The following is a 1082689-nucleotide window of genomic DNA, read 5'->3' as shown; positions in this document are numbered from 1 at the left end:
GGTGCTGGGGACTGAACCCGGGACTTCATTCACACAGGGCAAGCACTCTGCCAACTGAGTTCCTTCTCCAGTTCTTCCCCAGCTGTTATCTGAGGCAAATTCTTTCTCTTCTAATTTGAGTATTGCCCAGTAGTGCTCTTATGATACTGGTGGAGCAAATGGACTTCAGGCAAGTTTTACCAACCATTTAACTCTGTCACTCATTTTTTTTTCTAACTCTCAAAGCCAAACTGGCTACTTGGAAATTCACAGTACCCAAAAGACACTGTGTTGTCTGAGCGGCAGCTTGCATTAAGCAGGGATGTCATAACCAGACTGAAGATGTCTTTCTAGCGGGGAGCAAGTGGGAAAATGAAACAACTAGACAGAGAAAATCTTTATTGAAATGCAAATGAATCCTTTGTGCGTGTTCTTTGGCTCTTTGGAAACAGAAAACCCGTAAGAGGAGGAAGGCAGCCCTCAAGCTGCCCCCTCCCCTCTTTACTTATTTTTACAATGTCACAGCGCACTAATAATATGAAAACATATAAGAAATTTGGAGAGGCAGCACTTTATTTTTTAAATGCGTGCTTCTTTCTCAAATAACAATAGGAATAGTATAAGTTTCCAGAAGTGAATTAACGTCCTTTTCTACTGCCCCACCCCCTCCCTGGATGGCGCAGGAAGCATTTGGAGGAGTATATGTTGAGCTGTAGAACCCTGGCCTGCCATCGGACCCTGGTGCTGTCATTCCACATGGGCTGCCTCTCAGTCAGCCTCTTCTGGGGGAACAAGGACATTCCTCATCTGTATCCCTGGCAAACAGCAGTTGCTGAGAGACTTGGCACAGCCCTTTGAGTGCTGCAGCTAGGCAAGTTCTCTTGAAATGTAAAATACTTTTAAAAGCTTCAGCCATCACAGGGTAACACTTGCTGTCACACACTGAACAGATCTGGGAGAGGACATAGAAGCATCTAGACATCCCAAGGGAATGAGCCTTTTACAGAGTCAGATTTCTAAATGTGAGGCAGTTCTTGTAAGGGTGAAATGTTTTAAAAGTTGGACCAGAGTTTTAAATGTTCCCCTGACTTATACTTTATCTTTTTTTCTGATGCTCTCAATTAATGAAGGCTACAACTGATGGATTGAAAGGACTAGGATATCATTAGTGGCCCCAACTGAGTCACTTCTATGACAGATAACAACAGAACATCTTTCTTACAAGAATAGCTAAACTTCTTTTAGCTCGGGAAGCAAGCATCCTGGTTTACCTTACATCTTCTCTAGCTGTTATTGTTGGTTAAAGCACATAGTGCAGGCAACACTTAAACTCTCTATGTAGGCAAAGATCACCTTGAATTTCTGATCATCCTGGCTTTGTCTCCCCATTGTTAGGATTGTCACCTTCCCTGTTTAGTGCGGTGCAGTGCATGGGACCTAGGGCTTCTTCAGGATAAGCCAGCACTCTACCAACTGAGCCGCAGCCTCAGCTGTTCCCCCATCTTAATGGACCCTCGGAGGAGTCTAAATTGCCCCAGTCTTAAGTGGCAATTTCATAACCCCCATTTGCATCTAGAGCCTTTGACACAGTTACAATTTAATGGGTTATAAATACTATAAATAATGGGCCATAAATCGCAACAGTCAGAAACAATCTCTCTTCTGTCTTGAAAGGGGTAATTTCCTGCATATTATTTTGTCCTTAAGGTAAAAAATGTAATATAATGGGTATCCTCCTCTCCCTACCCCCATAGCCCACACCTAAACTTTGCTTTTGTTTTCTACCAGGTGACAGAAGAGATTTACCTAAAGCTGAAGATTTTGATGCAGGCTGCAGTTGAGGCTTTCTTTATAAAAAATCCTCTCTCTCTCTTCTCCCCCACGATAAATGGAATCTGTACCGTCCGACACTGGCAAACAATGGGTGAAATGGATATTAGAAAAATCTCATTTATCTTCTGCTTTATTTCTTGATAGGGGTCTTTGTCACTCGGACTATTGTGTGACCAGCCCTGGAAAGGGCATCTCATTAGCTTTTCTTATCAAGATTGCCAGGTCCTTTGAAACACTTAAGCACTTACATTTTAGATTCAATTAGGTAACTTCTCTCTCTCTCTCTCTCTCTCTCTCTCTCTCTCTCTCTCTCTCTCTCTCATGTGTGTGTGTGTGTGTGTGTGTGTGTGTGTGTGTATGTGTGTGTTACAGTGATGAACGTTTGCCCCTAGGTTGTTCTGTTTTGATGCACCGAAGTGTCTGCTGGAATTTTCTGGGCTCAGTTTGTCCCATGATTCAACGGGATTCTGCACTCTACATCTGTTTTGAGGCAGGCAAGAGATCCTGTTTGGGGCAGGATCAGGGAGAATCAAGAAGGAAACCAGGTAGCTATCTGTGAGGTGACCGAGGTGTGGATGTCTCTTCTGAGGTAGTTTGTTTCCACACTCCAACAAAAGGATCCTCTTGGCCCCACAAGCTTCCAGCGAGTCCCCTGGCCTCCTTTAGTCGCTCTCATGCAGTGGGCTGTTCTGACTGGGATGGGTCAGAGTCGCCACCCTGACGCCTGGGAGAGCGTCGACAAGTCACCGAGACTTAGAGTATGTAAGATGGAAGCAGACTGTTCACATCATTTCAGTACTCCTCGGTGACAGGCACACAAAGTGGGGCAACTGGAAAGCAGAGCCCCAACTGGTAAATTTTGCCAACGAACCCAGAGAAAGCTCCTCTCTCAGAGCAGCTGGAAAAACAAACCCAAAATAAAAATATCCTTCCAGGGTAGTGAATAGTCTAACAAGGATATTGGTCTCATCTGGAAGCCCTGGATGGTTTCAGGACAGTAGGGTGTCATATCTCTCACTTGTTGAGTGGCTATAGGATGCTAGTAGCTGATGGCATTGGGTTCTGCATTACAGAATGTTCTGGAGTACCCTCCTCACTTCTGGTAAATGGTTGCTGTAAATAGGGATAATACACTTGGAGAATCTGGTTTAGTTCTTGGCAAATCTACATTTTGTTCTTCTCCACCTAAACTTGGAAGGGAGACCCAGCTCTCATGATACATCTTCAAGTACTTACGACAATTGCGACATAGCGAATATCAGCTTCACAGCTCCCAGAGTGCAGAGGCTGTGCTATCCACTGTCCAACTCCTGTATCTCACAGGTACCTCGAGAACAGGCACTCCATCACTTTCTTTCCGAATGGCTATATAACTGAACATACAGAAGACAGATCTGTCTAAAACTCTTTGCTGTAAAGCAGCAATTCCCACTTAAGACTGTGAAAGCAAGCAAGGGGAATGCTCGTTTGGCAAGGTGTTGGCAGTGCAAGCATGACAACCTAAATCTGGATCCTTAGCACCTGAGGAAAACCCTGTATGTGGTGTGTGCCTGTCATCCCAGCTCTGGGGAGTGGAGCTAAGGAGGGCCCCTTGGACAGGTTGGCCAATCAGACTAGCTGAATCTATGAGCTCCAGTTCAGAGAGAATCAGAGAATCCCCCCCTCTCTCTGTTTGTCCTTCCTTCCTGCCCTCCCTCTTCCCTCTCTCAAATTAATAAATAAATGTATAAATCACTTGGAGAGTGGTTAAGGAAAAAGCCCAGCACCCACCTCTGGCCTCTATAAACATACACATGTGGTCGTATACACACAGATGTGCATGCACGTGTACTCCCACACAAAGAGTTTGTAAAGATATTTTATTGCATACCTATGCCCTGTTTCTGTGTTTTGTTGATTGGGATGGCCCCAGAACATGAATTTCAAGTGACATCCATTTATCCCTGAGTGACAAGGGATGGGTATCATGACATTTCCAGAGGAACTCACCCTAATCCCATGAATTAGAATCTGGAGATCTTGACATTTTATTCTGTCTGAACATACGAATTCTAAGCTAAGAACTACGGCAGGAGGTTGTTCAAAAGTGTCAAGGCATATGCTAAGCACTATTCCCTCAAGACAGGATACCTGAAAGGCCAAAAGGTTTGTGAGCACCCACAGACAAAGGACTGGGTAGAATGGGGTGAGTCAGCCTCAAGTGAGGACAGACAGGAAACTTCCAGAACTAGAACTCAACCTAATTAACAATTTTCCCCAAACCTGAACAGTCATGTGCAAAGAGAGGCAGAATAAAAAAACTAGCGAGACCATTCCCACAGTAGCTATGACTGGAAGGGTCTTCTAATCAGGATTCTCCCATTAAACAGGCTTTCATCATGTGTCACATACATAGGATTGCCCGGTTTCCCACGATGGGTCACTCAGCCCTTAGCGTGTTCCCCCACTATTTAGCTGTGTCTCTTTCCACCACTGCAGCACTTGTGTTAAATATGATCTCAGTCCCATCCCCTCCTCATGCATAATTAAGAACTGGATTAGACGCTTTGAAAATGAAAATCAGTGCTGTAACTTCGAGGCTAGAAAAATTATCCAAATCCAGTATTACTTCCTGGGTTTTGTATCATGGAATATTTATGACAAGCTGTGATAAAATATTGATCCAGGATGTTCTGACTAGAAGCAGGTGTCACCGAGGGGCCACAGCCTTATGTGGCACTCCAGTGGGACTTTGTCTCTAAAACATCAACTGTGCGTCTTATTGGGGTCATGGCCTCAGAAGTCTTGCACTCCGAGTGGAGAAATTGAGCCTAGAGAAGTAAGTGAATTGCCCCGTGCTAATGACTTCTACCTGCCCTTCGGTGAACCATGTGGCTCATACAGCCTGCACACTTTTCAACAACCCCCTTGTGGCCGTGAGGGCTGGAAAAACAAAAACATCTCCCACTTCCCACTTTTGCCTTTATAAAGAAATTCTTGGAGCCGCTCTGACCAACCTCACCTTAGATTCAGGCATTCCGAGTGGGACTAGCGGAGTCCAAGCCAGCTTGCCCATCTGTACATATCACACGGTCCCAAGCCTCATTCCTGCCCTCTTGGTTTCTGGTTAGTGCTTCTCTTCAGACCCAAACCTCTTTGGCCCTTTTCTCCTCCAAGCTAAACTCTAAACCTCCTTGGCAGCTTTGCTGACCTGTTATTACCTGCCCTAACACAATTGGGTCACTACAGTTTCCTGTCCTCTGAATGCTACACCACCCTGCCCTCTATGGGACTATATGCAACACCACTGTTTTTGCATAAACAGTCTTCTACATTTGTTCTCAACACTTGTGTGTGCTGTGCAAATTAAAGAGAATTTCAAAAGCAAATATCAATGACAAAACGTAACTACCAAATTTCATCGCCAGTGTTCTGTCACCAAAGTGCTGGGCATGCTAGGTCAGGAGTCAGATGACTTATTAATAAATAATGATGCAGGTCATTAAATCTGCCTTCACAGAGATCTATACTTTTACCCAGCACTTCCATGGGCGCCATGTCTTTAACTGTTCTCCCCTGATACTATGGCTCTAAGCCCTACCCTGTAGCTCTCAAATTTAGACATATGCACAAACATTTTTCAATTCATGCCAGTTTTTATCTTCTCTGATAAGCCTGTTCATTTTCAGTTTTAAAATGATTTAAAATGACTTGCCGTTGAGCAAAGGTACTTACATCCAAAGTACTTCCATGTATCTCCTAATCTGGTGGCCAGCACTACTGTGTTGTTCATACTGACCCTGTTCGTGGATCTATAAATAGTGAGATACTTGGTACTTTTCCATTATTACAGATTATAATGATCAGCAATGTGATCATTTTCATAAGTTCTAGGATCAGGTTATTGGGCAAGGATGTGGAAAACAAATATGTTTAGCTCTGAACATCATGCATAATAAATTTTGTCCTTTAAGAATCTTCCAACTGTACTTGCTTATAATATGGAAAAGCATATTTGTTTATCTATGCTCACCACAGAGCAGCAATATATAGGAACAGTCCAGTGTCTAGGCCCAGTGGTAGCTCATGCTCAGATTGACTTACTCTACACAGACCTTGCTCTAGCCCCTTCTGTGGTCATATATACATCACCCTATCTAAACCACAGCAATATCGTGGCTTCTTAAAGCCATTTATTACCGCTATAATCATGTCTGTCTACCCTCAACGTGCTATAAAACCTTCGAAGGCAAGCACCTTGTTTTACACATCTTAGTGCATATAGTAGTCTCAGCTCAGCATGTCACCCATCTGACACGTCCCTCTTGATGTTCTTGGTAATTGAATGAATAGATGAACTACCCTTCCGGTGACACAAAAATCCAAAATGGGCTGAATAATTTTTCAGAACTCGTTTTACCATGAGCCAAAGATAAGAATAATTGAAACAACATAAGACCATGATGAACCACACAGGTCTACAGCCATTCCTTTCTGCTGCCTAGAATGATATACGGTGTTCTGGAAGTAAAGGTTAGGCTTAGACGGGTGAGGTGTATATTTTGATTTTCTCTTATTGCTTGTTGAAAAATATTTTATGGTTTTGTAATTTTGTTTCCAAGTCTCCAAGATGATTGACCATGCTAGCCAGAAGCCCAGGGACACCATCCTTAAATGTCATGATTATTTATCCTGAGATATTAGGGCACTCTTATTCGAGATTTGATCTTCTCAAAAGTATTACAATAGCCTCATTCCATCTGGTTCATGGCTGAAATAAAGGGGAGGGGCATGCAGCTTACAGACTGTGTGTTCTTGCCTATTATGTGTGTGTCCCCTCTTGAGAGCCACTGAATTGAAATGTTACAGGTGCCTCACCTTTCCTTATGATATTCTATAACTTCTCAAGGCTGAATATTTCTATTCTGTACATTTAGCTGCAAGGTAAAGACTGATTTCCCATCTCATCCTCTTTGATAGAGGTGCTATATCCAGAGAAACCATTATCTTTTGATTTTTTCCACTCTGGTGAAATACAACTGCTCAGGGATCACTCTATACACATTTATGCATTCCTGATATCAAAGAATGACAAGGTTTTCATTTCCTAAATGGTTTAACAAATGCAAGCTACATTTTCTGAATGTACTCACCTTCACTATATATCTTACACAAAATACAAAAAAGCAAGGCGGTGAGTTTGCTTTCCCACTGAGGATGGCATCTACTGAAGGTAGGTGTCATTGTATGTTTTCCCCTTTTATATGAGCTCAGATCAATATTATCATTATCAAGTCAGGAATGCCAACATTCTTCTGCTGAACAAACAAGTTGGACAATCTACAAAGATTGTTTTGTGTTTCATATATAGATACAATCTACAATGAAGACGGTCCCTGACCTGGCTAGGAATTAACTGTCAACTTGTCACAGTCTAGAGTTCCATGAGAAGACAATCTTAATTGATGAATTACTAAGATCAGGTTGGTTTATAGGCATACCAGTCAAAGATTTTCTCCCCAGCTCTCTGTGGCCAGCAGCACCCTTTCCTATGCAGGTTGTCCTGAGCTGTGTAAGAAGGCTAGCTAAGTATGGGCCTATGACCAAGCCACCAAGCACCATTCCTCCTTGCATTCTGCTTGAGTTCTAGCCCTGGATGTCTTAAGTAACCAACTGTATATCTTAATCTAAAATAAGCAATTTCCTCCCTAAGTTGTTTTTAGTTAGAGATTTTTTTAGCAACACCATTGAGATGTAACTAGTGTAGGCCCAGAAACCACACCCCTAACTAACCATAACTCACAAACATTGCCTCTGTGTGGTGATTGGCTTTCCCTGCAGATTATAAATTGATTCCACAGATATGATAGTTCTATCATCCCCCCTCCAAATGTAATCAAAATCTCATCATCAAAATGAGTTTGTGGCCACATCCTTTCTGGAATTGTAAAAGTAGACATAAACTGAAAACCTCAAGTTGTACCCTTTTACTTTTGAGGAGACTCTACTGTTCACATCTATAGTCAGAGTATCTTCGGGGGGGGGGGGCACACCTGCTGACTCTGCTGCCCCACACTGGTCTCCACTGAGCAGTGATCTCAGTGATTATCAAGAGCAGTGGTTCGTAACCTTCCTAAGGCTGCAACCCCTTAATAAAGTTCCTTGTGTTATGGTGACCCCCCAACCACAAATTATTTTGTTGCTACTGCATAACTATAATTTTCCTGTTGTTATCAATTGTAAGGTAAATATCTGATATGTAGGATATCTGACATGCAAGCCCAAAAGGGTCATGACCAACAGGTTGCAAAACACTGATCTAGGTCGATTCCTGAGACACCCCAACAGTGACGTCGGCCCTGTCATAATCTGTTCATTGGGTGTGGATAGCCTTGGCTTAGCTGCACAAATGCCAATTATGTTACAGTCTGTGGGAAACTTCAGACTATTTAATACTGCAATGCTTTTCTTGGGTTTTAATAAAGGAGGATACAAAGTATAACCTTGTTCCTTAGTAGAGTTTTATTAAAGCACTAAATTGAGGCAATCTAAGGAAACTGAAAACAAAAATCATGGGAAAGTGAACAATGGGAAACAAAGGGTCCTGTTGAAAGTTTTGTGAGCCTTCAGTCATAGCATGGGTAGAAATGGCACTGAAGGCCTCAGGTATCTTGGCGAAAGAACCCAATTTATTTCATTGTGCCTATTAAAACTTTTGCTTTTCATCTTATTTCCAGCTATTAAATCCACTCATGGTTAGCCAAACTCTTGTTTTAAAAATAACTGTCATATTTTTCATGAAGTTAAAAATATGTATAGTCTACCACCTAGAAATTTCAGTTCTAAATATATATTCTAAATATGTCCATGTACATACAGAACTCAAACAACAAAGTTACCCAACAATAGTAAAAAAAAATGTTTTTCACAGGTGAAAAGATGATATAATACATTGAAAAGTGGAATGGTACACTACTCCATACTCTAGGATGATTGTCATCCAAAAACATGGAAAATAATAAATGTAGGTGAGAGCGAGAATTAGAGCCTTTATACATTACTAATGGGGATACAAAATGGTGCAGTTATTTGGGAACTCTATTTGGGCATTTTCAAAAGGTCTAAAAAAGAGTTGCCATCTGACCCTACAAATTCCAGTCCAAGAAAAATGAAGCTATGACCCACACAAAATCTCTTATACAGGCAAATTAATGTATTAGTCATAAGGCGCAAATGGGAACTATACAACTATCCATCGGTGAATGGATGATTATTTCCTATGTAATTCAGCAATAAAAGGGAATACAGGTCTGATGTTGCCACAGCATGACTCCCTAGACACTAGACATAAAAGGCCAAATCATGTATAAGTTTCCTTTTCTGAGGTTCCCAGTATATATGCATCTACACTGACAGAAAGTTGACTAATGCTTGTCTTGACTTGGTGGGAAAGAGGGACATGACGATGCATTGCTGATGAGGATGGCAACTCTTTTGGTGAGGAATAAAAATTTTCTAAAATCATAATTCACAAAACTATAATTAGTCAGAATTGAATAATATACTTTAATAGGTGAGTTGAAGAAAAATTAAGTAGGGACAGTACTATCATTCCTCACGAAATGTTAGTAAGGTAGAAAGGTATATATAGTTAGATACAGTTTACATGTGTCGCAAACAGTACTGTTTGTATATCAAGGGTCTGCCTACACATGTAATGAAGGAGGGAGAGCAATGAGACTCCAGACCAGTCCCAGAATTTTCAGTGTTCACAATATTTTTGCTCCTTACTTGAATTGGAAATACATGGTATGTCATTTTGTATCTTTTTAATTTGTTAGGATATTTAATAAAAAAAATATATGACAGTTACTAAGAAATGCATATACCCACAGAAATATGTTGGACTTTAATTCTATGTACCTCCCCTGTTGTTAACTTTCTGCTCTCATTCAGCTTCTCATCAAGTTGTAAAATCAGACTCACCTTCCATGATTTAGTTTCTGTAAAGGGAGACTGCTCATTCATTTCCCCACCACCCAGACCTGAATAATCATTCAGAAATTATATTAGTTACAACACTGTTTAGTAAATAACTTAGGTATATTCCTAGCTAGATCTTACTTCTTAAGTTAATCCATTTCTAGTAATCTATGTATCACCATAAGACTGTGGCTTACCAATAAGGTTCTGCTGTCTTTCTCTTTAGGCAGCTACACGGTGTCTCCCTGACTCTACCTACTCTCTATATATATCTCTTTCAACCTTGCTATGTTCTGTCCTACCATAAACCAAGGTAGCTTAATTATTAACCAATGGTAATAAAGCATATTCACATCATACAGAGGAAAATCCCACATCAAATTTCTAAATTTAAATGAAACTAAAATAAAACATTGAAAGGAAGTTGAGAATGTATTTCTGTACATGCCATATATAATTTCAAAGCCCTGAGTCGCCATTGCCAACATTGTCCTGTTGAAAGTAGGTACTTAAAATTTCCTACCCAGAAAGGTGTTTTATAATTCCAAATATTAGTTCTCAATACAAACTAAATGCAAAGTTAGCTTGAGGACCTCTAGGATCAACATAGTCTGTCTTTCTCATCTACTTACAAAAAGCTTTTTGTCCCTTTTAGAATATTGTGGAGTGTGGTGATTTCAATGACAATAGTCACCATAGGCACATATATTTGTATACTTGGTTGCCAGATGGATGAATTGTTTGGGAAGAATTAGGAAGCATGGCCTCATTGGATGTGCCACTGTGGGAAGGCACATTTGATAGTTCAAATCCAAGTTAGCTGTTTCTACCTCATGACTGAGCCTCAAGATGTCAATTTTTGGCTACTGTTCCATCTCTACGCCTGCCTGTCTGCAGTTGTTCTCCTCAAACATGGTGATGGTCATGGATTTTAACCCTCTAAAACTGTCAGCCCATGAGAAACACTTCTTGCCTTGGTCTTGGTGTTCTTTCACAGCCGCATAAATAACTAAGAAAAACGTTTCTTCCATCTTAGACTATCGACCAGTTGTGTCTTTTGTAATTACATTTCTACTTAAAAAGCATTCACACGTACATGTACATATATATGTACACATGTATAATATCTCTGTATAATATGTGTGAGTGTTGAGCATAACCTTTCATCAAACCTGTGCTCTTTTTTCTCCCTTCCCATGTTATACACATTTGTGTGTGTGTGTTGTATATACATGGCATGTGTACATATAATTTTATGTATCTATACAAAATCTAAGATCCACAAATAAAAGAAAATATGATAATTTTTTTCTTGTACTTGCTTGATTAGACAATCAATATGATTATAATCAGTTATATCCATCTTCATGACAATGTCATCTTTGTTCTTTTATATGGCTAAAAAAATTTCCATTGTATGTATCAATTTATTCATTGTCAGATTAATGTTCTTATCATATTGTATAATTATATATAATTAATTATGTTCTATAATTAATTAAATTTTGTATATGTTATGATTTTGCATATTAAGCAATACAACACATAGGCTGATTTTATGCAGGTAAATTTGTAAAAATCTATATGTTACACACATTGTCTAAGCAACTTTGTGTCTCATCCTCCACGTAGCTTAGATTTGTTTTTCTGTGTTTTTTTTTTTTAATTTCTAGAGTAGAGAAAGAAATACTCCTACTGTGGCTTTCAAAGATGCATCATCACCTTTTTAACTTTTTTAATGTGAGTATATTCCACCCAGGTTCATCTTGTTCCCTTTGCAATTAACATATTTTACACTTTACTTAGCCTCCTGGAATTTCTTCTTGAGAGGGCTTGATGGTTATTTCCCAGAAGTTACTATGTTCTAAGAGTGTGGAACTCTTCCCTGATAATACAGAGAAAATGCCAAGGTCATTTTGGTAACTGAGGAATCTTCAGATGTGATATTTTCTTTCTTTCTTTTTTTTTTTTTTTGATTTGAAGAACAACTACATCTCCTTATCTAGAACTCCCAAACCCACCTTCATCCCTGTCTAGAATGTCTCATGTCCCAAACAAATGTTCACAGAAAGAATGTCAGATTCATCCTGGACTTCAGATTCTGAGGAAAGTCCAATATAGGCTCTAATTGAAAAGGTGTATTTGAATTCCTTCATTTAATCTCAAATGACCTCGAGAGCTTGACATCAGGGTTTTCTGTTCTTTCATTCTTTTTGAAGCCCCAATCCCTAATTCATAAAGAAACAAAAAAAAACACAATAAAAAATAGTGTACTCTATAATATAAATAATTTGTCACTGTTCTCATGATAGGGATTCTTCCAGTAAGGTTAGTCAGTGAATTGTTTGCTCTTTAATAAAATATTTATGTTGCTAAGTCTAAAGTGCCCTCAGCCTTGCAGTATTTAAAGTAACTTCAAAGTGAGTAATTACAAACTTGTCTCATGAAAGTTTTCTCCCTTTAGCCTTGACCTATCTTGTCAAAAGTGAAAATCACAAGTCTCAAGTTTCTCATCCTGACCTCTTCTTCTTTCAGATGTCCTTCCTGATTGTGATGAATAAAGGTTAAGCCCAATATGTCGAACATTAAAGCCCATTTTAGGAGGGATGGTAACTGTCTGGTACGTTACAATAACTTGCGAGATTAGGACCATGTTTCCAGATCCCCGAGCCTTGCAATCACCCTCTGCCGTGGTCAGAACTGCCTGCAGAAGTACAGATCTTAGTTGTTGTGTATGCGTTTAGTGCTTCTTTTCTGGTTTATTCACAATGATATGCAAGAACCTGCATAATCTTTTCCCCACCTAAATCCCAGAGACCTGGTCTTTATCCACTCAGATCTGTTATAGCCTCAGGGTGATTTATATTACTTCTATGGAAGTGGATTCACATATACCTCACGCCTAATTCACCAAACTTCAGTCCCCACAATCTGCTATATGTTACTTAACATGTTCTAAAAAACTTTTCAAGGATGAGTAAGTAAATAATTTAATGATGGGAGATTTTGCTAGATTGTTCCAAAGGCCTAAGGCTTGAAGGTCATGGGGAGAGGAGAAAGCACAACAGAAACACAACGGAAGCAAAAGAGGAAGAAGGGAAGAGATAAAGACAGAGATAGAGAAATACAGAGAATGATACTTGAAGAGACTGTGTTGACTTAGAAGAACCAATGAGCTAAAGGATACAAGAAGCCTCTAGAAGCTGCCCACAACAACAAAAGCATCCTAATGTTTTAACCCCCACAATAAATTTTACCCACTAACCTTTTCCTGAGTTAGTAATCTGATAAAAAGAAAAATGTTCATGAATGATTCTGACTTAATAAAACACCTTCCCAAGACAATATGGCATTATGTCAAAAGTGCAAGATAACATATGACCTAAAAGTAGAAACAACCCAGAGCTCAACCTAGGGCTTGGCTGTGGATCTCTGCATCTCCTTTGATCAGTTACTGGATAAAGTATCTCTGATGACAATTAGGGTAGTCACCAATCTGATTACAGTAGATGGCCAGTGTAGGGAGTCTTGCTGAAGAAAGGGAGGAGGGATTGTATGAGCCAGGGAGGGTCGTGGCAGGGGAACCCACAGAGGCAGCTGACCTGAGCTGCTGGGAGTTCATGGACTCTAGACAAAAGTTAGGGAGCCTGCATGGGACCTACCTAGGCCCTCTGCATGTGTCTGACAGTTGTGTAGCTTGGTCTCTTTGTAAGGCTCCTAGCAGTGAGATCAGGACCTGTTCCTGGCACTTAACTGGCTTTTGGAAGCCTGTTCCCCGTGTTAGATTGCCTTGCCCAGCCTTGATGCAAGGGGAAGAGCTAGGTCCTGCCTCAATTTGATGTGCCAAGCTTTGTTCAAACCCACGGAAGGCTTGCCTTTTCTGAATGGAAACAGGAGGGGTGGATGAGAAGGGGATAGATGGGAAATTGAGGGGGGTATGGAAGGAGAGGATGGAGGGGAGAGACACTGGTAGGTAAGTAAAAATATGTAAAATAAAAAATATTTAAATTTAGAAAAAGTAGAAATAACCCACTGAGTCACCTCCTCAGCACTTAGTACACTCATTTTATTTTATTATTTTTTCAGTTGTTATTGTTGTTGTTGAGACAGTGTTCTCTGTGTAGCTCTGACTGTCCTGGAACTCACTTCATAGACCAGTCTGGTCTTGAAATCATAGAGAACCACACTAGCCTCTGACTCCCAAGTTCAGGGATTAAAGTCATGCACCACCATGCAGGGCGCTACACACAATTCTTAAAGCAATGCGGAAAATAAATGTATTCTCTCTTTCTTTGCTTTTAATTTTCTCTTTATCCCTTTATTACATCCCCCTTACTTTCAAATCCAAAGTTAACCTGGAAGAAGTTCAACCCAGACGGAAAGTCATGGAGCAAGTACACAGGGACTCTGAAGTAAAGCAACCCATTGATCTCCTTTGTCTGTGTCTGAGACTTTGAGCTGACTTAGTTCCTGTATAACACAGTTGATGAGCAAAATAAACAAAACTTAGGAGATTCAGAGAGAGGAAAAAACACTATGGTTCCTACATCTGCTTTCTGAAAATTGGTGTATAATTTACATACAGTGAGCTGCTCAGATCTTAAATGTGTTCTTCAATCAGTGTCGATGAGTGAAATCAGGCAGAACATTTCCATCACTCCTAAATCCCTTCCTGTCCCATTCCCATCCATGTGCATCTCCAAAGCTGTCACTGATCTGACTTCTCTGCTGTCGGTCAGTTGACTTAGTCCAGATTTCCATTTAGAGTGAGTCATAAAGGGTCTCCTTGCCGTGAGTTGCTTCTTTTACTCTCTAGGATTTTTGAAGATCCTTCTATTCCACTGAATGTATCCATGGTGCAGGCTCTTGGTTGATGATCTAGAGTCTATTTTGTGAGCACACCATAGTTTATATTTCCATTCTTTGGTTAATAGACATATGGGTGTTTTATTTGAATTCTTAGGAACAAAGTTGTGATAAACACTCTTGTCGAAGCCTTTTTTAGACTATGTTTTATTATGTTTAGATATATTCTAAAGAAGCAGAACCCTGTATGCTACAAGCATGTATTTGTGTTTTTTAACAGATTAATAATTAGATGCACGTAAAATTTTATATGGTCAACAATACCCAATGGACCCTATCTCCCCACACACACTGTGAGAGTCAGTGTGTTACCATAGGAGGCTCAGTAACCAAGTGTCTGAGTTTACGTTCTCTTTTTTTATTTTTGATTTTTTTGAGTTCTACATTTTTCTCTGCTCCCCTCCCTGCCATTTCCCTCCCTCCTTCAACCCTCCCCCAAAGTCCCCATGCTTCCAATTTACTCAGGAGATCTTGTCTTTTTCTACTTCCCATGTAGATTAGATCTATGTAAATCTCTCTTAGTTTTCTCATTGTTGTCTAAGTTCTCTGGAATTGTGGTTTGCAGGCTGGTTTTCTTTGCTTTATGTTTTTTTTTTTCTTTTTTTTCTTTTTCTAGTTTTTCGAGACAGGGTTTCTCTGCAGCTTTTTTAGAGCCTGTCCTGGAACTAGCTCTTGTAGACCAGGCTGGCCTCGAACTCACAGAGATCCGCCTGCCTCTGCCTCCCGAGTGCTGGGATTAAAGGCGTGCGCCACCACCGCCCGGCTTCTTTGCTTTATGTTTAAAAACCACCTATGAGTGAGTACATGTCTTTCTGGGTCTGGGTTATCTCACTCAAAATAATGTTTTCTAGCTCCATCCATTTTCCTGCAAAATTCAAGATATTATTTCTTTTGCTGTGTAGTACTCCATTATGTAAATGTACCACATTTTCCTTATCCATTCTTCAGTCGAGGGGCATTTAGGTTGTTTCCAAGTTCTCTTGATAAAGTGATTAAAATTGGGGTTGTTTCATGTTTGAGGTCTTAGCAAGCATTCCAGGAAGAAACTGTGAGGAACAAAAGAACAGAGAGGACAAGGAAGTAACTGGGCAAAGAGCCTGCCATATCGTCATCTCATAGAAAGTTATGGAGCATCTTAAGTACTGATAAGAAAGCGTTCGTTTGCACCTATTTATCACCCTGTCATTTTCTGGGTAGCAAGCTTCATTATGGAATAGGACTTATATGTCCTTAATCTTTTGATGACTTAATCTTAAAATGACTTAATCTTCTAGCCATTTCCTCTTTGAGATGGCTGTTGATTGGCTCAAGGGTGGCCATTCAACAGAAGAGCAGCTACGAGCTATTCGTAGATCCCCTGCCTGGATGATAGGTGTGTCTATCATGGTAACTCCTATAGCAGCCACTGCACTGGGTAGGTCACCAGTGTAAGAAACTGGTATCAGCTCAGGACCCCCAAGATCAAGCTCTCAGCACAAAAGAATTTTTTTTTTTGCCCCAGAGGAACAGAGAATGAGAGACAAAAACAGGAGATAGAGGATGAGGAAGAAAACAGAGAAAGGATATTTGTCCTGGAGTGGGCCAAAAGATTGGCTCTGGATAGAGGGAAGACAGACATGGGACACAGGAAAATGGCAGTTTATAAAGATACAAGGGGAAACACTATGTTTGTTAGGATGAGGTATTCAGTTTTAACTGGGCATGTTAGGTGAGCCAAAGGGGACTTTTGATTGGTGTACTTCAATACTTCCAAGGCTGGACCTTGGTAGTTGGCCTCAGGAGGAGAAAGCAGACATGTAAGGGAATATAGACCTTGGCAGCTAGTTTGAGGATTGTAATCTAAGGGTTTTGGGTAAGGCAGAAGGAATGGACAAGAAGGACAAGGCCTGCCACAGCCATGCTTGCCAGGCCTGGGTGGGCTAGGGTCTCTTCAACCAGAAGATGTAAATTCCTCTCACGTTGTTACTGCAGAGAGAAAAACCCATACCAAGGAAAGGTTGAGAAAAGCTCACCCTCCAGAGTCAATATCTAACGTTTCCAGTTCGCAGATATTTGAAACTTAGGTGGCTTCCTAGGGTGTGAAAGCCAACAGTGGCTGCTACCACTTAGAACACAGGAATGGTGTGGCTACCACCTGAGCTCTGTCATTGCTACCTGGCTCCCAGGGACGGCTGCTCACGTGCTCTCCTGTGGACCAGTCACGTGCAGCACGGCAGAGGAGTCAGTCAGTGCTGGTTACCGCACGTAAGCTCACATGATCCGGCCTAAGAAGTATCCTGTCACAGTGAAACCAACCCTAGCTCCATGGGCTGGGCCTTCAGAGCAACGGGTGTCTGTAGAGGCCTATTTTATCCTAAATGGAGAGAAACTTGGCCCTAAAAGAGCACCATTGGAGGGTGTGATGGCAAGGAAGCCTCCAGGGCCCCGGGTGATCTTCTGACCCAGCAGTTTTGCTTTCTGATGTGTTAATTAGAGCGCGCACTAAGCACTTGCTGGAAAAGAAGCATTGGGACTGCTTCACACGCATCCATGGCAACTCAGTGTCAAAATGCCTTTCTATGACCCTCGCCGCACTTGGTGTGAACAAAGCGCCGTTCTGTCTTGTCTGTCTCGGCCGCATTCTGGAGGGTCCTATTCACTGCGCTCTAAGGCGCTATTGTTCCACATCTTACAAATCACATGGTGGTGGTAACGATAGTTGTTATTGCTAACTCATCATACTTTATTATTTCGATCAAAGAGAGAGGGGAAGTCCTCAGGCAGGCTTAGCTGAAATATGACAGGGGCCGAGAGGTGAGCTTGAAAAGCCTTTCATTTTAGCGTGCAGCAGCTACAGAGAACACTCAAAATACCATGAGGAAAGGCCTGGCCAAGAACAACAACCATGAAATGCAGTAGCATTTATTAATCTCTGGTTACATCTCTGTGGTTGTTCAATAACAAGTGGCTACAAGTTAATATTTAGGACTGTTCAAGGCAAAATGTCTGGTTAGCTACAATTCCTTCACAGTTTTCTTCCCAAAGAAATGAAAAGACAAGAAAAAAAAAGAAACTAGGATATTCTTACATTAATAGCAAGAGTTTTGAGAATACAAAAATAACTCTTAAATTAGTTATTCTCAAACTATTATGTTGATTGAGTAGTAAAGTTGTCCATTCCGTGTGATAAAGCAGACCTAAAGAATGTCTGTCAGTAACTGAACCAAGGTAAAGACAGATGAGAGAGAAAGCCCAAGGTTCATTATGTATCCCAGTATGCCCATGGCCAACAAAGAGGAAGACATCATTGGGGGATGATGGGAATGAAGTGGTTTCCAAGTCACCTCAGTCAGCTGACTCACTGAAACACGTGTGAGGCTGACTGTAGTCTGAAGTAACTTACCATGACATCTGAGACTTCATGCCCCTGACCCAAACACCTTCACTCTCCCTCAGAGATGAATCAAACCCTGCAAGAGAAGTAGTCTTCTATCCCTACCTCAACAGCAGCCGCGTGTTATGATTAGAGCAGGGGGAGACCCTTCAGCCTGCCATCTTCAGTTTATTACTGACAGCTAACCAATCAGAACAAAAGGAGCCAGTTGTGCTGAAAACATTTTGAAAGTGAAACTGGCTACGAAAATATTTATTCCACCATCTACGGCTTATCTCCATCAACTTTGACACCCCCATGTCCAAAGAAACACATCCTCCAAGGATATAAACTGCCAGAGACAGAAGCATATTAACAAGCTTAGATTCAAAATATCATGAGATCTTTGCATGGTGGCTCATGCCTGCGATCCCTGAATGCAGGCAGCAGGGGCAGGAGGATCACTGTTAGTTAGAGGCTGATTTGTGCAACAGAGTAAGAGCCTGCATCACCAAAATGAGCAAATAATACAAAAAAAGATGATTTTGCAGGATCATACTAGGGGATATGTAGACAAAAAGATAGCACACTAAGAGACAAAGCTGTTTAGTTATCACAGCAGATACAAAGCCAGAAAGAGGTTTTCAGCATCTGAAAATAATAGGCATATCAATTTAATGTGGCAACAAAAGCATTTAACTCTTCTGAATAATAGAGATGAGGCAAGATATCAAACCAGAATTTAATACTCATTACGAAAATCTTTACTGCAACAGACTTGGACTCCAAGTTTTAAAATATGTGTGGAGAAATAGAGTGCAGGGCTGTGGCTATGTAACAGACACCTTCAATCATAGTACTGGGAAGGCTGAGACAGGAGGATGTCATCTGTGCTTGAAACCAAGTTGGGCCGCAGAGTGAGGTTTGTCTCAAAAACAAAAGAAAAATGGAAAGAAAAACCACAAGTGATATAATAGAAAATCTCTGTTGAAAGATTAATGATCATAAAAATTAAAACCTGGACAACTAAAGCTCAGAAGGGTCCCTCTGACAACACTCAGATACATGAGCCAATACTGTCGAGAAGACACAAAAGGAGGTTCCCCTTATTTGCAAAAGAACAAGCAGGAGATAGAGTCTAGAGCTAAATTTTGTCAACATTTTTTTTCCTTCCTTCTTTCTTTCTTTTGGTTTTGTGAGACTGGGTTTCTCTGTAGCTTTGGAACCTGTCTTGGAATTTGCTGTGCAGATCAGGCTGGCCTGGCCTCATAGAGATCCACCTGCCTCTGCCTCCCGAGTGCTGGGACTAAAGGCATGCACCGCCATCACCTGGCTTGTCGTCATGTTTTGATTTTAATAGTGGAATTGACTATTAAGCAACCGTGGGGTTCCCAGAGAGTTTTAAAGGCAGTCAGACCACCTTCCCTTAGCTCCAAGCGTAAACTGAAGAAGGTTTGTGTTTACTTCCAAGTTGTAAACTGGGCTTTGTAGCCTAGCTGACTATGTCTTCAAAAGCAAGCCTACAACCTTATATCACAAAGACAGACAGAAGTGGCGATAAAATTACTGAAATCCTTAAGGCATTTTTGCAATGGTGGAGGTATATTCTTAGGAACTGTGGGAGCTGAAATCATCATTCTAGTGAATCAAATATAATGGAAGAAAATAACAATACCAACAAATGAAAGCAGTGTGAAGCCACTCAGCACCGTGGTACTGGATTAATCATGTTGTTCTTTGAGAATTTAAAGCTTTTAATCATGGAGTGCTGCCTTCTTTGGTTAAAATTCATGGGCACTTCACAGGTTGGTTTGGGCCTCCAGGGCCCCTTTATTGTTCGTTAAGTACAATGGAAATCCTTTTAAGAATAAAGAAGCAAAATTAATGTCAAAGTGAATAAAGAAGCCGAAAAGGTCGAAATTTGTTCCTAGGGTCACAAGAATACAACGGCATGAGGAAAAGACTCGGCCAATCATAATTAAATACAGGATTTATGTTCTTCAATTTGTAGAAGGAGTAAAGCCATCTGCAACTTACGTTTCCAAAGCTCTGTATCTCAAATATATAACACCATGAAAATATGTTAAAATATATGTAAATGTATGTCTAAACAAGAGGTAATCTGTTTTTTCTTTCAATCTGAATGATCCAATTATCTATCCATCCCCCAAAATGAGACTGTACCCTTCCAGGATGCCATTGTCTGGGTAATAAAAGTGACCAGCAGCAACCATTATTTTCGCATTAGACAAGATTATATTTCATGGGTGAAGGAAAGTAAACTGAATACTAACATAATAAGGAAAATATAATTTTCTTCACATATTTATCTCAATATTAGTAAATTATTGATTTTAATAATTTCATTCTATTTATTTCATAGACTTAAATATGCAAGGTTAGCAACAGTCTAAAGAAGTGATGCAAAAGAGAAGCACAGGAAAACAGGAAAGACAATAGAGATGAAGGAAAGAAGAGGCTGTTTCTATAGAGAGGGAAGAAAAGGCCATTTCTATCGAGAGAGCGATAATGTTGCTCTGGCTGTTACAGAATTTTGGTGCCCTAAACAAAGCTGATTCCTCATCACACTGAACACTGAAATGTAGAAACACATTTATTTCTAATACCCAGAATTAGGTTTTGATTCTTTTCTTCTTTCCAAAGGAAAGAAAGATACCACCATGGAATTACAAGAGCAAGTCTTATATACAAAACCCTTGCATAATTCATACTTCAATCTTCAAAGAAAACCAAAACCAAAGCTATATAGACTTTGAATATGCCCCCCAAAGAGGCATTAACTTTTTAAATTACTGGCAAGATGTCTCAGTAGGTAAAGACACTTGCTGCCTAACTTAATGACCTGAGTTCAAGCCCAGATTCACATGGTGGAAGGAAAGAACTATTGTGGGAGGTATTGATTCCCTGATTTCTTTCTCAGTCCTTTGTCATTTGTATCTAGGAGGGCTACTGATTTCTGTGAGTTCATTTTGGATCCTGCTGCTGGGCTGAAAGTGTTTATCAATTGGAGGCGTCTCCTGGTGGAACTCTTAGGGCCACTTATGTATACTCTCAATTCATCGGCAAATAAAAATTCTTTGGATACTTTGACTTCTTCCTCTCTTCTTATCTGTATCTTCTTAATCTCCTTGAGTTGTCTTATTGCTCTAGTTGTCAAGTGCTATATTGAGTAGGTTAGAAAAGAGTGGGCAACCTTGTCTTATGACTGATTTTAGTGGAATTGCTTTGAGTTTCTCTTTATTTAAGTTGATGTTGGCTATGGGTTTTTTGTAAACCACATTTATTATCTTGAGCTATGGCCTCTGTATCCATAGCATCTCCAGGACTTTCATCATAAAACATTTTTGGATTCTGTCAAATTCTAATTAAATGATCATGTGGTTTTAATTTGTTTGTATGATGAATTACATTTATCAATTTACTTATGTTGAACTTTCCCTCCAACTCTGGAATGAAGCCCACTTGATCATGGAACATGATCTTTTCAATGTGTTCTTGCATTTAGCTTGCAAATATTTTACTGAGAGTTATTGTATTTTTTCATAAGAAAATTGGTCTGTAATTCTCTTTCTTTGTTGTGTCTTTATGTTCTTTGGGCATCTATATAACTGTGGCCTCATAAAAAATTGGACAATGTTCCTTCTGTTTCTATTCTGATGAATGATTTCAGGAGTATTGGCATTAATTCTTCTTTGGAAATCTATTAGAAAGAATTCTACACTAAAACCATCTGGCCCTGGGCTTTTTTTTTTTTTTTTTTGGTAGACTTTTAATTAGTTCTTCTATTTCACTTGGATTTATAGGCATGTTTAAATTGCTTCTCTGATCTTGATTTAACTTTGGTAAGTGATATGTATTGAGAAAATTACCCCTTTATTTTAGATTTTCCATTTGACAAAGTATTACAGCTCTTTAAAAGTATGTCTTTATGATTCTGTCTGTTGTTATGCCTCCCTCCTTAGCTCTAAATTTGTTGATCTGGATTCTCTCTCTCTCTCTCTCTCTCTCTTTCTCTCTCTCCTATTTTGGATCAGGATTTTTCAATCTTACTAATTTTCTTAAAGAACCCTTTGTTTCATTGATTTTTTATGTTTTTTTTTTTGTTGTCTGTTTCTAGTTTATTGATTTCAGCCGAGTTTGATTACTTCTTGCAGTCTAATTTTTGTGAGTATGATTTCTTCTTTTTGTTCTAGAGCTGTCAACTGTGCTATAAAGTTACTGGCATGAAATTTCTTCGTGTGTGTGTGTGTGTGTGTGTGTAAGTTCATATATGTACATGGACTTACAACTCTAAACTTGCCACTTGCCTCTTAGACGCCTTCATTTATCCCATAAGTTGGAGTATGTTGTGCACTCATTTTCATTCGAAAGTTTTAATTTCTTTCTTAATTTCTGTCTTGCCCCATTTTTCATTCAGCTGTTTAGTTTCCATGAGTTCATGAACTCTCTCGCTTCTATTGTTTTGTTAATATCCAGTTTTAATCTATGGTGATCAGATAGGATGCATAGTGTTATGTAAATTTTCTAATATCTGTTAAGATTTGCTTTGTGTGTGAGTATGTGGGTAATTTTGGAAAAAAATTCCTGGGCTACTGAAAAGAAGGTTTCTTCTTTTGTCTTTGGGTAAGATACTCTATAACTATATATTAGGTTCATTTGGTGTAGAAGATCAGTTAACTCCAGCATTTCTCTGCTTAGTTTTTGTCTGGATGATCTGTCTATTATAGAAAACAAAATATTCAAGTCTCCCACTGTCAGTGCTTGAGGGTCAATATGTGGTCTAAGCTGTAGTAGTTTTTTTTTTTTCTTTAAGAACCTGAGTATCCTGTGTTTGCTGTAAAGTTACTAAGATCTGCAATGTACTCTTGTAGATTTTTCCTTTGATGAGCATGTGGTCCTTCTCTAATTCTTCTGATTGCTTTGAGTTGGTGATGTATTTTATCAGACATTAAGAGGCTATACCAGTTTGCTTCTTATGTCATTTGCTTGGAATATATTTTCCATCCTTTTATCGCAATGTAATTTTTATATTTGACATAAGGCCTGTTTCTTGAATGCAGCAGGAGGATGGAAACCTGTTTTCACATTCTTTCTGTTAGTCTGTGTCTTTTTGTTCGGAAATTGAAAACACTGATGTTGAGAGATAACAAGTAGTAGTGTTTGTTGATTCTGTTATTTTACTGTTGGTGTGTGTGTGTGTGTGTGTGTGTGTGTGTGTGTGTGTGTCTGTGTGTGTTTTCTCCTCTTATGATTTTCTGGTCTAAGTTTACTTCTTCCTTGTGTTTTCCTGTATGTGATTAATCTCTTTAGATTAAAGTTTTCTTTCTAGTGCCTTCTCTAGGGATGAATTTGTAGACAGATGTTGCTTAAATTTACTTTTATCATGAGATATCTTTCTCCATCTATTGTGATGAAATTTTTTTTCTGGGTGTAGTAATCAGGGCTGGCATCTATAGTCTCTTAGTCTGTAGAACATCTGTCCAGGACCTCCGATATTTAGAGTCTCCTTTGAGAAGTTAGACAATATTTTAATAGGTCTGCCTTTATGTGTTACTTGGCCATCCTTCCTTGTAGATTTTAATATTTTTTATTTGTTCTATACATTTAGTGTTTTGATTATTATGTTCCAAGGGTCCTTTCTTTTTCTAGTCTATTTTATTAATGCTCTGTATTATTCTTGTAACTTGATAGCCATCTCCTTCTTTCAATTAGGGAAATTATCTTCTATAATTTTGTTGAAATTATTTTCTATGACTTTTACCTTGGTTTCTTCTCCTTCCCCTATTCCTATTATTTTTAGATTTGCTCTATTCTTAGTATCCAAGATTTCCTTGATGTTTGTGCCAGAATTTTTTTATTTAACATTTTCTTTGACAGATATATCTATTTTTTTCTATTATTTCTTCAATGCCTGAGATTCTCTCTTCCATCTCTTATATTCTACGGATGAGACTTGCTTCTGAGGTCTCTGCTCCAGTTCCTAATTTTTCCTTTCCAAATTTACCTCAGCTTAGGTTTTCTTTACTGATTCTATTTCCACTTTCAGGTTTTGAATTGATTTTTCAAAGATGGTTAGTCCTGCAATTTTGCAAGTCATTAATGAATAAGCAGGAGGATTTGGGATTGCTCTGGGAGGTAGCCTTTGATGTATCAAAATCCTATGAATCGCTGTTAAATGCTAAGGTCTACAACAGACTCTGGATAGAAAAAGGTATGCAATTCAGAGAAGAAAGAAATTGTTTTGCAAAAAATACTAAGTTTATCTCACACAATCACTCATATGGTCAGTGAGGTGGGAAGAAATCAGTAGATATGAATCACAATAGGATTTTCCCCCACCCTTTCCTGGTCAAGTGAGAGTAATGCCTAGCTTTCTCTTCAGGCTTCATCCTTCTCCCTCCTAGAAAAGGAGAGACATCTATGTCTTGTGATTGCAGCCTTGTATACTGTTGTATATCACGGCCTACCTCTTTGCTTGTATGCCTGGACCGTATTGCCCTAGGGAACAAATTCCAGTCTTTACATCCAGTACATCCAACAACACTAGCTTCTTCTTTCTCTCAGGCAGTAATTGCCAAGTGTGCACATGCCGATTGTCAGGTTCCAGGAGGCAGATCAGTATCAGGCAGTAGGGCCTGTGCTGGCTCCCTCTCTTTACAGAGGAAATAAGACAAAGAGGCAGATGATTGGGCAGTGCCCACAGCAGCTCCACCTCCTGCCCCGAATTACTTTAAGCAATTCCTTTTCTGCTCATTGCACGCAGTAAGCAGCGGTAATTCTTAAGTTGGTAATGGGAGAATAAGATGATGAGAATAAGACCCTCAAATAACCTGCTTCAAAAGCATCAAGATTTCTACCTGAGAGAAAGAAGAGTAAGGAAATTAGTTCACCACCTAATGCATGTTCGGTGTTTGGTTCAAAAAGGCTGTGTGCGTAAGCAAGCAATCATAGCCTCATCATCTACATATAAGCCAAAAGATGCTCCAAAACAGAGCAGGTAGGAAGATAACAGGGGTGAATAACAGAAAAGAAAGTGAAATGCATGATCCAAGAGGTTTCATTCCTTTGAAACTGTCTTAAAAAATCAGGCTGAAGAGCTCCATGTTCCTGAAATAAGAAAATTGACTGAACCCCTGGTACGGTGACTGTACCAGCTATAGTCATTAGAACTCAAACACCTAGCATGCCTTCTCTTTTAACATATGCAGTCGAATAATGCAATTCTGTGTACTGGAATTGACAGCATGTGGGGTCACCATTCTGAGTTAGCGACCATCTCTGTCAATGAATTGTTGCAAAAATGTAGCCAAGCGTTTGTTTTGGAAATTGAAAATAACCTATTGAAAGTTCACTTCTGCTTTCCAGCTCTTCTGAAGGAATGAAACATATCAATGATATACATGCAAGTGACTGCGGTGTCGGCAGCACAAAGGCCATAGGAAGAGTTGGCTCATCATAACTATAAATCCTATGAACTGATGCTAAAATATCTCCTATAACTTGACCAGTAAGCTGCAGTCAGTGAATAAAATTCAACATTTTAAAGAACTGTTTTATGGTCAGAAGCAATATTATTTTTACTGACTGGGTCTTTTAAACAGTCTTCAGAGTGCAGGCTATGCGAAAAAGATTTTTCAATGGTGTTCCAGTGAGTTCACATGCATTAGCCCCCATCCCTTGGAACCATGGGTAGTAAAGGTATAACCTGGGATCAGAAGTTCAGATGAAAATAAAATTGAGGCTCTATGCTCTCTTGGTGCATAGCCACATCATCCTCCAGCCAAGATTGTTCTCCATCCCTAGGACCAGCCATGCATTTTCATGTTTTAACTGCTGAAATGAACCCACTTGTTCTTTGCCCACCTCACCAATAGCAGTCTTTGGACTAAATTATATGCTCAAATTATGTACCCCAACAAGACACAGATTCACAAAAGCAGCTCCACCCTTCGTCTTTTTCTTTTCTCCATTGCTTGGAAGGCAGAACCCAATGATTCAATCCAAATGCTAACCTCAGGGGAGAGGGTGACGTAACCAGAAATAGAGAACAAGCATTTCTCGGCTTTCAGGAATTGTTGCTGTGATTAACGTGCCAGGCACTTTCATAGCAGTGTAGCCAACATGCAACAACATGGATTAAATGTACAAGTCTGCAAGTTGATCATGTGTAATCATCTATGAAATCACCAACACTATCATGATATCATCGATATTCCCTTCAGATCGCCCTGTAATCTATCCCATCACTCCCTGTGCACTCTGGCCTCATCCTGCAGTTTATAAAATGGACCTTTAAGAAAGCATGTGAGTGTATTGTGCTGCCAGGCTTCCCAGCTTTCTCCGTGTTTTCGCTTGTTCCTGAGGTCAGTGGCCCTCCTTCTCTCCTAACCTTTCCTTCTCCCTTTCCTTTTCACCCCATTCCTTCCCCTCCTTCTGTCCCATGAGTGGAGAGCACGTGTGTTTGACAGTAATTCCTGAGGTGTTCACACCCAGCACCTCTGGCTCAGCACAGCATGTATGTTTCCTGTGGTGTCACGTCTAAACCACTCAATATCTTCTTGACCCAACTATTTCTATTCTAGTGTCTCTAATAGTAGGTTTTAGTGGCTTTGTTATTCCGTTTGTGACTTTCTTAAAAGCTACATGGCATGTGAGGTGGTCGTGGGAAGGAACCCTTCTAACTACTTGAACATTAATCAAAGAGCAAGCCCTGAAAGCAGAGAAATACTCATTCTCAATTTCTGATTACTTTAACCTCTCTTGGGTTGTCAATATTTTTAATTATTTATTTTATTTATGTATATAATTGTATGGCTATAGACATGCCTGCCAGTATCTGGGGTAGTTAGAGACCTTTGTTCTCCTGAGCTGCAGGTAATTGTAAACTCCCCAACACAGGAGCTAGGAAGTGAACTTGGGTATGCTGGGAGAGTATCAAAACTTCTTACCTGCTAAGCCATCTCTCTGACCCATTGTTTAGAAAATTTTAATTTTGTCTGCTTTGTAAAAACATTTTATGGACACCTCTATTTACTTCTCATGATGAAGAAAGACCATGTGATAGTGTGAAGGGAAGTAAATTTAGGTTCGGGCTCTTTGGGAGCAAACAGAATGACCTTGGGTAATTAATTTAATTATCTTCTCTTAGCTTTGGTTTTTCTTTCCTTGAAAATTAGAGAAAATACCTGGAAAGTCCAGTGTTTTAGTTAGAGTAATATACGGGTTGGCTTTTTATGCAAAGAGTAAAGTCTTAGTCAAACGCTCTTGTGGCTATTCTCTTATGCTGGCATTCATCTGAGCTGTGGAAGATTCCCCTCAGATCCCTTTTATACACAGATTGCTGTGCTGTATAGAGGAAGCAAATGAGACTAACAGCAAGCCAGCTACCTTGCAAGGCGGGAAACAGAGCATCAATGGCTCGGTCCCACCAGATCACAGTATTAAAAGCATTATTTTCATAGTCTTATTCCTTCTCAAGATGATGAGCAAGTCTTGATCCTAATTTGCAATTAGCCACCTCTCCCAGGAACCGAACACGTAAGAGGATTAAGCGTACAGGTCTTTCTTTGGCTATCACTTCCCCAAAATAGTCCAAATACCCGAGCTGGGTGATTTATTTCTGTCACCTCTCCCTGGGTATCTTCATTTATATTCACAAGATATTATTTCCTTTGCTCTGAACCCTTGAGGAGTTCATCAGAGTTCCATTCTGACACATTTTTACACTGTAATATTGCTGTTTATGTAAAATAGCATGCCTTTTGCAGACAGGAACTGAGTCGGAGATACACTTTAAGCATACCATAAGTATGATGTGTATTTATTGAATCATCTTTAACTTACTTTTAATCCCAATCTGTGTTTCCGGTCACAGAAAGAACCCATACTGATTTTACAATGTAAGAGGTCTCTTGTTGATCAACAAATTCTGTTTTAAAATTGTTGAATAAAATAAGTTGTTGATAGATTGACAATTAGGTATTTTTTTCAGACTTCATTTTTCACCAGAACTCTTTAGGTTGGTATTACAAATGTTAGAGTTAGCCTTGACAATTTATTATTATTCAGAGTGCTCAGTGTTATCCAGTGTCTGAATACACCACACTTATTTATCTATTCACCTACTGAAGGACACCTTGATTGCTTTCAAATTGAGCAATTATCAACCTGATATAAGTAACTGTATACCTTAGGTTTCTATTAGCATTGTATATTCTGAAGGTTTGGACACATGTAAAATGGCATGATGTTAGAAAAGTTTTGTCACTGTACCAGTTTTCTGTGGGACAAGGATGTGCCCTCGTGGGTGCTTGCCTCACACACAAGGCTCTGGATTAGATTCTCAGACTATATTTAAAAAAAAAGCAAAATGAAAATCTTTAAGTCCTCTATTGCCCTACCCATTAGTCTCACCCAAACTCTGACAATTTCTGATTTTTATTTTCACTATCTTTATAGTTTTGACTCTCTTAGACTGTCATTTGAAGCTGTCTCAGTGACTATTGTATTGCTATGAAGAGACACCATGACCAAGGCAACTCTCACACAATGAGCATTTAACTAGGGGCTTACATACAGTTTCAGAGCATCAACCATGCTTCCTGCCTAATCCTTCCAAACAGTTCGTCAACTGGATACTTAGCATGCAAATATGAGTCTTTGGGACCGTTTCTACTCAAACCACCACAGAAACACAGAAGATATACCCATTTCCAGTGATATCTTTCACTTAATAATATCCATTTAAGTTTTCCTGTGTCTTTATTACAGAATATTCCATTGTCTGGATATGACACAGTTTGTTAGTTCTTTCCCCTGAGGCATTTTCGTTGCTTTCTAGCTGAGGCTATTTAGATAAAGTCATTATAAACATCTATGTGGAAGCTTTTGAAGACACATGAAACACCAACTCCTTTAGGTAACACTGGAGGAACAAGACAGCTGGCGTGTACAGTAAGAGTCTACTTAGTCCTGTAAGGAAGTGCTAGTAGGTGTACCATTTTTGCCTTCCCATCAGCACTGAGTAATAGGATCAGTTCCTCTATGCCCCAATAATGCTTGTTAAGTGTTCTGGATTTCAGCCATTCTAAATAGTGTGATTTTTAGCTTTCATTGTCAACTTGATACAACCTAGAAACATCAGAATTATCGGCATTGGGTTGGCCTATGGGCATATCTGTGGGGCAGGAGTTGTCCTAATTAAGAAACTTTAAGATGAAATAAACTCCTGAATCTCTTTTTTCAGAGTATATTATCACAGCAAAAGAACTGAAACCAGAACAAGTAGGTACAGTGGTATCTTATTGGTGCTGCTTTAATTGGCATTTCCCTGCTAGGTCATCATCAGGGAGATCTCTTCAGATTGCCATCCATAGTATTGGGTTTTGTTTTTGGGGGGTTTTTTTGGTGTCTTTTATGAGGTCATTACAGACACATATATTGTTGATTGCATTTTCCTTATGGTTTTGAAGAAGTTGTTATCTCTTTTTGGTATTTCCTTCACTTAATTCTTTTTAAAAAGGTTTCTTCTAATTATTTTAAATCCTGTGCATGTCTTTGGGTTGTGAGTAGGAACGACAGGGCCCTCAGAGGCCAGAGGGCCAAATCTTCCCAGAGCAGAGTTACAGGGAGCAGTGGGACTCCCCATGTGGGTGCTGAGTCTAGAACTCAGGCCCTCCAAAGAGCAGTGTGTACTCTAAACCACTGAGCCATCTCTCCAGCCCCTTATCTTGTCCTATTCTTTCTTGATACCCTTTCTTAATTCATATAGCCTTGAGTTCTAACTTGTATTGATTTGTTTCTTTCTAAAATATTGCTTACTATTCCTTAAAAAACAGATCTAAGGTCAATAGGGTCTCTTTTTCCTTGTTTTGGTTGGTTGGTTGTTTGGTTATTTGGGGATTTGGGGGGTAGAATGGGTTTGTTGTTGTTGCTATTGTTCTGTCTGAGAAAGTCTTTATTCCTCTCTAATTTTTGAAAGATAAATCTATAGAACACAGAATTCTAAACTGGTAAAGTTTAGATTTTTCCCTCAACACTCAATATTCAAACCACATTCTTATGCATGTTTAGGTAAATACTACCTGCACATCTTTGTGGAGAAGCTGTTTTTCTAACTCTGGTTTTTTGTTTTCAGAATTTTGTCTATGTCCCTGCTTTCCTACAGTTTGAAGATAATATGTTCAATGTGTAGTTCTTTTGGCTTTTACACTGCTTGGTATTCTCCGAGTTTCTGGGATCTGTGGTTTAGTATCTGACATTTACTTGGGAATATTCCCAGTTGCTGTTATTTCAAATAATTCCCCTGTTCCTTCTCTTCTCTGTCTACCTGTTATTGCTGCTACATGTGTTTTATAGGTGTTACAGTGCTTCCACAGTGCTGGAAATATTCTCTTCTTGACTTTGTAATCACCCTTTATTTTCTTGGCTTCACAGATTTGGAAAGGTCTCTAAAATGCTGTTTTCAAATTTAGAATTCTTTCCCCAGCCAGGTCTTATCTACCAACAAGCCCATGAAAGGCACCTTTAGTGCTGTCGTGGTGGTATTTATCTCTCATGTCTTTTTGGTTCATTTTTAGACTTTACATCTCCTTATATTGCCCATATGCTCCTAGACACTGTCTGATTTGTTGTCTTAACTTCTCTGTGATGTCATGCATCCCACATTATTTGGTTCTGATGTTTGCTCTGCCTCTTCACAGTGTCTTTTTAAATTTCAGTTTGCCTTTAGATTGGGTTGGTTTGATTTGATTTTGTTTGGTTTGGTTTGGTTTTTTATTCACTTAGTGTGTGCTGGGCAAAAAGAACTTCTGTCAATAGACCTCAGTAAAAGCAGATGCTAAGAGTGTGGGATAAGAAAGCATTCTACAGTCCAATGAGTCCATTTAAGCTGTTTATTGGACCTAGATCACTGGATTCTGAATTTTACAGTTTTTGTGTATCTCTACCCTCACCCATACCTACCATATGACACAAGATGGCTACCATGGTTTGGAATTATGCCCCTCTCCCAAGGGGAAAGCCAAAGCTGGTTAGAGTTGGATATCTCCCCACTCCAGTAATCTGGGCTCTGATAAAAATCCTCCAGGTCAGGCTCTGGTGAACTAGTTTCTCCTGAGGGTAGACTGTTAGCAGAGTTAACATGTTTTTTTTTTTCTCCCTTGCTCCAAAAAAAAAAAAAAGTTGAAAGGTTTTTCCTCCAGTATTTCCTGTGAGAACCTGGTTAAGTTCTAGAGTTAACATTTGCAAGAATGTAAAAGATGTCCATACTGAGACTCCAGCAACGCATGAACTACAGTTCCTTAATCTATTTTCCACCCTTGGCTCCCATTGAAGGTTTCTACCAAGCATGCTGTGATACTCTGTCAATAATATGTGCCCAATGTAGGAGCGTAGAAGATGGCCCTGGCCCTACTTCTCCTAAAGATATATGAATCATCGTTGGTTTGTTAGTTAGCTCTGATAGAGCTGACATGTAGAACTGGAGATGAGAATTACTTGCAGATTTCCCAAATTTAAAAACATAAGCTTTAAATTTGAGCAATTAAATTGAGCACGTCTTCATAATCAGTCATTATGCTAAGGGCTGGATGAGCTAACCAGTTAACCTTTAATTGCCTCCATTTATTAATAAGATAAACCTTTTAGTATGGTCCAAGAGAAGCAGATCTTATCAGCACAGCTGCTCGTGGTTTTGTCTGACAGATGTAAGGTAATGATGGCCAAAGCAATGTATGGGTTAGGAAAGAAATCTGCCAGGATTATTCTCCCGAGACATTGCAGTATACAATTACATGACGATCATAAAATACTAGGGGGAAATCTCATCACTTCCATCCTCAAAATTAATAGAAATATACTGAGTATCATTTATACACTGGCTGTCCTGGCTGGTTTTGAGTGTCAGCTCGACACAAACTAGAGTCATCAGAGAGGAAGGAGCCTCAGTTGAGGAAATGACTCCATGAGATCGAGCTGTAAGGCATTTTCTCAATTAGTGATCAGTAGGGGAGGGCCCAGACCGTGGTGGGTGATGCTGTCCCTGGGTTGATGGTCCTGGGTTCTATAAAAACGCAGGCTGAGCAAACCGGCGGAACAAGCCAGTAAGCAGCACCCCTCCCTGGCCTCTGCATCAGCTCTTGCTTCCAGGTTCTAGCCCCGCTAGAGTTCCTGTTCTGACTTCCTCCAATGACAGACCATGATCTGCAAGTATAAGCCAAATAAACCCTTTCCTCCCCAATTAACTTTTTAGTCATGGTGTTTCATCGCAGCACTAGAAACCCTAACTAAGACACTGGCCAAATATGTCTTAGGAATTGTGGACAAGACCATTGGCAGCAACCTTTTCCACTAGGCCATAAAGCGTGTGGCTACAGAAAAGTCTGGTATGTGCATATAAATCCTGTGGTAATACTAAAGAGAAAAAGGGTCTTTGGGAGGCCCAGAAGAGTTTCTGTTTAGATTCAGGCCGAGAGAGAGAGAGAGAGAGAGAGAGAGAGAGAGAGAGAGAGAGAGAGAGAGAGAGAGAGAGAGAGAAATTAGAGAGAAATTAGAGAGAAAGAGAGAGAGAAATAGAAAGAGAGAAAGAGAGAGAGAGAGAGAGAGAGAGAGAGAGCGCCTTAGATTTCTTTAACGTTCATATCACTTGGGTATTGATTGACATTGTATTCATCCCTATTGTCATCGTCATGGGTAGAGTACTTCACAGAAGCAACTCAAGGTGGGAGAAATTGACTTTGGCTCATAGGTTGAGAGAAAGTAGTTGATCATGTCAGAGAGTGTATGAGGTTACCTCATGGCAGCAGTCAAGGAGAAGATAGTTCAGAGAGGAGCAACTAGGCCCAGCTTATAACCTCATGGCCTACACAAATGGCCTCCTATCCAAAAGATTCCACAGCCTGCTCAAACAGTGACTCCAGCTGGTGACCCACTGTTAAAATACATATGCCTCAGGGAAGTATTTCACACAAAAACTATAACAAAAAAAATGCACGTTCCTGGAACCCCACCATGAAACTCTGAATAAACACTTCTGCAGTCTTTGAAAGATATGAAGAATGTCTATCTAACTGAAATATATCTCTACATATCTAGAAAATCTAACATGACTACAAGCTTGACTATTATTGATGATTATCCATTAACAATCTATATTTCCTAATTATACATTACATTCTTAAATGAACTACACAATCACAATACCTTAATCAGTATCAGCTCCTGGCAGCACCAATCTACTTCGAGAGGAAGATGGGCATCGAAGAGGCTACTTATGGAGTTTCTTAGCCATTTGGGCAAGAAAATGCTCTTGCCTGGACTGTTGCATAAACTGGACATAAAGAACCCGCAGAGAGAGGACTGCTAAACTTGCCTAAAGGTGAGATGGTCTTTCGGGGTTCCTGATTCATAAAAGAGTCTGCGAGACATTCTGCAGGACACAGCAGAAAGTGACTGAACTGTCTTTGGAATTTCCTGCTTCATGAAAAAGTCTGCTGGACACTGTGGGCCTGAAGACTGAAGATGGATGCCCCAACGGTACAGAGGAACTTTGGGTGACTGTCCAGGCAGCGAGTTGTCTCTGTCATTTCTAGAGTTTTATAAGTTATTTATTTCTTGTTTACTTAGGTAGCATTATATCCTTCTGGAGTCTTTGATGGAGTTGAAGAATAAATAGGTAGTTATAGTTTTCCTTAGTTATGATAAAAGATAAAATAGATATAAATATTGTAACTGTAATTCTTGCTTGATAACTCTTGTTACATGTAATTTTACTATGTTAAAGCCTTTCTTTTTTGTTTAAACAGAAAAAGGGGAAATGATGGAGGAGTGTCTATGTGTTACTTTCATTATTAATAAAGAACTGTCTTGGCCCTTTAAGAGAACAGAAAAATTAGGTAGGCGGAGTAGACAGAACAGAATGCTGGGTAGCAGGAGTGGGGAGATGCTTTAGTCGCCATAGTGAGTCTCCATGCTGCTCCTCTCCGAGATGGACGCAGGTTAAGATCTCTCCTGGTAAGCCACACCTCGTGGTGCTACCCAGATTACTAAATATGGGTTAAAGGAAGATGTGAGAATTAACCAATAAGAGGCTGAAACTATGGGCCAGGCAGTGTTTTAAAGAAAAAAAAAAACACTTCTGAAATCGATCCCAGGATTCAGAGTTTCTTTCAGGTCCATTGAGTGATTCCTAACCTAGCATAAGAGTTGTGAGCCTCCCTTGTGTGGCTAATTGTCCCTGAAAGGATAAAGCACTATAACTACTCTCATCCTTCTAAGTACATTCTCAGTAAGTCTAAGTACATTCTAAAGTCGTCCTTTAGAATGACTCCAGTATAACTGACGGCCTTTGGGTTACTCCTTTCTGCTGTCTGTTAAACAATAAACCAAGCTGTTTAGCATCAATTGAATGAAACATTCCGTTGACAAGAAGAACCTCTAACTGTTGAGATTGGTCCGATTCCATAGAAGCAGGCGGACAATGAACTCACATGTTACCGTGCAATACAGTGGCTGGGACTGACAGTTTCTCTAGGTCACTTTTCAAGACAGGCACTTGAAAATTTGACCTAGCAAGTTACTCTCTTCAGTCTAAACGTGTCCCTCTGCTTGAGATGACCAGTCAGGCAGATTTGTTGTCAAACTACTTCTTTCATTTATTTTGACTATTCTATTCAGTTGCCAGTCATAAAGATATTTTCTATTACTCATATACATGAATCTGAGCACCGAACAAAAAATTATTTCAAAACTGGTAGTCTTAAAGTTATATTTTGAGGTTATTATTATATCTAATATCTTATGGAGTGCCGTTTTTACCTTACTAACAAATTTGCATCATTTGTATTTTTAAGCTCTCACCAAATAATTCAAACGCTTAAGATTGAAAACTTAAAGAAGGTCAATAAACTATCTGAAAAGGGTCATTACTACTTTTAAGTTGTTTTTCCCTGTGTGAGATATGGCCACAGACATAAACTGTATGTGTAGCCTAAATGCACATTTTTGCAGAATACTAGGAATTGGGGCTGTATATATCTCTATAGGTGCAATAAGCAGACATAGAGACCTGTTGAAGTCAAGCTCTCACTATTTTCAGAACTGGATTCCATAACTACTCATCTGTGTGTTATTAATGAATGAGAGACGGATGGATGATAGGTCATACATGCTTAACTGGATAGATGATAAATAAATGGATTATAGATGATTGATTATATAAAGATATGATAGATTGATTAGGTAGATAAATAAATGATAGCTAGATAGACCATAAACTGATACGTGCTTGATTAGATAGATAGATGATAGATAGATAGATAGATAGATAGATAGATAGATAGATAGATAGATAGATAGATAGATAGATAATAGGTCGATAGACAGATACATAGCAGATTGATAGATGATTGGTTAGATATCCACTTATGTGATTCCAGAGGAAAATACACTTTGATTTTGGCAGTTTTTAAAGCTATCAGTCACCTATTTTATCAACTGGCCTTAATATTTAGCAACTATTCACATTATTTCCTGGTCCTCCGACAAAGCTGAAATCAATTACAGTCTCGTCCAGGTGTCAGCAGTTTCCTTTAAGACGCACGGGCCATGCTCTCTCCTTCCCAGCATCTCACACCTGTCACTTTAGTGTAAAGCCAGTCACAGATTGTGGGCAAAAGTGTGTGGCTGAATTCCAGTTAGATTTTATAGATAATAACATTTGGATTTTACATTAAAAAAATTCTTATCAAGACATATTCTTCCTTTGATTTTTCCCAGCCATTTAGAAAAGCAAAAATTATTCTTAGCTTATAAACAACATATAAACAGGATGCCACTTAAAGTTGGACCATCAGCCCTAGTTTGCCAACTCCTGGCTTAAGAACGTAGAAGCCAGCATCATAGAGCAAGCCTAGCAGTAGAAAGTATAACTCAAGACAGCAACACTTGACTACAGGGAAGACTAAGGAAGTTTCTTCTACAGCTGCAATTTCACCCTGCCGTCAACTGAATAGTGACTATTAAATTAGAACAATGGCTGATTTGCATAAACAACTCTGAGTGAATCTCGCTTGTCAAACATAACTCTAGTCCAATGGTGAAGGTGCTTGCTGTCAAGTCTGAGAACTTGAGTTCAAGTCCCAAAAATAACATAATAGAAGGAAAGAACCAGCTCCCAAAAACGATCCTCTGGCTTCCACTCACATACACAAAAACACACTAAATAAATAAATAAATAAATAAATAACTGTAGTTTGATTTTAAAACAGGGAGTTTTTTTTTTTTAACAATTATAGCCTTGCATTGAAAAAGCTTTCTCAAATTGTAAGACTGTATTTCATTTCCTGTATGCATGTTTGTTTTTGTTTAGGTCTACGCTGCTGCAGAAAGGAGTGAGCCAGGCACTGAGGTAAGATCCCTGTCTTCCTCAGACCAGAGGAGCGGTGTGCATGCAGTGTCCTTCCGGAAGGTAGTGATGGTGCTTTGCTTGCTTCTCTCCTGCTCACACTTGGCTGGGATATAAACATTTTGGTTCTTTCTCTTGAGAATGTTCTCCTCCAGATTCTGAGTATTGCTGAGTCTGACCCTTGTACTTTTGGGTCATGTTTGCAGGAGAGTTTTGTTGTTGGATGCTGGTTGGTGCGTCTAGAATAGATCACTCTTTGATTCCGCATTCTCATATTGCTTTGCTTTTATTGTGGGTATTTTTATTGTCTCAAGACATGAACTTCTTTAAAAAGCAAAAGGGTTATAAAAGGGTTATTCAGAGTCTATTCATAAAAGTACTTTTATGGACTGCTTTTGAGAATGGAAACTTTCAAGGATGGTTATATATTGATTCCACTCTTGAATGGACACAATGTCACACAAGCCACAATGTTCAAGTCCTTCTGTCCCCCAGTGTCAGCAAAATCAAGAAAAGAGACCTCAGAAAAGACAGACTTTATTCTAGAGCTGTTAAAATGGTGTCTAAATTCAAAATAATAATTTCCTCTCTTAAATAAGTTACCTTGGGGTTTTCCCTACTAGTGTATTTTAGTATCTAGACATCGGAGTGGCTTAGACAGAGTCCGGTTTCAAGGAAGGAGAAACCTAGAAATTAATCAATTGTTTTCAAGTCGTCCCCACAGAACATCTCTTTCCGAGTCCCTTTCTTCCCATCTTTAGCTTATTAAGTATCGTTGCTTTGGATACTGGGGACCCCACACTCTGGAGTATTCGTTACTGATAAGTGGTTCCCGTTAATAGCAGTTTCATTCATTAGAGCTGTTTGATTTGTTTTGGTTTTGTTGATTTTCATGGTTGTATTTCTGATATTTTTTTCCCAACACATTCCCTGTTTCTGTTTCTTTTCACTGTTTTAATCCAATTACCAGTTCTGTAAACAAGCATTTGTCACTTCTACAGTAAGTGCACTGAACTGTAGTGGAAGTGATTTCTGATTACCGACAAGCTCCTTTCTAAGGGACACAAGGAACAGCATGCACTGAACTGAAGAAAAGAATAATGGAAAATGCCTTGTTAGGTGACTATGGTGCAGATTCAGAACACAGATGCTAAACAAAAAAAAAAGTCACAGACTTCTAAAACACAGGTATTTATCTGGACGGTGGTTCTGATCTGAGTCATATTGTTCAGTTTGATTATAAGAGGAAATAAGTTGCATATTTTTTAAATCCAGACTTCCATTAATATTTCTGTTAGACTTTCTGAGGGTGCCAAAAAAATTTTATACTCTTGAAATCCCTACAGTTATGTTAATAAAGCCAAAGGCAAAAATCATTAAGCAAGAATAGCATTAAGGTTTAGACTACTGTTCCTTTCATCTCATTGGTGGTCTCTTTTGTTTTGTTTTGTTGTGTTTTTTTTACTCTACTATTTCTAGACTGTCTACTTCCAGGGTAGACATACTCCCACAAAAGAAGAAAACCTGACACATCTTGGACCTTGACACAGGATTAGAAATACCTTGAGAATGTGCTCTGTTAAGACTTCCACAGGCTGCCTTAAGGGAGTCAGGCCTTAAGAAGAGGTACAGAAGGTAGGGGGTTGAGATGGATGCAGTAGGAACCCACAGATGAGCAACTGTTGCAGGAAGTCAGAGCCCTTTCCCAGAATCCCTACAGTCTACACAGCACAGACTAAATTGGCCTTCCATGAATGTGATGGCTGTTTAAGATCGTGTACTCAGAGCTAGAGTCAGAACCAAGTGAGTTTGAGTCTCGGTGACTGCTGGTAGATGGGTGATTAGTGGGGGGTGTGGAGAGCCTATCCATCGGCAAAGTCATCAGTAAAACATGTTTTAAAAACCAAAAAAAAAAAAAAAAACCAACAAAATGTTTGTCAGATAAGGACAGCTTCCATCTCAAAAATAGAACATTGTATTTTGAAAGAAGTAAATCTGAGAATCAGGATTCACAGCTCAGAGTCTGGGCAAGCCATCACGGATGCTGATACAGTGAGCTTTGAACCATGCCAAGAGAACTTTCTACATCATAGAGCTCTATAGTTTTGTGCTGAGAAACTAGGCACAGATGACGTTAGGATGCACACTATCTGTTGTAGAACAAATAATAAAAACCCAGAGACAGATATTGGGGTTCAAGATGAAGATCAGAAAAGCAAAGCAGCTCTTGTTGTTTGCTTGTTGGTTTTGGTTTGTTTGTTTTTTGAGACTGGGTTTCTCTGTAGCTTCGGAGCCTGCAATGGTGGGAAGTAAAAATGAGGGAAGTCTCAGCCTGGTCCATGCCCATTAGGGTTTGATGAACACACAGGAATGGCATCTAAGGGTACAAGGGTCAGCTCCAACTTTGGTACCGCCTTCCTTTCTCAGAGACAGAAGAAAATCAGCTTTTACTCTGCCTTGAGGTGGCTTTGTATGGCATAGTTTTACTGTGCTTAGTAATTCAGCCTTACATGTGTCAAATCATCAAATTTCCATAGTATTTAAGAAGCATTTAACTGCCAAATGGTGAATAAAATGTGTGATTTAAACAGTGAAATCTAAAGTTTAATGTCACTTTTATGGTTTCATGATGTACTATAAAGTACAGAGCATAACTTACAATGACAATGGCAGTCACCCAATACATTCTGCAAATTTGCCGCTCATGATATCAGAACATACCTGACTGTAATGTCCATTTCCAGCTGTGACCCAGGGGTTGTAACTTTGGTTTCAAAGCTTTTAGATTATATATCAGAGGCCAAGTTCTAAGTGCTGAGAAGGTGGTCATTTGAATCCCGTTGTTTGAAGATGGCTCAATTAGCCCAGGACTTTTGTTGAGAGATGAGGCAGCTCTTTCTGTGATGTGGGCTGATGTGGGTGCAAAAGAATCTGTCTCTTAAATAAACCACAGGGCTTCACAAGTTAAATATAGAGAATAACACAAGTAAGACTCTTAGCAAATGCAAAGTGGCATACAGAAGGTAAATGATCTATGTTGTTTTCCTCTATATTGATAATGATTTCAGAAATACTTCCTCTACGTAAGAGGTAACTTCAAAATTTAATGTTGTCCAAAGGTATGGACTGTTCTCTTTGACTTTGATCTTTATTCTCTAGGAAAATAAGCGCCGAGTTTTCAGGATGCTTCAGTATGGTATGATGGAGAATTTTCTTGGTATTTCCACAATGCCAACATGGTAGCCACTTTATAGGAACTTGTTAATACTACACAGCCGGGCACTATTTTGCAGATGGCATACAAAGGTGTATGAGGTTATCACCATGAGCATTAAGATCATGGAGCTTTCACAAAATTCTTAGTTTCTGGAAACGTTTTTGGTGGATCTGTTTCCTACCATCCCTTGTTAGCTCACCTTTTTAGACTAAACAGAGAAAATTCCTCCTTCCCCTGGATGGTTGAGTCCATGTGCCTGAGGATCTGTTTCATCCTGGGACAGAAAGTCAGACTCTGTGCCTAAGGGAGGCTCTTACAGTTATACTAAACGGTATATTGTTATTCAGACCTCCAACCCCAATTTCACATTCTTGGATCAGTCTTACCTATGGTTTTTCTACCTCAGTTCCTGAAGACTGGTTTCCTATGCGCTCTGGTTCTTACCTCAGGAAACCACAGAAGTAACTTATGCCTGTTGTATTTCTACATCCACAATGGTTCTACACTTAATCTCTGGGATCTCCCCTCTCCCCCCGCCCTGCTTTCTAGTATCTCACAGAAGATTTTGTTGTAGAATAACTGCACAGATCAGCATATTCAAAACACAGCTCCCCTGGATCTGCGTAGGTTCTCATGGCTGCTCAGAATCTACACCTAGAAGGACTGCCATAGAAATAGAAAAGACTAATTTTCCTCCACTTCACACTCACTATGCAGACCTTACTGGAGAGATGAATGTGCTCTTTAAATATTTATTTCCTCGGCAGTTTCTCTTCCTATAAATGGGAACCTGGGATCTCATAAAACCAAATTAAAATTATCAAATGCTATTGAACCAACCTAATGAAAATTTTAACCAAAAGTCATTGTAAATTAGGCATGTGATATACTGAGGATGCAAGCTTTGCAAAGCAGGTATTGTTCTTATGTAAACTCATGAATGGAGACTTTCTTGAATAAATTACTTCTTAATAACATCAGAGAGTCATTGGCTGGGTAAATATCTCCCCGGGCACTCACTGAGGTTCCTGAATTCAAATGTTCAATCGAACTTCTTATTTGTCACGATTCCTAACGAGTTTTTCTTTATGAAATCATTATTAGTATGAAAAAGTAAAAATTTGTACCTAATTTCTAGATTAATGTTCTTTGAAAGACCTCGAGGGGTTGAATTTTTCTTGCTGAAACACAACATTTACATAATTTCTATTGCCCCAACATTTAAACTCCTCAACCCACTGTCAGTTTGCTACCTGAAGCAGGAGAAAAAAAAATGATCTGAACAGGCAGAATGGCTGGGATTTCTCCTAAGAGCAGCAATGAGCCTGCTTAAAGGGCCCGACGGAAACATCATTCTTTGCTCCCTGGCCTGTGAAAGATGTGAAGGCTTCGCAGCTCTTCTTTCCTTAGTCCCAACAATTCCTGACTCTGCTCTATGTCTCTGAACATTGACAGCCACGTTCAGTGCATGCTAAGCCGTTTCCTGAGTTGCAGTCATTTGAATAAGACTGGGCCACATAAGGTCATCTGTCTGAACGCTTCGTCTCCAGGTGCTACTTGAGAAGGAATAGGAGGTGTCACCTTGTTGGAGTAGGTATGGCCTCATTGGAAGAAGTGTGTCACTAAGGGTGGACTTGAGGTTTCAAAAGCCCAAGCCAGGCCTTTCTGCTGCATGCCTGTCACTATGCTCCCCACCGTGATAATGGATTAACCCTCTGAAACTGTAAGCTAGCCCCGATTAAATGCTTTCTTTCATAAGAGCTGCTGTGGTTATGGTGTCTCTTCACAGCAATAGAACAGCGATGGAGACAGTTGTTATAGCTACAATATGGAGTTTTTATATTTTTGGACTTAGTATGATACCTGCATTCTTTTCATTTCAGCGTTGCAACAGATGGTCTGAATTCACCCTTACAGAGGTCAGAACTGTAGGTCCTACTGGTTCAGCTTAGAACTATCAATATACTCTAAACTGCACACCCTTTAGCATAGGAGGGGAAAAAGCTTGCTCATAAACAGACCCAGACTGCCTTGCACATATGGGGCAGAGAAGCACCACCGTGGCATGTCAAGGATGGTGTTCCCACTGCCATTCTCCAAAACAGAAATACAAACCAATTATCATGGTTGCCCTCTAGTTCTGCCTACATCCTGCCCAGACTCCTGCCGTTTGTGGTTAACGAGACTGAACTGGATAGCAGCTTCATTTACCATGGATTGAAACAACAGGGTATTTGATGCCCTGCTATTACGGAAATGTAACATGGAAACCTCAGTGCAGGTGCAGGTGTGTGTGTGTGTGTGTGTGTGTGTGTGTGTGTAGAATATGATGAGACAATCAGTCAGTGGTAGGCCAACTAAGGGAGCCTATAAGATTCCAGGAGAGAACGTAACCCAACGCAATTGATTAATGAGCTTGGAGTGGTAGGTGCTTCCACAGGTTAGGCTATTCCTCTCTCTTTATGTATGATAGCTGGCTTCTGTGCTCTTTGAGTTAATATCTAGAAAATGCAAAAAAAGTAGTATTTTCATATCTCACCATGGGAAAGAATTAAATGAGGAAAAATAAACCAATGGAAGTGCACAACAAAGCATGGAATGCAGAGCAAATGATGAACATACATGGCTTGCTTCTTTTGGTTCTTCCTGAATGTTCTTCGTACATTAAAAAGGAGAAATTCGGGGTAGGGGTGAAAGGGCACCCACCACTTGGGGTTGAGGCAGGAAGCCCACAAGTGAACGGACAGCCTCAGAACAGTGCGATCTTGTGTCTAAACAGAAAGGAGGGGTAGAAGTGACTCCATTTCCTCAAAATCGTATGTCCATTTACTTTACAGCAGCCATGCAAGAGCAGTCAACAGAACCACAGATCAGAGCTCTTATCTAAAGGGAGCTCCTGGGACGACACACGTAGGCTCAGCTGCTTCCCAGCTGACTGTTGCTTTAGTCTCCCTTGTTCGACAGCAAAGTCGGTAATAAAAGAATTCTCAAGACACTTAACTATTTTTATTATAAGCAAATAACAAAGGGTAGAACACTTGCCTAGTACATTCAATGCACCGGGTTTTATCCCTAGACGTACCAAAACATGAGGATGAAAAAATTAAACATGGATTTCTACAAGGCAGTGGGACAGCTAAGTTGAGTCTATCCTTTAAGCAGCTCTCATGTAAAGCTATCGCCTTCTTAGTCATCGCTCTCAATGATGAAGCCCGGTAATGATTTCTGTCTTTTCAATAATCCTGCAAGTGAATGCATATACTTCTATTTGGATATATTATCACACATAGACAGCATGGTTTATTATCATAGTATATCATGTAGACTAGTAAATTATATGTATATAATTAATTTACATGCTAGACCCATGTAATATCCATAATGTACATATAACTAAACATATATATACTTTAATTTCCTCATGATCAAACACCTTGTTTTTATTTCTTAAATGTGTGCATGCATGTGTGTAAGTGCAAGTGTGCATGACAGTGCTCATCACATATGTGTGTGCATGTGAAAGCCATAGGACAATCTTGGGTGTTGTCCTTGAGAATTTGTGCACCTCACCTGAGGGAGGACCTCTCATTGACCTGGAGTTCATCAACTAGGCAAGCCTACTTGGACAGCTAGCCCCTGGGATCCTCTTAATTGCCACCCCTGAGCACTAGAATTAACAAATGCATGCCACCACACCTGGCCATTTTACATGGGTTCTGGGGATCAAATTCATGCCTCTGCTGACTGATTGAGCATCCCACAACTCCCCTCACAGACTTTTTCATGAGCAAATATAATAGTAGATACAAAAGGTCTTTTTGAAAACTATCCCAATTATATTATACATTTTGTGTATTCATACATACATACATACATACATGCATACATAACGACCTTATCAAATAAAATCATACATGGTTTTGCCACTTGAGGTACTGAACAGGTAGAGTCTATGCATATTGGATTTTGTTGCCGTTTTTGTTGTTGTTTATAGAAAGAGGCTCACTCCACTACCCAGGCTAGTCTTGAATTTGCAGTATTCCTCCTCCTATCCTCCTGAGATTATAGACATGAACCACAATGTCTAACTGATAAGGTGCTTTTGAAGATTACTCCACTCGTGTCATTTCCCATATGATCAAAGAGTAAGTATCCTGGTAACAGTCAGCCCCAGAGTTAGACTCACCCTGTAACAGTGACTTCTTTCTGCCCCTGTGTCAGGAAATATGGAAAAGCCAGGGATGCCAATGGTGAGCCATTCCCACAAGTCTTTGAGAGAGTAAAGAGGGGTTTTCTAGGAATTAGAGAACAGAGGTGCAAACTGAAGTATAATTACAGCCTCAGGGCTAGAAGTGGTAAGAATAAAGAAGATGGTTCTCAGTTGTCAGAGAATCATCTGAAAGTGGAAACGACATTTGATCTGGCATGTGCAGGGTGGTTGGGGTTAGCTAGGCAGAAGGAATAGAGTAGAAATAAAGGACTGAGCTATGAGAAGCACCCTCCACCAGAGGGGCCCATGGCACATCCTCACTCAGAGGAGATGACAGCCTAACCACAATTGTCTTTAGTGTTTGAAAACCTAAGTAGTGGCCAGACAAAATGGGTGCTGTAGGGGAGGAAAGACTCTCAGAACGAGACTGAAATCTGATGTCTTGCTGGCCATTATAGGGATTCTGTGCTTTCAAAGCCCCGTAAAATACTTGATTTTATTCTCCCTCCCTCCCTCCTTCCCACCCTCCTCCCTCCCTCCCTCCCTCCTTCCCACCCTCCTCCCTCCCTCCCTCCCTCCTTCCCCCTCTCTCTCCTCCCAGAGGTCAATGTTGGATGACCTCGTGTATCACTATCCACCATAGTTTTTGAAATGGGATCTCTCCCTGAACCTGGTACAAGCCTACGGGTTGGCTAGACCGAGTGGCCAGTGAGGTCAGAGGCATCCCCTTCCTCTGAGCCCACAGCACTTGGATTACGGATGTGTACCACTACATCCAGATTCTTTACATGAGTGATGGAGATCTGAAGTTGGGTCTTCAAGCTTCAGCAGGCACCTTAGTCATTAAGCTACCTCCCCATGTCCCTACTCTAGCTTTTACACTAGAATGGAGAGGTTTAATTCCTAGACAATCATGGTGACATATATTGAGGACTAGAATGACGTCTTGAACATCTCAGGTTTTACAAATCTCTGCTTCCCATTTAGGGGAGTCTTGTCTTACTGCTATAGAAACAGCAGAACCCTAAATATTCAAATGCTGACATTTCAGGAAAAGCTTCACCTCCAACTTTAGCTGAAAATATCAACCCCAGTGGACATGTGGCCTCCCAGATAAAAGACTGACTTCCTCTAGCTTCAGGCTTTGTTCCTATTAATATGCTAAGAGGACTCCAAGCAGTAGCATACAGATCTGTAGATTATACCTCACTGTGGATTAATGATTGAATCCTCTCATGGGAAGGGGCTTAATTCTGGAAGAGACAGAATAAGAGACCAGTTACAGGGAAGCTGATCTTGTGGGATGAGTGCCACTGTGGAGACGGGGAGAAAGACTCACCCTTTATACCGCCATTTGATCACAATCATCGCCTGCCGGTGTGGGAGATGTGATGTGCAACTCCCAAACACCAAGTGCTGGCCTCATTATTCCTTCTGCTAGGCCTCAACTCAGTGACTAAACCACAGTGTCTCACTTCGTCTTATTAATCCCATAAAATCTAAACGTGGGACTGTGTGATTGAATACAGTAGAAGAATACTTACCTGGTGTGTGCAAAGTCCTAGGCTCTGTCTCCAGCACACACACACACACACACACACACACACACACAATCAGTTCACTCCTCCATCCATATATTCACACAGCAGCCCTCAACCGTAGGTACTTATAGAAACGCAAAGTAGGAATTCATTCCCACTGGAATAAAAGGCCAGGCTCCAGGTTTAAAGGCTCAGCCACTGGCAATCTAGGCAGGCTGCAGGGAGTGCCCGAGTGTGGGAGAAGAGCTGCCTTCTGTGAGCCAGCAGCCCAAGCCAGCACCAAATGCCTTCCCAAGCTGCTAGGAAGGATTATATCTAGATAACTCCAACAGAGAAAGATGCAAAAACCCCCCAGAACAGGGACAAAGAGGAGCCTCAGTTCCAAACGTCAATTACTAGAAGTCTCTAGAGCCTGGTTAAAAATAGATATGCAGGTTTCTTTGTTCACGTGTCAGGAAGGGTCATCCTATCAAATCAGATTCCCATCAACCTCTTATCAGCCAAGAGCTGAGTTGTCAACCATTTGCAACTGTTAAGTTTCAGCTATGCTGTTGTCACTGTGACCAAATTAGGACAGAGCCTTTCAACGATATCCAAACGTTATAGTTTGCAGGTTTCTTTGGAACAAGCACAGGACGCAGGCACAATAAGCAAAAGATATTTGAGCGTTGCTTTGGTCTGCCTTTGTTTTCCCATGCAGCCTACTCCCAGTGTGTTTGTGCCAAAGCTAGGAGGAGAGGGAAGGGACTGGGAATAGTCCCAGCTGCCAGCAGGCAAGTTTTGCCAGCCAAGATGCCGCATGGGCTGAGCACGAAGAGAAGTTGCATCCTTTTCCATTTGTGCTGGCACCCCAATTAGAGGCCTTGGGAAAACACTGAGCCAGGCCACAGCGACTCACTTGGTTGACTTTTTGTATCTCTCCGTCTATGCGTGTTTGTGGTTTAATGTTGCTGTCATGTGTTTCCTCCTTCCCCCAGTAAAAACCAATCACTTCAGCCATGTTGATATTGGGGCATGTTGACCAACCTTTTAACGTCTCTAAAGTTTTTGCATCCACAAATAGGCAAGTGTTTTAAGAATTAGCCTTAAAGAAAAACAAATCTATTTTTGTTGGCAGAATTTCATTAGAACGTGGGTATTCTAGGGACTGGGGTGTTATTCAGTTAGTTGAGTATGTGCCTAGCACAAGAATGCTCCAGGTTTGTTCTCCAGCTCTGCATAATGCAAGTGTGGTCATGTGTTGCAGTTTATAATAAAGTAGTCCTACTAGCCCAGAATGGAGTATAATAAAGGTTTCTTTATTTAGGGGTAGACTCACAGATCAGCAGTGCTCTGGAGCTGAATCCAGCAGCCAAGGGGCTCACACACACTTTGACATCTGCATGGGACCACGCCCAAATTGGACCAGTATCTTGAAGGCTATCATTGGCTGAATGGGTTCCCACAGCAGTAGTGCGAGTCTGTATTATCAACACTAGGGTAGTGGACACAGGAAGATCAGAAGTTCAAGGTCATCCACAGCTATGCAGACAGTCTGAAGCCAGCCAGGAGTAAATGAAACCCTGTGGAGGAAGGTTGGGAGATGACTTGTTGGGTGACAGCTGAGCTCAATCTTTGTGACCACATCATGGCAGGAATTGGCCTCTGACTCCCACATGCATGGTGTGCCAAGCTTGCACACAGATACACTCATACACTGAGTACAGGTAGCATACTTTTTAAAACTTAAAAAAAAAACTCAAACATTATATTTAGTATTTAGAGTTTGTTTTTATTTTTTCATGGGAGGAATAGAACCCACAGCCTCACACGTTCTAAGTCAGGCTTCAATCACTGAGCAAAAGTCCCAGCTCATACTTCTCTCTAAATGCAAGCATTATTTCTCTAACCTTCCCCCCCCCCCCATTGCAAGCAGACTTCCTCCAAATAGGTAAAAAGTCAAAGGTTCTATAAAGCCAACTCTGTTAAGAGCCACTTACAGGGTTTATGTCAAGGGGCCAAGCTGTTTCAGCAAGGCTGTCATCTCCTGAGGGTTCCAGCCTGATTGCTCTTAGACTCCGCAGGAACAGGGAGACAGTGCCCTCTGCTCCCTTTGTATATAACCTATATATCCCAAAGAATACAACTGGCTACCTCATACTGTTGCCCAGAATGTATCTTAATTGGTCATAGCCCATTTAATTACAGCAACCATCACCAATACTTTTCTTCTCAATACAATACTTTTCAGGATGAGGAGTCCTGAGTAGGGGGACCTTAAATAAATGTCAAAACAACACACAACTAGTCAATAGTGGGAGAATTCAAAGCTAGGACTGCCGATTCCCAGGCAATGCATTCTTCACCTGCTTTCCTTAACATGGCATGAGCCCGATTTAGCCAACAGTACAGCTACATCCAGCTTCACTCCTTCAATACCTGACACCACTTCTCACCACCGTGGTCCCCCCAAAAACACGGAATATGCTAACTTCTGTGCAAAAGCATGACTTCCAACTCTCCACATCTCCCAAAGGCTCTTAAACATAAATTAAAGCAGAATGTCTGCAAGATGGGGAATTTTTTTAAATAGCTCCCTCATTGATTCTGTTGAACAGCCATGGCTGGGGACCATTCAGCAGCCTTAACAGCAGGTAGGTTAGGAGAAGATAGTACGAAATGATGGGAGGAAAAACACAGGGGCATTAGGCTCTGAATCCCACTATTCTTCTTACATATTTGAGCCTTTAAACACACCAAATTGTTAGTTCTTTCCCAGATCAGGGGAAAACTGCATGCAAGTTAGGTCTCCCTGTTTCTGAGAAGGGGAATCATATTATTTGACAATGGAGCAGCTTAGTAGACTAGAGGGTTGAATAAAAAAATATGTGGGAACCTGGGGAGATCTCTCAGTAATTAGAATGCTTGTTGTGCAAGCAAGAGGACCTGAGTTCAGACTCCAAGCACCCATGTAAAATGTCAAGCCTAGTGGCCCAGACCTGTAACCCAAAGACTAGGGTAAGAGGCAGGTAGACCCTAGGGGGTCACTGTCCAGCCAGTCTCCCCACAACAACAAGCTTCTGCTTTAGTTAAAAACCCTATCTGAAGAGTAAGATAGATAACATAGAGACAGATAGCTAAAGTCAACACCTGACCTCCAAGTGTGCTGGCATGCACACATGCATGTCTGCACGCACGACGCGCGCGCCCCTTCCCCCCACACACAGGTGAGTGTACCTATATATGCATGTACACATGTGCACTCGGACACACAGGAGAACATATAAAATCTCTTCCGCCTAGAGATCTGTGATTGCTAAGGAAAAAAGTTATAATAATGCTAAATGGTAACTATTAAAATAGCCTTTTCCTTTGTCCCTCGTGCTGCATTTATAGCAGATGGTCCCTCGTTCTTGCTTCAGTACTCTGTAAGCCAGATCATTATTTGAAACCCCTGCAGTCCCAATGCCATTTCTGAGCAAAGATTTAATGCGTGAGTCCTAGAGTGAGATTTCTGATTACCAAGACTTCATTATCTTTATGAAACAGTGGCAATACGTATGGGCAAGTTTTATCATAGACTGTTAAATCTGAGCTACCATTGTCAAAAATAAATGGAGAAAGCATATTGTCTGATTTAGTTTCCCCGGTATGGTTTTTTTCTGTCTGTTTGCATACCCACTCATCTGCAAAATTTGGTAATTCACAAAGGGTCTCTGTCATTAGTCTGAATTAGAAAGTTCCTACTGTATTTTAAGAAATCAAATTGAAGACCTCAGGAGGTTGAAACGCTTGAAATTATCTAAATGATTTTCATTATCATAGCTCAGATTTTTATTAAACATGTTATTACTTTTCAGAAATAATGAACAATAATATAATAATTAATAATCAAACATACATCAAGGGGTCCTTCATCTGAAACTGCAAAATTAAATGGCTGATGATCAGGGCCCATGGCAAAGAAAAGCAGTTGCAAGTCTCTCTGTGACGATTTTGGAAGTTGGAGTTTTGGTTTGTTTGGTGTTGGTTTTAAGCTGTGTATGGTGGCTCTCAGTACTATCCTAGCATTCAGGAGCTTGAGACAAAAGAGTTCCCATTAGTTCAAATCTAATTTTTAGTTTCAGGTAGGCTTGGACCATGCTGTCTCAAACACACAAAAGTATGTGGGGTTTTTTTCCATTTTTCTGTTTATTACCTCATTAATTCATTTGTTTGTAATGAGTGTGGTGTTGGGAACTGAACCCTGGGCTTTGTGAATGCTGGGCAAATACTCTACTGCTGAACTCCTCTCTCATCTCTCTGTAGATCTCTAGCTAGATAGTTTGACTCTGGTGACCTAGAATCTCTCTCCGCACTCACTGCCTGTCCATCCTGCTCCCACACATCACGGTTGTCAGGACTGTAAACATAGTTTATAATGGCAAGAGAAGGCCAGCATTTCCATTTTCCACCCATTCACCTCCAGATCTATTAAGCAGGACATAAAGAACCATGTGTAAGAAATCTCCCCCTCTTTTGTCCCTCCTACCTAGCTAGTCCAGTTCTTTTCTGGCATCTTCTACAAAGACTCAAACCCACTTTTGTGAAACATTCTTGTTGTATGAATGTAGGAGTTTTGTTTCCTTCTACTTCCTCTGGTTCAGAAGGCTTCTTTCTTGTCTCTACAGAGTTAGGAAAGCTCAGGGTCAGACCACCACAGCAATGGGATGACTCCTGAAGCATTAGCATTTAAAACATTGAATTCGGCATTGTGAAATGAAAGGCTGTGTTTGAACTTCAAGGAGAAGGAAGGAGAAATAGTAGAAAGGGTTAAAAAAAAGTCCATCTAAAATTATGCACAAAAGTCTAAAATGGAACTTGAAACTTCCCACTTAGTAACTTAGTGCTTAGGGGTTCAGAAGTCCATGATACATTGGGGGGTCAGACACTCCTCATGCGGTTCTCAGACTCTCTCTCTCTCTCTCTCTCTCTCTCTCTCTCTCTCTCTCTCTCTCTCTCTCTCTCTCTCTCCCCCCCCCTCTTTTTCAACTCAGGATAGAGTTAGTTCTTCAATTTACTTGTAAGTGTCCCATTTTATTTGTTCTATGGAATACTCTGTGGCATACGGACCTGTTTTCAGGAAGTCAACCTTGTGCCAAGATTACTTCCACATCTACTTTGGACAAATCATGTTCTTTTGATACATCTGCCATGTCAACTGCATACGAAGGAAAGGCATGTGTTTGCTTATTTATCTTTATCCTGGCCCCCACACAGCAAACATTTAATTTAGTTCAAAGGAGAAGCTTGACAATTTTTGTTTCATGAATGAGAAGATAGATAAGCAATTGAATGTGTCAATAAATCATTTAAGTGAATTTTACATTATTTTTGCTCCCTATCATATACTACTTCTGGTTCTAATATTGTTATTGCTCTAAAAATCTCCTTCAACCTCTTCCATTCACCCTTCACTCAGAGTACATGCTACGTGAAACCTTGCACTGAAGAAAGGGAAGAAGTAGAAAGGATCTGCTGGATTGAATATAGGAGAATGCATGTGTTCTTGCCATGTAAAATAGACAGCAAGACCTGGGGTTTATTCCATGTCTTGGAGCAGCAAATAGAAATGACAGAAGTGAAGGATAGAGAGAAGGCTCAGTGCTTAAGGGCACACACCATAATCTTGCAGAAGAATGAAATTCAGTTTTAGTACCTACATTGATGGCTCACAAGAATGTATGACTCCAGTTGCTGGGGATCTGAAGCCTTCTCCCATGGCATGCACATGCACACAGATGCACAAACATGCACATAATTGCAATTTAAATCTTTACCAAAAAAATGTCTTGGTGATAGAGAAGGGGAAAGGATGGAGAGCCAACTCAGGTCATTGGGTGATCAAGAGAAACCACTGACACCGGCACTGGTAACGAAGTGATAGGAGTGTACTAAGAATCTGGTGGACTATATGACTGCTACAAATATTTTGCTGTTTTGCCCAGATGTGAAAGCTGTTTGTTATTGCAAAAGGCAGGCTAGTGTGTACCCATGTTTGTTAGTCTGCTTATATTAAAATGGGCAACCTATCTCACTTGTTCATTGATCTGTATATTTAGCTTGGTCAATTCTCACAGCTTTAAACACCTAAAGGTAATTATAATTATCTATGCCTGTGTTGACTTTTACAACATGGTCTAATCCTTAGTTATCTGTGCCTTAGTGATCTATGCCCTTGTCCCGTTTAGCAAAATGGTCTAATCTACTTCTAATCCTGTCTAAATTTGTGTACTCAGACCAACAGAGAGAATAGATATGGACCTAATACCATCTGCTTCAAATGGCAGATTTGTATATACTGTTAATATAAATTGTAATGGATACTTCAACTGTTAGGGCAGCAGGCATTTTCATGTAAATGGAAGTATTAGGAGCTCATGTGGGGGAGGAATTGCCACTAAAACACTGAGTCCTTGGGGCACAGGTTAAAATCAAATGGCATAGAGGAGGGAAAATCAGTATAAATAGTATCTTTTCCTAATATATCAATAGACTAGCCCATGAGCTTAGAAACATTATTTACATGTAGATGTTAACATGAACATTATGTTAAATCTCAGAAACAAAAGGAATTCTGTTTTACCAGTGAAGATATTCAGACTCCAGAAGTCTTTGATCATGAGAACATCATGTGGGAGACACAGATACTGTTGCTGTTCAAACTAATTGATTAATTGTTGCAAGGAGGGCTCACTTGTTTGCCCAGCCACCTGGCTAGCTTAGCCCCCAAATAACCACACAGAAACTGTATTAATTCAATCACTGCTTGGCCTATTAGCTCTAGTTTCTTATTGGCTAATTCTTACATCTTAATTTAACCCATTTTTTTAAATCTGTACATTGCCATGTGGCAGTAACTTACCGGCAAAAATTTGGCATGCCTTACTCTGGCTGTGGCTCCGTGGCAGTTCTCTATCTCTGCTTTCTTTCTCCCAGAATTCAGTTCCATCTTTCCAACTTACCTAAGTTCTGCCCTATCAACCAGTGAAAGCAACACACAGACAGAAGGACCTCCTACACCAATTAATTTTTGGTTGGTACCTTCACACACAAGAAAAGGGCTTTAAGCTATACAGTGGAATTAAAAACAAAAGAAGGACTTGGCACATATAAAACACCTTTAACTTGAAACCTATCAGAAATAACATCAATAATATCAATATGAAAAAGTAATGAAATGGAAGAGAATATTAATCATAGGAATTCATAGCAGAAAAATATTAGAAATTATTTCTATTTTCTCTTAGTTCTTTCTCTCATTTTCTTCTTTTGAGGGAGGATCTTACCTTGGAGCCAGATATAAAAGATATTACCTAGGCAAGAATACATTTCTACATGTATTATTAAAATAATAGACTGAGAATTATTAAAAGTAATTAAAATTTGGCATGGTGGCTCATGCCTACAATCCCAGAACTTGGGGATGCTGAAGCAACAGAATCATGTGTTCAAAGTTAGCTTTGGCAATGTAAGATTATCAAGGCCAGCATGGATTAACAAGAACCGGGTCTAAACAAGTTAAAATAAACAAACACTGTTAAACAAAACAAGCAGAAGAATGAAAAATATATTTAAATTGAGAAATAATGACCCTCTTACTGGGTTACTATGGACTTTGATCCTTTCAAACACACACACACACACACACACACACACACACACACTCGTATACTACATTTTTATGTGAGAAAAAAAATAAAGCCATCATTATAAAAACTCTGCAAAAGCAAAGGCTATTTCTGGCTCATGGTCTTTGAGCTGCCTGCCCTTGCAAGGTGTTGTGTGTGCAATATGTACTTCATAAATACTCAGATATGGGAAGGATGATGATGACAACAACCTTTGCCAAATGCCAATTACAGGACATCCAGTCAAGGCTTCATGGGTCAATACATCAGCAGAAAGGAAGCAGCAAATGGAATTAAAATAATGTATCTGTTTGTTCATTGTTAATGGCTGCTATGAATTTGAATTAGGCCAGTAATTGCTTCCCTGATATGAGAGCAAAATGCCAAGGTAAAGACTGTAATTAACATTCTAAAGGAATGGAAGCCCAGAGTGTGGCGACCCCTTTGAAAAGAACTCTCCATTCTCCTTTCCCAGCCCTTTTCTAATTTCTTAGGAAACCTTGGTTTCCAAACTTCAGATTTTATTGATTTTGCTTTTGTTGTTGTCATTCTCCATATTTCTTCCACTAATTCTGGTTTTATCCAGAACTCTCGGCTCCAAAGCATGGAAAAGAGAAAAGTGGGGACTGGACAGTAACTTCCACCTAGCATGTGGGGAATCTTGAGCAGAGAGCCAATGGCCTCGGAGGAGCTCAGCATGTAGAGTAATACTAATTGTCCACGCTACTCTGTATAGAGGGAAAATGAAAATGTGTCCTTTTGAGATATCTAATTGTTAATTGATGAGAAGTGGGCAGGAGAATGGCCCAAGCTTTTCAAAGTGTGGAAAATCAACTGACTTCATTACATCCTTCAGAAATGATGGTAACTGGGATAAATCTTGAACATGAAGTGCTTCAGTTTTTTTAATTTTCTCAGCTTGTGTTCTCCTCCTTTCACGGTGAGGTCTGGAATAAGAGAGCATCATCTATTTCTATACCACCTGATCTACTGTAAAAATGCCTCTCCCCAAGAGAAGCAGATCCCCTAGTGATTGGGCAACAGAATATTTGTTTGGTCTACTTCCTGGTGGTACTTTGTTCAGTTGTTGGTTGTACGATACCAGAAAGATGTTTTTAATTCATGAAAAAAAAAAGTCCTAACCACCAGTTTTTACTTTACAAAAACTAAGCTTTCTCCCTCTTCTCATTCACCTTCCTCCTTCCTTCCCCTCCTCTTTCTCTTCCTTTCCCTTTGTTCTTTGTGAGGCAGGGTCTTCCTATGCAGCCTACACTGGCCTTCTACTCAAAATCCTCCTGCTTCAATCTCACCGATGCTGGGATCATAGGCAAGGACTACCACATTCATCTGAAAAAATCTGTTTTGAGAGTCAAATGTCAAAACAGTTTTCTTTACAAAGGCATACGATACAAACTTAGAAAGAGGAAATGTGTTTCTCAAATTGAAATTTGTAGGTAGGCTCTTACAGTGAAAACTCATTACCATCATAAAGTGGCTGTAAGGAGATGGATCTGAAGAAAGGGATACAACATTTGTGAATAATTCGTGTCCATGTAACGATTTCCTAAGAGTAGGATTTTATGTTTCTAAGTAAACATAATTGATTATAGGCAGTAGTTCCATCAGTGAGTGCTGCTTATTAAAAAGTATATATTCAAGGATATGCCCCTGTTTGTAGTGCCGTTTTCAAAGCAGAACTGAATGCAACTGAATAATATATTTGACCTGACATTATGATTAAAGAACCAATTGTTTGGATTAAAATCAATTGCACCGGGTGCCCACTACCTAGTGAGCTTACAATTCGATTGTTTTCCATTTTTGTTCCTCTCTTGGAACGACTCTAAAATGCCGTATTTTGTCTCGGCAACCGTAGGGGTTCCTTCTGCAGGATCGGTGCCACGCAGAAACTTCATGTGAGATCCTAAAACGAATGCACAGAAACACTACGAAGCTGTGAATGTTTCTGTGTGCCGCTAATGGAGTCCAGCTCTTACTTCTTCTTTCTAAAGCGAAACAAATGTCCTAAAACTGAAACATCGGCAGTGCTATATAGGTATCATAGAAAAGAGGGAACGAACAAGATCATACTCTGCCCATTTTCAAGTGAATGTGAATGCTAAGAATTAACTGTGCCTCTGGAAGAAAATGGTTGAGCTTCGCCCGCTCAAGGCTGCGTTTGAAAAGAAAGGATTTTATTTTGGGGGTGGGAGGGGGTCCATTTGTCCCTGCACGCTGTGAGATTTTTCCACCGCATCCCTGACCTCGACAGTCATAGCTTTCAATGGGTTGTTGGGTTTTGCGTTTGTTTCATGTTGTTTTGTTTTGTTATTGTTGTTATTCTGTTTTGTCTCTAGACATTACCCAGTGTCCCCAGGAAGGCAAAGTCACTTTCATCCCCATTGAAAAGCACTGCTTTCTGTAGGCACATAAGGGACGGCGAGTGAGGTGAGCTGTCAGAGAGGCTGGGCTGTCACTCATCTCAGAGGCGTCATTCTGACTTGCGGTTATAGTATATTAAAAGTCTTGCCTGGCGTTGAAAGTTCACTGCCAAGCTTCCCAAGCAAAGGTGAACTGAAGCAATGGTCCCAATTTGCACACCTGGGGGTACAAAGAATGACAATAAGTACCATGAAAATAAAGAGGAGGGGGGAGCGAATGTGTTCACGCTATTATTGGTTTATAACAAACTGCTTGTCTCTGGATTTTTTAAAGACTAGACTCCAGGAGGAGCACAAAGTTCAGACCATCCACAATAACCCACCACTTCTCAATGCCATGATTTTCTGACTTGTAAAATGATGTGGGGAGTTTCTATCTATGACTTTCAAATGTGTATCAGCAGCTGCAGGTGGCTTCTCAGCTGGGTTTCTGCTCTTGTTTAGATTACGTAGAGACAATCATCCCTATCTGTAATATAGAAGAATCTCACTGAGATCTGCTGCTCTAGTTAGCCAGCCGCTGTGGTTATGCATCCCCACCCTCCCTTCACCTCGCACTTTCCAACCCAAGAAATCAGAGATGACCCTGAATTTACTTTCAGTGATAATGATTTATGAATCAATCAGGTAAACCCCTCCTTTGAGACAGCTTCAAAACCTTGGATGGCTTGCAATCCTACTTCCATGAATTTAAGTACCTCTAAGACTCAGTAATTTCATCTTACACAGTTTAGTCAAGGACAACAAAACACTCAGAGAAAATGTGTGTCAAAGCTTTGAGAGCAAGGAGATACATTCCAAGAGAACAGGCTATGTTCAGACAGCAACCATAAATGTAACCTCTCAAAATATCCAACATCTTTTGGGCATTAGGAAATATGAAATTTCCCTCAAGAATAGCACTTAAATTGGGACATCTTTCTTTAACTTTTGTGCAACTCTCATTTGGTTTGGAATGACTTAGCTGCTGCCAGTCTCATCAGCATTAGCCTTGGTAAGAGAAATTTTAGCTGGAAAAAGTACAGAAAGCACGTAGTGCAATTACTAATATTGACCCAGAATATAAGACAGGATGGTAGTTGAATTATAACTAATTAGAGAAAGGCCATAAGAATTAGGGCATTCTTGTGAGGAGACATGCTCAGCTTCAAGAGGAAAAGAAAGTGTGAACAAGAAAAAAATTATCACAGGCCCATCTTTGCATCTTCCCACAGTTGGGCAATTAAATGAGATTCACACCAATTGAGATCAAGGGTGCCCATGGGCTGACACAATAAAAAGGGGGTTGTATATGTCCCTATGCCATGATGACAGAATTACAATCATCTCAGTGCTGAGAAAGATGGGGATTTTTGATGGATTCTTTATAAAGGATATCTTTTAATCATAGGGAAAATAAAATCTACCAAGTATTAAAGTGAGGATGCTCAACTACTTCCTTTGGCATGCACATGCTTACATCTTAATTGACAGATAATTATGCTGGCAGATCTACAAGGTACTATCATCAGCTCAGCCCCATCTCGAACAGGCAAACACACTTAAGCAGTCTTATTCTTTCAAATCAAAATCTAATTTATTGGAAATAGTTCCTATTAATGGACTATTTTTTCCTGACTTTTAGAAGACCCGTCACTGGATGACTTCATAGAGAGTTCTTTTGTTTTCTTTAAAGTGTGTATATGTTTGTGTTGGTATGGTATATGAGGTAAGGTCTATGTGGGGGGTGTGGGAGGTATCAGGGGCATGCATGTTCATGTGGATATATGGAGCTTCGTGTGTCCTCACATGCATGCAGAGACCCACGCATATGAGGACACACATGCATGTAGTCTACAGTCTTTATTCATAACTCTCAGCTTAATTTATTGAGGAAGGGCTTCTTACTAAACTAGAGCTTGACAATTCTGGTTCAAGTTGGTAGCTAGTTTGCTCTAGGGAGCCCCACCTTTATTTCCTGCAAGCTGGGATGAGTCAATCACCATCTCTGCTCAGTTTTTACATGGGTTCTGGGGATTTGAATTCTAGTCCTAACATTTGCACGTCAAGTATTTAATCTACTGAGCCCTCTCCCATTTTTTAAGTGTTTAGTGAGAGATTATTTTTGGATCTGGATGATGGGAAGAATGAGATTTAAAGTTCAGGTTTTGGAAGCCATTGCCAATTGAAGAGCTATCAGAAATAAAAATAAAACATCTCTGGAATCATTAGCAAGTCAATAGTGGAGTCAGTTAACATTTTTAAAACTTTGTGGATCATTTCAAAGAATAAAACCATGATATAAAACAAGAGAGTATCAGTTAATGTAGTTCATCAAAAGCCATGAAAGAGAGAAAATGGACTGTTAGCATTTCCAATAGCTGGAGGCAGGGGTGGGGGGATTCCATTCTGAAGTGGGGGGACTGTGTCAATGGGTAAAAGCACTTGCCCCATGACCTGTCTCGATGCCCTGAAGGAACATAAAAGCCAGGAAGAGTAAGTAAAAGCCGGTCACAGTGGGGTAGGTGTCTTTAACCTTAGCATCCCTAACTGGGCAGATGCGAGGCAGACAAAAGACACAGAAGCCTTCAGGCCATCTAGCAAGGCTTATCCAGTCACAAAGAAACCAACTCTTGAGCACATACAAATATCATGTATCACATAGTTCATGAAAGCATATTTTTAAGCCTTATTGTTCTCTGCCTTTATAATTACAAGAAACCTGCGCAGTCGTATTTCCTTTTGTCATTCTGTCAGAGGTCAAATGGTGTACGTCATCATAGAACTGTCCATGAAACCAAAGGGACCTGACATATTATGCTAAATCTCTTAGTTAGAAGAGTTAGTTGCCTAATATTTAGTTTTGATCCCGTTGTGTGACCATCCATTTTCCCAGATGTAAAATGGAGTGAAATAACTCAGCTGTGCTGTCCATTTGCTTACACAGTTCTTACAAGGGTAACTGGGGATCAGGCACCTGAAAACTCTATAAGAAACATGCATAGCCGGGCAGTGGTGGCGCACGCCTTTAATCCCAGCACTAGGTAGGCAGAGGCAAGCGGATCTCTGTGAGTTCGAGACCAGCCTGGTCTACAAGAGCTAGTTCCAGGACAGGCTCCAAAGCCACAGAGAAACCCTGTCTCGAAAAACCAAAAAAAAAAAAAAAAAAAAGAAAAAAGAAACATGCATAGCTACATAAAACTGCCTGAAATGCTGTATTTAATACCAGCACACAATTACCATTTTAAGTAGTATGCGGTCAGGAAAACATGACATAGTATCATGAGATAGTGAATTTATTCGGGATAAAGTCTTACAACCATGTGTCCTGTATTGTTAACATTGACATGATTCTAATACAATCTCTATAGTTAAACAGTCATTATTCCTCATTAGTAAGATTCTACTTGAATTGAAACCACATGAGAGGTATATATCAGATATATCCAGGTGGTTTTCATTGGTGGCTATGATGTTATTGTTCATCTTCAACCTGGAGGGATTTAAGCTCACCAAGGTTTTTTTTAAGAAAGGTTTAACTGAAGAAAGAAGACCCTCCCTGATTGTGGCCATCACCACCCCATGAGCTAGAGTAACAAGCTGAATAAAACAAGAGAGAAGAAACTTACTAGGGGCACTCACCACCCTCTGCTTCCCGACTCCAGATATAATATGACCTCCAGCCACCTGGTCCTACTGCCATACCTTTCCTCCCTCGGTGGACTGTAACCTCAAGCTACAAGCCAAACCAGCCTTTGCTCAAGTTGTTTTTGACAGGCATTTTGTTATGATAACGAGAACAGTGACTAATACGGTGTGGTCCATGGGGGGGAACCGTGGGTAGGCTTCCTCACATCTGCACTCAAGGACAATAGCTGGTACGTTACTGTCTAGAAAGGTTCAGGTCAGATAATTGATGGAAATTTTAAAAAATTAATCCACATTTATATTAAAAAGCATTGAAAACAATCATTTCAAAATCTACTCCTTTCATTTTCATGTTTATGTTTTGGAAAGGGAACCTTAAAACAGGCTTGGTGCCACCTACAATTCATGGCCATGCTCTTCTATTTGTTTCCCCGTCTAACCCCAGGCATTCACCTTGTCTTGGTATCAAAAGGAAAAAACAATCCATTGCAACCACAGTATCGACTGAGATTATTGTTCTAACATTTCCTGTTCACTATAACAAGTTTTGGGGGGGGGTTGTTTTTATCACCGTGACCAAGTGTGTGCCTAAATTTTATAACCAAGGAGCTCTAATTAAGCCTAACATAACTAATCAATACTGTAAAAGGCTCCCATGATTTAATAAAGCAATAGATCTCAGACGTCTAACAGTTGAGGGTGCTCACGGGGGCCTGTGAATCACAGTGCTTATCAGGGACTCAGTGGGATCATAATGTGTTCTTTCAATCTGTACAGACAGTAGTGGGAAAGTATTTTATAGATTTCTTGGTAATCTGAGCTGATACTCTACCTGTTACAGGACTTTTTCAATAAAATAGAAACACAGCAGGATAAAAAAGATACAAATGGTGATTTTTATAGCAGTCAATAAAACCATGACTCTATAGTAATGGAAAATTTGTTCATGAATTGTGAAGTACCCGTGGCTCAGTTGGTGTGGTAATAAAATAATTTGTGCCCTGCCACTGGAACTTTCTTTAACGTGCTAGCTTGTACGTTAATTTACCAGTCTCTCCTTTCCTTGAGGAGAAGAATCTCGAAAGGGCTATGAAACTTATTAAGAAAATACTGTATCTTAGTCAAATACCGACACCTAATCAAAACAACCTCCTGAATGGCTTTTTAAACTACTTCATAGGCCATTACCTTTATTCATGAAGAGAATTTTCAGACCATTATGTGAAAAAATAAATTTATATTTAGTCCTCTCATAAAAATGGAGATGGAACAATTTACGTATAAAACAGTTAACCTCATGCCTCCCGAATGAAGAGACAAGACTTTTCTCTTAGTGGCTAAATCATGAGTCAACCTATAGGAATGAAATTCACCAGAGAAGGAGAACAATGTGTCAATATTTTACGGGATAATTTAAATGGGCAAAAAATAAACATCCAGGAAATGAGGGCCAGAGTCAGTTGAAGGGGGTAAGACGTTGACCCGGAAACAGTTTTTCCATCAGAAGATTCTTTCCCAAACCTCTCAAGAGGAATGTTCCTATCAATGTCTTTGTAGATATCGATACCCTGGGGCAATGTTCTTCACCCCACTTTACCCAGTGTTCCTCAATTATGATAAATAATTAAAATAATGGCAGATCCTACTTTCAGGTGAGAATATATTGTCAAATTCATAAACTATAATTTTTCCACTTTGATGACAATATATATTCATTTAAATTACATAACTTCATATTTGGAGTTAAAAGCAAAGAGAGAAGATAATTATTATCTTTGAAATACAGAAAATGAAATCTTGAAGGGGAAAGCTACCTATAAATGGTTTCTTGTTCAACAACCAATTCAATGTTTTTTTTTAATTGCCAAAAGTTTGAACCAACACACCCAAGAGTCATATGTGATTGTGAACTCTCATGATAATCTCTTTTATGGTCATTATAAACAACAGCTTTGAGATCATTTTGTAAGAAATTATTTCGTCATAAATTTTTGGAGGTTTTAATCTAGTTTGGTCATTTCCATTGTTTTAGGTCTGCTGGGAGGTATCTGTGGAGTAGAATGGGGGAACAAAGTAACCTCCCCTCATGCCTACTCCTGTGACCAGAATGCCAAGAGTCGGAAAGAGAGGAAGGGACAAGGTCTTGATATCCTTTTCAGTGGCGCAGTCTAAGAGACCTGGAGATCTCTAAGTCCTATGTCTTAAAGTCCCCACCACCACTAATCAATAGTGTAGACCTGTAGAAAAATAAAGAAGTCATTGGAAGACATTTAAGATCCAAGATACAAGTGCACTAACTTCTTTACAGAAGCAAAGAAATACTAGTATTGTCTGACTGTCCCTGAGGAGACACGAACAAGCAGCAATTCACCCAGTTAGAGCCCGAACAACAGACCAACAAAATGAGTCTATGCAAGCTCAACTTAACAAGTCAATGGGTTTATTGGGATTAGTCATGGGAGCATGAGTGAGAGACCACATAGGCATGCTTGCACGGGTGACTCGACTCAGGTGGCAACATCACTACAAAGCCAAAGTGTTCCCCAGGAGTGACACCCCTAAGCTCCCAGCACACTTTTCAGGCAGCTGGGCCAAATGGAGAGTCTTCCCTTCCCTTTCTCCCCTTGCAATTTCTTGTTAATGCTTTTACAACCTTAAAGAGAGAATCCTTACAACTTGCTGAGCCCCTGGGTTTCACGGGTTTCTGACCTCATGCATTCAGTTAGCTTCCTGTTGTATGTGTCTCTCTCCTCTATGTAGTGGGGATGTGTCAGTTCAAAGAAAGATCACACTGAAAGACCCTAGGAGAGAGGTGTCTATCGAGGAGTCCTCCACCCAAGAACCAGAACCAATCCACTGGATACAAAAGCACGAGGCAGATACACAGGCGCCTGCGGATGCTACAGAAACCAAGTTACTGAGCATGCCAGGCTGAGGGCACATCATGTATTTATAGGGATTTCAGAGTTACATAAGAGGCTGCATAGCAACAAGAATTTATTGGTTCTCAAATTGGCGGGCTTAACTCACCCTGGGAATGGCCCCATGTCTATTCTCGAATTTCCCTGAAAAACCATAAAGACAGATAAAACACCCTGCAGCAAGTTGACAGTTGAGATAGAATGTCTTGGGCGGGGGGGATGGAGTATTCCCTCTCCTTAGCCTAGTCAGTGAGTCTGCAACCCATAGATATCCAGTTTTAGCATCGGCTGAGCGGTGTGTGTGTGGGTGGGGGGCAGCTAAATTTCAGCAGAGTTTAACATAGTACGTGGGCACAGGGGTCTTTCAAGTATAGGGGGATCTTTCAACACAACACCCAATGCATTGCTTACTTCTCCTGTCACTTTGACAGAAAAGCTGACAAGAGGCAATCTAAGAAAGGAAGAGTTTTTATTTTTCAACATACCATTTGAGGTTGTAAGTCCAGCAGGTGGAGAAAACACGGCAGCATATAGCTTTATGCTCCATGGCACATCCAGCTGGGATTCATCACCTCCTCGCATTTCTCCCATTGTGAGGAAGCAGAGGGTACCAGGAATCTCACTAGGCTATAAACATCAAGACCTGACTCTCAGAGCCGTCCTTCTCACACCAGATTTCACCTCCCCGAGTTTCCATCACCTTCCCAAACAGCCCCACAAGCTGAAAACCAAGCATTCAGATTTCATATCCAAAGTGGAACAACCAGTAGATTTCGACAAAGGACACATTTGTTCTTTCCATTCCTTTGCTCCTTTGGTTTCTCCCCTGTGCATGCACCTGGGACTTCTTGCCAACCACTTGTGTGTGATAGAAAAGCCACAGCCATCCAGCTCCATGGATTGCAAAGGTGCCTCCAACAATGGCATGGTGCTCTTTAGGGCTGATTAATAGCATGGTCCAGTGAGACTGTTCTGCTTATCTCCTGCATCCTTATTGACATTTCTCCACATCTCCCAGGGCTAGCCACAGGGTGTGGTTTATTGCTCAGATGCAGCCATGCAGAGGAGATAACATCAAAAGCTTGTGTTTGGGTTTGTTGGACCCTAAAGAGTTGATAGGGACAGTTCTGCTTACTGTGCTTGCACAACCAGCACACTGTCAATAGTACAGAGCAAGTGTGCCACCAGCATATTGCTTAGGGCGCACAGTCATGCTCAGCTTCATTGGCTTACTGCTCAGGGGAGCAAATTGATTTTGTTTATTTGTTCTCAATTCATTTAAAGAAAAATAATAAAAAGGTGTTCTCAAGATTTATCATATTTACCTTAGATAGCTTTCTGTAACTGTGGCCAAAATACTGGGGAAAACAACTCGAAGCAGGGGGAGAGTGGATTAGTTCTTTTGGATCACAGTTTTGGAGGCTTTAATCCATTGTGATGGAAAGAGTTTGAAAATGCAGATCACATTATGGCAGACAGGAGATAAAAAGGAACAGTAAACAGGAAGGAGGCCCAGGGCAAGATGGAACCCCCACAGGTTCCAAGTATGTCTTACAGCAGTCCAAACTCTTCCCAATAGTTTATTCAAATGTTGACTTCTTCAGTGAATTAAGCCATTTAGGTTTCATCTCTAATCTTCTCTGGGAACACTCTGGCAGACACACTCAGGGCTGTGCTTGACTGATCTTCCTAAGTGCTTCTCAATCCAGCCAAGTTGACACTGAAGGTCAATATAAAAATTCTGCTGCTGATGATTTAGCTCCAACTGGGAGCCACACTGAAGTCTGCAGAAGCCTTGAAAAATTAAGCCACTGACCAAAGCCTATGCAAAACCTATCCTAGTGTTGGTGGGGAGGACCAGTGGCATGGAAGCTGGCTTGCAAAGACCTTGAAAGGAAAGAGGCAGTGGGGTGACTTGATACGTCATAGCATGGAGCCTATGTTGACTAAATGTTTTTGCTTAAAACAGCAGAGAAAGGCAAGAAAAATATTTCAGAGGGTAAAATGCCTGGAGGGTAAGGAAGCAGACCTAAATTCAGATCCCTGAAGCTACATAGAAAACCGGGAATGGCAGAAAGTTCCTATAACCCCAGCATTGAGAGAAGGAGAAGGGGATGCCAGAAACTCATTGGCCAACCAGCCCAGCTGAACCCGGAAGAGTCAGGTTCAGTGAGAGACCCTGCATCAAAAAATTAAATGTGGAGACCAATTGAAGAAAGAGTTGATGTTAGCATCTGACCTACACAGGTTTATAAGTATATATATGTATCTACATGTCCGCTCCCCAACACATGCACACACATGTGCACGCACACACACACTCACTCACTCACTCATGTACAGATGATTTTGGAGATAACATAAAAAGTTTATGAGTATCATTGATGTTCACCGAGGTAACCTCATTATGCACTGTAACCCTTACTAATCACCAGGTCCTTGGTTTGATGAGGGCCCAGCTCACCCTGATGAACATTGGTCAGCAATGGTTACAAGCAACCTGGCCAGGCTCCTGCCTGAACTGAGGTTGTAAAGCTAGTTTTACCCTCCCCTTCACAATTCAATCCGGGATATAATGCATAATAAAATAAGCAGAAATAAAATCTGAGGATAGCCTGTTGGGGAAAAACAATGAATGCAAATCCTGAAAGTATCATTTACAACCCCTCTGGATGCAAAACAAAATGTTCTGCCTGGTAGCACAGATTAATAAAATAATTAAGTCATGTTAGACAGGTAATGGTTTAGTCAATTTAGTGTGGGTAAAGCTCTCTCACACAGCTTGCGACTTCTGCTCAGAGACTATAAGCATTTGCATTTTATGAGTTTTTAAAAGCATACCTTATTTTAAATGCAGAACCTTAATGTCACATACAACCACACTTGATGGAAACTTATTTCCATGCCGTTTGGGGAGAGCAGCCAAATGCTGGGTTTGGGCAGAGATTTTGAAATAGGCTGAGGTCAACTTTTAAAAGTAGCCAAATAGATCTAGCTTGAAATATTAATCATTTGTTTACCTGTTCTTAATGCATTTTACCCCTGTTAATCTACACTGAAATATCACTTGGAGTTTAATAGCAATCTATACCCAACCATCAAATATTTAGTATCTGTTTAGAAAAAGTAATTGGTAAAACTCAAAGCTACTATTTGTTCTCTTTGATTAATGTTTGCCAAGTAGAGGTTTAGGATAAAATAATACACCAGTGCTCAACATCTGCTAATGCCTCCCCTCTTTTCTGTAATAGCACACCATTCTTCACCTCACCATGTCCTGAAAACAGGGTATGATTATTTTCTTAAATTAAACCTTAGCTTCTATAGCAAGTTTGCATCTACTCTGATCCACAGAGCTATCCACTTATCAAAATTTCTGTTCTATAAATTAAGAGCATAGCCCCTGTCCATGATGCAGTTGGCTTCTCTGGTAGCTTGCTAGCCACAGCCAGTTATACTGAATTGAGGGTCCAAAAGGTAGCATTCTCCATCCTGCTCCCTTGTGATTGCATCACCTCATGGCATGACCTTCAAGTCTGTAGGAAACACAGCTCTGAGCATATACTGTGGGCTCCAAATCTGAGGAATGAATGACCCTAAATTGAGTCATGAAGGCCGCCTTCCAATGCAATGGGCTGTGTCACTGTCTACTCAAGGCACAATGTAGAGCTCCTTAAACATTCTCTACTCGTGAACCTTTTTTACACAACCCTGTGTATATAGTATATAAAATAAGCATATCAATCAAACACTGGTAATAAAGAAGTTTATTTAAAACAATTTCTTGAGAGTCATATGAACTTATTTATTAAAGATGAAAGCATATTAACACACTAGTGAGGCAAAGACGCTTATTTATTCTTACAAGAAGGAATGAAATCTTGGCTGAGTGATTGATATTGCTGGAGTGGAGCATCTTCAAAAGTTTTCCAAACTGATTGATACATTTAACTTACCGTCATTAATTCTGCAAACAACATTTCACATAAATACCATAGTGTAGTGAGGGGCTGCTGGCGGTTTCCCACCGCCCTGCTCTCGGCCACCGGCTAGCTTAAAACCCGAAATAACAACACACAAATTGTATTCATTTAAACAATGCTGGCCCATTAATTCCAGCCTCTTAATCACGTCTTGACTAACCCATATCTAATAATCTGTGTAGCACCACAAAGTGGTGCCTTACCAGGAAGTTTCTAGCGTACATCCATCTTGGGCTGGAGCTTCATTGCGTCTGGCTTCTCTCTCAGGAGAGGCACAGTGGTCTGTCTCACTTAGGAGAGGTGTGGCATCTTACTGAGCCATCTACCTCACTTCCTTCTTCCTGTTCTGTCTACTCCGCCCACCTAAAGGCTGGCCAATCAAATGGGCCAGGCAGTTTCTTTATTAGCCAATGAAATCAACTCAAACAGAAGACTCTCCCACATCATTTCCCCTTTTTCTGTTTAAACAATAAAAGAAAGGCTTTAACTTTAACATAGTAAAATTACATATAACAAAACAGTTATCAAGTAAGAATTACAGTTACAATATTTATATCTATCTTTTATCATAACAAAGAAAAACAACTATATCTATCTATTCTTCTTCAGCTCCATCAAAGACTCCAGAAGGACACAAAATTACCTAAGTAAATAAGAAATATGCAATTTCCAAACTCTAGAAATGATAGAGACATCTCGTTGCCTAGACAGTCACCCAAAGTTCTTTTGTATTGTTGGGGCATCTATCTTCGGCCTATAGGCCCACAGTATCCAGCAGACTTTCCCATGAAGCAGGAAATTTCAAAGACAGTTCAGTCACTATCTGCTGTGTCCTGCAGAATGTCTCGCAGACTCTTTCATGAATCAGGAACCCAGAGAGATCATCTCACCTATAGGCAAGTTCAGCAGTCCTCTCTCTGAGGGTTCTCTGTGTCCAGTTTATGCAATAGTCCAGGCAAGAGCAATTTCTTGCCCAAATGGCTATCAAACTCCATAAGTAGCCTCTTCTATGCCCATCTTCCTCTTGAAGTAGCTGGTGCTGCCAGGAGCAGATGTGTCTCATTGTCATGAAAAGCCCTAAGTTACTAAAACATTTAAAATGCCATATTCTATAGTCTTTGAAATATATGAAGAATGCATATTTAACTTAAATATATCTCTATATATCTAGAAAATCTAACTAACATGACTACAAGCTTTACTATTATTGATGACTATCCATTAACAACCTATATACATTACATTTTTAAAATGAACTACACAATCACAATACCTTAATCATTATTAGAAATACATATACATATAAAAAATTGACCTTAAAATCTATACCAATACAAATTATTCATATCTATATCATATCCCCCTTTAAATGTAAAAGAACATTCATAAGCAATATTTGGTAATATGGGCGCAGTTATCTCTCCAAACTGCTTCCTGCTGAATGGGGGTGCTGTTAATTAGGTCTTTCATGGTGTAACCTGTGTGCCACGTTCATCTCATTCATCAGTTGGGTGAAGTAATTTTCTGAAGGTGGTCACAGCAACCTTTCAGGAGGCCGTGGTCTGTCATACCATATTGGGATAGAAGCAATCCACAGGGTTTCATTTTCTGTAAAAACAAAAGAAGAATCTCTTTTCCAAAGTATCATATCCTTAGATCCAAATTCTGAAGTCAAGGTATTTTCAAAATATCTTTCTTGGATTAGTTCAGCAGCATTTATAAACAAATATCTTTTAGCAGCTATTGCTTCTTCCTCAGCATTCAAACAATTCAAAGAGAGAATAATAGCATATAGTATCAAGATTTTCTGTGTATTTTCCATCTTTATGTGGCTTTACTTTAACTTCTGGTTCTTTTATTTTTACTTTTTGAGACAGGTTCTTTTTATATCTTTGTCCTGGGATAACTCTGTAGACCAGGCTGTCCTTGAACTCTCAGAGATCCATTTGCCTCTGCTTCCCAAGTGCCGGGATTAAAGGTGTGCTCTACAACACCTTGAACTCACAGAGATCTGTCTGTCTCTGCCTCCCAGGCATTCGGATTAAAGGTGCTGTGCTACCACACCTTGAAGTCACAGAGGTCAATCTACCTCTGCCTCCAAGTGTTGGGATTAAGGTGTGTAATACCACAAACAACTTCTCTCTTCTTTTTTCTTGTTTGTTTGTTTTTAAGAACTTTAACCTTTAGCCTGATATAATTTTACACACCTGTAAACCATTTAGAGGTTTCTTTGTCTTTGAATCTTTCTTTACTGTATATTTCTCTCTCTCTTTCTGACCACACAAGTCTTTAAATTACTGAGCAATATGGGTAGGATTCAAGCCGTGGCTTTGCCAGCTAGATCCATCCCATTCCTTAGCTTTCCAGCCTCATGGCAGAGGTACTTGCTAGAGCCATTTTTATTACCACAACTCTGTGGCGTTTCAAGGTACTTGCCAGCAAGCAAGCTGCAACAGTGTTAAACAACAATCAAAAGCTCCATAGTCAGGACCGCCTGCTTGAAAGAGTCAGAGTTTGCCCTGGCAGGATGGCCCAGAAAGCCGGCATTTTAAAACAGCACAACTTTTTTCTTGCTACAGCTGAAAACTGAAAAACATGCGTTCATCTTTTCATCAACACCTTTTAAGTGTTTTGTGGCAGGACCTCTTAAAAGAGCTGCAGGTTTTTGCAGCTAAAGCTGAGTCAGGAAGCCTCTCTTAGATGAGAGCTCTTGCTCTAGCAAGCAAAGCCAAACCCGAGAAATTGCTGCTACCGAGAAATCATGCTTTACTCTATTCTTTCCCAAGCTTTCTCAGGCTTTCTGTGGATTCAGTTATCCACGTTGGTGCCATTCTGTAATGTATATAGGTTGTTAATGGATAGTCATCAATAATAGTAAAGCTTGTAGTCATGTTAGTTAGATTTTCTAGATATATAGAGATATATTTAAGTTAAATATGCATTCTTCATATATTTCAAAGACTATAGAATATGGCATTTTAAATGTTTTTAGTAACTTAGGGCTTTTCATGACAATGAGACACATCTGCTCTGGCAGCACCAGCTACTTCAAGAGGAAGATGGGCATAGAAGAGGCTCACTATTGAGTTTGATAGCCATTTGGGCAAGAAATTGCTCTTGCCTGACTATTGCATAAACTGACACAGAGAACCCTCAGAGAGAGGACTGCTGAACTTGCCTATAGGTGAGAGATCTCTCTGGGTTCCTGATTCATGAAAGAGTCTGCCGAGACATTCTGCAGGACACAGCAGATAGTGACTGAAAACTGTCTTTGAAATTTCCTGCTTCATGGGAAAGTCTGCTGGATACTGTGGCCTATAGGCGCAAGATAGATGCCCCAACAATACAAAAGAACTTTGGGGTGACTGTCTAGGCAACGAGATTGTCTCTATCATTTTCTAGAGTTTGGAAATTGCATATTTCTTATTTACCTTAGGTAATTTTGTGTCCTTCTGGAGTCTTTGATGGAGCTGACGTAAGAATAGAGGTAGATATAGTTGTTTTCTTTGTTATGATAAAAGATAGATATAAATATTGTAACTGTAATTCTTACTTGATAACTGTTTTGTTATATGTAATTTACTATGTTAAAGTTAAAGCCTTTCTTTATTGTTTAAACAGAAAAAAGGGGAACTGATGTGGGAGAGTCTTCTGTTTGAGTTGATTTCATTGGCTAATAAAGAAACTGCTGGCCCATTTGATTGGCCAGCCTTTAGGTGGGAGCGAGTAGACAGAAAAGGAAGAAGGAAGTGAGTGGTAGATGGCTCAGTAAGATGCCACACCTCTCCTAAGTGAGACAGACCACTGTGCCTCTCCTGAGAGAGAAGGCCAGACGCAATGAAGCTCCAGCCCAAGATGGATGTACGCTAGAAAACTTCCTGGTAAGGCACCACTTTGTGGTGCTACACAGATTATTAGATATGGGTTAATCAAGATGTGAGTAAGAGGCTGAAAAATAATGGGCCAGGCAGAGTGTTTAAAAGAATACAATTTGTGTGATGTTATTTCGCGTGTTAAGCTAGCCAGGAGGCAGAAAGCTGGGCGGCGGGAACGCAGCCCGCAGCTCCTCACTACACCATAGCACACAAAATAACAGAGGTATGTTTTGGCCAATTTCAGAAATTGTTGGGAATCCTGCTCTAATCCCAAGTCAAAATTTATTTAATCATCTTCTTATGAAACTCAAGTCAGAAACTCAAACACAAATTTTTAGAAACACACTTTCTAACAAAATACAATCCAAGAATATACTAATTTGATAATTATATGCAGAGGATCGATGGTAGGAAAATATTAAAGGTCTATGTTTTGCATTATTGAACTATGATGCTTCTGTAAGAACAGAAAACCTGTATATACAGGAGAGGCCAGGGTTCAGAGCAGACCAGAGTCTGGAGTCAGGCCTGGGGTGTTTCAGGCTGAGTTCACTGGTTTGTGTGATGGCAGGCAAAGTGTGAAGGATACCTGCTTGACTTAAGAATGTAAGGCTGCTAGTGCGGTTCTTGGATACAGCATGGGCAAGTGTTGCAGAAAGGCATCTTGGATTCATTATGTGTCTGAATTGAATTCATTTATGGTCATTGTTCGTTCAGAAACCTTTGACTATTGCCAGAACCTTCAGCCCCCCCCTCTTTCAGGTGTGGAGCCCCATGTAGGCTCTGGTCCATAGCTTAAGATGGCTTTGAGTTTGAGAGAGCAAGTTTATAAATAGCAAAAACTTACTTTCAGGGATATATTCATTAAAAGTTTGGACCTTTAAATTGACCATCTTACTACTAAATATTTGAAATGTTTAGGAGAGGGTATAAGAAATACTGGCAGGCCCATAAGGATTAATAGAATCTAAATTACCTTTTCCCTAATAGTAGATTAAATACAATCTCCTGAAAATCCATTTGGGAAACTGAAAACTAATGAATATTTGTTGTCATTATCATCATTAGTAGTGGTGGTGGTAGTGGTTGTTGTGGTATTGGTGATGGCTGTTGTCTTGGTGGTGGTAATGATTGTGTTGGTGGTGGAGGTATTAATGGTAGTGGTGGTTGGTGGTGATGCTGGTGATGGTGGTGGTTGTGGTGATGGTGGTGGTGGTAGTTTCTCTTTTCTTTTACCAAGTTCTTAACTTGGAATTAAGTCTTCATAAACAAAAAAGACTTTAAAATGAAAATTTTGTATTTGGGGAGGTGGCTGAGTAGTGAAGTTCTTACAGGGCAAGAATGAAGTTCTACATTTGGATCCCCAGTGCCCACATAAAAATCTGGGTCTGGTGGTGCATGTCTATAGTGTTCACTGTGAAGAAAACAATCAATAAAACAGCGAACCTCAGAAGAAGGGGAAACGCTTGCAGACAATTTTCTGACAAGGGAAAAATCTTGCAGAAATCTCCATTTCTGCAGAGTTACAGTAATCAAACACAACATGTCATGGGAACAAGACCAACTTACAGGCCAGTGGAACAGAATAGAACAATCCCGAACTTAGTCCATATGTTCACAACCAACTGATTTCTTCACAATGCACCAAAAATTGCATTAGCTATCCAGACTCTCCAAGTAACTACTTGCTTTAGAAAAAAAGATATGATTTTTTAAAATGAGCAAAAGACATGAATAGACATATCTCAAAAGAAAATATGTAAATAACCAAGAAACCTATGAAAAATGTCCAACATCCCAACTTGAAAAAGTACATAGCACTAATTGTCAAAATTAATATAAGAGATATTTCTAATTATAGTGGTTATGTTCAAAGGGACAAAAAGTTACCAAAGGGTGTCAAGAAAGAGAAACTCTTATAATTTGTTTCGAGGATGAAAAATGATAAGTAGCTTCCAAAAAAAAAAAAAGAAAAAGAAAAATACTGAAAAGAGAGAGACTATAGCAGCCAGAAATTTCACTGTTAGGCATATATTAAAAGAAAAAAAGCAAATATGTCCAAGAGATACACACACACTTCTGTGCATATCAGTGTGTCTCACAGTAGCTTTAAAAAAAGGAACCAAAGCATCCATCACTTGTTAGATTTATCAGGTGATGAGATGGCTCCATGTGTAAAATAGTCAGTCATGCAATCGTGAGGACCTAAATTCAAATTACCAGAACTGATGAAAATCCCACTTCTGACCAAGAGATGGGAAGTGGATACAGGAGACTCTCTGGAAGCCTGAGCACCTGCTAACCTGCCACACACACCAGAAAAACAACAGAGACCTCATTAAAACCAGCTGTAAAGGTGAGGTTCTGGTACCCTAAGATTAACCTCTGTGGACACTTATGTGCATCACGCAGAGGAATGCACAACCACACATACACACAGACCTACATACCACACCACAGGCCTACCTACACACACACACACACACACACACACACACACACACACAGACCTACATACACACATACACGCTCACAGGCCTGTTGTGTGGAGCTGTGGGCTAGCTTCCTTCCGCCGCCCAGCTCCCAGCCACCGGCTAGCTTTATCCGAAATAATTTACACGGAAACTGTATTCTTTTAAATACTGCCTGACCAATTATTTCTAGCCTCTTATTGTCTAATTCTCACATCTTGCTTTAACCCATTTCTAATAATCTGTGTAGCACCACGAGTGGTGTCTTACCAAGAAAGATTCAGCACGTCCGTCCTGGTGGCTGGCTTCATGGTGACTGGCTGTAGAGGCAGGGCAATTGTCTGAGCCATCTACCTCACTTCCTTCTTCCTGTTCTGTCTACTCCACCCACCTATTTTCTAACCTATTAGGCCAAGCAGTTTTCTTTATTAATTAACCAATGAAATCAACAGATTGATAGAAGACCTGCCTCCATCACAGGCCTACATACATACACACTCAGGCCTACATACACACACAGAGGCCTATATAGACATATATACACACACACAGGCCTACCTACACACATACATACACACAGACCTACATACACACACACACACACACACAGGCCTACCTACACACATACACACACACAGACCTACATACACACACACACAGGCCTACCTACACGCATACACACACACAGGCCTACATACACATACACACACACACACACACACACACACACACAGGCCTACCTACACACATACACACACACATACATGCACACAGACCTACATACACACATATATACACACACATAGGCCTACATACTCACATACACACACAAACACACATACACACACACAGGCCTACATACACACATACACACAGAGATACCTACATACACACACAGGCCTAGATACACACATACCCATACACACAGACCAACATATATATACACACAGGCCTACATACACATACACACACACAGACACCTACATACACACAGGCCTACCTACACACATACACACACAGACCTACATACATACATACACATACACAGGTCTATCTACACACATGCATGTACACACACAGAGACCTACATACATACATATACACACACAAGCCTACATACACACATACACACACACTCTCTTATTTAAGCACAAAAAATGGTATTACTAGTGAGTTGATGTTTAAGGGGTCAAAGACATAAGATGCTGAGGATTCCTGCAAGTACATCTGAGCCCTCCTGGAAGGAAGAAAGAGAACTCTAGAGAAGACGATCATTAAAACTAGCAATACAGATTTCAGAATCAGTGAAACATTTTAGAAATGTTTGGAAATCATCTGTCTATTTCTTTAAAACCACATCTCATTGGCTGTACTCTTTCCATTCCTGGGGAGATGGGGGCTTTCAGTATCATTATAAAGACGGTAAGGTTAAGTGGAATGAGGATTTGATCTGCAAGTGCAGAGAATATGTCTTACTCATCTATTAAAAATGCGAGCTGTGTAGAATTAGTGATAGATGCATTCAAGAAGATACTGTTTACATTACTCACATTCATGCCACAGCTTAACTGAGCTTAAAAATAAAAAGAAACTGAGGCCCCCATCTTTGAAACCTTGTGACATTTCTATGCCCTCATTTCTGAATCTTCCTTAAAATCCATTCTTTTGAGGTTCAGAACAAAAACCAAGTTCTAGATAACATCCATGATGTGCCCCATGCCCCAGGTCCCTGACTTGTAAGCTGTTTAAAATGATGAGTGGTTGAAGGAGAGGCAGGCGGTTTCCCGCTGCCTGACTCCTGGCCACGGCTAGCTTTACCCAAAATAAATTACATGGAAACTGTATTCTTTTAAATACTGCTTGGCCCATTAGCTCTAGCCTCTTATTGGCTCTCACATCTTAATTAACTCATTTCTATTAATGTGTGTAGCACCACAAGGTGGTGACTTACCAGGAAGGATCTTAGCCTACATCTGTCTCTGGTCAAAGAATCATGGCATCTGCCTCATTGCCTTCTTCCCAGCATTCTGTTCAGTCTACTTCCACCCCCTATCTTCTGACCTATCAGGCCAGGTGGTTTCTTTATTAATTAACCAATGAAAGTAACGCATAGACAGATGAACCCTCCTCCATCAGATGAGGACTCGGTACTGTGCTCAGCCTCAGTTTCCTCAATGAGGAGATGAAAAGCTTCACATTCTCTGGGCCCTGCAAGCTTTAAAAGTGTGTGAGGTACACCAAACCAAATTTCTTGGGCTTTATAAGTTATGCCCTTGAACCTGGCATTCATATACTGACTTCTCTTTTCTCAAATACTTACCTCCTGTAAATGCTTCTCAGCCCTAAAATTCTTCATAAATGGCTCACTATAACCTTACGGAATTGCATAAGGATCGTGTTTGTTGGGATATTGGTAAGCAGTAGTGATTTGGTTATCAATTCAGAAAGCTACGAAGAGAGTGTCATTTGTCCGTAGTCTGGAAACTGAAAATAGTCTATTCCACTTCAAACGTTTCACCCTGAGTCACACAACTGCCTTCAACTCAATTTTATGTTGTTTTGAAAACATGTTCAATGTCAGCACTAACTTCTGTGAATTTATTCTTGAATTTACTTTTGCTTTACCTGAATTCCAATTCCTAAGCTCTCTTATTGACTGCAATTTCCCTAAGGGAAGCTTTCTTTTCATGTTACAGACAAATCGATTGTTTTTGTTTCTGGAAATGAATGGAAAAGAGAGTACAATTAGCTGAAAGTATCAAAAATAATAGTAATAATAGTGATATTGGAAAGTGCTTATGTTGAGAGAGGATTTTCTTTTTAATCAAAGGAGGATGAACCCTTTCCAATTTGACAGGGTGATAAACAAACTGAATCCAAGTGATCGATCCCATCAGCTGGGTGAAATGTGGTAGTTATTAAATCGTCTACAGCAATGCAGCATTGGGATGGTGACGAACAGAAGAGATGTCTTTATTTATTACCTTGTATAACGCGTACCCCTTGGCTAGTTTTCCTTAGCCAACCAAAGTAAACCTAAACTTGCCCATAATAAATCCCAATTCTAGAATTCATGCTTCCACTTTGCACAGAGCACTGAAGTTGTGTTGAAATAGAACACGGATTTCTTTCCCATGAAAGCATCCCAACTGGGGCCCACACTCCAGTTCCTGTGAGCAACATTATCTCTGCAGTGCATGCAAGATGCTCCTGTGGCTTTCTTGGTGAGCTGCTATAGGCGTGAGATGATGTGGACAGATGGGGGTGCCTAGGATGTGCTTTCACACTTCAGTTAATGTTCCACACCCTGTCCCTCAACAAATAAGGATGGCAGTGGTGCTATGGACTGAGAGGGTGGCTATGGATTTGTCCATGCCATTCGGAGGCTGTTCAGGGATGATTATCGTCATACTTTGCTAGCATGCCCTTTTCCTCTTCATGTGTGTCTGTGTATAAGTATTTGTGTGTGTGTGTGTGTGTCCGTGTTATGTATATGCAAGATAAAGGAACATAGGCTGCCTCAGGATTAAATAAGTAATATGGCCTTGGGTAAGACTGAGTTCTCTTTTTTTAGTTGAAACAGTCTCCAATGTGTGCCTGTAGAGGCCAAAAAAATCCTAAAAGATCTAGAGATAGTAGACAAAAAAATATCAATAGAAAAACATGCTCTCTCTAGACAAAAGAAGAAGAAAGAGGCAAGCACTACCAAGGGTTCAACCAAAAAGCCATGAGTCCAAGGACAGCTTAGGCTTCATAGTGACGCCATTTCCCCAAAAACCATTTTTAAATTTTGTAGACAGAAGAACAGTGTCTCATTTGCTCCTGGGACTGTGTTGTTGATGCCCCACGGGCTCAGTAGCTCCGAGAATTTGATTCCATCATGAGTCAAGGCCTAGAAATTCCTCTCAGGAACCATCAGGACCCTATAACACCTTACTGTGATGGTTTCCATTTTCCTGCACTGCTTTTCTTTCTCCCACAGCTACCTTCCTAACCTTATTAGAGATTTCACAAGCACTTTCCCGCGTTTCCCACATCATTTCTGAAGCAAGCTACCAGGCATTGATATTGAACTAAACCCCTGGCTGGTTTTATAAATCACCATCAGCCAGGGCCCTGAAAGCCTGCCCTTGATTGCTTCATAAAGAAAAACAGGCTGCCATCTTGAAGCTTCCTTTATGACGTACCATAACTTTGTCACGCGGAAAATATTTTACACTTAATCCAATTCATTTTTATTGAGTGCTCCAATAAGCCAGGCATGAAGCTGCTGTGGACACATAGATGGATAAGTTCTTCCTGCATGGCTCGAAGGGGAGTGAGGAGGAAGTCGAATACACGAAGGTCACGTAGAGATGTCAGAAATGATGCTGGTAAGCAGCGGAGGAGTGGGGAGAAGAGGCTTCTGTTGAGCTGACCTCCGGTCTGGATCCTGAAACAGAAGAAGTAACTCTGTTTTCCAAACAAATACGAGGTAAAGAGGGGGAAAAGCCTCATACAGATGCATGAAGATAGACAGAAATCCAGACTGTCTAGAGAGAGCAGGCTTTTCTTCTGATGATTTTGTCCTCTGTCTTTGGATTCTGTCCATTGTTGGTCTCTACAGTCCTCCCCTGGAGGGTGGTTAAGTCAGGAGGGTCTGTTTTTACAAGTCATGTCTGCAGAAGCTGAAGAAATGGCTCAGAGGGTAAGAACACTTGCAGCACAACCATGAAGATGGGCGTTAGACTCCTCCGCACTCATGTAAGAAGCCAAGCATGTTCTCTGTGAACACCTTAACCCTGTACTATGTATGCGGGAGTAAGTAATGACGATCCCAAGGGGTTTGCTGGGTGGGCACCTACCTTCAGGTTCAATGCAAGCCCCTGATTTCAAGGGAAGAAGGCAGAGTCATAGAGTAGGTTACACTCTAGAGCCACTCTGCCTTCCATGTGTGTATATATGAGTGCAATCACCCATGCCCACATTGTGTACACACACACACACACCACAAACACACAACCATCACCACCATACCACACACAGAGAAGTTATATTCAGGGCTGTTGTTTCAGAGTCATGTGGTGAAATAAGAAAGTGGGAGAAAGCACATTGGTAACGCCCTGTCCCTCGTTGTTATTTCCCTAAGTGCCTTATGGAGTTGTTTTTTCCACCTGCCTCAGTACAAAAGCCATCTTTCAAGCACGCTATGGAGCTAACTACACAATGGGGAATTTATTCTTTTGGGGAAAGCTACCGACACCACCAACAACCGTCTCTTGCACATTAACTGGTTAAGCGATTCCACTGCCTCTAAATGCGGAATATAGTTGAGTTCTGGAGGGGAAAAATTGATTGAAATAACAAGGTCTACTGCTAAACCGAACATATGTTGCTCATAATGTCACCTTCTAAATCAATGAAATTATCATTATAGAACATGTCGACAAATTAGACATGTAAAGTGCCTGCTGTATGTGGGAGAGATGTAATTTGGCTCCATAAAATGAAAATTAAACAATAAAATACAATGACAGATGTAGTTAGCTAAAGGTTTTGAGGTTTAAATACCAATTTGCAAGGGAAAAAATATGCACACAACTGAGGAGCGCAGATAAAAATACCAGTCTTTGTGGGGGAAGAAGATTCAGTACTCTGTCCAGATGTTTAGAGACCCTCTGTGCCCTTTGTTTAGGTGGGGAAACACACAGAGAAGTTTCTAACTGCTCCAAGTCAAAGGCAGCAGATTAATGATAATAAAGGGAAGTGTAGCTAATTGAATAATAATCTGTTTGTAATTTGAATGATGTAATAGATCAGGTTTGAATTGTTTAGCCTCATTCTTCCCCACCCAGAGTGGCACTGAGTGGACATGATCATCCGTTCTTATTTTCAGAGAGGAACATGCCAAAGCTATACTCTGTTTGTGGCTGTTATCCTCCTAATAGATACATTATAGAAATATACAACTGACTTAATATGAAAATAACATAGCTGTTGGTGATGAGCTTATTGTTCTTGAACAATAAAAAAAGTGCACAGTTCACTTTGAACAGAAAATAAATCAAGATTAATCGCTGACAATTCTTTCGTCCCACACAGGCTTTCCCAGCCTCTAGGGTAGTCTTGAGAACACGTCCCATAAAAAACCATTGCAGTTTATGTAGTTTAAAGCATCATTTATAGATTGAGGAAGAAAAATGGCAATGTATTGAGATTTTCAGAGATATGGCAATATCAATTTCATCAAGATTTTAATATCAATTAATTTCAGTATTGTGTGGTTCTCATCTTCTAATCCCAGCACCAAGAAGGCTGAGGTAGAGGATTGTTAACCATTTGAGGTCAACTTGCTATATCGTGAGTTTCAGGTTAGCTTGGGGCTACAGTATGTTGGGGAGAAGGAAAAGGTGAGAGAAAAGAGGGAGGAAGTCATTCCCAATGTCATATACATCTTCTGTGTTTTCCTCCAATACAGTTAACAATCCTGGGTACCAAAAATGGTTCGTCTGCTGTTTTGTCTTTTGCACTGGCAGGGAAACTTGCACCACAAGTAACTAAATAAATCTAGAGATGAAAGAAAGGAAGTTCAAATATTTGCCATGCGAAATCCATTCACCCTCATCTGAAACTTAATTCTTTGTCTTCATGTTCAGGGATGGGGTGCATTTTACTCCTTCCATGGTAGCATGGAGCCCCAAGAGTGGACCCTCTGCCTTCTAGGTTTGGAAGGGATGCAATACAGTCACCCCCTAGGCTAGACCATCTTGCTTCTAGAGTGAGGCCCAGCAGAGCAAGCTCCCCCTTCTCAGCATACATTCTGTCCAATTTCCAAACTGAATATAAGAAAAAAAAAAAAAAAAAACTACGACTAACCTGTGGAGATGACACACAAGTGAGAAATAACCTGTTTACCTAAATTCCTGGGATGATCCTGAATGGCACAATAGACTCAGATAGAGCATGGTGAGCATTTCATAGAAACAAAGCTTGGCTAGTTAAAATGCCATGTGATAGACATCTTTGCAGTTACAATAACTTCCTTCTCAAGCAGCATTCTTCCTCCCAGGAAGCATGTTAACTAACCATTAAATGAAGTGACATCCACGTCTGGATCTTGGCCACAAGTAGAAAACCTCTTTCCAATATGGTTTCAGGCACTAAAGCAAAGACTTCTCTGTGAAAAATGATGCACGCAGGTGTTGGTGAACAGTCCCCTGAGTCATTGTATCCATCCTCCATCTAACCGATAGAGCAAAGGAAGCTTGCATGATGAACTGCATTACTGTGGTCATTCAGGTAGAACATGAGTGTCTTGAAGTTTCCATGACTACTATTATTGAATTGATGGTTCCATTAGACTGCAACAACATAATTAACAGGAAAAAAATGGCATAATTACATAAAGTAGGAAGAAATGAGGATCTAAATTAAATGACATTTCCTTCTGAAAGTTGTGGATGGAAAACTTCTCCAGCATCTGTTATGAAATATGGAAATATATTTTTAAATGCAGTGTGAAATGTAAAATAAGAGACAAAAGTGTGTTTCATCCTATTTGAGCATGCTCGCTTGTCAAAATAACATTTCCAAAAAGAAAATCTCTTAGAAAGGGACCCCCCTCAGAATACTGAATCAACAGTTGATACTTTCTTGTGCGAGCGTGTGTGTGTGTGTGTGTGTGTGTGTGTGTGTGTGTGTGTGTGTGTGTGCACATGCAGGCGCACGTGTATATGGAGGGTTCAGAAATCAATGTCAGTTGCCATTCCTCAGGAAACCATCTACTTAGTGTTTTGAGACAAGGTCTCCTCACTGCTACTTGGGGGCCACCAAGTATGCTACAATGGATAGACAGTCATCCAGCCCAGGATTCTCCTTGCTCCACCTTCCAGTGCTGGGGATTTGCAAGGGTACGCCACCACCTGACATTTACATGGATGCTAGGGACGAGATGAGGTCTTCATGCTTGCCTGGCATTCTCTTTACTGACAAAGCTAGCCCCTCACCTGAACAATGCTATGGTCAATAAAGGATGTGTGTAATATAGTCATAAGGGGATTCAGCACTACAAACCCCACCACAAAGACAGTCTGTTTAGAAAAGGAAAAGAGCATAGCAGTTCTGAATTGAAAATGTCTCATGACCAATAACCTCAGAAACATGTGAAAATACTGTAATCAGCAGGCAGACTAGAAAAGAGGATCCCATCCCTAAATGCCTTTGATGAGAAAGGAGCAATGGACCACTACTAACAATTAACACAGAGTTAGGAAGAACCATCAAAAGATAAAGAATATATCTCCTGGAGATGAGTGTGGGGCCATATTTTAAAATCTTTTCAAATGTAATGTTGGGGGCATAAAATACTCGTTCAAAATCGCCAATGAGACAAAATTTCTCATAGGGAAGAAGAGAACCTAGAAACAAGCTTCAGTGCCATGTTCCGTTTGCCCTCAGTAGACTAGTCTAGTTCTGGGCCCTGTGTCCTATCTGTCTCCATCTCTCTTCTGTCTTTGCCTGTCTGGCCTCCTGCCTCTCCCCTCTCTCCTCTCTCATCTACTCTCTCTCTCTCCCTTCCTCTCCTCCCTCTCATCTCCCTCTCTCCTCTCTCCTCTGTTTTTGTGTGTGACTCTCTGTCTTTGTCTATCTCTCTGTGTCTCTCTCTCTCCCTCTGAAACTTTCTGTAAGAGATCTGTTGTCTGTATTAGTGGCTTTGATGGTACTCCGATGACGATACCTGACAGTAACAACTTAAGGGCAGAAAGGCTTCTCTGGCTCATTCTTCCAGGGCATGTCATCATGGTGGAGAAGGCAGGGTAGAGCTTATGAAGGAGAAGACTGGAGTTGGAGGCCTCTGGCAAGACAGTGGACCAGGAAGTGAGAGAGCAGCTAGAACCAAGGACTAGGCTTTTACTTTAAAAGACATGCTTACAGTGATGGCCTTCTGCCAGCCAGGTTCCACCTTATAAAGGTTACATAACCTCTGAGAGGGCTGGGGCGGGGGAGGGAGTAAGAGTAGGGAAGGTGGAAGAAAGGAAGGAGGGAAGGAAGGAAGGAAGGAAGGAAGGAAGGAAGGAAGGAAGGAAGGAAAGAGAGAGAGTGCCACTTATAACATAGGCATTCAAGCTGCAGCCCATGTAGCAAGTCCATAATCAAGTCTATAAAGCCAGTTAAGGGTGGTGCTAGGTTTTTTCAGACCTAACACTCAAATATGGCAGCTGTCCTTTGAGAATAATGTTGAATTTCCAGAACAAAATAAGGTTAAAAGTAAATACATACTCAAAATGAGAAATCACATGACATTACAGATGATATTTTCTTTAAAATCCTAACGAAATTTAGAAAAATAGCATGCACATGTTTATTGATAAATGTCCAGTAAGCCTCAATGGTGTCCTTTTTAACCATGTGCTGGGTGTATTTGCTTTGTTTGATGAGTTTTCTGTTTCATTATCAGTAATCACTAGATAGGTCAACATTCTTGTTTTGTTTTCTTTAATTAGAAAATGAAAGAGGAATTTGGCTTCCGTGTTTGACCAGAAAGTCTTGGCTATTGTTATTATTAATTATTGTTATTGTTATTATGAGTTCTCAATTCACAGGTGGTGTTAATTGAACAGACATTCTTATTCTTAATATTGCTGTCATGTTTAAGAAAACGGCTTCAACTTTCTTTCCTTGGTCTGTAAGGTGTAGAATTTTAATACTGATCTTCCAGGCAAGATGGTAGTGCTGCTATAGAGGCATGGCTATTGCAGTGGTAGCCACCCACTCTCTAATGAGATCTGTATCAGTGTTTCCGAAGAGACCAGTATCCGCTCAAGACACCCAGGGACCAAGTTAGAGCAGAAAAGAGGGGTTTTATCCCACTGGAGGAGCAGAGGTCAAGGAATAAGAGACAAAGACAACAACTAGAGGACCAGGAAGAAGGGGACGGGAACAAGGGAAAGGGGGTCGGAGTATTTGTCCCAGAAGAACAACAAACAACCTCTGGATAGAGAGGAGACAGACATGGCCAATGGTCAAATGGCTGTTTATACAGGAAAAAGAGGAAACCCCAATTTAGGGTGAGTTGGTTAGTTTTAATTGGGCATGTTAATTAGGACAGCCAAAAGGGGTCTTTTGATTTCAAGACTTCAGTGCTTTGATAGCTGGATATTGGTAGTCAGTCTCCAGAGGAGGAAGTGGCCAAATAATGGATGGAATAGATTTTGGTGGCTGGCTTTAGGAATGTGCTCTAATGGTTTTAGCAAGGCAGAGGGGAGGGAATAGTGGAAGGGAGAGGCTGTCAGAGCCCTGTTTGCCATGCTCAGACTGGATAGAGTCCCTTCAGTTTCTTGGTCTATACATTTCATGGCCTACTTCCTCCTGGTTTGCCACTTTCTTCTCAGTCGGGCTGCTTTTATGACATATTCATGTTCTTGGTGAACTTCTGGCCTTTTTGTATCACAGTACAGCGTGAGTTTGCCATGTGAGAACTGGGACACTGCAGGAAGTTATCCTAAGTCAAGATAGTTAACAAATATTCCACCATTGATTGAAGGAACTGTTGATTGTATGTGTACATGCTACCAATCACACCTCAACCTTCCTTAAGCTACAGCCTAGAACAGTATTAAGGCTACCCCAATGATACAAGAAAGAGTAAGACAGATGGAGAGGAACTGGGAATGGGAAAAAAGCAGCAATCTTAATCTATGGTTATACTATCTTTACAAACAATTGGAAGCATCATTCCGTATGTCCTAGGCTGGCCTCAAACTTACCATTGAGTGGAAGGTGACCTTGAACTGTTTAGTGAAAAGTGATCCTCCTGCCTCCACAGTGCCGGAATTGCAGCTCCGCAACACCATGATGGATTTATGTGGTGCTAGAGCTGAGACTTGGAGTTTCCTGGACGTCCAGATCAATCTATCAACCGTGCTACATCTCAGTTCTTTTCGCTGTTCAGGAGCACATAACCTTTATGTTACATTGACTTAGTGTCCCAGTTTGCTTGAGATGTTCTCAACTGAGGAGTAAACACCCTGACTCCTGATGAACTCCTTGGTGCCAGGGAGACCAAGACAGCCTGTGTGAGTCTCTGTAAAGGGGTGCCAAGAGCACCTGTTGGGGTCCAAGTGTGTTTGAAGGGTCCGAAGTTTCAGTCTCCACTTGCCTTTCACAACGAAGCTACTCCTGACTCTAGGTCCTGACTTGTCTCCCAGCTTTCTTTCTTTTTTCATTACGCATGCAGCAAGCTACCTTAGAAAAAATATATAAATCTTTAAGTATGTAGTATCTTGCATACAATGGGAATTCAACTCTTAGAGATTATTACAGATTAATACATCAAGACCAAAATGATTCTCATGGGTATATCCCTTCAATATTGTAAAGAGAAGGCAGCAAGAATCATCTAAAAGCTGAATTCAAACTTTTACTTTATAGCCGACTTTTAAGAATCCTACATGCCGTTTTACGGGCTATTTCTGAGAGCCGTGTGTTATAAAAAATATTTCAACAGAAGCACACAGCTAAATTAAATTTTGATTCATTTTAGCATATCAGGACAAGAATGGTATAATTTATAATTTAAAAAAAGACAACTTTGCAGTTGAGACCATGAAATTAGTAGTTTGAAACAGGCTCTCGTATTAAATAAAAATAACAAAGTATAAAAGCTGAAGGTTGGTGTGTACCCATTCTATTTTATAATGTCCTCCAACGCCAACCAGGACTTCAGTGTTTGATAGCTGCTACTTCCAGTTAGTTGTTTCTTTCTTTTTTTTTTTTTTTTTTTTGGTTTTTTTGAGACAGGGTTTCCCTGTAGTTTCTAGAGCCTGTCCTGGAACTAGCTCTTGTAGACCAGGCTGGCCTCGAACTCAGAGATCCGCCTGCCTCTGCCTCCCGAGTGCTGGGATGCTGGGATTAAAGGCGTGCGCCACCACCGCCCGGCCAGTTAGTTGTTTCTTATACTTGACTGATTTCTTTTCCATGACAGTGTTTGTAGCATGATTAATAAAAACACAGAGACAATAACTGGGGTCCAACCTGAAGGGCAGAAAAGCAAAACAGCCAGCCACTGGCTTTTACCTCTACCTCAGTGTGAAATGACGATCCTGCCTCCAGGAATCTCAGAATGAGACTGTGTGAGAGCTGTCGTCTCCTCTCTTATATTCCTCTCTAGGATTGGGATTAAAGGCGTGCACCTCTACTGCCTGGTTTCTGTGGCAAACTAGTGTGGCTACTAGGATGAAAGGTGTGTGTCACCACTGCCTGGTCTGTAAGGCTAATCAGGGCAGCTGTTTTACTCTCTTCAGGCAAGCTTTATTTATTAAAATACAAAGGAAATATCACTATGAGTGTTGATCCATTAGCCCTCGTCTGCAGTGCTGTATTGACAATACATGACCAGCACCACCATAGAAGGTTCTATACACTGAGAACAATCACCTTTCTTCCTTCCTTTTCCCTTATTTTCTGTTTTACATAGCTGATGACATCAAGCATATCACAGTACAAAGTGATGAATATCCAATGACCAACCTCTATAAAACAACATAGTTGTTAATGAATAATACAGATTTAAGAGACCTACGCAGGCATTTCTGCATTTTGCTTCCTTGCATTGTTTTGGTTCACAAAATTGTGCTTGTGTAACAGGAGGCTTGAGTGAGGGAGAATAAAAGAGAGAAACTGTGGGCCCAGTGTTTTCAAATTGATAGTAGCCAAATATATGTAGACTATTAATATTTTAGGGTACATATACTAAGGTGTTTTTTAATAATAATAGAACAGTGGAAATGCCAAGACTTAAAAGATTTAAAAGGAATACTTAAAGGATTTCCCAGGAATGATGATTTTTGTTTGGATCATAATGCTGTGGTAGCCTGGCAGGCAAAGCAGTCAACACTCTCGGTATCGGAAGAGTCACTGTGTCTTTCAAATGGTCCAACTTAATCCCGCAGAGGAAATGATGCAAGTGGGATGAGTTAGCCCTATCTGTGTAATTATAAATTATAGATAAGTAATTAAAGATTAATTCTAAATCTCAGTAGGCTCTATGATGGATGGACCATCTGGATGGTCCTGAAACATTTAAAGAGCCTTGATACTTATATGTCCAAATCAATGACAGGACCTTTAAAAGAGATAATGCACAAAGAAGTGTCAGGGCCTTTTACATTAATGTTTTTATTGGTGCCCTCTATTCCCTACGTGGTTAAAGAGTTATCTGGTGAGTCCATTTAATGGCTCTCATAGTAGCTCTATAATTCTTTTTAAGCCTCCTTTTTGAAAAGCTATGGAGATTTAGGAGACTCTGGTACTTTATATCAGCCCATTGTCATCCCGAACATGATAAACACATTGTCTGAAGAATTAGTAAGTCACACTGAAAGATGGACCTCGCATCTCACACTGTTCATATACAGAGTTACAAACTAACAGCTCTCTCCGATGCCACCTTGTGCTGTCCTTTTCCTGGATATTGTAGCTTCTGCCAGGAATCAAACCTAGCAGAACCCTGTCTGTGGTCTGAGTTTTATCATTTTTATCTGGCCATTACTTCGCACCCAGCACAGTGTGCTGTGTACAGTAAGACTGGCTTCCTTAACAGGGTCATTTGGAAAGTCTACAGCAATGGGAAGGTCTGTCCTCTATTCCGCCCTATTGTATACCACCACTCAACTCTGTTCCCCTGAATAAATTGTCCTGGCACTCCCTCTTCTCTTTCCAGTCCCGCCTTCAAAGTTTCCCTACTGGATGGCAAGCTAGATTGGCATAAGAAAGCATAGCAAGCCATCTGTCTTATTGCCATTTTGCTCAGATGACCTCTTAACTAAGGTCAGAAAGCAACACCCAGCTATAATCTGCATGAGCTCTGTAAGAAGCAAAGACACAGCACAAATCACATAAAGTACACCAGTTTTATCCTTTGCTAATGAGCTTCCCATGGCCTCCGAAAACACTGAGGATAAAAAGCCACCGCTCTGCATAGCTGGTCTGTGTTTACACTCCAGCGTCATCTCACATCACCCTGACTTATTCCAGCCACTCACCAAGGACATAGCGAAATAGCATGCTCTCACGGGGCCTGCTGGAGTAGGGGTGCAGGACTTTGCATTGGCAGGTAAGGTCTTCAGGTCCCACTGAGCACAATGCATTTAACACCTTGCTCTCCAGATCCTTTGATCCAGAAACTTCACCATTGCTTTTATCCTAAAGATGTAACCAGTGACGTATGAACAAATAGGTTACAGTGAACAGCAATGTCCTTGGTGACAACTAAAAGCTTAAATTACCTTGATGTCTTCCTAAACAAACACTGTTTGAATACGATGTGACCCAATAATATTTCTGGAGATATTAAAATTAGACCAGGTCCTTAAATGTGAAAGAAAGTGCATGGTGACTCTCTTTCACAGAATACAACGTGAAGGCCAGTTTAGCACATAAAGGTGTTTGCTGACCAGCCTGACTACATGAATTTGATCCCCAGGACCTACATGGTCAAAGGAGAGAACATAACCCATAAGGTTGTCCTCTGACCTCCACACTGGCTCTACTAGTGATAAGCATGCATTGAGTCATGCATGTGTGCACAGACACATACACAATCCATACACAAATAAAGAAATACAGTAACATTTTTTTAAAAAAAAATATAGCTCAAAACAGAGACAAGGAAGTACCTACATGAATGAGACTTTAGATTTACAAAAAAAAAAAAAAAATTGCGAAACGCATTGGTCCCAAATCATCACCATTACCCATTTGCGTCTTACTATAAAATAAAAGAAGTAGTTAGGGAGTGTGGCAAATAAGGAAATCTCTTTGCTGTGTGTGTGTGTGTGTGTGTGTGTGTGTGCATGCTTCAAACCTGTTTACTTTAAATATCTATAGTAAATTTTAATATAAATAAAAAGGTCTCATCGACTATTTCCCAATATGTCCTCCATTGGAATTTTCTCATTAGAAGGAGACAGGGCCTTTGAGCAAGACCTACAGAATGCATTTCATCCAAATGTCGATGAGACCCAGGGTCCCCATCCTTGATGAAGTTCACATTAATCACTGGGTTTTTTATCAGGATCCTCTCTTGAAATTATTATATCTTAAGGAAAATCCTTTGCAACTATGCAAATGCCCTGACTCCTCCTCTGCTTATCCTCTAACTTGAATACCTATTGTATGGCTCTCATCTTCAACAATTACTATTGCCTGTTAGATTGTGTTAAATATATTCCATTATATATATCATACATATATATGAGAATTCCATTATATTTATACATTTATATTATATGTGTGTATATATTATATATTTATGTAATGAAAAATTTCCCCCAATCCACTTTGTAAAATTGTTTCGACAGAGTCATACATTTTTGTAATGAATTTATTCATTTTTATCCCCCAGCTAAAGCTCTGTTTCCACCCCCTCCTGCTTTCACGTCCTCTTTTTGTATGTGACCCCTAAGTCTGACTCAAGTTTCATCTCTAGTATGGGCAGGCAGGAGGTTATTTATGCGAACACAGGTAATTTACGAGTGACTACACCAGTGAAGAAAGCAATGTCCCCCTCCTCTGGTGACGATTAGCTGCCCACAGTCCCTGTTGTTCCTGCTCCCTTGTTTATGCGCTCACTGTGAGAATCAAGTTCTTCTTCTGTGTGTCATCACCCTGTGGTATCTCCTATCTTATCTTTGCTACTGGAAATCCATTTGGTCCGACTCCTTCATCTTTCCATCCTCATCACCCATTGTTAATGGATGAAACTTTGCTTTGTTTTGTTTTGTGACTGTGCAAAACACTTAATTGTTATGAAATCCATACTTGCATCTTATATTATCTCTGAGATTGAAGACAGAGTTAGAAAGCCTTTGCTATAGTTCTTCTTCCATTGATTGGTTGATATATTTTTCCCCAGCTCTCCCTTTCACATTAGAGTTTATCCCTTTCTATGGACGCATCCTACTTTCTCTACCATCTATTTGCGACATCTTTACCAAGATAAATTCAACTTGGAACAAAGCATCTTAGCTGAAATGTGGGGGTCGGCTGTGTGGATATAAAAGCCTGAACTTCCCAAGGACAGCTCTGTTTGCTGCAGTCCCTCTAGCCTTATCTCTCCGCAGTCAGGACAGCATTTGCTGTCTCAGGCAGGAGTTTGCATCTCTCTAAGAATGTGCAAAGGAGGACTGTCTAATCTCTGTGGGCAAACAAGGGGACAGCAGACGCCAGCATGTGGAGGAAGGGTTCAAGTTCATGCTTTTCAACCAGAAGTTGGAATCTCAAGCTTGTGAAGAAACGCTATGAAAGTGATAGACTTGGTGTATTTATTGTTTTCTCTTTGCTTGCCTGGTATGTCTTGCTAAATTCATTAATTCATTGACTGAAGACACTTCTGATCACCTACTGTGTGCCCAAGATTTTCCCATCGTGCTCTTAGTCTTTACCAGAAAATGTCCCTCTAATCTTGCTAAACACTCACAGTTGCCTACTGCGATTTAGTGTATGAATATAGCTGGCAGTCCCATTAGGAAGAGAGGTGGTCTTTAAAAGCAAAGCAAAATCCCCTGGAGACTGAAAGAAATTGGAGCTTTTTCTTTTTCTTTCTTTCTTTTTTTTTTTTTAATAAAAAACAGAAAGGACAAGTTAGGTACACAGTCATGGAATTTTGCTACAAAGTGTTTCACGCTATGCAGCCAGATAAAGGACTGCCCTTTGAAAAACCGAGAATGGCTCTAATCTCTAAATGGCTACATGTCATTGGGTCATTATCACCCCTGATGAGCAGATGCCATCTGCCCAAATGCACATTTGATGGTTTCCTCACTGACAAGCAACTTAAGACAGTAATGAATAATTTTTTATTAAAGAATGCTGCTGTTTCTTCTTGGCTATTTCCTTCTCATTTATCTTACATACAAAGTAGCATCTTTGTCTCAGTGATGTCTTAGTTTTTGTTTGCTTCATACATGAAGTCAAAATTCTCTTTTTGACATCTTCACCCATACGTGGTTGCTATGGAAATGATTGGAATTTCATACACAAAGGATTATTACCTTCAGTCAGTTGCCATCCAGACTCTGTGATCTCTTAAGACACCACTAGAGGCAAATGTGTTAGTGAGAAAAAATAGATTCACAGACGCACAAATACACTGACATAAATAGATGACTCCACTCACCCACCCCAGCCCAGAGGGCTTGCTTATCTTGAATTGTTACAGTTTGGGCACTATAGAGATGAACAATTTTAATTACCTTTTGTTCTTTATACTAATTTCTCTTGTTTACTAGTTTTCATATTAAATGGTTTTGTAATTAGTCTTTTTTTCCTTCAACAACTTAGATAAGACTGTTTTTATAAAAATCTAAACTATGAAAATGGTGCAAAAGTTCTCCAAAGAATTCTCAGAGCCCAAGCCCATTCATGTTTGAGTATAAATGGCAATGCATGCCTGTAATTCCACTACTTGGGAGGCAGGAAGGAGGATCAGGAATTCAAGGTCAGCCTCAGCTACTTGCCTAGGTGGAAGACAGCCTTGGCTATGTGAGACTATTTTAAGGGTGGCGGGGGGGCTAGGAAGATGACTTAGTCAATAAAGAGCTTGCTGCTGAAGCGTGGGGGCTCAGTTTGGACGGCTAACGCTCACATAAAAAACCACCTGTGACAATGGGTACTAATAAGACCTCTAGGACTTGCCAATCAGCGAGAGTCCCTGTCTCACAAAATGATTAAGTAGGAAAATGATTGGGGTATTAATCTCTGGCTGTGCACATGCACACAAACACAAATAGACTCCCACACACCCCCAAAATAAAAAGCTAAGCAAATGTTATCATTCACCCCACCACCTCTGTGCTCAGAAAAGCATTAGAAACCACAGTTTCCTCCACGTGGATATTCCCCCCTCTCTTTGAGTTTAAAACACATTAGTGTGATTTTTGTATCCTAAATTGTTCAAATGCATGTAATTCCAGTCCCTGAAGATGTTAGGTATAATTATTCACATTTTGCAAAAAGCAAGAAGAAATCTTTGGGTCATAAATTAACAGTAATGGTGCATGTAATTTAGTACTTACATGTATTAGTGCATTTTCAAAGTGTTTGAAGTGTCTGTTTATAAATAATTTCCTATGACACCCAGTTTGTTCCCAAGTAAAGAAATAGTACTGGTTATCGTTCTATGGCATAGAGATACTGTGGGTAACTCATATCCTCATCCCAGACAGCCAAGTATGCCCTGCCCTCTATGTCAATTCCATATGCAATTGGAATACATTGCTTTTTGGTCTTAAATGAATATATACGCATTTATATAAGCTGGTTACATTGGTAAATATGATTCATCTCTTTTACATTTAGCAACCATTTATTGAGCATGTGCCTGGAATTGGACCCTCTCCAGTCTGACGTTTAATTAGTCAATATTCATCACTAATTTGGTTCTTCCCTCAGATTCTGAGCGCAAGATGAAGATCTGTAAATCAAAGACATTCTGCCTGCAAGGAGCAGGAATCATTAACCATCTAAATCCTCCCCTCATTTAAATGAGAAGACAATTACCTACGTTTCCAGTTCCATTTTCCCAGCCCTTTCTGTCAAATGGGGCTTATTTATGTGTGGAGTTCTCAAACTAGCACAGTCATAGCCAGGCTCACAGGACCTGGCACAACTGACTTGAAACAGTGTGCTTGCTCCAAAATCCTTCAGAGGTACCATGCGAAAGCACAGGGAGGAACCCAACTGTAGCAAAATGAAGCTACATTTGCAAAGAAGCCCATTTTATGGGTATGATCTCTGGATGATTTCCTCCTTTGTTATCACTCAGCAGACAAGGAGAAACATTGCAAATGGCGGTTAGATCTCGAGCAGAATAGTAACACTTGCTTCCTGGTCAGAACGGCGACTTCATCGCCTTGATTTCTTGCTAGGTTATTTCCTTTTCATTCTTTATTCCCCATTTCTCTTCTTACCATTCTCAAGGCAATTTTGTAGCCCGTGTGAATCTGTTCCGTCTTTTCTCCAACGTCCACGTAAACATTTTCACATGTTCATCCAAATTCTTCTCTTTTTTTCCCCACACCCCTGCCGGGCTCTCTTTGAAGTGGAGAACTTGTGGGATCTTTGCCAGCAAAGCAGCGTGCATCCTCCTGGGGGTGGGGTGGGGGGTGGTCTGCTGTGGACTGTGTTTAACCTCCTTCTAACTGGCCTGCTAGACAGAGGTCTGCATGGCTTTAAAGCCAAGTCCACCCCACAAAAACTGCCTGCCTCTTTGTTCTGCTTCACTATTTATGAATGGTTTCCTGCCTCTTTGCTTATGGATGATGCCTCTCTCCTCACCCTCCCAAGGAAGACTGTGTCTTGCCCACCCTCAGTTCGCCCTGTTCTTAATGGGCATCCATGGGTTGTCATAACGCATGGTCATTTTTCAGTTTTTCTGTTCTGGAATGGTGATGATTGCTGGGTCCTCCCATCTGTTTCCACTTGTGAAATCAGAGCACTTTTTAATGTCACCCGCATCCTGTTGATATTATTTCCTGTCTGCTATTTGGTTTGGATGACATAAGGGTAGAAAACAACCACCTCAAAAAAAACTTTCTAAATTATAATTTCTTTTCTTTCTTGCTTGTTAATACCCCAATCTGCTTAGCTCCTCTCTGCATCTTGTGCCAATTTCTCATTTTAATTAGATGGCCAGTTCAGGACATGAATCCTCACATTGCCTACGTCTTAGCCATTCATCTAAGGCAGAGTTGATAGCTGCCTGCCCCCCACCCCCCGCCTTTCACTGCCTGATGCTGCTGTCTTTTGCTTTCAAACCTTGCAGCAGGATTCGTTGTTATGAAAATGGAATCACCCGTGCTCTGTGAAGGCAACAAGTAAAGTCTGCGGAAAACTAGGAGAGCCAGCAATGTGGACAGCGTTGACACAGACTTTGTAAATCAGATGTTTCCCATTTGATGATGCATTCATTTGTCAAAATATGTCATAATGATTCTGTTCACCTATGCAGAACATATGAATGTGATTAAGGCCTTTTGCAAAGATGTTGTGTCAGATAAGCTCAACTGAGACGAAATAAAATGGAATAAAAAGGAAGGAAGGAAATGAGAGAGGGAAGGAGAAAGGGGGAGGAAAGGAGAGCAGGAGGGAGGCAGGGAGTGAGGAAGGTAGGGGAGGAAGAAAAGAAGGAAGGAAGGAGGGAAGGAAGCCCAGATTCTGTACTGATTAGCTATCTCATATAGAGTTCTAATTCAAACATTTTCAGAAGGCTAAGTGAATGATTTTAACTTCGGCTGCTGACAAGGCCAAATCTGGAAATTAAGTTCCAGAGCATATTGTGCAGGGAAAAAAAAATCTCATTATCCTTCTGACCTTTCTCTGCTTTAAAACTGAGCAGATACCAACAATCACTGTGAAGTCATTTCTTGATTTTTTTAAACCTTTTACTAATCTCTTAGACTTCAAAATTAGAGAATTAGATCATATTGGATGTAAAGCCTCTATCCATAATAATTACAAAAAGAAAGTCATATTATTTTTTAATTAAGTTTATAGCTTAAATCTAAAATGCACCAGAAATGGGAAGCTACCATATCACTAATGTTCTTGTTTCCAGTGGTTTCCAAAGGATGACCTTTCTGTCTGGTCGCAGTATGTGTCAGAGGACGAAGCATCAACGCTGTCAATCATTGTGTTACTTTCTAAGTGAGATCTGGGGTCATCAGTGCGCAACTTTTATTTAGGTTCTGATACCTAACAATACTTGATTAGGAAATACTAATCAATTTAGTAAATAGCTGCTGAGATTTTTTTGGGGGGGGGATGGAATTTACTCAGGGAGCTTTGGAAAAATGGAACTGAGGCTGGTATTGCCAAGTAGTAGAAAATCCAATCTTTAAAAAAAAAAAAAAAAAAAAAAACCCTGCAAGAGGCTCAATTGTTAAGTGTTTGCTTCTCATGAGCTCCATCTCCAGCAAAACACTCACACACACCAGGGTGGGGGGGGACAGGAGAGGGAAGGAGGGAGGAGGGAGGGAAGAAGAGAGGAAGAGAGAGATTTGACTTAATGATATAATTCAGTACTAGAGCAACTGCCTAGCATATGCAATGCCCTAAACTGAAACCCAGCTCTACAAAATAAGATTAAAAAAACATAAAATATAAATAGAGTATCTGGGATGTGGTGAACTTAGATAGATATTCTAGGTTAGCTCTGCCTCCCTTGAACAATAGTGCCTAAAGTCTCCTTCACTAAGTATTTCCCCAGTATATCCTGTGTGCTAAACATTCTGCCAGGAACTAGGTATCACACAATGAGACAGGTAGATAGTGTGTTTCTTGTTTTCTTGTCTAGTGAGAAAGGCAAAAATAAGGAATAAACGTAGACATGTGCCAGACAGCATTTTAATCAATGACAGCACATACAATGGTAAGCCCATAGTGTTGCGAAGGAGATTAAACAACCCCATTGCCTGGTGGCATCCTAGCTCTAGAGGTACCATAGGATAAAACTGGCCATTGTCAGTCCTACTGGGATAGAGCATGCACAGATATATGAGCATGTCACTTGATAATAAGCATATGCAACTGTGCTACTGATTTATACTTTATCACACTTTCCATTGTCATTTTTGGATGTAGTTATCCTGTAGAAAGAAAGAAAGAAAGAAAGAAAGAAAGAAAGAAAGAAAGAAAGAAAGAAAGAAGGAAGGAAGGAAGGAAAATTTGATTAACAGCAAGACACTATGCCACATTGACCTGGCAGCAGCTACATACATACATATGACATAATCATGAGACTGAAAATAATTATATATGTATATTTGTGTGCGTATATATGTGCATGTATTTATATATACGCACATGTGTGTGTGTGTGTGTGTGTGTTGCTTGTTGTTTACAGCTCCATGTTTATGCCAAGAATCCAGGTTGTGTTCCTGGTCTTCTAAGCCATCTGGGTTTGTATTAGTATACACAATGATTTCAAACAACAAAATCACTCGATACTGTTCTCGCAATTTACCCCCGCAGTTAAGTGACACATGACTGTATCTGAAAGTTGCAGTAAATACAAAGAAAGAAAGAGGAAGTCATACTGATAATGACAGAGCCTGGTGTAGAAAGGGACAGATGCTTAGTCCTCAAGTGTGGGGAGAATTCAGATTTGCAGTGAGCACCAGGGAAGGAGACAGAGATGATGAGGGATGAAGAATTAGGTAGATGCTCTGAGATATAGGATGGTGACAGAATTTTCAAATATGGCCTATGATAGGGGATAAATTGGGTAACTCCTGATAAGCTGGGGGAGATGTCTGCTTTGTATTTTATTAAAAATGCTTAGGGCAAAAATCACTAACATATTGTTTACAAGAGAGAAAGTTCTCTGAGCAGGAGAGATGGCTCGGTAGGTAATGTGATTGCTGCCTAGCCTGAATACCTAAGTTCCAATACCCAATACTTGTATGAAAAAGTCGGATAAAGCAGCACACACCTGTAATTCCAGAGCAGGGCAGTGGAGACAGGCCCTGAGCCCTGAGCCAGCAGTCTAGCCGAAACAGTGAACTACAGAGTCACTGAGAGGGACTGTCTCAAAAAATGCAAGTTGAAGAGTGTCAGAGGAAGACATCCCAACAGCAACCTCTGGTTGCCACACAATCCTATGTGGATAAGTATATCAGCACAAGCTGTGTACACAAGTACACAACACACACACACACAGTTCTCTGTAAAAAAAAAAAAAAAAGGTCAGTGGTGGAAGTGAAAATAACAAAAAAAAAGGCACAAGGTGGGCTGATAGCAGCTACGAGGGAATGGAGCCAGAGCTGGGACTAGTGTTTATAAAGGACATATATTATGTAAGGCAAAAGAAGGACTTGCCATGTTCCTGAGAGATATTAAGGCAGCCATAGCAGTGCCTAGCTTGCTGTTTTGGCAAACCAGAGTAACTTAAGGCACAGTAGGCAATAGGAGGCATAGACGGGTGATATATCTGCTTGTTTTGAGGAAGAGATGGGCAGTAATGAGAAGTTCAGTAGATGGGTGTGTTAAATTTGAAATACCCAGAAGACAAGCAAGGGAGAGTCACATGCAGGTGTGTCTAGAGTATGGCATAATGTCCTATTATCCAGAAGGCTTTGGGATATAGGGGAAGTTTGGGCTGGTTATAAAACCATCTCATAGTACTGGCTTTGCTCCAGAAACAGAAAACTTGTACTGGCACAGCCACAAGCCACCTCTTGAGGAGAAACTGAGAGCAGCAAAAAGCTCCTAAACAATGAACTAGATTACAACTTTCTATGTCAGACATCAAATTGTAGATTCAAGGATACCTGAGTGACAGGGTCCAGTGAATGGTGCTAATAGCCAGTGTGCAGAGAGTAAAATTATTTGTTTATAATAGCAAAACATTGGTAAAAATTGGAAATATCCAGTGCAGAATGAAAAGTTATATAGTACATGTTCACATATGGGAATGTTAAATAGCCTTTGTAGACGATGGTTCTACAAAACGCTTAATGGCATGAAATAAAAGTTTAAATGTAGAAGGGAAAATATTGGGATTGTTTATAATATGAATTCATCTTGATTTAAAGACTGAAAATAATATATAGGAAGAAAAAATTACTGGAAGGAAATTAGTCAAAATATCAACTATATTTGTTAACAGACGAAAAGATAAAAATCATCCAAAGTAAAATTTCTAAAACAGATTATTTTTAAATTTTTGAATAATGACCTGACCAAAATTGTTCAAAACTGAAGTTGGTGGTGATTATTAGAGATAAAGAAAGCTTCACTATCAACCTAGCAGAAATAAGCGAATCAGGAAAAATATTCCCTTGCCCAAGAATGGGACTGTTTTGATTCCTCGCAAAGGTCAGTTCTTTTTGGTTTTGGTTTTTTCCTTACAGCTAAGACATCATTTGACTAGAGCTCAGAGGGGGGAAAAAAGGAAGGGGCATTAAAGACATATGCTTAAGAAGGAAGGTAGGTGAAGCTGCTGAGCAACATAAGCTGTGCACTCACCATGGGTCAGGCAACCTTTTAGGAATTTCTGACTTAAGAAAGACAACTGAGAATGTTAAATCCACGTTGGATTAATTTGTATAAAATACTATCCCTCCCCTTTTCAAACACTCTTATGTAGAACAAGAAATTGGAAAAAAACTTAATAAACAAATACACAGATGCAAATGTGCGTGCACATGTGTATTCCGTTCTCATATAAAGTTAATTAATCAAGAGAAAGTTAAAATTTAATTAGAAATTTTGTCACTAATTCTGGCCCTGGTGATGAGGTGGAAGAATATAATGGTTGTCACCTGTCTGTCTGTTGATTTATCATTAATTAAAGCTCAGCTGGTGAAGGGATCCTTGACACGCCAGTGGTGAGATATGCTTAGATATAGTTGCCATGGGTGCAAATTGAGGTCCCCGGAGTCTCTAAATCCGTTCCATCCCTATTCCATCTTAGATGCTGGCATCTGTAAAACCCAAATCCCTTTGTTAAGGCTGATATAAAGACCTGCAAAATAACAAACATCACTTCTCAAAATAATTGTTTCAGGATTTCAAAGATGTTTCAGTGGTGTCTAGAAATCCCTGCATATTCCTCGCGCTCTTGATGGAATCCAGCAGGCTTAAGAAGCTCACCCTGTGCTAACAATATCTCCTTCTCTGAAAATATTGGAGTGTGGAGCTGGTGGGAAATCTTTCTGCAGTCTTGGTTTGGGAATACACTTATAAATCAGATTTTACTATGCCCCCTCCTCCTGTCTTTTTGTTTAAAAATAACTATCCCTGCCCTATATTCCATTCCACGAGATGGAGAGGGAGCCTGCTGAGTTCTAGGAGGAAAGCTGTTTCCAAAAAGGCCAGCTGAAGTCTGGTGGGTAGAGATATGAATGTTCTAGAAGGCAAAATAACATAATTGCAGTTCAGATAGAACTTCGAAAAGCAAGTTTGTATCTAACAGTGCAGAACTATAACTCCTTAAAAGACCACACAGGGAGTTCCCTAGGGAGAGGGAGCACACATCAGCCATTTTGCAATTCCATCCAGATGGCTCCTTTTCCCTTTTTTTGCTCATAATTCTACTTATTCTACTTAATAAAACCTTACCTTATAGGGGATACACACACACACACACACACACGTGTGTGTGTGTGTATACATAAACCAATCATGTATGAGGTCTGTCTGCCTTTTATGGCTATAAATTTTGTGAATCAGCTTTAATCATCACCCCTAATAGCAAAGGAATGAGATGAACTGATAGACAGATCTGTAGTGAGGAATGGCGGGCTGCATCCTGCCACCCTGCTAGCTTTACCTGAAATAATTACACAGAAACTGTATTCATTTAAAGACTGCTTGGCCCATTAGTTCCAGCCTCTTATTGGCTAATTCAAATTCTCACGTCTTGCTTTAACCCATATTTAGTAATCTGTGTAGCACCACAAGGTGATGGCTTACCAGGAAAGATCTTAACCTGCGTCCATCTTGGAGAGGAGAGTTATGGCATCTGCCTGAGGCATCTGCCTGACTCTGCTTTCTCCCACAATTCTGTTCTGTCTATTCCGCCTACCTAATTTTCTGTCCTATTAAAGGGCCAAGGCAGTTTCTTTATTAACCAATGAAAGTAACACATAGACAGATGACCCTCCTCCACCACAGATCAGCACAAATCTTGTACAGCTTTTGGAAAATCAGTTTACTAAGCTTCTGTGCATTTTAATTTAGAGTGTTTGCAAAATGTATCGCATTTCAAGTTTGTGATAATAGGTAAGTTTTAGACATGGAGGGAGAATCTAAACAATCAAGTGTTTCTTGTAGTACAGTATCCCATTTTATGGCTTTCCTAGCCTTGGCTTTTTAAAGTTAAAGCACATTCACAAATCAAACAGATTTGATGACAACAAGTATCATTGCTGAAAAAGAATGTGTTCATAAGAGCAAATTATGGCCTGTTTTGTCACTGAGTTGACAGTGGTGGAGTTTTACCTCAGCTACTGGGATTCAAACCAAAAACCATCAAAGGGGGGCAGAAAGATGAGCATTCAAGCATGGTGTGTATCAAGTATAGACCATGGTTCCGTGTGGTTTGAGCTCCCTGCCCTCTTGAAGAAAATCTGACCTGTGATTGAATTCCTGGAGGTTTCTGTCCCTGACAACCATTGCTGATCTATCCCTCCTATTACAGAATCCTTTCTATGAGCTAAGACACCACTAGAGGCATGTGGTTGGCTGGTGCATCTAAATACCACTGGCTCTAGAGATGTGACAAGCACTCAGATGGAGCAAGACATGCTGTTCGTCATGTTTCCAGATCTGATAGAGAGGAAAAAGAACTCAGACTAAGGAGTTTACTGATACTACCCAGGGAAGAAAGTGCCAGCAAAAGTAATAATAATAAGCCACCATAATAGGCATTAAAATATGGTATCAAGTCTTGGAATTGTTCTACTTCTAATCCCTAGCTTAAGAGACTTATAGACCCACTATTCAGAAGTTAATACTGCACATGTTTACAGACATCACAATTGTTCACAAATATTGCATAATGTACCAGAAAACAGTGAGTTTCCAAGTCAATACTGTGCATTGCAACTTCCTTATTTTATATGTTACTCAGGTAAAACATTTGTGTTTGCAAGCATATAAGTTATGTCATAATGGGAATTAAAATTTGAAGTCAAAACCACAGAAATTTATTTCCCTTTGACTTTGGTGATAATAAGGCATGCTTTTAAAATTTTCATGGATTTTAATTTCTAAAAGAAAAAATGTATATTATGTGTGGAACAGGAGTGGGGTGGTGGTTCCCATGTGTGTGTGTGTGTGTGTCTGTCTGTCTGTCTTTCTATTTGTTACCATCTACAGCAAAAAGTAATTCACGAATTCAGAAGATGGCTCAGTTCGTAAAGTGTTTGCCTTGCAACCATGAGGACCTGAGTTTGATCACTAAAGCTTGCCTGATGGTTCATGTTTATAATTCCAGTTCTGGGAAGGAGGGGAGCAGAGACAGAGGACCCCTGGGATTCACTGGCCACCTACTCTAGTTAAATTAGTGAGTTCTAGGCCTATGAGGGACTCTATCTCAAAGGACACGGACAGAGTTCTTGAGGATGAAACCAGGGTTTGTCCTCCCTCCCTCCCTCTCTCTCTGTCTCTCTGTCTCTCTGTCTCTGTCTCTCTCTCTCTCTCTCTCTCTCTCTCTCACACACACACACACACACCACACACATATATATATATGCACATACATACACATTAAAAAGTGATTCACTCAAAAAGAATGACTATTTGACCTCATAGGATACCCTCTAGCCTCACTTCCAGTCCTGTTTATTTAGAGGGAGTGGAATGTTGCCTTCTTGCCTTCTTCTCTTGCCTTCGTTATGATTAGAGTCCTTTCTAAAAGACAATGACTGAAGAAAAAAAACATTATGTTGATCAGTAGATTATAGCTTTTATTGTTAGACAACTAAACAAGAGTACCATTTGTCTGTTCTATAAAGAAAATACCAAGTTTCTTCAGAGAATTCATAGGATGAACATTTGACTCTTGAAAGTGTGAAATCTTAGGCTGGAGAGATGACTCAGTGGTTAAGAGCACTTACTGCTCTTCCAGAGGTCCTGAGTTCAGTTCCCAGTACCCACATGGTGGTTTGCAGCACCCCTAATGAGATCTTATGCCCTCTTCTGGCCTGCAGGCACACATGCAGACAGAACACTGTATACATAACAAATAAATAAATCTTTAAAAAAAAATAAGAAAGTGTGAAATCTTTATGACTGGAGATGAAGTCACATATCCTGGATTTTACAAATTAAAATGAAAGTATATTCATGGGGCTGTACAAAGAACATAGCCCCCTCCAGAGGTTGTTACAAATAAATCAAGAGCAGTTTATGATGTATAGGAAATAGACTGACTTGCATAACTGGAATGTTTAATTTGTATTTTTAATGTCTACTTAAAGATGAAGACTTTTATGACCAGGAGGCTCAACAGGTCAAATGCATTGGTGTAATTAAATTACTGCTTGTTGAAGCATGTTTTATTGCTTATAATAAAAATAAATATAAATAAAGTCTGGGTATGTGTACATTCTGAGGTAAGTTTTGCTTTAGCAGTGTACTAGAAGAGTATTAATCACTTAATCAATTAACTGATGAAGGATAAAACATAAATTTGGGCTAGAGAAATGGCTCAGTTGGTAAAGTGGCTTGCCACCCAAACAGGAGGACCTGAGTTTGGATCTCCATGATCTATGCAAAAAGCTAGTTACCATGACAGATTCCTTAGCCACAGTGCTGGGGTGAGCAGAGAGATAGATGAGTACCTGAATTTCCTTGGTCAGCCACCCTAGCTGAACAGATGAACACCAGGTTTAAGGAGAGACTCTGTCTCAAAAAGATAAAGGCAGAGAAAAACCTCCATAAGCATATTACATACCTGCCAGCACACATACATACACTTATACTAACAAGAATATACACCACACAGACAATACTTATAAGGGGGGGGGGGACAGAAACAGAGATTAATTTGTGTTCCTTAACATCTTAGAGAGAAATTCTAGTCCAGCTTGCAGTGATCAACAGAAGAAACTATGGTCATTAAAGAAATGGCTTCATTGTACTGGGTGTGTCTCCCAGTGACAGAGCATTTCACTAGCGTGTGCAAAGTCCTGGACCCGATCCTTAATGCTGGAAGAAAAATAAAACTTGAAAGTAAGAACATTATTGTCGTGGAACTTGAGTTCGAAGTCTTGGCCCTGGTCTGTTTACACTGTTGAGAAATTCAAACCCAAATTTTCTTTTTCCCCAGTAAAACTTGAGTTTATCATCCAGCTGGCCATCTCTGTGGCTGATTTGGCTTTTGTTAAATATACATGTTCCAGAAAGAAAAAAAAAAAACTTTCTCACAGCAGTTTTATACATATATTATTTGTCTATGCTAGAAGAACCCATTTTACATTCCACCTAAGATAGTTTTCTTATACACTTTGCAGGAAGAGCATGGCAACTCCCACAATTTATGGAAGTCATTTCTTCCAATCTCCATACATTTTCATATATGAGGGAAAAGATGACCCTTTTCAACAGTTTAATTATCGAATACATCAGATTCCAAAAGTTCTGTGTGAATGTAAGTGTTTATGCAAAACCATTACACTGATCACTAATTGCTGATAGGAGTCTCTTGCTGTTGACATGAAGAATTTGTTAATAAGGCATTTTCAATTATTATCATTTTATTTCTGGAAACATAACAAGCCAATATCTCCACCTAAGAGATCCTTCCCTTACATCTCAAAAATACATATTTGGAATATAACTATTACTTTCATATTTTTAGATATGAAGTCTGTGCATTAGTCCAAGCTGGACAAAAAATGTTATATATAAAGAAAGTTGGTCTTAATTTCATAACCCTCCTGGCCCAGCCTCCTAAGTGCCACAGTGTGGGCATGTACCGCTAGACACTGCTTTTGGAGTAGTTACTATAGTTGAAATTTGGGGAAATTTATTTTAACCATGAAAGCAATGTCATGATTTTTACTTAGACAGTTTATTTTCACTTCTCTTAAACTAAAATTATATTGAGTTTATAAATCCATGAAACTAACATGTGTATTTATGGTATGTTGAATGATTTTTTTTTTCTTCTTATTAGACATCAAGAGCCACTTGAGTGAAAAAAAATAGAGTCCTACGGAATATGTCTCTAATATATTGACTTTTAATAGTTCATAATGGTTTAAATAAGCTTGCCATAACAACATTTTATTGACCTCTGCATTTTATTTTCTTGAACAATCACTTTTTAAGATTCACTTATGATTAGTAATTTTCTAGGACTTGTAGTGCTAGGACAGTGTTAATATCAAGACTCCAAACATGGACTAGAGGAATCAATAATTTTTATAACTCACTGCACAAAAGATCAATACCCATAATTTGAAAAAGAAGCTCAATGAATTCACTGAACACAACAATGGGCACATGTGTATGCATGCATGTATATGAAAAGACATGCAGTCATGCTGTCAAATGGGACAGGACAAGACAGTAAAGCATGGTAATTGCATGCATGATGTGTGAACCAAGGTCATGTATGCGCTAAGCTGCTGCATCTAATTTTGTGTGGCAAGTGGATGTCAGCAAAATCAAGTCATCTGGCAGTGAGCTTTTCAGAGTACATCCCTTCTTAAAACAAAGCATAACTCTTCACAGATAGGTAGGAAATGAGACTCAGCAGCCGAAAACTAAATAGTAATAATGAAAGCCTGGCAGTGGTGGCATACTTTTAATCCTAGCACTCAGGAGGCAGAGGCAGGCAGATCTCTGAGTTCCAGGCCAGTCTGATATACAGACTGAGTTCCAGGCCAGTCTGGCTAACAGACTACGTTCCAAGACAGTCAGGGCTACACAGAGAAACCCTGTCTTAAAAAACCAAACTAAATAAAACAAAATAAAAAAATAAAAATGAAAACACCTCTGAATTGGGGCTAAAAAATCAGAAAAAAAAATGCTTTATCTTCAGATATATGTTTGAGGAAGATGAATGTTTACTTGTGATGTGAAGGAATAGAATGGCAAATACTTCCCTCTTTTTAGCATGAAATAAATGTTCAGGGAAACAATAAAGAAAGCAAACAGGGGGAGAGGGAGGGAGAGATGGGGGAAAGGAAAGAGGGAGCAGGGAGGCAGGGGACAGAGAGGGAGGCAGGGGACAGGGAGGAAGCAAGCAAGAGAACAAGCATAGATGCCAGTGCTCTTCTGTCATAGAATTTATCCCAAGATGACTGCATGTTTTATAGTTTGAAACTTGCAGGGAGCCTTTGAAAATGAAGCAGAAAGTCTATAAACTAGGTCCCTTGTAGAATGGACTTGTTTGAGCCTCGAGACTTCTCCCCCTCTATCAATTGGATTCCAATGCCCTCACTCTATCTATAGGTACCACCAATAAAGCGTTAGCGGTTGGATGATATTGACATAGCTATCAGCAATCTGCAGATTTTCATTTTGAGTTCTGGCATCCTGAAATAAGTTGAAGCAGAAATAATATCCCTGGGTTGAGAGATTTTCAAATTCTTTTTATTGATAGGTGAAGTACAGGACCAGATATTAGTAAGTGAACAAAGTTGGCAGAGGGCAGAAATAACAACCAGACTCAGAACCACAGTGTGAGAGAGAAAAACCGAGAGGAGAGGGAGCAGCCAGCTTCCCTTCATTCTGCTTGGTGTGCTAAGCTTCGTTTCACCTTGGGCTCTCTCGTTGCTTTTCATTGGGCTCGCCTTACGCTTTATTCTCTCCGGAGCTCTGTAAGGAATTATCAGCATTAAACCCTTCAGGAATGCTTACTGGGAAGCCCTGAGAGGTCAGTGATATGAGCCGGCATAATGACATCTTCCTGCCCGGTACAAAGGCAGCATTCATCATCATTTAAACAGACATGCAATGCTGCTAGACAAAACCTCACTCACAGATCCCATCAGTGTCCCATTACAGATGCAGCACTGTCCCATTGTCTGCTTGGAAGACGAATCTCAGGGCTGGGCTGGGTGGTGGGGGTGCCTTGCTCAAGCTTCAAGGAAAATTAAATGCACTAAATCAGCTGGTTAATTATCTGTGTCATTGACCTTGGAGCCTTAATGGGAAAATGTATTTCAGACATCACATGCCTGTAAACAAAGAATTATAAGGAGTGGTGCCCATTGCATAATTGACAGAGGAGAGCACATCTAAATAGGGTGCAGTGAAACAGGCCACCCACACTAAAGCAAACACCTTTCTTTCCCATTTATGACATTTGCTTCTGTGCCTTTGAATTACACCTCCTTGCATTTCCCCCCAAAGCAATACAGTGTGTCTCATAATTTCACTTGTCTTTAAAGTTGGGCTTGAGCGAAGCTGCTCAGAGTTGTCAGACAGTCTTCCCCATTTTCTTAACCTTGCCAGAAGCTGAAGTCCTTAGATCTTTGCTTCGGTGTGATAGGAAGTATCGTCAGTGAAGAAAAAAGATTGTTAACACACAGGGCTGCCCACCATTCCGCGACCTAACCTGTGCATTCGTCACTGCAGCCAGTCCCAAGGGCATCATGCTATGGCTACAAGGTGAGATGAGAAATGTTAGCATAGAGAAGCCGAGGCCAACTCACCCTTCATGAAGCAGGCATCCACGGGTGTCAGCCACATTCATCAGGGAGCATTCACTAAGCAGTCAAGCATGACTCGTCCTGACCTGTAGGCCCTGACAACACACAGAAGAGTCGCCAGTATCACAGAAGACTAAACATTTGTCTTCTCTTCCTTGCCAAAAAATAAGGAAACCAGGCTTTATGGTTTTCTGAATATACATGTCTGTATTAAAATCACATAGAGAAGGCACGTTATAGTCATGGTATTTGTGGTAGTTTGAATGTAATTGACCCCCATAATCTCATGGGGAGTGGTACTACTAGGAGGGTCTGTTGTTGGAGTGGGTATGGCCTTGTTGAAGGAAGTGTGTCACTGTGGGGTGGGCTTTGAGGTTTTCTATGCTCAGGATACTGCCCAGTATCTCAGTTGATTTCCTGTTGCCTGCAAGATGTAGGACTCTCAGCTACCACTCCAGCACCGCATCTGCCTGCAGCAATCATGCTCCCACCATGATGATAATAGACTGAACCTCTGAAACTGTAAGCGAGCCACCCCAATTAAATGCTTTCCTTTGTAAGAGCTGCCATGGTCATGGTGTCTCTTCACAGGAATAGAAACCATAACTAAGCCTGTGTTCTTAATAGAACAGTACCAAACATGACTAGATCTTTATCATCATTATCTTTCTGTCTCTCTCCTTTTCGTTCCTGGTTCATTTACATTCCCTCATCATCCCACCATAATCCTCCCACTTTTTCCTCCCAAGAATATGTGATTCTGAAGGTCTGCTACCAGCTCTCAAATGGAGAAGAGATTCCACTGTTGCTTGGCTTGGTGTCCACTGTGTAAGAGCTGGTTGTTATATTGGTTCATTTATTGCATCCATTCTCATTCACGACACCATATTCCTTGGTTTATTTTAACTCATGAGACACCTGGAAGTCAAAGAGGAGAAAAGGAAGAGAGACTGAAAGAAATAGGGAATGAAGAAGACAGAGAGCAGAGAAAAGAGACAGAAGGAAAAGGAAAGTGGGGAGGGAGGAGCAGGAAAGAGACATGGGAAGAAAGAGGGGGAAGAAGTAGGTTGCTGAAGCTCCTGGGATCCTTGAAGGGCGTTAGACCTATGATAGACTTTGGTATTGACCAAGATTTCAAACTCATGCTCAGAATCTGAGACAGTGTTCCAGAATGTTCTGGAAAAGACTAGCCTCCAGTTTTGAGAGGGAAGCTCTTGCATCTCAGCCTGATTCCCAGCTCATGCCTGTGACAAGGACTTTTCTCTGAGTGGAGGAAGCACTTAACTCCTAAAGCAAACAATTCCTGAAAGATCCACCAAAAACAAGGCTTAGAGAAGAAAAAGAAACTTTCAGTTCCTAGTTAGTATTAGAGCTTCAGATTACAAATTCTAGATTTTATCTCTAGATTTTTCCATATACAGTCTCAGTGTCTCTGAGCTTCTTTAAAACCCTGTGTCTAATAAATAGATACTTGCCCCGTGGAACTGAGAGAACAGGCAGAGGAATCGCAGGAGACTGTGCACGAGACAGGATGTCACTACGAGCAAAATGTTAACTAAATGCAAGCATGTGGAGCAATGGGTTTTCTCTAGTAAAAAAGTCATTTGAGTACTGTGACATTTGGGGACAGTTGTCAACACCTCCCATTTACTGCATACAAAAGCAGTTCTCTTTCTATAGTGAGCCTTGTGAGTTTGCTTGCAAGGTGGATTTGGTAACGGGCTTGGGCACAAAGATTGCTCCAATAGCCCGTAATTATGAAATGCAGGCCCTCCAGATCCAGCTACTGCGGCAGGCAGTTCAGGCCAGAAAACCCACTCTGGACGGCCATAGATTGAATTGGTACACTCTACAGAGTTGCCCTGGGTGGGAAAGAGTAGACACTAGCAAAACCAAAATGTGCATGCTCTCTTGCATATCATTTCACGATAGCACAGTTATGAAACTCTAGAATTGTGTTAAACAGAAGGAAGAAGCATGCGCCCAAGAACAAGGAGGGCAGTCTCTTTTCACGAGACAAATAAACACAAAATACAGCTGAAAAAAGAATGTTCAAACATGAAGAGGGAAGAGAACTATTAAAAAATGCCAAGCCGGAAGTGACCGCATCCTGTAATATGTATTGGTGACAGGTAAGGAGAGCCATCCTGTCACCCGAAGCATGGAGGACTGCACTATTGTGTTAATGACTCTCTGTAGTGACTCTCTGAGCTCTGGACTATTTAAATTCGGGGATGAGGGAGTGCTAATGGATATGACATTGTAGATGGGGTGAATCAGTGGTTCCCGCTGTGGTGCTGTCTGAAAGAGTTTGAAATGGTAACCCACAGACAGACTGCACCTTCTGCTTTCACTGTTCCTTCAACCGTTTGTTTCTATTAGGAGCAAAGCAACTGGGGTCGTGTAAAAATCCAGAAGGGAAAGTGGATGTCAGTGGGGCACTCCGGGGAGATTAACATGTTTTGCTGTGAGGCTGTTTAGAGCTGGCTTTATGGTATGCATGGTCAATAAAACGCTGACGGCTCACGTTCGAAAATTCAAAACTCCCAGATCAAAGCTACTTTGAATGCTTCTCTTGTGCTGTTTTGTTGTTGTTTTGTTTTGTTTTTGTGTTTGTTCTTTTTCAAAAAAAAGCATATTTTCCACAAAAAAAAATTTCATTTGGCAATTCAAGTACTCCATCCTACGCCTTTGCCCTTAATTAACTTCCATCTGTCCAGCCAGGGTATCCACATGCAAGTGATGTCTAAACAAGCATGTTTATGGCATGACACCTCAAACTTACACACAATGACTCACGAAAACCTAACCCAACAATAGCATGGTTCTGTACATTGCAGGAGAGGCCCTTGAAGAAGAGACACAAAGCCCAGGTCTCCCAGAAAGAGGCCAAGGATCCGTGCTCTAGAGGAAAAAGCAGCAGGCTCTGCGGGAAAAGAATCCATAGAAGGGCTACCCTTCGACCCTGTCACACCTCACAAGCTTACTTTCCATCTCTTTGTGTCATCCTTTTTAACAATCTTATAAATCATCACACCAGTACGCTACCTTAAAACTGGAAATAACACAAGCAGGACAAAAATAGTCCCCATGTGTTCCAGACGGCTCTTGTACCCCCACCCCTTCTGCTGCCTTCCAAGCATCAGCCTGGGCGTCTTCAGGATGAACTAAATCTCTCTGCTTCGCGTCTTTGCATTTTTATGTGAATTCTGCTTTGGCTAGGCTCCCCAGAAAGCAAAGCCTGAGGCAAAGGCTTATGTGTAGTATTTTTGTAGGAAGTGCAATCCCCAAAAAAGCAGGATTAAGGGGCAAGAAGTATGAAAAGAGAAGGGAGCGCAAGCCACTACAAGGGTAAATTACTATTGCCAAGCTGGCTGCCCTTGGGTGTCCACATCTGATATTACCAATTGCTGGATCTCAGGGGACTGGTGTCCAAAACTCCATATGATCAACTGTCACTTCAGTCAGGGTCTCCAGGGGAGGAGGAAAACTGTAACTACTAGCTCTCAAAACCTGCTGAAAAGAGTTCAAAATGCACATCTTGGAATGAGTATCCTGCACATCCTGTGAAATACACAAGCATTGCGCTGAGCAGGTCCCAAAGCACGATTTACCTGAGTTCTTACAAAAATAGAACCCTCAGGGTATGCAGTGGGAGGTGCTTACTGCAATGACATATAAAGACCTGTTGGCTACCACTCATCTGAAGTGATATTAGCCTGACTCCATGTGGAGTTGGTTACAAAGCAGTGGCTAGGTCAGCACAAATGGCCAGGGCCAGAAAATAGACAGATGTGGGAGGACCCAAAGATGCATCTGCTACAGTCTCCATGCCCCTCAGTTGCATTGATGGCCCTGTTGCAACAGACTCAGTGCCCTGGCTACCATCTCTCGGTGACCTAGAGAGGCCCCAATAGAAAATCCAACCAGTCCCTGTGAAGAACGATGCCAGCCTTAGTATCTAGGAATGGAAACGAAAAGGTTGCTTAAATGAACTGCAATCCCTCCTATGCCATTGGGCCTGGGGCACGCTTGCTATGAAGCCTCCACCACCTATTCTAAATTCTTTTAGGCTCAGCAAGTTCCAGGTCTTTTCTGTACAATTCATCTGTCAGCTAGGCTGTGCTAGATCTTCATCCCTGAGACTCTGGTTATCCTTTCCTGTTCCTGTGGTGGGGGTAGTCATTCTATCAAGTATCATCCTCACTGGCAGCAGAGAAGCACCAAGAAACACTCAAGCACATTTTAAAAATTCTGTGCCTTCCTTGAACAAGGCTGCTCATTCATGTACTTTGTTCATGTCTTCTGGATCTTGATAGGCATGCTTCCTACCTAGTGGTCTAAGATGTCCTCTCTTATTCATTCATGTACAGTGGTCCTCCCAGACCTTCATGACAGCCAAGATCAAAAGGCAAAGACAATTTATAATTGCTCTGTTAGTCTCTAGCACGCTCACCCGAGAAACCGCGGGCACCTATGAACAACTACAAGTCGCCATTCCTGAAAACTAGAAAGTCTAAGTTGTAGAAGCTAAGCTTGCTAGAGACTGAAGCACAGGTGGTTTAGCTGGGTTTCTAGGTCATGAATGGTGCGAGGTACCAATCCTCTTTCCCCTTGACTTCTAGACTCTTTTCACCTAGCAAATGCTGTCTCCTATTCTAGTTTTCTTTCTGTTGCTGTGATTAAAACCCTCTTATCAAAGTCGTTACTGCGGGGAAGAATGGATTTATATCACCTTATGGGTTCCAGTCCATCACTGAAAGAAGTCAACCCAGGAGCTCAAGAAAGAGCTTGATGCAGACACAATGGAGGAACGCTGCCTGCTGGCTCACTGACTCATGCTTAGATAGCTCTCTTATGTAGCTCAAGACCACTTTCCCAGGGAATGATGCCACCCACACTGGACCAGGCCCTCGTACATTAATTAGTAAGAGAGTTAACCCTCCCCCACAGACACACCTACATGTTGATCAGATCTGGGCAATCCCTCAATTGAGAATCCCCTTCTCAGATGACTCTAGGCTTTGCAAGTTGACAATTAAAACTAACTAGGACACCCTCAAACCTGTATCCTAGCTGAATCCTTAATAGGCCATTTAATCATTATATAAGGCTGACTGTGGCTGGCTGAAGAGTAACATAGAATGAGAGGGTTTATCCACAGTCTGACCATTGTACCTTCTTTGTTTCTGAGACAGTTTTATGCAGGGTAGATAAGTAGAATAAATCTCTGAACAGAAGGAAGGAGAATCATAGGTGGTGAACGATTGAACCCAAGAAGAACGGATTGCTGCTTCCATCAGGTTTCAAGGCAGCTTCTGTAGCATACTGCAGGTGCCAGGCTGTTCTGTGTAAGGAATATGGCCCTGCTCTGCAGAGGTAGGGTATCTAGTAGGAATGGGAGCTAAATCAGTCATTGTGAGAACATGTGCTATCAGGCTCAGGTTTGGTCTCCATCCCTGTTTCCATAGCTACTGTTTATGGGCCTATGGCACCTGCACTGGGAGTGCTAAAGATACAGACTATGGAAATGAGTCTTCCTGCTTATGTGGGTCCTGACAACCTCCTCTGCAGTGCTTCTCTCTGCTGTGCATGACCATTCCGTCCTCTGCATGCCTTGTGCCCACTCACCTACACCCACTAACATAGGGCTTCTGTAGACTTCTTTGTGGTGGACTTTCTATTCTTCTCTCCTTAGGTTTCCGGTAGATCAACCAACTCATTCAACAGATATATACACTTAACATAAGCTTGGAGTTCTGCTGTGGGATAAGAATGTAGAGATTAAAACTGTAGCCCTGTTTTAAATACTTAGGTTGGCAGACACTCATTCTCATGTTTGGCATTTCTCCCAAACTGGAGAGGGGAAGAACTTCTCAAAGAATAGATAACTTTTGGGGCACATTTCAAAAACCAGGTAGGAGTTGGTCAAGATAGGTTGGTAAGTGTGGGCGAGTGGAGATGACTCGGTGGGTAAACTCGTCGTGCAGACGTGGTGACCTGAGTTTGATTCCCTAGAATCTATGTAAAGGTGACGGGATAGAATCAGTTCTATAAGACTGATCTCTGACTTCCACATGTGTGCCATGGGTATGTGCCTACACTCAAACACGTGTCCATTATAAAGGAAGAGGGGGGAGAGGAGAGAGAGAGGAGCGAGAGAGGAGAGAGAGAATAGAGAGAGGAGAGAGAGAGAGAGAGAGAGAGAGAGAGAGAGAGAGAGAGAGAGAGAGAGAGAGAATGAAACCAAAAAGGTTGATTAGAAACCCTCCTCAATAGAGAAAATCCTTTTATCAAGGCTCAGGACTGAGACAGCACATGAAGAAACTGAAATATGTTTACTTGCAGAAAATGTGCCCCATAAAGACAAGTGGCTAATAGACTGCATGATACCTTTAATCACCATGAGGAATCTGCTCCTAATTCAGTAGGTGATGTCGATTCACTTACTAGATTTTTAAATGCGAATATCAAAGAATCAATTTCCAGTTATATTCTTCTAATTGCTTTGCAGCAATAGGGAGATAAACGGTAGTGTTGCTGAAACTGTCCAAGCAAAAGAAGACAAAGATCTGAGCAGCAGACATGGCTACAGAGGATGGTAATTTGTACATGATGTTTCCCCCAAAGGGATGCAGATGAAAGCTTGGTTCCCAGCTGGTAGTTCAACTGAGAGATGGTGGAATGGTGAAGCCTTTAACCATGCCAAGGAATTACTCCATTGATATGTTCATAGCTGATCAATTTATTAGGAAATGGGGAAAGAGGAAGTTCACCCTGAGGTATCATGTGTCTTGAGAGCATATTTACTCTGAGCCACTTCCTGTTAACCTCTCTCTGTTTCGTGGCTGCCAAGAAGTGAGCAATTTGACTCCTCCCTACCCATCCACCATGATGGTCTATGTAACCACAACCCAAAACAGCTGAGCCAAACTGGCATAGGCTGAAACCTCTGCATTTGGGCACCAAAATGAGCTGTCTCCCCTGTAAGTTGGGTCAAGTATATGCTATGGTGATAGAAAGACTGGTACTGGGGATTAGGGAGAAAGAAATAATCAAGTAGTGGGTTTGGCAAGATTTTGTAGTCAGTGGAATATTGAGATTGAAATAAACAGATGTGTAACCTGATGGTTTTCTGTCCCTAAAGAAATGATAGGAACAGGGTATAAAAGATGCAGCCTTAGCAAAAAAAAAAAAAAAGAAGATACAATCATGTCTGAATATATTAGCACCAAGGTCTCCTGGAATATTCAACTATGTGTCTAGAAAGAAGCCAGATTTAGAAATGTCAACTTTGACCTGAAGATGCGAGCTCACCTAGGTAATTCTCTAAAAAGGGAAGAATGAATCACAAACATAGTCTTAAAGAAATGTGATGCCTTAGGAGAAGGTAGACAAAGGGAATTCTCCAAAAAGGAGGGAATAAAGAGAGGGTTCAGGGAGAAGCAGAGGAGGAACAAAAGGCGCTGGCTGTGTAAGATGAAAACTGGAACTGTTTTCTAAGACCAGAAGCAAAGATAGAAGTACATAAAGATTGAAGTCCGAATGCAGGCAAATATGATGCTAGTTGGGGGTTTGCCCTACCTTTCTCAGGAACTTGATGCGTATGAGACTCATGGTGGACAAACCAGTAAACTGTGGCTGGCAAGCAGGAACAATGCAAATTATGGTTGGCACTCATATGTAGAACAGTTCTCAAGGGATGAGGACACTAGGAGGAAGGGGTTACTGGGTGTCTTTCATGCTCCAGAGTGGGAGAAAGGTATTCTAACTAATATGTATTTAAAGCAAACCGGATGCTCACAAAATGGAAATGGTAGGGTGACGATAAGCTATAACACATGAAAGTGGGCCAGAAAGCTAGAATGAAGAATCATCAAAGGCCAGAAGAAGGACTGTGAAGTCCAGCTGGTTTATATCTATGTACAGCCCCACCACCGTGCCCTCTGTCCCTACATGATAGCCCGCTAATGCCCTAGTGCCAGCCCCACTTCCTCATTTCTTCATTAAGTTGTGTTGCTTCTTATTAAATTACATCTCATGCATTTGAATCTAGCTAAGCAAATTAGGCTGATCTGTGATAGGACTAATTTGTGATAAGATATTGATGGCTAAAGAGTGTTTGATGTTATCCAGCTCAGGAAACACTGATGATGCCGACTTAAAAGGGGAGTTCTGGTCTGGGGATGCAGCAGTGTCACCCTTGAGTGCCCTGGGCTCCCCATACTCTGTAAGTCCTAATTCTGTGACCCTGAGATAAGGTCTGATTGCCCGAGTTTTGGCGAATACCTCCACTTAAAGGGCAAGTTAATGGAGAGAGATGTGAGAAGAGATGCACATTCTAGCTCCTCAGGTCAATAACTTTTTGTGTAATTGACTCCGATTGATTGATTGCCTCACTGTAAAGCTTTCCTTTCTCCACTTTCTCATTGTGTTGCCACCCTAACCAACTGGACATAGCTTAGGAAGCCTCAGAGCCCTCGTCCTCTGGACAGAGCAGGCTATGTGGTGCAAGCCATCCTACTGGAGATGTTCTCAGAGATTGAGAAATAGATATGGAAGCCACAGTTTACAATGGTGTTGCCAACAGAGTGTAAATTTCAGGCCCTGTGGCCATGTTCCCAGATCAGATGCTCAAAGGAGTTTATAAAATGAAGCCAAATAACAGGGAAACAAAAATGATAGAAGTTCCGGATCTGGGTTCTTAAAAGTTCTTCCAGTCGTGGGTACTGTCCTAGTATCCTTCCCAGTTACAGGAGTCAACGAGAGTGATTTTAGACACTTGCTGCTAACAAAGTCCAGAGACGCGGGCAGAAAAGGAGAGGCACACAAGCACAGAGGATAAATCAAATAACAGATGACAGATGATTGACAGACAGATAAGGAAATGTTAGCTGTAGATGACAGTTGAGATAAATAAATAGATCATAGATAGGTGACAGGTAGACGGTAAATAATTAGGGACAGAGCATAGACATATAAATGTTATATAGATAATAGATAAAATAGATTAGATAGATAGGTAGATAGATAGATAGATGACAAAGTGCTGGCTAGTTTTATGCCAATTTGACACAATCTATAGCCATCTGAGAGGAGGGAACTTCAATTTATAAATAATGTCACCAGAAGATCATATTACAGGCAATCAGGGCATTTTCTTTTCTTTCTTAAACTTTTTATTTTTGTTTTATGTCTTCCACATCATACATCTTGATCCCATTCATTTCCAGTCCATTCATATCTGCCATTAGCCCTTGCAACTCCCCCCGACAAAAATATAAAATTTAAGGGAAAATGGGGGAAATCTTGTCATGCAAGCTGTCGTGTGACACAGTGTGTCATGCAATGAACACTTTTATCCACATATCTTTACATGCAAGTGTTCGTTGCAAAGAGTCATTAGTCTCACTGGGTGCATCTGGTTTCTGTGACACTATCTATAATGGGCCCTCACTGGGATGCTTCTTGAATATCTTGTTGTTGCCCTGTGTCATGGAGATCCTGCAGCTTTGGGTCTGTAGGATCAGCCCCTTCATGTGATCTGACAGACCATAGATGGGGTGAATGTTGGCGTGGGCCAACTCGTAGCCCCGGTTCTGTGCCTGGGTAGTTGCGGGGATGGTCAGCCTGGCAGCTCTCCTCTCTTCCCCACCAGCATGAACTCTCCAGCATTAGGCTGGCTGGTTCAGGCCTTGCAGAGACGAGCAAGGAAGGGGTGCGGCTAGGTTTCCTGATTTCACACCCTCAGGGAAGTCTCTCCCACAGCTGCACCTCCAGGACCAGCTCTACCTTGTTGCCAAGGCAAGGTGTAGGGCCCACTCCCCCCAAGGGTTTCAGTTGGTGAGGGTCAGCTCCCTCGTCAACCAGGTGCTGCATGGCATATTCGTAGTTGATGACTGACGTGAGAGCAAGCCGTCCATTGTTGGCGGCACCATCCCTAGGCAGAGGGGCCTGAGCTGTGTAATAAGACCAGCTGAGTATGAGACACTGAGCAAGCCAGTAAGAAGCACTTCTCCCTGTCCTCTGCATCAGCTCCTGCCTCTGGGTTCCTGTCCTTTCCTTCAGTGACAGATGTTGCAGGGTCCTACTGGCTCCCGGGGGAGAGGGAGTGAGAAGGTGCAACTGGGAGTCAGATAAAAGGCAAACAGCAGACTCATTTATTCAGCGATGGGGAGAGCCTTATATATCCTCCTCCCAGCACTCAGGCTGCACTCCAATCCATTGCCATTGTATGATCATGCCTCATTAGCTAGGCAAGATCAGAACTTCTGACAGCGCCAGTTGCTAGACCCTCAGGCAGACTCTAGGTTGGCTCATCTCAACCTTGTAGGCCAAATAAGCTCTTTCTTGCCCAAGTTGCTATGGTCATGGTGTTTCGTCAAAGCAGTGATAACCCTAAGAAAGATAGACAGGGTAGATGGTAGAATATATGTATGTCTGTGTCAGACTCCTCCCAAGTACACAACGCTGCTGATTATTTCTCTGACTTTTTGTCTCTACAAGGACAGGAAACTCTTTTGCAACAACACGTATTACATACTGTAACAAAATTGAATAGAACTTTACAAATGTGACCATTGACTCTTTGATGAAAAAGTCTTCAACTGAATCGTAGCTTGTAACTTACCAGAAATATTACCATATTCAAGATTAAAGTCAACTCTGATTAGCTTAAAAATTCCCTGAAGTTCTGGGGTGTTTGGAGGATTGTTTAGTTTGGCTTTGATTTCATTGCTGATCCTAGGGCCCCAGGGCACATGGTAGGCAAGGACTCTGCTATGGGGCTACCTCTCCAGTCCCTGGGGTTCCATTTTCAGTGGGACCTGGAAACGCGCTATCACATAGCAGGCAATCTGAGGATTGGCCTTTTACTCTTGGACTTGCCACTGTCAGCACCAAGACTTTGAGTCAGTCATCTGAGCTCTTTAAATTTAGTTTCAGCCATAACATGCAGTTTCTCAGTCTAGATTATTTTACTGAAAGAAATTTCCATAAAATGTATTTTGATCATGTTTTACCTCCCCCACTCAACTTTATGTTCTTTCTCTCTTTCTCCTAAAAGAAAAAAAAAGAACTAAAACAAACAAAAACAGAAACCTCCCCAAAAGATTTTTGAACTTCAGCTTTAATTTCCCAAATATATATGGACACTGCATGATTAAAAATACCCGAAAGTTAGTTTTCCCTTGAAATGCCATCTCTTCTCTTTTTATAATTGCATCATTGTAATAAGAGCACCTATATACTGCAACCTGGTCCCAAAGTGAAGTGAGGGTCTGAGCTGGTGATTCTGAGATGCACCCAAGTAAACACATGAACGTGGGACCACTGCCTGTGGGTCTGAGAAAGCAGTGAACTCACCACTACTCACTTCTCCTGAAGGCAGAGCACCAGAGGAGCTATAGCTTTCCCTTTCTATCGTCCCCATGGGATAATTAAACACAGTCCTTTATTTCCTAGGAAAGCTCCCATCTGGGTAAGAGATGCGAAAGATCAAGGCAACATATGTGAAAACGTGTCAAGTCAAAAGAAAACTCACTTATTTGAACATATTAAAAGAATGGAGATAAAAAAGAGAGCGCCCAGGGAGTCATAAAAAGTTAGCTTTAAGCCAGAGAAATGCTGCTTTTAATTTCCGTACAGTAGAGGAGAATTCAGCACCATGAATAACAGTTCATTAGGATGTATACCTTTAAACGTTTATATGGCCACATTGGAGCATGAAAGACAGCACAGGGAATTCAAAACAGCCTGGCATGTGCTGGTCCAGCCTTACTGTTAACAGCATGAGCCAGCTGGCAGGAAAAAAGTAAATTTTCTAGATAGATAGATAGATAGATAGATAGACAGACAGACAGATGACATCTCTCTAAATAAATATGGGAGTAGTTTATAGAAAACTGAGAACTCAGAAAGGAAAACTAAGCCCCATCCCCACATACATTTTATATTCTACCTATTTATTGCAGGGGTGTATATATGTTTGTGTGTGTTTGAAGACAACGCTCTAAAGGACATCACTCTGTGCACTGATACATAAGTACACAGCAAAAATACATGGATGAAGGTATTGACAGCTGAAACAGGCACATTCAGTCCAACTGAACTCCATCCCAGGGTCATGCAGAGAGCCTCCATTCCATGTGATTTCATTACGAGATTTGAAAGTCCTTGGGCACGTGTGCTTATTCTTCTGACGTGAAGCTTAGCATGCTACATCAGTAAAAAGCAAGCGCCTGGAGAATTAGGTCTTGTGACTAGGCAAGCATGCAGGATTGAAACTTGGTGGTCATGGCTCCATTTGCTGTGATTGGATTTTATCTTAGCATTATATATTATATGCTAAGTTACAGATTATGTTCACATTAACATTGTATTTATTGAGTGTTAGTGTTGTCTGGGAGACGTTTCTAAAATCACCAGCAATACAGGATGGTGTCAACACACCTGGTCTTCCCAGTAACTTTGGTAACATTTTATTCTTTAGTGCAAGGGACTAAACCCAGGGCTTCATCCTTGCTAGGTTGGTACTCTATCAAGCACCAGCCCCCTCCCTTGTAACAGCTTTGAAGGATTTTCTTTAAGTGTTATTTTTGCCTTTTAATCACCCAGAAATATTTATCGAGCATTTATTTTGGACTCTTTTCAGTACTGGAATTACATCTAAAGTCCCTGAATTTGAGGGTCTATATTAACTGAAAGAAAACATACAATCAATGTAGACAAATAAATGAATGTGCAAGTGTGCAGAGCAGGTAGACACTATGACAAAGCTAAATAGGGCATGTGTTTAAGAAAATATTGCAGTTTGTGTTTAAAATATTCTCTCAAGGGCTCATGTATATGAACACCTGGTCCCCAGATGTTGGCTTGTCTTAGGAGGTTACAGAGCCTTTAGGAGGTGGGACCTGGTGATTGTCCTTAACTGAGGCAGACCTTTGAAGCTTTAGCCAGGCTGCTATAAAAAAAAAACCTACTCTGGTTTTTATCTCTGCTTCTTGACAATTAATAAGTTGTGCTACAGTCTCCCGCCACTGCAAACAGGGATGCCACAGTCACTGTGTCTTACCCACCTAGCGGGACTGTGTCCCCTCAAACTGTGAACCAAATAAGCCCTCCCTCCCTTACATTCACCTCTGTCACTTACTTTGTCACAGCGATGAGAAAGGGGATGAATCAGAAGGTGGCAGTGGGTCTGACAGTGTAGTGAGGAGCTGACAGGCTGCGTTCCCGCTGCCCGGCTCCCGGCCACCAGCTAGCTTATGCCCCGAAATAACAACACACAAATTGTATTCTTTTAAATACTGCCTGGCCCATTATTTTCAGCCTCTTACTCACATCTTGATTAACCCATATCTAATAATCTTTGTAACACCATGAGTGGTGTCTTACCGGGGAAGATTCAGCATGTCTGACCTGGTGGCTGGCTTTGTCGCATCTGGCATCTCTCTGAGGAGAGGCACTGCGGTCTGACTAACTTAGGAGAGGCGTAGCATCTGACTGAGCCATCTACCTCACTTCCTTCTTCCTGTTCTGTCTACTCTGCCCACCTAAGGGCTGGCCAATCAAATGGGCCAGGCAGTTTCTTTATTAGCCAATGAGAGTCCTGCATCATGACAGAATGGCATTGTTTTCTCTAGCTGTTCAGCCAAGTCTAGTCTCTCTCCTTATATCTCTCCTTATATTCCTGTCTGTCTGTCTGTCTGTCTGTCCCTACCTACCTAGAATATAAGGAGAGGGACTGGGAGAAGGGGCTGCTGCAACATCTCTGCCATAAGAGTGATGCTCATATGTCTGAGGTAGAACGGAGACACCTATAGCAAGAGAGGTTGAAGGGGAAAGCGGGAAGAGATGGAGTCACAGCCAGACAAGGAGCAGGGTAGTGGGGCCCTCAAAGCCACAATGGACTATATCCTAAGAATATGACTTTATCCTAAGAAGATCACAGATTGTGAACCAATGAGTAATGGTTAGTAGTAACACCTCACAGCTGGGTGGATGATGACTCTCTGTGTCCAGTTAGCTCTGTGATCAACTGCCATCTGGCTCCTGCTGCCTTTGCTTTCTGATGATGACCCAGCAAAGGTCAACATGTCCGTGGTAAGCTCTGGTCCTCTGTACTCTGTGTTCCTCAATGCTTATTAGTCAAATTGCCTTCTCTTCTGTGAATCTGCTTTTTCCTTGAGTTCCTTGATGTTGCCAGTTCAGTTAACTCCTCAGTCTCCTTCTTGGGTTTCTCTTTGGTGTTAATGGTTAGTGTTACGCAATACTGTGGATTTTTAGCCTTTGTTTCTCCTTGCTGTACACGTAACCAGATCGGACAAATCACTTCTATGCTACAGTACTTTCTTATGCTAATTATATGCTAATGAGTCTCATCCTGAAGGTTCATCCCAGGTCTCTGTCCTGAGTTCTGGGCCTGTGTATACCACTGTCCCATCTGCCACCTTTACAAAGATGTGTCTGTGTACTACAAATTTAACAACTGAATCTGTAAGCATCTCTCCAAAGCAGCCCTCAGTCTGTGCTTCCTGACTTAAGAACTGTACCATAAATCAAATATGATTAACTAGAAACCTAGATATCACTCTGCATCAAAGCAGTCACTCTGTCCAGGCTTTGTCTACCTTCCCAGCATTTTTCTGCCCAGCTGCCTATCCTTTCTTCCCACAACAGCTGCCACAATACCTTCCTCCATTCATTCTTCATTACTTGTGTCAATGACACACTCATTAACTACTGGTTTTCCCACCCAAAACTCACTTCTTTCCTGACCAAGTCTCATCTTACAATGGGACAATGATTTCTACCATGAAAAAGTTTACCTTCCTGCTTACATCTATAAGTGATTGTCTGACCTAGTCTTCAATTTCTTAATGAGTCAAAGATGATCTTGTAGTCCTCCATGGTCTTGTTCCTCCTACCTCTATCTCCAAACTGGTTTCTTACCCCTATATAGCTCTAACCATACATTGACCCACAAGGAGCTAGTTGGTGTTTCTTGCCCAGACTTCGCTTCCTTTCTTTCGGATTTCTTTGCTCATACAGCATTTGGGACACATATCATTTCTGCTTAGCAGGTTCATGGCTTTGCTTCCAGTTTAAATTCTACAAAAGCAGGACAAAAGCCTGCTTCATATGGCTCATTCAGAATTGAAGAGCTCTTGCTGCTCTTAAAGAGAACTAGAGTTTGGCTTCCAGCACCCAATACAGGTAGCTCGTGACCACCTGTAACTCCAGCTCCGGGCAATCGGAAGCCGTCTTCTGACCTGTACACACACAGATATACATACATACATATACATACATACATACACACACAATTTAAAGTAAAATAAATATTTTTAAACAAGCTTGACTTCTGATAGCACGATTGGATTCAAGATGGAAGAACTCCATCAGTCACATGTAGAAAGAGCCCAGGATGACAATGAAACTAGACAAGAACTCAAATGGCCAGAAAATGGGTGCATAAGTTACTTTTTTCATTGCTCTGACAAACTTCTGGCAAGACGAAATTCAGTGATGAACTATTTATCATAGTTCAAGGAATTCGGTCCATCATGGCATGAAAAGAATAGAAGCAAGAGTAAAAGGCAGCATGCTGCTTTGCACCCAATCAGGAAGCAGAGAATGAACAGGAAGTAGGGCCCAGTTATAAAACTTCAAGATCCACCAATAGTGACCCACTTCCTCCCAGGGAGGTTCCACCTCCTAAACATTCTGCAACCTTCCAAAATAGTGCTTCTGGCCAAAAACCAAGTGGGAAATATTTCACATTCAAAACGTGATAGATGACTAAGAAAGTGAGGGATTGGGGAAGGTCCCACTTTCCTAGCCAAAGGTAGAGTGATTTGATTGCTGGATGCTGTGCCCCGATAGAGGGGGTCAATCACTCTAGAGAAGCCAGGTAGGCAAGAGTGTGAGGCAACTGGAGCCCCACCCCTTCCATATCTAAGCAGAAACACAAATGCACAAGTATCTCAAGCATTGGCTAACCTTCAAGCCCACAGACTTTAGGAAATTGTAAGCTCCCAGAACTTAGCCAGGGAAAAAGAAGGGGAAAAATGTGTTGACATGGATTTAATTGAAAATTATCTGAGGTTCTTCATAAAATTAAGTGAAATGTAAAGAAAAGGAGTTTTGCGCTCTTGTATTGTGAACTGAATTTAGACTGCCTCACTTTTTGACCCAAAGAGAAGCCATCCATTGCTTGTTCCTCTAATGAAACTGTAATACTTTATAGTACTTTATTAGGAGCACAGGCTAGTCACAGGTAAATAAGAAAAGCAAAAGAGGAGGCTGGTGAGATGGGTTGTTCTGTATAGTGCTTGCTGCACAATCAGGAAGATTATGAGTTATATTCCAGGACCTAAGTGTAAAACTGAACATGGTATCATGTGCCTATAATCTTCTGTAGTTACATGGGCAAGCCTATCCAAATCTGAGTTCCAGGGTCAGCAAAAAGAGATATGGTTCTGCTGCCTGAAAAAATAAAGTGGAGGATAGAGAGTGAATGAAGAAGATACCCAACTTGAACCTCTGGTGTGCACATGTGTACGTGTCCTCTCTCTCTCTCTCTCTCTCTCTCTCTCTCTCTCTCTCTCTCTCTCTCTCACACACACACACACACACACACACACACACACACGGGAATGGATCAGACATATACAGAGGACTCGTTACAAGGCATTCGTAAAGGGCCCAGTGAGTAATATGCAGTTAACCCTGAGTCCTTTCTTCTTTCACTCTTGTTGTGTGCATGTATGTAGACGCATGTGTGGACATGCACTCCACAGAATGCACATGGAGGTCAGAGGAAACCTTGTGAAAGTCATTTCTTTCCTTTCACCATGCAGGTTGCTGAGACTGAGCCAAGCTTTTCAGGTTTGTGGCAAGCATCCTCATGTGCTGAGCCATCTCGACAGCTCATCATTTACGTTGTCTTTGCTTATATGTACTAAGTCCTCTCTCCAAGTCTTACACCCCTATAATGGATCATGATCCCAACTGTGTTCACTTAACACTTGCCAATAGTAGACTATATCAATGGTTTCAGGAATAGGCACAAAATCCAGAAGCCAGAAAATTCTAGCTACTTCTGCCCTGCTTTCTCTGCCAAGGTCTTTTTCTACACAGTCAATTAAGCAACTGCAGCATATGGGTAATGTAGAGCCAGGGACAAAAATGAGAGCCACACACTTCACAGACATTAATCCTGAGTCAGGCCAGAGCCTGGCTTGAGAGTCCACCAAATTCTTTATTCTAGAGCCACTTTCGTTACCCTTCTACAGACCTTCCTGGTTCTTCTTCTAAGCTGATTCCTTTATCCATTTAACCTTTCTTCCTTTTTCCTGTCCTGTGCCTCTTCCTTCAGTTCTGTTTAGAAGCATTGTACCAAACTCTACAGGTAGCAAACTGAGCCACCATGAACATACAACAGACCAGGGGCAAACAGACTCTGACTCTTGCATCCTCAACTAGGATAGATATTTTCTTCCTGACATCATCTCTCTAGGTTAAGTTCAAATATTCTGGAATGAGATCTAGGTTTTATCATTTCTAAAATGTTTTTCCTAAAAAATCCTATGATGCATTCAATATTGAGAACCATGGTCTTCTATACTCTCTACTTTGACGTGTTTATCCATAAAATGGGCTCATCAGCCTAAAAGCTATGTAAGAAAACCTTTTGAACTCAGGGTCTCACCCAAGCTGAGCATACACTCTACCTACAGCCTTAGCTCCATCCCAAGAAAGGTTTTAACCATCCTATAGCATGAAATCCCTTCCAAAGACCCATAGCACTAGAAGAAGGTTTGTTAAAGACTGAGAGTCAAGGTGGAGAGGGATGAGGTTAAAGGTAAGATCAAAATGAGTGGATTTAATAACTTTTTTGCCCACTTGAAGGTCTGACATTGGTGAGTTTTGTAGTTTCGTTTGGTTTTGCTTTGTTCTCTATGAGCAGAATAACCCCTACTGCTTTTGAAGGAAACAAAACAAAACAAAAGTGCTTTTTACCATATATTTTGAATATGTAATAGTATTTAAATTCTCGAATAGTTTGGTTTTGGTGTGAAATCTAGAGTCAAAGGAACAGGGGAGCATTCTGGTCTCACCCAATCCTGTGCATATGTATATCTCAAGTGAGAAAAAGTGAATGACCCCTGCAGGCTTGAGCATCATAAAGCAGAGGCTAGGTGCTGGTGCTTTGTGGGGTTGCCAGGGTCACAGTAGCATGGAGAACTGTAAGCAGAGACTGCTTCTTCATTTCCCAGGCACCCAAACACAAATAATCACACAGAAACTATATTAATTACAACACTGTTTGGCAAATAGTTTAGGCATTTTCCTAGCCAGTTCTTATATCTTAAATTAATCCATTTCTATTAATCTATGTATTGCCATGATGCTGTGGCTACTGGTAAGGTTTTTTGACATCTTTCTCCTTTGGCAGCTATGTGGCATCTCTTTGACTCCACCTACTCTCTCTATATATCTCTTCTAGCCTGCCTTTACTCTACTAAGCCATCGGCCAAAATAACTTTATTCATTAACCAATAAAAGCAACACATATACAGAAGGATATCCCACATCATCTCCTCTTTTCTGTCTAATCAAAAAAGGAAGTTTCCAGTTTAAAATAATAAAATTTCATATACAAAATAGCTATCAAACAAGACTTATAGTTACAATATGTATTCTATTTACATTTGGAAAATTAAGGAAAATACTTTATTATCTATTCTATCTTTGTGAGTCTGAAGTTTTATATATAATTTATTTTTAACATAACTAAGGAAAACTGTAACTATAACTATCTGTCTTCAGCTCTTCAAAGACTCCAACAGGATATAATATTACCTAAGTAAACAGGAAGTACATTGTAAGCAACTTCCAAAGTTCTAGAATTGACAGAGACATATCACTGCCTGGACAGTCACCCAAAGTTCTTCTGTAAGGTTGGGATATCCATCTTCAGCCTACAGGCCCATAGTATCCAGAAAGCTTCCATTAAGCAGAAAATTTGAAGATCTGTTCAGCCTTATAATGATAAAGATCATAGCTGCTTTCTTCCCTGTCCTGCAGAATGTCTGACAGTTTCCTCTGTGAAGTAGGAAACCTGAAGGACTATTCCATCTTTTGGGAAGTTTAGCAATCACTTTTCTGTGTGTTCTGCATGTCCAGTTCACACAGCATACTAGTAAGCAGTCCAGGCAAGAGCAATTTCTTATGCTAACGGCTAGCCTTGTTACATGGAAGGTAAATTCCATAACAAGTTTCTTCAGTGCCCATCAACTGACATAATTAGTGCCGCCAGAAGAAGATGTGTGATATAGGTGTGTCTTCTATCTATCTGATGATTTCATTGGATAATTAATAAAGAAACTGCCTGGCCCATCTGATAGACCGGCCCTTAGGTGGGTGGAGTAGAGAGAACAGGAAGAAGGAAGTGAGGTAGATGGCTCAGTCAGATGCCACGCCTCTCTTAAGTTAGGCAGACCGCTGTGCCTCTCCTCAGAGAGATGCCAGATGCGATGAAGCTCCAGCCCAAGAAGGACACACGCTAGAATCTACCTGGTAAGGCACCACTTTGTGGTGCTACACAGATTATTAGATATGGGCTAGTCAAGATGTGAATAAGAGCCTGAAAATAATGGGCCAGGCAGTGTTTAAAAGAATACAGTTTCTGTGTAATTATTTTGGGGCCTAAGCTAGTCAGGAGGCCAAAAGCAGGACGGCAGAAATGCAGCCCACAGCTCATCACTACAGATGTGTCTTACTGTCAAGAAAAGTCTAAGTTTTTAAATCATTTAAATGCCATATTCCATAGGTCTTTGAAGTGTTGATTATCTAACTGAAATATTTCTCTGTATATCTAGAAAACCTAACTAACATGACTATAAGATTGACTATTATAAATGATTATCTATTAATCTGTAATTTTTAATTATACATTACATTTTTAAATGAGCTGCACAAACACAATACCTTAAACAAGAGCAAATATATATACACATGGTAACAAATGGATCTTAAATTTATTTTAATAGATCAAGATCCATAGCAATACAAACTACCATCCTTATATCATATCCCCCTTTAAATGAAAACAAACATTTATAAACAATAAATTTGGACATTTGAGCATAGTTTTCTCCAACTGTTTTTTTGATGTTTGTTCGGCGAAGTATTTTTAGGGTTCATGGAGACCTTTCTGAGTTCTTGTTCAATCAAACTGCATTAATGTGGATGGAACCAATAGGTTGTCATCTTCTGTGGCAGCAAAAAAACAGACCTTTTTCCAAAGTAACATATCCTTAAACTCAAATTTTGAAGTCAAGATAACTTTAAAGTATATATTTATCTTAGCAGCCCCCAGAATCAAATGTCTCTCTGTGGTCAAAATGTGCAAAGAAAACACAATAATACACATAATCCAGACTCTCTGTATTTCTCATCTTTACATGGCATTTTCACTCTATTACTTTTTAATATTTAATATCTTTATTCCTTTAATCTATGTCTGTACTCATTTTTAAACTATTTACTTCTTTTTATAACTGTCTATACTCTTTTTCCTCTCTCTCCCAAGCCTACATACATTTTTGAAAGCACACTTGACCTGTTTAGAGGTTTATTTTTGTCTAAATCTACCTTTATTGCATATCTGTAATTATTTTCTGACCAGGGCCACTTTTTTTTTAACTAAGTGGTCATGGCTAGGACCAGCTCTGGGGTCCTACCTGTTGGCTCTTCCCAGTCTGTGAACTATCTTCACCACCCCAGCTCCGGGGACACAGCAGGTCCATGTTGCCATTAAGTAACTAGTAACATGCTCACAAATCCCATTTAAGTACAGGACCTCCCAAAAGAGCCAGAGCTGTCATCTCTTAAAGAAGCCACGCAATTTTGCTGCTAATGCTGAGTTAGGAAGACTTTACTTAAAGAAGCTGCACCTCTGCTTGCAGTCAGCAAACAGAGTCTATCTGAAAAAAAAAATGTAGCTACCAAGAAGCTGTGCTTGACCCTGTTTTTATGGGTCTAGAAGGCCTGTTTTGTTTTTCTTAAGCTTTTGTAAGTCTTATGTGGATTCATGGCTCAGATGGTGGGTACCATTTTGTAAGCAGAGATTGCTCATTCATTTCCCAGCTGTCCATACTCGAATAATCACACAGAAACTATATTAATCACAACACTATTTGGCCAATAGTTCAGCCATTTTTCTAGCTAGCTCTTATAGCTATAAATTAACCCATTTCTATTAATTATGTATCGACACGAGGCTGTGACCTACTGGGAAGGTTTTCTGGCATTTTTTTCTCCTTTGGCAGCTATGTGGCATCTCTTTGACTCCACGTACTCTCTATATCTATGCTTTTCAGCCTGGCTTTTCTCTGTTAAGCCATTGGCCAAAACAGCTTTATTCATTAACCAATAATGGCAACACATGTATAGAAGGACATCCCACATCAGAGAACCTGGAGATCTTATCCCATTATGATCTGAGGCCACTATGTGTGGGAACAGCAGGGAAATACTTCCAAACTAAGGAACTCACATAGCTGTAACCTCTGGTATTTGCAAGCATCAGTGACACCATCATCCTGAACCCTACACATCAACATGACTTTAATTAGCTTAGCCTGTCAGTGGTATTAAGTTGGGGTTATTACAGACTCCAGTAAATGCCTCAATTGGGGCTCAGCAGGTTTCAATAAGCAACATGCCTGTTGATAAAGCATTCTCCTCTCCCCAAGTCATCTCAGAAATGCTTTTTTAAAAAGTGAATAATTCTATCAGAGAGAATGTTCTGTGAAAATAAACCCACTGAAAATAAACCCACTTATCAAAAACAGTCTTCACAATCTGTCTTAGAACTCTTCAGAGAAGCAAGAACAACTGAGAAAGAGGGTGGGTCCAAGAAAAGGGGTGTGTCTGAGAAAGGGGGTAGGTCCGAGAAAGGGAGTGGGTCTGAGAAAGAGGATGGGTCTGAGAAATTGGGTGTGAGAAAAAGGGCGGGTCCGAGAAAGGGGGTGGGTCTGAGAAATTCGGTGGTCCAAGATAGGAGGTGAGTGTGAGAAAAAGGGCGGGTCAGAGAAAGGGGGTGCATTCTTAGGAGATTGGTTCAGATAATTGTAGAACATGAGGAATCCCTAAATCTGAAGACCTGTCATCTATATGCCAGAGTTCCAGAAAAGCTGATGTTAGAACTGAGTCCAAATTAGGAGATCAGAGAACCAGGAACAGGAACATTTAAGAGGAAATGTTTCAGCTCAGTTTTGCACAAAATAGGGAGCAAATGCTTCCTTATACCTCCTTCTACTCCTCTCTATCACCATTGGTTATAGTCATGTCACCAATGACTTCACGGGTGCCTGCCTGCATGGCTGAGGACAGTCTCCTGAGTCCACCACTTAGAATGGTCATCTTTGTTGGAAATGCTCTCTCAGATGTGCCAAAAAGCATAGTTGAACCTGGACACACTGTAGTCAAATCAAATTGACACAGTTAACCTTCAGAGTGCCTTCCTCACCCTTACCAACAAACAACACTTACAGGATATCCACAGAGTGGTATCCTGTGCTTTCCCCTTTTCTTCATGTGATCGATCACCCTGAATGCCTTACTTCCTGAAGTAAGGCTTTGGGGTTTCTTGGCTTCTGATGATCTGTGATTGAACTTGGAATATATTTAATAAAAGGAATAAACAGGCATGATGCTGGATGGCTGGACTCCATCTGTGTTAATTACTTTTGTGTTGCTGTGATACGATAATTTTACTTGAAAGGTTTATCTAGGCTCACAGTTTCGATGGATTAACATTAGCCCTGGGAAGGCTTGTTGGAGCACCTGCATTGGCAGAAGTGGGAGTGTGGGGTGGTGGCTGTTCCACGTGGCAATAGAAGGGAAACAGGATTCAGACCAGAGCTTGAAGTATATAGAACCTTGAAGGGTTTGCCTCTATTTACCTACCTCACCACTAAAACCTTCAGAAAGTATCCCAAGCTGGATGTTCTGCCACTGGTTATCCCATAGAGTTATCCTCTCACCTGGAAGAGAGAGGGACCCTGCATGGATTCCTGCCTTCAAAATGCCTTTATCTCTACCACCAGACTTCATACTAGCAGTGTTTACTCCATGAAAACTTCCAAACAAAGCACTTGATCACACTGAAAAACATGGCATTTGGAAGTTCTTAAGTATAGAGTCTTAAAGTTTATGAAGTTGAATTCTACTACATTTACGTGATGAAGCTTAGGAAGGATCATTTTCAAATATAAGACTCACATTAAGTGTTTGACTTAGGTGTGAGCTATGGCAGTCCTCTCCCCGGTGATCTGTGTAGTATGGTGGGTATTCAGCTCATTCTGCACACAAGCATTTCTTAGAAGTTTAAGAAGCACTGGTCCTAGACTGCCAGCCTCTGAGGTTCTATTTCAGTTTTTTTCTAGACATTGGACTTCTCCCATAGACGTGACCATACCCCAGGATTTATGCAAAGGAAATTAAATCAACAGTTTCAGCCTGTTGGTTGTGACACAGTAGACTATATCTGAAAGGAACTTGCATCTGTTCCTTCTCTCGTCGCTATGACCAAATACCTCATAAAGAGCAAGTAGAAGGGAGGAAAGGGTTGTGTGGCTCACAGTTTGAGGGATACAGTCTACTGTATTGGGAAAGTCGTGGTGGCAGCAGCCTGAGGCAGCTGCTCATATTGCTGCCACAGCCAGGAAACAAAGAATGATGATTTGTACTGCTCAGTCACTGCCCGTGTTTATGCAATGTGAAAGTCTAGCTAGCCCAGGGAATGGTGCCACCACAGTTGATGGGGGCGGGGGAGGGGAGGTATTCCCACCTCAAATGAACCTAATCTATAAATCCCTTACAGTTTGCCCAGAGGTTTGTTTTCATGTGATTCTAAATTCTACCCGGTTGACATTCAATATAAACCATTGCACATCCTAAATCCCTTCATGGGAATGAATAGATCAATATGAAGTGTGCACATACAACAGAATAGTATCCAGTCCTAAAGAGCATGGCAGCCTGCCATCTGTAGCATGGATGAACCTGGAGATCATTATATTAAATGAAATAAGCTGTTCCACATGCTATTGCTTACATATGGATTTTATAAAAGTACTTTCATAGAAATGCAGAAAAGGATGGTATTTTTCCCACGGGGAAGGAATGGGGAATATGGAAAGAGTGAGGGATTGCCATGACACCAGCCCAAGGATCAGAAATGTTAGATAAACAAGAAGAATAAGCGTATGAGACCCATTTAACCACATAGTGATTGTAGTTAATAACATTTATTATGTCACTGAAATTGAGAAAAAATAAAATTTAAATCTTCTCCAACCAAGCTAGAAGTGTGAGAGGCGATGCATAAGCTAGTCCATAAAGAAGAAGTTCCGTGAGGGTTGTATGGACGCTTCATCCTGCTTCACAGTCTAATGGCTCAGCTGCTTCATATATGCTTTCGTTTTGGCATTGTTGAAACCAGAACAATGATAGGTCCTCCCACCCCTAATATGAGCATCAAAATGATAATATATATAAAAACCTCAGGTCCTCAGAATGTCAGCATGGGCAGAGATTTCTTCAAACCTAGAGATTTCTAGTCGGGAGTGTGTTTGGAATCAACAATGATAACTAAGCCTCCGTGATAGGCAGCTTCTTATGAACTAGGTCTGCATGGTAAGAAGGCACCAGCTGTGATCTCTCTGAAGGCAAATTCCAATAAAGGGCTAATTATTTTCAAAGGAAGTTACCGTGTGTGTGCTTCTGTGGGTGTATGTAAGTGCTGGTGTGGCCCTGGGGAGGACAACCTTGAGTACCGTTTCTCAGATACCATCCACCTATCTGTTTTTAAGACAGGGTCTCATACTAGCCTGGAACTGGTCAAGAAGGCTAAGCTGAACGGCAGTGATCCCAGGTTATCTACCTTCCTCTGCCTGCTCAACCCTGAGATTATGAGCACAAACCTCCATGTCCATTTGGGTGTTTTGTTTGTTTGCTCATTTGTTTGTTTTGTTGTTTTTTTTCATTTTCAGGCAGTTTTAGGAACTTGAACTTCAGTCTTCATGCTTGTTAGACAAGTGCTTCATTGACCGAATTGTCTCTCCACCACTATTACAAGCTTTCTGCAAGTTGTGATTCAACTCAAAGAATGGAAGTCATATTAATAGAAAACAAATGGCTTCTTGTTGTTTGCAGGAAGTCCAGGGAAGTAGAGAGAGGGATGGAGAAACAGGCAAATATGTTGCCATAGAGACCAGGTGGTCTGACATCTCCCTAGAGAGGTGGAACAGCAGAATGGATCTAGAGTTAAGCTTAGTGGAAAAAAAAATCAAAGCAAATTGGATGTAAACAATACCTCTTGCCTCCAAAGGGAATAGTTACAGCCTCCTCCTTGCAATTATTATTTACTTAGAAGAATTAAAGACTAGAGATTTTTTTGTCCCTGTTTTGTTTTGAGACAGGGTGTCACTAGCAATGCAGGCTGACCTAGGACTTTCCCATTCCTGTTTCAGCTTTCCCACAGCTAGGATTATAGGTATGCTTACCACCCCTAACTAGAATGATGTTAGTAAAACAAAGAAAAATAGAGACATAGATACACACAAAGGGAAGCATTAAAACAAGAGCCATAGAGGAGTTGGTCAAATACTTGCCTTCATAGTGAACTCAACACTTGGGAAAAGAATTTCCAATTTACAAGTGAATAAGCCTTGTAGAAAGAGAGCATAGATTAAATAGGATAAGAACTGTGTGGATTTGTGATAACTTTAATACGTGTTAAATATTCAGTTATAAAAAGTCCTCCCTCCCTGCATTTCTAATTATAAACTGGCATATTCATTTAAACATTGTCAGCGAGAGATCAGAATTCTCACTTTTCAGTGCTTCAGCAGGAAGAAAGCCCTTAGGGTCTGATATCACGCGCGCACGCACACACACACACACACACACACACACACACACACACACGAAAAATAAATAAATCTTGTTTTAAAGGTTAGATCAAACCTTTTCTAAAAAAACAAAGTACGTTACTTCCTAGTCCATAACAGCGGCCTAATAGGAAAGGTATAGGAGATATTTTTTCACTATTGCAATGAGTTGATTTTTATTCTATCTTCTATCTTTTCATTTTATTAGTTGTTGTTGATCTTTCATGAAGACCAGGATGGCCATGAGCATCCGACCCTCCTGCTTTGCACAGCTCTCAGGTGCTGGGAACGCAGGTGTGTAAAGCCATTCAGGGTTATGTGGTGCTGGGGATGGAACCGAGAGCTTCGTGCATGCCAGGCAAGCACACCACCCGCTGTGCTAAAACATCCCAACCCTTTAAAAACAGAGCATGTGCAAGGCAGTGGTGGATCATACCTTTAATCCCAGCACTGAGTTCAAGCCCAGCCTGGTCTACAGAGAGAGTTACAGGACAGACAGGCTCTAAAAGCTACAGAGAAACCCTCTCGAAGGAGGAGGAGGAGGAGGAGGAGGAGGAGGAGGAGGAGGAGGAGGAGGAGGAGGAGGAGGAGGAGGAGGAGGAGGAGGAAGGAGAAGAGGAAGAGGAAGAGGAAGGGGAAGAGGAAGAGGAAGGAGAAGAGGGAGAGGGAGAGGGAGAAGAGGAAGGGGAAGGGGAAGAAGAAGGAGAAGAGGGAGAGGGAGAGAGAGAGGGAGAAGAGAGAGAAGAGAAGAGAAGAGAAGAGAAGAGAAGAGAAGAGAAGAGAAGAGAAGAGAAGAGAAGAGAAGAGAAGAAAAAGAAAACCAGAACATGCTTTATAGTAAAATAAAACAGAGGGACTGAAGAGGTGCCTCAGCCCTTGCTGTTCTTGCAGAGGACTCAGGCTCAGCTCTCAAATGGTTCACGACCATCTGTGACTCTAATTCCAGATCTGATGCCCTCTTCTGGCTTCCTTAGGCAATGTAGGCACATGGCACACATTCAGATAAAAACTTGTACACATAAAATTAAAATAAGTAAATCTTTTTAAAAAATAAAAAAAAACAAAAGCTGGTTAAAAGCAAAAACCCAGATTCTTCTCTGTCTTCCCAATTCCCATAAAGCACAATTCTATATTATCAAGAGAGATGTCAAGCTAGCTCACGTCCCAGGAAGCGCCATGAGTCCAGCGTAGGGGGAGGGGAGTCAAGATGAGTGCAATGCCCAGCAGGGAATCTGTAATTAATGGATTTTGAGCTTTGTGAAAAGCATTCTTTGTCTGCACATAAAGAGAGGGCTTTGTGGTTTCTGCCAGTTGTTTTTATCGTTGCTCTCAATCAGCTGTGCCCCCTACATTCTTTTTCTTCCTAGATTGAGTACAGTTCTCAGCGGCTGTGTTCCTTTTCAGTGTTGGTCCCTTTCTGTAAGGTGCCGCCAGAGCTTGCTTAGAAGAGACGGCATGGCAGAGCTAACTTACACTCTAAAAGCGTCCTTTTCCACTGGAAAAGCAACCCCTACCTGAATGGCTATGGGATGCCCAGGAGTTTACACAATGAAACAATTCAATTCAGCCAGTACATTGCTGCTACACTAGCTGGCTCCTATCAGAGACTTTTCCCTGCGTCTGGTCTTCAGTATGGTGGAAGAAAAGGCAGGTGGTGTGGAGAGAAAAGACTACTGTGAAACAGAATGCTGGACCAATAAATGTTTCCGAAAATATAAATAAGTAAATGGAAAATTCAAATCTTTTAATGTGCACCTCCCCTTTTTACACTATGGAACGTCTCTGTAAATTAAGGTAACCATATTTACATTTCTTTGTAGCAAGATAAAATACTGTTGGCCCCCTTTCTATTACACCTAATTCCCTGTCTTCATTGTTTATTTCATTTTCAAAGTCTTCCAATGTCATCCAATCAAAATCTCTTTCTTAACACTATCTCATTTCATAGATATAACACTGGTGTATAAACATAGATATTTATGTAATGCATCTTGTCGAATGTCTAAGCTTCCTTGATAACTTATCAATATACACCAACATACCCAGCAGTTCTTTGAAGGCCTTACTGCACAAATATTTCAAAATGATGTATCTTATAAGATTTTTAGAACAAATTGCTTCCCTGATGACAATTACAACTCAGCACTGACCTTTAAATGGTACCATTTCTTTGTATCACGTTCCCTCTTCCATATGCTCTCTTTGAGATGTTTTCCAGTTCAGCGAGTTTTATTCTTTCATAGATGCGTAATTGTTCCTCAATTGATCTTTCATATTTTAATGGCATATATAATTTTGATAAATGGATCTTTATGTGCTCAAAATGCATAAAGTTTTCTTTCTTCCACAAGGAACATTCTCATTAACGCTCTAAGAATTTCATACAGTGTATTTGATCTCATCCATACCCACCCCCAGCTCCTCCCATATTTACTTCGTCCTAACTACCCACCCACCCCAGCCCTCTGTCTGCCTTCCTCTTCCTCCTTCAAGCCCAATCAAGTCCAATTTTACTGTTCAGATCCCCTTGAGTATGGAGCCTGCCCTGAGAGTCACCTACAGGGGTCACACCCTCTAAGAAAACTGTTCCTCCCTCTTTGTGTTTTTAGTAATTGCTTTTTATTTAAGAATTCCCTTTGTAATTGTTTTTGCTTGAAAGCAGAGTTAGAAATGACCCCTCTTGTGTTGTTCCCCACGTTTCTCTGGTTTTACTTCTTTTGTGAACTGCTCAAACGCCTCATACTAATTTTGTTTTTCATACGAAGTGAGTTCGGGTTATCCACCCCCAATATTCGGCCCAGTGCTGTGCTTCCTCCAGCACAATTCCTCCTCCCGAAGGTTCCAGAACCTCTGCAGACAATTCTGCTACCTGGAGACCAAGTATGGAAACACAAGAGCCTATGAGGGACATTTGTATTTAAGCCACAATATTATTTCAGGCAGGTGGCCATCCCGTTGCTCTAGCTGCATGGCACAGTCAGGAGCACCAAGTCATGCGGGGCTCTAGTCAGGGAGCAGACGAACGTGAGCTTTCATCTCTCTACTAGCAAACGTCTCCCTCCTGCCTCCTGGTTTGATCTGTGAATTCTATATTCATGGAAAAGATCTGTTTAAAATCACCTTGCTCTTTCTATAAATAGCCCACTTGAATTACATTTGTGATTCTAATACGTCCTCACCCGTCCTTTTCTGGCTGGAGCCAGGCTCCCCTGTACTGAGCGTTAACCAGGAGCTTCACACTTTTCATCTGAAAAAAACAGACGTCACGATAGAGCCAGCCCTCCAGACTTAGTCCGGTTGAGCCTACGCCTGCTCAGAAGGCAGCTTTACCCATGGTTCCTTGCGGCCGAACATGTCTTACCAGGGCTCTTGGCCCTGTGGAAAACATACCAATGGTATCTACGGATTGGTTGTTCTGTTTCACAGCAATGAGAAGTGAAGGGCTTGGAAATGCGTAGCAATTTGGCAAAGTAGTTTTACGACGATTAATCTAATTTTCTTCTTGATGGTTGGGCTACATTTTTGTATGAACTTGCTTTTTGTTCAGTAATTCAGTTATATTTTATTTTACAAAAGTATTGAACTACAACATATTGGGACTTTTAGCTAGCAAAGGAGAAGGGAAAGGTGACGGGTCATCTTTTATCACAGAGGACGCCCAGTTGATAAACAAACTCGATAATGTCTGGATGCTAAAACATCCTTCGGTTGCTAAATAAATACTCTGTACGGTCCATCTATAGCTTGTTTGCTGCGGTTACCACCTTGCAGGAAATAAACAGGTGCGCAGCTCTTTAGATCTCTGTCTCTGGACTGATGCGTTGCACATTTTAACTCCCTTTTCCTCTGTGGCATCAGAAGAAGGCTTGCCTTCTCCTCTCAGTGATCCCAGGGCAGTATTCCAGGCGAGGCAGTCCTGGATCAGAAACTGGCATTGTGTCGTTGACAGGCAAACTTGGCAAGTATGTTTGACTTTCCACTGAAACTCAGATTCCCCTCTTCAGACTGGCAAAGAGTTGAGTCTCCAAGCACACAACCCAGAAGAACGTAATGCCACCATTAACGCAATGTAAAACAAAATGAAAAGACTGGGAGATCAATATTCCGCTAACGCCCTGGCCCACGGCACGGAGACCCAACAATACATCTCTCTTTTGAATGTCTCTTTGTGCCTGTTGCTATAAACCACGAGTGTTAACAACGACAGGCTGGGAATTAGAAGCACACAGCTTGAATATTGCATCTGCCCCGGCAGCACAGGAGTTAATCAAAGCTCTAATATTTTTTTGCCTCCTGGATGGACTGAATTTGGCCTCTGATTCCTCTGAATGGCATGCAAAGCAGCCGGCTGGGTGTGAGTCCCCTCCATCTCCCTTCTTTCTCACTTTTCAAATATGTCTGGCAAAGCCCCAACTTCCCCCTCCTGCCTCCACTCCACTTTGCTCTCCCGTGCAGCTCAACAAGATTCCAAATGAGAAACAGCATTCCTTCCCAATCTTTAAAGGAGGGCCCAAGCCCAGTGGAAAAACATACCAATAAATACGTGGACCCTGAATTACTGCTCAGGGTCTTCTGCTATTCTTAGCAGGGTTTAAAGCTGTCTGTTTAGAGATCCTTCCTTTTTTTTCTCGATAGTGTCCTGGAATAGCAGTTCTTCAGTCATTGATGGAGCAGCAAAACACATATCTTTGTTCCTGGGCTTTTCATAGCATCAGATGTTGCAAGTAAAACACGAAAGCACTCGGAATCCCATTAAAGCTACATTCCTTTATCTAAAAGAAGGAAATGCTGTCATGGGAAGGTTGTCTCTATAGACACCATTAAGTGAAGATATCTACAATGCACGTTTTATATAACTGAAGATGAATGGTTAACCCTTCCCGTGCTGGCTTCTGACAGCCGGAGCTTGAAGGGAACACGAGAAAATACAGCAGCCCTGTTTACTGATTCTCTTTTTTTTTTCCTCGTTGTTTGCTTTTAAATTACTGCTTTAGTCAAAAACAACCTGGAGTAGGACTTCTGTGTGTGGCATATAATACAATGTGTTTGGTATTCCAATACAATAGACACCATTAAGAAAATAATTAAAAGTGATTAAATATATTTCAGTGCCTTATTAATAACATCAAGAGAACCATTACCGACCTCCATAAATGACAGCGAATCTTGACAGTAATGCTAGCTAGTATTTTTATATGAAAATTAGTCTTATGTGTGATTGCCAGGTCCCCACAAATGAAAACACAGGACCCACAATTGAAGTTGTAGTATATAGATAAATGTATAGTATTCATTATATTTAATTATTTGTATTATATCTAATTAAATATATATAATTTTAGCATAGTTATGTCTTACACAGTATCCAGGGAATAGCCATACTAAAATACGATTTGTTGTTTCTCTGAAACAAAGCACAAGCCAAGCACACCGTATCCTATCTGGCTACCCCGGCCTGTCCCAGCTGTGGGTTCCAGGCTTGCTGTGCCATCAAAAGCTTGTAGCACTTCCTAGGACTTTCCAGGGTCAAGGGCAGGCATACAAGTTTTTCAGCTCCTTCCATCTGTCATCTTAAAAACTTTCACACATCCTCAGGCCCAGGAAGGCTTCTCTTCCAGCAGCAGCACACGTTTCTAGTTAGTCACTCCACACCCGTCAGAGAGGGCGCCCAGCCATTGGAGGAGAAGGTGAGATCTGGCAGCTAGGAAGGAAGGCAAGACTGGGATGCACAGCCCTGCAGAGTCTCTGTCAGGAAGTAGCCCAACAGGAAGCGAGGAGGAGAGAAGCAAGAATTTCTAAAAGAAAGACAAGGAAACTTTAAGGAAAAATCTGGTCCCTAGAAAGAAACTTGATCAGAAAATGGAAAAGAACTTTTAAAATAATAAACAAACAAACAAACAAACAAAAGCAGGATTAGGGGAATGGCGAGGTGTAAGCATGAGAACCTGAGTTTGAGTCCACATCATCCACGTGAAAGCCCATGCATGTCAATACACCTGCTCCCACGGGGCGGAGCCCAGTGCATCCTCAGAGAATCCACTGGCCAATCTATCCAAACGGGATAGCTTCTGATTCAGTGAGAGAACCACACCAAGTCAACAGTGTACCACACAGGTGCACACGTACACACACTCACAGGCATGCGCCATGCACATGCACAGACACACACACACAATTAAAAACAAAGAAAGAACAAAACCACAAACGACAAATGAAAATGTTTTATGTCTATACAAAGCACACTTAAAAAAATTCTTTATCCATTTGATAAAACACCTGACCCATAAGGTTGAAGACCTGAGTTCAGAGCCCCAACCTCAGAACCCACAGGAAACCCCAATCTTGGCAACATATGCCTGTAATACAAGCAAATGCAAGATGGGAGACAGAAGCTCCCGGGCTGGTTAACCTCGTCTGCTTTGACAAGGCCACTGAGTGTCTTTGTCTCAAAGAACAGAGAGAGGAAAAAATACGTGAGACAAACATTGGAAATTATTCTCTGACCTCTGCACTCCAAGTGTATCAAGTACACACATATATACACATACGCACACACACACACACAAAAAACTAAATAACTTGACTACCAGAAACCTAAATACTGACAAGACAGAGACACGGTGAGACCTCATATCTGTTTTTCTGAGCCCCTGTGAGATAGCTAATTTAACTTATAGTTGGTGGTAAATTTGCCTGCCTCGTGCATCAGGTGTTTCCTGCTCCTCTGACATATCTGAGGAGCTTCCAGACTTTTGCTTTGGCTCCAAAGATACGCGTTTATCCATAGGGAACCCACCCAGGGTGCCACAGAACCAGAAATTGCTCTGCTTGCTGGCTGACATTGACCCCAGGATCAGCACTTCCTAGGTTGTTCTCAGCAGAGACCTACTGCACAGGGCAGCTTGCTGGACTCTGGCTGTCTCCTGACAGGGACTCTGCATGTCTGCCTGCTTCCCACATCGCTGTCGCCCAGAGCCTGTGGAGGCACAGGTTCCTAGGGTTTTCTTGTTTGGATGGGGGAGACAGAAAGAGTGGATTTCCTTTTTGCTTGGAACTTGGGTTGTAGTTTTATTTTTATATTTTATCCTAAGAAACTGAAGAAGAAAGAGCACCTCAGAGGTAGACGTTAGTTAAATGACGGATTCACAGAGGCGTTAGTTATATGAAGAACAGACAGCTTTGTCTTACTAGTGCTGATAATACAGAGTCACTAATTTTACCTTATCTGCAAGCAAACAAACCGAAAAACAAAGCAGTAACAACCAGGCTTGATGGTCCATGCCTACAATCCCAGCATGCAGAAGGCTGAGAAGAAAAATCAGAGTTTGTGGTCAACCTGGACTACACAGTGAAACTTTCTGAAACCAAACAAAGCCATAAAATACTTTTATGTAAATGAATCACTTTCTCAAAATTGAGAAAAATAAGAGAAAAAAATGAAAGTTCACAGCAATTCACACAATGATACAGAGGAAAAACATAGTTTCTCAAGGTCGAACTTCACATTTTACTTCTGAGAACAAAATTTTTATTGTTGGCTTGCTGTGTTCCAAGATAAGCAGCTGGTTCAAATCTGAACAAGGCAATGTTTTTGCTTTTTTTGCAGTAAGCATGCTCTTCATTGATAGTAAATGTATAAATCTAATGGCCTAAGAATTAGCAGATTGATCTATTTGATCTTAGCACTTGGGGGCTGAGGCAAGAGATTCACTGAGAGTTCAAGGCCAGCCTATATCACATAGAGGGCCCCTGTCTCCAAAACCAATGTAAAACATCAGAATAGAAAACCAACACATTTGGTTTGAGCATTCAGTATTGCAGAAACGGAAGAATGAACTAAAAGGCAAAAAGGAAATTTGCCCCAATTAAAAGTACAAAATAAATATATATTGCATGTAAGATACTGGAACCTTAAATTAAAAATGAAATATTTAGCGCATTTAGAGTTCAATGAATCTTTTATTGATCACATTTTTTTCTCTCTCTTATATATCAATGTTTCCACAAAACAGGTTTCAAATCATGTTATGGACACTAGTAGCTTGAATCTGATGCTGACTCTACCCTCACCTCAAGAAGATGCACTCAGTCTGAGTGTCAAGTTGAGAGGAAAAGAATGAGGGGCGTGATTGCCCTGGCAGACTTGTAGGCATACCTGCTAAACATGGTGCTCAGGGATCAAGCCAGTTGCTTAATTTCTTCAGAGCCCAGAGCTCATTTATTTCGGGAAGGTGAGCGCGCCCCTGATGCCTGGGCTCCTAAACAAGTTAGCTATGAGGAGTGCAGTGGGTAGGCCATAGTACACCAACATCAGACCCTGCCCTACACTCTGAAGCAGGCTTTAGCTGTGTCTGTTCAGTAGGTCTTGATGCAAGATTTTGTTTGAAAGAAAGATTCTACTCACTGCCGTTTAAAAGGTCTGAAAAACCCACTGCTCAAAAGTACTGTTTTTTAAGGCATGGCGACTGATGCCTCTAATCTTTGCACTTGGGAGGCTGAGGCAGGAGAATTATGTGCCCTAGAGAGTGAGTATGTGAGCAAACTTGGTTACAACGAGGCCCTGTTTAAGAAAAACAAAACAAAATAAATGATTTTGAAACTTAGGATCATGTTTACCCATTTGTCCTTTGGCCCAAAGCCAAGTCTCTTCCCCTTTTCTCCTCCCATTAACCCTGAACTCTAAGTATTAAGGCCTCATTGCTCTTGCTTCCCCAGATCTGGATCCCTGTGGTACAATGGGCTAATGAGTTAAGGATGATGTCATTATAATTGCAGAAACTATTTCATGATAATCTTCTGTTTTCCTCTCACTAACTTTCTAAAGGAAAAAACACTTTATTAATTATCTGAGCATCAGCAGCTTTTTGGAGGTAAACTCCATATGAAGGCTACTGCTATTAGCCACATTGGATGAAGCACTTGGGGATTAAAAGCATTATGTAAATGTTTACACATGCTTGTGACATGGCCCCAGCTTCACACCGGGGTGGAACAAACAGCCCAGACAGAAGTATTAAGCCCCAGAGAGGCAATGATTTTTTTTGCAAGGTATGAAGTTGTCTTTTAATTTTAGCATAAAGATAGTCACACTTTTGAAGAGTGTCATTCACAGCCATTAGGTGGCATTTATAAGTGTGAAAGAAAGTCACTCTACATTGAGGGTTAACTATTTTAAGAACTGGGGTAGAGTGAGGGATGCGGGAAGCAAGGAGAAGAGGGAAATAGAGGAGAGATTGCAAAGGGAGAGGTTTTTGGAGTGACTAGAACTTTTGATAAAAAGAACAACAGCTCCCAAAGACAGGATCTGAGGGTTTGTGATTTGTGCTTTTCTCTCTGGAAGAACAAAGGTATTCTCAAGATAACTTCATATTCTCTCTCTCTCTCTCTCTCTCTCTCTCTCTCTCTCTCTCTCTCTCGTCATTTTATTTCGCTTTATTTTTTGATAAGTTCTACCTAAGAGGCAAGAAACTGGGAGAAATTGTAGCCCTCAGCCCAATCCCTCCCCAGGCCGCCAGGCTTACACAGAAAGGCATTCCAGAGCACTCACTGAGTCAGATATGACAACGCTCTTCTGAGGGGTGCCTCTTGCTGGTGGAGTGTCCACCTACTAGCCCTTTTGTGCCGCTATGAGGATTCAAACCCAGGACCTCACTTGTCCTAGTCAAGAGCCCTGCATCAACTCTAGCGCTGAGCTACACCCCAGCCTCTAAACTTGCTTTTCAGCAAAGCTGAGAGGCCACTGTGAGGGCCTCCATCTGCTCTGCGAGCACAGGGGAGATTGCTTCCTTCCAGCCGATTCTCCATGTATGGTAATGATCTAAAATTTTCTTTTTAAAATTAGAGTCAGAAAAAAAAGGTGGGGAATTGACATAAAAGAAGGATGCACACAAAGCTTACACGGCTCAGGGCTCTAACAAAAACGTTGACAGTCTGAAAGCCTGGACTGGATGATTTCAAGGTTGTCTGACTCCAGGATCCTGGGAGGACAGGTGGCAGGAGGAAGGGGTCCTGCCATAACTGCTGAGAAGCATTAGCGGGAGCCAGCATCCCCCAGACAGGACAGAGCCCACGTCCAGGAGGCACTGCTTAGGAAAAGAAGAATCCCATGTACTGAGAAAGAAATCCCTTACCCTGTCAGTACAGAAGGCTAAGCCAGGAACTGCGGACACCACAGGAGCCAGTGCTGCCTGGTTTTTCAGATGCAAACTGCAGGGGTCTTTGCTTTTAGTGTGTGTGTGTGTGTGTGTGTGTGTGTGTGTTGCCACCACACTTGTGTGGAGGTCAGAGGACAGCTTGCAACACATCTCTCCTTACACCATGGAGGTTCTAGGAATCAAACAAAGGCTTGGCAAAAGGTGAAGTGCCTTTACCCACTGGGCCTTCTCACAGGCCCCGTGTTTGGTTTGAAGCAGAGGACAAAGGCACAAGTTGGTGGACACACTGACATTTTCACTTCACGTTTTGAGTGATTGCGCATTTCCCTCTTCTTGTTATTTAAATTTAATGAGAGAGAAAGGAATGCGGAGAGGGGAGGGGAACAAATGAAAATTCTGTAGGAAGTTGATGCCAGAAAGCACAGTAAATTCGAGCTTGTTAGCAGCATGGCTCCAGATTATTTTTTAGAAACAAATCCTAGCAGTAATGCAGTTACAGCCTCGGAGGGGGGGAAGCTTTAAGCCAGGTATCAGTGTCCCAGAACCGAAGCAGGAGAAAGAGGAAGCCAGCAGCCTAGCCAGTCTTCTGAAGGGAATATGAAAGGAAATCCCGGAGGCAGGAGAAGCCCCCCAAAGGAGGAGAAGGCTACAGCCCACAGTAATCTGTAAATGATTGCTCCTAAAGTCTGGAAGCTTCGGGCTTGAGCTGTGTTTGTTCCAAAAGAAAGCCGAGGAGCACGGAGTTAATAAAGAGAGATTTAACTGAGAACTCTGGTTGGAATAAAGTGGGCTACAAAAAGGTCAAATTTGATCAGTTGGAGCAGATTACAGGGGCTTTGAAGGGTGGTGTGGAGAGCTGGAACCGGTCTGGGAAGTAATAGAGCTCAAGATTGATTCAGGGGGTGGAGAGAAGCCAGGACAAGCGCTTATCAGTCCTGGACGGAGGAAGAGCCGTGCTGCTGGGCGCTGCTGCTCCAGCCTGAGCCCAGAAGCCGCCTCTGCCTGCGTCCCTGTTACCCTGTCCAGGCACCTCTGCTCTCGGATTTGCCTTCCTTCCGCAGCTCTCAGACAATGGTTTCCCTAATCTCTGACTTGGACTCCCTGAGAGCCTGGAAAGTGTTAAGGTAGGCCTGCTTCTCTTTCTCTCCCCTCGCTATTTCAGTTCAAGGCCAGCTCCTGCCCACCCCCACCGGCTAGGGAGAGAGCCTGGCATTCTCTGAAATGCCTGCGTTGGGGTTTAAGTGACAAGCCAACATGGCCGGAGGAATACTGTGTTCTGACACAGGCACAACTTTAAGCAGACAGACAAGACATGAAAGTGGTCCTCAAGTTTCCCTGCAGGGGAGCAGAGCACACAAGCTCTCTCCAGGAGCGTTCAGTGCTGTTTCAATGCTCCCAGTGCTGGCTAGCTCAGAAATGAGTCCTTACGTTTAATTATTGCTTCAGGGGGCACTGAAGGGATGGATGGAATGGAATATGGTGGTCTTCCTGGGGCTTCACAGAGAAGAGTAAAACCCCCCCTCGCAAAAAAAAAAAAAACCCTCATTATTGCCCACGCTTGAAGAGTCCAAAGAAATGTGTGTCACTCCTGCGAATTCTCCCTTTACTCCCAGGTCAATTTTGGAAAAGTTGATATATACAAACAAACTCAGCTGGTGAGATAGTTTGTATGTAGTAATGATCTCTCTCTCTCTGTCTCTCTCTGTGTGTGTCTCTCTCTGTGTGTGTCTCTCTCTGTGTGTCTCTCTCTCTGTCTCTCCCCCCCCCTGGGGGGGGACTGGGAAATAGCGAAGTTTAAGTAGCATACAGAAGACCCTGAGTTTAACCTGGAGCCTTCTGTAAACTCAGCCTGGCGGTGCATGCTCAGAACCCCTGCACTCAGAAAGTAGATGCAGGAGTTCAAAGTCATCCTTGGCTCCAAAGCGAGTTTAAAGCCAGACTAAAGCCCTATCTCAAAAATAAAGAAATGGATAATAAAAATGACCTCGGACATCTTCACAGCAGAACTTGAAACCTAAGTTAAAATGGGCAACTTCGGGTGTCGTCTCCACTTGAATCTAAGCTGCTCCTTTGGCGAAATCCACAGCGAGTTGGTGGGTTTAACTTAACTCTAAATGATATTCCCAAGGGAAAGCGTTTGGGACAGTTTTTTTTTAAATGTTAAATTCAGAGATGGTTTTTGTTATTATTTAAAATGGTTCTACTCAGTTTTCATGTTTTTCCAAACACCTTCTCCAAAACTTGGTTTTATCAGAGGTAGACCAGAACCCAAGCCAGAATATATAGGATTAGAAGCATGCACCGCGGACCGAGCATGCACCGCGGAGCGGCCTACTGATGTCTGCCTGGGGTTATCTGACTTTTTATTTCACTTTTGTGAGTTCTGCCTCAGTATTCGTCTGATTTTATTATTTTTAAAGCCATATCTATAAACAAGAACAAATAAAAATAGAGCAATAGATATCTTCTTTTTTCCAATTATTACATCACTTATTTTTATCTATTTATTTTCTTTATTGCATGTGCGTGAGATGCGGGAGGACAGTGGCCCATGCCATAGCCCACATGTGTCAATCAGGGTATATCTTGTATGGAGACCGTTTTCTCCTTCCGACTTTACATGGAATCTGGATATCAGGCTCAGTTTGCCAGACTTACCCCTTTAGTCCTGAATCTTATATTTCTGTATATTCACATTGCATATTTATATAATATGTGCTTTTTCCAATTATATCATATCCATGTTTGGTCACCTATCATGGCTGTGGCTTTCATGGCCAAGTACAGCACTGTTCTGTGATGCTCACCAACTGCCAAGTTATCATGCTTGTTGAATATTTGTATTATTTCCAGGCCTTGCCTTGCATTGACAACACAGTGAACATCTTTATGCATATTGCTTTTATTTTTCTTAAGTCAATTCCAAGATTTCTCGAAGAGAAGGTTAACTTTATATGTCTTTTGGTTGAATATTTTGTTTGCGATGTTGAATTTAATTTTTTAAAAATTATGTCTATTTCTTTATTTGTGTGTGTATGCGTGTGGGGAACGCAGACAGAGAGAGTCACAGTGTGCTTGTGTGGAGGTCAGAAGCCAGCTTGTAAGAATTGGTTCTCTCCTCCTATCGTGTGGCTTCTGGGATCAAACTCAGGTTCTTCAGGCCGGCCAATAAGCACCCTTACTAGCTCAGCCATCTCCCTGGCCCCTTGAACTTCATTTCTAATTGGGATGCAGTAGAGCATTTCTGTTCATCTTTCCATGGCATATAGGCTGGAATAAGTTTCATTTGCCTTTTCTTTCCCCGAAGACTAAGTTATTTCTAAAACTGAATGCTATCTTAAGAAAGCTTTCAAAAAATTCTTTGTGGGTGATTAACTTAATATTACTACACAAGTAGATAGGGAAGGCTCTGGCTTCAGAAATGTGTGTGGCTATGAGGGCAAGCTTTGAAAAGTCAGCCCTCCTTAGGCCTTGTAAAATAACATTCCCATCTTAACCTATTTAAAACTCTGGTGACATTTTCTTGTTAATGTGTCCCTTATATAAGTGCAATGCATTTTGTGGTTAGAGTATGTGAAGCTGCAGAGATTTGGACCTGAGAAAGACAAACATATTTACGTGGATGCTTCGGCTTCACTGAGATGATTCTATACATGCCTCTTCTTGGCAGACCATGTATTAACTATGTAGAGTCCCTTTCCAAGTGAAGAAACTATAAAGTGGTTAGATTAATTGATTTCATTAACATTTACCAGTTGCTTACTGTAGCACCTACTTTGGGCTAATCTTGAGGATATATATATATATATATATATATATGTGTGTGTGTGTGTGTGTGTGTGTGTGTGTGTGTGTGTGTGTGTGTGTGTATTCATATGTGAGGGTGAACATGCATATTCAAGTAACTGTGTGTGTCATGTGCATGTGGAGATCCAAGGAGAGCTTTGGGTTTCCTTCTTCAGGTGCTTTTTAGAGACACAGTATCTCATTGTCATGGACTTGCTGATGAGGCTGGGCTGGCTAGGCAGTGAGCCCCACGGACCTGCCTTTCTCACCTTCTCCTGCACTAGGAGAAGGTTCTCTGCACACCTTCCCCCCACTTAACTGTGATGCAATCATTACTTTTCTGTGGCTGTGATCAGATATCCTGACAAAAGTAACTTAAGGGAGGAAGGTTTTGGTTTGGACTCTATCCAGAAGGATAGAGTCCATCGTGGTGATTAAGGCATGGCAACCATCAGAGAAAGCCCAGGAATAGGAACAGAAAGTTGGCTGATCACATTTTACCTGTATACAGGAAGCAGTCTGAGAGCTCAGGAAATGGAGTAGGGCTATAAAAACCTCAAAACCCACCCGCAGAGATATACTGCCTCCAGCAAGGCTCAACCTCCTAAAAATGTTCCAGAACCCCAAACAGTGCCACCAAGTGAGGTGCTCACAGACCTGAGCCTACTGGGGACATAGCTCATCCAAACCAGCACACACAAGTTCTGAGGATCAAATTCAGGTCCTGACTGAACTCTTCTTGCTCTAAACTCCTACTTGGCTATTTTGATTCACTGACCTGTTTACTCATTCACAGTAAGTCTCTGCTTACAATGTTTAGGAGAAGCAAAGATTGAGCCTAACTACAGCAGGGGGTAACCTAGCAGACAGACACACAAGGTGTGGATTGCAATGCCACTTCTGGTGGTCTGTGGTAAGGATTTTGGGAGCAAACACTTTAAAGATCCATAGAGATTGGGTACAAGCCCCCATTCCAGTAAAGAAAAGAGCAGTTGATGATGAGTTCTACTCATCATCAGTTGAGTAGAAAGAACCCTTACTCCTGTCATCGACAGCATATCAGAAAGCGGAAGGCTGTTCAAGCCCATGTCACTGGAATATTTTCAGGGGTTTGGGCAGGAATGTGGCCTGAAGCTGTACTGGCACTTCACTTTTATCTTAATAAGTAAGTCTCGTCTGAGGATCAGAAAAGTAAAACAGCCACACTGGCCAGCCTTATAGACCAGTCAGCAATGACACACACCTTTAATCCCAGTAGCCACACTAGCTGGCCATAGAAACCAGGCGGTAGTGGTGCAGGCCCTTAACCCCAGAACTAGAGAGGATTATAAAACGGGAGGAGACAGCTCTCAGGCACAGTCTCATTCTGAGATTCCTAGAGTCAGGATGGCCATCTTGGACTGAGGTCAAGGTGGGAGCCAGTGGCTGGCTGCTTTACTTTTTAGATCTTTAGGTCGAACCCCAATTGTTGTCTCTGAGCTTTTATTCTTTTATTAATCGTGCTTCATGTAGTTCTGCTGCAACTGCTGTTGCCTAGAAAGTGGTTGCAAGAGATGGTTATTAAGTGTGTGTGTCACACTTGTGGTAAGATGGGACTTGAAAATGAAAGATTTCTTAAGTATGTCTTTGAAAAACTTTGAAAAAAATGGTGATTAACAAGCCATTGTTGTAGGGCACATCTCTGGGTCATGAACTCTTCCGCAGACTCCAAACTAGGACCTTGTTTGTCACATGGCCAAATCAAGAATGCGGGCAGTGCTATTTATTGGCTATTTTTATGCCTTTCCACCCAAGGGACACAAAAGAAACCTACTGCTACTGAAAGACACACTGACTCCAGCCACCAGACTCCCCTTTTGACATTCAGAAAGCACAGGGTCTATGACTTCACACACACACAAAATGAAAATTACAAATTTCTCTCTACACAGAAGAAAAAAAACCTATGTCGTAGGATTCTAAGTAAAAGAAAGTAATCTGGCCTGGCCGCAGCATGATTACTAGAAGACGTGCGGCCCATGGGTATTGAAAGGTACAAAGAAGGATGACAGTGAAGGAGACTGAGCAGGGACCAAGATGTCGCACTTGGCCTCTCCTCCCACTGCCACACCCCTGCATCTCTTCTATCAGAGGGTCTTAGAAGAATTTCCTGGGTTTTGCTCCTGTTTCAAGATGAGAGAATCGAGTACGAGAGGCAAAGGGGAAGTCACAGTTTCATTATTGGGCCAGGCTTTGTGCCATTCTCATTTCCAGCCTCTGACTGGGGGGGCTTTGTCCCTCACCTGCATTTCTGTTCCCACGTGTCCTCACATGATTTAAGACAGGTCAGCCTAGAATTCTCGGCAGAGCCCATTGTGGCCTGTACAAATATCTGAAGCTGGACAGGACGCAAACTCTCTATTAGGACCCCATGACCGCCTTTCCCTGCTCTAGCATGCTTCTGAAGTACACCAATGCCCCATCTTGGTAGTCAAATAAGAAAAGTAGGTAGCATTCCCCATTCCTTTGTTTTGACTCTTAATTTCCATCCAGATACTCCCTACTTCATGTGGATCTCTGCTCTCTGGTCTTCTCTTCAGTAGCGCTTCTTCCTGCCATGTCTTTGGGCTTCAACTCTTTCCTTCGCAGGCTGCTTTTCCACACAAGTGGGTAATGCAAACATCCCCAAAGCCATCTGTCAGATCCAGATACTTTCCTAGAGAAAAGTCAGTGTCCCCTGCCTCCTGCCCCTATCTGACAGGACCTGTGCCAACCTCTCCAGCTGCCTTTCTTCCCTCTTCCCCAGCTCTGGTTGCTGTGCCAACTCTAATCACTCTTCTTCACGCAACAGCCAAACTTATGTGGCCTTTACTGGCATTAGTTACTGACTCCTGCTACCTGGAAATCTCTCCTTAGCTATTGGCAGGGTAGGCATTTCAGTGAGGCCTCTCCCAACTCCCACTTTAAAGTCGTCCTGAAGGCACTTAATAGTTTGTCTCCCAAACAGGGAAATTTTCAGTAGTCAACTACTTTGTACTGATAAAAAATATCAATGTTTCAACACATGTTCTCATCATAGCACTGCCAAAGCCTGACTTTTTTCATATGTATTTGATTATTTGTTGTCTCTTCCTCCTTCACTAGAGTGTATAATCATAGGCTTAATTGCTATATATTTAGTGTCTGAAATATTCTCTTGTTGTGAGTCAAGCAATAATGAATGAACTTGTTACTGTCGCTCTCATCTGACTATACACTCTATATGACCAGAGACTTTGTGTATTTTGTGCACACTGTAACTCCAGTGTTTTTCATGATGACTTAGAGCTGTGATAGTCAATGAAGAATGAATGAATGAATGAATGAATGAATGAATGAACAAATAAATGAGTAAGTGAACAGTTCCCAATTCCAGCTTGTGGCAGTTCTGGACCAGCCAGCAAAATATCTGGTTGAGTAACGTGGAAATTTTCTGTGAGTCTGTCTGAGAGTCCAACAGTCCTCTTTATTGTTCAAATGGAATCTGTTCTTTCTGGACAAGTGAATGATCTGGGACAGAAGTTAACAAACTCTCCCTATAAAAGGCCAATAGTAAATGCTTGAGGTTTCCTGGCTGTCCAATTGCTGTCATGACTCAGCACTACTATCGTAGTGTCACAATGGCTACTGATAAAATGTGAACAAGATAGATTTACTGTGAGTTAATAAAACTTTATTTATAAAACGTAGAGAATCAGTTAAGACTTGACACATGGCTCTTGTCTATCATAGAGACTTAAAGCTGGGACCAACAAGAAAACAGAAGTGGTTTGGACAGGTAATTGAAGAGGTGATTTCATATGGAAATGTGAATTAATAAACTTGCTTCATTATTAGGGAAAATATTAAGAAGCATGGGAGATGATTCAAAGGTCAGGGATGCTTAAAGTCATGAGCATTTATCTCACAAAGGTGGTAGTAGTCTATAGAAAATGTATAGCTTGCCACATCCCTTAAATGTTTGGATGAGCCTGAAAGCACTAGCAAAAACAAGCTTTTGCCTGCTCCTTATTTAATGTGTGAGAAATTCCCATTAACACAACCTTGACATGTCTTTCTTTGTCCCCTGACTTGTTTAATATACATTTCCCTTCCACGTGCCTGATAAAACTTCCAAGATAAATTCCAGGTTTGTTTAGGAGAGTCTGCTGTGTGAGTTTTAACACATACATAAGGTGACGCTTTTGGGTTCTTATTACAAGCTCTCTCGGGTCTGTAGACCTGTGAGTATCAGGAGGGGAGTGGTCTGCTGGCTATCTGACGAGGAGGAGTTCATCTTCTTTGAGGCTATTACAGTGGTTCTCAACCTACCAAATGCTGCGGCCCTTTAATATAGTTCCTCATGTTGTGGTGACCCCGGTCATAAAATTATTGCATTGCTACTTCATAACTGTAATTTTCCTACTGTTATGAATTGTAATGAATATCTGATAGGTGACCCCAAAGGGGTCTTGACCCATAAATTGAAAACCATGGGTGAACTCTTTGTTCTTGCTCTGTGCCAGGCTTTATGCTAAGCACTCCATTGTACTCTCTCATAATAGCTTTAGAACAAGCCCCTGAAGTGGGTAGTGGTATTATCACCTTTGAGGGACATGGCACACAAAACAATTTAGTAACTTAGTCTGAAGCGCACAGATATTTTTGTTTCATGACTCAGTAACAAGTGTAATCGTGTAGAGCTAAGTCGTTTACATAAGGGATGCCACTCTTCTCTACTTAGTCTTTTATGTGTATCCAAACTGTTTTTCAGCTTGAGAAGACAACTTATAAAGTCAGCCTACTCAAGATGGCAGTAAATGCAACACAGGTATCTGCAGAGGAAGATCAACCCTGTTTTCTTTGGGTGGGAAATCCTAAGGGTGCTACGTGCTAAATATTTGATTTTAGTATCATTAAATTTCTTTTAATGAGTAGTTGTTCTTGGGGGTCCTTCAGTCTCTCAGTCAAGACCCAAAGTCCCAGCAATTGTTGGAAGTGGGGTATTAGATGGAAACTTGGGGTGGGCAGCTGAAGTGAGGAGTAGAGGAAGTAGAAGCTTGGCAGGGATGTACCAAAGGACACAGGGAAGGAGAAAAGGGGAGGGCCAAGGGAGATGAGAAAGGAGAAACGGTTTCCTAAAGAAACTATCAAAGTCCCAAACCATCCTTGGTACCACCCCATCAGCCAGAAGACAGTAGTAAATCTTGATGGCAAATGGCATCAGCAAGGATTTCAAGGAAGGGAGTTTCACAGGATAGGCTGGGAAGTTTCTGTGGATGAGAAAAATCAAGTAGAACAAAAGAGGGTTCACACAGAGCCAGGAAGGGAAACATAGTAATAATTCCATCTCCATCTAGGCTTAGGGAGTAGATCCTCACTGGAAACAAGTATCTAGAGAGGAAGACCTCCAGCTCATGCTGTTCCCGCAGGAAGCTGCCAGACAATGACCCAGCCTCCCAGCTTACACCCAGAATCCTGAGCATGAAGTCTCTCTTCACTCTGCTCCAAGGGACATACATTTGGATCCAGAGAAAAACTCATCCCTGGAGACCTAGAGGAGCAAGCCCATGGTGATATGGCAGGGGTTTCTATGCACATGTTCACGAGTCCCATCCAAGGGTCAAGCACTGCCAGACCCAGGTCTGAGTCTTTCTGCCAACTAACTGTCAGGGAGAAGTAAAGTCAGACGTAAACGTGGTAAGGGCAGTTTTTAGCCAGCAGTCTGCTTTTGCAATACAGAAGGGCACCCAGGAATCCTGACTTCTATAAAGGGTCTGAGCATTTTGAAGGGAAAATGATGGCGTTAAGTATGAGGCTGTTGATCAGGGCCTTCGAGACTCAGGAGAGTGGAAAATTACAAAGGGTTTGTCAGTGTGAATGCAGATCCTAGATCCGGCCAGCTGTGTCTCAGAGCAGAAAGCTCTGGCTAGTCTCCCTCAGACACTGAGAGGCAGAATCCCGAAGTTTCCTAATCTCCAAATTTAAAAAAAAAAAAAAAAAAAAAAAAAGACTTTCTGGTCTTTCAGGAGGAAGCACATTATTGGGTTATAGAAGAAACGTGCATCTTTCAGGTACAGAGCTGGTCACCATGCTATAATCCCCCGCCACCGCCGTGCTCAGAATGTGGCTGGACCTAACCATAACTTTTGCATGCTGTTTGAGCTTTCTCAAAGAGTAAGTTTAACAGGAGCTGAGTCACTGCAGAAATGTGGTCTTAAACTGTTAGAAACCATAGAAGTGTTTCTTCGAGTCTTTTAGTGGGAGGTAGGGAGTAGACAAGACCGCTCACAGTGACTCTGTTGTGTTTATCAGCCATGATTGAGGGTATAAACGAAGAAGGTTCAGCAGAGTGTGGTCAGAGAATGCCTTTCACCGGGCAACTAGAAAACATAAGGTGCCACCTCCCTCCCTCTGCTCCCCAGATACTGTTTTAGGCAGGATGTCCCAGATTCTAAGAATCACCTGCCTTAGAATAGAAGGCACAGAGAGTGATTGTGTGCACAGCCGTCATGTATTTTCTTCCGTCTGGAGGGAAGGCAGAAGGAATCTCGGAGATAAAGGACTCCTTCTTTAAGTCTTGTGTTAGGGAGATACTCTTCATGTCCCCAAGCCACATAATTTACAGAGATAGAAAATATACCTTCGTTACTATTGCATCCCTAGTGTTTCCTGAACCCGTCCTTAGAACCAAGCCTTTGGTCTTATCTGATTTTACCTGAGAACTTTTCATTGCACACCTGCCCAACCAGGAGATTCTCTTTCTCTGAGCTGAATCTAAACCTTGATCTCCAAATGCCCTGATATATGCATATTTTCTACTTTGTATTACATACACCACACACACACACCACACACACACACACACACACACACACACACACACACGCACACACACACATGCACAGGACACACACGTTTTGTTATTATGCAAGCAATTCCCAAGGCTGATGATATTCAATTCCTGAGTTCTCTCTCTGTCTACCTGCATTTTAAAATCTTCACTTTTTATTGTATGTGTACAGACGTAGGGACTGTGTGTGTCTGTGTGCCTTTATGTGTGTATGCCACAGAGCATGCATGGAGCCAAGAGACAATTTTTCAGAGTTCCCTCTTTTCAGCACCTGGGTTCCAAAGATCAAACTCAGGTCATCAGGTTTGCTCATTGCAAGTGGCTTCACCAGCTCAGCCACCTTACCCGACCTTCCTGCATTCTGTGTGGCACGGCTACCGTATTTTTCTAAGCCAATAAAAGGATGGACACCCGTACATTCCTCATTTTTGAAATGAGAAATTGAAGCACATTGTAACTAACAATCTCCCATCTATAAAATCATATGATCAATGTAGAGTGGAACAGAAGCACTTTCCCCATGGACCCGGGATCCCACCTCTGAGTGATACTGTGAATCTATTTCCTTACACGTCGGAGCTTTTCTCACAGCAGAGCAATTCGCTTTCTATTGATCCTCATTTTCTTTCAAGGCTTTTATTCCCAATCCTTCTGGAGAGCTGATGGACTAAGCTACAAATCTGTTGGCGGAGGCTCCTTCTCTGAACTAGCGTTCTAATGTAAATCAGCTGTTGTAGGGATGAATTGTGCTGACAGTCACTGACATTAGCAATCAGATGACTAGTCCTGCGGGGAAGGATGGCGCAATCAATCCAGGTTGCAGGTGTTCTCTTAACCATGGCTATAGAACTCCATTTTGTGTTTTCTGTGAGGCTACTTTTTCATTCTTATAGAGACACAAATGTCTGAGCCAGAAAGAATTGCTTGGAGGCCCGTAGAAGTGGCGCTAAACTCTTTCATCCTGGTTCCTGGTGAGCGAAGTGAGAGACTGGGTGAAGGATGTTGCCTGTTTCTAAGTTTGTTACTTGTAAGCGATACTCAGCGATGCTGCCGAGCCTTTGCACAGAAGTTCCTTGCCCAACATTTTCATTGTCCTGATTGCATCTAATGTGTATCATTAAGTTCTCTGAAGCTGGGCTCTGTTTCTGTGAGGTCACAGGGATCAAAAGGATTGGTTCTAATGTGATTCCTGCATGTAAATCTGGAAAATCATAATCGGATCATCTTCTTGGCTCCAAATTTCCTCAATACTGGGTTATCACTTTCCAAGTAATGATATTCAGATAACTATGGGTATTTAGTAGTTTTTTTAAAAATTTCTTTATTCTACATTATAGATGGATCTCCATGAGAGCAAGCACCTTGTCCCCTGTTTGAAGGCCCACTGTCATGGGTATTTCCTCAAATCTAAATTACATAACAAATATAGCTCTTTTATACGCAGATTGTATTGTTGCTTTACCGTGAAAAGAAATACCAGACAGAAACAACTCAAAAGGAGGATTACTTGTTTTGACTCATAGTTTCAGAGATGCCCATCTGTCTTGGAGACAGTGGCAAGCATGAAATAGCGATTTGCATCCTGGAGGCCAGGAATCAGAGAAAGGAAGACAGGAAGGGATCCAGGATAAGATGGCACTCAGGGACTCTCTTCACATGACCTGCTTCTTCCGGCTAGAAAATAACCCTGCTTTCTTGGGGTGTGGCCTTTAGTATATGAGCCTGTGGGGGACGTTTTCTATCTATGCCATAACACAAATAATACATGTTACTTAGTACTGTAAATCCTTGGGGAACCCAGGAATATTTCAGTTCAGGGATAGACTACAGTTGTCCAGAATGGTTCAGGATGTTTAATCACAAGTTTGTTTAGTTTCTCAACTGGAGGTTCAAAAAACATATTTCCTGGGTGCTCTCATTGAAAGTACAAGACTGTGTCACTTGGTCGACTTCCCGTGCTACTGAATATGAATGTGGCCATAGGGGACCCTCCAAGCTTGAGAGAAACAGTGACAAGCAAGACAAGCAATAGTGTATAACTGGCCTGTTTTTGTTTCCGTATCCCAGCATACATCAGTCTAATGAGCTGTACTGAACTATATGAGGTACTTACATTTTCTTATGTAGATAGTCCAGAACCTTGTCAGACTATGAAGTTTTCCCTGCTAAGACTGTAGAGATAAGAATCAGAGGAAACAATAAGCCCTTCATCTATTAGGAATGTATCAGCTTCAGGTAGCTAGAACTAAGTAGCTCAGCCCTGTTTTACATGTCTAAAACAAAGGTCTGCAAACTTGTCCTGTCAAAATGCCAATGAGCACATGCTAACTATTCAGTCAGTTACTACTACAGTCATCCTTGGTACTCAGAGGAAGTTGCTTCCAAAGCCAAGTCCCCCAACCTGAAATCCTGAAGACTACAGATGCTTAAATCACTTCTTCAAAAACAGCATAGTAAAGCTAGGGATATGGTTTAGGCAGTATAGTGTTTGCCTGAACAGTTTCTGCTTGCAGGAAGCCATGGATTATCCCCTGTGGACCGAAGTTTCTGTTCCACCCCATCCCACAGTCGTTCAGTCCCAAAGAAACACACAGAGGTCTACATTAACTATAAACTGCTTGGCCTATTAGCTCAGGCTTCTTATTAACTAATTCTGACATCTTACAGTAACCCATAATTCTTGTCTGTGTTACCCATGTGGCTTGGTACCTTTATCAGTGAGGCATTCTCATCCTACTTCCTCTGCAGCTGGGTAACAACTGCAGACTGACTCTTTCCTCTGCCCAGAATTCTCCTGTTCTCATCACCCCACCTATACTTCCTGCCTGGCTACTGGCCAATCAGCATTTTATTAAAATACAAGTGACAAATCTTTACAAAGTACAAAACCATTGTCCCACAGCAATCCCCAGCATCACATAAACCAGCAGAGGTAGCACAAGGTTCTAATCTCCACACTTTTGAACTTGAAACAGGAAGATTAGGAGTTCAGGGTCATTCTCCATATACAGGAAATTCACGTACGGGCTGGACTCTAAGAGATTCTGTTCCAAAATAAAACAACAATAAAAGAAGCAAACTGTTGTCATACAAACTATTCATATCCTTTTATGTACCTTAAATCTTTTCTAAATGACTTATAATACTTAATGCAACATAAATATTGTATAAATAGTTATGCTATATTCCAAGGAATAATATGTTTATAAATTCAGTACAGACCTTTTTTTAACCTATATTTTCAATTTACTATTGATTGAACCAACAGACCATTATTGTGCAAAAACAGTTCCATCATAAAAACTGAGTGTTCCTGGCTCTATAATATAAAGTGTACATCAATAAAACTATTTACAAAATCAGGCCGCAGTCTGGATTTTGGACCCAGATCATAGTTTTCCATTACCTGGGTTAGCTTATGGACAACATATGTTCCAGAGAGTTCTAGACCTTTCAGTCTGTAAAGAGTGGGAGCCAGGGAAGGCAGCCAGAGAGAGCAAGTTTCTCACACTGCTATGTGCTGAGCTAGCGATCTGGACCACAGACATAGGAAGAAGGCAGAGCATACATATAAACAATGATTGAGGATGGGGAGGAAGAGTTTGGGGAAGGGTCTTTCACAGACCTGAGATCACCTCTCATTTTTGTTATAGTGAAACAAAGAGCAGAACACACACCCAAGGCAGGCTCAGCATTTACCTTTCATAAAAAATGTCCTTTTCAGTAGCCAGGAATATTATCAATTCAAAGCCGGAGTACATCACTTTACGGAAGACAATCATAATATGTGACCAAAGGAGGGGTAAATGGAGAAGAGAATCCTTGAAAATCCTTCCTTAGAAGTATCTTGACAGCTGTTGAGGGAAGGCATCTGGGAAATTTTGAAGTGCTGACCCCACAAACACGTGACCAGAAAAGCTGTAAACTTGCCTCTTGGTGCTTTAGGTTTGTGAGACAATTTGTCTTCATTACCTTTGAATTCACTTTTCCCTTTTGATATGGGCATGTTTTATCAATGAATAAAATGTATTTCATTCATTCATGGGTTCATGAATGCTGGATCGAATGTGTACCAGGTCACAGGAAGCAGAAAGCTTTGGCATGCATCCTGGAGAAGCCACCATTTCCTAGTGATTGATGGTGTCTCCTTGCCCAATCCATGATGGGCCATTCATCACAGTCACTGAAGAGCAGAAGTAGAACTTACTGAGAGATTTAGGGTTGAGAGCTGGCCCTGGACCAAGTGAGGTCACCTGGTTTCCCTCATGTCCTCGTGGAGTCTGAGGCTCTAAGAGAGCTTGGCCAGATACGGCTTAACCCAATCTAAATCAGTATAACAGGACACCCAGGAGATTGCATTTTATGACTTTATCCAATTATGCAATGAGAGATGAGAGATGGGAACAGAATAATTCAGGAATTAGAAATTTGCCTAGGCTTTCTGTGGCCCCTATATAAAACCTTTAAGTTCTGCCTAGAAGACCTGAGTGGGGAAGGCAGAATGTGAGGCGAGGAGCCTCCTGGTCATGACAGTCCTCTGCACTCTTGGATCTTACTTAATAAATTGCCACTTCACAACAAATTGCCCATAAATTACTGGATTGAAAAGTGTCAGTTCACCTTGTCAAAGAGCTAGAATTATGTCAGAATGGGGCCTCGAGAAGATCACTAGAGAAGGAAGTGGAATGAGACACAATTGCTTTTAAACATTTAATTTTATTGATGACTTTTTCCCGCTGGAAAGGGAAGCTGCGTAGCCCCTGCCTTAGCTTGGACTGGAGCAGTTTCCCTCTTAGTTTGCTACCTCTGACCTTCTCTTTGTTCTTCTCCTCCCATCCTGATAAGAAGATAAATTTTATACTGCAGGGAGACCCCACACAGTGGATGATGGAAACTGAATAAGGAATGGACTCGATACGTGCGTGCGTGCGTGCGTGTGTGTTTGCGTGTGTGTGTGTGTGTGTGTGTACATGTTCCTGTTTCACAGGAGCACATGCGTACACTTGTGTTAAGTCTTTCCTTGGTGCCTTCCTCATTGCCTTCCCCACATTATTTTTTCGGAACCTTAGTTACCGAGTTACTCTCTGCTCTCTGGAACTCACCATTTACACTAATGCTCCCAGTCTCTGCCTCCCCTTCCCAGCACTGAGATTAAAAGCTTAGGTCACCACATCACCTTTCCATGTGGGTTCTGGGGATCAGACATGACACCATGCTTTCATGGCAAGCACTTTACCAACAAAGACATCTTTCCAATCTTAATATATATTTTTAGGAAAGGAGGAAACAGTTCTTAGTCTCATGTTTGAAGGACACATGCAGGTGTTTGAGGAAAATAGCTTCTAAGACTTGGGCTCTGTTGCATTCCAGCCTACTAACTGAGTTGGAGAACCAAATCTCTCTGCTTGCTTCCCAGACTGGTATTCTGCTGTCCTGCCATGGCTCGTTACAGCAGACAGCACACAAAGGTGGTCATCCATCTGTTGAGCCTGTCTTGGAGAAAGCCCTTAGTACAGGGCTACTCTGTTGTGCCTCTGAATCTGGCTTTAAAGTTGTCTGCAGTCAGGCAGAGCTCTCCAGAGGAGGAAGCTATATGAAGCTTTAATTTTCTATTTAATTTTTTTGTAGCCATAAAAGATAGCTTCCTTGTCTTTTGGTTATTTCCTGTAGCTTTCCAGTCAGTAAGGCAACAGACCCAGGGTTCGCTCTCTTCAAGCCTGCCAGTTAGATTGGGAACTAACTTAAATAACTGCATAGACACTTCCAGCACTACAAAGTCCAAAAAGGAAGAGAAAAGATTCTGATTCCTCAATTCTGTGTCACACAGTTGGGTCATTTGCCCTTAAACTGGCCTCTGACTTCTTTCTTAGTTTTTGGCAGACAGTTTCTGTGGATATAAATAGTAAGTGTTAACTCATAGCACAGTCTCTCACACAGGTGTTCTACTTGCACTGACTTTGCAAGTGTGCATGCACTAAACTGCAATCTCCAAACCAGAAAATAAAAGTTTAAATCACATCTCCCTGCCATCAGCTTCTGCAGTTTTTACACTGGTATATACAGAAGCCTTGGCTAATGAGAGTTCATGTCAGAGACAAATAAGTGTGTTCTAGAAGGTCACACAGGATGTTCTAATGTTCCATCAATCCATCCATTTTCATTTATATCTGATCTCTAACAAATAATCAGAGGTAAATTTACTGAGTTTTGACTTCTAAGGTAATTCTGAAACCTGCCCCTCTGCTTCTGACTTTAAATAAACCTTATTTTCAAAATAATATTTGCCAAAACTCCAGTCTACCTGATTATAGCAATCAAGATGTTTTGGGTATATTGAGCATATTTTGAAAATGCATGGTTTAATTATGACATTTTCTCTGTCCCCTTTCCTATAATTATTCTTCTCTGCATTATGCACATCCTGAATAGCCAAAGAGCTATCTTCAAGGGGAAAAAATGAGTAAGTGGAAAATTAAATGCCCAGTTAACTAGAGACATGGTTCTGTGCAGATATGAAAAACAAGTCGTATCTTAAAAATACAGTCCACTCTTCTTGAACGGCCTTGGATAAACAAACTTAGTGTTACTCAAGCTGATCACATGCTACTAATTTGCTGCCCAGCTTTTCCATTAAACTCTCCACAGGTGACTCCATATAACAATTAAGTTTAGCATAGTCCAGATTCAGGTAATGGATTAAAGTTAAGCAGATATTCTTTTGAAAAGACAGCATGTAACTATGGACTGTGCTAGAGTTTTCAGCATGAAAATGCTCACAAATGGAAGATAAAGTATCCTAATACACACTGTTCTGAGTCTTTTTTAATGAAAAAAATAGCTTGGGAGATGTAACAGCAGATCAAGAGCCATGGTGCAATGTCAGACAGGTGATTCGGAAACTGGCCCTAAAGGTTTCCAGGTGACACACGGTTGAGTGTGCAGGAAGTGGGGAGCTAGAGATTGTCCCAGGGGAACTGATGCTTCATGTAGAATCAGAGAAGAGAGGATGTGCACATCTGTCTGTACTGGAAGTCCTTTGTCCTGAACTGACGCAATGATGGAGTGATAGAGTGAGTGAATCGGCTTGTTGTAGATTTGTCCCTGAAGCTATACAGTACTTTGCAAGAGGTTTTATAGCAAGATAAACCCAAGTTCAAATGCATTCTGTGACTTAATAGATGTTTGAATTTAGGCAAGCATTAAATCCTCTAAGTGGCACGTCTTTCAGCCTTTCAGGAGTCCTGTTACCTTATAGATAATCTACAAGGTTTCCCATCATGCAGTACTCACACCCTCATTCAGCAAACTGACGTGTTGTTCAGAGACTAAAACCATTTGCTTCTAAAAAACTAACATCTCTGGTCCTATATGGGATTTTCTGAAGAGTAAATAAGATTGTATAGATAGCATCCATTTAGAAACTCTTTGAGGCAGCAATTTTTAAGGAGTAATCATAAGTCATGGGTTATCACGCACTAGAGCAATTCAAGAAGTGCCCTCAGTGACCCTCTAATCTGTCCTGCCAGCAGGAGGCAGCCACATGACTGGCAGGTGCATGTTGGCTGTGTGGACCATTAGCCTAAAGCAGAAGACTCAAGAAAAATATCCAGAAGAAATTTTCTCTTTCTTAAGATGAGGTTCTGCTTCTGCTAAGGGGACTCTCAGGTTGGAGTCATGTGACGTCATTTATAGGCTGCCTACTAGAAAAATCTCTCCACAGGCACAGAATAGCGTCTATCCTTATGTAGCTCCAACAAGCATTGCACTTCCGCCACATGGAAAGCTGGACTTCTGAGGTACGGTTAACACAGACATGCAGTGTGTGTGCGGTAGAGATGTGATTCTGCTACTGTTCTATCATTGAGTAGGCTCACTGGGGGACAGCCAGCAGAGATGCAAGGCGGAAGTTCAGATTTGAATGGACATCTATCACAGAAGGATATCAGGGCTTCTTCTATCTGGCTGTTGATCCTGGTAAACCCTTAATGTTCCTGCTCCTCTATATTCTTATCTCTAAAACAACGAGCACCTGCCCTGTGCATCTCTAACAGCTATTGGTGACTCAAGATAACATCAAGCGGATGCAAAACTACTCCCACTTTTATTTCATTTTAGCTTGATTTTCATTTTCATTTTTCTTTTTCATCAACTTAAGAGGAATGTGAGATATGCATGCTTTTAAAAGGAGAATTTGAATTACCTATGGTCAGAAACAACTGAGAACTCTGAAGAGGTGACAAAATCAGTCTGGCCCCAAAAAGAGCTAGACGTAAATCTCCACAGAGGCTCACCATTAAATTGTTTGGCTAAGGATACTGATGCCAGATTTTGACAGTCATACCCACTGGCTAACTTTGAACTCCTGCTGACCTTCAGCTCTCAGATGCATTACCAGTCTGACACTCTCTTCTCCCCGGGAAGCCGCCTCTATGAGCCCCCACTAGTTTCTCCCATGGCCACTTTGTTCCATGTCCCTAAGATGTTGGTAGCATGGCTTCTGCATACCTCCATCTCTGAACTCCTATGGCAGCTTGCTCTAAGATGTTTACCAGCTATCTGGGCTGGCCAGTGGTTTTTGCTGATGGGATCGTTCCTCGCTTGGGTTTTGGATGCTAAAGTACAGCCTGAACCTGCCGGTTGACACCTCACGTGTCTCATCCTTCACCATTTCACAGTGTCCCTTGTTGTCCCTTGTCTGGCTGGGTAGTTCCTCCAAGCATTTGAGATCTCAACCTTCTGTGCACCCACCCCCTTCACAATGCACGCTTTCCAGTACCTATCCATGATAACTCCTAGGTTCAGCCTTCCCATTCAAATGTTTTAGTCTACCCCACAACCTACCTAGACAGACAAATAAAAACTAAAACTGTATATGCCCTAAGAGGCTGCAGAGATAGCTCAGTTGGTAAAGTACCTGAGTTTGTTTCCCCAGAAAGCATGTAAAAAAAAAATCTTTGTATGGTGATGTGTTTGTATTTTAAACCCCTGAAGTTTATTGTTGTCTGTTCAGCGCGCGCGCGCGCACACACACACACACACACACACACAAACACACACACACACACAAACACACACACCCTCACATGCACACACATTCACTCCCACATATGCATACACACACATGCATACATACACACATTTACACATGCACACATACACACATTCACACGCACACACACAAAGACCCCTCACAAAAGTTTATGCCCTCAATTTATCTAAGTGTCTAACCCTATTCTCAACTTCAACCGACAGCTTCCTTTACTTCTTGTTTTCCTCCATTGAAAACCAAACATACCCCTTTAGTCTATTTTTTGTTCAGATATTTGTTGAGCATCTAGTGTACTGAGCTTTGTGCTAGAGGAGGAATATTCTGTAGTGGGAACCGACAGACACAGCCCAAGCCTCCTGGAGTTAACTGTCTAATGTGGTCAAAAGCATTAACACTATAACGAAAACGCGGAATCGCATCTGTGCTCAGAATAAGACAGAAAAGCACACAGTGCTGTGGCAACCACAAGGTCTCTGATCTAGTTAGGCAAGTCCCGGGAGGAGTTCCAGAAGATTTCATATGAGGTTGGAACATTGTAGCCGGTGACTATCTAGAACAAAAAGACACTAAGGACACACTCAAGGTCCCCTTAAAGATTCTGCTCTCCTATCCTCAGAACAATAGAAGCCCTCTCAGGATTGTAAACAGAAGGCCATGGAGAAGTTTGCATTTCAAAAGTTCATCTTGACCCTGGGAAGACACATTTGCAGAGACAATTGTGAATGTGGGAAACACATTTGGGAGATTATTAAAAATGTTCAAGCCAGAAATGACGTCTTCTGGAAATGGGAAACAGCAGTGGGATTGGAGATAACTGGACAGAGTGAAATAATATTTAGAAATTCAAATCTTGGGGTATAAGGTAGGAGATACTAGATAGGAGGCTGAGGAAGAGAGAGGCCACTGTCACTCCTAGGTTTCTGGCTTGGGGTTTGTCATTTGACCAATTTATTCTATTCAATTCCTAGAAGACAACCAGACTTTGTGGTTTAATTCGTACTTTCCGGGTCTGAGGCACCTGTACTGCCCCTAAGATGGCGTCTCTAGTTGCCAGTTGCCTTGTCTGGTCTGCACCTGTGGGGAGATGACTGGAGAAAACCATGTACAACTCATCTGGATAGAGAAGATCCTTGAAAGCACGCATGGCTAGTCCTTGGATGTGGAGGTTTGGCTGGGAAAGAAGCTAAACTATTGAAACAGGCATGAAACAGGACCGAGGCTGGAAAATTGCCACTTGCCGTGGTTTACCGCCTGTGCCTTGCCATGCGCATGTAATGGTCATTCTGTTCCTTCCCGCGGACCCTGGAAACACCTGAGAGTTGGGTCCTTCTGGGCTCTCACTGCTGTCTTACTTGTTCCTTTTCAAAGCTCTGGCAGACTCTACAAAGCTCGCTGTCACCTTCCTTCCCAGCCCTAGCACTTCCTGAAGTTGCTGTTGGGTGAACTTCAGAGAAGACAAGTGTGGTCTCCCTCCTCCCCTGCTTCCAAGTATCTGGGGCTTCCTGTTGCTGACAGAATCAAGCGAAAGTTTTCCGGAGCTGGCAAACAGGGCTGCTAACAATGGGGCTGCTCCCTCCCTCTGTTCCCTCACAACACCCTGGTTATGGTGTCCTGGCAAGCATCGCTCCTCTACTCTATAGCTGCCTGTCCGGAAGCCTGCTTCCTCCCCCGCAGGAATGCAGTCAGGCTCTGAGGAAGGGGCTGGATCTCACCCTTTTGATGCCCCTCAAGTCTTGCAGGAAAGCTGGTATTTAGGGAGCATGCAGGAAGGAGCTTTTTCCCCAAGACAAATATGAATGCCAAGTCTCCCCCTCTTAGCTATGTCAGAGGCATGCTTTTATATGCGAGAGGGCCTTGCTAAAGGCAGTGAGTTAGGAAAATCAGAAGGGCACAGTCACGTCATTAGAATCAATAGCCAAAACTGTTTTGCCAGTTTCAGGTATGGTATTATTGTTACTCAAAATAAAATGCCCTCAAAACCTCATTGGATTAAATTCCACAGATTAATTATATGTGTTCAGTGAGGAAGAGTTCAAACTTGTTCTTCAAATGTTAAAAACCTCAGAGGAAAAGATGTCTGTTTAAGCAATTAAATCTCTGTCCTTAGACAGGATTGTACTGATTTCCACTAATTTAGCTTCTTTGTTTACTTGCAGAAGGTGGGGGAGGGGTAGGCAGAGGAAAGGAGACATGAGAACACACAGAAGAACATACCTTTATATAAATCCAAATATCTAGTCAATTGGGGTAAAGGAAATTAGATGATAAGCTCATTACAGATTTTATTTTTATTTTTCCTTCTCATTTTGATTGGGGGAATGACTGTGTCTTAACAGCTTGCTCAGTATTGATACATTCCAAAGAATTTACTTATTAAAAAATAATCTGTACTGTTCTGGAATTTGCACATGCAAAGTGTGTGTGTGTGTGTGTGTGTGGTCTTGTCCCCTCCCCATTCCCAACTAGATGCAGATAAAGCTGAGATGAAAACGCTAACATTTACAGCTGTTCTAGTTTAGGGTTAGATGGGGGGCGGGGCTGGCTTTGAGGATCTTGCGCCATGAAGCCCAAACTATCTCTAAACTTGTATCCCCATGCTTCTGCCACCCAAACGCCAGGGTTATACACATGAAACCACCACATCCCAATTCTTGTTTTATTGAGGGTCTACATCTATGCAGATTCTGGAGAACTGAGTGTTTTCTTGTGGGAAACAGAAAGGCTCATAAAGTAGCATAAGTGATGCTAAATGCTTACATGGGACTAGAGGGGCAGATCATGGTGGAACACTTGCCTAGTACACACAAGACCCTGCACTACAAAAGCTCTCTGTGTGTGTGTGTGTGCATGTCCTGCACCTCTAGTAACTGGTAGTGAATCTGTAGTTGGATGTTACATTCTGCTGAGGACATAGGAACTGCCTGAACACAGTCTCAAAGTATTTTAGTTGTTCCCCGTCTCAGGTTACAGGCATCCCCAGCATGGTGTGATGGGTTGCATAAGGAGGTATAAGGATCAGAGCTGTGCCAGGGATGGAGCTAGGGTCTGGTCTTCAAAGGGAGCTCAGACTGGGACCTTTTAGGTTTAAGGATTACCTCATACTTGCACATGCTTTTTGAACTGAGGCCAGAGAAATACAGTAAGCCTTTGCTTTGAGAACTCTGTGTGTGTGTGTGTGTGTGTGTGTGTGTGTGTGTGTGTGTGGTGTGGTGTGTAATGTATTTTCCTATAGGCAAGAAAATGAAGTGACTGAGTTATATACTAAATGCATGTAAAAGTAACATCAAAATAATTTAACTTATTGAAAAATAAGAAACTAAATATGGTAGAGATGATAATATTGAAAATGAATCCTTTGAATCCTCTATAAATATAATCCACCCACCCTTTGAATAATCCTTGTAAGGCAAGCCCAGTCCTAAAATCTTTTGCATCTAGTATTTCATTTCATCCTTGTGACATCCCCATAACACAGCACCATGATTATTCTCAATTTATAGTCAAGGGAAACAAAGCACGGAGTTCACACAAATGTACACTGTTAGAATACCTGCTTAATACAGAGCTTCGACACATGAATAATAACCACACTAAGCTATATCTAACTATCTGTGTGACTAATAGAATTGAAACACACCTGAGGAATAAAAGTTCATTTCACCATCTAATTTCATTTGGAATTTGTTCCTACTACACAAATAATTTTAGTTATTAAAGTTTAAAAGTTAGAGGTCTGATATATTAAAAAAAAAAAAAAAAAACCAAAGGAGGAAGCCTGCAAAAGCATTTGGCTTTCTCTTCTAGGAGGATGTGCTATGACTGAAGCACACTTTGACATGGTATCAATATTTACGCTTGCTTGTTTATTCTTTCATTTGTCTAGCAAATAGCCTTCTAGTTTTCTGTTTGTCTCGTGCTATTCATTACATTCTGTTTTACAAAATCCCCCAAGTTCAAGTGCCTATCTAGACCCTAATATCTTAACAAAGACTCATGGGCAGAACCATTTGAAAAAATGGACGTTAGAAATCCCCATCATACCAAACTTCAATGCACGTCTCAGATGTCACATGTCCAGAACTGCACATGACTTTCAGATCATAAGTATTTGCAGTCTACAACTGGGGTGATAACATCAGTAATGCTGAGCCCCAGCTTTAATAAGAACACAAATTGTAAACCCACTTAAAGCAACTGCCTCCTCAAGCTAGCTACAGCAGAAATATTTAGTCTCCAATGCTGAACAGACTGTGAGCAAACTGTAGCCAAAGGAGGTCAGCTCAGATATGCACCAGCACATCCAAGCTGCCAAAAAACATAGGAACATGTGTAGAACAATGAGTTGTAACTTGAAGTTTTTTAACTCTCATAAAAAAAAGTTAACTTCCCTACATCCACTCGCACCTCTTTTGCTCAAGAAGGAACACAGGGAATGGGCATGGAATGGGGCCACCTCATGGAAATATTTATTCAAGCAGTGACCTTTCTGTTTGTTTCTGTTTCCTTGGACATGCTGTTTTAATAAGCGTTTGTGATTTTAATCCACATAGCATCTTACTATTTTCCAAAGATTCTTGGATACTCCTTGAGCTATTTCACAACTGGAAATAGGCGTTTACTTGGAGCTTGTTCTAGAAACATCCCCTGGGATTTCCTCTGTTTGACTTGACTGGAGTTTGTTGGGGAAGAAATCACTGTTGTTGTTGTTGTTGTTGTTTTATGCATTAAATGCTAGTATTAAAATGTCTGTGTTCCCATAATTTTTTTTAATAATAACCTAATGCTTTCATGTATACTTAAGCCTGGTATTCTGTTGCATCTCAAGGTGTAGAGATCAAACCCAGGGTCTTGCACATGCTAGGTGAGCGTCCACCACTGCAGCTACATTCCTTGCTCCTGCCTCGAACTTTCTATGCATACTATGAACATTCTCTGCATTTATCAGTGATGCAGAGGTCTAGAGTATAGTACCAGTCTCTAATCAGATAGCATCACAGCGCAGAGCAGTTAGTACTCCTGACTGTGAACCCATTCTAGCAAGAAAACTTGAGTAAATACATTCAGTCAGTTTCCTTACCTGCAAAATTATAAACTTAGACAAGGACATCTCTCAGATTCTCAGTTATGATTACATGATGTTTATCAAACTCCCCAAAGAATTTCAAGAAAGGCTCTCTATTCATACACAAGTATTTTAAGGATAACAGCAAAGTGACTGCTATGTGCCAAGAGTCATACTATTAACCATCTTTTCAATATCACTTAGTGTTGGGTCAGATGAAGAAGTTGAAGTGCCAAATAGATGCCAGGGTAACGAAACTAAATCAAGTTAGCTTCTACTATGTTAAAATGGGCCTTAATTTTGTTTCAACTGCCTCTACCTTCATTAAATATATTTCATATGATTAAGGACTGGATGGTACAAAAATTAGTATTGTTCCCAGGCACCTGTTTATCTAGCTCTGCCTGTCCTTGAAAAAAGATGATTATTATTCATATTGAATAGGTAGATCAATGTTCTATAGAAAAGATCATGGGGGAACAAATTCCAAATAAAATCAGATGGTGAAATGAACCTTTATTCCTCAGGTGTGCTTCAATTCTATTAGTCACACAGATAGTTAGATACAGCTTAGTATAGTTATTATCCATGTGTCGAAGCTCTATGGGACTAATCCATTTGTGACCTCTGTAGACATCAAACCCACTTATGTCCATTTCCAGGGCTCATAGATCAACTATTTCATTCTAAGACTACATTGTAGGGCTAGTCTGTTGTAGGAGGTTGCTAGTTTTCCTGGTCGCTCAGCCCTGAAATAACTACATAGAAACTGTATTAATTAAATCACTGCTTGGCCTATTAGCTCTAGCTTCTTATTGGCTAGCTCTTACATATTAATTTAACCCAATTTCTATTAATCTGTATATCACCACATGTCTGTGGCTTACCAGCAAGGTTCTGTCCATCCAGCATCTGTCTCTGGTGGAGCTACATGACTTCTCCTTCACTCCGCCTTCTTTCTCCTACCATTCAGTTTAGTTTTCCCCACCTAGCTCTTTTCTGCCCTGCTATAGGCTCAAAGCAGTTTCTTTATTCATTAACCAATAAAAGCAGCACATATACAGAAGGACCTCCCACACCATTAGTCTAATAAAACTGCAGGACATCCAGATAAATTATAATTTCATCAAAACAACAAATGAGTTAGTGGGAGTCTGCATTAAATATTGCCCAAACCATACCTGAATTAAAATGTTGTTTATCTGAAATTCTAATTTAAGTGGCCATTCGTGTTCTTACCCAGAATATTAGATATGCCAAAACTGAAGGATAGAATCTCATTCTCTGTGCCTCTAGTCTGGTGCAACTTCTGTAAAGCCCATTTAGTATAGATTCAACCATAGATTAACTCAGTGTTGAAGTTAGAGCCCCCATGGTGCTGTCACCTTTCAATAGCTCCACACTCTGGGGAACACACTTTTAACAACATGAACCTGTTATGAGAGCCCTTCATATTCAAACCATAAGACAGAGCATATCTATGATTTAAGTAATATATCATATCCCTGCACCTAGCTTCCAAGAATGATCCCTAAGAGCTTGTTTGTGCTAATCTCTCCTTGACATGGAAAATAATCTTGTTCCTAATGAGTCACCATGGAGCTGGGTTATTCTTATAATTCATAGTCACTCCTTAAAGCCCTTCTAGTAACTACTGATGTGTCAGATCTGACATTGGCGTCTTTTCCTATGTGTAGAGAATGTATGCATCGTGCACATCTCAGCTTCATAACAAAGACACAGTGACAGTACAGATGCCAATCATGAGTGGCTGTGCATAGGTTGTGAGTCTCACTTTCACTGATGTGAATGTCTCGCCAGAATAGAATAAAGCACATTCTTTTCAGAAATAAACTACTTTGGGTTAGAAAAAATGCAGATTAAAACCACAAATGGGTACTCTCTTACACTCATTAGGATGGTTACTGTCAAAAACAAAAATATATGAAGTGTTGATGAAGACAGGGCAACACTGAGATCCTTGTGTGCTGTTGACAAGAGTATAAAGCATCGCAAGCCATACATAAATGTATATGTCTATGTACGTATGCATGTATGCATGAGTATGTGCATGAGTGTGTCTATGTATACTATAGTTTTTGCCTATAACTTACACATCATCCTGCCATAAGTCCATACATTGCTTTTGTAAATAGTTGGTACAGTACATTGTTTAGGATATAATAACACGAAAGTCTGCATGTTCGGCAACAATGCAATTTTTAAAAATAGTTTGATCTCTATGTGGTGGTCTGAAGAAAAATCGCCCATAGGCTTAAGTATTTGAATGCTTAGTCACCAGGGAGTGGACCTCTTTAAAAATATTAGAAGGTTTAAGAGGTGTGGCCTTGTGGGAGGAAGTATGTCACTAGGGTGTGGGCTTTGAGGTTTCAAAAGCCCATGCCAGGCCCAGTCTCTCTCTCTCTCTCTCTCTCTCTCTCTCTCTCTCTCTCTCTCTCTCTCTCTCTGTCTCTCTGTGTGTGTGTCTCTCTCTCCCTCTCCCTCCTTCCACCCCCTCCCTTCATCCTTCCCTCCCTCCACCCTACTCTCCTTTCCTCCTTTCCTGTTCTCTCTTTGCCTATGGATTAGGATGTAGAACTCTCGACTACTTCTCCAGCACCATGTCTGTTTGTGTATCACAATGCTCCCCACCACGATGATAATAGACTAAACCTCTGAGACTGTAAACAAGCCCACATTCTTTTACAGGAGTTGCCTTGGTCATGGTGTCTCTTCACAACAATAGAACAGAGACTAAGAAACTGTGATTAACTTGTTCTATAGGTACATAATATATAGATATGGAGGGCCAGTGATACGTGTATTTTTTTAATATTTAATAATTTTGTGGAGTTTTGACTTAAATATCTACATTCTTTGCCCAAATTTTTTTACAAAAAAAAAACAAACAACCCTACCATATCATATTTATTAGATTTGTAGTTAAAATCAGCTTTAGGATACAAGGTGAAAGAAATTCTGGGTAAAAAAAAAAAGACTTTTGAAATATTCTTAGGCTGCCTGGCATCAGAGCAGCCAGCATCTCAAGATCCAAAAAGTGACATGGAGACACTTGGGTGATTGGGGTGCAGTGGCCCTGGCACAGATAAAATTATGGTGTTCAGCCCCTGCAGAATTCTGCCCCTGTACTGTGTGATGACCATGTTCTAACATGCCCCTCGGTGTTTAAGGTGCTGAGCTGTCTCTGGGATCCTGGGGATAGCAGCCACTGCTCTTTCCACAGCACTTGCACTTTCTGGAACCCAAAGAAGAGCACCCTGTAGCCTGTTGGCCCTTTCTTTCTGCTTCCCCTGTGACCGCTGCCATTTCTTCAGTCCTATCTTCCATGTCTTCCTTTCTCATCTTGACATCAGTATGGAAACTTTTTTTTTTTTTTAACTATAACCAACTGAGTACCAAGGCACAGGCATTTCTGTTGAGAACTTTTATAAGACTCCGTCCGTTAAAATGCTTGGATTATGTTTGCTAATGGAAGTCTCTCCACTCAGTTTCATAAAAGCAGTTGTTTAGTTCAGGCTTTGAAAAGGTTTCCAAAGGGCAATATAAATCATGGGCTATTAAATGCTATGGATTTTAAAAAATCAGGAGGATATTGTGGGATTACAGTAATAACACAAACAGTATTTATTATAGAACGTTGGATTTGAGTTACAATATAATCATGGTTATTTTATTGAAATAGTTTTCTTCAATGTTGGTCTATTTACTGATTTTTTAAAAAAACGAAACATAGTTCATATAGTCACCCCACAATGAAGCAAAGATTGACTACTCATTTCCTGTTATTCTTCCTTACTCTTTTAAAGTATATTTTTTTTGAAAAATTTAATAGCTTATAATTCACTGCTTTCTTTTCTTCTTAGGTCCTTCCCACTCCTTATGCTCTGTGGGAAAGACTGAGGAAATGAAATACAAGGTCTGCAGGAGAGAAGCAAGTCAAAAGCAAAAGCCCTCTCTGCTCCAAAGGCTTTAGTTCTTTCATGCATTATTCTTTGACATAGAGAGAATTCACATAAAGAAAATAGGAGATTTATAATTCTGGTAATTTGGCTGGAAGCACACAGCCACATACTTCCTGTGTGTTACTGCTTTCTGGTTGCCTAGCTGCGAAACACAAATATATTACAAAACTATTTTTTCAGCACAATTACACACATGTGTCAATGAATCTACTTCCCTAACTTTTTACAGAATGTGTTAAAGACAATAGATGTCAGCCTGTCAAATTCCAAATTCCTGATTAAATCTTTGTGTAACACAACATTTTGTTAAACACTAGGCTCTCCTGAAAGATATATAAAATATTCAAAAACTACTATAAATCGACAGTTGTAGTATACTAGGTTTATTTCCCCTTAATATTCTTTTCCTGAAAGCTGGAGAACAAAGAAAGGAATGTTCTTACATTCTGAAATGAGTTAAATTCCCAATTGTAAATTTCAAGTATGTTAGCATTAGCCCATAACAAATGGCCTAGTGTTGACTTCCCATGACATAATGAGTACCCTGAGAAACTTGAGTGTGGTCCCAGATTCCCCATGTTTACCTCCCTTGGGTTATAAAAAGTAGCAAAGGTGCTTCTGGACCGGGGATTGGAGAGGCTTTGTGCTCTACATGAACTAGACTGATGTCAGCTGGTGTGTACCAGCTCCCTATAAAGGCTCTTGGCCTGAAGAGCTGATTCAGTAAATTCTAAAGGAAGGTGTTGAAAAGAAGGCTGAGAATACAAGCTGGGTCCAAGGCTCATGTGCAAAGTCCTTGTCACACAAGCTTGAAGATCTGAGCTTAGTTTCCCAGAACCCATGCAAAGCTGGGTATAGTAGCACACATATGTAACTCTAACACTCCTAAGGTGAGATGGAAGGTGGAGACAGACTTCCTGGAAGGTCATAGGCCAGTTAGCCTCATGAGGCAGTAAACAAGAAAACATGTGTAAGACAAGGGAGAAAACAAGAACTGACAACTGAGGTTGACTCTTGACCTCCACATACATTCTGTGGTGTATAGGCACTGGCATGCAAACACATGTGAACACTTATTATACATCTATACATATACACTTATACACTTATTCACACATGTGAACACTTATTATACATCTATACATATACACTTATACACTTATTCACACATGTGAACACTTATTATACATCTATACATGAATGCATACGAGAGAGAGAAAGAGAGAGAGAGAGAGAGAGAGAGAGAGAGAGAGAGAGAGAGAGAGAGAGAGAGAGAGAGAAATAAAGAAGTCTGGGTCCGTTCTCACACTTCAGTGTCCACTGGATTTGTGCTATTTACAGCCTATGAAACTACTTTTTATTCCACCATTCATGAGTGGAGTCCTGACGCATGTGGTGCATTGGGAATCTCTAAGATAGCATTGAAAGCTTGACCTCTGCCTGGACCTTCTGCCTCATACTGTAGGTCCTCAACGAGAAACAATGCTTAACACATGGTAGGTTTTAATAAATATACACAGGATGAGCAAAAACAAAGAGATCTTTCACAAATAGGCTCAGCACAGGTATTCAAGAATTTCTCGAGGGACTTTCATAAGATCTCATTGATAGCAACAATAGGCCAGGAATCATTTCATAAGCCAGGAAATAACCCAGTTCTGCATTTCACACAAGGCCACAATGACAACCACAACCACCTCTATCAATCTCCTCCTCCTTTTCCTCCTCCTCCTATTCCTCTTCCTCCTCCTCCTCCTATTCCTCTTCCTTCTCCTCCTCCTCTTTCCCATCTTCCCCTTCCCCCTCCTTTTTTACATGTATATGTGTTAATACATGTGCACGTGTGTGTATGTAGAGGAAAGAGGTGCTTATCGGGTGTTCTTATCGATCGCTGTATCTCTTTCTTGAGACAATGTCTCTCACTGAACACAGAGCTCACTGGTTTCACTGGACTGACTGTCCACCATGTCCCAGGGACCCCTTTGTCTCCCCACTCAACTCTCCACTCACAGCACTGAGGTTATAGATCTGTGCCACAGCCATATATGATTTTTGTTTTTGAAATGTGGATGCTAAGGATAGAACTTGGGTCCTCATGTTTGCATCACAGGCCTTTTATTGATTGAGATTTTCCACCAGACTCGAGGACCCTAACTTCTTGACAAGTATAGTTCCAATAATAAAACAATGGAAAGTGTGGCCCTTTCCGGGAGTAACTTGAGCTCTCTGATGATTGTACGGGATTAGACCTACCAAAACATTGATGACCCATTCCTCGGCTACATAGACAATAACTCAGTGTCAAAGATGCAGTCTGTTTTCACGAGCTTCTTGCTAAGGTCCTTCATGCTCTCCATTGTGCCTCAACGGCCCAGTCCTTCACTTGTAAGTGGAAATGTTTGAATATACACCTTCTGCAAACATGATTTCATCTAGTGAAATTGAAGGGAAGAAAATATCTAAAAAATTCATCTCAAAGAACAGTAAAATATAAAATGTGTTAGTTAAAAAATAGCTTTCTCAAAATATCTAGGAACTGTAGTAGGACTCCATATTGAAGTTCTCCATGTCATCTGTATGGTCTAGCACTATTTGAAATTTTTCAGTCTCAAATACACAGAAGGCGTGTGTGTGTGTGTGTGTGTGTGTGTGTGTGTGTGTGTGTGTCTTTAAGTTGAGCACAGAAGAAAAAGGAGGATGTTTCTTACCCCTTATATATTTGCAACTCTCCCAGAGCATATGTGGAGAGCAGGGGGCCACTTTCACGAGCGGTTCTCGTCTTCCACCATGTAGGGTCCACTACTCTCTAAGCCATCTTCTAGGCCCTTCGTAACTTCTTTGATAGATAGGGCCTAGTGCTCATAGCTAATCTCTCCAAAGAGCTTCAAGTCTTTTCAGGTTTATGGCAAGTAGCCCATTCAATCAGTCTGGTTAATGTAACTGAATAAAAAACAGGACTCTTCCAAAACCGCAAACAATTTCCAAAGGCGAGGATGTGTGCTTCCGAAATATATGCGGAATTCCTTTTTACCAGTTGTGTCCGTTAGAATGGTTTTCAATTTAAGTTCTTATTCCATAGCACAAGAGCACCTGACAGGAAAAAGAAGTTACCCAGATGTCTCGTAGTTTGGGCTAAGTCCAGACTAAGAGGAAGAATGTGTTGTAAATAGGTAATTAGGAGCCAACTGCATTATCTCAAATGTTCCCACACCACCCCCTGAAAACAGGCAGAAATGCAGTCAAGAATGCTGGGTGGAGAGATTCAAGGAAAGCAAGGAACGTTAGAAGTGGGCTGGGCTAGTGTGGCCCTGTGTACTTTTCGTTTTAACTCTCACAGTGACGTAAAATATTTGTCCCCGTGTTACAGTACATTTTCAAAGATTCAGGAGATTCCTTAGCATGGGGAGGACTTGCCCCTGTGGTGGACCAGAGCTGGAAATTATCCACAAGACTTTAACTGAGCAAAGACTTTACTCTTTTCCATAAGAAACAGAAAATTTGGAGCTGGGGAGCTTGTCCACTGACATGTTTGTTCCCCAGAACCCTTGTTAAAAAAGCTGAGTGTGATGGTAAGCATCTGTAGTCCCAGCACTGGGGATGCAGACACAGAGGGATCCCTGGGGCTGACTGGCTAGCCCATCTGGAAGCTCGAGGCTAATTACAGACCCTGTCTTGGAAAACAAGGAGGGGTTGCTTCTTTAAAAACAACACTGGAGTTTGAGTTCTGGGCTTATGTGCACCTGTACACACATGTGCACCTACAGGAACACACACATGCACACACACACACACACAAACATACATGAAAAACTCACCAAAGATATTTATACAGTCCCCCTCAAGGCTTTGATTTGATGTGATATAGAATAAAATCACAAAATTTATTAATTGGACAAAAAGAAGCCAGGGACGTTTGCAATGAGGATTTCCAGTTGGCAGTTCAAGATTCCCTTCCTGTTCTGTCTCTCTGAGCTCTGCATTATTTTATCTCGATGACTGACCTTTGGGCCATCCCTGGATCTATACCTCAGAATCATTGTTCTTATTCATCCTTATAGAATGAGAAACATAAGTCTGTCTCTCTTTCTTTCAGTCCTTTTACACAGGCTCTGTTTCTCTTGATATGAATCTGACATGAGGCCTGGACCATTAGTGAACTCACTTATCCTTACACCTTGAAAGTGTCCAGATAGTTGGCCAGAGTAGTCTTCAGTTTGTTTTGAGACAGTCTGGGTATCCCAGACTGGCCATGAGCTCACTCCATCGCTTAGGATAACCTTAAACTCCTAACTCTCCCACCTCCCTGCAGATTTGTATGGTCCCTGGGGCCAAACCCAGAAACTTACGCATAGTACCAAAGAGATACCTCTCCATATGGAAGCTAAGTTCTTAAATGTCAGAGTGGTTACAATGTGTCAGAACTTACACAAATGTGCCAGGTAGGCAAGAGTCTTCCCGGCATCTCCTAGGGCATATGGTACAATGGGTGAACAGACAGAAACACAGACAGAGCAGTTGAAAACCACAGCACTAGACTAGATGGATTTTAGTTACTTTTCTCATTGAGACAATTAAATAACTGGCAAAGTGATTTTAGGAAGTAAGGTTTATTCTGTCTCACAGCATGGTGATGCACACCAGCATGGCTAGGGAGGCGTAGTGAGAGGAACAGGCAACAGCTGGTCACATTGTGTCCCCAGTCAGGAAGCAGAGAGCCACAAAGGCTGGTGAGGAGCTCATGCTCTTCTTTTTAGTCAGTGGCAGACCCAACCCCTCCCCAGTGACATTTATTAGATGCTATACAAATTAGTACATCTGACTGCATTCTTAACGATGGCATCGTCATTAAGGAAAATAGCCCTAGGTATAGCCATCCAACCCTGCAGGACCCTCTCTGGGGATAATACTGGCTAGGTGTCCTTGTGCTTTGGTTTGTTTTTACTTTCAATAAATTGGGGGGTAGGGAAGTTCTAAGGCTAAAACCCACAACTTCTCTTCCTCTGAGCTACAGCCCAAGCACCCCTCTCTTTTTTCCATTTTCCTTTGTGTAACATGAGGGCCTGCTTATTGGAGTTTCTGTCCTGCCCATTTTCCACAGCCGGTAAGCCCCAAAGAAATTACACAGAGGTCTATATTAATGATAAACTGATTGGTCCATTAGCTCAGGCTTCTTATTAACTATTATAACGTATATTAACCCATTATTCTTATCTATGTTAGCCGCATGGCTCAGTACCTTTTTCAGCCGGTCACATCCTGCTTCTTTACTGTCTGGACAGAACTGGGAAGGAATGGGCTTCCTTCTTTCCAGAATACTCTTGTTCTGGTTGCCCCACCTATACTTCCTGCCTGGCTACTGGCCAATCAGCATTTATTTAAAACATAATTGACAGAATACCTAATTGTCCCATACCACCTTTGAGATGGTGTCTCAGGTTGGCTGTGAAACCATCCTGTAGCTCAGACAGGCCTTGAATTCTTGGCAGTCCTGCTGCCTCATGCTTCCAAGTAGCTGGGATTACATGAGATTGTGAACCTATGCCATCATGCCTGACTACTTTTATTTTTAATTTTAAAATAGTTTTAGGTTTATAGAAAAACTAGACAGATAGTAAAACATCTTCATACTCAAAATTAATGAACTAAGATGAACACACTATTACCTAAAGCCCACAACAGATTCGGATTTCCTGAGTTTTTGCCTAATGTCCTCTTTCTGTAGGGTGTTATATTGTACTCAGTTGTGGTAGTTCCTGAGACTCTTCTCAGGTCCTCATTTTGTCAGACTTTATGTTTTATGATCTTGTCAATTTTAAATATTGGTGCAATATTTTTTAAAGTCCCTCATTTGGTAAGTAATATGCTCCTCGTGATTAGACTGGGATTATGAGTTTTTAGGAAGGAAGAATACATAGCAAGCAGGTGTACCTTTTATCACTGTTAATGTTGGCTTTGATCACCTGGAAGTCATCAGTATTCCCCATTATATAATTATTTGTTTTCTCTCTTTCCATACTATGCTTTGTGCAAAGAAGAAAAATGATCACATTGAAGCATGTGGAATCATGACTCATCCACTTGAGTGTGGATTACCTATAAATAGTGTTTGTAATTCTTCTTAATGGGAGCTATATCTCTTATTTCTATTTATTTAGTTGTTAAGTTATTTATGTCAGCATGGTCTCATGGTATGTATTTTAAACTTTGGATTGTGATATAATATTATTATTTTATTGCTCAAATATTTGACCATAGGGAGCTATCATTCAGTTATCCATTATATATGTCTCCTTCAATACAGGCTCTTGTGGGAGTTTGTTGTGCTGGAATTTAGGTACTCCTTTGTATTTTCCATATATAGATGGATAGATAGATAGATAGATAGATAGATAGATAGATAGATAGATAAACAGACAATAGATAGATAAACAGACAGACGGACAGACAGACAGACAGACAGACAGATAGATAGATAGATACATAGATAGATAGATAGATAGATAGATAGATAGATAGATAGATAGATAGATAGATAGATAGGTAGATAGGTAGGTAGGTAGGTAGGTAGATAGATAGATAGATAGATAGATAGATAGATAGATAGATAGATAGATAGATAGATAGACGATAACGTGTATTGCCTACTCATATTACAATTGGCCATTTTGGCCCCATTGATTAGAGAATGGTACTAAGCCCTAAGCATAGTCATGGCTGTTGGATTTTCACGATGGCCTATCATTATGTACAAGACTTCCTCAGTTGGTGGCACATGGAAATGGATGTGCATTTGTTACATGGTGTGTGTGATTGTTTCTCTATAACCATCTCTACTAGTTACTTTTCTCATTGTTGTGACCCAACAATGATCAGAGACATTGTAAGGAGGAAATAGTTTATCCTGCCTTACAGTTAGAGGGAGATATTCCATCATGACAGGAAAAATAAATATGCGACAAAAGCAGGCGGCCAGCTGGTCCCATTGCAGAAGGAACAGGTAGGGAAGCTGTGTTGTAAACTATCAAGCTTTGACACTGCCAGACTTAACCCACTGCCTTCTCCCCTTCCATAACTAGAGCTTCCCACTCTTCCAATAAGCCCCCTGGCTCTTTCATGCCATTCATTTCCTTAAGTGTGTAATTTCATATATGTGGTGTTTTCTGACTATTAATTAACCCCACTTGAAATGCCTTTGATCAGCTAGGGGCGATCTCGTTTGTGCTTCACTATGCCTCTCTAGTCTTAACAGATTCCACTCCTTCCCAAAGCCACGTCAGTTAGTTTTCTTTCAGCATCCTCTATGATGATATTACCTTAAGTATTTGTTGTTGAGCATTCATTTGTCATATTCTGCATTTCATCCTGGAATCAAATGATCTTTCAAAGTACTTTTCAGACACATGCACAAATAGAGAGGTTCACTATTTGTTTTCGCTCTTTGTCCTCTGGGATTTGACAATGCAGTAGCATTTACCCACAATTACAATGTCACACAGCCTGGTTCCATTGTCTTCTACCATTCTCTGTGCTGCCTTTCCTCATCCTTCCTGCCCTGAACCCTGGAAATCACTGATAGCTTTACTGTCTTTATGTTTTGTGGTTTTCTTCTGGAATATTTTCTGTACATAATCATTCAATATTCAACCTTTTAGTTCATAGCATGTTCTTGTATTTGCATAGTTCAATAACTCATTCTATAACTAAATAGTTTTATGTCTTCTTATATTAGTTTATATACCCATTTTCCTATTAACTAACATATTGGTTGTTCACCTTTGGGTAGTAATAGATAAATGTGTTATAAGCAATCATGGCAGGGTTCTAGATGGATATAAGTGTTCAGTCCAGCTGGGTACATACATAGGATCAAAACTGATAGATCATAAACAAAAACTATGTTTAGCTTCATAACAGACTGGAAAACTAGTACCTTTGGTATAGCTCAATGCAAAAATCCATATATGTGTGTGTGTGTGTGTGTGTGTGTGTGTGTGTGTTCTTGGTTTAATTCCAGTACCAGAAAAAAACTAAGAAAGAAAAATAGAAAACTGTCATCCTAAGGGGCTAAAAGTTATGCAGTCGCTCTAGCAATGAATGAGAGATAACGCTTTTATCCACATCCTCCCCATCAATGCCGCCATCACTTTTTCCCATTTAAGCCATTTTAATGGGTAGCACATTGTTTTAATTAGTATTTCCCAAATGATGGATGAGACTCGATGTCTTTTTATATGTTCATTTGCCTTGTGTCTTCTGCTTTAATGAGGTATCTCTTTAGATCTTTTGCTTGTTTTTTAATTGGGTTGCTTGTTTAGTAGCTCAGTGTAAATGTTCTGTGTCTTAAGACCCAAGTCCTTTATCAGGTATGTGTTTTGCAAGTTTTTCCCAAGTTGTTGATTGTATTTGCATTTTCTTAATCATGTCTTTTTTAAAATAAAGTTTTAAAATTCTGATGCAATACATTTTTTAAATCTTGTTTGGATAGTAACTTGCATGTATTTTTAAAAAGTCATTGTCAGTCCAGTGCTCCAATGTGGGGCTCAGTCACCTTCCCCATCTGTCGCCAGCTGGAGGTTCCCTCACGGTCCTGACTTTCTTTCTCATGTTCTCCCTCCTTCTGCTCCTCATCAGGACCTTGGGAGCTCAGTCCGGTGCTCCAATGTGGGGCTCTGTCATTTTCTTCATCTATCGTCAGGTGGAGGTTCTATGGTGATATGCAAGAAATTCATCAGTATGGCTATAGGAACTGGCCTTTTCAGGCTCCCTCTCCTCAGCTGCCCAAGGAACTAACTGGGGGCGTCTCCCTGGAAACCTGGACTGAGCTCCCAAGGTCCTGATGAGGAGCAGAAGGAGCGAGAACATGAGGGAGAAAGTCAGGAACGTGAGGGGTGCGTTCACTCATGGAGACGGTGGGACAGAACTAAAGGGAGATCACCAACTCCAGTTGGAATGGGACTGATGGATCATGTGACCAAACCCGTCTCTCTGAATGTGGCCAACAGCGGGGGCTGACTGAGAAGCAAAGGACATTGGCGCTGGGCTCTGATTCTTCTGCATGGACGGGCTCTGTGGGAGCCTTCTCAGCTTGGTCGATCACCTTCCTGGACCTGGGGGGAGTTGGGAGGACCTTGGACTTAGCATAGAGTGGGGAACCCTGATGGCTCCTTGGCCTTGAGAGGGAGGGAGGGGAGGTATGGGTGGAGGGAAGGGGAGGGAGGGGGGAGAAGGAGGAGCGGGAAGGGGGAGGAGGAGCGGAGGGAGGGGGAGGAGGAGGGAAGGAGATGGAAATTTTTAAATATAAAAAAAAATAAACCATGAGAAAGAAAAAAAAGAAAGGAAAAATAAATAAATAAATAAATAAATAAATAAATAAATAAATAAATAAATAAATAAATAAAAAGAAAAAGTCATTGTCAGGCTGGAGAGAAGACTCAGTGGTTAAGAACATACACTGCTCTTGCATAGGACCCTGGTTCAGTTCTCAACACTGAACCCAGAACCCTAGGGAACCCAGAACCATCACCTGGCCTCACATGTACATTCACACACACACACACACACACACGTACACACATGCACACACACAAACACACACTCATACACATAACTAAAATAAATACATATTAAAAATAATTGATCAAATCCTGAGTCATATAAAAGTTTCAAGAGTCTTATATTTAGTTTTTTTTAACATTTATTTATTTGCATGTGTGTGTTGTGTGTATGGGTGTACACATTCCTGGACATACGTGTAGAAGTCAGAAGATAAGCCAAGGAAGTAAGTTCCTTTCTCCTACCATGTGGATTATAGAGAGTAAATGTGAGTTATCACACTTGATAGTAAACAGCTTTACCTGTTGAGCCATCTTCCCAGCCCTTAGTGTGTTCATATTCCTGTCCAGGCCTACAGCCAATGTTTCCATCAAACCATTTGCTTATTTGTATTGCCTTTGTATTGTATTTGTGTGAGTTCATGTCTTGAACTTTTATTCTCTTCTATTGATCTGCTTCTCTATTCTTTTACAGAAATCCCAGTGTGATGACTGTAGCTTCATAGTAAATTTTGAAATCAGAGAGCTTGAATTCTCCAATTATGTATTTCTTCTTCAGTGGCATTTTGACTTTTCTATGTTTTCACATTTCTGTTTGAATTTAGAATGCCTTACTGATAATCACAAAGACAACTTGCTGTAATTCTGATTGAGTTCTCATTATGTCTCCAAATGAAGGTGGGAAAATTGACATCTCAAAGACAATGGGACCTTCAAGCCATGAGCAGACATTATTATTCCATTTATTTCATTTTTCTTTAATTGTTTTCATCAGTACTTTGGATGTTTATACACAAGAGTTCTGTAACTATGTTTTTCATTTTGTAGTTGAGTATTTTGTTTTGTCTTTGGTGATATTAAAAATGGCATTTCTAAATTTTAGCTTGTAATTGTTTAGTGGCTTGTGGATAAATCACCTTCCCATCTTACATTTGTGTCTGATAATGTTTTATTTGCTGACTTCCTCCAGCTGCAAACTCTGACTTTCTATCAAGAGAATCATGACATCCAATAATGCAGTTTTATTTTCTTCCTTCCTAACCTGCATAGCTTTATTATTTTCTTTCTCTATTCACCTTCCAGTAGGATGTTGTATTGGAATTATGAGAGAAATATCCATGTCTTATACCTGATACCAAGGGGGAAATGTTCATTATTTTATGAATGACATTGTTAAGTCTGTAGCCAGGTGAGAAGAAGATAGGAATGAATAGACAATGTCAAAAGTGAAAGACGGGTTATCATCCCAGTTTCAGCGGCCACTAAGAAGACAAGAAAAGAATACTAGGAACAAGTCTATGATGACAAACTGAGTAACTTGGATAATAATGGAATAACTGTAGCATGAGTATAGGAGTGTGTGTGTGTGTGAAGTATGTATATATGTATATGCACAATTGTGCTTGTGTCTGTGTGTGTGGCATGTGTGCACTTGTCCATACCTATGTGTGCTATTTATCAGAATGAAGAATTTTTCCTTCAACCTATTTGTTTAAGGGATTTTGTTTTCATGAATGGGCATTAGAATTTTTGAAGGTTCTTTTGGCAACAACCAATATGACTCTGTGATTGTTCTGCTACATTTTGTCAGCACAGCAAGTTACTTTGGTGGGTGTTTTGTTTTGTTTTTCGAGACAGGGTTTCTCTGTGGCTTTGGAGCCTGTCCTGGAACTAGCTCTTGTAGACCAGGCTGGCCCCAAACTTGCAAATATCTGCCTGCCTCTGGCTCCCAAGTGCTGAGATTAAAGGCATGCACCACCACTGCCTGGCTCTGGTGGATTTTTTTTTTAATTTATGATCTGGAATATATCTCAGTTGGCCATGGTGAATAATTCTTACATGCAATTTTTAAAGTCATATTTGCTAACATCATGTTGAAAATTTTTCACCTGTATGGTCATGAAAGATATCTGTCTGTTGTTTTCCTTTTTTATACTGCACTTCTCTGTTATTTTAAATTACTATTAGTGATGGCCTCATAAGATGCATTTGGAAGTGTTTCCCTTGCCTGCGATTTCCAGAAGATAACGTCAAGAAGTAATGTCTCCAGTAAATGTTTGGTAGTAGTGACCAGCAGATCTATCTTGACCCAATAGGCTATTTTATATTACTGTAGATGCTATTAGTCATTGATTTGAACGTTTTAGTCAATACGGGACCTCTAAGGTTGCTTGGCTTCTGTGATTTTTGATAGTCTGTATCTTTGATGATACTGGTCCATTATTACCCAAGTCACTCAGCTTATAGTCATAGAATTGTTCCTAGTAGTCTTTTATTGTCCTCTTAATGACCCCTTAAACTGGGATGGTAACCCACCTTTCACTTTTGACATTGCCTACTCATTCCTTCTACCTGGCTGCAGGGTTAACAATGCTATTGAACTTTCCATCAGCTTGTCTTCGGTGTTATTCGTTGTCTTCATGGTTTACCTATTCTCAGCCATTGGTTTCTACTCTCGCTTTGTGACTATTTCTATTCTTATTCACTTTATAAATCTTCTTTCTTTAGTTTTATAACATGGATGTAGGTGTTATTAATGTTAGATGGCTCATTTCCAATATATGTATTTGCTACTCTCTGTTATCCTCTGGGTGTTGCTTGACTGAACATTTTATGCTGTCTATTCTCCGATTGCTGCTTTGGCTGCACAGTCACACTCCCCCCTCCTAAGTTGTCTGTCTGTTATTAATTGAGATTTTAATTCTATTGTGTTCTGAAAAGTTCGTTTTGTCGTCACTGGTATATTATGGCTCACTATATGTGCTCTCTCTCAGTCAGTGTTCTGTGTCAGCACAGGAGAATGTGGCACAGCATATTCTATGAATGTCTTTCTCATTATAATGACTAGAAACGCTCTTGGCATTGTTATGCCCAGATCTGCAAAGTACCCCAAAAACCAACAAGGAGACTGAGTCACCTATGTAAAAGCAAAGAACCTCTATTTTATACAAGTTTGAAAACTCGGTCTCTCTGCATGTCCAATGTATTGAAATAATTGGAGAGCCCTGAGCTCAGTTAGAATTGGGTTTTTATGGCAGTAAAGCTGGGAGTGAGGGGTTTCTCAGGTTCAGGACCCCTGATTGGCTGACCTTTGTCTAGGGGTGTCCTGGTGAGTGTGCTGGCAGGTGATCATATCTACAAGGCTGGAACTTTAGGCATTTCCTTTGGATGGTGTTCTTGGGTGGTGCAGGAGTAATCTCAGTTTGTGGTCCCTCCTGCAACCAGGTATTGCTTCAGGGTAAACAACTGAGACTCAGGCCTCCATTAAACTTATGGATGGCTGAGTCCTACTCTGGGAGGTGATAATGGTTGGAAGTAAAGAAATTCCTTTGGGTGGTCTGTTTCTATTTAGCTTATCATGGGGGGGCACTTACAACACTACTGTGCAATTACTGTTTTTCTTCTTTCTTGGCCTATTCATTATTGATAAAGGTATATTAAAATACTGCTTGTGATTTGATGTTTGAAACAAAGTTGACCCTCAATAATGTTAATTCACTTTCCCTCTGAGCCCACATCAATCGTCTTTCCATGAACTATGAACACCAACCACTTTGAAAAGTGATAGCGTTAAATCATTAGAATTGCTAAGAAAATTTTACATTCAAGGTACAAATGCAACGGACAGAAAATCTACTTGTGGAGGACATTGTGGAGTCATGCATCTGGGAAGAAATTCTATTGATGATCTCTATAATCCTTTCAACTCTGGGAGCTTTGACTGCTTCTAGGTTGATGATAATTTATTTTTTTATTTCTGGTGAAAGGATTAAAAAAAGAAGAAAGAAAGGCGAAGTGGGTACCTGTCAGAGGGGCCTGCCAAGATATGCCACTAAGCAAGCACACGACATGGAACAGATTTGGTGCAAGAAGTTTACTGGGAGAGAGGGCAAGTGAGAGAGTTAAAGGCCATGTCAGAGAGGCAAGCAGACAGAAAGAGAACAAGGGAGAAACAGCTGGAAGAAGAGAGGTAAGAGAGGGACAAGAGGCAAAGGGTGAACAATGCCTGGTGGGCACTTTTTAGGGACGCACATGCTGCGTGGCTGACTGCAGTAAGGCACCTGGTAACTTAGGACAATGTTGTAACTTAACTGCTTTGCCGGCAGAGGAAGGCCGCTGCGGAAGCGGAAGCTCACACCTAGTTCCCGCGGCTGTTCCTGCATCACAGTCCTATTGCTCTTGTTCCCACTAGTAGAGGCTGTTTGTTAACAATACGCCATTTGTGACTTATGATCCATATTCAGAGGGATATGAGGAGACTCGTGAGTGATCCGATTCCATCCTAGGGTTTGTTTGGTTTCTGAGATTCTACTCTCAAGTCTGAAAGGACTTCCAAACATTTAGAGCAAGGAAAAGCAACCCGCATCACCAAAGCCAGATAAAAAAAAAAAAAAAAGACCAAGTCTGAAAATGACAGAAAAGAACTCTTTATGGAAACTGCTAGCCAAAATGATTCTTTTGCTGTCTTCTGGATCAAAACTGGGGAGAAAATTTACAAGTGGTCTTTCTTAGGCACATGTGATGCTGAGGAGTAGCTTTATAGAAAGAGCCCAGCCCTTTACAATACCATCACTATGTTCAGTTTTACCCAAAAAGTTAAAAACCCGGGGGAGACTTTGACAAATGGCCCTTTCACTACGTCTGTCAATCAATCTAGCAAATTAGCATATGCCTTGTGCACAGTACTAAAGAAACCCTAAGCCTTTCTTTCCTGTTTACTCTTCGTTGGGTTTTCTTGGCCTTGTCTGACTTTCGACATTTTTACCTGGGTATTAGGATCAAAAGAAAGGGGCTTTTGATTGGGGTTAGCAGAAAATACTGGAAGAAAGACTGATTTATGACAGAGGACAGGGACAGAAGATTTTAAATCAGAATTGTCCTGGAAAATCAGGCAAGTGCTATAGCTGTTTGCAGCTTATCTCTGCCACAGGAACTTGTGTTTGAGCAAAGCCTTGTGACTATTCATTAGTTCTCAGAGCTTCATGTGAAATGGCTGAATGACCAGAATTTTCATACCATTTTTTTTTTTTAAGACAAGCGTGAGAAACAGCAAGGTTTTAATTATTTGCTCAAGGACAAGCCTGGTCTTCTAATTCCGGTTCCTGTTCCCTGCCTAAGCAGTTTCATAGCCTGTAATATTTAAATTACTGCTTAAATGTTTTATCTAATGATGAATGGCTTTTGCCATCACAGATGGAAAATAGCTTTGGCCATTTTCTTGCTTGAATAACTGGTGTCTCAGAGAGCACAGGCTTGCTCTCTGAGGATCACAAATCAGAGCTATGTTCTAAGTACTTTCCGAGGCAAATCAGCTGTCTTTGAAAGGAAGAAAGAACACACAATCTTAGCTTCCAGTCCTTAGCATTCAGCACATTGCTCAAAAGAAAACGGGAGCTGATTTACTAATAAGCTTATGTTGTTGTGATGGTATCTGTGGAAACTCCTCAGACTTAAAAAAAAAAAAATAATGAAACAAGTCAAAACAAAGAACTCAAGCATGTACAAACACACACACACACACACACACCTACACACATATACCTCCTCAAACACACGTTACATGCATGCATGCACATATGAACTGACATATACATACTTATATATACATGCATATATATCTTCTAATACATGCCTGTATACATGCATATACATATGCATACACATAGACATATATACTCATGCACATACAAGCATGCACATTGATATCATGTATTCATATACACATGCACACAAACACATATATACATTTACAAATACATATATATGTTATATATACACATGTCTATATATACATATATGCACACAGACATACACACATAAAACACATGTACCCAGGCACATACATATGTAAACATACACATATGTACACAAATACACATGCATACATATACAGCCACATACTCATATATATGCATACACACATATATGTACATGCACACATATACCTATATAAATATCTACTCAGAAGAGAACTATACAAGCACTCCTTGCTGGACTCTACCAGTCACTTCTGAACTACCTCTACTCTCAAGAAGACAATATTTTGGGGAAAGGTGTTGAAGAGAGAGTCTAAAAGCAGAAGACAAAACCTAGTATCAATATTGCCTGGATATGTTAATCAGGTTGCTTTAGACATTTAGAAAATGCGTATAACAAAATTTCACAAACATCATAAATTTGTACAACTTCTGTTTGTAAAAAGGAACTACAAAAGCACTCATTGTGAGCTAAATGCTTGGTTCAAGATAATCAATTGTCTTTAATACAGTAAAGAGAGCTTGTTATGCCAACACTTACAAACCAGAGACAGGAGAATAGCTTTGAGTTCAAGGCCACCTTGTTCTGCATAGTGAGACCAGGCCTCAACAAACAAAAATGTTAATGCAGTAGGCAAGACTTAAGTGCTTTGGTGTGCTTCAGTATCCCCCATTGGAGGTGGAGCTGCAGCCTCTCCTTTACTATCTATACTTTTGAGATATGAACAGGTCCCTCTACACTACCTGAGTTCAAACAGAAAAAAAGCATTCCTTTTGACAACATTGTGGACAGCTTTTCAGCATGGAGAATCGGCTCCTTCCTCTTCTGCCGAAACTCTGAGCTCTCGTGATTAATTAGATATAGAAGAGTCTCTTAACATCCAAGCTTAGTTAGTTTCCCAGCTTCTTCAAGCTTCCCAGGGTCTGGCTGTCTCTACAACTGTTTTTTTTTTTTTTTTTTTTTTTTTTTTTTTTTAATTGCTGACAGTGAATCTTTCCACCTACTGCCCAGAATCTCTCACAGATGTTCCCTGTATCAACACAGCAACAGCTGCTGCCCAGTGAGAGCCCAAGGAATCTGCTGGTGTCTTTTCATCTTGGCAAATATCATTCAGATAAGCAAATAACTTTCCCCAAATCCCAGAAGAATCTTTGCATGTGATCGTTCTCCTGTCACTTTCTTCTCAAGAACTTGTCTTTCTTTTGATGTTTTTATCACTGGGGATAAAAATGTAGAAGGAATCCATACATTGCAAGAAAAAGCAGTTAATTGCCCTTGAGCTGAGTGCAAAATGCCAAAACTGTGTGAGGCTCTGAGTGGTCCAGGTCTTAATGGAAGTTTTCTACCATTTAACACAGCGAAGAAAGACACCCCACAGTCACGCCTGCGAGCAGAGCCCAGTGTATATGAATCCTGGATTCCACTGGAAATGAGATTAGAAAACAATCTAAGGAAAAGTTATGTTTTCCTGAAGTAAAAATTGAGTTTCAGCACCAAACTATTGTACGTGTTGCTTAAATAAGATTTGAGCACTTTCAAGTAATTGCATGGTTTGGATTTTCTGTTTGTAATTCCTTCTTGCAATTTCCCCATACCTGTTAGCCTAAGGTTAAGAAAGAAAGATAGATCTGATATGATTTCTTTTATTACCTGTACTTGACTTACAATTTCTGTAGGCAAGTCCATTATTAACCTTGAAGAGGGCATTCTAAAGAAAGTTAAATAATAGTTTAATATTTTTATTTCCAGGATGCATGTATACACACACACACACACACACACACACAATCTATATACATTATGTATGTATAGTCATTTTATAATATATATGTTTAAAAGTTATGTGTGTTAGTGTGTATGTAATGTGTTCTAGGAAGGAAAATTTAAACTTGAAGGTCAGTAACAGCACTGTGCATCACTAGTGTGTGAGGTATACATGCATGTTTATATGTGTGAGTGTAAGTATGTACACATGCCAAGTAGTACATGTAGAGATCAGAAGACAGCCTTGGATGTCAGTTCTTTGGTTTGTACCTTGTTTGAGATACGGTCTCTTAGCTGTTCTTCTGCATATGCTAGACTAGCTGGCCCACAACCTTCCAGAGATTCCCATGTCTCCATCTTGCCACAGGAACACAGGAGTTATATAGATCTATGCTATCATGCTTGGTTCTTGGGATTCAAACTCAGACCCGTATGTTTGTGCAACAAATTCTTTACCCACCAAACCACTACCCCAGCCAATATATGTGTTATATATATACTATATACTATATATATATATATATGACATATATAGTACGTACATAAAGTATAGCATAAATCTTATATGCATAAAGACAGAAGCAGAAAGAGTCATATATTAGGTGCAAAGCAGCCTATATTGTAGTCTTGGCAGAGATAATTTTACAATGCCATTTCAGTCCCACCCTGTTTCTTAATCAGTCTACAGAGTAGTTGATGATATCATCTGACCTATTTATTTGTAGGAATACACGAGGAAAGGTTCTGGGAAGGCAAAGTCAAATGCGAGGGTCAGTAGTAACACTGGGAGGCCCCCGTAAAGGGCAGCAAGCTTTCATTCTGCCACCAGCACCTCTTGGTAAAAATTTGCATGCTTTAAAGCACATACACATATAAAAATGCAGCTTTACGCTTCAGCAAGGAAGAGCGGCTTTCTGTCCTCAGAGGCTTTGTGACAACCTGACTCCTAACAGCAAGCGTCTGGGTGTCAGAGGGTTCCGTGTGCAGGTCAGCGGTGATGTGTACAGCAGAATGCTCATTTTAAAGCATCCTCGGCCTCTCACAGTTCCATGGTGCCAATGGGCCCCAGGGCTGCTCATTCATTTGGTTTGAGATGAGGCTTAGCCTTGGTTTGGATTAAGCTCTGAAGGGCCTCCAAGGGGCAGACGGATTTTACAGCCTTAGCTATGGGCTTCAAGATACAGGATTTAACACACACACAACTGAGCTGGCCATATTAAAATAACAACTGGTGAATCTTGTAAGCATTTTATTTTTAACATACAGGACATCATCAGAGCATGCATACAGAATGATTTCTATTTCCCTCCTGTCTCTCTCCTTTCTCTTTACCCTCAAGGTAGACAAGTCCATCCAATAACTGGAGATTACAGTTCCTTGCTATATTGTGCATATCAGCTCAAATTAAATCCTTCCAAGGAAATTTCATTTCTTTATTTTTTAAATGTGAAATTGCCCTTTTAAACAAGTACATTTTAGGTAAAAAGCTTTTCTATTTGATTTGTTCGCTGCCTCTTTATTGCAATAAAAATGTGTAGTCCTGAATAAGTTTGAAAGCTCTTGACTTTGGGGGCAAAGCTATTCGGAATACCTACTGTTCACACTGGCTTCTTTCCCTTATCTGAATCTTAGCCTTGAAATGTATTAACAGAGCCTTGGATGTCGAGCTACTCACTCTGGGCTCTGCCTTTAGAAAGAGTGATGGTTGAAATTTAAAATCTGCTACAGATTAGGAATATTCTTTGGGTCAGAAGATGCTCTGTGGAAAATTTGACTTTAATTTGTGAGTAGGATGAAGGCAGATGTCTTATTAATGCAGTTTGCACTCACTTGTAGTAAAAGGTGAACATTGGCAAGAACTCTCCCCAGCCCATGGAAGGGTTTCCTAATTTTGTAGGATTTTGCCAATCTCTTCCCTTTCAGAACAAGAGGTGAGATGTTTATTTAGCCTTAGTACAAGTCTGGGTCATTCTAAAGGATTATAGAGAGACAATGTCAAAAGAATATATTCATTTCTATTGTCACCTTTTTCAATCTATTGAATTGAAAAAAGTTAAATTTTATTTCTTCAGTCTCTCCAATCATCTCTAGATAGTAGAGATTATGGCATGAGGAAATGAAGGGTCTTTGTAGAGTGGAAGAATTCAAGGAAGATGGGGATTTGATCCAGGGATTGGATCAACGTCAGAATCCTGGGTGTGACCTGTTTTGTAAGATGTTTTTGTTGAAAAAAATAGACAAAGGGTGTGCAGAATTCTGTTTTAATTCTTACCACTGTATATGAATCCTCAGTTACCTTGCAGTGAAATATGAATTCACACACATGCTATGACATGTTATTATACATATATTAATTCCAACACTTAGGAGTCAGAGGCAAAATCCAAAATTCAAGTTCATCCTCAGCTCCACAGCAATTCAAGGCCAACCTAAGCTACATGAGACCTTGTCTCAAAAAGGCAAGAAAGATAGTATTTACCTATAATCTATTTAAATTCTTCTTTATATTTTAAAACCATCTTTAAGTGGTCTAATATAATTAATTACTATTTACATTCTTGTATATATATGTGTATATATATATATATATATATATATATCTTTCTAGCCAGCTACATAGCTAGTGTGAGACCAGAGTACATGAGACTCCCTTCTCAAAAAACAAACAAATAAAAACAAACTCCAGAAAAAATAAAAAGAACAGGACAACAGTATGAACTGAAGTGAAGCCTTGATCAAATACATCAACAAGTATTTCACTGTGGGGCTTAGGTGTCATGCATTCCCTTTGGATCCAGACATAATGAGAGCAAGCATCTGGCTGTGTCAGTCTCCCGAGACAAGCAGACAGCCAAACTTAATGCAGCCAGAGTTGCAGCCTCCCCCTCCATTACTGAGAAAAGAGGGTAAGTCTTTAGAAAGAGGAAATGGAATCTAGCAGCCCGGGGAATGAAGAATACCCACCTGAATGAAGATCCCAAAGTGGGAATAAGACTTCTGTGCACAAGAAACAAACTGGGGAGAAGGTGGTATTTAAAGGATGGTCCAACAGAAACTTTTGGGATCCCTTCCTCAGACTCTTTCTTCAGCTTGATTCTAAAGTTCCATCTTTAGGAATTGCTTTCCTATTAACTCAACTTTCATTTGATAGCCCACTTATAATAGCCTCCTCCTCACTAATGCAAATGCTAAATCATAAACTCCTAAACAGGAACGACAGATTTCTCTAGAGAAGAATGATGAGCACACTGTTGTCAGGATGAGAGGAAGAGCTGGCAATGGAGGTTTAAAAAGGCTCTAGATACCTCATCGAAAACACATTTGTGTGTGTGTGTGTGTGTGTGTGTGTGTGTGTGTGTGTGTGTGTGCATTCATGTGCCCTGGTGCTCAGAGTACAAGTTGTGGGAGTCCTCTCTCTCTTTCCACAGTGTGGGGTTCAGGGATAGAACTCAGGCCATGAGTCACTGATGGCAAGGGTCTTTACTTGCTGAGTAACCTCCCAGTCTTTCCTTTAGTTTTGTTCAGCACTTGCTCCACCCAAGAATAGCTTAAGAACAAGTTCCTGTTGCAGAAGTCGCTAGCCCCAAGTTGTAAAGAGTGGTGAAGTCAGGCGGATTCAGCAGTGGCATTAGGCATGTGAGGTGTGCAGAAACCAGAGGTCATGAAGTATCTTCACGCCACTCTCCAAATAGCCTTTTCTCCAGAAAGCTGTCTAATGGCATTAGTCAGCTGACGGCTATAGATAAGACTCTCTTCAAACACAACTCAAATGCATATGAGTTCATACAGCCTCTTTTTGGCACACGAACTCATCAAAAGGGACATAGGTTCCAAAAGTAACAGCTGACAAACACAGGAATCAACTTTACTGGCATTATCTCAAAGACTAAATGAATTTAACTCCTTCCCCTAATCTTTCTTTCTGCACAACAAACCTGAAGACTTTCTCTCGAACTAAGTTCTCAGTTCAAAGATCCATCCTCACCTACCTTTCTCTCAAAGGAATTAGAAGGATTTGTGTATACGCATTAAGACATCTGAATGCAGAACACTCCGTTGTCCAAGTCCCCATCATTTTCTCACCTCTCGTAATCCCCTGAATGGTTTAATCATATAAGGATTTAGCCCTATGAGAGTGGACAGAAGTTGAGTTCCAGATGAGGTGAGGGAAACAAGAGACAAAGTTCTTCCATCCAGCCTGGGTGAGGGATTTCACACCCCACACAGTGATAACCCTGCCAGACAGACAGAGTCAGTGAAAATCCACATTCCCTGCTGGGAAACCTCATCTCTGCGTCCCCATTAGGGTAGACCCACCTGCCCCTCTTTGGTTTCTGAGCTGATACCGCTTTATGAGATCGGGTACCGTCACAGCAGGGGTCTGCACAGAAGGCACAAACTTCACGGGCTCTCGTGGCACTCAGATGGAGGGTCCACTGTCCCCTTCTGCACATCAACATGTCCATTTGGCACCTATTTCCCCGGTCACCTCCTCCTGCCTTGAAACATTGGCTTTCCCATCTGCAAGTGTGATCAGGTGTAAAAGAGGATGTGGAAGCGAAGTGACACGGCTGTCACCTAAGACGGGCTTCCTGCAGCTGACATGTGTGCACACAACAGTGATGCCCAGGCTGCCCATTGCAGTGCACCGGCACTGGTGTGAGAGCTGAGCACAGGGGCTCAGACAATAGAACAGAATGCTGTCACCAAGGGCTGGCAAAGCATTGAAAGATGTAAACCTGTCATTGTGACTGGCATATAAATCCTATACTGATTGTGACCTTGAAAGGTTTAACGACCAGACATATAATAGAGCATATTCTCGACGTATACAAAGAAAGGTTTTCCCATTGATTCTTCTAAGGCAATCCTATCAGAAAGAAGGATAAACAGGATGGTTAATTTAAAACCAAGTTATTTACCATAATAGAATTTCCCCAATCTGATCTAGGGAGTCATAAGATCCTTGGAGGTTTGCTTCAGAACTAACACCCAACAGATTCTACAGCCATTCCAGCTTAGTGTCTCATGGTTGCCTATGATGTATAAGGCAAGATTCTAAGGCCCACTGAATCAGCAAATGTCAAAAGAAACAAAAGGTAGAAAAGATGAACAAGAGATGTGTTTTAGAGAAAGAGTGTCCAAGAATTATGTTAGCAAGGAAAACAATACATTATTATTCTGTGGTGGATGCTATTAGTGTCATCTTATTAATTAATCTTTCCAAAGAATTTTATTAGGAAGAAGAAGAAATGGAAGCTATATTTCAGCGACAACTGATTGACTAATTGGCATGTATCTCTCTCTTCCCCTTTCTCTCTCTCCCTCTGTCCATGTGTACATGTTTGTGATTGTGTGTGTGTGTGTGTGTATGTGTGTGTGTGTGTGTGTGTGTGTGTGTGGTGTCTTTAAGACTCAGTCACCTATATCTCAGGCTAGCGTTGAACTCACAATACAGCCAGGATGACATTGAACTACTAATTTTCTTGCTTCTTCCATGAACCATACCACAAACCAACCCTGTTACAAGGGTATAATTCCCATTATTTTATACCAGATTGAATTGTTTTCCTAACTAAAGAACAATAGAATTCAAATGTTATACTTTGGAAAAGAACAAACTGAGCAGCACCAAAACCACACTCCATCACAAGTCACCAGCCTATGGTGTTTATTAAAGTCTACTTTAATCCTCGGATATGTAGTTACTCCAAGGAAATATCTGTTACCAGTCCTAAAAGATCTAAAAACTTATAATTTGGAGGAAGAAGAACTCCCATTTTGAATAAAAATAAAAAGCAAAGCATCATATTTTCTATTCAAATTGCTCAAGTCATTTGATAAGATAATTAATGAAAAATCTTCCAATTATAAACTATTTTTATTTTGCTATTGTGTGTTTACTAGCATCCTCCTTAAATGCCAGGTCAATATTATAATCCTGTTCTCCCCACTAAGGACAGACCTTTGCTCACATACATGTCCACCTTAAAAGACTCGCATGCGAAATAGTAATCCTTTGGATTTATCAGCAGCCCTTCCATAAATGTATCATTCTCATTAGCATATATTGTAATATTACACTAGTGCATTAGCATGGGTTACAATATTGCTGTGATGTCATACATCTTCAAACAGACGAATTGTGATTTTACTGGTCTTCCACTTCCATCTTGAATGGGATAATCCATTCTGTACATGTACTCCTCACGTGAACAAGAAATCTGAGGGAGTAAGTGAAACCAGCTGTCTAGGCACAGACAACAAGCAGCACAGGATTCTAATCTCCTAGAGAAGAGAGACAAACTGGCTACACCCAGCGAGCACCCCAGCTCTCTGCCTAGAGGAACTTTGCAGTCTCCAGCATAGGCTAGAGGACCCAAGTAGAGAATAGCAGTTCAAGTGATCTCGGAACACCAGGCTTCAGTCTGCAGACCGCACTGGGTGTTCCTGGAAGAATCCTGGATCACCTTGACTCAGTCTGACCTCTTCTACACCCACTACTTTCCTTTCTATTATTTATAAATACCCAAGATTGCAGGACATACCAATTTACCTACTCCAATGGAATATTATCTGTTAAATTCTCTCTCCCATTGTCAATTATCAAATGTGGGCACACAGTCCTTGATCAGCAAATGCTTGTTAAATAAGTATACTTCTTAAACGTGTGTGGGTGTTACAGCCTCTACTTTTCAGGGGGACAATTAGGTAGCACAATCCTTTTAACACATTTAGGAGATTCAGAACTCCAGGGGAGCTGGAAAGTAAGGAGAGGTGTAATTTTATCTCCCTTGCCTTGATAAAGCATGGCGTATCCAGGTATAATTTGATGTTGGGAGAGGACAGTGTGATCTCTTTTGTATAGTTGTTTTGTGCTCACAAGTGCTTCAATAACAGACGATAAGTACATTGTATTCTTCTCTGGCAGCCTGGCTTTCAGAGAACTGAGCTTTCTTCAAAAATCTCATTATTACAATTCTCAGTGTTTCCCCCCATTTTTTGCAACATTTATCTGTTGTTTAGCTCAAAATATAATTGTAGAGACCTGAGAGCAATTCACTAAGCAATGACAAATAAATTTCACATTCCCCTAAATTTTACTGATCAGACCACAGCTTGGCTGCAGATTCAGGCTGTCAGGATGGTTAAGTTTTGTTACTCTGGTTAGAATCCATTTCCAGAACGTGTTAGTCAAAAGTGACAATATTCTTGTTTTGCTAATTAAAGGTGAGAGGTGAAATGGAGTAGGCCACTGAAACAGAGGGACCTGGCCATTTGTCATATGATTTACATTGTTAAGCAGATAAGGAAACAGTCAATAGCCACACCCACACAGTGCTGTGGTAGGATAGGATGAAAGAGATAGATTTATAATTGTTCAACAAATGATGTCCCATTTAGGAAGATCCTCCCCACTCAGCTGCCACTGAGCAATCCCATACACATAAATATACACAGAATCGTTTTTACACCAGACAAAGTCTGAATGAAGGAGCCTATCCAAGAGTTCAGGAATGTCATACATTATTCCACAATGTTTTCTGATACTTTCTAGAATCGTTGAAACTGAGAACAAAACACAGATCTGGGAGCCTAAGGTTTCAGATTACCTAAAAGGATCTGCTCATTTCCAGTAGGAATGTTAGGCTTAATGCAGTAGTGTATTTCTCCAGTTCAGTTCCCAACCATAAGTTCTCAAATATTTTTCTCTCAGCCCCTTTACAGTTTTTAAAAGATGTTGAAAATCTCAAAGTAGTTGTCTATATACATTAAGCCTACCAATATTTACATTAGATAATAATACCAACAAAATGTTAAATGTGTATTAATACATAATGTATGTTAAATTAATTGCATAATATTTTAGTGGAAAAGCATATATTTATTAATAATTCTATTAAATAGGTAACATTTTAATTTTTGTGTGTGTATGTCTGTTGTGCTTGCCTGTATGTATGTACACCATGTGCATTCCTAGTGTTCACAGAGGTAAGAAAAAGTGTCAGATCCTTTGGAACTGGAGTTAAGGATGGCTGTGAGCCACCATCTAGGTGCTGAGAACCAAACATGTCTTGTGCAAGAGTGACAAACGGTCTTAACCACTGACCCAACTCTCCATTCCCAGTAAAAATAACTATGTATTTTTATTGTAGAAAAAATATTGGAAACATCTTGCATTTTCACTTGTGTGTGTGTGTGTGTGTGTGTTCTATGCATATGTGTGCACATCTATGTGCAAGTATGTGCCTCTGTGTGCACCTCTGGAAGCCAGACCTCAACACTGGGTGTCTTCTTCAACCACTCTCCACTTTATATTTTGAGGCAGGGTCTCTCACTGAACCTGGTCTTCATTAATTGGCTAGACTAACCAATTAGTAACCCTGGGATCGTCCTGTCTTTACCTCTCAGTGCTGGGATTCCAAGCTTGCAATACCATACCTGGTTTTCTATACACTGTATATGTCTGGAATATGTCTTCATGCTTACATAGCAAGCGTTTTACCTATGAGCCATCTCCTTAGCTCCTTGTCTAACATTTTCTTAAACCATTTTAGCATCTTGGATAACTGGGTACTCATATATACTTCTGTATTTGACCTATTGCAACATCTTAACTGCATAGTCTGTGGAAGACTCCACAGTTCCTTCATGAGAAGATGAAATGAAAATGGACAATTATATCTTAATGTTCTTATGAAAATAATTTCGATTTCACAGACTTCCTAAAAGGCTCTATGGGACCCATAGATGCCCCCAAGCCAGTCAGAGGGCCCAACCTAACTAGTTCAAAGCATTTTGCCCAATTAAAGTTATGTAGGGGAAATTTATGACTCGTTAACAAGGAATAAAAAATATCAAAAATACAGCCTGGGGGTAGACAGATGGCTCCATGATATGAAGCACTTGTTGCTCTTGCGGAGGACTCAGTTCAAAATCATCTTTAGCTCCAGTTCCAAGGGCTCCAATGTCCTCCTCTGACATCCCTGGACACCAGGCACATATACGGTATAAATACAGGCAGACGTGAATGCAGACAAAGTAGTCATGAACATAATGGTGGGGTGGGGGAGAAAGAGACAGACAGAGAGACAGAGAGGGAGATGACAGAGAGAGAGATAACAGAGATAGAGAGACAAAGATAAAGATGGCAGAGATAGAGTCAAAGACAGAAATGACAGAAAGAGACAACAGAGAGAGAGAAGGAGAGAGATGACAGAGACAGCCAGGACAGAATAGAATGGAAACTGATGATTAAGCTAGAAACAGATAAATGAACAGAGATGACAGAGAGAAAGAGACACAGAGACAGTGAAGGTAGCACAGAGAGAAAATTATGAAAAGCTTTGGAGAAAGAAGATATTTTTTCTTTGTTTTCTAGGGGAAAAAATCACTTTTAATGATAAATTTTACATAATAAGACTGTTTGAAAGAAAAGCTTCAGACAAAAACAAACGAAGTTTACCATAGTTCAATTTGAACCAACTTCAAAGAACCTTATCTAATAACCTGGGGAGGTGATATTTATTTTAAAAAAAAAGTGACTATGAGAAATAATCTGATTGACCCCAGCACACTATTTGCCTTATAGGCTGATCATTTAGCAACCAAGGATTGGCTAAAACTCAACTACTCTGATTGGCTGAATAGCTACTTCTTCTAAGAATAAACTCTCTTATTGGGCAGTAGTTTGTTTAAGTTGCAGTAAAGTAAGTGGGAGGTGGGAGGCAGCCTCTAAATATATTACATTTGATGTAATAAATAGGTATTATTTTGTAAAAGATAGACTATGTATGCATAGACTATTTCTCATTTGTGAATGGGTTTTAGAGCTGTAGAGTAGCAGACTCAGCCCTAGTGACTTTAAAACTCTGCACAATATCACCCTCCTGCTTACCTAATTACTTCTTATCTTACTTCCTAGCTTGCAAGAATGGAACCTTGCCTTTTTTTTTTAGCTATAAAAATGTTTTATTTCAAAGAAAAAATGTTTAAAGTTCATTTCTTGAAAATTCTGATTGTCCCGGAAATTTTGATCAAGACAGATAAAAATTGCTCTCAAAGCCTTAAGATTGCAAGATGAAGATGGAAGATAATTAATAGACTCCAAGTTCGGTTAAGGTCCTTGACTCTCTAACTATTATATAATTAGAAATGATCTTCTTAAAACAATAGTTATAATAAAAGGAATTAGCAGAGTCAACCTTTTTTTCCTTTTTTTCTCCTTTCAAATTGTATCCAGCTTTTCACAGTAGTTAAAAATGAGGTTCTCTGGGTGCTGAGACGGAGCCGAAACTAGCTCTTCAAATTAATATCTGACTTCTACCTGTGACAGTACACTTCTTTGAAAATATTGTATTTTCAACACAATATTTTAAAATATGATATATTAGTATAATATTATATCAATATTAAATATTATATCTATGATATTAATATGTTCTATTAATATTAATATGCTGTTTGCAGGCTGTTAGATCATATGGCAGCACATAGAGGACATTAGGTATGTAAAGGCTCTATATATGGTATATATAAGGTATGCATATGTCCTAGCTACTAGCCATGTGACAAATCACCACTGAGACAGGCAGCTTGAACACACCCTTATTTTCCTCACAATTTTGTAGGTCAGAAATTCAAGAAGGACTTGACTGAGCAGTTGTCGCTAAGGGTCCCTCAGGCGGCTGCAGTCAGATGTTGGCTGGGCTGCCGTGATCTGAAGGCTCCGTGCGGTGTATATCCAATTTGGCTCACTCACCTGGCTGGCAGCAGATGCTGGTCGTCAGCTGAAACTCAGCTGGACTGTCAATCAGAATGCCTGTACATGGATTTTTTTTTTAGTGTGACAGTTTCAGACTGCTTATTCGGCACCTGGTTGGATTACCCCAGATAAGCACTTTGGAGAATTAACAGAAGCTAGTTGGATATATATATATATATATATATAATCTCAAAAGTCATTCAATATCACTTCCTCTGTGCTATTGATACTATTGTGCAATTAGGGTGAATCCAGATTAAAAAGAGGGTACATGATCCTCCCAGTCAGTGGCACACACTTAATACTATAAAAAGAGTTTTGAGATCAATATACCATGTAAGGCCAAGAGTTTCTGCCTTCATATTTTCAAATCAAAAAATATTTCCATGAAAACTATAAAATGCAATGCAACTTTATTCTCAGTTGAAACATTCTTGATCACAAGGAAATAAGTTATAGTCCCAATTTTACTTTAATTCTAATTTGTATCAGTGACCCAAACCTACAATCCCGCTACTTGAAAGGTGAAGGCAGGAACATTTCAAGTTCAAATTCAAGGCCTAGTTTCTACCTTGGTTGTAGAAAGTCTACGGCCAACTTGGGCAACCTAGTGATTTCTTGACTCAAACTAAAAACTGAAATTAAGAGCAGAGGGAGGGCATAGCTCAGTGGTAGTTTGTTTGACTAGCATATGCAGTCCAGTCCTGGAGTGAAAAGTGCAATCTTCTCAGAAAACATATAGTAAAGGATTGTTTTTCTTTAAAGTTAATTTGTAAAAAGCTGTAGGCTGGCTAAGTCTTTGATGGGATGACTCTTAAATATTATTATATTACAAATTGTTCACATGAGTTCAAGTTTCTTGATCAGATTGTGTCTGTCTTCTGATTTGGAATGTACATGAAATATGTCTGTGAATACACAGAAGATATTTATATATTCTTAGAAAGGGGTGATTAGTAATACCTCATCTTTCATGTAGGAATGAAAAGCAACAGAGAAAAAACTGAAGGCAGATCTGTGTGCTATTATAGGCACTGAACTTAGGAGTGGATGTTGACAGGAGGCCCCAGACAGATTCTGGAAGCTACAACTGTACACTGCCTATGAGCTAAGAGAAACTCGAAGCTCTAGACACTGGATTGTCCTAAAGACCTAGCATTAATTCAGATCCATGATGGTTTAACCACCAACATGGGGTGCAGGCAGTTACAATGGAATAGTCAAATTTAGCAAAATTCAAATGTTGTATCCAGTTGAAACTCACAGTCCTAGAGTCAGCATGATATTTACCTTTTGTTTGCAATGTGAAAATCTTTCAATGTCATTTTTTTTCTAAAGGTTAGAGAAAAAAAAAATCACATAGTGAAACTTTTAGTCTTCCCCTTTGCCTAGATTATTGCTTTGGCATTCTGAGTGATCCATGCTCTTTGGCAGAATTGTTACTGGGTAAGTCATGAAACTTTTCCATGTGAAAAGTGAAGATTTCACAAATGTCCTAGGAGGCCCTGTGTCTGTCACCCTTCCCCATTCCCTCACGTCTCACACTCCATGCTTTCGGACTGGCCCTGCTGACTAGAACGCCCATCGCCTTCCCTGCTCAGGTTCCTTGGTGACCCCTTTTCCCACCCACTTTCAGGAAATTCAGGAGCAGGCATGGCTAATGGACAGCTAACATTTTAAGTGAAGAATTCCAAAGCAGGCTCTAGGGTAATTAGTCTTAGAAGCTTTCTGAATCGCTCCAGTAATGGCTGTGATGGATGAGCAAAGAACAAGATGAGAAAAACATGCAAGGATGAGACCTTAAGAAGTAAGGATAGGAAGAAAGGAAAAAAGGAAGAGAGGGAGGGAGGGAGGGAAAGCATAGAGGGGAGTTTGGAGGAAGTGGAGAAGGAACCATTGAAAGTCAAGGAGAGGATGTACAATCCTAGGCAGTGGTGACTGTGCAACGGGATCAAATGCTTTTATGCTGAAGTTAGGGAGATAAAAATAGGCCTAGGACTTGAACAAATGGTAGTCAGATGTGGAATATGAGACAGCTCTTTTAGTGCGGCCACCAACTTAACCACCTAGTTGAGCAGGTGTTGTGTGGCCATGATATGTGAGTTCATGTTGGATTCCTTCAGGCTTTTCCAACTGCTCAGAGTGAAGACCAAACAAGGAGAGTGACTAATTTTATCAGAGTTTAGAGGTTTCACTATTGTCAAAGAACAACAACCAAAACACTATGTCCAGAACTTTGAAATAGTTCAATGTCAGTTTTGTTAAGCCACTAGGCCAGAGGACATACATCAGTGAAGAAATAATCCCATTTGTGAGAGCCCATGACTCAATCATTTTCCAAAGGCCCCACTTGCTGACACCATCACCTTGGTGACTGATCCACCCCACAGGACCATTGGAAACTTAGACCAAGGTAGTACAGGAATTTGCGTGGAGCGAAGGAAGTGTTTGGATCTATGAGGCCAAATGTTGGGTGTACTATGCCATCATTATGTGGTAAGCACTGTTACCTACTGAACCATCTCATTAGTGTTTGTAAATTTCCTTGGATTATCATTATTACATTCAGTGTGTATGTGTACACACCCATGTGGAGGTCAGAGGAAAACTTTGTGGGGTTCATTCTCTCCCTCTATCATGTAGGCTTGGGGGATTAAATATAAGGCTTGCATAGCAAGCACATTTACCCACTGAGCCATGTCTCCAGTCTTTGTATTGCTTTATATAAAACTGTGAACCTCATCATAGTGACCATAGTCACGTGAACTTGTGTAAGCCTTGTTGTCTCTCTAAAGTGCATTTTCATATACCGTCACTGTGGGCATTAGATCTTCATGATTTGGGGGAAGGCACAGAAATTCAGGCTAGCACAGACCAGCTTTGGTATCCTGTGCACTGCATGCATATTTCCTCCTTAGGGGAAGCTTTGGGGACTTAAAAATCCTTTCTTGTCATCAAATTTTATCAGCCAGAAGTAATGAAAAATATATATCCACAATATAGTAGTTTCCTCTTCTATAAAAGAATAGTGGGTATTTTCAATATCTTAGAGTGTATTGTTGTTTTGATATAGTGAGCTTAATTTGCTGTATCTTTGCATATTCATTTTAAAAATCCATTTTAATAAGTGCCCTTGGAAGTGAAAATGAGGACAATTATTTTTCCTGTTAGATAATTTTCATTCACTAAACAGAATGGCCATTAAGTAGAATCCACCACCACCATGTGCCTCACTTTTCAACTGTTCTCAGCAGGAAACATCAGCTTCTTCCTACTGCATTCAAGGGGAGCAGGGGAGGAAGAGCGTTAGTGACCAGCTTAGGGTCTGAAAGGCCTCCTGGGACCTTCACTGAAGCTACCTAGTTAAAGAATGCCGCAGAAGAGTTCAAGTGGCGTGAAGATTTTTTATAGTGTGCTATTTTTTTCATCCTCTCAAAAATATAACCCAATATTTCTATACCAGTTATTACATAGTCTTCTTTTCTAATTTCCCCGAAATAAAATACACTAATGTGTTTCTATTTAATAGAAACAGAACAAGCTAAAAGGCTTCTAATTTTAATGAAACCTTTCAAGTCAATATTACAATTCAGAGAGTGAGTCACAAAGCTCTTTATTACCCTCATAGCCACTCCTAAGCCATTCTCAATCAGTTTTTATTGCACAAGTGGAAAAAAATATTAATATAGTTTAGTATACAAAGTAACAGCTCCAAATCCTCAGGATTGCTTTGCCTCACTGATAAAAACTTTTTGTCTTATTTCAAACCCACGAGTTTGAAATCCTCTTAGGATTATGTTTTTATTCATATTCCTAGTAACCTTTGCTTTTTGTTGTGTTAATTCACTCCTTTTTTTTTTTTTTTTGTTGCTATCCTAAAGCAAAATGAAACAGAAAGAAGACAGAAGACAGTTTTTTAGAAACTGAACTGGTAGAAAAATTTAAAAAAAAAAAAAGATAACACGTAAGAGCACGTCAGTTTGAGTCCTGGGTTCTAACACGTTAGTGACATGGCGAGACGAAATGATGAAGTCAGATGATATTTTTAAGTGATTGATATATTTAGCGTGGTTTTCCAAGATGAATCTTCCAGAGTGGTAGGTGACTGGTCTTGGGACTTTTACCCAGGAGTGGGGATGTTCATGCGGGCAGAACAAAGCCTCCGTTACTCCAGTGAGGAGCTAGCGGATGGCTGTTCTCCTCTTTACAACGATCGTTTCGTTCCATACGTCTGGCCTGGAACCGTGTCTGCACAGGGCTGAGGGCTGCTGACTTCAGCCTGTTTCCTTCCGTCTCGGAATGTTCTGGCACAGGGAAAGGAGGATGTGTCTCGTCACAAGTAATCAGTCACGTATTTTTCTGGTCCAGCCATTATGCTTCAAACCGCGTATGAAAGTATGGTGAAAGACTCTGTGAATCTTCCACTCATGACCTTTAAGGACGTTAAGCTGGCCAAGGCATCAGCTGACAGTCTATACCGAGGAGAAATGAATAAAGTGAAATTCTCTTCTTATGATAAACAAGATCCAGGGATGGAGGAATTGGTTAGGGGTTTAAATCTTGGTTTCAGGAAAGCAAATGTCTTGTGTGGTAGAAGACAAGGTCCCCATAGGCTCAGGTATTTGAACATTTGGTCCCCAGGGGATGGCGCTCTTTGAGGGGGTGATGTAACTTTGCTGGAGGAACTACATCACTGGAGGTGGACTTTAGGAGTTTATAGCCTTACCCCACTTCCAATCTCTCTCTCTCTATTTCCTGTTTGTGGTTGAAAATGTGATTTCTCAGTTTCCTGCTTCTGCCACCTGCTGCAATGCCTCCCTACCCAGACCCACCTTCATGCCGTTATAGACTCTCTCTGGGACCATAAGCCCAAATAAACTCTTCCTTCTTTATGTTGCTCTGATTGCAGATACAGAAATAACTGCATGCTGTTGGGCCCCATGAATGTATCCCTGCCTGCTTCAGCACACCCTTGAGTAAATATGATAATAATTATTAATAATAATAGTAATAATAATAATTAATAAATAAATAAATAAACAAAACCTCAATTTTATTCTTCATGGGCATCATTTTCCCAACCAGGGACTTTATGAAGTTCTTATAAGTGAAAAAATTAGCTGTTCTTTCTTTAAGTTAGTGTTTAGGTTAGTGTTTAAGTGTCAGATTTGCATAACTCTTAATTACTGGTAATATCATTACAGTACATCACATTACACCAAGGAATTCAAGAACGTTCCATGACTGGATCCCAACCACTCTCGACTGCTTCTTCCATTGCTTCTCTCAGAAAGATGATCTTAGTAGCCTCAGATCTGTGCATCTTCATTTTTATTTTCATTTCTTTGCATTGGGCTTTTCTGTTCCCACACAGGCTAAATCCTGGGCACTGCTCCAACGACCTCCCGCCTGAATCCGTAGCTCCCTCACTCTCTCGCCCTCTATCTTGAGCCATAGTTCAAGATCTAAGCAGGTCCGCTGCGCTCCCTTCTGATCTGTGCAGTTGAGCACAGATGGGGAAATCCCAGCCCTGTGCAGATGGTATTCTTCAAATGTGTGACACAGAGCCTCAGCACCGCCCTCCCTCAAGCATGCCCATGACCTTTCACTGAGCTCTCTCTGCATTTCTACAGTATCTGTTATTTCAAATATTTATTCACTTCTTAAACCCACTGACCCATCTTTTTTACTCTCTTACAAAACAATATTGCATCTAAAGTTTCACCTCAAATTTCTCAGCCATTCAATCTGAAAATATATCTGGAACTGTCTGACTCATCTGTCTTTCTTATTTTCCTCATGACAAAGCCAAGTTCAGTTATCTTTTTCCAGTTATCACACTATTCCCAAGGTATTAGCTTTCTTTTTTCCTTCCTTCCTTCCTTCCTTCCTTCCTTTCTTCCTTCCTTTCTTTTTCTTTCTTTCTTTCTTTTTACTTCCTTTCTTTCTTTCTTCCTTCCTTATTTTTTCTTTACTTCTTCCTCTCTCTCTCTCTCTCTCTCTCTCTCTCTCTCTCTTTCTCTCTCTCTCTCTGAGTGATGGGGTAAGGGGATGAGCAGAGTCTTACTATATAGCTTACTATAGCCTTGAACTTGCAGCAAGGCAATCCTTCCTCTCAGCTTCCCAGGTCCTGGTGGCTTTCAAACAATTCATTACAAACTCACATGTGTTAATAGGCAATGCAGGTTCAGATGAGCATTTCTCCATAAGATCCCTCAAACACCTGGACTCACATGTTTACAGAGGTCATCCGTAGCTCTTGAATAATCTAGACATAGAAGATGCCTCATTTAGCACACTGGAGGCTAATAATTGGTTAGCTACACTGAGATTGGAACAGAGTACCTCTTACAGCTTGGGGCTTGTTTCTAAGAAAGAACATACCAAAAGCACATTTTCATGAGGAGAAAGAAACCACCAAACCAGTAACAGGTTTAGCATGGAAAAGGTGAAGTACTGGGACTACTCTGTTCTTTTGGTCAGAGCAGTTACAGTGCCCAGCAGACTCAGCAGACAGAGAAGTGGGGTGTTCCCCTTTATGGAGGTTGGAGGGGTCACAATACAGAAGACAGATGGGAGCGGTAGCACTGCACTTGTCCTTACAAACTACAATTTGGTAGAACACTACAACTTTCCTCATTTTTGTCTGCATGCATTGTGCTGGCCCTCTACTTCCTAAACTTAGGGGCAGGTTCTGACATTTTGTTTTGTTCGAAGTGTGGAGGTAAGTAAATTTATCATGTGTATTTCCTGTTTGTATATAGTCTTCAATGTCAAGTCTAAATACTATAAGAAGAAATGGATTGAGACTACTCTAGAAAAAATATGAGGGTCTTCATATTCACTAAGTGCTTTTTTTGGAGACAGTCACACATATCCCTGACTGGTTTCCAACTTGCTACATAGCTAAGAGTGACCTTGAATTTCTGACCCTCCTGCCTAACTCCCAAGTGCCAAGATGACATGTGTGCCCCAGAACTTCTGGTTTACATAGAGACAGGAATTAAATTCCGGGCCTCAAACATGCTGGGCAAACACTTTACTGAGTTCCTACCCAATAGACTACATTTGGTACTAACTTCAGTGCTAGATATAACTCCAAATTTGGTGCTTTTTAAAATCTAGAGAACTAATTGGTACTTACCATAATATAAAGTGGTGCGTTCTATTATTATGACAAATGAACTTACTACATCTATGCAGAATCTAAAATCTTCCCATTTTCCATCTCTTAATTTCTTTAATAGTAAAACCACATAATAAACTAACTTCTGGCCTGGATATTGGAGGCATTTCATAAGGACTAGGAAAGGTCTGGAAGTTTAGAGAGAAAGTCCATGTAAATATATTGATTTGATCAGCTATTCATCCAGTGGGGTTAGACTTACTAATATTCCTTGGAAATTGAAAAATAGATGACTTTTCATATTCACTGTAAGATGGAATTTGTGAATATGCATGGGGAAGTGGCTTGCTAGATAAAGTGCAATCAAAGAATGATGTGGGATTGCCCTCTGTAAGCTATGAGTATCATTGGTTAATAAAGGAACTGCTTTGGGCCTATAGCAGAGCTATAGGGAATAGAGGTAGGCGGGGAAAACTAAATTGAATGCTGGGAGGAAGAAGTTGGAGTCGGAGAGAAGCCATGTACCCCTGCTGGAGCCAGATGGAACTTTAGCCAGTAAACCACAGGCATGTGGTGATACAAAGATTAATAGAAATTGGTTAAATTAATATGTAAAAGCCAATAAGAAGCTAGAGCTAATGGGCCAAGCGGTGATTTAAATAATATAGTTTCTGTATGATTATTTCAGGGCTAAGAGGCAGGGAACAAACTAGCAGCCTGCTACTACAAATTGGTGCCAATATGGTTAACTAAAATCCACTTAAAACCTGAGAAAGCTTAAAAAGTAATTTTGGACACAAAAGAACAGAGTTAAGCACAGCTTCTTGGTAGCCAGGATTTTGCTGGCAGCATGCCACAGCTCCTGCAGCCTCCTTCAACAAAGAAGACACCTAACATGAACCTCCAAACTATGTACGTATATGTGCACATTTTGCCTATATATGTGAACATACACATACACAGATACCCATACATGGGATAACACACATCACCAAAACACATCTGAACCTTATATACATGCATACATATGCAAATAGTAACTGGAATTCATTTTGTTTAGCCAATTGTGACAAAATGTTTTTGAAGACCTCTTATTTTAGGGAAAAATTAAGACCTAGGCACTCTTCAGAATCTTCCGTCTTTCCTTCAGTGTTGGATTGCATCATTCCTGCATACTGTAGCTTTGCTCTGTGTCAACTGATGGTACTCTAAGAAAATCACATGTCTGCCACTGAGATAATTTACATGCCAAGGTGTAAATGCATTGCCTGTCTTGTGATTTGTTTAAATAATGTTTTTACGTGGAATTTTTTGTTTTGTTTTCACTCTGTTAAAGTAATTTGGCCATCGGGAACAGAAAGTTCATCCTGTAAGAAAGACATTTCCAAGTAGAAATACCTCTGAGGCTCTTTATGCATCCCTATGCTTCCATGATTTCCAAAATACCAATAAATAACTAGGAAAACTTCAGGAGTTCACCCCTGGCTCTGTGCAGAGCCCAGCCATGCCTTGTGACTCTCCCCATAAAGCTGCTAACATTACTGAATGCACAAACACACCAAACCCAGAAACCAATATTACCCATTAGCCCATCCATCACACACTTACAAATTCTCAAATGTTGCAGTTTTGTTCTAAAACTTCAACCTGAGATCCATGTTTCTTAACCTGTTACCAACCCATTCTTCTCCAGCTGGTAGTTGTCTTCCACCTGCCATGTCCTAGACAGAACCAGAATTCAATGGCAGTTGAGTAGGGCTGAGAGTAGTTCTCTAAGCAAGAAAAAAGTGATTTACTGTCTCTTTTGAGTTCATACATCTTACTTGCCTCTGGTCTTGTTATTTTTCTCTAGACATCACTGGACTTACTAACACAATGGCCTAGAGGAGGCAGGAGGCAGAATATGCCCCCTCCCCCAACCCCAACTTACAGAGAAGTGTGCCTCCCCTTGCTATTGCTCTATAAATAATTTAAGAGTCTCTTCCAGGCAAAACAGACAAGATGCAGATTTAATTTATTCCCTGGGAGGACCAAAGGTGGTTGAATGGGACCCTGCACACAGTCAAGTTGAGCTGGGGACACAAGCACAATTGAAAATGTGTCACTTACAGGGCACACACCCTCAGGTCTAGTGCTGAACTCCTAGGCAAGGAGTTGCTTTTCTTTTTTGTTGTATTGTAGTTTGTTTTGAGTACCCAAGTGCTTGCCTTTCCTCAGCAGAAAGGGAGACGATACTCTAATAAAGTAAGGAGGTGGCACTTCCCATATCTCTAAATTCAAAGAAAAATGTATCCACTGGTTCTGATACCTCTGATTGGTGATTGTTGTTTTCTTTAGTTTTCTCGTTCTTCTTAAACCCCTCTGTGATATATTTGATCTGCGCTGTGAAGTTGTTTTACTTAACCCCTTCTTTATGGACCCTCAGAGGAGTGAGAGCTCCACTGGCCATGTTAGAATCACAACAGAAAAGAAATAAACAGAAGTGGGGATTTGAAAGGGCCAGGAGGGAAGGAGGAGGAGGAAAAGGAATCCAGACTAAGCGGGATCAAAGACTTCTAATTGCTGTCTGTATTGGGTATAGAGCCAGTGCCTATAGAAGAAACCCATGCACTAACAGCAGCAGGGAACCTTGGGAGCAAAGAGAGGAGTGTTTCTAGAGGCCCATTAGAACTGAAGCTGCATAGGAGCAGAGGAGAGACAAGGGGCAAACTGCAGCAATGCAATAGTCCAATACATTGCTGATGTATGGAATTGGGTCCTTAGGTGTGCTATAATAGCATAGAATAAATCGACTTTTTAATACAATAGTGACTGTTCTTTTGCTCTGAAGAGATATCATGACCACAGCAACTCGTATCAAAGAAAATAGTTATGTGGGAGCTTGCTTACAGTTTTAGAGGATCAGCCCAATATCATCATGGTGGGAAGCATGGCGGCAAACATGGCTCTGGAGCAGTAGCTGAGAGCTACGTCTTAATCCCCAAATAGACGGAGAACCTGTGCCCACACTGGTCTTTAGAACTCAAAGCCCACCCCAGTGACACATCTTCCTCCAAAAGGGCTTCATCTACTCCAGAAAGACCATATCTTCTAATCCGTATCTAAGAATTCCACTCTCTAGTGACTAAACATGTAACTGCATGAGCCTCTGGCGGCCATTCTCAGTCAAACCACTACACTGACCATTCATCATCTGCTACACAAAAGCTTTTCTTTCACATTTTAAAGATTTTTTTTCTGAGTTGCCTTTTCAATTACACATTTTAAAAAACACTAAGTTTTTTTTTTAAGCATAAATAATGCTTTCTTAGGAAGACAGGGCTCTCCTCTTTCTCCTGCTCAGCTTTCAGTGGTGGGGATTGTCAGGTTCCGCAGTGTGTGGCTGGAAGCGTAAGGCCTGAGCTTTGCTGTCGAGTCGAGGTTGCTATGATTGCATCCCTAAGGAAGTTGGCTCAGTTTTGGAATCAATATTTAACTCAGAGGTCCAAGCTATCCCTCTGCCCTCTGAAGTGACTGAGGGAAAGGACTCGAGCAAATTAAGTTCTCAGTTGTTGTCAGATGACTTCAAGAGACGAAGCCACGGCAGAAGTTCAAAGTAACAATGTTCTGCTGGACGCTTTACAAACTTTTAAGTAAAATTTTCCAAATAATAGAAAAACGTTCCAAATAACCGTGTCTGGTCCACTGCCCACAGCAGTCAGTTGACACCAAACATTTATGCTTCCCAGTAAGAGCCTGGAGGGACCCAAATGGCTCTGTGTTGTCCATCTAAACTGGTAATAGTTCTAGACTGGGCAGACTCTTATATATAGACATGTAAACTAAACCCACAGCAACAAATAAATAAAAAAGCAAACTATCCAAACTTTAAGGACTATCCCATAGGCTAGTGAACTTCGTTGGTTTTCTTGGGCACATGGGGAAGAAATTGGAATTCTGTCTTTTTGTAAAAAAAAAAAAAAAACAAAAAAAAAAACAACTCTCTGTAACTCTGTGTGGCAGGGGTGTTTGCATGCTTACGGATACACCCATGGAGCCAATGCCTGGTGTTTCCTCCACGACTCTCCCTCCTTATTTTTTAAGACAAGTTTTCTCATTGAACCTGTAGCACCGCAGTTGCCCAGGCTGGATCACTAGTGTGAATTCCAAGGAATTCACCTCCCCAGAGCTGGGACTTCAGACACGTGGCCTCATGTACCATTGACATGAATGCTAGGGAACCACATTCAGGTCGCCATCTTGGAAGAGCACTTTACCAACTGAGCCCTTTCAGTGCAAACTCTTGCCAGGGAAGATTTTTAACATGGAAAGTTACATCACTGATAGAGCAGTGCCTTATGATTTGTTTATGTAGAATTTAGAAACAAACTCTCTTGATTAGGGGATTCTTTTGACCTGTCTCATACTGTGCTTGTTTCAAGAGCTCCTTGGTGGTTAAAGTAAAACAGAAACCCACAATCTTCAAGTTTTCTCCTTGCTTGCTTACAGTCAGTTTTCCTAACTTCATGCCCATCTGGGCAAATATACACATATCCACTCATAGGCATGTGTATAATACATATATTGTACCAACATGGCCAATGCAATATTTATATTTGTGCTTTGAGCTGCCCAAGATATTGTTATAAAATCTAAGGCTCCTGTAGGGGAGTAAGTGCATAAAACTTTCATGCCTAGTATAAAAAATACAAAATGTTATTATTAATATTTAATAAGATTTGCAGCAGTCAATGAGCCAAATCAATGTTTTTTAATTAAGTTATTCATTTGTAATACGAGTTGTGCCTTGTTGTGCGTTTATGTAGAATTCAGCATGTTGAATTAAAATAAATAAATAAGCCTGGTTTTAGCCCTCAGGGTAATGGTATTAGTAATAAAGCTATTAATTGGTTGCCTTTCCTCTGATAAGCAAACACGACAGCTTCAGTGGCACCATCTTTCATTTGAAGGTGCTTTATGGCTCTCGGGCTGGATTTCATCGCAGGTGTTTAGTGAGATGAATTGCAGTTTATACTGCTAGGAACAGGCTCATGCAGGCCCTCACTCGCTGCCTGGTCTTCCTGGGTCGCTCTCATTAGGATCTGGGGCAACTGAGGGTGAATAATCTGAATATGTTTTTAACCAAGCTTTCTGCGTCATCATATATTAAAGAAATAACAGTTCAACAAAAGGTTTGCTCTTCTCCTTACTCCCATGTTTCGGAGGAATTCTTTCTCCAACCTATAGCCTCTACAGTGCTTCTTCTTCATGTAAGTCTTCACGATTGAAGTTTCTCCAACCAGTCACACTTGCTTTGGAGAATCTAATGGAGTGAGCTTCCTGCAAGCATAGTTGACCTAGGCAGATGCTACATAGCTCTTCCTCCTGGTCATCTAAAAATACAGCTTTGATTGGTTTAAAACTAATCTTATCTTTGTATTGTACCTAAGCCTGGATGCTGTAAATAATACATTGAAAGTGGACAATGAGAATTGTACTATCGTGTTTACAACACAAAGGGGGTGCTGCATTATGCTATATGAACCCAAATTTTTCTTCTAAATGCTCAGCAGAGTATGTTATTTAAAAAAGAAGCCAAAGAAGCCTTCCACTTGCCTGTCCCATTGTAGTTGTTCTTACGATATGCACGCTATTTGTTAATCATGAGTAGGAGAATAGAAATGGACCACAAAGGACCTCCATTATAAAATTTTCAAAGTTTATAGGAGAAAGGGGGCATTTCCCATTTGAATATTACTATAAAACAGATATAAATTATTGATGCAATTTCTACTTACAGGAGATGTGAGCACAGGCTGAGAATGCAGCTCATGGTAGTGCTCTCTGTAGGCGGGGAGAGGAGCCTCAATTTGACCCCCAGCACCACAAAATCAAAACATTCTATAAAGCAAACTTTTTTTTCTTAAATGGATATAAGACTATAATTGCATTTTATTCTTAGACATCATCTATGGAGTTAAATATGGGCAGGCTAAAGGTTAGGTATTGAGACATATGCTTTAATAATTGATTTTCTCAGAATCAGATGCCAGTTGTTGAGAACTGGCTCACATCTGTCATCAAAGTAAAGCATGCCTTCTGCCTGGGGATGAGAGTCAACCCTTTGCCATTTGGGTCTAAAAAGTCACATGTGTGTCTCATCCACTCTCTTCTCACTTATGTTTCTGTCTGGCCTGTATATCTTTGTCCTTTAATTATTCTTATTTGAGTTTTTCAAATAATTTGTCTCAGTTTTGATGATATCATACCTGCATTCAGCACTGTGGTCACGTTTACTCCCAACTACACTCTCTCTTCCTTCTATCGTTCCCACCACTTCTTCCAAAACAAACCATTTCATATTGGCCAGATAGAGCATCGCACACCTTTAATCTCAGTGCTCGAGAATTGGGAAGGAAGGTCCTGAAGTTAGTCAATCTGGCTTATATGACAAGACCCTCTACCTCTCCTCCTCCTCCTCCTTCTTCCTTCTTCTCCTCCTCCTCCTTCTCCTTCTTCTCTAAGTAAGAAGAGTAAGTACTTTTCATGTATACATTTGGCTACATTTGCTCATTTGAGACTTTGGAATGGGATGATTCAATAGGTGAGGGTGCTTGCTGCCGAGCCCAGTGACCTGAGTTTGATGCCCAGGTCCCACAAGGTGAAAGAAGAGAACCCACCAGCTACTCTTTGTTCTCCACCTACCCTAAAATGTCAAGGGCATGTACCCCAGACAACACACACAACTTAATGTAGTAAGTATTGCTTAATTTACCTAATGGAAGATCAATGACATACTCAAAGGTTCAAAATCAAACAAAATAGCTTTAAAAAATTGAAAAACTAATATATATTGGTAAAATGTGTTTCTTTGAATTTTGGGTTAACTTGATTACTTATAAGAAATAAAATGAGAGCAGCATCTCAAACATGTTCAGATTCATTAATAAAATTATTAGAAATCTGAGAGATACAGTTGATGTGACAAGGCAGGAATACATCATTTTGATCTTTAAAAAATCCTCAAAAATAAATATCAGATGTAAATTAAATTTAATTAAACACAGATCAAAGATGGGTTTTCTTATCAAAATTAGCATGAATAGGTAATATAAACCCTTGGGGAGTGTAGGATGACGTGGGGAGGATTGTGCTAGTTTTTATTATGTTTAGCTTTCTTTGTTGTCTATTGAAATGTGTCAACTTTATTGCTAATATTTCACTGATGGTGCGTTCTTCATTTCTTCAACATAGAATTCAATTTAAAATAAAATCCGATATTCTGTCTGAAAATTTCAATTCCCACCAGCAGCATAATTCAATTAAGTTCCAAATATTTCTTTTAAAAATACAAAATAAAATCATTCTCTCTGCATATGCTATTTCTGCTCCACTCCGGAAGGATAAAAAACTGCATTTGTTTACTTTGGGTTCATCTATCACTTTGTACATTTTTATGGATTTCTATGTATAATCACATTTTCAGAGGGCATTGTTATAGACTCTGTCCCATTTCAGCAGTTATTATCTTTCAGCCTTAAAATTATAAAAATTGATACACAATCTCTGGATTCTCTCTCCCTAGGAAAGTGATAGGTGGCCATTCATCACTCACAGTGACAAGCTGAACTTGGGCTGTTTACTGTTGTGAATAATGGCTTCTCTTCCCCTTTCTCCTCTCTTCCCCTTCCTGCTCACAGGGTGGTGATCAGGGTCCCTCTGAAGCATTCAGAGGCTGGAGGGTGGGGAGAGGCGCCTCATTGCTGAGCCTGGGAATGAATCTGCATTTTCCTTCTAAAGCTTGATAAAGTGTGTTACTTGAAAGAAATTTATGAAAGAACTCCCACTTCCATTTGCCTGTCCTCTTGAAGCTGCTCTTTAAAAACCTCTTCCCCTGCCTCTCTCCCCCAATTTGCCTTTCACAAGATGACTGCTCTATCAGACATAAAATGCTCCCTTTTTCACTTAACTATGCAACAGCCGCTCTCTGTACTTCCAGGGCACCCTTAATGGCGCTGTTATATTCCATTCAAACTTGAACACATCAAGAGCAAAACCTACCTAGGGGGATCGCACGTACTGATGGCATTCGCTGGGCTCTGCAAGCCTTGCATATGGCAGTCTGTTTACTGGAGCCGGTCCAAAGAGTTAGCATTAAAAGACAATTGGGCTGTACAGGTGTCAGCTGGGCATAGGTGAGGTTTAGAATCATTTCTGTGATCTTCCCTGTGGTTTTTGTTGAGGCTCGTTTTAATCTCTGGGTTTGTCCAAAGGACCATATTGGAAAGGAAAAAAAAAGCTGTAAACGCATTCCTCTCTTGAAAGTAAACCAAATGTCAGCTTCCATTTGGATGGCAACTAGAGCCGAGCCTTCTCTGTAAATATGGCAGGAGAAATGGGAGGTGAGGAGAAGCAGGGTGGCACTTTAGGAGAAAGCTCTCCCGGTGTGCCCATCTTCTGTGACATCTCACTCAACCTTTTCAGTTCAGTACCAAGTCCCAAGTTTGCTTTAAAACAAAAATTTCAAGTGCTCTGCCATTGTTCCAAATGTCGGCGCTTCACAGGTGTGCTTGTTAACCCCTTCACTCCCACACGTGAGGACGAACACATCGATTCGAAATAAAACGCAGCAAAGGGCACCGTGTGGTATGAGGCTGCACGGTTTGCATGTAATCAGACAGCCTCGATCTGACCTCCATCCTTCCTGTGTACGTCAGACTTCCTTCTCTGTGCAGAGCTTCCCTGCTGACAGGATGAGCTCTCTTGTATCTTACTCATTGTCCTTCCTTCCTTGGATCTTGTCAGGAAGGGATTGTCATGCATTTCTCCATAAGGGAATGACATTTGAAGAATGAGCTGGGACCCTGAAAGGTGGCCCAGTGAGTAGGAGTGCAGAGGACTGGAATTGAGTTCCCAGGCAGATGCCTTATTACCACCTATAACTTCATCTTTAAGAGATCCAATATTCTCTCCTAGCCCCAATGGGCGTGTGTGTGTGTGTGTGTGTGTGTGTGTGTGTGTGTGTTTATTCATAGGAATAAACTATATTAAAACCTTTTTTCAAAAAGAAAAATAAGCTAAAATACTTTTTACAACTTGTAAAGATTGATGTGGCGTGGTTGAGGATCAATAGCACATGCACACATACCATGTGCACATGTGGTCTCAGGCATGTAGAATGGGGATTAGGAACCTACCCCCAAATCCCATACTCACATCTCCTCAGCTGAATGGAATCCAGGAGTCTCATTTGGTCTACCCCTATCAGTCAGCAATTTTGCATGCCTTTCAGAAAGGTCTTAATCCCTAATATATCTAAAATGTCTCAGGACACTATAAAATAAGAAACTGAATAGACTCTGAAGAGGAAACTAGAGACCCCTTAGGGACCTGAGGAAGCAGTGATTCACCTTCCCTCCCTTCTGACCTTTGAGGCGCGACAGCCAAACCATTTTTAACTGTATGGGAAGTTGGACAGCTGGTAAGACTGGGAGTTAATGAGTTAAAGGGAAGAGTTGGGCAGCATGACTCACTGCATTCATTCTAAGTAGAGGTTTAATAGGTTACTGTATTCATTCATTCATTGATTCATCAATTCAGCTTTAGAGATCTTGTATTCAACAAGGCTGGCACAGCCTCTGTCTTATCGGTGACCACAGGCATCTCTTTTCTTGTACTCAACCAGAATGACCTGATTTCCTACCAGCCTGAGCCAGATCAGGCTGACAAGTACATACACTCCTCCAAAGTGGAAAATCCACAGACCACACTGGGTAGCTGACATAGAAAAGACCACAACAGAGGATTTACAAAGATGCTTCGGTCTACCACGCCTGCCGTGCAAGCATGAGGACCTGAGTTTGAACCCCCTGCACCCACAGAAAAGCCAGCCATGGTGGCACATGTCTGTATCTGGGGGCTGGAAGGGAAAGGGGGAAGCAGAGATGTTTGTAACCCTGGGACTTGCTGGAGAGTCTAGCCAATCAGTGAGCAGCAGCATCAGTGAAAAGTGGAGAGTAACTGAGGAAGACACTTGACATCCAACTGTGGCCTCCACATGCAAGTACGTGTTTATGAACCTATATACACACACGTGTGCACACGCAAATATGCCCTCGCATATGCAGTACACAAAATTTTAAACACACACACACACCTGCACACACAAAGACCAATGGTGGGTCAACCTATGAAAACTACAATTTCCTACTTCTTGGGAAGCTGAGGTGGTCTGAGAGATAGAGCTATCTGGCATGCTAATGGGAACTTCCTAGTGGAAGATGGAAATAACTGCCCCCCCCACCCTGTCCAATAGGAGGAGGCACTCAGGCAGCCCTGGGTGTGACTGTTCAGATCTCTCACTCACAGGGAAGGAAAAAAAAAATGATTCTAGCACCAGGCACTGCATGCCCAAGAGCTGCTCTTTCTTGTATCGCTTGGAGAAGTCATTCTCTTAGGCTCATCCAATCACCAACCATGCAAGAACACAAGGCAAAGGCCTTTCTGTGAATTTCTTAGCACAGTGGGCCACCTGCTAAAGGGAAAGGAAGACTCCGTGAACCGTTGCCTCCTATGGATCAGTGCCTTTTCTGTGTAAATCCTGAGTTCGCGTTGCATTTCTGTGATCTAGCACCATTCCCTGCCCACACCCGAAGCTTGGGGCTTGTCTCCCTTGAATGAGGTGGTGGGTAGAGATCTGATTGCATGATTCGAAGGGTGAATGCCTAGACAGATGGTTGTGCAAAGGCCTTCAACTGGCCTGAGTCCTCCTTGGATGGCAGTCTGTGCTGACAAGACGGTCCTCGCCAGAGATGGGTGAAGATAAGCCTTAACAAATAGCGGAGGGGAGGGTGTCTATTTCCAGTTCAAATTAAGTTCTCGTAATTGTATATGACGGAAAACACAACTTTCCCTTCAGCAGACACATAGATGAACGTCACATCACTTCTTATAGCTGGTCCCAGCATTCTCATCTCTATCGCGCTCCGGGTGAAGTTCACGGTCAGAGGAAGTGAAGAATTGGGGATGTTGTAGACTTGCTCCCTCCCACCATGTTCCTGGGCACTGGCTGGAGAATGTAGGCTTAGATTTTGTGTCCTTTGTTTTTCTCACCTCTGATACCCACAGCTAGGGCAGTTCCTTCTTGTTTTTTTGCCGGGCTGCACAAGCGACCATTAATTGCTTGTCTCATTATATCCAGGAGAATACCGGGGATGGTTCTGCTCACATCCCAGGGAGTTATCCTTCAGGTAATCAAACAAAAACAGTTCATTCCCAACCTGCACGGCAGCAATGTACTTCCTGCTAATGGAGAATAAACACCGTGTCGTGTCCCTTCCATAACACACATACAGGAGGGCCAGGCACACCTGCACACATCTGACCAGGAATAAACCCAGGTGCTGCCTGCTCCTCCCCTTTCCGTTTGGGCACCCCTACACACATCTGACCAGGAATAAACCCAGGTGCTGCCTGCTCCTCCCCTTTCCGTTTGGGCACCCCTACACACACACAGCTCTCGAATGTGTGTGGGATGCCTGCCACATACTGGCTTACATTTTCAAAGGCATCCTGCTTAAACTCGGGCTCCAAATGTGACTTAGAACTTCACTTTGGCCTCTGTTTTAAGAGAAAGTTAAACTTTCAAAAAGTCACGCGGTTGCAAACCCGTTCTCGACTCAAGCCCCTCATAATCCAGGTTCTTAGACGTCTAAATAAAATACACTGAATTTACTAAGACCCTTCCAGGAAGTCCTGCAAATAAACTTTTGGAATGGAAACAGTTTTATTTTAAAGGCACTCCAGAAAAAGAACCCACTGGGCAAATAAGTAACTTACTGCAGAGTTAAGGATTCCCTCCTTCGATGGGTCATGACTGCTTCCCGGTCCAATGTAATCCCAGTATCTCTCATCCACTTCTGCTTTCTGTTTGGAAGTAGAAACTGTTCTCTGAACCTCTCCTTCAGAGCGCATCGTCCTTTCCCTTAGCCCCCCCCCCTTTTCTTTGCTGGGTTGAACAGTTCCTGTGTTCTCAGCTTGTCTTGCTTGGTCCCGCCCCTACTCCTCACCACACATCCACATTCCCAACCCCTCATCAAGTCCGACACTAATGGCACCCCAGAGGTGACCGTCTTCCTAATTATAAAGCCTGACATCTAACCTCTTGAGAAATCTGACACAGGGTGAACTCGAGCAGTTCAATTTTCATTTTTAAAGCCATTTAGCAAATATTTATTCAGCCCGCTAAGTAGAAGGAAATGTGTTCAATCTAATGGGAGCCAAGAGGGGAAGGTAGGGGGCCTGTCTTCGAGGGCCGTAAATCTGACGTCTGGGAAGAGCTAACTCGATGAGCATGGTAATGACCCAAGGGGTAGCACAATGGGCAGCTGTTCCTTGTTGCCTAACAAAACGGTGGGTTCCGGCAAGTTCTACAGAGACTCCGAGGGACGTGAAGCAGCAAGGAAGAAAGAGACTAGAATTTGGGAAGAAGTAGTAGATTTTTCTCTTCTTTGATAATAGGGCACACATGATAGTTTCTGCTCTCTTTTGACTTGAGAGTCACTGGAGAAATAGGCCTGGGAGTATTATGGGCCTGCATGTTACAGGCAGAAAAATAACAGGGCTGAGAAATGTACTCTAGGCATATTCCAGTCTCATTTCTTAAAGACGCCCAAATCAAGAAGAGTACTAAGGACTGTCTTTAACCAAATTCTTTTAAGGTTTGGATTCTCACGTAAGGGTCCTTCAAATGAGATTTGGTGCTGTGAGGATGCGGGTTGCAGTTGGTACTACTAAACCCTGTGAGCCTATGCATGCTATACAGGGCATGGCTTCTGAAGGGGAAGAAATGGCTGGAAGGAAACTTCCTTATAGCCTGCTTGCACCCCAACTGAGGCACTATTTGGGGAAGCTGAGGAAATCCTGGTAAGTAGGAGGCTAGCTGAATGGAGTAGGTCACTTGGGAGTGGATCATGGGAGAAATAGTGTCCCTTGCCAATGCCTGGTGCTCTCTGCTTCCTGCCTACCGTGTTATGGACTGCTCTCTTCCTCCAGAAGCTGCTGCCACAAAGCAGTCTACTCAAGTTGAGAAGACCAAGTGCCTCTGGATCCATCTTCTGAAACCATGGAACTAAATACACCCTTCTTTCCTGGACATGTTTCCCTTGGTGATTTTGGTCATGGTGATATAGAAGTAACCGATATGACTTCAGTGTTAGGCAGTTCCCAAGTGGTAGCTCTTCAAAGGAGTGGCCAGTGGGGCACAGACAATAGAAGTAGACAGACACTCCTGTGCAGAAGCAAATGCCTAAGGAGTTGTTGCCTGTTCACCATCCAGATGTAAATCCGTTCTATCCAGACAATGATAACCAGGCTAGTTACAAAGATGATGTGCCTTCGTGGCTTAGAAGATGTGTGTGTGTGTGTGTGTGTGTGTGTGTGTGTGTGTGTGTGTGTACACTAAGGAATGTGTATACATGTGTTTATGCACGTGTGTACATGCTCATGTGGGAAGGTGTTGGGGAACAATCTTGGGTATACTTCAGTGTCCTTCTTCAAGTGGATACCTTGTTTTTAGAGACAGCGTCTTTCACTGGCCGAGCACTCACCCAGTAGGCTAAGCTGGCAGGTCAGGAAGCTGTTGGACCCAGTGTCCTGCCTCCCCAGCACTTAAGTTACAAGCACACACTACTACACTCAACTTTTGTGTGTGTTGGGAGTCACATTCAGATCCCCATGCTTGTACAGCAAGCATATTTAAAACTGAGCCACCAAGCAGCCCAGGAACACTTGTCACGTTGATTGTAATTACAGCGCACTTCTACTATTTATGTCTGATAACAATAACATGTCTTTAATCACATTAACAGAGGTACTTCTTGATTCCACATTACCTATTTTTTAATAACTATTTATGTACCTAGAAAGATTGTTGGCCTGGTGGCAGCACCCTCAGATGCTTTCGAAGTATGTTTCCAAAGCTGCATTTAATAGTTTCATATCTAGACACCAAAGGAAAATTTTATAGTTTTAATATTTTCTTTCTTGTTAACATTTGACCATTTTTCAACTTTGACTACGTATCCTGCTTAGCTGCTTGTCCTTTCTGTGTTCCGGGCAGTCACAGAGTGGAGACAATGTTTCAAAGTTTATTGCTTTTTTTAAAGGGCCAGAGGCGTAGGGGAAAACCTCTCCCTAGTAAAACAGGACAGAGAGCTTCCTATGCGAATCATTTTCATGCTTGGTTTTTGTTGTCATTTCTTGATTTGATCTCTTCTTTTCCCCCAAATAATTAGTTCATTAGTTGATTTCAAATTTGACTTTTCTTTTCCTTTCTATAATTTCTGCTCCATTATTTCATTCCTTCTGTATCCTCCTCTCTTTCTTACCCTCTTAAAGTAAACAAAATGTTAGTTTCAGTCATTGTTTAATAAATCTGTTCCATGCATATTTTGGTGTTACATTTAAGTTTTATCCTCTAATAATTAATTTGATTAGCAGATATGTATATTTGTTTTGCCTTATTTTGTTTTTGATTTCTATGATCTCTGAGTAACCCACAGCCTTCACAACCTTTTTTTTCTATCAATTTATTATTTTGAAAGGCTATTAATAGACCAAGTATTTTGTAGCAATTATAATATCATTACATGGTACAATTAAAATTTAGATGATTTATATGCATTGATTGTTTTCTAGACGTTTTATAGTACAATCTTTTATCTCGTGGTTTTTGTTTTGTTTGGTTTGGTTTTGAGACAGAGTCATATAGCCCAGACTGACCTTGCACTTACCTGGTCAACTTAGCTTAGGTTGGCCTTGAACTCTTGCCTCTACCTCCCAAGTACTGAGACTGCAGGCACGTACTTTTACCCCTTTTGAAGATTCATAATCTGTCAAAAGCACAAGCACAATAAGCACAGTTGGGTAGCTCTTCAGCGCCTTTGCTCATACTTCTTTTGGCTTGCGTGTGCACATACTGTCCGATTTGCCACTACTTGGGATCATTTCTTTATTAAGGTTTCAACTCCTAGTAATGAAAATGGCACTCTTTTTTTACTTAAAGCTGTTTGTCCTGTTTTTTTTTTTTTTTTTTTTTTTTTTTTTTTTTTTTTTTTTTTTTTTTTTTCTGAGTTCCCCTTTGTCTTAAACTGTTGCCATCACTTCTGCTTTCTTTCACCTGCAGCCGCCTGGTGAAGAGCACCTGTCTTCTTTTTAATCAACCTGCTACGCTTGCCCCTCAAGCAAAACCAGCTGGTAGTTACATTTTAGTTAACAACTTTTCATTGATATTTTGTAATAGGTTTTCAAATCTTATTCAAACATTGACTTTTCTCTCCTAATCATAATATTCATATTAGCCCCCATTACTTTAAAATGTTTTAATAAATTTTACTTTTCATCTATGCACCAGCTAACATTTATATAATTATATATATTTAAAAAAAAAAAACAGTACTCTGGTTACTGTTACTTGGTAATTCCATGTGTATATGTTCTTTATGTGTGTGTGTGTGTGTGTGTGTGTGTGTGTGTGCCCGCGCGCGCGCACCCGCATGCATATGTGGGGGGTGAATGTGTGTGCATGTGAGGGTGTGGTATGTGTGTGCGTGTGTGTGCGTGTGTGTGTGTGTGTGTGTGTGTGTGTGTGTGTGTGTGTGTGTATACTCATACTCATGAGTACCCATGCACACAGAGACCTAACTCTGGGGCTCCTTAGGAGCCATCCACCTTTGTTGCTGTTGTTTTGGTAGTTGGGGAGGTTTTGTTTCGCGTTTTGGTGTTTTCTGAGAGGCTCTCATTATTTAGCCGTGACCTTCCTCAAATTCAATGTGTAGACCTGACTTTTTACATGCTTTGGGGAATCCACCTCAGGTCTCCATGTTTGCAAGGCAAGTTTATCTTCCCAGCCACTACTTTGTAATTCTTATCACTACCTTGTCAGTTACTACAGCAAGTAGACTTTCTTTTAAAAATCATTTTAACTGGCATGTTTAGATTGGCAGTTTTTTTTAGCTATTACTTGGTGGCAATTCTATGATTTTAACCAGCTTGACAACTCACTGCCCTCTTCTTATGCTTTGACGTCCCACACTGAGTTCTTACCTTGCTTAATCTCATGCAAAGTGTGAAAATATTTACATATTTTTTAGAAATAATACATGTGTGGTGTTCTTTCAGAGACCACGTGTCCAAGTAAGACTTACCTTTGCCTTAAAATCTGAAAGCCACCCGGCTGTGTGCAGAATTTATGAGTAGTCACCTTTTTTCTCCAAGAAAAGAATAAAAGTAAGACTCCAAGTCACGCCCCCCCCCCCCGGAATTTATAATTGGGAAAGAAAAGACTGGCTAAAGGGAGAAGTCTCTATTAAAATATAAAATCTTTCAGACAGATGCCATTTTCCAAAGATTAATAAAGTTAGACAAGATAAGCCCCCATCCAGATTAACATTATAAAGCTTTTTTTTTTCACATCCAGCACTTAAAGAAATACAGTGCTAAGAGTGGTCTGTCCCCAGTCTGACTTGTTCGTGTTTGTTTGTTGACACTGTCTGTGATTGTAGGCAAGTGCCATTGCACCAAGACTGACTTCTCACAGGACTGCTTTCCTTTTGTCCCAACATTTGAAAAGTTCACTGTGACTCATTCCTTCTGGGACACAGATACACCCCCTCCTATTGATTCAGTTTTCTTAGCTCAGGAAAGTACTTGATAATTTTTTTCTATTTTAAAATGTCATTCTTTATAATATATCTCATTGATCTTATTGTGTGTATATATAGCCAATGTGTATAAATATATATGCCAAATATACATAAATTATCCATTGTGCACAAATTTATAAGTGTATGTAAATAAAATATGTGTATATGTTATGTGACTTTATAACACAAATCATGAAAAGTACTTTTGCTTTTATACTTACTTTAAAAACGTCACCCAGTAGTAAAAGCACTTGCATATACCAAGCATTGGTTCGATTCCAACCTGTGGGGGAAAAAGTCCTGACATTCAGGAGACCTGGCTGACAGACACTGCAATTACATGCCTGACTTGTTTTGCTTTGTTTGTTTTGTTTTGTTTTTTGATCTCTTCCTTGGAAATGCAGATTTGTTAACTCTCCAGTTCTTTGGTTTTTTTTTTTACTTCATTTTTATTATCTTCCATTTTTCTTTACATGACTTTTTAGCACTTGAATGCTTTCCTACCTGTTTTATTAGCTTTTCATTTTTATTGCCTTGAATATGCATTTTCCCTCAGGTTGGTATATGTTTGTTTCTTTAGATGAATTTCTTTCTGCTTAATTTCCTTTCCACACCTCCCCCAGATCTATTCTCTCTGGTGTTGGAGAGGTTTGATCTCCTAAAGTCATAGTTCATAATCTTACGGGGTGGTGGTGATGGCGTCTGGAGTGGCAGTAAGCAGTGTGTGGAGCCTTATTCAATGAGTGATGATGTCACTATCTTGAGCCTGAGTCCATGATACTTCACATACAAATGCATTTCCTCTTCACCATGGTGCTGGCATCCTCTCCGTTTCATGGACAAAGAATCTGAGACCCTCCGACAAAGTAACTCCTACGTGAAAGAGATATGTTGTATATGTGTATGTGGATGTGTGTGCACATGCACAAGTGTGCAAGCTTTGAGTATTCAACCTAGGGCACACTAGGCATGCACTGAGCTACATCCATATCTTATTGAATTGGGATATTAGCCCAGCAACATAAGCCCTCACGCTTAAGTTTATGGGTACCACAAAGGATCCTTTCTTTTATGCTAATGTATTGTTGATGTCATGTTGCTTGAATAAGAGACTTAACCATAAAATCTACCGTCTTAACAAATTATTTTGGTGCTCAGTACCTCCTGCGGCATTGTTGTCTGTAGACACAGTGCTACACGGCAGATCTCTAGGATCCATTCATCTTTCTGAGAGTTTATGAGTTTATTTCAAGAGCATCTGGAACAGTTGCAAAAATCGAGCACATAAATCTCAGCAAGTTAGAAATTATTCATCCTGAAGAACTGAAAGTGAGTACCTGTTGACTTTTAAAGGAAACCCTGCAACATGTAACATCTCGAATGATCCTTGAAACCTTAGTGCTCATTGTGAGGCCAGCACAGGGCAATGCTGCATGATTTCACCAATGCGAGATGCTCCCACCCTTTCCAGGGCCAACACATTGATTTGGTACTTTTGTTCTTTTCCTTGACCTATTTTTCCCTTTAAATCCACTCCTACTTCCTCCCTCCTATTCTTCCTATGTGTCCTCCATACCATTTTCACTCCCCCTATGTATTGCAGTCTGTTTTCAAAACACTGAATTCATTGCATACCCATAGTTTGTGTGTGGGTCTAGGGCTGTCCGCTTTAGTACAGATAGCTTATCAGGATCCATCTTCCTGAAGAAAGTTGACTTTCCCCACCCCAGTGGCCATACCTGGGGGTTAGAGTCTTCATGGACCCTTCCCTATTTATGCTAGAATTTTTTTCTGGCTTAATCTTGTGTAGGTCTTGTCCTATGTCCTGTCATGTCCACAAAACAGGTCCACAGTCATTTTGTAGAGCCTCTGACTCTTAGCACGTTTCTGTCTCCTCTTCCTCATTGACCCCTAAGTCTTGGGAGGAAGAGGTATTATATACTTATGCATGTAAACTGGTCAGTTTTAACTCTTAAGTAGTACCCTCCAGCTACTTCTCTGATTAGATCTGAGAGCCATGCTCATCGATAATTGTAAACATTAGTTATATCGGGATTTTTAAGGACAACATTGTCTGTATACAGCATTTTTCTGCTGACAGATTCACCTATGCCTTTGATCATAGCGCCATTGGCTTGAATCTTATACTCCTGCCTTCAATCTTGTCTCATAAAATAAAGCAATTAGCCAAGAATTGACTTCTGAAAGCCTTCTCAAGAAAGGGAAAGGAGAAGAAAGCATGGACTCCCTGGAGTGGCCCCTGGCTGGCTGGCTTAAATTGTCATAGAATAACAGAACCTAATGTGGTCTCTCTCAGAGTTTGTTTGATTAAATTCATCTCCTCTCTGTCATTACTTGACCACAAAGACAAAGTATTCTGTTGTCACTAAATTACTTGCCCAGTCAGGAAAAGACATTTATATTGGTTTAATCCTCATTCAACTATAAAAATGTGCCCTCTCTTTCTCATGAAACTCAATTCATTATAGGAAACTCCCACTGGTAATGTGAACAAATGGAATTATCCCATCGGGCTTTATTGTTCTAAAAAGCAATTCCTTCATTGATGAATGAAACCATAATATGTTAAGGGAAGAAAAGTATTATATAGTACATGGCAAGTATATCTCATGAGGAATTTTCTCTCTGAAGATTTTTTATGACTCAGAGCCCTGATACATAAAGTACATTTTATTCTTCTGCACTCACCATTTTATTCTATTATTCCAAATTTTAAGACATCAAATAAAACCATCACATCCTGAGAATGATGTTAGCTTTGGACTCTTTGTCAGCCTCAGGTTGAGTATTCTGAGAAGTCCACTTGTCCCGACTGTACAGTTCATATGTCCCTTGCTTTTAAGCCCCCTGGATATTGGGAGATGACAAAACACTTGTTGTCTGTCTTTTGAAGGGTTGTTGTATTTGTGTAAGTATGTGTGTATGTTTATACACATGTGTCACACATGTGTGTAGATGTACAAAGGCCAGAGGTTGACTATGGATTTCTCAATCACTCTCCTTGTTTCTTTTTGAGGCAGGGCCACTCACTATATATGGAATTCGTTATCTTGGGCTAGACCAGGCAGGCAGCCAGAGAGACAGGATCCTCCTGTCTCCGTCTCCCTGTGCTGGGATTACAGACATGTGCTGCCATGCTCAGCTGTTTCACATGGGTGCTGAGAATCAAACTCTGTGCATGTATGCATGTATGTTTGCATGCTTGTCTCATGACTGTGTGACAAGCACTTTATCGACAGAACCATCTTCCTAGACTGTCCCCTACCACTATACACAAACACTTTTTAATGAAAATAATGCTAACAGCTTAAAACAATCCTCATATAATTATACTTTAGTAGGCCTTTATGAGAGGCCCAGTGTGTATCATTTACTAGCAATGGACACACTCACCTTTCCCCAGGAAATATGCACATACATTTGACTTCTCAAGAGGAACAGCGCCATAAATCTTCATACGTTTAAATACTGACTAGAGGAGGAAAGAGACACACATATTAAAAACCCGCAGAAAAATAACAAGACTGTGTGTTAACTGAGTTTATTGTATTTATTTGGAGCTTCACAACTCCCATCACAGAAACTGAGCCTTTAAGAAATAAAATTTGAAAAGCACAGCATTTTTCATGTTTCAGAATTTCATATCCTGCATTAGGAGGAGACATGTTTTATTCAGGCGGCGATGTTGAAAATCCATAGCATCTCAGATTCCTAGTTGAAAGGCATGCTCCTGCATGCGCGCTTTCTTCTATCTCTGTGTGTTAGCCGCAGTCTTCCCGGGCTCTGTGGCCTCAATGCATGGTGTCATTCAGAGGACCTGGCAGGCCAGCATCACGCAGTGACAGGAAGCACCTCAGTGCCAGGGCTGTGGCTAGCCCCATCTGCTGCAGCTAAGATGCTGCTGAATCCTGAGGTGTCAGGAGAAATACGGGCTAGACCCTGTCCACCTGGACCACAAACCGATTTGCTTCCAATATGGCAATTTCTTACAGTTTAGCTTAAAACATCCCTTTCCTGCTGCCAGAGCTGAACAAAGGCCATAGATTAGGTAGGTGCTCTGTGTGACTGCCCTGTTCTTCCCTCTCCCTCTTTCCTGCCCTTCTGCTTCCCCTCCTTGATCTCCTGCTACTTTATTTTCTCCCCTCCCCCTTTCTCCTTCTCTTCCCACCTTCTTCTCCCCATTCTCCCCCAACCCCGGTCTTCCCTTCTCTTCATCCTCCCTCTCTCCTCCCCTCTTTCTCCCACACCCGTCCGGCCTCCTCATTTCTTCCCATCTTCTCCCTTCCATCCTCTTTCCTGTCAGAAACAGCTTGGGAATATGACTTGGGAATCTAAAAGGAACTACATAATCTTTCTAGTTTTCCTTTTTACCCCTTTATAATGAGAAAAGCAAGAAACTGAAAGAAAAAAAAAAACAAAAACAAACAAGCCAGGCCCAGTAAGCAGTACCCACAAGCCCTTTGCAAACACAACACTCTGGAACAGAAGGGCTGGGAGAGCAACGGGAACTAAGCTGGGTTTTTCTAAGCACAGATGATGCGCATTTCAGTGTCTGTCTGAGAAGGTAGGGTTTCTGCCTGCCCACCAGCCCTGCTGGGTGATCCTCAGTCACATTCCAAACCAACCCGGCACCAACGTGGGTCTCAAGTTCACACAGAGCTGAATGACACAGTATTTCACGAGTCCTGCTATTAGGCTTAAGCACACTCTCAACACACACAAACACACTCACACTTACACACATACACCTTGGACTTTACCCATCTCTTGGTTTCCTACTAATTCTAGACATGTCTTACACAACCACTGATTTATGTTTCCTTGACCTCAGGAAATTCAAACAAATCAAGAACGAGACAAGGACCTGTCTTCTTTGTTAACTCAGTCTCCCAAGTCATTCCATTTTCCCACCGTGCTGCTGTCGCTAACCTGGGGCCACTCAGCCCCTGGTCTCATGAGTATGCATGTGTGCACGCTTGCCTAGCTTATTTGTTGTTGCCTTTTCTGTGCCTGAGGTGGCTCCTCATCTGGTAATTACTAAGTGGTTCTTTATGGATAATGTGTATCAGCCTCGTGCTGTGTTGAATGTTTTTTCAGAGTGCTAACATGCAAAGCAAAGGACAAAGTTATTAATGGTAGATGGTGGTTCTTAAACATTATTTGAGATGGGATTGGGGAGTTGGCTCTGTCGGTAAGCACGCTTGCTATATAACCATGTGAAAGTCAGATCACTGGGCCCCTGTATTCCCAGAACTAAAAGACAGAGGCAGATAAATCCCAGAGGTTTGTTCACCATGCCCACCCATCAGTCTAGGGGAAATAAAAACAAAGCAAATTCAAGTTCAGTGAAATTCTTTCTCAAAAACAACTCACCCAAAGTCAACCTCTGGCCTTCATATGTGCGTGCACAGCCAGCAACCCCCCCACACACATGTGCGTACATGTATGTACACTAGACACAGAGAAAAACAGAGTGTGTGCATCGCATCAGTGCAGAGTCAAGGCATCTTCAGATTCAGAGACACGAGCAGAAAGCAAGCCTGTTAGTAATGATGTGCACTACTAAATTACGAGAATGAATGAATCTGATTCCTTAAAAGGCATGGACATAATTACATAGAAGAACCAAAGAACATTTTTATCCTGAAAGTGGCCCCAGAAACCCCTGGAAAGCAAAGTGGAAGCCTTTTATAACACTTTCCTAGTCTCGCTGTAGCAAATGAACATGAGCTTAGAAGTTCACACACACACACACACACACACACACACACACAGTATTTATCTCACCATTCTGGAGGTCACCATTCTGTCTATGTCTGAGGGGAATGCTACATTTCTTGCTTCTTCCAGCTTCTGAAGGTCACATACATCCTTAGACCCATGGCCCCATCCTCTTCTCTCAACGCTAGCCTTTTCCACACGTTTCCTTTGATTGGTCCTCCGCTCCCATGATCCCATTTCCACATCTTTGTCTGCCTACCTCTTTCTTTGAGGAAGATTCTCGGGGTTACATTGGCCCCATTCGGATGACACAGGAAGATGTTCGCTCCATGTTAGGAGCCTTCATTATTGTACCTACAAATTAGTAAACTCAAGGATTCTTGGGGCAAGGACTCAGAAATGTTTGGAAGACCATTGTTCCCACAGCATCTTATGATGGAAGAAATAACTCAGGTTATATCCCAGGTAGTCCAGAGATCTTGACAGATTATTTTTTCAGTTATAAAGCAATTATTTACCCAAGTATATTTCCTTACTTCCCTACTCCTTTCTCTTCCTTTCCCCCCTTCTCCTCCTTTTGCGGTTATTTGGAGATGCTTCATTAAACACAGGCAGCCATTTTAGTCCATATTAACGTGCCCACAGATGTCACTTGTCTATTTCCTTCTCTCCTCTAAAAGGAGAGAATGACAAGACTCATTCATCAACTTTTCCAAATGAAATGTATGAACTGTTTTTTAATAAAAATTTTGGCCATCATTACTATGGAACATTTACTGAACATATAAACATTCAGAAAGAGAGCAAAGCACCCGCCGAGGCCGCCTCTTGCTCCTTACACTTCTGACAGCCGAGACTGTTGCAGAGGAGGATCTGACAGCCGAGAAAGCACTGAGCAAGTGAGTGATGAGCTGATGTTGCTAGAAGCTGTGTGTGTCTGTGGAGAAAGGACGGTCACAGGAATGGCATTTCTAGACAGGGTGGGATGGCTGACCACATATTTGTCTGGGTATCCCAGCTTCTTGAATGCACAGCTGAGAGCAGAGACATCAGCCACCTCTCCTTAGCTTTAAGCTCTCTGTCGCCAGGTCGAAAATAACTAGGGACTGGCAGAGGCCTAAACAGTCCCTTCCCAGATTGGCAGCATTGTTATCCCGCCCCCGCCCTAGCCCTGAACTCCCTTTGTGGAATGTTTAATGTCAGTCCAACTTGTAAAGCCCATTTAGCACAAGCACATCATCCTCTGAGCATGTCTGACAGTCGTGCCACGATACGTCTTTTTTTATCACCCTCCTTTCTACAAGGTGTCACAGAGAGCATGTGACACTCAGCTGTGATTAATAGGACCCTTTCACCACTGACTTCATGGGGCTCCAGCTGATAATTCTCTGATAAGAGTTGTGTTATGTAAGCACGTGTGCAGGCGTTCCAAGGCATATCGTGACAACAGGATGGTACTTTGCAAAGTTCAGTGGCATCAGCTAGGGTCTCTTGTCCAATTGATTGTGCTTCTGCTGTGAGAATCGTCAATCCTGACAGGGCCGGGGCTCGTGTGCACAGGATGGAGATGACCTGCTGGCAGCACGTGCCTTTCACCTGCCCGCCACTTTTCTTCCAGTGCTCACGTTTTGAAGAATTTTCTAAGCTATCCTTTTATTTTTATTTTTTATAGAAATTAATACAACTGAGTTTCTTACAGAATATAAAATTGGATACATTCATCTGTAAAGTGGGTAAAGTGTTAGGTGTGCACACGTGAGGGCAGCATGTGAAAAGCATGAAGAGGCTCCTGTGCACGTTTGCAATCCCGGCCAGCCTAGGCTACATGACAAGTGCAGAACAGCAAGAGATCTGTCACAGAAACTAAGTGAACACCTACAGGACAGAAGGTTGTCTTCCTGCCTGGACCCCATATGTGCATACACAACCACACACACACACACAAACACATCTCTCTCACACACACACACACTTAAAATTAAAGAAAACTTGCAATTTCTCAGAGGAAAGATGGGAGAACAATTGTTGTCTGTGAGTCTGGGCAGTTACAGTTCTTTGGTCAGGGGTAGTTTAGCACTGTTAGATTGTACATTGCAATTATAGATAAAATGAGCAAAGGATTCTGGGTTACTTAACTTCTAAATGACAAAATATGACGCCATGTGTTTGATTGGATCACAAAGAGTACTGTCATGGCTTTAAGATAAGACTTGCCTACTGGAAACATTCCAAAGGAAATTTAATTGTGCACGCAGGGTATTATAGGAAATCCAGCAGGCTTCCCTAGGAACTGAATTCTGTGGGGAAGAATTGGAGAAACACTTTCATCTAACATTTGCACAGAGCTACAAATTATCATTTGGCTAAAGTGCAGCCTACAAGAGTAAGGACCAGTTAGAAAAAGGAGTCTAGGGTTTTTTAAAGGTGAGAAGCCAGGGCTAGGAGGTTGCTCAGTCAGTAAGTTCTGTCCTTGTAAGCATGACAACTCAAGTTAGATCTCCAGAACCCACATTAAAAAATAGCTGAACATGGTGGTATTTGCTTGTGATACCAGCACTGAGGATCTATGGAACTTGCCTAGCCTAGTTGTTGAGTTTCAGGCTAAATGAGAAACTCTGTCTCAAAAGGCAAAGTGGGTGGCTTATAAGGAGGACTTCTCCAAGTTCTTCTTTGCCATCCACATAAGTACGCAGTGTATTTCATCTGAGCACCACCACCCTCCCCATGACACACACACGCAGACAACACACACACACACACACACACAAACGCACGCGCGTGTGTGCACATGAGGAAAAGGTGAGAAGTCGAGCACAGAGGCTCTTATTTCATTTCATAGGTCTTTCAGGTGTAAAAAGGAAGCAAAATTCACCGAGGCAGCCTCCTTCGTTATCTCTTCCTCCATGCTGTATGAGTGTGGAGCTTGAAGCCATACCAAAAAGCTCACCTCATAAGATCCAGGAATCTTCTCAGGCCTCTGTGCCTGAGATGTGCCTGTGATGGAGCTGTTCTCTGTGTCCAAAGTGCTAGTGTTTCTTGGCGACACCCCACTAGTCTGTCATGACCCAGGACAGACAGGCAGGTGATATCTCACTATTCCTTCATGATCCAGCACAGAGAGACAGATGACATATCACTAGTACTTCATGACCCAGGACAGACAGACCTATCACCAAAAACAGTTCTTTCCAGAAGCTCTCAAGCACACAGTGCAATCCTACTATACAATAATAACAAACAGCAATAATCTTTTTAATGATATGATCTATCTCCCCAGACTGCAGACTGTGTCAGCTTTATGTTTCTATTTCCACTGGGGATTTGTCCCCAAAGAAGAGACACCAGCCTGTCAAAGGGACAACCCCTCATCCTCTGTGGTGTGTCTTATATTGTCAGAGAATGCAAATTGTACTTAATGTAAACACCTCTGGTGAAGAAAGCAGGGGCAGGTGGTGAAACCTCAAATCCTGTACTGTAAAGAGTTCACGTGGACAGATATAAAAGAAGGACATAATCCTTGGGGATTTTCATGTGGAAATCCATGGCTTTACTTTCCTGTTGTTTCTACCTCTTCCAAGTAATTCCATGTGATGGGGATATTTTGCAGAGGTTAATCTACACATAATGACATTTCAAAGAAATCATATACTGTATGCTGCTCATGGGGGCTCTGGGGATTTTCTTTGCTGGACTGCATGGTATAAACATGATGCTATCTCTGTGGTGATGCCGTATTCCCTCACACCCAAGTAAAGGTGTCTCACTCTGAGTGCCTCCAGAGTTCCACTCAGCAATCACACATCCTCAGAGAAATGGAGCTGGTCATCAGAAAGATGCATGATCCAAGTGACAAGTTTCATCTGTGAAGGTTACTGTGGTTTCTGACTCATGCCAGTCTATACTTTGATTTCTAATAAAAGTCATGAATTTAAAGAAATGTTCATCTGTAACTTGGTTCTGGGACTGATACTAAGAGCACAGCCTCCAGCTGGGGAGATACATCAGTAAGAAAAGTGCTTACAACCCAAGCATGAGGACCCAAGTTCAGTCCCAAGAACCCACGTAGAAACTCTAGGCAGGACATAGGCGAACGTCTATCCCCCCAGCACCACAGAGGCAGAAGAAGACAGATCTCTCTGAGTTCCTTAACTGGGGAATTTTCAGCAGAATGGAATAGCAAAGTGACAAGGACTTCAACTCTGGTTCCGGTTGCGATGAAAGCAGGCTACCCACCTGTAAAGAACTCTCCTCTCTTTGCACGACACATCTGAAGAAGGTACAGGCAGGACAGTCCTGCACAAGGAACACTCAACAGAAACTGAGTCTTTCAGCCTGTAGTACCAAGTAGGGCTACAGATTCTCATGATGTAAAGAATGGGGTTAAAGTGCTGAGGGTATCATCCCATAATTCCCATAGAGGACTTTAATATTACATAGATACGATGGATTCTCAGGACTTTCCTTCTCTCTGTTCAAATGAGAGTAAAGTTAATGACCAAAGTGAACTAGAATAATTATATATACTATATACTTTAAGAGGACCCAAGCAGCTATAGTCGGGGCTGCTGAAAATCAGCAGCATTGCCCTATGGCTTCCTGTCTAGACATGGGTTGCTTAGCACCTCAAGGGATAATAACAACGCATGGGAGACTGCCTATCCTTCTGCCATTCACCAACCACACCATTGTATAAGGAGAGTCTCAGAATGCCCTGGAAAGGAAGAACACTTTGTAAACTAAAAGGTGTTATAATACAAAGCATTGCTACCCATACTGGTTGATCTATAATTTTTCTGATTATATAGTTCAATATTAGTGTATAGGCATCTTTTGTTGTTGTCTATGAGATACTTTTTTATTTGTTGAGAAACATCCTTCTGAAGCAATGAGGTCCTATCAGCCTAGGAAACCGTGATGCTCAATGAGAGAACTAAACTCCGATCTGGGTCACTCTCATGGGTGTACAGTGTGGAGTCCTTCATTTACAGAATGCAGAAGAAAAGGGAATGGGAGTGGACAGCCAGAATTTAGGGTTCCCCCTTCCTCCCCTCTCCCTCATTCACTCTCCCTCTTTTTCTTCCTCAGCCATTCCCAAAATATTAGACATCAAATTCACTCTTTTTTCTTTTGTTCGAAATTATTTCCAGCACACATGCGCACACACACACACACACACACACACAATTTTAAGAACAAATATAATTTTTCAACTATCTTTTAGTGTTATTTCTGTTGCTTCTTTTATATGTTTTTGTGAACAGCTGGGGATAGACTGTTGTTAAGCCTCTCATATGCAAATGTTTAGCCAAAGAAGTTCATTTGAGAGCAAGCGGGAAGTTAACTAACCCTGTAGTCAAACCCCATGGGAAATGTTCATCTCTTTCTATAAAAGGTATAGAAGAAAAGGAAGGAGAAGAAATAGGGGAGGGGGTGAACATTTTGCTGAGTTCCTTTTATGTGTCAGATGCAATATGACTTTTACATACATTATCCTATGCACTTTCTTCCATCAACCTGAGAGGTGTGTATTATACTTCTAGGTTTTAGATGTACAAATGCTGGCCCTGACCATTAACGTACACTTTGGACATCTTGTAACAGGCAAAGCAGGACTTCCACCCAAATATGGCTTCAGGCCCCAGTTCATTCCTGCTGGTATTCAGTGGTACTGTCTCTGTGTTTATTAGCTTGATGTGCAGTCGCTGGATTTACAGAACAGCAGGCCTTGGGGTCATATGACCTCTGGCTTCTAGTTTCAGGCCTGTCACTTATTGTACGGCCTCCGTGATCTTGGAAGAGTCTGTTAGTCACTCTAAGCCTATTGCTTTATCCATAAAGTGTTGTTAGCATTGGGCCACCAATCCTCAACATGTCCTTGGAGGAGCAGATGCTACAGTGTACTAAATGCTAGACAACAGGAGGCTTTACATCTCTCGCCTCTAGGGTGGTACAGTAGCTTCTAAAACTTATGTCTGTCTTCTAGGTTTTGTATTATTTTAAGACATGGGTATTAATCAAGGATATAGACAATAAGATGTATTAAAACCTTCACTTAATTAGAGGCTAAGTAATCAAAAATAATTAAATGCCTTTTTATTGCTCTTTCTTTTCTTTTGGAAATAGGGTTTTGGGTCTAGGGAGAGGGCCGTGTGAGCAAACGTGTCCTGAGTTCAAATCCCAAGCATCCGTGTAACAGTCAATGATGACTACAGGTGCCTGTAACATCCAGTACTGAGGAACAGAGACAGGAGAATCCTGCCTGGCTGAAATAGCTATTTCTGGCCTTTATCATTGAAAACATTCTCAAAATAGGGTGCTAGAGAGGTGGCTCATGTTAAAGCTTATTATACTTTTGAAAAAGACCCCAAATCAATTTCCATCACCTGGGCAGGGTAGCTTGCAACCACCTATAACTCCAGCTCCTCTGAATGATAATCCCTTTTCTGGCAAGCTTCAGGTTCAGTGAGAGACCCTATGAATGCCAATAAGACAGAGAGTAATAGAGCAAGGCACATGACATCCTTGTCTGCCCTCCTCATGTTCACACACAGGCAAATGCACACATATATACACGTGTACACACAGATGTACCACACACCCACACAAATAAATACATGATGAAACAGGATCCAGCTACGTATCCTGGGCTAGCCTTGTACATGTAGTCCTCCTGCCTCACCTTCATAAACACTGACATGTTACGTATATGCTGCCACACCTAGGTTTTCATCCCGTTTTAAATGCTGCTTTTGAGTGAAAGACACAATAATAAGTAAAATGACGAGATAAGAATTTGCAAAAAAAAAATCAAGATAATTTCTAGGTTATGTCCAGGGTCACAGTTAGAGACAGTGTTTTCCTAGGGAGCAGTAGGTAAAGTCTCTTGTTCAAGGTCTTTATCCAATAGAAGCTTGGTCCCAGGAGTCTTGGGTGCAGCCCTGTGGCCTTTTGACTCATCCATCCCATCTCCTGGAACTCATCTATCCAACCAGAGTGACTAGCCTGTAAGCTCTAGGAGCCTTCCTATCTCTGCATCCCAAGTGCTGAGATTATAGACACACACTGTGATGAACAATTTACTTTTTATTTTTTACCTAACTGCTAAGGATTCAGGCTCTAGTCCCCATGCTTACGTAGCTGACACTTTACCAACCAGGCCATCTTTGGCATCATTTGGTCATCTTTCTCTTCTCAGGATGCTGTCTCTCTTCTCTGCTTGCTTTCTCACTCTGTGCAGGCGGGCATCCTGGGCAGCACTAGAACAGAACATTCTAACATTATACTTTGAAGCATGGATCAGAAGTAACTGCCCTTTAAATACAGCAACAAATTAACCTAAGGTCCAGAAGGGAGGTCAGTAGACTTATTTCCCTGATGCACAGTATCTCACACAGAGACACAAGGGAGAGTAAATTACTTGCTCAAGGCCACACAGCAAGTTACCAAGCGGCATGGGAGCAATTACACATATAGAAAGATCTTAATTATTTGAGCTCTGGGATTTCAGAAATGTCATGATAGCCAAGGCACCCGACAGCTACTCCACAGTCCTAGTTGTTGCCATATCAACCACCATGAGGTTGGGAAGTAACTGTTACAAACAAGGAGTTGGCAGGAACAAAATGCAGGATTTACAAGAGTCCCAAGCCACCGCTGTGCTTATGTAGAGGGCTGCAAAGACTTAACTCCACAGCCTTGGCCTACTGCAGAGTTCTCAGAACAAATCCAGCCTAGCAATGGTACCCCCGCTTGATGTCTAAAATCAGCGAGAGTCATTGGAGCTGTTTGCCATGAGAGTAATGAATGTGGATGAAAACTTCAAAACCAGTTTTAACAGGAACTACAAAGGAAATGTGTTTTTAAGGTGATTCTTTAAGGACAAAGAAAGTCTAAGAGAAAAAAAAAATTCATTTGGGATCCAAAAGGAATTTGAGATCATTTTAGAAGGTTACTACTTGGGGCCAGAGGCCATATTTTGTAGTACAGGGATACAATGGGAGCTGAAAGATAGATTGTAAAGAGCCAAACACAATAAAGCTGAGGTCTGAGACTAAGAACTGTAACATGTTACTGGGCGTTCTATGATGAATCACCTGACCACTTCAATAGTGCCGACGTGATGACCTTAATGTCATGTCCCGAACCACTTAGCTTTGATATTGTAAGTAGCCTGACCACATAGTGAGATCCTTAAAGTAACATGATTTTTCTTTCTCTGCTATTGCTCTAACGTAGAGCCTCTTCATCAAAGCCACAGACACAGGGCAGGCTAAAAGATATATAGAAATTCCTCTACATAGAGACTTGTCGGGCTCAGTCTACATCAGCATCTTTCAATCATATCAGTTAGTCTCATCATAAGCAATAGATCAAAAAGGCCTGTCTGAACATGGACCGCTTAGGATTAACTACAAAGAGGAATCTACTGTGATAAAACATAAAGTGTGCCACATTAAGACAGGAAAGCGTTCTGGAAACAGGCAGCCTGTGACCACAGAATATCTTAAGCGACACCAAGCCAGTTCACAAACTTACTCTGTATTGCAAGCCTGCCTGTCACCCAGTGATGATGGATACACTGGAAATCTAATACGATTTCATTCTCTGTCTATAACCAGGAAAATATCTAGCTACCTAGAAACCCAAAGCTATATTTTAGGAAGGAATTTCTTCTATACCGTGCACTCCTATGGTTTCTAAAACAGATTTTGAAGTAGAACAGTAATAAGATCTGATTGTTGAGTAAGAATTAAATGTGCTAATTGCCATATACCTGGAACTCTTGGGAGGCTGTCACATTACATCATAATGAGAGTCCAGATGTGTCTTCATTTTACAAATGAGACACTATGGTACAAACATGAGGTAATCTGCTGTATAATGTCACATGGCTGATGGGCAACAGAACACAAATTTAAATGCTGGCATCTGGAATCCCCCAGCCCATATTATCAGTGTTACTTACTGAGTTTCTTCATGGACTTACCTCATAAGTATATTTTCTCTGGAAAAAGATATATATTAGTTATGTTGATGTGAATTTGATAATGTTATCCACCCTCAATATTTTGTCTTATTTTAAACTAAACACTATCTAGTTCAAGAAAATTCTGGTAGAATTTCTTCTTCTGAAGAATGTAACGGGGACTAGATTTTCTTTCCTGTATAATTAAACAGCCCAAAATAATGAAAAAATATTAAATACATTCTTTAAGTATATTAAATATATTTTTGAAAAAGGAACTAGTTTGTAAAGCATTGGACAGCAGATAATGAAAGGCAATAATCCTGAGAGAGAGAGAGAGAGAGAGAGAGAGAGAGAGAGAGAGAGAGAGAGAGAGGATGTAAATGAAATAGTCTATAAGTAGCTCATACTTAACTAATTTTCTTTCAAATGTTTGATTTAGAATGTACTATCTGGACATATTTCTATAGTATAAAACAATAATTCAATATGTCACTTTTAACTTTATTTCATGCACATTGGCATATGATATCAGATTCTCTTGAATTGGAACTACAGACAGCTGCAAGCTGCCATGTGAGTGCTGGGAATTGAACCCGGGTCCTCTGGAGGAACAGTCAGTGCTCTTACCCACTGAGCCATCTCTCCAGCCCCTCAATATGTCACTTTTGTCTGAGTTTCTAAGATATGGCTCAGTATAGAAAGATGAAGGAAGAAGGTTGGGAGTAGTAGATTCTGAGATGAGGAGGCAAACTGAAAATTTAAGAATAAGATGATCAGAATTAGCAGAAGAATGCCAGAGATCTGAGAGCAATGCAGAATAAAAATAACAGACATATGAAGAATAATCATTTTCAGTCCTCACGTTCACACTCCTCAATACATGCGTGTGAAGAAAACCATCTGAACAGATGAGAAGTGACAGTCACCAGTACTGACACGGAGCTGAGAGGGGTACCTGATGGGAATGCCTCAGCAGTCACAAGACAATGAGTATAGTAGTACATAGTCCTGTTTCAGCAATGGGGGATAACAAGTCATAAACTGAGCAAGACCCACTATATGCTGCCTGCAAGAAAAGCACAGCAAACATTAAATTATAATATAAATAATGTATCATATTATTATATATAATAATATAATTAATATGGTAATAATATAAATTTAACAGTAAAATGATATAATGAGATACATTTACTTCACTGAGTACAGTTGCATTTCCAAAAGTTTATGATCCTCCAGATTCTTAGAACATATTTGGAAATAGGACCTATTGGAATGAAATTAGTTAAGAGGAAGCCACAAACGATCAAGATGGCTCCTATACATAATGTGGTCTTATAGGAAGAGGAGAAGCACTGGGCACAGTTACCCGTAGAGAAAGACCTGTGGCAACAGTAATAGAGAGGGTGGAGTGGTGTGGATTCAAGCCAAATGATGTCAAAATGTGTTGAACAACACCAAAAGGCAGGAAGGAACAAGGGGTTCTTCCTCACTGCCCCCAGATAGAGTGTGGCCATACGAATGCATTAAACTCAGGCTATGACTTCCTTAAGTATGAGAGAAGACATTTCTGTTGTTTAAGCTATCTACTTTCTGGTAATTGATTATAGCAGCACTGGGAGTTGGCACAGAGTTCGGTACCGGAAAGCTGTGGTGCTAAACACGCGACAGTGTGGAAGTGACTTTGGAACTATGCACAGGCTAGAAGTTTTAGGTGTCTGATAGGTACCTAAGATATCATGAAAGAGATTGTTGGCAGAAATTTGAATGCTAAAGATGGGTCTGGTAAAGGCTTAGGTGGAAGTGAAGGCCATGGTAGAAATCTCCTATCATTTTGGAAAATGCCTATGTCATTCTGAACAGTATGGTGATAGAAATATTAACATTTCAAATGCTCCTGGTGAACTCTCAGCAAAAACAACAACAAAACAAAACACAAAAAAACAAACAAAAAACAAAAAACAACAACAACAGAAAAAACAATAAAGAAAGCATGTTCTTAGAACCTGAAGAAAAGAAAGATAATTCTTGTTAGAAAGTGACAGGAAATTTTGCTGAGCTGAATGTAATAAGTAATAATGAATATTTGGAAAACAAGGAGACCTAGTGTAGTGTCTAAATGTTGCTTATATTAAAGTGAGAGAAGGGAGTTACATGGAGGAGGGAACTGGAAAGCAAACAAGGACATGCTATGGCAGCAGGGCCAAGGGTGTAACTGGACAGACATTCCTTAAGAGGTTAGCTTGTGACTTATTGGTCAACCATCATTGTAGAAGTGAAGAATAGAGGCAGGTTATCTGGAAGGATCCTTGATAAATCCTCTTCTGTAATAACATAGATTCTTGACATGCACAGATCAACAAGATTTTCAAAAAGTATTCTGTGTACAGAAACATTGGCAGGTTGTGCAGAAGAGATGAGAGAAAGGACGAGAAGAAAGAAGGCCTCCAAGACTCTATGATTCTGCAGGCAGAAACCAGTCTGATAGAACTGCTCAACTCCAAACAGTCTCTTTTTGTCAAGGAAAAGAAAGAATGGCTTTAAAGGCCAAGATGCTAGGGCAGAGACTAAATAGAACCCCAGAAACAGGACCATAGTGTTCTGCACAGACAGAGCAAGGACTGGCTCAGTCTCCAGGGGTTCAGAGGGTAGGTCTAGCTACAGGGGATTATCATGAGATCTTAAAACTAGACGGAAAGTTTCCTGTTGGGTTGTAACTGACTGTAGACCAGTGATCCCTGATTTTATTCTTGTCTGTCTTTTGGGATAGGAATGTCTGCCATGTGCCAACCTCACTATGGCACTCAGTACTCAGTACACAAATCATCTTCTAGTGTCAGAGGTGGACAGGTAATGTCACAATGAGGATCATTCTCAGAATCATACCCACATCTGATTACATGATTTCTGTAGTGACACTGGCTGCTTTCCAGAGCCATGGCCATGTTGATAGCTTAACCCTGAAATTCTTTTTGTTAGAACTGGAAGAGACCTAAGCTCTATAAGCCATGGATTTTTTTTCTGGTTTTCTGATATATATATATATATATATATATATGTGTGTGTGTGTGTGTGTGTGTGTGTGTGTAACCAAGAAACAAATAAATTAATCATAAAGAAATTGAAGAGGCTCTTCTCATAGCGGACAGAGTGGATGTCAGGGCAGAGCCTATCACGAGGAATAAAGAGAGTCCTTTGGCAATTCATCAGTGTATGCAGGGACATAGTAATCCTATATTTTTGTCCATCTAACAACAGAGATTCAAATAAATCGATAGAAAGGAACAAACCCAGTACAGAGGGAGATTTCAACAGTTCTCTCTTCACAATTGATAGAACAAATAGACAAAAATACCAGCAAAAATGTAAAACATTTGAATGGTACTTGAAAGAGCTTGACCTAATTTATCGTTGGCAACGTTACACCCATCAACAGAATATACATTACCCACTAGTATATGTAGGCCACTTAGCAAAAGAGATCACACTGTGAGCCACGATACATGTCTGAATAAATCAGAAAATGTACAAATGCTTCAAAATACATAAATGGCAAGATAATTAATTAGATACTAATAACAGGAAATCTCCAACTATCTAAAACTAAAATGTGTGCATTTTTAGAGTTATTTTATTTTAAATTGTGTGTGTGTGTGTGTTTGTGTGTGTGTGTGTGTGTGTGTGTGTGTGTGTGTGTTTAAGTGCAAATACCTACAAATGGCGAGCAGGCCATCAGATGCCCTAGATGAGGAGTTTTAGGTGGTTCTATGCCACCCAATGTGAGTGCTAGAAACCAAACTCGGGTCCTCTGAAAGAGCAGTGCTCTATCTTGACCACTGACCCATCTTTTCACCCCCTGAAATAACATGTTTCTATCATGCTTTAACAGATCAAATAAATCAAGTGGGAATTAAAATGTATTTTGAACTCAGTGACAAGAGAGATACGGCTTATCAAAATGTATACTACACCCCTACAGCACTAATCCTCTGTATTAAAACAAAGAAATATCCCAGATTGCTGACTTCAGTTTCCAATTAAGAAACTTAAATAAATAAATAAGAGCTAATTAAATGTAAAATGAGAGGATGAAAGGAAATAATAAAGACCACAGTGGGATGGGAAACAGAAAATCAATGAAACGAAAGGCTACTTCTTGGAGAAGATCAATAAAATTGGAAAAACTCTAGGGAGGCTGATTTGGGAGAAAAAGAGAAAACATAATTTATTAATATTAAAAATGAAAGATTGTTAATGATCCCACAGGTATGAGCAGGCTAAACATGAATATCATAAGAAACTTTATGCCAATAAATTTGACAGATTTAATTAGGGATCAGTAATCCCTTTATACAGGAAGCCCCCCAATAAATATTTTAGGTTTAAATGTTGCATATGGTCTGTGTCACAATTTTTCAAACTTTAAAATTATTTTTAAAAATAATTCTTGACTTTTAGATATGAGATTCCCATGATTTAGATAATATGAGCCCAATTATTGAGAGGAAAATGCACAAATCTCATCTAATAAGACATAGATAATTTGAATGGCTCTATGTTAATATAAAGTTAAGTCTGAAAATTTGTCACAAAGGGAACTGCAGTATACTTCACTTCACTGGTAAATTCTATCAGATCAGGCAAGAATAATACCACAATCCTTCATAGAGAATTTAATTGCAAAGAATATTTCCCAACTCATTCTACAAGACCAGCATCACCCTGTTACTGACAAAAACACAAAGAAAGAAAAGTGTAAGATCATCAGCCATTGGGAACATGGATATACAAATTCAAAAAAGAAGTTTAGCAAATTGTGACAAATTATCAAATAAAAAATCATCATGACTGTATGAAATTTATGTGACAAACTCAGGCTGGGAATAACAGCTAATAATAAATTTGTACAACTGACTGTATCAAACAAAAGAGAAAACTCATAGGTTCATCTCAAAACATGGAAAAGAAGATTCAAGAAAATACCATATACATTCTTGATTCAAACCATGAACAGATCAGGAAGAGAAGGAAGTGTCCTCAATCAAAAACCTCCCCAGTTTAGTAAGAAAAAAAAACTATTTTTCTGGTAGCCAGTTTAATAATGAAAGACTGAATAGCTTTCTCCTAAGATCAGACTCAAGACAGTGACGCCTGTCTTCTCTGTGTTCACTCAACGTGTTGCTAGGAACTGTGGCCAGTACAATTGGAAGAATGTAATACAAAATGCTTGCATTAAAATGGAAGAAATTAAACTGTCTTTGGAGACAACATATCTGTAGAAAATTTGACAGAATCCTAGAAAAGAGATTGCTAAAACCAATACGCTGTGTCAATTAGAAAGATACAAGATGTGTTCAAATATCTGTATTGCTGAATGACTGAACTAATGAAAGACTTAAGATTTTTGGAATACATATGACAAAGCAGGTGAAATCCATTACCTGCTTTTACTGAAATTATAAAATACTGTGAAGGTAAATTGAAGAAGTTCTTATGTAGAAATGCTGGAGGTAGGGGTCAGAAAATTCAGTTTTGTTGAAGCAGCAACTCTTTCCAAGTGGGTCTATGTTGGTGGAGGCTTCTCGTACATTTCCTGAATGCCCAGACCCAAAATAATCACACAGAAATTATATCAATTGAAATACTGGCCAATAACTTAAACATATTTCTAACTAACTCTTATATCTTAAATTAACCCATTTCTATTAATCTGTGTATTGCCACATGGTTGTGGCCTACCAGTAAGGTTCTGTCCAGTGTTCCATGTCTATCTCTTGCCGCTGCTACATGGCTTCTCCCTAACTCTGCCTACTCTCTCTCTATATATATCTTTTTAGCCTGGCTATATTCTGTTAAGCCATTGGCCGAAAACAGTTTCTTTATTAACCAATGGCAATAAAACATATTTACAGCATACAGAGGGGAAATCCCACAACAGGGCCATAAATTTAACAAAATAAAATTCAAATCAACTTATTAATCATAATCTCAGCAAAGTTTTGGGGTATATATTGATTGAAGTGCATATGGAAACATGAGGGCTTTCAGATAACCAAGTAACTTCAACAAGACAGGATGAAGATGGAAATCCAGTGCTGTGTTTTCAAGATTTATTCTCAAGCTGGAGCCCTCAAAACCGTGTGGTAGTGATAGAAACAAGACAAGTAGATCAAAGCAACAGATGGAAGAATCTGTACATGTAAGAAAACAACCCTACCAATACATAGATAACGGATTTACGACAATGGCGCTAAGGCAATTCAGTGGGAAAATGAGGTTTTTTCAACACACCCTTTTAGAACGATTGGATGTCTATATGCAAATAAGTACTCTTTGTCCTTGCCCCATGTTAAGATAAACTTAAAAATGATCACAGACCCAAATGTTAAGCTTCAATTTACAAAGTGTGTGGAAGAAAATATAAAATGCTTTGTGATTTTTGCATAGGCAAAGTAGCCTACTCTTGTGTCTGTGTGTATATGTGTGTGATCTAAGTATTCATTCGTGTGTGCAGGTGTACTTTTTGTGGGTGCCTGAGGTCAATATCAGGGGTTTTAATCAATCACTCTCCACCTTTTTTTGACAGTGTCTCTGACTGAACCTGGAGCTGACAATTAGCTGGACTATATGACCAGCAAACCCCGGGATTCTTTTGTCCCTCTCCCCCACACTAAGATTACAGGCAGGTTTATGTGGGTGCTGGGGTTCTAAATGGGGACCTCTTGTTTGCATAGCAAGTGATTTATTCATTTATCTATCACCCCATGCCAGCAAAGAGTTGTAACACAACTCTAAAAGCATGAATCAAAAACTAGTATACTGGACTTCATTAAAAAAAATTATCTTTGTGTATCAGCAATAAAGTGAAAAATAAGACAGCGTGTAAATCCAATGAAGGAGTTCCTTTCAAAATACATACACAATCCCAAGCACTCATCAATAAGAGAATAAATTTAATATTTTAATTGGGTGGAATATTTCAGTGAAGATAGACAAATATCACATTAAAAACATTACAAGATTCTCAATACCATTAGCTAATTATATGTACTGTAGGCTAATATCACTTAACTATTTGGTGAATAGCTAAAATAAATTCTATTCCAAACCATTCTGAAAGAAAGCATTGGAACACCGTCTAGTCCTGTTACAGTACAGGTAGAGAGTAAAATGTTATAGTCTTCTAGGAAACAGTTGAACATTTCTTAGAAAGCTAAGCACACATATGCCATTTGCTGGTGTGTTTATTCAAATCTACCTGTGGGAAATCTTATTTCCCCTGAGTTCACAAGTAGGTTCCTGCTTCTCCAAGGGAATAATGCAATAACATTAATGAAAATGATCATGGCAGCTTTATTTGCAATGGTAAGAAACAGAAATAACTCACATTCTGTGAAGAAGAGAAGGGGGACAAACAACCTGGACTATATTCAAACAATGCAGTGATGCTCCGTAAATGGGGGTGAACTCTAAAGGAATTCACTGAGCAAGAAAAGCCAGACTAAAAATGCACATGCCATTTGACTCTATGTATATGAAGTTCTAGACATGGAAGCTAAGGCAGAGAAATGATCGGTGAAAGGGAAGAGATGGGAGGAGGAACTGTGATAGGGCAGAAGGAGAAATGTTTAAGAAGTGATTCAGTTCACCATGGTGGGAGAGGGATGGAAACAGGGGCTTGAGGTAGTTGGTCACAGTGTGTCTGTGGTCAGGACACTATGAATGGTAATGCGCATGCCTTCCCTCTATGTGGGACCTTGGTCTAATGATGCTGCCCACATTCAGGTGAGTCTCCCTTCTTCAATTAAACCTCTCCCTATAGGGGGCTGTACAAAATGTATAGGAGACACTCAGCTCACTGTGCCCTTGCTGGGGCTTGTGAATGTCCTGGCCATGCCCACAGGCCTGCAAACTCACTAGCAATGCGTTAGTACCTAGCTAAAGGCACAGTGAGCGAGAGCATCCTTGGTGTTGAGTGCCCCGTGATGCAGGGCCAATGACAGACACAACGTACTCTGTGCTTCTAAGTAGAAGCCACCACTTCCTCAGGTTATTGCTGTCCAAATTCAAACTCAAATCTGCCCATGGAATATCTTTTTCTATTTTCTACTTAAGACATAAATATCCTTCGGCTAAACTGTACTATCCTGTAAGACTCTTTATATTACCCATCATGCTTTGTAATTCTGTCTTGTGGCAATGGAGTCTACATCATTCTTTTTAAGTTCTCCACGAACTGCAGAATAGCCACAGGACAGTTGCTGTCACCATTTGCTTATCTTTGGACACATAGATTGCTTCTGTTAGAGACAGCTGCATGATCCAATGTCCATGGCCTCAAACACACTTTGGGGTGATGAAAAACCAAACATTTAAGGGAATGCTTTACCTAATACCTCACTCTGAGTAGTACCATCTTACCTCTCCTGGCTCTTAAAATTCTTAACACATGTAGACCTTTAACTTAGGAAAGGTCTCTACCTCACCTGTAATGCCAGAATTTAGAGTGGCTGAGGCAGAGAGATGGGGAACTTGAGGCCAGCCTCTACATATCGTCATTTTGCTCAAGAAAGGAAAGCTAAGAAAAGAGTATTTCTGTGCCAAAGCAATAATGAAGCACATGTTTATGGATTTCTATTTAAAGTTATAAATAAAACTTTTTATTTGGTTTCCTCTTACTTTGAATTTAAAATTCTTAGAGACTTCCAGATCATCCAACTTTTAAGAACACTGGCTGTTTTGTTTCTTCTTCTTGTTATACTCACATATCTGAGAATTTAATCTGCTTGGATTCTCACTCAATTCCTCCGAGCCTTGATTTTCTCATGTGAACGATGGGCCCAATAATATTGTGAGGAACAAAAGGTAAGATGTGTAGCGAGTGCTAGGCAAGCTGATGAAAGCACAGCAAGTACGTAGTTCTTCGTGGTGAAATACATAATGAATATTATGATGAGTTTGTGATTATAAACCTCATCCAGTTCTTTTTCGGGATTTGTAATATTGAGCGTATATGAGGAACAGCAGTGTCTCAATAGGTTAGCGTCTTTTATACTAAAAGTCTGTCCTGTGGATTGGCTTGCTACCAGTTTACCCCATCACAGCTGTGTGTGCCTCTTTTAGCCTGATTGACATCGGAGTGCTGCATGGTCAGCTATTAGGTCATCGCAAGGCTGAAAAGGATCTTGAGAGATAATTTACCCCAATTGCTCATTCTCAGGGTGCATAAGCTTTGTCAAACCCTCTTTTTTTTTTTTCAGGCCTCCTAACTCAATTGGATAAGAAGTGAGATTATCCTTAATTTCCAGAGTCATATTGTCAAATTTTCTTTGATGTTCAAGTCAGCCATCCAGATGATTAATAATCAGTTATTTTCAACCTTGATGGCAAAGACCTTAATAAAAAAGAAGCCTCTTTCAGGGAACTGTACATGTTCAACTTACAGGACTCTTTGGACTAGCCATTCTTAGCTGTCCATGTTGGCGATAGAGATGTCCGAAGGTGATGATCAAGCCCTGACCTGGAATTTAACAAGTAACACAGCAGAAATGATGTGGAGTTGAGCTGCAGTCAGGATTTATAGTGTTTCACTGTTTCTAGTTAAGTTCATGTCGGCATGCATTCTGTGTGCACCGAAACCATAGGAAGCTCTGTCATAATCGTGGAACCTCTTGGCTTTGTACTACATAAATACACAGCAAATAAAAAGGACAGTGTCTTACAATATCTGAAATAAAGAACATGGTTGCCTGCAAAACGTAGCTGTTCCCAAAATCTTTATCAGGAAAATATTCTCTATAAATTACCTTTAGTTTCAAAGACATATACACAATATACATCCATACATTTACATGTACTTACATACATATGCACAAGCATACACAGACACACATATATTTATACACATACATACATAATGCACATGCACACATATACATAATACACACACATGCACACATTTGTGTGCATGCACATATACATGCAAACATTGGTTAAAAAAATTTACCTTGCAACAAACGCTAGATATTTAAATACTGAAACCTTTCATTTGTACTAGTAATTCATATACAGCTATATGGGGTGAAAAAGGTTAATGATGGAATTTTTTAAAGTATGTTCCATTGACTATAAATGGCAGATCTGACAGTTAAAATGAAAATTGTTCCAGAGGAAACTTTAGTCAAACTAATTATTTGAGACGTTATAAGGATGTATAATTATATTCTTCACCTTTTAAAAAAAAGTTTTATTACAAATGTGCTTTTAAAGAACAAGTAGAGAAATAAAAGCTGTAATTGTTCTTAATTATAGCTAACTGTAATTGCACTCAATTGCAATATACTGAATATCACCAGTGCCTAAAGAAATCCTGGCATGAGGCAGTGCGCCCACGTTCATGAGATGAGGTATAGTTTTATGAATATTCTCTTATCTATAATTTAGCTCTTTTGCTGTTGATTCTGTTTCGGTTTGTTTTATTTTATTTCTTTATTTTAGTGATTGTAGAGACATAATTGTCATCTCTGAATGAGCTGAAGGTTGTAGATTTCATCTGGGGTTGGTTCAAATTTCCCGTCGCTGCAGAGCAGGGCATAATGGAGACGGTTCAATGAGCGACTTGGACATGACCCACTGTTGCTGACACACTGAATGCATGCCTTTGAATTTTCAGAGGTAATATGAATACCGAATGTAATGTGCCCGACAGAGGCTCTAAGAAGTAACATGGAAAATTTGGAGGCTCTAAAATGACATTAACTGTCCCCCTGCTAATGACGCTTACAATAATGTTGTTTCAAATAGGTAAAATTATCTTATTCATGAAAGGATCCCCACTCCTCACTCTCTCCCCCCCTTCCTCTCCCACTTCACTCACACAGATGCCTTGTATTCTGAATATTCACAAAGGCTGGCCCTTGATCCCTAGGGCTGAGTGAACCTGTTGGCACCGCCTCCCCAATGCTCCTCTGCAAAATGAGCGCTGATGGGAACATCTTCTCCCCTGTGACTAAAGGAAAATTGATCTAAAATTAATACTGTAGTATAAAAAAGATATTAGCTTTAAAATCTTATTTTTATTATTGAATATTTTATGTCCACATATTTGTGTGTTCACAAGCATGTGGCACTGCATGCCTGAGAAGGTCAGAGGACATCTTTTTGGAGTCGTTTCTCCCTTCCACCTTTACGTGGGCTCTGGGCTAGACTCAGGCCAAGAGGCTTGCAGAGCAAATGCCTATGCCTGCTGAGCCATCTCACGGACTCCAGAAATGGCCTTTTTGACTTTAGGAAAACAGAATATTGTGTTGATGCAAGAGCAACTTCTCTGAAAAAAAAATTAAACAAGAAACAAGCAGAAAGGTTCTGTTGTATCAAAACAACCTTCATTTCTTCTCTTTTCTGTGGTTGGTTTCTAAGAGCTCACTGCCCTGATTCACAGTTTGTTGTGATATCATTTCTGGTGTATTTTTAAAGAAGGGGGAAAAGTAACAACCCACCTTTGAGCCCTCTGGGGAACTATCCCTGTACCAGAGGACGCTGCAGCTCCTCCAGCCCCTGGTGGTGAGGGTCTGTCCCTTATGTCACAGTCTTGAGTGGAGGCCAGAAGACCCATGAGGACTCCACCCCAGTTGTGTTCCTCAAAGACTTCACAGTGCAGGGCAGGAGATGTAAGACAACCCAAAGCTAATCTGGAACATTCCATAAGGAGCGGGAGGTGGTACAGCACATCTCTTCATTGCTTTCACCACGTCAATCCATCCCAGAAATCCTTAGTCTGGTGCCTTTCCCCGCCTCCTACTCTCTGTGCCTCCCACCCTCAGCAAGCTCTACCACACAGAACTGTTGGTGGCTCCCACCTTGACTTTAGACTCTTCTTCAAGACAGGGACCCTTACAATTTAGAGTCTTAGGAAAATGAACAAGTCTAAGATAAAACATCCTTCCCTGGAGAAATGGAAACTGATCTTCCATCATAACTTTGTTGGTGTTTATTCTGCTAATCAAATCTTTCAAGATTTCTTTCCCCAAAACTCCCCTCCACAGAAGGAGTTCAGTGGGTTGGAGATATGGATCAGTGGTAGAGTCCTTGTCTAACATATGCAGATTCTCAGTTCAATTCCCTAGCATGTACTCTCAAGAGCACATGCGAACACACACACACACACATACACACATTCACAAACACACGCATACACATACCACACATTCACAAAACACACACACAAACATAAACACACCACACACATAAACACACACACAAACATACATATACACCACTGACACAAACACACACACACACACAATGTGATCAGTGGAATGATATGAATAAAAATCCTTCCAGCCATTTAATTATTTACACTTATCTGTCCACTTGTCTAGATATTTGTGACTACGTCTTCCCCACCAGATACGAGAGCCATTAAAAGCCCTCCCTCCCTTTCTGTCTTCCCCTCCCTCCCTCCTTCCTTCCCCCCTTTCTTCCTCCCTCCAATTCTTCTTCCCTTCCTTCCATTGCTTTTGTCCATTGTTTTTGACACAGCAGTAACAGAAGAAACTAATCCCCAGCCTTTCATGTGATTTGTCTGGATTTTGTGGGGGGGCTTTGTGTTTCCTTTTCATCTCTGAGAGGACAAGTTGGTAAAAGAAACGTAATATACCATTTCCTGGCTCAGTGACTGTCCTCCAGGGCTGGTAACATTTGCCATTGCTAAAGTCTATGTAAGTGAGTTTTAATGAGCAGGAATTATGACAGACGGCCTATTCAGGTATTTAATGATATCACATCATCTAACTATCGTAGTAGAATCTTGAAATATCAAGAGCACAATGATGAATACACAGAGCCAAGGATATGTGGGGGTCTCCTCCACCTCATAGTGCCACTGGCAGTGGCAGCGACAGACTCGTCTTCTAGGAGGATTCATGAGCCAGGTGATATGATGGTATTTGTGAAGGAAAAGAGAATGAGAGCCCTTATTACTGCCTCAAAGTGATGGAGGGGACAGCAGTACCATTTAAACAGTGGCTTCTCTTGTGGACTGGTCAGGCCAGACGGGCTCTTTGCTGTGCTGATGAAGAGAAACCTCCAGCAATGGGATTTGCAAGGCACTTGAGCACAAGGACACAGACAATAGCAGGCATTTTAGGCCATGTCACATAAAGAATACTAACATATTATGAATAAGTCTTGAACCAAGTAAAATCTTAAACAGCATCTCTGAAGATGAAAATGGGGGCTAAGAGAAGGAAACTAGACAGAACATGAATTCGATTCCATTTTTCTCAACGGCCTTGGCCCTTCTGGCCATCTGAGCACACGCCTGTCTGTTCTCATAGCATCCTGCTAGCTCTAACCCTATCACCCTGCTCCTCATGTGTCCTGAGAGATTTGATAGAAGTCCAGTCTTTCATGATGAGAACTCTCAATGGGACAGAACCGGGAGCCTGACTGGATATGGATCAGATAGTTCAATACCAAAAGTGTAGTGGGTAACATAAAGAGAGACACTACATCACAGCTGTTTGCTTTTAAGCCAAGAGGTGGCATAGAAAGTTCCTCCTCACCCCACCTCATGCCCTGGCAAAGCTGTAGAAAGGCAGAGGCCAGAAGCATGGCTATGAATGTAGCTGGCTCACTGGGCATTCACTAACACTCAGAAGAGGACTGGCAAGGCCGCCTCTACCAATGTGAAGTTATCTCTTGGGGAATCTTAAGTGGCTAGCTGAGTTCATCACAAGATCTGTTCTCCTATCATCTCTATCAGCATTATGAATGTGCACACCAATCAACCTATAGGTTTTTGTTTGTTTCTGAATAGGCATACCTCCCACTGTCTGCTTGGGGTGAGGGGTTACTCAAGGAAGAGTCACTGAAAGAAGGAAGGAAATGGGCTCACGCAGAGGAAAGAGATTAGCATAGGTAGCAAGCATGGGGTAGAAAAGGCTGCATTTAAGGCATCCCCATATTCCGTGAGTTATGTCTTCAAAGAGGTGTATAAGGACCTCCATATACAAAGCAGTAGCTTCCCCCACCGCACCAACTTTTCCTTTTTTTTTTTTTTTACTGATCACACATCTTTCTTCTTAATGACATCTGCTATGTAAAATTATAATAAATATTTGAGTTTTTCCTTTTTCTTTCCTGTCTAGAATAGAAAGTCTTCATTAGTAAAATCTGTTGTTTGCGTTCCATGAGACAGTCTCAGGTATCTCAACCTGACCTCTGTGTAACTGAGGATGCCCTTGAACTTTTGATATACCTGCCTTCACTTTCTGAGAGTTCAGGTTATAGGCCTGTGCCATCATGCCTGGATTTATGTGATACTTGGCCCTAGAATCAAGGCTTCTTATATGCCTTCCCAGTACTCAACTAACTGAGCTGCATCCTAACCCGTGTTATTCACTGTGATAGCACATAACCAAAAATAAATGTGGTCATATGTGATTTCATGAGTGAGAGAGTATGCTGTGTCTTCCATATACTGAGCTGCACAATACCACCATGATTTAAAGTGTCAGCCTTACAATCATAATACCTGGGTTTGTTTCCTATTCTCAATATAAAACTAATACGCAATATTTTCCTATCTCATCTTTTGTCTTGAGTGTCCCATAGTTCATAATAACCCCTATGTCATTAGTCCTATGCAAGGTTTGTGTGAATAAACCCCTGCTTTGAATGAGCATTTGGTTAATTCAATAAAATACCGCAATTTATTGTAATGAATGTTTCTCTGTCCAGCCAGCTCCCAAATAATGACCAGAGACTTCTTATTAATTATGAAAGTTCAGCTTTAGCTTAGGATTGTTTCTAATTACTTCTTGTAACTTAAATTAATCCCTTTCTATTTATATACATGCTACCACCTGGCTCATGGCTTTTTCCTCTCCTCTTGCATGTCCTGCTTTCTAAGAAATTCCCCCTTTCTTATTCCCAGAGCTCTCTCTGTCCAGATTCCCACCTATACCTCCTGCCTGGCTATTAGCCATTTAGTTTTTTGTTAAACCAATCACAATGATATAACCTTACAAAGTATAATCAAATATCTCACAATAGTTCTCCCTTTTGTCTAAATAAAAAAATGGTTTTAATTCTAGCATAGTAAAACCATATACAATAAGAACCATTATCAGGTAAGAATTATATTTACAATGTCCAATTCATTTGTATTAGGCAATTTCAGAGAAAATATTTCTTAATCAAACTCCATATGGAGGTTATTCACTGCTCATCATCCTCTTTTGAAGTAAATTGGTACTTCCAGGAGCAGACATGTCTTACTGCCATGAAAAGCTTTATGATATTAGGACAGTTTAAATGCCATATTCTGTAGGTCTTTGAAGTGTTTGAAGATCACTCATCTGTCTGAAATATATTTTATATGACCTGAAAATATACATAATATGACTATAAGTTTGATTGTTGCAGATGACTAACTTTTAACATGTATTTCTTTATTATCCTAAATAGCTTTCAAGGTCTAAACTTTATATTACATTTTTAAATGAGCTGCATAGGTACAATACCTTAAATGTGAATAGAAAGATATATACAGTATAACAAAATAACCTGAAATTTGTATCAATATATACAAATCCATACAAATATAAAATATTTGAGACTAGTAGTTGAATTTTTTAGTTCAAAAGTAGATTCAATAATCTACCTTTTTATAGTATCACTTTTATATCCCCTTTTTTCTTTACAGAGTGAGATCCCTAAATCTAATCTCCTTTGTTCAGTAACAAACAGTAACTCTTAACCAAGCCCCATTAACAATAACAAACATCCATAACCCATCAAATAACCCAAACCACCCACTCCACCACTATCATGTTCTCTCTACTGCTTCCTGTTTTTTGTGTGTGATGAAATCTTTAGGGAACCCCAAGAAAATTGAGAAAATTGGTCACATCATAGAAGAACTAGCTTTATCATTTGTTATCCAGACTCTGTGTAATGGGAAAGTGTAGGGCTTCTCTGAAGTGCTGGCTGGAGTAGTGTGTGAGACTGGACAATCTCAGCTAGTAACTTGGAATTGTTCTGGGTACAGAATTTTGAGGAAACTGTAACAGTGGCATCCTTAGAAGTTGGATCACCTGAGCTACCTTACCTGTCTTTATTGGTATCTGGTCCTTTTTTGTTCTGAAAACACACAAACTTTTAAAGATAACATATATATCTGCATTAACACAAGTATGGAATGTGCAGTGGGCACAAGTCAGCTAAAGATAATACTTTGTTTTATGTTTGAACAGGTAAAAGGCATCCGCTAACTTTGTAAGTTTGTTTGGATTGCATAACCTAACTGTAATATTTATGAAAGCATGGCATAAGAATTACCCTGTCTCATCCAGTCTCAGAGCTGTTCCCATGCAGAGTGATCAGCTTACATGTCACCTATCCTGTAGCCTTTCTTGGCTTTCTATCCTATGTCTGTAGCCAAGATCCTCAGGAGCATCCCCACCCCTGGTTAAATCTGATCTCGATTGATTTACTTTGAAGGCATCCATAGCATTTCGTTTCCTGTAGAAACAAAAGCATAACCTCTCCCCAAATGTAACACATTGTCTGACTTCCATTTTGAAGCCAAGATACCCCTACAATGTATTCAGCAGTCCCTTCCTCAACACAATGTGTCTCTCAGCAGCTGTCACTGTCTGTTGATTAGCATTTAAACAATTCAAAGTCAGCAAAACACCATACAAGATCCAGATGCCCTGTGTATTTCCCATCTTGACATGGCTTTTTTACATTATTATTCTCTCTCTTTAAGGATTTTCGTTTATTATTTTTTTTTTTGGTTTTTTTTTTTTTTCAAGACAGGATTTCCCTGTAGTCTCTAGAGCCTGTCCTGGAACTAGCTCTTGTAGACCAGGCTGGCCTCGAACTCAGAGATCCACCTGCTTCTGCCTCCCGAGTGCTGGGATTAAAGGCGTGCGCCACCACCGCCTGGCCGTTTATTATTTTTTTAAAAAAAATATTTTTGCTATGACTATCTATACCCATTTTCTTTTCTTTCTTCAGCGTCTAAACACATTTTTAAACATACTGTACCTTTTTAGACATTTTTTTGTGTCTGGACATGAGTTTGCCAAGCATCTGTAGAATTCTCTGACTGCTTAGCTTAGCACATGGCATTGGCAGCTGGCTCCAGCCTGCAGGCACCAAGCAGTAGCTGCTCTTCTGTTTGCCACCGAGCAGCACCTGCCTGAGAGAGGGCAGGACTATGAAGCTACATCCAGCTCCTTGTCCAGAACTTTGCTTAGCTTTCTCAGGCCCGATGCTTGGATATTCAAGCCCCGTGTTGGGCACCATATGTAGCAATTTTTCTGTATTGTTAGCTCCCAAATAATAACACAGAGACTTATTATTAATTATGGAAGATTTTCTTTATCTTAGGCTTGTCCCACTAGCTCATATAACTTAAATTCACTCATTTATTTTAATCTACATTCCATCGCATGATTCATTACCTCATCTCTCCTTGCTGCTCATGCTGCTTCATCCATATCTGGCTTATGACTCCACCTTTCTTTTACCCCAAGTCCTCTCTGAAATCAGATAGCCTACATAACCTCTTTCTGCCTAACTATTTAGCTCTTTATTAAACCAATCATATATCTTCACATGGTGTAAAGGAATATTCCACAACAATGTATGATCAGTTACATGTATGTGTGTGCGCAACAGTAGGTTTTACCATGTAATAAATGCTTATGGGTGTGCATATGTATATGTGTACCCATCTTAGGCACATGAGTGAAAGCTGAGGAAGCTCAAAACGTAACCAAAATAAAGAGAAAATGAAAATAGATGCATAATCAGAGGGAAAGCAGAACAAGCGCCAAGAAGTGTTTCTGGGTTTTGCTAAATAGAAAAGAAACTTGAATGTCTAGATTTTTCTCAATTTCCTAGAGCTAAGGGTCACCTTGTAAGAAAAAGTGACCTGCCCCAAATCAATGTACAGTTTGATAGTGATGCCTTTAAGCTAGATTCTTGGTCCTCCATTATTTGGAAGCAGATCCATTTTAAAAGGGTCTCACTTTGTATCAAGTTGAATGAGTAAGAAGGAACTGAGGAGGGGAAAGAAGGAATGAGGAAGGAAATTAATGTTAAAAGGAATGAAGGGAGGAAGGGAGGGAGGAAAAAAGAGAAGGCAAAAAAGTGAAGGGAGAAGGAGGGAAGGAAAGATGTGTATTTGATGATCGTGCTTTCACTATTAATTAATTAAAATATTAAAACCTTACTAAAGTCTAGGACCAGAATAGGCAATAACAATGAACTGTATTTTCCTACTTTAAAAAAGCAAATCCTTGTATTTTTTGGAAGACTCAAAGGTCCCTTAGAAGACAAACACCACAGTTCTAAAACCTATTTATCACGTTGCCCACATTCACATGGGGGTTCATGTCCTCCACTGTATGATTGTCAGCTGATTTAAGAAACAGGCAAGCTGCTGAGATATATGGGGAGCTCTGGCTTCAGCACACCCTAAGACAGACCTGTTTGCACAGGTGAGGAAAAGGCAAGAATGGGAGATCACGAGGACGCATGGTTCTTCAGACAGCTGCTAAGGGCTGGCACCACTGCTAAAGTGCTACATATTTAACATTGACAGTAAGTTTTTTTCTTTAAAAGAATGCAGAATATCCGTAAAAACGTGTAACACACCTGCAACCCCTGTCTGCTATTGAAAAGTGTCTGTTTCTCATCATTCCCCTACCCATCTTGTTGAAATTGGAACTCCACAGGGCCCTCCTGTTTGTTCCTGTTTATCAATAACCTCAGAGCAAAAGGTAGACGTATTATTCTATCCTATGTGCAGAGGGCCTCTTGAGGTCAAGGGCATGGCCTAGGTTGCACAGCCCAGGAGCATCCACCTACCCAGCTTGCTCTGCTTCTGAGCCCGGGGGAGGGTGCTTTTCCTTAGAGTCCACGATTCCAACTTTGTCATTCCTTTCACTACTGATGTCATTCAGTTTTAAACATTTGCCTTCTCGGAGAAATCAAAGTAACTTGGAAATGAAAAGAAAGTAAAGGAAGTTGGTGTGATTCGATTCCAGATACTGCACTGACTACTGCCATTTCTACGCATGAGCGGAAGAGACTTGGGTTACTGCCAAGTAGAAAGCATGGCATGCTTCTGGTACAGCCACGGAGTTTTAGTGTCTTCAGAGTCCTAGAAGCCAAGTATTCAAATTTGTATATGAGATGTGATGCCTGACCTTAAAAAGCTTGCTTTTTGTGATAGTTTGTGTTGACTCTGAATTTGACAGGATCTGGGGCCACCTCTAGGAGACAAGGCCTCCAGGCACATCTGTGAGGGATTATTGAAATGAGGTCAGCCTCTGGGAATGCCTGAAAGGGATGCTCTAGAATGGGTAGTTGAGGTGAGAAGACCAATCAAAGGAGAGAGGTACCATTCCCTAGGCTTGGGCCCTGGACTTCACATCAGCATTCTTTGCTCTCTGCTTCCCAGTGGGGGATGCAGCTTGACCAGCAGCCTCAAGCTTGTTCTTTCCTGGTCTCCCCGCCATGATGTACCCTCCAACTATAAACTGAAATATACCCTTCCTTCCTTAAATTGATTTTGTCAGATATTTTTATCACAGCAATGGGAAATGAAACTAAGACAGCTTTAACAGTGGGATATCAGAAAGATATGATACAAAATGTATCACTTTGCACATTGCATATTAACTTTCCTAGGATATAAACTCTTAAGAGAAGAATCAGATCTACATTCACCTTGGTGAAACTTGTGTATGAAATGCTCAGTGTGTCAGATGAGTAACTGTAAGAGAAAGGAGATGATGATACTCTACTAGTGACAGGCATTGAACTTCTATAGTCCACAGCAAAACTCATGGTGTCTATAACACTTTACATTCCCCCAGTAGAGCTATGGAGGAGAAATAATGCATAGTATCAGCTGCTAAATTTACATCTCTCAAAAATTTATCTACAAAAGTCATAAATTCAAGGAAATGTATAAATAGTTGAGATGATTTGTTAGCAATAGTAAATGCTCTAAAACTGAAAAAAAAATGACCTGTTTTAGAAGTCTGGGCTTTTCCTGATTTGCTGATCTCAAAAATGCTAAGTAGCTCATCACTGCAGCTTCCTACAATGGTTCTGTTGTGATTGGCCAGCTTGTTTGTTTTTGAGACAGGGTCTTGAACTCTGGGATCACAGGCCTGTACTACCACAGCTAGCTTGATTTATCTGTTTAAACCCTTGAGGTACCAAATGGACTTTTCAGACATGTGATAAAGGTCATTTCTTACCCAGCATTTGTTTCTTCCTAGCAAAGGCAGGGCTAGTACCTCTTCTTTGAGTAGATAAATCTAATGCATAGGCTTCTATTTTGACTTGTACACATAAATCTATCCATAAGTCACTATTTGGAATTTCTAGCTCATTTTTTTGCTTTTTGCTTGGTTTTTTTTTTTTTTTTTTTTTTTTTAGAAAAGCAAGAACTTGAAAACACTTATAAGACTCACCTCCTTTCCTCAGTGTTTAGAATTTTATTGTCCGTATATCTAATCCCACATAACTTTTCTTAAATTCTGAGTTTTGTCTTTCCAAAGTATCCAATTTAGTTCTTGGAGCAATAAGAACATTCTTTACAGTTATATTTCACTGGTTCTACATTGTGATCATTTAAGTGTAAACTGGATAATGGTATTACTCTTCTCAGTGGGTAGGGGAAGCAGTACCCTCTGTAAGCATGGAAACTTAAGTAGGAGGAGCCAAAACAAGGCTGGCATGTCTGGGAAGGCTCAGTCATCATGTTTTCCATGGCCCTGGGGAATGCCGTTCATCCCATGAGCATTTGAAACAGAGGTGAATCTTGAGTATTTCTTTTGTTCTGTCAGCATCATTACTAGTGAAGGCAGTTTTGTCCCTGGAGGGCATTCGGCAATGTCTGAAGCTACTTTGGGTAGTTGTAACAGAGTAGAAGATGGGTGGATATTTCTGATGTTTAATGAATGGAACACTGGGAGGCCACTAAACATCCTGTGTCACTGTGTTAGCTGCTTTTCTCACCACTGGGAGGGAAAGGTTCAAAGGAGAAATGACTTATTTCGACTCACGGTTTCAAAGTTTTCAGTCCCTTGGGTCAAGTGGAGAGCAAAGACACAAGGAGCCGGGAATGAGAGCAGTGCACACCCTCCTGGGACTAGTCCTTCCTGATCTATTCTCCTGCTAGTCCCTGCGTCTTCACTGTTACTGCCTCCCAACAATGCCATCAGATGATAAACCCATTGAGGTATTATGCACTGAGTGCGTCAGGGCCCTCATTATCGAGCCATTTCTCAATGCATGAGTCTACCAGGTGGGAGCTAAGCCTCTTACAAACGATACTTTGGGGAGATACATTCTGTCTCAACTGAATAAGGCAGAAATTGATAGAGTAGGTACCCAAAAACATCTTCTGGCATGTGTAAACTCCCAAATTACACATACGTGCACATACACCCCCACGAACACACATATAAAAAATAGATGAACATGTACAGATTCAACAATATGGTAGTGTCTGATGCCTTCAGGGGTAATTTTACCAAAAGAATGGAAACTTTCTCCCCGAAAGCTATTGTTACAGTAAGGAAAACAGAGGCCTGACTACTACATGATTGCTAGAAAGGAGCATTTCTAAGAGAGCCGAACTCACAATCATTCATTTTTCTTCTGAAGGGAACATGGCACTGTGAGAATCATCCCTTCCCTGCAGTAGTCAGACACTGCCACAGACAGTAGATATAAGGAGGAAGGCAGTTCTAGAAGCTGCAAGGACCAGAAAGGTTCCTGGAGTATGGAGTTTTTTATTTAGACTTCTTGAATGAGTAAAGGAAATAGTTGACCCTCCTAACCAGGTTGAAACATGAGTTCTAGGAAAGTCAAAACGAATGGGTGATTGTGAGCCACATTTGTGGTGTGTAAAATCGTTGATTTTTTTTAATATGTGTAAATATCTTGAATGAGTCCTTAAAAGATCACATGACATTAAATTAAGCATTAAATTGCTGCTTCTGAAAATTATACCTTCAATACTTTAGTCTAGAGTCGAGCCATCCTTTACTTTTTTAAAAAAACATGTAAGGATGTTTTGTCTATGTGTATCTTTGAACACCATGTAGATACATTTTCCATGGAGACCAAAAAAGGGCATCAGCTCCCCTGAGACTGGAGTTACACATGGCTGTGAGCCAACATGTGGGTGCTGGGAATAATGCCCAGATCCACTGGACAAGCAGTCCATTCCCTTAATCACTGAGCCATCTTTGCAGCACCTTCTTTTACTTTAAAAATATTACAGCATAAAACTTCTTTCTGCTCTGACTTTCCTCTGTTCCCTTATGTTTACAAGAAGAAATCTCTGATTGAAAGGCACAATGTGTTGGTTAGGAGAAAGTTAGTCTTAAAATTAGTGTCTGGTCGTTTTTATTATTACATTATTCAGCCTTTTGTTATTCATGTTTCTTTTACACATTTGAATTATGATAGCTCCAGTCTTCAGCAATCCAAAGTCACAGTGCGTCATAAGGAAGAACTTAAAAAAAAAAAAAAAGAGAAGCCGTAATCTGTTGCTCAAAGAATTGAATTTTGTATTGCCCATGCTGCTCTCTAAGCTGTAGGTAACCAAGAACATATAGCAACATTTCCAACGTCCTCTGCTCTTAAGTGACTCTTAGAAAGAGATTTCCATGCTCTATTTTATTGAAAATATATAAAAGGTAGTTTGGGACTTTTTTCTTACCATTTTTCCTTCTGGATGTTGTCCATTTTTAAATTGCAGTGTCTTAACCACAGTGAAAATCTACTGACAAAAAGTAGAAGCAGTTATGCTACATAAGTGTAAAATTTCCTTTGAAAGTAGCCATTGAAATGTTTATGGAAATTAAGCAGAAATAAATCAACTGCATGTTCCATATCATCTTACATATTGTCTTATGGCATAATATGATATGATTAATTTTTACCACAATGAATTTAATCATGCTGGTTTTCTTTTTGTCTAACAGAGAGACTGCCACAGAATTATCTGGAAGTCCACCAAGGTGAGCAACTGTCTTTTCTTACTTTCCTCCTGATTTTTGAAGCATACAGAGAACAATTCTGTGTCTTCTTTAAGTGGGCTTCTCATTTTCTCATTATTGTGCTAAGAGACTATGTATGACACATTGAGTCACATGGAAGCCATGTCATCAAGAAGAAACAAGGCTAATATCTAAGAATGATTTCTCAAAATCTTTCTCATTCTTTTTATGTCTTTAAATATATTGATAGCTAGCTGATGATAGATAGATAGATAGATAGATAGATAGATAGATAGATAGATAGATAGACAGATAGATGATAGATAGATAGATAGATAGATAGATAGATAGATGATAGATAGATAGATGGATGGACAGATAGATGATAGATAGGTAGATAGATAGACAGATAGATGATAGATAGATAGATAGATAGATAGATAACAGTGATATATATATATATATATATATATATATATGCGCCATGGAAATCATAAAAGTGCTGATTCCTTCATTGGAGTCAAAAGAACTGATAATCTGAGATACTTTTTTCTTTAATGTATCAATTATTATTGTATTCAGAGGTTAATTGATTTAGAAAAGAACCCTGTGCTTCCCCTAAAGAACCTTGTAAATCTTTTTGTGGTTCAAATAAGAAAAAGAGAAAAAAGAAAGTAATGGGGTAGCCATCTTTTAAAAGCTATCGTACTGCGCATTGTGTATCTAGGATCCAGCCTTAGCACCGAAATGTGTGCTTAGTATTTGAAGGTACTTAATAACCAGTTGAAAATTAATTAGCATGACTCGGGGGAATTGTTTGGAAACTATCGAACGGTCATTAAGATAATCTCAAGGACAGAACAAGGAACAAACAATGTGATTCTGACTAGCACTAGGAAATGGGAGGCTATGGGTTATCACAGCCTGGAAGAGAGAAGCAGTCTAGCTGCTTTTTATGTGTTAAAAAAACTTGCTTGTTGAATTGTGATTGATGTTGCCTTCCCCCTCCAAAAACTGTTTAGTGTGTGTCTTCATTCTTTGGAGAGCATCTCAAAGAAGCATCCTAAAGGTGCGCCTGTTTGCAGGGTTAAACCTCTGAGAGTGTTCTGAGTTATGTATCACTGCTGAGTTTGTTTGTCCTAATGCTTTTCCACTTGGGAAACGTCTGCCATCAAAGGCTGAGCATCCCATCATTTGCAGAGGGGGAGAGCTGTGTGTCTACTCATGTTTGTGGTGAAGAAGTTAATCCTGAAATAATGGAATGAGGAATGACTTCCAAACTTTCATATTACGGCAAAGACACGGACCACCTCTGTATTGTCAGAGAAGACCCACACCGTGCTGTAATCATGCAGATGAAAATTACTCATATGTCTGAAAATCTACAGAGCTCCCTGAATTCTATTAACCAGGGCTTTATTGTGAATACCAAGCAGCCATTCATGTATTCCCCAGGAATGATCTCCTGTTGTAGCTGGTTTATTACCCAAGGGACGGAATGCTCTCTTCTTCTGTTTGCTGGGTGGTATTTTGGTAATGAGCCTATTTATTTTTTGTCATGAATTTTTGTTATTCTACTGTTGAATAACATTGAAAATCAACAGCACATTGGCACTTCAATTCCAACTGCAACTTGAAGTCATTTTCAGGCTTGTTTGAAAGTGTGAGAAATAGGGTTAGTTGTTTCTCAGTTATGCATCTAATACAGCCTCAGGTGCTCTGCTGGCTTTCTCCAGGGGCAGCTTGGGATATATCCATTGACTAGTATTTCATTTCTCACATTAACATAAAATAATGCAATTAGTTCACAATGACGCTCCCTTTAGTGTCTAAACCATTTCTTTGGCGAGCATTTGCTTGCACCTCCTTAGCGGTATTTCAACCCTGTTCAGCTGTCCACCTATCTTCAGATCTCTTCTGCCTGTCACTAGAAAATGAGCCCTCTGATGCCTGGGTACCGTTTAGAACAAGACATCTGTAGTTATTTTGTTTGTTTGTCGGCTAATGATTAGTGGAACATGACACTTGGAGTTTTTTTATCCTTTTAGTCATAAAAGCATGCTCTTGCTGTGACATCTAAGAGAAATGGAAAATTGCAATCCAGGCAACTGCCAGCTAGTGATATGTGGTGGCTAGGAAGGAAGACAGTGCCTTTTATAACACCGTTATGATTCGGTTTTCATTGGCTTTGACTGTCGTGAAATTTCCCCAAAAGCCTTTAAACAGCTGTTCTGGTGTGTGTTGGGGATATATGAAATACTTCACCTTTAACTGCCTTACGTGGTGTTACTTTCAAGTCTCTGGTCACAGGTTGATAATACCCTGTACAAATGCACAAATCATGCAGCATGGATTGTATCTCAAAAGCTAAAAATGCTTTGAAGTTGAAACAAGTTACACACACAAGGTGCTTGAACAAGCAACAGCTCCATTTTCCATTGCTAATGATAACCTAAATGTGTTTTTGAATTCTTGCTGTTGCTGAAATTAAAGCTTAGTAATAATATGCCACCAGAAAAGTATTAGATTACATGAGCAACATGCACTCTAAGCAATGTAATTATATTATAAATATTAAAAACCAATGATCTTGTCAAGATTAAAAAAAACATTTAAACCAACTGCCTATAATACTCGTCTTGAAGTGTCCCGCAAATAGGATGCTTGCTCCCTTCCTTGAACCGTGAAAACAATAATTTTATCTTACACATGACTTCTTTCTTTTATTTTACATGTAGCAAAAGACAATTCAACAATCTAAACAGTTTTTCTATTACAACCATTTATTTGGGTGTGTGTGTGTGTGTGTCTATTATTCTTGTATATTGGGTAAATTGTATGTCTGTGTATGTAGAAGTCAGAGGACAAACTCAGGTGTTATTTTACATGTTTCATCCACCTTGTGGGTTTTTGTTTGTTTGTTTGTTTGGTGTGGGAGGACGGTCATCATTTCTGTTGTTGTGTTGTGGGTTTGCTGCTGCTGCTGCTGCTGCTCCTCCTCCTCCTCCTCCTCCTCCTCCTCCTCCTCCTCCTCCTCCTGCTCCTCCTCCTCCTCCTCCTTCTTCTACTTCATTTTCTTTTGCTACATCTTCTTTTTAAGGAAGTCTCACTGGTTGGAAGTGTTGAAATTTGTTAGTCTGACCGGCCATTGGTACCCTAGCCCCTTTCCCGCAGGGATCTGCCTGTCTCTGCTTTGCCAGGGCTGGCATTGCAAGTACATGCCATCATGCCTGACTTTTAAAAAGACTTCTGGAAATCTACTTCAGGTCCTCATTCTTGCAAGGCAAGAACCTTGCCAACTGAGCCATCTCTCCACCCTTATAATAATGTTTCCCAAAATCTGTTTCTTCTTTTGAAGGGTGGTTAGTTTAGGTAGATGTGTTCAAAAGAAATCATGATGAGATCCCAATTGCTCAATGGAGTGGAGGCACTAAATTAATGATAAGCTGGATTTTAATATAAATGGTGCCTATACAAAGAAAAAAATGCATCTTGGATATCAGAGTAAATGTATATATTCAGGCCTTACAGCTACTCAAGCTTTAATATCATCATGGGTCGTCAACTGCTGCTTTTGAAAGAGAGAAACCCATGAACTCCCTGTTGGCACAGTCCCTGGTGATAGACTTAACAGTATGGAAAAGAAAGGGATTTACTAGATTGTCACAGAAGCACCTTAAGTACTGCAAGACAGATTCATGAGCCAGCTCCTAGACACAGAACCTACAGCTCCGAATACTCTGCGGAGAACATGAAGTGTCAGCCAGCGAAACTTAAAATAATTAGGCATGGGAACCAGCTGCTACCTGCGACTGGATTTATGCATCAATCAACAGGAGTCAGAGCTAAAGATTAGCTTTAGGAAAGAAATATTTAATATTTCATGTTGCATTCAAATACAGCACCTTAATAATTTTCCTTTACATCTTCTATGATGGTGGGAAAATAGTATCACCATGATGTCCCTAGATCTTGCAATTCCCAGCATTCTCTTCTCTCAGTTTCACTACTTGGCTCCCAAAGAAAAATCAGGGCATTGGCCTAAACAGTAAGTCTCCATACACCACATTAGACATTATGTTGGGGCTTGGGACATTTCTGAGACTAGCCATCGGCAACATGACACTTTCCATACTGATTTCTAATTTCGGGGTCAGCCCCCTTGATCCCAGGAGGAAATGACAACCACTCTGTGGGTGACTTGTACTACAGAATAAGGAATTCAATATATTAGGTGCATCATATACTTTTTGATTTAATGGTATTTTCAGTTTATGTATTTATCAGAGCATAGCCCTCCTCATAAGACAAGAAGAATGCATATAAGGAATAAAACACCAGTTCCTAATTTACAAGGAATGAGCATTGCATTAGTCTTTGAGAGTCTCTACCAAGGCAATAAAATTGCTTCTCTGGTACTGTCAGATCAAAGTCATTCCTTGTAGTTTTACATGTGGAGTACTGACCCTGGAACACCTACATTATGTGTAGAGCTTTGTTTTCTGGGGTTTGAAATGGACTATACCATTTTTCATCAGCCATATTTATGTCATGGATGTGCCTGGTAAGAAAGCAACAAGGAAGAAAGGTGTAAGGAAAGGGAATTAAGATAAGCTCGCGTGGCTCAAGTTGCTATTTGTGGCTCTAGAGGGTTTAAGGTCAGGGCTTTAGTTCTCTGTGGAAGCTTTGGTAGCTAACACAAACTTATATTTCTCATTGTCCTCAATACAAAATTCTATCTCCCTGGAGATCCTTAGAAAGTAGTGGATAAATACATTTGTTCTTCCAGGTCAACTTCTTATTCAGTAAAAAGCTGATAGACACACACTTCTTCCTTCTTTTTTCATAAAGCCCAGAAAACAGGAGATTCCTCTACTATCCTGGGTCTTGCATTTATTGTCGCTCCATATTGATGCGTTTCATTATTTATTCACTAATTTAACAAAGCTATGGTGAGTGCCAGGTATATGCCAAGAGTAGGCGTTGTGGAAGGACAGAGATAAAACACCACTTCTTCTCTCTGGTGTTTTAATCTAGTCAGGAAGATAGAGATGACCCCAGTGCTAGACACACTGCCCTTCTACACAGTGTGTAGAAGAGAGAAGAAGCACCTGCAATAGTTAGTACAAACTAGAAGGCAAGCCTCAGGCACACTTGTGAGGGAGGGTCTAGGTTAAAGTTAGCCTCTGAGAGCAATGGGAGAAGTCATAATTGTGGACATGATCCTGGCTGGTTGGGGGACCCTGGACTACAGAAAGAAAAAGCAAACTGATCACTGACTTCCGTGGATTAGCTCACTGTTCTGCCACTGCAAATGCTTGCCTCCCTCTTCTCTTTCTCCATTTCCATTTTTTCTGGACCACTGGCTTTGATTCACCCTTCCTTCCTCAGAGAACCCTCTCCTGAGCACCCTGTACTTAGCAGTTCCTTGTAAGACACATGTACACACCGTCCCATTGCCATCATGTGTTGTCTGTGCAGCGATTGCTATTATCTTTGTGTCTGTCCATGGTCATGAGGGGCTGTCTTCCTACTCAGACCCAGAACAATATCCTCATCTCCTGCCCAATTTGTTACACCTTTTGCCAGACGCAGAACAGAAGTGGCAATCAAAAAATAGTTGTTCAATGACTATGTAAGCCCCCATTTTTAGAAGTAAAAGCAAGAATAACAAAAGTGAGACCTAGTCTGCAATCTGTTCTTCTTTCTTCTCCCACGTGCTCTGTTATCTCCCCATTTCTTGTTCTCTTCTCACAGATGATCTCCCACTCATTTGGGGGGTTAGGGACAAGTTATAGTCACAAGCAAAATCTAGCCCAATGCCTGTACCTATAAACAAATACTCACTGGATAAAGATGTATCATTTGTTGATATATAATCTAAGCCTGATTTTGCAATGTAGTGTCAGAGTTGATTCATTGGAGTAGGAAAAGCATAGCATGGCAATGCAAAAAATATTTCATGTTCACTGTATGGAAAGGTTTCCTGACCCCTTTCCTTGACACAGCATGGGAGAAATTTTTTTTCAATAAGATTTTCTTTGCCCTGGACACTTTTACATTCTTTCTATTATTTCTAAAGTTCCTAGTGATAAAATGCATGTCATTTTCCAGGAGACATTTATACATTTTATACTAAATAAAAAATATATTGATAACCCGTTATTATTCAAGGTTTAGCCCCAATGCTTAGTACTATCTGGAACATAGTAGGCACGGAATATTTGCATAAGTGTTGACTGTCTAAGTCGATATTTGAATTAATTAATAGGTATTTGAATGAATGAATAAATGTATGAATTGATAATGTAGGGGTATGGGACCAGAACAATCTCCAGTGTTGGAAGAGGTGTGTGATTTCTGCCTTCCTTCACTCTTCCCACTATGCTCAATGTTTTATAATTTTTAGCCCCCAAAGAGTTGCATTTATTTGGCTGGGCTGTTAATACACTGTCTAGAGTAGTTACTGTTGAGTGTTTGTCAGTATAGAGTCTGTAAGACCAGGCATGAAGCTCGATAAACTTGAATTCTCTATCTGCTATTTCCCTATTATGTGAATTTAATGTGTCTACCTCTTCTCATTTATAAATTTGGAAAACTTCTAATATTCATCTCATAGAGTCACTACAAGGAGATGATCCATGAAAAGTAGTTAGCTAAGTACCTGGCACACAGCCAGTGATGGATACATGATAGTTAATACTGTGGTTCATTCCAGGCCAGCTTTAGCTAATTGCTTTCTTTTTTCTAACACTTGAGTAGTGTTGCTATGTAGGGGATGGCAGCATACTGCATTATAAGAAGCTGCCCAGCAAAATAGTTCAGCATCTGTACTCTGGATCCAAACTCGAACTTTTATTAATGTCCCTGCCCAGCCATTTAGTTCTGTGAACTTGTGTGCGTCCCTTCACTTCACAATGCCTTGTTTTCCTTCATCTGTAAAGGAGACAGTAAGAGAACAGGGTTTCTGAGAAATAAGTGGTATGATACATTTAAAATGTTTACGCAGTGTTTCCTTTATTATCATAATAAGGGAATTAATGTAGAATATTAGGTGAAGCTTGAGGGAGAGAGAGCAAGTGAATATGTATAAATCACTAATCCAGATTTCACTTTTCAGTGCCTAGATTTCTAATTATTAATGATATGTTTGGCGATTTAAAACCAAGTTTGCCAAGGGCTGGGGATATGGCTCAGGGGTAAAGCACTAGCTGTGTAAGAGGAGCCCTGGAGTTTGGATCACAAGAGTCCACAGAGAAGCCAGGCAGATGTGGCTGCTACTTATAGCATGGAGAAGCAGAGGTGGGGTGCCAGGAGACGGCCAGGAGGGTAAGCCATCCAGTATGCAAGCTCAGGGTTCAATTAAGTGATGTGACATCAATAAATAAAGAGAAAATATATCAACCTTGGGCCTCCACATGCCCACACACGCATCTGTAGATGCTCATGCACACACATACTCACAAATAATAACAATAGGACAAAACAAAGTATTCCAAGCATTAAATTATGCAATGGGGGGGGTATATGTGTGTGCATACGTAGCCACTTGACTTTGTTATAATACATGAAAACAATAAGTCCTACCTTACTATGATTCAACCTAAAATGTCACAAGAGTGCTATCCACTCAGTAGAAACCATACTTTAAATTTTGAATTTTCTCTTTCCCAGGTTAGAGATCCTGGTTCTACTATTCTTTGCTCATGTGTATAATAACAGGGATCCACAGTTCACAATCAGTCATGCAACCATGGGACACAGTTGATGCCCTATGTGCTCTGCGTGGCCAGTGTTTTCCAGTACTTTACATGAGACAGTGTACACTTTATTATAAAAGGGCTTTGTGTCAGATGGCTGCCCAACCATAGGCTCTTATACGGGTTATGAGCATGCCTAAGATAAGGTGGAAAAGACTATAGTATTTAATAGGTGAGATGTAGTTTCCATTTAGGATATTTTGAACTTGTGATGAGCTGATGAGGAGGCAGCTTTACCATAGGTTGAGGAGCACCTGAATATGCAAATGTCTCATCAATCACAGGCAGCACTATCCAGAACATGGTTTTCATTAATTCTCCAAAGTACCTAAATCAAAACATTTCATTCTTTATAGATATTTTTAAGAGTGTAGTGACGGGATTAAATTACACTTGTTCTATAATGCGGCGTTCTGATGTGTAACACACTATTAGAAGAAGACTCCTTACAAGGAAAACTTCAGAATATCATTAAGTTACTCACTGCCTGACCTATTTAGACTGATCAGGTTCTTTTTGTTGTAGACTGCATAATTAAATTTTAAATGGAACATGATAAAGAAATTATACTGGTGATCTCCAGAGATTTCGATACCCTATTTGGCTCTTTATAAGAATCTAGCAAAGACATACTTTAAATTTTAATAAAGACCTGCCCTAATTTTTTTCCCTTTTAGGATTTTCCTATCTGTTCCATAATTCAGTGCTCTGTTACCTGATCCATAAGTGTTATCTGAAATAAACGTTGAAAATAAAAATTCTTAAAAGCACACTTATCCCAATTTGAGAATTCTATTATTTGTGGATGAGTGCTTTTGTGTAGCAATTGAACTCTTTTTAAGATAAAACCTGCCATTTCCTGAGTTTATCACTGTAGAGAATTGGAGTCTGTTTGTGGAAGCATTCACATCTTCAGAGTTTATAGAGCAAAGGAGTAGAAACTGGTTTCTGTTTAAGATATAATTTTACAATTGAAATTTCTTATTTGCTATGTAAAAGTTGCATTTCCTTAGAGGATTAAAGACACACGTGCATGCACACACACGAGAGAGAGGGAGACAGAGAGAGACAGAGACAGAGACAGACATACAGAGGAGGGAGAGAGAAGGAAAGAGAGAGAGTACTCAGGCAAAGGAGTCTTTACAGGAGAATGAATTCCTAGCCTGGGAACCCTTAGAACCATTGCAGCATCTCAAATGGATAACTTTGTTTCACAGCTTTTGGTCACTTGGTTTTCTTCTGTGCTTAAAGAGATACTGCCAAAGCCAGGCAGTGGTAGTGCACACCTTTAGTCCCAGTACTCAGGAGGCAGAGGCAGGTAGATCTCTGTGAGTTCGAGGCCAGCCTGCTCTATAACAGTTAGTTCCAAGAAAGGCTCCAAAGCTACAGAGAAACCCTATCTCAAAACACAAAAGCAAAATCAAGACATTGCCAAGATAAAATTAACTGCTGACTGCAGTCCTTTGGCACAATCACTTGAGGGAAGTTCTCTGCTCTATTGATAAGTTTCACTTTTTGCTGTTCTTTCAACTTTGACCAAAAATGAAAAGGCTGGAGAATCCCTTGTAGATGGAGTTTTCCTGTCCAGATTGCCTGCTCCCAAATAACCTGCAGCTACCTCTCAAATAACTGACTCAGAGACTTAATATAAATTAAAAATGCTCAGCCAATAGCTCAAGCTTGTTACTAGCTCTTACAACATAACCCATTTCTATTAATCTCTGTGTTGCCCCAAGGCTCATGGCTTTTACCTCTATCCCATTGTGTATGTCTGACTTGTTCTCTGTCTGGCTTGTGACTCCTCCAACTCTGCCCTTTCTCATCCCATTATTCTCAGTTTGACTTTCCCACCTCACTTGATCCTGTCCAGCTATTAACCAGTCAGCTTGTTTATTAAAATATCTGTAACAACACATATTCACACAGTGTACAGAGGATTATTACACAGCAGTCTCCCTTCTCTCCTGAGTTCCTTGTTCTTGATATCATCATAAATTTTTATCCCCATTGATATTTGACATTGTCAAGCAAGCAAGTACATACTGATATCTGTAATGTTTTTTCATGGATATCAAAAGAGTTTTAGGCCCTATAAAACTTTCTTTTCAGATTATGTTTTGTAAATGTGTCTGTTATTCATTTCCCTTCTTTTTGATAAATACCCAGATTTAATTGACAGCCTAACCTGTTTACACATACTGAGTCATTTTCGCTTTTCATTAAAGTCATAAAACACTGTATGAAATCAAGATGATGCAGTGGCGTGGCCAATGGAAACACAGTCTTCCTATCAGTTCTCTCCATCCTTCACCTCATACCTGACACCCTCAAGGGGAACAGTACAACTTTGAAGAGTCATGTTGAGCTACACAAAAATGCTAAAGAGAAATGTGAACTGAGAACATGACTTTCCAATGAATAAGTGAAGTCCTGCTTTCCTACATATACAGCATGTGGGACCCTCCTTCTTCTATACCAGACTTGCATAAGCCAGGCCAACATCCACAGTATGGTGACAGCCAGTGGCCCTTGATATATTATAGAACACCAAAACCTCCTTCCAAAGGAAAAGGAAGACGTTCCCTAATTAGGCTTCTGTGCAGAGTTCCCAATTCAGAAACAAAACTATTGAATGAATAATGAAGATGTTGATCTGCATAATAAATAAGGAAGAAGTTAAACGAATGTGCTGACATTAGCAATGTCATGATTTCCTGTTATACCATGAATACCCATTTGAGTAAGGAAATTATGTGATCTGGCTACAGAAGATGCAAGGTAAAATGATCTTGTGTTTAAGAGTCAAAATATTCGACTAAAAATATGAACTCATGAGAGAGAGAATGATGGTGATTACAATGGCTAGAGGCTGGGAGTTGAATGGGACAGGAGGAGGTTGGTTGAAGGTTACAGAGTCAAATAAGAAAGAATGACTTTGGGGATATCTGAAAATTGTACTTGTACAGCATGGTGGCTACAGTTAGTAATAATGCAACACATTTGAAGTTTGCTAAGAGAGTAAATTTTAAATGATCTCATAAAATACTAAAGGTAATGATATGTATCTAACTTATTTACTTAATTTTCAGTGCATACATATATTAGAATGTGTTCCGTGGTGTAAATTATATGCTTTTTGTTTTTCAATTAAAGCAATGCAAAAAACCTGGAAAGTGGAGTGTTCTGAGATGCAGACTCCCCAGCTACTTCTACCTAGGTGGCTTTTTGAGAGAATAATGAAATACAAGAGTGGAGAAATAGGTGAAGGCTTTAGAATCACTGAAGAAATATGCTTTTGATTTGCTTGTTTTTGTTGTTAGTAGGCTTTAGTAGAAGGCTGTTTGTTCATTCCCGGCTACCCATGCCATGAAATAATCATCAGAAACTATATTATTTGTAATACTGTTTGGCCAATAGTTTAAGCATATTTCTGGCTAACTCTCATATCCTAAACTAACCCATCTCCATTAAGCTGTGTATCACCACATGGCTGTGGCTTACCAGGTAAAATTCCATCTGATGTCTGTCTCCGGTGGGGTTACATGGCTTCTCCCTGAATCTGCCCCCTTTCTCATAGTATCCAGTTTAGTTTTCCTGCTTAGTTCTTTTCTGTTAAGTCACTGGCCAAAAGTAGCTTCTTTATTCATTAACCAATAGAAGCAACAAGTATACAGAAAGACCTCCTATACCATTTCCCCTTTTCTGTTTAAATAAAAAGGAAGGTTTTAACTTTAACATAGTAGAATTACATATGACAAAGCAGTTATCAAGCAAGAATTATAGTTACAATATTTATATCTACTCTATCTTTTATCATAACTAAGAAAAACTATAACTATCTACTCTTCAGCTCCATCAAAGACTCCAGAAGGGTATAATATTACCTAAGTAAACAAGAAGTACATTGTAAACAACTTACAAAACTCTAGAATTGAAAGAGACATCTCACTGCCTGGACAGTCACTCAAAGATTTTTTGTAATGTTGTAGACACCCATCTTAAGCTTACTGACCCATTATTATCTGGCAGACTTTTCCATGAAGCAGGAAATTTCAAAGACAGTCCTGCCTATATTGGCAGTTTGTCAGTCACTTTCTTCTATGTCCTTCAGAATGTCTTGCAGAAACATTTTGTGAAGTAGAAACCCTGAAGAACGTTCTCAACTTTAGGCAAGTTCAGCAGTAATTACTCTGTGGATCCTGCATGTCTAGTTCACACAACATACCATACAGCAATCCAGACAAGAGCAGTTTCTTGCCCAAATGGCTAACAAGCTCCATAGAGAGCCTCTTCAATGCCTATCTTCCTACTTGAAGTAGATTTGTGTGTCTCATTGTTATGATAAGTCCCAGATTCTTAAAACATTTGAAATGCCATATTCTGAAGGTCTCTACAAGATTTGAAGAATACATAACTGAAATATTTCTCTATAAACCTAGAAAACCTAAATAAAATGACTACAAGCTTGACTATTATAGATGATTATCTATTAACCTATATTTTCTAATTATACATTGCATTTTTAAATGAGCTTTACAAACACAATACCTTAATCAAGAGTAGAAATATCCATATAACAAAATTGACCTAAAATTTGTATCAATAGACTAAGATCTGTACCAATGCAAAGTATTGATCTCTATAACATATCCCCCTTTAAATGTAAGCAAACATTTATAAACAATCATTTAGGGAATTTGGGCATAGTTCTCTCCAAAATGCTTCCTGTTTTTTGTTGAGCAATGTAATTTTGGGGGTGTGCACAGTGACCTTTTGGGGGGTCTTGATCCATTAAATCATATTAGTCTGGAAGAAATCCATAGGTTCTCATCCTCTGTAGAAACAAAAGAAGAACCTCTTTTCCAATGCAATGAATCATTGAACCCAAATTCTGAAGTCAAGATACCTCTAAAATATATATGTTGGTTTAGCTTAGCACTCCCCAGAATCAAATGTCTCTCTGCAGTCAAAAAATTTAAAGAAAACACAATAGTATAATAATTCAAGTGCTCTGTATATATTCCATCTTCACATGGCTTATTTTTATTTACTCCTTTGAACCTATGTCTGTCTGTATTCTGTCTCTTTAAAGACTTTGTTTTATTTTTAAAAAAACAATTTCTTTTTATAACTCTCTATATTCTTTTTCTTATGTCTCCCAAGTCTATGTACATTTACCCAACACTGTGACCCATTTAGAGATCTTTCCATATGGATTAGTCCTTATTACATATGTATCTGTAATTATTTTCTGACCAGAAGCACTTTTAAAAAATGCTGAGCAGGCATGGCTGGGGCCAAAATGGCTCTGCCTGCTTGTTCCATCCAGTACAACATGGCAGAAGCATGTTTGCTGGCTCTGAGAGCCATGTACATTGCCTCATGTTTAGGCACACAGTTGGTCTATGTTGCCATTAAGCAAGTTGTAGCACTCTGCTCACAGACCCCATCTAAATGCTTCATAGCAGGACCTCCCAAAAGAGTCAGAGCCATTTGTGCTGGTGAACCAGGAAACCTTAAAGGAGCTGTGCAGTTTTTGCTGCTACCACTGAGTCAGGAAGCCTTCTCTTAAAAGAATCATGTCTCTGCTTGTTTCTAGCAAACAGAACCCACCTGAGAAAATGCTGCTACCCAAAAGCCATGCTTAACTCTGTTCTTTTATGTCTAGAATTCCTTTTTAAGCTCTCTCAGGTTTTATGTGGATTTAGCTGGCACATGTTGGAGCGCCAATCTGTTGGGGGAGGTTGCTTCTTCATTTCCTGGCCACCAAGATTTGTGAACAAGTAGCTTTCCCCAACAGTAGGCCACAAGCAACATTTCAGTAAGAAAAGGATGGGATTCAATAAATTTACAAACAAGGTTAATGTGTGGGTGTCCTGCAATGACTATCACTGAGGGAAGTGTCACCAGGCTGTGAGCTCCTAGGGAACTATATATAGTCCATCCTACAGCTTTTACTATCTTTCAGAACTATCACAGGTCCCAAGCACAGGGGAAGGAAGGACTCAAACATGCATCAGACTCATGACTAAACTAGAGATACAATTGTTTTTCCTAAATAGTTCGGGTAAAGAGAATTAATGAATGAACAGATCACTGTAGAAATAAAAAAAGCAATGAATTACTAAAAATATTGGAAAAATAAAAACAAATTAGCTTTACCTACTTAAGCTCAGGAGTTAATGAAAACATTTCCTGAAATTCCCAAGATTCCAACCAAAACCAGGAGGTCTAAAGCAAGTGCTTGTTGGAAATGTGGAACTTTAAAGAGGATTGTTTTGTATTGAGTTTGGGGTAAATTTAGGTCAAGGGGTGGAGGCTTAGGGTCAGTTCTGTGTATCAGATGGGAGCCTTGAGCATTTAATATTAAAGTGTATTGGGCATTGTTTACATGAGAGGTGAGAAGAAGTCATTCTGAATCTCCAATGATTCATGGTTGGCTTCTCATGGAGGAAATCTTGCCAAATTAAAACAAAATAAAACAAACAAAGCAGATAGAGATTCTTTGAAAATAATGTTGATGCAGAGATAATGTAATACACAAATGACTCCTTAATTCATTCTGGCAATTTCCCAAGAGGAAAAGGTATAAAGACTGTTGGGACAGCTCAATGACTATCCTTTTCCTGACACAGATGGGAAGTTCTGTATGTGATGCTGTTAGAGGAAATTCCTCGCAACAGGGTTGTGTGCCCTGTGTGTTCTTGATTGGCCTTGTCCAGCTTGGCCTGCACGACCTTGGTTTATTTCATCACGCCTGGGGTTTCATCTCTTCTTGATTCTTGCCTGCACCTTTGGCAGTTGAAAGTTTTCAGTTGAGAAAGCCCTAAGTTCAACTTCCATGATGCAAGACTTTCTTTTATATCAGACTAAATTGAAGCCCAAGTTTCGCATGCTTTTGTCGCCAGCTTTGCCATCTAGCTCCAGGCTTACCCAAACTTTTTAAGTGTATAGTTTGTTTGGCAGGAGTTTCAAATGGCTTAGAGACAGTGGTAAGGGAAAGGAGGTCCCAGAGTGATTAATGGCTTACAGAATCTCATCCGGAGGTCCTGGTATTCTAAGGGTCCTTAGTTCTGTTTGTTACTGTGTGTGGCCATTCTGTGTTAGACAGGGACACACGTGAGGTGAGAAAACTGTGTTCCTGTTTCTAGCAGTAACAAAAAATGGTCACATTTTATAATTAAAACAAAACAAAACAAATGAAACTCCATAAAAAGCACTAAGCACTAGAAAGCCAGACGGAGCCAGCAGGGCTTTTCTGAAATTCTTACCACACTGTGACTCCAAAGATTCTTATATTCTTAACAGGAAGCTACAAGGCTATCAGAGGGGAAAGGGGAAGAAAATTGTTAGCATCTTTGGAACAATGACCACATTTTAACATTAAGGGATCCAAAGACAACATAGCAATATAATTGCACAAATGTTCTCATTTCATGACTGTTCTCTGAACTAACCAGCTTGTTAGTTTGGGCATCTAAGATTATAGCACTGTAGAGTCACAATGCACTTCTTTGGGGTCTTCATCTGTCATATGGATGATTAGACTGAAGATCAAAGAAAATAAAGGAAATCCCATAACCACACAATGTGGGCTTCCTAGACAAGCTGTGTGTTTGCTTATAGGCTTTGTTTTTGTTTTGTTTTGGTGAATGTAGTTAGTCCTGTTACCAGCTTTAGAGCACATTCTTCAGAAAGTAGCACGAAGGACCTCATTAACTGCCCACTGACTTACTGGGGCACAGTCCCCATTAGGTATCATCTCCTTTAGGTCTATCTCACTCCCCTACATGTACCTTGGGACAACAATCTTTATTTCCAGTATTTTCCTCCATAACCATGTCCTTTCTGAATGGAAGAAAGGTGCTGAGTCAAATATGATCCTGGTTATTCACATCACGATACAGAGCAGCATTGTTCAAGTTCTGACGCGTATGTGAGTCATCTGAGGATGCTGTGCCGTTGTTTCTAGCGTTCTGCCTTATAGCTGATTGATCTCCCATAGCCCAACTCATTTCCTAGTAGAGCCTAAGAGTTTATAAAAAACACTGCAGAAGCTCACAGGTCCTAAAGAACTCAGTGAAAGCAAGATGATATCATTGAGACCCTGTGAGTCTAAAACTCAGTCTCAACCAAGATTTGGCCTTCAGCTCATAACAAATAACTATAATTTATGGAAAAAATCAGACTTTATAATAGAAAGTTTTTATTTTTTTAACCTGCAGTATGTGTATGTGTGTGTGTGTGTGTGTGTGTGTGTGTGTGTGTGAGAGAGAGAGAGAGAGAGAGAGAGAGAGAGAGAGAGAGAGTTTGTTAATTAAGTATATACATGTACAGAGAGAGAGAGAAGAAATGAAGAGATAAAAGAGAGGAAATTATTAATTGATTCTGGTTTAGAAATTTATTGTCAGAGACTGACATTTACTGACTAGACAGACATTAACATTGTTTTATTTATTCCACACAAAACCCAAAAGTATCACAGAAGCAATATGGCTCCCCTACTTTGACTTCTATTCCCATCCATCCTGTCCCCTGTACCAAAGTAAACTGAGGTGTCTTATATAAAGCAATCTAATTTGAAATGACTCAAGAGAGGCAGAGAAAGTGATAGGTAATTCTGCATATTCAGAATTCAATAATAAAATAATCACTTTAGTGAAAAGCCAGCTGTTCTTTGTTTTCTAATGGGCATGTGACGCTGATGAGAAATAGCATTCAGGTGACGCTTACCAAGTGGTATTGGTCTGATTCAGAATATTATACCATTGTGCAGGATAGGAAATGTTATCAGGGTTTAGCAAAAAGATGAGCAGTTCAGCCAGTCCAAAGACCCAAATGCCAAAGGATTGTCTTCAGATTTAGAAAATGAAAACGGCTAGTTGCATTACAGTGAAGGTGTGGCATGATAATTCTTCCAGGGAATTTATTTGTGCTTTCTGTGGCCTTCAAATTTCATTTAGATTAATGTTTTCTAGATTTTTTTGTAAAGAAATCATTGCAAACACGCAAGGCAACTTAGGCTGGGATGGTTCTAGATTGGAGTTATTTTGGCATTCTGCTCTGTGAGTGGCTTGGCAGTTATAGAAGTCACATGCCACAGAGGTCATTTTCTGTGTCTCCCCCATGACTTCGTTGGTTCACTGAATCTCCCCAAAGGAGACCATGAGACGAGGATTTCAGTCATATGACCCGAGGGAGTAGATGGGGGGCATGTGATAGGAAGGGAATAAAGCAATAAATGCTGTGGCTGACTATGTTACTGCCTGAGCAAGTGGGACTCTGTTTCATGGGAGACTCTGTGAAATACTGTCCCACGGAGAACAAGAAAGAGATATATTCACTTCCTTGCCTAAGCTCTCACTGTTTTCAGTCCCTCCGGGGGCCTTTGCCCAACTCAAGCATTTGTGGGGCACAGAAAGTCCTCTCTGAAAGGTATAAAAGCAGAAATCTTGAGGAAGAATCTCCAGGAAAAGTTCAGATAAGGCTGAGGGCATAAAAGCAAGACACTGCTACCATTTATCTTATCAGGATAAATCCTGCGGGTACCCAGCACCTGTGAAACGACCCTCTGTCTAGCAGTTTACACAAGGAAAGCAAAGGAGGGGAGATGAAAGGAAAGAGGGAGAGATGGAGGAAGGACAGGAAGGGAAATGATTCAAATAATATTGAAAAAGCCAGCCTTGACAATGTATTACCTGGTGATAATGACAGAGGAAAGATTAAAGATAGGTTTCCAAAAATGGTATTTCCCTTCTGATGCAGGTTTTTAAGCTAATATCAAAGTTTACATTTGCCACATTTATTATGTATGAAAATACGGGAGAGGGAAAATGAGAGTAGATATGATAGACCTGAGAGCTCCACTACCTGTCTAATCTCTCTCTCTCCCTCCCTCTCTCTCTCTGCACGTGCGTGCATGCATGCGTGTGTGTGTCTATGTATATGAACATTTCATGTGAGTGCACATGTGTATGCATGTCCACAAAGGTTAGAAATCTTCCTCAGTCGTTCTGTATCTTCCCTGTTGAGATATCTTCCACTGAACCCGAAGCTCACTGATTCAACTAGACTTCCTGCCCAGCAAGTCCCAGGGATTTTCCAGTCTCCATTTCTCCAGTGCTGGGATTATATGCAAAGCACCACTCCAAGCTTTTTACATGAATGTTGGACATCTGAACTCAAGATCTCATGCTTGCACAGCAAACAATTAATTAAGCCATCTCCCCAACATCACTACTGTCATGGGCCAGCCTTGACAAAAACACCTCTTGCCAGGATAGGGACATGAGGTTTTTGAAATATAAGTAAAGAACACAAAGACACATGAAAAATAATAAGAACAAAAACCATAAAAAATACCAGGGGGGTACTCCAGTGAATACTGAAATCCCCGAATTTATTTTTTCAGATTTTTTTTATTAAATTATATAATTTTTACAAATTTTCACCTCCTCCCATTTCCTTTTCCCTCTCCACCACTTCCCCTCCCCCTCCCACTCCAGTCCAAGGAGCAATCAGGGTTCCCTGCCCTGTGGGAAGTTTTTATACCCAAATACAAACAAGGGGAGAATGTAGCAAAAGACTTTATTAACATAATACAAGGGACAACTCAAACAGTTAGTTGCTTTAACACACTGAGATATCAAATCATTAGCATTTTGTTTAGGCAGTGAAGCTGCCTTAGACCACATTTCCTATAGAAAGCCTTTTCCCAGGTGACCTCATAGTTACCAAAAGGGGGGCAAAAGTACATTTACATATCCTGACCACCTGTTAGGATGGCATAGACCTACTTGGATGAGCTATTTTAATGTCAAAAGAATCAAATAATTACATCCTGAGTTGAAACATGCAACTTTGTTAGTCAGCCACTTAGAGCAATCACCAACTCTAACAATCAGACAAGGTGAAAATAGGCTCACATTTTTGGGCCTCCATGCGCTACCCAATTTGCTATGAGATTAACACTGTATTTCTTTGATTATTTATAATGAATAAGTTTCCACTGTTCCAGACAGTTTACCGTTATCAAACAGTCATGGAAGAGGTTGGTTACTTCTTGGTCATGGGGGAGAAAGAGTTGGGTGGTCTGAAAACTGCAGCTTTAAGATATGGACAGGTGATGTCCACCAACTAGACAAAAACTGGAAAATTTGTTGTCTTAGTTAGGGTTTCTATTGCTGCAAGGAAACATCTCGGCCAAAGAGCAAGCTGGGGAGGAAAGGGTTTATTCATCTTACAGTTCCACATTGCTGTTCATCATTAAAGGAAGTCAGGACAGGAACTCAAGCAGGGCAAGATCCTGGAGGCAGAAACTGAGGCAGAGGTTATGGAGGAGGTCATGCTTACTGGCTCGCTCAACCTGCTTTCTTATAGAACCTGAGACTACCATCCCAGTGATAGCACCACTCACCATGGTGTGGGCCCTCTCACATTGATCACTACAGCTGGATCTTATGGAGCTATTTTCTCAATGGAGACTCCTTCCACTCTGATGATTCAATTTATGTCAAGTTGACATAAAAGCAGCCAGTACATTTGCCTTGGATTCCACTAATATCAAGATGTTTAGCATGACACAAATGACTTTATTTATATCCTAATTATATATGAAGATAGAATATAAAAAAATTGAGTTACCATAGACATTTAAATCCATGGCATTAAATATAGAAATATTTTAAAATCGTGTATGATTATGTTGTTGCTCTGATAGTTCTCATTATGCTTTTAAAGAGTTGTAACCTGAAAGTGAATATCTGGTCAAGCGTGGCTTTGAATGTGTTTATGTGTGAAGTGTTTATGCATGTACTGTTAAAGAGTCAGGGAGTAGGAAATGTAATAATAAGGGGTTCCTTCCAGAAACATGTCTGTTTTGGTTTAATTTCGTCTTTTGAGCATGTGTCGTTTTTGTAGTAATCATGATTTCCACGTGATCTTGAGAATTAATCTGTAGGGATCATATAAAGTACGGCAAGGCTGTTTCCCTACAGAACATCAGTCTTTACTGCTGGCTCCACTGTTTATTTCTTATCTGAGAATCGGGACTTTTTTCCGTCCTCCTTGTTGGGTCCTTGAGTCATTTTGCTAGGGAAATAGTACCAGAGAAGAAGGTTCACAGAAAAGCAGCACTGAGCAAGCACACAGAATTTGGAAATGCCAGTGAAGGGTTAATGAGTTAGAAACGCTATTCTTTGCCAGGAACGAGAACAGAAAGGCCTTGGCAATGACTGCTGTCTATGTTTTTCCTGCAGAAGTAGAGAAATATACCACAGAGACATCAGGGCCAGCATGGACCCAGAGCATTGAGTTCCCTGCCCTGGGGGACCCGATACCACCTCCCTCTCTGTGTCTGTCATGACCCAAGATCTAGGTGACAGGCCAGCTACTTAGAAGGTGGAAATTCAACCCACAAAGACTTGCTTCTTTTGTCTAGCAGCATTTCTATCTCCTCTCGACAATTTCCTCATATTGATTTATTGATTTAATTTTTGGTTGGCAATGGTGGTAGTTATGATGCAAATTTACCCCAGGAAAACAGGATATTTTGGGAATTCATTAATGCTAACACACTGCACTTGGATCCTAGATCCCATCTGCCCAAATCAACCTCAGCAAGCAAGAAATTGACAACAACCAAGCAGCAACCTTCACTTCCTTAGTACAGTAGGTACAGCATGAATATTGTTTGCAACTCAGTGGTTAATCTCAGAAACCAGAAGCCAGGGACTTTCACAAACACCATGGTTCTCATCACACTTAAATCTGGTTTAGGTTTTGTTTGTTTGTTTGTTTGATTTATTTTTATTTAGTCCTTAGGAAAAAAAATCAACTTGCATGCATTTCTTTTCTATTCTTGAACCAGGGAGAAGGATTGGTTGAATGCTGTATTAGTTATCTGTTTCTGTGTAACAAATTATCCTGGAAGTTAGAGGTTTATGTAACAAGCTGGTGTTATCTCAGTTCTTAGGGGTCAGGAAAATGGTCATGGCTTAGTTAGAAAGGTAAAACTGCCCCCGTGGTTTTGGATGGGCCATAGCCATCAAACAACGAAAAGGTGAACTTTCAGATTCCCTGTATGGTTCTCAGGATGGTCCAGTTCATTAGAGTAAGTAAGGCCATGGATCGGTCTTCTTGACTTTCTGTTGGCTGGGACTCTCCACTCACTTCCTTATCCTGTGGGCATCTCCACAGGAAAGCCGATTTCCATTGCAACAAATAGTGTACTTTGAGAAAGGGCCAGAAAGATGGAGGTCACATTCTTTGCATAACCTAATCTCATAACTTCCTATGACTATCTTTTCTTCATTAATGGAGGTTTTCAGGAGCAAACCGTACTCAAAGGAGGGATTATATAGTGGATATAAGTATCTGTGTCCCCTGGTGAATATTTTAGAGGCTACTTACATAAATATGATTCCAAACTAAAATAAGATAGTTATTTATGCTGCAGTAAGTGCCGTATTCTAGAATAAATCCTCAATTATTTCCAATGATATAGATTACAATTTTGAGGATTAAAAAATAAACCATATGGCCACAAAAAACATGGCAATTAGACTATTTCTTTGATGACTGGAAATACTTCCAGTGTGTTAAGGAACGAAGTAGGCATTTAACCTGGTGAGTCATCTCAAGTCATTGCTTTTAGTCAACTGATCCACAAAACGAAAGTCTCTCCCCCTTCTTCACCAGGAAAACCCTACAGAAATCACTGAAAACTTCAAGTGGGCAAGATCATGGTGATAGCTGAGGAAAAGTAAAGGACCCTAAAAGAGGGTGATTCTTACGTGAGTCTTGCTTGTCTGTAAAAATGTGTGGAAGGCATAGGAGGGGTAGGAAACCCCTAGGAAGGAAACAATGGGAATGAATCTGGAGCATAGATGGGATTTTCCTAATGAAGGAGCCAACTTTCGATTTAAACACTATGAAGCCTGGTGCACACCAGTTTACCAGTATCCACAAGGCTGAGACAAGATCAAGGTCAACCTGAGATGCATATAGAGTTCCAAGCTATGTAGCCTTGGCTACATAGGGAAACTTTATCTCAAAAAACCATTTTTTAATTAACTTAAAATCATAAATTAAGAGGTTGGAAAGATGACCTTGTAGGTAAGTACACTTGTTGATCTTGCAGAGGATGGGGTTGTATTCCCAAAGCTTACATACACAGTGGTTCACAACCATCTGTAACATTAACTCCAAGGGATGCAATGTCCTCTTCTGAGCTCCAAGGGCACAAGGCACATCTTTAAATTATATATAAAAGTAATAGGCTGGGAGGAAGATAGTGTGTGTGTGTGTGTGTGTGTGTGTGTGTGTGTGTGTGTGTATTCTGATCAGCTTATAGGCCTGGGGGCAAGAGTAAGTCTTCCAGAAAGTCTACCTACCTAACAGTGAGCTGAAGCAGTACAGTAATGGAGGAGAACCAATGAGACTACGATGCTGCTAAATTGGCCTAACATCTGGCAGAGAGCAAAGCTGGTGGGTAGAGGCTGGGAGGGCAAACAACCTCCTGCCTGGTCACTTAGACCTGAGCAAGAGAGTATAGACTCTTGTGTAGTAGTGAAGACCCAGCAAGCAGACAAGAAAGGTAGCGAGGGAGTAAGGCATAGCATGGACAGAAAGAATCCCTGGGCCACAGGGGAAGGACAGACTTTGCCTTGAAGTATAGAAACTGACTATGCCTCTGTCTGGGTCAAGGACAATCATCAGAATACAGGAATTAAGGGGCAGTAAGAAAGCTGGTAAGCATGCCCTGAGAAACTACGCACAGGGAACTCTGGCCTCTGTGGCCACCTTAGCTTTTTGTCAGGGAGCCATCTAACCTGTCCCGCCTACAGGACTTCAGCAGGTGAGAGTCACAGACACACTCTGAGGCCCTGAGATTTCAGCACTCGGCATTCTGGGATCCAGACTTGGAGAACTAGACTAGTGTCGCTGACCAGAGAGGGTTACCGAGGTTGCTGGGGACAACTGGTGTGACCAGCGCTTGGGGAGCTCTTCCCAGTGTGTATCTGAGTGATGAGCAGTGTCTGCAGTGGCCTTGGCACTAGGACCTGAGGTGCTGCTGGCTCTATGCACCTCTTATCCTGGAGGAAGAGACAGGAAGAGGTTGTCAGCAGCTGCTCCAGGGAAGGCGATGAAGGGAAGTGGCAGTTAACGATGCTGACAAATTTCTAACTGGGCTATTACAGCCTGTTAATGTGGATTCTCAAACAATACGTTTCCTACCCTCTGGGTTTCCCCCCCTCCCTACTGCTTTGATTGAGAAAACCATAGCGACCAAATGTGCAAGATTTATGCCATTCCTCTAGCAGGGGATGGGGTTTAGGGAGGGGAGCCCCCTTGGGGAGGAATTTACCTTTTAGAATTAGCCCTGCACAGGTGCTCTGGAACTGGCAGGGAGCCACGCGAGGGTGGGGTGGCATTCCTGAAGGGAAAGGTTATGCAGATTAACAACGCTGCGGAAAAACGCTGCTGCCCTGGCTGTCATTAAAACAGGTGGCTGTCGTTGTGGACGCTCACTCATAATGGGAAGATAATACAGGCTCGGAGAGATTTATACTGCTCCGGAAAGACGGGATCTCACACACCAATAAAGGAGGAAACAAGGCATCAAGAGGGCCAGTTGGGGATTCTCTCTTCCCCCAGGACTGCATGTGACACTCATTAATAGCACAGGCTGTGTGACTATAACCAGAGGGTTAATTCACCTACAGAGATTTTATTTATTCGGGTCTATTCAAGTATCCTTTGGGAAGGACCTTTGTGCTTTCTCCTCTCTGCATGTTTTTTCCTTTATATGAGGCAGTAGTAGTAAATATAAAATTTACTGTGTACATCAAAACTTACTCCTGTTTCTTTTTTTTCTTCCCTTTAAACGATGCCATATGCTCAGCAGACGATTGAATCTGACGATGAGACAGGAGGTGGCTTCTGTGCTAGAAGAATGCTGATAGACCCATGTACCTCATTTGTCACACTTCCTCCCCTTTTCTCTGACAGTGGGGCTGGTTTTGCGGGTTGAAACTAGAGCCTCCTTCCTGGTATGCAGGGCTTCTACCACTGAGTCATATCCCTATACCAAGTAGCTTGTTTTTACTAGAGAGATTGTGCTAAAAGGTTGTCAAGTTGACAAACATATTAATGACACGAATTATTGCCAGATACTACTCGAAGAATCTTACAGATATTATTTCAAATAGTCAACACTTTGAAAGTAAATCACATCTATTTCAGGATGAGGTACAGAAAGGCTATGTCCCAGCCAGTGTCCTATTGCTGTGAAGAGACACCATGGCAATTCTCATAACAGCAAGCACGTGTTCGGGGCTTGCTTACAGTTTCAGAGGTTACTCCCCTGTCAGCATGGTGAGAAGCGTGGTGTCACACAGGCTGATGTGGTGCTGGAGAAGTAGCTGAGAGTTCTCCATTCAGATTTGCAGGCCTCGGGCAAAGGAGACTCTGAGCTTGAAATGGGCTTTTGGAACCTCAAAGCTCACTCCCAGTGACACACTTCTTCCAGTAGGGCCACACCTCCTAATCCTTTCAAATAGCACCACTCCCTAGTGATCAGGCATTCAAGTCCAGGAGCCTGTGAGCTGTTGTTCTCATTAAAACCACCACAGGCTACTTTTCCTGCGTACCAGTCCAAGATTAGAAAGCAAGGCTGTTGTGCATTTGAGGATGCAACCCCATCGTCTTTCTCCAGGAACAAGGTCTTAACTGTTCTGATTCCCCAGACACAGTATGAACATGTAGACTACTTTCAGTTTAAGGGGCATTGGAATTATTTGTTCATTGCATATTTGAGTCTGGGTTACTCTTGCTGTGATGAAGCACCATGACCAAAAGCATCTCTGGGAAGAAAGGGGTTATTTCACTCACAATTCCATTTAAAAGTTCATCATCAAAAGCAGTGAGGGCAGGAACGCACACAGGGCAGGAACAACCTGGAGACAGGAGCTAACTTAGAAGCACAGAGGAGTATAGCTTACCGGCTTGCTCCCCCTGGCTTGCTCAGTCTGCTTTCTTATAGAATTTTGGACAGCAGTTTAGGGGTGACACCTCCCCACTACTGACTGGGCCCTCCCTCATTTTTCACTAATGAATAGAATGCCCTACAACTGGATCAAATGGAGACATTTTCTCAATGGAGGCTTCCTCCTCTCTGATGACTCTAACTTGTGTCAAGTTGACATAAAACCAGTCAGTACACCCACCACGTTTTAAAACTTCAGCCATGGAAGCAGTTGCTGCATTAAGGGTCAGTGAGCTAGAATCGTGCTTGTGTTAGAGTGACAGGGTACTCTCTCTTCTCTGTAAAACACATAGGCCTGGAGAGCCTTGCTCTGCTTGCTGTGGATACAGTCCAAAGAGGCCAGATAAGCTTTTGAATCCACTAGAAGCACACTGCTCGCCCTCAAACATAAGAACATAGAGGAACCACGGAAGGCCCCAGACAAGCTGACACACCTCTTCCAGCATCTCCCTCACCTGTTATATAAACCCCGCCTCTACTTGTAAAATTGAGAGACGGTTCTGTGTTTATTACAAACATTTTTTTTCCTTCTCCTGGAGATTTACAGTTGATTGGGCACAGATGGGAGGCAAGGTTATTTCCCCTTCTCCTCCCCATCTCTGCTCACCATTCGACACAAGACAGGAATAGCATGTTTGCCTTACAAGGCATAGCCAGATTGCCAAGTAATTATCTTGATTTACAATGGTAAGGATGGAAGGTAGCATAAAATGCCATTTTAACGGATGATGTTCAGCTTCCTATTCCCATAGTTTGTAAGTTATTTTCTGTCATATTGGAGGCCCAATGAGCATATCAGTGGAGAGAATTGTGTCCAGTTCCCTTTGTACCTCCAGTGCCTAGAACCGTGCCTGGCTTTCGATGTTTCGAGAGGAGAGTGAAGAAACTCATGAGTGAGTGAGCCTATCGCATGTCCCCTTTAAGATCCTTTAAAAATTCCTTTGCATTTCTGCTTCTCCAGGTCACAGATGCTATAATAGAACAAATATCCAAAACCATGACACAGATGACTAAGAGGCATGTGGCATTTTAGAGAAAAGAGGAGATGGTTGTAGCTTAAAAGGACAGGAAAGCCTTCATGAAGAGCATGTTGAAGAAAGATGGCAGTGAATAAGTGAAGTCCATTGGAGCCAGAGGCCAGAACGAATGCAGGGGAACACAACTGACACACCCTAGGAGTCAGATGTGAATATAACACATGTGGGAATAAGAAAGTTGGGTCCAGATTTGGATGGATGATGGGATGTCAAGTGCCAAACTTGAATATTTGTTCATGGTTTACTGAACAAAGAAAAAGATTTGAGGGTTTTGAGGAGATCAAAATTTCCCCTTGGCGAGGTTGAGTTCACAATAATAGTATGAATGGAGACAAGGAAACTGTCTAAGAGACAAATGGAGTTGTCTAGATAAAAAGCAAAATTAAGCAAAGATGGTGGTAGTAGAAGCAGAAAGGAACGTTGTCTCAGAAGCGTAATTTGTAGGAATCAGAGTCATTTGGATGAAAGAGAAAAATGAGAGGAGGATTCAGATGTACATAGTTGAGCCAGCATAATTCATGGTCACGAAAGAGAGTACAGGATGGGAACTAGAGAGATGGCTTAGCGGGTAAAAGTAGAGTGCTCGTTACACAAGCACTAAGACCTGAACTCAGATCACATTGGTGTGTAAAAGCTGTTCACTTGTAACCATGCCTCTAACACCATCACTGATGAGCAGAAGCAGGAGGATTTCTGGGATTGGCTGGGTTCCTACCTAGCTCTGGATTCAGTAAGAGACCATGTCTCAAAGAAACAAGATGAAGTGTGAGAGACCAGGACACTCAGCATCTTCCTCTGATCTCTGTCAGGCATGTAGAGGCAGACACACTCACACATATATACATGCATACACCACACACACACTAATAATAATAATAATAATAATAATAATAATAATAATAAAAACAAAGAATAGTCCCAAGGAAGATCCGATATGGGTAGAAAGCTGTAGAACTGAGTTTTGTAGGACAGGAAATGGGAACTAGAAGCTTACCCTTCTCAGATCAGAGTTACAGAGTCCCAAGTTCGCTCAATAAAAGTAACATATGAAAAAGTAAGCATGAGTCACAACCCCAAGGGAAAATAAATGAGGTGAAGTATTCTAGAACAGCTTATTCACAAGATGAGGAATCCTCATCGTCAGGTTTTGGTGAGCATGAGACACTGAAGAACAGAAGCCCATACATATTTCCTTGTCGGCAAGCAGAATCTACCCCCATCCTCTCCAGCATGGGCACAGGGCACAGGATGGTGTTCCGCTCCAGCCCTTAGGCACATCCTAACACGCAGGATGAATTCTCCCTCTTCCCATAGTTCTGAAGTAGTTGTTGGACTGCCAGAATTTCTCGGCTTCTACCTTTAACCTCCTTAGTCTATTCCCAACACCCGCCACAAGAATAATGTTTTTAATATAAAAATCAGACCATGTCACTTGTCCCCTAAGACTCACCAAGCCACGAGTCACAGCTTTCTTAAACATGCCTGAGCCCTCTGCAGTCTATCCAGAAAACTCACTGCACCCCCCCCAGTGCTTCCCCCTGTTAGTCTGCTACCCCGCACCAGCCATTCCATGGTTTTCATTTCTCTCTCTCCACCTTTGGGGACTTTCACAATCCAATGATTCTTAGATTTGTGTGTCTGTCCTCATCTCTTTGCTGGCCTTTGTATGCCCCTTTCCCAGTACAGCTTCCAGTGAAATCCTATTAAAATCATCACTCTGGTCTCAGTCCTACTCAAACCTCCTTGCCATCCCCCTCCAGTGTGGAGGTAATCCTGACTCTGAACTGAACTTTCTAGGGTAAGCCTTTGCCTTTCCTGTTTCTCAAATGCATGTTCTTGGGTTAACTGCTTTAAGCTCTTCATGACCTCATGTTTTTTTATCCATTAAATGGAGGAATAGTAGGGCTGTGGCTAGGACTAAGACCTCAAGTGCAAGGTGGAATTTTGCCTAAGACGTTTGTTTTTCAGTAAGGGACATCTTTTTCTCATAGTGTTTATCATCTCTAAGCATATTATTTGTCAGTTTTCTTGCATACAAATCTGTTTGCAGTGAATTCTCAAGTTCACTATTGGGAATTTTCATTATTTTGTTCACCACTTTACCCCTAAGACCTAAAATGGGCACACATATAGGCAGTCAGTTAGTATTTGTGGGATAAAAATGTTCGCAGCATTTTTCTCTGTTCTTGCATCTGTTTCTGATTTCTTCCACCTAGGTATTAGGAAGAGTGGAAGGGCTGGGGATTTAGCTCAGTGGTAGAGGGCTTGCCTAGCAAACACAGAGTTCTATGTTCAGTCTTTAGTTCTAACAAACAAATTTTTTAAAAAACAAATATGCTGAGAATATTAGCTGAGCTGTGATCCTATGTAAGTCATGGGTATGACTCCCTTAATTAATGACTCTCCCAGGGCCAAAGTTCCAGGTCTGAAAAGAAGGCAGCATCTTTTCTACTCACTCTGTTCCTTCAATCATCTCCTGTAGTGATGAGCGAGCAGGCCTGCTTGTCGTCCCGCCCAGCTCCTGCATGGTTAGCTTTACACCCGAAATAACAACACACAAACTGTATTCATTTAAACACTGCCTGGCCCATTAGTTCCAGCCTCTTATTGTCTAATTCTCACATCTAGATTAACCCATTTCTAATAATCTGTGTAGCACCACGAAGTGGTGTCTTACTGGGAAAGATTCAGCATGTCTGACCTGGTGGCTGGCTTCATGGCGTCTGTCTCAGAGAGGAGAGGTGGGGCAATTGCCTGAGCCATCTACCTCACTTCCTTCTTCCTGTTCTGTCTATTCCACCCTATTAAATGGCCTATTAAATGGGCCAAGGCAGTTTCTTTATTAACAAATGAAATCAACACAAACAGAAGACTCTCCCACATCAATCTCCCATGATATAGTCCATGACACTGGGCTTTCCTTCTGTCCTCAGGCCCGTTTGGGGTCAGAGCAAAGGAAAAACCCTGAGGAAACCCTGTCTTTGAGCTGCTGCCTCTGCCATACGGGTGGGCATTCAGCATCTTATAGCTCACACCCGCTCTCTCTCATGATGGGTTAAGTAGCCTCTGTAGGGCCCAGCAGCAGTGTCAATATCTCTACTGGGAAGCCCGGGCCAACACAAGATGCCAATGTCTTGCTCTCTCTTATGTCCAAGGCCAAATCCCATCTCACTCTAGCTAGCACATGGTTAAAAATGTTATTATGATTCCAAACTTGAAATCATTAAACTTCTTCAGGACCTGTAATATCGAAACTTAAAAGGCATTATATTTTGCTATCAGACTCTAAGGAGTTGGTACAATACAATTCTTTCCCATGGGTTCATTTGACACTAAACTGCCTATAATCACTCATAAAAGGTTATTTTGGGTAAAGCAATTCTGATACTTTGATTGTCTGATCTGCTGACTTCCCAAATGCCTTATGTCCACCCATGGCTCAGAAAAGCAGTGAACCTCTCAAGTCAATCCTCTGTCAATGGGGCTGCCTCAAGCCATGGATCAAGTTAGGAGTGGTCCAGCAGTTGCTTAAACAGTACCCACTGAGCATTTATAACTCTGTTACTTCACTTGGTTTATGTGATGGGACTGGGTATAGAACAAAATTAATCTGTGGATCTCTGATTTTCTTTGTTAGTATATACTATACTCTACACAATCCAATGGAATGTCATAGATCTGATATGTATCACAAGATAGATTCAACTGTCATCGTTTGGAACAATCTAGTACCTTAAGGAACTGTTTTTCGTGTTCTCCTAAAGCCATTTCTAATCTGTTTTGTCAGGCAACTCTAGTATTTGCCAATAGTTCACGGCACCGGCCACCGTGTCCCTTAGAAGCCCTTGCTTATTCTCAATTGCAAGGGAAATGTTTCTCTCATCCAGGGTGGCAGCAGAAGATAGAGTAGCCTCAGAAAAATACTGGTCTAGACCAGGAGCTACTTCTGACAGGAAATCTAAGTAGTCACTAAACTTGGGAACAGCAATCAAAGCCACCCTTGTATTTCCTTACGATGTTTCTGTGATGGCCCTAAGACTTTATGTTCTTCAACCTTAGAAGTCTGTGGGTTCCTAGCTTTTCTTTTTTCTGACTGACTAGTAGTTTTATAAACCTTTTTCTGAAAGCCATAGGCATGTTCAGGAGGCCTAGGTTAGCCTGACCACCTCCACTCAAGCCTGGCTTTACAGCTGAGATCAAGAGTGAGGAAAGAGTAAGTGACCTTCTGGAGGACAGCATGTGTCTGAGGCTGGCAGGGGTACACACCACATATGACACTCAGATTTGCCTTTTGAAAATCCCTGCTGACACCCACATTAACTTCACATCTCCACAAGCAGTTTCTGAGTAAGCCCCTGATCTTGTTGAGACAGGAAATTCACGTTCTCCAGGACCATGGACCTTGCTCATTTTGTGCTAAAAGATCTTGTCTCCTTTCTGACTGATTTCTTGAACATCTCATCTCATTACCTAGACCATGCAGGGGACCATATGCCTTCATATCTCCCTCCCCTTCATGCTGAGTTTAGCTTTCGGCAACAGGAGGAGAGTCCTGGGGCCAGTGGGGGGCGGGGGAGCATTGGTTCACAGATTCTGTGTAGGCCTTTGTCTTTATCTGTGCCCTTGAAGAAAGGTAGAAATCTGGAGCTGGGAAAAACCAAGATGCAAACAGTAGTTTAGAGTGTGTTCTGTATCAGGTTTCTGGAACCCCGGGAAATTTTCCTAGGAGAAAATGAATATCTGCCTGCGGACAGACACTTCAGTGTAAAGATGGCCACTATGAGATCATCACCTTTTCCTGGGACGAATCAGGAGCCAAGGGATGGTTTCTAAGGGATGTAAGGTGTCTGCTGCACACACACATGCAGAGTTCAGTCTCTAGCACCCAAATAAAAAGCAGGCATGGTGGCACGTGTCTGACTCTAGAGATAGACAGGTAGAAAAAGGCAAAGCTCTGGTACTTGCTGGACAGCCAGCCTAGCTGAATTGCTGAGCCTCAAGTTAGGTGGGAGATCCCATGTAAAATAAGGTGAGAGTGTCTGAAGAAGATCCTCAACGTTGATCTCTAGGCTCCATACCCATGTACATTTATGCACATATACATGCACACACATAGGCACACAAACATATACACATATGTACACATATCCATACATCTCTCAGACATATACAAGTTGTATCTGCGAAAAGTCAGCCAGACTCAGTGAGGATTCCAGATGGAGACCTAGATAGGGACAAAGGAATCATGCACTGGTCTTCGAAATATTTTTAATTATAAGAGAGACAATCTGGTTCTTAATATTTTATCTATGTGGATAATACCTGCAATTTCTTTAATAACACATTACTTGTGGACTTCCCCACTGAGGACAAGATAGAAGAGCTGCAGAAATGCCAGGATTTCATAAGAATGATATTAGAGGGACCATTTCCCTAGATCCCCACTGTTGCTGCTCACTTTGAGAGATTGTACATGTTTACTTATCATTTTTGTACATCAGATTGAAACTTTCATGATTATTTATGTTGCCTCAGGGCACAGCGCAAAATATGAAAGTTCTGCTATAGTATATAAGATGGAACAGCAACAACTATCAACACCTATTAAAATATCTGCTGCTAAATGCCTCTTATAAGAGCTTGTCGTATGTGGCATCCTGGAATGAAGGTGTGTGCTACACAGAACAGGATTTTCACAGACAGCTCTTGGTAAACTGATGTCAAGAAAAGGTCGATCTGTAGCCATGTGGCATCTGTATATGGCAAGAGCTGTTCTTCTCATGAGAGCCATGTGGTAACTTATGAAACAGCTGCTGTGCCATTTATGATATGTTCTGTTTCATGTTTTACTATTTGCCTATAAAAATGGTGTCTACACTAGTCAGTTACTGAAGCTAAAGATGTGGTTCAGTTCTTAGAATACATGTCTTTTACTTATAAGGCCCAGGATTCAATCCCAACACCACATAAAACGGTGATGGTGGTATATCACTGTAACCCCAGCACTCTGGAGTTGAAGGCAGAAAGATCAGAGATCAAGGTCACCCTCGAATACATAGGAAAAAGTCAGCTACCAAAGCCAGAAGAGCAAATTCTTCAAGCCTACTGGGAACTCACTCATAACATCATCCTCTTTTTATAGTATAAAATATGCAATTAATAATAATAATAAATGTCTTTTGTATTGAGTGACAGAATGCTGTCATCATGCTATTTTTCTCCTCCAAAGACACACATTTTGAAGATTGGAGAGTACCCAAGCCCTCCACAATTCAATTGTTTTGTACTCAGATTTCAAATACTGCTAGGGTTTCCTCTGCAGACAGCTAATGACTCTTGGACCAGAAGGAAAAAGGGCATGCTTTTCCAGTTAAATCAAACACGAGTCACCTTTAAAGTAAAGAAAAATCAATTGTCCCCACCCAACTCCCATCGTTTCCCTTTATGGCTTCAGCAGCATAGATATAATGCAGCCTCCATCAAGTCAGCTGGCCAGCCCAAGAGCAGAAAAGCATTCTGTGTCAGAAGACATTCAGATCCTAGCTCCAAGATGCCCTGCTCTTTTTTTTTTTTTTTTTTTTACATGGCAGGTTTTCTTCAGTCTCTGAATGCTGAAATCATGGGGCTTGTTGATTGTCCACAGGGCAGCTTTGACTCCATATTCCAAGAAAGGAACAGATGTGAAAGCAAAGTACATCAGGCCCTGTGCATCTACACAGTGTCTAGGCCCTGCAGGGAACATGGCTCTCCAAGTCAAGGCTGTAGAGTGTCTCTATGAGCATCCAAGGAGAAGAAAAACCTTTGGAAATTCTCAAATGTCAGAAAGTAGCAACAGGGAATTACTATGTCAGAATTACTGTCTTAGTTTTATGTTATGTTAAAAAGCTGTGTCATAACAAGCTCTTAATCCTTCTGTATTGAAGTTCTGCACCTATTATGTACTTTTCTCATCACAGCTGTGAGATCTCGACCAACTCTGAAAAGAACGAAGCTCCCACTCCTTAAAAAAAAAAATAGGTGTTGGAGCATACCCCAGAGACACAAGCTTCAATGGTGCATGACTTCATAGCTGGAGCCTCTTGAGGCAGAAATCATGAAAAGACGAGAAAGTCAGAGAATGGCAGCAATAAAGACTCGAGAGAGACAGTCAGCAGACTTGTGGAGAGTCCCGGCATCTCTGAATATTTGTTCCAGCAAGCATCTCAACATCTGTCTGTATCCACATCTGTGTATCTAACTATATCTACATACAAAGACGTAGTGAACACAGATGATTCAGGAAAAGGGAGGCAAGGTATTATAGTTATTTTAGTGTCTATTTTAAAGCTATATTTAATTAGGCATTTGTACAAAGTAACTATGGCCTATGGCTTTATGGGAGACAAGAACAGTTGAAAAAATTAGGTAACGATAGAGCAGATAAATGAAGCCCGGATTCTTACTTACCATTTGGCCCATGTGTAATTAATTTTCCTTCTCATTCCTCTAGTCACGCTTCCAGAATTATCTCTATATTTGTAAAGGGCTCAGGTTTGGTAGTAGCAAAAGATACTGTTAGATATAAACAGATTGGTGAGTTGGTTCAGATGTCTGCGTAATAGCTGCACAGTCATAAAAATGTCATCCCCTTCACATTGCAGGAAGATAAAATGCAATGCTCATCACGGATGAATGCTTCGTCTTGCTCTGTCCTCGAGCCACAATCAATTGTACATCATTAACAAGACACAAAATCTTTACTAATTAGCTTTTATGATTATATTGTTATTGCATTGGGGCTATTTAAGCATTGGAAATCAAGGAGATAGGATGCCCAGAAAAGAGTTCTCTGGAAAGGGGAGGATCTAAAGCCCACCAGCCTTGTCATCATCAGACAGTCTCAATCCGTTCCCATCTGTGGCTTTCAGTTCAATTCACTGTTAAGATTAATATTTTTAGTAAATGAGTGACAACTGTTGGAAGAGAGGGAGAAGAATATTGAGTGTGATTTCTCACCAGGCAAAATTCAGCTGTGGAAGTGATCTAACAAGAATAATTGTTCATTTTCTCTTCGCTCAAAATCTTCAAGGCTGTTTATAATCCTCTGTAGCTCTGTTACGCATTGTTCTTCGCTAGATACAAAAAGAGGAGAATTCTTCCAATTAGAAAGATATATCTTTACACTAGCATATATTTCAAATGGATCAAAGATTTAATTTAACAGTATAAAATAAGTTTATCAAGAGTATTCATGGGAGGATTCATTTATTACATCAGAGTAAGGAGGACTTTCTTAAATCAGCATATGAAACTCAAGCACCTTCAAGAAAAAATTAGGTAAATTCAACTACATAATTTTTGAAAACAATCCACATGGCAAACTAGCATACTCAATGCAAGACTGCCATGAACCAAGTTTTAAAATACATGAAAAAATTTTGCAATTCATATCATCATCCAAGGCCAAATATATAAAGAGTTGCTATAAATCAAAATGACAATGTCCAACAAACCTGTAGATAAAGAAGCAAAGGTTTTCCCAGAATGGGCGTTCACATTTTTTCTAAAGTGTATGAAATACGCCCAGTACTTCTCATAATAATTAAGCAAAGTTGAGATACCAGTATTTTTTTTTATTTTTTGATTATCCAGTTGGAAAAGGTCAGAAAGTTTGATGACAAATTGTGTTGCCATGGGTCAGGAAATAGGCTCTCTCCCACAGTTGATGGGAGCGTGAATTGCTACAAACCAAAGAGGGAAACTCAGCAATTTCTAACAAAATGGCAAATGAACAACCCTTCAGATCCAACAATTCCACGTCTAGGAATTTACCCTCCAAACACACTGTGAAAAGACTCACTTTAAAAATTACTCATTCCTGCATTGTTTGTGGAAAACCAATGCTAGAAAACAACCTGACTCTACCTCCATAGGGGACCAGTTTGAGTTATGAGAGCAATTCAGTGGAACAGAATGATTCTAGGAAGTAAAAATGAGGTTGTTCCTCATGCACAGATCTGGAAAAAATCCCCAAGATGTACTGCGAGTAAAAAATAAAACAATATATAACGTAAACATGCTGTATCTTTCGCTCAAAGGGGAGAGAAAATCACATACTCATGTATTTGTTGTTTTTAAGAAGACAAATCGTGAGACCCAGTTCTTAGAGGGATGGAGTGCCTGTTTCAAAGGCTCCAAACAGCCTGGTACTTCTACTCTTTCTCTGATCTCTCTTACTGGGTCGAGCAATCTCTGTAATGATGCTTATACATTTTTTTAAGTATCTCGTATTGATTGCTCGCCAGGCTTTAAATTTGTCACCATTGATCTTTCTTTCTACCTCGCAACAGCACTGCCAGAAGATGATTTTCTCTCCATTTCACAAATGAGAAAACAGATGGAGAGATGCCAAGGAAGTCAATCAGGGCCCCGTAGCTGAGAAATGGCAGAGGTAGTGTTTGAACCCAGGTCCCTTCGGCTCTAAAGCTTGTATGCTTTACACTGGACCACACTGAGCAAATATGTCTGATCTGCCCTGGAGAGGGACGCGGGTGCTCAGTGAACTGAGATTTTACCTCCAGCTCTGCAAGACAACCCACAGATTCTGTAACTTCAGGTCATTAGAATAGAAGCCACCAGGACAGAGCTCTTGCCTGTGGGCTGTTCACAGTTCCTTGGATGAAGTCTCTCAGTTCAGAAGCACAGTTCCACAATGACCATACAAGTGGCAGAGGAGATCAACCTAGTAACTTACTCAATTGTCCGTGACTACATAGAATATGCTGTAGTGTAACTTCAATACCCCCACTTCACAGCTGCACAAGCTGAGGCTTTGAGAAAGAAGGGAGATAGCTTGCCACAGTAGGAAGGCATAGTGGGGGTGTGGGGGTGTGGGGGTGACTCTGCTCTAAGCTGAGGTCACCTGACTCCAGCCCTCTTATCCATGGTACTATATTCTCAGCCATGTGCCACAGCTATAATTTCAATAGGTAGATTAGAAGCAGACTCTGTTGTGGGGTACATTCTTTGTCTACATGACTGAGGTAAAAAAAAAAAAAAACTCAGGGATCCCTCAAACATTTCACACAAGGAAACCCAAGCTGCAAGTGGCTATGTGACTTTCAGGCACCTTGCGCATGTCCTCGGTGGTTTAAATGCTTAACCAAGCTACCCCTATTTCCTTCGAGGCCCGTCACTGCGAATCAAGTCACCATTTGGAATCGTCTGGACCTAAGTTAGGAAAGATTACACTTGTTAGAAAGAAATGGGGAAGAAAGGGCAACTGAGAATCCATTTTCCCTGGCGTTTAAAGTTGTCTTGTGTGGATGGATCAGCTCACAGATATTTTTATAGCATCACTCTTCCTTTCTTTTCTGCGTTTGATGGGGAGCTTACAAAACATCGATACTGAGTTATCCTCCCTGCATTGCTGCCACAAAAGTTGCCTTAATAAGAAGCGAAAGAAAGAGGAATGGGAGCTGTGGTCTCCCCACTCGGTTTCTTCAAGAGAATCCCGTAATCAAAGTTTGAGTCCTTTAAAATTCTTCTTTAGAGAAGGTATCTTCCAGTTGCTGGTACAAAGATGTCCAGGTTCCGTGCTAGCTCGTAGATCTCCCTTTAAGGAACTTAAAAGTTGTCAAGTGTACACCCTTCAGAGGAAATGAGACTTGGAGCACACATCTCTTGCCCCTGCCTGTAAGCAGAGACCTGAAGCCAATTTATTAACTTCTGTGAGCCTCACTGCTAACTTCTCCACCATAGTGTTAAACACTGTGTACTAGATGGGTCTTTAAGATAAGACAGATAAGACAGCGAATCACCCAGTGTAAAAGAACCACAAAAGTGGTTTGCACATAGTAGATGCCACTTAAATCTCTCATCCTCTTGTAGTGAGCCAAGATCTGTTTCCCCATGGACTCTGTGAATGGTCCCAGCTCTATTTTCCAGACATTAGGATTTAGTATAAAATATTCCCTAGGATGGCCCTCAAGGTACTGCAAGGTTGCCACTTTCTTCCCATTCTCTTTGCTTTATGGTACTCTGGATTTCTTGCCTTTTTCACATCTGACCATTCATAATCTTGACTATTAGACCAGTCTTTCTGATGATTCACCTCAAACTAGTTTATGAATTTATATGGGACCTATGGTACAAGCCATTTTATTGAAAGACATTTATTACAGGTAATGGTACATTAATGGTATAATAGAATTAACATTCTGTGCATATGTATCTTCTGGGAGTTATCAGCTCTGTGAAGGATGACCTGAGATGCCTTTGTCTGAGACTGAGAGGATGAATGCATTTGCCTGGGGGTTAAAGCTGTGAGAAGCCCTGTTGCAGGGCTGGGCAAAGGGCTCAGCCAGTAAGGTGCTCACAATGTGAGCGTGAGAACCTGAGTTTGGAGCCCCAGGAGCCACATCAAAAGCCAAGTTTGTAACAGGAGCACACCTGTCATTGCAGTGGTGTGTGTGTGTGTGTGTGTGTGTGTGTGTGTGTGTATCCCAGAGGCCTGTTACCCAGCCATTTTAAGTGAATTGGCAAGCTCCAGATTCAATGTGAGTCTCTACTCCAAATGTAAGTTGGAGAGCAAAGAACAATAGAGATGAAACTTATTATCAACCTCCGCCCTCTGCACACTTGCATGCACGTGCACGTGCACACACACACAGAGAGAGAGAAAGAGAGAGAGAGAGAGAGAGAGAGAGAGAGAGAGAGAGAGAGAGAGAGAGAGAGAGAGAGAGAGAGAGCTAAAATTAGCAAGGTCTGTCTTAGCTAACCATTAAGTTTTGGCCAGTGGATTCTCTCTTTCCACCCCTTCTGCCCATCTCCCTTCCCTTGCTGCAGAAAGGAGAAAAAATGGAGTAACTGACTAATTGCACCTCCAGTGGAGACATAAATGTTCATGGCACCTCATAAAATAATGTCTCATTGATCTTTACATTTCTCAGGTGATTTCATGCAAGAAAGTATTTGGTGTGTATGTACTGGTCTGGGGGTCAGGACAGACAGAAACCCTTACCACAATGTACATGTATGTGGGGGGAGTGTGTGTTTGTGTGTGTGTGTGAGAGAGAGAGAGGCACAGAGAGAGAGAGAGCGAGCGAGCGAGAGAGAGAGAGAGCGCAATAGCACGTGTATGAGGGCCAGAGAAGAACTTACAGCAGCAGTCAGCTGTCTCCTTTAACCATGTGGGTTCTCAAACTCAGGTCATCAGACTTGGCAAGAAGCATCTTATACTACAGAGTCATCTCACGGATGCACAGTCTTTCATTTCTCCTCCATCTCCTGAATGAATATCATAGTCATGGCTACATCCTCTTTCCCTCACTGTCCCATGGGAGATGAAGCAGAAGAAATTTGTTCTTGAAGTCCAATCAGAGACACAATCTTGGTTATTCATTTCAGGATTGTTATGTCTTAAGGGAAATGCTTATGAAGCATTAGACAGTCTAGCACGAAGCAGGCAGATTAACTGTGAGTGATTCCTCAGAAGTCAGTAATGGCGACTCTCTGAAAGCTGGATTTGGGGGAAAAGGAAAGGTTTCCACCGAAATAAGCATGAGTCTGTATCTTTGTTTCTCTCTGCGTCCACCTGTCTAGAGAGGAGGCGGTATGAAGGGAATTTGACACGTTTCATCAAGAGAGGAAAAACTTGCTCAAGCATGAGGATGCTGTTTCTCTGAAATCTGTGCTTGGCTTCTTCCCAGGCATCTGACTTCTCCTGGGCTTTGCAGCGAAATTCTCAGGGATGTATCCTCAGAAGTACTATCTGTACCGATTCAGCTGCTTCTAGAATGAGCCGCATTTCAAAAGGGAAAAAAATAGAACACACTGTAGAGTCGAGGAGAGGAAAGTGAGAAAGCCAGCCATCTGCCCATGATATTCTGCACACCCTGGGGTTCTCCGGAGTGTGGAGCAAGCTCACAGAGTGTGGCACTTCCTGGTGAAGCTGCAGTGGAGGGTCTCTAAGTTGGAGCGTCACCATCCTGTGCTCAATTTTGAAGTATTATGTCATCGTGTGCTTCTCAAACATATTAAGAAACAGAAAGAACAGGCCCACATCGCCATGCTGTGTAGAGAGCGGGTGCTTTTCGGGGTATGTTTTAAGAATAGGCTGGCAAATTTCTCCAGTTCTAACGAGTCCCAGATCAACTGTCATATTCCTGAGTCACTTTATATTTTGAATTTTTATATATCAGCTACCAAAGTCAGTTCAGTTTTATCATGGCCAATCCATTTCCATATCGCGTTTTACCTTCCATAAGAGAATGTGATCGTCTTCCATAAATACTTGTTTTGCTTTTACAGTTCTTTGGTTCTGCTCAGAATACAAACATTCTTTTCTTTTTAAAAACAATATCACAAGCATTTTTACAAATGCAACCAGTCTAACAGGGATGGTTCAGTTTGCTTTTCTGCTGCTATGATAAATGCCACAACCCAAAGAAACATAGGGGAGAAAAGGATGTAGTCCAGTTTTCACATTAAGGTCATAGTCTATCATTGAGGGCAGTCAGGGCAGGAAGCCAGAGGCCAGAACCATAAAAGAATGTTGCCTACTGGCTTGCTCAGTGTCTCATGCCCAATTTATTTTATTATATAGCTCAGTCCCACATTCCTAGAGATGGTGCCACCCTGAGTGGACTGGGCCCTGCCACATTAGTCATCATGGCAGTCTCTCACAGATACGCTCACAGAGCAGAACTGATTCAGGTAGCTATGCAATTAAGGTTTCCTCTCCCAGCGTGAGCTCTAGGTTGTGTCGGGTTGGCAATAAAAACTAAGCTGTATAGAGGGAAACCAAACCAGGATGACTTGTAGTAGTCTCAAACCTCTAGGCAATATTAGTCAGATGTCTTAGGGTTTTCATGGCTGTAACAAGACACCGTGGCCATAGCCATTCTTATAAGGAAAACATTTCAATGACGTGGCTCCTTTACACTTTCAGAGGTTTAGTCTATTATCATCATGGTGGGGAGCATGGTGGCATGCAGGCAACTGTGGTGTTGCAGGAGTAACTGAGAGTCCTACATTTTACAGACAACAGGAAGCCAACTGAGCGGTATCCTGAGCATAGGAAACCTTAAAGCTTTCCCCCAAAGTGACACACTTCCTCCAATCAGGCCATACCCATTCCAACAAAGCCATACCTCCTAATAGTGCTACTCCCTATGAGATTATGGGGGCCAATTACATTCAAACCACCACAGTCACTGTAGTACAAGCTTCTAAAATGGAACATTACATTTTTTTTCTTCCTTGGGTCCTTTCGGTCAATCAGCAGAAGAGCTGTCATCACCTAACTATTGCCTGGCCTTTTCATAGACACAGAGTGACCCCATTCCCCAAGGGGAAGGTGCCTTGATTAGTTTCTTCTGTGAAAAATATCTCTGCAGTCTTCTGGATCAAAGAGCATGAGGTACATGCAAGCTGCTAGAATATTGAATTATCGTTTTCCTTTTCAATTAGCACCAGTTGCTGGCACCTTGTGTGACCCAAACTGAAAAAGAATTAGCATCCGCATGTTTCATTACAAAGCAGTGGTTACAGTCAGAAGCATGGATGCTGGGGTGCCTGGTGTGGGTTCCTAATCTCTCCCACCTCCCAGAAGGGTGCGAAGCGACAGGTGGGAGAGGCAGCATCCTAGCTGGCCTTCACAAACTGTGAAGGCTCCAAGGGAACTGGAGCTCAGCAGACGTAAATTGGTTACGATCAGAAAGCTCTCTGTTAAGGGGGCACTGGCGACAAAGAGGAAAGATTGACTGTCTCGTGCTCCCCACCCTCATCCCTACAGGCTCAGGGCAGAAAATATATTTTCTTATTACTGACATCCACTGAAGACAATGTTTTATTTATTTTATTTTTTTGGCATGAAGCCAAATGGACTGGAAAAGGGGGAAGAAATCCAACTGATTAGTATTCTCGCTTTGTTCAAACGTACCCAGAAGAAACAATATACTGTTAAAGCTAGTTGTTAGAATATTCTGTCAAATGGAAACTTCTATTAATTGATAGAACTATGCTTCACTGGGCATAGTGAAAATTGAGGTTCATAAAGGTGATCTGGAGTCAATGAAAAATTCTGAAATGTATTGAGTCACGAGAGAAGGATTAAAGTACATTCAGTGTTGTGTTAGTGGTAAGTGTTTTATTGCATTTCATATCTGGAAAATTGGTAATACATACCTAGTATTTCAATAATATTCTATTAAACTGAGTGTTTGATTTGACACAACATCCCATTTCCCAATAGAGCAGGATGGAGAAGCCTTTTTGTTATAGCTGGCTGGCTGTTCTGCTCTAGGCTACGTTAGGTCATTCTTATTTTTTACAGCAAAACTAATAGGTATGAATTGGAACCTACCTCCTTTTTCTTGGTAATTGGGCATTAGCTTTATAGATTTAAATACGCGAGGCACAGTATTAGAAGTAGGCATACTCCTAGCTAGAGGGTTTTGTGTTTCTAAATTTCTCAATGTCTAGCATTCTCTTTAGCTAATGGAATTAAAAAGAGCACAAGGATGGGACCTCCTCTGTTACTTTAATATCCCTCCTGTTTTCTTTAGCACCAGGTCTTAGCTGCCCAGTGTTCTTCACACAAGCACGAGTATTTCACATTTTTTTTTACAGTGTCTGTTCTCTGTAGCCCAGGCTTTCCTAGAACTTACTATGTGGCCCTCTCTGACTCGCAATAATCCTTCTGCCTTAGCCTTTTGAGTGCAGGGATTATAGGTGTGAGCCACTACACCCAGCCACAGTTCATTTTTATTTTAGGCCTGATGAAGGCCTTGGAGCTAATTTGGAACTAAAAGCCTTCTGCTCTTCCTTTCCAAGGGAAAAGGAGGTAAATTTTCTAAGTAGGTGAGGGGTTTAGAGGAGGAAGATAATAATTTCAGGTTTTAAAGGAGACCCAAAGGGAAGCTGACCTCATTTTATTGGCAGAAGATTACACTGTGTATTTATAGATGGTGATATTGACTTCCTGAAGAGAAAAACTAAAAATGTACTGCAAAATGTTACCATATTAAAGGAGGAGTGATTGACATTCTCATGCAGGCAAATTTATTCATTTGATGAATAAAACAGGTGTGGTGCTGGAAATTGTCTTCTTTTAACTTCAAATGTTTTCTACATTATTTAATGTGGGGGAGTAAGCTAACGTTTAGTCAATACAGTGTTGCCCATGCAAGCTGATAACTTGAGCCTGAATCCCTGGCACCCATGGCAAAAGCTCATCACAGCAGCATGTTTCTGTAACCCTAGAACTGGGAAGCCAGATGTACGTGAGCCTGGAGGTCATGGGCCAGCTGCCTAAGCTGCATCAATTAGCTCCAGGTTAGGGAGAGCCCCGTCTCAAAAATTAAGGCAACAAGTGATCATGGAAGACACCCATGACCTCTGACCACCACATGCATGTGCACACATAAGCATGTACACGAACCACACTAACACAGCACACACAAACTGCAATAATTTTTTATTCTTAGATTAACGTTTCATTGCTTTTTTTAAAAAAAAAAATCTCCTTTTCTTCTCTTAGTTTTTTTTTTCAAAGCAAGTATGGAAGGAAATGAAAACCCCAATGGAAGCTTGGGTGTTCTTCCATCCCCTTCTTTGAGAACATATGCCCCCCTGGAGTCATATGACTGAGGTTTCCAGGGAAACAAATCAAAATGGGGTGCTGGGCACCAGCCACGTGTGTCCTTCCCGTCTCTGTTTTACTGGAATCTTTTTACAAAGAGCTGTTAGAAACACTGCTTGTTTCAGGGTAAATCGTGACGCTGCGTTAAGAGGCTTTTACGCTTGACACGGTAGATAAAAAAAGCATAACAAGAAATTTCTTTTCAACAGCTAACGTGAGGAAATGAGAGAAGAGGGGAGATGGCAGGAAAAAAATTAGGAGAAAATCATTTTCTCCTCTCCTCCAAGTTCCCCAAAGGTCACTCATACCCTCAGTAAGTGCCGAAGTAGATTCTGTTCTGTTGTGTGGCCATCTGTTGCTTATGTGCTCCAACCATGTTTGAATCAAATGTAAAATAACAAACTTGGTAAGTCAAACGGATTAGCTTTCTCTCTTCATGGCTAAATGCTATTTTAATCAGTGTTGAGAAGACAGATCATAGGCTGGAGAGATGTCTCAGTTGGTAAATTACTTCTTGTAAAAGCATGAACACCTGAGTTCAATCCCAAGAACCCACTTAAAGCACCCACTTAAAAGTCTGGAATGGTATTGTACATTTAACCCCAGTACTGGAGAAGCAGGTAGGAGGATCCACAGGACCTGCTGAATTCCCGCCTAGCCTACTCGGTGAGTTTCATGAATGACCCTGCCTAAGATAGATAGATAGATAGATAGATAGATAGATAGATAGATAGATAGATAGATAGATAGATAGATAGATGATAGATAGATAGATGATAGACAGACAGACAGACAGACAGACAGACGGACGGACAGACAGACAGACAGACAGACAGACAGACAGACAGACAGATAGATAGATAGATAGATAGATAGATTTTTAAAACTGAAGCTGCACAGATGGCTCAGCAATTAAGAACTAGCTACCCTTCCAGGAGACCCGAGTTCCATTCCCATCACTCACATGTCAATTCAGAACAATTCGTGACTCCTGTTCCAGGGAAAATGATGCCCTCTTCAGGGACCAGCTGTGCACATGATACACAGACATTCATTCAAGCAAAACACCCATACATATAAAATAAAATAAAATGAATTTTACAAAGAAGATTGTAACTGAGGAACATCACCTATACTCTGGCCTCCACGAATGTGAATACATATGCACCTGCACACACACACACACACACACACGCACACGCACACACACACACATACACACAGTTTTCCTTCATTTGCATACTTTCAGTTACCATCTTTAACTTTGTCCCTTATCGTTTTCTTTAGCATCTCACTACAAAAACTTAGAACTTTTTCTTGAAATTTGTCAAAGTTCATGCTCAGGCAATCTAGGGACCTGAAAACTCAAAGAACTGGAGAAGGTCAGATATTAGCTAGCTCTTGCCTGCCGATGAGATCTCTACATGCTACCTCCAGGCATGGGCCCCTGCTTACAGTGGCCCCTTGTCACAATTAATGACAAATTACTTGTTGAGAAAGCTTTTGGTCCTTGTTCTCTTAGAAAAGGATGAGTAACTTGTGAACTGGATTTAATTTTGACTTTTGAGTAAGAATACCAAATTGAAGTAAAGATTGCCATGGGTAGGGAGTACACATGAAGAAAGGGGTTTATTCTTCTCCACTGTCACTTGGCAACGTCAACCCCAATTTTGATGGATACTCAACCTTTCTCCTTCTAGTGAATGCATCTCATCTGCATATTCCCTGGGGAAACATCCTAGACATTTTCAGAGTTCCTGCCGTCTTCACTAGTGTCAAAAGATTCCTTCTTCAACCAAAACCTAAATTCTAGCTCCACATGTTCCCACTCATTCTGAAAGCATAAACCATAATCAAGCTGGTATTAAAAGAGACGTTTTTATTAATATAAAACGTGGACAAAAAGTAACATTCAATAACATTTCACAATTTTTAAATGCATTCATAATTAAAATCTTAGAAACCATGGGAAGGGTTTGCCTTACAGGAGAACTTCGAGATCTTTTTCTCACACTCCTACCTCTTGCTGTGACGATTGTGTTGCGAGTGAATTTAGTAATGTCTATAAAAGTCTTTTATGTTTATCAAAACCTGGCATGAATGAAATTGAAGCTGTTTAGACTGATGTTATCAGTGATTAATGTGGGAGAATGACTACTTTTGGAAGGTGACAATACTTTAAACCTTTAAGATGTCACTTAGCGTTTTGGAAAAGGCAATTTACTAAACGATACTTTTGTAACTTAAAAAAATTAATGACCACCTCAAGTGAGCAAATCATTGCCCTTGTTGTCACTGTTAACAAAAACAGCATATTTAAAGATCCTATTAAATTTACCTTCATCCACTTCTTGTAGCCCAGAAAAAGAAGTAACTTTACCCTAGTCCTTCCCATTTACAAGAAGAACTTTTTACTTTTCCATCAACAGCAATTATATATGTGTAAGTAAGGTCAACGTTGAATCATATCCAAATAGATAGAGTGCGACGAATCTAGCCCTTCTCTCTTGAATTACTCATGGTACAATTTGCTTTGCACAGTTTTAATTATTTATTCTCATATTGGTTTTCTGTTAACTCTATGTTTCAGTTTCCCTAAGTTAATGAAAAACTTCAAGTCATACCTGGAGTTGTTTTTGAGCTAGCTAGGAGTATCATTATCAGCCACCAATGATAGCTATGAGTGATCCATGAGGGCTGGACCTAAAGTTGGGAGCTACATTGCGTCCTAACCATGAGCACAGGTCAGAATCTCCTGAGGGAGAAAATGAGGCAGGAGCAAGGTGGTAAGAGGTGTCAGCCTGCCACACATGTCTGACCCTTTGGAAAAGGAAGTGTCTGGAGGCTAAAACACAATTCAGGATCTAACACCAGAATTTCTGTAGCAATAGATATGGAATAGCGTTGATCACTTACATTTCTGATTAGTTCCCAGATGCAATGGTAATATTGTTAACTTGGCAGGATCTAGAATCACCTGTGAGACAAGGAGGATTAGGATAACTGAGATGAGAAGATGTATCATAAAGTAGGTGGCACCGTGCCCTGGGATGGACCCTGGATAGAATAAAAAAAAAAAGAGGAAGTGAGATTCACACAAGCATTCATTGTTCTCTGCCTTTTGGTTATGGATATGATGTGCCCAGCTTCCTCAAGCTTCCCTAACATGATGGAAATATACTCTCAGATTGACAGTAAACCCTTCTTCACTTCAGTTTCTTCTGTCAGAGTATGTCCACAGCAACAGGAAGAGTCACCAAGCCACAGGTGATGCTGATACCATTGGCCCTGAGAGGACACTTGGAGAATCATTGCACTAGATTCATGTTTAGTCTCCTCCACGTTTTATTTGCTAATATAAAAGAGCTCCACACTTTTTAAATCTTTTAAATTGAGATTTAAGGATAGAGGCCATTATTCACAGAAACAAATATAGTGAAGGAGTTTAATGCTAAACCCACAAGTTAAAAGACCTAAGAGAAATCAAGCTGAGCTCCAAATACATCAGGCCATGAATGAATAACTCTAACTGATTAATGATAATAATAATAATTTTCTAAATGAGGCTGTATCCCACATCATTAGCACAGTTATTACCCAACTTATGAATGGATCATGTCGCAGTTTATTTGGGATTTTTCTTTTGAAAATTTGAGAAGTGTTTTGCCATAGAATTCTGAAAGGCCATAGCAACAAACGTCTCTCTACACACAATTTACTCTAAGAGTCTTCTAAAAGCACTATAGCAGTATTCTTGCGAGTGGGAATACTGAGGTTACAGATCGCTTCTGGAGATCCAAAGTCAGGCCCTCACATTTATGTGGTAATGCTTTACTCACTAAGCCTTAGCATTTACAGATAAGTGTGGCCACCAACTTACAGTAGCTACTCCACAGATGTCCATCTTGGATGTCTAATATATTAGTTTCGGTTAAAGCCACTACAGCATTACAAGAACATCCATAAGCCGGGCGATGGTGGCGCACGCCTTTAATCCCAGCACTCGGGAGGCAGAGGCAGGCGGATCTCTGTGAGTTCGAGACCAGCCTGGTCTACAAGAGCTAGTTCCAGGACAGGCTCTAAAGCCACAGAGAAACCCTGTCTCGAAAAACCAAAAAAAAAAAAAAAAAAAAAAAAAGAAGAACATCCATAAACATGTCAGCCTCTACTGGAGCCAACTCACGATCCCATGCTCTTCCTGTTCAGCTAGCTGGACAATAGATACTAGGGATGTCAGACCCTAATGACATCTCTCATACATGGCTAGGGCAGTGAGCCCAGCACAGTGGAGCTAAACAGTTGAGGAAACATAGTGTGTCATGTGGAATAAATCATGGAGGGTGTTTAACTGCTCAGGCATTCTTAGATACGTTAGCCATCAATGCTCCCTCTCCTATCTTCTCTGTATGTTCCTGCCATACTCCAACCTTTCTATTTTTCTCTTGCTACCCAGATTTATAAAGGACTTAAATCTGCTCAGGATGTGCCTTGGGATAGAATGCCGTTGGCATTTCAGAGGAAATCTCTGAGCATAGAAAGATTTCCTGGTAAGCAGAGACTGAGGAGTTGGACAAACGACAGGAGTGAGAAGTCGGAGAAAGGCAGCTTGGTGGCAATAAGTCAGTGAGTTCTTTCATTCCTGTGGCCTTGCACCCCTGGATGAGACACACACAGCCAGCTCTGGAACCTCAGCTACAGTGAGTTTTATCTGTTGCGTTTGTGGCCAGATGAAAAGAACAGAAGAAAGCATTCACTATTGGCCAGTCAGAAACCACTTCTGGTGTTGGCTGAGGTATGCAAAGACTGTTATTTGAAGCTGGGTATTTTAAAGTAAGGAATTCATGAGTACAAACACACACAACACACTCAGGCAATGAAATGTCGGAGTTGGTTTCATTGATTACCAATTCGTGCCTTTCTACACTTGATTCTCACATAGAATTATAGACTTCAGGAGTCCCAGGACTTGGAGCCATGGGCATGAAGAAAAAGCATGCGAGTGAAGGCTGTATTAGAGGAAATGTCTGCGAGAAAAAAAAAAATGCAGCAGGAGCCAGAACGGATGAGAGTGGCCAGGCTACCAAGCAGTGCAGTTTAAGGGAGACTCCGCAGGACCACTCAGAGTTCTTGACCCAAACTTCACCATGAATCACCTTGCATTTCCCAGGAAAAAACCTGCTTGACACTCCCTGCTGTGCTCAATCAAAGCCTGGGAAGCCGGGCATAACACAAATGTACTCATATTTCAAAACCCAGCGTCTGGGACTGTAGGGGAATTACACTAAAACTGGACCTCAGCGAGGGACACGCCATCCACATGGAGCAGTAGCCAACGTGTGTTGGAATTATTGTAAATGAAGTATTTTTTTGCTTGAAAAGAAATGGTACAGTTTTATTTATTAATGTTGAAAAAAAGTTACAATTCATTGTCTTTGGTGGTACTACTTAGGAAATGGAGAATCAAATTAAAATCTACCTGATCTAAAACCTGAACTCTGTGTGTGTGTGTGGTGTGTATGTGTGTGGGCATGTGTGTGTACAAGTGTGTGTGTGTGTGTGTGTGTGTTTGGTCACACATACCTGGCATATGTCAGAGAACAATCCTGAATGTCAGCCCTTGCCATCCCCCTCCTTTGAGACTACTTCTGTTCTTTGCTGTGTATCCCACTGTATCTGGCCTAGGAGCTCCTGGGAACTCTTGTCTCTACCTCCCATCTGGCCTCATGAAGGTTGGAATTCCAAATGTCTTCTCCTGTGCCCGGGTTATTTAGCTTCCAGAGACCCACACCCAGGCCCTCCCATCTGTACAGCAGGCACTTCTCCCCCAAAGCCATCACCCCACTCCACCTCTGGACCAGTCCAAAGTCGGGAAGAAGGGAAACTTGACCAACTCTGGCCTCACGTTTGCCTCGAGGGTAAAGGCAACAGAATGTCATGAAAATGGCAGCCAGAGGGATAAAGACAGGCTGCAGGAAAGCCCCTGCTCACTTATTCACAGATACTGAGTCATAAAGAGTCGATGGCGCATCTCTATTCTCAGAGGTTACCAAAATCTTCATCCTTTTGACTGAAAGAGCAAAAAAAAAAAAAAAAAAAAGCCTTGACTTTTAAATTTAGAGCTCCTAATTTCGCAATGCTCCTCCGAGTTAAATATGCACGTATCATGCAATATTGTAATTATGTATACAATTTGCTTTCTGTTTGTTTACTATTAAAACACTAGAACATGGAGATGGGGGCAGTTTTGTGTGTGTGTGTGTGTGTGTGTGTGTGTGTGTGTGTGTGTGTGTTGTTTTCCCCAGGTCTAATGGGTGTTATCTGCCTGTGTGGTTGACAGGCATGTGCAGAGAGGAGGGTTTCCTTCAGATGCTTCTTAGAAGACCAGGGCTCGTGAGCTGTCTTACGCACTTGCATCACATTCTAATCGGATTATATCACACTCCACTCTCAGCTCTCTCAGGCTTAAAATAATCTCTAACAACAATGACAATATGCTGATGGATTTTACTTTAAACATAATTTTAAAACTCAGTTATCGGGGGGGGGGGGCATACCATTGCTTGGTGTCCTATATTGTTTTTCTTGGGAAAGAAAGCAAAGGTCAAACCATATGGCCCCTGATAAAATTCTTCGTGGTGGTTAATGAGATAAGCTTCTAACTACTAGAGTTAAAATTCATTACAAGATAATGACTCTAAGAATAAAATACCTTTTGGTTGTCTTGTTCAAAATGAAGTGCAAAAATTAGTCCTGACAATATACGAATGAGATTAACAAAGACTCGGGTTTGCTTTTTTTTTTTTTTTTTCTGGTAGAGAGAAAAGTTAAGGTGATGATTGTCCTGATGATCCAGGTGAGACTATCCAGGGTCAGACTCAAAACGAGGGACCTTGGGCATAGCACAGTAAGCCATGGGGTGAATTCCAGAGGTCTCCGAATAGAGGTGGACATTAAAATGAAGCAGCAGTGGCGAGGGGTGCTAAGAAGTGTGACTGTTTCCAGTATTGGGATAATTTTCTCGTATAAAATGGAAACTAGCATTTACACCCAGTAATTGCCTGCATAGATCAGTCTATCCCCTTTGTTTACATATGAATAATGAATAAGCTTCAGGCACTCCTGTTTTGCTATACAAAGACATCTGCGATATTCAATATTATGTTCTCTCTCTCTCTCTCTCTCACACACACACACACACACACACACACACACACACAGAGAGAGAGAGAGAGAGAGAGAGAGAGAGAGAGAGAGAGAGAGAGAGAGAGAGAGAGAGAGGCAGCAGGCTCTCCTATGCACATACACTCATTCACTCACCCATAGCATAAAGGAAGGTTTTTGTGTCTAGAGTTCCTTGCCTCCAAATTCAGGTCAAACAAAGGTGTGTTCCCTAATGTTATACAGCTGAAGTATTGTCTTATTCTTCTAGGTCTATTTCCATAAAAGCTTTTCCCTCATAAATGAAGATGCTTATCCCCGTGTTTGTGGCAATTAAAGATATGTATATTTAATGGTCTTGCTCCATCAGTGGGATGTTGGCTAATGCTGGTGTCATAGGTTGCCAATTTACTGTCTAGTAATTGCTGCTTAAATACTTGCTTGAGATGGGCAACAGCTTTGTCTTACTGCTGGCTTAGACTCACAATGACGCTTCATCAAGCTTTGGTGGAAGAGCTGGCTTCTAATTAAACCAACAACAGCGCCAATAGAACTGAATAACTTCCGCTTCTGTCCTTTTTAATATGACTGGCTAAGGGATGAAAGTACAGTGTTAATCAAGTAAGCAGCTGAAGAGCTTGTGTTTGTGCAATCTCAAAACAAGATGGATTTTGCAGAAACATTATCAGAAAGCTTCTAACTTCCAGTGTATACATATTCTTCAAAATCAAGGGATGAGGAATGAGATCTTACTTTGCATGGACACACAAAACCCTTAAAGTAATTATTTTTAATATATTACCCTAAATACTGATTACTTCATATCTTTAAGTGGCAAACACTAATTATCCATAGCAACTCCCGTCTTCTTGTCTAGTAATGAGTATCATTCTGACAAGGTAGAAAACATAATTTTGTCCAGACTGATTAACAAATGTCTCCTTCCAGATTGCAGTCTCCCACAAATTTTTGGCTCAATTCTTCTTTACAAATTTGCAGAACAAACAACCCGGTTTTGCTCTGTTTTACTCATAAGATCTTCAGTTCACCTACAGTGTTCTGTGAATGGTTCTGTGCTCTCTTTTTCTGTTCGGTTGAAAACTTGGTGCACCTTTAAATATGGAAGTCAAATAGGTTAAAAATAGTTTAAAACACACACATACACAGAAAGAAACATACAAATCCAAATTGGATTCTGAAGTCAATGAGCTATTGTATTGTACAAAACCAGTGATTTCTAGTAAAGAGGGATTACAGAACCATGGGAAGTACTAAATTCTGCTACTAAGTATCTTTCTTTGAGTGTATTCTCTTTTTTTTTGATTTTTCAAGACAGGTGTTTTTTTTTTTAATAACTCTGTTTGGCCTGAAACTTGTTGTATACACAAGGCTGACCTCGAACTCCCAGAGATCCTCCTGCCTCTGCCTTCTGAGATTAAAGGAATGTGCCGCCGCCACCCAGCCTTTGACCGTATTTTTATCTTCAGCATCACTTCACCCTTCCCTTTGGCTTCTAGTCTTCAGAATATCTTCCCCTTTCCCTCTTTCCACTCTCTTCTCTTCCTGTTACTTCCAGACCCAAGGTCAAAAGGGCCTTTCCCAGTACTTCAAATGGTTATTACATTACTAAGCTTATCTTTCTTTGCCTTCTTATAGATGGCTGGCTTTATCTTCCTACAAGACCTCTCTTCTCCAATGTCCTGTTCTTTATCTGTTTGTTCTCTCTCTGTCTCTCTGTCTCTCTCTGTGTCTCTCTCTTTCTCTCTCTTCCTCCCTCCCTCCTTCTTGCTCTTCCTCCCTCCCTCCTTCTTTCTCTTTCTTAAACCTCTCACACACACATATTCATATCCTCACTCTGTTCTTTCTATTTATACATCTGTCACATTTTTATGCAAAGTTCTCTTTCCTTGGAGTATCCCACTAATGCTGGAGTTCCCATAATTATTGTAACATGTGTCTGTTGATCAAGGATCCCAAGTTTTTCAAGCATAATCAATGTGCACTAGTTTTATATTCTCATTTTTTATTCATATTTATTTAGGTATGATTGACAAAATTATATATCTGAACTATATACCTTAATGTTTGGGTAACTTTTCACTCCCTTTTCTGCTAAAGACTTTACCCTTTCACCTAGTCTTATTGCTGCACTAATATCACTTTGATAAAAGTAATCAATAACCTGAAAATAGTCAAACTGTAGCCTTTCTGGAGTCTGCTCTCTGCAGGATCTCACTGTGGTGCTGATGTCATAGACCACATACAGTTGAGAGACACTCACTACCTACGATTCCCCCAAAACTTCCTGCAAGAGACATTAGCTTTGGAAGATATGGGTGGGTTTTATGTTTAAGAAAAAGATCTGTGCTTTGACCATTTTATAAAGCTCTACATTTGTAATCTTTTTAAAGACTCACAGTGTCGCCAAGCTCGATCGTACACACCTGTGGTTGTGTACTTTGAGCTGAAGCAGGAGATTACTGGGTTCGTTTCAGGACAGTGTGGGCTACATAGCAAGATCCTCATCTCAAAAACAAACAAAAGCCAGATTCACAGTATTAAGTACTGATCCTGATTTGCTTTAGTCTGTAAAAATCTTATGATACAACTAAAACTTCACTTCCTCAAAGTTAATTTCCCTCCCAAATCTAGTTCTCTGAATTTTATAATGATTTTCTTTTTCTCCTCTTTTTGGATATTTCCCACCATTCCCATCACTCTGCCTTGACCCATGGCTCTTCATTCTCTCTTCAGTGAGTTCATACTTCCTTACAGTTTCAACTATCTCCTAAAAATGAATTATTCCCTAACTAGGTTCCTTGCTGACCTTCCTGTGTTTTTCGTATTTGCACATCAAGTTTTCTAACATGCTCACCCAACTGAATGCTCCCCAGTGCTTTCTCTGCCTGGATGGATCTCAGACACCCCATCTTTAATAGGTCTCAAATTAACAAGATCGTTTCCTTTCCCGAAACATAAGGCACTTCATTTTGTCTTTGGTTTCGCATGTAGCACAGAACAGGACTGAAACAGTGGAGTGGTTTCAGGATAGATGGTAAAGTAAGAACTGAGGATGGAGGGTGTAAAACAAAGTACCTAGAAAGAGTAGTAATAAAAGACATAAGAGAATATACTCCCAGATGGAGCTCTGACTTCTTGGCCCCCAGATTCCTCTGATAAGCCATCTTGGCTACAGATGATTACACAAGTATATGAGCATTGCCTCTGGCATTTAAAGACATTTTCAAAGGATATTGTATCCTCACACCCACCTACACTGGGTTCTTCCAGAGATCATGCTTGAAAGACTGCCTACTCACCATGTGGAAGAGAAAGTGTGCATGAGTGGGGAAATCCTCCACGGGCCCTTTAAGAGCAGTCATTATGCAATGGTATGATGGGGTGACACAGATTTGCCTTTTGAGTGCCAGGGTACTGCTGCCTTCCTGAGTTGAGCTTTCACTTAAGGCTCCGTGATTGGTACCTTCCCCATATCTTGTTCTTTCTTTCTTTCTTTAGTGCATGGGGTAGGGGGTTAGAGAAGAGGAGTGTGTGTGTGTGTGTGTGTGTGTGTGTGTGTGTGTGTGTGTGTGTGCCCACGCATGTGAGTGTGTGTTTGTGTGTCTGTGTACATGTCCTTGGATGTGGATAAACATGTGAACAGGTTCACTTGTGTGTATGTGTCTGTGTGTCACCATATACGTCTGTGTATCTCTACATACTCTGTGTGCCACAGGACAACCTTGTTAGCATGTTGGTGCCATTCTTCAGATCTTCTCTACCTTGTCAGGGGAGCAGTACGTCTCATTGGCCTACAGCTCACCCACAGGCTACACTGACTGATCACCATGCATTAGGAAACCGTCTGTCTTTACCTTCTCAGAATTAGGATTGCGTGTGTACGTATGTCACAGTACCTAATCATGGTGGGAGGTGGGGTTAAGGGTTTTTTTAATCCTGTTTTATTTTGTTTTCTTAACATAGATTCTAGGGATTGAACTCAGGTTGCCATGCTTGCAAAGCAAGCACTTACTAACGAAACCATCTTCTTATCCTCCATCCCTACTTCCTAATGAGACACACAGTGATTCACAGCGGCATGAATAAACGGAACAAGCTGGACTTTCCAGGTCACACACACCTACATTTACATCCCAGCGCCCCCATTCAGCTCAGTGACGTTAAATATGCCATTCAAACCTCCATGTAGACTGCATTTAAAAGTATCTGTCTGTAAAGGCAGCTGTGAGGATTCAATAGATAATTCCTATTGAGTGTCAAGAACATGCTGGCTGTTTAATAAATAGTGGTTATTTCACTTAGTCTTTTGGACCCATTTTTTTTCCAACACATTGTCAGATCACATATAAATGGTACAGTGCCCAAGTCCACACAGATATTCTCAGTGTAATTATGAGTTCTCACACAATTTCCTCTCTGGCTATGGTAAAGGCATTAGGAGCAGTATGCCTGAAATTCAATACCTAGATAAACAAAAGTGCAAAGTATTTAGAGTCTCCATAAGAGAGACTGGATTTGTGTTAGAAAGCCTTGTCTGAGTCTCTGACATAATAAAAAAAAAATCTATGAAATGTAATTGATCAAACTCAAGGAGATGAAGAGTCACACAGGCTTTCCTGGCTTTAGAACTTGAGGTTTTACACTACCTCAGATAGCAAACCTGCTGCTTAGCTCACTAAACCATCCCCTCTGGCTATGTGATTATACACAGCAATTTACCGTCAGTGAGAGAAAATAAACGCTCACTATATTGCTCTACCCCCAACCCCACCTCTCAACTGCAGCAACAAAACTGAATATACCATTTTAAGACACATCAGGCTGTGCCTCATCAAATTCTCATGAAGCAAGACCAAAATTAATTTCCATTACAGGAATAGAGGTCAACTTCTGGTTTTCTCATAAAGGCAAGGTATATACCGATTTTACAATGTTCTTACTCAAAAAATTTATCTTCCTATGTTGGCAGAACGTACCTTTTATAGTTGTCTGCCAATGAAAGGCAGTCACAGCAGATAAAGGGTGGGGTAAATGCTGGGAGGCCTTTTAGCTTTTGTGAGTAGGGCAGAAAGAACATGGGGTTTAGAATTCGATAGTCCCAGGGTCAAATGCTGTCTCTCAGATCCTTTTAGCTCCGTGGCACATTATTTACATGATTTGTTTTCCCTAGTGAAAAGATCCAGGGATCAGAAGTTCAAAGACCTAATTCCTAATGTCAGTTTCACGAACTGACCACTCAATTTCAATTTTCTTCACTTGTGTGGTAGCAACAGCGTCAATTGATGACGATCCTAGGACTTGAATCCGTAATACTGAGAGACATTTGTAGGTGACTGATTCAGACGAATCTGATTATCGTTTGAAACCTGGTTCCCTATTGCCAAGCAATACCATAAAGGCATTTGCATTTCTGGAAGAAAGCATATCTCATTACTCCTATTTTGCAGATTCAGAAACATGGCCTTGGATATGTTAAACTACACTGCCAAAGTTACAGAGTTGGTGGCTTACTGAGCCAAGTCTAAAGTGTGGATCTTTCTTCTGCCTACAAATGAATGTTCCTTACAGAGCCACAGGTCTGGCTGCAGGCATGATTTGTGTGTGCCTGTGTACATCTTCATGAAATGAACATGTTTCATGCACACCAGACTTGGAATTCTGATTCTCTTTTTTTCACGTGAAGCCACTTTGTTCCCCCTTCCTTCCTATGCCTGCAGTTGCAGAAAGGAGGCTTCTAAAAATCACCTCAATTTGCTCCTTTTTACTTCTGGTCACTTTTCTGGGTTCAAAATCATATTCCACTTCTGAGTCCCAGGTTACTAATTGACACAGTACACTGAAGAAGGCATTGTAAATCGAAATATGCTTAATAGATAAATGATTTTATAGACAGATAGATGATATATAATAGATAAAAATAGGTGGGTAAATAAATAATAGTAGTTGTAGATAGTAGATAGATGACTGATAGTAGATGATAGATAGATAGATAGATAGATAGATAGATAGATAGATAGATAGATAGATAGATAGAGATGATAGACAAATAATCAGCACTTTAAAATTAAGCTATATATTTTTCTCTGCTCCCATTTCTTTCTCCCCCTCCCCTTCTGCCCTGTCCCATGATCCCCATACTCCCAATTTACTCAGGAGATCTTGTCTTTTTTTACTTCCCATGGAGATTAGATTCATGTATATCTCTCTTAGAGTCCTCTTTATTGTCTGGGGTTGTGAATTGTGGGTTTATTTTTCTCTTTATTCTCTGGGGTTATGAATTGTATGCTGTATTTTCTTTGCTTTATGTCTAAAAGACACTTTTGAGTGAGTTCATATTATGTTTGTCTTTCTGGATCTGGGTTACCCCACTCAACATGATTTTTTTTCTAGATCTATCCATTTGCCTGCAAATTTCAAGATGTCATTATTTTTCTGCTGTGTAATACTCCATTGTGTAAATATACCACATTTTCTTTATCAATTCTTTGGTCAAGGGGCATTTATGTTGTTTTCAGGTTTTGGCTATTATGAATAATGCTGCTATGAACATAGTTGAGCACATGTCCTTGTGGTATGATTGAGCATCCTTTGAGTATATACCCAAAACTGGTATTTCTGGGTCCTGCAGTAGGTTGTTTCCTAATTTTCTGAGAAATTTCCATACTGATATCCAAAGCAACTGTGCCAATTTGCATTCCCACCAGCAATGCAGGAGTGTTCCCTTTACCCCATATCCTCTCCAGGATAAGCTATCATCAGTGTTTCTGATCTTGGCCATTCTGACAGATATAAGATGGAATCTCAGAGTTTTGAGTGACCTTATTTTATTTTACTTTTGAGGCAGGGTTTCTCTGTGTAGCCCAGGCTGTCCTGGAACTCACTACGTAGACCAGACTGGCCAGGAACTTACATAGATCAGCCTACCTTTGTCTCCCAAGTTCTGAGTTTAAAGGTGTACGCTACCATACTTGGCTTCCCTCTTATTTTAACATCTAACTGCTAGAAACTTTGCCACTCGTTTTCTTAAATTAACTAGAAATGCCAGCTATTTGCAGCGCGCTCTCTCTCTATCCCTCCTCTCTCTCTCTCTCTCTCTCTCTCTCTCTCTCTCTCTCTCTCTCTCTCTCTCTCTCTCTCTCTCCTATCCTCCCTCCTTCCCTCCCTCCCTCCCTCCCTCTCTCCTGTCACGTGTCATTTTGAATTTCCCGTCACTGTATTTTGCAGGTAGCCTTCCTTCTGCCAAGATCTCTGCTGCCCTCATCACTGATTTATTTTTGAGTGCAGATTCCCCCTATGTATCGTGTCCCAGAAAGAAATTCTGACACCTAAAACAGTTCCTGCCAGTTAATATCCTTCTGTCAGTAGATTTGCCCTGATTTAGACTGATTCTTGACAGCCTCCCACAGGCAAACACCTGCAGAAGCCTGCAGTAGCTACAGGTGGATTCCAAGACCTGAACTTGATCTGAGCAGAACTGCGGATTATTGCTGAATGCACCCTGGAAAAATGAGAGGAGCATCACCCCCTCTCCCTGCAAAGTCATTTTGTTGTTCAAAGGGAACAAGAATACAGAACAGCTGTTGTTTCAAAGAGTTTACATAGACATTTAGTGATGCAGTGGGGCCGATGGTGTTTGAGGGTTATTTCCAAATACTGTATCACTGTGAAGTATTTTTAGTCTCTGGGGGATGTTGTACATGGCAGACACATTGTTGACATCTGGCAGGTTCATATGCAGCCACTGAGATTTTTCAAAACAAAACTGTTGCAAAGGATATTTAAACCATGAATGTCAGTTGGGAATAAAATGTTCCCTTCTTAGACTGTCTTTCCTGGTGCGAAATGTACAAATTCTAAAGATTAGGAGTGAGTCAGTTTAGATATTCCAAAACACGGAAATGAGAAGAAAGCTTTGTCCCACCCCTGAATGTCCTCTGCTTCTAAAATTACAGGAAAAACTTTGGTGCAATGATTTAAGGAAAAATAGAGGGGCTTTGTGTATCTTTCCTGAACACATTCAAGTATCATATTGTCTACTTGGAAGTTAATTGTCATGTGCCCTGGAACTGGACAGGGCTCAAATTTTGATTCCATAGCTTCGTTGCTAAGTGGGGGTAAACATTGTAATTAATCATTCTGAGTTCAGATTCACTTGTTGCTTTGTCAAAGGGGTGACACTGGAGCCAGTAAAATGACTTGGCTGGCAAAAGCACTTGCCACAAAGCCTGACGACCTGAGTTCAATCCCTAGGACCCTCACAATGGAAAGAGAAAGATGACCCAGCAATTTGTCATCTACCCTCCACACACATGTCATGGCATGTACACTCCCACACATATGCCATGGCATGCACTCTCCCACACATGTGCCATGGCATGCACTCTCCCACACATGTGCCATGGCATGTACACTTCCACACACGTGCCATGGCATGCATACTCCCACACACATGCCATGGCATGCACTCTCCCACACATGTGCCATGGCATGTACACTTCCACACACGTGCCATGGCATACATACTCCACACACATACCATGGCATATACACTTCCACACACGTGCCATGGCATGTATATTCCCACACACGTGCCATGGCATGCACTCTCCCACACACATGGCATGCACTTTCCCACACACGTGCCATGACATGTACACTCCCACACACGTGCCATGGTATGCACACTCCCACACACATGCCATGGTATGCACACTCCCACACACATGCCATGGCATGCACACTACCACACACATGTATCCTCACTGAAAAGAGTAAATAAGCGTTTAACAAGGAGGTATCAATATTCCCTGTCCCCTAGAACTTCTGGGAAGAACAAATGGGCTATCTATAAAGAGTTAAAGCAGGTGTCTAGTGTACTAAGTGCTCAATCAATGTAGCTGTTATTTTGCTATTATATAGAACTTAATGTACTAAGAAAGGCATAAGGTTTTTTTTTCAGACAGAGATAGTTAACATTAGGTGATTCTTCTTTGAAGTTGATAATAGATTTATAAAACTCTTTCTATGAAATTACTGTACTTGACTCTCATTGAAATTATGTAATTCAAAAATGAAAGCCATGCAATTGCTCTCAAAACATTTGCAGCTTTCACAAGATACTGGTTTTATACCATTGTTCTGTTATTCAGAAAATGAATATCCAATTTTAGACTAATAGACTAAAAAAAAGATGTAAAATCCATATTTTCCACAATTTAACCCTTTCATTATCTTCTTACACTTCTAACAGGTTTTGTGGCAGAAGACAGTCAAACTGTTGGAATCTGAGACAGGATCTCCTGTAGCCCAACCTGGCCTCAAACTCAAAATATAGCCGGCTGGTCCTTCTGTCTCTGCCTCCAGTGCTAAAATTACAGGCACATGCTCCTATGCCTAGCTGACATTTTTAAGTAGGTTAACTTGGGAAGTTTTTCCTACATCTATATTTCTGTTGTTTCCTAATGAAGACAGTCAGCACTGAAGCATTCCTGAAGGCACTCCAGTCTCAAAGAGGCTGGGATATTTTTAACAAGGAAAGTGATAGAAGATTGGCAACAAGAAATTAACCAGCCTACAGAACAATTGGCTGAGTTAGAACTCCAGGTCTTCCATGCATGACAAGAATGCACTAAAAACAATTTTGAGTATGGCTTAGGAAAGGACCACCAAGGGCCACATCTGGCCTAGCCATCACCTGGTGGGAAAACTCAACAACTGCCCAGTCATTTGTGCCGTAACTCTATTTCCCTAAGCCACAAAACTAAGTACGAATAGAAGAGAGAGAATTATGAAACAGACGATTTTTAAATCCCAGTGTTTAAACAATACTGTTACTGCTGTCAGAGAGGAGGCATGCTGACAGGGACATCCATGGGCTAGGCAGAGCTCTCTGTAAGTATAATATACTACTTGCCATTTTAGAAACTCCTGACTGGACACTTGGCATCCTCGACAGGACTCGTGTATGTGCTGTCCCTGTTCTCAGTTTTCCACGCTTCTTGTTTCCATGACCATGGAGACCATTCTGGAGTTTTGTGTTTCCAGAGGCAGTGTGGTCTGCTCTTGAAATCTCTGCCCACTTCTCTGCCCTAAGTCTGCTCATCATGTTCCAGGCATCCAAGTGATTGACAGAGTGGGGACTGAGACAGAGGAGAGGGAGTGTAAGCCAGCGTCCTTGCTATCCCACTGGTCTTATGATGGCAGTGGTACTGTTTCTGTCCTCATCATGTTAGGCATGTGACTTCCTTCTTTGGAATCAGGCTGAGGACCAGAGAGTCACCAACCAACAAATCCCAGGTTATATACCCAAGAAAAAAAAGATAGGGCACATTATGGAATTTTTTAAAATAATTTATAAACTATGCTAGCTAAATATAAGTTGCACAGCAATATATATTATGATATAAGAAGTGTTCCAACTAAAGAGCAAGTCAAAGTTGACGGTGCCCACAAGAACAGAAATAAGTCAGAACATACTTAGTTAAAACATCTGCATCGTCTCCCCACATCCAAGGTGCAGAAAGCCTTGCGGGAAAAAAAATGGACCTGCTGAAAGAATATAAGAGATGAGGAGGAGAGCCATGAAATTCTGTCTTTTAGATATGACATGGTCCTTGCATACACGAGCTCACAGTAGCTGTGATTACCTGCGCTGGATACAACCCATCAAAATGCCAGTGTGACTGGGGGAGGGGCTCTTGAGGCTCCACCCCTAGTTAAGGAAGCATTGGCAATTAGTGGTTGCTAAAGGAGGGAGAGTCACTGTCTTTTGGGTATGGGGTTGCTGATAGGTTGCCCACAACTCAGTGGACGGCCCCACACCTGTGCATCTGGAGTCAGCACTAAATTAGCCTCAGAATGAGGATAATAATAATAATAATAATGATAATAATAACAATAAAGAAGTCTGGAAGGAGACAGGTTATTGGACTTCAAGGACAACTGGAGCCAGGTACTGGGAGGTGAATAAAATCAAAATATATTATTTACATGTATGAAATTTTCAAAGAATAAATGGAAAATAATATACTTAAAAGACAGCTGAAATGGTGAGAAATGGGAATCATGACATGAAAATGACAGAATATGGTGTCATGAAAGGGGAAACATATGGATGTGGCTGTGTCTCTTGCCCCTTTTTGATAAGAAGAAATTATGTCTCTTCCTACATTGTTAGGAAAATCCAAGTTATTTTTAGAGGGAATTTTGTCAATACCTTGTGAGACAGCAGGAAAATGATAAGGAATCGATATTCCAGGAGATAAGCACTCTTAGTCAACTAGAAGACATCAGACTTGTTCTAACAAACGGCCGACAGTGGGGGAGAAATGTCAGAAGGCAAGAAGAAAGAAATCTACAGTGGCTTTAATGCCCAAGAGCTGACCACACCCTGTTGTCTCACACTGGACCAACCTCAGCTTTGTCGTGTGGGTTTTTTTTTTTTTTTTAATTTTACTTTTCCAAGACTGGAGTTGTACTTCTCTAGATGCCCATGCTTACTTCCCTGAAGGAACCTCTCTCTTGTTTTGTTTTTCTCTCATTTTATTTTAGAAGGGATATTTTTGTCAAAGGCATCTTTGGATGTTGCCTTTCCGTGTGTCTCTGTTGAAACTTTTTTAACAGCCTGCGTTCTCCAGCCTCTTTCTCCCACCCACCATGCTCTGCTTAGCTCACGCTACTTCCTGTGGATGGGCCCCAAAACAAAATACTCGCCCGGGGGTGGTGGCGCACGCCTTTAATCCCAGCACTCGGGAGGCAGAGGCAGGCAGATCTCTGTGAGTTCGAGGCCAGCCTGGTCTACAAGAGCTAGTTCCAGGACAGGCTCTAAAAAAGCTGCAGAGAAACCCTGTCTCGAAAAACCAAAAAAAAAAAAAAAAAAACAAAAATACTCATGCATGAAATTCTCGAAAACTGAAATTACAAAGAAAAAATTAGTAATTAGATTACCCTGATGAGATTTTTTTTTTCTCTACAAACTGGAAAGCAATGGCTCCCCTGTCATTCCTAGCAGTCCCAATGCCACCTCTTTAGAGAGACACGTCTTTATTAACTGATACAAACTATCCTCCATTTTCTCCCTTTCAGTGTCTTTCCCCTCTTGTACTCTCTCTTTGGTTGACAGCACTGCTCATTATTTGCCCTAAGGTCCCATAAACGTTCCTACGCCTTTACCCAGAGAGATTTGTGACAACAAAGACCACCGTGAATTTCTTCTAGTGCCTGCAACTCTATGGCAGGGACACAGGAGGGTCCTCCTGCACCATGGAGCTTCACTGTTAGACCCAGAATGGATTAGGGGTCCAGCAAGTATCGTCTAATGAATGAACAACCCTCACTCTTTGTATCCCTTTCTTCTCACCTGGCTTCCACTTCATTACCAGGACTTACTAAATAGCTGTGCTCAAAGATCCTTTTCTGGAGTTACAGCGATTGTGACTTATTGAAGAGATGATAAGGAAATGAGCTTACTGCACTTTGTCCTCCGGTTTTTACCGTACACTTTGTGATCCATCATCACCGGTGCAGTGTTAAGAGCACTAAAAACTAATGGTGGGAAGAAGCCGCATGGGTATTACCTAATACAATCAAGATGGGGAACTCCATATCTACAGTAGGTTACACAAGTTAATAGGCACTTTACAGGTTGTCACCTGTAACTCTAAAATGCTGAGCACTTACACCTGTTTTATAAAGAGCACACACCTAATGTTCTATTGTCCACACACACAATTCTTCTTCCCAATGTCTCAGAGAAAGTCAGTATTTCCCACAGTGCTCACCATAGTTATTTTCTCTCCTAAGACAACACTAATTTTTTTACATGTTATGTTGAGATTTTTTTCTCATTGCAATATTATAAAAAATATGAATAGCTAACATTTATGGTGTAATTTCTGTGTGCCAGGCATTGCGCCAAACCCTTTCATGCATTTCCTTATTTAATCCTCTTTACTCTATTAGGCAGGTAAAATTATATCATTTTCGTTTATTGATGAGAAAACGGCAGCTTAAAAAGGCCACACAGATTTAAGGGATAGCTTATTAACAAGAAACGGAAAACTGACAACTACTTGATAGATTAATCAGCTTTAAAATGGCAGTGAGAAAGGTAATGCTGATGACATCTGAATGAATGTGCCTTAGATTACAAAATAAACCTAGTCCAGAAGGGACCCAGCTTCTCTCTTCAGTGTTGCCGGAGCGCCTTCCGCTCCTTCAGCCAAAAGCTGCTGAGATACCAGCCCACTGAGGTGTGGTCTCTCCTTCTTTAAAAAAGCAGCAACTGCCCCCTGCTTGCTCTCTGGCTTCCTGCTCTGCTTCCACCGACTAGGCTCCCTTCCTGATTTCGCAGAGGGCTGTTGCTGCTTTTTTGAAGAAGGAGAGGCCACACCTCAGTGGGCTGGTATCTCAGCAGCTATTGGCTGAAGGAGAGGAAGGAGCTCCTGCAACACTTCAGGTCAAAACTGATTGGACAGGGTGGTGGAGTCAACGCTGGCTGTTCACAAGTTGCCCCTGTCTAATCCAAATATCAAAAGTCCCCAGTGCTCCAAGGTCTGAGGCATTTTTTTTTTTCAAATTTCTCAAAGGAAATCCAGGCATATAGGTACATACATGTTTCGCGATTAAGTACCATTATGCATCTGAATCATGTGCCTGAACTATTTTAACTTAAATGCTGCATAACTCCATGCAGCAATACGGATGCATATTGTAACAGCAAAGGCAGCAAGGAGGAGCGTGAGGGTGCTTAAATTAAAGAATTTACCTGACTGATTGAATTAGAGAGTGTCAAAAAAAAAAAAAATGAAATACAGATGTTTACTGAGCCCAGGTTGAACTTCAGACCTTCTCATCCTCTAGAACCCATCTTTCCACTCCACGTCATCGTAAGGTCAGTTCAATGATGACTTGATGGCTATCAGTACAATCAGTGCAGATAGTCAGAGAGAATAGTTACAAGGTCTAAATAGCTATATTTCTTGGACTACTTGGCTTATTTAACTGTCTATAGTTACCAAATGAACGGATCACTTTTTTTCTTTTTTTTTTTTTTTCTTTTTCTTTCGAGACAGGGTTTCCCTGTAGTTTCTAGAGCCTGTCCTGGAACTAGCTCTTGTAGACCAGGCTGGCCTTGAACTCAGAGATCCCCCTGCCTCTGCCTCCGAGTGCTGGGATTAAAGGTGTGTGCCACCACCGCCCGGCTATGAATGGATCACTTTAAGTCTTGAAATGATTCTAGGTGATGTAGACACATGTTTCATGCTGTTTAATTCTAACAATATTTAATATCGATACCTAATAGTACCTTGTCTAGTGAATATATCTTCAAGCATATAGAAAAATGCACTGGAGTGCAGCTTTAGGAATGTGTGTGCAGTGTTAGAGTGGGACAGGAATACTCCCTCCCTCTCTCTTTAAGGAAATTACACGTAGGAAAATCAGATTTACAAACAGGTCACTCTCAAATAATATTTGATAACAAAATAACTATTTCTTTTTTAAAAAGCCTTGTCCTTGAGATTTGATTCCATTATTAAGAACTTCTGGTATGGTAACAACATTATTTTACTATATGAATGTGAATTGAACCTTTCTCAGATAATACATTGATTAAGCGAAGCAAACATATACCTTGAATTGGCTAAATGCTAGCCAGTAGGGACAGCACAAAAATGTTTCTTTTGTTCATTCTATCAAAAGTTTTAAAAGCAAACAGGGACCAGAGCCAAGATGAACACAAACAGGAGTGAGTGTGGTCATTCGCATTGACTCTAATGACTAGCATTCCAAAAGCTTTTTGAGAAAATGGAATCATATGTTGCTTTCCCTCCATTTCCAACTTCTAAGGAAGCATTTTGACTGGGTATTGGGTAAAATGTATTTTAGCTATAATATACATAAAGATGTTTGAACTGTAATTGCATGTAATTTGAAGAAAATGTTCAGTGGGGTGAAGACTGACCTATTCCAGAATATAAAAAAGTACAGGAGTTCACATTTTCATGATAATATTTTATCATTTTGAAAACTTATTCTTAATAGACCCCTACATTATGTTTCAGTAAAGTGGTTTCATTTTCTTTAACAACCATTAATAGCTATTAGCGGTACAAAAAAAAATAAGGCTTTATATAGATCATTAAAGTACATTTAAGTAATTTGTAATTGACAATTAAATCATCGTGGCAATGCATTATCATAAGTTTGATAGATCTGCCTTTTTTAAAGCACTGAGAAGAAAGGCCCTTTTGTGAGACGCCCCAGTGCAGACTATTCTTGCATTTTAATTGATCACAAAGCACACATTGTCTTGATATATGTGCTTGGTAATCATCTTGTACAAGTTTCCTTTTGTGAGGATTTTGATGCTGTGTGTGGGAGTCTGGTTCATCTGGAAGCAGCATCCTTAGTGGAGTGTGGAATCGGCAGCTGCCATCTTTAAACCTTTGCCCTTGGCATTGTCCTAATGTACAAAATAAAGTTGAGACTCTCCACTTCGAAAGCCCCAATTCCCCCATTCTTTCCTTCCCTCTCCTTTCCTTTAATTTCTCTAAAGAAATGCAAGGATGCCTACAAAGCTGAGTCTATGGGTTACCATGGTGATGGTTATACTGATTGCTGCACTCAGCCAGTAGGCATTAACCTATCCAACCATATGAAAGGTGGCATTTGTTTGTAAAATTTAGCCTCTTGTGCTACTAACGTAGGAAATTTGTGGACTTGACAAATGGAAATTATGGTCAAAATAGTTATGTGTTGAGATCAAAATACAGAAATGTCACTGACTCGGAGAGGCAAATTCTAATCATTCCTGAACCAATCTTTGAAATATTCTATAGATGATTGATTCGTTTCTCCTTTTGTTGATTTTATTATAGCATAGAATAACAACAGAACTTCTATATTGTTAGCATAAATCTTGAAGAGCAAGAGGTTTTCTGTATATCAAACTTCATAAAACAAGAAAATCAAAAGATTAATTTTCTTATAATTGGCTAGAATCTGAGATATATAAAAATGCTATTGGAGTGTTTTACCTCTCTGATATTGAGAAGTGATATTTTATAATGCGAACATAACCAAGTTTTATGCAAATTTGACTAATCTCATAAGTATTTATCTGCTTTGTCTTCTCACTGTCATTTAATTTATGAAATTTATGGACTTCCTATGAGACGACACATCACATGAAAGTTTAAAAGACATATTGGGTGATTTTTTTAAGTCATTTCTTAAAATTGGAATTAATTAGATATTGGTTCTGAACTAGTAGGAATTAAGCTTTTAATCTAACTCTAATAGAGAGTATCAGTTTATCAGATTAAGTATCTACCTCATATATAAACTATTCAGGAAATTTTAAATTGAATTGGATTAACGAATTCAAGCAGTCGAGAGAGCATTGTGACTATGAGAATGACGGCAACTATGGTAGAACTGTAGTGAAGAGCTGAGCTGATCTTCTCTTGCTCCTCTCAGCACTGTGGCCAAGTTTGTTGCTAGGACAACATGAATGAGTACTGGTAACCAGAAGTACGATGATCAACCATCTCTGTCCACATATAAGATGGGTATGAATCTACAAGATCAGAAGAAAGCTGACTACAGGTGTAAGGACTTTCAGTGGAGCAGAGAGACACCATGTAAGGAGTAGCTGATGGGGATGTCAAAGGAAGGCTGAGAAGTGCGTGAGTTGTTTATTTGGCGAGAGGAAGCTCAAAGTCACCAGGAGATTTTTCTGAAGGTCAGCCATGGACAGTCAGTCTCCTTGGCAGTAGGAATCTTTAATTTTAGTTCCGCCATTTCAATTTGACTCCACCACTTGAGACATGTCTCAAGGTATTAATGAAGTAAATTAAGATTGACAAGGCAGCAGAGACTGTCGATTCCAAAATGCAGGCAGCAAAATGGCTGATAAATTAAAATAACCTCGTCAGTCAGTAGTAGAAACTTATGTGACTGTTCTTTAGAGATTTGTTTCACATTCTTAGGTATGCAAAAACACTTCACTAACTTAGAAACCTATTCTTAACTTGGAATTCCCCAAATGTGAAGTGTTATTATAAATATTAAAATAAGCTAAGGCATATATATTCATATATATAACACTTAATTGAGTGCAGTATATTAAGAAAACAGATATATTATAATGAGACTATTTTAAACGTATTTCCGAAATTCAGTCAAGCTGCTTCATTTGCTTTTGACATTTTAGTTTAAAAAAGTAACATATTCTTTAAGCTTTCTAGTTAAGATGATGTTTCAATTTATGGCCCCTGACATAATCTAAAGATAGGTTTCTACATTGAAAGAATCATATCCCACAATTTAAAATGGTTTTTACAAGAATATAAAAGGATGTTTTAAATTTATAATGTGTAACATAGCATAATAAATCATTTCATAAGACACTAAGGAAAAATCTAAAGCAATCCTCAATAAAACTAAGCCTTGTCCCTAAAATGGGAGTGAAGCTTAAGATGACAAGTAGACGAACGTGTAAAACAAGATAAAAGGCATCCATCTTAAACCAATGGCTGGATCAGAGATGAACAAGGGTGCAACTTATCATCATTTGTTAATTAATGTTCTAGAAGGTACTATCATCATAAAAAGCCATTTAATTAAAATGAGAGATATGCTCATTAGACACACAAAGATAAAAATTCCGTCACTTGAAAAGAAGATAAATGTAAGGACAAAAAAATAAAAAAAAAAACTAAAAATCTATAACAGTTCAAAGAGATTATACAAGTACTTTAATCAATAACTTCCCCAACATGGAAACTATCTGAAGTAAATATCGTCTTCCCTAAGAGAGAAGACATCAGGATTTTAGTAGATTTAGCCTCCATCTATGCTTCTACACGCAAAAAGCAAGAGTTATAAAGGGGCTAATTTTTCTCTAACTACAAACGTCAATTAGAGTCCTGAAAGAATGGCTTGGGCTGTGTGTGTCAGGGCTAGAGTGTTGGCTTGGCACACATAGGCCCTCCCCAAACCCCAGACTCATCTCTCAGGAAAACAATGGAGCAGGGTTACTTCAAATGGAGATGACTACTCTTCCTTTGAAAGGAGAGAGCAGTGGGACAATCTGGTATTATAAAACAATACTAAGCTTCCATATTTAAACATAAGAAAATGCAAATGGGTTCAGAAGCAAGAGATTAAATCCATAAAGACATAAGTCCTATCTCTCTCCAAGCCCGTTAGGAAATGCGATACAATACACAACAGTGGTAAAGTGACATATGTAGAAAAGAGGGAAACTCATGTGGTAAACTCACTTCATCCCAAGCAGCAAAATTAACTGTATATGAATCAAATGATACAGAGGTGAATACCCTAGCTTTCAGGGCAGGGTCTTTTTTATAGAAAAATAAAATAAAATAAGCATACTCTTGGTTGATATAGTAAAGTAAATGAACTAGAAAATAATTTTAAAATCCTTTCTTAAAATGTACAACAAAGTTATATGTAATATCAGATTACTACAACCCCACTTAAAAAAATCTCTGCTTTATGCCTGAGACACATAAACTTGCCATAAAGGTAGACAAATGACAATCCATTGGGGGGAATATTCACCTTCACTAATATTCAAAGAAATGCAAATAAAACAGCAAAGTAATATGTTTTCACTCATCATACTTGCAAATGTAAAATTAAATAATAGTGTGCTTCAGAGAACAGCAAGGCTTGAATTATACTGGGGAGGGTGTGTCGGCAAGTGTAAATTCTCGGCGATGCAATTTGGAAAAAATGTGTTCACGCTTAAAATAGCTCTCTCTGAAGAAAATGAGAAATGCCCACCAACATTAGAGTTTAAGACAGTGGTTCTCAACCTTCCTAACACTGCAACCCTTGAATACAGCTCCTCGTGTTGTGGTGAGCACCAACCATAACATTATTTTCATTGCTGCTTCATAGCTGTAAGTTTGCTAATGTTCTGAATCGTAAGATAAGTATTTTCAGAGATAGCAGGTTGCCAAAGGGGTCGTGACCCACAGGTTGAGAACCACTGGTTTAAGAATCTTCTGTGCTGAAGAGACAGCTCAGTGGTTCCAACCATTTGCTGCTCTTGCAGAGGATCAGAGTTTGGCTCCCAGCAGCCATGGTGGGTGCTCACAACCACCTGAAAATATAGCTCCAAGAACCCATGTCCTCTCTCTCCACAAGCATCTACGCATAGGTAGTATATGTATACAGTCTCTTACAGGCTCTCTGCCTCTCTCCCTTTATGATCCCCCCTCTCACACACAAATAAATGAATAAAAAAAAAAACAAATAAATTTGAAAATGAATATTTAAAAAGACTTCATAGCAGTGGCGTGTAAAAAATTAGAAAACAATTTTAATAACATAATTTAAGAAACATAAATAAGTTACAGGACGTCAGTGAAAACTACACGGCTCAGTAGTTAGCAGCGCACAGTGCTCTTGTAGAGGACCCCAGAGCTGCGGCCCCATGGAAGTACTCAAAACGGCCTGGTAATTCCCTCTGTGTTATCCAACACCCTCTTGTGGCCTCCATATGCACTGAACTCATGTGCACAAACCGCCACACGGATGCATATAAACTCATCTATTAAATAATTTTTAACCAATAATCAATACAATGAAAATTTTATTTTTAAAAAGATAAAGTATATATACTGAAACATCTGAAAAGAAATAAACCAAAAGTTAAATAGTCTCTTTTTTGATTGAATATAGATGATGACGATTATTTCCTTTATATGTATTGGCATTTTAAAGCAACTATGAGCATGAATTGCTTTTATGAACACTGAAAACAATTAACATTATTTTTTAGGAAGACGTATGTCCTGGATAAATAATTGTTACAAAAGGAAACTTGTTTGAGTCTGAAACAGCCTAGAAGTGGGGCTCAGTAAGTTGCCCACCAGTGCACCAACTGATGGCTCTCTGCTTGTGTCAGGATGGCGGGGTGTTGTATGGGAGTAGTTTGTGTTCTCTACAGCTTTGCATAGCTCTTGTGTCAGGATGGCGGGGTGTCATATGGGAGTAGTTTGTGTTCTCTACAGCTTTGCATAGCTCTAACGATTGTGCGGGTGTTTTGTCACTGGGCTTCATTTACAGAAATGAAAATGAATTATTCTAATGCTTACAGTTCTCTAAATGTGTGTTGTTTTCTATGTGGTGTGTGTGTGTGTGTGTGTGTTTTCCTTTTAAAGTTCAGAGCTTAGAGAAAGCCTGAATTTGGCAGGGCTAACTTTTGAATGCATTAACTAGTGGCTTTAATCTCAGGTTATGATTGGCAGCAAACAAAAATGCATACTATTTCTTTCTTCTCCTCAATACAGTGGAAGACATGTAAATATCTTAGGTTTTGTATGTGTATTCATATTGTACATGCATGTGCTATTTGTTTAATGTAAGGCAAAATTTACAAAGTTCAGCTGCAGACAGCTGATGAATCTGGAATTCTTCAAGCTGTCTCCTGAGAAACGATTCTAATGACAGGCTAATGACATATGTACTAAGGGAACGTGACAATAGTCCCTGTTGGTATACCCCTTGCTGAGAAGATTGAGGAGGATGGGCTGCAGAGACCTCTGGTGACCAAAGACCCTCCAAAGGCTCAGATGTGGTATCATGCCCGTCTGCCAGGAGCAAAAACCATCATAAAATCAAGAGAGATGGAGATAGATTGTCTGCATCAAATGAGATGGATACCTAGAAGCAAGGTTGTTCAATGGGAGAATAAATGGAGTTTTATTTTCCTATAGTTTTGTTTTCCTGACTTCTTTGGAGGAGTGTCACACTTTTTATTGTCCGTTTCCCTGTATTGCATGTGGTTACATCCGGAAACTGCAGCTGTTCCAAAGTCTGCCAGACTAAAAGAAGTAGCCCCAAAAGATTACTTCAGTAGCTCGAGTGCTGTAGTTGTGTCCTGTGTGCTTGTCACATGACACTGCTGCCATCTGGAACCCTTGATCTCTGAGTGTGTTGAAATACATATGTGGTTCCTGGGCAGCCTCAAACTCGCTACATATCTAAGGACAGCCTCTTCCATCTACCTTCCAAGTACAGGGACTGCAGTTCTGTGCCTCCGTGTCCAGTGTCGGAGTTGGAGCTCAGGGCTCTGTGCATACTAGGCAAGCACTGTCCCCAGCTGAACTATATTTCTCATTCCTGATCAACTGAACATAAAACACGAATCATACATTGTTTGTTTGTTTGTTTTCTTCTGCTTGGGCTTTATCAATCTGAGTGTCTGTTATTTGATTATTGTTGATGATGATTATCTTCAATTTCTAGAGGCAGTGCCTTACTACACAGCCAAATGAAGGTTGGTTTCAAATTCCCCATCCTCCTTGCAAAAATACTTTGTCACCCTTTCTTCGTTGTACTTCTTCAGTTATTTTGTGTGTTTATCTTAGTGTGCAGTGAGTATTGAGTGAGCAGCCACAGAGTGCTAGTCACCTCTGCAGGCACTGGAGCTGTCTAAATTATCACTGTGGTCTCTGTTCTCAAGACCAACACTAACTGTGGCATATACAAGAAAATGAGGTGACTAGTCAATTGCCTCAATAAGCTCCCCACAGATCATTCCACACTGGGCTGACTTGCAACAGTAAACGCTTCTTACTTCTGCAAGTCTGCAGATCAAGGGTGGTTTGGCAGATCTAGGCTGGGTGGCTCTCTTTCAGTCTATGAGCCAGCTCTGCTTGGCTGCCATCATTGAGTAGGCTCGTATCTCTTTCTTGTGTGTCTTCTGGGGCTGACTTAGAAAAGTCAGCAGATTCCCAGGGTGTATGTTTTTCTCCTGATGGACCACAGCACCTAAAATCTCCTCTCTGCACAGGAGCATTTCACACAAAGTCTACTGATATTTTAAAAGCTGAAGTGGGTTCTGTTGTCAAGCTCACTGCCAGTGGGGTAAACTTATGTCACCTACCCACTCTAGTGCACTATATAATCACACAATAGGGGCGGAGCATGAAGAATTGGCAAAATAATCCAATCTTCCACACAAATTATGACAAAGAAGCATGAAAATGGTGCAAGAGAAGTTTAGAGGAGGTGAAGTGAAATATTTTAGAGAAGGAATATATCCATCAAAATTTTGGTAACCAAAGACATAGACTATAAGTAGAGTTAATAGGTGGACAATAGATGGAAGGATAGGTGGGTGGATGGTCAGATAGGTAGACAGACATATAGACAGACAGACAGATAGATGGTGGATAGATTACAGACACATGCATATGTCACATAGGTGATAGATGATAAAGGAGGTGTGAGTTGGTTTGGAAGAGGACATAGTTTAGTCCTGAGGAATACTCCAATTCCCTTGAAGTACAAACCTCTTGTTTCTCACAGTGTTATTGTATGTGGAGAGCACCTTAAGGGGCTGGTTAAGCTTACTGATGTCATAAATGTAGGGCTTCCACCCAAAGGGACTGCTAGACTCATAAGAAGAGAAAATGCTACCACAATGCAAAAGAAGGGCTCAGAAGAAATCAACCCTGTTAACACCTTAATCTTGACTCCAAGCCTCCAGAACTCTGTGAATTTCATGTCCGTGGTTTAAGGCCCTAACGTGTTTTGCTATAGCAGCCCCAGCTGACTAATGCAGGCATCTGGGCAGTTTTATAGCTAGAGAGTGGAGCAGACTGGAGGCATCATTGGCGGAAAGTGATTAAAAGAAGAGGATGTTTCACTACGGCTATATGAAATAAAACGTGTGCTATTATTTTTGTCTTTCGTACCCTCTTGCGTTTCTTCCTTCCTCACTTCGGATCCTTTCTCCTCACACATAGTCCCCTTTCTACATTCATATCATTACATATGTGTGTAAATATATTTAAGTCCAAATTCTGCATATGTGAGTAGAATTATGCTATTTGTCTTCCTGGATCTGGCTTGTTTCACTTAACAGTTGCGTCTGTTTTCTTGAAAATGACGCCATTTCATCCTTCACAGGGAGTGAAACTCCTCTGTGTATGATCACTGCATTTTCCTTATCCGTTCATTTGCTTGCACTAACTCTTCTCATGTGCTGCGCCTGGGAGCTCTTACAGCTCACGAAACCTCACAGTATAAGATACCTTATTGTTCAACTCACCTGTAACTTGCCTTCTTCCAACATGATTTTCAGTTCCTCAGTCAGAGGTTGTGTCTAGTGCTGTTTTTAAGTACCCCATAATGCCAGTCAGTTTTAGAGGGCCAGCACTGCAGTCCTTCAGAAGAAGAGGTGGTTGGTCACCAAAGATTTTAGCATTTTTCAAACTGAGAACATATTATGGAATTTTGTATATCATTTGCCATTGAAGTGATAGTCTTAATATATTATTCATGTATACCAACATCCAACATGTCTTAGCATCTGTTTTGTGCCAAGAACTCTATAATTAAGCTGAGGCCTGAGAGATGGGCAAAAATATACCTAGTGAGGAGCAAGGGACTCCTGGAGCTTTGTGGAGAAAAGCATGAACAGCACAGAAGAAAAAAAATCTCATCTTTGAGGACTAGAAGTTCAAAGAGCAAAGAGCATAATGTACCACAGACAGATAAGTTGGTCCTATAGATAGTGGCCTTTTGGGTAGAGGTGGATCTTGCATGGATTGAGCTGTAGGGAAAAGGACAGGAAGTTTGAAGTTCTGATGAGTTTTTAGCTGGAGACAGTTCCGACCATAGTTTGATGCTAAATAATACTGGTTCAAATGCATAGGAGTGATCAGAACCTAAGAGACTAGCAAGTAATCAGGAGATTCCTTAGACTTACGGTAACTTGAATTAGGAGGATATGGATGGTGGGAATCGGACACATTCTGGAGAAAGTATTGTTCAAAATGGCTCATTGTCTCTAGCAGTTTTTACTTGCGTACATTCTAGATAATTTCTATTTATAGGCAACAAGTCATGCTTTGGTTACAGAACCAAAAATAGACACGAGGGTTTAGTTTGGTTTGGTTTGATGTTTTGAAATCCTGGTGATGAAATCCAGGGCCTCACTCATGCTGACCAGGTCCTCTACTACTGAGCTACATCCCTAGTCACCAAGATGTTTTGATCTGGATACTGGTTGCTTGTGGATGCTCAGTCTATCAATATTTGGGGAGCTGAACACTTATAGGTTCTTTTCTTTAGTGATATAATGCTTTGAATCTTACAAGTGACCTAGCAAGTTTTATCTAAGTTTAGAGTGTATGATTCCTTGTGTCATCAGACAAAATTCACAGATACCTTCAAGAACTACTTTTGCTGTTGCTTTTTCTGAAATGTGGACTTTCACGTGCCTGCTAGAAATATATATCTTAAGTTATACACAATTGTTCTTCCATCCTGAAAGTGTATGCAATCTCCTCCCTCAGCCCCTTCACCTCAGCTTCTATTCATGTGCTAGAGAGATGGTAGAGGATAACTCAACATGTTCATATTTATCTCAGTGGTCATGGCAAATCCCTGAATGTTTGGCTACTCTAGTCAAGCCAAAATTTTACTTTGTCCTGTAGGTTGTGCCTTTACCCATAGTAGTTCCTCCTTTCTTGGCTAGTTTGTAGGCACAGAAGTAGCCTGCTCACAGCTAAGAGTAGGCTGCCTTCTAATTATTGCTCCAACTACCAATTAGCTTTTGAAACAATGGTCTTTTATTTGCACTGTATTGTTTCCCATCTTGCATACAAATACGTAATTCCTGTTATCACTCAGGTCAAGTTAATAACTTTTTATGTATTCCATCCTTAGACCTTCCAACTAGATCTAAGTATCTTTGCGACATGTTTATTTCCTTTCCACTGAAGCATATCCTCCTTCGATTCCTCCTCGCTTGCTGATTCACCTGGGATTCGGTTCTTAACTTAGTTCTTTACGTTTCACTCTCAATTCTTGTCCTGGCTGGATCTCACCCACAGTCATGTTGCTAACTGCATCCTCAACCCAGATCTGCCTGTGGGCATCCTGAGCTCAGTCTGTTCTCAATGGATCAAGGTAACTTCCTTAGCCACCCTGATTTTGGTGTGTGTGTGTGTGTGTGTGTGTGTGTGTGTGTGTCCATATCCATTGTCCTTCTCAGTCAGTGATAGCATCATTTGCCAAATGGACAAAATTGAAAAAGTCAGAATCATCTTCAACTCTTGTGTTGTGTTCTTCCCACGTACTCAGCTGTCCATATTATGACTCTGCCACCAAAGGGGAGTGTGAGCATTCTCCTTTCTGTAGCTGCTGGGTAAGCAGTACGGAAAACCGTGAGAAGAAATCGGGTTCACTCCCACCTGTGCTCGTGATCTTGGATTTTCTCCTAATCTCCAAAGCAAGCAGTCTCCCCATAGGTGTTGTATGATACTTTGTATATACTGGGCCTAGTGATTTGATCTCCAGTAGAACATCTTGTGCAGGCCAAGCAGATAAGCAGTGGCCAATTCAGAAAAGAACCTCCCTCAAAGGCTTGCCTACCCTTATCTGCACAGTGACTTCTCCACTGCTGCCTTCTTGGTCCTATTCTGACTTCACAGTAGAAACAGAGTTATCTTTCTAGAGCCCAGAATTTGCTGTGCCTTCTTATGGCCAAATTTCTAGCATGAGGTGCAGTGTTCCCCCTCACCCAGCTTCTAACTGCTCTCTGTCCTATCTTTGCTACTTCTGGACCTCTATCTAACTAGTCAGGAATGTTCTTTTGAAGTATGACTTAATAATGTCCTTAAAACATTTACTATAAATACCCTAATTATACTAATACATTTCATGATAATAAAGAATTCAGAACAACATTGCATGTCTGTCCCAGCATCGAATGTAAAGCCCATTAAGACGCAAGACTATGATTCATTAGGAACTGATCTCAGGAAATGTATGTGGCATTTAACAGATTGCCCTGTTTTCAACAACAGGAGGAACAGGTAAGAATGCAATTTACTGTCGAAGCCAGTGAAGGGAGAAGGAGCTAGAATACAAGATGCACTGAAAGAAATGGACTGAGGCCAACCCTCGGTGCTGTGTCACAACTAACTAGCTAGATGCACACAACAGACCCACTTTCAGGACCAAGGGAGAGGAGGAAAAGCAGTCTAACTTCTAACTCTTTCTCCTTGCCTATAAAGATGCTGACTTCTTGCCAAGAGATCACCCAAACTACCCTCCACTCCCATTGCCTTAATTCTGAAAGTCTCATCTATTCCCAATTTATAGAGAGCACTGAAAGAAATACAGAATTTTACCTCCTTATAGCTGCTTTTCAGTCACAGGGCTTAGATGGCTCAGTAGGTTGAGGCATCTGCTGGCAAGTAGAATGGCCCGAGTTGGATCCCTGAGGCCCACATGGTAGAAAAAGAAAGCTGACGCACAGGTTTCCTCTGATCTTCACTTGTGTGCTGTGCTGGGCACATATTCACATACACATACAAACACAGGTTCATGCACAGACACAAAATAAATTAAAATGAATCAAAACTAAAATTCAAAAAATATATAGGAAAAACTTAGGATTCAAGCTCTAGGCATGTGGCAGTCCTTAAAGTTAGGAACAGGACTCCCCAATCCTCTGGACAGCTCAGGTTCTTACCTAATGACTTAGTGGTCACTTTTCATTGGTACTTTTAGAAATAGTATAGAATAACAGCCAGCCAGTGAGGTTGGATGATGTATCAGAAGAATACTATGTAGAGAACCTTAACCATCAGACATGAATTAATGAAGTGTCCACCCTATGCTCCACTGTAGAAGGAGCAGTGGGCTGCATTCCTGCCCGGCTCCTGCACGGCTAGCTTAGCCCCAGAATAATTACATGGAAACTGTATTCATTTAAACACTGTCTAGCCCATTAGTTTCAGCCTCTTATTGGCTAATTCTCACATCTTGCTTAACTCATTCCTATTAGTGTGTATAGCACCACAAGGTGGTAGCTTACGGGGAAGATCCTAACCAGCGTCTGTCTCGAAGAGGAGAGTCATGGTGACTGCCTGAGGCTTCTTCCTGACTCTGCTTTCTTTCTCCCACAATTCTGTTCTGTCTACTTCGCCTACCTAATTTTCTGTCCTAATAAAGGACCAAGGCAGTTTCTTTATTAACCAATGAAAGTAACTCATAGACAGATGACCCTCCTCCATCACTCCACTGTGGGTTTTTTTTTGTTTTTGTTTTTTGAGACAGGGTTTCCCTGTAGTCACTCCACTGTGTTTTACAGTGGTGAGAAAATAGGATCTTCTTGATTTCAGGCAATGTAAATTCAGATAGGAAAACCATATAACAAGTGAGCAAATAACTTCAGAAAGTGCCACAGAAAGAAAGAAAAACAGCCATAGAGTCACCTCACTACTCTGATGAGTATAAATGCATTGTGTTGGGTTCAAAGCCATCTTCCCCAGACCATCTTGGTTTCTTTTTCATTTTCCCCCCACATAAATCACCATCTTGGTCTCACACTTCTGAAAGGAAGTTCTGCCGAGCCTCAATAATTCTCTGTTCATGCAGTACAGTTTACTTCTCAGCAATTCCCTATAATGAAAGTCACTAAGAGAGAGGACTTCCCCAAGTGTAGTAGACTCTACCTTCCCCTTTACAGTGCATGGGTTGTGATCCCAGGGCATAGGGCCTCTGACTTGGCTGTTTGCACAAGAAGAAAAGCAGCTGTCTATGCATATGTCTCACTTACAAAGAGCAAGCCTAAAACAGGCAAGATAGTTTGGTGGGTAAGAGAACTGCAGCCAAGCCTGATGACCTGAATCTGACCTCCATGACCCACAAAGTGGAAGGGAAGAACCAAAGTTGTCCTCCAACTTCCACAAGTGTATGTGTGCACACACATGTAAATAAGCCAATGTCATACAAATATTAAGAATATACTTGGCATATTTTCCAAGCAAATGTTACCACCTAGCTTAAAGATACTTTCCCATGGATCTGCCCCAGGCTCATCTTTCTCAAATCATTTGGCCAGAAATGATTGTTCAATTGTGAAAATGTCTGCTAAGTGACGAGTCCACAGCCAGTTATTTTAGCCATTAGGCTACTTACGGTTGTTGATGTAAAGGAGAAATCCTCTACATTCTGTCCTTAGTGGACAGACACAGTTCTCCAAGGCTTGATGTCTGCTTTCATTTACACCAAGCAGTCATTATCAGTCTACAATATCTCCTCTTAAAATTACCTTGTACCTATTTTTAAATGACTTCTAGGAGTTCTAAGTACTTCACTGTTTATTGTGTACACATACCTATTGATAAATATAACACTTTCATCTTAAGGGACCTTACAGTTATTGTAACATGAAGGCCTGCTTGTTGGGGTTTCTGTCCTCCCACCAGGTTCCACAGCCAGCAAGCCCCAACGAAAATCACACAGAGGTCTCTATATGATTATAAACTGATTGGCCCATTAGCTCAGGCTTCTTATTAGCTCTTGTAGCTTATATTAACCCATTATTATCCATGTTAGCCACATGGCTCGGTATCTTTCTCAGCAGGGCAGATCACATCTTACTTCTTCTGTGATCTGAGCAGGACACTGAGGAATGGGCTTCCTCCTTCCTAGAATTCTCCTGTTCTCATTGTCCCACCTCTACTTCCTGTCTGGTTGACCTGCCTATACTTCCTGTCTGGCCAGTCAGCATTTATTTAAAACATGATTGACAGAATACAGACAATTCTCCTGCACCACTAATGGTATAGGATGTGTTGCTTTCATTGGTTGAATAAAGAGACTGCGTTGGCCTTTTGATAGGGCAGAAACTTAGGTAGGTGGGAAAGACAGAACTGGATGCTGGAAAGAAGAGCAGAGACAGACAGATGCCATGAATCTCTGGCCCCAGATGGACTCTGGTTAGACTCATGCCGGTAAGCCACAGTCATGTGGTGATACACATTAATGGAGATAGGCTAATCAAGTTGTGAGAGTTAGCCAAGAAGAGGCTAGATATAATGAGCCAGGCAGTAATTTAATTAATACAATTTCTGTGTGTAACCTAGCCAGGCAGGATGGAACAAATGGCCCGCGCTCCATACTACAAGTTATTCTTGCTAAGTATTCATCCACCTGCTCTATCCACCCCAGTAAGCATCTTCCATTTTGAAATGAGTAAATGGTCCCATGGCTTGCAGAAGGAATCCCCAATTGGAGCTCAGGCCACTTCTTGTCACTGAGATGGCTACCACCTGCTTCTGAGGGGAGAGTTGGGGATCATTAGTGAGTACTCCTGGGAAGGGACCTCTCACACGGCTCCTAAGGACTCTGTCAAACATGTGCTTTACCAAACTGCTGCAATTTTACTGTGGATCAACTGTCAGCCTTGTGTATTGGGCTGTGACTGCTCAGACCTATGTCCTGTGGCTTAGAATGTGTCTCATACCCACTCCTCTACCACACAAGCCAGCTGAGAGTAGTGGAGTCTGAATGAACAGGGTTTTAGTACATTCTATTAGTTCTATTCAGGGCTCACTCCCGAGCTGATTTCTCTGCTTGCCTCCCCCCATTACACCAACAAAAACTTTGCCTCTGAGGTTAGCAAGTTTTAAATCAGAAGAACCTCATGTCTTTTGCTATATGTACATGTTCATATGAATATGTTCAGTTGTGCAGGGAACATAGGTCTACATCAAATGTCTACCTCGTTTATGCTTTACATGATTTTTTGAGACACAGTCTCTCATTGAACATGAAGCTCAGCAGTGGTTAGTGGCTAGTCAGGGGGCTGCAGGGATCCATATATCTCTGCTTCCTCACATGCCTGGTGCTGGTGTTACCAGTATGCACCAGTGGGCCTAGCTTGTATGTGGTCCCTAAGGACCTGAACTCAGGTCTTCACGCTTGTGTAGAAGGTACTTTACCAGTTGAACCCCTGTCCATCTCCCCAATTCTTTGGTAGATTAATTGTTTAGTAAGAATACAAAATAATGCCTTTCTTTATCCATATGTATCATTATACTTTGCTCATATTTGCTCCCTAATCACCTTTCCTTATATCACCTCTATATGTATGTGTATATAAATATATTTTCAAGTTAAAAAACTTTCAAATTTCTTTATTTCCCCTCCCACTATCCTCTCTTATCTTTCTGCTAACTCCTTTAAGACTCCTTCTCCTTTCTTTGATATCAGCTCCTTTCTACTTACACGTGTTTGTTTATATTGTACACATGCATGTAAATATATATATATATATATATATATATATATATATATATATATATATATATATATATAGATTTAGCAGGTGAGAGAAAACATAGGATATGTGTTTAAGTATGGCTCATTTCACTTAACAGGGTACTCTCTGGTTTCATCTATTTCCCTGAAAATAACATAATTTAATTCTTTTTTACACCTAAATAAACTGCATTGTATATGTATACCATACTCTCTTTATGCATCCATCTGTTGATGGACATTTATAGTAGTTCAGAGTCTTAACTATTGTGAAAAGGACAGCAATGAACATGCATGTACAAGTATTTCCATAGTACGCAAGCTTAGAGTCCTTCTGGTGTATACCCAGTAGTAAAGCTGGCAATTTTTAACATCTGAAACTTAAAGCCAAATAAATTTGGTATTCTTGGTGCTCTTGCATTTCAAGACTGTCTCTTGTTGTTGTGGCTCTGAGAGGTAGGCTAGGTTTTTGTAGTGCTCCACCTTTCATCAAAGAAGGATTTTGTTCTGTAGAGACCCTATGTCTTTGTCACTCTCTATATTATACAAGCCAACTGAAATGGTGCCTTTTTATTACTTTCAAAATGTAAATGTTAAAATGCAAAGACAAGGCACAGAAGGTGGAAAACAGTTGGAGTCATCAATGCGGCATGTGAAAATTTAGCTTTTGATTCTGGGAATTGTAACAGAAATAAACTCACATATAATTTACCTTTCAAAAAACTTTTAGGAAGTTCAAATTGAGAAAGATCAAGAAGTTGGCTGATTCTCAGCTTTCACCAATATTCCCACATCACAACACTCTTCTAGTTTGTCCTTTGTCAAATTTGTATTCCTAGCTGAAGTTTTAATTTATGAAGCAAAAATCTTTTTTTATAGAAGGGGCATTGAAACCATCTTTTTTTTTTTGTTGCTGTTCATTGTTAAATGCTGCTATAATTCTTTCAAACAAATTTTCCCTACAAACCTAACTTAATAATCAAGACCGTTAAAATTAACTATTGTTGATGACCTAAATAATAAATTTGCCCTCAAGAGTGCATAGTCTGTGTGGCTTTAATCTTCAATTGGAATAAAGTTTGAAATGAATTGATGGAAAACTGGTATCAGAGGAGCAACCTTTTAACTAAGTTTTCATTAACTTACTATCTTTCCTTTCGGGCTGCTATGATCACATTAAGAAAGTGTCAGATTCGTTACACTAAACGTTCCTTGCAGGCCGTGTTCTGCCTAGTGTGTCTAGAAGCCAAGCTCTGTGTCAAGGATGCGGTAGACAGAGTTCCCAAGCTTGTTCATTATTGCGTTTCTGTAGACAAGTCACTCAATCTCTCTGCACTTGAACTTTTTAGGTGGGACTGTAACTTTATGCCTCCTTTATCAATGTTGTGGGATGGCTAAATACAAAGAGATCTTGAAATTTAGAGACCAAGAGTGTGAGAGGAACTTTCCTGTGTTGTCATCTGTCCCAACTCATGCCCAAAATGGAAGCTTTTTTTCATATTTGTGAAGAAAAGTGCATATTTTAAAAAACAAAATGATCCTTTCCCCTGCTTCAACTGTAAAAGGGGAATTAATTTACTAACAAATATTCATAGGATCAATATTCGATAAGAGGATTTAAACTGAGGCAAAGACAGTCTATTGAATGTGTGAGGAAGAGCAGAGGTTAATTCAGTGTACACTTGGGGTCACAAACTTCCTAAAAAGTATGAAAATATTGCAAGTAGCATACATGTTCTATTCACTCATTCTATAACCCATATTCAGTACATGTAGCTGGAGTGTATGAGGTCCTCAGCCTGTCATTTGGGAGAACAGGATAAGTAGTAGACCCTGACTTCAGTAGTGGTCGCATTATTTAGGACTCGAGAATAAAAACAAAGCGAATAGATACAAAAGATTTAGGAATTTGTTTCAAGTCTGGTCATTACCACTATGAATCCACAATTCACTGAAATGTAGAGAGAGTTGCATGAGCACTCATAGCAGCAGCGTGGGCCTTGTATTTTTACTCTTCCCTGTCAGACAAACTCATGCCAGATGTCCATGAAATCATTCCACTTTTTATTAATATTTGCACTGGCCAAATATACCCAATTTTATCCCAGGCTCTTCACATGCTTTAAAATAAATTAGCGTTCGTTGGCTCCATTTATCTACAGGGCAAAGGAGCTACAGGGAGGTCAAGAGCCTTCTGCTCCAACACTCAGCACCAGCCACAAATGAAAAAGGGTCAGACACTAGTTCCCCAAGGTCTCTCTGCTTCCAAGTTCATTTACATGGTGTTTTTCCTCCTTCAAAGGAACATGTTGGATTTCATATGTTAGTATTTCCTGGCAAGGTCATCATTTTCATATATCCACTCTGTAACTTTTATATACTGTAATGAAGCAAAGATGTGTAAAATTGAGTTGTCCTTAAGATAAAGTTCTTGTTTCAGGACCTGGCCTTTGTCAAGTGGTTCGCCATGTCTATTGATGGGTAGAAATGGTAATAGAGGTTGGCTACCCTTGCATTTATTTCCATAGCCTAACTAATACACTCAGCAGGATTGCTGTGTAGCAGAGACTAAAGATCTATCTCCTCATCTCCCTCCCCAAATCTCCATGTCCCTATTGTGGACTAAGACCAAGTCAAAGGTCAGGGATCTTGTAAGATATTTGATATATTCCTTCAGGTCTTCAAATAGGCGGCAAAACAGAGCCCACCAATATTTTTCTTCGCTCTTATTCTCATTTATATTTCAAGTCTAGAATTTTACTAAGGAGGATATACTTTTGGCTGATGTCAGATAGGAGTGATGTTCAGAATTGACATCAGTATTTTTTGACTCAGGTCTGTTTTGAAACATTCTAGGTTATTCCATACAAGCTGAGAGTGTTCTCAACTTCCAAGGTCAGTATGGATCCCCTGCAGTGATGTCTGAACTTGCCCTTTGGATGACTACTTGTTCAGCCCATAGCATTGTGTCGTCTCTCTGTGTGTATTTAACTTGCTATTTGACTTGGCTAATTATGCATGGAATTCTTCCTATTTCAACAATCAAAAAGGGGAGTGTGCATTTCCCTGGTCAACTGTATGTGCAAAACCCTGAGAATATAGTCAGAGTAGCAAATTTTCTTATTTTGGGAAAAAGTCACTTTCTTGTCTTTTGGGGATAAAACAGCTATATCTATTGACTGGGTATTCAATGTGACCAAACAATCTCTGTGTTGCCTGCTTCCTTAATGTTCCGCTTCTGGTGAATGAAGCTCTAATTTATAAGAACTCCGGCTTGCACAGAGTTAAAGCACTTCCGAGTCCCCCTGCCTCTGTTCTCTGCATCTAAGATCCAGGGTGGGGCTAAGGGTCTTGACCTTGTCACTCTTTCTGAGGACAAGAGAAGAGGAACAGATGAATCCAACTGTGAATGCAGTGTCCCAGAAAAAAGAGGCAAAAATCCTTCTGAGCACACTGACCTGTTCAAGTCTCAGTCCTCTGTGAAGCTTTGCTGATAGTCGGTGAAACTGTCTGATTGGTTTTGCTATTAAATGTCTATATAAACGAAGGTCACTGACTTGCTTAAAATCTTTCCAGTTTTTAAGACAGTAATTAGGAGAACCAATGCCAACCAGGCTTTGAGTGCATACAAAACAAGCTCACTATAGGAGACACAGCACACTAGGGCAAAAACATGCCTAGATAACATAACTTGTCAGAGAGGATTATTTCTTCTCAGTGAGTCTGCAGGAGCCCTTTTCTCTACTATTCAGCATTTGAGAGAAGAGTGGATTGAGAGAGAGAGAGAGAGAGAGAGAGAGAGAGAGAGAGAGAGAGAGAGAGAGAGAGAGAGAGAGAGAGAGAGAGAGAGAGAGGAGAGGGGGCGCATTAGTGAATAGCGACTGTGGCATTGATGTTTGAGCGCACTTCTGAACTGGCTTTTGTTGAGACTATCAGTGTAGAAAGCATGCGCTGTCCCAAATCCGCTGTTACTATGAGAAATGAGGAGCTGCTTTTAAGGTATGTTGTTGGGTCCTTTGTTTTTAATATAAGCTTTTTTAGTTCCGAGAGCTGGTGGAAACACTAATCTTGCCCCGAATCAAGCAGCTTCCTTAGCTTAGAAGAGAAGGGGGGGGGGGAATCTAAACAGAGGAAGAGAGAGAGGGAGAGAGAAATGAAATTGAGACCAAGAGATTGGGGGAGAGAGGAGAGAGAGAGAGCCAGGGAGAGAAAGGAGATGGGCTGTTGTGAGGGAGTTGTATGTGTACTAGTTGCCTTTTGAAAGCAGACCATGCATCTGCTCCCTGCTATCTATGAGCAGCCAGTGGATGTTTTAAGGGTTCCGAATCTGGCTGTTGGTTCGTCTTTTCCTTTGCAATGTCTAAGCCTCTTTCATTATTATGCACTCTGCATGGAATAATCACCGAAAAAGGAGCTGAGGAGACTCCATATTAGACTTGCGTTCCAAATACCACTCTAATCTGGACTTAGCCACCTAAATAGTCGTCCCGTGTTATCAGGTTTGGATCACTTTATCCTGTTTGCCAAAATGTGTACCTGTTTGGAGACCTCTGTTCTTGCATGGCGTCCTGGGTCCTCATGTGTGGGGAAGCAGATATCTGCTTCCTGCATGGGTGTTGGGGTTCTATTGTAGATCAAGAAGGAGGCACAGCTGACCTTTTGGGAAGCTGAGAGAGAATTATGATAGATTTGGCATCCTGCTTTTAAAAATGCAGGCTTTTGTTTATTTGCTAGCAGACATTGTAGCACTGAATACATCTTTGGGTCTGACAATGGGACCGGTCGAACAATGGAGCTGTCAAACTAGCTTAATGCATGTCTGGGGCTGTTTTTTTCCCCCGTGTGTGTGTGTGTGTGTGTGTGTGTGTGTGTGCGTGTGTGTGTGTGTGTGTGTGTTTTCCTCAACACCTCCTTTTATCTCCTATAATCTTGTTTGTATGGACTATCAGAGCGAAGAGCTTTGGGTCTGCTTATTTGTGGTTTTATGCTTTTAAAAATTTATTATCTACCATTCTCGGAGCTTTTTGCATTTTGTAGTTACGTTAGCTGGATTAAGTTAGAGATTTATAGCTTGCCTCCCTGTTAACTACAGAAAGAAAACTTATTGATTGAGAATGCTTGTAATACTGTTGTTATCATTGTGGCAAATGCCTTGTTGATCAGTCCTGCGTCTACTGTAGCTAATGCTTAGGATTTTAAAATGTGCCCTTTTGAGGGACTTACGGAATGTAGCATGAGAGAGAAGTTAACAGCGGTATGTTTAATGCTTAAGTAATCAGCAACCCTAGTTTTTAGTTTTCTGTTCTGTATTTACAGAAATAGTTTAGAAATCCAAGGACAAGTAAGAACTTTTGCCTTTTTAATTTTGATCACAAAACTATTGTTCTGTTACTTTATTATGTTAAAGGCTTCAGTGGAATATAGTGATCTCTAACTTAAGGCTTATATTCTTATAAACTGCATTTCTGTGTAAGGCAAGTATTTCATGCCTATTCAAATGCCTTTCATTTTATAGGATGAACATTGGTTTCTAAGGTGAAAATTACGAGACTGTAGGAGAGAATATGAAAAAATCTGGTTCAAACTTCTCAAATGTCGACACCATTTTTATTACACATTAGATATAAAAAGAACAGACCATAAAATAAAAAGTAATTGATTTACATGAAAATTTTCTTCCTAAGGTTGATGCCTATGAAGAATATGTATTTAGAATATTTTAGTGCTTTGCTTAATGTACTGTTTGTGCCAGATCAATATATTAGATATATATTAGTAAATTCATAGAATAAGACTAGGGGCCTAATTTGAGAAACAAAGGGGGCATTGTTGCAATGAATGAAATTAAAAAATAAAATTGGTTTCAAATATTTCTTGGTAGATTTTGGTTCAAGCTGATGATGCTCCCCATCAATAAGGAAGGAGATATATGTGCTACTTATCAGAACACAATTATGAAGTACCAGTTATTCCTTACATTTGGAAATGAATTTTAATTTTTTTAAACTTAAGGTGAAATGTTATTAAATGCTTAATGTAGAATTATTTACATAAATGTTTTCGGTTACCCAGAATTGCCTTGGCAAGTTGAGATTTCCTGCCGGTAATATTTTCAGAGCTTAGGTACACCCAAAGCATATGTGTGCAATGTAATAATATTATTTAAGTTACCCATTGTGAATAGAGTGGATTTTAAAAGCATGCTTATTATGTCCCCTTAGTTCCAAAGGGATCTGAAGTGCTCCTTGCATTGGGTATACCAATAATTGCTTTTAGGATGAGCTCATAAAAGGTAATGGGTGAAGCTTCATATCCAAGGCTAACCAACTGTTACCAGCATGCCCAGGTTCTGCTTTCATGGGAAAATTTCAATCTAAAGCACAGGTTGCAAATCAGTGTGTGTGTGTGTGTGTGTGTGTGTGTGTGTGTGTGTGTGTGTGGTCTGAGAGCAAAGTAGTCTCCATGCTTGCTAGATGCTTGTCAGGAATTCATTTAAATAAGGAAATCACTAGGAGACCACCACGTAGAATTTTTGTTTTCTAAATTGGTAATTATTTAACTGTGATATATTCACTTAAATTTCTGAGTGCTTGTAGTTAAACCAGAACCAGGGGAAATTCCACTTTCTTCCCTTCTCTGGTGCTTTGATACACTACCAGTTTCCAGAATTTGGGACCCCAAACCTCTCCCCTGCCCAACATACAATTCCAGTATCCATCATACAGAACAATGCATTTTTCTTTATGCTGATAAAAAAATATATTGTTGGGAGTTGGCAAACTTGTCTACTATCGTACCTACAAGAGTAACAGGATAATGTATCATGATAGTCACTCCATGGTCAATGATTTTTCCAGGATGGTGATCTAAACAAACGTAGAAATAAATTTTAATTATAACTTCAGACCTGGAGAAAAGGAATAGGCAAAGATTCAAACTGGTAAAATAATTTCCTTCGCTAGAGAATAACAATTGCACCCCGAGCCCCTTTATGTAGAAGCCTCGGGAATATTTACATAAATGTGTTCACCAGACCACAGACTATGATCTATAACCTCCTGTGTATTCAAACTCTTTTCTTTGTAAGGATGGAACCTGACAATATTTCTTTATTGGCTCTTCTCTTTTTATGTGACTGGATAAAATTGCAAGATATCCTTTGGGGGCTGGAAAAATGATGAAGAACATTTAACTAATATTCATATCTAGAACTTTATAGCAACTGCGCATTGTGCTTGAATACCTGGGAAGTCATTCAAAGAGTGAATCAATACTAATTATTGTAATCAGGGGGGTTAATTAGGTGAAACTGTAGCTGATGGAAAGTTCATTGCTCACAGCCCTGGAAACATCCAGGTTGATGGGAGGAGAGCTGAAATGAAAGAAGAACATGTTACATGGGGATGCTTGCTCGGTGTGGAAGGTGCCAGAATCTGTAAGCAGAGACCTGACTTGATTTCTTATCATGATAGTGATTAAATTAAAAATATCCAATCTTTTTGTAATGTTACAAATTACAAAATTTGTAAAAAAAAATGATATTTCACTAAAAGTTACGAACAGATGCAGTTTGCCTGGCAGCACTCTGTACGGTGGCATCTATTTACCTTTCTCACCATGGCAAGTTCAAGTCCTCTTAGTGACAGCGACCTCCCATTGCATCGCATGTCATAGCTTCCCCATGATTTCTTTATTTTGCTAATTCCCAAGGGACTTGGTGACCAGGGAGAGACTCTTCTTTCTCATTTCCCGAACTACACATTGCCTCCTTAATTACTGGATTTGTGAGTTTTTCTGAGATAAGGTGACTTTTGTTCTGTAGAAAAGACGAGGCTGTGGTGGTATGAAATAAATTATAATTATTTTGTGGCATTTTTTCTTCTCAGCTGACATAAGGAAGAGGCTGCCAGAGAAGGAAGATAGTGTGAGAATGTGAAGATAGGAGGTGTTAGCTTGTAGCCCACTCAGAGCACAAAAGAAGTCCCGGAGAGCTGGGGTGCCTTTGCAATCACATGGCACAAAACAACAAAATTGGTGTGTGTGTGTGTGTGTGTGTGTGTGTGTGTGTGTGTGTTGGGCTTCACTCAACTCAGAGTTGCTGCTGGTGGACTCTGACCTGATGAAAAGTTCATTTTGTTCCCAAATACACCTTCCGGCATCGTAGAAAGGCATTAGAAATGATCCTGTGTGGGTGTGCTCATTTTTTCCACAGCTTTCTTCTTGTGACCCACGCTGGCATGTTTCCCTGTATGCTAAAACTAAGTTAACCGGAAGTGACATCTGTAGAGAGAGGATGGACCAGAGTGACATGTATCATGAGGGCAGGTTAAGCTGCTGCTACCTTGGCACACTTCAGGTGGATCTGTCCATTGTTGGCTACACAGAATCAGGATGAATCATTGGAGTTTATGAAGCAGAACTATCAGCATGCCTCCAAGAAACAACAACAAAAAATCGGAATTTACCTGAGAAAAATATCCCATTCAACAAAGTTGCAAGGAGGCGCTTGTATACTGCTGGTGCACTTGAGATTCACACTTTTTTATGTGCTTCTTGACAAACCTCACAGTCACAATCAGTAGGAACTCTGCATAGACATGAGACTGGCTTCTATCAGCTTCTGAGTGAGTGGTCTCTGAATAAAGCTACCTGTAGTTTTCCACCTTCTTGGAAAGCCCCAGATCTTGGTCCTAAAACAAGGGCCCCAGGTCCTGTATTGTTTATCTTTCCTTGACTTTGACTGGCGTCCCAGGTCCTCTTTCTTCACAAAACAGTGCCCTATCTCTTTCCATCTCATTCAGACTTTAGACACATCATTAAAACCTTAACACACTAAGATTAAGATGGGCTTTCTCCCTTCTCCACTGCCATGGTTAGTTTCCGACGAAGGTATGACATGTTATTATAAAAGGAATACAGTTAAAACTTATTCACAATAACTCTTTGCTTCGCATTACATTAATCATTTCTGTTCTTATCATCTAATGTAATTCTCATAGATTCCAACAGGTCATTATAGTTGTTTCCATTTTAAAGATGAGAAAACTGAGACTGAGAAGAGATCAGAGTGGGAAGGACTACAGGTCCGGGCCCAGGAATTTCCTTCCCTGGGCAGTGACAATTTGATATTTGCGTCTCACTTTTTTCCTGTTACTGTGAATTGAACCCGTGGTTTGGAAGATGGGAGATAAGGGCTCTGTTACTGAACACTATCCAGCAATCTCTGCACCACCTTTTGGTTTGCTTTTGAGACTGTATCTCACTAAGTTGACCAGGATGGCCTTGAACTCCTTCTGTAGCCCAGGCTGATCCTCCCAACTCAGTCTGCTGAGTAGCTGGGATCACAGGCCTATGCCACCAAGCCGTGATACTTGCCATTTTAAAAAATAGATGTTTATATTGTTGTTACTTATGTATATGGGTATCCTGGGTATGAGTGTGCGCATGCGAGAGAGTTGAGGGTATATGCATACGTGTGGTTATGTGTTGGATACCTGGGAGCTGGAGTTGTAGATGGTTTTTAGCCACCCACACAGGGTACCGGGAACTGAACTCGGGTTCTCTACATGCTTAGTATGTGATCTCAACCACTGAACCACCTGTCCAGCCCCAGATATTTACCATGTTAAAATCCAGGTGGCAGCATTCCCACCATATGCAGTGATTGGCACATGCATTTATTTGCATTGATAAAATTGTTTATCAGTGGACGTCACTCAAGATCTAATCAAGACCTTGGTCACAGCTCCCGGTTTTAGCTGCTCTATTTATTCTTCCTGAATCGCCTTTCTTTTAACTTACCTTCCAGTGTCAATTTTTGGGAGAGTTTAGGATTTGTGGGCCAGAAGAAATAAAGACCAACAGTAAAGGAGAATGGATTAGGGGAATAAGGAATGTAATTGCTTGAAAGCATTACTTCTTGGGAGTTCTCACTTTCTTACCTTAGAGTTTATAAGATTTTCATTGTACTTTTAGACACGATCTCCATATACAGCCCATGCTGGTCTCAAACTCCATATCCTCCTGCCTCAGCCTCCCCCACACTGGGATTTATAGGACTATGCCACCACACTTGGGACTCATGAAGTCTCAGAAGAAAGTGTTCCATGCTTCATTTTTCTTGGGCTTTAATCTACACAACAGCAACTGTTGTGGAGTAGAACAACAGAGAATTTTAAAGCACCATGAATATTAAAAATGCCATATTGTAGTCATAACCAATCAAACAACATACACATAGTGTTCAATAAAAGACACTTCGGGACCATCAGATAGCTCCAAGACTCATGGGAAAAAAGAGTAATGATGGCTGGAGAAGGATTGGAGATAAAATGCTCATAGGTAGAAGCTGAATTTGGCTGTGAAGGATGAGCAAGACAAAAATAAGGAAGTGGCGGGAGAAGATGTCTATCTTTGTTTTTAAAACCAAGCAAAACAAGCTCTTGAGCTTAGTCACTTCTCTTCATTAATTCCCAGAGTCTCATCTCACCTCCTTTCTTGCCATATTCCTGTAAAATAGGGCAAATGTAGCTATTAGAATTAAGAGAGATTTGAGAGACTTGAGGATTAGGTAGCAGCTTTACACTCAACAATAGAGATAAAGAGCCAAGACAGAGAGAAAACATACACATTATATTCACCCCAGATAGACAGTTAGACTACTTCTGTAAAATGGCAAAATTTCCATGAAGATTTTGTGTGGTTCTGCTAGGAAAAAGAAAGAAAGAAATTTCCTCTAATAGACTTAGTAGGAATTAGCATCAAAAGCAAATTTAAATAGTCCATTTGGGATCTTCTAAAACCTCTCATAGAATAAAAGTGGTTCCAGATTTGAACTGTTATAGTGGGAAATTTTTCCCGATCTTAATACCTTGATATATTTTCAACCTACACGTCACTTTAATAACTCAGTTATATAATTGCTGCAGTAATAATTAGCTAACACATTATACTTATCTGAGGATCATGGCAGGGTTTGAATTGTCATCCATTCGTCTCTACTAGGAAGTAATGGACACACATAAGACAAAGAAAGGTCTAGTTGGTGAATCAGAAAATTAAATGACTTTGTTTCAGTGTCTGTCAATTCTTTGACGAAATGAAATTCAAAATCCAACAGGTTTGGTCCTTAAATCTCACAATTTTTCACTCAGTCTGAAAATACCATTTGTCCCAAAGGGTTTGATCTATAAACACCAAATCTGATACCTTCTGATCTTAGGGGCCCAGATCTCTTTGCTGGGGATCAGCTATCACTGTGAGTAAAGTGGATTCGTGTGCTTTATTTCATAGAAACCCAACCGTTTAGTCTCTGATTAATCCTCATTCTTCTTCCAGTTGTATTTGCTCAGGAAAAAGAAGCCCCAGACAAGTCAGGCCAATTGTCTTTGTCATCGGAGATTCTGATCCCGGATAAGATCTGCCTCAGTCAACCCCAAGCCAAACACTTACCACATCCATTTGTCCATTTCTTTTTTATTCCATGCCCACCTGTTCCTGCTCTCTCTGGGACCTCCTGTTATGCCGGCAACTGCGCTCGCCCAGCTGTTGCTTCTCAGCTGTTGTACTTTGTCAAGCAGCAATTTCTCCTTTTTAAAATTTGACAACTTGGGAGAGAGTCAAATAACTTTCTGTGGATTAGGGGAAACATTTGATGGGGTGGGGTATTGATGGGTGGATTAGAAGGGAATAAGAAACTTCATTGTGATAAGTATAAATTTTGTTCCTGTATAAATTTTGTTCCTCCCGCCAGGCTGGCACCAGATAAGGGCACAAGTATCATTTGACAAATCTCGGTAACTTCCAAAGGCTGCTGGAACATTCCTTCAAAGGCTACCCCCAACCCCTCCAATACCTTCTGTGTGCAAAGCTCCGTGCTAGACAGGGAAGCCTTTTTTCTTCTCCCCACCCCAGCCCCAAACTTCTTCCCAATGTTCACATCCTATTTTCTTGCCTCGTGGTACACAATCTCCCATCCTCCCCCTTGTTGCCCCCGGCTGTGTCTGGAAAAGAATCCTGTGGCTCCCGACAGAGACAGCTGTTGCTACTTCAGAAATCAGCCTTGGTCAAGGCAAGTGAAATCTGATTTCTGGGACAAATAAGTAACCCTCGGCCAGCTCCTCTCTTCATTTTGGTGGCCACCCACCTCCTCAGGCACAGAGCTGTAGAGGAGGGTGCAGACATTGTCTGGCTCCCATTTGAAAGAGAGAAAGAAAAAGTGAGGGGGACACAGAAAAGAAGAGAAGGCTGAGCAGGCAAAAGATTAAAGGCTGCAGGAGTGGAGTCATAAGGAGAAAAGGCAAAGGGTGGGTTAGCTGGGGAAATGAGGCGATGGCTGAGCTCTGGGTCTGAAAGACCCCGGATGTTAGCTTTCTCTGCCCTTGGAATGGAGGTCCCTGACAACTCTGGAGGGGCATCTCATTTCCCAGTGCCAAGGTAGGTATGCAAAGAAGCAGCTTCCATTGAAGGGCCTCTTCAGAGGGAAGAAAAAATTCACCCTGCTGTACTTTGGCTCTGTTGAAAACAAACTGAAGCAATAACAACAAGTAAGATCGCAACATGTCAGTAGAAACTGTTCTCCAAGACGACAGGCTAGTTAATAGTCCCTCAAAACCATAAAACGACTGCTTGATCACTACTTCATCCGCATGGGTGTTTAATTTTACCTATCTGGTTGTAGACATGTGTTAAGGATGCACTCAGTATGGGGAGAACAGGCTTGATAGCTTTAGATTTGTGATTACGGATAAGTTTATTAAGTGATAAACTTTATGGAGCAAAGCTATCTTTATAATGTATTGCTTAAGGACTTGTTTGGAGTTGTTTTAAACCTTTCTTTTTTAAGGCATTGTTTATTTTTCGTAAGTTGCTATCGAAACTGGAATGCGCCAAAAATAAACACATGCCCACAAAGTGAGATACTCTCTCAGGTACTTAAAATTCATGCGGATTTCAAGTTTATTGCTTGGAAATGATGGGGGGGAAAATCTCATAATAGGGCCTGCATTTCTTGCTTCAAGTGGCGCTGAGCACATTTGGGCTTGTTATTTTGTTTTTAAAACTGAAGCAACTATGTTAATAAAATTTGAATTCAAAAGTGTGATAGGGAAAAGATGTTTTGGTCTTTGGTTTGTACTGAGTAGCCACTGGTGAGGGCAGTGAAGAAATGCTTTTATAAATGGGGCATTTGGAGTCCAGCAAACAATACTAACACATCTTTGTTAATTGCAGATGGCTAGTGCTTTTAAAGGTACAATTATGTGGGGAGTAAAGAGCAGCAGTGATAACAGATAGAAATTTGTCTTACACAACGTTAGCTGCAGAAGAAGAAAATAAACTTCTTTTATTATGAACATGAATCGTGGCCTGTCAGATGTCAGTTTTCAAATCGTAGTCTACATTTTGCTAAAGAATGTTGAAAGATTCAGTCAGTGGAATGTATTCTGGTTCATTGAGTGGCAGGAAGAGGGGTTCTTCCATTTAAGCCATGTGCAAGGCGTTTATTAGCACCCTGCTTTATTGAGACTCGTTTTTAACACTAGTGATAATTCAGTGCTCAGACAATGGCCATTGGACACGATGGCATGGGATGCTGAGGAGGGAAAGGGGAGCTGAAACAGCACAGTGCACTGCTTTGCCTTGGAAAGCCTCATATAAAATGAGGTCATTCAGAAACTTTCCCTTGAAGTGCTTCCAATTCTTGAATTGCCTTTTGTTTGGGAAATGAATAGCAAGTTGATTAAAAAAAGGAGACAATTAGGGGAGGTGGGGGGGATGGGGTAGAGAAGAGCTTAAGGTTTTGTTCCAAGGGAGCTAAAACTACGAAGAAACTTCATTGTTCCTGCTAGCCTGGTCCCCAGGGATGTCTGCACAAGGTGGTTCATGTCCACAAGAGAGACCGTGCTAATGTCCTCGTCCCCTTTCACTGCTCTTGATAAGATCCTTGGCTTTAAAATCTCTCTTTATTGAACCCAAGCGTTCAATTGTGGCCCAGTGAAGCTGTCTGCCAGTTAATTTTAACTGCCACACATGATACCTGATGGCTCACTGCTGTGGGGAAATTTTAAAAAGATCCTTGTTGAGTCTTTTTTTTTCTACCAAAGCAGTAAAATGAAAAATTGAAGCTTTTTATCAAGAGCCATTTGGTTGAGTTTTATTTTTTATGTTAAGTTGATTTTCAGAAGCAGACAGCATGCATGTGATGTGATCATAGAAACTGAGTAGACACGAGAAATAAAAGCTGTCATTGGGAGACTTCTACATCACCTGTCAGGTGGGGGAGTGATCACATTTTGCCTTCCTCCCGGTGGCTTCTCCATCAGGTGCCTATGCAATCACACCATTATTTGTGTATTTGCCAGCCAGGGTGTTTAAACTCAGCTGCACTCTGCACACTTTTCTTGGTTCACATCACCATATCCCACGTAGTGTAGTTTTATTTTTTGACCCCGGTTTTGCTTCTCACTTCGAATGGCCAAAGCAACTGTGCTTTGAAAAGCATGCTACTCTGTAGTTGTTAAGTCAGGCAATAACCTATGCACTTGTAATTCTCTCCCTATGACCTACTTACATCCTACTTCACCCTCCTTATAGTATGATTCAAAGCTGCTTTGAATCCACTATTGCCTCAAGGGATTTGAGGCTAGAATTTAACAAACTGCTGAGAAGGCTTAAGTCTGTAAGAGGGTTTCCCCACAGCTTCGCCTAACTAATTCACATGCAATTAAAGAGAAAATAAATATTTTAGAAGTGTATATGTTGATGAAGCAATTTCTACCTTATAGAATATAGGTACACAAGGAGCTTTATTCTGTAGCTGATTTATAAATACTTTTTCTTTCATTGTGGTTGTGTGTTGTTTGTTTTGAAGGTTGGCTCTGTTCAATCTGTCTTAAATTTTGCTTACAGTCAGCTCATTGCATGCATTCAGGGTTTTGCAAAGAGTATATAATAGGAGGTCCAGAATTGTCAAGATTTGTCTTCGGTTATACAGCTAACTACTTAAGTAAGATAATTTCAAAAGTAGTTGCTAATAGCTTGGTAAGGAATAAAAAACAGATTGGGGAAAAAGCTTGGGTATGGTTTGTTCTAATAATTCATTTTTGATGCAAGTGTCTGTCTGTTAACTCATTATAAACTGGGACCTGGCTTCTCCAGAAAGGCAGTATTTAAAAATGAAAGTTAATCAAATCTTCCATTTTAACTACCCTGCAGTTAGGGGGCTAAAAGCCAGATAGGTTGTTCAGCTGAAGGCATCAGTTAAGTTTGTTTGTGTGGATTTAACTGAATAGCACAGGCCTGTTACTCCATAATGCTCACCAGCTCATTGGATTTAAAATTGACACATAACTGTTTTGTCTTATAATCTCTAAGGAGAGTTCCCAACGTCAGACAAGAGATTGGTGAGGAAAAATTACATCCTTTCTTTATATTGTGTCTGATAATTTAACTATTGTTAACTTAGTTTAACTATTTGGTTACCATAATCCAGGCATGCCTTGATTTGTGTGGGAAAAAAAAGCAAACCAATGCTTTAGTACAATGTTCTGGTTGTCTTTAGAATAATAACATATTAGAGTGGAAATAAAAATTCAAACAAAACCATAAAATATATACATACTGTTTATATTATGTATCTATACCTATGTGTATACATATACTTAGTGTATACATATGCATTACCTCAAAGTTTAAGACATGCCATTTGGAAATGAAATATAAGTTATTACCACAAAAAGTAAACTATAAAGTTTCTAGTGTGTAATTTATGAGCTTGACTTAGAACATGAAATCAAACATGCACGTGTCTACACTGTGAAAAGTTTGTTTTAACCCAAATAACCAAACAACCAAACGAGGACAGTATGCCGCCTTATAAACTACTTTTCTTGGAAACTTTTCTAAGCATCTATTTATTTGCTGCTTTTCTCTCAATTCCTCCTAGACTATCTTTCCACAAACCTTAAGTGTGACACGAGTCACAGCATTGGTTTTTAATGTTTGTGTTCAATAATAGGAAAACACCAATTTGGAGATTCGCCCTTTTAAAAAAAAAAAATCGATTTATGACCGTTTCTCATTTTAAGACTCCTTTATTTCTCGGTGTTTAAGGGAAATGTCACTCGGGCCACCTTTCCGAGTTACTTCGCTCCAAGCCAATATAGAAGCCCGTCCCAGGGGCGGCTGGCCAACCTCACCACGAGGGGCACGGAGGTCACTCGCGGGGACTGTGTCCCGCCGCTTCGCACCCCGAGCGGCCGTGGGAACCGGGAGTCGGTTCTGGGCAGGACGGCCCCAGTCGGCGGGCGCCCCGGGGCTGGTGGGGCCATGCGCAGAGGCCGGGGCGCCGGGGCTGGCCGGGCGGGCCCGCAGGGGTTAAGCGTGGAGCGGCCGCCCCGGGAGCTCCGCCCCCGCCCGCCGCACCTGGCGCTCGGCAACCAGGCCGCCCCGGCGCTGGCTGGCGGAGAGGATTGGTGGAGCGCGCGAGGGAGAGAATGTGACAAGTGCCCGCTTCGGCGGCCGCCCGGGGAGGCCGCGCGCACCTGTCCCTGCCTGTCTCGCGCCGCCCGCCCGCCTGCCCGTCCGTCCGCCCGCCCGCCCGCGGCCGCTCGGACGCGCGCACAGCCCCCCGCCGCTGCCCGCCGCCGCCGCCGCCGCCACCGCCGCGTGCGCTGAGAACATGACTTCTGCCTTCAAGCTGGATTTCCTCCCGGACATGATGGTCGAGGGCCGCCTGCTCGTGGCTGACAGAATGTGAGTGGCCGAGGGCCGAGTGGCCGAGCGGGGCGTCGTCTCCTCTGAGGCTGCGGCCGCCTCCCTGGGCGTCTGCTCTTCCGAGGACGCGGCCGGGACGGCGCAGGGCCGAGCGGGGCGCGAGCGGGGCGAGCGGGGTGAGCGGGCAGCCTTGCCGGGGCGTGCCGGCGCGGGGCTGGCGGGAGGGGACCCGCGAGAGGTCGCGCGGCGGGCGTCCCGGAGCCCGAGCCCGAGCTGGGCGCGGCGTCCAGCGATCGGACCGGCCGGCGGGGAAGCGGGGTCCGGGGAGGGGCGGGCGCGTGCTGCCTTGCACGCTCTTGTCATTAGCAATGCGGGGTGGCCCGGCGGAACATCCCTGGCATTTGCACTCAGTCCTGAGATGGGAGGAAGGAGGACAGCAGAGAGAAGGGATAATTACAAACCCCTTAAACTAGCCAGGTGTACTCTCTCGCAGAAATTAGAGGTAATTTTTTACGTAACCGGGATGGTTTTGTCTGATAGGCAGCCTGTGATTTAATAATTAATGTGATTCTGGTGGTTTTACATGTCGACAAACTAGGATAGAACGGTTATTGGGACAAGCAGAGGGCTGGGATACGCGAGGAAGGGAAACTATGTACAGTTTTTAATCTGGCTGGTTTGTCTTCGTGTGGAAGTTTCTCTCTTTAGCTCAGGAATATCAGTAGGATCCACTTGTATTTCTGGCTTGTTATGTAAAGAAACCCCAGATAGAGGATTGCCAGAAAAGAGGTGGAAAAGTCTGTGTCCTTCTGAGACAAGGGATGTATAGAATTCTCTTACCAAGTGAGGTATTTGATAATGTATAGGGGGAGGGCTGCTGCTGTCAGTCAGATAATGGACAAATTTTCCTCTTCTCTCCGCGGTGAGACTAACACACCCAGATGCTTTCTGGTACCTTATGGTAGTCTTCAACATGCTCAAGCCATTCCGTGCTTTATGACCCATTTCCCTGGCAGCTAACTTTCCCTTGTGATGCTAGGTTCTTTTTCTGGTATGTTAAGTATTATGAGTTGAGAATCTTGAGAAACTTCACAACGGCCAATTATTGAAGCCCTAGAATAAAAAAAAATCAAGTGGGAGAGAAGGATGGTAGACTCTGTTAAATACGAACTGTCGATGTTAGTTAGGGCTGCTAACTTGAGAGGACGTGGTCAAGTTCACTGTCTCAGAGATAATCAGATAACAAATTAAAATATCGAATTCCCTTTTGGCACTTTTCTCTGAAAATTAATCTTGATTAGTAATATTCCCATGATAGTTTTCAGAGATCTCTATCGTGTCCTCTTAAAATGCAAACCTTACGCAGACATAATCCGTATCTGCACAGGAGTTACTGTGCAAGCCTTACGTGTTTTCCTCTGTTTTGCTAGAATGTTAGGGCTGCATCAAGGGTTGATGATGGTTTTGAATTTATGATCACCTGCTGCCTAAGTGACATAATATATCTAACTAGTGAATGTTCTATGAATTTAAAGCATTAACGGCTTCTGAAAGATGTAGTCTCTTGTCAATTAAATTATGGATTATGAAAATTTAATTCCTCCTTTTCATTTGGTAGATGAATGTGGCTTGTTCAGACTTTTAGCTCTGAACAGAACCTTTGTATCTCAGCCATGGAGGTTTTTTTTTTTTTTTTATATGAATCTCAATATGACTTCTACCCTGCTTTCCTTCCAAAAGTTCATGATTTCCAAATGATAGCCTTTGGAATCAACCCCAGATTGTTTTCAGGGTTTGCCAGCTATTGCTTAAATGAACTAAGAAAAAAGGAATTTGCAAATGACACTTCTTGTTTGTTTCCGAGATAACTGTTGTGTGTCTCCACAGTCCTGAGAGCGCTGAGACATATTTTCCACAAGACTGTATAATTAACTCGTGCTAGAGACTGTCTGGGGGCTAGAGGTATATGAGCAGGAAACCCACGTAGGCAGTGTATTTTATAGCGGTATTCGGACACCGGAGAAGATAGCTGCATGCTTTTATTGTTTGGGGGACTAGTTGTCATATGAAGTATATTGCCATTTGAACTAAATGCAGTCTGCTAGATATTAGCATGCTCATAAAAGGAGTTGAAATAAAGCATGGGACTTTTCTGGTGTTGATTTTCTAAATCAGTGGAACGTATTTTCTCAATGGCGTTTCCCCACAGGAATATATTAGATAAGTTTGCAAGATGTAATATGTTTGAGTCCTCCAGGCAGATGAACAAATAGCTTTTGAGATGAATTATTATGCTTGATGGCCCCATGAGCCATCCAGTGTTTAAAGAGCCCGGATCATTTAAGGCTCTGTAGTGGTATAGAATTGCTGTAACATATGCTTCAAAGTTTGGGGATTTCAAACATTCACTAGCAAACTGTAAATGGAAATAAGCATTTTAAATAATCTTGGCTGTTTGTTTTTGTGTTGTTATAAACTGTTATTCATAGAAAAGCATAATGAAAATAGGAACTGTTTTTTAAATTTGATTTTAAGCTGGGAATTTGATTTTAATTGAGAATGGGGATGAGTGTTTCCTCTTTGTTTTACCTCATTAGTGATACAGTTATTGTCTCCTATCTTAGACTTTTTAAACAGAACTAGTATGTACTGGCCTAGAAATGAGAGGCTACAGATGAAAAAAATGTGGCCTGAAAATTGTTAGTTTTGTATCAGTATTTAGATTTGCAGTGTTAGAAGGCTGAGGAGAGGCTACCAATAACATGAAATCTCAGTTCTTTTCACATTCAGTAAATAGCCTTAGAGAAAAAAAATAACCTGACTATAAATTAATAAACCTGGGTAATTCATCTGCTTTTTGATAATAGACCAAAAACTATTTATCTGTATGTAAATAAACTGTAAAGGGCTCCTCAGGACATTGTTAAAGTTAAAAGGGGCTTTGAGACCCTCTCATCTGACCTCATTTTATAGATTAAGAAACTCTTGCAAGGCAGTAGGACTAACCCCAGGAGGCATAGTCATTATTGTTTCTGTAAAACTGGAAATGTGTGTTTAGTAAGCTGTGTGGCTACTGTGTGCCAGGACACCTGATTTATATGGTCTCTCATCCTTGTGGTAGGTCTAGAGGGTAGGAAGTGTTCCTCTTGTACAGGTGTGCTTGGGAACCAAAATTGTGCCATCTGAGAAAAAATGTGTGAAGATTCAAAGCATTTGGAACTCCCTTTCCACCTTTTATATTTCTTTCAAACTTTATGTGGAAAATGTAATTACAAATCATAAAATGCCAAGGTTAATGACATTTATTACCTGATTCCTTAATGGTCATGAAAAGAGACTGAAATGAAACCGTGGAAGAAGAGCTATGCATGGATATGGATCTTTAGTGAAGAATTTTTAAATATTTGGGGGGAGGATGTTCAGTTAACAGTATGTACTTTAGTATCAGCTACCTTCTGAGACCAAAAGTTCTTCAGGTCTTTAAGGATGTGAATGCTATCTTTGATCTGGGCAGAGGTATTACTTTAATTGATAAGTCTTGCTATTTAATTGTAATGTGCTGGATTGAGATTGCTCCAGCATCTGTTGATGAGATGCAGTGAACTAGGAAAACAAGAACCTTGAAAGACAAGATAAAAAGGAGATAGGGTTTTCAGATATGAACCTAGTAATTAAGATTTCATGGGGGTGATGTTTCCTACTTTGGGTGTGTGTTTCCCCCTCAGCTCTAGTAACACTGTTTGGCCTTTGAAGAATGCAGTCGGCTTTACAATAAATCTCCAAACTTTTCATTTCTTTTTAGCCTTTTCTCTTTCTTTGTGTGTGTGATTTTGTTCTTTACAAGTTAAACACTCGTGGAATTTCCATAAAGTAGCTAATGTTGTTATATGCTAAATCTGATACACATGAATGTAGATACAGCTAGCACCTGCTAAATTCAAATATTGGGCAAAAATTCAGGTACTGTTTATAACGGGAATCTGAGGTCATTAGCAGGAATTTTAAAAAACAAAATGAGCCACAATCATAAATGTGCAACAATTTATAAGCATCCCTTATTTGCATTTAAATGGAAATGTTATACTCACAGTATGTTTTAAGGAACTAAGTTAATAAGTCATTGCTTTGGTTTACTTCCAAATTTGAACTTCCCCCAAGTTTAGAAAGTCATTATTTCAAACAGAATTTTATTTCTTCAGGGAAGGGACATATTTTTTTATTCTTAGGTATGTATTATGTCATCACAAAGAACAAGGCAGTTCTGAGTATAAGATTTGTTTTACAAAACTCAAGAACGGGAGGCTTTTAAAACCACTAATGATTTCCAGTTCATTAGCACCTCCGAGTTCTCCTGCCACCCTGTCTGTTTCCACTATCACGGAAGTATCAAGTCATATAATGAAGCCAGCGTCAGGGCTGTGCTACTTGTGTAGCCGTGCAGAAAATGTATTTTTATGTTTTCCTTAAGAAAAAACGCTTGCTGAACCTAAGAGAAATGGAGCTGAGTGTTCCTGGAAAAACCTATGTGGGAAACAAAAACTAATTAGAGCAGTAAATGTGCTGCTCACAGGTAATTGTAAAATAATTATTCCCCTTCAGCATCATCGCTGTTTAATTGTGCTATCCAATATCTCCCTGCTCTGAATCCAGATGTGAAGGGAGAGCAGCCTCCTCCTCCTCCTGGGAATGTCTTTTTCATTTAGTGTGAGCTGCACACGCCTCCTAAAGGACTTATAAAAGAAAGAGGAGAACATTTAGGGGGTTTTGAACAGCTTCCCTCTTCCCGTTTGTCCTCAATCATGACAGGAAGTGATTACTCCAACTATTTCTATAGAAATACGATTCCACTTATGTGGCTGAAATGCCTTTTGTGAGCATATCAAGAGATTTACACTTTTTTTTTAGTGCTAACCCAGAGGTTTATGAACATTCTCTTTTATGAACTGCAGGTTGTATATTACATTCCATGTTCAAATATGAAAATTAATAATTAAAGTCAGCCAATAATTTAAAATGTAATGATGACAAATATGTAGTCATATGACTTTCAAAATGACTAATGAATATAAATTCAGATTTGGGTTTAGTCATTATTCCAGTTAACAAAAGTCTCAGCAAACTTAGCATTAAAATATTAGATCCAGTTTTTTTCTAAAGATTTGTATAAATTTAGACTACATGTAGATTAAATTATAAAACATTCCCGATGCTTCTGTGCTGTTCTGTCATGCAGATTGGTCGAAACAATCTGTGTTTCCTTTAGGTCAGCGTCAGGACAGGAATCGCCCATCTGGATGACCAGTTGACCCAGATTTCCTTGTTGGGAAACAGAGCTTTTCAAATGAGATATGTGGAATGTGTTGGTTTTAAGCCTCAGTAGTTAGAGAAGTTTGTCTCTTTAGTGACATGGTATCTCTGTGTGTGTCATAACCCTGGGATCAGTTTTCCCAGTGCAGTAGCTGCCTTTTCTGACGTTTACAGGCTTATTTAGGACTGAAAATTTTCACAGATGAATTTTACATCGTATTCAGTATTAACTTTAGTTTATGTAACATAAGTTTTGGATAGTTTAAAACTATTTTATATACCATAAAGTATAGTACTGTGTATTTTAATATGCTATACAAAGTCAAACATTCTATGATTTTTATCCTAAAAGACTTAATTTTCATGCTTTTACTGAACTTCATTGTTAAACTTAGGTTTGTTAAGTTTTAAGATGGTACCTTACATCCTTTTTCATGAATTATGTCTTTGATTTTTTTTCGTCTCTGTCTGTTGCAAAAGTGTTAGACCTTAGTTATCCAATATAAGGAGACTCAGTTGGTCCTGTGAGTTAAAAGACAAAAACTTGGCAGTGGTCAGTGTGTGTGTGTGTGTGTGTGTGTGTGTGTGTGTGTGTGTGTGGTGTTTGCACACATTTATATATAGAGAGAATGTATATTTATGATTCCATTTTATTGATCTTAATACTTCACTTGAGATATCTTTCACTTAATGGTCTTTGTTTATGAAACTTATGAAATTGTGACATCACATAAAATGTGCTTATAGAAAAATGTGCTTATAGATTACTACCTTTATGATTGAAGAATTTATGTTTCAGGAATATTTTCATGGTGACCAATCATGCACTATAAGTTATGGGCTATCGAGGGTCTAAGGACTGTTTCAATATCTTGGCCTAGACCACAGATTACTTTCTTTGGAAAAAAAAAGTGGGAAACGAAATTCACTCAGATAATTCCATCATGTGTTACTAGGTAAATAGCCAGAGCCCTCACTAGTGTTATGTCTTTTATCCTTAGTGTGAAGTACAGGGCTTCAGTGCTTGTGCGTTAGCTGCCACACACAAGATCTTCATAGAAAAATCATGGCAGCAAGGCCTAATTTTTTTCTTTCTGTATTAGATATGATGCTGGCCTGAATGGATTCCTTATGTTGTACTTCTTTTGTATTAACATTATTTTATGAGCACTGTTTCATCAATCCACAACTTTCAATTGATTTAAAAGCAGTTCTTGAAATTATGATTATTGTAATGGGAATTCAGCACCTAGACTAAGCATTTGACAAAAATGAGCATGATAAGAGATTGATGAGCCTATGCCCCCTGAGAACCTCTTAGTGTAAACAAACGTAAACACCATGCAGAACTTCAGTTCATCTGTCTATGGGGAATTGAAGTAAGGTATTGGGTGTTGGACAACAAAAGTATGTGCTGGATTGAGGTTTGATGTTTCGTTTTGTCCTTGAAATTTTTAGGAGAAAACTAGAAGAGTAACACGAAAAACATAAGGGACAACATTTGGCAGGAGATTGGTGTACAATTTTTTTATACTTATTTATTTTACTCATTACTTTCTTTGTACCTCAGCCTAGACTCAGTGAGGATACAAAAGTTCATCTTTTAAAAAAAGTTTTATGATGCTTTTATTATCTTTTCTTTGTACATAATGTTTTATTTTAGTCTTCTCTAAGCCTATTTGTTTTGTGATCCATTTCCCCGTTTCAGAAGGGGTCATATTCATGCCTGACATAGTTCTCAGAGTTGAATCTTTGATAGAGAAGAATCAAGACACCTAAATCAGCCTAAAACAGCTGCATATTTCTGTACATAAAACTATATTTTGACTTCCTGCATGATAGAAGGGGTGTTGAATTTTTGGGTTGAGCATACGGGTAGCATATTTCAAAGTGATTAACTTTATGGATGCCATTGTCTTGGCCAGCTATATTTGGCTATGCTGCAGCTGTGTTTGCTTTCTCAAAATTGTCACCAGGAGGCCTCCAACCGAAATTATTCACTAAATCCATGCTAGTAGCATCTTTCCTCATGACTTGCATTGTCTACTAGAGCATCATTTTGTAGGGTTAGCTTCTAGAGATGAAACACTAGTCCTTTGAAAAGTCCAAATGTCATGATCGCTATTTGGTGTGAACAATTTTATCTCAAAATAATTTATTAATAATAAATCTGTCCTTTTGTTGTATAATAATCCTGCACCAAGCCTATGTTTTATTGATTTCTGGTTCCTTCTTTCATGTTTATTTAGATGTTGAAAAGTTGCTCCCCACATCTACTGATGGGTTGCTTTTCTTCTCTATTACCAAAGCATTTGGAGTGCCTTTTTACTGAATTCCTGTGTCTTAAAGATTTCTAACATGATGGATTAGAGACACAAATCCTTTTTTTTTTCTTGATTGGCATTACCATCTATTTAGTTTTCTTCATAAGAATTTAGAGATTTTTTTTCCTTAATATAAAAGCACCTTAGTTCTATGGCTATGTGTGAGTTTTATTTTTAAATGGAAATAACTTCCTCTTGTGTTGGCCATCAGGGATGCTTCCTTTGGTATGGTAGCATGGAATCTCTGGAGTCTCTTCAGCTAGGTGGAAGGTGTTCCTTCATGGCTTGGTATCTGTTATGTGGCTCTACCCCAGGTCTTATGCTGACTTAATTTCCAGTTTGTTTTATGCTGAGTCTCAAATGGCTTGCCATAATTTCTCATCAAGAAAATAGGAGTAGTAATAATGCTTTTCAGCTGTAACTCAGTTTTATTGTTAAGACTAACTTAGAACAAGGATGATATCTTACAGATATCTTACAGTTTCATAGTTCTTGAAACTGACCATACACATCCACATGTTTCCTGGGAGCATCAAATATAATGGAACCTCATTATAACTGAGCTGTTAATATTTTTTCTTTCTGAACATTCATGCTGTAAAGTCTCAGACAAAATCTCATAAAGCAATATTGTCCCTCTGTAAACTTTCAGGAGATGCTCAGTTTCCAGGACAACATTATGATGACTGATTTTTTTCATCCATTTTCTCCGTGATAATAGAGATATATCATATTCCAACTGTGAACTTGTGCTCAAATTTCCCATTCTGGGATGGGATAATAAAAAATCAAGTTCTCCTTTCAATATCTTAATATATGCAATCTGTAAAGCCCATCTCAGCACCTACTGGTTGCGACTGCAATTTTCTTAGGAGAAAAGAATCATTAAAACAATGTTAAGGGTGGTTCTAACATATTGGGACTCTGACCTCTGCATTTTAGGAACTCTGACCTCTGGTAGGAATGTGAAAAGGAAATAATGTAGCTTTTGCAACCCAATGACCTCATTAGCCACAGCACACCTGAAGCACACAGGATTAGTAGCTGGAGGAGGGACAGACACTCAAGGGGGAAAAAATCAGTTTTTTTTAATTTACAATGTGGCATAAGACATAGTATGTGGCTATTTGAAGCATCTAGGTGCCCAGTTGTTGATGAATTCTAGTTCTTCTTTTTTTGTACTTACTAAAGAACCCCTCCTCCTCCTCCAAACATTGTTGATGAGCTCCTTAGAGTCCTAAAAGTTCAGAGTAAATGTGATGTGAGCATTTGATTCTACTGCTACAAATCTTGGTTCTTTTAGATTAGTCAAGATCATGTTTTCTTCAGAAGCTAAAGCCTTAGGATGTGAATCCATTGCCTAGGGAATAGCCTCTATAATGGGCCAGAGGAGTACTTGGCCTCTGCTGTGGCTAAAACCATCACATTGTTTGGAGAAACTGGACGAACCATGAAATTGAACTCACAAACACAGTCTCTTGCCTTATATAGCACAGCATTTCGTATATAAGGTGAGCCAGGTAGGGACTTGGATAAAGGCAGAGTGGATTTGGGTGGTGGCGGCAATTACTGCTGTCTTTTAAGTTTGTTGATAAAGCAAAACTAGGGCCCTGGTGGGAAACTGGCAGATCTTTAGAAAGGGGGCAGTTGCACAGCTACTAAGTGTTTCTGAGAAATAATAAGTTCTTTGTAATTAGCACATTTTATCAGTTTAAAGAAGTATAATTTGCTTTAAAGGCAGATCATCATTTGGGCTGAGATACAAAAAACAACCAAAGTTGAATTATTGACAGCCACAGAAGTTGAATTATAGCCACATCATTGTCTTGCCTCTATACCTTATTTTTTAGGTCTGCTTGGAACATAACATTTTAGATACTGATTGAGGTTCAATAAAGCCAAGCTTGTGTTTCCTTCAGAACTTCCCAAAACCTGAGACCATTTCATTGTTGCTTCCTGAGGTTTAAACCTAGAGGTTGCTCTTAAGATGTTTGAGTTCTTAGATCCTTCCAAGGCCAAGCACTTCTTCCTTTCTAATTTGTATCCCTTTGATCTCCTTCAGTTGTCATATTGCCCTAGCTAAGACTTCAGGTTACTATATTGAGTAGCTCTGAGCGAGTGTACATCTTTGTCTTGTTCCTATTTTAGTAGAACTGCTTTGAGATAATCTCCATTTAAGTTGTTGTTGGCTATGGACTTGCTGTTAACTGCCTTTATTATTGTTAAATATATTATTTATATATGTTAAGATATGTCTTTTATCCCTAGTCTTTTCAAAACTTTTATTATGAAGGGGTGTTGGATTTTTTTCAAAGATTCTTTCTATGTCTAATGAGATTATCGTGTGTGTTTGTGTGTGTGTGTGTGTATGTATGTGTGTCTTTCAGTTTGCATATGAGGTGGATTATATTTATCAGTTTATGTATGTTTAACCATCCCTGCATATCTTGGATGAAATCTTCTTATCATAATAGACAAAACTTTTTGCTGTGTTCTTCGATTTGGTTTGCGTATTGAGAATTTTTGCATCTATGTTTGTAAGGAATATCAGTTTGTAATTCTGTTTGTTAGGTCATTATGTATAATGGGTATCAGGGTAATTGTGCCCTTTTAAAATGAATTGGGCAATGTTCCTTCTGTTTCTGGTTGTTTTTTTGTTGTTTATTTTTGTTGTATTGTTTTTGTTTTGTTTTTCTTTGAGTAATTTGATGAGTATTTTGCACTAAAACCACCCGGCCTTGGGCTTTTTTGTCCAGGAAACTTACTTAGTCTGTTTCATGAGGGGTTGTAGGTTTGTTTAAATGGCTTATCTAAACTTGATTTAACTTTGTAAGCGATATGTATCTAGGAAATTATTCATTTCTTTTAGATTTTTTCAGCTTAGTGAAATACAGGTTTTTAAAGTATGTCCTTATGATTCTCTGGATTTCTTTGGTGTCTTTTTTTTTTTTGTTTGTTTGTTTGTTTTTTGAGACAGGGTTTTCTATGTAGCCCAGAACTCGCTCTGTAGACCAGGCTGGCCCCGAACTCAGAGATCTGCCTACCTCTGCCTCCCGAGTGCTGGGATTAAAGGAGTGTGCTCCCATGGCCCGGTCTCTTTGATGTGTTTTATGTCCCCCTTCACTTCTAATTTTGTTAATTTTGAAATTCTCTCTCTGCTTTTTAGTTAATTTGAATGAGAGTTTGTCAGTCTTAACTGATTTTTCTCAGGGAACCAATTCTTTTATTTATTGATTCTTTGTATTGGTTTTGTTGTATAATTTGCTTTCATTTTTGATTACTTTGATTATTTCTTGCCATCTACTCCCTTTGGGTGTGATTTCTTCTTTTTGTTCTACAGCTTACAGGTGTGCTGTTATTAGTATGAGTTCTCTCAAATATTTTATATTGGCACTTAGTAATATAAACTTGCCTCATAGGACTGCCTTTATTGTGTCCCATTAGTTTGGGTATGTTATGTGTTCAATTTCATTTAGTTCTAGAAAGTCTTTGGTTTCTGTCTTGACCCATTTCTCATTCAGTAGTGAGTTTTTGGTTTGTTTTCATGACTTTGTTAAGATTTCTGTTGTGATTGATATCCAGCTTTAATTTTAATCCATTATGGTCAGATAGGATGCAGGATATTATTTCCGTTTCCTTGTATCTGTTGATACTTGTTTTGTGTCTGAGCATGTATGTAGTCAGTTTTAGAGAAAGTTCCATGAGGTGCTTAAAAGAAGGTTTGTGTGTGTGTATGTGTGTCTGAAAATATGTTAGGTCTGTTGGTTAGCTCCAGCATTTCTCTGTTTAGTATAGATGACCTGTCCGTTGGCAAGAGTAGGGTATTGAAGTCTTCCACGAGTGTGTAAGGGTCAGTATGTGATTTTGCTGTAGTAGTGTTCCTTTGATGAACTTGGGTGTCCTTGTGTTTGGTACATAAATGTTAAGAATTGCAATGTCCTTGGTGGATTTTTTTCTTTGAATACATAGTATCCTTCACGATCTCCTCTGATTAGTTTTGATTCAAAGTCTATTTTGTCATATATTAAAACGGCTACATCAGCTCAGTATGTGGGGGTCCCCTCTGATTATCTGGTCTGCAATTATTGTGTTTTCTTGGCTATAGTCAACCTTTTTAGTTAGGAGTTTTCATTGTACATTCTGTAGGTATGGATTTATAGATAGATACTGACTAAATTTAGTTTTATTATGCAATGTCTTATTTTCCCTATCTATTGTAATGGAAAGTTTTTCTGGGTGTGGTTGTGTGAGCTGGCATCTGTAGTCTAATCTTAGAGTCCCTAGCAGTTTGTCTAAGCCCTTCTGCTTTTAGAGTCTCCGTTAAGAAGTCCAGTTTAACTCTACTATGTATGCCTTTACATACTACTTGGTCATTTTTTCCTTGCAGCTTTTAATATTATTTCTTTGTTTTGTACATTTAATTTTTTGATTATTTTGTGGTGAAGGGACTTTCTTTTCTGGTGCTGTCTATTTGGTGTTCTCATTTCTTTATAGGCATCTCCTTATTTAGGTTAGGGAAATTTTCTTTCATGGTTTTGTTGAAAGTATTTTCTGGGTCTTTGATCTGGGATAGACTTTTCATAGTGTCCCAGATTTCCTGGATTTTTTTTGTGTGCCAGGATTTTTATATTTAACTAAATACAGTTTCTTGGTTGTAACCAACACTCTTGTGCTTTTTAGATACTTTTCTGTCAAATGACTTTTAATTTTATTTAAAATTTAATATCATAACAGTATATAGTTTTTTAGCCTAGAGGGAAATAGTGTTGCAGATTTGTCTTTTTCTTTTTTTTCTTTCTTTTTTTTTTTCTGGTTTTTCGAGACAGGGTTTTTCAGTAGCTATGGAGCCAGTACTGGAACTCACTCTGTAGATCCGGCTGGCCTCCAAGTTACAGAGATCCACCTGCCTCTGCCTCCCGAGTGCTGGGATGAAAGGTGTGAGTCACTGCTGCCCGACTACTTTTGGTTTTTATTTTATGGAAAGGGGAGCATATTATGTCAAGATCTCTGTGTCTGAGGTAGATTCTTACCTACTCAGGATAAAGAAACATCTTTAATATTAAGGTGGATCCTTTTTATTTCTGATTGTATATTTTAATCTAGTTTTCTTTTAAGGATTTATTAGATACATGGAATTTCACTCCAGAGATTTACTTCTAGCTTCTGAATGTTTGCATTTGATTTAGATAAACAGTTAATTTTTTCTGGGGTAACTGTAGCTCTGCTTCTTATGAATCAGGAAAAGGCTTTCAAGTGGTGTTGATTCCCATCGTCTCGATTAGTTGGCAATTTTATACAGCATCTTTTTTAGATTTGCAACCATTCTTACCTCCTTAAGTAAACCATATAATAGTCAATAAATTAAGTGAAATCTAAAGATGCTATTTGGTTTTAAGTGCCTGAGAGTTGTCACCAACTCCTACATGTGGGACCTTTTTATTTCAGGAGCCATTACATGACTCTTCCATCCTCTCCATAGCGTAGCTTTACTCAAGTATCCCATGGTTTCAGAAAGCTAGAAGTTTCTGTCTTTAACACCCAGTGTCTGTAAGAGTTAATAGCAAAGTTAGAGTAGAATTCATGCATGGGTTGATCCCAACTATCAACGGTTTCATACCAAATATTAGCTTGTCGAAGTGCCTTTACTCTTGGCAGGAGACGAACACTGTAACCTAAGAGGGTGTGATTGGAGTGGGGTTTTCATGCCCCATGTGCTTATTGTATTCTTGCTACTGATGCAAACATTATCTATAATTACATTTTCAAGTGACTGAAAATTGCAGGCTTTGTTGAACAAAAATACAGCCAAAGAATGGAATGTATATTCACTCTATCCTCATTATAGGGCTTTCAGAAATCAGACTATGAGGCCCAATACCGTGGTTCTCAACTGTGCGATACCAACTACATTCTCTGATGTTTGAACACTTTGTCAAAATGCTGGGTTTCCAATGATGATCGTGTAATTGGAAGAAAATGCTATTACTCTTTTAGGGCTTCGTTTTCTGTATTGTCGTCTCAATCACTGTGCATCTCCTATCACAAATCTGTTGTTTCCAGGGCGTACAAGAAACCACAAATTAGTTTAGCTTCGAGCACAAAGGGCAATAGAGAACATTTGTTGAGCTCCAGTCACTGTTGCCTTCCTGGAGCAGGTCCACATGTGCTCCTCTGGCCTTATGTTGTGGTTGTAAATCCCAGTCGTTCTTGTACCACTGATTTTTTTTTTTTTAATGTTCCTGTAGGGACACACTGCACCATAGATTCTTCCCTTATCCTTAAATGCTGGCCCTCATACAAGAAAAACACCCTGCCTTAGTTTTATACTTCAAGACACCAGGCTCAATGTCTAACTTCAGTGAGACTCAAAACCACTTGGATTTTTTAAAGCAAGGTAAAAGGAGTTAGATTTAAAGTACCTTGTATTTTACCCATTGTTGTTTCTAATTTTAAAATCCATGAAATAGAAAATGTGCCCTGGCTTAGAGTGGAAAACTTATAGGAAGAATTTAAAATGATTTTATTGTTAATATGTTTTTAAAGTACCATATTTACAGTCTTTGTGGCATATTGTGGTATTATAATTCACCTTTCAATCTCTACTACAGCCTCAAACTGGTGAAAGTTTCAAAGAGAAAATACTGTGATGGCTTTATCAAAGAGAAGCAGCAAAGCAGAGAAGCAGGGTTCTTCCCAAAGCCCCAGAACTGTTTATAAGCCTGATTGGTTCTTTTTCTGATGAGTGAGGCAAACTTGTCATCAAAGAAATGTTTATTGGGTCATAAGTTATTGTACCAGTTAACATTCATTTGGGGATGGTGTATATGTGGTAGATTTCCCTATATGAGTGTTATGTTATCTTTTTAAACAAAATTATTAGGTATATGTTATGTTTTAAACAGATCACTTTATAGTCTAATATCAAGGTTTTCAATTATATTATGCATGTTTAGCATTTGTAGAACTGAAATAAGACTGCTGTGGCTTGAATAAAGGTTGTCTGTGTAATACAACACACCAACAAAGTTTCTTTATTGTTGTTATTCTTTTGGAATGTAGGTGTTTTGTTACAAGCTTTGTAAGCAAGCTCAGGCAGTAAATATTCGGAGAGATGGGCAGTTTCTATAATTGCCCAATTGTGAGGTGTGAGGGCAATTCAATTTGTCTATTTCTTGAGTTTCCTCTATGAATTACAATCAGTCTCTCCTTCTCCCCCACCCTCCATTTCCTGGATTATTTTTCTTGATGGATTTTATTTTTGTGTATAACTACTTGAGCTCTTGGTATCTTAGATTCTTAGCCAGTCAGCAGAACTCATTTTAATAAATGTAATTAGCCCAGAGCTAAAGTATATTAGTCTTTAGAGCTACCTAATTTTCTAGATTTCTTGTGTACCTCTGTAGTACTGATTCCATTGTGGTCTTGCAAATGCAGCACAGGTCAGAAGCTACACTGTATTCTTACAGTCTGTTCTACAGATTGAAGAATTAAAATTCAGTTGGACAGCTGAGGAGCCTTTTAGGACTCACACCTGACCTGTTCAGCTTAGATATCAGTTGTTTTGCTGTCACGTGGAAATAAACGGAGCATCTTCTTGTCCTGAAATCTATTCTTTTTATATTATTTTGAAATGCTTGCCATTGAACAAAAATGCTGCATTTCTTCTAAGAATGATTCTTCACACATTCAGAGTTTCAGGTGGAAACTTCCAGATGTTCTAAGAGTTTGTAAAATGTTCTTGGAGCACAATCATTAAACTTGTGGTTTTTCTGAGCTTCAGCCTGTGACCCTTAGAAATATTAGGGTCTTCTTCAAGGAGAAACTAATTAAAGGAAGGATCTTCAATTTCATTTTTTCTTTAGACTCTGTTGAATTAGTCTAGACTTTTCTTGTTGAATCTTCCTAACTTTCCATAAACCTTCATTTTTTCAAAAGATTAATCACACTTTGTCCAAAAATGCCATAATATGTAATATGTTGTATGCTATTGTAGAGAAGTTTTAAGTTAAAAAATGTGTGTGTGTGTGTGTTTGTGTGTGTGTGTTTGTGTGTGTGTTTGTGTGTGTTTATGCTTGAGGGAAAGAGGCAGGGGGATGTATGTGCAGTATGCACACATGTATGTAGGCACACATAGGGAGGACAGGGGAGTCTATTACTCTCTACCTTATTTCCTTGAGATAGGATCTTCCACTGAACCTGGAGCTGGGCTGGCAGCCAGCAAGCTCTCCTCCTGTTCTCCCCCATACTTTTAGAGCTGGAGTCACAGGCCAGTGCATCAGTGTAAAACTTTTTACATTGGTTCTTGAAATTTTAACCCTGGTAGTAATACTTGTGCACCAAGCACTCTCAGCCATGAGCCATTTCCCCAGCCATGACTTATTTAACCTACAGATCATGTAACATTAATATTTTTGGCACATCAAGATCCTTAAAAATAATTATTATTTATCACTAAGAACACTAAAAAATACAGTGTCCTCAAGACAGTGCTCATGTATATTAATACTTTTGTGATCTTGGTTATGTTAGCTTGTGATAACAAAAAAGTCAACATAAATCAAAACTGGGAATATTATAGTTCTTCCTTTCTGAAAAAGCAACAAAATAGTAGTGCCCTTCCCCACTGGGAAGTCTGCTGTGATCCACAGTATTAGTTGTGTGAGCGAAGGTGTGGGGATTTTTGTCTAGGCTCTCTGAACTTCCTTTAGAAGAATGGAGGAGATTTAATTTACTTGGATGGAGGTTGAAAATGAGGAGGCAGAGGTGATGAAAGTTAGAATAGGTCATAGCCCACTTATCTGGCATTCCATTTACGACCTCTGCTTCCTTTTCACATTCTTAGCATTGAATGCATAGTGAACATGTGGCATGCTCTGCTAGGGTAATCCCAGTTTGTCCCTGTTGTACCAATGCCTTCATTCATAGTGCACTCCCTTTGCTCTAAAAATTGACCTGGTTTGAACGGTAGGCAGTGTGGTACTCCATCTCAGGTGTAGCCTGTGTCACTAGCTTTCTTAAATATAAATGTGTGCTGGTTGTCAGAAGCCGATGCATGAGGTTGATGCAAACCTTTCTACAAAAATGGTTATGCAGGCTATGCCCAGAAAAATACATTTTACCCTCTCTCTAATTCTTAAGCAAGCAAAGATGCGGCCATTCCTTTGATGATTCGGATGTGTTAGCACCCTGCAGGGCATTTTAAAATAAGTCATTTCCTTAGATTATTTTTATTCTTTAACCCTGATCGTTTGTACTGGAAATTTCTGGGAATCGCTGTCAACACCGTTCCCAGTGTCCATCCGGATCCTTGATAGAGTACCTTGATGAGACTTTGAGAGAGACCTTTTTGTTCCATTCAGTTAAATTCATGAAATAACTTTTTCTTATTCTGGAAATCCTCAAATAGGAAGCTAAGGTACTTCTGATGACTATCAAGTCAAGCATGACCAGAGCCAGAGAGCGATCTGATGATCCTGCCTTTGTTTGTTCTCACACTGCCCTTCTGGAAACCATAATGACCCCGAGCTGCCCAGGTTTATTTTTAAACTTTAATCTCTGGAATACTTTTTCACTCTATGATGTCAAGTTATCTTTCTAGTACAGTGCTAGAATTTCAGAGGATTTGTGAAATATGTGTGTTTAAAATTGATTTTCTGATTTTTACATTTATACCCAGCTGTTTGTTATTCAGTTCAGCCATCAGCATGAGTCTCAATGGACCGTGTAATGTGCAGCTGTAGCCAGACATAATGTTTCCTCTCCTAAATGTTTCTGTTAGAAGCTGAGAGAGGCAGGCTAAAGACTGCTGATAACCATGTTGCCTGCATTAATTTACCCTCTGGAGCTACACAAATTCTGCTTGGCAATTTTATTTCATGACCAACAAGCAGAGCAATGTTTGTGATCTCTATCCCTGGTAGTAATGTTGACACTGTATATCAAATCTGTCTGCATTGATATGAAAGGTACTTGTACAGTTAATTCAAGCTGCAGGAAGCGGCCTGATTTGCATGCATAAATACACTAGAAGCAAGTTGTACTTTGGAAATATCAGCCAAGATTCAAATAAAAGCCTTTGCCTAGATTAAAACAGGTCCATAAACTAGTTTTGTGAATAGAGATTTCTTTAGAAAAATTATTTTATGATCATTTCTCTTTAACCTCTGTAGTTAGATCTTGTTTTAATTTACATTTATTATTCAAGTCTGTGTTTCCTTTCGTGTTTGTATGATGTACCCTTGTTTAGAAGCTACAGCTTCTACTAAATTTAATTACTTCCCTTCGAGCCTTTAAATTGAGGGCAGATTCTATTAATTGTTAATTACTTTCCTCTGCCGTTTACACAGGAAAGGTACAGTTACTAATTGAGGGTCTGTGCTGTCTAGTGACAAGCAGTTCCTCCATCTCAATATTTACCTTTCTATGGAGAGATTTTTTAATTTCTTTAATCTTTTATTAATATAAAAGAAGACAGACATTCAGTTGATATATTGGCCATTATTATGATCTACTGTCCTTACATATTCTAGATAAATAAGTGGCAGTTAGGTTTGACTTTGTGTTGCCATCTGGTGGTATGTTGACCTCTTTTGGCCCCCCCCAGGCCAGTCTCCAGTGGGAAGATGGTGTCCTGAAACTAATACATAACCAGTTTACCCCTCAGTCCCTCACTGGTGGATCTGGGATAGAGGGGGAGGAAGCCTTACTATTGGAGGGTAGGGTAGTTATATCTTTCATATATTTGAGAATTTTTATTGTCTCCTTAAAATGCTCTTGGTCTCTGTGCACTTCTTATTCCTTTTCTGTTAACTCACCACACCCCCATTCTCCTATCTGACTGTAATCATCTTGGGCTCTGACTTTTTCCTTTCCAACTTTCCTTTTCAGTGAGTGAGCTTACATACTCACATGCCATGTCTAGGTTGAAGGGGGAGTAGAGATGTTATCTTTTGACATTTTTATCTGCTTGTCTCCTCCACCTCATGAGTTGTTTTTCAGCCTCAGTAGCTAGTCTGAAACTGTGGTCAGGTTTGCCTGCTCATTGGTAGGCATATCTTGAATATTCCTGAGTTGCTCAGAGTCCCATTTCAATAGTTTACTAAAAGGGTTATGGACTTGGCGGAGTGCTTCATAACTTACTAAAACAGAGTTTTATTTATTTTCTCAGGATTCTACATTCTGAAAGTACTTCATGAACTAGCTTGAATTAGCTTCTCACATCCCATTGCTTGCTTTCCAGTGGGTGTGCTATGACACCAATTTTGTATCATCATATTCTGCTTCCACATGGTTCTGAAGTGTTTTGGGTGGTGGTGGTGGTTCTTCTGGGACAGCGTCTCGAGTTCTTCCAGCATTCTGGAACAGGCTGGCCTCAAACTCACAAGGATCTCTTGCCCTCACCTCCCACATGCTGGGATCAAAGGTGTGTGCCATCACATTTACTAATTTTTAAATTTAATTTTTAAAAATTATAAACATGGGTATCAGGTTGAATTAAAGTATTAAAACACTGGAAATTTTTCTCATTTTTGGAAACTTAGGTTGATTTAAAAGTTATTTGATTTTGCAAAAAATGTCATATAGTCCTAGAATTCTGAGTAGATAGTTGTGGTAGCTTGTATAGCTGTCATCTCTGCTAGAAATGACAAAAAAGGAGAAATGGAGCATGGGAAATGCTGTGTTCCCTTCTGTGTAAGCACCAGTGGCTGCTGCTGGGAGAACCAGCTATAACAGCAAGGATGAGCAGCAGTCCTTGTGCCTAGAGTGGACATTTCCGTGCCCTCTGAGAGTGACTCTGCTTTCTTCTCACCTGAACCACCTTCTTCTTCGTAGAATCTTTTTGTAGTCTCTGCACTATTCTCTGAAGAGAAATTTTGAAGAAATAACACATCTAAGGTGGTTTTCACTGTAGTACTCTATGCGTTGTGCTGATGGAAGTATGTGGTGTGTGAAATTGAATGGTCTTTCAAACTGTAGTGCTTATTAAGTTATTGATACAGGACGGTTGTCGACTTAGGCGAGGTATGAAGATAATCCTATTAGAAAGTGATTACCTGACAACCAAAACGCATTGACATAGTAATAGTTATGGTACTAGGATGGTAAGAATTCTGACAGGTTTTCCATTATCAGGAAAATGTTATGTAGTACAGTTATAAAAATGGGTTCTGGAGTAAAAAGTGAAATATTCATTTGCCCTGATTTTGTATTTTTATACATATAAATTATGTTTAAATCATAAAATCATACATGAATTTTAAAAATAGAACAAATATTTCTTAAGGATTATGGTTTTCTAATGAGCTATATAACCTTAGTATAAATATCGCATCTCAAACTATTTTAATATTTGGAGCACTCTGGGCTTGAAATCATAATCATTTTAAAATATATTGGTTGATTTAATATTTATTAAAACATTACTAGTAGCAATTAAATTTACTTATTAAATAGTATTTTTGAATTTAAAATGGGAATTTTAAAATGGGCATGGTGGCTCATGCCTACAGTCACAAAACTGGGGAAACTAAGGCGGGTGGATTGCTATGAGTTCAAGGCCAATTTGGACTGTATATCAAATTCCAAGTGAAAAACAAAGTAAGAAACAGGAAAGTTTTATGAATTCTTGGTGGTATAGAATGGAAAGAACCTTCTCCAATTAACCACTTGTCTTTTAAATATATATATACATATATTCATATATGTGTATATATATTTAACGAATGTGTAATCTCAGCACCCTAAGCTGAGTGTTTCCTGTGTCCCTATTGTCTTGATTTGTGTGTGTATACATAGATGTCCACACTGTCGTTTAATGACATTGGCTGAATACTGGCAATATTGTTGTAGAATCTCCCAGTAGCCCGGAGGAAAAAGTGAGTAGACAGATGTGAAAGTGAGTCTTGGGATCACAGTTCCTGGCACTCTATATCCCATAGAGGCGTAGAAGCCTATCAAAGGAAACAAACAGAAGTAGAGACTCCTACTGCTGGTGTTGGAGTGAGCCATATGCTTGCAGAGTGACTCTGGTATGCTAGAATGTGGGGTCTTCAGAGCTACCGTCAGTACTCCTGGCTAGATTCGCCTTACCTACCCCTTCTGTTGGTCACATACATTCAGACTGAGAGCCGGGGGTGCTATATTTGTAGTGTAGATTAAAAATGCCACAAAATTAGCATTATAATTGATCTTTGGATTTGTTTATTTACCTCAGAATGCCTCATAATTTGTTCCATATTTTCCCAGACACTTTTTATTCTCTTCATAGCATGCATAAACTTCTGGGTTCATATTATTGAAAAACTATCATGCTTTTTTATCGTTAAAGCCAGTTAATAGAAAATATATTAACTGTACATCATAATTTTAATGACTGAAGTAGAAGCTTATCACTATTAAGGCTAATTAAGAAATAGATAATTTATATATTACATTTTACACTATATGCTGGTTGCCAATGGAAGAAACCATGGGCCCATACAATCCAAATAAATAGGTAGATGTCTTAATTCTAAGTGACCTTGAAATGTAATACCTGTTGAAGGTGAGGTGAGTTTCACAGTGTTGTTCTCCCTGCTTTGATTTGTCAGGCTGAATAAACACACGCGCTCACACACACACACACACACACACACAAACACAAATGAAAAGGTCATTGAGAAGAACAAAGTGTGTTGATAGTGTGTTGGTATACTTGAACTGTAACAGATTGGGTTTTTTTCTTTTTTTTTTTTCTTTTTTTGAAATTGTCTCACTAGGTAGCCCAAGCTGGCTTCTAACTCGTGGAAGTCTCCTATCTTGTGTCCCACCATACCTGGCCAGATAACGATTTATTTTTTTAATTGAAGACTTCTATTTCAGAATTTGGTACAATTTAGAAAAACAAATTTTCTGTTATTGATATGGGGACACATGAATTTAAGGCAAGTGTAGGACAAGAGAAAGTGAAGAAACACTCTTGGCAATGCAAAGTAGAGGGAAGGGACACAGTGGTTTTTCCAATGAAATCTTCACTGTGGTCTGCGTGAATTGCTTCCCAAAAAGTATAGATAATTTTAAATAAGCATTGACAATATGTAGATATCGTGTTTTAACGAAACAAAATAGATGGTCGGTTTTATAAACATACTCTTTTATGTGTACTGCTTGATAACAGTTTCATAGCTGATAAATTGGATCCTATAAAATAGCAATAGCTTATAAAAACACTTATGTATGAGGTTTTATTTATGGAGCAATAAAACTCAGAGTCTTAAATACATATATATGAATGTATATCTATCTCTCTCTATCTATCCATCCATCCATCCATCCATCCATCTATCTATCTATCCATCTATCTATCTATCGCTATCTACCTACCTACCTACCTACCTACCTACCTACCTATCATTGCAGCTATGTTTTGTTTTGGACTGCTTAATGATCCCTTTTTACCTATGTAATGAATTAACTTGTCATTATTTTGTTCAGTACGTTGTTTGGTGCCTATGTATGTATCAGTTACCCTCATAGGTGCTGAGAAAATCCTGTATCGTTAATGTTATTTCCTGTTCATAGAAGGCATTGCTTCATTCTGTTTGATTACTTCTTTTGTAACCTTACCTCCCCTTTTAACCTTTTAGGATTTTCCATCATCCAGGATTACATGATGTTTCTGTTTATATTTCAGAAAGATTGTTTTTAGCTCTTTGTCTTCCTGCCACTCACAACATCTTGCTTGGTTTTGGCTGATGTAACAGTATACCATGGACAGAGGGGCTTAGACAATTTACATTAGTTTCTTAGTTTGGAAGGGTGAGAAGTTCAGGATTGAAGTGTGGCCTGCAGGATTGGATTTGGTGAAGGCTTAAACAAACAAAAGACAAAATTATTTATTTTGGCTTACAGTTCCATAGGGAGCATTTATAATGGCAGATGAGGCATGGCAGCAGGTGACTGGAGCAGGAAGCTGGCCACTTACATTTCCATCCACATGCAAGAACCAACTGGACGTGGGGAAGGCTAAGAACTCTCAATGCCTGCCCTTAGTGTCCTACTTCTTTCAGCAAGGCTTCAAGGCCTACGCACTCCTCAACCTCCTCTAACAGCGCCACCGACAGGGAGTAAGTCTTCAGGTACTTTAGACTATGGGGGACAGTTTGTTAAAAGAAGGATTTTACTCTGTAGAAGGGGGACATTCAGGGTGAGGTAGAAGCCTAGTGCAATGAAGCTCCCAGCAGTCTACAGGGTGAGCCCAGCTAAGATCCCTAGCAGTGGGGGATACGTAGCCTGAACTGGTCATCTCCTGAAACCAGGCAAGACCAGTCAACAGCTTGGGACACATAACCCAGAAAAGTAAAATCAGTCTGTTCTCTGTAGAAATTTTGGAAAGCTTCAAACACTAAGGTCTCACTATTGTTTTATCTTTCTCCTTTTGAATGTTGTGTCTGTTTGGTCTTTTATTTTAAAGTCAATTTTTTTAATATTTATATTTATTTTATTTAAATTATTTTTTACATTAAACATTTTTATTGTTTTTATTGTGCTATATATTTTTTCCACTCCCCTCCCTTCTTCCCCTTTCTCCTTCTATCCTCTCCTGTGACCCCCATGCTCCCAATTTACTCAGAAGATCTTGTCTTTTTCTCCTTCCTATTTAAATCCATGTATGTTTGTCTTAGGTCCACTTTGTTGTCTAGATTATCTGGGGTTGTGGACTGTAGGCTGGTTTTTCTTTGCTTTATGTCTAGAACCACTTATGAGTGAGTACATATTATATTTGTCTTTCGTGGTCTGGGTTACCTCACTTATCATGTTTTTTTTCTAGATCTATCCATTTGCCTGCAAATTATTTTTTAATTATTATTTTTCCATCAAGATCACAGTTTCCCTTCTCTCCTCTCCTCCTAATTTCTTCTCACCTCCCCCTCATCCTCTCCTCTGTTTCTATTCAGAAAAGTGCAGCTTCCTATGGATAGCAACGAAACAGCAATCAAAGTGTGGAAGTCTATGCAACTTCTCTCATTAAGGCTGGGCAAGGCAACCCAGTATGAGGAACAGGGTCCCAAAAGCCAGCAAAAGACTTGGAGACAGCCCCTGCTCCTACTGTTAGGAGTCCCATAAGAAGACCAAGCTACACAACTGTAACAGATGCAGAGGGACTAGGTCAGTCCCATGCAGGCTCCCTGGTTGTTGATACAGTCTCTGTGGGCTCCTATGAGCCCAGGTAAGATTCTGTAGGTTTTCTTGTGTCTTTGACCCCTCTGGCTCCTACAATTCTTTGTGCCCCTCCTGCAGGATTCCCCGTGCTCTGCCTAGTATTAGACTGCGGGTCTCTGCATTTGTTTCCATCAGTTACTTGATGAAGCCTCTGTGATGACATTTGGGCTGGGCACCAATCTGTGAGTGCAGCAGAATATTGTTAGGCAACTTTACATTGACTTTTTTTCCCATTTGTGTTTGAGTCTATTCTAGGTCTCTGGACTATCCAGCCTTTGGGTTTTTGCCCTCCAGGCAGTGCAAGGGAGCCTTCCTCTTATGGCATTGTTCCCAGTCTGGACCAGTCATTGGTTGGACACTCTCACAATTTCTGTGCTACCTTTACCCCAGCACTTGTAGGCAGGACAAATTGTAGATTATAGGGCTGGGTTATGTGTCCCAGTCCCTTGGCTGGTCTTGCCTGGTTTCAGGAGATGGCCAGTTCAGGCTACATATCCCCCATTGCTAGGAGTCTTAGCTGGGGTCACCCTTGTAGATTGCTGGGAGTTTTCATTGCACTAGGTTTCTACCTCACCCCGAATGCCCCCCCTTTTGTAGTCATCTCTTCCAGCACTCTTCTGTCCTTCGACATGACTCCTCCTGTTCCCATTCCTGCCCACCCCTAGTCCACCCTCAAAATCTGTTTCCTCTTCCAGGGATATCCAATCACCCCCTCTCCTCCTGACCCTCCCTTGTTACTTAGCTGGTGAAAGCTTTCTTACTGGCTTACAGAGAGCCGCTTTCTAGCTGCATCCGCATATGACCTAATTCTCTAATTTTATTTCTTCCTCTTGTAATCCACTCGGGGGGAGCTCCATGTTTGTAAATGCAGCTGATCTAATCACCTCCCACAGTCTCCATCTCCTAATACTGTCACACTGGAAGCTATAACTTAGGCATGCATGTTTCAGAGAAGTTGTAGATACATAGTCAGTCAGCCAATAGCAGACACTGTAGAGTTAAGACGTAAAAGCAGATCCCAGAGAGGCAGAGGAGCTCCAGTCTTCACTAAGTGGAAAGCTTCAGGCTTAGCACAGTGTTGTTGAATCAGATTAGCAGACAACCCTCCCAGACCACTAGCTAGGGCTGGATGTAGCCAACTGGTGGAGCACTAGCCTAGTCTCTGTAAGACCTTAACTTTGATCTACAGCAATGCACAAACAAGCAGCATATATGCTAGGTATGAAAGACATGAAAGTGTCCATAAGCACATGTGCCATAGGATTTCTATTTCATGCTCTGAGCAGGAGCACATAGAAAGCTGTTCTGAAAAGTCCTCAAGCTCTCTTAATGAGATGCAGGCTGACAAACAAGAAGTATAAATCTAACCAGAGTCAAGTATGTAAGATTTCACATTTACAACATGATTTAATTCTTACTTTTCCTCACAAATTTTAAATTTCTGTTAATTAAGTTAGATGAAATTTTCTTATCTGGCTTCTTAAAGACTTTTACAGAGAAATTAATATACATCCACACAAAAGCCCCTTTCTCTGCTTTAATTAGCTGATATCTCTGTCACATCTTTATCAGGGCGTAACATTAACTCCTTTGGAACTGAATATGTCCTAGAGAGTTGAAGTATTTGGATGTTTATAATCCTGTGACTATATCTTTTTAAAAGTTTTGAAAGGACTGTTTCAATTTTATGTATTTGGTATCTTCCTAGCTGTACGATTCTGTGGCTGTCTACCTTTCATCGTATCTGCTGTGGATTTTCTTGAGATGATCTATTATAAATCTACCCTTTGAGGTATATATGGGTGTTGTGTTAATCATAGTAGAGATGCAAGATAGCCAGTGACTTTTGGGGGAAATAATTTTTTCATGATAAAGATTTCAGTTAATATGATGAAAATCAATGTATTGATTACATATTAGATCAAGAGATGACCAAGAAGCTTGTTTTCTGTTGTGATAGAAGGAAATTTAGTGTTTACCCCTTTAAGATTTATATTATTTTCCCACAGTAGGCTCTTTCCATAAAGAAGAGCTTTTGAAAAGACGAGAAGCTCTGTATTATGGGTGCCCAAAGGTTAGAGTTCTTGGGAGCTAAGTTCTCTGGTCAGGGTGGACACGAGACCACAACTGGTGCACACCGGGGCTCTGCTCCCAGTGACACGCAGTCTGCTGGCCAAGGCTCTCGTGGTGTTCCTACAAGACTTGTCTGGTTTGGCATTTTCTCTGAGAAGGTGTAACTGTTTTTGTTCCAAGTCATACAAAAAAATACAAAACTTCAAGCTATAATTGATTCAGCACGATAACCACTCTTCTAAAATGTACAGTTTAGCATGTCTTTTAACATGTTCTCAAAGTTATTCAGCCATTACATGTTTTCAGAACATTTTCATCACCTCTAAAAAAACCTCATACCCCTTAATATTTACTTCCCAGCCCCTCTTCAATGTCCACTAGCTGTAGCAACCACTAATGCACTTTCTATGTTTATTAATTTACCTCTTTTGTACATTTCACATAAATACAGTCATACAGTATATGGACTATGTGTTGGCTTCTGTAATGTGGCACAGTAGTATTTTAAATGCTAATTTGTACAGCTCATGCCAGTGTTTAATTCCTTTTTGTGTGACTATTAGTTCACCACATGTACACAGTACCATAGTTTATTCATTAGTTGGTAGAGATTTAGGTTGTTTGGGTTTTAAGAAACAATTCTGCTACAAGTATTAATCTATGTGCAAGGTTTTTGTGGGAATTTGTTTCCAGTACTGGGAATGAAACAACAGCACAAATGTCCTACGACTGAAGTTGTAGCTCTTTCTGTGTAGGCCAGGCTGGGCGGGAACTCCCAGTCATCCTGATCATTGCCTTAGACCATGCCCACCAACACTTGGGCATTAGCTTATGAATGGAACTTCCTGGTCATGTGGTAATTTTTGAGAAACTGCCTTTTTATTTTTAAATTGACTATGTTTTACCTTACTGCCATCAATGTGTGAGTTCCAGTTTTTCCATGTATTTTCTATTTGTTATTGTCTGTCCCAGTATCATTCTGAGAACTTATGTCTTCTTTTTGATACCATATTTTTCAGTCAAACTTTTTTTCTTTTGGAAAGCTGGGTAGTGAAGGGAAAGGAAAGAATTTGGAAGTATCTATTTGTTCCCCTGTGATGATAGCAGGTTGTGTGTCCCTAGCCTCAGTCTTTATTCTAATGGACTTCAGTAGTCAGCTGCTTTCTTGACTGTGTCTTCTTCAGTGTATACTGGGCAAGTGGAACTTGCATATCCCAGACTAAACCTAGTGTTCTCACCCTTCCTCTTTCTGTTTCCCTAAGTGGTAGCCAGGTATTGGGGCGGGGACGTCTCAAGTCTCTTACTTAACTCCTGTTGTTTATTCTCTACACCTAGTTCATTAGTTATGCTGTTAATTTGTTCAACACGTAGTCATTCTTTTTATGACCACTTCTATCTCACTTTGTGTGCGGGGGGGGGGGGGGGTTCATGCACACACATGTGGAGCACACCTGTGGTCAGGGAGAACTGTAGGGCTCCCGTCTGTTTCTACTGTCTGGGTTCCTGGGGTCTAACTCAGGTCATCAAGCTTGGTTAGACTGAGCTCTCACCATGCACCTGCACACTTTCCTAAGATTTCACTTACATGTTACTTCATCAGATCATTGCCCTAACTTCAGTATAAAATATAGCAGCTAGTCATTTTTCTGTTATTACTGTTATATATTCCTTTTTAACATTTTGATTATTTGATAGTATACGCTTATTGTTTACTGATTGTGTGCTTCACAACAGTAGAGAGTTTTTCTCTTTGGTTTGATGCTATATATACATAGCCTGAAATACTATTTACATTGTAATAGGCAATCAGTAATTGTCATTAAATGAACAGGTATTTCATTTCTTCCCCTGGCATCACTTGCAGCATTTTGCTGCCAACCTACATTGGGTAGACCCTTCATTTTTTATGCGGTTTGGAAAGGCATCCGTATATTTTGGAACAAATATGTGTCTTTTGTAACATATATAAATTCATATATAAATCTGCAGTAGTGCTATGCAAATGCTTTGAAATCTCATTTGAAAAATGTTTGCCTCATAAATACGGAAGTTTATAATGATAATATCATTTTATAACTCAATCTAATTTTAATATATTAAAACAGTGTGGACCCTATTAGCCAAGAATGTGGTAATAACCTTCTGTTATTATACCCTAGGATATAATATAATATTTTTATTACTGTGGTTGCACTAATAAGTATCTCAGTTTTATACACATTGAACTTTCATAGTTTAAGGATAAATATCCAGACTAATAATTTGCCATTGAGAATCTTCTCTAAAATATAAAATACTGTATCTAAAGAAATTTTGACAAAATATGTCTATATGGTCAAATTGCCCTATTTTGTTTTAATTAATTCTTAAATCATGTTACATGTTTTCACCTAAAATTCCAGACTAAGTGCCTTCTAGTTCTTGTCTCATCTTTTATGTGATTTTATGTTATTGCCAAAGAGAAGTAAGGCTAAATTAGCTTCACAGATGATATTCTAGTGCATTAAATAATTGAGGAAGACATGAGATAGTGACTGAACTTTGGTTCCTGTAGTCATTCTTACCAAAGTTTTAGTTCAGTTTTATATTTTAATATGATGTGAAACAGTGAGGGATTTAATCTTGCTAATCTTCTGTTTCTTCACCTGTAAAGTGAGGTAAATAACTAGGGCAGTGAGTGAATAAGACCATCCCTGTAATTAAGTGAGGAATAATGCTAACCACAGTTACTATTTTCTGTTAAAGCTTTTGAACATGGTCTATTTGGTAAAATGATGCTGGAAAGATTATCAGGTAAAGGGGAGTAAAAGAGCTTCAAGAAGAGCAATATAACACAGATACATTACTTTTGCTTTGCTCCTAGAACTGTATCATGACTGTTTGAAAAGAGAACTACGCCTGCTATTAAACACAAGTTTAACGTAGATTCCTTTGAGGGACCATACCTGTTCATCCCTTATCTGAAGCAACAGAATTGGATATTTTGTAACACTTGTCTGTCTGAGACTCATTAAGTTATGTGCTCATTTGAGAGTCCGGATTCTTCTTTCTGTGTACACTTCCAAGAATAGGAGTGAGTGGAAGACAAGGTATTCTCAAATGTTCTGGCTTTGTTTTGAAAAGCAACAATGTTGCTGTAGCAGAGTTTGAACACTCAGAGATTATCAGACCTTGAGCTCTTTCTTTATACTTCACGGCTTTGCTGCTGTTTGATGTTTTCATCGCTCCCAAAGGTGCTAGAGGCCACTGCTTCTGAAGTCACTGCAGGTTTCTTATTTAATACCAAATCCACCTTGCTGTTTCAGTGGGTCCAGGTGGGGCTGAGAGTTTGCAATTCTGACAAGTTCCTGGGAGGTTCTAGTGTTGGTGCTGTCAGTCAGGAAACCACACTCTGCCAACTACTGCTCTATGTAATTTGAGTTTTTTCCAGAGTGCATGGCCCAGAGTTAGGCACACAGTGTGCGCTCAATAAATGTTGGTTGGTTCACTGCATATAATGACACTGGGATGAAATATAAAGGGAAGATAAAGTATATTAAGATTCTCATTAGGCGCACTGCCTGATTCTCATTAAGACTGTCCTGATTTCTTTTATGTCCTGGGCATGAGGGCTCAGTGCTAATTTTCATGGCTTCTGTAGTCCCTGAAGTACTATTATTTTCATCTACTCCAAGGTTCTCATTTACCCTTTCTTGACTCATTTTAGGCAGATCACTAATAATATTCAATAGAACCCTTAGGATGAATATGTAGATAGGAATTCTTGTACTTTTCAAAGAATTTTGGTAAATAAACTTTAAGTCTGACCATAACTGCTAACATTTGAATGTTACAGGAAAGGAGAGGATATAAAAAAGAAAAATGAATTAGACTTGTAAAGGGAGAATAGTTTGGAATTGCTAAATTCATTGTTTATTTCTCTCACATTTTTCTGAGTGTGAGTACTTGGATATTTCTTCACCAGAAAAGAATTTTGCAAGATTGTTTGCCATATCATTTATATTCTTTCTATTAAATCATTTTAGAGGAAAATGGTATTTTCCATTATTAAAACAAGGAAAAGCAGCAACAACCAACCAAAAAGAACACAAGGAGCCCCAGACCAGCCTGTGTACATTTTTAAAGCTTTACCTTTTACAGAACCTTCATTATACCATTTGAAGAACATAGTACACACAGATGTGAAGAAAATAGTACACACAGATGTGAAGAACATAGTACACACAAATCTGAAGAACATAGTACACACAGATGTGAAGAACATAGTACACACAGATGTGAAGAACATAGTACACACAGATCTGAAGAACATAGTACACACAGATCTGAAGAACATAGTACACACAGATCTGAAGAACATAGTACACACAGATCTGAAGAACATAGTACACACAGATCTGAAATGCCTTTTCACTGAATTTCTGAGTGCAGTTTTCACTCTACTCACCACCAGCATGGGACTTCATTTTCCAACGTACTATTGAGACAGTAAGAGGGTGTTTTGTGGATGACAAGGACTTAAAGAGGAATAAAGCTTTAGTAGAACAAGTTTGAACAGAGTGAAGCAGGTGCCTTTAATTTGGGACTCCAGAATGTTCACTGGCTGCTGTAAACTGTGAGTATGGAGACAGGGTGTGTTTTCAAACCCTATATAATCAAGGAGTCGTGTGGTGCTGACATTCAGCGGAAACATTTTTGGAATGAACTGTATACATCAGATCCTGTACTATTTCCCAAGAAGACTCAGGTGTAGAGCTGAACTCTTAGGCTGGTATGAGGTCCATGGCTTTGTTTTTAGTTAAAGTGGAGAAAAGGGGGTGGTGAGAATCTTTGGAAAGATATAAGGTGATAAAGAGTTTTTATTTGGCAATTCTTTTACTATTGATAATTCAGGGCCTTTCTGGAATGTTGAGTTCTGGCTAAGGTTTTTCTGAGACACAGACATTTTCATTCTCTATTGCCTTTATTTGGATGAAATTTCATTGTCTTATTCATCCAGTCTGATGCTATTGCCAGATGTTCTTTTAGAATGAAATGTGGCAGGAAATCTTATATTCGACCCCTTGTATCTGTCAAATTTCAAAATTATGGAAAATTCAACTATCAATTTAAAGTTCAACCATTTACATTTTAATCAAGCCCATGAATTCTCTGCCAAAATGGAGGGGGTGTTCTTTGCCAATTCATATTCTTTTGAGGCTCATTGTTCTACACTCCTCCCTAGTCCCTCCCCAAGGCTGCATTCTCGTTAGCAATACTCTGTAATGTTGCTTTTCCCACTTGCTAGAAAATGTCAAGGAGGTATAGTTTGAACTGTGGAGGCTATTAATCTCTATGACAGTGTCAGAGAAAAGAGTTCAGTTTATAGCTGTAGGTTATTAACACTCCTGACAATAGAAAAGTTGACATTTTTCTTTCATTTGGGCTCTTGCATCTTGGGGGGCTACTGATAGTGAACAGAATATGCACTTTTAGCTGTTTCAGTATTGCATGTTGCATTTATAAAAGTGATGAGTGACAAAATCTGAAAATAGGGTTTTCTCAGGTATACAGTATATAGTTGAGCTTTTAATCCCAGAGTGGTTATTAGGAATAATAATTATTGTTGCCCTCAGACTACCTCTGCCCCTCACATAAGGACTATTGGCATCTGGAAAGAGTTAGCTTAACCTCATTTGACAGCAGTATTGTGCTTGTTAAGATGCACTGAGCCGTGAAAACACATCCATAAGACATCTAAGGTAGAATTTAAGAGTACAGGCTTCCTTCTTATCTTCTTCAGGAGTAATCCAAACTTTTTAACTTGATGTATTACAGAGCGCTCTTATTTTCTGTTTCAGCCAATCTGGTTCTTATTCACTACCTATAATTATAAGTGTAGGTGTGTGAATTAGTTGGTTTAAAAACTCTAAACTCTACACACATATAAATGTGTTTCATGTAAATGTTTCGAGTATAGAGTACCCAATTTAAGTGAATGACAGGAAGAACAAACATTGAAATTGTAATGAAAACAGAAATTAGGTTTTTTACAGCCTTGTTTTGGCTCTGCAAGCTGCTTTCATGTGTGAAAAGCCAAGAAAGCTACAAAATATGTAGAGAATTGAGTGGGATCTTGGGTGTAACCTTTTAACCATGAAATGTTGGCAAGAAGGAAATCAGTTGTTTTCTGTGTATTTTTATGTAACTGTGAAGAAACTGTTCCTGCCCCTCTCTCGTGTGTGTGTGTATGTGTGTGTGTGTTTGTGTGTTAAGCCTTTACTTTTCCCTTGGTAAAAAATGAAATGGACACACATTGTTGACAGTGTATGCTTCTCTGTGCCTCTTTCTCCCCCTCAAAATTGCACCTCTCTGCGCTGTTTTCCTCCCTCACATTTCCTAAGTGTTGGATTGCAGATAGGAGTCTGGACTGGACTGAGAGCCTTGGCAACTTGATTTACAGTAATATTTTACGTACTTGGAAGACTACAGCTTGTTCAAGTGTGCTGGAGTTTATCATCATTTTACCTTGTGTTCTAATGTCAACAGGATTTTACTAGCCCAGATTCCTTGTTTGTATCTAATCATTTTATCATGAATATAGATGGAAGCGATGCTAAAGACATAGCTTGTGAAAACTGTATGAACCAAGACTTCAGATTTTCTCTAGTCTGAATCATTCCATAAAATGCCTTGTAGCGCAAATTCTAATTTTTTTAATGATAAAAATCAGAAGTCAAATATTAGACTTATTTGTCTAATAATAATTAAATCCTTAGGCAAGCTTTATTTGTTACAGCACAAAGTATCACCACAAGACCTTTATTTAATGTTTGTGTTCTTTTCCCCTTTTTCTTGCAACTATGTGTCTCAGTGTGTTGCTATCTTCCTGAAATGCTTTTCTTAAAAAAGTTACTTATAATTTGGTATCTGTATCTCTTTTTCTTTACTACCAGGTGTTTCCTGTACATACTATGCATGTAGGCTCACACAATTTGAAACAGAAAAGTCCATAGAAAGGCTGTTAAAATGTCTTAACAGCTTTCTTTGGGCAGTCATTTTTTAAATAGGATATTTATGTATTATAGCTTAAGGAGAAGCCCATGTTAAATGTGATAAAACATGCAAAATATATCTTTACACTTAAGAGGAAGCTAGACCATTACCAGTATGCAGAACTATTAATATCTTCATAGATTTTCATTGTCCATGTCCTTTCTCAGGGGTGCCAGAGTACTTGTTGGTCACACATAGCACCTGTGACTGACCCATCAGGTGTTCAGAGGACAAGCAGAGGCAGGCATTACTTGAGTGGTTTTATCTGGATTTGGGGCTCAGCTGGACTGCTATAGCTTTCTCGCTTCCTCTGGGTTTCTTGACAAACTGGCCTCCTGCTAAGGGCAGGAAACCTAATGGCAATGGGAGGAATTAATGAGCCACTGAAAATGTGGCTCTCTGAGAACAGAATGTTGCTTGTGTCCCAGACTCTTTGTCCCTAAAGTTTTTAGAGGACCCCAGTGTAAATGGTTTAAAAACATCATGTTTGTGTTGATCTCTTTTGAATGGCCAAAGAAAATGGAACATTTAAAAATCATTAAACCACATTCTTGAGCATTATGTTGAGCTTGGGGTTTAGATACTTCTAGGACATGCATAAGATGTTTGTTGCAAGTAAAAGAAATTGTGGAAAGTAGAAGACATTTCTGTTGTACTGTGACTTTTCTTGAGCCTAGTATGTTTCAGTTTGGTTCTTCTGGACTGTGTCTACTGTTGGTGGTGCAGGCTGTTTCCCATTCCTTCACAGCTATAGGCAACAAGTTCTTCTATAGAGCGTGTCTCTGTCAGCGCTGAGTGGTTCTTTCTTATCCATAGGGCAGCATCATTCTTACCGATGGATTATTATGCCGATCAGCTTTGTGTTTATCCCCACTCCCTTCTACTTCGCACAGCTGGATCAATAATTTAGCAACCTGTCCTGTGGAGTCATGCCTATTCTCACAGTATTCAGTGGTTACCTTTACTTAGTCTACAAACTGCAGTCTTCCTTGCCATGGCTCCTTTTCTTTTCTTTCTTTTTTTTTTTTTTCCTCATGGTTTACTTTTTTTATATTTAAAAATTTCCATCTCCTTCCCTCCTCCTCCCCCCTCCCTCCCCTCCTCCTCCCCCTTCCCGCCCCTCCTTCTCCCCCTTCCCTCCCCTTCCCTCCACCCATACCTCCCCTCCCTCCCTCTCAAGGCCAAGGAGCCATCAGGGTTCCCCACTCTATGCTAAGACCAAGGTCCTCCCAACTCCCCCCAGGTCCAGGAAGGTGATCGACCAAGCTGAGAAGGCTCCCACAGAGCCCGTCCATGCAGAAGAATCAGAGCCCAGAGCCAATGTCCTTTGCTTCTCAGTCAGCCCCCGCTGTTGGCCACATTCAGAGAGATGGGTTTGGTCGCATGATCCATCAGTCCCATTCCATCTGGAGTTGGTGATCTCCCTTTAGTTCTGTCCCACCGTCTCCATGAGTGAACGCACCCCTCACGTTCCTGACTTTCTCCCTCATGTTCTCGCTCCTTCTGCTCCTCATCAGGACCTTGGGAGCTCAGTCCAGTGCTCCAATGTGGGGCTCAGTCACCTTCCCCATCTGTCGCCAGCTGGAGGTTCCCTCACGGTTTCCTGCTTAACTTTATCCTGCTCTGCTTTTGGCCAGTCAGTTTTTTATTAAATCAATCGTAGTGACACATATTCACACAGTGTACAGAAGGATTATTACATAGCAGGTATTATTTTAATAAAGCTTCAGAACAGATAAAGTTCTGTTTATAAGTTTTATTATATTCCAAATGCTAAATTTGCATTTATTACATTTGAAACTAGCTTATAAATTTTATTTGTGTGACTTATTACCAAAGATTTAAAGTGTAGGCAGAGTCAATTGAACACTGAGGATGAAAGTTTTGAGTCCCAGATAAAAGACTTTTGTATTTCCTCTATGAGATTAATCATTTGATGGTTCTCAGTCTTGAAAGATTTTGTTTTCATGTGTCTGTGTATAAAATATGTAAGAATTTTGCCGGGTGGTGGTGGCGCACGCCTTTAATCCCAGCACTCAGGAGGCAGAGGCAGGCGGATCTCTGTGAGTTCGAGGCCAGCCTGGTCTACAAGAGCTAGTTCCAGGACAGGCTCTAAAAAAGCTGCAGAAAAACCCTGTCTCGAAACCCCCCCCCCAAAAAAAAGAAGAATTTTATAAAACTGGTTTTATAAGTACGGAATATCTGAGAGAAAGTAACAAATAGAGACCTTTTTCCATGAAGTAAGAGAGCTAGTTATTTACCCTGGTTTTTAGTTACTGTGCTGCAGCTTTCTTTGATCCTGACGCCCAAGACTGTAGTTTCATTTTCTTCTTACCAATCTCTAGGTTTTTGAACACCAGAGTGAAAAATCTCAAGTATGTTTCTTTACATGATTGTTGTGAGGACTTTAGGTGGTGGCTTTTGGGTTCTCAGATGGATTTTTACCCAGTAACAGCTAACAAGTGCAGTATTTTAAAGTGAAAACATAGCTTCATATAGGCAAAGTAGAATTCTATTTTTGAATAGTTTTAGTCAAGCTGACACTTAAGACTCTCTAGTGGTAACCATATAAGAACGGTACAGCCAAGTTCATTTTATATCTTGTTTGATTCAAGCATGGCTCCAAAGTAGAGTGTCTGATATCATAGTGGAGTTTATAGTAGGTAACTGTAACCTGGGAAGACCATGGTAGTGGATTTGGAGTCTAGAACTAGTATGTCATGCAGTAGAGAGCTCCTGATTTCAGTATCTACTGTTTTCCTCATAGTATTTTGCACCTGCTCTTTACTAGTATTTCAGAACTTCTCAGTAACCTGAAATTGAAAACCCATGTTATGCTGTTTAATTTACCTCTTTAATTTTTTTTCTGATATTCTATTCATTATTTCAAATATCTGTGTTTTAGAAAATCAAGGTTGTGACAAAGTTTTGTTCTCACAGGGTGGAGGCATCCTTAAGAAAACCAGTTCATCTATAGCTTTAAGTTAGAAATCATATCCACTGTGACTATGTGATATTTTCTCTGGACTTTTTTTCCTCCCACACACTTTCACAACAACATGTCACATATTAGCATTCTTTTGTTGCTTGGGTAAACTGTTAATTAGTTTTCCCTCAGTTGACCATCTCTTCAGTTAAGCAAATGAAATGCCCTGATATTTTTTATGTTTTCTAGGACAGAATCCTCCTTCTTACTGCTGTTGGCCTTTCTATACCCTGAGAAGCATAGCTAAGAAAATAAAATTCACTCAAGTGCATTCAGCATCATTTTTAACTATGTTGATTAGGTGAAATATCTAACTTTTTCTTTTTAAGACTCCCAGGGTTAAGCTAACAGAACTTTACATCAACAAAGTTCAATCATTGTATAAAACATGGATTTTTTTTAAGGAACTAAACCAATCTCTTGTAAATAGGCTTTACTAATGTTATTATGAATACTATGTTTGCATTACTTTGTAAAATAAATAAAAATAGCCTGGTATGGTAAGAAATATTGTTTGTATTCCAACCACTTGGGAGGCTGAAGCAGGAGGAGCAACACTCAGGGCCACCTCGGACTACATAGCACGTTCCAGGCTACCCTTGGTTATATCGTGATGCTCAATCTCAAAAACAGGGTAGAAGTGGAGACATGCAGAAAGAAAGAAAAGAAACTACTTTGATATCAAATATAACCACAATTAATTTTAATATGCAATTGCTAATATTTTTAGAAAGCAACACATGTCCAAGCTTTTCAAGTTGTGAGGAGTAAATTAATATACATAAACCATTTAGCATAGAGCCTGGCATATAAGAAAGATACATTAAATACTCTAGATTCTGTGTTAAAGCTGTTACATAATTGCATAGCCATCATAGGATACACAGCAAATGTCTTTTTATTCCATCCTACCTCTCCCTCATTAGAGCTTTGATTTTTCATTTCTCTTTTCTTTACCTTGCCATCCCATGATTACTTACTTCAGTGTAATTAGGAAGAGGTCATTGATACTTATACGACAGAGCTTTCTGGACTCAGAGAGACATGTATAAAAGTGCCTTGATTTTTTTTAAAACAGGCTCTTGCTGTGTAATTTAGATCAACCTCTAACTTTCAGTCCCCCTGCTCAGCCTCCCAAAGGCTTAGATTATGAGTGTATACCACCATGTAGTCTCTAGATTTTGTTTTGAGAGTAAAAGACTTTTAAAAGTACCTATCAGTCATTTATTTATATTTTTAAAAATAATAGATGATAAATATAAATTAAGATTTTCTTTTAGATAATTTCTGGGTGTCGTGACATGTAATTTTAGCACTTGGTTAGTAGAAGCAGGGGAATCAGTAGCTCAAGATCATTCTCAGCTGCATAGTGACTTTGATGCCAGCCTAGACTATGTGAAACCCTGTCTAAAAAAAAACCTAAGAGAAAGAATAGTGTCTTGATGCCACTTCATAGTGGCCTAGGGGAAACTCTGTGACAGACATGTAGTCTATGTACTGTATTGTATAAAAATCAAGAGACCCAAATGAAGGACATGGCGGGGGAATGAGATGTTCCAACACTTCTCCACTGTGCTCTGTGAGATATGTCTGTGAATTATTGTTGGTTCTAAAATTGATTATATTGTGAATAGAATGGCCATAATGTATGACCCATATGTTTATATATTTGTGTCAATTTCTTGTTCACTAGAAAACAGAAGAGTTAAGAAATACATTCTAATGTTTTATTTTCCCTCCTTTTCTATTTTACTATTCAGTATGAATTACAAATGAAAAACATTCACACAAAATTGATATGTAGGTTTTACATTTGTAGAATGTCTTTAAAAGTCAAAGTTGATGTCCTTCATCCTTTATTTTGTATTATGCTATCTTCATAATCAGATTTTATGAACATGATGATATTTCTTTCTCCAAAGTTTCTGAATTGAAATAACAGAGAAGAATGATAGAATATTTTGGTTTGATGCAATGTCATACATATAGTTTTAATATTGACAGACATCCCAGGATAAAAGAAGTGCATTTTCTTCTTAAAGAATTCTTTTTGGTTTTTGGCTGTCCATGTGCCCTAATACTTCATGTGCTTCTGAGTGGGTAAGCAGAAGAGATGAGCTTGACGTGAATGCCTTTTATGATCTAAACCTAATATTATGTGAAATTAAGCCTGAAGAAGAAAAGAGAATTTTATTTTGCTGGCCCAGAAGTTTTGATGGCATCTAGACAATATGGCAGAGTTAGTAAACTCGATGCAAATATATTGCCCCCATGCTAAGAGCTCTTGGATGTGCATGTTTTGCTTCCTTTTCCCTCTCCCTATCTGTAGTATCCCCTGTCTAGCCATTTCTAAAGGTTCCTTTTCAGTCCCAACTGCTGTATTATTTAAATCCCATCTACAGCACTCACTACAAGCAGTGCTCAAATCTGCTTTTGTATCGGAAAACAAAGCTTTAAAAGCAGCCAGGGGAGCCACATGGTAGAGTAGTGATTTTGTGACAATGGCCTAAATCCAGGAAGTGCATTTAGAGTTTTTGTTTATTTTAGGTAGAATTGACTATAGCATGTTTGTCCATTGAAAATAGAAAATACTTTTTTTCTTTTTTGGAGAGTCTGAATTTCTATTACACGCTGGGCTAGGCTGTGTGTTTCTCATGCACCTATATCTCATAGTCTATAAAAATCTTTAGTGTGCACTTATGATCATACAAATAATTTATTCTGCATCTAGATGATGCCCTTTTATATTCTGTGCTATTTATAGGGTTATTCCATAACCTATATGAAATGTTCTCATGCAAAATAAATAAATAGCTATATTTTTATAAATATCTTCCTTTTTAAAAATGCATAGTTGGGAATTTGTAGCAAATTACATGTTCTGTAGTTTGTAATCCATCAGTGGGTAATGATTTCTTTTTTTTTTTTAATTTAAAAAATTTCCATCTCCTCCCCTCTTCCTCCTCCTTCCCTCCCCTCCCCTCCCCTCCCCCCATACCCTCCCTCCCTCCCTTTTCAGGCAAAGGAGCCATCGGGGTTCCCTACTCTGTGTTAAGACCAAGGTCCTCCCAACTCCCCCCAGGTCCAGGAAGGTGATCGACCAAGCTGAGACGGCTCCCACAGAGCCTGTCCCCGCAGAAGAGTCAAAGATCAGCGCCTTTGTCCTTGGCTTCTCTGTCAGCCTCCACCATCGGCCACATTCAGAGAGTCTGGTTTGGTCTCATGTTCCATCAGTCCCAATCAAACTGGAGTTGGTGATCTCCCGTTAGTTCTGTCCCACCGTCTCCATGGGTGAATGCAACCCTCATGGTCCTGACTTTCTTTCTCATGTTCTCTCTCCTTCTGCTCCTCATCAGGACCTTGGGAGCTCAGTCCGGTGCTCCAATGTGGGGCTCAGTCATTTTCTTCATCTATCGCCAGGTGGAGGTTCTATGGTGATATGCAAGAAATTCATCAGTATGGCTATAGGAACTGGCCTTTTCAGGCTCCCTCTCCTCAGCTGCCCAAGGAACTAACTGGGGGCGTCTCCCTGGAAACCTGGGAACCCCTCTAGGGTCAAGTCTCTCGACAACCCTCAGACAGCTCCCTAAATTAAGATATATGCTTCCCTGCTCCCATATCCACCCTTCCTGTATCCCAAGCATCCCATTCCTCCGAGCTCCCCCCATTCTCTCCTTCACGCTTTTCTCTCCCCATCTTCCCTTGGCCCTGTCTCACCCAACCCTCAAGTTCCCAATTTTTGCCTGGCGATCGTGTCTACTTCCAATATCCAGGAGGATTGCTATATCTTTTTTGGGGGGTTCACCTTCTTATTATCTTCTCAAGGATCCCAAATTATAGGCTCGATGTTTTTTAATTATGGTTAGAAACCGATTATGAGTGAGTACATCCCATGTTCATCTTTTTGGGTCTGGGTTACCTCACTCAGAATGGTGTTTTCTATTTCCATCCATTTGCATGCAAAATTCAAGATGTCATTGTTTTTTACCACTGAGTAGTATTCTAGCATGTATATATTCCACAGTTTCTTCATCCATTCTTCCACTGAGGGGCATCTAGGTTGTTTCCAGGATCTGGCTATTACAAATAATACTGCTATGAACATAGTTGAGCAAATGCTTTTGTAGTATGATTGGGCATCTCTTGGGTAGATTCCCAATAGTGGAATTGCTGGGTCCTGGGGTAGGTTGATCCCGAATTTCCTGAGAAACCGCCACACTGCTTTCCAAAGTGGTTGCACAAGTGTGCATTCCCACCAGCAATGGATGAGTGTACCCCTTACCCCACAACCTCTCCAGCAAAGGTTATCGTTGGTGTTTTGGATTTTAGCCAATCTGACAGGTGTAAGATGATATCTCAAAGTTGTTTTGATTTGCATTTCCCTAATAGCTAAGGTGGTTGAGCATGACCTTAAGTGTTTTTTGGCCATTTGAACTTCTTCTGTTGAAAATTCTCTGTTCAGTTCAGCGCCCCATTTTTTAATTGGGTTAATTAGCATTTTAAAGTCTAGTCTCTTGAGTTCCTTATATATTTTAGAGATCAGACCTTTGTCAGTTGAAGGGTTGGTGAAGATCTTTTCCCAGTCAGTAGGCTGCCTTTTTGTCTTAGTGACAGTGTCCTTTGCTTTACAGAAGCTGCTCAGCTTCAGGAGGTCCCATTTATTCAATGTTGCCCTTAATGTCTGTGCAGCTGGGGTTACGTGTAGGAAATGGTCTCCTGTGTCCCATAGGTTTGAGTATGTTGTGTCTTTGTTTTCATTAAATTCAAGAAAGACTTTAATTTCTTTATTTCTTCCTTGACCCAGGTGTGGTTCAGTAGTTGACTGTTCAGTTTCCATGAGTTTGTGGGCTTTCTGGGGGTAGCATTGTTGTTGAATTCTAATTTTAATCCATGGTGATCCGATAAGACACAGGTGGTTACTAATATTTTTTTGTAACTGTGGAAGTTTGCTTTGTTACCAAGTATATGGTCAATTTCGAAAAGGTTCCATGAGCCGCAGAGAAGAAGGTATATTCTTTCCTATTTGGGTGGAATGTTCTATAGATGTCTGTTAAGTCCATTTGTTCATTACCTCCATTAAGTCTTTCAATTCTCTGTTAGGTTTCTGTCTGATTGACCAGTCCATTGGTGAGAGAGGAGTGTTGAAGTCTCCAACTATTAGTGTGTGTGGTTTGATGGCTGCCTGGAGTTCTAGAAGTGTTTCTTTTACATAAGTGGGAGCTTTTATATTAGGGGCATAGATATTCAGAATTGAAACTTCATTCTGAAGGATTTTTCCTGTTATGAGTATAAAGTGTCCCTTTCCATCTCTTCTGATTGATTTTAGTTTGAAGTCAACTTTGTTGGAAATTAGTATGGCACACCAGCTTGTTTCTTAGGGCCATTTGCTCGATAAACCTTTTCCCAACCCTTTACTCTGAGTAGGTGTCTGTCTTTGTGGTTGAGGTGTGTTTCTTGTAAACAGCAAAATGTTGGATCCTGTTTTCGTATCCAATCTCTTAGCCTGTGCCTTTTTATAGGTGAATTGAGTCCATTGATATTAAGTGATATTAATGACCAGTGGTTGTTAACTCCGGTCATTTTTTTGTAGTAGAGTTTGTGTGTTTCCCTTCTTCTAGTTGTGCTGGTGAAGGGTCGCTAGATGCCTGAGTTACTGTGGGCGTTGTTGGACTCCTTGGTTTGTGATTTTCCTTCTATTACTTTCCGCAAGGCTGGATTTGTGGCTACGTATTGTTTAAATCTGTTTTTATCCTGGAATATCTTGTTTTCTCCATCAATGGTGAATGCAAGCTTTGCTGGGTATAGTAGTCTAGGCTTGCATCCATGTTCCCTTAGTGTCTGTAGCACATCTATCCAAGCTCTTCTGGCTTTCATGGTTTCCATTGAGAAATCAGGTGTAATTCTGATAGGTTTCCCTTTATATGTTACTTGACCTTTTTCCTTTGCAGCTCTTAATATCTGTTCTTTATTCTGTATGTTTTGTGTTTTGATTATTATATGGCGTGGGGATGCTTTCTTTTGATCCAGTCTATTTGGTGTTCTGTAGGCTTCTTGTACCTTCATAGGAACATCCTTCTTTAGGTTGGGGAAGTTTTCTTCTATAATTTTGTTGAATATGTTTTCTGGGCCTTTGAGTTGTAATTCTTCTCCTTCTTCTACCCCAATTATTCTTAGGTTTGGTCTTTTCATGGTGTCCCAGATTTCCTGGATGTTTTGTGTTAAGAATTTGTTAGATTTGTTTAGTTCTTTAATCTGTGAATTTATTTCCTCTATAGTATCTTCAGAGTCCAAGATTCTTTCTTCCATCTCTTGTATTCGGTTGGAAATACTTGTCTCTGAAGTTTCTGTTCGTTTACTCAGAATTTCCATTTCCAGTCTTCCCTGAGATTGTGTTTTCTTGAATACCTCCATTTCATTTATCAGGTCTTGTACTGTTTCCCTTACCTGTTTGATTGCTTTTTCTTGTTTTTCTTGTTTTTCTTGGGTATCTTTGAGAGATTTATTTATTTCGTCTACCTTTTTGTTTGTCATCTCCATTTCTTTATGGCAGTTTTTTACCTCCTGTTTAAGGTCCTCTATTATTTTCATAAAGTACTGTTTAAGGTCGGTTTCTTCTATATCTTCTGGGGTAAGGTGTTCAATTCTTGTTGTTTCGGGTTGTCTGGATTGTGGTGATGTCATGTTGCCTTTCATGTTGTTGGAGGAGCTCCTGCATTGGCGCCTGCCCATCTCTTCCTTCAAAAGGAGCCGGGAGGCGCTTGGTGTCCTAGACCAATCTTTGCTGTGACTGAAACTAGTTGGATCTCCCCAGTGCCAGAGGAGGACCTATTCCTTGCGTCACAATCTGAAGAAGCCCGCACTCCCTTGCAGGAATCCTCAGACCTGCCTGGAGGCCAGAGTCTGACCCCTTTGGGTGGATGGTCTTAGTACAGGAGCAGGGCACCTGAAAACACTAGGGAAGGCTTGGGAGAGGCAGGGACGGACGTGAGAAACAAAGACAAGCCTGCAGAGGGAGCTGGGGGGAGGGGGTCTGTGCTCTCTTCTAGGGCAGGTTGCCCCAGGGTCCGCCGGGTAATGATTTCTTATCCAAGCCTTTCTACATTGGCAAATAAAGAGAACTAAATTTAAGATTCATTTAAAAGCATAAGTGCTATAATATGCACTGGTAATGCAAAAGGTGAGAGAGAAATGAATGTGTTACTGAATCTTTAAGGGACCTTTATGTGAAAAGGAGGGCTTTGACTGTATAACGAGAGAATTGAGATGATAAAGGGCAAGAAAGAAAGGATTACAAAGAATGCGGATGCATTTCTTGTTTTAAGACTCACACAACATTTTAGAGCATGCAAGGCTGGAGAGATTCATTTTCATTAACAACTAATCATAAGAGGTAAAGAGAATGATAACTTCAAGTGTTCGAAACAACCCATTCTGAATGATTATTGTATTCTAATCAGAGTCTGAGTGGACATACACATTAGAAATAATTCATGAATGTAAACCAGAAAAGAAATCCCGAGACCAGGGAAGTTTTCTGTAGTGAAAGGCAAGTGCCTTCAAGAGGAACATCCTGTACTAAGCCGAGATAGTAACCAGATGCAAAGCTAACCGGCTCCTAACCAGATGCTTCTGGGGGGGTGTTGAGAACTAGTGCACCGAGGAGTCCAGTCACCTGCTTGCCAGTGGATTCCTAGTTGTTTGGGCCTCAAAGCAGCTGGGTTAACTGGTTAGTAAGGAGATGTGCCTGGAGGGTATGGTACCTTTTGTGTGTGAGAAGATCACCTGCCTGATGAAAACACTTTGTCTTGAGAGAAGCAGATACAGCACAGCCCCTGGTGGGGTAGGAGGGACAGGGCCCAGGTTTTGAGAAATCGCTCCATAGCTAATGAACTGGTGCAGGTCAGAGGAGGTGTGCTCAGGTGTAAGAGCTCCATGGAAGCCTCTGGGAAATGTGTGGTTTTGGAGTTTGCGGGGTGGGTAAGAGAGGGGTGGAGGCCAGTGAGACTATTGAATTCTAACCCCAAATTCCTAACCTCTTTTTGTGGGAATATGACCTTTGTCTGAGGATACAGTAATATCATGACCAGTCTTACAGTCACCTTGAGAAATTATCAATTCCTTATAAATTAATCCATATAAAGAAGAAGAGAAAAAGGAAAACAAGTTAATGGCATTATAAACATATAAACTACTGTTTTAGAACTCTTACAGAGAAGGCCCTGCAATGTTTTGTGGGAGAGGATGCTATTTGAATGAATGCTAACCCACAGAGAATGCATGGCGTTTATGGGTACAAACACTGATTGTGTTCTCAAAGCTATTGCCATAGAAGTCACTTCTTTTTTTCCTGATGAAGGTTTTGAGTGCAGGTTTTTTAAATATGAGGAAGCAATATAGTGATAGTGATTGTCAGATTATTATTTGGGACTAATAGGATTCACAAAATATTTTTAAAAGCTTTTATTCTCCAAACCCCAGAATCATTCCTTTAACTCATGTTCCAGAAAAATACATGCTAAGATGCTGTATCCAACAAGATTCTGACATGTACTGGCAGTTTTCCAAGAACAGTTGTATGTAGCAAGAGAAACTACTTTTCACTGTTAGAAAGATTTGCTAAATTAAATGAGCTTTTTTGTTTTCTCCATTTTTATCCTGCCTAAACTTTACATTGTCTGAAAAGAAATAAGAGGCTAAGCATAATGGAAATACTGCCTTAACCCAATTAGGAATATGTTATGAGAAGGAAAAAATATGCAGAACTCTAATTAAAGGCCCTCTGTTCTGGAGCCGGTGTTCAATGTTTAAATGTGATGTAAAAGAGTTTACTCTTTATTTATAAATAAATGGCAGACCATTTAGCCTGATCGCAGCCATGGAATAATATTTTAAATACTGTTGTATCTACAAATTGTTTTCCTACAGGTACAGTATGTTCAGTTGTGCCTGCCCATGTGTATTTTTCTTGATTAAAAAAAGATTCACTTTAAAGAGTTACACTATGCTGTCATCCTATGGTGCATCTGTTAGCTTTCCTTGCTTTCCTTGGATATGTTGTATTAAAGTATAAAGTACGATTTTTCACTAACCACACTTTGAGAGTGACGTTGCTTACTCTTCTTTGGATATGAGACAAACTGTAGAAGCAGTTAAGACTGTCAGTGTTCTGTGCTAGAAAACACAGCTATTACTCGGACACAGACATCCCTATTCACATTGCACCACTTTTTCCATCCTCTACTTGTGTCTGTCACTTGATGATGCTGTTTCAGTGAGTCAGCTAATGTGTGCACTCTATTCCTTAATCCCTGATTTTTCCACTTGATTTGTATGAAATCAAATGTTTGTTTTGGAATGGAGAGAGAGTACTTCAGTGCGTTTATCTTTACAGTGTACCTAATAATTTGGCCTACCTCACAAGGATGATGGGAAGTTTGAGATAATTTGTTAAGCTGGAAAGCAAATTTTGCAGAGTATTTACTAAGCATGTAAAAATAGACAGTGGGCTTTTTTTTTTCTCATAATGAAAGTATTTTTGCTTGCCTCATAGTCCTTCTTAATGAAAACCCGGCTTGAAGCAGAAATTAGGAGAGATGGTGAAAGCATATCTGATGTTAATGTTCCCCATCATGGAGGTGGATTTAAAGCCTTCTCTGGAGCCCAAAGAATGGAGTTGTGCAACTGCAGTCAGCTTGTGGCTGCACACTCCAGAGTGTGCCCTGGAGACAGAAGAAGCAAGGAATATGCAAGGATTTTCTGTCTGTCAGAGGCAGGCTTAGCCTTGGGCTTCTGGAGAGTGGAGAGAAGGAGAGTGCTGTTACTTCTTCAAACTTTTCAGCAAGTTTTGACTATCTGAAATCTCAGACATAAGTTTCTATCTTCTGACAGTGTTCCTGAATGAGGGCATGGTGCTTTAAAATTTAAATGACTAAAGTTTATCAAATTTGGCTTAGGTTTCAATCTTGAGTTGCTGGTCTGTCACAGGGCAGATAATTAAAAGCATTGAATTGGCTCATACTTTATTTCTTTAATTAATTTAATTTCATTTAATACAGAACCTTAGCTAAAATGTTGATCTTTGAAATTAGGAGGAAGAAGAAAGAGAAAGGAAGGAGAAAGAAAAGAGAAATGTAAAAAGTTCCTGAGCTAGTGCTCTGAACCAACTTCTAAACCAACTTCTGAGTGCTAGGGCTGTGTGCAGAGCATGGCGTTTGAAGGCAGAGCTCAGTTTGTCCCCTGCTGACACACAACCCTTTGTCCTCAGATGGCAGGATTTTATTCTGTTCTCCTGCCTGAGATACCATGGCATATGCTTTGCATTTTACTTGTCCAGAGATACTGAGTAAACATCACTCAATCCCCTGCTGCCATAGGGTGGCTAGTGGTACTTTATTCCAGCACAAAAGCCATTGTACTTCCTGAGGACTGAGGTAGTCATGGACAAGATTCTGTCATTGTAGTGTAATTGACTATAGAAAAAGGATATTTAGTTATGGGAAATGTCTTCTGTGGTGCAGTGTCCTGGTAATGCTGATGTTCTGGCCTCTCAGTTCCACAGCTTTTATAACTGCTGCCACTCTTAACAACTCAGGGTCATCCTCTGAGATGCATTTGAGGAGCAATGTTTAGAAAATATGCATGCTACATGTAAAGAAGTGGAAGCCTGTTAAATATTTGTTCCCAATTTGAAATATGTGAATTACTTTGAAATCATTAAAAGAAAGATACTGATTTGAAATGGTTAAACAACAACTATACTACTTGTGATTTTCCTATTAAAACAGGCATAGAAGCATTAAGTCATTATTGAAGCTGTAGTATTTTAATTATCCATTTCTACTTCAAACATCTCTGCCTGTTAGACATCATGTATATAATTTTCCTTTTAAGAGTAATTTTGGGACTACAAATTTTACATGAAAGCATTGTAGAAATAAGGTTTATTTCTTCATTTGATAGTAAATAGAACATAATTAGGATATGCTTTAATATTTTAAGTTTAAATAGCAGACTTTTCTGGAATGTCACACCAGTATGGCAAATATCTTTAAATAAAAAGAAAACTTTTCTGGTTTATCAGTATAGGTAAGAGTGTTGTAAACAGAGACTGCACATTCATTTCTTGGCCACCCAGACCCAAATAATCACACAGAAATTGTATTAATTTCAACACTGTTTGACTAGTGACTGAGGAGTATGTCTAGCTAGCTCTTAAATCTTAAATTAACCCATTTTTATTATTTTATATTTTACCACGAGGCTTGTGGTTTGTTACCTCTTGCTTATTGGGCAGCTACATGGCATCTGTCTGACTTTGCCTACTCTCTCTATGTGTCTCTGTTCAGATTTCACACCTGACTTTACTCTGCTAAGCCATTGGTCAAAACAGCTCCTTTTTAATCAATAGTAATAAAACATATTCACAGCATATAGAGGGGAATCCCACATCAGAGTATTGTATATTTAGGAATCCAGTATGGCCAGACACATGCCTATAATCCCAGCACCTGTGAAGTAGAGACAAAGGTAGGAGTGTCACTTTGAGTTCAGGTAAGCCAGGAAGTGAGACCTTGTCTAAAACAAAACAAATAATCATTGTTATACCAAGAGATCAGTGGTTGTCATTTTTGTACATACATGAACTCCATTCACCTAAGTAGTATTTTAAAAACCCTGATGTTTGGATCCTTTTCTGACTAGCTAAATCATAGTCTCTGAAAGTGGAGCCTTAATATCTTTGTTTTGTTTTTCCTTAGGCAGGAAGAGGTAGAAAATATATGTACTTTCTATACTCCATATAAACAATCTCATGTTTCATAGCATCCTCAGAGCTGTGCTCGCCAGTGGAGTTGTAGTCACCCAATGGCACAGCAAATGCTAATCATTCATAAGTTTGTTCAGAAAATAACTTGCATGTCTGCCATATACGTCAGGCCTGACTGCCAGCTCCTTCTGGAAAAGACTCATCAGGATATCATCCTATAGTTTATATTTCTTGTTGTTGGTGAAACATATTTTAGTTTTCTTTAAATATAAATGTACCACTAATAGAATCATCTCATTTTTAGCATATTTAAGGTAATTTGTGGGTACAGGCTGAGTTTTCTAATCAGCTCACAGGGACTCACCTTTTTTTTCTTTTAGACTTTTGGATCTTGTTTCTTCTCAACCACATTCTTTATTTGGATCGAATCACTATTTACCAAGGTCAGTCCAACCATCATTCCCCTCGTAATGAGTATGGGATAGTCATTAGTCAATGAATTGTATTTTGTTTGCCTGTAATAGAAATGGGCTGGGGCTCAGCAGTCAACAATATTCACAGTCTTTTCAGAGCATCTGACTTTGGTTCCCACCACCCACATCAAGGGTCTTATAACCAGCTATAAATCCAACTCCAGAGTTCTTGATCCCCTATTTAGGCCTTCTGAGAACAACTTCATGAGTGTGCATGAATACACACACACACAAGCATACTCACACACACAATGTTGAATAAAAATATAAACACTTGATTGCCTTTGTCACTGTAGAACTCCAGGCTCCAAAGTTAAAGCCAGATAGCATGCCTTTTTTGAAAAATGAGATTTCAAAAAGTATCATTCAAGTTTGAAAGATTTAGAGTGATAAGATGACTTAGCAGGAAAAGGCACTTGCTGTCAAACCTGACATCCTGAATTTCATTTCTGGGATCTGCAAAGTAGAAGGACAGAGCCCAATTCTTCAAATTGTTCTCTGACCTCTGTATGTGCACTCTTCCAACACAAAATAAATAAAGACGTAAGTTGAGAAAATTAAATATTTGTAATTATTCTGGTATTTTGAACTGTTCAGCTTCAAGTGTAGCCTAATCATCATAGTCTCTTCTGCATACTGATAACAGTCTCTCCACTCTCAATAACTATAAAAATCTTGATATATAGAGCATGAACATCAGGGATAAATGCACATTCAATTAGGCCAGAGCCTCTTTACTGACCTAAATAACAGTTCATTCATGAGATAATGTGACTTGCAGCCAGAGAGAGAAATCTATTGCCTGAGCTGGGGAAGCCTGGCTTAGCAGCACAAACTCTTCAGTGGTCAGGAAATCATCTAAACTTAGACCAGGCAGAAAAAGATTGCAGAGCTTTATGGGTCTGGTCTCTATTTCAAAAATAGTTCTTTCTCAAGTTATGTGAGTAATTAGTCATCTAGATTAGACCTGGTAATCCTACAGTCTGTGCCTTTATTATTACAGAATTCCTTGTTATCAAAAGAATTTGGTGATTAAGCAATTTTTATATTTAAAATTATATATATATATATACATTTTATATTATATATAATCTTCGGGAGTTTCACATTTTTGTCAAAGAATTTCTTCTTTAGAGAATTGGTTAATATATCTTGGGAGTTTGGGATAGCCTTAATACTAGAAGAACCTCAGATTCTTTGGGGAAAAAAGAGATTGACAGAAAGAAATACATAAAACAAGTTAATATTTAGTGAATAATCCAATTTGTTGCCTAGAGAATTTTCTGGATCATTTAGTGGTTTTTGATGTATTTGTGTCAAAATGACAAAATGGCAAGATATGGTTTTACTTTTAGAACCAGCAAGGGGAAACTTAAATCTAAAATGAAGTTCAGACTTCATTTGTTCAACAAGTGTTTATAGACTATCAGGAAACGAAAGGGACAATTTGTCCTAGATTTATGGAATATATAGTCTGATAGGAGAAACAGAAAACTGATAATGCAACAACTGTGTTAAAAAGTACATGCTGTAGAGAAGTTAGAGCAGTGTCAGGGAATTGGGTGAGGGAGTGGTTAAATATATCAGTATAGGCTTTATGTAAAAGGAGAGACATGAAAAAAACCAAAGGCGTAAAAGGTGTACCATGTGGTACTATCAAGATAGTCCATGCAGAAGGTACATCCAGAAAATGCTCTGTGAAACAGGAATGCTGGCACAAGAGCCTGAGAACAGCTTTGGTAGCTGTCTGGATGGGCAGAAGATAGGGAAACATGGGCACAGTAGTGTCCAGACTACCTAGGACCTTGCAAAAATTTGATTTTATCATTCCATGGAAAGCATTTGAAAGTGATTGAGTAGAAAAGCAAGTGATATGATCACACATATGTCTTGATGTTTATCAGAATTTTTTGCCTTAAATTGTATCTTTTCTGGAATGCCAAGCACCAATTCCTATGCCTGAATGATAGACAGAAATTACAAATTGACCTGGAAGTACATGCAGGACCTTATGCCTCTGACTCCTTCCCTATCTTCATCCCACTCCTTCCCTCCCTCCACCCTTCCCTCCATCCATCCACCCTTTCATGTGTGTGTTTATGTGTTGATCATTGGGGTTGGAGAGGGAGGCAGGGTCAGCTGCTACTTGAGTTAGTTTAGTGTGAGACATTGTCAAAGTATGACCAAATTATAATATAATTTTCTCTCTCCCAGAAAGTGTGGATTTGGGGTGGAGATGCTGGATTGATTGTTTTACATGTGTCTGCATGTGCTCATGTTGGATCTTCTCTTTCCTTACTGATTGGTATAGCTATTGTTGGGTTGAAGCAAAACAATAAAGATAACACTTTTCTTGGCTCTGCAATAATTGTCATGTGGTATGATAAATGCTTCTGCCTAAAAGTAGAAATTATGTAGAGGGGTTGAATTTGTGACTTTTGGTTCTCTCTCAGTTTCTTCCAACATTAAGTTAAATTTAATATCACTCCAATTTTTTATGGCTATTGATGTCACCTCATGACTTTGCTGTTACATTTTGAAAGGAGGGTGCAAAGTCTTTAATAGAAATGTATGAGGTGAAATAAGTTCCAAGTAGGAAGCCATTATAGCTAAGAAGACTATATAAATGTGTGCACAGGAGAAAGATTAAAAATAGCTTCTTTGATGTCTTTGTGTTGTATGGAAGCAGACAGTTTTATATGAAGTACAAACATGTTTTGAAGTGTATAAGAACTGAGTCCCTGATGGGGGGCTTTCTTACTGAGTTTGATATCAATAGCTTGTGAGTCTAGGTCACAAAACTATCTCCAAAGGTTCAGGTCAGATGCTACAGTAAGCAAAGGAAACTTAGAAAGTTTCTAGTCTGAGGGGTTGAATTGACATACACACTGTTCAAGTCACGTTCTTTATTCTTCTGCTGGCTCTAATTCTAACTCTAACTTCCAGTCCTCCTTTGTTCCAATTCTCTTTGCTTCTCTGTTCACCTGGCTTAAATACATTTTTTTTATACAAAGTTTCAAGGTTTCTGGAATAAGATTGTGACCGGAGGGCATGGGCACAGTGCCCAGTGAGATAAGCTTTGAGGCTTAGGTCTTTTATCAACTAGGCTTGGTAAGCAAAGAATTGGCATATTTTTTTAGGTTGCTTTGTTTAAATAACCTTGGTTAGACACCTATAACTCTGACCTTGTATATAACTGTAAAGTTTTAAACTTAGGATCCATTTACAAAAACCTTTAGTGTAGTTTGAACTTGCTCTGAGGTAAAATGAGCTAATTTTGTGCAGTTTGCCTTGGACTGAGGAGAAATTGTTATTTTTGTGTTAGTCTGAGTAAAAGGAACAAAGCCAATTTTAAGTGTTTTACAGCCTTGTGGAACAATAGGTCTAGTTATTAAGCATGTCCTAGTATATTTTCTATATATCATAATTATATAGGTTAATGAGAAATCATCTTCCTGACCATCCACAGATACATGTGTGCTCAGTAGATGGGATATTTTCACAAAATAAACACACAAGCAGTAGGAAAGCACCCAAAGCCATTCTGAGGGAAAAAATGAAGTGACTCGTGATAGAAATTCCAGACAGACAAACAGTTATCTATAGCCAGTGATGGTACCAAGTGGGGCTCCCCATCAGAGAATCACTCATCTGGGAGGTCAGCCTATTGAACACTAGTTGTCACCTACTGTTTACTCACATCTCATTTGACAACTTAATAAAGATGAGATATTTGCAAATGTGTCATATCTATGGCATACCTATTATTATAATGGAGCCAACTTTCTATTTTCCAATGAAAATGGAAATGCCTGACAGAACTTGAATGGCAAATATTCCACTCTTAAATGAGATTTCACACATAAGGCAAGGAGAGTACAGATTTTAAGAAAAAACAAAAACAAATAATTCATGCAGATAAAACAAATAAAATATTGATTTAAATTGAATCATCACTCTTTTGATATTGTCATTTTGTACCCACTGTTTCCTAAACAAGAAACTCCTGGATCATTCTGATAGTTGTTAACAGAAGTAGAGCATTCTTTTCTGGTGTCTTTCAGTGGAACACTGGGTAGAGTCAGATCAAGTATGAAATTAAATCTTTTTGTATTTACTTATTGATTCTCTGTCCTCAAACAAGTTATTTAACTTTCTAAACCTCAGCTTCCCACCTGTAAAATAAAACTAGTAATAAGCATGCACTTTGTAAGATTTTGAGAATTAAAATAGAAACCACCTTAACCCAATAGGTACTTAGTAAATATGTTCTCTACAATTGTCAAGGATCACACAATGGGGAATAAAGTAGAAGAATGAAAATATATAACCTTACAGGAAAAATGATGGTTCAGTAGCGTGTCTGTTTGTACAATGTTTCTCTGTAGTGACTGGATAAAGCAGTAAATTTGGATTCATTTCCCTAAGGTCCATGGTGAGAATTTACATTATGTGCCATGCTTGACTCCAGATACTGAAATTTGCTGGAAATGAAAGTTACAGTCCCTGCCTCACAGTCCTTATTTTTGTGAAAATGAACGTTGATTTCTTACTAACAAGACTAGTAAATGCTAAAGTACAGCTGTGCTTAGTGCCGTGAAAGGGAAGACAATATTATTATGAAATTGTATAATGGGCAAGTTCATCCTAGCATCCTAGGGCAATCCAGGAAAACCTCTCCTTGAAGATATTGGCAGTAATGTGATGCCTTATCGACAGGGAAGCCCCGAATCCTCACTGCACCACCAGGGGCCTTTGGACCATGCATTTGCATTGAAGGTTTTGTTGTTGTTGTTGACACATCTTTTATATTTCATACATTTTATCTTCCTGTAGAATCTTAAAAGGGAAAAGAATTTATTTCAGGCAGAAAATAACTTATGATGCCTTATCATTACTAAATGGTGCCATTGGACCCCTTTTCAAAGCTAAGATGAATTGTGGCATCTTAGTGATTATCTGTCCTATGTTCTGGAACATTCCAGAGGACTTAGTATATCTTTGCTTATTAACTATTCCAAGCACATTAGAAAAAAAATCAAGAATAAAGAAGCCAGAATGATGGACTTGTCAGAAGGATGATACAATTATGGAGTAAGACTTCATTGCTTTATCTTGAATTTTCTTTACTGCATTATTCACAGTTTTACAGCATCTTTCAGAAAGGTATGATGGAAAAAATCTAGAGTCACCATAGTTTATATAAATTAAGGAAAATATTTAATAAAACATACTTAGAATTCAGGAAAAACATGACTTTTCCCACATGATAACAAAGAGAAGGAAAGTGATAAATATGCCTTTCAGTTAATTACGATTTAGAAGACAGTATAGGACTGGCAATATACTTCATCAAGAGGCCTCTGTACTATATTTGGGGCCTTGACATTGGTCCCCAGAACTTTACAATATGGTATTACAAGTAAATGACGAAAGAAGGGAAGAATGGAAGAAGGAAGGAAGGAAGGAAGGAAGGAAGGAAGGAAGGAAGGAAGGAAGGAAGGAAGGAAGGTAGGAAGGAAGGTAGGAAGGAAGAAAGGAAGGAAGGAAGGAAGGGTGACCTAGATAGTGGTGATAGTGATTCTTTTTAGTCTCTGCTATACCAAGAATTCAAGAGGCAGAGCTATGGGAGTAGATAGTGTAGAGAAAACAACAAATGAAAAGCCCGGAGGTAGAGGAATGGAATGAAGGCTTGAATAGCTGGAATGCAGCAACATCCACACTGGGCTCTAACCCAGTCTTTGGAGGGTCATAAGAACAGGAGAAACCTAATAATTCTAAGCAGAGATAAGATCCTTTAGGTGAGTTTTGAGATATGTGAAATGGTATTAAGGTAGGCACCTGTAAATGAGGGAGAGGACCTCACGAGAGTTTTGAACTGGACATGTATGTTTATGATTCATATGTATGAATTTAGTATGGTTGGAAATTTTAATTTATTAAATTAATTAACAATATGAAATATGCCTGTGAGCATGTAAAATGAGAGAAGACCAAGCACCTGGTGACCTGGCCACCAGAAAGAGGCAGAGAAAGAGGAGCAGGAACGTAGCTGAGCTCATGGAAAAATGCTAAGTGAAGGAAGTCAGTAGTAAATATAGGGAGAGTTCAAGTAACGTTCTTCTTGAATTGAGCAACATGAAGATATCTGATACTTGTGAAAACAGTTCAGTAAAGTAATAAGATTCCAAATCTGAGGTGAGGCAGTTGAGTCAAGATTTTTTTTATTTGTTTATTTTTGTTTGTTTGTTTTGGAGAAATTTGGCTGTTTAAAGGAAGATAATAATATCCAATGATCAGATGTTAATAGTGAGCCTGTCCTTTTTCATATTTATTTTTGTTTTTAATGTATTTTTGTGTTAATCTTTAATTTAAATCAGTGTACATATATGGCTACTTGAGTGATCATGTTTTTGAATATTCAAATCCAAGAGTCTCCTTGAATTCTGACTTACCTTTTATGACAAGATGTAGAAGGCATCAGTTTTGATAATCAAATTGAAGATACTGAGGTTATATTAGGCCAGGTACCCAACCAAAGTTGCATCAAATTTACTGTCCACAATAATCCTATGAGTTTGTTTTGTTACTACATTTGAGTGTGGTGATCTATTAAGAAGGAACATATCCTTTCAGAGATCAGCCGTGTTAGTGGAGTTAGAGCTGCGATTCGTACCCAGAAGAGTCAGGATCCTCTTTTCCTCGTGATCTTCTCGTGGCAATAGTGGCACAGTCTGCAGTAGAGAAATGGCTTTCACAGGGGCTTTTCAACTTAAAGACTAGGTTCTTGACAGACATGCTGGTGTAGCCTACTGAGCCATGGTGGCACATGCTTATAATCTGAGCACTAGGGAGATAGAGGCAGGTGGATCTCTTGAGTTCGAGGTCAGACTAGTCTAGAGAGTGAGTTCCAGGACAGCCAGGACCGTTACACAGAGAAATCCTGTCTCCGGGTAGCCTATCCTGTAGGAGAGTTTGGAGAGTGTGGCTGGCTGGATAAACAGTAAGGAAAGCGTGTGAGAGATGGCAATTTGTTCCTTAAAGCATTTTACTGAGAGTTTTCTATTTTTTTGTAAAGAACTATTTTTACAAACTCCAAGGAAAGCTGTTGTACTTTGAATAAGAAAAAATTCATGCTGGAACCTAATATTGACTGGGTTGTTCGACATCTCAAAATTGATTGTATCTTTTGTTTACCTTAGTTCTCTTTGTCACCCACCAGAGACTTGTCTTAGTAAGATTTGTGGTGGCAAGGATGAAGTGAGGAGAAGCATCCATATCAGTTTGGGAAATGAAGAGAGACTCATAAAAGTTATTAAACAGACAGATACTGTGAAATGATGATCTCAAACTTCCTAGACCAGGTAAAACTATTAGGGCAAAGTCTCAATTGGAGTCTTTAATTTACTACAATATAATGTGCCAAAGTGATCAAAATAAGTCATTTCTTCTTCTTGGTTTCTTTGGCTTATTTTTCTGGTACAGTCTCATTATATAGTCCAAGCTAGGCTCAGAAGCATAATCTCCCTGCCTTCCTTGAGTTCTAGAATTAGATGCAACTGCCATTTGTCTGGCTTTCTTGTTTTGGTTGAAATCCTTTTTTTTCCAAAAAGATAAATTAACAAAATTAGTGTAAGAAGGCTAATTATTTTAAAAGTTAGTTTATTTGAAGTTCCTTGAATTAAAAAGGATAAATTGGGTTTCATATTTAATAAAAGAAAGTGTAGATAGTAGATATAAAAAGGTAGTTAGGTGGGGTGGGGGGGGTCTTTGCCTTAAAACTTCTATGTAATGCTTAGGAGCCTAAAGCTAACAATTAGCAAAAAGGAACAGAACTTTTTGAATAGTAACAAGAAAAGCCAGATGCTTAAGGCTGCATTAGTATTTCAGAGACATGTGCTCACTGAGTTATACAGCAAGAGCTTGACAGATGTGGCTCAGGGCTCTTCCCGTGCACTGTTCACTTTAACTTCTGTGGTAGAGCCAGACCCAGCGATATTTGTCAACACTTGGACATGTTTTAAGATAAGAGCCTTATAAATATGCTTTATAACCCCAAATTAAACGGAGTACTGAATGATAACAAGTCATCTGAAGGAGCATACATGTAGCAACTGACGTCCACTTTTGAAAGAACACTGGAGTTGGAGAAATGGCACAGCAGGTAAAGTACTCACCATGAACAGCCCTAAGAATCTGAGATCAAATTTCCAGTGTCCATGTACAAGCCAGGCATATAGGCACATACCTGTAAACCCCAGAAATAGAAGGCAAAACCAAGTGGATTCCAGAGTTCCTGGCCAGCTAGTATGGTGGAAATGGTGATATTACAGGCTCAGGGAGAGATCCTTTCTCATCAAGGAAAATATCCAGTGGAGAAGTGGTTGAGGAAAATATTCAAATGTCAAATTTAACTTCCACACGTGAGTACACACACAGCCCCCCTCCAGCTGCTACTACCTACCCACACACACATGAATGCTGTTCATAGCTGGTTAATTTATAACCTCTTGGTATATGCTGAAATGATATGGATTCATTAAACAAAAATTTATAGAAAAGAAGTGTAACTTGGATCTATAAATTGACTGTTTTTAGCCCTAAAATATGAAGAAAAATTAAATCTGCTGATTTAACTTTAAAAATAAAGATATTGATATTCAATAGTAAAATTTCAGGACTATAGGAACTTGAATATAGGAAAACCCGCCTGCCATATCTAACCTAGATTTGTAGCATACAGCTTTTTAAAAGACAGGCAAACTAGAGACTGTGAAAGAAGTATTGGACTTGTAGATGAGATCCTAGCATTGAATTCTTTCTCTGCTGTTTACTGCTCAGTAACCTTAGGCAAATCACTTTTTATTTTTGTGGGTCTAAAATCTCTTACCTATAAAATGGTAAGTTTCCCCACCCTATGCAGTTTTAAAAATCATTAACTCAAATAGTTAACATATCTTTGGTGATTGTAGTTCACACAATGCCTTGGAGTTATCGTTACAAGTGTTAGAGTTTGAATGCACAGAATATTCTCCAAGAACAGCTAGATAAGAACTGGGGAAATGTGTGCCAGCACCAGAACATATTCCTGCAAAAGGTTGCTCACTGTTGCATAAGTTTTGATTCAAGTACTATTGCCAATTTTTTTTTCTTTCAAAAATTTTTAAGCCATGCTCAGATTGGATAAAGTAAAACCTACACTGGGGAAAATCCTAAATAATTCCAAGTAAATCAATTCTGTGTAGTCCATTGTAAAGTACCGTAAGGCTTTTATAACTTCAGTGTTCTTCTGTCTTGGAAACAATGCAAGTCTTCTGAGCCTCATAAAAGGACCTATTAGTCTTTTCAATGAAATGTGAAGCTGGAACTAGAAAGTAATTAGTTTCAGAGTTAGTTGTTTATTGTTAGATATTCCAGTGCTCTGTAAGATATATTGAAATACAGGCGTGAACCTCTTGACAAATTAACTTTGAGCAATTCACTCATAATCATACCCTTATGATACACATGAACATAAAATTAATTTTATTTTTATGAACTCTAGTTCCATAGCTCGAGGAACTGTTATATAAGTGGAAGAAAATTTGTAGGACAAACTCCACAGTCTGACTTCAAATTGCTATGTCAGGATTTAGACAGACGGTACTATCTATAAAAGCATTTGAGTAGTTCTGAAGCCCAGAGTAATCCTTGAGAAAAGCTTACCACAGGGAATGAAAATATAAATGAGAATTGAGAAGTGACCCATTACATAGACTGGAATATATCATGTTCTGCCTGGTTAAGGTAATTTCCTATTCTTATAGTTTCTATCTTATCCGTTTAAGTTCTAAATTCTTTCCTTTGAGGACAGTTCCATAGTCTAATAGTTACATAAATTTCAAAGCATTTAAAATGCATCTGTATCAATGTTTTCTATTAATTTCTTTACCCTTTCTAGTTTCTGTGTAATTCCCATTCCTTATATTACCCAAAGGAAGTTTGTAGGGAAATATATTATATGGGAAATGAGTTCCCACAGTCTTTAGTTCCTCGGATTCCACAGGCTTTACTTTTGATGAACTTATGCTTTCCTTATAGAAAATGATGACAAAAGGAATGAATTTACTACTTTCACTGAGATAAATCTACCTAACTTACAGATGTTCATAAAGAATAACTCAACTCCAGGTTCTCAAGGGAGTCTCTTCGTATGCTCCCCCTGTTCTCAGTTCACTGCCTGATTGATTTCTAGAATTCTCAGTTTCATAGCTCTAGAGCAGGGAGGAGGTCTCAACCTTCCTAATTGTAGGACCCTTTAATATAGTTCCTCATGTTTTGGTGACCCCAACCATGAAATTATTTTCGTTTCTACTGTTATGAATTGTAAATATCTGTGTTTTTTGATGGTCTTAGGTGACCCATGTGAAAGGGTTGTTGAACCCCAAAGGAGTTGTGACCCACAGTTTGAGAACTGCTCATCTAGAGCCCTTGATCTCAAAGTTCTTTATTTTTCAAAATTTTTCAGACTCCAAGCCCTTCTCACACACAACCCAGTACATGTAGATAGAGATATGACACTATGATATTATATGTATCCATTTAAAGCTTACTGAGATAATGAATGATTATTTCTGATAACAGAAATATAGATTGTTCTGTATCTTAATTTGGAAAAAAAGAAAAGAAAAACAAATAAAGCCAACAATTCTGTGTTATCTTATAATCTATACTTGACTTATACAAGGAAACACTATAAACCTTTGATACCTAGGAGTTATTTTCTTGGAGGAATTATGATTTCTTTCATTTGTAATTAAGCTATCTCCAATATCTTTAGTATAAATGTGGTATGATTCAAGAAGCAATCAAACACATGGACTTAAAAAAATGACTTGTTTCACAATTGATTAAAACATTCTCCTTTCATTCGTCTTTTTATTTGTATGTACAGTTGAAGTATGTCAGCAGTACATGTTCTTCCTATACTGAATGTATAAAACTATCCTTTCTCTATTTGATTTCTTGTCTTTAAACTTTTAATTTTTTTGTTGTTTGTTTTTTGCTTTTCTAGGCAGGGTTTTTCTATGTAACAGCCCTGGCTGTCCTGGAACTCACTCTAGACCAGGCTGGTATCAAACTCACAGAGATTTACACTGCCTCCTGAATGCTAGGACTAAAGGTTTGTGCCGCCACCACCACCTGGCTTAGACTTTAAGAATCTTTGTATGTAGGCATGTTACTCTGTCTCTCTGTGCATCCATCTGTTTCTCTGTTTCTGTTTCTGTTTCTGTTTCTTTCTCTCTCTCTCTCTCTCTCTCTCTCTCTCTCTCTCTCTCTCTCTCTCTCTCTCTCTCTCTCCTTCCTCTCTCTTTGTGTGTGTGTGTGTGTGTGTGTGTGTGTGTATGCGTGCACGCGCACACAATTGTATAACTTGGTTTTAGGGTATACCCAAGGAATAGGTTGAAATTCAGCTGTCAACTCTATAAAAATGCAGAGAAAACACATATAGTCCACTTTTACATTAGTGGAGCAACTCATAATAGAGAAATTGTAATTCAGACTTCACTCTTGGGCTAGCCATTGCTATCGTCCAGAAGTATCCTTGTGTAGTGATCAGTTACAACAACACAGAGCAAACATCAATAGCATTTAGTAATAAACAGATTACCCTTGCATTTGTTGGTCACTACTTGTGTTACTCCTAGCATGCGCACAGCACTAAGAAAATGATGAGTCTGTCTTATACCATGAATTTTACACATTACAATAGTTAGATTTCCAGTTTTTGTGTTTGTCTCCTATTTATGAAAGCCTATAAGGCAGAATGCAAACAACTTTGCCCTTAAGAGCCACTAGTTAATTGCCAAAATTAGTATTAATGGTCATCCTGAGTGATCTATTTAACTCTTAGTAGCCTTAAAAAATGGAGATGACAAAGATTCCTTGTAAAAATTAGGTGAGGAGATGTTTTAAACAGTAGCCCTTGACTCCCTTTATTAACTTGCTTTGCCTTTTCTGTCTTTGTTTAAATATCTATTTGCAAGTCTTTTTTAACATTATTAATATATAATTTCTTAGTGCCTAGTGTAAGGCCTTTGGTATCTAGTAGATGCTGGTGGAAGAATTTATTGTTTCCTTCAGAAGTCCAGAAGCATGGATTTTCAATTTTCTCAGGATTATTCAAACATACATTCACCAACTACATGAGCATCTATAAATGTAAATAAATTCTTGACTGTTAATTTCGTCCAAAGCTGGTAATAGGTGTGAAAGTTCCTGTATGTATTAGCCACTTCCTTCATATCTATCTAACACTCATGATTTAAGAATATACTTTCTGTGTGGTACCAAACAGAGATGGAAGCACCTGTGTGATTGTTCACTAGAGAGGGAATGACATCTGAGTCCTTAATTTAAAACCTACATGCTAAGCTCGCTTCTCTTCTGCATAGTGGGCAGCCTTTGCTGGGCCAATCTTTACTTTGGACTAAAGTCCTAATGTCCATTAAATGTTTCATTGGGCTGTGATTTTTATTTCTTTTGACTGGCAGTGAGACCCTCTGTTTACACTATGGAATACATTGACAGCTGACACTTCTATTGGGGAAATAACAAACTGATAAAAGGATATTATTGTTTTGACAGATGCCCAATTGTGGGAGGGGCAGCTTTTCCATCTGCTAGGTTGTTTATCATGGGAAACAATAGGTATTTCACTGTGAATGCTTATCTAAGAATGGCTTCTTAAAGATAGCTAATTGAATTTAGTGGGAGAAAATAGTGAATACTGGCATTAAGTTTAGTTTGTTGGCTGTGTTATGTATAGCTTTCTGTAATCAGCATGGTGACCAGGTGTATAACTAGACTGTGAATAATTGGAAGCCCTTGGGCTTTAGGTAAACCATTAAGTGCTACCATGTCTTCTCTCTGAACCTATCGCCCATCCCTCCTCTCTCACCCCTTTCACTGAAATGGAGAGGAATACAATTATTCCCTGACCCATGTAGCAGAGAGGTTAGCGGTTAAAATCAAGAGTTGTGGAGTTCTGACAGCTTGAATTGAAATCTTGCTTCTACCATTTATTTGGGAAAATCTATTTACCTTGTATTCTTCATTTTCAAAAAGGACAGATTATTTCTTCTTTTAGTGACAGGGTTAAATCAGAGAGTACATGCAGAGAGCTCTAAAAGAGAGGATTTCATATAGCCAATACATTTTCAGTCATGCTTCCCATTGCTAATCTACTGAAGTATGAACAAATTGCTATTTGTCATTCCCTGGAACCAGGGGCGTGGACCTCATGGTATTCCGAGCAGTTACCAGCCTATACTGATGATCCAGCCTTGCTGATTGTCAGTGGTCTGCTTGAGGTTGAATTTGGTAAAAAGAGAAACTGTCATTTAAATAGTTTGTTTTTTAGCCTCCAGAAGACAGAGAACTCCAAAAGAATCTGTTGTCTTGTTCTCTAGTTGCCTATAATACAAAAGGTAAAAGTAATTCCAAAACATATTTAATAACAAGTTCTGTGATGGTATGTGCCAAATATCATGGTAGAAAAAATACTAATTAAAAGGTCATCTTTCTGCTTAGTTCTTGTTGGAGAGACAGGGAATACACAAACATATAATAGTTTTTTGCTATATGTTTAGCTAACTTGGACTAGTGATGCCTTTGTTCTTATTTGGATTCCTCTAGGGTTCACTGAAAATATATATACTTGTAGGTCTATATAAAATACTTAGAAATTAGAAAAAATTTTGGAGCACTGCCATAAAGATGACTGTCACTTTCAAAACTTAAAAATTGCAGTGGCTTGAAATTTGACTTTGACTTTAAAAGATAAATAGTATATTAGTGAACAAAATCATGGGTAGGATTTGTGAAAGAGAAATTATGAAATCATGCAACTTGAATTCACATAGTCTGCTTTTTGTATGGAAAATTGCATCTTAAACAATTGCTTAAATATAGCTCTTTTTCCATTGATGGAGAAATCTCAGATCCTATTGATAATTAGAACAAATCTGTGGAAAGGGGAACAGAAAAAAATAGTTTATTCTAAATTCTAACAAGAGAGTAGGTAATTATAATCTAGAGATTAACAGACCTCTTCACCAACACAAAAGTCCTGTTATCATCAAACACTAAGGTCATCAGTACACTACATGCTTTTAAGTGAACCTGATGATCCTGTTAATATCATTACTTTAGCACATTAGGAGAATCCTGTTGGGATATTCTGCTATTATTGAATTTTGTAAAGGGTTTGGTTTCTGAAATTTTTCTACAAGTAAGCACCCTGTGGTCTTATTCTAGTTGCTAATAGATAATGCAGTAATCTTCTGCATATTCGAATCTAACTTCCTTTTTACTTACAACTCAGAATTTTGAATAAATTGATTTTATGTTATAATGATACTCCTTTCCTCAAATTTAATTAAAACAAGTTAAGTATAATCTAATATTTTATGAAATGTTATCACTTAAGACATTATAAGTTAGTTTCCAATTCTTTATGGAAAGGAAAACTGAACCAAGAATAAAGTGCCTTGACCAACATCACATTGTTACTTCATGGCTCACTTGAGTCTAGCAGCCAAATCTCTATTTCCATTTAATGGCCATTCCTAGTATAGTAACTTTGACTACTGAGCAAAATAGATTTAAAAATTTGAACAAGTGCCTCAGAATACTTTTAAATTTAAAGTACAAGAGGTTTTTGAGTATATCTTGATGGGCAAATTGTTATTGGAGAACAGTAATACCTCCTTTTTCTAAAGGTCCCCATAGCAATTTTACATGTATTATTGTTTAGTCTAGTCCAGCTACTTTAGATTATTAGTACTGTTGTTTCCTTCAATTTACATTTGAACCATAAAATGTAAAGAGTTTACATACTTGCTGGAATTTATAAATGACCATGTTGCAAAGCTTGGATTCCAAAGCAGATGATCTGACTCAAAGTCTTTATTTCTGCTTCTCTAAACTGAGATCTGATCATTGAAAGGTTTTATTCTCATTTTCAATCTTCCTTATGTCAAAAGCAGTTTTTTTAAAATTTCATATTAACTATATAGTTGGTAAAATAAAAGGACTGAGAGGCTGGAGAGAAGGCTCAATCGTTAAGATTGCTCTGGAGAGGACCCAGGTTCTATCCCCAGCACACATATGCCAGCTTATCACCATCTGTGACTCCAGTCCTAGGGGATCCATCACCTTCTGGCTTCCATGGGCACTAGACACACATTTGGTACACAGATACATGTGCATACAAAACACTTATACATATAAAATAAATTTAAAATTCAAAAATATTTAGCTACACATTCCTGAAGTTTCTTTCATTTGAGTCTAGTATCTCTGTCAGTTGTACAGCCCTACAACTCTAAGGCAGTTCCATTGAGGAGAAGCAGGATCTTTCTGGTTGAGAAGGTGATTTTAACTCCTGTGGCATTGACAGTGTTAGTGACCTTTTTGTTTCCCCCTTTGCTTTTAGACTCTTTTTACTTGAGACAAGATTCTTAACTGAACAGTATCATTTATATCTGCTACTTGTGCCATTGAGGGTGAGAGCCACATACTTTCAATGCAAATCTAGAGGAGATTGGGATGTAAGCTACTACATCATTACATAAAACAAAATAGTGTCGTTGAGAAAGGTGTGATTGAACAGGCTAAAATACTTGATAACATTGAAAGAGCTTTTTTCTTCCTCTACAATTAATCCATGTCTCCATTTGCAGTTGTAGAAAAAGCTCCTGACAGCACCAACAACAAAACAAGAGAAATGCACAGCCTGAGCAATAAATCTCTCCAGGCATTCAGCAAGTGCCACAGGGCTCATTAATCTTGATTATTTCCAGTAATAGATAACTTCACAAATCAGCTATTATTCCTAATCATGCACATAAAGATAACGGATGGATAATAGCTTCTTGCATGGTTAGACCAAGCTAAAATTTCATTACAAATACATTTCTATAAATTCCAGTGAATGGTGTTTCTACTCTCTGAAAGAGGCAGGGAGAGATGGCAGTCACCACCACTGCAGGAGAGATCTGTGTTCAAGGATGAATTTTAAGACAGGAGACTAAGTAGGTGTCATTCGAGACATCTGCTGATTTGTGTTACAATTTTGCAGGGGAGGTTTTTTTAGGTCCACATGACACAACAGAGTTGTGCAGTTCCAGTTTCTAGAGGCTACACCATTGTATAAAATAAAATATAGTTACTGAAGGGATGTTTCCAGATGATGATTAGGAACAGTACCCAAATGAAAAGTATTGGTGTCAGGGTTGTGTGATAATTTATAAGAGTGGCATGTGTTGCTTGGACTATCCCAAGTATGTTCTTCAAATATTGAGCAGAGTGAACAATATAAGGGATTATAGATGATGGGAGTTATGTTTTTATGTAAATAGATTATAAGTGATTAAATGGCTTTGGTTTTGTTTCTGTTGTTTTAAGAGGTGACACTAGACTGTTAAATAACTAGAAACTCACAGGGCAATATAAAATTGAGTGTACACTGAGTGCTCAAAGAATTCTAGCTAAAGTTGCCCAGGTGAAGGATATTAGTAACAGCCTTCCTTTCTAAATTATGCGTTTATTTGAGATCTCAGTTGCCCTGGGAAATGGTTTGTTAACATATGAACAGAGGCTGCCTCTCCATTTTTTTCTCAGAATCCCAGTGTTTAAAATATAGGCTTGAAATGAGATACTTCACATTTATGATAGGATCTTAACTCAATATTATTCAGTATGTAACAATTGCCCCATCACAATACACACTTACAGAAGTATTGTGTCATAATTTATGCCTTGTAAACTGATCATATACATTGACAGAAATTCTTCTTCAGGTTCCAAACTTTCAAGTTTTGGTCTAACCTTTTTTCTACCTAAAGTAAACCAGTTTTGCTTTTTCAGAACTTTGAAGAAAGCAATGCACGAGGTACACTGCACAGCCTTGCACATTTTTTATGTTTGTTAAATATTAAAGTAGAAAAATTTTCAACCCAGAGTTCTTTCTTGATGGTGCCTGTATAAGGCAATATACTGGGAGCTAGGGAGATTCTAAAAATTCAGTGTGTGTCTTTAATGAACTTTACAGTTAGCTGAGAGGAGAAATATGAAAATACTCATGAAATGAAAGATAAAAGCATGTCAGAAGGTAATAAATACTGAGGACATTTGCATATAGCACAGCTGTACATTAAACACAAATTCATAAATTTACTCCTATGTTATGAGAGAAAAGTCAATATATAGAATCAGTTAAAGACAAAAGATGGAAACAGAGTTAGTATGTAGACTCCCACTTACTTTGTCTTGTTTTGGAAAACTATGATTTGTCTTACCTTTATAAATGGATATGAAACAACCAATTCCTGGAAGGCAGAGGATCCAGGAGCAGTCTGTGATTTTCCTGGAATGGGTAATATACAGTACTATTCCTGTAGTTGCAATAGTGTAACAGTTCACCTCAAACTTGGTAGCTTAAGAGCACTACCACTTCATTGAAAACAGGGCTTATTGCTTATTGTTCAGTGTCTTACAGCCTCAGCTGCAACTGTTCAGATGGCTGAAGGTGACTCAGATGACTGAGATTTGGAAATGTAGGGTCATCTTCACTTAGGTGTCTAACATGCAGGATGAGATTCCTAGAAAGCTGGGCTATGCTGGATCTGGTGACTAGAACACAGCTAGACTGTCCTAGATTCAAAGGGAAGAAATCTCCCTTTCTTCACTGGGAAATGATAAGGTCTTATTATACAAGAGTGTTAGAGAATTATTATTGAGGCCATCTTTGAAAAATAGTCTGTCAAAAGTGGAGTTTGGCAGTTGGCATCAGCAAAGATTACTATTTGAGTTTTGTATTTGCTGTGTTTGAGATATATACAGGATTTTGTATGGGAATTAGGCAGGTGGTGGTGGCACATGCCGTTAATCCCTGTACTTGGGAGGCAGAGGCAGATGAATCTCTGAGTTCAAGGCCAGCCTGGTCTACAAGAGCTAGTTCTAGGACAAGCACCAAAGCTACAGAGAAACCCTGTCTCGAAAAACAAAAACAAAACAAAATCCAGGAATTAATACTTTATTCTATAGATGGTATATTTTAAAGAACTGATTATGTAAAGATAAGAGAATGCAGCTAGGTCTTAGTAAGGCTCTTTCAGGCAGAACAAAAAGAAAAGGAGCCCAAGAAACACAGCAGGGTTCTTGAGAGGATATAAACCATGGAAGTTGAACTAAGAAAGCATTTAAAACAGAAAGGTGTGCTTTACATGATCTCCTGAAAGAGGTTCAGTGACAAGTAGAGACAGAGGACAGGCGGCAGATGCTGGGGGAGTAAGTAAATAGTAAGAAAGTAACAACAGTAGGTGGTCTGATGAAGGAGGGAGGATATATTTAAAGGTGTAGCAAGGTAGATATTTTTATCTAATACTGTACTGCATACTAAAAGAAGAAATAGCAGTCCCCCCAGATGAGAGGCTTTCTATTTTTAACCTTTGGGAATTAGGGAGTACGGCATGTCTGATTCTATATATGCCTCCTTTAATGCATTTTGTATATTATAGTATTTGGAAAGCATAATAGATTTACTGGAGAGAATTCTGAGTGGTTGATTTAAAAGTGGGATTCTTGAACTTAAAAAGTCAGGTGCAGCATTAATAACATTGCAGTCAGCAGTGAACCATGTTTAATTCAGTGATTCATTGTTTGCAGTAGGATGATTTTAGGGGAAAATACCCCCACACAAAGACACACAGAGAGATTGAAGTTTAATTATGCGTTTTTGTATAACTAGCTTCTTAAAGTAACATTACTTTAGGAAGCTGATCTACCCCACCCATATTCAGACTTCAATATTTTAATCAGCTGCCATATAGTCAGCTTACTTGATGACATTAAATGAAATTGCTAATCTCTTAGAAACATGGAGGTAAGGCCCGTTTTCCCTGGTTGGGGGGGGGGGGGGCGTTCAGCAAAGGAATGAAGACTGTTGTAAGAAACATGGCCTCTATACAGAAGTTAATCAGCCTCTTTCAGGCTTGAGAAAATACTGACCCAGATGCCTGGGACTTAACAGAAATGAGGCCATGGACATGTAATAGAGCCCTCGGAGAGAATTACTGTGCTCTGCTTCTCTGTCAGTGCCTTTTCTAACTGTTCCAAAACTGTGTAAGCTATGTTTGTAAGGAAATACGGAAGTGCCAGTTCTTAAGTTCTTCTTTTATTGGGAGCAGTGTGTTGTTATGTTCCTATGTCAAACTTTCTCCCTCCTCCTCCTCCTCTTCCTCCTCCTCCTCCTCTTCCTCCTCCTCCTTCTCCTCCTCCTTCTCCTCCTCCTCCTCCTCTTCCTCTTCCTCCTCTTCCTCCTCCTCCTCTTCTTCCTTCTCAACTTTTCTTAGAAGTAAGCCTAAGACCTTGTAGGTGATAAGCCCACTACCACTGAGCTATATATTCCCAACCTCGAGAACACTTCATATTATCAATAATTTCTAGGTATGCACACTAGAAGTTTTACATTTATTAGAGAATCACATTTTAAGATTTTATTTACTATGTTTTGTTTATTTCCTTATTTTGTATGTGTATGTACAGGAGGCCACAGAATGCATATGGTGCTTCAAGGACAACCTATGTTTGGTCCTGGCCTATTATCTGTCTTGTTTCTACGGCTTGATCCAGGCTACCTGACTCTTGAACTTCTACCAGAATATCCTATATTCAACTCTTCATCATAAGAGCACTGGGGTTGCAAACTTATGTTACCACATCCAGTTTTTTTACATTACTTCCAGGGATCAAACTCACATCATCAAGCTTGTGCCGAAGTTGTACTTTTACTAAATGAACAAATTTCCAGACTCCAAACAATTTTTTTTCATGTGTTTTCCAAGCCTTATTTTTCAGTCCTTCAGCCAAGAGAATTCAGTTAACACAACTGAGGTTGTCAGTGTAATCCTAGTTTCTCATTCATGCCTTGACCTGTATTTTTCAGCTAGAACCCCAGAATAAAGGACTAATAAATCCAGCCTGTGATTTAATAATGATAACTTTAGCGCTTATACTCGAATTAAATTAACTCTTCTAGGGTTGAGTCAGTTTTTTTCCATTATTGTCATGGGCAATTAGTAGCCACTTTCAATTGGTTACAGATCATTTCTGCTAGTGGTATTACAGATGAGAGTGTATCTACCACATGACAGTCCACATGAGTTCTTGGAGACTGGGTGTCCAAATGATATTGGAAGTGATTCCATTTTTTCAGGCTGATTTGGAAAACTGCTTTTTGTGGGTTGCCATGCTTTATTTGTACAGAATTTTATGAAACCTGTCTTTATGGCAAATTAACTTGCTGGAGGCTTTGTTGCCAGAATGAATTGAATTGTGAGCATTAACTTTATACTAAGTACATAACAGTGACAAGAACTGAATATGATTTTAGAAATGTTAGACTGTTATTTTTCTAAACGGCCATCATTTCTAAGAAATAGCTTTGTAAGAGAAGTATGTCAGAATTACCAGTGATTTCAGAGATTCCAGTTATTGATAGAAAATCCATTTATGAGCAAAGAGCTGCATTGTTTTCTAAAATTACTTTGTCTTTTTGTCTTCATTCTTATTAAAATGAACTTGAGTGTTTAATTAAAAAGGTAACTTGAAACAGTTTAATGGTTTTTTTCAGTCTTTTAATATTGAAGTAGTCTACAATAACAGCTGCCGTAGCATCTGACTTTTTTTCTGAAAACATTTTTGAAAGTGGGGGATAAAGGAAGCAAGTCACATCTATATGTTAACACATTGGCTTATATATTTTTACATTTTTTTAAAGTTTTTGTAAGCACTGTGGGAAAAGATCGCGAGCCTTGTGTCTATGCCAGGGTGTCACGGATGCTGAATCCTCATGAAGAAGAATATGTTTTTCTGGCAGATGAGTCTTAGCCATCTGATATTGTAAACTCTTGGAATAGGGAAAATTGATAAGATTTCTAATGCAAAACCTTTAAGGGAATATTGCTTTTGTTTTAATTGAATGCTGTTTTCTACATTAATTATTGTGTCCAGTCTGATTTCCTAAAATGGCAAATAATGATGTGTGAAAACAGTATAATTACAATTTATATATTTGGTAGGATAATAACTGGGTTTGATTTGCTTTTGATCTTGAAGTTATTTATTATTCTCATCAATCATTTATTCTTTTAAATATCTTTTCTCATTTTTCTGTTTTTATTTTTCATTGAACTACAAAATCAGCTCTACTCCTGCTCTGTGTTCCTATGATACTTTGTGTGGGAGATAAACAAAATGAAGTTTCTTCCTGTGCTTGCTATCAAAATACTTTGAGAGTCTCTTCTTTAAGTGAATGGTGCTAAACCATGCGTATCCACACACTGGTGTACACACACATAAGCTAATTTCATAATCAGAGTTAGCGACTTCCTTAAAATTAACATCTTTGCTTTCATCTGACAGTATTATGTTGTCTGGTTATTGTCAGGTCCAGAAGGAACCCTTGACGAATGGCTAACTGCGGTGCCTAGCATACCAAAGCACAAGCTGGCCTCCAGGCTCTCTACAGAGTCCATGCTGGCATCCTGGCCCCTTTCAGCTCCTCTCACCTGGCACCCTACCATAAACTTCTCAAACTCATAGGTTTTCCTTTCCCCAGTTTCTCATTCCTATATAACCCTGCCACTTCAGCCAGGGCTCTCTTTGCTGTCTTGGTTCTCTTGGCTCTCGCTTTGTTCTCTGGTTTGGTCTCCTTCGCTTCCTCTCTCTTTTCTTCCTCTCCCACTCTCCCCATCCCCTCCTCTCATGGCCTGGTTCATTCTACTGGCCATGTTTAGTCACCTACTTTCTTTCTCTTCTCTGGATTCTTACATAATCCTCTGACTGTACTCTCATCTTCTTATGGCCAGATCTGTGAAGTCCCCCCAAAACCAAAATAGAGACTTGTACGTAAAAACAAAGAGCCTTTATTTTACACATGTTTGCAAACTTGGTCTCTCAGTATCTCCAGCATATTGAAATAAACAGAGAGCCTCAAGCTCAGCTAGAGTTGGATTTTTATTGTAGTAAAGATGGGTGTGAGGGATTTCTAAGGTTCAGGATCCCTGATTTGCTGACATTTGTGTAGTGGTGTCCTGGTGAGTGTGCTGGCAGGTGATCTATCTACAATGGTTGGAATTTTAGGCATTTCCTTTGGATGGTGTGTTCTTGGGTGGTGCTCAGGTAATCTCAGTTTTTGGTTCTTCCTGCAACCAGGTATTGCTTCAGGGTAAACTACTGAGATTTAGGCCTTTCTTAAGTTTATTGATGGCTGAGTCCTACACTGTCAGGTGATAATGATAGGAAGTAAGGAACTTCCTTTGGGTGGTCTGTTTCTATTTAGCTTATTATGGCTGGCTCCTGAAGTTTCTACAATAAAAACCTTCTCCTCAACTATACCTTAAGAGATCAATGTTCTGTTTTTTTACAGTTATGTTCTGTATAATTTCAGAACATATCGTTTGGATATAATCACCAAGCAATGTCAAGATTCCCTGTCTGTAGTTGAATATCCTTCTTTGCAGCTCCTTGGCTTTAAGCTTAAAAAGAAGGAAAAAAATTAAACATTTATTTTTTTATGTATGTCATTTGTGTTCTCGTGTATACTCATATGCAAGTGTATGGCTAGGTACACATTGCATGTGTGGAAGCTAGAATGGAAGATTTGGTGTCCTGCTCCAACACTTTCTACCGTATTCCTTTTATTTCTTGAAATAGGATCTCTCACTCAACTTGGAAGAGTGGTTACCAGTCAACAAGCTCCAGAAATTCTCTTGTCTCTGCCCCTAACAGCTACAACAAGGAGTTAGGAATATGAACTCAGATCCTTAAGTTTGCACGGCAAACTCTCTCTGCCTGCTATCCATCATCACAGGCTTATTTTTTCCCAGTCACCAATTTACCTGAATCAAGTTGCAATCTGGTCTTGCATTTAATCTACAGTCTGCAGAAGGTTGAGCAGCTGAGGTTTCAAAAGGCATCTAAGCTTCCATGTCTTTTGCTCATGTTTTTAACTATGACAAGGAGGTGTTATTTTGAAAGCATTTTCAGCTTAGGAAAGGGTCTTACTGCTTTTCAACTTGAAAAAGGTTGTGGTAGAATTTTTGTTTGGAGACAGAAAAAGAGTAACAAAAGCTGACATGGGATACACCTTACAGGATAATTTGGACATTAGCATTCATCATAATGACAGGTGACACTTTGCAATAAAACATGAGACTAACATTTAGAATTGTGAAGGAAATTATGAATCCATTTGTGAAATTCCTTTGTGGGGAAAAGATGTATTTAAGATGCATTTTAAGCTGACTTTTAGAGAAAAACTACTTAGTGTGTTTGAATGTGCACTTTGCATCCTCAGAGGTTACTGTCTCTTTTTACTCCCTCTTGCCTTTGTACTGATACCAGATCTGATTTTGCAGAAACAAAGAAGTAGGTGCACACTCACCTACATTTATTTTTTTATTGATTTTTATTGAGCTCTACATTTTCCTGTTTCCCTCCCTGCCTCTCCCCTCCCCTTCAACCCTCTCTCAAGGTCCCCATGTTAACAATTTACTCAGGAGGTCTTGTCTTTTTGTACTTTCCATGTAGATTAGATCTATGTATGTCTCTCTTAGTGTCCTCATTGTTGTCTAGATTCTCTGGGATGTGATTTCTCACCTACATTTATTAGAGAGGCCTTATGTACCAACTGCAGAGGAGATGCATTTACTTCCAGATCTAAATAACCAATTCTTAAGTAATGACTTTCACCAAGGCAATCTATTAAACAGTTCTCTTTGATAAATGTTGTTATGAATCAGTTTATGCTTAAAATATAAATTGTGTTCACTCCCACCTTCTAAACTCTTTCCTTTGTCTTACCTCTTATTTGCATTATTTAACAAAAAGAAAAATCTAGTTGATTGTTTCCCTCTTCATAAATCCTTTTAAGAAATGGCAAATGTTGATTTAAACTCATTAATTTGAAGGAAAACTGCATTGTCAAGGAAAAGATACTAGCTTAATTATGATATCTAATTACAAAGAATAGTAAATCACTAAAAGCAAATTAAGTGCCTTAAGTAAAATGGAAAATAAAAGCAGTTAACAAAATAGGGGAAATACTGCCATCTCTAAAGTCTGTTTGCATAAGCAAATTGAAGGCAGCCCATGTTTGGATGTCTGGCCAAACTAAGGATGGCAAAACTTTTTGCCATGGAACCCTTCTGACCAAAATAACAGAAAATAAACATGCTGAAAGTTCAGATGCTAAGCAGCTCTAAATATCTCTTAGTTGTAAGTTAAGAAGCAATAAACAATTGCTCTTAGCTGCGATTCAGTCTGACCTTCAAATATTATAGCCCTAACTTAAGTAAACTGGAAAAAAAACCAGAGGACACTTTCTGGTTGTCCTTAATCGGAAGACATCCGAAATAAGTGTATCACTAACCAGGTCCATCTCCCCAATCTACTTTTTCAGTACCAACTTCCTATGACTTCAAATGTATTCCAAACTAATGTCAAAACAATTCACGAAAAAGTAAAATAGTTTAAAAATCAGGTTTTATTTTTTATTAAATATGCTTCAAAATTGTTTCTTATAAAATTCTCCCAATCATGACAACTTTCATACTTTTTTTTTATCTAATGCAGTTTAGTGTTATAATATTTACCACAAGTATTCCAAGTAGAACTGCCCTGCCCGTTCATTGTTATGGTATGTCTATAATAAACATTAAGAAACAATAGCTGGAAAAGGTATTTCATTGCATGGTTAATTTCAAAAAAAAAAATAACACTTTTGAAAACATTTATATGTCTTCACTTTGACTTACATATCGAAATGAAGTTTCAATAGTATTGTCCTTTTTTTTGACATATTTAAAGGGAGTCCAGAATTTTTTAAATTATCATTAGTAGTTTTTTTGAAAATGTTAGTCATATTATCTCTATATTTAACTTAAGAAAGATTTATAGCTTGGAAATGTAAGGACAAATATTTACATCATATACTGTATATAAATGATACAATAAATGTATGTGTGTATATATATACACACATAAACTATAGCAAATTTATGTATTATCTATGTATATGTTATTCCCTATTGATTTTTCCTTTTTTATTCTTCTCTCATATATTACATCCCAACCACAGTTTCCCCAACTCTTCTCCTCCCAGTACCACTCCTCACCCTTCTCTCTCCCATATCCACTCCTCCTCCCTTTTCCTTTCAATAAAGAGCAGGCCTCCCAGGGATATCAGCCAAACATGGCATTACAAGTTACAGTAAAGACAAGGCATAGCCCCTCATATGAAAGCAACCCAGTTGGAGGGAAAGGTTCGCAAAACGAGGCAAAAGAGCTCCAGCTTTCACTTTTAGGAGTCCCACAAGAACACAAAGGTATACACCCATAATAAATATGCAGATGGTCTAGGTCAGACCTTTACAGGCTCCCTGGTTGTCCATTCAGTCTCTATGGACCCCTATGCGTCCAGATTAGTTGATTCTGTGGTTTTTCTGTGATGTCATTGACCCCTCTGGCTCTTAAATTCTTCCTCTCCTTCCACAGGGCTCCCCAAGGTCTGTATAATAATTGGCTATGGATCTCTGCATCTGTTCCTATCAGTTGATGGTTGAAGCCTCTCTAATGATGAGAGAAAAGACAGAAACTTTAAAAGTACACTTTTGAGTTGAGAAAGTTTTTAAGATTGAAAAATGGAAGATGAAAATAGGACAGAAAACCTAATGACCCAGTAAAGTGACCTCTTGGGGCAGTTACTTTACCTAGAGTCACCTAGCTCCCAATTTTGCAAGGTTTTCTGAACCCTGAACCCTGGGACCAGATTAGAAGGAATGTAGTGTTCCATCCAGTTCAGGAGCAGGTATCCTCCACTCGACTTTCTGCCCAGTGTTTTGGCTTTGAGAACCAAATAGCTGTCTCATAATTTTTATACCCAAGTGCATTGGCAGTGCTCATCTCGTTCTTTCATTCCTGATTTAGGATCCTGCTGGGTGCCTAACACTTAGCTTTTTCTGCTAGGAATATTCCCAAATGGTAGAACTTTCTGGTCAACTAACAAGCTGCTACCTTCATTGCCTCTAATAAGGAACTTCTCTCACTTGGTAATAGACCCTCCAGGATACAGTGCACGCCATCACATGACCACATGAAAGTCTTAACACGTGATCTCACAACATATGATTTTAGGTTCTCATCATTGTGATTCAGTTATTGAATTTTGCCATACTGTGTCACTCATCGAAGGTCATGAGGCCTGTCACTTAACAACAGCACTCCACACACTAGCTAGCTAAACAAATTCAGGGTTATTGGAAGAAGTGTTAGTGAAGGCTTAGAGTTTTGTCTGTCTAACAAATTAGATATATTTTATATAACCTATTTTGATTAAATAGATCAAGTAAAGGGCATTTTTGTCACTGAGATAAAATAGCTGATAAGTAAATGCTCCTTAGCATCAACAGAGCAAGTCCCCTCAGCTGTCTTCATTTCTTTTGGTGAAGTATCATGAGCCCCAATTGGCATCTCGCTAGTTCATTGGAGAGCAGTAGACTGTGGTCTAGAAGCCAGGGCAATTCAAAAGCATGTGTCTCGTTCTTGCTCCTGCTTATCCCTGTTTGTTCTTGGGTCAGAGCAAGCTTGATAACAGTTCAAATTCAAGTATCCTGGACAGGAATAAAAGAAATCTAGCATTGGAAAAGGCACCACAGAGACAAAACTTAATGTGGCGAAAATGAAGAAGCAGACGGGGAGATAGTAGGCATTGGCATCACCCTTTCAGAAAAGAAATACACATTGCAGGTTACCTTTCTTTTTCTATTTAAAACGTAGTCTTTAATTTTTTCTCTGTTACATACATTTGTTTATTTTGTGTCTGTGTCTGTGTCTGTATCCTTGCTTATGTTCATACACATGCATGTGTGTCTGTGTCTGTGTGTACGTACAAGAGCAAGTGTACACCATGACAGACGTGTGGAAGTCAGAAGACAGTCTGTAGCAGTCCATTCTCTCCTTCCACTATGTGGATCCTGGGAACTGAACTCAGGTTGTCAGACTTAAGTGCCAAGCACCTTTACCTGCTAAGCCATCTCATCAGCTTTAAGAATGTAATAGTATGTATAAGAGCACACTTCTTTCTGTGCAAAATCAAGGTCCTATCTAATGTAGCATATCTGCTCTTTCTCTTCTGTCAATGAAGCCTTCTGATCCCTCTAATTTCTATGGACTCCCAGAGAGAAGATTTGATGGAAGCTCAGTCCTGCAGATGGTGATAGCACTACCTGGGCTCTGGGCCGAGAGGAGAGTAGACAACTTCCTCATAACTCTTTATCTCTTCAATTTGAGTATTCTCCAAAAGAATTTTCAAGAACCAGTTGAAGATGCAGATAACATGCATAAAGGCAATTAGGGTTGTATTACATGAAATATGGAAATGATTTCAGATGATGTTGGCCAGAGAATTGAGACTTTCCTCCTGGGGTATCAGACAACCCTTCACACTATGAGTTCTGCCCATCTTTCAGAATCTACAAAATAGGAGAGATGTTTGAAAAAAATCATAGTTTCATGAAATTGTTAGTTCATGATGAAGAAAATGTGCTGTTAGAATACCTTCACCTTTTAATACCAGTGTATTGTTTGAACTGTTCTGCTTCACAGTGAAAATGATTAATAGCCCCCATACATCCCACTGCACAATGCGGTGGATCTGAGTAGCAGAGAACTTATATTTGGCAATAATTCACAAAACATTCATATTTTAATAACATTCTGAAGGAGAAAAATCTGCTTTTCAATAAATTCTGGCACATTTTTCCTCCAGATTTTATTTTTCATTTTAGATAATCTTAGGGTCAGATTTTTCCCCTCTTCATTGGCTCTTCACTCAATTTTTTTAACCAAAGATAAACATGTTTCAAAGGAAGACCAGAAAGAGGATAAGCACATGGACTTGGAATTCTAGCTCTCCTTCTATTTCTGCCTTGGTTGCAATACAGTCAAAACCAGTAAAACTGACTTTACTGAGAGTTTATATTGTTACTCATGATCAAGTAAAACTGTTTCTCGACCCAGTTAATTTCTAGGTTGTTCTCCTTGCTTATTTGGGTTTTCTTTGTAGATAACTCATTTCTCATCTACTGTATAAATTAGAGAGTAATTCTTAGGAAAATAGTTGCTTGCAATTTTAATGTAAGAACTGCGTTCTTACTGTATATTACCTAGGTATCCCTATTATTAGAACTCGCTGTTCCTACTTTTTAAGAAGATGACTTATTTCTACAATGTGTACTGTGCTTGGTACTGTGGAATAGCTGCTAAGAATGATATTAATCGTAGAAGAGTCTGCTTTTCTGCCCTTTATAGGTAGTCAGCATTTATTGTTTTATTGTTCATAAGTGACACGAACTAGATTGAGTTCATAATAAATTTATATAAACTTTATTTTCTGAAAAATAAAAATTAAAACTATGAAATTTGTATCCATACTTTTAAAATGATACTTAGCCGTTCTACTCTCCACAGCCTTACCAGTATTTGAACATTGAACTTCATAGGTGTAATAATATAGATTTTCTTGTTAGAAAGAGCTCCCATAGTATTCCTTCCCCTTTCCTCCCCTCCCCTCCACCCATACCCCCACTCCCTCCCTCTCCACGCCGAAGAGCCATCAGAGTTCCCTACACTATGTTAAGTCCAAGGTCCTCCCAAATCCCCCCAGGTCCAGGAAAGTGAGCATCCAAACTGACAAAATGTTGACCCACCAGGTAGAACTAGGTATTTCACTAAATACCTCTGAGGCTTTCTAGTTATCACTGTGAAGCCTAAAAGTTTCTAATGCATTTGTTTCTCAGTCTTACACATCTTTTAATTGAGCACTTAAGGTTGATTAGGAAAGAGAAGTCAATAGGACATATGGATTGAGTACGGTAAGTGAGATGGGGTATAAATGACCCTAGTGTTTGTGTGTACTTCAGTGAGTAGTGTGATGAGAGAGAAACTATCACTGGAAGGAAAAGTGGATTGAGAGGAAGTGATTAGAATAATGGGAGTGTTTAAGGCTAGCTAGTGTGGATTGAATTCTCATATTTTTGAGACATCCAGAAATGTAATAGTGAATTGTTTACAGAGATCTCAGCATCATAAGAAAGGTCTGCGTTAAAGACCTGTTAACTCTATGTATATAAAATCACTTCAGTTATGGAAGTGAGAGATTGTTTAATAATTTATGCACTTGGGGATGCAACAATGGGTCTGCACAGGAGAGAGGCAGGAATTCTCCTCACAGTGAGGAGAATACCAATTCAGCATTTAGAGCTCAAAGAAACCAATAGCCCAAATAACAAATGTGTGACTTTCTCTGCCAGTTCTGGCATTGTCAAATGCACACAAAGTCACATGTTGGCAACACCAGAATCTAAAATTTTGTTGTAGAAAATCAGCAAAGATGCACCCTTATTAGTTGACTAATACATACATTTGCTACTGTACTGTAATGAGGAAAAGAAAATCCAAACTCTATATTAGTACCATCATTTTTCCTATGTCCTATTGCTTCAGTCCTACCCTGTGGCAAATGTATCTAGTTTATTGACCCATTTTCCTCCATTTCATATGGGATTATAATGATAATCACTTTTTTGACAATTTGACTAATGACAGGAAAATATCATTGTTCCTGAGGTATCACTCTTCCTAGTTTAAAGACATTCGTTAGTGTAAGGCATCAAATTCTCACAATAAAGTTGTAGTCCAAATTTTTAAATGTATTTTTAATTTTTTTTCTTTTGGATAGAAGCATCAGGAGTCTTTATTGAGCCAATTATTATGGTAAAGCTACTGGGATTGACTAATGTTCAATTTTGCATACCACATTGTAGTTTCTGAATTTGAAAATCATTTTTAGACCAAATTGTAATCTAGTAAACCTATTACATGTATAGAAATGTATTAAAAATAGTAATCATTGCTGACTTTTCCCAGCATTCCAGTCCATGACAAAAATAGGACTCAAGATAACTTCACTAGTATTCTGGTTTTAAAATAATGAATTAAAAGAAGAAAACATCAGTTGCTTATTTTTTAGTGTACAGTAGCAATCACAACTGTCTAAGCAGTTCTTTATAACACAACTTCATTTTCTCTGTGGAAACAGCTGCATAAGTAAATACAGAATAAAAGTTACACACCATTGACTCCTCTGGCAACTTAACTGGGTTTTAACTACCTGAATCTTGGTTAATAATAAAATGTCTTTGTATATTATTGTATATTTTCCTTAAAATTAACTTCTCTTGGGCCATCATAAGTAGACCATTACCTGTAACTTTTGGGGGATTATGTTTTTCCCTCAAATTCTGGACCCTGTTTTCTTTCTAGTATTATATCTATAGTTACCCACACAACATTGACTTCCACGTCTTTATCATAAGTACCACTTTTTGCTTGAATTGCAGTTACTTTTTATTGGATTCTATTTAGACAATGAGGTTTAAGTATAAAATGGAACCTGAAACTCCCCTGTCGTACATTTATTTCTCTACAGAAATCAAGTCTCCGAAGTGTTCCCCATGACTGTGGTTTAATTCCTTCTTTCCCTCACCCCCAACAACTAATTTAACACTCACCTTGTTCATTGTCTTTCCTAAGTACAATTTTAAAACTTAACATCTTTTTCTTCATAATACACAGGCAGGCCATCTCCTCAGTTTTATAATTGCAATTACTGCTTCAGTCATCCCACGTCTCCTTACTGAACTCTCCGAATTTTCTAAGTTCAAGCTCACTATTTTATTCCATATTTATAATTCTCTAATGTCTTACCCTTACGTAATGGATGCAGTTTCAACTTCTTAGTATATCATTAGAGCACTTCATAATGTGACTCCACCCTGCCCTTTTCTGCCGTTTTGTTTAGTAACTTCTGTTTACTCTTTACCCCAGCTTTCCAAACCCATTTATAAAAAAGCCACAGTTTGTCAACAGCCAGTCCCATACTGTGATTTTTGTCTATGAATTCCTCATTCAAGAGTCAGTTTTAATTTGTGCCCTCATGTCTTCCTATACATGATAGGTAATTTATTTCTTTTTCCTCTTTCATGACATTGTATCAACTTGCAATATATATATATATATATATATATACACATATATATATATACACACACACACACACACACACATATATATATATATATATATATATAAACATTCTATGAACACAATAACAGGAAGCTTGGAAGTCTGGTATTTTTTTAAAAGGCATAATCTTGTGAATTAGATAAACCTGAATTTTTGAAGCTGATTTTTACCAAAAGCAACTATGAAACCAAAGTATTTGACTTCTCTGAATATTATTTTCCTCATTACAAATTTTAAAAGGGTTGTTATAATTACCTGAGGCACATTAAACAGTGCGCTTGGCATATGTTCTATTTGTTGTGATAATGGTAATATTTGTCTTTCCTTCAATGTTGTGAATGATAATAACTGGTGCTTAGTAGAAACCAGGTCAGTAAATACTTAATAAAAGGCTACCAAATAGTCTACATATGACTACTAAATAAATTTAGTTTATTTAATATTACCAAGCACTAAAATAAAAATTCTTATGAGACATAATACTATTCCGTGAGATTAGATGGATAAAATTATTGCTTTTTTTTTTAAACTTGAAAAGATAGAATGTCATAACCCCTAAATTTGACTTTCCTGCAATAGAGGGAATTTGTAATAATGTTAATGTTCTGTCTTTTTTTTTTAATTCAACAAAGCATAGGAAAGAGTTAATTAGTGAAATAATGAACCAGTCTTCTTTAGCTTCTTACATTTGAATCCCAGAATTTATTTGGTTTTCAATGATAGTGCCTGAAACATAGAAGTGTTTAAGATGTCTTAAATTATGTGAAATTAATCAATTCCATATTTGGAGGAAGAAAATTTTTAAAGAATTGTCTAGTAATTCAAGTTTCTTTGCTTGTATTTATCTATTTGCATTTAAAGTATTCTTATGCTCTGCCAGAGAACGGTAATCTGCAGTTGTTTTAATTGGCTTTCTGTTGCTGTGTTAAACACCATGACCAAAAGCAGTTTTGGAAAAGGAAGAAAGAGATTATTTTGTCCTACATTTCCAGGTGATGGTCTGTCTTTGAGAGGAGTCAACCAGAAACCATGAAGGAATGATGCTTGCAGGCTTAATTTTGTCATGTTTATACTCAGATTCCTATACAAGCCAGGACTGCCTGTCTAGGGATGGTACAGTCCACAATGAGCAGGCTTCAAACAATAATCAATAAAATGTCCAAAGACTAGTCTCAACTAAGCCATTCTTGAAGTTTCCCCTCTTACCAGGAGACTCTGGGTTGTGTCAAGTTGACAGCTGAAGCTAACTATGAAAACAATCAAGATTTTAAAAAGTCCACACCGCTGGGCGGCGGTGGCGCACGCCTTTAATCCCAGCACTTGGGAGGCAGAGGCAGGCGGATCTCTGTGAGTTCGAGACCAGCCTGGTCTACAAGAGCTAGTTCCAGGACAGGCTCCAAAGCTACAGAGAAACCCTGTCTCGAAAAACCAAAAAAAAAATAAATAAATAAAAAATAAAAATAAAAATAAAAATAAAAAGTCCACACCCAGGGGACAATATGCAAAAGATCCTAATGAGGTTTATTTAAAGAGTTTGGATATTTACTAAGAGTAGTATACGGATAATAAATAGTCTTAAAATTATTTAAATCAGATAAATTTTATTTGCAAATTGCAATTTGGAGTTAAATATAGTCATTTTCTTGTAAAACTTGGAGTATTCAGTATTTTATGCCAATATGTGTAGTTTTGTTTTATAGTTATGCTACGTATACTGTGTGCTAGGCACTAGCAGCTTAGTGAGGAATATGAACGTTGCCTCCGGGAGCAGCTGCCACTTGCACCTCTGCAGATCCATAGTCAGAGAATGAAAGGAGGATGAGGTGGAGGAGGGAGGAATGATTTAGGGTAGGGAGGAAGTATGAAGGGCTAGAATGCTAGCATGGACTTTGAAATGTGTAACAGGTAGTTGTGATACTGACGTACACAGAGGTCAGCTTGTGATATGTTAATAGGTTTCACATGTAGCCATATGTCCCTTCTGCCAGAGGTAAGGAAAAGGACTTCCTTTGGTAGAGGAGAACCAGCTTCCAAGTTCCTGAGGAATGCTGGCCTTTATCCAACCACCAGAAATCCTCCATAGTCCAGGTTGAACACATTTCTGGATAATTGGGCTGCCTTTTGGAGTTTGAGGAATTGGAGTGTCCTTTGGGCCTGTCAGTCTAGTTGTATAGCCTTGAATTGAACAGTCTGGTTGTAGAGTACAGTTTCCTAATCAGTGGAATGGAATAATTACATTCCAGTCACAAAATAGTGTTGCTGCAATTGGGACGACATGTTCGTTAAAGGTACAGTGCCTAAGGAGTGAGCAGTGGTAGCTGCAGTTTTTTTCACCTCTCAGGATGAGTAAGCCACAGTCCTGTTTGCATCCAGAACAATATTGCACTCCTGACTATGTATTAAGTCCCCTGTGTCAGAGCTAGTAGGCATCTGTTGGTTACCTAGTAGAGGTCACTGTTGAGTTTTCTCTTTTGGCTGTGTCTCTCTACATGTGTCTGTAACTTAATGCACTTTTGTTGGCCCTACCTATTCTAGATGGCCCCTCGCCCCCATTTCTTGCTCTGTTTTCTCTTGTTCTCTGACCTTCCTCATGTTTGAAGAAACCTGAAGTACTTCTCTTCAGGAACTTTGCATTTATTCTTGCCCTTTCATAGCTACGTAGTTGGAGTTTCCCTCAATTGCTTTTGGGTTTCTGTTCCAGTGTTAACTCTCCAGAGAGTTTTTCTTGGCCTGGTGAGATGGCTCAGTGAGTAAAGGTGCTTTCTGTCTAGCCTGCTGGTCTGAGTTTGATGGTGTCTGGGTCTTACCTGGTAGAAAAGAGAACGGACTGAGAAGAGAACTGACTCCTACAAACTGTCCATTGACCTCCACACAAATGCCTTGACACATGTGTCCTCCTCCCCTACAAATGAATGAATGTAATTTTTAAGTTTTTCATTGGATCTTTCTTTACTATTTTGTGAATTATATACTTAATCTTGTTCTTAGCACTACCTATGTATGTTCGCTTACAGATTTTTCTTAACTGTGCTATATATGTATTCCTTTAACAATTTTGCTTACACTTTGTTACTGTGTACCAGAAGTCACATTGCAAAAAATATGGCAATGTAAATCTCACCAGAATTTTCACAATCATTTTGAGAAGGTATGACCCGTGTTAAAAAACAAGCTTACTCCAGAAAGAACATTTAAAGCCAGAATTTTGTCATCTTGACTCTTAACATTGGTTTTAAAATATAAGCAGTACACTCATTTTATAGAGCTATGAAATAGAAGGAAGATTCAGGAACCCCGGGGTGGAATTCTCAGAATTCTTAGAGCTATTTGCATTAGATATTTCATCAAGGACGAAGGAAGCAGTATCAGTTGAACAATAAATAGCCATCAGTTGTACTTTGATCCTCTTAATGGAATGAGATATCTGAGCAGGGAAACTCTCAGTATGGTATTTTGAAGGAACGCTGTCTGGAGGGAGAGGGACTTCTGGATATTTTATAGATCTTCTATCAATTTAAGCTTCCTGTCTTAAATACCTACTGTCAAAAGGGTTCTCAGGGGACTTCATATGCTTGAATATCTTTCTACCACAGGAGATCTTAAAAGCATCCCTTTCCATGTTCTGTTATTTTCTGCTACTTCTGAGTCCAAAGAAAGTGAAGCCATAGTTCTAGGCATCTCACTTAAGTTGGCTTAATGCCCAGTTTAAGGTAGTTTTACACCAATATATTTAGGGATATGAGTCAGTGTACCTCATAGCTTCCTTGAGGCTCTTAGGGCTGCATGGTTACTTACCCCTACTAGCAATGAGTGGCTACATGTGGTACCAACTCATGTGTGCATAGGCCCTTGAGACATTACAAATAACTTAGGAGGGTAGGTGGGAGCTTTGGTAGAACAAGGTCACATGTCCCCTATAGGAGGGCAGCTCTGGGATCTCTCAGGCCCAGATTTAATGTGAGACCTAAATATTGGCCAATAATTATATTTTAATGAATATTGTCTAAGCTGTGTCACTTGTTCCTAAAAAACAAAGTTTTATCATCATGAGACCTTTTTACATTATCTTTATCTAATAAAAGCAGGAAGCATTCTAGATTGTTACACTACCCATGGGAAAGCTAATTAGGGATCAGTATGTGTGTGTGTGTGTGTGTGTGTGTGTGTGTGTGTGTGTGTTTGTATACATACATATATATATATATATAAACATATATATTAAAATACGCATGCAAGTTGTGGATATATATGCTTTTGGGGACTCACTTACAGTCTAGCAATGGATAACTTAATATTCTAGTCTGAGTTCCCAATCTTATCACCAACTTGTAAAAAGATTTTAGGAATCAACATTATTCATATAAAGTTTTAGTTTGAAGTCACACTTTTTATAATCCCAGCTGTTTAATAAATCCTTAACAGGTTGATGGCATGCTGTATTTAAACCAAACCTGTGTTTCTACTTAAGACTTCTCAGTTCTCCACTTTTATTGGAAGTCAGGTTTTTTCAGACAGGTTTGCTGCACAGTCCAGGACAGTCTCTAGTTTGTGCTCCTTCTGCCTGCCTAGTGCTATGAGTATAGGCTTGAAACACCACTTACTTAACTTTTAAAAAATCTTTTTATTCAGAGTTTGGCATTTTTAACCCCAGAACTTGCCCACAGAAGAGTTTTCAGCAAGCCAGCTTCCACTCACCCTTACTTTGACTTCCAGTTGTCCCTCTTGATTCCTCCCTTTCTTCTTTACCTTCTTCCTACTCTTTTATCATTCTGTTACCTTTATCCTTTCTCTGCCTCCTTTACTCTTCCCCCTGCTTCTTCTGCTCTGTATCTCTGGTCCCTCTTCTTTACCTGTCTCATCTTTCCCCGTCCCTTTTCTTTTCCCCCTGTACCCTTCTCCTTCCCCTCTCTTTGCTTCTACAGATGCAGGATAGAAGTAGGGATAGATAGAGCCTGTTGCTTGGTACCTGATGGCAAGTTGTCACCGTCGGACTTTATAAGAATACGGTCATTTTGTTTTTCCCTCAACCAGTATCCAAGTCCCATCAAAGATAATCAATCTAAAGATGTATATTTTTCCTGGAAAACCATTTATTTGCATATATGAATTTTATAATTGATTTCATAATTTTATGTAACCACATAATTATAATTTTATAATTAAGTGGGATTATAAATTCCTACTTCCTGTATTTAGTTTCATTGCTGCCTTTGGAGCAACTTAGGTTCCTGAGAATAGATCTCGTTATTCCGACTGCTCCATGATATCCTCTTATTTAAATTCTTATTTTATTTATTCTACTAATAATGGTTGCCCAAGGCAATCTCCCATTCCCAGGTAGTTCAAGTAGTCTTCCTATGGATATAGTGCCTAATTTATGGCTTTGTGGGAGAATATTTTAGTTCTGCTCTCAGGGCAATGCAGCTAGTATATATTCCATCTCTCCCAATGCAAGGGATCACTCTCTACAGTGACTAGATCCACAAAGCCTCCCAAGAACTGTGAGCAGTGTTTCTTTTCCCATATTTCCACTTGGTTTTATTTGATTTTGTGTTTTTAATGAAATAGTGTATTGCTGTCATTTTAATCTGCATTTCTCTGATAACTGATGAGATAGAACTTTTCTTCATATACTGCTTAGCCTTTGGAATTTCTTTTCTTCTCTCACTTATCAGTTATATCTTTTGTATATCCTCTGTTGGTTTTCTTTTTTTCTTATTCATCTATACAGTTGTAGTAATATTTCATTCATTTTAATACAGCAAATATCTCATTTTGTAACTATGCTCTTATGATATAGGCATGTTTATCAGTGCATTCTTTTATAGCTTAAATGTTTGAGAAATCCTTTGTATTCCACTTGCATGAGCTGAAAGGATATTTTTCAAGGTAAGTTATTTCTGTTAGTGTTATAATTACACAGCTTGATCATCTCTAACTCAGAAATCTGAGCTGCTTTGCAGCACTTGAGAGCTGGTGTTCAGAAGGTCTCAGATTAGAGATGCTCCACTGCTCAAGTCCATGCCAAGCGTCTAAATGTGTGCAAAACTTAAATATGAGATGATTCTAGAGCCAGACATTTCAGATGAGGTCAGATGAGGGCCATTTGATCTACACTTGGTATTTGACAGCCGATCCACTGGGGTGGTAATGGAGATTTGTTTGTATGGCAGTGTGGCAGGGAGATAAGGAGTCACCGTTTTCCGTCTTTGGAAAGCTGGTTTATATGTAATTTTATCTTGTAAATTATCCACCTACCTCTCACTAATTTGCATTGTTACATATTTCATATTAAAAAAATTGTGATAAAAAAGGATCTGTTTTAGGACCCTGATTCGATTTTGAGAATAGCAGACAGACATGGGTCCCAAAGGTCTCTAAGAAAGCAGTGATAACAGGAATTCTGAAACCTCATGCAGAGAGTTAAAAATTGAAAAGGCTTTTAAATTATGGCCTACATCCTGATAGAGATGGAAGAACTCAGACTGGCATGCCACTGGCTTACCTAGGACTGTGAGCCAACTTCTCCCTAGGACGGGTAATGTTTCTGAGTCGGTTACGTCAGGCTGCCTCTTCCCTTTCTACCTCTCAGCCCAACTTTTTATTCTTACCTGTCAACCTGTCAGTTTCTACTTGTGTGATTGTGGGGTGTGTGTGTGTGTGTGTGTGTGTGTGTGTGTGTGTTGGTTAGGTGGTGTATTGGTGTTGAGCTGGTTATTTTCCTGCACTGGGAGCAGATGTTTCATATTGTCTCCACTTTGCTTTCTTCTCTTTTTTTGTAGCAAGTAGGAATTTACTTTTACCAGTCTAGGAACAGGTGAGGAGTCTGGCTATAGGGCATCAGTGACAAGAATGACCTATTGATGCCTTGTCTTTTAATAGGGCTCAAAAAGTTACTCACCTTTAGTCCTTTCTGGAAGCAAGGTCTTGAGATGCATTATCATGATGTTGTCTGAATGTAACAATTTTACAAGATCCATCCATTCCTCTCATTTCTATTAAGTAAACAAAATAATTGTGTGAAACCCCTCTTTTGAGAAGTCATTCAGTCCTTAGTACTTCTTTCCTGATCATCTACAGGAGCATGAGCCAAACCTAATTTAGGCTTCTCATATTTATTTGCTTGGTCTAGATACTGTTTGGGTTTATAAATGTGTCAACTCGTATAATTGAAATAGAAGAAATTTAATGAATGTGATACACCTAGACATAAAATTAGATTTCTTTTAAAGAAAGAGGCATTCTGGGTGATGCACTATGAGAAGGACAGGACAGTAATACAGCCAGTATAGTCTTGATGATGTTATCTGCAGTCATTAGTATTCTCAGCTAAGAACTGACAACCTTTTTGTCAAGAATTCACATGACTTGTCCCAAAGGCAACCTTTTCTAGAGGCAGTTTCTACTTGTGTCCAGAACTATGAGCCTGATCTTAATTGCTACCTCATTTCATGCTTGCAAGCTTGGAAGCCTTAACAACCACTAACAAGGAGTGAGGCTCTTGTCTATGTAACACAATAGTCTGTACTTTACTAAATTCTTATTTTCAAAACTGTATAACTGTGTGAATGGTATCAAGAGTATTTGGGGTGAGTGACTATCAGGTTGTGAGTCAGCTGAGCATCTCCTCATGTAGGATGTGTTCTTCCATCTTCAGTCTTGCTGTTACTTGCCTCTAAAAGTGGGATATGTCTTTGAAAAGTTATGTGAAATCCTTAGATGAAATAATAATACATAGCATTTATTTAAGAGATGGTGTTTGTTTGTTTTGAACAGGTTGTTGCTAAGCAGCCGAGGCCGACCTTGAACTCCTATTCTTCCTTCTGTGCTTCCCAAGCACTGAGATTGCAGGTGTGTGCCACCACATCCTGCTAATAGAATTTTTATTTAGACAGACTTTCTGGGCCTCTGATGGGTTAATTTTCACATTTCTACAGGGCATTAAAAATGGACAAATTGACTAAATAAGCTGATAATCTCCCTGTTCACTAAATAAGTCAGTGTTATCTAAAAGTAGAGTAGCTATATAGAATATAGTATTTATATTGATTTGATTATGAGTAAGCTTGATTTTTCTTTGGTGCAGATTTCACATAATCTTTCTCTTGAACTGAAACTTTTTTCTCTCTACCAAAGCCAAACTTCAGACAGTGTTTTTAATTTTTACTTTCACCTTTATTTTTATCTTTTCTTTGTGATCATATAAGTTCTTATCTGTCTGATATAAAATTATTCTTTTTTTTAAAAAAAAAATTATTCTTATAATCTAACTTGGAGGTCACAACCTGAGCCCCAAGTGAGGTCTGGCCACCTGCCCCATAGTAAATCAACTTAAAAAATTTAAAGTAATAACAGAAAATGAAATTGATTTAGTGTGGCCACATTGGAAGAGGAAGCCATCCAGTGACTCCCAGATCTGCCTTGGGCTTCTGAAGGTAGATTCGGAGTTTAAATAGAGGGCCAGGGATTTGTTTGTTAAATAGTCCTAGGATTTGTTCTCTTACGTAGTCCTAGTCAAGGTGTGGTCCCACCTGTGGGTCAACTCATTGTCTGAGCTCCACTCTCTTCCTTTAAGGTCCTCTGGTTGATCGTTAGAGCTGTGTAGAAATCTTTCTAGAAATAGTTCTTCTCTGAGTGGAGCCCTTTTCCTCTCCTATCATGGGATTCCTGGGGAAATTCCTATTGGTGGGGAGGGGGTCCTGCTGTTTCAATAGTCTGATAGATTCAGACCAAATATGTATCTCTTTAGAATACCTTTGTTTTTTGCCAGGCTTGTTGCATTCTCTCTCATTAAACAATGGTATAAAGGTTATAGAAGAATAATAATTGAAATTACATGAATGGGTCACCCTGTTCCATGTCTAGTAGAGACAAAATCGTCACTGACATTTGATGTGTTTTCATAAGCAATTTAATAATTAAGCAGTCCTTGAGTGATGATATATCCCTAAAACAGTCTTCTAAACAGTTTTTGCTTGAAAATAGTCATGTTTTTGGCAGGGAGACTGACTCAGTGAGTAAAGTGCTTGTTGAATGAGCATGAGGACAAGAACTTGGTTCCTCAGCACACAAATAAAATGCTAAGCATGATGCCACACACCTTTAATCCTAGCACTGGAAAAGAGAAGATAGGAGGATCTATGAGACTTACTGGCTAGCCACTTAGCCTTTTGGGGATGCTACTGGTTCAACGAAAGACCCTGTCTCAAGAGACAAGGTAGAGAGGAACTGAGAAAGATACCCATACCCAGCTTCTTGCCTCCACTTCATAAATACACACACAGTAGTGCTTGGTAGAGGAGGCCTTTATTCTTTAACAAAAGACAAGTCCATGCTATTCATGTGCCTCAGCCTAGCTTTTAGAAGGAAAACATGCTAAGTCTTCAAGAATGCTCCAAGGTAGCTTTTAATATAGTTTCCTACCTATTTCTTTGTCTCCAGTTTTGGCTTATTAGAGTATGTCTTCTACATTTATACCTTTAAATTTACATAGTATCTTAACACAGAATTTTAAACACCTTGTATCACTGATGTGACTATTCTACACAAGGAAATCTTAATAAGGATAGGGTTTTCCATACTGTTCTTCATCATATCCATGGGAATAGTGACCTCTTTTGTTTCAAGGTGGATTTCAGAATGTAGAGAGTATCTTTAGAAGATCATAGAGATAGATAATTTGGATTATGAGTTATTTGGTCTGAGAAAGTAACTGAAGAAAAGAAACTGAGTAACTGAAGAAATTAAAGACATTAACAAATTTGCATTCATAGCAAAGCATATACATATAGTATACATACATGTCTATATTCACAAATGTGTGCATGTGGATATAGTCACTGTTCATACTAGAGAGACTAGAACAGTTGGCTGAACTACTGTCAGTTTATCAGTTTTTAATTTCCAATAAAAGCAAATGCTTCAAAATGAACTATTTATAGCTTTTTTAAGTTCATACATATTTTTAGCAACAAAGTGTAGGGTAGATGATGAATAGCCAGATAATTGCCTTAATATTTGCTGAAGAAAAAAAGAGTTCAAATGGCAATAAACTATAGCAACAATATATAATTTGGGAAAAAATCAATTATAGTAATGTGGGGCAAAAGAAATTGGTGACATCAAAAAATGCTTTATAAACAGCTGTGTCAAATGTGCATTTTTGATGAAAGATAGCTTTGAAACAGCGTCATGAGTGGGTGGTTTTCTTTTCCATACATTTAAAAAGTTGGTTTTCTAACATCAAAGACAATGCATTCTACTGTTTTTATTTAGAGGGCCAATGAACAGGTAAATAGACTTTTCTTCATCTCTAGTATTTACCAGTGTATCTTATACAAAATTATGAGTTTTATTTTGATATTTTTTGTACATAAAATGTATCTTCATCCCAATTGTTACTCTCTCACACAGCTGCTCTCCCACCTTAATCCCCTCATGGTTGTATAATCCCCATTCTGATTAAATGTTATAACTTTTTAAGAGAAATAAATATCTTTAATTCTTCAGTAAATCGATATCTTACTTTAAGATATGCAGGCCATAAACTTAAATTCTACCCTTGTGCCATTGTGAGTCTTTCCAGTGTGTTGCATATAGTTTATGATGGTTGAGAAATGTTTCTAAAAGGAAAATTCAGGATTGCTTTACTCGCTATTACAGTGGTCTTTTTAGGTGTTTTAAATTCATTGAGAATACATAATCAGCAGCATCATTACTAATAATAGAATTATCATCACCACTGGATGGTGTGTGGGGAATTAGGGACCCTGAATATTATAGAATTCATTTTCCTGCCTGCTATCACTAATTAGCTGTTAGGGGAATATAGGAATGTATTATAGAATAGAAAAAAGGGGTTGATAACATTTGATGAACTCTTCTTGCTAATTAAAGTTGTCTTGGAGATCGGGTGATAGAATGGCGAAAGAGGTCTCCCAAATTTACACCTTTAAGTTAAAACAGAGCACTAAAGTGGATTTTATAAATCCTTTCAGTGGAAGCGAATATTATTTAAACTGCAGTTGAAAGGGGTCTAATGTTCCAGTGGAGCTTGGTTCTTGAGAATCCCTTATTAAAGAAGACAGTCTGTCTTAACCTGTGTTTCCCGCAGGTCTGTATATGTGAATTTGCCTGAATTGAAGTTCTGACTCAGTTCCCAGCTTGTCCTCCCTATGAAGCTTCCCCTAAAAGTTAGAAAGGAAAAAAAAGGGTCTTGTCTTGACAGGAATCATCTTCCAGGACCAGCACTTCTCCGTTTCTTCTTCTGTAATTTTAACAGACTTGAGGGAGGCTCTGCTGTCAGGAAATGTGCCGGCCTTTAGCTTCATGTATGTCTTGTGTCTGGCTTCCTCTAGATTGAAAACATGGTGGAAAGCATTACAACTCGACCATTCAGATGGTAGTTGAGCAGAAGCAGCTCATAAATTCAACTCTGGGAAATGGTTCTATGCTTTATAACAGTCTTTCTTATTTCTCCCTTTGCTCAATTTTTAAAAGTAGGATGTAATAGCTCATGTAAGGATTCTTTGTTTTTGTTTTTCTTTCTAATTCTAGAGCCTAACAAATGACCTGACACTAAGCACATACAAAGAATAAAAGTCCACAATATGATAGTTAATAGTGACCCGAAATACTTTCAAAACTCTTTGAACACTGAAATAATTTCTTAATATTTATAAATATAAGTTAATAGCTAATTTTAAGATGCCAGGATAAAGCAGATGCAAAGATTGTTAATGAATAAAGCTGACATATTTATCAGTAAATAGCTACCTTACTGAAAACAATTAAATATTTTAAATGTTGTATCAAGTCTTTTGATAGCACAAAATTTATATTTGTTTTAAGACATGTAATAGCTCCTAAAACATAATTTATAGTTAGTTCTTATTAGTTATAAATCATAATTTAGACATGTAGTTGAAATTTTGATGCAGTCAGACAACTTTTTTGTGTGCAGTTGAGTGAGGATGATGATAGACTTTTTAAAGAAAAAGATTCTCTGATTATCTATTTGTGTGTTAGCGAAAGCCTTTTAAAAAGTGGTAAGTTGAAACATAGCAAAGATCTTTACCCTCACAAAGATGTTTCCACTCTGGGAAGACTAGAAATGATTTTACTGCATCAGAAAATACAACAATCTTATCATGTAATTTTGAGTTTTCAACAGCTGAAACATAAAATAAGTACATCAAAATCTGTGTATTTTTTCTCTGAAAGTTCATCAACTCAATAGGTAACTGACTTTTTGTATGTAGCTCCACCCATCTTGTATTAGCACTAAATTGCAAAAGTGTAGCACTATCTCTTGGCATATATTTAGAGCTTAACAGATGTTTTTATTTATATTAATGATTATATATTTTATGAACATAAGAAATAAAATTATCCCCATTAAATTATTTGGAAATTAACTTGTGACAGTGCATTTTGCAGACTGATCAAGTCTACCTAATGGCCAGCCAGCTAAAAGAGTGAGATAAAAAGACTGGTACAAATTTCTGCTCTTTTCAGCTTCATTGGGAATGGTAACATTTGCTGGAACCTAGTGGTAAGATGAATACTAGTGACTCTCTGATGAATTAAAACATTTGGTGTCCTAATCCAGCCTTTTATATTCATCCCAAGAACTGCATAGTTTCTAATGTTATATACATTTTACAAAGCTTTTTTGAGTTCTTTAAAGAGGAATGCAGTTGGTTATTAAAATTTTCCTCTTTTTTAGGTAGAAAAGAAAGGCCTTGTGGGGAAGTTGTATTTATGAGTCATAGGGATCTATTATCCATATCTGCTGAAGGGCTGTCAGATATATGAAGTAAATTTAGGGATCTATTATCCATATCTGCTGAAGGGCTGTCAGATATATGAAGTAAATTTAGAGACCTGCTTGTCTCTTTAGCTATTCATCACTGTTGATTGGCTCCAGTGGCAAGCCCTAGTATTTTTAGAAGAACAAATGATATGGAACATTAGTTGATAGCATTACTAAAAACTACTAGAAATTTATAACTGAGACATGACAGAGCCTCAAAGGGAAAACAATAGATCTAAGGAACAAAATATTGAAATATGCGAGAAAATACAGAGATTCAAACTACTCATCACTACTGCTAATCCAGTTTGTTGCTACTCTAGTTTTTCCAGTGGTATTAAAATTAGTTTTCATATGAATTAGATTTGTGCATGTCTCTTTCCACTATCAAAGAGTGTTAAAAAAGGTTGATTTTCCACATCTTGTACTGCTTTCCTTTAATATATCTGACATTTATGCTTTGACAATTGGTATATGAAGACAAAACATAAAGACATTAACCCGTGTAGCATTCGTGAAGTTTCTATCTTATTGTTTTCAAATAATTAATGCAAGAAATAGCAAATATTTTAAGTGGTTTAGTATTTTTTAAAATATAATTTTGAACTTACTAGTATAATAACGTCTTTAAATTTCTGTGAGAACTCTAGATAGTACAAATGGGCAGACCATTCTTCACAAGATCAAAAGTCCAAGCCATATGTAGTTACAACTTTCCTTAAATGGGCACCTCTTCCCCAAAGATCTTTTCATCATTCTTTTCCTTAGTACTTGGAATGCAGTGTTTCCGTGCATGTTTGTGTACTCATACATACCCCTTTATATCATCTCTCTCTTCAAATCTTCTATTGAAATCATTAAGAGATTTGGTTGAATGCTATCTATATTGGATTTAGAAACAGTGTCTTTGAGTTGTAACATTTACTGCATACCTTTTGAGAAGTCATCTTTTGGAGTCATTTTCTGTATTAGAATAGACGCAAAGATCCTATTTAGATTACAAATAAAATGTTCTGTAAAATGTAACGCACTGTAGAAAACAGATAGGCATCATTGAGCAAGACAAAATTTCTCCAAAGACAAGAATGCTCTTGGGGGCCTTGCTGGTTTTCTTGTAGTTTGCCATCTTTACTGTTGTATTAGCCACAATAGGGGCTGCTTTCTTGAGACCTGATCTTGCTTGGTATGTTGTATCTTTATAAAAATAAAATCCCATGTATGTATGGCTATTATAACATGAGTATGATCCTTTTACACATTAAAATGGAGCAATAGAATCTCCATTCTAAGTAAAACGGAGCATATTCACCTAAGTATTTTTAAAATGTATGACTCCCAGAGAGATTAATATTGAATGGTTTTGGCACTGACTATTTGGCAATATGATACAGGGCTTCTAAAGCATCAGCTTATACTGGCTAGTATTCATCTTAGCTTCTGGTTCTGCTCTTGTACAAGCTAACTCATGCATGCACAGCATGATGGGGCATGCCATGCCGCACAGCCATTTCCTGTGCTCTGCTTTTCTTTATTTTTTATAAGGCAGGTGTATTCAAAGCATTCCGTCTCATAAGGCAATTTTCTCTAAAGGCTGTGTAGAGATGTTTATTCTCTGTTTTTGTTTTTGTTTTGTTTTTAATAGAGTAATCAGGATGACTTGTCTTAGATGTTCCAAAAATCATAATTAAAAGGTTTTTTTTAGTTTTTGAAAAGTATAAACATGTTGATTAATATGGTCCTTTGATCTGAAGAGCAAAAGTGATATATTGCTTAGTAATATCACAACTTATAAGCAAATTTCATTGAAATCTGTGTTTCTTCTCTAATCCTCTTCACTATAATTTTTCAAAGATTGATGAGATATTATTTCACTGGGTTCTTGTTTAGATTCCCCTTTCCTCTTTTCTGTTGTCCCTTTCCAAAGATAGGTAAGCTATTGTTAGTATGTCAGCCACACTGGATGCTGGTTTTTGTATCAAATGGCATGACCACAAGCCATGTTAATATTATCCATCCTGAAAGTTTTGCATATACTCAGAACTCTGCCATGTTTGTTTAAAAATTAATTTAAAATTCCAGTTGTCAGTTCTCTAAATTTTCATCAGTTGTGGGTTTCTGTAATGGTCTCCATAAACTGCTGAAAGAGACTTTTCTGAAGAGGAGAACTACACATAACTCTGGGTAGAAGGATAAACATTTAGAATGCAGTTAGGAGTTATACTGGTTTAGGATTGTAGCCAGTAGTAGATTCTTATAAAAGATCCATCACCTTATTAGCCCAGACAAGTGGTTAGGTTTATACTAACAGGCATGAATTCCTACATGCTAGACGGATTGATGCATTTACAGCACAACCTCTACTAATCTAAGACTAAGAAAGCATGATGGAAGTATGCAGAGGATTGTAAGGGACAATGAACCAGAAAATCTGCTGAGATAGTGTCTTCTGTATATTATAGGAAAGTTGTACCAATGCCATCTGAGCAATCTGACTGCCTAAACCAGACATGAACAGTGACGACACCAGTTAAGATGCCAATGTGGATAAGGGCATTGTCACACAACTCCACCCCTAGATTAAGAGTTACAGGCAATCATGGACTGCTGGGAAATGTTGGATTAGTCTTCTCCAGGTGTGAGCCCCTACCTACTTAATTAATACCATGTGGTCAGCCCTAAACACAGATACATATAAGCAACATTAAATGAATCCGGCGGGTTATATTTACATATATTTGTGTGTGTGTGCCAGTTTGAGTGGTAATGAGGGAACATGGATGGGGTTGGAAGGATGAAGGGAAAGAAGTGATATAAACATAACACAGATGCATGTAATTTAAGTAATTAGTAAATACAGTTTTTTAATTGATTCTTTGGAAATTTTGCATCTGGTACCCCAATCCGACACATCTCTTGGTCCCTCCGTATCTGCCCCTCACCCTTATAGTGCCCCCCCCGGGAAATCTTTAATAATGAAAGTAAAATAAAGATACAAAACAGAAAACAGAAAAATAAAATAGAAATAGAAAATAAGAATATCAATATCAATTAAGCAAGCAAATAAACAAAGTAAAACAAAAAAACCAAATCTCTCCTCTCTTTGTAAGCACTACACTGCCTCTTCATTAGTCTTAGTGGCACTGTGAACTGCTGTGTGACATGCAGTGTGTACGCACACACACACACACGCACACGCTCACACACACACATACCCTTTGTCCAAATAGCTTTATTTGCAAATGTTCATTGTATAATGTGCTATTGGTTAGGATCAAGGCCTCTGGCTTCTGATACACTATCTATAGTAAATACTTCTTACTGTCCCCATTTTATAGACAGAAGATATTAAGAGTAGCAGTCTCAAATTTATGAGTACAGCTACCTAGCAGAAAAACTAGAGTTACTAACTTTTGGATTCTTGACCTTCAGTTTTTTCTACAAATTCAAAAGACTTTCCTTTCCAAAGAAAATGTTAAACTACATAAATGTCTAAACTCATTTGTATAAGGAAGAAACAATCAAAAGACTATGTTACTTTATAGTTCAAAAGTTATATTTCTTGATTTTGAATCATTTTAGCAGTAGACAGATAAGGAGGTCAGCAAACCGCAGTTCTAGTTTGGTCCTGAGCAATGACTGGTTGTATGACTTTTCCCAAATCACTTAGCTCCTCTGTCCATCTACTCTATCAGCATGGAAGGCCTGCTCCCCTGCCTGTCTCAGGAAAGGTGACTGTAGCTGCTCAGAGTGTCCTGCTTATGGCCTCTACCACATCACCATCATCCAGTTGTGCAGAAACATTAATAAGGCCAAAACTAGATGAGGAATGATGTCTTTCTAACAAGAAGCACCAGAAAGACACTGTGACATTTATCACATTGGGTCTTTTTGTGTCAGTGAGGATGTGATCATTCATAAGTATTATTTTCTTCCTTAAACTTTGTATTTCCTGAATAAATTTGAACAGACCGCTTTCATAATTCAATAAAACAGAGCAGTCAGCTGAGCAAACTTAATGGACTTATTTTCTGGATGTCAGAGTTTACTATAGCCCTCTTGCTAAGAAACAGTACTTTTTAGCTGTCTCAGAAGACTTGGGGGATTTCCTGATTCATGATAGTATACTTGATTTCCTATCAATGCATATAAGTAGCATGCTCTCTATAGAAACTCCAAAAATGTATTAAGGGAAAATGTATTAAGTAAACTTATGGTTTGCTCTATCGTAGTCTAACCATTAATAACTTATCCCATTAATTAAAAGAGAATTGACATATTCAGAAATTATATCTCTTTAGATAAATTTTCATTTTTGTTTTAATAACACTTTTAAAGTATTTAAAATATTTTACATATGTTGAAAAACTACCCTTCTTTCTCAAAATGGAAAAAATAGACTTTTTTCATACATATAAAGAGTGTTAATTGCAGATACATACATATAGTTTAAAATTACTATTTTAAAAAGAAGCAGGTAGGGCTGGAGAGATGGCTCAGTAGTTAAGAACACTGACTGCTCTTCTAGAGGACCCGGGGATCAATTCCCAGCACCCACATGGCAGCTCACAACTGGCTGAAAATGCAGTTCCATGAGATTTGACATCTTCACACCAATGTACATAAAGTTAAATAAATCATTAAAAAAATAAAATAAAAAGAAGCAGGTATACTTAATGCTTGAATCCTTATTGTACTACTTAATTAGTGGTTACTTCTCCCTTTGGTTTAATAAGTTATGACTTGGCTAAAGTATAATTCTTCATTTTATATAGAGTGTGATGCATTTTTTGTTTGAATATAGTTGTTCAACTTCTACTGTAATCTGTCTAGCTCTTTATATATCTAATTTCCTGTCTCTGACGTTTCACAACATAAACAAGAACTTGATTGGAGGAGAGATCCAGTGCTAATTGTACAGGTTATGAGAGCATTCATTTGTAATAGTAGTCAGTCATTCTTCAGGTACCATTACCAGGTGCACAGATAGCATCTTCAAGGAGTTTTTATAGCAGGAAATATAGTTGCTAATAGAAGTACACGTTTAACCTATTAATTTATACATTAGAGAAGAAAGAACACATTACTTAATAACCACAAAGCACACACTCCCTAAGTATTTATTTATCAAATAGTAGGTCTGTTCTTGTATACTCTTTTACCTAAGAAGAAAAAGGACAACTTGCTGGTTTTGCTCCAAATGCATAATGTTCCAACAGGTCTCCTTTTTCCACATTTGAATCATTGTTAACTAACAGAAAATCTACAAAGAGAATATTAGGCTCAAACTAATACGAAACTATCTAAAGAAATGTCTGACTGTACTATATTTGAAACCGGACTGTCTGTATCAAGCATCTCCAAATGCCTTCTTTGATGGCCACGACTCCACTCACTTTTCTAAAATCAAATTCAGATTAGAAAAGCTACATTAGACTTTAAATTTCTGAGTGACTCTTGACTCTTGCTTTGCTGTAATCTGGGGCACTCTTGATTTCCTTCAGCTTTTTGCAACTCCTCCATAATGTGGCTAGTTTAGGCTGTTCATTTTCTAGGTTATTACATAAAAACAGAAAACTTGCTGCTCTAAAGATCTTACAGATAACCCTATGGGCATTCTTGCCTACAGCTTGTATTCCCTGGAGTACAGAATAACTTAAGGTGTAGCTTAAATGGTGTTTAGACTGGCCTCCCAAATAATAAGCTTTTTTTTTTTTTTTTTTTTTTTTTTTGGTTTTTCGAGACAGGGTTTCCCTGTAGTTTCTAGAGCCTGTCCTGGAACTAGCTCTTGTAGACCAGGCTGGCCTCGAACTCAGAGATCCGCCTGCCTCTGCCTCCCGAATGCTGGGATTAAAGGCGTGCGCCACCACCGCCCGGCAATAATAAGCTTTTAAAGTCCAATTTTTTTCATTTGTTCATTCATTCATTCATTCATTCATTCATTGCAGATACAATGGGTGCTCACAGAGGCATACAGCCTAAAACTGACATCAGTGTTTACAGAGTAAGTGACTTAAACCCCAGGGCATATTTCTCTTGGATTAGAAAATACCAATTTGCACTCACATCCTGCCTGAGATGTTTATGTTTGCAAAGTTAGACCTACATGCAGTTTTGCATATTCAGAAGTAATAAAATTCCCACCAGTTTCTAGACACAGAAAACCAATTTCTTCCTTGATGGGTCCAATTACATGGTTGATATAAAATTTTTATGTCTATCTTGATGATTTTTAAGGCTAGCCACTCCCCCATAGTCTTATGGATGAATAGCACATGATATTTGAATATTTATAATTATGGTGCACAGTTTTTTCTCCGAATACCACACCACTGAGCACCGCTTTCAGTTTCGTACAGCTCTTCCTTCTGTGCCTTTCCTAGCAGTTGTGCATTTCTCCTCCGACGGATATCAGGCCCACAATGTGGCAGCCGCCTATTCTGTGGCCACCTTTATGGACAGAAACAAAAGTGATTTGTTTACCTGTGGAGCTTTTCACAAAATAAAGGTACAGAGAGTAGTCATATAATTTCAAAACTAACCTAAATTCTTTAATTTGATTAGTACAGTAGGAAAAAATTACTCAGTGCTAAAAGTTAGTATCTTCCTTTTCTTTAACTTTTCATTTCTGGAAAATGATTGTGTCATGTGTTATTATTGAGTAATGTCTCCATAATGCTTCTTATAGACACTGTCATTAGGTCTTTAGGGAGGTCTTATTCTAAATGCACAGAACCTCAGTATGCTTAGAAAAAGGCTGTAGTGACAGAAACGTATAAATAATGTACTTAATTGAGTCAGTTCACTCTTCAATGTACTAGGTAAGGGCTTCTGTCTTTTGGATGTGCCCAATAACTGTGTGGCTAGAATGACAGGATGAATATGAGCTATCTTAAAGGATCTCAACTACTCTAGGTGACGTACCACCAAGATTTAGAACATCAGTGGAAACTGCTTTTTTGGTTCCTGAACGCACGCGCGTGTTTACAAGAATTAAACACTTCCTTTTTCTTCCCTCATTTTTTTTATGCTCATACCAAAATTCTGCATTTAGAGAGATTGGTTTTGGGTTTTTTGTTTGTTTGTTTGTTTGTTTTGTTTTTTGTTTTTCGAGACAAGGTTTCTCTGTAGCTTTTTTGGTGCCTATCCTCGAACTAGTTCTTGTAAACCAGGCTGGCCTTGAACTCACAGAAATTCACCTGCCTCTGCCTCCCGAGTGCTGGAATTAAAGGCGTGCGCCACCACCGCCTGGCTGGAGAGGCTGTTTTGAAAATGTATCAATGCTGCAAGGCCTTTGCTATGTCCTGATTCATCTCTGAATATGACATTATGTCACTTCCGGTACCGCACAGAACCATTGGGCTGTTTTCCAGCCACACTTTTTGACCCCCTTATTTCCCCCTCTCTACTTTTAGCAATGACTACTCTGCGAAATCCATAATGTGGCTGGGCTGAACAGCCTCTGAATTTGGAGATGGTCCTTTGAGAATTGGAAGTACTTGGTCTACACAGAAAACTTGTTTCTACTGTCTTGCACATTGCTTAACCTGCTGTAGTGACAGCTCTATTGCCAGCTGATAACCTGGTGACGCACTTTTGATAAAGGGACTCTTACAGAGCTAACATGTACAGAAGTTGAACACCTGTGTCTTTCTACTATGGTTGCTGTCTCCCTCTCTTCTTCCCTTCTTCCCTCCCCTCTTGATTAGGCATGTGCATCCAAAAATACACTCTTAATATAATCATGCTTATTATTCTTGATGACTTTTCTGTGAAGTGAGATCTCATTTTTTAGTCCTAGTAAAGATGAAAATGAAATTGGAGGTGAAATAAAAGTAGCTCATTTGAAAGTAAAAAGCAGTACAAATATGCATACAATTAATTTCATGTATTTCATATTTGAAACAGAAACTGATTTTATATTTTGAAACAATACTGAATGGCAGTGTTTGAATTTTTCAAGAAATTAGTGATCATTTGTATTGGGCGACAGAATGTTTTATGAAACCTTGCCAGTCATTCATTAATTTATCTATCCCATGTATATAAATGTGTGTGTGTTTGTGTATGTGCGCATGTGTGCATGCATGTGTGTTGAATGGCTGCAGTATGTTATGTACTAAGATTATGCAGTCATACATACCATTCATGATACCTTAGGAATGAAACTGAAAAAGATGGTCAAATGATTGAAAACCGTTTTGATACATATTGATCCCTTCTAATTATTTTGTATATTTTAAGAATACCATTATGCTCTGATTCACACTTAATCTTTTTATTATAAAACATGGAATTGCTTCTTACAGACAAGAATGGAAGAGAAAAAGAAACTAACTGAAATTATCTTTCTTGAAATAATAGGAATATTTAAATAGGCATATGGCATATTTTCTGCTTTATCTTTTGTGGTTGTTTTACTAGTTACTTCAATTTACACGACTTCTTTTCTAATGGGAACCACTTAGCTGGACCATTAAGTATGGTGGTTTCAGGTTCAAAGGCTTTCCTTTCAAGCTGACCTGATCAGTGGTAGAAATGACCAAAAACTTAGACAAATGTAGTGTGAAGACCTCTGAGCCCCAGCTGAGAGCAGCTCATTAAACAGCAGGTAATGGACAATCCAAACTCTTAAACTGTCATACACCCAGAGTCTAGAGAGAGAAAGAATGGTCATTTCTCTTGTTGGCTATAAAAATAACTTCCTTGAACATAAAGCTAAACTGCTATGAGCCAAGAATCATGTTTATTTGGTGACCTTTGTTATTTGTTATGTGACCATGGGGGGAAAGACCCTGAGTATGAATCATTGATAAGAAAAACAGTTTTAAACAAATAATTCGGTAAAAAAAAAAAAAAACCAAAAATATCACTTTCACATAGGCAGCCAAATGGAAGCTAACAAAACTTTCACAGCTAAATTCTGAAAACATCCCTCAATTGAGAGTGTCAACTTCCATGCACCTCCTTTTAATAAATTGACGATCAGTTACCTAATAACTCTCTTTCTTCATTTTAAGTTCCTTTAAAATGGCAAGTGGTCTAGAATTGATGCTTCTAAAATAGTAATAGTCTCATTTTGTCACATTGCCTGTTACCTCTTAGTTTCTGTATCCCAACTCCTTGCTTTGTCAATACAGCCTCATATCCCTATTGCCCCCATCAAAGTGCCTACTTATCCCCTAAAACCCATTTATATGGTTTGTTTTTTATGTCTTCTTCAGCAACTTAATTTATGTATCTGTCATTTTTTCAAAGAGGGTAATCCTCTGCTCTTCTCTAAATTTTGTTTTGTGAAACCTCAGCTTTTCTACTTACGTAACCCACACACCTCATTCCTCTCTTACACACACAGAAAGAGAGATTTTAGTAGCTTTCTTCAAATTTTCTTCCGATTGCTCTGGAAAAGCGGTCTGTCTTCTTGACATATTAGATTCCAAAATTACGGTGGCTTGAGTTTCCATAATACCTTTTTTGACTAAACAGAGTATTTTATTTAGAAAGCAGTCAATCTTAGGGGTGTTTTATTTTGATGACTAGTAGCATAGAAGAGAGCATTACCAATAACTCCTAAATTTCCACTTTATGTTATGTTTACAATTATTTCGCAGCACCTTCTTTAATAATGAAGAAATCCTCTTTTAAAAACCATAGTGATCTCTGTACCTTTGTGCCATTTCTTTTTTTTTTTTTTTCCTGTTATACGTCTGTGGTTCTCAATATCAAGACCCAAATGCCTGCCTAGGTATGAATTCATCTCTCCCAAAGATTATAATATTAAGGAAATTAGTACTAAGTGAGGATTTAGACACGGCTTCAGAATTTTCTAAGGCAGTAGCATACATACAAAATTGTACATACATGAGTATGTACTTAGTTCATTCAATGTAATAAGATTATCTTTAAAAAATTTTTACTGAAAGACTATCATTATTGATGTGTATTTTAAAACATCATTCTCTTGGTTAAATCTAATTGTAGCTATTTAATATTTACAGAGCTCTGTTCAAAGCAATTGTGGTGGTACATAAAATTGATCAGAAGGAAAAGAGAATAAAATAGTTATGTCTGGACACTGAGTGAATGTTTGGAGTCTGGTAAATTTTTTGGGGGGGTTGTATCTTTTTTTTCTCATATTTTTATTAAAAATTTCCATCTCCTCCTCTCCTCCTCCCCCTTCCCTCCTCTCCCTTCCACCCATACCCCCACTCCGCCCCTCTCCAAGTCAAAGAGCCATCAGGGTTCCCTTCACTATGTTAAGTCCAAGGTCCTCCCAGCTCCCCCTAAGTCCAGGAAGGTGAGCAACCAAACTGACAAGGCTCACAGTGAGCCCGTCCATGCTGTAGAGTTCACGCTCATCACTGTTGTCCTTGGTTTCTCAGTCCTCCTCCACCGTCAGCCACATTCAGAGAGTCCGGTTTGGTTTCCTGTTCCATCAGTCCCATTCCAACTGGACTTGGTGGTCTCCCGTTAGATCTGTCCCACAGTCTCAATGGGTAAACGCACTCCTCACGGTCCTGACTTCCTTGCTCATGATCTCCCTCCTTTTGCTCCTCATCGGGACCTTGGGAGCTCCGTCCGGTGGTAAATTTTTTAATGGACTCATTATTAGTAGTTCACATTTTCTATTTCCTACTACTTGTAACAACAAGCATTTGCCTTTGTAACATTTATTAAATATCCCAGGACATGTGTTTCCTCATCGGTCATTGGTGATCATTCATATTTTTAGGCATTCACATATTTGTGCATTTACCTTGAGACTGCCTGAGACTGGATGGAGGCTGCTTGTTTGTTTCTGGCCACCGAGACCTGAATAATCACACAGAAACTGTATTAATCACAACACTGCTTGGCTGATAGCTTAGGTGTATTGCTAGCTACCTCTTACATTTTAAATTATCCCATTTCAATTATTTTATATTTTACCATGAGGTTCGTAGTTTGTTACCTCTTGCTTCTTGGGCAGCTACATGGTGTCTGCCTCCTTCAGCAGCTAGATGGTGTCTTCTTGACTCTGCCTACTCTCTTTATCTCTTCCAGCCTGGCTATATTCTGCCCTGCTGTTGGCTGAAACAGCTTTTTTATTAACCAGTGGTAATAAAACATATTCATAGCAAACAGAGAGTAATCCCACATCACTGCTCTATTACAGTTTAAAATTTTTCTAATCCTAAATTGGAAGTACAAAATTCTCTCATGTGATCACCACAGAGGTAGACATTGCTATCTACAATGTTTACTTCTCCTCTTGGCTCCCCAGTAGAGGTTTTGATTTTTTATTCTGATGCCCTATAGCACTCTATTATAAATTTTATCATTAAAAGTATTGATATATTAAATATATAATTGTGTTTATGCAATGCAGTGCATGCCAGTGGCCAAGTTCTGAAGTATAAAAGCTTTCTGTTTCTAACCAGATTACATGTTTAAGAGTACAATGTATTATTTTGTATAAATCTCAATTCCTTATAAAATACTTTTATTAACTCATAGTTGTTTGGAGGAATGCAAATTACTGAAACTAATATGTCTGTAAATGTAATAGCTATTTTTCTGCTTCACCTTCTCACTATCATCTTATGTACAGCTATCTCTTAGACATTTATATTGCTAGTTTATATACAACTAGATGTAAAGAAATCTGATCCATCTGATGGTAGAACATGAGAAATTCCCAGAAGTGATTTTAAATCATTTGCTTATTGTTATAACGATATATTCATCTAAATATCCAAGATTTAATATACACACATCCATTCCTTCATTCACTCACACACAAACACATACACAGTAATTTGTAACCAAGAAGTAATGTAGACTGACTTGTTCAAGTTCTGCAATTACACTAAAATATGCTTCAAGAAAATACATCTTTAAGTTTTGATTATTTGGCTTAATGGGAAAAAACCTTATCAGGTTTGGGGGTACTACTGAGGATATGCCTAGATCCTAAATCAAAGAGATGTTTTAAAGACCACCGTGGCCTTAGTACGTGCCTCCCAGGCAGGCAGTTCTCTAGAGTACTTTCAAATTGTGAAAAAAAAAATGCTGCATTCCAAAAGCATAGTGGAATCTGGGAACTTGCTGTAGACACTGACAATTGTGTTAATACAGACAAGATGCCATGGTGCTTTTGTAGGACTAGGTACAATGTCAATCTCCTGGATTATCACTCTTTAAAAAATTAAAGAAAACAAAAAAAATCCCTTTGATTAGCTTTTAGATACCCTGTCATAATAAGCATGCTGCAAAAGCTTTACAGTTTTTAGAACTTATTCGTCATATCTGAGTATATTTTAAAGAACAACAATGGCAGTAAGATTTGTAGATAAGAATCTTGGACCATTGATCAATCGTAGTCTACCTCCTTTAGCATTGTCTGTATATTATTGTGAACAAAGCTATTTGTTCTTCACTATTGTAGTAGTAAGCATAATTGCAATTTGTAATTGTATCCTGGTTATTGGTGTGTGTGTGCATGTGTGCATGATGTGTATATGTGTATGTGTGTGTTGTTTTATGTCAACTATACACAAATTAATCTGGAAGGAGAAAGCCTCAATTGGGAAAATGCCTCTATAAAATTTTCTCTCAGCGTGTATGTAGGTTGTTTTCTTGATTAATTATTGACCTGGGAGGGCCCAGTCCACTGTGAGCAGTACCCTCACTGGGCAAATTGTCCTGTATGGTGTAAGAAAGCAGGCATTGTGTGTTATGGGGAAAAGCCTGTAAGAAGCTTTTTCCCATTGCTTCTGTGTCAGTTGCTGCCTCAAGATCTCTGCTTTGAGCTCCTATGTTCCTGTCCCCTACTTATGAACTTTAACCTGTAAGCCAAATATAGTCTTTCCTTCAAAATGCTTTTGGTCATGGTGTTTTATTGAAGCAATAGAAAGCAAGCTAAGTCAAAGGACTAAGGATAAGGGTAAACTATTACACATAAAATATACTTTGTAGCTTTTTTTTTCTTTCTCATGGTTTATTTATTTTTTTTTTTTTTTCTTTATTCAACTTTTATTTTTTTTTTTTTTTCCTCATGGTTTATTTTTTTTTATATTTAAAAATTTCCATCTCCTTCCCTCCTCCTCCCCCCTCCCTCCCCTCCTTCTCCCCCTTCCCTCTCCTCCCCTCCACCCATACCTCCCCTCCCTCCCTCTCAAGGCCAAGGAGCCATCAGGGTTCCCCACTCTATGCTAAGACCAAGGTCCTCCCAACTCCCCCCAGGTCCAGGAAGGTGATCGACCAAGCTGAGAAGGCTCCCACAGAGCCCGTCCATGAAGAAGAATCAGAGCCCAGAGCCATTGTCCTTTGCTTCTCAGTCAGCCCCCGCTGTTGGCCACACTCAGAGAGACGGGTTTTTAAAAATTTCCATCTCCTTCCCTCCTCCTCCCCCTCCCTCCGCTTCTCCTCCCCCTTCCCGCCCCTCCTTCTCCCCCTTCCCTCCCCTTCCCTCCACCCATACCTGGTTTTGTTTTGTGTTGTTTTGTTTTTCATGGGAAGAGTTCTTTAGTGAAATTTAAGTATTGGCCTGGGATCTAGATATGGAGGAACTGCTTAGGCATAAAGGCCAGCCTTCGCAAATGGTAACACTTAATGAAAAGTTGAAGTTCTACTAATAATAAAGTATTTTATTATTGAAAGTAATATTTTGAACAGACACTGATTTGTTTATATTTTTGAGGCAGTTTCGTGTAGCTCTGGCTCAACTTAAACTCACTATGTAGCCAAGGATGACCATAAATTCCTTATCGTTCTCTATACATTTCTAAGCACTGATTAAATTCTATATTTCCTGCATTCAGGATTAAAACTTATAATAGTATAAAAAGTAAAAAATTTTGATGATTCAGAACTCTATAAAACAAGTTAGAGTTGTATCCTGTTGGATAAGACACTCTGACCAAGGCATCATATAAAAGAAAGCATTAGTTTGGGGCTTTCAGTTTCAGAGAGTTAATGTCCACCATGGTGGGGAGCATGGCAGCAGGTGTGTGTGTAATACTAGAACAATAACTAAGAGTTCACATGATCCACAAGTACAAAGCAAAGAGCTAACAGGAAATGGTCTGGGCTTTTTGAACTTCAAAGCCCCAGTGACATACCTCCTCCAACAATGACACCTCCTAATCCCTCCCAAAGAGTTTGACCAATCAGGGAGCTAGTACTCAAACATACATGAGCCTATTGGCCATTTGCATTAAGCCACTGCAACATATATCTGTCCAGTCCAATTCTCCTTGTATTAGTTGTATTATTCAGTCATCCCTTGCCTTTGTGTTTAGGAATTTCTATGATAATTAAAGTTGTCCTTGAATACACAGTCAAGAGAAAGCAGAGAGGGTCAGGGAGGCACTAGTGAATTTCTTGCTAAAGATGTATTTGAAATGAGCTTCTGAGCATTTTTACCTTATTAATCCATTTGTACATTTTTTTCAAGTAGACTATTTTTCAAAGAGGGAACAGCCCTACAAGAGAGTATTATCAAGTAAAAATATGGATATTCTTATATGATGATAAAGATTAATATGGCCTTAACAGTACAATTAAGGAGTGAAAGTATACTACTTTCATACTTCGACAGAGAAAAGTAGAGCCCTAGAAGTCAGTATGATCCTGAATTCTCAAGGCCTCTTCCCAGGTCCTCAGTTTGTTTCCCAGGACATCAGGTGTCTCACAGCCACCTATAACTACTGATCAAGGGGATCTGCTGCTCTCTTCTGGCCTTTGCAGATGCAACCACACACACAAATAAAATGTTTCTAAAAAGAAGCCCCTCCTTTCCTCAGCAAATGTTAAGCAAAGACAGGATAAATCATTATTTGTGCAATCATGTGTGTGGTATTTTCACAGCTGCCTTTTATCACAAATAAATTCTTTGTGTCTTGGATTGCAATTACACACGCACACACATACACACACACACATTTTCATTCATTCCACAGACTATAAAATTATTAGCATAAGTACATATATATACTATAGTTATAGCTACTCTTTTAAAGAGAAATGAGTACCATTGTTGTCCTTTCTCTTGTCCAACCCCACACCACAGGCATGTGCAACAGAACAGCAGTCATAGCAGCCTTCTTAAAGAATTAGATTACTATAAGCTAGAACATTTGCCCTTGCACTTCCTCTGAGTTTCAAGTCATTGTTTAGAGAGCTGCATTTTGATTCTCTAGCTCTTCCTTTTCTGAGAAAAGTGGGACTAAACTGCTTTAGAGAGCTCTGAATACAAGAGTGATGTGGAGGAGATGATCAGAAATACCATCTATTAAGAATTTTAGATGGCTCCAAGCAAGGCTACATTTTGTATAACTACATTTTGCCTGATCAAAGCTTTGGAGTTTGGGTTTGGTCAGACAACACTGTTGTATTCTCTCAAGATATTCTGTATTTTTTATTCTACTACTTAAATGCTTGCTGTATTAAGGACTGCCATTGAGTGTCTATTAGGTGATGAAGTAAATAAATAGTGCTCTTTTGTGGGGGGTTGTATTTTTTCTTTTTCGAGACAGGGTTTCTCTATGTAACAGCCCTAGCTTTCCTGCAACTCGCTCTGAGACCATTTCTGGCCTCAAACTCACAAAGATCTTCCTGCCTTTGCCTCCTGAGTGCTGGGATTACAGGTATGCACCACCACCGCCCAGCATGATTGCTGTTCTTAAGTGTTAAGCTGTTTGCAGTGACCAATGACGAGGGGAGAGCTAAGAATCAAAGGCTACAAATGGAAACCTTTCCTTCCTATGCCTCAACTCATACAGAATTGCTGCTAGGTGGAAAAGGTGAGGAACCTTAGTGGGGATATATGTTTGTCATATAAATGTATTAGTTTCTTTTTAAATAGTTTAAACAACTATGGCCTCTGACTTAATAGAATACCACAGTCATAGTACCTAGTATCAATGGTGTTTGAAATTTTAGGTCCTCACATGATCATTAATGGTTTGTAAAATTTCACCGAATCCTTACAGGTTCCTCTTGTGAAAAGGTATGTTTATTAACCAGTGCTTTGTAAAGTTGAAGGACACCACAGGGAAAAGATGAATGTTCAGTTTCAACTTTCTGCACCTTTCATTTTGAGAAAGCATCTGCACCAACCCATTCTAGCATGTTATGGAAATATTTTATTCTCAATTTTATTCAAGTTATGTGAAAAAACACTGCCCAAGATTCCTCCAATAGTACTTTGATGCCTTAGTCAGTACTTCTTTTAAAATAATTTATATTCAACCTCTGTATTAACCTGCACACCTCTTTTTAGCAATTTCTCACTTCCCTGGCATTCCTCTTTTTCATACATGGCACTAAATAGTGGAGGTCAACAGTTCAGATCAGTGTATAGCTTGTGCATTATGTTTCCTTTGGTTTGCTAAAGAGCCATTGAACTCTCATGAAAAAATAACATTTCTTCTTGACTTGACACCATGTTAATTAAGACTTTGCAAACAAAGAAAAATTCTGAACATTGAGATAATTTTATCAGGTGGAAGAAGAGAACCAGTTCCACAGAGTTCCTCTCCCACACACACTTGATTTGGCATATATGTGTTCATACACATCACAGAGAAGAGTAAATTAGAGAATAATAATTGGGTAGATATCTTGAGCTGCCTTTGTTTAGTTTGTTTTCAATCTGTTTTCCTCGAAGAAGCTAAGATATGAAAATGAATAGTAAATGGCAAATGTTCATTAGAAGCCCATCTTCTGAGTAAGTTAAACAGAGTAGTGTTCTCCCTCCTAAAAGTGTACAGTGATTTAAGATGGACGCTTGGGTGCTGTGTCTGAAAAGCATCATAAAATATCAAGTCTAACCGAAAGTCAGTACTTATCATGAACTTGTGCTTGGAATGATATATAACTAAACTGATGGGAGTTAATATGTAATTACTGGCTTTTAAAATATAATTTGTAGTGATTATATGTTATTTTTTTCTATTTTCCTTTGGAAAATACAATATAATTACTAACTGAAGATATAGGCTCAATGACCTGAGTCATGAAAATAAATTACCATTGTATTGAGAATTTATCAACTAACATGTATTAAGAATAACTATAGAAGTAGTATGATGGAGGATTCTCATTGGCTAATAAACAAACTGTCTTGGCTTTTTGATAGGGCAAAATTTAGATAGAACAGGAAAAAGGAAGTGAGGTAGATGGCTCAGACAGTTGCCCTGCCTTTCCTCTCTGGGGCAGACTGCGGTGCCTCTCCTCAGGGAGCCAGATGCGATGGAGCCAGCCACCAGGTCAGACATGCTGAATATTTCCCGGTAAGACACCACTTTGTGGTGTTACACAGATTATTAGATATGGGTTAAAGCAAGAGATGTGAGAATTAGACAATAAGAGGCTAGAAATAATGGGCCAGGCAGTGTTTTAAAGAATACAATTTGTGTGTTGATATTTCATGTGTAAAGCTAGCTGTGCAGGAGCCAGGGCGGCAGGAACGCAGCCCGTCTCCTCCTCACTACAGTAGTATTTCTTAAATTATTATTTTTAAGGAAAATGGAATGAATAGATGTGAAATTTATATCAATGTGAGAGGTTATAGGTGGAAAACAATACCAGAGTTTAATAGTTAGCTTCTGTCTGAGTCAGTTTATATATGATACATAGGTATCATATCATTTGAGTTCCAAAACTAAATTTTTAAGTGATAAGAACTTTGTTTTTAAAACATATATGTGCAAAATATACTTTTAAATTGTTTGGAAAGAATTATTTTAAAAGATTTATAATTCAGGATTATTTTCAATCCTTTATGGAATATTTGAAATGACTAGGAAAAACTTGCATTAATACCAGTAGTATTATTTGCAAGAAGTAGCTTAATTAAGGTCTTCTCAAAAATATTTTGGTTACTTTAGGGACAAAGCTTCATGCAGATGATACGATTTTTTCTTTTCTTTTTTCTTTTTTGTTTTTTGAGACAGGTTTTCTCTGTAGCTTTTGAGCCTGTTCTAGAACTAGCTGTTGTAGACCAGGCTGTCCTCGACCTCACAGAGATCCACCTGCCTCTGCCTTCTGAGTGCTGGGATTAAAGGCATGCTCCACCACCACCCAGCGATACGATATTTTTTATGTGGAAGTGAAACCTGCAAGGAAGAAGTTATGACCACTCATGTTTGTGGTATCTCAGTGCAATTAATAGAATGTTTTCATTATTGACCTAGAAACTCTTTGGACAAAACTTTGAAATTTCTAACTTTTTCCTGTTTTTTTCCTACCATGCTGTTTTATACTTGAATATCCTTCAGCCATTTTAGATTCATCTATTGAGAGTTCTCTGTTTAGGTCTGTACTCCATTTTTTTATTGGATTGGATGACCAATTTCTTGAGTTATTTGTATATTTTGGAGATTAGACCTCTGTCTGATGTGGGGTTAGTGAAGATCTTTTCCCATTTTGTAGACTGCCATTTTGTCTTCTTGACTGTGTCTCAGTTTCAGGAGGTCCCATTTATTAATTGCTTCTCTCATTGTCTGTGCTACTGGGGTTATATTTAGGAAATTTAAAAGGATTTAATTTAAAACAAAAAACAGACATTTTTGGCATTTGGGTACTGTATAGCACAGTACTACCTTAGAAAACTACCTCACTGTTCAGTTGATTAATCAGAGATAACTACAGTTTATTTTTAAAAAAACTACTTGAAATGTTTTTATTCTATACCCAGAAGATCAGTAATTCCATGAAAGACATCATCTTTGGCTGTCAAGTAATTCATTACAGATGTCTAGTATTTTCCTCTATGAAATATTGTGGGAACAATATAATCTCCACTCTTTTTATTTAACCCCGGGAATCTCTCTGCAGTGGTAGCATTGGCTTTAAGAAAAGTCATTGCAAACATTTTATGAGCATATAGTTTTCACCATGAAAAAATGTGCAATATTCAAAACATGTATAAAATATTGGATTGTCTTTGTCATCTTTTATATCAATTTCAGTTTAGTTTTTTGCAAGGTTATAAGTATGGATCTTTTTGTGTTCTTCTACATGCTGATGTGTGAAGCAGTATTCTCGAAAGTTTTTCTAAAGTTAGTGAAAAACTGAAGGAGTTCTCTTTAAAAAGCCAACATTCCTCTGCTTTATAGGTACTCTGCATTTGAGGTGTAGTGAAATCTTTGCTGTCCACTAGATGTGATGTTTCAGTTTCTTACAAACAGGATTAGGAGATGGACATTTAGAAACTAATACTGAAATTTTGTAACAGTACCAGAGTAAGTAAATTTTATTTTTTTGTTCATTGTTGATGGTTTTTAAAAATCCCCCCATGTAATTATTGTGAACACCTTGCTTTCTGGTCACTGTATCATTGGGGCAAGGAGAAAGAAGTAATAGTCCACATGACTTGTTTGCAACATTGTGCAGACTCGAATGCTCTTTTGTAAGAAAGGTTTTAAAACATTGAAAATAAATGTAGTGAATCTAAAAAATTAGTTTTTTGAAATAATGTCCTTACTTCCATTAAAAAAATAGAATTGCTGCTGGGAATAGTAGCATAGGCTTTAAGCCTGGGACTTAGGAGCAGAGGCAAGCAGACTTGTGAGTTCGAGGCTAGCCTAGTCTATATAGTGAATCCCAACCAGAGAAACACAGTGAGTCAATCTTTTTCTTTCTATCTTTATCTCATCCTTATCATCCCTTCATCTCTTCCTGCTCCCCTCTCTTCCTGTTCCCATCACTTTCTGTCTCTTTCCCCTTTCCTTCCTTACCCCACCTGTCTCTGTTTCTCATGTGTCTCTGTGTGTGTATGTTTGTATAGATATATAAATATAGATATAGATATATATATATATGTTTGCATTCCTTCACAGAGTAAGTAATAATTCTATGAATATTCTTCAGTACACATTTTTTAAATCGGCGCAGGCTCTGAGAAGGAAAACATGGCTTCTTTGAAAGGGACCTTTGTCTAAGTCATATGCAGAAAGCTTTGTTACTTCGAGCTTCCTAAGAAGTGTTTCATTAGCAAATAAAATTTTGCCAGATAAATGCAGGTGATGGGCATTCTAATGATGTAGGACTTTGTATTAATAAATTGTATTAATAAATATGGAACAAATGCTAGGCTAATATGCCTAGGAAAGATAATTTGAGTAGGATGGGTAACAATGGTGATGTTGTATAGAATTAGGCTCCAGCCTGCTCCTAGAAAGTCATGATCATTCTCAAGTGTTTGAAGACTATCTAAAGAAGCTTTAAAAGATTTTAGGGAAAGTGGACAGTGGTAGTGCATGCTTTTAATCCCAGAATTTTGGAGGCAGAGTCAGGCAGATTTCTGTGAGTTCAGGGTCATCCTGGTCTACAAGAACTTGCTCCAGGACATCTAGACCTATTACACAGAGAAATCTTGTCTTGAAAAAAACCAAAGGGAAAACAAAGATTTTAGGAAGAAACAGGAGCATATTTACATTCTTGAAATAGCCTCTAGAAGCCAAGTGGAAAATGAATTAGTGTGGACAAGTTTGAAGTGGGGAAGAATACTAAGCAGCAGGCTATAGTTCCTTAGGTCCTTTGCCACAGACTTTGAAGTACAGAATAATTCATTCTTGCATATTTATTTAGTTCCTGTTGCCTAGGATGTGTCTTGATAAATAAAGCTGAGAATTCAAAGAACTGTTAGACCTAATTCCTGCCCTCCAGACATTTAAAGTATATTTTGGAAAAAAACACCAAAAACATAATATATAGTAGTGTTTTAATACCATCCAATATATTTTTTGTGTGCAGTACCTATTTTGATCCTTAAAATACTGGTCTCTCAGAGGGTAACTTACGTTTTCTAAATGAAAGCTTGTGACACAGTTCATAAATATAATTCCAAACAGTCTTCATGGACTCATAGGAATATCATCTTACCAATACACTGTACTACTATTCTACTTGTTAAAAACAAGATCATTGGGTGATATATATGGTAAAAATATGTGACATTGCATAAAGTGTGACTATTCCTCATACACTTTCAGAGACATACATTCTGTGGTAAATTTGAAGAACTGATCAGTGTGTCTTAAATGTTAACTTCTTAATGTAGTATGATTCCAGTTCAAGAGTAATTCTGTAAAGAAAGAAATATATGCAGGCAGGCAACAGAATGTAAGCCTTAGTACATTTGTTCTTCTTGTAGGAGAATTTAAGAAAGATTTGGACTCGTCAGTGAAATCTGTCTAATAGTAAAGATCTTATTGTCAAGTTTAAAGTGTATGGAGTTTTCTAAATAGAATGGTAGCTGTGAGAAATACATAGAACAATTAGAAAAAAAGAACACTAGAGTAGCATTTAGAATAAATGGGCAGGGTAACATAGATGTAAAGCCAGGTAGAAAAATGTTCTGTTAGGTGTGTGCTTTCTTCTGGTGGGCAAACTCACTGCTGTTCTGTTTCTCCCTCACATCCTTCATGTGTCTTGAGTTCTTACTCTTTATCTCCCACCCCTATGTTGTCTATGTCATCTTTTTGTGCATTTGGTTAATGAAGTGCTTTGTTCTTCTTTAAACACCATGGTTCTGATGGCCTGAAAATCTGAAAGCCATTGAAATGGTAGATTTGTACAAAAACATTCACAATGCCAACCATGGTGCTTCATGCCCGAGGTCCCAAAGCTAGGTGGAAGAGGCTGGAGGATTGCAAGTTAGAGGTTAGTCTGGGCTACATAATGAGATCCAGCTTCACAGAAGCAAAACAAACAGAAGAACAAAACACATTATTACTTTTCCGATCTAGAGACTCTATCATTGAATATGCAATTTTTGCACTTCTTTCACTTTAGTTTACATATCGGTTAGGCTCATCCTTAGCTAGAAGATTCTTACCATTCTGTCTCCTACTTTCAGTGGCATTGGGATATCTTCATTTTTAATGCTTCTTTTCTTCCCATATGAATTAGTTGGGCATTCCCATATACGTAAAATCAGAGTCCTGCACAATCTAGTATGCCCTACAAAATTATATGCCGTTGATTACATTTCCAAATTCTTATCACAAGTGCTATTCTTAGTCTATGAACTAGCTTTTCTAATGCCATATTAAGCATTAACCTAAGCAGTCTCCAAACATATTTTTAATTTATTGTAATCTCAAAGCATATTTTACTTTAACACCTATGCCTAAATTATAAATAAAAATTTTGAGTTATAAATTTCTTATTTCTTAAAAATTGTAAAACTATTAACTAAAATACTTGGAATTATAAGAGCAAGTTCTTTAAATATATAAATAGCACTACCATGTAGCAATGACCTCATTCTATCAAATCTCTTCAGTTAATATTTTGTTACGTGTTCAGAATCACTCCCTAAACTTGTAGTGTGGCTCATGTGGACATTATTAGTAAAATGTTACATTTTGTAATGTTGGAATAAAATTTCACAGCAATTACATCTGAATGATATTTGCAGCGGTACATTTACAAATCAGTAACTGACTTAATAGTAGCAAGGTCATAAAAGAAGCAGATTTATTAGACAATAAATAATGTTTTTATGTTCATAATGATTATTGTGATTGGGCAGTTAGAAAAATACACAAATTAGAGTTTGATGTAGTAGCAAATAGAGCCACAGACTATAATGTCATATGAAATGTTATTTTCTTTGAACAAAATACAGTACTACAGGTAAAATACTCTGCTTCCATAGATGAACAATATGCAGCTTCTGCTACAAGCCACAGAATCATTCAGTAATTAATCAGCCTCATTTCACAAGGTTAACCCATCAGAGTCAGGGACTCTGTTTTAGAGAATTAAGCCAGGATGCAAGGCATGTTGCATTGTTACCTTGTGAAGAAAGTGACTGTTTCTTGCTGTAAGATTTCTCACTGTACAGAGCACTGGGGTGAGCTCCTAAAGTCCAGTTGAAGAGTGGGAGGAGTGAGAATATGAACAAAGAGGTCAAGACCATGATGGGAATACACACTGAAACAGTTTACCTGAGCTAATGGGAGTTCACCAACTCCAGCAGGACAGGGAAGGGACCAGCATAGGTCCAAACTAGACTCTCTGAATGTGGGTGACAGTTGTATGACTGGGGCAGACTGGGGCCACTGGCAGTGGCACCAGGATTTATCCCTACTTCTTGTTCTGGCTTTTTGCGAACCAATTCTCTTTGGATGGATACCTTACTCAGCCTAGATATAATAGGGAGGGCCTTGGACCTTCCCTAAAGCAATGTGCCTTAGCCTCTTTGAGGAGTAGATGGGGGATCAGGGAAATAAGTGGAGGGAATGGGAGGAGGAGAGGGGAGTGGGAACTGGGATTGCTATGTAAAATAAAAAAAATAATTTTTCTTTATTAGAAAATAAAGTAAATTTAAAAGAAGTTTTTTAAAAAGAGATTTCTCATTGTAGCTATTCCTCTTTAGTTACAAATTTGGGATTTATCTTACACAGTTCAACACTAATTGGGCTATGTGTGAAGTCAGTCGCACAGTGAAGAAACCTGCTTTGCACTACCAGGTCTTTGCCTCTCTGTCCTATGTAAACATAGAGATCTGCCTTCCTGCAATTATTTTTTTTTTGACAGGCATTTGGTCAGCATTTTGGGTACAGACAAAAGCATTCCATTTAAGGCATTCCCAGATATCCAAGGACATAAAATTACTACATGCTCAAAGCTGTTGTTTCATAGTTGCTCACATAGGAAAAAAAATCCTGATTTTACCTCACTTATAGATAAGGAAAGTGATAACCTAAAACTAAACTTGCATTCAAAGATTCCTAACTCCTCACCTCACCTTCACCTCAGTTTACTGATGATTTTAGCTCAGGAGATTTACTGCTTGTGTCTTGCTCTCAGGAAACATAATTAACCATCTACCCATAGCCCAAAGGAAGACAAACCTACACTGGCACCTCTGATAAGCATCCAACTTATCAGAGCTTGCTAACATTGAAGCTTGCTAACATTTGGCAAAAGTGCTAATGGACCATGGGCTTCCCTTGTCTGTTTATGTAGGCTGCCTGGTTACCTATACCTGCAATATTTTGTTCATGTTTATAGCTTGTTAAGAACAAAGAGAGTGGACAGATGTGGAAACAGAAGCTGGAGCAGAAGTTGGAGTAAAAGCATCCCAGAAATTAGCAGATTTAGGGAAATAAGGAGAAAAAGAATGTAGCAGAAAAATTGGAATTGGAGTTAGAATTGAGATAGAGAATTAGAGCTAAGAAATTATAGACAGGTAGGACAGAAAAATTAGAATACACTACAAGAAAGGAAGAAAAGAAAGAAGGAAGAAAAATAAAGAGAAAGCAGGAAGGAAAGAAGGGGGAGAGAGAGAGAGAGAGAGAGAGAGAGAGAGAGAGAGAGAGAGAGAGAGAGAGAGACAGAGACAGAGACAGAGACAGAGACAGAGAGGTAGAAAGAAAGAAAAAGACAGACAGCAGACAGAGGAAAAGTTGCCTGTGGGTTGATTGTTTCCCCTCTGATTCCCTTAGTTATTTTTCCTTTGCCGGCTGTAGCATCTTGGCTGGACTCTGTAGGGGCCTGAGGGGCTGGTACCCCCCAAAGACCCCATACGTTTCTAGTACAACTATTTGCTGTATTCAAACTGCTATGTTAGCAGAGAAGGCAGAACAGTAAACTAATACAAATAATTGTAGGAACTAACTTAAACATAAACAACTTTTATTTATTTATTTTTAAAGTACCCCCAGTGAAGCTCCTGCTGGAGGTTGGAAATTGAAAGCATACCTATTTCTATGTTACAGGAAAGACAACTTAATAGAATTTTAATATGACTAAATTCAGCCATTTAGTATAACTGTCTGCCTCCTTATAATGCTATAGCCAAAGGTAATCTGCTTGTTATGCACTTTCCTTTATGATCCCTGCAAGTCACACATTCTGGAAGTAAATGTTATATTTACCATAATCCATGAAAGGAAAAAGCCTGAGCTAAAAATACATAGCTGAGCAAATGTGAAACACTGCTGCTCAAGTTTTGTAATTGCTCCATAAATGAGACTCGGGCATCTGTGTGGCAGAGATACTTTTATGTATCATTGAAAGAGCTGGCTGTGCTTCAGATGGGTTTGCAAGAACATCAAGATTCGTGAGCATCTGTGAAATATGTTTTGTGCTGACCAAGCAAATAATAGCAGGTTGTGTGTAGGATTCTTGGGTTTGAAAACACAGTTGCCCGGTGAGTGATTACATGTAATATGAGAATCAGGTAAAATTGTCTGCATAGGGCCAATTGGTAGAGTGGAGATATTAAAGGATAGAGTTGCTCTGGGAAATCTATATTCTCAAACCAGCTATAGAGGAGGATGGGAGTGCCCAAAGCAGGAAGTAGAGGGCAGAAGTGAGCTGTGGGTGACTGCAGAGAGAACATCACATAAACAGTGAACTCTGTTCAACCTGAATGTGGAACAACCACAAGGAAACCAAATAGAAAATCTAGCTGGGCCTCCACAGTAGATGAAAAACTATTTACTTTATTTTTCAAATTTCTGTAATATAATGATCAACATATTTAAGTTTATTTAGCATTGTGGATGCAGGGATCATGCTAAGCTATATGAATTCTATTTTTAAAATTAAAAAATGTATTTATCTCGCATTCTACTTGTTTGCTTTGTATGAGAAGCAGCATTATTTATATATACTTTAAAAAAATATTTTCCTGATTTTTCCTTACTTAAAATTAGAAAGAATTTAGCCCTAACCTTTCCTAGTGCTATTGAACATGTGACATTTCTTGTTTAATCCTCACAGTAACACAAAGAAGTCCCATGTGTTCATCCTGTGGCTGAGTTATCCACCCAGACTTATAGAGCCAATGGTGATGCATAGCTTTAACTTGTGTCTGGGTAGTATCAAAACCCTTCAAATGCATTATACTTTCTCAAAATATCTTATAGTATTATAGAAACTCATTATAATTATTGAATTATTTTAAATAATAGTACATTACTTGGATCATTCCTTACATAAAACCAAGAAGTCCCCTCCAAAAGAAGAAATCTAAAGTCTAATGAAGCTTTTCACCAAAATATTTTAATTTTTTAAATTTAAATTTTTATTTTATTTTGTGTTGTTCTTGATTTTTAATATTAATTTTTTTCTTGGTAAGTTTATACATGTGTAAAATAAAACACAATTGTATCCAGTCCCTATTTCCCTCATCCAGTTCTTCCCTAACTCCCCTCAGCATGGCCCTTCCCAATTTAATTTCCTTTTTTAAAAAATATGCTTAAATAACATATTTGATCCTGTGGTGCTGCCCACATATTATAGGTGTAGGGCCATCCACTGGAGGGGGGAATCTATCAGCAGTAGCCACATATTCTAAAAAACAAAGAATGATTCTCCCTCTCCCGACAACTACCAACTGTCCACAGCTCTCAGCAAGAGATGGGGCCTAGCGAGAATGTCCCCATCTATGCCAGAATGTTAGCTACATGGGTCCCATGAGGATAACAGTTGGTATGAGTTCATGAGTTCAGTAGCCACATCCAGTTCAGAAGTCTGTACTTCACAACTTCTTCCATCACCAAGTTCTTACATTCTTTCCATCTTCTTCTCAACAGTACTCCTTGAACCTAATTATGGTGTAATTAAGGAAAAACGAACCATTTAGAGCCAAGCCCCAGTCTCTCGTTCTTACCACATTGATTAGATGTGCATCTCAGCATTGATGTAACTCACTGCACAAAGAAACATCACTGACCAAGGTTGAAGGCAACCCAGGTCTATGGGTTTAAAATAAATATTTATAAGGCAATTTGACAATATAACCATTTAGCAAAATAACAATAGCAGGTTCTACCATAGTGTCTGTCACATCCTCAGTCATAGTCACTGGGCCTTTGACCTAGCCTTGAAAGTCCTTTGTACAGATCAAACTTCTAATTCCATCAGAAAGCACGTAGCTATCCATAGCAATAATGCCACTATCACATCAGTGGATACAGCTTGCCTAGTAGGTCAGTATTGTAGTCCAAAACTAGGTAGGACTACCTTTTCTCCCCAGCAGCCATCCAGCACTACTAAAGCTAGACAGTGGAATGGAAGTTTCCTAGTTGGTTTATGATTGATTCTTCTGTGTCCTATAGGCAGTATGTGTAGGACATAACAGCAATAGGTCTCTTGTTCTTGATTTTTTTTGATGTTGTTTTGTTGTTTGTTTTAAACTAAAGTCTCCTGTGGACCATACTGACTTCAGATTCACTTTGTTACCAAAAAATTGACCTTGAATTCCAGTCCTCTTGACTCCCACTTTTGATATGTAGGATTATAGGCGTGTGCTACCACAGCTGGTTCTAAGGCTATTTTTTAAAACATACCTTTAAAATTTGGAGTGCCCAGAATAATTAGCATACCTGTGTTCCATATCTGAACATTCAAGCCTTGCATAATAAAAAGAAGACTTTTGTATAATCTCAATTTACAAACTTCATTTCTTCCTCCTTTCCCCTCATCGTGCAATATTTATATCTTCTGGCTCATCTTTAGCTGACTGAATTAAATTCTACAGAAAGGGAATTGGAGAAGAATTTCATTGGATCACTTTTATTTATTATATGGTTCCCTGATAAGCACACAGTCTCATGCTCTACCTGTGGATTATTGCTGTTTACTTTCATAAAGAATGGGCTCTTTCTTAGGGTCTAGGAAGTCTTTCCAGGATTCTTTTCCTCGAAGACCAAAGGCCACTTCACTTTCCATGTCACCGGATGCCTGATTTTTCCTTTACAGTCCATAGCCATAGCCCTGAATGTGTTTGTCCTAAAGTATTATCTTTGCGGAGCTCTCTGAAACCCTTAGGGTAAAAAAAAAGCAGTTCATCAGGCATCCAGATTCAGAAGAGGATTGTGCTGTTTGGGTAAATGTATCTATTCAAAATGATAGTGGAGTTATGTGGTATGCTAAGAACAGTTGTCAGGAACTTTTAGATTAGATCAGTTCTGGAATGAAAAAAGATTACTATATCCTATCTATATTACTATATCCTATTCATCTATCTGATATCTTTCTCATACTGGGGTGGGGAGGGATGGAGAGATGGCTCAACAGTAAAGAGAATTATCTGGTCTTCCAAAGGACATAGCTTTGAGTCTGTATGCACATGATGGCACAATTAATTTATAACTCTAGTTCCAAGGTCCCCCAACAACCTCCTCTGCCCTCTGTGGCTAATGCATGCATGTGGTACACAAACACATGCAGGCAATTACACCTGTTGTACCCATAAAATATAAATAATTGAATATTTTCAAAAGATGTATGGACTAATAATTACCATAGAAGTGAGAAGAAGGAGGTAATTCAAGGACATTATTACTTTGGATTTCTTTTTCTTTTATTATTCTCTCATATAATACATTCAGACCACAGTTTTCCTCCCTTCTCTCTTCCCAACCCCATTATACTCTCCAGATCCAATCTTCCTTCATTTTTCTCTAAACAAGAACAAGCATGGGGCTGGAGAGATGGCTCAGCGGTTAAGAGCAGTGACTGCTCTTCCCGAGGACCCAAGTTCAATCCCCAGCACCCACATGGCAGCTCACAACTGTCTGGAGATCCAGTTCCAGGGGATCTGACACCTTCACACCAATACACATAAAATAAAGTTAAATAAGCCATAAAAAAATTAAAAAAACAAGCACCCCAGAAATAATCTACTGAACTTGGCATAAAAATTTACAATAATACTAGGGACAAACCCTCATGTCAAAACTACATGAGGCAACCTAGTAGGAGGAAAGGAGTCCCAAGAGTAGACAAAAGAATCAGAGATAACCCCCCACTGTCATGGTAGGAGTCAACAAATACCCCAATCTGAGCAACTGCAACATATATGTAGAGAATGTACCATGGGCTCATGCAGGCTCCATGATTGTCACTTCAGTTTCTGTGAGCCTCTAGTAGCTCTGCTTAGTTGATTCTGTAGGCTGTGTTCTCCTGGTGTCCTTAACCCCTCTGGCTCCTACAATCCTTCCTCCGCCTTTTCTTTGAGGTTCCCTGAACTTCACCTGATGTTTGGCTGTAGGTCCCATCATCCCTGCATCTGCTCCCATCAGTAGCTGAATGAAACCTTTTGTAATGATAAATATAACAGAATATCATTAGTAATCCTTTTATGGACTCTTGTTTTTTCTTATCAGTCATGTTGGTTTTATCCTAGGTCTCTGGACTGTCCAGTAGTTCCTGTCCATCCAGGCAGTGACAAGCATGGGAGGCCTCTCATGGGTCTCAAGTTAGACCAGTCATTGGTTTCTTGGGATTTTTAAATGTTTGCTTTCATGAAAGATAATTGGGTCAGGTGACTGCTCTGGCTAGCCTTGAGCTCATTGTAAAACATTATCAGCAGTATTGGTGTCAACAAAACCCCCAAACTGGACAAAACAGGGAGATAATATTGTAGTTTCTAAGTGTTTAAAAAAAACTCTCATTAGGGTATTTTTTATTCAAAGGTAGAAGTAATTAAAAACCAATTCTGTTTCTCTTCTTTTTTGGTTCTCTTAATGTAATGATTCCCAAGAGCTTCTATAGTCATTAAAAACTAAAATGCTTGTACAAAGTTTGTCCTCATAAGCCCTTTTGAGTGTGACTTCTATGAATATCAACCAGGATGTCTTTGTTAAGTGGGCCAAACCTGTTAAAATGATTGGGTTCAATGTTTCATAAGCACAAGGAAATAAATGTGAAACAAATGAATTTCTCTTGTCTTGAATGTGGAATAGGAGTTACAGGAGCATACATAATAACTGTTTGCCTTTTATTAGAAGGAAATTGTTCTGACTATTATCTCTATCTCATAGAGTGAAGATTTTGTAGTACTGTGTCACTTGAATATCCCTTTTTATGAATACCTCTCTATAAGCCTGTAAAAATTCCAAGCAGATCTTTGCTGGGGCTCCTGCACAGAGTCTAACTGCTTTTCTCCACTAAAAGCAGGGGGGTAGCACAAGAATAGAGGCTTCTCTGTCTTGGAGAGAGTCACATATCAGAGTGAAGATGAGCCTGGAGGTGTCTGTGAGGTAATAGGAGTTTATGTAAAGTTAAAATATATTTTTCACTAAAGAAATACTACAGCTTAGTACAAGCAGAGCTACCAAAAACCTGTGCTGGTTTATTTGTGAATGTCCAGCAGCAAGATCTGTCACCTGTAAAATGAGGATTGGGCTTAATCAGGAATGAACGCAACATGCTTCCTAAATTCATGTATTATATCCTTAGAGAAAAACTGATATAATAAATGCTAGGGACCGCAGCTACACTCAAATTGAGATTATTAGTAATAGGACCTCTGTTTTGTGTTGCATTGTCCATCATTCATATTTTACCAGAAATAGTCTTTGACTTCATTTACATAGTACAGAGCATAAGAAGCTGCTTTTGCTGACTGATCTAAAAATATTAGACCAAGTGTAAACATTAGAAGTACATTTGCCCAGTGTGCTGCTTTCTCCTATATTTCACCAATAGGAATGTGGAGCTGTAAATAATTGAAGCTGAGACCTATGCAGCATTAGAGCCATACATGAATTTTAGTAAAACTCTAGGGCAGTATGATACTCTGCTGGATGCTTGCAAAACAATCCACCTTTTATATCTTGGGTTGGAACAACATCCTGTCCTTCCTCATTCTTGAGATACTTTGTTTTGTTAAAATGACCACCTTCACCTTTATTTGAATTAAGAACACATTTAGAGTAATTTTAATAATATATGGTTTCATTCATAAGTATCTCTTTAATTTATTACACCATATTCTCTACCACATCTTTCAATGTTTTGTTAATTTTTTAAAAAAGAAAAGAGCAATATTTACTTTGACCCAACCAACCTGGTTATTATTAATATAGATTAGTGTCATAAAAGCAAACAAAACTACAAATAACCCTGGTAGTCTGTTAGTAAGGGCTAGTTAGTGACCTAAAAATTGCCTCAGCATACCCCATTGTATGATTTCACAGGGAAATTCTAACCTTTTAATTGTGACAAGTCCCTGCATCCACACCAAAATATATTGATATATGTGTGTTACATGTATTCCCCCATATCCATTAGCTGATGAGATTATTATTTTCCTACACAGCTAAATCCACACTTCTTTAGGTTTTATTTTGCCTGGGTAGAATATCTGAAACCCAAGTCCATTCTAAACCCCATTTCAGTGAATAAGAGAATCATGGCTAAAGCAGGTGCTGCTTCCAGAAGTAGTGGTCAAGAAGTTGGCCTCAGGATAGGCTTTGCCCTTTTGAGCGTGGCCTTAGTGCTGTCTGTTATTTCTAACTTTGCTTATGTTCTGCTCTGTAACAGGAGGGCTGTTTGTTCATCCCGGCCACCTGGCTAGCTTAGCCCCAAAATAACCACATAGAAATTGTATTAATTAAATAACTGCTTGGCCCATTAGCTCTAAGTTCTTATTGGCTAACTCTTACATATTAGTTTAACCCATTTCTATTAATCTGTGTATCACCACGAGGTCGTGACCTACCAGCAAAGTTTCAACATGTCTATCTCCGGCGGTGGGTCCATGGCATCTCTCTGACTCTGCTTTCTTCCTCCCAGAATTCAGTTCTATCTTCTCTATCTACCTAAGTTCTGCCCTATCAGGACAAGGCCGTTTCTTTATTAGCCAATGAAAGCAACACAAAGACATAAGGACCTCCTACACCACTGCTCTCACTTTCTTAGACTCCTCTTTATTAAAACTCTGTGTTAAGGTGAACCATTGCTAAACTACTCTTGGAGTTTGCCATTCTTTGGGTTATAAATGAAATTTCTGTGTGGAAGTCTCAAAAACAAGTTGATCTATCTCAGTGTGGTGTGTATAAAGTTAAGGGTACATAATTAGGAAGCCATCTCATCATCTTTTATTCCTCTCTAATACTATTTGTTCTTGAATGTGCACTCATTTATCTGTATGCTCATCACCTGATCTCTAAAATTCTTACTGCCTTTGTACTCTTAAGTTTATTCTGTATACTGTGGATACCAAAGTTTACACAGCCAAATTTCCCTTAGAGGTATAGGATTTCTGATATTATACCATATGACTTTGTGGAAGGAAGTGAGATCATTTTGTGCCCATTTGGGTTGTTTTTAATATTTCTGTCCTTGATAAGTGTTCAAGCTTCAACAATAATAATGTTTCTGTATAACTTTTGTTTGCAGTAATATGAGCCATACATCTTTCAAAGTAGTTTTGTTCTCAATCAGTCATTCCATTGAGGAAAAAGTTTTGATTTTCAGTAACTGAAGGTGGGATAATAGGTATCATACATGTAGCCTTGGCATAGTTACTGACTTTGTGATGCACAAGCCTCATCAAGGTGGTCTTGTTAAACTCTAACCTAGCATCCCAATTCCTAGAGGAATATTTACTAGTATTCCATGTTCTAAAAAAGCTTCTTTCAGAGTGGCATTTGAATGACCCTATTGATCAGGAAATCTTCTTTTGATTTATTTGAATTGATTACCCTTAAATTGTTTATTTAAAAAAAGCATGCAAACATAAAATCAAACAGACACCAGCACGTGGAACGGGCTGCTGCTCCAGCAGTGGCCAGCACTGGCCTCTTGCTTTCAAGTCGGCCAACGTAGCCAAAAGGCCACATGATAAACAGGAGTAAGAAAGCACATCTCAGAGAGAGAAACCTGTATTTTCAGCTTTCACTTTTAAACTTGTTTTTGAAACAAGTGCTACACTCAAAATACAATATCCTATTTATTTCCCATGTGTATAATTTCTTTCACTTCAAGAAAGCTATTTAGCAAATACTGTCAATTCAGGAAAATTATGATTGCAATTTTGGTTTCCCCAGTTTATAGCTGTTATTTTAACACAGAAGAACTATTTTAATACTGTGGTCTTATTAAAAATCAAAGTAATTATTTCAATAATTTAGAAATACCAAAATAATGATTGCAGGTAACATTTTAGTTTCAGTATTTGATTCCTGAGTATTTCCCAGAGTCTTATCATAAAAAGACAATGGATGAAACATACGATATTTACAAACAGAAGTTTTCTGGAAGAATGAAGCTGTGTGATTACACTCATGAGATAAGCAAGCTGTTGGTAATCTTTTTCCATTCAACAGCTGCAGATGTTTCCTCTTCCAGTATTTAGTAGAATAGTAGTAGACCTTAATTACAGATGGAAGTTCTAAATTCTACATCCCGTCATCAAAGTTGTTAAATTTAAGTTTCATAATCTTTCCTGTGTATTCCCTACATTCAGAGCACCAACCAATTTGAACCTCTGCAACAGTCATATGCCTAGTCTTCAGGACTTTGTGTGTGCTTTTTGAATTATTTTTCCTTCTGTGTCTTTTCATGAGTAGGATACCAGGAAAATCATCTTGGAAGTGGGTGGGGGAACATGGTACAGGCTTTTGGTTTCTGTGTAATTTTGCCTTGAGGAGAGGCCGTCTCATGGTTGAGTGAGTTGGTAGAATTTCGAACTCCAAAGTCTTTGAGTTTATGATTCCAGCATATATACCAGTATTACATACACAGTGGCATGCAAGCCACAGTATAGAGCTTATTGTTCTGCATACTCAGCTTGGCTACAAGATATTGAAAAGATTATTGTGGTTTTTATACTGAAAGAAATTGAGACAGATTCTTTGAAAAGATACTTTTAGATTATTTAATTTGTGTGTATAAGTGTTTTCACTTTCAAATATGTATTTGTATCAATGCACCGCTGGTACCCACAGAGGTCAGAAGACAGTATAGAATCCCTTGGAAGTGGAGTTATGGGTGGCTGTGAGCCACCATATGGGTACTAGGAACTAAATCCGGGTCTTTTGTAAAAGTAGCAGGTGCTTTTAACCTCTGAGCCCCCTCAGCAGCTCCCTAAGGCAGTTTTAAAGACCAACCCTTTAAAAACATCCCTGAGTTTTCATATCTTATGTTGAGATGAACCAAACTGAAAAGAATAGAGTTTAAGTGTGACTAAGAAAATTAACTAGAGGCTCTAGATGAAGCCATCCATCTTTTTCCTGCTTCCTGCTGAATCTCAGTCTGCTCATGCATCACACCTCTGAATGGGAAGCAGCACTGTGCAAACAGGAAGCATGTGGAGTTACAAAAGAACTTTTACAGAGAAGACATACTGTATGGGGAGCAAGGACTTGCACCTTCTCCCCAAGTGGTGCTGAAAGTTCCCACCCTAGCCCACTTATATCCTAGACTTTAGAGTTGATTTCTATTAACTTTCTTCAAGAAGAGTGTTGTTAACTAATAGTAGCACAGAGTGATAGTGAGTCATGGAAGTGTTTTTACACAGCCTGCTGCTCCTAAAGTAGAATTGTAGGCTTGCCCCAATATTTACTCATATAATAATTTCAAAATAAACTAAACTTTGAATGGAAAGAAAAAAACATCATATTTAGAACACCGGCTGTTAGATTGTATAAGCTACTAAACAATGAAACATTTGCAGATAGTGTGTTGTCACTGTGATCCAAACCCAGTGACTAGCATACATTATGCTCTTAGTAAACACTTGTTACATAAGTAAGGGAGAAATTTGCCTTTTCATAGTAATAATAATTCAGTTAAATAACCTTGTAGGAGTTGGCAAAGATAGCATTAACCGTGCGAGAAACTCAGATGAACAGATCTATCTTATGTCTTCTGGGTTTGCAGAAATATCACCTATAACTTAGCCACTTTAACTTGACTATTGTTTCTAACTAATGATACTGAAAGGACATTTTTGAACATAAAAGTGTTCTTCATCCCTAAGTAATATTTATATCTGTTCCCCCAAAATGAAATTTCTTTTCCCTTCGGTTTTATTAATAGAATCTTCCCTTGTTTGGTGGTGTAGTTTTAACCTCCATTTCAGACTACATCTTCAGAATGCATCAAATTTCTAAAGAGCTACAATTGTTATTTTTGATCCACTAAAATTTCAGTGGCCAATCTTTGGCTGTAGAATAGTCAAGGGCAATCCGGACACTGGTGATCCAATTGGTTACCTATGTAGTATCACAGAACAGAGAGGAATAGGTAGGTTAAATTAGGTCAGGTACCATGAGTTGTGGTGATGATTTCTTTAAAGCTCTCCACATTTCATGACCAGAATTAGGAGAGGCCGCAGCTCCTAAAATAAGAACTTACTCTCTAATCATGTATTTGAAAAATTATGCCACAATTGGTTGATAAAAAAGGCATTTTGGCATTTCTGGATGCCAGCTGAAGCAACCCTAAGAGCCAAGACGAATGTCTAATTTACCAACCATAGAGATGTAAGCTATTTCTAGAGTGATCTCTCCCCTATTTTAAATATAGATAGATATTTAATTTTTAATACTTTTCAGGTTTTTGACAGGTTCCACATATGCTAATAGAAAATAGGCTTATTATTTGAAGCACAGAGCTGCTTGTCACTGAAGCTTCATTAACACTGTTATCGTTGCCTGACATTTATCTTATAATTTTCTGGAGCTGACTGTTGTGTCTCCATGGAAACCTAAATTGCAATTGAAACAAGTATGATAATAAAGGCATCCACCAAGATTGACAGCAAGTGAAGCCTAGTTACATTTGTTTATAGTTCCTTCAGTAGCTACAGCTAGAGACAGAGTATACACTTTGGGTACTTGGAATTAACTCTCTCCTGTCACAGTGGTACCTAACTCAGCCTGTAAGGCAAGTTTATTACAGCATCTTCAGCTATGATGTTAGTAATAATGATACTCATTTTTGCTGGAATCATCTCATCATTATGAATATTGAATATAAAATTAACCATGATCTTACTTCAATCTAAAAAAAATTCACATATCATTGTGCCATTATTCAGTGTTGATCAGTCCTGAACTGCCAGCTTGTGCTGATGTATGAATATAGAGTGTATAAATATAGAGTGGAGGTAACAACCATAGTTAAACTAATTTTTCCCTTAATGTTGAGGAACTTGAACTCTCTCAAGGTCATGACTTAACATTGATTTGGTTGCTGCCTCAAAGCAGAGTCTAGAAGTAGAGTAGGTCCATAGTGAATCGATTTAAAATTAATTTTATTCTGAAAGACTCCATCTATCTGGCTGTGTTTTAAAAAGACAGATATATATATATATATATATATATATATATATATATATATATGGCATATATATATATATAAGCTGTATGATCATCTGTATTTGTTGTGCTAGATGTAGTGTCAAAAATGAAGAAATGTCTCAAAAAATTATCTATGGGGAATTTTCATATAATGATATTCAACCTCTTAGTATAAGAGTCGTTATAATTTAATGCATAGTCTTATTTTAATTCTGTTTGTTTAGGAGGTTAACTCTTACAGTATATATTTTTTAAGAATAAGTAATTAAATGCCAAAGTCTATTTCTGATTTAAGACATTTTGGCATTTTTCCTGGTGATTTAAGATATTAAAGTTAATTTCTTGCTGGGTAGTAGTGTCACATGCCTTTAATCTGAGCATTCAAGAAGCAGAGGCAAGTGGATCTCTGAGTTCGAGGCCAGCCTGACTACAAAGTGAGTTTAGGACTGCCAGGACAAAACACACACACACACACACACACACACACACACAAATAAAAAAAAACATGTCTCAAAAAAGGGGGGTTAATTTCTCATTGGAAAGAAGGGTTACAAATTTCTAAATCAGTCTGTTCTATTTAGTATTAATTTCATCTAATAATTCAATTTAGGGATTTAAACTAGCCAAGTAAGTTGTCATTTGGATTTTCCTTTTCATAAATGGTTTTATTTCATGAAAATCTACCAAATCCAAATGTAAAAGAAATAATAAATTTACATATTGCTAGCTGCTTTTTGCAGCTGCAATTGCATTTTATTTGTATTGGATAGCACATCATGTAGAGTCATAAATGACCAAGAAAGATAGGCCAAATGTAGGCTGAAGAGAGACCAACTTGAACATGAATTTTTCTGTGATATATAATGAAATAAATAATGAATGGATGGGTAATCACTGTTTAACAGAAAGATGGGTAAAGTCTGACTGCCAGGTTATAACAAACTTCAGCAAACTCCTAGTCCTTTAGTGCAGAGTGGGAAAGACCACTAAGTAATTTGTCTATGATACATAGACAAGATGATAGCCAGGGTTAGGACATGGAGCATACATGACTGGTAAACTCAGCAGGCCTTGAGAGAAAACTGTCTATGCTACAAAAGCTCATTTGAATTAGGGCATTGGCTCTTAAGATTTGGCAGAACAATACTACATGGGATAGCATGTATTTTATCATGGTACCAATCATATGAGATTTAATGTTTACAACCTTTCAGACTTCTTGCCCTGTTATATCTCTTCATTCAAAAAATATTCATTGAAAAGAGACAGGGACAACATTAAAATTCTAGACGAGGCCTTCCCTGACTATCTTATTCATTTGCAAAACTATATTCAATGCTTTTTCTCCACAACTTACATACCCCCCTGAAATTATACTTCTAAATTTTGCTTTTGTTTATTTTTATCCACTAGGATATAATCTCTGTAAGAGTGTTTTATTTTGGTTTTTCTTATTGATTTGTCCTCAATGCCTTGAACACTGTCCTAATTGTGAGAGTCGCTGCATAAATATTTATTTTATAATTGAATAAGACATCCCTGTCATTAAGAATTTCACAGTTTCATACTGTATCCATGTAGGGGTTTAATTAATTTTTTCTGTAGGCTTAGTGGTCAGTGAAGGGAGGAAGTCAGAGCAAGAGCAAGTGATGTAGGATGTCCTTCTGTATATGTGTTGCTTTTATTGGTTGATGAATAAAGCTGTTTCAGCCAAAAGCTTAGCAGAGTAAAGCCAGGTAGGAAATCAGAACATACACACACACACACACACACACACACACAGAGAGAGAGAGAGAGAGAGAGAGAGAGAGAGAGAGAGAGAGAGAGAGAGAGAGAGAGAAGACAGAGGCAAGGAGATGCCATGTAGTCACTGAAAAAGAAAAATACAAGAACATTACCAGTAAGCCATAGCCTCATGGCAATACAAATTAATAGAAATAGGTTAATTTAAGATGTAAGAGCTAGCTATGAATATGCCTAAGCCATTGGTATAGTTTCTGTGTGATTATTTGGGTCTGGGTGGCTGGAAAATAAAAATGAAGTCACCATCTACAAGCAGGCACTTAGTCTGTATACTCATTGAATAGGAAACACTATTTTCTCAGGATTATTGGGTGTTCCAGGAAAAATAAAGCCATTAAAATACTAGAGAAGTTGAGCATAAAACGTCACTGGAGGTGCTAGGGACAGGACTTAGTGAGTAAGAATACTTGCTATACATTCATGTGCCCACATTAAAATCTGGGTGCGGCTATGAGCATCTGTTGTAGCCTTAATCCTGTGGCAGATAGAGACTTGCTGAGTAACAGTCTACCTCTAAGTTTAATGAAAGACCCTGCCTTAAGGAAATAAGGAAGAGAGCAGAGAGCAATAGAACAGGACACACCTATACCAACACAAATATACCTATACCTTGCACACACTATAAATATAATTTTTAAATGTTAAAGTAAGGTAGAAAGTGAGAAAGGCATCAAGCATAGACCTTTTCCCTTCAAACTCATGTATCATACATGTGCACACACCCACACAAACATATATGTATGCACACACATACACATTATACACATGAATTATAAAAATGAAAAAAGAATGGGAAGAAATTAAAAGAACTCTGTGTGGTGATAAATCTAGGGCATTTGAATTCTCCATAAAGAATTAAGACTTGGACAGACAGCATGTATGAGTGAGTGGAGGTAGTAGATATGAATCTTCCTTGGCTGCTGTTTCATACATGAATAAATCCAGCCACTGTTTGTACTAGTGGATAAAGCAGGAATTGTTTTCCTTGAGAGTAATACCCACAAAAACCTAGTCTAAAGGAAATCAGGTATTGGGTTGTTAATTGTGAAGTTCGCCAGAAAAATCAGTTCCACCATTTTGGCCAAATTAAAGCAAGCTTTTCCTAAAATACTTGGTCCTAGGGTAATTCCCAAGAATCCATATCAGAAAGGGTAAGGAGTGGATGGGGGGGGCAGGAGGAGGTGAGGGAGGGGTTACTCTGGTTGGTATGTAAAATGAATAAAAAATTTAAAATTAAAAAATGTTAAATACTTACCACAATGGAACTTAATCAGGACTCACCTGTAAACTTTCCAGGTGAGTGGCCTTAAGAACTTGTTGTGGGGCTTATAAGGACAAAACCCATAGGTCACTATACTTTCCGAACATAAAACTTTGTTATTTTCTAAGAACTACAACTCCCAGCATTCCAAGAAGGTACCTAGTCTTTGGGTAGATGGGGCATTTAGCATAGGTTAATTTAGGGTCTAACATTGTCTATATTATTTGCCCCTCTTTGGGGCATTTCTTATTTTTGTTACTTGATGCTAGATTATAAATAGTGGGAGTAAAATAAAAAAAAAATCAGTGGTCATTTTGGGAAATATAAGCCCATGTTGATTTCATGTAATATTTGTCTTCATTTCGTAATGATCTAATTTTCAGTTCATCAATAGCTAAACAATCTCCTTTCAATCATCCTAAAGAGCCATTTTTGATTACTTGCCTACAGCAGAGAGTAACATTCAGCAGTCAGGTATGGGCAAGTAAAGCAGACTGGGAAGTGGAAGTTGTGGTAGTAACCTGGGCCCCCCAGGAGAGGGTGTGTCAGCATGAATCTATGTGCAGTTCTGAAAGGTGAGGCCCTCTGAAAAGCTTGTTTGGGATGATTGTTTCCCTGTTGCGATTTCTAAACATTCATCGAAAACACCTCTAGCCCTAAAGCCCACTAAACCATTTCTGACAAATCTCAGCAGGAAATGAGTTTTTCAGTGAGGGCGGTCCATAGTCAGTGCGTTGCCTCTTTCCCGGCAAGGGTTATTGTGTGTTCAGCCATCATGTACTTTCCTGATGCCTCTAAATTTACTTCTTTGTGGGGTTTTCCAGCTTGCTCCTTACTAGTAGTCAAACTGAGATAAGGTAATCAGGTTTCCTTTTCACTTGGTGAGTTCAGATGCTGGCGTTTGTGACCTTTCTAGAGAGAAAGAGTTCCCTATGAGTAATAGTTAGTTACTTGTTATCCTAATAACAGATGTATAGCTTTCAGATCTCTGACCAAATACATTCCAGTATTAACTCTAGTAATTTAGTAAAACATCCATCACAAATGTGTTGTTTCCGAGTTGCAGGTGGAATAAGATGATGTTCTGCTGTGCACTCTCAGAGCATTTCTTTCCCTCATCTTTTGTCAAAGCTTTTAGACACGCGGTATAGCATGTATGTGTACAAGAGTAACCTTGAATGTTTTCTTCAGAATAGCACAAGTTAATTTACTTAAAATGTGAGCACTGGAGAAGGCCTTTACCTATGTCCGATATTTTGGGAATATTTACTCCAGTTAATCTTCCATGAAGTTTTTTGAGCTGATGCACAGCTGTTCCTAGATCCCAAAAATCTTGGGCCTTATTTTATAATTTGCATGGCTGTAATTCAAAACGTCTGTTACACATGATAAACGATAACAGTATCTTCCATACAGGGGTATCATTATTATTTTATCTTATTGATGATACAGTTTATATCAAGAGAGTATTAAGTTTATTAAAAGTATTCAGCTACCCACAACCTTACTACAATTAGTACACAGCCAGGCAGCCTAACAGTATCCAACTGCACCTTGTTGAAAAACAGCCAGCAAAGATGCCAGGAGGTTTCTGTCATGTCAGACATTTAAAGGACTATTTTAAGAGGAGTTGCGGTTTTCAGAACTTGAAGTTGAAATTCTGATTCTTTTCTTTTTTAAAATTGAAAAACTAATAAGTTGGTAGTGACAGTTCAACTTTAGAATGTTGGATAAGTTGTGACTACAGGCAACCATACAGTGGCTCTGTCTGTTGCCTGGTTGCCATGCTGCTAATCTGTGGAGAAGAGAATCCTCTTATTAAATGACCAATACAAGATGGGCAGTGCAGACAAGTGGTAGCTTATCCTGAGGCCTGCCTGAAGCATCAGACCCATTGCCAGTCCTTTTTTTTTTTTTACTTATTCAGCTCAAACTTGGATAGTTTTCTGTGACATCCAAAGAGCCAACTTTTTTGTGTGCTATCTTTTAAGTACAATGAAGTGTTAAAAATGATTCCTAAACCTATTAAAAGAGTGGTTTTGTCAGTTCACTGAATGATGGGTTGCAGCTCATTTTGCTATGAAGAATGCTGGCACATATTGAGAGGGATGCCTCTTTGACAGCACTCTTGGCAGCAGGGCACTCACAGTTAGTTCCATCTGAACCTGAGTGTCTCCCCACAGTGTCCATGACACCTTGTCAACTCTCTGATTTGCGTGTGTCTATGAGTTTTGGGGATTAAACAAAGAAGGGGCATCATACCAGAGTTTTAGACCATTGGTTATATTTTCTAAATTATCTTTTCTATAGTCATTCTCTGTATCCAAACTATACCCAAACACACTGAAGGTAAGAATTTTTTAAAAATAAATCATTAACACAAGTATTTATAGGAACTTAATATTTCTTATAGCTTTTTGTAGTAACTATAGCCAAATAAAAGAAGCTATTTATTCTCTTTGGTTTATAAGGGGGTTTGGTAAGAGAAGAGGGCACACAGTAAAATTGATGCTGAACCAAGACCAGTCCCATTGGCCCATTATCTGCATAGAGTTATGCAACTCAGAATTAATAAAGTTTTTAAAGCAACTCCCTTAGAATAATATATTTAGGTGAATCTCAACTCTAATCAGGGTTTTTAAAGGAAAGAGAATAGTATATTTATTTATAGAGCTATTTAAATAAAATTAATAAAAATTCATTTATGTAGTTACATTAGCCACAGTTCAGGGCTCAGTTGCTATATGCAGCTAGTGCCTAGCATGATCAAGTATACACGTAGGGATCACTTCCATCAGCATACATTCGAATAGAACTCATATTGATTATCCCAAGAAATAAACACAGTTAAAGAACAAACAAAAATGTTAAGAATAATATGATTTATAAACACCAGTAAGATCAGCTATCTTTAGTCAAAAGTATCAGAAGCAGTGTCATTTTCCATAGTATTTTTGGTTCCGTACATTAATATGGATCTTTATTGGCACTTGGAACCCATCACAAGCCATTTTGAAAGTCTGTTACTCCATTTATATAGATAAAGGGAGTTAAACACAGAAGACTATCCAAGAACAAATTACAAAATCAAAAATCTGTTTCCCTTGTTTTTTTTAGTCTTGAAAAGGAAACTTGAAAATTTCTAGGTCTTTCTTATAAAACGTCTTCCTGAAGTTAATAATAATGCATTAAGCCACTTATTTTTAATGATATTCTGCTTTCTCAGAGGAACTACGGACAGTTTTGCATATTCTCTGTTGATCTGATTTCTTCTTACTAGAAAATAGAGTAGGTAAGTAGGTCAGCACAGCGCTAAAAGCACAATGTAAGCACTCTCACCAGCCTCCAGTATCGCTGGGTTTTTATCTTGGCTCTAAGACTCCTACCGACAATGTCCCCTGGCTCTGTGCTCTCCGACTTGTGGTCCCATTCCCTTTGGCACCTGTCCTAGAGGAGTCTTAGAGTAGGTTCTTTGCCAAGGGCAAAAGAAGAATTGGTATTCAGGATCTTGCTAAAGTTTTTAGGCAAGGTGCCCACAGATGTATCTGTCTGTGTCCAAGAGCTGCAAGAGTTCACAGAGTCCATGTGAAACACTACCTCGGGGTTTCTCCAAAGAAGTCTAGTTCTTATGGAACAGGAAGGAAAGACGATTGGCTTTTAGGTCTTACTACATCCATATTTTATAGTCATGATTCCTTATGGTATTACATTGGAAAAGGCACATTACCCCAGTGGCTCTCATTTGCTTCATCTCTAAAATGAAGATGGTTCCGACTGAAGCTATTGTGATGTTGTGTGTCAAATACTTGGCAAAGATTTCTGGCAGAGGGTAGGCCCTCTGTAAATACTAATTGGATTTGAATCTAAATTTCTGCACTAAAAAAAAGGCATTACACTGGATTATAAGGAAGGTGGGGTGTGAGGAAAATGAAGTTAGTCCTAATTTCCTAAGTCCATCAAATTCTTTTTTGACAAAGATTTTAGTAGATGGTTTTGCTGAGATTGAGTTATATATAGGTAGCTGTAATTCTCTATGAAGAATACCATGCCTGTCTATGACCTCTGTCAGGGAAACAAAGCTTAACTTAAAACATATTAGCACATAATCTTTGGCTTACTGAGAAGTATCTATACCTACAAACCTATGAGAACAGAAGTTACCACATTGCTATGAGAATTCGAACTTCAGCCAAGACAAAAGATTCAGAGTCCAAAGGAAAAGTTTAGGTGTGTTAAAATTATCAAAATAGTTAGATACATCAAGATGCAGTAATAATAGGAGAGTCACTGTGATATGAACAGCTATCATAAATAAAATTTTTGATTGGGAATTCTTGGTGGTGGTTTTAATTTATACTAGATATGACTGAATTTCCTTACAGGCAGAATTGTTGTACATTTCACAGTAGATACAAACAGTTGTTTGCAAAATGGCAGGAATGAAAGTCTGTAAATAAGGGTGGGTGACAGCTATTCATCAAAGTGACTCCGTGGGAATAGAGATGAAGACGGAGATTTTGTGTGATGACTGAAAGGGTATGGGTAAAGCAGACTTAACGGTTCATAATTTAGGTGCCTTGCAGCATATTTTCCAGATAGAAGAACAAAGTGTGTAAATTTTTTCCAGCACTGCTTTTTTTTTTTTTTAATTTGGGAGTGTGATTCTGGAGACCCAGTAGGCTGTGCTCTGGAATTTGTCTTCCCCTTGATTTGTTAGGAGCTGTATGCACTCCACTCAAGCCAGACTGTACAGAATGTTTGGCCACATGGTGGATTAAGCATACTTTGCACTTTGGAGCCCAGGAGGCATAGATTTGGATTCTAACTGAAGTTTATAATCTGGTAACCTTAGGAACAGAACTTACTTCTCAGATGTTGGCATTTGAAAAACACTAGTTTCTCATAGGACTGTCTTGAGAATTAAAAATGTAAAACTGCCAGATGTAGTGTTTCACCCATGTAACCCTATCTCTTTCTAGGCAGAGGCAAGTAGATCTCTGAGTTCAAGGCCAGGTTATTCTATATAGCCAGTTCAGACCAGCAGGCAGGTCTACATAGTGAGACTCTGTCTGCAAAACAAACAACCCCAAAACCAATAAACAAAAAATATAAAGTGCACACATAGATTGGTGTACATAAGTATTGGTATATGTAAGATGCTACTATTACTAAGGATATTGTGTTTGGATTTATACAAAAAGAAGTTTTAATTAGAAAATAGATTTATAGTGGTCATTCATTTCAATTATGAAAAGATGATGCACACGGTGAGAATAGACATTTATAGACTACTTATTCTGAGTCATGTGACTCAATGGGGCAGAATCTCTTCTTCCTACTTTATAGATGAAGACTCAAGCTCAAAGTAGCACAGTTAGAAAATGATGATCTCAGGATACAGAGGCCACACATTTTGCCACTACTGTGCATGCACTTTGAATGGTAGGAGGTCTCTAGGTATCTAGGAGGAATAGCTGACTGGGAGAGATTCTACATAAGCGCTTTCTACTATATGAAGACCAAAGGCAGAAGCCTTCATCCTTCTCTACAGCTTTCCTCTTTTTTTTCAACTCAGGGAGTTTCTGTTATTTGGGAAAGCATATAAGTAATGTTCATTTGAGATATGAACATTAATAAGTGCTTACTCCAGAACTCTAAGTTTAGGTATTAGACAAGTTTACTGTGGCCTAACTCTTGCACTATATTAATCATAGTCCAACTTCTGCTTTCTGTTAGCTTAGACCTGTAGCAATACCTTCCTCTTTGCATCTAGCTGCTTGTCAACAGCACTAACCACAAGTCCTTCCTGTGCCAAAGTGAGTCTTGCCACACTCTCTTTCAAAGTGCTATAAAACTGTATACTGCAAAGAATTGTGCCTCCTCCACCCTGTGCAGTCACAGCTCCACAGGTTAAACTGTTGATTGAATTTTCAGTGACGAGAAATAAGTAGAGGTACATGAGAACATGACAAAAACTCTAGCTCTAATAGAAACAAGCATTGCATTATACCTGAATTGTTGAAAAAAGATCTTGTACTCAATATTTTATTCAGTAGAAAATTTTTGTAACAGTAAGGTTGATTAGAGAATGCACTGAAAATGCTTCAAGTTAGACACTGATTGTTTACTTCAAAGATAAAAAACAAAGTGGTAAAATAGGGAGGTAGAGGTAGAAATTCAAACAAAATCTAGTGAAGAGTATCTGACGCCATTTCCTCTCTGGATTAAATCTGAATTGAAGTTTCTCCATTCTACAAGCCTTTGAGTTTTAGGTAGGGGGGTGTGTGTGTGTGTATGTGTGTGTGTGTGTGTGTGTGTGTGTGTGTGTATCAAACTTTTCACTGTGTATGTTAGTTTGTCCTCAAATTCAGAATCCTCCTGCCTTAGCTCCCAATTGTTCCCATTCCAAAGAATAGAGGCATGCTGGGTTTTGTTTGTTTTTTTAAGAGATTGCGTCTAGTGAGCCTAGACCTGTAGCAGCTTTACAGTGTTCTTTTTGTTTGTATGTTTCTTGTAACAAAATAAGAAATTCTTGTTAATATTAGTACTTTTTGATATTTCTCTGAGGCTACAGTGAGTCAACACCTGCCATTTGCAGTTTAGTGTCATCTCCTTTCTGACCTCCTTATGTAGTGGAGTGGTCACCTGCAAGGCTGTAGGTCACCAGCAGGCTTTGCACTTGTTCAGGTGCTTTATATTTTCACAGACTGAGGAATTGGACCAAAAGTACTCTGCTACAAACTGGGCCATTCAGAAGCATGTAGTCTTTGTAAGATAGGAGCTGGGATATATGGTGTGCTGGGTGGGGATTATGAAGAAGAGGGTGTTTGGTTTACTTTATTATTCTAGTTAAAGAGGTTGGTTGTCCAAGGTAAAAAGGAATGACTTCTTCACCATATCAGGTTTGAAACAAGTATTCTGACCCAAATGTGGGTCTGGGAAATGATAGGAAAAAAGACATAAAGCTTATGCGTTAATTCTTTGTATCCGCCCCAAATATTAATGAAGCTAGGAGAAGAAAAGGCAGATCTTTTTTTTTTCTTTCCTAAACGTGTGATTGTTTAGAACTTAAGTGCAACATCTGGAAGTCAGATATACAGAGAGCAATTTATGGAGTGTGAAAGATTTAAAATATTCAGTGTCCTTTAGTGGGAACTCAACTTTCTGTGCTGTATTTTTTTTCCCAACACAAAGCAAGTAATTCTGAGATCACTTTTGCCTCTCTGAATTAAGCCCTTTGTGCTTGGGTCCCATAAACAATGTGCTTTTTAAAAGGGAGCACCCCCCCACCAAGCTCTGGCCCTTTCCTCCAATGCAGGCAGCCAATCAGCTGCACTGAGCTGCATAGCTGGAGCGCTTTCCTTTCTGAGCAGCAACAACGTACTAATTCGATGCACACATGGATGCCTCTCGCACTCTGCAAATTCATCACCAGCATCTTGCATTAGTCATCTGATGGACTGCCAAGTGTTTCATTTTCTTTCCATGTGACTTTATTATTACCACCTCTCTCCTCTCTTCCAAAACCTCTGAGAAAGGGCGGGGAAGGGGGAGAGGGTGAGAAATCCAGCAGCAACCCAGCTCTGCCTTTCTTTCCCAGCGATAACCAGTGCAGAGCTGATAATGCTGCCGATTTGTGAGGTGTTGATGGCAGCCTTGCCAATTGAGACCTGCACTTAACTTGCAGCTGCCTCCCAAGCCTGGATTCTCAGATGTCTGTGCCCTGGGTGACAGGCGGCCAGGCACTGCCCTGTGCTTGGGAGTCAGTGCTGAACAGCAGCAGCATGCAGTGAAAGCATCGTGCTGCTGCTGAGAAAAACCTAATGGTGCCTCTGCTTTGTTTTAGTTCATCAAATTTCTACGAGTCATTAGGCACTTTCCCCTGTGCTCTTCTTCCTCTTTCCGCCTCCTCACCCCCAACCCCCACTATTTTTTTCTTCCTGTCCTTCACCCTGAAGCCCTAACTCTGGCTCCTGGTTCCGTTTTTGACAGTAACGGCACAGCCAACAAGATGAACGGAGCTTTGGATCATTCAGACCAACCAGACCCAGATGCCATTAAGATGTTTGTCGGACAGATCCCTAGATCCTGGTCAGAAAAGGAGCTGAAAGAACTTTTTGAGCCTTATGGAGCTGTCTACCAGATCAACGTCCTCCGAGACCGGAGTCAGAACCCTCCCCAGAGTAAAGGTACAGAATGCATGTGGCACAGGGGGTAGGGGTCACTCAGGTGTCAGGGTGGGCTTAGTGGCTGGGGCGGGCATCCCTGGGCTGACCAGAGCTCCCAGAGCCTTCCCTCCACGGGAGAGAGAGCGACACAGAGGAAAGGAAGGCAGTCTGAGAGCAGCTGGTGCTGGCAGCCCTGGTGTTCTGGCTGTGCCTCAGGGCTCCTCCCAGAACTCCCGCCCTGCTGGGGCAGGTGGGACTAAAGGAGGAGGGCAGGAATGCTGCCCAGCTTTTGATGGTTCCCTGACTGCGCCTATGAGGTCACTTTCTAAGCAGTGTGGCCTCTGGGTAGGGTTGCTGACCCTGTAAGGAACAATGTTTCTCAGCCTTGTGTTTCAGGCTAATTCTGTCTATGTTACCTTCCCATGATTACTCATAAAATTACAAATATATCACACTTTTTTATGGCCTGTGGAGACATTGAAATGGCTTGCAAACCGTTAGTGTGATGCCACTGGTGGGATAAAGAAAGAGTTCACTTTGAGGATGGACATTTCTTCTCGGGGCCAGTAGTGATCATTGGGAGAACTGTGCCTCCTGTAGCCAGGGTAATGCCCTAAGAGCCTGAGCTTCTTACACACCTTCAGAAATACTTAAGGCTTACACCCTAATCAGAGGTAAAATTAACCAGAAAAGTCTGGTGCTTATCACTGCCTCCATTTTAAGATCATGGTGATGGGGTGGAAGTTACATTAAAACAAAGGCCAAGAATTGTACTAGGTTGATGCTTTGTGTTTTTGAGTCCTGTGTTGTAAGCTCTGTAGACTACATTTAAAATACCTCCTCTGCTGCTACCGCTGGGTTTCTGTCTCGATTTTACCCTTCTTCTTTAGTGATGTTGTTCTCTTTCAGTCTCTCCTCTCAGGGCCTCTCTGTCTTCTTTGGATATCACACTTCCTTTTCCTCTGTGCTTTGCTATTTCTTTCTAGCCTGTTTCATTTTTATGTGCATCTTGTAAGAGGGAGCTCATTGCCTGACTAGTGTGTGATCTTTAGTTAGCACATGAACCTTGCCTCACACTTTTCTCTGAGCCTTTTGAAAATAAAGGAGTAAGAAAATTTTAAGGCTAATATTCTGTAATTCTGTGAAGTGTTGGGTCATCTCCTGTTCTCTATAGTGCTTAGCTCTGTTGAGCTTTGGGGAGCTTTTAAAAGGACTTTAAAAGCCCATAGCCAATACTCACTTTATAAAGATCGACATATTTGCCTTTAGATTTTGTTAATAAACTAGGTTTTTTTCAAACATTCCATGTAACACTACATCTATTAAAGAGACTAGACTTTTTGTCTACAAATTTGATTGCCTATAATTAGAAAAGTAGAAACTCAGATCTAAAAGCAGTAAAATATAAAAACCTTAGAAATCAGGATTATATTAGAAACCTTTGTGAATATTTAGATATTTTCAACACAAAGAAACTAGACTTTCATTTTAATACTTTAATAGTATCCTACTTAGGAAAGGCAGTATATGCATGATTCTCAGCTAAGTCATTTTCAAATGAGAATCTGCCCCATCACCTAAAGTAGTACCCAGAGAAAACTTAGCTGTACCAGATGCCTATTTCTTCCTCTGCTGGGAAAACACAGCACCGAAGTTGAGTTTATTGGTATTTTTCAAAATGGCCTCTGACAAAATAATCAGAACTCAATTGTATTGTGATACCTGATTGATTATTCTATATCTTTTGAGTGTGTGTTCCTTACGTTGGCCCCCAAAACCTTTTTTCTCAGTCAAATATATTCTATGTATGACTCTTGTCTTTTTGTACATGTTCCTTTGAGAAACATCTTATCCATACCAAGTTCATACAATATATTTTGTTAACTTCTATTTATTAAGTTTTCTAAGTAATTTCATGAAAATAGTTTACAGAAACCCAAGCTCTTAAAGAAAGGCAGTGAATCCAAGTAAAGGAACTTTGGAGGGTATAAACAGTATTTCAGGTCCTCTAGTGAGAGATTTATATATTTCTTCATTTAGCTTTTACCAAAATCTTGAAGGTATTAGTATCAGTCACAGTTTACAGATGAGGATACTGAGACTCACCAAAGTGAAGAAATGTAGTCCAGCTAGAAATGCAGCCCATCTAGAAGTATATATCTAACCACTACTCATCAGTCTTCAGACACTTCACTGTTTTGTCTCTCAGTTTTTGAGATGAGATCAAAAACAGTACCATCTGCTCCATTTCATGGCTTCATTTTCATGGATAAGTGTTCCCCAAGTGAAAGGAAGGAATTCTCCCTTTAAGAGCACTGATAGTTTCATTTCTGCCTTTGTGTTTTTATACTCATGGGTTTGGGTCGTATATCACTCAGACTCATGGTATCATGGGATGGAGTTAGAGATGAAATCATTCAAATCTTACGTTTGGAAATACAGGTCAATTCCCATTACTGTGAACTCCAAGTCTCACATCCAATATTGCTTGAAATATGTGGGCTGTCAGCCAAAGCTTGAAAGGGTTTTTGTTATACAGACATCTCTGTTGTAAAGGTATTTGTTGTGATGGGATTTGGGCTATATAATGACATTGCTCTCAGAGGATTACAGTTCTTAGCTGCTTATATGTAGAAAGCAACAGCTACCATTTTCTTCACATCAATATCTGCATTCCATATGTAATTTTACCAGTTATATGTAAAACTGGACCTCAAGTTTACATTGATTTTTCTGTCATCAAGGTACAGTTGCCATATTTTCACAGCACTGGTGTCAGAGCCTCAGAAACTAGAAATACTGGTGACTTTTGTCTAAGTGTGTTTTAAATTATGTAAGCAAGGCTTTTGGAGGGCCTTGATTAATTGCCTCATTGGCCTTGATGTTTCCATGAAGAGACAAAAATTATTCTTTTACTTAATCCAGGTGAATTAGATCTTTCTTTTTCTTTGCATTTTATGTTGTGTTTAATCATGAGGTGTACAAGCTTCACCGTGTTTTCATTCTTTAAGAGCGGAAGTCTAAGGTGTCTGCTTCTTCTTACAGACTATTACCCAAGCAGTTTCAGAAGCTAGAGATCTAAGTAAACTAGTCTAACTGTTAGGACTTAAGGGTAACTTTTTCAAATCTTTCTGTGTTTCATGTGTACATGTATGTGTGTGCATGCTTGTGAGCACACTCGTGGAGATCAGAGGGTGATCTTAGGTGTCAGGCTATACCTTCCACTTAGATTTCTTTATTGTTTGTTTCTGCCTATGCCAGCCAAGCTAGTAGGCCTGTGAGCTTACACAGAGGCTGTCTTTTCCTCTGTTCTTTATATAGGAGTGCTACAATTACATAGGTATGCTACTACACTTGGCTTTGCATGGGTCTGCAGAGCTGAGCTCAGATTCTCACATTTGCACAGCAAGTGCTTTCCTCACTGAGCCATCCCCCAGCCCAAGAAGAACATGTTTTCTTCAGTGATTATCTGCCAGTTCTGCAGACAATGAGAAATATTACTTAGTGAGTAAAAATATGGCCTTTAAAATCAGTCATACCTAAATCCAATTCTTGGCTCTGATTCTCCTTAAGTATTTGAGCACTTGAGCTCTTCACTTAATTGTATCACAAAGGGGTGGGGGAGACAGTTCGTAGAATGCTGTGTTAGTAATGTTCCATGCTGGAATACAGTAGGAACTTGTAATAACAGATTATTATAGTTGTTATCATCATGACTATCTTTTTATTTTTTAAGAACTTAAAATCTAAGAACATTAAAGTAAATTTATAGATCTCTACAATAAAAGACTCTGAAATAATAATAACTACTAAAGAAGACATGCATATTGAACTCAGAGAAGTTCACAGAAGAAATAAATAAATTTTATTTTATTGAATATAGGAAAAGATAGCATCTCTACAAAATTTTGAAACCAGTAACGGATTTTTAGTATATAGAGATGATGTTAAACATTACAAGCGAATGGACTAGCTTAGCCTAATTTATACAGAGAGAGAGAATGAAAGCATCGTCTGAAAGCTGAAGTCTCACGAATGTGAAATGGAATGGAAGAAAGTAAAATTACAAAGCTAATAATTTATAGGATAGTTTTAGAGAGTCTTCATTGTTAGAATTAAAAAAATTAAAATTTCTCTGTTAGATAAAGTAGGGTCTGTAAAGGATGATGAAGAAGAAGCTGGTAAGAAACAAGTGCAGTCTGCTATCTTGTACTTGGAGAAGGATGTTCCTTCTCCTGAGAATGTCAAGGAAAGGAGTGAGTGACTAAGGCATAAACGACAGTGTTGTAACGAAGGAAAATTGATAAGTAAATTAAAGCAGCAATGATGAAGTTTTGGTTTATCTGAAATAAATGGGGATGGAATCAGCAATGGTGGGAACAATGATAAGGAGAAAATTTTGGAAACAGGAAAAACAGGTTCAATTTTGAGGTGCCCCTGAAGGGTCAAGAAGAATGAAGGCCACAAAAACACATTGAGTGTTGTGGTTGTGAGGACCAGACAGCATTTCTGGAGCAAGATGACAGTCCAGGAGAGGGAGAAGAGTTGAAGGTACATGTGAAATGGATTAAATAAAAATGCGACAGGACCCTGAGTGGCTGCAGCTGGCAGCTGGCCATGAGACCATGCTGCAGGTCTCTGAAGGCAGCTGGTCCCAGGCAGGGAGACATGAGGTGGTGAGCAAGAGACAGAGACATGGATAGGCACGCCATGCCGAGTGAGGTTGGATATTTATTAAGTGGGTTATGGAAGGAAAGGGGGAGAAGGAGGGGCAGGGAGAGAGAGCAGGGGGAGAGAGAGAGAGAAGGGGGAAGGGGAGGAGTAGGGAAAGGCAGAAGCTGCCTCTTTGAGAGACGGAAAAGGAAGAGAGTCGGGCTACAAGCAGGAAGATCTGCCTGCCTCAGCAGATGGGGGAGGGGTAGGGGGGGAGGGGTTTGGCTTGTCTATAAGGCAGGAACAGAACCTCAATCCTCATCTAATGTGTTGCTGATCACATTTTGCTGTCACTTCTTTGGTAACTTTTAAGCCAAAAGAGAAATAAAAAGTAGAAGTCATGTGTGTTGACTATCTCTATATAGACCAGCCAGAAGAAAAAAACTTCCCTTTTTCATGAAATACGTTAGGAGGCCATTAGTACGTACTTCGCAGCTGTGCGTTCTGCATTGGTCAAAGCTCAGTATTTTCTGGGTAGAACAAAGATTAAGTTCATGTCTCCCTTGGGAAGAATTATTACCTTCAAGTTTCATAAGAGCAGCTTTCATAATGCTTATGACACTATTACTATTTCATCTTCCTTTCGGTCGGCCTGCAGTCGGGTGACCCAGGAGACTGGCCACATTGATCTTAGAATATGATGACAAGACATTTCTTTCCTTCTCACAGACTTTACTCAGTGTTTGGGAATTATTCATTAATAAAGTCTAACTTTGTCCTAATCTCTCATTAGTTGAATACAGTGGATGAGTTTCTTGAAAATAAGATTAGATGGCTAGAGAATGAACAGTGACGGGGGAAAAAACACCAGAGCCTAACTTTTTAAATTCAGAATTGGGCAGAGTGACAGCTCACAATCCAGATGATTCTTCTTGTTCTGGTAGGATGAGCATGGGCCCTGGAGACAGGAGACTTACATCTGGTACTTATTACTGTGAGATAGCTTAGAGAATGAACCTCAATTTCTCTATCCACAAGACAGAGGTAATACCTAGCATTCAGAGATGTTTTACATATCCAATAAATACCAAGTGAATGCTGCTAGTATAGTACAATGACAGTTGATAATCTTGCAAGCTGCATTCTTCTCAAAAATGTTACAAGTTTATAAAGAACATCCCTGGAGAGTTTACGTTATAATACTAGGGGTGCAGGGGCTGCAGTGAGGTGGTGAAATATGGTTCTAATTTTATGCCTTTCCTTTCTACCTAACCTCTATCAGAACCTTGATATAAGTAATACAAATGGTGCTAGGATTATAGGTTCTACAACCACATCTAACTGTCCTATGTATCTTAAAAGGCAGGGTTGGACCCTACATTGTGTGCGACTGTCCCTATTTTTAGTGGTCCTCAAGAAGAATACTTTTGTCATTAGTTATTGCTGTATTACTTCCTGTGACACTCTTTCAATGTTTACTGACTGAGGACCAGCAGGGTAAATATGAAGCACAATTAGAATTTTTATATATGTGTAGGCAGGGTTCCTAACCCTGCTTTGTGAAAGATGGATTCACTAAAGATGGATTATATCATACGGTTATATTAAAAAGAATTATCAGAGAGCTAGGAAGATGACTTAGTGGGGTAAAGTGCTTGCTATGCATTTGTGAGGGCCTGAATTCAGATTCCCTGGACTATGTAAAACTGGGTAGAGTGAAGTGCATATGCAACCCCAGTGCTCCCACAGTGAGTGAAGACAAAAGATTTCCCCAGAAATGCACGCTGCACTCATGCACACAAACACACAAACAGGAACAGATACACATGTATACACACATATACATCACACTCAAAAATTAATGAAAGAGCTAACAATATAGATAATTTTCAAATTGAGTTTTAAATACCAGGTAAAGGAATGAGAAATGAAAGGTAATTTTCTTTACGTTCTCACAAGAAGAAATCCTTTTCAATGACCCATACTGTGGAGAGAGTGGCTGGGCTTTGTTTGATTCCTGTTACTTTTATCAAAGGGCCATTTCTACCCTAGCAGATAATAATAAAATGTTACCGTGGGTACATTTTGGTTCTATTGTCTCTGGAGAGAAGAAGAAGGAAAAAAAATAAAGAAATGGAATGAGGAAGATACAGAACATACAGAGTGCCAGTATCAAAGCCAGTATCAAAGTAGACAAGAAATTACTCGATTGCCTCTGTTTCGTTTTACTTCTCCTCTGTTTGGAACATTAAGCCTTTAGCAAGTCCCCAGTTGTCTGGTCCCTGATAGATTTGTGTTTCTGGAAATAAAGTTTTAGAAGACTAAAGAATACAGGCTCTGTATAGAAAAGGAACAACTATTTTGGTAATAATTGGACATGAGAGAAAACCTAGGGCTCATGGCTTGTGTGTCTTTGAATGCCTCCAACACATGTGTCTGGTTAATGGAAAAGATGCAGTCTTGGTAGCCTCATGGTCTGCATTTGCCATTTTACGCTGATAGTTTGCCTTCCTAGAGGCCATTTGCCTTTCACTGGTACCCAATGAAATTCCTCTATGGTAGAAGGGCTGCAGCATCAGTTACACAGTTGTGTCGCTGTGGATGACCAGGCTGTGGGACTTTATGAAACCAATCATATGGAAATAAGCAGTCCAGCTTCTTCACCAGAAAGAGATGCCTCCCACAAGGCAAGCTTCTTACTTTTTAGGAAGCACCTTAAGCATGGCAAGAGAACTGCCGTGGCTTACCTCCCTGACCAACTCACCTGGGATCCAAAGATCCTTGGAAGTCACATATTCTTTTTAATAGGCTTACTTTCCTTTGTCTCTTAACTTTACTTCTGATGAAAATCTAAAATTAATCATAGTTATTTTTAAAAGAATTTGAAATACATTTTTAAAAAGTTGCTTCCCTTTTGAAAAAGTCTTATTATCCTTAATAATTCCACCCACTGAGAAATGTAAAATTACGTTAGTACAATTAATACCACTGTACATTCTTACACATATTGCCCGAAATTCTAGCAAAGTTTATTTAGGCTTAAGGTCTACAGTTGTTGGCTCTTCATCCTATTCTCATGCTTTGTTTTCCAATATTGGTTGACCTTAACTTCTTACAGGAAGTGTTCTTCCTCCAGTTAGAAGTAGACGTCCTGAAGGTACCATGAACAAATACATTATGTACATCAAAATCTTTGGAAACTACCAAGGAATTTAGATAGCTAGCCAAATAGGAAATTAGAAATTAATCTAAAATAATAATAACTTAAAAGAAAATTATATGTGTTGGTAGTAGAAATAATAGATGCTGGTATATTGGTTTTTAGGAAAGTTATTTAAAGAATTTAAAGTATTTTCACCCATACTGTGAAATTTAGTAGACAATTAACACTAGGCATCTCAGTGATACTTTAAGATTAGCATCAGAATCACTCTGACAGTAAGCTAGACTTGTTAGCCGGTTAGACTATTAAAGAATCAAGCCTTCGGATTAACTTGATGAGTATATGCCATGGGGAGAGAAGCACAGAAAGGTACATGTGAGATGATATATAGTGATATGCTGGATTTCTCTAGGCTTCTTTTTAACTGAGTTTTGTGCTCAGCCATATAGAAGTAGAAATGAGAATAGCAAGTTTTCCTACAAATAGAAAAGGCAGCTTAATCAGCTGAGTTGGGACAAATACAATGCTAAAATTAATGGCTCAAGGTAGATGGGATAGCAATTCAGGTACCACAGAAATTGGTATTTAGGATCAATTTTTTTCACTCTATGTAAATGACTGAGAGAGAAGTTTCTAATCCACTATTCACACTCTGGCATTAACTCAAATTAGAGACACTCATAGTATACACTTCAGGCAGTGATTATGTTGAAGAATAAAGAAATATAATTTCTCTATTTCCGTTAGAAGATCATAGATTGGAATTAGAAAAGATTGAAATAGAATGATGATATTCTCCAGCTCTCTTGGAGCCACATCACTATAAAATGTTTTGAGTAAGTTAGGCCTTAAGTTTATGCAGCAGACTCTGCAGACCAACTTGCCAAGGGAACAAGATGTCTCCTGCACTTCCCAGGAAGTTCTGCTGCGTTTTGCCTTCTTTCTCCATTTTAGCTTTAAGTTAAAACAGACCCTACTATAATTCATTGGAGATCATATTTATAGACATTTAGAAAGTTATACAAATATTATAGGCATTGAAGTGAATAGGAAAGAAGGCATCTGAGAAGATAATGGACCAAAACGCTCCCCAAATGGTCAGCATTACAAGTGATACCAGAAGCAAGCACTATGGAGCAAGTAACTTAGCAACTTTCTACCACACAAAGGCTTTTTGCTGCTATCTAGGACACCATGCCCAGCATTGGCAAATGTTATTGAAGTTATATCAAGGAGATGGAGCATTCTAAAGGAAAGCAGCATGAATCACAAAGGTCTAGGAAGGTGGACCCACATGGAAAGGTCTAACAGGTTAACTTAAAAGGACTGAGAACATTAAGCTATAAGAATGAAAAGAAGGAAAACCTAGAACAAAACATTAAAAGGAGGGTTTGTACTCTTAAAAAAAAGTGGGGGTAGACTCTGACTGAAGTTTTAAAGATGCTGAAGTGCAGAGTGAGGCTCTATATAGATAAGCTCTTTCAATTAATGCTCAACCCTGGGATTTTGATGCTTATACTTAAAATATTGGAACAGCAGGTAAAGTACAGAGTTTGGGCCAACGATTGTATAGAAGTGGTAAACTGAGAGCAGTGAACAAAAGTTAAGATGAAGATGCAGCAGCTAACTTAGCAATTCCTAAGAGTGGACCTTGCCCATCTGTATTAAAAAGACTGATGTAAGACTTGTGTAACCATGATCTGGTGTTAATGAAAGGAAAATAGGTGGCAGAGTCATGTGACAATTTTTTTGGTGACCTACTGTTCAAAAGGCATTATGTTTATAGTCTTGAATTCAGTGCTTTTCCTATGACATCGATGAAATGAGAGATTAGGGGAGCTAAGGTCGTGTGACAGGAAGCATGCTGTTTTCCTTTCAGTTTCATGCCATATAGCCTCCTTCCTCTTTTCCTTCCTTTTGGTATCCTTTCTTTTTTCATCTGATAGTGGGGAATATAAACAATACCGTTAAAGTCTTTTTCTAGTGTGCCTAGAAGGTTTTCCAATTAAATACAAGGAGATAAAGTCTGCTGCAGCCCTTACATAGGCATAACCAAGTCATTCCTAGTGCATCAGTCTGACCTTCTGCTGCATTAATTTTCCTGGGAAAACATGAACAAACATCTATTTACCCAGATAGGTCACCAGTAACAGACTGATGAAAGAATTCCAGCCAAGTATATTGTGAGGTTACTTGCAGGAGTATTGGTGATTCTGAAGCAACTGCATCAATACAAAGTCGCAAGCCCAGCATGGGTGACAACAGGAAAGCTGCATTCCCAAAGCTCCCTGCCCAGTTTGCAGGAAGTTCCACTGAATAGTCTCCTATCCTGTCCCCTTATAGATTTTTATTATCTCTATATAACCTTGGAAAGAGGTCTTCCATTGCATATGTGACCTCTCTTGAGTCCTATATGTCTCCATCTTCATTTTCTCTCCAGGAATGGAGAAAATAACTATATAGGCCTTTAAAACCTGTGGTTCTGCTGCTTCTTTGGGACTATTGACTGCATTGGTCCACAGGGTGGAGAGAACAGAAGCAGGGAACAGCGTTCTAGACAGCTGTGGGTAGGAATGGAAACAGACCTTCGAGAGACAACTTCGGTGAATCAGCTCAACTTTATTCCAGAGTATAAGCAATATGTGGGATTGGGAGCCTGGGGACAGACCCTAAATTGCATTAAGTGGCACAGTCCTGTCATATAGCTGGATTGGTGGAAGCACAGTCCTACCAAAATGGCCAGAGAGCACTTACCTAATTACCCTGTGGATCATCAGGGGAAGAACATTTGGAGGGAGGGAACAGTGTCAAGGGTCACCCTTGAGATAAGTCATGCATCCCAGGCCTAGAGACATCCTTCAGATACAGCTAAGTAGAGAGCAGGAACCTTTTCTGGAGAGGAAGAGAGTTTCTATGTTGCTGAGCTAATAGAAAGCTGCCAGGATGTGATAGATTACAACCTCTGACCAGCCAACAATGCCTTCAAAAAAACCCTTAAATTTACTTAAATCTGGGGGTTTTTTGTACAATTTCAAATATGTAGAATGCATTTTAATGACTATCCTCTCCTCTGCCCTCTACCATCTCACTATGACCCCTGTATACTCCCCACTTCCTGAGAGATCTCTGTCAAGTTCGTATCTGTTCATTTTGTTTTGTGACCCACTCACTTTATAAGTATCATCTGTGTGGCCATGGACTTGGAGTATCTACTGGAGCTTGGTCCAGCAGTGGAAAACCCCTTCTTATTGTGACAGTATTTAGCATAGTGTTCTAAGGAAGAACTACTAGCCCCTACCTAATAAATACTACTTGACATTAAGCTGACTAGTAACCTTTATCCTTACAGGAAGCATGTGCATTTGTGTTTTAAACTCTTATCTAGTCTTTTAAACTTCATTATACTCTGAAATTGGTTTATTTATTTCTTTGTCCCTTTTTCCATATAGATGTAAAATCCTCCCTATAAAGTATAAAATGTTGTAAGTCCATTGTTAAGTGAAGAGTTTAGCATATATTGGAAACCAGATAAGGAGTAGTGAAAAGTAGAGGGAGTAAAAGAAAATAATGAGAACAAAGAAAAAAGAATAATACCTGACTTCATAAGCTGGATAAACTGAAACGTTTAATTTGAATTTTTATGTACTGAAATCTTAAATTTTTTTTTAGTTGTGTTTATAGGAAATATACACAATTGAAGTAAGTATCTTTAATGCTTATGCAATTGTGGTAGACTGAGTCAAGGGATGCGAATAGTCAGATAAAGTCAGTGATCTCTTGAGAAACAGTGTAAAGTGTGACAGAATGATTGTCTTCTAACTCATAATCAGGGACTATGGAGGAGCTCCACCTACAAATTCCAAACGTAAGTCACTATCCCAAAGTCTTGATTCTAGTATTTCTGACCTCAAAGGTAGCAGACTCTTTCAAAATAATTACATTCCCATTCATATTAGCTTACATTCTTATAGGCATCCTGTTAGTAGCATAGATCTTAGGGTACATTACACTGCGTATTGGACTATTTAGTATTGTTCTATAATTTAGTATTCTGCTGTAATTTTCATGTTTAAATTTATCATTGGAATACAGATTTTATTGTTTGTGAAAAATTGCCATCACAACTCAACTATCAACAATATGCTACTTCTGTGTCAAATTTTGTTCTTATGCCAGTTTTTATTTTATTATATTATTTTTTAATTTTTTAAAAAAGAAAACAAGCTTTTTTTTCATTATACATACCAGTCCAAGTTCCATGCCTTTACTCTCAGAAAGCCTACAAACTCATGGAAATTGAACAGTGAACTATTGAACCACCCCTGGGTCAAGGAAGAAATAAAGAAAGAAATTAAAGACTTCCTAGAATTCAACTGAAATGAAGGCACAACGTACCCAAACCATGGGATACTATGAAAGCAGTACTAACAGGAAAGTTCATAGCACTAAGCACCCACATAAAGAAAGTGGAGAAAGCTCACACCAGTGATTTAACAGCATACCTGAAAGCTCTAGAAAAAAAAAAAAAAAAAGCAGACTCACCCAGGAGGAGTACAAGACAGGAAATAATCAAATTTAAGGCTAAAATCAATAAAATAGAAACAAAAAAAAAATACAAAGAATCAGTGAGACAAAGGGCTGGTTCTTTGAGAAAATTAACAAGATAAACAAATCTTTATTCAAACTAATCAAAAGGCAGAGGGAGAACATCCAAATTAACAAAATCAGAAATGAAAAGGGGGACATAACAATGGACACAGAGGAAATTTGGAGAATCATTAGGACATACTACAAAAACCTGTATGTCACAAAATTGGAAAACATAAAAGAAATGGACAATTTTCTAGATAGATACCATATACTAAATTTAAATCAAGACCAGATGAACAATTTAAATAGACCTATAAACTGCTTATGTCAGTTTTTTTATTAGCTTTTACATGGCCTCTCTTACTGCCAGCTATATCTACTTTTTAAAACTGTGGATTAGTTTTATACCTATGTTCTGTGTCCAGTAGAGGAAGTTCACTGACTTTCATGGCAGGACTCTCTAAGAACCATAGCTTTCAGTAATAAACTCAGTCATTTTCAGAGACTAGTATTTTTCCCCGACTTGCACCCTACCCAGAATCACCATGCTTTCAGAAGCCTGTACAAAATAGGTCATTTTGGGGAGAAGATAATTCTTACAGAAACCACAGCACTGAGAAGGAAGTAAATATGCTAACAGTTGATAGTTATACTTCTCTAAAACATATATTGGTAATACATCCCTTCCAAGAAGATTTAAATTGTGTTTAATAGGAAGATATTATGATAATTAATAGTAATTCAGAATAGGTCCTGTTGCTATATGTTAAACAGACACACACAAACAGGCGTGAGCACAGGCACACACACAAAAATGAGTATTGGTGCATAAGAAAAGAAATGCAGCTAATCCTTTTCACTTTCTGCAATGCTTTTGAAGGTTCTTCTTTAACTTAGGTTAGTTCAGTGTTTGTTTTCCTAATGTTTGTATGTGAGAATGTTGAGAAATATAATTAAAATGCTTGCATTTTTTGAGAAAAACCAATGAAAGAGCTACTTCATTCGTACACTCCTCTGCTGTGCTAGAAGCACACTTCCTCTCTCCCTTCATTAGGAGACAGAAAACAGAGCAAGAAGCCCAGTCTTATGGTTGAGATTGAGTCACAGACTTCAGTGGACAAAACAGAAAACTAAACCTTTGGGTTGCTTGTTTTTTAAACTCTTTCATAAGATAGTAAAAGATTACATTTTATAGTGAAGGACCATCTTGCCCTTTCTCTTTAGGATTGCTGTTCATTTTGGTGCTAATACTAGTTAACCCAGGACAGGTTAAAGAGGGCTTTTTTTCCTGCCTGTTGTTTCTAAAATATTTTCCCTGACACTGTAATAAAAGCTGATGAGAGGATTGTGGGAAGTTGCAATCTCTGTTAATCTTTGAATGAAGTTGACATATCCTACCAGTGGTCTTAGAAGACCACTGTGTTACTCAATAAACCACAGCCTAATTAAAACAAATAGCAAGTAAGGAAAAAACAGGGTTCCTGAGTAGTATAAATGAGAAGCACAAAATTTGGCTCTGAGAGCTATTGCAATATTTCTTGCCACATGCCCTCTGGCTTGCTGCCATACGACTTGGTTCTTTAGTAAGCACCCAAGTTGGGCAGAAAAAGTAAGTACAGTTTCCATGCCCAGTCCTCACTCCTCTGCCAAGCAGGCTGCTGAGTGTGATATTCTCTTTGTGAAGTGGACATCTGTCAAATGGGAACAGTACTGTGTGTGACTACCAGTTCTTTTGACATAGACCACCATACAGCTGGCAGATGGTGACAGGCCTTCCTTAGCTATTTTGTGAGTCCAGTATGAGTTGTATTTGACTTTAGAAGTAGAAAGCATTCAATCTTTCCACAAGCTCGTGGCTCTTCAAAGAAAATATTTCCAGAAACCAAGGCTTTACTCTAACAAGCATGAAGGAAGAAAAAGACTTAAGGAAAGGTGATGAGTAAATATACCACATTTTAAAATTGCTTCTTTTAGGCATTTCTCTTTACCTAATTGTGCTCTAATAGTGTCTAGGGCACTGCTTTTAAACCAACATGTCAGGCTTTTGTGCCACAGGTTAAGTTCCAAGGCAAATAAGTTCATGACAGTTTAAGAGGCAAAATAAGAGTACCAAATGGCAGAATTGTGTTGTTTAACCTAGGCTAATAATTAGTTGGCTGGCCTGCCACATGTCATTACGACTGGGGTGCTTGGGAGACAAGGAAGGGGCTCTGGCTCTGTGGCTTCCTTTTCCATACATCAACTGAAGAGCTGCAGGAGAGTGAATGAAACTGTGGTTGGTCTGCCCTAGCAGCACAGAGTGCTCTGTTGACAATGCTTCGTCACATGTTTGCAATGAAATGCTGTATTTTTAGAGCATTTCACAGTCAGGAAACCGTTAAACCATACTGCATCCTCCTTTGCCCTCCAGCAACTTCCCCCACACCCCCAAGAAAATTCACCCTATTTTCTTAAAAAGGACCTGAAACAAAGATTAAGTGGGATGTTTGAGCAAAGTTTATAATCCCAGGAAAAATTGTTGATCCAGTCTTAAAATCTAGCTCATTCTTCAGAGTAGATTTTAATGTTCCTACTTCTTTTGTCTAAACCATGTGTGTTCCATATGACCTTGATCTAAACCTTTGTATTGTATATGAAGTTCAAAAGCCAGCTTAGCCTCCATTTTTTGTTCCTGGCATTTGTTCAAATAAAAATAGGCATATAATATTATAATGTTAAAAATCAAAGCTCCATGAACACTTTGAAAATCTTTTTGCATTTCTAGTACTTATTTTCACAAATGTCCTTAATACATCTCCTTTATATTACTTTTTGGAAAAATGTCTTTTATGTCTCAAAACTTCCTATGCCTGGATCAGTACCTAGAGTGAAGGAGACAGTCAAACTTCACTGAAAATAGAATGTATGAAGTAAGCTCTGTTTTGTGGTTTAGCACTAGCTTATCCATTTTTACAGTTAAGTCTCAACAAGCAGGCACATGCTTTTGTGTCTTCTGTGCAGTTACTTTGCTAACCTTATGTGATTAAACAGTGTGTAGTATCCTGGGAATACAAGGGCAAAAGGTATGTTCCAGATCCACAGCCCTCAAAAGTCTTCTAGAGGGAGAAGTAGAGTGCACAGTTACATAGGTGAGTGTGTGGTGTGTGCGTGTGCATGTATGTATTATAGGAAAAGGAACTGTAGCGTCCCTTTTTTAAAAAAGCTCTGTGACCCAGTAAATAATAAGAACAATAGTAATGTACAGGTCAGAGGAAAGAACATTAGAGCTGTTCTACTTATATAGCATATTGTTTAGTGTGTACAGTATCTTACCAGTTACATACTAAAACCATACTTTTAATAGCAGAATTTAGTATGTTCCAGAGAAGGCTGCATCTGACCCTCCCACTCCTGGCTCATCTACAAAAAGAAGAAATGTTCACTCTGGGGCTGGCAAGATGACTCAGTGGTTAAATGTGTTTGCTATACAAGCCTAGTGACCTGAGTTTGCTCTCCAAAAGCCATGTAAAGTTGGAAGGAGAGGACAGACTCCACAAAGTTGTCCTCTGACCTCATTATGCATGCTATGGTATGCATGCTATACACAATTTTTAAAATATGTTTGCTCTATTTCAGTCCTGTGTTGACATATGCCAGCACCCCAAATGTACAGAACTGAGAGATTTCTTACATGTGGTTCTGTTTACTGGCCTGTTTATAGCCCTCAGTAACTTGGGGTCAGAAGGAACAGACCAAAATGTGAAAGCATTTTATAAATTGTTGAACATGGTACACATGTTGTTATCTGGGTATATGCTCTTTACTAGTTAAGTTCATCTCTGTGCCATGTTTAGTTTCTGTTACTTCTTAGCCTACCAAGTAATATACTAACTTCACATAAATGGTATGAATTTGAATGATGGTATTTGTCTGAAGTAAGATACTAATTGACTTCCAATCCCTGATCAGTCACCCATCTGTGACCTAGAATAAGCTACTTGATTTCTCCTTGTCTTGGCTTTCTAATCTAAAAAACAAAGCCATGTGGGGTTGTTACACAGATTAAAGGAAGTCCTAATTTAGAGCACTCAGTGATGTCTGGCGTACAAGAGGCTTTTAGTCAAGATGAGGAAGCTGTTATACTTGGTAAATGAGAATTGGCCTTTCAGTAAAAGCAGTCCTCAGTGTCATGGCAGTAATTGCATCCCGGATTCTTATAGACTACTTGTGTGCCAGGTCCATACCTGAATAATGCCAGGGGACTACTATCTATTTTCTTGTTACATAGTCTCATAGAATATGTAAGGCATATTGTACCTCTCACCATGTCTAGTATTTTCTGTATTGTGCTACATTTGTGTGTGCATGTTTATTAAACTTTAAGTTTCTTACTATCAGAGTCTGTTTTATCTATTTGATATTTCTATTTATTCATTCATTCGTTTTTTTTCCTGAGGTAGTGTCTTGTATCCCCGACTGGCCTTGAACTCAGAATCTTTCTGCTTAGCCTCCTGAGTACAGAAATTTGCATTACAACATCCAACTGGGGCTATTTTAGTCCATCAGTACATTTAGAACTTAATGCAGTGACTTCAAATAATGGTAAACATTTTTAGATGGAGCAAATGTAAACCATTGCAGAGAGAGAAGTATTTTATCCCACCAGCTTATCTTCTGTCTTTTCTTGTTAGAAATACAGTACCCATTGCATTCCTGCTTGAGTCAACTGGTGGGCACTCTATGGAGCATGAAATAATATTGTTTCAACTGAAACAGCAAAAGTAAGAGAATCATTTTAGGGTGTCACTGTAGTGTGAAGAGCTTTGACATTTAAAAGGAAAGGAAAGAAGGAGAAAAACAATTCACAGTGTAGTTGGAATCTCTTCCCATCTCGGGCTCTGAGCCCTCTCAGCAGCGTGCTCATCTGAAACCCTGCCAGGCTTACAGATGTTTCCCTTGGCTCTCGTGTGAAGAGCCACACTGAACTTCTCGGGAACAATTCTATTCTGGTAGGGACTGATGTAAAAGGGAGGCAACCACAAACAGAAATGACCTCGTAGGTTTTACCCGTTTCTGGGTTCTTAGGTCCTGTGGAGTGCACTGCCTTTCTCCTTTGGGTTTTCATACATTACTCTGCTCACTAGTGCCAACACATACAATCTCTGTATGAGGCTGTGAAAAACACACTTGGCTGAATGTATGTTTGGAACTTTAAGATGATGGTGTGTTTTGCCTCAGGGTGTGATCCTTAAGGTCATGTGTAGGTGAATGGAACTCTTTTAGACTTCAGAATTGTGTTTTGTTTCTTGTTCATTTTTCTTTGAGAACTTGGATTGTGACACACAGAAGCAAATTATTTTCAGGGACAAGACAGGAAAGACACAAGGAATGAGAAGTTTGAAATTAAAATAATCATGCAGAATCCCAATATGATCTCTAGCCTGTCATGTCCAGTCGCAAACTTTAACTGTTCCTTGGAATTAGATGTTCTGTTAGCAAATGGCTTTACATATATTTCCTTACGTCATCCTTGTTTATATTAATAGCCACTTGGCTTCATGTCAGCTGCTTTCACAGTCGTGGAATTATCGTTCACTCCTGCTTCCTTGTCTTCAGTCTTGAACTCTGACTATTCTAGTCACTACCGCTGCTCATCCTGGTTTTTTATAGCACTTCAGTAGTCTTTACAATAGCCTTTTATAAACAATTAGTTTTGCAATATAATTCTCATACTTAATTCTAAAATGTGGTAAGTTGTAACATATGTATATACTGTGATACCGTCTCAATGATACACATATTTCTCATTATCTGACAGTCTCCTTGAGCTATTTGGAATTACCACCGCACATGCGTACACACACAGCACATTAATTTGTTTCTGTTCCTATAAACTGATTTTTAGTGCCTCAAATTTATAATAATAATAATATATTATTATTATTATGTACTTATTTTGTGTCTGGATCTTTTATTTAATACTATTACTTAAGTTCATATTAGTAGTAGTTCTTTTGAATCAATACTTTCCTTTTCCTTGCTGAGTACTATTCCATTGATTGGCTGTATTAAACTTGTATTCCTTCATATTGTTGTCACATGTATTCATTTTTGTTATTGTTGCTGTTGGTCTCTTTTTACTTTCCTGGATTCTGCAGCTACTCAGGTTATATACTTAACATCTGAAGATTTGGATCTGGGAGCCTCCAATGAGAGAAAGCATACAATATTGTCTTTCTGGATTTTTGTTGCTCCACAAAATATATTTTCTAGTTCTACCCAATTTTCTGAAAATTTCATGATTTCATTTTTTTCATAGCTGAAGAATATTCCATAGTGTATATTTACAGCATTTTTATTATTGACCCATTGGATCAGTTGAAGGACATTAAAGTTGCTTTCATTTCCTAGCTGTTGGGGGTTGAAGGAGCAGTGAACATGACTAAGCAAGTCTTTGCGCAGTAGGATGTTGAGTTCTCTGGACATATGACAAGGAGTGGGTCATATGGTAAATTTGCTTTTACGTTGAGAATTCTCCACACTAATTTCCATAGTAGTTAAGCCAGTGTGCAATCCCACCATATTGACTAAGTTTGAGTTATACTGTGCCTTAGTTTGCGTCTTTTCATTTCTTATATTTGGAAATTCATTGAGATCTTTGAGTTTATAATATCCATCAAGTTTGGCAAGACTTCAGCACCCGTTAGTGCTTTGAACTGCCTCTTTCTTTCCTTGGAAATTCCACTCTTATATACCCTATGACTCATTAATTTGCTTTTCTTTTGATGTTTGTTTTTTAGGATCTTGTTTTCTCTGTTTGATTTTCACATGCAGATAATTATCTTTTTCTGGGCAATACTTAATCTGTCTTTAATCCCATTCACTGTCCTTTTCATGTCAACAGAGTTTTTAATCTTTAAAAAATCCAGTTTGAATTCTTTCTTAAATTCTGTTGTCTTATTTTTGAAACATCCTGAATATATGGGTAGTAGCTACTTCTTAAAATCTTTGCTGTTTCTAACATCTTTATTACTTTTTTCTATTCTAAAGATAATCCTTTCTGAGTTCTCAATGTGCTGTAGATTATAAGTTTGTCTAAACTGATAGGGAGGCACTATTTTGAGCTTTTAAACCTTTTCATTTTTTTTCAAATGCTTATTTCTTGAGAAAAGGTCTCAAACTCATCCTCCTGCCTTTGCCTCCTCCATTCCACATTACAGGCATAGACCACTATGCCCAGGGAATCTTTGAGACCACTATGCCCAGGGAACCTTTGATCAGCTTGAGTGATTCCTTTTCTTGTGGTACCTTTTTTGTGCAGTGCATTGTGCATTGATCAGAACTTCCAAATACTAGATGGGGCCTTCTAAGGATCTCTGGCATTCCTTTTATGCAGCTTGATCCTGGAATTCTAATTCTCACTACAATACTAGATTCTCACGTCTAGGAATTTCAGAGAGTTCCACTCAGCTTCCAGCTTGCTGTGTTGTGACCTAGTTACTTCAGAGCAGTAAGTTGTATCTATCCACATATGCCAGAATCAGAGTCTGCCCATATTATGTTTCTTATCCCTGGTTCTTTTCTTACAAGTTCTGCCAATTTATCCAGGGGATAAATTCATTATCCAAGAGCCAATTTTGGTGCATGAACCTTTGGTGGCTCCCCTTGCCTAGTAAACACAGCACAGTTTTCTTAGTGGTGTTTTTCCAGGCTATTCATAAGCCAGTTTGTTTTCTTTCATTCTTCTGGTCATGTTAATTTCACTTTGTACAGATCTGATAGCTAGAATTCCTGCACTTTGGGCCTGTTGGCCTCTCACCTTCCTTCAGGATTTAACCATTTCCTACTAAATGTTAGCATATCTCCAACTTGAAAATAATTCCTTCTTTTCCACTATTGGCAAATTTTATGTATAGCTAATTTTATTTAGCCTATCTTAACTTGTTTATGCACATCTCATTTCCTTTCTCTGTAAATCTCACATGGAAGTGATTTACATCTCATTTACATGTGGTTAAAAATAAACAATGTATATATAATAGTGAATAAATACAGGTCTACTTAGTGTACTTGGTTCAAATTGAAACTGGGCAGTTGAGTAGATATTGATTAAATCTTAGCCTAATGATATGAATGGCTTAGACTAAAAGTTGTTAGGAAGACAGAACTGATTCTGTAGGATATTTGGATCCCATTCCTATCTTCTTCTGTGCCTCAGTTTTCATATAGAATTGCTCCTTTCCCTTTGAATGAATGAACCTTGAAGGCAGAGATTTTTGTTTGCTCTCTTTGTATATCTTCAACCCGGAACTGTACCATTCAATAAATGACTGTTTAATCATAGCAGTAACTCTCAATGGGGGAGATATTAGCAAAAGAACAATGCTTGCTTGCTTGCTTGCTTGCTTGCTTGCTTGCTTGCTTGCTTGCTTGCTTGCTTGCTTGCTTGCCTGTTTGCTTTTTTTTCTTCCTTCCTTCCTTTCTTCCTTCCTTGCTTTCTGGGGTTTTTTTTTTTTTCCAAAAAGTAAGCAACACAAAGGAAGTAGTTAGGATCACTTTTTTTTCTTCTAAAGTCCTTTTGAAATACTGAAAGTATCCAGAGAAGGAGAAAGCATGAGACTAAATTTTGACTTCCAGTCAACATTGAGTGTGTGATCTCATTTTGAAAAAGTCATTTGGACATGCCTAGATGAATTAGTCAGCTTTTTGTTACTGCAACATACACCCAAGATAGTCATCTTATTAGCAGAAAAGGTTTATTTCAGCTAACAGTTTGGCAATTTCAGTCCATGATTGGTTGGCACCAATGTTGCTGGACATGTGGAAGATGTGTTATATGTGTATTGGCAACAAATGATGGAGAAAGCTCATGCACTTCATGGCAGATGTGAAGAAGAGCAGAAAACAACACCATCAAGAACATGCACAAATGGCATAACTTTCTCTTTCATTGACCCCTGCCTTTAAAGTTTCCACTAGGACCTAAAGTGCCATGGCTGTATAGCTTTGCAGTAAAATCCAGAGACAGAAAGTAAACTGGGAGTTGCCAGAGAGAGGAAAGATGATGGAGTTTTAGTATGAATGTGAAGGTTTGGTGAGGGAAAATTCAGAAGGGCTAAAAATAGGTGGTGACTATGGCTGAACAGCAGTGTCACCATCAGTAGCAGCACTAAACTGTGCCCTTAAAATGGCCTTACTATACTTATTTCAATAAAATAAGGTCAATACATTAAAGTCCTAGCGATGTTTTTGGAAGGATTACAAGCAAATCTGAGTTTAAATTCCAGTCACTCAAGGTTAGACAATCTGTTTACCCTCTCTGACTCAGTTTCTTCATCAACAAATGCAGCCTAATGTATTGAAAACGACACTGTAACACCGTGTATATTTGTAAGGACTCAATGAGCTCTTTCCTTCTTAGCTTTGTAGACAAAGATCTTTTAAATACGGTACCATTTAGCTGTGGGCTTATAGAGTAAAAGAACAAGGGTGGTGAATTCTAAATGAGTAGTGATTAGTTCATCTGAATCAATAGATGTAAATGCCTATATCCGAAATGTATAAGGGGCTTCATTCCACCACAGAGCCCTACATCGAGTCTTGGGAGATACTCTGGCCTGGAGAATTCTCTTGAGTTTTGTCTCCTGTTGTGGTGGGAGAGACTAGTTTGTATGACAGGAGGTGATCCATGATCCATTGATACGGTGATCTGCAGGGTACAAATCAGGGTACTGTCTTGAAATCTGAAGTCACTGAACCCCTGAGAACCTGTGTTGCTCTTCTGCCTGACATTATTTAAGTGTGGCCTCCCCAGGTACATACTCTGTAGCCCTTTTTTGGCAAAGGTTAGACTCTCCATATCATTAGATGTAAGTTTTTTCTAATTGAAACTGTTTATTTAGTTGTTGTTCCATTGGTGTTTATATATCTGAACCCAGTGGTTATCTGAAGTCTGATAGCAGATGAGGGAGAAAATGTGTGGTAATGTCTGTGTACAAATACAATTTGTTTGGTTTATATTCTCCCTCTGCATCCTTCTGTTTCCCTTCTTCGTAACCTGACAACACAGAAAATTTTCCTAGGTTGTTACAGTTTGCCCAGAAGAGCCAATTAACAGTGAGGGATTGTCACCTGCTCATCTCTAGCTTTTCATCAGTTTTAAGGAGCCAGATGTCCCACCTGTGCAGCTGTGCAGCCCCTCAGGCTGGAATCTTGTCAGACTCCTAACCACTAAGTAGTGTTTAGTCATGGTTGGGATGCAGCTCTTCCAGTATAATCTGACAGTACTCCAGCAAGTGGTGCTGAGGAAGCCCTGCCTCCAGAATTCCTGTCTGATTTGCCCCCTGTGCAGTTGGGAGTCAGAGAAAGTGATGCATTCACTTGAACGCAGCAGACACTGCTTGCTTTGCTTATTATCATTAAGGAACAGATGTTTTTTATTCCCAAGAAGCCATTTCTCATATCTACATAGCCTGGCAAAAATGTGCCACCATGTAACTGGCCATTTGAGGGTGAGTGGGGTATTGGGTGCTAATACTACCATGTACTAGATTGTGTAGCAGTTCGTTTCCATGGAAGTCAGTTACTTTCCTCTTTCTCCTCCTTTAAAACTACTGCCCTGTGACCAGCTGTCATAACAATAACAATTGAGCCTGTTGTTTTGGAAAGGAGTCAGGGACTTTGAGATGGGATCCAGAGAGTGTGTGGTCTGCAATATGTGGTCCACCCTCTTAGAGATCTCTTACCACGCGTTTGTTATGAAATTCAAATTAGATGCTTGAGGCGGGAGTTTTCAATCATCTTTTTAGAATCATTTAGAGAAGTTTAAAAATGAAAACACTGGCATTAACCTTCATGAATTCTGATTTAATTCCTCCACATAAGGACCCAGGCACATCTGAAGGTCTTGAGATGATTCTAATGTACAGTTAGAGTTGAGTGGGACAAAAGTAGAAATAAGAATGCTTGACTACAAAGAAACAATGTTTTCTAGATATAGTAGGGCAGCTGTATATGTGAATTCATAGCAGTTGAGACAGCTTACACAAGACCACAAGACCTGTGCAAGCTCAGGCCAGACAACAGTCCAGTGTAGAAAAGGAAGGTGGGCATGACATTGCACCCCAGCTCAGGCCTTATTGCCAGATGATAGTTGCTGGAAGAAGAGTCAGCTTTCTGTAAGGGTGAGGCCCCTGTTGGGTTGACCACCCTCAAGAGAAAGCTGTATGTCTGAGAGGATACAGACTATAGACAGCATTGTGCTTAATGATGGAGGGGAGAACACAAAGTTGGGTGGGTAAGGAACGTGGAATGGATCGGGGAGGAATCAGGACGGAGTAAATGTGATCAAAATACATTGAACAAAATTCTCAAGGAACCTAAAACAAGAGGAAAGTTTTCTTGGCTACATTTAGTTTGATGTGACTGTCATGACATTTTCCATTTCTTCTCACATAAAGATGTTATAATCATTGATGAGTTTTTCCATACCTTTGTTAAATCAGGTTGTTATTAATGAGAATTCATCAACTCAGTTTCACAGGCTCGAAAACATACCCACAAATCCTCAACCTTTTCTTGGGCTTCAAGAGCATCTCTGTAGATGCTACTCTCTCTTTTCCCTGGGAGAAAGAAGGAGGATTTTGTGAACTGCTGTCCCCACCCCCAGCGCACTTACAGATTGTAATTTCTTCCTGATGAGAAACCTTTACGAGCTTCTTCAGGGAGGAAGATGCAACTATAAGGCTGCCAGGGGGTGGGGTGAGGGAAGAATGGCTTTGATGGATGAGATGGTTTAAGTCTCACAGCACAGTGTGTGTGGGAAATCACAAATTCATGGGAAGAGAACAACTCAAAAGTCTCATAGTGACAAGGTAAGTGCACTGGTTATATTTAAATGAGTACAGAGGAAAATTTTACCCCAAACTGCTTTAACTAAAAAGGATCGCTACCCCGGGAGATAAATGAATTAATGATAAGTTCTGTATGCTACTGCCCTGCCATTCTGCCTGGCAGTGTTCAGCCAAGGATTCCTAGTTGTTGCATGTGGAAGAGGGAGGAAAAGAATGAAGTCAAACCTGTCTCCTGGTACATTTAAAAAAAAAATAATAGTTTTTATCGTTTAGGAGTCCACAGTAATTTTCACTTCAGGAAAGTGTAGTGCAGTTAACTAGAAGAATATGAACTTTTCAGACATTCATTTTCTGAAATGTTTTGTGCTTGTGGTTTATTCCCAACAAATTCTAAAACGTGCTTTATGTGTTCTTCATTTATACAAAGAAGGAATTTTCAGAATTAGAGAAATGCTAACCATTTCATAAATGAGTTTGTAAGTCAGAACTAAGATTCTCACAGGTTAAATAGTGGTCATAGCTAGGAATTTCCTGGATCAGGACTTAAGTTTAGTGATAGTTGATCTTAAAAATACTCACTGTGGTGCTTTTCCTGTTTGACAATTTTCATAAAATGGGGGTTTGAGTTTTGGTCGTTTGGTTTGGTTATGGGTTTTTTATTTGCTTACTTGCTTTCTTACTTTTTGTTTTGTTTAAGTGGTTAGAAATAAAAATTTTTATTTGGGTTTCATTTTCAAGTGAAAACTAGGAAATTTGAAATAAAAATTTTAGCTTTTTCTCAATAACCAAAAAAATGATTTATGCCTGTAGCCCTATAAAAGATATCAGTCTATTTTCTGCAAAAGGTGTCTTAAAACATGTAAGACCCAAATATTAACCGTGAAAGGGAAGACGAGTATAGTAGAGTGCCTACAAAGAATATTCCCTGCCCTTTAAATAAACGCTTACTATTACCATTGTTACTATTGGTAAAGATCATCGCATGTTAATCTATTTGGTATTTTATTGTAATTGTGGGTAGTAAATTGTAACAGGAATTCAGTTAGGAGTTTCTGAATATGAAGGAAAGTGATGGCGGTCTCAGACATCATGGAGAAGCTCTACTCCATTGTTAAGTGCTGTCTGTTTCACAGGAAGCAGTTAACCTCTCTGCTTTCTATGGCCATCCGGGTTATCAATATACTGATAGCTCTTTGTTTGATAAGGTATAGTCAGGAAGGGATGGACGTGATCTTGTACTTGGTTGAACCCTGTTCACAATCAAAAATTTAGTGAGCCACTTTTAGGCATCCTATGATATTAATGTCATCTCATTATAATGGGGATAATTGGGCTGTTCCATGTAGAGTTAAGCTTTTGAAGTATCCTCTTGGAAACTAGAGGTTTATGATACTTGTCAGTGTTCAGTTATGAACTTAAACTCATCTCTTACCTTGCTTCTAGGTGTGACAATATTTTCTTCTGTTAAAACAGACTAATGCCACAGTTGGCAGTTTTACTGTTCTTCTCTTAGAGTGTCCCAAAGTGCTTTCTAAGTGAGTTAATTGATTTTTGGCTCATTTTCTCTGCAGTAGATAACAAAAACACAAGAGACATCAGGGAGGGGATTTTGTATACAGTGGGTCATTCCAGAAGGCAATGAGTACAATTTGTTATCTACTGACATCTACTTTAGTGATTTGCTGGAGGAGGTCATGGTCTCCTTAAACCATCCTTATGTTCCATTTTTTTTATCATGCAGTATTTGCTAATCAACAGACTTAAACTGCATACTACCCATACCAAAAGCAGTGCTTAGAGAAAGAAAGGAGTGTCATTCACAATAACACAGACAACAGATAAGTTGTGTTTAAAGTATAGAGTAGTATCTGATTGAAATAACAGAAGTTAATTCATCATCTTGATGCCATAAGCCAAGTTCTGTTGGCAGGACTGAATATCCAAGTTGCCGGCTACTGGAGAAAGAGTGAAGGGATGGCAGTTAAGCAGTGATCACCAGCCTAGTAATATTTTATGTGAATGGGCACTGGTATACTATAAATTGTTTATCTTCTGGTACCTTGATCCAAATTGCTTTACATTATAACTGTGCCAGAAAATGGGTGAGAAAATAGCCCTATTATTAATCTAAATCGAAAAGAAAATGGCTTTTTTAATGTCTTAATTCACAGATGATGTCACACAAGTATCTTTGTTCATGTCCCTGATAAATACCTAAGAAGAAAAACCTTATTCCCCTGAGGATTATTTTATCATTTATGTTTGCATATAGTTTGCATTAGTAATTGGGCTACATTAATTTATTGGCAACTATATATTATCATCTATCTGTGACTATGTAATTTAGAGCATTTAGACCAGTCTTCATCACACAGTAGCCCTGAGAAGCACATGAGAGTTGTCAATCCCCTTTCAGGAGGACAAAAATGAAGCATGGTGAGAAACCTGCTGAAAGCTTCTTAGCTTTTGCTGTCACCATGGGTTTTCTGCCTCGAAAGCTTGGATGCCCATTTGATAAGACCTAACATCTGAAAGGAATCCATCTGTGAATAGCGCATTTTCACATCATTCTGGCCCAGTGAGAAGGCAGAATAGGGTTCAGTATCCTCATTTCTCACAGCAAAGGAATCTGTAGTCCAAATGCTTTGGTGATTTGACTCATCTGTGAGAAGTAGGGCTAAGGCCTCAATAGCTCTGGGGCCTACACTCTTTCTGCTACACCTGGGAGACTGTGGAATCCAAGATCCTTCTGTTCTAATACACAGTACTGCCTGAATAAAAGACTACTTAAGTAACTTTCATTTTATCTCAAGTTTCAGTTCCCTTAGAATAAACAGGTAGCAAAAGTCCCTTATCAAAAATCTCAGGGGAAAGGAAACAGTCTGCTCTCAGAATACAGTGCAGTCACCAGGTTTTCTAATACTTCCAGATACCTCCAGTGAAAGCAGCAGCCACCATTCACTGGCCAGCTCTCAATGAACTACTTTTATCTTAAACAATACAGTGTGGAAGTAACACAGACAGTCCTCTGGGATTCCTTGATTGATCAATGCAGTGGAATCTTACTTTTGTTTAATTTGCACGGTAAGTGGCAGGAGAAAGGGAAAGCACACTTTATTCCCAAAGGGGTGTCTGGTATTTAAGTGCATATAGATAAAATCTGGTCCATTTCCTTCATGCTTAGCTTACTGTTACAATTTATTAGGTAGTTTTTAACTTGTTTCCTAGTTTCTTCTTTGGCATCTTTTTGATGACAATTTTATTAAGATTATTACTTTGATTTTTTTTAGTGTTCCTTTAAAATGCATTCTATGATAGTTTAAGGCAGTTGCAAAATACTGTTTTTTTTTCAATGCAGAAGTTGGATTAAAATTTACATGAACCATCACCTGGTAGCCAGACCACATGTAACTGCATTCACCACTGATTTATTACTTTAAGTTGTAATCAGCTCTGTGTTTTTTTAACACTGCAGGATTAATCTGCTACCTGCTGGTGCACATGAAATAGTTTTATCTGCTATTCTAAGACTGATGACATGTTTAAAACATGGCTGTGTATCAGTTCATTGTCTTCCGGTGTTTCTGCTTACTCTGTTCTATGAACCAATGTACAATCTCAAAACTAAATATTCTGCTAATATGAGAGCCAAAGGTAGCAATTTATAAAGTACATCTAGCAATCCCTTTTCCCAAGCTGATAGTTCTATTTTGCTATCTTCTTCCAGTAAAACTCGGGGTTATGATCATCAGACCTCCTGGAAGCCCATGAACTTAGGACAAGACCTAGGAGACAGAATATTTAAATCTATCACCAGTGTCTTTTTGTGGCTTTGATAAGTTTGATTAGGTTAGACTATTATTCATTCATTTAGATATAGGCAGACCCTCTGGAATTAAAAGTGTTGATGCTTACAGTTTCTTTTGTTGTAAACGCAATCAAACAGTACTAGATACAGGATACAGACTTCTAACCAAAATGTATGCCAGTGTTCATTTTTAAATATTCTACCTCCATAGACAGTTATGACTATAAAGGAGACTTTTAAGGGAGAATTTAAATGGTTTGCTTAAGATCTACCATTTTCTACCAAACTTATCTTTAAAACATCAGATTTTTCATAAACTGGAATCTCTAGAGATTGTTATTCCTGTTTGCAGAAATGTTAGCAGTAATTTGTATACTATTTTAAAATACTTTTACTAATGTTTGAGAATTTTGTACAAGGTGTTTGATCATCTTCATTCCCATTCATTCTCTAACCGTCACAGGTAATCTGTAGACTATTGCTGATGTTTCAAGGAAGATCTGAGACCTAAACATCTTTTATACAAAGGTTAACCACTTAGAGTACATGGACTGCTGTTGAACAGTCAGTGCCACATGTGGTTTTTAGGCAATAAAGAAATGAATTGCACTGTGGGATAGTTCTGTTCTTATAGACACAGTGAGTTTGCTTGTAAAGTAACCAGGAATTTCTCATGGAACAGAGGTTTGTGGAAGCTAAGAGTAGGATGATACAGAGATGTGTGGCTGGTTTTTTTTTTGTATGTGAAAAATTATCAAGGAAGAAATTATTTTATTAAAATTAAGAATGACTTTCCAGCACCAAACCCTTTCATAAAAGCTAGTTGGATATTATTGCTTAACAAGACAGAAGATGTTCCTGATTGTTTCTAGGACTCAGTTGCCAATCATCTCTTGGCTCCTTCTGTTTGCTACTTGAGTATGTAGCTAATCACTTTCAAACAGACTTAGCCCTGCAGCCAGACACTTCTTGTGTCACAATGTGAGTGTGAGCCATACTTGCTATTTTGCAGCCTGACCAAAAGTCCCAAAAGAAGATATAGAGCTAAGGCATGTATAGCATACACTATCTGGATTTTCACTTTTGTATAGGTAACCTAGAAAGAAATTTAGATATTACCCCCACATTCCTTGCCTTCCCAAGTATATCTTCTGGAAAAGATGTTTTATTACAAAAAGTTTATTTATAGTAAGTTACAAGCAGACCTTCCAGACTTCATTTGAAGGAGAAAGCATTGAAAATTTAAAAACTATTAACACACAAAGTTAGACTCGATGTGTGGAGGTTAGATGTTTTTAATATTTCTTAATGCCGACAAAATCTTTCATTGTTTTCTCCAAAGCAGAATAACTGAAAGAAGTCTTGGCAGCATCGAATAAGGAGTATGAAGAAGACTAACGAGATGAAAATCAATCTGAGTGTTTAGGCTCTAGAACTTAGAAGTACCCTAATTGGATGGCCTGAATCTCCTATCTGGGGACTTTCCAGAGCAGCCAGCACCCAGATATGCCCTGGCATTGGTGTCACGAAACTGGGTCATGAGAGTATGTTCCGTTTAATGCCTTCTAAAGGAAATTTTCTGAGTACAGTTTTTAAGAGTCTGGATTTGCAGTTGTAGTTAAGAATACATGATGTTAAAACTCACCCAGACTTTCTAAATACCACCTCACTGGTAAGAAAACAGGGTTGTGTGAGTGGACTCTTTGAGGTCACTGGAGGAGTTAGTTATACAAATAGTTTTTGAGAAACAAGTTGTACCAGTGATTTATATTTTTTTATTTTAAGGATCACGTTATATGTGTATATCTTTCTTATATTTTACTTAATTTTCTTTGCAAATATTTTTCTTTGTTATGGAATATAAGATTGGTAAAAGGCTAAGAATATCTTCTCATAGCGATGTTATTTTGTACAAGAAATCCTAGCCAATGAGGATAAAGAAAAATGATGATTTTCTTATGTTCATTTGGTACCACTTCTCTCGATCTTGATAGCATACCTACCCTTTGATAGTTCTGTTACTCTGTCATATGTGGTGTGTACTTACATTTATGAATACTTTACATGGACTTGCAGAACACCATCTGCTAGCTCATAATTTGCCAAAAAAAAATTTTAAAAATCACATGGGATTCTGCTTCTTTCCTTTGCCAAATCATTCCAGTCTACCTGAGATATTTCTAGATTAGACTTCTTTACCTCACCCCCGTACATTTGCCGTACACCTGCCTCTCAGGTTTCCAGGATCACTTGAGACCACTAGTACTTTAGGGAAGCGGTAAAGGAAGGAAGTGGAGTTTAATGTGACCACTGGGTCAGCCTTTGTGAAAGTACTTCAAGGAGCTGGAGAGACAGCACAGTAGCTAAGAATACTTGATGCTCTTCCAGAGGACTTGGGTTCAATTTCCAGCATTCACACGGCACTTATAACCATCTATATATAACTAGTTCTAGGGGACCCAGAACCCTCTTCTGGCCTCCAGGGCCACCAGGAATGCACATGGACATAGATAAACACCCAAGCAAGCACCCTTACACATAAAATAAAAAGTAATGACAAAAAATATTTTTAACTTAAAAATAGAAGTGCTAACTGAAGAAGGAATACATTGGGAAGAAAGGATAGAATTAACTTTCGTAAGTTTTTTTTAGCTAAATCTTGACATGTACCAATTTTTCTCCTGTGAACAAATAAAATTTAAGAATTATTAACAATGACAAAATGTTAGACATAATTAGCAGAAAGTATATTCTACTCTGAATCTTGTGAATTTTACCAAGTGACTTATTTTATTTAAAAAGAAAACCAAGATGGTGTAAATACAGGTTAAACACATCAATTTCTTTGTTCACACAACTTCTACACATTTGCTAAATTTCTAAAACCAAAATTTATCCTTACCATATATTTGAAATAATATTTACAATAGTCCCTAGAAAATATGCAAAGGAGTGAGGTAGACGCAGCATGTGATGGCCTATTCTGAGTTATCATTATTTCACCATAGTTTTTTCTCACCCATCAGGTATTACATTAATGAGGATAAACTAAACTATAACAAAATCGATAACTTTTTGTTAGTACCAAGAATCCTGCTTGAGTAGGGCCTGACAGTGCAGCCTTTTATCCCAAACCTCAAGAGTCAGTTGCAGGTGAATCTCTGGGTTCAAAGTCAGTCTGGTATACATAGTGAGTTCCAGGACAGGCAGAGCTACATAAAAAGACACTGTCCCAAAATAATAACAAAGAGTCTGCATGGGTATTTTCTGGCTGATAGACAGCTTGCATCCCCCCATGAGGTTCCAAAGATCTAGGCATCCTTGTCTTTTAGCTGTGCCATCTCCATTCGTGCAGATACAAAAAGGAAAGAACATGAGGGGGTCCGTTATGTCTGTTCTATTAAAAGTCAGGTCCTGGGGCAGCAAATGTCACTTCAACTTGCCGCCTCCTAGATGCATGTGGCCTTACACAAGGGACCAGCAAATGTGGTTTTTAGCATGTACTCTAGCCCTGACACTGCGCGGAAAAAGAATGGGTTTGGGTAGACAACCAGTATTCTCTGCCGCAGGGATTTTTTTGGAGGGGGGTTGTTGTTGTTTTTACTGTATTACTCCTACTGCTCCATGAGCATAGGAGATCTTTCCATCTTCTGCTATCTTCCTCAGTCTTAAAGACTTTATCATACAAGTTTTTCTCTTGTTTGGTTAGGGAACTCTCCAAGATATTTTATATTATTTGAGGCTATTGTAAAGGGTATTGTTTTCATTATTTCTTTTCCAGTCTGTATGTCACTTGTATATGGGAGGTTTACTGATTTTATGAGTTAATTTTGTATATAGCTACTTTTCTAAAAGTGTTTATAAACTGTAAGAATTTTCTGGTGGGATTTTAGGGTCAGTTATGTATATTATATCATCTGCAAGTAAAAATATTTTGACTTCTTCCTTTCCAATTTGTATCCCCTTGCTCTCCTTCAGTTGTCTTATTGCTCTAGCTAAGACTTCAAGTTCTCTATTGAATAGATATGGAAAGAGTGGCTAGCCTTACCTTGTCCCTGATTTTAGTAGAACTACTTTGAGATAATCTCCATTTAAGTTGATTTTGGCTATGAACTTGCTGTAAACTACCTATTATATTGAGGTATGTTCCCAGTATTCCCAGTCTCTTCAGGACTTTTATCATGATGGGATGTTGGATTATATCAAAGGCCTTTTCTGCATCAAATAAGATGATCATGTGGTTGATCTACTGTGGTTGATATCTAGCTTTAATTCGTGGTGATTTGGTAGGATCCAGAGAGTTACTTTAGTTTTCTTGTACCTATTGAGAATTGTTTTCTGTCTGAGTATGTGGTGAGTTTTGGAGAAAGTTCCATGAGGTGCTGAGAAAGTTATATTCTTTTGTGTTTAGGTTAAATACATCATAAATATGTGAGGTTTTATAACCTCAGTTAGCTCCAGCATTTCTGTTTAGTTTTTGTCTGGGAGACCTGTCTATTTGCTAGAGTGGGATATTGAAATCTCCCATTATCCGTGTGTAAGGGGATATGTTATTTAAGCGGTAGCGGTGTTTCTTTTATAAACTTAGGTGTCCTTGTGTTTGGTGCATGGATGTTAAGAATTGCAATGTTCTATTGGTGGATTTTCTCTTTGAATAGTGTGTAATATCTCTCTTTTGATTAGTTTTGGTTTGAAATCTTTTTTGTCAGATACTAACATATCTACACCAGCTTGTTTCTTAGGTCTGTTTGCTTAAAATATCTTTTTCAATCATTTTACCCTGAGGTGATGTCTATCCTTGATGTTAAGGTGTGTTTCTTGGATAAAGCATAAATATGAGTTCTGTTTTTGCATCCATTCTGTTTCTTTGTATGGGGAAGTGAGAACATTGATTTGATGTTGAGAGAGATCAATGGACAGTGTTTGTTGATTGCTGTTAGTGGGGAGGGGTGTTCTTGATTTTATAATCTGGGATTATTCATTCCCTGTGTTTTGGGGGGGTGTAGCTAGCCTCTTGAGGTTGGATTCTTCCTTTTAATGCCTCATGTAGGGCTAGGTAGATAATAAATTTGGTTGTATCAGAGAATGTTTTGTTGTCTCCATCTATTGTGATTGAAAATTTTACTGGGTATAGTAGTCTGGGCTGGCATCTATGGTATTTTAGAGTCTGTAGCATATCTTTTTGAGCCCTTCTAGCTTTCAGAGAGAGTCTCCATTGAGAAGTCGGGTGTTATTCTAACAGGTTACCCCTTCTTTTTGATTTGGTCTTTCCCTTGCAGCTTTTAAAATTCTTTCTTTGCTCTGTATGTTTTGTGTCTGATTATTATGTGCTGAGGGGATTTTCTTTTCTGGGCCAGTCTATTTGGTGTTCTGTATGCTTCTTATACATTGGTAGGTATCTCCTTCTTTAGATTAGGAAATTTTGTTTTGTGATTTTGTTGAAAATATTTTATGTCCTTGATCTGAATTTTTTTTTCCTTCCTCTATTCTTATTATGCTTAGATTTGTTCTCTTCATAGTGTCCCAGATTTTTGGATATTTTGTGCCAGGAATTTTTTAGATTTAACATTTCCTTTGACCAAAGTATCCATTTCTTCTGTCGTGTCGTTAATGCCTGAGATTCTTCTGCCATCGCTTGTATTCTGTTGGTGGGACTAGCCTTTGAGGTTCCTCTTCAAGTCTCTAAATTTTTCATTTCCAGATTTTCCTCAGTTGAGTTTTTGTTACTGATTATGTTTCTACTTTCAAGACTTAAATTGTTTTGTTTATTTTCTTCTACTTTTTGTATTTTCATAATTTTTTTAGAAAGGAATTTATTCGTTTTCTCTTTAAGGACCTCCCTCTATCATATTCATTAAGACTATTTTAAGGTCTGTTTTTGTGTATTGCTTCAGTTGTGTTAGAATACTCAGGGCCTTCTGAAATAGTGTTGCTAACTTCTAGTGGAGACATATTGGCCTGGTTGTTATTGATTGTATTTTTACACTGGTATCTAGGCATCTGGGTTTGGGAAGATGGTAATTCTAGATGATGATATCTGATCTTGTCTTTGTTTGGGTGGGTGTTTTGTTCATTGTTGTTTTTCTGTTTGTCCATTGTTCTGTCTGATTCTCAGGAGGGTGTGGTGACTCTGTGTTGCCTGGTAGGAAATTCTTCTAGAACCCTGATAGGGTTACATGGATTCTTCCTTTTATTGTTTCTCAGACTTCCTAGAAAGGGAGAATTCCAGGGTCCTGAGTCAGCAAATGGCATTTGCACTTACATCCTTTTAGATATAGGGTCTTGTGCAAAGAACTAGAAAATGTGGTTTTCAGTAATCTACTGTACTATACATGTATTCTACTATATCCCTGCCACTTTGGGGGAAAAGAATTGGTTTTGTGGACAGCTAGTATTCTCTGCCCTAGGGTTTCTTTATTTTATTTTTTTCTCAGAATTTCTAGAGAGTCAGAATCCCATGGATCAGTATCATACAGACTGGCAATTTTTTCCCCCTGAAAAGCCTTCACTGACAGGTCTTACATGATTCCAACAATCTGTAGTTTGCCAACAACTCCAAGTGATTAGTATCTTCAAGAATGTTTGGGAAACAATATTTTAAAAAGTAATCAGAGTTTGAAAAGGTATTATATATATTTATTGCTTAAGTTGTATATGACTTGCTTAAGAGTCCCATGTTTAAGGTTTACGGCAAACTCACAACACCTGTACATCATCTGTCTTGGAATCCAGCTGCATGCTTTGCTGTACAGGCATAACACTGATACATGTGTTCAAATCTAAATTTTGGTTAGATAAGGTGATTATTTCATTTAATTGATAAAGTTTACCAATCATTTTGAGATTAGATGATTCTATAGCTTATATAAAGTAATTATAATATATCACCGTATGACAGTTCTTCAGCACAGTGGATGAAACTTGCTAGTGATGAAGTCTTAGGGTAGTTTTCCCCACTTCCATCATAGTGTTGAAGCTCTCAGGACACCATCCATGAAGGTAAAAACATAAATATACTGGATGAACAGTGATTTTCTTAAATCACTGAGTTTAAAAAAAAAATGTTTATCATACCATAAACAGAAGAAAAAGAAAGCCTGTCTATCCAGCATTCCAAATGTTCCAGAAGAATGACATATGTTTAGGATGTTACATACAGTAAATTTTAATACTTAGCCTAATGCACTGTGCTGCTCGCCAGTCTACATGAGCAAAGGCTTTTTGACAAACTGGAATGTATTCAGAGATTCCAGCCAGCTTCAATAATAGCCTTAGACAGTTATATTGATGAACGTGTCCCTGTCACTAACATCCAAAGTATTCCAGGACTTTGTGAAAATGTTTGGAATATTTACTGTCAAAACAGTAAATGTTCAGAAATGACTTGAGCTATTGATGGTCTTGTTAAAGAATATAACTAGAACCATGAGACCTGTAGTGGTGGAGAAATCTCCTTTAATCACAAAGAAGTGTTATTATAATTTGTCTTCTGCACAATTAGAAATCAATCGAGTAGCAGTGACTTTTCTATGCAAATAAATCTTTGCCACCTACAGCCTTTCTGCTCTTGGCAGAATTTGTTTTGTTTTTTTTCACATTCCACTAATAATGTATGTTTTAGGTAAAATCTAATGAATTAGTGACCCTGAAATCCAAAACGGCTAAAGTACTTGGAAATCAATCTTTATGCATTCATCTAAGGAAGAACTAGGATCCAGTGAGATATTCCTTTTCCCTTTTTTCTAATAATTCAATGCAAGAATGAGTGTCACTGGCAGTTTGCAAAAAAAAATTAAATTAAATACCACTTGGATATGCATGCTGTGTGGGGAAATTTAATAGATGGCAACCTCTTCCTCTTACGGACTTGGTACCCCTGACACTAAGTTCATGGCATGAAAAGTTTTTGGAAACCCTAAAGACAAGGACATTTTTACTTTTCTGAGGTAATCTAGGAATAGATTGTATTTCATAGGACACAAATATCTTTTTGCCTGTTAATGAATGAGAAGTTAACTGCAGCTACATTAGAGGACTATCTAGTGTAGGAACCATGTATTTTTCTTCTATCCAAAGTCAGTCACACCTTATTCTACTTTCTGAAAAATGAAAGGCTGTCCTTAGCATCTGTCTATGTAGACATTTAGAAAATGAAGTTGCAATCTCTGGAAAGTTTAAATCTGCCCACCAGTCTAGGCTATGACAGTTAACTAGTGTGGGTACTCTCAAGATAACACCTCTTTCTGTTTCTGTTTCTTTTATTGGAAATAAAGATTAAACTAGATAGCTGTTTCTAAGATCTCCTTTCTTTAATCCAACATTAGAAGTTGACCACAGTGAAATAAGAAGCAGTACTTGTCCAAAATCACAGTGTGACTAAAATTTGTCACTTTGCGCCAACCATGTAATTTTGGGGGTCATTTTTTCTCTTTCACAACTTTCTCATGGCTGATTTCAGCAGCCATATTCTCACTATATAGACATTTGTCAAAGTCTATCATCATAGGTTGTTTACAGAGAAGTTTAGGTCATCAGGAAAGTAGATCACAGTGCCATTTCTTACAAGAAAATTTTGTTTTATTGTCAATCTAAATTATAAAGTTTAAAAGTACAAATCTCAAAAAATGAGAGGAATGATTGGGACAGAATATAGAATCATTACTAATATTACACCGTCCACTTCAGAAATGCCATCACCTGGGTGGTCTTCATAGTGCTCCTAAGACAAGGCATCAGCAGGAAGAAAAGAACCTACCTATTTCCTATGTACTGTGTCCTGATTCTAGATTTAGCAGTGTGTGAACATTTGGTGATTAATCGGTTCAAACCAAATGTATTTTGTATAACAGCTAAGCCACAGCTGTTTTGGTCAGCATTAGAACATTATACCCAGTTAGCTCTCAACAAATGGAATGTTTCATGGACAGTACTTAACACTTGCGGCCCAGATTGGAAAGCTGTTCTTAAAGAACATAAAGCACAGAAGAAAGCTATGAGGCTGTAGGTTGAATTGATGGAGAAAGGCCCTGAGTTAGACACTCACTGAAAAAACTAGTGTTGGGGTTGGAGACTGGGCTCAGTGGTTAAAAATGTTGAAGGCTCTTGCAAAGAAACTGGGTTCCATTCCCAACACCCACATACGTGGTGGATCAGCAACTATTTGTAATGCTGATCCAAGGAGGAAACAACATCCTTTTCTTGCCTCTGCTGGCACAAAGGCATATACATGTGCATGGACATACATGTAGGCAAAACCCATCAACATTTTTTAAATGTTAATCAATTGAAAAATTTAAAAACCTAGCATTCTGAGATGCCATGCCTGACAGCATACTATGTCCCACGTAGAGGCAAGGAGCCGTCGAAGCTCACAGAGCTCCAGGAATCATTAAGTAGCATAGGAATAAAGTCACCACAGAGTTGCAGCAAGAAGCAGAAGTTTATCCGACAATAAGGGATCCTTTCATGTATTTCATATTTGATAGGAAGCTCTGGTAATGAAGTCTGGCATCTAGGAACTCCTTTTTGTGAGGTACCTAACATCCCTGGCAGTGTGTGCCCCATACTTCTGCCTGACACTTTTCTCCTTCCTTTCTGTCCTTGGAACCTTGGAGACTGCATCTTCATGTAAAGACCAGGAAGGCTTGTTTTTTCTTTCTCTGTTGGTGAATTACAATAAAGTGACAAAACTGGGTTTAAATCTTTTTATAGTAATGACACTTGGGTGAACTCATTGGATAGCAACAGTTTTTTGTTTTTTGTTTTTTGTTTTATAAACTTTCAGGAAATTTTTGTCTCGTGGAGGCATACTATAGAATATACCACTGGGAAAATTTTTGTTGGGCCCTAAATAAGAAAGTCAATCAAAATGATTCCATTAAAATTGATTTTCTGTTTAGAGGCCATATAAATGAATGTTCGGAGTATCAGAGGCCATACAAATGGTTGAACTTCGATGGTTCTGAGTAATTACTTCAGAAACTCAAGACAATCAATTCTAAACCCTATTAAGAGTTCATGGCCATCACTTAGAAAAGAGGTCCCTTTTCCCCACCTCCTGTCCAGAGACCCACTGAGGCAACTTAGCATGTGGTGAGTCTGTCAGTACTGCCTTTCCTTACTTAGCTCAGTATCATTTGTTAGAAGATTGGAGTCATCATGTCACTTACTCTGCCTACCTCAAAACGAAGTCTGCTTACAGTATGTTTATAATCAAGGTTTCCTAGAGAAGCATGAGAAATTAAAGACAGATAATAATCCTTAACATTTGTGAAGAACTTTTGTGCATTGTGTGTGTGTGTTTAATCCTATTGTTAACACTACATTACAAATGAGAATGAGAGGCTTAAGTGGGTAAAGGAACTTATCAAACATGGCATCAAACTGAGATGCTAAAGAGGAACAAGTAACTGATATAGTACAGGGGTCTCTACCAGTTAAAGAATTAAAAGGCAAGAAAAATCTCAAGTGGGACAGGTAGCAGTGGAGAAATTTGGCACACCAAAAATAGAAGCAGACAGAATCAGCAATTGAAGAAAGGCATTTACTGGGGGTCAGGAAACACATGCATGCAGCAGACATACAGAGAAAAAAATCTTTCACAGAGGGAAAACTTAGGAAAGAAAACAGAGGGAAGACTCAGGAAGATGAAAACCCATCTCTTCTCGATGGCTGTTTTTTTTTTTTTTTTTAAGTCTCAAAGAGTTTTCCTCTACCATTTTAGAGTTGTCTATTTAAAGAAAGATGGGATGGTTGATTGGCCCACCACTAATATATAGCATGTCTTGATCTGGCCTTGAACTTGCTGAGCCAGTTCATTAGCAGAAGGTTTGCTGGTGGAAGACAAGAGCCTACAAGGCCTTTGTTTTTAACTGCTTGACTTTTGTCTCAAGTCAGGACAGTGAGGAAGAAGTCAGCCATCTTGGAGGTTCACTACCTTTATTACCTAGTCATGATCCCTCTCCCTACCTGGTAATCTTTCTAGCTACTCTGAGTCCTTCATTCACCTAACTGCCTTTTTGTAACCCAAACCTAACTTGCTTTACATATCACCCAGTCACCCTAAATACTTACTTCCTTTTTTAAAAGTGCTATTTTCATAGCTAAAACAGCAGCTGCCCCAAGCAAATGCATCATCCTGTATGAATTAATGAAACCTTAGCCAATTAGCTCATGTTTATAGAGTTTGCTATAATTGGCACTCTAACATACAAAGTACTACCATCTGGCCACTACCTAGAAAACAGAGATATGCTATTTGAGTCATGTGGACACCACTATCTGAATTATCAAATGCCACACTTGTTCCTCTGGCCGCCTGGGGCAAGGGCCCAGTGCTTTCCAATAACCCTGAATTGCTCCAGATAGAATCATTCCTACATAGCAAATTAGAACTTCTCAGTTAAGCTGGAACAGGAGTGCTGATCTCATCCAGTTAAGTGGCAACCTCCAGCTCCCCTCAGATTCCACCTGAGAAGTATTGACTCACTACTTTAATTGCCCAGTTTTTAATGATGATACAAAAGGAGCCTCAAGCATCCCCCATGTCTTTAAAATAAGCTAAGGTCCATCAGGTGTTTTGAGGGATGATCTCCCTGTGCTGTCTATTACTGGCAGTGCCTTGGCAGAGAGCACCCCTGCCAGTGAGTCTCGGGAAGTTTCCTGCTTTTTTTGTTTGTTTGTTTGTTTTGTTTGTCTTTGAGTCAAGCTTTTCTATGTAGACCTGTCTGGCCTCAAACGAGCAGAGATTCTCTTGGCACAGCTCCCCTGTGCTGAAACTGTAGTACTTAGGTGACTGGAAGCAGTGTAAAATGGAGCAGTGGAAGGCTAGGCTGGAAGTGTTAGCTTGTAAAATTATGTGATTGTACAGAGAGAACATAGAAGCCATCGACTGTAATACTACTTCTATTCCTTCTTGTTTCCATTTTCTTACTTTGGGGATTAAAGATAATAAAAAGGAGAGGGTATGCAAAGCAACCCCTCTAATTTCTTACTTTAGCAAAGCAAGGCTTTGTTTGTCACTGTTCTCACACCTTCCATTCCTTTCTGCTTCTGCCACAGCAGCCCTCTTAGTTCCCCACCCAAGCACAGAAAAGCCTCAGTAATTAGGTCATAAGCAAGAACACATGAATATATTGAGCATATAGGAGATTAAGCTTAAAATATTAGCTTGTGAGATGAATAGTATCCCTTTTAAAATCATACTTCACATCTTTCATAAATAAACCTCATGTTAAGAGCACAATAGAACGAATGAACACACAGGGCACTTAAGCATCAAGACCACATGCTAATAACTGCATCTGATGTGTTTATTTGGCAAGAGCAAGTCTTCTTGGTGGTAGATTCGACTGAGGGAAGGGCTGCTTCTTTGACTCTCCAGAATATCAAGTAGCTTCCTAAAGCAGCTCTGTACTTTCTAACAATAGTATTTTGTCTGCTTTTTACCTCAAAACACTAAAGGTTTAGTCACATTCTTGACCATTGAACAACACAGTTGTCTTTTTTTAAAAAGAAGAATCCTAGCATTGCTTTGAAAAATTAATCTGAATTTTTTGAGAATTTTTTTAAACCTTTAACTGCTTTGTAGAAAGTGAAAATAGATGGTCTTGGAAAGGCAAAACCAGAAATGTATTGGTGAAGCTACAGTGCATAGGGGCACGTAAACAAAGGATGGACCACTTAGATCAACCTAGGCAAAACCAGAAATGTATTGGTGAAACCACAGTCCATAAGGGCACATAAACAAAGGATGGACCACTTAGATCAACCTTCAGACTCTTAAAAAATTTTGTTCTCTACATAGTAACTAAAATTTGGAGAGAAAATAGATCACAAGAGAAACAGAGTGTGTTGAGTATGAGTATGTCCTTTTTTGTCTTAAACTGCCTTGAATGCAAGATCCAATTGCAATCTTACTTCAGTAAACAGTCAGCCAATTCGCTCATAAATGTGGATGCCAAAAAAAAAAAATCTTCATTCACAGTAAGAAAAACATATCAGGTTTACTGATTTAGCCTTCCAGGACCTTCTTTGGTCCCTTGATCTCCAGCTCTTAGAATTTAAAGGCAGTTTGTAAAGAAAACTTTAGTTTACTTGATAACTATTGACATCCTGAATTCTAGTATAACTTGAATTGAATTTATCTGTCAGAACCATTACATGGTGGAGAGGGGAAAAACACAAGTATAGTGTTTAGTCATTAAATAGCCATTCAGTAACCTTTTAAATATTCATTTGCTTCAATTTAGAAAACAAAGTAGTATTTTATGGTTATGATGAATAACCTTGAAGATATAAATGAAGCCTCTTGAGTTCATTTATGGTAGATACCTAACTAGTAGACACCACAGTAAGCTTCAAATCTGAAATACTTGTTTTAAAACTGCGCTAGCCACAGGGGGGGGGGGGATTTTCCCCTTCTCAGTCCTCAAGATGCATGGTTATTTGTATTTTTAAACTATAGTACAATATTCTGTATTAAAGTTTGGTTGAAGGCTACAGGATTTCCCAATCGACCATTTTTCCCACTTCAGGAGCACTTTAGTATTTGTCTTTGCAACAGGAGATAGTGTGAGGCGCCTCTCCTTAAAACAATAGCACATGGAGCTGGCTCCAGCCACTGATAATAGATGTTGTGAGCATGTGACCTGGAATTTCTTCCTGCCCCTGAGTTTACTATTTCAGTAATTATGAACAATCCAAGTCATTGACCTTCTGTCTTTTTACTTGTATTCTTTAAATGCAAACATAAATTTAATTTTAAAATATTCATCTTATTGTCCATATTTTAGAGTAAAGAGCTTAAAGAAATTGGACTTTTAAAATAAAATAATACATCTTTCACTTCCTTGGTTAGAGTTACCCCCAAGATACTTTATGCTATTTGTGGCTATCATAAAAGGTGAAGTTTCTCTGAATTCCTTCTCTTCTTCTCTGTCCTTTGTGTATTGGAGGGCTACTGATTTTTTTTAGTTGATCTTGTAACCTGCCACTTCACTGAAGTTATTTATCAGCTGTAGGAGTTCTTTGGTAGAGGTTTGGGGGTCACTAATGTACACTATCATATCATCTGCAAGTAACGAAAGTTTGACTTCTTCCTTTCCGATTCGAATCCTCTTGATCTGATGTTGTCTTATTGCTATTGCTAGAACTTCAAGAACTATGTTGAAGAGATATGGTGAGAGTGGACATCCTTGTCTTGTTCCTGATTTTAGTGGAATGGCTTTGAGTTTCTCTCCATTTAATTTGATATTAGGTGTTGGCTTGCTATATATTGCTTTTATTATATTTAGGTGTGATCCTTGTATCCCTAACCTCTCCAAAACCTTTATCATAAAGAGATGTTGAATTTTGTCAAATGCTTTTTCAGCATCTAATGAAAGGATCATATGGTTTTTTTTTTCTTTCAGTTTATTTATATGAAGGATTACATTTATAGATTTTTGTATGTTGAACCAGCCCTGCATCTCAGGGATGAAGCTTAGACTGGACTCTAGAGGGGTTCCCAGGTGTCCAAGGAGATGTCCCCAGCTTGCTCTTTGAGCAGCTGAGGAGAGGGCGCCTGAACTGGCCCTATACTATAGCCACACTGAGGAATATCTTGCATATCACCATAGAACCTTCATCTGGCGTTGGATGGAGATAGAGACAGAGACCCACAATGGAGCACTGGACTGAGCTCCCAAGGTCCAAATGAGGAGCAGAAGGAGAGAGAACATGAGCAAGGAAGTCAGGGCTGCGAGGGGTGTGCCCACCCACTGTGACGGTGGGGCTGATCTAATGGGAACTCACTAAGGCCAGCTGGACTGGGACTGAGAGAGAAGGTGATCAAACTGGACTCTCTGAACGTGGCTGACAAGGAGGGCTGACTGAGAAGCCAAGGACAATGGCACTGGGTTTTGATTCTACTGCATGTACTGGCTTTGTGGGAACCTAGTCTGTTTGGATCCTCACCTTCCTAGATCTGGATGGAGGTGGGAGGACCTTAAACTTCCCACAGGGCAGGGAACCCTGACTGCTCTTTGGACTGGAGAGGTGTAGTGAGAAGCGGCGGGGCCGTGTCCTGCCACCCGGCCGCCGGCTAGCTTTACACCCGAAATAATTACACGGAAACTGTATTCTTTTAAAACACTGCCTGGCCCATAGTTTCAGCCTCTTATTGGCTAATTCTCATATCTTGCTTTAACCCATATTTAGTAATTTATATAGCACCACGAGGGGTGCCTTACCAGGAGAGATCTTAACCTGCGTCCATCTCGGAGAGGAGCAGCATGGAGACTCACTATCGTGACTGCCTGAAGCGTCTCTCCAACTCCACTTCCTTGTTACCACAATTCTGTTCTGTCTACTCCACCTACCTAATTTTCTGTTCTTAAAGGGCCAAGGCAGTTTTCTTTATTAATTAACCAATGAAAGAAACATAGACAGATAACTCTCCTCCATCAGAGAGGGAGGAGGAGGGAGAGTGGAGGAAGGAGGAGGGAAATGGGAGGACGGGAGGAGGTGAAAATTTGTAATAATAATAGTAATAAAAAATAAAATAATACTTCCATAGACTCAGATCACATTTGTAGCCCTCTCCAATGTAGTCCATTTAGAAACCTCAGATGAAATTTCTTTAAATAGTTTTTTGTCACTTTCCTTAAGTTTTAAAATCTGTTCTGTTAGTATCATCCTCTCTAGCTGTGTTGACACTACCTTTCACACTGAAGAATGTAACTTCTGCCTGATTCAGGGCAAGCCAGGATATCAACTTATTATCTCTATATCAACAATACTTTCCTCACCCTGTGGATATTATTACCAAGAATTTCCAAGTACAGACTTTATAAAGAAACATCTGTGATTTGAAAAGGTTTGCAGTTACCCAAATGTTTTTTGAAAAGAAATTATTTGATAATTTAAAATTAAAGTCTTTCAGTAAAATTTAGTGTTTTATTATTTTTTAAGTGTGAGTGTGTGTGTGTCTGTGTCTGTGAGTGTGGACGTGCGTATATGTATATATGCATGCATGTACCATTGGCCTGTCTTTTGGGGCCTTTATCTTTGGGGAAAAAATAGTGTCTCAAATTATTTAGCAATTAAGATGAAAAAATACATAAGAGAACTCTTTATGACCACAGAAACTGTTAGTGAAACAATAATAGACACCAACTACCATATTTAGGTTTTGTGGTTCTTGGCTTGTCTGGGATTTACCACTCTCAACTTCTGATACATAATAGTATAGTTAAATCTCATAGCTACAAGACTTATTACAGATTCCTTTGCCAACTGAACCTACACAGCATATTGTTAGACTTACCTATTTCTAGGAATGTGAATAGTGAAAGGCAGTAAGTACCCCAGCAGTACTGTGAGAAGACTGATGGAATGACAGGTGTGAAATTTGGAAATAAGTGGGTTTTTGTATGTTTCTCAGTGTTCTTTAGTAACCAGTATTGCCTTACTGTCTCCTGAGTATCCAAAGATGATCTTCTTGAAGCTGCATGTAGGCTGCCTGCACACAAAGTGTGTCCACTCAAATCTCTTCCATGCTTAGAGCTTTGTTCCTTTCTGATAGATTTTTTAAGCTTAACAGCAAAGTTAGTTTTCAGTGAGTTATTAATGGTCTGTAAACACAGAAGCTCAAAATATTAATATCCACAAAATGTGTGCCCTAAACATATGCATCACTTAAAGAGAGTAATCAGTAGTGGAAATATTAGACTCTACATGGATCAGACACTATGATATTGGGTTCTAGTATCACCCCTCAGAATTTACCATTGTACTAGTTCCTGTAAGTGACAAAGGCCCTGATGAAGGATAGTGGGAAAAGGTTGAAAAATGAACACATGAAGGATGATTGATGTTTTCTTCTGCTCTAATTTTCATTAACTCAATGAGTTGTTGAAGTTGTTGAAAGGGATGCCATAAAGTAACCAGGGCATTGTGTTTGTCTTTTCTACACTTGAACTTTGCCAAAACACCAAACTTGGATATTGACACTGGCAGAAAGTTAGGAATGAGTAGATAGGCATGAGACAAATTTTAAAGTAATGATCATCAGACAGGGTCAAGTAGGTGTAAAAAATACCAGTATAGAGCAGAAATAGAATATTTGGGACTGATGAAACACATGGTTCAGACTACATCCATCTCTGGATGTATCCTTGTAGTCTCTAAAATACCTAGTGTTCTTCTATGAAGATGAGCAAGGCATGTCTTGGTACCCCATGAAGGAGGAGTTCTAGGAATGAACATTGCCACAAGAGGGCTAGCCCTCTGATATGTGTTTCCACCACTGACCATGGAAGACCATCTGGGTATTGTAGGTAGTTAACCACCCACATTGAAAAACTTGTATTAAAGCAGGACATGCAGAAGGCTCATCCCCTGAATCTGATGACTGAGCCATATGGTGTGACATCTGACCTTGAAATGAATTCAGTGTATTTCAGACCTGAGTTACATCTGGTGTAGGTAAATCTAAGGTGATTCCCTTAACAGCTGTACTACCATTAGGGCCAGCTAGAAAGACAATGTTATGCTTGTTTAAGACTTCATGTGTTATCTGAAATCTATAGTTGTTCCTTTCCTTTGGTAGAAATATTTTTAAAAAAATCAAAGAAAATATTGTCCCTATTCCTTTTCTTGAGTTACTCTCTACCAATCAATTAATCTTAATTTTAAGTTAATATTAGGAGATATGTAGGTTAAAAAGTCTGTGATAAACTAAAAGTGTACTCAAAACAATAATCTTTAAATATGTTCTAATTCTGGAAATATACAAATCAAAGTTTCACTGGAAGGAAAGCGCTAAATTTCTGCCTCTATGGTGACTCCTTAAATGTGCATGTCTAGATTTACTCTGCAAATTTTAAGACAGTAGTTTTCATGCGTGTGAAATGTAGAATGTCATTTTAGCATAATAAATGGGAAAAGGTTTTAAACTTTTAAAAACTTTTTTTTACAAGTTTTCCCTCACTGATTTAGAGTGATCAAAAATGAACTAAGATGCAGAGAAAAGAATTGTACTTTTTCCTAAATAATCCAAGAACCAAACTATGAAAATCCAAGAACCAAAAGAAAATATAGGATAATATTCCTAGTTTTATTGTCTGTCCTATGACACTTCTCTCACAATAGTAAGATTTGTTCATTGTGAGAGTACCCAAATGGGGCTGTGATTAGGGGCAGAAATATAGTCTGGACCATTAATGAACTATGGTAAAAAAGAAAAAAAACACTATATTATCCACCTGGAGGTGGGATGACTTTGAATTTATATGAAAATCTCCAAATTTGCTTGCTAAGATGCATTACTGGAGCTGAGCTACTGGGTTCAGCAAATGAGAAAGTAGTAAAAGAAGTATGTTACCCAGATCCTCAGATAGTCTTCTATGGTATTACAGTAAAAATGGAGCTTACTTTTGGCATAATCTTGAAGAATCTCTGTTTAGATTGATGTACAATAAAAGCATTAATGAGCTATGTATATTTTGAAAGGCTGTATAGTGATTTATCCCTGGTTTCACCATAGTGATTGCTCAGGTAGAGTAGATGGACCTTAGATAACCCTAGAAAAAATGGAAGATTTGGGATAGCTTTCCATTTGCTCTTCTGTACACCAGGTATCTTCATCACTTTCTCCTCTTCTTTTAGCATCCCATAACTGCTCAAATGCTGTCTTACTTAGGATTTCTGTTGCTGTGAAATACCATGACCAGAGCAGCTCTTATAAAGGAAACATTTAATTGGGGCTGGCTTATAGTTTAAGAGACTCAGTCCATTATCATCATGATGAGGAGCATGGTCGGATATGGGCAAAAGTGTCCTGCAGGAATAGCTGAGAGTCCTACACCTTGAAGGCAACAGGAATTCAACAGAACATCACTTTGAGGGAAGCTTGAGAAAAAGAGACCTCAAAGCTCAGCCCCACACAAGGAGTAGGGAGTGGCAGTGATTTTGTTTGGTTGTCCAAAGCGATAGAGCTTTTTAATCCAGAGATGACAATGTTGTTGGGTCAGGACTCTTCAAATGTTCCCAGAGTGGAAGAGCACATAATTCTCATATTTACATCACCTGTGTTTGATGCTGTTTCTGCTTAGTTCTTCATTTTTAATTCACTGTCATCTCTTCATTCTTTAGGCTAATCTATATATTCTTGGCTCTAAATTTTTATTTTTGACTATGAACTTTGTTTTGATTTTTTTATTATTTTTTTTGCTTGGTTTTGGTTTTGGTATTTTGTTTTTGTTTTGTTTTGAGATAGTCTCACTATGTAGCCTTGGCTGGCCTACATACTTGCAATTAGTTTTCAAGGTCCCTCAGTGAGGTTTATTCTGTGAGGCCCCCAAGGCCATAGTTAGGGATGGAAGTAGGAAGAGCTTAGACAGCAACAATACAATGTATAGATGGCACTTTAGAGGGAAGGAGCAGAAGGGAGGAGAGACTTTGCGCTAGAGTCTGGAGAGGAACTTCATTGAGACTGAGACTGAGAATCGGGAGAAGAAGAAACAGAAAGAATGTGAGAGGGGTGGTGGGGAGAGGCCAGAGGAGCCCGTCAGAGGCCAGCCTTAATCTCCAGATCAGAGCCCTGAACAGTATGACCTTTATAACTTTTAGGAGTGGTAAGAGGTTTTGCTTCATATAATTAGTTTAGCATAGCATACATGATAGGGACCATAGAGGAGCCAGGTACCATTTGGAAGTGAAATTACAAAATGAGAGAATACCACTGTACCACAGCAAAGACAGCTTCTTTATTCTCTGACCCAGAGAGTGCTTCAGGGAGAAATGGCTGTGGAATCAAGCCTTAAAGTTCAGTTCTTGCTTGTGACAATCTCAGACTTAACAGACAGTCCAGATCAAAGATAGAATCTTTTCTCTTTAAATTCGTAAAGTTGGGGCTGCAAGATGATCCAGTGGGTAAAGGCACATGCAACCAAACCTGTCAACCTGAGTTTGTTCAATCTCTGGGATCCATGTAGTAGAAAGAGAATTAACTCCTGCAAGTCATCCTTTAATCTTCTTCCTCGTGCCTATGCATATAATTAACTAATTAATTAAATTTGTAAAGGGTTTTCTGGGGGCAGTTTGTTTATTTGAGTTTTTTGTTTTGTTTTGAGACAGGGTCTGACTATGTAGCCTTGGCTGGCTATTTTTGAAATTTTTTAATATTACTTTTTCCCAAAGTGATTATGCTGAGAAATTGTATAGTGATTAACAGATTGGTGATGCTAACCAGTTTCTTTATAAGTTGATAATAGGGACAGGCAAGTCTTAGGTCACTAAAGTAATGGTTTGAGAATGGTAGAGAAGATCGGTTGGAGGGATTTTGAGCCTGAGTTTCTATCAGATTTTAGAAATAAGGAACTCAGAGATGTGCCACAACCATTATTGATTGCATGGGCAAGATTCAGCTCACAACTGTTTGGGTGCATACCCATTCATCTTGCAAGTGTTTTGGTTTTTGTTTTTTGAAACAGGGTTTCTCGATGTAACCCTGGCCATCCTGGAACTCGCTTTGTAGACCAGGCTGGCCTCAAACTCAGAGTTTTGCCTGCCTCTGTCTCCTGAGTGCTGGGATTGAAGGTGTGTGCCACCATGCCTGGCTCAAGTTAATTTTAAGTTGGTTAAAATTAGCTAATCATTCTTTAACAAACAAGGATTGAATGGTCCATACACAGAACTTGACTTTATGCACTTTATGGTAGAGATAAGAGAATAAGACAACTATCCCAGCCTTTAAGAACCTTCCTATCTATCCAGATTTCTAAACCTTTAAGCTTACAAAGTGCTTTATAAATGTGACATTCTAGAGATACTCTGAGAAAATTACAGATAATATAAGTTTATGCAAATGTTGCTGTAGTTTAGTACTTCCCTTTATTGTAGTTGCCATGGTCCAAGTCCCATTAATACCTTGCCCTCCGACTCCTACCTCCTACTTTCATTTCTAAATAGCTGTATCCCAGGTTGTTAGTACAGGGGGCTACAAATTGGTCTTCAGTGCAGGTAAAGCTAATAAATGTGATTTAGGATGAAAGGCACTGTGTAAATGCTTGAGATGTTGTTATTACTGCTCTCATGTGCTTTATTATTTTTAAATTGTGCATCCTTTTAAGTAGATTATTTGTTCGCCACAGTCTCCATTATATCTAAGCAAAGCCTTCACAGAAATTTCTAAAACCTTTTCATTTCTCTCTGTAGGTTGTTGTTTCGTAACATTTTATACAAGAAAAGCTGCACTTGAGGCCCAGAATGCACTGCACAATATTAAAACTTTACCTGGGGTGAGTCGGTTTACTTTTGTACCAAAATCACTTTATTGGTTGAAAATGGTTCTTTCAACTAAAGGTTCCAGTTATGGGTTCTTAGTGCCAAAAATGGCTTTGGTCTTTGGAGGAGTATGTTCTGACCCCTCTGTTCCGCAATGGCCAGACTAGCTGGCCAGCGCACAAAGCAGGCTGCCATTAACACTGATGGGAAGAACGCTCAAATGGACTGCCCCACTAGGTGGTACAGCAGCTGCCAAAGAGTGTTGGGTGGGTTAAGATTTTAAAGGTGGTGGGAACACACACACAAGGAGAGCAAATGGAAAGGGAAAAGCTTTTGCTCTCCAGGGGCCCCTTTTCAAATTTGGTCTTAGATTTTCATTTGAAAGGACCAAATGTGCTCTTTATAGACATAATATTAAAGCTCCTAATGACTTCTAAGCAGTCAGTGATGGTTAACAAAGGCAGTGTTTTAATGCCAAGTTATGCCTTCGTGTTGGTACAGAACAGAAAATAGAAGCTTGCAGTGCTTGTTTTTCATTTCCTTCCTAGTAATAGCTGATGATTAATACAATTATTAGAAATGAACTGTTGTTGCATATGATGTTTTCATCAAGGTTTATCAGATTTTTGTGGGACTTTTATATATTGCATGGTAGTACAAATTGTCCTTTGCTGTTTATATGGTATATTTTCTCCATTTACCTAAATGTCAGTGGTGAATTAATTCAATATCATAATGATATGTGTTTGTTATAATAAAGGACCTGTGGTAAACACTCCACATAGCATGATTTTACTGAAACATGTTTTGGTAAAAAGAAAAGAAGGATAAAATGCTGTTTAGGGTATAATTTCATTGTTTGCTTACATACCTGTGTACATTCACAAACCATGTGCATCACATACTGATATAGGCACACATAAATATTTTTTCTCACTTTCACAAAAGATAGAATTGTGTAATTCATGCTAGGCCCACAGAAAAACTTAACAATGTCTGTAGGAGAAAGATGCTTAGCAAAAGATTTTCAAAATATGGGCTTCTTTTGAGGCAGATGGATTTTTGAGACAGGGTCTCACTGTGCATCCCACGTTGACCTCTAATGTGTGGGCAAATGTAGAGATCACAGGCAGCTGTCACCACACTTAGTGATCACCAAGAGCAAAAGTTAGGGAATATAGCTATTCTTCATACCGCTTGGTTTCCTCTTCTTCATCTGAGCAAATCAAAGTATAGAAAAGCAAGTATGTATTGGCAGAATGATCTCTTCAGTGGAACTACTTCTTCCTGAAACTTCTAAAGTGATTTTTAGTAAGATGGCTTCTGTTAAGTCTTCTTTCCTCACTGACTTAAAAAGTAATAGAATTTAAGCTTCAGTCTTGATGTAAGTAAAAAATTTCAAGTTTAATAAATGTTTTACAATTAATAGCACACAAAATCCCTTCTTGATGCATTAAAAATTTTTAGTCATGAACCATGATTTACCATATAAAATATAGTATAATTAGATACAACATAATTTGGTTCCTGTCATCTTCCTCTACAAAAGTGTTCTCCAGAAACCCAGAGATTATTGATAAAGTCAACTGACCACAGGTCACTATTTTAATGCCCAGTTTATGGCTTTGTATTGACAGAAGATTTCAAGCTTGACAATATTTGTTTCCATTTACATACCAGTAATAATTTGATGATTAATACGATTTACTAGAAACTCAGGATGAATATGAATAAAATATATTGAAATGCACAGAAGTGCTGACATCTGCAGTTTGGGGTGACTAGGAGGACATTTTAACTCAAGATTCATACAAACAAATAGTTCTTCTGTATGTTTTTCAAACATTGCGTTTTTTTCTTTTGCTATATGTGAAATTTAAGAATAGAGACTTTGGAAACCTGTAACTAAGGACCATAAGTTGTCGGGGCAAGGACTGGGGAAATACCTCAGCATTTAAGAACACTTGGCTGCCTTTCCAGAGGACCCAGGTTCTGTTCCCAACACTCACATGGTTGCTTTCCCATGGGAGCTGATGCTGCTTTCTAACCTCCTTGATGAGCACCAAGGCAAAACATCCATATGTATAAAATAAAGAATAAATTTAATTTTTTAAATAAACTGGGAGCTTAGAAAATACAGTCTGGAATATTTTTCTTTTTATTCATCTCAGTTTCTTAGGCTCAGTTACTTGAAGCAGGTTAAACAAAAGTTTGAGAAGTCAGATATGATTAGTAAGATTCAAACCTTACACTGTGCAGACGTGCTACATTTGCCTTACCACTTGTGGTCGGTGGGGAGAGAACCTCACATCTTGCATTGATGTGCAGCTTTGTCTTACAATCACCACTCTTAACAGATGCCGGGAAAACATGAAAGTGGTTGCCTTTCAGTTGTGAGCCTTTGGTAGACAGGAATAAATGGAACAGACATAAAAGATTAATGCATATTCTTGAAGAAAAAAATATTACAGGGTACCTTGCTGTTTGATTACAAGCCTTAAAATTAGTCAACATTTCCATAATTCTAAACCAATATACACCTGTTTTCCCACTGTGACGTGAAAGCACAACTTAATTTAACAGAAACCCTGCTGTGTTAAATCTCTCATTAAATACCCAGTAAGCTCAGTTATTTAAAGTTGTAGCATGACTATTTTAACTGGTTGTCTTCATATTATGAAATTAATAAGAAGTTAATGATGTGCTTTGCCATATGCCTTCAGTTTCTTTGTGAATAAAAGTAAAAGGGAGAAAGAAAAGCACATCTGCTGACACTTTGAATCCTTTCTTGTTGGAATCACTTCCAGGGGATAAAGTCCATAACTTACTGCCTCTTTTCTAACATGTCTAAAACTTTCCATTTATAGCAAGATCAAGTAGTACTTTTTTTTCCTTTTTGTACAGTTCATGTTTTTGTGTTCTAAGGAAATTTTATTGTACAGTGTAACTTGACTAATGCTCAGGGTTTCCTTTTGGTCTGATGCACCATTTTCCCATCTTCAAAGAAACAAAGAACCTGATTAGCGCAGGAGGGAAAGAAAGCACCAGCAAGATTGTCAGTCAGGCAGTTTGATGTGTCTACTCTTCTAGTGAACTTTGAAGCACCCTTGTTTTCATTACGTAGGATGTTACTGAGGTGAAGAGTTGGGGACCTCTTTGGTAACCCAAGGTATCTTAAGCCTGTTCTGAGAAATGTGTAACTAAGAAAAACCTTAGATCTTGTATCTCCATGTTCAACACAAACCCCTAGAAAGATGAGTAGTAGAAACAAAGGCAGGTAATGCAGAAACTCCACCCTGAGAGGAAAGAATGAGAGTCTGAACCATCTTTTTCATTCAGTCAACCTCTCCTCTAGAAGGGGTTGCTTCCTTTAGAAGGTTTAATGCTTAAACAGCAGATTAAATCATAGTGTTTATTTATTGCTAATACTTCATGAGGTTAATAAATCACAAGTAGTTTCTGAGCAACTACTGTGTCCCAGGTACTGTATAAGAAATAGCAAGGAGGGGGCTGGAGAGATGGCTCAGAGGTTAAGAGCATTGCCTGCTCTTCCAAAGGTCCCGAGTTCAATTCCCAGCAACCACATGGTGGCTCACAACCATCTGTAATGAGGTGTGGTGCCCTCTTCTGGCCTTCAGGCATACAGACAGAACATTGTATACATAATAAATAAATAAATTTAAAAAAAAAAGAAATAGCAAGGATCAGTCCTGGCAATGCTTCTACTTGGCCTAGCTTTAGGACAGTAGACAATTAATACATTACTTAATGTGTACTTTAGTGTTTGTCTGCTTCTGACAATGGAAATTATACACACACACACACACACACACACACACACACACACACACACACGCACACCCCTACCTGAGGTCCTTAGTAAATAGTACTCTTACAGTCTGATGAAGAATATTGTAGTCCTGTGTATACAGGCTAGGATACCTAGTAAGCCATTGTATTTTCTGCAGCATTTATTTGATTTTTTTTTTATTCCTATGCCATTTATATTCCTGGAAAACTTTGGTTGCCTCTAATCTCAAGGTGTGACATGCTAGGTTTAAAGAATGTCTCCTTTCATGATAAAAATACAGTATATCCCAAAGAGTTCTATCCTCATATATGCAGAGTTTCAGGTTCAATCCCCAATACCATACATACAGAAACTATGTCAGTCATAATTTTTAAAGTCATAGTATCCCAAGGAGAGCAAGAGAGGGTATAAGCTCAGGATCCCCAAGGATCAGTATCATCTCAGAACCCCCAAGACCCAAGTTCTTAGCACAAAGGAGGTTTGCCCCATAGCGACAAAGGGAAGGGAATAAATGACAAAGGCAGGAGTTAGAGGATGAAGGAGAAGGGGTGGGAACAAGGACAAAGACCAAGAGGTATTTGTCCCTGAGTGGGCAGCCAATAACTGCCTCTGGATAGAGAGGGGACAAACTTGGCCCATAGGCGCATTGTGGTTTATAAAGGTCAGCCCTGTTAGGATGAGTTCTTTAATCTTAATTGTACATGTCAATTAGGTGAGCTGAAGAGTGCTTTTGATTTCTGGATTTCAATACTTTTATAGCTAGACCTTGGTGGTCAGCCTCAGGAGGAGGAAGTGGACAAATAAGGGACTAGACTTTGGTGGCTAGCCTTAGGAACGTAATCTAACAGTTTTTCACAAGGCAGAAGGAATAGTGAAGAAGGCTAGAGTCCCTTCGGAGAGTTACATAGGAGGCTTTGAAGGGAGGAAGGGGAAAGAGGAAGCACTGTGATTAAATAGTAGTCTCAAAAACAACAACAAACAGACAGTATCCTTTTTGAGGAAACAAATGGTACAGCCCAAGGTCTCAATCTTGCCTTAGTCTCCCAGTGCTTGTATTACAGGTTTGCGCAGTCACTCTCAGCAATGGTCCCCTATCAAACAGCTACAGCTAGTAAGCAGGGCAGTATCATTCAGGGGAAACATTAGCATCTACTACATTTGTGTGTTCCAGAGAGAATATTCTTACAACGGCAGCCTGGATTTTGTACTTTTGTTTTCACTAATCTATTTTATGTAGTTCAATTAAAAACTGAAAGTAAAGAAGTCTGCGGCACAGAAAAACTTCTTAGACCTTTTCAGTGCTCAGATGTTAGAGCCAAATACCCTCGTGCCAGTGATACCACTGTACCCTGTGCCACTTTTCTCAAGGTCTGCACACACTGTCAGTGCCAATAAGACTTTTGGATTAAAATCTACAATAGTATCAGTCGAGCATTCTCTATAAATTAATTAAGAATGTAATAACATAGAATACAATTTTGAGAAAGCTCTTAAACTTTAATAGCAAATAGGAATCTGAAATGTCTTGTAAAATACTAATCATAAATTTCTTTCTGTCATTTTTATGAATATATCTTATCCTTTTCTTTTTAGAGTCACTGCCAATTTTATTGAATGCAGTTTATATTAAGGAGCTATTGCCCTAAGAGATCATTTGTTTAGAGAACTCCATTTTAGCAGAACCGTACAGAAAGGCGTTTTATAATAACACAGGCAGTGTGAGCAAGGACCACATATCTACTTGAGTTATAAAAGCAAATGATCCTGATACAGTAGGAAGAAGGTGAAAATAAAATGGCCTCCCGGGACAAGTATGTTCACCCACATGATGTGAGTGGGCCCTTTCCTGAGTGCCCTGGAGGAAAGAATTTACTCTTGTAGGTAGGCACCTTCCTTCCAAGTGGAATTGACTAAGCTATCTATAGAATTGTTTTCATGTCCTTAACAGAATGCTAGGGTTTATTCTTTTCTGCAGAACATCTGGGCTCTTCCTGGCACCAAATTTAACTTGCCCATTGTAATGTATTTTGAGTCACTCAGTTTCTTTGAAGCACTTCTCCTAATTATTAACGTGTAGTTAATGTCTTTGTTCTCAGAACCATGGTTATAATCTTACCTTTATTACCATCATTATTTCTGTCATAAATCTCTCAACTCTTATATTGCCATATAATGAAACGCCCCCCTCAAAAAAAATCATGCTATTTGAATTAACACCTAACTAGAATAACTTGGGTAAATTTCTTCAGGTGTCCTTTATATAAATTTATTTTAAAAATAGCCAGCACATCTGTATAAGTAGGTTTGTACCTCCAAAATTGTGTGCCACATGTAATATAAAATATGCATTTATTCATTCAACAAACACTTAACAATATTTTGTTTTACTAGTACTTTTCTAGATACTGCGGGATACAAAGTACTACCATTGCCTTTCATAACTGAATTACCAAGAAGTGATTGCACCATGTTTATACTAAGTAAATTTTCAATAAACAGCTATAGGAAATTTCATTTCCAAATAATAGGCTAATCTTATTTATTCCAGTATTTCCAAAGTAGTCAGGTTTTACTTTGAAAAGAGATACTTCTGTCTATATTGTAGATGTTCTAATACAAGGTAAATATAGATTTATGTTAGTGCATATATATGTGAACAGCAACCTGGTTCATTCTACATTCACAACTCTTGTATCACTGTGCATTTTATACAGCTGTAAAGAGTTGTGTGCAGTTCTGTCGTGTAAATGCAGGAAGATACAGTGTAAATCCTACTTTATTATTTCGCCTGCCAACGTATTCTTTTTTAATTTCTTTTCTATTTCTGTCTTTTTTTAGTAACTTCTTTATTGACTCTTTGGGAGGTTCACACCCCAATTCTTCCACTTTCCAGTCCCCGCTTAATTGCCTCACCATACTCTTAGCCCCCATCAATTGTCTCAGCTCCTCTGTATGATAGTAACTATTCTTATATTTCAACGAGAGTCTTGTCTCTCATACTTGAGAACTGCTATTAAATAGTGATGATCCCTGCCTTTCACTTTAACAGAAGACTTGGTAACTAAATGGCATGCTGCCTGTGAAGCTCCTGGAATCTGAAAAGAGATGGACCTTAAATGTCATTGTTTCTACTTTGTAGCTTCTGTAGGTGCGAACTCTTGTAGGCAATCACCCAGAACAGAAAGTACACTTTCTATGAAATGTATAAACCAGAGCATCCTTTTTTGATTCCCTCCTGTAGTGTTTTGGGTTTCTGTTGCTGGGAAAAGACACCATGACCACAGCAGCTCATAAAGAAAACGTTTAATTGAGGGACTCACTTATGTTTCAGAGGTTCCGTCCATTGTCATCATGGTGGGGAGCACGGTGGCATCCGCAGACGTGGTGCTGGAGGAGTAACTGAGAGTGCTAGATCTCACAGCAGCAGGAAGTCAACTGAGATGCTCGGCCGTGTGCTGAGCATAGGAAACCTCCTCAGTGACACACTTCCTCCAACAAGGCCCTACCCACTCCAACAATGCTACACCTCCTAGTAGTGCCACTCCCTATGAGATTATGGGGGCCAGCTACATTCAAACTACCTCATGTAGTTTTACAAAATTTGCAAAATTTGCAAAATTTGACCAGAATTAAAATATTTGGCTTTATAGTACTATATGTAAGGAGCCATGGTCTGCTTGTTCCTATTATTTTCATGTAATGCTTAATCTTGCAGGAATACAAGCTAACTAGAATAGTAAGGTCTTTGATTTTCTTTATGGTAGCTTAAGGCTATAAAGAAATCTTAAAAGGTGTGGCTGCAGAGGAATTCCCTAGGTACAAAAGTCCCTTTTTGTGCTAAGAGTCACACCAGAGTGAGATACTAGAGTCAAGGTGTAGAACCACCCCCAAGTGGGAATCAGTCAGATATGACCAGATTGCTCCAAGTCATTACTTTAAAGAAAAAAAATAGAGTTATAGTTATAGGATGGAGAATAACCTTAGCCAAATGGTCACCAATCTATAGTCCCAGCCAAATCCCAGGGATCTGGGAAGATTTTAATACTTTATAAAAGACCATGGAGACTGGAGAGATGGTTCAGTAGTTAAGAGAAACGACTGCACTTCCAGAGGAAAGGGTACTATCCTCAGCACCCACAGGGAGGTTCACAGCTGTCTACAGTTCCTGCTCCAGAGGCTCCAGTACCCTCTTCTCATCTACACATGCAGTACACTGATATACATACAAAACATTCATACACATAATAAGAAATGAATAAAAAATGTTTAAAGACCATGGGTATTCATTTCACCCACTGTAAAGTATTCATTTCACCCACTGTAAAGTTTTGCATGCCACCTGAATAGCCGGATGTTTGTTTTTTGGCTGACAGTCTATCAACCCTTAGAAGCTTTGACTGGCAGTTAGTGCCTATGTCTCTAAATGAAATGAAAATCAAGGTTCTAAATTTTAAAATACATCCTGTTCAATACAAGGAAGTGTACAGGAGAAATTAAGGAGAGTTCCTTAGTGATGAAAAGTTGAAAATGCCAGCACAGGATAAAAGTAGATTCAGCTACACTACCTTAAAAAAAAACAGGACACTGGGAAGTGGTGGTGCACACCTTTAATCATAACACTTGGGAGGCAGAGGCAGGTGGATCTCTGTGAGTTCAAGACCACCCTAGTCTACAGAGTGAGTACAAAGCTACACAGAGAAACCCTGTTTCTGGAAAACCAAAAAAATTGTTTTTGAAAAAAAATTAAAACAGAATTCTGTAGCAAGTGCTTCTGTATTATATAGCAAACAGTCTTGGCAACAGGCCTGAATAATAGGATTCTTGTGAGGCTTAATGAGAGAATTTGTGAAAATGCCCTGGCACTGGTTCCTGATCAGCTTTTCAAAATTGCTCTTATTCTTTGAAAAGGACTATGATTTGATTATTATTTTATGACGTTTGAGAGAACATCATAGTGGCAAAATAAAGTAGCAAATTGCTAAATTCACTTTTCAGACCTTAGATTCCAAAAGTTTGATAAGACTTTAAAAGAAAATTAGAGAGGATGCCATCTATGAATTTGATTAAAAGTCTCTATGGATTTGCAAAGAAAGAGATAATATGGCTTTTAAGAGCCAAAGATAGAAATTTTGACATAAAACCAGATATTATGATATTGTAGTATAAGATTTTTATAAAAATTTATCACCCAAAAAGTGGCAGAACATTGATCTTTCATCGAGAACTGTGCATGTCTAAGAAGACTTAGGTCCAGTTGAAGCAAGTTAGCCAGTTCACAAGCTTGAGGTTCCCAAAATCAAAGTTTATGTTTGAGTAAGTGTGAAGAATGTTCTCCTGGAATTCCAAAGTTCTTCCTCATCCTCCAAGAAGTAGAGAATAGAAGAGCCTAGCACCAAAATCAAAAGAAGATAGAGGACCCCACTGCTCAGCTAGGTCTTCTTAGTGCAGAAGAAGTCACTGGTCTCTTAAGAGGGGAAACAGAGAAAAGAACTTCATGTATTTTTCTGCTTTCTTTCACTGTTCATAGCTTTGTACACAGGTGCTCAGGAAGTCTTATTAGTATTATGACATACACTATTAAAATTGTTTTCACAATAAAATAGTATTTCAAAATGCCATTACATCTGTCATAGTCACTGAGATGAAAAGAAAAACAGTGAATAGTACTCGGGGAAGATTGCAAAAAAAGAACAGTATGACAAGTACTCTTTTATCTTCTTCATTGTTCCCATCAGTGAATCCCATGAGGACTCATCACACATATGCCTACTGCCATCCCTTCCTCTGCAAGCACTTTAAAGCATTTGAAATTACTTCCTCTTCACCTGCGGAATCAAGGTGTGGCCTAAATGATTCTAAAGAGGTCTTTTCCACTCTGATACAATTGTATTCTGCCTTGTACACCTTGTCTGTAGTCATGTCCTATTTAGTGAGAGGAAACAGTCTACATCTATCTGACTTCACTTCCTTCAGTTATTAGTTAATATTTGAGGAGTTCTTTATGTAGAAAATTGTGGATCACACAAAACTTCAATTTGAAATTCTCCAGGCACCTGCTTCTCTTTCCCTTCTAAAAACTTACAGGTAGCTTAACACTCGTAATTTTTCCATCAAGGAGCAAAAAGAAAGAAGCAGATGATCTCTGTCAAATAAGCTTAGTTCCTTGTTTACAACCTTTGGTTAGGTTGGGTTGAAAAGATATTTAACCTAATCAGGTTTTAGATTTATTAGTGGGATTCTTTTACCTGTTTAATTTTTTCCCCCAGCTAACAAGGATAAGTGAGTCATCTCTGTTTGTAAGTAGGCTTATGGGGTTATCTTTTGTCATTATTTCTAGAAATATTTCAGGGGTATATCATTAACATTCATCTTGTTAAACTGAGGACACCGAGGTGTCAGAGATGAAGTTCATTTCCCTGGCCTCTTATAACAAAGCAGTGCCAACTAGGAACAGGGCGGACTCTAGGACCCTGGTGGTGGAGGAGTGTCTATGTATTAATTTCATTGGTTAATAAAGAAACTGCCTCGGCCCTTTAATAGGACAGAAAATTAGGTAGGTGGAGTAAACAGAACAAAATGCTGGGTAGAAGGCAGTGAGGCAGACGCTTCAGGCAGTCGCCATGCCTCTCCTCTCCAAGACGGACACAGGTTAAGATCTCTCCTGGTAAGCCACCCCTCGTTGTGCTACACAGATTACTAAATATGGGTTAATCAAAATGTGAGAGTTAGCCATTAAAAGGCTAGAGCTAATGGGCCAGGCAATGTTTAAAAGAATACAAAATAAGTAAAAAAAAAAAAATCCTCAGCCCTTATCCTGACGCAGTTTGCAGTGTGGTGCTGAGCTGTCAGTGAGATCAGGACAACTACGTAGATCCCAGATGTTCAGGATGGCATCAGTTGAGACCAGAAGGTCAAGTAAACATCTCCACACATTCTCACACCAGCATATGTATCAGAGCACATGGCTCAGCTCTGCCCCAGATGTGAATCTGTACTATCTATCAGACACAAATCATACAGAACACTGTAGGCACAAAAAAAGAAGTTTGCTGAAAACTCAAGTATGAGGTTGCTTTCTTAGAGTTCCAAGAAGCATATGAATATTAAAGACAACCATTATTCTAAGAAGAGCAGCTTTAAGAAAACATTATAAAGAGAGCACCTATCTTCGGAGGAGTATAGTTTACCAATGCCATCCCACTGAGATTCATGTGTTCGAGGGCTTTTCTTTATATGCACACAGGTGTGCTGCCAGCCCACCATCTGCATTCTAAGGCCTATCTCTATCCAGCTGCCCTCACTACCCTTCCCAGTTGTTCTGTTTCCCTGTTCCTAGGGGAAAGACAGGACAGGGCCTGAGGCGTATCTTAAAAGAGTAAGCAAAAACCTCTTAAAGTTGAGGCAACAGAATGAAAAGAACAATGGTCACTGACTTAAAATTTCTTCAGAAGAGCATCTTTTAAAGTACATACCAGGGAACTATGTGAGATACTTTGTACTAAGTATCCTGTGATGTCCAGTGCACAAGAGAAGTATTGTCTGCAAGTCATAGAGATTGGAGAATTGTAAGAAAGTTACTGTCATTTCATATAATTTATATGCTAGTTGTAGAACACAGAAGTAGTTACAAAACATCAGGATAAGTATGTTTCTATCAAATTTTATTTCTGTAAATGTTTGTGTGCATTATTTCTGTTTTTAGGGGCTTTCAAAATTTAAATAATCTAATAAAATAATAGTACATATTGAAGCAATAAAAGGTATAATTAGAGTCTGGAGAGATGGCTCAGTAATTAAGAGCACTGGTTTCTCTTCCAGAGGACCCAGGTTCAATTCCTAGCACCTACATGACAGTTCATAACCAACTGTAAGTTCAGTTCCAGTTGATCCAACACCCTTTTCTGCCTTCCATGGCATACAGACATATAATGTGTACACATGCATACAAGCAGAACACTCATACATATAAACTAAAAATAAACTAAAAATAAGGCCTTAAAAACCATAAAAAATAATAGTGTTTGTGTTTACTATGTCCTGGGAAATGAATCAAGAGTACTACCTACTTACCTACCTACCTGTATATGATTACATATAAATAAAATAGTGATGATTTTTTTTCTATTTCTGGTTGCCTTTTTCAACCAGAAGTCTGCTAAGATTAAGAGAGCTAAAGTAATTATGCATAATAAGGAATTTTTAAATAACAAAATCAATATCTTTTATGACTTTGTCTAACTAGATTCAAGTAAAATGTGTATTTACCCATGGGAGATGGGTTTCATTACCCCCATTTTATACCTGAAACTTAATAGTACTGAATCCTGTATGTAGTTCTTTCTTGCAAACATATTTTTAAATTCATACAGTATAATATTGGTATGTCAGATAAAGGACAGGCTCCCAGTCAGGAAGGACTGAAAAATGTTTCAGCATAAAACTCATAATAGCATGGTGTTTAAAACTTACAAATTACCTCTAGAAAATTTCCAGGCATGGTTTTAAGGCTGTATTTGACCATGGAAAGCAAAACCTCTGACTACGGCTTACTATATAACATAAAGGACAACTGTCATTTAATTGAGGTTTAACTCGTCCTGACTTTCCAGTCTGTTGCTAGATATGACTTAATGGACTATTTGTATTTGTCATTTAAGTGGGTGCATAGATTCTAGCCTGGATTTTGATTAGCTCCATTTTTTTGTATTTTGTCATGTTTTGTCTGTATGCAGCTCATAGAAGATTATCATAAACATAGCTCTAGAATGTGCTCACAAAACAAGTACCACTGAATCACTTACTAGAGTATCTCCGTCATACAGTGACTTAAGTCACTTCTGAGTCATAGTTGACAAAATGTAAAAAATTCATCGATCATTAACAAAAATTGTTAAAATTAATAATAGTCAGAATCTCAGGAAATCCTATAGCCAATTAAAATAGGTTTCTCTTTGTTTCAGTTTGTTATGTGGGTCAACAGAAGAATAAGACATATGGAGGAAAGAAAGTAGGCTAAATCTAATGATAGTTCACATACTGCAGGAGCTTATATTAGCCAACCTACGCACTTTATAGAATAAGAAACTGAAACCCAAAAGGTCAGGTGATGGATGCTGTGCTAACAATAACGCAACCAAATATTGGTGGAGATAGGACAACAAATCATGTCATGTTCTCGCAATTTCACTATAAAGTTATGCCAAGCACATTACTTTAAAGAATCAAAAATTCAGAGTCCAAATTACCAGCATACTCTTGGGTTTTCCTCCTTCATAGGAGGCTATTGGTGTCGTTTCCTCATTTTAATTTTCTAGGGAAGAACTAAAGGAATAATTATCTTTCTGACCATTTGCCTAAAATGATCATATGTTGAAGGAAATGAAAGCTTCCCTTAGTCTTCAAGTCTGTTTGTATCTACAACTAGGGCAGTGATTCCCAACTTTGTCTGGGAAGCTTTTAAAACTATATATATACCAAAGCTGTACCGTGGGTGGGTAGATTAAATAAGAGTCTTTCTTAGGTAGAGCCAGAGATCAGTATTTTAAAGCTTCCTAAGTGATTCCAGTGTTAGGTAAGTTTCAGAACTGCTAGTTCAAGAAGAAGCCAGTATCAGCTTCAAGGACTGGGCATTGATGAACAAACACCAGTTTTTCTTTTTTCTGTAACTGGGGTTTTAGGGCAGAAGCCCTGGCCCCAGCTAGCCCAGCAAGCTAGCCTTAGCCAACCATCACAGTCCATCAGTTAAAGAGACCAGTGACACTAACAGTGAGGGGTTTAATCAGTGTGCATTGGGGTAAAGGGAACAGTGACCCAATTTCATCTTCACACACTGACATTAGCTTTATGTTTAAATAGAGGGAAACTGTGGCATGGCTTTAGAGATAAGCGTAATTAAACTGTCTTGGCCAAAGCATATTCTGTGACCCTCTCTCAGTTCTGGTTCTACAAGGTGGTCCAAAGAGTCATTATTTGAAGGAACGAGTTGTTTCTCAAGCTTAAACTACAGACCTGCCATCATGAATTATTGCCTCAAGGAGTTTATCTTGTGAGGGTCTGCTATTCTGAAATCCATGGTGAATGCAGGTTTAGGAAGATTTGACTCAAGACATTTAGGCACCTACTGGAGATCAGGAATATAATATGTTGGTCATTGTAGTATGCTGATAGTAAGGTGTCCCAGTTACTCTTACCTTTGTGACTTTAGCTTTGAAGAAGAATAAGACCAGTTAGATATTGTAGTTTTTAGATAGATACACCTTGACAGGTTTAATGTGAATATTAGTTATCCCCTTGTTGTGATAAAATACCTAACCAAAGTAACTTGAAGAAAGAAAAGTTTGTTTAAGCTCATTGTTCAAGAATACAGTCCACTGTGGCAAGAAAATCATGATAGCACGAATGTGAGGCATCCACAGCCAGGAGCAGAGAGAGACAGAAGGTGTACTCAGCTCATTTTCTCCTTTTGAATGCAGCATCCCAACCCATGGAATTTAGTGTGGACCTTCCCACCTCGGACCCAGTCAAGTAACTCCCTCAAAGACATGCCCAGATGTTTGGCTCCTGGGTGATTCTGATCCTGTCAAGTTGACAATGTCAACTATTACAACATACCTAAATACATACAAAGGGGAGCAGGTGGTCCCAAATTATACAGAGACAGTAAAGACAGAAATACTATGATTTCGTCCAATGTTTAGTTACATTTTAGACCCAAGTAAGGAGCCAGTTCATTTTAGTACAAGCAATTTCTACATCCCTGTTATATTTCCATGATTTATGTGGCTTCACCTTGATAGAGTGCTGATTATCTTCCTCCAAGTACAGGATGACCTTGCTAATTCAAGGTGTGCTCTTCAGACTACCAGCATTAGCATTACCTGAGACTTGGTAAGAAATGAAACTCTCAGGCTCTACTCCAGACCTGTAATTAAATGGAATCCCTAGTTCTTACCACACATTCACATAAATACGTTTTGTTTGTTTGCTTTTTTTTTTCACTTCTTTTTTTGTTTTTTGTTTTTTGTTTGTTTGTTTGTTTTTCGAGACAGGGTTTCCCTGTAGTTTCTAGAGCCTGTCCTGGAACTAGCTCTTGTAGACCAGGCTGGCCTCGAACTCAGAGATCCGCCTGCCTCTGCCTCCCGAGTGCTGGGATTAAAGGCGTGCGCCACCACCGCCGGCTTTTGTTTTTCACTTCTTATAGTTGTTGTGATACTCATTTCGCAGTGCTTCTTGTCTGTAGAATAAAACGTCATTATGTGTACAGTACACACTTTTCAAAAGTTAAAGTAAGTCATAGGTCATACATACAGTAACATTTCAGAGGGACTTTTTGATAAGACTAGGTGTTACCAGTACTGTATTCCTAGGTTTCTCTCATAACACAACATAAGTCAATGCTGAATAAATGTAAAGATGTACCTTTTGTGATCACTAAATTGTTACACCCCCTTGTCTAACAACTAAAAAGAAGCAAAAAGCTGCCATGGCACAAAAACTCATTTTACTGATTCTTTTTTCAGATGTTCAAAAAAACAGTAAGGTGACCTGACCATCTGGGAAAAAGAAGTAAATAGATCTACAAGGGTGGCCTGTATTTTCTAGAATCTTTAGTGCATAATTCTATTCTTTTTTCCTGTCATTGGTACTTTAAACCTGCTGGGAAAATCTTTGAATGAGACCTACATAGAATTAATACATCCTACTCGATGAGGAGATTAATGGAATTGGTGCTATTTCAAGCAGTTTGCCTTTGTGTTATTTTTGTTCTTCATGGCCAGAATAAGCTAATCCTAACGCTTAAGGAAAAATTTTCTACCCACAACTAGTTAATCAGTAATACTCGGCAGCCCATTTCTACTGTATAGAAGCCATAAGAATGTAGAGTTCTTTCTGCTTCATCATTCATGAGTTTGAAATTGCTTGATAGGAAAGCAAAGCATTTATTCTGCTGTTTTTCTTGATGCCCACACTTGAGAGACTTTTGCTGAGAAAGTTTAACTACCACATGAATGCTAAGATAGATCTACTACTGCATAATAAGGGTTGCTGTGTATACATTTATCTTTCTGCAGTTTGGAAGACTTTACAAGAATGTCATCTGTTCTGAACAGCTATAAGAGTTCATTTCTGCTTAGTTCTTGAGCACTAATCTTATTTCTTATAGATCAGGAGATTTTCACAGTTTGGGGTTTTTGTGATTGCTTCTAGTTCATCAGATGTCCTTAAAAGAGGTTTGTTAGTGCAGGCATTTGTTACCACATAAGTATCAAAGGGTGAGCTTCAGTTAATTGACCAAATATAAAGCAGATCATGGATAGAGGATCCATGTAGTAAAAGAAGCAAAATGGGGATAACGCACACGCCAAAAGGAAAACAATCTCAGAGACTAGTGTCAGCCAACTGGTATGCTAAACCTAAACAGAAAGGGACATTTAGAAAGGGATGTGTGGGTTGGAAGATAAAACAGTCTTCTCTTGAAACAAAAGACTCATAAATTGTGCTTATTTTTTCATCACAGCCGAATATCTAACTTGAAGTAAAAATCCTGTCAACTGAGTTTGTATATAGTTTGTCACTGTCCATCTACACAGTCTTCTACCCAGTTTTGTATTTTAGTAACTGTTTGAGGCTGAACTGGTAGACTGGGAACAAAAGAATAGCTCTTTCTTACTGGTGTGTGTTTTTTTTTTTAATTTTAATCCTTACTGCTTTCTCATCAGTATATATGCCTCTGAGTCTATGAGTTAAATCTCCTTGACCCTTAAACTTGAGGAGAAACATCTGAAGTCAGCTGCTTACACAGAAGAAAGAGCACATGGTCACAGTTAGCATCCCAGCTCACTAGGAAAATTAAAGTCTATACTCTGAGCCCACTTGATGAATCTTGTTACTTGGAAAAGAAGAAAAGAAAATAATTAAAGTTATTTTTATCATTTTGGAAAGCTTTAGTAGTACCACTAAGATGATCCTGATAACTGAGAGAACTGTAGTGGTTTAAGGAGATGCCCATGGTGTACTATTTTACATGATTTGATTTAGATGAGATAGCTACATTCTTAGATGTGAAAAAGAAGATGAAAGATTGTGTTGGATCCTCAACTGGGCTCTAAGGAGAAGCAGCTCTGTCAAAGTGAAGTCCCAACTTGTCTAATTTTCCAAAATAGCATCTCATACTCTTTTACAATATCTTCATCCTCCCATAGATGTATTCTTTAAATAGATGCTACAATTTGAATAATTTTGTTGTGTTCTCTGGCATTCTGTCTTGACTTTCTTATCTGAATATAATACTTGAATGTTAATATTTTGTTATAATATGGTTATTTGGGGGTAACTTTTAAAAGTTTTGCTGGGAAAGCTCATGTTTAGTTTAGACTTCAGTAAAATACTAAACAATGAGAAGATGAATACATCATCTGCTCACACTTGACATTCTTTTTTCTTTGGGGGGGGGGGTCGACACATGGTTTCTCTGTAGCTTTGGAGCCTGTCCTAGAACTAGCTTTTGTACTCCAAGCTGGCCTCAAACTCACAGAGATCCGCCTGCTTCTGCCTCCCAAGTGCTGGGATTAAAGGCATGCACCACCACTGCCTAACTGACACTCATTTTTAAAAGGAATTCTTGTTGGATCTCTCCTACAGTTAGAAGATAGAAGAAACTGGATTAGAGAACAATCGAGTATACAAGAGAACACAGTGAAGCATCTTAAAGGGCCATGTGCCTTCACAATGCCTTAGTCACGCAGTGAAGAAAATATTAATATTTCCCCCAAAATAATAGATTTTTATGTTTTATAGAGATGACAAAAAGTATGATTTTTAATAACTCTTAAAATACTGATTTTCTCTAGACCCCTGGCAATCATTTACATACCATCTACAACTTTAATAGACCATGAAATTCCAATTGGACTTGGGTTTTGTGCCTGGGTTACGGATCTATTTACATTCTTCTATATGTTGACATCTAGTTATGCCAGCACCATTTGTTGAGGATGCTTCTTTTTTCCATTGTATAATTTTAGCTTCTTTGTCAAAAATCAGGTGTTCATAGGTGTGTAGATTAATATTCAGGTCTTTGGTTTGATTCCATTGGTCCACCTGACTGTTTTTATGCCAATACCAAGCTGTTTTCATTACTGTAGCTCTATAATAGAGCTTGATGTCAGGGATGGTGATGCCTCCAGAAGTCCCTTTATTGTACAGGATTGTTTTGGCTATCCTGGGTTTTTGTTTTTCCATATAAAGTTGAGTATTGTTCTTTTGGAGTCTGTGAATAATTGTGTTTGATGGGGACTACATTGAATCTATAGATTGCTTTTAGAGGGGTCGCCATTTTTATTATGTTGATTCTATCTATCCAAGAGTATGGAGGATCCTTCTATTTTCTGGTATCTTCTTCAGTTTCTTTCTTCAAAGTCTTAAAGTTCTTGTTGAACAGGTCTTTCACTTCTTTGGTTAGTGCTACCCCAAGATATTTTATGTTATTTGTGGCTATTGTGATGTTTCTCTGATTTGTTTCTCAGCTTCTTTATCATTTGTGTATAGGAAGGCTACTGATTTTTTTTTAGTTGATCTTGTATTTTGCCGCATTACTGAAGGTATTTATAAGCTGTAGGAGTTCCCTGGTAGAGTTCTGGGAGTCACTTGTGTATAATATCATCTGCAAATAGCAAAAGTTTGACTTCTTCCTTTCCAATATGAATTAATTCCCTTGATCTCCTTTTGTTGTCTAGCCAGAACTTCAAGAACTATGTTGAATAGATATGGAGAGAGTTGACAGCCTTGTCTTGTTTCTGATTTTAGTGGAATTGCTTTGATTTTCTCTCCATCTAATTTGATGGTGGATGTCAGCTTGCTGTATATTGCTTTTATTATGTTTAGATATGTTCCTTATGTCCCTGATCTCTCCAAGACCTTAATAGAAACCCGACCACGTTGAACCTGATAGGAGAGAAAGTGGGAAGTAGCCTTCAATGCATGGGCACAGGAGACCACTTCCTAACTATAACCCCAGTAGCACAGATACTGAGAGAAACAATAAATAAATGGGACCTCCTGAAACTGAGAAGCTTCTGTTAAAGCAAAGGATACAGTCAATGGAACAAAAAAGCAGCCTACTGAGTGGGAAAAGATGTTCACCAACCCAACATACAGAGGACTGATCTCCAAAATGTATAAAGGGACTCAAGAAATTAGACATCAATGCCTGGTGGTGGTGGCGCACGCCTTTAATCCCAGCACTCGGGAGGCAGAGGCAGGCGGATCTCTGAGTTCAAGGCCAGCCTGGTCTACAAGAGCTAGTTCCAGGATAGGCTCTAGAAACTACAGGGAAACCCTGTCTCGAAAAACCAAAAAATAAAAAATAAAAATAATAATAAAAGAAATTAGACATCAAAATTCCAAATAATTCAATTAAAAATGGGGTACAGAACTAAACAGAAAATTCTCAACAAAAGAATCTCAAATGGCCAAAAGACACTTAAGGAAATGTTCTACATCCTTAGCATTCAGGGAAATGCAAATCAAAACGACTCTTACCATTTTATACCAGTCTGAATGGCTAAGATCAAAAACACCAATGATATAGCTCATGCTGGAGAGGATGTGGAATAAGGGGAACACTCCTCCATTGCTGGTGGGAATGCAAACTTCTACAACCACTATGGAGATCAATATGGCGTTTCTCAGAAAATTGGGAATCACCCTATCTCAGGAACCAGCATACACCCAAAAGATGTTCAGTCATACTACAAGGACATTTGTTCAGCTATGTTTATAGCAGCATTATTTGTAATAGCCAGGACCTGGAATTCCAAATCTCAAAACTGTGTTTTCTACTAAGCCCTAAAATATAAATATCTAGTAGTCATTATTGAACAGATTCAGTCAGATGGTCCACAGAAAATTGAAATGTTAAAGTCGTTTTTCTACCTTTCTCTTTCTGTTATTAGTAAATAGGTAAACCAACTAAGACAGAAACCATCCTCATCTCCCCCCATTCCTGTGTGTTCCCTTATTATTACCCATTTCCAGGGAGTGAGAAAATCCCATAGCTTACCTTAGTAGTATTTCTAGATTTCCTTCCTCTTAACAGTTCAGAGTTCACAACTAATAAAAGCATAGAAGGGATTAAGGGTTTCGTCAGGTTATCACTATGAAAACTGTTCTCTTTGTCTGCCAAATGCAGCCTTGAATGAGTAAAGCTGGGATGGAATTAGTCAGGGCCCTAGAATTGTACACTACTCTTGGCATGTTCATAATAGTGTGTAAGCATTGATATGCATATCTCGTAGCAGAAACACAAAAATAACAAAAACTGGGTGACTACTGAGTGTAAAAGGTGAAAGCGCTCTTTCTTCAGCTTCCAAAACATTCTTGCCCCAAATATTATATGGCATCTGTACATCAGCACTCACAGACTGTATCATAATCTTAAAAGGGTAAGAATCAAAACTTTTTTGTTGCAGTCTGCTGAACTAAGTGCAGTCTGCTGACGAAGTGTCACCTACTATACTTTATTCTTCGCCACTGTTAGCATTTCAATGCTCTCCATGTTGAGGTCCAGATTCCATGTAGAGAGGAGACATTGTCAGAGCCTCATACCATAGATGGTGCCCACAAATGTTTCTGAATCAGTGAATTTCCAAGAGTAGTTTTTCGTCATAGATGTTCTCTCAATAAGTTAATAAGTTTTATAGATAGGTGGTAAGTGAGGGAAGAATAGTTTATAACCATATAGTACTTTACACTTTACCGCACACTTTTATTCATACTATGCAATATCCTCAAGTCAGCATGCTGACTTTTCTGGTGTGATACTTGCTTCAAGCTTCAGTTTCACAAAGCTTAAGGGTGTCAAGAGATTTTATTGTAAATATTTGAAATTGGCAAAGCCTGTTTGGTCAAACCCAGACCTTATGGTTCTAATTATGATCTTATTTATCCTGCAAAATCAAATGTCCAAACTTTCCAAGCCCCACCTAATGTTCCATGTGTAAACACGTAAGGATTAGGAAAGTAGATTTGCTTTTGCAGGTAAGTGCTGTTCGTCCATGGTTCCCAGCTTCATTTCTAAGTTGCCCTTATACCCTTCTCTGCCTTTGCCTTGCCGTTTACATTTTGGGTGCAGGCTTTGTATTTGAAAGCTTAAGCTTTGAATTCAATGTTTAAAAGACTGGGCCTAAATATAAAGCTTTTTCGATAAAATAGTTGAACTGTCATCCTGATTTCCCTAAGCGCTGCCAACAGATAATTTCTAAAGTTGGCAAAAGATGTCCCATAATCAAGTAGAAGGCACAAATCAAAATGAGATCATTAAATGAAGCTAATTCTAAAGAATTTGCAACACTAGAAAGAAGGTCTTCATTTGGAAGAATTTCAACCAAAATTAGTACTGTGGTAAGAGCTGAGATGGATCAATAGAACTGCTATCATAGTGTCAGATGTCTTGCTCAGATGTTTAATGAATTTGCATTTTATTGTGCATTTTACTGTGGATGATATGAAATTGTCCATAAGGAATTTTTTCTCAATTTGTCATCTCTGTTTACTAGAATTTATTTATTTTTTCTTTTAAAACACTGCCTGGCCCATAGTTTCAGCCTCTAATTGGCTAATTCTCACATCTTCTTTTAACCCATATTTAGTAATCTGTGTAGCACCATGAGGTGTGGCTTACCAGGAGAGATCTTAACCTGCATCCATCTTGGAGAGGAGAAGCATGGCGACTGCATATGGCGACTGCCTGAATCGTCTCCCTAACTCCTTCTTCCCACAATTCTGTTCTGTCCACTCCGCCTACCTAATTTTCTGTCTCTTAAAGGGCCAAGGCAGTATCTTTATTAATAATGAAAGTAACACAGACACTCCTCCATCATTTCTCCTTTTTCTGTTTAAACAAAAAAGGCTTTAACTTTAACATAGTAAAATTACATGTAACAAAAAAGTTATCAAGCAAGAATTACAGTTACAATATTTAAATCTATTTTATCTTTTATCATAACTAAGTGAAGCTATAACTATCTATTTATTCTTCAACTCCATCAAAGACTCCAGAAGGATATAATATTACCTAAGTAAACAAGAAATATGCAACTTTCAAACTCTAGAAATGACAGAGACAATTCGCTGCCTGGACAGTCACCCAAAGTTCCTCTGTACCGTTGGGGCATCCATCTTCGGGCTTCAGGCCCATAGTGTCCAGCAGACATTTCCATGAAGCAGGAAATTCCAAAGACAGTTCAGTCACTTTCTGCTGTGTCCTGCAGAATGTCTCGCAGACTCTTTCATGAATCAGGAACCCCGAAGGATCATCTCACCTTTAGGCAAATTCAGCAGTCCTCTCTCTGTGGGTTCTTTGTGTCCAGTTTATGCAACAGTCCAGGCAAGAGCAGTTTCTTGCCAAAATGGCTATCAAACTCCATAAGTAGCCTCTTCGATGCCCATCTTCCTCTTGAAGTAGATGGTGCTGCCAGGAGCAGACGTGTCTCATTGTCACGAAAAGCCCTAAGTAATTAAAACATTTAAAATGCCATATTCTGTAGCCTTTGAAAGACATGAAGAATGCCTATTTAACTAAAATATATCTCTATATATCTAGAAAATCTAACATGACTAAAAGCTTGACTATTATCAATGATTATCCATTAACAACCTATATTTCCTAATTATACATTACATTCTTAAATGAACTACACAATCACAATACCTTAATCAAGAGCAGAAATACATAACATATAACAAAATTGACCTTAATCTATACCAATGCAAATTATGACCAGGTGTATAGAAAGGGAGTGGGGTGCAGGGAAGATAAGAGATGAGACGTAGAGAGAGATAATTTGAATCATTTTGTCTTAAGCATAATTTAGAAAAAAAATACTTTATTTGCTCTTATTCAGTTAGTAGGAATTCCAAAACATACAGAGGCAGTATGGAATAATAATGTTGATTAAGGTATGGAATTTACTTGTCTATTGTAAGTCAATCAAATCAAGTATTTTTTTAATTAGAGGTTGCAATAGCAGAGAGGTTGATATTTTAGGCATGAACTAATATGGCTTAAAATTTATTCAGTTTATGATTCAGAAACTATGCTATGAAAGGATCACTGAAATATATAATTTGGTGATGCTTTTCCATTGTGTTAATAAAATTAGCTGTATCCTGTCAAGTTCAAGATAAATTACCGTTAACTTAAGTTTTGCAAATTAATTTTGAGCCAGAGGTGTAGTTGTTTTTTCTAATGTTTTGCTCTTTTGACTCTTTGCTCTTTTGGGGGGCCTGCCACCTAGCTCCCACATAAACACACATGGAGATTTATGATAACTTATAAATATCTGGCCTTAGCTTGGCTTACTTCTAGCAGGCTTTTAAATTAATTACCCCACCTATCTTTTGCCTCTGGCATTTTGCCTTTCTCTATTTCTGTATATCCTTCTCTACTTTTTACCCTATTATGGCTTGCTGTGTGGCTGGGTGGCTGGCTTCTGGAATCCTCCTCCTTCTCTCACTCAATCCTTAATATTTTTTCTCTTTTTCTCCTTCTATTTATTCTCTCTGCCTACCAGTTCCGCCTATCCTTTCTCCTGCCTTGCTATTGATCATTCAACTCTTTATTAGACCAATCAGGTGTTTTAGAGAGGCAAAGTAACACGGCTTCACAGAGTTAAACAAATGCAACATAAAAGAATGCAACACATCTTTGCATCGTTAAACAAATGTTTCACAACATAAACAAATGTAACACATCTTAAAATAATATTCTACAACACATGTTTTAACAATTTGCTTATTTGGAGTATTTCTTTGTTGAGTTTAGGTTGTCTTAAAGCCGAAAGGAAACTCTAAATTACAAAATAAAACACCAGTGTTAATACGGCTTTGAGGTTGTTTGAAGTAGATGAAGGAAATTTTGTATTGGGTACAAAATACTAACCACTAAGTAATAGTGAACTTACAATACAGAGTCAAGTTATTAAGACTGTTTAAATTTACTTGATTAAAACTAGTAAATATGGGACTTGGGAGATGGTTCAGTGGTTAGGCATACAAGATTTCTTGCAGAGGATCTGAATTTGGTCTCTAGCACCCATCATATATCTCACAACTACCTGTAACTCCAGCTCCAGCAGATCTATCACCTCTGACCTCCTCAGAAACCTGTGTAAGCAAACATTTCTCTCATGCCCTGAATACCACTCAGAGGCTTATATTAATTATAAATGTTTGGTCAATGGCTCAGGCTTATTACTAGCTAACTCTTACATTTAAATTAGCCCATTTCTATTAATCTATATATTGTCATATGTTCCATGGCTTACTGGTAGTGCTCTGGCATCTTACTCCTTGGGTGGCTGCTGGTATCTCTGTCGACTGTAGGAGGAGGCTGCTTTTTTTTGCTGGCCGCCCAGAACCAAAATAACCACACAAATACTGTATCAATTAAATCACTGCTTGGCCCATTAGCTCTAGCTTCTTATTGCTCAACTCTTACATCTCCATTAACCTGTGTATCACCCCAAGGTCGTGGCCTACCAGCAAAGTTTCAGCACATCTATCTCTGGTGGCGGATCCATGCTGTCTCTGACCCTGCCTCTTTTCTCCCAGCATTCACTTCAGTTTTCCCCACCTAGGTCTGTTCTTTTCCCCTATAACAGGCCAAGACAATTTCTTTGTTCATTAATGGTAATCACAGCACACAGAGGGGACTCCCACATCACTCAACTCCTCCCTCCTTCTCTCTGTATCTCCCTGTATTAGTTAGGTCCTCATTTCTGCTCATGTGAATACCTTTAGCTCCTCCTCACCAGTTCTGACCATTGCCTTCCAAACTTTTTTCTGGGAGATCCAGTCATCTCTTTCAGTGCTGTCCCCCTACATCCAACCCCCAACCTGATCACCCATGTTGCCATCCCCACTAGCTCCCAGTCCACCCATGAGATCTATTTCCCTTTCCAGGGAAATCCTAGTGCTCCCTCTTGAGCCCTCCTTGTTACCCAGTCTTTCCTGCCAAGCCTTATTCTGCCTGGCTATAGGAAAAGCCAATTGAGCTTTTTCAACCAATGAAAGTAACACATATTCACAGGATACAGAAAGACCATCCCACAGCACACCTACTCTCAGGTACACATACACACAGAGAGAAAATTAAAGTTTTTAAATCTTTAAATGTTTAACCTAAAATATAAACAAATCTAATAAATATTGTGGAGGAATTTCTGGAAAACTCTCTAAACCTCTGAAAGTAAATAGCCTGTAAAATTAAACTTTGAAAACTTTTTATCAGTCATCTGAAATATTTCAGTTTTTTGCCATGCAATAGATGAATTTGAATTAGGAAATTATCCTATTTAAGCCATGCTTAATCAACAAAAGTAACAGTTTTATTCTAGTTTGAAGTGTAAGCTTTGTCTAGAATAGATTACAGCAGTTATGTTGCCAAAAGAAACAACATGTTTATATGCATAAGAAAGGGTTCTGATCCTCTTTTGGGTTAGCATATGGCAGAAGTTCCAAGAAGAAAGAGTCAACCTACTTGAATAAAAGAGAAATACAGTATTGCAATGAGAAACAAGCCTGACAATACTACTAGGTTGAAGCATACAGTAGCCTAAAATATAGGCCAGAGAGTTGGAACTGAATTTAGAAGATGCTTATCAGTTTTTGAGCAAGAGAAAACTTCTAGACCTAAGTTTCAAGAGCATTCAGAAGGCAGTAGTGTAGAAAACAGTTTGGAAGGCAATGGCCAGAACTGGTGACGAGGAGCTAAAGGCATTCACATGAGCAGAAATGAGGACCTAACTAAGGTATTGACTGTGGGACTAGGAAGAAGTATGATAAGGGGAAAAATAAGTAAAAATAGATCTAATCTGGGAACTCCAAAGATAAGAAAATCAAACGTGTTAAAGGCCAAGTCAGAGCGCTCTGTGGGAAGGGTTGTGCTGTGCCAGAGGGGCCACTCCAGGAACTGTACTCCGAACCCAGCACCAGGTTTCTGCAAGGTCACTGAAACCCAAGTCCTCTTGGATAGATTTCTTTGTCAAACCATTTCCTTGAGGATGAAGCAGTGGTGTGGCTTTAAAAGTCTGAGTAAAGATTTCTCTGGGAAGAAATTCAAAAATTCATTATTATGGAAGAGAACGTTGGGGGGAAAATGTTGAGTAAACCAGGTGAGGAGGCTCTCAGGCACTCACTGCTAAAAGGAAAGTCAGGCCTTGGAGTCCCAGGCAGTGGGGTGAAGGACATCAACTGGGCATCTTCCCGCAGAATGAAGGTTAGCAGGAGAGACTGCAGTGTTACCTCTTGCCTACATGCAGGGCTCTGTTGATTCCAACTCTGGGGCTGAGGAATTGGCGAACCTGAAAACACCTAATGCTGGGGACAGAGCCAGAAGCCACATGTGACAGTTATGGGTAGGAGACTAATACCAAAAGGGATAGTATATTTTAAAAACTAAACTCATTTCTCCTAAAGTATGAGATTATACTAAACTTATGGCATGTGGAATTTCATACTAGGATTGTACACGAGCTACCGAATCATTAAGTAGCTCATTATTAGCCAGGTAAGGCATTACTGTTTCAGTGTATATGTTGTCTTGCTCCACTGAACCTCAGGTCTGATTTCCACCTGTCTAACATATGGAAGAATGCTCATTGGAGCAATTGTTGACTTTGGAAGGCAGTACCACAACAAAAAGAAATAGTTGGAAAGGATTCTGGTGATAAGAAAGGGCACATTATTACCTTTCTCTTCATCTTGGCTCATTAATCAGTAGTGATTTTGATCTTTCAGCTGTGTTCACACAAAGTTTTTGTGGTCTTTTGCTCCAGTTGTAGCTGTTGTGTGTTTAATTTCACCAGCATTGTAATTCTGTAAGGTTTTTCTTCTCTTGAATCCTTCTTTATCTCCATTTTTAAATTGTTTCATAACTTTATTTTGTTTTGTTTTTGTGTGTGTGTGGGGGGGGGTGTTTTTGTCTTTAATACAAGTAGATCTTAAGACCTAGGCACAATCTTAGCAAATTTTGCTTTTAGTTGGTAGTATGTTTATCTAGACCAGGTATTTATATCACAGAGATGCAGTGACAAATGTGGAAGGACTGAAGTGCTACCCAAGAAATTCGCATACAGTAACTGCTAAGCACAGCGCCTTTTATGTAGAAATCACTAGCTGTTGCCGGGTGGTGGCGCACGCCTTTAATCCCAGCACTCAGGAGGCAGAGGCAGGAGGATCTCTGTGCGTTCAAGGCCAGCCTGGTCTATAAGAGCTAGTTCTAAGACAGGCTCCAAAGCTACAGAGAAACCTTATCACAAAAAAAAGAAAAAAAGAAAGAAAGAAAGAAAGAAAGAAAGAAAGAAAGAAAGAAAGAGAGAAATCACCAGTTGTGAAACAGATCTCTTAAGAGAGTTAACGTGGCACGGGAGTAGGGTTATAGAGATGCCTCAGTGGCTAAGAGCATTTGCTGTTCTTGTAGAAGACCCAGGTTTGGTATGCACATAACAATTCAGAAGTATCTATAATCCCACTTTAAGGAAATCTGATGCCTTCTTTTGGTCTCCAAGGGCACCAGACATGGATGCAGTATACATACATAAATGCAGGCAAATACTCAATTACATAGAAGTAACATAAACCATATTTTTAAAAGTAGCATTTGTTTTCCCTTATCTTAATGTATCAAAGAAAATAAAAGGATTACCATTTTTAAATAGCACTCTCTCTGAAAGGTTTGTACTTTTTATTATAGTTACTTTTTATTCATGGCTTGTGCTTCTTATTTTAAAATTATTCCTTTTGCTTCTAATTTTAGGAACAAATAAACCGAAATGGAAGCTTGTGTTTTTATTTAGTATGAAAACAGAACCTAATCATAGCTAATGAGTATAATAAATGCTAGTCTGTACCTCTCTTGTTTGGTGTGTATTTTATACGCAAAAGGTAACGTGGACTGAATAACCAGGACGCCAAGTTACAGATGGGGCTGGAGATGTTATTTGACAGCCGGTTAGAGTCATCTGTCAGCAATGATGGCTTAATCACCATAACAGACTCCAAATTCCCTCATAGAATTCTACCCAGAGTAATCTAATTTTCTTGCTATATTTTATTTTATATTTTGCCAGGACTAAATAGTTATATTACTTATTTTATCCCCTTTAATACACTACATTATTCTAGCAGAAATATAAATAGCTCATGTTATTGTGGCTTAGAAAGGCTGAGTTGGAGCCCACTAAGCTAAAAACAGATACAGAATTCTGAGTTATCTTTCACTATATCATTATTACGTATCAAAACACTGGGAGCTGAGCATCCCTTCCGAGAGCCAGAAAGGCCGTTCTTTAACAGTGCATCCTTTTAGCTGTCAAGTAGACTTTCTAAAACCCTCAGAGCAACTTTTGTATAGAAAAGATAACAATAACTTTATTGGGCACTTCACATAGCTCAATGACTATGAGGAAGTCATAATTTTTTTACAGAGTTTTTCTCCAGTTGTGATTTGCTATGGGAAAATTATATGTCATATTTCTTGTTTCTATCCCATTCCAATCCTATTTTTTCCCAGCTTAAACACGTATATAAAAATATGCCAGCAAACAGTGATTGAAAATTCTACATGTACCTTTGGTGGTAATTCAATCCTAATGCTCCAAACAAGCTATTATGAATGGCCCTGTGACCCTGTGGCCAGATATAGATGAATCTTGTATACTCTGCTTCTCTCATGAATGTGTATCTTCAGAGGATAACAGCTTTCTCAAGAATTTATAAAAAATGTTGAAATAACTATGACAACTAATCATCTAAGTAGTTGACACAGCGTTTGGATGTGAATGATGGCTTACATAACAGTAAGTTGCCCATACATTGATTAATTTTAAAGGTTCCAAAAACTGGAGATAAGCATATTAAATAAAGTAAGCCAGTTTTTGTGTTTTGTATATTTTATGTAGACACATAAAACCATATATGTATAGAATAGAGGCAGTGGACTTACTATGCTCTTGCCACAGACAGACCTGAGTTACAGTCCTGCCCCCTGCTTGTTTGCTATGTGACAAGGCCAAGTTATTTTTGCCTTGCCCTCTTGATTATTCTAATTACCAACTTCATAGAACTGTTTTGAGAAACAATGGACTAACTTACAGAAAGCCTTTAACAAATGCCTAGAAAATTAGGAGTGAAGGGATGATTTCCTTTGTATTCATAATAATGATAGTTATTGATTAAAGTTTGTTTTGACTGATCTGAGAAATTATTTTTGCCATCTGTGTTTTGCTTAGCTTTCATTCTAGTAGCCTCATCTTAGCAGATTTACATTTGAAACAGCAGCATGTGCAGAGGTTCTTGCGCATACTGCTCATCCTTGACAGTCATAAATAAAGCCGCCTTTGTTTCTTCCCTGTCTCCTAAGGCAGAGCATAATGTAACAATAACTGCAGTGACGGAAGCACTTAACTTAGAGGGGCAAAGCTATGTAACTGTGGAGCGTCTTACTGTGAGAAAGAACCTTTGGCAGTACATGTAGTCTTACATTTCAGGGAATCATCTACCTACAGTTGGTGGCAGCTCTTTTACAGCTTACCAGTCACAAAATTGTTTTTATAAAAGCTTAGATAGGATAGCATAGTTGCATTTCATACTCCATGGTTATGGAAACAAGATGCCAAGTACTCTGCACAAATCAGTTTTGTGTTATCATGGTGTAAAATAAAAATACTAGTTTGCTTGTTTTTCTCTTATTTTGCATGGAGCTCTTTCACAGATTTGCCGGTTTCACTCCCCTTCTTCTTTACTTTTAAATATTTTATTGCAGTAAACATAATATTTGCCAGCACAGCTGACCTAGTAAGGGGTTGGGATAGCTTTAATGATACGTAACAGTGACTTTCTAAAACCTATTTCAGGTTTAAAATGGCATGTTTTATTTTGAATCCTGTGTGGAAGGTGATTAATTCATCAGTTGGTGATGGCTAGAATTAAACAAGTTTCAACATGAGTTCTCATGTGTGCAGCCAGGCTGTCCTCTCCCCATCCCCTGCTTTCCCCCAGGGACGTGTTGTAAATCATATTCTTCCTTGTAGGTATCACTAGACTGAGAGGAGAAGTTAGGAGAAATCAGCCTGGGGCTGATTAATGGTTGCTGGTGATGTGGCCTAGCCTTGTACCTGTCCCTGTGGCATAATGCTTGGATTCTGGGCCAGGTGCAGTACTCTGTTGCCCTCACAGACCTTCAGTAATGGCTGTGTTCCAAAGTTCTGTCCTCATTTTCATTTTCATCAGCCACAGCTGACTCCTGTGATGAAGCTGAAACACTTTCAGGAATGAAGCATATTTGTCATATTTGTTCTCTTCAGCTGTTTGCCATTCTGAGCACAAGTAGTGGACAGATCAGTTCTAGGGTATATATGAATGGAAAAGAGGAAGGCATACCCCATGCTACTTACCAAGTAAGAGGAGGGATCAAGTGGGGAGGTTTTATACAGGAATCCTGTGTACTGCAGCACCATTCACAGTACATGCAAGATAGCAGCATCACACAGAAGAAACTGCTTGTTGTAAATGGTGCACAGTCATAACTTTAGGGTAGAAAAAATAATAATTTATAATATGTCCTCACTGAAAGTTAAACAGCTCCACAGAAGCACTGCTTAGTGTGCTGCAGTAATATATATTTCTCTGCATGGTTCTGCTTTGACTATACACATAATTCCAGTGGTTAATGGAAATTAAGCAGCCCTTATATAAAGACCATAATTAGAACCAACCTACCCCCAGTAAAGATGGGAGGCAGCTATTAAATTTTCCCTTTTCATTATATCCCATTTGTTTCAAAACAAGTAAGGCTAAATAGAGACCAAGAAACTAGCTAGCAACTTGATGTGTAACTATGGGCAAGAATGAAAAAGAGATTCCTGTCAGTCAAAGAAATCTGCAATAACACAAATTCAGAAAACTTTTCTCCTAAAAAATGCCATCCTGAAGTGTGTTAAGTCAGCTGCACTCCTGTGAGCAGGATCTATGTGTGGAGAACTGGCACCTATCATGTTCTCTGGAAACATGCTCCCCACAGAGAGCAGGGCTGTGTGCTTTGTTTTGTGTTCAGTCAGTCAGCTGCCAGTGCACAAGTAGGTGACTCGTTGCCCGTGTTTCATCATGACGCAGGAGACCTCCCTCTACATGTGAGACTCTGGTATTTATAAAACTTGCTAGGCTCATCAGAGCTGATTGTGACAGTACAGACAGCTTTCTGTATATTCTGAATATTTTTTTCAGACATGGCCTATTATATATGGTTGTGAAGACATAGCCTTAATTTAACTAGCACACACCTCTAAGGAAACTTTTGAGGGGAAAAAAAGTCTCAACAGTCATATGCTCACTTGCCACACAGAACCAGGCACAGTTCTAATTCTGGAATTCCCTTACAACTACCAAGGAAATGGAATGGAAACTACCAAGTTTACTGAGCCTTTCCTGCTCTGTTATCATCAGGTAGAATGTCCAGGTGCCATACACAGAATGGAACTCTAACCTTGGGACACATCCAGCCTAGGCAGCAGATAAGGTTCCCTCGTCGTGGTGGGAAGTGTTAAGAAGTAGCCATGTTGATACCATTGGTTTCATTTTCGGTTCTTGAAAAGGTGCTGAGGATGTGACTTTTAACTGCCAGTCCTGGTGACTAGGACAGCTTTAGTTCACAGTTGGGTAGTCTTGCGTCACTTCTTTCAAAGTCTTTCATGATTACAGACCTCTTCTCCTAGTCTTACTGTGCTTTCTGGTAAATGGTCTTCTTAAGAACTCCTCTTGCTTTGGTTAGAAAGTCATAACATCATTCTGTTATAGCAGTACGTCCTGTGTTCACTTGCTTTGTACATTTGGATATGTGTTCTCTTCCTTGAGATGTCCTTCCTGCAGCTCTTTTTATAGTACTAGGAATTAATCAAAAGGCCTCATGTATGTTACATAAGTACTCCCCCACTAACTTATATCACTTGTCTTCTTTGACTTTTAAGACATGGTATTACTCAGTTTCTCAGGCTGGCCCTGTACCCATTCTGTAACCCAGGAAGACTTCAAAGTCACAATCTTTGTGCCACAGGCTCAGCAAGGATTTATTCAAGAAGGAACACCTTGAGTCATCTAAGACACCACAGTTTGTCTTTCCTTGGTCTGCACTGGGCATTTCTGAGATCCCATAATGTCTTATCTTAGCACATACTGTACTCTGGAAAACTGTTGCTGGATCTGTCTCAGTATCCGTTACAATATTCCATCATGACAGGGCTCCTTTTCATTTCCTTATCTAACAATATATGAAAAAGCAAAAACAAATAGAAGGATAAATAGTCTCAGGGTAATTCTAGATCAAACCTTTAAAACCCCCTTTGTTGAAGAAAACAATCCCTTTATTATAATCAGAAACAAACTAGATGCCCGTTCTTTTGTGGTAACTTCCTTGTTCCACTCAAGAAACCTCTCTAAGTTCATTGAATCAGGTTTTGAGAAAGTAAAGTAACATGATGAGAATGACTCCTCCATGCTGCTTTTGTCCTTTTTGACATTTACGTCTTGTATGTGATCAGAAATTTGTAACTCAAATGAACAGTGTTCATGATAATAAGCCATTCTTAATATAGTACTGATTGAACACCTTTCTCGAAGGTTACAGTGCTTTTCATGACTAAATTATCTTCAGAATGTACCTGCAGTAGGTGACCACCCACTCAGTGCTCACCATAGTCTGACAACCAAGATTTCTGTGAACTAGGTTTTACCCGCTCTGGGCCCACTAAAGAACAAAACAGAGTTCAAGTATATAGTGGCAGTAGGTGCTTTATTACTGCTGCTATTCTTTCTAGATGATCTTAGGTCAGATACAGAGCAGCTACAGGAAGATGAAGAACAAGATATTACTCTGAAATAGCAGTCATGAACCTACAGAGATCAATGTTTGGGGAGTTTAGAGGAAAAAAGAGATACTTTCACCTAAATGCATGTTTCCCTGACTCTGGTGAGTGAAGCCTGGAGCTCTTAACTAAAGGTCCATATTAGACATTCTGTGGAGAAGCAGTGTGGTCCAGGAGAGTCATCACTGTGTTAAGAGCAGGGTGATCTGATTTCTGATCCCAGCTCTGTTATTAATCAGCTGTGTGTCCTTAGTGAACCAATTTTCCCTTCATAACCGCAATTGAGAGCAGCCTTATAGTAGAATGATGCTGCTCATGTGACTCTCAGATTCCTCCTCAAGTGTCCTATACACATCACAGATAAGTCTAGATGGCCATAGCACTGACACCTGATGCTCACAGCACCTGCTCCTCTTCTGGTATTTGTTATTCCCTTTTATAAAATGTGTGTATCAACCACCATGATGAACAGCAGGCTTCTTGAGAGCAAGAGCCACAATTATTTCATCTATATTTCCCATAAAACATACACTTACCTCTATCTTTTGTATCTTTAAACTGTGGATTTCATCTGACCATACATTTTGACAAACCATCAATTTATTAGCTTATAAGAACCTCTAACACGGTGGTTCTCAACCTTCCAAATGTTCCACCCCTTAATACAGATCCTCATGTTGTGGTGACCCTCAGCCATAAAATTATTTTGTTGCTACTTCATAACTGCAATTTTGTTATTGTTATGAATTATAATGTAAATGTCTGTGTTTTCTGGAGGTTGCTTAACCTCCAAAGGGGTCGAGACCCACAGGTTGAGAACCCTGCTCTGACACTCTCACAACTTTATGCTGCTGTTTTGTTTGCATGATAAACTCCTTTTGGAAAGGAGCTATGTTTACTCTTTCTTTTCTTTTATTGAATATAGTTTCTTTTTCATGCAAAATATTCTGGTTACAGTTTCTAATTCCTCCAAGTTCCTCCTCATCTCCCCTCCCATCCATATCTGTATGCTTTCTATCTCTGTAGAGAACAAAAAGGCATCTAAAGAATAGTAAAAAACAAGATAAAACAAAAACAAACAAATTGGATTAGGATAAAATGAACAGAAAAAAGAGCTAAAAAAGCACAATAAACACATATAGAATCAGAGACACACATGTTCATAGACATGAAAATCCCATAAAAACACAAAAACCAGAAGCCATAATCTACACTCAAAGGATCTGTAAGGTTTAAAAAAATGCCCTGGCAAAAAATTATTAGACAAAGAACTTCTGAAGAAGACTTTTGTGTTGGCCATCCACTGTTGGGCATGAGGCCTACCTTTAAGAGTGGTATGTATCCCAAACACTACTAGTGTGAGAAAAAAGAAGCAAACAGACAAAACAACACTAGCAACAAAATGGCTCCAGATGACTGCTGATGACATCCTACTATACTCATAGATCAGTACCTTGCTCAGCCATCTTCATAGAAGCTTCCTCCAGAAGAGGTAGGAAACAAATGTCACGACCCACAGCCAGATAGTGTACAATGAATGAAGCACCTTGGAACACTCAGTCCTAAATGGAATGTCTCCATCAAATAAGAGCAGATGGAAAGAGTGTAAGAGCCAGAGGGGATGAATACACCAAGGAAGCAAGGCCCTTTAAGTCATCATGACAGGTGCACATATGAGTGCACAGAGATTGAAGCAGCATGCACAGAGCCTGCACAGGTCTGCTTCAGTTAGAGTGCAGGAGCTGAAGGGAGAGGTGGACACATCTCTAGCCCAGAAGCAATCTCCAGTTGAGAATCACTTGCAAATGAAAATTTAGTTTCCTCCAAGAACTAAATTCCACTGGGGGGAAAAACTGCTCTGATGGGTAGGCTGTATGCCTAGCAGTAGATGGTCAACAGAAAACAAACTCAATGCCATCTTTGGAGGCTTCGTGTCTCACAGTGTCATGTCAGGACTTTTCTTTCTCTCTTTTTTTATTTTTATTTAATTTAAAATTTTTAAATTTATTTATATATTTTTCTTCTCTTTTACCCTATATGTACTTTGCATATTCTCATTTAATGTTTTTGTGGGTTTCTATTTCTTGTACCTTCTCTTGGGCTCTTTTCCTTCTGTTTGTCTTGTCCAATTCCAATGTGTTACTTTTTGTTTATCTTACTGTATTATTATATTCCCTTAAAGCCTATTTGTTATCTAATGAGAGATAGAAAGAGAATAGAGCCAGATGGGAGGGGAGGAGGAACTGGGAAGAACAGAGGGATCATAATAATATTATATGAGGAAAAAATCTATTTTCAATAAAAGGGGGAGAAAGAGTTGTTTGGTTTGTATCCCTATTGAAACTCCATTGGAGACATAAATTTTTCATTTGCAAGTGATCATCAGTTGGAGATTGCTTCTAGGTTAGAGATGGGGGCTTATGTTCACTTCTCTCACCACTGATACTCCCTATGACTGGCTATGTGTGCTGCCATAGTCCCTTTGAGTTTCTATGTTTGTTGGTCGTGCCGTGTTTAAAAGGCCTTGTTTCCTTGGTGTTCTTCATCCCCTCTGACTCTTACATTCTTCCTGCGTCTTCTTCTTCTACATAGTTCCCTAAGATCTGAGAGAAAGGATTTGATGGAGACATCCATTTAGAACTGAGTGGTCCAAGATCTCTCACTCTGCAAATTTTAAGACTGTGTTTCTTCATCATAGGATCAAACTAGACCCTATGAATGTGGGTGACAGTTGTATTGCTGGGACAGACTTCAGGTCCACTAGCAGCAGCACCAGGATCTATCCCTACTGCTGATACTGACATTTTGGGAACCTGTTCTTTTTGGACTGAATATCTTGCTCAACCTGGATATAGTGGGGGAGAGCCTTGGACCTTTCCCAAAGCAATGTGCCTATGCTCTCTGAAGAGTGGATGGGGGAGTGGAGGGGGGATTGCTGGAGGGAATGGGAGGAGGGGAGGGAGTGGGAAATGGTATTGGTATATAAAATGAAAAAAGGTAGTTTGATTTCTTTTTGTAAAAAAATAAAATAAATTATTTTAAAAAGACTGTGGTTCTCTATCTTTGTGCTTCTCTGATGATGGCAATGATCCATGAGTGTGGCAGAATGTCATTCTATTGCTGTGTTCCTTTAGCAGAACAGTATTTCTTTTTCCCTAGGTTCCTGGCCTATCTTGTCTTGGGTTCTTAGTCACCCAAGCAGTGTCAAATATGGGTTCATTCTTACCACTGGGTCTTTGATGGTACATCTGTAGGTTTGACAAGCCATCTTCTCTTAGTCTAACAAGTCTCAGGACTGGAACTAGATACCATGTTTGCTAGGAATCTTTGTCCTTTCCAGGGAAAGTAAAAATTTCTTTATCCCAGCCGGGCGGTGGTGGCACATGCCTTTAATCCCAGCAGGCGGATCTCTGTGAGTTCGAGGCCAACCTGGTCTACAAGAGCTAGTTCCAGGACAGTCTCCAAAAGCTACAGAAGAAACCCTGTCTCGAAAAACCAAAAAAAAAATTTTTTTCTTTATCCCTTGGTTCCTAGAAACTGTTGCCTCTCCTCCAGCATTTGGCTTGTTGCTCTGCTATCTGTTTGCACTGTGTTTTCCAGTCATGCTGCCCCTGAGGGAAAACCCCTCTCTTAGGGCTTTTGACAGCTAGCTGGCCTCAGCCTAGATCTGGCACAAGAAGACCATGCTGGCTAAATGGGTGGACAGATAAAACCAAAGGATAACCTGCTCAAAGACACTGTTGATCTTCCTTAAACCTTCTTCTCTCCAACCTTAGTCAAATCAGCTTGCAACAGTTTGCTTCTGTAGTGTTTTTTAAGGACTATTTAGGACTCCTAAACATTATACTATCATATAACAGGCTTTCATTAGGGCCACCAACCAGCTCATAAATCATGACACAAGGACTTATATTAGTTATGAAGTCCCAGCCTTATCTTATGCTTGTTCCACCAGCTCTTATAACTTAATTTAACCTGTCCCTCTTGGTCTACATTTTGCCTCAGGGCATTTTACCTTTCTTTCATTCTGTATGTCCTACTCTGTGTCTGGTTGGCTGGTGGCTGGCTTGTGGCTGCCTACCTGGCTTACCAGCTGGCCCAAAGCATCTCCTCTCTTCCTCCCTTATTCTCTCTCTCTCTCTCTCTCTCTCTCTCTCTCTCTCTCTCTCTCTCTCTCTCTCTCTCTCTCTCTCTCTGTGTGTGTGTGTGTGTGTGTGTGTGTGTGTGTGTGTGTGTGTGTCTCTGTCTGTCTCTCTGTCTCATTCTGTCTTTCCTAGATTCTTCCTCCTACTTATTCTCTCTGCCTGCTAGCCCCACCTTTCCCACTACTGCCTAGCTACTGGTCGTTCAGCTTTTTTCCTTTTTTTTAACTTATTTTTTTAAAAAACTATCTTTTCTCATTTTACATGCCAATCCATTTCCCACTCCCTCCCCTCCTCCTGATCCTTCCACCTTCCCCCCTCTAACTCCCCATCTCACCCCCCCAGCCACTCCTCAGAGAGGGTAATGCTTCCCATGGGAAGTCAACAAAGTCTAGCACATTGCTTTGAGGCCCTCCCTGCTATATCTAGGCTAAGCAAGGTATTCTTCCAGAGAGAATGGGTTCTAAAACGTTAGAACAAGCAGTAGGGATAAATACTGGTATCACTGCCAGTGGCCTCACAGTCTATCCCAGCCCTATAACCACATTCAAAGGGCCTAGTTTGGTACTATGCTGGTTCCCTCACTGTCATGCCAAAGTTGGAAGGTTTCCATTAGCTCAGGTCTGCTGTTTCAGTGGGTGTCCCCATCATGGTCTTGACTTCTTTGCTCATATTCTCACTCCTCTCTCTCTTCAGCTGGACTTTGGGAGTTCAGCCCAGTGCTCCACTGTGGTTCTCTGCATCTGCTTCCATCAGCTTCTGGATGTAGGGTCTATGGTGACATTTAAGATAGTCATCAATCTGATTACAGGACAAGGCCAGTTCAGGCACTCTCTCCACTATTGTTTAGGGTCTTAGCTGGGGTCATCTTTGTCTATTGCCAGGTTTCTTGCTAGCCCCATAATGACTCCCTCAATCAAGATATCTCTTTTTTTTGTTCTCCATCTCTATCCTTCCCCATCTCGACCATCCTGTTCCCTCTAGTTTTTCTCCTCCCTCCCCTTTTCTCCTCCTCCCCTTCTTCCTTCCCTTCCCTCTCACCCCAATCCACGCTCCCAATTTACTTAGGAGATCTTGCTTATTTCCCCTTCCCAGGGTGATCTATGTATATTTCTCTTAGGATTCTTCTTGTTACTTAGCTTCTCTGGGGTCATGGGCCACAGGCTCCTTATCCATTGCTTTATAGCTAGTATTCACCTATCAGTGGGTATATACCATGCTCATCTTTCTGGGTCTGGGTTACATCACTCAGGATAGTTTCTTCTAGTTCCATCCATTTGTATGCAAATTTCAAGATATCATTGTTTTTTACCACTGAGTTGTACCCCATTGTGTAAAGTACCACATTTTCTTTATGCATTCTTCAGGTAAGGGGCGTCTTGGTTGTTTCCAAGTTCTGGCTATTACAAATAATGCAATAATAACTTATGTTGAAGAAGATGTGGAGTAAGGGGAACACTCCTCCATTTCTGGTGGGAATGCAAACTTGTACAACCACTCTGGAAATCAGTATGGCAGTTGCTCAGGAAATTGGGAATCAGCCTACCGCAAGACCCAGCAATACCATTCTTGGGCATATACCCAAAGGATGCTCAAATATACTTAAAGGACATTTGTTCAATTATGTTTATAGCAGCATTATTTGTAATGGTCATTCAGCTTTTTATTAGACCAATCAGGTGCCTTAGGCAGGCAAGGTGAAACAAATGTAATACATCTTTACATAATTTTTAAAAATGCACCATAAATAAATGTAACACATCTTTACATAGTTAAAGTAATATTCCATATCACCCTCAAGTAGTCTCTGCTCCTCCACAAATTGAATATATGAATTATGGAGTGGGAATACTAGTAGTTGCTGTATCTCGAGGCTTATGATCTACAGATAGAAACATCCTGCCTTTGAGGACTTATAGGAAGCTGTGAATTACTTAGGGTCTTATCCCTTGGCAGTTCTTTCTCACTGTATTTTTCCTCTGGTGTTCTAAAGACACTGGCAGGTATTTGGTGCACACACACTACCTGATAATAATGTCCCATCATGTAAGTGCCCTAACTAAGTACCATTCCCTTTTTACTTAAATTAGATAAAACCCAGAGCTGTGGCTTGCAAGTAATGGAAGTCCACTGGGGAAATTAAAGTTCACAAAGAGTGGACCCATTATAATAAAAGCTTTTGTACAGCCAGTAATTCCATCCACCCTGTGGCTTCCCTGTTCCTTGGGGTATGATGAAATATCAAATAAGAGGGCCTTTGAAAGTAGTTTGAGGAATTTATTTTAATTGGAAATAGTGGTAGCATTCTGTGCTTGGAGTAAACTCTGGATCATACACAGCAGTGTCATCAGCTTTGTATAACGAACCATGGAGCATCCAGGTCTTCCATTTTCAGGATCTCAGCTTCATTTGTTACAAGTTTTCTCTATTCCCACATAGGTAGTAACTGAATTAGTAGCTCAAGTCTCTCTTCTGCCCTTGCTCCTGTTGGTCCACATATCCCAGTGACTATGCAGTGTGTGTGTGTGTGTGTGTGTGTGTGTGTGTATGTTGGTACCTAAATCAAGCCACTGATATACCTTCAAATATTTCCTATTGAGACTTGAGATAAACCCAGAAATCAAACAGAGTAGCTTGTAGATAAACAAAGGTTATTACCATTTAATAATTCTAAATATTCATTCCACATTTCTAAATTCTTCAACACATCCTGGGCTCTGCTTATGCATTAAGCACTTTACATGTGCTCTCATTTGACTCTCAGAGTCCTTCTCTGCTGTTATTATCCCCATATCACAGATGAAGAGACTACATAGAGAGATTGCACTAGCCCAGGTTACATAGCTGTGAGTGCAGAGCTAGAATCACCTATAATGCAGAGGTAGAGGCTATATTGAATGCCAAAGCCAGGTTATACTCCAGCCTGACTCCAAAGTTCAAGTTTTTAAGTACTATTACAGTGTTCCCTGGCTTGAGGGTTAGATTCCTGAACATAAAACTTAGGTAACAAACTAAGGTAATATCACTCTTTAGAAGCCTTGTTATTAATTATGTGTCCTTGTAATTATAGCAGTACTTGAATAGTATCACATTTCTTAGACTGGTTTTACAGTTGTTCAATCTGTCTTTACTTTCTCACTTTTATATTTTTAGATGCATCATCCCATTCAGATGAAACCTGCAGATAGTGAAAAGTCAAACGGTAGGTGGCAACCAACTGTCTAATATAATAATGTCTGCTACTTTAGATTAAGTCATGTGGGGGGGGGAGGAGCCAGCTCTAGCGGTTGTTTCCCTCTGGAAGGTGGTCAGCTGCTACTCCAGGTATTATGGTTAGCACATCTGGTGAAGCCTGTCTCCACTCTTCTTTCTCGTGTATCTATGGAGGGAAAAATAACCAACAACAACTGTGAAGACTGTGACAAGGAGTGGTTTTCCATGCTCTGTTTAAGGCTTGCCCTGTGTCATAACTAGTACCGCACAGGGACACCTGACGAGTGGGGACACGAGTGGAAAGTGAGTCCACTGAGAAACAGGCCCCACCCTCTTTTGCTCTCTCATTAATTCGTTTTAACTCTCTTACTACATTTTCCTCTAAATTTTACCAATACATTCGCATCAGAATTCAGTCTGCTGATTAAATGAACATACAGTGCCACAAAAATAATATGTATTTGATGAAGTCTATAATAAAATTGAGATTGTCTCTTCAAGACACTTCAGGGTTGATAATTCACATTTTTTTGTCGAGTTTTTGCTTCTATCTCTACAAGCCTCCTGTCCCCATTTTGTTCTTTTAATTTACTGAAATGATATTAAAGAATCATCTACCTTCTTGGACCACAGAGCTCCTCTGTCCCACAAGACTGGCATAACCAGCACTGTTTCCTACCAGCCGGCAGTTTGCACCTCATTAATTAGTAATAAGGGCAGAAGCCGTGCATTTAGAGATCTATATATCTGCAAATGTAAATTATGATTGGGCTCTACATCTCTCCACAAGGGTTTTCTGTTTTGGTTTTTGGTTGTTTGCCTTTTTTGCCAATTGTATTGTATTCCGTTTTCTGGCTTCTTCATGAACTGTAAAGTTTTGAAGAAAACTCCAAAGTTGTCACAAGGGCTGCCAACAGTGGTTTGTCAGAGCTAGTACCCACTATCTGCCACTTATCCCATCCCCCTGGGCAAGTTCTGGTGCTTTGCTCCTATCTTCTCAGCCCTGTACTTCCCTCCATGCTGATTCCCCTTTGCTATACTATTTTATCATAAATATGGTATTTATCACAAGAAATTTCTAAAAAATCTGCCACTGCTTTGTTGTGATGCCATAATTAAATTGCTTGCTCGCTTCCTTTCTCCCTCCCTCCCTTTATTCTTTCCTTCCTTCCTTCATTAGTTACACATTTATCATTTACTATGTGCCAGGAAAGTTGTCTAAAGGATGGTATGCAGCAGTGAATATGAAAAAGTAAAGACTCTGTCCCTGACATGGAACTTTATCCATTTCACTAACTTAATGCCTAAATATAGTCACTAACTTGGAACTTTGCATCTTCTCATTCACAAAATAGGAATGGGGTAACTACCTTAAATGGGTTAGAGTTTTGTTTCTTCTAGAATCTCAATAAGATGTTTGCCACAGTCTTTGTAAATGACGGACACTCCTGGAAGGGTTAGTTATTACCTCCCAGAGGGATACCCTGGATGTGGAGCATTCTTTGCTGAGCATACCTTCATCAAAAGCTAGCCATTTTTATCCCAGACTTCTCAATATACTGTGCTACTCTTTCATGGCAAACAGAAGAGAAGAATCGTGTGGAACAAACCCTGTCAGTGTATGTCTTCTTGGAGTTTCTAGCCACCATGAGATGTTCTCCCTTTCCTTTAACTCCATACTTCTCTAAATTATATCAGAGCAAAAGTCCTGGAATGAAAGTCTGTGGAAAGCTTCATGTTGTATTTATAAACACACAATTCAGATAGTTAAATTGAGCCTGAAATGCCCGGGTATTGAAATATGGTATATATTCTTCTTTATATTGTCTACTGTCCATGTGTACCACCAGAGACATTACAAACCCATTGCTGCCAAGAGTTCTCAGTGTTTTGCTGCTTTTATTCTCCAGTGTCAACTCTGAACACAATGTTTGTTCTAAGTCTAAAACTACTGCAAACTAAACTATGTGCCCCAAATTTTTCATGACCTCAAAAGTCAAGGAGGTTTGGGGTATCCTTATTACTAAAATAAAAAATAAAAGTCCTCAAAATGCCCCTTTTGAGGAAGCTGTATGGGATAGCAGGTAAGTAAGCTATAGCTGCAACCAAGTATTCAAATGAATGAGCCTATGGGGGACATTTCCTACACACATCATCACACTCCATTCAGTGGCCCTCAAAAGTTCATGGCCTTTCATGATATAAAATGTATTTAATACAACTTCAGAAGTCCCCATAGTACTTAAAGTCTCAACACTGTTTAGAAATTGAAAGTCTGCTTTGAGACTCAAGGCAGTCTCTTAACTATGACCCCTATAAAACCAAAAATTAAATTACATACCTCCAGCATAAACTTAGAAAACTCCAGAAGGGATAAATGGGACATAGTAAAGAAATATTAAATCAAAGCAAAAGTAAAAACCCAGCAGGGAAACTACTGGCTCCTATATCTCTGTGTCCAGTATCTAGGACTTTAGTTTGAAAGGGATTAGATGTCTCAGTCCTATAGCTTTGATGTAGGATATAACACACATCTCTTTTTTGAGCTGATTCTATCCCTTGTATTCAGCTCTCTGTGGCAGATGTCTTCCAATTCTGACATCTCCAACATCTTGTAATCTTCACTGGAACCAGGCTTCACTTTCACAACTTCATGTAATGGTCTGGCGGGGTCTTCTCAAAGGGACTCCAGAACTGCCACATGTTGCTTGGCTTCAGTTTCTTTCGAAAATTGTGGAGAAGAATACATGACCCCCTCACTCCAGAATCTTTCATGCTTTCAAAGACAGTGCCATCTGGATTAACTGCCAAGTTAACTGCCATCTTGAGATGAACATCTTGTACCATTTGACTGAATTAGCAGCAGCTTTTCTGGGTTGAAGCAATTGCTTTCAATGAGCAAGCAACCCCTTAAGCTTTCTCCTTTAAGTTGGAGTCTTGGCTGGATAGAGTCTTTTCCTGAGAGCACCCTTCCTATTGTTCCAGTGCAAAGCAGGGGGCCTTTCCTTCATGGGCCCCACTCTGTTTAACAATCCCAGACTCTCCTTAAGCACGTGCCTAGCAGAAATACTATGCTTCCTAGTGTTCTATTTCTGTTCAACCTATACATTTTAAATTTCGTCCCCATTTACTCTTTTTCATTATACACCTGCATAAGAGTTATTAATAATCATGCCAAAGATTCAACATTATGCTGATTTGAAATTTATTCTACTAAAGAAATTGGGCCACTACATTTTTATTTTATTTATTATGGAAACAAGATTTCTCTATGCAGCCCTGATGGGCCTCAAACTCACTATGTAGACCAGGCTGGCCTTGAACTCACAGAGATACATCTGCTTCTGCCTTCTCAGTGCTGGGATTGAACACCAGAAGTCCATTTTTTTTAATTTAGCCTCATATAAATTCTCAGAACATAGACAGAAAACAGTCATATTCTTTCCCAAAATATCATAGAAATGGTTTGTATCTCTGTTGCTAATAAACTCCTTATTCCCCTATGAAAGAAACCTCATGAGCCAAACCTTCACTCCTCTCAGCGTTTCTGGTCTCACACTCCCACTAGAATATGCCATTAAGTTCTGCTTACAACATTTAACTACTTGTCTAGTCCAAAGTTCCAAAGTCTTTCACATTCCTCAGAAAAGCAACATGGTCAAGTGTTTCTCAGAAACAACCCTACTCTCTGATACCAGCTTTTCTGTTGCTCTGAAAATAATTCCATGACTAAAAAGCAACTTATTTGGGCTTTTAGTTTCAGAGGGAGAGTTCATAAGGTTAGGGAAGACATGATGGTGGGAGGCCAGAGCACGGAGCTAAGAGATCACTTCTCAACCTCTCAAGCACACGTAGGCTCTCTCATAGCTCACCTCCAATAACTTACTTCCTCCAGGAAGGCTCCATGTCCTACAACCCTCCCAATAAGTGCCAGTGTTCAGATGCATATGTCTATGGAAACACTTATCAAACAAACCCCCACAGTCCATAAAAGACTTAACATAGTAGCTGCCACACCAGAAATACTCATTTTGCTGTGTTATGTTAATACTAAGTTAACGTCACAGCCTGGCACACTTAGACTGCTCACGCTACAGTATAAGCTCAGACATGGACAGAGGATCCTCAAACCTGCTTGTGGGATGAGTGCTCCTTTGGCCTTCATTTTTTGATTTCTGATTAGAAAAGCCAAAACATGAGAACAAACTTACAATTACATTTCAAAAACTCTATTATGGGAGCGCAAATGGAACTTTGTCTTGCATAGATATGAAGAGCTTGCATAGTTCCCTCTGGACCTAACTTAGGAATCAGAAGAAATGTATACTTTTCTAACTCAGATTATAAGAAGCACAGCCCTTTCTGATTCCTCATGGCATTTTTGACAGGTAAGCATAGTTTCAGAAGCATAAAGAACACAAAGATTTCTTTGGTTCAGACGCTCTGAATAGCTTGAAAGAAGTATAACGAGCTCTAATTGCACATTTATTGAGTTTGCTGACATTTATGTACAGCACAAAGGACTCATCACAGCTAGACATTTGCTGTCTTCATTATCTGTGTGCTCAGATTCTGAAATTTTGTATTTTCTGAGCAAGGACTGCTAATCATGGATCAGTTAGTTATGGATAAGTGAATTCTAGCAAAATAGCCAGCCTTTAAATCCCTAGCCATCTCTAGTCTGATACAGGGACTCTCTGGTGAGCTCAGAAATGTTAGATGCTTGTACACCAGCCCTGCGCTGTTGAATCTTAACTGAGTGGGATTCCTAAACCTCTATGTCTTCCTTTAATCCACCCTTCAAATCGCTATAATTTAATCTGAATCCTGTATAACATTCATTCCACTCGACAGCATTTTATTTTCTGGGCTACTGTACCAGATGTGCAAAGGGAAAAATAAAAAAAAAAAAAATACTACTCTAGATAAGTAATAATTGATTGGGCATTTAATAAGAACACTTTAAAATACTCAGACATCAACAGATTTCAACTTTGTTGTTATTTTCTACTGCAGAAAATTGAGCGACAGTCTAAAAGAGTGTGTTTGAGACGGTATGAATATAAGTACTTGCATTAACTAGCATAAGTAGTTACTTTCTTCCATCCTGTGTTTCATAGATTTTTCTGTAGCATCCCGCTGTCAGTCTTCAGTCAACCTTCAGTCCTCTTACTATGAAGTAGATGCCAGCTGTGCAAGACTTAAAAGCAGTTACTAAAGCTAGTCTTCTAGTGAGTGATAACAAAAGCTTGTGCTTACCTATGCTGTGCTTGGGTCTCATTGGCTAGAGTCAGTATTGGCCGTTAACATGCTTCTTGTTGACAAGGAAGATACTGTTTAGAAAGAACATAGACTACATCCTTTTTTAACTTTCTAACCATACATGTTGAAGGACCTTAATTCCTAGATTCCAGAAGTGCTCATTAAGACCTGTCTCTTTCTCAAGACCTCTAAAACCTCTGTATTCTTTTGTCAAGTTCAGAGCTAGCCAGAGTCTTAATAACTGTTTTCATGGGAAGGTGAAAACCTTCAAAGCCACCATTAAAAGTAAAAATCACTAAGTATTTTTATCCAGTCACTTTCTGATTTTCTAGAAAATGGAAAAATAATTTTGAAATTCAAAGTGGAGCCACTCTCAGATTTGGAGGCAGTAATTAAATGTCATATGTTAGCACCAACACACTGAAAAGTTGTTAATTAATTCAAGCAGCCCCAAATCCAGGTGTGACTTTGACAGATTGTATGCCAGGGTGTTAGCACAGACTTACAATTAGAGATGTTTTAAATGACATCTCTAGACCTCTCACTCTAAGAAGTTACCTTGTACTCAGAACATTAACCCTTTCTCGTTACACATGGGAGGAAGATTTTTTTTCTTGACCTCTGGTCTGGAAGGCACTTTTGGTTCTATTGCTGTTGTTGATGAAGTAGGGAACCCATCTGTGCAGCACTTCATGTGTGAAAATCCTGTCCCTGTGCAATTCACTGTGTCCTGGAAGAAAATGGTTTTTCCCTAAAGAGAAGGGAGCTTACTTCTGTTTTTCAAATTCCTCTAAAACACCTAGCTACCAGACTACTCTGGAGACAGTAGAATGATTTGGGTAATCCACATTCTTATTGATTGACAGTTAGGTATGAGCCACACAGAGAGAAAAGGAAATTGACATTTCTACTAGCATATAGATGTCCCCTCCCCTTTTTTCTTAGCTCATAGTATTTTAAAGAGGAGTTATCTTTCTTGATATTGATTGAGTTTATTCTCCATGGTACCCAGGAAGTCAGGATTTCCTCTGAAATTATTTCCATGTTCATCGTACTCATCTTGTGTGGATGGGGCCATAATCTAGCTTACTCAGGAGGTCTGCATGTAAAATTTACTGTAGTACCATCCTGGAACAAAAAATGTACAAATTATTATAGCTAAACGCTATAATTTCCAATTTACCAGTGAAACTAAAAACCAAATGAAAGTTTTAAAATTTGCTTTTATCTTAAAGTACTAAAGCAAGATTCTTCAAGGTAAGAAGTATGGCAGGAATTTCTGTTCTCATATAGCTGCCAGTCATAGTTTGGTAGGTATAGGAGTCCTGAGCAGGAAATAGTAAGAACTGGATAGTAGTCTTTCCGTTTCTTCTGCATCCATTTCCATGTCTCCATCGAGGGGGTGCCACATCCTCACAGGGCCTGCTGTTCAAAACCCTTCGTGTTCATGGGCCAGCCCACAGAGAACCTATAATCAGACAGGTGGGAGACCATAAAGGCTCCTTGTCAAGGGATCTTGGGATTGCTGAAGTTTGGTGCCCTGAACCACTAGGTTTGCGCTAATTCATAGTAGATAGCTGGTGTTTCACTTGTTCCAGCAGTACAATAAAGAACAGTACTGAAAATTTTTTATCCAAAATGGAAGTTATTCCATAGCCTACCCAATGACTTTTATTCTATTACTGTCTTTATCTACTGAGCTCATTCTCTCATGATATCATAAGGGGTGTTTGTTTTTTTGTTGTTTGTTTGTTTGTTTTGCCTGCTACAGATATGCCAGTTGCTCCTGACTTTGTCCTTTATGTGTTAAGTATCTTGTTTTCCCACCCCCATTACAGGTCTCTTCAGTTTTTCTTATTTAAGTTTCCTCTCAGGAGGACATTAAAACAGCCCTAGACTTTCCCTGAGTTGTCTTGGAAAGTACCGAGTGTAGAGGGAGACAGGAGAAAAGGGAGCCTGCACACAGCTATAGCACCTCCATCCCAGTGCTTCAGTTAACCAAAGCATGCAGCTGGTTGCCTTCTCTAGGGGGAGGGGAGAGGGAGAGGGAGAGGGAGAGGGAGAGGGAGAGGGAGAGGGAGAGGGAGAGGGAGAGAGAGAGAGAGAGAGAGAGAGAGAGAGAGAGAGAGAGAGAGAGAGAGAGAGAGAGAGAGAGAGAGAGAACAAAAAGGAAAAGAAAGAGAAGCTGACAAAAGTGAGATGTTATCGGGGTCCCATTTCAGTTAATGACAACAGTAGAACAGAGAGACCAGAGTCTAAGTCATGACCATTGCTGTCCCTTAGGTCCCACCTACTTCTTCTAGCCTGAAATATCAGTAAGGGAATAAGAATACTGGACTGGGAGTCGGAAAGTACTGTAGTCCACATTAGGCCACGTATTTCTTGAATGACCCTAGGAAAGTCCCTTTCCCCTTTATGGACTCAAAAATCTGCTTTACAAATAGAGTAAGTCCTTTACTTATTATTTGGAATTCTCTGGCAAAGAACATTTAGCTGTTTCATTTAGGTTCTTCAAAGCTGCACTGACCAATATAATAGATACACAGGGCTTTGGAATTTTAAATTATGAGTTGGTATTAAAAAATGTTTCTCAGTCATATGAGACCCTTTTAAGTGTTGAGTGAACTCTGTCTTTGGCTGCGACAGCACAGACATAGGGCTTTGAGGCATTCATTATAAAGAACTGTGCAACTGTGTTGCTTCCGGGTAAGTCACTGAATTGTAGCAGTGCTCCAGAAAAACATGACCCAGTCCTGGCAGGCTCAGATACGTACCTTCACTTGAGTTCCGGTGGCACCAGGACTCAGAAAATCCAGAGTAACTACTTACTGTGTACGTGGAAATGAGGCTCTGCCCTATACAGGACCAAGAGAAACAGAAGTAAACACCACCTAAACAGCAGTGGCAAGATGGTAATCCAGATTCAGTAACAAGATCACAAAGTGACTTGTGGCAGAGCATACGCCAGATCTTGGAGGTGTATGGCTATCTCCTCCCCCATCCACACTTTTAATTCTGAGAAATAGATTAAATCAAAGCAATAGAAGATAAGCAGGCCTTATCTCTAGGAGCACTTCAGACATCTTTGAAAATGTCCTGACTCCTAGAAAGGTGGCAAGCATTGTCCTGAAATCAGCTGTCATTTTGCCTTATAGGCTAAATATAATTCAAATATTTTGAGCAAAAAAAAAATGGAGATTTGGGGGACCCTCCCAGATCTGAAGAAAAAAAAAAAAACCTGTCTAATCTTTCCCTCTCTCAGAATCTAAAGTGTGCACATTGTCATGATACCCAAAATGTATCTCCATTCCTTGAAAAACCTGACTCCAAGTTACTGAACTAGTATAGCTTCCTCCTTGCTCTTCTGTTTCTAGTTTTGCACAGACAGGAACTGTCAGAGGTGATTCTCAAGAAACAGAACGACTTTCTCCTCTAGAATCGACTTCTGTGTCAAGTGTAACCAGCCTGGCTAGTTAGAAGCTAAACAAATTGTTCTTGGGTCAGAGTGGAAGACAGACCACATAGGGTGAGCTAGAGGAAGAGGGAGATACAGGTCTACGGTTAGCTCCAGGACTGCATTTGTTCTCACATGGCTAAGCCTAGTTGTTAATGAAGCATTGATTATAAGAAAAAAAGATGACATGGCCTTTGTTCGCTTTTTATTTTTATCTCCTAGCTGTGGAAGATCGAAAATTGTTCATAGGAATGGTTTCAAAGAAATGTAATGAGAATGATATCAGAGTGATGTTTTCTCCATTTGGCCAAATAGAAGAATGCCGAATTCTCCGGGGACCCGACGGGCTGAGTCGAGGTGAGTGTGCTCTCTGTAAAGTCTCTTTCCTTAAGTGATAATTGGAACTCTGTGTCACAGTCAAGGGAGATGCAGGCATCACATACAGCAGGAAGTCAGCTTGCAGTATGTCCCATGTGAGCAAGTTATCCAACCTGAACTTTTCTCTGTAACAAAAATGATCATCTCATACTTCTCCAGGTGAAAAGGTCTGAGTACCAGGTCCCATGGAATGCTGACAGGCTGTCCTAGCTCTGTACCCCCTTTTCATCCTCAAATTGACCAAATTGGGGGCGGGGCGAGAAGGAAAGCTCGAAGATGAGACAAGATACTCAGCCGTACTTTTCTTTCTGTTTACCTGAACAAACATTAAAGATGGGGTCCTCCTAACAGCCATACAAGCCTAGAAAGAGATCACTGCTCATGCAGTGCAGAGCAAGTGTGTGATCAGCGTAACCAGACCTGTCTTGCCCTGCATCTTACCGAGCCTCTAGTCCTCAGTCCAGTCTTCTAAATGTTAGAAAAATGACTCTGACCTTAAGAAGATTGTAGGCTCTTCTTTTGCCACAACAATAGAAGCAAAAGCGGTGGCTTATGGCCCTGAGGAATACTACAGTTTGGTAAGCGGGGATCATTGCTTCTCTTTCCCCTCCTCCTTAACAAGACCACACACCTACTTCCTTAAACTTTACGAAGATTGACAGTACGTATTAACATTTGTCTGACTGTAGTTTCCCAAGTCAGTCCAAAGTAGAAGTGTATATGCCAAACGCTTTTCAGTTTGAAGAAGAAATCTTCATTTTGCAGTGCAGTTTCCATGGGGATAATCAAAAACTTTGCTCATTCTCAAGCTCTGATTCTGGGCCAGCTCTGGTACCCAAACCACACATTACAATAAGTAGCCAGGCCATAAGTATCAAGGTGATAATTTTCATACTTGATAATTTTCACCTGTCTTGCCATTCTTACCTGATTTTAAAGCCATGGGAGGAAGGATTTTTTTTTTATTAATCTTAGACATAAAGCTTCATGTTGTTGGCTCCTAGAACTAAAATCCCAGAGAACTAAAGTTTCACCCACATCCACCTTCAAGTTCCAAATGAGGTTATCAGTAAACTAGGAGACTGACACCCAAATTTGATTCCTATATTTTCCTCTGAAGGTGGTTTAAAGGGGTGGGGGAGGGAGAGCACTGTGCAAATCACAGTTCATTCTCTGTCAATTCTGAAATACCAGTTATTTAACCCTCACTCCAATGCTGAATTTCTAACCCTTAAATAACAGACAGTACCTGAGACAAGCAATACAGACAGCATGAAGAAGACAATGAGAAAGAGAGGGAGGAGGAGAAAGAAAGGAGGGAGAGAGGGAGGGGGAAGGAGAAAGGAGGAGAGAGGAAATAGGGAGGGAGGGAGGGAGGGAGGGAGAGAAGGAGGAGGGAAGGAAGGAAAGAGGGAAGGAGGGAGGGGAAGGAAAGGATGTCTTTAAATTAATTAGAGTGCAGCTCAGGGGTCAGTGAATCTAATTTCCCTGTCCTAGAATTTTTGATGGCATGTGGCCTTAGTCAGTTTATTTTCCTATTTCTATTTCTTAGTTTCCCCATTCGTAGATGACAGCAGTGAGCATATATCTGTCTTGCTTCTCTGACAGGACGACTTTAGTTGCCAGTTACTGACTTTTCCCACACTTACTGTGTGTATGTGTGCATAGAGACATGGGTGTGAACCTGAGTGCTGGCTTTCTGCCGCCCCTCTGTTCGTCCTAGCCAGCTGTGACATGATCCTCCATCTCACCGCCTCTGCTGGAGGTAGATGGTGATAAAGACACTCTGGGTAGCTTTAGGTAGACATTAGTATTTGCTGCCTGTAAGATTTTGGAGCAGCATGACTTTCATGGGAAAGAACAGAACACTCAATAAGATTTAGCTAATTTGATCCGCTGTTTGGCTGATTAACAAACACTTAACCCTAAAAGTAGCCTCTTCCTTTAGTAAGTTATGGGTGCCTTCTCGTTTGTATTTTATGCAAATGGCTAGACTCAGTGTAAAGAAAAAAATACCCTCCCCACCACCTTCTTTGAACAGCAAAATGGTTCCTGGTGAATTCCTTATTGGAAAAAAAAGAAAATACTTATTTATAATCATTTATTCTGAAATTCAAAGACAGTGATATATTTTTCAACTAATAGGAGCTAGGGACTCCTGGCTCCAGGGACCTGCTCCTGAATCATTGTATTTGATAAAAAGAACAATTCTACTCCATGCTACTATTTTTGTTCTCATTAAAGAATTTCAGTTTTCAATCAAATATAAATAAATGCCCCATTAGTGGCACTTCAGATGAAAGATACTTGGCATTTTTCCCTCAGTATCTGTTGCTAGCTCAACTGCTGAAAAAATAATCAACAAAAGTGAAGAGAAAAGAAAGCACGGCTGCCCCGGAGAACAACCTGTGTTCCAGGTCAGAGCATGACCTGCTCCGCAGTGATGGTATGGCGAGGTACAGCTGGGTAGTTAGCCACTTGCCTTTCTTCTGCCTTCACCAGTTCAGCTATAAATATGAAGAGAATTAGTCAAATAGGCTTCCCCCTCAATTCTCTCTCTGCCACATCAGCCATTTCAGTTCCTCCCTAGTGGGCACTCTGCCAAGCCTCCTCAGACATGTTGACTCAGGACACAGCATAGACATCAGCATAGAGCCTAAAGGCTGCCAGGACCACAGCTGTACCTATCACACCCTGTTTCTATTTCAGTAGAGTCACTGGGGGAAATCTCACTATAGTATATGTCCCAGGACAGACACCCTCAGGAAATGGTTCTAAGTATCTACATGGAAAGTACCCGGCACCTGCCAGTCATACATAACTCTTCAGCCAATATTTTGTCTCATCCATGTGAAGGACATTATGCCCAGATCTAGGGAGGCCTTTCCTCCACTGGGGATGTTCTGTTGGCTCTCTTGTTTTGGAAAGTGTGCTGCTCATCATTTTCAAGCAGCTTCATATCAATAATTACATCATTCTGCAGGGGCAGCTGCACTTCTCCAGCACCTGCACAGCGCTCCGTGAGAAAGCGAGTAGGCCGCCACAATCCACTCATGGCCTTTCTAGTGAGACATGCGCTCTTGAAAGCAAAGCTTGAGGTTTCTAAACCAAATGTACACATTTGACAGTGTCACTTCAGGATGTTGAACACCTAAACTAAACATGTTCTCACTGATCCACAGTCAAAAAGGCTATTGAGATCTAACCTATGGGGTTTTCTGCACAGTGGCAATTGAGTATCTATAACTTGGAGTCAGGGAAAAGTCTATTTCATTTTTCTTTCCCACAAACTGTAGTCAAATCTTCACTGCCATTTAAGGTAACTTGCTTTCCGCATGTTTAAGAGTATTCCAGCTGTGTTCTAACATTCCCTGCCTAAGCCCTTGACGAATGTTTTCAGGGAAGAGCACAGCCTGGGTTTAGCAGTTAAATCCTTGTTTGTTCCTTGTTGTATTCAAGCAGTATATTAGGATAGAGCTTTTGACTGTTCAGACAGGTTTGTGGAGAAGACTGTTTTGTTCACAGTGTAGTCCTGTCCACACAGTACCTAAACATTCATCTACATGGAAACTTTCATCCCGTGTCCCCCGGAACACTGACTGTGTTTTGCCATCTTGTTCAAAATAGTCTTCCAGCCTCATCTAAGCAACGACATTTGCCAGTTCCTAAGTGGGTGGTAGTCTGTACCCAAATTCGGATGCCACATATAAATGATTGATGTGTCAATGCCATTTTTCAGTAAACTAACCCAACATTGCCTATGATACATTAGATTACTAATGCATGTGCCCAAGTATTACTCTGTACTATGTGTTTGATCATTCCTGCCTGTACTAAAAAGGTACAGCAAGAAAAATTGGTTGCATTGTCTTTGTTATCTGATGATTCGTTTATTAGTGAGTTTTCCAAAGTTTGAAGTCTTCTTCTTGCTGCACAGTGAGTTAAAATCATGTTTCTTCTATTGAAGATATAGAAGGCCACTGTGCCTCTGTGAAAAAACTTCACAAAAAACTAAGAGACCCTGGGATCATTTGTGTTTTTAAAGGTAGTTCTAACTTTGGGGCTTTGGGGGTTTTTGTTTTTTAGTATAAAGCAAGAATTCATCTATTTCTATAAAATTCTCTTGGTAATTGAGAGAAGAGTTAGAACCCCTGAGTTAAGATTGCCCTTTCACTGGGTGATGGTAGTTCACTCCTTTAATCCTCGTTCTCAGGAGGCGAGGCAGCTGGATCTCTGAGTTCAGGGCCAGCCCACTCTACAGAGCAAGTACCAAGACAACCAGGGCTACACAGAAAAACATCTCAAAACAAAAACAAAAAAGAAAAGGAAAGGAAAAAAAGAAAAGAAATAGGGTGAAGCCCTTTCATCTGAAATGGCAAGTGTGGTGGATGTATGTCAAGAAGCCATCCTCTGTGGCAGCCTTAACACTTGATAAGAGGAGTTCCATTCCTCATTCCTATTAGTAATCTCCCACATTCGGAAAGTGGAGACAGTTAATTGCAAGCTAAACTGCAGGTTAACCACAAAAGGATTTTTTTCCTTTATATTTATATGACAGTCTTAACACTGTCAGTACTCTATCAAAACCAGAAATGAAAGAAATATGGTGTCATTGTTTTAATACTTGTATCTTTCTTCCTCCAGTCTAATTTCTCCAGCATTGAGGTTCCCAGAGTACTAATTGCCTAGATGGTACATTTAACAGTATCAGAGGTGCAGTCCTGTCGAGACTCAGTGCCACTGCATGCAGAAAGGACCAGTTAGGACATAAGATACTTGTGCCTAATCGAAAACCTTCTGATTCAGTTGTAGAAAAATACAGTGGCCAATTTTAAATAGTAGAACTCTTATGACCCTGTTTTGGTGAAAAGCCACACATTGGAGACCAAAAACTGCAGCCACTACTGTGTTTATACTTGTGTTGATAAGAAAATTTAAATCGCTAGGAGGTGGTGGCACATGCCTTTAATCCTAGCATTCAGGAGGCAGAGCCTGGTAGATCTCTGTGAACTCAAGGTTAGCCTGGTCTACAATGCAAGTTCCAGAATAGGCTCCAGAGCTACACAGAGAAATCCAGTCTCGGGGTGGAAAAAAAAAAAAAAAAAGAAGAAAGAAAAAGAAAATTAGTATCTGTCCATACAACTGCCACAGCCTCTCCTGATTTAGAGAAATTACAAAGGTTAACAAGCTTTACTATCCCAAAAGGAGTTAACTCCTAAGTTGCTTAACTTCGTCATGAGATGCACTGAGTATAAAATTTTTCACTATGTATTCCCACTTAATAAATGACACAGTAATTTATAAGCAACTGAGCACAGCACACAGTACAGAACTTGGCAAAAAACCCTAAAGAGACAACTTCTCTTCCTGCATCTCTGCCAGTAAGATAAAAAGGTTAGAGAAGTCAGATCATTTGTCAGATCATTTTTTTGGATGAGTTAGGATTGTACAATTAGAAGTATTGCTTGAGTTTTTAACTGAAGGCTTCTTAAAGGAGAGGGCAATGGTTTGAGTTGATAGAGTTTTTATTGTGCCTGCTAATTGCTTTATCTTTCTCCCAAAGTTACTTACAAGTTACTTGTGTGAAATTGTGATAAAAAAAAAAAAATCTGTGCCTTATTGATTCTCATTGACATTTTACATGTTTCTAATGCACTATAACCCCCATTTGGAAACTGCCAGTCTGGCACACGTTCCTAGCTAATAGAAGCAAATGAAGTGAAAATAACAATTTTTGTGACTATAAAGCAGAATTCACATGCTTTCAAACATACCTCTGCTAGATGATTTCCTGTGGCCTCCATATTATAGTCTCAAGGCAAGAAGTGGAAAAATTAAAATCTCTTAGTCTTATTTCCTCTGTAATTTCAGTGATGATCGTAACATTTTAAGGAAATGTTGCTTTGAAACAAATGCTAAATTTGAGAGTATAATTTTAGATCTCAGCTTCAATATGGAAACCAGTGGAGGGGAGGCACTGTTGTCTGTCTCACATGCTATTTTACACACATGATCTAGATTTCTTAGAGGAGGCCATTGCTTTCATTGGTGGCAAAAGCTACAGTCATTTCTGGGTACATGTATGAATAGTAGACTTCATCAGTTGATGCTCTCTCAGAAAATTACATGCAGTACCTCAGTACTCATAACAGCTGGACTTCTTGCCTGCTTCTTAACACCTGCTCAGCTGGTGGGGCGAGTATGGGATGACCTTCCTGTGTACTGGGAACTTTTGTATATTAAAGATAACATGTTGCAAAACATACGCATTTACTTACTTTCATGACTGGATGTCATTGTGCATTGGGGATAATGGACAGACACTGCTTTCTCTTAATGCTGTTTGATTAGAAGACACCACAGCAGTATTGACTTGATATTCTTACCAGGTACATAATGCAGGACAAAAGAAGAAAATGTATTTTATGACTCACAAACTGATTTACATAGACCAAACAATCTGCTGGCTGTTTGAATCTAGAATGTTCTATTTTGTTTATTGGTCACAGGGGCAACAATCTTCTACTGTGGATGCCAGAATTCTGCTTTCATGCATTGTGCTCTGAAATGACAATAGGTTTCAGCGTCTCAGTATTTAGATCTGCTTCATTTGGAAATCTTTTAAGTAGTAATAATAATGTTTTGAGGAAATTGAGTGGAACACTAAATTATTCGCTGATACCTAAGTTCAAACTGTGCAAGGCAAAAGAAGCTGAAAATCAATGCACTTTTAAAGTCATTAGAGATCATAAATGAAATAAGTCTGTATTGCTTTCACTAAGCTTTTAGTGTGCTGTGGTATTATTGTAAAATCAGCCTGAATCTGCATTAATTTTACAGCCTTTTTCTCTAAGAAGCCCAAGGGTATATGATGGATAAAAAGTAAATTCTACAAGGCAGTATTTTTATTAGTACAAAAGGCGATGAGCCATGTACCTGCGTGGTGGCCAGTGCTGCTATCAGAAGCAGGAACCAGCACCTGGACGCTAGCAGTTTTATAGCACTAACTAAAATAAACACGGAAAGCTCTACAGATCTCAGTAGATGTTCAGAGAAATGTACATTGTCTTGTATGTGTTAAACTTCAGGTCAAATCTCTGATTCCTTTCAGAAAGTTACAGCTTCCAAAATGATGAAAATTTTTGTGCAAATTACAGTTTTCATAATTTATTTCATATGCACTGTTGAATTTTCTCAAAGTAATAGTTTGTTTTTGTCGCTAGTTAGTAGTTACTACTTTGTAATGGATTTAGTATATTTGTTTACATTTGAATAGCATCAATTTCTATTTATATATGTTTCTAACTATCCGAGATGAATTAGATATATTTAATTGTTAACATTCTGAGATATTGAAATTTATTTGCTTATTTACGCTTGGTGTGATGAATTCTTTATTTCCTTCTTAAAATTCAGTGATAGATTTTAAAATACAACAGCCTGGTGTGTGCATGCTCTCAGACAAGAAGAAGATAGAAAGTAGCCCACCTTTAACTTAGAAAATGCAAGTTATCTCTTGCTACTTTCAAATGCTGTGGGGGAAAGAGTACACAACCATGATCCCTAATTCCCTTTGAAAGAATGCTGATGAACACATTGTTCTGCTTTGGTCGGATTAGCAATTCAGCACTGTGGATAAAAAGCAAATAAGACGAAGTCGAAGAGAGAAGCTGTTTATTTTTATGTACTACTGAGAACAGTGTCGTCTTGTGGCAGTTCTCGTAGACTGTGTTGGTTTAACAAGCGTCCAACCCTTTTGTCTTGTTGTTTTTTGTCTTTCCTGCTCCCTGTCCCCTTGTTTCCCACAGGCTGTGCGTTTGTCACATTTTCTACAAGGGCAATGGCACAGAATGCAATCAAAGCCATGCATCAGTCTCAGACCATGGAGGTACTGTATCATCTGCCCTTTCTTTGTTTTCTTTGTGCAAATGATGGGGAATGGTAAAGCAGTTCTCTCCTGTGTGGATTGCTCACATGACAATCACAGATTTAAACTTTCACCGTTTTGCTTTTCATTCGCTCATATTCATCCCTCTCTCTGTTCCCCTCTTCGCCCCTTTCCCTCTTCTCTCTTTCCACTTGCATTTCCCCCTGATGACTTGAAATGCACCTTAGTGAAACCTCTCACCTGCCCGTCAGCTGTCTTTTGAGCCTTTAATTGGAGTAACCCAGGTCCTGAGATACGAGGCACTTGAAGCAAAGTGTCATTCTGGACCTAGAGGATTGAGTACATATCCCACAGCAGGACTGGCATGGACTAAGCTGAACAACCCCCACCTCAGATTGCTGCTGTAATAAATCACTTGCCTAAAGAATTATTTTTCATCTCAGAAATATTCAAAAAGTTAATAATGCTCCTATTAAACAATGAAATGCTAATTTTCAATCTCCTGAAAAATCAGATTTGTCCCTTTACTTAAAGGTAAACAAGAAAGACATGGGCTCAAATCCAATCTCTTAAGAGGTTGTGACTCAAACAGGAGAATCAGCAATGTGAAATATGCCACAGGTGGAGACGCACGGCTCTCTGTACTCAGTCTGTGATTTGGATCGTGGCCTTTCAGAATTTTGCACAAGAACATTACAAAAGTGACCTGTGATCACTTACTCTGTATCGTCTGGTAGAATCATTTGAGAGTGCATGTGCTGCTGTGTTATGTACACTGTATCTGTGTATGGGTGACTTTCCCAGAGGTGGTGGCCTTGTGGTGTTATCTGAAGCTGTGTTTTCCTATTTGAACAAAAATACTTTCAATTTTATTTAATGTGCAAAACTAGTAATTGTTTGAGCTTCTTTTTTTAAAATCCCCCTGTAACTGGGGTTTTATTTTGGGGACTTTTTTGTTTGTTTGTTTGTTCGTTTGTTTTTGTTTTTGCAATGCTGCATCTTCCAAAGCATGCTGGGAGCTAAGTAATCATTATGCGTCATGTTTTATGGGAAACTTCTATATATTAATTAAGAAGGTGGGTGGAAAGGGTTGGAGGGATGCGCATGGCTTTGTCATTAAGTGTTTACTGTACTTTTTGAGTTGTGACATCAGCATTGCAAAGCCTATTGTCTTTTTTGAACATTTATTTTGACTTTGATATTCCTAACATATATAATTAATGTGTTTTCCTTGCAGTGCAATGCATTTTTAAGACAATCCCACCCCCACCTCACCTGAAGGCAAGCATGGGTGAAAATCAAACATGATAGAAAATAATAAGCAGGATTTCAATCTTGCATACCATGCAGTCACATTTCTGATATTTTGACTTCCCCTTTCTTGTAGACTGCTCTAGATTTGTGGATTTCCAGCTGTTTTTCAGCTTAGACATTAAAATGAAAGTGCTGTTAAGAAAACAGTTTTCATATATATTTATTTACGTACATGCATATAACTATTTTTATTTCCTATAATTGAGAGATTTATACCAAAATATATCTTCCCTTAGATAAGGTTTCTAAGTTCTTTTGACAATGAAGAGTGCTGCCATCCCCACAGGAGTTCATAGAGAATGCCTGTATGGCCTGAGTCTCCTTCTGCTGTAGAAGAGCTCAAGATACAAGGCAGACCGGGATGAACCAAAACCAAAGTGCAAGATGCTTTCATGTAAAAAAACACTATATAAGGCTGGCCCAGGTTTATTTTTAAGATCTCTATTGTGATTCCATCAGAGTTGGTATACTCCTTTTTAAAACTGGATACCCATGTTTAAACAAAGGACCCTCAGTTTGATTTACAAAAATTGACTTCTAAGCAGAACAGTGCATGTCATGCTGTTCTACTATAATCATACAACTAGGGTTATGTGTTTGATTTTTAACTAATTACATTATTTTCAGGACTTTGGTACACATCTTGAAGTCAGACATTATTTAACTTAAAATGCTGTGAATGTTCAAAGATTTGTCTTTAAACATGGATATAGCATCTATTTCCCCATTTTTCTCTACACTATGCCCACTTGTTTTCTTTCATGACTTAGACAGGTCACATTTAAAGCTACAGTTATTTACCTAATTTTCTGCTTTTATGCCTTTTTCATATTTAATAACAAGAAATGACTAAATGCACTATTAGGAGAAGATGCTGTCATTCGTTATGGAGCACGTTTGATGCAGCAGTAGAACTTCTCCATGCAAAGCTGTCTGTGCTGTTTTCATCATCAGAGTTTTTTGCTCTCATTTAAGAAGTAGTAAAGTACTGAAATATGTACTAGATAAAGAAAAAGGCATATTGGATTTTTTCAATGATGGAAATGTTATAATTTATTGACCTATAACATTTTGTACCTTGAGTCTGTTTCCCAGAGCTATAGGTTGATAGACTAAAAGGTCCACACTGAAACAGTCACCTCACTTTCTTAAATAACAAACTTGACTGCCTTAATTCACAGCGAGATTCCCAGTAACTACCCAAAGTGATAAGGAAAAGCATGCAAGTTTGTCTTTTAGAAGAAAGTAAAATGACCCAGTTGGAATAGGGGGAAAGTTCATTTAAATAGGAATATATCTTTAATGAGAGAAGTCTGTTATCACATAATAAGATTTTATTTAACCACTTGGGTCAAAACACCTTTTTAAAAAAAAAAAACTCAGCAAAATGGAACTGAATGATGATGGAATGTGCTTCATGCTCCATATCAAGACAAAAGGCTCGGGAAGGAGGGCATTGTTCTGCTGCGTTCTTACCAAGTAGCAGATGTTTCAGGGGTGTTTGAGATAGGATGATCCTGCTTAAAGTAGTAGGCTAGTATTTTTCCAAAGATTATATCTAACTCAAAAATTAGTTTATTTTATTATACGACCTTTGACCATGTCTTTCTCACTATTTTTACTCCTTACCTTTTAAAGGAAACTAAAACTGAATGAGAGTTGTAGATTGGTGAAATTAATAGAGAAAAGGAACCATGTAAACTCCTTCTCCTGCCATTTAAGAGACAGCACTTTTACTAGAAAAAAAATGTGTTTCTGGATCTTTTGGTTTGCTCTGGGGACTTTGAATAGAACAGAAGGGGGGCTTTGAATAGAACATGGAAGGAGGAAAAGAGACCTTTCTGAGAACATGTGAATAATTACTTTGATTAGTGCCTATATATATTTTTTATATCTCTGTCCTTCATCCATGTTCCTGAAATGAAGCTCACTTCTTTCTTTTATTGTGTCAAAATTACCTTCATTGTTCTAGTGTTCATAAATACATAACTGAAAATAAATGAATGGTAAAAAATGAGTGAGATATTTTCATTCCAATTGCGATTTCTGTCCCTTTGCCCTCTACCCATTTATAGAAATGGCAGACACACCAACAAGCTATCTGTAAGTCAAGCAAACCCTCAAGTTTAATTAAAGATAAGGTCTTTGTCTTGAAGGAAGTCCCGGAAAGTTGAAGGAAGACACATGAAGAGAGAAGAGACAGTGTAATAAGTGTCTTCACCAATCAACAGATCCCATTAAAGAAACCAGTGGCAGTATATGAAGTCTTCTGTTGATGGTACCATACAGAGAAGAAGGAATATCAAACCCTTTTAAACCATTCCAGACCATTCCATGTACCCCAAGATAGTTAAGAAAGATAAATCCAATGATGACTGAATATTCTAAAGGGATTCAATCAGGCTGTAACATCCTCTTCACTTTCCAATGTGTCTGACCACAGGGTTGCTCTTCACCTATCGTGGTGAAGTTTGCTGACACTCAGAAGGACAAAGAGCAAAGACGCCTCCAGCAGCAGCTTGCACAGCAGATGCAACAGCTCAACACTGCCACTTGGGGGAACCTGACAGGGCTGGGCGGACTTACCCCACAGTACCTGGCGGTAAGTGCTGGAGTATGTGGGTCTGTGTGGTCCTCGTGGAGGAAAGGAACGTAACTCCAAAACTGATAAAAGCTACTTGTCCATAAATATGTCAAAAATTTACTTTCCTTACGTTTTGAGTCCCAGGGATTATGAAATCAACATTAGGGCAGGTTTTTGTTAATTAAATTGATTAGCATAAGAATGTGCCAAATTTAACTGTGGCCAGTTGGCAACTGAGTAAAACCCAATACACTAGACTTCTGAACAGTGTTTTAAGGCACCATAAAAAAAACCTCTGCTATATAAGTGATCCTGCATGCGTGATAACTGATCATCTCAACTTTAGAGTCTAAAGATTCCAAGAGAATTGGCAGAGAACTCACTAGCTGCAGGTTAGTGCTAGTAGGGAGATTTCGGCTTCAATCCTTATCCCCTGACTCTCTGGAGAAGCTGTTTTGATGACCCTAATGTTTCTCTTTAGGCCAGACACAGATATTTGAGCCGTCTCTTACATTTTTCATAGTTTCTGAGTGTTTCCTTTGTATTAATCTCACTTTGTCATTGTCTTTATTGAGATACAGTAGCCAGAATTTAAGACAGTTCCTCTCTTAAGAACTAAACTAGACACAATAGTAACCCCAAGCAAGAACATCAGAACCTCTTACTGCAGCTCCAAGTGGTAGGCAGCCTTTGTAGAAACTGTCAATGTGGGCTGGGAACCATTAGTGAGTGCTCTGCCTCTCTGCTTTATTTACCCGTTTGAAAACCTCAACTCCACGCTACATGATTATTAATTAAGTTTAATTTTGTGCTTTTGAGACTTTTTCTTCTAGCATGAGAGTTTTAACAAGGACATGTTCACATCCTAATTCTGCCATTTCACATTTTAACTATTCCTCGAAGGTTTTACACTGTAGCAGAAGCGGCACTGTTTTGGGAGACATCTTCCCTGTTGCTTTGGAAGGGGAGATGAGGAAAGGAGGCTCTAGGAGACCTAGTGCCTTAACCTAGATCATACAGCTGCTAGTGTCAATGGTCCTTCAGTTATCTAAGTTCCCAGCTTTATCACCACCACTTCCATGCCCTGCCAGGCAGAGTTTGCCATGTAAAGGAGCTGGTGGGGGAAGGGGAGACATGCTTTTCCTGTCTTTGTCTAAGCCAGTGTAAGATATATATATATATATATATATATATATATATTACACACACACACACACACACACTGTAATCTTCTGGCTATTTCTCCGCTTTATCCTTAAAGATACCATGGATAGTTTTGCCAAGTGTATTGCTTAAATCTACATATATGCTGCATGGTTGTTTCCTAGTCTGTGGTCTGGCAATTTTATTTTCAAAAAAAAATAAATAAGTAGAGTATAACCTGTAACCTAGAACTTCTCTGATTTCCCTCCCCCGACATTTCACTTTCTTCTCTTCCAGAAGCAATCACTATTTTAAATCTTTTTTTACCTTTCTTTTAATTTTTGAGATTATAATTAAAGCATTTTCTCCCTTCCCTCTCTTCCTCCAAACCCTCTAATATATCCCTCTTTCAAATTCATAACATCTTTTTTACTGTTATTGTATGTATATATGAATAGGCACATACATACATGTGTTTTATCCATGTAATGCTACCTGTATTATGTTTTGAATGCTGTTTGGCACTGGACACCCAATTGGAATTGGGGTGCTCTTCCCTGGGAAAAACCACCTCCCTATCTCCATCTCCCAGCTTTCTTCAGTTGCCTCTAGTTTTTTATGTAGGATTGAGGCCTCATGGATTTTTCTCAATCCAGTTTGGTATATCTATTGGTATATTCCTTGTTCAGCTCACAATGGACAGTCATGTTCATAACACTTTATAGATGTAGCTAGACAACTATATCTTTGTATTTGTGAAGTATTTTATCACTGTATTATACACTCATTTAAAAGTTTTTTCAATGTAAAACATTAGTTATGTTAATTATTTTTCACAAATTTTTTGTTGAGGTAGTCACAGGCCATCAGCTTAATTGTATGTACCAAACTTGTCATTCAAGGTTAACATCGTGGTTGGCCTTTTTATAGTCTGAGTCCTGCTTTTTGTTCTACCATTTCTGAAAACCAAGACATGGGTCCCTGTCTCAGTATTATGATACATTTCCCTTGCTCTACAGCTCACAGAAATCTCTGTGACCACATCTGAAAATTGTTTCCATAACCTGACAGATAATAAAATAGCCTCACTTATAGAATTGCCTTTTATAAGCAGTAAGTAGGTTTTCTCGTGTCCTATTAGCAGTCTGTTCTTAGTCATGCTTCTCGACTCTTTTTTTAAGATTTATTTATTTATTATGTATACAGAGTTCTGCCTGCATGTATACCTGCATGCCATACAGGTATACATGAGGGCACCAGATCTCATTATAGGTGGTTGTGAGCCACCATGTGGTTGCTGGGAATTGAACTCAGGACCTCTGGAAGAGCAGCCAGTGCTCATAACCTCTGAGACATCTTGCTATTTTCATTTGAAAGTCTTTTTGTCTAAAAAGACTTTGGGCCATTAAGGTACTCCCAACTTCTCTGTTAAACAAGAGTTCAAGCCTGTAATTATTGGTGATTGTTTCTTGGCTTTCTAAGTAGTCTGCTTACCTTGGTAGGTGTTACTAATTCCTTAAAATACCTTCAAAGCTAATTTTACAACTTTAAAATACTTCATAAACTTCATATACTATGAAGGGAGGGCTGCCACTTTTAAGCACAGTAGATGAGAAATTCAACAAACCAAACCAAAATAAGATTCTTATGTATTAAGGGTTTTTTCCTTCTCTCTTCCTGTTGTGAGAGTTTGAGAACAGGCTGTGTGCACGTAACTGCTTGCTTCCGCACATGTAAGTTGTATCTTGTTAATCTATCTTACCAAAAGAATATCTCCACATCTACTCAATGTCCTAAGATAGGACCTAAATTAGCCTACAGTCCAGCTAAGGTGGACAAGAATGCTTCAGAACCGGAACCATGTGCTTCACCATCTGATGCCCATTGACTCTGCACAGCAGAAACTGTATTTTTAAAAGTGGAAAATGAAGACCTTCACACATTAATTAGTACCTTTTTAAGATTTTGACATATCTAAAATACACAGATTTGGTGTCTAGCAGATAATTCCAGATTTGGGCACATACTTTGTCTTTTTTCTGCTGATAAAGACCATCTTTAAGAATGACTGAACACTTGCTTAGCAGTGTGACTGTGACTGTAAATAGCTAGTTTTGGTCTGAGTCAGGAAACTCATGTGCTTCTGAAGAAGGATAAAGAAAACTGACTCTGGACACGGGTGGGGAAGGAGCATCAAGGCACTACCTCTAGCTGAGGAACTATTAACAGTTAATGGCTGTTGGTGAAGGAGAGCCATTTTTCTGTCAGTGTATGGCCCTTGATATGTTGCCTGTGCTCTACGGACGGTCCCACACTCATTTACCATGTACATATGGGTGACTAGGTGAACTCAGTCAGATATAAAAACAAGAAGATGTGAAGTCCAGAGAAAGGATGCATAGAGGGGATTAATGGGAGTTGGAGGAGGAAATTGTAATCAAAGTATATTATACACATGTATGAAGGTCTCAAAAAATAAATATTCTTAAATGTTATCTAATTAAAAAGAAAGGAAAAACTGAACTGAGAAGGAAAGCAGAAAAGAGGAGGAAATGGACCTTGATTGACAGAGATGAGTTATGGTAACTACTAGACTACAGAGAGTTATAATTAGTCATGCTTTGTCGGTGTCAAAAGATTTAGCACCTGGTTGTTAAAAAAGAGTAAATTGATTAATTGTTTTAAGACAGCAGTGTTCGTGAGTTTCCCTAGTGTCTGTGTTTCTTAATAGAGATTAGACATTAATATGAATTTACACTTCCAACTCTGAGGACCTTCAGTCCATCAACAGGGAGTGGCAGCCAACTATGTAAAGGGAAAGGAAAATAAATTTGTACCCAATATAATGAGGAAGTTGCTTTGTCTCCACATTGCTCTGACTGAGCGCTTGTGTTCTTTTGCAGCTTCTGCAGCAGGCCACCTCCTCCAGCAACCTGGGTGCATTCAGCGGCATTCAGCAAATGGCTGGTAAGTCATGAAGCATATGCCATTCCTTTTGACCATGCTATTTTCTGAATGTTTGCTTGTTTCAAAGGATGAAGGAAGAGTACTTACCAGATAAACTAGCTTTTTGTGTCTTGGGTATTAAAATTGGAATCAGCTGCTCTGAAGTGTTTCTCTTGCCATTGCATTGCAAATTTTGTCAGAGTATATTCTTTTTTTTTTTTTTTTTTTTAAATATTTATTTATTATGTATACAATATTCTGTCTCTGTGTATGCCTGCAGGCCAGAAGAGGGCACCAGACCCCATTACAGATGGCTGTGAGCCACCATGTGGTTGCTGGGAATTGAACTCAGGACCTTTAGAAGAGCAGGCAATGCTCTTAACCTCTGAGCCATCTCTCCAGCCCCCAGAGTATATTCTTTAGTTGTTTGTGGGATTTTTGTAATAGGTTGATGGCTGGGAGGTTTCCAGTGATATTCCTATATCTAAGGGCAGCTGAAATAATTAAATTCTCTAAGATTTTTAATAATAAGTGGTCAATAAGTATGTTCTGACCTCCATAACAAAAGCCAGGATATACCAGCCTACATTTGATACAGTTTGTAGTCCCTTGATAATAACAGACAATTAACACAGTGCCTTTTTGTACTTTAGTACCCAGTTAACAGAATTATGCATCAGAAGCTTTTATGTAAAAGTATCATCTTTGTTCTCAGAAAAATCAAAGTGTGACTGTATTTGAAAAGCAGCTTATTGAAGGATTCCTTTTCATAATGAGCTATGCCAGTAGCTGCTGTACCGCAGTGATTAGTGAAAGGTCAGGCCTGCTGGGCCACCTTCCCTGCTGACATCCTACCCTAGCTCAGGGCCAGGGAAGTAGTATGTGCAGGAAATCAGAATACAGGTGCCCATTAACCTTCCAGGAGGAACAGTAGAAAGTCTTTCCTTGTTTGATTCCAAAATAGGGGGAGGCAAAGAAGAGATTAGGGGCATGTTAGAATGAAGCAGATTTCTTTAATTAGGGAACACCCCTATCTAAATGAAATCCACATGTATAAAATAAAAGCCAGGTTTATTTGTCACTACACAAACTCCTATTTTCCACTTATTTTTTTTTCCAAGTGAGTACCTTTATTTGGTTTTTATATTGTTGTTCTTGTTTTGGCTTTGTTATTGTTATTTTGTATTCTGACGAGTTTCCATATGTATTCTGTGACTAACAGCCTAGTGGTTTGTTGTGGTCCACAGGGTAAGGACAACTCATCAGATTGTCTAAGTTACTCAGATCTATTGTTATCACTATAATACAACTTTTAGGTTATTCAAAAATGTATTTTTGAAATGATAACTAGTTAAATGATTGCATTATATGTAAGAAAATGTGTTAGGAAGCTGGCCTGGGACGAAGAGTCACATTAAATGACTAATGTATTTGTAATCTGTGACGGAAACAGGAGCGGTAGTAGTCAGATATCTAGAGGAAATTCTGTTCTTTGAAAGGAAAATTATCCTCTCAGTGGCAAGCTGCTCAAATACATGCTAACATTTGTCCTATTTTGGGTAGGTAGGCAATTTGGTTTCCTTCTAGAACAGACCCACCCATGTTCAAAATTAGGGGTTTTCCACAAAGGAAGCCTCAGACTCCCCTACTCTCAGAACTGTGTTATGCACATAAGGTCATTTGTTCCTGAGGCTTGGCACAGCATGCTTTCCCAGGTGGACAGAGTACCCTACCATTTTTCATTAGGAAGTGTGTTCTGTGTGTGCCTCTGCCGTGTCAGCTACAGGTCAGGATATTAGCATTTACACATCCTGTGTGCTCCTTTGGAAACCTAGGGTATCGAGTCACCCTGAAAGGTGTCATGGAGCAGATGGCTAATTTAAAGACATTCTGTAAAAGCTCTGGGGTTTCCAAAAAATCCTTTTCTTGAACCTTCACCATGTTAAATTCACCATCCTAAGTGTGCACAAACTGTAAAACCAAATACTGAACTGTCCATTATGGGCCAACATCTTGGATATTTAAAGTATTAAAATGTAGGTATTATCCTCTGTTTTGTAGCTTTAAAAAAGTACTTCTCACTTATGAGAATAATCAAGTTTCATCTTTCTAAGTATTTAAAGCTTTATGGTTTGCAGTATTTTATTTTTTAATAAAGCAATAGAATGTCTTGTCCCCAAAATAGTACTTAGCTTTGGTAGACTTACTTTTTTTACTTGTCATTTTCCTGCTGAAGCATTGTGGGCTGATCATGGTCGATGGGTGACATAGATTGCTGTTTTAATTCCTGTTCGGTTGTTGTGAAGAGACACCATGACTAAAGCAACCTTAAAGCATTTAGTTGGGTCTCGCTTACACTTTCAGAGGATTAGTCCATGATCATCATGGCAGGAAGCATGGTGGCAGGCAGGAGAAATAGCTGACAACTTACATCTGGTCCATAAGCACTACAGAGATACAACTGAGTCTGGCATGGGCTTTTGAAAACTCCATCCTCAATGACACACCTCCTCATCCTTTCTAAACAGTCCACAACCTGGAAACCAAACATCCAAATATATGAGCCTGTAGGAACCATTCTCATTCAAACCACTCACTACACATGTTAACTCCTCCAGCTTCCCTAGAGTTGTTCCTTCCTCACCAGAGTATCCCTGAAAACCTCAAACTGGTCAGTGCTCCAAGCCATACTGAACTCCTAGAAAGCAAGGCCTGCTCCAGTGGCTTATGGATGCAGCCAGTCCTCCTGTAAAGATACTAGAGACTATGTCTGAACAGATGAGTGGAAATAAATCTTTGAATTGACAGGCAAAAAATTTATATTTAGGATGCATTCCCACTTGAGCTAAAGTTAAATGCCCATTTTTTAATTACAAAACTTAACCTTAGCTTTACCTATAAACTGAAAATCACCATTAAAACCATTGTTACTACCTTCACACATGTATGAGAGTTTGGAGATAGTTTGTCTAATATAAAACATGTTACAGAGCACATTATACATGATAAATATAGTAAAAGCCATATAGCCAAATAATAAGGTAGAAGGTATTTAATTTAATCCCAGTCCCAACTGGTGTTCAGATGTTTATTGAATGATTGATAGTCTGACATAGTAAAGGTGAGGAAATACACAACTCATACTTCCAAAGAGTGTGAAACATTTTGCAAACTAATACTATTTGGCTATGAACAACTATCAAAGCGTAATAGTCTTTCAGAAAGCAGAGATTTAAAAATGGTTCATTTATATGAACAAAACATTTTTCATTTGAGGAGAGAAAAAAGGCAAAAAGAAAACAGAAAAATAAATTTTAGATGGTACATTATTAAATAATCACATCAGTAAAGTCTGATTGTTGGACTACAGACCCTGTAGCTATCTACCTTTCTCTGTCAGTCACAAAAATCAGGTCACATATCCCTGCAGCTGTTACAGTTAAGAAACTATGATATCCTTGCAGCTCTGTAGCATGATTAATAAAATCCCAGAGATAGATATTGGCTTCAACCTGAAGGTCAGAAAAGCAAAACAGCCAGCCACTGACTCTTACCTCTACCTCAGTCCGAAGTGGTGGTCCTAACTCCAGGAATCCTCAGAATGAGACTCCCTGAGAGCTGTTTCCTCCCATCTTATGTTCCTCTCTTGACCTGGAATTAAAAGTATGCACCACTACCGCCTGTTTTCTATGGCAACTAGTGTGGCTACTGGGATTAAAAGTGTGTGTCAGCCGGGTGGTGGGGGAACACACCTCTAATCCCAGCACTCAGGAGGCAGAGGCAAGCAGATCTCTCTGAGTTCGAGGCCAGCCTGGTCTACAAGAGCTAGTTCCAGGACAGGCTTCAAAGCTACAGAGAAACCCTGTTTCAAAAAACAAAATGAAATAGAAAAATAAAATAAAAAATAAATAAATAAAGGTGTGTGTCACCACTGCCTGGTCTGTAAGACTGACCAGGGCAGCTGTTTTACTCTCTCATCTTCAGGCAAGCTTTATTTGTTAGAATACAAATGAAATATCACTACACAGCCTCTCCCTATTGCTGCTGCAAGGTAAGTTTAAAGTACTACCTAATGTCTGCATCTTGGCATATATGCTAAGCTATACTTAATCATGTTCACACCATCTCCTGAAAACCTAGAGAAGTCAGCAGCTGTGTGTTGTTGAGAGCATGCGAAGGCTTTTCCTGTAGTGACATGCTTCATGTGTCTGTCTCTATCTCTTCATGGCTGTCTCTCCTACTCTACCACTTCAAGCTGTCTCTCCTGATGAAGCTACTCCGGGTTTTTTTTTTTTTTAAAGGAGACTGTCTCCCTTCAAGGCCCTATCATGTTGTCATTGGTATGATAGTCTCACCCCAGTGGTCTCAGAATGCTCATTCTTAAGGGAAGTTCCACATAAGCTCCTTCTCAAGTCAGCCGCATCTGCCTGTAGCTCCAATTTATGGCATAATGAGCTATGCTTTATTCTGTAGCCATATATCAGCTATATGATTTCTTCAAAAAATCTAAACCATTTTCCTTTGAAACTATATTTTTTGTGGTTTCTATAAAAGAATAAGCTTTACTAAATGTGGAATTTTAATGCAGAAATGGATTTAGGATCAAATCTTCATAAGCTGAACCCTTTTATGTGTACTTACTGTGCTTGAAGGTAATCAATTTTATTTTACCTTTTAAAATTTCTAACAAAAACATACTCATATTTAGCTCTTTTCTAGTATTTGTTCAGTGAATTTTTGAAATTTGAGAAACATGGGCTCTGCAACTAACCTAAGAGAGTATGTATCTTAGGTGAAGGAAAAAAGAATAAGGACCAAGTATGCTTTTGATTTTTAACTTCTTCACGGCTACTGTGGCACCTCAGAAGACTGTCTAATGGGAAATCAGAGGTGACACTTCAACATTTGCATTTACCCTAATTCTTTGTAAGAGTATACCAAAAGCAAAAGTCACCTCTTTACTACATTGCAAACTGGAAAAACAGAAGTGTGAAATGGTTAAATACGTTACCTTGACACCATAGCACCATTAACTGGAGTGGTGTGGACTAGGATACAGACCTCTCAAGTACCACTTATGAATATGGAACTATTGGCATGCCATGGAACAAGTGGGCAAGTGAGGCTAAGAAGACGGGCTAATACATTTAACATAAGTCACATTACAAAACCAGTTCAGCCTGATTCAAAACCTGAGCTGCCTGTGCCCATAAGGCTTATGACACAGCACTGTGTCCCAGCCAGGCCATGTGTGTTCACATAAACATAAGCTCCAATAAGGTGCCGACACAGGTGGTCTACTGGGCAGATAACAAATCCCAGTTGAAAGTAGAGCCCCACAGCTGCTAAAGAAGTAGCCGCTAGGACAAATAGTAAACTACCCCACTTCACTCTGGAAAGTGTTTCCAATTTATTAAGAGTAGGCTGTAACTCACAGAGATCTGCCTGCCTCCGTCTCCCGAGTGCTGGCATTAAAGACCTGCACCTTTAGTCCCTGAGAACAAACTCAATACATGACCAAGGATAACCATGAACTCATGATCCTCCTGCCTCTACCCTCTGAAACGCCAGTATGTACCTTCACAGGCAGTTTCTGCAGTGCTGGGTGTGGAACCCAGGGCTCTGTGCATGATAAGCAAGTACTCTCCCAAATGATCTCTGTCCTCTCCTAGGATCATAAAACCGTGGAGACTTGAAGCTAAAGGTGAAGAATTACCTGCTGAGGAATAAGGGAACAGCTTCATTTCAGATCTGATTGAGCTGACTGCAATTACCTTCTAGAAGTCGGCTCTAAATTTTGAAAGTAATAATAAAGTGTAGTGAAACATTTGCTTAAAACAACAAAATTCTTTTCTCCTTTTGTGAATTTAAAATCCAGTCTCTGAGAAGATTGTCTGAAAGTGTCTTTCACAAGTAAAGAAGAGAATTTCCAAAAGCAGCGTCTGGGCAGCCTCAGAAGCTGCAGTTGGAGCGGCTCCCAGAGTGAAGTGTGCTCATAGGCCCACAAAGACCCTGTGTTCTTCCCTGAGTCTCCAGCAGTCCACACCACAGACACTTCCTGTGACTGTGCTAATAGGCCTTATGAGAGTGCTCTATAACCACCCATCTGTCACTTTTTAACAGACCTGATTGGCAAGCACTTGTAACAACTGACATCTGTTCTCACTTATTGATATGCAGATTTATGGTAATTGCCATGAACAGTAAGACACAAAATAACCTAAGGTGAACATTAAATTAAATTTTCATGCCCTTCTCCTTATAATTTTTTTAATCTTAAATTTCAAGTTGGAATATTGCACATCTGTTTTCTACATAATTTCTTTATTTTTGAGGAATTTTCTTATTAAATAATGAATGAAAACTTGAATCTCCTCACTCCCAAGTTTTTTCTTTTTGCCATCATCATACTAGCTCACTTTTAGATTTCCTAAAACTTAGGTATTTTGTATTATTAGTCACCTAGATTATTGCCCTTGGTTTGAGAGGTGCCCAGCTGAGCAGAAGTTAAATGTGTCCATTTTTCTTCTCAGAAAAGCTGTTTGCCAAGCCAGAGCCAGCTTCCAAGAAGGGTGACAGGTGCCTTTCCGTCTGGTGCCCTTTCTTGGTGAAAGAGGAAGTACGAGTGGGGTGGGAAGAGGGGCCTGCTGTAGGAACTGGGAAAGAAGGGAATACTGGGAGCACTCCCTACCCCATGAGTGGGGTGGGAATGGGGGTTTGCTGTAGGAACTGGGAAAGAAGGGAAGACTGGGAGCACTCCCTGCCATCCCATGAGTGGGGTGTGGGAAAAGGGGCCTGCTGTAGGAACTGGGAAAGAAGGGAAGACTGGGAGCACTCCCTGCCTCATGAAGAAGTGAAAGGAACCAAATGACTGGAAGCAAGGACCATGTAAGACTGACTGTGGGCCCAGGAAGAAGAAGACAAAGTTAGTAAAGGGCAGGAGTGTTATTGCAGTCCCTCAGAACAGCTTTAGGTAGGAAGCAGTTCAAGGCAGAAGGTAATCTAGTGCTCTGGGAAAGTCTGGTGATGGAAGGCAGAGAAACTCTGAGAGCCTGCCCCACCCAGTTTCTTACAGCAAACAGCCGACCCTAAGAAAGAAGGGGGATGGTAAATGAGATGTCTAATTTTGAATGAGAACACCCTGGCCCATTTGTGGCAGAAAGAACCCAAACCTGTCACCAGGGATTTGCTGTTTGTCAGTGAAGGGTTGAAAAGCACCATGCCCACTGAAAGTTTTCCAAGCTCTTACTCATCGTAGGATCATAACCAGTGCATAACAGAGAACGAATGAGGGAATGGACTAATAGGTCCTCATCTTGACTACCTTGGCCAATAGCTTGTGTTTGCATTGCGGCATGGTCTTTGCACCATGTTAGCCATCCCCCAAAGTGGTATCATGGAGACTATTATTCTATCTGACCTTTCTATTTATCAACAAGAAAAGGTTGAAGAAGATGGCAGAGACTCTCTCAGATGGTGATATGTGTGAAGGGGAAATTAGGAAGGTCACTTTGGAAGGGATACCTACCCTCACTCTGAACTCATACAGAGACAGAACAGAAGAGAGCCTCGTTGTTGCCAACTTGGCTCCAAGACCTGTAATAAATGTCAGTATGTAAGGTAAAGGATGTCTGTCTAACAAGTATATGTTTAATTAACAAATGATTGTGGGAAAACAGTGAATATTTGGTACTAGTGTATCCGTAGGGGAAATAAAAACAATGATTGGCTGTACAGACAATATTCTTTATAACACTTTATTCAAATTGTGTGCTATTATTCAAATCACTCATGTGAGTCTATCCATGACCTATCATGTATTGATGTATTCATATTCTCTCTCTCTCTCTCTCTCTCTCTCTCTCTCTCTCTCTCTCTCTCTCTCTGTGTGTGTGTGTGTGTGTGTGTGTGTGTGTGTGTGTGCGCGCGCGCACGCGCGTATGTGTATGTGTGTGTATGTTGGTAGACTTTAACATGAGATAGAATCTTTGTCCTCAAAAATCTTAGTATTTTATTATAAGGATAGGAATTACATATAGTATCTAAATAGGATACAAAACAAGTAAAGAAGTTTATGGGTAACACAAAGAAACTAGATTGTTAGATTCAAATTGAGTTGTCGGAGGGAGGCAGTGACCATGGGATCAGAAGACTATGCTCAGGGCTTTTAAACAAGGACCTGATATTACTAACCCATTGAATGTACTCAGTCAGGCCAGTTGATACAGAGCCTTCTGACTCTGGTTCTAATAATGTGCTTCTCCCTTAGGGAGAGTCTTAAGAGTACTGGAAAAGGGCCCTCTGACCTGAGTCTATAATAATTGTTACTAACTGGTGCCAAATGCATGGGTGAGGTTTTAATTTCATTGCTAAGTCCTCTTCTTATATGCCCAACTGTCCGTAGTATAGTCATATGGTTCACATCTTTAGAACATTAGAGGGAACATTAGTAATGAAAAGAGGACAGATGACTCTGTGCAGTGGATCTCACTCTGCAAAATCACTCACAGTCCAGGTGCTCTTGTCACACTTGAGTATGAAGTGTGTTCAGGTAGCTTTCAAGAAACACAGTCTTTATTTGATCTGAGTGGGTCTCCACTAAAGCCAGGCAAGTCCCGTACTTTTCCCACTTCACTAAAATGAACCTGAAAAATTAGCCCAGTGCTTCTTAATCCCCACAGTGCTTCTAATAAATACACCACTGTTAGACCATCACCAGAGAGACAGAGAGAGCTTTACTCCCAGACACATTTGATGGCTAGATTTCACATATTCCATATCCTGCATCTCTGCATTGCTGCCAAAGAAGTGGGTAGCTGTTTGGATTTACACAACCCAGCAAGTCCAATGGCTCCTGAAGGAAGGCAGGAAGTGATTTGTGACATACTGAAAACTCACTTTACAGCAAACTCCTCAGGAGCTTCTTTTCAAATCAGGAGCCCAAGCAAAAGAGCACAGAAGCAGTACTATTTCTAGGGCTCAGCAGCCAGGCTCTTCTTCCTGCACTCAGCCAGCTGTGCAATGCTGTCTGGAATTTGCTTAGGATAGAAAAACTGTCTTCCTCATAGGCCATATGAACCATTATCAGGCTGCTCTTCTTAAGTCAAATTCGTTGAAGAGATAGTTATTGAGTATCTGGAATTGAATCATGAGAAGGTAAAATTAAGCTGATTACTTGACTCCTGTCTCTTTCTCTATAGGAAAAGACACATTGTTACTTTTACTTGCTGAGACGAATCTTGGGGGAAATTACCTCAGGTATTTAGAGGACCTGTTGACTGAGTACAGAAGGACTGAGGAGAAGAATATTGAAAATCTAAACAATAAAGGCAGCAGGCCAGAGCCCAGCCTCAGCCCACCTTACACTCTTGCACACTTTGTTTGCATTTTGTCTCTTAACTTTAATAATCAGAAATTCATTCTAGTCGAAAATGTGTTGACTGTAGGTTTAATGTGTGTGTGTGTCTGTCTGTCTGTCTGTCTACTACCACATACATCTGTAGATCAGAGGACAGCTTGTCAGAGTTAGTTGTCTCCTTCCACCAAGTAGGCCCTGAGGATGGAGACCTCAGGTCATCAGGCTACACTTAAAATGATTTAAGGTACTGCCGATTCTTGTCCATCCTACACTGAGTTCCTACTGTGGAGACATGATCAGATAAGTCTGGAGGTATTCACCACTAACATTCTTTGAGTACTTAGATGATGCTAGAGTAATTTTCATTCATCATATTTATTTGCACAGTTCTCTGCATTCATGTACAGTTCACCTGGTCACTGAGAAATGAAGAGGCTGAGTAATTGTCTACATCCATGTATCTGGAAAAATGACAAAGCCAAGATTAGCACCTGCGTCAGCTCAGTTTCAGAGCAGGAGCATTTACGCAATGATCTTTAATTCTTCTGTAGTATCTTTGTACCTGTCAAGTTAGGGAATGCAGAGTTTACTCCAGTGCTTGTCCTGCAGCTGCCTATGCCCAGCCCTCACCATTTTCATGACAGCCACCTCATAGGTAAAAGTTTCCAGTCCCCATTACCCTGTTCATTCAGTACAGAATACTCTGTTAACTCCATAGTTACATCTCTCAAGTTAGAATAGACAGTGCCAAACTGAGCTGAGTCTGCTCAGAAGTACTGGATACAATGCACTTCCTAGCACTCCATCTCAAGAAATGGAAGATGATATTAAAACTCAAAGGAGGTGTCCTCTGAGAAACAGATCCCAGTTCCTACTCAAGTGGTGAAACCACACCTATCCTTGAAACAACTCAGATGAGCACGATATCACAGGACCAAGAGCAGGGGGTCTGTTGGGGGCGGGGTGAATTTCATTTTAGAAAACAGGAAAATTTGGGCTAAGATCTCTTTTCTCTTCCTCTGCAGGCATGAATGCTTTACAATTACAGAATCTGGCAACACTGGCTGCTGCTGCAGCTGCCGCCCAAACCTCAGCCACCAGCACCAATGCAAACCCTCTCTCTACCACAAGCAGTGCCCTGGGAGCCCTCACAAGTCCCGGTAAGTGGAAGACTTCCTCTTCCTGCACATGATGCAAGACCAGTGTTCATGCAAGCATTCAGACACACAGAGGCAAGGGGTGAAGCTGGATGTGCCCAGGAGAACCTTCATGGGGACTCTGGAATTGGTCGTGTGTGTTTTCTCCAAGGAGAAAAGGAGAAAAGTTTTCAATGAGAGAATGCACATACTTCATTTTTACAAAAGTTTCCTTTTGTTCACCTAATACTTGGGTATCATTACAGCGACCTTTAGTCTCACAGTCCTGCTTTTGTGTCCCATTCTCTTAAAAGGGAAAACTCTGATCTTTCTGGTGTTGGTTGGATTTCACACCAACTCCATCCTGTACTTTCGACTTTAAAATTCATGATATAATAAAGAACATTATGTAATTTATTTATGGTCACATTCTGGGCTATGTAATTGTCTTTTTTCCCTAAAAATTTTGTTGCCTCATTCAAGGGCTAGTATCATTTTCGTTTTTGTATAAGAAAGGCCTAATATGGTTATTTAGATACCATGATTTGTTTTCTTTATTTTTAAAAAAGAAAAACAAAATGTTTCAACGGCTTCTTTCTCTGAATATTCTGGGCCTAATACATAATCTCTGTCCTCTGTAATGTATGAGGGAGTTGGCTTGGACAATCTTGCTTATAACTTTGAAAATTCCATGGCCTTCTATCATCTGTGCCCAGGTGATTAGCTTAATCGCTATAGAACTTTATTATAATTCTGCAAGGTTTTCTTATAGAAATACAAGAAATGAAGGCTACAGCATATTACTGACCATCATTCTCAAGAACCCCAACTTCAAGAAGCAATAAGGCATGCCCCTTGAACATGTAAACCTGAAAGGAGAAATAGTCCTTGGATCTTTGTTAAATATTATGTATCTTAAACATTTTACCAGCTTAGTTTTGAGAGAAGAGACCCAAGCAATATTTATGAGACTCTACTAAACTTAACCCTGCTATGCTAAAATCTCCAAACAGCAGCCCATAAGCATAGTGATTTAATTCTTTCAAGTATTTTAAAAATACATCTTTATTGTGTGGGGCTTCACTTTATGCAATGAATAGTATTCCCGAAAAATCAACTTTTGACAGTCTAATTTTTCAAGAAATTAACTTATAGCTTTAATTTGATCCACAGATTTATCTGAATAAATCCTCTGATGACCCTATATTAACTACTTTTCTTACTCAGACATAAACAATTTTGGGGTGCGTGGGTATTTATTTTTGCTAGTAGTTCAAGGGTATAAGCCCTTCATGGTCAGGAAGCTGTAGCTGTAGAACCTTGGGCTGCTAGTCACATTGCATCTACAGTCTGAAGCAAAGGATGGATGCTGGTACTCAGCTCAGCTCACTTTCTCCTTTTTATTTAGTCCCCCTTCCAGATCATAGGGTGATCATAGGTGCAACCCACATTGAGGGTAGGTCTTCTCTCTTCAGTTACACATCTCTGGAATATCCCCACAGATGCAGCTGAAGGTTTGTCTTCTAGGTGGTTCTAGACCTTGTCGAGCTGGCAGTATCAATCATCACAAACATCTTTAACATTATCAGTTTCTCCCATATGAAAACAGCATTGATTTTCTTAAAATATGCTAAATGTGAAAATGTTATATTCAATAAATAATATCTGTAAGTTATTTCACAATACTAGATACTGTCTTTGTGGTAGGAATATATAATACCTAGGAGTCTTTAAGCCTTTCAGGAGACATCAAAAAATAAATGAATGAATGAATGAATGAATGAGTAAAGTTAATTTAGGTGTGGTAGGTCTGTTGATACTGATAAGAATAGAGTAACGTGTACAGCGAAGGATCTGAAAGGAGAAAATCCTCTATCAAAAGGTGATATTTACACAAAAGCCTGAGTGGAGAGAAGGAAGCCATGTAGTTTTCAGAAAAGGACATAGACAAGAAGGAACTTGTAGTGACTGTAAACTAGAAAGGATGTCCTGGTACTCTCAGGAATGAGTGACAGGGAGAGGAAAGAAAACAGTAGGGCTTAACTGGGGGTGGCGCACGCCCCTAATCCCAGCACTTGGAGAGGCAGAGGCAGGTGGATCTCTGTTTCACTTCTGTGAGACCAGACCAGCCTGGTCTACATAGTGAGTTCCAACATAGCCAGAGAAAAGAATGAGACCCTGCCCTGTCTCAAAAACAAAACAGAACAGGCCCTTGTCAGTGGGTCCATAGCCATTTGTGTCAGTTCTCTGGTCAATGTGACAGAATGCCTCATGGAATATGGCAAAGGGAAGAAAGATTTTTTTATTTGTATATGGTTTCAGAGGACTCATTCCACAGTCATTTGGTCCTGCTTTGGGGCCCATGGCAAGGAGCTTCACTGTCTGTGAAAGACTGTTGCTGAGGAGGCTATCTGCCCAATGTCAACAGGAAGTAAAGACAAAATACAGGAAGTAGCCAGGGCAAGATACAACTTCTAACAATATGCCACCAGTAATACACTTCCTCGAGGTAGTTCTCAACTCCAGAAGTTACTGCTTTACAAAATTATGTCATTAGCTGGGGGAAAGCTCTCATCATATTAGCCTATAGGAGACATTTCAGATTCAAACCATAGTGCCGTTCCATCCAATATTTAAAAATCATGAATTTTTATTTTTTTATATTTTATTGTATTATTTTTTGGGTTTTTTAAGACAGGGTCTAACATTATATACCTTGCTGGTCTGGAACTTACAGAGATCAGCCTGCCTCTGCCTCACAAATACTAGAGTAAAAACTTGTGCTGCCATAGCTATGAATTTAATTTTAACCTTCTTAAAATGGAGGGTGCTCAGCCTAGGAATATGGCCTGTTTGTCAGAATGGAATTGTAATTATATGAAAACATTCTTGTAGCCAAAGAGATAATGTATCTGAAGGTGTATTTGCCTGCTTTCTGCTGTGGTCAAAATGTCCCATTAGCAAAGTGTCCTTCCCTTTCTTCCTGAAGCGGCATGCTGCCCTTCAGTAGATGATGCTACCTGAGGGTCACTGAAAATGCTTTTCCCTGCTAAGGGATGCTCTGTATAATAGCTAAAGTATTTCATTAGAACCTTTATGTGTGGCAGCAGAAACTATTTAAATCTTACATTTCAATTATTTTTTTCTATATAACTAAAACATTTTTGTTGTTGTTTAACTAAAAATCAATGTATTTGTCTATTTGTCTAATTTCTATCAGGGATTCTTTCAGAGTTGTAAAATGTGATTAGCAGCATTCCTGACTCTATTCTTTATCAGGATTATCACTTATAAAGTAGTGTTAGAATCCATTCATAGGGCTAGTGCTATTATACATTTTAACTATGATAGTAGAGCATTCTTACTGTCTGTACCATGAACGGTCACACTGTAAAATGCATGAGGCCTCATCTTCTCACTTTTACACAAGGCTTGTATGTACCCAGTGTTTAAATATGTCTCATAATTTCCAGACAAATTCATCTACAAAGGAAAGAGACAATTTAATCCCCAAACTATTAATTTTTTCATAATTGTAAATTTATCTTTTTAATTTTGCATACCAAGAAAAAGTCTCCCTACAGCATTATTATAAATGATTTTAAATAGTCTTGGCTTTAAAACATGAAAGATTAAGCTTTAATTTTTGTTTTAAAAAAATTCCCTTAAGCAATAAATAGGTTCCTTTTTCTCATGGCCTTGAAATAAAAATTAAAATAGTTTAAATTGCCCATGGTTAAAATAAGTGTTTCATGTAATTATCAGATAGTAGTGAGTAAAATTAGAAATTAAATCATAAAAGAATAAAAAACCAGGTAAGTGCATATTACTCTTTTTATGAGTTCCTCATAGGTCTTTTGGAGCCTAATTTAATCGTGTTTCTTTTATTTTGATAGGCTAATTTTTCCTTTATTTACTTCAGTGTTCTATTTAGTTAATTAATTTTTGGGTCATTTCTTATTATCCAGTTTTCAACCTGTTTTTGAGAATGGTTTTGTTTTTCTAGAAAGAGGCAATTCCTGTGTCCAGCAGGTAGCTAGTTATTAAAGGCAGTAATATTTGTTCCCTACGCTGTTTATAGATGAGTTTTTGTCTGGTAATGTTGAGAGCTTAGAAAACAGAATTATTTTCTGTTATGTGAACTTTTCTTTGGCATTTTTTTGTCTAAAACCTAATACTGCAATATTGCATTCATTTCACTGACCTCCCATTTTCTTTTCTTTTCTTTTATTAAGAAAAGGATGTTTTAAAATTCCCTAGATGTTTCTGTAAGTGTAGACTCAGTCAAGTGCACACTTCAAGATAATGGATAATTTCTTTCAATAGCATAAGACATTTTAAATGCCAGGAAGCATTATTATGTTTCCACTGCTGGCTCTTCAAAGAGTTTTCCCTGTCTTCAATATTGTGCAAGACTAGAACAATCTCAGAGTTGCAGTGAAATGTTGCCGTGCCCTGCTGGAGCACTTGCGGTTAGAAGAGGTGGGGGTGCTTCCCTGTGATTCAGACCCATTCTGCCCTCCTCAGATAGTGGTGACTGATGAGTGGGTGCTATCCCTGTTACATATCTGTGTCACTCAGGCAGATATATATAGAACAAGATAAAAAAATTATCCCTGGAGGTTATTCTGCAGTATTTCCGTCAAGAGGCTTTATCATCTTTACTGTGTGTGTACCTTCATCATCAGAGAGTCCCCAGCGTGAGCCTTTCAGTATGTGCAAGTCCGGTGTGGTAAGATGTGGCATGCAGGTATATGCTATGGCCCAGAGAGAGAGAGAAAGGACACTGAGTGATACTGCCTCTCTGAAGCTACTACAGTGATACATGAGCTTCAGGAAGTCCAAGCCTAAACATCTCCCATTGACCTATTCTTCCTGCTGCCTTCCCACTCTGTCCAACCTAATAGGATATAGTGGCTGGTCTCACATCCAGCCATGACAGCAGCGTAGCTCATCAGTCTTCATCCTGGCGGGCTCACCCTACAGGTATCTTTCCTTACAGCTCACACTAGCCTGATAGAGACCCTTGTTTTCAAGTTCTCTGTATACTGTAAGAGCCCCAAAGCAATCTACTACCCTCTGGCCATTTCCCATACTGTTGGCCAACCAAAACAACCCTGTTTAGAACTTCAGAGTCTGAAGAACACAAACTCCTAGGTATGGCACTCCAGGTCCTGCCCAACTGTTTTTTCCTTTCATATCAGAAAGGCACTGCCTCTGGGAAGCCAACACTCTAACCAAGTTATGTCATTCTTTTCATCGAACACAGGCTTAACCATTCCATCTTTCTTCTTGCTCTTTGTCTTCTAGAATCCTAGACTCCTTCCTTTAGCTCATTCTTTCTGTAAAGCTCTCAGCTATCTTCTGCTTACAGTGATGCTTGTTCTTGAGATTGCATGTAGGTACAGAGTTGGCTTTTGATTTTTTTTGTTGTTGTTGTTGTTATTGTTGAGACAGAATCTCCCATTAACCTGGATGTCCTGGAAGTTGCTATGTAGACCAGGATGGCCTTGAACTCACAGAGATCTGCCTGCCTCTGCCTCCTGAGTGCTGGGATTAAAGGTGTGTAGCACCATGCCAGCTTAAAAGAGGCTTTTTAAAAAATCACATATTACTACTTGTATACATTGAACTGCAGTAAATTGTTTTGTGGTGATTGCTAATTGTTTCAAATATTCTAGTATTTACATTTTAATAATCAATGAAAATTATTTCTTCATTAGTTAAGCCTTCCGTGCAGAATTGTTATCACTCTAACTTAAATGCTTAACTAAGTCTAGCCCTGAGTCTATAGCAGTTTGTTCATAGGGAACTTCCAGGAAGGAGCTCCTTGATGGCAGAGGAGGAGGGAGAGAGGTGTCAACATGAGATGAGCATCCTGTGAGTGTCACACCGCTTTCTTCTCTGCTGCCAGGGTACATGCCTGATTCCTCCACGTAACACTCATCATTTGGACATACGCCTCTGCATTACACTCCTGTCGGTGGTTCTCAACCTTCCTAATCTGCAGCCCTTTAATCCAGTTCCTCGTGTTGTGCTGACCACAACCATAAAATTATTTCATTGCTACTCCATAATTACAATTTTTCTATTGTCATGAATCATAATGTAAATATCTGATATGCGACCTCAAGGGATCACAACCCATAGGTTGAGAAGCACTGTTCTTATACTAGAAACAGTTTCTCTGTTCATAATCCCTCCTTGCATTTGAAACAGCACACTAGCTTCCAAAGTGTTTTTTCTAATGCTTTGATTTTTATGGATAGCCAAATGAAAACTCTACATTTGCTGTGTAAGAGCCATTCACTCTAGTCTGATACAGTGCATGCACCTCTGAAGAGATGCCCAACCCAGTCACAGTGATGTTGACAAGGTCCACATAATACTTGGTTCCTGAGAAATCTAAACATAATCATACCTTACATGTGGATAGTCAACCCTGACAGGATGCAGAGAATTAATCAATGCTAGCATCTTAGAACAAAGTTATATAAGTTGGGGTTTTTTTTTTTTACAAGAGTCTTACAAAGTGTGGCTTTCAGGATGTTCTTCTTTCATAATACAGAATATAGAATCACTGTTTATGAAGTAAAAGCACTTTATTTTCAGAACTACGTACTCTAACATAGACTTTTGAAAGATGACACAAATCCGCCTTAGCAAGCACCTGCTACTTACATGTGTATTGCTGATTCCATATAGCAAGGGAATTCTACGCTGGTCAGAGAAAATGAGATCCATTTAGCTTAGAGTACTTTTTATTTATAATGTACTTATACTACACAGGGCATTTTATTAGTTCATAATGAATTTATAATTAGTTCCCCTGACTCATAAAGAATACCTCAGTTTCATACCCTCACCTTTGGCCCCTCATATTTATTGCTTTTCATTGCTTATCATCACAGAAAGGAAATAAATCTCAAAGCAGGCAGTTCTCCTCTATTTTAACTATTCTTGTAACATGTTCTAGGTAAGCAGAGACAAGCCAGTTAGTAAATGAGCTATTTACTTGTGGGATTGAACTAGTCAAATACCTTCACACCCTTTTACTACAAAAAGAGATTGAGATTCACTTCTTGACTCATTTCCTCTTAAGTTTTACTGGTTCGTTTCCTGTAAGTTTCAACATTTTTGAGCTGCTTTTCTGAAAGTTTCCACATCTGCTCTTAGTCCTAACATTATGGAACTCAATGGAATCAAACATTACAATAAGAGGTTTTTATAAGTAAAATGACACTATAGTAATTTAATTTTCTGATGTAGTGTTCATTCGCTCAACATCTATTTTGAGCTTAGAATTCCTTTTTCCCCTTTATTTTATTTTATGTATATGAATGTTTTGTATTACTGTGTACCATATGTGCCTGCTGCCTTAGGATGTAGGAAAATGGGATCAGATCCCCTGCAGCTGGAACTGTGGATGGTTTGGGGCCACTGTGTAGTACCAGGAATAAAACCTGGTTCTCTGCAAGAGCAACAAGTGCTCTAAACCACTAGCCTCGTTCCTGGAATTCCCGTGAGGACTTAACATGTTAGTAGATACAGCTGGCAAAGTCTTTCCCCATATATTGCATATGCTCCAATTAGCTTTTTGAGAACCATTATTTGCTAAGGCTCCCCATAGTAAAATAACTTCAGCAGCAACATTTAAGTATAAACTATAATTTCTATTCTCTTAAAAAATTTTGCATAACATTTTAATACCTAATATTAAAATTTGCAAATTGGACAGAAGGGAGGAAAGAACCTTCTTTAGCCTTCCTTATCTTCTTTAAGCTGTTTGTTTCTCTATAGTGCAGTGTAACCAGGAGCTCTGGGAGCGTTTGCCCTTCTTTGGAGATTTGACAAGAAAGAACTAGACACGCAAGGGTTTTGCTGTAGAAAAGATGCCTTCACTGCGCTGGTAGCTTCCCAGTAGAAGCATTACATGACAACCAAGGGTGTGTGTTTTGTTTAACATTTTAAAACCAAATAGAATTTCTTCTACTGAAAGGTGATCTCTTCAGCAGGAATCAGCCACTGAGAGTGAGGGGAAAGCATGCAAATATTTCTGAACAAAAAGGTTGTGTGTGTGTGCACACGCAACTACCTTTAAGTTACATTTTTCATCAAGAAAATGGTAAGTGGGGGGGGGGTTGAGAGAGAGATTTCAGTGGTTAAGAACACGGGCTGCTCTTCCAAGTTAAATTCTTAGCACCCATATGAGAACTCATAACCCTCTGAAACTCCAGTTTCAGGGGATCCCATATCTTCTGACTTCCACAGACACTAAGCACACTCATGGTACACAAACAAACATGCAAGCAAAACACTCAGACATTTAAAATAATAACAAATTTTAAAGAAAGTGATTTAGGGAGTCTGAAATAGTCAAACCCACAGATAATTCTCTAATGCATTAGTATCAAATGCCAGAGGGTCTGGGCTCCTAGCAGAGTAACTTGGGCACAAGGGCTGGGTAGCCAATGGTTTGTGTGTTGCTTACAACCTAGAATAGGCTTCTTAGTAGTTCTGAACTAAAGCTCACTTTATAAAGCTGAACAGCTGAGGGAATAGAGATATTTAGGCTCACCACAGAGCCATACTCAGATTTCCTTGAGTGGATTCCACCTATGCCCCATCCTCTGTTTGGGGGACCCTGTCCTCTAAGGAGAAGCAGTCCCTGTGATAACTCGGTTCATTGTTGTTTTGAGCACATTTAAAAAAATATTTACAGACATTGACTAATTCTTTATGTTTGCTTTTTGCTTTTACTGTCTCTGAATAAGTTTTGGTGAAGGACTTTTTTGTTTTTAAATAGTTCTTTTTTATTGATTTTATTGAGCTATACATTTTTCTCTGCTCCCCTCCCTGTCTCTCCCCTCCCCTTCTACCTTCTCTCATAATCCCCATGCCCCCAATTTACTCAGATCTTGTCTTTTTCTACTCCCCATGTAGATTAGATCCATGTATGTCTCTCTTAGGATCCTCATTGTTGTCTAGGTTCTCTAGGATTGTGAATTATAGGCTGGTTTTCTTTGCTTTATGTCTAAAAGCCACTTATGAGTGAGTATATATGATATTTGTCTTTCTGGCTGGGTTACCTCACTCAATATGATGTTTTCTCAATATAAGTGATGGACTTTTGATCATCAGTCTTCAAGTCTTCTATATTATACATCAAATTCACACCCAATCTCCTTGTAATATTTGAGTAACTCAGTATGTTTTCTGACCATCATAACCATTTAATGATATTTTTATTCTGCAGAAGTATCTATATTGTTGTGAAATACAGCTATGCGTCATTCCTATCACTGGTGAAAAGTATTAATTGCCTATTGTGTTCTGCAGTAGAGGGAGAACACAAAGCATGATTCCAGTCATATCTAATATCCATTTTTTAAAAAATGAGAAACTTTTGGAACCAATGACCTCACACATGCTAAGCAAATGCTATAGCCCAGCTATAGCCGAGCCCTAAAGTTCTGTGAGACAGCCTTTTTTCCTGGAAGTAATGGGGATTGAGCCAAGAACTTCACTCATACCGGCCAAACAATTTTTTAAGAAAAAAATAAAATTTTCATTTTATATGTGGATTCATGAACTCTTTTTTTGTTTTGTTTGTTGTTTAAGATGGGTATCTTTGTGTAGCTCTGGCTGTTCCTGGAACTTGCTTTGTAGACCAGATTGGCCTCAAACTCACAGAGATCTGCCTGTCTCTGCATCTTGGGTGATGGGATTAAAGGTGTGTGCCACCAGCACCCAGCTCATGAACTCCTCATTAATTATGTACCACAAGACACATAGAAAAATAAGCAAAACACCTCAACCTATAAAAGCTCCTAGTTGGAGAGCAGTCAGATAAGTAAAGTGCCTGCTATCAGTGACAGGAAGTATTCTGTCCTGAGGAAATGAGAAGGATATTGATAGATAAGTTGGTACTAAAGCCAAAATCTTAATAATTAGTAGGAGTTTCTTCAAGTTGAAATAGAGTAAAAAAAAAATACATCAAATATGAATGTGTATGTATGTAAAATGATCTAATGAGCAAATGGATCTTCTCATTTATTTCACAGTATGAGATTTACAGAGAACAATAACTGTGGAGGTCCCTGGAAACTGGAGCTCAGAGCCAGAACTTGTTGTTACAGCACTGGAGAGCCACCCATGTGTGGACTTCAACCCTAAGAATGTAGTCACTAGGCTTAGGTACCAATCTGATGTGAAGAACAAAAGAGAAGAACAAGAGATGACTTTAGCACGTTCAGCTTTAGAGAGCAGTGAAGAGAGATGTTTAAGGGGAAGGAAACCTACAGTGTGAGAGATTTCATTTGGCACATGCTAATCTAAAGCCTGTTAATGAACCTTGCTGGAATATATCAAACAAAAGTTGACTAGCTCATCCTCACAGCTAGAAGAGTGAATTGAAAATCAGCTACAGGACAAGCTGCTGACTTCAGCTTAAAGGAAGTCATGATAGTAGCACCACCAAGAAAGAAAACAGAGGTCTGTCTGTACATCTTTAGTTTCTATACTTGTGGGATAGACAGATGGAGCAAGAGTACAGCTCCCTAGATGATTCAGTCTCCAGAAGGCTGCGCAGAACAGACTGGAGAAGGCAAGAGCAGTGACGTGATGGTGACGTTGACATTCATGCGGCTGCTTCTCTGTAGAGCAGTCATCTGCAGTGGCAGAGCAGAGGTCTGTTCCGTAGGCAGAGGCAGACTTTAAAGACTGGAATTACAGACAACGTTTTGAACTGTGGAGAGATGGCTCAGCATTTAAAAGCACATAGTTCTCTGACAGAGAACCTGAGTTGAGTTCCCAACACCCACAGACAACCATCCATTTCCAGGGGATGAAATGTTACTGGCCTCTCTAGGTACTTACTTTCATATGTGCATACATCAACATACACACACACACACACACATAATTAAAAATAATTTTAGCCGGGTGGCGGCAGCATACTTCTTTAATCCCAGCATTCGAGAGGCAGAGGCAGGCAGATCTCTGAGTTTGAGGCCAGCCTGGTCTGCAAAGCAAGTTCCAGGACAGGCCCCAGAGCTACAAAGAAACCCTGTCTCCATAAACCAAAAAAAAAAAAATTAAAGATAATTTTTAAAAATAAGCAATTCTTAAAAGTCTATAAAGTTATTATCTTTGCTAAGGAAGAGTTTTTAAGATGGACAAAACAAACATTTATTCTAGACTGAAGAAAAGTATCCAGAGCCAGGAGTTGGTGACACATGCCTTTATTCCCAGTACTTGGGAGGCAGAGACAGGCAGATCTCTGTGAGTTCAAGGCCAGCCTGATCTATAAAGGGTGTTCCAGGACAGGCTCCAAAGCTGCACAGAGAAACCCCCTGTCTCAGAAAAAGGTATCCAGAACAAAAGAAACAAAGGAAGTGACTATGAAGTGAAAAACGGAAGGCAAAGTAGAGGGCTGTGACTGCCACAGGACAATCTTTGGGAGAGTCAGTCCTCGTGCTGACCACACACAGGAACCTCTCTGCTAATACTCCCCAGTTTCTGCCTTTTTATCTCTCCCAGGTACCTAGTACACAAGGTGAAAGGCAGAACACCAAACAGATGTTGAATAAATGGAGTATACTCTTTAAACAAAGAAATGAAGTGTGTACAGTTTTTTAACTGGCCACCAAGATGTACTTCCAAAGAATAGATGGTAGCATGTGCATTCTGCCTGGTACTGTCCACCTAGCTGAATAGGACTTACCTCTGGAAACCCTCAGAAAGCTCAGAGGCTGATGACAGAACCTGGGCTCACTAGTTCAGTACAGCAACCTCAGCCAAGTGTGTTGGAGATACTGCCTTGATTTGTTGGCCTGGTTTACATCTTATAAATGCCTTTCCCATTTCACATCTACTGCCAAAGTCTGTTTTTAGGAACTATACTTGGAGTCCTTCCTCTTTTCTGCTGGTACGCTTTCCAAAGTAACAGGTATTGGGGAAAATGCATTTGTAGCCAGGCCTATTGGCATAAGGCAGTATATCTCAGCTACCTGGGAAACTGAGGCAAAAGGATTACAAGTTCAAGGCTAACCTAGTCAACTTAGAAGACTGTCTTAAAATAGAAAATAAAACAGAGCTGAGGATGCTGCCTGTATACAGCACTTGCTTAGCAAACATAAGTTCCTCAAAACAGTGTGGGTTGTGGGGGCGGACTCATCCAAGATGGAAAATTGGACCAACAGTTCCCCAGTAAGCCTGACAGTGATGACTACGCAGTGTCTTGCTTAAATAAATCTGCTAACCCTGGATTTAAAAGAGCTCTGAGACATGAGGGAAAACTCAGCAGAATTGGGAACATTCCAGAAGCTGGAGCTGAAAAGTACTTATTGCACATGTAGATTGAAAATATTAAGTATCTGGGTCTAGAAACAAGATAGATTCGTATTCAGAGTAGAAGTTTAAAAAGCAGTAAAGATTGTAATGGAGGAAGTGCTTTTGTTTTTACAGAGAATGCTGACATCTTAGCAAGAGTCAGTGGAGCTAATCATTTCATTTCCTCAGCTATAGAATAGAATTGTCTCTCCTCACTGAAATACTGAGGTTTGATACGCAGGCGTTTATATGCGTATATACACATAGTACATATGTATCCTTGGGAAAACAAACATTTCTGCAGTCTTCCTGAAAGGGCTAGAATGTGAATGTAAATGTTAGTGTGGTTCTTCCCTGTTCCCCTTTTGTGCTTCGGTGTCCAGCTGGCAGGAAACTTCTTACAATGTCTAAAATACAAGCTTTGAAGACTAACCTCTCCTTACCAAAGATAAAACAGTGCTACCGGATGAAACAGAATGGGAAAGCCATGTCTGGATGGGTTTTATTATCAAAGATCAGGTACTAAGGCCTGTCCATAGTCAGTTTGATGTTTTGTCCGAACAACACACTAATGTGTGTTCTGTGTTGACTACTTGCAAAAACACAACCTTGTTGATCCTGACCAGGTCAAGCCCACATCCCTGTTTTCCAAATGTAGGGCAGTATGACATGAAATTTTGAGGTTCTGTTATTCAGAGGAAAACCTATTGTAGCAACAGCCATCCTCTCATCTGGAAGCCCCTCCCCTTCCCCCTTCCACCATGATGAAGGCCAGACATAAGGCAGGAAGCTAGTGAGGCAGATGGATGGCTTGGGCCTTCTTTCCTCAGACTGTTTTTCCAGGTCCTACAGCCTAGCCTACACCATATTTTATAGGGGCAAAATGTCTTCGTGGTCATCTATCCAGATACCTCACCCATAATCTTGACAAGGAGCCAGAGGCTAAAGGATCATTTTTCTGAAGGTGTAAAGACAGTTATTTTAAACCATGACAGACTAGGAAACAAGAGTTTCTGGGAACCAGGATCTGTACTTCTGGATCTGTGTGTTTCTGTCTTCTCGCCTTGTCAATCAGTAGTTGTCAACATCATTCTCAGTCTGTCATGACCATTTGTAAAGTGCGTGTTTGTCTGGGGCAGCTGAGAAGATACAGACTTTTTAAAAGACAGGCTTTCACTGTGCATCCCTGGCTGTCTTGGAACACTCTGTTAACCCAGGCTGGACTTGAACTCACAGAGATGCAGCTACATTTGCCTCTCTGTGCTTCCCAGGTGCTGTCATGTGGCATGCCCCACCACAGCAGGCTTAGTCCTTTTTATTTTGATAAATCATGAGCAAAATATTGAAGTGTCAGTGTTCTCTTTTTTCTGCTCCATTCTTATCACACAGATCCACATGTGATAAAATTATATTGACTCTTTCAAACTCGAGGCCTCAAAGGCTATTTTCATACTTTGGTATGTCTTTATAGGACTGAAAAAGATACCAAAAATAATACCTGGTTTATTGACAATTACTATAATAGGGTTTTCAGTTACACTAGTAAAGGCTCTAGAAGGCACTGGAGTGAAGACCAGAGTGGTGAGAGCGCAGAGACTGTGCTGTCTGTCACAGTGTGCTTTCCATCCACGCCAGTTCCCCTCTTCCAAAAGTTTGGCTCTTGGAATAAAAAAATTGAAAAGTAATTTCAACTCACAATCTAGTCCTGAGACTGAATTTCCCTCTCTGGTCTTCTAGAGAATCCCTCTGCAGTGCTGCACGAAGCTATTATACTTCGCAGCAAATGGACGGTGAAGTGGTACCAGTGTACATGGGTAAAACACAGGCCACCACAGAGTCCAGTAATGAGAAGACAGACTCAAATCCTTTCATGCTGTTGTATAGCATGATTTCCTCCTCCTCCCCCATCAGCCCTCCTCTCTCTCTCTCTCTCTCTCTCTCTCTCTCTCTCTCTCTCTCTCTCTCTCTCTCTCTCTCTCTCTCTCTCTCTCTCTCTCTCCCTCCCTTCAGAAGTAAAATAAGAGGTGTGGTTATTGGAGAATAGTTAGCCCATGGGAGAGGAGGCAGTATCTCATCAATGCCCTAGGGCTGTGATTAGCTAATAATGATAGCACCTATGTTATTTCTTAACTATTCTGCCCCTCTCATTTTTTTCCTGCACTGTTGGAATTCAGCATACAACTGATTGGACACAAAACAGCAACCACAGGCTCCAGTGTCTTCCATTTAGTAGATATTTTCTCTGTGTTTACAATTGTTTTGTTTCCTAAACCACAAAGACACTGTGCTTTCACTATCTAATTATTCTGTGGAAAGTGGTTAATCAATGCACTGAAGGCAATTCTTGCTCCTTCCTATTAATACTGTTTTATCTAGCTTAAAAGAAAACTCTTGCTGTCTGGAAAATGTCGGGAAGAGGGTCAATATAAGAAAATCTGTGTTGTCCCTGTGAAGGTGGCGTAGAGCTGTACTAGATATGACCTGCAAGTGCACAGATAAAGGGAGAACCTTGATGCAGAGAGTAAAGAACTCTTCAATAAAGACGTGGCAGGTGCGAACGATCAACAAACCCCAAGTGGGCACTTTCTCTACCTTCCTTGGCAGATCTGACTTTTTAGAAGGATTATGACCATTCCTTAACATTCAGCATTCAGACTTCCCCAAAGAAAAGTGCTCTCTTCTATCCCACCGTCTCCAGACTGTCAGAGAGCAACAGGGACATCTCTGTTTCCAGTGGGTCTCGGGCAGGGCAAGTGAAGTCACAAAATGGCCTTGGATTTTGACCTCCCACCTCCTGCTTACACACAAGAGTAGATATCTGCTCCTTTCCTCTCAAAAGCTGTGTCAGGGATGAAAGTCTCTCTGGCCTGCCGTAGTGACACCAAGGCAGTAACTGGCTTCATCGCTCTGGTTTTAAATACCTTGACTTTCTTTGACCTATAGCAGAAAGTAAGTTGGAAAGCCCTTCACTTCACCACAGCTTCAGTAAGGCCACAACCTAAAGAGAAGTGAGTGCCTTTGCCTGTCTCACTCAGGTCTGCAGATCAGCTTTCCTGTAAGAAGACTAGATGAGCCTGTCCTATCCCCCTGACTCAGCCTTCCATTCATTCTTCCAGCATGTGCTTAGTACCTACTGTGTGTCATCACTCTCGAGGTTATAGGAAATTAAAACAGGCAAAAATCCCCATTCTTTAATAGGCTTGCCTTCTGGTGGGATTTTATTAATATATAGAACAGACACCACACCTATTATAGATTTTTGTTTGGTTGGTTTTGTTTTTTGAGATAGGGTTTCTCTGTGTAGCCTCTGCTGCCTTGGAACTTGCTCTGTAGACCATGCTGGACTCAGTCACAGCTCCACGTGCCTCTGCCTTCGAGTGCTGGGATTAAAGGTGCATGCCACCATCACCTGGCTTTATTAGTTTTTTTTTTAACTTTTGATTTTCCAGCTGTTCTTTCCTGTCATAAACCAGACCTAACCTCTCTCCATAAACCTTCACAGTTATAAGGGAAATTTATAGAATTACTTCAGAAATTCCTGAGATCAGTGGTTCCCAATCAATGATTTATGCAAAAATAAAGATGACTTTCTAAAATCAGATTTCTGAGAGCTCTTCTCAGCAACTATAGTGTTTAGTGAATCAAAGTGAGCCCCAAGAATCTCCTGATTCTGAGATGTGGGAAATCCTAACTACCTTTTTAAAAAAGAAAAAACAGGGCAACTCTGACCAGAGGACCCAGATAACATCTCAGCAACACTGGCTTCTGGGTTTTTCACACACACACACACACACACACACACACACACACGGCCTTTATGGTTGTTCATTTAGAATCGGAGTGGCATGCACTAGTAAATATCCCTTAGAAGACAGAAACTACAAATAGGGCAAGCGAAACGAGTCATAAAGTTACATAGACACCTTTAGTACTATCTAAATAGAGCTACATTATTTTGTGGGAAGTGAAATTGGAAACTTTCCCAAAGTTTAGCCTGAGTTGTGAGAATTCTACCTCATTGGAGGGCTCATTCTGGAGATGGCAACCATGTTTGGAGCTAGTAAAAACCAAAGCATTTTGAGAAGCTGATTGAGGCTGCCAAGGCTAGCTCCAAGGTTTACAGCAAGCCCTTCATACATAAGTATCCAGGTCCCTGCATTCATAGATTTCACAAGTGAAAGAAATTATGCCTCTGGGCCAGTTCCCCTCACTTTAGAAATCATCTATTTTCAGATGAGTCTCCTTCATATTAACCTGAAATCTACTGTCCCCTGATTCTAATTTTAATCTCTCAAACTACAAAGAGTACCTTTTTGATGTCAGAACCTAAGACTGACGTGGTGATATTTTGTTTGTGCTGTAACAAATAAAGCTTGCCTGAAGATCAGAGAGCAGAGCTAAGCCACTAGTTAACCATAACGGCCAGGCAGTGGTGGCTCACACCTTTAATCCCAGCACTAGGATAGTTAGAGGCAGAAATTTAAGGCAGGAAGAGACAGGATCACGAGTGCATTCAGTCTGAGGAGTCATAGGGACAGGATCGCCCTTCGGTCTGAGGATTCAGCAGAGGTTAAGAACTAGTGGCTGGCTGCTCTGCTTCTCTGATCTTTCAGCATTACTCCCTATATCTGATTTGGGGTTTTTATTATTAAGACCAATTAGAAATCATGTTATAGATTTGGTTTTCTCTTTGTAAACTAAATATTACATGTTTAAACTTTCCTTGTTTTTTTAACTTTCATCTCTGATCATTTCTGGATGTTCTCAAAACTACACACACACACACACACACACACACGGTTCTTGATATGTAACTTAGCAGTAAAAGCTACAGTGTGTCATTGTTGATCCAGTTACCAAGGCAGCGTTGAATCTTTAGGTGTTGCAGAATGATGAAATGGCGAATTTCTCTTAAGGGCAAATGGGCAAAGGTTTCCCAACAAATTCACATCCTGCTATATAGCAAACACCAGTGCCATGATTTTCTTGCCCTCTCTCAGAGATAAATTACATTTCTTCTTTGGGAATTAATGCTAAGCTCAGTTAAATTAGATTGCCTAATATCTTACAGATTGGAAGCAACAGAGCCAGAATTATTAAAGGTGGATAGAGGCTCCACAAGCAAACTTCCTGCCTCCATAGTCAATCTCTGCGGTACCCACAAGGTTCATCCAAAACACAAAGCAGGATTTTAAGTTCACTGTCAGCATAGTGTTAAGCCTCTATACTTAATGAGCTGCCTGTAAATCCTAGTTCCATCATTCATAATGTCTAGCACCTGGTATACACTCAAATAATATTAGCTGTTATCATTATTAGTGTTGTTCCTGGTGAAAATGAGTTTTCTATTTTTGTTACTAATTACCACAGTGCAGTTGCTTCAAACATATATTATTTAACATATATTATGTTAAAGTTCTACAGATAAATAATCCAGCACGATCACTGGACTGACATCAGAGTATCAGCAAGTTGCATTCCCTCCAGATGTGATAGAGGGGGTCCCAATTCATTCCCTTTCCAACTCCTGGCCTGTCTCTATCTTCAGAGCCAGGGAACTTAGGTCAAATCCTCCTATACTACCATATTCCTGGAGTTTTCCAGTTCTCATTTCCACTTCTATGAGCCCACTAGGATAATAGACAATCTGGGAAGTATCCCCATTTTGGTATCAACCAACTAACAACTTTAATTGCATCTTTAGTTCATCTTTATCACATAGCCTAGCATGTTCACAGGTTCAAGGAATTGAAACTTGAACATCTCAGGAGAGAGTGTTGTTCTGCCTGTCTCTTTCTTGAAGCATAGCTCTATTGGAACCAAAGCTTATTTGCCTACCGAGGATAGAGAGAGGACAGACAAGAAGGTCTTTAGCAAAGCACCATGGCATTTTGTTTCAGCTCAGTACCCTTGTGATTGTAGTCAGTGAATGAATGGTCTTGCCATTCTCTCCATTCTAAGACGTCACTTCTTTTCCCATAAGCCAAGTGAAAATGATGATGGGAAGAAAAATTATGGTCCTTTTCTCTCTGGAAAACTAAGAAAAGGAAAACAGGCACAAATCACCTTTGAAAGAAAACAAACTAAACTCTTTATTGCTGAGATTGGAACGCAGATCCTTGTATGCAGTAAACATGTGCTGTAGCCCTAGTCTATACTCCCAGCCCCAGATTAAACTTTCTTAACCGTGGTGACTGTTACCTTAATATGTGCGCTGGTTAAAGAGAGATTTCTGTTTACATCTGCATGAAAAAGTCATGTGGCCTTTCTGTGACCCTGCACACATCTGGAATTCTGTCTGTCCCTCTCCTGTATGCTAACTAGGTGAGTCTCTTCAACACCTTCATCTATGCTTTCTCATCCTTAAAGGAAAGAAGGCATCTGACTGTTTTTCAGGCTGTCTTAAAGGAAAGGAAGGCATCTGACTGTTTTTCAGGCTGTCTTAAAGGAAAGGAAGGCATCTGACTGTTTTTCAGGCTGTCTTAAAGGAGCTACCTGCTGTGGAAGGACGTCTGAGAGGATGGCCACCCTTTGGTATTGGCAGCCAGAGATTGGAAAGCAGAGCTGGCACTGGTTGAGGGCCATGGTAGGGGCTCTGCTAACATGACTGTCTCTCTGTGTCACAAAGGCCTGAGTAGGTACTCAGTCTGTGACCCACAGTTTTCATCTGAGCCAATCAATTCCTACACAGATTGTTTACCCAGGACCAGCTCTGAAGACAAGCCATGATGTTCCCTGCATTGGGGTTGCTGTTAGGGATTTCTCGTTGTGGAATTTTTACAGTAAGGAACAAATCTAGTCAGATGAGCAAAGAAATTTTGTGACCATATCAAAGTAATCATGTTCTTACCACCAATCTCCTTTGACTGTCTCACTTCTCAAATTTTATACTACCTCTACATTCAGTTTCACAAAAGGCACTGACTGTGTCTACCACATGAACTAATAAAGATTTTTGTCTACTACGTCTCATTTTCTGTCCTTGTTAGCCAGATAGTCCCAACATCTATAGGCTGGTAGGTAAGATATATCCTGTGGTAATGCCATGTATGAAAGTTATCACTGGCACCACATAAACAAGGTGACGCAAACATTGCTGGGCCCCATTTGGATTCCTCCTTATGTTACTCTGCAACCTCTTGTATGGAATGAAGCAGCCTCCTACCAACAGGCATTCTTGGAAAATGAGCCAACATTTACACACCACACCTTTTCCTGAAGTGCTCTTTTGGCATTTTACAAATAGTTTTTGTGGGAAAGTGAAAGATGTGAGTCCCAGGAAAGACTGGAGAGAATTTTAGGTGGACAGAATGCAGTTACCCAAGACAGCCCATTGCTAGTCTGTCAGTAAAATAGGAAAATATGTGGGTTGATGCCTTTAATTTGTTTCTGTGTTGAGGATCTTTTTCGTATATTGTCCATCTGCCAAACATTTAGTTTTTAAGTGCTTGATGCTTGACTGAGATTGGCCCTGTGATAAATCTGAATTTAAACAGATTGTTAAAATTCAAAGGTTCTTAAAGGCAGCTCCATAGGCAATAGAAAGATCTCTTTGCAACTACAGTTAGGGCAGATTTTTAAAGTATTGGCCAACGATACAGCATACATGGTGGAGTCCTCTCACTTTAAGCACTTCATGCAGGTAACTTTCACGTTTTCATACTTAATTCTACTCTGTACATCTTCTTTTCCAAACGTAGTACAATAAGAAGTGTGAAACTGTGTTCAATCTGCTTACTATAATCAGTCCCAGGTGTTTTAAATTAAGCAGAAAAACAAGGCGCAAACAGACTATGGCTAGCACTTGTTTACTGTTCAGGACGGAGAGGATCCTGTGGCTCCAGGGCTCTTTCACCACCACCCGTATTCAGTGAACCCGTGCGCCACATGTGTCTCTAATGATTTTCTCTCTAGAAAGACTCACCACTTACCATTAGAGCTGTGGATTGTGTACACAAGAGCAAGTAGAGGAAATTTGTTACTCCTTTCTCCTCAGGCTCGCCTCTCAGGCCTAAAGAACCCCCTAAAATCATTCATGAACCATGGACTCTGCCAGTTTCAAAGTCATTCTCTCTCTTGCCACTGAGTGAAACTCTAAGGTGAAGTAAGCTGCCGATGCAACTACTTTCTTCTTGTTGTTTTCCTCTGTATTTGATCTGACAGTGGGCAAACAGCATGACACATGACACCCTCTGATTTCTTCATAAGGCGGAGGAGATGGGCCACCCAGCAGAAATAAAAATATAGCCATGATGTCATCAACAGTTAAAGATGATTTTGTTACTTGCCTTGTTGAGACAAAATACCTTACAAAAGCAACTTAAGGAAGGGAAATATGGTTTAGGCTCACAGTTCGAGGCTCTAGTCCATAATGGCAAAGAAAGTCACGGTGCAGGAGCGTGAGGCAGCTGGTCACGCTGCATCTGCCGCCAGGAAGCTGAGGAGGACGCATCCTGATGCTCAGCTTATTTGCTCCTTTTTTTTCAGTCCAGCACTGTGCACTTTAGGGTGTGTGTTCCACAGTTCCCACGTCAATTACCCTGACCCAGGAAAATCCTCAAAGACAGGCTCAAAGGTTTGTTTCCATAGTGATCCTAAACCCTGCCAAATTGGCCATCAAGATTAACCATAATAGGTGTTTAGACTGAAAAGTAGGGAGGAAACAACTTTTCCTCTTTGTGGTTGTGTGAAATATGTCCTAGATAATCATCCCTTTATTTCATCTTTCACTTAATAAATGATGAAGAACCAAGGGTAAGTAATCATCACAGTGACACTGACCTGTCTTCTTTTTTATTTGTTTTCTTGTTGTTTGTTGTTGTTAATGTTAAAATGATGAAAACAAGCAAAGCTTGGGAGAACAGTTTGCACATGACGTCTTTGCAGCTTGACTATGGTTTTCAGAGCCTTGTTTCTTGCAGTTGGTGTTATTGGCAGCCAAGTGTAAGGTCTCTGATATGAACAGCAGCTACACATTTGCCAGATGACCGAGGGCCTAGATTTCCTCTCCTCCATAGCTCCTCCAGCTTTGGTTTCCGTTCATTTCCTGGACTGTGTGAGGATTATCTCATGCCTCAGCCTATTTTCCATTCCCTTCTCTTTGCTCTGAGGAGTGTGAGAAAAGGACAGAAAACTCAAGCTTAAGTAAATTTGGTCTTCCGCTAGGCACTTGAGTTACTGTACTGGCCACGTTCATCAGGACAAATTCCTTCTCATTTTCTTTGACCCTGATGAAATACAGGTTTTGTGAAATGCAAGAGATTAGGCCAATGTTTTTCTCTTCAGAGTTGTCCTGTATTAATCTCTTATTACTCTAGCCAATATATCTTCTTATAGCTGCTGTTGGCAAGGTATGTATTTTCTGTCTTTTAACAGACTTATGGGTCCACTTCTGGTTTTTTCACTTTAGAATGGAATGAAAGCAATATGTGTCAATGGAAACTCTACCTCAAAGTTTGAACTGTGATCTTCTCCTGAGCTACTGATATGTGGGTTCAGTGTTTCCCATGTGGGCAGCAGCAGTGAATGACAGAGCCAGTCAGTCTCCTAGTCTCAAGGAGAAACATCAGGCCTCTTACTGTGTTACTGAATTGAAATGTTCAGTAGGATGGTGTAGCAAATACATTTCCAATTTAGGATATTTCCCATTTTGAATGCGCTCATTGTTCTGTTGGAAGTCAAGGAGAATATGTATTTTTCAAGTTGTTTCTGAATCTTAAGTGCACCTCCTTACTTAGCATAGTTAAATCTCAGCTGGGGATTTTTGTTAAGTGCAGTCTGGCCATACTACCTTTCCATGTTACTACTTCTGTAAATAAGGTTGAATTGGGGTGTGTCCTTTTGCTTTTTTGTCACATGCCTATTTCTCTTTTTTTATACATTAAGTGAATGTTTACTAATACAAAATGTTAATTTATTTACTGATCTTTCATATTTTATTATCTTATTTTAATGATTATTTTAAATTATCAGAACGTACCTCTGATTTATTGTCTTAATTTCAGTAAGATAAAAAAAAAATTCCTCCTATATAATTCCTTCCTTTCTGGCCTTTCATGTGTCTTTTATATAAACAGTATGTTAAAAACCTAGCAACATATTATAATTACTTTATGTAATCTTAACATCTTTTAAAGAAACTGAATAAAGGAGAGCAAGTAGTAAATCTTAATGTTTATAGGGTATTTATAACCTTATTTACAATTTCTAGTTCTCTTCATTCTCAAGATCTGCACTTCTTGTTCTGTTAGAATTTTCCTACATCCTCCTTCTTTGTTTGAATATTCTCAAATATAATACATTTCTTATACCACTTACCTAATCATGCTGTTATATACATTTTAGTCAACTTGAGATGAGAGTTAAAAACTATACTTTATAATATGTAATTACTTACACTATATATGTGTGTTGATACCTGTCTAAGATCTCTTGATATAAATCTAAACAACTTTATTATTTCTTATGAGGCAGATCTGATACCTATGAAGTAATGGTTTTATTTTGTTGTTTGATTCTTTTTAATATGGAAATTGTTTCTCCCATTTTTGGAAGATAATTTTTCTGAATATAATTGTAGTTGGCACTTAGTGTTTCCCTGTCACTGAGTATGTCCTGTAGTAAATGCATTGACTCTGCTGAGAAGTCGACTGTGCATCTTACCTGAATCCCTTGTATGATTTTTTCTTTTGCTGCTTTTAGAAATTCCTCTCTCTCATTGACCTTCAACATCTGTATTTTCACATATCTGGATCTGGGTCTCTTTGTGACATAGTAGTTTATCATACTTAGAATTGGTTCATTTTCTTGAATGTGTCAATGTCTCTAATCAAATTTGGGAAATCATTAGCCATCATAGAACATTTTTTTCTTTTTTTATTTTTATTGAGCTGTACATTTTTCTCTACTTCTCTCCCTTCCTTTCCCTCTCCATTTCTACCCTCTTCCGTGACCCTCATGCTCCCAATTTACTCAAGAGATCTTGTCTTTTTTACCTTCCTAAGGAATGATTTTCTAGTCTCTATCATCCTTTGCCTGATGCTTTACATATATGTTGGTGTGTTCAACTATGTACCACATTCTTTTAATGTTGTGTTTACTTTTTATTTTTATTCTCCTCTCTGTTCTTCTGAATATTTGTATTTACAAATAAGTCATGCCTTTCTTCCATGCTTTAAGCAGGATTTCCTTTAGTTGAGTATCTTTTTAATACCTTTTTTGATTTATCCACCTGCTAAATCCTAATATCTGGGTCCCTGTTGTCTACTCTTTTCTCTATATGAATCACATCTTATTTCTTGGCATTTATTATGATATTTTTTAACAATTGAGCATCTTAGATAAAGCAAATCTGGTCCTGGTTCTTCTCATTCACTCTCAGACTTGCTTCTTCATTGTTTATTTGCATAGCAACTTAGCAAAATTAGTGTAGTAAAGAATATTGATCTGACATGGTGCCCTTGATATCATTACTCAAAAGGCATAACCTTGGGCTATGAGTGACAGTTTTTCTTTCTTTTTTTTAAATGTTTCTCCTCTGTTGCTTCTTTGCCTGATGTTAGATCTCTAGTTGATATATCTCTGTTGTCATCATACCCAGTGTTAGCCTTAACACATTTCTAGGGTTTTTTGCTCATAGACGCCAAAATCTGATCTGATTAAAGCCAGGCCATTGTAGGGGTCATCTTTGAACTAGGCCATGAGGCAAGCCCTGACCACAGGAAGACATCCCTTAGCAGTCTGACTGCTTCACCAGCTATGTGAACTATCAGTCCACTCCTAAAATTGCTTACCAGCAACATTTTTGTTTATGATAGCTTACATTTTCCCATCTCTTTCAAATAAATGTGTCCCCTTTAGAGGAACCTGTGTTCTTATCCTGTATCACATTCTAGACAGAAACTCTGTCTCATTGTTTCAAAGCTGGTATGGGAGCAATGGCTTTGATTTTCTTCAAGTGGCACCTCTGCTCTTAAGAAGAGTTTCTGTGCGAGGAAGATTACACTCTTCTTAACTTGCCTTTTCTAGCACAGACTTCTAGCCTATATATTTGGTGGTGTGGAAGTAAATGGAGCCTGATTTCTCCCATCAAGTTGTTTAGGGGAAAGGCCTCCATTCTTCATGATTTGGAATATAATTTGTACAATACAGAACAGAGGGGAAGAGAATGGGGGTAATTAGAAATAGAGAAGTCTTCTCTTCCCTGAAGGAACCGTGGTACCAGGTTTGGACCTGCGAGGAAGGGAGCTCTACTTCCTTGGTCTCAGGCAAGCTTCTATTAAACTCATCTTCAGGGGTGTGATACTAAGACACCCAAGGAAGGGAACCTATTGTAGACTCCTCAGTTCTTATGGAGATTTATACATTTTCCTAGGGAGAGGGAAATAGAGTTCTTCTTTTGTTAGGACACTGTCTAGAGGTTGTAACTGATGCATTCACTTCACAGAGCAGAGGGCCCACAGGTCCTTACATGGCCTCTCGGTTCTTCACTCATGCCACTCAGACTCGAACTTTGTTTTGTTTTTCAGTACTTTTCTGGTTTAGAATCCAAACAGGTACTATGAATAGTTTTTCCACCTTATCTGCTGGCATAATCTGATAGGGGCTTTTACATGTAGGATACCACCAGATAGAGTCCATGGGAAATGTGCAGATAGTTATAATTTAGATGAACTCGGTCATCAGAAAGAATTCCCACTGGAAGAGAATACTAAGATATTGTTGTTTGTATTTTAATCACATCACTAAGTAGTAAATTACTAGAAAGCTTTGGAATGAGTGGTTAAATAAAAGAGCAAACCCCGCAAGTAGCACAATGAAAGAAGCTTCCACATTAGGGGCATTTGGTGAATTAGAAAAACTTGAGTATAAAGTTTCAAAGGCTCCTGGTGCATAAAGAATACAAGAAGTTTATAGCCTGCCTGAGGCATCTGGTAGGAGATCATCTCAGTTCCTCTGGAACCCCAAAAGGCTGAACTGTCAGTGTGAGATGAACTTGGTGCTGAGAAGAGCCCTTTTCAGAGATGCTTCCCTCTGAGAACTTACAGTAGTGAACAGGCCTTCGCATGAGCTTACATGGGTGCTCGCTCAAAACCCTCAAGTATTTTGGAAAGGTCTCTAGTTTGCCTTTTCCTCTAACACATTATGTAATCACATGGAAATCATCCTTGAAAAGACGCATTGATGGAGGACTCTCATTGGTTAATAAACTGCCTTGGCTTTTTGATAGGGCAGGATTTAGATAGGTGGAGTAGACAGAACAGAATGCTGGGAAGAAGGGAAGTTAGACAGCCACCATGCCTCTCCTCTCTGAGACAGACGCCATGGAGCCAGCCACCAGGTCAGACATGCTGAATCTTTCCTGGTAAGACACCACCTCATGGTGCTACACACATTACTAAAATGGGTTAAAGCAAGATGTGAGAATTAGCTAATAAGAGGCTGAAACTAATGGGCTAGGCAGTGTTTAAATGAATACAGTTTGTGTGTTGTTATTTCAGGTTTTAAGCTAGCCGTGTGGGAGCCAGGCAGGACGAAAAGCAGGCCTGCTCATCACATCACTACAACCCATCTTCAACCCAGACTTCAAATATTTCCAGAAATAATTTTTCACAAATATTAAATATTATTAAAGCTCTCATTCAAAAATCATAAAATACAGTTAAACCAAGGACCAAAAGTAGGAATCAGGGGCTGGAAATGACTCAACAGGTAAGAGTCTTCAATGCTCTAACATGAGGACAGTACCCATGTTAGGTGGGTCACAAATACTTGTAACTCCAGCTCCAAGGGATCTAACTCCCTCTTCTGGTCCCAGCAGGTACCAATATACATATGCACATATACTCACATAAATAAATAAGGAGTAAAAACAAATCTTTTTAAAAACTAAACAGCAGTCAGAGTTGAACAGTATATTTAGATCAGTCTATGGTCTCAGAATTAGAATTATTAGCACATTTACAGAAAGGAAATAAAACTAGGATGTTCACAGAAACTTAAGGGATTTTAAAAATTTGAATAGCAACTGATTATTGTAATGACCATACTGATGCTTCTGGAAATGTAAATTATAATGTAACATACAGTGACTATAAATCTAAGAGCATTTTAGATGTAGTTAAAGAAGGTTTGGTGAGCAAAATAGCATAAAATATAAATTTGAGACTATAATCTAGACTTGCAGGACTGTCATTCACAATTTTTTTCCAGGCAATAGCAAGCAGCATACTCTTTATGCTGACAAACAGATGGAGGTGGACCATAGCTAGGGTGTAGACTGAAATCAAGGCCTTGTTCAATGAGGCTGAGGAACACTGAGCTGCAAACCCAACCCATTATGTGATCTCTTCAGTTTCCAACCCTAAGTGCCAAAGGCCCTACATGTACAGTTCCATTTATCTTTACAGAAAAGGTTTAAGGAAAATATCACAGGCCTGTGGTGTTTAAGTGACTCCACGGTTAGCCTGTATAGTGACAGCCGGCTTCTTTCCATTCTAGCTGACTCTCACCTTGTGCTTTCTCTCTCCCTTTCTCTCTTTTGCAGTGGCTGCTTCAACCCCCAATTCTACTGCTGGTGCAGCCATGAATTCCTTGACCTCTCTTGGAACTCTCCAAGGATTGGCTGGAGCCACTGTCGGATTGAATAATATTAATGCACTAGCAGGTACCGTAAACAGTGAGTATTTGCTGCTCTGGTGGACAGCCTTCCCCTAAATTCTCCAGAACATGGTCAACCAGAATTGACCAAAAAGGCTATGAAATGGGGAGAACTAAAACTTGGGATGGAGGAGCGCATGGTTCAATAGGCAAAAACTTGCCCCTTTCATTTTATCTCAAAATAAACCCAACCACATCTCACCCCAGCTTCTTTCCAGTGTGTAGTATAAGTGTGAATCCTCAGATTGCTGTAGTTTGACAGATAGTTTCAGGTTCCAAGGAGTTTGGTTTGGTTTTTTATTTTCTCAGCCCTGCTGCAAGGCAGGGTGTTATAATAGAAAAGTTAATGGCGTGGAAGTTGGGTAGCATATATCCTGCTCAACTGCCAGTCAACTGTAAGAGCTCAGGCAAATCACAGCTCCCTCTCTGGCCTAGTCTCCATGGGAAAATTGAAAATTCTGGGTCAAGTGATATTAAAGGTGCCCTCCAGCTTGAAAAATCAAGGATTCCAGATAAGTGTGAGAGCAAAAAACTAGTCCTTGGAAAGCCAGAAATGCAACTGAGTGTCAAGGAGCTACAGCTAGAAAGAGAACTGACTTCATTAAGTGCCTGGAGATGTGGGTGCAAATAGTGATTGTAAAGGGGTGTCATTTTACTGTGGCAGACAAACAGGATTTGGGCAAATAGGTTAGCAAATTACCCTTGATTCTGAAACAAACTGCCCCGTTTAGAAAGGATGCTAGCCTCTGCCCCACACAGCTAACTGTTCTGTCATTCAGATACATGTGGAATAGTTCCCAGGCCTGAGGATGAGTCACACTGGAGGATCAAGTTTGGGGTGGGCTTCTGCACTGGAGAAACTGAGCCTCAGCCATAAGGAGGCTATTTACCTCACTTTAGGTGATGATTTATTAAATAGTAAACTGTTTTATCGAGTGACTAGACCACAATTATTTTAAATCAAAAATCCTAATTTATATTTAAAAATTCAAAAAGTAATAATTTGCAGTTGGACCAGCAAGATGACTTGGCAGGTGAGAATGCTTGCTGCCAAGCCTGATGAACTGAGTTCAACCCCTGGGGACCCACTCAACTCATACAAGTTGTCCTCTGACCCCCACAAGCATACAGTCACATCACACATCCTGCCCTTCTCTCTCTCTCTCTCTCTCTCTCTCTCTCTTCCTCCCTCCCACATACAAATAAATAAATGTAATGAAGAGTTTAAACTCTAAAACGTATCCACATAAAGATTAAACTTCTATAATCCCAGTAAGAAAATAAACCATATTTTAATAAGTAGATAATGTTCAGGTTTTATTAAGTCTTTTCTTTGGTTGCTCTAGGGAAGTTAAAAAAAATAGACTGAGTTTTACCTGACCATAAAGGAAAAAGAAATGTTTTCTTCCACAAGTGATGGCTCTGAATTAGCATCTAGCACATGGCCTGGTGACCTTGTGACAGCCAGAATGCTTTATTCCAGTTCAAACTGCCTCCAGCTTTTACATTTTCCAGCAGCCACCTAGGAGCCTCGAGGCCTGAGTCCTGTTTCTGGTGCGGCTCCTCTTTTTGACCTTGTCCCGCAGCAGTGCCAGCCCACTTGCCCTTCACCTGGGTTTCGGATGTGTGTGTGCACACATCCCTCATGCTGCTTCTCTTGCCCCAGGACCTAGTTCCCCTCAAACAAGGACTTTGATTTGATCGCCAGCCTGTCCTTGGTCTGCAGAGTAACAGGCCAGTGGGAATGGTTGTCCTCCTCAGCACGTGCTCATGACTGCTGTTTGTCTCTTGTCCGTGTCATGTGCCTCTGCACTTGCTTTTTTTTTTGTGTTGCTAAGCTTTTCCCATCTTCATTGTGCAGACTCGGGGCGTGGGGGAGGGGGGGGACATCGTTGAATGATGAGAAACCACACAAATCCTTGTGCGGGGTCGTATGCTACACAAAGTTTGCTCTGGCAAGGACAACCGTTTCAGTTTGGGTTCCTGACTTCATTGTTTGCAGTTGGGTTAATAGAAATATGCATAGTTCTTGACAAGAAAGAATGGTTTTAATTTCACATATCCCTACCTACCAGTCAGAGTGAACCAGGAAGAAAATGTTTAACTTAACAAAAATTGTGTACAAATAAAAATGTGTTCTTTCTTGATTGCTAAGTGTTACAATCTTAGCATCAACTTGGGGGGAGTATTTAATAGTTGTCTCAGATTAAATAGATATGAAGGGAAACTCCTTTAGGGTAGAATATCCTCTTTGTTCATTCTCCTCAACAGAAATTATGATGAAACCTGTTGCAGATAATTTTCTCAAGGCAATCAAGAAATACTTTTATAGACAGTCAACTCCTAAAACAGTTAATGGCAGCTTGTGTCTTGTTTCATCCCCAACTCTGCACCAGGAATGGTTCCTGTGTGTATTGTGGGTACAGTGATGAGAGAATTCTGGTTTTCTGAACAGAACCAGCTCTTCTCCATGAGCAAAGCAGCAGGAAGGACGTAGGGAGATGATGTGTCTTGGCCTGGACTTGATCCTTTTCCTGCCAGGGCCGCTCTGAAATGGCTCACAGATAAACTGCTATGTTAAACTGTTGGAAACCCTACCCTTTCCTTTCCCTTATTTGTTAATGAGTGAAACGAAATAAAAGTTCACCCTCTAATAGTAAAGCCAGAGTCAGCAAGATTGAAAAGAACATGAGTCATTCAGATCCTTCAGTTGCATAGTTTAAGGATTCCATTGATAGTTTTCTATATTAATATCTAAATTAAATTAAGATGAAAATGCTTTGTGCAGATATGTCTACCCAAGAGCCTCTGATTGGATATTTCTAAATCTAGGTGAAATGGCATTCTTCCTTTATTTGCTTAAATTATGTTCTCCCATATGGCTTAACATGTTGTCTGAAAATATGGCTATTTTACCTAGCCATAAACACTTGGTGAAGAGTAGTTCTGAAAATTTTTTTGTGTGTGAAGAAAAGAGGAGAGGCATTGAGCACATTACCCTAGCTTACACTGCAGAATTACCGTTTAATCTGTCAGCTAGCAATTTCTGAAGATGAACGTCATTCCATACCAGAGCACAACCCAAATACATTTGCATGTATGATCTTACCAACACAGGCAAACATGCAACTGTAACTAAATCGATATCCATCCTCCCTGATTCCAGATATTTCCCAGATCCTCATTTCTTAAGGTGTAGCTCTGCAGGAATCAAAAGAAAATTTACCAGTCAGTAGGTAATAAACCTGTTCAAAGAAATCCTTTACTTTTCCTCTCTTGTTTATGTGTTCTATCTCCTAGAAGGGTAACCTGCAAATAAATGTGTCTGCTCCTGGCACACTCCTTCTAGTTCTGCTTTTTAGGACCGTTTCCATGGTGCTCACAGAAATAATGTGGGTGTGGCTGTCATCTTAGCCAACTTGGGTCTGAAAAGTAAATGTAAAAGACTGAGAGATCAGGCTGCATACCACCTAACTGTCAGGCCAGCTACCCAGACTCCCCTTACAGAGGTTGGTCACGCCCATCATTTTATCCATCTTTTTTGTGTAAGTAGCATACATGAGAATTTAGATGAAGAGTAGGAAAGAGCTGATCCATGTAGCTTTCTCAAAGAAAAGCCCTATTCTTTTAAATTGAAATAAATATTTTATTCAACTAAACTTCAAATCACTGCTTTTATTGTCCAAGGCTTTTAGAGGTAATCAGATGCCTGCAGCCGAGCTGTTAAGTGTTAACTTTGGTACCACGACTATTTAATGTAGAAGAATAACATCAGGTAATTCATAAGAATTGAAATCCTCCTCAGATGATCCTTCAGATGCTTGCCTATGGTCGTTTACTTGTTACTCCCTGAATTTGGCCAACGCCTAGCCTCTAGGTTATCCAGAATAGTATAAATATTCTTAATGCATTGTATTTGAAAGAACTTTTTTACCCCTCCCCTATTTTTATTCAAGAATATGGTTATATTCTAGAAGAGGGAAGCTTTAGGCTGGGGAGACCAAACTGTGGCACTCTTATTTGCACAAGGCCCTCACCAGTTTCCCTGACCTTGGCATCTATACTCCAACTACTTCCTGCCTCCCTATAACCGTCCTCAAGCACATATGGCTAGGCGTTTTCTTCCACGTACACAGCAGCAGAAGTAAGCAGAGCTTCCAGAAAGTAGGTTATGGTTGGAGTGCAGTGTAGGAAAACAACCAACCGTGACAACATACTACCCAGAATACTCTATTTAGTCATGAAATCGTACAGTATTTTAAGAGTATGAAGTTCATTCTGTTTCTGTTTTAAGGGAGTGGAAAATGACTAAAGGAGGGAGAATTCAAAGCTGCAGACTAAGTAGAGCCCTTGTATGGCAACTGCACAGCCCTCAGCAGACAAGGTACAGTGGAGTGACAGGTAGTTTGGAGATACTCGTTAGAGTGTGACTTAGACTTCAGCGCATGTCAGGCGGCTGGGAAACCAGAGTTTCAAAGGGTCTGTGTGCACATGAAACCATACAGCCTGGGGCAGAAGAGCAATTTCCTTTCAGAATTCCCTCCTATAAAGGAATTGAGTCCACAGCTAATGGCCTGTATCCCTAACATCTGTTGGGAGCTGAAAGAATCAGTTGGTCCAAGTTGTCTCACACACTCCTTTGGGCCTCTCAGAAGTATCACAGACATACTAAGCAGTAAGGATAAAACATAATCAAAAGGGAAAAAGAAAATTCCAGTTCTTTGGCAGCCATAACAATAGGGATGCGTGTGCAGGAAAGGAACAGTGAGGTAGATGCGATTAGTTGGTATCTGAGGGATCGTTCGGAGTAATTAGGAGGACAAACTTTCTCTAAGCTCTTTAACAGTGCTTATTTGCATTAGTGGAATAGAAGAGAGTAGACTTCATAATAAGAACCCAGAGCAGGTGCAGCAGATCCTCTTCTGGCCAGCGCCTCCTAACTTACTCTGTACTTGCTGAATGACTTGAAATTACTCCCTTTCTCCAAGGGCTCGTATTTTGTTCTTGAGGCCTTCAGACTTTTCTTTCCCCAGCGTCTACGAAGACACTATGTTGTACTGCTCCACAAGGCACAGTCCAGTCCACAAAGTTCAAGCCCCACAATAGGAAACCCAAACTCAAAGCACTAGGCGAGTCCTCTACTGCTAAGTCCTGGTCAGCTTCATATCTGAAGAGATGACATTGTCCAAGGAGTATAAGCACATATAGTGAAAATAAGACATCTCCTGCCCTCTCTCCTTCCTGTGGATGGCAAGTGGTGACCCTGATGGGTGATAAGTGCTTCTGGTACTTGATTTTTCTTCATCCTTGGCAAGCATCCTATAGTAGCTATCCTCCCTTACCATCAAGATTAGTGTTATTTCCAGCAAGTTATTCTCAGAAACAGATCTTTTAAAAAGCCTTTTTTAGTCTTAAAAGAAACCAAAGGCAGTCTTTTCCTATTCCATTTCCTGTGTTCATGTGAAAGTTCATACTCCATAAAGCATCCTCTGTTTTAACTCAATATTCAAGAAAATGACAGTCAGCAGCCAAGACCCCAGGACAGAATCACACCCTGGTCTACATTCAGATCCCCAAGCTGCTGCCAGAATCCAGCTCATCGACAGTGTCTCTCCAGTTCACTGGAGAACATGGATTACTATCCGTGAGCATGTGTGGTGTGCCTTTCATAGGCTGTGAGTAGCTTGAAGTGTCCTGCTCCTCAGTTCTGAACCAGCTAGGTGATGTATTATTCCTGGGGTCCCAGGCCCTTTGACTGTTTAGGAAGTCACTCTGATGGTACTGCTGACTCACTGAGGTGCACACCTAAGATCTTGTCTGCTCTGCCTCTTCCTAATCACACAGCTTGGATGTAAAAGGTTTCTCTTTGCCCTCAAGCTTCCTGAAAGACCTGTGGCCCCCTAAAAACTTTTAGTCAGTGGACAGCAGCATGCAGATATGATAGGCATCAGCCACTGAGGGTTTGGTTGGTTTTTTTTTTCACATGCTTCCAAGATCTAAGAAAAAGAAGGTATATATTTCAAGAAGGTAACAGTGGTACTTGCCAGTAGCACACTGCATGGAGTGATTCTGTCTGACTTCAGGGCCTCATTGCGTTTTTATCACTGGCAAAGGGAAGGAGAATTATCATTGCTTATTTTTTCCACCTTATTGTGATTTCTTTCTTCATATGTATCGTTTTTGACTTTGTGTTTGTTTAATTGGTGTGCTTGCTGCATGCATTTGCTGTTGTACTGTGTCAAATGATTCTCTGACTTCCTTTGGAAAGCACTAATGAATAAGTGCTATTTCTCTTCTCTATTGTTGGGTTTTTTGTAAAGTTGCTCAAATGCTCTCAGGTATGGCGGCTCTGAATGGAGGACTTGGCGCCACAGGCTTGACGAATGGCACGGCTGGCACCATGGACGCCCTCACCCAGGCCTACTCAGGAATCCAGCAGTACGCGGCAGCTGCACTGCCCACTTTGTACAGCCAGAGCTTGCTGCAACAGCAGAGTGCTGCAGGCAGCCAGAAGGAAGGTAGGTATTTATCTGCACCTCAGGGCCTGGCGGGGCCAGCCAGATCTGCATTTGCCTCTAGAGCACGCCCAGAAGATGCTGATTTAAACCAGTGTCTTAAGAGAAATCGCCGGCTTAATTTCTAGTATTCATGTTAAAAGAAAAAGTCTCAAGCATGAGCCATGTATCACAGTCTTCTGTTCATCTCACTTTTTCCTCAGTTTCACGAATGCCTTAAGAAGTTCTCATCCATCAGGTGTCTACAGGAAATGATTTACTAGTTGCTACTACTGTATAGTATTGTATAGTTGATATATTATCAAAAATGCCTAGTGCATCCTCTTCCCGTCAGCATGAACTCTCAGTCTCTTCTCACACAGAATCTCTTTAGTGAGCGGAGCTGTTTGATGCCATCTGGTGTCGGGGAAGAACTCTCCTGAACTCCCCAGCTTCTTAGTGTCCACGTCCCTTGAAGTAGCGTAGCTGCCTCTCAGTAAGCGGCAGGCTCCAACTAATGATGGAATCCACAGTTAGAAATGACTCAGTTTGTTGTGTAGGGAGGATGTCTTCTGGGAAAGAAAAAAGTGGTAGGTTCAATAAGGCAGGGTAATCCTAAGAATAAATTAAAGCTAATTATAAAATGGTATATGGCCTTGTCCAAACGAGGATAGCTTGTCCTTGTCCTTCTTCCTTTTCATTCCTTTGCTTTGTTGGTTGGTTAGTTTGTTGAGTTGGGTCTCATCCAACAGCCCAGGCTGCCCTTGAATTTGTGCCAGTCTTTATTGGCTCCACCTCACCGTTGCTAGGTTACCATACTCCACTGTTTTAACTTCTTTATTAACTGAATTTCAGAATGGGAAAAGGTAAATCAGAGAAGAATTTTTACCCATACTCTGCAGTTACAAACAACTTTTTCTTGGATATTAATTTAAAGATCTGCAAGTGGTGTCATAGTTTCACTCTGCAAAATTAGGATTTTAAGGAGATACAACTTGAAAATAGAAAATAATTTTTTCTTTGACAAATAGCACAGAGATCATGAATAAAGAAAAGGAATACATGAGGCCTAAGTTATTCCTCAGCTCTTTCCTCTGAGCTGTGACTTCTTCTAGAGGTATTCAAATATGCACAGCTGTTTGAAAGGGACCCCACATCATGCGCACTCCAGGTCTTCCCTGGGAAAGCCTATCTTTGTTTAGTTCCTGTGGCCACTGTGAGAAGTAAGTAGCATGGGCGAGAACCTGTAGGATAACAAAGCTAAATCCCCTACATGGTTCTGGAGATGCTGGATCTGCATTATCCAGCATGGCTTTACAGGACAGTATAATTTGTGTCACTCAGATATAAAACTGCCACTAGGATAAAAATTTAATTGTTAAAGTCTGGGTCCTGTAATAGTATTTTTCTAAATGACTTCTCCCAGCCCACTGCTGTAAGCTGCTTTTCTTTGACTTGTAAGGACTGGAGGTCATGATCACCACATCCTAATCCTAATTTAGGAATGTTGGATACCAGGAATATGCTTTAGGGCTCTTTATTTTTTGGTAATAGTCATAGCTTTTGGTTTGTTCATTTCGTTGGTTTGGTTTGTTTGTCCCTGCCCCAACCCGCATCTCTTACCTCCTCATACCTCTCTGGATCACCTTGTCACCCCGTTCCTCTAGCTCAAGAGTATCATCCGTCTGCCATTAGTGTACAGTGAAGGGAAAGGACAGGTTTACTAGTCAGCAGACGTTGGGATTTCTGTTCTGCAGCTTGTCCTTGGTCTGACCTTAGTTAGAGTTGAAACATACCCTGAACTATTTAGTCATGAACTCTGATATATTTTTCCGCCTCTGGAAAATGAGCTACTTGAACTTGGCAAAGAAATTATTTAAATTAATGTTTCCATAGCTAATTTTCTGAAGGATTGTAGCATTTCTACCGAGCTAAATATCAGGAAAGCCCGTCACTTTTCATGCCATTGAGAGCATCCTCTGGCTACTCTCATACATTCCCATCTCCCTTCCTTAACAAGAGGCAAGTTTTGTACACACAAATAGTTAGGACCCCCAGGAACCCAGCAAGAGGCCAGTTGGCACTTGTGGTCTAGTGTAGCTTTGTTCTAGAAAATAGTTGCCTCTGGGCCTTGGGGTTTTGTGCTTCATCAGGCACCCTATGAGAATACAGAATACAACATCCAGCATGTAGGGACCAGTAATATAACTGCCAGCTGAGGTGTTGTGCTAGAAGAAAGTAGACAAAGAGTTGTGAACAGGTTTTTAATTACTTTTAGAGATCTGGGGGAGGGTTGAATTTATATCAGCTATGTCATTTGCATACAATGAATGTTTTCCTATATGAAACTTTTTTTTAAATCTCAGATCAGGAGGTTTAAAAGATCAAACTGCTGTCAGGTGGTGGTGGTGCACATTTTTAATCCCAGCACTCAGGGGGTAGAGGCAGGTGGATCTCTGTGAGTTTGAGGTCAGCCTGGTCCACAGAGTTAAGTTCCAGGACAGCCAGAGCCATGCAGAGAAACCCTGTCTCAAAAAATAAATCAATAAAATTCAAACTACTTCTTGGTAGTGGCATGCATGGTGGGGTGGGGGGGGATTAAGAAGACGTTGATAATTGTTCCTGGGAATAATAAACAAAAGGAGCAATACCTCTTTCTGTCTGTCTGTTCATGGTCTCCCCTATCTGGCATGGGCAGAATCGGAATGTGGATAGCATTCTAGATTCTATCTAGATTCTAGATTCCCAGGATCCGTCAGGTACACATAGTCCATATTATTCATTAAAAGTGTGCTTATTGCTCAGGCTTCAGGAGAAGCAACATTCCTTACAATGCAAATTAAGCCCCATTAATCTTTCTTGATGCATTTAAATCCTTTGTTTAAAAGGCACACTAAATCTGGGGTACACGTTTGGCCAGTATGCCCGTTACTAAGAAAACATATAGTACAGTGCACTTAGCACACCCATTTCCAGCATTTGAATTTTCGCATCTATCCATATTAGGACCAGAAAACAGTTAAGGAACAGTGTCAACTATAGTTGTCTTCCTTTAAAGCAGGCCTCCCTTGAGTTAGATTAGAGAAATATCCATAGAATCTATAATACAGATTGTTGTTTTGGGCTTTTGGTTGGTTGTTTGTATTTGAGACAAGGTTCCTCTGTATAACAGTCCTGACTGTCCTGGAACTCACTCTGTAGACCAGGCTGTCCTCAAACTTGCAGAGATCCACCTATCTCTACCTTCCAAGTGCTGGGATTAAAAGTGTGTGCCACCACCACCCAACACAGACATGTTTTTAAGTAAAGAAGAAGTAACTACATCTATGGCTTCATAAAGTCTCATTCTTTACGACACTTTGTTCATTAATTTTTCTGGGAGGAAAGATGTGCCAGTTCACTTATTTTTATCAAGTTCTTTCTAATTCTCATATCGCTCATGTCCACACACATGGATACCATTCCCCACTGTAAGAGGTCTGTAGGGAACTCACAGGATCCTGGCCGCAGATCTCCACATGGAATAGGCAGGCACATTCCCTGGGTACAGAAGTCACTTCCCCAGTTCTATGAGCTCCTATTCTTACCAGTGTCCAAGAAGTATCCCAACTTTATCCTCTCTCTATCCAACGCAACTGGTTTCCTTCTCATTCTTTTAACTTCCATACAACTCTTTTATTGGTGAGTCTTGAGTTCAGTGAGGAACTTAAGACAATTAGCCTTCCGAACAGTATAGCTAAAAAGACCTTCTCCCTTCCCCCTTGGTTTTTGGAATTTGCACAGAAAGGGAAAGGCTGTGTTTAAGTCAGTCTTGGAGAAACTCTTGGGTCCACTGTACTTACTCAAGTCTAATTACCTGTCAAAATTGTAAGATTCTAGCTACCTTTCCCCCAGTTGTTAACTCCCTGCCAGTCATCCTAATAAAGATGATTATTACCGTGTGTGCGCACAGATTTGCCAAATCAGAACTGGCTGAATAACCGGGCAAATGATGGAGACATCTGAGCAGCATTGCTGTTTTGTATTCATTATTCTAAATTGCTGCAATCTGCTTAGAATGCAAAGAACATTCTCCTCCACTTCAGGAGTTAGTCTACACATAACATGGCCACCCAGGAGTACCCCATGCCTAAATCCTATTCCTGCCCTGCCCACTGCTGCCACCTTCACACCATGGAGATGAGGCTGATGAGCAGCTAAAGTGGCCCAGGGATTCTCTGAAAAACAGCCCCCCTCCCCACCACACGCCTGCTACCAATTAGAACATATAGAGGACAAGTGTTTTCCTAGACATCATGCTGGCACTTAAAATTATCCATCTGCTTATTCTTTATAAGAAAAAGCCAAATGGCTAACCTATTACTAAAGTATTCCTAAGAGGCTTTGGGGACTAAGACTTGGGGGATACCTTACTCTGATTTTTTCTTCCTCTTTAGGTCCAGAGGGGGCAAACCTCTTTATTTACCACCTTCCACAGGAGTTTGGAGACCAGGACATTCTGCAGATGTTCATGCCCTTTGGAAATGTTATCTCTGCTAAAGTCTTCATTGACAAACAGACCAATCTGAGCAAGTGCTTTGGTATGCAAAAGAAACCTAGCTAAATATTGCAGGTTTCCCAGTTAGGAGTCAGGATAGGGCCTTCCTTGCGGTGGTAACTCCTGACTTTCTAGCTGCATGTAAACAGATTTGGGCAAAGTTTAATCAGAAAAGGGGGATGCGCTGTATAAAAGGGGACATTCCTTTATGTTAGGTAATATTCTATACTGTAGTATTAAAGTATCTTACTATATATCTGATTCTTCCTCACCATAGAACAGTAGTTGTTTCGTCAAGCCCTGCAGATGGAACTGTGAATTTTCAGTCTGTACTGTTACAGATGACCACTGCTAACACTCCACCACTAACCCCTTACTCCTACAGTCAGATAGCTGAAACACTGTATCAGGGCTTGCTACTCAGTCTTTAGCTTACAAATGTACACACTCATAAGCAGGATATGTCCAGGTTGCTGCCTCAGTGCATCTCTGTAGACTAAAGACCAGCAGTTGGTGTGTCCCATGGCCACAGAGAACAAAGCATTATGATGAGCTTGGATTGTAAGGTTGGCCAGGGCTTCGTGCACAGGCCAGAGCACAAGACTATGCAGGTGTTCATCAAACACTACAGCACACCTAGATCTCAGCCTTGCCCCCTTGGGGCTCAGAGGGAGCATCTGTTCTCCCCCCACACCCTTCTATAACAGAGTAATGAAAATTCCTGCCCCAGTGTTTCTGTATGTCAAGGACATTTGTTAAATCCATGGCCTCCTTATTTTTCAAACTGATTTATCCGCAGAGATGTTAAGAGTTCAAGGTATTCATTGCCTTGTTTAGCAAGCTCTGGCTCAGTGTGCATCCAGCAGTTTGTTGATATCACTCCTACAGTTTAATAGTTCATATTGTGGGAGGTGGTACATTTTATAAAATAAGATATGAGTTGTATGTGTTACAAAGAAAACTATCTAAGGTAGAATAGTTCTCAGAGATCCAGAAGTTCAAACTTGATCTGGCTAGCTGGTAGATAGTGTTTTGGTTCTGCACCTCTGCTGCTAAGGTCTTTCCCCATCCAAGAAAGCCTAACCCTCGGGTTAGAAGAATTAGTGCATCACCATTTCCAGTGATTGCTTTTACCCTAGGAGAAAGGCTGACAGCCCAAGCCCACTCCACCTCTGCTATGGGAACTGTATAGAAACCCTTTGTGGCAGCTGAGGAGTGAAAGGGACACTAAGCTGTCATGCAGGGCATGCATGAGAGCCAGAGCTTACCTTTGGGAGGGTTTCCTGGGCAAGATTTTTAGACAGACATATTTTTCATAGTTGCATAATTGTCCTAAGTTTATCTGGAGACTGAAAGGAACAGTAGTCCATGATTTGAGGAAACATTACCCTGCAAAGAGATTTGATCAAGCCACAAACTACTTAGCCAATATGTTCGTGATAATACAACCTGTAGCTGTAAGGATCCCCGATGTATTTTCAATTTGTCTTAAAAGCTTTGCCTCCCAAGTTTCTTGGTGAAGAGTATGTGTCTTAAACTCGCAGTTTGCTGAGTTGCTCGCCGTGTAAACCCGTCCTCTCATCCGTCTCACTCTTGACCACGTCCACTCTTTAATCATCTTGCCACTTCCACCTAAAAGACCCCGAGAGAAAGGAGAGGTCACATCAGAGCCAAAGTCTTGGATTTGAGATTACTTTTACTGGGAATTGGAGTTAATAGAGACATAAACAACCGTTTTTGCAATATGGCCTACCTACTGAAAGCTTTCCTGCCTTATACCTTGTGTCCACTTTTATCAGCCGAGAATTCTGCTCAAGTATGTTTATGTCCTTTGCCCCCTCCAATGGTTTGTAAAAGAATTTTCTCTTTAATTTTAAACCTTCATAGTAGTAGACAGGTGAAAATACCAGAACCTTCCAAATTACTGATGTTTCAAAGTGAAATTCAATCCATGGAGTATCTTTCTGTCACCACTCAAAGTCAGGAGGTGCATGTGAGCTCACCACTTGCTGCCTGCTCTCACCGTCCACTGTTAGGACACACTCAGCAGCTACAATTCTCTTCTGAATCTGTGCAAAATATCTATCATTTGTTTGCCTCTCTCTCTCTCTCTCTCTCTCTCTCTCTCTCTCTCTCTCTCTCTCTCTCTCTCTCTCTCTCTCTCTCTCTCTCTCTCTCTCTCTCTCTCTCTCTGATGGTGGCTTATTGTTGCAGATACAAATAACTGGGATATGTTGAAACAATTATTAAGCCCTGATACAAAGAGAAAGGCATGTAACTTTTCTCTGGGTTTGTCTGAACAGTAATTGTAAAATGTTAAGAAGCTAGTATACATTATTCTAATTCAGCTAATTCAGTGGTTGACTCATCCCAAAGCCCAGCCCTTTGTAGGCTCTGTCTATATATATATATATATATATATATATATATATATAGTACTTTTCTGAGGAGTTTTTCCAAAGGATCCTGGGGAGTAGGGAGGGGGAGGGATACCAAACAGGGATACTTCAAAGCACTGAAAAGAGGGGGAAAGTTCATAGAACAACTTAGCTTTAGTTATGTGGAGAGAGGTTTTGCCCTTCATGGAGAATCTGCCCTTTGACTAGCTCTGGCACTCCTTGCCAGTAGGCATTATCAATGTTGTCCACAGACATGCACTGTGCATGCATGGGACAGCATAAACCTAGCAGAGCCCAGCTCAGATCCTGGGACAGGCACCTCTCAGCATTTGCAGTCATACTATGCCGGCCAGCCCCGCCAGTCCCATTTTCTACTTGGCTTCCCCTTCACCCTGACCTCCCTGCCTCCTTCCCCTTTATGTTTTACAGGTTTTGTTAGCTATGACAATCCAGTCTCTGCGCAAGCTGCAATCCAGGCTATGAACGGCTTTCAGATCGGCATGAAACGCTTGAAGGTGCAGCTGAAGCGCTCCAAAAATGACAGCAAACCTTACTGATCCTAACCCCAGAAGCTCCCTGCTCTTATTTTAGCTTTCTTAGGGTAAGTCCCACAAGCCAGCCTGTTCTCAACAGGGAAGGCAGAGGAGGGACCACAATGCCAACTTTTGCCAAGAGAGATGGTTATTTTTACAATAAGGCCTCCATTCCTTCCACTCATGCCCCACCCAATTTGCCATAAATTAAAACTTGGGCTACCTTGTTTCTGTTGAGTAAATTCCTTCTCTAATTGTGCCACTGTATTCTCCTTTGTTTTGCAATTTGAATATCCTTACTCCTTTTTAAAATTTTTGTTTTGCTTTTTAAAAGAAAAACATATAAACAAATAAATGACATCTTGAGATTTTGAAAGGCAAGCAAACACTAATGTGCAATTCTAACTCTGAAACCACTGGTGCCCCAAGAGCACTGCCTGGAGAGCTCACCCCTCCTTGCCCGCCCGCCCCTCAGAGGCCCTGCGGTTGAGTTAACGTGGTGGCCTAGCAGAGGGAGAAGCCAGGAGAAGCACTTAAAACACCACAGAACATCCTCCCACTACATTGGTTTGTTTTAATATAAGTAGGATTTTATTTTAGGGTTCAAAGAAACATGACATTTATTGGTCAGATTATTACACTGGTTGTCTATTTTGTTATTGTTTTATTTTTGTTTTTAGAAAGGATTAATGTAAAAAAAGATTTAGAGATCTGTTTCTTAAAGCTACAGGGTTTAAAAATAAAATAAAAATGAGTGAAAATACTTGATGTTTCTTGAAAGATAAATTTAATAATAAATAAATACATAAATAATACATAAATAAAAAAGAAAGCCACAGGCCTGTAAATTTTATTTGTAAAAAAAGCATTTCTATTTTTATACAAAATTTTTACTGCCTCAGAAATAATGGAAGTTATTTATTGCCTATTGTTAACTTATTGGGTACCTAAAGAGCAGTTCTCTGTCCAGCCTCCTGAAGTAGTCTCTAGAGGAATTGTTCTAGGAACGGGCTTTGTCTCACTGTTGAACCCTAGACCTAAAGTTCATGCTTTATCCTCTCGTTGTTTGTATCTGTCTGATTATTTTGTTCGTAATTTCCATTATCTGGTTTACAGTTCAGTTGTCTTGACTTCCCCATATGTCACCTTTGTTCAGACTGGACCCTCTCCTCTGTCCCTTGCTAGTCCCTCACCCCAAACACCCAGAATCCATCCCCTCTCACTCTCTCCAGATGGATTCTCTTGGGGTTTCATTGTGCTGTGGAAAAAGAGTGTAAGAAATGCAAATTATGTTACTGGCTCATAGACTCCCTGAAGACCTCAGATTTGCATTAGTTTTTCTCCTGCACCCTTGAAAGTGATTTTGTTGCTGCTACGTAGATTCTGTGTAACTTTTACTCTTCCTTGTTTTTTCCCTAGACATCTTCATGCCCGTTAGTTCACCGTTTGCCTAGCATGTCCCTGTGGCGTCTCAAAAAAGTTCCATCGTCCCGTCATTGTTTCTGATGTCTTTCTGACCTCACATCATATTTGGTTCTCCTACTGACCTTTGATCTAGTTTGACCTTTGAAATTTGCATGTGACCTCATCTAGCTATGAATTCTGGGAAGTCAATGTGAAAAACATTGCTGCATTCATGCAAGACTGAAATTATTAGACAAATTATAGAAAAAAAACCTGTGGCAAAAATGTTTTTTTTTCTTATTTTTTTTTTCATAAAACAGACTTGAAAGTATTACACAGGGATTGGCATTCTTCCCGGTCACTGGTGACAATAGCAATATGTGTCCAGGGACACAGAATGTTGGTTTCTAACAGACTACTTCCAAAAACAGTTTGAGAAAAAAAAAACTGTCTGATTTTAAGTCTCTAGAGGTCTGTAATAGTTTTTACATTTTTCAGGCAGTGTAAAGTTTTTGATAAGGCCATTTTAGGTGGCTCACTTTCTCATTAAGATATATATATATAGAACCACTTTTTGTAGATTAGTATAAGAAAAATATTTACCCTGTTTTGGGGCAAATGCTACCTATTTGTGTCACCTTTTGCTGAACTGACTCACAGTTAGACAATCCATGGTTTAATGCACATGAAATTACCTATATTTTATACTGTGTCAATGTACAGGAGAAAGGTCGCTGTAGCTGTCATGTTGGTGCTTCTGTGGATTTAGTTGTGGTCTCATCATGAGTCTCGAGGTCTTAATGTCATTTGTTGATAAGACAAGCTTAGAATTGGTTTACTTAAAACAAAACAAAAAAAAGAATTAAAAAAAAGTTGTTTGCTTAAAAAAAATAATTTCATGTGAGAGAAAAAAAAAACTATTCCAGAATAAGTTTTGTGTTGGCTTGAGAAGCATTGCTGTCACTTTTTTTATTGTGGATATTAGATGTGTTTGTGTTCAGCAAAATGTGATCTGTTTTGTTTTTTCTTTTAAAGAAAAAAGTGAAAACTATATAGTGCCAAATTCCAAAGGTACTTCCTCCCTAGAGCTTCGGTGTGTTTCTTGTGAGAAGTAATTTGATAACATGGGTATTTTATTATGTGTTTTGTATAAATCCCTAATATTTAAAAAAAAGGTTACAAAGTTTGTTAACTTGCTATTCTGTGGTCTTGTTGCCTGAAATTGTTATTGTTTGTTATTTCTCTACGCTGTTTTTTGTAAGACATTGTACAAGTGCCCGTGTCTCACTTTTTACCACTCTGCACATCAATGCTGTGAAGGCGACCCTCACAATGTATTTTCTTCATAATATCTGCAAACCTCTAAGGTGAGAAAGTCTTGAACTTTTAACCCTTTCTACCCAGAGCTATCTGGAATGTTGGTAACTTTTTATATTGTCATCCTTGGGTTGTTTGGGGGTGTTTCTGATTTGGATTTTTCCTTCTATATATCTTCTAAGTTCTTATTTTTGTTTTTTAAGACCCCCCTCCCACCCAAAAACTTTTTCCTATACCATTTTTTTATTTTCTTTTTTATTCCCCCTCCTTCCTATTATCCTATGCTCCTTTAGTTTCAATTTAAAAGATTGAGTTAAACCCTGTGAAGGTAAAAACAGGTAGACTTAGTCCCAACATAAGCCCTAAAAACACTATTTGCTTTTTGAGATCAGGTTTCATGGTATGTCCAAGTATACAATATTTCCATACACCCTGCAGTTAAATGGCTTTTGTATGGTCCAATCTTTCAAGGAATTTTGCTTTCATTTCTTAAACACTCCTAAGTAATGCTGAATCAGCCATTGTGCTAGGGATTCTTGGACTCCAGTGGACACTTGAATAAGCAAGGTGTCCGTGGGAAAAGCCCACAGGCCTTTCCTTGCCTCTCTGGTTTTCTAGGGTGTTTTGACTTTTGATTGAACACATTTAAAGGGGCTGACCATATAAGAGGAGCTCAATTCTGTTCTTCACCATAGTTACTAACCAAATACCCAGGACCAGGTCCTGCTGCCACTTTTTAAAGTGCCGTATTCCGCTGAGTCTGGCTTTGTATGAACAGAAGTCTTGTTCTGAGAGACCCTAATGTCATACCTACAGTCCCAGTCCACACCCAGCCTCGGGTAAAGCATGCCCTCCCAGCTTCTGGTCTCAGCCCCCCTTTCCTTCTTGCCCACCCCATGGGTTAGTGTGTGTGTGAATGTGATAGCCCTGAGACGGAAAGGATTAGCCTCTCACAATGCAAAAAACAAGTTTCCTCCCACAGCACGTGCACTTCCAATGACATGATTCGTGTTACCCACACCTGTTTACTACTGCCGGGGCCTTCCTTCATCCTTGAGGGCTATTTTGTACTTTCTGCAGCACTCAGCTTAATAACAAAGTGGTCACACACATTTCTCAGTCTCTACTATATGGTGGTGTGTAGATACACGTGTAGAAACACAAGAGAATACCAGTTGTATTTCATAGACCGTCTCATTCAGAATCTATTCATTTATCAATGGCATAAATCTCAAAAAAATCAGACTTTTTTTTTCCCCATGGATGCAAACTGCCCTCCTTCCTCTTAACCCACCTGCAGTCCCCCGCAGAGGCTCGGGCCAGGCAGGCACTTTCTGTTGAGTGTTTCTAATTTTGCAGGCAACCAAGACAGTACATTGAGGGGGAGGTTTTTGGTTTTGCATGTTTCATTGTAAGAAAGATAACCTTCCTCAGAGACAAACTGTCCTTTATCTTTCGATGTCAAAAGGAAAAAGCTGCAAGGGTGTACAGGGCCTGTTTCTGGAAGACAAAACACAGGGAAGCTGCGTTTTTAGGAATCAAGTGTAGACCATAGTCTTTCAAACTCACTCAGAGAACTCTGATCAGAGCGCACCTCCAAGGTGTAACAAGTTCATCTTTCTTTCACCGCAGGGGTTCTAGTTCTTTGGCTTGTGCTACTCTGGAATCATTTACTGTTTCTGTTTTTATTATCTTAAGTGCTAATTAAAAAGAAATAAAATTTTAAAAAAATGTAGTTTCATTACCTTTTGAATAATGTCATACAAAAAAATGTATTTGTGTTTTTTGTGCTGTGGGAATTGTTGTTTGTAGATTAATAATACCATTTTGTTTAGAATTACAAAGTAGTTTTTAAATATTGTCTGAGAAAAGCCAAAGTTAATGCAACCTAGTGGAAACTGTAAGACCATTTGAGTATTGTTTCTGTTTTATTGATGCATTTGGATTTTGTTGTTTGATGGAATTTGAGCCAAAAAACAAAAACGCAGGCTTTCCTATTTCTACACCTGATTGTACTTATGCATTTTGTACCAGTGGGATTTTTTATACTGGAGATTAAAAAAATGGAAATTTTTGTGGCTTACTCTTGTGGGCCCCTGACAATGACTGATTTCAAGTTTGATTTCTGGTTGATAGAAAGAAAGTTGCTTTTCTTTTAAGAATTAAAAACTTTGGCTTGATTTCTTTTTTCCCTTTGCTTATATCTAGCATTAGAATTTTGTCTTAAAATACAGCGGTAAGTTTCACTTTTTATTCTGTATTGTGCAGTTACACAATAAGATAATTAGACTTAGAAGTACTCAGTCACTTTAAGTGGATAAATGTATTAGTTAAACTTTAGGAGTTTGCTTTTTTGCTGTTTAGATCGAGGTTTTTTCTGACCCTTCTGTCCTCATTGTGAACATAACCGTGTAGTTGAAACAGTCAGACTTATTTTTGTAATGTATGTTACTGTGTGATGCGGTTTTTTGCTTCTGTCTCCAATATTAAACCATTTTCCTAATAATTGTTTCTCTCTCTGCGTGTTGTATCGTTGGTGGTCATTCTGTGTTGGTGATGCATCTACACACCTCACTGTTGCACGTATGTTTTTTTCTATATGTTGTGTAAAAAGATACAGTCGATTCCACCTAAGTGAATATCTGATTTGGGAGACGAGGAAACTGCGCATCCCACCCCCTGGTTCATGCATAGCCTACCCTAACCGCTGCTTCCAGGGCAATACGCCTTTTCCCAGTGATTCATCCAATCTGCCTACAGGGCTGGACTTGGCGAGGCCTTTAAGGGCTTTTGACCACATGTGTTCCTTTCCCTTTGCTCCCCTCTCCCTCATACCCACAGTTCCTAACCAACCTTAGGAAGAGCAGAAGCGGTAGACCCAGGGTTTCTTCTGTCTGTCCTCAAGTCCCAAGTCATATCACTACAGTCAAACTTAGAAAGGGATCGTCTTTGCAAGAGGTGAGCCCTCAGGGAAGGACAGAATAAAACTAGCTGATCAACAGGGGCATAAAAAGAGTTAAACTTGGCTGTCTGCTACATCAGTTGATATATGGATAGAAATGCATTTCTTCATGCTAATCATTTTAATCCAGGTGTAGCTTCAATTATTACAACTGACAGACATGGGAAGACTGCCAGGTTCTCTAGTGAAAGCAGAAATGAATAAGGGAGGTTGGGTGGGGGACTTGTAGAGTTGTAGCTCATGATGCCATAGGTCCATGTTCCCTCCTGGGTGGACACAGGATAGGAACGAGCTGGGCTCCCACTGTCCCCCAGCCCCTGATCAGAGAACATCCCCACTCTCCCTGCAGTGAGAGCCACAAGCCTACCTTGCTCAGGAATCTGGCTCCCCTCAAGGTGTTCCTCACAGATACCATGGCTGTCTACTCTCCTCCCTCCTCTTCTCACTCCTCCTAACCTTTCAGTACACACATCAGGTCACCCTGAGCCTGGTACAGCTCTGGCTGCCCACCCTCTGATTTCAGAAGGCCCCTCAGGCCCCTGTTCTTCAGTCAGATCAGCAACCTCGGGCCTACCAAGCAGAAGAAGGTGGCTCTTTCCTTAGGCTGCACACCTCACCGGGAATGAGTTTCAGAGTTCTAAACCTACACTGAGGGAAGCTGATTTCTAGTGATGCTTCTGCTGTCCGTCTCACTGCCTAGTCAGTCTGCCTCTGAAGGGCACTGCTTCTGTTAGCGAGGAAAGATGGGCACGGTGTGATGGCTTTTCCTGTCTTTTCTGGAAGAAGGGGTGGCATAAGGGAGGGGAAACTGGGGAAAGAGGATGATCACATTCTCCCCAGGGTGTGTTTCTTCTGGAAGTGCAAATATGGCCACCATTCAACACAAGGCATAACGTTCACGCACAGAAAGACAAAGTGGGTTTCCCCACCGAAGACACAAAGGCTCGTTCCTGTAAGCACGTGTGACCATCAAGTTGGCCACTACTTAAATTCGCACTCGGTGTTGATTCTGTAAAACCCCACTATGGCGTGAGCAGGTCTGTCTACGGCCCGCACACAGACCACTTTGAGAAACCACAGAACCATATACATTTCCTGGCTGGTGGACGCCACATTGCCTGCCAGGCCACAGCAATGGGGTGTGAGCCGCAGGCTCATAGCTAGCAAGCTAGGCGATGCAGTGAACATACGCGGACCATGAATCGTTCCTGATAAGTGAATAAAACATTGTGGCCAGACAATCAGCTTATTCACTTATCAGGAATCGACTGTTCTACTAATTCACTGTTTTTGTTTTTCATTTCTGTTGTAATTCACTATTTTTGCTGTGTTCTGTTTTTTTTCCTCTCATGCTTGGGCAAAATCACTGGGAATATTATCTTCATGTGACCATGAACCATTTCTATTGAGTGAAAATGGTATCTTAACAAAATCTATGCACTTGCTATCAGGAACACAATACTGGATGTGTCTTATATATATTGAACTATATAGTACTCGATTTCTTAAATAAAGCTTAAGAAAGGACTCGTGTGTAAAGTTAATGTGATTATTTCTCAAAGCAGTGTTTCTAAGGGGTATTGTTTTAAGTCTTGAGTGATATAGGATATTTTTCATTAAAATTATATCATTGTCTTTATGGATTAATATTCAATAAATTGACTTTGGAAATAAAACAGTTGGTAGGGGGAGTTCTTCCGAGTACATTTTAGCATGGGCTGGAGACCCTTCTTTCTCATGATTGTGGCTAATCTCTAGCCAAGGGTTGCATGAGGCGATGCAGAAAAATCCTTCACTTCCAAAGACCACTTAGGAAGCAACTATATGCAGCCTAACCTAGAAAGCCCATGACCTTTTGAATGTATGATCTTGAGCTCTGAAGAAGGGGACAAAAGAAGAAGGCAGGCCCGAGAATGGTGCTGGTATGTGTCAGTGCGGTGTCAATGAGGTAGCACTAAAACCACACCCTGTGGAGGACAGTGGCAGTTCTCTTTAGGACTATAGAATGAGGGACAGCAGAGGAGGTACTGATCTTTCTGAATGAGACGGTAAGATTTCCAAGTCACTTGTGAGGGGAGCTAGCCTGTAAGTGTGTAGGCTTTATGCACGAGGCCTGCTGTTTGGCCCTTTGAAAAAGGGCTTTTGAAATTTTCCTGCAGGCTTTAAGTTTGAACAGAATGGCATTTCTATTAGATCTTTCCACCTTGGGAGTGTTATGATAAATTTGTTTTTCTTTTGTATGATTCTAAGAAAAACAAACTTTCTACCTGCACAATGGCACAGATACCTAACCCTTTATGAAACAGATCGTATCTCTTGTGATGAGGAACAGAAAGAGTATGGCTACTGAAGACCCGCTGAGAAGCCAGAACTCTTCTTCCATCTCCCATCACAAGCTTTCAACTTGTAAACCTGTCATGCCCCAAAATTAAAGCTTGTAATGAAAGGTGAGGGTTAGGAACAAGTTCTCAATCAAGAGAGGGGCTTGATAACACGCCGTAGGTGGCACCATGCCGTCTAAGAGAGAGGTAACACTGAAACCACGGGCGTGCCAGCTCAACTCTCAGGAGCTAGCCAGCCAGAAGATGGCATTCCCTTTAAGATCATGTCCAAGGCTATTGGCAGAAGGATCCCGAGCCTCAGTAGCACAAGAAAAATGCAACCTAGCAAATCCCCTCTAAGAGGTCTGCAATCCTGAGTCTAGAGTGCTCCATGCCTGGAAATCCAGCGTGCGCTGCTGGGAGGCCAGCTTAGACTGCTAGCTGAGTCAATACCAAGAGCTGCTTCATGGGGAATATTACATCTTCTTTAACTTTGTTGGTGGTTACCAAAGCAGCTCCTCCTTGCTTCATCAGAGAGATGTCTTTAAGGCAAAAATGTGGATCGACAAAGAGAACTCACAAGGGTGTTGTGTTCGGTAACTGGTCAACCACAGCTTAAGCTGCACACAAGGATCCCCAAGTGTGGATCACTGGGTGAGGCTTCTGTCATGATATTGGTATGAAAATCATAGAAAACAGGCACATGCCCTGGAGAGCCCAGACTACCCCAGTGTCAATGCCAGCTCTCTCCTTAATTACTGGTTGTGCCTCTATGTACCTTAATTTCCTCCTTAGCATAACAAGGGTGAAGTTATACTTTGTGGGTGTGATTGTGTAACCAAACACACACAAGATGATTGGATCACAACATGAACTGTTCAGTAAGACTAAACAAATGTGTAGCAGTGCACAGTCCAGGCTCGGGCGCCTCTGTGGCGTCCTCTTGGCCATCTCTGGAATGCCTCACAACTCTCTCTGGGTTTCCTGGGTAGCTCAAGCATGGCTGGCCAGAATCTATAGTCTTCCATTGAGAGTTATATCCTAACAAGTCCTAGAACAGACAGCTCCAGAGAAACTGTCCAGAGATGGCAGCCTCCTGTGAAGCCAGCAGACCATTCTCAGTGAGCTCCTGTGTGTCTCCGGATCATGTCTAGTCAGCATTCAGTAGGGGAGTCTGGCTCTTCCAGTTTGAAGCCGACACAGGTGAGACGAGGTCCCCTGTAGAACTGCCTCTCACAGAACTGCAGGTTCTAGACAGGTAGGTCGCAACCTCTTTGTGGTTGCAGATCAGATATTCTGCATATCGCGTATCTACATTATGATTCACAACAGTAGCAAAAATCACAATTATGAAGTAGCAACAAAATAATTTTATAGTTGGGGTCACCACAACATGACGAACTGTAGTAAAGGGTCGCAGCATTAGGGAAGTTGGGGACCACTGTTCTAGGCCATTATTCCAAGGCAAATTGGTGTCTTTAGCAGCAGCCTGGCTATGTCTGTCTGTGACCATGCTGGGGGGAGCAACAGACGGGGCTCAGAAGTACAGAGGGAGCTGAGCGCAGAGCTCTCTGAAGCATCAACCTCCAGTTGAACCAGAACACTCTGCTTTTGTTATCTGACTTAGTGCCCACATCGTGTCTCGATTTAGAAAAACAATTTCGTGAGCGCACATGAGGAAAGTTACTGCTGGGCCACAGGGTAATGGCAGCTCTCACTGCCTAAGCTTTGGAGCGCTGTATGAGGAGCCTCCCCCATCTCCCCCGCAGCTCACGGCAATACAGTCCAGCACCTGCGAGTCACCAGGTACTGAGCACCTGGTACTGCTGTGAATGCCTGCTCCCAGGCAAGATGTGTGCTCTGAGGGGAAGGACTGTCTCACTCCTCACTCTATCCAGTGCCTCACGGTGATCGGTGATCGTGGAGGCAGGGGGAGAGAGGGTGAGTCAGTGGGCAAACGGGATGGATGCAGGAATGTGGCCAGTGATTTGGCTGGAACTGTAGAAACACATTTGTAGTATGGAGGTGATCAGGCCTGCTTTTGGTCCCGCCCAGCTCCAGCACGGCTAGCTTTACACCCAAAATAACAACACACAAACTGTTCATTTAAACACTGCCTGGCCCATTAGTTTCAGCCTCTTATTAGCTAATTCTCACATATCTTACTTTAACCCATATCTAATAATCTATGTAGCGCCACGAGGTGGTGGCTTACCAGGAAGAATCTAGCGAAAGTCCATCTTGGGCCTGAGCTTCAACGCATCTGACCCAGAGAGGAGAGGCATGGCAATTGCCAGAGGCATCTGCCTTACTTCCTTCTTCCTGTTCTGTCTACTCCACCCACCTAAATCCTGCCCTATCAAAAAGCCAAGGCAGTTTCTTTATTAACCAATGAGAGTCCTCCATCACACATTCTTTATTCAATGGACAGTAACTCGGAAAATTCATGCAGAGAGAGGTCTGACTGTGGCATGGGCTGAGGATGGTGTAAACTGGAAGCCTCTTGGCAAAGTCAGGAACCACTTCAGGGAGGGGGTCTAGGACAGAGGTGGGAATGAGAAGGAAGAATTGAGCTCCAAATACACAGAGAATCTCCCCACAGAGTTCTTAGGCCCTGGGCCCTCAAGGATGGGAAGGCCTGTAAGTTGGTGCCCTCACTGACAGTGTGCTGGAGACTCGTGACAGGGGCTACTCACCCTGACTCTCCAGCTCATGACTAAACTCATTACAGAGCTGATACAAGTGGTCCATGTGATCGGGGCACATTCTAAGCAGTTTAGAAGTAGTTTCCACGAGAGAACTTTGCCCTTTTACAAACTATGAACTTAAGCAAATCCTACCAGCCTTGCGGAAGCAAGGAAGAGACTGGTGACCGGGGCCTCTGTGGTGTTCCGGCTGGAGCTGTGCAATTAGCTGTGTCCACCACACAGACTCTGCGGTCATCATGCCACTAGAGCTCCAAGGGCCCAAATCTGAAGCTCTCTCCCCACATCCACACCCCCAGCCTGCCCACCTCCCATCCCATCGTGACTGTGCCAATCCCTGATGTGGCTTACTCGGCTCTCCTTGTAAGCTCCATGTACCCAGTAGCTGTAATATGTGGATCACTATCTGCTTGCTTTCTCTGGCACTGACCTCTGCAGAATAGAGGTCCGAAACCAGGAAAGACCCAACTCCCTTCCTTAAGTCTGGGATAAAAATGAGAAAGGTAGTCTTCCAGGGCTGACTAGAGTAAAATAAATTACTAGACTCTTCGGTAAAGACTGTGACAGGGCTGGCAACAGGCCTCGGTGGTAAGGGCTTCACTGCAGGAACAAGGCCCTGGGTTCCATCTCAGCTCTGTAAGCAGCAACGTGATGACTATGGAGTATCACAACTGTCTCTGAGAAGATAAAAGAACCATCTCGTGGTCAGAGAGATGTGTGAAATGCTGTCAGATGTACTTTCTGCTTAGAAATTCACCATGCGCTATGATGTGAAGTCTCCACATCCCACAGCCAGGGCCATCTACCTAAGTGTTAACCATGTTTAATGTGCCCACACCTCCTTGAACTGTGTTGCCATATGGCATGCACTAACCAGGAGCAACAATGTGCCAAAGAGCTACTGCCTGGGTTTAACCATGACTCTGCCGCATATTAGCCGAGTGACCTTAAGCATGTTAGTAAATCTCTTCCAGTCGTAACATGAATGTAATGATCATAATACCCACCAACATGTAAAATGATAGTTTCTCTACTGCTGCACAGTGGGCAACAGGGCAACATTTTTTTAAAGATTTTATTTATTATGTATACATGCTGCCTTCATGTATGCCTGCAGGCCAGAAGAGGGCACCAGATCTCATTGTAGATGGTTGTGAGCCACCATGTGGTTGCTGGGAATTGAACTCAGGACCTCTGGAAGAGCAGTCAGCATCCTTAACCTCTGAGCCATCTCTCCAGCCCCCAGGGCAACATTTATACACTAAGCAGAACCCATGTTCTAAGACACTTGAAGACACAGTATGAAAAAATTAGAATCCCTGTAGGAATCTGGGGCGACTTGAGAAAATTGCAGACTAACTGATCGCTGCATGCCTTTAATCTCAGCACTGGAGAGACAGAGGCAGGTGGCGTTCATGCAAGGCCAGCCTGGTCTACACAGTAGTAAGTTCAAGGCAAGCCAGGGCTACATGGTGAGATCCTGTCTCAGAAAATTACATGTTGGTGGAAAGCGGGGAAATCGTGAGAAAGGAATGAGGACTTTGGAGCTCAGAAAGGGCAATACTTCCAATGATGAAGGAGACATTGAGGGAGTCTGCAGTCAAACTGACAGATCAGTGTGCCAGTGGGACAACACCAAGAACAAGGGTGAGGCACGACGGTGGCGGGACAGGAGGGAGGAGCAAACAGAAGGCCAGGGTAGCAGGGAACGTCCTCAGGATGGACACAGAAGAGGAGTATCCTGGAAAGAGAGGGTTCACCTCTATCCTGGTCTTGATCTCACATAGCGAGGCTCAGGAGACATAAGTAATGAGAGATACGCAATCATGGGAATCCCTGGCCTCATGGCGCCAGAATGCGTGGAGGAGAGAACAGGGCGTGTCCTGAGTCTTCGGCCACACCACCAAGAGATGCAGGGGCATGGTGTATCGTGAATTCTCTGGGCAGCAGGGATGTTAGCATCCAGAAGCTGCAACCCTTCCTTTCCTGCCTCTCCCCCAGTAGATGACAGAGGCCGGCGGTTTCTACCAGTGAAGACGTCATGAGTCTCTTCTCCTTATTCCATGTTGGCTGGGGACTGCCAAATTCCTTTCAGTCCATGAACCTATGCCATGTGTATTCTAAATCACCCACTTCCGGCATCTGAGAAACAGATCCTAAGGTGCCCTAGAATCTAGGAAGGGAGACAGGGTACCCAGGGTTACAAAGTGCCATTGATGGGGACTCTCTGATAGAAGTGATTGTGCACAGCAAACAAACCAGGTTCACTCCCCTGCAGTTTGGATCAAAGATAGTAGCTTAAGGTGGTCACACTCACACACCACTCACACACCACACACACACACACACACACACACAATGATTTTGCCTAAGCCAGAATTCACCTCATAGGTCTCCAGCTAATAAGAGAATTAAGCGTCATTTACTGGTACAACTCCACACAGTACTCCGATGTTTTGCCTACTCCCAGATGAAGAGTTGCTACAAGGGTCCTCAGGGGCAACGGTGGGAGACACAATTCATGATGGTGACAGCCGAGTTAAAACTATATAATTCGGCAAGTATAAGAATAAGGGATACAGTTAAATTTTTAACCGGAACATTGGGCTGGGGATATAGCTCTGAATTCAGTCCCCAGAACACACATACACACACAAACACACACATACACACACAAACACACACATATGTACAGTAGTATATTTTCCAATTACCAGTAATTTGCATTAAATACCTTCACTCTCTCCCTGATGCCCTCATCCCTTCCTTGGACTGAATGCATCCCTGAGGTTCACTGAGGTGGAAGGGTGGAGTCTGAAATGCATGCAGAGTCAGCAGTGTCTGTTGTACATGTTACTTTGTAATAAAGTGGAGGGGGGAGCATGCTTTTTTTTCTGTCATGTCTATGTCAAAGCAGCTCTCTCAAATCCACAGTAAAATCCCCAACCTGGAACATGCTCATTTCTAGTCCCAGTGGTTTGATGGAATCATCCAAGTAGCTGCCTCTCCTCTCTTGAGGATAGCACTCACCAAACACCATCAGCCATAGCCTTTTCTGAGTGAAACCCCTGCTCGGTCTGTCAGACTCTCACCTTGAGGCTACCTGGCTTAGCTAAAAGTAGATACATCTGTGGTGTGACCCTGAAACAGAGCAGGGTGTAGTCTCACCCAGGGGACACTGGCACGTGCAGGGGACACTGTGAAATAACCCTGGGTCACACCATAGCTTGGCCCCATGCCACTTCCCTCCTCAAGCTGCCCCTGCTATGATGTCTATTATCAAGATGGTGTGCCTACACCAAGAGCCTCTGAACCGTTCAGTCCAGCTCAGACACCAGGGCAGAACACAGCCGCCCTGATTACAGCCACCTGCAAGCATGAATGCCTCTTCTCTAATGGGGGATTTCACTCCAACAGATGAGGCAGGACAAATAAGATACAGATTGCCTCTCAACACCCAACACCACATTTGGCACCTCTGCAGTGTGCCAGGCCCTGTGCCTTATGAGCTCTGTCTGTCGTATCTCAGTCGCCCCTCACAGTGGTCCAGTGAAGCAGACATCACTTCGTTGCTTCTTTTCATTTGTAAAGACTCCTGTATCCTCCATCTCTTCTGGTCTATGGGCAGCAATGAAAAAGGCAGGAAGCCATTACCTTCCCCACCGCCTCTCCCCCCCCCTGATTCCAGCTCTCTGTGTCATTGCTATTCCAGAGTTTACTCATCTCAGGCAGAGGAATAAAGTCAACCCAATGATGTGTCTTTTGGTATTTCTATTTTAGTATATAAGTAAACAAACAAACAATAGGTTTCACAGGGTGTAGAGGTGTACAGCTTCTAATCTCAATACGGGGGTGGTATAGGTAGGTGTATCTCGAGTCTGAGGCCAGCCCAGTCTATGTAGCAAGTTCCAGGCTCGCCAGAGCTACATGGGAAGACTGTTTCTAAAGGCATGAGGGAGGGCAGGATTTGTTACCATCTCATGTATGTGTATCATTTATTTTGATCATATGCACCCCCTATGACTCCCTTACCCTCCTCCCTCACCAGCGGTCCCCTTTTCTTCCCAAATAGTCTCCCTTCTACTTTCCTTAATTGTTTTCATCTAAATTCCATATTAGAAAAAAATACACAATAGTTATCTTCTGGGGACCAACTTATTCCACTTAACACGACCTCCAGTTCCATCCATGTTCCTAAAAGTGACCTGATGGACAAGCTCCAAAGCTAGAGAGAAACCATGTCTCAAAAAATTAAAAAAAAAAAAAAAAAGTGACCTGATGGCATTCAACTTCATGATGTCTGCGTATCTCATGTTCTTCAGCTTGCTCAGCTGCCTGTCTACTGTGCAAGCAATGATGTAGCAGACATGGGTGTGCAGACAGCATTGCAATGTCCTGACTTAGATGCTGTTGAGTAGGAACACCCAGGAGTGCTGTAGCTGGACCCTGGCTTCCTAAGCTTTAACGTCAAGCGATGTCGCTCTTACTGAAGGTAAGGGCACAATAAAAAAAAAAATCACAATACCCAATGACATTTGAATTCCAGAAAATAGCAAATAATTCTATAGCATTAGTGTGTGCCAAATATTGTATGGGAGATTACTCTTGCTAACATTTTGTTGCTGCTCATCTCATTCAAGTTTAATTTGGCATCCTATATTTCTATTTGCTAAGTCTGACAGCCATCCTTTGGGCATACAAGGGTCTCCTTTTTTTAGTAAACTCAATTGGAGTAATGCCAAGAGATAAATGGTCTATGTTTGCCCTTGCAGACAGGAGATCACGTTTATATTCACAGTGTGATTTTCCCACTCAAAATGCAAACCTTTCTTGAACTAGAGAGAGAGAGAGAGAGAGAGAGAGAGAGAGAGAGAGAGAGAAGAGTAGAAGCCTTTTATTTGCTAAACCTATGGAGTTGGGTATCTCAAGGCATTTATCTGAAAGCACTAAAATCGCCACGTGTGGCGTATGTTGGGAGGCAATGCTTCCGCATACACAGCTGCCACGACCTGCTCTCCTTGATTCTTTCCGCAGTGGATATTCAGGCCGCAAGAACAAAAGAAAATTCCACTGCGAAGCATTCAGCAAAGTCCTAGTGACTTCCCCACCTCCACCCACACACCCTGTTATGGTTGAATCAGAATTGGTGACTTAACGGAAGCAGCATCTGTGACATTTCATAAGCAATTTAGACCCATTAGTTAAAAAAAATAAGAAGAAGCGACTGTGGCTCTTCACCCTTCTCGGAAGCGTCTGTGCGTGGCAGAAAGGGTGGATAAGATGGAACACTGTGACCGAGCTTATCATAAAAGCAAAAACCTTGCCTCGTGTTGCATTTTGCCTCACCTACCCCTAGTTACAGAGGTGTCCCTGCCCCAGAACTTCATGACAATGACACTCGGAAAGACACAATTTGCTTGTCCTAAGGGTGTGCCCATGGTCAGTTTTTCATTGCTGTAACGAAACACCAAATAAAAACTGTGGAAAGGAGGGAGGAGGGTTGGGGTTCCTCATCCCAGAGGCCTCAGTCTGTGGAGGATGGCATTGGGGAGGGCGGCACTGGGGAGGGCGGCACTGGGGAGGACGGCACTGGGGAGGGCGGCACTGGGGAGGACAGCCTCGGCAGAGGAAATCAACACACATAGAAGTAGAGAGATGAAGAAAGCAGGAGTAGCATGGACCCTCAGAGACACACCCCAGAACTCCGTTTCCCCCATCCAGACCCTACCTTCCATAGTCCCCCACATAGTGAGAGTCTGTCCAGTTATGAATCCATCCATCTATTAATCCTCATGGTCCATTAACTTTAAAAAGCCCCAGTTCTGGACCATGCAGCAGAGTCCACATCTCAGGATACAAACCTTCTGACAGACACTTCATGTCAACTCTACCACAGCCACACCCTACCATCTTACATCTTCCTGCCCCTCTCATCCTTCCCAGAGCTTCTTCCCTTCATGGGCCCAGTTACATTCCTTCCTTTTCACTCTCCTTAGTTTTGATGTTTCCAGAGTCACAAGCAGCTGCCTCCTTTGATAGTGCTAGGACCAAACGCACAGCAACCTGAACCTCCAAAGCCACTTTGGTACTTTACATTGTGTGTAATCTCGGGGGGAGTGGGGAGGACTGACAAACAGAATAACTATCCTTGTGAGAAAGGTTAACTTTCTGCAGGCTCTTCCACCTCTGTCGCTGCTGAGCCCAGGGCTCATCCCAGGTTCGGGTGCATCGTGCTTCCAACAAGCCATGTACAGAAAGACTTCATCCTGTGTAGGGATCGAGACCTGCCTGCCCCTGTGCAGTAGCACACAAATACAGACGTCACTTACTCTCTTCTCTTCCCAGGCATCTGAAGCCCTCACCACCGGGCAGAGTCTCTGGTGCAGAAGACCATGGCTCAGTCAGTAATGCACTTTCTGTGCAAGCATGAGGACCAGAGTTCAAGCCCTAGGCTACATGGAAAAATAACATCCAGCAATGTCTGGGATCCCATCAGTGCTAGGCAGACTCAAACAGCAGGGAGAGACCCTGTCTGAAAAAACAGTGTAGAGCAACCACCTGGCCTGAACACACACACACACACACACACACACACACACACATACACACATACACACAGAGAGAGAGAGAGGGAGGGAGAGAGAGAATGAGAGAGAGAGAGAATGAGAGAGAGAATGAGAGAGAGAGAGAGAGAGAGAGAGAGAGAGAGAGAGAGCAGGCATACATGGGCACACAGGTGCGCATGGGGAAAAGCCCCCACCTTCAAAGGCCTTTCTATACCAGTATTATGGGAGTTGGGCATCCACATGGGATATAATTGCTCAGTGGTGAGTCTGCAATGACTGGGATAGAAAGTCTCAAAGTCAGCTCTGAACAGCCAAGCACTGGCCACTAGGAATAAAGTAAGCTGAGGGAGTTGTTAGGGCATGAGGTCTCCAATTCCTCCCTTCCTGAGGCCACTCATTACACTCTGTCTCCTATTGCCACCTCTGACTTTCCCTCCTCAGAAGCGTTAATGGTCATAAATGGGACAACGAAATAACTAGAATTTAATCGAGCTCCTATTTTGTGCGGCTCAGTTGGTAGGGGTCTTACCTAGCACACGCAAAACCCTGGGTTCAATCCTCAGGATCCCACAAAACAGGGCATGATGGTGCACAGCTACAATCCCATCCCTGGGGACATGGAGTGGGAGGACCAGAATTTCAAGGACATCCTTGGTGATAGGGGGCATGAAGTCAGCCTGGGCAACATAAGACCTGTCTCAAAGGGAAAAGGGGCTCTAAGGAGATGGTTCCGTTTCTAAAGTCCCTGTCGTGCAAGCCAGATCCCCACCACCCACATAGAAAGGGGGTGGGCAGTAGAGGAAAGACAGTCTTGCTGAATCTGTGAGGTCCAGATTCCATGAGAAGCAAGTGCAAAGTAACAGCAGAAGACACCCATCATCAACATTGGCCTCCACACGCACCTACACACACACACAGAGGGGAGATGGAGAGAGACAGGCAGACAGACTCACGGATTGAGAAGGACAAGACCAGTATAAAGAGTCATGAAGTCATGCATCCCCTTCCTTCTTGCACAGACAATAAGAAAAAGCCCGGAGTCAAAAGCAAGGCCAGGACAGAAGGCCATGCAGCAAACCTCCAATACAAGAGTACAGCGGCAGCCAAGCCTCCGTAAGCAAATGTTAAACACACCTATTATAGCAGTGACTAACAACGCAGGATGGAGTACACATGGTGTAAACACCTTTAATACAATTCTAATTCTCTCTCTGCTTCAAGAGCCACACACTGTTATGGCAACAGAACAGGAAAGCAGATCACAGTATTAATTTGATATCTCGGCTCCATTTGTTCCACATTTACAATACAACCCTCGCATAATAAGCAGCCGGGCCCGAGCCAGAGTTGAAAACCGCTCTCGCCGCTGAAGGGCACCACGGAGCATCTGCTCAGCCTTGGGTTTTGTGAAATAAAAAATAAATAATAATTTTCTACAAAGAATGCCAGTTTCGTCTCCCAGACAGTCTGCTGTTTGATTGACAACACATGAGAAACAGGACTGCTTAAAGAAGGGAGACAGAGACCAGGAAGGCGGTGTAGCCTGCGAGGAGCAGCCTCAATTCAGAGCTAGGAAAGTCACCCAGCTGGGCGCTCAGCCCGGGGTTATTGTTCCCCTATTGAACACACCCATTTCTCCCTTTACAACCAGAGAGATCTGCTCCAAAGAGAAGACTGAGCAAAAAGCCCTTCACTTTGCCACTTGTATCTGTTACTTTTCTTGCTGCCGTGACCAAATTCCTGGCAGGAAGCAGAGGACGGGAGGAAGGGTTAATTGGAGCTCACTGTCCGAGGGTACAGTCCCTCACAGAGGGGAAGATGTGAAGCTCGTGGTGTGAGGGTACAGAACCTCACAGGGGAGAAGGTGTGGCAGCTGGAACAGCTTGAAGCTGCAGCAGCCAGAATGTGCCTGCCTGCTTGCCTGCTTGCCTGCTTGCCTTTCAGAGGACCAGGATGCAGAGAGTGCCTGGGGCCAAGAGCTGTCTGAGCTGTAACTCTAATATTCCTAACTCCTCCAGCACCACCTTGCCTCCTAAAGACTATATAGACCCCAAATTATGCCACAAGGACCCATGAAGAACATTTTTAATCCAAGCCATCGCAGGGTTCCCTCTCCTATCAAACCGTTATAAGTTGAAAGTTTCATAAATTTGAAAATACACTGAGTCCACAGTTTGAAGGGGAAGCCTAGCCCAAAACCTTGTTTTGTAAGGCGTGTCCCCCTTGGTTTAAAGGCGTGTCCCCCTTGGTCTAAAGGCGTGTCCCTCTTAGGCGTGTCCCTCTTAGGCGTGTCCCCCTTAGGCTAATATTGACTTATAAAATCTTGCGGGCCTGCAGCCTGCCCTCTCTTTGTTTTCCTGCCCTCCTCGCTGGAACCTTGGATTTGTAAGTTCCCTTTCCTTTCCTTTATTAAAACTGAATTATATATATTAAAGCTTGTCTGGTGAATCATAACTGCCGATCAACCACGCACCTTCATTTGGCGTCCAACTCGGGCATTTGGGAGCCTTCAGCTCCAGTTCCCACACTGCGTGGCAAGGATTCGGCCTTGGGCTCTTGATTGCTTCAGAGCAGTTTCCCAGACTAGCCTGTCCCAGCCCCGCTTGTACGGAGCAAAGGACGTGTGTGTGACTCGGTTTGGCCGAGCGGTTATTGCCCTAGCGACCTACTGGCAGGGAACGGTCATTTCAGGTAAAATTTCTTTTGATTAAAAAAAAAAAAAAAAAAAAATGTCTGACCATATCACCGTTGAAAGCTTCTGCAGTCTATTTAATTGTACTATGGTAGAAATATTACAGGATACATATGATATTCCCATAACTTGGATGTTTATAGGGCTTGCAATTTTTCTCGTATTTGGTTTCTCCCTTACATGGTTTGAAAATAGAAAAATGATAAAGTCCTTACAGAATGAAACCAGGATTCTTAGGTCAGAGGTTGAATGCTTAAGAAAGGGCACAACTGTTTTGAGTAACAACTTTAAGTCAGTCGAGGTATTTGCAAAAACAATTCAGACGGACTCCAAGAAAGAGTTTGAAGGTCTCAAGGAAGGGAATAAGGCTTTGTCTGATATGACTCGGTCAAATGAGCAAAATTTAGAAAAACTACAGTCTGATATTAAGGAGAGACTCATTGCTGCGGAGGAGAGAACAGCTGATTTGGATCGTAAACTTCAGTCCCTGTCTGAAACATTATCAGAGAGAATTAAAACTGCTGAATGTGAAAATCGGACTTTGTCTAAAGGATATGACAGATTGGCTGACAGATTGTCAATACAAGAAGGCACAATTCAGGCCATGAAAATTCTATCCAAGGATGAGACACTAACTCTACTGGACAAACTTCATGTTTTGGAATCCTCCATGAAGGCCTTGGAGCATAATTCTGGACAGGAGATCCAGGCCTTACAGAAGGCAATAGTAAGCAGATTAGAAAAGATTGAGGAAATTATAGAACAGGAGCAAACGGTACAAAGGCGAAATTTAACTCCGTCAATGAGTAAAACTCTCCGGGATAATTTCCATAAAGTTCTACCTGCCTTTCCAATAGTAACGTCAGAAAAGGTGACTGGTTCCAAAAACCCTAAAGTCATCAAGGAATATACATGGGAACCCGTCCGTATGAATGATCTCAAAGAAATTAAACAAGCTATTATGAACTTTGGGCTACATTCGTCCTTTGTTAGAGAGATGCTCAAAACTTGGTCTATAAGCAATAAGGCAACGCCCCATGATTGGGTACAATTAGTATCAGCTGTTCTAGAGAGTGGGTCACAATTAAATTGGAAATGCATGTTCAGACAAGAGGCTAAACTTTTAGAACAGCAGGAAAGAGCAAAGGGAATTGAGATCTCCCTAGATCAAATTCTAGGTGAAGGACTTTTCTCCGATCCTCTGGAACAAGCGAATTATGATGAACACACCTTATCCATATGTACTACAGCAGCTTTAAAGGCTTGGGACAGGGTTCTTTTCTTATCTCCACAGGAAACCACTCATCTTCAAAGAACTTAAGGGACCCTGGATATTTAAATACTGATTCATGGACACTAGTTACAACCTAATATGGATCAACACAGAACCCGAATATGTTTAGTAAGTATAAAACTTTTTTTACATATATACTGTGCCTTTATTTATATGTATATAGAGCTGGTTTTGGAGTTGGACTATGGCTCAGTTCTTCTTCAATTCCAAGCCTGTTTATAAGAGATATCTCAGAGTTTCTGTCTCAGGTCAGGAGCCATGAAATGGGACAGAATAATAATAGTAATAATAATAATAATAATAATGATAATGATGATGATGATGATGATACTTGATAAACTTTCTTTGCCTTTCCTCATATCTGTCTGTCTTTATTATACCTTTCATCGAATATATATGTCTGTATATGTCTTTGTAGATAATGTTTACCTTTCCTGTAACAAACAACAAATTTTCCTTCAGTAATCTTTGAAGTTTCCAGGATGAAGATGGGGCCCCACAACATCAATTTCACCTGGTTACTATGACGTCATGTTTTTAATAGCGCTAAAATTAGACCTTTTTTTGGTTTTTTTTTTGGTACCAACTACACAAGACAGTTTCAAATGGTGTACAATTTTGACAACACTCTGGCCGGACCTCCTCAAAACACTCAGAGGCTAGTTACAATTTCCTCGACAAAATGTTATTCTGGGAATTTTACCATCATTTGCTTTCATGGAACCCCCTGAGAAGAACGTCGCCCCCATGTCAGCTAGAAGCAATCTTAGAGGACGACGCCCCCTCTCCCAACAGAGTTTGCCCTCTGGTTTAGGGACATCATTTAGTAGATGGTATAGGGTTGAGGGGATGGGGGAGGTATTATATGGACTCAGGGGTGTTTATGAAAAAAAAAAGGGGGGGGATTACCTGGTTTGATGGGATGATTAGTATTTGTGAATTATTGTTATTAGAAAATTGCATTGGTGTTGATTCTTGTATATTGAACATTGTATGTGAGTATGCTTCTACCTCTATTGTATGAGAGTATGCTTCTACCTCTGTTTAAAACAATTGTTATATTGAGATATTTATCATATTGCAATGTACATTTCTACCTCTGATATTATTTGTATAATGACATTGTTTACGTTTGGGGATATTGTCCTCATTTATTGCACAGTTGTTTTTCAGGTTTTTTAGATACATAGAAATTATATTTAGTATAGATAGTATAATCTTCGACCTCTTTGAAGAGCTGTAGAACATGGCCTTTAATCTAACCTAGAGTTTGGTACTTATGAGACACAATCACTCCTGGCAACACCACTCTACTCCCGAGAGAATGTTGAGCACCAAAGACACTCCACTGGGAGCTTGTCTTCTTCTTGGCAGAAGTGGCCTTTAGGCAAAGAAAAAGCCCATACCTCGACCACTGACAGAGTTTCAGAGTATCCGTAAATGGATAAAAACAGGATTGTCTTATCTTGCCAAGACAGGGTTGGACAGTTCTACAAAAAGTTCCTTGCCTTTGAAAAATGTTATGTCAGTTGTGTTAGGCCTTAGCCAAAGTTGGTTGCCTCAACATTGCAAAACGAAACTTTGGGTGACTGCCCAGGTAGTTAGTTGTCTCTGTCATTTGTTGCACATTTTGGAAGTTTCTTGTTTGTACTTCCTGGTTGCTTAAGTAATATTACTTCCCTTCTCAGATCTTTGATGGGGTTGAAGATTAGATAATTGTAGTTACCCTCTACATTATTTAGACTCCTTGAAATAGAATGCTTAGTAAAACTTTTGTTATATGTTTCTTCTTAATATTGTTTGTAATTTTATATTTATTATTTGTTCCTATTGAATATAGTTGTATTTGGTTTGGTTCTGTCTTATTTAGACAAAAGGGGGAGATGAAGGGGAAGCCTAGCCCAAAACCTTGTTTTGTAAGGCGTGTCCCCCTTGGTTTAAAGGCGTGTCCCCCTTGGTCTAAAGGCGTGTCCCTCTTAGGCGTGTCCCTCTTAGGCGTGTCCCCCTTAGGCTAATATTGACTTATAAAATCTTGCGGGCCTGCAGCCTGCCCTCTCTTTGTTTTCCTGCCCTCCTCGCTGGAACCTTGGATTTGTAAGTTCCCTTTCCTTTCCTTTATTAAAACTGAATTATATATATTAAAGCTTGTCTGGTGAATCATAACTGCCGATCAACCACGCACCTTCAACAGTTTATGCCACGTAACTAAACCCAGTCATAACTAAATGGCGTCTGAGGTGACCACGTGCCTACACCTAAGCACTCATATCATCAGACATCATGAAAGCAGTCTGCTTCTGGGGAAAGGATAAACCTTATCCCTGAATCGCCAAGGGTGCAGGGTGAACTGTGGCCCCAGTTCATCTCCATCACAGTCTTGACAAGGAGCAAGGTCCTTGTTCTCTCTCAAGCCACCTGAAAAGGCCCTACCTCTCGACACTATTACCCTGAGGATCAAGTTTCCTCAAAAATATTTGGACGAGGCATGACAGATAAATTCAGACCATATTACTGGAAGAAAAAGAGAGGAAGCCAAAAAAATGGTTCTGTATTATTCTGAGTCTCACATAGCCTCAAACTTACCATATCACCAATAACAATCTTGAACTTCTGAGTCTCCTGCCTCTACCTCCCAAGTGCTGGGGTTACAGGTCTGAGCTGCCATACCTGGCTTTTATTGGGTTGGGGATGGAACCCAGTGAGATGACTCATCTTGGTTGTCAACTTGACTACATATAGCTTCCACTAAAACCCACACAGCTGGGCTTGGCTCTCAGAGAATTTCTTCATTGGATCTTTTGAGGTGTTAAGACAAACCCTAAATCTGGGTTACGTCATCTTGTGGCAGCCCACATAAAATGACTTAGAAGAGGGAAGATTTTGCTTTCTCCTTCTCTCCCTCACTCTTGCTGGCAAGTTTACCTCCCCTGCTGGCTCATTACTTTGCTGGTGTTAGAATTCTACATTGTGGAGAGTCTAACTTAGACTGAAGACCAGCTAAGAAACCCAACTGTGCACTGAACAGCCACGAGATTCTTGGCCCTTCTGGAAGGAGGCAGCCATTGATGGACTAGGCAGAGCAGTCTATAAGTCACTCTAAACTGTCCCCTTTAAAATACACTCATCCTATCAGCTTTGCGCCTCTAGAGAGCCTGACTAACTCACTGACTTCCTGCATGCTAAGCCAAGCACTCTGCCAACTGAGCCAGCAAACCCAGCCCCCAAGTAAATTGTTTTAATGTCCCTAGGAGAAACTTTAAGACTCCCTTGCCCTAACTCTTACCAATTATACAATCAATTCTCCCCCACCCTCCAAGAATACTAAGATATGGAAATATGAAGTGGGCCTCCACGGATAACATGCAGAAAGGAGGCAGAACTGGACAATAAGGCTTGCATTCTGAGGAACAAGACAGCCAGCCTCCACTCAAGCAAACAGGGCTGTTTGCTTGAGTATCTTTCTCCAGAGAAGCTGAAACACCTCTGGGAAAAGGAAGATCCACAGACACCATACACAGGAGTCCGAAGATATGCTAATTAATATTCTCCTTCCCCACAGACCCAATGATGAGCCCCACAGAGGCTAATCCACCTCCACATACAGCACCAACCTACTGTGGAAATTCCTTCAGCCAATCGCCTTTAAGAGACCAGACCACGTGGGCGTGGTCTCTTATATTATAAATGCAGCCATAAAGCTTGCACACTCACAGGCTCACAGGGGTTCTCTCTCTCTCTCTCTCTCTCTCTCTCTCTCTCTCTCTCTCTCTCTCTCTCTCTCTCTCTCTCTCTCTCTCTCTCTCTCTCTCTCTCCCCTCTCTTGCTTGGCTGCTGGATTCGGTTTCTGTTGTCCACTCCTGCAGAGGACTGTCATCTGTGAGTCGCCCCTAAATAAAGAACCCTTCATTAGACCCAGTTCAGAGCTAGTGTGGGACTACTTTATTCGTGTTCTCCAACACCAATCATTTTTTTTTCTTTCAAAGATAGGGTCTCGCTATGTAATTCTAGCTGACCCCAAACTCTCAGTTCATGTGTGTGGTGTCAGAGTTGAACCATGGCAGTGGCATCTGCGGTGTCGGAATTGAGCTGTGACAGTGTGACGGAGACGAGCTCTTACAGTGGTGCACATGGTGTCAGAGCTGAGCTATGCCCCTGCCATGTGTGGTATTCAGTTGTGATAGAATGCTCGGGTGTACAGCCCATCTACTGTTCTCCTACATGGAGATTCCAGGGTCACTGAGAGCTAACCATCCCAGACCTCTGCTGCAAAGCTGTTTGCTAAGGGCGAGGATGGAGGAAAAGAAATACTTTAGACTGAAGAAAAACACAGATTTCACTCCCCTCAACCTCAGCCACCTCCCCCACCCAGAACCCCAGCAATGCTGAGCTCACCCCTCAATGTCACCCATCTTCTTCTTGCCCATCTGCCACCTGCTCGCCCCGCCCACTCACCAAACGGGCGTGTTTAATGAAAGCAGCTTTAAAAGAAGGGGAAAAAATTCCAAATAACAAAGAATCATATAATTACTCTACAGCTCCTTGTCCTTGGTAATTTTACGCCTGTGTTGCTATAATTACACATTACCCAGAGTTACAGAGTCACAGTGCTTGTGTGGCCGATCAGTGACATCTGCAGGCTTCACAAATAAGGAAAAAAAAAAGAAGAAAATCACAGAGCTCCTGAGTTTGTTCTGCTTCTGTGTAAAACCCTTCAAGCCTCGACCAACGCAAATCCACCAGACTCCTCTCCTTTCCTTGTTCCTGAACTCCTCCTGCTTCTTTCTCCACTGAGGCCGCTCTCCTCTGTCCGGGACCTTTGCTGAAGCCCTCCATGGCTGTCCATGACCTGATTCTTTTCTTAAAGGCAAATCTGGTAATATTACCCCCTGCCCAATTTTCTTTACAGGCTTCTGCTATCATTTGGATATAAGTTGAGTATATCTGAGGGATCTGTGTGTTGAAAGCGTGGTCCTCTCTGTGGTGGTAAGAAAGAAAAATCTTTAGGGCACAGGGCCTCGTGGAAAGTTAATTAGAACCATATTTAGTTCCGACAGAACTAGATTAATTCCTGCAAGAATGTCAGTTGTTAGGAAGGAGCTGAAATCTTTCCTGAATTCCTCTTCTTGCCATCCTTACACATACCCATGATTATGAGGCCATGTACCATGAGGCCCACACACAAAGCCAAGGAGAACCTAGCTCCTTGCTCTTGAATCTTCAGAAGTATAAAATATGCAAGCATCTTTTATATATAAGTTCTTATAAAGTACCCAACCTCAGGTATTTTGTAATAGCAAACGAACAGGACTGTACTGAGACAACCTACCACTGTCTACAAGAGAAGGAGTCTTTCCTCGTTTCATGGATGATAAGGAAGTCTGACTGCCTGCTGCTCCAGCCTCAGCTCATTCTTCCCTCCTTCTGGCTTCACTCCAGGGTGAGAATATGATAGGGATGAGGCCCAGACCCAGCCTCCATCACTGTACCAAATGTCCAGGGATGTAGGTCACCCACAAGCAGCAATTAAGATTTCCCAGCCCTTGCCGGGCGGTGGTGGCACACACCTTTAATCCCAGCACTCGGGAGGCAGAGGCAGGCGGATCTCTGAGGCCAGCCTGGTCTACTAGAGCTAGTTCCAGACAGGCTCTAGAAACTACAGGGAAACCCTGTCTTGAAAAACCAAAAAAAAAAAAAAAAGATTTCCCAGCCCCGGCAGAGGGTGCAGTGCTTTCGGAACCACACCTCTGAAACCAACAGGAGGAACAAGAGCTAGGTGAAAGGTGAAAGGTGGCACCACCCAGCTTCCGAGACCTAAAAACTGACTTCAACAGTCTTGGTATTTCTTCTCCTCTAACCAAGTCAGAGGGAGGAGCCCAGAAAACCCCTGCTTCACCAGTTCAAAGGACTCGGGAGCCAGTGAACTGTGTTTCCAGGAACAACAAGAGAGGCTAGGCAGGCGCTGCCATGGACACGGAGTTCAGAACCTGCCGTGGCTTAGAGGACTGACAGCCAGGATCCCAAGGCAACTGCAGGGGACCCTGTCAACCACTGTGTTGTCAGTACCTGTGCCCTTACCTCTGGGTTCTGAGCTGGTTAATGCCAGCTGAGTACACCCCCAAGATGTACATACCTCCACCCCAACCTTATGCCCAACTGCCCGTCCCCACCCACGCTGTTCTTCACCATGGTCCTGCCCAGCTGGGCTCCAACGGGCCAGTTCTGAGCTGATGGCCATCCCCCACGGCACTGGGGTTCTGGGAGAGATAAAACTAGGGCTGGTTGGAGAGGAATACGGCCTCTACCAGATGAGGAGGATACTGGAGTGGCGTGGTCATGTGACTGCTATGTTAGAAAAGACTGTCAGGGCCAGGACTCAAAAACAGTGCAACCAGCTAAGGATGAAGCCTTCAACACGCAAGTCTCTGGGAGGGAGAGGCTTCATATCCAAACCCTATCAGCTGTCCGTCCATCTTCTCCCTCTCCTGCTATGCACTCTGAGCCCTGGGCCTCACTACATAGACTGAGGTGATGTTCAAACAGGGACCCCCGGACAGGTGTCTAGTTCAACCCATAGATAAGTCATCCTTTTGCCCACCTCTAATAGGTGCCATACGTGGGGCAATGACAGGTCCAGGCTCAGTCAGGCAACCTTTGAATGCTTTCACACCCTGCCTCAGAAGACATGGCTCTCTAAGAAGCCCACTGGCATTCTGATTCAACGGAAGTCACTCTGTGTCCCCACCTCTAGGCAGCAGGTCCCACTGACAGGAATGAAAAAGATAGATATGGCCTCAGGTAGGAACCTATGCTCCCCATCCTACCCCAATCGACTGACAGGCGTGGTGTCCCTAAAGAGATCCTGCATCCACTCAGCCTCCAGCTTTCTGCTAGGGGCAGTGTCTCTAGCCTAGGAGGACCATGAGAGCACATCTCTTCATAGTCTAGTCTTCCCTATAGAGGAGAGGTGGAAGAGAACATGTCTTATTGATGGCGCCCTGCCCTGGTTTGCCAAGGCTATCATGACAAAGCACTCACCCACGCCCCCCCCCCCCCAGAGATTTAGCTGCTTCAGCCTCTGGTGGCTCCTGGTACTCCTCAACTCACAGTTAAGTTCTCTCTCCTCTTTGCCCTCATCTTTCACCTGGCTTTTCCCCGTGTCTCTGCCATTTGACCCAGGAGCACACCCTTCTAGGGACTTAAGACACACCTAATATCATCTTGATCCTTGGTCAAGTGTACAGAGAGCCTATGCCCAAGTAAGGTCACACTTGATGTTCTAGGTCAACACAAATTCAGAGGAGGAGGACATGCTGCTATAATCCTAATGTTCAACAGGGAAACTGAGGCTTCGGTAAGCTTGAGTGCTCACCTGAGACCACATGCACCCTGGATTGGTCACCAGCACCCCTGCTAATTCAGCTCTTTTGCATCATCACCAAATTGGGGTCCTTCCCAGCACAGTGTCCCCAGCTAGGGAAATAAGCCAGTGTTCTGCCCAGCTCTGCAGCTGTGGCTTTTGCCCAGGTCTGCGGTTAGGCAGAGCGACAGGAAGGGAATGACCTGGATGACTGACTGTTACATAAACCCGGATCATAGAGAAGCCCAAACTATAGGGAGGCCTGCTCCAAAGGCCAGCCTCCCCCATGCTGGCTCTGTGGGATAAAGCTGACTGGGAAGCTGTGCTCAGAAGGGTCTGTGTCTTTGTAGATGCAAGAGGTGAGGGAAGGGCATCTTCAAAGTGTTGCCTTCATTTAAACTACCATTGAGCTCAGCCCTATGCAGGGCACAGATGCCAGAAAAAGCATGGGGCACTTTGAGCTTTAGAGAGGGCAGCCACCTGGCTGCTTTGCAAAGCCCAGACTGCTGGAGAAGCCAAGGATTCAGATCCTGGGCTCTGAGACACCACACAGACGCACAGAGGCAGACACAGGCAAAGTAATGTGCTCAGAATAACACAAGATAAAGGAAGGCTGATTCTGGCCAGAGGGACCATGCAAGCGAAAAAAAAATGGAACTGGTCCAGAACTTTCCATAGGGTCGAGCACTCAAGGACAGAGAGGAAGAGTTTGTAGGTTTCAGGTGGCCAGTGAAGACCCCCATTCCTCACCTGCGTTTCTGGAAATCCTGAGAACTGTCCCGTGGTCTGTGATGGGAGATTAAAAAGGTCCTCATGACACTGGCTTGGAAAGTGTGTCTGAAAATGATTGTTCTCGGGGTCAAACAATAAGACCAAAGCAGGTCACTGAGTGGCGCCTTCCTCTAGGTAGCAGTACTCACAGTACTGAGGACGCAGACATCTCGAGCATTTACCAAGGTGCACAGGCAGACCAAAGAAAGGGCAGAGTTTGCCCAGCAAGTTCACACCCACCAGGGTCCCACAAGCATCCCCTTGAGATGACTCATATCAGGTGGCATTGGGTCAGGCAACCTAAAAGTCCTCCCTGAGACTTTTCTTTATTCTTGTCGCTTTTTATCCTTCTTAGAACACATCTATGATCTATTTTCTAATAGGTGTGTGTGTGTGTGTGTGTGTGTGTGTGTGTACATATATGTGTGCCCATATGTGAGGAGCCCAGAGGTCAATATTGGATGTCTTTCTCGATAGCTTCACTCATTTAGTGTGTGTGTGTGTGTGTGTGTGAGAGAGAGAGAGAGAGAGAGAGATCTCAGAGAACCTGGGGCTCACAGACTGAGTGACTGTGACTGACCAGTGTGCCCCAGGGATCCTCTTGTCTCCACATCACCTGAACTGGGATGATAGGTACACACTGTCATGGTCAGATTTCTGTGTGAGTTCTGGGGATAGAACATGACAAGCACTCAATCCCCATGAGCCCTCTCCATGGCTCCTCTGGTAGGTTCTCTCAAATGACTTGATTTTCCTGTTACCACATTAAGTTGCTCGTGCCCTCTGATTTGCATGTTTTAGGTACACAGTAAATGCTGCTAAGGAAACGGCAGCCCCGTTGCTCTCTTCCGCCCCAGTCCTTGTGCATGTTGTTGTGTGTGCAGAGCTGCTGACCAGGCCATATGGGAACACAGGGCATCCAGGGGTGACTATTGCCTTGATGGAGGTTTCTCTTGGGTCTCTTGTAGCCCCAAGACAGCAAGAGACAAGAAAGTGGTCTGTGTGGCAGCTAGTAGGCTGCTCCTGTGGGGAAAAGAGGAAGACAGTGTGGTGGTTTGATGACAGAGGGGACACAAAAAGTGCCATGCGAGGTGGACTTTGTGTCATGTTTCTCTCACGCCCCTCATGTCGTGAACCCCTTCTCATCTGTCCTCGCTGTTCATCCTTGATGACTCCGTCACACTTCAACTTCCAACCACTCGCGTGACCCCAGCCCACGCCTGGATATCTCTCTCTGCTCAACCATTCCTTTGATGTTCTCTGAGGGATGGCATCCACCCATGGACAGCCTCTACCTAGGTCCTCAGCCTGGATGGCTCTTGCCTCCGATACCATACAAGACTCACTCCCTGTCCTCCCTGAGTCTGTTCAGATGTCACTCTCTCCATGAAGGCCACCATAACCAGTCCTTTAGAGATCAAAATCCCACACTTTAGATCCCATATATGAGTAGCGTGCTGACAGAGGAATCAAGAGCTGGTAGATCGGTCCATAGGCCACTGGCATTCTTCATGCAAGAAAGACTCTGAGGTCTTTTCCTCAAGGGTACTAATCCAACATGAAGGCCTCACCCTCATGGCTAATGCCCATGAGGGTCCTGCCCCTGAATACTACCATCTTTTGCGTGAAGATCTTAACACACAAATTTGGAGAGAGTAATCTTGTATCTGAGCTGTCCTCCATAGGCACATGTTTTACATGTTTGTTCCAGAAACAGTTTCTGGAAGTTGTAGAACTCCTAAGAGGTAGAGCTTTGTTGGTGGATGTAGGTCACTGGGGGCAGACCTTGGACAGTTATGCTCACCCCTGATTTCATATTAGCTCTGTTTCCTGTCTACCATGATGTAAGCAGCCTCTACCACAAATTCCCTCTGCCAAGAACTCTGTTATGCTTTCCCCAACACAATGGACTGAAAGCCTCTGAAACGAGTCCAAGTAAGTCTCTCTTCCCTTAGCTTGCTCCTGTCCAGGATGTGGCTCACAGAAACATAGCAATGAATGACACAAGTCACCCAAGCTTTCCACCAATGGCAATACTTTATCCAATCATCCTACTGCCCTGTTCAAAGATTAAGACGTGCTCCCTGTGTTTGGTAGAAACAATAACCAATCCATGACACCTGCTCCAAGTTCTTCCAGAGAATGCCCTAGGTCACCTGACACAGCTATGACCTTTCCAGAGGACTTCCATGAGGAGGTCATCTAAGAGCCACTGTCTCTGTGGGTCTGACCCTCAGCCCATGCTGTGTCTTCTTGCTGCTAAGACCCATCACAGAATGCCCCTCTATGTCACCTCACAAGATCTCTGTGCATTAGGATATGTTGGTCCCATTTTACAGAGATCAGGTTGGGGTTCCAGATAGTCCAGGACATTCCCCATATTCCCAAAGTTGCTCAGTGGCCAATATGGAAACTCAATCAGCCTTTTGGGCTCCAGCGTCCTTGTCTGTGCTCTTTCTGTCAACAAAAAATCCTAGACTCTACAAGGGCCAACCTTCTCGACTGGAAACAAAGGACAGAACACTTCCAGGGAGGGTACAATTTCTTCATGGGGTGCCACAGATTACTTTAAAAAAAATCTCATGCAGAATTTTAATTCATACTAACCAAGTGATGAATGGGGCTATGACAAGCTAAAGAAGTTGGGAGTGAAGCGTTTGTAACAAGAGAGTCATCGTCAAGCTCCCTGGCTTGGGAGCTCAGAGCTGGTCACAGGGCCTGCCAATCTGCAGCGGTGACAATGTTTGGTGTGATAGATGAGGAAGTGGAGTAGGAAAGGGATATCTGGGTACCCTTGTTTAAACAGACAGCAAGCTGGCTCCAGGCTAGACTTCGGACAAAACCCTCCCCGCTCTCAGTTCACCTGTAGTCGGTGCTAAGGCAATCTGAGGTTACATCATACACCATTAAATGAATCTGATTCTAGAATGATAAGAATCACCCAATAAATTATGCCAGCGAAGATCTTAGAATGGAAAAGGACCTTAGAGGTCACCTGGGCTAGTGACTGCCAGCCATGTGTATGGTAGAGTCACCCAAGAGCTGTAAAAGGCCAGGGCCGGCCTCTCTTTAGGGTAGCTGGCCTGTGGTACAGCTAAGCATCAGTGGATTTTCAAAGCTCCCCACAGTGTTTGTGGGATACGGCCACAGGACAGGTCCAACCTCCACCTTAGAGATGAAGAGCCCACCTGTTGTGATTTGGAGGGATTCTTCTCTATCTGGACACATGCAGGGGGCAGACCAGAGAGCAGGGCAGCCATGGCATTAGGTGCAGGAGGCTGCTTGTTCACGTCTGGGAAGATTAGCACACAGAGAGGGGTGAATGCTGGCCTCCAGATTGGGCCCCTTTCCCTTCAGACCCACGCTGTGGGTTGATGCCACCCACATTCAGATAAAGCCTTCTTCAGTTAGTAGTCCTCTCTAGAAACCCCCCTCATACAGACCCAGAGGTGCGCATAGGCATTTCCTAACCCCACCATGCTGACCACAGGAATAAACTCTCACAGTAGTTCATGGTACAAAATGCTGCTCGTGGCCCCAGAAGGACCTAGGATTCACTCGGTCTCGACTCTGTACTCACTAGCTGTGTGTTCCTTGACAAATCAGTGAACTTCAGTGAGATCTGCGCTCTCGTTCCACTAAGTGAGGATCACAAGGGCGCCAACCGCACAGCGCCACAGCGAGCACTGCTCTGGAGACACTTGGCCGTCTGAACCCGTTTTGACAAGTCATCCAAATCCCTCCACCAGCTTCCTGACAGCTGGGACCAGAATCACATGAGAAAACGGATATCCAGAGAAGCCAAAGTACTTGCTTAAGGTCATACAGCATGGTAGGGGCAGAACTGGATGACAGACTCGAGACTCTCATGCAGCCCGCGGGTTTTCCAGAGATGCTCTTTGCCAGAACACCCAAATCCGCAGCATCTCTCAGGCCTGGCTGGCTCACTGCGTTGCATCTAATGAGCCCGGAAAATCAACTCCTTGTTAGAAGTCCTGTGGGGAGCGCACGGAAGGGAGGAAACCACCGTCCCTGCAGCCTCCACAGTCAGCTGAGCTGAGCCCCTGGAAGGAGACTAATGAAAGCCATGAATCCTGGGCTGCATCAGGCATCCACAGCTGTGGGGGGCAGGGGGTGGGGGGAGAGGGAGAAGGAGAAGAGCTGATTCGCAAATGCGCACGAACCGCTTAGCTGTGGATTTAGTGTCCGAGGAGGGACCATCCGTCACATTTATGGGAGAGATAATTGCTTAGGATCGCCCAGAGCAGCAGACAGAGGCACTGCGGGAAACAGGTTTGGACAGGCCGTAGGGGGATGCCTCGAATCAGCAAGAAACTTCAGACAAAGGCCACTGGCAGGTGGAAGGAGCTGGCCCAGCCCCTAGGAGTCTTTCTTTCCCACAGTGTTTGTTCACACTGGGGTTACGGCTCCTTATAGGGCCTAGTTGACGGAGGCCGAGAGGAAATCAATCAACCCACCAGCACAGAGGTAGCTCGTGGAGCGGCAAGAGAAGACTTTCAGAAGCAGAAAACTAGGCATGACCATATTTAGCCACAAATGCTGTGTGGGCCAGAACATATCCCTTGGCATCTCTGGGCCTCACTTACCTCTGTCTGAAGGCTCATTAATTTCTTTAACAGTTTCACACATCTATGAAATCCTGTAGCATCCTGACTACTCTCTACCCCCTACTCTCTTCCCACCGCTGGCAATCCCCACTCCTCAGTCTAGAGTCCTTTCTCACAGTCACATCTTTTTGTTTTTATGACCTCACTAGGTTTAACCAGAACTCTGTATGTGGCCATGGGCGTGGAAACAAACAATGGAGCCTCGTGGGTTCTCCACCTTCTCCTCCTGCAGAATCTATCAGTTCAAAAGGAAGGGGTGGGGTCCTGCGAGCCCCGCCTCCATCCATGATTGGCTGTGGTTGGGACCGGTCTTTTGCGGGTCTAGGGCAGGCTGGCCCAGTTGCTGTGTTCATGGCTGCAAAGGCTGTGTCATGCCCAGAATGTGCAGGGAAGGGAAGGGAGTGAGTAGTGCATCTTGGGAGCAGAGAGAGGGAATACTGGAGGCAGACAATTTTAAGCATGCATAGCGTGAGGGGTTAGGGAGACAAGGGGACTCGAGTAGGAAATGGCTGATCAGCTAAGCCTTTCCTACAGGGTAAGCCAAGCTCCAACTTTCTGAGATTCATGAAAAACGGAGAACAAGGCTCAGCCAGGCAGGGCCAGGCAGGGCAGTTAGCATTCCAAGTGGGTCTAGCAGTTGCTTGTAAACTGTCCTAGGCTTCCTTCCAGATAATGGCAGCTTGGAAAATGGCACCCACAGTCCCCACTCAGCTCCCAAAGTGAGTGAGGGCAAGCCAACCATGACCCTAGGGGTCATGTTCCTTTAGTATCAGGGATTTGGGGGGGGGGGTGCAAGTAGATGCCAGCCTGGGGCACTAAGATCCTATCCCAGTGGGATCTAGAGAGCAGTGCATTTGAGATCTTTGAGACAATCTGGCCAGTTTAAGGATGACCGTGGGCAGGGACAGCAAAGGGGAGAGTTGGGAACTGGTGGAGCCTCAAGGCAAGAGCTGACACAGTAGCCTCTGGGGACCCTCTATCCAGCCTCTGTATTCTCATTAAATTTGAAAACTGGAGCCCATCTCAGGCTCTCTTCTCCTCCAGACACATTTTTAAACTACAGTGCAGATATATTGCGGACATGTGCATTGGGCCAGGGAGGGTGCTGATGTTTGACAGTCTGAAATCCCTGCTCCTTGTTAACCAGAGCCAAGAAATCACCCTTCAAAAACTGGAGTTTCCATTCATCTTTACTTGCAAAGTGTTACTGAGGTGAGTCATCAGTCTGGTTTGAGACCTCTGGCTTCTGCTACACCACTGATACTAGGCCCTCACTGGGACTCTTGGACATCCTGTTGTTGCTCTGTGTCATGGAGACCCTGCAGCTTCAAATCTGCAGAAATGGCCCCTTCACATGCTCCAGCAATTCATAGACAGGGTGGATGCTGGGATTGAAATAAACACTTGCAAGTAAAGGTGTATGGACTAAAAGGTACACTGTGAGACTCACTGAGACACACTACAGTTTCCATGACAAGACTTTTTTTCTTTTTAAATTTTGTTTTATTTGGTGGCAGGGAGGTTGCAAGGGCAGAGGGCTGATGCAAAGGGATGGGAAAATGAACGGGATTGAGGTGCATGCTGTAAAATCCACAAAGAATCAATACATAGTTTTCTTTAAATGTCAGTGAAGAGGTCTTTGGGATGCCTCAGTGGGTAAAGGCTCCTGCAGATCTGAGTTCTACCCTGGGCATATGCATGGAGGAAGAATCAACCCTGAAGAATTGTCCGCTGATCAGCTCTTTATTAGACCAATCAGGTGTTTTAGACAGGCAAGGTAACACAGCTTTACAGACTTAAATACAACATAAAAGAATGCAACACATCTTTGCATCATTAAACAAATATTCCACAGCATACACAAATGTAACACATCTTGAACTAATATTCCACAATCTACAGTCTGATTTTCTATCCCCCACTAAAGACTTTAAAGTTCCTGAACATCCTTGGCCCCCACCCTGTTCACCCTGTTCTCTTAGGAGGACCGTGGGCAAGCTGCTCAGTGGTCACAGATGTACATTAAGATGCATTTTAAGCTCCAGCCAACCCAGACAAGAGCCTCATCTTCAAGTAGATGGCTGTGAGCCATTGTCAACAGCTAATACAACAACAAGGGAGACACATTGGCCTCTTCCCTCCCAGTCTTAGCTTCAGAACCTTAGATAAAAACACAAGGCGCCAGATTCAGGGTTCTGTGAAATGTGCCTGGATCACACAGAGGTTGCCAGAGTCTACTGGGGTTGTTGCAGTGTCCCGGACCAGTTCCAGGGACCAGAATTGCTGCTCAGAGGTAGAGGGGCTGGCTCTAGGCAGCTGGAACCGTGGTTAGGATCTACTTGGGAGGTCATTATGAATCCTCCTCTTCTGGCACTAAGCTCCAGGCAATAACAATGTCTTAGGCAGTTAGGGTTCGTTACGGTTTATGTATAAAATATCCACCATACATTGAAGGGGTAGCTGTTTAGGGAAGTTCTAAAAGCTCTGGGAGGCCAGGGCAAGTTGGAGAAAGCAGGTCACTGGGGATACTTCCTTTAGAGCTGTACCTTGTGCCAGCTCCCTCCACCCTCTCCCTTTGCTTCTTGTCTGTCAGGAAATGAGGTAAAACACCTCTGCCACATGCTGCCATCTCTAGAATGTTCTGCCTCGCCATGGGCCCAGAAACAACAAAGCCAAAGATTATGAACAGAAACTTTGGAGCCAAAGAAGTAATCCCTTCTCTTGATGTGTTCTCTCGGGTATTTCGGTCACAGCGATAAGAGCTGACGAGTGTGGGGTTAGTGTGACAGAATGACAAGAACCAGGTGACACCCCATCTTCTCCACACATCCCTATGCTTCTCCTCACAGTGAATTCGAGCTAAGACAAGTTAAAGGAGGATTGACTTTGGCTTACCCTTTGATATGGCTAGGAAAGCCTGGTGACTGGAGCTTGTAACACAGTCTGCTCCCCTAGCCAGAAACACCCGAGCCTCCAACTTCCAAAACCCACCACCCCCAGCAACCTACTTATACCAGCTAGCCTCCTGAGGATTGCACGACCAAATCCCAGACTCACTTCTCCAACGCATACCCTGAAGACTCCACAACCTCCCCAAACAGCACCCCAACCAAGAACAGGGTGTTCAAATGAGTGAGCCTGGGGCATTTCACATTCAAACCATATTATCGAATGCCCTTAGAGTCTAGGAAGTTCACAGTGAAGTTTGAGGCTGAGTGATTTCTGGTGAGGGCCACTTCCGGGTACACAAATGCTACCTTTTGATTTCCTCTTCATGTGAACAGAGAGGTCATCTCTCCTGATATATATATATATATATACATACATACATACATATATATATATATGCACTAATGACATCCATGAGGGTACCACCGTGACCCAATTACTGTTCCCCATGTCTAAATACCATCACACTATGAATTACAGTTTTTCTCATTGGGTGTGGGTGGCTCAGGGTTACAAGCATTTTAGCCCCACAGGGCAAAGGAAAATGTGTTAAAGACTTTAAAGAGAATGCAAGTAAATTGCTTACTGCCAGAGAGACAGCAGTTAAGAGTACTGTCTGTTCTTCCAGAGGACCTGGGTTCAGTTCCCAGAACCTACATGGCAGCTGATAGCCATCTGTAACTCCCGTTTCGTGGGATCTTACGCCCTCCACTGGTTTCCACAGGCACTGTAGATACATGGTGCACAGGCACATGCAGGCAAAACATCCATACATATAAAAGTAAATTAAAATTACAAACTATGGAATAATAATAAATCTCTTACAGCTTGGCGGAAAAGGTGAAAAGGCCTATGTTAGGGAACTGTGTGGTCAGGCAGAAGCAGAGGTAGAATCTGGGCTCAACCCAGGGAAGTTGGTTTGGAAAAAAACTGGCACTATTAATAAACACCCTCGGGCTCCACGCACTGCCTGAAGACCTTCCAGATCCCAGGTGATTAGGAGGAGGAGGGAGGAGAAGCCAGACAAACTTGGAGTAAAGAGAATCATGTTATAAATTCAGGTCTTAAGGGACAATCCTGGTTAGGACCTGCCCCAAATAGAAAGGAGATGGCAAAGCCACTACCTCCCCCTCCAGCCCAGGGCATGGGGCCCACATTCCCTTACTTGCCAGCTTTGGTTACTGCCATCAGCATTTGAATAGGATGGTATTAAAACTGAGTTGCATGTGTCCCACAAAACACACTTCAGTGCTCAGGAGGACACAGAACATTCTGAAAATACATCAGGGCCTCGGAGTGGAACAGTTGAACCATCTTCCAGTGAGATCCAAAGTTGCCCCCCCCCCCAGTGTCTTTTGATCCCATCCCTCCTGCTGGTGAGACCAGAGGTGAGATGGGTACAGCTGTGAGGTGAGGTGGGTTCTGCAGCTGTGCCAGATGTCGGGCCCCCAAAGCAGCATATTTGTCCGTGTCCCACAACAGGATTCAAGAGTGTCCAGTGGTGGCACACACCTTTAATCCTAGCACTTGGGAGGCAGAGGCAGGCGGATCTCTGTGAGTTTGAGGCCAGCCTGGTCTACAAGAGCTAGTTCCAGGACAGGCACCAAAGCTACAGAGAAACCCTGTCTCAAAAAAAAAACCAAGAGTGTCCAGTGTAAAGCCTGTGAGGGAGACAAAAAATCAGGGATTCTGGATGCACGTGTGAAAGAGATTGCTCCCCGCACCACCCCCCACCCTCACCCCCACAACCCCCGGAGCCTAGCAAACTGACCAGCTCTTGAGATGTACTCCCACACGTTCGGCCATATGGCAACCCAACTGCCATTGTCACTTTTTTATGACTGTGATAAAAATACCCTGACAAAGCTACTTAGGGAAGAAGGGTTTATTCATGTTCAGTTCAAGGGCCGAAACTGTGACGGTGGGTGACAGGGGCTGGTCCCATCACACCACACTTTCTCCTTTCATACGGTCTAGGGTTCCCAGGCACAGCCCAGCGAGGGTCTTCCTACAGCAAGTCACCTAGCCAGATCATCCTCACAGGCATGCCAGCCACTCACCTCACGGTGATTCCCTATCCTGGGGAGCTGTCACCTAACAGTGAGCATCTGGCCGTAGGGTAGAGCCCCGGTTTGTGACTTTGGCTTTCTACTTAGACTACTCCACCAGCTGCAGACAAGCAGGGAAGCAGGGAAGCAGAGCTAGCTTCTAGCAGAACAGAGCATGGGTGACCAGACTCCCAAAGACTCAAAGCCAAAGTCGCTCTCTGCCCTGGTTTAAATACACTTTGTCCCCTTTGGAACTCATGTAATTAAATTCCCACTGTGAGGCATCAACATGATGAAAACACACACACACACACAGAGGGGGAGGGGGGGGGGAGAGAGAGAGAGAGAGAGAGAGAGCGAGAGAGAGAGAGAGAAAGAGAGAAGAGAGAGAGAGAGAGAGAGGAGAGAGAGAGAGAGAGAGAGAGAGAGAGAGAGCACACACACCAGTGGGTACTCTGAAAGATTTCGGGGCTCTGCCAACAAGAGGAGTAGTACCTACCTTGGACCGGAACAGTGAGCTGAAGTAACTTTCCCAGTCTGTGAGGGTTGTGTTGTAAGAAACAGAAACAGACCGACACGGTGCCTCCACGGGTGCAATGGGGACGTGAGAGAGGGAGATTGTCCAGTTATGACCTCCCGAGTCCCCCAGAGACCTCTAGAAGCCAACAATGTAAGGATTTAGATCAAAGGCCACTCCACTAATGACATTATAAGGGAACCTTTGGGACGAGTTAATGCCTGGCTTGGCTAATAGGCAAAGAAATGGAAAAAAGTAAAATCTCAAAACTCAAGGGATGCCATCCTGGGAAGTTTTACACATTGAGTTGAGCAGTGTGGCCTATTTCTAGAGAGCACTGGGCAAACTCTGAGGCTATGTGGGAGGCAGGTGGATTAGAGCCTGGATGTGAGCCAGAAACACATCTTATTTCCTCCTAAGGACCTGTGTGCTCAACCAGCTTTCCTCACCAGGGTTCAGTATCCAGAGAAGGATGAGAGAAATTTGCAGAAATAATTAATGGCCAATATAATATGGAGACCCAAAGGGAAAGGATATTAAATAGATGTTAAATGTGACATGACATTTACAACCACCAATTAAAAACTCAATAACGAAGAACAAAATATTATTCAGTTATTTCTCTTCTGCAGAGAAACCTCTTTTGAAGAAACTTGTGTCTGTGTTCGGATGGAACCCAGGAATTGCACGTGCTAGGCAGGCAAATCTCCTGTGGAGACACATCCTCGGTCCTTAGTCTTTTCTGAGACAGTATCTTACCACGTAGTCCAGACTGACCCATCTCTCTTAAGACCCCCAAGTTCTACACTTTTTATCCAAGACAGTGTTTCTCTCGGTATCCCTGACTGTCCTGGAACTCACTCTGTAGACCAGGCTGGCCTCGAACTCAAGAGATTCCCCTGCCACTGCCTCCCAAGTGCTGGGTTTAAAGGCATGTGCCACCACCACCATCTGGCTGCCTTCCAAGTTCTAGGATGGCAAGTATGCACAACCACAGCAGGAGTAAGAACGAGTGTGAGCTGTCAGTCGTGATAAGTGACGTAACTACAGCAATATACAAAAGAAGATCATGAAACTGCCTTTTACAAAAAGCCAGTCTAGTGAACCCAACAGCCTCTGTTTTCCTGGGCCCTGCATGGAGTCTGGCGAGGTTTGTATGAAATGAGGCACTGGGGAAGCATTTTGCTCTACCTGAAAGAGAAGAGGACAAGCCACCCGGGTCGGGTACTTCCTGGGGACAGGGGAACACAGAAACAGCCCTGGGAATCCTGACAGAGAGGTAAAACATCTCAAGCAGATCTGAAAGTAGCTTGCTGTGACGTAATCCTCTGTGTCTTTCTCCCAACAAGGTCTGTGGTCCTCTGCTCACCGGCACTGTGTCCAACGGGACATATTAATTTGTTCCGAAGTTGGTATTAGGTAAAAATAGATGCTGTTCCAATTGCTGAGAACAGAGGGTAAGGGACGGTGGCTGTCCAGTGGATGAATCCTAATATCCCTGGAAGCTGATCATCCCAAGCACAGAGCTAGACAGAGAGACATGTGACCAGTGGGACACAGTACACTGGGGACAATTGGTAGAATCCAACAGCACACAGCTCTGTGACCAGCTGAAGCCATCAGCTGCTTCCACCCCTGATTGTTCCATTTGTGGGGCACTTTGATTCTCCTAACTCAGCAGGCCAGCAGCGGGCATGGGAAGGGCAGGAGAACAAACAACAGAGACCAGAGGAAGTTTGTCATCGGGGAAAAGCACGCGCACAGGGTGGATTTCACTCCAAGCTCTGCTCTGGAAACCCAGCTGCTCGCCCTGTATGTTAAATGTAGGCTCATTAAAAAGAAGAAGAAGAATAGGAAACACATCCATATCTTTAAAAGCGACGGAAATCATCTGAGAAAGACTTCCCCTGCCTGTCCCCCGCCCTCCCTGCACCCCCATGACTCTCCTGAGCTTGATACAACTAGCAATAGAAACGGAGACTGTAATTAAAGTGAGGCCAACTGATGCTGCTGTTCAAATTAAACCCCTTAAAAAAACATTTCAATAAAGCGAGGCTAAACTCAGCATGCTTTTCGTCGTTACTGTAGCATCTCTCTTCCAGCAGGATTAACAAACACGCAGCACAGGACTGAGAAATTCGGATCAAACAAAGCGTTTAAAAGGGCTGCATGCTCTCTCTTCCATTAACACTGCACCACCGCGACTCAATTCGCTGTGTACTGTGGGTATGCACGTGCATGCTGGGTCTCTTGGACCTGGTGAGGACAATGGAACCTTCTGGGGGACTGAGCATCTCTTTTAGTGTCTGTTGGGGGTGAAAATGTCGATGGCAATGCATGGCTCTATGGCTAAAAGCAAATGCGTGCTTGGTTCCGTTGTGAGGGCAATGATATTAATTGGGAACACAAGACTAGTGTATTGATGTGCTCAAGGAAGCTGAGCTGGGTTAGGGAGAGGCCTTCCAGGAAACTAGGGAGACCAGGCCAGATGTGTGGAGGAGGCTTTCCTGGAAGCAAATGCCAGAGCTCTAGAAGAAGCCCAACTCTTGCCACCACTGTCTGTAGCCTAGGACTCTCTGTCCTAGCACAGGGCACTACAAACTGGAAAGGAATGGCAGGAAAAGGAAGGAACTGGCAAACGGTGAGAGGGAGAGAAAGGCGGAGGAGAGGGGAGGGGTTGCAACTGAGTTTGGTCCCATTCAGGAGAGGTCAGCTCAAACCAGCCTAACTGAAAGAGAGTGTCATAGTCTCAGTCTCAGTCTCTCTCTCTCTCTCTCTCTCTCTCTCTCTCTGTGTGTGTGTGTGTGTGTGTGTGTGTGTGTGTGTCTCTGTCTCTCTCTGTCTCTCTCTATGTATGTATGTATATATGTAAGCATGTATACATGAGAATAGAAGGGAGACTGAAGAAGGGATGGAGGGGATCAAGAACATGAAGAGTTGAACATCAAGAGAGGACAACAGGGTACATATGAACAGGAGCTAGCTCATATGCACAATGATACATACAACATATCAACATACAGACAATGATACCTGAAAATTCATAATGAAATGAAGGGAACTTGCAGATGCCAAGACAGGGAAATGAACCACGAACAGATGAGAATGAAAACCTGGCTCATGTTGACTTGGTCAATCTGGATCAAACTTGGAGAGTCCGGCACCAGGAGTTTCATCGTCAGCATCTTTAAAACACGGTGCTGATGGAGGATTCTCATTGGCTAATAAACTGCCTTGGCCAGCCCTTAGGTGGGTGAAGTAGACAGAACAGGAAGAAGGAAGTGAGGTAGATGGCTCAGTCAGATGCCACGCCTCTCCTAAGTGAGATAGACTGCCGTGCCTCTCCTCAGGGAGACAGACGCGATGGAGCCAGCCACCAGGTCAGACATGCTGAATCTTTCCCGGTAAGACACCACTCATGGTGTTACACAGATTGTTAGATATGGGTTAGTCAAGATGTGAGTAAGAGGCTGAAACTAATGGGCCAGGCAGTGTTTAAAAGAATGCAGTTTATATGTTGTTATTTGGGGGCATAAGCTAGCAGGAGGCCGAAAGCCAGGCGGAGGAAATGCAGCCCACAGTTCCTCACTACACAGTGCAATTTGGGGAAAAGTTTCCAGGCAACAATCACTCCCATTCTGGGATGCACAATAAAGCTTAAGGTGTAACTACTTTGAAACCTCTTTGCAAGTACATGTGCCCATGAGGGTGGGTTCCAGAGCTAAAGGGCCTAGGATCTAGTGGGGTCTCTGGTTGAGACAGCATAGAGGTCAGCAGGCCATAAAGTACCTGTGGCATCCCCACCAGGAATGGGTCCTATTAACTGGGAGCTAAAAATAAAGGTCTAGGCACTGAGAGTCAAGATGAACATTCTGGGTGTTTGAATGAGGTCTGCCTCTGTGGCAAAATGTAGGTGAGGTCTGCTTCCACAGATAGCAAAAAGGTCACCAGGTCATTAACCAAATCCATTCCCACAATTCTGGAATGTACATGGAAATGTACAACAAGCCTGTATGTAGTCCACATGCAGAAAAACCCAGACCACTTCAGAATCTCTGACCAGTTTCCCAAGAATAGGAATTGAGTCAGCTTGTATGCACACATCTGGGAGCCTGGCTAGCATCTCTCTAGGAGGAGTTTCCAGTCTAAAAAAGAAGTGTAAAATATGAGATAAAGAAAAGCAGTAAGACAGGAAGAGATGGTGTGGAAGGAGGCTGAGGAGGACTGAAGACTTTCTCTTCCTATTCCAAGGAAGTGTGGTGTTTCCCTTGTCCTCCGCATGAAAGGATAAACATGACGGGAAACTCTGGTCTCGGTAGACCTCCCCTAAGGTACCTGTGGCAGCCTCTGGAGTCCCCCTTCATCTTTTCCTTATTTAGTAGCTAGCAGACAAGGGCAGCCTGTCAGTTCCTCAGTTCCCACAAAGACTCTGGGGACATGAGCTGGGGGTGAAAATGACTATCCTTGCTATGAACTAACTTCTTGTCTCTCCAGACCCTACCTCCATTAACACCTTGCCTCTTCTTTCCCAGAGAGTCACCTCACAGAATCCACACTTCCACTCCCTTCAGTCATCTTTGAAATTCTGCCTTCCATTTATGCCCGAACAATCCATAGTGCAAAGAATGGAAGATGGAGGAGGTAGGGTCCCATTGCCCCTGTGTGCCCTAGGGCAGCAGTCAGCTTCTGCAGTGAGGGCTCCTCACAGGGTCCTCTAGCTCAGGGGTCCCTCCTGCTGAGTTTTCAGATGTGTGCACTTGCTTATTCTGCTGGGCACACAACCAGTTCTTCCAGCTACCAGGCCAGGTTCAAGGCACCAGAAGTACAACCTTAAACCACAAATTCAAGAATCCACTTTCACAAGAACCTCAGACTTAGAAGAACACGCTGGAAAAACGCTGCCTGGTAAGCCAACCCCATGGAAAGAACGGACTGTGTGTGAGGAACTGGGAATCAAAGAAGGCTTCCTTGCCAGCGAGAATTTAAACAGATTCGAAAGCATATCCATTAGGGTTTGCTTAAACAATGTGTATTTCCTCTGTCTTCTGGAGGCTGGAAATCCCTGGTCAAGGTCTCAGTAAGGTTGAGGATCCTCTTCTCGGCCTATACATATCGTCATCTTCAGAGCCTTGCATGGTCCCCTTGGTATGTCTGTGTTCTAATCTCCTTGTAAGGACACCAGTCAGGGTATGGTCCATACCTGATGACTTACTTTATAATTGATTTTTAACTTTTTATAGTAACTCAATCACTTTCTTTGAGAGTCTGTCTTCAAATGCAACTGTATCTAAGGTATGGGGGATTAGAACTTCAACGTAAGAATTCTGGAAAGGTACAGTTCATCCCATAAACTCTCTTAGGTGTTAATCTAACTCTGTTAGAAGTAAAGTTGTGGAAAGAAAGCAAGGACTCAGAGGAGAAAGGATGCCCAAAGCTGGGGAGCATAAGCACCCCATTATTTTATATGGCTAAGATAAAACAGCTGACATAAGGAGGGAAGGTATATTGGGGCCTCCTGAGCAGAGAAGACATGAGAATAACTCACTGTATGTTTAACCAGGGACCAGGAAACACAACGAGAAGCTGTTGGTATTGGGCTTTCTACTGCCCCCCCTTTATTGTGTCTGGACTGCCAGGCCATGAGGTCATGCCATCTACCTCAGAGTGGGTCTTTCCATATAAACTAATGGTCTCTGGAAATGCCCTCACAGGCCTGGAGAGATGATTCCGTCAGCAAAGCGCTTGGTACACAAGCATGAGGGCCTGAGTTCAAATCCCCAGCATTCATGTGTGGCAGCATCTGCTATAATCTAGTGCTGTGGAGATAGGGACTGAGGATCTGTCAGATTTATGGGCAGCCAGTGCAGCCAACAGACTGCTTCAAGTTCAGTGAGAAACACTACCACAAAAGGTAAAGTGGGGGTAATGGGGAAGACACTCTACACTGACTTCTGGCCTAGACACAGGCACGTGCGCGCGCACACACACACACATATACTCAGGGTTGGGTCTACACCTCAGTGAGTTGAAATCCCATCACACTGACCATCATTAACCACTACACAGAAGAGATTTTTTTTAAATTAATATGGATGATAATTAAGCTGGAAAAACAGAAATTGGACTCAGCAGGAGTTTGACCTCCATGAACATGCCTTCAGGGAAGGCCGTGTCTTCAGTGACATGGAATCTTGAGAAGGAACCATCTACTCCCAGCCGTGTGTGTTTATGGTGTGTGTGTTGGGGAGGAGGGAGGTTCCTCACTACCACACTTCCCTTCATTATCCCGCCTTCACCAAGCGCATTATTTGCCAAGCAGTTTTCAACAAATGTAAATCAACCTTCAGTATTTACCTGGAAGCCTCCTAGTCAACACATCACAGAGGTATTTGCACACCAGGGTTCACTGCGGCGCTAATCCCAGCAGCTAAGTCCCAGAGCCAACCCAGGTGCCCAACAAGAGAGAAGCAGAAAAGAAAATGCACACACACACACACACACACACACACACACACACACACACACTGGAATTGTTTAGCTATTTTTAAAAATGTATCGTTTTCAGGAAATGGACATGACTGTACATCATCATATAAGCAAATAAAATCAGTCTCAGAAAGATAAATATTCCAAGTTTTATACTGCAACATAAGATTATATATGTGCAGATAGCACAAAAGTAGCAAGTAGAAATTATCTAAGGGAATAAAAGGGACCAACAGAAGGGAGGAGGGGGAGAAGGAGCTGGTAGCAGGGAATGGGAGTTATAAGGTAATGTACAATATATCCTTGCCTAATGTCACCTGGCTTAATGGATAAATGTGCATTTCATCGGTAGAGGGACAATAGAGATGTAAGTAGGTGGATGTGTACGTTACTGGCTGTGTTCTCTGTAGACCCCAAATGACACCGCGGGCTTCTCTGAAATGGAAGAGTTTATGCCAGACCCAAAGATAGAACCGGCTATGAAAGGAGCCAGGAAAACAAATGCTCTTCCCAGTACAAGACAAATGCAAAGTCCTGGGGCAGAAAAGGGCTGAGGCTGCTCAGAGGAGCTCAGTGTGGGTAAAGACCACGGCTGAAAGGAGATACAGGATGAGCAAGAAGGTCAGGCAGAGCCTTGCAGCCCAGCTGTGACTGGAAAACATCTGAACACATCTTAATGACGATGGAAAAGAACAGAATGGGAAAGGGAGGGCCAGGTGAGCAGGTTCTTTGACCTTGGGAGACCGTCAGGCTAGTTCTGTATTTACAAATTCAGAGCCTTTAGTGGAAACCTATGGGAGGGGTGTGTGTATAGGTGGAAGAGATAAATTAATGCAGGGGTGAAGAAAGGAGTAATGAGAAATGCGTTAGGCGAGACTCGTTTGGCTCAGGCCTGTTGTTTTGTAAAAGCGTTGTCCTAAGACATGCCTCTCGGCTATCTGGTACCTGCAGCAGCAGACCTAAGTCCCTATTACCATGTGCAAGTAGGCCACTGTGCTACCCACGGGCAAACCAAACTTTTCCTGCATAACATTTTGAATTAGGTCTAAAAGCTGGGGGAGTCTGATTAAGCCCCTGAAGCCGCAGACCACAAAGCACGCAGGAACTGTGGCTGAGCCCAGGTCAGCAGGAGCAAAAACAGTCGTTTCTGCTTTACTGATGGAGAAGTGGGGCTCCTCCACCCGGCGTCCCCCATTCCTCCAGCTCCTCCTCCCTCCCTGCCTCTGGTCGTATTCCACACCAGAACAGGTACCTCTGATTATCGTGGTACACCCACCTCTGTGGACCCTGGGGTCCAGACTAAAGCCCACTAGAATAACTGGGCCATTGAATTAGAAATTAAATCGCCCCCACGGGCCCTTCTCTTTCCAGCTAGTGAGCTCATCAGGGCTAAGATAATGGAACAGTTCTTGCCACTAATGGACCATGAGCAAGCAAAGGAAGGAAAATGTCCCTCTAGGACTCCACCGGAGAGACACAGGAGGAGAAGGTCACTGGCAAAACCACCGAAGTTTTTAGTGTTTGAGAAGAACTTTCTTTCGACTAGAGGAGATCTAGAGCATAAAAAATGGACACACTGGGCTGTGTTTATAAACAGAATGGGCATGTGCCCATGAACCACAGAGACATAAGACCAGGCTTCTGAAATCTGCCATCCCCAAAGGTTCCACTGCTAATCTGTCCACAGACAAGAGCATGTGAGATCTTCTGAGTCAGAAGAACCTTCTAGAAGCTGTTCAAGAAGTCTGCTTGCCAGGAGAAGTGGAACCCACTGAGGCAGCCTAGCTAACTTGGGCCAAACAGGCCACAGGTGTCAGAACACTTGAGCATCCTTCCTCCGGGAATTGTGAGGCCTTCGACAGGGACGAGACAACCAAAGGGCAATGTTTGCCAGAAACGGCAAGAAATGATGCCTTTGGGATTCAGTTCTAAGGGACATCTGCAGCTGCTGGCAACTAGGGAAGTTCTGGGTTCAGAAACCTTTGGAAATTTGGACTCCACTGATGTTTCTTCTGGGGCTGCTCCAGAGACCATGGCAAAAAGAAAGACCCCCTTCTTGCCCACTGCCTGCCATCCAGTTTCCTTGCTTAGAGTTCTGGTCACCTTGAAAAGGCAAGGTTTAATATCGGGAAGTGACTGGACCTGAGGGTTCCTGGCATAATCAGGGAAGCAGGAATGTCCAGATGTGCATGAATTAGAACATCTTCCACAGAGGAATGATGTTAGCACCAAAGGGGAATCATCACAGATGAGGAGAGGGAATGCCAGGGCCTTGCACAAGGAAGGCAAACTGCCCCCAACTGGTTCCAAGGTGGTAACACAGCCTAGACTGCCTTCCAGTCCCCAGCTATTGCTCAGGGCTGCCTTTGCCATTCTCAGTGGGGACTCCTCTCTGGGGCCTGGCGATCCCTCTAAATCTCCTTCATCACAGAGCCTTCAAGAGGATGGCACACCTCCAGAAAGAGCTGCCCTCAAGAGGCCCAAAAGGGGTGTCTCACAAGCTATGTCCTTCATTATATCACATGTATAGGGGACCAGGAAGTAGCTATTGCTATGGCAACCAAACAGGACACAAGTAGGATCAAGAAGCCCTGGGGTTCAGAAACCTCTGCTACAGTATCTTTCCTAAAGATGTCCTAAAACCTACCAGGTAGGGGCAAAGGTGGTAACTGTTACAGCCCCACTGTGAAATGTCTGAACACTTAACCCTCAACAGACGATGCTGTCTGGAGACCTTTAGGATTGTGATCTAGTTCACAGAGGTGGGTTGTAGTGGTGGCCCTTAAAGGTGGCTGTACCAGGCGTCTTTCTATTGGACCACTAGCCAGCTCCCAAATCATAATACGGATGCTTCTTATTAGTTATGAATGCTCAGCCTAGCTTAGGCTCATTTCTGGCTAGCTCTTTTAACTTAAACTTCCCTGTTTCCCTTTATCTATCTTTTGCCTCGGTGCTTTTTGCTCTTCTTTTGTTCTGATGTCTTCCCTCACTGCTTCTCATGTCTGGCTGGCCGGCAGCTGTCTGGTTTCTGGTGCCAGCTGTGCCACTCATTCCCTCATCGTCTTCTCTCTTCCTCCCTCCTTCAAGTCTAGATTTCTCCTCCTCTTTATTCTCTCAGCCCACCAACCCCACTTATCCCTCTCCTGCCTGGCTATTGGCTGTTCAGCTTTTTATTAGACCAATAATAGCTTTTTATTAGACGTAGGCAGGGCAAAGTGAAACAGAGGTAACACATCTTTACATAGTTAAACACACATCCTTACATCGTTAAACAAATGCAGCAGAAACAAAAGTAACACTTTACAGAGTTAATGTTCTACATCATAAACAAATATAACACATCTTTGTCTATCCTGGGCTCTCTACGTCCTGATCTGCCACCGTATACTGCTGAGCAACCACTCCGGGCACCGTACCTTTCCCACTATGATGGACTGACACCCCTGGAACTGAATGCAATATCAGTCCATCCCCCTAGAGTTGCTTCTGTCATGTGTTGTCAGTGATGAGGAAAATAAGCAATATAGTCGCCGAGGACTTGACCAAGCCTTGCTTCCTCCTACCCCTGCCTCCCGCCCGCCTTCCACTCTTGTGTCCCGTCTGTTATGCTGTCCCCGCCATCACCTCTCCTGACCACTGAGGACCCCCGACACACATCTCATACCATAGGGAAGACCCAGGCTCACGCATGCGGAAGACTGTAGATGAGGGTTCCAATGGTAGACCGCAGCCTCTGTGTGAGGCACTGTGCCGTCCACCATGAAGGACTTCAGCCGACATAGGGAGGCCCAGTGATCCCGGCATTGCTATGACTCCCACCTTAGAGGAAAGTGAGCAGCAGAGAGGCTAGTGGCTAGCTTGAGACCAATGGCAGGATGGGGGGGGGGGTACCCTGGTCTCTTCATCTTCCATGACAACTGTAAGAGCACTCGAGAGTTAAACTGAGCACTTCAGAGATAGGTACTAGTGTTAAAGCCATGGCTCAACAGGTAAGGACACTGGTTGTTCCTCCAGATGACCTGGGTTCAAACCCCAGTGTCCATGACAAGGCTTACAACTGTAACTCCAGTTCTGGGGTTATCTGGACACCCTTTTTCAGCCTGTGAGGGCACTGTCATGATGAAACTACCCATGTACAGAAAATAATAAAATAATTATTTAAACCGTGGGTACTTCTTAACCAAGGATGATTTTACATATGGCAACCACATGCAGGCCCATTGAGGATCTCAAAAAAAAAAAAAAAATTCCTGTGAGCCAGCTGCCGCAATGATTTTAGAAGAAAAACTGGCTAGCTCGGCGTGTTTGATACCTACAGGGGGTGGACTGTCAGGCTGCCGTCTGAAATAACAGCTACATACGCCTCCAGCCCACTTCCTCAGCTAGTTCAGCCTCAGCCAGCTGTCCTCAGCTGTCTAGAGACTGGGCACATTCAAAACCCGGGATGAGTTAGGTTCCTTGTTTATTTACCAAAGTATCTGGATTCAGATGTGCACTTCATGACATGGGTGGAACACCTGATCCCTCCTAATATCCAGGGCCTCCAGCGGTTCACTCTCCCATGGATCAGTTAGGTTCTCTCAGAGACTCTCGTTGGCACCTGTGACCAACCGGCATTGAAGATAAATCCCTCAGCATCCCCTCCCGGGAGTTCCGAGCCGCTGGAGGAGAAAGCAAGGCCTGCTATGCTGTGTAGACAACTTGGAACAGACTGTCAGAGCAGGGCTGTGTTCCTGCTCTGTGTCCTGACAGCCGCATGACCTTGTAGCTCCATCTCCAGCCTGGAGACGGAGGGGAACCGAGCTAAATGGAATCAAGCTGTACTTGATTTCAGGAGTTTGAGATGAATTCTAGGTGCCCAAAGGTTTCAAATGCTGAAGGTCCCAAAGGCTGTACCCATGGGCAACACTGCACCGGGCCTATGATTCAGTGCCTTGTGATTTCGAGGAGGGGGCTCAGCCAAGCAATTCCACTTTTCTGTTACAGAGTTCCAAGGTGTGTAGCTCTGGATGGTTTGACCACCACTGGGTGACTTTCTGGTTTTGTTGAGACACCCTGTATCAAAAACTAAGGTGGAGGACAGTTGAAGACACCCAATGCCAACCTCTGCCTCCATATACGTTCATACTTACACACACACACACATGCACGCACATGCTCAAAGGTGCACAGTTACAAGTGACTTCTGAGAGATCTCTTTTGGGTAGTGTCTGATGTCACACAGTAGCCTGGGCAGAGGCAGATGGGCCCCGGTTCATACCACGCATCCCTGACTCAGAACAACTCATTTCTCCCGATGTTTCATGTCCCTGTTCCCTAAGCAGGAGGACAAGTGCACAGAGTCTCCTCCCCTCCAGGACCTCCTTGTCCCATCAGCCCACAGCAGTCCCTGACGGACCCTGGCCCCCGGCAGAGGGGGTGTGGCCAGAGCTCCTGAAAATCACGTTCGCAAAGCCCTTTTCGGTTCCATCTCTCTGTTTCATGAGGCAGCGTCAAGCGGCATGCTGTCTGCACTTGTCCCACTGAAAGCTGATTTCCAAAGCAATCGCAATACCGTGTCCGGGTGAGACCACAGAGGGGACTGAACAAAACAGGTGGAATTGTACTGTGTGGGATGTGACCAACCCGCTCCCAGGGTGTCTACTTGGTCTCAGTAGCAACCGTGTGACAGCATGGGAAACAGTCCCGTTCCCCAAAACCTAAGCAGAGAGGGGGTCCTGCAAGGGACCTGGACCTCTGGTCTTCTGCCTCCCAGCACTAGGCGTGCCTGAGCTTGCTCCATTGCAGCTCCTGTCCCACAGGCTCCCAATGCAAGGTGAGTTCAGCTCTCAGTTCCAGGCAGGAGTCTGATTCTAGCCAGGAGTCAAGAGAATGCTCACAGCCGGGTGGTGGGGGGGGCATGCCTTTAATCCCAGCACTCAGGAGGCAGAGGCAGGCAGATCTCTGTGAGTTCGAGACCAGCCTGGTCTACAAGAGCTAGCTCTAGGACAGGCTCTAAAGCTGCAGAGAAACCCTGTCTCGAAAAACCAAAAAATAAAAATTGAGAGAGAGAGAGAGAGAGAGAGAGAGAGAGAGAGAGAGAGAGAGAGAGAGAGAGAGAGAGAGAGAGATATGCTTACTTCCAGGGCAGGTTACAGGAGACCCATAAACTTCCCTGATAGGAAGGGCTCTCAGAGTCTTCCTCTGCCCTGAGTCCTGATGTCCTTGATTCTGAGAAGAGGATTTGGAAACCAGTAGCTCAGGTGACCATGGAAACAGGTCTCTATTCATGGGGCCTTAGCTGGTCCTAGGTGGCCATAATAAGCATTACACCCATGATGGCCAAGACTATCCCACATGTCCCTCTGCCCACACTCTGCTTTAAGTCATGGCTGAGACTTGTCAGGGGAATGAGTTACATAATGAAAAAACCTCTGTCATGAGGGGACTGGAATTCCTGTGTGGGGCCTGCCCCAGGGACACAAGAGACAGTAGGGAAAAGCTGAGGACAACCTGTGTATTCCAGTCCATAGTTAGGGAAGGAGGCCAGTGCTGGCCCTGGAGAGCCCAGAGGAGAAATGACTGCTTCTGCCCGGGGGGATCCAGAAAGAGTTTCAGAGTAGGTGACATTGGAACACTGAGTGGATCATTAAGAATCAGCAGACAGCCTTCCCAGCTGGGCTGACAACATCTCTCAGTTCCCTAGGGCAGTTCCCCTGCCGTCGGGACCTGGCTCTGCGCAAACCTGGGTCACACCAGGCCACTTTACTGGTTGCTCACTGATGAGGACTGGAGAGCTCAGACTCCACCTGACTGAAGCTGACTCATTAGGCCGGGCCTTCTGAAAATGCCTCCTGCACTCCACGCGCTGCCTCTCTAGCTCCCCTGCGGGGAACTTGATGCATGCAGTGGCTTTTAATTTGTGCTTGGTTTGGTTTGTCATGACTGGGGATGGGACCTCGGCCTTCATGTGTGTCAGGCAAACATGTCACCACCGAGTGACACACTCATTCTCACTGAGTTGTTTAAGCTGGCCTTGAATTCATTCTGTAGCCCGGATGAGCCATGAACCTGACATTTCTGAGACAGCAGCTAAGATCACAGGCCTGCACTAGCCAGATCCAATCAGCTGCACATTTCAAAACATCCCCTAGAGGAAGGGAGGTTGAGGCAGGAGGAATGTCATTCCAAGGCCACCCTGGGATGTGCAACAAGACCCAGAGTCAAAATAATGATAATAATAATTTAATAAACCTCTATCACTTAAATTCCCCAATTTTGAACCCATGGCCAGTCTTGTTTTGTTCATATTTCCCCACCCCGGTTTCCACCGCTTGTGTCCCAAACATTGTATCATTTCATCCACTAATTTTTTTATGTTATAATATCAAAAGATCAGGTTTTTAGACTATATCCCTGGTACCAACATCATTCCTTCTACAACCATCAACCCAGAACACTATCAAACACCCAGGCAATGACCCTGCTGTCTAGATTTGCTGATTGTATTCCTGAGATGTCACCTAATATGTTCTTATTCCTTGGACTTCCTGGAAAGGGATATGGAGACTCAAAGACTCTGATCTAAGTGTGACTATCAAAGGCTGGTGGCTGAAGGAGCTCCCACAGCATGTCTGGGCACGAGACTTCTAACACAGTGACGTTCCTCCCATCAGAAGGTCCACAGTGTTGTTGGGATCCCTACACTGGGGCTCCAACACGGGCCCCCAGCTATGCTAGGCAAGTGCTCTACCACTGAGCTATGCTCAGCTACTTCACCACGCCCCCGCACAGGGGATCCCGTTGGCTCTTTGGGAGGTAGGCATCTGTTACGTTACTCAGATCCATTCACTCAGCAGAGGCTACAAAAGGCGATGATCTCACTCTCTAATTCTTCCTTTGGTGAGCTGCTGGATCACTCCCATATGAGGAGCTGCATAGACCAAAGTAGAGTGAATTTCACTTTGCCACTACTTTTTAGATTCCCCTATGTGTGTAGGGTGTGTCTGTTTGTGTGTGTGTGTGTGTGCCCACTGGTGCACATGTCTGCATGTGGAGGCCAGAGATTGCCAGATGGACTATCACTCTCAACCTTAGTCTTTGAGATAGGGTCTCTTCAATGAATCCAGAACACACTAATTTTCTGCCCAGACAGTGATCTCCAGGGATCCACTTAGCTTTTCCCAGCACCAGGGCTGCCCCACACTAACCTTCTTATATGGGGGCTACGGTCCAAACTTATTTCTTTATGCTTGCATGGCAGGCACTTTACCAACTGGGCCCTCTCCCTAGACCTTTCTTTTCTTATAGCACATCTTCTCCAAAGCAGCCATGTTATTGAGGCTTGGGTTTCTCCACATTTGACATGTCTTCATCCCTCACCATTACTGTCTTGCTGGATGCCTGACTTGCTCTGCCCTTGGGCTCTCGGAATTCTTGAACGCTCACACCCACTTGGAGAATTCCCTTGCTTTCTGCTGTGATGAGATTTTCCATGTTCTGCTTGCACATCCATCTCCTTCTTGTGTGTTTCCACCCTCAGCCCCAGCCTCCAATCTGCCTGTCTTTAGTGCAGTTAGATTAATATTTCCTTAAACTGATTTTTTTTTAGCTCTGTTATCTTCTTGGGAGGGAGCAGGACGGATGGTAGTGAGGAACTTGGGTGAGGAGGGTAGCTTGGAACTGGGGTGAACTGAGTTTGAAATTTGTTGGATCCATAAAAAGTACTAGAATTACTCGAGGTCACTCATATCCCTTCTCTGAGGCTGTTAACATAGACACAATGGGATTTTACCCCAAAGAATCGAGGCAAGGAGGAAATAAATGTAAAATAACTAGTTTACACTCCTGCAAACTATAAAAGCACGCCAGTCTAGAACTCTTGTAGATCCTAACATGCACTCCATTGTCTCTGGCCCTACTGAATCTTGTTCTATACTGTTCTCCCACACACCTGCTGCCCTTACACAGTCCACTCACCTGGAGATTGCCCTTTACTCACCCTGCCCCCTTTGTTTATTCATTTAGCTTCAGCCATGGGCACTGAACCGGGGGCCCCTGCATCTAGGCAGAGGCTCCACCACTGGGCTCCACCCACTCCCCAGTGACTATCCTTTGTCAATTGGCTCAGATTTACTGTACTTAGTTATGGGCTTCATAAAGACAGCCACACACAGTGCATTGCTATCCTTGACCGTATCCAGACCCTTCCACCTCTCCCTCCCTCTCTCCCCACTCCAGACAGGCCTCTTCATTTGGCCAGTTTCGCTCCGAAGGCATGTATATGTAAGTGACTTTATGCAACCACATCAAATCTAAGGTTCACAGGTAAAAGAAAATGTGATGTTTATCTGAGTCTGACTATCACTGAATACCGTGATCTCCGGTTGGTCCATTTTCCTATAAACAGTGTAACTTCACAGCTGAATGAAGCGCATTGTGGTACATCTCCTTTACCTGCTCACCTGCTGATGGGCATCTAGTCGGACTCTGTAACCTCGAAATTATGACCAATGCTGCAATAGACATGGACGTGCCGTGTGTCGTCTGAGGAGTCCTTTGGTGTCCACTCGGGCATGGCATAGCTGGTCCACACAGTAAGGCTAGCTTCAGCTCCATGCTGATATCTGCCGTGGCATAGCTGGTCCACACAGTAAGGCTAGCTTCAGCTCCATGCTGATATCTGCCGTGGCATAGCTGGTCCACACAGTAAGGCTAGCTTCAGTTCCCCGAGACACCTCCATGCTGCTCTCCACTGTGGCTGGACTACTCTCCACTCTCAGCAGCAGTGGGTCAAGGTTGCCTTTCCCTCCATCTTTGCCAGCGTTGGTTGTTACATTTTAGTTATTGTTTCCAATGGAGTGTGATACATGAAGACAGGAACAGGCAGCTCCCCAAAGAGGCACAAATGGCCAATAAGCACGAGGAAAAGCTTTCAACAATCTTGTCCACCAAAAACTGTGAATTAAAACTTCCCAGAGATCCACCCCCACCCTTAGCCACGCTCTTTTGAAAAGTGTCCCACACCGCTTCTGCCTGTGCTAGTTCAAGCCAAAAATAAGCTCATCTTGGTCTGTTTTCCCTTCTTCTTTCCCATTACATACCTGGTTAAAGCACCCACACTCGGTCAGAGCCGTGTCTACTATCAACCCACAAAACACTTTTCAGGCATTCTTTCCAAAGCTTTTCTGTCAGCTCACAGACCCTCGGTGACTGTGGCAGGTCCAGCTTCAGGGTTTATTGATGTGTATGTAGTTATACAGGTATATGAGTGTGATCGTGTGTATACATAAATACATATGCATGTACATATGTGCATGTATTTGCCTATGTACATACATAGGAAGGGTTCATGTATACTTTCCGCATATGTGTGAACAGATATTGTGGCATGATGATTAATAAAATCCCAGAGACAGAAATTGGGGTCTGAAGGTCAGAAAAGCAAATGAGTCAGCTATTGGCTCTTACCTCTACCTCAGTCCAAAATGGCGATCCTGCCTCCAGGAATCTCAGAATGAGATTGTGTCTGTGTCTGAGAGCTGTTTCCTCCCATTTTATGTTCCTCTCTAGGACTGGGATTAAAGGTGTTCACTACTACCGCCCAGTTTCTATGGCAAACTCGTGTGGCTACTGGGATTAAAGGTGTATGTCACCACTGCCTGGTCTGTAAGGCTAATCGGTGGGACTGTTTTACTCTCTGATCTTCAGGCAAACTTTATTTATTAAAATACAAATATCACTACAAGACATGTTTCCTTATGATCACACATGCGTATGTATACATGTGCATGCATATAAGTGACCGAAGTCAGTCCTCAAAGGCTTTGCCCTCTGACTCAGAATCACTCAGGTTTCCCGAGTTCCTGCCCCCTCTAAGATTTTAACTAGAAGTGGGGTGAACTGGACCTTTTATCTTTATAGACATTCAGTAATAATCTCAGGGCCTTAGTTCTCTAATGTGACCCCCAACACATACCTAGAACAAGAGGACCCACAAACGGGTAGAGAAAGCAGCCCCATGGCCCACGGATGCCGTGACAGATATGAAAGCAAAGGTGCACTCCTGCGAAGGACTCTGGAGAAGAGAAGGCGGTGGCTCTGGCTCCCAAGAGAGGACAGCCCTATTGGGGACCCCCAGAATGGCAACCAAGGTGCTAGATAGCCCCCTGCAGCTTTCCCCAAAGCTGGGTCAATCTCGGGTCAAGTGCACAGCCAGGTCTTGACTACTGTCACAGGACGGGAAAGGAGCTGCTATTGTAAACAAAACTGCACTCAGCAAGCGTTTCCAGACCGACGCTGGGAGGGGTAATTATAGACACCAGGTGGTTTGGATTCGGAGATTCAAAAACAGCCCTTTTTGGGTCTTTTGGGTGTGAATCATGTGCCACTCCTGCCCGCAAAGGCATCACCTTGTTAACAGCGGCTTAGGCCAAGCAGCGTTAATCCATCAACCACCTGCACTATGAAGAAGAGCAATTTGGGGCTGGGGATCAAGTACCCGCCATGGATTCCCCAGCGGCCATGTAAATGCAGGATGGGTGGAGCTGTCGTGGGATTGCTACATTAAGTGACTGCCCATCTTCTGTTACATTACCAGGGAGCAGCCTGGGCTACAGGCTTCAGGGAGTGGAGGAAGTTAGTGGGCCACAGCGGGGCTCTGGCACCACAGGAGCTGAGGAGTAGGCTAAAAGGCAGGTCCGCACCCGGGAGGGGGAGGGGCTCAGAAGACAAGCTGCACGGAGAGTACCTCTGCTTACTCTAGGAGCAGGTGAGCCTTGGAGCAGGTGTGGAATGGATGGCCACCCTGCTGGGTGACAAACGGGGTCTTGGGGTGCTGCAGTGTTAAAGGAATAGTGAGTTGGGCGCTAGTGGCCGTTCCTGGGCAGACAATGGTACCGCAGGTGGTTACTGATGAAAGGAAGTGTCACACACGGAGAAGTCCTGTGACCTTTCGTGGTCTCAGGTCCTGAGTGAACCACTTCCAGAGCACAGTGGGGGCTGAGAAGGGGAGGTTTCTAGCACACAGTGCTCGGTGTGGTCACACAACAGCCCTTAGTAACAGAGCACAAAGCCCTCCTCCCTGGTTTGCCACAGGAAGAGAGGGAGGGACTGTGAAAGTGTGGGGCTTCCCCAGCTGCAGCTCTGCCACCCACAGAGACCCAGCCCTACTCCATGTACTATGGCTAGGGCCTTTATCCAGTCCTCCTGGGAGCAGGCTTGACCATGAGGCACGCTGGCTTCCACGCCTTAAATACAGGCATGAAGAGCTCTCAAGACATAAAGGCAGGCTTCTGTACTGGGGGACTAAGTCCCACACACAGGCTGTCGTTCTACCATTCACCCTATAGACTGCTTAATTAGGCCGCTGAAAAGAAGAAGGTGCCACCTGGGCCGGGTCCCTTGGAAAGCGCTGAAATCTTAGAGCATATCTCCCCTCCATTTGAGGTCACACCCTCTGAAATCCCAGGAGACTGTATAGCCAGCTTGCTTTGCCTTTCAACTATTTTTAAATGAGCCAAAGACCAGAATCCTCTCTGCTTTCTCAGGAAGAGTACCCCATCCACGAGAAGGGATTTCACCAGGTTAACAAATCCATTCTCTGCTTCCAGCCCAGGGCAGGCTGGGAGAATCACAGAAACGTGGCCATCTGCCATCCCAATACCACGGGACCAGGATAGCCACACAGAGTTGCACAACCAGGCAGAGATTTCATCAGTCATGGAGACCCCTCTGGTGCTCCCTCTTGATACAGGTTAGTGTCTCCTCACATCCCACACCCCAGCCCCTCACTCGACTCTTTCAAAACCAGCTATGATCAGGACTAAGTCTTTCTTTTGCTGGATAAATTATTGGCTCTGTTATGCCCAGATCACAGAGTTCCCCCAAAACTAGCTAGAAGACCGAGTCCTGTATGTAAAAGCAAAGAGCCTTTATTCTTCCATAAGTTTGCAAACTCAGACCCTCCCTGTGTCCATGTACTGGAGTGATCAGAGAGCCACGAGCTCAGTTGGGGGTGGGTTTTTATAGTAGCAAAGGTGGGGGTGAGGACCTTCTGAGGTCCAGGACCCCTGATTGGCTGACATTTGTCTAGGGCTGTCCTGGTGAAAGCGACAATCCTATCTACAGTGGTTGGAATGTTAGGAATTTCCCTGGGATGGTCTGTTCCTGGGTGTTGCCAGTTTATGGCTTTTCCTGGAACCCTGTGCTGCCTGCTATGGCAGCTGTGTGGCCTGGGCCCCATTATGTCTGACTAGGCTGCTCTGGTCCCCACAGGTTCTAGAAGTTTCTTTCCTATCCACCCTAAATTCTGAAAGGTAAAAATGTTAGGCTGCTCCCCCAGGGGCCCTGGGTTTGGTCCCACAGCACAAGACAGCTAACACCCACCTGCAACTTCTGCTGCAAGAGATTTAACATCTGACCGCCATGGCTCCTGCATGCTCGCGCTCTCTCTCTCTCTCTCTCTCTCTCTCTCTCTCTCTCTCTCTCTCTCTCTCTCTCTCACACACACACACACACACACACACACACACACAAAATTCTTATAGAAAGTCTCTTGTGGAGATGGGGAAGAAATGAAGGGGGAAGGAAGAGGGGTTGGAGGAGGGGTTGGAGAAGAAAACAGAGACACATAACAGTAAACAGGAAGCTCTCACAGGCTGCCTGATGTTCTGCTAGATATTATTCCTAGGCGACTTCCCCCTGCACCTCACTTTTCTCTTTCCTCCTCAGCCTAACCTCTCCAAATCTCTCAAGCTCCCTTCACTGCTTGAGCTCCATGAGGCTTCTCACAGGTGCTCGCTCTCGCGCTCTCTCTCTCTCTCTCTCTCTCTCTCTCTCTCTCACACACACACACACACACACACACACACACACACCCGGCTCTGTGCTCAGGCTTCTTATTCCCCTTGACCTACTTAATCCTGAGCCCCTCGCACATTCTAGCATGCATTCTGTGACGGCAGGCTGTGAAGGTCTGGACAGGGAACCAGGCTGAGCTGGCAGTAAAGCAGATAGCAGCCACCCAGTGAACTCCGTGGGGCGCCTTCTTGCTCCCAAAATTTGTAAAATCACAAGTATGACTTACGTGTACAAAGATAAATACACTTTGCCTGCAACAACATTCTCTTCAAACTGAAAGTTGAAGGTTTTTTTTTTCCATTTTGATTTTAAAAGAAAGGAAGATCAAAACACTTCCAAGAGCCCATCCCTGCATCGTGACTCTGTTCTGTTCTGAAGTGTGGCCCTGAAAGGTAGTCACTGGCCTCCGTGAGCTGGTAGTTGGCTTCAGAATTGCGGTCCTGAGCTCAACCCTGGCTGTACTGGGTGAAGGGGACACCCTCCTGCAGAGCGGGGGGGGGGGGGGGGGGGGGGCTTCTTCCTCACAACAGGGGCTTCCTCCTTGGTGGTTTGAAAGAAAATGGCCCCATAGGGAATGACACTACTAGGAGGTGTGGCTTTGTCGGGGTAGGTGTGGCCATGTTGGAGGAAGTGTGTCACTGTGGAAGCCAGTTTTGAGGTCTCATATACGCTCAAGCCACACCCAGTGTCTCAGACCACTTCCTGTTGCCTGTGTGAGATTTAGTACTCTCAGCTACCACTCCAGCACCATGACCACCTGCATGCTGCCATGCTCCACTGTGACGACAATGGACTAACCCTCTAAAACTGTAAGCCACCTAACTAAATGTTTTCCTTTATAAGAGTTGCCATGATTATGGTGTCTCTTCACATAGAAACCCTAACCAAGACACTCCTGGGCCCCGGGTTAGGCACAAACCACACTCAAATACCTGTCCTGCCATTGAGATCCTTTACTAAGTAGAAAAGTTCAAGTGGCTGCTTTCCGACTCAGGCAGAAAAACAGCAGCAAATGACCTTGCAGGTATAATTTTTCAGCGGAAGAAAAGGGAAGGTCTGGGTTAGAATGGGCTAGGATACAGCAGTGAAGGAGACAGGGGATGAGGGAGACGGGATGGGGTATTTGTCCTGGCAGGAAAAGGCTCACCTCTGGATGAAAGGTGAATGGAGGTTTATAACTATAAAATGGAACCCCATGTTAGGAGGAGGTGTTTAATTTAATTGAGCATGTTAGTTAGGTGAGCCCAAGGGGGCTTCTGATTGCTGGACTTCAATACTTTGATAGCCGGACATTGGTAGTCAGCCTCAGCAGAAGGAAGTGGCCAAATGAGGGAACAGACATTGGGGAGTAGCTTAAAAACTGTAATCTAACCATTTTTAGCAAGGCAGAGGGCATGAGAAAGCAGGGCAAGGCCTGCTAGAGCCACAGGATTGAGTGGACTGTTATCCCTTCACTGGGAATGTCTAGAAACCCATCTCCTTATAGCACTCAAGGCCACAGAACCTCAAGGGATCTAGAGCTGGCCAGTTGGCAACAAGGGCGCAATCAAGGCTGAGAATCTGTGGGTCTCACTCCAGCTGTCCAAATACCTGAGAAGTTTTATAGATAAAACAAAAATAATAACAATAATAATAATAACAGCTGGAGAATACTCGGCTGTTAAGGACTTTCTTTGGCCATTCTTCCGGAGGAGCCAGGTTCAAGTCCCAGTCCCCACATGGCGGCTCACAACCATCTGTTACTCTAGTACCAGAGAACCTGACACCCTCTTCTGTCCTCTGTGGGCACTGCATAAATACACATGGCACAGGGGCACTATTATCCAGGCACTTAAACATAAAATAAATATACATAAAATCTCAAAAAAAAAAAAAAACAACTAAAAAAACCCCAAAGACTTAGGCATGAGATCTTGGATCCTTAGCACTGAGAAAACAAAACAAAAACTTAAAGTAAGGGTTGGGATGGGTTCATGTCTCTTTCTTCCCCATCAATCCTTAACTGCGCATAAATTTGTAATACCTGACATCCATCTTTGGAAGTCCCCTCCCCTGGAAGTTGCCCTAGTCCGGTCCTGACTCCACCTCCAGGAAAGGCCGACAAGCACTGACCCCTCCCCAGGGAGGGTCAGGACCACTCCCACAGGCTATTTAGGCTGCTGGAACATGTGGTTTCCAGGTTTTGTGTGCCCCCCATGTCCCCAGATCACCCGGGAACATTGCATTAAATGTGGGCCTGAACCTCCTTGACTTCATGACCAGACATTGACAGGCCTCACGTCGCTTTTTTAAGTGATGCTAAAACACACCTAGCACACACAGTTCAAGCACTTCCACAGTTCTGTGAAACCATCAGCATCACCCTTCCCCAGAACTCCTGTCAATCAAAACCTCAGCTTCCATTAATCCGTGACCTTCTCCATCCACCTTCCTCAGACCCCCGGCTGCCATGCTGCTATGTTCTGTCCCTTCAGACTCCAGGGGCCTCCTGGAAGTGGGATTCTATGGTACTTGTCTTTTTGTAACTGTTTTATTTCATTTAACATCACGTCTTCAAATGTCCATCCACATTATGCCAAGTATTGGGATTTCCTCCTTTTTCCAGGCTGAGTTGTAGGCTATTGTGTGGCTAGATCATTCAGCGTTTATCACAGGAGGCTGTCTCTTGTCTACTGTGGCATGGGAGCTTCCAGAACCATGATGGCACATAGGAGGCACTTGCCTCATGCTAAAAGGATGATTCCAATAAAATAATTGACCTGAAGCACTCTTTGGGGGCAATACAAAGCCTTTTTGAGATACCAGCAAGAGCCATAGCCAGCTGTGCTCAGTCTAACTTCATTCATATCCTCGACACTGGGGGTCTTAGGGATGTGGAGGCCACATGGACCTGAGTAGATAACACCAGTCAGGATTCAGCTTCACTGGGGCATCCGAGTTTATACCTGTGAGATGCTCCACCCCTAGCTGAATAGAAGACCGAGGAGCCACTTCCAGGAGCCCGGAGGGTCTCTCCCTGTGACTTTGCAGAGATAAGCCATGGTGGGAACTCCTGGGTTGTCAGCTGCTTATGGTATGCTGGCCTGACTCACTTGGGGGACCCCCCTCCCCACATTCCTCACAACAGAGTCAACACGAAGAGGACAGGAGGCAGCAGAGGCATCCATCAGCATGCCACAGAATGAAGACGACAGGGGGGCCACTGACCAGTGACCTTCACAGATCCGGCCTATACCTGCAGAAAGCCCGGGACTTTAAATGGGCCATTTGTCATTCCCGGAACAAGACACCACTTCCAGTTTCTCTTTGGACAGGTTACAGGAGATAAAGATTTGGTGTCCTAAATATGGGCAGCCAGCTCTCTCCCTCCCTGCCCCTTCTTCTCTTCTTCCTTCCTTCTTTTGGTTTATGTGAATGTGCATATACACACACACACACACACACACACACACACACACGTATTATATTTGTGCACGTGTGTGAATGCGTGTGGAGGCCAGAGGACAGCTTCAGGTGTTGCTTCTCATGAGCTGTCCATCTTGTTATTTGAGACAGGGTCTCACTTGCTTGGGGCTTCACACTGGTATGGCAGGGCAGGCTGGATAGTGAACACTAGACACCCCCACACTCGCCCTGCTTCCCCACTACTGGGGTTACAAGTGTGTGCCTCTGCACCGAGCTTTGTTGCATGAGTTCTGGGGACCCAACTCAGGTCCTCGAGCTTATGCAATAGGCCAACTGAGCCAGTGTTCTAGCCCCCAGCACCCCAACCTCCTTGTCACATGTTCCTGGCAAAAAAAAAAAAAAAAAAAAAAAAAAAAAAAAAAAAAGCCAGGCCCCAAGATGGCCCTGGTGCCAGATGCAGCCCCTGCTGCAGCAGAGAGACACTGGCAGCCATGGCGAGCCACTAGGAGTGCTGTGTGGGAACACGGGAAGGAAGGAAGCTGTTAAATCTTTCCGCAAAAAAAGAGCCAAGAACATTTAACCCCTGAATGGAGCCTCATCGTCTGAAAATGTGATGGGGTCTGCTCTGTCTTCCGCTGTCATATTTGGACAGCTCAGCCCAGCAACCTTTGGCACGAAGTAATAATTGTCAGAGAGGGTCAGGGCTTCACCAGCTGGGGAAACACAAGAGCGCCCCTGTAGAGGAAACTGGGGCCTTGTCCATTAGCAGGTCAGGGAACTCGCCCTGCTAGCATTTGCGTCCTTTCTGCTCCATCAAGATATCTGACACGGGTGAACCCCCTCTGTGTTCACTCTGACGGGGACAGGAGCTGTTGATATGCCCACCCTCCTGCTGAATGCCGCATTGCAGATGAGTCGAAATACCACAACAATTGTAATAAATAATAGAAGGCCGTTTGCTGTTACTGGAAACATCGGGCAAGAGCACACATGAAATGAATCACACAGGATTTCCTCCCTGCGAGCTGTTCCTGTGAGCGTGCAGAACGTGTGCGTGGTGTATTCAGGCATGTGTGCAGATCTGCAATGGTGCCTTGATGAGCAAACACGTGAACTTAAGACAGAAGCCAGTCACCGGCATAAGAGAAGACACTATGAGAACACATCTTCAGCAGTGTTCTTTCCTGTGCTCACAAAACATGGTGTGGAATTTTTTGTAAAAGCTGGGAAATGCTGCAGACCCTACAGAGATTCATGTTATGAAGTCCAGCAACAGAGACTAGTAAGCACTGTTTACCCAGCCAGGAGACCCTGAGCTAGGAACCAGCAACCATGTCTTTGCATGACGCTGATGGGCACTGATCTGTATGGTCAGGGAGTTGGGTCTCCTCGTGGCTTTTCCTGAGCCCTTTCCAGTTCCCTAGGCCTGAGAGAAGCTCACCCCAGATCATTTGGGAGACTGAGACAGGAGACAGAGAGGGAAGGGAGCCGGTTATATTTCTTGGTTGTGATTCTAGATAAAGAAATACTTTTTCCTCACTTCCTCCTGGGCATGGCTGGGGAGATGAGAAACTGAGCTGGAACCTCAGTTAGTTCTTCATTACATTCTCTCATTCTCATCCCAGGAAGAAAAGGCAGCGGGGGCAAGGGGTGACAGGCAGTGTGAAGAAGAAAAACATTCAGGTATCATCTTTGGAAACACGGGAATTTGCTCATTTTATGAAGTTGGTACTACACTGTGCCAACTCTCTGAGGAATTTGCTTTTTGCACTTACTACATCATGAAGAAAGGCTTGGGAGGGGGCTCAGGGGAGGTGCACCTGCCTTGCATTTGCAGAAGGAAAGAATTCTCACATGCTAGGCCCACTCAGAAACAGGATATTTTTCACAATGTTAAACAGATGTCTTTACTGAAGAACCACAGCTGTATTGAGGTATAGTCCATGTCTGTTTATTTTTGCATGTGGTAGGTATATGACACATGTACACAAATCTGCATGCACCCATAATGGACACATACTGGCCAGGGCATGACATCATGTGTCTTTTTCTCACACTGATCCTTACTGCCTCAGAACAGGATCTCACCCTGGGTGGGAGGCTCTGCACTCAGCTAACCTAGCTGGTGGCCAAGCAAGCTCCCCAGGCCTGGGTTAGAGCCATACGAACTTCATCTCTTATGGACGTTTGGGTTGCTTTCATCTCTGGGCTATTCCGAATAATACTTAAATGATCATAAGAGGACAGACATCTCTTCAAGAAAGAGATTTTAAATCAATGTGGTGGCGCACGCCTTTAATCCCAGCACTTGGAAAGCATAAGCAGGTGGATCTCTGTGAGTTTGATGCCAGTCTGATCTACAAAGTGAGTTCCAGGACAGCCAGGGCTACATGGTGAAACCCTGTCTCAAAAAAAAAGAAAAAGAAAGAAAGGAAAGAAAAGGAAGAAACAAAAGAAAAAACAGAAAAGAAATGGAAAAACTCAAAGTCACCCACACTATAATGGAAGAAATGAAACTGTTTCTGTGAATAGATGCTGTGGTCTAACTCCTAGGAAATCCTAAGGACTCCATCAAAACCTTGCTACGACCAATAATACTATAAACAAATGTAAGCAGACTTTTTTCCTGCCCACCAGTTCCCAAATAACCAATATGGAGACTGAATATGAATTACTGAGCCAATAGCTCAGTCTTATTACTAGCTAACTCTTATATTTTCAATTAGCCCATATTTTTATCTACACTCTGCCACATGGCTTGGTTCCTTTCCTCAGTACGGCATGCCCATCTTGTTTCTCTCTGCATCTGCTCACTGTTCCTCTGACTCTGCCCTTCTTCCCAGAATTTTCTGTTTGGCTCTCCCCCTAACCTTATCCTGTCCAGCTATTGGCCAGTCAGCTTCTTTATCAAACCAATCACAGAGACATATATTTGCACAGCGTAAAGGAATATTCCACAAACAAATTCAGAAAATGTTCAGGATACACTGTCAACATACAAGAACAAATGGCATCTTACACATCAACAACAAACCACCCAAAAGGAAATGAAAAATCCAGTATGTAAGAGCATCAAAAAGAATACAATGTGCAAGGCACCCGCTTTAAATTCTTATCTACAAACCACCTACGGACTCACTGCAATCTCCATCAAAAAACCCAGTGTACATTGTTCCCAGAAACAGAATAAATGATCCTAAATTTCATATGGGGCCCAAAAGAGCCAACAAAATCTAGAGAAAGAATAACAAAGCTAGAGGCATCAATCACTTCCTGACTTCAAAATATATTAAAATCTACAGTAGTCAAAACAACATCATTTTCCCAGTATGGTGGCACCTGCCAATAATCCCAGAATCCCTGAGGCAAGGGGACTGAGTGGAGGGTCACCGTGGGCTACATGGTGAAGCCAGCACAGACCCCGAATACAAACATATACAGGAGGTGGTTAGATGGCTCAGTGGTTAAGGCTCTTGCCGCCACACCTGACAGTGGCAGTTTTTCCCTGGAAGTATACGGTGAAAGAAAGGACCAGCTCCTGCAAGCAGCTACTGGCAACCACATATGCACAGAAGCATATGCATGAAGCACATTATAAATAAACAATGCAAATTTTAAAAGTTAATTTACAAGAAATAATGGACTAGTATAGTGAGCTATGAAATAAACACACGGAACTTGTCAGCTGGTCTCTGACAGGGTGCTGGGGACAGCCACTTGGAAAAAGACAGTCTCTCGAACATCTGGTCTTGAGAAAACCGGGGAGCCAAATGAAGAAGCCTGAAATCGAACCCCAATTTTATGCCATTCTCCCAAAAACATCAACAATAAATTAAAGATCTCAACTATAAAGATTCCTGAAATTACAGGGGAGAGCCATGATGACAGCTGTGTTTGTAATGATTTCCTAAAGGGACCCAAAAAGGCAGGATAGTGGAGGTCGAAGGTTCCACATGGCACAGAAAACAGCCTTCGGGGGGCGAGGGAATCTTCACAGAGCACTTTAGACTAGCCGAAATACACAAACACTCCCTCAACACGACCGCAGACAGCGGCAATAAACGTTCGATAAAACACCAAATAACCCAACTCAAAAGCGGGCTAAGGACCTCGCCACGGAAGGCATGTGAATGACACACGGGCAGAAGACAAGGTGTTCAGCACAAGTAAACCTCTAGGAAATGCTAATTAAACAGTTGTCTGAAACATAGTACTTAGTAACTTCACGCTCTTCTACCTTGTGGGTAAATTCCACAGTTTTTAGCATGGGGTTTCAGTTATCAATTTTTCATCTAACTGTTCCACCACAGTAGGAGGGCTCTAATGAATCAGTCCCCTTAACCATAAGCGGTGTGCTCAGATGCGCCAGGAGAGGGCAGGAGAGGGGCAGGACACTGCACATCTCACTGTGTGGGCTACTGTTCTATACGCTCCTGCTATTCTGATGGTTGTTGGTACCTGTGCATGCGTGGGGTCACGGAGAGAACATGCTGTGGGTTTCAGGCCCTTGGACCTTGCTAATGACCACTTGCTGAAGGTCCTCTACACAGACACCAGTATGCTCCGAGCTTCAGGCCAGCAGCCACGCCTTGGCATCTTTATGCACCTTGTTCAGCCCTGTACTGGAAGTCTGTTGCTGCTGCCCGGTGACCTGGGCCGGCTCTGGCCAAGGCTATCCTGAAGTCTGTGTTGCCTAATATCCTGCAATCATGCTGTCCTGGATGAGGGACCCTTTCCTTGTGGTTTGAATGTAGAAGGCGTTCCACAGGCTTGTGTGCTGAACACTTCCTGTCTACCTGGTGTCACCACATTGGCAGAAGGTAGAAACTTTATGGGGTAAGCTCTAGTAGGCCCTCTGGGTCAGGCTTGGGATGTTATACCTGGCTCATGATTACATTTGCATGTCTGCTTCCTGGCCTGCACAGTATGATGGGCTTGGCTCCACCCACCCTCCCCTTCATGGTAGACTGATACTTCCGAAGCTCCACATGGGATAAACCTTTTTCCCCCTGTGCTGTTTATGTTGGCAGTCTGTCACGTGGAGGAAAACCTAACTAATGTGTATCCCGTCGCCCTTCCCTGCTCACTCTCTTGGCCCCATACTTACCGCTACCTCTCTTGCTGCTTAGTCATCTTTATAGGTGTCCTCCCCTTTTCCAGACCATTTTCTGTTTCTGCCTCCCCACTGGACCCACATGGACCCCGCAGCAAGGACTGTGTTACAGGCATTGTTCTTAGAGTGAATTCAATGTTGGACAGAAAAATAAATCCACTAGAACAAAGTGTGTACTTATTCAAATGGCTGTTACCTACTGGGCAACTCTAGCGGGTCACTGAGGGATCTTTACGAACAACTATCAGAAATAACGCAGGCATTATGCAGCCCCGTGGCAGGTACCACTATTGTCACTGTCTGACAGGCTGAGCAGTGAGAGGGCAGCCGAGGGCTCACGGTGACAGGAGACAAGAATTCCTGGTGGAAGTGAGCCCTGCACTGTACACCTCTCCTGCTGGCTCACTAAGGTCAGACAGAAATGTCCCTTTTCCTCCTAAACATGGGGGCTGAGACTTCTCTCCACTGCAGACGGCTGAAATTCCATGTTCTAACAAAGTGAAAAGAGCAAGGATTCAGAGAATGCAAAGTGAGGGTCCTGGAACTTGGAAAGAGAACTCATGATGGACAGTTAACGCAGCTCAGAATATTGATTCTGGAAGGCTCTGTTGATTCTAATGAGAGAAAGGGGCCCGTCCCAAAACAATGGAAAGAGACAAACAGGTCAGCCTGCTTCTGTGAAGGGCAGACATCCTCTGTCCTATTACCAAGGGATAGTTATATTATTCAATAAATTATATATCATATGGTGTAACCCAGTGTGACTAGTTCTCAGGCTTCTGTGTAACTGTGACTTACCTTCATAAGTCAGGAACAATGAAATCTTGACTTGGGAGACTCCATCTACTGTGGCCTCCTGCTTGGGGCTTCCTGTTTAGAGCGTGAGGCTGGAGAAAGAAACAAATGTTGGCAATTACCCAGGAGAATGAACGGTAGATGGGCAGAGACCAGAGGACACAGCCTCCCTGATCTGTCATCTGAGGCCATCCACTGTCTCGGATACCTACAGCTCCCCCTGTGGGAAACTGGAGACTTCTGACATTCTCTGTTCAGGGACATAACAGAGGTTGTTGTCCTCAAACACAGAATGGGGTGTGGGGTGCTCTGAGGCTGGAAGTTCAATATAAAGGCACAGTCAGGGGCTGTTCCTCCTAATGACAGGAACAAGAATCTGTTTCGTGCCTTTCTCATGTCTCTGGAATTGCCTAGCATGCATCTCTTCCTTCATGCTCACATGGCCTCTGTGTGCACACCCCAGTTCCTCCTTTTGAAAGGGCACCAGTCATATAACCCCCCCCTCCCTCCACTATTAATGGTTACGTTTTAACTTATATCATCTGGAAGGAACCTTTCTCCAAACAGCCACATGCCAAGGTACTGGGCTTAAGACACCAGCATACAAGTTTGGGATAACACTCACCAGCCCACAAAATAGGCAAGTGGCAGTGGCCCTACCATCAGTGCTGGCAAACACAGAGAGTCTGAGGGCGCTGTGAGACACATGCAGCGATGCTTGTACCCACTCAATCCTAACATGGTGTTTGGAGACGGCCTTTTAGGGAGTTACGGTAAACAAGGTCATGTGCAAGGGCCCCTAATCAGACAGGCGGTGACCTTCCAAGAAGAGAATCAGCTAGAGCCACAATCTTAGGTTCCCTCCACAATCATGAGAAATAAATGCTTGATGCTCAAGCCTCCCAGACTGCAGCGCTTGACTACAGAGGCCCGAACAGACCAACATTCCCAAGGAAGGGGGCTGCTGGCTTTGCTGGCACCCTCACTGAAGGAGGATCTCCGGGGAAGGAAGAGGACTTGACAATTTATTCACAAGCCACAGATTGGGGACACTTCGTTTCAGGGAGGGGTGAGGAGAGGGAAAATGCCCTGGAGAGGGACATTTTACACACTGGGAAAGAGATCCGGGGGGAGCCTAGAGAAGCGTTTGCACCTTCTCCCAGCTCTGCATGGACTTGTAATTGGCTGCCAGAATGTTTCTGCTGCCCGTGATGGGTCAAGCCAGTGCGCCTTCCCAACTGCTGCAGAATTACACACCCTGGCCTGGTGCAAAATGCTATTGCCACAGAATGATCACACCTCTCTCTCCGGCACGGGCGTGGGATGGTGACGGGCAGGAAGCAGCAGTGGCAAGCAGAAGTCTCCTTCCAAGCTTTGGGGATCAACACATTCCATTATGTGAGAACGTCTGTAAGTACTTCCGTGTGTGTGTGTGTGTGTGTGTTTGATTTTAAATGAAATGCATTCACTACCGTGCCAGCGCATGTCTGATAGTGCTGCTTAGTGGCAGGGGATGGAAATAATTACGGGCGAAAGGTCGAATACTGGCTTCTCTCATTCCAGGGAGCGATCCTGCTCTCCCAGAGGCACTTGGAAAAGATTTCTAATTTCCAAGACAAACTGATCCTACAGCAAACTGAGCTAATCAAGCTGCCTAGCATGTTCGTGGCTTCACAAGAGGCCTGCTTCTCACCTTACTTTAAGGGACCAGGTTGGATGCATACCTGGGGAACTAGAAGGGTGTGGGGGAAGGCCCCTAAATTAGCCTATAGGAGCCTCTCCTAACAAAGAGGAGAGCTGTCCCAACACCTACCCCACTGAGTTCCTGAAGGTTGAGACAATGGAAATCCCTTACAGGAAGGAGTAACTAGCACAAAACAAGAGCTGGATAAACTATGGGCAATCCATGAGAGCTACCTATGATCTGGACTGGGGAGGCTGGGCCACTCGTTTAGAATGCCCAACCTAAAGAAAATGGGACAGCATTGCCAGTGAATGTCCCTATGTCATCTGAGCAGAGTAGCAGAATTCTGAGATACAGAAAGTGCCTCAGGCTAGAGGAGGCACATGCAGAGAACTGTACCTCACTGTCTTCTCTTCCTCCTTTGCGCAATGTCCCTTTACGAAGGACAACTGGGTACATGGCATGTGGATTAGGAAGTGCACTCCCCAGAACCCCCTGCAGTGAGGGGTGACTGGCTAGGTTCTGGCCCATAAATGGTGGGAAACGATCTGTGTAAGTTACAGATCATTTTCATGAAGACACCTCTTACTCTATACTCCTTATTCTGTCTTCATGCAGACTGGAATACAGACGTGGTTAATGATCAAACTCAATTCTGCAGGCAGAAAAGGACACTTGGGGAGAGGAAGCAATATGGGCAAGGACCTTGGATCCCTGACGACTCTATGGGGGCAGAGCAACTTTGTACCTAAACCACTAGATTATCCCACGGAGTGCCTGCCCTATCACTGAGAATCAGACAAGAAAGGAAGAGGACTAGTTTGCCTCTCAGTGTGGAGGATGCTGGACCAAGGAAGCCTATGTGGCTGCATAGGGAAGACCACACCGCATTAGGAAATCCAGGTAATTGGGCTGGATGAAGAATTGGATGGAACCAGGATTCAGGGGCTAGGCCATGGGGAGGAGTTATGGGACATCTGTGTGACCATGGGGACCAACTGGACCAGGGACTGCAGCATCGCATGAGATCTGTTCCTCTTTTACATAGGTTTCCCTCTCGACCACCTTTCATTTGGACTCATTCTAGGCTCCCCGACTGAGCATGTGCTACATAACCAGTGCTGGCCTGAGCGTTTCAGCAGAAAGGACACAGCAGCCATTAGAATGTGTTCTGTCCATTTTCAATGGACACTGCTTGCCTATCCTTCCTTTCTTCCTTCCTGTGGACGACAACATGAACAATCAGCTCAGCTTCCAGCTAAACAGTGGCCACAGCCGGGACAGCTCCTGTCTACCCGCAGACTCGGGGAATAAACAGCCTTGGAACCACTCTAATGGGAAGCAGTTGCGCCTGTACTGCGAGTCCTGCCGCTAGGGGGCTGTACCGCTGCTCAGCATTTGCCGGAAGCAAGCGCTGAACCCAGTCGGTGGGTGACTTTCAACCCTCTCCATCCCTAACTCTGTAAAACCTGGCTGAGTTCACTCTCTCGACCTGTTTTCTACTCTGAAGACAGCAGTGCCTGCTGGCTCACAGGTGTTTGTGAGCTTCAGGTAAAGCGAGGCTTGCTGTAAAATTCAGCGCTGCTTACGAGCGCCAGGTGGGATGGCGGTGCACGTGCGCCTATAATCCCTGCACTCAAGAGGCTGAGGAAAGAGGGTCCTGAGTTTGAGACTAGCCTGTCAAGGAAAAGGAGAGGCGGTGGGGCAAAGTCTATAGTTGTTAAGCTAAGAGAATTAGCTTAGCAATCACTGGGAAGATTTCTGAGAATTCTTTGCCCTAGAGCAACATGTTCTGAATTTTGTGCCAATGGGAAAGGGCTCAGGAAGACAACAACCCAAAGTAAAACAATAAGAACAATCTCTGCAGGCAATATAAGCCAGCTGGCAAGTCTCCTGCTATCTATTACCCCGTCCCATTTTAGGGGGAAGCCTGCTGAGTCATGTGGTGGTAAGCTGTGACAGGTGTGGGGTTGGTTAAGTCCCCTTCACCTGTTGGGTTACAAACACCATAGGCCAGAGAACCGTAGCTATGTAAAGGTTCCCTGGCTATTCCACAGGCCGCATTGCTGGCCAGGAAGCCCCGAGGCCACTTGGAACAGCACAATGAAGAGACAGATACAAAGAGTCACTGTTGCTGCCTTGGGTTCATCCTCCCGCCCAGGCTCTGTTGACTTTGGGTTCCAGATTCTGGATCCTCAGTGAGCCTTAATTTCCTGAACTGTGGAAGACAGTCCCTTGTGCAACACCCCAATACCTGAGGTGTTGCAGACATCACAGCCATGGAACAGAAAACTCTGCAGTGACCACCGTGCCCACTGGGAAGTCAGAACTCAGGTCAGGCTCCCACTGCTGAAGGCTTGGTGTAGACCAGTCTGGGGCAACAAAAGCCCCAGAGGAACCCAGTCTTAGAGGTGCCCCACCGCCACCACCCCACACACTGCTTACCTTCCAAGTTCAACAGGGTCTGCTTGGAGAGTCATAAAGAAAAGCTCTTCTTGTGTCTCCCCAGAGGAAGGAACTCTTCTCAAGGGTTGTGAGCCTTCTCAACAAGGTGGGCGCTCCTTGAGCTCACGGCAGGTCTGTAGGGCCTCACAGGCCCAGGGGAGGGGAATGCCCAGTGCAACCACCTGAGCCAGCCCGTCCAATCACATGAGAAGCACACTGACGCCTGCAGCCCCCACCCCTTACCGTCACCTGACCACAGTCTTGCTTATCCAGAGCTCTACGTTTTACTCAGAACACTATGTCTGGTGCTCAAGAAAACAATATAAAACAATTATAATACATCTACTAGGAAAATAACACACATACACACATGAGCACAGGTTTTTTGTTTTGTTTTGTTTTGCTTTTAAATAACTCAGGTACTGGATGAATGGTGGAATTATCGAATGTGAAATAACTATGACCACAATGTGAAGTGATCCAAAGGACACAGTGGACAGCACACAGGCACCACAGGGCTGTGTGACAGAGGGGAAAGTCTAAGAGGACCAGCTGGAAATGACACTGTGAAACTAATCTTCAAAACTGAAGAGAAATACGTCATCAGACAAACAAAGGTGGAGAGGAATTTGTTGACGGGCCCTTGCAAGAAACTCTAAAAGAGGAAGCTGTTTGGAGAAAAGAAGGATTATATATGCCAGAAAGTGAGATCACCACAGGAGGAGGAAGAGCAGCAGAGGGGAAGGGAATGAGATAGTCTTCATTTTTTTTAAATTAATTGATCTAATATTAAATTTTTAAAATGTGTTCAAAATAAGAATAACAATATATTCAGTTACGTAACACACACTTAATATATGAGGAATATCATCGTGCCATCAGTGACACAAAGGATGAGAGAGAATAATATAGTCTTCTGCTGTGTTCACAATTGATGACAGGTGTTACGAAATAATCCCACACTAGTTCAGAATTACGTATATTAAAGGTTATTTATTGAGAGCAGCCTCACAGACCACTGTTCTAGATCACAGTCCTCTCCACAATCATAGAACAGGAACTGAATCGAGCAGCCAGAAGCGAGAACCAGAAGCAAGAGAATAAGTACATGCTTTACAGCTGCATTTATAGCATAGGAGACCATGCCCAGGTGGACTGGTATCTTAAAGGCTATTGGCTGAAGGAGCTCCCACAGGGCACAATAAGCTACAAGGCAGTGCAGTGTCACTCAAAAGTGTCTGCCTTAAAGAAAAGGAAAGATAAGGAAGAAGGAAAAAATAGGTTAGAAGTAGAGAAAATGGAATCGGAAAGAATGTTCAGTCAGTGCTGGGGACAGACTAGAGCTGGTGTGTTGGGGGTGGGTGGGTAGAGCTCTTGAGTAAATATACATAAGGCCCTGGTTCCATTCCCAGAAGGAAAGAAGCATGGTAGGGAGAAAGAGAAGGAGGGAAGAAAAGGGAAGGAAGGTCAGTTAAAAATAATCAGAAACAGACAAATAGAAGGGGAAAATGAACACAAAGATCAAGGGGTGGAGCACACAGAAAACCTTTAAACAAAGATTGTCAGAATGAAGCAAAAAAATAGACCAGCTCTTAAGATACCTAAAAGAAACCAAATTTAAATACAAAAATACACATTGTTTAAAAAAAATAAATGGATGGGACTTGCCATGTTGATACTTGCTGGGGGACAATGGTCTTGTACCCTGTAAAGATGTGTCACTTGTATTGGCTTAATAAAATGCTGACCGGCCAATAGCCAAGCAGGAAGTATAGGCAGGGCGACCAGAACAGGAGGATTCTGGGAAGAGGAAAGGCTCAGTTTTCAGTCATCACCCAGACGCAGAGGAAGCAGGATGAGAATGCCTCACTGATAAAAGGTACCAAGCCACATGGCTAACACAGACAAGAATTATGTGTTAATTTAAGATATAATAACTAAGTTCAGGCTTCTTATTAACCAGTTTATAATTAATGTAGACCTCTGTATGTTTCTTTGTTGACAGAAACTTCTGTCAACAGGTACTAATTTTAAAAGGCTAGAGCCACTTTCAGACAGCTCTGACTTCAAGCAAGGAATGGAAGCTGTCACAAATAAGAAGGGGCATTAGTTACCTAGTGACAGAAGGGTCAGTTCTCCAAGCACCTATAAAAACCCTAAGGCATTAGCACCTAACAATACAACCACAATATATAGGAGAATGGCACAAATCCGCCACCACGGTCTAAGACTGCCACGCCCCTCTCTAAAATGAACTCAAGAAATTGACTCATCAGTTAGTATAAAACCAGCAAGGGTGTGACTGGAAGAGGAGGAGGAGGCACAATTTAAAAGAATAGCGAAGCCACAGCTGAGTGCAGCCACCTGTAAACGGGACGTGAGTGTCAGAGGTACTGCCTCACCCAACACCACCAGGACACAGCCTCTTCTCACAGACATGGCACATGCTCCAGGACAGAACATTCTAGTCGTACAGTTTGTTTTTCATATTATAAATAAATAGGTGTGCTTATTTATAACACCTATTAACAACTTAATTTAAAGAAATAGAAATCAGGGGATGGGGAGGGGACTAATCCTTAGGAATGGCTTGTCCCTGGCCCCATCCTTTCTCTCTCTGCTTCCTGCCCACTGTGAGGTGAGGAGCCTCTGCTCCACACTAACACCACTGCTACTCTGCCACACAGACCCTCCGAAACCATGCACCAAAATAAGTTCCCTGCTTAAGATCTGTCTGTCAGATGTTTCAATCCACAGCAGAGTGGAAGAAACAGACCCAGTGGTTTTTCTAAGGTATTTGGTCTCAGAGACAAGACTACAATAGTTTTCTTTTTAATGTAGACCTTTTGAATATTTGATTGATGGGCTAGTGTGCTGGCACAGAATGCAAAGGCACTTGCTTCACAAGCCTGACCAAGGTCATTTCCCGGATCCATGGTAGAAGGCAAGAGTACTGTGGAAAGTTGCCCTTTCACATCCATGTGTGAGGTATATATACATGCTCACATGGATGTGTGTGTAGTGTGGTGTATATACATGTTTACATGGTTGCGTGCATGGTGTGGTGCATATACATGTTCAGGTGGATGTAGGCATGATGTGCCTGCAGATGTGTGTGCATGTGGCTTGTGGAGGACAGAGGTTGATGTCACATGTCTTCCTCCATTGCTTTTGACTTTATTTTTTGAGACAGGCTCTCCAACCTGGAGCTCAGCAATTCAGGGAGCATGGCTGGCCAGCAGGCTATACAAATCCGCCTGTCTCTATTGCCATCCCACATCGAGGGTTACAAACATGCCCTGCCATACCTGACTTTTACATGATGCTGGTATCTGAACTCAGAACTTTATCGGCTGAGCCATGTCTCAGGTCCCTGAAAGGTACAGGTTTTGAAACATGGAAGAGTTGAAACACATCGAAATGCACAGCAGTCCCTGTACCTGATTTAAATCATTTTAACACACAGCCAGTCTTGTTTGTCTGTGTCATCTCTCCCACTTCTTGCCTGCAATTATTTTGATATGTATCTTGTTTCATCTGTTTTAACCTAACAAAATTATATTCTTTTTAAAAATATAACAGTGCCGTTATCATACCTCAAAACAATTTAATTCGTGACAAGATGACAGCGACCTATATTCTATGTATTTTTTAAATGTATTTTTAGAATATACATATTTTATGTATATTTAAAAGTTACAGGTGGGAGTAGGTAGCTCATAATGAAGTGCTTGTCATGCAAGCATGAGGGCTGAGTTTGAACCCAGCACCCACATAAAAAGCCAGGCATGGTGGCACATATTTGTAATCCCAGTGCTGGGGAGACAGAAACAGAAGGATGTCCAGACAGCCTATCCCAATGTGTGACCCCCAGGTCCCAGTGAGAGACCCTGTGTCACAAAATAAAGTGGAAGCCAGGTATGCGGCACACACCTTTAATCCCACTGAGAGGCAGGCAGGCAGGTCTCTATGAGCGCCAGGCCAAACAGGGTGATGTAGCAAGACCTGGTCTAAAAAAACCAAGGGGGAATGTCTCCTAAATAATGACATCCAAGGTTGACCTCTGGCCTCTGTTGTGGAATATTATTTTAACTGGACAAAGATGTGTTAGATTTGTATTATTTTAACTGTGCAAAGGTGTGTTACCTTTGTTTCTGCTGCCTTTGTTAATGATGTAATGATGTGTTGCTGTTTACCTTGCCTGCCCAAGGCACCTGATTGGTCTAATAAAAAGCTGAACCGTCAATAGCCAGGCAGGAGAGGGACAGGCAGGACTGGCAGCAGAGAGAATAAGTAGGAGGAGACATCAAGGCAGGGAGAAGAATGAGGAGAGAATGAGGGAGAAAGAAGGGGACAGGTGCAGGGCCAGAAGCCAGGCGGCCACCAGCCAGACATGGAGACAGCAGGAAAGTAAGATACACAGAAAACAAACAAACAACAACAAAAAAGATTTTAAAAAACCCAAAGCAAAACATAGATAAAGAGAAACAAATTAAATTAATAGCTAAACTAAGGCTGAGCATTCAAAACTAATAAGTCTCCTTGTCATGATCTGGGAGCTGGTTGGTGACTCGGAAGATAAAGCCCGGTACAGGCCTCCATATACACACATGTGCAGTACCACCCCCCCACACACACATGCACCTCCACCCATATGAATTTACACATAATAAACAATAAAAGCTATAAACTGAGGCAATAAATTCTTCAATGGAACGTGTCCCATCCTTCCATTTATACTTCGCTCTGATACTGAGCCAATTTCCGATGTTGAATTCTAGGTTTCTTGGAGTTCCACAATGGCATCCCATAGCCAGCTTTTCTCTTTCTTCCCATTCTCATGTCTTTCCACCACGGGGAGCCTTGCACACACTTATTTTATGTAGGTCTAAGCTGAGCATACCTATGGTGTCCTTACCCCTCAGGAAAAAGGCCCATAGAACTGGGCATTTGGCAGGGAAGACCACAGTCCCACTGTGTAGGAAGGAAGGGTTCACTCCACATCCCTTGGCCAGGTGGGCTCCCCATCCCTCAGGGAAGATGGTGTTGGAGGGAAGTACGAACAGTCCGTTCTTACAGATCACTCTGGCAGGGAGATGGAGCTTCTGCCATCTTGTCCCCTGTACTCCTGCAGTTTTTGAATGAGTTATAAATACAAGCAAATGTGTGTGCACGCAAACACACACACAGAGTGTAGACTTCATGTGCCACAGGGAATGGGGTGGGAGATGAGCAAGACATATTATCAAATGGCGCAGAAGGGCAGAAGGGTCAAATTGAGCCAGCAGCCACAACAGGTAGAAAGCAAACACAGGAAAGCAGCTTCCTATTGATTTGGGGGAGATTCTGCTAAAAGAAGCTAAAAGGACTCAGTTCACATTAACTCGTGCTGTATTTACAGTCTCCTAATGGGCCATAATAAGGCAAAGTTCGTGTAAGAGCGACAGACCTAAGCTGAGCTGTAAAAAGCATATTCTAGAACCTTGATGTGATACCCTTGAAAAGCCTGCATTTTTCCCCTTTGCAGCGACTAAAGTGCTTGTATCCCGGCCCTTCCCTGGAAAGGGAGGCGTGTCCTGTGATCAGGAAGACAAGACTCAGTCACCCTGAGCCATTTACTCCAAGTGGCATCTTCACACTTGACTGAACACGCCGTTAGCGACCCACACTCGGCGCTCGGGGAATTTGTGGTACCTTTCCAGCTCCATTTCCCATCAGCTCTTATCGGAGTACGAGTGGTGCTCGAGGCTACTACCGATCACCAGCTCTCCAAAGATGCGGCGTGCTCTCAGCTGACAGTGAGGCAGGCTCTTCCCACAGGACGAGGAGGGAAAAATCAGAGGCTGCGTCCAGAGAGGAGGTGGGTCTAGGAAGATGGGGCTCGCCACTGAGGCTGAGCCCCGGACCGTGCCTCTTTCTGACTCGGAGAAAGAGCCGCATCGTCTCAGAGGAGAGAAAACCCAGGCCCTGGGACAGTTATGAGCTGCTTGGTAGCCTGGAGTGTGGCGATGGCACCTGTCCAGCCAGAGACCCTGAGGAACGGGTAGAAGCCACAAACCGTGCAACTCTCCCTCTCAGCTGCCTCCCTCTAAAGATGGTCTCTTATGGGTTGGGTGTGGTATGTCCCCTACAGGCTCATGTATTTGCGCCCTTGTTCCAGCTGGTGGTGCTTTCAGGGGAGGCTGTTGAAACTTTGGGACTAGGGGTCTGGTCGGCAGACTTGGGGCCACTGGGGGCTGAGGATTCAAGGCTGGCCTGGCTTCTGGTAGGTGTTCCTTGTCTGCCTCTGTGAGGTGACCAACTGTCCATGTGCCATGTCTTCCCCGGCACAAGACTGTGAGCTGAAACAAACCTCCACCAAGTTGCTTCTCAGGAATTTTGTCCCGGCCAGAGGATATCTAATACATGTCCACTGTTCTCGGCCTGGCACACACCTTCCTCGTCAGAAGGAAACCTCACTAACACTCTCCCCTGACAAGTCACTTCATCTTACCTTAGGGTGAGACACAATTTCCCTGCTGTACCAGAACTATCTGGATTAATGCCCGCCCCATCTCAGGCCGACTCCCCACTCTGAAAGCCTTTTTAAGTCAAAATGAACAGGGGGAAAAACCCATGCATGGCTCTTAACCCTTGTTTTTCATTTCCTCTTCTTTTGTGTAATTAAAAAATAAGTCAATAGAATCTTATTTAAAGCTGAACACCAAGGGTAGCATTTCTTATTTCCTTCACAAAACTATCCAATCAGGGATGAAGTTCACCTTGTTGCCACAGGCGACAGCAGCCGCCCATCTGCTCTCAGAAGCCCCTTCCAGAACACAGCATCACTGCCATTGAGAAAATGCTTTCTGTGGAAGGGGGAAGGCCCCTCCTCGTGCCTCCAACTTCATCCGCAGAGCTCGGCCCCACCTGCCTTCTTCCCTTTCCAGACACATTTGGAGCAGAGCAGCTGGTAACCAGGCAGCACGCAGCCGCCTCCTCCAAGGTGGTAAGCCAAGGTCAGACCACAGGGCCGCTCAGCCGGGATGCTAATGATGTCATTTGTAGAAGCCATTTGGTTTACAGATGACAGCCACTGAAGAACTCCTGTGTGCTCCAAAGATGACATCACAAATATGAATATCATAAATAGTTATAAGGATTTTCTATGGAGAGACAATTCTCAAAAGTCAGTGCAGACGAGCCACCTGTCAGGGCCTAACATGACATTTCTCTTCCAGATTTTTTTTTTTCCACTCTGGCCTCATGCCCAGCACTGCATAATGAATCATGACAACCCTCCTCCTAGGATTCCCAAGAACTCTCGCAATAAGGGCGTCTGTGAGACTCATTTCTAGCCAATGAGACCCAACGGGGGACTCCTGTGAAGCGTCCCTCTTCTGACTAAAGGGACAAAGGACACCATTACTTTGATCTCCACTTCCTTCCTTCCTGCCTTGAACACAGACATGCTGTACGGAGCTGTGCAGCTATCTTGGAAACACGAGATAAAGAAAGCCTTGGAATGCCTTAGTCCACTTGGACGCTAAGCAAACACCTGACTGGTGGGCTATGCACGCCAGGAAGTGATTTATTGTTCTGCAGACTAGGAACTTGAACAGGGTGTCAGCAGATTTGGTGACTGGTTAAGACCCACTTCCTGCTTTGTATATTCTAGCCGTGGGAGGGGGAGGGGGCTCTCGCAGTCTTTTTCATAATCTCATGATCTCGTTCCTAAGGGCTGCACCCCATGACCCAACATCCTTTCAAAAGTCCTTCCTATCACTATCAAATTGGGGGTGAATGGGTAGTGGGTCTTGATCTATTAATTTGGGGGCAACACAAATATACTATTGAACATAGTTATTCTCAATATTGTCTGTTCCTGATAGATTATCCGGCACTAACTTCAGAGCTTGAAAAATATGACCTGGAATTTACATGGTAACATCATACATAGATATTATGTGATCCCATGATAACTTCACTTAGTTTGCATCAAGCCTGATGGTGGCTTTTGTCATAGTGGGCACAGGCAGGTCTCTCTTTCACCCTAGGATGGTTGTTAGGGCTTCCAAGTCTTCCAAAGAAACTGGCCAGGCCAGACGCCATTGGCTGCATTGCTGCTTTAGAAGGTGTGACACTCCTTCCTCTGCCACAACACCCCAGAGGTCAGATGAGCTCCGACAGCCAGGAGTTAGTCTGTCCCCTTCCCTTCTCTCCTCACACACTGCCTTGAACAATCTACCCACACCCATGTGTCCAACTTGGTGATATAAGTTGGAGTGTGTGGGGGCAAGGGACAGGCATGGTGGTTAATTCTATCTGTCAACTTACCTGGCTGATTAGTGTCCAGTCACCTGGCTCCACATTCTTCCAGTTGTGTCTGTGAGGATGTTTTGGTGTAACATCAGCTTTTGAATTGGGGGGGCGAGGAAGGCCCATGGCTTTCTCCAGGTGAGTGACTGCCATTCTACCCACTGGTACCTGAATAGAGCAAGAGGTGAGAAGGGATTTGTCCTTTTCCTTCCTGTGTCCCTGTATAAACTGTGATGCCTCCCCTCATCCTACCTGCTCTCACACTGGACTTCCCTCAGTCTCGGGCTCTCAGACCTTCAGAATCTGGCTAAACTCAACAGTGGCTGGTGTCTCTCTAGCATTGGGGAGATTAGGAGAGCTCTCGGCCTCCATCACTATGTGAGCAGACATGACTGGTGGGGCAGGATGTGGGAATGTGGGCCGCAGCACTGGCTTCAACCTTCGTCCTAGCATGGTCTTCACCCTGTGAATGACTTGCGTTCTCACCTTCTCTTCTTAGAAGGTTAGCTGCCATGGCAGACTACAGCCCACCTAAAGGCCTCAGTTTTACAAAATACCTCTTTAAAAGTATGTTAGCTGCTCTTTATCGCTGTGACCAAAACACCTGACAGACAGCTTAAGAGAGGAACTCACTGTGCTCACACCTCAGAGGTGTCAGTCCATCTGGGGGAAAGGTGCGGCACACAGAGCAGCTCAAACCACGGCGGCCAGGAAGCAGAGAGAGGAAACAGGAAGAGGCGGTCCTAAGGGCACATCCCAGTGACCTACTCCCTGCAGCCAGGTCTCACCTCTTCCTTCCCATCTTCCAGCAATGCTGCCATGTTCTGGATGCATCTAGGAGTCAGCCCACTCGTGGTACCAGCCTTTACGAGCTGCTTTGGAAGGTACCTCACAGACACGCAGGTGTGCTCCACTGGTCTCCCAGGACATCCCTGGGTGTGAAATGTCACAGAGACCCCACCTTCAAATATGCCTCACCCTGAAGTACTGGAGCTTGGGACTTCAACACACGAGTTGAGGACAGCAGAACCCAGGCATAACCACGCTCATATGGTAACGTTGGGCTTAGAATGATCCCCTCCCAGGTTCCAGGGTTTAGGGGTGGGTGTCTTCAGGGAAGGTAGGATGCCTCCTTGCGCACTGTGCTAAGCACTTTGTGTACGTTACAGACACACGAGCCCATTATCCTGCTGTTCACAAAGACTCTGACTACTCGTCACAAAGCAGTGGCTCTCATCACCGTCTAACCGCGGGGTCCTGTTCTTAGAAGCCATCCTAGAAAGGCTTTATCATGAGGGAAGATCTGAGGAGGCGCGACAGGGCTCCCTAGGAGATCAGAATCAATAGAATGAATGCAATGTACAAAAGGGGATTTATTGGAACAGCTTACAGAGCTGAGGGTGGGTAGCTCAATAGCGGCCATCTACACCCTGGGAGAGGCTGCAAAGCCAGGATCTTCTCCATCATGGGGACTGATGGCTCAGCAGTCCCAGGCTGATGATGAAGGCCTGAAGGATTTCTAGAAAGCCACAGGTCTTCAGTCCAAGGAGGACTGAAGAAGGCGGGCTTGGAAATAACCCAACAATGGTATCAGCAGCAGCGATGGAGTAGATCTACTTTCCAGCATGGAGTGAGGGCAGGCAGACAAAAACAAAAGACTTTCTCTTGGACCTCCTTAAATCTGTCAGGAGGTGCCAACAATCTCGGGGGAAGGTCTTCACCCATCAGATAATCTTTCCAGGAAATACCCTTACAAATCCACCTGTGGTCACACTTCTTTGTTGATTTTGGATCCAGTCAAACAGAAAGCCAGTATTCACCATCATAGACAGTGTGGTGGTTTGAGTAAGAATGGGCCCCATAGTTCATATATTTGAATGCTTGGTTATCTGGGAGTGGCACTACTTATGAAGAATTAGGAGGTGTGGCCTTGCTGGAGGAAGAGTGTCACTAGGGGTGGACTTTGATGTTTCAAAAGCCAGTGTTTCTCTCTTCCTGCTGCCAGTGGATGCAAATGGAACTCACAGCTCCTTCTCTAGCACCATGTCTACCTGCATGCCACCATGCTTCCTGCCATAACAGTAATGCACTAAACCTCTGAAACTGTAAGCCACCCCAATTAATTGCCTTCATTTATGAGTTGCTGTGCTCATGGTATCTCTTCACAGCCCTAGAACACTGTCTAAGATCCCAGCTTTCAGATTCTTGGCTGTAGCAGAGAAGAGGCTCACCCTGGCTCAGGACACAGGCCTGCAAAGAAGTGTCACACTTTGGCCTGACTGACTCTTGGGCCTTGTGACGACAGTCCTCATGATACTTGGCAGACAGGACACAGTGTTGAGTCAGGAGCTCCCTTCCCCTGATGTCATTTCTGTTGACCATGGAGTGGGTGCTGATATACCCAGATTCTCATGTTGAAACCTCACCCTCAAGGCAGTAGTGGGAGTGGAAGAGGGGGCCTTTGGTAAATAAGCTGACCCCAATCATGGAACCCTCATGAATGGGCAAAGAGACAATAATTCTCCCATTCACCGAATGGAGACAATGGGGAAGCTGTCATCTGTAAGAAAGAGGGTGCTCCTGGAACCTCCCCCACCATGCTGGCCTCTGATCTCAGACTTCCAGCTTCAAGAACCATGGGAAGTAAGCCAATCAAGGCTCTTTGTCCTAGCAGCTCACACTGACTAAGACACTGAATTCCTAACCTGAGGAGTCAGCAGCTGTCCTTGCCGGGCACCTAGCTGACTGGAAGTCTGACCCTGACAAGGCCAGGTCAGAAAGGGCTTGTGTTGCAATGTTAGGACACATTTGTCTGCATCCAGATGGTGTCATTGCCACACTGACCTCAGAGGCGCTTTTGAGCCACCGGACTGGGAATGCTAAACTCCAGGAACCCTTGCATAAGGCTAGCCCTAGGAGAACCGAGCAGGGTTCCGTGGACAGCAGAGTCAGGCAACCCACATGCAGGAGCACTGGCAGCTCAGGGATGCACACATCGGGGTCTTGTGAGGGCTGTGAATGGAGATAGAAAATCTAATCCTTCATTCATCACCCAGTCAGAATGAAACCAGTCATCTCCCCAAACGGCACTTCTCTTCTGCAAACAGTGGCCATAAAATCAGAGGCTCTGAAACTTTAAGAGGCCATAAACCCTTTGGCAACAACACCGAGCTTAGCGAACACACATGAATAAATAAAAACCAAAAGCTGCTGCCGAGACATTGCTGTGCCCTCAAGGACACAGAGCAACAGATTCTCAGAGAGAAGAAACAGCCCACTGGGCCGCATAGCATTTCACAGGACCCCGGGGCACTGCCCGCTGGGTACCAGTTTCTGAGCCAGTCAGCAGCCCCTGGCCTGTTGGGCATAGATGCCCAGGCTGCAAGTCACTGCCAAGACCATTGCCTGGTAAAGAGCAGCCTCGCTGAAGGATACTCAAGAGAGCACACCCTCCTCCAAGGAGGGCAAAGGTGTGCATCTGTTCCTGGGACTACCCACACTCCATATTCAGTGGCTGAACAAACGGCTTCAGGCAGAGCGGTGCTCTTGGGGGCTCTGTTCTGTATTGCCTGTGAGCAAGGCTCTGCACTACAAGCCTCTAGAGCCTTGGCTCATTCCCCTGTTGAAAACTGCCTACAAGGAACCCACAAAACTTGCAGCCTGCTCAGGTCGAAGTTTTGTCCCCAGTTTAAAAACATTCTTTCCCCTGTGGAACTCTAGGGAGAGATTATGCAAAGACCTGCCGGGAGACCCTGGATGGGAGGCAGAATGAATATGTCTCTCCCCCCTGGGCCGCTGTGCTAATGGGAACGCAGCTGGTCTCCACACAATCTCTCCTTGGGCTGTAAATTCAGGCTGCAGAGCCCTGGGATGCTTCAGGGATAATTGGCTGTAGAATTAGAACTGGGGAGCTGGGGAGGTGGCTCATCTGGTGGAGTGCACTCATCACACAACTGTAAGGACATGAGTTCGATCTCTAGCACCCACATAAAAAGCCAGGCAGGACGGCATGCATTTATAATACCATCACTGGGGGTGTAGAGACAGGAAGATCCTTAGGGCAAGTTAGCCAATCACAGGAGCTGAATTGATGAGCCTCCAGGTCTCAGCACGAGACCCTTGCTCAAAACAAAACAAAACAAACAAACAACAAACAAACAAAAAACCAACAAAACAGATGGCCCCTAAGGAAAATACAGAAAATTAGCTTGTGCCATCATGGAAGGCATTCTGCCTTCCATCTAGAAGAACACCTCTCTATGACCAAGTGTCCAGTATAATCCAGCAGGCCTACGCTGGAACTAGTTTGGTGACAGAGCACCTGCCTGACGTGTGCAAGACCCTGCATCCTATCACTCACACAACCAAAAAAGAAACATCTACCAGGCTTGAAACTATGGATGCGTATCTGGAGTCGGGGGACTGGGTGGACAGAGGGGCCCATGGGGACAGGGGCCAGAGTCTCACAAACGGGCAATCTTCTTCAACTGCAACATCAGGCAGTTGGGGGAGAGAAGAAACAAAGGTAATAAAGATAAAGCAGGGCTGGGAATGAGCCTAGCCTAAGACCTGGGGTGTAGCTCCGGGGTCAAGCACTTGCCTGATATGTGCAAGGCCCTTGGTTTGATCCCAGCACAGCAAAGCAGAAGAAGTCACACTAGGTTTCCTAGCTATGCCAGGACTATGCTGGGCGAGGAAGACGTGTGAATCGGGGGGTAAAGGAAGGAAGGTGAGGTGCACCAGCCACACAGGACATTCCATACAGTAATCCTCAGCATGCTTCATTGGGGTCTCTCTCTCCCTTCTGGGATAATGTCAACATATGCAACATAACCCTTTAAAAGGCAACAATACGGGACTGGAGAGGTGGCTCAGTAGTGAAGGTCAGCAGGTACATTTTCTCTCATCCAACAGAATCTCCTTGTGTTCCCAGCTCTCCTGGCAATGTGGAAGGGCTGATGCAGAAAAATTGCTCATCCACTCATCAAACACTGAGGTGCCACCTTCATCCTGCCAATTAGTGTGGCAGGGATGACACAGTTATGTTCAGAGCTTGCCTCTGCCCATGAACTTGAAACCTGGAGAGAATTATGTGATCCTGCTGCTTCTCGTCAGTGTACAGTTCTGGGGGAATGCAATGGATTTCCACCTCGAGTAACAGGTAACACAAAGAGCCTTGGAATGGCCGTATGGGACACCGCTGACCCAAATGTGCCCATTCCTCCACTTCACCCACATGTGCTATGTTGGAGGTCTCCAAGAGTCTACATCATGGACCTAACAGCAGCTGCTGGATCCAAGTGGAGACATGCAAAGGGAGGAGGTGGCCTCTGGAGGCCAGCTGGGGTCCTGAAAGAGGCTCTAATGTGACCAGATCAGTGGCCTTACTTTGACAAGGAGCTCAAATGATATTCTAAAGGATGTGGCTATTTGGGGGAATACAAAAACTTATGTAGGGCCAGCTACTGTCTCTTCATTATTATTGGACAAGTCCCCTAGAGTAGTGCACACCAAACAGATTCTTCCAGGGGACAGGAGAGGCTTTTGGGATGAAATGAAGCTCTGTGGGACTTGGTGAGTTCTAATCCTGTGTGAGGACTTTAGTGGGATCAATCCCTATTTGCAATCAGCCTTTCTATACACAAAGCTGATTAGCTACTGTTACCTAGAAGCAAAGAGATATTACTTGCAATTATCCTCGATGGAAAAAATGGCAAAGTTAGGAAGTATTGTCTTACTCCTACACTGCCCATCAACAACTATAGGAAGTAGATAAAACCTCAACGGCATAGAAGGTGCAGTACATCAGCACTTGACCCAAGTCTCAAGAGGGGGTGGGCAAGAAGAAGCTACCTTTAGAAGACTCCAATTAAAGTAATTACCACTGTCACAAAAAAAAATTTAAGACTGAAATCCTTATTGGAATTCACTTAGGAAAGGGGGAAGGGAGGCCACAGGACCACACAACCACTAGGGAGACAAAAAGATAAGCACTGTGGAATCCCACCTGCTCACATACTTCAGGGTTTGGGCCGCCACCATTCCTGAAGGGATGGTGAACTTCCTGAAAATTTCAAGGATCTGCCAGCCATGAACCCAAGGTGGGAGGGACACATGAGTACAGCCACAGACAGTGGAGACACATGGCTGTCCCTGTCCTACTTCATGAAAGCTTCTCTTCATATACAAGTTCCTGGTGTTTGGATGCTCAGCATGGATCAAAGAGAGAAAGAGGAATATGGGTCCCTTCACAAAGGACATGGGTCTAAGAATCTGCACTCACAGAGTCTAGGGTATATTTATGTGGTAAAGCGCTTACCCAACATGCCCAGAATCTTGGGTTTAATCTCCAGCAACCCACACACTGGGTGGGGGGCATGTGAACCACATGCGAGCCTGGTGCCAGCAGAAGCCAGAAAGAGATCAGATGGAACTGGAATTCCAGAAGGTTGGGAGCCACTGTGTAGGTAATGGGGACACAACCTGAGTCTTCTACAAGAGCAGCAAGTATTGTAACTTCTGAGCCATCTCTAGCCCCAATGAAGACTGTAAGCTTGTGAATGAAAGGACCAACTTTTAAAATTTTCAGAATCCTATACACAGAATAAAAAACAAAAACTCTCAAAGTCAATTTCTAGGACAATGAAATTAGTAAAACAAACAGAAACCTTATTACTTATTACTAGGTTCAAAAGATACAGAAATACTGTCCAGTTGCCACAAAAGTGGGCTCAGCAACTTCCCAGATCTGGGACGGTTAGATGAGGCTGGGATAGTTAGGTGTGCTAGGGTGGTTAGATGCAGCGGGGATGGCTAGGCACAGCTCCTTTCATTGCCTGTGGATTTGAAGGGGGCAGAGAGCCAGCCATCAGTGCCATGTGCTAAGAAGAGCCATGTCATTTAAGGTTTGGCTCATAGAGTCAGAAAAAGCTATAGACACACAGAAAATCAGGCCAAGACCAAAAAATCTGTGAACAAGTACAATATGTTTGAAAATGTACATAGATGCTAAAAAAAGGAAAAAATGAATAGAAACAGTCATGAAATACTTTAAAGGCAATAAAGTCTTTAAAAAGAGTAAAGTAATATAAGAAGAATAAGCGACATGGGTTGGGAAAGACACAGGGCGTCTGGATCATGTATGGGGCTTTTCTGACTTTGAATTTTTTAAATGGTGATGAGTGAAGAGTAAATGCTGCCGAGAGACCTTGTAGGAAAAGCAGCTAAATTAAGCCAGCCTATATGTCTTATGGATGTCTTCACTTCAGAGTGAAAGTCAGGAAATGTGTCATATAGGGGGAGAGGTTACGCCTTTGTCTCCACAAGAAACAAAAAGCTATGGATTCTTCAAAATAGGTGAAGATCAGATTTGATCAGGGAAGACCTCCTGAAAATCTTGGCTGCAGACATGAAGGAAGAAACCAAAAACAAAGCAAAACAAACCCACAAAAGAAACAAAAACCCTCCATGACAGGTGATGTATAAGCTGATCCTTCGACATGGGAACAGCTCTGAGACTGGATGAGACAGGGGAAATCTTGTTGGTTACAGAGTCCTCATGACTTATCCTTATATGACATCATTTCATTCAGTATGGGTGACGACTTATATTACAGTTTGGTTATACAGTCCAAATGGTCTTCTAAAATCGACAGGTGACTTTCACCTACTCAAACATAGAATAGAGAATTATCTCTAGCTGATTTGTTCATACCACAACTCCATACTTGTGTTATGCAGATATGATGCTACCCTTAAAAGGTATGTTTTCAGAACAAATGGACCAGACATCAGTGAAGACAAGCACCCCAGGTGATCCAGCCTCTCAGAAAGCCTGTTAACATTTCCTCAAAATTATACATCCAGAATAACTTCAAAGTGGCTAACTGAGATGGTCCAGCCCCACAGACTACTCCACCCAGGACGTCAGATCAGCCCTACACACAGAGACTGGGCAACAAATAATATACACTCTCCCAGGACTTGATCGTCATCCTAACCTTCTCAGGATCCCCTTGTACCAGACTTTTCCTTTTAGGCCACCAACTAGCTCCCAAATCATGACAAAGAGATGACTTTTTATTAATTTTGAATGGTCGGCCTAACTTAGGCTTGTTTCTAGACAGCTCTTTTTCTTTAACTTAACCTATTTCTCGTTAGCTACCTTTTGCCCCATTGCTTTTTACCTTTCTTTCCTTCTGTATCTCTTGCTTTCAGTGTCTCTCGTGTCTGGCTGATGGCCCCAGGTGTGTCCCCCTCCTTCTTCTCTTCTCCTCTAGATTCCTCCTCCTCCTATCTATCCTATGCCTGCCAGGCTTGCCTATCCCTCTTCTGCCTAGTTATTGGCCATTCAGCTTTTTATTAGACCAATCAGGTGCCTGAGGCAGACAAGGTGAAACAGATGCAACACATCCTTGTATAACTATCATACATCCTTACATTGTTAAACAAATGTAATACATCTTTACACAGTTAATTTCCACAACATCCCCTGAAGATGCCATTGACCCCAGAAAACAGGGTATTTATTTATTTATTTATTTATGGTTTTTTGAGACAGGGATTTTCTGTAGTTTTGGAGCCTGTCCGGAAACTAGCTCTTGTAGACCAGGCTGGCCTCGAACTCACAGAGATCTGCCTCCCTGAGTGCTGGAATTAAAGGCGTGCATCACCACCGCCTGGCTAACAGGAAGTAATTTTAAGAACACAGCACCTACATTCCCAAGTGGTAGGGTGTTGGGTTTTGGTTGGTTGGTGGGTTATGGATATTTATCATCATTTTGGCTGCAAGTTGTTATTGGCCATTGTCAGGGAGGAAACTAAGCAAAGATTAGATTAAGGGATCTCATTCTGAAAAGAAAAAAGTGGGGTATAGAAATGATAGGAAAAATGATAAATTATTGAATTTAGTTTTAAACTAAAACAAGCAACTACTAGTCTCAAATATTTTACATTGGTATGGATTTTTATATACTGACACAAATTTAAGTTTATTTTTGTTATACTGTTTATATATGTTTCTACTCTTATTTAAGTTTTTTGTATATTGATACAAATTTAAGATTATTTTGTTTTAACATACTGTATATATGTTTCTTTGTTTAAGGTACTGTACATATGCAGCTCATTTAAAATATAAAATTCTAGTCCTTAAAAGCTATTGTTAAGATAATTAAGAAATGCAGGTAAGTAGTCATCTATAACAATCAAATTTGTGACCATATTAGGTATGTTTTCAAGGTCAAACATATTTTAGATAGATAGTTTTCAAACACTTTGGAGATCTACAGAATATGGCATTTAAGATATTTTAATAACATAAGGCTTTTCACAACAGTGAGACACATCTGCTCCTAGCAGCACCAATCTACTTATAAAAAAAAAAGGATGATCAGCATCAAAGAATCTCCATATGAAGTTTGCTTTAATTGTGGCAAAGCTAGTCACTAGGAAAGAAACTGCCCTTGCTTCAACTGCTGACAGTATCTGTCCAAATTGCACAAGCAGAACACAAAAGAAAAGCACCTGTTAAACTTAGTCAAGACAGGTAGGACAGTCCTCCAAAATTCCTGCTTCACAGAAGTCTGTCAAATATTCTAGGCCTGTAGGCTGAAGATGGATGCCCCAGTGTTGCAGAGGAATCTTGGGTGACTGTCCAGGCAGCCAGATATCTCTGTTGTTTCTTTAGTTTGGAAATTTGTTTGCTCTGCACTTCCTGTTTACTCAGGTGATATTATATCCTTCTTGGGTCTTGTTATGCCCATGTCACAGGACCCCCTAAACAAGACCACCACAGAACCAGTATCCAGTGCAAACGCACTGGGGTTTATTGATTTCAAGTTAGCTAACTCAGACCATAATCCAACACTGTGACAGGTGGGGAAAACAACCCCGAGGCTTCAGGGCAAGGGGATTTTAAAGGGAAAACTGCAGCAGAGTGGCAGAAGCCTTGGCATTTCAGGATTGGGTAAAAGTAGACAACTTTTGAATTTGTTGGTTGGGATATAGAGGAATTTTGAAACAGTGACTGTCAGCAGACAAGAATTTCAAAACAGTGGTCCATCAGATACCTACAAGAATGTGTGAAGCAAACAGATGTTCTTTGGACACCCTGGTGGGTCACTTTGACCAGGGTTAGCACAGTTTCTTGGGAATGTTTATGGTTTTTGCTGAGTGCATTTGCCCTCCCCACACACAGTTAGGTCCTGTCTAAAATGGAATTCTTTCTCAAAATGAAGTTTATTCTGCTCCTTCAATCTCTGATGGGGTTGAAGACTAGAGAGTTATAGTTACAGTTTTCCTATTACCAAATTCAGAAAAGAAACTCACAAAAGAGATGCAAAGTGTATAAGGTTGAGAGATACAAAAGCTTAAGTTGTTTAAGAAAATGTTTTAAGGTCTAAAAAGATATTTCTGGGTTGGAAATGCAAGTTGTGATAGAAAGTGAATTAGGCACAAAATTTTGGACTCACCAAGATAGCATAGATATAGAGTACTTTCTCCAAATTTGCCAAATACAAATTGTCTGGGAATTGTGTAATTCTTAACTGATAATTGTTCTTATTGCATATTATTGTATATAATTTTACTATGTTAGAGTTAAAAACCTTTCCTTTTTGTTTAGAAAAAAAGGGAGAAATGTTGCAGGTTATTTGAGCAAACTGTGTAAAGATGTAATGCTGTTTTACCTTGCCTGCCTAAGGCATTTGATTGGTTTAATAAAGAGCTGAATGACCAACAGCTAGTCAGGAGAAAATATGCAGAAACTTCCGGGAAGGGAGGTATGATGCCAGTGAGATACAGACATAAATTATGGAGGAAAGGTAATGAGCCTTGCGGCAGAACATAGATTAATAGGGGCAAGCTAATTTAAGTTATAAGATCTAGCTGGGAACACTCCTAAACTAAAGACCAAGCTTTCATAAGTCTCTGTGTCATTGTTTGGGGGCTGCCAGGTCAAGAAAGTCCAACTACAAAGGTATTCCTGCATTAAGGCACTGAGGCAGCGTGGCTGGTGAGATGGTCCTAATCTAAGACCCTGCACTTTGAAGTGGCCTGTCACTCAGAAGCAGGAAACTAATACATAAAGTGCTCATGAGCTCCTCCCACTTCCTTCTCTCAGCCCACTGTGGTCTCTAATACTTTCCGCATCAAGGTTAGCATAGGCTAGGACAAGAGCCAACCTAGTCTCAAGATTTAACCTGGGACAGCCCATCACTGCCTCATACCTGGTATTATACTGTTTACATCCCAGTTACCAGTCCACTCTTCCTATTTTAGAAGCTTCTAGTTCCAGGGACCAGGGGACACTTGGATGCTAAGTCTATGCACGCACTCTCCAGACCTTCCTCAGCCTCAGGCACTAACTGCTAGGCTCCAACCCTCACAGGTAAACAGCTGTGTCAGTCCAGGTCTTGGGAGTAGCCACAGACTTCCACATCGGTTCAGCTTCCCAAGTGCTGCTGGGACAGCAGTCTCCCACTGCTCTGGGAGAGAAAGGCGCCCCTCCCGTCTGCTAACAGTATAAGGGCCTGATACCTACCTGGCCACGGCATAGCCAAGCAGACAGATCGAGCAGGCAGGATCTACGCTGGCTGTTGCACACGGTCTGCTAAGGTTACAAAGGAGCAGAGCTGCCAATGTGCTTATCTCTGAAATGGAGAAGACGCTAGTGCTGCCTGGAAGCTTTGTATGTCCCACAGTGCCAGCACAGGAAGATCTTCCTACATGGGTTTTTCTTGTTCTCTGATAAAACATGCCCAGTACTGTCATGCCCTTTGTACTTCCTGTCTGCTCCATTCCAGGTAATGGCACGTTAGCCTAGAAATTGTCCAGTCAATCCCCCCCCCTACACACACACACACATACAACCTAGATGTACACTCTGCATCCAACCACGGCAATGTGTTTTTGGTTCTGTATTCAGAACTGTATTCACTGAATTGACTTTCTCCCCAAACTACCGGCAGCTCATACAACAGTTGAGATTTGTTCCTCCCTCTATCCTGTCACCTGCTCTAGTGGCATCCCCTTAACTAACAGCCAGGGGACTAGCGATAGAAAGCACACCACGTTTTGTTAAAAGTTCCTCCATTTTACCCAGGCAGTGGTGACACATGCCTTTAATTCTAGCATCTGGGAAGCAGGGGCAGGCAGATCTCTGAGTTCAAGGCCAGCCTTGAACCTAGGAAAAGACTGAAGCTCAGCATGTATGGATCCTTCATATTTTCACTGAAATGCAGTCACACCGACCTTTCCTGAGCGTGGAAGGTGTGGTGGCTTCATCTATTATGTACTAGTATACCTCAGTCACCACCAGCTTGCCGTGCACACTTCCTATGACCCTAGACATTTCCCTCAAAGGGAAATTAAATCAGTTCCCCTCGAGTTTAAAAAATGCCTGCCCACAGTGAAGAGTAGAACAGAGGTGGGGTTGAAGTTTTCTTTCTGGGATGTCATCTTTTTTTGGTTCTGCCAGTGAACAAGGCTTCTAGTTAACTCATGAGCACCACTCATGGCGGAGTAGACAAGGGAACCCTGTGTCCTGGATGTACCAGGAGTTGGATGCAGCACAGCTGTAGGTCACAGGGTAGGGGCTTCATTCCAGGTTCCAGAGGCAACCATAGCTATGAGCTCTGCAACTGAGGCTAGCTCTGATCACACAAAAAGTGTCCCTTCTCCCTCCTGGAAGGAGCATAGCATATATGTTAGCAGGTTTCCTGTAAGTTTAAATGAGTCCTATAAAACTAAAGCATTCAGTTACACCCATGCTTAATACATACTTTTTTTTGGTTTTCGTTCATGTATTCATTCATTCAACAAATGCTACTGAACACTCCCCTAGGTTTCAAAAGTCAATTTGCCATGCCTTCCCCCATCTTTGCTTCATTTCTCCTTAAGCTCTTGGCCTAATGCTGCCCTACCGAACTGAAACTCGGGACACTTGGGGCATAAAAGGTGGCTGGCTGCTGAACAGTCAACACAAATGCTCCCTTTGGGGAAGCTGGGAGTCCTAAGTCTGCTGGTTGTCTTGAACATTCTGGAACCTCACATGCATTATGAACGAACTGGGCGACCTATCTGAACTATCCCTTAAAAGAAAGCCATGAAGGAAGACTGAAGATTGACTGGAGCCCCAGGTTCTGTGGGACAAGCTTGTCAGTGCTGGCACTTCTACATGGCACGAGGCCCAGGCATAGCAGGTGGCACAGACACAGGCTTAATTGATAGCTTAATTAAGGAATTAGGTAGGTTATAACTTCCACCCCACAGCTTGGTTAAGCTAAATTTCATTATCTCCTTTTCCTGTGGAAATACACAGAGAAGTAAACAGAGTGGGTGCTGTCCCTCAAGAACTGCTGCTTAAGTAACTTGTCCTATCTGCCTGCAAGCTAGAAAGGAAACGGTGTGCTGAGAAACCGAGGAAACACCAACATACACTACCTGCACTTCCTGGAAGCCTCGCCAAGAACCCCCCAAAGGCAGCAGTTTACCCTGCTCCCTCAAGAACTTTCCGGTGGTGGCGCACGCCTTTAATCCCAGCACTCGGGAGGCAGAGGCAGGCGGATCTCTGTGAGTTCGAGACCAGCCTGGTCTATAAGAGCTAGCTCCAGGACAGGCTCTAAAGCTGCAGAGAAACCCTGTCTCGAAAAACAAAAAAACAAAAAAAAAAAAAAACAAAAAAACAAAAAAAAAAAAACTAACTGCCTTCTGGAGAGAAGCTTCGTGCTCAAGAGGCCCTGAGCATGGGGAATAGCTTGGTCACAAGTCAATCTACAGCCATGCCATTGAACTCTAAGCTTAGTTGAGTATATTCTAGTCTTAAGAACTAGATCAAAATGCTACTTCTAGAATATTCCTGATTGGTTGGTTAATTTTATATTATCTGGCTTCTGGTCTTTCAGTGTTAGGTTTGGGGGCAGGGGCATGTTGAATAGTCAGTTTAAAATATGCATAAAGACCAGGCAGGAGTTGGTGCTGTGGTTTGAATGTGAAATGTCCCCCCACAGGCTCGTGTGTTTGAACCTCTGGTTCTCAGCTGGCAATGCCGTCACAGGAGGTTATGGAACCTTAAGGAGGCAAGGTCTAACTAGAGGAAATTGTCACCAGGAAGGCAGAGATCTGTTTCCTGCCCAACGAGGTGTCAGGAGTCCCAGCCACATGCTTCTACTACCATTCCTTCCCCCACACGAGGGTCATAGCCTCCCAAACTATAAGCCCTAATAAAGTCTTCCTTTCTAAGATGCTTCTGTCTGGTCGGTGACAAGAAAGGTTAACATAGACATTTGAGAATGGTGAGACAACACTGGACAATCCTGCAGCTGGGGTGCAGAAATAGCCTAGTGGGTGAAATGTGCTTGCTGTACAAGCCTGATGACCTGCGTTCCTATCCTCAGAACCCACATAAAAGCTAAATGCAATAGTTGAAGCATTTGAAACCCCAGTAGGCCACTATAGAGAGATGGGTGGCTGAGGCAGGACAATCTCCAGAGTATATGGGTCAATTAGCCAGGCTTACCCAGTGAAGGGAAAGTTGTCCTGACTTCCACAGCATGCCTGAACCCAACCTCATAAAAGTGAGGGTGCACACATGTGCACACAAGCATCAGTAATGATCACATTTTAAGGACCATTTAGTTTGAGACCAGAAATGAGCCTCATGGCATTCAGTCTGACCTGAGATATCTTGAGGAATCTCTGGCAGTTTTTGAGCTGCGGGACATTTTCTGAGTTGGACCAGGTTCTTTAAATGGTTTCTTTGTCCTCACATGAAATATCTAGGTGACTAAGTTCTGGGCAAGTATCTTGCCCTGCTGCCCATCACCAAACTTATCCTAAAAGAACTTCCAGATTTCTTTGCAGTGGCCACAATCTCTCCCATCAGCTTCAATCATGTTCTCACTGCCTGGACTTCTTAGCTCATTTCAGACACAACGATCACAGTAGATCGTTACACTTCCCTTTTCAGGGCTCTGATTAAAACTCACACTTCATCTGGCATTTCCAAAGCGGCTTCAAGCCTGGATTTCTTTTCTGAAGTTACTTCCAAAACTTATCCATAAATTAGTAGCTATGGTATGTTTATTAGTCTCCAGGGCTTCAGACAGCATATTGATTCTGGGCAGAAGCTCAGCATCTGGTTTGTCTACAGAATTTAATTTCCTGTAACCACATGTTCCCATCATATTGTCCAGCACAAGAGATATAATCATTCAGGAGCTCCCATGCACTGGGTAGACTGACACCCACACAGCTCTTTACTGATTTGTAAAGTGGGTTAATGAATCAATATAGAAGTTTTTTTTTTTTTTTTAAAGAGACAGGGTCTCATGTAGCCCCAGCTAGCCTTGAACTCACTCAGGTAGCCTAGGATGACTTTCAATTTCTGACCTTTTTGCCTTCTCCACCTTCAAAGTTTTGGGACTGATTAGTTATGTCATCACAGAGTTTATGGGGTGCTGAAGATCGACCCCCCAGCCTCATGCATGCTTGGCAAGCCCTCTACTTGTTTAGCTTAAGGACTGTTTGTTTCTGAGTTTGTGCTTTTCTTGGTACATACTTGGTAAAATGCCAAATTGGTGATGTTTAGAGATCTCTTCCATTTCCTCTCTGGGTCCAAAACCTTTCTGTTGCTTCTGAACGGAACTGGCAAGGACTAGAGGGACTGGCTTCCCAGACATGCTTCCAGAAACTGTCAAGGCCGACGTTGATGTACTTGGCATGAAGAGAAGCATATGATCTGAGACTTTCCATGTTTTAATGTCTTCATATTTCTGAGATATCTGTCTTTAAATCACTATTGTTTTTCAAAATCTTACACATGGGTCTTAAGAAAGTTTAAAGATTTACACCCCCAATATATATATATATACACACACACACACACACACACATACACTGTGTGTGTGCATGCACACGTTTGCACCCTCAGAGGCTGAACTGGAGTTATACAGGTAGTTGTGACCCTAACAATGTGGGTGCTGGGAACTGAACTCAGGTTTTCTGGAAGAGCAGCAAATGCTCCTAACCACTGAGTTATCTCACCAGATATCACTCCGGCCTTCAGTGTCAGCTTTTGCTGTGTTTCCGTGTGGCTCAAGTTCAGTCCAACTGCTCTAACAGTTTTTCACTGTTTGCTCCCGAAGGTTTTGCAAACAGAGTTTCTCATAATCCTCCTGCTGGCTCACAGTCTCTAAGCAACTCTCACTCCAACCCATTTTCACCTCAGATACCATGTTTCTGAGGCAAAACTGTCTTAGCAGACCAACAAGGGGCCAAGGAATACTTTTGTGGCATTAGTAACCAACAACTCAGTTATCTTTTTCTATCAGTACATATAAAACTATCTACACATTTTAAAAACAGGAGTGTTCCTTTATAGATAACTTAACCTATCTGCATTCAGATTGTTTTATTATTTTGTTTTATTGCAAAGAACAGTACAAAACATCCTTTAAGACATACGTATTGTTTGACCTAATAATGTACTACATAAATTCCGGTGCTAGAAATATGATGTGAGATTCCCCTCTGCATGCTATGAATGTTTTTTTGCCATTGGTTAATAAAGAAGCAGCTTTCAGCCAATGCCTTAACAGTGTAAAGCCAGGCAGAAAGTCCAAACAGAAATGTAGAGAGAGTAGGCAGAGGAGACAGAGACCCCAGAACCTTACCAGTAAACCACGAGCCTATATAAAATAATGGGTTAATTTAAGATGTAAAAGCTAGCTAGAAATATGCATGAGCTAACTGGCCAAGCAGTGTTGTAACTAATATAGTTTCTGTGTGATTATTTTGGGTCTGGTGGTTGGGAAACAAAAAAGCAGCCACCGACTACAGAAATGTTCATATTTTTGGAATGCCACTGTTGCCTATCATTGAGGTTTCAGTTCTCTGTTGAATGGAGATTTGGAGCAGGTTCAGTAACATGATTCTTTGTATGCCCATCTTCCTTTGCTACTACTGGCCCATTTTCCAGGGATTACTCTGCTAGTCTAACCTGTCAGTGACATACACCTTCCCTAGTGGAGCATTCATCCTTTCCCATTCTTCGACTTGTGACAGGACACAGGTCTCACTTCCCTGTTCTACTCCTCGGCCCAAGTCCAGCAAGGCTGCCGGGAAGTAGAAACTCCCGTTCTCAGCATCACCACTCCAAACTGCCACATAAAAATCCTCTAATAAGATTATAAGATGGCTCCCTGATACCAACAGAAGCAAAATATAGGAGCTAGAAGAATTTGGAAAGAAAACTAAGGGAGGGGCATCTTTCTTTCTCTAAGGGCCAAACTGCTTTCTTGTTAACTGTGGCAGGCCATTTGTGGCTTCTTATCAAAGGTCTCTCCAATTTCCTGAAGAATATTCTCATACAATTGTATTACAAGAACATTTTAGGTTTTGTGAACTATTAAATCGTTAAATGTTGTGTTGTACCACTGATTAACTTAAGAAACAAGCAAAAATCAATTCTTGGGCCCTCCTCCAAGAGGCTGTGACATCAGTGGGCTGGGCTTGAACAGTGGAAGTCCTCAAAGACTGTTTCCAGGTAAGGCTGAGATCCATGGTCTTCCCTGATTTGTCCTATCATACTCTGGCAGCAGAGGAAAGTGAGGCCATGAAGGGAAACGTGATTTGTCCAAATTCAAGCTATTGCACAGATTTAATGGCCGCGACGCCACTGTACCAAGCTGACAAACGCAGAGCTCCACTGAGACTCCTCAATGACTGTGGCAGTGAGTCACGGGCACCACTGTTCATGCTGCTAAGACAACCCTGTCTTTATATTCTCAGCGTCAGCTGTTTGCACCCACATCAGCACTCGACAGCTGCCTGGCCTCTCATGGCTATAAGCATCTTCTCCGTCTGTTCTCATGGCTACTCCCAATACACAGCCACTTCAAGTCCCATCTTTTCTCTTGAGAGTCACCTTTGGGCCAAGATGATTATGGCACTCATGGCTCTGGGTACCACTCCTTCTTGGTCCTTGCCACAGAAGTAGGTAAATACATGCCTTCCCCACTACTATTTGCTTCCCAATCAGGGTCTTCCCACTCACCACTTGACACTCAAGGCCCTGCAGAGAAGGCAAGCAGCCTAGAGTGGGGGCACCCTCCCCCTCAGACTATGGAGCAGAGAGAACTATGTTCAGACTCCCATTTTGTTTGCCACTATGGACACATCTGAAAACTGAGTCCCAGATGGACTCAGTCACCTGCCAATAATGCAGCCAGATTAGTGGCAGAGCTCATTAACTCCCTCAAGAAGGACCCAGCTTTCTGCAAGCCATTGCTTGCTGTTGCCTTATATTTCGCATGTGGAAGAGTTCCCCACTCCCAATCATCCTCATGTGCCTGTCCCTTGTCCTCAGTACCACTCATGGTGGCAGCATTTAAACAGCTGCTCTACCAAGTTGATGCGCACATGTAATCTGCTCCGTGCTGCCTGCTTTGTATTCTGATTGTGCTTCCCTTCAAATAAAGTCAAGTCTGCATTAGAGTTAAGAATCAGTGTTTAATACTTCTGAGAACAAGAAGAGACTGGACCAGAAGCAAGGGGCTGCAGCAGGCAATCTCACCATCGTCTTCCACCACCGTACATTCCTCCTCCGCTCCTGGCTTACCTCATCCTTCATTTCAGCAACGTCCATCTCATCTCATCCAAACCTTCTGAGAGCCTCGTTGCCTCCTAGTTGTGCTTGCAAACAACCACCGATCTGCTGGTGGTTCTGGGAAGACAGCAGGCCAGCAAGCGCTCCTCCTCCTGGTCAAATCCAAACAGACTTTCCAGCCCAACATTAAAGGGCAGGTCTGCTGTATTTTATACCACCACCACTGGTGAGAAGCTGACACCATCTCAAGTCTCAATCATGTTTTTCCTCTTAGATCATATGCAAGTTGACTGCCTTTACCCCTGGACTTCTCACTAGATTCTCAACTCCATGGAAGCAAGGTCAAATCCCTCCTGACCACTGAAGTCTAGTGCTACGGTGGCATGTAACCACAGATAACACAGTATTAGTACATGGCACCGTGCCAAGCACATTAGACCAATCAAATCAATCCTAGGAAATAGAAAAACAAAATACTTTCAGTTTATGAGTGAGGAAGTGAGTCAAAATGAAGGAGTGCAACATCAATTTCTACAAGGACTTAGCAAAGGAGCTGGCACAGACAAAACTGAAACCACTATCACTATTAACTCCATTCACTCAAATAATCAAATCATGGCTGTCTTCTCTTCCACCCATACCTCTCAGATGCCCATATGTTATAGCTGATAATGGTGAAGACAGGAAAGGGAATGGGAACTGCCCAATGTCACACAACCACTGAACAGCAAACTCAGCCTACCATGCAGATCTAACAGTCTCCAGCCTACATGGTCCGACTGACAGGGGAACAGAACACTACTGCCGTTTCTCACAGATAACTCTACTTTGTGGGTGACAGCTTTGTTTGATTACCTTCTCTGGGGCATGCATTCTCTGGTAACTTTTGTTCCTCTATACTGGCAAAGTCCCACTTTTCTCTGGAATAACCACGTCTATCAGATGATGACAACTATCAATCCCCAAATCCCACATGTCACAACAGAAGCTGCTCTGTCACTGAACTGAAACTGATTCAATTCTTTGGATGGGCTGCTGGCCCCAACTTTCCAACTCCCCCAACACCCTAGGACTATAAGGCAGCCCTGATCTCTCCTCTCCTTCCGTGGTAGAGCACGTTTCAGGGAACAGGGTCTGAAGAAAACAGCTTCGATGGCACAGAATAAAACAGCAACAGCTTTAGAAATGAAATTCTAGGAAAAAAAAAACCCACACCAATCCCACAGAACACTGCGATTACTACTCAGAACAGACAGACATTCCATGCTCACACATTATAAGATTTAGTAAGACCATTAAGATGGTAACTGTTCATAATTATCTATGCACTCAAAATAATCCTTTCATGTTCTCAAGTGTGGAAACAGCCCCTGTGAGTTCTAGCTGCTCAAAATGTTGACTGGTCAAATGAAGCTAGACCAGGGTTTTCTCCTTGCTTAGATCTTTAAATAGCTGGGGCTAAGAAAAGCAGACCACTGAAGGAAAATGGCAACCTTAAGACTCTATTTTGAAGGAATGGTGTAAGCAGTCAGTCAGGAAGTGAACCTCCTTCCTTGAAGCTTGTCAGCTGTGACTAGAAGTTCATAAAATTCACAGACAGCTGATAATGCTGTGGCCAGTGGACTTTTCCTGATTTTCCTGACACCATTTCTTAAACTGTGAAACTTTTGACCTCAGAGAATTTTAAAAGCTAGTTCACCTGTAGTGTTTGCATTTGAGAACAAGGGTTCAACCCTCACCATTCAAAACAAAACCCACACTACAAGAGTCTTATGCTGAGTAAGATGGAGGGGCATGTCTGGGAGGCTAATGGGAGGCTAATGCAGGAAGACCATCTCAGCTTCAAGGTTAGCTTGGTATACAGTTTCAGAACAAGCAGGGATGCATAGCAAGACTGTCTCAAAAAAGAAAAACAACAACAAATCACAATATCCCACATCAGAAACATAAGACAACTTTGTAGGCACTTTTCTTAGAGTTTCAAGCTAAAAGCATTAAGACATGAAGGAAATACAGTTAGCTGATACCTACCCAAGATATGATTTAAGTGGTCTGGGGTGAGATTTGAACAGGAAAAAAAAAGGCAAAAACAAAAACTTAAGTTCATGAGTTAAGTCTAAAGATCAGCAGGGCTCATTCTTAGGAAGCCGACAATCATGCCCAAAGGCTCATTCATTTTGCTGAACAAAGAGATCATGAAGAAGACTCACCCTTGACAAATACACTACGGGCATGCAGTTACAAAATAAAACTGGCTACTAGGCCCGGAATGTCCTCAGTAAATGTATTCTATACATACATTTTGAATCACTTTGTCAATATTTTTCCTCTTATCATTTCTTTTATTTAAAAATAAATTTAAAATAATAAAATTGTATAGTGGCAAAATAATTTTAAATTAAAATTTTCTACTTAAAAACCAACAGATACATTTTATAGTGGGGAAGACCGTATTGCTTTTAATAATACTTCATCCAAGGAAAGATGATGTGGTTCTAAACATGGTGTCACTGGAGATGAAAGCAGAGAACTGCAGCATATGTAAAACACCGTGGGTAAGCACAGAAGACATCTGGCCGGCCCTGCAAGCACCAGAACAAAGCACTTGCCACGTGAAAACGGCACATAGAAGACACAGAACAAAATATGCACATTACTTTTAGCATGTTAAAAACAATCACATCAAAAAGTATACAGATAAAAAATGCCATAGATGACATAAGAAAATAGTGTGTGTGTATATATATATTGCATATATATATATATATAGTCTACATTATTTACCACTATGATATATACTTTCTGGAGAGGCATAGATGCTGCCATCATAAACTAAATTGTACAGCTTGGTTCCTTGTAAGCCACAAAGTCACACTTTAAGAACTGTAATTAATATCCTCAGCTACATTTCTATACACATTTATTTCTCACCTTCCACATGATCTAAATCAAGAGCCTGGTTATTTTGTCAGGGGTTGGAGTTTCAGTGTGGAGATCACCTTTAATATACTGCATTTGTTTCCACACTTAAAACATCATTACCACATTGATTAGATTACATTAAGATCATTATATACATTAAAAATATTGTCACATTCACTAGCTAAACAAATGTTGCTTTCATCTTAAGACATATTCTTGTACCTCAAATGCTTATATCCCCAACATGGAGGAAGGGGACAATCACTGTTGGACTTTCTCCTTTCTGATATTCAGATACAAGAAGGGAACAATGAGACAAGCCTCCACACAGAGCACCCTCTCTTAAGGAATCCACCATGCTATCTATGTCGTGGTGACAGTAGTGTACAATAGCATATTTTAATTGCTTTAAACCATGAACCTCAATTATTTTTTACTGAAAAATTTTTCAAAAACTATGAAACATACTATTTTTTTTACAAAGATCAAAATTCGAGATGCTTATTAGGGTATTTTTCACAATTTTGACCAGGATAATGTAATGGCCCAGTAAGTGTAACAATACCCACCCACTATACTCAGTAAAGAATGAGTGTCAGAAAAAGCCCATGTGAGTGGTTCTCCTGGGGCCCTGTGAAACTGAAGCAGAATAAGGAATAGCAGTCTGGCTAATGCTGCTTTCAAATGAACCTGAAAACGAACCTTCCACTACCCAGAGTGCTGCAAGGACTGTGACTTCCAACTCCTTCTGCGGTCAGTGCTCTGCACCCATCAAGACCAGAGCCAAGAGCACAGGGCACTGAGACAGCTGGAGGTGAGAGGACACAGTGAGCGCTGTGCCACAGCCACACCCTCAAGCTAACTGACCCACATTTTAAGCACCATAAGTGGTTAGCCTTTCTCCCCAGTGTCTTTAATTTTCAGGTAGAGATAAAATGGCAGTAACAGAAGGAGAATGACATTCTATGAGATGTAGGATTCATAAAGTCAGGACAATATTTTTAGTCAGTTTCAGTTTAGAACCTAGGCTAAAATATGACCAGGGCAGGGTGGGTAGAAAGATAAGGGGGAAACACAGTTATGCCATGGATCTAGGTTAAAGGTAGTTTAAAAAAACATTTCTAAGTTCTGTGATCAAAATCTGTATGCCTGGGTGTATGTCACACCTATTAAAATATGAGTGACAGCCTTCAGAACACCTCCTCTGGTGTCTCTGACAGTGGTCAGAGCAGAGTGCATCAACAGAGCGAAACACTCAGGTCTGAAGGAAACAAAACAAAGAGCCTCACTGAGTGGCATCCCTAGAGACGACTGCTATGTTTCCAGGTTAGTCTCCTATTAAGTTCCAGTGGCGATGTGATTGAGACACTCGTCTCGGCAGCATCTACGTGGAGATGGAGCACTTCCACATACACTCTCTTCCTGACACGCACTGGAACTGCAAGAGTTGTTTACAATAGTATAAAATACTGCTTTGGCAACTATAAACATAGCAATGTGGCTATCACATGGTTTCTGTTCTTTTGTCTTCAGTGAATACAGCCAACTCTCACAGCAACACTGACTCTTGAATAGAAAGTCCCTCTCTATTTCTGTAGCGATGTGCTGGAGGGGAGGGACCTGCATATTGATACCCAGGAGGACTGGCATCTTCTACAGCTGGGGAAATTATATACCTCACTGGACTGTCTACAGATACTTCTGGAAGGCCATGGTCCTGAAAAGGTATGTGTTGAAAGGCTGCGTATTTTGGTAAATTGCTTAAGTGGCTACGGCTAGCATCTCGAGTCCATGATTGTCCATGCATCTCAGGTCTGTATGTATAACTAACTTCTGACCATTTTCTGTTTTCTGGTAAATAATCCACTGGAGGAAGGATGAACTTTCCATTCTTTGGTGACCCTGAACTACCTGTATATCCCCCAGCACCAATGTCAATGGGAAGAACTTCAATTCGACTGGATGGTAGAACAACAGGAGTTGGGCGGCTGTAAGATTTCTCCGGAGAAACATCAACTGAAAGAGAAGAACCATACAGTCTCCTAGAAGGATTAATTTGGGCCCCAGGATTGATCCGTGGGGACACAAAGCTGCTCTGGGCAACAGGTATGTGTTTTGGAGAGTTTCCATGGTAACCAGGGGGGTTGCTGTAGGAGGGTGGATATGCAGCCCTGTGCTCCTCCCCTTCTAACTGGGATGGATATCGCACATGGCTGGGAGGCTGCACTTTCAAAGTAAACTTGTTGGATACTTTTGATGGGCTGGAATTTGGCTCAGTGTGCTTTCTTAGATTGTGAGGGTGGGTCCGTTCTGGGGCCTCTTCCACAGAGGCTCCGTTTTCATTCTCACTCCCAGGCACATTGTCATACTGGGAAGCATTAGAACCCCGCTTCCCATCACTGCCATCCAAAAGCTTTATCTTCTGCCTTGAGTTTGACATTCGGGTCTCAGCAGAACTTGGAGTGGCAACTGTAGGAGTGGGATACACTGAATGACTTTTACCTTCGATGGCATATTTAGCAGTTCTTTCAATCACTGAGGCATCTGATGGTTTTTTCCATTTGGGCATAAATTCCTTTCTGATGTTTGAAATTGCATTGCTATTTTGGTTAGCAGCTGCATGGTTGTAGTGCCTGGAACTGTCCTGTGGACCTGACGAAGGCTTCAGGTGTTTACTATCGTCATCCACTGACTTCCGTCTTGGTGGCCGGACTCTTTCTGGGGTACTGGTTCTGCTGTGGTGGGCAGGGGAATGCTCATGCTTCTTGTGAGGTGATCCACTTTCTCCTCTGCTGCTTAGCTGGGGGCTGGGCCTGCCAACACTTCTTTGTCCATTACTCAACTGATTAATACAAGCAGAATCGGGTGGAAGCTGTCCCAAGGGTTTCTTTGGATATTCTTCTTCCTTACCTAAAGGAAAGATAAATTCATGAGTAAAACAAACACAGGAATGATGGGCATCTAGTCTACAAGACACAGTATTAAAAACTGTAGACTGTCTTGTGTACAGAAAATGTCAGTGACTGACAGGTGGCAAGTTTAGATAAATGGCACTGAAACACAGCTAACTTTGCCTAACACCTGATTCTTCTATTTTCTTAAAACACACTGTCACACACTTTCCGTGCAAAGCCGATGCTCTTATTCCTAACACAACTGGCCAGTGGTTGAGTCTTAACATTATGTTATTTTCATTCTAACCCATGCCTTTGAAGTCAATAAAGTTTTCACTTTCAGTTTCAAACAGATTTGTCAGAGCTACAAGTTGAAAGTCACTTGGTAACTTACTGTGGTCCCAAAGTTCTCCCCACATTATTATTATCTTGGGTATTTCCCACACTGTAACTTACTGTTTAAAGAAACATACTCTTCAACTGGAAACAAGCATCCTAAAAACATTCTACTTAAAAATGTAAAGACAGGAAAAGAAATTTGGAAAGAATGAAAACTACATTAGGTAATTTCTTTAATTAAAAAAATTTGTGTGTTTTGTCTGAAATATGTATGGACACCATTTGCGTCCCTAGTACCTGGAACCCTGAAAAGTGGAGTTTCAAATGGTTGTAAGCACCGGGAATTAAAGTTCTTAAGCAACCAGTGTACTTAGCCACAGAACCATCTCTCCAGTCCATTTTAGTTTTATATCTTAAATAATTAACACAGAATTGTAAGGAATTGAAGGAAGGTGCAATAAAATGGCTAGTTAGCAAGAAATATTTTTAAATTCTCTATTATAACATTACCAGATTACCATGAAACTAGTGTAGATTACCATGAAAGGACTTCATTTGCAAAAACTGCAAAATGTTTTACCCATTATTATAAAACAGTTTTTTGTCATTTGAAATAAGGCTTTGCCTTTCTTCAAATATTCACTTAATGATCCAGCTTAACTGAATCTTACTATGATCTGCATGCGGTTGCTGTGAACATAAGAGATGTGATATTTTCTTGTGACTCTAGTCACCACAATCTTGTTATTTCTGTTTTATTTAGGGGGGGTGGGGAAAGGGATACCATGTTTATTACTCTTAGAATTCTCACACTGCAAGCTTCTTAAAGAAAGTTTGGATTGGTACATAACAGTTATAGACCCACTTCTTTAGGGTACTTTAAGAGAAATACAGTGCTCTCTTTAGAGGGGGAGAATGAGCAACGTCATCCTTTAAATATGTTGCCAGCATCAGTACTGTGCAGGGCCCAGAGAACGGCTCAGAGGGTAAAGGCTCAAGTTCCATCCTTGGAACCTACATGACACAGACAACAAGTAGATGTGGCAGAGCATTTGCTTAGCATGTATAAGGTCCTGAATCCCGTTACCAGCATTCCAACTCAATCCAATCCTATCTGATCCAAACAAAACAGCAGGAATATTAAGGTGGTAAAAGCAATTTAAAACTTGGGAGTGGGATGGTGCAGAGCAAGGAAGAGTGCCAGAAAGAGCACGACCCTCTCTCTGAACAAAGGCCCAAGAAGGTGAGAGGCCCCAGGTGGAGGTAAGAAAACTAAGTCATAACACATAGGGCACTATGAAAAGGACTTGGAATTTTGTTCTGAGTTAACTAGAAAATTCTAGAGACTTTTCAGCAGATCCATTCTATAATTTGAGGTACATCACAGAAGTTATTATTATTATTATTATTTGGTTTTTTGAGACAGGGTTTCTTCTGTAGCTTTTTTGGAGCCTGTCCTGGAACTAGCTCTTGTAGCCCAGGTTGGCCTCGAACTCACAGAGATCCGCCTGCCTCTGCCTCCCGAGTGCTGGGATTAAAGGCGTGCGCCACCACCGCCCCGCTCACAGAATTTATTTTAAATGGTGGTTTAGACTTAGACTGTGGTAATAATAAATGACGACAACAATGATAGTCATAATTGCTTACGTTCATTAAGTAATCACCGCATGTCAGCCATCATTCAAAACACTATGCATATCACATTTACAAGAGGCCCGCGATCTCATTGTCTCATCCTGTGACAAAACTGAGGCACACGTGAACTTGCTCAAGTGTCCACAGCTAGCAGGTAGCAAGAGTTCAAACCCAAAGCTGACTCCAGCATCTTCACTCTCCCCTCACACTGTGCTGCAGTGAAGCAGTGAGGCAGACTGCTTTGGACACATTAACGTGAAGCCCATGTGCTTACTCAGTCGGTAAGATGTGAGCCAGGAGGCAATCAGCAGAGTGAAGGATGTATGCTGCTTCAAAGACAGCAGAGCACCCACTCAGCAACTGTGACACAGACAGCATTCCCATGTGTCTCTTTGATGACCAAAATTATTTCAAGTGGTAACACAAACTTGAAAAAGCTAGCATTTGAGAGTTTTTGCTTATGAATATGGGAAGTGGGTTAAATGCTGGCTGAGAGCAGAGTATTCAGCTCCTTAGGGTAAAGACCAACAAGTAATAAAACAAGACCTATCTAGCTCCCCAACAAAATGTCTTTATTTTTAAATCAGTTCTACAACAGTTAATCAGTTAGTCCCAGAAAAATATGTGACTGTCATTTCTCTGCCAGGGACAATGACTAGAACACGCACTGATTATCAAGATGATACAAAGACCTGCAACACAAAACCCCAGCTTACAACTTTCCTCTAGTCCCAACTCAGCAACTCAAGAAGAACGGGACAGTTAAAGACTAGTTACTATCCTATCAGATGACGCACCAGCCAATTACCAAAACCCAGCTCACAGGTGCGGACTGAAAGGGACCCTGATGTGCACACTGCTGCTTAAAAGCAGGGAAACTGTGAATGCTCACAACTGCAATGTGTTAGAAAAAAAATACCTACATGCTTAACTGGAGGATTTCTAAAATTATGAAATAAAATACAACAAAACAAGGTATATAATATAAGTTTATGTCTACTGTTATATTAATATTTTTAACATGAGCCAGAAGTGAAGTGAGTTACCAACAGCATGCAGAAAATAACCCATTTATTACAAATTCTCTACAGTTCTAAGCCTGCATCTGAGGCATGAAGGTAAGGAACAGGCACTAGTTAGTGCTGGTTAACAAAACAGAAGTGCTCTCGAGCAGAGGCTTATTATGTTGTCTTAGTTGCCATAAACGTCTGCTATGAACATGCAGTACTTCCACAATGGTTTTCAATAGTCCAGATGATAGTGACACACAGTTTGGGGTAAGACTTGCAGGCCGCATTTTAAGCGTAATCCTAAATGTCCTAAAGACCCTGCCAAATGCTTTATTCTATACATTACGTTAACAGTGATTTTCTGACTCACTAAATGAACAACCTTGAGTAAAAACAAGAGCAGCTTAATAGACAAGGCATTGTCAATGGAGCTAGCAATCATGTGTTCTGCTTTCTTCATGCTCAAACATCTATTCCAGCCAATCCAGTCAGCGCTTCTTCCCTCATATACATACTATGTTTGCAGGTCTGGGATTTAAGACATCTGGCTTTATTACTTTCAAAAAGCTGAAAACTAGAGTTTTCTCATCTCCATACTTTATAATTTTACAAAGGTGACTGACTGACAGTCATGGTTGACTTTGTCAAATGCAAAATTCCAGAACCCTCACTCCATCCATCTCATCTATTTTTTTTTTTCCTTCAAAACCATGGAAGCAAAACCAAAATGGGACAATGCCCACACTCCAGACAAATGTAACTGTCCAGTGCTTCTCTGCTCTTCTCACTCAACACAGAATCACTGGCTGGGGTTCCACTGTAGGATACGGAAGAAAGGTAGACAGCTAGAGTGTGTAAGGAAGACCCAAAGAAGAACTTGGATAAAACCTGAAGTGAAGGAAGCTGGTGGGGAAGAAACTCGATGAAGATGAGAACATGTATGAGAAAACACATATCATCCACATTTAGGCACGGACACCCACTTTTATTCAGCAACAGCCATTGGTGTTTATTCTAAAAGCCTTTGAATAAATAAAGACAGGATGCACAAGCAAAATATGGAGTCGTAGGTAAAAGGTCTGTATTTCTCAGAAGGAATTTTAAACTAGCAAGTAAGAGACAGCAGAGGTGGGGACTCGTGCAGGTGCAGGAAAGTTTATTTTCAGTGTGAAGACCAAGACACATTTTTCACCTCTCATTTTCAGTACAAAAATATGTCTAAGGAAAACCAGCTAACACTGTATGCATCTGACATTTGGTGTGAGTCTAGCCTTCAACAGCTGAGCCATCTCTCAACTTAACACAAACACCTACAGACTGTAATACTTGACAGCAAGCTGGAGAGATGGCTCGGCAGGGCTCTTCTTCTGGAGGACCCAGGCTCAATTCCCAGGAACCACATGACAGCTTATAAACTTTGCTACTGCAGTTCCAGGGAATCCAGTACCCTCTTCTGGTCTCTGTGGGCACTGCATGTATGTGGTACACAGACATACATGCAAACAAAACCATACACATAAAACCTAAAAATATAATTTTAAGAATTAAAGGAAATTCACTGAATGGCTAAGTGAACACTGGGGCACAATGTTTGTGTTCTAAAATATTCAAGAAAAGCTTCTCACACCAACTCATAGCACATGTGCACCACCCCAGCAGCTTCTCCTCTGTCTCCTTCAGAGCACCTAGCTCATTAGAAGACTGTGAATCAGAGCAATAGCACACGCCCATGTGACAAGCCAGAAACTCTGATTACAACAAACACAGCTCAGAGTTAAGAAAGTAGAGTTTGGGGAGGAAAGCCACACACAAGATTATACAATATCTAGTTAACCCTCAAGTGACAAGCCCTCATTAGGTACCTGTGTGTAAAAGCCAATGGTCAATATAGTAAATGCACAAAAACATTTATAGGAAATGGCCTGTTTGTTCCCATAAAACTTTTCAATGAAGAGGCAGTAGACAGGAATATAAAAGCGCCTCCTAAGATGTAAGTGCTTAAAAATCAATTCCTCTAAATGTTAAAAGCAGTGAAGCAAGCTAGGCCCAGAGTGCTTCCTAGAGAGGGAGGGGCCTCACAGGTGTCAGGGCCAGAAGGTACTGCTCCGGGTGCTTAGTTCTGAACAGTGTCCACTCACTTGCACTTTCTGCTGTGCATGGGGAACGGGCTAAGGGACACTTACAGCACAGTTGTGTCTTAGTACTGTTCTATTGCTGTGAAGAGACACATGGCCAAGGCAACTCTTAAGGAGAGCATTTAATTGGGGGCTTCTTTATAGTTTTAGAGGGTTAGTCCATGACCATCATGAGTAAAGCAGACAGGCATGGCACTGGAGCAGTAGCTGAGAGCTTTACCTTCTGATCCACAGGCAGCAGGCAGACAGAGAGACAGTGACTGGGTCTGGCATGGCCTTTTGAAACCTCAAAGTCAACTCCAAATGATAGATTTCCTCCAACAAAGCCAGAGCTCCTAATCCTTACCAAACAGTTCCATTAACTGGGGACCAGGCATTCAAATATAAGAGCCTATGGGGGCCATTCTGATTCAGACAACCACAGTCTGTGACAGTGGCATCATAATACATTTCCCAGAAACACTTGCTGACTGACTGGTTACATTACAATCATATTACTCCCATGAGTCTCAGCAGTGTCGCTAGAACCAATGTGTGCACGTTCTTTACAACTCAGTGATGGTCTGGGCAAACGTACCTGTGGAGGATGGGAAATAACGTGTGGAAAGAAGATCAGAGAGAGGGACCAGAACAGGGTCCAGGAAAGATCAGAACAAGGCAAGGGAAAGGAATGAATGCGATATAGTGGAATGGACCGGAGAGGGGGAAACCAGAGCTACACAGAGAGATGGAGGTGGCCCCAGGGAACCTATGAGTGGGGCTCCCCTCACAGAAGCAGGTTCTAAACCATGTTTCAAAGGCCTCTCAGTTCCAACAGTCAAACTAAACCACAGTCTCTTTGTCAAGCAATTTGACCTCTGTAACTAATGAAATTAAGAGAAAAAACATTCATGAGTTCTACACAAAAACGATTTTTTTTTTTTGGTGCAGATTAAGTATTCAACTCTTACTGGGTCAAGGAAATACTGCATGGAACCTATAAAAGCAACAAGGGTCACTATCAGTTATGTTTCTATGTGCTAAAAGTATTCTCTATCATAAAAGTAAACTAAAGCAAATCTGCAAGTAGCTACCTTAACACAGACACACAGACACACACATACACAGAGGGGGGGGGAGAGGGAGGGAGGGAGAGAGAGAGAGAGAGAGAGAGAGAGAGAGAGAGAGAGAGAGAGAGAGAGAGAGAGAGAGTGTCTCTTTGGTTATCTGGTGTTTTACATCATCATTACTCCCAAGAAACAGTGATAAGAAGACTCAAGCACAACTATGTAGAAACAGATGCATTGTGTAGGGCATTTTTACAGTCAGTACTTTTAACCTGGGACTCTTCTCAGCAGGGCAATGGTTTTGCTCCCTCTACTGATGTTCCTGCTCGGCTTCATGGCAGGAATCTACTTTCTCCTCTTTCCTGACAACAAAGGTGAGCTCTAGCTATGTGCTGTCAGAACTTTGGGGGAGGCCATATTAACGGTGCTTCACCACATTCAGTAGCATAAGTGCTAACAATCTTCTCTCCCCACTCACAAGAAATGTAACTTAATACGATTTAGGACAAAACCAAATGTTTATTTCCTTTTTCGTTTTTCTTTGTTTAGCATTTTTTGTCTTTACAAGCTCCAAAATGACAACAGTGGTCTACTCTAACTTCCCTAAAAAGAAAAAAGGGTCCCTTTTCTGTCTCCTCGGGCTTGTCCATTTTTGGTCTTACTCTGGTCTCTGTCACCACCCAGTGGACACCACATTTTACTACAGAGAGGGAGAAATGCCTCAGAGGACCCAGTAAAAGATGTAATTACAGAGTGCTCCTGAGCTCCTCCTGGTGCCCCCCCCCCTTCTACTCTAAACTGCAACAACACAATTCCAGCATACAATGAAACTGACTGGCATGTACAAACATGATACAGAACACCCCATCCCCAATCTGTTTTGTGCTAACCTTTGGTGTACAGATAGATTACTATTAAAAAAGGACTGGAACATCAAAAGGCTGTCTGCTTCATGCCAGGCATGCTATCAGCACTAACGATGCTGAGATGGGGCCACTACATCCAAGGGACACACACTAACATAAGTGTTCTGATGTAGGAGTGTTTCTATCTATCTGTTGTTTCATTGGTTAATTAATAAAGAAACTGCTTGGCCTGATAGGTCAGAACATAGGTGGGTGGAGTAGACAGAACAGAATGCTGGGAAGAAGGGAAGTGAGGCAACCACCATGAAGCTGTCACCATGACTCTCCTCTCAGAGATGGATGCAGGCTAGAATCTTCCCGGTAAGCCACCCCTTGTGGTGCTATACAGATTACTAAATATGGGTTAATCAAGATGCGTGAGTTAGCCAGTAAGAGGCTAGAGTTAATGGGCCAAGCAGTGTTTAAAAGAATACAATTTGTGTGTTGTTATTTCACGTGTAAAGCTAGCCGTGTGGGATCCGGGCGGGACAAAAAGCAGGCCTGCTCGCGTCCTCTCTACAGTGTTCAAGCACCAAAAGAAAGAAGACAAGTGCATGCATAAGCATTTAGTAAACACAGGTGATCAAATTGCAGGGTTTGGGGATCCTGCAGGCAGGCTGAGAAGGCTTTAGGTGGGTAATGATGCCTACGTCATGTGTGAAAACTGACAGCTTGGGTCAGATGTATTCAGAGACAATGTGTGGGTGAATTCCGAAAAGTAAATGTTGAAGATGAATATATACAAAGGCAAACTGATGTTAAAGTGCAGTTCCCACTATACTCTGCAAGCTCTGACCACAGCAGGAGAAGCTACTTTTGAATAGTAAAATAGTAAACAGCACCGCTCTGGGCTCATTCTGAACAATCAATGCCTATCATTTAGCAGTTGGATGATATTGGATAGTTATTTAACCTTGAACAAAAGTTTCCCCATCTATAAGCTACAGATTAGTAACAATGATACATAATGACAATGAAAATAACAATAATAACAATAAATAATAACAATAAAATAACAAAAAATCCTATCAGGTTGAAAGACCTCAAGAAGGAGAGGCGAGAAGTAGACAACAAAGAAAGGCAAACCTGGAGAGAAGTAGTGGGCTTTCCTGGGAAGAGGGTGGTATGCAACCAGATTGCAAACCATCAAAAGGGCATTAACCCAGACAGCAAACAAACAAGCAGGAGCAGGCTCAGTTAGGGTCACTGCTAGGAGGTCAAGAATACTGCGTGGCAATTATGCCCCCCAAACTCCCGATTTATCAACATCTTTCATCTCCTCAACATTCAGACTTAAGCACAGAGAAGTTGAAAAGAATCAAGCACCTGAGCAATTCTGCATTTTTATTAAAGAATCTATCATTTTTATTTTAAAAATATAAAAGAGAATTTAACTGTAGTTAACATTTTTGTATTAATTTAACATATGTAAATAAGCTACTGATTTGAACTTTTGACTTTAAATGCAGACATTGAACACTGGTACATTCAGGAAACTTAAGATCCAGCACAATCTTGAAGAGGAATAGGGTTCCAAGTTATTTTATTAGTTTGTTCTGTTTTGTAGTGTTAGGGGATAAACAAATAGCCTTGGGGTGCTGGGCAGGTTTTCGACCACTGAGCTCGTGCCCAGCAATTATAAATTATTTTACAACTATGCAAGATTTGTTCCTAAAGTGATACACTGATATGCTGAATGGAAACTGGATACAACACCAACACACACACACACACACACACACACACACACAATCTAAAATATTTGTAGTCAATTGTAAATAGAACCAAACATTAACTAAAATTCCTTTTAAAAATGTTAAAATTACTACAGATTTAGCTGGGTGATGGTGGCACATGCCTTTAAACCCAGAACTCAGGAGGCAGAGGCAGGCAGATCTCTGTGAGTTCGAGGCCAGCCTGGTCTACAGTGTGAGCTCCAGGAGAGCCAGGGCCACACAGAGAAACCTTATCTTGAAAAAGAAACAAACAAATTACAAGATAACATAAAAATGTTATGCTAACTTCTTTAAATGAAACAACAGCCAACCCCCCCCCCCAAATTTTATAATCCGGATTTTAATAAATAAAATGCTAATTTAAAAAGCCTAAATAAACCATATACAGAAAAATTGTCTTTGAAGACCAAAAAGCCCACAAAAGCAAATAAATACCACATTCTAAAGGCTGTTAGGAAAAGCTGAGTTGATTGCAAATGTGAACACTGGGCAAAGACACTCATAGGAGACTCACACTTCACTGTGGTGTTACCCAAAGTACCGGAAGGGAAGGAAAGATGAAATGGAAAACAAGCAGCTAGGAAAGACTTCTATGCCAACTAAAGGCTCTGGGTTTTCTCTGGAAGTACTGGCCTTCCCTACAAGAGGCTAGCCACTCCTCATCATTTCCCCAGGAGGGAAGGAAGCCACATAGACTCAGCGGCCCGCTTTAACAGACACTAACAGACACTGCTCTGAGGGAAATCTTTACAAAGCCTTAGAAACACAGAAACTGATAAACTGTACTGTAGCTGATTGGGTTTCAGGAAGCTGGGAGTTGAACGGAATAGGAGATTTTAAATGACTAAAGATTAATGAATGTTGCCCATTTTACCGTATCATGAAATACAGAAAAATAGGAAGTTCAGAGGTTGAGTGGAGATAACTAACACAGTTTGCAGTGTGAGGAACAGGCAGGAAAGATGCCCACTCAGGGTACTGACAAAACAGGTTGGAGCCATAGGTTCTCAGGACTAACGTCTGGGATGGAAGTAGAGATTAGAAAGTCTTTCAAAGAACCTGCCATGGTTATGAACTGCTCAAGTATATCAATCAGAATAAACAAGTTTAGACAGTGCATCCAAGATAAGCTCAGGAGAAGCCAGTGAAGACTCAAGCAATGGAATGGTGAACAGAGTTCGGAACAAGACTGCAAGAACATCTGGAACCCAGCATGAAATGACTGCAAATTGCTCTGGACACATACAACTGCATGCTTTCTTCCCCTGGTCCAGCTACCAGCTGTCACCACCAGTGCAAAAGACCACGTAAAGGAGAAAATGCAAACTAGAAATTCATTTTTTACAAGCTAACCAAAAAATCCAGCATTTTTCTGGGGGATTTGGGGGAACACATGTATCAGAGCCAATGGCAACAAAATGCTTGCTTTTTAGAAGGGTCTCTCCACTTCCTATTTTCTGAAAATTAAGTTATTTAAGAAAAATTTCGGGGCTGGAAAGATGACTCAATGATTAAGGGCACTGGCTGCTCTTCCAGAGGACCCAGGTTCAATTCCCAGCACCCACATGGCAGCTCACAACTGTCTGTAACTCCAGTTTCCTGGGATCTGATACCTTCACACCAATGCACATAAAATAAAGTTGAAATAAATTATTTTAAAAAAGAAAATTTCTTGATTTTTGTATATAGGTAATAGGCTATAACTTCTGCCCAAAATGTCATTCACAACGGATCAACACACAGTTCCTAATAGCATGTTTATGAATGGCTTCCTCAGAACAGAAGCCATTTTCAAGGAGAAAACTGGTAAAGGAGAAAAAAAATTCAACATTTATTCCATCTTTTCAGTAAGAATTAGATTTAAAGGCAATCTAAATGTCCCTGCTGATAAGACAGGGAAAGCTCTTTGTTACAAGAAAGTCTATCAAAAAATATAAAAGCAATGAATTTGAAAACCACTCTTTTGTGGTCTCTATCTGACTTGTTCAAGAACACAGTAAATTCTTACCCTACCTGAGCCAAAGGATAAGCCCTTATACTAAACAATAATAAATAACCCCAAAATCTGTAAACCTTAATCAACCAACCAATCAATCAGACAACATAGAAGGCAATCCGAATACAACTGGAAATATTCAGCAAGAGCAGACATGAGGATATACTGGGGAATCACACTGTTACTCTTGCGGATGTGGCTATGGTGCCATGGTTAAGCCAGAAGAATACCCTGGTTTCACAGACACAGTGACTGCAGCTTTTAGGTGATGTATCTTGATATCTTTACTTTCATTTTTAAATTGCTCAATAAATTCAATAAACTGTGTAATGGGCATGTGTGTGGCAGGATGGTCACTACAAACTTCCCTACCTGAGTAAATGTTTGAAAAGATCTGTTGCGGGGACGACTGCCAGTGGGATCAGGACTTACCCTGGGTAGTACATGAACTTGCTTTCTGGACCAGCCCATTCCCTATGATGCAATGCCTTGGTCAGCCTTGATACAAGGGAAGAGACTTGGTACTGTCTCCACTTGATATGCCAGACTTTGTTGACACCCCCCACCCAGGGAGGCCTTACTCCCTGAGGACTGGATAGGGGTGTCTGTAAAGGGGGGAGGGAGAGGGAACTGTGGTTGCTACGTAAAATGAAAAAAAATTTAAATCGAAATTTAAATATATGAAAAAAGAAAAAAATCAAAAAGTTTCCAAAACTGTTCAAAAGTAAATAAAACATATAGATAAGGCGAATGTCCAAATACATTAACAATAGTCAGTTTAGAAACAGCTGAATATTTTCTTAACTTGGAAAAGTTAATTTGAATAACAAGAAAAGAAACAAGGAAGGATTATTTGTTGAACATATATCTAAAGTCTTAGAAAACTTCTAAGAGCCAAATACAGTGATTACAGAAACAGAACTAAAAATAAAACAAGCTGGGCATGGTAGTTCTTTTCCACTATTAGAGAGGGTGAAGCAGGAGGATTGCTTCTAGCTACAGAATAGATCCAACTTATAATAGCAATGGAAATGAGCTGGCTCAGTGGGTAAAACTGCATGGCTGAGGTTGAGCCCAGGTCCTACATGGTAGAAATTGATAACACTTTCAAAAATTATTTTCTGAATTGTACCCCATTCCACCATATCACATGAAATATATAAATATACATTTTTAAAAACAGCAATTGAAAAGCTAGCATTGCTCCCAAGGGAATGGGGAACATAGCCTGACCTCTGTCTGTCTTCCTCTCATGACTTAATGACAACCACAGCTTTAGTGAGCTGTCAAGTCTGTAACACATCTTGGCACTGGTGGCCAGATGTCTTTTGGAGAAAGAGTCTCAAGATGGGGTGGGGGCTAGAGCATGTACACTAGAAGTGAGCAACAGTCTTAGAAAGGAAACAAACTCTACCAGGGTTAAAGGTATAACTAAAGAAGTTCAGTAGAGTAGTACAACTAAGGGTAGAAAGTGTTTCCTTGGCAGAATCTAATTTTTAAAACAGGATTTTTCTCTTCCAAAAACCATCAATCTTTAAGTGCAAATCTAATAACATTAGGTGATTCTTTTTTGATAATTTAATAAGATAATGATATAAAATTGATCCTACATTATATTACAAATACTTGCAACTGTAAAAGTAGAGACCAATAGACAGAAACAAAACACCAAGATATAATATATTAAGTGGTGTTGATCCCTGTGGCTGTTTGAAAAATAAGCGAATTGGGGCATTTTCCAATAAACCAAAGTAATTCTTAGACTTAATCAGACAAATTGATACCCCCTAAAAAGATTTAAGCAATTTTAAAAAAAAAAATCTGCGAAAGTTTTGAGAGATATTGGAACAAGGGAAGACCTTCATATAAATTGTCCTTATTAATACAAATAAACCATAAGAAAAAATATGTGTAAAGAATTTGTAACACACAGTCTGCCAGTGACTTCCTAACTGCCAGGGGCTGTGTACAATGCACAGAGGGCAAACAGGGACGCTGTATGAGTGTACCTACAGACAATGCACACAGGGTAAATAGAGAAGCTCACAGATGATGAAATAAATCTGTAAGGAGGATACTGGACTTACAACTCAAGGAATGTAAACCAAAACAAGAATGGGATCCTCTACCCCAACACTAAAAATATTAAAAAATTTCACAAAAGCACGCTCTTGTGAGGATCCTGCTATATACTCTTGGCAAGCATACAATTTTGTGTACTATGTAAGGAGCCAAAGGGAGTGTCAGTCATTACACTTTTAAAAGGGTGGCTATGGGGATGGAAAGATGGCTCAGCAGCTGAAAATACTGGGCGCTCTGGCAGGACCAATGTCTGATTACTAGTACCCACTTGACAGTTTGTAACAGTCTGTAACTCTGCCCTCCTGGCCCCTCTGAACACAAGGCACACAAATGGCGCACAGATATATATTCAGGAAACATCCCATAGCATAAAAAGTTTGAAGGACGAGTATGACTTGGAAGGGTCTTGATACAATTTCATGTCATGTCCCATCAGTTACATATGTAATCCACAACTTAGAGAGGAAAACAATGTCAAGTCATGGGGGCAGAAACACTCTAAAAATAAACACTGTTACAGTGTCTCTGGTTCTAGTTACCCACCCCTTTCATCTCCCAGCCAGACTCCCCTCTTTTTCCTACTGAAAATATTTTACAAATTGCTACTCCTATAAAATTAGAAGCACAATTCTACAGTTATTTTTATAGGGGTAAATGAGAAATGCCACATATGTGACATAGTAACATTTTGAATAAACATTGGTTATTAATTAGGTGCTAAACAGTTAGCATCATGATCTGTTTCAAGCTTTACCTCACCATGTATTTGTGAGGATCTTAAATAAATAGTTCTACAGCGTATACGCTTTTTTTCTTTACATGTGTCTTATTTAAAAGTGCCTTAAACTCTTCTTTAATATAGACAAGACAATTTAAAACAAATGTTAGATAGGGACAGTATAGTAATTGCTGCTCTAAGTGCATTTCCTGCTACAGGGAAAAATTAGTGGAAAATAGGCATCATTATACTGAACAGGGAGGGTTGACCTCACTTAGCAAAGGCCACAGTTTCCCATGGCCTATGCTCAACTCAATTACCACTGTGAGGAGGTGTTGTCTTGTTAATTCTAATGACTCCAGGACTCAAGTGCTGGTTAAAGCCCTCTGTTAAGTCAAAGCATAGCAGCTTGGTCTTCTGAGGGAAAAAACTCTTCCTGGATGTGAGTCTGTTTCTTTTCTTACAGGAGCATCACACAGGACACATGATCAGGAAATGTCAAACCCAGTTAACATGAATAACTGAATCGAGTTTTCTTCTGTCATCCATATTTTCCCCTTTCCTAGCCACACTACTATAACAGTGGAAAACGAAAATAGCAAAAAATAACTTCAGAACAGCATACTTTTGTCACGTAATATGCAGTTAAAACTTAAAAAAAAGTCGCTATTCTCACCTTCCTAGGTCTTCTTCATTCTCTCTCACTCTTCACTAGCTTTCTGATGCCCCCCATGGATCTCACAGCTACCTCTGGAAGTGTCCCTTTTACATTCATTAAAATTTGTGCACATCTCAATTCTCCTATCTGTTTTCCCAAAGTAAGAAACAAAAACAAAAACAAAACGTTCTTTGCAGTTTTCAAATCTATAGTAAAGTTCCTGTCAAAAAAAATGGTAGGTACTATAAGATATTTTGAGCTAAGTACATAAATGCATCAGCTATGTCGCAACACTCTACATCGAAGCCTATATTAGAGTTGGAATGGCTGGGCTCAGTTTTGGTGGTTTGGTGGTTCTGGGGCTTTACAGGGAAGCATCAGTTTCCTCGTCTACAAAAGGGCATTATTTGTTCTACCACTGTACTCTGTTTCCCCAACAAGATGATTAGTGTAAAAAGTGACTGCTGTTATAGCTCTTCAAATCAGTTATAATCTGTCAATCAAAATTTCTAAATTTCAATTTGAACAGAGGTATTTTTAACCAATATGTTTACATGCATTTACCTAAAATAAGAAAAGCCAGAAGACATGGTTATCAAATGAAACTCTCAGTGACAAGTACGCAATCCTTCCCTATGCATTACTGGGTGGTTACTAGAACACATTCCTCTTGGCTGATCACCATAATTAGAAGGTAAGACCATACTGCTGTGTTACAGAACACAGAGAAATCAATCTTGATTAATAGGAAAACGATCTCTCTTTTAGATAGCTTATAAAGTACCAGAAGGTACTATGCTGCCTATGAAGGAGAAAAGACAAACACAGTCTCATCCAGTGCAAAAGACCCTGCACTCTACAATACTAGCCCGTCTGGCAAAATGTGCTCACTATTGCAATAATGTTCTGACAGTTACAGGAGTAACCACTTTCTGATTGGGATGAGGCATGCTCCACAGCAGGGATTTCATGTCTGGGTCTATAAATTTGGTCAAAAACCATGACTACCAAGGTTATAGGTCCTAAGGGCAAACCTTATTATATTATTATTATATTATTATTATTGTATTATTGTTGTTGTTGTTGTTGTTGTTACTATTGGGTAAATGACCATGCGGTCTAATCGCCTTTTAAATATTTATGTTTATACCACAGACCTGTGCTGTTCTTAACTTTGGTCAGAGAACATAACTTTTGTAATCAAAATTCCAATGTAGATGCACTTGTCAGAGAAAATACTGGTGGCTGATGGCTACTGAGAAGAGGAGTCACTCTCCTTTGGGGATATGGCTACTGATAGATTGCACCCCACCCCCAAAGGATGACTCTACACACCTGCAAGGAGAAAATGACATTTTAAAAAGACATGAAGTTGGAAAGGAGGTAAGAATTGGGGCACTTGAGGGAACTAGAAGGAGGCAATGGAGGATGAATATGACCAAAATACATTGTATAAATGTATGAAATGTTCAATTTTTTTGTAAAGAAAGAAAAGCCACTAACAGCTGTTAAGACACTAATTGATATTATGTTATCACCAAGTATAATGCTTACATATTAACAATAAAAGTTCATGTTAACTGTGTCATGGCCTCTTATGCTAGAATTTGATGTAGGATGCCAGGGCTTTTCTTACCAGGTTCTGGGAGATCTAATTTTGCCCGCTTTAGTTCTGACATAGAAACCTGAAGTTGCTCAATTACAAAATCATCCTCGAAGAAAAAGTCCTTGGCGAGCGTCTCCTGAAGAAATTCTACAAGTTCTTCCATAGACAATCTCATCAGATGTTCTAGGAAAGGATGAGAGAAACGCAATGCCAATCAACAGTTCTATTAGGTTGAGAAGAAGATACACTCTATTTGAGTGTAGTGAGTTTTAAAATAGGGTATTAAAAAGATATATACACAACTTACAGTTGACACTGTGAACATCACTAAAACTCAGCAGGATAGTGTTTGACATTAGAGAAAGCAGGCTGATCTTATTAGGAGAAAAGACAGAAAGATGTACAAGACCAAATATTTTCTCACTGGTTTATGAGTTACCATGTCTGGGCATTAACACTAAACTACAACAAGAGCTCCTATGAGTAAATAGGCATTTATTTATCTCATTTATTGGCTGGAACACTAACTCAGACTGACAAATTCCCTCAAAAAAATTACTAACCTTATTTCCTTATTTATATTATTTCGACTGAGAAAATTAGGTTTATTAGCAAAAAAAAAAAATCACACTACAGCTGGAAATCAGAAACAGACACCCAGTAAAACATCACTACCCATACTTTACAGACAGGTGTGCTATGTTCATCTACGTGTATGGGTTCAACTCACAAGTTAGACTAAGTTCACCTGCCTCGCCTTACTCAAAAGCATGCAAATGCTCTCTCTCAACTATTAGTAGCAGTGATGTTAACTGAGCAGCATGTAGTATTGCTCATTTAGTCCAATCATATGCATTTACATTGTTTTGTTTTTTTTCCATTTAAAACCGCTGTGTGATCAATCTCCAGTAATACTAGTTTTAAAGCAATCATGAAGAAATCAAGGAAGGAGAAGAAGGAGTGGAGGTGAAGGGAAAGGACTTTCATCCAGCAATGACACAACCTGACTCTGGGAAGGAAGTGTGTTGCCAAAGCTTTGTTTTGGTGTTAGCCTGTGTGCTAGACCATCACCACAGCATTCCTGACAGCTTGCCCTGGAACAGCACAGACACCGAGGCCCCACCGCAGGTGAAGTGTGGTTAATGCAGCACTGATATGCTCAGTGTGTTCCCTGATGATCGTCAAGAAAAATTTAAAAAACATGAGGTAGAGGAAGCCCAAGCCAGCAGGAGTTAAAATAAGCCTTGATTTTTGTAAAGTCTCTGCAGCCAAACGTTTCCTTACTTCTGTGTAACTTCAAGATTGTGTAAGACATAGCAGTAAGAATTCGCTCTCCTTCAAAGATGTAGATGTCCCATATCCTGAGGTTCAGCGTAAAAGGAGTCTGCAGCAAAGAACAAAGCAGAGCGAGGTTCCGTTAGTGCTTCCCTTACCTTGGCTGTGCACTTTCGTAAGGAGGTTCATGAAAAGTACTTACTCGATCAAGAAAACACTGAAAAAACCATTTCATTGTATAAAAACTTGTGTAGATTTCTTGAGAGTCCTAAAAAACAAAGATCTCATAATTTCTGAATTGTAACAAGCAAAATAGCAATAGTAAGGAGGCTGTCAAAGCTGAGCACATAACCATCCCATAGTTTCATGCTTTGTTTTTCTATTCCTGTTTGTTTGTTTGTTTATTTATTTATTTATTTGGTTTTTCAAGACAGGGTTTCTCTGTGGCTTTGGAGCCTGTCCTGGAACTAGCTCTGTAGACCAGGCTGGTCTCGAACTCACAGAGATCCACCTGCCTCTGCCTCCCGAGTGCTGGGATTAAAGGCGTGCGCCACCATCGCCCGGCTTCTATTCCTGTTTTTAATCCCCAAATTTAACTAGTAAGAATTATCACAGGAATTGTGTCACCATGATAGGACTATAACACAATCATTAGTACATTTTGCAGTGAACTGCTTCATTGCACCATTATATTTTATAGTAAAGCATGCATGTGTTCACAAGGAAGCAGTTTTTATGCTTCTTATAACCCTTTTTGTACAATTTAAAACCTAAAACATTACTCTGGCACATGTAACCTAAATGTGGTATTTTCATCAATATGGATTACCACCAAGGTATGGTGGCCAAATGAGATGAATTACAATCTATATTTTGTTGGGTTTCTCTGGGGCTTCTTTGACCAACAAATAATAAGGAGGTAGCTCCCATCAGACACTAGAATTATTGTTTCAAAGTCTATGATTCTGTGAACAACGTTATCTGTTTGAGAAGAGTGAGTCTGTTATGTTTTTATGAATTTTTATTTGAGTTGTAATTAAATGCTGTGTTTATAAAAAAAAAAAACCTAAAACATAATGGAGAAATCACACATCTTAAAACTTTTGTTAGTAGTATTTATCAGCTTCATAGAAGTAATCTGAACCTATGAATTAGGACTGTGGTAGTCTATTAATACTAAATTTTACAAATCCAATGTTCTTTAAACAGTTGAGGATTATGACCCCACAGTGAGGTAACCATAAACAGGGAACCCGCGCTGAATTTAATTAATTACTGCGGCTTCACTCTCAGTGTAGGAGGATGTAAGCCAGTGACACATATACCTACCAAATGTTGCTTAAGTTTGGACAGAAATTTATTCAGAATTTTTTCATGATGTTCTTGAAATCTCAATAGTTTAGGAAAACCTTGGACAAAAAAGCCTAGAAAACAAACATAAAAACAGAACTTCAGAGACAATACCAACAAAACCCCAACTTAAAAATGTAACATATTGTATTCGAGCTTGTAAAACAAAACCAGCATCCTTAGTTACCAGGGTGTTTTCTTCCTCATCACGGAAATAATTTCATGTGAGCTTTGGAGAGTAGAACTTTTAGCTAGTACTTGTTTGCTAACTACCACCTTTACTTTTAGAACTGATAATGAGGAAAACATATTTCTAAATTAGGAGGATAAGTTTAACACCAAAAGACAATGGAAACTGAATTTATTTATCAAACAGCCTCCTTTCCGCTGGCTGTGACTTTAGAAGCCCTTCAGTCCTGACAACCACTCTGTTCTACCGCTACTGCCTTCCACATCTCACTATGTTTGCCAAGAACACACTAACAATTTCACTACTGTACTTCTACATTTCTTAAAAATCACTTTTAAATTCTTTTCATAAGCTATATTTAACATCAGCTAAAACATGCAGGCACTTAAGGTTATACCAAAACCTATACATAATCACCTACATTGTAATCTGTAGGATTTCTAGAAAGTAATTGATTGTAAATGGTAAATTAATACTAACTTGCATATTTAATTCACTGAATTTACAACTATTTTTATTCAGAAGTTCCTTTTCAGGTATTTATTCAATCATTTCAAGAACATATACTCAATAGACTTTATTTCTGCAATTAATATTTTCAAACCTAGTTTCTAAGCACATCTGGGAGATTTAAACGACATCTTTTGGTTTCCTAAGAACCCAGGAAAAGGTATGTTGGACACATTCTCCTTGGATATTCATTATTGACAATAGTTTATAAACATTAAGCTTTCCTTCAAATTTAATAAAACCTATTTTGCTTTAGTATAGTCTCACATATTTGTTTATCTGAGAGTGCATTAAATTCTCCACATAACAAGTAATTTAAAAAGCAATGGTTTTCTAAACATAATAGCAAGTATAATGAGAGATCCTAATACACTGAATTAGTACATTTTCTAACACAACCCCTTAATAAAATGCACATACAGTTTTGTAAATGTCACTGGATACTGGTTAATAAAACTACACAAAATTCACATTTGTGATTTCCATTAGAAGTAAAGCCAAAGTAACAGGGACCCAGTATGCTTCAAGAACCAAGAAAAGAGCAACAAAACACTGCACTTACAACTTAGGTTCAGTTTTGAAGATGTGTGTAAAAACTTACAAAGATTTTGTCCCTCAGAAATAGGTTTTTTTTAAATAGTAAAATGATTTTATTTAAAAATCTTTATCTTTCCATTGGAACCACTTTCATGGTCAATTAGATAGGAATGGAAGATAGGAAAATTTCAAGAAAATCTGATTTGTTTTTTTTTTAAAAAAAGCCAATGCACTTCAGTAAGAACCAGCTTAAACATGCTATGACTGTCTAACATTTATTCACTTTTCAGTGACATCCTGGCCTCAGTATTTTAAATTGGTCTCTGTCCAGTTCTGGGTTGATCCCATATACTTAAAATTTTCACATAAAAATTATAAAGATCAAAGGTGACCATCAGTCACAAAACTGCCCAGATCTAGAGACAAATAATCCCTCAAGTATAAAGTTACCCATAAAAATGGCCTAAACTAAACTGTAAGAACAAATAGGGCTGTAAAATTAAGACTGTTTAAAGATTAGATGGTGACAGCTGAAGCTAAGTCAGCAAAAGAGGTTTAAAAGAAAATACCATTTTCTAAAAGCAGAGGAAAACATCATCACACAATTAACCTATCACCAAAATAGGAAAAGCTCCACGATATTCCAGTATGGCTTGGCAACACCATCACACAAGGAGCCCAGAGAAAGACCACTGATGACGAGTTCTTTCTGTCAAGGTGTCTTTTTAAGTGAACAGGTGATTAGGTGGTAACTTGATACAACACTATGTCTCGCTTCTGGAGTCCATTTAAGGCACTCAAAGTACCCAAAATCAGTCATCATGCAGGTATCTGTTAAATAACTAGTGAGGGACATAGGGAGCAAGACAAAAGCACATGCACAAGCCCACCTTTCTTTAAAAAGAGCCTGTCACATTTACTATATAATAAGACTATGGAGAATCCTAATCTTGAAATATTTAAATGAGTATTCTCTGTGCTAGGGTCACCCACTTTATAAGCATAAATACTCACAAAGTGAACCTAAGTGGTTCACCTAACACTGTCTTGTATAACTAGTACATTGGCTTCAGGGCCTTGCACATGCAAGACAGGTGCTCTAATACTGAGTGATGACCTCAGCTATTCGACTTGTCTTAAAGCTGCTATTAGTTGGCATAGATGGCACTAGGAACAAAACAACACATCATCCTGCTTTCTGGGAACAAATACTACTTTCATTCCTAAGACAAGTTGCAAAATGCAAACAATGAAGTAAAGTTTAGTGTATTTTCTTGGCAAATGTAAGAAAAAGGCCATTAAAACCAATCTGTTAATTTGAAAACAAACCAAAGTGTTATCATTTTGTGAAATACTAAATAATCAAGAGGTCAAAATTTGTTATTAGCCTTTTCCTTAAGATGGAATGAAATGTAAGGCTGGAAGAAGGCCTGGGTACGATATCTGCCGTCCTAAATTCACCAGGTATCATTTGTTTTCATTCCGTTTGCTTTCCCCCTGCTTGTTTATTCTTGTATATGAGGTTTTCTTACCATGCATAGCATGTTTGGGGCCTGAGAAGAGTTTGACCAGGGCCCAGAAGGCGTCTTCCTCGTTCATGTACATGAGGAGTAGGGCTGTTATCTGGCTCATCCCTTGACAGTACCCGACTTCCTAAGGAGCAACGAAAACACAGACTGGGGCTTTAAAATCAAATTCCATGAACATATACATGAGAAAGGTTAATCTGTAAAATACCAGGAAATGCCTAGATATATCACTGGGCAATTCTAGAGCTAACTGTTGTAGTATCTACAGCATCGGGACACATGCTATACAAGAATTCAACTGTGCTCAAGAGGAAACAGGTGTGGGGAAGGCCTCAAGATACATTTTAAAAAAGACTTCTACATGTAATACAGCAATATAGTCTCTAACAGTGTGAATATTAATTGTATTTAATATATGGTTCTCAGAAGCTGGCAAACTGTTCCCCAAAACCTCAGTTTCCTGTCCTGTCCCCTCTGTGTTTCTGCAGACACAAGGTTTCGTTTTGGTCTACTCCTCACAGACCGCCCACAGGTGAGAAGTCAGGATCCACACCAGTACCTGCCAGGAGGGAGGAAGAGGCACAGGCCACCACTCCCTCTCCTACCCTGCCATGCCTAATCTTAAATGCGTAAAATAGAAAACCAAAGACCACAAAAATATAACAAAATGAAAACAATCTGGAGGGAGGAAAACTGAGGCTCAGAGGCATCCTGTAGTCATATCTAGGTTTTCCTACTTCCAAATCAGATCTTGGGTCAACATGGGAGCTATAAAAAACACCAGAGCTAATGGGACTATGGAGATCATCTGACATGAAGAAATGGCCCACAAGTGCCATGTTATGTAGAGTGGCAACAAGAATCTTTGGTTCTTCAGAATACAATTCAAACAGCTAGGCAAGCAGGCCCCAACTTACCGTATTATAGATAGAATATGCAGCAAGAACATGGAATAAGGATTGTTGCCTAGAGAATTGAAAATTTATATTAAACAATTTAGTTTTTAAAAGAATTTAATTTTTAAAATTACAAACTTAAAAAAAAAGGCTGACTAAAAACAAAAAGAATTCAAATAAAATTACTATTGTAGTTTTTTTTAAAGCATACCAAGCTCAAATTGAACCAGAATTCTCAATATAATATAATAGTTTAAATTTAAGACATTATCATACATTCAGATAGAAAAACTTCATTTGGGAAGTACCAAGGCCTCGCTGAGCTTCTTAAGTTCATTTCCTTCTTTCATTCAACTATCTTGCTCTGAAGCCTCTGGTGACATAACATATGGACGGCCTCTTGAAGACTCAGAGCAGCAGATAAGTGCAGGAAGTGGCAGTCCAGGAAGACATCCCCCAGGAAGTGGAACAGTCCCATCCTAAGACTAGATTACCCATCAGAGTGAAGGTAGGGAGCTGCACCCACTACATTCCTGACAACTCACTGCTAGAGTCTGTGCCACTTCAATCTTTGCTGATTTACTCTTACTTCTAACAGAACTGGCCTGGTAGTGAACATCTGTAACACCAGCACCCAGGGGCTAAGGCAGGAGGATCACAAGTTCTAAGCCCTCCATCCAGGGCTATACAGTGAGACCCTACTGTATAGAGGAATGAACCTAGAGGGAGACACAACGCTTCCATCAAGTTGGAAGTGAAACTGCCACACAACTGCTTTGGGTTTCTTATGTCATTTTTGGGTTCAACAGGCAAAAGAGATGACTACATTAGTCAGGATGGCTTGATCCCTATGAGAGAGGTTGATGCTACTACCTAAAGGACACAAAGAAATCACACCTGGAATAAAGGAGACTATTTGGGGAATTTCTTAGCATGTACGTACTAAGTACATGCAAAGAGTATATGTGTAAAGAAAACTATGGAAAACTATAGCAACATTATTTAAAGAGACTGATAATGGTTCAGATTTTTCAGGACTGAAGCCCTAAGTCCTATAACACAGCTGAGGTACTTGCTGAGGGATAGGCAATGGAAAAATGTATTTATAAACACCATGACACATGGCCAGTCACAGGGATAACTGTAGTAATTACTAGCACTTTTCCCTTATATTTTGGTGTGAATGCCTATATATTAGTATTTTCTTTCTCTCACTATCTTATATTAGAAGTACTAATAGGTAACTCTATACTACAGTTATACTATTATACAGTTATACTATATACTATTTAAGCATGACTACCAGCAAAGGACTTGAAATCCACTTGTGGACAAAGGGTTAATGTGTTTTCAGCTGTAAATAAAATAGTTGCATCATACTAGACAGACGTATGATTTTGTTATAGCCTCACGTGGAATCAGAATGGTTTAAAGGGATGCGTGTGAGCACCACATTCACAAGGACAAGCTGCAATGGTCAGCTATAATAGTTAGGCTGCAATTCCCTTATTATTTAAGTACTGACCTAGAGTTTTACAGATGTGATTAAATCCGTTGTTAAATTTGAGTCAGGAAAATTATCCAAGGCAATCTACACAGACTGAACTTTCCAGCCTGCCCTTCCTGGTCAAGCAGATCTTAACACAGATCACACCTACAGTTTCTGCGTTGCTGACTGGATTCTAAACGATACATAGGCCGGCACAATAGTGTCTTTTCATTACTACACTGACACAGTGATGGCCACTGCAGTAAGGACAAATGCTCTGTTGTACTCCATACATTAACTTCTCATTTAATTCATTTTCTTCTTTCAAGTTCCATTTATTCATGAGGTCGCAGTTCGAGAGATAAACTTATTACCAACAATTTTCAAATAAATACATGCTCTCACATCTATAAATGACCTCAAACTTGCAATCCTCCTGCCTCAGCCTCCCTAGTACTTACAAAATATTTTTAAGAATTTTTAAATCATAAAATAATTCCTTACCAATTTTACAGCATGTACTATGCCACTGTTTTAAAATGGTAAATTAAGTCAGACCCCAGTTTCACTCAACATGGAATTAAATGATCTACAAAAACTTTTAGGATCGAAATAAAAATTATAGTACAAACAAGACATCCTAAAAGTACAGTTCATCTCAAAGGCTCCAATAAAGACCATTTGCACATGCTATTCACATTTTATAATATTAAACTTTACTTACTTAACGCCGTATCTGTCTCTAAACATAATATGGTTCCTAAATGTGCGGTTCACGTCAAGGTCTATTTGTCTGATGTCAGGTGAACAACCTCGTGCTCTGTGTTTTAATTTCTGAAGAAGAAAAAGAGGAGAAGAAAATATATTTTCATGAAAATCACTTGCTGCAAGTCTATGATAAATAGCAAAATGATCCTAATTAAAAACTGTATGTATATATGTATGTGTGCATGCATCCATGCATGCATGTATTGGCAGAGGGTAGGGCTAGGGAAATAATTCCCATGGCTTAAAGAATGATCTAGGAAATATAAAAAGACACACAAAGAAAACGTTTTCTTCCTTCCATGCCCCCATCTTCTCTGCTCACAGCAATTCCCTTCCATGGTATCAGAGTTAGACCAGGGAACGTCTAAGGTTTGTAGGACTGACATGGCTGAGTGGTGCACTCTTCAAGGAATTTTTTCCTCTGGCTCAGGATTTTCTTTGCTTAGAATGAATTATTGCTTCTCAATTTGCTTCACTTTCTATATTCTTGCAGGAAATTCAACACCAATTTGAAGCACTCTGTAGAATTCACAGAATATCCAGTTTCTTTTCTTTGCATCGTTTGTTTGTTTGTTTGTTTGTTTGAGACAGGGCCTCACTGCATAGCCTTAGCTAGCCTGGAACTCACTACATAGACAAGGTTGGCCTTGAACTCACAGAGACTAGTTACCTGTAGCCACCGTCTCCCAAGTGCTGGGATTAAAGACATGCACTACTGAGGCAGGCCTAGTGGCCAACTTCTTAAACTTTCTCCCAAAGCAGCCAGTCACGTTTCTGCTGAGGTGGACTGTCCTCAAGGCTACTGCATCTGGTCTTAGGGCTTCCGTAGGTTTGCTCTGAGCTTGAGTCCCCGATTCTTGGGTCTTGGTTTATGGACTGCATTCTCCAATAGCTACTGTGAATGGGCACCACAGAAGTACAAAGGTTTGGAAATCTTAAATATCTGGTAACTTACTCTCTCAAATGATGGTGAAAGCTGCTTGAGAATTCTAAATCAGTAGTCTTGCTCAAGAGGCAGTCTTTACCATCTCCTGGCCGCCTGTGCTGCCCCTAGAAGGCCTCGTTTTCCAGGTGAGCTCTTTTCTCTGGAGCTGGTGGGGCACTCTGTTTACAAGTTGTCCACTTCTTTACTTGTTTTGGATCTATTTTCATCCACAGATTTGGGCACTTTCAATCTTACAAACTCATACATCTCTCATCTCTGCAAAGCTGTCTTTAATAATTCTGGATTCCTATGTCAATTTCCTCTTCCTCCCCTGACATGATTCCATTTTCTTTCAGGAGCTTGGTTATTACAGTGTGGGATCTTCTAATTAAGCTCATTTTCTTTTTTCTCTATTAGTATCTGTGCCTTTAAATTTTAATTTCTGAAAATTTTCAATATTTTCGATTAAGTTTTTCATTACTTTTTTTATATTCTTAAGGTCTTTGTTATTACAGAATGCTCCTTTTTATAGCTTCCTATACTGTTTTGTGGGTGCAATGTTGATTTCATTTCTCTGAAGATACTAACAACAATCTTTTAGGTTTTCTTCTTATTCCATGATCTGTTTCTTGCAAGTGCATTTTTCCACTTGTTTTTATTTGTCTCCAATTTAAGTCCTTTTCCTCAAATGACTACTAATATTTGTGTTATCTGTTTCTACTTGAAAATAAGGCATTAAACAAAGCTGTGTGCCCAGATGAAGCTTCACGATAGTGGGCAGTGATGTCACTGTAGAGTGGGGATGTAACAAGCCAGTTGTAGGGCAGCCCCTAGAACCCTAGGTCTTTGTGTCTATTTTCTTGCACTGGTCACATATCCCAGGGAATCTCTCTCCAGCTCCTGACTGGCATCTAACTGTTGGTATTCTTGAGGAAAAGCTAACCGTACCAAAATTGGGGTATTATACTCCCCTGCACAGCTAGGACAGCAGCTGCTTCACTTGGGGACTCTCTCCAGACTGCTTAACCCACAGACTTTCAGCCACTTCAGTGTTCAGCTTCACCTTTATGTCCTAAGGTACCTGCAGATGGTAATTAACCAAGTCCTCTAGAGATTAAAGACATAAACCATGTGGCTTCTCCAGATTCCTACTGCCAGCACAGGACTTAGATTCCTCAGATTTGTTTTGTTTACTCTGCCTGCCTGTCTGCACTCTCTGCACTCTGCGGTCCAAACTGTGGCAGACATGATTTCTTCATTTTCTTATTCCTTATAGGTCTGCCTTTTTAAAAAACTCTGCTGTCAATTTGGTGGCATTTCTGGGGAAAGGGATCTAAATTATGACTGCTTTCATTACCAGTGTTTAACCAGAAATATGATTAAAATTTGCAACTATTTGTATTTACCTATGTTTAAGTATAAATCATTATCCATAGACACACATTCATATGGAGTTATTTATCATATACTGGTAATACAATTGAGTCTAAATCAATTCCAATAAATACATATAAAACATAACTTTAGCCCCTAAGTTAAAAGGAAAGTGGAGTAAAAGCCATGCGGTTATGTCTAGAATATACATGGGCTTGACATTTATGTGTATATATGTTAAGTATTTTAACTGTGTTTTGAGGTGTGACCTTCTGCAGCTTTTTAAAACAGGAGAGTGGCCTGGGGAGTATGACCCAGTGAGATAACATTTTTCTAGTCTATGAGAGGCTTGTTTCATCCTCAGCAATACAATATACCCAAAAGAAAACATGAAGAATAACCACAGTATGTTCCAGAGTTTTGAAGCAATACAAATGGTAACCTGTATATATTTGGTTTTTAAATATCTTTTATTGTTAAGGAAACAGTCAAATATAGAGGCTTCACTTGTTCTAAGGGCCTCCTTGTAAGCGCTGAGATGTCAAAACATAGGAAGAAAGACATGGAAAAAAAGTCTTAAAATAAAATTTAGCTGAAGGAAAAAAAAGACCCAAACATATCTATAATACTGGCTTTTTTCAAAGACATGAAAATCACAGCAAAGACATTAAGACAGAAGCAAAGGCAAGGAAGCAGGTAAAAGTGCACTGGGCAGAAATGTTATCCTTGTTCCAAGGATTTATAGACAGTGAAACAAACACAGCACCCCTCCCCACCCCCCACCAACAAGCAGGTGAGCAGACTCTACAGCTACCCAACAGGGACATCCATATTCACAAGTACCACAGTGATAACATGGAGAAATGCTTTCACTAAAAGGAAGAGACCTACTGAGCCTATACTGCAGACAGAGGCTGACAGGGCAGCAGTGAGATGAAAGGCCAGCAGTGTCTCTGTGGGGTTCCTCCCAGAAGCCTGAACTAGGCTCATGCTGTGGAGTTTTAGAACCATGGTGCATGGGCCTTCTGCCACTTTAAGGTATGTTTCTAAATTCAAGGCAGACACAAAGGTGATATAATTAAATGAAAAGGGGAAACACTGCTTTGGAGCCAGAACAGACTGGGTTCTTTGCTCACCCTGGGTGAGAAGTTACAAAACCTTGCTAAGCTCAGTCCTGGTCTGTTAAATGAAATGATAATGATACAGAAAATAGTAGTAAAACCTGCCTCGTGCTGTAATGGCAAGACTTAAGTAAGACAATCCCTGTACAGCACGCAAATAATGTCCATAAAGTATCCTAACGAGGTCAATGCTCCACAAGGTGAAGTAGGAAAGATATTTCCAAAATACAATAATACGAAGCTTCAAACTAAAACCAACCAGATCCCAGCTGGAGAAAAGGAATCAGAAAGGGCATTCTAAAGCACCTTGAAAACTCAACCCACTTTTTCTCCCCGCTCAAGTCTTCTAGTCCACTGAGACTCCGTGGATTTCAGCTCAGTTAATGCTTGTATTTGGCTGTCTAAATGTCATGCACTATCTAGAATGCAAATATCTGTACAGTCTGGTGTCCTCACAGGAAGTGCCAGCTCCACACACTGCACTCGTTTACCTCTGTGTGCTATGTAACACCATGCAGAGCTCTGCTCCAACAAGAGGAACAGACGTATGCAGATGAAGCTAAAGGCCTGAATGTATACAATATGCCAGGCTCCATCTCAGAACACAACACCTTGGTAGATTAAAAAAGGAAGAATCACTTCATAGCATAGTGCAGACAGAAACGTAAGTCACTTTTGTAGAGGGACAAGGAAAGAAGGGTCAGGAAAAGAAGGCATGATTAAATGATATCATTAGGGGAATTAAGTAATAATTGTAATTTCTGAAGGTATCAAACTAAACAATTAGCTTGGGAGCCTTAACACTCATTTGTTTTGTTGTTACTGGGTTACTAAACCACTCTCTTACGTGAACTAGTCTTGGAATGACTATATAGAAAAAAAAATATATTAGGTTGAAGAGTGTCCCCTCGTGTTTACCCCGAACCAGTGCATGTGGCCTTATTGGGAAGCAGAGATTGGAAATCACCATTAAGCTCAGAAGAGAGCATGCGCATAACAACAAAACTGAAATCCAATGGCTGGCAACCTTATCAGGGAGGAGACACGTGACATGTGACACAGGCGGCAGAGAAGGAGCTACAGAGCTAGAGCCAAGGAACATGAACAATTGCGGGCAGCCAGCAGAGGTTGGCAGAAGGCCAGGAAAGAGTCTTCCCTGAAGCAGCACTAACTTCTGAACTGTATCCTCCATAACTGTGACAGGAAAGACTGCTGTCTTTGGTGACCCGCAGCCCTGGAAATGAATACAGTATGCAGACAAAAGTACTGTGTGGTCTGGCTATGTTCTGTGTTCATTTATTAACCAGGTATTTACTGAGCACGTGCTGTATGCTGGGCACACTGTTCTAAGTGCCAGAGTTAAACTGTATGTGTGCTCTCTCAGGTAAACATCACTTTGAAGATGGGCTCTAAAAACTTGATGCTAATAATAATCTTATCAGTAGTCTAAAGTAATGGCAAACTCTAATACCCTGAAACACAAAATTCACTGCCTGTGTGAAGCCCTGTACTCTCATAAAACTATTAACTCTTTAACTACTGCTCATTATATTTCATTTGGCAAGCTTTCATCTGAGTTCGCACATAGGGAAGAAAAATACCAAAGGACACTAAGGTGTCTTTTAGAACTGCCTGGGTTTAAATTGATTTTTCTTTTTTCCCCATTTGTTCTGTTGTAATTCATTCTATTTAAATACATTTTCAATAGAACATACTTTAAAACCTATGAATCTAAGAATCTTAGATGTAAAGTTCTTATTCTTTTCAAAGGTTAATATAAACTTAGGTTTAGAAAGAGTATGATTTAATGATAAGGAAGTATATTTAATCAGTGTGCAATTTAAGGAAAAATTTATCACTCAGTCAACTTTAACTTTTTAGAGCATAAATAAGAAAATGAAGACACTAGATAGTCTTGCGAACAAACTTTCCCTCACTCAGCCTTACTGAACAATCATACGCAGGCACTGTTAGAAAAATGGGATTCTGCTTTTACTTTCCCCATAAATTCTAAACATAATGTAAATCTCCTTATTAATAGAACAAACGTAAGTCAATTTTCCTTATAAATGTGCCCTAGCACTAATGGATCACTGTCAGTGTCTATCAATACTGGTTGATACAGACAACACTTGATCTAAAATTTGAGTAAACTGGCACTAACAACAACAACAACAACAAAAAAAAACAAAAACAAAAAAGCCCAAACAAACAACAACAAAAAAACCAGTAAGCAATGAAATCTCAATACAATTTCAGGTGATCGGAGAATACCCTATCACCTTAAAATCAAAGAGAAATGATTTTGCACTTTAACTACTTCAAACTCATAGTTAATTTAGCTACTCACACTATAAAGGTCTTTTGTTTCTTCTTTCATTTTAGGGATCTCAAGAAGAAGAGCCCAGACTTCGCCTCGGAGCTGGAGTGGAATTCCTTTGTAAATTCGTCGATGAAACTGATTACAAGAGAAGGAAACTGGAGAAGGTTACAAACTGACAAAAGTTCAGATAGTTCCTTCCATTGGTCTATTGACTATCTCAGGTTTTCTTTTCCAGATATTCATGACTATTAATTTATAAATTTTAATAAGCCAATACAATTAGGTTCTGTCACTTTTATTTATTTTTTTATATCTTAAAAGGGAAACATAATCACGGAAGGAAAAAAAAAACTACCAAAAGAAAATAGGAAAAAAAGAAACGTCAAGAACACTTGGTAAATCAGAATACTTGACTATCACAGAAGTGTCCCTTAGAGTTATATGAGCAGAGCCAATGCTCTTCGGGGACTCATCTTGTTTACACATTTCTTTACTATACACCATCCCTTCCCCACACTGCTAGAAGGTGATCCAAATAGTAAGAAGTGGTCCTGTGCCGAAAGCATCCTCATGAGTGCAGACAGCATCGTATAAACTCTTTCCTAACACTATCTCCCTGTAGAATACATGGTGTGCCATCTCAGACCCCAGTTAGCTCAACTGCCCACCTCACCGTTTGTCCCTTTTCTTATAAGCGTATCTGATCATACATAATAGTTGGCAAATTTCCATCAAAGAAAGACAAAGACCCCTCTTTACTCCTTTGCCAGCTATGTAGGGAATCAAGCCCAGGGCCTTGCACATTGTAGCAAGTGCTCTCAACTACTAAGCTACTTCCCCAGCCCACAATTTGCTTTTCAAAAACATTAGGCATCTAAGTAATCATTATCATCTTAGGTTCTTGAAATATACATTGCAATTACTCTAAGGATCTTAAGACCCAACAGACTTCCTTATCTTATAATTATGTGATTCAAGTCCATTCAAAACAATATACAAATCTATTAAGGTCATTACAATGTGATATATAATAACACTTCGAAATTTAAAAATTAATGTCCAAAAGAAGAAATTATTAATAAATTATGACAGGAACCTTTAAGGAGGGTTTGAGATTTTACTTATTTCTTTAGACTTTACATCACTTGCATATACATAATGATGTATCTAAGAGATGAAACCCAAGTCTAAGCATTAAATTCTTTTGTTTTATTCACAACTTAGACACATAAGCTGGAAGGGTGTGTGTGCAGGCGCGCACCCGTGCTTTCGTTTGAGAAGCTGCATGGGTACATGTGTGCAGACACACATATTATGCATGTGCATGTGCATGTGCAGGCCAAATAATAACATAGGAGTTCCTCTTAATTCTTCAGGTACTGTTTACCTCCATCTCTTGACACTGGGTCTCTAGTGGTCTGGTACTTGCCAAGTAGACCAGACTGATGGACCAGCAAGCTCCAGGGATGCACTTATCTGTACCTCCCCGAAACTGTGATTGTAATCATGGGCCCTTTTCCATAAGCGTACAACACACACATGTAAGCAGACATACAATTATGGAGTTTATATTTCTTAAGAACAAAGATCATCCTTTCGTGACCACAATACATGGGTTTTGTCAAGCTAGTGTTATTAAACTTTATGGACAAGTGACAAAAAATGTTTTAAAACTTAAGAGTAGACAACACTGAAACAATGATAATTGAACTTAAAATATAAAAGTGATATCTCTGGCATCCAACCAAATATGCACATTAAACATATAACAGAAAAGTAATGAGGATGTTCTAAAATAAGAACTTTTAATTACACTTAATGATTTTCACATATACTTGGCCCTCCAGACTCATGGTTCTATATCTCTAGTTTTAATCATAAGTCAAAATTGTTTAAAAACTGTTTTACAAATGTCTCAAACTTCTTTCATGTTAGTGCTGTCTAGTAAATATTCACACATATACACTTGGCCTGGAGATGACAGACGCTAGCCACTGGCTACTTACAAACACTGTGCCATTCGATATGAAAGACCAGTGCATCTGTGGACTCTAGAACCACAAGGGTCCTAGAACAACCCGCTCAGATGCTGAGCGGTGACCATGCTTGACCACTTACATAACTGACTTGCTATGTTTACACATTTTTCCTTCCATCTTGTCAATTATGATAGAAGGTTTAGCAATTTTATAAAACATTAGGCATTACATCAAAGCATAGTTTATCGACAAGTCTGTAGTGTAGTTTCTACCAGCTGATCTTCCAGTTAGCGCAGCATTCCTATCTATTTTCTATGACAACCCTGTGATGCCTGTGATGTAAGCATACACCTCACAGCTGAAAGGAAACAAAGCCCCCTGTTGCGGCAGGCAGGCCATTACTGCGGGAACACAGCCGTCATGACCTTCAAGAAAGCTCAGCTCTAAAATTCCAAATATTCTACACTAGAGCTATGTGTGCATCTCAAGACATTTTTAGAACCTTTCTGCATGATTACTATGTAAGCAGGGACTGTGAAGAGAAAACATTCCTCCCTCCCTTTGGAAGAAACAAAAATAAATGTTACCTTTTTACATCAGTGTAATTTAAAACAAGGTATGAATTGAAGGTGGTAATTCTTTTAGAAGGCACATTCTGTTTCACACCAAATTGGACCGTATATATCATCAAATGACTCTACCACTACAGTTATGGGAGAGTGCTTTAAAATTATACATCAAAGAAATAGTTCTGCTAAAATCCCTCTTAATGGGAACTGCATTAGCTGGAGTAGCTGTCAGAGTAACAGCCTAGCAGAAGTGCTCATCTTTACAGACTCCTTACTTCAACAGACACATGCAGACTAGGGAAGAATAAAGCCGCATAACCCTACAAATACTTTATTACACTGAATGTGAAACCAAAGTGTAGGTGCGATGCTTCGAAACTTATCCTGTCATCATGGCTTGAGCAATCTTTCCACTGAGGAAAAGGAGCTGTCAGCTGCAAGCTGATCTGAGGGGGTGTGCTATTAAAAAAAGAGCACAGAAACTGTACCTAATTTCCCACTTTGAAGTGATTCCTTTTAAAATTATCTTGAGTTCTAAACTCAACGTTAAAACAAAGACTCACCAACACAAAATTAACTCACTTTGGTGTAAAATAGAATAGTAAGAATTTAACTTTAAAATAAGGGTATTTGTGGTGCTCACAAAGAAAAAAAACGAAGATCTTAGCTCTGTGAGATATCCCATAACCAAGAGATCTCCTCAGTGAATAAGTTTCCTACAATGGCAAGTCACAGTAACGGCTGAAGAGTCCTATAATAGAAGACACCTTACTTGACTTTGCTTAGCTCTTTCCCCCAACACTACAAAACAGCCTTTCCTGGGCTAACAAGCAGCACTTCCTATGCTGTACTAAGGTAGGTTATTTAATCCTCACCACAGCTCGAAAAGTAGGCATTACTGTTGCCCCACGTCAAGGTAACCTTGCTGTGAAAAAATTAAATATCTTCCCCAAAGTCATACAGTTAGTATAAGACAGTCATACAGTTAGTATAAGAATTTAAACAGAAACTATTCCACTAAGCTTTATCTTAGCCTCAGGGCTGCTCCTACATCACTTAAAACACAAGTAACTGATGCTCTTCACAATTCTTGTTATGCTCACACACAATAATTTGTATTTTAAGTGTATATTTGGGAAAGACTGATTTCATGGGAAGGTATAAAGAAATGTGGGCCAGTGCAATGGCTCAGCAGGTAAAGGTGCTGTAGTCCAGCCTGAAAACCTAATTTCAAAACCCAGAGACCACATACATTAGAAGAAACCTGACTCTTGACCATTGTCCTCTAACCTCCATTTGCACATTGTAACACACATGGACCCACATACACAGACACTAAATAAGTGGAATTTAAAAATTTAAAGACTAAGGAAATAGAAGGGGAAAAACCCCACAAGTTCTAAAAGTTAGCTTAGTTTTGTTCTGGTATAGGATGCTTCCCACCCTTTAAAAGCTTTACACAGGTGTTTACTGGGTGTTGTCTATAGGCTAGGTCGTGCTAGTTTTCCTGTGTTGGTCCATCAGACAAGCATCCCTTTAAAATGAGCACTATCACACTGTGGATGAACTGAAGGTGAGATATCAGGGGTCTGCAAGCATGAGACCAAAATCATTTTCAAAATAGGAACACACTGTCTCTTTCCATTTCACTATGACTTTTGCACTGACGGCAGAAAGGGATGGCAATAAAGCTACTACCACAGGGTACAAAGCAAGGCAACGGCAGTACAATTTGGAATTACTGTACTTTTTACTCATTTTTTTTACAAGGTCAGTTTTACGTAGGAATGTTCCTGATACAACACAGAAAGCACCAATTGAATTACCTCTTAAACTCGTGGGCACAGGTTGCAGTGATATGCTGACCGATGAAATCAGAAGTCCTTCTGGAGCTGGTACCACTCAAATACGATGGCTACCTCAGAAAAAGTGCTTCTCAAGATGTCTGAATTACAATTTGCACCAAATGTTTCATCTCACAGAATGCCATTATACTTGAAAGAACAACTAACCACCCACAGTTCTAGGGCTCTTCGGGTTTGTGGCTGTATTTGGCAAGCATTTTCTCACAATAAATACACAAAAGCTCTAACTTGAAGGAAAACTGTTGGCACCGTGTTGCAACTGATAACATTAAACTTTGGAAAGCATGCTCCCGCTGCACTCATATGGCCATCCGAGGACAACTGGATTTATATGGGCTTGGGGCTCAAACTCTGGTCCACCAGGCTTGCACAGCACCTTTACCTCTGAGCCTTCTCAGCAGGACTGGGAGTGATCTTAAGGAACTTAAGAAACCTGAGTTTTAGTTTTTGTTGGTTGCCCTCTCATACCCCTCTACTTGGTTTAAAACTTAGCATGGACTCAGGGCAGAGCAGCACAAGGGTTTCTGGAAGCTTCTGGAGAGAAGATGGCTCCTGCTTCCAGGAAGAGTGTTCAGAGGGCATTCTTTTTTCAGCAATGTGATATGGATGTGAAGCCTGGAATGACAGCAAGGATTCTGACCCCAAAGGGAAGCCAGAGTGGAAGCAGAAGAAACCGGGGCACAGAAGACACAGTTAAACCCAGCTACACTAGACCTCTGGACGCCCAGCACTGCTCTGACTGCTAGAAACACTCTGACCTGAGGACTCGATTTCCAGCGTGAAGATTTTTAAGATAAGGCATTCTGCTTCATTAAACTAGAATTTCAAAAATGAATGTGAATGTAAACATTGGAATAATTGAAGGAAAACTCTTACTGTGAAAATCCACAATGAATTTCAATAGCTTCATATGGAAATAACATTATTTTAAATTACCTTCTCGGTATTCTTGTATTTTTCCCATCCTTTCAGCATTTTCAGCCATTTGGTAGTTCTTTCAATTTCCAGTTGCTTTTGCTAAAATAAAATTCAAATACAGTGTTATTGTTTGTTTGACACTTCTTTACTAATAAATCACCAGATAACAAAACCAAAGAAAATGCTTTTTGAAGTTACATTATTCCAGAGAGCAAATGCCCTGCCTAACTTGCTTCTAAGAGGGCTAATGTGAGGCCAGTATCAACAGCAGCCAAAGGCTGACAGCAGGGACCTCACACAGTGCTCGCTGTCAGTGAGGAGACAGTGAAAGGACTTTGTCATTTCTAATGCTGTAAAGACAGTCAGAGAAGTCCAACGTAGACTACAAAAGTTTTTTAAAAGGAAAATTTGAAGTTATTTTGCAAAGCAACAGAAAAACAACTACAAGCTTCAATTCTCTTTTATCTAATTTTACTCAATTCTAGCACATTAATATTTTTGATGACTAAGTCTGCTTTTTAAAAGAATTTAATTTAGTTACTGTGTGATTAATATGTAACAAGCTTCATGCTAGAGAAATAATATACAAAAATGAGCCAGCGTTATAACCCGAGACTCCTCATGTGCTGACAAAAGAGATACAACACTGTGGTAGGGACTCTGACATGAAATAGGCTAGTACCAAGGTCACATGGAAAAGCAGTCAAAGACTCTACACGAGGAGCTGAAAGATTATTATGGAATTTATCTGGTGTGGCATGGGATACGTGTGATTCTGCTATCATTCAGCACCCCATGGAGCTGACAGAAGTTTCAAAGAGTTGAAAAAGGAAACAAGGTGAATTAAGAGTCTTGTATGTCGTATATTAAGACTGAGATCTGCATCAGAGCTGAGCACTGAGGCAGGTTAACACGGTTTAACTTCTTAGGTTTTCAGAGGAAAACATACTTTTCCCCTAAGTACTGAGGCCTAAATGCATGATAAAAAGCAATGAAAAGAAATAACCACCCAAGAAAGGCAACAATTCTGCAGCTTCATCTTACACTCCAAGGATGCATGTTCCCTTTAGCCTCATGAGGCAGGTCTGCCACTGAGGAAGCAGATACAAGAGCTTAAGGGACAAATCTAGCAAGGGCAGAGAGAGCGAGCAGGCAGGTGGGCTTTCCTTGTGTTTTGCCGTCGCCTCTCTTCTGTCTTCAGCTGCCATCCTGAATTCTTTCTAACACAGGCAATCATGCTTCCTGAATGAAAACTGTGGCTCCTTACTGACCGGCTTCAATCCAGCCCCAAACAGGCAGGCAGTACACTGGCAGATGGCACACACCCACAACCAATAATTTTAGATCTAAAAACATAAATCCCCAAGGAAAATCCTGAATTTAAGAACAGATCCTCACCAATGAGAATGATTTTAGAGAATTTACCTTTAGGTATATTCATAAAACTCTATAATTACTTTCTAACTCTTTAAAGTTTTTATAATAAAAGATGATCACTTGTAAGCAAAAGAACATTAATTCCCATTTTTCAAAAGGCTAAACACAATTTTTATTATATTAGTGATAAAATGATGCAGATAGTTCTAGAAATATGTTTAATTTTAAAACTCAGTGGGGCACTGAAATCTAATTAATGTTTTGCTAAATCTGACTTTAGAGAAGGCCAAACTGTGAAGAACCAGAGACTGGTTAAGCAGCCATTTGCTGTGTTTTTGTTATTCTCCATTTCCTCCTTTGACTTCTTATAGCATAACCTCCTTCTCTACCAACAGGAAAACACCCAAATAATCCACGTCAGCACAAGAGCATGACACACACTTAGCCCAAGCAGCCCTATGGGATCCAAACATCTCTTGCTAACTTTCACTTTTATTTCTATGAATTACCAATATACCACTTTAGGAAGTAGCCATTCTTCTTTATTTAGATACACTTTTGCATATTAATGTTGGCCATCTATTAGTTTAAATGTCTTGCATCCTGCAGAACAGATATATATATAATTTGAAGAACCATTAAACATGCTTTCTTCTATACAGATAAAAAATTTAAAACTTGGATAATCTCCTAGTGTAGGAGTTTAAACTTAAAATATCAGTTAGGCTTAAGTGCTAACTCTGCAATACTATCATTTCACTACCCCAGACTTGAACGCAGTCTCCCTCTCCACTCCAATCAGTAATTCATGGCTAAAACCTACTTTCTCACCAAATATACTGAAGCTGATTGTTCTAATAATTGTTTTGAAGAGTAACTGAAACCACATATGAAAATTGTGAACTTAAGTGCCCTAGAAAATCAGGCTACAGAGCATCAGTAATCCACAGATTCATTTACACCAAAATGAAAGTACACTACAACAGCTGTGTCAGGACTTCTACCTGAGATTCTAACAGCCACTCTCAACTCAAACCTGTTGTCCTGGACTGCTGGTTATTCCCACACACAACAAGCCTCTCTGACCAAGTTCTGCTATTTGTCTGCTAGTGGTGCTTTTCCTCACCACCTGTCAACTTGACAGATGTGCAGCCACACCGGAGACAAAGCTCTGATGATAACTGGAAGGGAGTTTCTAAACTGAGTTAACTGAGGCTGGTTGGGGTCTGAACCTGACTAAAAAAGTAGAAAGTATCTGAGCCCCAGAACTCATCTGTTTTCCTGTGACTGCCATGTGACCAGACAGATGTTCACACTTCTACCGCCATGATTTCCCTGCCATGATGAACTGCACCTCAAAATAAGCCTTGCACCTCGAACTGCCAAAGCAAGCCTTTCCTTAACAGAAGCCTTTCCAAAGCAAGCTTTTGTCAGATATTTTGTCAAAGCAATGAGAAAAGTAACTAATACAACATTCACTGGCAGTATCTTCTGTAACTTCTCAAGATTCAGTTCAAATGTTCACAATCTGGGGCCTCTCCCAAATGCCTTCATGTTCAAGGTAAGCTAATTCAACTATTCCCTCAGCATTTAGTGGCATGGACCAAGGCCCAGCTGAGTCAGAGTTCTGCCTCTTCCTATTGGTTTCCCTTGGGACAAATCACTTGATCCTTCTTTACTTTGGTTCTCTGTTCTACAGAATGAGAACCATTACAATTATTGTTGTACTCAATACACGTACTCTAGCACTAAGTGCTCAAATCAATTATTATTGTTGTTGTTGTTTATTATTATAGCATTAACTCCTTGACCACAGAGACCAAAGCATATGTTTATCTTTTAATTTCATTACCTAAAACAACAGTTGTAAAAGAGAGTTTAAAACAACATATTAAATAGTTTCATAAAGCAGGACATAGGCTGCAACGTGAAATAATTACTACCGTCCTGTGGTTCCCAAGTAGAGTAGGAAAGAGGATGACTTCACCACGTAATACAGAAACAACCTGAAGAATTTATAATACCCGCATGTAGCACAATGATAGAAAGTGTCATTCCACACGTCCTCAGATGGTTTCCACAGTGTGACGAAAATCAGAACTGCTGGTGTGTGTGAGAAGCTCAGACAGTATGGATTCTGTGGGCTTACTTTTGACTTTAAACACATTACTTTTCTTATTTTTATTTTGAAATACTTCAAACCTACATGAAAATTAAAAAAAAACATATCATATGTTCTATGTAGTTCATGAAAATCTAACAAGTATTAATCTTTTGCCAAACTTTATCTCTTTTGGGAGTGTGGCAAATACACTAAAAAAAATCACAGATATGAATACATTATATCTAAATATTTCCAAGGATGCAGCCATTTAAAACAAAAAACATTTTATCCTAATCATTGTACAATTCTTATATCCAAAAAATTTCAAATTCAATCATTATCATCGCATAGCCTATACACTAAAATTTCTAATTGTCTCCCAAATGGTGGTGTATGGGCACACGTGTTTTTTTTGGGGGGGGGGTGGGGGGGAAGGCTGAAGATTGAATTCAGGTCTCACACACTGACTATGGTTATGTCATAAAGACTCCATTAATATCCTTCAGGTATGGGGTTTAGACAGTTTCCGGGCTGGTGATCACCTGGCATTCTCAGTAGGTTCTCAAGCTTTCTTTCTTTCTCTTTTTTCTTTCCTTCCTTCCTTCCTTCCTTCCTTCCTTCCTTCCTTCCTTCCTTCCTTCCTTCCTTCCTTTATAAATGGGTCTAGTAAGCACAGCATTTAAGTTCTATGAGCTGCTCTAGCAAATGCAAGCATCAGGTCATGTATACCTCTGATCTGTACACCACAGGTTAAAGTCATCTGGGCTCTCAGTCTGCATTAACAAGGGAGCAGTCCGCTGAGAACTGAGCTGCAGGTCTGGAACAACTGTCCACTGGAGGAACTGCTTACATATGGGGAGAAGCTCAGACATATGAGGTGTTACATATAAAGTAACAATGAGACTAGTACAAAATTGGGGGTTTTACTGCATGTCATACAATAAGGGCATGTAAGTAAAGTTGCTGAGAGTCACCCATGCTTAGATCTCACCAGCAGAGGTCAGAAGAGGATAAGAAGTACAGGAAGCCTTGCCACTGAAAAGTATGATCACTAATCATTAAGACTTGACGCTATGTAAAATGAAGTCGTACTTTTTAGAAGAAATAAGAGGTTGGGACTGGCAAAATGGTTCAGGGGTAAAACACTTGCCCACCACAAAGCCTGAGAACTTGAGCGTAATCTGCAGGATTCACATGGTGGATGCAGAGAATAAACCACCGAAAGTTGTCCTCTCCGAAACATGCCCACAGTGGAACATATGCATATATGCATGCGTGCACACACACAATAAATAAAATAAAAAATTTAAAAGTAAAAGGCTCTCATATTTTATATATTATAAAGAACACTGCACTACATGCCATGGCTTTATCTATAAAAATTAATATTTTTATATAACCTTTCCTCCTTATTAAAAACATCAATAAGCTCAAGGAAATAATAAAATCCATTATTAATATTGTTCTCTACAGGGTAAATATAATGAGTTTATTTGTTTAAGTGCCTTTTTGAGGAAACCCAAATAATTTTGCAATCACTACATTAATCCTCGTATAAAGGATTACTGTCCCTCTTTTAAATGGAGAACGGTCTCCTATAAAATAATGCATGGGCAGAGCTAGAACTGAAGTCATGATTATTCAAACAGACAGAGAGCAAGTCTTCCTAAGTCCCAAGAAGCACAGTTTCACCTGCATGCTTTATGGTGTGTAAACTTCAGCAAGCCAACCATTGTCTTGATCTAACTCAATGAAAAAAGTACAGATAAATTTTTATTACCTGTCTAACAATGGTAGAGCTTGGTCACTACATATAGGCAGACAGAATGCTAGTTTCTAACCTTAGACTACTCTGCATGTGTCTAAGAAGTCCATATAATATATATTAAATCCTTACATTAATATGCATAATTATTGTGTTATATATTATATATTATATATCTTAAAAGTGAGGGACCTGGTGAAATAACTTAACATGAAGAGTCAGAGCCACCTGCTGCCAAGCCTGACAACCTGAGTTGAAACCTCAGTATCCACCTGGTGGAAGGAAAGAACCAACCTCCACATGTGTGCTATGAATAACACACACAAATGTGCACACACACACATATGCAAGCTTGCATACATTCATGAGTGCATTCATAACAAATAAATGCAAAAATATTAAAGAAGGCCATAAAATAAACACATGTAATGTGTGAAAAGGCTCTAAGGAAGAAACTACCTCAAAACATTCTCTTACCCCACTGACAAGTAAATATACAAATATGCTCTCATCTTAATGTTTTTTAAATAAATGATTGGGAGGATTTTCGCAGTGTACTTCTGGTGGCCAGGAACTCTCTATGAAAGCTAGGTAGGACTCAAACTATAGAGTTCTACCTGCCTCTGCCTCCTGAGTGCTGAGATTAAAGGCATGTGCTACCCATCATGCTTGGAATTTTAAATAAATCATTAAGGTATACACAGATTACTTTTTAGTAATTTCCTATTATATTAGAACTTCAAGCAAGAAGTTAATTAAGTAATCATATACATACTTGTATTGGGCAGGAATCTTACTATACAGCTCAGTCTTATAAGAAAATTAAATAAGCTTACTTTTTAAGCACATACCCTCCACTAATTTGCCTTACATTTCTTCTTTACTAGAACTTTTCTTGGCTTATCTAATTACTGGATTAAAGACTCTAAGGTTTCTTAACCAAAAAATTACAAATAGTGAAGGGAGCTGGAGAGAGAAGTTTTTACTAGATTAATACAACCTAGCCTTTGTTTAAAAAACAAACAATTTTAATTATTTTTTCTCTGATCTTTCAAGTACAGGACACTACAATATCTGCAAACTCCAGCAGCTTTTAAGTCAATATATTCAGTGCTATAAAGAAGGTAGTATGTGACTCATACAGATTACAACCTAGTGGGAGAAACTGATGAGTGAAAAAGATCTTCAAAGTATCTAACATGTAAACTGTGTTATGTACAATACAGAAAGAAATAAAGAAGATAACTAACATCAGGGAGAAGTTCCCAATTTTAGGTTAGATGACTATGAACAATCATATCCTATAAGTGATATTAGAGTACATTCTTGAAGGAACTAAAAAGGCTGAGCCTTGCAGCTACTATGAGGACAAGAAAATACCCCACAAGAAGAAGCCAGTGGGAAAGCCTTGAGAGGAAACTGTCCCACCCACACATTCAGGAGATACTAGGGAGCCAGGAATTGAATGAAAGGAGTTAGCACAAGGCAAAGAGTGAGGTCCTGCAACACCCTGAGGATCACTCTTAGCACTTGAGCTTTATTGTGGACGAATAGGGGAGGTACTAGGAGATTCTGATCAGAAAGTGGCATGACTTTAACTCACTTTAGAAGGATCCTTCTAATTGTTTGTGTGAACAGCTAAAACAGTGAGAGAAAGGGGCAAGGGCTGAGGCAGGAAGACAGGAAGCTCCAGAAGAAAAATTACAGTGGATCGGGGTAGCAGAAGTAAAGATGAAGTCAAAAAATTCTGAGTACACCTGGATGGCCAAGCTCAAAGCATTGGTTGAGAGATGAGACGGGGGTCTGAGGAGATCTCGTCAAAGACAACCCAGAAGACTGTGGGTTGGAGTCGGGGAGAAGAGCATACATTCACTGTGATGGGGACATTTGTCTACTGGGCAGATCTGTGACCCAACAGGCCAAGGAAAAGATCAAAATTCAAAATCTAAAGTATGGATTTTGTGACACTAGGGAGGTGTTGCAGGAACTCCTTCCACTCCTTCAGCCAATAGCTGCTGAGATAACATCCTATTGGGGCGTGGTCTCTCGCTTTAAACATGCGGCCACTTCCCTCCACTACCCTCCACTTGCGCTCTGGCTTCTGGCACCATCCCAGACAACAGCCCTCTGCACAATCAGGAAGGGATTCGCTTCGCCAGAAGCGGAGCGAGTGGAGGAAAATGGCCGCGTTTTTTTTTTTTTTTTTTTTTTTAAAGAGAGAGACCACGCCCCAATGGGCTGGTATCTCAGCGGCTATTGGCTGAAGGAGCGGAAGGAGCTCCAGCAACAGGGAGGGAGGGAGGGAGGGAGCAAGCCTTGGGCAAAACTATCATAAGACAGAGACTATCTGTTATGGTTACAACAGCATTGGAGCTGAGGGAAGATGGAGGCGGATGGAGGTCCTGTGGTGGTGTCAGTGGGCCAGATGATTAGTAAAGCAGGGCAAGGCAGAAGCAAATCCTTATGCTGCCACTTAGTAGAGTCTAACACAAAGTTCCCATAAGGCAGAACTCACAAGATGGTCACCATCACTGCCTCTTCCTTTTCATGTACTCTTGATCGACACAGACTGCTTTCCTGACCAGCAGCCTCCATGTCACTTCAGCACTAAAGACCTGAGTCCCATATCAATCACCTCCCATCTTGCCTCAAATGCTCTCCTCTAGTCACTGGACAGAGGGCTTCTCACAGGCAGGGAAAAAAAAAAAAAAAAACAAAGAAACAAAAAAAAAAAAACAAAGAAAAAAACCAAAGAAACAAAAAAATGTCCTTTCCTAGGTCCTGGGATAGTAAGCAGAATGTAGTCAAGGGCAAGACACCCACCACCCAGCGATGTGGCCACTGAAAGTTCCCTGTCAAAGCATCTAGGCTACGATGCTGCCAGAGAGTCTGACAACCTTTCACCTGCAGGTGTTCACAGCTGTTCTTTATATATGCAAATAACAATTCTTCACATCTTAAGGGTTTTCTACAGTCTTGATTTTCAAAAAAATTTGATCTCAGAAAATTTTCCTAAAATATTTTTCAAATTATAATTAATTTCACCTGCATTGTCTGAAGCTCAGCCCCTTCCCCAGTAGAATACACACACACACACACACACAAAATACCTTCACTTCGTTCTACAGTTCATTTTGGAAGAGAACGGAGGAGTAAACTGATTCTGAGCAATTCAAACTTCCAATCTCTACTTCCCAGGTATACCCAGGAGTAGCCCCAGCTCCTGGCTAAGGAGTGAACAATGTTTACAGAAAAGCTGACGGGTGACTGTGTCACTTGTCTAGTCCTTAAATGTGAAAAGGTAACCGATGATGGGAAATGTTCTATGCATTACTTGAGGGGAGCTGATAAAATCTCATGGACAGCTACATCCTATGGAGCTACAGTCTAGAATGGTGCTGTATTATCCAGAGCGTACATACTCATCAGTCGGGATGCTTACTCTTAATGACTTATTGTTATACCCATAGATTAGTATAACTGCCAAGCCTCATCAGAGAAACTTCTTTTACAGTGGATGGTGATTAATCCAGAAACTCACAACTGTTCAGGTGTAGAGAATAAGGGATTGTGAAATGCTCAGTCTGAAATGGGACATCTATACCACACCCTCTCCTCTGAGGCTCAGATATTATGATAGAAGAGCCTAAGCGTCACAGACAGTGGATATTATAAGGAAACTGTTTTCTGGACACGGCAGGGCAGTTGTACATATGAGCTCACAGTAGTTGTGACAGCATGCATAAGATCTGCACAGACCCAAACCAGACAAATTTCAGTTGGAGAAGGGAGGTAAGGAAGAAGCCACACCCCTAGTTCAGAAGCTGTTGGAAGCTGACAGCTGTTGGGAGAGGGAGAGTCAATTTTCTTTACGGGTTGACCACTCTCCAGTGAAGGCCACACATTCAGGAATATCTGGGCAGCACAAACTGTCCTTGATGAGAATAAAAACAAAAAAAGGACACAGAGTTGAATGGGTAGGAAAAGAGGATGGGAGAAAGGTGTGATCAAAATACACTGTGTGTACTTTTCAAAGAATTAACAAAAATGAGAGAGAGAAAAAAAACTGAATACCCTCCACCACTCCCCCCCACACAATATGGATGGATGGAAATTCCTGCCACATAGAAGTGTTTCATACAGGTAGAGCCTTGAGCTGGGGCTGAGCATTTCAGACTGCTGACCTTTTCCTTACTTTTTTTGTTTGTTTTTTGTTTTGTTTTTGTTTTTTCCATACAGTGTTTCTCTGCAACTTTGGAGCCTGTCCTGGAACTAATTCTTGTAGACCAAACTGACCTTGAACTCACAGAGATCCTCCTGCCTCTGCCTCCCGAGTGTTGGGATTAAAGGTATGCGCCACCACCACCCAGCTCCTTTTGCCGTAATTTTAAAGAAAGATGAGAATCTTATAAATTCTCCTAAACTTATTTCACCCTTATTTGAATTCCTTTCATAAGAGCAATACAACTATGGTCAAATTCTAACGATGCCAATTACATATGATTCAGCACTCAAATATCACAAAAGCAGATTCTGTTCCTCTAGAGGAAATTCATCAATAACTACAAATAAACAAAGAGCCACACTTACCCGGTCTGCAGCTGCATTATGATATGGAAGCTCCTCCTCACTGCAGAGAATAACAACATACATGAAATGGTTGAAATCAGAGCACATTTTTACTGATTGTATCCTACAGGCAGCATGTATTATATGTAATATGTCACTATAAGAGATACAGGTTTCATGTTTCCTGCCATTCCACCGAATTCAACAACAAATAATGCTGGTCTATAATGATAACACTGTTCATCTTCAAACACAGTAGTCTCTGTCCTACAGGGAGCAGTTTGAAGTAAGCTACCGCCTGACTACACCAAACTCACGTTGCTAGCTAGAGGCACATTGAATATTTCTGTCATGGCAGAAAATTCTGTTGGAGAACTCTGCCCTAGACCAGTGCTCAGCAACTCCTGTCACAGTCAGCAGGAAATGTTCTAGGCTTTGCCAGTCACACACTCTTTCTCACAACTCCCTGGACTCTAGTGTGGCACTGCTCACAAACAACAGGGACACTAAGCTCTACAGAACTTCTACAAACCAAGTGGTAAACTGGATTTGGCCCTAACCCACGGGTCAGTCTGCCATCTTGTGCCCTAGACTATCACTTTCGCTCCTGGATCAAACTACTGCCTAAAATAAATTATTACCTAAAATTTTGCATAAAGAAAAAAAATATGGAGCCAGGCCTGGAGGAAGAGGACTGAAATCCCAGCTAATCAAGGGGGTGCATAGAAGAAAAATACCAAATTCAACAACTTCCTGAGTTTCAATGAGTGCAAAGCCTGCCTTGGCAACTTAGTGGGACCCCCATCTCAAAGTAAAATCATAAAATGAAGGTTGCGGGAGCAGGAGAGATGGCTCAGTTTGTAGTAGTGCTTGCTATGCAAGCATGAGGACCTGAGTTTAATCCTTAGCAACTGTGTGTGCGTGCACAAACACAGAGAGACACACACAGACACACACACACACAGAGACACACACACACACACAGACACACACACACGGAGGCTAAAGATGTAATTCAGTGGTAAGATATGGTACATTTCTGGCAAGAGTGGGGCCTTATGTTTAATTACCATTATCAAAAAAAGAGAAAAGTTGGCTGGCTTCCAATGGAATTGTGAATTAAAAGGAAACTTCTACTTTTAATCTGTAAAATAAAGCTTTACTGCTATAACTTCAACAGTATTTTTTAATATAAAAAGAAGAAAACCATTTCTCTGGTTCATGTATGCCATCACCTCTAATATTAAAATATCCTGAGACTCATATTAACTGTTAGTAATAAATAAATTATTTCATATAAACAAAGTTGATTTCAGCAGCTTTCTCAATAGTATGGATGTTTTGGCAATAATATGTGCATATTCTTGCTTCTGTTTTCTCTTGAGATCAAGTGGCATGATTTTGAAAACATGACAGGTTATTATTCAAGAGCTAGCATTTCTATGTCATTCTTTGCTTCTCTGAAGAGTCCTTAGATGAACCATTGAGCCACAGCAATGAAACAGACAAAAGTGGTATAAAAGCCAAAACAGAAGAATTTAGAGAGAAAACCCAAATCCCATTTTTCATAAATAATCAAGATTTTCATTTATTCACTTAGCCTAACACAGAAATATTCAATACAACATAATCCAGAACACTTAAATCTTCTTCAGCTATTGCCAGAGTGTACAAATCAGAAGGGCACGGACTGAGTAAATCAAATACAGGTTTCAGTACTCATGCGGATGACAGCAAGATTGGGTTCTCATATCTTATATCTAAAACTTTCCATGTGGAATCTGTTGTGTTCACAGACTTTGCTCTCAAATCTCTGTGGTGACATATACTGAGGCTCACAGTCATCTGAGAACAGAGAATGCCACCTCACTAGGAGTCCTGTGTGTTGTCCAGAACATGAGCTGGAATAGTCAAGGTATTCAGTAAATATGCCAAACAGATGGGTACTAAAAATCACGTTTTATGTCAATAGTCTGTATCTTTCGTTTTTCTTTCCTTCCTTCCTTTCTTTTTTCCTTTTAAGACAAGATTTCTCTGTGTAGCCCTGACTGACCTGAAACTCACTTTGTAAGACCAGGTTGGTCTGCCTCTCCATTCTAAGTGTTGGGATTAAAGGCGTGTACCACCACATTGGCTCCAATAATCTCTATCTTGCTACCAAAACCTCCATCAAGTAGAAAAGAGGAAAGAACACAGTTTGGAATACATAGATGAGTATTCCTTCAGGTCAGCAAACCATGACCCACAGGTCAAATCTTGTTTGTTGTCTATTTCAGTAAATAAAGTTTGAATGGCACACTGTCATTCTTACTCATTTAGACACTGTGGTTGTTTTCACACTACAGCAGCAGAGCTGAGTCATGGTGACAAAGACACATGGTCTCTACAAATCCAAAACCACTTAGCACCTGGTTCTTGGTAACACATGACTACTATCTATCCTCTGCTCTAAGCAGTGGTTCTCAACCTTCCTAATGCTGCAACCCTTTAAAACAGTTTCTCATGTTGTGGTGACCCCAACACACAAAAATTATTTCATAGGAATTTCATAACTGTAATTTTGCTACTGTTATGAATTGTAATGTAAATAACAGGTTATCTGCTATTCGACCCCTGTGGTGGTAGCAACCCACTAGAGGAGAAGTGCTGCTTTAGAGACTATGGCCTGCAGACACCTGAGGACTACTCAGAACACTGCTGATGAGCAGCCCTCCAAATAGTGAGTGAACACAGCAGAAACCAGAAGATAGAAAAAACCCGAGCTGGCATGCTTTTCATCTGGATTAGGTTTTAATTTGGTATTACTAAGTATGTCTCTGTCATTTCTCAACAATTCATGGGAATATTTCTGTAAATGTGAAATAAACATTCACTTGGACACCTAATCGTTAAGAGTTAAAATCAGTTAAGCAGAATATACTGACTAGGGTTCAATTCTGTTTTTAAAGCAAATTTTATCTAAGTTTAGATTCAATCTAGTTAAAATTTACATATAAAACTGATAAAAGAGTTCTCAAGCCTTTCTAATCAAAACAGATAATCTTGATAAGCAAGGGAACAGATAGGCAGTCCACTACATTTTATAAATATACAAATTTGAATAAATAGTTGAGCATCTGATGCTTAGAGTTAATTTGATCTCCTCTATTTTTGGTAGTTTCCTTTTACTGCTTTCTCCTATTAAAAGCATGTGACCTAAAAGCATTATTTACCATTGTTCAAATGCCAAGCATTTTGTCCAGCAGAGCTATGGTAACCAGTTTTGATTTAAACTTCTACAACCACTTAAGCAAACTCAACTTTTCCACTCTGTAGCTGCAACCCCCATCCCAGGCTGTTTTGCCAATAGCTTCTGGACATATTGTGAATGCTGTTATCAAACCAAGTCAATCTATACTGTGTTAACTACTTTTACTCCTTTACTCATCATAACAAAGAATTTAAGTTTCTAAAGCTGTATCTAGATATGAACTGAGCAATATCCAGAGAAGGCTGGGAGGTTGTTCTTTTTATTGTATTGACAATTAATTTAAAATCTAATTTCAATTGCAGCAGCTATCAAGACTTATACATAGCTAAGATAGGAGAGGTGCTCTTTAATTAAGGTGTGAAAGAAAGTTAACATCTGGATGCTTACAGCAAAAACTTTATCCAACAGTATGATAAAGCCACTGTGGCAAGGTGATAAAAGGTGCCTGCAGCAAACTCTGGGAAAAGTGTTTTACTGAGAGTAGGCACTGTTACAAAAACCAACTGATGCCGGGCGGTGGTGGCGCACGCCTTTAATCCCAGCACTCCGGAGGCAGAGGCAGGTGGATCTCTGTGAGTTCGAGGCCAGCCTGGTCTACAAGAGCTAGTTCCAGGCCAGGCTCTAAAAAAGCTGCAGAGAAACCCTGTCTCAAAAAAAAAAAAAAAAAAAAAAAAAACCCAACTGATAAAGCCTAAGGTCACACTGGAATCCACTCCTCTGCCTCATCATTTCCATTTAGGCTTCTGGTTTGGGACTCCAACATAAAACAAAAAAAGGGTTTCTTTTGAATGAATGTGACATCATGAGAACTAATACCAATCAGTCTCATTTTCAAAAATGTGGTGACCTTTGCTATCTTAGTATAGATGCCATTTCAGCCTCCTCTCTAGTCATCTCAAAGCACTTACCCTGTATTTCTCTCACTAAATCAAAAGAAGGCAGTAACAGGCAGCACACCACAGCAACTCAGAACATGGCTCTGGAGTGAGACCTGTCCTAGACCCACCCCATCCTAGGAGCTGACACTGTCCATAAACTCAGCAATTTACTTGAGCTCTTTAACTATAGGTTCACCATCTAAAAACTAGAGAAAGAAAACCCACCCCAAAGAAGTTTTGAATGAGTAAATGCTTAGAACACCCCTGACAGCAGCAAGGGCTCAATGAGCGCTCACTACTACTATCAAGGTAACTTATCAACTAATATTCCCCACTACAACTAATCACACGTTGGCTCAAAGTTGAAAATACAAAATAAAATAAAAACAAACAAACAAGGAAAAAACAAAAACCCTGACTACAACTTTCCAACTGACAGATACAGTTAGGATCTTGGGCAACATGTTTGTAACACTTAAAAACAGACAAGAAAGAAAATTTACGTAATTAACAGACCCTTTTGGAATGTATGAGGTTTTTTTTATATACACTTCATACTACTTGGATTATACTATAATTCTAAAAAACACACTATCGTGTGTATAGAATGGTCAGAATGAACTGAATTGCATCCTATCTGCTGAATCAAAACCTAGTGTAGTGCAGAATCCAGAAATCTTTTTCAACTGATTCTAATGTGCAATTGTACTTCAAAATTTGATTCGCATCCCAGTTCTGCACTTGATTCACACAAATGTACAATGGCTTCCCATCACAGTTGTGGCTATGTTTGATGATGGTGTAGAGGAGGGAGGAGGGAGAAGGAGGAGAAAAGGAAGGAGAAAGAGGAAGTGAAAGAAAAGAAGAGGGAGAAATAAAAATAATGAAGCAGGAGTTGAGAACAATAATTTCATTGTAGGCACTGTTCTGTTGTCTACCAAAGTTCAAAGTCTCTGGATTAATAACTATCCAGGAGAAAATTTCAGATAGGCACCATCTCAAAGCATAATAAGAACTTTATAAATATAAATAGGATTTCTTCAAAGCCTCTAAACACTTATGATATATATAAGACAATTTTGATTCTTTTCAATAGATGAAGTATGAAATCATTCACTGACAAGAAGCCAGTGTACAGCAAAAAGAATGCACATTGCTAAAAGGCACACCAACTTAGCTAACACTAGGACCTAAACAAGCAGACTGACAGCAGTCTGCAGGATATTTTTAAGAGACAGATATCCTTTAAATGAATTACTTTATAGTAGTCTAGCCCCCTCTCTAGAGTTTTTATACATCAGCCAAGATAAATAGAGTTAATTTTGAAAAGCATTATCATGATTACATTTATAACTATAAGGAAGATGAATGGCATTTTTTCCATTGCTTATTTATAGGCAACACTCATATTCTAATTGCTAGTTACTTTAAAATTCATCTATGTCAAATCAAATGCTTTATAATTATTTTAAAAATATAAACTGCTATCCATGTGCATTTAACTCTGTTAAATAATTAATACGACACATTTACGCACTCACTGTGCTCTTTACAAAACACGAATGGTATAAAGGTTATATCCTTAACTATGGCTCAATTTTAACCACAATAGTTTAAAATCCTAGGAACCAGAAAATATGCGAGAGCACTCCTGGAGTCTTAGAAAAATTCTAAATTTAATACAGATGACCATAGTAAGATTTTAACTGAAAAACAACAGCTTCCAACCTGTGTGACTTACTGTAAAAAGCCAAATCTATCAGTTACTTTGTAAACGAGATAATCAGCATCTTCCCAAGGCTCAATTTCCGCACCCTCTCGCCCCTAAAACAAGAGATGACAAAAGGACTTATTGAGAATTTATAACACCGAGTATTTTACTGAGACAGATCAAAAACATGACTATTTTTTAACTCAACTATTTTTGGCAATGTAATCACTGCTCCTTAATTATTAGCTATGGAAAGTACTGTGTCAGCAAGAGCTAACATAGCTACTTCTCCATCAAAACATGTCCTGAGAGAAGTCAATGAGCAAGAAAGCTACTGCAGAAGAAACTGGTACACCTTAACCTTAAGTGCTGAAGTGAACTGTCCAGAACAGGCCTTTCATGCAAATCTCTCCGAGAAGGCAATGTGTGCTTTGTTTCTCCACTGTTTGGTTTCCCAACTACACTGGCCCTGAACCCACTCTTATTGCCAAAGCAAAAAAATTACTTCCAAAAGGGTATAGTGGCATATGTATTTAATCCCAGCACTCAAAAGGCACAGGCAGGTGGAAAGTGGATCTCTATGAGTTCAAGGCTTGGCAAACTGAGAGCACTCTTCAGTTTGTAGTTTGTAGTATGAACGTGCAAGGACTACTTGGCAATGGCTCTCATGTTCTCTGTCCTCTCCACTTGCACAGCACTGTCCCCTGCTGATCCCTTGCAGTTCTCTTCATGCACTCCAACTCTCTGATGATTGCTTTTTTATAGGTAACTCTTAACTGCTGGTGCACTGGAAATGCTTTCCCCAGCTCACCATTCTAAGTACTCTAGGGATCACTTATTCATAGGCTAACACTGAAAAGTTTAGGACGCCCAAATACAATGTACCAACCCTTCAAATTTTAGACTTCTAGAAACTTCTTCCATTTAAGTGTATTTTATAATGGCTGCTCATATGTTTTCCTTCGAGCAGACTATGAACATTTTATGGGCAAGGACTGTCAGAAATCATTTTTGTATAACTTTTAAAAAGGTTTCCCAGTGCCTACCTTAGGCTAGCTACGTATGAGTGAGCCCTGCATAGTGGGGAAAAAGTGACTGCAAGTATGAATAACCAGTGCTAAGTGCCAACAGTGCCAAGTGATGCAGATGTAGAACACGGCACCTACAAATGTTATGACCCATTAAAAGAGACAAATATGGAGAAATTATTGATATAAATTGATTATAACCTTTTACATCAAAACTAAGAAATATTCCATGATAAGGTGATACAAAGAAAGAAAGGGAAAGAAGATGGGAGGGGAACAGAGAGGAGGGGACAACGAACACCAACAATATCTGTACAGGCCATAAAGAAATCTGCTCTTTTATAAATACTTCCCTGCTGGCTAGTTTTCTTAGAATTAGGAGGTGCTATGTAGACTATTAGGGGAGAAGAGATCAGCAGTCTGACCCAGTTGTGAACTCTGAAAACTACAATAATGACCAGCCTGGCAGCTCATGCCTATAGGAAGTTAAGGCCCAAGAGGAGCCAATCTGGAGTTGGTCTGGCGCTGTCAGAGTGATAATGCCTAGCCAATGAAGGGTAACCATGTGATGCTGCCTGAGGGCCTACCAACAAGTGCTGTCAGAGGTCCTGATCATGTCTAGTGAAATGAGGGGTGGCCATGCAATGTCAACAGATGGGAACGGCAGGGTGCTGAAGGCATGTAAGACACCCACCTCACCCCACCCCTGTTAACTTGTTAACTAACAAGTCTGCTGTAACCCTTTCACCGGACTCCTGGCATCTTTGTAGGTTGACATGGCACCTGACAGGAGATGGATGTCAGGAGAGATAGAGGCAGTTTCTCTGGTCTCTGGAAGGTTGCACATGCTCCACTGGGTAGCTGCACACCCATGGGCAAAAAGGAGAGAGGGAGAATTCTCAGAAATAAGAGAAAAAAGAGTTGAACTCAATGTTCTCACAAAGGGAACAAACTCCTTGTTATTTCAGCTCTCCGAAAATTAAGCCCTTTTCTATTTATATGGATTTTTTTAAATAAAGCCTACTCAAAGAATAAATAAAGATACTTACTCTGTCATATTTAGCAACTATTTCAGCTCGTTCCTGAGCAAGTTTGAGTGCTACATCCTGGTCCGAATCTGTGGAGAGATCAAATTTAGATGGACTGTTAACCTGAGAACAATAGTCATAAAACTAATAAAACATAAGAGCAAAGTGCCTACAACAAAAAAATTAATAAAATCAAAATGAGCTAGATGTAGCTTCAGAATACCAACGGATCTATCTGTTTTCACTGTGTATAAACTCAGAGCATAAATTTACTACCACAGCAAACACTTCTAGGACAACAAATCTAAGCCTCTGCTGTGGTCTTAATTTCAATCAGATGTGCCCCTCACACACCTCCATGTTTGAGCATCTGGTCTTGAGCTGGTGGTGCTATTTTGGGACACAGAACCTTGCCTTGACTGGAAGATGGGGTTGGAGGTGACAGGGCAGGCCTTGAACATAGAGCCCAGCCTAGAGCCTCTCTCTGCTTGCTGGTTTAACACCGTTCGAGAGGGCTCTGCAACATGTTCCTGCCACCCTGCCTTCCTAGCCATTGCCCAGAAACCATAAACCAAAATAAATATGTCTTTCCTCACACTGCTTGTATAAGGTATAATATTTGCTCACCTTGACAAGGAAAGTAACTAATACTGTACTCGAAATCAACTTTGAATTTAAATCTTCATAGAACTAGGAATAGAAACTGAAACGGAAAACTCTTATGTTTTCAGGGGTGGGGGGAGAGTTTTAACTGGGAAATGAGAGTCAAGGCAATGCAGGGAGAGAGACGGGAGAAAGGATAAACAACACTAAGGATGCTAAGAGCCAGAGGAAACATTATTTTATGTTTGCTTAAAAATAACATATGTACAACTGGTCCTAGTTTGCTTTCTATTGCTGTGATAAAACATTCTGACCCAAAACAACTTGGGAGTATGCTGACTAGGTATTTTGTTAACTTGGCATACACTAGAGATACCCTAAAGAGGGACTCTCACTTGAGAAATAGTCACCCTCTGTCCATGGGGCATTTTCTTAACTAATGATTGATATGGGAGAGGCCAGCCCACTGTGGGCAGTGCTACTCCAGGGCAGGTGGTCCTGGGTTGTATAAGAAAGTAACCTGAACTAGTCACGAAGAGCAACAGTAAGTAGCTTGCTCCACCCATGGGCTCTGCTTCAGTTCCTGCCCTTACTTCACTCAGTGACAGACTGTGACCACGAAACACTTTCATCCACAAGTTGGTTTTGATCTATGTTTCATCAAAGGAACAGATAGGTGAGTGAGTGGGCGGATGGACAGATGGATGGATGGACGAACGGACGGACGGACGAACAGACAGACAGACAGAGACTGACTGCAGGTACTATGATAAAAATAAAGGGCAAGAGATGCTGCCTGCACCTACTGGACAAAAGAAGTGACTGACTAGTGTCCGGCTAGACAGCTCCATCTTTAGGCCTTAGGCCCTGGGACACATCCCATGCCCCTCCCCCACCCATTGCAGCCCAACTAGCCAATCAGCCTCCACTCCCATTGGACCCTGTAATCTACAAGTCCCACTCCGCCCCACAAACCCAACCATCTCCACAGCACCAGCATCCCCCTCCCACAAAGCACAGACACCAACTGCACCAATTGGACTAAGAGCTGCTATGGGACAATGGTCTTTTATCCTGTCACTTGTATTATTTTTAATAAAATGCTGATTAGCCAGTAGCCAGGCAGAAAGTATAGGCAGGGCGACCAGGCAGGAAGTAGAGGCAACACAATGAGAACAGGAGAATTCTGGGAAGAGAAAGTTTCAGTCTGTAGCCATTACCCAGATGCAGAGGAAGCAAGATGTGACTGCCTCGCCGAAAAAGGTACCAACCACGTCGCTAACACAGGCAAGAATTATGAGCTAATATAAGTCATAAGAGTTAATAAGAAGCCTGAGATACTAGGTCAATCAGTTTATAATTAATGTAAACCTTTGTGTGATTTCTTTGGGACTTAATGACTGCAGGAACAGGGCAGGACAGACCCTCAGTCAACAAAGAGCGGCCCTCCAGAGGCACAGACACTACCTGCACCTATTAGAGGAAGTGATGGGTAGAAGGCAGTGCAAGAACACATCCAACAACATAAAGAGCAATATGGTACCACCAGATCCTAGTGGTTCTCCAACAGCAAGACCTGAACATCCCACCGCAGAAGAAGCAGAAAAAAAAGACTTTAAAAATAAATTTATGAAGATGATAGAGGCCCTTAAAAAGGAAATGAAAATTTCCCTTTAAAAAAAAAATCAAGACAAGCAAAAAAAAATGAAAGAAATCAATAAATCCCTTAAAGAAAGTCAAGAAAGAAAAAAACAGGTGAAAGAAAGAATTTAAGACTTGAAAATTGAAATAGAGGCAATCAAGAAAACACAAACTGGGGTAATTCTGGAAATGGAAAATCTGGCTAAATGAACAGAAACTACAAATGCAAGCATAACCAACAGAATGAAAGAAATGGAAGAGAAAAATCTCTGATGCTGAAGATACACTAGAGGAAATAGATTCACAGGTCAAAGAAAATGTTAAAGCCATCAAAGGCATAACACATTCAGAAAATCTGGGACACCATGAAAAGACTGAACCTAAAAATTAATAGGGATAGAAGAAGAATACCAGCTAAAAGGCAAAATATATATATATATATACAATAAAACCAGAAAAAAACTTTCCCAACCTAAAGAAGGATATGCCTATGAAGATACAAGAAGCTTACTGAACAGCAAACAGACTGGACCAAAAAGCAAAGTCCCCTTACCACATAGTAATCAAAACACTAACCATACGGAATAAGGAAAGAATATAAGAGCTGCAAAGGAAACGGGCCAAGTAACATATAAAGGCAGACCTATCAAAATTACACCTGACTTATCAATGGAAATAGTGAAAGCCAGGAGGTTCTGGACAGGCATTATGCAGACACTAAGAGACCATGGATGCCAGCTGAGACTACTATACCCAGCAAAACTTTCAATCATCATAGATGGAGGAAAACAAGATATTCCATGACAAAACCAGATTTAAACAATACCTATTCACAAATCCAGCCCTACAGAAAGTACTAGAAGGAAAACTCCAACCCAAAGAAGTCAGCTATATCCATGAAAACACAAGCAGTAGATAATCCCACACTAGCAAATCCAAAAGAAGGGAAACACACACACAATGCCACTACCAACAACAAAATCAAAAATAACAGGAACTAGCAATCACTGGGCATTAATATCCCTAATATCAATAGATTCAATTCACCTATAAGAAGACACTTATAGAAGGCTAACAGAGTGGATATGGAAACAGGAGCCAAACATATGCTGCATGTAAGAAACACACCTCAACTTCAAAGACTGACTTTACCTCAGAGTAAAGGATTGGGAAAAGATTTTCTAATCAAATGGACATAAGAAGCAAGCCAGGATAGCTACACTAATAGATAACAAGCTAGACTTCAAACTAAAATTAATCAAAAGAGATGGAGAGGGATATTTCATAGTCATCACAGAAAAAAATCCATCAAGATGAAGTTTCATTTCTGAACATTTAAGTTCAAAGGCACCTACACATGTAAAAAAACATTATTAAAGCTTAAATCACATATCAAATTCCATATAATAAGAGTAGGAGACTTCAACGCCACATTCTCACCAAGGGATGGGTCTGTTAGAAAGAAACTTAACAGAGAAATAAGAAAACTAACAGACAATATGACTCAAATGTACTTAACAGACATATATAGAACATTCTACCCAAACACAAAAGAATAGTCATTCTTTTCAGCACCTCATGGAACTTTCTCAAAAATTGACCACACTTGGTCACAAAGCAAATCTCAACAGATACAAAAATAATTGGAATAAACCCCTGTATCTTATTGGATCACCATGGATTAAAGTTAGAATTCAACAACACAAAATACAGAAAGCCTACGAACACATAAAAACTAAATAAAGTTCAACTAAATTATCACTGGGTCAAGGAAGAATTAAAGAAATAAACTAAAGACTTCCTAGAATTCACTGAAAATGAAGTTACAACCTATGGGACACTATGAAAGCAATCCTAAGAGGAAGCTCAGAGCACTAAGTACCTACATAAAGAATTTGGAGAAATCTCACACTAGCAACTTAACAGCAAACCTGAAAGCTCTAGAACAAAATGAAGCAAACTCATCCAGTAGATGGCAGGAAATAAACTGAGGGCGAAATCAATAAAATAGAAACAAAGAGAACAATACAAAGAGTCAATGAAATGAAGAGTTGGTTCTTCGAGAAAAACCAACCAGATAGATAGGCCCTTATCCAAACTAAACAAAAGGCAGAGAGACAATATTCAAATTAACAAATTCAGAAATGAAAACGCGGGACATAAAACAGACACTGAGGAAATTCAGAGAGTCATCAGGTCAAACTCCAAAAACTCCACAGAATTGGAAAACCTAAAAAGAAATGGACAATTTTCTGGATAGGTACCACATACCAAAATTAAATCAAGACCAGATAAACAATTTAAATAAACCTATAACCCCTAAGGAAATAGAAGCATCATTAAAAGTCTCCCAACCAAAAAAGCCCAGGACCAGATGGTTTCAGCGCAGAATTCTACCAGAATTTTAAAGAAGAGCTAATACCAACACTCCCAGATTGTTCCACACAATAGAAACATAAGGAAAATTGCCAAACTCTTTTTTATAAGGCTACAGTTACCCTGAAACCCAAACCACACAAAGATGCAACAAAGAAAGAGAATTACAGACCAATCTCCCTCGTGAACATTGATGCAAAAAAAAATACTCAATAAAATACTGGCAAACCAAACCCAAAAAAGCATCAAAAATATCATCCGCCATGATCAAGAAGGCTTCATCCCAGAGATGGTTCAACATATGAAAAATCTGTCAATGTAACCACCATATAAACAACAAACAGAAAAAATGAAAGAAAGAAAGAAAGAAAGAAAGAAAGAAAGAAAGAAAGAAAGAAAGAAAGAGAGAAAGAAAGAAAGATCATCTCATTAGATGCTGAAAAGCCTGACAAAATTCAACACCCCTTTATAATAAAGGTCTTGGAGAGATCAGATATATAAGGAACATACCTAAACATAATAAAGGCAATTTACAGCCAGCTGACAGTCAACATCAAATTAAATGGAGAAACAAAAAGCGATTCCACTAAAATCAGAAACAAGACAAGGCAGTCACTCTCTCCATATCTATTCAATATAGTACTCGAAGTTCTAGCTAGAGCAATAAGACAACAAAAGGAGATCAAGGGATAGAAAGTAAAAAGGAAGAAGTCAAACTTTCGTTATTTGTTCAAATAAGAAGCCTGGGTAATCATCAGAAACAAGAAATTCATAAGGGCAACAGTAACACAACAGCTACAGCTGTGTTCTGAGTGCTGGCGACAGCAAAGACCACACTGAGCTCTTAACAGGCCTTGCCACAAATTCTCACAGCACTGTAAGACAAGTTTCATTACTAACCCTGCATCAATCATAACCAATCATGCATGAGGGTTAATGATATCAAACAGATTGTCCAATGCTGCCAAGCTCAAAATCAAAACCAAACAGTCCTAACTATATAGTCCTCGACTTTAACCACTGTTTCATAAAAACAATTCAAAACATACAAAAAAGATGACATACAGAACATACATATCCATTTTCCCCTAAAATCCTATTGCTATGAGAATTTAGTAACTCCTGAAACTCCTCCCTTAAAGCTCTGGTTTGGATATGAACAGTCAGTCCTGCAGAGATGAGTTGAAAGCTTGGTTCCTGGCTCACTGCACCACTGAGAAGTGGATCAAAAGGACCAACCTGACCCAAAGCTTAACCCACTGATGAGTTCACAGCTGAATGAGATTTTAGGAGGTAGGGCCTACTCATAGGTCACTGGGCAAGCTTTTGAAGAGTCTATCTTGTCCCAGGACCCTTCTTCTTGCTTTTTCTCCCTCTGCTCCAACATTTTCTTCAAAGATGATGTTGCCACAAGTCAACAGTGCAGGCAGCCAACCACAGACTGAGATTCAAAAACAGTAAGCCAAAATAAATGTCCCTTTGAAGTGGTTTATCAGGGACATTCTCAGTGATAGGATTTGAATTCCTTGGAAACAGGAATTCAAAAAGGGAGAGTTAGGAGTGGAGTCCAATATAATACTGAAGGGCTGTATGTGGCAGAAGTGAGCGCAGGACAGTGAACCAAACTCACTCACAAGAGTAGGAAAACAAAGCTAACACTGAAAACTGAAGAAGTAGGAAGCAGTATCATGGCATATCACTTAGCTCAGGGAAGTAAAGAACAAATCACTGCAACTGAGAAGATACTGTGCAAGTCAATTGTTTCCAAAGCAAGTGTCATACACTGCTGCATAATTAGATTGATGCATAGCTCTAACAAAAAGAAAATCTAAATTATGGGATTGGAGAGATGGCCCAGTGGTTAGAAGAATGTTTATCTTGCAGAGGACCTGGGTTTAGTTCCCAGCACACACATGCTTGCTCAAAACCATTTGTAATTCCAGTTCCAGGAGATCCAACCCTCTCTTCTCGTAGATCAGGCAGGCACATGGTACAAACAAACAAACACACACACACACACACACACACACACACACAGAGGCAAAACATTCAGATCCATAAATCTGAAGATACAAAATCTAAATTTACAACAAAAACTAATGTTTTTATGGGGGGAAATCAGCCTCAATAATTACAGAAATAGTTTTAAATATCACTTTGCATCCATTCACTTGGACTCTACAACAGCAAATGTGATGATAATACTGATAAAAGCCAGAGGTCATTTGCAGTTCAGGACACTAAGACTAAACATATAAATGTACAAAAGCTTTCTGGGAAGTAAATGGATAGTATGTGTAAGCAATCTTTTAAAGAGACATACCCTTTACTTAACATTCTACCTCTGGGGATTTAGGTCAGTGAACAAGTACAAGTTATTTATAATAGTAAAAATCAGCAAAATAGGAATGGCAAATTTGGTTAAAGTTCTTTTTCTCGGGGGGCGGAGGGATTTCTTTCACTTTTCTCAGAGTACAAAATGCTAACAAACTTTCCCTTTAGTGCAAGTGTGAATAATAAGTACATAGAATGAATGATTCTATATAGGAACCAAAACACACACTAGTAGTTCCCATGTTTACAATACACTAATACAAAGAGATGACTGAGATAAGCATTCACATAGCACCACCCTATTCTGATGCTCAGCTTTGAAACAACAGACTCCTACCTCTACTGAACGGAAGAAAGTGCATGCACAGAAGTTAAATCCAAGCCCACTGAGCTCCAGCAGTGCCATCTGAGCTGCTAAACATTTCCTTCCAAACCAGCAGTCGAATCTTTTCCTAAGATATCTTTTACAGCAGGCCTTACCCACAACCAGTCCCAAGTCTGTCGGCAGATTTCCGATACAAGAAGGAAAAGTTTTAAAGTGTAAAAGAAAAAAAAAAAAAAAAAGAACAGGAAATAATGAAATAATGAGGGTAGGAGCTGAAGTGTCAATAATCAGGAAACGTGGACAGGCCACTGTTTACGAATCTTTACTCTGATCACTATCAGGCTAAGAACTCTACAAGAGAAAACCCAATTGTCTAAAGAGACCATCCTGGAACTGGATGAAACTACATACTGATTCTAGAATGATCAGGTGCTTTATACAATACGATCAGAACAGTTTCCTCAGCCAGGTGGTGGGGGCTTCTGTTAAGAGACTAAAAGGAAATACTAGTTTTTCAACTGCTGAACGTGCAGACATTATTAATTCACACTGCATGGTGTAGTGAGCCCAGAGCACAGGGAGCAATCTGCTAAAATCGTGTTTCCTGCTCTCTTGTCTCAGTGTATGCTTATGGCATACACTCCATTGCTTATTTAAAACTTCCATTGTGAGAATCGAGAGTTTACCCTAAAGCTTTTATTACAAAAGCCACCTTGTGTCTGTGCAAGTATGCAGAAGTTTGGGCAACTATTGAACAATGACAGCTGAGCCACTCATCATCAAATAAAAACTCATCATCAAATAAAAACTCAAATAAGATGTTACCACATTATTTACACAATAATTTATGCTCCACTTTAATGATAAATCCATAAAATAAGTTTATTTGGAAAAACTGTTGCCACAATATAATGATTTAAGTATAATTCATATTAGTAAATGTATGTAAAGAAAAACTCCCTACGCCTTTAATCCCAGCACTCGGGAGGCAGAGGCAGGCGGATCTCTGTGAGTTAGAGACCAGCCTGGTCTACAAGAGCTAGTTCCAGGACAGGCTCCAAAGCCACAGAGAAACCCTGTCTCGAAAAACCAAAAAAAGAAAAAAGAAAAACTCCCTGTCCTTAAAAATAAAGCCATGAGGAGAGAAATATGAGAAATGACTATTTTAAAAAGCCCCTTACTTTACAAAGTTAGCTTAATACTCAAGTACATGGGAAATTATCTCTTGGCACAAATTTATGGAAGAAAATGACAACTATTGCATTTTTCAGAAGCATTTTTAAAATAGACATTTGATGTCTCAAATCGCCCCGCCAAACTTTTAAGGATCCACTTGAACTGCGTTCTTTAAAAACATACGTTACAACATCACTAAATTTCAAATTCAATCCCATAAAACAACACTGACAGGAGGCTGCTTTTTCCTTGTGAATACTTGAATAGGTGAGAAGTGTACAAAACAATATCAACTTTAGAAGTCCTTTACCCTTCCTTAGATAGTCAGGCTGGCCTTGGAAGGTGACAGCTGCTTCAGTCCTCATAGAAAACTGATCTACTCCAAGGTTTCATTATTATGTGAGGGTGCTAGGTGGGGCCTCATACATTCTGCAACTGATAGAAATGGGGAGAGGCGGCTCTACTTAAAATGTAAAACAGCACAAGAAAGGACGCTTAAAATGCATTCTTTCTTTTTCCAAATGGGAAAAGGCCTCACTGTGGTTACATGGACTATGGATACTCAAACAAAGATGAGGTTTGTTGAGAGGAAAAATCCGTCTTTCAGGCTGAATCCCAACTAGAACACAGCAGCCTACACCCAGCATTCCATCCTCCAATAAACAGGGGGCTTTACACAAGCAACCTCACATGCCACTCTTACACTTCAAATTAGCCACATTCTTAGTGCATTCAGCAAAAGTTGTCATGGAATGCACATACACATGCACACAAATTATTTAAAATATAAATTAAATACAAGAAGAAATATTCTTCAAGTCTATTTTATATCTTAGCACATTTTAATGTGAAAATACTGGGCCTGATTCATATTATAAATACATGCTAAAGTAGTGCTCCTGGGAACAGAACTTTTAAAAGAAATTAAAGTGTATTATACTTTGGGGGTGGGGGAAGAGAAACATATCTACCACAGCAGCACCAGTACAGAGGCCAGAGAACAACTTGTAGGATTTAGGTCTCTTTCTCTATCATGTGGATTCCGGGGATTGACTTTAGGCCATACCTCTATGCACAGAGTCACCTTGCAACACCACGTTCCAAACATTTTTAATAAACCACCTATTTGTAATGAAACTTTTATTCTCTTTTATCTAATTTTCCTTACTATTATCATTTCTTTAAATGGGCAGAGACCTATAATTTGAAAACCATTTCGCATAAATTAACAGCCCTATAACTATTTTTGTGTGCCTAGGAACTTTAAGTACACTGAATTAAATAAATAGTCATGAATTAAGTTTATGCTCCACTTAGGGTAGCAATAATACCCAATAACAGAAGATCTAAAAAAGAAAGGAAAAAGTCAAGTCATACAGTAAGGAAGGAGAATCAAACTGCCATCAAGCCTCTGAGAAAAAATATCATGAACTTGGAATTTTACAACACAAATGAGGAAAAATACACACACACAAACGCACGTGTGCTTTTCTAGATATTACAAAGTAACAAGCTGAGATAAGCTGAAGAATGTTCAAACATCAAACAACTGATGTCCACAGCCTACTCCTGAGAGCCTATGAAGGCACCATAGAGAAAGGGTCTGCACACAAGATGAACTAGGGTCTAGAAGAAACTAACTATGCAGAGGTTCAGCTTCATCACAAGAATCCAGAATAAAAGTAGGAAAAGATAGCCAACAGTGGAAGTTGGAAGACTCCAGAAGGAATCGATCTTACTAATCAGTAAATGGCTTTCAGGTTTCTGGCTCTAGAACTATAGACTAAATCTGCACCATTTGAGCCATGTTGCAATTTCAGCAACATAAATATACAAGGATTCAAAGTTTGCTACCTCTACAATACTTCTTTCTAAAGCAATTTGAGGATACAGAAAAACAATTCAAAACAAAGTAATAAAAGACATTGGCACACTTTGTGTCAAACTGCAGTCAAGACTTTGAACTTCTCTCCCATGAAGCCTTGACCCTGAGCCCTAATCTTCATCCTAGTCTCAGCCTCTCCAGTCCAATTGTAAGAAGAATCTTGCAAAGCCCCACATCTACACAACCGACCATTCTGGCCTTCAGCAAGAATCCTGTCACATTTGTCCTTTAGTCATTTTCTAGCCACTGACACTGGCTCGCCCTCATCACTCATTAGTCAACATAAATCATTATATTTGGAAATGAGTTTGAGTTAGAGTCTCTTCCCCATAGTGATAATCTTGACACTGGTTTTAATAGTCTTAAACAAAAGATTCCTTACCTTTTAAAACAAGCATAAAATAATTTTCTTTCTACAGAATCAAAAGCAGAAGAAGACACAGAATCCTAGAAATCACAAAAAGTAACAGACATTTCTCTATGCCAAATATATAGCTGCCCAGAGAGCAATCCATCTGCATTAGGACAGGGGACACAAGATGCTTTCATGAAGTACATCAGATCCAAGTAACCTCAAGGATATGGTACTATAAAGTTTGTATCAGAGAACCAAAAAGAGAGTGACAGACTACTAGAACCCTCCAAATAGGCAAGTAGTAAAAAAGCTACAGTCCATATATGAAATAAACTCCAAAGGGGTATGGCATTGACCTTAATGGCACATGAGAAAGTTAATTCATAAGACCTTGACAAGGGTAATATTAGGATATTTCCTATACACACTTCACCATATTATCTGAGAAATTAAAGATCCTGCCATTACTGTGATTACAGAAAACTGAATTGCCTATTAATAATTGGAATACATTATAGGATCCAAAATAAACCTTGATGTGCACACATACACAAGCCATTCCTACAGGCAACTACTGCTACAAACAACTCCTGATACCAAAATTTTTCTAGAATACACAAAATGTGCATGTTTTGTAAACATACAGATCTTATAATTTTTTAATTTATGTGTGTGTTTTTGTGAGTAAACACATATCCACAGAGGCCAAAGATAGTGTCAGATTCCCTGGAGCTGGAGTTATGGTTGTAGTTATGCCCAACATGAGTGCTAGGAGCTGAAGGCTCCTAGCCTTCAGCTAGGAAGTGCAGCAAGAAGTCTTCACTGCTGAGTCACCACCTCCAGCCCCCATATATTGTATGTTCCCTTTTCTGTAAAAATAAACCACAAGCATCCTCTTAAAAATGTTACAGTTGACTCTTTCCTAGCTACCAGAATACCCTGCTGGTAGTGCATATCTATAACCTATAAACCTACGTAAGCAGGGTACCAACAGGGTTTAGCAACCAACAAGGCAAAGAGGTAGAAGCAGTGCGCTCTGGCTCTTGATGTCTGATAATTTCCATGTTGCAAACTGTGCCACTATGGTGGTCAAACTATCAATGTGATAACACTGAGCAAAGAGTTCAGGCTGGCTCCAGTACACCAGTGACTCTACCTTTTCACATCTATGAAGAATTTTAATGTGTTCATGTAATCTAGTTAACCTACCCTCCCTTGGGAACCTGAACTAGGAGAAGCTGAAAAAATAACTCAATGGGCAACGATGACAAAAGGCAAGTTGAAAACTGGGGGGGCATAAACTACTAGTAAGCAGAGTATAGTAGCTGCCACAGGGAGGGAAACAGTGTATTCTATCTTATTAAATCCAGAGTCAAGCACAGTCACTGTCAGCGACCCTTCAACCTAAGAGAGACAGAAGCTGCTTGGTGCTTCAGTTCCTGAGAACTCTGATTTTCAATTCAATATAATATTCTTTTCCCCCTAAAATAATGTAAATACGTTTTTTGTTTGTTTGTTTGTTTGTTTGTTTTTACTTATTCTGAGAGCTCCTCCATCTTTCTACCAAAATCAACAGTTCTTGGAAGTAATGGTCTTAATTACTTGTGATCATTTTCTGATTGGATCATGAACCATGATGGACCAACAATAGATTGGGGGCTCTTGCAGTGAATTTGGGTTCAGTTCCCAGCCACCCACGTGGCAGACCACAACCAAATATAACTCCAGTTCCAGGTGATTAAATGTCCTCTACCCACCTCTGCAGACACCAGGCAAACACATGGGGCACATAAAGACACACATATATAAATTCATATACATAAAAGTGAATAAACTTTAAAAACTATATATTTTAAAATATTTAAATGCTAAAACCTTAATATAGCCACCCAGTGTTCAAACTTCAGCATTTACTTTGCCTTGCTCTAAAGCCAAAGCTACAATGCTCAAGCAGAACTAAATAGATTACATTCGAAGTACAACTGAAAACAAATCAAAAGACCCTGAGGGGTCACCAACTTTGACTGATGGTTCAGTGCAAAATGAAGTAAGTGTAAGCACCCACAGCTGGTCTTCCGAGATGGCTTACTCTGAAACAGCATTCAGGTCTCTCTCCAGCAAGGGCATCAGCAGGAAATCCTCTATGAAGCACTGGCCCAGTGTGTCCTCCTGCCCTTTACTCCCCTTCACTGCCAGGTCACCCACAGCAATGCAGTTCCACCTCCATATATCTGAATTGTTTACTCCACATTACATTAATGTCTTCCAAAAATGTGCAACTTCAAGAAAACTCTTATCTCCTCCTTTCTTCCTCAACTCATACGTTAATCTTAGAAAAATCACTTGGCTTTCAGCCATCTCTCTTATGTTCACTTTGGAACAACAACAAAAGATTCTAATCAAAGTTGCAATTATAAAAATAGTACAAGTAACCATGAGAAGGGTAAGAAAGCCAAGGAATGATGATATATGAAAGGACCAGTGTCCTTAGAAACAAATGAACATTCTCCCCAAATAGCCACATGTTTCCACATTCATTTCACATCCCTCTGCATTAATATGCAATCTCATATAATAAAAGAGTACCAAAAATATGTCTAAATGCTTTAATATTATCTTTTAATTACCAGTGAATGCCTTACCATTGCATTCAAAATATTCCTTACATTACTGTCAGAATGATTAGCAACATTCCTATTATGACGTGCTTTAAATTGTTTTAAATATTTTTCATTAAAGTTACAAAATACATATCTAAAAACCAATTTCTACTAGAAGTTCAAATGCTAAAGTCAAGGAGATGATGGAGACAGAAAATCACTGTAAGTCAAGCAGATGCCACCACTGTAAGTCAGAAAATGGTGGAGCTGCTCGCAGGACCACTGTAAGTCAAGCAGATGGTGGAGCTGGGGACCACTGTAAGTCAAGCAGATTGTGGAGCTGGGGACCACTCTAAGTCAAGCAGATGGTGGAGCTGGGAACCAATGTAAGTTAAGCAGATGGTGGAGCTGGGGACCACTCTAAGTCAAGGAGAAGATGGTGGAGCTGGGGACCACTGTAAGTTAAGCAGATGGTGGAGCTAGGGACCACTCTAAGTCAAGCAGATGGTGGAGCTGGGGACCACTGTAAGTTAAGCAAATGGTGGAGCTGGGGGCCACTGTTTTCCCTCGTCCTCAACAGCAACCCAGAAGCACAGTTGGGGTTCTAAGGGCAACAATCAGCAGGGCTGCAACTTCAGTTTCTTTTAATTTGTCACATTAGTATTGGATTTCCTTGCAATTGATCCTCAGCTGCCACCTTAGACAGCCTGACTCAGTCCCCACACCCTCTATGTGATAGGAATAAAAAGATTAAGTTTATAACAGATGAGTTGCTTATAAGCAGCTGAGACATGCTTAAGATGAGTGAGAACATGATAAATGCCCAATAATTTAAATGCAAAACATCTAGCATCAGTAGATATTCAACGTTTCTATATAAATAAGTTAAAGTTTTAACAATTCCTGAAAATACTTCTATAACTTGCTTCTGAACATCTAAAAAGGAACAAAATAATTTCTTAAAGTCTTAAAAAACAATTGCTGACTAGGACTCATTATAAAAGAAAATCTTTTTTCCCTCCACTCAAACTAAATCAAAACCTCAGCTGTAGGCGACTCTGCTTTTACACTGCCCGTTTTCTTAAAGATAACTGGCTAGTGCTTCTGGTCTCCCGACTTCCACATAGCTACAGAATTTTATTGACATTAGTTTACATGTCTCTGCTACTAACTATAATCCCCATGAACAAAAGACAGTATATATTCTCCATGTTTGTCTCTTTGGAATCTATCAGTCTTGTACATGTTTTTCACTACAAATGTGTATTTCTGCTTTCTCTTACATATTTATTTTAAAATTTTTGTTTACAGCTTGCATTTATATTTTTATGGACTCTAACATTTAGACACAAACACACATCTGTTTCTTTAAATTGGCACCTCTGATTATTTACAAGCCCTTCACAAAGTAGGGCACCTGGGCAAGGCAGGCACCTGTACCTTGTGTGTTGCATTTATGTTCCACCTACTTCCTCCCTTTTGTCTTGCTCAGTCTCTGTCTCTACCAAAAAGTTACATGCTCCCCAGGGTTCCCATAAACCTACAGATCCAGTGGGAAGCTTTCCAGCAGCTCCACACCTAGAACCTTCTCCCACACAACCCTCTCTCCACCTTCCAAGAAACAAAAGGACGTTTAAAGTCAAGGATCCAAAAGAAGCATCAGAGCAAGGTTGGCCTGCTCCTACTTTGTCTCCTGACCTCTGTCTCCATGTACCTGTTCTCTCTACTCTGCTCTCCTCCCCTGCACTCCCACCACAGGAAGGCTTGGGAATGCCTGGCTGTGTTTGTCATCCAGTGAATACATTCATCTAAGTGAAACAGAGTCCTGAAAGAGCCTTTTGCAAACCCAATGCCATGTCTTCCAGTCAGTCAATGAAGGATATTCTGGGGCTTGAGACAAAACTGAATCACAACTGACTCCCAGAAGCCTCAAATCCAGACTAGGAACTCCTACACTTTGTACAATGATTCACAGGGAAAGGGAAACAAAATGATGTAATAATATTTAAACACCATTACTACTGATGAGAAATATAATTACTAACTGTTGACTGTGAATGTATTTCCCACCTTTGGCGGCAGGGTGGAATGACACATCACCAACAGAAGATGTTTATGATACTTAGAACCAAGACAAGAAGTGAGTCACTTCACTCACTTTGCCTCGCCTACTGTTGCCAACAAACTTAAGATTATACCTTAACTGTTTTTCCAGAAGGATGATTGTCTTAATAGAGGACACAAGAGTAGTTTGCAACAACTCCTTATTTGTGGATGTTCCAAAAGCTGTTTACTGAGCTATTTCTACCTGACAGATACTGTGCTAGGCCTTAACATGCATAACCTCATTTCCTATAGCAACAACCTGCTATGTTAGGACTTAAGTCTAGTTTTCCCATGGGGAGACTGGATAAACAATTCAGGTCATACAGGAATTAAGCTACAGAGCAGGACTGAAATCCAGGCTGTCAGCTTAAATGCCATGTTTGTAACCACCTCGCACATTTGCCCAAGTAATCCATGGTATTCTTGTTACACCTCCTCCTCCTGTCACTGCTCCTTACAACACTTTCCTGAAACAAATCTGAGACTCTCAATCCTTTCGCCTCGGTTTCCTGAATGCTAGGATTCGAGGAATGTCCCACCAGGCCCAGCTTTTTCGCCGATCAATCCTTACAGCTGTATTCTGGATTCCAAGAGCCTTCTAATCTCACTAAATAGTCGGCCATTTATGCAAAACGGAGGCTAACAGTGTCTAAAGAATGCAAGGACAACTATATATATTATTCTTTGGGATAGCGACTATACCTTTCTATTATGTTTTACATTAAAGGTTTTAAAATAAACACAGAAAGTAACAAAAAGTTGCAAAACTTTGACAAATAAATAAACACCTAATGTAGAAAGTAAACACTAATAAAACACTGTTTTTGGTTGATACTGAATCAACGACTTACACAATTACGAGAAGATGATATTGAATCTATTTCATTTACTCTTTCTACAGTTCTTCCCAGAACATTCAGAAAGAAAGGATGTACAGTTATAATCACTGCAATAAAAGCTTGTCCTGAATTTGACCCTGTAAGTATTAATAAAAATAATGCGACTGGAGCAGATTTTGTTTGCAGGGTGTTGTTGATGTTGTTAGAGCCAAGTCACACAATAACAGCCTAGCTGACCTAAGTCAATACTACAGCTCAGGCTGTCTTGATGTCAGGATCTTTCTGCCTCAGCCTCTCAGTGCTGGGATTAAAGATGTGTACCACCACTACAGACAACAGATACAAGACAACAGGAATGAAAGGTGATTCAAAGAGAGTTTACTCTAATAGTACATAATTTCAGACAGTTTGAAAAACTTATTTTCAACTAAATATCCTATTTTCTATTTTTTAAAAAATGGTATGTAAAAGCCAAACTGTGCCAAAATGGACACAAATTGCCTACTTCAACTAAATATGAAGTGAGAACTGCATTCAGTGCTTTGATGTGTCTAAGTATTGGTCCCTGGTTCAAACTGGATCTTAATGCCATCAAAGCCAGTGTCTGACAAGAAAATCCGATGAATGGCACAGAATGAATCAAAATATTTTTGTCACAAGAAAATGTCACCCAAGCCGGGTGGTGGTGGCGCACGCCTTTAATCCCAGCACTCGGGAGGCAGAGGCAGGCGGATCTCTGTGAGTTCGAGGCCAGCCTGGTCTACAAGAGCTAGTTCCAGGACAGGCTCTAAAAAAGCTGCAGAGAAACCCTGTCTCGAAAAACCAAAAAAGAAAAAAAAAAAAAGAAAAGAAAAGAAAATGTCACCCAATTACCCCTTTTTTTTTTTTAAAGTTCCCTAGGGGCTGGAGAGATGGCTCAGCAGTCAAGAGCTGTCTGCTCAGGCAAAGGACCAGGGTACTATCTCCAGCATCCTGACATAGCAGGTCAAAAGGATCTCTAATTCCAGTTCTGGGAAGTCCAATGCCCTCTTCTGGTCTTGCGGAGCATAGCACACACACATTTGCACTTACATATATGCAATTAAAACATCCATACAAATAAATAAAAAATCAATTTTAAAGGACCCTAAATTCAAGCATGGTATCTCAAAATTCTCACAACACATAGCTATTTTAACTTTTTTTTTTTTTTGGTTTTTCGAGACAGTGTTTCCCTGTAGTTTCTAGAGCCTGTCCTGGAACTAGCTCTTGTAGACCAGGCTGGCCTCGAACTCAGAGATCCGCCTGCCTCTGCCTCCCCAGCGCTGGGATTAAAGGCATGCGCCACCACCGCCCAGCTACACAGCTATTTTAAACACAATTCAATAGTTCTAGACAACATATACATAAACATTTCAATATATATATGTGTGTTTAATATGTAATAATATTCCTTACATTCAATTACTACTAATATGCTAGTACTATCACTGAGTTTGGTGGCTCATATACTAAGTAAGATGTACTTTACATAACAAGTACAAAAGTGATATGCAAAAGTGCTAGTTACTCATTAGGTACCAGATGAATTAAGTTAACAATGAAAGGCCTGGCTCACAGATAACAGATAGCACTTACTCTGCATAGTCTAAATTCTGTTATCTCATTTAACCTTCTCACTTCAAAACCATGAAGTAGGTATCATTACTGGTCATTAAACAGACAGGAACATTATTAGGTTAATTAACCTGCAAAGATCACACAGCTTTTAAGTTCTGGAGTGACATCTGGACCAAAGCAATAAAGCTTCAAGGTTTTCTAAACCTGTCAGGTAGTCAGTCTATCACCAAAATGACAAGAAAATGTCAGCATAAGCTCAACTTAGCATTAAATAAGGGTAAGAGGCAAGGAAACACCCTTGAGTCAATGAGACAATGGGGGGAAACAAAATAAAGCTGCACAGAAAAATAAGGTCCCACTGGAAGCCCAGGGGCTAGGATCAGTTCACACACTGGCTAAGCTTCATTACCTGACAGATAACACGGTTCCACCTTGCTCAATATCCAAACAGGCAGTTACATATTACAGAAATAGTCAATTTGTACATTTCAAATGAGAAAAGTGAAACTTGAAGGGAAAGCTACTCTTCTTAAGCTATATTCGCATGGAGCCTCAAGTTCAACACACATCTAGAAAGCACCAAGGCACAACACCACAAAATTTAAAAAGCAAGGACATGTTTGTCTACTTTCCAACTAATAAATTATATGTTGCTAAGAAAATAGCACACAGTAACCAGGAAGTGAGCTGGCTGACTTCCACGACCTCAAATAAACATGGTCTGGTTATGTTTCTATAAGCGACTATCCTCCTCCAATAGGAGTAATGGTTCCTCAACACTGCCGATTCCACTACACGCTGAGGTGTAAGTTTCTGAAGTTTTGCTTCACTGGTATTATAAAGAGCCAAAGAGTTTTGTAGAATCTGCTTATTATAAACAAGTATGCAAGTTTTTCCAAAGTTAAACTGAAGCAGTCTGGTATTATTTGATATACCACTAAGTACAATAAAGCTTTATTTTTAAAAATATTTTACTAGTTACCAATTACAAGTTGCTGGGCAGGAAAAAGAAGTTCCCCACAAAGGGCCTTTGCACCCTATATTCTGTCTCTCATTTATACTCCAGTTAATAGAATTCAGTCCTACACTTTTTTTATTCAAACTCCTTTCAATGTCTCTTTTATAAGTTTGTATAGCACATACATTCTTTCAAGCAAAGATTTATTAATTCTGAAGATGAAACTTTAAAGGCAGTATTTTTAACATACCCATCACTGGCAACTTATGAAGTATATAAATATTGTAAAGACTTTAGTATTTCCTAACAAAGACAGTTTCATAAAGCAAACTCAGTAACATCTACAAAGCTTAAAGGACAGAGCATGAATTTATTGTTTTCTTGCTTCAAGGAAGGCACAGCTGCTTCAGACAGCATCCACTTACTAAAACTCACACAAACTCACTTAGATATCACTTTGAATATCGATGTGAATAATTTAAAAGTAGAGCAAGGGCCTGGGGGGAAGGCTCAGTTGGTAAAGCACTTGCCCTACTCAGGTATGAAAACCTGAGTTTGATCCTTAGCACCCACATAATTATGCTGGGTGTGCTGGTGTGTGCTTGTAAGCCACCCAGCACTGCAGCAATGGCGATAGCAGATCCTGGGGCTTGCTGGCAAGCCAGGTTAGCAGAATCACTAAGTCCCAGGTCCCAGGGAGAGACTATCTAAAAAACATGATAGTTGGCTCCTGAAAAACACACTCAAGAACACTATAGCTATAGTGCCCTTTTCCCTGGCTAGCAGCGCGGAGGCCGCATGATGCCTGGAGTTACTGTAAAAGACGTTAACCAGCAGGAATTCTTCAGAGCTCTGGCAGCCATCCTCAAAAAGTCCGGGAAGCTGAAAGTCCTGAATGGGTGGACACAGTCAAGCTGGCCAAACATAAAGAGCTTGCCCCCTATGATGAGAACTGGTTCTACACACGAGCTGCTTCTACAGCACGGCACCTGTACCTGCGTGGTGGTGCAGGGGTTGGTTCCATGACCAAGATCTATGGAGGATGGCAGAGAAATGGTGTCAGGCCCAGCCACTTCAGCAGAGGCTCCAAGAGTGTGGCCCACCGCGACCTCCACGTCCTGGAGGGGCTGAAAAGGACCAAGATGGGGGCCGCAAGCTAACACCTCAGGGACAGAGGGATCTGGACAGGATTGCCGGATGGCAGCAAGAAGCATTCGAACAAAGGATGCTGGGTTAATAAACTGCCTCATTCGTTAAAAAAAAAAAAAAAACACCTATAGCTTCCACACACACAGGTATGTACATGTACACCCACTCTACTTGTGCACCCCACACGCAAACACATACATAAAACCAGAGATGACATGGACAAACTCTTAACTTACATGACCTCTAAAAGGTAAGTATTTTCCAACTGTCTGGTGAGACACCTGTACAACTGTATTATGTTATGCAGTATACATAATACTACTGTATCTTCAATAAATAACAAATCCAGTGTGTGTTCCTGCTTATCAGAGTGCCAGTATGGATATCAGAGGATAATTTGTGGAAGCCAGTTCTCACCTCCTACCATGAAGATCCTGGGATTGAACGTGGACTATCAGGCCTGGTAGTAAACCCAACTGAGCCATCTCACAGGCCCTATTCTTAGCATTTTTATTGGGTTGGTTACCAGCAGGGTGGGAAGTAAAGTATCCAGTGCTTTATCCTGAGACAAATTTTGAAAAATAATTATTAAAATAGCTACAATTTATGTAGTTGTGTTTATGCCACCTGTGCATTTGGACCATGCAGTGGGAGGAAGTCAGCCCAGACAGACAAAGGAGATCCACACCAGCAGGGAACAAGGCTCTAGACACCTTAGGAAGATGCTTGGAGAGAACAGGCTGTGCTGCTCCAGGAACCGGAGGAAGATCTGGCTTGGGCTGGGAGGTGAGAAGGCATGAGAGGGGTCTGTTACTTGACATCTTAGCTCTGTGTGATATGTTTTCTTGCCTTAAAGCTCAGTTGTACAGCTTGCCCTTCGTTCCTTCCTCCCCTTACTTGTTTTTTCTCAATTCTGTCCATTCCTTTTCTTCAACTAACTCTTCAGACAGGAAGTCTTTGGCATTCTCTTGGTATCTGAAGATTTTACATTTTATCAATGCCAACTGTGCAGCAACTTCTAAAGGCAGTATGTGACAATGTTTCCTGAAACACTGAATAGAAAAATCACTGACCTAGTGAGTCAGCCTTGCTACCCAGCTAGTTCCTGTAGCTTTGTTTTTCTCTACTCTATCACAGCACAGAAAGTCATGGGGGTGCGGGGTGAGCATGGAGGTGGGGATTAGCAACAAAACCTAAATAAAAATATGCGATAGTCTCAGGGAAAATAAGTAGTACCCTGGAAGTAATTTTAAAATTTTCTAGATACATTTATTTTATGTGTATGAATGTTGCCTACACGTATGTCCATACCCCACATGCATGCTTTGTACACAGACATCAGAAGAGATCATCAAATCCCTGGGAACTCAAGTCAGAGACAGCTGTAAGCCACTGTGTGGGTGCTGGGAATCAAACTGAGCCCACAGAAAAACCAAGTGCTCTGGCCACTGAGCAGTCCCACTGAGGAAAGCTTGACTTGAGGGATTTATATGGCAACACAGCATAACCTCTCCAGATGTGTCTACAGAGGTCACAAATCATGTATCTCCCCAGAATTCTGTTTAAATTTTTTATATGAAACCTAAAATTCTCCAGCACCTGACAATACATCATCAACACACTGTAAAAGATGAAACAAATGACAACATAAATAGTACAGGCTGTAACAAAATGAACAAATGCTCATGTGAACTAACAATACTGCTGGGGAGAGCAGGTGTGCGCTCTAGTCTCTATGGAACTTTACTTTCCTAAATTTCTAACAGACATTGCAAAGCATGTTTCTAGAATTACAAAGAATTTAGAAATACAGGGCTGGAGAGATGGCTCAGGAGGAAAGTGCTTGGCTTGCTATACATATAAATGATGGGCATGACAGATTACATCTGAACCCAGTGCTTGGGGCCAGGAGCTTGTTGGTCAGCCATTCTGGCCAAACCAGCATTAGTGACAAAGATTTGTCTCGTCTTAAAACAAAACAAAAACAAAAACAACCGTGGAAAGTGATAGAGGAAGATACTTAATATTACCATCTACATCTAGCCTTTCCCCATACACTGGCATACATACATGTACAAAAGCATACACCACACATGTATATCACACACCTAAAAATCACACTGACATTGCAATTTATGGTTTTTAAAAATTGTAAAAACATATTTTAAGCTTTTTAACAATTGTGCTAAATAGAAAGCTAAACTTTCTTAATTTTCTTGTGAGACTTTAGCCAGATAGCTAGAAAACAACTTTTTTAAAAAGTCAGCTACACTAATCAGAATAATTCTGCCTTATCCCTATGGATACCTAGAACCTCAACTGACAACAACTAGTAGCCAGCCAGTCACGGAGTGAAAAGCAAATGAAAAGTACAGAATAGGAACATATCTTGGGAAATGAGAGGAATTAAAGTTTCCAATATATTATTCATTGGTTCAAAAATTATGAGCACCATTTATTGCTCCTCATCTAACTACCACAATACAAATTTTAACTAAAAACAGTTCCTCCAAAAGATCACCATCTCCTGCGGGAACTGAACCTGCAAAATTCTGTCCCTTAATGACGGTAACAGCAAAGCTGACCTACAAAGCAACATGTGACAAAAGTGTTACAATAATGGCAGGAACTCATCATTTGAACAAGAGAGTCACATTGCAGAGTCCTTTGCCACTAAACAGTTGTTTCACTTATGGTCACCTTAAAGCTAGCCCAGAAAGACAAGTTAGTTATCATAATCTGACCATTCTCCTTCACCCTCTGTCATCACAACTGGATAATCATCCCTTGGAACAGAACATAAATATATACAAGAAAATAAGAGGGGTGGGACATAAAGGTAGAGTCCTTGCCTAGCATATGCCAGGCCCTGGGCCAACCAGAACCAAAATGAAAGACAGAAAAAGAAACAAGGAAAAAATAAGAAAAAGAAAGAAATCACTGAGAAGACTTAGGAGAATGTGTGTCACCACAGTGCTAGCAAGGGGAATATAGGAGGGTCCTGGGGCTCGCTAGCTACTACTCTATCCCAATGGGCTCTAGGCTCACAAAAGGCTCTAGCTCAAAAAAATAAAGTAAGGTATCTGAAATTGACTTGGCTTCTACACACATGCATCTGTACATAAACCTGCACATCCACATGCACAAACAAGTACACACACAGAAAGGTATAATATCAATCTGTGCTGGCTAGTTTTATGTCTAGTTGACACAGCTAGAATCAACTGGGAATAGGGAATATAAATGGAGAAATTCCTCTACCAGACTGGTCTGTGGACAAGACTGTGGGACATTTTCTGGATTGATGAATGATGAGAAGGCCCAGGTTACTATGGGTTATGCCAACTTTGGGCTGATGGTCCTTAGTGTTATAAGAATGTAGGCTGAGCAAGAATGAGAAGCAAGGCAATAAACAGCATTCCTTCAAGGCCTCTGCATCAGTTACTGCTTATAGCTCCTGCCCTGACCTTCCAGATGATGGACTACAGGCTGTGAGCTGATATGAACCCTCGAGTTGCTTTTGGTCATGGATTTTATCACAGTAATAGACAGCCTGACTGGCACCAAGACCTATAACCTAAACACTTGGAAAGTTAAGTTAGGAAAGGTGCTGAGAGTTGGAAGCCAGTATGAGCAACAGACTTACAACCTATCTCAAAAGATAAATAAATAAACAAAAAAGGTACTCAAGCTGGGAAGGTAACTCAGTGGAAAATCATTTGCTACACAAGCCTGAAGATCTGAGTTTGGATCCCCAGAACTCAAGAAAAAGGAACATCTACTGTCAACTGTGCCAGGTACTACTTAAAGCAGTTCTAATACTCTAAACAGATGTTCATGCATTCTATCGTGTGTTAGCTCTACAATGCTCGCTCTACTGTGGTCACAATTATTAAGTTGCACAAGAGGAAAAGGACACACTCTCAAGTGTCAGTGTGTCTCCCACAGCAGGTGGCAGAGCAGGATCTAAACACAGACAGTTGGAATCCAGAATCCACACTCAATAAGCTACAGCTGCCTATTAACTATAAAATAATAATCTTGCCTACCTCATAAAATTCTTCTAAAGCTCATATTGAGTCAGACTCATGAAAGCATCTGAAAGTTTTAAAGTGTTATTTAAACATAAGGTACTTATTACCAAAGTCATGACTAAATGATAAAATTGACTATGGAGTTACGTAAGGAAATAAAAAAACTTTTTAATTAATTAATTTATTTATTTAAGTTTAAAGAACTGGATTTTAAGATCAACCTCACATGACTAATGTTCTGAAAGATCTTATTTATTTAAGTTTAAAGAACTGGATTTTAAGATCAACCTCACATGACTAATGTTCTGAAAGATCTCTTCCTAAGTCACTCAGCTTCTCCTCTAATGCTTCCAGACATGAAAAATCTCACAAGCTCACAGGTCAGCCCATCCCAGCTTGAAATGTTCTTACTATTATTAGAAATGTCTCCCTTTTTTTCCCAAACAAAATGAGGGGTTTTTTTTTTTTCACATGACAGCCCTATAAATACAAACCACTGAGATGTTCTCACATTGCTCAACACATGATATTTAGTAAGGTTCTCTTTAAAACTTGATCTCCAAATTCAGTGATACCCAAGAAGAGGGTCAAGTACGCTCAGCACCGAGACTTTCCTGAGTCTACAAGCATCGCCTTGCCCTCCAGTGCTTGGCTGACAAGATGATTTTATATATATGCATTGACTTAATTAAAATCTCTCAGTCCTCTTAGCAATTTTCTCCATCTCAGTACAGAACTTGATATGGTATTTTTAATGTTTTTTCATGGCCCATATTTCTAGCCTGTAAATCTAAATTTCATATCCATACTTTATCATTATCAACTGTATTTTCTCCACTCCCTTTATAAATCCAATTATAACTAAATTTTCATCCTAGTCACCAAAAATGGTTCAATAATCTAAAACCCTAAGACACTCTAGCTAATACCTTGACTCTGACTGAATACAATAAATTAAATACGATCTAGTAATTAACTATAAGATTCTTACATGACATTTTCTCCACCATCATTTGTTCTCCTAGAATATAGCAGGTACATATTTTTATTTACCTTTGCATACTTATTTATTTACATTTATTTATTTATTAATTACCCTAACACCCCAAATATCATTAACAGTTCTTTAGGCTGCCTATTCTTTCAAACAATAAATGCATACATATATGAGGATATATATATATATATATATATATATATGAAAAAACAGAAAAATGGTTGTTTTAGTTAGCTCATGTTTATTATGCCTGAAAAATCCTAACAAATATTTTCTTTCAATAAAGGAATAATAAAACTTTCTAAAATATTTTTAAAATTTTCAGAGATATCTATCACTTATTTGTGGGTATATGAGTCTGTGGGAAGGTTGCACATGTACCACAGCCTGTGTACAGAAATCAGAGGACAATTGGTTCTCTCCTACCATGAAAGTTTTGGGGAATCAAACCTGGGTTGTCCTGCTTGGCAACATCTAACCCATACTGAGTTACTTTGCAGCCTAGCAGCCTTGGTTTTTGTTTGTTTGGTTGGTTGGTTGGCTGGCTGCTTGCTTGGTTTTTTGTTTTGTTTTGTTTTGTTTTTACAACAAGGTTTCTTGTTAGGTCCTACCTAAGGTTAACTCACAAAGCTAGCAAGCCACAGGGATCAGCTTCTCTCCACGTCCCTAGTGCTGGGATCATGAGTGTCATCACATACAGCATTGTAAGTGGGTTCTGGGAATTAAACTCCAGTCCTGAGCTATGTCCCTAGCCCTTCTTATTTTCTCATTTCTTACCGGTTATAAGCTTTCTCTTCCATTTTTCACTAACACCCTTTAAAAGGCAAACTCAAAGAGCTCCCAAAGCCATTCTATTTTGTGTATATTCCTTTATCTTTTCCTTCTCACAGAAATAAGTAGTGGCTATAGACTTTCTTCTGATTCTTCCAGGCTATGAGTATAATCCAACCCTAATTAACTCTACTATAACTCTAATGTTCTTTCCTAAAGACAATCACATACCACTACTGGCACATAAACTTTTCTTGTAAATATAAGGAGTTGCCATTGCTGTCATTTTTACCTCTTACTAACAAATAACTTGGTAGCTGGAACTGTCCTTGAAAAGCAGTTCCTTTCACTGTCCCCATAACCTCCTAACATACACACTTAAAGCGAGAAAACAAAATGGATTTATACATGTATAATTCAGCTCTATTGCCAGGTTCAAATTCTTACTGGAAGAAAAAAAAGATGGCTGTAAGTGGTAAGATTTCATAGACTCAAGGGATGTCAACAGAAACTCACAGGGAAATGGCATTCATTTAAACACATTGTTCTGAAATAAACAGTTTATCTATATTAGGGAAAAATAACTTGGCCGTTACTTTTCACAGTACACAAGAATTAAATTATAATAAATCACACACACACACACACACACACACACACACACACACATAAGCAAAAATTACCAAATTTGTACCTTCAAAGCATTGAGATATGTAATTTTTTCTTTTAACTAAAATAAGCATAAGCTATAATAGAAAATTGACAAAAACAGATAACATCAAAATTAAAAACTTCGACAAGAAAGATGGCTCTGTGGTTATGAGCGCTTGCTGCTCTTGCTGAGGACCCAGATTTGCTGGGTTTCCCAGCACCCACATGGTGCCCGACACCATCTGCAACTCCAGTTCCAGAGGATGCAATGCCCTTTTCTGGCCTCCAAGGGTACCAGGCACACCAAGCAAAGCCCTCATAGACATAAGATATAAATAAATCTCTCTAAAATACTAAAACTCCTATTCTGTTAGAAGTACAATAAAAAAGACAAACCAAACACTAGAAGAAGACATTTGTAAGACATATGCCATCTGATAAAAGGCTTATTTCTACTCAAAACACAACTCCAAATATAAGTTGTTTTTTTAACAGACACATCACAAAAGAAGGTATCTGAACAGCCAAAGACTATACAAAGACAGCATCACCCTTCATCAGGGGAGGCAAATCAAACTACAATGAGATACTACTATAAATAAAGGAATGAAAGGAGGTGACAACAATAAGGAGCATCTAGAGCTCTCAGACAGCAGTGGTGAGAGGACAAACGGTTCAGCCACATTAACGAGAGGAATCACAGATGTTAAAGGTAAACTTAGCCATACTACCCAGCTTCTTCCATTGCCAAGTACTTATCCCAAGAAATGAAAACACATACTTAATAAAGACTGTGTAAACATTATACAGTTCAAAACTAGGAACAATCTAAATGTCAGCTGGTAAACAGGTTGGAAAATGGTGGTCAATTCATACTTTGGAATACTGTTCAACAAAAGAAGAAGAGAACTACTGACAGCATAGATTGACACCAATTTCAAACCCAAAGACCTCCTACCGTGTAAATGTATTTATGTGAAATTCTAGAGAAGACAGAACTACAGTGTCAAAAGTGCAGCAGGGAGTGCCTGAGGCTGTCAGAGCACAAAGCACAAGGAAACAAAAAATATTTAGGCTGCTTGGTGAAATTACTCTGTATCAGGAAGTGACAGTGATTGTGTGACTATATAAAATTACCAAAATTCATCAAGCTGTACTTCTAATGGATGGATCGTATTTTATATGCTACACAGCAGTAAACCTGGAAAAATAAAAGCTCTGACAGTCACTGAGTATTTTAAATTTTGCTTTATTATACTCAAACTTCATATTTTCAAGAATTTATCTTCTAATCTTCCACTTCCAGACTGTTATAAAAGCAAAGATATGAGCAGTAGCCCACCAGCCTGCTGGGCATGCAGCCCACAGCCTCCCAAACAGGACCTGCTTCTCACTGCACGCCTGTGGCACAGACTGTGTAGGCCAGTTGCTTCCTCAAGATTTTACTTAAGCGATAGTCCATAAGGTGATCTTACCTTCATGCCTAGGAGCCAGTCACTTTCTGTTCCTTATCAAATTCACTATGGCTGACTCCTACCACTTTTCCATTTCCAACCTAACAGGTACTTCCCCAGGAAAATGTCTGTTGTATGACACCCCGTGTCTTTCTTCACAGAAAATTCTGAATTCATCATCTCTTTGTTTGTGTGGGGCTTGTTTTCAACTCCTCTTCTAGCTCACAGCTCAATGTGCAGCATTTTATTTGCTAGTCTAACTGGTGTCTGGAACAGGACCCTGACACTTAATTGCTGCTCAATAAAATGGCAGAATGGCTAATCATACCATGGTGACATAGGTACTACAGCAAGCATGCAAAAACTGGCTCGGGAGGTTAATGGAACAGCAGCGCATAGCTCCTAAGGGGTCAGATTCTGGCCCCTCTGATGCCAACTCCTAGCCAATTAACTACATGTTAAGTGTCAATCAGTAGCCTAACAAAGTCACTGATCTCTACAGCAGACTATGTTAGGCTTATGTACCCAGGATCTTAACTGAGATCCCAACATAGTCTGAGAAGTGTTCACATTTCTTTCCTGAAATTTTATTTGATCAAATGTTTTTTGAAATGGCTGTGTCAGAGTGATTATTTTACTAAACTGAGATATTCAGCCTGACTGTACTTCCTAGAATAGACACTAATTAGCTACAAATAAATTTAGCACATTCCTTATATAAGGGATGTACATTTCCACTAAGTAATGCAGTTCTTGCATGTTCATTCAATTAACAGGGTCTCTTGTCTCACTGAGATTAACAGGAGTCTACTGTCTCACTATTCTCACGCATTACGAGCTCTCACTAGACTACACTTCCTGCCACGACCAAAGAGCAAAACAAGACACTATGTGTAAAGGCTTTTAATGTACTTATATAATTGCATATATGCACCAATTTAAAAAAAAGACTATATTCAGCAATGTGAGACTTTCTACAATGATTCTATTCACTGGGAAGAAATAAAACCTAAAAAAAAGGATGAAAGAGTTTTTGAATGAAAGTAAATTTAAACAGTGAGTCAGAATGAGTCAGCCTTAAGTATAGAACTCAACATTGTAAAGGGACACTACCATAAATCCTGTGATGTCACTCTTAATGCTCTTCAAAATAAGGAAATAATGCTGCTGAGTGCTGAACTCCTGTTCTTAGTATAGCAGTGGTTTTGCAATGTGTGTAACTACATGGTTTAGAGACTAATCTTACAGTGCTGCCTGTGGAAACTGGTGCTAGAAAATTTTACATCCTATGTAACTGGCTGCAACCACAGGCTTGGTGAAGTTAACCAGTACTTTTTAGGATGAGAATAAGATTAAGCAAACTCTTTTATATTGCGGTAATACAATTTACATCATGCAGAAAATTCATAAATGCCAAACACTCCTCCTCATTTACTTATTCTACATATAGCATTAGCATCCCAGGCTTTAAACTCAAAAGCTTGGTGTCATTTTGACAATTTCCCCTTCACACTATATACAAAATTTCTCACTAAATTCTTTGTATTCTTTTCAATCTCCTTGAATTTTTAATTTGTCTCACAATTATATAAGCCCACAACCATATACTGACCATGGAATTCAAACATTTGTTGAATTTGAAATAAAGGTACAATAATTGTCAAGTCATACATGGCCTGCCAATAATAACCAATACTTAAATCCAAGCCTTTAGAACATTTCTACAACTAACTTGAATTTCTATGTTTCCTTGTAAAGAATAAAGAAAATGTGATTTGGACAAGAATACCAGAAATAACAGATTACTCACTCATAAAACCAATGTCAAGGGACTACAACTCCATCCACTCATTAATCAACTCTAGTAATTAGTACTAGATAGTTCACAGAATAGCACAAATCCATGATGTCTGTCAATCAAGGAAGGAGGAAGGGAATGAGAGGAAAAGGAAGAAACTGGGGGGATGGGACCAACACCATGTAAGTTTTTTTTCAAGAATCAGATTCAATGCAATCACTAAAATTAAAAATTCAATTTGACACCAAATTAGATACAATTGAAAAGATCAATTTTTTAGACAAATCTGAAAACATATAGATTGTAAGAAAAAGAAAAAAGGAAAAGGATATGAGATAATGGGCAACATTTAAAACTCAAGGAAATAGTATAGCATATTTATTATCAGAGTCCCAGAAATGGAAGACAGTGGAGATGCAGTTTTTGAAAAACTAATAAAAAACTTAAAAGGACAAAACAATATCAATTACCATTAATATTAACAACACCAGGCACTTAGGAGAAACACTTACAAAAATTAAAGGGCAAAGAAAAAATCTTAAAAAGCAGAGAAAGGGCCAGAGAAGTTTTCAATAAGTGGGAATAAAATTCCTAAACAAAAACTATTAAAAAAAAGACAGTGAAATAACAACCCTAAAATCCCAAAATAAAATTACTACCAACTTAACATTTCAACTATTTTTAAGAATATCCCTCCAAATTGAAGGGAAAGACACTTGCAGATAAACAGAACTGGAAGGGCACACTCTGAAACTGAGCTCATTCTTGTAGTCTTCTGGTATCTGTACCTGGACACCTGTAATAGTAATCTCAATGCCTCTGACCCTGTAGTCACTGAATCTTTCCACCTGTGCAATTCAAATGTGCCCCTCCCTCCAACTCCTGCTCCTATTGACCACCACACTGATTTATTTCAGCTAAGTTGCTATAAACAAACCCTGCCATTTAATCCTAGTCAAATTGCAAGTATCATACTTAAGCTATATTTTAAAATCTCAAACAGATTAACTATCTTCTGGTACAAAAGAAGGGCAAACATGAGGATTTCTTTCCTAGAGTTTTTGGTCTATGTTCAAATCCAAAGTACAATGACTACATTTAAGCATAACTTATTTTGCCAAATATTAGGAGATGTTTTATAATTATCTAGATGACATACTTAGTTCAAATTTAATTTTTTAAAAAACACTGTAGGAGAAAAATTATAGAAAAGCAACAATAGCCATTAAGACTGTTAAAATTCCTAAATTAAGAGTTCAAGTAGTAAACGTATTCTGTCTAAAACCACAGACTGTGTGTGTGTGAACCAATATAAATATACCAATATAAATATACTCTGTTTACAACACACACACTATAACACACAAACTGAGTTAGAGTTGTTTCTGGAAATTATAGATTAAAAATATTAATGCTTCGGCATATTTAAAGGCAATATTGATCCAAATAACAATGTCTACTTCATACTCTAAGGCAAAAGAATTAGAATCTCAGGCTGGACATGGGTGCCTGCTTTTAAGCTCAGTACCTGAGAGGCAGAAATAGACAGATCTTTTTTGAATTCAGAACCAACCTGATCTATACAGCAAGACAAACAAAACAAAATTCAAATTTCAAAAGCACCTTTAAAAAGTATATAGTCTAAGGACATTTTTAAACTCAATTTAATAGCAACTTCCATTTCTTAAGTTAAGCAACACTTCACTTACCAGCTGTCTCAAATAACAAAGAAGCAGAGACCCAGAGGCTAATGAAGAAAGGGGTAAAGATTTTTAAAAAGTAAAAGTAGGGTTTCAAAAAAAGGTCATTATCCAAAAACAAGTCTCTCAAAACCTTCACTCAAAGCTAATTTATCCATTTTCATTCAGATGACTTTTACAAACAATTAAGAGCAAGTTGATGGTTGCTTTTATTCGAAGTTAAAGACTAGACACAGAAAATTAGAGATGGGGAACTTACATCAAAGTAAGATATAGAAAATAACTGCTTGCCTAAATAAGTCAGAAGATAGGGGCTAGAAAGATAGCTTAGCCTTTGCTGCTCTTCCACGGGACCCAAGTTCAGTTCCCAGCAACCACATTACATTGGCCAGCTCACAATCACCTGTAACTCCACTTCTGCAGGGATCTGACACCTCAAACCTCCTTGGGTACCTACACTTAAATATACACGTTCACATAGACACACAGACACATACACACAATTAAAAACAATAAAAAAATCCTTTTTTAAGAGTCATGGAAAAATTAACTATAAAAAGAAATAAAAACTACCAGGTGATAGTGACTCACGCCTTTAATCCCAGCACTTTGGAGGTAGAGGTAGGTGGATCTCTGTAAGTTCGAGGCCAGCCTGATCCACAAAATGAGTTCCACAAAATGAGTTCCAGGACAGCCAGGACTGTTACAAAGAGAAACCCTGTCTCAAAGAAAGAGAGAGAGAGAGAGAGAGAGGGGGGGGGGGGAAGGAATGGAAGGAAGGAAGGAAGGAAGGAAGGAAGGAAGGAAGGAAGGAAGGAAGGAAGGAAGACCACTTAAACTAAAATCTATTTTGGGGCTGGAGAGATGGCTCAGAGGTTAAGAGTACTGGCTGATCTTCCAGAGGCCCTGAGTTCAATTCCCAGCAACCACATGGTGGCTCACAACCATCTGTAATATGATCTGGTGCCCTCTTCTGGCCTGCATGCATACAAGGGGGCTTAACATTGTGTATACAATAAATAAATACATCTTTTTAAAAAAAACCTAAAATCTATTTTGATTATAGACTAGGAAAAATACTATAGTCTGTATGTGGTAAGATGCTAAAATAAAATTTCAAGTAATTTCATCAAGAATTCTTAAAATAGGGCTGGAGAAATGGCTCATGGGTAAGAACACCGACTATTCTTCCAGAGGACCCAAGTTCAAGTCTCAGCACCTATATGGAAGCACACAATTATCCTTCACTCCAGTTTCAGGGATCCAAAGTCCTCTTCAGACAAAAAGCATGCATGTGGTATACAGATATACCTAAAACCTCCATGTGTATAAGATAAAAAAATTTTAAAAGACTTGTGCTTCTTGCATTAAAAAAGAAAGATGGCTCAACAGTTAAGAGTACTTGCTGTTCTTCCAAAAGATCAAGCTGAGATCCCAGCACCACATCAGGCAGCTCACCATAGCTGCAACTACAGCTTTGGGTTTCTGACACTTCTGGTCTCTGCAGGCACCAACACTCAACTCACATGCACATACCTAAATGAAGACACACACACCTACATAATTAAAGATGATAAAAAAATATTTTAAAAGTCACATCAGTGATCACTTTGGCAGCACATTAGTAAAATTGGAATGACACAGAGAAAATTAGCATGGACCCTGTCCAGGCATGACATGTAAATTCATTAAGTGTTCCATATTAAAAAAGAAATCACACTGGAGACAGTGAAATGGCTTATCAAGTAAAGGTACTTGCCACCAAGCCTGAAGACCTGAACTCAGTCTCCAGAATCCACACGGCAAGGAGAGTCAACTTGGACAACTTGCTCTCTGACCTCCATATGCAAACCATGTACAAATAAATGAATGAATGAATGTTGCTAAAACTCACACATAACACTTAGTTTTCTAATCCACCAGCTAATACATTCTTTTAAGATAGTCAAGTCATGCAGAGATCTATCAAGAAAGGTACAATCTCTGATAGCCCTGAGAATGCAGCAGTGGCAGCTTGTCTTGGTGGTGACCAACAGCTCTCTAACTGGACTTAAGACCTGCCCTACAGGAGAGACCATGTCTAGTACTAGGAATCTAGTTAACTGCTCAACGCTGGTGAAGTCATGATTATTAGAAGAGAATCTACAGCCACTAATTTACTAATAATCCCTAGTAACAAACAATAAACAACTGTCCTTATACCCACAGAATAGTCAAGTCTTCAGCCCTCATCAAGGAAACTTCTCTTTGCAACAGATGAACACCACTACAGAAAACCACAACCAATCAATATGCAGAGTTGCAGAGCCCAGGCCCAATGGATACAACTACAAAACACTCCCTTACCTTAGGCTCAGAAAACACTGCAAAAGGGGTATGGGAGTCTATGAAAAAAGATTCTAAGAGCCAGAGAATCAGGGAGCCTGCCATAAGATTGTGTCTCCTAGTAATGTCAGCCACCCATAAAGTCTCATCAACATGACTGTGAGCTGAACAAGGACGACACCAATGACTAAGCCACACTGAATGGAGAAAAGCCCATGAGACCTCAACCCTACACACAGAACTACAGGCTACTGAGGAAAGCTGGGAAGAGGAAAGGTGGTCATCCTCAGTGAAAAGTATACCAAATGGTTGTCTAGTGCCAAACAGTCAGCCCCCAAAACATACATACAGAAAGCATTATTTGGACTGAATAGGTTTTATTTGGGAAAACACATGGATAGTCATACAGTTACATAAACGCAATTAACAATTAGTTAAGAATTAAAAAAGCATAAATTTGAAGGAGAGCAGGAAGGGGTACAGAGGAGGGCTTGGAGCGAAGGGAAGGGAGAAATGCTGTAATCAAATAATAATCTTAAATTCTTCTAAATTAAAAATACAATCTCATTCCTCTCCTCCCTTTCTCAATCCTACTCCCCTATGTTAATGGTATTTTCAAAACTTTCTCCTCTGCACATTCCAAACAGATATATAATGATATCATACTCATACATGGATGATACACAAGCATACACATATGAAAGCATGCAAAAAATCATACTACCCATGTTCTTTAAAACTTTTCAACTTCTTTCCCAGGTTGTTCAATTCCATTACACTGTCCTCGCTGTGGGGATATATTATAGTGCACACACTAGGGCAGTCTCTAGTAGAGCAGGGAGACTGAAGCAACGCTATAGTACAGGCCTTACTGCATACTGTGTGTGGAGGAAAAAATATTAACTTCTTTACAACACTGAGCCACAGACTGGAATAGGTAATCAAGATGAAATAAAGACTAAAAAACATGTACCAGGAGCCAGGGAGATGGCTCAGTAGATAAAGGTGCTTGCCACACAAACCTTATGGCCTGAGTTTGACCCCTAGAGTCCATGTTAAAAACCAGATGCAGTGGCATGCACCTGTTATCCCATTAGTCCTATGGAGAGACAGGAAGCAGAGACTGTAGAACTGACCAGAAACTCCTGGGCCAGCTAGCCTGGAGTGACTGCAGAAACAAGACGGGCCCTGCCTGAGCAAGGCAGAATGAAAGAGCCAACTCCTGAAAAATATCTCTAACCTCCACACTCACTGGGGCACAAGCATATCTGCAGTAGCACACAGACTTGGAGGCATGATGGGGAACCTTCTTCAGCCAATGACCTTTAAGAGGTTGGGCCAGGTTGGGGCGTGACTTTTTTTTTTTTTTTTTTTTTTGGTTTTTCGAGACAGGGTTTCCCTGTAGTTTCTAGAGCCTGTCCTGGAACTAGCTCTTGTAGACCAGGCTGGCCTCGAACTCAGAGATCCGCCTGCCTCTGCCTCCCGAGTGCTGGGATTAAAGGCGTGCGTGGGGCGTGACTTTTTGGGTACACAGAGAAAACCACCGGCCCACCCAGCGTGCTCTCTCTCTCTCTCCTTCCCTCCCTCCCTCTCTCCCGCCCTCTCTCCCTCCCTCTCTTTCTCTCTCTCTCTCTCTCTCTCTCTCTCTCTCTCTCTCTCTCTGTCTGTCTCTCTCTCTCTCTCTCTCTCTCTCTCTCTCTCTCTCTCTCTCTCTCTCTCTCTCTCTCTCTCTTTCCCACGCTCCACACCCTGAGGTCGGACCTCTCATTCCTGTTCCATGAATGTTTCCCTTACAGTAAAGAATAATCTTGGAATACTCTTTTGGGGTTAGTTTGGGATTATTTGACTCACCCCCCCCCTTTAAGCATTCATCTTCAGAAGCACACACAATAAATAAGTTTAAAATAAACACTTCAAGTTTACCAACTTGGCTCTTACCTATAACACACAATCACACTAAACATCACTCACACTGCTAACGGTGGCCAGTCTCGGGCAGATGACATTTCATTAGTGTGTCCCTCAATTGTCAAACACTGGAGGTTCCTATATAATATTCACATAACTTCTCTGCTAATAAGAACCCAAACCATTTTAACAGAAATGCTGCAAGATTTAAAATGGAAAAAAAAGCAGATTCCCTAACAGCTTGCAGTGGTGGTCACATGGTGGTTGTGTGTGTTTTAGAAGAAAGCACTGGGTTTTCTTACACATGTACCACCCACTCTAGATTTTTTGTTTTTCTTTTTCCTTCTGAAGATTTTTGGACCTAAGGATACAAAACAGCAGCTAGCCCACACTCAGGAAGGCAAACACTGAACGTAAAAAGAGTTGGTTATTCAAGCCACTGTAACTGCCCTACTGAGTCCATCTACCTGTACAGCTTGAACTATTCTATATAAGAGCTATAAGCAATTCTAATGTTACACATCATTCTCATACTTCTGACACTAAGCATCTTCTCAGGAGTTAGCAGCCATGTACACTTCTTCTCTAACCCCTCTGCTGCATCTGTCCAATATGCACTCTGTTATCTCAGTCTACAAACAGAACTACAGTGCATGGGAACCCGCTAGAGTAAGGTCTCTTCCTTTCCTTTCTTCAGTCATACATACTCCAGATTTCCCATTTCCAAATTCAGGTTACCCATGGTAATCAGCATAGGAGAGCATAGCTGCCTACCAGGTGTGTACACAGATAAACCCAGCTAAGGAGAGAGAAACCATAAGCAGGAAGCGGGAGCTTTAGAACCACTACTCCAAAACACTGCTTCATTGACATTTTGGATGTGCACTTTACAGAAAGATAAGGACCTTCACAAAATTATTTAAAACTTCAAGAAATATTCAAATGTTCTTAAGAAATACTTTCATTAGTCTAAGCCATATTTTAAAGATCCAGCATCTATAATTTGTTAATGCTTCTGGTAACTGCAGTGATGAACCCAGCAGATGTTCAGGTAATCATCATTAAAAGCTCTCCATGACTAAGTAGTATAATGACCTTTATTAATCACTGCATCTGGTATCTGCCAAACAGGAGAGAAACAATACTCAAGCAGCCAGTTTTCAAAGAGTAACAAGTTACTTGAATGAAGATGTTTCAGCACATTTAAATGACATTTAAATTATATTATGATAGCAGTACATACAAACATTTAATTCCAAGCACCAATCTAAATAACTACTGAAACCCAAATTACTCTCGGGAGAATGTTCATAATATCTACTGGGCAGTCTGTTTCAGTAGTAAAGTCATCCTAAGAATTGAATGTTCTCAGTACTGAAGCAACCAACTACATTTACCAATTACCCATTATTTGTATGTACATTCATCACTGATGATAAACTATAAGTAAACACCAGACAAGTACAGACATGGATCACTGTATTCTTCAAATTAACTTTCTCCAAAACTCAAAGTCATGGCTTAATAAAAATACTCAAAAATTAAATACATACATGCTATAAGGGAGTGTGTGGGAATATGCTCAAAAAGTTACTTTAAGTCATTCCAAATGGAGCTGTGTATCTCTACTCTTGCATGCCCAGATATTTCCTACTCCAGTCACCCTGACAAAATCCAGAAGAGCACAAATACTTTCAGTGTCTCAGTGTCTCCAAGGCCCAAGTATCTTCATATGTAAAACTATACATTTGATATGTACCTGCAGTTTTGTAATAATGCACTCTTCACCAACATAACGTAGGGTAGCACACACAATATGTATCTGATCATACAAGCCATCTCAATGTAACTATCAACGCTGTTAGTTACTGTTATACTAATACGCGGATGTATCATACACCACAAGCAACCATCAGCCTACAAGTTAGTTTTATAGAGTTTTTCCATGTGGATTCAACAACCTTAAATCAAACCTTGCTTGATACGTTTGATACTATGTTTTCCTGTGTGATGAGTGTCTGAGTACAATCAGGAGAAACACAGGAGATAACTTAAAGCATTGAGAATCCAGGACCAGAACCCTGTATTAAAGTGCCATCCAGAAGGTGCTGATATCAGTGATTTGCATGTCGTGGTATTGCAGGGAAGCAAATGATAATAGAAATACCTCGCTCCTCTTCACAGAGACATGGACAGAAGCAGAGTTACTCTCAGCATTTTTCAGAGATGCCATCACAGATGGTGGAATGGGTGTGGGGTTCCTGTCACTTCAGAGAGTACTTGAAAAAATATAGTTTTGATATTAAAGAAAATACTAGTTACCTTTCAAAACCAAATGGCTCTTGTGTTGAACAAGCACATCCTGAACATTTATTGTGTGCATAAATAAGATGCACATTCTAAGGGAGTTTACATACCATCTAAAGAGGGGTATCAGCAGCATTAAATATTTTTCAACAAAGGCTGTGATGAGCTGAAACAGAAGGAACAGACTAGATGAGGATGGTAGAAAGTCAGCAACTGCAAGGCGCAGGCTGGCAAAGGTACTGCTCTGCCCAGAAGCCTCGCCCTGTGGGATAAATGCTTACAGCGTGGGCAGAAACAGTGCTCTCAATTATGACAAAATGTGAAAATGAAAAGTACACTTAACTTTTCTTTAAAAGCCAACAGAAAATAGTGGAAGAACAAAAAGATTACCAAACAATAAATCATAAAATATAATAAATCTAAATGTACAATAACGTATAATAAATGTATAACAAATCTATTTAACATGCATAAATGTATAATGTATAAAAATGTAAAATCATAAAATATAATAAATATAAATGTATAATAATGTACACTAAACATATTATAAATATATTCAACAGGTATACCTATATAATAATGTATAATAATGTATAATCTATTTAACAAACATTTGTTTATTTAACAGGCATTTTCTTGCTTGCCAGGTGCTGCTTTACAAATATTGACTCACTTTCTCCACAATTAACAGCCTTATAAGAATCTCTATCCTGCTGGGCGGTTGCAGCAGGAGCGGCGCACAACTTTAATTCCAGCCATCAGAGGCAAAGGCAGGCAGATCTCTCTGTTTCAAGGCCAGCCTCATCTACAAAGTAAGTTCCAGAGCAGCCTGGGCTACACAGAGAAACCCCTGTCTCACAAATATAAACAAACAAACAAAAGGCCATCTGTCCCCTTTTATACTATGAAGAAATTAAGGCTTACCAAGAACCAAGTAACCTGCTCAAGGGCATGTGATCTAGTGAATACTAAACTCAAAAGGCAAACCCAGACAGGCAGATCTATGCACTACTGCCATCTGACTGCATTGTGGCTACTGAACACTTACCTTGTGCAAATATAACCGAGGGATTGGCATAGTTCTGTCTTGTTTAATTTTAATTATTCCAATAACCACATATGGCTAGTAGCCGCCACATGCAGAATTCTCATCAGCACCCAGCACAGCTGCTACTGACCATCTAGAGAGGGGAAGTCTGTCAAGTAGTCCATCCCACTCAATTTTAAGCAAGTAATCAATTCAAAGGTAACCTTTGAATAAGTTAAGAGGCTCAAGGTGTGACTGACCGAAAACTTACTGCCTTAATGCTGTCCTCCTTCAAAGCTCTCTGTACCATGTCTACTCAATGACACATGAACCAATGAGCTAATAAAAGGGCTCATTTACCCAGAGAGAACTTCTTTTTAAAAAAATATTTGTTTGTTTGTTTATTTATTATGTATACAATATTCTGTTTGTGTCTGCCTGCAGGCCAGAAGAGGGCACCAGACCTCATTACAGATGGTTGTGAGCCACCATGTGGTTGCTGGGAATTGAACTCAGGACCTTTGGAAGAGCAGGCAATGCTCTTAACCTCTGAGCCATCTCTCCAGCCCAGAGAATTTCTTTTGAGAAAAAGAAAATGTCATATGATCTAAAGTAAATATAATTCCTAAATACAGCCTTGATAAAACTTTCTATCAATTAACTTTGCCTTAAAAATAATTCTTACTTTAAATGTTACATTTCTAAATCTAAAGATAAATCACTCTGCCTCGAACTCTCAAAACACAAGTAAACGGGCACGGTCTTTGTCACTGTTCTATTGCTGTGGAGAGGCAGCATGACCACGGTCACTCTTATAAAGGAGAGCATTTAATTGGGACTGACTTACAGGTTATTACTGTCCATTACTGTCAGGACAGGAAGCATGGCAGCACATAAGTAGACATGGTGCTGGAGAGGTAGCTGGGAGTTCTACATTGGGATCCAGAAGCAGCAGGAAAGATGGGGCCACTGAACCTGGCTTAGGCATTTCAAACTCCAAAACAAGCCCCCAGTGATACACCTCCTCCAACAAGACCACACCTACTCCATTAAGGCCACGCTTAACACCACTCCCTAAGCATTCAAATATGACTCTATGAAGACCATTCCTATTCAAGTCACCACAGGTGCTGTCACAGAAATTCATAGAGATGGCTGTACTGCATCTAACCACTGACCACAAGGCTATAAATATTGTTCAGGACATAAACACCAATCAGTCACCTAAGAGGTTGAAGATTATACGTGTCTTAATGTCATTGGTGTCACAGAAGTCCAGATTTCTGTATTTCCTTGTATACAACATATACAACAGTGAAACAATCGTAACGAGCTCAACAGAACGCTAACAGCAGTTCACATGTCATCTTTACCAGGTCTCAAGCCCATGCACCACATGCCATTCAGTGCTCACAACATTCTTGCAAAGTAGTCACCAGTGTCACAACCCTACTGTTCAGAACCTGATGCATACAGCAAACAGGGGAACAAATCCAGGACTGAGTGAGCCCGTCTGTTTAAGAGTTTGTGCCCTTAATCTGCCTTTCCTGTTTATCAGTCTCTCACATAACTGTGTATCAACTCAGCAGTAAAGTATGAAAATCCCCCAAAATGATTCCTATTTATAGATAACTACCTAACTTTCTAAGACTACTAAGAAATATTTATTTTACTGTATATGCATCTGTGTGTATGCAAAAAAAATTAAAGAGTCAAAGAGTTAGGAATTGCTAGTGTTACCCATAAGGTTAACAAAATCAACAAAAAACCAAAGTAGAGTACAATGTTTAAAAGCTGTATGAAGTCTTGGAAAACATTCATGGACTTGCATGAAGTCATATGACAGCAAAACAATCACAGGTCACCAATATACCCACCACCACATTGGTCCTATTTGTATTTCCCCTTCGTAAAAATGTCAGCATCGACACAAAACAAAGCTGTACATTAAAAGACTATATATTTAAATGACATCTTTTTTTACTTCTTTGTCTTATTTCTTTATCACATTGGATAGCAGGTAACTTAGGATTATTTGACAATAAATGTCAGGGTTGATAGATGTGTCTTAATGTCACTGGTGCCACAGAAGTCCGACTTCTGTATTTCCCTTGTACTGTACTGCTTTTGTCCTTGTGGTTACATTATGGCTGCTGCTACTGGAGGAATTGCATTCACATTCCAGGTAAAAGAAGGATAGAACAAAGCAGTACAACACATCTCATAAGGCAAACATTCCCAGAAATCCCTAGCAGAAACTGGCTTACACAAGCTGAGAACATCATCAGAGAGCATGAGACTTACAGAAAAGCTTCCCCCATCTCTTTGATATTTTTAACTTGCCTTGATCTATGGCTTTTTTTGTTCTGTAAAACTATAAACTTCATGCAACTGCTTCCACATAAGAGCATGGAATGTGTGGTAAATCTGTGCTCCCCCATGGTTTGCAGAATAAACTACCTCTTATTCCCTTTAAGGTAAAAGCTGTGGGGGCTTTGTATCAACAAAAGTTTTTATCACAAAGAATTGATGTTTGCAGAGATAAATATATTTAGCCTATGTCCTAATTTGCTTTCTGTTGCTGTGATAAAACACTAACCAAATGCCACTTGGGGGAAAGGGTTTATTTGGCTTAGAGGTTCATAATTAAAAGAAACCAAAATAGAACTCAGTGTAGGAACTCAAGGCAGGAAATGAAGCAGAGACCATGGAAGAACTGCTACCTTGCTTACTTATAAAACTTACATAAATTAATCACATTTAGCATGCCTCTGTTTGACAAGCTAGAAAGATACACTATTCTCAAAGATGATTAACCAAACAAAGATGAGCTTTGTAAAGAGAAGGCAGCTACCTGGACAGTCACAGTCCCAGTGGTCAGTCACCTTTAAGTTTAACGCACACTGAAGAGATTGCGGGGTTTGACTACTTGGTCTGCTTAAGAGCAAGTCCTCTTCTAGCTTTGCTGAGCACGGCCCTAGACACAGACTCAGGCTAAAGCAACCTCAGAGGGAATTGTGATGTTTATTTGCTGATGAACAAAGCATCGTTTATGCCTTCCATTTCCACTTCACAAAGCTATACTGTTGTACCTCTGCCCCTGAAGGCTGTGCACACTGCCCATTAGGTTACTCTGACTAGAAAGACCTCTCAGACAAGACCATCTGAACAACTGTCAGCACCAGTCACTAAGCTGCAAAACTCTCCTCCTTGCCCAAGGTATTACGACTTCCCTCAGATCCTGTAAGTCTGTTTACAACCTGTATCAAAGAAAACTAATTCCCAAAACCTCATAAATCACTTATATAATTATTTTATCCTCACTTTGATATTCCAGTACAATATCTTCAAAATCCCTTTTCTATCTTATTTATTGTTTATGTAAACACAGTACTTAAAATGCTACATTTTCTATCACCTATATTTATTAAAAGAAGCGCCATTTTAAACTTTTTAAAATACTTATTCTAGCTGTAAGAATATATGGAAAAGACTCCAAGATCCCTATGATCACTCCCTGAAGTTACAGAAACAGTAAAATGTTGCCTTGAGAAAGGATACTTTTAGAGATGCAGCTGCAAGGAGCCCTCCATGCTGGGCTTTATGAAGGTGCAGCGGCCTGGCTCACCTATGTCCCTATTCATAACACATTGACTATGTCTCTAGAAGTAACCTCAATAAATTCCCATATTCCACCAAAGAAAACTTATTCCATTATTTTTAATTGTGTGTGTGCACTGCGCATGTATGTGTGCATCTCTCCACTGTACTTTAAACTCCTATTGCCAGTGTTTTATAGTTAGTTACACCATTGGTCCTCAACCTGTGAGTTGCAAGCCCTTTGGGGTTCCCACAACCCTTTTACAAGGGTCGCATATCAGATATTTATATCACGATTCATAACAGTAGCAAAATTACAGAAATGAAGTAATTTTATAGTTATGGGGTCACCACAACATGAGGAACTGTATTAATGGGTCACAGGACTAGGAAGGTTGAGAATCATTGCCCTACATAAAGCTGATTATATTAAGGGGAGTGCCATTATTTAAAGTGTGGTTGGCTGGAGAGCTGGCTAAATGGTTAAGAATACACACTGCTCTTATAGAAGACCCTAATTCAGATCCCAGCACCCATGTCCAGCAGCTCACAATGGCCTTGTAACTCCAGTTCTAGGAGATCCGATGTTCTTTTCTTGCCTCCACAGGCATCTATATTCATTCATGTGTACAAACCCAAATATACACATACATACACACACGTGCACTCACATACTTTAAAAAATAATCAAAATAAGTCTTTAAAAATAACTGTTTCCTTTAAAATGAGAAAAATACAACAGTAATTTGCAAAGTAACAAAAGTAATAAATGTTAATGATACAACTAACAGAAAGGGCTTCTCAGAAGAAAAGTCTCCTTATAAACTGCTTTTATTTTCCCAGTTAGAAAAAAAATCTACCTGAACCAAATTTAAAATCTGAGAGCAAATGGCTCACTATTGCCTTAATATGCCACATCTTTTGGCAGTGTACTATTGATGTGGGATGAAGTCATAAGTCACAAACAATCCCACACCAGTTTGGAATTATGATTAATAGAATGATTATTTATTTGAAGGGGAAAAACTTACAGATCACCATCCCAGACAACAGCCCCCTGCGCAATCAGGAAGGGAGCCTAGTCACTGGAAATGGAGCTGGAAGCCAGAGCACGAGTGGAGGGAAGTGGCCACGTTTTTTTAAAGAGAGAGACCACGCCCCAATGGGCTGGTATCTCAGCAGCTATTGGCTGAAGGAGCGGAAGGAGCTCCCGCAACACCAGGAGGTCCTTCTGTCTTGGTTAATGAATAAAGAAACTGCCTTGGCCGGTTGACAGGGCAGAACTTATGTAGGCAGAGAAGACCGGACTGAATGCTAGGAGAAGGAAGGGTGGAGTCAGGAAGATGCCATGTAGCCTGCTGGAGATAGACGTGCTGAAACTTTGCTGGTAGGCTATGACCTTGTGGTGATATACAAATTAATGGAGATAGGTTAAACTAATATGTAAGAGTTAGCCAATAAGAAGCTAGAGCTAATGGGCCAAGCAGTGATTTAATTAATACAGTTTCTGTGTGATTTTTCGGTTCTGGGCAGCCAGGAAAAACAAGCAGCATCCGACTACATTCTAAGAGATACACAGACATACTTTCAAAGACAAGGAAAACAATATTAGGGGTGGAGAGTTGGCTCACTGGTTACAAAGGACCTGGGTTTGATTTCCAGCACACACAAGGAACCTCACCACCTTCTCAGGTACCAGGTACACATGTGGTACACAGAGATAAATGCTGTGGGATAATGCTCCTGTACACTGTAAAGATACTTGTATTGGAAAAAAAAAAAAAAAAAAAAAAACCACTGATTGGTCAGTAGCCAGGCAGGAAGTATAAGCGGAGCAATCAGACTAGAAGAATCTGGGAAGAGGACGCAGTCAGGTGCAGAGGAAGCACAATGAGACTACCTTACTGAGAAAAGGTACCAAGCAACATGGATAAACATAGATAAGAATAGGGGTTAATTTAAGTTCTAAGAGTTAGTAATAAGCCTTAGCAATAGGCCGAACAGTATTATAATTAATATCATCAATTCTCTGTGTACTTATTTGAGACTGAATGGCTGCAGGACTGGGCTGGACAGAAATTTCCATCTACAGATACATGCAGGCAAAACATTCATATATACAAAAATAATAAAAATTTTTAAAAATTATAAAAAGAAAAAAATAAAACCAGTATTATCCTCTGCCACAGGTACATCCCAAGTAACTGTAATTATAAACATAAAATCAAGGAGAAACATTCCAATAAAAAGTTCTGACTATAAAGGTCAAGTTATGAATCTGACATTTTCAAACAGATTGAGAGTACATTAATTATATTCTCCTGAAATAGTAAATGTAGTAAGAATTTTTTAGGGCTTAATTATTAAAATCCTACTATTTAGAGGGGAATGTAGTATACTTCAGAATTTGAGAGGGGGGGGGAAGCAGAAAATAGGAAGCTAAATAAATAACACCATTACATTCCAAAGGCAAACCATGACTGTTCTGCTTTCTGAGATGCAATTATGTTTAATCATTTAGATATCCTGTTCTACCATAAAATAAGCAAAAAGACAATTTCCATGTTTCTTTTCCAGTTCTGCCGTTCTGTATATGACTGAGCTGCCTATCACAGTATCACTTTACATCATTCATTCAAATCCGTTTACTCAGGATATTTGGAATCTCATTTAAGTTTCATTCCCAAATGATGATCATATCATGTTAAAACAAATATTTTTAAAATCTGCATGTGGCATCATCTGAGGTATACCGACATTACCCAAGTCTATAAAAATAGAATGCTCTGATACAGAAGACAAACACATGAAGCACCGCAGGCTCACATGTGAGTAGTCTGGCACATGCATTTATTAGTTGCCACATTTTACCCAGAGACTAAACAAGTGAAAGCGCTGGTCATCACGCTAGCTGACCGCCTGTAGATGCTGAAAATCCATCCCTAGTTAGAGGTTTATTATTTCAAACATTCAAAAACCAAAAATATACATACATGTACATCTTCTAAGCATGTCACTCATTTAAAACAGGCAAGTCAGAAACGCAATTTAAAGTATGCTTACTGTATTTCAAAATGCCTCTGGCACATGCTCCAGTGCATGACTGGCTTTAATACAAACAATGCCAGTGAAGCATACAATTTAAACAGAAGAAAGTGGCTGTTCACTAAGAAAGACAAACTTACCAAGCACTGGCCAATTCTTATTTATTACTATTATTTCATCAGCTATTCACAGAAGTAAGAACCACCTGTTCTGCCCTATTATAAGCAGACTTCTAGCTTGCCCCCTTCTAATTCTGCAGTGATTATATTTTAAGAATAAGAGGATTATAGCAATTCTTTGCCTACCACCAAAATCCCCAATGCAGTATGGAAACACTGTCACAGCAGAGTATAATAACTCCTTTTTGGTCTCTGTGCCTTTAATAAAATAATATACTTCTAATTTGGGGCTTATAACAGGAATAATGAACATGTTAACGATCATGCCATACTACCTGGTCCTTTTCAGACACTGTAATAATGCAGAAACGTAAAAGCACACATGAGAACAGAATATTTATAGCGGTTCTTTAGATCAATGCTTAAATACTTAAAGAGCTCCGGTTGTTCACTCTGTGATGCTCCTACCTTCCTTTGCTGTGGCTGCCTTTTGCCTTGATGGTGTCACCAGCTCCTTTACAATCTGCAAGACTTGAATCATCGCGAATTAACAAGCCAAAGGCTCCAGCTGCTTCCACTAGCGATCCAACAGGTTTCATCATCAAGAGCTTAACGCATTTCTGCTTTCTGAACACTCAAGCACGAACACAGTTCAACTTCAGAGATATAAATGCTTTGCCTAGATACAATGAAGCTCGGCAGCAGTTAATAGAAAACAACAAGAGCGCCAGCTCTATCTTCCTGAGAAGGATTTCAGTCCATGTGAAAAGGCCATCCTCAAAGCTCGGTTCCTTAGCACCAAAATGAGTAGTCTGTAAGTCACCAAGCACAGCAAAACACTCTTGCACAAAAGCCACGACAAGAAATACCAAGTCTGTGTTATATATTCTCAAATAGTATCACAGATGCTATGTGCAAATTTTTAAGTAAAACCAAAATACCCTGTGCTGTCGAAAGCTTTAATACTTTCTTCCAATTTCTCAAAAACCTTATATTTGAATCAGAAAATGTAGATAAAAATAAAAATCTATCTTGCTAACTCCAACCTCCCCAGATTTGCATAAAAAATATAGTGCCTCAAAAATATCCTGTAAATTCCTCTCCCTTCCTTCTTCTCTTTTCTCCTCACCTCCCTTCCTCCTCACACCTGACTTCTCAGTACATGAATTCATGTAATAACAATCTCAACATGTCAAAACAACCCCTCAACAGTCTAACCCTGTGGTCATTGCACCCATGCAATTCAAAATCATACTAAAGTCCAAGTTCACACACACAGAGAAATTCCCCCAGAGAGTCCACAAATTTAATGCTCTCAACACAGAGACAGGGGCCAGAGAATTGAAAACAAGCAAAATCATTGCTTTTGTCATGTGATGGCTTCAACAGCACAACTGCAGCAATGCTCAATGAACGCTTAACGCCTGTGCTTCACACTCTGTTCATCACACAGCAGCCCGTCTCGGTGAACTACAGATGCTAAGGGAAAGGGCTCCAGGTTGATCCCCACCAACAACCCATTCCCTTTTGCTAAATTACCAACTTTCCTATTTTTCTTTCCTTCCTATTCATTATGTTGACTTTTTTAACATCATAAAATAGTGGATCCCAAAGAAAATCAGAGACAGTTCCTTTGCCTTCAGATAACAGTTCATGACTTATTTGTTTTCCCATTTTTCAATTGAGGTATACAATGAATCCACATGAATAAAAGAATCCACCATGACTCCTCTATAAAAAAAAAAAAAAAAGTATAAATTTAGGATTCAGGACCCAAATTTCAGCTCGTCTAGGAAAAAGAGCCTCAGCATGTGTATGTGTGTGTATATATACGTGTGTGTGTGTGTGTGTGTGTGTGTGTGTGTGTATACACACCACTCCTATGACAGTCACCATCTGGTGTTAACTTTTGAGAGAACAGTTCTCTACAACCCTACGACAGCAGGAAATACTAGTTAAAAAAAAGGGACAAAACAGATCAACTATCTCAACTACCTGTTAGCTTCAGAGTACATGTTTGTATTAGTAAATTAAAGCTTAAGGGTTGCAGATATACCTCAGTGATAGATTGCTGCCTCACACAAGGCCCTAGGCTGGGTCCCTGATGGAGGAGTATCTATGTGTTACTTTCATTGATTAATAAAAAAAACTGCCTTGGCCCTTTAAGAGGACAGAAAATTAGGTAGGCGGAGTAGACAGAACAGAATTGTGGGAGAAAGGAAGCAGAGTTGGGGAGACACTTCAGGCAGTAGCCATAGTGAGTCACCATGCCTCTCCTCTCCGAGATGGATGCAGGTTAAGATCTCTCCTGGTAAGCGATCACCTCGTGGTGCTACACAGATTACTAAATATGGGTTAAAACAAGATATGAAAAATTAGCCAATAAGAGGCTGAACTAATGGGCCAGGCAGTGTTTAAAAGAATACAGTTTCCGTGTAATTATTTCAAGTTAGCCGGGTTGATGGAGGAGAGTTATCTGTCTATGTTACTTTCATTGGTTAATTAATAAAGAAAACTGCCTTGGCCCTTTAAGAGACAGAAAATTAGGTAGGCGGAGTAGACAGAACAGAATTGTGGGAAGAAAGAGTTGGGGAGACGCTTCAGGCAGTCGCCATGCTTCTCCTCTCCAAGATGGACGCAGGTTAAGATCTCTCCTGGTAAGCCACCCCTCATGGTGCTATATAAATTACTAAATATGGGTTAAAGACAGATATGAGAATCAACCAATAAGAAGCTACAGATAATGGGCCAGGGGCCAGGCAGTATTTAAATGAATACAGTTTCCGTGTAATTATTTTGGGTAAAGCTAGCCGGGTGGCGGGACACAGCCCACCACTCCATTCTACACCAGGTGGCGGGACGCCGCTCCTTCTACAGATTGGCGCCCAACGTGGTACATTATCCTCTCAATAAACATTATGTTTGACGAAAAGAATATAGAATTCATTTTTCCATAAATCTTCAGTTGCATTATCCCACCCTACTGGATTAGTATTGATTTAAAAATGAAAATCACCACCAAAACATACTACCAGAGGATTTGAAAAACTCTCCTTCAAATGATCCTAACATTTGGTAAAAACTAAGGGTCTCTGCTCTAGAAGAATATCATGGGAAATGTTAACTGTACAGGGATAAGAACAGAAGGTACAAAACACAAAGTTTCCACTACAGAGAAAGTGTGTGTGTGTGTGTGTGTGTGTGTGTGTGTGTGTGTGTAAAAAGAAAAATATCAAAAAAGTATTCATAATTTTTCCTCTGAATTAGTGGTTCTCAACCTGTGGGTCTTGACCCTCTGGTAGTAAACAAGCCTTTCACAGGGGTCACCAAAGACCATCAGAAAACACAGGTATTTACACATTATGATTCATAACAGTAGCTTAATTACAGTTAATTTTATTGTTGGGGTCCCACATGAGGAGCTGTGTTACAGGGTCTCAGCTTTAGAAAGATTGAAAACCACAGTATTAAAAGTTCACTTTTTCGCCAGGTGGTGGTGGTGCACACCTTTAATCCCAGCACTCGGGAGGCAGGGGCAGGCGGAGTTCAAGGCCAGCCTGGTCTACAAGAGCTAGTCCAGGACAGGCTCCAAAACTACAAAGAAACCCGGTCTCAAAAAACAAAACAACAAAAAAAGTTCACTTTCTCTCTGTTCTCCCTCTGCCACTGGGTCTAACACCAGCAAGGTCCTACTTGAGAGAAATGCTGATGTGACCTAAAGCCTTCACCTGATCTGCAGCAGACACTGCACTTGTGGGAAATGAGTCTGTTGTTTGAACAATGAAAGTGTTTTTATTGTTTTTGTTTTGTTTTGTTTTTGAAGCAGGATCTCACCACATATCCCAGTTGTGACCCTCGTTATTGCTTTTATTACCTCAGCATAGTTTGGCATGCCTAAAGGATGTGGGTTGTGTTAACTTTGCACGGCTATAACAAAACCTCAGACAACCACCTGGGATGGTTTGAATGAAAACGGCCCCCAGAGCCCCATAGGAAGTAGCATCGTTTAGGAGGCCTTGTTGGAGGAAGTATGTCGCTGGGGTGGGCTGTGAAGTTCAGATGCTCAAACTAGGCCTAGTGTCACTCTCACTTCCTGCTGCTGCCAATCCAGGGTAGAACTTCCAACTACCGCTCCAGCACCGTGTCTGTATGCATGCCACCATGCTTTCTACTAAGATAGTAATGAACTGTAAGCAAACCCCAGTCACATGTTTTTCTTTATAAGAGTTGTCATGGTGATGGTGTCTCTTCAGAGCAAAATCAGCCCTAACTAAGACACCACCTTAAAATGATAGGAGGGTTTCTAAATAGTAGCATTCTATAGAAATGTTTACATTTTTCTTTTTGCTATATTATTACAGTAAATACAATTTACTATTTCACTATTATTTCTTTTTAGAAAGGGAAACCTTTTTTTTTAAAAAAAAAAAGATCATCATGTTATTAAGAAATACATATGCACAGTCTTATCCAGCACTAGACCCTTCCCTTCATGCTGCTGCAGCACGCACCTCCAGGGAAAATGTGCCCACTGGTGCGATAGTGGCACTACCGTCACTGCATAACTAACAGCTTTTTCTTTCCATCTGAATTGTTTTTTGAGGGGGCGGGGGGACATGAGGTCTGAAGCTTTTTTTTTTTTCTTTCCATCTGAATTATTTTTTGGGGGGGAAGGGGGAACATGAGGTCTCCTTCACAGAAATAAATGTCATGCCTGGTACTTTAATCCTGGTCAAAAGCTCATGGCTAGGAGGCTATAGGCCCTACTATGAAACTTGCTATTGTTATTTTGCTAAATGGCCTGTCAGATTGCCTTCTAAGTACTTATATCCATAGATGTAGGCTTCATTGAACCTTGGTCAGAGAAGCTTCATTCTGTAGTGGGTAGCTATCAGTGGAGAGCTACATAACTAGTCAAAGTGCTGAGAATAAGAAAATGAGTACCCATCCCTAAATGGAGCATTTGTGCTATGCCCCACCCACTCACCCAAAGCCCAGATAACATCATAGAAGAGGAAACAGAAAGAAGTTAAAAGGTGGAGGTCTAGGAAGAGCATTATAAAATGCTGTCTTCTGAACATGCCATAAACTAACAGCAGCTATGGTTTATCTGCACAAGGTTTGTATAAGATCAAGCCAGTCAAAATCCCAGCACAGACGGGTAGCTGATTTCTAGGTATTGTGCCTTACCTGAACAGGTACTGGAGTTGACAGCTGCTGAGGGAGGAAAATCATTCTTTTCTAGGGATGTAGCCATTGATAAATATATTATGCTGCAGTGGATGGTCGCACACCCATGCACGTAAGGGAAGCACTAACTGGATTTAATGATTAAAAGAAAAAGACATGAAGATAGCGCAAATTCTAATTGGTTTTAATAATAAAAACCTAGAGTCAGATATTAGGGAAGAAAGATGAAAGATCAAAGAAGCAGAGCAGCCAGCCACTAGTTCTTACCTCTATGAAATCCTCAGAACCTAAGGGGCATGATCCTGTCTCTACAAGTCCTACAACTGAATGCCTTGAGCTCCTGTCTCCTCCGGCCTTATATTCCTCTCTTTGCCCAGCTATATCCCTTCCTGTCTCCACCTCTCTAGTGCTGGGATTAAAGGTATGTGACTCCCAAATACTGAGATTAAAGATGTGAGCCAAGACCTCTGACTCTGCTTCTCTTTTTGATAGGATCAATCTGGTGTAGACCAGACTGGCCTTGAACTCACAGAGATCCGTCTGCCTCTACCTTCCCAGTGCTGGGATTAAAAGTATGTGCTACCACTCGCTGGTCTCTATAGCTAACTAATGTCTTACTCAACACTCTGATCCTCAGGCAAGCTTTATTTGTTATAGCACAAAAAAATATCACCACACATGAAGTTGAGAGGGGATGTGTTGGGGAAGACATGGTAGGAGCTGGGGGAAAGAAATGGGTAGTAATAACAACAATAATAATTATCTCTGTATGTTAAAGGTCTATTGGAGCTTGGAAGACAGAAAAACATTATAGTTACCCTTGCTACCTGCAGAAACTGTAAGCTGCTGCTTTCTCCAACAGAGATACTCTTACCTGTTGCCCAGAAATTCTATCCTGCTTCCTATATTTGTACATTTGCTACATATTACCATCCCCCAAACCAATAATTTTTTAGTAACCCCAAAATGTTGACGCCCTTTTTAACATCATATCCAAATCCCAAGAATGAGACAAGGAGAGATGAGATACAATGACTGGAAACAAAATCACTATCTGCTCTATCCCCATCAGACAACCTGACTTCATTCACCTACTTTTTCCAGATGAAAATATTGGGCAAAAACATTCCAGGTGAAAGGATTAATATCAGGAAGTGATTAATAGAAAAGATAGAAAGAAAACTAGTTAGACAAAGGAAAAATGTCTTTTCCTAGCTTCTCACTCAACAGAAGAAAAAAACAGAAACAGAGCAAGACTAGATATGGTCTCAGGAATTGTTTCTCTCATTCACTGAGTAAAACCATGAACTAATTTTCACTGGAGCATTTTGTTTGATCCTAAGTATGAAGAAGTTCAAGAATATCAGTGTACTACAAAGAACAATAATTCTGTACACACAGCAAATAATGCTGTAAATAATTCAAATCAACAGCACAGAATCTTATGGAATTATATGCTAACTTCAAAGGTCTTATTAATCTTCTCTTTGTCAATATGTACCTTTAGGAGATTTTTTTCTTACAAGTAAAAGTATTGCCACATTCCAATGCAGAAAAAAAAAGAATAAAAAAAAGAACCAAAATCAAGAAACAACTTATGTCTGTCATATAGAAATATGCATCATTTAACAAGTTTCTGACTGATCTAGGTACTCCTTGCTATTGATTTTATAAAAATATGATGGGGTTTTATATATAGATATTTTAAAATATTTCACCAATATCATCTTTATGCAATAAACACAGACAAGGATGTCAGCACTGTGTTCCACATACAAACTGTTTTGATCTCAGGAATAATAAACAAGCATCTTTTATTCTTGGCAAGAGTTCAGATAGTTGGGTTTTTAACCCATTTTCGAGTAATATTTTTCACTTTCCTGGAAATGCACTTTAGAATTAAGCTACTCCCATTTTTTCTCCCAAGGAAAAAAATGTGAGAGGCCACATTTCTTGTGACAAAAATAATCTATAAATACTCAACATGACAATTGATCCACAAACAGAAAAAGACTACTGAAAATCAAATTAGAAACCCATTCCTCTTTTAAACTAGCACATTAGTTTACATACTTTGCTTTTTTTTCTCATTCCATTGACTTTTTAGAGGAAAGGCATATCATTCTGTCCTAAAATTTCAAAAAAAAAAAAAAAAAAAAAAACAATCTCTATAAACTTGACATATGAAACACAACATGATAATTATTTTAAAAACAAAACTTGCAGACTATTTTCTCTACATCATTTTCTGCACCTAAAATCTTTAACACTTTATGCTCAAATAGTGTTTTAATTCACTTAAAAAATTAACACTAGAGGTTGAAGTGATGGCTCAGTGGTTAAGTGTGCACACTAGTCTAGCAGAGGGCGGGAGTTCAGTTCCCAGCAGCCATACCATGTGATCATAAGCACCTGCAACTCTATCTTCAGGCAATCCCAGGCCTTCATACACACATATATCACACATACATGCATATCTCTCTCTCTCACACACACACACACGCACAAATAAAAATAAAATGAATAGTTTAAAAATAAAAACCAATGTTGTGACACAGAGGACACTGCTGCTCAGTAGTAGAGTATTTGATTAGCATTCGAAAGATCCTAGCTTATCTCAAAAATTAAAAAAAAATATTATCAAAAATTTACCAACAATTTTCAGTGAAAATTCCAAGGAGAAAATCCAAGTAAAAGAAAACAAAATAAATGAAGGTAAATATCTGGAAATTGTTGCATATGGAAAATACATCAAAATATGTGTCTGGAGATAACACAGCCTCTCACACGGGCTCAGAACAGAAAACAGCAACTATTTGTAAACAGAAGTACCCATTCAATTATCAGCTAAAATTCATCTTTAAAAATATTTCATCAAAGGGCAAAACCTGGCCAGGCATGGTGGTACACATCTGCAATCTAGAACCTGAAATGCTAAGGACAGAGGGTTCAGAGCCAGTTTGAATTAATTAGTCTTTGTCTCAAAAAACAGGAGAATCGGGTGAAAAAGAAAAATTAATTTTTCTTATAAAAAGAACTTATCAAATCCATAAATTTGTCATAAACAGTGGAAATTGTCATAAACATATATAAACACTATACAAACAAGAAACAAAAATATTTTCCCAACTTATGTTCACAACATTAAAAGTTTATTAAACGACTAAATATACATAACCAGGTAATTTTAAAGGAAATATCGCATTTGTTTAAACAAGGTGTCTAGCATCTAACACACAGTGGTGTTTTCCATATGCAACAATTTCCAGATATTTACCTTCATATATTTTTGTCTTCATGCTTATTTACTCTATTTTCAGCTACAGAAAATTCAAAGGGCCAAAAAGACACTAGGTTATGAGAAAGTTAATGATGCAATCTCAATTTATAAATTAATCTTTGTAACTGTTTTATTGTTGTAAGGGAATTATATTGAACATAACTATACCATGGAACATAATAGGATTTATTCAATAGTATCCTTGAGATTGTTGTTAACATAATTCGAAATAGTAATTCTGCTAAAAGGAAGCCAAATAAAAGTCAAATCGTATCTCTTTTAAGGTCACCTCATGTTCTAGAAATATTGTTACATTTTTTCCTATCTTTGTAATAAAAGCAAACTAGACACTTAGTAAAACAGAACAATAAACTATTTCCTTATGCAAGAATTCTGAATCCTGTCCAGCCAGTTAGGGAAGAACCGGTAAGTGTTAACTGTTGGAGAGCTAAACAAGATGGAAATCTAGAGACCGTGAAGCATCTCCCTTCTCTGCTTTCTGACAGAGTACCACACACAGGAAAATCCCTTTAAAGAAGCATCCAGATCTGACCCAGAAGATTTCACACATCATGGAAAAACAACATAAAGCCAGCACTAAGGCTAACACAGAGTCATCCAACACACACGTATTTGATTTTTAACAGTCATACACAAGCAAGTATTTCCCGCTTTTGTATTTACTAGACCATAACAAAGGCAACCAGTGAAGACCTCAAACAAGACATTAGTCAACTTTTACTAACACATCACATCGATTCCATTTCCATTCCATTCCATTCTTTTATAATCTGAAGCATGACTATTTTTAAAAAAGACATTATAGTTCCAAATGTTCCATAATTTGATATACCTCTTAGTAAGTATTAAGTATCTGACCATAATCTTTTACATTCTCTTAACATTTAATGCCTAAACGCTTTCTTCCTATAAAAAGGAAATAACCTGGTACAACCACAGAGTCCATGAATGAATGGCAACCCATTGGAGCGGTAGTTCTCAACCTTCCTAATGCTGCAACCCCTTAATGCAGTTTATCATGTTGTGGTGACACCCAACCATAAAATTATTTTTATTGCTACTTATAACTGTAATTTTCCTACTGTTATAAATCTTAATGTCATTTGATATGCAGGATATCTGATATGTGACCCCTGTGAAAGAGTGGTATGACCCCAAAGGGGCTACGGATCACAGGTTGAGACCCGCTGTTTTAGAGTTTTTGTTTCCACTTGACTTCCTAATTCCTGGACCATAGTCATAATACAAGGACATCACATTTCCATTTAAAAACAAATATACAAACAAACCCGGATCAGCTATATGGCTCAGTAGGTAAAGCTACTGCAAAGCCTGAAGATTTGAGTTCCATCCCCAGGACTGACATGGTGGAAGAAGAAAACAAATACAGCAATTTATCCTATGACCTTCACACACCTGATAATATCATGCACGCACACACACACACACACACCAGACAGACATGATATATACTCAAAAAACAAAACCCACTGATTTGTAGCTCAGTGCCTGAAGTGGGAGTGAAACCCTGGAATAAGAACTAAAATATCTGACCATTCTATTTCTGACATGTTCTAACCTCCAGCTTACATACAGACTACAAAGAAGTTCCCTCACAAAAAAGTTACTATCTCCCTGGCTCTCCATATATATATATATATATATATATATATATATATATATATATATATATATCCAATTTGGTATACAATTTATATACAATACAAATTGGTACATAAAATACCAATTTGGAGAGATGGAAAGAGGCTGGGAAACCAACTTCACAGTCCTGAAAATGAGACATTCTTCTTCATTCATACAGTTGGTGCAAGCTCCCTTAACAAGAAATGTTTACTTATATTAAATGAAGCAAGTGATAACACAACTGTCCAGCTGCTAGATTTAAAAAAGCTGGATGCCAATCCTAAATCTGTTTATTACAGGCCATATAACAGACAGCTATGCTGTCCACTGTCTTTTGGTAAGTAAGAAATAATATTTTCAGATAGAAATCCAGTTTTAGAGATATTAATACAAAAAAGTTATGAACTTTACTAAATGTTACATCATTTCTAATCACAGACTTGAGAAAAGAACCACAAAAATCAAAGGTCATAAAAGATAAAATAAAGAGTATTAATTTGAAATACACATGCCTCTGAAATCTGACTGCCAAGAGAACCAATAAAATGAACCAGAGAACATGTGGCTGCATCTGGAACAATGAACTACTGAAAGTGTGTGTTTCCTTACACAGGATATCGGGGCATAGCCAGGCATGCTCCTGTAAAACATAACTGAATAAAAATCCTCCCACCAGCCTAATCATAAACATCAGAGGTACAAGGCTTCCAAATGATCCACTCCAGTCTACACACTTACAGATAAATAAAGCTGGAGGCCAGTGGCTAAGTAGGTAGCAGTGAGCAGGCAATTAAAGACCGCAAGCCATTTGCTTTACCCAACAAGGCTAGTTAGCACCTGAAGTGTTCCATCCCAGGCTCCTGGGGCTCTGGGAGCTTGAAGAGGACTGCCACTGTGAAACTGTTCTCTCGACAGAATGTCAGGAGACCCCTTAAGAATGGGTTGTCTTCGAAAGGGCCATGGCACACATGAACTCCCAGAGGCTGTGACCATATGCACAAGACCTGCACAAGATCAGCCAAAAATCCCAGCATGGCAGGACAGGGGTTCATCTGTATGTGAGGAGTCACTGGCAAGTGGCAGTTGGCTGGGGGTGAAGAGGAACAGTTTTCTTTAAGGATGCAGTCCCTAAGAGGCTAGCCATGCTCCAGTAGATGGTCCTACAACTATAAACACACAGGCAGCACTAAGGGGACTCTGTGGGTTTAAAAAGAGAGAAGATGAAGCTGGGCGAGAGAAAAGTGGTGGGATATAAGGAGGAACTGGAGGGTAAGGAATAGAGAGTCATCTGATGGAAACACGTAATATACACGTATGAAAATATCAATAAAGAAATAAAAAAGAATGAAGTGTCTTAAAACTGTTATAAAGTCATTAATCTCTGTTATTCCAAAAATATTTTACTAAAATTAATTCATATATCAAATTTGTATACATTTTGTAATATATTGTATGCCTAAAAATCTGCCTTAATGGCAGGTCTACAAAAACTGGTAAATAATGTAGCTTTGGAGAAATAATACATAAATGGCTTGCAATTTTAACTAGTAAAGTAATTTTGAAAGCTGGAAAAGCTATTACTACTTTAGTAATTTATGTTAATGATGAAGCTCTAAATGACTTTTCATCAAAGGAAATCAGAATTCCACCAAAAACACTTTCATTATAAATAAATGTCTTTCATATAGAAGTGTATGAAGGAAAGAAGAGGAAGAGAGAAGGACATGAAACTCAATGGGGGAAGGAATATAAACAACTAGCAAATCTCAGTCAAAAGTTTATGGAAATTTGGGGCACTATTTTCACAATTTTCCTTTTAAGTTTGGTAAAAGTATCAAAAGTAGAAACAAAAAATTAAGCTATCTCCTAAAAACTTTAAAATATCATAGCTGAATATACTGCATAAAATTGCACTTGGCTCTATTTAGTCCATGACAGTGTCAAATGAAGAGCTATTCACTTTCCTTCAGCAAAAAAATAAAAAAATAAATCATCTAAAAACTAAGACCATTTCATATTCAGTGGGCAGAGTCACACAATGAAGTATGTTCGATTCAGAAGCCAGCACGCAGCACACACTTCCTGAGTGACAGTATTTGCTGGCACTCCTCATTGCTACCACCCTGGCTTACTCCTGTCAGTTTGGGAAGGAAACAACGTTCTTAACAAGGGCAGGAGCACATCCTACTTTCTCCCACCCCACCCCACCACAAAATGCCAGGAGTTCCCCTGTTAACTGCCATCTACAAAGTCCCTAAACATCTACAAACATGGAAGGAACCAGCATAGGACCAAGCTAGACCCTCTGAATGTGGGTGACAGTTGTATGGCTGGGGCAGATGGCAGGGCACTGGCAGTGGCACCAGGATTTATCTCTAATGTTTGTACTGGCTTTTTGGAACCCATTCTCTTTGAATGGCTACCTTGCTCAGCCTGGATATAGTGTGTGTGTGTGGGGGGGGGGGGGGGGGGGCTTGGTCCTTTCTAGGAGCAATGTGCCTTACCCTCTCTGAGGAGTGAATGGTGTTGGAGGGGAGAGAAGGAGGGAATGGGAGGAGGGGAGGAAGTGGGAACTGGGATTGCTATGTAAAATGAAAAAAGATAGTTTGTTTTCTTTTTTAAAAAAATAAAATAAAAATAGAATCACTGCAGCAACACTGAAGATGTTGGCTCAGTGATAGGACAGATACAGCAGTATTTAAAATACAATTCAACTTAAATTTCTTTTAACTTCCAGCCTACGTCTAAGGTATGCAGTTACTCTATTTCTAGGTAGACTATTGTTCTAGACAGAATCGTTAACCAATATTTATGGGAAGTATCTACTACTGCCTATTTTTCCATGCCAAGACTAGCATGAGCTATCACTGAGGGACTAGGTGATCTCAATTTAGAACACACATTAAGGCAAACTGTTCCCACTCTACTAGAAAACCACCAATACACGGCACCAAATATCAGGCCCATTTCTTTTCCTCAGCTGAATTAGAGATGGTTCTTATGCAAAAGTGACCTTAAAAAAAGAACGCATTCCATTATATAGGCCAAAGGACAGGACCAGAAACATCAACATGCAACACGCACTCCTGATTGACCCTGTCAGCAGAAGAGAACTAACATCCAAACAACTTACAAAACATATGTCATTAATTTCAAAGTAAACCTTTCCTGACAAAAGTGAAATAAAATACAGTAGAGATTAAAATTTAAAAATAAAGAAAACAGGATTTTAACATGAAGCTTTGAAAACAATTAAGTATAACTTAACTGCTTTTATTTTTGTGCTTTTGTATTTGTTTTAAACATACCCACCAAAATAATCACTAAACTCTGCCATGCATGGGAGCTTTCTTTGCTACAATATCTATTAATAATCTAAGATACCCACTTCCCTTACTTCATCTTTGGCTTTACACGATAAAATAAACAAATTGAATAAATGCAAACTCTGCATATACAAGAAGCAATAACAGCCAGATGGTGGTGGTGCACACCTTTAATTCCAGCACTCTGGAAGCGGAGGCAGGCAGATCTCTGAGTTCGAGACCAGCCTGGTCTTCTAAGCAAGTTCCAGGGCAGCAAGAGCAACACAGAGAAACCCTTTCTCAAAAAGAAAACAAAAACAAAAAAAGCAATAACAACTTAACAATTCAAAATGTCATAATAGCATCACAAGTATTCAGCTCAGAATTTGCTAGAATATATACTGGCAAGAAGGAGAGCTGAAAAACAAAGCATTCAACAAATTCTCAAGTCCTAAGGGCTGAGGCATCCCAACCGCTAATTCATGACTAAGATAGATAAAACCAACCTTGCTAAGAACACAGGATGGCCAGGCCTGCAGTATCAAGGTGGGCTGTCTCCAACCTCCATCTATTTATCCCATGTGTTGTTCAAAAAATGCTATGTTCTATGTGTTTCCTGACATGAGCTGTGGAACCTGTCTGGTAGAGCTACTCACACATCTAAATATCCAATCTTCCCTCTGTTACCTACATAAATACTAAAGAAAAATAATCATTAATAATCAATAATCAATGACTCACCCACACCTAGGCTTAGAAATTCTATCTAGATTTAAATAATATATCATACTACCTTTTCAACTTTAACTACACTTCCATGTGGATTTTGTTTTTTCAAAACAAGAATCTCTGTTACATTGGAGTCCCACTTTCTGAGATTTAGAACTCCCTAGAAACACAGCCCATGACCAGTGTAACACTTCTCAGACCACCTTTACTATGCTGGCCTACTCAAGAAACACCTTCTTTTTCTACCTATCATCAAATCGTCAAGAAAGGAATTGCAACCCACTCTGATTCAAAGAAAGTTTGAAAAAAAAAAAATGAAGTTTAAGAATAAGTTAGTAAAAGCAAACACTGCTTAGGTAACCAACTTCTTAAACTTACAATAAAAGCATGTATTTTTCTGAGTAGTTTCTCCAGAAGGAAATCTTTAAGGCACTCCCATAACTGAAATCCTGAACACCATAAGCCCACTACAAAGGACCAGGAGCCTGACTTCTTCTCCTCCAGATTTCTCCTTTCCAATGTCCCTTCCCATCTATCTCTATGCTAGAATGTTCGACCACTCAGTGGACCTCTGTGGAGTCAACCTTACTTATTCACACCATTCCATCTATCAAAAGCATTCTCCTCTGCTACCTTCTCTCTATACAGTCTTCTTAGAAGAACACCTCACGTTTCATCTAAAAAATATTAATACAAAGAAGTGCTGCCACAAACGAAAGGCACAATGTCTGCAATATTTATTTAGTACTTAAATGCCAAAAACAGTGTTTTCCCTCAAAGAGCAAATGGATCAGAGAAAGCAAGCAACAAGCAGATGAACCTTAAAGTTCACTGAACATGCTACAAGTGTAACAGGCTCCTGGCAAGTGAAGGGGAGGGACACGCCGAACTAAGGTGGAAGCACAAGCTGACTTTTAGACTAACCTCAACTGTGAAATATGGAGTCTAGTTTTATGCTAACACTAACAGTGAAACCCCAGTGACATTCTTCATTCTTTGGGGCTCTGCTCCTCACAAAAGACACATAGAAACAAATATTTTAATAAATGAAATAAGACAAAACACTAAAATGACACAGCTGTGCCATATCTATATGGCCCAAAAATCCCGTGAAAGAAGTGAAGCGCTGCCCCAGGGCAGGAAAGGCGCAGGAAGCTGTATCTGGGGCAGCTGTAAATACAAGCAGGGTCAGCACCCAGGCTCTTCACCCTGAACAGTGGGCCCTCTTCCTCACTGTAAAATCACAGAAAGGCTTCTGCCCACTGTGTTGAAGGTAGCGCCTAGCAGAAGATGCTGACCTAATGCCAGCTAACTCAGGGAATGAGTCTGTGATGTCTCTAATGTCACCATGGGGCTGGGGCTCTGGTCCACTAACACAGACCCAATTCTTATCTGTAAATTCTAAAGCCAGGCAGAGACAATGACATATCTGCTAGACAGCAGGGACATCAAAAGAAAACATAAAGTCCATTAGAGTGTCTTTGCTAAGTTACAGAGAATGATGAACAAAGCAACAAGATGAACAATCCTAAACTCAATGCAGAAAAACTTAGTATTTTTTTTATAAAAAAAAAGTATTAAATGATTAGAAAAGGACTTCAAAATAAGACCTAAGAGTTCTTTAGAGCTATAAGGGCATATGTTCCAAAAAAAAAAAAAAGAAAACTATAGAATAAGCAAAAATGATAAAATCTAGTAGACATTTAAAAAGAGAACCAATTTAAAAAAAAAAAAAAAAAACACTAACCACTGAAATGTTAAAACAAAACATGTTACAATACCACTTATCAGGCCCCCGATTCCACATTCACCTTCAACCTCACAAAGATCTGACTTCTGCATGAACAAGACACTGAGATCAGAAAATTAAAATACAAGATACCTGTCGTCAGAAACTCAGGTAACAACAATGCTAATAGAACTCTAAAACTATAAATAAAAGTTTAGTTAATTTTCAAAAGGTTTTTAAGTTAAAAAAAATCTTGCAGTTTCCATCTTAATTTTCATGAACTCATGACTATCTTCACTGAAGCTGGCTTTCTGTAAGATAACCTCATACAAAAATTCATGAATGGAACTGAATTAGCATACGCAGACTCTTCCTAAGCCAGACCTGAATGCCTCTAGCAACTGATCCTGGTTATTCAAAGGACCCAACAGTAGAAGTTTTAAAAATCAAAGGTGACTTTCTGCAATTACCTTTAGTAGAAAGAGTTAAATATTTCTATAACTATAAAAATTAACTAAAAAACATAAGAAAAGCTGTCTTAATTCATATTAAGGTAAACACAACCAATATAAATAATACACAAAAAAGTGTAAGCTAATATTCTAATAAGGAAATGCTCACACTATCCCAGAGTTTCCATAATCAGAATGTCTGTACTCCCAACAGCCATTTAAGACCCCAGTTAGAATAAAACCCCTATTCTTTCATCCCACTCTAAAAGTAAGCAGCTAACAGCAATGAAGTCCAGTTCTACAGAAAAAAGACATATACTTTCCCCTTAAAACTGAGAAGATAAAATTTTTTCAAATCTTCTAAGTTCAAGATAACCTTGTTTTCTTGCTCCATTAAAAGTATGATAGATTTTTGTAGTTTTACATAAACATATTAACCCATGTTGCCCAAGGATGAAATTTTACACAACACAACCTCTCTTAATTATCGTCAGCTTCAATATTCCCTCTTTCACTTTCAGAATTATTTCCCAGTAGAAAACAGAAAGTCAAGAGCTCTTAAATGAGAGAATCAGTCAGCTAATAAGCTAGTGCTAGACTCCCTCATCACATATGAGCTCTTAGCGTAAACCAAACATATAAAGGTGTCTCTCACTGCCTTAAGATAGAGAAGTCACAGCACTGGAGAGAACCAAATTATTCTCCCAGGAAGTGACATAATAGTAACTTGTTTCTTCTTTTGTTAAATAAACACTATAAATGCTCCTAAGGCAGCAGAAATTAAACCAAGCAGGACACTTACTCATGACTGGAAAAGTCTCTGTGTGTTGTCCCAATCCAGTATTAAACCAAAGTCTATGGTCCAGGGTTTCTCAGAGGAATACATATCCTGTTCTGGAAACAGAGAGAAAGAAATCAGATTTTTCTAAAAATCAATGTTTAAAGTTTACTAACAGGAAATAAAAATAACTAGTTCAGTTTTTTACTATCAATAGAACCCCTAGTCATTCTCTTTTAAATATAAAAGATTACTAGTAATTATCATCTAATTCACAGGTCCCTCTCTAAAACAAGTTAACTTCAAGAATTAAAAAATATATAGACGGCAACTGCCATACAAGAGTTTAGTACATAGAAGACAATTGCCAGATGTTGTTTACTATGTAGAAGGCAATTGTCATTAAAAAAAAAAAAAACAAACAAAATAAACACCACCTTGGTATCTTCAGCTTCAATCTTCAGTACTGAAGTTATTCCTTCCCTATTCCCAACTAATAAGGTCAAGAAAAAGAAGAGTGTTCTGCCTAGGGCAAATAGGCATATCATGCCTGCTAAGTTTTTCTGGTTATATACAAAGTTTTATATAAGACTCAAATAATGACTACAGAAGTTATTGCTATGAACTTTCTCTAATGATAGCGATTTCCTCCTTATAAACATGAGCTCACATTTATTTAGCTATGTGCCGCAAATATCCTTTGGCATTCTTTCTAAGTATTTTTAAAATCTATTTGGTAAATAAATTGAAATTTTTAGACTTAGTTCTTTTCACTCAATTGTAATATAAAGCATTGCTTTGAATTAGTATGGTTATCAATACTAAAACACACTTGACCCTTGACTAAGATTTGCATTATAAAATGCTCCTAAATTGATTAACACATTTTTAGATGAGGCTAAGTACCAGTGGTATATTTAAATGAAATCACGGTTGCATAATGCCTTCTAGATCTAATGCATAATTGTACAGCTCTGCAATTCAATACAAAATGCACACTTGCATAACTTCCTTCATAAACCAGTAAACTACTTCCTGCAATCATGAAAAATGACACTTTATTTTCTAAATCAATCAAGAAAACCACAAAACAATAACCCCCTTGGCTATGAACCAAGTTAGGGTAACACTTTTAAAGATTCAGTTTGCTGTATCCATCTACTATACTCAGATTATGTAAGATGCATAAACAGCACACATTTACACAATGCAGAAACTGCATCAGCATGTACACGCACCACATGCTGCCTACACTGTAGTTAGCAGTGGTATATAATCATAGTTCTGTCATCCTGTCACCTGACCCCAACCCACAGGCTTTCTTCTTCATCTGTGCATTTGCAGTGATCACCATTTCCAGACAACCCAATTATCCCAAGGAAATGAGTAGCATGGCAAATCTACAATCAATATTTCCCATGTTAGCTCAGGTACATGTTCAAAGTTTCTCATAATAAATACATCTCTTAATGGTACTGCATTAAGTTTATTGGCTTTGATGTCCCTCCTTGGAAACTAAGAGGTAAGATGCTGAATGAGAACAGGGAAAGGCAATGTCACAAAAACACCAAGTAGATAATAACATTTACAGAGGTCAAAGGAGTCCACATGCATTCATACTTGAAGCAGCTACTCTTTACCTGGGGTCTTATGTCTATATACATTTTTAATGTTAAGTTTTCTAAATGGTAGTATAAAAGTACCCTATAGGATGTAACGCTCTCTTCCTGTCATATAATAAGAAGCCGAATAAATCCTTAATTCTAGTGTTTAAGACATAAAGAATTTTCTTAGCACTAAAAATACTATCTTCAAAAACATTAGGATAGGAGCTTAGCAGTTAAGAAAAATTACTACTCTTCCAGAGGAACCAAGTCCTGTTATCATGACCCACATCAGGGGGCTCACGTCTGTCCGTAACTCCAGCTCCAAGGGATATGCAACACTGCAATGTCTGTGTCTGGACTTCTCAGCCACCTGCACTCATGCTGCACATACCCACATGCAACATTAACACCTACACATAAGTAAAACAAATATTTTTTAAGTCAGGATAATAAAACTTACAAACACTGGATGTACGCCCACACAAGGTAACGAATGCACACAAGTCTTACAGTGTACAAACATGCAAAGCATGTATCAGAATTTAATGTACAGACCCATGGAGCAACACTTTGAACTGTGCATATGAAGGACACAGTGAGGTCACCTTGTCAAGGTTCTTTATACTAATCACAGCTTCAAAACAGAGATCTGCTCCCCAGCCCCCATCCCCCAGCCCCACCTACTTTCAAAATAGGTAGTCAATTAATTTTTTTCAGAACCAAGTGGCTCTAAAGCAGTAGCATGCAAGATATATAAAATATTCAGGCTCCTTTCACCTTGCCTAGTTATCCTTCCCTAAAGAAGAGTTATGTCTCAAAATACACAACTAAGTATTTTGTAGTATTTCTGCAAAATCAGCATTTATCTTACTTTTCATGTATTGGCTTTGGGAGGTGTGGCAATATGCCTTCCTGGAAAGGAGCAGAACTGACTAAACCTAACTGGAAGCTACGTTTTCTTGAAAGGCATAGCAGCATGAGAAACATATACCCAAGAAGGCTGCTGGCCCCAAAATGACACATAACTGAAGAAAATTCACAGCTTATAAGCAAACCCAGCCAAACTCAGTCAAGGCTGCAGATCTATGGCTGCCTGCTGTCAGCCACTGAAATTTTGTGGTAATTACATTATTACAGCCAAAGATGACTAAGCCAGAGAATAAAGACACTAACTTCAGAGGCAAGAGAGATAGCTCAGCACCATAGAATAAGTACTGCTTCTGCAAAAGACTAAAGTTTGATTCCCAGAACCCACTTCAGGTGGTTCACAACCTCCTCTAACTCCAGATCCAAGGGGATCCAACACCTCTGTCCTCTGTGGGTCCTGGCATTAACATGTATACATATATGCATATACACACAGATTCACATACATACACATAAGTAAAAATAAAATAAATCTTAAGAGATTAAATTTAAAAACAATTTAACTAAACTAGGCAGTGGTGATGCATGCCTTTAATTCTGGCACCTAGGGACAGCGGCGCAGGTCTCTGAATTCAAGGCCAGCCAGCTCTACAGAGCAGGTTCCGGACAGCCAGAGCTGCACAAAGAAACCCTGACTTGGGAGGCTTGGGGCAGGGCAGGAGGCAGGTGATGACAACAACAACAAAGAAACACTGAAGTTTCAAGTTAAAAATATTGTATTCAAAAATCTAGGCACATATCATAGGAAACAAATCTAAATACTAAATAAGTAAACCACATAGAGGCTGGAAATTAAGGCATCAGAAATGTAGAACTGGCAAATACTGACTAAAGTAGAGAGATGTGGTTACAATAACTATGCCATGTTTGTGCTAGGATGTAACCAGAAATGATCATGGGGCTGGGGCAAAGCTCAGCAGCAGAACACTTGCCTGCAATATACAATCCCCATCATCGTATCAGAAAAAGGAAAAAAGAGAAATTTCATAACAATTTTGTCTGACTGTAAGAGAGAGAGAAAGGGAAGGGGAATTTATCACAATGCTACTTGTAACAGCAAAAGAAACAAAATATAAAATTTCTACAGAAAAATTAGTTACATCATCTGTTTATCACTTAGCATTATAAAGCAGTGAAATGAACTATTTGTTGAAGTCATTTCTCTCCCCCACACAAAATGTTTTAAGAAAATTTCCTTCATCATAGTGTTAATTATAATATCACAAAATTATAAACTTAAATGTCCAATAATAAATAACTGACAGGATTATTATTAATCCATTATTAAGCCTGTGTAATAGTAATTAAAACTGTTCGGCAACTTAAGGACAAGAAATGAACTAACAATGTAATGGCCTTACACACTTCATCCCAGAATCATCAAGAAAGGAATCAGAAATTGAGTCATCCAGGCTGGAGAGATGGCTCAGAGGTTAAGAGCACTGGCTGCTCTTCCGGAGGTCCTGAGTTCAATTCCCAGCAACCACATGGTAGCTCACAACCATCTGTAATGAGATCTGGCGCCCTCCTCTGGCGTGCGGGCATACATCAAGGCAGAATGTTGTATGCATAATAAATAAATAAATCTTAAGAAAAAAAAGAAATTGAGTCATTCAACTCAACTGTATCTCCTCAAAAGCTCATAAGCCAAGACTTGTGACTACTATTCAGTGTTTAAATCTAAAACAGATGATAAAAGCTGGCAGGTGGCATATACCTTTAACCTAGCACTCAAGAGGCAGAGAGAGGAAGTTCTCTATGAATTTGAGGTCAGTCTATTCTACAGAGCAAGTTTCAGGTCAGTGAAGGCTAAAAAGACACTGTCTCAAAATATTATTATTATTATTATTATTAATACATTCTTTTAAATTTAAAAATTAGACAACATATAAACTAATTAGGCACTCGATAAACCCTCCCAAAGCAACTCCCAGAAGCCAGACAGTATTCTAGACTCAGTCAACAAAACTATGAACAAAACACTACCCCTTGCAAAGCTTACATTATAATAATTCTAGTACCTTCCTTTCTTAATTCAGTCACAGTTCATTAGTTTTACTATGTATTGGCCAGGGCAGATTCCCAGGTAATGTCTTCTTATTCTAGATGAAGAAATAACTCCAGTTAATACTACAGTCATTATTCATTGAGACATATCTCACCCTTGTGGTTACATAATTCTTGAACTTTATGAACAATACTCTGGAGTAACGTATACCTATAAAACACACAATACTAAATTTCCACAGCCTGTAATCTTTTCCCAGCATGAGAAAAGTCCAGTAAATCTGTTGCTGCTACAGTGAAAAGAGGATTGTTTATTCTGCTCACTAAGTCAACAAAATGTTTCCCACTAATGAGATCAAAGAATGAGTTGGGCTTAAGAATAAAACAGTTGGTTCTCAGTTTGTTTACACGTGTATGTTAATGATGCATAAGATAAGGATAAGGTCAAATTTCCTTTCCTCGGGTAGAATTAGGTTTCCAGGAGGGCTTATCAAATTCTAGTGACTTTGTTTACACAGGTCAACAGGCATTTCAGAAAGCAAGTGTCATTTCTAAATCTTCCTTACAGGTACAGAGAGGCAGGGGCTTTCAAGGGCAGCTTATAATGTTATATTTGCCATATGCACTTGATATGCCTATCATATCAGAACTGTACATAGTGACTATGCTCCACAAATGAAAGCTAAAATGAAGAACACAGTATCTTTTCTTTTCAGAAGCCTGATAGCATTCAAAATGTCCATTAAAACTGCAGGTTGCCGTATAATGAGCACTAAAGCAGACACCATGATGGAAGAGATTTAAATGTAGACATAATTCTAAGACCTACACCAAGGAATTTGTGATCAGATAAATTCTAAACTCTATAATACATTTATCTGCTCTTTCAATAAATACTAATTCAACTCTACAATATACAAAATCTGTCCAACTAGCTTAGGACACAAAAAGACAAATTTGATTCCAGCCATCCTAAAACAGAATAAGTTCAGAAGAAAAGTGCCAGCAGAAACTGACTGGCAGAAGAGAAAAGTCTAGGTACTTCATTCAGTAAAAATAGGGAAACTTACAAGCCAAAGGATGAAACCACACAGATCTGTAGGTAGTGTGTATGAAATTCAAAGTCAGCAAGATGACAGTTGACATAAGGCCTCTCAAGAAAACCACTGCAACGAGTCCACTTGGCCTCCCTGACCTGTGTGTGCAAAGCCAGAACTAGGTTTTCTAGGCTGACAAACACCCAGGAGTATCATGGGATCCTGTGTGAAAGATGCCCTGGTGAACTAAATATAAAGATGATGTGTACACTAATAGTCCTGATACATTTTTGGTCTCATAAAATAAGGAAGATGAAACACAATATTGAAGTTCTGTTTGTAACTTGTGTTATTTATAACTTAAAACTAACCCTAATTAAATGAGAAGCTGAGAAAGATTCTAATTTCCTTAGCATAGCAGGATCAACAAATCAACTATCATAGTAAATGAGATATGAACTAAAACAAAGTCTAAAATGTTCTATTAAAGGGGCATGGCACAGATTCAACTGACTCCTGGGGGACAAAAAAAAGTCAATGTGACTGTGAATGGTGATATAGTCAAATGCAACCATAAGTCTGAGAGCCTAGATAATGTTCTTTTGGCAAGTCCTCACTAATGACAATTAACCTTGGAGAGAACGTTTTTGTTATTAGAAAAATAAATCCCAGGTAAGCCTGGGGAATGAGCTTGGGACTTACACTGATACTAAAGCGCTAGCCATCAACAAAATGTGATGTACATTGTTAAAGAGTCATATTCAATGTCTTTAAAAAGGAATTTCTTAAAAAAAAGAAAATGAAAACACTCTCTTCAGTGATTAATGTACATAATCTTTGAATACATACCATAAAATGCTGTTTTGAAAACTGCCCTAGTACTCCACAATCACCCATCTACATAATCCCTATTTTCCAAAAACTAAACACCTAGCTGAGTACAACTTCATGGGCTGGGGAGATCACTCAGGGAGTTAAAAAACAGTGCTTGTCAGGCAAGCGAGAAGATGAAGTCAGGGTCCTCAGAACCCATGTAAACTTGAGGTGGGCATGGCAAAGCATTCCTGAACACAGGGGTTAGTTAGCTTGACACTCTGCTTCAGTTGAGACACTACCTCAGTGTGTAAAGTAGAGAGGAATTAAAGACTCCTAATACTGGCCTTGGGTCTTCACATATGTGTGCCTAGACACATGAGACTATGGGGACATACAGGCATGCACACCATACACACAAAACACATGCAAGAAAAGGAAAGATAAAGAAGGACCTGCATTTCCACGAAGGCTGACCAAAAACATGTCTCACTAGAAGACAAAGAACTGGCCAAACAGTATATGCTATGTATAGTTTTAAGATATTAAAAATACCAAGGATATAAACAAATGTTTGTTAAGTAACCCTAAAGCTAACTGTACTTCTACCTATTGAACAGTTCCATTCCTAGGGAAAGCCAAAAGGAAGGAGTTCACATATCCAACAAAATACACAAGTAAGAATGTTCACAGCAGCTGTATTATAGCAGCCAGTAATTGAGAACAATCCAAGTGCCCATTCAAAGAATGAATAAACTAAGAGTCATGGATTATTCAGGCCACCACTGTGGCAATCTGTATTTTCTGATAATACTTACTGCAGTATGATCCTGCATGATTTTTCTAGACTCTTAACTCTCCCAGTCAAGGAACGGGGCCATTTCCCATTTCACATACACACACACACACACACACACACACACACACACACACACACCTTTCCTTTTTTTCTTAAACAGGATGGGCATTTTACAACTGCCTCAATTAGTAATTAATACACAATGGGGATTAATAACACAGAAGTGCCAAGTCTAAGTGACAAGGACAATACAGATTCTGTGGCTCAGCCCCCAACATCTCTAATCCTCTTTTTCTTAGAATCCAGCCACACAGCTCATGTGAGCAACCTTAAGTTATAGTGCACGGCTACTTCTAAGAGTCCTATCACCAAGTCTCAGACAGAGAAGCAGCCCTTCACACAGAACTAGGCCTGGGCTTCAAGCAGCCCGACCTGAAACTGTGTGAAGCAGACATAAGCGTTGCCCAAATTGCAGAACTGTGAAGAAAGCAAATAATCCCACTGTTTTAAGCTACACTACTGAACAATGTTTTAGGTAGCCAGAGTAACTAAAACAAATAATGAACAATAAAAAGAAACTGTTACATACAACAACATAAATGAAATTCACTTCACAATACAATGCTGAATGGAAGAAAGCAAACAAAACAGTATCTATTGCATGGCATTATTTCTATAAAAAGCAAAAAGATGCAAAATTAACCTATGGTGATAGAAAATTAAGTCCTAGCTACATACAACAGAACAAGTATACTGATTGGAAACAATTGTGGTAACCGTCTAGGGCACTAGAATACTCTATAGATAGAACTGAGTTAATATACGGTTGATTACATTATAAAAACTCTTCAGGATATACATTTAAGACTAGTACACATTGTAGCATGTACACTGTATAACTTTTTTAAAGGATATATCTGAGAACTGGCAAGATACTAAGGAATGAGCAATCACAGTTCAAAAGAGATTAAGAATCCAAAACGGAGAGCACAGCACCCTCAGGCTTCTTTAACCCAGGAAACTGCTGCCTGATCACAACAGATCCCTGAGAGGCTACACTGTACTGAGGCAGTCCTGAACACAAATCAGGCAAAGTGTAACAGTGTGAGACCTCAAAACACCAAATCCCAAAGAAAAAACCTGGAAGTAAACTAAACCCAAGCATAAACTAGGGAGCAGGAGACAGGAGGATGCCTGGGCCTATTGGCCAGCCAACCCAGTCTAATCAGCAAGGCAAGGTCAGAGTCACTCTCAAAAAATAAGGTAGGTGGTTCCTAAGGAACAGTGCAGAAGGCTGACATCTGGCATGTACATACGCCCACATTCAAGCATGAGCCCACACCTCCTGCACATGTGTTAACACCCACACATCAAGTAACAATAATAAAACAATATATCAAAATTAGGTAAACACTGAGACTAGCAAAATTTATAATCCCAAATTGAAACAAAAAAGGAAAAATGGAAATGTCATTTAAAAAAAAATCAAAGCAAACCTAAAAAGAATTATAAAAATAAACTGCCCTGGTAAGTCAAATTTCTAAAACTAATCTCTACACCTATTCAATTTTTTTTCTTTTGTGACTTAGTTTTTAAATTTTTTATTTCACCGTGTCTTATCTTGCTACACCTATACTAATAAATTAAACTGTTTGAAAACCAAAGTAAAACCAGGCAACGAGTATCTAGAGCAAATGGATGTGTAAATACGGCATCCATGCCATAACTAAACATGACTCTGCCACCCCGGGTAACACGGCTAACTGTAAACTTGAAATAGCTTTAGTTTGATAGTCCACCACAACACTCTAGCGTTGAACTATTATTCACTTGTGGATATAGTGGAAGGAAAATTCGGGGGGGGGGGGGCAGAATGCAACTTCTGCTACACTCCTACCAAGGTCAGGAAGACACAGGTGCAATGCGGACCTCTGTAACAAGATAACTAAATCATCGCTTTATAGCCAAAACCACTTAAGCAGACACAAGCTCCAGAGTCAATCTTGATCTTACTGCAAGCAAATGAAACAACCCAAATACTTCCTAGACATTTTATCTTGGGGTAGATCAATGAAGGTTTGTAAGAAGTAGGGCATTTTTAAATAAGGTAGACTAAGCTGATGAAAATAGAATTATGATGAAATTAACAATCATTATGTCTGTCAGGAAATCGAAAGATATTTTGTTTAGCATCTAATCCAAGTTTTACAGCTATAGAAACTAACATGTAGTCCAAGTATTCCAAAAGCAGACACCGAGGTAGACAGTCTTTTCCAGGTCTTGTGTGGCTGTGATGATCAAGCAGACTGACTCCCTTTCTCTGATGACTATGAAACAAAACCAAGCCACTTCAGACGGTGAGAGAATGGTCCACGGGCTTCTCTCCACACCAATGAAGACAGCAGCACACAGGCCACAAGCTGATAGGCAAGCATCCTTGTGGAGCCGCCACACCAGTCTCCCTGACTCTGCTACCGTGTACACTTTTTCCTCGTCCTCAAAGTAACCTAATTTCACAAAGCAATATTTTTTAAAACTAAGCCATGAGGTAGGAGCCTGTAAATGAGACTAGTCAGTTGAGAATCGTCTCTGACTAATCCCCACGCCCTCTAGTCCCTGGATGCTGTATGTGCTACAGGTCAGATGCTCTCCAACTGTGATTCTTATGTTGACTCTGAAAACAGCAGAAACCTTTTAGAGGAGAACACACTTCTCTAATATATAATTAGATCACATCTGTAAATGAAAAAACACTTTTCACAAATGACACTGAAGGGACAAACTCTAAGTCTGTGGCAATTAGTCTGAACTGCACTAGTTACAAAAAAAAATGGGGGTGGTTAAAGTAGAATTCAACTCAAAATCCAGAAAATGTCTCATTCTCTCTACCTAAAGTAGCAATTCTCAGTCTTAGTATTCTAAATTCTTTTGCTGACTTCTGAACTTCCTTAACATTCCTCAATTTTTCACCAATATAATCATCGGCTTTCTTCACCCATATCTACTGGCTCCAAACTGTCCACAATACTTTGGCAAAGATAGTCCAGTGCAAACTGCCTGACACTAGAGCCCCAGACTGGATCTGCTGGTTCCCACACAATGCTTAAAGATCATCAGTCAATTTACACCTAACACCAAGCCTGACATTTCTCCTTACTGACTTGTTTAACCAGACCAGCTGTCCTCACTGAGGGTTACCTGCGTAAGGAAACACAGTTAAGGGAGGCATAGAGAGCTGGAGAGATGGCTCCGTGATTAGGAACACTTGCTGCTCTTCCAGAGTACCCAGGTTTGACTCTCAGCCCCCACATGATGGCTCACAACCAACCATAACTCCAGTTCCAGGGGATCTGACACCCTCTTCTGAGCCCGGAGGGCAACAGGTACACGCGTGAAACACATATATAAATGCAGGCAAAACACTCATACACATAAAATAAATCTTAAAAATATGTTAATGGGAAGAGGTGTAATGGATTATACTCACCAGAAACAAGCACAGCCCATAGCTGTACAGTAATTTAAAGTAAGAAGCAGCCAGCACCAAGGTTTAGAACCCAAACTCTAGAAGTCTGACAAAGGATGGTTCTTAAATACCTCTGTGCGAACTCACTGCTTCTTTAACTAAGGGCACCTATTCTTGCAATTAGGGCCGTGTATTTCCATTAGAAGTTAATTTACACTGTCATCAGTATAATTTCCTTTTCCATTTTGACTTACAGCTTAACGGCCTGTGGAGAGTACAAACTAGGATCATTCACCTTAAGGAGTGAACAAGACCATGCTTACAATTTCTCTTATAAAATTACGACAAACTGGAAAGTCTTTTGTTAAAGTGGGTTCTTTGGGAGAAAAGCAACGAGACACTGTTCAGGCTGTGACAGTTTACTAAGATAACCTAAAGAAGGGGGAAAAAGTTTAAACTCCACCCAAGTCCCCCCTCCAACCCCCGACCCAAAACTTTCCAGAGATTCAAGATGGGAAGAAACTGGTCAGAGGTGAAGCGATCTCAAACGTCCTGCAAAACTTTTCTAAGCTATGAAACATTAACTGTTTCACAGATCTAATGTGGGGGGGGAGGAGAAAAGGGGGGAGAAGGAGAGGGAGAAGGGGGAGGGGAGGAGGAGGGGGGAGGAGGGAGGAGGAGGAGGAGAAGAAGAAGAAGAAGAAGAAGAAGAAGAAGAAGAAGAGAAGAAGAAGAAGAAGAAGAAGAAGAAGAAGAAGAGAAGAAGAAGAAGAAGAAGAAGAAGAAGAAGAAGAAGAAGAAGAAGAAGAAGAAGAAGAAGAAGAAGAAGAAGAAGAAGAAGAAGAAGAAGAAGAAGAAGAAGAAAAGTGGTGGTGGAGGAGGAGAAAAAGAAGGAGGAGGAGAAAGAAGAAAAAGAAAAAAAAGGAAGGTGATCTACGACTGAATTCTTCCAGCAAGGAACAGTGTCCCTACTACTGCCATTATTATTGCCATTATTCCTAAAGACCGGGTATTGGCCCAATTCACCGAGCCTTTCCAACTCATAAAGCACAAAGCATATTAAAGTTTTCTAAAAACTCCTATGAGGTAGGGGAGATGAATGAGGAGAATCTAGCAACACACGCTTTATTTGAAGATGTGGTGTCAGCTAACACCTTGTAAACTCGCTTTAAAAATAAAAAGTATCAGCTGTTAAACAGAGAGTGGCTAGGGTAGAACCCAGAGATACCCAATGTTCAACTTATATGAACGCCCCCACCAGCAGTCAGACTTCTCTCGTCTGCTGGCATTAAAACACCTGCGAACTGCCGCGCTCCCGGGGCTCCAAAACTAGCCTGCAAAACTTTGCAAGGGTGCACAGATTTCCAGGCTTTCCAGATCCCTCCCTCGCGCCCATCCTCCCGGAGGCTGCTCCCAACAAAGTTCTTGAGGCATCCAGGCAGTCGTTTCAGAGAACGAAGTTTGCCTGGGTCCTGCCCACTCGCGCTCCCGCTGGACGCAACTGAAACTTGTGAGGGAGACACGTCTCCCCGGAGACCGAAACTTGCACGGAGGGGAGAGGGGGGAGGATGGCGGCCAGGGGGTTCCGCCTCCCCGGGGGGGCTGCACGCCGCGCTTGGCCCTTCCGGCCCCCGGCCGCGCCCGCCCGCCCGCCCCGCCAATCGCACCGCAGACCCCCGAGGCGCGCGGCACGGCGCGCGGGCTCCCGGTGAGCCCGTTCGGTCCAGGCCGCACCGCCGCCGCGTGCCCGCTGCCCGGGGCCGGGAATGGCGGCGTCCGGCTGGCCGGGACCAATTCCGTCCCTGCCCCCTCGCCCTAGACCCCGCCAGCCCCTCTAGCAGCGACCCGGGAGAAAAGGAAGTTACCTCAGGGCGGTCCCGGCGGCGGTCAGTCGTAGGAGGCCGAGCGGGTCCGGCGCGGTGGCGGCGGCTACCGCAGTGCCCTCCGCCCCATTGTTTCCCTTCCAGGAGGCTCCCGGCAAAGCCGAGCCCGGGAACCAGGAAGTTCCCTGGCGCGACACCTCCTGCCGCCGCCGCTATGGAAACGGCCCCCGCCTTCCCCAGGGCGGCTCGCCCGGGACCCCGCCTCCGCGCCGCCGGCCCCGCCCGCCTCACCGGCCGCCAACAGTCGCCGCTGCGGCCGCGGCAGCCGCCGCCATCTTGGCGCGGCCAAGCTGCCCCTGCCTTCCCGGCGGCACGTGCGCTGCGCCCACGCTCCCGCCGGGCGCGCTCCCGCCGCCGGGCTTCACGCCGAGGCCGAGCCCCCAGCCCCTCTGCACGATGCGGTTTCTGCGGACCGGGCAGCGCGCCGGGATTGCTACAGAGCTACAGATGGCAGTGGACCAGTGCGGTGTCGGACACCTGGGAGCCGCCCACCGAGCAGGAGTGCCTTTTGCATCTGGAGCCCAACTGCTTCCCAGCCATGAGACCTTGCCCACTGCACTTGGATTCCTCTTGGACTCAGTGTCCTCATCCGTGAAGTGGGATGGTCATCGTACCTGCTTCATGAGTTGGTCCCTGCATAAGGCGAACGCTTGGTAGTTTTGTGCATAATAATAATAATCTGTCAATAAAGCTGTTACTGACACAAGGTCACGCCGTCAGTTTTCGGGCATTTATGCCAAGTGTTCAGAGCAGCACAACTAAGTAGGCTACCGTGTGCAAACCGTTGCTACTTAAAACGTGCTCAGTGTTAATTTCTGTCCCATCTTTCTCTAGGTCAGCTTTCTTTTTTGTTGTCGTGGGAATTTTCGAGAGCTTTTCTCTCCACGGTCTTCCATTAAAAGCTGCTGTGAAAAGGGAATGATTGTAAACTTCCCAACACTATAATTTGCTGACAGTCAAATGATTTATTCAATGGGAGCTACAAAAGTTGGGGTGTGCGAATAACTAAAAGGCTTCTGTTGCTCGTTTCCAGGAACTAGATGGTTTACTAAAGCTGGCAACTCTGCCGTCGTTACTCCCTCTTTCCCTGACTGGTGAAATCTGACACTCACGACTGCATGCTGAGTGTGTGTGCAATTAGGAACAGAAGGGATGGAAGGGGGAGCTGAGTGGCTGTCCCTTCTTCAGCAGGCATTCTTTAACACCTGTGACATAGATTGGGTCTCGGACCGGCCTCTAAGGTCCTCTGTCTCTCAAATGCTGTCGTATAACCCCTTTACCAGTGTGGGGAGACGGGGGCTGGCGAGTGGAACCCAGGGACTTTTGCACGTGTGCACACACACACAACACCACATTTCCGTTGAGCTACATTCCCAGTTTAAAGACAATAAGATTAATAAAAATGCATTCTTTCATTCTGGCCTTCATTTAAACCAGGCTTGCAAGTACTACTTTGGTTATTTTTGTTGTTTATTTGGTATGTACAAAATGGCACAACTGGTTTGATGAAAATCCAGTCAAAACTTGGAAGGACATAGGACATTTTCAACACCCCAATATTTCTCCAAAAGGCATAGAATTTCCAAATTAGTAAGTCACTAAAGCACTCTCCATTGTGTCAAGACCCCACCCACTTCCGTATCTTTGACCCAACCACTTCCACTCATTGTACCCTGCAGATTGCAGAAGTCCTCCAAAAGATGTTGACTGAATTAAATTGCAATGGTCTGAACTATCATCCTCTTTGAGATATCTTGGGAACCCCACAGAGGTGCAAGAGAACTCATTCAGAAATATCACTGCAAATACAAAAACACTAATGCGTTGGAGAAACACCCCTTGGTCATAAGTTTACTTCACAAACTGAAGCAGAAATTTCACCATTTTGTGTGTGTATTAGTCTAGTAATATTCTATTCTGGACTTAATTGTTAGCACTATTGGCCCAACTTCAGACTTAGCACTCTAAGAATATATATTCAATAATGAGGATGGCTGCATTTTTTTCTGAAAAGTTATATAAATAGGGGCCCTTGAGCCTTGGGATATTAGTTTTCCAACCTCTCCCCTAAAAACGTATATTTAAATTCTATTCACTCCATGGTCATATTCTCTAACATGCTAGATACCAAGATGCCCTTCAACTGCAGGTGGGGAAGGGGAGAGAATAAAAGTTTTACTGTCAAAAAAATACCCAAAAAAGTAAAACTGAGAAACAGTTTGTATCCCCAATGAAAATATTTCACAAATGTCAGACGTTTAGAACTCTCTCTCCTATCACATAATGGGAGACAAGATTGACATTTGTGTTTCATTTTTGCAAGTTACATTATACTAATGACAATACTTACAATACTGCCAAGGGTAAAAGCACACGTTTAAATTTCCCACAGGCTACCATAACAACCAGGGTCAAGAGTACAATTTGTGGTGAGAACTTGAAAAGACAGAACATGGGGAAATTTTCAAAACAATTACCCGGTCTTTACTGTCATCTTCTAAATCCCGGGTGGAGGGCTGTTCCTAATGTCTCCTGTAAACTGAGACTGTCCAATGTGAACCCATGGCTCTGTGGTACACTCAGCTTTGGGGATGAGAGTAAACAGCTAGCCAAGCAGGGGGGTGGGTGAAGACTTTGCAAAACCTAGCATGCTTCAGCTCACCACCTGCGGTAATTTCTGAAATTCCCTAGGAATGTTCTGACTAGAAAAGTCAGTTCTGATACCACTTCATGTACTTGTGGTAAAAATAGAGAATAAAGCAGGCCGTCAACACCATGGACCAAATGTCAATGGAAAAGCCACATCCACGTGGCTTTTTTTTCTTTAAAAACATAAGTCCTTGAGTTTAAAAGAGAACATATTGATGGCCAAGCCAAAAGGAAGAGTCCATGGATGGATTATGAATAACAGAATTGCATGTAAGATGTTGCATACAGTTTGTTACAATGATCTGGGATGGTCTTACTTATTGGTGTTCTCAGAGACCGTGGGAGGTCTCCCTATCTTAAGAACACACGTGTCAGGAGATTGGGGAACTTGTCTGTCTTCCGTCTATTCTGTTCTTTGGTCTGTCTTGTTCTCTGACCAGAGTTCAGTTCCCTCTGAATAAATATAGAAAGAATGAAGAGAGAGAAGAAAAGGGGAATAAGGGAAGGTGTTAGAAGGAAAGGACACAAAGGTGTCTCAATGCCCAATTTTTTTATGTCTAAAGAAAGTTTCTAATTTTTTCAAACATGTTGAAACAGATCTGTGACTCAAAAAAAAAAAAAAGCTTAAGAATGATTCGTTTTCAGTTACCGAAGTTGCCTCTCATCACTATCTCCTTCGCTCTGTGCTTACGGCCATTCTGTTCCTGATTACACAGTAAAACCGTTATCATGGTCTGCCAGAAATCTGTAATAAGTCTGGATCATTCTTCAGATGTATCATTACGTCTTCTTAGCTCTGAAGACTCTGCCTGCTGAGTTTCCATCTGCCATACTTCAGCTTCCCTTCAGTCACCATTGTTATTGTTTTTATTATTATTACTTGGTTTTGGTTTTGGAAAGAGGGTTTCCCTGTGAAGTTCTGACTGGCCTGGACTTCACTCTGTAGGGCCATGATGGTCTTGGCCTGTCTCTGCCGTCCAAAGTACTGGGACTTCAGGTGTGCACCACCACGCCTGGCTTGCGATGCCATTAATATTATTGCATGTATTTTACTCATTATGGCAAAAGTGTGGCACTCGGAGGGCAACTTTCAGGAATCAGTTGTGTTCTTCTACCATGTAGGTCCCAGGGATTGAACCCAGGTCATTAGAATTAATAGCAAGTGCTTCACCCTATGGAAGCATCTAACCAGCCCCCATTATTATTTTTTAAGTTTCATTAAATGGATGAACTTTAAATATTAAAATGCACTCATATATAAGATATTGAAAGATTAAAATATAATTTCATGGCATTTTTGTCTCCATTTTAGGGGAATAAAACATTGGCATTCATGTGCATAATTTTTTTTTTTTTTTTTTTTTTTTTGGTTTTTCGAGACAGGGTTTCTCTGTGGCTTTAGAGCCTGTCCTGGAACTAGCTCTTGTAGACCAGGCTGGTCTCGAACTCACAGAGATCCGCCTGCCTCTGCCTCCCGAGTGCTGGGATTAAAGGCGTGCGCCACCATTGCCCGGCTCATGTGCATAATTTTTTAATTAACTTTTAAAAATCTATGTATGTTGTATGGAATTTTTTCAGGAAACCTCCCAATGAACCGTGCCTACCAATGTTCGCATACTGTTAGTGACACTCCTTTTGTATTTGCCATGGCCCTGTGACTCACTTCTGTCCCCGAAAAAGAGTTTGTTGGAAATGAGGCAGAGCGATTTCTAAGATGAGAATAGAAAAGCCTCAAGGTTTCTACCTGGGTCTGTGAGATTCTTTGTGCACTTCCTCCCAGAATTTAAATACTGTCAGGTAAGAAACCCAGGCAGCTTGCACAGGGCATACCTAAGTGGTGACCTTTCTGGTGAGCCCAGGCAGCCCAGGGAACCATAGACAGTAAGAAATTGCTGTCTTTAGCAACAGAGTTTAGTGTCATTTGTCTCGAGCCTGCAGGAAAAGCACAATAAATTTATTAAGAATGAACGGCTCAGTCAGCAAAGTGTTTGCCACACAAGTGTGAAAACCCAAGTTCAATCCCCGGACCCTATGTCAGGCGTGGTGGCATACTCTTACGGTCCCAGTACTGGAGAGGTAAAGACTGGCAGATTCCTGGGGCCGATCAGGGAGCTCCAGGACAATGTGAGACCCTGTCTCCAATAAAGCAAGGTGAACAGCTCCTGAGGAGTAACATCCAGGATTAACTTCTGGCCGCCACACACTCACACTGTGCAGGAGTTCACACACACACATGCAACCTATAAGCACACTCACACACTGTGCCTGAGTCCCCCTACACACATGCACCCATAAACACACACACTGTGCATGAGTCCCTCATACATAGACATGCACCCATAAGCACACACACACACTATGCAGGAGTTACACACACATGCACCCATAAACACACACACTGTGCCTGAGTCCCCCCATATACGTACCCATAAACACACTCATACATTGTCCCTGAGTCCCCACAGATACTGTGAAAGAGTCCACACATATACACACACATGCACCCACAAGCACACACACTACGCATGAGTCCCCATACACACATACCCATAAGCACATTCACACTGTGCAAGAGTCCCCACATGCACATGAACCCATAAGGACACTCACACTATGCAGGAGTTACACACACACACACACACACACACATGTACATAAACACATAAGCACACTCACACTGTGCAGGAGTTCACGCACACACACATGAACCCATAAGCACACTCACTCTGTGCAGGAGTTCACACACACACACACACACACATGCACCCATAAGCACACTCACACTGTACAGGAGTTTACACACACACACACACACACACATAAACACATAAGCACACTCACACTGTGCAGGAATTCACAAACACACACACATAAACACATAAGCACACTCACACTGTGCAGGAGTTCACACACACACACACACATGCACCCATAAGCACACTCACACTGTGCAGGAGTTCACACACACACATGCACCCATAAGCACACACACAAAAGAATATAGCACTAATGCTATATTTAGCCATAGTTCACCTAAAGTGTTCATAACAAAATGGTTTTATCAACGTTAGCAGGGGTGCCATAGACATAGATCAAGCTATGAAAACCGATAAACAACTGTGGATTCCGGGGAATTCAAGTGCACCTACTTTTACTGAGACGTTTCTAATTTTGTCTGGTTCTCTGCTTTGAGGTGGGATGATACATTATTGGACTCTGTGAAGTAACATAATGACCTTGATCAAACTAAATGCGCAGTCCTTTCAATTACATTAGACTCAGACATGAAGGAAGTCCTTGACAACCCCCTCTGACAAAAAAAGGAAAAGACAGCCTTACTCAAGACTCTTGAAAATGAGGCTAGAGATGAAAAAAATGACTTTTTAATCTGCTTCCCTTGTTTCGTTTGCTAATATACTATGAAAATTACAGGTTTCTAATTCTTAATCTGTAATTTTGAAATCCACAAACCTCTTTTAACTAGAACTTTTAATATATGTGTAGTAACTAAACGGTGACAACTGAACTTTCCTTAGACTGTTCATGGTTTCCTTTGGGATGGTCTTGGTTGTAACTTTTATTTTGGTTTCAAGGCAGAAGCTAACTACGGAGCCCAAGCTTTCCTTGAACTCCTTCTGTAGCCCAAGTTGTCTTCCGACTCCAAAGCTACTCTTCTGCCTCAAGTTCCACAATGCTGGAATTACAAGCATGCACCACCATGGCTGGCTATTTATATTTATTTATATTAATCTGGGTTTTTATTTTGCTGCAAATTGCTGGAGTCAGAACCCTGGAATCAAATCCTGAAGTTCAGCTACTTGCCAGCTCCAAGATTTGGCATGGCTGCTCAACTCACTCCTCTGCAAAAAATGAGACTAGTGATAGAAGCTCTTCAGAGGCCTGTACAGAACTAAAGAAGATCATGTATGCAAAATCCTCAGCCCAGTGGAGAGTAGTGAAGACTCAACAAACAGCCACAAATATCCTAAGACTATTCAAATACAAGGGGTTTTTTAATTAAAGGAAAATAATAGTTCAATAAGGATATAGTCAGAAAAAAATGAAATTACTCAAAATTATCAACAGCAGAATATCATTCAATAAAGAGAATCAGAGGCATCTGAAGTCTTTGGAATGTGTAGAAGTGTGAAGGGTGAGAGAGGCCAAGCTGTGGCTCCTCTTAGGAAGCTCCTGCAGCCAGATCAGAAACCCCAGCAAAGGGCAGATCATCGCTACCCATGTTATCACTGCCCATGCCATGTCTGCCCTGCATCGGAGAAGGTGGTGGTTGTCACGGATGTGTGCTGGTGTTCTGGGGTCTAGTTAGCTTCATCTCAAAAATGTACATCTACCAAACCCTCATGCCAGCCGCTGCAGAAACAATGGTGTATCCTTGTGCCTTCCAGATGCCATGGGGGCCCGATCCCTTATCAGAACTATACTGCTGAGTAACGTGAGGAATCACAGCGCCTGAATCCCAGCCTTTCTGATTCACCCAACACCCAGGATATATAGTCACTGAGTGAAACAGCTTTTTTGGTAGAGTAGTTTGTTTGCTTCTTATAGTGCTGGGGTGCAACCTGGGCCCTCATATGCTAAGCAAGCACAGTCCCAACCTTCAGCCCCACTGTAGGAATTTCCATATAAGCTCTGGGTGTAAGGTGCTTCCTGATGTGCCTGCATCTGCACAGGTAGAGACTCAAGGCTCTGTATTCCACACCTAGAGTGGATGGCTAAAGGAAGATAATTGCCAGTCAACGAGTTTGTGTGTCAAATAAAAACAATGTCTTGCTATTACATATTCCATTTAATATTCCATGATCAAATAAATCTCCCTCTCAAAAAACTCTCATTCTTTTTATATTATTACTTTTTAATTGCCTTCCTTCAGGTTGACTCATTCCCATGTAAATACGTTTATAGGGAAATCTTTGAAAATATATCTAAAGTAAAATGCAAATCAAACAAGTAGAGACACAAATGTCATATAAATGGAGAACAAAAATAAAAACGAACACACTGAAAATAAAATAACATGAAAACTAGCCAGTAAGAGGGCTCTGAGCTTCATGCCTACTCCCTTTGTTGAAAAGGGAGATTACCATGTGTTAGAAATGATGGTTGTACTAACAGCAAATATCCTATCACCAGTCAAGACTCAATAGCTGATACACTGACCAAGAATAAAATGAAATCGTGATCGATGTCTTAGTTGGGGTTTCTATTGCTGTGAAGAGCAATAGACCATGACCACATCTGCTCTTAAAAAGGAAAACATTTAATTGGCACTGGCTTACAGTTTCAGAGGTTAGTCCATTATCATCATGGTGGGACATGGCAGCACACAGGCAGACATGCATAGTTTGAGCATATGAGACCTCAAGGCCTGCCTCCACAGTAATACATTTCCTCCAACAAGGTCATATCTACTTCAACAAAGCCGTGCCTCCTAATAGTGCCACTCTCTAGGGGCCGAGCATTCAAACACATGAGTCTATGGGTCCCATTCCTATTGAAACCACCATAATCCATGAAACACCAAACCTGTCACTAGGAGAGGGAATGGTGTTTAAAAATCTTACCCATCTTCCCTACCACAGCAGGCCATCCCCTATATTTCAGGCACACTTTCTGCCACTTTCAATTTACTACCTTAACAAAGGGTCAGGATATTTACTAATGCAATTTCGGAAACTACTCAGAAGCTGAGCATTGAGTTATGGCACTGTGCTTTCCTCATGCTATCTCAGTCACAAGCAATATTGTTACTGTCACTGAACTGAAATTCATGTGACATAATGATACGGGGTGTCCTTCTGTATATGTGTTGCTCTTATTGGTTGATGAACAAAGTTGTTTCGGCCAATTACTTAGCAGAGTAAAGTCAGTTGGGAAATCCGAACAGAGATGTAAAGAGAGTAGGTAAAGTCAAGGAGGTGCCATGTAGCTGTCAAATGATAAGGAGATGCCAGAACATTACCTGGTAAGCCACAGCCTCACGGTGATACACAAAATAATAGAAATGGGTCAATTTAAGATGTAAGAGTCCGTTAATAAGAAGCCTGAGTGAATAGGCCAAACAGTATTATAATTAATATAGTTTCTCTATGATTATTTGTGTCTGGACAGCCAGGAAACAAACAAGCAGCCTCCATTCACAACATAAAACCAATGATTTCAAGTGAACTCAGTAGTATTTCTGTGTAGCCACGATATTGTATGGCTACTTCCTCCAATTCCCAAATTCTTTCTTTACTCCAAAAGAAACCCTGTACCCCATGCTCATTAAACCTGTACTCTCAATTCCCACTCAAACATAGGTCCTGGCAACCTCTAATCTTTGTTTCTATAGACAGACCCCTGAATATTGTACATAAATGTAGTCCTATGATATGAGATCTTGTGTCTATTGTTTCTTTTGCTAACATGTCTTTGAAGTTCATACAAATTATAGCATGTATTGCTATTGCCTTTATGTAGATAATTATACATATCACAGTTGGTTGGTATGGCTGACCATTTAGGTTTCCCCACTTTTGGGCTATCATGAAAATTGTTATTATAAAATGCATGTATTTGCTTGAGTAATTACTTTTCATTATTTCAGGAATACGCTTAGGAGTGGAATTGCTGGTCCTATTATAATTCTATATTAAAGGAGGTACTTTTCAAGGAGGCAACAAACTGTTTTTAGAATGGCTTGCAATCCCACCAACTGTGCACAAGGGTTCCAATTTCTCCACATTCCCCATAAACACTTGTTATTTTCTGTTTTCATGATTATAGCCATCCCTGTGAGCAGGAAGTGGTATCTTGTGGTTTGATTTGCATTTTCCTAATAACAAATAATGCTGATTATCTTTCATGTGCATATTAGTGCTCTGCATAACTTCTTTAGAAAACTGTCTATTCAGGTCATTCAATCATTTTTTTAATTGGGTTCTTTAAATTTTTTATTTGAGTCATAAATGTTCTTTGTAAATCCTCTTATCACATGAATGATTTGCAAATATCCTAATCAACAGTTTTCTATTTCATTTTTATTGCTAATGTCCTTTGGTGAACATATTTTTAAATTTTTCTGATGCTCAATTTATCTATTTTTTCTTTTATTATATTTTTACCATCACTTTTGTCTATTGCCAATCCAAAGTAATGAATATCCCTGTGTTTTCTTTTTAAAGTTTTATTATTTGGGCCTTTATATTAATATAAAATTTTAAGCTATATAATTTTCATAAAAATAAGGTGAATCCATTGTCCCAGATTAACTTTATATCCACAAGAATTTACCCACTCTTGACACTGTTTCTTTAATAAATGAGTTTGGTTAGTCAAGAATATGAACAAATAACTATAGTAGGTTCTACTGCAGTCTGTTTTTATATTTATTCACATCATATATTACTCCTATGTACAAGCAGGAAGTATACAAGAAGGGTCATGAGAAAGGGCTGAGGCCAGAACACTGTACCACCAGTTTACGAAATGAAAGGCAGTAGAATTGTAAACAATAACGAAACCACCTCAGATGTGTTGAAGGAAGTTTCTGTCCTGCCTAATCCCATAGTCATTCAGTCCCAACAAAATACACAGAGGCTATATTAATTACAAACTGTTTGGCCTATTAGTTCAGGCTTATTATTAACTAGCTCTTACAACTTAAATTAACCCACGGTTCTTGTCTGTGTTAGCCTCATGGCTTGGTACCTTTAATCAGTGAGGCATTCTCATCTTGCTTCCTCTGTGTCTGGGTAGCAACTGCAAACCAAGCCTTTCTTCTTCCCAGAATTCTGGTAGCCTTGGCTATACTTCCTGCCTGGCTACTGGCCAATCAGTGTTTTATTAAACCAGTACAAGTGACAAGTCTTTACAGGGTCAAAGAGCATTGTCCCACAGCACAGATGCGTCTAACTAGCAAAGCTGTTTAGAGCACACCAGTGTGTTTCATGCATCAGTCTCTTTCTCTGCATTTGCCCCCTCCTCCCACCCAGTATGACTGTCAACTATTTCCAGAGTCCTAGGCCTCCTTTACGTCACTCAGAAAAGGCAGTCAGCTCCCAGCCAATGTTTGTCTATTTGGCAAACATTGTATGAAATGAACCCCACCCCTGTATGGATATCAATGGGCACAGTGTAAGCTTATTCTAGTCACTGTCTTCTTCAGGCACTGATGTTGGAGTTGAGTTTCTTCCACAGGAGACATATGGCTCTCAGTAAACTTGGCAAATGACAAAAAAAAAAAAAGAAAGAAAGAAAAGAAAGGAAGAAAGGGAGGAAGGGAGGGAGGAATGGAGGGAGGGAGGGAGAAAGTGAAGAGAAGGAAGAGAAGAGAAGAGAAGAGAAGAGAAGAGAAGAGAAGAGAAGAGAAGAGAAGAGTATTAAGGAGTCAGAATAATGCTCTCCAAGGTCACTGACAAGGTCTTCACAGAAGAGATAGGATTACCCAGTCACGTGACAGAAGAGTGTTAAAATCCATTTTTTATAAAAAATAGAGATTAATATGCATTTTAACTGGTCCGCTGGTGTCAGGTGAAAATCAGTAAACCTCCGAGGGTAACTTGAGAGCTCATCATGGAGCAAATGCCTGAGTAAGGAGTTTAGATTTAGCTCGCTAGGCAACAGAGAGAAAAAAGAACAGGACTTACTCTCTGGGAAAGACAAAATTGCTCTAAAACTGGTGAAGTATTATCTTCAATTCACTAAATTCTGGCTCTTGATACTCAATAAGCTATATTCATTGCTCATTCGATCAACAAATGTTTATTGAGTACTTAGCGAGTGCTCATCTGTATTGTTCTGTATGGACAGTGCCTGGTTCTTTGATGGTGAATAAAAACGGTAAAACTGTCACTCTTATGGAACTTGCAGGGGGATGGAGAACTATGCTATACAATCAGAGAATGGTATTTTATCTGCTTTGGAAAGTGTTAAAATTCTGGGCTGTGTAGTCAGACTTTCCTCTGGGCCACCAGCTCACAAATAATGACACGGAAAATTATTACTAGTTATGAAAGCTTGACCTTAGCTTAGGCTTGTCCCACTAGCTCTTATAACTTAAATTGGCCCATATTTTTATTAATCTGTGTTTTACCATGTGGTATTACCTCTCTTCCATCATTCACCTCCTGTTTCCTCTCTGGGTCTTTTGGCCCTTCCCTCGTGTGCCTAGATTCCTCTTTCTACTCCCTGTCTCTTCCTGTAAGTCCTGTCTGTGCTTCCTGCCTACCTATTGGCTGTTCAGCTTTATTAAACCAATCATAGCACAATTATCTTCACACAATATACAAATATCCCACAACAGGGTTGACCTTTTAGTGGAAAACATAGCAAAAAACACAGCCAGCAAACCGTTAGTAACCATAGGTTACTATGGCAGCTGAGAGACCAAGCTCTCCAAGAGAAATCTCTCTAGCCCTAACTGAATGATACAGTGAGACAATGTAAAGGTCTTCTTTACCTCAGACTCCACAAAACCATTTTAAAAAATGGACAACTCTTATCCATATGCTAGACACAAATAGTGTCATGTTAAAAAAAATTAAAGCAAAGACTGGCAAGATGGCTCCACAGGTAAAGCGACTTGCACCAATTCTGACGACCTGAGTTAAAGCCTAATTTCCTGGACTACCATCATGGTTACACATTTTACACACATACACACACACACACACACACACACACGAGGGGGGGCTAACCAGGTACATCACTGGGTAAATGTTCATGCTGCCAATCCTGAAGACTTGATTGTGATCCTTGAGAAATATAATAGAAGGAAGGAAAGAACCGACTCCTGCGAGCTGTCCTTTTGCACACAGAGTAAATAAATGTGATTTAAAATCTTTCCCTCCTCTACCTTCCCTTTTGGCTTTCAACCAGACCTACTGAGTACACAAAAGCCAGGACTTAGCACATCTGTAAGCCAGGGCTCAGGAGTCCAGTTCTTGGGAGGCTGAATCATAAAGTGCTCAAGTTCAAGGCTAGCCTAGCCCTAACTGAATAGTGAAACCCTGTTTCAAACAAAAAAGACAAAAACAACCATAAAGAAAATCTATTTAGGATAAATTTCACGCTAAAGATTCTTGCATATCAGTATTACCAATACAAAAGGTTTAAAGCTGTGTTTCTCCCTGTCACAGCAGGTGTTTCCTGATGTTTATATCTGACCGTGTGTTGTACCTGCCCACTTGTAGGTTCAAAATAAAGCTCATGTAAAGTTGTCTATCAGTGACTGGAGGGGCTGGGTAGTGGTGACACATACCTATAATCCCAGCACTCGGGAGGCAGACACAGGTGGATCTCTGTGAGTTCGAGGCCAGCCTGGTCTACAGAGCAAGTTCCAGGACAGGCTCCAAAGCTACAGAGAAACCCTGACACAGAAAACAAAAAAGACTAATGGACTGAGTAAATAATTCAGAGAAAGTCTAGGAGAACTTTTGCTGATAATCTTTTATTAAAAACTATCCTACTGGTCTCCAACAAAGACTTAGAACATGTGCCTCTTGCCCCGTGTGTCCTTCCCAGGTTTCATGACACATTAGAAGTTCATATATTTGCCATCTGGCCAGAAGACACTCCAGAGAACCATTGGTGTGTGTTGTGTGTCACTTGTATTATTCTGTGGAATTTATGGGAGACCCATAATGCTCAAGATAAGGAAGAAACATTTCCAAGATAGAAAAATAAAACACAGCCATGGTAATTATATATCATCTGTTTAACTTTGCTACCTGGAAAATACCAAGATAATCTTTGAAATAATTCATTTCTAAATATCCTGAGGAGAAAAGGAGAAGTACTGAGGGGCAATAAGGCAGATCTGAGCATGCTGTGCAAGCGCAATTTAATTTCCGTATATGATGTGGGGGCAGGCTATGCTGGCAGGGAAGGGGAACTATCTGTCAATAACTCTCTTCAATAGGTGCCAATATGACATTACTGCCAATAAGCTGAGAAGATGCCATCCAGCTGAAGGGTGACTAATTGCAGATATATGTGTGACACCCACATCAAGCCATTTCCCGAGGAACAGTGTAAATGTCCTTTCCAAAGAAGAGTTCGAGATCAATCTTTTCAAATGCTGCAGAATCTAGAGGAAAGGAACAAACTGGAATAAAACTTCTACTTTCACTTCTATTGTATCAAGATTGTGAAATACAACAAAATTTGCCCTGGTAAACAAACTTAAAATAGTGACTGATGTATCTAAGACTAGTGGCAACCCCTTGTGTCTTGTTTCTGCATAGATAATGTATGACCTCTGAGTATCTTCAGAGTATAGTACAGAGGATGTACTAAAAGAAATACAACTACACTGAAGGTTGAAAATAGCGCTTATTCTAGCCGTGTTAGAGCCTGCGTTTTTATCTTGGCATTATTAACGTCCTTCTTTTGAAAAGAACATTAATCTGAGAAGTCATCTTCAGCAAAATATTTGTTTTATAGTTTTATTTTTATTTTGAATAATGCTTTATTTTTATTTTGTATATCCCTAGCCTGGCCTCAAACTCACCACACAGCCAAGGATCACCTTTAACTTCTGATCCCCTTGGATTCATTTCTGAAGTACTGAATCCAGGCATGTGTCATCTGCCTGGTTTTTCTGGTGATCAGTCAACTGAACTACATTTGGTTTGTTGTTGTTGTTTGTTGTTGCTTTGATTTTGTTTTTAAAAGATTTATTTATTTATCTATCTATTTATTTATGTATACAGTGCTCTGTCCGCGCTTTGCACCAGAAGAGGGCATCAGATCTCATTACAGATGGCTGTGAGCCACCATGTGGTTGCTGGGAATTGAACTCAGGACCTCTGCAAGAGCAATCAGTGCTCTTAACCTCTGAGCTGTCTCTCCAGCCCCATTTATTTTTAAATAAGCAGAAGATTCAAATTAAAAGTGTGTGCATCTGTGTTTACATACACCTGAACCTAAGAGGTCTTTGTCCTCCTCGTGTCTAAGAGAAGAATCTGGTAGAGACAAGGTGCTGGGCATGGAGAACTCACATCTGACATCTGTGTTTCACTTCCCCTTGGTGTTTTCTGTGGTTGGCAGTACTGCTCTGCAAACACTTCTGACTTTCTGCCTTGTTCACAGTTGGTGAGACCACTTGCTAGCCACCTCGGGTTGGAGTGGTACCCGGTCTGCTCTGTTGTGAGCAGAACATGGCATATGTGACTTCTTAGGCAGAACACTAAATGGTAGCATGAAACTGTCCAAAATATTCTCTGTCACAACAGCCAGCCATGCTCCAGATGGTTGTGGGTCTCTCAGCATCAATGAGAAAACAGTGGGGAGCAGAAAACCTCAATTATCTTGCAATGACTATTCTGAATTATAGCATAAAGAAAGCCCAATCCTCTTTGCTGCTAAAATTTTGGGGCTGATCGTTAACATTGCAGAACTTAGCCCATCCTGACTACAACAGGGTTGATTCTTATAATCACTAATATCATGATCCTTATTATTAACTTTCCCTAACCTCAACTTTAATACACATACACACAAAAACAAACAAACAAATAACAACAACAAAAAAACCTTCTTAAGTTCCTGTTGACATACTTGATAGACGCCGAAACTTTTAAAGTGACATAAAGGAGGTTGGAGAGGTGGCTCAGCAATTAAGAGAACCTGCTGCCTTTTTCTTCTCACCTTCCCATATATTTCACTTCCTCAGTTTTTGTTGTTGTTGTTCCCATTTCTAGAAGAAAACCCCACCGAGGTCAGAAATTTTGTTAACATTGAAAGCTTTTGTTGTCTGACTTAGAGCAATATCTGGCATGCAGTAAGCCTCTGCTAAAGATACTTCCTTAAACTTCTCAAATTTAGCATACAATACAATGGGGTTCATCATGATGTTTCTATACATGTAGATCATTGTACTTTGCTCATAATTATGCCCCATTACCATTATCTTTTTCTCCCCTCAAACATTTTATCTTGACATAACTTCAAACAGAAATTTACAGGGGAAAAACTCCAAAGAATTCCTGTAGATTCCTTATTCAAACTCAACAGAGTCAACATTTTAATGCATCAGCCTCCCCCACCCCTGCTTTGTTTTCTGCAGTTGGGGCGACAGGCATTGAAGTTGTTTTTAAACAGAATCTCAAGGCCGGGCGATGGTGGCACACACCTTTAATCCCAGCACTCGGGAGGCAGAGGCAGGCGGATCTCTGTGAGTTCGAGACCAGCCTGGTGTACAGAGCTAGTTCCAGGACAGGCTCCAAAGCCACAGAGAAACCCTGTCTCGAAAAACCCAAAAAAAAAAAAAAAAAAAAAAAAAAAAAAACCAAACATAAGCAGAATCTCAAGTTATGCCAGGCTAGCCTTTAAACTTTAAACTTGCACTGTAGCTAAGGATGGCCTTAAATTTCTTATCTTCCTGTTTCTATCTTCTAAATGCTAGAATTGTTTTAGGTTTGGGTTTTGGTTTTTGGTTTGTCAAGACAGGGTTTCTCTGTAGCTTTGTAGCCTGTCCTGGAACTAGCTCTTGTAGACCAGGCTGGCTTTGAACTCACAGAGATCCGCCTGCCTCTGCCTCCTGAGTGCTGGAATTAAAGGCGTGTGCTAGAACCACCCAGCTGTAAATGTTAGGATTCTAGGAGTGAACTGTCATGCCCAGTTTACATGGTACTGGGAATCAAACTGAGGGCTTCGTGTATGCTAGGCAAGCACTCCAAACAAAATACATCCTAAACTCATGAACTCTCTTTCTTCTTGTGATGCTGAGGACAAAAGATAGGCCTTGTACTTTATGTTACCAGACATTTGATCTACCATTGATCTATGTGGCTAGAGTGTTCTGAGCCATTTGTGAGGAATTTAACATCACACCCTTTTACTAACACACAAATATTTGCACATGCTTGAACATAGCCAAAGGACAATTATCAAATTCAGGAAACTTAATACGCAGTTGAATGTTGCACGATTTCTAATTGGTCTTAATAATAAAAACCCAGAGTCAGATATTAGGGGATGAAAGCTGAAGATTAGAGAAGCAGAGCAGCCAGCCTCTAGTTCTTACCTCTACGACCTCCTCAGACCGAATGGGGTGTCCTGTCTCTACAAGTCCCCAGACTAAATGCCTTGAGCTCCTGTCTCCTTCTGCCTTATATTCCTCGCTACATCCCTTCCTGTCTCTACCTCCCAAGTGTAGGTATTAAAGATGTGATCCACCACCTCCTGGCTCTGTTTCTTTTTTTAGACTGAATAAATCTCACGTAACCCAGGGTGACCTTGAACTCATAGAGACCCATCTGCCTCTGCCTCCCGAGTGCTGGGATTAAAGGCGTGCGCCACCACCGCCGGGCCTCTATAGCTAATTAGTGGCTTGTTCCACATTCTGATCCTCAGGCAAGCTTTATTTGTTATAGCACAAACAAAATCTTACCACAGTTGAATAAGCAGCTCATATTCAAATCTCTTGTTCCAGTAAGGTGCATTGTTTTGTTTTGAGACAGGTCTTGCTATGAAGCCCAGGTTGGCCTCCAACTCACAATCCTCCTGCCTCAACTTTCCAGCTGCTGAGATCACAGGCATATATCACTGCACTTGGCTTTTAATAAGGCCTTTTAAACAAAATTTCCCTCCAGGAGTCAATCCATAACAATACAATGAATTTAGTGGTTATGCTTCTACAGTGTTCTTTTTTTTTTTAGACATAAAGCTTTATTAAAGGAGAGAGGGAGAGAGGGGGAGAGAGAGAGAGAAAAAGAGAGAGAGAGAGAAAGAGAGAGGGGGCGCGTGTGCACACGCAAAAGGAGGGCAGTGAGAAGAGCTTCTACAGTGTTCTTAAACCTGGGATGGTTCCTTAGCCTTTCTCTTATGGCATTCATTTCTGGAGAAGGCAAGGCTATGATATTTTAGAAAGACCCATCCATGTAGACTTGTTTGATGATATATCATTATCAGATTGTATGATAAAGAATTCATGAGCAGATTACTATCGATCATGGTTTTCTAAGCACATGGTTGAGATCACTTTGATAAGTACCTGCTCTTGGCACTCACAGGTCCTCTCTAGTCCCTCACTTATAATGCCAGAACTCTCATGCCAAGCAATTCCTGGCAGCACCCAAGCTGCTTCCTTCCAACTTTCACCCCCTAGCTCCACAAAAAAGGCCATGTTTATTTTTCTCTATTGCCCAGAAGCTCATCCACAGACAACTTCATGCTTGCTTTATTTTATTTTTTATTTACTTATTTATTTTTGGTTTTTCATGACAGGCTTTCTCTGTGTAACAGTTCCAGCTATTCTGGAATTCACTTTGTAGACCTGGCTGGCCTTGAAATAACAGAGATCTGCCCGCCTCTGCCTCCAAGTGCTGGGATTAAAGGCATGTGCCACCACCGCCGATCACAACTTCATACCTGTATGGCAAAAACTGAGAATGAAATCCAGCCCTTATGGCTTCTTGAAGGCTAGTTCCCAATGCTCACAAGACTAAAAGACAGTTTCCTATTTCAGGGAAGACCTAGAAGTTATCACACACAGTAAGACTTTACCTTGGCTGTCTATCACTGTCACCATGTGACTGCACAATCAACGTGGCAGAGCCCATTCAGTGACAGAGACCAGAGACAACTTCTTACTCCGAGAGAGAGAGAGAGAGAGAGAGAGAGAGAGAGAGAGAGAGAGAGAGAGAGAGAGAGAGAGCAAGCTTAAGGAAAGACTAATCAGGGTTTCCTGTTATTCCAAAGAAGGCCTGACTGCTCTCAGCAGCTTCTCTCTTCCATAGACAGCAGTCAATGGAGAGATGCACAGCAGGGCTAAATGCTGAGACTAAGATAACTAATATCTAGCCCTAAACAGAACTCCTGAATTAACCCCATCACCACTAAGGCTCAGGGAACCCTGCAGAAGGGAAGGCAGGAAGAAAATGGAGGAACTGAAAGATGGGGTGCTGTGAAACACTGTCTTATCGGACATGGCTATCACCATCACGAGTTCCTGGCAGCGTCATTACCTTTAGGAAACCTACACAGAATCAAGCCAGCCAACATTCTGGCATGCGTGGGGTAGAAGACCTCCAGGTGCCATTCCTTACTGAGGGGCTGTTGGCAGCAGATAGATTCTGAAGGAGGGAGAATCATTCTACAGAGGGTGTGGCCACTGGTAGGTTCCCATGTTCCAATTGGATGGCCCCACACCCATGCACATATGGGCAGGACTAACCGCACTTAATGGGTAGACATGAAGCTGGGAGGGAGCATGCTAGTGAGTTGGAGAGAAAAACAGAAGGTAAATACCATCATATTTCATTGTATATAAGTATGAAATTCCAAAAAACAGGAAAAAACTATAACCACTTTCTTTAGAGCTAGAATACTCAAAACTAGAAAGTTCAAAACGTAGAGATATATATGTCCGCGGTCAGTGATTAATAACGTTCACTCTTTTCACATCTATTAGAGAAATATCCATAGGTAAAATATGCCCACAGGTAAAACCAAATTAAGTTTTCATTGGCTATTAGTCAAGAACTCATCGATCTGAGTCAAAGGCTGTGAGTTGCCTGCATTGATCATCCTCTTCTTCCTTCCTGGGATGTTTTAATGACATCAGCATCATGTCCAGGCAAAATAATATAGGTCCCACCCTTCCTTCAGAGGATGGCCAATGGAGTACAAATGAAGCATAGATTCGAGCTTCTTGTTTATTCTGGCCTTTCTTCCTCTTTGAACTAGAAATGCAGACACCCTAATGAGCCCTGTAGCAAGCATCCCACCTTGCAGGAGTTCTCAGCATATGAAAACAGAAGCACAAGAAAGGTGTTACATTTACAGCAGTGTGCTACCACACTCTACCAGATGGCTTACCCTCGCTTACTGTAACACCTGAGAAATCATTTTATACTGCAACACCATTTTATCTTGTTCTTAATGACTGTTAGTTGGGTTCTTAAACCAAATCTTAACTTGCAGAATTGTTGGTTATATGACTTTGATGTGCCTTTCTCACAAATATGAATGTTAATGCTATATTTGTGACCATGGGGGACATTGCCTTTCGAAACCTAACAAACACATAGGGGAAAGTAAGGTAACCAAAGGTATTATAGCAATGCTCATTGTTTGATTTTATGTTTTATTATTGAGTCACCAAGATGCTGCTGTTAAACAAAACTTTTCTCAATGATTCTAACTTTTTCATTGATGTCTATTCATTTCTTTATTTACTTTAGCAATACTTTGCTAGGCAGGAATTCCACCATCGAGCAATATTTCCAGCTTCACATAATAAAAAAAGATTTCATCCCTAAAAGATTTGTTGCTTGTACTGATTGTGAAACAATGTGTTATGTGTGCTACATCATGGATGACCTTCAAGTATATGTGCTCATTTAAAAAAAGCCAGTCACAGAACAAAGGCTCCATAATTCTGTTAGATAAGGTACCTAGAGTTGTCAGATTAATAGAAACACATGGTAGAGTACTAAAGACTAACTACACATGGGGCTATTGTTCAGAGGTAGGGTTATAGCTCAGAGGTAGGGTTATAGCTCAGAGGTAGGGTTATAGTTCAGAGGTGGGGCTATTGTTCATAAAATTTAAACGTCAATCTCACTACTAATGTAATATTTATTGTGTTCGTTTTTAATAAGTGGCAAAACTGTATGTATACCAGAAAATTATTTTTAAATAAATATCTTTCATTATCAGTAAATACTTCATTTGTATGCTGCCTCAGGGTTTCCATTGCTGTGATAACATTGTGACCAAAAGCAACTTGGGAGGAAGGGGCTTATTTCAACTTAACAGTTCCACACCAGTCTATCACTGAGGGTAGTCAGGTCAAGAACTCAAACAGGGGAGAAGCCTAGAGACAAGAAGTGATACAGAGGCCACAGAGGAAGGCTACTTAGTGACTTGCTCCTCGTGGCTTTCTCACCTGGATTCTTATAGCACCCAGGACCACCAGCACAGGTGTAGTATTGCCCACAGTCCCATAACAATCATCAATCAAGAAAATGCACCATGGGCTTGCCTACAATCATCCAGAGGTAGACTGGGTTCCAGGGATTCTCTTCCTGAACTGAAAGGGTCAGCCACATCCCCCCATTCAGAAAGTCCATGAAGAATAGCAATATAATCACCTCCAAAACCATTCCTTCTCTCAGTCAGGATCCAAAGGTCTTCACCAAAAGGAGCGTCTCCAACCGCTCAGAGGCAGGAACTGGCTGTGGTTGTAGCCTTCTTACAGTGGTATGGCCATTTGCTGGGTGTCACTCCACCAAACAATTCATGAAATTTGGAAACCTCAGTAAGACACAGAACATAGAAAACAGAAAGCATTTGAAGAAATAGTGCACCAAACTGCCCAACTATGATGGAAATGAGGGCGCTCACCTACTCGTTGAAGAAATTATTCACCCAGAATCCTAACTAGGATGAACTCAAGAGTTACTTATCTAAAGACAGATCATCTCCTGACTTCTTATCCAGAACCAGGAGGCCAGAAAGCAGTAAGGTACCAACAGAAGAGCATCAGCAAAGAACACTCTACCCAGAAAACTGTACTTCAGAATCCTATAGAAATCAAGTCATGTCCAGATAAACAAGAAGTGGACTTGTCTGTAGTTGACCTGAGCGATGACTCAGTGGCTAGAATGTTTTCTACACAAACACAAGGCCTGAAGTTTAGATCACCGGCACCCACATATAAACCTTACAGATACGGGGGTCTGAGGAGCAAACAGGCGGTCCCTGGGGCAAGTCAGCTAGTTAGGCTAATTAAGTCTTCAAGCTCCAGGGTCAGTGAAAAACTTTCCCTCAATAAACTAGGTGGGTAACAATTGAGGAAGACACCTGCATCAAGCCCCAGCCTCCACTTCCATGTGCATACATGTACATACATGAACATGCAATATACATATCATGCACATGCAAAAAAAGCTGAAATAGAAAGATACTAGTAATTTTTAAAATTTTATTGATTTTTTCAGCTCTACATTTTTCTTTGCTCCCCTCCCTGCCTCTCCCCTCCCCTTCAGCCCTCTCCCATGGTCCCCATGCTCCCAATTTACTCAAATCTTGTCTTTTTCTACTCCCCATGTAGATTAGATCTATGTGTGTCTCTCTTAGGATCCTCATTGTTGTCTAGGTTCTCTGGGATTGTGAATTGTAGGCTGGTTTTCTTTGCTTTATGATTAAAAACCACCGATGAGTGAATATATGTGATAATTGTCTTTCTGTGTCTGAGTTACCTCACTCAAAATGATGTTTTCTAGATCCATCTATTTGCCTGCAAAATTCAAGATGTCGTTATTTTTTTTTCTGCTGTGTAGTAGATACTAGTAATTTAAATCCACATGAAGAAGTGTAGCTTACCAGAAAAATTATATGGATAGATATCCAGGTGATACAAATATACTTTTGTTTCTAGTTCTTTTTTTCTTCTGTCTGGTTTTGAATTCAACTGCATAAACAACAATTGGGATATGTGTTGATACATGAATACAACGAATAAAAATGTACTTTATCTGATGATAATACAAAGGAAGGGGAAAGGTTACACATACAAAAAGGAAAAGATTTTGAGCTCCCAAGGTCCTGATGAGGAGCAGAAGGAGAGAGAACATGAGAAAGAAAGTCAGGACCGTGAGGGAACCTCCAGCTGGCGACAGATGGGGAAGGTGACTGAGCCCCACATTGGAGCACTGGACTGAGCTCCCAAGGTCCCGATGAGGAGCAGAAGGAGCGAGAACATGAGGGAGAAAGTCAGGAACGAGAGGGGTGCGTTCACTCATGGAGACGGTGGGACAGAACTAATGGGAGATCACCAACTTCAGTTGGAATGGGACTGATGGATCATGCGACCAAACCCGTCTCTCTGAGTGTGGCCAACAGCGGGGGCTGACTGAGAAGCAAAGGACAATGGCTCTGGGCTCTGATTGTTCTTCATGGACGGGCTCTGTGGGAGCCTTCTCAGCTTGGTCGATCACCTTCCTGGACCTGGGGGGAGTTGGGAGGACCTTGGTCTTAGCATAGAGTGGGGAACCCTGATGGCTCCTTGGCCTTGAGAGGGAGGGAGGGGAGGTATGGGTGGAGGGGAGGGGAGGGAAGGGGGAGAAGGAGGGGAGAGAAGGGGGAGAAGGAGGGGAGGGAGGGGGGAGGAGGAGGGAAGGAGATGGAAATTTTTAAATATAAAAAAAAATAAAAGTATAAAATAAAAAAAAAACAAAAAAAAAGAAAAAAAAAAGAAAAAAAAATAACAACAACAACAAAAAAATTAATTTGTTATTAATATGAACTACATTGCTATAAATTAAAATGCATTTTTAATTTACAAGGCAAGCAGTATGAAAAAAATTTGTTAAGCAATAACAAGAAAAATAAAATCACGCACTAGAAAATATCAACTTAACACAATAGAAGGCAATGACAGAGACAATCAAGAATATACCACTCCATGAGATGGAACCATAATTGACACTGCTCAGGTGGCCCAGAATCTAAGACTAGATAGGCCAGGGAACTAGGGGAAAACCGAGTACTATTGTTCTGCTAAAGGAACATAGCAATAAAATGACTCCTAATGACAAAATCTGCTATGCTCATCCATCATCGGAAAAGCTTTCTCCTGCAATAGATGGGAACAAACATAGAGACACATGACTGGACAATGTGCAGAGAGTGAAGGACCTTGGAACACTCAGTCCTAAACCCTTCCCCTCAGGGCTCAGGGAGCTAAATGACAAGGGAAGTGGAAAGATTAGAGGACTCTGGACTCAGAACTGGGGAGCCTGCATGGGACCAACCTAGGCCCTCTGCATGTAGGTGACAGTTGTGCAGCTTGGTCTGTTTGTGGGGCCCTGGCAGTGGGATCAGGACCTGTCTCTGGCACATGAGCTGGCTTTTTGGAACCCATTCCCCATGCAGGGATGCCTCGCCCAGCCAAGATGCAGAGGGCGGAGCTTGTCCCTGCCTCAACTTGAGTGCTTTGTTGACTCCCATCAGAGGCCCATGGGGAATGGATGGGGGAAGGGTTGACAGGAGGTGGGGGAGGGAAAGGGAAGAGAGGAAGGAGCGGAAAGTGTGGGTGGTATGTAAAATAAATGAAAAATAACAAAACAAACAAACAAAGCAGACAGGAAGAGTTGTAAGGATGGAAGGCACCAAGGAAACAGTGTCCTCTAGACAAGCAGGGCTGGTGAACATATGAACTCACAGAGGCTGTGGCAGCATGAACAAGGTCTGCACAAGTCCAAGCCAGATGGGAGCCTAGCACTGAAAGGCAAGTAGACATGAGCTCTCATCCCTAATCAGAAAGCTGTCTCCAATTGACAACTTCTTTCAAAGGAAAAATTAGTTTTCGCCAATAGAGTCTCATTGGTTATACAAATCACATTGCAGAGCAGGCCCATGCCCAGCTGTGGACGGCCAACACAAGAGAACTCAATGATATCTGGGGAGATTTCGGGGGGGGGGGGTCCTCATATTATTTTGTGTGGGCATTTAAAACACTTACGGGTCTTTTGCTTGTATATTATGATTTTCAATTGTGTGTGTGTGTGTGTGTGTGTGTGTTTCTTGTGCTGTCTGTCTTGCTTTCTTTAGTCTGTTTTTGTTTTTGCCAGTTTATTTTCTAAAGGGAGAGAAAGAAGCCATGAAGATGGAAGGGCACAGGGTAGAGGAGGACATGGGAAGAACTGAGGGAAGGGAAACTGTAATCAGAATATATTGTGTAAAATTTTAGTAAAAAATATATTAAAAGTAGCAAGAAAATAGAAGTGTGCACTAGAAAATAGCTGCTTAACACAATAGAAGGCAATGGTAGACACAAGAATAGGAATTCAGTAAGCAATAGAAATAAATAGCAAAGCAGTATATATAAATCTTACATAACTGGTAAGTATACTCGATGTAAAAAAAATTAAAACTCTAATTAAAAGGCAACAAAGACGAGTAAGATGAATAAAAAAAAACACAAACCAGACATTTGTGGTCTATACGACAGAGACTCTTGAAATTAAAAAATACAGCCAGATTGAAGCTAAAAGGAAGGAAAAACAATACTTATGCAACTGATCGAATGAGACCTGGAGTGACTATACTAATAGCTAACAAAATAAACTTTCATAGAAAATCTTTAGGAGGAACAAAGAACAATATTTTGTACTGTTAATAATAAAAGTATCACTTCTTTTACATTTTAAGAAGATACAGTAATAATAAATGTAATTTGCACCAAAGAACAGAACCCCAAAGTACATGAGAGGAGAAATAGATTAATTCATAGTGTCACTACTCCATTTTCAATAAACAGCATATCAGCAGCTAAAAATAAGACATAAAAACATTATACACGAATATGGCCATGTAAGGTCACACATGCCTAACAATCCTAGCACTTGGGAGGCAGAAGCAGGGGATTGAGGGTTCAAATTCATCCTTGGCTACATAGTGAACTTAAGGGCAGTCTGAGCTACATAAGACTGTGTATTAAAAACAAAAGTTAACAGAAAACCTCCTGTAATCCATTATAGTATATAAAAAAATTAAATTCCATTAAAAGTGACCCAAGGACTAAAATGGACATTTCTCCAAGAAAATGGAAAATGGCTAATAGACACAATGGAAATGCAAATTTTCAAATATAACTGAAATTTTAAAATGTTTTTTTATTACACACACACACGCGCACACACACACACACACACACACACACACACACACACACACACACACACGCGGGCACCGTAGTATACATGTAGACACCAGAAGACCACCTGTGTGAGTCAGTTCTCTCCTCCCACCTTGTGCCTTGGGACTGGACTTAAGTCATCAGGCTTGGCAGAAAGTGCCTTTACCTCGTAGCTATCTCACCAGACCCAAAACAATTTTTTTGTTTTGTTTTTGTTTTTCAAGAGAGGATTTCTCTGTAACTTTGGCACCTGTCCTGGAACTCACTCTGTAGACCAAGCTGGCCTTGAGCTCACAGAGATCTGCCTGTCTCTGCCTCCCGAGTGCTGGAATTAAAGGTGTGCGCCACCACCACCTGGCTAACAATTTAAAAAAAGAAAGGAAGAAAAGAAGGAAGGAAGGAAGGAAGGAAGGAAGGAAGGAAGGAAGGAAGGAAGGGAGAAAGAAAGAAAATAATTAGTACTAACAAGGATGTAGTGGGACTAGAACCTTTGTGCATTATTGGTGGGGTATAAAATAGTACCATTGCTTTGGAAAACAGCCTGGCATATTTGCAAAATGTTCAGCCCAGAGGTGCCATCTTACCCAGCCATTCCAGAACTGAGCATACATACAAGAAAAATGAGAAGACATCTTCACACAAAATCTTGTACATTGATATTGATAGTAGCAAAGCCCTCTATGCCCAAAGGCTGAAAACAACCCAAATAAATACAGACCAATGGATCAATAAACCAAATTTGATATGTTCATACAGAGGGATGTTGTTCATAAGAGGGAGTGAAGTTCTGATTCTTGTAATGATGTGGATGAACCTAAGATGCTGCACTACCTAAAACAGCCATACCCAAAGGCCTCAAGTTATATGGTTTAGTCGTATGAAATATCCATAGTACACGGATCCACAGGGACAGAAAATAAATGACTGAAAGGAGTGAGGGAAAGGGGGAAAGAGAATACGTCCTAATTGTATGAGGTTTCTTTTCAAAGTCATGAGATATTCAGGCACTAACAGTGATGGCAGTTGTGCATTTGTGAGTAGAACAGCCACTGGCTGCTTGTGTAAAAGTGCGGGTTCTCTATTTTGTGAGTTACAGTAGAAATACATTAAAAGGAAAGGTGCAAAATGAAACGGTGACCTGAGCACAGTAACTTCTGCAGATCATTGCTGTGGGATCTGGGGTACAGCCTAAATCTCAACTTGAGTTTCTATAATTTAAACCAAGTTATGATGCAATAGAAGATTAAATCCTTAAAATATAATGAAGTTCTAAGAAGTGACCTGATGCGGGCCTCAGGAATGTGGGACTCTCTGGTGAGGGACACCATGTTTTCTACCTGATGTGTCTCAGGAAAAAAAATTGACAAAATAACTCTTATAATTCAATATTATAAAAAATTATATATCATTAAAAGTGAGCAAAGGACTAAAATGGACATTTCTCTAAGAATATGGACAAATGGCCAATAAACACAATGAAAATACAAATTTTAAAAATATCATCAAAACCCAAGTATTTTAAATGAATGACTTTTATCGTGTGTCTGTGTGTGTGTCTGTGTGCGTGTGTGTGTATGTGTGTGTGTGTGTGTGTGTACATGCTCTCTCAGACGGGTACCACAGCACACATGTCCTTGTTCATAACACCTAATCATAGCGTCTAGTGTCTGTTACTGGCGCCATTCTATCTCCAAACTGAATGTCACCACCACTCAGAAACCCACAACCCCTCTGGTTCTTTGCCTTAGCTGTTTCCAATTTAAAGCACCATAACAAAGTTTGCACGGCCCCGGTTAAATGCCTACTCAACGTCAGCAAGAGAGCTGGAAAAGAGGAGGAGGAGGAAGGTGGTATTGCTGCATAACAATTTTTCAACTGTTATGATCAATATATAGTTAAACTATAGCAAATGTAACACTTGCAAACTTGAATGGAATTTAAATGTTAACATTCATAATGGAAACAGAAGAATGCTGTGGAGAGAGACAGGAAGAAGGGAAAACAGGTAGTAGAGAAGAAAGACCAAGAGGCAGTATGTTCATCCGGCAGCAGCAAACCGCACGATTCTCTCTATTCCCCGTAAAAAGGCTTTGGCGGCTTTCTTTTTTCAGTTGGAAATGGCAATAAAGGGCAGAACTGAGAATTTTTCTGTAGCTGTATTAGAAGGAGACTGAGGATACTTAGCTATTAGGTAAATCAGACAATGCATGGTGTCCAGTGCTCATAGCTTAATCAGAGTTACAGGGAATGGAAAAAAACAAACTGAAAAAGAGAAAGATATATGCAAAGATGGCTGACCCCTCTCCCAGGCTGAGAGCAAATGCATGGAGGCAAGAGATGGACCAGTTTGTTTCCATTATCAACTGTAAGGGACAAACTAACGCCTTTAGAGTCACATGACACTTCCTTGCTTTTTCCATATTGTTGGGGGACTCTTTAGTGGCGATGGACTCTACTGATTATATTCACAGATTAAGGCCTATATATGTTCAGATTAGTTATTACCTTTTTCATATAATTGAAAGATGTAGGGCTGGAGAGATGGCTCAGAGGGTAAGAGCATTGCCTGCTCCTCCAAAGGTCCTGAGTTCAATTCCCTGCAACCACATGGTGGCTCATAACCACCATGTTTTAGAGAGAATCGTGCGGTTTGCTGCTGCCGGATGAACATGATGAGGTCTGGTGCCCTCCTTTGGCCTGCAGGCATATATTGTATACAGAATAAATAAATAAATGTTTTTAAAAAAAGAAAGAAAGAAAGATGTATTTGTTTTCAGAAAAGCATTTTGATCATTTTCTAATTCAAGTTACTCTTAGTATTGCTCTCTTGCTTAAACTAAGATCAAATTTCTCAAAGAGATTTCAGAATTTTGTTTTGGCTTCAGTAATGCTGATAAAAAGGCTTATAAAGTAAGATTTTTTTATTGCTTTTCTTTTAAAAGACAAGTATGTAAAAATGTGGGTGTACACATGCATATACGAGTCCATGTGCGGCCCACATTTCAGCGTACAGTGTCCCTCAAAATTACACAAGTACCAGCCCCTCTCTCAAACTTTCCACTGCTCCTCCATGGTCTTTCACCTTTGAACTATAGCCTAGTGTCTAGCATCTTCTCTCAGGGTCCTTTCTGTTGGACCACCTTTGAGGGATCATGTCTGTCCCCGTAATGTCACCTGGCTTCCCAGTCCTTGTCTAGCACTCATAAAGCCCTGGGTTCAATTCCTCGCACCACATAACCAGATGTGGTGATGGAAGCCTGGAGGTAGAGGCAGGAGGACTCAAAGTTCAAGGTCATCCATCATTGATCATCCATCATTAGCTACGTAGCAAGTTCAAGATTAGCCTGGACTACAGGAAACCCTGTCTCAAAGGTTAAACCAACCAAGCAAAACAGTGACCAGAAATGGCCTAGGGAGGACTAAAGCACACACTGAGTCCAGTGGTGGAGCTGGCTCAGTGACCAAAACAAGAAAGAGGGCCCATCTGAAGCCCTTATAATCAGACATACACCCAGAGGGGCACCTCAAATCCTGGAGCAATGTGCACACTCCCAAACTCAGGGCACCCCAGCCTGTGTGATGATTTAACAGCAAGCACAGCCGATCTAACACTGAGACCAAGAGTCAGATCTCAGACTTGCGAAGTGTCTTAAGCCAGGCCAAGCTCAACATCCTGTGACCTCTGGCTTCAACATAATACCACTGTTAATTTCCATTTGTTCTCTCTTTGAATTTAATAAAGACTACCTTTTATCCTGCTGTGTGAAAGGTGTTCTGTTTACACTGGGTGTGGGTTACTAATGCGGAAAGTCCCACAGACCAGGGTGATGTCATCACAGTGGAGAACCCAAAGGTAGAGTCAAAAAGGAAATTCTTTCATGGGAGACAGACCCTGCTGGCTGCAATGCCACCAATCCCTCAGCCCTCCTTTCTGACTGTTCCCAAACTGTGGAGATAGGGTGGGAGAGGCGGGCAGCAGGATGGCTGTGTGACTTATTTTACAAGCAGGAACAATTCCCTGCTGTTTCTACAGGAAACTGAGACGTGAACCTTTCAGGAAGGAAGTAGATTAGAACAGGAAGCTGAACAGAAACACTGTCCAGTCCAAATTGATGTTGCGACCCTGGGAGGCAAGGATATAGGGTAACAGGGTCACAGTAAAGGGTCCATAGAGTAATGTTCCAGAGCCTGGAGACATCACACCCATCTTCTGCCCACCTTGGGCACACGGCTGAGCCAGGCCCCTGTTACTTACGTGGGTTATAAATGAGTTCTGCTCACAGTGAGCAGAAGAGATGCATGCTATGCCCAGTCCCAGCCCAGACAAGCCTCCCACAGGAAGTCCTATATGCTCTTTGCCTGTCTAGAGCAATGCTGGAGGTTTAGTATTGAAGATTTCATGGGCAGGATGAACTTGAGGACATGGCTGTAGACTTGGAATACCCACTTAGACTGTACAGCATAAAAAAAGCGCTTTCTCATGTGGTGCTAAGTGAGACATTTAGGGGTTTGTGGCAGCAGCTTGTCTTACTTTTGTAAATATGAAGAAAAGGGGCTGGGAAGATAGTTCAGTCACTAAAGTACATGCCACACAGACATGAGGGCCTGAGCTGATCCCCAGAATCAAGTACTAGTGACCTCAGCACTTGGTAGGAAGATAATGGCAGATCCCTGGAGCTTACTAACCAGCTAGCCTAGCCTAATCAGTGAGCCCTGGGCCTAGGAGAGACACTGCCTCAAAACACAAGGTGGATGGCACCTGGGGAATAACACCCAAGGATGGCCTCTGGCCTCCACACACCTGCTAAGTGCACACAAACAATAAATGTATACATAGATGCACACACACACACACACACATACACACAAAAACAATGTCAAAATGCTACTCAGAGAGGCCAGGCCAGCAGTCACCAGTGAGGCGTGATGCTGCAGTTAAAGGCTCTCCTCTTTACGCACTGTTTGCCTGCATGCTGTTCAGAGCCTGGCTCCTTGGGGCAGCGATCCACACGTATTTCTTCCACTTCCTCATCATCCACTCGTTCCTCATTCCATAACATCTGTATCATGACCCACACCCCCTGAAACCACTGACGACTTCCCACCTGACATGTTCAGCCCAACGCTTCCTTCTCACAGAGTGCTGCCTCTTATCCTGCAGTGGCATGCAGATGTGAAGAAATGCTGCATTTTTATGTTTCCTGAAAAATTCATCAGCTGCTGAGCTTCTTGGTGGGGACCTGGGCTCTGTTGAGTAGAGAAGAATCCCATCTCATCCATATGGGGGATTCCTTTTCCAGATTCTGGATTATGCAAGGATCAAGATGGTCTCAGACTGCACAGAATGCGGGAGGCAGGGTGTCAGGCTCATAAGGTCTGCAGTGGCATGCCTCTCATCAAGTCAGTCTTCCCTTAGAGGCAGGTAGGTCCGCTGCCTTGCAGTAACCCTGGTGCTACCTGGACTAGAAAACATGCTGCTTCCCTAAATAGACATTGCACCTGACACCAGCCTCAGCTCGTGTTCCCGGTCCTGGAGGACACTCTCCCTAGCAATTGTGTGCTTCGTTTACAAGCTCACTGGAGGTCCTCCTCTGCTCACAAAAAAACTGAGTCTTTTTTGAGCCCCCAGGAAGCAAGGAAATAATTGTTCTCCAAGGAAATTCTGTGCCTGGGTTAAGAAAAGATACCGACTTCTCCTACCAAGGCATCTACTCATGAGTAAGAGCCTACGCAGAGCACTTTACAGCCCTTCCTTGCCTTTCTGGAACCTTCTGTGTTGTACAAGTTCCTCTCCTTGCAAGACTCTCCTCTGAGTTCATGCCCAGCCTCAGTTAGTTTGCTTATGAGCCTTTGATCACTTTCTGAGTCCTCTATGATCTTCACAGCCCTAACGCAGTTTTTTCTTCTCCCCACGCATGTGCATGTGTGTGAATATGTGTACATGTGTACGTGTGTGCATATGAAGGACAGAGGTCAATGTTGAGTGTCTCCCTCGGTCACTCTATATCTTACTTTTTGCGACAAGGTCTCTTACTAAACCTAGAACTCATTTGTTTGAGTAAACTGGCTGATCAGTGTAGTCTGAAGATCCTCCTCTTGCCACCTCTCCAGGGTGCTGCCATCAACTTTTTTACTTCGGTTTCAGGGCCTTGAACTCACAGGGAGCAATCAATTTCCCAACTGCACCCTCTTTTCAGCCATCATTTTTGTTTCTAAAAGAATTTTTGAGGCCCTTTGGACGTGTTTAAATAGAAACCTTAAAACCTTCTCCTAAGTTCAAGCAGTTTCAGAGAAGGAAATTTCAAGTCTTTTATAAGTATCTTAAAATACAACCATGATAATATCATTATTTTAAACCAAGGGGGGGGGAACTTCTTTCAAAAAGTGATTCATTATAGCCCACTCCCTCTGTGTCTAAAAATACTTGAATGGCTCTTGCTTGACAGCTGGGGTTGCATATGGCTTCTTTTCCTCTCTCATATCTCATTGCCTTTGAGTTAGAATTTAGCCTTGTTATCCATATTATACTTCACAGACTTTCATTGGTCATTACTTTCTTGGGGGAGTACCAATCTGTGGTATTATTTTGTTTGTGCTTTAACAAAACTTGCCTTAAAATGTGCGGATCTAAGCCACTAGTTAACCATAGAGGCCAGGCAATGGTGGCACACACCTTTAATGCCAGCGCCAGAGAGGCAGAGGCAGGAGGATCTCTGTGAGCCCAAGGCCACCCTGGGATGCACAAGATTCGTCCAGTCTAAAAGAGAATCAGAGCCAGGAGGTGGTGGTTCACGCCTTTAATTCCAGCACTAGGACAGTGGAGACAGGAAGGAATATGACTGGGTGGAGGAGAGGAACATAAGGCAGGAGGAGACAGGCACTCAGGCCATTCAGTTTGAGGATTCCTAGAGACAGCATCCTGCCTATTCCGGCTGAGCATCCAGAGAGACAAGAACTCTAGTGGCTGGCTGCTCTACTTCTTTGATCTTCCAGCTTTCACCCTCTAATATCTGACTCCTGGTTTTTATTTAATATGATTAGCTAGGATTGTATTACATTAATTAAAATTTCCTCTTTCCAGAGCTGGGGCAATAACTCAGCAAAGTGCTTGCCTTGAAAGCAGGAGGAGCTGAGTTCAGTCCCTAGAATGCACATGAAAAATCCAGGCATGGTAGTGTGTGCTTATAATACCAACTCTTGGGGAGGCTAAAACACGTGGATTCCCTCAGGGTTGCTGGCCTGCCACCCTAGCCTACTTAGACAGACAGCCCCAGACCAGTGAGAGGCCCTGCCTCACAATTTTAAAAAACTGCATGGTGTCTGAAGGACAACACCGAAGTCATCCTCTGGCCTCACGCTCATGTACGTGCATACATATGTATCTGTACACACTTGAGTACACACATACAGAAGAACACGAACACACATAAAAATTTTGTTCTCGTTCAAAGCTATTAGCCTCTAAGTATTAAAGACTTCTTTCTTCTGTATTGTGTTATATTAAAATAATCATGAATAAACAATGGACTGAATATTATGTTTGCAAGCATTATAAATATGATGCATAATTAGAAACACAGTTTCCCCTCAGCTTTATTGAGTATAATTTATATCCAAGAAAATGTTCCCATTTGAATTGTACATGCTAGTGAGTTTGAGAAATTACACTCAAGTATGGAACCAACACCACAAACAAGATCAAAATATTTTTTAAAAGTCCACATCTCTGCAGGACATTCCCTAGCCTGGTCCCTAGTCCAAGGCAGTCACAAATGTGTTTTCTGTCACTATAGTTTTGGCATTAAAAAGAAAATATGGAGACTGGAGAGATGGTTTCATTCCCAGAATCTATAGCAGGCAGCTCAACTCCAGCTCCAAAGAATATCATAGCCTCTTCTGGCCTCCACAGGTACTCACATACATACGTACATACCCACACACAGACACACACACATAATAAAATAAAATAAAAATTTAAAGAGTTTAAAATCAAATTTTTATGGCTAATGTACCTTTAATTGATAGAGTTACATAAACATACGCCATAGACAGACGGATGAATGATTCACGTTCTCCCTCCTGTGCTTAAGTTGTCTCTTGACAAACATGTTCTTGTTGCTGAATGAAACAGGACTTCATCAGTTTTGTTCCTATTTTTCATGTTTATACATGTGAACTCTGAGAAACTTTATTCATATAAATAAATGGATGGGAAAATAAGGGTTTTTTTCTTGTTTGTTTTATGGAAATGGCTCTAACTTTTTTAACCTCTTTATTACTCATGCTGAAAGTTATGTAGTGATTTAGAATTATATATTATTTGAAAATTTTAACAGCTGACAGCCCAGAAAGGCCCTACTTTGGTTTTGTTGGGCATGCAGGGCTGAAAACCATTTGATTAGCATAGGGTCTGTTATTTGGTCAGTTGGGGAGGTTATTTCTCAGAATCACTCTGAGTATTATCAACTGCCCCTTTGAAGCCTCGAAGGGTTTTTATGCTTCATAATAATGCAACTCCATGCTGTGACTCATACTTTTCTTTCGGAAAGTAAGGCAATTGGCACAGGATAAGAAACAGAAGCTGAGGATCTGGGGATATAGCTCCGTTGGTAGTGTGGTTGCCTAGAAGCATGAAGCCCTGAATTTCATCCCTAGCATCATGTAAAAAGTGCAAGGTAGCACACACCAATAATCCTAGTGTTGTGGAATAATCGCCTTGTAAACTGTGAAGATGCGTCACTCCAATTGGTTTAATAAAAAGCTGAATGGCCAATAGCTAGGCAGGATATTCATGGCAGAAAGAAAGCTGGGAAGAAGAAGGCAGAGATGCAGAGCAATCAGGATGGTCAATATGGAAATGAGGCAGAAAGTAAATTAATAGAAATGGGTTAATTTAAACTACAAGAGCTAGTTAGAAACAAGCCTAAGCTATGGGCCAAGCTTTCATAATTAATAATAAGTCTTCTTGTCATTATAGGGGAGCCCATGGTCCTGATGAAAAAGTTGAACTACATCTTAGCACTTGGAAGGTAGAGGCAAGTAGATCAGAAATTCAAAGTTATCCTTGGCTACTATATACTGAACTCAAGGTTAACCTTAGCTACTTAATACCCTGACCAGAAAAACTAATATTTTTAAAGAAGGGACAAAAGGGCAGGTGGTGGTGCCACAGACCCTGGGCTACAGAGTGAGTTCCAGAACAGCCAGAGACACACAGAGAAACCCTGTCCTGAAACAAACAAACAAACAAACAAGCAAATAAATAAATAAATGGAAGAAGGAATGGAAGTTGAGGACCTAGAAAACGGGTTTGCTAAAACACCTGGTTCATGTACCCCTTGGAGAACCTGAAACACCACTAGGTACCCTAGTTTAAAGGCCTCTGCTAAATAAAATAAAAATTATCAGAAGCATTTATATAACAGAAGCCAAAGTAACTGTCAGCTAAATGACACAAAGGGCATTGCTTCACTAATTTTAATAAAAATCATAATACATTTATAATCAATGTAAAGGCACCATAGCCACTTCTAATGGGAATGTGAAAACATTAAAATTAGTTGCCTGAGAAATAAATAAATAAGTCCATGGTATCTAAGATCCAAAACAATTTGATTAATCACTATCAATGATGTAAGGATTATTCAACCAGAAACAGGAGGTTAGACACGTAATTTCCTCAGCTTCTTTCCAGCAATTTAATTCCACACAAAAGAGAAAAGCAGGAAGGTTTCCCCGTCCTGGACTGCTATTTTATAGCCGTTCCCTGAATGTCCATTTCCTGCCCTAAGTGAGACGTCTGTAGCGAGGGGTGAAATACGAATCTCTTAGGCTCTACCAAGCCTAAATGAGTATAGTTTGTGACCAATTCAAAGCAAAAGCCATGTTGGTGTAATTTGAGGTCTTGTGCAACCCACATACAGACACAATTTTATTTATTGTTTTCCGTAGAGGACAAGACAATGATGAAGAAAGTCTTTTAACATCACCCCCCTAACTAGCCTTTGGATCTGATTTATCCATTGCTGAGGTGCCTGAACCATTTATTGTTTGAACTTCACACAAAAAGCAAAGCCTTCCCTTGCCTTTATTTTGTATTTATCATTACAGTTATTATTGTATTTATTACTCTCTAATCCCATTCGGTTGCTGGCATAGTCTTAGACTGGGGATCCTAGCTCCAAGCTTTCGTTGGTCAGTAGTAAATGAAGGCTATCCTTGCTGAGCTGAGCCATCTTCACTCTGCAGGAATGACATGCTTGACTCTGCCTGTGAAAACCCAGGTACACGCTGAACTAGTTGTCTATTGCTATGGGGAAAGAATCACTCCAGACAACATTATAAGACAAGAATTAATTTTTACTTTGGTGTCTATTGGTCAGAATTAGCTGTGGGCCAGGCTCAGTGGCTCTCATGAGCCAGCATTCAAGGTACCAACCCTGCCCGCAGGTATCTGACGTTTGACTGGGCTGGGAAGAAGTGCTCCCAGGCTCACATAATGGTGTGGCTAGTGGGCAAGAAGCTACAGTTCTTCTTCACCACAGGGGACTCGTATCTGCTCCTGATAAGGCTTTCCACAGAGAAGAAGGTGGGCAGAGAGGGACAGAAGCTTGGAATCCATTCAAAATATTTTCTCAGGATGGTGTGTCTGGACTTTTGCTGTTTTCTATTGGCCACATAGGCCAACCCTGTCATACAGTGGGAGAGGTTCCTTGAGGTTAAACACCATCAAGGAAGACTCACTGATAGCCATCTACCAGACTGGAAGCCAGCCACTGCCCTCACAACCAATGTGATGACAGCAAACCCCACACATACTTTCAGCTACTCCTTTCCTCCTTGAGCAAGAAGAGTCATACCATGTTAAAGTGAGGGAAGGGGCTTGGGTCTGATGCCCCCTTATCTGTAATATTGTCCTGGTGAATGCATTCACAGACAATCTTCAGAGATAACTTCAGAGAGCTTTATCTGAGCTCCCCAGGAGAAAGGAAATGGTATGGTAACAAGAACCATCTATTTAATGGTTAATTGTTTTTATTTTTATTTATTTAATATTTTTACCTATACCTAAGAATTTTGCCATCTTGCAGCTTAAGAAATACCTCTCTGGGGCTGGAGAGATGGCTCAGGGGTTAAGACCACTGGCTACTCTTCCAAGGACCCGGGTTCAATTCCCAGCACCCACATGGCTGCTCACAACTGTCTGTAACTTCAGCTCTAGAGGACCTGAGGACACCTTCACGCAGACACACAAGCAGGCAATACACCAATGTATATAAAAACAAATAAATCTTTAAAAAACAAACAAACACACAAAAAAAAACCACCTCGCCAATTATTTTCCAATGTGGTTAGGACTCAGTCTGGTCCTACTGTTTTTCCTATTTTCCAAAGATTAAAGAGATTGAATTAATTTTCTATACTTTCTTGTGTGTGCTTAGATGATCAAGTCCTACATGGTCAAGACTGAATTCTGCTGCCATCAACAAAATGAAAAGCACAGGTAATGGTTCTTTCACTAAAGGAAGAAGCGAAAAATACTGAAATAAGACAAAGATGTCCAGAGTCTTCAAGAGGGGGAGGACAAGGAGAAAAAAAGCTACTTTAACCTCCATTGACTGTGGACCAAAGACTCCAAACTGATCATGAACTTACAAAGAGGGACGTGATTATGAACAACAGTAGGGGGTATTTGTTTGTTTTGCGGACAGGCAAGTGAACTTAACACAAATTCTGTTTAGGGTCAAACTATATGCCAACTGTTTAATCAAAAGTAATCTGAGTTGCTCCCACCCTGTCCAGTTCAGTCCAGCCTTCCTCCTCAACCCCCTTCAAGTCGCTGAGCCCTACTGACCTCCTCTTCCAAGGATTTTTTAGCTGCATCATTTATTCCAGTTCTGGTAAACTTCTACCACTGGTCACAGCTGCCCTTACTGCCACCGACTGTCTGCCAGGCATAGCAATGGGCATTTTTGCTATGTGACCTCATTTCGTCACTGCCACGCCTGTCTATGTGAGGCAGACTAGAAAACTAACTGATGAAGCAAATTTCCCATGTTAAGGCTGATAAAAGCATCACCCAGACTCAGAGCTGTATGACTCTAAACCTGTGCTCTTTCTTCCCTATTGCCCACCCTTTTTCTGATAAAGAGTTTGATGTGAACAATTAGAAAAGTGCAGTGTGCGTGTGTGTGTGTGCACATGGGTGTGTGTGTGTGTGTGTGTGCGCGCGCGCGCGCGCGCGCGCGTGCAGTGTATAGGTGTGCTATGTATGCACATGAGAGTGTGTTTGTGCCCGTGTCTGCGGTGGAAGTCAGATGAGAACATCAAGTGACGATCTCTAGCACTCTCTACCTTATTCCCTTGAGACGGGGGTCTCTCACCGAATCTGGAGCTAGGCTGGCACCCAGCAAGCCTCAGTGATCCTCTGGTCTTTATCCCCTATAGTGCTGAGGTTAGTAGAATTCATGGCCACACCTACCATCTTACTTGGCTGCTGGATATTTGAACTCCGGTCTTCATGCTTGCACAGCAAACATCCTCACCCATGGAGCCATTTTCCCAGAATAAGGGGAACATCCTTCTCACAGTTCTGACACCTCATTTTGAACAAAGATGAGCTGGTCCAATCTCTACTTTATCTCCTCTGCCCTCTGGTACACAATTCTATTCATTATAAACTTTTTGTCGTTTTCTTTATACTCTTACACATTTAAAACTTTACATGAACATGAAGATCATGCAAAGCCTTGGAAACAATGGTGAGAAAAGTGAGCCGTGGGAACACACCTGGCAGTACAGCACAGAAATCTCAAAAAAGATTTCTCAGCATTTGGTTCGGTATTTAGGCGGCAAGTGGATGCAGCGTGAGACTCCTGCGGCGGGTGCACACACCAGCTTACACGGCTTGTTAACGGTAGCAAACCATCAGTGAATGAACCTCTTTTAAAGGATATTTTTAAATGTCTTGCCATCATATTTAGGATGCACATTAGACTCCCTCTTGTTAAACGACAGACGGGAAACATAAAAATCAACTCTGCCAAAGGAGAAAAATATCAACAGAGATTAAGATGGACATTATGCGTGAAATCAACACAGCCAAGCCAAGATGTGAGAGCCGCTCCGTGTAAATGGGTTTCTCTACTGCTAACTCCCACAGTAATGATTTCATTTCAGCAAAACAATACCATCTGTTGCACTGAATGCTAATTTTAGTGTTACGAGTCGAGGCTTCTGCGAGTACTGAAGATGTTTTCATTTTATTATAGTATAAAGTGGCAATAACTTTGTGTCTGGTTTTAAATATTTAAATACATGCATTATCAAAATCTCCCTGCTATGGGCTTAGATGGTTTTTGTGAGGAAAGGGCTTTCTGCATGGGCATGAGGAACCAACTCTGGTTCCCCAGAATGCACATAAAACTGGGCATAGTGGAGTGTGTCCATAGTCCCAGTATTCTATGGCAAACTAGGAGGCAGGGACAGAAGAATCCAATGACTTCACAGGTGTGTGAAGTACCTGACAGGTTTAAATAAGGTAGTGATGTAGGTGTGTCTTCTATCTATCTGATGATTTTATTGGTTAATTAATAAAGAAACTGCTTGGCCTGATAGGTCAGAACATAGGTGGGTGGAGTAGACAGAACAGAATGCTGAGAGTGAGGCAGATGCCTCAGGCAATCATCATGCCTCTCCTCTCTGGGCAGATGCAATGCCTCTCCTCTCTGAGACAGACGTGATGGAGCCAGCAGCAAGGTCAGACATGCTGAATCTTTCCTGGTAAGAAATAATCTGGTGTTACACAGATTATTAAATATGGGTTAGTCAAGATGTGAATAAGAGGCTGAAACTAATGGGCCAGCCAGTGTTTAAATGAATACAGTTTGTGTGTTGTTATTTTGGGGCATAAGCTAGCCAGGCAGCTGGGAGCTGGGCAGCAGGAACACAGTCTGCAGCTTCTCATTACAAGGTAGAAGGTATGGAAGGAGTGACATGCAAGGCTGCCCTCTAACCCCTCGAGTACATGGTATGTACTCACAGGTGCGCTCTCTCTCTCTCTCTCTCTCTCTCTCTCTCTCTCTCTCTCTCTCTCTCTCTCTCTCTCTCTCTCTCTCTCTCTCTCTCTCCATGAACAGAAATCTTTGTTTTAAATGGCAAAGACCCCTGGCCATCAAGACTCGTTCTCCAGCACAGCCCGCTCGTTCTCACTCTGCTCGATTCCTCGCGTTGAAGCTCGGGAGGCAACTCTCTTAACAAGTCATCACTAAATACACTAACATACACTGCCCCGGGTTCTGGTATCTGTCCTTTTTCTTCTTCCTTGAGACACTTTCGTTGAAGAGGATTCATCTATCCACTCAGCTTTGATGACTGCGGAATTATAACTGAGTTTTCCGGGAAGCTGAAGCTCTGGCAGCCCCTAAAACCTAGGCTTTGCCACACACCCCAGACCCACCATTTAAGAGACAATAATGGTGGACAGTAGAGGGCTGAGAGGTACTCAATGTGGCCACTTAGAAAAGGAATAAGTAAGGGGATCTAGCTACCATTTCAGGATCCTAACATGAGCTTTAGTTTTAAGTAGAGAAGGGGGCAAGACTTATGCATAATTAAGTAGTCCTGGTCAGAATGTGGTCTTTGCCCTCTATCTGGGTTCTGCAAGGTGATCTGAGAAGTCCTTGTCAAGTTTGAGGGGATAGATGTAGTTCCTACAGCAAAATACTGCTGTCCCACCCTGTAGTCCCACCTTCATGGACAACTGTCCTCATCTAGATGACGAGCGCCTTCCAAGGTGGACTTACCATTCCTGGAATCCAAGGTTTATGGCAGGTTTAGGGCAATCATGTATCTTTGTGCCTTCAGCCACAGGCAAGGGGACAGACACAAACAAAGGCAGCGATGCTAGGCTTCCAACCTGTTTTCAGTTACCTCCGAGTCCAAGACAGGAGTCAATGTGTTTTAGCAGAGGCAACTTCAAAGTCCCTGTGTTTAATGGCTCCATTAACTGCACATCATCTCTTGACAACTGCCCAATGTTTCCAACTGCCCAGTGACCATCTGATAAGATACCCCAGGGGCAGAGTTCCATGGAGCATAAAGCATCCAAGCCCTGCTCCTTCCCTACCTGAGCTGGCTGGAACCACAGTTCTGAGGGTCATCTCACCTTCGTATTCATGGGTCACAGTTTTTTCTTCTTTTATTTCTTCTTGTGTTTTTCCTCCTCTTTCATCCTTCCTCCCTTTTTTTCCCTAGCTTTTTGAGGTAGGGGTCTTTTCACTGGGTAGCCCTGGCTAGTATGTATCTTGCTGTGTAGAGCAGAATAGCCTCAAATTTACGGAAGTCCTTCCATATCTGCTTGCCACGTACAGAGATCATAGCCTGAACTTCCACTACTGCCTCTTGAACTTTTAAAAATTAGATATTTCATTGGAGTTGACTCAGACCTCCCTTTCTGCTCCAGTTTTCTCTCCATCTAACTTGACAGCACACACGAAACACTGGAATGGCTGGCACACTGGGTTTTAACTAAGAGTAAATTGAGTTAGGGCTGCAGATTCATGGACTGAACAGGATATATCCTGCGGCTTACAAGCCGTCCTGTGTATGGCTGTGGCTAGCTGTCCTGGATTAGGAATGACTTCGAGGAATCTTTCTGATGTCCATTAGGATGATGTTCTTGACTTTCTGCCATTAATATGCAGTAACCCAAGGCACATTATGACATAAATGTGTCCTTCTGTACCCAAACCTAAAAGATACAATTGGAACAGGTTTAAGATATGCAATCCGATTTCACTGAAACTACCCAAAAAGAAGCCCCCTCCTATCAGAACTCGGCACAGCGAAGACCATCTCTGTTTCCTCTTCTTCTGACCCTTTCCTCCTTCTTTCCTATAGCCAAGAGATGAATTATTGTTATGAAAACAAACACATCCACAAAGTATTGTACAAAACAGAGGCCTCTGTGTCCACAACACACACTGTAACAGAGCTACAAACCCCAGATTCATTTGTGACAGCCCACATCTGGGAAAAGAACCTATTTTCAAACTGCCCTACAAAACAGAAGACAGTGAGATAGCCCATAAAATAGTGAGATGCAGCTCTAATACAGAGCCTTGACTCCTGCCCACTGTGTCATAGAAAGGGTTGCCTTTTCTCCATTTTTTTCAATGAAGACCTAAAGACGTCATCCAGGGCTAGGTGACTTCTCAGGGCTAGGTGAGTCGTAAATCCTAGTCACAAATCTTGTTAAGCCCCACCAGGAACAGGCTTTGATCTTTTATGGTACTGTGTGCTGTGCTTTTCATGATAGCCAGGACACATGGTTAACAATGCTAAAGGGCCAGGTGGCACTCTTCCTGCTTTAGGGAGGCTGCCATTCAACCAGAGGGGTTGTCAGCCTGTTCCTCCTTGATGTAAGAAGACATTATCTATGAACACTTCCTTCCTCTAACTTTTCAGAAATCTTTCCTAACAAGACCACAAGGTGGGACTCCCTGCTCAGCTCTATGGCTAACATCCTGCAGCATGAGCTACTCGACCTCAGCCTGTGTCTCCCTCCCTGCCTACCATTCCCACCTCCACTCAAAACTGAGTTTGAAATAGGATATTTCACTCTACACTCTGCTTATAAGAATGTCCAAGAACAAAGATCTCCTCCATTCACAGCCCAAGCCATAACCGGCATCAGCACCGTACCCGAGAAACCCAACGTTGACATCAGCAGCCCAAGCCGTAACCAACACCAGCACAGTATCTGAGAAACCCAACGTTGACATCAGCAGCCCAAGCCGTAACCAACACCAGCACAGTACCCGAGAAACCCAACGCTGATGGAATGGTATTATCTAGCATGAAGTCTGGATTCCAACCTGCGTCCTATTTGTAGGTCACCACACATTCTCAACCTAAGCCTGACCAAGGGTGTAACAATCTACTGGGTTCTCCTCTCTAGCTTTTCTTCCTTTGCCGATTTCTTTGCAAGAAGTCTCTTCATTAAGTTATGCCCAATGTCCATGTTGAGTGTGCCATGCATTTTCCTGCAAGGGACTATGGCAACAGAGTCCACACAGCCTTGAAAACTGCACCCCAGGAGCCCAACCCTCAGGGCCTTGAGTACCGTATCTGTGCTGCTCTCTGTCCTGGTCAGAGAATCAGCTTTTTGCAGTGGGCAGTGGTTAAGAGAGAAACACATAGCTGCTCACAGTGCTGAAAACAGTGACCGCAAGTGTTCATCAATAGATGGGACCTCCATATTAATCCCCACACCTCAAACGGCTCAGGGAACGCCATGGAAGAAGCAGAAAGAATGTGGGAGCTAGGGAATGGGAAGAGCTGTGAAGTGTTGTCTTAGGGGCCTGACAGGGCTGCTGCTCACACAAACTCACAGCACATGTAACCACCTGCACACCTACAGAAGATAAATTAAAATTAAATCAGTTAAAATTCCACCACACACACACCAAAAAAAAAAAAAAAGATGAAAGGAGAAGAATTACATGCTTCAGTTAAAAAAAGATGTGAAGTTGGAAGGGAAATGTGTTAGGATCTTCAGAGTTTGTTGGCGAGGGGAGTGGGAAATGGGTCCAACCAAGACACACTCTATACATATGAAATTTTCAAAGAATAAATAAAAGATACCATTAGAGAACACAAACACAACTTAACATGGTCCAACCTAGATTAACCTTGAACTATGCTAGTGTGAGCCAGGAATGGTGGTGGCATCTATTACAGAAGAGGCAGAGGCAGCAGAGTGGCTTCCAGTTTGAGGTCAACTAGGCTGTGTAGTGAGAGTTTGTCTCAAGAACAGCAAAAAGATATTATGGTAGGCCAAAAAAGCTAATCACAGAAGACAAATAGAATGCAATCCGAACTACATGAGATACTCAGAAGAAATCTATCAGTGCAGACACAAGAATGTAGCTGTCGCCGGGCGGTGGTGGCGCACACCTTTAATCCCAGTACTTGGGAGGCAGAGGCAGGCGGATCTCTGAGTTCGAGGTCAGCCTGGTCTACAAGAGCTAGTTCCAGGACAGGCTCTAGAAACCACAGGGAAACCCTGTCTCAAAAAAAAACCCACCCCCCCAAAAAAGAATGTAGCTGTCAGGGATGGGGTGGCATAGGGGGTTGGCAAAAAAGAAAACCCATGGAGTTTACTTTGATAGGAATATGGTTTCGGTTTGAGGGAGAGGAAAGTGTTCTGGAAATAGATGGTAGCTATAGTTGCCCAATAATACATATGTTATTTTTAACACCAAACTGTAAACTTAAAGAGGGTTATGATAGTAATTTTACATTATGTCTATTTTGTCAGAATAAAAACAAGAAAAAGAAAAACTCTTTGAAATAGCTGTCACATTATCTCAGTTTGATGAGACATTCCAGCCTGGTCCAGAAAAATGTCTAAGTGGCTGGAAATACTTTGTAAAAATGGGGGGGTTGAAAATTCATTTTAAATAATCATTTTAAAAAAAACTAACCAAGGACAATCTTACTCATCAATTGCCAATTCATGCAGGGTTTTAGCATTTGAATCTGAAATAGCCCAGACCAAGTTTTCAGCACTTGGTCCTCAGCTTGCTGCACTGTTTTAAAGGCCCTGGAGTCTTTAGAAGGTGGGATTTGTAAGTTGTTAGAAGTAGGCCCTGAAGGTTACACCTGTCCCATGGACCCAGTGTGTTTCTTCTGCTTCTAGTCTGCAGCCAAAGCTCCTGCCTCATGCTCCCAGTCCTGGACAGAGTTCCTCTGCTGTCCCTTGAGTCCCCATCCTCCCCCTCAAACCATGAGCCAAGACAAATCCTTCCTTGAGGTGCTTGTGGCAACTGTGTCTTTTTCCACCCACAGCACTGAGAAAATAGTGAAGCCTCCCAAACACCTTTGAAGGTGCCACAGATACTTTCTCAATTATAAATAAATACATACCATGTCTGTTCCCAAGAGCGGGACCGTGACAATTATAGTCATCGCTGTGACCCAGCTCAATCCCCCTGGCACGTTCAACATTTGAATAAATAGATTAATTCTAAGTAGACCATTCTGGTTAACTACTTCGTCTGTTTCTAGAGAACCACATGGAAAGGAGGCTCGGATCTTAGGCGTTACAAAGATGGTAAAGAAAAGCGGTTGGTGTGGAGGTCCCCAGGGGCACAGTCAACACCCCTGTTCAGCAGAGGCTATGACAGATGAGAACTACCTGCTGGGAGTTTTTATATCTGGGAGCTCAGAATTCACAGCAGCAACCAGGCTGTGGATACAGCCTTTGCTTCTGTCTTTCCAGCCGACCTCAGCAAAGCTGGGCCTACTGTCAGCCACCCTGGGGCTTTAAGGTGGCCTTTCTCTTTGATTCTGTGTAATGACTTACATTAATCACACGATTCATATTTAACTTTAATGGATTTGTGACTATTAATATACTTCCAGTGCTAATTTTGCAATGGGCAAACTTTCCTACTCTGCTCATTTATTTGTTTCTTACTCATGCTTGTATTGTCTCCAGGGGCATAAAACCCTTGACTTTCAACCTGGCCAGCTGTTTCGGTTGCTACATCATAATCTGGGTTGCAGAAGCGCATTATACCATAGGCATCCCAGAGGTTTCTGATTGCTGTCAGGATAATGAGGCAATCCAAAATTCCTTTGATTCATTTGCCATGCAAACCCTACCAAAATTGACTCCCAGCTCCTGCACACGCAGGCTCTTCTTTAATCTTGTTAGGGCATCCGGCTTCAATGTCAATTAGCCTCAAACTCTCTCCTATCAATGTCTTGGGCCTTTTTCATCTTCTGGCTTGATAACGTCTTTTCTACTTGAAAAGGCCAATTCAGTCTGGCTCTTGCCTCTTGATTTTTCATTTCAACTCATTTAAATTGCAATAACTAAATCATTTCCCTCTGTCTTCCCTTCATCACCAAGAAGAGAACTGAAATATTCAGACACAGAAACAGGTTCATTCCACAGAAAGACTACATGGGGGGTGGGGTGAGGATGATAGGAAGAGGGAGGGTGTTGGGAACACTAAGATTTTCATGGGAAAAAATTTCTGGCTGGACTCCTCCTGAATGCTAGTGTGTATCTTGTCTCTCCAAAGGTGTGCCTAGAGATCTTCCATATGATTTTAGCATTCTTTTCACTGCAGGTTGCTACCACACCAAGGAACGGGGAAAGCATTAGGCTGGGTTAAAGAAGCCAGAGGCAAAGACCACGTCCTCTAGGACCCCATTTATTCAAAACACATCCATAGATCTGGTACACACAGAGAAAATGCACTGGCTGTTGCCGGGGGGTGGAAATGGATGGAGGTGGCGGCTAATGGACACAGGATGTTTGGGGAGGGTGTGAAATATTCTAACTTTGACTGTTACACAGCCCGGGGAAGATGGTAAAGCCCACTGAATCGTACGCTTTAAATGGGTGAGGTGCACAGCAAAAATTATATCTCAATAAAACTGCCTCTTCTACACAGACCAACTCTGTAAATGGGGACAGGCAGAAAAAAAGTGGGTAATGGGTGAAAATGGACAGTAAAATCAAACAAAAGAACTTTTTTTGAGAGAAAGCGGAAGAAATGTTCTTGTAAAAACAAAGCTTTTTATTCAAGTCCTAAGAAGTACGCCTAGGCTAAAGTACGTTCTAGAAACTGCAGGAAGCAGCAGGGGTTAGTGGGTGGGGGGGGGGGGGGGAAGGCTGCTAAGATGGAAAACAGACAAAAGGCAAAGTCATCCAGGAACTCAAAGACACCAAAGGGAAGAGCTGGAACACCAGGAAGGAGGGTGGAAGCCATGGGGGTCAGAGACAGACAAAGCCACAGAAAGAACATTCTAAAATAGAGGTTAAATGAGATAAGGAGCCCACTCTTCTCCTGGCCTCTTCACATCCTAAACACACAAACACACACACACACACACACACACACACACACCATGTGTGCTTCTCAAGTCTAACTATTCCTCACCCCCTGTTCTGTTCTCCCCCAGCCCCTCCTCAGAGTTCCTGTTCCGGCATTGTTCCAAGAAGCTCAAACAGGATCCTTCCGTCCACCAACATGTTCCAATGTGTTCTTCCGTTGTGCTTTGATGACCACAGCCACAGGAACACACATAGGAGGCTACTAGGCAGGGCTGCCACCAACACCAGCCTCACAGCAGCTAGGTCTATCTGAGGCCCTGACAGAAGCTCACACTAAGGCTGCTTATTCACTGGCAGAACCAGGAAGAAACTGGATTCTCCCAGCACAAGGGGGAAAGCGCCTTCTGGGAGCCTTCCCAGCAGCTTACAAGAACATTCGGTTGGAGCTGGCTCCTTCCACTTCCTCTAGGGTAGGGCCCCAGACCAAGAGGCAGGGAGTCTTTTGAAGGCTGAGCTATGTGGCCTGGTACAAAATCTTTAAACTCACTTTCCCGTTCCTCTTCCAGGTCACCCAGAATCACCACCATCATTGTGATTCCTGTCGTAGAACTCTTACTCTTGAACAGGAAAACCACAGTCTGACGTTTTCTTGTGTCTGAGAGTCATAAAATAAGGCACTGAGTCTGGCCAGGATTCCAGTCTAAGTCTCTGTCCCTAAATCATTTTTTTTCAAATACACCCAAAGGCAATTATTAGAGCTATGGGGATGAGCACAAGGCTAGAAGTAACTTATTTTATGCTTGAACATTTTTTTAAAATAATGTATTTATTTATTTTGTTTTTATTGAGCTATATATTTTTTCCACTCCCCTCCCTTTCTACCCTCTTCCACGGTCCCCATGCTCCCAATTTATTCAAGAGATCTTGTCTAAAAGCCACTGATGAGTGAATACATATGATAATTGTCTTTCTGTGTCTGGGTTATATCACTCAAAATTATGTTTTCTAGCTCCATCCATTTGCCTACAAATTTCAACATGTCATTATTTTTTTTCTGCTGTGTAGTACTCCATTGTGTAAATGTATCACATTTTCCTTATCCATTCTTTGGTCGAAGGCATTTAGGTTGTTTTCAGGTTCTGGCTATGACAAACAATGGTGCTTATGAACATAGTTGAGCACATGTCCTTATGGCACGATTGAGCATCCTTTGGATATATACCCAAAAGTGGTATTGCTGGGCCTTGAGGAAGGTTGTTTCCTAATTTTCTGAGAAATTGCCACATTGACATCCAAAGGGGCTGTACGAGCTTGCACTTCCACCAGCAATGCAGAAGTGTTCCCTTTACCCCACAACCTCTCCAGCATAAGTTGTCATCAGTGGTTTTGATCTTGGCCATTCTTACAGGTGTAAGATGGAATCTCAGAGTTGTTTTGATTTGCATTTCTCTGATGACTAAGGATGTTGAACATTTCCTTAAGTGTCTTTCAGCCATTTTAGATTCCTCTGTTGAGAGTTCTCTGTTTAGGTCTGTACCCCATTTTTAGTGTATTATTTGTTCTTTTGATGACCAATTTCTTAAGTTCTTTATATATATTGGACATCAGACCTCTGTCTGATGTGGGGTTAGTGAAGATCTTTTCCCATTCTGTAGGCTGTTGTTTTGTCTTACTGACCATGTCCTTTCCTTTACAGAAGCTTTTCAGTTTCAGGAGGTCACATTTATTAATTGTTTCTCTCAGTGTCTGTGCTACTGGGGTTATATTTAGGAAGCGGTTCCCTGTATCAATGCATTCAAGTGTACTTCCCACTTTCTCTTCTATAAGGTTCAGTGTGGCTGGCTTTATGTTGAGGTCTTTGATCCATTTGGACTTGAGTTTTGTGCATGGTGATAGATATGGGTCTATTTTCATTCTTCTACATGTTGATATACAGTTATGCCAGCACCATTTGTTGAATTTGCTTTCTTTTTTCCATTTTATATTTTTTTGCTTCTTTGCCAAAAATCAGGTGTTTGAAGGTGTGTGGATTGACATTTGGTTTCTTTGGTCCTCTTGTGTGTTTTTATGCCAATAACAGGCTGTTTTTAGTACTGTAGCTCTGCAGTAGAGTTTGAAGTCAGAAATTGTATTTATTTTTATTTTATGTACATTGGTGTTTTGCTTGTGTGTATGTCTGTGTGAGGGTGTTGAAAAGTTTCTGCACCCCATAAGCCTCTCCACTGATGCAGCAATCCAAATCAGGTCAAATCAAACCAAATTAGAAAAGGCCCAGGTTTAATGGGTAAAAGTTTCTTGAATGATTTTCTGCACCCCCAGAGAGGAGAGGGGAAGAAAGGCTAAAAAACCATGTGTCTTTTATCTGGGGGCAGTTTAAATACCCTGTGGAAGTGGTCTTGAGCATTTCTAGGGTAGGAGCTGTGTTTGGTAGACTTTCTGAAATGAGGAAGGGTTTAGGGAGAGAGAGATGGGGGAGAGGGGTTGAGGTGGAGCTTCCACCAGAACAGGTGTCAGATTTTGGAGTTGTAGACAGTTGTAAGCTGCCATCTGGGTGCTGGGAAGTGAACTCTGGGCCTCTGGAAGAATAGCCAGTGCTTTTAACCAATGAGCTATCTCTCCACCCCTCCTCCTCCTCCTCCTCCTCCTCCTTCTCTTCCTCCTCTTCCTCTTCTTCTTCCTCCTCCTCCTCCGCCTCTTCTTCTTCTTCTCCTTCTCCTTCTCCTCCTCCTCCTTCTTTTTCTTTTTCTTCTTTTAAAGAAATTCAGTAACAACAACAACAACAAAGGAACTCTAAATCATATAACTATCAAAAATAAAAGCCTGGGACTAGGGTGTTAGTTATAATCTTACGAGGAGCCTTTCCATCAGCACAAATAATTCCAATCAGATCAGATTAGACGGAATTAAAGATGCCCATGTTTAATAAATGCAGTGCTCCCAGGTGGCACGGGAGCATGGGCAGGGGGAGACAGAGAGAGGAAGACATGCAAAACCAAAACCATATGTTCCTTTTTTGGGCAGCAGCCTAAATAGCCTATGGGAGTGGTCCTGGCCCTCTCTGGGGAGGGGTCAGCACTTGGAGGGCTTTCCTGGAGGTGGAGTCCAGACAAGGGGGAGGGGGCTTCCAAAGATGGATGCTGAGCATTACATAGGGAAATGGCTTAGTGGATAAAGGTGTTTGCTGTGAAAACAAAAGGACCCAAGTTCAAATCCCAGGACCCATGTACAAAAGCCAGTCATGGCTATGTATTCTTATAACCCAACACTGTGGGGTGGAGGTTGGATGAAAACAAGAAATAAGAAGGAAAGGACATGACTGCTCCTAAGTATGGTGGAGGAGAGAGTTCATTATAAATATGTAGGAGAGCATAGCCAGAGATGGAGACATCTGGGAGAATCCAGAGTGGGCATGGCCAGACAGAGCTGGCCCGTGTGGGGGGAGGGGGAGGGAAAAGAAGAGGGAAGGGAGGAGAAGGAGGTGCAGTAGTTCATGTGGGAGGGGAGAGACTGGATTCAGAGAGAGAGAGAGAGAGAGAGAGAGAGAGAGAGACAGAGACAGAGACAGAGACAGAGAGACAGAGAGAGACAGAGAGAGAGGCAGAGACACAGAGAGACAGAGAGACAGAGAGAGACAGAGAGAGAGGCAGAGACACAGAGAGAGGCAGAGACACAGAGAGAGGAACTAACAGAGACAGAGAAAGAGAGAGAGACAGGAGGTGGGGAGGCTCCTTTTAAAAGGGAACAGAGTGAATGTGCACGGGAGGTGCTATTCCTGGTTGCAGCTGAGGATGTATCCTGTCAACCCCAAGGGCTGGCCAGTACAGCAGCCAGGAGGACAAAATACCAAAGGGGCAGGTAACCAAAATGGCTGGATCATATAGGGAAGAGCCTCTGGGGGAAGGGCAGCTCAGGCCCTGGGTTCTGAGTAGAGGGTGGGCTATGCCAGATATGCCCTGTAACAGGTAGGGACTAAGGGACGCTGGGAGAACCTGACCACCAGGTCCACTTTAGTATGTTAAATTGGCACCTCAGAATTTGCGACTTCAGGGAGACAAGCCAGTCTGGCCCAGATAGCCTACTTCAGGTTCACTGAGAGAGTAAGGTGTTAGTATTCAGGCATCTGTACTGTCCTGCCCTAGAAGAAGAGATCTTAAGGCATCTTACGTCCTACTCTGTTTTCTGCTCATGTGCACAGGTGTATATAGCTGCACACATGTGCACATATAAACATATTACACATATACACAAAATCATACACATGAAAGAAAGAAGAGGGAAGGAAAGAAGGAGAGAGTAAAAGGGAGAGGGGGGAAGGAAGGGAAGGGAAAGAGCATAGGAGGGAGGGATGGCCTGACAGCCAGCCAAGTGCTTTCATTATATAAAGAGCCTGGCAATGCCTAGGCCGGGGAATGAATCCTGATCCAAATGTTCTTCCTGGTGAAGGGTGACAAGGCTCCCAAGTATCCTGTAATGTCTCAGTGTCAAGTACGAGGTGACCTCACATTCGCTCCGCTGTGAGCGTGAGAATTCACTTGGCTTTAGAACTATGATTCTCATTTCCAGAACTGCACTTCAAATCAGGCCCGAAGGAATTGGGTAGGTGAAAATTAGAAACTGGATTGCTGAGGAAAATTTAAAGTAAGTACCAATCCCACCCCAATTCTATTCCCTTTCTGCCAAATTCAAGGAACGAATCCAAGAAATGTCTAATTAGAATAATTTCCTGTAGCATTTCACTGCCAGGTGCATCTTCTAGGCATCCAATTGCTTCTGGTTCTAGGCTAATCACTATACAGGGAGAGCCCCCAAAGAACTCTCTCTCTCTCTCTCTCTCTCTCTCTCTCTCTCTCTCTCTCTCTCTCTCTCTCTCTCTCTGTGTGTGTGTGTGTGTGTGTGTGTGTGTGTGTGTGTGTGTGTGTGTGTGTGACAGTGAAGCATCCAATCATCCTGAGTCAGGACATCCCACGAGTGAGCGCCAGAAGAGGACACACCTGGCATGAGTGGCCATTGGTTTCCTAGGGGTGCTCAGGCTGGATTGCAGAAACACCTCCTCCCACCACCACGAGGCTCAGTCTCCCAGTTGGTAGAGCTGGCGTGTGCAAGTGAGAAGACAGGCAGAGGTGAGGATGTGTGGGGACAGAGAGGGAGGCTGGCGTGGGAGGAGTGTAACAATGGATAGGGTGTGCCCCACAGAGAGCATGAAACAGAGGTGGCTTTTCTGGAAGGACACAGAGAGCAGCTATGGTTGCCACATGTACCTTCACCCCCATCTCTGCCTCCAGCTTGAAGGGATTTGTGTAGCCTTCTGCAGTGCTCAGAGTCCTAGGTGGCCTAGGAGAATTGCGTTTGGTGAGAGCAGAGAGGCAAAGAATTTGAGAAAGGTTAAAGGAATGTATTCAGAGGTTGACGCTGAGTGGATCAGAACACGAGCTGTGCAAGCACGAAGACCTGAGTTCAAATCTGTAGTAAAAAGGCTGAATGTGGTTATACAGACCTGTAACCCTGGCCTGGGGGTAGAGACACCACATCATAAGAGCTCACTAGCCAGCTAGTCTAACCAAAACACCAAGTTTCTGGTTTATTGACAGACTTTGTCTCAAGGGAATAAGGCCAAGAGCAATAGAGGTCTTCTAGCTTCTGTATGTGCACATGTAACACACACAAACACACCCACACACACAGACAAGAAAAGAAGAAATGTGTGCTCAGTGGAGGAGAGCATCATGGAATCATAGGACCACAGGGAGAACTAATGCATGCTTAGATCCACATTGTGGTGGAGGCCTTGATAAGGCCAATGGTATTGTTGTTGATAAATAAAAACACCCAGCAAGGGGATAAAGAGATAGCTCAGTGGTTAAGAACACTAGCTGCTCTTCCAGAGGTTCTGAGTTCAATTCCCAGCAACCACATGGTGACTTACAACCACCTGTAATGGGATCTGATACTCTTTTCTGGCCTGCAGGCATACATGCAGATAGAGCACTCATCTATAATATGATACGATATAAAACACACACACACACACACACACACACACACACACCTCTGCTGCTTTGCATTTAGAATCACACCTCATTGGACATTTACAAGTCGTTAAACCTAACCCAGAGTCATCTAGCTAGCCTTTGAAGCAAAGAACATTCTGTCATTACACAGAATCACAAAAGTGACAACCTTCTTCCATATGGAAGTCAAGTCATAGACAAAATCACTACCTTAAATGAGAGCTACAAAGTCTGTCTTCAAGACGCTGGCAGATACCCAGGAGCCAAAGCAGGAACCTTTAGCTGACTGGTGCTTGCCTAGAGGTAGACCAGCTTGAGAGTTAAAACCTCCAGGGGACCCAGTCCCATCCCATCCTGTACTTTTGCGGAGGTCCTTTCTGGATCCTGGCCTTCAGGACCTCACAATGAATATTGGAGAAGATCTGTGCTGTTTCTGGCCAGCAGAGAGGAAAGGAACCATTTAGAAACACACCAAAACATTCTGTTTCCTAAAGAGGTCTGCCCTGAAGAGAAACTTTCATTTTTTCAAGACAGGGTATCCACATGCTGTTCAAGCTAGTCTTCAACTCAGAGTGATGCTTCTTCCTGAGCTTCTTGAGGCGAACATACTTAACCACTGTCTAACCTGCCTGGGTTTCCTCAGAGCCTGTTCTGTTCAACCTGAGAGACTATGAATACCCACTTCAATCCTCTCTTGCTATTCCTGCACTTTTTTGTTTGTTTGTTTGGTTTGGTTTTTTGAGACAGGGTTTCTCTGTAACTTTGGAACCTGTCCTGAAACTAGCTCTTATAGACCAGGCTGGCTTCGAACTCATAGAGATCCGCCTGCCTCTGCCTCCCAAGTGCTGGGGTTAAATTCCTGCATTTCTGAAGATGAGCTGAAAAACACGTGTAAAGGTCACAATCTGGGAACACAATCTCCCTAACAGATGACAATGACCCAGACACCGAGCTATAAAATGTTCCCCCTTTCCACACACCTCGCTACCACCTTTTCCACATGCTAAAGGCCTAGCATGTCCATCTTTCAACCAAATATTAGAAAACATGCTAGGAAGTCACATGTCCGCACTTGCACATGCACACATGGGCACATTGCATGAGCATGAGAAGACAAAATGGGCTCCAGAATCAGGCAGCCACAGCGGGAATGTGGGATTATCTGATCCGAAGTCTTAAATTATGACACACCCACTCAGGACTTTGCTGGCTGGCTAGAAAGTGTTTTCTCTAGGTTGATGCATTAGGGGCTTGGGGGGTGGTTGCAGCTACCAGGCTTCCTGAAATAATCAAATGCTGAAGGCTGTGATGTCATCATTGGACCCAGCCATCGATGGAGTCATAATTTAACAGCCTTAGTAGGAGACGGTCAGAGGTGGAGCCTAGTATGAGGCAGTAGGTCACTGGGGCAGTCACTTACAGTGGATCTCGCTCATAGTGGATGGGGGCTAGTACTAAATCTAAGCAATCCCCTTTCAGACACCTCAAAGAATTCTTTAACTATTCTTCTCTTATTTGTTTAAGAGAAAAAAATAAGGAGATGAGGGGGGACTGGAGAGATAGCTCAGCAGTCATGAGCGCTTGTTACTTTTAAAGAAGACCCGGGTTTGATTCCCAGCATTCATATGGTGACTAACAATTCTTGGTAACTCCAGTTCCAGGGGACCCAGAACCTTCTCTGGCCTCTGTGGGCACCAGACATGCATGTAGTACACAGACAGACATACATGCAGGCAAAACATTAAGATATATAAAATAAAAATAATACACTTTTAATTTTTTTTTTTACAAAAAGAATAATGATGAAATTCTGACATATCTGAAAAACAATGTAGCAAGGGGGAAAAACATGAAGATTTGTGTGGGAGAGAACACATGAAAGGCTTTATGGGGAGAGGCTCCACAGACACCGTTAAATGGAAGCTGCAGGCTGCAGAAGGCTCGGGCAAGCATTGCTGCTGAGGTCAATGCCTGACTAGGTGACTGTTTAAATGCGATCATGCACACGCAGCTGAGAAAACTCGGACAGACTTAGAGCCTGCTGCTGTGTAGTTGCAGGATTAGCTGAAGGGGACAGCAACAGGTCAGTGATGGCAGGAGAGGAAGCTGAAGGGGAAGCTCCCTTACTCCCATCTCTTCACAAACCCGCAGGCTAAGAATTCATAAGCAATGGGCTGCATTTCTCACGACATGTTTCTCCTAGGCTGGGAAGTTCAAGATGAAGATGCCAGCAGGTACGATGTCTAGTAAGAAGACCAGTCTTTGCTTCCAAGATGGCACTTTCAACGCTGTCTTCCAGAGGGGACAAAGCCCAGTTCCTCACACAATGGAAGAGAAGGAAAAAAAATGAGGCCACTTTGCCCTCTTGTAAGGTCCCTGAACTAACCCGTCCTTGTGGCTTAACCTCCCAGAGGCCAATCTCTTAATACTACAGCTGGAATTAATATGCTGTTTTTATCTTCATCCATAGAATTACTTTCATGATGAGAACACATTCATGTTTGTGCAATTAAAAATGAATCTGAAGAGAAAGGAGGGAAAAAAACATGAAATCTGTCTTCATGAGCCAGACAAATACTACAGAGGGAACTGACTGAAGAATTGCATGTTGGGAGGGATAAAACTTTCCCCCAAGGAAGTTGATGAGAGAGCTTTCCCTCCTGGTCTCCAGGGTGAACTTCTGTCACTTGGGCACCATTTCTGTCAACTGGGAGGTCCAAATCTGTTCCAAATCTGCACAGCAACCTGCTGTGGGATAATCTTTTGTATGCTGTGAAGATGTGTCACTCTGACTGGTTTAATAAGAAGCTGAACGGCCAATAACTAGGCAGGATTTCCAGGCACAGAGGATGCTGGGGAGGAAGGGCGGGGACACCAGAAGGAGGAAGCAGCATGGGCAATACAGAGTGAAGGGTAGCCAAGCCACATAAAAGTACATAGATGAAAAGATATGGGTTGATTGAAGTTATAAGAGCTAGTTAGAAACAGGCCTAGGCTATCACCTGAACTTCACAATTAATAATAAGTCTCCATGTCATTATTGGGGAGCTGACAGTCCCAACAAAAAAGTCCCACTAGAGCATCCCGTCACCTGTTAGCCACAGTCTCTAGATGAAGAACGTACAAGCTATTCTGGAACGACTGTATTATTTATGTAAATGCATTTGGAAAATGACACATTCCTCGGAGCAAATGGAATCTTGCTGGCAATGACCTCTATGCTGCAGCAGGTATATGACTCAATGTCAGGTCCGTCTTGGCCCCTGTCCAGTGCGAGACAGAGTTTGTTATGCAGCAAAGACAACACATTTGATTTCTACCCGGTTTAACTTCCATGAGTGGCTGGCATCTGTGCCTTTAAAACAGAGGCTCTGGAATGGTTTGAATTTACTGAACTGGCACTTTAACAAGTCCCCTGCGAGAGAGAGGACGCTGTGAGTGACAAGGATGGTGAGAAACTCCCATCACCCTGGACCTGAGACGTGATAGACACAGAAAATAACACCAGGTCAGACTGAAAACCAAATAAACAAAAGCAAAGCTGATGTGCGGGAACAGGAAGCAATGTGGAAATCCGACAGGACTGGGTGTCAGGCGAGTGTCATTTCCTCAAGGGAGTTTCCTTTACACTACATCTTTTGCCTTCTTGTTTTCCAGCTGAGAGGTTAACAGGGGAAGGCTCCACAAGCCCTTTGTCTGCAAAGAATGTTCGGCATCAAATATTAACCACACTGTAAGCTTTTATTTTCTTTGGAGAGGGATGAAACAACATTTTCTTCATTTCATCTCAACCAACACAAATGTTTAAAATAATTTGCTGGCAGGGATGACGATGACAGCTGCCCTGAACCAGGCAGCTCCTTCCTTTTGTCATTGACTCAATGAATGGTGACTTCTACAGAGGTTCGCATAGGATTACAGTCTTGGCTCTATGAAATTACGATAAAAAAATCTGATCAAATACTTAATCCCAGATTTGATTGCAACAATTGAAACTGTGAGTGTGTGCATGTGTGTACAGGGTTGTGTGTGAGTGTGCACATGTACAAGTGTGTGTGTGTGTGTGTGTGTTTTATCTATTATAATCAATCACTGAGGTTCTTGGAAATAAAACAACTCCAAGTAAAATTCTATTGTTTCTGAATCTTGGTCACACAAAGAGATAACAATATTCTGTCACATTGTTCTCTGTGTTTAGAGTTTTTCCTAAAGAAACGTTGGGGAAACCGTGTTGATTCTTTCAAGACTTCTTTGAGGTTTTCCTTTACTAATGCCTATTCAGATCTCACTAGCCGAGGCTCCCAGTTCCCAGCAGGCTCCACAGTGCAGTGATGTCTGTCTAGAACAATCAGGCGACTCTTCTACAACACAGCTTCCATCAGGCCACTCCCCTGCCGTGCCTCACCACAAAAAGCCTAGACTCATCCGTCTGGCTTTCCCGGTCTGCAGGATCCAGCCCCTCCAGCCTGCTCCTCCTTTGTTCTCTCTGTCCTGTGGACTGGCCTTGTCCCCACATTTTGTTTCCTCCTTACAGCCTCACCTATAGGGCATCCTGGGAGGAACACTCGCCAATGTCCTTCTGATCAATGTCGCTTTCTCTTGCCTAACTCGACCAACTCAAGCCCCATCCAAAGTCTCGCTTCTATCCGTTTGTTCCCTGTCTTCAGCACCTGAAATCAGAAGCAGGCTCATCCAAACTCCTGCTCTCAGAGGCAGTGGAATGTCTGCAGGGAGGTGGGACCAAAGACCCCCTCAGCGAATCCAGGTCAGCTACTTAAACATCAACAATCACAGGAACAAACAAGAGCTGCCTGCTTTAGGCTGGTAAAGACGGTCTTTTGTTGGGAGGATGCTTTAGAATCCATGAACACCGGTCATTTTTCTCACTGCTGCCACCTGACAAAAGCAACCTGAGAGAGAAAGGATGCTAGCCCACAGGTTCAGGGGACTGGAGTCCATCATGGTGGAGTCACAGTGGCAGAGTATGGCGGGAGGATTTCCTGTCCCCGCAGACCAGGAAACAGAGAACATCTAGTGAGCATCTGCCGTCCTTCAGGCACTTAGGGTGCACCAATGAACGAAGACGTAGACGTTAACGGAATTTATACTCTAGTGCCTTGACAGGGGTATAGCAAACAACGCATAATCAAAGTACGTCAATATACTTGTACTCTATTTATTGGAAGATGGCAAATCTATTTGCAAAAGAAAAAGGAGGGATGGAAAGAGGTCATAGGAGCAAAACAGGGAGTGCTCCAAGGGGGTGGGGCCTGACATTGTAAGGAGCTAAGTCAGACAGGCTTCTGAGCAGAGGTGGTGTTTGGAGGTAAGGGAGTTGGCCTGGTATCTGGGGGAACTGCATTCCTGGCAGCTGGAGAGCGAGAACACAGGCTGTGGGTACTGCTCTCTTTAGCAGTCTCGGCGTGGACCCTTCAGTCCTCCTGCCTCAGCAAAGAACATCAAACATCCAGGTTCCCAGGTGGCTTCTTCCTTCCTTTTCTTCCTGATATTCCTCATGTTAGTGGACCTGACTTTCCAGCCACAACACTGTATCCTGAAGTGCAAATGACAGGGAGCAGGAAAGCTACAGGAAACAGACAGGAAGTTGACAGGAAAAATATAGGAAGAAGACAGAAATAGACAGGAAGAAGACAGAAAGCAGACAGGAAACAGACAGGAAACATGGGAAGAAGACAGGAAATAGGCAGGAAGCAGACAGGAAACATACAAGAAGCAGGCAGGAAGCAGGCAGGAAGCAGACAGGAAGCAGACAAGAACCAGTGTACTTCTGCAGCTCTCCAGCACCTGCTATAGAGCAGGTCTCCAGGGAGACTCTTTAGAGTCTCCTCTTTTGGGGTTGGACATACAGCTGGTAGTAAAGCAAATGTTTACCACGTACAGGACCCTGGATTCCATCCTCTGTGCTGGAGAAGAAATGAGGTATTTGTTAACTAACTGATGGCTGTGTGACCCAAAGCTTTGGTTCCACTTTGGGACCTTTTTCTCCAGCTGATTTCATCTCTCAGTATCTGCTGCTGTGACAGGATATGTGACAAGCTTCAACCTCAAGAGGGGAAAGTTCCTCTTGGCCCATAGTTCTGAGGATACAGTCCAATGTGGAGGAAGGGCATTGGTGGCAGGAGCACAAGGAGACTGGTCACATTTTGTCGAAGGTCAGGAAGCAGAGAGAGATGGATGCTGGTGCTAGATTGGCTTTCTCATTTTTTGTCTTTTATTCAGTCTGGGACCTCTGCCCCTGAGATGGTGTTGCCCACATCCAATGTGAGTCTTCAGTTAGTTTTCTGGACACACCTTCACAGACACACCCAGAGAGGTGTTTTCTAGGTGACTCCAGATACATCAGGCAGGCAATGGCGGCTAACTATCACAAGATTCCTGTAAATAGAGATGAGTATGCTACAGAGAAAGGCAAGATACATCCATTCAGACCTCTAATGGAAACTGGCTAAGTCTGTGAGTGGGAAGGAAGACAGATGGAAACAGACAGGAAGAAGAGGAAGAAGGCCACTGAAAAGCTTCTAGACAGAGCCAGTACGTGCCCCTTGGACCTTGGTGAGTCCTGCTTCATTTTTCCAGGGCTCAGGGAGCCCTTGATGTTCAAGAACAATCTTAATATGAAGTCTGCCAAGTGAAAGATAACCAGACACACCAAAGCGCTGACATTAGTACCCTTTAACTTACGAGCAAGGCTGTGTGTCTTGTGTCTCACCATATGGAAGACGGATAAAAGTAAGAAGATACAAATTACAATTTCGTCTGCCCCAGTTCTTAGCTGCATCATGCAGCTGGTGCACAGAATTTTTAAAGACCATGACAGGCACATTTACCCAACCAGAATCACCTTGCCACCGTAATTAGGTCAAACGTTACCTTAGCCACGTGAGATGAAATTGTGATTTTTATAACTGAAGTAGGAACCCCTACTTCAGCTTTTTCTTCAGGGTTTGGCATTCTTGACAGGCATGCAGTTCATTTCTCTGTTATTATCCTGAAAATGTTGCTGTTTTCTGCAGGCCATACTTTAGTATAATAAGCTCCAAGTACAGAGACCCATCCTCTCGTGGTCTTCTCCTATGTACTGAATCAGTGATGGTGGCTGATTGACAAGGATTTTGACCCTAGTCACCAGGGGTAAAAGTCACACAAAACCCAGAAACGAGAAAAGGGTTGGCAAACAACAGCTCATAAGCCACACCTGGCCCGACTATTGCCTAGTCTTGTATAACACATGGGATAAAAATACTATTTATGTTTTTTTGATGATTTTTCTAAAAATAAAAAAATTGGTGAAAACGTAAATTTTATTTGCAGTTCAGATTGCAATGTCCATAAACACTCTGGCTGGCTTACAGCCATCCCATGTGCTACCATGTGTTGGGTAGTCGCTTTTATGCTATATGGCAGAATCTAGCTGTTATTAAAAGACTATCTGGTCAACAAACTCTAGGGCTGGCTGGCAACAAATTCTAGCTCCTAGCAGCCCGAGGCTGTGGCTCTAATCAATCCCAGAACCCAAAGGAAGAAAAGAAATTCTAAATTAAAAAAATATACTTTGCTGGGCCGTGGTGGCACACACCTTTAATCCCAGCACTCAGGAGGCAGAGGCTGGAGGATCTCTGTAAATTCAAGGCCAGTCTACAGAGCGAGGCACTCAGGCAGTACCCTGGCCAGCCCAGGGTCCTATGGCTGCTATGTTCTTACATGGTCTACACACAGGTGTAAAATATCCCTTTAAGTGACAAGCTCTGCCCATTCCTGCTGTGGTCCCACTGTTCTGAAGAGGCAAGCAGCTCGCTTGCGCTCTCTCTCTCTCTCTCTCTCTCTCTCTCTCTCTCTCTCTCTCTTTCTCTCCCTGCCTCCCTCCCTCCCCTCCCCTCCTCCCCTTTACCCTTCTCTCAATAAACTCCTCACTTAAGCTCTGCCTGCATTTGGCTGTTCTTCACCTGCTGCCAAGGTCACTGTCCTGCAGAAATCATTCCAATATCTACTTATTTCTTGAGGCACTGGGGTTCAAATTAGAGCTTCATGCACACACGTAAGGCTCTACCACTGAGCTCCACCCAAGTTCTAAAACCTAAAATATTTTTATTCTTTGTCCATTTCTAAAAATGTTGCTGACCCTTGAACTGCAATGTGGAGAGAAATTCTGAACACAACAGAAACCAGGAAAGACCACGGTGCGGGGGGTGAGGGGTGATCTGTGCTAGCCTACCATCCACACCATCTGGACCTGAGAAGACACCAGGGGACTGGAGCAGACACCTGGCCTGGAGGGGACATGGCAGGTGTGTCAGCACATTACATAGGGAGCCATCCCTATTTAGATTTTTACTAATGTTTTAAATTTCTTAATATTTGTGTGTTTTCTTATTAAATAGTGTGTGTGTGTGTGTGCACTGTGTGTGTCTGTGTGTGTGTGTAGGGTGCATGCATGTGCAGGAGACGTGTATGCAGGGTGTGTGTGTATGCGCGGTGCATTGTGTGCACTGTGTGTGTCTGTGTGTGTAGGGTGCATGTGTGTGCAGGGTGTTTGTGTGTGTGTGTAGGGTGCATGCATGTGCAGGAGACATGTGTATGCAGGGTGTGTGTGTATGCGCGGTGCATTGTGTGCACTGTGTGTGTCTGTGTGTGTAGGGTGCATGTGTGTGCAGGGTGTTTGTGTGTGTGTGTGTGTGTGTGTGTGTTCAGGGTGCATGTAGTTTTCCACCTGATTTGTTTTTTTTTTTTGTTTTGTTTTGTTTTGTTGGTTTTGGGGGTTTGGCTTGTTTGTCCTTTTTGTTGTGTTTTTTTTTTTTTTATTCAGACAAGGTCTCATCATGTAGCCTTGGCTGGCCTTGAACTCCAGAAATCTGGCTGCTTTTGCCTCCTGAGTGCAAAGATTAAAGGTGTATCCACCACAAACAGGATCTTCCTGTCCCCTCCTGCCCAGCATGAGGAATATCAGCAAACACCAGCACACCTTGCTCTTTAAGTGAGCTCTGGGGATTGAACCCAGGTCCTCATGTTAACAAGGCAAACACTCCACTGACTGAGGCACCTTGCCAGCCCTATTTTCCTATTACCTTGAAAAATGTCCCTTTAAATCCATTTTGCCATTTAGCAATGACTTCCCTCTCCCATCCTAGGTCCTGATTGCTGCAGCAGAGTGACATTTTCCTACAGTGCTGGCTCATTATTTTGTTACTGGAATTGCAAATCCAAGGATCAAATGGCAGAATGTGTGCACACCATGGAGGGGGAAGAATCCCCCCAGAGGTGCCTTGGAACAAAGGAACTCAAATAACTTCAAAACCACATCACACAATCTGGACAGGTTACGGGACAGATGGGATGCCCAATTGTTTGATTCTATCAGCAGACCAGAGGAAGGAAATCTTTTAAAATGAGATTATGTTCTTTCCCCCAGTTCTTATTATGAAACATTCCTGAAATGAGCTTTAAATATCTCAGCCCCTTTCAGGCCGATGAATGAGATTCTGTAGGCAGGAGCATTGCAGGGAAGTGGTTCCATTGTGCAGTCTGAGAGGCAGAGGTTGGCTGAATAGTGGGTCCCTGGGGGGCCCTTTGGCTGGGTGAAGAAGCAAGCTCTGAAGCACAGCTGTGTGTGTTAGGAAGGGACTGGAGTCTTTAAAAAGCTATTGTGCCCCATAAACACATTAATTAAAGAGCCTTTTTTTCTCAAAAAGACATTCATTGAAGTGAATAAAAAGTCTTCTGCATTCTTTGCCCCAACAAGAAAATGATTGGCAACCAGCTACTGTATGGAGAGGAAAAACTATCCTGGAAATGGAGAGAAGCTCCTCAAAATAAGGTCATGAAATAATTCTTTATAATTCTTTTCTAGGCAGAATTTTTAAATTATTTTATTTTTAATTATGGGTATGTCTGTGTGTCTGCGTGTGGCTATGTGGATATGAGTGGAGGTGCCCACGGAGGCCTGAAGGGGGCGTTAGAGATCCTTGAGTCGAAGTAACAGGGCACTGTGAGCTACCTGATTGGGTGCTAGGAACTGTACTCAGGTCTTCTACGAAGAGCAGTCGTGTTCTTAACCGCTGGGCCATTCTTCTAGCCCACCTATGCGGAATTTTCCAAAGGGGGGGTCTGTATCATTGAATCCCAGACCCTGAGAAATAACAGCAATGAAAGGAACAATAGCAATAATAATAAAGTCTCACTAGTGGCCCCTAGTTTTTAGAACTTTAAGTTGAACTTGTGGTTAGACCTGCCTCTGGCTCCACCTGCCTGCAATGCTTCCCGGTTTGCCATCACACCGTGAGTCTCCGCCACACCCCAATGCTTCTCCTTCTACCATGAACTAAAACCTCTCTGAAATGAGCCAAAATAAACTTTCTCTCCCTCACTTACATCTGCTATTCTGGCCATGCCAACCCAAAAGTAACGAATACACTAGTTAAATGACTCGTGTAGGTGGATGAGAGGAACAAGTGGGTTTAGTCGTAAGTGTTGCTCAACACCATCTGAGTACCAGGCCTCCGTATCCTGACGCTGCTGTAGAGAAGTCTCGTGACATCTGAGCTCCCTTACTTCCTGCTCCCACTCCGCCATCTCTGCAAATGGTCCTCTAACCCATCTCCCCACCCAACACTTCTCCCCTTTCTCCCAGCCCTTGCGTCTGATCTCCCAGTAAATTCTGAAGACTGGCTCTCCCAATGGTATCTCCTATCAAACGATTTCTCTGTGTAATCATCGTTTGATCGCCCATCTGGACTAAGGCAAGAATCTCCTACATGAGCTTCCTTTGTCTGTTCTTATGGTCCATTTCTAGAGGCATCGCCCCCTCTCGTATTAGCCATAATGCTAATAGTGGAAGAGTGAGGTTGTTATTGTTCTGCTTTCAGGATCCTCTTGCCTTCCCACAGCCTTTAGATCAGTGTCAAGCTCTTTGTCACAACGTCTAAACCCTGCGTGAACTAGTCCGGCCACTCCTCTAGCTTCTTCTCCGCACAGGTTTCCTTATTCAGTGTTCTAGAAGCGTCTATGGTCAGCAGTCTTTGTGCGGGATAGTTTTATGTCAGCTCGACACAGGCTAGAGTTACCTGAAAGGAGGGGATTTCAATTGAGAAAACACCTCCATAAGATCCAGAACATTTTTTAAATTAGTGATTGATGGGGGAGGGTCCAGCCCATTGTGGGTGGTGCCGTAGCTGAGCTAGTAGTCCGGGTTCTACAAGAAAGCAGGCTGAGCAAGCCATGGAGGAACAAGCCAGTATGCAGCACCCCACCATGGCCTCTGCATCAACTCTTGTATCCAGGTGCCTGTCCTGTTTGAGCTCCTGTCTCGGCTTCCTTTGGCAATGAGCAGTGAGATGGAAGTGTGAGCCAAACAAACCCTTTTCTCCCCAACTTGTTTTTTGATCGTGGTGTTTCATTGCACCAACAGAAACCCTAACACAGTCTTCAAACGCTCTCATTCCTTCCCACTTCTATACTCTTTTAAGTTTCCAGTTCTCTGTGCCAGGGAAGCTCACGCCACCCTCCAGCTTCATAGCCCGTCAATTTTGATACATAGCACATTCCCAACATCCGTTTTCTTTTCATTTTCAGGGTTGAGGGCTAAATTAACTGTCCACATCAGAATTCAGCATGGTCCCCAAATAGCAGCCTTCTTCTCTACCAAAGTTCTAAGTCCAGAGGAGACTAACTAGGTATCACCTTTATTACTGACAAAATTAATATCAGGCTGCGTCATATATATTTCTTGAAGACAAGCATTCTCTTAATACTAAGCCTAGATTCAATTACACTTATGCCCAGTCACAGACAGTGCTATGTTGAGGCAACGGCCCATGGAAGGGGTCTAAGGTTTCATCTGGGCCCTTGGTCTCCCTGTGTTCTCCGGCTCCATCGCCCTATATTTGCCTCTTTATGGGCCTGTCACCTTCATGAGTCCACACTCCCTAAAGATAAACAGCAGGGAAAATAAAGAGTGAAGAGAAGAAACATCTGAGCAATCCCCATGTATGGCTTTGAGATGTTTTGTTACCACATCCCATTGGTTAAGGATACACACATTGAACATGACGTATGAGCTAGTGCGAATTTCAACACCAGGAAAACCAAAGCAAAGGGCCTGAATGGAGATGTCATGGTCTAGAGAGTTCTGCCTCTCTCCACTCTGAGCTCCAGCCTAGGAGACCAAGGGAAAATCTGCCTTCACAGGAAAGTCATGCAGCTGGGGGTGAGGGTGACTTTTCTTTTCTTTTCTTTTCTTTTCTTTTCTTTTCTTTTCTTTTCTTCCCTTCCCTTCCCTTCCCTTCTCTTTCCTTTCCTTTCCTTTTCTTTTCTTTTTAACATTTTAAAGACAAAATTCATCTCTCAGACACAGGTTCTCCATGACTTCAAGGGTTAAATAGTTTAATTCGTGGCGCTGTACCTTTGACTCCTGGGTGACAGAATGGGCACTTGGACATTAAATCTGATCTTGTTTTTAAAACCAATTCAGCTTCACTGAAAGGGCTACTCTTCCAAAGAAGAGATGGAAGCAAATCCCATACGATAGATATGCAGTACGAATCCTTACGCAGGCTTTTCTGAAAAAGTAATATAACTGCTATTTACCGTCCTCTGTCTAGCTCCGCACAGTCTCAGACTATCATTTACATTCTTCGCGAAGGGTGATATTTAAGTTTGAAGTGCTGCAGAGAATGAGGAAGAAAGCGCTTACATGTAGGACAGGCAGCCCGCAGGGGATGTCTAACCTATCCTGATTGAGGACAGCAGGAAGCAGTGTTATTAATATGTAAGTCACAGCCCAGCTGAAACCAGGGTTGTCCCCAGGACAGAGCCAACCACAGGCAGGCTCTGAGCCCCTCCCCTTGGTAAGGAAACAGGACTAATCTGGGAGGTGTTCCCACTCTCTGCTACCGAGAAATTCCAAGGAGGCCTAGATGTCAAGGTGCAGATATGGATCTATGATGGTATATTTGAAAAAAAAAATATCCTTAAAGAACCACTGACCCACCATGCTCTGAGGGCCACTGTAATGATCCAGAGTCCTCTAGCTGCTGCTGCCTTTCAATAAGGTCTTGCTATTAATGGTGATCTACCATTTTACCCAACTGTCCAATAGAGGGAGAGAGGTGGTGTGTATGGGGGGGGGGGGGAATGATTATCTGAGATCATGCCATAGAACCCTGACTCTAAAACAATATTATAATGGAATATTTATATTCTCTCTGTGTGTGTCTCTCTGTCTCTGTGTCTCTGTGTCTCTGTCTCTGTCTCTCTCTCTCTCTCTCTCTCTCTCTCTCTCTCTCTGTCTCTCTCTCTCTCTCACACACACACACACAGAGGTGAGGCTGTGGCTGTCACCCCTCCCAGGCACAGTCTGTGTTGTGTGCAGTCCTCATTTCAGTAGGTGTCTGTGTGGTAAATGAATAAGCAGATGGCACTGTACAGCAAGCAGAAACTGCATCCACCTCCAGAACGAGAACGGGAGCCTCAGTCCTCCAATTGTGAATTTCCTGCTGCCTGATGTGTCCCCGGCTTTCTCACTGGACCCCTGAAACGTGGAGGCAAGAACTTGGGAGATTCTAAATGCCTAAAATGCAGGCGGGGGTACTGAAGATAGGCAATGTGGGATTTCAGGACCCTGAATGTCCTCTGCTCCCGAACGGGCAGGTGTTTCCTCCTTCACAATACCCTTCGAGTGAAAAGTCTAGAAACTTCCTCATCTTCTAGAACCCTTTTCTGAAAGTCCCCCCTCTCTGCACAAGGGTAAAACAAGAGAACACCTTGCTCATCCACAGGTAAGAGATAATCTACCGTTTAGATCGCAGGCCCGCTTCATTGTGTCTCACTCTCCTGCTGGTTGTCTGGTCCCCAAGAGGACTGGGCTGGGAGACCTCAAGAAGGTGCTGCCCAGCCCTTTACACAAGGAGCCTCCAGGTGAGCACCAGAGAGACCCGCGTCAAACTCAAGTCCTGACTATTCCCTCTGGGAGACACAAGAGGGTCACATTTCTTCTGAGCCAGAGCCTCTCTGAGCCTGGTTCTGGACTCCAAGGCTCTTGCTACCCTTGAATCCTCAGAGAATGGCTCTGGCAAGCTCCAGGGCTTGGCCCAAGCCTGGGGGATGTTCTTCGTTCTGTACTTCTTCTTCTCCTCAACAGGACCCATTCAAAATCCCCCAGGGCAGCGGGTATGTGTTTACCATTGCTATTTTTAAAGGCCCCCAGGGAAGTGGTTTGTAAACACCCTTAGGGCGTGCTGTGAACCAACTTCATTTCGTCATTTTGTGTGTGCTGGGCTGAAACAAAGGGTAGATGGACCTGTTCTCTCTGCTCCCACCAGCGGCTCTGAGCAAGCACCTCCTCCTCTGACTGTAATTACCTCTGCCAGTTGAACTGGTTGAGGAAACATGTGGCTTCCCCCACAGCTGGGATGACTGCCAGGCCCAGGTTTCTTGGGACGGTCCCTGAACATCTAGGTCTGCTTCTAAGGCACTCGATGAGTTATGTGAGTCACGGTCCAGTTAAAAGTGGCCAAGGAAACGCATGAAAGGGAGAGACAAGAAAGCGCAAGGATGCCAGACAGGCAAGCATTTAAGCAGCCTGACTCTAAAAACATGCCAACACAAAATCTCAATTTATAAAATTTGAATGGCCTAGAAGGGAGGCAATTCTATTCATTGTAGTGCATGAATGGTTTTCATTTCGCAAAAAAAAAAAAAAAAAAAAGATGAAAATATTCATCAGAAGTTTCTTTCCTTCTGGACGCTCCTGCAGTGATCTTGAAACAGGACTAAGTTGTCGGAAACCTGATTTACATGCAACTTTTTCGGCTCTTGTCTAGTGTAAGACAGGCTATTATTGGATTCCGAAATTAGCTGCCTAAACACAGAAAACACCACATGCCTTTGTAGCAGTAGATAAGAATAAGTGCTCATTTGGCATGAAATATAAACACCAACTCATTAGAGGACTTCAAACATCTTAAAAACAAAGCCAACAATACAGTCCCAGAGACAACGTGAGAGCAAACGTAGCTCTAAGTGTCTGGTCACCACACAGCCTCTATGGGGCACAAAGCCAGGGTGGGGTGGGGGGGGCGGGGAGGTGTTTCTGGGTTTCTGGCTCCTTCCTCTTTGGTCACAGTATGATGAAGAGTCAGGGTTGGGGGGGGGTCACACAGCTTCCCATCTGGTTGATCTTAGATTTTAAGCTATGTTAGTGAGGAATGGTTGGCACTTTTAAAACTTCACATCGGGGGCTGGAGAGAAGGCTCAACAGTTGAGAGCATTTGCTGCTCTTGCAGAGGACCTGGGCTCAGTTCCCAGCACCCATACTGGATAACTCAGAGCGACCTGTAACTCCAGTTTCAGGGAACCAGACACCCTCTTCTGACCTCTGCAGGCACTAGGCATGAACTGTGGTGTGCTCATACACGCAAGCACTCACACATACACAGAAAATAAAAATAAATATTCCTTTTTGGAAACCTACATAGTTCATGTGAACTGTGGTGTGCACATACATGCAAGCACTCACACATACACAGAAAATAAAAATTAATATATTCTTTTCGGAAACCTACATAGCTCATGTTCAGATCATTAGACCACAACACACGTGGAGGTAAATATGCACCCAGGACATCACCAAGTTCATGAACATATCTGCCACCCTCCAAAGTTTCTTCCCAACCCTTTGTTATAACTTATTGATGCGTGCTTACAGGCATGTGTGTGTGCGTGTGTGTAAGGGTACTTAATATCTCCCCTCTTAGAAAAATGTAAATATTTAACACAGCACACACTCCTTTACCCATCTACAGTTTTGATTTCTTTCCTAGGTTTTAGTTGCCTGTGGTGAACTATTGTCTAAGAATATTAAATGGAAAATTCTAGAAATAAATAATTTACAAGTTTTAGATAATCATTTTATAGTGTTCTGTCACAAATGTTATATTATTATTAAATTTTACTATGACTAGTTTATACGTGAAATTTTAGTAGAGGTTTGTGTGTATATGAGAGCCAAGACTGTGTTTTCATGTATTCACTGGGGGGCCTTGGAAGGCATCTCCTGCAGATATGGGGAGACCGCTATATGGTTAGCTCCAAGCAACACTACCTTGTGACACAGCAGAAACTTTCTGCCATTTACCCATGACCTCCCTGCAGCCTCTAGTGACCACCATTCTAAATATCTGTGATCCTACATTTAACTAAAACCTTTTTTTAGCAATCTTATATTTAAGGCAAAGTCTGAGTTTGGCATAGATTCAGGAAGCAGTGCATAGAGTCTTCATGGGTCCTTGTTTCTGGTCACCTTCATTCCACGCCCGGTTAGTGTTGGGCCTGTCCGGCACCACACCATAGCCTAAGTCACTTCAGCCTCTCTGGTGTCCTATCCCTGGGTTCCAGCTCACCCTGTCCTTCCTTCACTGGCCCCAGGCCAGTCTGCAAACTCCAGAAGCTTTGACCTGAGGCAGCGTATGGTCACCGTTTGCTGAGATGAAGGACCAGACTGTGGCTGAGTGTGCTGACTCTTGAGTGTTTCTGTGGCCCTGTAGGGTGGGCTCCGGCTAGAATTTTAGATATTGGGAGGAAAAGGAGATAGTAAAAAGGAGAGGGGGTGTCACTAACCTGAGCCACACACAAGGCCAGACAATGTTTTGGGACAGAGCAGTTGTGCAAGATAAACCATTGCTCACTGTTGCACTTCCAAACCTTCCTTCATTTCAGCCTCTTCAGCTTGGCTTTAGTTGGGGAATGGCTTGTCCCTCTACTGTAGCATCTAATGGTGTTCTAGACGGGAGGGGCGCAGGGACGGAAGACACGGACGGGGGTCTCTGGTGCCCAATAGAAGGCTTTGCTCAATAGAAGATCTAAGAACAGGTCTGAGAGAAACATCTGCGCAGAAAATTCCTCTGCAGAGGTCAGACTAGATCATGTAGGTCCCTCTTCCTCATTATTTTGCAAGAATTCTTAAGACACACGAGGGGTGGCTCACTGGTGACATCATCGCCATCCTTGCCTGAAGAACCAGTTTCACCTGTCCACGGCCTGCACTTGGAGCCTAGATTCCGGCTTTACAGGTTAGTTTTCTGTCAACTTGAAACAAACTAGGGTAATTTAGGAAGAGAGGGCCCCAATTAGGAAAACGCCTCCCTCAGATTGGCCTGTAGGCAAGCCTGTGAAGTGTTTTCTTGTTTAATAATGGCTGCGGGAGGACCCAGCCCTCTGTGGGCGGTACCACCCCTCCACTGTTGGTCTTGGGTTGTTGTGTAAAGCAAGCGGAAGGAATCATGAAAAGCGAGTCAGTAAGCCACATTCCTCTGCGCTCCTGCTTCCACGCCTGCCTCCCGGTTCCTGCCTTGCGTTCCTTTCAGACTTCCCTTCGTGGTAGAGAGTGACCACTCCCTTTTGCGCCTGTTTCCTCAAGAGGACATTTTCTCAGCGCGGTAGCTACCAGTTTGGACATTTAGGGCTAAGACTCAGGGAATCTTTTCCAGTGTCTAGGGACACATATGTCTAGCATGCTGTCACATGACTTTTCCTGGGGAGAGGTGAACAAATGCCCATTGACTCCAGATAGGGCACCAATGACAGACCCAAAAAAAAAAAATTGTACCCAATTCTACCTTGGTAAACTAGTGAAGTTAATTGGATTACTTAGGTGAACATGGGTCAGGGGCTGCCGATCAGAGGGCGAACAACTAACAGCTTCAACACTGAAAAGTCACTCCTCCTCCTACCCCCAGAGATCGCTAACCTCTTATACCCTAAGGGAAGGAGGGCGCCTCCTGCAAGGTCTTCGGGGGTTCCCAGTTTACAATCTTACAATCTCTTTAAAACACTGGTACCTTAAATTCTCCACGCTCTCAGACAGAGTCCTGCAACAGAGCTCCTCTGTCCCCCTCCTGCCCCGGTTTGTGCCTCACACTTTCCAGGGAAGGCCCCTGCTACACCAGATGCCTCTGGGTGATTTAAAGCCATGTCGCAGGCCCCCTGGCTTGGAAGCGTTATCACACACTCCTCCCTGGGGTGAACATGGAAAGCCAAGGAAGAACCTGGAACACAGCCGAGAGCTTCGTTGTCTGGAACAGCAGCCTGATTGCAGACGTGTGGAAGGTGGCATTTTGGCACACTTCCACCCCCCCTCCCCATCTCCCACACACACCACGGGAAGAATCCCTCACCTGATTCACAGTTGCTGATGCTGCTCTAACAAGCTGCGACTCCTCCACCAGTCAGCACCAGGGAGCTATGTGCTCTCCTCCTGTGATCCTCTGATCCTCGGTAAAGGGGAGGGGATGGTGCAGGGTCCTGTCTAGAGGGAGTACAGCCTGAATCTCCCACATCCCTACGGCGATGGCGAGAGGGGCAGAGACATCCGCACATACCACTCTACCCAATTGCTCCAGCTCTTCTGTAAATAATAATGACTTTTTACTTTGAGCACTGTGGGTTTTGAGAGCTGGTAAGAGCAAGGAGGCTCAGCCGGGCGGTGGTGGCGCACGCCTTTAATCCCAGCACTCGGGAGGCAGAGGCAGACGGATCTCTTTGAGTTCGAGACCAGCCTGGTCTACAAGAGCTAGTTCCAGGACAGGCTCCAAATCCCAGCACTCGGGAGGCAGAGGCAGGCGGATCTCTGTGAGTTCGAGACCAGCCTGGTCTACAAGAGCTAGTTCCAGGACAGGCTCCAAAGCCACAGAGAAACCCTGTCTCGAAAAACCAAAAAAAAAAAAAAAAAAAAAAAAAAAAAAAAAAAAAAAAAAAGAGCAAGGAGGCTCACACTCTCCCAGGTGCACATCCCACAGCCTGTGGCCAGGAAGAAGTGCGGAGCAGTATAACCCTATCCCCTTTTTCATTAACCACCTCCCTTTAAAGGCCCTGTCTCCAAACAGTCCGATTTTGAAGAACTGGGGGTTAGTACGTCTATAAACAGAGTCTGAAGGGACTCAGCTCACAGCATAACAAAGAGTGCGGTGCCAGGCACCTGTGGTTGCAGAAGCTGGGAGGCTGAAGCAGGAAGGTGGAGGCTTCAGGCCGCCCTGGGCTCCACAGTGAGCTCATATTTCAAACAAACAACACCAACGAAGTAAAAAGAAGCCTGTCAGGGAGGGAGGCTGGAGAGAATATTAGATGACTCCGCAGAATAGACCACTTCATGTTCTTCCAGAAGACCCACGTTCAGTTCTCAGCATCCACGTCAAGTGGCGGGATCTGACACCCTCTTCTAGCCCCTAAAGGCATCTGCACACACTTGGCATATACTCACACTGACACACGTACACCTAAAGTTAAAAAATTAAAACTGTAAAAAAAATTACTGAGTCCAAATTCCGGTATAAGAAGAATAATATTTTATTGTAAATATCAATGGTTGAAGACGGGTTTAAAGTTGCGTCTGTGTTGGAGAAGAAACAGGTTTATCCTCGGTTGACTCATCTACTCCAGGGCCTAATCCTACCTTGAAAGAACAGTCCAGCGTGGGTGTAAGCACACTCCTCTACTATCCTTTGAGACTGTCCCTCAGTGGCTCTTAGAACTACACCCCATCCATTGGCTCCACCCCAGCTCCTTGCTGTCAGCTCTCCTGTTGCCAAAGCAGTGGGCATTTCTCAACCTTCGTCCTACCTGGTCTACCAGAAGCGCTTCCCAAGGGTGGCTGCCATTCGCCATCCTCTCTGAGTCTCCCTTCCTCTCCCAGCTGACCTTCCTCTCCTTGCTGATGCCTTGCTCCGAAGTTCCTGGGGTCTCGTCTTGAGAGTTCCTCTCATGCAGAAAACAATGTGTGTGTGTTGGGTTTTTACCAATATCCCCACTCAGTCTCCGTGCAAGCTTCAGTCACCTGACTTGAGCTTGATCTGTCCGTTCTAGTGATGTCTGATAGATGTCACAAGCTCACTATGTTCAAACCTGCTCTGCGCCCAACCTTATTTTTCTCATAGAAGGCTCCTTCGTTCTTCTACTTGTTCAGTACCAAGTACCAGGCAGGGCCAGACCTGGCAGCTCGCTTCTACACCCTACCCCCAACTCCGGCACATTCTCTGTTCTACTAGACATCACCTGACCATATCTGTCACTTCCCCCACTAGCAGCTTCTGGTCCAACCCTCCAGTCCTGTGCCTTACCTGGAGTTTTGCAATAGGCTCTTGTGTATTTTTTTTATTTAATTGTGGAAAATGTACATAATAAAATTTACCATTCTACTGTTAAAACATCTTTGTGTGGGGGTGCAGGTATGCACAAGCCATAAGGCACCTGTGGAAATCAGATAACAGACAACCTCAGATACTGATCTCTGCCTTCCGCCTTGTTTGAGGTAGGGGCTCTTGTTGGTCACTTCCTACATCTGATCGGCTGGCCCATGAGCTTTTCCTCACATCTCTGCCGTATGTCTCATACTATAGAAGCCTGAGGATTGCTACCTCATCTGGCTCTGGGTGGCTTCTGATGATCTGAGCTCAGGTCCTGAAGCCATCTCCTTGCCCCTCCCCTTTTAAAGTGAAGAGTTCAGTAGCATTAGGGGCCATCACAGTGTTGCGCATTCAAGGCAAGTCCCAGAGTTTCTCCCATCTTCCCAAGCCGTGTCTAATGAACTTTACCTCCCATCCTCCTCTCCCCTAGTCCCCGGTAACCGCCCTTTTAAACTCTGTCCCTATGAGTTTACCTGCCCTGGGGACCTTGTGTGGGCGGAACTGCCCAGTGTCTATCTGTCCTCTGCGTCTGGCTTTTGTCAGTTGACACAATGCGCAAGGTACCTTGCCCAGCCTCTTGGCCTCTGCCCTCATACTCCTACACTCGACAACAACAACAACAACAACAAAAACCTACTGAAGACGTAGGTTGGATCTTCTCATGTCTCCTACCTTCCCATGGATTCTCAACTCAGTATGAACATAAAATTTAGCCTTGAGGCCTTATGCATCTGGCACCCCTTTTTCATTCTATTTTGATTTTGTTCATCTTCTATTACTTCCCCAGCTCACTCTGCTGTATCCACAGTGGTCTCCTTGCCTTGCTCTACTACGTGAGCCTCATGCTCACCTCAGGGCCTTTGCACTGACCATTTCGGCTCCCTGAAACACTATTCCTCTAGATAACCACATCGTTCATCCCTCACCTCCTAAAGTCTGCTCCCATGACCTAGTGATGTAGCCTCCCCTGGTTACCCTAAGTAAGATCCTAGCACCACGTCCCTACCCTACTCTGTGGCTTCTCCCATTTAACTGTTCCCAAGCACTCATTTGGAAATCATATAATAAGGTATATAATTTACTTGTTATTTTTATTTGTTGTCTCTCTATGGACTTTAGTGGAGGCTTTATAAAGACAGGGACTTTATTTGCTCTAACCTAAAAGCAGGAACTAACTGTGTCTAACTTGAAGCAGGCACTCAGTAAGTGTCTATTGGAAGAAGACTTATGAACTGCATGAGAAATGGTTGGTATAACCCATAAATTGAGTAGTTGCCACCCTAGGTTCACAATGAGGTCATCTAGGTCTTATTCTTAAACTCTGATTTCCAGATCTCCCTCTGAAACAAATAAACAAAGAAAGCTAGCCCAAGGCAAGGACAGTCTTTTTTTTCCAGTCTCTTAGATTTTCCCAACACACAGTGAAGGTTAAAACCAGTGTTTGACACAAACACATGCCCCAATGATAACCACAAACCCTCAGGATCAAGGGTTACCTCTTCCTAACCACCCCAGGATTTCTAATATGGCCTCTCCCGACAGAGTGGGAGCTCATGCTACATCTTGCTGGGGGAATGGGCTCTTTTCTCCCAACTCCTATCTCAGTCAAGCTCCTTATGTCCCACAAAAATAACTACTAAATATAGCCAGAGTGGGCATTCTTCTAAAACCTTAAAAATATTTCTCTGTGGAGGAGTGGATGGGCAAGGTGCAGAAGGGAGGTGGGGGGAGGGAATGGCAGGGGAGGTGGAAGGGGAAACTGTGGTAGGGATATAAAATAAATAAATTTAATTTAAAAAAAAGAAAAACAAAAGCAAGAAAATTTCTCTGTTTGACCACATGTATGATGGCCATCTTCTATTCAGACCTCTGTCCAGAAAGGGAGTGGAGCAGAGAAGTGATTCGGTGTGTCTGTGTTTCTGTGCATGTGGTATGTGTGACTGTGTCAATGTGTCTGTGTGTCTCTCTCTATGTATGTGTCTGTATGTATGCACATATGTGTGTCTGTAAGTATGTCTTGAAAAGTTTAAATCCCCCAGTAGTAACAGCACTGCTGGTGTAATAAGTCAGATCACGCCCAATTAAAAATCTGAGTAGAGCAAAGAACCTCCTGAGTGACCCTTGGGAAGGCAGGGAAGCAATCACATTGCAAACATGGCTCCCAGGTCATATATAGCCTGTAGGCATGGTCTAATCTGACTTTTGGAGGGCTTTCTCAAGGGTGGGGTTTGGGATGAAAGGAGCCAGACCAGAGCGTGAAATGGGGGTCCTAACTAGAGATCCCCAACATCCCAATTTTGGGGGGTATATATGGATAATGGTAGGGCCTCCACCTAAACATGTCTGTGTGTGTGGTGTGTGTGTATCTATGTATGTGTCTGCGTGTGTCTGCCTGCCTTTTGTGTGTCTTTATGTGTATGTATCTGTGTGTCTGTCTGTGTGTGCGTCACATATATATGTAAATATATATATATATATATATATATATATAGTACTCTACTGCTTAGCCGCCTCTCCACATGTTGTTTTCAGATAGAGAAAGCTCAGACTGGCCTAGAGATCACTATATAGGCAAGGATAACCTTGAACTTCTGAACCTCCTGTTGATTTGAGCCACAATGTTTGGCTTTTCTCAGCCTTTCAAAAATTTTCTTTTGAAGATAGGTGTAGTAACACAGGCCTTTAGCTTCAGTACTCCAGCACTCAGGAGGCAGAGGCAGGCAGATCTCTGTTAGTTGAAGGCTAACCTGGTCTGCAGAGTAAGTTTCAGGACAGGCCAGAGCTACATAGTGAGACGCTGTCTTGAAATTCTTTTTTCTTTTGAGAAGAATCTGCCTCAGACTTGAAACCTTCCCGCCTCAGCTTCCTGAGTAGTTGGCATCTCCAGGGGCCCATATGCATCACCACACAGCAATCTCACTCATACATCAATCCATTTATCCCTTAAAATAACTCCACAAAATAGATAAATTGTTCCGATTTGCTAGTGGGAAAGTAACTCAGAGAGGTGAACTCACCAAGGTCACATGTGAGTTAGGGACCAGATGTAATAACTCAGACCGTTAACCTACGGTCAGTGTAATGACCGGTACACTTTAGTCACATGGCCTTGACCCAAGATTGGGTGAACTGAAGCCAAGCCTGGTGTCATAAACCCTCCAAGGGGAGGGGTTGGATGCCGGATGACCCATGTGGCTTCATCCCTCACCTCCTGGAAGTCCTTGCTTGCTGAGAAGTGTCAGCTGTGTCCCAGAAGACACAGAGCCAAAGCAACAGATGGGACTTCGTCTTCAAGACTAAGTGCAAGAATGAGCTGCAGTCCAAAATGGCCAGAAGCCACACGAATGCAAAGCAGGAGTGAAGGGAGAGGGCTAAAGAGAGAAAAACTACTGTGGCCAGAATCAGGCCTCACTGAAGCTAGCAAAGTCTCCAGAGTACTTCAAGTATTAATACAAAGTGTGTATTTAAAGAAATGATCAGGTGAGACCCAATCCAATATGGATGGTGTTTTCATAAGAGTGAGGGGATGCCCACAAAGCAAAGACATGTGAGGACACAGTGAAAAGGAGGTCACCTGTAAGCCAAGGACAGAGCCTCCGAGACCAAGCCTGCTGGGGCCTGGCTCTTGGACTTGCTGCCTCCAGAGCCTCGGGAAGCATTTCTGTTGTTTAAGGTACCAGTTGCTGGTATTCTGTCATGGCAACTGTGATGGCTGAGGTTGATTGTCAACTTGACAGGATCTGTAATCAGCCAAGAGACAAACCTTTGGGTATGTCTGTGGAAGACTTTCTAGATGATTGATTGAGACAGGAAAACCTACCCTAAATGTAGGTGACTTCATCCCCCGGGCAGGGCCCTGAACTGAACCAGGAGAGGGCTAGTTGAGCACTGTGTCTGCCTGTTTCCTGACTGTTGGTGAGATGTGACCTACTGCCTTCTGCTCCCGCCACTGGCCTTTCCTACCGTGATGGACAGTGTCCTTCCTTAACTCTTGCTCCTTTCACTTGCTTCTTGTCGGGTATTTGGCCACAAAGAGAAAAGTAATTGATACAATGGAGTTCACATATGGCTAAGAATAAACTGGTGGTGCCTGCGCTTCTTTCTAGCCCATAGGCAGGAAGCCCATGCATTTGAGAGGCTCAGGCTGGGTGGGTGAGCTAGGAAGAAGCAGAAAGCTCTGGACCGGTCCCTACTACTTCCTCTGGAGGCTGTTTGCTGGCATCTTCACAATAGCAGATGAAAAGTTGGTGCCTGCTACTGAAGACTGGTTCTGGATCTTGGATTTCTGTCTGCTTTTTTATCAACTGCAGACACAGCCCAATGCACCAAAGTTCATACGCCCCGGAGCTAATGCAGCAAGCTGGAGTCTTGCAGGCTCATAGTCCCCAGTTTTTTGCTAGCTGGAGCAGGGCTTCACGGATTAGACAGGTCCCTGGATGGTATTATGTATTCTGAATAGATGCACTACCCCAACCCTAGTCCTAGAGCTGTTCAATGACACAGCCAAATAAGCCTTTGCACAGCCCCCACCATCACTGTCACCTCCTTCAGCCTGTTGGTCCCTATTCTAGACTTGACCCATCTGTAAACTGTCTGTCCTCTTGTAGTTCAGCCTGTCCTCCAATGTGAGACTGTTCTGTTACTCTGTATTCATTTCCTAGTTACTGGAATAATGAAGCTGCATTTGATCTGAGCAGTGGCTCTCATGTCTCACAGTTCCGTATTTGAACCAGTTCTTCTTCGACACCAGACTGTCTGACTCCCACACTTCCTAAACTATCAGTAAACAAGCACACTGCTTGGCATTCGGGGTCAGGTTCCCAGCCTTGATTTTTGTATCAGCTTCCTCCTTCAAGACCCTATTCTCTGGACCACAGGAGGGCTTCTGACGTGCTCCATATTTGAATTTTTACCATCAGAAGCCACCACAGTGACCTAAACTCACTGCTCCCACATGAGCTTCTCTGCCAGGAGGTGCAGACCATCCACATCTTTCTCTTACTGTCACTACACAGTACTCATTTGTGTTGAATGATGACATACCTTCACAGCTGCTTGCTACAGTGCAGTCAATGCCCCTGGGTGGCATCAGAAGGCTCCTCTTGACACACGCATGCCTGATCCCTGCACCCATAAGGAAATCAATGGGTCAAGGGTGAGACCACGCACTCTACAGAGCTACTCCCATCCATCTGCACGTGAGAAGGAGATGTTTCACAGAAACATCAAGTTGTGACTTCAGGTCTTACCTCACAACTAGCTGCTGGGATAGCACTGGCTAAGTCACAGATATTTTAGAAGGGCAGTGGGAGAGGCAGTAGCTGACTGCCCAGAAAAACTGCATATATGTGTCAGGGGACTGTAAAGGACACTCACTGAAGTGCAGTGTCGGGTAACTAAGAGTTAGGAGTCACCTGAGTACCCACTAGCAGGGCAACAGGTCATTAAGGTGTGGTAATGACACACAGTGGAACGGACCAGGCTGATTACAAAGGCTTAATGACAAAAACAATGATAACTAACATAGATATGAGGCATATAACACAATATACCTTTATAAACTTTCAGCAAACACAAAACAACAGAAGTGATATATAGAGCTCCTTCGCCTATGAGGCCATTAACCCCCCACACACATATACCCTGACACACACACACCCTCGCGCACTCGCGCGCGCGCGCGCGCGCGCACACACACACACACACACACACACAAATTGAAGACTAAAAATATCTTAAGTAAAAAATGTGCTAAGGTTAGGGTTTCTTTTTTTTCCAGTTTATTTATTTTTTATTAAAAATTGCCATCTCCTCCCCTCCTCCTCCCCCTTCCCTCCCCTCCCCTCCACCCACACCCCCACTCCCTCCCTCTTGAGGCCAAACAGCCATCAGGGTTCTCTACACTATGTTGAGTCCAAGGTCCTCCCAACTCCCCCCAGGTCCAGGAAAGTGAGCAACCGAACTGACAAGGCTCACACAGAGCCCGTCCATGTCGTAGAGACCAAGCCCATCACCATTGTCCTTGGCTCCTCGGTCAGCCTCCACCATCAGCCACCCTCAGAGAGTCCGATTTGGTCGCATGTTCCATCAGTCCCATTCCAAGTGGACTTGGTGGTCTCCCATTAGTTCTGTCCTGCCGTCTCAGTGGGTGAACGCTTCCCTCACGGTCCTGACTTCCTTGCTCATGATCTCCCTCCTTTTGCTCCTCATCGGGACCTTGGGAGCTCAGTCCGGTGCTCCTATGTGGGGCTCTGTCATTTTCTCCATCCAATGCCAGGTGAAGGTTCTATGGTGATATGCAAGATATTCATGAGTATGGCAATAGGATCTGGACATTTCTGGCACCCTCTCCTCAGCTGCCCAAGGACCTAGCCATAAATAAAGGACATCGAGCCTATAATTCGTAAAAATCCTAGAGCAGCTATATTAAGGTTAGGGTTTCTGCTGCTGCGAAGAGACACCATGACCACGGCAACACTTATAAAGGAAAACATTTCGTTGAGGTAGCTTACATTCTTAAAAGTTTGATCCATTATCATCACGGCGCGGAACATGGCAGCATACAGGCAGACACGGCGAGGGCTATAATATCTTGATATACAGGCAACAGGAAGTGGACTGTGTCACTGGGCGCGGCTTGAACATATATGAGACCTCAAAGGCTTCCTCCACAGTGACACCCTGCCTTCAAGACCACACATACGCCAACAAAGCCACACCTCCTAATAGTGCCACTCCCTTTGGGGGCCATTTTCTTTACAAGCACCACAACAGCTATCTACAGAACATCATAACCTAGGCCTCACACACATTCACTGCGCCCAGAACTCTCAGGTTAGCTTCCAGGGGGGCAAAGCTATCTCATAGTGGCCTATTTCATACCAAAATGTTGACAATCTCCTGCAATTTTCTCTCTTCGTCTTCTCTTATTCTTATTCTTCATCAGTATCTTCTTTTTTTCTTTTAGATGGAGTCTCATGAGAGAGACCAGGCTGGCCTTGAACTCACAGAAATCCACCTTCCTCTGCTTCCCGAGTGCTGGGATTAAAGATTATATCACCATGCCTGTCCATCTTAAGCAACACATTGACCTACTATAGTGAAAACGAAACCCAAATGTTTGCATGAGGGGATTTTCTCATCTCGCAAGGTTGAAAAACCAGAAGCTGAACCAGTATAAATCGGGCACCATCTGTGCTCACATATGTCTGAAATGGGCGAAGACGGACTGGAAGTGCAAGAATAGACAGTGTGGAGATGAAGAAAAACGGAGCTGGGGAGAACAAGTGAAGGAGAAAAAGGCAATAAAACTGAAGAGGGTGGCCCGGCAGCTGACAGCAAATGGTGGCGTGCGGAGGCGGGAGGCTCCAGGTTGAGCGCAGTTCCGAGAGGTCTCTGTGGAGTCATTTAGTCCTATGAGACACGAACTATGGTATATCCCTATTCTAAGAAGAGGAGGAGGAGGAAACCGAGGCATAGGACAGCTACACCACTCCTCAAGGAGAAAGTGAGAGGTTATGGTGGTGTTCCTGAGGCTAGGCAGTCCTGCTCCAGACAGTGCCTGCGCCATTACACCCCGGGGGAGAGGAGGCAGGGTCAACTGGTAGCAAGGTGACCATTTTCCTAGTTTGTGGGCAGAGTGGGTTGGTTTTTTTGAAACAGGAAGTCATCAAAGGGACTAAGCCAGGCTTTCACAATAGGCCCAGCAGACCTCCCTGGCTAGCACTGAGAGAAAGGCTGAGTTCAAAGGTGAGGCTAACTCTCTTCAGTTTTAGGACAGGCAGCTCCTGGAGCTTTAAACACAGAATTTCCTCTTTTCTTTTTTTTTTTTTAATTTCATATGTTTGTGTGAGGTATGTACACGTGTGCGTGTATGTGTATGTGTGTGTGTGTATTCAGATGTGTATGAATGCATGTGTATGGGTGTATGTGTGTGTGTATTCAGATGTGTATGAATGCACGTGTGTGTGTTCACATGTGTATGAATGCATGTGTGTGTGTGTGTGCGCGCGCTTGCGTGCATGCGTGTGTGTGTGTATGTGTGTGTGTGTGTGTGTGTGTGTGTGTGTGTGTGTGTGTGAATGTGGAGGTCAGAGGCTGACATCAGAGGTCGTTCTCAATCTCTCTCCACCTTATATATTGAGGCGGGCTCTCACTTGAACCCAGAGCTGATCATTTCAACTAGTGTAGTTAGCCAGCTTGTTCCCAGGAAACACTGTCTCTGCCCTCCAGGAACACTGGCACCATGATCTCCACCAGCACTGACATGGGTGCTGGGGGTCCGAGCTCTGTTCCTCACACTTGATAGGTAGGCACCACTGAGCCATATCCCCTTCCTTTTGTAACCTTTAGAAAAAAACCCAAAATCTGTTTAGGTTACAGACACGAAAGAAGTCTGGTTTTGACTTGAGGTGGTAGGGGAGGGGCAGTCACCATAATAAATACTAGCTCTTCTGCCCTAGCTATGTTCCCAGTACCAACCCAGCTTCATTCTGGCTTATACGTCCCTCTGACTCAATAAGGAAGGCTCTCCTTTCCAAAGATGACAAAACCCAGGCTCAGAGAAACCAAGTAGATTGCTCCTGGCTAACCAGCCATGAAGTGGCAGAGCCAGCTCGCCAAGTCTATCATCTGACCTACAGCAACATCACAAGTGAGTCAGGGAGACAAAGACAAGGAAGCAAGGTTGACTAGGAAGGTTAGTACCTGCAGGTGTGTGGACACCCGTGCGCGCGGCCTCTGTGTGAAACAGTCTGAAGAGAAGAAGACATTAAAGGTCTTGACTTCTCTGCAGCACAGACTTAGCCTTAGCTGGGCCTGGTGACACAGACAGGCCTATGATCCCTTGCAACTCAAGAGGATAAGGCAAGAAGAGTGCAAATTCAAAGTCTGTGCTGTTTAGGCTACAAAGGCAGCTTTGCACTCGAGACCTTGTCTCCCCTCCCCCCCCCCAAAAAAAGCAAACAGAAGCCGGGCGGTGGTGGCGCACGCCTTTAATCCCAGCGCTGGGGAGGCAGAGGCAGGCGGATCTCTGAGTTCGAGGCCAGCCTGGTCTACAAGAGCTAGCTCCAGGACAGGCTCTAGAAACTACAGGGAAACCCTGTCTCGAAAAAACCAAAAAAAAAAAAAAGCAAACAGGAAAAGGGGGGCTAAAAAGATGGCCTAGTTGATAAAAGGGTTGTCCGTGCTTGGTCTGATCTCAATCCCAAGAACTCACAACTAAAAAACAAACAAAAGCAAGGACTCTTGGGATAGTGGTGGCACTAACCTTTAACCCCAGGGCTTGGGAAGCAGAGGCAGATGGATCTCTCAATAAGACAGAGACAGGAGGGATTCCTGCTGCTCTGGCCAGTTAGTCTAGCCAAAGTGACAAAACCCAGGTAAAAGTGAGAGGCCCTGTCTCAGAAAACCAAGGTACCAAGAGACTGAATAAGGCATCCCAGTTTGACCTCTGCCCTCCACATACACACATGTATGCACAACCACACACATGTGCACTCTCTCTAACACTTGTTATGGTGTGCCCACCAGCGATGACCACTCAGGCATGGTTTCTAGCCAATTGAAAGTATTTACTCCAGCCAGTTGGAACTATTTTGAGGTATTTGGGGCCCAAGTACAGCGCCAACTGGGGAAACTACTTCCCACTTCTATTTTAGATTTGTTTTTCCAACCAACAGAAGTAACAGAAACTCACATAGAGACACACAGTCAAACAGAAAGACACGTAGTAAAGACGAATGGGGTGGCCACCACACAGCCATACACCTGAACAGACCCGGGGAGTCTGATGATGTCTCAAAGGGATCCTGGATAGGGGAATCTATGGTCACTTTCAACCTCTCCTCTTGTCTCCTAACCAGATGGCCCCTCCTACAGACCAAAATTACCTCGGGAGGTGTTCAGACCAGATAATTTTGGTTTGCTTTTGTCTTTTGGGTTATGGAATTAGTTGGGCACCTCCAGAGTACACTCAGCAGCAAGGAAATTCCTTAGTCAAAGAGGATTTTCCCAGAGTCCTGAAAGGCCTCTCTGAAACTCTGAGAAGTCCTCTGCAGCCACACATTCTTCCCTGCTGTGTGGGGTCCAGATGCCCCTAAAAGTTGGGGTCCAGTCTCTCAGGATCTCAGTGGAGCCTCCAAAATGGTACAGGATCTCGCCAGAGATGTCCACTCAGACACAGTCTACAACCAATTGAAAGTCTATTCTAGTCCTCCGGGATTGTACCCAGATACTTGGGACCTAGGTATAGCACTGAGCATTCTGGGTAAGGGGCTGTTAAAAGCAAAAGCCACATCCTGGTCTCTTGCTCAGCAGCTTCAGGGGGAGGTTTGGACAAGCAAGTAGCTTAACCGAAGCTAAGTTAGCTGGGAAATCTTGATCTTAGATTCCTAGAATAGAGTTGGGTAGTTTCTACCAGATTCTCTATCAAGAAAGTCAAACCTAAAATGGCTTCAGCAAGAATATAAGATGCCTTGCCCTGTCACATATACATACTATGAACATGTACATATATACACAGAAAGTATAAATACCAATTATGAATACTTGATTGAATACCAAGTCATTCATAAATAAATAAATAATGCAGAGTTCTGGTTCTACCCCACAACACTCAGGTATCTAACTAACAGGGTATCACAAATGTCTTCAGTTTTTTTTTAAGAAACAAACTTACTATGGTAGTTTGAATATAATTGGCCCCCATAATCCTAAAGGAAATGGCACTATTAGGAGGTATGGCTTGTTTAAGTATTTGAGGCCTTGTTGGAAGAAGTGTGTCACTGTGGGGGTTTTGAGGTCCCTTTTGCTCAAGCTTCCCTCAATGTGATACTTAGTCAACTTCCTGTTGCCTTCTGATCAAGATATAGCCAGTACCATGTCTGCCTGTATGTCACCATCCTCCCTGATAATACATGCTGATAAAGGACTGAACCTCTGAAATTGTAAGCCATCCCCATTAAATGTTTTCCCTTAGAAGAGTTGCCATGGTCATGATGTCTTTTTGCAGCAATAGAAACCCTAACTAAGACGTTTACATTAAACTGTTACAGATTGGACTGTGTCTCTCTACAAATCCACAAGCCATAGTCCTATCCCAATGGCTCAGAGTGTGCCCACGTTTACAGAAAGTTAATTAAATTGATATCAAGTTTTATGAGAAGGCCTTATAAGAAGGGAAAATTGAGACACAGCAGCAGGTATGGGGGAAAGATAGGGGCATAAGGACAAGTGAGTATGTACAAGCCAGGGAGAAGGGCTTGGAACAGAATCTTCCCCTCAGCCCTGACAGTCTTGGCCTTGGCCTTTAGGCCTCCAGACCTGCAGTGCTGAATTTCATTTGTGGTGTTTTGCAGCAGCATCGCACTGAGTGGCACAGTGATCTAAGAAGAGGATGTTTACTTTGTATGTGTCTACCATGGAGCCAGGGCAACAGGCACTCAATGACTCCTAAGTTCTTTTTTTATTATTTTTTTTTTTGTTTCTTTGTTTGTTTGCTTATGACAAAGTCTTACTATATAACCCTGGCTGTTACAACTCACCATACAAATCAAGTTGACTTTGAACTTGTGGCAATCCTCTTGTTTCTACCACTCAGATACCTGGGATTACAGGCAAGCATCACCATGCTAAATTCTTCAGGTGACACAATCTCAGAAAAACAATTCAGCAAAGGTGATACGGTGTCTGTTTTCTATGGCAAAGAAAGAGAAATGGAACCAAAGGATCTGGCCCAAGGGCCTGAAAAAAAGCGGGAGAAGGTAGTAGGATTTTTCTTTGGGTCACCACCTCACAAATGACAACCCAGACTTCTGACTATGAAAGCTCAGCCTTAACTTAGGCTTGTTCCACTAGCTCTTATAACTCAACTTAACTTGCTTTTATTAATCTATGGTTTATCATGTGGCTTTTTACCTTCCTTCCTTCCTTCCTTCCTTCCTTCCTTCCTTCCTTCCTTCCTTCCTTCCTTTCATTTTGCACCTTCTGTTTCCTCTCCCCATCTTCTGGCATCTCCTGTGTGCGTAGATTCTCCTCCTCTTCCTTTCTCTCCCCAGAATTCCACCTATACCTCCTGCCTAGCTATTGGCCATTCAGCTTTTTATTACACCAATCACAGCAAATACATCTTCACTGATGTGGGAGGGTCTTCTGTTTGAGTTGATTTCATTGGTTAATAAACTGCCTGGCCCATTTGATTGGCCAGCCCTTAGGTGGGCGGAGTAGACAGAACAGAATGCTGAGAAGGGAAGTTAATAAAATTCCATGCCTTTGCTCTCTGAGCCAGACCACCGTGCCTCTCCTCAGGGAGACAAATGCGATGAAGCCAGCCACCAGGTCAGACATGCTGAATCTTTCCCAGTAAGACACCACTCGTGGTGTTACACAGATTATTAGATATGGGTTAGTCAAGATGTGAGTAAGAGGCTGGAACTAATGGGCCAGGCAGTGTTTAAAAGAATACAGTTTCCGTGTAATTATTTTGGGTGTAAAGCTAACCATGCAGGAGCCAGGTGGGACAATAAGCAGGCCTGCCCACAGCTCCACACTACACTTCACATAGTGTACAAATATCCCACAATAGGTTAACTATCAAAAAAAGAACAAAAAGAGAAAAGGCAAAACCAGGATCCTAGAACACGCGGTTTTGCTTGCCATTTATCCTAACTTAACAAATGATGCCACAGGGCATGTTTTCTCTAAGATAGAAGCAGGCCTCTTTGTTGACACACTGAGCAAGTGTGTTACCTTATACAATCAATTCGCCTCTGCAAGGTGCCTGTCTATTTGGATTCCCAAGATGCAAGGCTGTTCTAAGCTACTACTGTTGGGTTCCAGTCTTCCCAGGACAGATACAAGATGAGAGGAAGCAATGGCAATTGATTCCTGATAGCTCTCTGGACTCCCCAGTGACTGTGAGGACCTTCACCTGTGTCACTGCCCTGAAAGAAAAGAGTAATGGCGCACACCTTTAACTCCAGCACTCGGAAGGCAGAGGCAAGCGGATCTCCATGAGCTTGAGGCCAGCCTGGTCTACATAATGAGTTCCAGGACAGCCAGTGTTACACAATCAGAGCCTCTCAAAAAGGAAGAAGGGAAGGAGGAAGAAAGGGAGGAGAGGTGGAAGTGTGGGGTGCTGTATTCAGAGATCTGTTCCCCCATAATCCTTAACAAATAACCACTGTTGCTAGGTCTAAAGAAGATTCCAGAAATGGCAGCCTTGGCTAGGCTCAAGCGGGACTATAGAAGGATTTTTGGCAGTTAGATAAAAGCTAGCATTTCTCAGGAACTTGTGAAACAGATCCCTTCAAAAGAAGTCATTTCCCTTGCCTCTGGCTTATACCGGTGGTTGCTTATCAAAGTGTGTACTGGCCTCCAGGCTCCTACAGACCCTATCCACAATATCAGTTATACATTTCCAAGTCCCCACACTAGCATCCTGGCCCTTCTCACCTCTTCCTCTACCTTAAGCTCCCAGGCCTGCCCCAGGCTTTCCTTCCCCCAACTACTCATCTCCCTTATAATATTCATGATTTTTCCATGCCCCCATCTCCTTAGTGCTGGCCATGTCCAGTCTTTCTTTCTCTCTCTACTCGGGACTCTTCCCGATGCCTCTGGATGATCTCTCTTTTTCTTATGCACAATAATCACCCCCCACCTAATTATGGAGTATTTCAGTGTTTTCTTTACTGAGCCCCTCAAATACAGCTGTCAGTAAATGTAGGTTGACATGAAGCCCCCAGTGAGCGCAGGGCTACTTACCTAGGTCAAGGTGCCCGTTCAGTTCAGTGTAGTTTTCTTCTTTGTTGCTGTAGCAAAATAGCTGAGGGAAGATAACTATTGTTGCTTGTTTGTTTGTTTGTTTGGGACAGGGTCTATCTAGATAGCCTTGGCTGGTCTAGACTTCCCTATGCAGACCAGGTTGGCCTCAAACTCACAGAGATCCTCCTGCCTCTTCCTCTTGCTGAGATTAAAGATTTGTGCCACCATGCTGGGCAAGTCTGGTTGACTTATTTAGTTTATTTCAGTGTATGATTTGGCTTCAACTCTGAGGGTGCATCTGATTATGGCCTTTGTGGTATTTTGAGTGAGAACGGCCCCCATAGGCTCATATACTTGAAGTAATGCCATCAGGGAGTGGCACTATTTGTTCGAGGAAGTGTGTCACTGGGTATGGGATTTGATGTTTCAAAAACCCATGCTAGGCCCAGGTCTCTCTCTCTCTCTCTCTCTCTCTCTCTCTCTCTCTCTCTCTCTCTCTCTCTCTCTCTCTCTTTCTCTCTCTCCCTGGGGATCAAAATGCAGCTCTCAGCTACTTCTCCAGAATCATGCATGCCTCCATGCTCTGGCCATGATGATAATGGACTAAACCTCTGAAACTGTAAACAAGCCTCCAGTTGGATGCTATCTTTTATAATAACTGCCTTGGTCATGGTGTTTCTTCATAGCAATAGAATAGTGACTAAGACAACCTTGCTGACAATGTCCCTAGACGGAAGAGGGCATCAGATAAATAGACTGAGAACACATAAGTGTGTGTCCTTTCTTGCCTGTCTCCTTATGAAGCCACCATCATCAATCATGAAGCCCCCAGGTTGGTGGCCTTATTAACTCTGATCACCACCCGTGGATCCCAACTCTGAATACTACACTGGGATTAGGTTCTCACCCTGATACTCTACAACAGGTATTAACTTCAGCACACAAGGCTTTGTGGGGCACACTCGAGTTCTCCCAAAGCTTTAGAGTGGCAGCCGTACTGCACCTGCCCCCACCCTCCACGGAGCTGAGCCATCGCTTCATCGCTTACTGATAATTAATATTCGTTGCATTCTTTTCTATTTTATTACTTTCCCTTCCTGCTTAAAAATATTCTCACTGATGATTAATGTTCTTTCCTCCTCTCTGTACCCTAAGAACTAGGAAAACAATGCAAGAAATACATTTATGTGTATACATGTATAAATATATATATACACACACATATATAATTTATGGATGGTGGAGACATGCAAATATAGCTCTCTGGGGTTGAAGGCAAGAGGGTCGTACGTTCAAGGTCATCCTCAGCTACACAGTGAATTTGAGGCCAACCTGGGATACATGAGCCTTAGTCAATAAGATAGAGTAAAATAAGCACAGCTTGAAAGACTTTCTGTGAACATGCCCTCTATTCTGGGTTTTACTGACAACAAAAACAAGGCTGGACAGAGTGAGCCTGCTCTTCAGAAATTAACAACAGTTTTACCACCATAGCTCTCCCTGGTCTCCAAAATCCTTACTGGAATTTTCTCTGTCACCACAGCCAGCACTAGTCCATAAACCAGTCAGCATCCTGGCAGGGTTGAGGGGGTGTAGGGGTGGGGCGGTGAAGGCAGTTCCCTGCTCACTTTGGTCTTCTACATCCCACAGAGACTTAAAGCATTTTCCCACTGAGAGCTTCTGTGTGTGCTCAGCCCTGCCCGAGAGGCTTCCCACCCACTCTCCTGTCCCCTAGGAAACAGATCTCTTCCTTCACGTCCTAATGTGGACGTCACTTCCCCAGAAAGTCATTGCTGTTGCACCAGATCAGATAGAGCCTAGCGGCAAACCCACTCTCCCTGGAGCCCACTTTTCCCCTTTGCAGGACTGGAAAGGTAAAATTAGTGGGCAGCCCCTTGTGTGAAGTCTGTCTGCTACAGACAAGTCAGCTACTTGCAGACAAGGCTCTTTCCCTGGCTTCTGTTCCCAGAACCTCATGTGAAACATGGCCCTCAGTTACTATTTCATGACTCCGTTATCCAAAAAGTTCTGCAACAAAGAACTCTAATTAATGTTATTTTGATTTGTTGTTGTTGTTTGGGCTTGATTTGGTTGGGTGGATGGTTGGCTTTGGCTTGGGGTTTGGGCTTGCTGTTTTTGTTTTGTGGCAGGGTCCTAAGTGGCCCGGGCTGGTACTGAATTCCCAGTGTTGTTGAGGATGATATTGAACCTTGGTTCTCTGCCTCCATTTCCTAAATGTTAGGAACACAATCACACCTGGCTGGATATTATTTATTTCATTATTTTTTATTTTAAAAATTAAATTTAGTTATTTATTGTGTGTGTATGTGTGTCTGCATATGTGTGTGTACGTGTGTGTACGTGTGTACAGCAGTCAGAGAACAACCTGGAAGAGAAGGCTCTCTCCTTCCACCATGTGGGGAAACTCAGCTCCTCAAACTTGACAGCGAATACCTCCACCCACTGAGCCATCTCACCAGCCCTGAACCACTTCTTAGACTTCTTGACTCAAGGAACACTTTTATTGAGAAACAATAACAACCTGAGAAACTAGGCTGACCCACACCCTAAGGTCGCACTTTGAAAAATGCTTTTAGCAGCCTGGTCACGTGTCTGCTAAAACCCAAAGGAAGCAGACTGGAAAACAGAGCTGTGTTCCCTGCCCCCTGTCTAATGCAGAGTTAGAACTAGCCCTGCAAGCCACCTAAGGAGATAAAGCTCCTAGCCGCTGTCGTCCATCTTCTTCCCTCTCAGATCCGTAGACCCTTGGACTGAAAGTCAAAAGTGTTATCAGTGGGCTTCAAGTACATCTCTACCTGCCACTCTTCCAAAGAGGGTAGGGTTTTGGTTTGCCTTGGCTTTGCTTTTTTCTACATCAAGTGAAATTAGCTTCAACCCCGAATTGTTCAAGGCCAGTGCAGAGCCTGACCCTCAATCAGCACAAGGGAGAAGGGCAGACATTTCAAATGACAACAGCCACTTAAGGGAATAAAAGTGCTCACGAAGAAATACTGTAAGGGGTACTGGTCACTGCCAGGGAGAGGCCTCCATGCACAGAAGTTGAGCAGGGTGGAGCAGAAGGCCAGTGCTGGGTTAGCCTGCTCTACGAGGAGCAAGGCAGGGACCAGATGGAACCAAAAAGAACAGGTATCACCTAAGGCGATCAGAGCCCACTGAAGGCCTGCAGGCTTGCCAAGGGCACTCCAGCTGCATTTAGCCTTCACATGGCTTGCTATTGTTGAGGCAGAATAGAAAGAAAGAGAAAAAGCTGCACACGAGGACAGTAGCTGGAAAGGCCTCTTCCCAGGTGAGAATCAAGAATTGCAACACGATGAACATTTGCTTAAGGCCTTTCTTCCTTCCCAGACACAACCCAGCAATTTTCTAGGAATCACACAGAAACGCCTGTGCAACCCTATCAACTCCCGACTTTCCCTTATCACTGGAATCCCATCCAAGACATCTCCAGGGTCACCTTGTGATCTCAATTATTAGGGCAGGGACTAGAGACGGAGGAGGAGAGGGTCTCTCTTAGAAACCTGTTGCCACAAATGAAGTTCCAGAAGCTTCCGAAATCCTATAGACAGGCACTGAAAGGACACCTAAAAGCAACTCATTTTTGAGAAGCCCACACCCGTGGCCTCAGGTGCGCCCCGTCCTTTCCCCAGGTACCTTTCTTTCTATTCTTAATAAACCACCTCTGCTTATTACTGGCTCATCCTGAAATAGTTTTCTGTGTCAAGGCCAAGGATCTAGTTTTATCTGAGTTTAGAGCCCTAAATGATTAAGGAAACTCCTCAGGCTGCTGTGGGCTGCAATGACTGCCCGCAGCAGAAGTCGCGGCTGGAGAAAAGCAGACATGACTCTGTAGTCAGATAGACGGTGACGTAGTTCCAAAGAAGCTCATAAAGGCTGGGGTGGGGGCAGGTTTTGGTAACTTCCAGCTTCGAGAGTAGGGAAGAGAACAGCCCTTCATTCCAGCACATAAAGAATGACTTGACCTTCAGAGGTCAGTGGCTGGGATGCCGCTGAGGTGGAGACAGACTGGGGTACGGTTTGGGGGTACAGTGAGGAAGAAGCAAACACGACTGATGCTGACCCCCATCTGAGTCTGTCAGAGAAAGAAAGTAAACTGTAGAAGCCAGAGGGGCACAGCCAAGTTCATGCCACACCGAGAGGAGTCCCAAGGCTCTCTGGGAAAGTAACTAGATTGACTTGGGTCTTGTGAATTCTGCTCTCCCGCCCAGATGCCTGAGGAAGAGACATCAGTCACCTGACTCATGCCCAGGTCCATAACCTAATTATGTCCACAAAGACCACAAGTTCAAATAAGGCCACATTTATACGCCATGGCGGTGGGGAGAACTCGGCCGTAAATCTGAGGGTGTGTAATTCAACCCATTATATAATCGTTGACAGTTGTTTTATCCTTCCGAGCCTCAGTTTTCTTACCTGGAAACTGTGGCTCAAACCCACTTGGGAGGTCACTGTGGGGGACTAGGCTCACGGGGCATGACATGGATGGACCTCATGGTCACAAAGAAGACGACATGAAGGATCCCACTTCTCTGTGGTGTCAAACACCATCTTAGTCATTGAAACAGAAGGTAGAACGGTGGATCACCAGCCGCTGGAAGACGAGGAGGATGGAATGGAATTTGCTGTACAGAGAGTGCAGAGTTCCAGTTTGGCAGGATGACAAACAAATTCACCAAGACTGGAGTTTTCTTAGTGTGTCTATTGCTGCATTGAAATGCTGTAGCCATAAGCAACTTGGAGAGGTAAGGGCTTATTCCAGCTTGCAGCTTAAAATTCATCATCCAGGGAAGTCAGAGTGGAGGCAGTAACAGATGCAGAGGCCATGGAGGAGCGCTGCTCACTGGCTCGCTCTTCATGGCCGCTCAGCCTGCTTTCCTATGGAAGCCAGGGGTGGCACTGCCACACTGAGCTGGGCTTTGCCACACACATCAACCACTCAAGGAAATGACTGGCCACAGGCCAGTCTAGTAGGGGCATTTTCTCAATTGAGGTTCCGTCTTCCCAAATGACATTAGCTTGTGTCAAGCAAGGTGTCATAACACTGGCCAGCACAGTTGGTTACAGAGCAATATGAATATATTTGATATCACTGAACTGTACTCTCAAATACTGGCTAGGCTGGCAAGTTTTTTTTGGGGGGGGGGGTTTTACTTTTGTTTCTAATGTCCTCCCTCCCTCCCTCCATCCTTCCCTCTCTCCCCCCCCCTCTCTCTCTCTCTCTCTCTCTCTCTCTCTCTCTCTCTCTCTCTCTTGTGTGCCCACACACAGACAACCTGCCATAGCACCAGTATGAAGGTCAGAGGACAGTGTGCAAGGGTGTTCTCTGCTTCTACTATGTAGGTCCCAAGGCTTGAACTCACGTCTTCAGTCTTAGCAGCAAGCACCTTCACCCTCTAAGCCATCTCACCAGCCCACAAGCTTTATTTTGTTTATTTTTATTGCTTTTCAATCTATGTGTATATAGCCTCTGAGCCATCTTCCCAGCTCCCATATTTACTTTTTACAATGCAAAGTAGAGAGATAGGTGTGGTGGTGCACACCTTTAAACCCAGCACTCAGGGGGGCAGAGGCAGGCAGAGTTCAAAACCAACCTGATCTACAGAGAGAGTTCCAGGTGAGTCAGGCTGTTACACAGAGAAACCTCCCTCCCACTCCCCCAAAAATGGATAAAGAAACCAAATTCTGTTAAGCAGCAAAGCGCTCTGCACACAGCAGGTTTTGGGCCTGCCGTAGTCCCAGCTTCAGAACAATGGCTGGTCTGTCACCGGTGCTCACTATATCCTCATCCTGGTTATTCAGAGGTGAAAAGGCAGCAGATCAGTAGGTAGAGGTCTTGCCCTGGGAAGCAGAGGACAACAGGAAGGCTAGGGTGGCCTGCGGGTAGGACTCGGTCCTGCAAACCTGTCCAGAACAAAGGACAGTTGTTCACGGTGTGACACTATGTGGCAAGTGTGGCAGAGCCCTGTGACACTCACTTGAGCAAGTCCTTTGGGTCCTGTGCCCAGGTGAAGGGAGCAGGAGGAGCGGTTCCACCGTCTCAAGAAGGGAAGGCAGAGGCTGCTGTGTGTCCCCAGGGTATATAGTGGCTATGACCAGAGAGACCTTCAGGCATAGCACAGGCAGTCTCTAGACAGACAACCACCAGCACCGCCCAGGTCTCCCACGATGACCTGCTTTCTCATCCACACCAACGCACTCCTAGGATGTACGCGACACATTTGCCACTCACTTTGTTTGTTTGTTTGGTTGGTTGGTTGGCTGGTTTGGTTTGGTTTTTGTTTTCATTTTGCATCAAGGTATCTCTGACACTGAAATTTTGTTTTTGTTTCTCACGTAAAAAGTCCTTACATCCTCCGAATTCTGTTCACTGACTTGGAGAAACATCTGTTCCTCGGGGCATGCTCAAGCCTCCAGCCGCTTGATTCCCCCAGAAACTCTTTGACGGCGAGGTGCCTGAGTTTCTGGAACCCACGGGGCTGTGAAATCATTCTGAACAGAAGTGGACGCTGGGCGGGAACGTGACCAGTTCGTGCAATCCTCGCACTCAGGAGACTGAGACGGGGGCATATTGCGCTCGAGGCTAGCTTGAGCTATGAGCAAGCCCGCGGCTCGAAAGAAGATAAAGAGCCAGTGAGATCGCTCAGAAGATTAAAAAAATTCGCCTTGCAAGCCTGATGACTTGAGTTTGATCCTTGGAACACACCCTTTTTTTTTTTTTAAACCAGAAGTTTGGGCTTGAATCTGTAATCCCGCACTCCTACAAGGAGATGGGAAGGAAACCTGCAAGAAGCACACGATAGGAACAAACTCTAGCCCTGCTGCATGATGGGAACGAACTCTGGCCTTGCTGCATGGTGGGAACGAACTCTGGTTCTGCTGCATGGTGGAAATGAACTCTGACCCTGCTGAACGGTGGAAATGAACTCTGGCCCCGCAGCATGATGGGAACGAACTCTGGCCCTGTGGCATGGTGGAAATGAACTCCAGCCCCGCCACATGTTGGGAACGAACTTTGGCCCCCCTGAACATACAATTACTGCTGAAAGGAAACTGTGTGTGTCGTCACTGCAACCCAGGTGCAGGGAGACTCAATCGCCAGCATCCATCCAGGTGCTGCCAAGAGACCACTTAACTCCAGCCACACCCAGGTGGAAGGTTCCAGCTGTGCATTTGGAATAAGGCTTGGGCACTTCAAGGCTCTCCCTAGCTCTAAACTTCTTTGAGACTCATTATGAAGGTTGGTGAAAGTCATGGAATGTGTCACACAACTGCTGCTGGATGTGAGGGGAAAGAATGCGTGGATCTTTGAGAGGGATTAAGATGTGAATTGCAAAAGAAATCCCTACTGGGTCTTTTCTTTCTATTTCTTTTCAAGATCTCCTGCTGCTCTGGCCTTAGACTCACTTTGCAGCCAAGGATGACTTTGAACTTCTCACCTTCTTGCCTTCATCTCGCCATTGCTGAGATTACAGGTATGTGCCGACAGGCCAGTCTATCTGGTCCTGAAGGCTGAATTTATGACTTCATGCACACTGGGTCTGAGCTACATCCCCACCCCTCAAAACTGAGTTACGACTTGGGGTTGGGGGCAGTCCAGTTGGTTCTAGAAAGTGAAGAGGCTGATATGGCAGGGCCTCTGTGTCCCAGTAACCACATGGGATGATGCCAAAACATTTCTCTGACAAAGGTGTTCTGAGAAAACCAACATACCTTCTCAGGGATCCCAAGCAGAGGACCCGGTGAGGTGGGTCTTAGCCCAACACAAAGCTCCGTGGCCTCAAGGAACAGATCTTGGGCAGAGAGCAGAAGCCAAGGAGAAAGCCAGACTTCATTGCTGGTGTCCAGGTCAGTTTACTCCAAAATTCTCCCCAGGCCACAGAGGTAATCCCTTAGCACGATAGACACACCCCGCTAGAAGGTCCTCTGAGAGTGGGTGGGGAGAGGCTCCACTTGGCCCTCAGTGAAGAACGGTCCTTTCATACTCGGAGCTGGCGTGGCAGGACAAGCGGGGATAAAGGTCCAGCTGGCACTGCAGAAGGCGGAGGAATGACTGTGGCCAAGAGCCACCCACCAAGCATCCAAGAGTGCTGGGGGAACAGAGAGGCTGTCTTTGTGTTAGTGCTCGGCTGTGCCCACTCCCCTCCTGCTTCAAAACAAGTGGACCAACAGTCGGAGACCAGCAGGAGCCAGAAGGGCGAGACTGTTATGGTTCTTGATGAGGCCAAAACCACAGTGGAAATGTTTTCTGATCACTGAGGGCCCTAAAACTAGTCAGAATTGCCCGAAACTAGTCAGAACTGCTCGAAACAACGGGGGGGGGGGGGGGGGGAATGGAACAAGGGAGGTTTTACAACTGGTTTAGAAGAGGATTGGTTGGAACCAAAAATGGGGAAGGGGTAACAGCTCACATCTTAGCCAAGAAAGGAACCCATGGAAACAAGAGTGTGGAAGACACAATCTGAAAAGCCCATCAGAGACAAGCTCTTTATCAACAGATCCCAGCCCCAGATTCGTGTGTGTGTGTTTGTGTATGTGTGTGTGTGTGTGTGCGCGCGTGTGTGCGTGTGTAAAAATACACATGACAAAACTTAGCATCCTGCCCACATTTAAGTGGGCCTGAGCACACCTGCCCAGCCACAGAGCCATCACCATCAACAACTCCACAATATTTTCATCTCGCAAAACAGAAACACTCCCCCTTAAACAGTGACTTCTCATTTTTTCCTCCCACAGCTCCTGGCAGCTGCATTCTGCTCTCTCTCTCTCTCTCTCTCTCTCTCTCTCTCTCTCTCTCTCTCTCTCTCTCTCTCTCTGTCTCTCTCTCTTTCTCTCTCTGTCTCTCTTTCTCTCTCTGTCGCTCTCTCTCTGTCTCTCTCTCTCTGTCTCTGTCTGTCTGTCTGTCTCTCTCTCTCTGCATCTGACAGCTCTGGGCTCATCAACAAGAAGGATCAATAAATAGCGATACTCTACCCACTTGTGTCTGGCTTATGTCGCTCACAGAATCGTCCTCAGTTGTCTCAGTTCTGTGTGTGAAAAGAGACACCATCACTAAGACAACTCTTATAAAGAAAGCGTTTAATAAAACTGTAAGCTTGCTTACAGCTTCAGAGGGTTGGTCCATGACCATTATGGCAAGAAACAGACAGGCATGGTGCTGGGGCCATAACTGAGAGCTTTACATTCTGATCTGCAGGCAGCAGGCGGGGAGAGGGAGACTCTGACATGGCATGGGCTCTCAAAACCTCAAAACCCACTGCCAGTGACACACCTCCTCCAACATGGCCACACCTCCTTCTAAGTAGGCTCATCAGCAAGGCATTAAGTATGCAAATGAGCCTCCGAGCCTGTTTTCATTCAAACCATGGCATCAGACTTCCTCCACGTCTCAGTACCTGAAAGAATGTCTTAAGTCTGACTAATATCCCACTGTGTATTCATATCACATTTTTTCCTTATCTGTTGATAGACGCTTGCATTGCTTCAGCTTTTGAGCTACTGGGCAGGATGCTCCTATGAACACTAGAGTACAAACATGTCTTCAAAGCATTGATTTCCATTCTTTGGGGCATATACACAGATGCAGAATTGCTGGGTCCTCTGGTCGCTCTGTGTTGAATTTTCAGAGGGCAAGTCATTTCATATTTCCACTAGGAAAGCACACGTGTTCCAGTTTCTCCACATCTCCACCAATACCTCTTAGTTTGTGAATTTGGGGTTTTTGTTTGTTTGCTTGTTTTTAATGGTTGTCATTCTAATTCTCATTGTGGCTCAATCTTGAATTTTAGCGAGTTGACTTTGGGGCACTGGAGATACAGCTCAGTTGATAGAGTGCTTGTCTAACATACATGAGTCCCTGGAATTGATCCCCAGCACTGAGCGTGAACCTGGCTTACTGGTATATACATGTAATCTTGGGAGGTAGAGGAGGGAATCTTTAGATTTTCAGCAGCATCCTCAGCCATGCAGAAAGTTCCACACCAGCCTGGACTATTTTTAGACCCTGTCTTGAAAAACAAAGGGGAGGTCCTCGAGGGGAGGCTTAGTACTTAAGAACATGACTGCTCTTTCAGAAAACCCAACGCCCACATCACAGTGGCTCACAACCATCTAAAACTCCAGCTCCAAAAAGACCCAGCATCTTTAGCTTTGGGCGTCTGCACTCACATGCACATGCATATGATTAAAAATAAAATAAAGCTTGGGCTGGGGAGAATAGCTCAGTGGCTAAGAAGGCCCACTGCTCTTGCAGAGGTCCCAAGTTGAATTCCCAGCACCCACTTCTGTTCACAGTTATTTATAACTCCAGCTTCTGGGGGGGAGGGGTCCGGCACCCTCTTCTGGCCTCCACTGCCACCTGCACCCATATGCACACGTCCACACAGATGCATCCATTTTAGAAAAAAAACAAAAACTTCTTCTTAAATTGTAATTGGCTTCTTGTCTGTCCTGAGAGCCTCCCAGAGAAATATCCTTTTCAGGATACTGATATCGAAGCACCTCTCTGTGGTCCTTTCACGCCACCTTCACAGGACGCATGCTTGCTGTGTCACTCACTGGTCCTTCTGCTTCTGTTGTTGTGACAGTTTCCATGCCGGGCATCAACAAGAACGAACTGATTAAGATGCCCGGCCCCACTGCTCTTCAGTGGTCAGTTAGGGCTAAGAGCCAACAGGTCCCTGCATTAGTAGCCAATCAGCATGCTCTGGGGACAGAGTGTCATCATTTCCTGTGTGTGCCACAAAGAGGAAGAGGTGAGGAAGCCAAGCGGGCTGGCTTCTTTGGTCTTTCCTCTCAGCCTTCCGAGTGAAGCTGCTGGAACACTAAAATCCTTTCCCTTTCAAAACAGCTCAGTTCTCCTGAATGAAATAGGCCTGGGCTCTGAGACCATGAACTCGGCTGTAAATTCCAGTGTTCCTTTGAAACACAACCAACTGCTTTGTTCCATCTGGGTTATTCTGGGATGTCTCTTTGCATGACATATGCATGTCCCCAAGGCAGCATGGGGCAATAGAGCTAATGAGACAGGGTTGGACCACAAGGGCAATCCTCAATGCCTGTCACTCTTTCTCCAGCCACACAGGAAGGATGGCCTTGCCCTTTGAGCTAAGCGTAGTTTCACTCTGTGCCCTCCCCTCTGCGAGGCACAGCAGCCAAACAATGACAGGCTGGCTTCCTATGTGAAGAAAACATACAGTGAGAAAAGCAGGCAGTGTGCTATCAAGAGATCAGAAAAGAGAATGAGGTTCCTCCCAGGCAAGGTGGCACCCGGGGAGAAACCTGCCCGAGAAAGCCGTCCTCCTGACAGATGGTGTGTGCTGTTCGAGGTCAGTGTGGCTTGTCCTCTCTGTCCCATTTTCTTCTTCCACAAAGCAGGCGTGTGAGGTGGAAGTGGATCAGGGCTTCCCACAGAAAACAAACGCCCTAGAATGCCAAGTCAGGAGAAGGGCTGATTGCATGTCCCTGGGAAGTAGGGCAGATGCATTAGAACACGATGCTTCCTTCAATGCTGTCTGGGGATCTTGCTGAGTGCACATCCTAGAAGGATCCACTTCTGAGAAAAAGAAGAGATGGAGGTTCATAGTAAGTTTATGTCATTCATAAAAAGCCTTTTATCGGGTGTGGTAGTGAGTGCCAGAGCACATAAGAGACCAAGGTAGGATGAGAGTGTGTCTGAGTTACAAAGCCTAGGTTACTCTAGGCTACATAGTGTGACCCTGTAATCAAACCGAAACCGGACAACCCTTCCATTCCCTGGAGGGTCTGTAAGAAAGGAAACCCTCGGCATTCTTCAGATGGACTCAAAATGATGAAATACACAATGCTGAAGAACCCTCGTGCATCTTTGAGCTTAACAGTCTTTGAAGCTGGTTTGTATCAAATCCGCAGGACTCATTCATTGAATTTTGGGTTAGAACTCAGTTTGTCACCTCTGCATTGCTGGTGGGAGTGCAAGCTGGTACAACCCCTTTGAATGTCAGTATGGCAATTTCTCAGAAAATTAGGAAACAACCTTCCTCAAGACCCAGCAATAACACTTTTGGGTATATACCCAAAGGATGCTTAATTGTACCACAAGGGCATGTGCTCAACTATGTTCATAGCAGCTTTGTTTGTCATAGCCAGAACCTGGAAACAACCTAAATGCCCCTGGACCAAAGAATGGATAAGAAAAATGTGGGTACATTTACACAATGGAGTACTACACAGCAGAAAAAAATAACGACATCTTGAAAATTTTAGTCAAATGGATGGAGCTAGAAAACATATTGAGTGATGTAACCCAGACCCAGAAAGACAGTGATCCTATGTACTCACTCATAAGTGCTTTTTAAAAAATAAAGCAAAGAAAACCAGCTTATGAATCACAATCCCAGAGAACCTAGACAACAATGAGGACCCTAAGAGTGACATACATGGATCTAATCTACATGAGTAGATTGGGAGCTTGGGGGCCATGGGAGAGGGTTAAAGGGGAGGGGAGAGGCAGGGAGGGCAGCAGTGAAAAATGTAGAGCTCAATAAAAATCAATTTAAAAGATAAAAGATAAAAATCACCTAAAATGATTAAAAAAAGAAAGAACTCAGTTTGTAAGACAGACAGGAGTAGAGCTGTCTAGAGTCCAGGGACTGGGCCTCAGGAGCATCTGTTCGTACCTCACAGGCCCGAACCTTTGACTCAGAAGTCCAGGACTTCCCGGTGAAAGGTTTTTACTTGACTCTCACATCTAGAGAGGCTAGATCTCCAGCCCAGAAGTCTTGATTCCAGGCTTGGTTCCTTCTTCTTTTTAACCACACTGGGACTGGTAGGAGCTGTTGACAGTAATTGTGGTGGTTTGAATGAGAATGGCCCTCATAGGCTCACCAGTCCGAATGCTTGGTCCCCCAGTTAGTGAAACGTTTGGAAAGGATTAGGAGATGTGGCTTTATTGGAGGAGGTATGTCACCCGGGATGAGCTTTGAGGTTTCAAAAGCCTACACCAGGCTTGGTCTCCTTCTATCTCTGTCCCTGAAACTTGCAGATCAGATGTGAGTGCTCAGCACCATGCCTGCCTGTCTTCTGCTATGCTCTCCACCATGATGGTAATGGGTTCACCCTCTGAAACTGTACTCAAGTCCCACTTAAATGCCTTATTTTACCAGTTTCCTTGGTCACGATGTTTCCTCTCAGAACAGAACACTAACCAAAATAGCATAGGGATTCAAAGAGTCAAGACAGTCAGTAGGCAGGGAGCAAGCAGACAGAATATAAAAGATGGGTAAAAGCAATGTGTTTCGGGAAGAAAAGAATCAAGCAGTTATTGGTTACTTTTAGAATCACTTTTGACAAAGTACTGACAGAAAAAAAATGTCAGCGAAGAAAGCTTTCTCTTGCCTTGTGGTTTCAGAGAGCTTCTATCCTTCACAGAATTGTGAAGGTCACGGCAGTGGGACCAAATGGAGGAGGCTCCTCACGTCATGGAAGATGGAGAAGCAGTAAATGGTTGAAGTCGCGGCCTGCACTATCACAGAAATTTTGCTAACTAAGTCCCAACATTATAAAAGTTTAGCCCGCTAACTATTGGCACAGCTGAGTAGCCAGCGTTCAAAACAAGCTTGCAGGGCACAGTTTAGGTACAAACTATAGCAAAGCATTTCTAACAGAAGGTAGTTAAATTTGTTTCTTCATGTGTAAAAGAAAATGCAAGCTGGGGCTGAAGAGATGGCTCAGTGGTTAACAGCACTGACTGCTCTTCAGAGGACCGAGGTTCAATTCCCAGCACCCACATGGTGGCTCACAACCATCTGTAACTCTAGTTTCAGGGATCCAATGCTGTTTTCTAGCATTTTTGGCCACCAGTCATACATGTGGTACACAGACACAGGTGCAGGCAAAAATCCATATATATGAAATAATCTAATAAAATAAAACCAACACCAAAAGTAAAAGGACGGAGAACTGCTCCATCAGTGAGGAAGGAGGAGGAAGAATCTGTTCCATATGCATCCTTTGGACAAGAAGACCACATCTCCAATTTCACAAATGAGTCTCTGAGATGGCCTAACACCAACACGGGCATTCTGTAAAATGCCATTTCTTCAATTGCTGGCTGTCTAACGCAACATTCCAATGTTGGCATCTACCTTTAGAGTCTGTGTTGATCATTCTTTGTGATTCCTGGAATGGATAATCGATACAGTAATGTTGTGGGGCTCAGAGCTTTCACCTATCCATCCTCTCTGCCACTGTGATTGTTAATGCATGTCTACTTGACTAGACAAGGGGTGTTCTTTTGTCTGAGGTTTTCTGTCCTACTCGGTTCCCTCAATTGTTAAGTCCCAAAGAAATCACATGGAGGTCTACATTAGTTATAAACTGATTGGCCCATTAGCTCAGGTTTCTTATTAACACTTATAACTTATATTAGCCCATTATTCTTGTCTATGTCAGCCACATGGCTCAGTACCTTATTCAGTGAGGCAGTCACATCTTGCTTGCTCTGTGGCTGGGTCAGGACTGTGTCCTCTTCCCAGAATTCTCCTGTTCTCATTGACCTGCCTCTACTTCCTGTCTGGTTGTCCCACCTATACTTCCTGCCTGGCTACTGGACAATCAGTGTTTATTAAAATATAATTGACAGAATACAGACCATTGTCCCACACCAGTGTTCAGATTAAATACCATCTCTGAGTGTGCCTATGAGTGTGTTTCTGGAAGGTATTAGCTTTTGAATGTGTGATCTCAGTAAAGATTTCCCTTCTCAAGATGGCCAAACATTGTCCAACCCACTGACGCCTGATTAGAATAAAAGAGGTCTTTGTTCTTTATTCTTCCTGTCTCCTTGCTTGAGCTGGAACATCTCAGTTCATCTTCTCCTGCCCCTAGACTATGGCTCCATGTGTTTTGTTCAGACTGGGGCCAAATTACATCATGTCCTAGGTTCCCAGCTTGTAGACTGTGGGACTTCTCAGCCTGCTAATCACATGAGCCAAGGCTCATAATAAATCTCCTTGTCTATTTTAATGCATTGTAATGCATGCACCTCCCATTAGTCTGTTCCTCTAAAGAACTCTGATTAATGCTCATTTCCTCCACTACTGAATATAGAGGAAGTCTTCAAAATATCTGACAAACTGTTCACTCTACAAGGCTGAGTGCTCGCATACAAGGTAATATATCCAGTAGGTACTGGAATATTTGTAGAGCAATGTCAGCGCTACCAAGAGGTCATTTCTAAGTCCAATTCAAGGTCATGAGCTATGCCCTTAAAATTCCTTAAGTGCTGGAGATGCAATGTTTCTGGAACCAATTGGGCAACAGTTATTGGAAGCCTTGGATTCAGGAGTTCAACCTCAGAGGATGTCAGAGATGCGCAGAGAGATTCACGCAGAAGGTTGTTTGATGTGGTATTATTTATGGTATATAATTGTTTCTGACAAGAGAGACTGGTTAAGCAAATTTTGGTAAAGCTATATAATAAAATAGCATTGTTCATTTATTAAATACAAAGTCCATTTGTAAAAAAAGTCTTCCACCATGAAAGTATTTATGATTTATTAGGGGAAAGGAGACTATAAAACGCCATGCTATGTTATTCTAAATTTATGCTACATAGTATAGAATATATTTTTGTTACATCTATTTATTTGTTTTGGAAGACACTTATGCTGAGGCATGTTTATAGAGGTTGGAGGACTTTTCCCTTTCTACCTAGAGAGCCCCAGGGATCAAACTCGGGTTATCAGGGTTGGCAACAGAAACTCTTACCTTGTGAATCATCTCATCATTTAAAAAGTAGATTTTTAGGAAACATAGGTAACTTGAATGTAAAACAGACCTTTCTATGTCTCTAAATTGAGTTATAATTAATTTGAACATCACTTTGATTTGGTTTCTAATTCTATGAATTATGGAAGCTTATAGGCTTTTCCAGGATGCTTCTGACTTTCAGGGATGGGGATGGGGAAATTATCAGGTTTCTCCCAATGTGAAATTCAGCCTTGTTTTTCTTTTTTCTTTTTAGTTACATTTATCTAACTGTCTGTCTGTCTGTCTGTCTTTCTAGTTAGTGTGTGTGTGTGTAACATTCAAATATCGATTATCTTCATCCAACTTATAGGTCCTAAAAACTGAAGTCTGGTCCTCAAGCTTTAGGGGCAACCCCTTTACCTGCTGAGTCATCTCACAAGGACCTCGTTTATAGTTTATTTATATTTATTGGTGTTTTAACAATTTATTGTGAAGGTCATTTGTAAAAACAAAGTAAAAGACAATCTGAGAAAAAATTACATAGATGATAGTCACAAAATAACCGAGGATGACATCGGACTGAGGGGATGTGTTCTTTTCCGCTACTCCAGAAGTAAGTTCTGTGGCCCTGAGGGCTGGTAGTCTTCTAGATGGGAAGGAGAATCGTGGCAATTGAAGCTGCCCCATAATCATGTAAATCTACAGATGCAACCAAAAGTTTCTTTTCTTCCCAAGAAATCAGTTCTGATCGCCAAACTGTGCCTTATCTTTTAAAAGAGAAGATGCCAGAAACCCAATGGGAATTGGTGATTCTCTTCTTTGCCAGCACAGCAGATAATCCCAATAGGCACAGCTGTCTGGTCCAGGTAAGCATGAATGGACAAAGACCTTCTGTTTTGATGACTTTTCTGCGTTGATCCAATGTTGGCTAACTTCTCTACATTGTCTGTGAGGCTCTCCTCGGCGTGAGGGTTTTCTGCAACCTGTGTCTGATCCTCCAACTTCTTCTCCTACTCCAGGGCTGACCCTGAAAACCACAGTCACTGAGATGGTCCACACCAAGGTTGTCAGTCCCTAAGAGCCCAGCGCTCGAAATTTATACAACTATATAATTTGGCACAGAGAAAGAGGGTTGGGGAGGGAGTCTACAAGACATATACACCAGCACAAAACATTTGGGTGGTGGAGGGGTAGGGTAAGGCAAGCAGGAGCTTATATGTTAGCTTTGAAAGCTTTATTTATTCATGCAGTTATCTTGAGATAGTGTCTCACCATGGTGCCCAGGATGGCTTGAATTTGAAGCTGCTTTTAACCACATTTAACTTCCATTTCCTGACACAGCTTTGAATTCTGCTGGTTTCTTCAGCTCCTTACACTTCAGTTTATTCAATAAGCCATCTAGTTTATTCCAATAAAAAGGTAAACTATAAGAATCTTATGGGGGGCAGGGATGTTGCTCAGTTGGGAGAGTACTTACTTAGCATTCGTGAGGCCCTGGGTCCCAATACCCCCAACACAATAAACCAGGTGTGGTGCTGATCCTTCAGCTTTCACCCCTTAATATCTGACTCCAGGTTGTTTTTATTAAGCCCAATTAGAATTCATGCTATGAAAGAGTATCCACTTAGCCTAGGCGACAGAGCTGCCACAATTTATCTTCTGCACAATGCCCCACCATTAACAAAGGCAGGAACTCACAGTTAGGGCGGAGCTCCAAGGCAGAGCATTTGCCTAGCACTCATGAGGCTCTGGCTTTGTTCCCCATCACCAAATAATACGGGGCTGTGGTGGTGTGTACCATCTCACTTCCTGCTAGAGACCCTGAGCGGGTCAAGGCTATCTTCAGCTACACAGGGGAGGCCTGGGCCAGCCTGGGTACTGGAGACCTGTCACATAAACAAACAGTTTCCCAGTGGAAGAGGGAAAACTGAAATACAGCTTCTCCTCCAGCAGATAGGTCACAACCTTTCTTCACTGGAGGCCCACAATCTCTGTCCTGCCCTTAGCTGGGATGGCAGGGCTCCTTGTTCAGAAAGCAGGTGTTTGTCTCTCCGCAGAAAGTATCTTAGCATTTGATTTTCCTGTCTTGTTTTGCTCATTAAGTTGTCTTTTATATTTCTTTTCCCATCATCCATAGCTGCTCGATTACGACTAGCGAGACAGCATTCAAAAGAGTCGCCATTATCTTTAAAACTGCTGAGAAACTGAATGTGGCTGGTAGACTCTGTGCCAGTCTTCTTGGTTAGGCCGCCACCATGTGTCTCTGGAGGGAACTGTCATTTAAGTGGGGAACCCTGACCCACTTTGAGTCATTCACGCTCCTCTGTCCACACACCTGATGTGGGGAGCTGATACAGAAGCCATTAGGGTCTGGAGCCTGCCCTGAAGGAATCCTTGGTGCCACAGGGAAGAGCAGATATGGAGAGAAAACTGGAAAAACTGACACAGCCAGCTGTGGGGCCGACATCTGTCACTCCAGTATTTATGAGGTGACGGAGGGAGGAGCCCGGTTCAGTGTCATCTTTGGCTACGTAGTGAGTTCAAGGCCAGCCTGGGCTAGAAGAGAAAGGTGGGGAGATGCTTTTAATTTCTATAAATAAAAATGCTGAGGACATCTGGAAAGCTTCAGGACATGATGCTTAATACCTGTTTTAAGGAGGGGAGGTGACATGGGGTCAATTCATTCCCTCACCCAGGAGATATTTTAAGCAATAGACAATAGCATTAAGGAAGAAAAACACAGGGCCAGAGAGAGAATAGCTAGCTTTGTGTTACTGAAACCCACATCTATGTGTGATAGCAAAGACTAGAGAGGTAAGGGTAGGGTGTGAGGGTACGTATGTGTATGTGTACGTATGCGCACACACGCGTGCAGGCACAGGAGCATGTGTGTGGCAGTATACACTCATAATCCCAGCACTTGGGAGGCAGAAGCAATAGAAGAATACAGAGTTCAAGTTCAGCTACAGAACAAGAACCTTTCTCAAAACATCCAAAGCTGGTGTCCAGTACACAGCAGTAAGGAAAACACATGTTGCCTCATACTTACCAAAGACTTAAGAGAGAGATGATAGAGAAACATGTCTACAGGTCTGGAACTGGGACCTGAAGGGTCCATCAGTGATGCCCAAGTGCAGACGACTCTTCCATGCCCTTGTAATGACCTCAAGGTAGAAAAGTGTTTTGGGAGCTCTGATAAATGGAAATCAAACTCTTACAAGCAGAGGGTAGAAGGGTCATTCCTAGGGGCTGGGGTGGGGAATTGTGGAAATGCTGGTCAAATGGTGTAAAATTCCACCTTTCCAGGAAGAATAGGTTCGGGAGACCTAATGGAAAGCAAGATGACTGCATTAAGTAACACTGGATTGTACACTTAAAATTTGCTGGGGGAACAGATCCTAAGTGTCCTGAAAACACACAGAAAATTGCAATTATACGAGGTGATGGATATGCTAATGAGCTTTATTATCATGATCACTTCATAAAGTATCCAATATCAGACATACCAGGCTGGGAGCCAGTGAGATGGTTTGGTAGGTAGCAGGGCATGGCACCAAGTCCAGTGACCTGAATTTTAGCCCTGATACCCCCATGATAGATAAAGAGAATGGATTCTCACAAGTAGTCCTCTGCCCCCCACACACAAATGCGTGTACACACACACATGCACACCCGCACAAACGCCCTCACGCATGCCCCCATGGACCTGTGCATAGCTAAATTGAGTTGTACAGCAATTTCCTTCCAATTGAAACATCCCATCCAGGAGGAAAGTTCATTAACACTTGGGAAGTAAAACTGGGCCATGGTGGTGCATGCCTTTAGTCTCGGCACTCAGGAGGCAGAGGCAGATCTCTGAGTTCAAGGCCAGCCTGATCTTTAGAATAAGTTCCAACACAGCCAGGGTTACACAGAGAAAGCCTGTCTTGAAAAAGAAACAAAGAAACAAGACTCAGGAAGTGTTAAAGGGAGGTTGCTAAAATACAGGAAATAAATAATTCACAAGTCTCAGGAAGTCCCTAAAACCAGATGTACAAAATCCCGCCCCCCTCAAAGGTTATATAATCAGTAGGGGATGACGAGGAGACTCAGACCAGTTAAGCTGCATGGGAGAGATTCCCTAACCTGTCAAGGTGCCCCTAACGTGCAGTGTGAGCTCTAGTGATCTAGTTTTCATAGCTACCACTCATGTTGGGATCTGAGACAGGCTTTGGGTGCATTCTCCTTGTAAGTAACCCCAATAAACGCACTGCCTTACTAAGTTGGACTTTTGATGGCATCATTACTTTGGTCTGTCACTGGTTCCCTTTCTGGGGTTCATCTCTCCCCAGGAAGACTATCACACAGTAGATATACACAAATAAATACATAACTGTAAAAACATACCTGGCTGTGTATGGGAGTTCATACCTGTAATCTCAGTACTGAGGTGGCAGAGGAATTGAGAGAAAGGGGGCATCCTGAGCTACAAAAATAGACCCCCAACTTTCAAGACAAAAACAATCCCAGAGTAGGTAGGGCAGACCCATAATCTTTGTTGTGAAATAATCTTTTTGTATACTGTAAGATAATGTCATTCAGATTGGTTTAATAAAATGCTAAAGGCCATTTGGGGGCAGGATTTGGGGAGCAGAGAGAACACTGGGAAGAAGAGTGGAGTTGCCAGCCAGATGGAGAGGAAGCAGCATAGGCAGTACAGAGCAAAGGTAATAAAGCCACAAGACAAAAAAAAATGGATAGATAAAAATGGGTTAATTTAAGTTGTAAAAGCTGGTTACTAACAAGCCTAAGCTATTGGCCAAGCTTTCATAATTATCAAAAAGTCTCTGTGTGGTTATTTGGGAGCTGGCAGGCAGAACAGAAAAGTCCAATTCCAAAATCTCGCCCTCAAGAGGCAGAGGCAGGAGAATCAATGCAAGTTCAAGCTTAGTCTATATAGCAGGCTCCAGGCCAACTAGTGTTTTATACTGAGACCTCATCTCAAAAAACCTGGGAAAAAAAAATGAAAAATATACTTGCTAGTACTTGTAAGGTAAGGCTGAGAGTTTCAGGAGTTTAAGACCAGACACACCTATGTTGCAAATTAAAGACTACCCCTAGGCTAGATGAAACCCTGTTAAATAAATAAATAATAAATAATTAACACAACCCACACAGATCATCCCACACACCCGAGACTATTAAAAATATATACGATTTTTACTTGTCAATTATCCTAATAGAGCTGGGGAGAGGAAAGTGGGGAAGAGGGCTGTGTGAATGCGAAGTAGGAACAGAGGAGGAGGACGGTAGGGTGCCGTGGAGGGAAGCTGGTTCTAGTCCCCCCACTGTCTTTATAAGCCGCAGCAATGAGCATGGGTTTTAGCACTACCGGGAGGGGCTAACAGCTTGCTCTCCCAACAAGTTAGAAACAGCATCTGGGAACAGCTGTACTATGCAATACACAACGGATGAGAAAGGGCCTGGCTCCCAAGATCTGTAAGCACGATGCTGTGAACACACATTTGTCATATTTATAACACATTCCCATAGCCTCACCTGAAGGTGCTGAGTGTGTTATATCTAACACGAATGAATTTGTGCTATAGGCTGGGTGTGGGGTGCACACCTTTAATCTCAGCACTCGGGAAGCAGGGGCAAGTGGGTCTCTGTGAGTTTAAAGCCTGTCTGGTCTAATAGCAAGCTGGATGCAGGCCAGCCAAGGCTAGGTAGAGACCCTGTCTCAAAAAAAAAAAAAATCCAAACAAACAGGCTGGAGAGGTGGCTCAGAGCTTAAGAGCACTGGCTGCTCTTCCAGAGGTCCTAAGTTCAATTCTCAGCAACTACATGGTGGCTCACAACCATCTGTAATGAGACCTGGTGCCCTCTTCTGGCCTGCAGGCAAATGCTGGCAGAACACTGTATATATAACAAATAGGTCTTTTAAAAAACAAACAAGAATCATCTGTACTAAGTGGAGAGAAAAGTGCTAATTTCACCCATACCATGCACACTTCCCCTCACCTAGTTTCTGTGTTAACTTTCACTCAACGTGAGGCATGGAGCCTTATAAAGAAATTGAAGCTTGCAAAAGGCATCTGGGTGATGGCCACCGGATTACAAATAAATTATAAAATAATAGTGTTGAGGCATTGAAAGCACGCTTGACTAGGGAATCATGAACATTAAAAGCCTTTCTGGTTGAAAAGTGTTTGACCTTCCAAATGGCCTTGGAGGTAGGGGAGACAGACACAGGGAAGAAGATGGGGGGGTCAGAAAGACAGAGGCCTCCAGGTGCCAGAGGATCCCCACTGGAACTAAGTTCCTATCTACATCTTGTACCTTGTACCTCTGGCCATGTCACCCCATTTCTTCCTAAGAGAACTGAGACAATTTTTAGAAAGTTTAAAAGTCACTCCCAAAGAAACAAACAAACAAAAAAAACCCAACCTGTCCTTCGCTTTCCTTTCTCTGCACCCTGAAGAGGCCCTACGTCTTCCTTCATGCCCACATCAAACCCAAGACACCGGGATCCCTAGAATCCTCTTTTTATTCAGAACAGCCTCTGCGGCTGGCGGTCTCCAAGCACCTGTGGGTCTTTAAAGGGAACGCTAAAGGAAGGAAAGACGTGGGGCTCAGGAAACGGTGCATAAATCAAAGCCAGAGAAGCCTGCCAGCAACCCGGAAATCAAATTGTGTCTGTGAGAAGGGACAGTGTAGAAAATAGATTAGAAGGGCACTGAACAAGAGAGGATAAAGACAGACAGCCCTGAAAAAAATTAATGGGAGGAAGACAGGGCCCGGAGAGCAGCCTGAATTCACAAAGAGCCTTGCAGTACCTCGGGATAGACCAATGTTTCAGCCACTTATGCCAATTCCTGCCTGGATAATGCAATGGTCACCCAGTTCTGTCAGTTCCTGACTAGCTGTTGCAATGGCTGTCCATCTCCACATCTCTCTTGGTGTGAAAGTTATTGCTGAAACTTTCCATTCCGTCCACAGTGCCCACACTCAGAGAGCTCCAATTTATTCCTTTGCTCAAAGCCTATACATCCCTCCCTCCATGCCTGTGCTTTTGCTGTGTGGCTTTTGAGACAAGCCCCTTGCTATTATATTTATATCACTATTTCTCATCCCTCTCCTGAAGCTGCTGAGTTTTTCCTATCTAAGGCAAACGGTAACTCAAGAATCTGTGCCCAGGCTGGCCTTGAACCCATTATGTGGCAGAGGACTCTCTGAGCTTCTGGTACTCCTGCCTCTTACCTCTCAAGTGCTGGCATCATAGGTGTGAGCCACCCATCCCTCCCCCAGCCCCTGCTGACATCCACAGGTTCTTCACTACAGACTCAAAATTGGAAAAATGTAAGATGTATTGGGTGTGGTGGCACACCTGGGAAGGAGAGGCAGGTAGGTCTCTGAGTTTGACACCAGCCTGGTCATAGTGAGTTCCAGACCAATGAGAGCTATGCAGCGATACCCTATCTTAAAAAAAAATGAAAAATAAATAAATACATTTTTTTTGTTTTTTTTTAAATATTTATTTATTTCTGCATGTATGCCTGAAGGCCAGAAGAGGGCACCAGACCTCATTACAGATGGCTGTGAGCCACCATGTGGTTGCTGGGAATTGAACTCAGGACCTTTGGAAGAGCAGGCAATGCTCTTAACCTCTGAGCCATCTCTCCAGCCCAAATAAATACATTTTTAAAAAAAGTTTTCACAAAGAATTTGCCACACAGTGCTCATGGTGAGTACTGGAATGAAGTGGTATATAGTATAGTTATAAGAACTGCAGAGATTATTTAACGTATTTCAGAAGCTCCAAGTAATTATCTCGCCAATTCATTCAAGAGAAAATGATATCCATGAATTTGAGTGTCTATCAGAAGTCTTAGAATCAAGCTGCACAGACTTCAAGGGACCTTTGCATATTGGTTCCTTTTCTCCAACTCGGTTGAGGTGAAGTCTCCTTATATTGTCCCCAAACCAACTCTCCAGTTCTCTCAGGGAAACTGCCTTGTGTAAGGTGAGAGACGTCTTTCAGCTGACTGTGGCCTATGACGCGATTAGCCGAGTAGGCCTTTGCTCCGTGTGTTCTGCATCTCTTGGGGTGACAGTCTTCACAGACACGGCTATGCCTAAAAGCTGACCTGAGGTTCTGCTGTGCCGAACCTTTATGAGTCAGAAAGCTGCAAATTTTACTCTTTCTGTCTCTTTGGGTGCTGGCCAGTTGTAAGTATGATTTTCCTGATACTTTGCTCTCCCCTTCACTTTGTCTAAAGCCCATCACTGCCGTGTGACTGCCTGTGACCATGGCTGACCTCCATGCCAACTTTACTCAAACGGCTTAGCTTTTTTCCCCTTTTCTCTGTGTTGTTAAGATTTACAGCTTGCCTGCCCTGGGATTTTTCACTTAAACTCTCATAAAACTGTCCTCAAGCTGAGAGAGAGAGAGAGAGAGAGAGAGAGAGAGAGAGAACACAATGCTGGATCTATCCGTATATAAATCTATAACTTTGTGAGCTTGATTTTTTTTTTTTTTTGGTTTTTCGAGACAGGGTTTCTCTGCAGCTTTTTTAGAGCCTGTCCTGGACCTAGCTCTTGTAGACCAGGCTGGCCTCGAACTCACAGAGATCCGCCTGCCTCTGCCTCCCGAGTGCTGGGATTAAAGGCGTGCACCACCACCGCCCGGCTTTTTTTTTTTTTTTTTTTGGTGAGCTTGATTTTTAAAAATTACAACATTCATGTGTGCATCTGTGTAGACTTGCATACCTGCACACGCCAGGGCACACTTGTGAGTAGCTTTTAGGAGTCAGTACTGTCCTTCTGCCATATGGGCCCTGAGAATTAAACGCAGGTCATCAGACTTGGCGGCAAGCAACTTTACCTGCTGAGCCATTCCACCAGCTCTTTGAGATTAATGTTACTTCAAAACCCCATTTGGCTTAGTGGCAAAAACTTAACCTAAGCATATTTCCACTTGTATTACCAAACCCCAAATAGCACGCATAAATTAGCTTATCACGACAAGCCATTTGAATTATGTGCAAGGATCCTGGGTCCTTCTTCCAAATTCTCTCATACACCTGCAGTTCAGTGTAGCCACATGGCTTGCTTCAGAAACGAAACATGAGAACAAGTGGCGTGTCCAAAAGGACATTATAAGTGCCTGTTCACAACTTTCCCATGCATTAAAAGTTCACGCTCTCTGCTCTCCCTTGGCCACGGGGGCAATGCTGATGTGACCCAAAGCCTTCAGCTGATCCGCAGCAGACACTGACTTGTGGGAAATGAGCCTGTTGTCTGGAACCAATGAGTGTGTTTTTGTTGTTTTTTTTTGTTTGAGGCAGGGTCTCACTACACAGCCCAGGTTGGCCTTGAACTTGTGACCCTCCTTGTTAGCGCTTTTATTACCTCAGCATAATTTGGCTTGGCTGAAGGATATAAGTAGCTAACTCTGCATGGCTATAACAAAATCTCAGATAAACACCTCAACATGAGAAAAGGATCCTACTGCTGATTGTTCAGGAGAGTTTGGTCCTGTTGCTTTAGAACTTTTAGCATCATGGAGGGAACAGCAAAGGGAGACTGATTGATGATCTAGTGACCACAGGATCCCTTTCAAAAGCACATTGCCAACAACTTAACATCTCTACCTAGGCCCCATCTCTTAAAGGTTCTACTGGCTCCCAATAGATCCAGGGGTTGGTGACCGAGCCTTTGATACATAGGTCTGGGGAAGGAAGACATTTCTAATCAAACTTTAGCATAGGTGATATCATTGATGAAGCTGCCAAGGTGTCCTTGAACGTACCTCGTTTTCAACACATCATTCTACATATGATTTCTAAGTCCCTCTCAGAAGACAGGGACCGTTGTATAGTCACACCAGCATACCAGGCCCCAAGTAACTTTACGTGGTATTGAGGGCTCTCTGCCCAGATATTCTGTACCGCTGGGCAGAACACTGTGACTTCTCTGAGATTTTACCAAAGAAAAGGAGCCAGGCTGTCCCTGCCCTAGCTGAGGCGTCTCACTATCTCCATCCTCCTCCAGGGGGCCTAGACTGGCTCTCTTTCCCAACTTCCCATAACAGGCACCCTCTTCTTCCTTTCCCTATAGGGTCTGCTTGCCCTACTCTTGCTCCAGATCTTAATTTGGCCCCAGGCTGGAAGGTTTGTTCTGAATCACTGGCCCCTACCACAGACAATCCCCCCTGGCACCCAAACCTTGCACTCTGCCTGGAACTCTAGGGGCACACATCCTAGCGGGAGGTTCCCGTGGCTACATACTGCTGGATTGCTCACTCCACACCCCTAAGGTAAGGGGGAGATCATTTCAAAACTCATACCATTTGTCTGGTCCAACGATGTAAGGCTAACCCATTATGTTTGCTTTATATTCCTCTATCCCTAAGAGCCAAGGTTTGAAAACTCAGAAGCCAAAAATTATAACCCTTTAAATTTCTGGATTCTGCTGGATCTTGGGTTTCTTCAAGGAAACAAAGAATAATCCAGCTTTTGGGATACAGCGAATGTCAGAGAGAGAGAGAGAGAGAGAGAGAGAGAGGGAGAGGGAGAAGGAGAGGGAGAGGGGAGAGAGAAAGAGAGAGAAAGAGAGAGAGAGAGAGAGAGAGAGAGAGAGGAATCTTAAATGATATTTCAAAACATTGTCTAATACATTAAGTGTTTTGTCCAGTCATGAAGCTAAGAGTGAGGGCTTCACTCAAGTTAAGTTATTGTGTTTCACTAATAGCCCCCGTGTGTGACTTTTCCTAGGGAGACACAAACAAGATATCCACAGACCGAAGAAACAATTCTAACCTGGGCTAGCTTAGGGAACCAGTAAGTCTACTGGGGTTCCCTACAGAAGTAGGAGTGATGGGCTAATTGCAAGAGCACGGATAACTCAAAAGGCAGCTGCATCAATTAAAAAAATCCCTCACCAGCAAAGGCTCACAGAAGGTTGCATCTCTGGGGCTCCTTGAATGTCTTGCAGGTAGAAAGGCTTATAGAACAGCCTATTTTGTCCAACAGCTGTTACTACAAATGAAAAACGTCCGGGGGGGGGGGGGGGGGGACTTGTGGATCTTATCAGTATCAGGAACTTCCTGACACTTGTAAATTCTGTTTACTTTCTGAGACTTAACGGATGCATTTTGCATACTGTTATCTTTGCAGAAACCGTGGAAAGGGTGTAGGCTCTCGCAAATGGACCTCCCCCTAGAAACAACACAAACACCCACATTTGCAAGAACTACTAGCATACAAGAAGAGTAGTCTCCCTCTGATTAAAGCCTTCCACGGCTGGATGTGTCTCTCATCCAGCCACTGGGATCCTGAAAAGGAGTCCTGGCTTTCCCTGGATAAATGTGGAAAGCCCAAGTCATAAATATGGGTCTTCCGCATCTGCACGGGAAGAAAATGCAAAACATTCAAAATTCTAGTGGGCTAAATAGTCTTTGTGATCCAGGATCACCCACAAGGCCTGGGAGTGTTTCCTGTGGGAGGCGTGAGCATAGCCAAGTGTACCACAGCTCCTGCCACTCAGCACCTGCTGACACTCATTTCACAACATCCGACACATTCCTGGTGTCGGTACAGAAAGGAAGGAGCCAACCTTAAACTCCTTCACAGCCCGTCTAAATCAAACAAACCGCTGGAACTGGCCTGATTTCAAGTGGTGACCTATTCCGGTGGGCAGGACCCGTGCCCCCGGGTTGGGGGCGGGGCTCCAGGGGGCGGGCCCCAGGGGGCGGGCTCCAGGAGAGGGACACTGGGCAGGACTTTGTGGGCGGGGCCTGGGGCGAGGCTCTGAGCTGTCGAGTCCAAACCGGGAAAACCCAAGGCCTAGGCCGCTTGCACTGTCGACCTCGCTGCTTCTTGGCTGCAATGGCCCTGGTCGCCGGCCGACAGGCCTTTGGGGTGAAGGGGACCAGCTGGCTCTGGCGCAGTCGATGGGCCCCTCTCTCCGCCGGCTTCTGCAGCCCGGCGTCAGCAGTAACAGCGCGGCCGGAGTCGGAGCCACGGCCCACTAGCATGCGACAGCAGGACGGAATCAGGTCAGCCTGAGAACAATGCCAGAACTCTCTCCCTGGAGCTGGGCACCAGGACTCGGGATAAACAGGCCTCGCCGCCGCTAACCCTGAGTTAGCAGTCACTGCTTGTCTTTTAGATTTTTGGTGGAGGAATCCTTGCATACCGCGATTACAGGTGTCCCTGCCCTGTGCACGCTAGTACGATGTACAGGTGAGGGTTGTAAGTGAGACTGCCCGGTGGCCCCCTGAACCCTCAGGCCTACCGTGCCCAGTCACTCCTGAGCATTTCTGCTAGTGTGGGCTGCACAAGCATCCTACCCACTGTTTCTGTGGCCTCCAAAAAAAACTCATCACAAAAGAGATCCATGGTCCTTACAAACTTTGGCAGGTTCCAGGGTTAGTGCAGGCTGAAGTGCGGGGTGGGGGCAGGTCATTAAGTAGGATAAAGGGCACAGCACCCTGCTCTCTGCCCTTTTGTGCAACAAGCCTAAAAGCCTTAAAGATAAATCAGTGCCCAGCCTGGACCATGGAGTAAGAAGGACCCTTTCAGGCCTGACCATTTGCCTGGCCAGGATAAGGTTGGGAAAGGAAATCGGTTTCCATGATCAAGAGTTACAGATGGAGCTGTTTGTTATATTCTCCAACTCCAGTAAATAGCCCTTCTCAATCCCAGAAGACCATGCCTAACTTTTTAATCCTCACCCAAACTCTTAGATGCTCCCCCAAAAGGATAGAGAGTCAGTCTCTGGCCTTCAGCTTTTTCCACATCATCCCTTCGTCTATAACTCTCTACCCCTATTGCCTTAAAAGGCTTAGCGCACAGGTCTGCAGATGCTGGCATGAAGTGCCTGTATCTGTCTGTCCCCTAACTCCCTACAGGCAACTGTGGGTGGCCACCACAGGGAGATATTTTGGGTGCTCAGTTAACTACAGTGTATTTTAAAAAGGGTAATTCTATTCCCTGTGAACTCCTTGCTCATCAACAGAGATAGGGACACTCTCAAAGAAAGCCAGAGGACGGCCCTGGACTGCAGGGCCCATACAGGGGACTTTCTTTCCAATTTTAAGGAACAGCCGTGCTACTGAAAATATATAATCTGGGTGTGGTAGCACAGGCTTGTAATCCCACCATTGTGAAGGCTGAAGCAGGATGATCCTGAATTCAAAGCCCACCAGGACTGCACAGCAAGTTTAAGGCCAGCCTGGACTATATAGTAAGATCAATCACCTCCCCCCAACCCAGAAAAAAACGAAGTCTGATCATATCTGATCAAAAATTCTGGCAAAAGATAGTTGACTGAGTCTGAGTCGTTCAAAATTAAACATGAATCGAGAATTGGAGGGGGGAGATGAGACCAACTGGCTGTAAATCATAGGACTCATGTATTAAGAGCCCCCAGTCAAGCGTTAGAGCAGTACTAAGCTGGTGTGGGAGGTCCTTCTATGTGTTGCTTTTATTGGTTAATGAATAAAGAAACTGCCTTGTCCTGTTGATAGGGCAGAACTGAGGTAGGCGGGGAAACTGGATTAATGCTGGGAGAAGGAAGGCAGAGAGAGAGATGCACGCTTTACAGCTGCTTTTATAGTATCAGAGAGAGTGCCCAAGTGGGCTGGCATCTTAAAGGCTATTGGCGGAAGGAGCAGAATGTGCTCCTACAGCACTATGCTAAGCACTAAGCTTGTGCAACTCAGTCACCTCAAGGGTCCCCTTTCAAAGCTGTGCCTCAGAGCAATAATGCTGTCATACCATGAGGGCCAGCTACAAAATGAGTGTTGTGTCAGACTCTCTGCACTGTCTCTAATCACACAGTGACCTGCAAGGTGGCTGTCACCCGCATCACAGACAGGAGTCAAGTGCTGAAATGGCTGTCAGGAGGTAGAGGAGCCAGGAGCCTGAAAGAGATCCCCTCTGCCTCCTACGTTGTGTCCACTCATGTGCCACCACGGTAGAGTGGACCTGTGAGACCACTCCAGTCCTCTACGTTCGGTAGAGTTAGCTATGAAAAACTAACTGGCATTTTACCTTGATGATATTAGATAGCTCATTGGAGCATTTAAAGGGACCAGATCTTACCTGTACACATGTCACCTTGGAGAAACCTCATCAGAAAGACATTTCTCCTTGGTGGTGGTGGCGGAGGAGGGGGGTTGCTGAAGCTCTCGGCTTAAGGCATTCCACACTTAAAACTGAAATGGCCACTGGGAGAGCTGAAACTGATGAGGGGTTTAGGAATTTTCGTGTCCTGTGAAATAAGGGAGCTCTGCATAGCAATGTAAAATGACCTTCAGGCTCTAGCTTGGGAGACTGAGCATTAGCTCAGAGAGGCCTGAGTTGGGAGAGGAAAAGGCCCAATGAGCACCTCGGTGGAGCAGTCCAGTGAGCATCACAGTGAACTTACAGATCCAGGGCTTTGGAGAGAGGCTGGAACTAGGGCTAATGTCAGCATAGAGGGAGCAGCTGATGTCGTGGCCACCGGTGAAGTTGCCTGCGCAGTGTGCTCGGAACAAAGAGAGGACAAAGGATGGAACTGAGTGTCTCCTGCCAGAGTCCAGGAGCCCCCGTAAAAGAAGACAAGAAGGACTAGAGAAGAAAGAACTTCTCCCCAGAGAAGATGTTTCTAAAGGGGGGCAGTGGTGCAGGTGGCCCGCACATCTGGTCCTGACAGTCAGGAGATGACCGCTGAGAAGGGTGTCAGTGGGCTGGTGGGAAAAGAGGTCTGCGTGTGGCTTGCAATGAGAACTGTCTGACAATGTGTCTGGAAGGATGAATGGGATGCCCATGAAACGTACCACCAAGCAGCAAGGTACCATTTGGGCTGGAATCTTTTTGTGCAATTTTGCCCACGGCCTTAGAGTTTACTTTAAGCTGATGTAAATGCTGGGGTGGCAGCTTCAGTGTCTGTGCGTGCACTCTCGCGTTCATGTGTGTGCAGTTGCATGTGTATGGAGAAGCCAGAAGACCAACTTGAGCATCATGCTGCCTCCCATACTGCCCCATACTTTTCTTTTAGAATGGGTTCCAAAGTCTGTCTCCACCTCCCCAACATTAGGATGCAAAGTACAGGTCACAATGCCCCACCAGAAAGGAAAAAAAAAGATAGCTCTAGAAATGGAACTCAGGTTCTCACGCTTGCAAAGCAAGAACTGAGCCATCTCCCCAGCCTTGACAGCGTTTTTATGTTTGCCACCCTGAACACAGTCACGATTCTACCGAAAGGTTACAAGCAGTTTCCACGGCTTGCATAGACAAAGGTTTCTGTGTAGCAGCCGATCAGCTGCATGTAATTTCATACTTAGGAGAGAGGATGTTTATGAGGGGAAAAAAATAATCCCACAGCTACCTGGGAGCTGCAGCAAAATTGAAATGATATCCCAAAAGGAATGGTTATTCTTTTCTGCTGAGATCAATTCAGTTGCCAAAGTTGTTTCTTTAAAAAAGTTCTCCTACATGTTATTTATGGAGCATCCGATTGACCGTGTACCAATAAAATAGCCATATTCAGAAAGGAATGAAGAAGGCTTAGAGCATGTGTGGGCAGAGGCTGGTGGGAAATAAAACGCTTGTAATAAGAATCTGGTTTGGTTCACTGCCCGCTTCTGAGGACAGCAAAAATAAGACATTTCTACGTAAGGCAGGGAGATGACAGTACAGGTTGTTTTATTCTGAATGTGGGTGATTTTAAAATAGCAAAAAGGCCGTTTGGGTGCCGGCTCTTCGCAAGATGCTGCGTCTGTTGTATGGGTCTGTCCGTCTGCTCTCTGTATAGCATCTGTTCTCAGACTGCACGAGTTATCCTGCAGGCTTACCCCACTGGAAACCCTTACAAATGCCGCGGTACATGCACACTGGCAGCCAGGCTCCCCTGCCTGTTCTCGGGGATGGGTGGGAGGAGACAGGAGGGGGGGACTTTCATCCTTGGCTCCTTTCCTAACCTCATGCTAAAGAGAAAGCAAGTTGCAGGGGGAGCCTGTTTGTCGGATTCACCTAGCCCCGCCACTGCCACCTGAATCTCACATCCTCTGTGGGCAGAGATGATTTGGGGACTGTTGTGACACACCCTTGCTGTGGAGGTGACAGTCATGTTTCTGGCGGTCCATGTGGGGAGAGGGAAAAAAGAGAGAGCAAAAACAAATCAAGGGAGCGGAGAGAAAAGGGTAGCCTCCCTTCCAGGTCATCTTTTTCCCTTGTTTTGACTCAGCAGTCACTCCAGAGGGCTGACAGGCCCTCTAAATTGGCACTAAGCCCTGGCGGTTCTCTATTCTTGGGTTTCAAAATTGCTCCTAAATTAGAAAGGAATTGCAGGGGTCCTCTCTTGTTTTGACTGGTTCATGACCCGGGGACTATCAAATGCTTTTTACAGGAACATTGTCTTAAGCAATCCCAAGAAGAGGAATGCGCTGTCGCTGGCCATGCTGAAATCTCTCCGAAGTGACATTCTTCACGAAGCTGAGAGCAAAGACCTGAAAGTCATTATAATTGCAGGTATTTCTCTGACGCCTGTCGCCAGTGGATGGCGGTGCCCGCGTGAGGTTTCTCAAAACGTGCTGGTGAGCTGGGACTCCCTCTCCTCACCTCACTGGAGAATGGCTCTGACCCCCTTTGAAGAAGTGAAAACTTCTGTGATGCTCTGGGCTTGGTCCTCGTTAGCTGTGGGGACTGTAGCAAAGGCCTTTGCTCAGTGAAATCACAACTTCTCCTTGTCAAAATCAGACAGTCTGGCGGCTGAGGAGATGGCTCAGCTGGTAAGCCCTTAGCCTCACAAGCGCCATGCCCACATAAAAAGCTGAGCTTGGTATTGCTCAGACATGGGGAGGGGGCAGGAAGGCAGTGCAGGACAAAGGCAGGTGACTCCCTAGAGCTCGCTAACCATAGTCTAGCCTACTTTGTGAAGAAGGTCCAGGCCAATGAGAGACCATATCTCAAAGGAAAAATGGGAGTTACCTGAGCAATAACACCTGAGGCTGTGCTCTGACTCCACATGAATATGCACATATGTACCCCTCCACACATGAACACATATGCACACAAGATCAAAGAACCAGGGTCGGAACACAGCTCCATTACAGAGCACTTGCTAGCACACGCAATCCTCAGAACCACACCAAAAATATTAAAACAGAATTTTAAATTAAAAAGCTCAGTTTCTTTATGGACCTTATAAGATGGCTTTAATCACGAATCCCCTCCATAAATCACGGCAGCTAGCGGGTGGGCTGTCGGGACAGCCAGTTGGTTTTTCTCTTCTGTTTGCTGAATCTTGCTCATGTCTATATCTGTAGTGTCATCTTTAATGGTGCCAGGAAGCATGCCATGTTTTGCCCATTTCTTCCATTCCTTATGCCAATAGGGTTGTTTTTTTTTTTTTTTAATGTGCGTGGGTGTTTTGCCTACGTGTGTGTCTGTGCACCCTCTTGCATGCCTGGGGCCTGCAGAGGCCAGAAGAGGGCGTCAGAGTCCCCAGAACTGGCCTGACAAATGGTTGTGAGCCTCCATGTGGGTGCTAAGATTCAAACCCAGGTCCTGTGGAAGAGGAGACAGTGATCTCAACTGCTGAGCCATTTTGCTAGCCCCTCTCTCTACTAGAAATTCTTATAGGATGATCATTTTGGAGTTGGAGAGGTGGCCCAGCGGTTAAAAGCAATTACTGCTCCAGCAGCAAGCCTGAGTTTGGTTCCCAGCGCTCAGGTTGGGTGGCTCACAGCTGCCCCATGGCTCTGAGGCCTGGAGATCCAAAGGTACCTGTGCTCACATGCACATACCCACACAGACACGTACAAATTCCAAAAAAAAAAAATTTCACTTCATACATACTGTAACGGCATGATAAAAACCATTTTATCTGGCACCTTTACGCACCCCCCAGAAAAGCACAACACATCCTGTTTGCTGAAGCTTTGTTTGTTTAAGCATCACTGAGTCCTGAGATACCACAAGCGACCTTCTTAGCAACGGCCAAATAGGAGTTTTCAGCTGTTTCATACGTTGAAGGGAAAAGAAGTTGGAATTAGTCACTTGCAGCAGGCACACGTGCGTAAGCCGGACACAGCAAAAAGGCTGCTAACGTCTGAACGACACCACTTTCTCGCCTGTGAAAACAGGATAGCATTACCTGTCACATGGGAAATGGGAGGAAATGTTCTCAGCTTATCAGCGGAGCGACATTTTGTTGTTAGGGATAATGACGTGAGCCACAGCCTCAGCTCCTTTCTGTAAAATCAAGAGCTGGAGCCAGGTGGCTCCCATGTTTCTGTTCACACTCTGACCTACCTGGATGATGGGGGGCATTGCTGAAAGCGTGACAGAGTCCAAAGGACCCGCACAAGTCGATACACTTAGGCAGACTGAACGCAAAAATCAAGTCATCAGACCAGACAGAGCTTCATAAAAAGCGCTGATCCCGGAATCTCCTCGTGCCGTTGCGTTTGCCATTTTGCCACCTCTGATTGTTGACTTTTTTCTCACAGCTGAGGGCCCTGTGTTTTCCTCTGGGCATGATTTAAAGGAGCTGACAGGTGCGCGAGGCCGTGATTATCACACCGAAGTATTTCAGACCTGTTCTGAGGTAAGCAAAGAGCCAGCCAGCATCGCAAGCATGGGAACCACCGTGTGTTAAACAATGAAGCAGCCTTCTAGTTTCAGATGAGAGTAATCCATGGGGCTGCTCTAGGGAATGGCTAACAAAAGCTCTGTAGTTATTGGTGAGTTCTTCATCCAAGCAATTATTTGGTTTATACCAGCAGTTACCGACCTTAGGTCGTGAACCCTTTGAGAGTCAAATGGTTCTTTCACAGATATCACAGATATCCTGCATATCGAGCATTTACATTATTATTCATAACTTGCAAAATTACAGTTATGAAGTAGGAACAAAAATTATTCTTTGATTGGCGTCACCACAACATGAACCGTATTGAAGAGTCACCGCACGAGGAAGGTTGAGAACCTCTGGTCTAGACTTTTAAGAAGTGACCGTAGGGGCTAGAGAGATGGCTCGGTGGTAAGAGCATTTGCTGTGTGATCATGAGAGCCTGCATTTAGATTCCCAGCATCCGTGTGAAAAACTGGTCGTGGCAGCACACATCTGCCGATAGAGGAGACTCCTCAGGGTTTGCTGCTGCCAGAGCAGCCAGAGACCAGTGAGCTGGGGGTTCAGCCAGAGGCTCTGTCTTGAGGGCGTGGGTCAGACCGATAGAGCGGGACACCAGACAGCCTCCTCCAGCCCCTGCATGTGTGTGCAAGGGTGTGTGTGTGTGTGTGTATGTGCCTTCCTCTATTGCTTGTGTTTTGAGATTGATCTCTCAAGGAAGCTAAAGCTCAAGGGGTAGGCTAGTCTGACTGGGCAGTGAGCATCCGGCATCCTCCGGTGTCCACCTCCCCAGCGCTGGGATTGCAGGGCATTTGGGTGCATTACACGGTAAGCTCTTTTCCTGGCTGACCCATCTCCCCCGCCGCTGCCGCTCAGGTACATTCTTGAGCACAGACTGTTTCCTTTGCCATTCAAAAAGCCCCTAAGCAGATCAGATCATCATTTTCTCATTTCATGGGAAGACAAAAGGAAAAGGGATTCCTTTTCAGTTTTATGGAGGAGTAGAAACAAAGTAGAGCTTGGACGCAGGGTGTTGATTGTTTTAGAAACAAGGCCTCCAGTAGCTCAAGCTGGCCTTGGAGTTGCTGTACAGCCAAGTCTAGTGTGACCTGCTGACCTTCCTGCCTCCACCACCCAGGCACTGGGTTATAAGTGTGCATCACTTACCTGATAGAACAAAAAGATTGGATTTTTTATTTCCTACATTAGCAATGTTTGCACAGTATTCTATTTGGTTTGCCAGTGTTTGATGCTTTCAAAATCGTTTTCCACTAGGGATGGAATTCAGTAGTAGAGCATCTACCTAGCATGTAGAAGACCCTGAGTTCAATCCACCACACTGAAAAAAAAATCATTTTCTACCAGTTCCCAGTGTATTTGGCTAAAATAGAAAAATATCTAAAGAAACTAGTATCTCCCTTTCAACTTCCCGAGAGCACCTGCTTTTTATCAGTCTGCTGCAGTATCTGGATGGACAGAGACCTGAACAGGTTAGCAGAGGGCTGTGTGGCACTCTGGGGTTCTTTAGGAGGTAAAGGCCTGGTTTCATGGAAGCTTCTAACCCGTTCATGCCTCCAGCTCATCAGAAAAGACTCAGTGAATAAATAGGACTTAGTCCTAAATATTAAATAAGAATGCAAAGGTACTGGTTTCTTTGAATATTTCTCTTTATTATTTTTAATATGTATATGTATGTGGAGGGGGCATGTGCACATGATTGCAGGTGCCCACAGAAACCATTGGCTTTGGATCCTCTGGACATGGAGTTATGGGCAGTGTGAGCCATTATTGCTGGGAACTGAACGCGGGAAGAGCAACTCAAGCTGTTAGAGGCTGTGCCAGCGCTCTAGCCCTGAGCGCTCTCCCTTGGCACTAGTTCTGTGAAACTCAGACCATCGCTTCCTAGTGTGACAGAGCAGACTAGAGCAGAACGAGCTAAGGTCCATGCACAGGACAGGTGGATTCTAAGAGGTAGAGAGAAATCTGCCTCTGCTTGGCTTCTCCAAGCTGGAGTGCATTTGTTACCCCACAAGTTCTGCTGACAGCCAGTGTTTGCCAACCGGGAGGAGGACAACCAACAAGAATGTGAAGAGTTAGTCACGGAAGAGCCTAAGCAACTTCCTGGGCACTGACGTGGTGGTCTAGAGGGTCATTTCTTGTTGTTCTTCTTCCAACACTTTGACAACTGAATGTCTTTCCCGGAAGAGTCTTCCTTTCTCCCACCTCCTCACCAATAAAATGGGAGTGGATTGTTTTAGAAAATAACACGAGGAGAAAAAAAGAAAACCATGCGTTCCCCCGGTTATGCAATCCATGAGGCTAGGGCAGAGCGCAGTGGACGCCCCTTTTGGAGTAGGCAGAACTTAAAACAGTACTTAGCTCAGAAAGATTGGAAAGATGGTGTCAGGTCTTGACTCCTGTGGGTTTGATTATCCTGACTTTTTTTAAATCTAAGTTCCCTTTGTCTTTTATGAACTTCCCTCTGATTTAATTTAAAATATTTTGATTAATGAAAATAAGTATGTATTATAGAAGATTTTCTTTTAAATTTAAAAAACAAAAGATAATCATCTCCAGATGACACCACCCTGAGATAAATCTTTAATGTATGGAATTTTGGAGAACATCCACCCTAGCCGTAGTAACCATTTACTTTTAAAATTGTTTAATTTATTATTATTATTAGTAGTAGTAGTGTGTGTGTGTGTGCACATGTGTGTGTGTGGCATGTGTGGGCACTCATGCCATGACACAAAATGGGGTCAGAAGATACCTATATGTCAACACTTGTTTCCTTCCACCTTTATATGGTCTCTGGGTATTGAACTCAAGTCACCAGGCTGGCATGGCAAGTGCTTTGCCTACTGAGCCATCTCACCGGTTGTCTGTTTACTTATTTTTGTACACTGGGATCATTTCTAGGTAATGATTTGGTGAGTATGTCTGACCATAGAGCTCTATCTATTCCAGAGTTCTTAAAAGGAGGATTCCTGGAACAGTGTATAAGAGAACAATGTTCAAAACAAAGAAAACCTTTTCTTTCTTTGCAACAAGACTTTAAATGGTGCACGCATTCTTCTTCTTGTTACTCCAGCTCTCTCTAGGAACAAGATCTATCACTGTCCTGCCCCCACTGCCTTCAGTGAAAGACAGGAACCAGTTATCTTCACAGATAGTTCTGCACGCATTTATACATATGTGCATTTTCTGGGAAGAGAGTAGTTAGCATTTATCAAAGTCTCAAAACATGACCCCACCCTCCAAAAGTATGGAAAATGGCACTATCAAATATTATGGGGTTCCCTTAAATACACAGGCCTGGTTATTTAGTGATGAGGATGGGTTTAGGAAGGCACGGGGAGATTGTTTCATAATTCAGTCAACAACGGAGACAAGCAATGGCTGTAGGCCTACATCACATGTAGATGCATGCTGTATAGATGGAACAGCCTGCCCCACTCAGACCACATGGCATGCAGATAGCAAAGCCCATTTGACACCCCCCCCCCAGACTGTGTGGTATATAGACGGGACAGCAAGCTCCACAAATCTGTCTACATCCCTTAAAGGTGGTAAAGTCAGCTTTACACCTAGGAAATATAACATACATATGGAAAGTCTGTCCCACACCTGGGATATGGGGCATATAGATAGATGGCAAAGCCCAAAAGCCTGCTCCACACCAGGCTACAGGGTCTATAGAGGGGAAAGCCTGCTCCACACCAGGCTACAGGATCTATAGAGGGGAAAGCCTGCTCCACACCAGGCTGCAGGGTCTGTAGAGGGGAAAGCCTGCTCCACACCTAAACTAACAATGTATAGACGGCACAGTCAGCTCTACGCCTAGGCTACATGGCAAATAGATTTTGTTGTTTTGTTTTGCTTTTTTTTTCCAGGCAGGATTTCCTCTGTGTAGCCCTGGCTGTCCTGAAACTCACTCTGTAGACCAGGCTCACGGAGATCCACCTGCCTCTGCCTCCCAAGTGCTGGGATTAAAGGCGTGTGCCACCACCATCCAACAGTAAGTGGATTTTATACAAGGTTAAATCAACCACAGGGGATGTTACAAGCAATGGACTGGTAAACATGAGCTATGTGAGACCGCCACCAGTATAACTCGGCATCCAGGCCGCCAGCAAGCTTTCTTTACTAAACAGAAGGAATACCCTCTACAGTGACCACTCTTAAAGTGGGTATTCACAAAACCTTGGGTAGCTGAGGCAGGGAGACCACAGATTCAAGGCCTCCCTGGGTTACAGAATGAGTTTGGAAGCTACCTCGGGTAACTAGGTGAGAACGTATCTCCACTCCACCAGAAGAAAGGCTGGGATGTGATTCAGCGTTATGCACGAGGTCCTGGGCTCTGTCCTCAGCAACCAAAACCAAAATATGATCCAGGGACCGTGTGAAGCAGCAGCACGGGGTCCATGTCACTGAGTGATGCATTGCATCCTGCTGCACCTTCACACCCCTTGGAGCGGCGCCTCCTCTCGCTCAACGCTGTCCTGTAATGTTAGGGTGGGCGGTCACTTAGATGGTGGGAATTATCAGTCCTGTCATAATGTCGATGCCATCCTCAGATCAGGCCTATGGCTTTTGTGCCTGGTAGCCACACCATACAGAAATATGGGCCTACATCTGCCTTCCTGATGCTGGGGGTATAAGGATGGGCTCCCATGCCAGGCTGTGTGTGCGCGTGTGTGTGTTACAGGGGATTGAACCAAGGACCTTACACTTGTAAGGCAAGCACTTACTCTCTGCCATTACAACCTTCTCGGACCACCCTCATATACAGTTTGTACTTTACCAGAAACATCATTGTGTCGTGCCTGACTATATAACTGGTTATTTAGGGTGGGGAAGATGACGAACACCAAATGTTTATGAATATAAAAGACAAGTTTCATAGGCAAAAGTCTTCAAATCTGTGAAGGTCGTTTTTCTTTCAGCTACTGCCTTGGGGAAAAGCCCAGATGTCGTTCCTGTCTTCCCCTCCCAACTTGCCAAGGTTCAAAGAGCAATAATTTAGAAATCGAAGTTGCCATGACAACACAATCTGTTTAGAGTGTCATGAAAAAATAAGCTTCAAATATGTTAGAGCTCTGACCGTTTATGTGGCGGGGATCACACGAACATGACTTTGTCTCTCCTCTCTGAGCCAAGGGCTCTGTCTCAAGAATTTTGCTTATTTTTATGACAGTAGGGTGCCCCCTCCCCCACTTTGATGGCATTGAGAGAGGACGCTATGCAGCATGGTAATTTGAGAAGTAATTACTAAGGAAATTGCCTTCAAGTCCCCTTCCCCCTTAATTCTCCAAGCAGACACCAAATGCCAATTTCAGACTTTTAACACAAGGGCTGCCCAGAGGTGCGGAGAATTGACAGTTGGTAGAGGGGTTTGCTTGCTCCCCAGAAACAAAACCCCACAGTTCTCCATCAGGGTGCTGGGGAGGTAGAAGGCACGAGGAGATGGTGGGCCATCACGCCTTAGGTCAGTGACCCCTTACCCACTCAGCTTCATGTCCTTGTTACTTTTTCTCCAAAAAACCCAAACTCTCCGAGTCTGCTTCATCATGGAGACGCAGTGCAAGTTGAGGGTTCCGTGCTTTTCCCGAGACTCCAATGAACTAGTGCACGAGAAACACGCTCCGTGGAGTCAGTCATGTAACGCGGCAGGTACACAGCTCTTCGTGCTTCATGGAAATGAAATGGGTGTGTTTGCCCTACAGGTCATGATGCTGATTCGGAACCACCCGGTCCCCATCATTGCCATGGTCAATGGCTTGGCCACAGCTGCCGGCTGCCAGCTTGTTGCCAGCTGTGACATTGCTGTGGCAAGTGAGAAGTCCTCTTTTGCCACTCCTGGGGTGAATGTCGGACTTTTCTGCTCCACCCCCGCGGTTGCCTTGGGGAGAGCGGTGCCCAGAAAGGTAACTGAACCGCCTTTACGTACTCACAGGCTGCAGAATTAGCTTAGGAAAAGTACCTCTGAGATGTTGGGAGATGCTTGCCACACAAGCATGAAGACCTAAATTCAATCCCCAGAATCCACATAAAAAAGCCAGATGTAGTGGTGTTCAGTTGTAATCCTGGGGCTGGGAAGGCAGACACAGGCAGATCCCTGGAGCTTGCTGGTTAGCCAGCCTAGGCTACTGGGTGAGCTCCAGGCCAGTGAGACCTTGTCCCCTCTACACAAACAGATATATTGTACTTGAGAAACACCACCAGAAGTTAGCCTTGTTGGCTTTTACATACATGCACACACACACAAACAAACACAGTGTTTTCTATGTTCTATATCGGACATTCTGCCCGAAGGTCTCTAGTGTTCCTTTTGAGCTACGGAGAGAAGAGCTCGCTGCCTGCTCCTCTGTAGCATCAAAACTGAATTTGCCACATTTCAATCTTACAAGCCCTCAGTATGACCTGTTAGGTTTTCCATTTTCAGGAAAGCCCAGCCTTTGTGAAATCGTATTTGAAATGCAACTGAAGCAGTTTTGTTACCCTAAGTGGCTGCCCATGAGTCGCAGCAAACAGCGTGCTGACCCAGCACCAGTGTCAAGGGGCCAAGGCTGACTTCTTGACAAGCTTTTTCAGTCCAGGAAGGGCACAAAGTTGCTGGTTTACGCTGTGGCGTTTACAGTGGCTAGACGAGGATTGTCCTGTTCACACTCTGACTCCGCCCAAGGAGCAGCTGTGTGTCAGAGCTGTCTTGTCCTTACAAATGACAGTCAAGTCCATCCCCTGTGGTGCTTTCTTCCTTCCGCAGCCTCACAGAATGGCATTTAGTGAGCATCCCCAAAGAGGAGAACAAGGTGTCTGTCCTAGGAAAAAGTCATCCTCTCCTCAGTAGGAAACCCGAAGAAGGAGGGGCAAAATCATGTCTGCAGCACGTGAAGAAGCGAACTGCTCCCTAGAATGGGCTGTTTCAGAAACAGCAACAGAAATTAACAGTTTCTCAGCTGCCTGAGGCACAAAAGAAATGGAACCCGGAGGGAATCTCGCAGTCGAGCTAAGACATCCCAGGGAGGGTTGCGTCCTTCACAGCTCCTCTGGTTACTTTACAGAAACGTGTGCCTGTAGGGAGATTCTGTGGTTACCTCCATGCTGCAAGAGGCGATGGCTGGCTCAAGTGTCTTCCAAAAGGGGGATGTTTTTTATTATTCTATGATGGGCATTTGCCTTAAGTGTATTTATGTTTATTTAGTGAATATTTCTTAGGTCATTGCTTTGTTCCCAGACATTTCATCAAAATATTTTACAAAGCTCTTGTCAGACTCACAGACTGTCTTGTAACTGCAGACAAAACCATGAAGCCTTTCATAGCAAGAAGTTGCTATGCTGGTTTATTCTCTTCCAACATGTGACTTCCCGGAAGGTTCTATGGTCGAGGCATTTAAAGCCTTTAAATCAGTCCTATTATTAGGAAAGCCTTCTAAATCAGGGCTTATCAAAATTCCTAGAAACTTCATACTGTATCATGTTTATCAAACTTTACATTTGATTTTTTTTAAACAGGAAAAATGTAGCCAAAATATCCCTTAAGTTCCATGGAAGCCTAATTCTCGGAAGAACATTGCACAATAGCCAGTGTGACAGATGAGGGGGCAGGGACATTGTGAGAACCAGGATTGCTTTTTCCATACCAAAGATATTTTTGTCAGGATAATCTGGCCTGGAGCTGGGGAGAAGGCTCAGTCAGCAAAGTGCCCGCTGTTCAAGAGCGAGGACCTGAGTTAGATTCCAGAACCCACAGATCAAAGCCAGGCCTGGCGGTTTGCACTTGGAACCCCAGAGCTGGGGAGGCAGACATAGGAGGAGCCCTGGGACTCACTGGCCGGCCAGCCGAAGCAACCAGCAACTTCTCTCCACCGAGGGCCCTGTCTCAGAAAACAAGAGCAACTCCCAAAAAACAACATCCAGGGTTGACTTCTGACCTCTGAACCCATATGCACACATGCATCCACTCAAATGCACACACACACACACACACACACACACACACACACGTACGTGCATGCAGAGTCATGCCCTACTCAGATCTCTGGTCTCTCTCTTCATGTTCGGACCCCAGAAGAAGACTGAACAACACACTATGCTTATGCCCATGCATGTCCTGGTGGTAGGTGGGTGACTGCCCCTGTGTTTATCCACACAGAAACTAGCAAAGCTTTTGCAAACTGTCCTGGCTAGAAAGTCTCCGCCCTTTCCACATAGGTTAGGAGAGCATGTGTTGGACTCTAGTTCCCTCTGCTGGACACTCTAGGAAACTGCTCCACTGTGTTGGAAAGTGAATGCTGCAGTCTGTATGCTGGGCAAAAGTCATAGAGTTGAGCCTACTGTGCCAGGACATGAATTATTCACCTTATTTTTAAAGTCTTTCTCTTTTTGCATGAATTAAATAATGCATTTTCATTGTGCCATATAAATGCCCTGCCGGTTCCAGCTGCTCCCTTCTCCAGCCAGAGCTGGCCATACACTCAGAGCCAGTGCCTCAGGCGGTGGGTGTCCCTGGAGAGGTGGAGAAAATATGAGTCCTTTTTCCAGCACCAGTCCCTTCACCACAGTAGAAACCCCTGCTGCCGTGCAGCTACCCACCTGACTGTGTGCTTGCACACCCTGGCTTCCTGCCAGTCTAACTCAGGGTGGGATTTAGACGCTGGAAAGAGTCAGATCCTCACTCAGGCCAGAGCCCCCAGAGACTCACTCCTGACACACACTGTTTACAGTGACTCATATGCCCATCATAATTTAAGAAACGCAATTAAAAGCACCTACGAATCTTAGTGACTTTTCTCAGGTTCCCAGCGAGATGAGGCCGGTGATCCAGTGTGTCACCTGTGCACACCGGGTGGACGTTGCAGTGCATCCTACCCTCTCCGGCTCACTTTCTCTTCCTCACGGCAGCTCCTCAACCTGCCATCCATAGTCTCTGGGAGACAGATACCGTCGTTATAGCCTGAATGTGGTGTTCCCCCAAGTTCAGATGTTGACATGCAATCGCCAATGTGACAGTCGCAGAGTGGGTCCTGGGGAAGTGCCCATTAGGTCAAGGGTCGGGCTCACGTTGGGACTGGTGCCCATAGAAAAGGAGTGACAGTTGCTGGCTCACCCGTTTCCTTCCCGTGTAAGGACACAAGTGACATTTCCGTCTCTGAACCTGGAAGCGGGTTCTCTCTGGACACTAATTCTGCTGATGCCCTAAACTTGGGCTTTCTAACCTCAGAGTGTGAGACAGCCCTGTTCCTTCTAATCTACATGGTTTATGGCACTTTGTTCTAGCAGTCAGTCTGGACAGACATGGGGCCCACCCAAAAGATAAGCAGGGAACCCCAGAATGCCACAGCACGTGGTCTTCTCATGCACATGACCATTCTGACCTATACAGGTGCAGGGACACCTGGAAGCCACTCGTGCTAGACTCTGTATCTGGTCCTTGAGGATATTCAAGTCCCTTCATGTCTCTGGGGTCCTGATGAGGAAAAGGGACCCATGGGCATGTGTCCTTGTGGGAAGTGACCCCTGTACTGGTTTGCAGGAGGTTCTGAGCTTGTTCCAGCAGCATTCACAGTGGGGCTCATCAGATAGGCTGTCTTTCTTCATGGGGCCTTTAAAGGGGTGGATGGAAGGATCTCCTGGGTTTCCAGGGCCTCCCGATCAAATCTTGCAGCAAGAGGACACAGAGGGAGACTCCACCCATTCCAGGCTACTTGTATTTTCCTGGCGCTTGGGCCAATCTAATCTTCTCCCTGGTGGGGAGTTAGGGGTGTTAACAACATTAAGGGGTGATAGATGACATGTCATTTGGGGAGGCAGATATTTGGCCTGAGGCATGTAGGTAAGTCCAGAGAGTGACGGTCTCAGTACAGGGAAACAGAGCTGGGGGCTGAGGAAGCCATGGGATAGGAAAAGTGCTTTATTGACCTCCCTTGCCCTTCTCGCAGGTGGCCCTGGAGATGCTCTTTACTGGGGAGCCCATTTCTGCTCAGGAGGCTGTACGCCATGGTCTCATCAGCAAAGTGGTGCCTGAGGGGCAGCTGGAGGACGAGACCATGAAAATAGCGAAGAAGATCGCCTCTTTGAGTCGCTCCGTGGTGGCACTGGGCAAGGCCACCTTTTACAAACAGCTGTCCCAAGACCTTAGAACAGCATACTACCTCACCTCCCAGGCCATGGTGGACAACCTGGCCCTGCAGGATGGGCAGGAAGGAATTGAGGCCTTCATCCAGAAGAGAAAGCCCATCTGGTCACACTGAGCCAGCATGAGGACAGCTGGGCCAACAGCCAGTGTTACGAAGTCACCCAGCCCTCGTCTTCTCCAACCCAGCCATACTCCTGGCTGTAAGGACAGCCAGCCTTCCTAACTCTGATACTGGTTTCCCAGTGTGGTCTATATTAAAATTCATGATTTCATGGGATGTGGATACAGGGGAGTAGATGGGGCTCTAGGCCAGTGGGCCGGGTTAGTGAGCGCTGGGAGTGCTGGCTGTGACAGGAAGCCCACTACCTGACAGCCTGCAGCTCCTGCAGCGGCATGCTACCGCCCACAGGTGACAGTCCTGAGAGGCCTGCCACCCCACTCTTCTGTAGCTCCCTTAAGGCAGAGTCCATTCTGGTCTCTCATAACAAGCTGAGCATTTCAAATCTCCATGAGATCATCTCCACACTGAAAATATTCTTGATTCTATCAGGAAATAATCATGCCTGTGGCTTTGTAATAATCATATGTGATCTGAATAAATTAAATATTTATAGATCTAGGTCATTCATTTCTAACCTACTCCAAGCTCAGAAAAAAAAGTGAACATTCTCTCTGTCCATTCATGATTGGCATGTAGCAAGAGCCACGTGTCTTCTCAAGAACATCCTCACCCTCCGGTAACTGCTAATCCAGAGAGGACGCAGAGCAGCTCCTACCCAGTGAGTCGCTGCATCCCCAGTTCTGAGTGATGCTCAGTTTCTGGTTAAAAACCCCAGACTGACGCCCGCCACTGAGTTTTCTGGTTGAACTAATGTTTAGACCTAGTTGTATTTTTTTTTTTTTTTGGCTTCTGATCTAATGCAGCCCAAGAAGTGTTCAAAATTCGTTTATCTGTAAACTTGATCATAAATCAGTGTCTGTCTGTCCTCCTCTGCCCTCCTTCCTTCTTACCAGTGTTAGGGATTGAACTCAGAGCCTTGTGTACACCAGGCGAGTGCTCTGTCACTGAGCTACACCCCAGTCCTGATTCACTGTTGTCATCATCATCATCGTCAGTTTTTGTCCCAAAGAGTAGAAAAGAACAAAGCACAATGGCACATTCCTGTAGTCACACCTGCTCAGTAATCTGAGGCAGGAGGCTCACACATTCAAGGCCAGGCTGAGTAACTTTGCAGGACACTGACTCAAAATAAACACTTAAAAGGTAAAGAAGTAGCTTGGTGGTAAACACTATTCTAGAATGCATTAGATCTGGGATTTTATCCCCAGCACCAGAGAGGGGGAGAGAAAGGAAAAGAGAGAGGGAAGAAGGAAGACACAGACAGAGATTGATTTGTGTGGCTCTAACCTGTGGTTTCTACTCTAGTTGCTGGGGTAAAAGTGTTTGTGGTATGGATGTCCCAGATACCATTGCTACAGGCTTCTCTTAGGATTCATGGTTATTTCTTTCTCCAGGGTTTAGATGGCAGAAGAGAGTGTGTTCTAAGAGTGCCCTGTGAACAGAAAACAATCTGAGCTGCCATCTCCTGCAGACCCGGAACATGCTAAGTATCTCTGCCTGCTCTCATGTGGTCCTCAGTAAGGCCCGGGGAGTAGGTGCCGCAGTGACCCCATCTCAGGAGGGTCTTTGAGGCCAGGGTGTGGAACTGGAGTTTGAGGACTCTAACATGTCTGCCTGCTAGAGCCGTCACTTTCAGCCCCCTGCTGCACTGCCTCATGGGAAATGTTCCAGATCATTAGACCAAAATCCAGAAAGGAAAATGTTTAGTTCTCAATCCACACATTTGCTCTCTTGGGGAGCTCAGTTGCCTGATGCTAGTCTGAATTTGTTACCAGAGGCTGAGCATAGTTTGGAACGGCTTCGGCAGGAAATTACCCTGCTTGGGTGGGATACACTCTGTGCTCCTCTCTCACTGTCCCCAGGGATGGTCTGAGCCTGGTCCTGCTCTGCAACACGGTCTCCATGCGAGAGAGTGGAAGACACACTCCTACCTTAGGGACTTCCCCAGCTCACAAGAGACCCTGGATCTGTTAGCTGGCGGGGCATGGGTGGGGGTTTTACTACCAGGCAATAGACAGCAGGCTGACATTCCTATTTAGTCTAGGGACTAACTATGGCAGTCCAAAAGAAATGGATTAGCCACTGTCTGTTCCTCTTTGGTGCTCCCACTGAGAAAATTGCTGCCTGGTGGGTGCTGGATCACGCTGATGAGAAAGAGAGGGTGGCAGACACTACCCAGGCCTTGGTGAGGCGAGCAAACCCTTCCCACACATTTGACAAATGAAAACAAAATGCCCGTTTCCATATGAGCAAACACTGCTCCGTCAAATTGTGAACTCCTCAGGCCTCTAGGCTGGCTCCCCAGCCTGTGAGCTGATGTGCAATTGACGACCAGCTATAAATATCAGTAGTCACTGGGGCAGAAAATAATCCAACAAGAAATGCGCCACACACCCATGGCGCCAGATAGGCCATCCCAAGGCTAACATCATTCTCGGTTTATTTGTATCTGTTCCCCTTTACCATGATAACTACACGTGGTGACCGCTTTTGAAAAGCCTATTATATTCCCCGTTCCCTTGGCACCATTTTCCTCTGGGGAGCTGATCTGAGCTGAGTCCAGCAGTCAGTAGAATGGGCATTCACTTCTACTAGCTCCAAGTAAAGCATTGTTCAAAGGCTGAGTTGGCCCCTGGAAAATAGAAACAGGCAAATGACAGAACGTCAGAGACTTCAGGAGAGCCTAAAGCCATCCCAGGCGGCCCTCGAATTCATTCTTCTCTCTCACGCGCTATGTATGAGGCCAGAGAAGTCAAGGGATTGAAATCAGAAGAGCCAGCACGTGGTTTTGAATCTGCATGACTATGAGGGTTGTGCTCCCACCTGCTGGAGTCTGTACCTCCCGACACGTGCAAAGCCTGCCACTCAGCAGAGAGCCGTGCTCCTAGGAGACCATAGGTGACAGAAGAGAGGGGACAACTGCTTTCCAAAGGACGTCTGCGGGAAGTACCCGTCTGGCAGCCAGGAACTCTGATCGAATGCTGGTCCCAGTTGGGTGAGTATGTTAGGGGAGGCTGCCTCCATCAGCACTGTTTCCCTTCCTACAAAGGTGCCACCACAGCTGGACATGCTGGCACACACGTGTCAACCCTGCATGCAGGAGACTGACAAGAGGATTGAGAATTCCAACACAGGTTGTGCTCCACAGCAAGGCCCTGCTGAGGAGGGAGACCTGGAATGGAGAAGGAAGAAGTCATGGCTGCTCCACCAATAATTTGTCCTTCTAATTCCTACATCCTGGATTCTATGATACCAATGAACTTCTCTGCCATGGCAGAATAACTTGACTCTGAGCAGCGACAGTCACGAGTAACACATGAAAATGGGAACTCGAGACTCAGACATCCATTCACAAACGTGAGAGTTTGTCACACCACAATCTTTGAAGTTGTCAAGGGCAAAGTGGACCCCACATTAAACCAAAACACATTGGACTTGATCATTCCTCTTAATTCTACCTTTGTGCTCCCAGGAACCTTTCTGGTGTTCAGCCTTCTTCCTTCCCTCTCATTCCTCTGAAACCCATTTCACCAAGAACGGTGTTGTCGGTGTGACCCATGGGTCACCAACATCTGAAGCTTCACCCATGGTAGTTTGAATAAAAATGGTCTCCATAGGCCCATAGGAAGTGGCACTAGTAGGTGTGGCCTTGTTGGAGGAGGTGTGGCTTTGTTGGAGTGTGTGTGGCCTTGTTGGAGTGGGTGTGGCCTTGTTGGAGGAGGTGTGGCTTTGTTGAAGGAGGTGTGTCACTATGGGGTGGGTTGTGAGGTCTGAGAAGCTCAAGCCTGGTCAGTGGGTCACAGTCACTTCCTGCTGCCTGTGGATCCAGATGTTGGAATCTCAGTTACCATTCCAACTGCATGTTGCCATGCTCGCCACCATGACAATAATGAACTAAACCTCGGAACTGGAAGTCATCCCTAATTATGTTTGCCTTTACAAGAGTTGCTGTGGTCATGGGGTCTCTTCACAGCAATATAACCCTAACTAAGACACCCCCTAACCTGGCAACCTGACTTTGATCCCAAGGACACACATGGTAGAAAGAGAGAACCGACTTCCAGAAGCTATTCTCTGACCTCTGTACACACTCCATGGTGTGTGTGTGTGTGTGTGTGTGTGTGTGTGTGTGCATGCAAGAGTGTGTGTGCTTGTGTTCAAGCACACAAAAACACAAATAAGCAAATAAACAACTAAATATAAAGTTGAAGCAATGTTGTATGCATGATGGAATCATGGGCAGTTGCAGTTGGTCTGGAAGGGATGAGGAGAGACTTAAGGGAGCCCAGGCTCTTTGGAAATCCTCACAAAGGCCCTAGATGTTGCTGCCTTTGGACGTCTAGTCCATTAAACATCAGAACATACTCACTGCCATACTTCATTCTTAGGAGAAAATTTAGGAGAAAGCATTGGGCAATTTGATATTCAAATGTGTCTTAATTCAAGGTTATGATGTCTTGACATGTTGAACTTGATTATTGAAGTTGACATTCATTTTGTCAACATTTAAGAAAATGTCAAGCTTTCATCTTGCAAAGATTTTTCTTTCATCACTTGAGGCTAAAGTTTAGTTTCCCTTTTTCATGTGTGCATGCGTGTGGTGTGTATATATGTATGCACATGTGCACATGTGCATGGAACCAAAGATCAGGCTCGGGGGGGGTGTCCCTTAGGCCTTGTCCACCTTGTGTTTTGAGGCAGAACCTCTCACTAGGACCTAGGGCTTGACAGCTGGTGAGAGTGGCCAGCCAGCAGTCTCTAGGGATCCACTCGCCTCAGCCGTCCCAGCCTAAACACTAGGATTACAAACGTGTTCCACCATGCCTGACTTTTTTTAAATAAAGATTTATTATGTATACAACATTCTGCCTCGGTGTATGCCTGCACGCCAGAGGAGGGCTCCAGATCTCAGTACAGATGGTTGTGAGCCACCATGTGGTTGCTGGGAATTGAACTCAGGACCTCTGGAAGAGCAGCCAGTGCTCTTAACCTCTGAGCCATCTCTCCAGACCCCATGCCTGACTTCAGAGGATCAAACACAGGTCATTATTCTTACACAGCAAGAACTTGGCCAACCCAGCCACCTCCTCAGCCCTCAAAGTTTATTTTTTTGTGTCCCGGATGATGGCTCATGAAAAGACGACATACCATCTGGGCTCTGTGTACTGTGTCTCTTGGATGGAATGTCAGCCCATTCTGGCTGCACAGGGAAGCACTTGCTATTGGTGACAATGCCTGGCGCAGAACAGACCTGCAGAGTCGCTTGCTCTATGTAAGATGCTGCCAATGCACAGTTTCCTTTCATGTCCTGCCAAGTTCAGCCCCCCAGTTCGGAATCAGTTAGAGAGTGAAGCATGAATTAAATTGCTGTTTTCTTTTTCAAGTCAGGGAGGTCGGGTGGTAGTTCTCTTCAAACCGAAGTTGACATGTGAGGGCGGTGCCACCCCACGTGGATAAAATCAGACTGCGGGAGTGTGGGCTTGTTTTGGTAAAGCAGGGCGAATGTGTATTTTAGTCTCCAAACACTTGACTTCCAGCGATAGAACAGTCTTCAGAGAGATTTAAGAAAATGGGTGGCAGCCGGGTGGGTGGTGATGGCGCACACCTGTAACCCCAGCACTTGGATGACAGAAGCAGGCATAACTCTGTGAGTTTGAGGCCAGCCTGGTCTACAAATCAAGTTCCGGGACATCCAGAGTTGTTACATAGAGAAATTCTGTCTGGAAAAACCAAATATATTATATATGATATGGGTGGTTAGTGGGAAAGGGGTTGAAACTGTCAAGGTATCTAAGATTTCTTCTTATGTTTATGTAAACCTTGAACCCAAATGACTTCAGTGGTTCTCTGCTTCACTGTTTCATAAAGATTCATGTGTCAGCCAGAAGATAGGGACACAGCTCGTTCGGCAAAGCACAAGCTGTGTAAGTGTAAGGAGCACCATGCGTGGTGGTGCGCAACTTAAATCCTAGCACTTCTAGGAGGCAGAGGCAGGAGGAGCTCTGTGAGTTCAAGGCCAGCCTGTTCTACACAGTGAGTTCCAGGACTCTCAGGAAGACATAGAGATACTCTGTCTCAAAAAAAAAAAAAATAAGAAACGAAAACAAAGAAGGAAGTGTGGGGACCTGAGTTCAGATCCCCCAAACCTACATAAGAAAAGTAAATCTAGGTCTCAATGTTATACACCTGCAGTCCCAGAATTAACTAGATGACAGGGGACACAGGAGGGATCCTGGAAGCTTGGGCTCCAGCTAACAAAGGTCCAGGCCAGCGAGAGATCCAATCTGAAACAAAAAGATGGAAGGTGGCCCCAGACCAACTCTGAAGTTGTTCTCTGACCTCCATATGCAGATCATGCATGTATGCATCCATACTGCACACACATACACACACACATGCACATACACACACACATATGCACGCACACACATGCACACAGAGAAAGGAAAGCGGGATCATCCAGAGCTGTGGTCTCATTTGAGGCTTGTCAAGGGAAGGTGTCACTTCCAATCTCCTGTGATTGTGGGTGGCATTTAGTTTCTGTAAAGACTACCAAGCTGAGGGTCTGTTTCTTGTTGGCTGCTGCCCGTGTGTGGCGCTCTACAGATAACATTTTGTAGCATTGACGTTTGCTTCACGAAAGTAACAAAAGACAGTTTCCTAGCAATATGGATGCCACAGTTTTATGCAACATGAGCACACGTATGAAATCGCGTGTGTCCCGTCACCTTGCCATAGTCTATCAGCCCGTCAGGGGGAAGACGTCGCACAAGGGATGCTTGCAGGAGTTTGGGATCGTGGGTCTGTCCTCCATAGAAGTAGTGTGCTTTCTCTCAAGTTTGGGCTGTGGACTTGCACGGGACATCTTGCATGGAGGACAGCTGGGAGGGAACAGCTTCCCCAGTAAGTCTAGCAGAGGGAGGCGAGAGCCTGGGTGTGACCCCGCCACCCTCTCAGTGTCTTCTTATGTGAGGTGTACCTCCTTGTTAAAGTCATATGGATCAAGTCCTCTGTACACCCTAAAGCATTCTCCATTATATTCTCCCGGAGGAGACAACAAAACCCTAAATAACTAAGGAACCCAAGATACATGCCCTCAGATACAGAGGTACCTGAGTCCTGAATCCAGAGGAGGAAGCATTTCCTCCCAGCTAGAGAACCAGAAGCTTCAGGAAGCTGTCTGGATGAGTAATTGTGGACCTGGGAAATGTGGACCAAGGAAGAAGCCACAGATGGCACGAAAGGTCCCTGGAGGGTTAGGTGTGTGTTTGTGTGCGAAAGGACAGGGGCGTGTGGATTAGGTCGGGGGTCAGAGTCCTTAAGTGGAAAACCACGGAGTTTAAACTCTTCCTTCGAAGCAGTGGGGAGCCATGTATATGTTCTGACTGAGAAGTAGGATCAAAATAGGGAAAATGCAACTTTGTTTTTGATGGTTGTAGAAGTTTATTTTAAATTTATGATTTGGTGAAATATCAATCTTGTGTGTAATCTTCTTTCTCCGGATTTCCATCCAGCTGGCCTCTAACCAGCAAGTCACATACACACTGCTCCATAGGAGCCCTTGAGCTTTTAGGACAAGGGTTCTACTCTGGTGTGAAGCTGACCCGGAGTGTTCTATCCCGCTGACTAAACACCATCTAGGAGAGCATTGCCATCTGCATACCTGCAAGCCATTTAAACAAAACAGACAGCCGGTAGCTAGAATTTTCAACACTTTCCTCTTATTAATACATTAAGCATCTTTCAGCTATCCCCAGAGCTGTTCCTCACGGGGTCTTCCAGTGTTAATTTTGTCCATATGGTTTTTCCGGTCAGACATTTGATCAACATCACACAAGGAATTCGGGTTTTGAGAAGAGGGTTGCCTTTTTTCAACACAGCAAAGGTTGTAGCTTCGTCATTTATGAATGAAAAGGACACATAGTCCAGGTGTGGTAGCACACATCTGGAATTCGGGTACCTGGGAAGCAGAGGCATGAGGGTAGTAAATTTAAAGCCAATTTGGGCAAAATAATGGGCTCAAGCCCAGCCTGGGCTACACAAAGAGACTTTTCAAAACAAAAGGGTTGAAAATGGATGGAGTGGAAACAGAACCACGAGGGCTCAACCCTACACAAAGAACTACAGGCAGAGTGAGAGAAATGGTCTACCTTAGGAAAGAGTACACAAATTGGCTATCCAATACTATAGTGGTATACTATTTTTGTGTTAATAAATAAAATTTGTCTGAAGATCAGAGGGCGAAGCAACCACACTAATCAGCCATACAGTAGTAGGACACACCTTTAATCCCAGAACTCTAGAGACAGAGGCAGACAGATCTCTGTGAGTTCAAGTCCACCCTGGGCTACACAGATTGAATCTGTCTAAAAGAGAAACAGAGCTCACACAAAGCTGATCCCAACACTTGGGATCCCACGCCTTTAATCCCAACACTAGACAGGTGGAGACAGGAGTGAAATGGTTGGGTGGAGAGAGGAATACAAAGCAGAAGAGACAGGATCTCACTGGAGTGTGGCGTCTGAGGATTCATGGAGTCAGGATCTTACCCTTTTGGTCTGAAGATATGGTAGAGGTAAAAGGGCTCTCATAGTGGTTGGCTGCTTTGCTTTTAGGATACTCATGGTGAACCCCAATAACTTTCTTTGGGTTTTTATTATTTGTGCTACACAATACAAAATGATCAGCCCTGGAAACAAAAACACAAGTATCACTATACAGACTGAGCAGGTTATATTTAGAAATAAATATGTATATACATATACATATATGCATGGAATAACAATCAATGAAAAAGAGGTCACGGATTTGAACGAACAAAATGAGGCATATATGGAAGGGTTTGGAAGGTGGGAAGGGAAAGGAGAAATGATATAATTTTATTATAGTATCAAAAAGAAAAGAAAAAAGCAAACCCAAGGGCTGGCACTATAGCTCAGTATTAGCGCGTCGGATGCACAAGACCTTGGCCTTGATCCCCATTACCTCAAAACCCAGGGAGACAAGTATAAATTTATTTATTTGACAACTTAAATAACATAGTTGCTTATCTGGGGAAATAATTTCTAAATTTGGTTGAAACAAAAATTAAAAAACAAAAACCAAAAACCACTCCAGGCGGTGGTGGCACACACCTTTAATCCCAGCACTCGGGAGGCAGAGGTAGGTGGATCTCTGTGAGTTCCTGGCCAACCTGATCTACAGAGCTAGTTCCAGGACAGCTTCAAAGCCACAGAGAAACCCTGTCTCAAGAAACCAAAACAAAACAAAACCAAAAAGAGTCCACTAACAGACCAGTGTAACAGTGTGTCGATGTGACAGAGGACACCTGCCCCTGCTTCATCTAAAGGTGACATCTACAACACCTTCAAACACAATGATCAGCTAGAATCCCTTGTGAAGACAGAGGCAGGCTTTGTTTTATGAATGGAAAAAATTACATGCATTTATAAAACACGGTATTACCCGTATCTCGCTGTATTCTGCCAGCATTCATTTCTTTAGAAGAAAGTAAGGGGTGTCTAGGGGAAGAGGCTTCACTTTTATTATATACATTTTTGGTTAATAGGTTGCCTCAGGGTGATAGAATGACTGGTGCTTTTAAAATAATATTTATATGGGCTGGAGAGATGGCTCAGAGGTTAAGAGCACTGGCTGCTCTTCCAGAGGTCCTGAGTTCAATTCCCAGCAACCACATGGTGGCTCACAGCCACCTATAATGAGATCTGGTGCCCTCTTCTGAACTGCAAGGATACAGACAGACAGAACACTGTATACATAATAAATAAATAAATAAATAAATAAATAAATAAATAAATAAAATAATATTTATCACATTAGGGAGCTGGGGAGAGGCTTAGTCAGTAAAGTACCTGATCCATAAACACGAGGACCTGAGACTGTATCCCCAACACCCATGTAAATTGGGCATGGTGACACAGATCTGAACTCCAGCACACTTAGGGATGTTGGGGGTGGATAGCATAGGTACAAGCAGATTCCTAGTTCCATAAAGATAAAGTCTCAGAAAAAAAATAAGGTAGACACTATTAAGAAAGACACCCAGTGTCAACCTCTAGCATACATATACACATGTGCACGTGCATACACAAGTACATATACCTACATGTGCATAACACACATGCACACACACATACAAATCGCATTAGAAAGGTATGATTCTCGGGGCTAAAGAGATGGCGCAGCAGTTAAGATCACTTGCTGCTCTTCCAGAGGACACAGGTTCAAGTCCCAGCACCCACACGGCAGCTCACACCTGTCTGTAACTCCAGTTCCAGGGAACCCTCACACCAATGCACATAAAATAAAATCAAATTTAAAAAAGATATGGCAGATGGTGTTGGTGCACACTTTTAATCCCAGCGCTCAGGAGGCAGAGGCAAGCAGATGTCTGTGAGTTCAAGGCCAGCCTGGTCTACAGAGTAAGTTCCAAGACAGGCACCAAAGCTACACAGAGAAACCCTGTCTCTAAAAACCAAAAAGAAAAAAAGAAAAAAGAAAAAGAAGATTCTCATGCCATGAAATGAGCCTACTTAAGACATACAATTAAATTGTTCCTACTGGTAGCTCTTTGGTGTAACACACTCAACTTTGAGGCGTTTTCATCAGCCCCTGTCGTGGTCACTTTTCTAGTTACTATGATAAGACACTTGAAAAGAAACTTAAGGAAGGAAGGGCTCATTTTGTCTTATAGTTCAAGGGTACACATTCCACCATAGCAGGGAAGGCACAATGGGAGGACCCTGAGGTAGTCAGTCCCAGAAAGTGGGACGAGCTAGAAAAACTCAAGGCTTTCCCCGAGTGACCCTCTTCCTCCAGTGAGGCTCTGTCTCCTAAGGGTTCCACAATCTTCCCAGACAGAGCCACAAGCTGGGAACCAAGTGTTCAGACACATAGGAGACCATATCACAACGAAATCATGACACCCCCACAAGAAATCTCATACTACCGGCGGGCACTTCTCGACCCCCTCCAAGCCATCCGTCCCCAGCCTAGTTAGGAGATTATTGCCCACGGCTGACTGGTCCGTTCCTTCTCCTGCCGGCCATCTCCAGCCCCAGCCAAGCTCTCATACTTGTTGCCTGCGATCCCTTCCCAAAGAGATCTCACCCACCGAAGTCCCTCCTTCAGTACGACCATCAGGAACCAGTTTAAGTCGAGAAGCTAAGTCATGCTTGGCTGTCAGTAAATACCCACCCCGTCCCCACCACCATCACAGAAGGCACACTGTCACGAGCAACAGCTGTAATGTGAGGAGTGTGGGCCATGGGAATGACAGGAACCCAGAAGAATCCATTCGGCTTGTTAGTGAGCAAAGTACTTCATTCCTGTAAAGCTTTCAAACGGGCGCGTGGCACACAGACTGCCACGTGACTGAGCTAGCGATTCAGCCGCTGTTGGTATCCAACACAGAATGCTCTGATCCAAGACTGGAGTTGGCCTCCTTGTTGATACTCTCCCCTCAGAAATAAATAAGTGAAAAATAGGTAAGCCACCCGTTGATGTTCCGGGCTTTCAGGAGGCCTCTTCAGCAGCGATGTGAAGGCAGTGCGGTGCGCTGGCTCCCTGGTCCCCTCCAGAGTCCCCTCGAGAAGGAATTTATAAACTACTGCATTTCCGCTCCCTTCCTTGGCATTTATTGGCTTTTTGATGAATGTTAGAGCAATTTTTCTGTCAACAGCTCCTCATTAGGGGCCTGGCGATGTTCGTTCTGACCATTATTTTGCTCAATATCGCGCCTGGTCACTGCGAGGAGAAGAGGTCCCACTTACAAGCCTTCCATCTTTGCAGCAGCAAAGACTCCAATAATCCACTTCCCATCCCCGCTGCGGTGACAGCTGCCCTGGGGCATGCACAGGGAATTGAGACAAACTGCCAGGCTGCCGTGAATCGCACATCCTCCGGCACTTTCCCTCTTCTCCTTTATAGACTGATTTCAGCTCTGATTCTGTTTCTTTTTAAAATAAATTATGAGGAACTTGGTGTTGAGATAATCACCAGGACTTCCTTGTAAGGAATGACGTGATCTTATAGAAGACAAGGAGTCTGCCTTAGAGAGCTAGCAGATATTGGGAGAGAGCATCCAGTGTCCCTAACAAGCTGTTTATTAAAGCCCCCAAATGCGTTGTCTTGAAATAACTGTGGCATAGAAAAGCATTTTGGAGGCCTTCCCGGCATTCCTGCCATTCTTAAGCATCAATGTCTACTTTAATATGTGTCCTCCATCACCCCTACCAGCAGGCACAGGAACCTAACCTGGAGTGGGACATCTCAAAAACTTTTTTTTTTATGTGAACAACTCCAAACACATGGAAAAATTGAGAGAGATTATTTTTAAAAACCCACTACCATGAATTCATTAGCACATTTTAACAATGATTAATTTATAGACACCCACCCCTCCCTCCAGTCATCCCTCCAATACACAAGACTTTTGTAAAGCAAGCCCTGACTACATTTTAATTTTTATAAGAGGGTACTAATATCTGACCACTCCTTAAGCATGGCTTAAACAGTAAGTTCCTCTCTGAGAACACGGTCCCCCAAAGTAGCAGTTTTCGCCAAGGATCTTAGGATAGACCCTCTACAGGGAACCAGCCAAGAGATGAGCTTCCTGGATGGGTAGAATACTTGCTAGGGTGACAGCGTCTCCCTGGAGAAACTTCCAATGGTCAGGGGCAACTGCAGTTTCCATGGGTCATTTCTTACGACCACAAAGACTAGGAGGCACAAGCATTCAGCAACCAAAGACCAGGACTACAAGATATCTCATAAAGCATGAGGCAGTTAGTTCCCCAGCCCAAAGGAGTCTACACCGCATGGGACTCGTTCAAACAGGTGCAATGGTCTAAACCCAAAAGCAACTCCATTTAGCAGGATAATTTTTAATATGTTTGCATGGCTTTACGGTACGCAGAATGTGCGGAAGTTTAGCTATGTGAGCTGAAACATCACTAATTTTATTGTTGTTATTGTTTTGAGCTTTACTAAGAGTCGTTCAGTATCTGGAAAACCGCCTCCCACGTGCGGGGCTTCTTACAGGATTCAGGTCCCCCCTCATCTGAGCAGATCCATTGTCTCCAGTTCACGGAGAGCTGAGAGCACCCGAGAACTCCATTTGTCCTCGCTGTAGCTGTAGCGCCACGCCCACATCGAAGCGCGTTGCATTATTCTACTTCTCATGCATTAAACAGCACTGCCTGCTGCGGAGTTCCAGGCTCTCGTGTATAAATTATTTCACAAACACCCAGCGTCGTTCAGCTTGGTTATCGAGTTGGTGTTTCACGTTCCTTTACCATTTTAACTCGAGCTTTTAAAAACCTCAGAGACACAGAAATGTGGGAATCGGGAGACGAAATGCCGGGAAAGAGAGAAGTCGCAGGAGGTGCGTGTGAAGAGCGGGAAGTTCTTTTCAGTTTTCCTTAAGCCAGGCAGCAGATGGGAAACAGGCATCTAATACCGCGTCCTCCCCAGGCCCTCGTAAAAGCACACTAACACTTTATGGTGAGCAGTTTGAGAGAGCACACTCCAGGGACTCTAAGTAGCATATGGGGAAAGACACGCAGATGATGCTCTCGTCCGAACTCCCTACACGTGGCCCAGCCTGATCCTCCATGGTGACAAGCAAAGTCAGAGCCACAAGCAGTCAACCGCTGAAGTCCCCACATTTGCGGGTAGTCAAGTATGGAAGACCATGTTAAAAGAAAGCAACTTGGAAGGAACAAAGTATACAAAAGAGAAAAAAATGTAAAAGTGCCTGCTTGCCTGCCGTGTAGACGTGACCTGAGAGCTCAGTCCCTGGAACCTATGGAAAAAGCCAGATGTCGTGTCCTGCATCTATAATCCAGGCAATCATGCAGGCACTGGAGGAGAGGGACATACTCAGTAAAAAGAGAGGAGAGTTATCCAAATGCTCGCAGGCCAGATAGCCTGGAGGACACAGCACAGCAGAGACAAGAGGAAACCTGACTCAGCAAGGCAGAAGAGGAGGACTCCTAAAAGCTGTCCTTTGACCTCCACGTGCGCTGTGGGGCACACCTGCCCTCACTCCAATATACACATTATACACAATAGTAATAAATAATAATTGTTGTAAAAACAGTAACAAGGACTGGAGAAACGACTCAGCACCTAAGAGCACTGACTGCTCTCCCAGAGGACACAGGTTCAGTTTCCAGCACCCATACAGCAGTTCACAACAGTTTCAGGAGATCTGGTGCCACCTTCTGGCCTCCGTGAGTATTGCATGCACATGGTGCACAGACATACTTGCAGGCAAAACACTCATATATATAAAATAAAGTCTTTAAAAAAATCCTTGGGCTGGAGAGATGGCTCAGAGGTTAAGAGCACTGCTTGCTTTTCCAAAGGCCCTGAGTTCAATTACCAGCAACCACATGGTGGCTGACAACCATCTGTAATGGGATCTGGTTCCCTCTTCTGGCCCACAGGCAGGCAAACCACTGTATACTTAATAAATAAATAAATCTTTAAAAAAATCCTTATGATATCCTGAGGGGAAAAACTGTGTTCATGAAGCAAGAACAAGTTGTTATACATATATGGGTGCACATACATGTCTATGCATAAACATACATGTAGATGATCTCCAACATGTGATTGCTTGACTTAACATTTTTTGGACTTTATAATGGTGTGACACCAATAAGCATTCAGCGGAAATGTTTTAACCTTCTCCCAGGATTAGTGATATAAAGTAAGGTTCTGCCTTGGGGTGCTGGGTGGCAGCATCAAGACAGTTCTCAGTTGGCCTTGTGATTACAAGGAAGCAGTCAATTGACAACAATACACGGTTATGGTGGAGTTATGATGCTGGATAAGCAAGGTAGGTTAGATATATATTTAACTCATGATATTTTCAGCTTATTGTGGGTTCATTCATATATAACCCCACTACATACTTAGGAACATCTGTTCACATGTGTGCGGGTATATATGTACACGTGGGTACATGTGCGTATGTGTGTGCACATGTGCAGATGCCTGAAGACAGTCTCAAGTGTCATTCAGGGACATGGCCCAGCTTATTGTGAGACATAGTCTCTCACTGGTCTGGAACTCACTGCCACATGCGCTATGGTGGCTGGTTAGAGAGAGCATCTAAGGATCTTCGCTGCAGTTACAGCTACCACACCTGTGAGGGCTCCTCCTAGCTGTGAACTCGACTACACCTGGAAGTAACAAAAACCCTGGCAGCTGAACACACCTATGAGGGATATCTTAAATTAATTTATTTTAATGTGCACGGGTGTTTTGCCTGCCTGTATGTACGTGTGAGGATGCCAGATCCCCTGGAACTGGAGCACCAGGCAGTTGTGAGCTGCTGTGTTGGGACTTGAACATAGGTCCTCTGGAAGAGCAGCCGGTGCTCTCAATTGCTGAGCCATCTCTATCCTCTGGAATTTTTTTTCTTAATTATATCATTTGAAGTGGGAAGACACACTTTTAATCCAGATCATTTAGGGTGAGAAGATACACTTTTAATCCAGATATTTTGAGGTGGGAAGAGCCACTTTTAATCTGGGCCACACCTTCTACCAGCAGCCTATCTAAAGGACGTGGAAGCAGGAAGATTGATCTCTTTGCCTGCTTGTCCTTGCTCTCACTAGCAAGTCCATTTCTTCACTGGCTTTAGAGCCTACTTCTTCAGGATTCTGGTGCGTACAGAAGACCAGCTGAGACATCCAGTCTCATGAAGTGAACAACTATTACTTAGTTCTTGGACCTTCTGTTGGTAGTCAGCCATTGTTGGACAAACTGGACCACAGCCTGTAAACCATTCTAATAAATCTCAGAACATGAACAGAGAGAAGATGCACGAAGCTGGTGGGGGAAGTGTATGGATTGTAATGTACACTGTACAGGCAAATCAGCATCTGTTGTTTGGGCTCACCGAGATGCTGGCTCTGGAAGTGGGATTGTCCCTTACCCCCAGCCAATTTCAGACTCAAATTGTTTGTCTTGTATCCTCCAAGGCCCCTTGTCTTAGGGTGAGTTCTCCACGCCCAGCTCTGTGATCTGGAGGGAAGGGAACAACAAAACAGCCCAAGTAATAAGACTGTGTCCTTGAGAAAGCCTGGGAACTATTTCCAACAGAGGTTCCTATTGTTTAATCCGTGATACAAAAGTGCTTGCCGTGGGAACCAGAAGCCTGAAGTCTGGCCGTGGGAAGTTCAGTCATGGGAAGTTCCTCTGTAGAGATAAAATTTAACTGGGAACTCCAACTGACTGCCTCAACTTCCCCAGTGGGTTTCTCCTGGGTGTTTGTATGCCCCAATTTGATGGTGTCGCCTTTCTGCTGGTGTTCTTTTCCATGGAAACCTCACCCTAGGGCTCGGCTCTGCTACTGGAGACACCAGCTGACTGCCCAACAGGGCTTCCCAGGCAGTTTCTACTGGATGTTTTGAAGACCAGATATGATGATATTTTGCTATCTCTCTCTCTCTCTCTCTCTCTCTCTCTATATATATATATATATATATATCCATTTATCTTTCTATCATCTAAATTATCTATCAGCTACCCACATCTATTATCCATATCTATCATTCATCTATATATTTATCTATTATGTATCTATCATTTGCTATTTACTCTCTTACTTTGGCTTGCTGTATATTTAACACAGCCGGTCCCTGAAGGCTGGACTTGTAGCTGTCACACATCACCCTTCAGATTATATGGAGTGGGAATGAAAAACCCTTCACAGGGTTTTTGCTGTTGTTGTTTTGTTTTGTTTTACTTTTGTTGTTGTTTTGGTTTTTTGTTTTTTGAGACAAGGTTTCTCTATGTAACAGACCTGGATGTCCTGGAACTCACTCTGTAAACCAGACTGGCCTCAAACTCACAGAGATCTGCCTGCCTCTGTCTTCTGAGTGCTGGGATGAAAAGTGTGCACCACCACCGCCCAGCTTTCAAAAGTTTAAGACCAAAGGCTTTGATTTTGGACTTCACAACAATACTAGAATTAAGAAAACAATAGAGTAGATCCCTCCATTAGAAACATGATTTCCAATCTTTTCCTGAAATGTGGCGTTAAAATAAGGATATTTTCTAGACAGTGACCTCCTCCATCGGCCTTTTTCAGAAAGGATGGGGGAAATGTCCATCTCAACAGAGCAAAAGCAAAAGAAGAAGTAGGGGTATAGGAACCAGGATTTCAACCCCCTGAGGAGGAAAAGGGAAGATGAAGAAGGAAGGTAACGGTCACAGGCATCCAGCCGGTCCGCTAGCGGTCAGATAGCTCAAATGACTGCTGCCATTATGTCCCTTTTAACATCAAAACAAATACAGAAGCCAAGAAAGAAGATGCAGAAACCAGAAATCAAATAACATCACAGCTTCTCTCTGTCAAGCCCCCTCTGTTCCCAGGCCACCTTGGACTCATTTGCATAGGTGCCAACTCAGGAGTCTCCACATCACACACCCACCCCAGAAGTACAAGAGGCTGGCATCCCCAGGCAATGGAGGAGGCTCCTTGAATAACCCCATCAGGGTGGAGCCTCACCTGCCTTCTCCAGTGACCAACTCACTAGCTCACCCTTGGTGTATACCTTTCCTCCTCTTGTGTGACCTTCTACTCCTGTCCGATGGGATCACCTTGCAGAATAAACCACCTACGTGTAAACCTGTATCTTAAGTTCTGACTTCAGGGCAAACACAGGCTAAGACACCAACAGGAGAGGTCATGGGAACTCCGAAAATGATACCAAAGGGAATGCAGGGTGGTGATTAGGGCAGGAGCCTGGAGTGTATTCAGCCCTAGAATCAGGAAGACATGTCTCCCAGGAGCCAATGAAACTCACAGCCATCTCCACTGACCTTGCAGAGAATTTTCTGGACGACTGGAAGTAGGGAATTGGAAGAGCACATCCCTTCTTAGGTGGAAGCAAACGGGGCCACTCTGTAGAAAAGAGACCACAGGTTCAAATCAGCACTCCCAAAAATGACCGTATCCATGGAACTAGGGACCATCATGTCAAGAAAATAAGCAAGCAAATAAATAAATACATAAATAATTTTTTTTTTAAAAAAAGGGTCCAGCCTGTGGGTTGCAGCCTTGGGTGGAAGAGAAGAGGAGAAAGGAGAAAGTGAGCTGAGTCCCACATTCGCGGTCTGCCGAGATGTGAGGGGCCACATGCTCCTGGCCACCATGGTCCTGCTGTCACAAAGCTGTCTCCATGGTTTTCACACTGTGAGGTGGAGAGGTGGAACTGTGTAAGCCCCTGATGTTGGACACAGGGCCACGGGTGTCCATAGCCTTAGTCTCCTCCCTTCCTTTGTATGATAGAAAGATGTAACATTTTATTTTTTAATTTTTAGAGGAAAGTTAAGTGATTTCCTTGAGTATAGAAAGTTTGGAAAATGAAGAAATTTCCCTGAGTTTAGAAGCTCACTATGTTAGAAGACCAAAGTCTTCTAAGCAGTATTAGTACTATAAAGACTATGGAGACATTTGAAATTGAGCTAAATGCATTTTGCATTGTCAGATGGCCGGGAGCCAATGGGAGCCAAGTATAAAATAGTGTGGATTAAAGTGGTGCATTTGAATGTCAGGTTGACAAAGGAAGACTTGGAATAGTTTGTCATGTCAACTCGACTAGATTTATAATCACCTAGGAGGTCTGGGGTGTCTGGGAGGGCATTTCAGAGATTAGCTGAGGGGGAAGACACCTCCTAAATGTGGGTGACAGCATCTTATGGGCTGGGGTTTAGATAAGACCAAAAAGGAAACAGAGATAGTGAACTGGATATCTGACTTACCACTGTTCTTCCCTGTCTACCGATATAAAGAACCTGCTACATGCCCCTGCCTCTGCACCTTCCCCGCTGTGGTGGGCTGTATCTCCTCAAGCCAGGAGCCAAAATAGTTATTTCCACTTTCAAGATGTTTCTAACCAGATACTTGGTTACAATGACAAGGACAGTAAATAACACAGATGTGCCCACAAATAATGTGTAGCCACCCATCTGGTCATCATAAAATTAGCTATCATGGTACTTTTGTGTGTTTATGCACTGCCTAGCCCTGGAAAGAGACACAGAATGGATAACGATACACCTCTGGATCAAGGAGAGGGGAAGACTTGCTCTTCACTGGTTGCCCTTCCAGACTGCTCAAAGGTTTCAGACTCCTAGTACTAGGGGTGGAGAGATGGCTCGGTGGTGAGGACCAACATCAGGGAGCTCACAACCACTTGTAACTCCAGCTCCAGCTCCAAGGAACCTGATACCCTTGGATAAGCTTTGCAGTCCATCCCTGATCCTATTTAGATTATCAAAAAACATATGTGACAGACAGGCTGTATTTGGCAATATACATATATCTACAAATACACATATGCAGGGGCTGGAGAGATGGCTCAGAGGTTAAGAGCACTGTCTGCTCTTCCAAAGGTCCTGAGTTCAATTCTCAGCAACCACATGGTGGCTCACAACCATCTGTAATGGGGTCTCGTGCCCTCTTCTGGCCTGCGGGTATACACACAGACAGAATATTGTATACATAATAAAAAAAAACTCAAAAAAATACACATATGCATGCAGTAACAACTAATAGAAAAAGAGGCCATGATCTGAAGAACAGGAAAGGGTATATGAGAGGGGTTGGAGGGAAGAAAGGGAAGAGGAAAATTCTCTAATTAAAGTACAATTTCGGTTGGGTGGAGATTAAAGGGTGGTGCCTTTAATCTAGCAGTTGGGAGGCAGAGGCAGGCATATCTCTGTGAGTTCAAGGTCAGCCTGATCTAGAGAGTGTCCCAGGACAATCGGTGCTACGCAAAGAAACCCTGGCTTGAAAAACCAAAATAAATAAACAGATAGATAGAACACAATTTCAAAAATAAAATCAGTAAATACATTTTACCATGAGATAGCAAAAAGACATGTATATATGTGCTCACAGGCATGTGTATGCGTCTTAGTGTGTGTGCTAGTATGTACGCATGCGTATGTGCATGCATGTGGAGGCCAAAGGGCAACCTCAGGTGTCATCTCTCAGGTGCTGTCTGTCATGTTTTGTGACTGTTCAGGTGGGCTAGGCCTCAGGCTCTGTCTGTCATGTTTTGTGACTGTTCAGGCGGGCTAGGCCATCTGGCCAGCGAGCCCAAAGGATCTGCTTGTCTTCACCTCCCCAGCGCTAGGATTACAAGCATGCACGAGCAAGCCTAGATGTTTTTAAAATGGGGGTTCTGGAAATGGAGCACGCTCATATGACAAGCACTTTATCCACCAAGCCATCCCCCCAGTCCACCCCAGGATCTACTTCTGTGTCCTCTCATTAACCCTTGGCACTGTTTTGTTAATTAATGCCATCCTGCTAGAGAGGAACGGGATGCTTCATTATCATCAAATACCATGTAAACCTTTTAGGTACTACATAAGAAATGAACTGATTGTAAAAGCATGGTCCGTGGTCGGGGTGGAGAATGGGAAATGAGGTGTTAGTGGAAGGTTTCACCAAAACGAAGGGTGCCTGGAAGAGCTACACAAAACCTGCGATTTTCTAACCCGAGACAAACTCAATTAGAGGGGCAGACAACACAAGTATCCTGGAAGGAGCTGGGAACATACGCAAGGTCAAAGGTTTACGTGGCTATAGGTGGCCTGGGGCAGGAAGAGGGTAGTGGTTAGAGCAAACTAAGGATACCCGAAGAATGTCTATGGAAATCTACTAGTTTGTAAGCAAATTAAAAATAGTTTTAAAAGAAGACTTGGAACAGAAGTTCACTATGTGGGAGGACACTGCTGTTCCCAGAAGACCTGGGCCGCTAATGAAAATCCCCATGCCGATCGCGTGTTATCTCCCTGTGAGTACCGGTGATGAAGGCCTGAGAGCTCCTTAAACGACACAAGCTGTTGTCTGTCGGTGGAGACTGCTCATATCTTCCCAGCCACCCCAGATCTGAAGACTCACACAGAAACTATAGTAATTACAACACTGTTGGCCAATAGCTTATGCACATTTCTAGCTAACTCTTACATCTTAAATTAATCCATCTCTATTAATCTGTGAACCACCACAAGACTGTGGCCTACCAGTAAGGTTCTGGCTGGTGGCTGGCATCTTTCTCCTTCGGCAGCTACATGGCATCTCTCTGACTCTGCCTGCTTTCTCTCTATATCTCTGTTTGGATTTCTCACCTGGCTTTACTCTACTAAGCCATTGGCAGAAACAGCTTCTTTAATAAACAACAGTAATAAAACACATTCGTAGCACACAGAGGGGAATCCCACAACAACTGCATTACTCTTGGTTGCCCAGCATAGCTAGATAGTAAGACTCTTGATAAAGACACCTCTCACCTTGGATGCAGGCATAAAGAAATCTACCTCAAACTGACCAGGAAACCCCACGCCTGCTAACTAGCTTACATGGTGTCAGAAATGCTTACAGGCTTCTTGGGGGGGGGGCATCAATGTCTTTTTTGTTGTTGTTTGTTTTTGTTTTGTTTTTCAAGACAGGGTTGCTCTGTTTAACAGCCCTAGCTGTCCTGGAACTAGTTCTTGTAAACCAGGCTGTAGCTCACAGAGATCCGCCTGCCCCTGCCTCCCGAGTGCTGGGATTATAGGTGTCACCACCACCCGACTTTTTAATGCTTTTCTTTCTTTTTTTCATCAATGTCTTATTCAGCATTGAACCATATAGGCTATGATACTGAGCAACTGGCAACATATGCCCATTGGTGTAGCTGTGGTTGGTGTAGTTGTGGCATGACAGTTATAAGGGCATAAAACTGCTTTCTGATTCAATCTGAGACTTGCTCAATAGGAGGACTTTCCTGTAAACCAGGCCAAATGCTCAAGGTTGAAGAGATCATGGGCCCTAAGGGGCACCTACTCTGTGGTTCGCTGAGCAGTCATGTTCTCAAACTGCCTTCTAAATCCCCATGTTTATACCAAGAGATACGTTCTGCTCTCCACTGTGGTCTAAAGAGAGGCTTCTTTTTGTTGCAGGTACTTACAGAGACCTCCAACTGGTCCAAAAGCCAAGTCAAGATACCTTGAAGTGTCCAGCCTTGGACAGGTTATAAATATCAACCTCCACTATCCAAAGCACAGGGAACTTCCTAGAAAGAGCAGAGGGAAGTATGTAAGAGCCAGTGGCTGAAGGGGAGAGCTGTGAACGTGACTTCTGGATAGAACACACCTGGGCTTACATCGGCTCACAGCAGCTGTGGGTACCTACACAGAAGAGGTCTCTCTTGGCAGTTGATGGCTGATGAGAGAAGGCCTCTGTCCTTTGGAGATGTACTCACTGGCATATTGCTTATGTCCCCAGGGGATGGCCCCGTACCCATGTGCATATAGACAGCACTAACTGGACTCAGGGAATTAGTAACAAACCGAAGAGGACATGAAGGCAAGAGGAGAGGATGGATTTATACACTGCATAAATGTGTGACTTATCAAAGAATAAAATTATTATTTAAAATATTAATTGGTTGTATGAACCAATACACTCCCCACCCTTGGAGGCAACTACATGTTCGACAGCCTTGTGAATTTGGCTTCTCCACACTTAATGTAGCATTTACAAGATTGTACAGCAGAGGGCAGTAATTGTTTACCTCTGGATTGAAATCTTACTGAGACCTTGCTTCAGGTTACTTGAAGAGAAAAGTCACTTTTGCTGCTGTTGTTGGTGCTCGGGCTTGAACCTAGTACCTTGCTTATGCTAGGCAAGCACCCTACTGCTGAGCTGTATGCCCTTTCACTTTTTAATCTTGAGAATAAAAATAACCAATTTAGCTTGTCAAACACTCAAGTTATTTAGACAGCCACAGAGGAGAAGGAATAAACACGATTGCTTGCTGATTTTGATTTTAGGGGTAGAACCAGCGGCCCGTGTAGCCCGCTGTTGATATGGTTCCTTGGTTTTCAGCCTGGGGACTGCAGGAGGACTTCAGAGAAGGACTTCTCACCCTCGGTCGGCAACATGGACCTTTGGGGCCAGACAGTCGTCGGTTTGGGGTGCGGGCCTGCGCACTGTGGTCTGCAGAACAGTATTCCTAACGCCACCCACTGGTACCAGTCACAAAGATTTCTTCTTAACTGTGGCATCACACAAGCCATGGGGCTTCGTTCTTTGTTACAGCTGGATAACAAACACGTGTATTTTATATTTATGGTGGAAGGAAATCCTGAATGTGAAACCTCATAGGGCCCATTAAGGGCACCCTTCAGTTCCGGCACCTGTGTGGTGCCGCTGACTTTATTTTGGTGAGAATGTATATGATATGGACCCGCTTGACATACGTGCAATTTAGGTTAAACAAACGTTTAATACTAGAAGGTAAAAACATTCCAGTCACGACTCCCGCCTATTGCGGGGCCAGCAGTATAACTTCATATACTCACGGAACACACATTTCAAACATCCCAGCCTATGTGGGGGGAGGGACACCTGAATAAATATTGCTCAACTTTTGGTTTACATACTACATTAACTCCAGATCATGAGAATGGACCCACAGAATAATCTATAGCAAGTGATCCTCTCAAAGGCTGCAGTTGGTGTGTTTGTAGTGTTTAATGGCAAGGTTTGTCTACACTGCCACGGGGGCGGGTGGGGCCCCTTGAGCACTCTTTCCGGATCCACCTTGACCAGGAGTCTCCTTGGCTGTGGGCGGAGCTTCTGAGTAGTCATTTCAATGGGAGCAGAAGCGGGACTGCTTGGGTCACTGCCATGGTTTGAGTTTGAACAGCTTTGTTTTTGGTTTTGATTTCTTGACAAAGCCCTTTCAGGGGAGAGACTCAATCAGTCCTGGCTGCTCCGTTGAGCTTCTTGACCTTTCTTGGTTGTCTCTGCTGCTAATAGGTTGTGTTTCTCCACCATCGACTTTGACTTCCCGTAGCCTGTTTCAGTGGAGACATGAATAACACACGCTCCATACACACATACATATATGTACATACATATACATATATCATATTGTGCATGCATTTATACGGTTTGATTATTCAGATCTTACATTTCTGTCCTCTAAGCTCTTCCCTTCTGCCTGAATGTCCCTCCTGTGCTCCCCCCTCCCACATGTGGGTGCTGGGAATTGAACCCAGTACCCCTAGAAGAACAGCCAGTGCTCTTAACCTCTGATCCATCTCTCCAGCCCCTGTACATGTCGTATTTTATATATATATATATATATATATATATATATATATGCACATATCTCACATATGTACTGAAAGTGGGAAAGAGAGATGACCCTGCTACTGGAAGGCTGCCCAGTGAGTGTTAGTTTTGGGGAAGAAGATAAAAGATCCTTTCCTAAGACAAGGGCCAGAATAGCATGAGATGAGAATGGCAAGGAGGCTGCAGATGAGATCAGGGTGGCAAGGTCCAGGAGAGAGAAAGGCTGGACTGTGTAATTTGTACACTGACCAGACACCCCTGCTCTGTATCTGTGTGGCAGTGGGGGCAGGGGTCCAGCTTTCTGTTGTAACCACCCCTCAAATTAGAGTCATCCTTGCTCAGGAAGGATGCCATTTGCCCAGGGATCCAGCCCAGAGGTCATGAGTTCTGAACACCCACACAGACCCATCTACACGTGCCAGGAAAAGTCACAGAGGAACCAGAGGGAGCAGGGACAAAACAGCAGGAGAGCCAGCCTGAAAGAAAAGAACCTGGGAGGCAAAGACCACGAGCTTGCCTCCGTTCCTTGTGGGGACCAGAGTTACTGTCAGGAAGTAAGCAACTTGTTGCAGACTCCGAGTTTGGCCTGAGCCACGTGGACCAGCCATGGCTGCAAGTCTCGCTCAGCTGGCCTTCTCGGAGGGAAAGCCAGGCCGTTAGAGCCGGTGGACGACAGGTGGGCTAGAGGGTTAAAGGAAGACGCTAAAGAGTGGAGACAGGGTCTCTCGATCAAAACTGAAGCCCGTTGGTATGTTTACTCTCACCAGCCCAGCAATTCTCAACCTGTGGGTCGAGACCCCTTTGGGGATCGCAGATCAAATATCCTGCATACCAGATACTTACAATATGATTAATGACAGTAGCAAAATTACAGTTATGGAACAGCAACGAAATAATTCTTATGGTCAGGGCCACCACAGGAGGAACTGTGTTAAAGGGTTGCTGCAGCATTAGGAAGGTGAGAACTGCTCTAGCCAAAGGCCCTTAGATCCCCTGCCTCTGCCGTGAGAGGCTGGGATTGCAGGAGGGGGACCATGCCTACCCAGCATTTGAGTGGGTTCTGGGGATCTGAGCTGGAATCCTCACATTTACCCAGGAACTTACCTTCTTAGCCTGTTCCTGAGTCGATGCTTATTATAGCAACACTAAAGGAATATTACCTATACGTGAGTTTCAGTTTGCTTTCTGTAGCCTTCCAGGAAGTGACCATGTTAGCAGGTTTCCTCTACAAGATGAATTTACATTTAATAACCCTCCTCCACGTTGATGTTTGTTTTGTCTTGTCCTCAGTTGCTTTTAATAAAGGAGTAGTAATCCCAGCCCACTCCGTTTGTTTGCTTTATTTTTAACCGGGGCTTTGATTTCACAGCCCGGCTGTGTTGATGTTGCCCTTGGCCTCCTCCCAGAGAATGTCGGTGCCGACAGAAAAGGCTGGGTGTCTGCTGCCCTCTTTACCCTTAGGTTATTTGATCTCTGTGTCTAAGGATGTCCTCTGCTCTAGACACCAACAACAGAGAGCTGCAAGGGGATCTCTGAGTCTGCTCCCTGCTGAACTGGACTCTAAGGTGAACAGGAAAACACCAAATGGGGTAAGGCACTGGGTGAGGGACTTCCCCAGAGACTCAGGAGACTACAAACACCAACTTCAATAGCTATGAGAAACTAGTTATGACTAAAACCAACGTGGAAGAAAGGGACACGACCTTGCTGCTTAAGCTTCCCAACAGGAAGAGATTTGAAATGAGACTCTTGGAAAAGAAATTGCTTGAAGATGAGGTCTATTCTTTCATATCGCCTTGAGCACCACAAATAAAATAGACCTACGCATCTCATTCATAATGATGGTATTTCAGACTCTACCCCATTTAAAAGAGACGTGAGTGTCTGCGTGGGTAGTTATCAGTCAATCTTATACACACAGTTCCTGCCTTCTCATCATTGCTACCTCCGCCTCATCTGTTGCAGGTCTCCAACTTAAGAAGATGTACTTCTGTTTTGTGTTAGACTTCCACATAGGATTTCAGCGGAAAACGTACATAGCTACTTTAGATGTTTTTTTAAATATTTTATGTGCTTGCATGATGCTCCCTAAAGAAAAACACCTTAGAAGGAGAAAGAAATCACCAGTTGAGTTCTTCTTCAGGTCTGGGCCTTTTGATCCTACTGCGTTGCCAAGATGTTGATGTCTAACGAGCTGGCTTTGAACAAGCTGAATGTGAAGGGGAAGCGGGTCGTGATGAGGGTGGACTTCAGTGTTCCTATGAAGAACAACCAGATAGCAAATAACCAAAGGATCAAGGCTGCTGTCCCAAGCATCAAATTCAGCTTGGACAATGGAGCCAAGTCCTTATGAGCCACCTGGGCCAGCTGATGGTGTTCCCATGCCTGACAAGTTCTGTTCATAAAGGATTGTGTGGGCCCAGAAGTCGAGAATGCCTGGGCCGCCCCAGCATCTGGCACTGCTATCCTGCTGGAGAACCTCCACTTTCACGTGGAGGAAGAAGGGAAGGGAAAGGATGCTTCTGGGAACAAGATTAAAGCTGAGCCAGCCAGGATTGATGCTTTCCGAGCCTCACTGTCCAAACTTGGGGATGTCTATGTCAATGATGCTTTTGGTACTGCACACCGAGCCCACAGCTCCATGGGGGGTGTGAATCTGCCACAGAAGGCTGGTGGGTTTTTGAGGAAGAGGGAGCTGAACTACTTTGCCAAAGCTTTGGAGAGTCCTGAGTGACTTCCTGGCTATCTTGGGAGGAGTAAAAGTTGCAGACAAGATCCAGCTGATCAATAATATGCTAAACAAAGTCATGAGATGATCACTGGTGGTGGAATGGCCTTTACCTTTCTCAAGGTGCTCAACAACATGGGGACTGGCACTTCCCTGTGTGATGAAGAAGGAACCAAGAATGTCAAAGATCTTGTGTCTAAAGCTAAGAAAACGGTGTGAAGATTACCTTGCCTGTTGACTTTGTCACTGCTGACACATTTGATGAGAACCCAAGACAGGCCAAGCTGCTGTGGCCTCTGGCATACCTGCCGGCTGGCTGGGCTTGGACTGTGGTCCTGAGAGCAGCAAGAAAGATGCTGAGGCTGTGGCTCCAGCTAAGCAGAGTGTTTGGAGCGGCCCTGGTGGGGGATTTGAATGGGAAGTTTTTGCCAGGGGAACCAAGTCCCTCATGGATTTGGGGCTTGATGCAGCCTTAGATAGCTTCATCGCTATCGTAAGTGGTGGAGACACTGCCACTTCCTGTGCCAAATGCGATACAGAGGATAAAGTCAGCCATGAGAGCACTGGGGGCGGTGCCTGTCTAGAGCTCCTGAAAGGTAAAGTCCTTCCTGGGCTGGATGCTCTTGGCAACCTTTAATATTTTCTTGCCTTTTTGTTCCTGTGCACAGCCTCTAAGTCAACTTAGTGTCTGCATTTGGTGTTAGTGCAAGATTCAGCTAGTGGTAGAGATGCAGCGCCGGGAACCCTTAGACAGTTGCACATCTCAGCTCGTCCTTACTGCGTCGGGATTTGTCTACATCCTTCAAGATCCCATTTAAATCCTGTGTGACTAAAATCCATTGTGCATTCTAGAGTGCATCTATTTATATTCTGCCTGTAAAAGAAAGTGAGCTATAAAAGCTTAGTTATCTCCGAGTGGCCGATGGTTAGCTTCGTCACTGTTCATGACTCGGCATGGAAACACGATGAAATTCCAGCTGTAGGTTTGCAGAAGTGGATGATCTATTAATAAAGATGGCCACGGGGGTGTGGGGGAATCACCAGTTGAAGGGTCAGAAAACTCCCTATGGGCAGGTGTAGAGCATATTAGCTTCTGGTTGCTGTTATGACCAATAGTTGCAAACTTCAAGACTTAACCACCGAGATCTGCATTGCCTTTCAGTTATGGAGGTCAGAAGCCCAGAGTGGGTTTCACTATCCTGTGAAGGTGTGGACAAAGCTGCATTCCTTCTGGAAGATGCAAGAGAAATAATTGTGTTTCCTTACCTCACCCTTGACCAGCTTCTAGAAACTGCCAACATTCTTTTCCTCAAGAATCAACTGGCAATTGCATCATTCTACCTTCTGTTTCCTGGTCACACCTTACACTGGAGCCTGACTCCCCTTGACAATGATCTTGAGATTACATCAGGACCCTCCCCCCCCATAATCCAGGCAGTCTCCCTACACCAGGAGCCTTCACTTAATCAGGTGTAAAAGTTTCTTCTGCTAAGTAAATCAGCACAATTACAAGCTTGGGGGATTAAGATGTGGAGAGGGTATGTGTATATCTCTACAGCTCTCAAGCCCTTGCTGCCTCAACCATTCTCTTGGGAGATCCAGGGTTCAAGGTCATCCTAGAAGTTCCAGCACAGCATCAGAGGACTTCCTCTAGAAGTGGTCACGTACCACCGTGCTCTGCACACATCTGATGCCCTCCATAGCCTTTACCCCCAGCATGGCCTAGAGCATCAGAAGGAAGGGGCTTGAACCTTGGGGTTAGGGTGCAGCTTGGACAATCTCTGAAAAAGGCTTGGGAGTAGAATCTTTATCCTTGCCTTTTAGCATGCCTGAAGGGAACCTGGGTTAAAAAAAAATAACGAAGCATTCTAATATCCAAAAGACTCTATGTACATCCCAAGGCATGGTGCCAGTGCCCATTGTTCCTGTTAATCAGAAACAGGCAGAGAGACTAAGGCTGAGAAGGAATCAAGCGAGAGGCTGAGCTGGTGGTATGATCGGTCTTTCTGAGCCAGTGCCAGGGAGGCAGGGTTCACAGGAGTGACTGGCACCTGGCACTCCCCAGTAGGTGAGTTACCTCCATCTACCCTTCAGAACCCACTAAACCAAAAAGGATTGACTAGCGAGGAAACACATGCCAAGAATTCCTGTCAGTCGTTCTGTTTCACGGGACCTTTATGAGTTTCCTACCGCACCCAGCTGAGTTCAAGAAGTTAGCCACAAAAGGAGGAGCCAGGTGGGAGAGGCCTTGACAGAGACGTGTTTACTATGCTCACCGAAGCAAGCCTCACCCACACCTCCCAGCTACAGATAAACAGGAAACTGGAGCCAGTGTTCAGAACCCTGGAGAACTGGGGCAAGTCTCCAGAGAATGGCTGTGGAGAAGGCGATTCATGATGAGGAGTGGATGATGGGAAATTCTTCCAGTGAAGACTGTCGCCTGGGGAAGGGGTGATCTTTCCCTGAGAGCTGTGTCGTGTCAGGAGACACACCTGCACGTTCTGAGCACGTGATCTGCCCAGGCAGCAGGGCCTCACGTGTAGTTTACAGACCTGCAGTTGATAGCTTGACTTTTGTTTAGTTCTGTTTTCATTTTATACTGGGCATTGTAAAGTGTGCACGTGGCTCTTCGGGTACACCTTGCATGAGCTTCTGTAGGACAAAGTGTTAAGGAGATAAGAAACACTGGGTTTCTAACTTAAAAGATAGATGGCTGCCAGACTCCTTCATCGTACAAAACTGAGAGTTTCTCTCATCCATTCATGCTTCCTTACACACACACACACACACACACACACACACACAGAGAGAGAGAGAGAGAGAGAGAGAGAGAGAGAGAGAGACAGACAGACAGACAGACAGAGACAGAGAGAGACAGAAAGATAGAAATAGAGAGACAGAGAAAGAAAAATTCCTCTATACAACTGATCACACCAATCTGAAGTTCAAGAAGGCATGCAGGTGAGAGCAGACCATGATTTATAGATACTGAATGCTATTTGGTTGCATTTTAAAGAAATACTTTGGTCTCCACCTCATGGAGATAAAAATGTACATTTTCATCATCACCCTAATTCTGGAGAGGAGCAGAACCCCAAAATTGGTCTGAATTTTTGGGATGAAAGTTCATGAACCACCTCAATAACTTTCCAGAATACGATGTTGAAAGTCAGGCAAAGTGGCGTACACCTTCAATCCCAGCCCTCCAGAGGCCGAGGCAGGTGGCTCTCTGTGAGTTCTAGGCCAGGCTGTTCTACACGGCGATTTCCAGGACAGCTAGGGCTAAATAATAGAGAGACTCGCCACCCCAGTAAAAAAGAAACCGAGAGGAAAGGAAGGACCCCTATGGCATCATCGAGCTGTGACTTGGTGACGGAGCAGCACAGAAGTGCAGGCATAAGGCCCTGGTTTCCATCCTCAGGACCACACAAAAAGAAGAAAGCAAATGATAATAGTTTACACACGAAGTTGTCAGAAGATGTGACATCAAAACCTTCACTTGCACGCAGGTCATATCCAGGGAAGAGGGTGGAGTGGGGAGCAAAGCTGACAAAGATGGCTTGGGAATCCACTGTGCCTCTGGCTGTCTTTGTGAGCATGTCCGTGCCATTCACCGCTGGTCACTCACTCCTCAGCCTAGACAGGACCGCATCCTCTGGTGTACAGAGCCTGGACTTTTTCAATTGTTTTCTAGTAAGTTCTATAGCTTAGTGTCAATACTGTGTCTTGGGGGGAGGGGTGCCCTGTGTTCAAAATTGATTTAACCTCTTGGCAGCAAGGCTGGTGTCTGTCCTGGCTAAACCCTTGCTAAGGATGTGACTGGCAATCCAAGGGAGAGGGTGGAGTCAGGAGCAGAGCCGGCAAAGATGACTGAAGGTTTCTATCGCTCTTGCCTGCCGCAAGCTCTGGCTATTTCCATGAGTAAATGTTTCTCAATGTGCTGTCTGTCTTTGGCTAGTGTCCAGAGTCCTGGGATGGTTGGTTTTGAGTTTTTCTTTAACTTTTACCATACCCCATCAGTTTTATAGTGTGGGGGGTGAGGTGTCTACAAACCACCATAGCTGGGAGTCTGGCCTCTGAGGGGCTCATTCACAGCTCCCCACACCCTGTACTCCTCCACCTGCTTTCCTTAGTCTGCATTGCCGTCTGTCCCTGCAAGGCCCCAGAGCCTGGGAGCCACGGTCCGAAGTAGAGAGGGGAACATCAGTTTTCCTTTCTCCTTTGTTTTGTTTGTTTTACTTTTAGAGTCAGACTTTGTAGCCTTAGCTGGCCTAGAACTCATAGAGAGTCACTTACCTCTGCTTCCTGAGTGCTGGGATTAAAGACATGTGCCTCCATGCCCCATCAAATTTATTTATTTTTCATGTGTATGTGTATTTTGCCTGCATGCATGTCTGTGTAACACATGTGTAACACATGTGTGCCTGGAGCAGGAAGAGGCCAGAGAGGGACCCTGGGACTGGATTACAGATGGTTGAAAACCACCACGTGCGTGTTGAGGGTGAGCAGCCAGTGCTCTTAATTACTGAGCCATCTCTCCAGCCCCTTCTTCATTCTGATGCTCTGTGCTCCCCTGTGAATCATGTCCAGAAGATATAACGGTATTTGATGTCTCCACACGTGGGGTCACCCAGAAGTACCCCCCAAAAAAACTATTCTTCCTCAGAATAGTTATACAGGGTTTCAAAATGTTTTACATTTTTTTTTTTTTTTGGTATCGTATTTTTGAAAACCCAAAGAAGGCCTGAGAGATGGGTCAGCAGTTAAGAGCACTGACTGCTCTTCAGAGGACCTGGGTTCAATTCCCAGCACCCACATGGTGGCTCACACCTGTTTCTACCTCCAGCTTCAGGGGCATCAGTGCTTTCTTCTGAATTCTGCTCACACCAGGTATACATGCAAAAAAAAAAAAAAAAAAAAAAAAAAAAAAAAAAAAAAAAAAAAAAAAAAACACCCATACACCTAAAATTTTAAAAGTTAAACACTAAAAAATATTATAGAAAAAGAAAATCATGATATTTTATCTGGGGAAAGAAAGGTGCACATTCTGTTCAAAGAAAACATTGCATCTAATCTCATCACACTGCCCCATCTCTTCGAAGCCCAGGTTAAGGGCTCTCAAGAGCAAACAAACATTGGACAAGACGGGAGACCACAAAGAGCTTCAAATTCTAGGGTCCAGCTCTAATTATGGTCTTCTCCTCTTTGGGGCACAAAGCAGGGAGGTTTTGAATTGAGAGCCAGACCTAGGACAGGCCATTACAGAAAACGAGCACTGTTTATCTCTGAGGAACTCGAAAGCAAGTAAACTCACGTCTTACCAGAAGCTCAGGCCCGAAGGAGAAATGGCCAATTATAGGCATTAATACTTATCACAGCCAGAGAGGGGGGACTGCAGGAAATGGTTAGCAAGACAGCAGAAGCCGTTATGACCCAGAACCGGAAGCCGAGCCAGTTAGTTAAAGGGAAGGACATCCCAAGGCATGCCTCAAGAGACCTTAATCCTGCTTCAGAAAGACTCTTGGGAAGGAGGTATCTGCCCCCTGCCACTTGGAAAGTGGAGAAGGAATTCAGCTACAATGACTGGCCGTTTCTTGCTGGTTCTAAGAAGCTGTTTGCTGTTCATTCTGAAATTAGACCAAGCCAGTTTGCAGAGAAGTGGCCAGGGTCTGAGGTCTGAACGCACTTGGTAGACGCCTGCGCTGAAAGCAGAGGTCAAAGCCAGTGGCCAGCGTGGCCCTTGGTGTCTCGCTGGTTTCTCTGTGGCTTTGGAAGATGGAAGGGTGTGACGGCCAAGCATCCAGGGCAGGACTGTCATCATCGGCTCCCACAGTTGCTGGGCTTGTGGGCTCACCAGTTACTTAGTGGAAAGTGACATTTGGTGCAAAATGAAGAATCTGCCATGTGGAAGGACACTGGGGAGGAACTGGGGAGGAAAGACAGTGCAGTGACCCCCTGTGCCCCCACTCAGGTTGCTAAAGGCAGCATCCTGGAAGCTCAGCCCCAACGGGTCTCCAAGGTTTCACTGTATCTGTTTTCTGTCCCTCAATGCCATGGTTTCCTGACAGAGGACAGGGCTCAGCCAACTGTGGGCAGTGCCGTCTGAAACCTCCGAGTCACTCTATTGAACGGCGTAAGAAAGTTCATCGTGTGTTTCTTTTCTGCTTGTTACTGATAGGATAATCATTGCTAAGACTGCTTGGGGTTCTCTACATCCTGATCTGTGTCAAAAATCCCACCTCTAAGTGCATGGAAAAGCTCCAGGGTCACTGGAGTCCAAAGCAGACGTCTCTACTCCCTGTCTGAAACTGCTGTCTTCAAGAGCTCCTAAGGAGAGCACCCAGAAGCCTCGCTGCCTTCCAGGCTGGACCTGGTCAACAACCTGACAGCGCTGGACCAAGCTTCCAGGATCTGCCAATCGTTCACTGTTCACTGTCACTCTCTAACCTGGGTCACTTTGTCTGCACTGGTGTCCTCAAAGGCTTCCTGATTCATTCCGTCTGTCCACCTCACTCTCTTTGCATGGTGGTTCTAACACACCCTGTTCAAAATTCTCCGACATTCCCTATCACTGTGCGTGGCAACCACAGTTCTGTCATTAGAGAGCACGCCCTGTTCTTAGCCACCTCTCTGAAACCCTCTCTTACTGTTTCATGAGGGAGGACTGGTCTTGGGTAACTCAGGCTGGCACCAAAGTATTCCACTAGATCTCCTGATCCTTCTGTCCCCACCTTCTGTGTTCTGGGATTACAGGTATGTGCCTCCATGCCCAGTTTTATGTGATACTGGGAATTGAACTCATGCAAGGCAAACACTCTTCCAGCTGAGCTACAGTCCCACCCTTCTTCATGCTGTTTCTGGAGGACCCCAACTTCCTCTCACCACAGCGTCTTTCCACACATGGGTCCCTGCACCTGGAGGGCTCCTGCAGACCCCATCAAATCTTCAGGCCTCCTTGCCTTCTGTGCTGCTCAAAGGCCACCTCATCAGAGAGGCCTTCCCAGTCATGGCATCTAAAATATCAATAGATCCCTGGTGCAACCCTAAATCTTTGTACTTTTTTCGTTCATAACATTAATCCAGTCTCCATTAACTTCATTTGGAATGACAGTCTTCAAAGTGACCACCAAGTTAAAATGAAATCATTAGAGTAGACCCTAATCCAACAGGACTGGTGTCCTTGTAAGTACAAATCAAAAGACCCACAAGCCAAGGGGGAAGTCCTCAGGAGAAAGCAACCCTGCCAACACCTTGATCTTGAATGTCTAGCCTCCAGAACCGTAGACAACAAACCTGCTGTTGAAGGCATCTTGTCTGTTTTTACTCTGCCAGTCCAAGACCATCAGTCCACCTCCTCGAAAGAATGCGAGAGTTTGGATCTCTAACCCAGTGTGAGCAACTGACGGCTTTATAGGCAGGTGGCTATGAGGAGGTCCCTCTGTGTTTAAAGTTGAATGTTTCTGGTTACTTTGTGAGGCTGACCATCTTTCCATTTGTGTATGAGCCATTCACATTTCTTCTTTGAAACCATGAATCCGCTTTTCATGTTTTTTTAAAGTTAGTTCTTTGAAAATTCCGAATGTATTTTGACCCTACTCACTCTCCCTCCTGCAACTCTTCCGAGATGCACCCCACTTCCTATCCTACCCCACTTTTCTTCCCACCCAACCCTGTGTCCCTACCCCTACCCCATCAAGGTCAACTTGTGTTGCCCAAATAGTCTTGGATGAGTGGCCTTCCACGGGAGTAGGGATGATTTATCAAGAGCCTTAGAGAAAACCAACCCTTCCACTCTCAGTGGCTAAGAAATGCCAACAGCTCCTGGGCTGGGGTGGGCTTTGTGCCCAACTTCCTTCTTCATGCTGGGATTTGCTCTGGCTTGGGTTCAGCAGGTCTTGTGCATGGCATGACCACAGCTGTGATTTTGGTCCCTCAGCTTCTCTGCAGGGTCCAGGACTCAATTGCTTCCTTACAGCTATCTGTCACCTCTGGCTCTTACATCCTTCCTGCCCCTCTTCTGCAACAACCGCTGGGCCTTTGGAGAAGAGGCAAAGTGATATGTGATCCATTTAGGATGAGCATCCTGCAGTCTCTAAGTCTGATCCTCGGCCAGTTGTAGGTCTCTGTGTCAGTCACAAACAACAATAAACAGCTTCTCTGATGAGGTTTGAGAAGTGATTGCATCTACTGGTATAATGATAAGGCTTCAGGAGTCACTTAGCAGAACAACAGAAGCAGGCTCTCTCCTCGGGCCATCTGTCCAGCCACAGGGTCTTGGCCTGGTAATAATGCCAACTATTTCCTAGGTTGTTTGGAACTTTTGTATTGTATTGATAAATTCTTTTGTTTTGTTTTGTTTTTCGGGACAGGGTTTCTTTGTAGCTTTGGAGCCTGTCCTGGAACTAGCTCTTGTAGACCAGGATAGCCTTGAACTCACAGAGGTCCGCCTGCCTCTGCCTTCCGAATGCTGGGATTAAAGGTGTGCCACCACTGCCTGTCTCTCCCCCTTTTTTGTCTTATCTTTTTAAACTAAATTTTCTCTCTGTTGCTTGTAGTGGGGAGCTGTGGGCCAGCTTCCCACTGCCCAGCTCCCAGCCACCGGCTAGCTTTATCCGAAATAATTACACGGAAACTGTATTCTTTTAAACACTGCCTAGCCCATTATTTCCAGCCTCTTACTCACATCTTGATTAACCCATATCTAATAATCTGTGTAGCACCACGAAGTGGTGCCTTACCAAGAAGTTTCTAGCGTATGTCCATCTTGGGCTGGAGCTTCATCGCATCTCGCATCTCTTTCTCTGAGCAGAGGCATGGCAGTCTGTCTAACTTAGGAGAGGCGTAGCATCTGACTGAGCCATCTACCTCACTTCCTTCTTCCTGTTCTGTCTACTCCGCCTACCTAAGGGCTGGCCAATCAAATGGGCCAGGCAGTTTCTTTATTAGCCAATGAGAGTCCTCCATCAGTTGCTGGTGTAAATAAATTCAGTTCATGTGATTCTCTGTCTAGAAAACTACCTTGTGAATCTTCTAATTCTCTGTTATTAATTTTCTTGGATAATCATGCCACTCATAAGACATTAATATTTGGTATGAAAATATTGGATGATTTATTTTGTATCTTTTCTTCTTTTTTGCATGAAGGCACAGCATCATTTGTCAGACAGATTATAATCCAGCGCTGCTCTCCATTTCTCAGAACAAAACAGCAGGTGAAGCGAAGGATGCCGATCAGCTGGTAGAGCGCTCGCCCAGCGTGCACAAAGGCCTGTGTGGTGTTTCTAATGCTTGGGTTTGAGCCTCAGTGCCACAGAAGTGTGGCGGCTCATGCCAGCACGCCGAAGGTGACGGCAGGAGAATCAGAAGCTGCAGCAGTAGGGCAGACTGTGATACAGGAGACCCTGTCCCCAAACAAACGACAGAAAGAAGGCAAACACAAACTAGACGATACTGTTGTTTTGTTACAAACTACTCCTCTACCCTTGCTCTTTCAGGGAGGGTATTTTGTTATTTGAAAACAGTGAAAAGGGAGCTCAGAGGAGTCCACAATGAGAATACAAGGCAGGGCAGAGCACCCTGAGACATCGCATTAGTGCTAGCTTATGCTTTTAATAATAATAAATAATAATAATAAATTACATTCATTATTTAAAGTTTTAGTTATTGCTTTTAATTTCCTTCCAGAAGGAAAAAAATGATGAAGAGAGCTTTAGACAATGGTGGGTCCCATGGTTAGTGATGTCACTAAACTGTCTATGTTAGTTCTTTTTCCTTCCTTGGTACCAGCCTTACCCTAAAACTGACACTCTGATGATGATGGCAAGACAGGCACCAGATCAGCGACACCTGTGTCATCTTCCACGTCGAGAGAACAACCATAGGATTATGAGCTAGAGATGCTTGCCGAAAACACCCTCATTGGATCTACTTGGATTTACTGTTAGCCTCTGGACCAACCGCATACCTACAGGAATGCAATGTGCTGACTCTTAACTAAGCCCAAGTTCTATCACTGGAGACTATGCAGAAGCACATGGATCTCCAAGAAGACATCAAAGACGATGGGAAAGGGAGTGGTGCTTGCTGGGGAAGTGTTCACAAATGTCCACTGTCTTCCTTGGGCTGCTATAACAAAACACGGTAGACTGGACACCTCAACAATAGACATCTATTTTTCACAGGTCTGGGGCTAGAAGGTCAAGATCAAGGTACTAGCAGCCCCCATATCTGTTGAGAGCTCCTTCCCAATTTTCACACTTTTATCTCATTGTGATCACTAATGGCTCAGAGTAGGGACAGAAATCAAGAGTTCAGGTCTATTATAAGAGCACTAACTTCATCCATGATTGTTCTATTCTTCCTAAATACCCTCATCTCCTAAAACCATAATGTTGACTATTAAAATTCCAACATAGGTATTTGGGAAGGACACACATATCCAATCCATAAAATCCCCTGTACCTTTATTTCCTACAGAGTCCTGACCCTGTGATTCATGCCTATTTTGTGTAGTTGTAGACATATTCTTAATAAGCATGAGGTCTGACCTCCCAGCTTGCTGCAAGGTGGTGGGCATACAGTCTGCATACAGAGCAGACAGTATGACATAAAAAGGCCATAGCACAAAGTAAACATACACTCCAGAAGACAGGTTATTTAGCCATCCACAGACAAAAGACCAACACAGTAGCTCATTGATGACATCACTGAATCAAACTTCAGTAAAAAAATTAATGTTACTACCTTGGAGGCTACTGTTTCCCTGTATAGAGTGAACAATATTTAGGAGGAAAAATACATTGGCTGACTTTTTGAGAATTCTACCAACACTCAAAATATTACAACAATGACTGTTGTCAACTATTGGAAAACCTGGACAAAGACGGTCCTGTAGCTCCTGTGCCACTACAGGACCGATACATGAGCCAGGAACTGCGCTGAGAGGACCAAAAACACAGAGACAGAGACATGGGTCACTCTTGATACAAGAGTGCCAACTTTATTGAGCAGGGGCAACTTACATAGGGTTCTGGCCACACCCCAGCTCTCGGGATCTTTCAGCTGAAGACTCATCAGAACCCACTCACCTGCCATCAGGGTCTCGTGCTCAGAGCAGCTGCAGGCCATTCAGAGCAGAGGAAAACAAGTTGTTTACAGGGAATTCAGAGTCTGGGTCTGCAGCCCCCACCAGCTCCCAATAAACTGTATTACCAAAAAGATAAGGTTTAGTTCCCTCGGATGATGCCAACTACCTTAGCTGCTGTCATCTATAATTACTCAAATTATAGTGAAACAAGAAGCCATTCTTTTCAAGATTTCAGGAATTCCTGCCTGCTACAGGCCTGTTATTAAAAGAAAATTATAACAATTTAATGAGCAAAATGAGTAGGTTTTTTTCTTTTCATAAAAATCAGTAAACAGCCCTTTCCAACCTCAAAGGTTACCAAGGGACGCTTTGATTAGAGCAGGCTAGCTACCTAATAGCTGTTTTACCTTGGGTCTTCACTTTGAATGGGGGGGGGGGGTAGCATAACTTCCACTTCTGCCTGTGGCAAAATCAAGATGCTAACCAATAGAAGAACTTGCTAACTTATTAAACAAATAATAACTTAGATGTATGGATATTTTGCCTGCCTGTGGATCTGTGCACCTCATGTGTGTTGTGCTTACAGAAGCCAGAAGAGGGTAGAAGATCCTCTGGAACTAGATGGAGCTACAGATGCTCATGAGCCACCTTGTAGGTACTGGAAATTAAACATGGATCCTTTGAAAGAGCAGTCAGTGGTCTGGACTGCTGAGCCATCTCTCCAGCCCTGAATAACTTACTTAGAATTAAGCATACTCAGTAGCACAACTTCCCCTATTGGCCTGAAAACTGTGTTGGGCATTTGTTGATTGTTTTAGGATTGCGACGTAGTTCAGTTGGTTGAGTGCCTGCCTAGCACAAGGCTCTGGGTTCAGTCCCCAGATGTGGGGGCACAGAACCGTAATCCCAGCACTCAGGAGGATCAGAAGTTCAGAGTCACCTCCGGATACATGAGATCAGGCAGGCTACATGAGATTCTATCTCAACAAACCAAGTTAAGAAGAACCAGGACACGAATCAAGTCAGGCCCCAGACTCCATCTAGATCTGACATCTGCCTTGTATAGTATTTTTAATCTTTTAACTGTTTTACCTTCATTAAGACTGCTCAGAGGTAGGAGAAGCAAGCAGTCCCCATATGATAGCATATGGAGGCCCCTCTATCCTAGATTCTTTTACTATTACCATAGTGAGAATCCATCAGTACAGAGTACGGGAGGAAAAATGAGATATTTCTCCATCATCAGGCTGGGCTGTGACTCAGTGGTAGAGGACGTGCCTAGCATACTCAAGGCCCCAAAAGACGAAACTCCCATGTTCAGGAATGCTCTAGTAAGTTGCCTGTATTTCTGAGAGACGTGATGGCATTGTGACAACTGTGTCCCTAACCAGTGAGCAGTAGATTAGGCAGCTAGAAAAATATGGAGAACAGAGGACCAGCCCAGCATGCTGCTTTCACCTTAACCCAGTCCTCCTAGAAATGAGCTTTAAATTCACCCCCTCGTTCTTTTCCCTAATCCAGAACAGTCCAGTTTCCCTGGTGCCCTCAAAGCCTTCCTTCCTTCACTCGGTCTCTCTCCCCGGCTCTACCGCAGGCGCTCAGAGCGCCATAACCACACACCACAACCGAGTGGCTAGAACAACACAAGTTAATTGCCTCCCAGTCGTGAGGAGCTGGATCTGCAAGATCAAGGTGTGAGCTGGTTGGCTTTGGAGCCTCTGTCCTTGGCTTATTCACCATCCGCCTTCTCTGTGTGTCTTCACATGGTCATCCCTTTGCCTGTCTGTGCTCTAGTCTCCTTTTCTTACAGGGACACCAGTCCTGTTGGACCAGTGACCACTCTAATGACTTAACTTAGTTACTCTTTGAGGAACCATCTACGCTGACAGACACTGAGGTGCTGGGCTTAGAATGCCAAACGATGAATTGAGGGGACACAATCACAGTACCAGCCCATTGTGACATCTGACTTCAGAGGAACCCTCTAAGGCCCTCAGCTCCTCTCCTGGATCTCTGTCTCTCAAGCTACATCTCATTTGTCTCATTCAGAGCCCAGATTCCTTGGGGCAGGATTTTCCGGTGAAGTCCTCCTGTGGCCATGGCACCACAGACCCTCATTCTTGCTTTGTCAGCGTTAGATCTAGGCCCCACAGGGCTTACACTACCACAGTACAACACGAGTAGGACCACCTCTGTTACCAGCAGAGGTCTCATCTACAGGCTGGTGCCCGCAGGCTTCAAGGTTGGCATTAATCACCAGATTCTTGCCGTAGCACCTGGTGGAGATCTGGCCAAGCTATAGCAAGCTATGTACATGCTGAGCAATGTCACGGCCATTGCAGAAGCCTGGGTCCACCTAGATCACAGGTCTGATACATGCCCAGTCTGCCTTTGTCCACTGGTATACAGGGGAAGGGTGGAGGAAGGAGATTTTTCTGAAGCCTGTGAAGACATAACCATTCTTTTCAGTATGCCAGGCTTCTAGGACTCTGGCTTCAGCATGAGCTGACAGCCATCAGTATTTCCTGAATAGATTGTCTTTGTTCCACCATGTTCACGTCTAGCTTTTCCATATATTTCCACAATGTCTCAAAAGTTTGGAGGTGTGGTTTCTCATGAGGTGTTTTATATCATCCACCTTTGGCCGTAGGGCATAAGATCCAGGCAGAGAATCAATAGTTGCTAATCAGTGCACTGGAGCTATAAATTAATATAATATGATTAATATGTAATAATCAGTACAATGGACTATAAATTAAAGCACTTCCGAATTAAAGTGGTCAGAAAAAAGAATCACCATTGAAATCAAAACGATGCTCCCCACCCTGCCCCCCCCAGCACTTAAGAAGTAGAAGAAGGAGGATCAAGAATTCAAGGTAATCCTAAGCTATGTAGCAAGTTCGAGGCCAGACTGAGCTACATGAGACTCTGCCCACTATAAGAAAACCCCATTTCTTCTCCTGGTTGAATCCTAGAGTCTGTAACAACCCAAAGCTGGCAACAACTAGCTAGTTCCCTGATTAAGGCCATCCCTCGGGCTCCCTTTCAGATTTCATCACCTAGGTTTCATTCCTAGAAGAATGGCCTCCAGTCAGGGTTTATGCTGAGTTATTCATGGCCCTTCTCCCCCACATAGTGCAGGTATTCACGGAGCTGCGTCACTCCGAGGCCCCACTCCGAGGAGCAATACCAGGTCTTTCAGCCCCTCCTTTCTCGCTTATATGACTTACATGCTGACTCTGGTAAACAGAGGTCAGCCGTCAGTGCTGACTAGTGGCTTCTGGTCCCTCCACCACACCTAATTTCTTCACTCACCACCCAAGTGCAGAAAGCACAAGGTCAGTTCTATTCATAAATGATACTTTCTCTTGGCTGCTATGCTGCAGAACAGCACAGGACAAGGGTCCTGTATACACCCTCCATGCTGTGGGCCCTGCCCCACAGTTTCCGCTCAGCGTTGTACATCGTAGACACAGCCTATCTCAGTAACGATTGTGCAACCTACAAGCGTACCATGAATTCTTGTTACCGTTGCTCTGGATGCCTTGAGGTTTTCTAAAATTATTTTATCCGTTTTTCAATGGCAGAGAGAGAGAGAGAGAGCACAAAGGCCGTGCTGGTGTCATGGGGAGGTCCAAGGACAGCTTTCTGCAGTCAGTTCTCCTCTTTCACCGTGAGCTCTGGGGATCAAAGTTGGCTCTCTAGTCTGTATGGCAAACCTTTTACCCGCTGAGCCATCCTGCTCAACCCTGCTGTGACTTCATTGTCTTCTCGGGACTCACCTAAACTTACTCTTCAGCTGCTTCAGAAATGGAGACTGATGCTGGGAATGTGTCCCTCAGATGTCCAGGGGTAGGGACATTTAGTCGTGAAATTAGTAGTTGGTGGATCTTTAGAAGCGGCTGTTGAGAGAGGTTAAGTAGGAATACATCGTGGACCCCACGATGGCGCTGGTGGCTTCATTCCCAGAGGAGGAGGTCTTGAGCTAGTGTGTCTCCCTTTTCCCACCATGTGGTAGCTCTGCCACATTGTTCTAGAATACAAGGCCCTCACCAGATGCCAAAGAGATGTCAGCACCATGCTCTAGGACTTCCCAGCCTCCAAAGCTACGAATTTAACAGACTTCATGACTTACTATGTCTCCTAAGCATGTGGTATCCTGTCATAGCAAAAGACGCATTTGCTGTGATGTCTCTAAGATGCCATTGCCCTGGACCATGTGAAATGTCCCCTGAATCCCTGGAGTGTCTTAAAGAGCTGTGCTGTTGTGCAGCATCCACTCCATTTAGTATTTCCGGAATCTGCATGGCATCCTTGGCCACAGTTCTTTCCAGATGGGATTCTGGCCAGGAAATGTTCTCTCTCTCTCTCTCTCTCTCTCTCTCTCTCTCTCTCTCTCTCTCTCTCTCTCTCTCTCTCTCTCTCTCTCGTGTGTGTGTGCCTTTCATCACCAACTTTCTTTCTTCTCTCCTTGGCCTGTGCAGAGGAGAACACTGTCCTTATCCACCCCAAGGTCTTAGACAAAATCCTTCTGACTAACAAGATTTAACAGCAAGGGAAAAAGCATAACAAATTTGACTGTTTCATTTTGTTTTTCTTTTTCGAGACAGGGTTTCTCTGTGTAGCCCTGGCTGTCCTGGAACTAGCTCTGTAGACCAGGCTGGCCTCAAACTCAGAGATCCACCTGCCTCTGCCTCCCGAGTGCTTGGATTAAAGGTGTGTGCCACCATCGGCAGGCTAAAAAGTTTTACTTTTATGTGCTGCTCTAACCTTCAGAAATTAAGATTCAAAGAAACAAGGAAATCTGGGCAAGTTTTATGTTGTTGTTTTGTATTTTGAGACATGGCCTTGCTGCTATAAAGCCCTAGCTAGTCTGGAACTCACTCCACAGACCAGGCTAGGCTTCATCTCTGCCTCCCAGGGCTGAGTGCTAGGCTTGAGGGTGAGCACCCACACACCAGGATGGCAGTCAGAAGAGTGGCTGGAGGGGAGAAGGTCTGCCCTAATGGCCATAAATACCAGGAGGGGAACTTGGCAAGGCCTGTCTGCTCAGGTTCTTAGCATTCCTGGGGAACTTTCTTTCTCTATAGAGCAGGGCCCCAGTCACTTTGGGGGAGAAGAAAGCATGCCGACCTGCTTTGGCTGTCTTGTCCAAGGCCAAGGGGCCATGCTTAGCACATCTTTAACTCTTGAGTCTCTTCTATTAGTTCTAGGAATATTTTCACTTATTAATCAATAAGTCCATTGACTTATAATCCAGGTCCTGATGTAAATGAGTGCATGGTGCCTGGCTTTACAACTATCAAGGAGTTTCTGGTATCCTTGGGGATACACAGGAAGGTAGGTTGTTCTATAAGGAAGGTTTGAAGCAGGGCTTCAAAGAATAGCAAGATTTTTTTTACAAGGGCCAGAGTCAGAAGAGCACAAGCCAGGGCCTGGAGTCAGAAAGCTCAGGAAGAGCTCGGGAGACCATCGCCACCAGTGTCTAAGCAAGAGGAGACACAGGGGATCAAAAGGAAACAGAATTGTCGACCAAGCAGAGGGATGTGGACCTAGAGATCCCACTGGGGTTGATGAGACAGTGAGCATTTCTGAGAGGGCCTTGTCTGTGGGAACTCATGAGAGAGCAGAAATAGTCCACAGAAACTTGGCCTTTCTTCCACCAAAGTCTAATTACCAGTGTAGCTTCCCCTCAAAATTCCTAAGCCAAGCCTCTTGGTTTTGCCTACTAATGAAGAAAAAGGGGAAATTCAGTGGCCGTGCTACACTGTAATTAGTAGCAGACTCCAGCATTTTTTTTTGTTTGTGTCGGTGAATATGCAAGGACAAGTGTGTGTGTGCACATGCGTGTTTGTACGGGTTTGTGTGTGTGCGTGTGTGTGTGTGTGTGTGTGTGTGTGTGTGTGGAGGCCAGAGGTCAAGTTCAGCAATCATTCATTGGGTACTGCCCATGTTGATGGCTTTTTGGTTTTTTCTTTTTTTGGTATGTATATGCGTGAGCGGTGAGTGGTGTACGTGTATGGTGTGTGTGCATGCCCGTGTGGGTGTATATATGGTACATATGTGCATGCAGGTGTACACAATGTGTATGTGTGTACGACGGAGGTTGTTGTCAGGTGTCTTCTTCAGTTTCTCACCGTATTTATTGAGTCAGGGTCATCACTTAAAGCCAGAGCTTTCAGATTCGGCTAGTATAGCTGGCTGACTTTCTCCAGGGATCTTCTGTCTCTACCTCGTGCATGCTGAGATTAAAGGAAGACTGCCATGCCTGCTTGGCATTTATGTGAGGGGCCTGAAATTCCCAAGGATCCTCTTCCCCTGTCTCCCTAGCGCTGGGAGTATGTGTGCACAACACATGTTCAGCTTTTGTGTTGGGGATGGGGTTCTGGGGGGCAAATGAAGTTCTCGAGTTTATATGGCAAGCCTTTACTGACTGTCCCCCAACCCTCTTTCCTATTTTACAAAGAAATAAACTTTGGGGTGAGGGCAGATCATTTCCCTCCCCTCCTCCAGCCTCACTGAAGTCCATTGGTTTCTAGCTTACCAGCGGCTCTCCTGAACGCCCCCACCCCCCGGCAGCAGCTCTCTCCCAGTGTGACTTTTGAGAGAAGTGGGTCATCATTCAACCATCTGGAAAGGCTGCCAAGAAGGCTCCTTCCCCGGAGCAGGGTACTAGATGATTCTGGAAGGCAAGCCTGGCTGAAATGGAAGGACTTTGAGATAGCAAACAATGCCGTCAGGGACAGAGATCCCCAGCGAGTGTGGTCAGCCACAGGCTGGTGCTGAAATGTCACACTGCTTTGGCACAGTGTGGTCCTCCTGTTTCAGTTACGAGATACTTTTCACTAATTTAAAGATACCTATCCAGTGCCACCCTATACACACCTCCTCACTGGGCCACGGCACGAAGCTCATGGTTAGAATATATGCTTGCATGTCTCTGTGGCCTGCTAAAGTGGATGGTTTTCTTTCCCCCAATCATCTGAAAGGTATTTTGTTGAAAAGATATGGTAGATTGTTCTATTACTGCCTTGTCTTTGTTTATTTATTTACTTTCAGATTTTCAAGACAAGGGTTTCTCTCTGTAGTCCTGGCTGTCCTGGAACTCAGAGATCTGCCTGTGTCTGCCTCTAAGAGCTGGGATTAAAGGCATGTGCCACCACCTCCTGGCATACTGCCTTGTTTAAACAAAAGCATTTCACAACAACCCCACCTGTATGGCAGTGTCCCTAAAAATGGACTAATTTATTGAAGAAAGACAGACTGGAATCCTTTCTTCCTGGTTTCTCTAGGGTCTTCAATTTCTCTTCTGAAGATAGATACGTAATTCATCTGATTAACTCTGAGAGACACTTTGAGGCTCAGGCATGAAAACCCTTCTAGGTCCAGAGTTAAACATACCTCATCTTAGCAGAAAGAAGTAGAATGTGATTCTTAAGCTGTATGTAATCTGAATTCTATGTCCACCGCCGCCACACCTGCCTCCTCTTGGAATTAGAGCCACGTGAGGGTGGAGTTGGGCTGTCTACATCTCACGTATGCAAGCAATGTCCAAGATTCCCTAGTTACTGAAATCACACCTCAAACTCACAACCACTCTTTATGAAAATGTGTGTGTGGTGGGGGTGTGTGGTGCTGGGCTCACATCTAGGAACTCCCATGTGCTGGGTGAGCGTTCCGAAGCATCCTACGACTGAAACATCCCTAGCTCCTGAATTTTCTTAGCACATCAGAGGCGTTCACGATTTAGTAAATGTATCTATGAAATAAAACTATTTTCCCTTCAGCATGTTTCAAGGTTTTATTTATTTATTTATTGAAAAAAAGGGTTTCATATAGTCCAGAACCCCAGATGCTACATATCCTTGGCTACCAAAGATAACCTGGAATTTATGCTTCTCCTGTATTGACATCTTATGTTGGGTTATGGCCATGTGCTGCCCTGGCTAGTTTATGCGAGGCTAGAGATCAGACCTAGGGCTTTGTGTTTGCATTCTGTCAACTGAGTCACAGTCCTGAAATACTTGGATTTCACAAATAATTTGATCTTATGTGTGTGTTCATCTGTGTGTGTGAACACAGGTGCGCGTGCGCATGGCACATGTGGGTGCCAGTCGTCACTTTCTGCTTTGTCTGCATCAGTCTCTCTCTACACCTCCACCAGCTGGGCTGGGAACTTCCGAGAATTCTGCCTCTACTCCCTTTACAGAGCACCAGGGCCACAGTCACCACACTGGGCTTCCCGCAGATCCTGGGGTTTGAACCGAGGTCTTCAGACTTGCAAAGCAAGCAATTTACTCATTGAGTCATTCCCCCGGCCCCTAAGACAATTGTCGAACACAATTTAATCCAGAAATGACCTGCTATCACACTCCATAATGAGATGATTCCTTGCTCGTGCATCCTGGGGAGCTCTGGAGGCAACTCAGAATCGCTTGATGCCTTCAAATTATGACCCCAACCAGGCCTTTAGAGGCCATAAGAGCTTCTTCTCCGGAGAGGAAGGACAAAGGAAAAAAATCAATGACAATTAAATGAGTTCATTTTGTTTTTGTAAAATTGGGAAGTAGACTGGTGAAATACAAATCTCAAACCCACTATGGAATTATTTGTGTATCAAGTACCCCTGCTATCCTCCAGAAATTTCATGGGATGTGTTAATACCCCACTGAGCATCAGCGCCCACCATAATAAGCAGTTTACAGGGACAGCCCATCTGTTCTTGTTGGGAGAATTCAGGAGTGAAGCAGTGCTTGGGACCAGCTCTTCCCCGAGCCTATAAAATGATGACTTCAGTGGAGTTGGAATCCCAGCCGTGGTTTCTGCTGCTTCTGTGGCTTTGCTTGAGTGAAGGGTGTTTGTCTGTCTTGGGACAAGATATTGTGCTCATGGAATTAGTCTGTTTTAGATTTAATTGGTTTTGTGGGAAGCACAGAACCTTTTTTTTATAAGTTTATATATTGTTGCTTCGTACTTGGCATTTGGTTATGCTTTACTATACACTTGAGAGAAAGTTTTGAGGCCTTCCATCCAAACCCTGTTGGATTTTCACGTCGTTCTCAAGCTCCAGCTGAAAGATGCAGCTTCTTCTTCGTTATCCCAGTAGCCCCTCCTCTCAGCGGCTCCTCAGCATCCTCACTCAGATGATTATCTAATAAAGGAAGATTTCCACATCTGTGATGAGGATTTTCACATTCCTAATGTTTATTACCATTTCTTCATCTCTCGTAAAGGTCTTACTTTTTCCCAAGATGAATTTGATAAGCTTGACATAGCCAATAATTGGGGTACAAATACCTTAATTGGCTTCACAAAGTGGAAATGCAAGCCCTGTTATGGAAGGTAGTCACAGAATGGCCACAGGCAGCGCCATGGGCTCCTTTAATCGCTGTACTAACACACCTGCCAGAAGCCGCTCCAGGAAGGAAGGGTTTGTTCGGGCTCAGAATTCGAGGCTAAGTCCATCTCAGCAGGAAGCCATGCTGGTAGGAACATACGTGAAGAGCATTGAGTCAGGAAGCAGAGAGACGAACGCTGGTGCTCAGGCTGCTGCTGCTTTGTATCCAGCCTGGGACCTCGATCCACCAGTGCGATGGTGCAGCCCACTCGGAGTTGTCTTTTCTACTCGGGAGACATTTCTGTAAACATGCTCATAAACACCTAGAGGTGTGTTTCCGTGGCGGGTCTAGATCCAGTCAAGTTAACAATGAAGATTAACCACCACAGCGGCTCTGGCAAAGGGCAAACAAGGCAGTAGCCTCAGTGACCAACCTGACGCTTGCTATATGAACGACTCTGAGAAAGCCGTTCAACCCTTTGAAGCCTTGATTTCCTCATCTGTAAAATGGGAGCATCTTCCAAGGCTACTGAGAGAATCAGATGTGTGTGAATGAGTTTTGTATACTGTAAAGTGATATAAAGATATAAGTGTCATGGCATTTATTTTATGAAATATGAGAACAAGATCTCTAGATTTTTTGTTTGTGTATGTGTTTGTGTGCATGTGTTCATGGGAGTGCACAGGTGTGCATGTTTTTGGAAACCAGGGTCAACCTCAAGTTCATTCCTCAGGAGCTACCCACCTTAGGTTTGAGAAAGGGACTCTCATTGCCCTGGAGCTATCAAGGGTAGACTAGGCTAGCTGGCAGCTGTCTCCACCTCCCGGGCACTCGGATTGCAAGCACCACCATGCTTCTCCATTTCTTTTCTCAATGCAGATTTTGGGGAATCAAACTCGGGTCCTCGTTTGCACAGGTCATGCTTTACCTAGTGAGCTGTCTGTCTCTCCAGCCCAAGATCTCCATGTTTTAAAAAGAACTTCAAAAAAAGAAGATCAAAAGTCTGAGGTGAACAGATTACGAGCTCAAAAGGAAGCATGTAGTACTGATAGACAGACGCCAATCCCAGGAGCATGCTGACATGTATGAAGAAGGGACATGTAAGCTGCTGACCCATGTCACCTATGTAGCTACTGATACAACTCACCCATCTCCTCGGTTTCCAACTTCTTGGCACAGCTTTATTTAACACTGAAATAAAATAGCAAACTGGGAATGCAACTCAGTGATAGAGCACTGGCCTAGCATGCTCAAGGCCCAAGGTTCAATCCCTGAGCACTGGGGGGTGGGTGGATGGGTGGGACACGAATAACTTTAATTAGTCATAGTCTAGAACAAACCTTCCCATTTCTCTGTCAAGGGACTTTGCGTCCTCTCCACACTGTCTGAACCTTCAGCTCTGGATTAGCCTCTGCTTGCTATTCTGAGAGTGACTGGCTCTGCCTTCCTGGTCTACTCCTGGTGACGGAAGTCTTCTGAGCACCAGAGGAAATGACTACAGATGTCACTGTTTGAAAGCTTAGGTGTTCCCTCCCACACTGGGGATTCTCTATATGAAGTCATGGACTTCCATTGCGTCTTTAGCTAGCGCTTCCCTTCTTCTTCCAGAGAGCCTTCTTCAGGGTTCCCGTTCTCATGCTTCTCATCTTGTGACACTCTAAAGACCGGGTTTGTTTTGTGTTTGTGGTTTTTTTTTTTTTGTTTTTTTTTTTTTTTTTTTTTTTTTTGTGTGTGTGTGTGTGTGTGTGTGTGTGTGTGTGTGTGTGTTTGACATGGGGTCTCATGTATGCCAGACTGGCTCAAACTTGCTACTAGTCTAGGATAACCTTGAACTTTTTGAACTCCTGCTTCTACCTCTGATTGTTTTTGTTACCAGTCGCTGGGGATTTTTTCCCAGGTTATGCACGTGCTAGGCAAGCAATCTACTGATTGAGCTACATTCCTGACCTCTAAAACACTTCCCTCTCTCCACCCTAAAGTCTCACACATGCCAGACAAGTGCGCCACCACAGAGCTACAAACAGCCTTGCAGTGGGCTTCTCTGTCTCACTTGGTTTTGATGACCTAACTTGGTTTTGTTTATTTTGAGTTTGTTCGTTTTTGTCTGTAATTCTCCCCATCTCTTGCATCCCAAAGAGGGAGCATCGCCTTCCACAACCAAATAAGGGAGGTGGATGGATGAATGAGCTTCATGAATGTGATGCCAGGCTCACAATTTTCAAACAAGCTTTTCAGTCAGGACCAGAGGAGGTGCCCAACTCTTAAATGAAACAAACTATGTCCACGGTGGAGACTTTCCAGGTCAACACGGAGGTGATACTGGAGGCCAGGGTGATGCAAGCTTTTGTTGGAGAAGAGCTGTCTGAACACTGTGCTGCACATTCGACTGTGGGGGAAATGGGCACACTGAATGCATGGTCCAAACTGTCTAATGCATGAAAATGAAGATGAGAGCTAAAAAAAAAAATTATTGCGGCTGAATGGTGGTGAGAATAGAAGCCAGGCATCAGGGGGAAATAAAATGGTAAAGGCAATAAATATATTTAGCCTGCCTTGTGCTCTTGTGAAGCTTTATTGAAATGACTAAGAATTTTAAGAAAAAGCCAAGGGGGGGGTGGGTTCTCTCTGCTTAGCACTTTATTTTTGTAACTGGTTTATTTAGGGCTATAAAAATGAAATCATTTTATTGCTTCATTATCTTCCCTCCAGCAAATTTCCAACGAATTCCCGTTTCCACACCTCAGTGCTCAGACTGCCCAAATGAACAATTCCTAAGTTTTTGCTGTCACACCAGTCTCAGTTCTGTACTTAAGAGTCAGTCTAACTTTTTTTTATTATTATTTTTAAGGAGAACAATGGATGTTGACTAAGCCTTCAGAAAGCAGAACCCCTCACACATTACCAGCCAGAATGTAAGACGGTATGTCTATGTCAGACATGGTATGTCAGGTCCTCAAAAAGTTACACATCGGGCATTCATACGCTTCAGCAATTTCACTTCGGGGAGGGTACCAAAGCCACCGAAAGTCGGGAAGTGGGGACACAAGTGTTATTTGTATAGCAATGTTTATACGTCCTCATTCACACAGAGAAAAGATGGAAGTCTCCAAAATGTCACCTGTCAATTAAGAGAAAAACTGCAGTTTGCATATGCAATGGGAATTCTACTCAGCCTCAAAAGGTTGCAGAAATGAGAGTGGGGGGCAGGGGCAGCTGCTGGTGGGGACGGTTTGTATTTGTTGGCTATCAGTCTTTGAAGGGTTAGCCAGTGGGGAACTCGTGTGTGTGTGTGTGTGTGTGTGTGTGTGTGTGTGCTGTACTTACTCAGGACCTTACACATGCTAGGCAAGCCCTCTACCACTGAGCTACTACATCCCAACCCCTCTATGATGGATTTCCTGAATTTAAATTTTTTTTTTTTTTGGTTTTTTTTTTTTTTTTTTTTTTTTGGTTTTTTCGAGACAGGGTTTCTCTGCAGCTTTAGAGCCTGTCCTGGAGCTAGCTCTTGTAGACCAGGCTGGTCTCAAACTCACAGAGATCCGCCTGCCTCTGCCTCCCAAGTGCTGGGATTAAAGGCGTGCGCCACCACCGCCCGGCTGAATTTAAAATGTTAAAGGGTGGTAAATACCTGTTCTTGGCCCAGAGGACTTAGTTTAGGATAACAGGAAAATGTTACTTAGTGAGGGAATTCTGTGTGGTTTCCCTTTAGTTTCCCTGTTGTGATTCTTTGTAGGAAGACTTTGTTTATTTGAATCCATTTGCCAATTTAGAAAATGAAATTCCATATTATAAATAGCTCAGAGAACTCCCTTAGCCTCCTCTCTGATGACACTGTAACTTGGAAATAGAAATGAGACCTAGCGCATGGGGAATCTGACAACATGGTTTGGGGACACAAAGAGAACAGAGTTGTTGGGTGTGGCAAGATCAGGGCACCCCTGGGGCTCACTGCCACACTATTTGGGCAACCATCCCAATTTTGAAATGCAGGGAGAAGAGTTTACTCAGAACCCCTGAAATTAAGATTAGTGTCATTGTGTTCCAGGTCACATCCAATAGCCATGGATGGCTTGAGTCATGTGTAAGTTGTATGGGAAAATGCCAGCCCTCTCACTCAGAAATCCGTAATTACAAAGTGCTTTAAGTGAGATAATATGACTAAAAATTAAGCTTGAGGGTAGCTCAGTTGGTAGAGTGCTTGCCTAGCATGCATGAGACCCTGGGTTTGGTCGGCAGCACAGCATCTAATGGGGCTTTGTCATGCGGGCCTCAATTTCGGGGAGTCAGGAGGATGAGAAATCCAGAGTCACCCTTAGAGTCTAGGGCTAGTCGGGGCTAAAGGAGACTGTTTCAACAAACAAAACTAGAATTCAACTGTCCGGAAAGATGGTACAGACTAGAAATGTTAATTACTCTACTTCCCCTACTCAATATGGAACCACGTTTATCCACAGCCAATCAGATGTACACTGAAACTGGGCCCTTCTGGTGCTTGTCACTCACCTAAGACCAGGCTCAACCACACTCAAATACGCTGAAGAGAGTCTACTCCCAGACCATTCAGGGGGAAAGCTGGTGGGGAAATGGAGGTTAAGCGACATCTTGCCCAGGAAACTTCCTACCTCATATCTCTTTGGCAGGGCAGGGTTGGATGCATCCACAATTCTAGCACCAAAGCTGTGAGCTGAAGAGCAGTCAGGGCTGGCTGGTGAGACTCTGCCTCAAAAGCAATTCCTCTTTGTGTCAGCAGCGGCCCTGTTCCCAGCTTCGAAGACTATGCAGGCTTTTCCTTCCTTCCTTCCTTCCTTCCTTCCTTCCTTCCTTCCTTCCTTCCTTCCTTCCTTCCTTCTTTCCTTCCTCCCTCCCTTCCTCCCTTCCTTCCTTCTTTCCTTCCTTCCTTCCTTCTTTGTTTCTTTCATTCTTATTGTTTTTATTGAACTAAACATTTTTCTCTACTCTCCTCCCTTCCTCCCCTTTTCCCTTCTACCCTCTCCCATGACCCCCAGGCTCCCAGTTCACTCAGGAGATCTTGTCTTTTTCACCTTCCTACTGGGTCTGTCTCTCTTAGGGTCCTCTTTGTTGTCTAGTTTCTCTGGGGTTGTGGCTTTTTTTTTAAGTCTAAAAGCCACTTATAAGTGAGTACATGTTGTATTTGTCTTTCTTGGTCTGGGTTACCTCACACAATATGGTTATTTTTTTCCCTAGAACCATCCATTTGCCATGCAGGCTTTTCTTAGCCCTTTCCAAAACCCCACCAGAACTTTAAACTCTTCATACAGCAAACCAGCTGTGATCGGAAACCAAACAAGTCATTCTCAGCCAAATCGTAACCAGACTCTTCTGGGGGACAGGCAGTTCATTCTCCTGCGTTTGTATGCTGTCCACATACGGTTAACAACTAATGGTCTTTCCATAAGCCTCGTGCCTGTATACCCCCATGCCCCCAACTCCTCCTAGACCCTATGCTCCACACAGGTAGGAACTTTCTTTATTGTCTGTTTGCATCTCTCTGACCTGACTCATAGGAACACTTAGGACACAAACCACAAATGATTTGTGCATGAAAAATTAGCAACCCTAACATTTACATAAGCATCACTTGTTTTGCTTTTGTTGGGTTATGGGGTTTTGGTTTTCACTAAGAATTTTTGGAGTCTTGCTTCTCTTTCAGGGCTGGGTGTTGGGTACATACTTATAGTCACAGCACTTGAGATGCTGGTAGCAGGAAGACTGAAAGTTCAAGGCTAGCCTGAGCCACATGAGGAAACCACCTCTAAAACAACCAATCAGCAAACTTTGAGTACCTGGGGGTATGGCTCAGTGGTAAGCACTTGCCTAGCAAGTACTAATTAACTAGCTAACTAATCAATTTAGATGTAACTTACTGTTTTCTCCCATCTTCCCCTTCAAAACATTGACCTGCAATACAGTGTAACACCGTGCATTTGGTAGATATGTGAAATCATCTACCTTTTTCTAGCTTAAAAAAAAATCTATCACCCCAAATCTCCAGATCACAATTTTCTCATCTGTTGGAGAATGTACGTGTGCACATGTGTGGGTGTCTGTGAAAGCCAGAAGATGACATCAGATCCCCTTGAGCTGGAGCTACAGGTGGCTGGAGCCACCGACCTGGGGGCTGGGCACTGAACTCGGGCCACCTGCGAGATCAGCAAGACCTCTCAACCACTGAGCCATCTGTCCGGCCCCTGGTTATTTCTTTTCAGTGAAAACTTCATTCAAGTTAACTTTGAAATGAATCAATCTCCTTTTCTTTCTTCCTTCCAGCAAACACCTGAACTCTTGGTTGTTTTTTTTTTTTTTTTTTTTTTTTTTTTTTTATAGCCTGTCCTGGAACTAGCTCTTGTAGACCAGGCTGGCCTCGAACTCACAGAGATCCGCCTGCCTCTGCCTCCCGAGTGCTGGGATTAAAGGTGTGTGCCACCACCGCCCGGCTCTTGGGGGTTTTGTAGCGGTTTATTATTTGTATTTTGATAAATAAATCTTGCCTGAAGAGCAGAGGCAAAGCAGAGGTCAGGCAATGGTGGCACACACCTTTAATCCCAGTCCTAGGGAGCCACACACCTTCAATCCCAGTCCTGTGAAGGAAAAAAAAAATTGAAGTGAATTCAAAGTAAGTTTTGTTGTTGTTTTGTTTTGTTTTTTGAACTCACAAAGATCTGCCTCCTGAGTGCTGGGATTAAAGCCGTGTACCTCCACCACCCAGCTCAAAGTAAGTTTTATAGATTTAAAAGGGTGCTTGGTACCTGCAAAAATGTGAAGGGGGCCTTGGATTCCCCTAACTCTGGAGTCATAGACAGCCGCGAGCCACCATGCGGATGATGGGAATCAAACCTGGGTCCTCTGCAACAGACACACACCAGTGCTCGTAGCCGCTGAGCCATTTCTCCAGCCCTTAGCTTTTAGCTTTTGTTTGCTTGTTTTTGAGACAGGGTCTCACTATGTAGCTCTGGCTGCTCTGGAACTAACTATGTAGACCAAGCTAGAATCCATTCATAAAAAATAGCCTATTACTGTGTTGCTGGGATTAAAGGCAACTGTCACCTTGCTCAGCAAATTTCTTTAGTCTTAAAGCAGTGACAAAGACTAGGGCTGTATTTTACAGGTACAGCTCCATCCTCAGGACCACCAAAAAAAAAAAAAGAAGAAGAAGAAGAAGAAGAAGAAGAAGAAGAAAAGAAAAGAATGGGGGTGGGGGAAGAGAGTAGAGCACAGGTACACATCCATCCCAGCACTCAGAGTGATAAAACCTTATCTTGAAAAATGAAAGCAGGAAGATTACTATAGACAAACACCTCTGGGACAGTGGTTCTCAGTCTGTGGGTCTCAACCCCTCGGGGAATCAAAGGACCCTTTTACAGGGTAGCCTAAGACCACCAGAAAACACAGATCTTTACATTCCAGTCATAACAACAGTAGCAAAACTACAGTGATGAAAATAATTTTATGATTGGGGTCACCACAACATGAGGAACTGTACTGAAGGATCACAGTATTGAGAAGGTTGAGAACCGCTGTTCTAGAGGTTTCCTTCCTAGAGATTAAGTATTTTTATGAATAACTATCCTTCAAGTCCCTTCTAAACTGGATCTATTTTTTTCTCCACATCACTTTGTGTCTTTTTCAACATATATATCCAGTGGGTGGATGTCTGGAGGGCACAAAGCTGTCTTGACAGGAGGTGCCAGGGGGCAGAAGCCAGTGTGTTCTCCTTGGTTACACTGGTCCCTGCTCATCTGGAAAGGCGCTCAGGATTAATCCTCACAAGCACCTGCGGTTTGCTAGCCGGAGCTGCCTCTTGGGTGAAATTTCTTCAGTCTAAATTGCTTTCTTGTTTTCTCTCTACCTCAATCTTTTTCTTGCTGCTTTTATCTTTTTTCTTCCTAATTCCTTCGTCCTTCCATTTTCTCCCTTTTACTTCATCTACAAGAAAGAAACACGCCACGAACTTTAAGAAGACAAACCCCAAAGCAGAGCTTAGAAAGGATAATAAGTGAGCAGTCCTGGGAAGCACTTATTAAAGTGCTGGGGATTCGGGGGTTCGGTTTTCCTGGTCTGGTTAAGACATGATCTCACTATGTGGCCCTGGCTGGGCTGGACTCACTCTGTAGACCAGGGTGGTCTCGAACTCACAGAGATCCAACAGCCTCTGCCACCTGAGTGCTGGGATTAAAGGCGTGTGCCACCACACCAGACCTGACCTGTTTTCTTAAAGACAATAATTACCTATATTATATACTACATTTTCCCTACAGCACTTAGTATTATATACCTTTTAAAAAGTGAATGAATGATCAATACATGCACGCTTAACACAGTGTGAGACAAAATTTTCAGGGTGAGAGAGCAAACAAAAACCCAACAGAAATGGAACGCTTGGGTCTTCATTCACCAAGGGTGGGGAACTATCAGATTAGATTCTCTTCTGGATTTGCTTCAGAAAGACGGGGTAATAATACTTGCCTAATTAACTAGCATGTTGGGTAGATTGAAGTGCTTTGTAAACATTAATTAAAGATGCAGGGAGCTAGGTGAGGCCAGTGTGTTATTAGAGAAAACTTCTTCTTCCCTTTAATCAGGGACCTTGTCTTCCTGGGGAGGGGCAAGGTATGATCTAATGGCTGAGGAATTGGACTCAGCCCCGACAGCTGTCTATAACCGGGCGTTTTGTGCAGCCAGCCACTTCCTTCCTTAGTTTTCTGTGAAATGGGTATCCAAACATTTTGGGAATACGGATTGTTACAATGGCTGTTGTTCAAGCCCATGCTAAGTCTTACAATTAATAAAACACATGCTTTTGACTTTCTCGCTTGTATCATAAACTTCCACCCACTTATAAAAGTCTTCCACAACTAGCTACCATTATTAGCTACTCAGAAATATTTCTGGCAGTAAAAGACATAGCAACAAACAGCAGGGTCAAAGACCTTCAGTCTTGTCTACCTCAATATCCCCTCTCTGTAATGACCATAGGAAATCAAAGTACATGACCCTGTGACCCTGGAGATGGCTCATCAGTTGAGGTTCCTGCAGTGAGCCCCGAGAACTAGCCCACGCCTTGGAAAGAAAGTGAAGGCTGCCCTCTGACCTTCACTTGTGTGCAGCAACTCAGACACACACACAAATGAATTAAAATAAATAAATAAATAAATAAATAAATAAATGCAAGGAGGAATGTTAGAATTCAGGCATCTGTATTAGCCTGCCCTTGGGGTCCTGATAGGAGTGTTAGTATTCAGGCATCTGTACTGGCCTGCTCTTGGGGTCCTATGAGGCTACCACCTCAGCTGTAGCCACTAAGAGCATCCCCTGTGCACATTCACTGAGCTCCCATTTAAACACCTCCCATCTCTCTTTATCTCTGTCTCTGTCTCTCCTCTTCCCTCCTCTCCCTCTCCTCCCCTCCTTTACTTGGCTCCTGTCCCCAGAGGCTGGTCTCCTTTCTCCCCCTAACCCCCCTTTTCCATTCCCTTTCCCCCATAAAAAAGAAAAAAAAAACTCCATGTGAGTTCTGTTGCATGGTGTCTTTCTCTCGCTCTCTCTCTCATGCTGCTTTT

General features: G+C 41.1%; 3 protein-coding genes, 2 non-coding genes and 1 pseudogene across 14 annotated transcripts; 4 read left to right on the top strand and 2 right to left on the bottom strand.

The window, feature by feature from the left end:
• The first annotated feature begins 141627 nt into the window (after positions 1–141627).
• Celf2 (CUGBP Elav-like family member 2) lies at positions 141628–667684 on the top strand. 7 transcript variants are annotated; one of them, XM_038332722.1, is made up of 15 exons: positions 141628–141743; positions 258738–258773; positions 494488–494684; positions 543907–543989; positions 583998–584046; positions 592996–593130; positions 600960–601039; positions 604797–604955; positions 608984–609047; positions 619410–619544; positions 646399–646518; positions 652850–653029; positions 657442–657585; positions 660371–660542; positions 661894–667684. In XM_038332722.1, the coding sequence occupies exons 1-14, from the start codon at positions 141691–141693 to the stop codon at positions 660496–660498; spliced, it is 1563 nt and encodes a 520-aa protein (XP_038188650.1). In that variant the 5' UTR covers positions 141628–141690; the 3' UTR covers positions 660499–660542; positions 661894–667684. The 7 variants fall into 7 exon arrangements, with proteins under 7 accessions (XP_038188650.1, XP_038188648.1, XP_038188653.1 ...); XM_038332720.1 differs by having other exon boundaries at positions 652832–653029; XM_038332725.1 differs by lacking the exon at positions 657442–657585.
• Positions 667685–763645: 95961 nt separating this feature from the next.
• On the bottom strand, positions 763646–895175 carry Usp6nl (USP6 N-terminal like). Of its 4 annotated transcripts, XM_038333903.1 has the most exons (15): positions 895022–895175; positions 882525–882616; positions 819709–819776; positions 817662–817744; positions 811814–811853; positions 801996–802076; positions 796674–796781; positions 790860–790969; positions 788668–788716; positions 787754–787874; positions 784964–785058; positions 783837–783902; positions 783644–783743; positions 782390–782542; positions 763646–766509 (listed from the first exon to the last, which is right to left on the bottom strand). In XM_038333903.1, exons 2-15 carry the CDS (start codon positions 882526–882528, stop codon positions 765149–765151), a joined length of 2439 nt encoding a protein of 812 aa, XP_038189831.1. In that variant the 5' UTR covers positions 882529–882616; positions 895022–895175; the 3' UTR covers positions 763646–765148. The 4 variants fall into 4 exon arrangements, with proteins under 4 accessions (XP_038189831.1, XP_038189830.1, XP_038189832.1 ...); XM_038333902.1 differs by lacking the exons at positions 882525–882616; positions 895022–895175 and adding an exon at positions 865841–866223; XM_038333904.1 differs by lacking the exons at positions 819709–819776; positions 882525–882616; positions 895022–895175 and having other exon boundaries at positions 817649–817737.
• Positions 852640–852745, top strand: LOC119818079. The gene has a single exon (XR_005285998.1). It is a non-coding gene; the product is annotated as a U6 spliceosomal RNA (small nuclear RNA).
• Positions 895176–1008693: 113518 nt separating the features above from the next.
• Echdc3 (enoyl-CoA hydratase domain containing 3) lies at positions 1008694–1025839 on the top strand. The gene is made up of 5 exons (XM_038333656.1): positions 1008694–1008956; positions 1013294–1013415; positions 1015398–1015495; positions 1021249–1021449; positions 1025464–1025839. The coding sequence occupies exons 1-5, from the start codon at positions 1008787–1008789 to the stop codon at positions 1025773–1025775; spliced, it is 903 nt and encodes a 300-aa protein (XP_038189584.1). The 5' UTR covers positions 1008694–1008786; the 3' UTR covers positions 1025776–1025839.
• A 7716-nt stretch (positions 1025840–1033555) lies between these two features.
• On the bottom strand, positions 1033556–1033618 carry LOC119818165. Its single transcript, XR_005286069.1, has one exon. It is a non-coding gene; the product is annotated as a small nucleolar RNA SNORD78 (small nucleolar RNA).
• Positions 1033619–1052135: 18517 nt separating this feature from the next.
• Positions 1052136–1053324, top strand: LOC119817733 (annotated as a pseudogene).
• Positions 1053325–1082689: the final 29365 nt, after the last annotated feature.

This window comes from Arvicola amphibius, chromosome 6 (assembly GCF_903992535.2).
Source record: "Arvicola amphibius chromosome 6, mArvAmp1.2, whole genome shotgun sequence".
In the NCBI taxonomy this organism is placed as follows: domain Eukaryota; kingdom Metazoa; phylum Chordata; class Mammalia; order Rodentia; family Cricetidae; genus Arvicola; species Arvicola amphibius.
The sequence above is the reverse complement of the archived record's forward strand: the minus strand, read 5'-3'. Positions and strand labels throughout refer to the sequence as shown.

Coding starts and splice junctions, on each gene's coding strand:
- Usp6nl (XM_038333902.1), bottom strand. CDS start 865,913: ATGATTCAAGTCTTGCAGATTGTAAAGGAGCTGGTGACACCATCAAGG. Junction 819,777..865,840: donor GGCAGCCACAGCAAAGGAAG/GTAGGAGCATCA, acceptor ATCTCTCCACAG/ATTCGGACCAGGATGTAGCA. Junction 787,875..788,667: donor CATATTCTATCTATAATACG/GTAAGTTGGGGC, acceptor GTTGCTCCTTAG/GAAGTCGGGTACTGTCAAGG.
- Echdc3 (XM_038333656.1), top strand. CDS start 1,008,787: ATGGCCCTGGTCGCCGGCCGACAGGCCTTTGGGGTGAAGGGGACCAGC. Junction 1,008,957..1,013,293: donor CGACAGCAGGACGGAATCAG/GTCAGCCTGAGA, acceptor TGCTTTTTACAG/GAACATTGTCTTAAGCAATC. Junction 1,013,416..1,015,397: donor GAAAGTCATTATAATTGCAG/GTATTTCTCTGA, acceptor TTTTTCTCACAG/CTGAGGGCCCTGTGTTTTCC.
- Celf2 (XM_038332720.1), top strand. CDS start 141,691: ATGGTTTCCCTAATCTCTGACTTGGACTCCCTGAGAGCCTGGAAAGTG. Junction 258,774..494,487: donor TTATCTGGAAGTCCACCAAG/GTGAGCAACTGT, acceptor CGTTTTTGACAG/TAACGGCACAGCCAACAAGA. Junction 653,030..657,441: donor TGCAGGCAGCCAGAAGGAAG/GTAGGTATTTAT, acceptor CTTCCTCTTTAG/GTCCAGAGGGGGCAAACCTC.